The 962682-nt window shown below is 43.4% G+C and overlaps 1 protein-coding gene across 1 annotated transcript; it reads left to right on the forward strand.

The window, feature by feature from the left end:
• The first annotated feature begins 54121 nt into the window (after positions 1 to 54121).
• LOC126095621 (synaptotagmin-11) lies at positions 54122 to 782353 on the forward strand. Its single transcript, XM_049910387.1, has 10 exons — positions 54122 to 54188; positions 59822 to 59942; positions 60049 to 60155; positions 614597 to 614883; positions 724481 to 724770; positions 737759 to 737975; positions 744384 to 744539; positions 760137 to 760260; positions 761160 to 761353; positions 781232 to 782353. Exons 1-10 carry the CDS (start codon positions 54122 to 54124, stop codon positions 781349 to 781351), a joined length of 1683 nt encoding a protein of 560 aa, XP_049766344.1. The 3' UTR covers positions 781352 to 782353.
• Positions 782354 to 962682: the final 180329 nt, after the last annotated feature.

The following is a 962682-nucleotide window of genomic DNA, read 5'->3' on the forward strand; positions in this document are numbered from 1 at the left end:
CCGCACATTCACCAGCCGTGCCGCTATTGCCTCAGCGATTTTCCAGTGGTCAAAACAGACTCCTAAAGAAGCCTTCGCCGCTGCCATGGAATCATGGCGCCAGCGTTGTGAAAAATGTGTGCGTCTGCAGGGCGATTACGTCGAGAAGTAACGCCAGTTTCATCGATTTCGGGTGAGTAGTTAGTTAGAAAAAAAATCGGAGGCCTTAGAACTTGAAGCACCTCGTATTATTCCCAGTGTTGAAGTCTGATATTAGTTCCGCCACAGTTTGCCACCTGTTCTGTATTACCAATTTGCCCAGCCTACTGCGTCCGACATCTGTAAGAGCGGTGGCCGCCCCACCCCACGACGTCTGGACATGATTTCACTTTGGTTTTCGAAATGTGTTGAAGAAACTCACCCCAGTACTCCTCGAATACACAAGTCACGCCATTTCCGAAATGCTCGTGCCGAGCCTCTGGGCCATCACAATCTGATCTCGGTCAGAGTCAGATAAATCACTCGCCTTCCCCATTCTATACACGGACAGCACGCTCACTGATACTACGTGCACCGCTCGTGGGTCTGGCTGGCAGTAATTCCTGGACGGGTTTACATCAGTAGCAGATCGGTTGTCATAATCTTCTGGCTGTCCGCCCCCCGGTAGCTCAGTGGTGTCCGCAGCTCGTGGTCTAGTGGCTAGCGTTGCTGCCTCTGTATCACGGGGTCCCAGGTTCTATTCCCGGACGGGTTGGCGATTTTTCTCTGCCCGGGTACTGGGTGTTGGTGTTATACTCATCATTTCATCATCATCAACATCCGCGTACCGGGGTGGCGACAGGAAGGTCATCCGGCCACTCCTTCAATTAACCATGTCAAATCCGACCTTAACCATGCGACACCGTTGGATAAAGGCACACGATGAAGAATATTGGGAACAATTTTTGTAATCGGAAATTTGAAGGGCCCGGGTTCGATTCCCGGCTGGGTCAGAGATTTTCTCCGCTCAGGGACTGGGTGTTGTGTTCTACATCTACATCCACACTCCGCAAGCCACCTGACGGTGTGTGGCGGAGGGTACCTTGAGTACCTCTATCGGTTCTCCCTTCTATTCCAGTTTCGTATTGTTCGTGGAAAGAAGGATTGTCGGTATGCCTCTGTGTGGGCTCTAATCTCTCTGATTTTATTCTCATGGTCTCTTCGCGAGATATACGTAGGAGGTAGCAATATACTGCTTGACTCTTCGGTGAAGGTATGTTCTCGAAACTTTAACAAGAGCCCGTACCGAGCTACTGAGCGTCTCTCCTGCAGAGTCTTCCACTGGAGTTTATCTATCATCTCCGTAACGCTTTCGCGATTACTAAATGATCCTGTAACGAAGCGCGCTGCTCTCCGTTGGATCTTCTCTATATCTTCTATCAACCCTATCTGGTACGGATCCCACACTGCTGAGCAGTATTCAAGCAGTGGGCGAACAAGCGTACTGTAACCTACTTCCTTTGTTTTTCAGATTGCATTTCCTTAGGATTCTTCCAGGGAATCTCAGTCTGGCATCTGCTTTACCGACGATCAACATTATATGATCATTCCATTTTAAATCACTCCTAATGCGTACTCCCAGATAATTTATGGTATTAACTGCTTCCAGTTGCTGACCTGCTATTTTGTAGCTAAATGATAAAGGATCTATCTTTCTATGTATTCGCAGCACATTACACTTGTCTACATTGAGATTCAATTGCCATTCCCTGCACCATGCGTCAATTCGCTGCAGGTCCTCCTGCATTTCAGTACAATTTTCCATTGTTACAACCTCTCGATACACCACAGCATCATCTGCAAAAAGCCTCAGTGAATTTCCGATGTCATCCACCAGGTCATTTATGTATATTGTGAATAGCAACGGTCCTATGACACTCCCCTGAGGCACACCTGAAATCACTCTTACTTTGGAAGACTTCTCTCCATTGAGAATGACATGCTGCGTCCTGTTATCTAGGAACTCCTCAATCCAATCACACAATTGGTCTGATAGTCCATATGCTCTTACTTTGTTCATTAAACGACTGTGGGGAACTGTATCGAACGCCTTGCGGAAGTCAAGAAACGCGGCATCTACCTGTGAACCCGTGACTATGACCCTCTGAGTCTCGTGGACGAATAGCGCGAGCTGGGTTTCACATGATCGTCTTTTTCGAAACCCATGCTGATTCCTACAGAGTAGATTTCTAGTCTCCAGAAAAGTCATTATACTCTAACACAATACGTGTTCCAAAATTCTACAACTGATCGACGTTAGAGATATAGGTCTATAGTTCTGCACATCTGTTCGACGTCCCTTCTTGAAAACGGGGATGACCTGTGCCCTTTTCCAATCCTTGTTCTAATCACCATCATTAAGCTGGCATGGTAGCTCAGTGTGTTCGGTCAGAGAACTGGTTGGACTCTATAATAAAAACTGAATGGAAGCATCAACAAATGAACTTGAACGCATGCCATGTGACGTCCACAACGACCAAACACAACGATGAATGACGAACAAATTAAAAAGAAAAAAGAAAAAAGAAAAGAAAAGTGGTCAGCACGACAGAATGTCAGTCCTAATGGCCCGGGTTCGATTCCCGGCTGGGTCGGAGATTTTCTTCGCTCGGGGACTGGGTCTTGTGTTGTCCTAATCATCATCATTTCATCCCCATCGATGCGCAAGTAGCCGAAGTGGCGTCAAATCGATAGACCTGCACCCAGTGAACAGTCTGCCCGACGGGAGGCCCTACTCACATGACATTTATCTTCTGGCTGATCAGTGTACAACGGTTTCGTTTTTAGCGACTGAGATACGTGGGTCACTCCAAAAGAAATGCACACTATTTTTGTAAAAATACAGTTTTCATTCTGCAAGTTGAAAGTTTTACGGCGTGTAGATACATTCTTCTCTCTTGTTTTCAAACTTAGTTCAACCTGTTCCCGTGAGTGGCGTCGTCACAGAATGTGTTCAAGATGGCTGCTACACTTGACGTTCGTCAGAAGCAACGTACTGTCATAGAATTCCTGTGCTGTGAAAACGAGACAGTGGGAAACATAAGAGGTCTAAAATGATGTATGGAGATGCTGCTGTCGATCGCAGTACAGTTAGTCGGTGGGCAAGCAGGTTACGTGATGAAAGCGAGCACGGCAATATTGAGGATTGTCCTCGCAGCGGCAGGCCTCGTACTGCACACACTCCAGACAATGTGCAGAGAGTTAAGAAATTGGTGACTGCTGACACCACCACAGTGAACGAATTGTGACGCTACGTTAAAAAAGGTTTGTGCCAGGTGGGTTCCCAGGATGTTGACAGTGACTCACAAAGAAACAAGAAAAACGGTATGCAGCGAACTTTTGGAGCAGTACGAGAATGGTGGAGACGATTTCCTTGGAAGAATTGTGACAGGTGATGAAACAAGGCTCCATCATTTTTCACCAAAGACGAAGAGGCAATCAATGGAGTGGCGTCATGCAAATTCACCTAAGAAAAGAAAATTCAAAACCACACCTTGTGCCGAAAAGTTACGGTTACAATGTTTTTCGATTCCGAAGGACTCTTGCTTGTGGACATGATGCCAAGTGGAACCACCATAAATTCTGATGCATATGTGACGACACTGAAGAAACTTCAAGCTCGACTGAGTCGTGTTCGACCACATCGGCAAAAGCAGGATGTTTTGTTGTTGTACGATAGTGCACGGCCACATTTCAGTCAAAAAACCATGAAAGCGATCACAAAACTCGGATGGACAACACTGAAACAGCCGCCTTACAGTCCTGACCTGGCTCCATGTGACTATCATCTCTTTGGGAAACTGGAAGACTTTCTTCGTGGAACAAGGTTTGAAGATGATGGCTCCCTTGTGCACGTTGCCAAATACTGGCTCCGACAGGTTGGTTCAGAATTTTACCATGCATGTATACAGACGCCGGTTCCAATATGGCGTAAGGCAGCTGAGAGGGATGGAAATTATGTGGAGAAATGAAAATATTGTTCCTAAAGGATGTATCTACACACTGTACAACTTTCAGACATGTAGAATAAAAGATGGATTTAAAAAAAAATAGTGTGCATTTGTTTTGGAGTGACCCTCGTATGTTACCCTAAATATCTATTGTGTTTATATTCTTTTATAGATGTCTCAACGGAAACGGCAAATCAGTTTACCCACACGACAGTGAGCACACTAACCGGCAAGTGGGCACACACACAGAGACACCTCAACGAAACCGGCTGCGCCGCGGTACTGCACTGAGGCCACGCTACGCTTGGTAGCGCTCAGCGGTAGCCGGCAGAGGAGCTGATACAGCATTGGTTGTGTTTCGCAGGCGACGTTTACCGACTTGTCGAATACCCGTTCCCGGCGGCCCCGCCGCTGATCCTGCCTGTGCACGACCCAGAGGCGCAGGGTAAGTGCCGGCGGCAGGGCTGTCCGCGTGTTCGCCTAGCAGCCATCTCCCTGCCCTCCCCACTCTCTCTATCTTCTCGTGCATCAGTGTTCTCCTCACACCACTCGCAGACCCAGCGCACCCACCCCGCTCTCGTTACGTCTTCCAGAACAGCAGCATTACAGCTACCGCACGGCATGGTACTTTGCACGTTCCTCTCATCAGCTCACTAAGTCTCTCTGACTAAACTTCTCATAACTTACTCTACGTACTCATGTTTCAAGCTTTTTCCAAACGCTTAACTTTAAACGGCACATCTCAGAAACTCCTGTTGCACTTGAATGTTCGTAGCGCTATGACTGTTGGTAGTGGGAATGATTTTTAAAATGTGTTCTTTCGACAAAATAAAAGTATTAATTATGGATGAAAACACACAAACGTCACTGGTGTAATATTCTATAATATTAATTTAAAAGCCGGCCGGGTTGGACGAGCGGTTCTAGGCGCTACAGTCTGGAACCACGCGACCGCTACGGTCGCAGGTTCGAATCCTGCTTCGGGCATGGATGTGTGTGATGTCCTTAGGTTAGTTAGGTTTAAGTAGTTCTAAGTTCTAGGGGACTGATGAGCTTAGAACTTAAGTCCCATAGTGCTCAGAGCCATTTGAACCATTAATTTAAAAACATGTCTCCTCTCCTCTTTATCCTACTCTCGACTCACCATGTAAAGTGTTCAATAAATGGAAAAGTCTCTGTGAATGTCGTCACAAAGCTCAAATCCTGGAACTTTAAAACATCGTTTTCGTACACACACTACTGATCAGTTTTTTCCGAATGCTACAGCACTTCAGCTTTAGAGAAGAGCAGGATATACAAAATCACCAGTAATTGTGGCAAATGTTATATAGGCCAGTATGACTGCACAAAATGTACCCACTTGAAGAAACATGATAGAAGTTGGAAATTTAGAAAAGATGACTCTACTTTTGCAGACAACCTGCGTAAAAGAAGGCCATGTTTACAAGGTACAAGATAACGTCTCACATCACGCCAATGAAGGGAGGAAGATGAACTACCTTGAAAAAATGGAGATTAATAAATATTTGCTCAAGCTCGGTAGTAAATGGTCAGATATAGTTCCCTTACTGCGACTTGTAACAGTAGATAGAGCTCATAATCCGAGCCAGACAATTTGCAGGTTACCCTCCTACAAACATGCCGCATTATCCCTTATTTCAGTTACTATAGTTTCCTTTGCCCTGTTCAAATATTTTACTTTGTGTAAACATGCCCCATTATCGCTTATTTCAGTTACTATAGTTTCCTTTGCCCTGTTCCAATATTTTACTTTGTGTAATCACATATGCTTCACTTACCTGCATAATCTCACTTGGAAGTCTTACCTCTTTCTATTATTGGATCTGTTAAAGTCAAGAGTATTTTGTTCATCTACTCACTTGGAACGTGTCACGAAAGTTTACTGCTCAATTTATTTTCCTCTCAGAAGAAGTGTAGTAACTTATTATGTATTTCGTTGTTTAATGTGTCACTTTTATGTTCAGTAGTTTTCCATCACATTTTCGTTAAAAGCATTCCTCTAGTTTTAGCCCTAAATCAAAAAATAATTGCTGTCATCTTTGGAAACCAACTAATATAATCTGTAGATGCACTAGTTGAAAATCTTTGATTCTACAAATATTTCACAGCCACACATGTTTATCTTTGCTCCTCATGAAGGTATAATAGCCGAAAACCAGTTTATAAAAGAAAATAATAAATATTGTAGAATATTACAACATATAATTTGAGTTTTCGTTCATGATGTATGAAATATTCTACTAACAACCGACAGCCACAATCAGTCACTGCAAAAATATTAACAGTTATGTAAGACTTCTAGAATACTTACAATGGTGCAGACGTGAACTCTCACCATTTTCTAGCTTCTGTATCACAACTGAACGGAAAAAAGAAAATTTACTACGCTGCCAACCATTATAATTGCAGCACTATGTAAACGACAAGTAACAAAGATATGATACGCTTGATTGTGTTTAGTCGTGTAAGTCGTAGGTGCGAGAAACATTAGTGACAAACCCGATTTTTAAAAAAAAAAAGAAGTAAAGTAAATCAGTTGTCGCCGAGCACTGCCTAGGGTGTAATCATGAAATAAAATACGGTGAGAGCAGTATCGCGGTGAAATCAGCAAGTTTCCGTGACAGCGTAATTAAGAGTCCATCAAAATAAAAATGTCTGAAAACGAAATTAACAGGGACGGAGATTTCAATTTAAACAAGGCTCTCAGCCTGTTAACTCGCCGACCTTCATGCCCACCAGAGCTGAAAAAAGCTGAGGAAATGTATGTTTCACGCAATACCACTGTAGGCTCTCAAAAGCAAATGAGCATCAGAGGCCGAATGAGGGCTGAATGTAAATCAGCCATGCATAGCGGCGCAGGACCAAGAATAGTTAACACAGCGGTCGTCGAGATATCGTGTACAAAGTGGAAATAACAACTCGGTTGCGTACCCTGAAAACGATCATTAAGCAGATGTCATCTCTTTTCGTGCAGAAAACGTTTGAGAGCACTTAACAGTTTATGTATCGAGCTAGTGTGGCCCTATTCCATTAACTGTTCTTTTTGTCTACACGCTGATATATGCAGCCCATGTTTATCCACTGTCACAATGTGAGTGTGAAATTCATCTCCTAATGCAGGCCAGAATCCTGGTGAACCGTCGTGTACAAAATTTTTGACAATGGAACTTATCAGTAACAATTTCGTTCTACAACCTCCGAGATATATGAGGGAAACGGACTGATAACTCTGTAACAATGTTCAAATGGTTCAAATGGCTCTAAGCACTATGGGACTAAACATGTGAGGTCATCAGTCCCCTAGAACTTAGAACTACTTAAACCTAACTAACCTAAGGACTTCACACACATCCATGCCCGAGGCAGGATTCGAACCTGCGACAGCAGCAGCCATGTCGTTCCAAACTGAAGTGACTAGAACCGTTCGGCCACTAGGGACGGCTGTGTAACAATGTACCGACAGTTATCTTGTCAGAAAAGATGGTCGACTGTCCAGAAACAAATGGTTACTTTTTTTAGAGCACTGTCACAAAAAATAGCGCAGAAGTGTCGGAAAGTAAAATTTGGTAAAAATTCGTGCGTCTATAACGCAAGAAGAATCTGGTCCTACGTAGAGTGCCTAAGGCTGCGTCGACCAGTCTGATGTGGAAATAGAAGACAGTAAAACGGAAGCTTCAGGTTTTAAAGTCCGCGTTAAATTGGTTAAAAAAATCATATACCAGGAGATCGTACAGACATACTATCGTTTGAACGTCGGACCGGCTTCCTTATGCAGGACTTAGAAATAGATACATCTGGCCCCAGAAAAGCAACTGAAAGAGATGAAATCAAATAATTCGTCAGGTGAGTTGGAATCCCAATTCACTTTGACAGAGAGTACTCTTCGCCATTGGACCCTCACTTAGCCCGCGTTTATCATGACTCTTTCGTACAGTGCAGAATCCCAAGCGAATGGAAAAGAGCTCAGTTGATTTCCGCATAACATAACGGCCCCGAAAAATTACAGACCAATATTATTGTCGCAGAGTTTCAAAGTTCGAATATGTCAAATCTTTCTGAGACAGACAAGCTTGTGTCCACATATCGACACGGATTTAGACAGCAGCACTCGTGAGAAACTCAGCTTGCCCTTTTGTGGCACCAAGAGTGAAGGGCAACAGGCAGATACCATATACTTAGGTGTCCGAAAAGGGTTGGACAGAGCTCCTCATTGCAGACATTTAAGGAAAATTCGAGCATATGGAATGGATTCTCATACACGTGAGTGGCTCGAGGAGTTGTTAAGTCATAGAAACCAGTACGTTGTTCTACCTGTCGACTCTTCATCTTAGACAAAGTATTCCTCAGGAGTGCCACAGGGAAGTATTATAGATCCGCTGTTAATCTCTATATACATACACTATCTCGCTGATAGGATGAGCAGCAATCTGCGACTGTTTGCCGATCACTCTGTAGTGTGCAAGAAAGCGTCTTTATTGAGGGACTGTAGAAGGATACGTGACGACTTGGACAGAATTTCTATTTAATACCTGAAATGTATCAGCAGTTGCGAATATGGACAACCATCAGCTGTATAATGGAACGCCGACAGGGAAAATGTGTGCTGTATGGGGACTCGACCCCTGATTTCTCACTTATCGTGAGCGGTCGCCTTACCATTTGGCTACTCGAGCACGACTCACGCCCAAACGTCCTTGCCTACAACCTGCACTCGTACATCAATACGTGTATTCCCTGCACACGGGATACATTTTGCTTGAAAGTCGCATGCTCGGTTTCGGCTGATAAATACGACCCTGCATTTCCGAAGGAACTTTGCATCGTATTTCTGAATAACACAGGGAAGTACTACAGTATCGAATTTCTGTGTGGTGTGACGAACGGGAGCTTGCTCTAAATACAGAAAAATGTTGTCTAGTACAGATGATTATAGAGAATGGTTCAAATGGCTCTGAGCTCTATGGGACTTAACATCTGAGGTCATCAGTCCCCTAGAACTTAGAACTACTTAAACCTAACTAACCTAAGGACATCACACACATCTATTCCCGAGGCAGGATTCGAACCTGCGACCGTAGCAGTCGCGCGGTTCCGGACTGAATCGCTTACAACCGCTCGGCCACACCGACCGGCACGTTCATTTGCGGATACCCAGCTACCCTCCGTAATAAAAAAAACTGAGTGAACGTATCAACCAGGAACATGAACGGGTGTATCATCGAACGTCCGCCCCGAACAAATTCAACGAACAATATAGAACCTCGGTAGCTCAGCGTGTTCGGTCAGAGGGTTATCTGCCCTCTGTAATGAAAAAAACTGAATTAATAGATCAACGATGAACTTGAACAAGCGTCATGGGACGTCCGCCCCGAACAAATAGAACGACCAAGAACGATAAAAATGAGATTTAAAAAAAAATGGTCAGCGTGACGGTATATCATACCTAACCGCCCGAGTTCGATTCCCAGCTGGGTCGGAGATTTTCTCTGCCCAGGGACTGGGTGTTGTGTTGTCCTTATCATCATCATTTCATACCCACTGACACATAAGTCGCCTAAAGGCATCAACTCGAAAGACTTGCACCAGGTGAACGGTCTACCCGACGGTCGGCCCTAGCCACACGGCTCTCTATCTCCAGTAAGTTGCTTTCTCTGTCTCTGACAGTCTTTTTGCAAACACGTTACTTCATTTACTGCCTGCTGTTTTCTGCGCAGTCGTGACTGATCGGTGGCGTGGACTACGCGTGTCAGTATACATAATCAGTTTGCCTGCACGCATCTACAGTTCAATACCTGACCTGCTGCCCAGGAGAAAATATACTTCAAAATCTTGCTTGTGACGCAGATACTAACCAACATAAAATACGTTACTCATAATAGTTACAGCTACTAGTCTGAAAGTGAAGGAAATACTGATGTAATATGTAGTATTTGCATTATAAATAAAATTTTACATGTAAAACACATCTGTAAAGCAGCAACTGACATGGAACATTTTGTGAAGTGTTTATGTGACACAGTTATCTGTGTGATGTACGTGAGCATCTTTCCAGAAATGTTGGAGGAAAATAAGGCCATACGATACTCACCGTAACAGTTTAAATGCATACAACTCTTTCAATTATTTTACCAGCTGTACCATATTATCGTATTTTTCTGCACTGTTTTAGCCATTCAAAGGGCGTTTAAAGTGTTGATAAGTAAGCAAATACTCTTATGCCTTGCAGATTCGAATGAAATGCAACTGACAAATATGACACTGTAGTAAAACGAGCGTAGCTTCTGACGATGGGCATGGCAGCCAGAAATTGTTTATGGCCATAAAAATAAAGCTTTTTTAAAAAGTATTTGTGGTTGCGGCTGTTTGTCTCCTCTGTCTACATACCTTACTCGCATAACAGCCATGGAGTTAAACAACAGCTAATATTGATAAAATAACAGTGATATTTTTCTTTTACTGTCCGGAACTACTCTTTCACATTTCAACTAAATTACAGTCTACTGCATTATTTGATGAGTAGCACTAATATATTGCCAGAACACAAAAGCATGTTTATGGATTGAAGGAACGACAAACGTCAACAGTAATGTAACGAAATTCCAACATATTCGCTTTGTATATTCATCGCATTTCGTATGTGTTAGGCTTTTATTTCACTCAAATCAAGCCCTCCACTTTGCCTTTCGGGGAAATATTCATTCAGTTAATGGAATGTCAATTTTAGGAATGTATCAGTGGTCATAATAGACATCTCAGTGCAGCGTAAAAGCAGACAGTGATCAAAAGGATGAACGAGAGAGAGAGAGAGAGAGAGAGAGAGAGAGAGAGAGAGAGAGAGAGAATTTCAAGTAAACTACTGTGTTTTGAGGAATATTATATTTGGCGAGTACATAAAATGCTCGGTAGACACGTTACTCTAAAAATAAAACAAAACTTAATTTTTATTTAATATTGTTGCAGATACAATTTTCAGAACGAGGAGTCGTACTACAAATGTTTCTTTTGAAAGGTTTCTTTTGGTAAGCAATTTCTCTATTCTGTGGAAGCATACAACGAGAGAAACAATTATTGCGGTCAGATATACCGTTGATGGACTTTTTCGAAGGTATCCTACTGGAAACTAAATAATCCCACGATGATGAATTTGGTGGTAATCCTCAGTTTTTGCTGCTATTTCAACACGACTGTTGTTGCCGGCTCAATTAAATTTGATAATGTACACAGTAATTAACAATGTACATTCTTGCCACCCTTTAGGTAGCGCCCAACCATGGTTAAAAAGGTGAAGTGCTGGCTGGCAGTCAAATTAGTCTCACTTCATACAATTTGTGGCAAACGGCCCTGTCGCGGTGGATACACCGGTACCCGTCAGATCACCGAAGTTAAGCGCTGTCGGGCGTGGCCGGCACTTGGATGGGTGGCTATCCGGGCCACCATGCGCTGTTGCCATTTTTCTGGGCGCACTCAGCATCGTGATGACAATTGAGGAGCTCATCGACCGAATAGTAGCGGCTCCGGTCAAAGAAAACCATAATAACGACCGCGAGTGCGGTGTGCTGACCACACGCCCCTCCCATCCACATCCTTACCTGAGGATGACACGGCGGTCGGGTGGTCCCGATGGGCCACTTGTGGCCTGAAGACGGAGTGCTTTAGGCAATTTATGGTGATATTAATACTCGCTGTATTTTCTAGGTACTGAGAATCTACAGTGAATTTAAATAGCGGCAAATATTACTAAACGATGCCGACACACTTCGAGTGGTTGTAGAGGGTATCAGGAATAAAGTGACGATAGGAACCCTTATCTGGAAAAGTCATCCAGTGAGGCAACAGAACATTGCTTTCACAGGAGACAAGGTCTGTCTTGTGCAGCAGCTAGCTGCATCTCCTCCACTGTCGATCGTGGCGTTTAATTGCCATCACTGAATAATAACAAAAATTGCGAGACGCTCTGGCTATGGTGAATCAACGTAGAAAGTGACATTTGCTGGCGAAGGGTGGCCTAGTGGCAGGCGCCAGCATCTATAAGTTCGACGCTGTGTAGCGTCGTTGGATGATGTTTCCAGACACTGGTTCCTATCCTCAGATGGTTTCTCAAGACAGCCACTACAACCATCGAAGTTTGTATAATGTTATAACACTCTGTATATATGAAATTGGCGAAATTGCAATGGGCTGTCCATGTTGCCAGAAGAAATGATCACCGATGGACAGAGGCAGTGCTTAAATGGGGTCCAACAAACCAATGGGACAAAGACCTGTGGAAGATCAGTGGAGTCGACTGGCTGAATATCGCCAAAGTTAGTTCCTCATGGAAGAATAAGTTGCAGACACACACGGGCTCAATAATTGGATAGGTCACATCACTTAATGACAGAATGGGGTGAACCAGAGCTCCACCAACAAACTTTTAGGTGTTGTGGGATACTTACTGAGTTTTGACCCGCCCAGTTAGCCGAGCTGTCTAACGCATTGCTTTCTGGAGTGGGAAGGAGCGCCTGGTCCATGGCACGAATCTGCCTGGCGGACTTGTGTCGAGGTCCGTTGAGCCAGCCAGTCTGTGGATGGTTTTTAGGCGGTTTTCCATCTGTCTTGGCGAATGCTGGCTGATTCCCTTTATTCCGCCTCAGTTACACTATGTCGGCGATTGCTGCGCAAATAAGTTCTCAGCGTATGCGTACACCACCATTACTCTCCCACCAAACATAGGGGTTACACTCGTCTGGTGTGTGACGTTCCCTGGGTGGGGGTGGGGGGGTTCCACTGGGGGCCGAACCACACAATAACCCTGGGTTCAGTGTGGGTCTGCGGAGGGGTGTAGTTGATTGCAGTAGCTGTCGTGGGGTTGTGGACCACTGCGGCTGTGCCGGGGACGGATCTTCTCTGTCATTTTTAGGTCCCTGGTTAACATACATACATACTGAGTTTTTGATACAAGAGACGCAACGCCTCTGGTAGCTCGTTACTGAATTATTGCATTTCGTTTAGTTTCTTGCCCCAATTGACTTTTTATCTACGTTACATTGAAAATAGTGCGTGTCAATGCACATGTCGGCGGTATGCGCTGTGTGACTTGCTTCAAATCGCTGTTAACAACAGTAATGCCCTCCTTAAATCGTTGTCCTTGTATTTGCATCCAGTACTGTTCGGTTCTTTCTAGGGTTTTGTTTTACGACAGCGTTAGTTGTGCGTTAGAAGTGATATACAGCAGTACTGCGGGTAGGTTTACGGATGAAGAGGTGGCCGAAATGCACCTCGTGTATGGGTTCACTGAATGTAGTGGAAAAGCGGCACAAAGACGCTGCACTGAGCTGTTCCCACTGTTTGGCCGCATAGTAGAAAAGTGGAGGCATAAAGCAGAGAAGATGACGTAACTATGCAGCATAGCTTATGCATGGTCGCGTATATGAACACCGTGGCTATACCGGCACCAATCGCCAGGCACAAGTTACACATTCAGCAAAATGTCTAACGAGGAGAAAGACAGAGATTATCCACTAGCTCTTGTTACGTGAATCATATCTCCGCAAACATCGTAGTTCTCCAGCTGTACGATGGCGTTCGTACTTAAACACACAGTTCAATTATTGCGGTGTAGCAACATCTACGTGTTAGATGTTCCGGCAGTTATCGCCAACACGCTGCTTCGCGTTGACAGGTATCCATGCTCTGTCACTTGTGGGACTTCGAATTGACCGCCACCTACTACCTCGATGATGCGGACACTGAAGCTCTTCCAATAGCAGTACATCTGGTGGTGCTTATTGGATTGAGTTGGTGCGTAAGTTCGGAGCGTTTCCCATTAGTTTAATAAATACAATAGATGCACATAACGGAGAATTTAGTCATCAATAATATATTCTCGTTCACTATTTACAACAGTCTGGCTATGCTGGGGTATTGTCGGTATCACGGCAGTAGAAATCACTTGGTTTTGAGGTGAAGAACTCGTCGAGCCATACTTGGAGCGCGTTTTCATTCTGAAAGGAAATTCCTTGATGATTGTTCGGCAGACAGCAGAAAAGATGAAAATCTGAGGGCTTAAGATTAGGTGAAAACGTCCGTTTGGAAAGACTTCCCAACCCAGCTCTTGTAGGTCTATAACACTTTCTGTCAGTCTATTAGACAGCGGGTGGGCGTTATAGTGGAGTAGCATCACTTCTCGCAGTCTCTCTTGTTACGGCGTAAAGTCAGCGCCGGCACGGCAGTCGGTAAAGACAGAGAAGAGACGGCTGTGAGAAGAGGTGAGCCAATCGCACGCTGACCGACCTCCCTCGAGGACGACAACACGACAGCAGGCGCCCCTTGGTGAAGAGGAAATAAGCACCGCCCCCGAACGGTGACAGACCACTTTGATAGCAGCTTCAGCGTTAGCCACTTGATTATCCGACGGAGCTTAACCTCTATCATTAGTAAGCTCTACGTAGCATAGACTTGTGTTTGTCTATTCTGAAGAAGACTATCAGAGTTAAGTTGTTCAAATGTGTGTTAAATCCTAAGGGACCGAACTGCTGAGGTCATCGGTCCCTAGACTCACACACTACTTAAAGTAACTTGAACTAACTTATGCTAAGAACAACACACACACACCCATGCCCGAGGGAGGGACCGTGCAATCCGTGACATGGCGTCTTACACCGCGCGGCCACTCCGCGCAGCTCAGAGTTAAGTAACTGTACTTGTTTCGTTGTAATAATACGAGTTATTTGATTGTTTCTCTAGCGAACCGACTATGCAGGATTCCTAGACACAACATTTCTGGCCATTGTTTTTGGGCTGAGCCTGTAAGACTTCTCAGTTGTTGACAGTAAGTATCAGCTGTGATGGTTACACATCGGGGAAACATTTCGTGCCACACACACCATCGCTGTTCAATTAGATGCGTAACATTATCTTTTGTGGATGCGCGCAGTTCTTTGTACAGCGACTTGCTGCTTTGTTAAGGTCTCAAAAATCCTTTTTCTTCTTATGTTAGCATAAAGACGGTATTTCTCGTCTCACGCCATGAGGATAGGAATGGTCAGTGTTCTTCACGACCCGATTAATGTTGAAGAAGCAGAGATGGACAGCTTCGCTGATTTTGGTAATTTTGGCTTAGAGCATCCAGTACCCATACATAGATCACAGTTCTTTACGTTTGCCAGTCGTCGAATACTCTGACGTAGATCACTGTGGATTAATACGTTTAAACAATCTTCATCAAACCATCCAGTCTACCTGAACACGGAGAGTCACTAATGTTAAAATGATCCCCCTTAAAACGAGAAAACTATTTTCTTGCCGTGCTCTATCCAGTGCCATTACCCCATACACGGCGTAAATTTTTCTGAGTGACTCCGCTGTTACCAGCCCTCTATTGAATTCAAACACAAGAATACGTCGGAAATGTTTCTCCACTTGGAAATCCGTTTTCTCTTATACACAGCCCCACTCACTGTCTCCAAATGACAAAATGACAATGTGTAAACAAAAAAGCAACATTGAACTACAAATAAAACGAATGACAATCGATAAACAAACTCTAAGTGGCCGGAGTGAAAACAAGCAAAACAAAAAAAATATTAATGTCGTCGCCACTACTGGGCGAGATGGGAAGCGGGTGGCTCTGCTCCTGATCATCGCTGCAGGCGCTTCGCGGAACCGGGGCTCTATCTATCTGGTGGAGCAGATTTTCGTCATCTACTGGAGCGGTATCGAAGACGCTCTAATGCAGTGTGGATCACATACTAGCGCTACGGCTTCGCCTGCGTATGTCCAGGTGGCAAGCCTGACAAATTAAGCTGCATTGCTGGAGCAGCGGCCTTGATGACAGCCAGCCGAGCCGACAACAGTAGCCAGCGGAATTCTGCTGCGTCACTGGCACGAAACGTAAGCCGAGGCTGACGAGGAAACACAATATTGTAAATCTGAACGTTTTATTAGCGCCACAAAATGCTGTACAGGTTCGCCAACACCATGCTGGCAAAGTAGAGGTGTCTTCGCTCTGCACCCCCACAACACACTAACAACAACGACATCACAGTACTTTTGCATCTGTACACAGGTGCTTATGAGGAACTGGACCCTTCCGAGACGGAATGGGAGATACTGAGCGAGGTACGATTGAAAACCTGATATAGAAGACAGTGTGCTGCAAGCGATTGGTGACAATCCTGCCTCCAGTAGCAGGAGCGTAACACGACCTCTGAACGTAACCTTATCAACTGCTCGGAGTATCTTACATGAACAGCCGGCCGCGGTGGCCGAGCGGTTCTAGGCGCTTCAGTCCGGAACCGCGCTGCTGCTACCGTCGCAGGTTCGAATCCTGCCTCGGGCATGGATGTGTGTGATGTCCTTAAGTTAGTTAGGCTTAAGTAGTTCTAAATCTAAGGAACTGATAACCTCAGATGTTAAGTCCCATAGTGCTTAGAGCCAAAAAATGGCTCTGAGCACTATGGGACTTAACATCTATGGTCATCAGTCCCCTAGAACTTAGAACTACTTAAACCTAACTAACCTAAGGACAGCACACAACACCCAGCCATCACGAGGCAGAGAAAATCTCTGACCCCGCTGGGAATCGAACCCGGGAACCCGGGCGTGGGAAGCGAGAACGGCTTAGAGCCATTTGAACCATTTTTTTTTCTTACATGAACATCAGCTGCATACATCTCATCCTCAGAAGGTAAAACCATTGCAGACGGCACATTTCCTATTTAGAGAGGCATTTGCTAATTTGTTCCCACAGCAATGTACAGAGAATCCCAATTTTCCTGCTTTCGCCTTGCTTACAGACGAGTCCATGTTTACAGCAGAGGGTGTATTCAACAATAGGAATAGCCATGTATGAGACGACGAAAATCTACACGCATTGCTGTGTCTGTCCTTTCAACAAAAGCTTGCTGTGTATGTATGGACCAGTATTATCAACTACTTTTTGATTGGGCCCTATCTAATTCCTGATACTCTGAACGGAGCTGTGTACGAAACTCTCATTCAGCGTGTCTTCCCACAGTCCCTAGAAGAAGTGCCGCTGAGAATTCGTTAGGAACCACATTCAAGTACAATTTGGACGACCGTGACTTCTTCCTCAAGGGGCATTGGACAACTCAATTTACGGACTTGGTGCATTATCGTAGCCAAGAAAGTAGTGCGCCAAACCCTTGGAATTCTTGAGTGTGTGATATAATCGATAGCACATCGCTGTGCACTCTGCCATGGTCATGGTATTCGATATTTTTAACAATAGCTGCAAGGGAACAGCTCCGGATTTTTCATGAGCTCTCCTGTACAACGGCAGTACAGAAGGAACACATTATGATAAAACTGTACGTTTTTCGTCTGAGGGTACTTGCTTTATGTGTTGTGTGTTGTACGTTTTGGTCATTGCATATTACAGACTTCTTCACTGTTGTGAAAGTATGTTCACAGAAACATTGCAGTAACAAACCGAATAAATCATAATTACATTAATACTTCATGACGAGCCCCCAGAGTCCATGAGTCCCTTATACCAAAATACTCAGAAGGTGTCAGTGCCCGAACAACCTCTAACAGTTTGTCGGTGGAGCTCTAATTCGTCATATATATATATATATATATATATTGCTATGCCGAACACCATGGATCTGATCTCAACGCTCTCTCCTCGAGTGATAGAATGAAGCTGGGACCATTTACAGGTGGTCCATTGATCGTGACCGCGCCTAATATCTCACGAAATAAGCGTCCAACGAAAAAACAACAAAGAACGAAACTTGTCTAGCTTGAAGGGGGAAACCAGATGGCGCTATGGTTGGCCCGCCAGACGGTGTTGCCATAGGTCAAACGGATATCAACTGCGTATTTTTAAACAGGAACCCCCATTTTTTATTACACATTCGTGTAGTACGTAAAGAAATATGAATGTTTTAGTTGGACTACTTTTTTCGCTTTGTGATAGATGGCGCTGTAATAGTCACAAACATATGGCTCACAATTTTAGACGAACAGTTGGTAACGGGTAGGTTTTTTAAATTAAAATACAGAACGTAGGTACGTTTGAACATTTTATTTCGGTTGTTACAATGTGATACATGTACCTTTGTGAACTTATCATTTCTGAGAACGCATGCTGCTACCGCGTGATTACCCGTAAATCCCACATTAATGCAATAAATGCTGACGCATGTTGTCAGGCGTTGTCGGTGGATAACGATAGCAAATATCCTTCAACTTGAAACTTTCTGGCAGATTAAAACTGTGTGCCGGACCGAGACTCGAACTCGGGAACTTTGCCTTTAGCGGGCAAGTGCTCTACCAACTGAGCTACCCAATCACGACTCACGCCCCGTCCTCACAGCTTTACTTCTGCCAGTACCTCGTCTCCTAACTTCCAAACTCTACAGAAGCTCTCCAGCGAACCTTGCAGAACTAGCACTCCTGAAAGAAAGGATATTGCGGAGACATGGCTTAGCCACAGCCTGGGGGATGTTTCCAGAATTAGATTTTCACTCTGCAGCGGAGTGTGCGCTGATATGAAACTTTCTGGCAGATTAAAACTGTATGCCGGACCGAGACTCGAACGCGGGACCTTTGCCTTTCGCGGGCAAGGAGAGCTTCTGTAAAGTTTGGAAGGTAGGAGACGAGGTACTGGCAGAAGTAAAGCTGTGAGGACGGGGAGTGAGTCGTGATTGGGTAGCTCAGTTGGTACAGCACTTGCCCGCGAAAGGCAAAGGTCCCGAGTTCGAGTCTCGGTCCGGCATACAGTTTTAATCTGCCAGAACGTTTCGTATCAGCGCACACTCCGCTGCAGAGTGAAAATCTCATTCTGGATTCTTCAACTTTCCCCGCAGAAAGAAATCCGGGGACGTCAGATCAGGTGAACGTGCGGGTCATGGTGCGGGTGCTCCGACGACCAGTCCACCTGTCATGAAATATGCTATTCAGTATCGCTTCAATCGCACGTGAGCTATGTGCCGGACGTCCATCATGTTGGAAGTACATCGCCATTCTGTCATGCAGGGAAACATCTTGTAGTAACATCGGTAGAACATTACAGAGGAAATCAGCATACATTGCACCATTTAGATTGTGATCGATAAAATGGGGACCAATTATCCTTCCTCCCATAATGCCGCACCATACATTTACCCGCCAAGGTCGCTGATGTTCCACTTGTCGCAGCCATCGTGGATTTTCCGTTGCCCAGTAGTGTATATTATGCCGGTTTACGTTACCGCTGTTGGTGAATGACGCTTCGTCGCTAAATAGAACGTGTGCAACAAATCTGTCATCGTCCCGTAATTTCTCTTGTGCCCAGTGGCAGAACTGTACACGACGTTCAAAGTCGTCGCCATGCAATTCCTGGCGCATAGAAATATGGTACGGGTGCAATAGATGTTGAAGTAGCATTCTCAACACCGACGTTTTTGAGATTCCCAATGCTCGCGCAATTTGTCTGCTACTGATGTGCGGATTATCCGCGTCAGCAGCTAAAACACCTACTTGAGCATCATCATTTGTTGCAGGTCGTGGTTGACGTTTCACATGTGGCTGAAAACTTCCTGTTCCCTTAAATAACGTAACTATCCGGTGAACGGTCCAGACACTTGGTTGATGTCGTCCAGGATACCGACACAGCATACATAGCACACGCCCGTTGGGCATTTTGATCACAATGGCCATACATCAACACCATATCGACCTTTTCCGCAATTGGTAAACGGTCCATTTTAACACGGGAAATTTATCACGAAGCAAATATCGTCCGCACTGGCGGAATGTTACGTGATACCACTTACTTATACGTTTGTGCTATTACAGCGCCATGTATCACAAATCGAAAAAAGTGGTGCAACTAAAACATCCATATTTCTTTACGTACTACACGAATATGTAATAAAAAATGAGGGTTCCTATTTAAGAAAACGCAGTTGATATCCGTTTGACCCACGGCAGCGCCATCTAGCGGACCATCCATAGCGCCATCTGGTTTCCCCCTTCAAGCTAGACGAGTTTCGTTCTTTGTAGTTTTTTCGTTTGATGCTTATTTGTTGAGATACTTGGCCCGGTTACTATCAATGGAGCACCCTGTATGGTTTGCTTGCTGCTTTATTTTCTAGCTGGCGCGGAAAGCCACAAGCGGGCATCGTGACAGTCACTGCCCGATAATCGAGGAGATGAAGCAAGACGGACACTGATGCGTTACGTAGAAGCCTCCATCCGGTCTACTGATAGGTGGCTTCCGCCAGATCCCTCTCCCTGATGATGTCCTCCTCCCCTCCATCTACCCCTCCTATCAACTTTGATCCTCGCCCCCCCACCTCCTGTGTTTTTTCCTAAGGGTACCCTCTCTCCCTTCCCTCCCTCCTCCCTTCCTCCCCTGGGCTTCCCCTACCCCCCACACCTTCATTCCTCCCCCCATCTCCACTCCCATTGCCATCTCTGCTCTCCCCTCTCCCCCCCCCCACCACCTTCTTCTCCTCTTGGCAAGTCCCCGGACTCGCACACGTTAAGTGGACATTCGCGCGTCGGAGACCATCGCCCTCGGTTTAGTGTATGTGCCGTCGTGTTTTTGAATCAGTGTTTTTCGCCGCCCACACTCCTTCGTTCGCATGTGTCGTCTAACTCGTCAATGTTTGTGTACAGTGCCGACAGTTTTCTTGTTTGTTCGTCGAGTGTGAACGGCTTATTATTGTATTATTGTATCTACTGTTTTTTAACCACCAGTCTGTTACTTTTCTGTCTTCCTTTTCTCTTTTATTGTACTGCTTGTGGCTGAAGAGCGGAGTAAAATTTTCCGCTGCCAGCCCACCTTGTATGAGGCGCAAAATAACACTAAAGAAAAAAAAAGTCTACTGATACCAGCTAGGATCGTTGCCGTTCCTTACTTTAATTTCTAAGGCGGCGATGAGCCAAGACGTCACTGACTCCACTGAGCGCAGCAAACGAGCGACCACCACCTTCACACACCATACCAACAGACGCTTCCTTCCACACCAAATTCAGATCTTCTGTAAATAAAGCGAGGATTCCGCAGACGCCGGCAGAACCATCGAGATCCGGCCGACCGCCACCAAATGGGTCGTCTCGGTTGTCAAATCAAGGAGAAGCTTCAGCAATACAGATCTCAGTGTTGGCAGACGTCATATGTGAGGTCGGAGGAAAGTCATACTGCACCGGTCAAACCACTTCATGGATGGAATGGGTTGACCTATGAATCCCCCACGAAAAAAAAGCGGAAGCCATGGCTGACATTACGGAACTACCATTTACCACTCCCAGTTCCGACCATCATGAAAGTGACAATGATGAGGAAATAATCATAAGGCAGGCATCCCGCCGACGGCGTGCTCCAGTTACGACTACTTTTCCTCATGTAAACGAAGAAACATTGGCACGTTACATAAAAAACGGGCTCCTGTACCTGATGCAATTACTCCTCTCTATCTCCAGCACCTGCCACCTTTTGGTGTTGCGTACTTCACCAACTTGTGCAATAGCTGCATCGACCAGCTTTATTGTCCTAAACACTGGAAGCCAGGTAATCACCTTGCCTAAGTGTAACAAGCACTTACTGTCTCCACAGAATTAAGAGCCGATTTCTTTTGTCTGCTGTCCTGGAAAACTCTTCAAAATCATCATTCTGCAACTTCTCAGACCCTACCTTCAGCCAGAAAGATTCTCATACTTCAGCAGTTTGGCTTTCTCACCAAAATACAATATGGTCCATCACACACTACACTTGGTTGAACATATCTGTGAGTCACGTCAAATCTGAGACAGAACTGGTGTTGTATTTTTGGATGTAGAAAAATCTTTTGATGAAGTTTGGCATCCTGGGCTCATCCATAAACTTTTCTCGCAAGACTGTCCTCTTCATACTGTCAAACCATCCTTTCGTTTTTCAGCAATAGGAAATTCTTTGTTACTGTACAGTGAAGCAATGGCCTACTGCGAATTATTGCAGCAAGAGTTGCTAAAGGTTCCATTCTGAGTCTTATACTTTATCCTATCTACTTGAATGATTTTCCTCACCAGCTAGGGGTCGAGTATCTCTCTTTGATGATGACATTCCGAGCTTCAGGAGCAGCTTCAACCTAACATACATCGCAAGCACACTCCAAGAGCACCTGCACACCAATCACCAGTGGTCCTTCTATGGAAGATTTACTGTCAACACCGCCAAAATGCTATTGTCTTCGCTGCTAAGAACGTATCCTATGATGCCCACTTGTCAGCAGACGGAACTGATATACCATGGAGAACCAATGTCAAGTACCTTGGTATCATCGTTGACTGCTGTCTAACGTTTGCCAGTACGTGGAATCCATCTGCAACAATGACTCAGGATTACTTTATCTACTTTAACCGTGCCTCAAGGTAAATGGCTTCCCTATCACGACGAAAATCCTACTGTTCAACATGCTCCTGCTCCTAGTTATTACATATGGTTCAGAAATTTGAGTTATAGCTGTTTATACTCATGTTAAGATGATCCGAATTATTCAGAATAGGTTCTTCCGCATTGAAACAGATGCTTCCTGTTACATTCCAAACCCTGACAGACGCGTCACACTTCATCTTCATAAAATCCTCGAAATCATCTGACAGGAAACTCATCACTTTCTGTGAACGCTTCGAAACATCTCCTCATGCCCTCATCCAAGCCTTAGGAAACACTCCAATCGACAATTTGTAGGGCCACCTCCATCGGGCTTTTCGAGCCATGGATCCTCAACTGAGAAGGCTAGGGCACCTGTTCATGGCACTGGAGTCTACATGGCTGTCAGTACTTCCCAGAAACTCATTAACTCTCTTCTTGCACGACCACACTGTAGAACGTTGTCATTGTGCCTTCCGACAGATGGTCACATTAATGCGACTGGACCACATATATAACTTTCCTTATCCCTTGGTACCACAGAAAGAATTTACTTGGTGCATGAAGCACCCATTCGACAGAATTTTTCATCGCCATTTGAGATTCATTACAGCCACAACTACACTCCTGGAAATTGAAATAAGAACACCGTGAATTCATTGTCCCAGGAAGGGGAAACTTTATTGACACATTCCTGGGGTCAGATACATCACATGATCACACTGACAGAACCACAGGCACATAGACACAGGCAACAGAGCATGCACAATGTCGGCACTAGTACAGTGTATATCCACCTTTCGCAGCAATGCAGGCTGCTATTCTCCTATGGAGACGATCGTAGAGATGCTGGATGTAGTCCTGTGGAACGGCTTGCCATGCCATTTCCACCTGGCGCCTCAGTTGGACCAGCGTTCGTGCTGGACGTGCAGACCGCGTGAGACGACGCTTCATGCAGTCCCAAACATGCTCAATGGGGGACAGATCCGGAGATCTTGCTGGCCAGGGTAGTTGACTTACACCTTCTAGAGCACGTTGGGTGGCACGGGATACATGCGGACGTGGATTGTGCTGTTGGAACAGCAAGTTCCCTTGCCGGTCTAGGAATGGTAGAACGATGGGTTCGATGACGGTTTGGATGTACCGTGCACTATTCAGTGTCCCCTCGACGATCACGAGTGGTGTACGGCCAGTGTAGGAGATCGCTCCCCACACCATGATGCCCGGTGTTGGCCCTGTGTGCCTCGGTCGTATGCAGTCCTGATTGTGGCGCTCACCTGCACGGCGCCAAACACGCATACGACCATCATTGGCACCAAGGCAGAAGCGACTCTCATCGCTGAAGACGACACGTCTCCATTCGTCCCTCCATTCACGCCTGTCGCGACACCACTGGAGGCGGGCTGCACGATGTTGGGGCGTGAGCGGAAGACGGCCTAACGGTGTGCGGGACCGTAGCCCAGCTTCATGGAGACGGTTGCGAATGGTCCTCGCCGATACCCCAGGAGCAACAGTGTCCCTAATTTGCTGGGAAGTGGCGGTGCGGTCCCCTACGGCACTGCGTAGGATCCTACGGTCTTGGCATGCATCCGTGCGTCGCTGCGGTCCGGTCCCAGGTCGACGGGCACGTGCACCTTCCGCCGACCACTGGCGACAACATCGATGTACTGTGGAGACCTCACGCCCCACGTGTTGAGCAATTCGGCAGTACGTCCACCCGGCCTCCCGCATGCCCACTATACGCCCTCGCTCAAAGTCCGTCAACTGCACATACGGTTCACGTCCACGCTATCGCGGCGTGCTACCAGTGTTAAAGACTGCGATGGAGCTCCGTATGCCACGGCAAACTGGCTGACACTGGCGGCGGCGGTGCACAAATGCTGCGCAGCTAGCGCCATTCGACGGCCAACACCGCGGTTCCTGGTGTGTCCGCTGTGCCGTGCGTGTGATCATTGCTTGCACAGCCCTCTCGCAGTGTCCGGAGCAAGTATGGTGGGTCTGACACACCGGTGTCAATGTGTTCTTTTTTCCATTTCCAGGAGTGTATATCTCCCACGCCGTCTGTCTGTAGATCTAATTCACTGGTGTCTGACTGTCCTAGTAATGCTTCTCTCCATGTCACAATAAAATTTTCACTCTGTAGCGGATTGTGCGTTGATATGAAACTTCGAGGCACATTAAAACTGTGTGCTGGACTGAGACTCAAACTCGGGACCTATGCTTTTCACGGGCAGGTTCTCTAGCGACTGAGCTACCGAATGAAGACTCGCTATCCGGCGTTTTAATCTTCCAGGAAGTTGCATATCAGCGCACACTCCGCTGCAGAGTGAAAATTTTACTCTGGAAACATCCCGTAGACCGTAGCTGAGCCAGCTAGTGCTAGTCTTGCAAGTTTAGCAGAAGAACTATAAAGTTTGGAAGGTAGGAGACGAGGTATCTTCGGAAGTAAATCTGTGAATATGGGTTCGAGTCATGCATGGGTAGCTCGGTCGATGGAACACTTGCCTATCTCTTCATGGCCATGCGACCAGTTCTTAGTTCTGTTAATAGTACTCTCATTGAAAGCCAATGTGTATTGGCTCTGAGCACTATGGGACTTAACATCTATGGTCATCAGTCCCCTAGAACTTAGAACTACTTAAACCTAGCTAACCTAAGGACAGCACACAACACCCAGTCATCACGAGGCAGAGAAAATCCCTTACCCCGCCGGGAATCGAACCCGGGAACCCGGGCGCGGGAAGCGAGAACGCTACCGCACGACCACGATCTGCGGACTCCCATGTGTATTGCCATACTACAAAACTGATATTATAGCCTTTTCGCTCACATTGAAATAGTCAGTTTGAAAACTAATTAGTTTACCAAAACTGCATCAAATCATTTTCTCTTTTTCCAGTGATTGCCTTCTGCTGCGCTAAATACGAAAGCTGATTCTATGTCTTCAACGCCATTGAAACAATTTTTTTCCATCTGTTGGTCTTCCTATTATTTTAGTGTCACTGCAAATCATCTGTTGAAGTTTATCTGCAATAGAGTCAAATAGTACAGTGTCATCAGCAAAACGAAGTTGATTCTTACGTGGTCGCTTAGCACACAATACTTCTTCGTTTTCGCTGTTGCAGAATCCGAAAATTTTATACAGAGTTTCTGAAAGCTGTACTATCAATACCAACATCAGATTCTTATTTATCGTGCGTTTACAGTGTGGTAGAAAGAACATACGAACTTATATTTAGGTGGCTTGAGGGTAGACACCAAGCGAAGTGGCACAATGGTTAGCACACTGGGCTCGCATTCTGGAGGACTATTGTTCGGACCTGCATCCGGCCATCTCCTGATTTAGGTTTTCCATGATTTCCCTACATCGCCTCAGGCAAATGCTGGTATAGTTCTTCTGAGAGGGCACGGCCCACTTCCTTCCACATCCTTCCCTAATCCGATGGAACCAATGGCCTCGCTGTTCGTTCTCCCACCTTCCCACCCACATCAACCAACCAACCTTGAGGGTATAAAGAATGCGAACCTTAGTACAAAGAACTGGGCATCGAGTCTAATAGGGCTTGAGCGACATACAAAGTTACATCACTCGCTGCTTTAACTCTACGCTAGGGTTCAGCAGACATTCATGTTGGCGAGGGACTGCATGTCAGTCACTGAGAAACCCATCACCAAATGTTTTCAATTGGTTGGAGATGTGGAGACCGCGGTGGCCAAGGCCACAGTAAAACGTCCTCGTCATAAATGTGGCCTGGACATAACAGGCAACATTTAGTCTTGCATTACCTTGCTGGAAGTTGAGGACGCGTAGACTTAACAGAAAGGACACAGCAACCTGTCAGGAACGTAATACAGATTGTCAAAATAACCAGCTACGTGAACCAGATGTGATGTTGTTGTGCACCCAAAGGCACACCATACTAGTATGCACAGTGTGGGCCTTTATGACCATGACAAGTGCAGTTGGATAGTGTATATTCTCTTTGGAGTCCTCATACATGAATATGTCCATCGTGATGCTGTACGCAGAACAGGGACTCGTTCGACAAGACAGCATGGTGCCACTCGTGTGAGGAGTGCAGTTGCAATAATGGTAGCTGTATTGACAGACTGTAGGGTGCCAGGCAGAGTCGCCCAGTCCGTTTAGATACTTCTCTTCATGTAAACAAGACTGTTTTCTGATCTATGCACCTGACTTGCAGGTATGATCTTACTCTACAGAGCGAACTACGAGGGTTATTCGGAAAGTAAGGAACGATCGGTTGCGAAATGGAAAATACGGTGAAAATCTGATAAAGCTTTGCACAGATGCGTTGGGCACTGTGTCTAGTACACGTGTCGATCGCATCAGTCACTCTTTTCAGTTCTGAGCTCACAGTGAGAACGTGAAGATGGCTAGAAATTAGCGTCTCCCACCAAGTATGAGGGCCTGGCGAAAGATTTCGCCTGAAGCTATGCAATCCACATAGCATAACTGTCATGCGGTTCGTTCTACACGACAATTCTCGGCCGCACTCTACAGGGGCAATGAAGATGCTGCTGCAGCGTCTTCGATGGGAAGTGTTTGATCAACCACAATACAGCCCGTAATTGCTTACCCCTCAGGTTCATCTTTGCTCACATGAACCGCTGGCTATGAAGACAATATTTTGACAGAGACAACGAGCTGCAGTCCAGAGTACAAAATTGTGGAAAAGCACTAGCGGCTGTCTTCTGTAACGATAGAATTAAAAAGTTGGTACAACGCTATGACAGATATCTAACTCTGAGTGGCGACTGTGTGGAGAAGTAGCTGCAAGGTGTAGCTAACCGCTGCAAATAAAACAGTTTTGATTTTCACTATGGTTTCCATTTCGCAACGTCTGAATCCATAGAATCCATATTCGTGTGATATTCCTGGCCTGGCATCCCGAGCGACACTTGCAGCAATATAGCGAAAGATAGAGTACAGTCTCCATAGACCATAGACTAGCTGCTGTCAAATTATGACATGTGCTGGTAGATGTTACTTCTTCTTACAGGAAGTATAAGGCGACCTACTCACAAATAATCACCATTGTAAAGCGATTTCTGAATGAGAAACCCGCTGCGTAAAATTTCCTTATCCACTGACACTGACAAAAAGTCATGGGATAACAATAAGCGCATATATAATGAGACGTAGTATCACATACATAAAGTATAAAAGGTCAATGCATTAATCGTGCTGTTACTTTTACTAGGGGTTATGCATGTGAGAAAGCTTCCGACATGATTATGACAGCAAGACAGGAATTAACAGACTTTGAAGGCGGAATGATAGTTGGAACTAGATTCAAGGCCCATTCCGTTTCGGAATATTCCGAGGTTCAATATTCCGAGATACACCGCGTCAAGAGTGTGCCGTCAAATTTCAGTTAAAACCTTTCATCACGGACAACGTCAGTGGCCGACGACCTTCACTTAACGACTGACAGCAGCGGCTTTTGCGTAGAGTTGTCAGTGCTAACAGACAAGCAACAGTACCTGAAATAAGCTCATAAATCAATGTGGGACGAACGACGACGTTATCTCTTAGGACAGTGCGTTGAAATTTGGCGTTAATGAGCTATAGCAACAGACCATAGACGCGAATGTCTTTGCTAACAGTACGACATCGCCTGCAGCGCCTCTCCTGGGCTCTTGACCGTATCGATTGGATCCTGGACGACTGGAAAACGGTGGCCTGTTCAGATGAGTCACGATTTCGGTTGGTAAGAGCTGATGGTATGGTTCGAGTGTTGCGCAGATCCCTCGAAGCCATGGACGCAGATTATCAACAAGGCACTATGCAAGCTGGTGGTGACTCCACAATGGTGTGGACTGTGTTTACATGGAATGGACTGAGTCATTTGGTGTAACAGAACCGATTATTGAGTGGAAATGGCTACGTTCGGGTGTTTGGAGACCATTTTCAACCGTTCGCGGACTTCATGTTTCCAAACAACGATGCAATTTTCATGGATGACAGTACGACATGTCATCTGGTCACAATTGTTCGCGACTGATTTGAAGAACATTCTGGACAATTCGAGCGAATGATTTTGCTACCCAGATCACCCGACCTGAATCCCATCGAACATCTTTGGGACGTAATCGAGAGGTCAGTTCGTGCGCAAAATCCTGCACTGGTAACAGCTTCCCATTTATGGACAGCTGTAGAGGTATCATAGCTCATTTTTTCTGCAGAGGACTTCCAACGATTTTGAGTCCATACCACGTCGCGTTCCTGCACTATGCCGTGTAAACAGAGGTCAGACACGATATGAGGAGATATCCCATGACTATCATCACATCAATCTATGTAGAATGTGGGTAGATTTTCTCTTGACTATTTTGTGCGGTTGTGTTGAAACACATTGTGAAGTTTGTTGCATGATACCCTCTCGGTTGCAGTTTAAATGGCCAGTAGTATACGCACAGTATCAACGCATTAAAGATCTCGTTTCTTTTCATAAGATTCCAATAGACAACAACTACTGTAACGGGATCCCATACGTAAACGACGTTGATACAAACGTACACACACACACACACACACGCAAACAAAGAGAGACAGATATTCCACTTCTGCCAGAAACTGGCAGTGCTTTTGTGATTAAGCACTAAACAAACTGAAAGGAAAAATAGAGTATTAGCTTCTTTTGAAAAACTATATTTTCCATAATCGCCTTGAGCAGAACATATTGTTTTTTCTCTTTAACCCAGGTATTTCTCGTCAATGATCTATTACCTGAAAAATGTGCTTGACAGAGCACAAAAAGGTGAATATGCTCTTCTCTATAATATTCTGACAGAAAATATGCTGTCTCAATCCACATTCCGCCTCCCCTACCTCGCAAAAATTTTTGGCATGCAAATTGACATGTAGTATTTCAGAGGAGTATACGGTCCTGGGTCACAGATTCTGTACTGAAATTATTAATAAATAAAAGGCATCATTAGGCGCTAGAGTTTTGATGAAGAAAAGCGAAAAATGGAAACAGCCTTTGACGGGACTTCATCCCTTTGGATTGAATCTTACCTATGAAATCGAACAAAGAACATAAATTTTAAGTATTTCCAGTGGCCCTACTACTTCGCTGTTGCTTGCAAAGTAAACAGAATAGCTCCAAACCACTTAGCGGATTGCATTGACTTCGTTCGGTAATTGCCGCGGCTTTGTCACGAACATTTACTTATAATGGGATACAATAACTGCGCTGAAAAAGTAATAATATTTCGGTGTTTCTGAGTCAAAGCAGCACAAAGAGCGTTTTATTCCCAGGAGAAGTGCTCTTTAGAGCAGAAGTGGAAAAAAAGGCCAGGCAGTGGATGTCAGGTAGCGGCAAGCGAATTCAGGCTTGGATTAAACCCACCGTGGTTTCTCGTTTAATTACGAACGCTGTACTGTTCCTAGGGTCACCGTTACGACCGAGCCAAGTACCGTGTAATTACGGATTTCCTCTCTCATTTACAGCGGATTTGCGCAAAATTTCGCCGTTTCTTACATCCAAACTAAAGTTTTATATTTGGCACCAATGAACGGATGTATCCTTTAAACTTCTGCATATATTTTTTCGTTTACCTACATCTAAATATAAATACATAACCCGCAAGGCGCCGTATGATGCATGGCGGGGGATACCTTACATCGCTACTAGCACTTTCCATTGCTGTTCCACTCACAAACAGAGCGAGGGAAAAACGGCTATGTATATGACTCTATATGAGCCCTAATTTTTCTTACCTTATCTTCGTGATCCTTGCGAGAAATGTACGTTGCCGGAAGCAGAATCATTTGACAGTCAACTTCAGATGCTAGTTCTCTAAGTTTTGTCGACAGTGTTCCGCGAAAAGAACGTCGTCCTCTCTCTAGTGATTCCCATTTCAGTTCACAAAGCATCTCAGTAATATTCGCACAATGACCAAACCTACCGGTGTCCAATCTAGCAGCCCGCCTCTGAATTACTTCGATGTTTTCCTTTAATCTGACCAGGTACGGATCCCAAACGCAAAAGCAGTACTAAAGAATAGCTCGCACTAGTCTTTTGTATGTGATCCTTCCTAAAATTCCGCCAATAAACCGAATCGAACATTCGTCTCCCCTACTATCACCCTTAGGTGCATGTTCCATTTCATATCGCAATGCACTGTTACGCCTAGGTATTTAATCAACGTGACTGAGTGAAAAGTCACATTAATAATGCTGTATTCGAACATTACAGGGTTGCTATTCCTGCTCATCTACATTAACTAACATTTTTCTACATTTATAGCAAGCTACATTTCATCATACTAACTAGAAATTTTTTCTTCGCAATCTTCTACACTCCTATAGTCACTCAACGACGCCACCTTTCCGTATACCACAGCGTCATCAACAAACAGCTGCAGGTCGCTGCTCACCTTGTCTATCAGATCTTTTATCTATATAGACAATAAGAGCGATCCAATCATATTTCCCAGGGGTACTCCAGAGCAGGTCTCTGGTGAACAGTCGCAGTCGAGGATAACGTGATGGTCTCTGTTACTTAAGAAATCTTCGAGCCATTCACATATCTGGGAACATATTCCGTATCGCCCGCATCTCGTGGTCGTGCGGTAGCGTTCTCGCTTCCCACGCCCGGGTTCCCGGGTTCGATTCCCGGCGGGGTCAGGGATTTTCTCTGCCTCGTGATGGCTGGGTGTTGTGTGCTGTCCTTAGGTTAGTTAGGTTTAAGTAGTTCTAAGTTCTAGGGGACTTATGACCACAGCAGTTGAGTCCCATAGTGCTCAGAGCCATTTGAACCATTTGCCATATTCCGTATCCTCTCAACTTCCTTGATAGTCTGCAGTGCCGAATCCTGTTCGACGCTTTCTGAAAATCTAGAATATGGAGCCTACCTTTGGCACTTTATTCACGGTTCGCAGGATACAGGGCGAGGAAATGGTAAGCCGAGTTTCACACGAGCCATACTTTCGTAATGTGTGCTGATTTCGGGAGTATTTTTACGATGAAGACGATTTTATATTTTACGAGACACAGTACTGGTTTGGTAATTCTGCGACCAGTAAAAAATACTGAGACATAACTGCAGGTACCTAAAGCGACCATCGTAACCGATGAAACATCGCTGGTCTTTTAAACGGCTAACCAAACAACGGCTTTCTATGTGGTCGGCACAATGTTGGCATGTTCAGTGCCTCCTCTTAACGTCATTGTTGTAGATGACCACTGTCAGTAAAATTCTTCCATCAAGTAATACCATAATGCCCCTTCTCGCGGAACATAACTTTCTTGTTGATGCGGTATAGCGAGGCTATCCGCTCTACAAGAGCGTGCTGGAAAGTAATACCTCCGATTTTAAAGCTTTTTAGATAAAACGAAGGTTATTAACATTCTACATCTTTATTATCCATGTCTACATATTTGCGGCCCTCTGCGCTAGAGGGGTTAGAATTAAAACGTTTATTGTGGCGACAGATGAAGTAACTGTGAGTGTTGGGACTTAAATAGTGGCAACTACACTCCTGGAAATTGAAATAAGAACACCGTGAATTCATTGTCCCAGGAAGGGGAAACATTATTGACACATTCCTGGGGTCAGATACATCACATGATCACACTGACAGAACCACAGGCACATAGACACAGGCAACAGAGCATGCACTATGTCGCCACTAGTACAGTGTATATCCACCTTTCGCAGCAATGCAGGCTGCTATTCTCCCATGGAGACGATCGTAGAGATGCTGGATGTAGTCCTGTGGAACGGCTTGCTATGCCATTTCCACCTGGCGCCTCAGTTGGACCAGCGTTCGTGCTGGACGTGCAGACCGCGTGAGACGACGCTTCATCCAGTCAATGCTCAATGGGGGACAGATCCGGAGATCTTGCTGGCCAGGGTAGTTGACTTACACCTTCTAGAGCACGTTGGGTGGCACGGGATACATGCGGACGTGCATTGTCCTGTTGGAACAGCAAGTTCCCTTGCCGATCTAGGAATGGTAGAACGATGGCTTCGATGACGGTTTGGATGTACCGTGCACTATTCAGTGTCCCCTCGACGATCACCAGTGGTGTACGGCCAGTGTAGGAGATCGCTCCCCACACCATGATGCCGGGTGTTGGCCCTGTGTGCCTCGGTCGTATGCAGTCCTGATTGTGGCGCTCACCTGCACGGCGCCAAACACTCATACGATCATCATTGGCACCAAGGCAGAAGCGACTCTCATCGCTGAAGACGACACGTCTCCATTCGTCCCTCCATTCACGCCTGTCGCGACACCACTGGAGGCGGGCTGCACGATGTTGGGGTGTGAGCGGAAGACGGCCTAACGGTGTGCGGGACCGTAGCCCAGCTTCATGGAGACGGTTGCGAATGGTCCTCGCCGATACCCCAGGAGCAACAGTGTCCCTAATTTGCTGGGAAGTGGCGGTGCGGTCCCCTACGGCACTGCGTAGGATCCTACGGTCTTGGCGTGCATCCGTGCGTCGCTGCGGTCCGGTCCCAGGTCGACGGGCACGTGCACCTTCCGCCGACCACTGGCGACAACGTCGATGTACTGTGGAGACCTCACGCCCCACGTGTTGAGCAATTCGGCGGTACGTCCACCCGGCCTCCCGCATGCCCACTATACGCCCTCGCTCAAAGTCCGTCAACTGCACATACGGTTCACGTCCACGCTGTCGCGGCATGCTACCAGTGTTAAAGACTGCGATGGAGCTCCGTGTGCCACGGCAAACTGGCTGACACTGACGGCGGCGGTGCACAAATGGTGCGCAGCTAGCGCCATTCGACGGCCAACACCGCGGTTCCTGGTGTGTCCGCTGTGCCGTGCGTGTGATCATTGCTTGTACAGTGCTCTCGCAGTGTCCGGAGCAAGTATGGTGGGTCTGACACACCGGTGTCAATGTGTTCTTTCTTCATTTCCGGGAGTGTATTTACTTACAGCTCGTACAAAATAGATACGTGTTTCAAAGTTTTACTGACCTTCAAAGTAGTCACCAGCACTGTGTATAAACAGTTGCCAGCGAGATCGTAGGAAACTCTTAGCAGTGCCAGTTGTGTTGACAGTTCGAGCGGCGCGGTCTATTGCCCGACGAATTTGTAGCAGTTCTGAAGCGAAAGCCGTGAAGTGTTTCCTTCAGTTTAGAAATCGAATTGAACTCACGAGGGCTTAAGTCAGGGGAGTGCAGTAGGTGGTATAAGACTTAGCAGCCCCATCAGTCAAACAAATCAGTAACAGTTTTCACTGTACGTGCTTGAGCATTGTCCTGCAAAATGATGGTCAGGTCCTACAGAAACTATCGTCACTTCTGTCTCCATGCTGTTCATTTTTGGAACACAAACTACGACCAGCTTAGAGACAGAAGTGATGGCACTTTCTGCAGGACCTGACCATCACTTTCTGCAGGACAATGCTCAAGCACGTACAGTGCAAGCTGTTACTAATTTGTTTGACTGATGGGGCTGCTAAGTGCTATACCACCTACTGCATTCCCCTGACTTACGCCCACGTGAGTTCAACTCGATTTCTAAACTGAAGGAAACACTTCACGGCGTTTGATTCAGAGCTGCTACAAAATCGTCGGGCAATAGAGCGCGCCACTCGAATTCTCAACACAACTGACACTGCTAAGAGTATCCTACGACATCGCTGGCAACTGTTTATACACTATGCTGGTGGCTACACTCCACGTGCCCACAGAGCCATCTCAGCAGTGGAAAGACGACCGACAGTGTGCATCGACAATTCAGAATATTACTTACTGTCAAGCAGTACCTTTGTACGAAGTTGCAGGTGCTTAGGCTTGCTATGTGACGCCATGCGGGCGATTGTCGTGTCAATTATGACAGCACGAAGACAATGACAACACAACACTCAGCCCCGACGGAGAAAATCTCGGACCCGGCCGGGACTCGAACATGGGCTCCTTCGGTTAGCAGTCCGCTGCTCTGACCAAGGCGGACATATCTTCTCCTTCAGCATGATAATGCCAGATCACACCGAGCGCTGCGACATCTGCAACAATCCGACGCCTTGGGTTCACTGTCGTCAGTCATCATCTATACAGTTCCCACATGGGACCGTCCGACTTTCACCTGTTTCCAAAACTTAAACAACACCTTCGAGGATGTCACTTTGATAGTGATGAAGCTGTATAAGCAGAGGTGAGGCTGTGGCTCCGTCAACAAAGTCAAGCATTCTACAGTGACGGCCTCAACAAACTGGACTGGTCTCTCGTAGCGAGAATTGTGTTCATCGACAGCGTGACTACGTTGAGAAGTAAATATGTGGACATGAGGAATAACGTTTGTTGTACCGGGTGATCAAAAAGTCAGTATAAATTTGAAAACTGAATAAAACACGGAATAATGTGGATAGAGAGGTACAAATTCACACACATGCTTGGAATGACATGGGTTTTTATTAGAACAAAAAAAACGCGAACGTTCAAAAAATGTCCGACAGATGGCGCTTCATCTGATCAGAATAGCAATAATTAGCATAACAAAGTAAGACAAAGCAAAGATGATGTTCTTTACATGAAATGCTCAATATGTCCACCATCATCCCTCAACAATAGCTGTAGTCGAGGAATATTGTTGTGAACAGCACTGTAAAGTTTGTGCGGAGTTATGGTGGGGCATTGGCGTCGGATGTTGTCTTTCAGCATCCCTAGAGATCTCGGTCGATCACGATACATTTGCGACTTCAGGTAACTCCAAAACCAATAATCGCACGGACTGAGATCTGGGGACCTGGGAGGCCAAGCATGACGAAAGTGGCGGCTGAGCACACGATCATCACCAATTTTGTTCTAATAAAACCCCATGTTATTCCAAGCAAGTGTGTCAATTTTTACCTCTCTATCTACATTATTCCGTGGTTTATTAAGTTTTCAAATTTATACTGACTTTTTGACCACCCGGTATTTAAAAGGGTTTAAGAGTTTTCACTTAAAAAAATCGGTACGCAGTCATATTATGTAGTGTGCCAGTCTATATCGTTGCTATTGATGGAGGAAGGCTCGTCAATGGCAGACACTGTGGACATCGTATTTTTAGCAGCCCCACCACAAGCGGTGGTAATTATACCACGTGACCTGTGACCAAGCCTGGCCATCGCATGATGAACTACGAAAATGTCCAAACTACCGTACGTGGAGCAGCTGGAAGTGAGTTACTTTTGGGCAGCTAACTCGCGCAGACCATTGTCAGCTACATTAGACCACAGTCGTCCCATCAACTCTGCCGCTGGACTCTGACAACATCGCTCCACTCCGATGGCCTCTGTCCAATTTGTCGTCTCGTCCTGTTATTCTGCCGGTGGCCTTTTACAGCCTGAGCAGTGCTCGACTACCGGTGATAGACTCGGAAATATTTCCACCAGACATCTGTTGCCGTGTCCCATGGTCTGAGAATGACTTTGAACTCGCTCACATTTTTACCGAATGTCACAGATGGCGTCTCGTGATAAATACTGGAATTCTGGAGCTTCAGGTGACAGTGCATTCTATTTCGCTAATTTTATTATAGATTTTAATTTCTACCGGCTACAAGGATTCGGTGATTAAAGTTGTGTCAATATTTGATGGCCGATAAGTACTGTAACTGTGAAAGGACTGTGATGTTACAGTCGCACTGTGACATTACTATCACTCATCGCTATGCGATATTAATTCATTATGCCCCTTTTCCGCATTTATTTCTGTGAGTATACTGCAGGGTGTGCTTGAAAGGGCAGCCTTGCAGTCGCCTCACTGTGGTGATGTGTCGCAAGAAACGTTTCTGTGGCCTCTTTTCATGGCAGAAGGCAGTCTGCGAATCTCATTAGTTCAAGAGGGCCTTCTTTTAGAAGTTTCGCATAAGCCGTGTAGCGATGCACTCCGTGGCCAGCGTCTGTGGTCAGTGAAACCGCGCCGCCCGATGACCTCCATGGAATAACTGAGCACAGCATTTCAGTCTTTCTGCTTCGCCATCTGGGCCCAGAACCTAGAATGACAGTATGGGGTATTGCACAAGATCGCATTACGGGTAATTTGAACTGGAGACGATACATTTCTGGCGTATTATGAACAGTGGATGTACAACATCTTCAAAGTCTCCATGATGTTATCTCTCAATAAGGTAATGCATGTTTCCCGTTCTGTCCTGACCTACCTTCGACTACTGAGTGGTCAGCATGACAGACTGTCAATCCTAAGGGCCCGGGTTCGATTCCCGGCTGGGCCGGAGATTTTCTCCGCTCAGGGACTGGGTGTTGTGTTGTCCTAATCATCATCATTTCATCCCCATCGACGCGCAGGTCGCCGAAGTGGCGTCAAATCGAAAGACCTGCACCAGGCGAACGGTCTACCCGACGGGAGGCCCTAGCCACACGACATTTCCATTACCGACCTGGCCAGCACGTTCTCTAGATGTCCCACTCACTGAGAACGTCTGGTCACTGGTTGCTGAGACACTACGTGCTACAGTCTGGAACCGCTCGACCGCTACGATCGCAGGTTAGAATCCTGCCTCGGGCATGGATGTGTGTGATGTCCTTAGGTTAGTTAGGTTTAAGTAGTTCTAAGTTCTAGGGGACTGATGACCTGAGAAGTTAAGTCGCATAGTGCTCAGAGCCATTTGAACCATTTGCTGAGACACTGGCTCTTCATCACTGGCCAGGCACTACGATTTATGCACTCCTGCATAGATCGGGAGCACCACGGAATGACGTACCAGTTTGCGTCATCCAAGATTAGTTCATCTTAATGCACAGCCGGGTTAGAGCACTTAATGCTGCCAGAGATGAAGATCTGTGACTTCATAGCCAGACGCCACGGCACATTCGTTCTAAAAATTTGGTTCAGCCAACGGTTTTGCTTAGCTCTCCGGGCGTTGAAATCCGATTAATGGTGAAGACACTGTTTTGCTCCAGTAACAACATCACGTTTAAAAATATGCATCTGCTACTCAGGAAGAGGGAAGTGTGCTCTCCCCTGCTTTTTCGTAAAGTGTGGAACAATTTTTAAATGAACACACCGCTATTTGACTGTATTGTTGTTTATTTAATTACGACACAGATTTCGGCCTCTTACGCCAGTTTAAAGTGGTAGAGTTTATGTCGTTAAAATTTATTGACTTAAACTCAATTACTTAAAAATGAGTTAAAAGTCTGAAACCTGGTTCGTAATTAAATAAACAACAATACAGTCAAATGGCGGTGTGTTCATTTAAAAATTATTGTTTGACTGTTGCTCAGCAACATCAAAAACTGTGGAACAACTTTGGCCCGTCACATTAGCAACAGTGTAGTAAATTTAGAAATACACACTACTTAATCTAACTTAAACTAACTTACGCTAAGGACAACACAGACACCCATGCCCGAGGGAGGACTCGAACCTCCGACGGGGCGAGCCGCGCGAACCGTGGAAAGGCGCCCTAGACCACGCGGCAGCAACAGTGTAGATTTTCCCCGTCACAAAGAGTTTTTTTTTTTTTTTTTTAAAAAAAAGAGGTAGTGTTCGAGTCGGTGCCCAGCTCCCACTCAAGAGCATCTCGCGGGGTCGCTCCCTAGTGGCCTTCCGGTGTAGTTGGGCACACATCACTATTCCTGAGGAAATGGAAGTTACAATCTGCGATAGCGCAGTCCATATTCTGAGCAGCTTGCTTAGTTGAATGTTTCTAATACACAACTTGTGTTGCCGTTTAAATTTATTGTAAACAGTAATTTTGTATTGCTAACTTTAAATTCTCTGTCTTGGTGCTATACTGTCCATGCTACCTTCTAGATAAGTTTTGGTATCTCCCAGAATGTTGGCATCATTCTTCGGCAGTGTAGCTAAAAGTTTACATAACTCCGCTCTTGTGTCAATTTCTTGTTAATTTCATGAAATGTACAGAGAAAATAAACTCGAATTTCAAAATTCTTCGATTTCTTCTACAACTTTTCCTCGTTAGGCGGCACATTAACCTGTTGTATACCCAGCTGGTTGACTTCACTGTGCCGGCGTTGTCCTTGTGCACAGTGGCCAAATACAAGGGTTAAAAATGTTCAAATGTGTGTGAAATCTTATGGGACTTAACTGCTAAGGTCATCAGTCCCTAAGCTGACACGCTACTTAACCTAAACTATCCTAAGGACGAACACACACACCCATGCCCGAGGGAGGACTCGAACCTCCCCCGGGATCAGCCGGCAAGGGTAACTCATTTATTATTTTGTGAAAGCAATGAGCATTCCACGCGCTCGTCTTGTGTCACTACGATTTCGTTTTATGAAGTAAGAGGGGCTGACATTTTCAGTGTTTACTTATTCTCGTAGCTGACAGGGCACCGAGTAGTTGGTGTCGTTGATTCCGTATGAGCAGCAACACTGACCTCCAGTCTGTCGAAATAATATGTATGTCTCCACTTAAAATTTCAGCACTCTGGTAATGCACTGAGCTGTGTTGCAAGCAGAGAGGCTTACTGAGGAAGCTGAAATCGGCCACTGTGGTAGTGCCATATGGAGTGGTTGACCTTTCTGTATAGAGACTGCGCGCGTGTTTATACCAGCTTAAATGTCCTTTAACAGTTTCATTTTCACATTAGATTCCGTTAATGGTGTATCCCTGAAAATGTGAAACTCTTTTGATAATTCCTCGTAATCAATCACGAAACAGTGATGTTGTAAAGCCACTGCAGTTCGGTTACACTTGGCTAAGGCACCATAAAAATCTTATGATAGTGGAGAAAGCTTTCCTAGCAACCAGTATCTACTTGTAAGTCATAGCAGGTTCCCGAGGACAGTCCGAAACTCAGCGTCCAAATGTGCTACAAGAGGTCGCTATGTCTGAACTCCACAGTTCAGCTTGTAAACCGAACTGCTTGCATCTTCATTGTTTATTTCACATTCCCAGAGCAATGCTAGGGGTAATAGTCGTGCAACCGCAACCTGCAGTTTCACACTTATCCATACCGGCACCACGACACGCCTAATACAGTGTCATACATGGTGCACCAAATAAAAGTGGCCCAGAGAACAGAGTTCCAGAGAGGAAAGGAAATACAGAGCTAATCTGACTAGGTAAGATGTTGAAAGCGACCACCATTCATCTCTTGGCATTTTTAGGTCCTAGTCAGCAAGTTGCTGAAGGCGGATCCAAGCTGAACTGCTCCAATTGCTGCAATCTCATTCGAAACGTTCTGCTGCAGTTCTTGAAGACAATGAGGGTTGTTGTGAGACACCTTATATTTTAGGGCTCCCCACAAAAAGCAATCGCACGCTGACAGATCAGGTGACATGGTTGGCCAGCTACCGCCTCGACCAGACTGACCTCTGCTAACAACTCTGTCAGGCATGAAGAGTGTATAATGTGCTCCAAGGTTCGGCCGGCTGTATCGGTATTTGCTCCATGCTGTTGGAAGTAACTGTAGGTCTTCTCCTCCTCCTTTAATGCTACCACAAATTGTTTCAGAAAGTTGGCAATGTATGCGCCGAAGTCAGCCTCTGATGAAAGAGGATGGATCGAATAATGCGGCGTTCAGACACCGCACACCAAACCCCAACCTTCTGATCGTGGAATGGTGTTTCGTGGAAGTTGTGCGGGTTCTCCGCTGCAGAGAACCTGTGATTCTGTTACTTGACATTACCAGTCAGGTGAAACCAGGCTTCATCAGACATAAAGATCCATGGCCAAGCCATTCATTGTTCTCTCAGTAAACAGCCACTCACTGAACTGGTGGCGCTGAGCAGCACCTGCTGGTTTTAATGTTTGAACAACAGACACTCGGTAGATGCATGTCCAGGCCAAGGTCCAGTATTCGTCCGCATGGTCGACGTGATATGCCGATCTCTTAAGACAGGCATCGGTTTAATTTGGTAGGACTCTGAAGCATTTTCTGGTGAACTGTAGCCACGTTTTCTGCTGTGCAAGCTCATTTCAGAGTGTTTTTCTGGCTTGTTCAAAACAGATCTTATCTGACGCCATCTCCGGATTACGCTCAAATGGCTCTGAGCACTATGCGACTTAACTCCTGAGGTCATCAGTCGCTTAGAACTTAGAGCTAATTAAACCTAACTAACCTAAGGACATCACACACATCCATGCCCGAGGCAGGATTCGAACCTACGACCGTAGCGGTCGCTCGGCTCCAGACTGTAGCGCCTAGAACCGCACGGCCTCTCCGGCCGGCCCGGATTACGCGTTACATGGCACTCTTTGCTGGCACTTTGACACCATTAAACTTATCAGTAAACAACTGAGTGCACCGTTTCCACGGCCTTATTGTCGCGTAACTTTTCACAATGAACACCTGCTGCTACATCCACACTGACACGGCCCGCACTAGGCTCTGAATCGGTGTGGATTACGTTACCAGCGTACACGTGGTGTGCGCGTTATGCGGTGTGGTTACATGCTTACATTCACATCCAGTCGTATCCACTCGTCCGGGCCATTTTTGTTTGCCCAACTCTGTATTACTGAGAGAAGCAGTTTATCAACTGGCAGAAGCCGATCTGGTAAGGATAAATTTGCGTATCAGAGAAATGTGGGAATTCGTGAAGCAATATTTACCTTCTGATTTATCTTAAAAGCCGCGCGGGATTAGCCGAGCGGTCTAGGGTGTTGCAGTCATGGACTGTGCGGCTGGTCCCGGCGGAGGTTCGAGTCCTCCCTCGGGCATGTGTGTGTGTGTGTGTGTGTGTGTGTGTGTGTTTGTTTGTCCTTAGGATAATTTAGGTTAAGTAGTGTGTAAGCTTAGGGCTTGATGACCTTAGCAATTAAGTCCCATAAGATTTCACACACTTTTTTTTATCTTAAAAAAATAAGTGGAAGAAAGACAAACCAAGTTTATAACACATGTAGATTTACAAAAAAAATGTTTGACAAAGTTCACTTCAACACTCATTTTATAATTCTAAAGGTAGCAGGACAGCCTTCACTGTGTCTCTCTGGTACTATGTTTCTGCACAGAAAAGCGCGATTACGTTCACGTTCCAAAATTTTTGGCGAGAAAGGCCGAATGACGATATAGGCAGATGGTTCCCTATTTCTCTGTCAGAATCTGCTAAAGAGGAGGAGCATATTCACCTTTTTGTGCTCCGAAAGGAGCATTTCTCAGCTGATTTCCTTCTTTTCCCTGTTACACTAGTGTGTGATGCTTATACGAAACGAATTCTGTAGTCAGTAAAGTTTTGACACTTCATTTGCATACTTCGATACATTTACGTATTTTGACACATATGGACAACAAATAAGTATGCACAATGTACGATTAACACAAAATAGTCTTCAGCCAACACAAGTTCGCTTTACAGTTCTTTACATAAACATGCACAACATTTTTAGGCTACACGTACAATATACCAAGAAATCCTGTGTTCGATTTGCAAGTACAAAGAATTCTGTGTGATACAATAATTTCTTGTAAGGTGCTCAGGCCGCGAGGTTCTGCAAAGGTTAACTTCCGGGTCAATAGAGCCTGTATAGGGGTGTAGTGCCCATTGTACAGAGACAGCGCGATCATAAGGTTTTAATGGTGGAAAGAATGGCGACTAAAAACATACGTAACCTCCGAACGCACGAGATGAGCCCAGAACCCTTGACATGTGTTCACTACGTCAGCTAAAATTACATTTACGTCGCAGATAGGATATTACGTTCATATTTTATGTGCATAAATACGACAACTTTGAACATCTGGATCTCGTTAACGGATGAGGAAAAGACTTTCTACGTACCCTGAGAACACCATCTTAAGGACATATAGTATAAATGTCGACGAGTCACCATGAACAGAAATTATAGAAGTGGCCATCCCTACAACTGGTACTTTTGGTAACCAAAAATCATTGTTTTTTCGGAGTTTTCTGAGGAAACGCCCGTGAACAAATGGTGGTTTTACAAAATCGTATAGAAACTACCCTAGAGCACACCTAATGCAAAAGAACCAACTGATTTTCCCAATTTTCAGGGTTGGTGGAAGTTTGCAATGTTTACACTTTCAGACCAGTGCTCTGCGGTGGCTACAATATGCCCATTCTTGCGACAAGTATACAAACGATCTTTCGGCCAAGGGCTGTTCGTAACACTTGACCCATTATACCTGTCGTTAATAGAGTCAGAGATAAGGCCCCCGGACAAATTGCATTTTCGTGAGCGGCTTTCTGGAACGTAGTGCTACCGTGCTTTGTCTTGCGCGGATGTGGTAATTCAACTAACGACAAAAGGTATTTTATTCTTCAGAAGCTTCTAGTAAGAATATTAGTGTAAAAATGATAACAGAACATCTTGCAGAAGTCACTTCGACGACATTCCGGCCAATGCATTTATTGGATATGTGGTTAATAAAGGATTGAATTTAGTAAAGAAATGTGAACCTCACAGTCACATTACCGAAAGGAAAAATTACCTCCGAACAAACATAGCGGACGCAGGTAAGTCCTCAGAACTGAATTTTATGTTCTGGAGAAAATATTTTTAGCAGGTAGCCGCCAGGCATCCACAAATATTCAAAACTAAACTACAGGAATACCTTTTTACTAACCCGTACAAATTATCGGAATATTTTGACAGGAGCGCGTGAATTCTGGTTACCAGTAATGTTCGCATTAAACAGGTTTTACTGCCAGTGCATACAGCTGATAATACTCTCATAGAATTTGTGGAACACCACTTCCAAATGAAATACTGAATAAAGTCAGACATTTTTTGCATCATGTTGGCCCGAAGGCTGCACAATATTCATAAGTCCCTGAAGTGTTAGTTTTTTATTGCAAATTAAACATTGTGAAGCATAAAAAAATACAGGACATAACTTTTTCAGTAGAGGAAGTGGACCTAACCAGTACCCCTAGCCTCTTCCTCCTTTTCCCTCTCCCTCTCTTCCCAGCCCTTGTCTGTCTCTCTCTCTCTCTCTCTCTCTCTATCGTCTACCTTTCTGTCCCTCTTCTAATGTCGCTGGCCTAGTTTGTTTCATTTTTTTCTGGTGATGGTGAGGCCATCTCTCTTCCACACCAACAAATATGCAAACTAAATCAAATGCATTCCATTGCTGAATAATTTGCTCTCACGTTGCTTTTAGTAGGCAAATTGAGTCATACAACAGAAAAAAATTCATCACGTTTGATTTCAAACGCATATTTCAGTTCTCAATGAAGGTGCAGACTTCTAAAAAATGTTCACCAGTTGCGTACGAAACTTCCTCGACGATAAACAGCCTAGAATAGAGAGTGATTTTTCGAAGTTACAAAACTTCGGTTTACCTGCGTAAACGAAACGCAACGAAACTATTTTATCAAGCCACATAGACTTAACTAGCCCACAGATGTGAGTTCACACTTGGTTCACAGCGCAACAGACACCAACAATAATCCATTTACTCCTCGCGCCGTGAAGAACTTCCTTCATGTTACTTTTGATGCCGCCCTGTTGGTAAGTCTCTCTTTTTTATCACCCTCTTTTACTTTCGTATTCTGCCAAAGAACTTCTCACGTGTATCCTGTTTCTACACTCCTGGAAATGGAAAAAAGAACACATTGACACCGGTGTGTCAGACCCACCATACTTGCTCCGGACACTGCGAGAGGGCTGTACAAGCAATGATCACACGCACGGCACAGCGGACACACCAGGAACCGCGGTGTTGGCCGTCGAATGGCGCCAGCTGCGCAGTATTTGTGCACCGCCGCCGTCAGTGTCAGCCAGTTTGCCGTGGCATACGGAGCTCCATCGCAGTCTTTAACACTGGTAGCATGCCGCGACAGCGTGGACGTGAACCGTATGTGCAGTTGACGGACTTTGAGCGAGGGCGTATAGTGGGCATGCGGGAGGCCGGGTGGACGTACCGCCGAATTGCTCAACACGTGGGGCGTGAGGTCTCCACAGTACATCGATGTTGTCGCCGGTGGTCGGTGGAAGGTGTACGTGCCCGTCGACCTGGGACCGGACCGCAGCGACGCACGGATGCACGCCAAGACCGTAGGATCCTACGCAGTGCCGTAGGGGACCGCACCGCCACTTCCCAGCAAATTAGGGACACTGTTGCTCCTGGGGTATCGGCGAGACCATTCGCAACCGTCTCCATGAAGCTGGGCTACGGTCCCGCACACCGTTAGGCCGTCTTCCGCTCACGCCCCAACATCGTGCAGCCCGCCTCCAGTGGTGTCGCGACAGGCGTGAATGGAGGGACGAATGGAGACGTGTCGTCTTCAGCGATGAGAGTCGCTTCTGCCTTGGTGCCAGTGATGGTCGTATGCGTGTTTGGCGCCGTGCAGGTGAGCGCCACAATCAGGACTGCATACGACCGAGGCACACAGGGCCAACACCCGGCATCTTGGTGTGGGGAGCGATCTCCTACACTGGCCGTACACCACTGGTGATCGTCGAGGGGACACTGAATAGTGCACGGTACAACCCAACAGTCATCGAACCCATCGTTCTACCATTCCTAGACCGGCAAGGGAACTTGCTGTTCCAACAGGACAATGCACGTCCGCATGTATCCCGTGCCACCCAACGTGCTCTAGAAGGTGTAAGTCAACTACCCTGGCCAGCAAGATCTCCGGATCTGTCCCCCATTGAGCATGTTTGGGACTGGATGAAGCGTCGTCTCACGCGGTCTGCACGTCCAGCCCGAACGCTGGTCCAACTGAGGCGCCAGGTGGAAATGGCATGGCAAGCCGTTCCACAGGACTACACCCAGCATCTCTACGATCGTCTCCATGGGAGAATAGCAGCCTGCATTGCTGCGAAAGGTGGATATACACTGTACTAGTGCCGACATTGTGCATGCTCTGTTGCCTGTGTCTATGTGCCTGTGGTTCTGTCAGTGTGATCATGTGATGTATCTGACCCCATGAATGTGTCAATAAAGTTTCCCCTTCCTGGGACAATGAATTCACGGTGTTCTTATTTCAATTTCCAGGAGTGTATAAGGTAACGCGTGTCATCCTTTGAGTGGCAACTTCTGTGTTCACCCTTCTCCGGTTTCCCGTGGCCTGAAGTTCTGTAGAAACTGGAGAACGAAAATTTGCTTTTGAGATCTACATTGAATTCAGCGGCATGACATCAATGTTTCGCAAAGACTTATTCTGTATTCTGCAAAGCGACAAGACTCCAGAATTTGAGGCAATAATGATATTCAACTACAACGTATCAACCTCAGGCATGTTGATGAAACGTTTCCATTCCCTCCATCTCTCAGTGCTCGTTTCTCGCTCGCTTCTTTCTCCTGGGAAATTCGTCGGAGTTGCTTGAAGCATTAACATGATACTTTCGAATGTCTGCCTACAGAGAATGTGAATCTTCTTAGCATTTGAATGGGGTCCGCTTTGGCGCGAAACACATTACATGCCACGTAGTCGTGCGTGATATTACAGTCGCTTCTCAGCACAGAAAACCAAAATACCAGAGAACGCCAGTTTCACGATACAGGAATGGAGACCGACAGCAGCGCTCTTAGTGGCATGGCAGTGAACTCTGAATTCTGGAAAACATGGCGCGATGATCTGTTTTCTTACTTTGCGGAACACGAGTTCTACTTGATAATATTTTTCATTTATACTTTATGTGTGGTTCTGACAGTCTGTTGCTAAAGTGTATTTATTTTTAAAACCCAGTATTGTAATTTCCACCGTGTGGCTGTTATCGAGTGGAAATTATGCTCCTGATAACGACCTTCTTGTGCGTATTGCACTCTTTGAACGGGATTGTAAATATGTTGCTCGTATTCTTCTTAATTTTTGCCCTCATTCGTAATATCGGGTCGGGTAAACAATTGCATATAATTTTTGTTTGATATAAAACAGAAGCTGGTTTTGTTGTATGGCCTTCTGTGGACTCAAGTCTGTTTGTCGTTTGTTACAAATCCGTGTATGAACTGCTCGATTTACATGCAACGTATGTGTGTTACTCATAATCAACATTATTTTTGTTCCTATTCGTTTTTCATACTCTCGCGTTTAGAGAGGCCACCGAAATTTTCATTGACTTTCTGCTAAAATATCGTAGTACCAATCCATTATGGGTAAAACATTTGCATAACTACTGTCGCATTTTTAGCATTTGCAAGAAAGAATGCTCTAGTCACCAAGGCTACAAGCCACACTCACCTACTTTTACATCCATACTCTGCGCGCCACTGTGAAAAAAATGGTTCAAATGGCTCTGAGCGCTATGAGACTTAACATCTGAGGTCATCAGTCCCCTAGAACTTAGAACTAATTAACCCTAACTAACTAAAGGACATCACACACATCCATGCCCGAGGCAGGATTCGAACCTGCGACCTTAGTGGTCGCGCGGTTCTGGACTCAAGCGCCTAGAACCGCTCGGTCACACTGTGAAATGCATGACTCAGTGGCAACGACCAATACCTTTCAAAGCAGAGTTACATACTCATTTCATGACAAGATGTAATAAAGCTGAATACCAATACTGGCAAACCCTGCTAACAAGGGGGGCTTCATTAAATGCGACTACGGAAAACGGATGCAAACAAAAATAAAGTAGTATAAAGCAATTACTTAACACGCGTTTAAATCGAGCAGTTACACAGATTCGTAAGCACTAACAAATACACAAAAGTGCACAGCACACAAAGTGAACTAGATTCTGTTTCATATGAAGTAAAACCAAACAGGAAATAATTTACCCCACCCATTATTACGCACGCGAGCAGAACTCAATCAGAATACGAGAAACATTCGTATTTACAATTCAATTTTGAGAGTGTAATGCACACGAAAAGTCGTAATCGGAAGCACAACGTGGTGGAATCAGCTTATGTTAGCTACGAAACGAAAACAAACCCGGAAATCTAAAAATCAGACAATAAGACAAACATACAGAGCTGAAGTGACCTGGTAGCGAACCAAGGTGGTGTTACCGGAAGTCCCTGTATGAGTTTCTTCCACGTACTTGTCCGTCTCAAAAGGGCTGCAGTCACTCATCTGTCTGCTAAAACAGAACTTCTCTGGCTGGAAACTGAAAGCTACTGTGTGATTGTAATTAAAGTGCAGCTGCTCACAGACGTCCGGTGTGGGCTGTAATTATCTCACGGCAATGAAACTTGCCAGGTATTCTAATGCGTTAATAGGGAACAGGAATTACGCTGGAAAAATTAGTGACAGTTTTGTCCCTGAGGTTCAAATCTAGCACTGCGAATGCGAAAAAGAGATATGTAGAAATGTTCCCACGTGTAAGGAGCTAGGCACGAGACATGTGCAGAAAAGGTCAAACAAAATGAGAAAGGCATAATGTTGAGTTTATACTTAACTGTTGCTTAGACAGTTTGTTCAGTATGAGCTACCTGTAGTAATTAGCTCACAAGTGATCCAGAAAATTCATGCACGCCATATGTAAAGTATTTACAAAAAGAAACCATCTATTCAAAAAATGATTCAAATGGCTCTGAGCACTATGGGACTTAACATCTATGGTCATCAGTCCTCTAGAACTTAGAACTACTTAAACCTAACTAACCTAAGGACATCACACAACACCCAGTCATCACGAGGCAGAGAAAATCCCTGACCCCGCCGGGAATCGAACCCGGGATCCCGGGCTTGGGAAGCGAGAACGCTACCGCACGACCACGAGCTGCGGACAAAAACCATCTATTGTTTGAAATAAAGATGCACACAATTTTATAATCATTTAACAAAAATGTTCACATTATAGAATAAATAAAAACGAAAACCCACTGATGATGGCACAGTGGTGTCGAAACATGTTTGCGTACTGAGAAAAAACGGTGTTTTGTATAACTGGCGGACCTCACAGCCAACAATTTTAACTGCAAACACGGCCAACACAAGGAGCTGCAAATCAAAATGTAGAAATATAAGCATCGGAGACGTCGAAGAGATGCTGCACACTGCCAGATTTGCAGCTGATGGCCAAAATCGTAAATAATTTTTTCCAGTGTAAATCGGTTTCGCATTAACGCATTAGCGTATATACCAAGTTTCGCTACTGTACGATAATTGCAGCCCACTCTGGACCTTCGCAGGTAGTTTATTATAACAACACGTTTCGTCCAAGGCTACGTTGAACATCTTCGGAGCTGCTCCTGGTTGTGCTGAGTCTTGCCGACTGACGAGTCGGACGTCGAAGAACGGCATAAATACCGTGGAAAGTGGGCGTGGCCTGGATTTCACGTGATAGCAGAGATAAACCTGGTCAAGGATAAAATATAACTATCGATCATATTACGTCGAAGATAAAAACTTCTCATCGATTCTGTATCGACACTGTCCATATATCACTGAGTTTCATGGCTTCTTCTTTTCTGTTAAAATTATCCCCATGTTTATATATTTCGATGGCTTCTCTATAAAGCCTTGGATAATAGTTCGTCATAGTACATAAAACTTCAGTTTCTAAAAATTTCGCTACGTGATCACCCGACTGAAGAGCATGTTCCCTAGTCGGCAAAAGCTTTTATGTTCCTTCAACCGTGTATTCACACTTCTCTTTGTGGTTCCAATGTAGACCCTACCACTTGTACACGGAATCTTGTATACACCACTTGCAGACAGAGGGGGACGTTTATCCTTAACGAAACGAAGTGATTGGCCTATTTTCTTAGTTGGTCTGAAAATCGGTCGAACGTTGTGTTTCCTTAAAATCTTGCCGATTTGATCTGTTGCTTATTCGATGAAGGGTAGAGAAACTGTGTTCTTCCATCGCTGTGTCATATCGTTGTCCTTAGACCTACTGTTATTCGGTCGCAAAACTCTGTTTTATTTCCTTACTAGAGTACCCATTCTTCTCAAAAGCCTACTTTAGATGTTTTAACTCGGCGTCCAGGTATTCTGGAGCACAAATCCTTTTAGCTCTGTCCAGTGGACTTTTAATCACACCTCTTTTCTGTTGTGGATGATGATTGGAATCCTTATGCAAGTATCTGTCGGTGTGTGTAACCTTCCGAAACACTTTATATTTCAAGCTGCCATCAATCTGTCTCATAATGAAGACATCCAAGGCGGGATATTGCATTGTCTTTCTCCATTTCCATGGGAAACTGGACTTTAGGATTTATACTATTTAAATAACAAAAGAATTCCTCTGAAGCTTTTTTATGATGTGACCAAACCACAAATGTATCGTACACGTATCGATACCATCGACATGGTTTCTTATTCGCTTTTTCCAGAGCTAACTGTTCGAATTTTTCCATGTAAAAATTGGCGATCGTGTGATTAAATGGGTTACCCATTCTCGGCAGATGAAACATCCGGTCGTGGAAGCCTACATTGTATGATTATAACTACACGGCATGTCGTGCTATCTATGACTGGAGACGACCAATAGGAACACTAGGAGGTAGCATTCGTTTTGGGACGCGTCGGGGGCTGTACTCAATGGCGTTCTTTCTTTCCGCCGCCATGATGAATGTACGTGACAAATTTCCTCGTGTGTAAACGCTGTATCTGGCGGAAGTGAAATGGGCAAATTTATCCCACTTCGTTGTGGATTATGGTGAGACTGTTGCTGGCTTTGGCCATGTGTGTTGCATTTACGTGGTTTTACGTTAGGTGACCTGTAACGTCATGGAGAAATATATTTCCCTCTGCTACATATTTTGGAGTCCCATTTGACGTGGCGAATGTTATGTCTTTGTTTACGTTCGAAGCTTCTTTAGGAAATGATGGGATCAGCATCCATTTTTCAGTCAGTCATCTAAGTTTTCAAGAGATTTATTTAAATGCTCTTCCCATAGAGCAAGGTAGCTCAGTGGTTAGCACACTCGACTCTTATTAGGAGACGTCTATCCAGTTTTTTTTTTATTTTTTAATTCCGAAATATGACTGTAAATTACAGATCATTTATTTGACATAATCATGATTGCGACATTATAGCCATTGTAAAGGGCATCCTAAAATGCTACTATATATCGGACTTGTCTCATGGCATGTCACCGGTTTTATAAAAACGTTTTCTCGCCTGTGACATGTCACGTAGACAGGTCAGATCCCTGACACAATCTGAGCTTCCGCTCCGTCTTTAACGACATCGAAGTTGACGGGAAGCTAATCCCTGATCATTCTTCCTTACTTCCTTCCTTCCTTCAACGATCTTCCACTCATACGATAATGTTTCAGGAATTAATAATAATATGTTATGATTTTTCTTTTACCTGTTGTGCCCGGTGTAAATGTAAAGGCACGTGGCCAACGGAATTGTATCCGTACATGAAATATGTTACTTTGTACGTAATTATTGGTCACTGTATTAAATTTGAGTATACCTGAGATCTTGGGCATTTATTCTTCTCCTTCCTGGTTCTTCTGTAATGAATCTTTTCACGCTGGCCGCTGTGGACGAGTGGTTCTAGGCGCTTCAGTCTGGAACCGCGCTGCTGCTACGGTCGCAGGTTCGAATCCTGCCTCGGGCATTGATGTGTGTGATGTCTTTAGATTAGTTAGGTTTAAGTAGTTCTAAATCTAGGGGACTGGTGACCTCAGATGTTAAGTCCCATAGTGCTTAGAGCTATTTAAACCAATCTTTTCACGTTTTCAATATCTCCATATTTGTTCACTCAAGAATAATTTTATCGAAATGTAGCCTATTCACTCTAATTGTATTCAAAGAGCTGGTGTGAAATATCCTGCGTGAAGTAGAGACTGCAACAATATTAAACAGGAATTTTAGCTATAAAGGTGAGTGTCGGTGTTGAACTTCCAGACACGTGTCAGAGGAGGCGGAGGCATTACGGTAATTCCTGCTCCCACATAAGCTTTCGCTTTTTCAGATTATTAGGTAATGTAAGCCACGGATGGCAAAAACAATTGCATTGCACAAATTGTGGCTATAGAAATGGATATAAAGCGTAACGTTTAATGGCGTGAAAACGGGCTATAATTTCATATGAGACCCCAGAGTTTTTGTAAATGAACCGCAGACAGGATCAAGTATTTCATTGATATGGCCGGTTTTGGCCGAACTACGCCAGCTTTACTTTTAATAAGAAAAGAAGCGTCGGAGAAATAATAAAATCCTTTGAAGTACTGGTGTCGGTTTTATCAATTATTATTTTATTATTTTACATTTAATGTCAAAATGTGTTTTGAAGAAGACTGCCTAGAAATGGGCAAAGGTGTCACCAGAACATTGGCTGAAATCTTTATTAATCATCTAGCCTGATATTTTTTAAGAGTACTCAAGCGATGACGATTAATATGTACGAGGAACGCTATCTTCTTTATTGATTTTGACATGCTGAGTGTTATCTCGTCGTCTAAAGGTACTTTATGTCAAGGATTACAAATTTCTAAGCAATTTTAGGATACAAGTCAGAGATTTATCCATAAAAAGGGTAACCTCACCAACACGTATGTATGTCAGTTCCAGTTGCTTTATCAGGAGCTGTTACCAATTAATACTGAGAACATACGTGGTGAATCATGTATTTCATGATTGCGAGAATCTCGATGGCCATCTCGCTTTGTGCTACTTCATACCGTATTTTGTATGTACTGTATGTTTCCTTTTTATTATAATAATGATCTTTAGGTTAGTACCGTCTATTGAGGAAAGGTGTCGAAGTTGAGTCATCGTAGGAAGATGAAATATGACAGAGACAAAATTTCTAGTTGAGGTAATGAATGCCAACTGGCTATAAATGTTGAAAAAATGTAAGTTAATGCGGATGAGTAGGAAAAACAAACCCTTAATGTCCGGATACAGTATTAGTAGTGCCATGCTTGACACGGTCACGTCGTTTAAATATCTGGACTTAGCGTTGCAAAGCGATATGAAATGGAACAAGCGTGAGAGGACTATGATAGGGAAGGAGAATGGTCGATTTCGTCTTATTTGGAGAATTTTAAGAAAGTGTTCTTAATTTGTAAAGGAGACCGCATATATGACGCTAGTGCTACCTAGTGAATGGAGTACGTATCTCGTCGGATTGAGGGAAGACATCGAAGCAATTCAGAGACAGGCTGTTAGATTTGTTACCAGTAGGTTCGAACAACACACAAGTGTTACGGAGATACATGAGGAACTCAAAATAGGAATCCCTGGACGGAAGGGGATGTTATTGTTGAGGAAAACTGTTGAGAAAATTTAGAGAATCGTCGTTTGGACTGTAGAACGATTCTACTGCCGCCAACATATATTACCCGTAAGGACCGCGAATATAAGGTTCGAGAAATTAGGACTCATAGGGAGGCATAAAGATAATGGTCTTCCCCTCGCTCTATTTGCGAATGGTAAATGAAAGTAAATGACTAGTAATGGCACAGGGTAGCCTTCGCTACGCACCGTGTGATGTCTTGACGATTATGTATGTAGATGTAGAGGTGTTTCGTATCCTACTTCTTGATGCATTCCGTAGTAAATGACAATTTCCAAGTCTATTCACACCACAAGTTTACAAATAAGTTAGTTTCAAGAACAAATGAAAACTTGTTCGTGGTCACTTTATAATAATAAAAAATTCACTGGCGCGATACCAGATCCACAGGAAGCCTCATCGCGAAGAACTTCACGGAGTGTCTTGGCCCTTCCGAAGGTGGTGAAGTTCGATACACGAAGTGTTTTGCCTCCCACGCATTTGATGAATGTCGACTTACGATCTGGACTGTCTTCTGGTTTTTCCAGCTGTTCCGTTTCCTCTACAGAGGCTGCTCACTCTGTGAGAAGACGTACCGTGTCTTCGTATAAAAGATACGAACAGCTGGAAACGGTCTTGTTGGCGTGAGATTCCTACGATGTCGTGAAGTGGTCCGGATGGAAAGTCTCTAGGCAGGTGCAGAGCCAGGTGGACAGCGTGTTTCTGCAGAGACTGGAGTTTCTTCATTTGTTGTTTGGCTTCCCCAGACGACGGCGATGTACTCAATGACAGGGCGGAGCAGCTCCTTGTACAGTAAATAAAATGTAAATGTCGTGTGACTAGGGCCTCCCGTCGGGTAGACCGTTCGCCGGATGCAAGTCTTTCCATTTGACGCCACTTCGTCACGGACTGCGCGTCGGGTGCCGGCGGAGGTTCGAGTCCTCCCTCGGGCACGGGTGGGTGTGTTTGTCCGTAAGATAATTTAGGTTAAGTAGTGTGTAAGCTTAGGGACATAACCTTAGCAGTTAAGTCCCATAAGATTTCATACACATTTTTTTACGCCACTTCGGCGACTTGCATGTCGATGGAGATGAAATGATGATGGTTAGGGCAACACAGCACCCAGTGCCTGAGAGGAGAAAAATCTCCGACGCAGCCGGGAATCGATCTCGGGCCCGTAGGATTGACATTCCGTCGCTCTGACCACTTTTTTTTACTCTTTATTTCTTTTGTTTAATCTTTTTGAAAGGTGTAGTAGATCAGGGGGGCAGAGTGGGCAGGGGTCGTACTTGGAGGCCTGCCCACGGTGTCCCCGTTTTCTGACAGGGTGAGGGAGAGGCAGCGGGAATGAAACATTGTAAATGTATGTAATTCTTTTTTATTATTATCATTATTATTTATTTAATTTTAATGCCCTAGAAGAAATCATATATGAAAACCAAAGGAAAGAAATATAGGGCCGCAATGACATCCTCGTCACTTCACTGGGAGTAATATCCTATCCCTCGACACAACGTAAACCTGGCACTCCCCACCGATTCGGGGGGTCATGAAACATGCTGCCTAGAACGTTCGCAAAGTGAGTTTTATATTTATAATGGCGTCGGATGATTTCGTGTTGTTCTAGTAGGTAATGCCAATAGTCCATGCCGGGTATCAAGGTGCGCGAAAGCACGTAGTGCGATGCGTGTCCTCAACTCAGCTTCCGGGGGCAGAACTCCTACTGTGTGACACCAAGACGTGACGGAAGCATATATTTCGGGTTCATGGGGGACCAGAGCTTGCGTAAACGATTTCAGTGTGAATTTCACTTCCTGCAACTGCTGAGGCCAGGTAAGTGCTGCCGAAATAGCGTGCCATCTGCCTCCGGCAGACAAGGCTACCGCCGACGTTAACAGGCGGCAGATCTTCTGGAATGGCAAACGTGTGACCATCAGGAACCGTGCCTTCGCGCCGTTGAAGTTGAGTGCCACTTGACGGCCTCCCCGGTCAGTGGCGAGCTGCAGTCGACAGCAAGGATGTCGGAGTTTACTCTCCCTCTGTACACAGCCGTAGAGGCAGCTGGACGCTTACAATCTTAGGCGTGTCCGTTGTATAAAGTATGTACAATGCACGACCACATGCTGCAGCACGAAAACGTGCCTTCTTGCTGTCACAGGTTGTCAGCCGTTTGCACTAGCCCGCCAGATCACATGATTTGTCGCCAATGTAATATTTGTGGGAATGGTGAAACGACAGTTGCAGCGCTGTACCTCAGGTGAATATGGAGTCGATGCCATCACACATGGAACAAGTTATCAGGACTCTTGGTTGACCCCGTGCCTACTAGGCAACAGGACACATGGTGAACGGAGGTGAACGAAATGATAATCATATATGCATAACATACTAATGTACATGTCCTGTGAATAAGAACGTACTATCTCTGGTCGTTCAATGTGCTCTGTTTTTTCTGAACTTGAGTGTTCAAAAATGGTTCAAATGGCTCTGAGAACTATGGGACTTAACTGCTGAGGTGATCAGTCCCTTAGAACTACTTAAACTTAAATAACCTACGGACATCACACACATCCATGCCCGAGGCAGGATTCGAACCTGCGACCGTAGCGCCTAGAACCGCTCGGCCACTCTGGCAGCCGAACTTCAGTGTACTTTCGCTGAGATCTCCCTCTTCCAACTCTCCAGTCCAGTCTGTTCCTGCATGCCGCTCGGGGTAGCCGTGTGGTCTGAGACGCCTTGTCACGGTCCGCGCGGCTGTCCCCCTCGGAGGTTCGAGTCCTTCCCCGGGCATGGGTGTGTGTGTTGTCCTTAGCGTTAAGTTAGTTTGAGTTAGATTAAATAGTGTGTAAGTTTGGGACCAATGACCTCAGCAGTTTGGTCCCATAACACCTTAGCACAAATTTCCAAATTTCTTGCGTGCTTGTTTCGCCTATGTTCGTTCGTTCATCGTCTCTGCGTGTCCAAATCATCCATTTCTCAAAATATTTCTTAGTATTCGACATTACACCTTTTTTCACTCCACAACGCTCCCTAAAATTAACTTAATAAACTTTACTTGCAATTTTAAGTCGTCGTTAAACTGTAGGTATGCTCAACAGAACTCGATATCATACTTAATAACGATATTATTTACTGATAAAACTAAATTGTATGGTATTGGTAAAATTAAATCGTGACAGCGGCTCACAAACACTAATGTGAAAATCATCTCCTTGGAAAGTGTTAGTAAGTGAGAGTTATATGTTGTTTTCAACTTCAAGCTCAGTTCCAGGTTCTCATTAATAACAAGATTTCTCAATTTACTGTTGATAAGGTTCATGCTTGAAAAGGCCTGCTCACATGAATACGTACATTTAAATAAGAAAAAAACAGGAACAGCTACTTTTATCTTCACCTTCTTCTTCTTTCGCCTGATTGCAGCTTTTTTCCACACTTCACGAGATACAGTTCCACACTCTTCAACGGAATACATGTTTCTTCCAGTGCTTCATTTCGCATAAACTTCAGCACGTTAAACATTCTCTCTCACCTCCGACTTCCGTACATTATCCACCTCCAGTTTCGGAGATACTGTGACGAACCACAAAATCGGTGTGAGCCGCAGTGAGAACACACAGATCGAGGAGCGAGAGAAACAGGCTGTTTCACTTGCAAGCCTGTGTAACGCTACTTTCGGAGCTCGATGTGTATACGGGTCCTGCTACGCCTTTTCTCAGGTGCTATGGACTTGTACACTACTGGCCATTACAATTGCTACACCAAGAAGAAATGCAGATGATAAACGGTTATTCATTGGACAAATAAATTGTACTAGAACTGACATGTGATTACATTTTCACGCAATTTGGATGCATAGATCCTGAGAAATCAGTACCCAGAACAACCACCTCTGGCCTTAATAACGGCCGTGATACACCTGTGCATTGGGTCAAACAGAGCTTGGATGACGTGTACAGATACAGCTGCCCATACAGCTTCAACACGATACCACAGTTCATCAAGAGTAGTGACTGGCGTATTGTGACGAGCCAGTTGCTCGGCCAACATTGACCAGACGTTTTCAGTTGGTGAGAGATCTGGAGAATGTGCTGGCCAGTGCAGCAGTCGAACATTTTCTGTATCCAGAAAGGCCCGTACAGGACCTGCAACATGCGGTCGTGCATTATCCTGCTGAAATGTAGGGTCTCGCAGGGATCGAATGAAGGGTAGAGCCACGGGTCGTAACACATCTGAAATGTAACGTCCACTGCTCAAAGTGCCATCAATGCGAACAAGAGGTGACCGAGACGTGTAACCAATGGCACCCCATACCATCACGCCGGGTGATACGCCAGTATCGCGATGACGAATACACGCTTCCAATGTGCGTTAACCGCGATGTCGCCAAACACGGATGCGACCATCATGATGCTGTAAGCAGAACCTGGTTTCATCCGAAAAAATGACGTTTTGCCATTCGTGCACCCAAGTTCGTCGTTGAGTACACCATCGCAGGCGCTCCTGTCTGTGATGCAGCGTCAAAGGTAACCGCAGCCATGGTCTCCGAGCTGATAGTCCATGCTGCTGCAAACGTCGTCGAACTGTCCGTGCAGATGGTTGTTGTCTTGCAAACGTCCCCATCTGTTGACTCAGGGATCGAGATGTGGCTGCACGATTCGTTACATCCATGCGGATAAGATGCCTGTCATCTCGACTGCTAGTGATACGAGGCCGCTGAGATCCAGCACGGCGTTCCGTATTACCCTCCTGAACCCACCGATTCCATATTCTGCTAACGGTCATTGGATCTCGACCAACGCGAGCAGCAATGTCGCGATACGATAAACCGCAATCGCGCTAGGCTAAAATCCGACCTTTTTCAAAGTCGGAAACGTGATGGTACGCATTTCTCCTCCTTACACGAGGCATCACAACAACGTTTCACCAGGCAACGCCGGTCAACTGCTGTTTGTGTATGAGAAATCGGTCGGAAACTTTCCTCATGTCAGCACGTTGTAGGTGTCACCACTGGCGCCAACCTTGTGTGAGTGCTCTGAAAAGCTAATCATTTGTATATCACAGCATCTTCTTCCTGTCGGTTACATTTCGCGTCTTAGCACATTTTGTAGCAATTTTAATGGCGAGTAGTGTATATGCAAGCCGCTTGGGTTTTCCTACAGAGCTATGGACATCTTAATGCGTCCCTAGCTGCCGACCTCTTACTGCTGCAGACGAGGTACTTCAGAACGTGTATGCCTCATTGCGTGCTATTATTTGCAAAAATCTTCATTTAGACGTATTGAATCGTTTACGAGGTATGACGGTTGTTATGACCACATGTTTTTCGAAGCACTGGATGTGAATATAAACCCAATAACTCGAGAACCAAATGTGATATTACTCTGCTCTCAGTTTTAAACAAAATTTCGATGTCTTATCTAAATTTCATTCATTGCAATATAAGAGCTAAAGTTAACCATACGCAAAGTTTATGCAATGTGTTTCTTCCTCTGAAAAATCTATAAAATTTCGTGCAGTGTTTTACTCCATTTGGTGCAGCGCAGTAACGACAACGAAAAGAAATTTATGTCTTTATCGAGTGAAGATATCAGACTATAAGATGTGCAAGAATCAAATTTTTTCAGTAAATAATTTTCGAAGTATCGGAGATAAGTATCTCATATCGGCCGGAACGCCGTCTGTCAGCACGGGCAGGAGCATTTGCCGAGCAGTACAGATACACATTAAAAATGAAACAAAAAGCGCCCTTGTCACGGAATGCAGACAGCACCTCAGCAGCAGTGAAAGCGTTAAAGCAGACTCGCTCGGGAAATTAGATTAGATTAGATTAGATTTACTTTCATTCCAATTGATCCATAGTGAGGAGGTCCTCCAGGATATAGAACATGTCAGAAAAACAATACATCACAAATATTTACAACTCAAACAAATAAGCTAATGTACCATTCCACAGGTTCCAAGTGGAATGATCGTCATTTTTTAACGAACGCTATATGAAAGAATCAATTTACAAATACTAATGCAGTGAATTTAAAATATTTTTTTTATTTATAAGGTAATAAACGTGTAATACAACTACTGTAATAGTTAATCCTTTAGGCTTCTCTTAAACTGAATTTCATTGGTTGTTAAGCTTTTTATGGCTGCTGGCAAGTTATTGAAAATGTGTGTTCCTGAATAATGCTCACCTTTTTGTACAAGGCTAAGTGAATTTAAATCCTTGTGAAGATTATTCTTTCTTGAAAAAGTGATATACAGGGTGTTACAAAAAGGTACGGCCAAACTTTCAGGAAACATTCCTCACAAACAAAGAAAGAAAATATGTTATGTGGACATGTGTCCGGAAACGCTTACTTTCCATGTTTGAGCTCATTTTATTACTTCTCTTCAAATCACATTAATCATGGAATGGAAACACACAGCAGCAGAACGTACCAGCGTGGCTTGAAACACTTTGTTACAGGAAATGTTCAAAATGTCCTCCGTTAGCGAGGATACATGCATCCACCCTCCGTCGCATGGAATCCCTGATGCGCTGATGCAGCCCTGGAGAATGGCGTATTGTATCAAAGCCGTCCACAATACGAGCACGAAGAGTCTCTACATTTGGTACCGGGGATGCGCAGACAAGAGATTTCAAATGCCCCCATAAATGAAAGTCAAGAGGGTTGAGGTCAGGAGAGCGTGGAAGCCATGGAATTGGTCCGCCTCTACCAATGCATCGGTCACCGAATCTGTTGTTGAGAAGCGTACGAACACTTCGACTGAAGTGTGCAGGAGCTCCATCGTGCACGAACCACATGTTGTGTCGTACTTGTAAAGGCACATGTACTAGCAGCACAAGTAGAGTATCCCGTATGAAATCATAACGTGCTCCATTGAGCGTAGGTGGAAGAACAAAATAAATTGAGCTCTAACATGGAAATTAAGCGTTTCCGGACACATGTCCACATAACATCTTTTATTTATTTGTGTTTGAGGAATTTTTCCTGAAAGTTTAGCCGTACATTTTTGTAACAGCTTCCGCGCTGGACCGTGGAATTGTAGTTCAAAAATGGCTCTGAGCACTATGGGACTCAACATCTTAGGTCATAAGTCCCCTAGAACTTAGAACTACTTAAACCTAACTAACCTAAGGACATCACACACACCCATTCCCGAGGCAGGATTCGAACCTGCGACCGTAGCAGTCCCGCGGTTCCGGACTGCAGCGCCAGAACCGGGAATTGTAGTCACACTGAACTTGCGCGCCCGTATTTTGTGGAACAGCCACCCTGAAGGGTACCTACGAGCCGCAGTATGCCGATCATTTGTCCCACACTAACTGCCGACGCTCCTTTACTGTCCTGCAGGCACCAAAAGCTCACGCCATGTCTGCGCGCCACCCGTGACCTACGGTCCATCAAACACGGATTAGGGTAGGATTTGATACATCGCAGCTGTTTCGATATCTGCGCGCTTGCAAGACTGGGACTTGAGTTGGCGAGCCGCCGGCCACACAGGTGTCGGCGGGCGAGGCCACTCGCGCGTCGCCGGACTGATGACGGCAATATCGACGGCGCCGGAGGGGGCGCAGGCGCGCGCCAGGTGAGCCCGGCCGTCCCAGACCGCCTGGTGCCGCGCCGCGCCGCGCCGCGCGTGCGCAGTGGCGGCGGCCGCTGGCGGCGTCTGGCCGCCCAGCCGCGTCCGCCAGTGGCGGGTATGCGCGCTGCCACCGCGGACGCAGCGGGCCGCTGACGCCTGCCTCCACGGCCAGCAGCATGGTGCTCGAGGTGCTCGCGTCCGTGTCGCACTTTGCAGGTAAAGCGCCCGCCGGAGAGCACGGGGGGCCCCTAGCTGTCACATCATCTGCTCAAATTGTCATGCCTTCTCGTGAAACACCACTTTTCTTGGATGTCACCAGGATATTCACCTTTCTCGGCACATGCAGAGCGTCACGTCATCTCCTGTTCAGAAAAGGCTTTCTTTAAAAATTAAAAATGTTTTGTGTACCAAGCATTTATTTTACCTCTGTGCAATGTTCAGGTGGCGAATAACGTAGCTATATTCTTGGAACTAGCGCAACGGATCGGCGCCTTTTCACAGCGCACAGAAAAGTGAAATGTAGGTTATTTTTCGTCTTTTGAGGTAAAGTAGAACCAAAAAGACGCTTTGAACCGCTATTCTTTGCATTTGCTCCTCGAAATTGATGACAACTTAAACTACTACTTCGTATAAAGATGTATAATACCAACAACGCAACTACGTAATCATCCACTTGATTGTCGGCCGGCCGTTGTGGCCGAGCGGTTCTAGGCGCTTCAGTTTCGAACCGCGCGACCGCTACGTTCGCAGGTTCGAATCCTGCCTCGGGCATGGATCTTTGTGATGTCCTTAGGTTAGTTCGGTTTAAGTAGTTCTAAGTTCAAGGGGACTGATGACCTCAGATGTTAAGTCCCATAGTGCTTAGAGCCATTTGAACCATTTTTGAACTTGATTGTCCGGGCCATTGAAACACGTACTGGTACAATAAACAACTGACTGACAGGAAATTGCTTTATTTGTACTTAACAATCAACCACAGTACTTTTGAGGTCTTTCTTTATAAAAAAAATGGTTGTTAAAAGCATTAATTTTCATCTCCGTTTACGTTAACTCAACATCCTTAAGTAACATATATCTTGGGCCATGCGGAGTGCTCAAGGAGACATTAAAACAGTTTCAGTAGAATATTGTTTTATGTCAACCTTCCCAGCAAATTACTGTCAAGTACAAATGTCACTGATATGTAGTGAGGAAGAGCCCAGCCGAAGTGCTGAAGTATTGTGTTCACTTGCTTGTCCACTGGTACCATGTGCAGTACCCGGTAAAGCGACCTGGAAACCTGGTCGGGATGGGAGCCCCGTCCTTTTTACGCTTGAAAAGCAGTGACGTGAAGTATTAGAGCGTACACCCCAGTGTCCTAAGTGAAACGATCTTGCACGTTATGTGTCAACACGTCAACGCCCAACAACTAAGTAATGACCTGCACTTCTGTCTAACAACACTTCTCCCGCACTATCACTGTTACAACAGCGTGTGTTGTATAATAGTCCATGTTCCGTGTACTTAAATGGCAGGAAGCTTTATTTCTTTCTTTTAACTACGTCATCTCTTGGGGAAATAATAACTCTTGAGTCTGCAACCTTTCGAAATCACATCACATAAACATTTGTTTTCCTTTTTTGCGATGTATCGTTGCTAGCGTTGACGTCCAGTTCTGTACGAAAAACTCCGTACTTTCTCAAACTTGTTTTTTCCTTGTCTTGTTCATAATATCGCAGTATTTTCTGTTTAATTACACATTTATCTACATATTCAATATAATACTATCTTTGGGCGCTTTGCTTCCTCTTTTGTTGGGTTCTTACTTGAATAAAATTCCGCTCAGCGCCGTGTCTCCCGATGCCGTAAACTGGCAAAGTTGACATACACAACTTTAACACTTAAGTTGTATGTTCCTTCAACGCTGTTACTCCTTTCTTCTTCTCATCGTCAGTAATTTTAAAAACTAAATCAAGTAAAAAGTACAAAGCAAAAGCACAAAGAAGGGCAGCTGCTCGTTTTGTATTATCGCGAAATAGGGGAGATAATGTTACAGTCATGATACGTGAATTGGAGTGGTAATCATTAAAACAAAGGCGTTTTTCGTTGGTACGGGATCTTCTCTAGAAATTTCAGTCATCAGTTTTCTCCTCCGATTGCGAAAACATTCTGTTGCGCACCCACCGACATAGTGACAAATGATCATCACGATAAAATAAGAGAAATCAGGGCACGCACAGAAAGATTTAAGTGCTCGTTTTTCCCGCATGCCGTTCGCGAGTGCAACGGTAGAGAAACAGCTTGAACGTGGTTCATTGAATCCTCTGCCAGACACTATATTGTGAATAGCAGAGTAATCATGCAGATGTAGATGTAGAAGTTGTTGCGGGTACCGCGTTCACTTATCGCGTTTGGACTGCAACTTTGAGCTAGAACCTATCTGTACTTAGTTAAATCACCTACATCTACTCCTAAATTTACGCTGCGTAAGGCACATTAAGGTGCGTTGCGTAGGCATAGTGCGTAGGAAGATTCTTTGTTTGTAAACCTCCGTATTAGCTCTAATTTTACGGATTTTTCAAGTGTGGTCAGTTGTGAGACGCAAGTACGAAGATGTCATATTGTACACGGCTCTTCTCGGGACGTACTACAATTTAAAGGGATTTCTACAGTAAACCTCTTCGTGAGGCACACGACTCTCTTGTAACATCTGAAACTCAAGTACGTTAAGCATCACCTTAACGCCTCCGTGCCGATTAAACGACCCCGTGGCTAATCGCATCGCACTTCGCTGAATTGCGCGCGCTTTCTCTCTCTCTCCTATCAATTCGACCAGGTAGCGATTCGAAACTAATGAGCAATACTCAAGAATCGGTCGAACAAAAGTCTTAAAAGCCACTTTCTTTGTGGATGAATTATATTGCATAAATTTCTTCATACGAACAGTAGCCTATCGTCTGCTTTCTCTACAGTTTGTTTTATGGAGTCATTCCACTTTTACGGTAGGTTCTGCCTTCAATGATTTGCCACTAAGAGTGTAATCACACAGTGGTAGATTTCCTCGACATTTGTGCGCAATACCTTACATTTATTTACGTTGTGTCAACTGTCAGTCAGTACAGCAATCATCATTTCCTTGCTGGTCCTGCTGCAGTTCACTATAATCCTCTTTATATACAAAAGTATCATGTGCGAACTTTCTCTCGCAGCTTCCGACGTTATTTTCTAAATCGCGTATGTACAATGTAGACAGTAACAGTCCTGTCTCACTTCCTTTGGGTATTCCCGAAAATAACCTTTATATGTGTCTCTCTTGTTCCGCTAAGAACGACGTGTTGAGTTCTCTCTTAAGGAAGTCCTGTATACAATCACAATCTAGTTACGGACCCGTTTATGGTTCGCCTTGTCAAGTAATTGGTGGCTCATTTCGGCAGTATGCTGTAGCCGCATTCGTAATTATTATTCTATCACGAGGCTTGCATAAAACCACATGCTACTGGAATACGTACCAAAGTACTCCGCAAGTTAACCGACGGTACAAATTAATGTAGTTCTCAACAGCAAATGTAGTGGTGTTTTACATATACTTTAACAGCTGTGACAGCACAATGAAGAACATGCATGATATTTAACATGTCTTGTAATTTATTTTTATGTGGGATATTATAATAACGCCACATGATATATGAAGGGCTTATTTCAATAGTGGTACAAGTCCATTTTTGTTCATTGTGAGATACAGAGTCCTAAAGTTAAATGACCGCTGAAAGATCTGCAGTTGAGACACCAGTAATATCCAAGCATAAGGCTTCTTGCTAGAGATGGACCTTTCTTTCTGTTTGCTTGGATCATTAATTGTAGAAGCATTTTAGGGAGAAAAGTGGAGGTAATGGACTTGTACCCGGAGCGGTTCTAGGCGCTTCATTCTGGAACCGCTCGACCGCTTCGGTCGCAGGTTCGAATCCTGCCTCGGGCATGGATGTGTGTGATGTCCTTAGGTTAGTTAGGTTTAAGTAGTTCTAAGTTGTAGGGGACTGATGACCACAGAAGTTAAGTGCCATAGTGCTCAGAGCCATTTGATTTTTTTGGACTTGTACCACTATTGAAGTAAGCCCTTCATATCAGCCTGGTGCAAGTGCTTCAATTGGAGATCATTTCAGCGACCACTTTTATGTAAGGTCTGACAGCAGCCCGGTCCTTTAGCCTGCGCTCTAACGCACTGCTTTCGGGGCGGGAAGGCGTGCCGTTCCCCGGCATGAATCCGCCCGGCGGATTAATGTCGAGGTCCGGTCTGCGGGCCAGTCTGTGGATGGCAAACACTTTCTCCACGTACGCGTACACCATCATTACTCTACCGCGCAAACTTTGGGGTTACACACGTGTGGTGTGATATGTTCCCGGGAGGGGGTTCCATTGGAGGTCAAACCGCCCAATAACCCTGGGTTCGGTGTGGGGGCAGGCCGGAGTGGCCGAGCGGTTCTAGGCGCTCCAGTCTGGAACCACGCGACCGCTACGGTCGCAGGTTCGAATCCTGCCTCGGGCATGGATGTGTGTGATGTCCTTAGGTTAGTTAGGTTTAAGTAGTTCTAAGTTCTATGGGACTGGTGACCATAGATGTTAAGTCCCATAGTGATCAGAGCCATTTGAACCATTTTGAATCGGTGTGGGGCAGCGGTGGGGTGAGTGGACTGCTGTAGCCTGTTGTGGGGTTGTGTACCACTGAGGGCTACGGCGGGGACGAAGCCTCTCCGTCGTTTCTAGGTCCCCAGTTGAATACAATACAATACAAGGTGTGACAGCACGATCCCGACAAACGTGAAAAATTGTGAAGGATATGCTGAGGAATAAATTGAGGGTGCAGTGCTGTGTGTCGAAGTTCCAGCCGCCACCGCCAGTCATCTACTTTAGCAAATGCGAGTTAATACGGTGTTGCTGTGACGGCAGCGGACGCATTCGACACCATTTGGCCTCCTGAATGCCGCTGCGCCCACTGCGAGAAGTTAGAGTGCCGGCTCACGTTTCCTGCTGGACGGTTGGCCGAGTTGCAGGCGTTGGCTGCTATACGCCACTGACGTTCTATAGCGCCGCTCCTTGACATTTCTCGGCAGGCACCCCCGTCCTCAGTTTGTTCCACGATACGCCCTCTACAACCACTTTGGATGAATAGCTTTGTGACACAATGGTCGTCTCGCTATACTAAATTTTTCTCAAACTGCAGATTGAATAACTATTCTTATAAACGGCAGCTAACGCTGAACAAATTTTACTACGCATTTTTTCGTCGCACTTAAGTAAAATCCAGTCCAGTCGCATATGATTGAAGGGTGATTTATATACGTGTATATATTTCTTTTCTTCCAAACTTCTTTCAGCGAAATAAAAATAAATTAACAATAACTATTGCTAAAAATCAGAACGGCATCTGCGCGCCATAGTATAGTCCTTAACTCTTTCGCTTCTGAGAGCGCCATACAAGTGCGCACGGCCGTGTGCTGTCGGGAAGCTCCACCGCCAGCTGTGATGGGCACGTTACGGTTCTGAGGACTATAGCTCCTGGTGCGCTAAGTCTTTGTCATCTCAGGCCCTTCTGTATTTATTCTCACCAATAACAGGTACTTTGAATGTTGTTTATTTGTGAAGTTCCTAAAACCTAGGTGAAATTACAAAGAAGCACATTTCAGGAAGTTGTGTGTGTGTGTGTGTGTGTGTGTGTGTGTGTGTGTGTGTGTGCATGATCAAGGCACAACGTAAGTCCCACAACACGTTGTTTACAGCAGTAATGCGATTCCTTTCATTTATGCTGCATATGATCAATCTCCTTACGGGGTTCAAATGGCTCTGAGCACTGTGGGACTCAACTTCTGAGCTCATCAGTCCCCTAGAACTTCGAACTACGTAAACCTAACTAACCTAAGGACATCACACACCTCCATGCCCGAGGCAGGATTCGAACCTGCGACCGTAGCGGTCTCGCGGTTCCAGACCGTAGCGCCTAGAACCGCGCGGCCACTCCATCCGGCAATCTCCTTACGGGTCCGTGTTGTTTTGCTGACGATTCGACAGCGCTTGGAAAATGCCTTTCTCAAAGCCGAAATGTATTTTCCTCCTCTGATAGACGACCTCCTGATGCTTTTCTTTTTTTCTCGGTAGTATGTCTCTAAACTCCGTTACGAATGAGGCTGAGATGAAATACGATGACCAAAGTATTCTTTCTAACATGAACCTTGTAAACGACGTGGCAACTTACCACGCACATGTCTAACGCCTGAAATAAGTTTTTTGTGACATCTGAGTATTTCGCGAACACATCCTGTTGAGCTAAGTAGCATGTCGTATTTTTCCCAGCTTGCGTAGACTCCTTGTAATCCAACACACATTTTGATTCAAATTTGTCGATATTAATTTGGGATCCATTTTTCAGAGCTAATTTCACTGCAGCTGTGTGGTATGCCGTCAACGTAGCCTACATACGTCTCTGTCATGCCACTTCAAAGCCTTCATATTGTCTGTTGACCTTAATTCCATCTCTCCTATTTGCAGTTTAGTTTTCAGTTTTTGTTTATCTTTCCTGTTCATATAAGCAATACCTACCGCATTTGCTCTTCTTTCATGATATATACGGAACAGTGTACCAGTTGTCCACATGTGCCCTGTTTGTTACAGCGTGCATTTCCTACGAAAACCTCGAAATCTGTATATCTGATGCTATCATTACTGGCACGCTCAGCTCCTGTCGCATTTACACATCGCTAGCACTGCGGCACGAAAACTGCGCACTGTGTCTAGCAACTAAAGGATTAATATTTGTGGCAAGCACGGCAGGCTAATAGTTACGAGTTTACGATACACAACAAACGAAATTCTGTCGGCAGCAATCCTCACCCACTCTACGTCCTTCCTTTTTCCTGACCGTATCCCGTGACGTCCCTGGGTCGGCGTATTAATTTAATCTGTATTTGGCAATGTTAGTAGTAGAGGGTGGCAGATGCCCTACCTGTCTCCAACTCTTCCCTCCTCCCCCCGCCATTTCCGAGACCCTTCGGGATGAAATTGTGTTTGTCTTCGTCTAACATTATCCCACGTGGAAATTGTGAGAATGTTTTCGAAATGCATGCGAAGAATCACCTAACTGATGCGGGACCTGGGAACCAGACCGATAATCAGCTAGTCGGATGTGGGAAACCACCTAAAAATCCACATCTAGTCTGGCCAACTGCAAGGTTTCTAATTTACTTTTTATATTCATGGGAAGTGTTGTGAGATCTATATTTTCATTCGACGTGTCATAATTTATATTTGTGCACTGAATATTTTTTAAACAGAAGTTATCAATAGTCGATGTGTTATGCCACATAGGTTCGACTACAACTACTGTGATCTTTGGTTGCCAGTAGCAATCCGTGAGAAATAAGTGGAGAAGTGAGGGAGTGCAGTCTTGGTCACATTTCTGAGCTATCCGCAAATTGCTAACAGAGCACAGAGATAAGGAAGCAGAGGTCGTTGAATTTGGAATAGAATATTTTGTAAAGACTGATCTGAGAAGTGCATTCCTTGCCCGAGCGTAATTTATGAAGTGTTTGAAAACAGATAAGTTTTAGTGGTATTTTCCTTTATTGACTATGACTAGTTAGTTCCATTGTTCAGACGTAATTAAACAAATTTATCTGCTCACGTAGCTTGCACTCGGAATTTTAGATGCATCATTCCTTTAGAAATTCAGTAACTAATCTCACGGGTAGTAATGTATTTTTGAACAAGTGATTTTTGTAAACTTGATTGCAGTTGTTAAAGAATCAGAGTATCAATATAGTTTTGAATGCTACTCTCTTTCAGTCATTTAATAAGTCAAATTTCAATCACCATCTCCTAACGAAAATGTGCTTTTTTAAATATGTCTTACCACACTGCACTGAGCGAAATACAGTTACACAAAAGTAAAACTAAAGAACAATGTGCTAGTGTAACGTATGTATAAAAAAATTTATTGATTTCAATGTTGGAAACTAAAACAGAATTGAAACTCGTTTCCTGTTGTTAAAACTTTTTAGTATGTCTGTATGGTAATCCTTAACAGTGCAAGTGGTGTAATTACGAATGCACTATGTGACAAAATGAGTTGTCAAAGCCATATGAAACTGTATAATCGTATTTGAATTAACTTTTACCAAAATCATTAGAAAACCTTGAACCGTATATTGAATAAGCTGTCCTGTGAAATTCTATATTGCACAATGCATTGTACAGTGGTACAGTGAGTGGCGTCATAGTGACTGACTTGTCGTTCCAACGCACTAAAATAACAATGAAAATGGTACACAAAATTGAAAATGAAATTTTGAAAGAATTAATGCCCGAAAAACTTTTCAAAAAAATGTACTGTTAATTTACAGATGCAACTAAATAAAATTCCAAACATTAAATGATGCACACTCAAATGTGAGACTGGACTGTAAGAATAAGATTGTCTGCATAAGAAATTATATCTGACCTACCCTTATAGTAATTATGAAATGCAGATCTTAACTGGAAATGATGATACTGTGTTCTGACTCATGTTAAACTGACTCAAACATATATTTGTGGCTTACCTGTGGCAACGAAAACTCGGTATTTATCGAAAGTGATAAACGTTGAAATACAGTGCAGCATCAAACAAGCTAAACAAAAGGAAGCCTTGCCCACTGCAATGTAAGACATGCAACCATTCTAAGCACATCAAGCCTTAGTTTTACTTTTGTGCAACTGTGTTCCGCCCAGTGCAATGAGTCGATGCACATTTACAAAACCAAATTTGCTTGAGGCGAAGGTGGTTGAAATTAGACTTATTAAATGACTGAAAGAGACCAACATTCAAAAATTATGTTGAAACTCTGATTCGTTAACAATTGCCATTAACTTTACAAAAATCACTTCTAGAAAAAAAAGGACATTCAAATGAAACCCGGTCGCTAGTATAAAGTAACGGTAACGATTTTATTAACTCAAAAATGTAGTTATACACAGTATGCATACTCAAAAATAGTCGCCAAAACTGTTGGCACATTTATCCCATAGCGACACTAGCCGGTCGATTCCATCCTTGAAGAAGCTAGTAGGCTGCTGTTGGATCCAGGCCTGGACCGAGTCACACACTTCGTCGTCCGTTGCGAATCGATGTCCGCGAATAGCTTGTTGTGGGTTGGCAGGAGAGCCAACACCGGGTACTAGAGGAAGCCGAAAGGCACGCGTTTTAGCTCACGCAGGCTGGCGTGAGGTCTGGAACAGGACAAGGAAATTAGACTTTAGAAAAAACGGAAGTAGCTGGTGGAATACTTAACTTTAATCCATAAATGGTGAACATCGCTCTTGACGGTACATTATTCATAATCTCAATAGTAACTGGTAATGGCACCTTGCTAGGTCGTAGCAAATGACGTAGCTGAAGGCTATGCTAACTATCGTCTCGGCAACTGAGAGCGTATTTTGTCAGTGAACCATCGCTAGCAAAGTCGGTTGTACGAGGGCAGTTCAATAAGTAATGCAACACATTTTTTTTCTCGGCCAATTTTGGTTGAAAAAATCGGAAATTTCTTGTGGAATATTTTCAAACATTCCCGCTTCGTCTCGTATAGTTTCATTGACTTCCGACAGGTGGCAGCGCTGTACGGAGCTGTTAAAATGGCGTCTGTAACGGATGTGCGTTGCAAACAACGGGCAGTGATCGAGTTTCTTTTGGCGGAAAACCGGAGCATCTCAGATATTCATAGGCGCTTGCAGAATGTCTACGGTGATCTGGCAGTGGACAAAAGCACAGTGAGTCGTTGGGCAAAGCGTGTGTCATCATCGCCGCAAGGTCAAGCGAGACTGTCTGATCTCCCGCGTGCGGGCCGGCCGTGCACAGCTGTGACTCCTGCAATGGCGAAGCGTGCGAACACACTCGTTCGAGATGATCGACGGATCACCATCAAACAACTCAGTGCTCAACTTGACATCTCTGTTGGTAGTGCTGTCACAATTGTTCACCAGTTGGCATATTCAAACGTTTGTTCCCGCTGGGTCCCTCGTTGTCTAACCGAACACCATAAAGAGCAAAGGAGAACCATCTGTGCGGAATTGCTTGCTCGTCATGTGGCTGAGGGTGACAATTTCTTGTCAAAGATTGTTACAGGCGATGAAACATGGGTTCATCACTTCGAACCTGAAACAAAACTGCAATCGATGGAGTGGCGCCACACCCACTCCCCTACCAAGAAAACGTTTAAAGCCATACCCTCAGCCGGTAGTCACGGTTACAGTCTTCTGGGACGCTGAAGGGGTTATTCTGTTCGATGTCCTTCCCCATGGTCAAACGATCAACTCTGAAGTGTATTGTGCTACTCTTCAGAAATTGAAGAAACGACTTCAGCGTGTTCGTAGGCACAAAAATCTGAACGAACTTCTCCTTCTTCATGACAACGCAAGACCTCACACAAGTCTTCGCACCCGAGAGGAGCTCACAAAACTTCAGTGGACTGTTCTTCCTCATGCACCCTACAGCCCCGATCTCGCACCGTCGGATTTCCATATGTTTGGCCCAATGGAGGACGCAATCCGTGGGAGGCACTACGCGGATGATGAAGAAGTTATTGATGCAGTACGACGTTGGCTCCGACATCGACCAGTGGAATGGTACCGTGCAGGCATACAGGCCCTCATTTCAAGGTGGCGTAAGGCCGTAGCAACATAATGGAGATTACGTTGAAAAATAGTGTTGTGTAGCTAAAAGATTGGGGAATGACCTGGTGTATTTCAATGCTGAATAAAACAACCCCTGTTTCAGAAAAAAAATGTGTTGCATTACTTATTGAACTGCCCTCGTACAACTGGGGCGAGTGCTAGGAAGCCTTCTAGACCTGCCGTGAGGCGGCGCTCGGTCTGCAATCACTGATAGTGGCGACACGCGGGTCCGACGTATGCTAACGGACCGCGGCCGATTTAAAGGCTACCACCTAGCATGTGTGGTGTCTGGCGGTGACACCACATAGCTAATACCCAGTAACCGATGGATCTCATCCACGGTGATTTTGCGGTTGTCCAAGACTAAAGCATTCACTTCCGCAACCATTTCCCGTGTGATGAAACGATGAGGCTGTCCAGGACGAGCATCGTCTCCCAGTGACTGGCGCTACTCAAGTATTCGTTTGCGCCATTCCACAGCACTTGAACGACGCAGACAGTACTCACCGTACACAGCCTTCATCCGTCGATACACTTCACGGCCTCCAACTTCCTCCACCGCCAAAAATCGAATCACTCCTCGTTGTTCCTGCTTACTCGCCTGCATGTTCGGTAGGGGACGATAACTTGTGTGACCACCTTCTCTTCGGCGTGAAACCACACTGGCGCTATGCAACATCAGACAGTCTGTCTACCAATAGATGGCGCCACCATACCCGCAGTTATCTGGTGCCATCTTACATGCAAGGCAAACGTAGACGCACTGATCAGTTTTCATTTGAATGATCCTCATACATCACTCTCCCATGAGATTAGTTAATGAACTGGTAAAGAAGTAGTGCAGCTAATACTCTGATGCAAGCTACGTGAGCAGATGATTTCGTTTAATCATCTGAACAATCGGACTATGTAGCCGAAATCAGTAATGAAAAATCCCAATAAAGGTTTCCTTTTTTCAAATACATCAAAATTACTCGCAGGCAAGCAATGCAACACCACCATTACCTGAAAATCTTCACGCTTCTGAAATCGATCTTTACCAAATCATAATTTGAAGGTTCATCGTCCTCTGGCTCTTTATTTCTGCGCTCTATTAACAATTTTCAGAGTACTCAGCAGTGTGACCAACACCCGACTCAGAAACTTACTTCTCACAGAATGATACTGGTAACGACAATGTTTCCAGAATGAGATTTTCACTCTGCAGCGGAGTGTGCGCTGATATGAAACTTCCTGGCAGATTAAAACAGTGTGCCGGACCGAGACTCGAACTCGGGACCTTTGCCTTTCGCGGGCAAGTGCTCTACCAAGTGAGCTACCCAAGCACGACTCACGCCCCGTCCTCACAGCTTTAATTCTGCCAGTACCTCGCCTCCTACCTTCCAAACTTTACAGAAGCTCTCCTGCGAACCCTGCAGAACTAGCACTCCTGAAAGAAAGGATATTGCGGAGACATGGCTTAGCCACAGCCTGGGGAATGTTTCCAGAATGAGATTTTCACTCTGCAGCGGAGTCTGCGCTGATATGAAACTTCCTGGCAGATTAAAACAGTGTGCCGGACCGAGACTCGAACTCGGAACCTGTGAGGACGGGGCGTGAGTCGTGCTTGGGTAGCTCAGTTGGTAGAGCACTTGCCCGCGAAAGGCAAAGGTCCCGAGTTGGAGTCTCGGTCGGGCACACAGTTTTAATCTTCCAGGAAGTTTCAACAACGATGTTGCTAACAAGCAAAGATCATTCTGGAATCAAACATCATATCGTTTGTACTCAGAACATCTGTGGCATAACATATGGCCTGTTGAAAACTTCTGATTGAAAAATATCCAGTGTACAAAAATCGAATGAAAGTAAAGGGTTATTACAAATGATTGAAGCGATTTCACAGCTCTACAATAACTTTATTATTTGAGATATTTTCACAATGCTTTGCACACACATACAAAAACTCAAAAAGTTTTTTTTAGGCATTCTCAAATGTTCTATATGTGCCCCTTTAGTGATTCGGCAGACATCAAGCCGATAATCAAGTTCCTCCCACACTCGGCGCAGCATGTCCCCATCAATGAGTTCGAAAGCATCGTTGATGCGAGCTCGCAGTTCTGGCACGTTTCTTGGTAGAGGAGCTTTAAACACTGAATCTTTCACATAACCCCACAGAAAGAAATCGCATGGGGTTAAGTCGGGAGAGCGTGGAGGCCATGACATGAATTGCTGATCATGATCTCCACCACGACCGATCCATCGCTTTTCCAATCTCCTGTTTAAGAAATGCCGAACATCATGATGGAAGTGCGGTGGAGCACCATCCTGTTGAAAGATGAAGTCGGCGCTGTCGGTCTCCAGTTGTGGCATGAGCCAATTTTCCAGCATGTCCAGATACACGTGTCCTGTAACGTTTTTTTCGCAGAAGAAAAAGGGGCCGTAAACTTTAAACCGTGAGATTGCACAAAACACGTTAACTTTTGGTGAATTGCGAATTTGCTGCACGAATGCGTGAGGATTCTCTGCCGCCCAGATTCGCACATTGTGTCTGTTCACTTCACCATTAAGAAAAAATGTTGCTTCATCACTGAAAACAAGTTTCGCACTGAACGCATCCTCTTCCATGAGCTGTTGCAACCGCGCCGAAAATTCAAAGCGTTTGACTTTGTCATCGGGTGTCAGGGCTTGTAGCAATTGTAAACGGTAAGGCTTTTGCTTTAGCCTTTTCCGTAGGATTTTCCAAACCGTCGGCTGTGGTACGTTTAGCTCCCTGCATGCTTTATTCGTCGACTTCCGCGGGCTACGCGTGAAACTTGCCCGCACGCGTTCAACCGTTTCTTCGCTCACTGCAGGCCGACTCGTTGATTTCCCCTTACAGAGGCATCCAGAAGCTTTAAACTGCGCATACCATAGCCGAATGGAATTAGCAGTTGGTGGATCTTTGTTGAACTTCGTCCTGAATTGTCGTTGCACTGTTATGACTGACTGATGTGAGTGCCTTTCAAGCACGACATACGCTTTCTCGGCTCCTGTCGCCATTTTGTCTCACTGCGCTCTCGAGCGCTCTGGCGGAGGAAACCTGAAGTGCGGCTTCAGCCGAACAAAACTTTATGAGTTTTTCTACGTATCTGTAGTGTGTCGTGACCATATGTCAATGAATGGAGCTACAGTGAATTTATGAAATCGCTTCAGTCATTTGTAATAGCCCTGTATAAAGCTCACATCATTTTTCGTGGATACGAAAAATAAACTAGAAACTTTACAATGCGGGTCGTGGATAACAGTCCGTTATTCACCTAGTCGTACGTAGGAAACCGCCTAAAAACGCTTTTAGTGCACCGGCACTGGCTCTCGTCGTTAATCCAGCGGGTGGATTAGATCCGGCGCCTGTGCCTCCCAGAATCTCATGAACAGCATGGTAACACGCGCGGATGCCGGGGCAGGTCTCGCTAAATTAAAAAAGAAACAACGCACCAGAATAAATCCTCACGAAAGCATAATTATACGTGTTAAAATAATACTGCTTTTTAAAGAAAATATGCATCAACTTTTCGATAACTAAATTACAAAGCAAGCTAAATTTGAAATTTGTATGCGTGTGTGAATTCCTAAGGGACCAAACTGCTGAGGTCATCGGTGCTAGACTTACACACTACTTAAACTAACTTATGCTAAGAACAACACACACAACAACGCCCGAGGGAGGCCTCGAACCTCCGGCGGGAGGGGCCGCGCTTTGAAATTTCCTGTGACTGTGCCAGGGCTGTGAGTATAAACTTAGGTGTCAACAACTTTGTGACGCAACAACATCCGAACGCCACCGACAAAATTTAGGAGGTTTCGCTGTACTGTACTGAAAATACCTGCACAACAAAGCAAATGTCGACAGTATGTGCAGTTTGTCTCGCTTGGAAACAAAGTGACGGCCATTCACTTGTGGTAGTTGCTGTAAACCACAGTAACACCCATTACACCCTCGCGCTTTGATGCACTATTCCTCGGTTCTGTCTTATTTTTATTTTTCCGGCAGTTTTAGTTGTATATTAATAGTCTTCCACGGCAGTACGGATAGATTTGGTGAAGTAGATTTAGTGATGAAGAGTGGCCGATTACGTGCCGTGTGTAATAGGTTCACTTAATGTTATGGAAGAGCGGTACCACGTCGGTATGGTAAGCTGTTCCCGCAATGACGGCAACCACGTCAAAGGTTTTTGCATCTGAGGATTGTTGCGTTATTGTGTGTTTTGTGTCGTGCATTTGGTGATTCCATATTACCTGCTTTTTCGTGTTGTCAATTTTTTCTTTTTTTTCCCACAGAAACAGAGGTAATATCTGTCACAATCGAATAAATCATAATCACTGTATTACTCTGTAACGAACAACTGATGGCCTCCCGCCCTTTATACCAAGATAATCATAAAATATCCCTGAAACATTTTAGAAATATTGTCAATGAAGTTCGAGTTTACCGTGTAAACACAATGTCAACCACGTATCTCTGATAAACTGAATATTGATAATGTGTCAAAGTATTAAAAAGAATTTACCGATAAATGGTAAAATACAAAATGGCGACTAATTTGGTTCTGTTGTAACACCTACGTGCTGGGTATTTACCGAGGTGTTGAGCCAACTATGTTACTTTCATTTTAATAAAGAATAGTATACTTTCTCAACCCTACGTTACTAAACACTCGCAAATGGTAACACACAATGGGGCAGATACTTCGCTCCTATTGTAAAACTTACGTGTTTGGTAAATACCGAAGTACGGAAGCAGCTGTGTTTGTTTCTTTTTAATATGGAACGATACACTGTCCTCAGGCCTAGTTTACTAAATCCTTGTAAAATTTGCTATTGCAATAGGATATAAAACGAGACATTTTGTACTACATTTGATATGTAACGTACCGTTGGAGATCTAATAATTGTAATTAACTAACATATAACAAATAAACTATGACTTCCTTTAAGTAAAATCTGGATTAGTAAGGTATACGATGGTTTAGCAGCTATGTAATATTTTCCCCCCTTTAGTGTTCTAGGGTTTATGACATTCGAAATATCTTACCAGCAAATGTTTAATGACACAGTGTTTGCTAAATTTTACAGTGAAATGTTCGTAACAGCAGGTAGGTAATTTTTGTAAATATAAGCGTCATAGTAGGAGTCACAAAGCTCTGTCACCGTCAACAAAGGCGTAAACACCGTTGAACATAGCTAGAGCAACTGCCGAAGACTACACACGGCAGTCATTACCGTTGTGTGCTGGTTCTAGAGCATTTGCATTTGTGACAGCGTGTGAAATATCTCATACCCTAATGAAGAAGAAATCGATGTCGTTAGAATTTCAAACAAGCCGTCAGACTCCACGCTGAAAGACATCCTCCTTGACAGCACTTAACAAACTATTAAAACCGTCGTGCTATTTTTGGGGAAAATTTCACTACAGAATTTAAAAAGGTTTCTATCACTCATCTCAGCTTTCCATGAGGGTTCGAATGTCTGCTAATCCTGGAATACTAATGGGTGGGAAAATGTTACATTGCTACCAAACCATCGCAAAGGTTACTACTCCACGTTTTATTCGAAGGAAGTCATAATTTATAGACTATGCATTACGTCATTACAGTTCTAGGATTTCCACTGGTATGTTACCTAATTTTAAGTACAAAATGGCTTTTATAACCTGCAGCGATCGTAAATTTTACTAAGGTTTAGTAATCTGGGGTTAAGTAAAGTATATTGTTCCATTTAAATAAAGTACTCGCTCAGTATTTCGGTAGATACAAAAGGTGAATCGTGCCAGTAAATAAATTATGTACTCGTTTGCGTTCTATTATTTGCCGGAATTTTCATTTTCATGTCTTGGACTACACTGTCGGAAAAAAAGTTTAGTACACTTGGAAAGACGATGTCGATTTTAATCCGATGACGGCATATGCAACGTTTGGGGCAATAGATGTACTGATAATAGTTTCATCGTCGTCCCCCAACAGTTAGCGTAGTGGTCTAGTTAGCTATCGATTTGTAAATGTAATCATTTCATGTATTCCATATGCACTGTTGGAACAATAAATCTTGGGTGAAATGGAAACATCTAAGAGGCTGCACTAATTTTTTTTCGGCAGTGTATTTACGAAATGTTAATGGTGTCCAAGTTACATGATGTTAGCATACATAGACATGTTGTTACAGGAGAAATCTATTCATACTATAAAAATGTATGTATGTGTGTGTGTGTGTGTGTGTGTATGGACGTTCCATGTCTCTTTCTAAACCATTAGACCGATTTCAACCAAACTTATGTACCCCCTGCCAGGCGACAGTCACTGTGGGGTAAAACCACGTGCCTATCAAAGGGGGTAGAAATAGATAAAAAGAAGCGTAGCCCGCAACGCATGAATTCACATACTTTATTCATCCAATATTTGAGAATGTTTGCACATAACAACTTGCAATAAACTTAACACATCATTTCAAATCTTTACGAAATTTCTTCTAGCTGACAACCTCTGCAAAATGATGAAAGAAAAATATTTATCGCTCGCTACTTTTCTGTTGTTTATGCTGTAAAATGTCGCCTGAGGCATGACGTTATAATTTATTGCTTCTTTACTACCAAATGTATGGCTGTCATATTTTACAGACTGTATAGTAATATACCACTGAATGTAAGTGCATAATCGTATCATTGTGCAGTACACAATTCAGGAAATATGACGTCATAAACAGTGAGACTATCGAGAAACTGCCGCATCAAACATGACGTTTAAATTTATTGCTTCGTTGGTACACATTCCATTGGCAACACACTTTTCAGATAGCGTCCTCATATGCTGCTGATGTACTTACAAAATTATATCATTGTAAGACACGTAATTCAAGAGGTGCGATGTCAAAGATTAAGCCCAAGACCAGACGCTGAGTGGTAGGGGCGTTCACGCACACCTATAAGTAAATACCTGAGAAGCGCCGGGTTTCTCCGTTGGTAATAAATGTTTTCGAAGATGGTAATAAATGGTGTGTCAAAAGGAAGTCCATATCTGAAGAGCTCTCTGTGCATGCGCAACAAATAGAAGGAGAAGGGGGAGAGGGTGAGGGGGGAGGGGGTACATTCATCGCTTGCTTGGCCTTCCGAATTTCAGTCGATATGGAGCGCTTCTCGGCAGCAGACCACGAGCTCTGCGTGGAGAATTTTTTCAAAAGCACTGATCCGGCGACTGATCGTGGATTGCATAAAGCAAGTTATCCTCCAAGTGTTCCCGTTATCCGGAAATTGATCAAAACGTTTGAGGAGACCCGTTCAGCACTAGCCAAACCGAAATCCATGTGATCAAGGTCATCAAGACTGGGCGAATCCGTGTAGAGTGTAAATCGATCTGTTCGTGACGATCCCAACCACTCCATTCTTAACGTGCAAGTTCTTTAAATAGTTCATCACTGCACCGTATTCTGCAAAACTGCACCCTTAAAAAGCCAAGCTGGTGAAAGAGTTAAAGTCTCAGGATGCCAGATATATGCTGCATTTCGTTAATGACGTGACTGAGTGCCTTTTATTTAATGAAATTTGGTTTTCTGACGAGGCTTATTTTCAGCTGAACTGTCACATCAATAAGCAGAATTTCCGTTAGTAGAGTGCAACGAATCCTAAGCACAAGCATGAGAAAATAAAACATGAGAAACTCTCTCATTCGCCAAAAGTTATTGTATGTGCTGCGACGTCAGCTCGAGGAATTAATGACCTGTAATTTTTTCGAAGACGAGAAAGGTCGTGTAGTTACAGTTAATTCGGAACGTTATAAGACGTTGTTAAACTACTTGCTGGTGTCTGAGTTGCAAAATATTCGTGGTTATAAGAACAGAACGTGATTTCAGCAAGACAGAGCCACAGCACACACGTTCAGTGCGTCTATAGTGCAAGTTGGTGAAATTTTCCATAACAAATCGATCTCCAGGAGTGTGACGTAACTTGGTCCCCACGCATTCCAGATTTGAGCCTCATGGATGTTTCATTATGGGGATATGTAACTATAAAGTGTACGTCAATAATCCGACTTCTCTGGAGCAACTGAAAGAACATATCCTTAGCAAAGCGGCAGCCATCCCAGTGTGTACATGCCGAGCCGCCATACAGAATTTTGTTCATCGTTTAAATGAGAGTCACAGGCGTGCTGGATTGCATTTAGATGATATTTTTAGGAAGCAAATTCCTAGGCTGTATATTTCAATAATAAAGGTTTTGTCGATCGATTTCAACCTCTATTTAATTTTTACACATAAAATATAAACTTTCTTTTGAGAAACACTGTATAAACTAATCCAAATGAAACATTCCATATCTGTCCAGTTTTTACTGCTAGGGAGACAGCTGGTTGCAGAGATGGGTCTTCATTTGAAATGTTGATATTCAAGTTGCTATGGGTTTGTTTACTTTGTGCCATTATTGTTTTGAAGTGGCTCTGAGCACTATGTGACTTAACTTCTGAGGTCATCAGTCGCCTAGAACTTAGAACTAATTAAACCTACCTAACCTAAGGACATCACACACATCCATGCCCGAGGCAGGATTCGAACCTGCGACGTAGCGGTCGCTCGGCTCCAGACTGTAGCGCCTAGAACCGTACGGCCACTCCAGCCGGCTTTTCATAATTGCATTTTTCAATTGTGACAGTTGTTTGTTGACCAATTCTACTGTATTGCTTAACATGCCACACGTATTTGCAAATGCTGTGTACACCAATGTGGATTTTGTAATGGGGTGACTGCTGCTTCTTGTTCAGTAGAAAGCAGACGATTTCCTAATCGCAGAGTACCAGATTCCAGAATGTTCACTGGCGTTCGCACTGAACTGTGTGAGAGTGGTGCAGTGCCCAGCATTCATATCTTGTCTGAACGATTAAGTGAACAGAATGTGGACGAAGCACAAGACATTTATTTAATTGGCAGAACTCAGTCCTTCAGCAAGCACACGCAGAATTTCTAGACACATCGGTGTTCGACATACAAGAATGTACGGCATTGCGTATGCACCGATTTTGTTCTTACATTTAATGCGGATTCAACACCTTCGAGAAGTAGATGAGGGCAGACGATAGGAGTTTTGTCCTTAGCTAATTGGAAATAGCAGAGTAATCCCACTAGTACTGTTCACTGATGTAGCCACTTTCACTCGTGACGGTATTAACAACTTTTAACTCACACCGACAGTCCATCGAAAACCAGTAAGTCTCTAGTGAAGAAACATTTTCAAGAACTCATCTTGAGGTTGCAGCTCACTCTTGTATCCGTGTTTGCTCTCACAAATATATTTGCTTTTGGATAGGTTCTTCCTTGGGCAGACACATTTTTTCGAGTCGTCTACCCAAAAGGTTTCGATGAAATAACAGCGTCATCATTGTTTTTTAATAATATGAAAGTTTACTGTTTAGTATCTGTACATATAAGATTTCAGTTTCTTAGTAGATAAATCATAAATTTCAAAAATAAAACGTTTTCTTTTTTTTACTTTAACAGGTGTTATAGTTCTATGGCTTCCTAAATTTTCCGTTGTTGTAGTGTTTCTTATACAGTTTGCCATTTGCGGCCAATTTAACACGAATAACTCACATCGAATATTTACGATTTGTATTGTTAGTTTGTTGAGGTTAACATTATTTTATTCTACACAGTAGTGTGTGTGTGTGTGTGTGTGTGTGTGTGTGTGTGTGTGTGTGTGTGCACGCTCGAGCGCACGTAATACGTTTACACTTTTGTAAAAGTTTTCGCATTATTTTCATTGCGAAACTGCATTTAAAACTTGTAACGTCTTGTAGTGCCTCAGTGCTCAATTTCGAAAATTGTAGGTGCCGAAACGCACCTGTTTAACCCCACAACATCCCTATCCCCGACCCCAGCCATGACAATCACAAATTTCGGTTTCTGAAAACTTGTGATAGAACGTACAATGGGAAATCATTTTTTACCAAATACTGCTCTGAAACTCAGGTTGCCACTAGTCGATAGTCTTCGTGACTGTGAGATAATGTTTTCAACTGCTGCCAGCCACAACGTTCAGACAGTTTGCATTGTAGTTCGTGGTGCAACAGAAATTTTGGGTGTACACTTGTATTCTTAGGTTTTTAGAAAAGCTCACTATGAATTTTCTGGAAAATTAAATATTCTGATTGAAATATTTCATTGACTAACATGTTTGTCTAGTTGCAGAGTAACACGCTTTATGCCCGTGCCCATCACATCACGTTTGCCACCAATTTTCACGTTAAATGGCGCCGGCGCATCGGCAAATTATAGTTACGTTGAGGTTTGATACACGTGTACTATTTTAAATCTCAGATGCCGACTTCTTCCAGTGAGTTTAAAAAAAAAAATTGTCGTTCCGGCGCATTTCGTACGAAATTAATCTCTGCGTCGTCTCATTGTTTACAAGATACGAAAACAAGATGGTGTTCAGTTGAATGTGTTGTGGTCCGGTAGCAGCCTGCGTCCTGCTAAGGGTTCTGTCGGAGTCACCAAAAACCGTGCCAAAACTGCGGCGTGCCTCTCCGCCCGTTCGTCAATTCCAATTTCCGCTCCGCCCCCGTCAGTTATGCTGCCGGCGTTATTGGCTCTACGAAAGAGTTGTCCCCGCATTTGTTTCTTCAGTTTAATTTCCGGGCTGTCGTGACCTAAGAAGCTTCTCAAGCAAATAGCTCGCTATTCTAATGCATCCCAACAGCTTTAAATTAAATATAAAACAAAGACAAGTCGCTGAGGTGCTTGTTGTGGGTGAAGCAATTAAAGCTGTTACAAGTTACCAGGAGATGTTCTTTTGAAGACAGAGTTGCTACAGGCAACGGGTGGTCTGAAGACAGGAAGACGCAGTGGCCACACACACCGATTTTGACAAGGTTCGGTGTACCAATGGGGGGTGAAGGTGGGGGTTTAGGACACTCGAGCGTAGCTCCAGTGAAACAATTTGGAGCACTAAGCTTCAGTTTCCAGAGAAACGGAGGTCAAGGAACATGATGCAGGAGCTCCGACGGAGTAGGTGTAATCGCTAGCGTATTCGAAAATAAGGAAATCGTATTTGTACATGTCATGCCAACAGTTTAACACATCCCGATAAATAAATGAATCAGCGATTTCGATTCGTTGCAGATACAGGGTTAACAAGTGAAAGTTTTTTTTTTTTTTTGTATCCAACAGTCTTCCCACAAATACACTCCTGGAAATTGAAATAAGAACACCGTGAATTCATTGTCCCAGGAAGGGGAAACTTTATAGACACATTCCTGGGGTCAGATACATCACATGATCACACTGACAGAACCACAGGCACATAGACACAGGCAACAGAGCATGCACAATGTCGGCACTAGTACAGTGTATATCCACCTTTAGCAGCAATGCAGGCTGCTATTCTCCCATGGAGACGATCGTAGAGATGCTGGATGTAGTCCTGTGGAACGGCTTGCCATGCCATTTCCACCTGGCGCCTCAGTTGGACCAGCGTTCGTACTGGACGTGCAGACCGCGTGAGACGACGCTTCATCCAGTCCCAAACATGCTCAATGGGGGACAGATCCGGAGATCTTGCTGGCCAGGGAAGTTGACTTACACCTTCTAGAGCACGTTGGGTGGCACGGGATACATGCGGACGTGCATTGTCCTGTTGGAACAGCAAGTTCCCTTGCCGGTCTAGGAATGGTAGAACGATGGGTTCGATGACGGTTTGGATGTACCGTGCACTATTCAGTGTCCCCTCGACGATAACCAGTGGTGTACGGCCAGTGTAGGAGATCGCTCCCCACACCATGATGCCGGGTGTTGGCCCTGTGTGCCTCGGTCGTATGCAGTCCTGATTGTGGCGCTCACCTGCACGGCGCCAAACACGCATACGACCATCATTGGCACCAAGGCAGAAGCGACTCTCATCGCTGAAGACGACACGTCTCCATTCGTCCCTCCATTCACGCCTGTCGCGACACCACTGGAGGCGGGCTGCACGATGTTGGGGCGTGAGCGGAAGACGGCCTAACGGTGTGCGGGACCGTAGCCCAGCTTCATGGAGACGGTTGCGAATGGTCCTCGCCGATACCCCAGGAGCAACAGTGTCCCTAATTTGCTGGGAAGTGGCGGTGCGGTCCCCTACGGCACTGCGTAGGATCCTACGGTCTTGGCGTGCATCCGTGCGTCGCTGCGGTCCGGTCCCAGGTCGACGGGCACGTGCACCTTCCGCCGACCACTGGCGACAACATCGATGTACTGTGGAGACCTCACGCCCCACGTGTTGAGCAATTCGGCGGTACGTCCACCCGGCCTCCCGCATGCCCACTATACGCCCTCGCTCAAAGTCCGTCAACTGCACATACGGTTCACGTCCACGCTGTCGCGGCATGCTACCAGTGTTAAAGACTGCGATGGAGCTCCGTATGCCACGGCAAACTGGCTGACACTGACGGCGGCGGTGCACAAATGCTGCGCAGCTAGCGCCATTCGACGGCCAACACCGCGGTTCCTGGTGTGTCCGCTGTGCCGTGCGTGTGATCATTGCTTGTACAGCCCTCTCGCAGTGTCCGGAGCAAGTATGGTGGGTCTGACACACCGGTGTCAATGTGTTCTTTTTTCCATTTCCAGGAGTGTATGTCTCGAACTTTACTACCTGACGTTTTGGCACGGTCGTAACGGCACCACTAAGTGTACTACGCCTGCCAGTGTAGACAAATCATTTTGCGTCCACATTTCAACACCTGATCTGATGTTCGGGGGAAAATAAATATTAATGGCTTGCTCTTGGCGCATGTACTTGGAGATACTTTCAACCTAACAACGTACGACTTGTAATAGCTAAAATTATTAATCTGCAAACGACGTACGTACTGATGCAGTGTTGTTCAGTATACTGTCCTCATTCACCAGTGTAAATATCTGCGCTTGCCCGTTATATCCTGTATACGTTCGCGTATTGGTTGAGATCAACAAAGACTCTATACCTTTTGGCCGCTGTCTCAGTTAAAAAAGGCGCTCATACAGATTTCTGCATCGGAATGAAGTCACTACTTTTTCTATTTGTCGGAAACTATTATTTTTTTTATTTTGTTTCTTTTTATAGCTTGTTTACAAAAAAGTTTGATACCTAGTAACTAAATGAAGGTGTGCCTTTTTATTGTCTGTAATATGTATTACTTCACAATTGGTAATATACCACTGTTTTATTACTAAATTTCTACATCTACATCTACATACATACCCCGCAATCCACCATACGGTGCATGGCGGAGGGTACCTCGTACCACAACTAGCATCTTCTCATCCTTTTCCACTCCCAAACAGAACGAAGGAAAAATGACTGCCTATATACTTCTGTACGAGCCCTAATCTCTCTTATCTTATCTTTATGGTCTTTCCACGAAATCTAAATTGTACTGCAGTCAGCCTCAAACACTGGTTCTCTAAATTTCCTCAGTAGCGATTCACGAAAAGAACTAGAGACTCCCACCCGAGTTCCTGAAGCATTTCCGTAACACTCGCGTGATGATCAAACCCACCAGTAACAAATTTAGCAGCCCGCCTCTGAATTGCTTCTATGTCCTCCCTCAATCCGACCTGATAGGAAACCCAAACGCTCCAGCAGTACTCAAGAATAGGTCGTATTAGTGTTTTATAAGCGGTCTCCTTTACAGATGAACCACATCTTCCCAAAATTCTACCAATGAACCGAAGACGACTATCCGCCTTCCCTACAACTGCCGTTACATGCTTGTCCCACTTCATATCGCTCTGCAATGTTACGCCCAAATATTTAATCGACGTGACTGTGTCAAGCGCTACACTACTAATGGAGTATTCAAACATTATGAAACGTCCCCTTTGAACAATTATACAAGACTGTGCTTAAACTGACACACAATGTTTTTAGCGCAACGCAATCTGACTATCAAAGATCCCTGCAAAAGAATGGCCCTGAGTAACATTAAACTATACCTTTCAGAAATCACTTACCTCACAAAAATCTTCATTACTCGAACTACTGCAATACAGCGAGCGCCACTACTTCCAGCTAAATAAAAGATTCAAACTACTGATAGGGATAGTTAGCAAATGAAAGATATTAATAGAGAACAAACAATGTATTTACCTTAATAGTCATAATATATATAGCAGTTCACGACAAATTACAAAACTCCGCCATCTCTCTCCCCACATCCACCACTGCTGGCGGCTCACCTCCAACTGCGCAACGCTACGCGCTGTTCACATCCAGCTGCCGCTGCCCAACACTACAATGGCAGACAACAATGCAAACTAGCCACAGACTGCACACAGCACAGCCAGTGATTTTCATATAGAGCGCTACGTAACGTTGCCAATAAGAAAACATAAACAGCCTACTTACATAGCGCCCATGCTCCCCACAAAAATTTTTACAAATTGTTTTGGGCAGTGGCCAATAATGATTTGAAAAAATTTTTCATAATTACAATAACAAAGATATCAAATGCACACACTTATTTATACAATGTTGGTCAAAAGCTAAAATTTTCTCACAGTCCATAAAGACAGTCCAGATTGTTCATCATAATAGTAATTACAATTTTTTTTCACAAAGTCTCATTAGTAAAAAAAATAGCACACAGAAGTAGTGGATTTCCATGCAGTCTTGAAGAAGTAGTGGTGTCCTTCCAACGGAAAGACAGTGCTGACTCTTGACATGCTGACAGGTAATGAGCCACAATGGAGCAAACCCACAGCAGAGTCATTCGAAGTTCTGAAGAATATTGGTAGGTAGGTCATCACAGAACAGACCCACTGTAGTCCTGGTAGAGAGTATGGTATTGGTGGGCCACCAGAGGTGCAGACCCACTGTAGTCCTTGTAGAAATAGTGGACAGGCCCACTGTAGTCCTGGTAGAGATTGTGGTATTGGTTGGTCATCAGAGATGCAGACCCACTGTAGTCCTTGTAGAAATAATGGTATTGGTGAGTCAGCAAAGGTGTAGACCCACTGTACTCCTTGTAGAAATAACGGTATTGGTGGGCCATCAAAGATGCAGACCCACTGTAGTCCTTGTAGAGACGGCCAGCAGCCATCTGTTGCAACTGTGCAGGTGCACAATCACCATTGAAGAGTCTTGCGGATAATAGAGCAAGTCCATAACCACCACTTGTGCACTCACAAAGTTTTTGGAATTGTCCTTAGAACCAGCAATGCTGTTATCCAGTCCCTTGCTGAATTATTAACACACGTGCAAACACTAACAGTCCCAACTTCTCACATATTGTCCATATACTATGACCAACAGAAACGTGTGCAGTGAAATGGAACTTACAAGTTACTTAATTTGATGAACTGGTGTCAATTACAATATTATAACATGAGAATACAATTACAAAGGTACAAAATACATCATTAAAAACATAACAATACAGATAACATTTGTAGTACATGCTTTACAACAGAATCGAAATAACATATACATCAGTGTTACAGGAATTATGACATAAGTAAATACATAAAAGATCAGAATAGCTTTGGAAACAACAACTTCACACATGAGCATTAAAACAAAACAGAATAAATAATGTCTAAGCATATTTACAAGGTAAATAACATATTATTAATGCCAATTATATTTGAGGAGAACAGTATTCCTCATCATAGTGAATGTAGCTTAGTATTAGAAGAAGAAAAAATTCTATGAAACTACATAGAGACAGGAAGAAAACAAATACACAAGGGTACACAAACACATAGTGGGATAACACAAGGAAAGGACAGGGTTTGTTTTACTGCAGTATTTGGCAAACAAAACTTTCTTTGCTTCTTGGAGATCTCCCTTCATTCATCATTATTCCCAAAAAGTCCTATCTATACCTCCTTGCTGTATTCTATTCATATCTCTTTCAAAATAATTGTTTCTCATTCTACAATACTCATTTTGGCCCAAATCTTTTTCATATAACTTCGCAATGCATTCTTTACCTATTCTCCATAGTCAGTTTCTTATATAGTCTACCCCTCTTAAGCTAACTTAAATCTACTGAGCTCAGATGCTAAACTAAGGGACGAGGCGATGCAGCAGCATAAAACAATTAACACAAACATCAATGACAAAAAATTTAAATAGGCAAAGCAGTTGCAATATTACAACTAATATAAAGCACTGTGCAGCAAACAAGAAAAATAAATTAGTAGTAAACTGGCTTAGAAGAGTAACACAAAGTCAAATTCAGTAACACTATGCCTGGCAAACAGCAGTAACTTATACCTAAACATGACATAGCTCAAGCAGAAAAAATATTACAGTAAAAACAACAATGCAGATAAGGAAAATGTATATTCACATCTTAATGTCTATGTAATTAAAGTGGTGCACCACAACAATTTATTGTAAAAAGAAATATTACCATGTACTTGAAAAGAATATTATGTGTCCAGTTACTGTTACTAGTCCCTTCTTATTGTTCTTTCCTTTCCAAGTGCTCCTTTTTTAAAGAATGTGGATCAGAAAATAATTATTTAATAAATCTGTTGACAGAAAGTGTTCACATTAGCAGATGCATTTCAGTTTATTTTATAAAACCAATGCTGCAACACAGCTAGAAAACAGGTATCAAATGAAATAAGCAACTATGTACAAAGTAAAGCATAAGAACATCATTCAGTAGTCATGAGGCATTTCATAAGTTAGTAGGAAAATCTCTCAACTAGAGAGACAGTAGTCATAATCAGGTGTATAGACATAAAAATATTTCTCGTCATTTCCTTAGGCATGTCAATAAATATCATAAATTAAGAGCTCCACAGTGTAATCATATGTTTTCAAGTTCGACCATGTCGTTTTTGCGATGCTTTCTACAAAGGAATGTCATTAGCGTGGGTGTAGGCCTCTTTTTTTCTCCACCTAATGGCTTTCTTTTGTCAGACGACTACCTCTCAGCTGGGCGCCAAAAACGCATTACGTCAAGATCACTTACCTTTCTTAACGAAATATTTACGACAGCAGTTTCTGCTACAGTGACAGTCTCATATAAAAAATTTCACAGGTCGAGAATTTGCGTTACAAATGTGTAGAAACAAAATCTTATGAATATAACAGTGTCCAAAAAATTTTCGCCAGCATTGTGATACATTCACACATTTACACACATTTCATAACTCTTAAAGTACGATTCTTGGTTTACAACATCCTTTTCATAAATCAGAGTCCCTAACCACTATTCATTACTCCTTACCTTACTACACATATACATATTCGTTGACACTTTTTCAATATTTCATCCTAATAAGTATGTAGTATAATCAAATTCCTCATGTAACATCGGCTAATTGATCATAAACATACCTCAACAGCATAATACACATCGTCATCGTAAAAATAACATCATGACACCTCAGTCAAATCTCAAAAATGTCGTAGCTTTCTGCAATAATTTCAAAACCTAAAGAAAATTCTCTGCTCATTTCAGTAGTGTCATCTACCTCAAACGTACTTTAAAAATCGTGATCCCATACCAAATATATCATTCAAAGCTCTCATAATATCACAATGGGTCTGAAAAAATACACTCCTGGAAATTGAAATAAGAACACCGTGAATTCATTGTCCCGGGAAGGGGAAACTTTATTGAGACATTCCTGGGGTCAGATACATCACATGATCACACTGACAGAACCACAGGCACATAGACAAAGGCAACAGAGCATGCACAATGTCGGCACTAGTACAGTGTATATCCACCTTTCGCAGCAATGCAGGCTGCTATTCTCCCATGGAGACGATCGTAGACATGCTGGATGTAGTCCTGTGGAACGGCTTGCCATGCCATTTCCACCTGGCGCCTCAGTTGGACCAGCGTTCGTGCTGGACGTGCAGACCGCGTGAGACGACGCTTCATCCAGTCCCAAACATGCTCAATGGGGGACAGATCCGGAGATCTTGCTGGCCAGGGTAGTTGACTTACACCTTCTAGAGCACGTTGGGTGGCACGGGATACATGCGGACGTGCATTGTCCTGTTGGAACAGCAAGTTCCCATGCCGGTCTAGGAATGGTAGAACGATGGGTTCGATGACGGTTTGGATGTACCGTGCACTATTCAGTGTCCCCTCGACGATAACCAGTGGTGTACGGCCAGTGTAGGAGATCGCTCCCCACACCATGATGCCGGGTGTTGGCCCTGTGTGCCTCGGTCGTATGCAGTCCTGATTGTGGCGCTCACCTGCACGGCGCCAAACATGCATACGACCATCATTGGCACCAAGGTAGAAGCGACTCTCATCGCTGAAGACGACACGTCTCCATTCGTCCCTCCATTCACGCCTGTCGCGACACCACTGGAGGCGGGCTGCACGATGTTGGGGCGTGAGCGGAAGACGGCCTAACGGTGTGCGGGACCGTAGCCCAGCTTCATGGAGACGGTTGCGAATGGTCCTCGCCGATACCCCAGGAGCAACAGTGTCCCTAATTTGCTGGGAAGTGGCGGTGCGGTCCCCTACGGCACTGCGTAGGATCCTACGGTCTTGGCGTGCATCCGTGCGTCGCTGCGGTCCGGTCCCAGGTCGACGGGCACGTGCACCTTCCGCCGACCACTGGCGACAACATCGATGTACTGTGGAGACCTCACGCCCCACGTGTTGAGCAATTCGGCGGTACGTCCACCCGGCCTCCCGCATGCCCACTATACGCCCTCGCTCAAAGTCCGTCAACTGCACATACGGTTCACGTCCACGCTGTCGCGGCATGCTACCAGTGTTAAAGACTGCGATGGAGCTCCGTATGCCACGGCAAACTGGCTGACACTGACGGCGGCGGTGCACAAATGCTGCGCAGCTAGCGCCATTCGACGGCCAACACCGCGGTTCCTGGTGTGTCCGCTGTGCCGTGCGTGTGATCATTGCTTGTACAGCCCTCTCGCAGTGTCCGGAGCAAGTATGGTGGGTCTGACACACCGGTGTCAATGTGTTCTTTTTTCCATTTCCAGGAGTGTATATGACTGATAGGAACGTCTAGAAGCTTACACCAAAAACAAACAGAACAATCAAACATGGTCAATTATCATCACAAGTACCGACTTAATCGAAATGGACAAAGTAAAACAAGCACTCAACAAATTATATAATACGTATCATTTTACTCTGTGGGCCAGCTACACAAAGAAATGATCAAATGTACCTAATGATGCAGTGGCTTCGAAAAGATCCAAATGGCTCGTGAACATAAACAGGACGAACTGGGAACAGAAAAGATACGTATGACCATCCATTCATGATGATGATTCGAAGTATTCTCTGCAACGTAATAAGCTTCATTAATACACTTGCCACTCACATGAGATTGCTTATCACATAGCTTGAAGAGCATATAAAAACGTGAAAAAAATTAAGCATATTTTTTCCAGTGAAATTTTGATGAATAAGCACCAGCGATCGACATAACCGAGTCCGCAGCTCGTGGTCGTGCGGTAGCGTTCTCGCTTCCCGCGCCCGGGTTCCCGGGTTCGATTCCCGGCGGGGTCAGGGATTTTCTCTGCCTCGCGATGACTGGGTGTTGTGTGTTGTCCTTAGGTGAGTTAGGTTTAAGTAGTTCTAAGTTCTAGGGGACTGATGACCATAGTGCTCAAAGCCACTTGAACCATTTGACGTAACCGACACAGATCGTAACAACTGTTCTCTAGAAGCATTAAACCGAATGAGACGATATAAATACAAAAAGGGAAGGAGGAATCTACGTCCTACGCTCAAATGCACGAATATCAACTTGGCGATGCCCCTACTACGAAATAACACCTGCTCGCGAGGTACTTCTCATGGACATTATAACCTAAACACACCCGACACGCAAACAGCGCAAGTACCGGGATGGCGGGGCTCCTAGAATTGGAAGTGACAACTACCCACTGGGGTGCTACTGACATACACGAAACAGAACAACACACTAAGGAAAAGAAAAACACGCGCTACGCACTAGACAACATACTTGCGATAGAGTATACGTGTCATGGGCATGGTGCACTTTACAGGAGATTTGAACATAAAAATTAAATACAGTTTGCTACCGGGTGGACACATCACGTAAATAGGCATCGAAAAACATCGGACGTCACATAAATCTCGACAGCTGATCACTCGATGCGCTTAACCTGATAAATTGTTGCACAGCGTCACAGCGACCCATAATGCCTGCTGCCAACAACTACAGCAAAAAGACATTTAACAGCCTAATGGGCCACTCACTAGGGCCAGACAGCATAAAGCGCACGTAACCACAAAGCCGAAAATCAAGAAACTTTGAGGAACAGGCAGAAAAATTCAGATATTGTCAAAGCCGACGCTCAGTATTACCATCTACACCGTTTTGAGACAGTAAGGTAATTTCATGCTGCTGTTAGCACAGCAAGAATGCAGGGTGTTAATCTGGTCGAATACAGATCACTGACTGAGAACAACGAACACGCGACGATGGAACCGCTTCCTCGGTATTCAGCTGTTCATAGACAAGGAAAACACTCCGCAGCCAGCGCGGCTCACCAACAGCACCAAGCGCCTGCAGTCAGTAAATTGAATGCCCCCACATTTTTGTTGGCTCTGAGCACTATGGGACTTAACATCTATGGTCATCAGCCCCCTAGAACTTAGAACTACTTAAACCTAACTAACCTAAGGACAGCACACAACACCCAGCCATCACGAGGCAGAGAAAATCCCTGACCCCGCCGGGAATCGAACCCGGGCGTGGGAAGCGAGAACGCTACCGCACGACCACGAGATGCGGGCCCACATTTTTGTTGTTCTGGTAGGTTTCTGTGAAGTACCACCAGTTTAGCAGCAGACCGACTATCTTGATGTAGTAGTGAACGTTCCCTATACTACAATATCGTTGTATTTCCCGTTGGAGGTTTGGCGATGGGACTTGCAGTCCCGTACCACACTCCGACGGTGAGAGCTCAGTTCTGTCGGTAAGAAATTGCACAACTACTTTAGTAGCTATAGTGGTTGCCGTACCAAAACCGTCACAGTATGAGTCGCCATGCCACCGCAAACCATCCAGCACACAGCCCTAAATCGGAGCGCGACTGCCCACCGGCTCGCCACTTCGCGGAACGGCGTGTTCTTGTTCCCTGGGCAACGACCGAAGACATCCAGAGAGGGCCGCAGCTGTCGATATTCAGTGTGCGCCACAGAGAACCGGCGTGTGCACGGTTCAAGAATGCTAAACAGTTTTGACGATTAATGCCATATTCACTGTTTTTACTTATTATTTATCAGTCTATGCCTCGTTTCTCAACCAAGCAAACAAAAATTTCCTTCCAAAACCATAAATACTTATTCGTTTAAACTTATCAATAACATAGAGTCGAACTAGTACCTTGGGTTCAGATGCTTGTACGCAAAAGACATTTGTGTGTCTAAATTGCGGACGCCCGACTTAAACGTTGTTTTGTAGGTCCATAGTATCCCACTAGCAGTACACTCTGCAGCGTATGATAATTTCATCTTCGAAAACCACTCAAAGCAGAACTGTAATTATGTGAAGATGGTATCTGTTCTTTCACCAGTGGTGATCTTGCAGCTCTCAAAGAATGAAATTGTAATGAAATCCAGACCTTTAGTTACTTACAGGCGTTGATAAATATTGAAACTTAATAATAAATATTTTGATTATATTGCTTAGTGAAATTGGATGTACTGTCTCTTTGCTTGCTTTTATCATTTCATATCCGACCCACAGAATTTGCCTTGACTAATGCAGCTCAAACTTATTCTACTCATTAATTGCTCACAATATTCAAGGATAACGCGATCTGACTGCTTTAAAATTAACCTGGCTTCAAATAATTAATACAAAAGTATGGCCTTGAGTTAGAAGAAATCCTAACAATAACCTATACATTTCGTAAGCCACTTACCTCACAAAAATCTTCATTACACGAACTACAGCAATGCCGCAAACACCAATACTGCAGCTAAATAAAAGATTCTAACTGCTGAAGCCTCTAACTACTGATAGGCATAGTTAGCAAAGGAAAGATTTTGTTGCAGACCAAACATTGTATTTACCTTAAGAATGTGACAACCAGTTAAGAATGTAACAACCAGTTCAAAAATTATATAATCAACAGAATTAAATCTCAATGATGGAAATAGATTCAGACCGCCCGCTCGCGCTAATACTGCAAAACTCCAACACTGCTAATTATTAACCTCTAACCTCTATCACTGCTGAATACTCACTCCCAGCGGTTCTAGACGCCTCAGTTTGGAACCGCGCGACTGCTACGGTCGCAGGTTCGAATCCTGCCTTGGGCATGTATGTGTGTGATGTCCTTAGGTTAGTTAGGTTTAAGTAGTTCTAAGTTCTAGGGGACTGATGGCCACAGATGTTAAGTCCCATAGTGCTCAGAGCCATTTGAACCATTTGAACTCACTCCCAACTTCGACCACCGCTGACAGTTAACTTCCAACACTGCTAGTCCAACCAGCCACATAGTCTCTTACAGAGTGCGCGCAGCTCTGTCAGAGTTATTAATGCAGAGCGCTACAATATGAACGGGGACAGTTGAAAACGTGTGCTCCGACCGGGACTCGAATCCGGACTCTCCTGCTTACATGGCAGACGTGCTATCCGTCTGAGCCACCGAGGACACAGGGGATAGCGCGACTGCAGGGATTTATCTCTGGTACGCTCCCATTGAGACCCACATCTCCAACTTACTATCCACACACTACATTTGTAGTGCCCCTGCCCACTACACTCATGACTCGCGGCTGTCAATCTACCGTTTCCCACAATAGTTTGAGCAATGAGATACGAAAATCTCGCATGTAGTTTTGGAGGCGTTGCGAGTTGCATAAAACCCATAAACAGCGGCAGCTGAACCACCATGTAAATGAAGCGTCTGACCAGGAAGTCACAAAATGGCACGATTTGTTGCTAAATGTGTTGAAAGTATTTGCGTTGTATGTTAAACTCAAACAAGATGCATTGTTGATTCAAAGTATTACTTTTATATCTGGAATTTTCCAGTGAGTAGGATAATATATCCCTTAAAATTCCGTTACTTGTACATTCAGTCACTTCTGTTAACTATTACAATAAAAATATAGACACAGTTCCTAATTGATTTATACCTTGCTTCTGTGAAACTCTCATTTTGGGTGCTGAAAATATAAAACTGTGAGTATACTACCACTATCATTTCGTAATAGTATCTGACTCTCGATATGCAAAGCTTTCATCAGCGTATCGAAGTCGTTTTAATCTAAATTCCAGTTCCTATAACATATTATTCTGTTTTGATTCTCAATCCTGAGCATGAATACAGGTCCCTTTTCTGCTTATCGTCATTTTTAGTTTTTTCACAAAATTATGTGTGTAATATAAAGATAAAGACGTCTACTTGTTGATTTGCTAACAACCGCATGTGTGATCAAAATTTCCTTCGATAAAGTGCCCTCTTTTTAATTGTGTTTTGCTTTCAGTGTCGCTCTGCAAATATCTGATACGCGCGCTTGTTATGGAGCTGAATGCAGTTTATTAGCTGCACAAAAGCTGCTAATCCGTGATTATTACAAAGGCTTATCAAAACTCCCATTTATTGGGGACAAACACGAAAGGATAAACGGGCACACACGTCGTCTAAAATGTTGCGCAGTGGCCGATTAATGTGTTTTATGAGAAGATTAACTGGTATGTTTTACGGTGGCGCTGACTAACGAAGTGTATTTAAAACTTCATAATTCGAAAAAAGCAAGTTAATTGACCGGCTGCAACGAGAGAGAGAGGAACGCACCAGAAACTTCCACTAGGTATGATTCAACACATCCACAGGAACTGAGGCCAGCTTACGAAATGCTATGCGAATATTAGCCTACTGCTTTGTGCGAGGGCTATCAAAGTTTTATCATGTTGAAGAAATCAAGCTGCGACCATGGAAATTGTTGATATTGTTCGTCCTTTTCACCTTCACTGCGGCATATTCTTCCCAACGACGAATAACACTACTGGCCATTAAAATTGCTACACCAAGAAGATGACTTGCTACAGACGCGAAATTTAACCGACAGGAAGAAGATGCTGTGATATGCAAATTATTTGCTTTTCAGAGCATTCACACAAGGTTGGCGCCGGTGGCGACACCTACAACGTGCTGACATGACAAAAGTTTCCAACCGATTTCTCATACACAAACAGCAGTTGACCGGCGTTGCCTGGTGAAACGTTGTTGTGATGCCTCGTGTAAGGAGGAGAAATACGTATCATCACGTCTGCGACTTTGATAAAGGTTGGAATGTAGCCTACTGCGATTGCACTTTATCGTATCGCGACATTGCTGCTCGCGTTGCTCGAGATCCAATCACTGTTAGCAGAATATGGTATCGGTGGTTTCAGGAGGGTAATACGGAAAGCCGTGCTGTATCCCAACGGCCTCATATCACTAGCAGTCGAGATGACAAGCATCTTACCCGCATGGCTGTAACGGATCGTGCAGCCACGTCTCGATCCCTAAGTCTACAGATAGGGACATTTGGTGGACAACAACCATCTGCACTAATAGTTCCACGACGTTTGCAGCAGCATGGGCTATCAGCTCGGAGACCATGGCTGCGGTTACCCTTTACGTTGCATCACAGACAGGAGCGCCTGCGATGGTGTACTAAACGACGAACATGGGTGCACGAATGGCAAAACGTCATTTTTTGGATGAATTCAGGTTCTGTTTACAGCATCATGATGGTCGCATCCGTGTTTGGCGACATCGCGGTGAACGCACACATTGGAAGCGAGTATTCGTCATCGCCATACTGGCGTATCACCCGGCGTGATGGTATGGGGTGCTATTGGTTACACGTCTCGGTCACCTCTTGTTCGCATTGGCGGCACTGTGAACAGTGGACGTTACATTTCAGATGTGTTATGACCCGTGGCTCTACCCTACATTCGATCCCTGCGAAACCCTACATTTCAGCAGGATAATGCACGATCGCATGTTGCAGGTCCCGTACGGGCCTTTCTGGATACAGGAAATGTTCGGCTGCTGCCCTGGCCAGCACACTCTCCAGATCTCTCACCAATTGTGAACGTCTGGTCAATGGTGGCCGAGCAACTGGCTGGTCACAATATGCCACTCACTATTCTTGATGAACTGTGGTATCGTGTTGAAGCTGCATGGGCAGCTCTACCTGTTCACGCCATCCAAGCTCTGTCTGACTCAATGCCCAGGCTTTCAAGGGCGTTATTACGGCCAGAGGTGGTTGTTCTGGGTACTGATTTCTCAGGATCTATGCAAACAAATTGCGTGAAAATGTAATCACATGTCATTTCTAGTATAATATATTTGTCCAATGAATACCCGTGTATCATTGCTTGGTGTAGCAATTTTAATGGCCAGTCGTGTACTTGGTGGAGTGCCGCGTCTTGGCTGGCCAATCGAAGATATATCTAGAAATTTACCTTGTCTTCAAATGCCTACTATGCAATGGTTTCTTCATCCAGCTGTAGAGGTGGAAGTGACTTGGTGCCTTGTTGGAATAATACAGGGTTGAGTCAAAATTTGATAGCCCAAAGAAGAATCATACTCGAACAGTCCAAGGGTATACTGCCGGTTCATAGTGTCCAACGGGCACAATATATTGGCGATCAGACATGTCGCCATCGTCAGGTGCGCTGACGAACTGAGCTCCTGAGGGCGGGCGGCCGATTTAAATCCCCTCCCCCCGCGGGCCATGCTCTTCGCCGTCCGCGCCTGCGCGCCGGCGGTCGCGAAGACGTGGGCGTCGGCATCTGTCGTAGCGTCGATGTGCTTCCTACGTCCGCCCAAGTCGCCATTTCGTACTTCTTGCTGAGAGTTTTCTTAATTACATTTAATGCCGGGTCCCGAACCTTGCTGAGATTGTAGCCGGAATTTCGGTTAATAAGAGCTTCCCTGGTGCGAATTTCGATAGCCTCCCTTATAACGCTGTCCCAATATTTAGAGGTCTGAGCCAGGATCTTGGTACGCTCATAATCCATCTCGTGTTTTTCGGACAAACAGTGCTCTGCCACCGCCGACTTATTTGGATATTTCAGTCGAGTGTGGCTTTGATGTTCTCGGCAACGATCTTCGATGGTGCGTACTGTTTGTCCGATATAAGTCTTCCCACACTCACAGGGAATTTGGTGTATGCCGGCCTTCCTCAAACCGAGGTCATCTTTCACACTTCCCAGTAATGCCCGTGTTTTATTGGGCGGGCAAAAGACGGTTTTAACAAGATGTTTCTTTAATATACGGCCGATTTTCCCCGATAGTGCGCCATTGTACGGAATAAAGGGAGTGGCTACGTCTTCTTCCGTGACTTCATCCGTCTCCACAGGTTGTGCTGTGGTGGTGGGACAGAGAGCGCGTCTAATCTGCCATTCCGAGCACCCGTTTCTTCAGAACACGGTTTTGAGGTGTTTCAGAACACGGTTTGAGGTGTTCCAATTCCTGGGGCAGATTCTCTGCATCTGAGAAGCTGCGCGCCCTGTGTACTAGTGTTTTTAGTACTCCATTCCTCTGAGAAGGGTGGTGGCAGCTGTCTGCATGCAGGCACAGGTGAGTGTGCGTTTTCTTTTTGTACACACCGTGGCTCAGGGTACCATCAGTTCTTCTCTTGACCATGACGTCCAGGAATGGTAATCTTCGTTCTGCTTCGGTCTCCATAGTGAATTTGATGTTTGTATGTAGGGAGTTTAGGTGTGTAAGGAAATCCAGGAGCTTGTCCCTACCATGGGGCCAGATGGCGAACGTGCCATCGACATAACTGAAGAAACGAGTAGGTTTCCAATTGGATGACGCCAAGGCCTCATCCTCGAAGTACTCCATGTACAAATTCGCGACCACCGGCGAGAGTGGGTTGTCCATTGCGACTCCATCCATTTGCTCATAGTATTCCCCATTAAACAGAAAATACGTTGAGGTCAAGACATATCTAAAGAGTTCGGTGGTCTTCTCGTCAAATTTCTGCCCAATAAGCTCGACTGACTCTCGTAGAGGCACCCTGGTGAATAGTGAAACCACGTCGAAGCTCACTAGGATATCAGTGTCTTGCAGTCTGAAGTTGTCGAGACGTTTCACGAAATACACAGAATTACGGATATGGTGAGGGCATTTACCTACATAGGGGTTAAGTAATTCAGCCAGATATTTTGCCATCAAGTAAGTGGGTGCCTTAATGTTGCTGACAATCGGGCGCATAGGTACCCCCTCTTTGTGGACCTTAGGAAGTCCTTAGAATCTTGGTGGTACAGGTCCTTGAGGTGACAATTCCCTCTGGTAGATCCGCGTCTTTGAGTTGAGCCCTGGCCTTGTTCTCCACCTTCTTCGTGGGGTCAGCGTTGATCTTCCTATAGAAGTCGTCATCTAGCAGGCGCTGCATCTTCTCAATGTAGTCCTTACGGGAAAGAACAACAGTGGCATTGCCTTTGTCAGCAGGTAAGATAACAATCTCAGAGCACTCTCTTAGGTCCCGAATGGCCGCCCTCTCTCTACTGGTAATGTTAGTCTTCGTAGGTTTAGTTCTGGTCAGAGCCCGGCAGGTTTCCCGACGCACTTCTTCTGCTGCTTCAGGTGGTAATCGCACTGCAACCTGTTCCACTGCACTTACAATGTCCGCGACCGGCGTGGGGATTTCAATCGGCCGCCCGCCCTCAGGATCTCAGTTCGTCAGCGCACCTGACGATGGCGACATGTCTGATCGCCGAAATATTGTGCCCGTTGGACACTATGGACCGGCAGTACACCCGTGGTCTGTTCGAGCAACAAATACGCCGGGAGAAACTGAAGAATCACAAAAAGCATACTGATTGTGTCATGAGCAGACTGAACTGGGATTTTTCCGTGGGGCAGAAACACCTCCTTGGATAGTTTCCAGTGACGCTACGTCTCGACAGCTTCTGGTACTACATCTACATCTACACTTCATAAGCCTCCTTACAGTGTGCGGTGGAGAGTACGTTGTGCTCAAATGTCACTTCCCCCATTTCCCTCTTTCAGTCACGATTAATGGTAAACTTCCGTGCGGGCACGAACTTCTGTACTTTTACCTTTACGGTATTTGTATAAGAGTAAGGTATACGTCGATTGACGCTTCTAGGAACGTACGCTCACAGAAATTCAACGTGTAGCAGGACGCTTTTCTTGCAGCAACTGACAGTGGAGTTGCATAAGCATCTCCGTGATGCTTTCATGCTTACTGAACGAACCCGTTACAAAACGGGCTGTTCTTCAATGTATCTTCTCTATGTCCTCTGACACAGATCCCAAATGACGAATAAGTTTCGAGAATTGGTCGAACGAGGGTCTTGTAACCTGCCTCCTTTGTGGGTGGACTGCATTTTCTGAGGATTCCTCCAATCAATCTCTGTCTGGCACCTTCCTTAACAGCGATTAGTTTTATGTGGTCGCTCCACTTTAAATGTGATGCCGCGTAGCGCCGTATACCGATCCTGCCTTGGAGGCGGTTAAGTGGGAGGTGGGTCTCAGAGCTGGATAGTGATAGATGGTGAAACGAGACTGGACGCGCACGTAGTTTATGTATCAGCCGATAGAGGACAGTATTGGATAGGGGACTGTGATTTAGTTTCGATTGTGCCCACTAGAGTGCACTAAAGTAATAGAATGTTTCTCATAAACTGTTTTAGTATTTTCATAGTGTTATTATGTCTTTATGTGTACGTAAAATGTTATAAATGTGTTTTAGCAGTATGAATGATGCGTGAGTGTAGTTTAAGGTTAATATGAAGATAATTGTTTAACGAGTTATGTAGTGGGATTTAGTGTGGGAACATTCTGAAGAAGTATGGACGTGGACAAAGGGCGTGTTTGTAGAATAGATTTGTAAAGCAAGTTTATGGTAAAGGCAAACTTGTTTCAGGTATAAATAACAATAGTAAATAACTTTATGCATAAACAAAGCTTCAGCATATTAGATAATTACGTCGGTAAAAAGTGCAGTCGTTAGGTTTACTATTTTGCGATTGGTTATTGATGAAAAGCGCGGACTGAGGCGGGAGAATGTTGTTTTGATATTAGCTGTTGAGTAAACTGACCAATGGTAAAGCATATTCTACAGAGGAGTCGGAGCCTAGCCATGAAACAGTTCGGACGTGCGTAGTAGTAGTTCCGATGGAAACGATACGTTGCCGGATCTAGCAGTGTTTCATACATCAAAAGTGTTGTATGGTGACGGCATAATTATTCCGATGGGTGGGTAGAAATTTCGGAATTTTTAAATGAATTTTGTGACGAGAAAAGACATAAATTCCGCGTGGCGTATTGAGCAGGTCGGTGGCTAAAAACTGTGACTGCATTAGGTACCGACAGACTTATATTGTTGTCGAGCATTCTCAAACAAAAACAATCCGTATTTTTGTAGCTATTACGTTTCCGGGAAATGCAACACCATAAACTTGCTAACGTGAGTGAAAGGGATTGTGAGTGACTGTGTTAAGACTAGCACGGGCTTGGCTGTGATACTTGTTCACCTAAGTTTCAGAATATATTAATTAAGGACAAAATTTCCAAACTTTCATTTCGTGTGAAAACTTTCTCCCGAAACGTAGATCAGTGACTTTAATTGCAACCTGGTTCACGTCGAAGTACAGTAGGGTTCGCTCGGCTACCCTACTGATGATCTGCTGAGACAATGTTCACAGGTAGGTGCAGGTTCGTCGTAAAGGGAGGGAAGGAACCGCGCCGCCGCACTGTCCCTGACCATTCTCCTAGATATTTTATGGATGTGACTGCTTCTAGTGACTGTTCTGTAATCGAGTCATTATTTAGTAATAGCTATTTCTACCTATTTAGGAGAAATACGAGACAATTATTTTTGTTGACGGTCGTCTGATAATCCCTACATTAAGCGTCAAACTTCTGCAGGTCCTCCTGCATTTCTGTACAAATTTCTAGCGTCGCGACTTCCCTCTGTACAAAAGCACCGTTCGCGGAAAGCGTCATAGAATTGTCGACGTTGTCCACTAGGTTATTTATACACGTTGTGAACAGTAAGGATCCTACAATACTCCGTTCGGATGAGCACGAAAAAAATTCAAATGTGTATTAATTCCTAAGGGACCAAACTGCTGAGAGGTCGTCGGTCCCTACTTACACTAACTCATGCTAAGAACAACACACACGCCGATGTCCGAGGGAGGACTCGAACCTCCGGCGGGAGGGGCCGCGCAATCCGTGACATGGCGCCTCAAACCACGCGGCCACACCGCGCGAAGATTAGCACGAAAGTACTTTTACAATTGAAGTTATCTGTCTGTTGAGAATAACATACTGTGTTCTTTTTGCTAGAAACTCTTCAGTCCAGTCACACAGTCGGTTGATGTTCTATATTTTGTTCACAACGAGCAGTGCGGAATTGTATCAACGCCTTCTAGGAGTTAAGGAACACGAAGAGTTGCGCTCTACCAAAACTACGGTGCGATATTTTTGGTACAGTACATAAACGACTTTGTAAGTCGTAGGACTACGGGTAATATTGGTAGCAATGGTAACGAAAGAAACATGGACGAACGTGTAAGAAAGAAACTGCGAGCCGACTTCTACTCTTTGTTCTTTGTTTGTCTGTTTTCCACCGTTCGGTGTTAGGCCATTGTGTATTTTTTTACCTTACAAAATATAAAATGCATTTTGTAAGTAATAACAATTAGATGATGACGTAACTTCTGCGCTTTCATGTAACCATAGCAGTTATTTTGGTGCAAATACAATTTACAAGTGTAACATTTAAATAATCTATATAATTATTGTTGTTATTTTCTACTCAATGGAACGTTCTTCATCATGATCAAGGGAAAAGAGTTCCCTGTTATTACTGATAAGTGCGAAAGTTGTTTACGAATATAAGTTCGACAAGATATTGAAGCAATGTGTGATATGTTTTTGGTTTCCTTTTTTCTCAATTTTACATTTGTTTGAGCATATTATACAATAAATCTGTATATTCTTTAATTTTCACTTCAATATCCTTGTTTTTGTCATCACAAATCAGCAATTTTCAAATAAAATCGAAATTAAACATTGACTATTTCAAATTTGCTATAAGTAGACAGAGGGATAACTATACAGAGCCGAGCGAGGTGGCGCAGTGGTTAGCACACTGGACTCGCATTCGAAAGGACGACGGTTCAATCCCGCGTCCGGCCATCCCGATTTAGGTTTTCCGTGATTTCCCTAAATCGCTCCAGGCAAATGCCGGGATGGTTCCTTTGAAAGGGCACGGCCGACTTCCTTCCCCATCCTTCCCTAATCCTATGAGACCGATGACCTCGCTGTTTGGTCTCTTCTCCCAAACAACCAACCAACCAACTATACAGAACAAAAATGTTCCGCTGTTCATACAGTCCTTTCTATATCCTGACTCAGTTTCTAGACGGTTCACCGGTTCCAGTTTCCGGGGGGGGGGGGGGGGGGGGATCTAATTAGAAAATGATCGCTTACGCAAACAAAGGCATCGTTATGTGGTAACGTCAGATAGGCACGGAACACACGTAAAGTACAGGTAATGCGGTTACGATTTTGACTGACCGAGGCTGCTAGCAAAATTACCGTAAGGTTATTTACGATAGTCTACGGTAGCCTATGGTAGTTTTACAACTCTAGAAACACGGCACCAACCTGAACGCCAGTATCTACCTCTTATCTGGGTCTCATGGACGAACAGAGCGCGTTTAATTACAAACGGTCGTTGTTTTCAGAATCCATGGCGATTCCTACAGAGAGGGTTTCTGGTTTCCAGAAATGTCACCTAGTCACGTGACTCCGGCTGTTTGCTTCTGAGACGGTTTGCCTCTCACGAGCATAATACGTGGTAGTCCCAGAAAACACTCAGCGTTAGGTTTTCGCGCTTTTTCGTCAGCCTTGGGTCCGTATGTTGCCGCTGTTTCCGTTACTCCTTTGTCTCGGAGTCGTTGTGATACATCCAGCTCTCTTCAACAGTGATTAGGCAGCTAAAGAAGTCATCTAGAGACAGCTGCAACATTTCCACTGCGCTGCGGTTCGTACGGTTTTTGGAATGAGCGTGAGTAGTCGTGGAACCCACCAGGACGCGACGTTGGTCGTGTTCAAACTGACCCGTTAGCTATTTCCACTTATTTCACTATCGGGTCGATTATCGAGCACCATGCCTCTTCTTCTCTTACGATCCTGTATTCTCCAAAGAGAAATGATCTGCCATTTTGTTCTTCGACATTGAAACCGGTCTGACCAAACTGCAAGCGTCTGTGCCAACTAACCTTTGTATCACATGATTGTGCATTCTTACTCTACCGTTCCACCTAATTAGTGTAGGTTATTGCAACATTTACATATCAGCTGATGAGTGGGGCAGCCATAGCTGCAGAAATCCATTTGAATAAATAAATAACAGCCTTGAACAGATTTATTGAACTCCACCATTACAACTAGTTTCGTGAATGTGCAGTTGTATCCTCTGGTGCCAAGGAATTGATCTAAAGAAAATGGAAAAAATACTTTTGGTAACTTCCATAGGGTAAACTACATGACAATTTCTTTAAAATTTATGTTATAAATAACAAAACAAAGACCGCAGAAACATTTGGACATGGAAGCCGTCCCTCAATAAAATATATAGACGGAAATAACGCCCTGTCGCGAAAGGAAAGCCGCAGCTAAGTCGTAGCCTCTATCGTCATAAAAGGTGGTATAGCGCCAATTTAATATGAATTAAAATTAAAGTAGCTGCCAGCAAGGAAGGTATGGGGACATCTGTACAGTAGAACACTTATACAGAGAACATACTAATAAAACGTGTACTTTCCAGTAACACTAACTGCGTACCATGTAGACAAACTAATATTTACAGAAGCATATTGCCTCATCATAAAACACCGACCGGAGTAGCGCAGTGGTTAGCAAACTGAACTCGCATTCGGGAGGACGACTATTCAAAAGCACGTCTCGCCAATCTGATTTAGGTTTTCCATGATTTCCTTATGTGGTGTGACCGCCAGACACCACACTTGCTAGGTGGTAGCCTTTAAATCGGCCGTGGTCGGTTAGTATACGTCGGACCCGCGTGTCGCCACTATCAGTGATTGCAGACCGAGCGCCGCCACACGGCAGGTCTAGTCTAGAGAGACTGCCTAGCACTCGCCCCAGTTGTTTCCTTCTCCATTCTTCCCTAATATGAGCTTGTGCGGCTTTCTTAATGACGTCGTTGTTGATGGGACGTTAAACACAAATCTCTTCCTTCCTCCTCCTAATAAAATCAAAATACAAATAAAATAACGAGACTATGTCCAACCCAAGTATCCACAACATACAAAATTCCATTGGAGCTAACCGTCGAATATCATAGTACGATGTATGACAACGAACCATATACTGTTTTAAACAGGGCTGTCACTTATAAAAGACCAGTAGGAACAAAAAGGATAAAAGGTACAAAAATCCATAATAAACAGCGGATAGGCAAATACGAAAGCAGTAACGATTATAAACTCCAAAACAAAAAATTCTCAAGTTGCATTCGTATTTTATAGTCCACAATAAATTAACTTATGATTTTTCTTGGCACAATATGTTCCTATTGAAATGGATAGTTAACATTAAGAGTGAAAGACAAGTGATGACAGATAGGTTCACATACCTGAAACACCTTATATTAATTTAATTTTCATATGTAATTTATTTAATTCAGAGAGATCTGATCTGTATTTAATATTTGAAATAAATGTGCACAAACAATTATGACAGTAATTTGTGAAACCCTCCGAGCCCCTCTTGCCATAATAGAGCCCACCTGCAGACGACATAACAAACTAATTCCGAATATAAGACACAACAAACTGATTCCGAATATGAGGGACTTTAAAAAGAGTTAGTGGAGCGAATGACATTTAATTTTTTTCAGGAAACACAATGCAACAGATTAACACAGCTAAATCGATGTGGTATGTCTGCGTAATTATGTGATTTTAAAAAAAGTTTTGAGTGTGTAGAGATGGTACGATACGCTAAACTTCATCAACAACTGTGGCAACTACACTGCCGTTTGATGTCAGTCATCTTTTTTGACGACACACACCCACAGAGCCCCTGGCATGGCTGAATGGTTTCCTCTCACTCTCTCTCTCTCTCTCTCTCTCTCTCTCTCTCTCTCTCTCTCTCTCTGTGTGTGTGTGTGTGTGTGTGTGTGTGTGTGCCCGTGCGTGTGCGTGCGTGTGGGTGGGTTGGTATGCGGGCGCGCCACGCGCAAGTTGCGTGCAACCTCAGTACGGATAGCGACGAGCACTTCAAATATTTAAAAGCCATCCAGCGGTCGGTATTTTCCGTCAGGCGATCTCACTGCTATGGCAATATAGAACTTCCAGACCGGTTCACTGATTAAAGTTCAGAATTCAGTAACCACAAAAATACACGCCAGCTGTTGCCACACGGGGAGTCGTAATGTTTAAGTGGAGTTAAATATGCTCTCGTGTATCGATTCGCAGTTAAAATGGACAGATATTTATTTACGTTCACCGTATTTAATGGCATCCACAGATGTGTGTTGCGCTCTGCACTGTATCGGCCTTATATGTTTACTTGCAAATGAACTGTATGGTCTAGGACACGACAAGTGAGGTATAGAATCTCATTGAAAAGCGGTCGCATCTGAGTAAGTATTTTTGTTGTATCATCGATCAATCAGGAGACTGGTTTTACGTAGCTGTACAGTTTTCTCGTACAACAGAGTGACATTCTTTGCCTGAATTCAAAGTGCTTGTCTACATTATGACGAATAATAAAGAGTTTCCATTCGTCCGCGCAACTGCTACAGTCGCAGGTCTCGAATCCTGCCTCGGGCATGGATGTGTGTGATGACCTTAGGTTAGTTAGGTTTAAGTAGTGCTAAATGTAGGGGACTGATGACCACAGATGTTAAGTCCCATAGTGCTCAGAGCCATTTCAACCATTTAGTTTCCATTCGTAATATATTATAGTACCTAATGTACCGAGGACATTCATACCACTAAGCAATTACTTGAATCAACAAATATTACAGCTTTTTCAGTACATATCGGTATATAGGAATAGTGGCGGCTGGCCGGCTACGGTAAAAATAATTACTGCGCATCGCTTTTTTGGAGCATAACAAGCAATTCTAACACAGATATGTTAAGCATTTAAAACACAGATCTACTATTATTGAAACAAAAAAGCATGAAGTACTTCGTTCAGCGTACCTTTAATTTGAAACACTATAACATGAACCATGGACCTTGCCGTTGGTGGGGAGGCTTGCGTGCCTCAGCGATACAGATAGCCGTACCGTAGGTACAACCACAATGGTGGGGTATCTGTTGAGAGGCCAGACAAACGTGTGGTTCCTGAAGAGGGGCAGCAGCCTTTTCAGTAGTTGCAAGGGCAACAGTCTGGATGATTGACTGATCTGGCCTTGTAACAATAACCAAAACGGCCTTGCTGTGCTGGTACTGCGAACGGCTGAAAGCAAGGGGAAACTACGGCCGTAATTTTTCCCGAGGGCATGCAGCCTTACTGTATGATTAAATGATGATGGCGTCCTCTTGGGTAAAATATTCCGGAGGTAAAATAGTCCCCCATTCGGATCTCCGGGCGGGGACTACTCAAGAGGATGTCGTTATCAGGAGAAAGAAAACTGGCGTCCTACGGATCGGAGCGTGGAATGTCAGATCCCTTAATCGGGCAGGTAGGTTAGAAAATTTAAAAAGGGAAATGGATAGGTTAAAGTTAGATATAGTGGGAATTAGTGAAGTTCGGTGGCAGGAGGAACAAGACTTCTGGTCAGGTGACTACAGGGTTATAAACACAAAGTCAGATAGGGGTAATGCAGGAGTAGGTTTAATAATGAATAGGAAAATAGGAATGCGGGTAAGCTACTACAAACAGCATAGTGAACGCATTATTGTGGCCAAGATAGACACGAAGCCCACACCTACTACTGTAGTACAAGTTTATATGCCAACTAGCTCTGCAGATGATGAAAAAATTGAAGACATGTATGATGAAATAAAAGAAATTATTCAGATAGTGAAGGGAGACGAAAATTTAATAGTCATGGGTGACTGGAATTCGAGTGTAGGAAAAGGGAGAGAAGGAAACGTAGTAGGTGAATATGGATTGGGGCTAAGAAATGAGAGGGAGCCGCCTGGTAGAATTTTGCACAGAGCACAACTTAATCATAGCTAACACTTGGTTTAAGAATCATGATAGAAGGTTGTATACATGGAAGAACCCTGGAGATACTAAAAGGTATCAGATAGATTATATAATGGTAAGACAGAGATTTAGGAACCAGGTTTTAAATTGTAAGACATTTCCAGGGGCAGATGTGGACTCTGACCACAATCTATTGGTTATGACCTGTAGATTAAAACTGAAGAAACTGCAAAAAGGTGGGAATTTAAGGAGATGGGACCTGGATAAACTGAAAGAACCAGAGGTTGTACAGAGTTTCAGGGAGAGCATAAGGGAACAATTGACAGGAATGGGGGAAAGAAATACAGTAGAAGAAGAATGGGTAGCTTTGAGGGATGAAGTAGTGAAGGCAGCAGAGGATCAAGTAGGTAAAAAGACGAGGGCTAGTAGAAATCCTTGGGTAACAGAAGAAATATTGAATTTAATTGATGAAAGGAGAAAATATAAAAATGCAGTAAGTGAAGCAGGCAAAAAGGAATACAAACGTCTCGAAAATGAGATCGACAGGAAGTGCAAAATGGCTAAGCAGGGATGGCTAGAGGACAAATGTAAGGATGTAGAGGCTTATATCACTAGGGGTAAGATAGATACTGCCTACAGGAAAATTAAAGAAACCTTTGGAGATAAGAGAACCACTTGTATGAACATCAAGAGCTCAGATGGAAACCCAGTTCTAAGCAAAGAAGGGAAAGCAGAAAGGTGGAAGGAGTATATAGAGGGTCTATACAAGGGCGATGAACTTGAGGACAATATTATGGAAATGGAAGAGGATGTAGATGAAGACGAAATGGGAGATACGATACTGCGTGAAGAGTTTGACAGAGCACTGAAAGATCTGAGTCGAAACAAGGCCCCCGGAGTAGACAACATTCCATTGGAACTACTGACGGCCTTGGGAGAGCCAGTCCTGACAAAACTCTACCATCTGGTGAGCAAGATGTATGAAACAGGCGAAATACCCTCAGACTTCAAGAAGAATATAATAATTCCAATCCCAAAGAAAGCAGGTGTTGACAGATGTGAAAATTACCGAACAATCAGTTTAATAAGCCACAGCTGCAAAATACTAACACGAATTCTTTACAGACGAATGGAAAAACTGGTAGAAGCCGACCTCGGGGAAGATCGGTTTGGATTCCGTAGAAATGTTGGAACACGTGAGGCAGTACTGACCTTACGACTTATCTTAGAAGAAAGATTAAGGAAAGGCAAACCTACGTTTCTAGCATTTGTAGACTTAGAGAAAGCTTTTGACAATGTTGACTGGAATACTCTCTTTCAAATTCTAAAGGTGGCAGGGGTAAAATACCGGGAGCGAAAGGTTATTTACAATTTGTACAGAAACCAGATGGCAGTTATAAGAGTCGAGGGACATGAAAGGGAAGCAGTGGTTAAGAAGGGAGTAAGACAGGGTTGTAGCCTCTCCCCTATGTTATTCAATCTGTATATTGAGCAAGCAGTAAAGGAAACAAAAGAAAAATTCGGAGTAGGTATTAAAATCCATGGAGAAGAAATAAAAACGTTGAGGTTCGCCGATGACATTGTAATTCTGTCAGAGACAGCAAAGGACTTGGAAGAGCAGTTGAATGGAATGGATGGTGTCTTGAGGGGAGGATATAAGATGAACATCAACAAAAGCAAAACGAGGATAATGGAATGTAGTCAAATTAAGTCAGGTGATGTTGAGGGTGTTAGATTAGGGAATGAGACACTTAAAGTAGTAAAGGAGTTTTGCTATTTGGGGAGCAAAATAACTGATGATGGTCGAAGTAGAGAGGATATAAAATGTAGACTGGCAATGGCAAGGAAAGCGTTTCTGAAGAAGAGAAATTTGTTAACTTCGAGTATAGATTTAAGTGTCAGGAAGTCATTTCTGAAAGTATTTGTATGGAGTGTAGCCATGTATGGAGGTGAAACATGGACGGTAAATAGTTTGGACAAGAGGAGAATAGAAGCTTTCGAAATGTGGTGCTACAGAAGAATGCTGAAGATTAGATGGGTAGATCACATAACTAATGAGGAGGTATTGAATAGGATTGGGGAGAGGAGAAGTTTGTGGCACAACTTGACCAGAAGAAGGGATCGGTTGGTAGGACATGTTCTGAGGCATCAAGGGATCACCAATTTAGTATTGGAGGGCAGCGTGGATGGTAAAAATCGTAGAGGGAGACCAAGAGATGAATACACTAAGCAGATTCAGAAGGATGTAGGTTGCAGTAGGTACTGGGAGATGAAGAAGCTTGCACAGGATAGAGTAGCATGGAGAGCTGCATCAAACCAGTCTCAGGACTGAAGACCATAACAACAACAACAACAACAACAACAACATCGGTGAAGACTAGCTTCACTTTTCACAAGTCATAGGTTTGTATAGCGATGAACATGAGTACAATGACATTTACTGATAAGAAATTTATGTACTTATTTGGTTCGTTTCGACTGTTTAGGACCATGACTGGCAAGTTCAGTACGCCTTCAAAAATGGTTCAAATGACTCCGAGCACTATGCGACTTAACTTCTGAGGTCATCAGTCGCCTAGAACTTAGAACTAATTAAACCTAACTAACCTAAGGACATCACACACATCCATGCCCGAGGCAGGATTCGAACCTGCGACCTTAGCGGTCGCTCGGCTCCAGACTGTAGTGCCTAGAACCGCACGGCCACTCCGGCCGGCTCAGTACGCCTTATTTATCGCCCAATACTTCATTCTCTCGTTCCTTTGCTTTGATCCTAATTCTGATTCTGATATCAGTCAACGAACGGTCTTCCGCGGCAACGACTTTGCCGCAGTGGATACACACGTTCCCGTCAGATCACCGAACTTAAGCGCTGTCGGGTGCGACCAGCTCTTGGATGGGTTACCATCTGGGACGCCAAGCGCAGATGCCATTTTTTTTTTTTTTTTTTTTGGGAACTCTGCCTCGTGATGCCAATGGAGGAGCTACTCGACCGGAAAGTAGCGGCTTCGATCAAAGAAAACCATCAAAACGACTGGGAGAGCGGTTTGCTGACCACACGCCCCTCCTATCTGCATACTTTGCTGAGGATGACACGGCGGTAGGATGGTGTCGATGGGCCACTTGTGGCCTGAAGACGGAGTGCTTCCTTTCCATGGTCTTGCACCTGGGAATATCCTGTTGCTGCTCTTTATGGATTTTGTCTCTTAATCCATTAGCATTTCAGTCTTGCATGACTTCTTTCACCCAGCATGCTGACCTACATGTCTTCTCAGTCAACATGCTGGTCATCTACATGACGTATGTGGCACACCTCTGCCTGCCCTTCGTGTCGTGCTTGAAACTGTTTCTGCCCTCTCATACAGTTCCTGGTTCAAATGGCTCTGAGCACTATGGGACCTAACATCTGAGGACATCAGTCCCCTAGAACTTAGAACTACTTAAACCTAACTAACCTAAGGACAACACACACATGCATGCCCGAGGCAGGATTCGAACCTGCGACCGCAGCAGTCGCGAAGTTCCGAACTGAAGCGCCTAGAACCGCTCGGCCACCACGGCCGGCTACAGTTCCTGTCTCGATCAGTGTATCTAAGGTTCACTTTTTTCATGGGTCAGTTGCATCTCAAAATCTTTCATACCTCTTCTTCAACCCGGATATAGGGTGTCTTGTTCGAGGCGATAGTCTCCGTTGAATATAATGAGGCGCTTCTGATTGTCGAAATAATTAAAATGTTGTAAGTATAGATTCCCCGACAGATACTTCTTTCGTTAGCTTCTCTTTGCAACAAATTGCATGGTGTTTGGGAGCTGTCTGTTATCATACATGGAAGGCTTCGGCGGCCGATGTTTAGACATCATAGGTGACATAGGTTTTCTCGGAATTAATTTGTGTGTGATGTTCCATTTTTATTACGACAGACATCTTCAGAAGCCATAATTATAAATTGCACCAATTTAAAATGGAAAACGCCCTTTACATGTTGCACATAAGTGTTTTTTATTTAACTTGTGCGTCCAGGTGCGTCAGAAAAAAAGAAAAAAAGCCTTTTGCATCATGCAATAGGCGTTTTTGCCTGAAAGTACTGCAATGTAGGTATACCAAATGGTTACCGCAAGAAGCTTGGAAATACAGTTGGTTGATTGACAAACGTAAAACGCTTAAAAATTAGAATCATTGTTGATTGATTCGCTCTGCTGATCAAATGTGCCGAACTGTTCACACGTAACCGAGCAATATTACGTAGTAGCAGATCTCACATTTGGACCAGGGGACCACGAAATTTGAGTCTCCGGCACAACAGTTTTATTAAGGCCTACCATTACAGCTGTAGGATGTAGAGAGATGCCCTAGAAATTCTGAAACTCTGATACAACTTCAATAGAACAGGATGACTGAAATTACGTTAGACGTGTGTCTTAGTGCTAAGTAAAGCAAACGGAACGAACAACCACTCCGCCGCACAAGCTCCGTAACATACACTAGTGCGACTTCGCCAATGGCAACAATTATTTGAAGTCAGGACTGGGCCGTTGCGCGGTAAAAAAAAAAAAAAAAACTTTGACAATTTCGACTAGATGCGCATGCACAGAACAAACACACTGAATCACTTTTTAAAGCAATTTACGTTAGAGTGCACTACCTACATCGCCACGGTGTTCGAGTATGAGGATGTCTGCGGCAGTTGAATGCAAAACGTGAAGTATAAATGTGTGTCTTAGAGAATGGCAGAATCCGGAGAAAACTGACGTCTTCAACTATTCTTATCCATTACGTTCTGGTTAAGGTGGGAAGAAGTAAACAAGAATAAAGGCGAGTATAAGCAACGGAGTACTGTCTACAAAAACTGGCTCAACTTCGCACAGGGCCATTCACGTGCTGCGCCAGTTCTCTGTATGTAGCAGAAGGTGTTGGCAGTGCGTGTCCGAGTCATACTGGAGGCAACCTATGGGATAATGTGGTAGCCGTTGATCAGCTGTTAATCATTGTCTCTTTATGCCGCTAACCGAAGAACTACTCGCGTTGTGTGGGCCTTCATTTACTTTCCGATTTTGCAGCACTCTGGCGTTTCTCTTATCGACAAATACGACACTTTTGCACAGTCTGTGTTGAAATGTTATTATGGTTGCACCTCAAAGGCGACATCTGCCCTGAACTGACAGACTGATTTGTGGGGCACCACATAGTCTATTTCAGGCTGGAAAATAACAGGATCTTTTTCGATTGTTTTCTGTTTACTTACGTCCGGAGTCCTCCAGTATTTTGGAAATGGTATGTTCTGCCTAGACTCTTTTTAAATTTCTTTATCCGCGGTAAGTTCATCCACACAGTGTGAGTAATCCTTATCATTCTGCCGAAACAATGAACGTTAGTACTTCAGACAAAATCATTATTAACATGTAACATAAAAAGTTCCTATATACTCTAAATATCAATAGCAGAAATGCCTGTACGTAGCAGAAGCAAAAAAAACAAAACAAAAAAACCAAAAAAATTAAGTAATGGATCTCTACACAATGCGGATAATTCGTACGATTCTGTCACCCATAGCAAAATTCCATGTTTTATACGAATTAAGTGGTACCAGACAGTTATCGCAACAGAGATTTCCTGTCCGTACGAATTCATGAATAACTATTTTAGTATAGAAAATGTTATATCAATATCGAAAACACCAAGCTGCGACAAAAGCAGAAGATTAATATTCTGCGTTAAATTAGTTATTAGGGGAAAGTAAAGTGTCTACTCTACGGGAAACTGAATTTTCACCAAGCCATGATTGTTGATAGAACATTTCCACTGACACATTTTGGATCTACATATCATAAGGTGTCACACACTTGTTAAGTGAAAAATAAAATAATATACACTGTCGAGTCACAACAATGAGACCACCTGTCAAAAACCTGAAAACCACCTTTTCCAGAGCTGACCGCTGTGATACTTAGGGGGAGAGTGTCACTGAGGTTCTGGGAGGTACCGACATGGATCGGAGACCATTCAGATTCCAATGCCGTGGCCAGCTGCGCTCGATTTCACGGTTAAAGATCAAAGGCGCGAACAGCCGAATCGAAGTAGTTCCACATATTCTCGGCTGGGCTTAGATCCGAGGACTTTGGTCGCTGGGGAAGTACGGTAAACTCATCGTGGTGCTTTTCGGGCCCCGCACGTACACTCGAAGCTGTGTGACACGTTGCCGAGGAAAAACAGACCGCATGTAGGAGTGGACATAGTGCCCAGTGGTAGATGCATACTTTTGTTGATGCATTGTGCCTTCCGGAAAGACGAGGTCACACACGGAATGCCATGAAAACATTTCCTAGACAGTAACGTTCCCTCCTCCAGCCTGATCCTTCCTAGGGTGTTGCAGGGTGATTGCTTTCGGACGTTTCACGCCATGCACGCAAACGGCCATATATTCGATGGAGCATAAAATGTGATTAATTTGAAAAGGCCACATGACACCATTCAGTTGACGTCAAGTAGCTGTATCGACGTGCAAGTTCCAGTCTTTGTCGCTCATGAGCAGCAGTCAGTATTGGTGCATGGACCAGGGACCTGCTGCTGTGGCCCAAACGCAGTAACGTTCACTGAACGATCGTTGAGGAGACAGTGTTGGTAGCCCACAGTTTGATCTGGGCGGTCAGCTGCTCAACAGTTCCACGTCTGTTCGGTAGTGGTCAGTTACTGTGGGACAACACTGCTGAGGTCATCGGTCCCTAGGCTTACACACTACTTAAACTAACTTAAACTAACGCTATGGACAACACACACACCCATGCCCGATGGAGGACTCGAACCTCAGACGGGGGGACCCGCAAGGACCGTGACAAGGCGCCTCAGATCACGCGGCTTCTGTTCGCCCGTAAAGATTTCCGCAGCTGTCGATCACCCCTGTCATCTGTGGCCTGTGGTGCACATGGTTGGCTCTGCGCGGTTTTTGGATAGCGCCACATCGCCACGCATTATTACTTTAACCACGGCAGCACGGCAACAGTTCACAAACTTAGGCGTTTCGGAAATGCTTCCATGCTTGGCCCTAAAGCCAATGATCATACCCTTTCGGACGTCAGATAACTCACTCCGTTCCCGCATTACGAAAAAGACTGCACTGTTTTCCACGTCCCCCCGAGACGTTTCACGTATCCTCCACTGCTACTTCTGCCACCTGCCTTCTGTGAGTGGTTAGTGCACGTCGACATCGAACATAGACGATGGTCACATTACTGGGACTGGACTGTATATAAGAACTACCCGCCAGGATAGCCGAGAGCACATAAATAAATAACAGCGCCTTCCACTACTGTTGATTCCTGTTTCTCCCACTTCCCTAAGCACCACAGGCTCGATGGTGGTGAGGGGGACACTGTGGCCAGGCCTCAGGTTTCGACCCTTGCCCACTTTGCCCCCCCAAGCCCCCACCGGTCCACTACAAAAAAAAAAAAAAAGAGCGCTAACGTGCTGCTTCCTGGACTCGGGTAGGCGCGCCGGCCCCGGATCGAATCCGCCCGGCGGCTTAACGACGGAGATCGGTGTGCCGGCCAGCCTGGATGTGGTTTTTAGGCGATTTTCCACATCTTGATAGGTGAATACTGGGCTGGTCCCCACGTTCCGACTCAGTTACACGACTCGCCGACATCTGAACACGTCGCACTATTCCAAGAATTACACTAGATGCAGACAGCTGGGGTACACTAATACTGTCCCGGGTGGTACTGGATGGCGGCAGGAAGGGCATCTGGCCACCCCTTCATACTAACCTTGCCAAATCCGTTCCTAACAATGCCGACCCTGCGTTAGTGCGGAACATGGCACCAGTGAATGAAAGAAAGAAAGAAATAACTGTATATAAGAACTATTTGAATTCTCCTTAAAGCTTGCTTAGTGACCACTTTTCCCTACCTAAGGGTGTAATGTGGCCAGTACCATTGCAACAGGAATCAAGGTTCGTTGCTCTGATTTCCGTACATTTTTATAGTCATTTTGATGCCCAGTATCTGAAACAATGTCCACCCCGATAGCTTAGTTGTCAGCGTGACGGATTGCCGTCCTAAGGGCCCGGGTTCGATTCCCGGCTAGGTAGGGGATTTTCTCCGCTCAGGGACTGGGTGTTGTGTTGTCTTCATCATCCTTTCATACCCTTCTGACACGCAGGTCGCCCAATGTGGCGTCGAATGTAGTAAGACCTGCACCAAGGCGGCCGGACCTGCCCCGCAAGGGGCCTCCCGGCCAATGACGCCAAACCCTCATTTCCATTTGCACCTGAAACAATACCAACTGCTTGAGAGCGCTTTTAATCGGATTTGTATTAAGTTAAATATAACAGAATAGAGACGGTTTAGGCGTTAGATATTAATTAATGCAAAATTGTCACAGTATGGTAGAACGACTAATGAAGCTTTTAGCATACAAACTGATTTAGAGGTCAGCCTAATCTGTAATATTATGCGTGATACGTGGATGTAGCTAACTGTTACTGTGATAAATACCTTGGCCAGTTTTCCCGACGAATACTGTGGCCGTTTCTTCAGATATGACGCCATGTCACAAATGACCCTATCAAACCGAACAAGGACAAAAGGCCTTGATTAAACAATAAAATAGTAAGTGACGTAATAGGCATAATACAAATGACTTACCTTACTTCAGACGAATGAAAATCAGAAAAGTTCTACTTCCTCTATAAAACGCACTGAGAAAAATGATGGTGTGTGTCAGAACTAGTTTGACCACTTCTAGGTAGGCAGTAGCACTGCTCGTGGAAAAGAAATATGCAATAGCCGGTTTTTTTTCACCCTGGCCACTTAACCCCATCTTCCCCTACGTGTTTCTGTATTTGTCCATGCAAACCAATAAGTCTTCTCTGAATTTCAGTTTCATAGCATGATACAATATAATACGTTCACAACTAATATTTATCTTTCTTGCGATCAAAACTAGATCATATCTTTGAATCATTAAATGTCCACGTAAGCCGTTCCGCCATCCTGAGTTCCCATGATCGTTCGCCACAGCTATTATCGCCTATTCTCAAGGTTAAAGCATGGGCGATCTCTTGTAAAGTTTCATTCAAAAATTTGATGTGCCCTCAAACTGAAAGCTAGTCCTGAATGGTGAATCTGTACAATTAGCACGGGGTATTTTACATGTTCCCAGTGTACCTGGGAAGTCGTTTGGTGTAGTAGTGTACGTCACCACACCCCAGAAAGCACGGTTTCCAGGAAACAGGATGATGCAAGGGAGAGTGGGGCGCAGAGGGAAGGGGAGCGGAGATGGCTCTATTTTGGTCTCGGATATTCGCCAAAGCGTCTATTTCCGCCACTGCGAGATTTGCAGTGCTAACATTTGAATATTGGGCGTGACGCTCTCAGTGAGAAATGACCTCCCGATCAAGCCGGTGGACGGAACATCAGCAACTTGTGGCACTGAAAACAAATATGTTCCCTTCATTTAGATGGGCTGCTACAAGTAGAGTGGGCGTATGCGAAAGTTATATATAGTTCAGCTATTATTTATTAATTTGTTGAAAAGGTCTTTTTTATTATTTTCTGAATCTGTAAAAAGTGCAATCATCCCATTTATGTAGCATCCAACTTCAATTCAAAGTATGTAATAATAAATGAGGAGCGTTTTTTAAAAACTCGGTAAATGCAACAGATATTGTTTATATAAAATGAGTTTTACTGTTTTCACTTAGATATGTTTGAGCATTTGAATTTTTACACGGCTACTAGATCTCACTGACATTAATAAAGCGTTGTATTGAAATATATTAATATTTAATTTATATAACACTAATTAAGATGAGATTTTTGCGGTTGTTTTAAAAAATCGATGAATGCTTATAATTATTGCTGGTATCGGTTGTGGGGCCCTTCCATTGTATTCATTGACGCCATACGCGACATGCGTATCGGCCATATTTTTAAACCCGAGACAGAACCAAGCAGTAATGATTGCAAGCTTGAGGGTGAAGAATAAAACAGAGCGAACGTCCGATTTGGTAGCTGCGCGATCAGCGCAGCGGATTCCCAAGCGAAGCGGACGGGTTCGATTCCCGGCCAGTTTGGGTGATGTTTTGTCCTTACGTTCGTGTCGTCATAACTGACGCTGCCTCTTGAGATGGCTGAATGGGCGCGTCCCGAAGGCCCCCAAATTAGGAAAAAGTAGAACGAATTATTGACAACAGTAAGTAGCGTATACCATCGACATTAGCAGTAGGTTGTTATTAGCAAAATGATGTTACATATTCTTCTTTTTGCCCTGTGTAAGGAACGGAAAGATTTCCCTAGGACTGCCGTGAATATATTTACTGGCAAGGACACTCCTTACCTGCAGCCTCTTACAATTCTGACTTCATCACTACTTCCGTTACGTCAAACGTGTGGTGTGGCACTGATGGCTTCGTTACCTAGTTCTTAACTTGAAACTCGCTCAGAGTGCAACATTAACTTCTAAAGCTAGAATGTTCCTTTGCGTAGTTAAAATCATTTTAGTTTGTTACAATAACATTAAAATCGATAGGTTTCGCATTATTATTATTGTTCGTCTTCCAGCTAGTGACGTACATACTTAATACATCACTGTAAAACTAAAACAATAGCCACTAAACAGTAAGTACAGTGCATTGCTTGAGGAGGAGAAATGCTTTAGAAGCATTCGGGCGTCTGTCAGTGGATATTAGTACGAGCTGTGCCCACCCTAGGCCTTTATAACGGTTTAAACTCTATTGGGAACAGTTCCAATGATGCGTCTGAATATTTGTGGAGAAATGGCAGTCCATTCTTCCTCCAAGAACCGCAACCGGAGAAAGTAGTGATGTTGGACCCTAGTATCTTGAGCGGAGTCGATTCCATTCATTCCAAAGGCATTCCATTGAGTTCAGGTCATGACTCGGAGTAGACCAGTCCATTTCAGGAATGTTCATTGTACGCAAACCATTCCTTCAAAGATGCTGGTTTACGACAGAGTGCATTGTGACGCTAATGCAAACCATCATCATTTCCGAGGTGTTCCTCTACTGTATGCAGTTCAGAAAGCCGTAAATGTGTTGATATCCTTCCACATTTAGCGATCTCTTAATCGTAATAAGGGATCACTCCTTAGCCACGAAAAACACCACCACACCGCAACACAACCTCCTCCGTACTTCACTGTCGACACTACACGTGAACCGAGCGGGGTGGCGCAGTGGTTAGCGCGCTGGACTCGTATTCAGGGTACGACGTTTCAATCTCGCGTCCGGCCATCTTGATTTAGTTTTTCGGTGATTTCCCTAAATCGCTCAAGGAAAATGCCGGGATGGTTCCTTTCAAAGGGCACGGCCCACTTCCTTCTCCATCCTTCCATAATCTGATGAGACCGATGACCTCGCTGTCTGGTCTCCTCCCCCAAAACAACCCAACCCAACTACACGTGATGGTAAGTACGCTTTCATCAGATTGCCACAGGGTATACTCGTAGTTGATTCACCACTCCAAGTCATTAGTTTCCAGTCATCAACGGTCCAGTGGCGTCGCTGTTTACAGCGCCCCGACCGCCGCTTAGCATTGACTAAGGAAATGTTTGGCTTGTGAGAGGATGCTCGACCACTGTCCCCCATACTTTTGAACTCCCTCCGCACAGTCACTGTGCTAGCTGGTCTGCTGGGAGCACTCTGGGACGCAAAGTGATTCCTTCCACTGATTTCAAGCGATGTTTTACAATCTCCCTCCGCAACATTAGACAGTCCCAGTTGGTCAGTACAGTTTTCCGTGATTTCCCTAAATCGCTCAAGGGAAATGCCAGGATGGTTCCCTTCAAAGGGCACGTCCACTTCCTTCTCCATTCTTCCATAATCTGATGAGACCGATGACCCCGCTGTCTGGTCTCCTCCTCCAGAACAACCCAACCCAACTACACGTGATGGTAGGTACGCTTTCATCAGATTGCCACAGGGTATACTCGTAGTTGAATCACCACTCCAAGTCATTAGTTTCCAGTCATCAACGGTCTAGTGGCGTCGCTGTTTACAGCGCCCCGACTGCCGCTTAGCATTGACTAAGGAAATGTTTGGCTTATGAGAGGATGCTCGACCACTGTACCCCATACTTTTGAACTCCCTCCGCACAGTCACTGTGCTAGATGGTCTGCTGGGAGCTCTCTGGGACGCAAAGTGATTCCTTCCACTGATTTCAAGCGATGTTTTACAACCTCCCTCCGCAACATTAGACAGTCCCTGTTGGTCAGTACTTGATATCACCGTGGTCTTGTTTCAGCGGCCGTTGTTCATTCGCGTTTCCGCTTCACAATCACATCACCAACAGTCTACTTGGGCAGCTGTAGGAGGACTGGAAGTGATATCCTGGGACTAGCCCACATTCTAAGTCACTGACCTCTCCTGAGCGACCCGCTGGTTCTCTACTGACAACGCAACAAATGGTTCAAATGGCTTTGAGCACTATGGACTTAACTTCTGAGGTCATCAGTCCCCTAGAACTTAGAACTACTTAAACCTAACTAACCTAAGGACATCACACACATCCATGCCCGAGGCAGGATTCGAACCTGCGACCGTAGCGGTCGCGCAGTCCCAGACTGTAGCGCCTAGAACCGCTCGGCCACCGCGGCCGGCGACAACACAACACTCTCGTTTTATACTGTCGGCTCCGACTCTCATTACGTCTAGTGGTCTCTTACGCATTACAAAAGGCTGTGTGCGAGTTGTCAGTGACAGCATCATGTACTCAGCTGTAAAGGAGCCGCCTGTGAGGAAGTAGAATGATCTTACAAAAAACACTTACCAGCTTAGTTCACGCTTACTTCATCATTGCTCCTGAAAATAGACGGCTAACGGGTTGCACGGAATTGAAAAGCAGCTACAGCCGCTTAGTAGTGGAGAGGCTTCAGGACCAGATGAGATACCTATAAGATTCTATAAAGATTATGCGAAAGAACTTGCTCCCTTTCTAGCAGTAATTTATCGTAAATCGCTTGAGTAACGAAAGGTACCAAACGACTGGAAAAAAGCGCAGGTCATTCCCGTTTTTAAGAAAGGCCGTAAGACAGATCCACACAATTAAAGACCTATATCGTTGACGTCAATCTGTTGTAGAATTAGGGAACATGTTTTATGCTTAAGAATTATGACATTTTTGCAAATTAACAGCTCCTCTATAAAAATCAACATTGATTCCGCAGACAGAGATCGTGCGAAACTCAGCTCGCTCTGTTCCTCCATGAGATCCACAGCGCAGTGGACAACGGCGCTCAGGGTGACGCCGTGTTCCTTGACTTCAGTAAGGCATTTGACACCGTCCCGCATTGACGTTTAATGAAAACAAAAAGAAACGAGCTTATGGAGTATCGGAGCAGATATGCGATTGGATTCAAGACTTCCTTGCAGATAGAACTCAACACGTCGCTCGTAACGGAACTAAATAGACAGAGATAATATCCGGAGTACCACAGGGGAGTGTGATAGGACCGTTGCTGTTCACAATATCTATAAATGATCTAGTAGAAAGCGTCGGATGCTCTTTAAGGCTATTCGCAGATGATGCAGTTGTTTATACAAAAGTAGCAACGCCAGAAGATAGTAAGAATTTGCAGAACGACGTGCAGACAATTGATGAAGGATGCAAACTTTGGCAGTTGACTCTGATCGTAAATAAATGTAAATTATTGCGCATACATAGGAAAATAAATCCACCATCGTACAGGTACACACTATTGCTGACCAACAGCTCGAAACAGCGTCTGCCGTAAAATATCTAGGCGTAACTATTCAGAGCGACCTTCAGTGCAATGACCATATAAAACAGGTAGTGGGAAAAGTAGACACCAGACTCAGATTCATCGGAAGAATCTTAAGGAAATGTAACTCATCCTCGAAAGAAGTGACTTATAAGGAGCTTGTTCTCCCGATTCTTGAGTATTGTTCATCTGTCTGGGTTCCCTATCAGGTAGGACCGATAGAGGAGATAGAGAAGATCCAACGAAGAGCGGCGCGTTTCGTCCCGGGGATCGTTTAGCTGGCGAGAGAGCGTTACGGAGATGCTAAAGAAACTCCACTGGCAGACGTTACAAGAAAGGCGTTGTGCGTCACGGAAAGATTTACTATTGAAGTTTTGGGACAGCCCTTTTGAGGAGGAGTCAGACAACATATTGCTTCCCCCCACATACATCTCGCGTATTGACGGAGAGGAGAAAATTCGAGAAATTAGAGTCAATACAGACGCTTACCTACAATCATTCTTCCCACGCACTATTCGCGAGTGGAACAGGGTTGGATGGATCAGATAGTTGTACCGAAGATACCCTCCGCCACACACCATTAGGTGGCTTGCGGATTATGATGTAGATGTAGATGTAATAGGGAAATCACGAACAGCAAGGCAAACGACCAAGGAACTATGAACAAAAATTTCATAAGATCATTGAAAATAAACATCCTTATGAGCAGTCGTCAATACTGCCTCGTCGCCATCCACATAAGAATGTTACGTTGCGGAACTAATCTGAAAAGTCGTGTTGTACGTGTCTAGTGTGCTGAAAATTTTCTTTCGGAAAAATGTACAAAACAATGCGAAATAACCGACTGGTGAATCTGTGCCGCTCAGCCGCGGGATATTTAGGAAAGAGGCTTGAATTAAACCCGCGATAAAATGCAGCCCCCAAGGGTGGCGTGTTAAAGAGCGGCCGGGCTTATAACTCAGCCAGATTATCGCTCGCTCCCGGCCTCCAATAAATCTGACGTATGCGTTAGTGGCCGGTGCTGCGCGACCAGTCGATGTATCGGGATATCGATTCCCTTTCCCGTAATTCAGCAACGCGCAAGGGCAGGTAAAGGCAACATGCACTGAAACCTTGTACTGTAGTCGTAAAATACTTCCCGTTCCGCGAGGAATATGTTTCATGCAAAGTCAGAAAACGTGCTTTAACTGTCAAAGAGTCATAATCCAGAGAGGTTTCCCCAAAATAATATAAATATTCTGGTGTAAGCACATTATTGGCGCCTGCTTGTAATGCACCGGACCCTGACAAGCAACATCCACATTAAGTAGAATAAGTTTCAATCGTGCGCAATTTCCACAGCATTTATGCTGAGTGCATCCAAACCAAACACCTGCCTGTAATTGTCGTGATAATACTCAGGGAGACACGAACCATATATTTTTTTGTGCAAAAAATATAATGAATCGAGGAACAATTTTTTTTAGCATTTGTTATCAAGAATAAAATTCCGCAAGAAAAGTCAATCAAGTCGTTGCTATGTGAACTCAACATTAAAGCCAACAAGAAGATAATCGAATTTGTATGTAACGGTGTAAAGGACAAATAAAGATAGAAAGTTTGATAATAAACTCTAAGGTACAGTAAAAGCAAAGCTACACGAAAAGAAGCGAATACTGAGTGAACAATATCGTTACTATTAGCAGCAATGAGTGGGTGGCTCTAACAGAAGTAAAAAAAAAACTGGTGTTATCTTTGTTTACTGTTTGTCGCTGGCACACATTTTATCCTGATTACGGTGTGCCGCCATGACGAACTTACTGGCTACCACCGACACAGAAATGCGATTTCTCAATCAGCTCATGCATCCATTAAACTACAAGAGGTGGTCGTAAGGTTTTAACTATCACGTCGAAAAATGTAAATCACGAAATTATTTATTTTTTGTTTGTTTGTAGATGCATGGCTGTCGCCCTCTTATACACTGAAATCTCCGCGTTCCAAGACCGTAACAAGCCACTAGAGGAGCCAAAATAAAAAAAAAAAAGTGAGAAAGAGGAGTATCACGCTGTATTTCATTTTCGACATTTAAAAGGAATGAATGCAGCAGTAATACAAGCTCAGTTGATGGAAGAACACGGCGTCGCGTATTCAAATACAGAGACATGAAAACAGACAGAATATGGCGCTGCCGTCTGCAACGCCTATATAAGACAACAAGTGTCTGGAGCAGTTGTTAGATTGATTACTGCTGCTACAATGGCAGGTTATCAAGATTTAAGTAATCTCAGACATCGCTGCGGCCGGAGAAAGATCCTGCAAGAAAGGGACCCACGACGATTAAAAATAGTCAGTCGTTCAACGTGACAGAAGTGCAACCCTTCAGCAAATTGATGCAAATTATACTGCTGGGCCATCAACAAGTGTCAGGAGCGAACCATTCAACGAACCATCATCGATATGGGCTTTCGGAGTGGAAGGCCCACTAGGGTACCATTGATGGCTGCACGACACAAAGCTTTGCGTCTCGCCTGGGCCAATCAACACCGACAATGGACTGTTGATGAGTGGAAACATGTTGCCTGGTCGGGCGAGTCTTGTTTCAAATTGTATCGAGCGGATAGCCGTGTACGGGTATGGAGACAACCTCATGAATCCATAGACTGTTCAGGCTGGTGGAGGCGCTGTAATGGTGTGGAGCGTGTGCAGTTGGAGCTATATGGGACCCCTGATACGTCTAGATGCGACTCTGACATGTGACACGTACGTAAGCATCCTGCCTGATCACCTGCAGCCATTGCCGACCAAAATCTTCACGCTGTGTACGTAACACTTGTTGGTGTTGCCGGCCGGAGTGGCCGAGCGGATTTCAAAATGGCTCTGAGCACTATGAGACTTAACATCTGAGGTCATCAGTCCCCTAGAACTTAGAACTACTTAAACCTAACTAACCTAAGGACATCACACACATCCATGTCCGAGGCAGGATTCGAACCTGCGACCGTAGCGGTCGCGCGGTTCCGGACTGAAGCGCCTAGAACCGCTCGGCCACACCGGCCGGCTAGATGTTAAGTCCCATAGTGCTCAGAGCCATTTTTGAACCTGCATCCATTCATGCCCATTGTGCAAAAATGGCTCTGAGCACTATGGGACTTAACATCTGAGGTCATCAGTCCCCTAGAACTCAGAACTACTTAAACCTAACAAACCTAAGGAAATCACACACATCCATGCCCGACGCAGGATTCAAACCTGGGACCGCAGCGGTCGCGCGGTTCCAGACTGTAGCGCCTAGAACCGCTCGGCCACACTGGCCGGCCCCATTGTGCATCCCGACGGACTTGGGCAATTCGAGAAGGACGAAGCGACACCCCACACATCCAGAATTGCTACAGAGTGGCTCCGTGAACACTTTTATGAGTTTAAACACTTGTGCTGGCCACTCAAGTCTCCAGACATGAACATTATTGAGCATATCTGGGTTGCCTTGCAACGTTCTGTTCAGAAGAGATCTCCACCCCCTCGTACTCTTACGGACTTATGGACAGCCCTGCAGGGTTCATGGTGTCAGTTCCCTTCAGCACTACTTCAGACAGTAGTCGAGTCCATGCCACGGCGTGTTACGGCACTTCCGCGTGCTTGCGGGGGCCCTACACGATATTAGGCAGGTGTACCAGTTTCTTTGGGTCTTCAATGTACTTCCATGTGGTTAAATGACGAAGGAAGACCTAAACGTCTGTCGGCCGGAGTGGCCGAGCGGTTCTAGGCGCTACAGTCTGGAGCCGCACGACCGCTACGGTCGCAGGTTCGAATCCTGTCTCGGGCATGGATGTGTGTTTTGTCCTTAGGTTAGGTAGGTTTAAGTAGTTCTAAGTTCTAGGGGACTGATGACCTCAGGAGTTAAGTCCCATAGTGCTCAGAACCATTTGAAGCATTTTTTGAACCTAAATTTCTTTGGACACTGTGATACTGATTGTTTTTTGGCACTGCCGTGGAGAAATGCTAAAATATTATGCTTGTAAGAGTGCAAGATGCCACAAGAGCATTCTGCCGAAATTTGCTGAAAAGCTTGTTCGAGGCTGTCTACTCGTAGCATTGCAGGAAGCTGTCCAAGGGGGTGTTCTCGGCGATCACGGGGCCCCACCTTGGATGCAGGCTTGCACAGTACAGCTGTGGCTGAAGGTGTGTTAGCGAAGTACGAAATGGCATAAATTAAAAAAGATCTCAGTGACAGCCCAGAGGCTGTCGCGAAGGAGCGCACTTTTAAGCTCGGGGTGAGAGCCGCGTGACTTTTATATTCAGACGGCGTAATCCCTTTGGAGGGCGGGTAGGGGAGGACAGGTATGAGCGCGGCGCCCTTTGCGCGGCGCGGCCCTTTTCAGCGCTCCTCACGGTTTGCCCGCTGACAGAATATGGAATTAGGAGGGCGGCGGCGCCGGCAGAGCCGGCGGCGCAGCCGCGGGCCTCGCGTGCCTCGGACAGGGCGGCGCGCCCGGCTGCACGCCTCCCGGCTGTCGGACAGCTCCCGGCGAGGCTGAAGGCGCTGGCGCAATGCGGCAGCCGCTCACCCGTCTGACTCGTAAAAACCACGCGACACCGGCAGGTACATCTATACGGGAGTGTACTTACCTAAAAGTGGACGTTGTACCCCATCAGAGTGATGCACAAGAATGAAATTACAATGAAATGAACACCCTTGGCTGCTTACAGGTGTTGACATACGTCAACGGGGACAGATGGAAATGACGTATGTCAACGCCTGTAAGCAGCTAAGGGTGTTCATTTCATTGTAATTTCATTCTAACGAGGTGCTTGGTCACCGATGGTATCTGTTCTTTCGCACAGATACCATCTTAGTAAATATAAGGCTCACCGGCCACTTGACCATCTTCTTCTTCTGTGCGAATGCACTAACAGTGCCCGAACTCTTACGGTAATCGGCAACGCGCCACGATTAATGAGTATAATGGGCGGGGGCACTACGAATGTAGTGCCGAACAATACGTTGAGAATGTGGGTTTCGCAGGAGGCGTGCCAGAGATAAATCCCTGCAGTCGCGCTATCCTCTATGTCCTCGGTGGCTCAGATGGATAGAGCGTCTTCCATGTAAGCAGGAGACCCCGGGTTCGACTCCCGGTCGGGGCACACATTTTCATCTGTCCCCGTTGACGTATGTCAACGCCTGTAGGCAGCTAAAGGTGTTCATTTCATTGTAATTTCATTCTAACGAGGTGCTTGGTTACCGATAGTATCTGTTCTTTCGGACATGTCCGAAAGACCAGATACCATCTTAGTAAATAAACAGAAGAATTATTTTCATACCATTGGCACCCGCAGAAATATTCACAAGAGGGGGCAAAAATCTAAAATTGCCACTTTTCTTATAGCTGACCCTGTTACTGCGAAAACGTGTCGGCGCTCAAGGACTGAATTTGAGAAGAATGATCCCGTCAGTAGGAAAAGTTTTTAAAGAATAGAGGCAAGTTAACATGGTGGTTTTAATGCTTTAGGTGGTTTACAGTCTCCCCCAGTTGAGTACAACGCAAACGACGTTGATGCAACCGTGTGAGCCGGCCGAAGTGGCCGAGCGGTTCTAGGCGCTACGGTCTGGAACCGCGCGACCGCTACGGTCGCAAGTTCGAATCCTGCCTCGGGCATGGGCGTGTTTCATGTCCTTAGGTTAGTTAGGTTTAAGTAGTTCTAAGTTCTAGGGGACTGATGACCTCAGAAGTTAAGTCCCATAGTGTTCAGACCCATTTGAACCATTTTTTGTTGCAACCGTGTGAAACTGTCGGAAGGTCCTTCTTTGGGACGTTGTCCAACTTGCACGTCACTTGGCCTGAATCGCTCTTATGTCATCAAACCGCAGATATTTCATATGTACTCATGCTCATAAATTAAGGATAACTGCAGAATGTGGTGCCACACAGCGTGGCATTACAGCAAACTGGCGCTAATAGCATAGGCACATAGGCAACACACACGACACAGGTCTGTAAGTCCACGGTATTGGTGACAAGTTGGGAAAACCGTCCCGAAACACATGTGCTACAAAACGCCACTGTTTCCTGCGCATGTACCCCGACATCAGTATGGGATATGATCAACATGCACACGTACACGGGCCGCACAACGGGTTTGCATACCTTGGATCAGGTGGTCGAGCAGCTACTGGGGTACAGCCTCCCTTTCTTGCACCAGTGCCTGTCAGAGCTCCTGAAGTGTCCTAGGGGTGTGAAGACGTGCAGCGATACGTCGAACGTGAGCATCCCAGGCTTGCTCGATGGGGTTGAGGTCTGAAGAACAGACAGACCACTCCATTCGCCTGATATCTTCTGTTTTAAGGTATTCCCCCACAATGGTAACTCGGTGGGGCCGTGTGTTATAATCCATTAGCAGGAAGGTGGGACCCACTGCACCCCTGAACGGCGGACATACTGGTGTAAAATGCCGTCCCGATACACCTGACCTGTTACAGTTCCTCTGTCAAACACATGCAGGTGTGTACACGCACCAATCATAATACCACCCCACACCATCAAACCACGACTTCCATACAGGTCCCTTTCGAGGACATTAAGGGTTTGCTATCTGGTTCCTGGTTCACGCCAGATGAAAATCCGGCGAGAATCACAGTTCAGACTATACCTGGACTCGTCCGTGAACATAACCTAGGACCACTGTTCGAATGACCATGTACTGTGTTCTTGACACCAGGCTTTACGGGCTCTCCGGTGACGAGGGGTCAGTGGAATGCACCTTCCACGTCTCCGGGCGAATAAACCATGTTTGCTCAGTCGTCCGTAGACTGTGTGTCTGGAGACAGCTGTTCCACTGGCTGCGGAAAAGTCCTGAGCAAGGCTACCTGCAGTACTCCGTGGCCGTCTGCGGGCACTGATGGTGAGATATCGGTCTTCTTGTGGTGTTGTTCACTGTGGACGTCCCGTACTGTATCGCCTGGGTACGTTTCCTGTCTGCTGGAATTGTTGCCATAATCTTGAGATCACATTTTGTGGCACACGGAGGGCCCGTGCTACAACCTGCTGTGTTTGACCAGCCTCCAGTCGCCCTAGTATTCTACTCCTCAGAACGTCATCAATATGTGTTCTTTGAGCCATTTTCAACACACAGTCACCGTTAACACGTCTGAAAACGTCTGCACACTTACTCGCTGCATCGTACTCTGACGTGCACCAACACACCTCTGCGTGTGTGGACTGCTGCCAGCGCCACCGTACGATGATCGCAGGTCAAATGCACCGCATGGTCATACCCCGAGGTGATTTAAACCCACAAACCACCCACCAGAGCGTTGTTTCACCATGTATCAGCATTATCCTTAATTTATGAGCATGAGTGTATTTTTGCGACTCGTCGAGTTGTGGTACATCTGATAACACCAAGTCTCGTAACCCATGACGGTTTTTCTCACGAAATGTACTCTAGAGAGAGAGAGAGAGAGAGAGAGAGAGAGAGAGAGAGAGAGAGAGAGAACCGCGAGCGCGACAAACTAATGGTTACATTTTCAGACAAAGTGGATGGTTCATTCAACTGAAAGAGCTTCACAAACTGAGCAAGTCGATGTCGGGTTGGTCCACTACTGGCCCTTACGCAAGCAGTTACTGGGCTTGATATTTAATGACAGAGTAGCTGAATATCCTCCTGAGGAATATTGTGAAATTCTGTCCAATTGTCGTGTTAGGCCGTCAAAATTCCGGGACAGTTGGATGGGCCTGTCCTCAGTACTCCCACGTTACAAGTGCGGAGACGTCCGGCGATCTCGCTGGCAAAGGTATGGTTTGACAAGTACGAAGACAAGCAGTAGACACTCTCGCCGTGTGCGAAATGTAAGCCCAGGACGGCTGGCGATGATGGGCAACAAAACGGGGCGTAAAATGTAATCGACGTACTGCTGTTCTATAGGGGCTTCGCAGGAACACCGTAATACGTAAACTCACGTTGTAGTGCCCAGTTGCGTGAAAGATGGTAACAAATCCCGCGAAGTGCGAGTCACGTTCTGTGTGATCCGCTTCCTATTCGCGGAAGGCGTAAACCGAAAATTTTTCATAGATCAAAACAGTTTACGGCAAAGGTATCATGAACGGAAAAACGTTCGTGACGAAAGGAGGAGTGGAAGACTTTCCAGTTAAATGAACTGGTGCAAAAAATTGAGGAAACTGTTCGTGAAGACGGCCGATTGACAGTTGATGAAAATTCCGCAATGTTTCCACAACTATCCAGAACTCTCTTATACGAAACACTCACAGAAACGCTGAAATACCGAGAATTCTACGCAAGATGCATCCCAAAACCGCCGACAGAGCAGGAAAAGAAAAATGGCGTCAGTAGCGCCCTTGCCTTTTTTTTTTTTTTTTAGCGACTTGAATCGGAAGGTGAGAATTTGCTGAGCTCTATTGTGATGGGAGATGAAACGTGGGTGGCTCATTACACGCCGGAGACAAAACGACAGTCGTCACAGTGGCATCACACCAATTCTACATCTGCCAAAATATTCAAAACCACAATTTCAGGCAAACAAATCATACCCTTAGTGTTTTGGGAGCGAAAAAGCATCATTTTGGTCGATTTTCTACCTCAAGGGGAGACCATCAAAGCTCAATGATACTGTGAGAACATGAAAAAAAAAATCAATAATGGAAATGCCGTGTGACTAAGGTCTCCCGTCGGGTAGACCGTTCGCCTGGTGCAAGTCTTTCGAGTTGACGCTACTTCGGCGACTTGCGTGTCGATGGCAATGAAATGATGATGATATGGACAACACAACACCCAGTCCCCGAGTGGAGTGAATGAAGACATTTTTGAAACTGTGCGCATACTATTGTCAGAATTCAATTATACCTCAAAGAACTGTGGTGAAGATTTCACACAACTCCAATGCATACAAAGTGCAGCTCCACCAAGCTTTGGAGTCAGATGATACGCGAGGACGTGCTGAGTATTCTAGGAACGTACTAGAACTAATCGATGTAGACAATGACTACCTTAACAAAGTTGGTTTGTTGGATCAAACGACTTTTCACGTATCTCCAGGAAAGTAAATAAGCATAATGTTCGCATCTGGGGGCCGAAGAACCCACATGTCGTGGTACAACTTGTAAAGGACAGCCCGAGAGTGAATTTATGTTCTGGTTTAATGCCGCACAACACAGCTCTTTCTCACACAGCTTGCCATTATGGCACCAATTTACCTAGACATTTTGCAACTTCCGCAGCATCTCAGTTACGGGAATTGCAACCATGGGTGGTGTTTCAATAGTAATCCCCAGTCTCCAGACTATTTTTACTAGCTCTTTGATTAAACCTTTTTGGACAGACGGAGTGGCAGAGACGATGTAAGATCGTGGTCAGCGTGTTACTAGGAATAGCTCCCCTTGACATTTTTGAGGGATAACGTGTTCAGTCCACCAGCTCCTGATGCGCAGACTCTTACGGCAGGAATATGAGATTCTGTACGGGCGGTGACAAAAGATGTGTTGGTATAGTCATGGAGAGAAACTAAGTCTCGCATAGATGTTCTGCGAGCAACAGACGCTGCACGTGTGAAAAGTATCGATAAAAGTTAACCTACCGTTTGCAAGAAACCGCGTGGCTCTGTAGCTACACTGAAGCGCCAAAGAAACTGATATAGGCATGCGTTTTCAAATAAAGAGATACACTCCTGGAAATGGAAAAAAGAACACATTGACACCGGTGTGTCAGACCCACCATACTTGCTCCGGACACTGCGAGAGGGCTGTACAAGCAATGATCACACGCACGGCACAGCGGACACACCAGGAACCGCGGTGTTGGCCGTCGAATGGCGCTAGCTGCGCAGCATTTGTGCACCGCCGCCGTCAGTGTCAGCTAGTTCGCCGTGGCATACGGAGCTCCATCGCAGTCTTTAACACTGGTAGCATGCCGCGGCAGCGTGGACGTGAACCGTATGTGCAGTTGACGGACTTTGAGCGAGGGCGTATAGTGGGCATGCGGGAGGCCGGGTGGACGTACCGCCGAATTGCTCAACACGTGGGGCGTGAGGTCTCCACAGTACATCGATGTTGTCGCCAGTGGTCGGCGGAAGGTGCACGTGCCCGTCGACCTGGGACCGGACCGCAGCGACGCACGGATGCACGCCAAGACCGTAGGATCCTACGCAGTGCCGTAGGGGACCGCACCGCCACTTCCCAGCAAATTAGGGACACTGTTGCTCCTGGAGTATCGGCGAGGACCATTCGCAACCGTCTCCATGAAGCTGGGCTATGGTCCCGCACACCGTTAGGCCGTCTTCCGCTCACGCCCCAACATCGTGCAGCCCGCCTCCAGTGGTGTCGCGACAGGCGTGAATGGAGGGACGAATGGAGACGTGTCGTCTTCAGCGATGAGAGTCGCTTCTGCCTTGGTGCCAATGATGGTCGTATGCGTGTTTGGCGCCGTGCAGGTGAGCGCCACAATCAGGACTGCATACGACCGAGGCACACAGGGCCAACACCCGGCATCATGGTGTGGGGAGCGATCTCCTACACTGGCCGTACACCACTGGTGATCGTCGAGGGGACACTGAATAGTGCACGGTACATCCAAACCGTCATCGAACCCATCGTTCTACCATTCCTAGACCGGCAAGGGAACTTGCTGTTCCAACAGGACAATGCACGTCCGCATGTATCCCGTGCCACCCAACGTGCTCTAGAAGGTGTAAGTCAACTACCCTGGCCAGCAAGATCTCCGGATCTGTCCCCCATTGAGCACGTTTGGGACTGGATGAAGCGTCGTCTCACGCGGTCTGCACGTCCAGCACGAACGCTGGTCCAACTGAGGCGCCAGGTGGAAATGGCATGGCAAGCCGTTCCACAGGACTACATCCAGCATCTCTACGATCGTCTCCATGGGAGAATAGCAGCCTGCATTGCTACGAAAGGTGGATATACACTGTACTAGTGCCGACATTGTGAATGCTCTGTTGCCTGTGTCTATGTGCCTGTGGTTCTGTCAGTGTGATCATGTGATGTATCTGACCCCAGGAATGTGTCAATAAAGTTTCCCCTTCCTGGGACAATGAATTCACGGTGTTCTTATTTCAATTTCCAGGAGTGTATGTAAACAGGCAGAATACGGCGCTGCAGTCGGCAGCATCTGTATAAGACAAGTGTCTGGTGCAGTTGTTAGATCGGTTACTACCGCTATGATGGCAGGTTATCAAGATATAAGTGAGTTTGAACGTGGTGTTGTAGTCGGCTCACGAGCGACGGGACACAGAATCTCTGAGGTAGCAATGAAGTGGGGATTTACCCGTACGACCACTTCACGAGTGTGCCGTAAATATCAGGAATCCTGTAAAGCATCAAATCTCCGACATCGCTGTGGCCGGAATAATATCGTGCAAGAATGGGACCAACGACAACTAAAGAGAGTCATTCACCGTGACAGAAGTGCAATCCTTCCGCAAACTGCTGCAGATTTCAATTCTGGGCCATCAACAAGTGTCAATGTGCGAACTCTTCAACGAAACGTCATCGATATGGGCTTTCGGAGCTAAAGCCCCACTCATGTATCCTTGATGACTGCACGACAAAATGCATTATGCCTCGCATGGGCCCGTCAACACCGACATTGGGCTGTTGATGACTGGAAATATGGGCCTCACAACCAAGTTGTGACGTCACGCTAGTTGCCTTGCCCGACATACATCGCGAACGTTCGGCTACGTCTGGGGCCAGGCAAGAAACTAGTATTTCAGCAAAAAGTTACCTGATAAAGCACTTATCTTTGTCATATGTTACCGAGAGCATGGTCTATCTAAATGCACAGCTACAAAGTATTAAAGTGGTCTTAAATAGTAACTCACTGCCCAATGTAAACAGTCGCTGCTATTCCTAAGACCTGCAGTGTCACGTGACGTACAACACAGGGCCATATACCTCGTTAGCCTTGCACCAGGTCTCCTGCTTCTTACCTTGTCACCAATACTGCCAGTCTCTTTAAACTTTTCATACTGTCCTTTGATGTTCTACACATCTGGCAGATCTTCCCTGTAGGCACTTTGGAACTGCCGTTGAACTGTAATATGCGACCGTGTTTCATGAAACCACAAAACACACTGCTTTCTCCTGCATAGATGACGTCGTGAGGGCAGCACTTCTAAATTACGTTTCTTACAACTAGAGAGAAAGAAAAGAACTCATATGCTGTCAGAACACATGTAGAAGCGTAACCATGAAAACTGACTACTTTTAAGCTACCGTTTACAATAAACAGTGTAGATGTTTCTAGCATAGTTCCTTGGAGATAAAGTTTTGTACTGATGGAAAGATTTTATGCTCAAATGAAGCTATATGGTTCCAGAGACCATTACAAGTTTCAAACATCTATGGTGTATATATGCAGACATAAGCGACAAATGAAAACTAGTACTAGGGGTGGGATATGAAACCAGAGATGCAGGTGTTATTAATCAGCTGCTTATTGGAGCAGCACGACGTGGAATGGTGTGGACAGTCATATCCTACAAGGACTGTACACCTCAGTTTGCTCTAGAAGACTGTAAAAAGCAGAATACATCCAGAACATCATCATCCAGACCGTTATGTGGCCACTCCTACAATGTCAGAAAAACTGCAAAGTTGCAACCAGTGTAGAGTCTGCGAAGGTTTTGGTTGCCGATGTGCAGTGACCAGTTTTCATCCGAGGCGCTGGGCGAGTTCATTCAGTCATTCGGAAGTTGTGGCCGACAGAGCTTGCCCCCCTTTGGCCGGCCGGCGATGAGAGACTGGAGGCACACACACTGCAATATTTCTCAAGTAATTTTACAGAAGCTATTTGGCAAAAAATGTCATTTTTGCCTTACGTGTAGCTTCATATTTCAGCTTCACGATGATGCGTCCGTCATTTCGCTAACGGTCATAGTTATTGTGATATCTCCAGGTAAGTAAGATACTGCGCTCAAAAGGTTTGTAATAAAAAATAGGGGTCGCTATGATTTTGGGTTTGGTGCATGTTATACAATACGTTGCTGCTTATGAAATTTACCTAAAAAATTTTCCTTTAGACTTGCATTGAGGTCTACCTGCCACCAATCTCGAGAAAATTGATCTGACTTAGCAGGCTCATTTGCGACAGTGATCACCAGTGATAAACGAAGAGTGAAATATACACAACATTCCTTATATTTCATAAACAGTTTCAAATATTGAAATGAGATTTTGGCAAATGATAGCACGGAAAGAGAGAAGGAATTGTCATATGTTTATTATGCTAATCTTCATATCTGCCTTCTTATTACACTAACTACAGACGTTTTAGACGAAAGAATGTAGTTTTTAGGGGCTACCGACAGCTGGTAAAACGAGAAAGGCCATGGGTTTCCGAGCAACATAAGTGAAGACATTACACGTTAATTTTTGTGCCGAGGATGTGTTTCTTCATAAGAAGTAGTAGTAGCAGCAGCAGCATCATCAGCAGCAGCAGTAGTAGTAGTAGTAGTAGTAGCTTTATTCATCCGTAGATCTCTTTTTACAAGGATATAGTGCATGTCAAAGTATTTACAAATTTAGATCAATTTAAAATAAGCTAATTTGTATACACAATATTTACAGACTTCTAGTTAGAGACAATCATTAGATTTACTCCTGGTATAAAATACTTTTTTTTTACAAATAACTTATTAAATAATGTAATACCACATTGGTCACTCATATCTCACTATCAATCACTGCACACACTATACACAAATTGTTTCATAGCATTTCACTCACTACACACACACACTCACTACACACACCCACATACACACACACACACACACACACACACACACACACACACACACACACACACAAGCTGTTGATCTTACTTGTCCTAAGTTCCTTCATAAGCCAATGTTTCAGAATTCTCTCGTAATTGCCTCTGCACAACGTGTTAGTGAGGTAACACTAAGTAAACTACGCTGTATTTTCGCAAAAGAAGCAAATTTTAACATGGCAACAAGAGAAATGTAGGTTTTACTCAAAATTCACTACTAATGACGCTTCCTTGAAAATTTTTTTGAGATAATAACCAAAGCAGAGGTGACAGATCTTTTTGAATGTTTACCATCCAAGAGTGGACGTGTAAGGTCTTCACTTATATTTACAAAAAATGTGAATGTAGGCGTCAGTTCAGAACTTTACTTCTCTTCCAGCGAAAGGCATTTCCCCTACGGGGCCTACCCATAATTCCCAAATTCCCACCACTAGGGCTCTCCCCATCTTATGCCTTGCCAATTGCGCATCTACTGGCCACGTTATTCTGTGTGCATTCCAACTCGTGCCAATCGTATTAATTGTAGGAAAATCTGTCAGTCAATATCTACGCTGTATCGTTTGGGCACAGTCGTCTACGAGACGATTCTGGGTGTTCGAGCGTTGTATACTTCTATAATGAAATCGACACATGTTACATCAGCTCGTAGACAAACATTCTATACGTCAGCATATGGCCAGCATGCGATATGCATACGCCAACGCAAACAGTTGACGACTGGTAATGTGTTCCTCAGTTTCACGAAACCGAAACATCTTTGCTGTCACGTGCCAGCTAATTCGAGGCAGTTATCTGGGAAAGACGATGTTCCGTTTATATGCAGTTAATGTACGAGGTGCATTCAAGTTCTAAGGCCTCGGTTTTTTTTTCTAATTAACTACTCACCCAAAATCGATGAAACTGGCGTTACTTCTCGACGTAATCGCCCTGCAGACGTACACATTTTTCACAACGATGACGCCATGATTCCACGGCAGCGGCGAAGGCTTCTTTAGGAGTCTGTTTTGACCACTGGAAAATCGCTGAGGCAATAGCAGCACGGCTGGTGAATGTGCGGCACACGGAGAGTGTCTTTCATTCGAGTCTCGGTCGGGCACACAGTTTTAATCTGCCAGGAAGTTTCAGTGTCTTTCATTGCTGGAAAAAGCCAAAAGTCACTAGGAGCCAGGTCAGGTGAGTAGGGAGCATGAGGAATCACTTCAAAGTTGTTATCACGAAGAAACTGTTGCGTAACGTTAGCTCGATGTGCGGGTGCATTGTCTTGGTGAAACAGCACACGCGCAGCCCTTCCCGGACGTTTTTGTTGCAGTGCAGGAAACAATTTGTTCTTCAAAACATGGTTTATGTCGTCAGACTGGCTTGTGCGAGCCCGAGGTTGTTTCGGTTTGTTGTCACACGATGTTCTGCCTTCATTAAACTGTCGCACCCACGAACGCACTTTCGACACATCCATGACTCCATCACCACATGTCTCCTTCAACAAATCTAATTTCAATTGGTTTCACACCACGCAAATTCAGAAAACGAATGATTGCACGCTGTTCAAGTAAGGAAAAGGTTGACATTTTAAGTATTTAAAACAGTTCTCAATCTCGCCGCTGGCGGTAAAATTCCATCTGCCGTACGGTGCTGCCATCTCTGGGACGTATTGACAATGAACGCGGCCTCATTTTAAAACAATGCGCATGTTTCTATCTCTTTCCAGTCCGGAGAAAAAAATCGGAGGCCTTAGAACTTGAATGCACCTCGTATGTTGGTGTGTCCACCAGAAACGCTGTCTTCTGTGACTCTGGACACGTCGTACACAGCCTACCTGAAACTTTACCGAGTGTGGAGGCCGAAGGTCCGAGTACGCAATGTCAGTCTTGGCTTCCAGGGTGGTTGTCGTAAGGTAGCGGTTGCACGTGTTGCCCTCGTCGCGGGCAAACACTCAACAATAGCCGTAATTGCAGTGAGTAGCGAAAAAAGTATATTTTCATTGTTAAGTGGTGTAGCGGCTTTAATTTATTTGGAAGTGGATTGCCTCCAATGTCTTGCGGTATTGCGCGGGCTAAAGGTAGATTCGTTTTATAATTTTTCACGGAATAACCACCGGTGGCCTAAAATAAAAATCTCTTCGAAAATTTCAGTGACGAGCACAAAAATCATAACTGAGGCCCGAGATTTGACGTCTAACGCCATTAAAAAATGTTCCGCCGCTCCACGCGCCGCTAACAAAACAATTGAACACAAATGTTAAAACAAAGAATAAATGTTTATTTTAGCCTCACGCAGCGATTTAAAAGCTGCGCACTGTGCAAAGCTGCTGAAAATAAGTAACCACATTCTCGTATAAACACACTCTGCAAATTAAACAGCTGGTCACTGAATTAAAAACGTAATATATTCTCTCAATAAATTACAGGCATTCTGCCTCGTAGTAATAACTACATAACTATCTTTAAAAAAATATTAGCAGTAACTTCAAAAGCCGCTGCGCAGTTATAGCTCGGTCAGTGCTGAAAAAATATAATACAAGGACTGACTATTCCAAAGTCACATTTGTCTTGCTTTGTTAGCAAACACCGGTCGTGGTGGTTCTAGGCGCTTCAGTCCGGAACCGCGCGACTGCTACGGTCGCAGGTTCGTATCCTGCCTCGGGCATGGATGTGTGTGTTGTCCTTAGGTTAGTTAGGTTTAAGTAGTTCTAAATTCTAGGGGACTGATGACCTCAGATGTAAAGGCCCATAGTGCTCAGAGCCATTTGAACCATTTTTTGTTAGCAAACAGCCACCAGTTGTAGACACTGTTCCTCTTAGGCCACCGTTCCACTACTCCATCGCATCTCCGTCAGTTTCTCGAATATTGCATTCTCCAGAACGCGAAGTTGGGTAGCGCCTAGGACGTCTTTCACATCGTCAAGTAACAATTCTTTCTTTAAACTTCTAATAAGAGTATATTTTTTTCCAGTTGCTGCCCTTCTCCCATCACTCAGTAATAGTTCGAGATTGTTATTCTAGTTTCTCCATTTGATATTAATATTTTAATGGGAAATAAAGGAACGAATGTGACTGGGCTGTTACAGCGGCTATAAAAAGAGAGTCGTGTGGATATGATATGAGTGAATATTACGACTGTGTTCTTGTCTATCGCGTCGGTCATTCTGGTTGCAGTATACAGGGTAGTCATAATTGAACTTTTACTACTCGCGCCAGTGTTGACGGAAAACTACCGCATGGGTACACAGCTGTGTAGGAATGATGTTCAGACTGTGCGCTGCAGGATTTCCGTTGTTGGTATTGCTAGTATCATGACTTGCCGTTTAGGCGCTTGTACTGGTACAGCGTCGTAGAAGTGAAACTGAGGCATCACTGTGAATTACACGAGGGCTATTCGGAAAGTAAGGTCCGATTTGACGGGAAATTCAAACCACAGTGCAAATGCTATGGAACTTTGCACAGATGTGTTGGTCAGTGTCTTTAGTGTGTCTGTCGATCGCTTCACTTCGCTCTTTTCAGGCCAGAGCTTAACGTCATCACGTGGAAATGCTTGTCTCCCGCCAAGCATGTGGATCTGATGAAAGATTTTGCCTGAGGCTATGCAGCCCACATAACATAAATGTCATGCGTTTCTTTCTTCAAGACAATTCTCAGCCGCATTCTGCAGGGGCAATGAAGACGCTTCTGCAGCGATTTCGATGGGAAGTGTTTTATCACTCACAACACAGTCCTTAATTGCCTCCCTCCGATGTTCATCTCTGCTCACACGAACCACTGGCTACGAAGACAACATTTTGGCACAAACAGCGAAAGGCAGACCAGCGTAGAGAACCGACGGAAAGCACAGGCGGCTGCTTTCTGTGACGAGAGTACTGGAAAGTTTGTACAACACCACGACAAATGTCTAAGTCGGAATGGCGACTATTTAGAAAGGTAGCTGGAATGTGTGGCTAACTGTTGCGAATAATTTTTTTTTTATTTGCGCTGTGGTTTCCATTTCGCGACAGATCGGACCTTACTTTCCGAACAGCCCTCGTAGTTGCAGACACTCAGCACGGATCTGGACTAGGTGAGCAGAGCTTTACTTGTAAAGCTGTTGTAACAAAACAGCACCAGTAATGCTACTGTATTTCGCAAGTATCGATGCATTAAAGGAATACGAAGAGGTTCTCTTTCCGCACCAGGGCTGAAGAAGTTCATCCGGAAGTTCGAAATATCTGGCGATTTGGGGACTACTCTTGGGAGAAGTCGAAGCCTTATTCATTGCACCACAGGTTGTTGCAGAAGGGACTGTTGCCACGGCTGAGAATGCTGGACGCAGTATGAGATCTTCAAGCAATGCACGAACTGCGTCACGACAGTTGAACATTCCCTGGACCACTGTCGAAAAAATACTGCGAACAAATGTGAAATGGAATCTCTAGTCCTGCTCCAGTGAATGCAGAGAGTCGTCGCACTGAGCAACCTTCGCAATCTCGAACGTAAACATAGTACGCAGTTAACAAATTTTACCTTCTTATGTTCAAATGGTTCAAATGGCTCTGAGCACTATGGGACTTAACATCTGAGGTCATCAGTCCCCTAGAACTTAGAACTACTTGAACCTAACTAACCTAAGGACATCACACATATCCATGCCCGAGGCAGGATTCGAACCTGCGATCGTAGCAGTCGCGCGGTTCCGGACTGAGCGCCTAGAACCGCTCGGCCAACCTTCTTATATGGAAATTACAATGTGTTCCTTTCAATTGTTTCTCCGTCATAGGTTTCATCATCCTGTGATCACTCGCTTGTCATGGGAGCCCACTCAAGTAGCGAAAGTTCAGTTACAATCACCATGTACGAGGTTAAGTCAATTATCATCCGTAAAGTAGTTATAAAATTTTATTGTAATCAAATAGGAAACTTAAAGGAACATTATTTTTCGACGTTGTACAAACTTCCTGATGCCCCCATAAAAGAAGGTTCTCGGTGGAGCTGCGAGCCAGGAATGCACCGCTTCTTTCACTCCTTCCTCCGAGGCAAATCGACGGCCCCTTAATGCCTGTTTGAGTGGACCAAACAAGTGATAGTCAGAAGGGACGAGATCGGAACTATGTGGAGGATGATCCAGTACTGTTCCTGGAGCGTTTCAGCAGTGTGGGCAGCAGTATGCGGACGTGCATTGCCGTGTAACAACACACCTTTTGACAGCAATCCTCGGCGTTTCCCTCGAACTACAGGCTGTAGCCTGGCAATAAGCATCTCACTGTAACGTACACTGTTTATTGTTGTGCCCCTTTCCCCATGCCCGCATCTCGTGGTCGTGCGGTAGCGTTCTCGCTTCCCACGCCCGGGTTCCCGGGTTCGATTCCCGGCGGGGTCAGGGATTTTCTCTGCCTCGTGATGGCTGGGTGTTGTGTGCTGTCCTTAGGTTAGTTAGGTTTAAGTAGTTCTAAGTTCTAGGGGACTGATGACCATAGCTGTTAAGTCCCATAGTGCTCAGAGCCTTTCCCCATAATTTTCCAGTACTGGATCTTGTGCGTCCAAAAAAAAAAAAAAAAAAAAAAAAGAAACCGTAAGCATCAGTTTCCCTGCGGACGGTTGTATCTTGAATTTTTTCTTGCTCTGCGAATTTGGATGATTCCATTCCATACTCTGCCGTTTACTGTTCGGCTCGTAATGATGGATCCATGTTTCGTCACCAGTAATGATCTTGTCTAAGAAGTTGTCCCCTTCGTTACCGTAGCGATCCAACTGTTTTTGCAGGTGTCCAAGCGCGTTTGTTTATGGAACTGTGTGAGTTATTTTGGGACCCATCTTGCATAAACTTTATCAAACCCAAGTCTGTTGTTGATGATTTCGTAGGCAGAACTGTGACTAATTTTCTGACGATGTGCCACTTCGTCAATACTTAATCGTCTGTCTAACAGAATCATTTCACGTAAACGCTAAATAGTTTCTTCATTTGTGGCGGTAATCGGTCGTGTAACACTTGTGCAAGCATTTCGGAATTTTTCAATCCATTCGTAGACACTCCTTTGTGTCAAACCACTATTCCCGTACTGTACCGAACGTCTTCGATGAATTTCGGCCTCTGATACGCCTTCCGACCACAAAAAAACGGATCACTGAACGTTTCTCTTCTTTGGTGCAAATAGACAGCGGAGCAGCCATAATTCACAGCACGGCAGCGATAACGAAACTAACCTAGCAGCTTGAAAATAGCAAACATATAACAACAAATAAACAGAGCTTGCGTCATCAACGTAAAACGACAGTACTACCAAAACAAACAAAAATATAACTAAATTGCGGATAATAAATGACTTACCCTCGTATTTTAGATTACAGTGTTGGTTATGTGTGTCATCTGAGTGTCACGAGACTATTAATATTTCATTTTGGCATGCATAGAGTTTAACTGTTGAAACTAAGGGAACTGCCTCACTTTTATGTTTTTGTGTGATTCTGGGTACAATGGAACACTCAATGCTTATTAGCCGACCTGGAATAACACTGTATCATCATCTTATTCAAGAAATCGTCCTTGGTTATTAGCCATGGTCATGAACTAAATTTAGGCAACCTTTTTGTTTCTGTTATCACTGTCAGATAACCAGTAGCGAGTGATTCAACTTCTACGCACCGGAGAGCCGAAATGAAGTGTTGTCAAAATGTTGTAACTTTAATTGCAAATGCATGTCGGTAATCTGTATTCATAATACCCCTTGGTGGATCTTGCGTGATGTTTTTGGGTGCTAAACCCCCATTCAGCGCCTGCTTCTGTAGTCGATGCACAACTGAAGGATGAACACTTAACCACCTGTCGATGTGTGGTCTACCTTTATTAGTCTGCCAGTGTCCTTTGGTCACAGTTCGGCGGCAAAACCAAGCAAAGAGGGACACTGGCTTAGAACTGGATTCGCAGTTTGGACGAGTTAGGTTGAACTCCCCGCCCAGACAACCAGATTCGTGGTTTCCGAAATTTCTCTAAATCGATTAAGACAAATGCGTTGATAGTTCCCACGAGCAGGGCATGGGGCACTGTCTTCCCTCCTTTTGCTATGCAACGCGAATCTGCGTTTTTCCATAGTGATCTAATCGTTGACGGTTCGTGAAACTCCAACTTTCCTCACTTTCCCTTTCATAGGTCATTCAGTGATGTCTTCTTTCACTCTGAAATGACCAACATACAACAAACAATTACCAACTATGCACAAATATTTCAAACGGATTGCTGTGCCACAAGAACAAAAGTATCGTGTAACGAGCGTGGTAGCAAAAAACTTATTTTCTTGTCAGTTGCATTATTTTTTACCGAGATTTTGCTGTTTTGCAATTTTTTCTGTGATTTTCGAAAACTGTATCTATTACAATGTTATACAGGGTGGTCAGAAACAGTCCGAAAAGATTCTAATGGGGCAGCGGGGTAGATTGCACTGAGAAGCAATCATTAAGAAAAGAATTCGATACATTGCCCCGTCCCAGAGTAAATTAGCACTGAAGTTAGCGAATCACACCGTTGCGCGCAAATTCAAACGGCCCACCAGATACAATTAGTGTCAATAGTTCTCAAACCGTAGATGATTAAATGATACCACAGGAGTCTGATAAACCTTTGATCCAGGTTCGGTCCTTACAACTGTCTCATGTCCAATTTTTATATCGCTCCCTTGTTCAAAAAACTGATTCAAATGGCTCCAAGCACTATGGGACTTAACATCTGAGGTCATCAGTTCCTTAGAACTTAGAACTACTTAAACTTAACTAACCTAAGGACATCACTCACAGCCATGCCCGAGGCAGGACTTGAACCTGCGACCGTAGCAGCAGCGCGGTTCTGGGCTGAAGCGCCTAGAACCGCTCAGCCACAGAGGCCGGCTGCTCCCTTGTTCAGTTTCAGGAAATATAACGAACAGTTTTGGCGATACCGTCTCTGGCGTGAGCGCAACTGCCTACTTGACTAAATTTAGTGCTAATCAACTCGGAAAAGAATTATTTCTCTGCACAGCCTACCCTACAAAACACTTACAAGCTTTCAAACTGCTACTGACCATCCCGTATAATAAGTCCAGATCTACCTTGCCACATAAGAACGAGCAAACCAGTAGTCTATGACTGAATGACAGAAAGGAGCTGCATTATCACTGATAAGAAAGACAGATGCCTGTTTAACAATAATAGTTTCATAGCTAGTGTTGATAAAAGGAAGAAAAATATGAATTCGGAAATTTCTGTAAAGGAACTAGTGGTGAGTCAGTTAAATAGCAAAAGGAGGAACATTGATTAAACACTGAAAAATTGCCACCCAGTTTAGGTTATTTTCCGTTGTCTTCTTCAGAACGGTCAAGAAGTGTCAGGTTAGTGTGTGTGTGTGTGTGTGTGTGTGTGTGTGTGTGTGTGTGTGTGTGTGTGCGTGCGTGGGTGCATGTGTGTGTGTGTGTGTGTGTGTGTGTGTGTGTGTGTGCGTGTGTGTAAATGTAGTGTGATCGACTGTGATAAGTGACTGTACGGTGTAGTGTTGTGTTCAAAAGCTGCCGGAACATTGCCCACATCAACACCAAAGGGTCGGTTGCGCTTGATGCCCTCATCCCGAGGACGCATCACCGATATATCACATGTCCAGACTCCATGAGCCACTGCGAATAGTTTTACAATTTAATCCAGCACGAAGTCTGCTGCTTAGGAAAAGGATGATACCATTCTTGCTCCCCTTGACTGCCAAGTACTGTCGAAAAAAGTTTCTCACTCCGCAAGGTTTCGAACCACCTACTGCAGGCTTGAGCGGCTCGCCAAGAGCGAGCGTTATGGACTTTACCTACTTAAAAAAAAATCTTTGCTTCAGTGAATTGTTCCCCTTTGTTCAAAAGTAAACAAATAACAACCCGCTTCTGGGTATGTATAATTAGACAAAAAAGTGTGATATTCAAACGGGGCATTGTTCAAATAATGAGGAATAAATAAAAACTTCCAGTTACATCACTAAGAGGATCAGCTTGCTCTCTACAGCTCTGATTCATACATGCCGGTGCATATGAGCGGGTAAGCACATGTAACGTGGGTTCGGCTGCCTTTGTTCCTGTCTGCATACTGTAAAATGGTTGTGAGCACTATGGGAGTTAACATCTGAGATCATCAGTCCCCTAGACTTAGAACTAGTTAAACCTAAGGACATCACACACATCCATGCCCGAGGCAGGACTCGAGCCTGCGACCGTAGCAACAGCGCGGCTCCGGACTGAAGCACCTAGAACCGCTCGGCCACAGCGGCCGGCTGCATACACTAAGTTCAGCTGGTAGTCGGCTCAGTAATGTATTGTTCTGCACAAGTACGCTCATTGGTTTCTGTTCCTGAATGTCTCATTTATCATTTTATAGCGCTGACAACGAGTAGCTATCGCGCTTATGAGGTTAGGCGCCAATGTATGCACTCAGCAATTCACATAGAGATTTACGTCTGCGGCAGAGTTTATTAAGGGTACATGCATGACGCAAAGTGCATGATTAGCGAGACGCAGCTGGCATTCGAGACGTACGGAGGTGAGTCGATAAGTCATTGCATAAGCTGATATCAAACATGTGCAGCGTATAGGTGAACGCTCTTCGCAAGCTATGGCTAATGATGACTCATAGTGGAACATTAGTCATGACTTTGGCTTATATATCGTCCTATTAGGGCGGCTTCACCATCGCGCTGCAAACTCAGATGACATCCAAACTTTGAATGTCAAAAACAGAACAGTGGTTTAACACCCATAAATTGCCGACAGCTTTGCAATGAGTGTTCGATGAATAATTACTAACTCTAATACCGAACAACAGGTGCAGTGTCCGGATGAATGACCGCAACCAGTTATTGCTAATGATGATACGTGACTGAATATCCGTCATGATATCATAGTATCATAGTATTCTCACGGCTTGCAACTCTGCAAGTTCACGTAGACACGAAAGATAAACAAATAAATGCCGTTAACCTTCAAGAGTTTCGATTTGTCGTCAGTTTATCGCCTTGCGTGTCACTTTTGTTGCTCATTTATTTAGCAGCAAACTTTATAATATGAGCATCCGCAGTGAAGGTACGCACATTATATAGAATCATACAAAAGGTGTTTGCGGTTTATGTTTATGTTTTAAGAATGCATACCTTCCCTGCGGATGTGCATATTATAAATAAATAAACAACGAAACTGGCACGCAAGGCGATAAGCTGACACTATTCGAAAGGTTTGGAGGTTAACGACATTTATTTGTTTGTCTTTCGTCTCCACGTGAACTTGTAAGGCGGTGCTGGCTCAAATGGTTCAAATGGCTCTGAGCACTATGGGACTCAACATCTGAGGGCATCAGTCCCCTAGAACTTAGAACTACTTAAACCTAACTAACCTAAGGACGACACACACATCCATGCCCAAGGCAGGATTCGAACCTGCGACCGTAGCGGTCGCGCGGTTCCAGACTGTAGCGCCTAGAACCGCTCGGCCACTCTGGCCGGCTGTAAGGTGGTGCTCAAGCCATATATAAAGTCATACAACACATATAATAGCAAGAATCCAGGGAAAATAATATAACATTATATACAAAGGATGTAACTGACAGAATTAATTTTAGATAGGCTAATCGACTTACCTATTTGCAGATCATTTACAGGCAAAAGTTGATGTCGCATTAGACGGGCGTCCCATCATTCCCAGTCAGATTCAAATAATTCGCCAAAATAGTGACAAAATCGAAAGTTGAAACAGGTAGAATGAAAAAGACGGCGATAGAAGAAAGTCAGCTCTAAAAGGAACAATAAAATTGAAAAGCAGAAAAAAGGTAGGCTTACGGATGAAAGCGAAATTTAATTGTAATCCTGATAGAGACAGGGAGTAGTGAAAACCACTAGAAAGGGGTCGCAGAATTAAATTAGAATGAATAAAGCAACAGTAAAACGTTGGAAAATAAGACTCGTTATTTTAAAGTCTCACCGGAACGGATGTGATACGTGTCGTAGAACCGTCATGCGCTGATGCGTGTACTTGGAATAACAAGTAAACAGGAGCTAGGGGCTTACGCGGAAGAGACAAATGGCGCGTGAAATTGTAAATAACCTGAATAAGAATATTAAGAGGCAGCCTTGCAATAGACATATAACGTTAAAAAGAAAGTGCATTAAAATCAGTGTGCCGCGCGGGGTATCCGCGCTGTCTATGGCTTCTTGTCACGGTTCGCGAGGCTCCCCAACCCGTCGGAGGTTGGAGTCCTCCCGCGGGCATGTGTGTGTGTGTGTGTGTGTGTGTGTGTGTGTGTGTGTGTGTGTGTGTGTGTGTATGTGTGTGTGTCGTCCTTAGCGTAAGTTAATTTAAGTTAGATTAAATAGTGTGTAATCTTAGGGATCGGTGTCCTCAGCAGTTTGGTCCCATAAAACCTTACCACAAAATTCTAAATTTTTCCAAAATCAGTGTTAAAGTAAAACAAGGATCAATTAACTGCATTTAGACAGCTTTCTATTTTACCTCAAGAGGCTTCTGAACCCAAGTTCAATCTACCCCAAGAAAATTATAAACTCACTTCTGGCCATTTAAATCACAGCGCCAACAATGTGGCCGGCAACAAAGGTCAGATTTGCAAAAAGTGTGCTTCTGGATATGTAAATAGTGTTTCAAGTAGGCGGGATTAACGTATATTCCGCATATAAGTAAAGGTTACGTAGTGAATATCGCATCAGAAATCGCGTTTAAATGTTTTTTCGCGGTTGAATGTGGTTGTTTCTGGAAAGCTCATGTTAAGCTTAAAGTAAAAACTAAAAACGTCTACCAACACGTGTGGGAAATCGATAGCGGCACGATTGTGCTCTCTCGAGAAGAAAGAAATATGACATTCATTAGTTAGCTTAAGAGTGTCTTTAGCACAAAAATGGGCACACAACGCTGCAACAAAAATTTGATCACTTACACAGTGATATAAAATGGCTAACAGACAGCAAAGCAAAATTTGATAACAAACTGAGAAAGTTTCTCCCTGACAACTCCTTCTATTCTGTACTGTGTAACTTTTTTCTTCATTCCTAGAAGCGTTCAGTATGTAATCATATGTACAAATTAATTTGCGAGGTGAATGTAAAATGACTCGTTCCACAAGATTACAACATATTATGCAAAGTGATCCATGGAACATGTAACTCAGTAACTAACTAACTGCCACCTGCGCGCTTTTGTTTCACTAAGGCTGAGGTCCTAGTCACATCAACCGTAACAAGAGATTGCCCTTGTGTGATGACAACGCCTCGCTTGCTACACCGTTACCGCTTTGCAATGCCGATTACTGCTGTACTCGTCTATCCTTGCCTCGAAATCCTCTACCTGTCTGTTATTGTGACACAGATGTTGCCACACCAGCGGCTACCGGATTTCGGCTGCTAACGCATCGCTCTGTGCCAGCTTTCTCACTACTTCGTATCACTTTTGCAAAGTATATAACTTTTGCTCCAAGACTGGACAGCGGTATAACAGTAGTTTTACACAATGAAGATGTGCCAGCACACCTAACCTATGCACGGTCAGAGAACTTGTATATACACAAGAGTTGATAGTCAGGTGTCACATCTTAGCAAAAACAGAATCTTCGGATTCTACTTAGAACGGCACTACAGGGATGTGACATGCACGTGTTCGTGTTTTTGTGTGTATGTATACAGGTTGGCCAGAAACAGTCTGAAACGTTTGTAAGGGTGTTGCAGATAGGTTGTGCTGAGAAATAATTGTTTAGATACAAATTCGATATACTGCGTCATTACCAAGTTAATTAGCTTTGACATTGGCCAATCTGGCTGTTGCACACGCAAATTCAAACGGCCCACAGATAGCCTGTGTGAGTTGTTCTTATTGCATAAATGACAGCACGTGAGAGTCGTCAGCCTTTGGCTGGGGTTCGATCACTACTGGCATCCCATGTCCAATTTTGGTATCGCTCTCTTGTTTACTTTTAGAAAACCAAATCAGGAACACATTTGGCGACACCATCTCTGTCACGGTACTTGAATTTGCGCACATAATGGCCTGACTGGCTAACTTCAGTGCTAACTAACTTGGAAACGGCACGAAGTATTGATTTTTTAAAAACTTTTTTAACAATTATTTCTCAGGACGACCTACCCTTACAAGTTACAGACTGTTTCTGACCACTCCATATACGTAGGTTGGAACTTAAATAGTGGCAACACCGTGCCATGGAATCTACTGTTGTCGCTGATAGCTCACGTTGTTGACATACCTACCTTACCTCCGAGCAAATGGACTCGCCCGTCCGACGTCACCGGCGTGCGCACAATCGAGGGTAACACAGTTACTTGTGAACGAGCGGTCTAACGTAACAGTGTCACTATGTTTTCGAAATGGGAACAACGGAGTTGGATCAAGACTGAATGTGCCAGAGGTCGTACAGCACGACAGTGTCATCAAGGTGTTCAAAAGGCGTGCGGGGAATCGACATTGCCGTACAGAACAGTGGCACGTTGTGTAAAAGCCTTCAATGTAAAAGCCTTCAACGAAGGTCGGCAAACTGTGGCAGACATGCATCGGCAGGTCGTCCTAGCGTCGCTGAAGAAGAAGTGCATGCTGTTGCGGCATTAGTGGACAGTGGTCGACGCCATAAGATTCGTGAGCTCGCCCACGAAACCGGATTAGCGCACACGACTGTGCTTCGCATCCTGAAGGAACGCCTGGGCATACGAAAAATTGCATAACGATGGGTTCCGCATGACTTGACGGAATTGCAGAAATGGATGCGTTACGACGCTATGAGTGCGAATGAGAGGCTTTCTTACCCCATATCGTAACACTGGATAAGTCATGGGCCACATCGTACGAGCCGAAACTGAAACGCCAATCCAACGAATAACATCATTATGGGTCGACGCGAAAGTCGAAAGTGCGTCAGAGCTCCAGTACGGTGAAAGTTATGGTGATCCTCGTGTACGACTGTGATGGTGTTATCCTAACGCAATACGTTTCTCCACGGCAGACCGACTGTTCGTTTTCGGAGCATCACCTGCGATCAGTTTTGCGAAAGAAGCGGTGGCACTTTCTGCGCAAGCCTCCCATCATTATGCACGACAATGCGCGGACGCATACAGCGCAAGCTGTGGCTGCTCTGTTCGGTCGATGGGACTGGGAAGTGCTGTACAATCCACCATACTCCCCGGACGTAAGTCCTTGTGACTCTGATTTGATTCCGAAGATGAAGGAGCCACTTCTTGGCATTCGCTTCAGAACTATTGCAGAGATTCGACAGGCAGTAGAGCGCTCCATTCGCACCATCAACAGAACAGGCTCTGCTAACGGTATACTGCGCCTTCCACATCGCTGGCAATGGGTTCTATACAACGCTGGTGACTACTTCGAAGGACAGTAACAGGTGCAAACATGTAACTCTTATATCGGTTGTAAATAAACAGTTGCCACTATTTAAGTTCCAACCCTCGTATAATCATGCATTAGTTATAAACGTCCTGACAAACATTGCTGCCCGACAGATACCGCGACTGCTCACACCTATATACACACATTAAAAAAGTTTCGCATCACCTCGGTTCCAAGAGTTACGCCGGAACCTGTACAGAAAACAGAAAAGTGGAATAGAGATCAACATAAATATCATTTCAGTCTTCTTCTTTTTTTTTTCCTCATGAAAACCACACATTGCATGTTGCACCACCATACAGCGAGACCTTCAGAGGTGATGGTCCAGATTGCTGCACACACTGGTACCTCTAATATCCAGTAGCACGTCCTCTTGCATTGATGCATGCCTTTATTCGTCGTGGCATACTATCCACTAGTTCATCAAGGCACTGTTGGTCCAGATTGTCCCACTCCTCAACAGCGATTCGGCGTAGATCCCTTATAGAGGTTGGTCGGTCATGTCGTCCATAAACAGCCCTTTCCAATCCATCCGAGGCAGGTTCGATAGGATTCATGTCTGGATAACATGCTGGCCACTCTAGTCGAGCGATGTCGCTATCCTGAAGGAAGTCATTCACAAGAAGTGCACGATGGGGGGCGCGAATTGTTGTCCATGAAGACGAATGCTTCGCCAATATGCTGCTGATATGGTTGCACTATCGGCCGGAGGATGGCATTCGCGTATCGTACAGCCATTACGGCGCCCTCCATGACCACCAACGGCGTACGTCGGCCCCGCATCATGCCACCCCAAAGCAGCTGGGAACTTCCATCTTGCTGCACTCGCTGGACAGTGTGTTTGAAGGTGTTCACCCTGACCAGATTGCCTCCTAACACGTCTCCGACGATTGTCTGGTTGAAGGCATACGCGACACTCATCGGTGAAGAAATCCATTCGGCATGTTGTTGGCCCATCTTACCGCGCTGCATGGGGTCGTGGTTGCAAAAATGGACCTCGTCATGGAAGTCGGGGTTGAAGTTGCGCACCATGCAGCCTATTCCGCACAGTTTGAGTCGTAACACGACGTCCTGTGCACGAAAAGTATTTTTCAACATGGTGGCGTTGCTGTCAGGGTACCTCCGAGCCGTAATACGTAGTTAGCGGTCATACACTGCAGTAGTAACCTTTGGGCGGCCTGAACGAGGCATCTCATCGACAGTTCCTGTCTCTCTGTATCTCCTCCATGTCCGAACAACATCGCTTTGGTTCACTCCGAGAGGCCTGCACACTTCTCTCTTTGTGAGCCCTTCCTGGCACAAAGTAACAATGCGGACGCGATCGAACCGCGATACCACCGTCTAGGCATGGTGGAACTGCAAACAACACGAGCCATGTACCTCCTTCCTGGTGGAATGACTGAAACTAATCGGCTGTCGGACCCCCTCCGTTTAATAGGCGCTGCTCATGCATGATTGTTTACGTCTTTGAGAGGGTTTAGTGACATCTCTGAACAGTCAAAGGGATTGAATCTGTGACACAATATCCACAGTCAACGTCTGTCTTCAGGCGTTCTGGTAACCGGGGTGATGCAAACCTTTTTGGAAGTGTTTATTTATAAATAACCGAACCGAGGCAGCAGCTGAACTACTGTAGCTGTATTAGGCATATCCAGATGACTTCTTTAGTAGCATAATCATCGATCACCATGAACGAGTGCTGGGTGTACCCCTTTGACCTCGAGAGAAAGGACCAAAGCGAATAGTAGAAACACGTGAACCCACCACTGCTGAAAATGGCGAAGACCCAACCATCATCGGGCAAGTTCAAAGTGATACTGAGTGCTTTTTGGAGTGCCAATATGCGGTGCAAATAATTAATGCTCCTTAATGGCAAACAGCCACAGGCAAATGCTATCGACGTCTTCTAATGGGGTTGCAGAAGGCTTTCATGACGAAGCTTCGAAGGAATCACTTTGAGGAGATGTTGTTGCTCCTAGACAACACCTCAGCACTTGATCCTGCTTCGTTAGTCTATCAATTTTTTTGTGACCCTATTTTCCTAATAACGCTATTTCCAGGTTTATGACTAAGTGCTTTTTAAAGTGAAACGTTTCCTGAAAAGCCAATATGCACACTTTTAGAAACAAGGTCTCTGTCTAGTCACCCATCATTGGGAAAATGTATCGCATTGCAGGGTGAGGATGTAGAGAAGGGCTCATAATATGCCCTAGATTCATGGTCGCAGCTTCATTTTTTCGAGGTGATAGTTAAAATATTACTACTACCTCTCATACTTAACTACAAAACGTTGTCTTCACACGTTTAGTTTCTAAATCACTCTTCACTTCACTAAGTTACTCGCTTATTATAACTCAAACTTTAGTGAATTTTTGGTCTTTGTTATGGATTTTGTCTGAAAGCACAGGGAAATTTCAGCCATTACTTTTCCTGAGGACATGCAGTTCTACTTTGTGGTTAAATAATGATGGCATCCTTCGGGGTAAAAGCTTTCGTAGGTAAGATAACCCCTTTTCGCATCTCTGGTCGGTGACTACTCAGGAGGGTGTCCCCACCAGGTAAAACAACACTTGCACTCAACAGATGGGAGAGTGAAATGTTAGGTTCCTTAATTCGGTAGATATTCAGCAAATTTTAGAAGGGAAATAGATAGGGTGAAGTGAGATGTAGCGGGGATTAGTGATGTTTGGTGGTTCAGTGAAAAGTACTTCTGTTCGTGTAAGTACAAAATCAAATAGAAGTAATGCAAGAGTAGTTCTGATTGTAAATAAGAAAATAGGAGTGGAGGTAAGCTACTATAATCAGCTTAGTGATCACATTACCATAGCCAAAATTGACACAAAGCTAACACCCATCACAGTAGCACAAGTTTAAGGGCCAGCTAGCTCCACAGATGATGACATTGAAAGAATGTATGGAGAGTTAAAAGAAATATTCAGATACTTAAGCGAGAGGAAAATTTAATTGTGATAGGCCACTGGAATTCGATAATAGGAAGTGGAAGAGAAGGAGAAATAGTAGAAGAATATGGATTGGGGGAAAGGAATGAAAGAGGAAGTTGCGTGTAGTGTTTTGCACAGAGTATAATTTAATAATCGCTAGCACTTGGTTTAAGAATCATGAAGGAATTCTGTGTACGTGAAAGACGCATGGAGACTTCTGAAGGTTTTTTGATTGATTATTTAATCGTAAGACAGAGATTTCGGAAGCAGATTGTAAACTGTAAGACATTACCAGGAGCAAATGTGGACTCTGACATGAATTATTGGTTATGAACTGTAGATTAAAACTGAAGATTTGATATAATTACATTTTCCTTGAGACACATGAGTCTCAACTATATCTACGATAATGACGGACGCCGAATAAATGAATTAAAATTTGTGCTACAGCTGGGAATTGAACCTGTACCTCCTCGGTTACTTGGCAGGTGTGCTAGCCATTCACCACTGTAGCAATATAGCTAATAGAGCTGCATAGACTATTCTAGTCCAATGCCCTTCTCAACATAAAATTCAATTCATATCTTTGATTTACTTTCTCCTCCTTAAAGCGTCATTATTGCTGAGGCTCTCCAGTATTGGACATCATGGGGAAATCATGCCTGTACCTCAGGTGTAGGTGTTCTGTAGATCTGATATAATTAATTTTTCCGTGAGACATATCAGTGTCAACTTCAATTACAATATGGACTGAAGCTGAAGAGCGGAATTAAAGTTCGTGCCATGGCTAGGACTTGAACCCAGGTCTCCTTACTTAATAGTCAGGTGTGGTAGCCGTTACACCACCATATCAGTATAGGTAACACACTCGCACAAACTACTCTTGTCCAGTGCCGTTCCCAAGACAAACAAGTCACGTCTTTTCAAAACAAGCAGGAGCTGAGAGATGTGAATCTTATGTAACTATCGGTTTCAAGGTTGCAAAATATTGACAAGAATTATTCACAGAAGAAGGAAAAACTGGTAGAAGCCAACCTCAGTGTAAATCAGTTTGGATTCTGGAGAAATGTTGGAATATAATAGGCAATACTAACCCTGAGACTTATCTTAGAAGACAAGTTAAAGGAAGGCAAACCTATGTTTATAGCTGTTGTAGACTCAGAGAAAGCTTTCGACAATGTTGACTAGAATACACTATTTGACATTCTGAAGGTAGCAGGGGAAAACTACAGGAAGCGAAGGGTTATATACGGCTTGTACAGAAACTGGACGACAATTATAAAAGTTGAAGGGAAGGATAGGGAAGCAGTGGTTGAGAAGGGAGTGAGACAGGGTGTAGCATATCCCTGACGTTATTCAATCTGTACATGGAGCAAAAAGTAAAGGAAATCAAAGAAAAATTTGAAGAGAATGGTGAAGTATAGGAAGAAAAAATCCAAATTTTGATATTTGCTGATGACATCTGTCAGAGACAGCAAAGGACTATGAAGCAAATTTGAAAGGGATGGGCTAGGTCTTGAAATAGGATATAAGAAGAATATTAACAAAAGCAAAACAAGGGAACAGATGAATGTAGCCAAAATAAATAAGGCGATGCTAAGGAAATTGGATTAAGAAATGAGTCACTATAAGTAGTAGCTGAGTTTTGTTATTTAATCAGTAAAATGCCTGCTGATGGGTAAAGTAAGGAGCGTATAAAATGTAGACTACCAATGGGAGGAAAAGTATTTCTAAAGAAAAGAAATTTGTTAATATTGAAGTCATTTGTTTGGAGTGTAGTCCTGTACAGGACTGAAACGTGGACGACAAGCAGCTCAAACAAGAAGAGAACAGAAGCTTTTGAAATGTGTTGCTGCAGAGGAATGCTAAAGATCAGATTTGTAGATCGCGTAGCTAATGAAGATACTGCATAGAACTTGGAAGGAAAGAAATTTGTGGTACAATATGACTAAAAGAAGGGCTCAGTTGATAGGACGCATTCTAAGACATCCAGGAATCGTGCATTTAATATTGGACTGGAGATAAAAGTTGCAGAGAGAGACAAAGAGGAGAGTACAATAAGCAGGTTCAAATGGATGTGGGATGCTGTAATTATTCGGTGATGAAGAATCGTGCACAGGATAGAGCGCTGTAACAAAACTGTCTTCGGACTGAAGACTACAATCACAACAACAAAACATTATGGTATTAAATTTTGTTTTAGTATCGCTCACATATGCGTCATAAAAGGATTCAGTTGTAGTACGTTGCCTTCTTTATATGAATGTTTTACTTCTATATGCTGCCTCAGATTGTATTGTTTCATTCCTGAGGACGGAGGCGTGGACATTTGCAATTCCAATGACATACAGTTAACACACACTGTGGAACAGCTATTGCTATTGTCGTTATTACTATTATTACATCATTTTGAATTGGACCCTTCTAACGTGTTACGGGGTAATTTGCTTCTGTGCAATAACAGTCATAGCAGGTGAGAGCTCAGGTTTAAGGTCTCATAAAGGTGATGTCCTTTATCTCCTTGGTAATCACCTGCAACTGTTCGTATACAGCACGCAAGTAGTTTCGAAAAAGTGATTATGTCGGAAAGCACTGGCAGTAAAACACACGAGAAAATTAACATTTCTGCAGTTTCATTTTTTATTACTCCTCTTTAAGATTCTCTTAAATTCTTCTCTGCTTCAGTTACTGTCAGGTACTCCGGTAAATCCAATGCTCGGCCGTAACTTCAATCTCAGACTTGGCGGGTTATAAATTGCTAACGTAGCTGCTTTTCTCACTGCAAGAACATCCTACATGGTGGCCAGGAAGACAAGTATATAGAAAGCAATTGCAGAGGAAAGGCAGAGAATACTGCACTACAATAACCATTCTAGGAAAAAGCAAGTAGTGATCCACTCCTACATATGGTAATTGGTTGCTGAAGCCATTACCCACAGAAAACTCAGATTCGTTTGTAACATTTTTCTAGTATAAACCTATTCAAATAATGTACATAAATATTCATATGGTTAAACACTTCATGCATTAAAACTTTTCGAGGACTGGAATTAGCTGCAATATACAAGAGAGAAAATTTAGCTCTCTGAACAGATCAACATAATCGAATTAAATGCACTGTATTACACAGCGGGAATTCAAATTCAGTACACTTACTGTTCCGTTGTGATAATAGCGTGAAGCATTGAATTCAACGATACTCGAATATATTGCTAAGGCTTAGCATTCAAAGCGAAACAGTTACAGTCTGTCTCTTCACTGGCTCTCGGGCATTGTTAATTTGTCTCGAATCAGCTATGATAGCTATTGCTGAAGCTTGCAATATTTTCTTGCCTTTACGCAATGTACAGTTGATTATATTTCGAACCGATCATTTCTCCCAATCAAAACGGTTTTTACTTTACAGATTTTTTTAGGACTTCATTGGGTCACTAATGATTGCAGCGTTAAAATATGTTGTATGATAAAAATATTCCAGATAACTTTTAACCTAGTAATCGAATCCAAATTTCTGCCCAGTATGCTGCTATACAGACGTCACAGGTGAGTCAACTGTAAATTAAATTAATTTCCTGAGAGCGGTTCCGCGGCCTGCATAAATTGTTTGAAGGTAGTCGTGTCCACTATTGTTGTTCCCATAAACTGACAACCGGTTAATGCAGCTTTCCAAGCCAGTCATCCTGTGAGAAGCCTCTTCATCTCTATATAACTACTGTTAACTCCATCAACTTTAATACAGGCGAGCATCGTCTCTCTCCACAGTTTCTGCCACTTCTCCCTTCCCCGCCACATTCTTTCCACTCATAACGAAACAGACTATTCCGTAATGCCTCAAGATGTATCATATTATCCCTTACTTTGTCAAGGTCAACCTTAACGCTCCTTTTTCTCCAATTCGATTTGAACCTCCTCGTTAGTTAACCGATCTATCCCTCCAATATCAGCAATCTTTTGTAACATCACATTTCAAAAGCTTCTATTCTCTTCCTATCTGTGCTGTTCATTTGCCACGTCGCACTGCCATATAAGTCTACACTTTAGTGAAACATTCCCAGAAAGAATTCGTAACATTTCTATTTATATAGATACTAACATAATTATGTTTTTCCGAAAATCTGTTTAATCGCATTCAAAAACAGTTCCACGCACCATGAGGTTTCCTTAGAATTGCCTCGGAGGATAACATCTCTGTAATCAATAAATGGAAGTATAAGTGAGTGTACAAGATTCTTTTTCATGTCAGGATGGAAGAGCTTTTTAAAGTTTTATAGAGCTTGGAGAGATCTGACGCCTTATTGCAGTCCAGTTTAGATTTTGTTGTACACTACTGGCCATTAAAATTGCTGCACCAATAAGAAATGCAGATGATAAACGGGTATTCATTGGACAGATATATTACACTACAACTGACATGTGATTACATTTTCACACAATTTAGGTGCATAGACCCTGAGAAATCAGTACCCAGAACAACCATCTCTGGTCGTAATAACGGCCTTGATACGCCTGGGCATTGAGTCAAACAGAGCTTGGATGGCGTCTACAGGTACAGCTGCCCATGCAGCTTCAACACGATACCACAGTTCATGAAGAGCAGTGACTGTCGTATTGTGACGAGGTAGTTGGTCGGCCACCATTGACCAGACGTTTTCAAATGGTGCGAGATCTGGAGAATGTGCTGGCCAGGACAGCAGTCGAACATTTTCTGTATCCAGAAAGGTCCGTAGAGGACCTGCAACATGGGGTCGTGCATTATCCTGCTGAAATGTAGGATTTAGCAGGGATCGAATGAAGGATAGAGCCCTGGGTCGTAACACATCTAAAATGTAACGTCCACTGTGCAAAGAGCCGTCAATGCGAACAAGAGGTGAACGGGACGAGTAACCAATGGCACCCCATACCATCACGCTGGGTGATGCGCCACTATGGCGACGACGAGTACACGCTTCCACTGTGCCTTCACCGCGATGTCGCCAAACACGGATGCTGTAAACAGAACCTGGATTCATCCGAAAAAATGACGTTTTGCCATTCGTGCACCCAGGTTCGTCGTTGAGTACACCATCGCAAGCGCTCCTGTCTGTGATGCAGCGTCAATGGTAACCGCAGTCATGGTCTCCGAGCTGATAGTCCATGCTGCTGCAAACGTCGTCAAGATGGTTCGTGCAGATGGTTGTTGTCTTGCAAACGTCCCCATCTGTTGACTCTGGCATCGAGACGTGGCTGCACGATCCGTTACAGCCATGCGGATAAGATGCCTGTCATCTCGACTGGTTGTGATAAGAGGCCGTTGGCGTTCCGTATTACCCTCCTGAACCCACCGATTCCATATTTTGCTAACAGTCATTGGATCTGGACCAACGCGAGCAGCACTGTCGTGATACGATAAACCGTAATCGTAATAGGCTACAATCCGACCTTTATCAAAATCGGAAACGTGATGGAACGCATTTCTCCCCCTTACACGAGGGATCACAGCAACGTTTCAACTGCTGTTTGCGTATGAGAAATCGGTTGGATAGTTGCCTGATGTCAGCGCGTTGTAGGTGTCGCCACCGGCGCCAACCTTGTGTGAATGCTCTGAAAAGCTAATCATTTGCATATCACAGAATCTTCTTCCTGTCGGTTAAATTTCGCATCTGTAGCACGTCATCTTCGTGGTGTAGCAATTTTAATGGCCAGTAGTGTATTATTACTCCTAGCCATTTATGGTTAAAGATGATAGGTATGCTTCACGTTTTTGTCAGGCAGTTTATGAACAAATATAATCGCTTTCATCAAAATGTTGTTGGGGAAATGGGGGGGAGGGGGACTTTGGATATGCGTGTGATGCCTAATACGAAGAGGTGAAACATGTTTGGTTTAAAACAAAGTAATCTTTCAGTTGTATAGGAAACTTAGTACTTATTCTTATCTACTTTTTAAACTTGATCGGAATATTTGTGACAAGAGTGACGTTCCCGACCGTGAAATTCTCTTTCAAATCGTTTTTATCACAATGCCTTCCAAAACGAAATTGAATGTGCCTGAATCGGTACGGCGTCCAATTCGCCTGTCATTTTCCGACTAGTCCTCCGCCGATGGCGCCGCCTAATGGGAGAGTGCGCGTTTTAATCAGCAGATGCTGGGCAATGCCTCCAACTTGCGCGCTAACGGCTCTCCCGGCGTATAAACTCATTCCGTGCGTAGCGCTCCGGGACGATGACATTCCCAGCTGGACAGGGCGCAGTGGTCTAGCTGGGTGGGGCAGTGGGAGGGGCTTGGGGGTGAGGCAGCCGTGGCCGTGCCAGGTAGAGACGGAGCGAGCCGACCCTGGCCGACCGCGATATTGGACAACTTTCCCGGGCCGCGGGCGGCGCCGGCTTCCGCCGACAACGGCCGCTGCGGTCACGGGCGATCCGGTCGCCGTTACAGCCGCACTCAAAATAATGGCGCTCTCTCTGAAACTGACGCGGCCAAGGCGCGGTTCCCGACCTAAAATCAGAAGGATACGATCATGGTTAGGTGATGAAACTACCGATGTCACTATGGGGTTAAGGGGAGGTTTACTATCTTTTGGTGAAAAAAATCGATTTTTAATTGCATTTTTGGATCCATAAAAGTGTTTAGAATTCACCCCTGAAACGGCTTTTCCGAATACGGAACAGAAATGTTAGTTATTCGCGGTTGAACAAAAAAATGCACCTGCCTGAAATCGGCCTTTTTCAAGCACCTCCGGCCGCGGTGGCCGTGCGGTTCTACGCGATCCAGTCCGGAGCCGCGCTGCTGCTACGGTCGCAGGTTCGAATCCTGCCTCGGGCATGGGTGTGTGTGATGTCCTTAGGTTAGTTAGGTTTAAGTAGTTCTAAGTTCTAGGGGACTGATAACCACAGCAGTTGAGTCCCATAGCGCTCAGAGCCCTTTTTCTTTTTTTTTTTTTTTGAAGCATCAGTTTTTTCGGGACTTTCAACTTTGTACCCACAAAAAATTATTCTATGTGCTTGCCCATGACTAAAAGCGATAAAATGATCGACGGCCGGTGTGGCCGAGCGGTTCTAGGCGCTACAGTCTGGATCCGCGCGACCGCTACGGTCGCAGGTTCGAATCCTGCCTCGGGCATGGATGTGTGTGATGTCCTTAGGTTAGTTAGGTTTAAGTAGTTCTAAGTCCTAGGGGACTGATGACCTTAAAAGTTAAGTCCCATAGTGCTCAGAGCTATTTGAACCATTTTTTTTTTTTTTTTTGATAAAATGATCAAGGAGCTTACCACGTACTACGACTTGGCAATCCGACAGCATTCCAATTCGGTGGAACGGATGAAGAAGGCAATTTGGGCAAGGTATTTCCATAAGTGTTCGACGGATGACCTCCCACACCGGCTGGGGAAACTAGTTGGTGGAAGTGGTGCATTGCACGGACATCTGGACAAATATCAACACGACCAGCCACTCTCCAAAGAAATTAAAAAAATAATTCATCTGATCTACGAGGCCCTTTCGGAGGACGAGTTATTGTATCGGTGCTTGGGAGGAAACACACAAAATTCAAATGAAAGTTTTAACGCGTGTGTTTGGAAGTTAGCCCCCCAGCATTTGCATTCTGGTGCGCATTCTGGAGATTGCGACTTTCCTTCCAGTGAGCAGCTTCAACGAAGGGTATTCAGTAATTCTGAAGACCATGACTGCGGTGGACGTCACCCTGGGACTCTATTAGATGCAGTTAGCCAAATATTCGGACGACCACCGGATTCAAGCGGCAGAAAACCGCTTCTCACCGGCCGTGCGAGCGGCTCTGGAGCAGCACAGGATGGCCCAGATCGAGCAGAACGCCCCCTATGAGGAAGAGGAAGGACTAGTTTATGGATCCGGTATAGCAGATTGAAACTAAGTTGCATAATTTGCATTTATATGTAGTCAAAACTTCAAACGCGTTTTTCTCGAAATGTCTTTTTTTGTCGCAGGGTATTGTAACTTCATAGCTGCTGAACCGATTGGCATGATTCTTTGTTTCCGACGAAGCGAACTAAATTGTCTAGGATTTATACCACTTTTATTCCGATCCATCAACTATTAATATTTTTACTTAGACGACGAAGTCGAAAAATCGATGAAAAAAATCCTATTTTTTTTCAAATGGCCACCATTTTGTTTCCTATGGTCCAAATAACTTAAGCGAAGTACAACTTCTAAAGAATCTTATATACTTCGCTAACGTCAGTTCCATTTTGATTTCAGACCAGCTGGCTGACCTGTGACATACCGCGTGTGGAGGTCTACATGGAAATTTTGTTTCGGTCCGACGGCACTTCCGCCTTTTCCCTTAGACATCTCCGGTCGAAAAAATTCCAGTTCATAGAAGAAATATCAGTAAACGTTTTGACCAAATTTGACATTTATATCTATAACACATCCCGAGAAAAAAAATCTCATGGTTTTTTTTCGGGTCAAAGATAGTAAATCTCCCCTTAAGGCGGGTCACGGTGCGGGCTGCAAGTTGCCTATCTAACAGGTTCCAAGGGGAACAAAAGTTGATTTTTCGGTATTTCATACAGTTATTGACCGAATATAAGAATTTAATGCTGTTCTAAACTACTCATTAAGAAGTGCAATCTTATATTAAATGTTTGCCGGCCGTAGTGGCCGTGCGGTGCTAGGCACTACAGTCTGGAGCCGACCGACCGCTGCGGTCGCAGGTTCGAATGCTGCCTCGGGCATGGATGTGTGCGATGTCCTTTGGTTAGATAGGTTTAATTAATTCGAAGTTCTAGGCGATTGATGACCTCAGAAGTTAAGTCGCATAGTGCTCAGAGCCATTTGAACCATTAAATGTTTAACATAGTATGTCAAATATTACTGTTAGAAATTACGTATACAGCGTTTACCTGGAGGAATGATCAGTATACAGATCTATGACAGGAACGCTTATTTAAAGCAAAAATTGAATATTGACACATGTCTATTCTGAATGGCTTTGAGATAGAATACATTAAATGTATAATGTTATGCATTTTCTGTGTTATTCGATACATTGTCAGGTGTACACATGTACAACAGTTAGTAAGCGTTACAACCAGCAACAAATTACACAGTTCGTAAGTCCACAGGTGCAATGTAGAGACCACAGCAAAATTCATGAGACAAAAAGGATCCTACGAAAACTGACTTTCCCAAACGTAGGCACAAACGGCTGACAAGGGGACCACGCCTACTCGTCATCACCGATTCCGTCCAAATTATGCTGTATGCAGGCCTTGTCCAGAAATTGAAGTGACAGAAGTGACAGCTCCAGATGACGAAGCGTTTGGAAAAAAAAAACTGCATTTTTGTGGCGGGACAGACGAGGCATGAGCCATTTACGTTAGGTTAGCCTCCAGGCAGCGGTTAGCACAACGGGATGAGTATAAAACTGTAATCCGAGTGTTGTGCATTCGATTCATTGTCCAAAAATCTTTTTATTTTCAATTTTTGTTCTTGCTGTTGTGGTCTTCAGTCCTGAGAAGGTTTGATGTAGCTCTCCATGCTACTCTCTCCTGTGCAAGCTTCATCATCTCCCAGTAGCTACTGCAACCTACATCCTTCTGAATCTGCTTAGTGTATTCATCTCTTGGTCTCCCTCTACGATTTTTACCCTCCACGCTGCCCTCCAATACTAAATTGGTGATCCCTTGATGCCTCAGAACATGTCCTACCAACCGATCCCTTCTTCTAGTCAAGTTGTGACACAAACTCCTTTTCTCTCCAATTCTATTCAATACCTCCTCATTAGTTATGTTATCTACCCATCTAATTTCAGCATTCTTCTGTAGCACCACATTTCGAAAGCTTCTATTCTCTTCTTGTCCAAACTATTTATCGCCCATGTTTCACTTCCATGCATGGCTACACTCCATACAAATACTTTCAGAAACGACTTCCTGACATTTAAATCTATACTCGATGTTGACAAATTTTTCTCCTTCAGAAAAGCTTTCCTTGCCATTGCCAGTCTACATTTTATATCCTCTCTACTACGACCACCATCAGTTATTTTGCTCCGTAAATAGCAAAACTCCTTTAGTACTTTAAGTGTCTCATTTCCTAATCTAATTACCTCAGCATCATCCGACTTAATTCGACTACTTTCCATTATCCTCGTTTTGCTTTTGTTGAAGTTCATCGTATACCCTCCTGTCAAGACACTGTCCATTCTGTTCAACTGCTCTTCCTAGTCCTTTGCTTTTTAATTTTTATGTTACTTGAAACTGCGAGTAACCGAAATAACACTCAATACATTGTATTTATTGAGTGTTTCATAAGAGACATGAAAAGAAAAGGCAAAGGAAAATTTGGGATTGCAATTTCCAAGATAGGATTCCCGTCAAATGAATTCTGCTAGTGTAACACTGTGATGTCTATGAAGAAGGATTTGATGGAAAAGCTTCAGAACTGCCTTTATCTCAAAAAGGGGGAAAGGAAATAGCATCCCAAGAAGACTGTATCAAAATATATTCCACTGTACACCACCAGCTATCCTCGCCAATATTTAGCGAAGTGATGCGTTTAGCATATTTTCCCACCCAACTGTTCGGTGAGAGAGAAACTTTTATGAACGTAGACTTTTTTGTGTTTCTATAGAAAATATAAAATAACGATTAATTTGTAAAAATCTTGCATCTATAACATTTTCAAGATGCCGAGAAAATTACTGCTTTTTCTGTTTTTGCGATGAGTATCATCCCAGCACTTGCAAATCATCATAATAAATGTATAATTTTATATAAGAAGTTCTTGCGTTCGCTTTACAGTCCTTGTCTGGAAATTCATTTGCAATCCCAAATTTTCCCTTGCCTTTCCTTTTCACGCCCTTTATGAAACTTTCAATAAATACAAATACATTGAGCGTTATTTCGCGTTATTTTCAGTGCAAGTAACATAAAAATTTAAAATAAAAATGCCCAAAGTTACTGCATAGGGACTCGAATCCACGACCCTCGGATTAACTTTGTGTACTCTTTCGGTTGCGCTGAACCAGTGCCTGGAGGCTAAGCAGACGTAAATGGGTCGTGCCTCGCCCGATCCCCACCGAAACGCTATATTTTTTTTCTAAACGCTTGGCCATCTGGAGCTCCCACTCCTATCACTTACATTTCTGGCCAAGCCCTGCATACAGCATAAACTTGGGACGAAATCGATGTTGACGTGTAGGCGAGGTTTCCTTCTGAAAGAATTAGCATTCCATCACTCACACGCTCACATAGCCCTAGGATGCAGATTCTTGTTCGCAGTCATAGTACTAAGTGACATACTGATAATGGTCAACGCAAACTTTGATTTAGTATCATGTAAGTAATGAAGTTGCCACAGTTTTATCTGCAGCTGTTATTCATCTTGAGTCGACTCACTGGTAAATATACTTTTCAAACTTTCGGACGAACATTTTTAAACGATAATTTTTCTGAACTGATAGTTAAGCTAAACCGATGTGCCAAGTATTACTAATATAAACAAATAATTATTATATTAATGATTTACATATTTTATTATTAACAATAGAATCCTAGTCATCTGTCACACGATAATATTATATTTCGTGGCGGCAATAGGGAAGGAGAGCGGGGGAGGAGTCGTGTTGGTGTAAAGTTCCTGATCAGCAAACTTGGCGCCAGTATCTTGGATTAAATTCCAGATCTCCGCAGCGTATCGTGATGTGAAGCCATGTGGCACTCTTGGTGATAATACGTCCTTGGTGTTGTTCGAAGCAAGGAAGACTATGGTTTAACGTCCCGTCGAAATCGAGGACGGAGCACAACTTTGTAATGTTTCAAAAATGGGAAGTTTTATCGACCGTGCCCTTTCAAAGGAAACCTTCCCCTACCTCCCTGGCGAGTTTTACGGAAATTACGGAAAAACTGCCGCGCGGTTTGAGGCGTCATGACACGGACTGCGCGGCCCCTCCCCCCGGAGGTTCGAGTCCTCCCTCGGGCATGGAAGTATGTGTTGTTCTTAGCATAAGTTAGTTTAAGTAGTGTGTAAGTGTAGGGACCGATGACCTAAGCAATTTGGTCCCTTAGAAATTGACACTCATTTTAACATTTGAACGTAAAAACTAAATCAGAGTGGCCGGATCCAATTTGAAACGTTGTCCTCCCTAATGCGAATATAATGTGCCAGCCATTGCGTCACCTCGCTCGGTGGTGTTATTCAAGAGAAATAGGCTGTATGTTGGCACCACATTTCACCCTCTCCTTTCTCTCACACCACCACCACCATCATAATCAACATCATCATCATCATCATCATCATCATAATCATCATAAAACACAAACCTAACGCCACACTATACATGCGATCATTACAATTATCTGCAGTCCACAAACGCACATAAGACGCAGTTTTCCATATCTGCGCCGGCCGCTGTGGCCTAGCGGTTCTAGGCGCTTCAGTCCATAACCGCGCTGCTGTTACTGTCGCAGGTTCGAATCCTGCCTCGGGCATGGATGTGTGTGATGTCCTTAGGTTAGTTAGTTTTAAGTAGTTCTAAGCATAGGGGACTGATGACCTCAGATGTTAAGTCCCATAGTGATTGTAGCCATTTGAACCCATATCTGTAAGGAAAAAGGGCATTATGAGCGGTGGAGGAAAATATTTTCCTACACGGTGGCTGGACCTACCCCTTCCGGTGTTCAGCCAACAATCACGTACGACTTCACTTTATTTTTCCTGTGCTGTTTCCATATAACCTCTTGCATGTACACATCACTTCACTACCATGACTGAAGTCAGGATCACAGGTACAAGTTCTATGCTGTCTATAGCGCCCTTAGGTGGCCTGGGGAGGGAGAAATATCTTGTCTATTGAGCTTAGTTCGTTAATAAATGTTGGAAATGGGGCGTTACCTGTTACGAAAATTTGTAGACACACATTTAATGTATGATGGATCAGGCTATAGTACCCAAAAAGCAGAAACATAGGACCGAGGAAACTTTGGTAAATGGTGTTACGTGAACGGGAAAAGATCTTCGTAGTCGATAGAAGCTAAGGAATCGTTGAAGTCAGAGTGAACTGTCCAAGATATTCGACAAAGTGTCGATCACACAGTAGTGTATGACGAGATGGTTTTAGATTGTAGGGGGTAGCACTGATGAATTAACATACGCCTTATTGTTCGTCAAACTCTAACTTGGATTAACACAACGTGGGGAATACTGGTGGAGGAGTAATTAACCCTTGTCGTAAATAACGTGTGCTAGGAATGGAGCCACATGAAACTGATCCCAGAGATCAATAACGTAAGTGGTTTACCGGCGATTTAGTGCAGTTCCAGACTTTCAAGCTTTGGAATTGGTCGTAGATACGATTTCTTTAAATCGTAACGGTGTTTTCAATTGCAGTTATAGCGTACTCCAGAATGACGAAAATGTATTGGTCACTCTCATCTCAGATTTCCGGCTTTCTTTATGCATTCAATGAGTCTGGCGGTCGTCACTTGGAGCTTAAGTTGTTGCTACGAGTTATTAGTTGTTTATATAAATGAAAAAGTAAATATTCAATTTCGACCGTTAATTCCTTATCTGAAGGAATTAAATTGAATAAATTTTGCATTTTGGACCTCAAAATCCCTTCACGCCTTAAAAACACTCACGAGTGAACCTCAAGCGGCTTTGTGCTGGGAAATAATGGAATTTAAAAGCATTTGTAATCGAGAAATGTTGTTGTGTAATCGATCAAGAGCGATATCCAGTCAGACCTCGATAACATTTCCAAATAATGCGAAGGTAGGCAGTTTGTTTTAAGTGTTCAGATATGTAACATTTTGTGCTTCACAGAACGAGCAATTATATTCTATGACACGGTATCAATGAGTCACAGACGGGAATCCATCAACTCATCCAAGTACCTGGTAGTAAGAGCTTGTAGGATCTCATACCTTCAGTCGTACATCAATCAGGTGGCAGACTTCAGTTCTTTGGTAAAATAATAAATAAATGCAATCAGTCTAAAAAAAGGTAATTCCTTAGAAAACAGTCGTACGACTCATCCAAGAATATTGCGTAAGAGAGTGGTACCCGTACCAAATAGGACTAATAGGCGATAGGTACATACAAAAGAATGATCACTGATTTGTTTGACCCGTTGGGAGCGACACGGCGATGAAATGGCAGATGCTTGAACACAGATGCAAGCGAACCGTTGAAAGTCTTCTTAGTGGGCTTCAAGAACGAATTTTAAATGATGAAGCTAGAAATGAATTAGAACCTCATACGTGCCACTTCCGTAGGGGTCACAAAGACACTAATTACAGCGCGCAGAGAGGCGTTAAGTAATCAATCTTTCCGCGCTCCCTACGTGAATGGAATGACAAGGAGCCCTAACAACTGGTAAGGGGTGGTTATACTAGTAATTAAACTGACGGTGTTCCGATTGCTGCGCTGCGGGCTGTGTATATCAAAGCACTCTGAAACATCGCAGGTATATTTAATAATCGGGACGCTCACAGAGTACGATGAAAAAGTCATTAGTCCCTCTTTCTCCCACCAGGTGAAAATATGGTGCAGTAAGCACTCATAATATGAAATGTTTCCTGTTTTGATGTCAGTGTGCTAATTGTCGCTTGGAGATACGTATTAATGTTTTTTGTTAAGTGATTGTTGGTGTAAATGGTTAAGAAGGTTGAAATTTTCCATACGAAACGCAATGGCTATTGAGAACTAAGACAATGAACTGCTGGATAAGTAGCGGGAATATCGCCAACAGAAAAAGTTGTGTTAAAGAGGTCCCATGTCATCAAATGAGCTAAAGAATACGATCAAGCAATTTGAAGAAATAGGTGAAATATGTGATGCAGCAGGAAGAGGATGGCGGCCCATTCCCATGGCAATTGTTGATGATGCTGCTATAGCTTTAGCCGACCGTGTAGCGCATACCCCGTACTCATCAGTCAGTGCTCCAACTGTGATCGCTGCTAGTGGTCTAGTGATATAAAAAAACCTCAGTTAACCGATCAACGACGAACTTCAACGGGTGTCATACGACATCCGCCCCGAGCAGATGCAACCAACAAAAGCGAACAAAATAAGATTAAAAAAAAAAAAAGTGGCTAGCATTGCTGCCTGTGGATCACAGATACTCGGGTTCGATTCCAGGCGGGTTGAGGATTTTTATCTTCCCAGGGACTGGGTTTTTGTGTTGTCCTCATCATTTCATCATCTTCATTCTTGACAGTGGCTAGATTTGACTGTGAAACAATTGGATTGTGTAAAAATTGGGACTTTGTACAGGTGCTGATGACCGCGCAGTTGAGTGCCCCACAGACCAAGCATCATTATCATCATTATCATCATCATCGAGCTGAATCACGGAAATTCTCACTTCCCTGATCAACAGTTCAAAACATTTTGCGGCGAATTTTAAACTGGTATCCCTACAGAATGTGCACCAAATGAAGACGCAAGATAACCTACAACGCTGTGACTTTGTCCTTCATTTTTTGGTACACATGGAAATGGATGACATGAAATGGATGACATCTGGCCAGGGGATATGCTTTAGGACGGCGAAGCACATTTATATGTAGGCTGTTTAGGTTTTTATGTTGGTAACGCCACGTAGCGCTCTGTATGAAAATCACTGACTGTGCTGTGTGCAGTCTGTGGCTGATTGGCATTGTTGGAATATTCGCTATTGTAGTGTTGGGCAGTTGGATGTGAACAGCGCGTAGCGTTTTACAGTTGGAGGTGAGCCGCCAGCAGTGGTGGATATGGGGAGAGAGATGACAAGAGTGTTGAGAGCGGACGATCTGGACTTCGAAATTTGTAAGACCGGATGTAATGAACTGATATATATATATAATGACAGACTGTCAATCCTAAGGGCCCGAGTTCGATTCCCGGCTGAGTCGGAGATTTTTCTCTGCTCAGGGACTGGGTGTTGTGTTGTCCTAATCATCATCATTTCATCCCCACCGACGCGCAAGTTGCCGCAGTGGCGTCAAATCGAGAGACTTGCAACAGGCGAACGGTCTACACGACGGGAGGCCCTAGTCACACGACATTATTATTATTATAGGTAAATACATTGTTTGTTCTCCATCAAAATCTTTCATTTGCTAACTATGCCTATCAGTAGTTAGTGCTTCGGTAGTTAGAATCTTTTATTTAGCTGGCAGTAATGGTGCACGCTGTATTGCAGTAGTTTCAGTAACGAAGATTTTTGTGAGGTAAGTGATTCATGAAAGGTATAGGTTACTGATAGTCAGGGCCATTCTTTTGTAGGGATTATTGAAAGTCAGATTACGTTGCGCAAAAAAAAAGTATGTCAGTCAGAATAAGTAAAGAGAGAAATGTCTTGTCTGAGTACTTTCAGTTTTGCTCAGCTGTTTGAAAATCAAATAATAATAGAAGTTTACCGGCACAGTCATTCATAATTTTTCAAAGGGGATGTTTCACACATTTTACTCTGCACGATGCCATAAATGCACAGAACTTTCCAATGTAGGGTTCTACTCCGTCACATGTTGTGCAGGAAAGTCCACTGCAAAATTCAGATGGCTCTAAGCACTATGGGACTTAACATCTGAGGTCATCAGTCCCCTAGACTTAGAACTATTTAAACCTAACTAACCTAAGGACAGCACGTACATCCATGCCCGAAGCTGGATTCGAACCTGCAATTGTTGCAACAGCGGGGTACCGTACTTAAGCGCCTAGAACCGCTCGGCCACAGCGGCCGGTCGTCCACTGCACTCAGGTTATGTGAGTGTATGGTGTGGCTTCACAAGCTCCTCCATACTTGGTCCGTTTCTCTTCCAGGTGTACTGTGACATCTGCACGTTGTGAGGACCTCCTTGTGCAAACCGTGGTTCTGTGTTTTGCAACAACGGAACTGTGTCCACACCGCTATTTCCTGCAAGATGGGACTACGCCACGTGTCCCTTGCCAGGTTAAAAATTTTGCTTCGGTAACGACTGCACCATCACAAGGTAATTTCATAAAGTGTGCCCTTCTGCATCCATGTAAGTTCTGGTTGTGTGGATATTTGAAAGATCGTGTCTATCAGGGACGTTTCTGGGTTCTTGCCGATCTGAAGGACAGAATACGATGACATATAGCTCACTTTACAAAAAAAATGGCTCTGAGCACTATGGGACTTAACAGCTGCGGTCATCAGTCCCCTAGAACTTAGAACTACTTAAACCTAACTAACCTAAGGACATATCACACATTCATGCCCGAGGCAGGATTCGAACCTGCGACCGTAACAGTCGCGCGGTTCCGGAAGCGCACATTACACCTGATATACTGCGAGAAACTGTCAACAATGCCGTGTTATGGATGCATCATGTTGCTCAGTCGGGAAACCATGCTGAGCACATGTTATAACTTGTAATAAGCGTTTCAGAACCACCACCCTTATCATGTCTCTAATCGGTCCTGCAGCCACACCACATTTTGGCTACTTACAGCGCCATATTTTACCTGGTGGCAGAAAGTGGAACTAATATATATACAGGGTGATTCAAAAAGAATAGCACAACTTTAAAAATGTGTATTTAATGAAAGGAACATAATATAACCTTCTGATATACATCATTACAAAGAGTATTTAAAAAGGTTTTTTTTTTTCACTCAAAAACAAGTTCAGAGATGTTCAATATGGCCCCCTCCAGACACTCGAGCAATATCAACCCGATACTCCAACTCGTTCCACACTCTCTGTAGCATATCAGGCGTAAAGTTTGGATAGCTGCTGTTATTTCTCGTTTCAAATCATCAATGGTGGCTGGGAGAGGTGGCCGAAACACCATATCCTTAACATACCCCCATAAGAAAATATCGCAGGGGGTAAGATCAGGGCTTCTTGGAGATCAGTGATGAAGTGCTCTGCCACAGGCTGCCTGGCGGCCTATCCATCGCCTCGGGTAGTTGACGTTCAGGTAGTTACGGACAGATAAGTGCCAATGTGGTGGCGCTCCATCCTGCTGAAATATGAATTGTTGTGCTTCTTGTTCGAGCTGATTTTCCTGGGCTGCGAACAAATGCTTGCTGGATGCGTGCTACATTTTCATCACTCGTTCTCGGCCGTCCAGAACTTTTCCCTTTGCACAAACACCCATTCTCTGTAAACTGTTTATACCAACGTTTAATACACCACCTATCAGGAGGTTTAACACCATACTTCGTTCGAAATGCACGCTGAACAACTGTCGTCGATTCACTTCTGCCGTACTCAATAACACAAAAAGCTTTCTGTTGAGCGGTTGCCATCTTAGCATCAACTGACGCTGACGCCTAGTCAACAGCGCCTCAAGCGAACAAATGTACAACTAAATGAAACTTTATAGCTCCCTTAATTCGCCGACAGATAGTGCTTAGCTCTGCCTTTTGTCGTTGCAGAGTTTTAAATACCTAAAGTTGTGGTATTCTTTTTGAATCACCCTGTATATATATATATATATATATATATATCTGCGAAAACATCAATGACTTGTAGAGTATTTATGTGAATGTGGACATAAATGGACGCTAATTTGTCATCGGTCGTTATTTTCCGTCGCGTATGTCTTAAAAACAAAAACAAAGTCTATTGAACGAAGTACTAAGTCATCATCATCATCATCATTTAAGACTGATCATGCCTTTCAGCGTTCAGTCTGGAGCATAGCCCCCCTTATACAGTTCCTCCATGATCCCCTATTCAGTGCTAACATTGGTGCCTCTTCTGATGTTAAACCTATTGCTTCAAAATCATTCTTAACCGAATCCAGGTACCTTCTCCTCGGTCTGCCCCGACTCCTCCTACCCTCTACTGCTGAATCCATGAGTCTCTTGGATAACCTTGCTTCTCCCATGCGTGTAACATGACCCCACCATCTAAGCCTGTTCGCCCTGACTGCTACATCTATAGAGTTCATTCCCACTTTTTCTTTGATTTCCTCATTGTGAATACCCTCCTGCCTTTGTTCCCATCTACTAGTACCTGCAATCATCCTAGCTACTTTCATATCCGTAACCTCAACCTTGTTGATAACGTAACCTGAATCCACCCAGCTTTCGCTCCCATACAACAAAGTTGGTCGAAAGATTGAACGGTGCACAGATAACTTAGTCTTGGTACTGACTTCCTTCTTGCAGAAGAGAGTAGATCGTAGCTGAGCGCTCACTGCATTAGCTTTGCTACACCTAGCTTCCAGTTCTTTCACTATGTTGCCATCCTGTGAGAATATGCATCCTAAGTACTTGAAACCCTCCACCTGTTCTAACTTTGTTCCTCCTATTTGGCACTCAATTCGTTTATATTTCTTTCCCACTGACATTACTTTCGTTTTGGAGATGCTAATCTTCATACCATAGTCCTTACATTTCTGATCTAGCTCTGAAATATTACTTTGCAAACTTTCAATCGAATCTGCCATCACAACTAAGTCATCCGCATATGCAAGACTGGTTATTTTGTGTTCACATATCTTAATCTCACCCAGCCAGTCTATTGTTTTCAACATATGATCCATAAATAATATGAACAACAGTGGAGACAGGTTGCAGCCTTGTCTTACCCCTGAAACTACTCTGAACCATGAACTCAATTTACCGTCAACTCTAACTGCTGCCTGACTATCCATGTAAAGACCTTTAATTGCTTGCAAAAGTTTGCCTCCTATTCCATAATCTTGTAGAACAGACAATAACTTACTCCTAGGAACCCGGTCATATGCCTTTTCTAGATCTATAAAGCATAGATACAATTCCCTGTTCCACTCATAACACTTCTCCATTATTTGCCGTAAGCTAAAGACATGGTCCTGACAACCTCTAAGAGGCCTAAACCCACAATGATTTTCATCGAATTGGTCCTCAACTAACACTCGCACTTTCCTTTCAACAATACCTGAGAAGATTTTACCCACAACGCTGATTAAAGAGATACCTCTGTTGTTGTTACAATCTTTTCTGTTTCCATGTTTAAAGACTGGTGTGATTACTGCTTTTGTCCAGTCTGATGGAACCTGTCCCGACTCCCAGGCCATTTCAATTATCCTGTGTAGCCATTTAAGACATGACATTCCACTGTATTTGATGAGTTCCGACTTAATTTCATCCACCCCAGCCGCTTTATTGCACTGCAATCTATTGACCATTTTTTCCACTTCCTCAAATGTGATCCTATTTCCATCATCGTTCCTATCCCATTCTACCACGAAATCTGAAACATTACTGATCGCATTTTCACCTACATTGAGCAACTCTTCAAAATATTCCCTCCATCTGCCCCAGGCATCCACAGGATTCACCAGCAGTTTTCCTGACCTGTCCAAAATACTTGTCATTTCCTTCTTACCTCCCTTTCGAAGACTGCTAATTACACTCCAGAATGGTTTTCCAGCAGCTTGACCCATAGTCTCCAACCTGTTTCCAAAGTCTTCCCACGATTTCTTCTTGGATGCTGCAATTATCTGTTTGGCTTTGTTTCTTTCTTCAACATAACTTTCTCTGTCTACCTGGGTTCTGGTATGTAGCCATTTTTGATACGCGTTCTTTTTCCTTTTACAGGCTGCCTTGACTGTATCATTCCACCAAGCTGTTGCTTCATCCTACTTTTACACACTACTGTTCCAAGACATTCTTTAGCCACTTCTAGTACTGTGTCCCTGTACCTTGTCCATTCCTTTTCTAATGACTGTAATTGACTACATTCAACTAACTGGTACCTTTCTGAGATCGCTGTTATGTACTTGTGCCTGATTTCCTTATCCTGAAGTTTCTCCACTCTTATCCTCCTACACATGGACCTGACCTCCTGCACTTTCGGCTTCACAATCCCAATTTCACTGCAGATTAAATAATGATCAGTGTCATCAAAGAATCCCCTGAATACACGTGTGTCCCTCACAGCCTTCCTGAATTCCTGATCTGTTATTATATAGTCAATGACAGATCTGGTTCCCCTGCCTTCCCAAGTATGCCGGTGAATGTTCTTATGTTTAAAAAAGGAGTTTGTGATTACTAAGCCCATACTGGCACAGAAATCCAAGAGTTGTTTCCCGTTCCTGTTGGCCTCCATATCCTCTCCGAATTTACCCATAACCTTTTCATACCCTTCTGTTCGATTTCCAATCCTGGCGTTAAAATCACCCATGAGCAGAACACTGTCCTTGTCCTTTACTCTAACAACTACATCACTGAGTGCCTCATAAAAACTATCCATCTTATCTTGATCTGTCCCTTCACAATGCGAATATACTGACACAATCCTAATTTTCTTGCTAGACACTGTCAAATCTATCCACATCAGTCGTTCGTTTACATACCTTATTGCAACTACGCTGGGTTCCATTTCTTTCCTGATGTAAAGCCCTACACCCCATTGTGCTATTCCTGCTTTGAGTTTTATTTATTTATTTATTTTTTAATGTACGCGTCAAGTTCCGTACGACCAAATTGAGGAGCAAATCTCCAACGTCATGGAACGTGTCAGCACATGAAATTACAACATAAAAGTAATAACAGATAAAAATAAATGTTCATGAACGCGAAAAAAGGCACTCCATAAGTTCAAGTAACCGCAATCAACAATACAATAAGAATCAGCTTAATTTTTCAAGGAACTCCTCGACGGTATAGATGGAGTGACCGGAGAGGAAACTCTTCAGTTTCGATTTGAAAGCACGTGGATTACTGCTAAGATTTTTGAATTCGAGGGGTAGGTTATTGCAAATGGATGCAGCAGTACACCGCATACCTTTCTGCACGGGAGTTAACGAAGTCCGATCCAAATGCAGGTTTGATTTCTGACGAGTATTAACCGAGTGGAAGCTGCTTATTCTTGGGAATAAGCTCCATTGTCTTTTGGATGTTCATCCGAAACAACAACATTTCTTAACTGAACAATTGTCTTTAGGCTCGGTGTTAAAATACTGAGGAACTGTCTGCGTGGGTGTAAATGCTGCCAAATGCTGCAGGCCAGCTGCAAGCCGAGAGAAGCGACATTGAAACACGGTGTGGTTGTAGTCCTTCATAATCGGGCCAAATGTGCGTCGAGTAATGTGGCTATTTCGGATATAGTAGAGGCCTGTTCGGTTCGTTAGCTGTGGAGGCAACCTTTGTCGTTCGGGTAATTACATAAGGCCGTTGGCAGGACACAGCGGAAACACATGTGATGCTAATAGGAATTACGAAACGGAGAGACAAACAGCACCGAACGTAAGTCCATTAGCTGCCCGCATTCGGGTTATTGCATTCTGTGCTCCGGTTAGTTTGTGCTAGCGTTATAATTAAAGGACACGTAACGAGCAAATATGGAGCGGCGTCGTACAAGATTAGTGGATATGATGTTCATTTTACTGTCTACTGCCGTCATTCAGTATGCTAAATCCAACTTTACTGACACTAGTAATCCACTGTCATATGAGAAATCAGGCAAGTGTTTGATTTCATGACGTCTAGAAGTTTCCATCGCAAATAATGGCTAAGTAAACGAAGACGAGATTGATTTGTAAGTATTTAGTTCTCTTCAACGTTAAACAACTACTTCGCCTTTTTAAGAAGTTATCGAGTGTTTGCCTGTATAAAAAGTACAGTACTGCCAACTTAACATAACGGAAAGGTAGTTACCTCGAAAGAGGTGCCACACACATTAAAGGGGCATCGTATTCATATCATACGCTACCGTTAGAGTTACTGATTGTACTATTCTTTTGTATTTCTGTAGATACTTGGTGCATTTAGCGCAGCAAAAATGTGCAAAGATGTAACGTAAGCCAAAGAGTAAAGCTTAGGATAAACTGACAATTTAAAATGTCTATGAACGAATATTTAGTTATACACTTAAATTAAAAAATTAAGTAAAATGTTGAAAATATATTGAGGTGCAAAATGAAATACTCTAAAATTTAAGACTTTCACTCAGAATACGGATAAAATAAATAGCCTTATTTACCAGAGTGAAAACAACGAATTGAACTGCTAATTTGGTTTTGATAGGCTGTAGACGGAATATGATTAAAGTTTCGAAGGTACCACCTGGTTAATAGATCAGGTTGTTTGTTGATATGTATATTGGTCGACTTTTAAAATCGATGTATTACAGATTATGCTTCTGTTCCCTCTCTTCGCAATATGCACCATTTGGAGGTTACCGTTAATGTTTCGCGACGTATGTTCGTTGTTTGTAAGTGGACCACCTGCAGCAGCAAACAGAACTGATCATCAACTTACATTTTCTGATTTTAACAGATCATAACTCCTCCACAAACAAAGATATCTTAAAACAGATTTCACACGTGTAGCCGGCCGAAGTGGCCGTGCGGTTAAAGGCGCTGCAGTCTGGAACCGCAAGACCGCTACGGTCGCAGGTTCGAATCCTGCCTCGGGCATGGATGTTTGTGATGTCCTTAGGTTAGTTAGGTTTAACTAGTTCTAAGTTCTAGGGGACTAATGACCTCAGCAGTTGAGTCCCATAGTGCTCAGAGCCATTTGAACCATTTGATTTCACACGTGTATTCCTGAGAAAGAGGCAGTTCAAAATGATGTGCCACATGACCTGCTTCCCATTCGAAACACGTAACCAAAATCCAAGATGGTGGATTTCAAGATGGCCGCCGCTGTCGCCATAGCTCGTATAACTTGCGCCCACACCTACAAACACCCCTTACCAGACGCCATTACGATTCCTTGCACCGTTCGACTTTTATAGGGGTGTATCCAGACTTTTGCCTCACCCTGTAGTTTATAACGAAGTTACATTATGACAAGGTGTGTGTGTGTGCTTTTGAGTGCGTGCGTGTGTTACCCTGTAGTCACACGATGGAGAGACCAAATTTCTACCTGCAAGAAGTATGCCACGTGGCGTAAAGTCCTGACGCACAAGAAAAGACCGTAACTAAATTTTCTCATTCGCGTTAAACTAAGTACAAGGAGAGAAAAACAGATACAGTGTACATCTTGACATACTGGGTAATTAGTGTCGAACTATGTGCAAGTTCGATATTAATGAACGTAATGGAGTTGTCGGAACGTCCCGTAAATCTGCCGTCTGTTTTTGCTGCCCTGTCTATCCTCAGTTTAGAAACTGCTGAACGTCGTTGAAATTTTTATGAGGTACTGGAATCACAGCAGTTACACTTATCCACACATGGTATTAAGGTTAGCAACAGTGTTTCATATTTGACTATAATTTTACGCATATGTGTTCCTCAGTTCGATGGCACCGGCTGATATATTAATCTGAGTTCGTGTAACCATACAATTGTCTGTCAACTACATGTATTTATCCTTCCCCGATACGCGTCAAACACCATCCCCAGTGTGACTTCTGAAATTTTCTCGGTGTATTTCTTCTTCCAGTAGTTTTCGGGTTTGCAGCCGGATCCCAGCAAACATTCTGCCACAATATTTCGGCCTAGAGACGTTCGGCCATCCTCAGGTGAATAGACGAAGTACTGAAGAGACCTGATACAGTCATGGTATTTATAGCGAATTCCATGCATTCGAATCGTAATGGCGGTTTACGGCGCCTGCGTTAGGAGGTGACATGAGCGAGGCAGAGCTGCTCTTCGCAACCTCCGTGAAGATATTAGTACGGTCGTACTCCCTGCTGATAAGGGTAATGCTGCGGTCTTTTCGACAAGGGGAGCCTACAACGAGAAGATATATAGTCAACTAAGTGATTCCATGTACCGCAAAATCCCAAGGAGCCGTATATCCAGAAAAACGTCTACTCTTTTGAACGATAGTCCTTTACCTGAACAAATTATCAAGAGGCTGAGACCACATCAATGCTCTTCCGCCAAGACTGTATGGGCTGCCCAAGATTCACAAGGATGGTGTTCCACTACAATTGATAATGAGTAATATTGGTACCTCTACTTATTCGACTGCAAAACATCTGGCCTCCTTACTGAAGCTGTCTGTGAGTAAGTGCTGCCACCATATACGTAAATTCCAAGCATTTTATCAATCGTTTGAAGATTGTTAAGCTGAGCAGCTCAGATTTACTAGTTAGCTTCGATGTGGTCTCACTTTTAACCAAAGTGCCTTTGTATGACTCTGTACATCTTATTGGTAACTTGTTTAGCGATGATCTGACGGCTTTGTTCGAACATACACCCTCCTCAACTTATTTTTTATTTGATAAAGAATGTTTCGAACAAACTGACGGTGTCGCCATGGAAAGTCCCTTGTGCCCTGTGGTGGCCAATCTTTTTATGGAAGACTTTGAGGAGAAAGCTCTTGAGTCTGCCGTCTTAAAGCCACGATTTTCTGGCGTTACGTAGATGATACTTTCGTTGTATGGCCTCATGGCAGACAAGAACTGGAAAAGATCCTTTTCTATACGTTTTAGTACGCCGTAAGAATGATGGGTCTTTGGGACATTCGGTGTACAGAAAACCCACACATACAGGTCTATATCTTCAGGCGTACAGCTGCCATCACTCCGCACAAACCACCGGTGATCTTAGTACTTTGATCCATCGGGTGTATGTAATATGGGATGCTGATAGCCTTCACAAAGAGTTACTGCATCTGGAATAGGTTTTTTAAAGAGAATGGCTATACTTCGCGTCAAATACGGAAGGCCATGCACAATTATAATAACAAGAAGCAACGCTCTGAGGAGACTGATGACGACTATAAATCATCTGCCTTCCTTTCAGATGCCGGGAACGTGTTTCTAAAATAGGCAGATTGCTTAGGAAGAAAGATATTAATGTCTTCTTCCGTCCACCAGCAAAGAGCAGGGCCTTAGTCTGATCCGTTAAAGACAATTTACAATTAAGGAAGGCGGGTGTTTATAAAATTCCACGTGAGTGAGGCTCTGCATATAAAGGTCAGACGATACGAACGGTCCAGGAACACTGTGTAGAACACGAAAGACACACCCGTCTGCGGCAACGTTGAAAATCGGCAGTGGCAGAACATTACATTTCCATGGGACATTCAGTGAAATACAATAATACCAAAATTTTAGCACTGGTTTCCAGCTTCTGGGACTCTAATTAAAGAATCCGTGGAAATACGTCTTGCTGGTAATTTAATGAACCGTGATAACGGCTTTCAGCTGGATAAAAATCGGAATCCAATTATTAAAATCATGCGGTCACAACAGTTAGTATGTTCTTAGTTCACCACTGAGGGCAGCATACACAACTTGAGTACCTCACGCATATCACCTCATAACTCACGCGCCGCAAACTGCCAGTACGATTCGCATGCGCGGAATTCGCTATACGTACCATGACTGCGTCAGGTCTCTTCACAGTACGACCACGTTATTATGTCCGTTTCGTACAATCACTAGCAGTGGCTTGTTCTCGTCCAGCCACTTTTTTCCTTCACTATAGAGTTGGAGCATGACAGCACCCCTCCTCTGTACTTCCACCGTCGGAGGATGGCACGGAACTTATAGTTGCACGACCACTCTTTTAAAGTGCTATGCTCGGCTGCTATTCAGCCGTTGCTTTGAGTCTCCTCTCACTTGTCCACCGAGACAGTTGGACCGAATCGGAACCGGTGACGCTGTGTAAAGTAGACTGCCACAAAAATGTCTCTTCAGTACTTCCTCTACTCACCGGACGTCTCTGGGCCGAAATATCGTGGCAGAATGTTGATGGGATCCGGCTGCAAACACGAAAATGCTGGAAGAACCATCCCCAGTATTGAACATTAGAGAAATGTTAAAATTCTCTACCATAGTGGCACTTGAAGATAGGATCCAGGAGAATAAAATCTTAGCTCGTCAAGAGTAGTGTTTCAAAAGTAAAGTTTCACTCCGCAGAGCTTTTACCCGCGAAAGGCAGAGTTTCTGGATTTGAGTCCCGGTACGGCCAGGAAGTCTTGTATCAACGCACACTCCACGGCCCTTTCTGTTTAACGATCGCCTCTCAGTTGGGAGATTGTCGCAGTGATATCTACCAAAACTCCTGACTCAGTCACCACCCACTTCCGGGAATATGTCGATATGAAGTTTTAAGGTCCTGGATACTTTGGCCCCTTAACTAATTTTCACTGTATTCACCACCGGCCGTATCACAGAGTAATGAGGGACAGTAGACTCTACCTTCGCATCTGCCGATGTCTGCCCACTGAGATCGTTATACTAAGCTCTGTTGGCTAGCAAGTCTTCAGTCCAATTGCGTATCGGTTAAGATAATACGTATTCAAGTACTATGTGTGGATCTGTATTGAGCGATTTCTGGAAGAAAAGAAAGTTTCTGCGCCTGACCTACTTGATCTACATCGTTCTGCATGTCATGAAGGAGCAGGGCATTCACACGATCGGTGTCTGCGAGAGATCTACAATAACATCTACATCTATACTCGGCAAGCCACCTTACGGAGTGTGGCGCAGGGTACTTTGTGTACAGCTGTCGCTTTTCCCCTTTCCTGTTCAAGCTACTCTGCAAGACCGAATTACGGCCGTGGATTATGTGACCATTTTGGCTGACCTGGTACATTCCACGGTACGACTTTTATTTCTCAGTGGTGATGCTGTGTTCGAAGACGACAGGGCAGCAGCCCGCACAGTTCACATCGCCCGAGACTGGTTTTCTAAGTCGAGGATGAAGTGTCGTATATCCCTTGGCCGCCACAGTTACCAAATCTCAGTCTTATTGAGTCTTAGTCGTATGCTTTGGAGAGAATGATGCGTGATAGCTTCCCTCCTCCAGCATTATTGCCTGAACCTGTCACTGTTTTGCGGAAAAAATAGTATAAAGGTTTCTTGGAAACCATAAAGGAGTTGTGTTTATCTATTTGTAGACGACTGGAAGCTGTTAGGAATGCCAAAGATTGTCCTAAACCTTATCAGACTTGTCAATGTGTCGTGTTTTTTTGTATTTATAGATGTATGTCCATCCCATGTACGAGGGTTGTCCAGAAAGACGTTCTGATCGGTCGTGAAATGGAAACCACAATGAAAACCAGAAACGATTTATTTGCAACAGTTAGGTGCACCTTCCACCTACTTCTCTACATAGTCGCCGCTCCAACTTCGACTTTTTCGTAGTGTTGTATCAACTTTCCAATATCCTCATCATACAAAGCAGCCGCCTGTGGTTTCGGCCAGTTATCTGCCCTCATCTGCAGCTTGTTGCCCGTGGAAAAATTTTGTCTTCATAGCCAGCGGTTCTTGTGCGCAGAGAAGAGATTCAGGGAGGCCAATTACGGACTGTATTGTGGGTGATCAAACACTTATCATCAGAAACGCTGCAGGAGCGTCTTCATTGCCCCTGCAGTGTGCGGCCGAGAATTGGCATGAAGAAGGAATTGCTTGACAGTTGTGTTATGTGGGCTGCATGACACAGGCGAAATCTCTAACCCGGCCATCAAACACAACTGGCCATTTAAATTGCTACACCACGACGATGATGTGCTACAGACACGAAATTTAACCGACAGGAAAAATATGCTGCGATATGCAAATGATTAGCTTTTCAGAGCATTCACACAAGGTTGGCGCCGTGGTGACACCTACAACGTGCTGACATGAGGAAAGTTTCCAACCTATTTCTCATACACAAACAGCAGTTGACCGGCGTTGCCTGGTGAAACGTTCTTGTGATGCCTCGTGTGAGGGAGAGAAATAAGTTTCCGACTTTGATAACGGTCGGATTGTAGCCTATCACGATTGCGGTTTATCGTATCGCGGCATTGCTGCTCGCTTTGGTCGAGATCCAATGACTCTTAGCAGAATATGGAATCGGTGGGTACAGTAGGGTAATACGGAGCGCCGTACTGGATCCCAACGGCCTCGTGTCACTAGCAGTCGAGATGACACGCATCTTATCTGTATCGCTGTAACGGTTACGCTTGACGCTGCATCACAGACTGGTGCGCCTGCGATGGTGTACTCAACGACGAACCTGGGTGCACGAATGGCGAAACGTCATTTTTTCGGATGAATCCAGGTTCTGTTTACAGCATCATGGTGGTCGCATCCGTGTTTGGCGACATCGTGGTGAACGCACATTGGAAGCGTGTATTCGTCATCGCCACACTGGCGTATCACCCGGCGTGATGGTATGGGGTGCCATTGGTTACACGTCTCGGTCACCTCTTGTTCGCATTAACGGCATCCTGAACAGTGGACGTTACATTTCAGATGTGTTACGATCCGTGGCTCTACCCTTCATTCGATCCCTGCGAAACCCTACATTTCAGCAGGATAATGCACGGCCGCATGTTGCAGGTCCTGTACGGGCCTTTCTGGATACAGATAATGTTCGACTGCTACCCTGGCCAGTACCTTCTCCAGATCTCTCACCAATTGAAAACATCTGGTCAGTGGTGGCCGAGCAACTGGCTCGTCACAATATGCCAGTCACTACTCTTGATGAAGTGTAGTATCGTGTTGAAGCTGCATGGTCAGCTGTACCTGCACACGCCATCCAAGCTGTGTTTGACTCAATGCCCAGGCGTATCAAGGCCGTTATTACGGCCAGAGGTGGTTGTTTTGCGTACTGATTTCTCAGGATCTATGCATACAAATTGTATGAAAATGTAATCACATGTCAGTTCTAGTATATTTGTCCAATGAATACCCGTTTATCATCTGCATTTCTTCTTGGTGTAGCAATTTTAATGACCAGTAGTGTACTTGGCGGGAGACACTATTCCCTACGCATCTTTACGTGCTCACTGTTCACTCAAAACTGTAAAGAGTGACGGGCATACTAGAGACACTGCCCAACACATATGTGCAAAGCTTTACCGGATTTTCCCAGTGGTTTCCATTTCGCGACCGATTGGTACTTACTTTCTGGACAACCCTCGTATACAGAATGTAGATGGCGTCGCTCCGTCGTATTTTCAGGAGTTGTGAAATGCTTATCATTTCCATAAACAGGCATGTAAATCAGATTTTTGTTGCATGCAATATACGTGGTGTTGCCATTTTAATGGTCGTCTGGTCGTCTGTGTATGTCACACAGTTCTAAAGGAAATCATCTTATACACTTCGATGAGTGTGGGTGATGTGGAATAGCAGCCAAGCCATTAGAAACGAGACAGAAACATGGTAAGTATTGATAAACGAGGAAAATCGTTGACTGCTAAAGTGTAAGAGCTTCGTACAATAAAGATGGTGATGCCTGCGCCAGAAGCAGCTTCCCAGAAGCAGTGTGCAGGCGACGGCGGCGGTCTCCACCGGGTCAGCCGTAACTCAGGCCGAGGTCTCGTGTACGCTCCCTCGTGCAGCCGAAGGTGTCGGCTGTTACACCCAGGGGACCGTTATCGCAGAAGCGCGGCTCCTCTAGTGGAACAGCCACAATGCCGGAGCGGCGCCTGTTCTGTCACGGAGGCAGCGATAAGACGCGCTTCATAACACTGCAGCACGTTACAGTACCTTAACCGCATCCCATAGATCCCTTGGAGAGGTGTCTCTGGTATGTGTAAGGAAGCCAGATAAGCAGTACATATTATTTAAGTGTGACGCAATGGAATGATTTTACAATACGAAAAATTGTTGTATTCATCATCGTAATTAGTTTTCTGCTATGTTAGTATGTCCTTTGCAGCTTCAATTCCAAAACGTCCATCGCTTCTTCTTGAGGCTGCTCTATCTGTTGCCGTCTAGTACATTGTCCAGGATTGAAATCTCTTGCTCCTACGCCTCTTTATCCATTCCAAACGTCCTACTAAGAATTTTTGAGAAGTTCCTCCTTTCTTATCCATTTGTTTACCTCCTTTGTACTCGAATCACTAATTGTACCAGCTCTCCCATTTTTTCAGTACCTTATTGTTTTCCACCCTATCCGTCTAGATTTTTTTTCCATCCTTTACATCCTTATTTCAAAAACCTCCAGCCTTGCTCCATATTTCTTCCTCATTGTCGACGTTTCATCTGCATAAAGGAAGATATTCGAAACAAAACGTTTTACTAGTTTTTTCCTCAAATCCTCGTCCATACTGCTGCTGAAAACTCTCTTTCTCTTTTAATTCCTATGCAATACTTCCAGTCACTTTCTTTAATACTTTCTAGGCATGTAAATCTTTGCGCATCTTCAAATATCCAGTGCTATCTATACCCTCTTATTTTCTTGTAGTGCCATTACCTTTTCTTTGTTGGTGCTGATTTTCCTTAGCCTTCTTTCACCTTTTCTATTTCCTATAACTTTTCTTTCGTCCATTGCTGGAAGGACCATGTCGTCTACAAAATCACAGAAACTATATTCCTACAGTTTTTACGTCCTTGTCCTCTAATTGGCGGAATTCAATCATATTGCCTACGTACAGACTGAAAAGACTAGGAGATAGACAATAGCTCCGTCTTACTGCGTTCCCTAACTCAAAGCAGTAGGTAATTTATCCTCTCCCTCTCACTGCTGCTTTTAAACTTGAATATAGTGAGTTTGAAGGCCAACTTCTTTTTCATTCCACTCTCTTTGCCTTCATTGAAGTTGTAAGCTTATCCCAATCCACACTGTCAACTCATTTGTTCAGGTCTGCTAAGCACATATGTAAATCTCTTCTGAATATAACTCTCTCCCAAAATGCACAAAAGTCCTATTACCCCTCTTGTGACTGTATTCCATCTAAAGTGAAACTTTTCTTCAGCCAAATTCTCCTTCGCTACGATCATTAACATAGCTTTGTCTGCCAGCGAGATAAGGTTAATTTTCCTTTGCTCACTGCATTTATTCGTCCCCTATTTCTTTGTTATTGGAATCTATAACACTGTCAAACCTCCCTCTGGCCATTCACCATGAAACGTGTTTCGGTACTTAACGTCAATATTTCTCTCACCTGTGCTCAGTTCAGATAGTTAAGTGCTTCTCCTGGTATTCTACCTTTGCCATTTTCATTGCAGCTATTGCACTTTTTATTACGTGTTATATTAAGTACAAAATATTCTACAACATTAGTTGTAACAATTACAGTGATAATACACTTCAGTGCAGCAGAAGATTAAGTGGTTCAAAAATGGTCCAAATGGATCTGAGCACTATGGGACTTAACTTCTGAGGTCATCAGTCCCCTAGAACTTAGAACTACTTAAACCTAACTAACATAAGGACATCACACACATCCATGTCCGAGGCAGGATTCGAACCTGCGACCGTAGCGGTCGCGCGGTTCCAGACTGTAGTGCCTAGAACCGCTCGGCCACTCTGGCCGGCAGAAGATTAAGTGCTTGAACTCAGTTGCATTAATAATGCGTCAGGCTAACGTAGGAGATCTAAGTCTCTTTACTAATCTTAGTTAGTCAGTTCTTCATTGGATGTTGTGGTCTGTTTCTAGTAAAAAAAATAAAAAATTAATAAAAACATTTTCTACGCCATTATTTGAGTGGCACTACGGCAGTTAATGGATTACTGGGTATCAGTAGATAATAATAATCATTTTGCTTTAAACCACGTGTTGATCTTCTGAAACATGTCGTTAACTGACTTTTTTGTGACAGAACGGCCGCTCTTTTAACTCGCCTGTGGCGACTCACAGACGCGATCCCGCAGCATTCTGTGCGTCTGCATCCGACTTTTTTTGTCTTTCACCAAGTTTAGGATGTTTTCATCTTCTATACTTGTAGATACTACAAGAATAATACGAGTCTTCGTAGAGGTATGGACCGGTTGACTAAAATAATGTTGCCTATAATGATCAATTTGCGCACTAGCTTTCGGCATCTTGGCGACTTCCGATGCCCACTGTCGCCGTCCAATAGCAGCTGTTTCTCGGCATCCACGTACTCCCTTTGTCCTCTGTCTACATCATCATGTGCAATCCAGAAGCTCGGGAACAATCTATGGTAGGAGCCGATGTCAGAGAAGATCATTTTGGATTTCAGTGAAATGCAGAACACGAGAAGCAATACTGACACTATGACGTATCTTAGAACATACATTCAATAAAGGCAATCGAACCTTTATAGCATTTGTAGATTTACAAAAACCTTTTGAGGTGTTTACTGGAACACACTGTTTGAAGTTATGAAGGTCGAATTGTAAAAATACAGCTTGCACAGAAACCAGACTTCATTTGTAACAGTCAGGGGACGTGTTAAGGAGGCTATAGTTGAGAAGGGAGTGAGACAAGGTTGTAGCATGTCCACGATGTTATTCAATCTGTAGTCTGAGGAAGCAGTAAAGGAAGCCAAGGAAAACTGTGTAAATGATATTAATGTTCAGAGAGAAGAAATGAAAACTTTCACGTTGTCGATGATAATGTAATTGCGTCGTAGGCAGCAAAGAACTTGGAAGAGCAGTGAACGGAATGGCTTGTATCTTGGAAAGAGACTATAAGATGAACATCAGCAAGAACAAATTGGGGATAATGGAAAGCAGTAGAATGAAATTAGGTGATGCTGAGGAAATAGATCAGGAAATAAGTCACTGAAAGTAGGAGATATGCTTCCCATTTAGGGATGGCAGAAATAGAGGGCCTATCAAATGCAGACTGGCAAAACCAAGAAAACGGTTTCTGAAAAAGACAAGAAGAGAAGTTCACTAACGTCAAATATAAATTTAACTGTTAGGAACTCTGTACTGAAAACAATTTGCCAGAGAGCCTTGTACAGAAGTGTAATGTGGAGGATATGCAGTCAGACGAGAACAGAAGGTTTCGAAAAGCAGTGTTTCAGAAGAATGCTGTAGATCACGTGGGTGGAAGAAATAACTAATGAGTACTGTGTGGAATTGGCAAGCGGAGCGGGGGGTGGGGGGGGGGGATGGGGGGAGGAGGAAGGAATTTTTTTTTTGAATTATTTGCCTAAAAGAAGGGATCTGTTATTACGGCGTTTTCTAAGGTTCAAAGAAACATCATTTTCACAATTCAACCAACTACATAGGCAGAGAGGGAATGTAATGGGGAAGACCAAGGCTTGACTATAGTAAGTAGAATTCAGTGGATTCTAACCTTTCCCTGTGTATGTGCTCAACATGCATATTCAACACACCTTCTCCTCAACCTTCTGTGTCACTTCTTCCTTCCTCTGTCGGTTTATCTCATCCTCTTATCTACATATGTATCTTTGTCTCCTAGATTTCCCTCTCTCTGTCCATTTCCTTCACCTGCTCTCTCTGATCATATATTCGTCCCCCTCCCTCTGACCACATGCTATGTACCCTATCTCTGTGTATCTCCATCACAACACACCTGTCACACAGGGCAACCTACATGTTGGGGCCCAGAAAAATGGTTTCCTGCCCCTGACTTGTAGGCTTCCATGCAAAGCAGGTTGATTTGGCAGGCAGATACTGTTCCCACACAACAATTCCTGTCGTGCAAGGCAGCCTATATAACAAATGCTGGAGAAAACAAGATTTTTGCCCATACATTCGCTCCAATTAGAGCTAGGAAGTTGTGAATGCCATGATACTCATACTTATTAGACCTTCTACTTCAGTGTCAAGCAGACTATATCAACGTGTGCTAATCACTCACATTTTTCTCATTTTTCCTAGTTGCAGTATAAATGAGTGTGGTAGATTTATTGCTCAGTATTCTAGAATGCAGGTTCTCTTAATTTATCCAATGATATTCCACAGTAATACTATGGTCTTTTTCCAAAGACTTCCATTTACGACTATGAACATTTTTGTTATATTTGCAGATGGACTGTACCGAGCCTGCCAGTGTGTGTTTGAGGAATTTGGATTCATATAGCCTGCAAATAGCTTTGACGGAGGAACAGAACAACAAATCGGCATCATCACCGAAAAGCCACGAAGGATATGCCGGAAAACAGACTCACGTCGTTTATCAGGTTCTACATTCATCATTTGGCATCCCCTTGCCAGTGAAAAATTTTGTACAGTGTTCCAGTGCAACAAATACAATGTACGTTTTGCAAAACGTGACCGTCCCTTCAATAAGGAGCCTTTGGGTACTTTGTACCTTCTGATTAGGGCCCACAGCTGTGCCTCATACTAATCCATCTGAAAGCTAGAAATTGAGGAGTGATGGGAGACTAAAGCAAACAGTTGTAATGATAATTATCATTGTGAGCTATCCATGACTCGCAATGTGTTTCTAGGTAACAATTGCATCGTTTCATGCTCCATCTATGCCTACATCTACGTCTATATTCCACATGCCACATTATGGTGTGTGGAGGAAGATGCTCTGTATACCACTGCCACTTAATTCATATCTTGGTCTCGTTATGACTTGTCCACAGGAAGTAATGTTGTTGGCAGTTTTTGTGTCAGCTCGAATTACTCTGATTTTGCCTTCATATAAGCTGAAGCAACCAATATAGGGTGTCAAAAAAGTGTCACACATTCCTTTAGTGGATACTACTGGTCCAAACTGGAGGAAGGCTCCCATGTTCATATATCTGGAAACCAATGTCTGTTGAGATATGGATCAATCTGTCCTCTCATTCCCCATCTATCTGTTGCCCTGAAGTAGACAGTACAGACAGGAGCTGCGTATTGTCACCATGCATCCTGTCTCATCCTTCAGCCCATTTTCACTGTGAATCACGCACTGATTCAAATACACCTGGCACATTATATTTGCGTCACATGCATTGGTCACACGCTCCTACAACTTCTGCATATTGTCGACGAGATGGGCATACACCAGTGCCTTTAAATGTTCCCATACCCATAAATCTAATGGTTTCAGATCCGATGAACTTGGTGACATTGTTATCAGACTTCTGCAACCAGTCCATCGCACATGAGAACGATCGCAGAAAATGGTGTCGTTTTTCGTCGTGCACAAACCAAATTAAGTGTCTTTCTGCAAAGGTAACATTTTCCAACAGCGCTGGTAATTCATGACGCAGAAATCGGTGATACACAGCACCTGTTAATCTGGTTTGGTGAAGCGTATGACCACATGAGTCTGTCACCAATAATTCTTCTCCATACATTGATACTGAAGCGGTACCTCACTTCTCAATGATATGCACCTGGCCACACATGGGTGTTGTTGTACTCTAGTGTGCCACCTCATGTGAATCCTGCCTATCTCCCGCAAATACTATACATTACTCTTCACAGGTAAAATGGCCCAGATCTTAACAGGTATTGGTTTCTGGACATATCATTATAGGAACTTTTCTTCTGCCTTTAGGAATATGTGACACTTTTTTTTAAACACCTTGTATATTGGTTTACTCTTCTATGAACCTACGCTCTCAGAAATTTCACAGAAAACAACAACGTTTTGCACAACACTTCTCTTGTAGCACCTGACACTAAAGTTGGATCAGCATCTCCGTTGCGCTTTCGCTCATACTAAAGAACCTGTGACGAAACGTGCTGCTCTTCTTTGGATATCCCCTATATTCTGCATTAATCATATCTGGTGAAGGTCCCAGACTGTAGGTAAATGAAGGTTTTATATGTTACCTACTAGGTGGGTGGTCCACACTTATTGAGTCTTGTTCCGATGAATCTGTTTAGCATCTGACTTTCTTACCGTGCTCGTTTCACTTTAAATGGCACCGTACGATTCTCTCAAATATTTAACGGATGTGACTGCTTTATGTGATTTTTCAGAAGCAATGTGACCAACAATAACTTTTTTTCCGTTTTTTGTGTGAATATCATTCAGTTTGTTTAAGTTGAGGGTCAAGGATCATTCCCCGCATCAAGCGTTGATACCTTGCATTTCTCTTCAATTTTCTAGGGCTCTCGCTACTCTCTATACATATTGCAGGTACACGTGCAAATTTTCGGTGGAATTCGTATCCACGTTGTCTAAACAGCATCATTCAGGAATAGTCTCATGAAGATTCCAACGTTATCTGTAGGTGTTTACATACAGGGTGTCGCAGAAGTGTTGTGACAGACTTGAAGGGGCTGTAGAGAGCGACTTGAGGAATAAATCGAGGACAGAAACCCATGTCCGAAAACTTCATCCACTGACGCTACAGAGCGTCGAAGTTATGAGTGTCGGCGCCTGCCATTAGGCCACTCTCTCGTCGACAATCGTGACTTTGAATGCTGATGGACCGTAGGCGGATCACCTCGCAATTTTGTTTGTTATTCAGTGATTGCGAGTGTTTGCTACGGACGCCAGTGAAGAAGATGGAGCTAGCTGATGCATAGAAAGTCCTTGTCTCGTATGAATCCAATGCCATGTTTCTTTGGGGGATGAGGGTTTCGGACAAGTGTTTATATCTGCAGTTTCTTTTTGTCCTGGAACTGTCTAAAATCTCCAGTGCTTAACGGTATACAAGAGAAAAATAAACTGCGGATGGTAACATGGTAACCTGTGTCCAAAACCATCATCCACCAAGGCAACAGAGCATCGCATTCACAGAAAACAAGGCCTGTCTACGCATCACATAGCTCCATCTTCTCCACTCTGCGATCGTGGGAATCAGTCACGATCACCGAATATTCAAACAACATTGCGAAACGTTCAGCTATGGTCCGCAGCGTGAAAGTTGATGTTTGCTATTGAAGGGTTGGCCTAGTGGCAGACGCAAGCGCCTGTAAGTTCGAAGTTCTGTAGCGTCGTTGTATGACGTTCCCGGTCACGAACTCCCATCCTCGATTTGTTGCTCAATACGCTCTCTATAATCCCTCGAAGTTTTTCACAATATTTATGAGGCAGCCTGCATATAAAACAGCGTGATTCGTTGCCTACTAGAATTGCAAAAATCGTCTCTAGATAAAATTTACGGCGTAATATTTTTCGTTAGAAGATGGACGTCAAAGTACGACATTCCAGATTCTTCAACAAATAACAAAACTGGTGTATTCCATACACTCGTATTATGTTCATTAGGTCGCAGTTCAGAACTTTGAAGAGCGCCTTACGGAAGTCAACGAACGTGGCGTCAACTTGGACATCGGTTTCTATTCCTTTCTGGGTGTCGTGGACGGAGAGAGCGAACTGAGTTTCACAAAATGAGAAATACATGTTGATTCCTACATAGGACGCTCTCTAGAAAGGTCACAGTAGTCAAACTTAAAACGTGCTCTAAAATTCTGCAACAGAGAATCTTCAGCGGCAAAGAGCATCAGCTATCCACGTTTGTACGGTGATGGTTTTTGTGAAATAGGAATGGCCTACGAATTTTTTTCCTACCTCGTACTAGTTCGATTATTAAACAGCATGTCCTCTGAGAATTCATCTTACGATCCCCCGAGGCAAAGGGAAGAAGCGAACGACCAGGGCTCCCAGCGGGATCGGCCACAGACGCAGACGGCGGAAGTTACGTTCGCATTTTACGAGCGTCGGCACTAGCGCGGTTTACGACTGCGCGGGGTGTGGCTGGGTGCCTAAACCGTAGGGACCCCGGCTATAGTGGCTGCACGTGCAGTTCCCACGTGTCCAGCGCAGCAGAGCCAACCTGGAGCTGGAGATAAGCCCAGTACACACACACACACACGAGGCACTGTTCAACGGACAGCGGGAGTGCCTTGCGTATGGCACAGTCGTATCCTCCTACATCGTAACGTCGACACGACCTTTGGCGAAAAAGCTGACGTCACGTCTACTACATTGCAGCAACAAAATTCATATTGTCTAGCACACGGTGTGCGTCAGAGCTGCAGTGTCGGCATGAAATCTTCTCACTCTTGCATATTCGCGTCATTAATACTCCATACGTTAAGCGTGAAACGACATTACCACTGCTGCGGCTATATCGTGTTCCACTAAGGTTGTAAAAGCGCGTCAGCACGGACAGTACGAGGTATGTCAATAATATGGATGTGCAAGAAAATTTATTGGACGCGTTTTGCACAGCTTTATTCACAATGTTTGGAAATTTCACACTGAAAAGACGAGGAGATAGTGCTCCACTCATCTTTTTTTACCTTGAGGCATAGAAACTTCTGTGAAATGATCAACAAGCATTGAACAAGTACCGCAGCTTCCTGAATGTGCACAGCGTAACTCGCAACTGGTAGTTGCAGGCCAACAGATAATTCTGTCTTCCTTTTGGGGGTGTTCGACACGGTGATACATCGCCCACTAATAATCAAGATAGTATCGCAGAAAGTATCTTCAGACGTATTACTTATTCCAGATCTACTTTTACACTCCGTAATCCAACTTATGGGGTGAAGCGGAGGGCGCCTTGTCTGCCATCGTCACTTCCACCTTTTCCCATTGCAGGTCGCCGAAAGAAAGACTGCTGGTAAGCCTCTGTATGGGCTCGAATCACTCTAAATTTATCTTCACGGTCTTCTTGCCAGATATTCGTAGGAGGATGCAATATATAGGCTGACTCTTCTAGGAAAGTACACTATCGAAATTTTAACAGAAAACTGCACCGTGATGCAGAATTCTTCTCTTTCCGCGTCTGCCGATAGAGTCAGCTAAACAACTTAGGGTGTTTTCGTGCTTCCTAAATTAACCTGTAATGAAATGCGTTGCTTTTCTTAATATTATCTGTGTTTTCTCTATCATTCTTGTATGGTAAGGATCACAGACTGATGAGAAATATTCAAGAACTGCTCGAACGAGGTTCTGCAAATTAACTGCATTGTGGGTGGACAGCACTTTCTGATAATTCTTCCAGTGAATTTCAGTATGGCTTCTGACTAACTTGCGACTAGTTTTATGTGATCGTTCTACTCCTACATACTTCATAGATGTGTCGGCTTCCAGAGATCGCTATGCAATTGTATAATCATAAGGTATAAGGTGTTTACACCTGGTTATCCTCAATACATCAGACTTGTTTACGATGAAGGTCAATTGCCAATCTATGCACCAAGTCTCGATCCTCCCAGTATGGTCACACCATACTAGGCTTGTTACTGCCACGAATGTAAGGAATCCACTTAATTTTTTTGCGCGCTGCATACGACTCTGTTCGTCCGACTTGTCGGCGCACGTGCTTGATAAGACTTCCTTGGTCTCTGTCATAGAGGTAGTGGATGGCAAGTTAACCTTTTGACCTGAAAATGACACCATCTGGTGTCGAAACTGGTAGCATGTGTTTAAAAAAATCTAATACAGCTGCCGGTTTTGTTATCCTTATTCAAATATTATTAACAAAGGGTCCCGTTGTCCCTCCACAAGAAAGTAACAGCTTCAGATTGAATAAAATAACTTCGTGACTGACAGACGTCAGTGGCAGGAGTCAGTGTTGCCGGCTGTGTTCTCCTACCTCCACACCACGTATCGTGCCTCGCTTGGCAACGCTCGTCGTGCACCCACAAAACAGGCAACACAGCTGTGTTTGTGTTTGCATTTAGTAAACTTTAAGGCGAGTTGTCCAAGACAAACTTGGAGAACTACGGCAACAAATCGCTTTTTATATACCTCTATTTATGCCAAGATACATTCCTGCCCCGAGCGAGGTGGCGCAGTGGCTAGCACACTGGACTCGCATTCGGGAGGACGACGGTTCGATTCCGCGTCCGGCCATCCTCACTGAGGTTTCCGTGATTTGCCTAAATCGCTCCAGACAAATGCCGGGATGGTTCCTTTTTGAAAGGGCACGGCCTACTTCCTTCCCCGTCCTTTCCTAACCCTATGAGACCGGTGACCTTACTGTCTGGCCTCCTCCCCCGAACAACCCAACCCACACCTTCCTGCATTTCATCCATTTTGAGTTGGCGTAATACATTTACATCTTCAACAATGCTACGCTTTTATCGAGTGCATTTTGAGCGCTGCTCCTTTCCTCTGTGGAATAACAATTCGTTTAGATACAAAATTTCATGAGTCGTTTCTTTACGTTTAATTAATATGTATTCTGAAAATTATAGCCCGTTTTTTCTTTGAATGCATAGTATATATAATTTTGTCTTCACTGTGCATCGCTGAATTCGCTATGGCCGATTTATGCGTTTGTTTGTATTGGAAATGACATATAATATCAGTGACTTATTGTTAAAATAAGTTTGACGTATCAGAATTTCGTAACTTGACGTCAGATGATGTTTTCCATATAAAAAAACTCATAAATTCGCGACTTGGTGAATGCTGCCCCTCATCAGTGAAACTGAAAGAGTTATTACGCCTAGAAATGCGAAAAAAGGAACTATGAGCTACAGAATGAAATTAAGTGCACCTTACTGTTAATTAAACGTATGTATACAACCCAGCACATGTAGCAGCTAAAGGAATTGTTATTCTGAGTAGGGTAGCTGTAGAGTTCAAAACGCAATGGACAAAAACGTAGTCGTGATGATGATGTAAATGCATCACGCAAATTAATGAACAGTAATAGCTCGAAATGCATCTTCGTATAGCGAAGCTTTATAAACATTAAATGCTTACTGTATTTATTGATTTGTTTTCATCTACATACAATGACGGCTTTCGGGACTGGATGCCTTAGCTGCTGGTGAGTCATCTGGGTGGTATGATCGTCAGCCACGAAACTTTTACGTCCCTAATGTTTCGTCCAGAGATTCGCTGGACATCTTAAGAGATGGTACTGCTTCCACTGAATCCTGTCGACCGACGGTTGGAACGTCAGAGACCGACATAAATACTCGGGGCGTGGAATAAGTTCACACGTAATCGGCAGCGATAATACTTGTCAGAGATAAAACTGAACTATTGACTGTCGTCGTCAAATAAAAAACTTATCTGTCGATTCTGTAGAGCTACTGTGCATGTATCACTGTTTCATGCCTCCTTTCTTTCTGTTAAAATTATCTCCATGTTTACATATTTCGATGGCTTAACTATATAGACGTGGATAATAATTCATCATTGGAGATAAAATTTTGCTTCCGAGAAATTTTACTTGATGATTTCCTAACTGAAGAGAATATTTTGTTACAGTTGATTCTTCTGTTTCTCCTAGTCGGCAACGATTTTTATATTCCTTAGCCGTATATTCACCTTTCTCTTAGTAGTTGCAATGCAGACCTTACCAAACGTACACGGAATTTTATCTCACTTGTGTCTCCATCTGTAAATTTCAGCCACTCCCATTTTTCACAGTATCGTGTCCTGACATAGGTGGGAGAGCAATAAAAGGGGTTACTGGTCAGTCTGCGCTCCCGAGCGGTACAGAGCAGAAGGCAGAACGACAATTCACAGTGAAGGCATTAGATTGTTTTCTTCTATTTGAGCCAACACTGGTATAAGCATTTACTAGAAATGCAGGTGGTTTGACTTGGTAGGGAACTCGTTGTGGAGACTCTTGGACAAACAAGGTTTTGAAATAGTTATTTATTCCAGACAGGACTAACTAATACACTGGAGGCTAGTTCTAGGGTTAGAAAAAGCATGAATAACACTGTTAGAACAGAAGCCAGTGCAGAAGTCCCAGGAGTGGATGCTAATCACAGTATCAAACACTAGCAGCATCTTAAGGCAACCTACCACAGCGTCTAGACGACATATGAAGTTGCATGTTAATTCCTTGAAGAGTAACTAGCGCCCTGGGACCGCGTCTGCATTTTTGCAAGGTTCTCCCCTTACGGTTTACTTCATGTAACAATATCTCTCCTAGTTTCATCTGCCCTCAGCATCGCCTCTGCTTCCGCGCCTTGGAGCGCCTGTCCTCCGTTCTCACAGCTTCAAGATAACACTATAGTAGCAAGGGATAATCAATATATTACAATAGTATTTATGCTGATTGCCGACCTTCGACCCTTCAGTCGGTAAGACTCAGTGGAACCAGGATAACGTTTGAAGATGCACGTGAAGCTCAAGAGGAAAAGTTAGAAACGAAAAAGTTTCATGGACGAGGACCATGCACCTCGGAAGTTTCACCAGCAACTAATTTAATCCATAGCCGAGACGCTCAAGTACAGTTATCATAGATAAATTACTGTAAAACAAATTTCTTGTTCTTTTGTATTTAATTAGTGAACCGTAGTGCAGGAATGAGGAGAAGATTTTTTACAAGTTCGTTTGGACAGTCTGCAACAAGTTAACAGTGTCCTGGATCACAGCATGCTCCGAATATCAACGTCTACATAATCGTCTAAGCGGATAATGGTATTTGCATTTATGTAAACGATACCATCGGCTGCCAACAATCTTAACTGATGATATATCGGTTACGTCATTTTCGCGTGTGGTGAATAGCAGTGTTGCCTTCGCAATCTTCTGACGCGCATCCCACGCTAAATTCTTTTACAATAGTCAGAGCCTGACTACAATTACAAACTGATTTCTGCCGTAAAAGGACACTATGTTCAGCTGTTATTCAATGACACATTATTAATTAAGGAAATGAATTCCCTGTATACCATTGTAAATATTTTGCGAATGTAGCTGCCTAGATCGCTATTAAGAAGTTCTTTATCTATAACGCCGTTTCGACTACTAACATCATCAGATATCTGTGATACCTGCAGTTAAAATTAGAGGAATATAAGGAGTGACAGGCGTTTTAATACAACAAGTACAAAAGACTAAATATTAAAAAGTTAAATAATGCTTTAAAAAATACTTCCCGGCGGTGTCAGGGATTTTCTCTGCCTCGTGATGACTGGGTGTTGTGTGATGTCCTTAGGTTAGTTAGGTTTAAGTAGTTCTAAGATCTAGGGGACTGATGACCATAGATGTTAAGTCCCATAGTGCTCAGAGCCATTTAAAAAATACTCCCCAAAATGCTTAGCACACGCAGTCAATGTTATAACCAGTACATAACTGGAGCGTCAGCTAACAGTTGTTTCTCAAATTGGTACGACGATGTAAGTTCTAGAGCGTTGAAATTTTATTTTATCATATAGATTTTTTTCTCTGTTCGTACTTATAAAAAGAGATAAACTTTAAATATAGACATTCAAATCAAATTATAGAAAAACGTCTGACTTCAGGTCGCCAAATGTATGAAAATCACATGGTAAAGGATGTGAGCTGTACAGAGGATGTTGCAGTGTTTCACAACAAAATCACTGAAGTGTAGCTTTCATCCAACTGGCAATGTGTGGGTGGGCGTTATTGCGAAACAGAATGGTTCCGTCCAACAACATGCTGGGCGTTTTGACTTGACGACACGTCACAGTTTCTGCAAAGCGTCTTCATAGCACTGTTCACCGAGTGTGCTTCCACGTTCACGGAACTCTACGACCAGAGGGCCCCTTCAGTCGAAGAAGGACGTCATCATGACCTTGTATTGTATTGTACTGTGTGTTCAAAAATGGATCTGAGCACTATGGGACTTAACATCTGAGGTCATCAGTCCCCTAGAACTTAGAACTACTTAAACCTAACTAACCTAAGGACATCACACAACACCCAGTCATCACGAGTACTCTGTGTTAACCGGGGGCCTAAAACGACGGAGAGGCTCAATCCCCTCCGCAGCCGCAGTGGTCCACAACCCGACGACGACTACCGCAGTCCATTTCACCCCTCCGCCACCCCACACCGAACCACTCTTTCAGGATTTTGTGTTTGCGCAGCAATCGCCGACATAGTGTGGCTGAGCGGAATAAGGGGAACCAGCCCACATTCGCCGAAGCAGATGGAAAACCGCCTAAAAACCATACACAGAATGGCCAGCTCACCGGACCTCGACTCAAGTCCGCCGGGCGGATTCGTGCCGGGGATCAGGCGCTCCTTCCCACCCAGAAAGCTGTGCGTTAGACCGCACGGCTAACCGGGCGGGCGTCATCATGACCTTACCGGAACTTGTGTGAACAGCTTTGTATTTCTTTGGCTGGGGACATGTGAGATGTCTCCACTGTTAGCTTTGCCGTTTTCCCTTGAGCTGGGAGTATGTTGTCAGACGTAATCATCTCGTTTCACGATAACGCACCCCCTCCCCATCACCACCTCCCCCCACCCTCACCGACCCACTGCCAATCGGACGCAGGCTACGCTTCAGTGATTTGGTTTGGAAACACTGCAGCATCCTCTGTACAAACCAGATCTTCCGCCGTCTGATTTTCACAGTTGGACGAGGAAGTGCAAGAGTGGGTGAGGTTGTGCAGCCGTCAGCAATTGTCCGCGTTCTACGAAACAGGAATTGATCGTCTCGCCTCCCAGTGGGATAAATGTATTGAGACGTATGGTGATTACTTTTGAATGGAACCATTCCGAGGCCCAGGACGTGACGGGTTTTGGGCTTTCATTCGACTGCCCTGTATATTTCATCTTATATTGCTTATTGTATAGCAAACGACTGTCACTATGTTCCTGTAATAGAAGATCCCGCCGCAAAGAGAAACACCTTTGTTTTAATGATGACCACACCAAATCCCGTATCACATCCGTGATACTCTCTTCCGTACTTCTCAATAATACAAAAGATACTGCCCTTTTTCTAACCTTCTCGGTGTACTCCATAACCCTATCTGGTAAGGATCCCACACCGCGCAGAAGCACTCCAAAACAGGATGGACAAGCATAGTGTAGGGAGTCTCTTTAGTAGATCTGGTTCATCTTCTAAGTGTTCTGCAGTAAAACACAGTCTTTGGTTCGCCTTCCGCAGAATATTTTCTATGTGTTCTTTCCAGTTTAAGTTGTTTGTAATTGTAATTACTAGGTATTTACTCACTTAGGTTCTGGAAGATACGGACGGAGATGTGGAGCCCTACCAACCTCAGTGTCGAAGCAAGCTGTACTAGGCAAATCGGTTGAGGATCCATGGTGTGACCAGTCCGACTGAGTTTGTCACACAGATTCTCGACTGAGTTAAAATGAGTGGAGTTTCGTGGCCACGTGGATGCGGTACACTCATCCTGGTTCTCTTCAGACCATGTACGAACACTGCGATCTATGTGACAAAATTGCATTGTCCTGCTGGTAGCTGCCATCGTGCCGAGGAAAAAAAACTGTATGTAAGGGTGGTGGACATGGTCCCCAACGATAGATGCGTACTTGTGTTGATCCACTGTGCCTCCAGAGATAACCCAGGGAATGCCACACAATCATTTTCCATACCATATTGCTCACTTCTGTGCCTCCACCCTTCCGATGATTGTTGGAGAGCTTTTGCTTTCAGACTTTCACACCAGTGGATCCTAAAGCGTGATTCTTCTGAAAAAAAATGGCATCTGTCGCCAGTCAGTGGAAGTCCAGTTGTGATACTGACAGGCAAATTCCAGCGTTCGGCACCGATGAACAGCAGTCAGCATGGGTGCACGAACCCGGCGCCAGTTGTGAAAGCCTATATGTAGCAACATTCGCTGTTCGGTCGTTGAGGAGGCACTGTTGTTATGACCTTGGATCATCTGGACGGTCAGTTGTTCTACAGTTGCGCGTCTATTCACCCATACACATCTTGGCAGCCGTCTTCCATCCCTGCCATCCATATCCCGTGGTGTACCACAGCTGCCTCGACGCCGATTTTGGACAGCGCCATTTTGGCAAGCACGGTATACTTTAAGCACAGCAGCACGCGACCAGTTTACAAATTTAGCCGTTTCGGAAATGCTTCCGCCCTTGGCCCGAAAGAAAAGGATCATGGCGTTTTTGACGTCAGACAAGTCGCTCCGTTTCCTCATTACGACAACGACTGCGGTCCAGAATGAGATTTTCACTCTACAGCGAAGTGTGCGCTAATATAAAACTTCCTGGCGGATTAAAACTGTGTACCCCACCGAGACTCCAACTCGGGACCTTTACCTTTCGCGGGCAAGTGCTCTACCTTTCATATCAGCGCACACCCCGCTGCAGAGTGAAAATCTCATTCTGGAAACATCCCACAGGCTGCGGCTAAGCCATGTCTCCACAAACATAACGCGTTTTTCCCTTCGTACAAATTTGCTGTAACTTATACCTAAATTTCTGTTATTTTTACAAGCAACACAATCCTAGCGTCCGTCAGCTGTAACTGTTCCAGAAAATAATGTTCCTGTAACACTCCCACCTGATAATGAGCCCGCAGTGTCTCGAAAACTAATTAATGGTACAATAAATCATGTCATATTCAAAAAGCAACTGCTAACATATCATAACCACATAAAGGGTCAGTGCCACCAAGGCTTTATTATGTTAAGTGCAACCAAAGCCTTAAGAGGTTTTTCAAATGGCTCTAAGCACTATGGGACTTTACATCTGAGGTTATCATTCCCCTAGACATACTCTACTGGCCATCAAAATTGCTATACCACGAAGATGACGTACTAGAGACGCGAAATTTAACCGACAGGAAGAAGATGCTGTGATATGCAAATGGTTATCTTTTCACAGCACTCACACAAGGTTGGCGCCGGTGACGACACCTACAGCGTGCTGACATGAGGAAAGTTTCCAACCAATTTCTCATACACAAACAGCAGTTGACCGGCGTTGCCTGGTGAAACGTTGCTGTGATGCCTCGTGTAAGGAGGAGAAATGCGTACCATCACGTTTCCGACTTTGATAAAGGTCGTATTGTAGCCTATCGCGTTTGCGGTTTATCGTATCGCGACATTGCTGCTCGCGTTGGTCGAGATCCAATGACTGTTAGCAGAATATGGAATCGGTGGGTTCAGGAGGGGAATACGGAACGCCGTGCTGGATCCCAACGGACTCGTATCACTACCAGTCGAGATGACAGGAATTTTATACACATGGCTGTAACGGATCGTGCGGCCACGTCTCGATCCCTTAGCCAACAGATGGGGACGTTTGCAAGACAACAACCATCTGCACGAACAGTTCGACGACGTTTACAGAAGCGTGGACTATCAGCTCGGAGACCGTCGCTGTGATTACCCTTGACGCTGCATCACAGACAGGAGCGCCTGCGATGGTGTACTCAACGACGAACCGGGGTGCACGAATGGCAAAACGTCATTTTTTCGGATGAATCCAGGTCCTGTTTACAGCATCATGATGGTCGAATCCGTGTTTGGCGACATCGCGGTGAAGGCACACTGGAAGCGTGTATTCGTCATCCCCATACTGGCGTATCACCCGGCGTGATGGTATGGGGTGCCATTCGGTACACGTCTCGGTCACTTCTTGTTCACATTGACGGCACTTGGAACAGTGGACGTTACATTTCAGATGTGTTACGACCCGTGGCTCTACCCTTCATTCGATCCCTGCACGACCGCATGTTGCAGGTCCTGTACGGGCCTTTCAGGATACAGTAAATGTTTGACTGCTGCCCTGGCTAGCACATTCTCCAGATCTCTCACCAATTGAAAACGTCTGGTCAATGGTGGCCGAGCAACTGGCTCGTCACAATACGCCAGTCACTACTCTTGATGAACTGTGGTATCGTGTTGAAGTTGCATGGGCAGCTGTACCTGTACGTGCCATCCAGGCTCTGTTTGACTCAATGCCCAGGCGTATCAAGGCGGTTATTACGGCCAGGGGTCGTTGTTCTGGGTACTGATTTCTCAGGATCTATGCACCCAAATTGCGTGAAAATGTAATCGTATGTCAGTTCTAGTATAATATATTTCTCCAATGAATACACGTTTATCATCTGCATTTCTTCTTGGTGTAGCAATTTTAATGGCCACTAGTGTAGATCTTCTTAAACGTAGCTAACGTAAGGACATCACACACATTCATGCCCGAGGAAGGATTCGAAGCTGCGACAGTAGCACCAGCGCGGTTCCGGACTGAAGCGCGTAGAACCACTCGGCCAGAGCTGCCGGCTAAGTGGTTTTTCAGAGACTGTCTGAAAGCATTCCACAAGGCAAGATTTACGAGACTCTGTAGTTTTTGTGATTTCCTCGTTAGTGTTGTCGGAAGTGGGACGGATGCAGAGTACGAACAGCGAGGAAACCAGAAAGATCGCTTTCCTTTTTGCACGGTCGATACAGCACTTCGGAGGCACTTTCGCGGTCACTTTGAGGTCGCGCTGGAAGCCTCTGACACAGGCCGCCTCTCCGTATGAAGAATTCAGCAGCAATTAAAGCTCGCCTGTTGTCCTCCCATTCTCTGCGTAATGGCGATCGCATGAATTATTCGTCAGGCGCCTGCTGCCAGCGCTCCGTACCAGCGAAAAAAAAATGGTGAAGTCAGCCGCTTCTCCTGCTATGTGACCAATGGAGTGACACTCCCACCGTTAGTACTCGGTTTGAACACTGTTGATTCCTCAGCAGTCATGTTCGTCTACATATACATTGTCAACCACTGTTTCCAAATCTATAATTTTACTTTGCAATTCAGAGTTACGTGTTTTGCAGGGGTTTCATAGCAACATTTTCAGACAATTTCGTGGCAGTTCCACTCTCGAAGAGCACATGCGAGAAATGTGCGACCTTCGGTTCTTCTTACTTTATTACGATCGACGCTTCCCCCTGCGTAGGTAGGAGTCGCCAAAGTGTTGTGGTATTCTGAGGAGAAGTTGGTATAATTGAAGTATCGTGAAAATACTCATATCTAGCCATATCGAAAATCACTGTTGTTTTAACTCAGTGAGAGCTAAAGATGTGCTCTCTGCAATTCATGCTAAGTGCGGATTTATCGTCCCTGTACTGCTCGTCTATTGGTGCTACCTGTACTAAGAGACGGCATTCCATCCTCTAGAAATACTTATGATCCGATTTCAAGAAAACAGTTCGGTGGAAAATGTGACTTAAGCGCATCATGTCCGATATCTTCGCTCTTAGTGGACAGAGATTCTTTTCGTTATTCGTCATAATTACCGTGCTGCATCAAATTAAGTGAACCAGTGCAGAGATTAAAAAGGTATCGGATAGTTACAGGGGATAGGCAAAATAATGTGAATACCTGTACTTACTTGGGAATGGGTTATTAACAAGGGGTTTGACTCCCATTTGCCCATAATATCGCTGCGATTCATCTTGGAATACTGGCATACAATGATTGCATGGTCTCCAGTGGAACGTTATGCCACTCTTCGATCAGAACCTCTTCTAACTACTATAGTGATGACGGATGTGGAAATCTGCTCCGGAGTCTGCGTTCCGATACTGCCCGCAAGGGTTTGTTAATGTTCAAGTCTGGGGACAGTGCTGACCAGGGAAGATGCTGCAGTTCAGTTGCATGCTCCTCATACCACGATTGTACTGTCCTGGCTGTATGAATGGGTTCATTATCATCCTGAAATATTGCATCATTGTTGGGGAACAACAATTGAATCAAGGGGTGCACCTGATCACCTAACTGTTCACATAATCGTTGGCTGTAACACGACCTTTGAGAGTGATACCAGCATAACACCATTTATGTCTGACCACAACATCGCACCAAGCAATTAGGATTGTAGGCCTCTTTTGGCCTTCTCCAGACGTAAAATCGGCCCGATACTGAAAATAATGAAAACTTTGACGTGTTTCCACTGATCAGCCGTCCAGGATTTATGCTCCTGACACCATGCTTTACGCTTTTTTACGTTGGGTGTCGTCACTAATGGTTTCGGAATAGCAGCTCGTCCATGAATATTCTCTTTATGGAGTTCTCGGTGGACAGTGTCGATATATACGGGGTTTCGAAGATAGCTATTGAGGTCAGCAGTCACTTTAGCCATCGTAGTCTTGTGTTCTTTTGACGTAATTCGTGTCAGCATACGACGATCTCTGTCGTTTAGTTTTGATTTACGCCCGCTATTACGTTTACGTGATTATGTCTTTGTATGTTTTGTGTAGGCTGTCATGACTGTTGAAACAGTTTCTCATGAAATATTCAGTAAGTTGGCTGTCTTGGTTACTGATGCTCCACCTTTACTGGCCCTCACAATCTGCCCTCTTTAGAATTCTGTTAGGTCTTTCATTGCAAGTCGACCTCGGCCTCTGAATTCAAATACGAAGTGTGCACTACTCGTAAACAAGCTGCACTGATACCTAGTCCGTACTGTACACGCACATCCCAGTGAGATATGTGGCTTACCTGCGTTGTTGACTGTCAGTCACAACCATCCCATTACTACCACTGCTCACATTATTTTGCCTTTCCCCTGTACCTTTGTGTGTGATTGATTTTAGATCATACATTGCTGCTATGAAATTTAGATAGCATACTCAAATTTCATTTAAAATTTAGAGCAGAACGATATCTCATTTCGTGTTCGAGATATTGGTTTTTATATCCAGCAGACGGTCAGACATGGCGCGCCTAATTCCGTCTTTGCACGTCGGGTATCATCTGTTCATAACTATCATCATATTTCACGAACGGTTCAGTGTCGAAACAAGGATTTTCGCAAATGATAGCACGCAAGGAGGCAGTTATGTTCTATGATACATACTGAAAAGTAAGTGGTTCACAGCAGTGAGAGGGTTGGCAGTGCGCTTAAGGAAAACCCAAATCGAGGCTTTTCGCAAATGATAGCACGCAAGGAGGCAGTTATGTTGTATGATATATACTGGAAACTTTTTTATTCACTTTTTTATTCACTCGTCTGAACACATCCTTAGCATCCGGGGAGTGGCGGAGCATGACTAGTTAACTCGTCCACAGCAGTCAAATAGTTAATGATTGTCACCCCAACTCGCATATCATATCCAGCACACTCTCTCTCCTATTTCACGATAATACAGAATGGGCTGCCCTTCAGCGAATATTTTCAGTATCCTCCGTCAATCCTATGAATTAAGGGTCCCTTAACATAAAGAAACACCCTAGAAGAGAAAGGACAAGCCTGGTGTACGTAGTATTTTCAGCAGACTTGTTGAACCCTATAAGCGTTCTTCAAATAAAACGCAGTCCTTGGATCGCCTCTTCCACGACATTTTACATGTGATGACTCTCATTTAAGTTGTATATAGTAGTAATCTCTAGGTATTAAGGTGAATCAGCAACCTTTCTAGACGGAAATTTAATAGTCATGTGGATCACTTCACACTTTTTATCGCTTAAATTATTTACCAACTTTTTTCTGTGTTTCAGTGATATTAATTGATGCTAATTGACAACATCGTCTGAAAATACTCTACCAGGACTGCCTAGACCGACTCCTAAAATGTTTATATAAATTAGGAACAGTAGACATCTATAACCGATCTCGTAAACTGACTTACGGCTGGGATAGCGGTGTGCTGACCACATGCCCCTCCATATCCGCGTCCAATGACGCCTGTGGGTTGAGGATGACACGGCGGCCGGTCGGTTCCGTTGGGCCTTCATGGCCTGTTCGGGCGGGGTTCAGTTCAGGGCACCTATAACACTCTATCTCTGTAGTCGCAAGTCGCCCTACGTTGTGTGGTAGAAGGTAACACGTAAATCATCCCACCCACGAGTCCTTAAAGAAAGGCACTCCCATGTTTCAAACATTTCATTATTTTCCTTAGCGAGAAATAGTCTACAAAAGGTATGAAATTATGTTCATAGATCGTTGTAAATCGCTAAGGGCTCTCATTATAAGACACTGGAAGAATGTAGTCGAAGTAATTTGCACTCCATTTCAACAGAAGCTAGTTTTTCCGCATTTCAGTGTATATGACGTCACGTCTTCTGGACTATGTGCCGCACAATGATATAATTCTGCTGGTAATTTCAGTGAGCTATTTGGATACTGTATGCAAAATGTATTGCGAATGGAGTTAACAGCAAACAAGTAATGAGTGAGGGAGGGGGGATGCGCCGAGAAAAGATTTCGAAATGCGAAATGAAGAGTAAAGTTTGTTGGAAGGAGGTAAGTGTTCTCATTCCCAAATACTGGACAGATATAGTCTGGGTAATTTGAGCGTCGTGAATTCCGCTGTCTCAATGCACATAGGCAATTTCTGATTCTAGTACTTGACTTATTGTATTACATCTTTAACGTAAGATTATACACGGTCCATTCACAATCATTGTGACCACCGCCTACGCTCGCGGTCAATGTGCGTTAACCACTCACGACCGCAGGTGGCAGCACTAGCAGTGGAGGATATATAAAGCGTGCAGAGGGGAAGCGGAGAACAGTGCAGGCGTTGTTGTAATGCAGAAAGGGAGCTACTTATCTGACGTCCAGAAGGACATGATCACTGGGATTCGGGTCAAGGGTGGACGCATTTCCGAAACGGCTAAGTTAAGTACTATCTGCGTGTCGCTGTGCTCAAAGAATACCGTCCATGCCAAAATGGCGCTATCTAAAAGCAGCGTCGAGGCAACTGTATTGCAAGACGGGCCAAAGATGACAAGGGTAAACGGTGGCTGCGGAGATTTGTACGAGAGAACAGACGTACAACTGTCGAGCAACTGACCGCCCAGATGAACCAAGGGGCTACCAACAGTGTCTGCTCAACGACTGTTCAGTGAACGTTGTAGCAGGCGCCTGGTTGAAGTACCCATGATGACTGCGACGAAAGCTGGCATTTTCATACCATTTCCGCAAGTGGACGATCACTGAGAGTTGACGGGTGGCCTTTTCAGGTGAATCACGTTTAATGCTCCATCGGACTCATGGCCATTGGTGTGTACGACTTGATAGGTCTGAAAGCAAACACCCCGAAACCAAGAGGGAGCTTTGTGGTCTGGGGAATGTGTCCGTGACATTTTCTAGCAGGCACTGAAGTGTCGGCAGAATTGCCAACACTGTTTTTAGAGGAGGCCGAAATGCACGCTATAAGCTCACGCAGGCTGGCGTGAGGTCTGAAACAGGATACGTAATGAATGCTATAAAGAAAAGTACGTAGCTTCTGGAATACTTAACTTTAATCCACAATTGTAGAACATTGCTCTTGATGATACAGAAATATTATATCAATTGAATACGGCGCCTTGCTAGGTCGCAGCAAATGTAGCTGAAGGCTATGCTAACTATCGTCTCGGCAAATGAGAGCGTAATTCTCAGTGAACCATGGCTAGCAACGTCGGCTGTACAACTGGGGCGAGTGCTAGTACGTCTCTCTAGACCTGCCGTGTGGTGGCGCTCGGTCTGCAATTACTGACAGTGGCGACACGCGGGTCCGTCGTATACTAGCGGACCGCGGCCGATTTAAAAGCTACCACCTAGCAAGTGTGGTGTCTGGCGGTGACACCACAGGCACAGTACATCAGTAAAAGATCAGTCTGTCCTTCGGGACCATGTTCACCCCTACATGCAGTTTCTTTCTCCTCGGCATGATGGCATCCATCAGTAGGACAATGCAGCGAGTCACATAGCTCGCAGTGTACTTGCGTAGCTCGAAGAGTTTAGCATATTCCCTGACCACCAAACTACCCGGATTTGAACCCAATCGAGAATCCATGCGAACGCCTCTTCGAGCCATGGATCGTCAACTGAGAAACCTAGCCACGCCACTGGATTCGGCTTGACTCCACATCCCTGTTGGCACCTTCCTGGACCTCTCTGATACTTTTCCTGGACGTCTCGCAGCGGTTTGTGCTGCAAAAGATTGTTATTCAGGATTCTGACAGGTGGCCACATTAATGTGCCTGGACAGTGTACCTCTGAATGAGTAGATTATGAGGACATATTAATTCTTTTTTAAACTCGGTCAGTAATTGTATGAAGTAGTGAAAACCAAATTTTTGTTGCCGTTCGTAATCGTTAGGTAAATATCCAGTAACTAGTACCGAGTGACCATTTCATGAGAACGTGTCCTGTACGCATTTTACGTGGCGTAACAGTCTTGTGATAGGAGAAATAAACATGAGGAAATGCAAAATAAATGCGAAGAATGAGGACGAAATAGGTTGTGGAGTGGAAGTAGTAGTAGTAGTAGTAGTAGTAGTAGTAGAGTAGTAGTGGTAGTACCTATGTTTCATCACCTGTTACAGGACATTTCAATTGTTGTGCATTGTTGTTGACTTCATGTAATGACTGCCGTGCAATTTGCTTTCGTCTCTGTTTTCTTTCGAAATTCAGGAATTGTGGAACTAATTTTTCTGTCACACGTTTCGTGCCCAAAACATGCGAAAAAATTTCTTGCATGAGGAAAGAGATACGACATCATCATGAACGACTTCTCTGACTGTCTTTTGGCTACCGTTCATAATCGTTCCTTTCACTTTATCCACTTTTTAATCAGTTGATGATGTGATGGGGCGCCCAGAGAGATCGTTGTTTTCACCGTCTTTATGGCCTCCTGCGAAACGCTCATGCCACCCTTGTTTTACTGTCTAAACTTTTGTATGGCTTTCTTCCGTTCTTATAGCAAAATTCTTGATGCAAATTCTCTGCACCATTTCTTCAGCTGTTCTCAAATGTTAGAGTGGAGTGAAAACAAACCTCCCCAGAAATTACACAATAGGTTTTTGGCCAAGTTTTGATAGTCAGTCTGAGATGTGGTAAACGTTATTAACATTTTGTATCCTATTGTTCTTCTCTACGTATTTATTTCTCAATACAGTCATTCTGCTAAAACATTTTTCCCAACGAGAGACCAGTTTGTTGATCATCACTATAGAAAGTTTGACTTTGTTCACAGGGCCACAATCTCGTCTCCTCTAGCACCGCTATACCACTATCAAAGTGAAGTCGTCGACGGTATTGCTTAAATTTTGGAAACAGATGAAAATCATATGGGACCATATCGGTACTGCCTAGGGAATGATCGATGACACTGAACCCAAGGCGATGGATTCTTGCAGATATCGCGACTCTCGTGTGAGGTATGGCATTGTCAAGCTGAAGAAGAGGGTGCTCAGTCTGTGGACGAAGTCTTCGAATTCGAAACTCGATTACAGCACGCTGTTTTTCACCCACCGACATCGGTACGTCACATATCGTCATGTAACACGCTGCAATCCGGAGCCCTCTACCGGCAGAGGTTTGCAACTTGCATCAGTGAGCGGTAAAGTCGACCGGGAAACATGTGTGACATGTAATACGTCAACTGATGTTAGGAGCACAATAACAAAATTCGAAGTCAATACTTTTCTGTATGCCCTCATAATTAAAGTAATAAATCAAAACTTAATCAGTGATTTCAGGGAAAGTTTGAAGTATTTCACAAACAGCTACTGTTAGCTATGTAAATAAGGTGTCAATAGCTGTCTAGCTATTTTGCGGGTAAAAAATTACTTGAGTGTATACATTGTGGAATTCTGCCCCTGATGTCGAAAAAAAAATCAGTGTAAGACATAAATTAAAATTTCTATGCTTTCTCTTTATTTATATGTACTGTTAATGATAACAGAACCAGAACGAAAATTCCTCTTCATAGCACAAAAAAGATGAATCGGTCCTGGGCAGAGTTAGGTATGTAAAATAAGGGAACTAGCTTTCCAACTTATCTGGCAGCTTTGAAGATATATAAATCAAAACGTCTCAAGATATTCGCGTTTGTCTACTTGTTAGAATTACAAATCATCTCATGTAATGTAATGTATCGTTTCAAATAAAGTAAAATGATACATGATGTCGTGTCATATATGACACATGTCATCTAATATGGGATTTATAATGTCGTGTAATATGACACAACGTCTCATTAAAGTTTGGGAGTAATGAGTCCCGACACTGGGGTACTTACTATTATAAATGCACCCCACTATCGTCTCTCGGATGCTTCCTATTCTGGATGCATCCCACTCTCTAGAAGTGCATAAATTTGGGTCTATTTGTTCTTACATCCCCTACCGTACATTTAACCCATTCAGAAATCAAAAAATTGCTTCATCATCACCGCAGGAGCAAGTACACACCGAGAAATTTTATTTCCCCCCCCCCCCCCCGTCCTAACAATTTTTTTTAGCTATTACATGTATGCTCTTCAGTCATATGATAGTATATATTATTTACTATGACTGCCATATCTTGTGAATTTTGAGCACAGGATCAGGGACTTCGGCTTATAAATTACAAGATGCAGGTGTGCCAACCCCTTGCAGCTAAAAGAACTTACTGCGCTGCGGAGGTACACTTAGCTCTTAAAAAAGTGCGTAATATGTCAAGATGATTTGATTTATATGTCTTTGAAGCTGCCAGATAAGCCGAAAAGCTAATTCCCTTCTGTAACATCCCTAACTCCGTCCAGGACATATTCGTCTTGCTTGTGCTATGATAGGACCATCTTTCAATCCAGTTTCCAACTTTTACTCTACCATAATTTTTACATAGAGCGCCATAGCTTGGCAACCGATGTGGATTTTTCTTGACTCGGGCGACGACTGATCCGGTATGGGGGTCTTTATTGTCTTTCGAACTGCGTTGCTTATATCTTGGCAACGGATAAAGCTTTGACAAAACAAGAGGACGATCATTAATTAAACGTATTTGGCTACCTTCTTACAAAATTTAAACCTATTCGCACAATAATGAAACACAGAAGTGGCACACATAAAGAAACTCCCAAAAATGTTTTTTTGCTCGAAAAATCCAAATGAAACTAGATTTTTTAAAGCGAGTTTTCAATTTTTATCGTCAGAATCCAGTTTTTGATTCTCTGATGCACCTTAAACCGACTCCGCGCTTTCAGTTCACGTGCTACATTTAGCTCGAATTTAAATCATCGTATCTCGACAACGGTAAAGACAATTGGATATAAAAAATTCTTTTTGACTTCAACCATTTCTCTACCTTCGTGCAAAGTTCGAACTGATTTGTATAAGTTTAATACACAGAAGTAGCGTGCATCAAAATGCTCCCTGAAAAACGTGTTTCTTGCTCGTTTCTGCACGTAAAATCCGAACGGTGCACATACAAATGGTGCCATTAGCTGAGCATTAATTTCAATCCAAGCAACACCTTGTGCAGAAGGAATTAATCGATTCGCACTATATGCCTGGGCGTCAGCTCCAGTTCGTAGTCCAAACCTTGCTTAATATACTATAACATAGCTACAGAAAGACAGATGTTCAAATGACTATACAAATAGCTGCTGGTCCTAACTAAGCAGAACCTTTTTACCCCGTGTCCCTTTTTGATAGCTGCAAACAATGACCGCTATGGCTGTAAAATGCGATTAGAACCCACATGCAAGAACTTTGACCGCAATGTGGACCAAAAAATGTTCTGTAGATTACATGGTGTTTCATATATCCTCACTCATTTTCTAGACAGTTCTCTAGGGGAAGTAAGGCACCGAGCGCAGACACAGTCAAAGGGATCAAAATGAGGTAACGCCTGATAGGTATGCAACACAGTTAACTGACAGGTAATGCACTTACGATCTTAAATGACCGAGGCTACTAGGAAAACTGCCATAGTGTACTCTTGCTTATGACAGTCTACAGTAGAATTCCAAAGAAAATGATGAAAAGTATGATCCATTCAGTTAGGCGAAAAGGGAGACCTAGAAGAAGATGGATCGATGAGGTAATAATGGATATCAGCAATATGGGAGTCCGGGTGTGGAAAAGAGCAGCAAATAACCGAGAAGTGTGGAGGAAGATTGTTGAAGAAGCCAAGGCTCGCCAAGGGCTGTAGAGCTACTGAAGAAGAAGAAGAAGTCTACAGTAGCCTATGGTAGTACTACAATTCTAGTCATGACGCCGATTCTGTTTTATCTGCAAAGGAAGCACTCTCATCAAAAATTCTTTCACAGGGCTTACTTTCGAACGGTCCCACGGCAAAGCATGTTAAAATCGGTGCATCTTGGAGTCTGGCCTCTATTTGTGGGGCTGCGGGAGAGAGTTTTGGAAGAGACCTGGCAGTGAGGTGGCCATGAACTCTGCACCACCTCGCGGCGCGGCGCACAGCTGTCTAGTCCATCGTTAATCGCGTGGCTGTCACTGGTGAGGGCAGAGGGAGGGGGAGGGTGGCAGGGTGGCAGCGTGGTGCCGTCAATTAATCACCGGCTGGCACGCGGCCGCTGCCGGAACAAGCGGAGGACGCAGCATAATGTGGCTGCCCCGAGGCTCAAGGGAGATGGATGGATGGTAGCCGACCGCAGCGGCCAGCACAGACCAGTGGGCGGCGAATGTCCAGCGCACATGAAAGTAACATCGAAAGTGCCCTGAAGAGGCGTAATATAAGGGGCAGTCAAACAAAAACAGAACATCCATCACAACGGGATCACGGAATGGTTCCATTCAGAAGTAATGAACACACGCGTTAACACATTTATCCCACCGGGACATGAAGCGATCAATTATTGCTTCGTGGAACACTGTCTGGCTTTGAAGAATCCAAAACCAGACCCACTCTTGCGCTTCCTCGTCCGACTGCAACTGACGTCCATACACGTCTTCCATCAGGCCGCCAAAGATGTGAAAATCACACGGTGAAAGATCCAGGCTGTACGGAGGATACTGCAGTGTTACCAAACCTGTTAGGTGAAGAATACACTCTGTCCGGTTAGTGCTGCGGGGGCAGGACATACACTACTGGCCATTAAAATTGCTACACCACGAAGATGACGTGCTACAGACGTGAAATTTAACCGACAGAAAGAAGATGCAGTGATATGCAAATGATTAGCTTCTCAGAGAATTCACACAAGGTTGGCGCCGGTGGCGACACCTACAACGTGCTGACATAAGGAAAGTTTCCAACCGATTTCTCATACACAAACAGTAGTTGACCGGTGTTGCCTGGTGAAACGTTGTTGTGATGCCTCGTGTAAGGAGGAGAAATGCGTACCATCACGTTTCCGACTTTGATAAAGGCCGTATTATAGCCTCTCGCGGTTGCGGTTTATCGTATCGTGACATTGTTGCTCGCTTTGGTCGAGATCCAATGACTGTTAGCAGAATATGAAATCGGTGGGTTCAGGAGGGTAATACGGAACGCCGTGCTGGATCCCAACGGCCTCGTATCACTAGCAGTCGAGATGACAGGCATCTTATCAGCATGGCTGTAACGCATCGTGCAGTCACGTCTCGATCCCTGAGTCAAGAGATGGGGACGTTTGCAAGACAACAACCATCTGCACGAGCAGTTCGACGACGTTTGCACCAGCATGGACTATCGGCTCGGAGACCGCGGCTGCGGTTACCCTTGACGCTGCATCACAGACAGGAGCGCCTGCGATGGTGTACTCAACGACGAACCTGGGTGCACGAATGGCAAAACGTCATTTTTTCGGATGAATCCAGGTTCTGTTTACAGCATCATGGTGGTCGTTTCCGTGTGGCGACATCGCGGTGAACGCACATTGGAAGCGTGTATTCGTCATCGCCGTATTGGCGTATCACCCGGCGCGATGGTATGGGGTGCCATTGGTTACACGTCTCTTGTTCGCACTGACGGCAGTTTGAACAGTGAACGTTACATTTCAGATGTGTTACGACCCGTGGCTCTACCCTTCATTCGATCCCTGCGAAACACTACATTTCTGCAGGATAATGCACGACCGCATGTTGCAAGTCCTGTACGGGCTTTTCTGGATACAGAAAACTTTCGATTGCTGCCGTGGCCAGCACATTCTCCAGATCTCTCACCAATTGAAAACGTCTGGTCAATGGTGGCCGAGCAATTGGCTCGTCACAATACGCCAGTCACTACTCTGGACGAACTGTGATATCGTGTTGAAGCTGCATGGGCAGCTGTACCTGTACACGCCATCCAAGCTCTGACTCAATGCCCAGGCGTATCAAGGCCGTTATTACGGCCAGAGGTGGTTGTTATGGGTACTGATTTCTCAAGATCTATGCACCAAATTGCGTGAAAATGTACTCACATGTCAGTTGTAGTATAATATATTTGTCCAATGAATACCATTTTATCATCTGTATTTCTTCTTGGTGTAGCAATTTTAATGGCCAGTAGTGTATCATGAAACTTCCTGGCAGATTAAAACTGTGTGCCCGACCGAGACTCGAACTCGGGACCTTTGCCTTTCGTGGGCAAGTGCTCTACCCGAGTTCGAGTCTCGGTCAGGCACACAGTTTTAATCTGCCAGGAAGTTTCATATCAGCGCACACTCCGCTGCAGAGTGAAAATCTCATTCTAGTAGTGTATCATGCAACAGGATGACTCCCGGGTATTGTGGCTTTATGCTGCATCATAGTTTCTGCAAAGTGTCTTCATAGGGCTCCACATTGATTATGGTTCCTCATTTGAGGAACCAAACGAGCTGAGGCCTCATGCAGTCGACGAAAGATGTCATCGTAACGTTACTGGGACTTGTGTGAACAGTTTTGAATTGCTTTGGCAGGGTAGATGTGAGATGTTTCCAATGCTGGCTTTTCCGTTTGTCCTTGGGCTGTGAGAATGGTGTTGGATGCCACTATCGTGCTTCATGATAATGACCGCCCTCACTCTACCAATCAGACGAAGACTACGGTTCAGCGATTTGGTTGGGAAACACTGTAACATCTGTCATATAATCCAGATCCTTCACCATTTGATTTTTATATGTTAGGCAAAAATATGCATGGGCGTTGCTTTCAGTAGGAGGAGGAAGTGCAAGAGTAGGTGTGGTTGTGCATCCATCAGCGGACGGCCGCGTTCTACCAAAGACGAATCGATGTCTCGTCTCCCAGCGGAATAAATGTCTCAAAGTGTATGGTGATTACCTTTGAATGGAGCCATTCCGTGGCTGGTGTTTGGTTTTCATTTGACTGCAGCTCACTGAATCTCGAAACCTTTGAATATGCATGAATCATTCCCTTAGATTTTTTGGATCGTTGGAACGACCTTACATGAGACACCTATTACACCTGATACTAAATAGTGATTTCCTGACAAAAAAGGTGAAGCGCCCTCAAGACGAGGTAGGATGTGGATGTAACTTCGAACACACAAATGATTCGAGCAGTACATAAACGATTCTAGCTATAGTTCTCTGTGACAGATAAAGCGACCACTAGAGTGCATTGGTGTCGTTCGTGTTTTGTTTTATTAAGAGTCCTGAAAGTATACAGAAGTGAGTGAACAGCGTCAAATGTTGACTACTCATTGTGAAGGATATACAGAAGTTGCGTACTCGTGTCATACACAGTTATCATCACCCGATATAATTTGAAAGTGGGCTCATTGTGGGTCCCCTTTGGCCTCCTGGTCGAATCGTATAATGCCTAAACCTGTGGGGCAGTCGGATGTCACAGTGGCCCAGTTTTGGACCGCAAAGTAGTGCGAAAGCAGGCAGACACGTCTTCAAGGTTCCGGTCGACGATATCTGAACTCCACAAGGGTCACTCTCCGTATTGTGAACCAAGATAATCGTTACTCCTTCCCATCTGCACCTGCCATCCGAGAACAACTAATGGGCTCCCAGCAGTTTCTGCCGCATTCCATACCATTCCTCAGAGACTAGCCACTGCCCGACTAGGGAGTTACTGTACCATGCATAGGATGTCGTTGGCACAACAGAAACGGCTACGTTTGGAATAGTGCCGTGGCCAGGAAGCATGGAATGCTGATACATGGCGTAGCACTATCGGCGATGAATCGCAGTTCTGCATTATCCCAAGTGACCATCGATTGCGACTTGGGGAGAGGTCCCATTGTTTCAACATTTTGGAACGGCTGGGGATGTAATTCGTGGCGTCGTAGTGTGGAGAGCCATCAGGTATTGTTTTAGTTCACGGCTGGTATTGATAGAGAGAACTCTGATAGCACAATGGTACAGCCAGCCGCGGTATCCGATCGGTTCTAGGCACTTCAGTCCGGAACCGCGCGACTGCTACTGTCGCAAGTTCGAATCCTGCCTCGGGCATAGATGTGGGTGATGTCCTTAGGTTAGTTAGGTTTAAGTAGTTCTAAGTTCTAGGGAACTGATGACATGTTAAGTCACATAGTGTTCAGAACCATGTGAACCATTTGAACAATGGTACATCATGGACATCCTGCGTCCTCGTGCGTTAACTGTCATGCAACAGTATAGTGTGCGATTCTTCAAAAAGATAGTGCTCTTCAACGTATAGCACGTTTCTCTTATGAACTATCTGCCTGATACTGAGGTACTCCATTGGCCAGCAAGATCCCGAGATCTGTCCCCGATGCAACACGTTTTGGACCAACTCGGACGGCAACTCTGCCCCGATGCCAGCAACCAGCATATCAAGGACGGTTGGCGGCCCGATTGCCTCACGAGAGGATGCAACGGCTTTTCTAAACGAGTCACTGGAAGCATCCACGCTATATTCAGTGTAACGTCATACAGGTAAATGGGCTCATACAGGCAAAGGTTTTGTAACCAGTGAAATAACGTACATACCCTCTCAAACGCGGAACTTTTACTTCGTTTCTTCCTCCTCTTCTGTGTGCTTCACTTTGTTTGTCAGGCAGTGCATGAGAGACAGGCAAAAAACAGTCTTCGAGAAGATTGTAATAATTTTAATCGCATGTAAGTAATGTGCCGAAATGCTAGAGACTCAGCAAAACATCAGTATAAGCCATGGTTGCAAAATATTTACACGAATTGTCTACATAAGAATGGAAACACTGACAGACGCCAGCCTTCGTAGAGTCCCAAAATGGGTTAATGCGAAGTGTAGGAACATGTGAGCCAATACTGACACGACGAGTTGTCTTAAAAAGTAGAGTGAAGAAGCCGAAACCTGCGCTTGTAGCTTTTGTAGATTCACAGAAAGCTTTTGATAATGTTCACTGGATTACTCTCTTTGAAGGTAGCAGAGATAACGTACACGGCATGACGGGGTATCTGCATCTTGCACAGGAAGCAGACTGCAGCTACAAGAGTGGGAGGGGATGAAAGGGAGGCAGTAGCTGAGAAGGGAGTGAGGCAAGGGATGTATCTTCTCCAAGATGTTACTCACTCTGTACACTGAGCGAGGAAAAATTTGGTAATTAAATTAAAGTTGTGGGGAGCAAATAAAAATTTTCAGATATTCGTTTTGTAAATAAAAAGCCGCCATTTTCCTGCTGCAATGCAACAAGAAAAATGCGGTTTTCTTTTTTTTTTTTTTTTTTTTTTTTTGCAAAATGAAACAAACTGCGAAACTGCAATCCCGTCAAAAACGGCAAAGAATTTGTAAGAGCTATTGAAGAGAATCGATAGTTTCTTGATAGGAATTTATAAGATGAACATCACCAAAAGCAATAGGACGCAGTCGAATGAGGTGATGTGTTCACACCTTACATTCTTCTTCAGATGCACATCTCAAAAGCCTCTAAGCACTTCTCCTCCCTGATTCGCAGAGCGCATATTTCGGCGCCGTAAATGACTACAATCAGCACAAAACAGTTCACTTTTGTAAATGAAATGACTCAATTTCAGAGACTTTACTGGTTTGAAAGTGATATAAAAAACTTAACTTCTCCCGAACAAACCATGAAAGCCCAAAGGTACTGACTTGCCGCCATGTCATCCTCAGCTCATAGGCGTCACTGGATGCGGACATGGAGGGGCATGTGGTCAGCACACCGCTCTCCCGGTCGTATGTCAGTTTACGAGGCCGGAGCCGCTACTTCTCTGTCAAGTAGCTCCTCAATTTGCCTCACAAGGGCTGAGTACTCCCCGCTTGCCAACAGCACTCGGCAGACGGGATGGTCACCCATCCAAGTGCTAGCCTAGCCCGACAGCGCTTAACTTCGGTGATCTGACGGGAACCAGTCTCATAGAGATATGGTTTTACATGTATAGACTAAAGCGGCGAGTGGAAATTTGTACCATTGCGGGAAATCGAACCTAGGTCTGCTGGTTACTAGGCGTGTGCGCTAGCCTGTAAGCCACCTTGGCACAGCAGTTCCCACAACTGCACGGATTCCGCTGGCACGCCTCCACGCTCGATCCAAATTCTCACTGCCACCCCAATCTGCTCGAAATTCCCCCTTGCATACGAACGAATTGTTGAGGCTCTCCATGTTCTGGAATAGCACCTCAGCATCGAATGTAAATCGGGGATCCAGCCCGAAACCTAGGTGCAGGTGCTTATATAAATTGACACAATTTCTGAGACTTTACTGGTCTCATACAGTATGTTTTTATGTACTGTTAGACTCAAGCGGCGAATGAAAATTTGTACCAAGGCCAGGAATTGAACCCAGGTCTGCTGCTTACTAGGCAGGTGCCCTAGCCACTAAGCCACCTAGGCAGAACAGTTCACATACCTGCACGGATTACCCTAGCACACCTCCATGCTCGATCCAAATTCTCACTGCTGCCCCAGTCTACATTAAATTCACCCATGCTTATTTAAAGGACAACTGAAGATACTCCTTTTCCTGTAAAACATTCGTTCCGCTGTAGCAACCGTTGTTGTCATTTCTTGATTACCTGCCATGTTACTAATAATTTTGTTACTTTGATAGCTGAAGCTATCAACTTGTTCCACTAACTCATCACAAATGTTCATATTTATCTTCCTCGATTGCCTTATAAAAATCATTGCCTTAGTTTTCTTCGTACTTATTTTCATTCCACATTTCCCACAGTTGGCGGTCAATTCTTTTAGTATTTTCTTAATTGTATTTTCATTTTCCGTCACTAATACCATGTCATAGACAAATCTCATCCTAAAGCTTATTCCATTCCGTGACAAACTGATTGGTACACCAAGCAGTTTTCATAATTATACAAGGTGTATAATAATTAATGGCGTACACGCATACAGTTGAAAGTACACGATACCAGAAGCAAAAAATTCTCAGTAAACATAGGGTCGAAAATGCATACCTTAGGAGCTATGAACAATTTCTCATATTCGATACTGTGAAACAAATTTCTTCTACTGCAAGTTCTTTGCTTTCCATATTTTGGTACTGGTAGTATGGACCAAAACAAGAACAGAAAGTCCAGTAAAGATGTGCTCTAAAATGCATTCCTTAAAAGCTATGAGCACTTGTTCATCTTTGCTACTTTGAAACACAAGTCTTCTAATGATCAAGTGCTCGTAACTTTTAAGGTATGCGTTTTAGAGCACATGTTTTCTGGGCATTTTTTTCTTATTTTAGTCCATACTACCACTTCCCAAAATATGGAAAGCAAAGAACTTGCAGTAGAAGAGATTTGTTTCACAGTATTGAAGATGAGAAATTGCTCGTAGCTCCTAAGGTACGCTTTTTCGACCCTATGTTTAGTGACTTTTTTTGCTTCTAGTATCGTGTACTTTCAACTGTATGCGTTTACACCATTAATTATTATAGACTCTGTATAATGAGACAGTCTCGGTTTAACGTGATTCACGCTACTAGGTGACATGTTTCCTCTTCTTGATGGTCGAATCTCGATCAACCCGTTCCCACCGAAAATGCTGTAATTGACGACGTCGTTGGGTCAACATGGCAACACGTAGGGGACGTCTGCTACGGAGCCCCTCTTCAGCAGTGTGCTCCAAAACACTTGTCCCTGCGCCAGTACTGTGCTCTTTCGTCAGATCCGCTTCAGATCGCCACCTATCCAGCTTTAGAAACCGTGAAAAACTCCGACCTTCACGTTCTGCGGTGAGACGTGAATGTCCCAACACCTTGTCGATCACTATCGGCTTCACAGACCTTTAACCACTTTCTATAAATGTGCACTGCACTGTCACGCGAGCAGCCGACCAACTTCGACGGTGGCGATATGCTTTGTTCCCAAGAGTCGGATCGTAACAATCTACCGTTTCATTATTTTGGTCATGGCAGCGACAACAGCAACCGTTACGAAATCGTCTCGAATGAAAAACAGCCCACGGTTGCGCTATATTATGTTTATTTTAAACCTTGACCATGGTTTCTACTATAGTAATATATCCTTCTTCAGAAGTCATAAAAAATGATCAAAATTACATCTAGACCAGTGATGCAATCTACACATAAACTTCAAAATTACGTAAGTGATAACATATTACTTACATACACACTAATAAATGAAAAATGTCTTAGCCCAGCAGCTGTGTCAGTACCAATAAAGTAACTTGAACAGACATAAGCCTGTTCCGAACATAAGTAAAATTACATATGGCTCCGTAAGTCCTCCGCCACTACCTCTGTTGTACTGGACGCACGGTTGTCAAATGTGCTGCACCCCGCGCACCATAGGTGGCGCTCGCCACAGTGAACTACGTCGCACCGTTTATCAAACAACTAGTTCCCTGAAGGTTTTCAGCCCATATCGGGCGTAGCAGATAGGCACTAGTAGTTACTCGATTTTGCCATATGATTGCATGATTATCTTTTGAGATAAATTAATGTTTTAGGACAATGCACCAGTAGGAATTTGTCATAAAGAGTCATAAGCTGCTTTTATGTTAACAGTGGTTTATGTTGAGATAGATATGTTAATGTGCCCTTTGTCATCTTGTACCAAGTTACCGCACTCATGCACTAAGGTGCTAGTCGTGGGAATAATATCAATCATTGGTAGTGTGGCTATGTACAACGACTACGGTTGGCTGGTAGAATTAGCCCTATAAGATATTAGAGCAATAATGTAAGCTGAAGTTATAGTTTCATATGACAGTTTCGTTTCTGAATAATGCATCATATTGTGATTCAACAAACTTTGTTATAAGAAATTGTTAATGTTCTACCACTCTAATGATCGTATGCGACAGTATTTCATCTGCTGGACATTCGTATTAATAGTATATGGTCCTTTATTTTCACTTGTAGGGCTGTTATTAATTTATTGTCGTACATATTGACTAGTTGTTTCATAAACGGTGCGACGTAGCTCATTGTGGCGAGCGCCACCTATGGTGCGCGGGGTGCAGCACATTTCACGACCGTGCGCCCAGTATAACAGAGGCAGTCGCGGAGGACATACGGTGTCATATGTCATTTTACTTATGTTCGAAACAGGCTTATGTCTGTTCAAGTTACTTTATTGGTACTGACACAGCTGCTGGGCTAAGACATTTTTCATTTATTAGTGTGTATGTAAGTAATATGTTATCACTTACCTAATGTTGAAGTTTATGTGTACATTGTATCACTGGTCTAGATGTAATTTTGCTCAATTTTTATGACATCTGAAGAAGGCTATATTATTATAGCATAAACCATGGTCAAGATTTAAAATAAACATAATTTAGTGCAACTGTGGGCTATTTTTCATTTGAGACAATCTACCGTTTGTCAAAGTCGTTTACGATGGTCAGTTTCCTTATTTGTGGTCTGTATCGTCGCTAGAACGATACCCTATTCGTTTCCGCTCCGATTCTACGCTGACGTGACGAAAGCCATGGGATAGCGATATGCACATTTACAGATGGTGGTAGTATCACGTACACAAGGTACAAAACGGCAGTGCCTTGGCAGAGCTGTCATTGGTACTTAGGTTATTCATGTGAAAACGTTTGCGACGTGATTATGGCGGCGAGACTGGAATCAAGACTTTGGACGCGGAATGGTAGTTGGAGCTAAATACAACGGACATTCCATTTCGGAATTTGTTAGGAAATTCAATATTGCGAGGTCCACAGCGTCAGTGACGTTAATACCAAATTCCAGGCATTACCTGTCACCGCAGACAGGGCAGTGGTCTACGGCCTTTACAAGACAAACGAGTGCAGCGGCGTTTGTGTATGGTTGTCAGTGCTAACAGTGAAGTAGAAGTGGATAGTTCCTGTGAATTATTATGGGTGGAGGTTACACTCAACAACCGAGCTCGGTTAATAATTGGCTCCTTTTACCGACCTCCCAACTCAACAGCATTAGTGGCAGAACAACTGAGAGAAAATTTGGAACACATTTCACATAAATTTTCTCAGCATGTTATAGTCTTAGGTGGAGATCTCAATTTACCAGATATAGACTGCGACACTCAGATGTTCAGGACGGGTGGTAGGGACAGAGCGTCGAGTGACATTATACTGAGTGCACTATCCGAAAATTACCTCGAGCAATTAAACAGAGAACCGACTCGTGGAGATAACATCTTGGACCTACTGATAACAAACAGACCCGAACTTTTAGACTCTGTATGTGCAGAACAGGGAATCAGTGATCATAAGGCCGTTGCAACATCCCTGAATATGGATGTTAATAGGAATATAAAAAAAGGGAGGAAGGTTTATCTGTTTAGCAAGAGTAATAGAAGGCAGATTTCAGACTACCTAACAAATCAAAACGAAAATTTCTGTTCCGACACTGACAATGTTGAGTGTTTATGGAAAAAGTTCAAGGCAATCGTAAAATGCGTTTTAGACAGGTACGTGCCGAGTAAAACTGTGAGGGACGGGAAAAACCCACCGTGGTACAACAACAAAGTTAGGAAACTACTGCGAAAGCAAAGAGAGCTTCACTCCAAGTTTAAACGCAGCCAAAATCTCTCAGCAAAACAGAAGCTAAACTATGTCAAAGTTAGCGTAAGGAGGGCTATGCGAGAAGCGTTCAGTGAATTCGAAAGTAAAATTCTATGTACCGACTTGACAGAAAATCCTAGGAAGTTCTGGTCTTACGTTAAATCAGTAAGTGGCTCGAAACAGCATATCCAGACACTCCGGGATGATGAAGGCATTGAAACAGAGGATGACACCCGTAAAGCTGAAATACTAAACACCTTTTTCCAAAGCTGTTTCACAGAGGAAGACCGCACTGCATTTCCTTCTCTAGATCCTCGCAGAAACGAAAAAATGGCGGACATCGAAATAAGTGTCCAAGGAATAGAAAAGCAACTGGAATCACTCAACAGAGGAAAGTCCACTGGACCTGACGGGATACCAATTCGATTCTACACAGAGTACGCGAAAGAACTTGCCCCCCCTTCTAACAGCCGTGTACCTCAAGTCTCTAGAGGAACGGAAGGTTCCAAATGATTGGAAAAGAGCACAGGAAGTCCCAGTCTTCAAGAAGGGTCGTCGAGCAGATGCGCAAAACTATAGACCTATATCTGTGACGTCGATCTGTTGTAGAATTTTAGAACATGTTTTTCGCTCGAGTATCATGTCGTTTTTGGAAACCCAGAATCTACTATGTAGGAATCAACATGGATTCCGGAAACAGCGATCGTGTGAAACCCAACTCGCTTTATTTGTTCATGAGACCCATAAAATATTAGATACAGGCTCCCAGGTAGATGCTATTTTTCTTGGCTTCCGGAAGGCGTTCGATACAGTTCCGAACTGTCGCCTGATAAACAAAGTAAGAGCCTACGGAATATCAGACCAGCTGTGTGGCTGGACTGAAGAGTTTTTAGCAAACAGAACACAGCATATTGTTATCAATGGAGAGACGTCTACAGACGTTAAAGTAACCACTGGTGTGCCATAGGGGAGTGTTATGGGACCATTGCTTTTCACAATATATATAAATGACCTAGTAGATAGTGTCGGAAGTTCCATGCGGCTTTTCGCGGATGATGCTGTAGTATACAGAGAAGTTGCAGCATTAGAAAATTGTAGCGAAATGCAGGAAGATCTGCAGCGGATAGGCACTTAGTGCAGGGAGTGGCAACTGACCCTTAACATAGACAAATGTAATGTATTGCGAACACATAGAAAGAAGGATCCTTTATTGTATGATTATATGATAGCGGAACAAACACTGGTAGCAGTTACTTCTGTAAAATATCTGGGAGTATGCGTGCGGAACGATTTGAAGTGGAATGATCATATAAAATTAATTGTCGGTAAGGCGGGTACCAGGTTGAGATTCATTGGGAGAGTCCTTAGAAAATGTAGTCCATCAACAAAGTAGGTGGCTTACAAAACACTCGTTCGACCTATACTTGAGTATTACTCATCAGTCTGGGATCCGTACCAGATCGGGTTGACGGAGGAGATAGAGAAGATCCAAAGAAGAGCTGCGCGTTTCGTCACAGGGTTATTTGGTAACCGTGATAGCGTTACGGAGATGTTTAACAAACTCAAGTGGCAGACTTTGCAAGAGAGGCACTCTGCATCGCGGTGTAGCTTGCTCGCCAGGTTTCGAGAGGGTGCGTTTCTGGATGAGGTATCGAATATGTTGCTTCCCCCTACTTATACCTCCCGAGGAGATCACGAATGTAAAATTAGAGAGATTAGAGCGCGCACGGAGGCTTTCAAACAGTCGTTCTTCCCGCGAACCATAGGCGACTGGAAGAGGAAAGGGAGGTAATGACAGTGGCACGTAAAGTGCCCTCCGCCACACACCGTTGGGTGGCTTGCTGAGTATAAATGTAGATGTAGATGTAGACAAGCAACACTGTATGAAATAACAGCAGAAAACAATATGGGACGAACAACGAACATATCCGTTAGGACAGTGCTGCGAAATTTTGCATTAATGGGCTACGGCACCAAACGACCGTTGCGAGTGGCTTTGCTGACAGCACGAAATCGTCTGCAGCGCCTCTCCTGGGCTCGTGACATTATCGGTTGGACCCTAGAGGACTGGAAAACTGTTACCTGGCCAGATGAGTCCCGATTTCGGTTCCTAAGAGCTGATGTTAGGGTTCGAGTGTAGCGCAGACCCCACGAAGCCCTGGGTCTAAGTTGTCAACAAGGTACTGTGCAAGCTGGTGGTTGCTCCATAGTAGTGTGGACTGTGTTTACATGGAATGAACTGGGTTCACTGGTCCACCTGAATCGATCACTGATTTCAAATGGTTATGTCTGGCTATCTGGAGACCATTTGCAGCCACTTATGCATTTCATGTTCCCAAACGACGATGGAATTTTTATGGATGACTACGCGCCATGTGACCAGGCCACAGTTGTTTGGGACTGGTTTGAAGAACGTTCTGGACAGTTCGAGCGAATGATATGGCCACCCAGATCGTCCTAGATGAATCCTGTCAAACATTTATGGGTCACAATCGAGAGGTCAGTTCGTGCAGCCGGCCGAAGTGGCCGTGCGGTTCTAGGCTCTGCAGTCTGGAACCGCGAGACCGCTACGGTCGCAGGTTCGAATCCTGCCTCGGGCATGGATGTGTGTGATGTCCTTAGGTTAGTTAGGTTTAAGTAGTTCTAAGTTCTAGGGGACTAATGATCTCAGAAGTTGAGTCCCCTTGTGCTCAGAGCCATTTGAACCATTCAGTTCGTGCCCAAAATTCTGCACCGGCAACTCCTTCGCAATTATAAACAACTGTAGAGGCTCAACATCTCTGCAGAGGATTCCCAACAACTACAGAGTCCTTGTCGTGGCAAATTTCCGCACTCCGATGGCAGAAGGAACACCGATGCGATATTAGGCAGTATCTCATGACTTTTGTCACCTCAGTGCAGATCTTCTTTACAATGAGACGGCATTGACTCTCGTGTTGAGCAATGTTCATTATGTTTGACCTCATCAGCACACGTACACAAGGCACTCAGTCATTATTCTCGAGATTTTCCACTTTAATTGTAAATTACATTCTGATTACAATGATTATTTCAACTCATTTCATTAATCTGATATTGTTTCCAGTGTTGAAACGTAGTAAGCGCGGGCAGAATGCGTACAGCATAAACCCAACGGCTGTAGACAACATATGCAGAAGCACACACATATAGCAGTAGAGATATACACACATATATACATTCATACATACAAAGTGGCAGGCATTACCATAACGAACGCCTCGCGCGGAGCAGCAGCAAGACAAACGTTGCAGGCAAACATTGCGCCCGCTCTCTGCAGTGTGGAGCAAACTCAGCGCAGGGGATTAAACTCGACAAAATTAAGGATTCTTGGGTGTGTGTGTGTGTGTGTGTGTGTGTGTGTGTGTGTGTGTGTGTGTGTGTGTGGGCAGGTGGGTGGGTGTGTCGGTGAGAGAGAGAGAGAGAGAGAGAGAGGGAGAAATAGAGAGAGACCGACTCTCATAGAACAGTGAGCGAGAGCGAGAGAGAGAGAGAGAGAGCGAGGAAGATATAGAGAGATAGACCGACTCTAATAGAACAGTTTGTACATCGCATCTCCTCAAAGAAAATTACCTATCGATATTACAGACTACTTATCAGTTATCCACCTAAGCCTGGTATATTGCAGCTTTGAAGTGCACAGCAGTAAAAGCCATATCGACACAGATCTAACGTTCCATCGATAAGTAATGGAAATGGAACACCACAGCCGTATTTTCAAAGTATTTATTACTCAGGCGATCAGTTCCAACGCTACATTTGCGTCGTCTACAGATCCTGCTGTTAACCAAGTAAGTGCTTCAGTCAATAGCTCAGGTTTCATAGGATCCATACAATGACTAGGTGCCATTTACCGCTATTCATCAGGAATGTATATTCCGAACGTGTAGTCACTGCGAATGCAATGTCGACATTTGTTTTATAGGAGTAAAAGCATGTGTGGTGAAGACAGCTTTGTAGAGGAATGTCTCAGAACAGCTCTATCTTTTTAGTATCGTTCGGAGGACTGGGTGCTCCGATCTGCTGTCCAGTGGATGACATGCAGCCTGAACTTAGTAGGGTCTGTACCGACTGTTCATTCCTCGACCAACGCCGCAGACTGGAGATTTGTAGACAGAGCTCAGGTGTTCACTGTCCACCGGAAACGACCACTCAGATGAAAGAGAACGTAAGTAATGGTTGTTGTTTCTCTCTACATACAGCTTAAGTGAAAAAATCCTTGGACAACATTGTCTGTCCCTTTCAGACTCCATCATCATCATCATCATCATCATCATCATCATTTAAGACTGATTATGCCTTTCAGCGTTCAGTCTGGAGCATAGCCCCCCTTATACAGTTCCTCCATGATCCCCTATTCAGTGCTGACATTGGTGCCTCTTCTGATGTTAAACCTATTACTTCAAAATCATTCTTAACCGAATCCAGGTACCTTCTCCTCGGTCTGCCCCGACTCCTCCTACCCTCTACTGCTGAATCCATGAGTCTCTTGGGTAACCTTGCTTCTCCCATGCGTGTAACGTGACCCGACCATCTAAGCCTGTTCGCCCTGACTGCTACATCTATAGAGTTCATTCCCAGTTTTTCTTTGATTTCCTCATTGTGGACACCCTCCTGCCATTGTTCCCATCTACTAGTATACTAGTACCTGCAATCATCCTAGCTACTTTCATATCCGTAACCTCAACCTTATTGATAAGGTAACCAGAATCCACCCAGCTTTCGCTCCCATACAACAAAGTTGGTCGAAAGATTGAACGGTGCACAGATAACTTAGTCTTGGTACTGACTTCCTTCTTGCAGAAGAGAGTAGATCGTAGCTGAGCGCTCACTGCATTAGCTTTGCTACACCTCGCTTCCAGTTCTTTCACTATGTTGCCATCCTGTGAGAATATGCATCCTAAGTACTTGAAACCGTCCACCTGTTCTAACTTTGTTCCTCCTATTTGGCACTCAATCCGTTTATATTTCTTTCCCACTGACATTACTTTCGTTTTGGAGATGCTAATCTTCATACCATAGTCCTTACATTTCTGATCTAGCTCTGAAATATTACTTTGCAAACTTTCAATCGAATCTGCCATCAAAACTAAGTCATCCGCATATGCAAGACTGCTTATTTTGTGTTCACATATCTTAATCTCACCCAGCCAGTCTATTGTTTTCAACATATGATCCATAAATAATATGAACAACAGTGGAGACAGGTTGCTTCAACATATGATCCATAAATAATATGAACAACAGTGGAGACAGGTTGCAGCCTTGTCTTACCCCTGAAACTACTCTGAACCATGAACTCAATTTACCGTCAACTCTAACTGCTGCCTGACTATCGATGTAAAGACCTTTAAATGCTTGCAAAAGTTTGCCTCCTATTCCATAATCTTGTAGAACAGACAATAACTTCCTCCTAGGAACCCGGTCATATGCCTTTTCTAGATCTATAAAGCATAGATACAATACCCTGTTCCACTCATAACACTTCTCCATTATTTGCCGTAAGCTAAAGATCTGGTCCTGACAACCTCTAAGAGGCCTACACCCACACTGATTTTCATCCAATTGGTCCTCAACTAATACTCGCACTTTCCTTTCAACAATACCTGAGAAGATTTTACCCACAACGCTGATTAAAGAGATACCTCTGTAGTTGTTACAATCTTTTCTGTTTCCATGTTAAAAGATTGGTGTGACTCCAAACATAAAAAATTAAATTTTTGAACTTTCTTTTTTTATTAGATTATTAGACATACATTGAGTTAGAACAGTGTGAAAATCAGGTGTTACATACGTTAAGTGAACACATACGCGATGGTTTCAAATGGAGCCACTGCGCTGGAATTGTCCTTACTTTTGGTGATAAGGTAAAATGCAGTTCTTGTCTGCAGTTAGGCATAGAGCTATTGGACAGAGACCGCACTGTCATCTGCTTCTGTGATGTTCCTTCTTTGCGCTACAGTCTACACAGTAACTTGATGTGTCATGCACTGACAGAAGCTTTGCTTCTGTTGTAAGTTTTTCGACTGGAATAACAGCTCTGCATTTTTTTGCTAGTGGTTCTTTGCTGTCACACTGTGAAATAATGTACGACAACACTGAATTTTTTCGTTCGTAAATCGAGATTACTGTCTTCAGATAACACATCTTCTCTTTCACTGTTACTGTCATCTGAGTGGGCATCAGAAGAAATCCCTTCCGAAAGGCACGCCAGAATTTCGGTCATGTTACTAGTGTTGCCCTTAGAGCCGCAACGGTTCCAAAAGGAACCACCATAGTAATTATGAAAATAAGTGGATTAATTATTGTAGCAATACACAGAGTCTAAATATGAAAAGGACAGTTTTCTGTTCCTAACTCATGTGCAAAGCATGCCTTATACGGACAAATTCAATCACAATTCGGAAACAAGGACAGTCGCGCCCTGCATACAACTATGGTTCCTACCTTTGCTCGTCTAACTCCTAAGATTCGAAACATATGCAGTCGCTACAGGGCAGGATGTACTGGAGACGTAAAGGGTGGGATGTAGCTACTGCGCGTATGCCACGAAATGAGAAAATCCCAGGTGGCTTCAAATGGAACCACATCGTCTGAAAGGGCTATGAGAGGAATTAATCGTGAAAGCCGATTGGACTTCGAATATGGAAAGTAAGAACATTATTATGGGAACTTGAAAGTAATGTCTTTTTTTGACATTACATTCAAACTGATAAATTTTAATTACTTTTTATTTATTACCACCCTCGTTATCAGCCACCGTTTTCTATTTAGTGTGCAAATTTTCAATGCCGCATCGATAAAAATCAACCTACCAATCGATACTATCGTTATGTGGTAAAAATTGATGTAACAGTCATAATATATCAAACGTATCAGTGCAAATCTGACTGATACAGTTCAGTGGAATAACGTTGATCCTTTGGCTTAGAAAAATTAGCTAGAAGAGCCCCAAGAAGGTGACAGAATGAAATGCAAAATAAAATTCTGTTTTCAAGGATTGGGTACAGGGCAACCAACACGACCTGTTTCATGAAAACTGTAATACATGTGGTTGAAAAAAATGTTGGGTCAGTGTCACACCTCTACTGGAACCTGGCTAGTCCGTTTCTACTCTCCTCGCATTAGAAATAAACTGGAATCACTAGGGCACACACTCACATATACTCAAACGTTCACCCATTGTTGTATCACCAGAATCGCGTGACTTAGTCAGACTTGATGAGATTTCAAATTTGCACGAATATTAAATGTTCAGAAACACACAATTTTTCATTTAATAAACCTCAAATATGTAGTGTCCTGCGACTAAAACATTAATCAATGACGCGTAGGATGTGTAAATTCATACAAATACCTGTGTATGACAATTGATAGAGAAATGGAAGGAATGATTACATAGATTCAGTCATAGGTGACAGACTCCAGTCTCTTAGTAGGATACGGGAAAAATGCAATTAGTCTATAAATGAGATATGTTTTTATATAATCCTAGAATGTTGTTAAAGAGTGTTGGACCCGTACCAAATAGGACTAACAGGAAACACTGAACGAGCACAAACAAGGGCAGTACGAATGGATTTGGTTTGTTTATTCCACAGGAGGCGTCATGGAGACGCTGAAAACCCTGAAATGGCAGACCTTGAAGACAGGCACCAACTGTACCGCGCAGGCTAAGGCATTTGATAAACTCGACGTCATCAAAAAGTTTAATTCTGAGCCCCCATACTATTACGCCACCTACACATTTATATGGATTTCTTTGACAATGATGTACCAAGTAATAAATCAAAACATGTCTCCATAGAATTAGATTTACTACGTAAACACAGTTCACAAAAACAGTCACAATATCAACAGGCATCGGCCATGTTTTTCCCAGTGATAGCAACCGAACACTGGAAGGTAATCACAAAAGAAAGTGTATTATCGGGCACAACGAGCTACTCCAACATTTTCTCGCCCTGAACTGCCTGTGTCGTCTCTTAAAAACTATATCTAGACGCGCACCACCAGTTTAAAGGCTGTGAGGTCACAAAACCAAGTATAAACGTGTACTTCGTAGCTAAACTAAGCTGACTGATGGCTAGCATTATTCTAATTGACATTAGATTTAAGGAAAGAGTTAGTCCTTTGCCTATTAAACTATTCTTTCTTCAACTCGATCTACTATCGCCGGAAAACAAAATAAATATAATTTTTACGAGATTTGAAGCTATAGTGAAATGATGATATTATCTCTTAGACCTTGCGAATGTGCAATATTTCCGAAGTTATGGAAAATTTAATATCATAATTAATATTTCAATAAAATTAATTCACCTGATGCACTTAGGTTACAATTTTATGTGTATAACGTGATCTCTTACTCTCTGACATCAGGTGAGTGAACGTTACTTTGGAAAACAGTCGTTTAGTTGAGTTTCAGTACTGCATCACAACAATATTTCGTTAACACGTGCCACACATTTAGAATTAGCCAAATTAACAGGTTCCACATCAAACCGATTACACTACTACTACCTTTAGATGTTATAGAGCTTCAGTTTATGATAACAAAGGATGAGGTGCTGAATTTAACTGGATGCAACTTCCGAAATATGTACTTCTTACATAAATCCTAGAACACAATTTCATAAGATTGTATGGTATCTATGGAATCATCAAGCAGTCAGCAATGTTGTGCTGTTGTTTTAAACATGGATTATGTATAAAAATAGATTTTACGTACTATCAATCAGTTTAGGGTCAAAGGGTTTGTTCTAGTGTTCGCGCTCAACTTTGCTTCAGTAACTAATCATGCACTATCAACTAATATCACGAAGATTACTGATAAAGTTTCAAGAATCTGTATTACGTGAGGAAATTAGGAATATATTGCACCCCCGTACGCATCGTGGCCATAGCGACAGTAAACACGAGATTAGACTAATTAGAACACACACAGATGCGCTTAAGGCCTAAGCGATCATCCTTTTCGCTCTCTGAATGCGAATGGAAAGCGAAGAATCAATAATACATGGTTCACTAACAAGTAGAATAAGAAGTGCACTTGAGTAATTTGCAGAGTGCATACGTAGATGTAGACGCTGGTAAGCGAATTCTTGTCATGAGTATTCATTATTTTCTTACGTGAAGCGTATGCTGTTATGGTTCTATGAAGAGATACGAGGCCGATTTCTTTCCTCTTCCTCGTTCATAACCAACTCGAACCCAGTGTCAAGAAATCTCTGTTTCGACAATATTTTAAAATCAACCGTTCCAGTCTCTTCAGACTGCACTTTTTTCGCTATGTGATACAACAATACTCCGGAATTCCTTTTGAGAACTGTCCTTCGGGGAAAACGCCTCTTCCTTTCATGGATGTCCACTGGCGTTCATTAATTGCGCGCGGGGACAGCGGAACGAGAGTATGAAGGGAGCTGTGGTATTTACGCCAGATTGCAACTGCCCAACGTTCAAACAATGGACGCAGCGAGATATCATTTGCGGATGAAGTAACTCAAAGCCACGGGGCGGCTCGTGTAAACAGCTGAAATAGCTGTAGCCTGTTTACGACAGAGGTCATACCTGTTTGTCGTTGTTATCGCTCAGCAACACACACAGTTCATAATCTCTCTCTCTCTCTCTCTCTCTCTCTCTTACATGATTCTCTGTGAAGTTCGTCAGACTACGTCTAACTATTGGTCCTCTGTATAGAGGTCGACTATACTGCAGGGGTTATTCAATAAAATCATAATCGGATCGGACAGACATACATAGTGTAGGCAACACCTAATACAGGGAATTAGTTAGTAATCTTGTGAAGGCTGTTTGTCATTTGTCTGATTAATATTCATGTAATCTTAACGTCTAAGGTCTTAGTTATGATGATGTGTCGATTCGTAGAAAGTTTTCATCATCATATTCTTCTTCTTGTTGTCTTTCCTGGCTTTTGTCCCGTACCTTATGGGGTCGGCATGTTAATTTTTGGATTTGGAAATGTTGGTAGTAGTCCTGTGCCCCTCAGGAATAGGGACTTTGCTGTTGCACTGAGCTCACAAATCTATTCAGCAGTGCATCTGATGCAATGTTTGACAGGAATTTTACCCGTGAGTATACTGGGATACATTAATGTGGGCCGACGTCCAGGTGTTAGAGCGTGCATCAGAAGCACCTCGAATCACCTATCAATAAGGAATCACAAACGACGCTAGAAGCTATTGGAAAAGTATTTTGGAACCTCTTGGCTCATCCTTCGTACACTCCTGACCTTGTCCATTCGATTTTTGTCCCTTTGATCCCGTGGAAGAAGTTTCAAGCTGGCATCACTTGCGACACGAATGACGAGACAAAGGAAAATGTACAGAAGTGGCTTGGAGATCGAGATAAGGAATTCTTTGTTGACAGGAGGAGAAGACTAGTAAGAAGCTGGGACACATGCATAGACGTTGGTGCGGATGACATGCAAAAATAGAAAAAAAACATCGCGTTTTTTTTAATACACCATTTTTCTGTACAGCCGATTACCTGCTTAGTTATTGAATGACCGTTGTAGTAATTACGAATAGTACGTTGCAACGTTCCACATCCATCCAGGTAGTAGAGCAGAAAGCTATTAGCTATGTAATAGGTTCCACGTAGGCTAGAAAGTGCATTGAAACCAGCGAAACGTACGCATTGCTGTAGCACTTTGTCTATGAATATATGCAATTCCTACTGAATGCATTCGCTTCAGATGTTATACCAATTATTTATAGTCGTTTTGAAGCATGATATTTGACCAAAAATATGGCACTGTGCAATTTTGTTACTTTCGTCTCTCATAGAAGTATATCTCCAAAAACAACTGATTTCTGCCTTTATTCGTCTTTTGACAACCGCATGCAACCACAAACAATGAAATATAAAATTTGTATACATCACTTTCGTACAGTATATCACATCTGCTTATTGCGCGAGCACAGAAATGCAATATAGAATGCAGCAAACACTTGTTGCTGTAAACGCGCCATGGTTTCCTCGTTGGAACATGGGAACAGGCAGGAGCTTCTTTGCGGAGCTTGATGTTCAACAGTCTGCACTGAATGGTACTCTCAGAAAAGCCTGTGCCTGCAACAACATTGTACTCTGTCGTCATGTCTGCTACAGAGCGAACAATCCTGCGATCTCACCTTACGTAACGAGACGTGGACGTCCAAAATCTCGTCGCCTACTCGTCGTTTCACCAGCCTTCAATTAGTTTCCATGGATGTTCACGACATCAGGACGCCGACAGTCGGACAGCCTCGCCGTTCCCGAGATGCTCGATGTCATATTCCGGGCTGCAACAGTTATCCCTTTGTCGAAGACGCTGTAGCTTGCCCTACTCTCGTCTCGTATCATCGCTAGCGTGATTCCCCATTCGTCTCTCCTCCAAGTGTACAAATCATGGTTCGCATCACGTGTCCGGAATGCCACAAGTGGCACTCAGTCTCGTGCTGAGCAGTGGTCATAATGTTTTGGCTGATCAGTGAATGAAAATCTATTGAAATCCAGTGTCCTGAATCAAACAAGACACCTACACTGAGAATAGCACTGCAGGTCAAAGTACAGAAACTTCACACGCACTGTCTGTGTACTTAATGTGACTACCTGTCGAAAGCCTGAAGAACCACATTTTGCAGCGCGGACCTCTGCGAGACGTGCAGGAACAGAGTCAGTGAGGTTCAGAAAGGTGCCGACAGTACGAGGTGCATTCAAGTTCTAAGGCCTCCGATTTTTTTTCTAATTAACTACTCATCCGAAATCGATGAAACTGGCGTTACTTCTCGACGTAAGCGCCCTGCAGACGTACACATTTTTCACAACGCTGATGCCATCATTCCATGACAGCGGCGAACGCTTCTTTAAGAGTCTGTTTTGACCACTGGAAAATCGCTGAGGCAATAGCAGCACGGCTGGTGAATGTGCGGCCACGGAGAGTGTCTTTCATTGTTGGAAAAAGCCAAAAGTCACTAGGAGCCAGGTCAGGTGAGTAGGGAGCATGATGAATCACTTCAAAGTTGTTATCACGAAGAAACTGTTGCGTAACGTTAGCTCGATGTGGGGTGCGTTGTCTTGGTGAAACAACACACGCGCAGCCCTTCCCGGACGTTTTTGTTGCAGTGCAGGAAGGAATTTGTTCTTCAAAACATTTTCGTAGGTTGCACCTGTTACCGTAGTGCCCTTTGGAACGCAATGGGTAAGGATTACGCCCTCGCTGTCCCAGAACATGGACACCATCATTTTTTCAGCACTGGCGGTTACCAGAAATTTTTTTGGTGGCGGTGAATCTGTGTGCTTCCATTGAGCTGACTGGCGCTTTGTTTCTGGATTGAAAAATGGCATCCACGTCTCATCCATTGTCACAACCGACGAAAAGAAAGTCCCATTCATGCTGTCGTTGCGCGTCAACATTGCTCGGCAACATGCCACACGGGCAGCCGTGTGGTCGTCCGTCAGCATTCGTGGCACCCACCTGGATGACACTTTTCGCATTTTCAGGTCCTCTTGCAGGATTGTGTGCGCAGAACCCACAGAAATGCCAACTCTGGAGGCGATCTGTTCAACAGTCATTCCGCGATCCCCCAAAACAATTCTCTCCACTTTCTCGATCATGTCGTCAGACCAGCTTGTACGAGCCCGAGATTGTTTCGGTTTGTTGTCACACGATGTTCTGCCTTCATTAAACTGTTGCACCTACGAACGCACTTTCGACACATCCATAACTCCATCACCACATGTCTCCTTCAACTGTCGATGAATTTCAATTGGTTTCACACCACGCAAATTCAGAAAACGAATGATTGCACGCTGTTCAAGTAAGGAAAACGTCGCCATTTTAAGTATTTAAAACAGTTCTCATTCTCACCGCTGGCGGTAAAATTCCATCTGCCATACGGTGCTGCCATCTCTGGGACGTATTGACAATGAACACGGCCTCATTTTAAAACAATGCGCATGTTTCTATCTCTTTCCAGTCCGGAGAAAAAAATCGGAGGCCTTAGAACTTGAATGCACCTCGTACTGTGGCCATTTGCGCTAAGTTTCTCATTTGAGGATCCACGGCGCATACAGCCTGAGCGAGGTATTCCCACAGATTTTTCATTTTGTTTAAAACTGGGCAGTTTGGTGGCCAGTTCGTCGAACAACTCACGTACACTGCGAGCCATCTGACACTGTGCATTCTCCTGCTGGTAGATGCCATAGCGCCGAGGTAAAACAAACTGCCTGTAGCGGTGGACATAGTCACCCAATACGTATGTTTTTGCATAGGGTCCGCCTTTAGCAAAACACAGTTTTGTTTTTAACCCAAACATGTTTCACTGCAGCTGCAGCATCTTCAGTCGGCTTTTATTTTATGGCTGTTAAAGATAATGAATGTTCTTTACTGTTTTTATATATGTAACTATTAGTTTTTAAATCGTAATTACAGATATCTGAAAAATACATAAAATTATGAATTCATACCTTTTTACCACATGGTATGGTTTTTCTGATGTGTTGTGTTTCTACGGTGACTGATTTGTTCCACAATTTGTCATCTGCAGCCACTTACACCTTAAAGTAGATAACTTTTTTAAGCCAAAATTACGATTTGAAAATTGCTATTTCTATGCCTCAATTAATTAATTCTATGTGTGTGTGTGTGTGTGTGTGTGTGTGTGTGTGTGTGTCTACTTACATTATGTTTGACTTACATTTTCTTCATCCTTGTCTTCATCACTGTCAAAAACTATATATTGAGTTGCCACTGTCACTGTCACTGTCACCATTTCACTGCTTTACCAGTTGTAAAAACAAACATGGCGGGCAGTGGAACAATTGAAAGTGTAAAAACAAGATGGCTGACAGTGGAACATTCAGAGGTGTCCGTGAATTTGTGTGTGTGTGTGTGTGTGTGTGTGTGTGTGTGTGTGTGTATGTGGTGTGTGAAAAGGGAGAGAGAGAGAGAGAGAGAGAGAGATAGTGACAGTAGGTTTTAGGATTTTGTGTGGGGGGGAGGGGCTGGGTGATGGTGGGGGGAGGGAGTGAGAGTTCTATAAGGTTGGTCTTGTCTAATAATTCATTCGGGGCAGAGAACAGAGTTCCATTGCAGAGAGCTGTGTATTTTTTTATCACTCGTTTTTCAGCTGGTAAACTGTGAAACAGTGACAGTGGCAACTGAACACACACACACACACACACACATAGAATTAATTAATTTCAGGCGTAGAAAAAACAATTTTCAAACCGTTATTTTGGCTTAAACAATTTATCTACTTTAACGTGTAAGTGGTTGCAGATGACAAACTGTGGAACAAATCAGTCACTGTAGAAACACAACACATCAGAAAAACACCATGTGGTAAAAAGGTATGAATTCATAATTTTATGTGTTTTTCAAATATCTGTAATTACGATTTAAAAACTAATAGTTACATGTATACAAACAGTAAAGAACATTGTGTATCTTTAACAGCCATGAAATAAAAGCCGACTGAAGATGCCTGCAACTGCAGTGAAACATGTTTGGGTTAAAAAACAAAACTGTGTTTTGCTAAAGGCGGACCCTATCCAAAAACATATTTATTATTAAAGCAAACACGGAAAAAAGAGCTTCAACCCCAAGATGATTATAGTCCCCAAAGATGGATGCCTACTTCTGTTGATCCATTGTGTCTTGCAGAATGATGAAATTACTCAGCAAATGCAACGAAAACATTCCTCAGATGATATCACAGCCTCACAGATTGCTGTCAGGCGTTTCACGCGTACACGCCAGCGGCCGTCTGTCCGATGCAGCATAAAACGTGATTCATCTGAAACGTCACCTGTCGCCTCTCAGTAGACGTTCACCTGCGGTACTGGCCTGCATATTCCAGCCTTCGTCGCCGATGAACTGCACTCAGATTGGTTGCATGAAACAGTGTCTGCTGCAGGGGTCCATACGCAACGACATTTGCTGAACGATCGTTGAAGAGACATTGTGGGTAGTGCCGTTAATCTTGCCAGCTAGTTGCTCAACAGTTGCACGTCTGTTCGCCCTTATACATATCCGCAGTCGTTATTTACCCCTGTCATCTGTGCCCTGTAGCGCACCACATTTGCCTCGGCGCTGATTTTGGATGGGGCCATTTTGCCCTGCACAGTATACTTTAACCTCGGAGACATGCGAACAATTTATCTACTTAACCGCTTCGGAAATGATTTTACCCTTGGCCCGAAAGATATTGATCATGTCCTTTTGGACGTCAGAAGAAACGCTCGGTTTCCGCATTACGACAACGACTGCGCTGTTTTCCGCGTCCCCCGTCACGTTTTATATCCCTCCAGTGCCAGTGCAGCCACCTGCCGTCTGTGAGAGGTTATTGCACGTTGACTTCCAATATAGGCGGTGGTCACATTAATGTGACTGGACCGTATTATACGAGGGTTCCCAGGAAGTAATGTACCGCATTTTTTTTCTTCAACAATTCGTTATTGAACATAAAGAGAATTACACACACCAAAGAATGATGTATTATCTACACACCCTATTTTCCACGTAATCTCCATCCCGTTCTATGGCCTTCCTCCTGTCGGTACCAATCCTTGTTCTGGTGACAGAGCCAGTGCTTCACTGTGTGAATCACCACCTCATCTTCCTCAAAATGTCTTCCACGAATGGCCGGCCCCTGTGGCCGAGCGGTTCTAATCGCTTCAGTCCGGAACCGCGCGACTGCTACGGTCGCAGGTTAGAATCCTGCCTCGGGCATGGATGTGTGTGATGTCCTTAAGTTAGTTATGTTTAAGTAGTTCTAAGTTCTAGGGGACTGATGACCTCAGATGTTAAGTCCCATAGTGCCCACAGCCATTTTTTTTCTTCCACGAATGGCCCAACAAGTGTTAAGTCCGAGGGAGCTAGATCAGGGTTGCAGGGTGGATGGGATACCACTGTCCAACACTGTTTTTAGATGTGTTCAGCAGTCCTCAGTCTTTTGTGGGGGCCGAGCGTTATCGTGTTGCAACAAAACATCTCCTGGGTTGCTGAAGCGCCGAAGTCGCCGGAAGCGCGTCTTGAGTTTTGTTAATGAGTTCACATATGCTTCTGAATTAATGGACCCGCCTATAAGCATCACATCAATGAGAATCACACCTTCACAGTCCCAGAACACGGTGATCATCACCTTACCTCCGAAAGCAGTACGACGAAGTATAGAAACGATGTTTGACATATTTTTGTTTTGTGATTTTTTTATTTTACCTTTTTGTTGAGGGAATTGCATTTTCTAACGCTAAATGACAAATCTGTACCGAGCAAGGTGGCGCACTGCACTCGCATTCGGGAGGACGACGGTTCAATCCCGCGTCCGGCCATCCTGATTTAGGTTTCCCGTGATTTCCCTAAATCGGTTCAGGCAAATGCCGGGATGGTTCCTTTGAAAGGGCACGTCCGACTTCCTTCCCCATTCCTCTCTAATCCGATGAGAGCGGTGACTTCGCTGTTTGGTCTCCTCCACCAAATGAACCCAACCCAACAAATCTGTATTGTTTTCTTTATTTTTACCATTACATCATTTTGTCTCACATTATAAATCAACAATTTTCGAGTAAACCGTGAATTAAACATTAATGATTTGAATTTTTCTCTACTTTGCTATACTTTACTTTTTGTAAAAGACAGGGGGATACCTATGTAGAATAAAAATGTTCTGTATGTTACACAGCGCTATATATATATGCCCCCTGAGTCTGTACACAGTTCAGCTCTTTTGGTGCTTCAGGGTAATTTAGTAAGACACTGATTGCATACGTAAAGAAAGCGATCGTTATGAAGTAACGCCCAACGGGTATGCAACACAGCTAATGTACAGGTAATGCCAGTACAACCTTCACTGACCAAATCTACTAGGAAAATTACCGTAGGCTACGCTTACTTACGGTCGTATACAGTAGCCGACAGTAGTTTTACATCTCTAGTCGCATATATCTACCCCCATCGAACATTTACGTTGCAAAGATGAGCTTAGTGTTCCAAAATCTTTAGGGGGATGCCTTTAATGGTTCCAGTTGCTTCAACTTCATACATGTTAGCATGATACGAACCTCTAAGGAGCTGAGAGTAGTCGGAGTTGGTCATTGTTCCATATGACTTTCGTCTAAAAACGGTGAAAGATCCATTATTAACAACAATAAAGGAAGAAATATGGCATTTTAATGTCACATCAGCAATAAGGTAGGTAGAGACAAAGTACAAGCTCGGATTGAAGAAGGATGGGGGATGAAATGGCTGTGCTCTTCGAAAGGAACCATACCAGTATCCACCTTAGAAGAATTAAGGGAAACATGAAAAACATACATTTGGATACGATATTATAGTGCAGTGCTTGTGTTGTTCAGAAGTACAATGCACTGGGGCGACTACAGCCGTTATGAAATACATGAAATGTGTTCGCATTTGCGAATATGGGCAACCATCATGCATGTCTGAAGGAACTTTGCATCGTACTTCTGAACAACGCAGGCCCTTCAATATCTCATTTATCCGACGATACTGGGCAAACTTTCAGTTAAAATGTCTCCCCTGCCCGGGAGTATACATAATGAATGTATGAGTGCGGATTGTAGACTCGTGGTTGACGACATATGGAGGTTTGGGTCAGGCCGTAAAGCATGCTCAGATAGCCTAATGATAAAGCGACCACTTGCGATAAGTGGGATATTCGCAAGTACGAAAACATTCACGTAAAAATCTGTATGGTCGGATAAAGGTTCTAACCATCGTCTTCCAGACTATAAATAATTCCTTACCATTAGTTACAGGTAGTCAGAGAGTGAGCACCATATTTTGGTATGACCAGCATGTTGAAGAAGAAAAGTTATTATTTCCTTACATGAGTCGAAACGTTCGAAAGCATTGGGAATGTGACAAAGGGAACTGTAATGCTATACAAACAGTGTCTCTGTTGTCGGGTATCTGATGACTAGTGCCTCTCATTATCGCGGAGGCGAGCGACGTCTGGTGATGGCACTATTGCTGCTGCATGTGTAACGGCTTATCGGCTGCTCCGAAATCACGGCCCGCCTGCGAGATTATTGGCGCAAACAGGCGGACGCGTCAGTGGTGCCAACTGCTCGGCTTGGCCGTGCGTCATTTGCAAGTTTAATGCGCGTCGCTGGGTCCGCGCACCCGCATTGGACCCTGTATTATTGAGGGCAGACAGGCGAGCGCAGAATAACGCATCGACCCGTCACACCGCCAGCAGCGGGGACCGCCGACGACTACCCGAGCACGTGGAGGCCGTAATTCTTCCATCCCGATACAGCAGCTGTTTCAAAAGAGCGCAGTATAAAGACATTTACAAGCCTACAGCAGCAGTTGTAGTGTCCGAAAGACTTAAACCAAATTAAGTAAACCCCTCCAAAGGAATGATACAGATTATGGCGGTATGTAACCCATACCCTGCGTAGTTATGTATAATTAACAAGATTAGGACATACATGTGCTACTATGGATTGTGGAGCTCGATCTAAAACGTTTCCTTTGAATATCACAAACATGCTGCTTTTAGACAAAGGGTGGACATAAGATCTGATTATGTATATCATATAGATCGACAGCTGCTCTATATTCCAGCAAATAATGTATCCGAAGCTATATTACTTGTAGGTTAATGTTTCTCCCTTTCATGCAACATTTCCACTACTCGTAGGGCGTGCCATCTAATAAGTTCTATGTTGGCCGTAGACCTCCACTCAGTCCACTTGGGCAGAAGCAACAGCCCCACCTCGCACCTCTGATGCTATGCAGCTGACGCCGCAGGCTCCTTTGCCCATTCAGCACCTCGTGGATATCTTTTGTCCTGTTTCCTCGTATAAATAGCAGCTGTATTATATTTATAAGACTATTTTAAATCACACGCGAAATAGGACATTGTTGTTGTTGTGGTCTTCAGTCCGAAGACTGGTCTCATACAGCTCTCCATAATACTTTATCCTGTGCACGCCCATTTATTTCAGAATAACTGCCGGCCGGAGTGGCCGAGCGGTTCTAGGCGCTACAGTCTGGAACCGCGCGACCGCTACGGTCGCAGGTTCGAATCCTGCCTCGGGCATGGATGTGTGTGTTGTCCTTAGGTTAGTTATGTTTAAGTAGTTCTAAGTTTTAGGGGACTGATGACCTCAAAAGTTAAGTCCCATAGTGCTCAGAGCCATTTGAACCATTTTTGAACCGAATAACTACTGCAAACTACATCCTACTGAATCTTCTTACTTACCCTGCCTCTACAATTTTTACCCCCCTCTCACATACTTCCCTCCAATGCTGAATTGGTCACCCGCTGATGTCTCACATTGTGTCCTACCAACCGAACCCTTCTTCTATTAAGGTTATGGGACAAATTTCTTTTCTCCCAAATTCTAATAATACATAGTCACTAGTTACCTAATCTACCTGTCTAATCCTCAGCATTCTTCCGTAGCACCACATTTCAAAATCGTCTATTCTCTTCTTGTCTGTACTGTTTATTATCCATGTTTCAGTTTCGTAAATGGCTGTACTTCATACAAATACTTCCAGAAAAGAATTCCTAACACTTAAGCCTATATTCAGTGTTAAAAAAATTGTCTTCTTTAGAAACACTTTTCTTGCCATATAGGGAACTGATTATGATGATGTTGATGAAGTCCCATACTCCGAGGAGCATAGAGGACGATGCGGGAGACCCGCACCGCCTACTAGGCAAGGTCCTGGCGGAGGTGGCTCTGAGCACTATGGGACTTAACTTCTGTGGTCATCAGTCCCCTAGAACTTAGAACTACTTAAACCTAACTAACCTAAGGACATCACACACATCCATGCCCGAGGCAGGATTCGAACCTGCGACCGCAGTGGTAGCGCGGTTCCAGACTGTAGCGCCTAGAACCGCTCGGCCACTCCGGCCGGCTCCTAGCGGAGGTGGTTTGCCATTGCCTTCCTCCGACCGTAATGGGGATGAATGATGATGGTGATGACAACACAACAACACCCAGTCATGTCGAGGCAGGGAAAATCCCTGACCCCGCCGGGAATCGAACCCGGGACCCCGTGCGCGGGAAGCGAGAACGCTACCGCAAGACTACGAGCTGCGGACACATTACTTATTGAACGCAACTAATACACGGATATTATGCACTACTGGCATTTGACATTGAATGCTGCCTCTCCCAGACCTCAACCTCGTCCTCAGGATGCATGTAGTTAATACATGTCAAACCATTCTGGATAAAAAATATATCGATGATTTACACTTCGTGCAGCACGCAACAGCATACTTTTGCAGTCGTAAAACGACGCTTAATCTTGAACGTTTCCAGTACTGTGTACATTTACTTCTTAATTTCTGCCTTAGCATCTGACACTTTCTCTGTGGCTCCGTTTCTGTGATGTAAACGGGAACGTGAAAAGTATGTTGTTTGAAGACGATGAAAAAGAACGAATTAATGGCGCAAGAAAGACAGAACGTTCTCCTGGTCTTGCTGCCGCTTGGCTCAATTAAATGCTTCTTGTTTTCGTTTAATTACTTAGTCCGCCCCTCCAAACCGAGAGAGAGAATTCCAAGTATTCGTCGCGTTCCATTGGGATAAAGTTAAAACGTTCCAAGCGCTGCTGCTTTCGCTCTCTTTGACTAGTCTCTCGAGTAATCGTTCGGCGCAAATTATTGCTGGGAGGAACGGATGAATTTCTAGTTCAGACTGGTCTACTACAAAATACGGGCTTTTCCGCTTCTCATTACACAGGTACGCGTCTGAGTTAACTGAATGCGACATAACTTCCTGTAGAGTGGAAGGCCGCTTCACAGGTTCTCCGATTTTTCTTGACCTCCCAAATAACTTTCTGTGCAGGAGCAAAATAAAAAGACGTATCAATCAAGCGTTGTTTAGCTACCGGGCGCACATTAACCAGGATGAGTGCCTTTCTTATAATTTTTTCGTTTTTAAGATATGAATAGCAGTACGTATTTTTTTAAATCATCCTTTTATATGGTAATCAATATCATGTGTTAAACAATATACCTTATATTGATGTAAACGCAACATTCAACTTAATGAGAAACAGAAATGTGGATATTAAATGAACGTACTGTTACTCCATTGTCAGCATAAAAATGGGTTCAATATTCAGATATTGTAACGTTTCTTTATATAAAAACAACTAATAATGTATGTTCTCAACTATAACTGTACTGGACTGAACTGATTTCCTATCTTTAACTTTGAGTATTTATCTGTTGTGATCCTGAACAATGCAAGTAGTGTTATTACGGAAACGCTATTTGATGAAATGAGTCGCCAAATTATCTGAAACTATATAACTGTATTTAAATAAACCTTTGTCAAAATAAGCAGAAAACATAAAACTGTACGCTAAAGAAACTATTCTGTGAAATTCCGTACTGTGCAGTGCAGTGGACAGTGCTACAACGTCTGACGTCAAAGTAAGTAACTTGCAGTTTCAACACACAAAACTTACAGAATAAGAATGCCTCTTGAAATTAGAAAAAAAAAATTCGAAAGAATAATACAACGATGTACACTCCTGGAAATGGAAAAAATAACACATTGACACCGGTGTGTCAGACCCACCATACTTGCTCCGGACACTGCGAGAGGGCTGTACAAGCAATGATCACACGCACGGCACAGCGGACACACCAGGAACCGCGGTGTTGGCCGTCGAATGGCGCTAGCTGCGCAGCATTTGTGCACCGCCGCCGTCAGTGTCAGCCAGTTTGCCATGGCATACGGAGCTCCATCGCAGTCTTTAACACTGGTAGCATGCCGCGACAGCGTGGACGTGAACCGTATGTGCAGTTGACGGACTTTGAGTGAGGGCGTATAGTGGGCATGCGGGAGGCCGGGTGGACGTACCGCCGAATTGCTCAACACGTGGGGCGTGAGGTCTCCACAGTACATCGATGTTGTCGCCAGTGGTCGGCGGAAGGTGCACGTGCCCGTCGACCTGGGACCGGACCGCAGCGACGCACGGATGCACGCCAAGACCGTAGGATCCTACACAGTGCCGTAGGGGACCGCACCGCCACTTCCCAGCAAATTAGGGACACTGTTGCTCCTGGGGTATCGGCGAGGACCATTCGCAACCGTCTCCATGAAGCTGGGCTACGGTCCCGCACACCGTTAGGCCGTCTTCCGCTCACGCCCCAACATCGTGCAGCCCGCCTGCAGTGGTGTCGCGACAGGCGTGAATGGAGGGACGAATGGAGACGTGTCGTCTTCAGCGATGAGAGTCGCTTCTGTCTTGGTGCCAATGATGGTCGTATGCGTGTTTGGCGCCGTGCAGGTAAGCGCCACAATCAGGACTGCATACGACCGAGGCACACAGGGCCAACACCCGGCTTCATGGTGTGGGGAGCGATCTCCTACACTGGCCGTACACCACCGGTGATCGTCGAGGGGACACTGAATAGTGCACGGTACATCCAAACCGTCATCGAACCCATCGTTCTACCATTCCTAGACCGGCAAGGGAACTTGCTGTTCCAACAGGACAATGCACGTCCGCATGTATCCCGTGCCACCCAACGTGCTCTAGAAGGTGTAAGTCAACTACCCTGGCCAGCAAGATCTCCGGATCTGTCCCCCATTGAGCATGTTTGGGACTGGATGAAGTGTCGTCTCACGCGGTCTGCACGTCCAGCACGAACGCTGGTCCAACTGAGGGGCCAGGTGGAAATGGCATGGCAAGCCGTTCCACAGGACTACATCCAGCATCTCTACGATCGTCTCCATGGGAGAATAGCAGCCTGCATTGCTGCGAAAGGTGGATATACACTGTACTAGTGCCGACATTGTGCATGCTCTGTTGCCTGTGTCTATGTGCCTGTGGTTCTGTCAGTGTGATCATGTGATGTATCTGACCCCAGGAATGTGTCAATAAAGTTTCCCCTTCCTGGGACAATGAATTCACGGTGTTCTTATTTCAATTTCCAGGATTGTATATCTATACTAAGCAGGTCATGCTTTAACCACTGTGTTCCACAAAGTGCAATGTGGCGACACACATAATCAGAATTAGAGCGCGCACAGAGGCTTTCAGACAGTCGTTCTTCCCGCGAACCATACGCGACTGGAACAGGAAAGGGAGGTAATGACAGTGGCACGTAAAGTGCCCTCCGCCACACACCGTTTGGTGGCTTGCGGAGTATAAATGTAAATGTAGATGTAGATGTAGAAAATATAATTCCTGAGGTGAGACGGTAAGTATTGCATTTACGGAATAATGTAAAGCAGTTAGATTTCGGAAACTATTGTTAAACTCTGATATCTTCCGTAGTAATTACAACCATTTTTTAGAAATCTTACTCCTTATTATAAATACGAGTCTGCTATGAAATTAATCATTTAACTGGTAATGCAGTGGTAAATCTATAGCTTCTGAGTGCAAGCGTGTGAACAGATAACATATTCACTTCTGAACAATGAAGCTAATCAACTCAAAACTACACAGAAAAATTCCACTAAAAATTTATGTTTTCCAGACACATCTTAAATTCTGTACAGGCAAGCAACGCAGCAACAACACTACGTGTATACATTAAGGCGCCAAAAGCCATGGGATGCTTCCTAATATCCTGTCTGGAGTGATGCAGCAACTCGGCGTGGCACGGACTCGACAAGTGGCTGGAAGCCGCATGCAGGAATATTGAGCCCTGCTCCCTCTATATCTGTCCATGATTGCGAACGTGTTGCCTGTGCTAGTTTTTATGGACGACCTGACCTCTCGATTACGTTCCATACGAATTCGACTGAGATTCATGTCGGCGATCTGGGGGGCCAAATCATTCGCTCGGATTGTGCAGAATGTTCTTCAAACCATGGCCAACTATTATGGCCCTGTGACACGACATCGTTGTTTGGGGACATAAAGTCTATGAATGGCTGCATATGAATCCAAGTTGTAAGCTTATCTGTCCGTCGCTGACATGGAAGATCGCAAACCTTCTTTCCTTCCCGTCTGGGCAAGCTGTGCAGTGACTAGGGTACATGTAAAGCTTATTGGGACAGGTTAAATGGTAGCAACCATGAAGTCGATAATTCAATTGTAATACTGGAATTTAATTTTGATACTTCCCGTAATTGACAAAAATTACAAAAATGTGAATTTTTTGACCACCCACACACTGCTGAGAATGGCACATCGACTAATTTGCAATTACGCGCCCCAATTAACGGCAGTTACGTTGATGCATACTCGGCAACTCGCAAGGATAACTACAAGATCAAGAATACTATATATGTTGTTGGAGGTGGTTAAGCGTTGGTGAAAATCCCGCTTCTGAACACACAAAGAGCTCTAAACACAGAACTCTGCACGCGTTGGTGCAATGCTGGGATGTTGTTGTTGTAGTCTTCAGTCCAGAGATTGGTTTGATGCAGCTCTCCATGCTACTCTATCCTGTGTATGCTTCTTAATCTCCCAGTACCTACTGCAACCTACATCCTTCTGAATCTGCTTAGTGTATTCATCTCTTGGTCTCCCTCTACGATTTTTACCCTCCACGCTGCCCTGCAGTACTAAATTGGTGATCCCTTGATGCCTCAGAACATGTCCTACCAACTGGCCCCTTCTTCTAGTCAAGTTGTGCCGCAAACTCCTATTCTCCCCAATTGTATTCAGTACCTCCTCATTAGTTATGTGATCTACCCACCTCATCTTCAGCATTCTTCTGTAGCACCACATTTCGAAAGCTTCTATTCTCTTCTTGTCTGTACTATTTATCGTCCATGTTTCACTTCCATACATGGCTACACTCCATACAAATACTTATAGAAACGACTTCCTGACACTTAAATCAATACTCGATGTTAACAAATTTCTCTTCTTCAGACACGCTTTCCTTGCCATTGCCAGTCAACATTTTATATCTTCTCTATTTCGACCATCATGAGTTATTTTACTCCCCAAATAGCAAAACTCCTTTACTCCTTTAAGTGTCTCATTTCCTAATTCCCTCATCATCACCCGACTTAATTCGACTACATTCTATTATCCCCGTTTTGCTTTTGTTGATGTTCATCTTATACCCTCCTTTCAAGCCACTGTCCATTCAGTTGAACTGCTCTTCCAAGTCCTTTGCTGTCTCTGACAGAATTACAATGTCATCGGCGAACCTCAAAGTTTTTATTTCTTCTCCATGGATTTTAATACCTACTCCGAACTGTGATATAAGCCGCATACCTCCCTTCGTGCACTCTGGCCACCTATTCGCCATGGTTTTTTTTACTTAAGGCAGCCATGTTACTGAAGGGCAGTACTAGTTCGTGGTATTCTTGTGCATTGCAAGATACTGCGCATCGATTTCCTCTTAATATGGCAATCTTGATTTATATATATGCGACATTTCGTGTTGTGTAAAATAACAGCTTCTTGTTTGTGTCTTTTTATCTGACATATTCTGAAAATGGCATCAAGTCAAAATGCGTAATATTGTAAAGTCGATGCTGTAGAAAAGCGATCAAGACGAAGTATTCGATGGCCTTTTCCATAAATAAAAGTAGAAATCAAATTAACGAAGACTTTTGTCTGTTAGTGGCTAAAACAATAACCGAAAAATAAAACGCACAATGCTGCTCCCCCGCTCCCCATCACCCTGTTTGGTTCCAATGCCTCACTGCATATGTGTGCGTCATAATATTAGGCTTTCACCTGTGGAGGTTTTGGCTTATAAAGACATCAAAAATGGATTGCACTGGCTTTCAGGTCCACCTGATATACAGACTACTGCTTCTATGTAAGCCCAAATATGTTTCAGTGCTTTTGTGCCGTCGTGAACTTGTACTCTTTATTCAGTTGTGTAAATAAACACGTTTTAATTTATAATTATTCTCACAACATTAGGCGTAAAAACATTTTTGTCTGTTGTGATTACCTTAAATTTTCTACATGTAGAACCCTCTAAACGCTACTATATGTAGTTTGTCATTTGCAATTAAATGCTGTTAATGTGACTTTTGTTGCCGAGTTGCCGAATCTCTTTATCTGTAACGGAGAATAGCGAATCACACTGAAGACTGAAGAAGATACGGGCCGCAAATCTGAAACTCCGCAGGCGTAAGCGACTTTGACGAAGGGCAGGTTGTTGTGGACTGTTGCTTGCCAACGAGACCCTCGATAACGGCGAAGCTGGCTGGTTGTTGGTGAGCTTCTGTTGGGAGCTTCTGTGGGAGGTTCTTGAAGCGCGGTGAAACCAAGAGTAGTCGACAATGTGTTGAACGTCCGCTCCTCGTCACACAGCGGTTAGATCAGAAGCTTGCCCTCTCTGGGAAACAGGATGGGCGGCGTTCTGTAGCAGGTGTCGCGGCAGAAGATAATGATGGTTCAGGCACAGGTGTCTCGGACAACAACAAAAAGAATGGTTCAAATGGCTCTAAGCACTATGGGACTTAACATCTGAGGTGATCAGTCCCCTAGACTTAGAACTACTTAAACCTAACTAACCTAAGGACATCACACAAATCCATGCCCGAGGCAGGATTCGAACCTGCGACAGTAGCAGCAGTGCGGTTCCGGACTGAAACGCCTAGAACCACTCGGCCACAGCGGCCGGCGAGGGACATCGTTCAGCGAACATTGTTCAGCGTGTGGCTCCACAGGAGATAACACCTTCGTGTTCTCATATTCAGCCAATGGCAGAGTCCATTACTATTACAGTGAGAACAGGATCTACGAGATTAGACCACAGATCAATGGAGACTTGTTGCCTGGCCGACTTAATCACATTTATTGTCACACAATGTAGATGGTCGTGTCTGGACACGCCGTCGTTCAAATGAACGACTACTCGAAACATGCTCCCAATCTCGGATGCGGGCCAGTGGAGACCGTATCGTATTACGGGAGACATTCACCTGAGATTAAATGGGATCTGTGTTAGTAGTTGAAGGCAACATGACATCTGTGGACTGCGCAAACATTATTGTGGACTGCCTGCATCCCTACATGCTTGATATATGCCTGAAGGCGACTGCATCATTCAGCAGGATAGCTGTCCGTGTCACAATCGTGCCTCAGTGGTTTGAGGGGAATGATGGCGAGCTCATGTTGATGTCTTATTCACCACATTCGCTTGATACGTCCTGATGGAACGCATGTGTGACGCTACTGGGCACCGGCTCAGGTACCCACAAACCACCGCTCCGTAATTTGTGGAATTTACGTGACCACTGCATAGATTTACCTCCGAAAACCCACCAAGGACTTGTGGAATGCTTGTTTCGCTGATTTTTTACTCTGCAAAGGTGAAGAAACGCGCCGTTAAACAGATTATGATAATGTTTTAACTTATCGGACTTTGTATAGGTTTGCTACGTAAAAACTAGAGCAGATTATTTATGCATAATAAATATTATGCCATAGGTTCACATAATAGCTATTTTCAGATAAATATTCTGTACTAGGTAATGTCATGATTACTACAATAATAGTACTACAGGTATCGGCACTTTCGTCTTTCCAGTTACTTTCGTGGCTTGCATCTTGGATTACATATTACATACGAGTAGCCACATAATCGCTACATATACGGGGCGGAGGAAAAAATGGGAGCACCACAAGCACAACACATTACCGTGCCAGATATGGAGTAAGACAAGAACTGGCATTCAAAACAACTTCCAGTCGTCTCGCAATGGAAAAATGCAGGTCCTTTGTGGTTTTCACAGAAATCTTGTACCAGTCTGCCTGCAAAATAATGGAAAGCTGAATACCGATCACCCATCCTTCTTTCTAAAGTAGACCATGTAGGCTCAACGATATTGAGATCTGGTGTCTGCATTGGCCAGGAGAAATGCAACAGATCATCCTCATGCTCAAAAAAAGTCCTTGTCTATGCAAACTGTGTGAGCCAGGGCCCTGCTGTCTTACAACACAGCGTCGCCATTGGAGAACAGACACTGAACTTCGGGATGGACCTGATTAGCCAAAATGGTCACACAGTTGTTGGCAGTAGCGTGCCTTGCAGAGTATCTATGAGGCTAATGGAACACCACGATAAGGCTGTCCAGATCAACATCGAACCCACGCTGTGTTTAGCCGGTGGTCGATGTGGCCGAGCGGTTCTAGGCGCTTCAGTCCGGAACCGCGCTGCTGCTACTGTCGCAGGTTCGAATCCTGCATCGGGAATTGATGTGTGTGATGTCCTTAGGTTAGTTAGGTTTAAGTAGATCTAAGTCTAGTGGAATGATGACCTCAGATGTTAAGCCCCATAGTGCTCAGAGCCACTTGAGCCACGCTATGTTTACTCTTGGGACTTAAATCGGTCACAAGTTGTAAACAGTGTGAAACAGATCCAGGTTTCATGGATTTGGCACCAAGTTTTCCTGTTACGGGCTTTTGCAACACTGATGAGTGGTTTTGGAACACTCTTCATGTTTTCCTGCTGACAGAGTTCGCGAGCGTCACATTCAGTTCTGCTCTGACTTTTTCAGCTACCGCCCTCTTAAGAGGTGCATTCAAGTTCTAAGGCCTCCGATTTTTTTTCTCCAGACTGGAAAGAGATAGAAACATGCGCATTGTTTTAAAATGAGGCCGCGTTCATTGTCAATACGTCCCAGAGATGGCAGCACCGTACAGCAGATGGAATTTTACCGCCAGCGGCGAGAATGAGAACTGTTTTAAATACTTAAAATGGCGACGTTTTCCTTACTTGAACAGCGTGCAATCATTCGTTTTCTGAATCTGCGTGGATGAAACCAATTGAAATTCATCGACAATTGAAGGAGACATGTGGTGATGGAGTTATGGATGTGTTGAAAGTGCGTTCGTGTGTGCGACAGTTTAATGAAGGCAGAATATCGTGTGACAACAAACTGAAACAACCTCGGGCTCGCACAAGCCGGTCTGACGACATGATCGAGAAAGTGGAGAAAATTGTTTTGGGGGATCGCGGAATGACTGTTGAACAGATCGCCTCCAGAGTTGGCATTTCTGTGGGTTCTGTGCACACAATCCTGCATGACGACCTGAAAATGCGAAAAGTGTCATCCAGGTGGGTGCCACGAATGCTGACGGACGACCACACGACTGCCCGTGCGGCATGTTGCCGAGCAATGTTGACGCGCAATGACAGCATGAATGGGACTTTCTTTTCGTCGGTTGTGACAATGGATGAGACGTGGATGCCATTTTTCAATCCAGAAACAAAGCGCTAGTCAGCTCAATGGAAGCACACAGATTCACCGCCACCAAAAAAATTTCGGGTAACCGCCAGTGCTGAAAAAATGATGGTGTCCATGTTCTGGGACAGCGAGAGCGTAATCCTTAACCATTGCATTGGCTTTTTCCAACAATGAAAGACAGCCTCCGTGGCCGCACATTCACCAGCCATGCTCCTATTGCCTCAGCGATTTTCCAGTGGTCAAAACAGACTCCTAAAGAAGCCTTCGCCGCTGCCATGGAATCATGGCGTTAGCGTTGTGAAAAATGTGTACGTCTGCAGGGCGATTACGTCGAGAAGTAACGCCAGTTTCATCGATTTCGGGTGAGTAGTTAATTAGAGAAAAAATCGGAGGCCTTAGAACTTGAATGCACCTCGTATTACTCTTTACAATCATCCACAGTGGCCGCCCGTGGCAATCACTGAACACACATTCCTATCCGCGTTGTGCCTAAGTCGACGGTGTTTCTCCCGCTTTCCCCGTATGCCGTATAAATCTTCGACACGGTGCCTCTTGAAACACAGAACTCTTCTGCTACCTCGGTTACGGCACCCACCATACGACCACCGACGATGTCCCACCGTTCGAGCTCTCTTAACTCCGACACACTGCACTCACAACTACACACAATAGTGTGCTCACCCCGACTGACGCAACTTATTGAGGATATTTCGCAGGTGACGTTCGTGGTCAAATACAATAACGCAAGTCGCATCCTTGGCTAGCATCTGCTTACACTCCTGGAAATTGAAATAAGAACACCGTGAATTCATTGTCCCAGGAAGGGGAAACTTTATTGACACATTCCTGGGGTCAGATACATCACATGATCACACTGACAGAACCACAGGCACATAGACACAGGCAACAGAGCATGCACAATGTCGGCACTAGTACAGTGTATATCCACCTTTCGCAGCAATGCAGGCTGCTATTCTCCCATGGAGACGATCGTAGAGATGCTGGATGTAGTCCTGTGGAACGGCTTGCCATGCCATTTCCACCTGGCGCCTCAGTTGGACCAGCGTTCGTGCTGGACGTGCAGACCGCGTGAGACGACGCTTCATCGAGTCCCAAACATGCTCTATGGGGGACAGATCCGGAGATCTTGCTGGCCAGGGTAGTTGACTTACACCTTCTAGAGCACGTTGGGTGGCACGGGATACATGCGGGCGTGCATTGTCCTGTTGGAACAGCAAGTTCCCTTGCCGGTCTAGGAATGGTAGAACGATGGGTTCGATGACGGTTTGGATGTACCGTGCACTATTCAGTGTCCCCTCGACGATCACCAGTGGTGTACGGCCAGTGTAGGAGATCGCTCCCCACACCATGATGCCGGGTGTTGGCCCTGTGTGCCTCGGTCGTATGCAGTCCTGATTGTGGCGCTCACCTGCACGGCGCCAAACACGCATACGACCATCATTGGCACCAAGGCAGAAGCGACCCTCATCGCTGAAGACGACACGTCTCCATTCGTCCCTCCATTCACGCCTGTCGCGACACCACTGGAGGCGGGCTGCACGATGTTGGGGCGTGAGCGGAAGACGGCCTAACGGTGTGCGGGACCGTAGCCCAGCTTCATGGAGACGGTTGCGAATGGTCCTCGCCGATACCCCAGGAGCAACAGTGTCCCTAATTTGCTGGGAAGTGGCGGTGCGGACCCCTACGGCACTGCGTAGGATCCTACGGTCTTGGCGTGCATCCGTGCGTCGCTGCGGTCAGGTCCCAGGTCGACGGGCACGTGCACCTTCCGCCGACCACTGGCGACAACATCGAGTACTGTGGAGACCTCACGCCCCACGTGTTGAGCAATTCGGCGGTACGTCCACCCGGCCTCTCGCATGCCCACTATACGCCCTCGCTCAAAGTCCGTCAACTGCACATACGGTTCACGTCCACGCTGTCGCGGCATGCTACCAGTGTTAAAGACTGCGATGGAGCTCCGTATGCCACGGCAAACTGGCTGACACTGACGGCGGCGGTGCACAAATGCTGCGCAGCTAGCGCCATTCGACGGCCAACACCGCGGTTCCTGGTGTGTCCGCTGCGCCGTGCTTGTGATCATTGCTTGTACAGCCCTCTCGCAGTGTCCGGAGCTAGTATGGTGGGTCTGACACACCGGTGTCAATGTGTTCTTTTTTCCATTTCCAGGAGTGTATGTTCAAGCACTCATTTCTCGCGGGTGAAACGCCTGCGCCTAATGTTCCGATATGCAGAATTTCATGGGCACCTGTATAAGATGGTCAGAGTTTGTAGCTACACTGTTCATAGCTGCGCTTTAAGCCTGTTGATAGTGGTAGCTCGCGTGTCAGTTTTGCGCACCACGACCTTCTCCTGCTAAAGAGACGTACTGACAAGGAGAACAGGGCGAGCGCCATCACCGGATTTTCAATAAACATCGCTCAGTGGAATAGGGGTCAAAATAAACGAACACGTGTCTTGGCTTATCCGTTTTCTGAGAAAACGGCGGTCAAAGTCTTCGACGTACTTTATGTGCACTTTAGCGAGTAAAGAATACACGGCACGGTAGCTCAGCGTGTTCGGTCAAAGAGCAGGCTGGTCTCTGTAATAATAATAAGAAAAAAAAACTGAGTGAAGCGATCAACAACGAACTCCAACGGATGTCAGGTGACGTCCGCTACGACCAAACACAACGAACAATACGGAACAAAAAATAAAAAAAAGGGTTGGCATAGTGGCTACGTCGCGGCTTCAGACTACCGCGGCACGTGTTCGAAACCCGATTATTATTTTCATTTTTGTTTTTCATTTATCTACTCATGGCTCTGAGCACTATGGGACTTAACTTCTGAGGTCATCAGTTCCCTAGAACTTAGAACTACTTAAACCTAACTAACCTAAGGACATCACACACATCCATGCCCGAGGCAGCATTCGAACCTGCGACCGTAGCGGTTGAGCGGTTCCAGACTGTAGCGCCTAGAACCGGTCGGCCACTCCGGCCGGCTATCTACTCATGTCACAGACGATTACTACAACAATGTTTTCCGATGTCTATTAAAATAACGCTGTCCGTATTCGTCTACTAACTGTATGTCTGCTGAACTAATTAAAAAAGAGCAACATATGAATGAGAAAATTATTTAGAATTGCTTTCGGTTTAAGGCCTCTAGCGTATCTTGATTCAAAAACAATTGCAAGCGGTACTTTTCGGTAATGTTATCCCTTATATGTGGTTTGCCTTGTAATCATTGCCAACGCGCGAAATATTCAGAAATGTTAACGACGTTGCTTTCCCGAGTGAGATTCATACAATGAAATGACACTATGGCAAACCTCCTTTCGTGTGATGGTCTTGGTGTTCCGAATCTCTCTCTTTCGATAGTTCTTAGATCGAAATTATCCAAGGGAACGCACCAAACCTTCCTGAAGAATAAATGTAAGAATAAAATATAAAAATTAATATAAGAGTTGATGTAAGAATGTAATATAAGAATATGAGAATCTAAAACGGTTGTGACTCCTGAAAATACCTTACAGACATGTATTATACACTCGTAATAAATGTATGACATTTATTGCGAAACCCAGTTGTAATTGTACAATTAATGTATCGTCCGGTCCCATAATTTGATAAGAAAAGTACGTGTAGTAAGTTTCCACAGACGGTATGGATAAATGAAAAATTAAATAAAAACAATACACAGGGCACTTATCGGAGAGACCGCGACGCTAACCACTGTGCCACTATTTCGCCTAGAGCTATGACTACTTAAAGGCATCTAAAAACGTCGAAAACTTTGAGCGTCGTTTTCTCAGAAACGGTTGAGTATCTACGGTTAAGCTGAGGCACGTGTTCGCTTATGGTGACTGCTCTTCCACTGAGCGAAGTTTCTGGGAAATCGGTTTATGGCACTTGCCATGTTCTCCTCCTGAATACAGAGCAGCGAGCAGCAAGCAGACAACAGAGAGAGGCAAGTGTTTGCTGTGGCCGCCGGCGCCCGAGAAGTGGCAACCGTGCTGCTGTGCTGTTGCTGCCGCTTTGCCTTGTTTGCTCTGCCTCTCAGCCCGCAGCGAGTTCTTAATCCTCCCTCTCTTTCGTCTCTTGCTGCCAGACACATCTGTTGTCTACTCCACGCCAGCACACAAAATCTCAGCGCTTACGCAACGATCGGTACCCGTTTCTTCCGAAAGACCACCTTCTCCACCATCGGGCGGAGATTGGAGATGTCAGCAGCGGGAAATGGTTGAGAAAACTTGTCGCGACGGTAAGTTATTTCTGCTGCCGTCTTTCGTCAGGAAGCCAACCTCAGATTTAAGGAGGTTCGAATTGCCTCCACTAGACGCACTACCTTCCGAATGTGCTAAGGGAAGTCGTACTGTTAGATATTTAATAGTAAATTTGACGCGCATATCCCTCAAGGAACTCCTACTAAACCTAAATGTTACGACATCAGCCCAAAAAGTTTCCAGACTTGATTAATAAAAAACAGAGAAACATTAAGATGGTCGTTTCAACGCCCCATCGCCCCCCCCCCCCCCCCCCACTCTGCCACACCGCACTTGAGTACAACACAGAGAACATTCATACAACTGTACATTCACCCATTGTCAGAAAATTTCTTCTTTGGGTCGTTGTTCAACTTGCACTTCACATTAGCACCACATCAGAGACCGATTCTGCACTTTGTCGTTTTGATAACACCAAGTCACGCCACCCACCAACATTATTACTAGAAACGAAGTACAACATGTTTTTCATTTCAATCGAGCCACGGCAGGTGTCCACACATCGCTGTTTTTCTCCTATAGTCAACGTGTCTGCAGTGAAGTTTTAACTCACGTTTATCTTCTGCAAAATGTTCTGGAGGATGTCTTGAACACATGATTTACAGGTTTCGACCAAATTTGATTTGTGGGGCGATAGAGTTGAGACAATATGACCTCGCACCCAGTATTTAATGCTTCCTGCACGCAAATGAGTGGTCGAATATACATCTGTTACTTACTGTTGTTAGATCAAGCTGCCATCCCGGTTGCGCCAGCCGGAGTGGCCGAGCGGTTCTAGGCGCTACAGTCTGGAACCGCGCGACCGCTACGGTCGCAGGTTCGAATCCTGCCTCGGGCATGGATGTGTGTGATGTCCTTAGTTTAGTTAAAGTAGTTCTGAGTTCTAGGGGACTGCTGACCTCAACAGTTAAGACCCATAGTGCTCCGAGCCATTTGAACCATCCCGGTTGCTTCACTAACATCGCTTTTACGCCAGGAATAAAACCACTTTCGTAACGTTTTGGAAGGACGGTGTAATTATGACCATGTCAGCTGGATGCTGTCTGTCACCTTTTGTGTCTCCAGTATGTTTTTGATAACTTGACGGGAACCAGCTCTTTGGCTTTGCTACTGCTGAGTTCTATTCCACAACTCTCACACTCACTTCTCTCCGGCGATGGGTCAACCAGGATCTGCCATCCACTTTGTCTTTAAAGGCTGCAGTTTCTCAGTCAGAGTGTCGTTCTTGTAGCCTACCACACATATCAACCGAAACAGAGTCCTGAGCACTACAGATTCTGAAATATTTGTCATTTTTTCTGCTGTGCAAAAATAAAAAATTAAAATAAATATACCTCACTAGGTTTTCCGACATTGAAATAACTTTCTCTCCATTAGATTTGGGCATTACTCGAAGCTAAAGGACAGTTTAATGCCACAATAGGCTCTCAAACTAACAGTAAAATGTAATCAAAATGTTGTTAATATCAGCATACTACTTCTCACAACGTCTCTTGAATGTTTTAAGTTACTTTTTCAGTTCAGTTACACTACTGGCCATTAAAATTGCTACACCAAGAAGAAATGCATATGATAAACAGGTATTCATTGGACAAATATATTATACTAGAAAAGACATGTGATTACATTTTCACACAATTTGAGTGCATAGATCCTGAGATATCAGTACCCAGAACAACCACCTCTGGCCGTAATAACGGCCTTGATACGCCTGGGCATTGAGTCAGAGCTTGGATGGCGTGTACAGGTACAGCTGCCCATGCAGCTTCAACACGATACCACAGTTCATCAAGAGTAGTGACTGGCGTATTGCGACGAGCCAGTTGCTCGGCCACCATTGACCAGACGTTTTCAATTGGTGAGAGATCTGGAGAATGTGCTGGCCAGGGCAGCAGTCGAACATTTTCTGTATCCAGAAAGGCCCGTACAGGACCTGCAGCCGGCCGGAGTGGCCGAGTGGTTCTAGGCGCTACAGTCTGGAACCGAGCGTCCGCTACGGTCGCAGGTTCGAATCCTGCCTCGGGCACGGATGTGTGTGATGTCCTTAGGTTAGTTAGGTTTAAGTAGCTCTCAGTTCTAGGGGACTTATGACCTCAGCAGTTGAGTCCCATATTTCTCAGAGCCAGAACCTGCAACATGCGGTCGTGCATTATCCTGCTGAAGTGTAAGGTTTCGCAGGGATCGAATGAAGGGTAGAGACACAGGTAACACATCTGAAATGTAACGTCCACTGTTCAAAGTGCCGCCAAAGCGGCAAGAGGTGACCGAGACGTGTAACCAATGGCACCCCATACCATCACGCCGAGTGATACGCCAGCCTGGCGATTACGAATACACGCGTCCAATGTGCGTTTACCGCGATGACGCCAAACGCGGATGCGACCATCATGATGCTATAAGCAGAAACTAGATTCATCCGAAATAATGACGTTTTGCCATTCGTGCACCCAAGTTCATCGTTGAGTACACCATCGCAGGCGCTTGTCTGCGATGCATGCGTCAAGGGTAACCGCAAAAAAAATGGCTCTGAGCACTATGGGACTCAACATCTTAGGTCATAAGTCCCCTAGAACTTAGAACTACTTAAACCTAACTAACCTAAGGACATCACACACATCCATGCCTGAGGCAGGATTCGAACCTGCGACGGTAGCAGTCCCGCGGTTCCGGACTGCAGCGCCAGAACCGCTAGACCACCGCGGCCGGCAAGGGTAACCGCAGCCATGGTCTCCGAGCTGATAGTCCATGCTGCTGCAAACGTCGTCGAACTGTTCGTGCAGGTGGTTGTTGTCTTGCAAAAGTCCCCATCTGTTGACTCAGTGATCGAGACATGGCTGCACGATCCGTTACAGCCATGCGGATAAGATGCCTGTCATGTCGACTGCTAGTGATACGAGGCCGTTGGGATCCAGCACGGCGCTCCGTATTACCCTCCTGAAACCATCGATTCCATATTCTGCTAACAGTCATTGGATCTGGGCCAACGCGAGCAGCAATATCGCGATACGATAAACCGCAATCGCGATAGTCTACAATCCGACCTTTATCAAAGTCGGAAACGTGAGGGTACGCATTTCTCCTCCTTACACGAGGCATCACAACAACGTTTCACCAGGCAACGCCGGTCAACTACTGTTTGTGTATGAGAAATCGGCCGGTCATTGTGGCCGAGCGGTTCTAGGCGCTTCAGTTTGGAACCGCGCGGCCGCTACGGTCGCAGGTTCGAATCCTGCCTCGGGCATGGATGTGTGTGATGTCCTTAGGTTAGTTAGGTTTAAGTAGTTCTAAGTTTTAGGGGACTGATGACCTAAGAAATTAAGTTCCATAGTACTCAGAGCCATTTGAACCATTTTTGAGAAATCGGTTGGAAACTTTCCTCATGTCAGCACGCTGAAGGTGTCGCCACCGGCGCCAACCTCGCGTGAATGTTCTGAAAAGCTAATCGTTTGCATATCACAGTATCTTCTTCCTGTTGGTTAAATTTCGCGTCTCTAGCACGTCATCTTCGTGGTGTAGCAATTTTAATGGCCATTAGTGTACTTTGATTCCCAACAGTGCAATACAAATAATAAATGCACTCAACAACACACCACATGAAGGACAATATCTTCTAAAATTAATGTTCTGTTCAGTGTTAATCACAGTACAGACATTATACATCAGGTGCCTTTCGTTATTTCCAGGTTACGATATTTGAATTTACTGTCGTAAATGAGCCTTACATGTAATTGAGATTTCCCTCATCTTCAGTTATCAATTTTTAGTGTCGAGTATGCTTTCAGTGTAACCTTAAGCTAATCAAATGACAACTCTGTTGTTTTTATAAAATGGAACTTGTACCCTGAAGCTTTTTTATTGGAGACAGGGAAAACTTTCAGTAACAAACAAAAAGTATAATAATAAATAAAGGATACCATATGCACTTCCATTTTCTGATTCTTTTCAAATCTCCAAGATATAAGTTGTAAGTAGCCTGTTAATGTTTTCTTATTGGCAACATTACGTAGCGCTCTGTATGAAAATCACTGACTGTGCTGTGTGCAGTCTGTGGCTAGTTTGCATTGTTGTCTAACTTTTGAAGATTTTGTTCCATTGTGTCTAACTGTTGCTGTGTTTGTCTCTGGTGTTGTTCCATTGTGTCTAACTTTTGAAGCTTTTGTCCCATTTGTTGCATTAATTGTAATAACAATGCACTGGTGTCTGAAACATGTTCCTCAGTGCTATTCGGCAATGCATTTGAACCGGCAATATTCGCATTTTGAAAAGCAAGAAATGTATCTTGACTTATTTGAGAAAATGGCGAGGACGCAAAATCTGAATCTACAGTATTTGCAATATTGTGTACTGTCATTTCGGATTCCTGAGGCGAGCTGTTGCCGACCGATCGATCGATAATGCTTCCCTGTTCACTAATTGTTTCACTGCCTACACCATTATTTGCAGCCCGCTCCATTTCCCTATGCACAATTACCAAATTACTACTTTGAACATTAGTTAATTTATTACACGGTGGTGCTAACACGCTGCTTTCGTCTTCACTGTCATTTCTCAGTTTAATTTGGAGCCTAGTATTACGTTTTTCACACGCCATTATTGTCACAATATTTCACACGACAACACAGAAAAGCACAATTTGAAGAGCAAAATAAGAAAACACATTAACATAGCATTGAAAATAATATCTCGTTAATTGCAATCGCAGCTGCGAAATACTTGGTGCAAATCTACATGCATGCCACAACTGTTTTACTGTACAACAATGAAAAACTACAACTACAAAGGAAATTCTCTCTACAATTACACGCTAGCAATAAACAAAGGCTGCACTAATTGCACAAACTACAAGAAAAAATCATAAGATTCCAGTGAGGTATCCTCTGCTAAGGGCCGCCATATGAAACGTCCGCTTAGAAAAATTATACATGACTGTGCTTAAACTGACACACAATATTTTTTTAGCGCAACGCAATCTGACTTTCAGTAATCCCTACAAGAGAATGGCCCTGACTAAATTAACCTATACGTATCACAAATCACTTACCTCAAAAAAATCTTCGTTACTCGAACTACTGCAATACAGCGAGCGCCACTACTGCCAGCTAAATAAAAGATTCAAACTACAGAAGGCACTGATAGGCATAGTTAGCAAATGAAAGATTTTAAGAGAGAACAAACAATGTATTTACCTTAACAGTCATAATATATATAGCAGTTCATGCCATCCAGTCTTACAAATTTCAAAACTCCGCCATTTCTCTCCCCACATCCACCACTGCTGGCGGCTCACCTCCAACTGCGCAACGCTACGCGCTGTTAACATCCAGCTGCCCAACACTACAGTGGCAGACAACAATGCAAACTAGCCACTGACTGCACACAGCACAGCCAGTGATTTTCATACAGAGCGCTACGTAACGTTGCCAATAAGAAAACATAAACAGCCTACTTACAAAGTGACGATCAAACAGCTGTTTACATTACTGACAAAAATTTGTTTTGTTGTAAGTTGGTACAGGCGATGACTGTAATATCATGAGAATGACTGAAATACTTCTATTGGTGCATATTTTATACATTTCGTGTTTTGATCAGCTGTTTTCTTGTCAGTGCGATGACTGTGTAGATAGAATCAGATGGTATAAGCAAATCCATGATTTCCTAAGTACCCTAAACAGTTGAATTCGCTAAAGCACTCAAGCATTTTGTCATCAATTACAATGTTTGAATGGACTTGTAATGACCACGCCTGGAGCTGTCTGATCTTCCTGAAATGGGTACCTGCCTTACAGCTCCCTGTACTAACTGGGATCCTCTCGTACTAGCACGTTTAATGAACCTAGGCCTCTAGCCTAATCGATGTGACAGAAATGAAGGAGGGATGGAGAAATTACACGGCTACATAAATAATTCATAGAAAGGCCCAAAGAAACGTATATAGGGTGATTTCTTACACCGTGTACAAACTCCGCGTAAAGGTGGCCTCAGCTGTGAGTAAGTTGGATGACACAAATCATGGAATTGTGGTTACTTTGTGGAGAAATCCGTGACAAAACTGCTCCAGATGTGGAACGTCTGTCGCAATACGTTGTGTACAGCACTGTATCGCAGGTGAGTCAGCAAGAGAAAGGTGAATCAGACATAACATTACCAGTTACTACGGCAGGAGAGAGGGGTAGGGCATGACGTACGAGGAGCACTATCACCATCTAGCAGAAAACCGTGCATACTGTAATTGTGGCTGCTTGATGCAGCGCGTATTAGACCGCAGTCTCTCTAACAATGTATGACTGAATAAATTGTCTCTAGCATGGAAACCATGCATTTCCGGACATAAGTTCATTAGACCTTTTTTGTTCCGTATCCTGTCATCGATCAATTCCTAGAGTTTGTACAAGGTTGAAAAAAATCATCCTATATATTAAATAAAACCCTCACATACAGTCACAGGAAGATGCCTTAACTAACTGATTTCATTGTCTGAAACGTATGCTGTTCGAGTTGTATAGCTTATTCAACCAGCAGTGATGATTTGCTTAAAAGGAGAAAAGTCATACCTATGAACAGTGGAAAGATTAGCCTACCCTAAATGTCTGAGACGTTAGCACTGTGGTATATGGTCTACAATATGGCGCCAAAGCTAGTATAGGGGATCCTGAGGCTATCACAGAATTGCATGTTGACTTTTTTTTATGAAGTTCCAAATAATGAGCAGGGAAGAAACTCTGTTCGCTTTGGGTGCTATGTAATACCTCAGCTTTCGAAGAAAACTGTCGACAGACTGTCACTACTTCTTAAAGCCAACCTAGCTACGTTCGTATTCAGCAATTCTGGAAATACCACAATTGCCAACTTCACCTGTACGATGTATCCCTACGTGTGAAAGCATACAGGGCCTACAAAGGCTTGACCTAAACAGGAACAGTATACTTTCAATACAGCTAGATATTTAGTCACACAAATCATGGAAAATACCTGTGAATCTATTTTAAGTTTTAATCAAACTGTCCTGTAATTCATCAAAAACCCGTAAGAGACAGTAAAGTTACATTGGAATTAATTACTCTTCCCCCTCCCCCAACCCACCCCTCCCTGGATAATAAAATGTGAATTGTAGTAACGATTGCCGACAATCTCCAGTTGGATTTTGATTTCGTATGCTAAACTGCAGGAATAACTAAATGAAAGGGCAGTGGGAAAACAAGTTGAACGCCGGTAAGATCAAGCAGCGCTTTGTATGCTGTAACCCCCCTGGGAGTCCGATCCCAAGCCATTCGCAGAACCCCCATTTACCTCTTCTTGAGAAGGACAACACAAGACAGTTCTGAAAATGGCTGGAGTAGTGTTTTGTTCAGTGGGAGAGAGTCGAAAGAAGCCATCCTGATACAGTCAGTTGTATCATGAATTTGGCATCAGACGATGCAGACACTCCTCCAGAATGTGCCGGACAACAGAGTTTGTTTCTCACAGGCCACATCGATGGGATGTGTGGCACTTATCAACCAGAGAACTGGGAGAAACGCTTTTGTAAACGGACTCAGCGGGAAGTAACACTCATAGAACAACACGGACTGTTGAGATAGCATCTTAGGAACTGAATGGGAACAGAAAGTTGGATCTCCTTTATAGTGTGTGAGACGCTGACGCCCTACCGGATGACACTAAACTAAATGAACGTTTAAAGAAACATTGAGGCACAGCCGTGGAGTACTTACAAACATCTACCTATATTGTACAGCGTACGAATAAAAGCATAGAGAGAATGTAAAGCATACATACTCTTGCAGCCCAAAGACTAGCAAATGTTTCCATTAATTAACCACCTGAAAGCCGATTGGCGAATGGCAGAATGGCAGAATCTCACAAGAATCGTATTCCGCCAATTAATACGCTAACAAACACAGGGCCCAAAGTTTTCCTTGTCTCTAGAAACTAAAATTCTCTCCCAGACCTCACTTCTAGACCACACTTTGCTTCACTGTCTCACGTTCATGTGCAGGGGGAGAGGCTGTCACTTGGCTGAGACTGAATTTAGGCTGCGGCATAGACGAGCTGTTGGTACTGACACAATGACTGACTCTGCAGCCACCGCGGCCGTCTCCTGTAACTCGAAATACGGCGAGGCACTGTTGCAGCAGCAAAGCGAATTGTAGGGAAAGGAGAAGTTTACGTAACTATGTTCGGTAAATAAAATTTTAATTTCGGAGACTTATTTGCAATTAGAAGTTCAACATTCTTTCAACTGCAGCAGTAAATGCGTAAGCAAATTTTGCTCTAGCACTTGCCGTCTCTACATGGTCACCACTGGCAAACACATTATAATTTCCATTGATACAAATATTTGTTCAGTTATGTGTTAACATTGAATTACCATTGCAGATCCTTTTAGCAAAGTTTTCCAAGGTATCACACTCAGGGAAAATAAATCGATGCAACAAGGAGGAGTTCTATGACATAAACGAAAATTGCCATGCGTGTTTTTACATGTGCAAGATGATTTTTCAGATTTTTCAGCGGTCGCATAAGAGCGGCGCTAATAGCTAACGCTTGAGGATGCAGATCAGACTTTATTTAAATACACGCTGTAACGGTCATGAGTGTAAGTTAACTTTGAGATTGGGCGCACTGAGTTGATGTTAATCAAGAATACCTTTATGCCTACAAAGACGCCATAATCAACACCTCACTGAGTTCGAACGAGGTCGTATAATAGGGCTACGAGAAGCTGGGTGTTCCTCCTGCCATACTGCAGAGACTTGGCAGGAATGTAGCCACTGTTCGTGATTGCTGGCAGCAGTAGTCGAAAATGTACGCTCTCAAGAAGACCGGGCTCCAGACGGCCAAACGGCGCTCTACCTAGAGGGAAGACCGGCGTGTGGCTGTGGCGTATCGCACTGCAACTGCAGCAGCAGTTGGCACCACTGTGGCACAACGAACTGTTACGAACCGGTTGCATGAAGGACAGCTCCGAGCTAGGCTCCTGTAATGTGCATACCACTGACCCCAAACCGCCACTATTTACGAAATCAGCGACGTCAAGCGAGAGGTCACTGGAGGCACGGAGGAAATGTCAATGTAGACAAGTGTAATGTGCTGCGAATACACAGAAAGATAGATACTTTATCATTTAGCTACAAAATAGCAGGTCAGCAGCTGGAAGCAGTTAATACCATAAATTATCTGGGAGTACGCATTAGGAGTGATTTAAAATGGAATGATCATATAATGTTGAGCGTCGGTAAAGCAGATGCCAGACTGAGATTCATTGGAAGAATCCTAAGGAAATGCAATCCGAAAACAAAGGAAGTAGGTTACAGTACGCTTGTTCGCCCACTGCTTGAATACTGCTCAGCAGTGTGGGATCCGTACCAGATAGGGTTGATAGAAGATATAGAGAAGATCCAACGGAGAGCAGCGCGCTTCGTTACAGGATCATTCAGTAATCGCGAAAGCGTTACGGAGATGATAGATAAACTCCAGTGCAAGACTCTGCAGGAGAGACGCTCAGTAGCTCGGTACGGGCTTTTGTCAAAGTTTTGAGAACATACCTTCACCGAAGAGTCAAGCAGTATACTGCTCCCTCCTACGTATATCTCGCGAAGAGACCATGAGGATAAAATCAGAGAGATTAGAGCCCACACAGAGGCATACCGACAATCCTTCTTTCCACGAACAATACGAGACTGGAATAGAAGGGAGAACCGATAGAGGTACTCAAGGTACCCTCCGCCACACACCGTCAGTTGGCTTGCGGAGTATGGATGTAGATGTAGATGTAGATGTAGATGTTGTTTTTTCTGACGAAAGCTGGTTCTGCCTCGGTGCCTGTGATGGCTGTGTGTGGGTTGTAAGGAAAAAATGAAATGAGGGAATGGCATCGCTGGCCAAGTGCAAGTCTTATTTCAGTCGACGCCACATGTGGCGACTTTCCCGCCGGGGATGAGGATGAAATGGTGACGAGGACAACACAACACCCAGTCCCCGAGCAGAGAAAATCTCCAGCGCGGCCGGGAATCGAACCCGGGCCCCCTTGCATGGGAGGCGAGCACGTTGCCACGCAGCTAAGCAGGCGGACGGTTTTGACACCATTTGAGAGATTTACCAGCCTGTTTGCTGGAGTTATGGTCTGGAGTGCGATTTTGTATGACAACGGGAGCACTCTCGATGCTATCTCACACACCTTGACTGCAAAATTGTACGTCAATCTGCCGGTTACGAACTTCATTCCAATGGGTGTTTCTCACACGTCCAAAGGCTTATCTCGAGCTTACTTTAACCTAGGATCTTGCAATGTTAATCACTTAAATATGTTACCTAGACAAATGTAGTCACGAAATTTATGTACCCTACATTAATTAATTTTTGTGTTACGAATATTTTTCTTTGGTGTAGTTTATTGATTTTTTCCCCCTAAGTATTGTTGTTACTTCCATGCAAACAGATAATGATCGTTATAAAGTGAGTTTATAGCGATCATCGCTTGATTTTGGAGTCAAATGCATTCCTTGAACATCGATTTGCTAAGTGGTAATTTACTATGTATCTGACCTTGCACAGTTGAATCGATTTATTTAATTAAAGTATCCAATTAAAGAACCTCACCTGCTCGAGAAGCAAGAAAAGAAACTGCGTACTCTTACACTACGTATCATTATTATGCATTTAGCATCTCTGCCCCCCCCCCTCCTTGTAACACATACAAAACTGAACTGTACATATATTTCCCGTGCCGTTAATTGCTGAAGTTCGTTAATTTGACTTTTAGTCTCAAGTGCTTCATTTGGTTTGATTCAATTAATTCTCAGGTTTTATCGAGATACCTTCAGGCTGGGGCTTCGCCGACTGGGTATTTGTCCTGAATGCATGTGTCATCCTCAGTTACCTTTGGCTTAAACAAAAGTTACACCAATGGGACCATAATCTCTAAATCCTTCATCTTTTCTTCCGCAGAGAGCATTAGAAACGCTGCACACCACCATATTGAATGTGGAACCTGACTTAGCGGGAAACCAGTGTCTCCTCTTAGCTGAGAGTAAACGGTAGCCCTAAAGACGCAAAGGGTACCTCGGTGCCGGCGGTGACGTCAGCGGTTGTTCTGCTCGTTATGACGTGACCGCGCACCTGCACACAGGTGCAGGCGGGCAGTTTAATTGGACTGCGGGCTGTGCCGCAGGGGTCCAGGTCAGCCAACTTTTGCCGCTCATTTTTACCGGCTGCCTTTTTTAATCTGCCCCGTACACTAATTACTGTTGTAATTGCGTTGTTCAAATTGAATGGCCGACATTAAAGAACTGTCCTCAAATTTCAAACACATTATTGTTGATGAAAATGATTTTTTCCATCTTTTTAATGAGCTCACGAAAAATCAAACGTGATTGCAATGAAGTGCGTTCAATTTACTTTTAAACGAAAACAACCTCCCTGTTGTGGGGGTGGCATGAAGTTTTAGGGCCCTTCAAACAATTGCATATTCATATTTCACAACCTGTCATAGTGGATATGCACTATTATTGACACTCATTTATGTGCGAGGTGTTTATAGAGAGTAGTGTTCATTATCGGGTATCGAATCTATGCACCACAATATAGGATTTGTAGATCTGCTTTTATGGAAACACTTTATTCGCCCCAAAAGAGGTTTAGCGATAACTCACACCATCATTGTTTTTTTAATATAAAAACACATGATGCATAAATTGATGCTCAGCAGAAACTATTGGTTTTTAAATGTTTCTATTTAGTTTTATGCTTGTCTTCAGTACAGCTCTTACTTTTAATGTGCCTTACATGGCCTTACTTTGATGTTTTTCTCAATCCAATAGAAAAATTTAAATATCTACATTTCAGGCGCTTTTAGTGTCAAAGAGCTCACTGATGACGGTGATCTATATTTGAAACTAGAATAAACAAGCAGTTTCCATCAAGATGAATCTACGAATCCAATTGTAGTTTTAGTGCAGACATGGATAAATCTGGAATATGGCTTAAATGTAAAATGATTGTGTACAGAGCGCTCTTAGTTACTATTAATATTGACAAAAGTGAAATTAGTTTTGTGCTTTAAAAAGTTCTTCATTGGAGTTTCTGCGAGCAAGCCCTCTACATACAAACTGTTGTCAACTAAATCACCCACATAAGATTTCCATTTCTATCCAGGCAGTGATATTGACAGAGACTCGACCAAAGACAGAGAAACAAATTCAGTATGTTAATAGTATTCCATTAGTTTTTGCCTGGTGATGAACACCAATGGGTAGACACAAAAATAAAGTAATGAAAAGAAGCATGTCGACATCAGGACTGCTTGTAGAAAATACAGTGTGTTTCAAACTGATTTCACAAGATTACATCTTCTACACAAATGAAGATAAAAACTTGTGGTACATTTCAGTTTTTTAGAAATCTGCCTGAAGCAACTAGCTCAAACTTCTGTTCATTACACAACGTTCCTTGAGTCGAGATGATGATAATACAGCAACAGTAGGAATTTTACGATATCTATTCCAACACATGAGTATCAGTTGTGAACATGGCAGTACACGTTCTAACAATCCGAGGGTAATATTCTCTTTTAAAATTGAATCAGATAAATGGTCTTACTGTTTGTGAATCATCCAACTCCACTTTTGGTCCATATTTGTGTGTTTCTTGGTTTTTTATGGGGACCTGGAATTTCGTTTTATTCGTTTACTATTTCGAATTCTTTATCGTGTTGGATAGTTACGAAAATATTCTGTATGGATTTTATACGAAAAGTAGCCTTTTTCCAACAGCTTGCAATGTGTATGCGTTCAACACATATACTGAACACACCTCCTTCTCTCCCTCTCCATGTTCCACCCCCCCCACCCCCACCCCATGTCTGTATTTGCTCCCAATCTACAGACTGCCAAGCAATGTAGGTCTTTGAAGCAGGCTGATACCACTACAACACAGCACAACTGCCTTGCAACACAGCTTACATGTTGGAGCCCAGAAAACCATTTCTTGCCCCTGCAAGGCACATTGATTTCGCAGGCCAATACTGTTTTCACAAAACATGCCTACTAGCAGTGCAGCCTATATCCCAGGGGCTGGAAGAAACTGTCTTTGCCAACATATCCACTTGTATTGGAGCTAGGATGTTATAAGCCCCACAGTGCTGCTACTCCCGAGGTCTGCTCTGTCTCTGTCAAATTTGGTTAAATCGATCCAGTGGTGTGGGAGGACATCATGCACACATGTATGCATGTGTCACACAAGTGCTCACTCACACACACACACTTGTACACATGCATGTGTGTGCACACATGCATGCACATATGCACATGTACACACATGCATTCTTTATATATATATATATATATATATATATATATATATATATATATATATATATATATATAACAAATAAGAGCATTTCAGGGAGATAGTCATCAAAACAGGAATTTTCCGTTTAACTTAGAATTGTATATATATATATATATATATATATATATATATATATATATATATATATATATAGAGTTGTTAACGTTAATACTAATTATATTTTAGAACTATTTCTGAATCTCTCCTTTGCTAATGTGCAAAACTGAGTTCACTGTATAGGTCAATATAAAGTGTTTGAAAATTATCTTCGCTGTAATACAGTCTTTGCTTATAGGTTGATGTCATTAAATGGTTGATGTGGTTATGGTTCTCCACATTTGAGACATGTTTCACATCTGCTACGTGAAATTGTAGCGCATATACATCTGTGAAAGGCACAAATGTTGAAGAGCTATGTGAATCAACGAATACACATATGATAAAAAATGTGAGTTGGAATATGTTTGCATTGAAAAAAATGGCCAAATTAATCAGTAACAGCAAAAAATTTGTATTCAGTGATTTATAAAGCAAACCCATGCCTGCACATTGCAAACTTTTGATAAAATTAATTTCAGCCTCTGAGCCACTGAATCCATTAAGAAGATAAGCAGAAATCGATGTTATATATAACTTCCTCTCAATGACCTATGAATCACCAACGTTGCATTTTACCTGCTACAACATAAGGGCTATAAGTTTCTCAGCTTGTACCATTTGACTCAATGTCGCCTGATCGCACAATATGTGTTTTTTTGTGAGAATTTGTAAAACGCTCCGTTTATGTGCCTCCCATTCCAACAACTTTTTAATAACCGCGAATAACCGTTGAGTGCAGAAACTTCAGATATGATCGCAAAAGTCTGACGACCGGCTGGGTGTTTCTCAGATATTCGGTGAAGAACACATTGAACATTTCTAATATGTAAATTAAAACTTTGGCAATTGGAAAAAGTTGTACAAGATCGTATATGTATATGTGCAAAAGGTATACCCCTGTAAATTCTGACGTTTCTTAAGAAATAAAAACATTGTATATCTGTGTAAAAGTATAAATGTATCGGAAACTTCTCTCTTCGTTCACATAGAAGATATGATATTGTGAAATCAAATGATTCTTTTGAAAAACCATGTGTACATAACCTGCATCAGAGCAACGTCAAAGAACAAGAACACTAGAAATATAGCAAAAGACTATAGGAAAGAAGATTAAGGTTTAACATCCTGTCGGCAGTTAGGTCATTAGAGACACAACAGAGCTCAGATCGGGGAAGGACGGGAAAAGAATTAATCTGTGCCCTATCAAAGGAACCAGACTGGAATTTGCCATAAGCAGTTTAGTAACAGCAGTCATTCCGAGCACGAGTCCAGTGACATACCGCTGCACCATGTAGCTCAATGCAAATGATTATAAATGGTGAATTTCCAGGACAAACTTTAAGGACATTGTTACGGCTGTTGACTGAGTACTTCCATCTAACGAACCTAGTCTCGATATAAACCGCTCTTTCGTTATAGACTGTTTATACAGTACCTGGCTATTAAAATCCTGGCGTGTGAAGCCAAGTATAATGTATAGGATTTATTTGTCCTACCATAGGAAGCCAGGTAAAACGTGATGTTACTTCAGTGAAATGTTTATGACCTTTTAAGTGCTGATTTTTGAATGTTTATTTGGTCAGCGGATTGTTATATCCGTTATATGATTTGAGCTGACTACTATAAAAATATTACTGGAAGTTTGTAACAGGTAATTGTCTAATTGTGATCACTGACATTCCTTAGTATCTTGCAAGAATTACACTGCTACGTATGTGAAACATGTGCTCTGTGTTACCTTTAAGATTGTGGTGAGCTTGGCTTTAGCACATTTTAATTTATTTACTGGTTTATTTATTTATTTAAGCTGATTAGATTAGGGCCTTCAGCCCCTCTGTTACATCAGTCCAGTGTTTCACACGCAAATTACTTTTTTACAGCATGTGTACCTCAGAAAGGTCCATAATTTCGATCTTTTCTTGAAGTTATTTTGTATGTAAGTGCTTACACGAAACAATAGACCTACAGTTATTTCTTTTGAATTATCACTTATTATTTCCAGTCTTTAATTTATGGCGCCAACTGTTATCATACACTCCTAGCATTTATAGCACTACATTATTACCCTGTTCTTCACTTTACAAAAATCAAACTTGTTCGATAATTTTCTTATTAATGCTCAAATTTATCTTATGGTCTCAGTGTCATGTCTAAGAACGTTAAGTGTCTCAAATAGTTCTACAGTATTCAGATATAACTCGCCATCTTCACTCTCACGTCCAACCATTTTGATGTCCATGGCCACTCATCACCTTCTTCTGTTGTGACGCTACCACACTGATGGGATATCCCCTCTTCAGCTTTTCAGCTTCCTTCCGCCAAACGTCCTGCTTTCTGCCAATTGCACCACATGGCTTATATGATGTTTCGATGGGTACAATTTTCTTCTAGGTAATTCCATTTTTTGTAACTGGGTTTTCTTATCTAACTTCTGCATAAAAATTGTAGCTGAATTCAGGGTGGATTTATTTTCTATACAGTAGTTTTATATATTCAGAAATTAATAAATATGTGAAGTGGCACAGATATTTCCGAAGATATGGTCACCTTACACCACACAAAAAAAGACGAAATAAAAATTCCATAATTCGAATCGAGAAAAGCTGCCAACATGAGTAACGTAGAAGTAAATATCCTCGGACAAGTGAAGCAACTTAAATCACTTAATAAAAGCAAGTCCTCTGGTCCAGACTGTATACCAGTTAGGTTCCTTTCGGAGTATGCTGAGTCATTAGCTCCATACTTAACAATCATATACAACTGTTCACTCGACGAAAGATCTGTACCCAAAGACTGGAAAGTTGTACAGGTCACATCAGTAATCAAGAAAGGTAGTAGGAGTAATCAACTAAATTAAAGGCCCATATCGTTAACGTCGATATGCAGCAGGATTTTTGAACATATATTGTGTTTGAACATTATGAATTACCACGAAGAAAACGGTCTATTGACACACAGTCAACATGGGTTTAGAAAACATCGTTCCTGTGAAACACAACTAGCCCTTTATTCACATTAAGTGTTTAGTGCTACTGACAAGGGATTTGAGATCGATTCCGTATTCCTGGATTTCCGGAAGGCTTTTGAATCTGTACCACATAAGCGGCTCGTAGTGAAATTGCGTTCTTATGGAATATCGTCTCAGTTATGTGACTGGATTTGTGATTTCCTGTCAGAGAGGTCACAGTTCATAGTAACTGACGGAAAGTCATCGAGTAAAACAGAAGTGATTTCTGGCGTTCCCCAAGGTAGTGTTACAGGCCCTTTGCTGTTCGTTATCTACATAAACGATTTGGGAGATAATCTGAGCAGCCGTTTGCAGATGACGCTGTCGTTTATCGACTAATAAAGTCATCAGAAAATCAGTTGACCCTAAATAACTAAAAGTGTGAGGTTATCCACATGAGTGCTAAAATGAATTCGTTAAACTTCGGTTACACGATAAATCAGTCTAATCTGAAAGCCGTAAATTCAACTAAATACATAGTTATTACAATTACGAACAACTTAAATGGGAAGGAACACATTGAAAATATTGTGGGGAAGGCGAGCCAAAGACTGCGTTTTATTGGCAGGACACTTAGAAAATGTAACAGACCTACTAAGGAAGCTGCCTACACTAAACTTGTCCGTCCTCTTTTAGAATACTGCTGCGCGGTGTGGGATCCTTACCAGAGAGGACTGACGGAGTACATCAAGAAAGTTCAAAGAAAGGCAGCACGTTTTGTATTATCGTGAAATTGGGAGAGAGTGTCACAGAAATGATACAGAATTTGGGCTGGAAATCATTAAAAGAAAGGCGTTTTTCGTTGCGACGGAATCTTCTCACGAAATTCCAATCACCATCCGAATGCGAAAGTATTTTGTTGACACTGACCTACATAGGGAGGAACGATCACCACGATAAAATAAGGAAAATAAGAGCTCTCACCGAAAGATATAGGTGTTTATTCTTTCCGCGCGCTATACGAAATTTGAACAATAGAGAATTGTGAAGGTGGTTCGATGGACCCTCTGCCAGACACATAAATGTGATTTGGAGAGTATCGATGTAGATGTAGATGTAGATGTAGATCTACATCTATACTCTCCAAACACCTATTCAGTGCATGATAGAGGGTACATCCTCATTTACCAGTCATTAGGGCTTTTCCCCGTTCCATTCACGTATGGAGCGTGGGAAGAATGAGTGTTTAAATGCCTCTGTGCGTGCTGTGATTAATCGGACCTTGTCCTCGGGATCACTATGGCAGCGATATGTAGGGGGAGGGGGAGGGGTAGTATATTGTTAGATTCAGCACTCAAAGCCAGTTCTTGAAACCTGGTACGTGTGCTTTCTCGGTATAGTTTACATCCATCGTCAAGGTCCTATCAGTTCAGTTCTTTTAACATTTGTGTGACCCTCTCGCACAGGTCAAACAAACCTGTGACCATTCGTGCTGCCCTTCTCTGCATATTTTCAGTATCCTTTAGTATCCACTGCAAGTCCCATAAACTTAAGCAGTATCCTCTGATGGACCGCACGAGTGACTTGTAAGCGAACTCCTCTATAGACCGATTGCATTTCCCCATTATTCAACTAAGAAACCGAAGCCTGCTTTCGGCTTTACTCACAACTGAGCGTATGCGATAGTTCCATCTGATGTCCGTACAAAGTGTTACACCCAGATATTTGTGTGAGTTTACCGACACCATTTGTGACTCGTTGATGTTGTAGTCATAAGATACTAAGTTTTTCACTTTTGTGAAGTGCACAGTTTTTCATTTTCGGATATTTAAAATACATTGGAAATCTTTCCTAACTTCTTGAATCCATGGTATTGTTGACTTCTTGTCCCAAAGACATTTAAAAATCTGTTTGGTTAACCTGTTGCCGTTCATTCTGTGTAAGTGTCCAAAAAATAGCAGTCGCCTCTTTCGTAGTGTTTCATTTACGTTTTCTATGTTTCAATAAACTTCTTCATTCCTTCTTAATTTCCATACCTCTGTATTTTTTGGTGGCCCAAGTATTTTTCGAATGATTTTTCTTTCTAGGACTTCAAGTTTGTGTAATTTGTAGTTCAGTACTAAACATTCACTTGCATTAGGACATTCTGGTTTTACTTCTGTGTTGTAGTGCTGTATCTTTAAATTTTTAGACAGACACCTTTTGTTGTAGACATTCCTAGTTATTCCATAAGCCCTCCATTTTATGTACTTTTTCTTCTACAGCGAATTTTTCTAAGCCAAGTTACTTTTATTAAACCTGTTATTTGGATTTTTGTCGAAGTTGACGCGAGAAAAATTCTTCAGTTGCAGTTGTTAATTTAGGACGTGACGTCCATTATCAAACCACCGCCTTCATCGTAAGTGGTGACATTTAGAACAAAAAGTACATTTACAAATAGCCACAATCGGCAGTCACGAGTAACGTAGAAACTCATCTACCGTATATTATCAGTGCTCGCCGATTTACTGGTTGTATTACGTGTCAGTGCTTACGATGAAAGCGAGTCTTTGATAGTGGACGTCAGTTGCGAAACTAGTAATTGCACGTAAACGATTTTCCTCATCGCAGCTTCAACAGAAGTACAAATAACATTTTCAGTATGGAGATATGTCGCCGGCCGCGGTGGTCTCGCGGTTCTAGGCGCTCAGTCCGGAATCGGGCGACTGCTACGGTCGCAGGTTCGAATCCTGCCTCGGGCATGGATGTGTGTGATGTCCTTAGGTTAGTTAGGTTTAAGTAGTTCTAAGTTCTAGGGGACTGATGACCACAGCTGTTAAGTCCCATAGTGCTCAGAGCCATTTGAACCATTTGAGATATGTCACATTCCCTTTAGCGGCAACTTTGCCCTTACCTCCCCTAGTACGAGAAATTATTTTTGAAAAGTTATTTAGAGATAAGATTATTTCGCTAGCGAATCCTTACTGCATTTACGCCTAAGAAAATTAAATTTTACCTTCCATAGAGTAACTAAGCGTACTCCACGATTTGAGGATGATCTCTTCAGTGGAATCACCAGTCGTTGGCCATATACTAAGACTGAAAGAACCGTTGGCTGTAGATTCATTACGAGAGTATCTGCATTGTAATGAATTTTCGATTCACAATATGTAATTCAAAATGAATCACCTCCGTAGAAAACAGGCGCCGCTGGTGGTATGTGGGAAGCACTTAGGATAGATAGCTGTCTGACACAAAGGATCGTATTGCGTCAGTGTCAGCAGGAAAACGTTGGTGGTCGGAAGCGGTGTGCCGGAATCAATACCGTAGTACAAACCACACCTCGTAAAAGCCTGTAACACGATGCCTGTCGCGGCAGGTTGCCAGGCGATGGGGCGGTGTGTCTGGGAAACACGAAGGCGTCACGGCCCACAAGTGGATGTTGTTAGCGATGAATCTACTAAAATTCACTGCTCCAGACGCTCTCTCTGCCGGTGTTCATACTGATGCAACAACAGGACGAAATGTACATTTGTCTTTCATGATATCGCATTCTCCGGAACGGCGCTGCTGCTACAGTCGCAGCTTCGAATCCTGCCTCGGGAATGGCTGTGTGTGGTGTCCTTAGGTTAGTTTGTCGTGAATCACAATAGAGCAGCGATTAGCAGTCCAACAACACTTTATTCCATAGTCACAGAACATACAATATAACAAGTCAAAGATACATTGTCCAAAGAGTAAACAAACAGTCTCTCACTTGCGAGAAGTACATCACTCTGTGACATCCTCCCCACCCTGGTCGACCTCCAAAGGTACGGCCAGCTGCACAGGACGACTAATGATGTGACCTTCTGGTGTCCGGAGTATTATCGTCCTTACCCTGCCGTCTCTTCCTGGTAGTACCTTTTCTATCCTGGCCTTCTTCCACATATGTCGCGGACGAAGGTCCTCTTGGATCAGCACGATGTCGCCAGGGCGAAAGGGGATGACTCGTCCCGATGGGCGTTTAACTTCATGGTAGTTCCGGAGCTCCAATAGGTATTCTTTAACCCAACGGTTCCAAAAACTGTCACAGAGTTGCTGTCTCAGTCGGAATTCCTTTGTTAAATTTGTGCTCGCTGAAGGCTCTGGTCCTGTCGGAATAGTCGTAAGTTTTTCTCCCGTCAGAAAATGGGATGGTGTGAGTGCATCACAATCGTCTCCTGGTGTGATGGGCCTGGAGTTCACCGCGGCTTCAATACTGATCAAGGTGGTATTCAGTTGTTCCTCAGTGAGCTTTGCGAGTCCCAATACCTTCCGTAGGCAACGCTTTATAGTGCCCACCATTCTTTCCCACCATCCTCCCCACCAAGCCGCACGGGAGACAATGAATTTCCAAGTAATACCGTGGTGGGCGAGGAACTGATAAGATTTTGTGGTGGTTAATGCCTTCCAAAGTTGGGCTAGTTCCATATTCGTGGCGTGGAATGTTTTCGCGTTATCTGTATATATCGTGTGGGGTAGTCCGCGTCTTCCGGCGAATCGCTGAAGTGCCATAAGAAACTTGTCCGTTGACAAGTCTGTACAGAGTTCGAGATGGACAGCTCGTGTGGTAGCACATGTGAAAAGAGTGATATATGACTTGTGCGTTTCCTTCCCCACTTTGATGAATAGTGGGCCAGCAAAGTCTATTCCGGTTACAGCAAATGGTTTGGCAGGTGAAACTCGTTCAGGTGGCAGCGGTGCTTCGATCTGTTGCCCTCGTGGATTCTTCAAGATCTTGCATGCGAGGCATGAGTATAGGATTCTTTTGATGGCCTGACGAGCTCTAAGGATCCAAAATTCGGTTCGCAGTTCGGATAGTACAGAACGAACACCAAAGTGATGAAGGCGGATGTGTGTCTCTCGAATAACCAATTGTGTGAAGTGGTGGGAACCGTCAAGGAGTACAGGATGTTTTTGTTCCCTATTTAGGCTAGTGCACTGCAGTCGACCTCCTAGACGTATCAGTCCATCTTCTAGGAAAGGATTGTATCGTGCGATTTTTGACTCTCCTGGCAGTGGTAAGTTATTCTGAAGTGCATGTAATTCGTTGGGGAAGGAATCTCTCTGGCCCACTCGAATCCAATACATTTTGGCAGCTGATAATTCGGTGGCTGTAAGTTCTCCTGAAGATTTATTCTTCTGACGAATGTTGTGCAGGAAACGGAGAGTCCATGCTGTGATACGAATGAGCTTCCAGTAGGAGCTGAATTTAAGTAAGTTCAAAGGGCTGGTTGGCGTAGATATCGACAAAACTTGGCTCTGGGTTTTCTTCCTCTTTTCTTCGGGAGGAAGTCGTACCATCGTTGGAGTATCGTTGTTTGGCCAGCATTCAGGAGGGCGTGTAAGCCAAGGCGGCCCATGCCACCAAATATCCAGAGAATTCATTTGGAAGCCGAGGAGTCCACGTGAGAGGTGGTCAGCAGGATTGTCTGGTCCTGGGCAGTGTTTCCATTGCGTGGGAGTCGTGTGTGTTTGTATCTCAGTTACCCGATTACAAACAAAGGTCTTCCATCTGTTAGGATCACAGCGAATCCAACTTAGTGTTATTGTAGAATCCGTCCACAATATCGCATGGGCAATTTTAAAGTCTGTTGCACGGCAAAAGTAACACAATAGTCTGGTCCCAACTACTGCCGCTAAAAGTTCGAGTCGAGGCAATGTCACCTTCTTAATAGGAGCAAGTCTGTTCTTGCTACAGACTAAATGGGTTACGACGTCATCATCTAAGACAGTACGAATGTACAAAGCTGCTCCATATGCCTTTTCCGAGGCGTCACAGAATACGTGCAGCTGAGAGTCTCTTCCATGAGCTGTAGCAATCCATCTAGGGACACGTATATGTGACAATGAAGGTAAGCTAGATATCCAAGTGCGCCATCGTGCCCCTAAGTCCCAGGGCATAAGTTCATCCCAGCCAATTCCTCGGCACCATGTGTCCTGGAATAGCAATTTCCCAACAAGAGAAACTGGGGAAAACAGTCCGAGTGGGTCATAGAATTTAGCCGTACATTGTAAAAGGAGTCGTTTGGTGGCTGGCTCTTCTGACGACCTTCTGATGATTTCGCTAGGATCGATACAGAAGTAGTCACCTGCGGTGTTCCAGTCTACACCTAAAACTTGAGTCTGGGTGTGGAGTTCTCGCCCTTCTGCCCTCCAGATAGTGTGGAGTTGTTCACAGTTGGTAGCCCATTTTGATAAGGGGAGACTGATCAATTTCATTAGGGTTACAAGTTCATAGTATATAGTTATCCCCAAATTATCACCTTCTACTGAGATCACAAAATCGTCCATATATGCAGTCTTGTTTATAAGTGGCGCTACGGTGGGAAATGCTGTCATACACTTGTCGGCAAGTTCTCTTAGTGTTGCAGAAAGTAAAAATGGGCTGCAGGTCAGGCCGAATGGGAGTCTGTTAAAACGGTATTCTGTTAGTTCGTCCGTCGTTTGAAGATTTCCTGTTTGATCCTGGCTAATTTTGAACCAGAAAAATCTGGTCAAGTCTTTGTCCTTTTCGTTCAAGGTTAATTGAAGGAAAGCTTGTGTGATGTCCGCGACGATAGCCGTAGAATATAATCTGAAACGCAGTAAAATTTCCAGAATCTCTGGTAATAGGTTCGGTCCTACTTCTAATACCTCATTCAGAGAAGGTGCATTGTTTTCGTGAGATGAGGCGTCAAAGACTATTCTCCACTTAGTGGTTCCGTATTTCTCCTTCCTCACTGCATGATGAGGGAGATAAAATAGCTCCTTTCCTGAGAGTGGGGTGGGAGCGACCTCTACTTGCCCCTTCGTAATGTAGTCTAGCATAAGATCGAAATACATTTGCTTAAATGTCTCTTGACGTTGAAATCTTTCCCTGAGGTGCTTGAATCGTTTTTCCGCGATAGGTCTGTTACTCGAAAGCACTTTATGTTGCATTTTTGGAAGTGTAACGACTGCTCGATGATCCTTTATAGAGAAAGATGCTCTAAACTCTTCAAGAAGTCTCGTATCCTTGTTGTTCACAGGTAGATCCTGATCGGCAGTAATCCCTATAGTTTCCAAGTCCCAAAAGCGTCTGAAATCATTGTCAGAGTGCAGAGGAGATCGGTCAGTCTGAGCAAAATTTACCACGGTTGCATGCACACAGGCTTGTGACTTGTTACCACTAAGTATCCAGCCAAACAGAGAAGGAACTAACACTAAGGTTTCAGAGATGCGTATGGGCGAATTGTGCTTCACTATCTTCCAATAAAAATCGCCTCCTATAAGAATCTCCACGGGAAGATCTTCTGTTGAATCGGTTTTCGGATCTGCTAGCGTAATCTTACGGGCATCTGGTAAACTCTTTATATGTTGTGGAACTGAAGGCTGGTGAGAAATAACGTGAGTACTTTCGAAGGCAGTAAGTGGCACTGAAGAATCCTGCCAAAGCCCCTTCATATTAAACTGAACAAGCCTGCGGTGGCGTGGGCGTGTAGGGTTTGATTCAAAGGAACAAACGGTTAGTTCTTGTCGGTCTACCGTTTGTAGTTTCAGATCATCAATCAGCGATTTTGCTATGAAGCTGGACTGACTGCCTGCGTCCAGTAGACATCGCGTTGTCCTGCTCAATCCTGTAGGTCCTGAGACGCATACTTGAGCTGTCTGAAGGTACGTATATCCGTGAGGAGCGACAGATACCTTTCCCACGGAAGTAACGTTTGTCTGACCCGCAGGACCCCTAATATCCTTTCGTTCCTCACAAATGGACTTATGATGCAGTCTTTTACAGTTAACACACCGAGCCTTTTCCTTCTTTTTGCAATTTGACACCTTGTGCCCACGTTGAAGACAAAGAAAGCATCTGTTTGCTAGTTTCAATTTATCTATTCGATCATTAACGCGTACGATCTTCTTACAGTCTTGTGCCCAATGACCGTCAGATTCACAAAAGACGCAGAATGGTTCCTTTATGCTGGTATCCTTCGGAGTCGATCTTTTAGATTTCGCGTGTACGTGAAGTGTGGACGCTGTGGGAAGGTTACCGTTACTAGAAGTGCTTGAAAATTCACCGCGTATCTTCTGCGTGGTAAGCGCCCCGTCGACTTCCTCGTTCAGAAACCCCATCAGTTGCAAAATGTCCCCTTCGGATATTCCTGTACGCTTGGCGTGAATTATCCAGCGGCAGCATATGTCATCCGGAAAGGCGCGTAAAATTTTCGGCGCGAGGACTCGACCGTATCCGTTCACGTCTTCCCCAAGTGCCCGGAGAGCTTGAATACGTCGCTGGCATTCAATGAATGTTGAATTAAGTTCCTCTGGGGTGGACAGCTTAATTGGTTTTATGGCTTCGAGATAATCTAAGTGGGCTTGAATTATTCGATCCTTGTTGCCATAACGCGCTCGGAGAATCCTCTTCGTTTCTGCGTACGTCTCGGCCGTCACCGCAATACCGTCCACTAAATGCTTTGGTTCTCCGGAGAGATAGCCGCGAAGAAAAATGTGTTTATTGATTGTAGTTACCGTCGGATCTTTGTCAACCGACTGCTCAAACTGCTCCCAGAATCGCGCCCATGTTTCAATATCGCCTGAAAAAGGCTCAAGTTTGATCGGCGGAAGTTTTACTGAAGCTGTGGGAACACTCATTGTTACAGATTGTGCCGGCGGATTGTCGGGAATCTTTATGTCTGCTACCGATTTCGCAAGCTGTTTCTCTATTTCGTGAGACAATCGGGAAATTGTGAGTTTCGCGGTGTCTATATAATCTTCGCATTTAGGAACATCTTCTTCGTATTCGTCATCGTCTAACAACTCGTGAATATCCTCATCTAATTTAACGAGGCGGTCCAGGACGCTTCCCAATCTGTCATTGTAATATTTATAATCCGCGATTTCTGATGTGTCGGGCAACCTTGCAACTTCCGCCACGAGTCGCGTAATGTTTGCTCTTTCTCTCATACGTTTTCTCTTTAGAGAGTGTAATTGCGCCTCTGGTTTGTGGTCTGGCACGTCCATTCCGTCCGATTACTCCAAAGTTTAAAGCAGTGTCGGCTAGCGATCAGCTGGTCCTAGTAAGGCGTTATCTTTGGATCGCTAGTCGAAGTAGTTCAATTGATGGTCGCTAGATGGCAGCACTAGTCATAAACAATATGTAGGCGTAGCGTAGGATCTGATAATTCGTTAAAGCGCTAATCGAACAGCTACAATAGCAGTACACAGCGGCAATAATGTAATCAGTTGCCTTTCAAATGGCGCTACAAAACATGTTGCGTGATAATTCAGTTGAACTTAGCTGTGTATGATGGCGGTTGTCGTCGAAGAGCTTGTTGCGTGGTGTAACAAATCGCTGCAGTAAACCCCGTCGTAGTATTGCCGCGTGACGTGCGTCCAGAATTCGTGTTTCACAACGGCAATCGTGGAAATTGCCTCCGGCAAAGTCAGTCCCAGGTTTCGGCACCAAAATATGTCGTGAATCACAATAGAGCAGCGATTAGCAGTCCAACAACACTTTATTCCATAGTCACAGAACATACAATATAACAAGTCAAAGATACATTGTCCAAAGAGTAAACAAACAGTCTCTCACTTGCGAGAAGTACATCACTCTGTGACATAGTTAGGTTTAAGTAGTTCTAAGTCTAGGGGACTGAAGACCTCAGATGTTAAGTCCCATAGTGCTTAGAGCCATTTGAACTATATCACATTCCAGAATCCGAAACAGGTACGAGAGACTGTGCAAATCTGATAAGAAATACTGTTTATGAACAGGAAGTATGTTTGGATTCCTATAGATGTAACATCTGTACTAGCAATAAATCTGTAAGACTGTCGTGTCTGTCTGTTTTAACATGCTATCCCAAAATTACTGAAAGAATTTTCTTGAGGTTTCCGTAGGTAACTCGAGCATAGCTTGGGGCACCGTATACGCTTCATTTCATCAACATCGGATCACGAAAGAAAATACATCCATACATGTTACAAATATGTACGTATCTATTTACGTTCCACTTCTCCTCCTATACCAGTAGATCAATTTCAAGCGAACTTACTGTCTGGAAATAATCTCTGTGGCAGTGAGAACCACCTAAAAATTAAGGGAATGGAGGTCGGCGTGAAAAAAAAAGTGTACGCCAAGGCCCGCGAATACCCAGGTTTTACTGATCCAGCATTCATCCAACAACCTTCACACATAATTTTAGATCTCTACGGAACTTTTTATCGCTTATAACCCCCAAGAAATAATGGAAGGAAAAGTGTTTATTGCTGACTACATTTTCGCTGTTCATTTTTGCATTTCGTCTACTTCTACATCCATACTCCGCAAGCCACCTGACGGTGTGTGGCAGGGGGTACTTTGAGTACCTCTATCGGTTCTCCCTTCTGTTCCAGTCTCGTATTGTTCGTGGAAAGAAAGATTGTCGGTATGCCTGTGTGTGGGCTCTAATCTCTCTGATTTTATCCTCATGGTCTCTTCGCGAGGTGTACGTAGGAGGGAGCAATATACTGCTCGACTCTTCGGTGAAGGTCTGTTCTCGAACCTTCAACAGAAGCCCGTACCGAGCTACTGAGCGTCTCTCCTGCAGAGTCTTCCACTGGAGTTTATCTATCATCTCCGTAACGCTTTCGCGATTACTAAATGATCCTGTAACGAAGCGCGCTGCTCTCCGTTGGATCTTCTCTATCTCTTCTACCAACCCTATCTGGTACGGATCCCAGACCGGTGAGCAGTATTCAAGCAGTGGGCGAACAAGTGTAATGTAACCTACTTCCTTTGTTTTCGGATTGCATTTCCTTAGGATTCTTCCAATGAATCTCAGTCTTGTAAAATCATCAGACGATCAATTCCAATTACAAAATGATCTAGAGAGAATTTCTGTAGGCTGCGAGAAGTGGCAATTGGCACTAAACAAAGAAAAGTGCGAGGTCATCCACATGGGTACTAAAAGCAATCCGATAAATTTTGGGTATACGATAAATCGCACAAATTTAAGGGCTGTCAATTCGACTGAATGCCTAGGAGTTACAATAACGAGCAACTTAAATTGGAAAGACCACGTTGGTAATATTGTGGGGAAGGCGAAATAAAGACTTCGCTTCCGTTGACAGAACACTTAGAAGATGCGACAAACCCACTAAACAGACAGCCTACATTACACTTATCCGTTCTCTACTGGAATATTGCAGCGCGGTGTAGGATCCTTACCAGGTGAGATTGATGGAGGACATCGAAAGAGTGCAAAGAAGGGCAGCTCGTTTCGTGTTATCGCGCAATAGGGGTGAGAGTGTCACTGATATATACGCGAGTTGGGGTGGCAGTCACTGAAACAAAGGCGGTTTTCTTTGCGGCCAGATCTATTTGCGAAATTTCAATCACCAACTTTCTCTTCAGAATGCGAAAATTTTTTGTTGGCCCCCACCTACGTTGAGAGAAATGATCATCATAATAAAATAAGAGAAATCAGAGCTCGAACGGAAAGATTTAGGTGTTCCTTTCTCCCACACGTCATTTGAGAGTGGAGTGGTAGAGAAGTAGTATGAAAATGGTTCGATGAACCCTCTGCCAGGCACTTAAGTGTGAATTGCAGAGTAACCATGTAGATGTAGACTTTTTAATTTATTACTTCTTTACAATTAGCTGCATCCCTGATACATTTTGCAGACAATGTTCACTTATAGTACTGGATGTACTTGCAAAATTATGTCATTGCACAACATATAGTTGAGGATATATCACGTAATAAACAATAAAATGCGTGAAAAACTGCTTCATCATGTACGACGTTTAAATTTATCATTACTAACTCGCTGAACTGATTTCCATGAAATCTAATAATGAGATGGCTTGAAACCTGAACCCTAATTTAGAAAGTGCGTAGCGCAAGATACTTATTGATTAGAAGAACTTTATGTGAATTAAGGGAAATGTTTACTCTTTAAAGAAGGGATTTACTCTTTGAGTTTTGAACTTCATCATATTTGTGAAAATGCTTTTATTGCTCAATACGTGCTACGTGATACGACTCAAACTAATAAATACAATGCTTATACAATATTCAGTGTGTTTAATCGACACTGCCACACTATTTGTTGTATAATATACACATGTAATGTATAGCTACTTCAGTAGCACTGTACTGCCCATACCCCTCTGTGCCCACTGCTCGGCAGTGAGGCTGTGGATGCCGACACATCTTGGGTTGGGAGGTGGGGAGAGAGGGGGAGTGCATCACGAGCAATGCCTACCCAAACAGGCAGACATGTGAGGGTAGCTGCTGTTATTGCACATAGAGTAGCTTACTCAATCACCATCACTCATCATTACAAAACTACTGATATGTGAGCGCAGCTATGGGTACCTGCTAGTTTTGAATAAATCATGAGTGCAGAGGCGACGTTAAAAACTAAAATCTCGAGATATTCCGTTCGTCACTACTGCCGTAAACGTGCAACAGCCAGGCATTTTACACAGGCGCTGCAGGTTGACATGCATGCTACTGGTGTACTTTCTGAATGTTCTCTCCACTGACCTTGAGGGTCCCTTACACAAAAGATATTGGAGAGTCGTAGGTCTGTTGATAGCTCTCAGATCACAACAAATGGTTACTAGGCTGCTTGGCTGTTGCCAGTGAGTATTCAAACATTTTTAGGTATCCCAACACAGTTCTTATTTATCACAAGAACTATTCTTGTGGACTGGGAAATACATTCACAAGTACTTTCAGTAATAATCCGTCACAACTGTAATAGAACATAATTGAAGACACTATTATTCACAGCACGTGTCAGGACTATATACGTCTTTCTCCATAAACGTTCACTTTAACAAAGCGAAATTATCTACTTTACCTCGTATTCTAAGCAGGAAAAAAGCGAGATATCAAACCAAGTAATTGATCCCGCGCGAAAGTTTTGGCCATTATTCCGGTAGTACAGAGATATGACCTTTTGAAACTACAGCTTTTAAACTTCCGTGCGCAACGATTGTCTATCGCTCGCTCCGCTTCAGTAGAGACAGGTAATGACTGAGCACAAAATACAATGGAGTGGCAACCAGAGCTGTTCTAGTCGCGGGATGTTGAAGGTGAGGAGAGAGGAGGGGGGGGGGAGGAGATGGAAACATCTGTCCAACAAGTTTTGAAATCTTTCTGGAGAACACTGGTTGTTCTGCGCAGAAAATGTCAGCCTCAGGCGTGTATACGTCGATATTACACTGCTGGCCATTAAAATTGCTACACCACGAAGATGATGTGCTACAGACGCGAAATTTAACCAGCAGGAAGAAGATGCTGTGATATGCAAATGATGGGCTTTCAAGGGCATTCACACAAGGTTGGCACCTGTGGCGACACCTACAACGTGCTGACATGACGAAAGTTTCCAACCGATTTCTCATACACTAACAGCAGTTGACCGGCGTTGCCTGGTGAAACGTTGTTGTGATGCCTCGTGTAAGGAGGAGAAATGCGTACCATCACGTTTCTGACTTTGATAAAGGTCGGATTTTAGCCTATCGCGATTTCAGTTTATCGTATCGCGACATTGCTGCTCGCGTTGGTCGAGATCCAATGAGTGTTAGCAGAATATGGAATCGGTGGGTTCAGGAGGGTAATACGGAGCGCCGTGCTGGATCCCAACGGCCTCGTATCACCAGCAGTCGAGATGACAGGCACCTTATCCGCATGGCTGTAACGGTTCGTGCAGCCACGTCTCGATCCCTGAGTCAACACATGGGGACGTTTTCAAAACAACAACAATCTGCACGAACAGTTCGACGACTTTTGCGGCAGCATGGACTATCAGCTCGGAGACCATGGCTGCGGTTACCCTTGACCTCTTGTTCGCACTGACGGTACTTCGAACAGTGGACGTTACATTTCAGATGTGTTAAGACCCGTGGCTCTATCCTTTATTCGATCCCTGCAAAACCCTACATTTCAGCAGGATAATGCACGACTGTATGTTGCAGGTCCTTTACGGGCCTTTTTGGATACAGAAAATGTTCGACTGCTGCCCTGGCCAGCACATTCTCCAGATCTCTCACCAACTGAAAACGTCTGGTCAATGGTGGCCGAGCAACTGGCTCTTCACAATACGCCTGTCACTACTCTTGATGAATTGTGGTATCGAGTTGAAGCTGCATGGACAGCTGTACCTGTACACGCCATCCACGTTCTGTTTGACACAATGCCCAGGCGTATCAAGGCCGTTATTACGGCCAGAAGTGGTTGTTCTGGGTACCGATTTATGAGGATCTATGCACCCAAATTGCGTGAAAATGTAATCACATGTCAGTTCTAGTATAATATATTTGTCCAATGAATACCCGTTTATCATCTGCATTTCTTCTCGGTGTAGAAGTTTTAATGGCCAGCAGTGTATTTTAACAACATTCTGGTACTAATATTTTACAGCTATATATATATGCCTAAAAATCAAAATTAATAAACATAAGCAGCCGAAGGGTTATTACGAAATGAAGTTATTGATTTTCGATTTAGAGTTTAGTCATGCTTGAAGAATAATGGATCTTCTGTAAATGTACTTCCTTCAACAGTGGCAAATTTAAAATCCAAAGAAAATGATGCAAAACAGTGATGTTAATAATGAAACAGTACTATGATACTTCTTTAATGGTACACAAATTCATTTCATCCATTTTCACTGCGTTTGTGAGCTGCAACATAAAAATGTTCGAAGGAAATAGGTCTTGGGCAGCAGCTAGAGGATAGCAATGTTGCTAATGTAAAACAGTATGTCACAAAAGTCATACTGTACAGTACTTCGGGTAGGGGGTTGCAGTGGGCGGGGCGAGAGACAGACAGACGGTGCGCGCTAAAGTTGAAAAGCTGTGCTATCAGAAGATCATCGCTGTGTACTGTGAGAACTACGGCCAAAATTTTCTCGCGAGATCGATTTCTGGAGCTGACATCCTGCGTGTTGTTTTATTCTCCTCAATATATGAGGTAAAATTAGTGCTTCTTCCTCGTCAGACTGCATAGCCACCCCTTCGCATCAGGCCGTTCTGAAGTCTACATTCTCAAACGCTAGCCATTCAGAGCCAGAAAAGACAGCGCTTCATTTTCAGTATGTGCTCTAGACAGTCAATGGGAGACGAGAAACATATTTTTCAGTCGTTTCACGTGAAACTCAGTACATGAATACGACACAGTAGGTGTCGACCAATTGAGTTTATCTCATTCAACATTCCACTATCGACAGGCCGCGGTTTCATGTGGGTACCACTGAGTATATACGGATAGGCGACTTACGTGTCATAGTGATAATAAATTATATACATAAACCTTCCTCGTGAATCAGCTTACTTATTAAAAAAACCGTATAGTATCAAAATCTTTATGGTAGTTTCTGTGTTTAGCTTTCACATAAAAACAGAAAAATGCGGTGAAGGACTTTGGTTTATTAATATTCATAGGTAAATCACACTATTTGGCTGGAATAGATGTCTCCCAATAAACCAAGATCGTGTTTCAGATGTGGAAGGTCTCAGCATCTGGACGATTAGCCAAAAACTTTAAAAGGGTAGGTCCTGCCAAAGACGATTGTATTAGCAGTAAATTTTCAGAGTGTTCGGAATAAAGTTCCTGAATTTACTGCCCTCCAGGCAGCGTGTGGCGCGCAAATTATTCTCGGGACTGAGACCTGGCTGAACCCTGAGATACGAAGTTCTGAAATATTTAGTGAGGGTTGGAAAGTGTATCGGAAAGACAGATTAGACACCGTAGGAGGTGGTGTCTTCATTGCAGTTGTCAAAAATATTGTGTCTACTGAGGTCGAAGTAGAGTCTGATTGTGAAGTTATCTGGACACGTTTAACAGGGCTAGGAGGAATAAAGTTAATTGCTGGGTGTTATTACCGGCCACCAGGTACCACCGTGACAGTTCTAGAATCATTCAAAGGGAGTCTACACTCTGTACCGCAGAAGTACCCGGATCATGCTATATTAGTCGGAGGCGACTTCAACCACCCTTTTATAGACTGGGATGTCTATGGATTCATTACAGGTGGTACAGCCAAGCCGTCGTGTGAATTACCTTTGAACACATTATCCGAAAACTGTCTTGAGCAGCTAAATCGACAGCCAACGTGTAATGGAAATAATTTAGATCTGGTAGCCACGAACAGACCAGATCTCATCCACGGTGTCAGTGTTGAGACAGGGATTAGTGATCATGATGTTGTCATTACGACTGTGGTTACGAAAGTTAAAAAGTCGGTCAAGAAGGCTAGAGGAGTATTCTTACTAGAAAGAGCAGATAAGCAGTTGTTAGCATCCCACTTAGTAAATGAATCGACTTCATTTACTTCCGGTACGATGGACGTGGAAGAATTATGGGCAAATTTTAAACACATTGTAGATCACGCACTGGACAAGTATGTGGCGAAAAAGTGGGTTACGGACGGAAAAGACCGACCGTGGTTTAACAGCGCAAGTCGGAGAATGCTCAGGAAGCAAAGACAGTTGTACTCGCGGTACAAGGAAGATCGGGAGAATGAGGACAGGAAAAAGTTTGTAGAGATTCATGCTGCTGTAAAAAGAGTGATGCGCGAAGCATACAACCACCACCACCGTCATACCTTAGCAAAAGATCTTGCTGAAAACCCAAGGAAATTCTGGTCTTACGTAAAATCGGTAAGCGGGTCGAAGGCTACCATCCAGTCACTCACTGATCAGTCTGGCCTGGCAACGGAAGACAGCAAAACGAAAGCTGAAATTTTAAATTTAGCATTTGAGAAACCTTTCACGCCGGAGGATCGTACAAACATACCGCCGTTTCAGTCTCGTACAGATTCCCGTACGGAGGACATAGTGATAGACATCCCTGGGGTTGTAAAGCAGCTGAATAGGTTGAAAATAAATAAATCGCCAGGTCCTGATGGGATTCCAATTCTGTTTTACAGAGAGCACTCTACTGCATTGTCTCCTTACTTAGCTTGCATTTATCGCGAATCTCTTGCCCAACGTAAAGTCCCGAGTGACTGGAAAAAAGCGCAGGTGACGCCTGTATATAAGAAGGGTAGAAGGACGGGTCCTCAAAATTACAGACCAATATCCTTAACATCGGTTTGTTGCAGGATTCTCGAACATATTCTCAGTTCAAATATAATGAATTTCCTTGAGACAGAGAAGTTGCTGTCTATGCATCAGCACGGCTTTAGAAAGAATCGCTCCTGCGAAACGCAACTCGCCCTTTTTTCACATGATATCTTGCGAACCATGGATGAAGGGTATCAGACGTATGCCATATTCCTTGACTTCCGGAAAGCGTTTGACTCGGTGCCCCACTGCAGACTCCCAACTAAGGTACGAACATATGGGATTGGTTCCCAAATACGTGAGTGGCTCGAAGACTTCTTAAGCAATAGAACCCAGTACGTTGTCCTCGATGGTGAGTGTTCATCGGAGGTGAGGGCATCATCTGGAGTTCCCCAGGGAAGTGTGGTACATCCGCTGTTTTTTTTTATCTACATAAATGATCTTTTGGATAGGGTGGATAGCAATGTGCGGCTGTTTGCTGATGGTGCTGTGGTGTACGGGAAGGTGTCGTCGTTGAGTGACTGTAGGAGGATACAAGATGACTTGGACAGGATTTGTGATTGGTGTAAAGAATGGCAGCTAACTCTAAATATAGATAAATGTAAATTAATGCAGATGAATAGGAAAACGAATCCCGTAATGTTTGCATACTCCATTAGTAGTGTAGCGCTTGACACAGTAGCGTCGATTAAATATTTGGGCGTAACATTGCAGAGCGATATGAAGTGGCACAAGCATGTAATGCAGTATGAAGTGGGACAAGCATGTAATGGCAGTTGTGGGGTAGGCGGACAGTCGTTTTCTGTTCATTGGTAGAATTTTGCTAATATGTGGTTCATCTGTAAAGGAGACTGCTTATGAAACACTAATACGACCTATTCTTGAGCACTGCTCGAGCGTTTGGGATCCCTATCAGGTCGGATTGAGGGAGGACATAGAAGCAATTCAGAGGCGGGCTGCTACATTTGTTACTGGTAGGTTTGATCATCACGCGAGTGTTACGGAGATGCTTCAGGAACTCGGATGGGAGTCTCTAGTGGAAAGGAGGCGTTCTTTTCGTGAATCGATACTGAGGAAATTTGAGGCTGACTGCAGTACAATTTTACTGCCAGCAACTTATATTTCACGGAAAGACCACAAAGGTGAGATAAGAGAGATTATGGCTCGTACAGAGGCATATAGGCAGACATTTTTCTCTCGTTCTGTTTGGGAGTGGAACAGGGAGAGAAGATGCTATTTGTGGTACGAGATACCCTCCGCTACGCACCGTATGGTGGATTGCGGCGTATGTATGTAGATGTAGATGTAGATGTAGATCTCAAAGGTGGAACATGAGCTCTGCTTGGAGATGGAAATGTTCTTGTTATAAGGAACCGTCCTGACATAAGACTTAAGCAGTTTTTGGAAAACGATGACAAATCTGAATTTACGAGACTGGATCATTTGTGACCAAAGGTTTATTTTAGAGTACAACAGAAGCCAAATACAAAATGCTCAGTTTATTATTATACTTTAGCGTACATTGTGACGAGGTTAGTACGACAGAAAGTTCCAAAAGAATATACTTCTGAATGCTAAACAAAATAAACAATAAAAAACTTTGTTTACTCAAGCTTTTACATTAATGTTGCATTTTCTTTTGTTTCAGGTGAGTTGAGTATCCTCTTGACACAACTGTGCATGTAACGATGGGGTGGTCATCCAGTGGCCAGATAGGTAAGTATTTGGCATGAGATAGCGATGTCATTATAAATTCAGAAAACTCACTTTATAGAACAATTCGATTCTGTAAACTGGTTCCCTTTATGAAGCCAGTCGTCAGTGCGTTGTCGATAGTATCAAGACAACGCTCTGCTTGCTTCGTGCATCAGAGTGTTGTGAGATGTAGCGAGTGAAGTGTGAACACACGGGCACCTAAGATTCGTTTACCAGGAAAGTATCTAACACGAGGATATCGACCTAAAAGCTTATTCATTGTACACCATCACGTGGTGAACGCCACTCTAAAGGGACATGCAGTACTGCCTGATCCGCTCTTGAACGTGAGTCTAAAGGCACATGCAGTACCTCCTCAGTCGCTCTTCATGTCTTGCTGCATATTTATGATGTTCGTCGAATAGTTGGTTACTCACCTTGTAATGCTGTATGAGGGGCAGGTAATCATCGTAATGGACGGCTAGAGGCGTTTGAAGACATAACTCTAATTTATAGAGAAGGGGTAGTGACGTTATTTGTGACCTAAAGTCAGGCAGCAAGAATGCGGCCATATTGCAAATCATTAGGAGTACTCCACAATTACCGTATTGGTCACTAAATATACTGAATCGCCAAAGAAACTGGTATAGGCATGCGTATTCATATACATAGATACGTAAAGAGGCAGAATATGGCGCTGCGGTCGGCAACGCCTATATAAGACAACAAGTGTCTGGCGCAGCGATTACTGCTGCTACAATGGCAGGTAATCATGATTTGAGTCTGAACGTGATGTTAAAGTCGGCGCACGAGCGATGGAATACAGCATCTCCGAGGTAGCGATGAAATGGGGATTTTCCCGTACGACCATTTCACGAGGGTACCGTGAATATCAGGCGTCCGGTGCAACATACACTCCTGGAAATGGAAAAAAGAACACATTGACACCGGTGTGTCAGACCCACCATACTTGCTCCGGACACTGCGAGAGGGCTGTACAAGCAATGATCACACGCACGGCACAGCGGACACACCAGGAACCGCGGTGTTGGCCGTCGAATGGCGCTAGCTGCGCAGCATTTGTGCACCGCCGCCGTCAGTGTCAGCCAGTTTGCCGTGGCATACGGAGCTCCATCGCAGTCTTTAACACTGGTAGCATGCCGCGACAGCGTGGACGTGAACCGTATGTGCAGTTGACAGACTTTGAGCGACGGCGTATAGTGGGCATGCGGGAGGCCGGGTGGACTTACCGCCGAATTGCTCAACACGTGGGGCGTGAGGTCTCCACAGTACATCGATGTTGTCGCCAGTGGTCGGCGGAAGGTGCACGTGCCCGTCGACCTGGGACCGGACCGCAGCGACGCACGGATGCACGCCAAGACCGTAGGATCCTACGCAGTGCCGTAGGGGACCGCACCGCCACTTCCCAGCAAATTAGGGACACTGTTGATCCTGGGGTATCGGCGAGGACCATTCGCAACCGTCTCCATGAAGCTGGCCTACGGTCCCGCACACCGTTAGGCCGTCTTCCGCTCACGCCCCAACATCGTGCAGCCCGCCTCCAGTGGTGTCGCGACAGGCGTGAATGGAGGGACGAATGGAGACATGTCGTCTTCAGCGATGAGAGTCGCTTCTGCCTTGGTGCCAATGAGGTCGTATGCGTGTTTGGCGCCGTGCAGGTGAGCGCCACAATCAGGACTGCATACGACCGAGGCACACAGGGCGTACACCCGGCATCATGGTGTGGGGAGCGATCTCCTACACTGGCCGTACACCACTGGTGATCGTCGAGGGGACATTGAATAGTGCACGGTACATCCAAACCGTCATCGAACCCATCGTTCTACCATTCCTAGACCGGCAAGGGAACTTGCTGTTCCAACAGGACAATGCACGTCCGCATGTATCCCGTGCCACCCAACGTGCTCTAGAAGGTGTAAGTCAACTACCCTGGCCTGCAAGATCTCCGGATCTGTCCTCCATTGAGCATGTTTGGGACTGGATGAAGCGTCGTCTCACGCGGTCTGCACGTACAGCACGAACGCTGGTCCAACTGAGGCGCCAGGTGGAAATGGCATGGCAAGCCGTTCCACAGGACTACATCCAGCATCTCTACGATCGTCTCCATGGGAGAATAGCAGCCTGCATTGCTGCGAAAGGTGGATATACACTGTACTAGTGCCGACATTGTGCATGCTCTGTTGCCTGTGTCTATGTGCCTGTGGTTCTGTCAGTGTGATCATGTGATGTATCTGACCCCAGGAATGTGTCAATAAAGTTTCCCCTTCCTGGGACAATGAATTCACGGTGTTCTTATTTCAATTTCCAGGAGTGTACAATCTCCGACATCGCTGCGGCAGGAAAAAGATACTGCGAGAACGGGACCAACACCGACTGAAGAGAATCCTTCAACGTGACAGAAGTGCAACCCCTCCGCAAATTGTTGCAGATCTCAGTGCTGGGCCATCAACAAGTGTCAGCGTTCGTACCATTTAACGAAACATCATCGATATGGGTTTTCGGAGGCGAAGGCCCACTCGTGTATCCTTGACGACTGCACGACACAAAGCTTTACGCCTCGCCTGGGCCCGTCAACATCGACATTGAATTGTTGATGATGGGAAACATGTTGCCTTGTCGGACGAGTCTCGTTTCAAATTGTATCGAGCGGATGGACGTGTACGGGTATGGAGACAACTTCATCAATCCATGGACCCTGCGTGTCAGCAGGGGACTGTTCAAGCTGGTGGAGGCTCTGTAATGGTGTGAGGCGTGTGCGGTTGAAGGGATATGAGACCCCCTGATACGTCTAGATACGACTCCGACAGGTTACACGTACGTGAGCATCCTGTCTGATCACCTACAATCACGGCCGCTCCCGGTAGCTGAGTGGTCAGCGCGACAGAATGTCAATCCTAAGGGCACGGATTCGATCGCCGGCGGGGTCGGAGATTTTCTCTGCTCAGAGACTGGGTGTCGTGTTGTCCTAATCATCATAATTTCACCCCCATCGACGCGCAGGTCGCCGAAGTGGCGTCAAATCGAAAGACTTGCACCCGGCGAACAGTCTACCCGACGGGAGGCCCTAGTCACATGACATTTACGTTTATTTACCTTCAACCATTCAAGCCATTTGTGGATTCCGTCGGACTTGGGAAATTCCAACAGGACAATGCGACACCTCACATGTCCAGAATTGCTACAGAGTAGCTCCAGGAACACTGTTCTGAGTTTAAACATTTCCGCTGGCCAACAAACTCCTCAGACATGAACATTATTAACCATATCTGGAATGCATTTCAACGTGATGTTACTGATTTATGGACAGCCCTGCAGGATTCATGGAGTCAGTTCCCTCCAGAAGTACTTCAGACATTAGTCAATCCCATGCCACGTCGTGTTGCGGCACATCTGCGTGTTGGCGGAGTCCCTACACGTTATTAGGCAGGTGTACCAGTTTCTTTGGCCCTTCAGTGTAAGAAGCCACCAGCTGGTAATGCAGTGACTTTATTTGACACGTTTCGGACAGAACTCATCACCAGATTGTCAAGAAAATCTTCGTGATGAGATTATAAGAGCAGTATAAAACAAATAAGATGTCATGGCAGACACGAGTCTGAAGCAGATGCAAAAAATCAGGGTTGCTACTGTGTGGCAGCTTTACACCCAGCAACCACTGGGCCCTTTTTATAGGACTTTAGTGACCTGTGTGAGAGCATCTTGCGTCACAAACCTGAAAATTTTCAAGGACTTATCGGAACATACCACGCAGAATCGTTGCTGTATTCCTTTCCAAACGTGGACCAACAGGCTCTTAGAAAGATGGTCGTAATGTTCCAGCTCATCAGTGTACATAGCACAGAAAAAAAGAGTTTCATTTACGTCGACGAACGAGAGAGGTCTAGAAATCGTCATTGCTTCGCGGCAGAGTCCAGTGTTTGCGGCCGTGGTAGCTCGGTCGCCGTCTGATCGCACGTTCGGCATTCGTTGCGAGTGGTCTGTAGGGAAGGGGGTGCGCAATTCCATTACAGCGATCGCGATCGCTGCCGGCGCGGACGGAAGCCCGCGCCACTCCCCGTAATGACGACCGTGGCGGAACGCGGGGGCGGCGGGGGCGGCGGCGCTGCGCGAGACCAGCAAAGTGCTGCGACACGCCGCCGTGCCCAGCCACGCGTGGTCGCCGGGACGGGTTGCCCGCTCTAAAGGCCTCTGAGCCCGGCGCGCTTCTATCGTCGTACATCTCCAAATGCTCTTCCTGACCGCGTCTGACGCTTTGCCATACTGCTATTGCAGAATACCGAGTTCGCTCTATTTTTTGCGGTACTATCAGTTTGCCATATTCCTAGCGTTCCTTGTTTAGTAGATAGTTTTTGAATCCTACACGAAGAAAAAACTGTAGGTCGACAAAAAGACTAGTTGACTTTTTGCGTGACGCACGCTTCTCTTGAATGCGTGGGGTGGACATTCAAGTAGTGGAAGTAAAGAAACAAATAGCGTAAATTGCGAGGTACGTTTGAAAGGTCCGTGTACAGTCTGAGAGATGGCACCAACGGCGAGTGTCGAGGTCATGTCTTTGACCATAGATACTAGTAGACTGGCCTTGCTGTGCAGAAGCTATAGGGCTGGTGTGGCTCCAACATAAACCACGTGACTGTTGGCAAATCGTGGCGGAATTTCAAATCCGCGGTCTGCCATCCTATGTTTGTATCGTATTTTCTCCACATTTCTCAATTGATTGCTAAACGCTTCCAACAAAAATTACTTTTTTTATTGAGAAAAAATATGTCAGAACTACATTTGACCTGGATTTGTTCACAGTACCATTTATAAAATCTAACAAATACATCGAACGCCCTTCTGGTGGGCAGCGGGACGAAATTACTATAAACTATCAATTAAAGTAAAGTGTCGTTAAAATTCTTTTATACAGTAAGAGTGGCCTCGTGTCAAAACTTTAAACATTGGATTCGCCGCGTATTCAGCTCTAGTCACTTATAAAAGAAAATGGGATATGGGAATTATGTCAACTATAGGTGCCAAAATTGTCGACTTTAGGAGCAGGTCCATTTTAGAGTATCAATTTTAGCTGCACTTCAAAGGTTAAGTTCCTACTATTTTTACAAAAGTTTAAACTATCAGTTTTAAAAAAATGATATTTTAGATGAAAGGTGAGACTTTGTAGTTTCAGAAAATAATTTTGGAGCCTACATTTATTTACTAGTATTAGAAGGTAGAAAAAAATTCTCTTCATGTATCGACTATAGGTGCTCTTACCTTATTATAATTTCACTTGTATATACAAAAAGGCGCGTATGTGTAGATGGCTTAAGGTTTTTCCGTTTCAGGGCCTGCATCCAAAGTTGCCTTCGGTTTTAATCCTTAGGGAACCTTTGAGTAGGAACGAGAAACAGTTATACTTACTTCTGTAACCGAATTATCACAGATACTTCCCAAAATGTAATATGAATCTGACTTTACAGGCATCACTTTCAACACATTAATTTACGTGATACTCTATTTCAAGTGTAAAAAAACTTATAAAAGTTACGTCAGCAGATTTCAAGTTCATCTGCACTATCATAGAAACACACGTGAAATGTAATGCCATTTCCCCAGACAAAATGCTGAGCACAGCCATAAGCGCAACACGAAACAACCATGTTTTGCCAACATTCACGTGACTTTAGCCCAGAGATGTTGGAGCCACGAAATTGACGTCAGAGCCAGTCTATTATATTTATGGTCGAAGGGTCATGTTTAGTCAGTAGCACTTTTGGAAAAAACGCATACAAAGTTTAAGCCTTATTGGTCTATTTCTTTGTGTTTGGCATTCATGTGAATCAACGAAGTCGAGTGATTGTCAAAAAATGGACGAAGAAGAATTTCGAGTGGTGATTAAACATTACTTTATGAAAGGCAAAACGCCTCAGGAGACTAAAGAGCAGCTTGATAAACATTACGGTGACTCTGCACCTTCTATTAGAACAGTTTATAAGTGATTTCAAACTTTTCGGCTTGGCCATATGGCGACAAGTGATGCTAAACGTTCTGGAGCCCTGTGGAGGTACGACTCCAGAAATCATTGATAAAATCCATGACGTGTGATGAATGACAGAAGAGTTAACGTGCGTGAGATTGCTAGTGCTGTGAATTAACGGGTACATAATATTTTGCATAAACATTTGGACATGAGAAAGCTACCCGCAAGATGGGTTCCACGATTGCTCACGCCTGACCAAAAACGGAATCGTGTGAAGTGTTGCACGGATGTTTTGCAGCTGTTCAGGAAGAATCCGCAGGACTTTAAGCGTCGTTTCATCACTGTGGATGAAACATGGATACATTACTATACTCCTGAGACCAAACAACAATCGAAACAATGCGTTACGAATCGAGAATCTGCACCAAAAAAGGCGAAGACTATTCCTTCGGCCAGAAAGGTTATGGCGACTGTCTTTTGCGATTCGCAAGGGATAATCCTCATCGACTATCTGGAAAAGGATAAAACTATTACAGATGCATATTATTCATCGTTATTGGACCGTTTTAAAACCGAGCTGCAAGAAAAACACCGGCGTTTGGACCACAAAAAAGTCCTTTTCCATCACGAAAATGCACCAGCACACACCTCAGCAGTTGTGGTCATAAAATTGGTGGAAATAGGATTCCAACTCGTTTCACATCCCTCCTATTTCCAGAATTGGCTCCCTTGCACAAATGTTTGTTCCCCAATTTGATGAAATGGATGGCGGGACAAAGATTTTATACAAACTAGGAGGTGATTGCAGCAACTAAAAACTATTTTGCATACTTGGACGATTCCTGTTATTCGGAAGGGTTCAACAAATTAGAACAGCGCTGGACGAAGTTTATACGTCTAAAAGGAGATTACGTCGAAAAATAAAAAAGGTTTACGCCAAACACGTAAGTAGTTTTTATTTTTGCACAGACTTTTGAAACGCCCCTCGTATCTAGAACAATAGTATGTGAAATATAAATAAAATAATAACCAAAATACCCTACGTTTCCCTTAGCGTCTGTTGCTGAGACTCCAGAATCTTTCGTAGACCCGGAAAACGTATCATGTGTTATATGTGTTGTTGCGCACATTACCCTATGTGATTTGTTTACCACTGTCGTGCCAACTATATCATAGAATATCACTGAACTGAGTTCATAATTCCAGTATTAAAATCAGATCAAGATAACAGAAAAATTTTAAGGTCTAAGAAAATGTTGACGTGTTGAAACAGATGCACGAGGGGCGTTCAGGACGTTTCGATAAGTAATACAACATGTTGTTTTAGCCATTTTCGCTTGAAAAAAATTCAGGATTTGTTGTGGACATCGTGAAGTATTCCCGCTTTACCCCATATAGTTTTATGAAGCACCGGTAGGTGGTAGCACTATCAGTAGCTTTCAAAATGGTGTCTCTGACGGAGGTGTGTTCCAAGAAGAGAGCTGTCAGTGAGTTTCTTTTGTTGGAAACCCAAAGTTCGCAGAATGTCTACGTAGACTGGGCAGTGAACGACAGAATGGTGAGTTTGTCATCATCGCAACAAGGTCGCGCAAACCTGCCCGATCTCCCACACGCCGACAGGCCGCACACAGCTGTGACTCCTGCAGTGTTCGAACGTGCGGACACTCTCTTTCGAGGTGATCGACGGAACACAATCAAACTTCTCGCTGCACAGCTATATGTGTTTGTTAGCAGTGCTGATGCATTCATCTAACAGATAGGGTACTCACAGGTGTGTGTGTCTGCTGGATTCCTCACAGCCTAACAGAAGAAGGAAGCATTCTGCCGGAAGCAGTACGTGAATGACGGGGAGGTTACTGGTACATGGCATGGGTTTCGACGTCGGCCAGTAGAGTGATACCAAGCGGCTATACAGACCCTCCCAGTAAGGTGGCGTAGGGCCATAGCATTGAATGAACGTTAAAATACATGGTTTCGCAGCCAAAAGAGAGGGGAATAATGTGCTGTACTGGAATACTGACAAAACCAACCTGCTTTCAGAAAAAAAAGGTGTTGCATTACTTAGTGAATGCTCCACATAATTTTCTTCGCCCACAAAATCGAGGCCAAAGAACGCACAAAAATAGACTTTTGAAGATATCGCAAAACGGGTATGTACGCTGACAGAACTGTGGTGTTAAATTTCGAGCAAAATCGCATGTACCGTTCCCATGTTATATTTACCGTCAACCTCAAAAAGATGATTTCGAGAAAAATATGTTTAAAGTTGTGGGTTATGTTTCTTTGTAGTTAAGATGAATATATCTCTAGTGAGCGATCCCTGGACCATACAGCAATCCTTCTATATACGAGAAGTTGTCCTCCTCCACCTTTTTCGTAGCCATGGTGGTCCTGTGGGCCTCTATGGCAGCTTATGTTATCATTTGCTCTGCTTGATAGACAACTCTTCGCCGGCCGAAGTGGCCGAGCGGTTAAAGGCGCTGCAGTCTGGAACCGCAAGACCGCTACGGCCGCAGGTTCGAATCCTGCCTCGGGCATGGATGTTTGTGATGTCCTTAGGTTAGTTAGGTTTAACTAGTTCTAAGTTCTAGGGGACTAATGACCTCAGAAGTTGAGTCCCATAGTGCTCAGAGCCATTTGAACCATTTGACACACTCTTCGTGGGCTTTTGTGCAGAAGCTGTAACAGGTGTGTGCTGTCTCAGGTTCGATGATGTTCACAGTTTTCAAAATCCCTGTTATGACGTCTTTGAAATTACATGCTGCCACATTGGCCACCACGTCGACTATTTTTTCCCCACCGTGAACGATTTTCGGAAACACTTTTTCACAAATCACCCTGTAGCTTGATAACGAAGTTTCTGGCGATCTTAGGATAAACATAGAAAGAAGGATCTTTTATTGTATGATTATACGATAGCAAAACAAACACTGGTAGAAGTTACTTCTGTAGCCGCCCAAAGTGGCCGAGCGGTTCTAGGCGCTACGGTCTGGAACCGAGCGACCTCTACGATCGCAGGTTCGAATTATGCCTCGGGTATGGATGTGTGTGATGTCCTTAGGTTAGTTAGGTTTAAATAGTTCGAAGTTCTAGGGGACTGATGACCTGAGAAGTTAAGTCCCATAGTGCTCAGAGCCATTTGAAGTTACTTCTGTAAAGTATCTGGGAGTATGCGTACGGAACGATTTGAAGTGGAATGATCATATAAAATTAATTGTTGGTAAGGCCGCTGCCAGGTTGAGATTCATTGGGAGAGTGCTTAGAAAATGTAGTCCATCAACAAAGGAGGTGGCTTACAGATCGCTCGTTCGGCCTATACTTGAGTATTGCTCATCAGTGTGGGATACGTACCAGGTCGGGTTGACAGAGGAGGTACAGAAGATCCAAAGAAGAGCAGCGTGTTTCGTCACAGCGTTATTTGGTAAGCGTGATAGCGTTACGGAGATGTTTAGCAAACTCAAGTGGCTACTCTGCAAGAGAGGCGCTCTGCATCGCGGTGTAGCTTGCTCGCCAGGTTTCGAGAGAGTGCGTTTCTTTATGAGGTATCGAATATATTGCTTCCCCCTACTTATACCTCCCGAGGAGATCACGAATGTAAAATTAGAGAGATTCGAGCGCGCACGGAGGCTTTCCGGCAGTCGTTCTTCCCGCGAACCACACGCAACTGGAAGAGGAAAGGGAGGTAATGACAGTGGCACGTAAAGTGCCCTCCACCACACACCGTTGGGTGGCTTGCGGAGTATAAATGTAGATGTAGATGTAGATGTAGGCCCTCTATTGCTCCTGAGCTATATTAACGACATAAGACATAATCTGAGCAGTCGTCTTAGATTGTTTGCAGATGATGCTGTCGTTTACCGTCTTGTAAAGTCATCAGATGATCAAAACGACTTGCAAAATGATTTAGATAAGATATCTGTAAGGTGCGAAAAGTGCAATTTGACCCTTAATAAGGAAAAGTGTGAAGTTATTCATATGACTACTAAAAGAAATCAGCTAAATTTCGATTCCGCGGTTAGTCACACAAATCTGAAGGCTGTAAATTCAGTTAAATACTTAGGGATTACAATTACAAATAACCTAAATTGGAACGATCACATAGATAATATTGTGGGTAGAGGATACCAAAGACTGCGATTCATTGGCAGAACACTTAGAAGATGCAACAGGTCTACTAAAGAGACTGCTTACACCACGCGTGTTCGCACTATTGTGGAATATTGCTGTGCGGTGTGGGATGCGCATCAGGTAGGACTGACGGATGACATCGAAAAAGTACAAAGAGGGGCGGTTCGTTTTGTATTATCGCGAAATAAGGGAGATAGTGTCACAGACATGATACGTGAATTGGAGTGGCAATCATTAAAACAAAGGCGTTTTTCGTTGCGACGGATCTTCTTATGAAATTTCAATCAACAGTTTTCTCCTCCGATTGAGCAAACATTCTGTTGGTACCCACCTACCTAGGGAGAAATGATCATCACGATAAAATAAGAGAAATCAGGGCTCGCACAGAAAAATTTAAGTGCTCGTTTTTCTCGCGTGCCGCTCGAGAGTGGAACGGTAGAGAGACAGCTTGAAGGTGGTTAATTGAACCCTCTGCCAGGCACTTTATTGTGAATAGGAGAGTAATCACGTAGATGTAAACCACCATCTCGTCTGGTGCCACATGATTCTGGAAATCTCTCAAGGACTTGTAGAATCCGTACTGAGCGGAATCTCTGCTATATTGTGTTTGCGTAGTGGACCAACACGCTGTTAAGAAGGTGGTCACATTGTTTCGGTCCGTCGGTGTACGTTTGAGTGTCGTACGGTGAATTCGCGCGAATTACATCGCGGAGTGTAGTTAGTTTCGCTATACTGTTCGTTGTTTCTCCACAGCGGCGATAGTTAAGACCAAGGTGACGCTGTTGGAAGAGGGGGTGAGAGGGGTGGAAGTGAGTTAAGCGGCGAGCATCGTCCAGCCAAAAGAAACTCGTGTCGCGTCGTGTTTGCCGTGTTGTGCTGTGCTGTGCTCGGCTGTGTAGCGTCCGGCGAGCCCAGCGGGCGTCCATGTTTTAAACAAAAGCCCGGCGGCGGCGGCCGCTGCTGCCTTTGAAGCTTGTTTGCCGTTTGCCGGGTGGGCGTTGTGCACTAATGGAGGGGCGCAACCCGCAGCACGGCGGCCTGAAAAGGCCGCGCCCCGGCTGGCGCTGCTGCAGTCCCGCTAAAAGGCGCCTCTCAGGGTTCTTACCGGCGGAATGCCGAGCTGCCCAGACTCGGAAAACTCCGTTTGGCAATATCAGCAAAGAGACCCGTTGAGGACGGCGTGGACATCCCCACAACGTTCTCGAAAGCCCTCACGACTTGACAGCAAGTAAAATTCAGAGCAGCTACCAACTTCATACCTGCTTTTAGTCCTCGTTGTTATTAAATGGTGGTGGTAGAAATGATACCGATAAGGGCGATGATGATGATGATCATAGTCATAGTAACGATAAGGAGCTTGGATTGAAGAGTTTCTAGCAAACAGCAAACAACGTAGCGCTCAGGTTTTAATGGTTCAAATGGCTCTGAGCACTATGGGACTTAACATCTATGGTCATCAGTCCCCTAGAACTTAGAACTACTTAAACCTAACTAACCTAAGGACAGCTCAGGTTTTAATGTATATACAGTGTGTACATTTTAATTTGACAAACCAGAATAACTCGAAAGGTAAACCTCACAAGAAAAAATGTCTAGAATCCAAAGTTGATTATTTTCCAGGGGGACATCTGCTGGTGCTATAATTAGCCCGCCACCCCAGCCCCCTGAGGGTCGGGCGGGAGGCAACATTAAAATTTCAAAATGGAACCCCCATTTTTTATTGCAGAATCAAATTCTACATAAAAAACTACATACATTTTGTCTTGAACATTTGTTTTGATTCTTGGTAGTTGGCGATGTAATTCAACAAAATCCATGTTCTCATTTTTGCGTGGAAAATGGTTACGGATAAATAAAAAATACTTATTTACTTCGTAAATTTTGATTCGTTAAAACTAAAACTCTCCCTCACTCCCCATATGGTGGGGTTTGAGAGAGGGGAATTATAGTTTTACAAATGTTGGCCCAAATACTGTATTAATTTTTTCCGCAGATTCGCTTAAGTTTTGTTTGTTTCGTGGTCATGAACCCACACAACCTTTAATTATCAAACAAATCATCTGACTAGCTAACTAACTAACCAAACATCCTACTTTCTATTTATCCGTAACCATTTTCCACGCAAAAATGAGAAAATGGAATTTCTTGAATTACAGCGCAAACTACCAAGAATCAAAACAAATGTTTAAGACAACATGTACGTAGTTTATGTAGAATCTGATTCTGCAATAAAAAATGGGAGTTCCCATTTGAAATTTTAAAGTTGCCTCCCGTAGCCCAGCCCCAGGGGACTGGGGTGGCGGGCTAATTTTAGCTCCAGCATGGTGAAGAACAGCTCGGTGACTTCCTAAGACACTTGAACAGCCTCCATGCCAACATAACATTTACCATGGAAATAGAAAAGGACAAGAAACTGCCATTTCTAGATGTGCTGGTCACAAGGGACGGCGAAAACCTGGGACACTGCGTGTATCTAAAACCGACTCACACGGACCGATACCTGCACAAACTGTCAAACCACCACCCAAGCCAGAAAAGAGGCATGATTAGTACGCTCGTAACGAGTGCAGGACGAATATGTGAGCCGCAACACCTCAAACGAGAAATGCAACACCTGGAAACTGTCCTGAGGAGCAATGGGTAATCCACAAATTATATTAGAAGTGTAACAGAGCCAAACACTCGGCGAAGTAAGGAACCAGAAGAAGAAATGTCGGGTACGGCCTTTCTGCCATACATTCCCAGAGTGACGGACAGAGTCGGCGTATATTGCGCAAACATGGCGTAAAGACGATTTTCAAACCGACAAGGAAGATCAAAGAGTGTCTTAGATCGGCGAAGGACAAAAGAGACCCACTTGCAATGTCGGGAATATATCGCATACCATGCACATGCGGAAAAGCTTATGTCGGAATGACTGGACGATCCATTAACACCAGGATCATAGAGCATAAGCGACATTGTAGGTTGGGGCAGGTGGAGAAATCGGCCGTGGCAGAGCACGCGCTGAATGAGACCGACCACGTAATAAAATTCGCCGAGACGGAAGTTCTGGCTGTAGAGAACCACTATCACACGCGCTTGTTCAGAGAAGCTGTAGAAATACAAAAACACGCGAACAGTTTGAACAAGAAAGAGGAAACCCTTAAGGTAAACGGATCCTGGCTTCCCGCACTGAAGCGAACGACCGTTGCAGGTAGCAAGAGGAGAACCGCACCAGAAATGACCGCGGAGAAGCCATCGGACGTTGGCGCGCCAGGTGCATATAGTCTGCGGCCGCGAGCTCGGCTCCAGTTCACCACCGGCAATGGAGGGTGAATTTTTGACAATGCCAGCCACTCGTGCTGGCGAAACGTCAGAAAAATCATTAGATGAACGTCGGCCGAAGAACCCGAGACAGAAGCCAATAGGCAGTTTGTCAAACTTTCTGTAATTTTTGTTGATCCATTGTGGATCTGGGACAGCGGCTGGTCAAATATTTAACAAAGAATTTCACCAAGCACCCGTGCAAACTGAGAATTTCTTTTATTTTATTTTCAATAGCAGTTTCGGCAGTTCATTATGCCATCATCAGTCAGCACGTGTGTCTCTCAGAAATAATCGATACTGGCATGCTGCGTCCATATGTTTCTGGATGTCGTGGATTCTCAAGTGCTTTCTTCTAAGACGTGACTGCAACAGAGAGATGCATATGGGGCCTGAGGCTGACGTAATGAATTGCCGAACCTGGTAGCGAAAATAAAATAAACTACTTCTCAATTTATGCGGCTGTTTGGCAAATTTCTTTGTTAAAGACTGTATGTATGTTCCTTTGAACGTAAAAAAGAAAACATCTCTCGTAAATTTACCAAATTCTGAACGAAAAATATTTTTTCTTAGTGCACCAAATCAGAAACAAGTACAAAACGGAGCCCCAGCAGGAAAGCAAGTAAATTTGGAAGAGCCATCTGAAAATGGACGTGTAATAAATCAGAAAACCGTGACTGTGTGTCTGGTATACCTGCCAGCGGACATCGCTATAGACGCAGGAGAGCTTGCGTGGGTCTCGCCGCAGAGTAGAGCGGAAAGCTGTGACAGGCGACGCGCGCAGAGGGTCGTATGGGCAAACCCGCTGACCTGGGTGTTAACTTGACGGCGGCGATAGGTCAGGCCCGTCATCGATCAACGCGGACCTGGCTTTCGCATTACTCTACGCACTTTGTCCCATAGCCTAGTTTTTCTCTCTATGCGGTTTTCAGACTCTCTGCTCCCCCTTAGATTGGCTGCACGTAATCTGTTTTCCTCCTCTGTGCTGCAGCCCCTTCATTTCTGTAGTTGAGCAGCCTCTGGCTAGAGGAGTTAACTAATGTGCCACCAGAACGGTGTCATGACGTTGTCATGCTGAAGAGGTAGCAAAGTTAGATGCGTGTGGTAAGCAGTTCGCAGGGCACGGACAGTGCTGTCGAACGTTAACGCTGAGCGTGCCAAGTTAAACGTGCTGCTGAACGCTCAGGAACGATATGACTTGTGCATACGGTGCTTGGACCCCAACGTGGTAACGCGATCGCAACGCACTCCAGCGGCAGTTGAGGGATGCTTCTAGTTCGTAATCACACTGTTTACTCAACGGGCGAGCGTAAAATTCCCACGCTAGCTCTATTAAAACGCACATTTCTCCATCGTCCACGAAAATGAAAGTACCATGTCCAATTAATAAGGACATAGGGTTATAAAAGTTCCATTGTGTGAATTACAAATTTGGAATACTTCACCGCATAAGATAAACATTATTTCATCATTCCCTCATTTTAGTAAAACCCCAAGGTCAGTCTTACTTGGTCACTGATTCTACGCAGTAGCAGAATCTTTGCAACATGTGAATTACGTGGCGTAAACGAAAAAGCAGCAAACTATCTTTATACAAGTAGCGCAAGCTGTCCTGTAGATTAAGCCAATCCAACAAAGTCACCCCTCAAAAAAAGGTGAACTTATATTTACATAACATCAAATATTATAGTATATGCTTATATTAAACTAATAATAAAGTATCAGAACCTAATAAAAACACGAATGTTAAGAAAAAAAATTTGGATGAGTCAAGACGCGAACCACTGCTCTACTCATTACGCTTAACCAAGATCACCGCGTTTAGATCTAACCGCCGGCTGCGGTGGGCTAGCGGTTCTAGGCGCTCAGTCCGGAGCCGCGCGACTGCTACGGTCGCAGGTTCGAATCCTGCATCGGACATGGATGTGTGTGATGTCCTTAGGTTAGTTAGGTTTAAGTAGTTCTAAGTTCTAGGGGACTGATGACCAGAGATGTTATGTCCCATAGTGCTCAGAGCTATTTGAACCAATTTTATATCTAACCATGTTATGTTACCCCTTGCTAAAAACCTTAATTGTAGATATGTTACTAATTGAAATTTAATTATAACAAATTGTACCAAGAACAATACGTTTGTGATGGATCTTCAGTGTGTCACTGCCTTCAAATAGCCTACTCTCATTATACGCAAGTTACAATAATTCTTTTACCACGAATATGATGTTTCTCATTATTTTATTGGAACGAATCACACAGTTACAATGGGTTTTCCAGTGATTCTCAATTTGCTGGTACTCAGAAACGGCATATATACGTATAGGCTTGAAATGAATGCCAATATGGCGCCTCACAACTCTATACTGAAAGGAGACGGCGTGCATGTGACGTAGGTGGCGGTGTGCCATCTCATTAGTCAACGCTCAGACGCACGCTCAGAATATCTGACATGCCAGATATTACTCTGCACGTTCGGAAAGATTCCCGAGCGTGCTATTCCACGGTATTGTAACCTCCCCCTCACTTATCGACCCTAATGACAGTGAAAAATTAAACCGTGTGTGCCTAATGGAAATTTGGGAAAAGCAATCGTCACCGAAGTTAATCTGTCGGTAAATAGGGAGGAAAGGGTTACATCTAAATGAAAGGGAAAATGCAAATGAAACTGGTGAAAATTAATTTTAAAAAGGCATAAAGTCAATAAAGAAAGTAAATGTGCGGTCGTCACGTTAACAATTAATTGGCGCTAATTAGATATTTGATATTTGGGGGAAATTACGGTCGCCAGTCCTAAGGACAATTACTATAGTAACTGAAAAAGAAAGGTTATTACACACATAATTAGCACTAGAAGCGTGGCAACTGAAGGTTGACACGTGTAGTGTGAAAACTGAAAGTTTGTCAGAAGTAATAAATTTCGCTACACTCTGACTTAATTTAGCAAAATAATTAATAAAAGCGAAAAATCGAAAGTTAATTTAGTGACTGAAGTTAATAGTGAGCTTTCTTTCTGAAGCACATCGAAATTCAGTAAAATACGGTTAGTCTTGGACTACCTCAACAATCATTTCAAAAGCTACTTGAATCTACGCAATTTAGAAATAAGAGATTTAACTTTGAACTTGAATTAAATGATTCTGAACAATTAACAATAGTAAAATTTAGTACGTACCAAGCTGAGCTGCAGTCACAGGTAAGCTAAAATACGGTAACAAAACTCGCACTCTTAATTTGTGCTTGTGTAATCTGATATTGTAGCCAGCTATGAATACTTTAACTGAACTTTGAAATTACAGCAGCGAAATTGAATTATGTTACTTTAATGCTGGCGTTTGAATTTCAACGACACTCGGGTTCATTTCGGAAAAGGAAGGGACCCTGCTTGGCAATGCAATTGGGACAATGAGCAACAAAGGTTCATACTAAGTTGCTGTAACTTTGTGATGCAACAATTTTAAAAGTTTGAAAAGCTGAGGTCTGCCATACAGTTCTAAAACTTTACGTGTTTCCAGTCTTCCTTGTTGGTTGATTGAAGGTTTGAAGCCGTCGATCGAGGAGGTGGCGACAGTCACTCATTGTCGGCCGTCGCTGTTGCAGAAGCTGGATGTTGGCGCGCCTTCTTCTCGACGCGGTCACCAGACGAAACGGGCTCTTGATGTGCGCCAGCTAATGCTTCCCGTCCGCGACACCGTGTCAGAAACTATCATAGCAAGTCGAGCGCAATTACATGCTGCCAAACCCCGAAAGCGCGGCAACTCGCGGGAGCGTCACACAACACACCTGCTCCACTCGCTACTCCAGCCAGACTCCCTCTGCCCGCGCTCCACGCGACAGAGTTAACACTACCAAAGATCCTACACACTTTGATTCTTCACACGACCTATAGATGTAATCGTTCGATAGCAGTTTTCCCTAGGCAAGACCCAGCGTAAAAATACAAATAATATTTACGAAACAAACCAATTATACATCGACATAAATGCATAAATATATATATACAAATAGTAAAACAATTACAATATGTAAAGACACAGAAATGTCATATATTCAGGTAACAAAACAAGGAAGAAAAATAATAGTACAATAGATGGAAATAGGAGGATATGCATTTCCGGCGTTACAGTATGACGTCAGAAACTCGGCACACTCAGCGTTCAACGTTCGGATGCACGGTCCGTGTGCCGACGGCTTTAGGCTGGCGAGGCGTCCTTGCCTTCCGCTATTCTGCTGCGTGTCGATGACGCTGACAATTCGAGTACAGTGACGTCACGGCGCTGCCCGTATTCGCTCGCGTCGAGCTCGGCGGATACAAAGAAGTAGATGCGTCATGAGTCCAACTCCCGACATTTCTTCGTGTTATCACCTTGTTCTGGTCTCACATCAGTTTCCGCTCAACGAACGAGGCAGCAGAACGGCCCCAATTGCCATTTTGTCCATATTAGACAGAATGCCATGAAGCAGGGCACTTGGCATCAGTCTGCGGCAGTGGGTGTCCTTAGAGGCCCCACTGTTCTCCCTGGAGTCGAAAGCCGCCTCCAGCCACCCACAAGCATCGCCTCAGCGTATTATGCTGACATTGGCCGTGGATAGGGATCCGATTCCATTGCCGGTAGACATAGGGCCAACTGTCAGCCTAACTGAGTTACACGTACAAGCTCGTGGGCTGCCCAGCTTTGCAATGGCTATTACCCCAATTTTTATCCCATAGTAAACAGTGTATTCCTTTGTGGGGGCAATTCTCCATCCCAGCGCATTATTAGTATGCGGAATTGCAGTTTACGTTGTTAGTGGTTACGTCACCGTTGGTGCAGAAAATTTGACACTTTTCTTGATTTTGATTTCCAGATCGTTGACAAGTTGGTTGAAATATTTCCAGGGATTTACGATGAGTTTCTTTTTACCCGTGGTTTTGCCCTCATACGTAGGTGCTAAATATATTTCACATGTTTCTGACATATTTAAATATATTTTGAAAGGAGTTATCAGTAAAGAAACAATCAATTAAAACGTCATGCTTCATGCGGAAGATTCACTCCGTGAACAGCGGAAATGTGGTAAGCGGTTAAATTTGTCCTTTCCTCATTTTTTCGGGCTTGACATTTTGTGTGAAGTCTGTTGCGAGTCACAAAGTGTTCACATTCTCAAACACTGTATGAATAAATTATGGATATGAGCTACATTTCTTATTCACCCCCCATCTAACCTCTTTCATAAGTGGGTGTGTAAAAGCTAGACTATGTGTTAATTCAGGGTAAATTTCTACATCTACATCTACATATATACTCCGCTAGCCACCAAGCGGTGTGTGGCAGACGGCACAATTCGCGCCAAAGTCGTATTTCCCCCTTCTGTTCCACTCGAGGAACTGAACGGCTTAGTAGGAGCTCTTATGTCCCTTATCTTTGAATGGTGATCATTGCGCGATTTGAAATATGGTGGTAATAATATATGCTCTACATCCTCGGGAAAGATCGGATTTCGGAATTTATTGAGCAGCCCCTTCTGTTTAGCGCACCGTCTACGTGCAAGTGTGTCCCACTTCGAACTTTCTATGAGATCTGTAATGCTCTCGCGATGGCTAAATGTGCCAGTCACGAATCTTGCCGCTCTTCTTTGGACCTGCTCAATCTCTTGAATCAGACCCAACTAGTAAGGGTCCCATACAGACGAACAATACTCCAAGACTGGACGAACTAACGTATTGTAAGCAATTTCCTTTGTTGAAGGACTGCATCACTTCAGTATTCTACCAATCAACCGCAATCTAGAGTTCGCCTTGCCCGTTACTTGTGTAATCTGATCATTCCATTCGAGATCATTTCGAATAATCACACCCAGATACTTGACGGACGTTACCGCTTCCAAAGACGAGCGTTTATTTTGTACTCGTACATTAATGGGGATTTTCGCTTTCTTATACCCATTAGGTTACACTTACTAATATTGAGAGATAACTGCCAGTCATTACAACACGCATTTATTTTCTGCAAATCCTCATTGATTTGTTCACAACTTTCGTGTGATACTACTTTCCTGTAGACTACAGCATCATCGGCAAACAGTCTAAGGCCGCTGTCAATACCATCAACCAGATCGTTTATGTAAACCGTAAAAAGCAGAGGACCTATTACGCTCCCCTGGGGCACACCTGAAGCTACGCTTGTTTCTGTTGAAGTCACCCCGTTCAGGACGACATTCTGCTCCCTGTCTGTTAGAAAACTTTCTATCCAACCGCATATGTCATCGGATAGACCGTAAGCGCGCACTTTATGTAGCACACACACACACACACACACACACACACACACACACACACACACACTTTCGCTTATATAGTTCATGTAAGATTGGCGTGATTTTTCTTGGGGATTATTTTTCTTTTCTTTGAAAGAGAGCTGGACATGTCGCCGTAGTAAATAAGACTATTTGTCGAACACCAAAAAGCAAGTAGTGTATCTCAGGCTGTAGCTAACCAATTCCACAGTACACATGGCAATTTTATGATCCTGATGCAGCAATCACGTCGCTTATGCCTATGTCTTTAAGCGACAAAGCTGCCGGTACAACGTATTGTCAGACTTTTCCACTACATTCCAAATAATACAGAGCAGGTCGTTCAGGTACGGAGAAACGTGTCTTCTCTAGTGTCAGAGTTTCGGCCAAAGCGGCGTCCGTCTACGGACGGTGGCGCCGACTTGATAACTGGATTACAAGTCCCGAGTCGGGCCTCTACAACCGCACTTCCAGTAATTCTGTTACAAGACATTAATCGTCAAGGCGCCGGCAACTTGATTTGACTGATGCAATTACTTCTTTAACTCACGAGAATTGGAGCAGATGCCAGTGATTGGATGCCGCTGCTCTCGAGCAGACGTGTAAAGCTACGGGTTGGGTTCTGCCGAACGAGACGTTGCCACAGCTACTCTGTTGCGCTCCCGAACTAACTTCGTCTTCATTGAATTCAAATCGTGCCATTAGTGTTAATGCTCTACATGGGTACTTCCCAAGCCACTTTACGGCGTGCGGTGGAGGCTATTTTGTCTTCCACTGGCACATCACCTCTTTCCTCCTCTAGTCACGAATGGGACATGGAGAGAAAGACTGTTGGGAAACCTCCACGTGATTTCGAATCTCTGATTTTAACCTTCACGATCTTTTCGCGAGACATACGTACGAGGAAGGAAAATGTTGGTTGACTCTTTTAGGAATGCATGCTCCCGTAATTTTAACAGTACACGACAAAGTGACGGATAATGCCTCTGCTGTGGCATTGGATGAGCATCTCTGTGACTCTGTGACTCTGTCTGGCTTTTACTAAACGAACCCTTGACGAGATATTCTCTATTTTGGTCCATCACTCGAACCCAGTAATAAACCCAGACTGAGTAGCAATATTCATGTATCGTTCGAATACGTATTTCATGCTTAGTTGGAAAATCAATACGTGATATTGCTGCCCACTGCTTGTTACAATCTGACTGTCTGAAATTCCTTAAAGTTGGCTCCCCGTTCCCGATCAGAATCGAGGAACATAAGTGCAAAGCTCGTTATATAGCAAATCTTTGATCATACAAGACGAACGAGTACAATGCTCATACTTTTCCCTGAACTTTTAATATAACTGATCATTAGGTTTGGCCACTGAACTCAACGATAACACGATTAGTGAGGTCAACAAGCTTATGTGTGCACCAAGCCGGCCGAAGTGGCCGTGCGGTTCTAGGCGCTGCAGTCTGGAACCGCGAGTCCGCTACGGTCGCAGGTCGAATCCTGCCACGGGCATGGATGTGTGTGATGTCCTTAGGTTAGTTAGGTTTAACTAGTTCTAAGTTCTAGGGGCCTAATGACCTCAGAAGTTGAGTCCCATAGTGCTCAGAGCCATTTGACCCATTTGTGCACCAGATTATACACCATAAAACAAAAACAAAACCAAAAAAGAAAAGAAATGGGGGCGGAAATCGGAAGACGTGATGCAGAATTACAGACAATCAAATAATTACAATTTCAGAAAAATTGGATGATTAGTTCAAGATAAAGAGCTTTACAAATTGAGCAGTTCGGTAGCGAATTGGCTCAAAAAATGGTTCAAATGGCTCTGAGCACTATGAGACTTAACATCTGAGGTGATCAGTCCCCTAGACTTAAACCTAACTAACCTAAGGACATCACACACATCCATGCCCGAGGCAGGATTCGAACCTGCGACCGTAGCAGCAGCGCGGTTCCGGACTGAAGCGCCTAGAACCGCTCGGCCACAACGGCCGGCCATTGGCTCACATTTCACCGTTGTGCAAGCAGTTATTCGGCTTGCCATTCATTGATAGAGTTGTAGGACGTCCTACTGTGGGAAGAGAGGCCAGATTCTGTCCAATTCGCGCGTTAGATCGTCAGAATCCTGAGATGGTTGGATGCTCCAAACGGTCTCAATTGGGGAGACATCCGGCAATCTTGCTGGTCGAGGCAGGGTTTGGCAAGCACGAAGACAGAGACTCTTCCCGTGTGCGGGCGGGCACTGTCTTGCTGAAATGTAAGCCGAGAAAGGCTTGCCATGAAGGACAACGAAATGGGGCGTAAAATATTGCCGACGTACAGCTGTTCCGTAAGGCTATAACTGATGACGACTAAAGGGACCCCGCCATGGAAAAAAATAGCACCCCCAACCATCACTACTGAACATCGGACTGTATGGTCGGCGACAGTCACGCTGGTATCCCACCACTGTCCGGAGCGACTGGTGACGCGTTTCCGCTGGTCATCGGGACTCATTTCGAAGACAATTTTAATCCACTCAATGAGTTTCCACGCACCACTGGAAACGAGCCTGTTGGCGTACAGATGTCAATGGTAGTCGGCGCAAGGGACGTTGTGAGCTCAGCCCTCTTTCTGTGAGCCGCCTATTAATGGTGCTTGCGGTCGCTGAAGTACCAGTTGATAATGATGAACTTGAGGCTCTCAGTGCCTCCCTGACGATTGCTCGGGCTTCACTCTGTGTCGCCTATGTAGATCGACCGCTTCTTTCTTGACGCTGTGCTCGGCAATGGTTCGTCCATTTCTGCCAACATCGTCGAATGGTAGCATCGCTACTATTCAGAAGTCAAGCGATTTGCTGATTACTCCAACCGGCTTCTTTGAGCCCAAGCGTACGCCCTCTCTCAAATTCTGGCATGTGCCTATATTGTTCATTCACCTCTCTGTGAGGAATAGATACTATTCAACTGAGTAAAGACTTAATGCTCTGCTATCGAAAACTCCCCGTTTACTCTCCTTGCCATCCGCATCGTGAAACTGCTCTTCAATAAAGTTTAAAATTTTGCATTTTCCGTCAATACATGTATGATATAAATTTGTGACCGATTTGTCTAACTCCTTCGTGGTGCGTACTTTTATTTTTTTTCTTAGAGTATGTTTATTATCAGAGGGTCACTTAACCACGGAAGCTTTGTAAGACAATGTAAATAATCTTGGAATATTCGTCAAGACAGACTGATATAAAGGACATGAAATCCCGTCTGAGACCTGCGATCATTTTTATGTTAATAATTGGCAACCAGTGCTGTACAATCGTAATATAGTCATGACATGTTCAGTTGACTCTTTTATTAGAACATTTTATGCGTTTCGGGATTACACCCACCTTCAGACATCACAAACTTCAACTCCTTCCTAACCAACCAGGCGTACAGCCTTGACAACTCAAAGAAACTGTCCAATAACACTTTCTTTGAGCTGTCAAGGCTGTACGCCAGGATGGTTAGGAAGGAATTGAAGTTTGTGATGTCTGAAGATGGGTGTAATCCCGAAACGCGTAACGTGTTCTAATAAAAGAGTCAACTGAACATCTCATGACTCAAAGAAAGTGTCCAATAACACTTTCTTTGAGTTGTCAAGGCTGTACGCCAGGTTGGTTAGGAATGAGTTGAAGTTTGTGATGTCTGGAGATGGGTATAATCCCGAAACGCGTAATATGTTCTAATAAAAGAGTCAACTGAACATCTCATGACTTTATTACGATTGTACAGCGTTGGTAGCCAATTATTAAGACTGAAATAAACAAATCTTTATTTGCTCTAATTACTGATAAAAATCGCCTTAAAAAGTAACAGAGAAGTCTAACACTCAAATCACATTACAAAATGACGCTAACACTGTGGGGACGTACCATAAAGTGTACAAGACAGTATGGAGAAAGCGCAGCAAGATCTGGTCATCGGGGCAGCTCACGAAATCAAATTTAACAATGCACCAAGACGCCAGGAACTGTAACCAAATAAAGCAGCACAAATTGCATGGCAAAGTAAAAAAATAACGAGGTGTTCAGAATATGAATCGCTCTATCACAGTTGCGAAAATTATTTCGCCCGAAAATCAGCAATCAGTACCAAATGGTAGCTGAGTGACGAGTGACACTAACGACGGACGGCGATGGAATGACTATGGAACGTAGATATCCCTCCATAACTCTCTATTTTGAAAACAACTCCGTATTGAGAGAAGAACTCGATGATGTACGACGGTACGTAACGCTTACTGCTGAATATAGTCGCTCTTCCAAACAGCATCCCATACAAGCAAACCAGTGGCGTCTTTACTCGTGGTTACTTGTACTTTAGATACCTGGGCTATGCACGGCTTTGTTTAAATGAAATAGCTCGATGTAGTCATAAGGTGGAGCCATGTTCGTCTCCTTTAAATAAGCACCACAGCTAATTTACTGTGAGTAATAACTTGTAACTGTGATACTGCAGTCAAATAGTCAATGCACCGGTTAGAAATTGCGAGTCAATAAAATATACAGCAATACAAAGTAAAAGTTAATTTAATAACAAGGGCTCTATTCTAACCCTTTTAATTGATGTAGAAGACGGAGCATTATGGCGAATGAAGTTTATTCAAAAAAGGACGTCTCAAATAAACGGGAAGTGAAACTACGATATTCAGTTATAGTACAGACAAAACAATGCCCTTATCAAACGCAGTAAAGTTACGCAAAGCATTACAAGAATGGTGTCAAAGTGGGCCAACTAAATAGTCATTATAGATATGTGAAAGCTAATCCGTTTCATAATCACAAGACATGAAATATTTACCAGCTCAAAATAGTTCAAAGTTCAACCTAATGATTCAGAAATTCTCGGAAACGATACAAAGAATTGTAAATTATACTCTGTATATCCTCAGTTCCACGATACAGGCGAAATAAGTTAAAAGCCATTTTATGGAGCACGTTCAGACCTTTCGAAATATGAAGTCCCTTCAGAAGTTAAGTAATAATATCAGCTTTTCATAGCCGAGAATCAAACACCAATACTACCAAATCACATATTTTACCTGAGGCAGCTCTGCCTTCTCCAAAAGCTCCACATAAAATGCCCAGAATCGCCCCCTTGAGCTCTTCACTCGAGAAGTCCTAGTCTCCACTTGACTCCCATAGTGTTCCTCTGCTGTCTGCTTTTCCATTGGCTGAAGGCCATCCCCACCAAAGGTGCGTCGTTCTTACATGCTACAGACATGACTTGACTCATCTTTACCACTTTCCAGACTAAACTAATATAATTCAACAATATTTAAATAAAGAAAGGTTAAAATATTCTATCACACTCAGATAATGTACAATAATTAAAAATAAATATCTGTCCATAGATAAATAAGTCAATGTTCTTATACAAGTGCACTCATGATAATTGGCAATAGATTGTCTTTATACATTACTCAAACAATTACTTACGCCTGCTTGACAGAAGTGTCATTTGGTTCTCAGTTGAATTCTGGCCTCTGCTAACACATGCGACTAACCACATTTAAATTAGTACAGATTTTTAATACCACTTGCAATCAACATTTAAATGAAGTTACTGGCAAAATAGCAAACTGTCCATTAAATAAATACACAAATGTGACAAAATATGAGGTATCCATACTGTAATCATTTGCTCGTATAATTGTGGTGGATACGATGTTCTGACAAACACTTGCATTTTGAAGAAGACATAAAATATGTCATAAATCAATAAATAAAATAGATACAGATATATAGCTTTCAAGGATGATAGCTATAGCGCATTGCTATCATCTCAGATATCGTTTGTTGATCGAGCGTGGAGCAATTAAAAGTTGTTAATTCAGAGATTCATTGTGTAAATGTTGATTCACTGTGAAATATTAACTTTTGTGGTTTTAAAGGCATTAAAATATTGTCATGTCACTAGATGCACCTCATTTATCTGAGATAGCAAATATATTCAGATTTCCACTAACACCTGACTGTAAATTATTACGGATACTCAAACAGCTATAAGAAGCCATCTTTCAGCCTGTCTAACATTCTGTCACTTCTTGGAGCATTGTCTGTCTTCTTAAGCATCAACTCTCCGTACCGGGATTCTCCTGTTTCTGGCCAAGTATTGTTTCTCCCTGCACCTGGACCAGTGTAGACTGGTCGCCTAGCTGGACCTACGGTGACGCCCCTGAGCCTTTGGGCTGTTAGCTTTCAGCTGTACAACAAATTCAGCTTACCTCGTACCAGTACCGGGCGGCCGATTAGCTCGTGTAAATATGCACAAAGTTACAGCTGTTGCCAGTGTAATGGGCGAGAATATCGCTTATGTCAGGGGAAAAAACTACTCAGCGCAATAGAAACGCCTCATGTTCTGCATACAAAAGGCACTTTCACAAATAAGAGATTGGGACTGGGATGGAACGGTGTCCCATCGATTGGTCGGCTTTTTTTTCCTCGAGCACGGTGGCGGGCGACTGATTTGCACTGGGTACACATATTTTGGAACAAAAGCAGTGGACCTTCTGGTTGTGACTGACAATTCACAATTTTTCACAAACACAAATTTTATTTATGTAAGTTTACAAGGTTGATGACTGAACAAGGTAACAATAACGATGCCAGGAAAAGTCTCCTAAGTGAGGCAAACAAAAGTTCGCTTCTAATTTTCCACAAAGGTCCGTGGTAACACACACACACACACACACACACACACACACACACACACACACACACACACACACACTAGTATAAGTCCAATTCAGAGACGAAGACGCAAATTCAGCGGTCGAAGTCCACGAGGTCTGCATACGGAGTGAAACTGAACTTCGGGGCTGGTTCTAGCCCCTAAATAGCTGTCTCCAGCCAATCAGGTTTTGGCGTAGTGTTACTTCCTGCAGGCCGTGGCTAGAGCTCCCCCTGCAGGAAGTAGTGCTCGAAATGTCTGTTTCCATTATCTTGTATGTAAATAGCCGGTGTTTACAACCGTGATTTTGGTATGCCTTGGACAAAGACAACCTCGTCCTCTGTGGTGTAATATGGTTTGACGGCCCTCAGGGGCTACCTTTGCTCCGGAATAACATTTCCGATGTTGGTCAAGCGGCGTCTCAGTGTCTTGTCTTTCGATGTCAGAACAGAACAGGCAAAAATGCCATCCTCAGTTATTCTCTGGGGATGGGAGAGGCGGCACAGTGCTTTCTCCTCGGGTTATAAGAGGCACCGGCTCTGCCGACAAAACCACGAAGCAGGCCACAGCCTTAATTCCGAGATAATTGACCAACACCAAGGGGGCCTTGACCCTTCCTAACGAGTTTCAATGACCGCCTTCTTCCGGTAGAGCGGATCCTGAAACCACACTGGCAGAACACCTTCCCAATGAGAAAAAGCAAAGCTTTCTTCCAATAAACTGTGCCCAGTACACTCTAAATAAATTTAACCACGTAATGGTGGCAAAAATGAATTGCAACGATGTGTGTCAGCAATGTCACATTGCGACGGATACTCACAATTGCGATCTGCCATGTGCCGCCACTATACTATATCTCTCTTGCTTGCCCTCAGTTACGTGTTTCGTTTGGTGTTTTTGTAAGTGCGCTCCAGTAATTTATATGTGCAGTTGCTCTCGGACGACAAAGCGTTGTCTCCCGGTCCTGTAATCAGTATCTTGTTTTCAGGCACTTATGCCTCCGATTTCACACCTTATTACCTTGTGTGTGTACGAGGGGCGTTTGATAAGTCCTTGTAAAGTCCGATAGATGGCACCACCGACGGTTATCGAGGTCATGTTTAATTAGTAGCATCTTTGGAAAGAACGCACACCAAGTTTCAGCCATATTGGTCTATTTCTTTATGTTTGGCATTCGTGTGAATCAATGAAGTCGAGTGATTGTCAAAAAATGGACGTAAAAGAATTTCGTGTGATGATTAAACATTACTTTATTAAAGCTAAAAAGCCTCAGGAGACTAAAGAGAAGCTTGATAAACATTACGCTCAGTTTGTTCCTTCAATTAGAACAGTTTATAAGTGGTTTCAAAATTTTGGGAGTGGCCATATGGGCACAAGTGATGCTGAACTTTCTGGACACCCTGTGGAGGTTACGACTCCAGAAGTCATTGATAAAATCCATGATATGGTGATGGATGACAGAAGATTTAAAGTGCGTGAGATTGCTAGTGCTGTGGGCATGTCGAATGAATGGGTACATAATATTTTGCATAAACATTTGGACATGAGAAAGCTATCCGCAAGATGGGTTCCGCGATTGCTCACGCTTGACCAAAAACGGAATCGTGTGATGTGCAGGAAGGATGGTTTGCAGCTGTTCAGGAAGAATCCGCAGGACTTTGAGCGACGTCTAGTCACTGTGGATGAAACATGCATACATTACTATACTCCTGAGACCAAAAAACAGTCTAAACAATGGGTTACCAAGAAGAATCTGCACCAAAAATGCGAAGACCATTCCTTCGGCCGGAAAGGTTATAGCGACTGTCTTTTGGGTTTCGCAAGGCATAATCCTCATGGACTATCTGGAAAAGGATAAAACCATTACAGGTGATTATTCATCGTTATTGGACCGTTTGAAAACCGAGCTGCAAGAAAATCGCCGGCGATTGGACCGCGAAAAAGTCCTTTTCCATCACGACAATGCACCAGCACACACCTCAGCAGTTGTGGTCGCAAAATTATTGGAAATACACTCCTGGAAATTGAAATAAGAACACCGTGAATTCATTGTCCCAGGAAGGGGAAACTTTATTGACACATTCCTGGGATCAGATACATCACATGATCACACTGACAGAACCACAGGCACATAGACACAGGCAACAGAGCATGCACAATGTCGGCACTAGTACAGTGTATATCCACCTTTCGCAGCAATGCAGGCTGCTATTCTCCCATGGAGACGATCGTAGAGATGCTGGATGTAGTCCTGTGGAACGGCTTGCCATGCCATTTCCACCTGGCGCCTCAGTTGGACCAGCGTTCGTGCTGGACGTGCAGACCGCGTGAGACGACGCTTCATCCCGTCCCAAACATGCTCAATGGGGGACAGATCCGGAGATCTTGCTGGCCAGGGTAGTTGACTTACACCTTCTAGAGCACGTTGGGTGGCACGGGATACATGCGGACGTGCATTGTCCTGTTGGAACAGCAAGTTCCCTTGCCGGTCTAGGAATGGTAGAACGATGGGTTCGATGACGGTTTGGATGTACCGTGCACTATTCAGTGTCCCCTCGACGATCACCAGTGGTGTACGGCCAGTGTAGGAGATCGCTCCCCACACCATGATGCCGGGTGTTGGCCCTGTGTGCCTCGGTCGTATGCAGTCCTGATTGTGGCGCTCACCTGCACGGCGCCAAACACGCATACGACCTCATTGGCACCAAGGCAGAAGCGACTCTCATCGCTGAAGACGACATGTCTCCATTCGTCCCTCCATTCACGCCTGTCGCGACACCACTGGAGGCGGGCTGCACGATGTTGGGGCGTGAGCGGAAGACGGCCTAACGGTGTGCGGGACCGTAGGCCAGCTTCATGGAGACGGTTGCGAATGGTCCTCGCCGATACCCCAGGAGCAACAGTGTCCCTAATTTGCTGGGAAGTGGCGGTGCGGTCCCCTACGGCACTGCGTAGGATCCTACGGTCTTGGCGTGCATCCGTGCGTCGCTGCGGTCCGGTCCCAGGTCGACGGGCACGTGCACCTTCCGCCGACCACTGGCGACAACATCGATGTACTGTGGAGACCTCACGCCCCACGTGTTGAGCAATTCGGCGGTACGTCCACCCGGCCTCCCGCATGCCCACTATACGCCCTCGCTCAAAGTCCGTCAACTGCACATACGGTTCACGTCCACGCTGTCGCGGCATGCTACCAGTGTTAAAGACTGCGATGCAGCTCCGTATGCCACGGCAAACTGGCTGACACTGACGGCGGCGGTGCACAAATGCTGCGCAGCTAGCGCCATTCGACTGCCAACACCGCGGTTCCTGGTGTGTCCGCTGTGCCGTGCGTGTGATCATTGCTTGTACAGCCCTCTCGCAGTGTCCGGAGCAAGTATGGTGGGTCTGACACACCGGTGTCAATGTGTTCTTTTTTCCATTTCCAGGAGTGTAGGATTCCAACTGGTTTCACATCCCCCCATTCTCCAGACTTGGCTCTGTCGGACTACTATTTGTACCCCAATTTGAAGAAATGGCAGGCGGTACAAAGATTTTATTCAAATGAGGAGGTGAATGCAGCAACTAATAGCTATTTTGCAGACTTGGACAATTGCTATTATTCGGAAGGGATCAACAAATCAGAACAGCGTAGGATGAAGTGTATATGTCTAAAAGGAGACTATGTCGAAAAATAAAAAAGGTTTACCCCAAACACGTAAGTACTTTTTATTTTTGCATGGACTTTTCAAACTCCCCTCATATGTAACTGTGGCATTTTCTCTTAAAATTATAGCTGTTTAACATAGTCTCTCTCTCTCTCTCTCTCTCTCTCTCTCCCTCTCCCTCTCCCTCTCTCTCTCTCTCTCTCTCTCTCTCTCTCTCTCTCTCTCTCCCACCCCAACAGACCACGGGAGGCCCAACGGTACCGACCAACCGACGCTGACAGGCGTCAATGGATGCAGATGTGGAGGGGCATCTGGTCAGCGAATGCTGTCGGCTTTCTTGACCAGAGCCTCCACTTCTCAGTGAAGTAGCACGCTTGCCAACAGCGCTCGGCAGACCCGTTAAAATAATCTGTAATCGTCTTTTATTTCGGTAGACTTGCGCTACCCCGTTGGGTTCTTGGTCTATCATCACGCCGGATCTACTCCCATGTGATCGTGTACCCAAGGTCGAGTCACACCATAGCAAGAACTGAATTCTATGCCACAGACCCAGTCAGGGCCGGAAGCAGTTACGTGGGTGCTCGTCTCGAGGTCACACAGATGGGAACACGGTTTCACCTCATCACAAATTGTGTAGTCATACACTAACAGGCCTTTACACTTATTAATATGCGTTACGTTACGTTTCTTTAGTTGAGGGTTAACTGCCGGTCCTTGCACCAAACGTCGATCTGTGAAAGTCTCCCTGTATTTCGTTACAATGTTCTGCCGTTGAAAAAATTCACATATAGGGAGTTCCATCTAACTTGGCCATCCCAATAACTTCTTGTGATGAAGCAAACCAGAAAATGTGTAACGCAAATGTTGTTTAGGCACCAAGGGGACATTGATCATCATGTTTTCTTTCTTATAACTTTGTTTGTTTCGAAAATATGAACAGCAGTAAATGTCTTTTAAATAGCACCTTATATTTTATTATTCAGAAATACGTGAGCTCAAGTGCTGTTCTAAAACATATCACAGTGCACCATTCACGAAAACATGACGTTGTTAAAAACTTACATAAATTCGACTTTAACTCTCTTGTACTAGCATACACTGCAGGTATCCAGGGTAAATCAGCTCGTCCACTTGCTGGTGTTGGCGGTAAAGAAATGCAAACACGAGGAAGATGCAACGGTCTTCAGTTGAAGGCTTGTATCATACAATAGAGACCAACCAAGAGGGGGTAGAAATACTATTCATTTATGAATGCTTTTTCCTTGCATTTATGAGCGCACAGGTGGTTTTATTGGCCCCTATCGGTGTGGGTAAAGTACTATCTAATTTGCTAGCGTGTTAGGTGAAAGTTTCTAGAACAACCAGTGTCCACACTCGAAAACAAACTCCTTCAATACGTTGTTACGGCGAGTGAATAGGATAACGCGTTCTATAGTTGTGCTGCTATCACTTTAGATAGCTACTTGAGAAACACACATTAAAACGCTTGGAAAAATAAGTGACACTGGGTTAAGAAGTGGCGCACCGTCAGTGGTTCCTTGCGTTGAGAACAAAGTGGTGCCGGGTCGTTGCTTAACAGATGGCAAAAGTGTCCTACACTTAGTCTACGAAAAATTATCTCCTCGTGACGAGATGGACAAGAGGAGGTCGCCCTGTCTTTTTCGAGGAAGTTCAGGTACGTGAGGTTGTTCTCATGGAGAGAAGACCACGTTTGGTGTCAGAATGGTAGAACGTTCTTACGTGTAAGAACAATGAGATAGTACACATTCTTCGTCAGGACAGTAAGCCCAGGAATACAAACGGAAAACACACTTAGGCCAGCATCAGCGAGCGAGTGAAGGCATTCCTCGACCCGTTGTAATAAAGGGTGGTATATGTAAATCGCACAGAGGTTCTGGACAGTACTGTGAGACAAAAAGCATACAACAAATTGTGAAAATTGTGATGTACCATTTTACCCTAGTAATAACGCTGCTTTTCCCCATATTTCTGTCTTCATTATCGATACGCGACACGGTTTTGATTTGAAAGCTTACGGGTAGGTCAAAATCAATCGAGCACGAAATATGATCAGCATCGAACAGAAAACTCTATTGCCAGACTTTCATCCTTGCTTGCTTTCCCCGTACACCATTCCAAATTGACTATGTGAAGACTAATTTTGAAATTGACTTTTCTGTAACTTGCCGACAGCGAGTTATAATGTTCCGGGCGTAACTGCAGACCTACCATACGAAGAAACAAAAAAAACTAAAAAGGAAGAAGCGAGCGCTCTGAGGGACAAGTAACACAGAAAATATCAAGTTAGGTAATTCCTTTGCGAGGCGCACCGACTTGACTCTCCCAATAGCGCGGAACGCAGACAAATGCGTCTCGTTTGTAATGCAAACAGTGTGTCGCCAGCCGCAATACGCCCAAATGAAATGCAAACACAAAGGGCGTATCCCTTTGAAGCGAAGGCAGAAAAACCCGCGGCACGGCGATGAAAGGACCCCAAGTGTTCGCGAGAGGCCCCGCCCACTGCAGGAGAGAAACAAGTGCCACCAAATACCGTCGTCTCCCCTTAATTAAGACTCGTGAAAGCCACGGGAGAACGACGAGGATCGTATGGTGCTTCCCTGTGCCCACATAGCCCGTCTCTCACAAGCACACACACATTACATATTGTGTGTGTGTGTGTGTGTGTGTGTGTGCGTGCATATGTGTGTCAGTGTGTGTGTGTGTGTCTCTGTGTCTGTGTGTTCCTCTTATGCTTCCCTGTTCTACAGTCACGGTAATCCAGCAAAAGAAACTGCACAGATTGCATTACTGCTTTCATCAATCAGCATGACAGGTAGCCATAAATATCTGAAGGAGGACACATTTTTGGCAACTGGCACGAAGCTGGCTCATGTATTACGCTGGCAGCGATTGCGCAGTAGTGTTCGTCTATTGTCAACTCAGTTTTCTGAACACTTTTTGAAAGTAGTCCACTTCTGTGGTGTCTTTCAAATGGATTATCTGGAACACCTTGCCGTTATTGCATTCTGTGACGCTTTTCGCTAGAAAAATGATCCATAATTGGTGAATATTATCAGAAACTGTCATTTCTATTTTCGACAGGTAACATTTGGGCGACTCATTTCATATGTGATTGTACGACGATGATGAACTGTATGGCAAAAATTTGAAAGAAAAAACAACAGATACAAACGCTGAAAAGGTTCTCTTTGCTGGACTGGATGATTCTTCAGTCTTCAGTCGTCTTCTGTCCTGAGACTGGTTTGATGCAGCTCTCCATGCTGCTCTATCCTGCGCAAGCTTCCTCATCTCTCAGTACCTACCGCAACCTACATCCTACTGAATCTGCTTAGTGAATTCATCTATTGCTCCCCCTCTACGATTATTACACTCCACGCTGCCCTCCAATACTAAATTGGTGATCCCTTGATGCCTCAGAACATGTCCTACCAATCGATCCCTTCTTCTAGTCAAGTTGTGCCACAAACTTCTCTTCTCCCCAATCCTGTTCAATACCTCCTCATTAGTTATGTGATCCACCCATCTAATCTTCAGCATTCTTCTGTAGCACCACATTCCGAAAGCGTCTATTCTCTTCTTGTCCAAACTATTTATCGTCCATGGTTCACTTCCATACATGGCTATACTCCATACAAATACTTTCAGAAACGACTTCCTGACACTTAAATCTCGATTTTAACAAATTTCTCTTCTTCAGAAACGCTTTCCTTGCCATTGCCAGTCTCCATTTTATATCCTCTCTACTTCGACCATCATCAGTTATTTTGCTCCCCAAATAGCAAAACTCCTTTACTACTTTAAGTGTTTCATTTCCTAATCTAATTCCCTCAGCATCACCCGACTTAATTCGACTACATTCCATTATCCTCATTTTGCTTTTGTTGATGTTCATCTTATATCTTTCAAGACACTGTCCATTCCATTCAACTGCTCTTTCAGGTCCTTTGCTGTCTCTGACAGAATTACAATGTCATCGGCGAACCTCAAGGTTTTTATTTCTTCTCCATGGATTTTAATACCTACTCCGAATTTTTCTTTTGTTTCCTTTACTGCTTCCTCAATATACAGATTGAATAACATCTGGGAGATTATCGAAGTTAAAACGTGTTAGCTCGCTACAGAAGTGTGGTCCCCTTGGGTACTTGTACAACTGATGCTGCGTCACTGAAACCTGTGGAAGAGCTGCCAGATAACAGCTATTACCGGCCGACGGCCCTCTCCTCGTACTCTTGTTGAATTACAAGGCAACGCTGGAAGATCATACGGGCTGTGGCGTCTTATCAAACTGACAGCTAGAGGAAGGCCATAGTCCAGCGACGGGAGAAAGGACATAGAAACTGAGGTACGGTGACCTGTTTAATTTTCAGGATCGCCACTCAAAGCCAATAAATACTTTTCCTATTCTTACTGGCGGAGGGATGCACATCGCTCACCGGATATCGGGGGCAAATGGAAATTTTCTAAAATTTAGCTGATAATTTAATAACGTGGACAGAAACAGCCGCCGGCTCGTTGTGGCCGAGCGGTGGACGAGCGGTTCTAGGCACTTCAGTCCGGAACCGCGCTGCTGCTACGGTCGCAGGTTCGAATCCTGCCTCGGGAATTGATGTGTGTGATGTCCTTAGGTTAGTTAGGTTTAAGTAGTTCTAGGTTCTAGGGGACTGATGACACATATTAAGTCCCATAGTGCTCAGAGCCATTTGAACCATTTTTAGAAACAGCCACGCCAGTTACGTAACTTTGTAATATGATTTATTTTATGAATACAGTAATTTTACGTTTTCTGTCATTTTGAAACGTCCCCTTAGAACAATTTATACACGACTGTGCTGATAAACCTCTTACACTATTTGCTTTTCAAACAGCTGAGCAAAACTGAACGTACTCAAACATTCACTAAAGTGACACACAATATTTTTAGCGCAACGCAATCTGACTATCAAAGATCCCTGCAAAAGAATGGCCCTGAGTAAGATTAAACTATACCCTTCACAAATAACTTACCTCACAAAAATCTTCATTACTCGAACTACTGCAATACAGCGAGCGCCACTACTGCCAGCTAAATAAAAGATTCGAACTACGGAAGGCACTAACTACTGATAGGGATAGTTAGCAAATGAAAGATATTAATAGAGAACAAACAATGTATTTATCTTAATAGTCATAATATATATAGCAGTTCATGACAAATTACAAAACTCCGACATCTCTCTCCCCACATCCACCACTGCTGGCGGCTCACCTCCAACTGCGCAACGCTACGCGCTGTTCACATCCAGCTGCCGCTGCCCAGCACTACAATGGCAGACAACAATGCAAACTAGCCACAGACTGCACACAGCACAGCCAGTGATTTTCATACAGAGCTCTACGTAACGTTGCCAATAAGAAAACATAAACAGCCTACTTACAATTTTTGCCTACATACAGCTCCGCAGTCAGAAGTGGAGTTAGTAGTTTTCTGTTACATCACTTTCTTTTCCAATCTAAAACACACAATCCAGTCAGATTAATGTGACGACCTGTTATAAGCCTGAAAAACCAGCTTTCGCAGAGCGGACTACACCGAACCGTACAGGAAGTGAGTGAGGTTCCGGAAGATAACGGTAGGGGTGTGGAGCCGTGCCATCTCCGGTGCCGTGGCGAGCTGCGATACATTTTTCGGTTGAGGATCCATGGCGCGTACATCCTGATCGAGATGCTGCCACAGATTCTGGACTGGCTTTTAATCTGGAGAGCTTGGTTGCCAATGGAGTTTGGTAAACTAATCCTGGTGCTCTTAGGACAACACACTTACTGCAAACTGTGTGATACTTCGCATTTTCGTACTGAAAGATTCCATCCTGCCGATGAAAAACAAATTTCACGTATTGGTGGATATGGCCCACAAAAAATAGATACATCCTTGCGTTGATCGATTGTGCCTTCCAGAATGAGGAGATCGTCGTGAGAATTGCTCGAAAACATTCCCCAGATCATAATATTGCCTCCTGCGGCCTGGACCCTTCCGACGATGGCTGCAGTGTCTTCGCTTTCAGACGTTTCACGCCGTACGCACCAACGACCATCTGCCGATGGAGCATAAAACGTCATTCATCTGAAACCAACACCGGTCGCCACTCATTGGACGTCCAGTTGCAGTATTCGGGGCAAATTCCAGCCTTTGTTGCCGATGGAAAGCAGTCACCATGAATGCATGAACCAGGGCGAGGCGCCCACTGTGGAGGTCCGTACGCAGCAAAGTTCGCTGAACGACCACTGAACGGGCGCTGTTAGTAACCTCTTGGTTCACCTTCGCGGTCAGTTGCCCAACAGTTGCTCGTCTATTCGACCGTACACATCTCCGCAGCCGTCGTTCACCTCGTTCATATACTGCTCATGGTGCGCTACAGATGCCTCCACACCGTTTTTGGATAGTGCCATTTTCCATACACGATATACTTTGGCCACAGCGGCACTCGAACAAGTTCACAAACGTAAACTTTCGACAATGCTTCCACACTTGGCCCCTCAATGATGATGCCCTTTTGGACCTCAGGTAAATCCCTCCGTTCCCGCATTACGATTACGACTGCGCCGTTTATCGTGTTCCCCCTGACAAGGTTTATATCCCACAAGTGCTACTGCTGCCGCCTGTCGTCTGTAAGTGGGGCCGGCCGGAGTCGCCGTGCTGTTCTAGGCGCTACTGTCTGGAGCCGAGCGACCGCTACGGTCGCAAGTTCGAATCCTGCCTCGGGCATGGATGTGTGTGATGTCCTTAGGTTAGTTAGGTTTAAGTAGTTCTAAGTTCTAGGGGACTGATGACCTTAGAAGTTAAGTCGCATAGTGCTCAGAGCCATTTGAACCATATTTTCTGCGAGTGGTTATTGCACGTTGACGTTGAACAAAGATAGTTGTCAAATTCATATGTCTGGCTCGTGTATTTTATCATCTCTGACAGGAGTCGGCTAAGCAGATGAAATTCAATAGATACGTTTGATCGACGGAACCATCAGGAAAGTGCAGACCCGTTACTGTCGCGAAACTATGGCGAGTGCCTTACGTTCGGCTTTCCCTCCACCCACCTCCCCCTCCCTAACAGAAGAGGTGATATCTCATCCGCGGTAGACGATCACAGGGCTAGAAGTTGTTAAGACCGGTACGAATGTTATTGGGAAGAGTTTTCATGCCACCGTGGTTAGGATTCATACGCCTTGCTCAGAATCCTCTCAGTAGCTGGCCACACACGAGAGGATTTCTTCCATGGGCCAGAACCACGTGCCAGTTCGGCAAATATTTTTGATGGGGGGGTGGTCTGGGAATCTCTGGCCCGTCTTCTGCAACGTCGGGTCTAGTCTCTCAGATTTGCCCGGAGGCAGGGTCCCTTTGTGTGTTTGGGTAAACAAGCAGATTTTTCGTGATTTAACAGCAGACCCCTGACTGTGATGCATGTTCAACAGGCCAGAGCCCGAAAGCGACGTACTTCAGTGGTTGTGATAGTTTCATCGAAAGTGCGTTGTACAGTGTAACGTTTTAGGCGTTATTTTTTAATAGTACATTTTTGGGTTTTGAAACGTGTTTGTGTCTTAGAGAGGAAACTAGAATGAACTGTAGTAGAAAGAAAATTATGAAAGTCGCCTGCGGTTCGTCGACTGTGTACTCATACATTTCTTAAAAGAAAAATTGCACAATCCATAGCGGAAAGGTAACATTCCAGACACATTGAAAGGTGGCTACACTGAGTCACAGCGCCAGAGATCGCGCCAAAGATTATTATTCCGCCGCCTCCACTGGGGCAGTAGTAGTTCAGAGGATGTCGAGAGCTGTCGTTGTTCTGTTGGGCGAGAGAGTAGACGACCTGAGTGTTGACTGAAATGTTGTACTGTTCGGTTGGTGTGATGTATAGATGGAAGAAGATGCGATTGTCAGAATATATCTGAGAAAGGAGATGGGCTTTTGATTTATGATGCTGGTGTAATGGAATATTTTCGTCAATGTATAATGAGGTAAAAAGGTCTTACAGTTTTCTTTAATGACAATGCTTCTTGCTCACAGGTACAGTCAACAAGGCATCTGGCTCGTGTTCATTTATTAGACTTGTAATTCTGGTTTCTATGTGCAATTATTGTATTTCTGGTTTTTCAATTAGTTCATTGTAAATCGTGTTTAAAATATTTTGTCGTATTGAGAAAGAACAGAGCCAGATACATGTACGTTGAGTCACACTACACACAAGACAGTTACACTTGCGCTTTGTTGTTTCGTAGCTTTTATAGTTGCAGGGGACTTCATTAATCAATTGTGTTAATGGAAATTCCTTGTCATTCTTTATTTTTATTTAATGCAGTCAGATTGCGTGCTAATACTAGTCAGGGGCAAACGGTTACGAGACTTCGTAACCGGTCACACAGCTAGTAAAATTATTGCATTTATTCTTTAATATTAGTCCTTTCTTTTTAATTAAGCCCCCATGCAACGTGGGTCTGATTCAGAACTGTGGCAACTTCTCTAAGAATAGTGAAGCATCGTTACGCTAGAAGCAGGAAGTACAGTACCTCGAAGCACCTGCAAAACAATGGACGTAACAAATTATGGGTAATACAGTAATGAACATAGTACAAGCATCTTTTCACTGGCACTAACCCTAACTTGGTTTCTAAAACTCATCTCCCCTTCTCCCAACATGAAACTTAATCCCAACTTTTGTAGCTTAGCTTTTATTACACATTGGCCCACAGTTTGAATACCGCCTGAAAATGTATCGACGATCTAATACGCTCAATTTTTTCATTCTTATTCGTGTAATGTTCTTGGTTCAATTTCCACAAATAAAGTCTTTCGCAGTACAATAGTATAAGTTTTTCGATGTGGGCACTGATCCGCTACTTCACCATACTTGAAACACCTGAAACTTAGTGTTACCTGGAAACCACGGGACAACTCACTGACTTTCTGAAAATGGGCCTTCGCAGAGATTCGTGCACTGCTGTGGAAGCGGGCTCGCTGCCCCTTAGAACTGCGAGAAACGGTCTGAAAGTCACACAGATGGCCCTCACGTGTTTTCCAGAATCCGTCAGAAACATCTGTGGCCTGTCACTAAAATTCGCTCTTCAGTGGTCAGCTAACACTTTGTTGCCATGTGGATTAACTTGAAAGTTACATGATGAAAAACGAACGAAACACTAGCCTTGATCATAATGCTCCCATTTACCCACTCAATTGAAAGTACATACTTCATGTTAAAGTTTTTGCTGCACAGTAACTTTACTTACTCGTTATTTGTAAACGGCAGGTCTCGTTTCGGGCATTGTACCATGTCAAATGATCCTGCAATATTAATTATGGTAATTTGTTTGTATAAAACTATAGAAGAACGACAGCTATTGGTTTATTAAATTCCGATCGGTCGAGAAAGGGAAATGACACTGAAAATCCGATGAATATTTGCACAGATATGTTAGGCAGCCTGTCTTACTATTCCCATCGATCGCGTCATGGCGCTCTTTTCAGTTGTGAGCCCACAGTGAGCACTTAAAGCTGCCTACAACAATAGTGTCTTCCGCGAAGTACACTATGTGATCAAAAGCATCCGGACACCCCCAAAACCATACTTTTTTCATATTAGGTGCATTGTGTTGCCACTTACTGTCAGGTACTCAATATCGGCGACCTCAGTTGTCATTAGACGTCGTAAGAGAGCAGAATGGGCCGCTTCTTGGAACTCACGGACTTGGAAAGTGGTCATGAGATTGGGTGTCACTTGTCTCATACGTCTGTACGCGAGATTTCCACACTCCTAAACATCCCAAGGTCCACTGTTTCCGATGTGATAGTGGAGTGAAAACGTGTGAAGGGACACATACAGCAGAAAAGCGTACAGGCTGACCTCGTCTGTTGACTGACAGACACCTCCGACAACTGAAGAGGGTCGTATTGTGTAGTAATCAGACATCTATCCAGACCATCACACAGGGATTCAAAACTGCATCAGGATCCACTGCAAGTACTATGAGAGTTAGGCGGGAGGTGAGAAAACTTGGATTTCATGGTAGAGCGGCTGCTCATAAGTCACACATCACGCCGGTAAAAGCCAAACAACGCCTCGCTTGATGTAGGGAGCGTAAACATTGGACGATTGAACAGTGGAAAAACGTTGTGTGGAGTGACGAATCACGGTACACAATGTGGCGATCCGATGGCAGGGTGTAGACATGGCGAATGCCCGGTGAACGTCGTCTACCAGCGCGTGTAGTGCCGACAGTAAAATTCGGAGGCGGTGGTGTTGTGGTGTTGTCGTGTTTTTGATGGAGGGGGCTTGCAGCCCCTGTTGCTTTTCGTGGCACTATCACAGCACAAGCCTAAGCTTCCCACTGTTGAAGAGCAATTCGGGGATGGCGATTGCATCTTTCAACACGATCGAGCACCAGTTCATAATGCACGGCTTGTGGCGGAGTGGTTACACGACACTAACCTCCCTGTAATTGACTGGCCTGCTCAGATTCCTGACCTGAATCCTGTAGAATACCTTTGGGATGTTTTGGAACGCCGACTTTGTCCCAGACCTCATCGACCGACATCGATATCTTTCCTCAGTGTAGCACTCTTTGAAGAAAGGGCTGCAATTCCCCAAGAAACCTTCCTGCACCTGATAGAATGTATGCTTGCGAGAGTGGAAGCTATCATCAAAGCTAAGAGTGGGGCAACACGATATTGAATTCCAGCATTACCGATGGAGGGCACCACAAACTTGTAAGTCATTTTCAGCCAGATGTCGGGGTATTTTTGACCACATACCGTCTGAGGGCCTGCTGGGAGATGTCGCCTGATTTGATGCAGCCCACATAACGTAACTGTCTTGCACTCCCTTCTTCATAGTAATTCTTGGCCACATACTGTACGGGCAATGAAGACGCTCCTGCAGCAGTTTCTATGGGAAGTTTTTGATCACCCACCATATAGCCAAAGCCTGTCTCTCTCTGAGGTTCATTCAGCTCACTTGAACCGCTGGGTATGAAGGCAGAATTTCGGCATAGACAAAGAGCTGCAGGATTGGCGAAAGGCCAGGTGGCTGCCTGGAAAAATAAGCGATGGAAAGATAACCCATTCTCTTTATGCTCTTGTCGGATTTCCTGACATATTTTAGTTTTGATTCACATGCTAAGTCCATGACGTTCCATGAAGCTATAGCACCAACTAACTCCACCCTTAAAGTGTGCAAAGCTCCGCTGTAGCTTACCAACATGTATTTGAATCATTTTTATATTAATTCCAATTCCATTTTGACAGTCTCCTTGAATACATTTCAGGGCGTCATCTCCTAATTTTGGTCATTTTGCATTCAGTACTTCATTTACACATTTAATCTTCCTCACTTTTTGCAGTTCTTCTTTACTAGCCCGATAGTCTCGAATGGTTCTTTCTGCTAGTGGAGGGCCGAAATGCCGCTCAGCTGCTCTGTTTACATGTTCTTCTGCATTTGCTGTTACTTTCAATTTACAGCCCACATCATACGAATACTTTTTCTTTCCCATTACGAAAATAGTTATTAACAAAAATATTGTACAGTTACCGGTAACACAGACCACTTACAAGTCAAGTTCACTGGCACCGTAGTCACCGGGTATTGGAAAGTTGGTACAACAATAGGGACAAAGCCTAACTCGGGGCGGCGGCAGGCAAAAGTAGCTGCGAGGTGTATCTAACTGTTGTAAATAAAACATTTTTGGTTTTCACCGTGGTTTCCATTTCGCGACCCGTCTGATCTTAATAAATGAATAGTCCTCGTATATGTTGGATTGTTTAAGTCTATGTTGGCATTTATTTATCTTAGGTTTTAGACGTTGCAACACAGCATTCTAGAGTGCTTGGCTGATATTCTTTCTCAGTTTTGTGCTGTTAGAATTCGTCTGAAAATTACACATCGTGCTCGATTTCTATTTGCACCAGTACTCGTTTGACGGAGAAGTTTACTCTACTTACGCATATATGGTTACAGTGAGTGTACATTCACATAAAATTAATGATAATAGCTATATTACTAAGATCGTATTACTTTATATTTTCGTGTATCATGCGTAGAATCGTGATGGTGATGCTTCTTTAGTGAAGCAGCTCATCAGTTGACCTCAAAGGGCCCCGTAACAGACGTCCTTACCTCAGAAAAAGTCTGAAAAGGTACCAGGAATCAATCCTGGCTCTTCCGCACCAAAGGCAGCTACACTAACAATTCGGCTACTTTCTTTTTTTTACATCCATTGCACTGGCTGCAATTTTTGGCACATCAGCCATGGAGCGTGTTATTTTCCTGCACGGATGCAAAAGGTTCCCGGGTATTTTCACCTAATACATTTAGTCAATAATTAGACGTCGCAGCTATTTGTACTCACTTTAAATTACTTTTATTTTGTATTTGGTAACGGCTGGAGTCAAACACATCATTCAGTGCTTCCAACAACAACCACATTCAGCTCTCAACTCGCAGCTGCTACGGAGGCGCTCCATTATCTAAAACATAGGCAAATAATTACGAACAAATATGCGCGTCGTCCAAACTACACATCCGTAATTTTATGCAAAAATTTTACCACCATTAATATTGAAGGATCACTTGAAAGTGGTATAATAACCGAAGCGGGACACAACCGGTATAAATAACGAATAAGTAAAGTCGTTGTGCAGCAGAAACTTGAAAAAACTACACATTATTGTCGTGCATTGACTTAATGCATGTTGTGGGTCCATAAGAAAATAACGTTTGGAAACACTCAAATCATATGGAGCCACTGCTAATGATACACAAAATCATCATAACCGAACAGTTTCTTTCGAATTGTCCGACTTTATGAAAACTGGCCCGATGTCCTGCCATCATAGCATGTTACGTTAAAATTAGCTAGCACCATTCTAGTAACAATTACTTTTAGGGTGTCTTATCTCAATCGGTAAAAACGGAACTTTTATATGATCACTTTGTTGTCCATCTCTCTGTCCGCCCGACAGTTAAACCTATTTTTCTCAGAAACTGATAGACGTATTAAGCTGAGATTCATGCCAAATTCTAAGGTCTATAGTCCCTTAGCGGTGTAAAAAACTGAAATTTTGAAGTCAACGAAATCAGCAGATACGGTCATTTATGTCGCATATTTTGGTGCTCGCACACTCTCTTCAAAATCTGTAGAGCACTTCCCTTTTACCTAGAATCACGAAAATTTGCAAGAAGCATTGTTTAGTATTGCAAATAACTGGAAAAATCCGAAAAGTGTTAATGTATATCACACGCAAAAAATTCTTTGTTATTTGTCATCTGTCTGTCCGTTAAGACATTTTTCTCAGGAAGGAGTGGACGTATCAAGTTGCAATTCATATCATACTGTATAATAAGATATGTAGTCCCTTCATGGTGTAGTAAATGTAAGCATCTTAGTCAATGCAATCAAACGATTGGGCCGTATATGTCAGTAGCTGAAAAACACAGTATTGCCCGAATATTTATTTTGCCAGTTTTCTGCTAGAAATGAAACCAAGAAACGAAAGGTGTTTTTAGCGTAATATCGAAAAAAATTCATTTTCATGTATTCGTGAAAACGCCTTTTAAATTATGAAACAGTTTCTGTACGCTGGGCGCGGCTGCTTCGCGTGCCTACAACGTTATTTTGTAAACGCTTCTATGGCAACGCATCTTCATAGCTCTACAGGCGCCTGTTGTTTTCGCCGACAGCCATTTGCGCTTCGTAGTTGAAAGCTGTCAAAACCGTCATCAGGTGTTAGGGATTTCCTTAAGTTCACTCTACTGTAGGAGCGTCTTAGTGATAAAGAATAAATGTGTTAACATTTCAAGCATGATGCGGCAGTTTCTCACGCATTTCAGTTCTTATGCCTCTCCTGGTCCATGTGACATAAAATGTTATAGTTTTGTGTGCGCAGTTAGCGGAATATGTGAATACTCTCTGCGAAATTTATTGTGAGTAGTGTTAGTAGTACAGAAGTAATAAATTTACGTTTCACGCATGATGCGGTAGCTTTTCACACATCTCACTGTTTATGACGTCATATTTCCTGAACTATAATAAGTAAATGGATGTTGACACCACAGCGATTGTTGCCTGACGGTAATGGATATGTGTACTGAGTCTGGTTGAAAACATTTCAGGAGTATACGTGGAAAACTTACACACACACACACACACACACACACACACACACACACACATACACACACAGGCACGCTCGCGCACACAGAAACACACATATACATACACCCATGCAAGCACGCACACACATCCATCCATTTTCATGATATGTATAGATTCTGACATTCGCAAGCTTACTTACAGAATACACAAACTTACAGGATACTTCCCATTGACTTAGAATCATAAAATTTGGGAAGAAGCAATCTTTCACATTGTAAGCAAAGAAAAAAAATCAGAAAATATTAATGAGTAACTATATCACAAGAACACATTTTTTTATTTGCTATCCAACTTCAGACTTAAAGTTAAAACATGCTAGAACGTCTTGAAATTTCTGGGACACATTCTTTCCAGTGTCAATGTCGATAACAAGCAAAAATCGTCGATATTCTCGAATCCCGGAATGGATGAACTGTATGCATTTGTACATACACTACTGGCCAATAAAATTGCTACATCAAGAAGAAATGCAGATACTAGAACTGACATGTAATTAAATTTTCACGCAATTTGGGTGCATAGATCCTGAGAAATTAGTACCCAGAACAACCACTTATGGCCGTAATAACGGCCTTGATACTCCTGGGCGTTGAGTCAAACAGAGCTTGGATGGCGTGTACAGGTACAGCTGCCCATGCACCTTCAACATAATACCACAGTTCATCAAGGGTAGTGACTGGCGTATTGTGACGAGGTAGCTGCTCGGCCACCAGTGACCAGACATTTTGAGTTGGTGAGAGATCTGGAGAATGTGCTGGCCAGGGAAGCAGTCGAACATTTTCTGAATCCAGAAAGTCCTACAGGACCTACAACATGCGGTCGTGCATTATCCTGCTGAAATGTAGGGTTTCACAGGGATCGAATTAAGGGTAGAGCCACGGGTCGTAACACATCATAAATGTAACGTCCACTGTTCAAAGCGCCGTCAATGCGAACAAGAGGTGACCGAGACGTGTAACCAATGGCACCCTAAACCATCACATCGGGTGATACGCAGGATGTCGATGACGAATACACGCTTCCAATGTGAGTTCACCACGATGTCGCAAAACACGGATGCGACTATCACGTTGCTGTAAACAGAACCTGGATTCATCCGAAAAAATGACGTTTTTCCATTCGTGTACCCAGGTTCGTCGTTGAGTACACCATCGCATGCGCTCCTGTCTGTGATGCAGCGTCAAGGGTAACCGCAGCCATGGTCTCCGAGCTGATAGTCCATGCTGCTGCAAACGTCGTCGAACTGTTCATGCAGATGGTTGTTGTCTTGCAAACGTCCCCATCTGTTGACTCAGGGATCGAGACGGGGCTGCACGATCCGTTACAGCCATGCGGATATGATGCCTGTCATCTCGACTGCTAGTGATACGAGGCCGTTGGGATCCAGCACGGCGTTCCGATTACCCTCCTGAAGCCACCGATTCCATATTCTGCTAACAGTCATTGGATGTCGACCAACATGAGCAGCAATGTCGCGATACGATAAACCGCAATCGCGATAGGCCACAATCCGACCTTTATCAAAGTCGGAAACGTGATGGTACGCATTTCTCCTCCTTACACGAGGCATCACAACAACGTTTCCCCACGCAAAGCCGGTCAACTGCTGTTTGTGTATGAGAAATCGGTTGGAAACATTCCTCATGTCAGCTCGTTGTAGCTGTCGCCACCGGCGCCAGCCTTGTGTGAATGCTCTGAAAAGCTAATCATTTGCGTACCACAGCATCTTCTTTCTGTCGGTTAAATTTCGCGTCTGTAGCACGTTATCTTCGTGGTGTAGCAATTTTAATGGCCAGTAGTGTAATAAAGTTCGTATGGAACCCTAAGAGCGCGAGTCCTGCTCGCACCTGGCCACTTTTGTTTCGCACGCTTTCAGCATGGGGCGGTTCCTCCCCGCTACTTACACCGTCACCACCCCGCCTCCCACCGCTGCCCGAGCCTCCGCTGCCTGGCTTGCCCGGCACCGCCCTTGCCGCGTGCCAAAGCGCTCAGACTGTCGCCTCTGCTTTGCGGGTGGCGGCTGGCTAGGGGCGCGTGCCTTATCAGCTGCAGCTGCAGCGCCCGCTGCCGCTCCGGCCGCAGCCGTGGTCGTAATAACAAAAGGGCCCGCCTCAATAATTAGCCTTTGAGGAGGCGGCGCCAACTTGGGCCAACTCTGCGGAGGGCTTACGGCGGCCGGAAAGTTCCGCTACACTTTCTAAAGCGCGCCCTCCTCTTCACGGCATCTCCTTTGTCCCAAATGATGGCCTGTTTACGCACGCCGTTCTCTGTCGACTGAACAGCGTGTATGGTGGAGTAACAGACTGAGGAGACGCTGTAAGCCTACGCTAACGCCGAGCAGCCTCGCTCGTAACACGGGTCGTTAAACAAGAGACTTTCCACACACAATGCACATGGCTTTCTCTCGCGAGACGTGTAGTCGTAAGTCTACAAGCTGAGACTAGCACTAATATGGTGACTGCGCAGTGAAATACACGCTATTGCAGAATAAATTGGCGAACTTTGGAGTTATCAGATAGTAGCCGAACGAGTACCCAAATTATGTTGGTAAAAAATGATCTATAGACAAAATCGCACAAATATTTCTTTATTTTCGACAAACGGTTTCGAAAGGCTTTGCTATCATCTTCTGGTCTTCAAGAATTTATGTTACAAAACGTGTTCATTGTGAGTTGGAACTCCAAACCAAGTTGCCATGTTATTGGATAAAATGCAGCACATGGTACAAAGGTTTTTCAGAAAAAAAAACATTTTCATCAAAATGCACCTTGTGTACATGGTCATGTTCGTATGTGTAGCGCTCACAGATGATTATTAATTTTTAAAAGTCACAATATAAGTAAAATACACTTGTAGAAAAAATTCAAAAGCCAAGATCGTTTGGCCGTGCGATTCTAGGCGATTCAGTCTGGAACCGCGTGACCGCTACGGTCGCAGGTTCGAATCCTGTCTCGGGCATGGATGTGTAATGTCCTTAGGTTAGTTAGGTTTAAGTAGTTCTCAGTCTAGGGGACTGATGACCTCAGATGTTAAGTCCCATAGTGCTTAGAGCCATTTGAACCATATGAACAAGAGAAAATTCAACGCTTCAGTCGACATTCTCTTAACCTGATAATTATGTGTACAAAACATTCCGTTCTTAATGCACCCTCTGTCACGATTGGTTACATGTTCTGAGTGAAATATGGAACAATGAACCTTCGTAATGCATGCCAGGAGCCATATAAAATTATTGTCTTTACAGACAATAGCTTCATTCACTATCAAACGTATGTGTTCATATATGAGTCTCCTTAGAAGAGTCGAAGGACATGAAAGGGAAGCAGCGGCTCAGAAGGGAGTGAGACAGGGTTGTAGCCTGTCCCCGATGTTATTCAATCTGTATATCGAGTTATTTTATTAAATCTGTGCATTGAGTTAACATCAAAGGAAACCAAGAAGATATGTGAAATGGGGTTTAAAATTAAGGAACATGAAACAGAAACTATGAGATTTTCTCTTCTATCAGTGACAGCAAAGGACTTACATAAATTTAAGTGTTAGGAAGTTTTTTCTGAAGGTATTGGACTGGAATACTGCCTTGTGTGGAAGTTAAACGTGGACAGTAAACAGTTCAGACTAGAAGGGAACAGAACCTTATGAACTGTGCTGCTACAGAAGAGTGTTAAAGATTAGATGGGTAGATTCGCTAACTTATGAGAAAGTGCTAAATCGAAATGGAGAGAAAAGAAATTGATGGCACAACTTGGCTAACAAAAGGGCTCGGGTTATAATATAACGTATCAAATTAAAGGAAGAAAGGTCATTGAGAAGTAATGGATGTACTTAATTCCTCCGAAAAGATATTGTTCGAAGTCGGGTTACACATAGTGACAACAGCAAGATAATAACAAGGAAAGATAAGTCGTAACGACTTTGATTTTCATTAAATTAACACCTACTGTTGGCTTAAATAGAACTCTTCCGTTACCTGATTTCATAGTTGTCAGGCTCAGAGTCGTATATTGGGTGGAGATAATCGTGATGATAGTGGACCGTGATAATATGAAGTATAATGCTACAGAATGTTTTACATTATACAAAAACGTTGATCGGACTTCTTGGCATTGAATTTAGACTGCAATGTTCGACTTGTGAAAAATGCTGAGAAGGCTGGCGCCAAATGGACACGCCACCAACTCAGTTACTTCTCAATTACAACTGAAATACAGATAAATTCTGGACATGTATTTAGCAACAGTATTTCTATTGGACTATTACAAAATAAACACTTAAATCATCGAAATACTATTATAATTATTGTTATTATTAGTAATAGCATAAGTTACAAGAAAATGTGTCCCTACATGAAGGCGGACAGAAGAAGAAAGACAGTATTCAGGAGACGACACATACGTAAGTTACTTTTTAAACCAAATAACGAAAATACATCAAGGATATTAAACATAGGCCGGCCGCGGTGGTCTCGTGGTTCTAGGCGCGCAGTCCGGAACCGCGCGACTGCTACGGTCGCAGGTTCGAATCCTGCCTCGGGCATGGATGTGTGTGATGTCCTTAGGTTAGTTAGGTTTAAGTAGTTCTAAGTTCTAGGGGACTGATGACCACAGCTGTTAAGTCCCATAGTGCTCAGAGCCATTTTTTATTAAACATAAATCAAGGATACGTGCCACTACTTGTTTTTTGGCTTAGCACATCAGATTAATTAATTACCATATGGCATATCCTGAGGCATCAAAGAACCATCGGAGGATAGAGTGGGTGGTGAAAACCATAGAGAGAGACCAAGATATAACTATAGTAAGTAGGTTCAAATGGATGTGATTCCCAATGTTATTCAGAGACGAAGAGGCTCGCACAGGGCAGAGTAGCGCGGAGAGCTGCATCAAAGCAGTCTTCGGGCTGAATACCACGGCAATTAAAGCTAGGTTCTACTGCCACACGTGTCTTCAAACAACCGCAGGAATAAAGAGTTCTGCACCTTCCTCAAGAATTTCTCAGTTGGAGAACCTAAAAAGTGCTACACATTCACGAGGTATGCGATAGCGATAGCTAGTGATATCCATCACAAACAATATAAAACCAGGCGAGGTAAGCAAGCAAAATTCACTGTGACTTTCGACTGCTTTTCCAACTGCTCGTTGTAATATACCCAGGACCGTAGGTAGCTTTCTTCTCAATCGAACACTTCCATTGTTTATAAATTTAGCTAAGTTATTGTTACGAACTTCAACTTTTATCACCTTCGACAGCAATTTTAAAGCTGGTTTAATTTATTCTATGCAGTAGAGCTACCACGGAATTAATTCCGAGTTACTTTCTCGAACACTACTTTGTGCTCCTCTCAGTATCTTTGAGGAACTAGCCCATCCTCTCGGCTGAGGTGAGAGTAGGAAATGACGTGTTTGAAAAAACGCCAAAAACCGGCCATCTGGAGTAGGCAGACCAGCGAAATACGACTCCACCACGACACCCGTAGATTACTAACATCATCAATCTTAAGTAACACCAAATGATAATTTAGCTTCACGAAAGTCGTGCTGCAAATGTTGCTTCTCTCCTAAAAACAAGATACTAACAAGAAACAATGTAATGTAGTATGATATTGGAATTACAATACATGGCCATTATCATATAGGCCTACATAAAACAAAAATGTACTATAAGTCACTGAAAATGCTTCACAAATAAGACAAAAGCGTAAGGCACAAAAACTGCTTTTCGTTTAGTCGCAGAGGAGGAATAAACTCCAAACATACTTTTTAATATTCTCTTATATCAGATTCTCGCTTTTTGGTCTCAGTCGGATGTATCGTCTCTCTTCTGAAAGTTAGTTTAATTATTGATGTGTTGCGCTAAATATTCTGTATTGTGATTTTCTGAGGCAGTATTTGGCGCACATTTTTTTCGAGCCATCTCCTACTGTAGCGTTAAGCATCCTTGCCGCTCGTGGAAACCCACCTGCAGCAATGTTCTGGCCTTCTGGGTGGTCACGACCGACAATCTGTGGCGTCTTGATTCTCCACGTGACACCGCTATACGCACGTGGCTCCCATCCTGCTCAGCACAGATAATCCATCGTACCAAACCAAGAGTCCTACTTGTTTAATGTATTCTAATTAGAGTTGTAAAACTACCGTAGGCTACGGTAGACTGTCATAAATAGCCGTAGACTTTGGTAGTTTACCTAGTATCCTGGGTTAGGTAAAATGGTGCCTGTACGATTGGTTGTTGCATACGAATCGGGCGTTATCTCAAATGGTCCAAATGGCTTTGAGCACTATGGGACTTAACACTTGAGGTCACCAATCCCCTAGAACTTAGAACTACTTAAACGTAACTAACTTAAGGACATCATACACATCCATGCCCGAGGCAAGATTCGGACCTGCGACCGTAGCGGTCGCGCGGTTCCAGACTGAAGGGCCTAGAACCGCTCGGCCACGGACGTTACCTCATTTCGATCGCTTTGTTCACGTATGCGATCAGTGTCTTACTAGATTGCCTTGGAATCCGGGAGCGGTGAACCGTCTACGAACTGAATTTGGATATATAAAGGACCGCATAACCTACGGAACATTTTTGTTCTCCGTAGTGTGCCATTACCTCCTTTCTGCGTAATTGTTGTGCTGTAGAATTATTTTTGTTATTTCGTATAAGGCAGTGCCGATTGCTATGTGTGGTTTAAAATGCGCGCGCAGGGGTCATTCGCAACGTAGAGCGACGATAATTTAACGTAACAGTTTAAATTCTGAATATTGTTTGTGGAACGCCACGTATATTTTGAGCGCGAGTAAATGAGTATTAAATATACGTAGAGTGACGTGATCTCAATACGTAGCCTAAAAGTTATTTATTATTAATGGAAATGTTCCGCTCTCTTTCAATGAAGGACACCGTAACCTCGAACTAACTCAGCGATAATACAGAGCATGAAATGATTTCTTTTCCCAGCAAATTAATGTAATGTTATACAGAAAGAAAGAATGGTACAAACACCTGCGTGTTATTGAAATAATTGCAAAGAATTTCTTTAACTTTATCTCTTTAAGAATTGAGTTAATTTTTAATTATTTGAATGAACTGAGAATATTTTACACCATAGCTGAAGCCTCACCTAAGCCTTGCAGTGTGAAATCTCTGAATAAGATTCGTAATCAGAAATATTAAGTAACTTTGATATTGGAAACTGACTCTAAAAATTCATAAAACCACTCACAATTATTTTCCTTTGCGAGTGAAGCTCGCAAACGCTGAAATATTCTTTAGTACACGGATTGGTGGACTCAGAGCCACCAAAACACTCGAAGAGAGATGGCCAATCGACACCAGTCTTATTATTCACGTGGAGGGAGAGCTATTTTTGAAAGGAAACATAAGATACTTTCAATTAACAATATATAATAACGTGAAAGCTCATACAGACCGCTAGTTATACACACATCAACCCACAGGAGAGAAAGAACAAACAGGCGAGAAACAGTCAAACAGGGGCAAGCAACATGGCTCATGTGTGTATATATTATACTGGAAGTTCCAGGCTTTCATGGAACGTACTGAAGTATAGAATTTTTTTTAAAATTATTATATGTCACAGAATATTGTCAGACTCGACAAAATGACTTATAATATTACAGGCATTATTTTCTCTTTTTACATTACATTTATATCAGTTGAATAAATCGCGTCACACGTTAGATAGACTTACTTCCAGGAGACACCAAAGTAGTTATTCTCCTGTCTGTCTTTTAAACATAAATAGTACTCGTATTTATAGCAATAAAGAAATTGTCACTTCTTAATTCAGGTTTAATTCGAAAATTCCTCGTTTTTAACGTGAAACGTAGGGACGTTGCAGTAAAAATTTAAAAGAAATCTGCCCAGGTGAGAATAACACTTTCTCACTGAGGTTCCCGTAGAAACTTAATGATGCAGAAGTGTATAGACAGTTCCGGGAATCGACAATGTAGATGAATTTTGCCTGTTATCAACATTAATATCGGCAAGATATCGGTTTCAAGGATTCCAAGACTTTCGGGAAAGTATCAGTTTCAGGTCTGATGTCGAGTAATAAATGCCAAAGAAAATAGTTTTCCTCGTGTGATATAATTACAAATTCACAATTTTCTGATTTCTTTTTTCTTTTACTTGTACAGTGCAACCTTACTCCTTGTAAAATTTCACGATTCTGCGCCAACAGGAAGTATCCTACAGGTTTTCATGAGTGAGTTTGCGAGTTTCAAAATATGTCACTTAATTGGTCGTATCTTTCGGTTGCACTGACTTAAAAGTTTACATTTATTACACCATCAAGGGGCCAAAGACCTTAGTATGTGACGTACATTTCAACTTCACACGTCAACCTGTTCCTGGGGAAAAGGAGGTTTTAACAGGCAGACGGACCACAAAGTGATACCATGAGGTTTCAGTGGTTACCGACTGAGATAGGGAATCCTAAATAACAACACAAGAAAACGTAATTTCTTCAAAAAGAAAGGTAAAATTGAAAGAAACGCAAAACGGAGACATATCAAACATCGCTTCAATATTTCGTTGAAATAAAATTAAATGTCATACGGCGAGAGCCTGCCGCCAGGTAGACCTTATCGCCTGGTGCAAGTCTTTTGAGGTGACGCCATCTCGGCGACTTGCGCGTCGATGAGTATGAAATGATGATGATGAAGATGACACAAACACCCTGTCCCCGAGCGGAGAAAATCTTCAACCCAGTCGGGTATCGAACCCGGGTCCCCTGGCGTGGCAAGCCGGCGTGCTATCCACTTTTTTTTATCTCATTTTTTTCGTGATTGTTCGTCCTATTTGCTCGAGGTGGACGTGCCATGACACTTGTTCAAGTTCATCGTCGTTCCATTAACTCAGTTGTCTTTTTTTTTATTACAGAGGGCGGCTAACCCTCTGACCGAACACGCTGAGCTACCGTGCCGGCACCCACTCAGCTACGGTGGCGGACATTTTGTTGAGCTTATGTAAAACACGTTTCTGTTATTAGTTAAAAAAACTTTCGCACTTATCTAAAAAAAAGTAACTCTTGACTCAACGTTCCGTTGAGTACTAAATCACAACAATAATTATATTGATTACTTATGCCTGTGTATGTAACTGTATTGCATTAAAAGTAATAGCTTAGTTATGTAAGATCCCAAAAGTTTTGAGATCAACTAATTTTTATTGCTTATTAAATGCAATTCATAATTTTTAAGGATGTAAAATACATCTTGGACTCACTCTGAATAAGGTGCGATTGTAATTATGTGCAAAAGAAAAATGCAAAGCAGAGAGAAGTCATCGGTTTCGATTTTTTTTCGACGCAGATCCATTTTTGTTTCGCTGCCAATGCTAGCAATACCACTGGTAATACTACTATTTACTGCTTCGTTTATGTACTGTACCAAAACTAACAAACAGTTATGTAGACATCCAGATGTCGTCACAACTACCAAACAGTAATTTTGGTAGAGTGCAACTCTAACTCTGACAGATAGGCGAAAGGTTTGCGTGATTAAATAAGGAAAGTTGCAAAAAGGATTTCGTAATATACGAAAAAGGTGGGAATTTAAGGAGATGGGACCTGGATAAACTGACTAAACCAGAGGTTGTGCAGAGTTTCAGGGAGAGCATAAGGGAACAATTGACAGCAGTGGGGGAAAGAAGTACAGTAGAAGAAGAATGGGTAGCTCTGAGGGATGAAGTAGTGAAAGCAGCAGAGGATCAAGTAGGAAAAAGACGAGGGCTAGTAGAAATCCTTCGGTAACAGAAGAAATATTGAATTTAATTGATGAAACGAGGTAACATAAAAACGCAGTAAATGAAGCAGGCAAAAAGGAATACAAACGTCTCAAAAATGAGATCGACAGGAAGTGCAAAATCGCTAAGCAGGGATGGCTAGAGGACAAATGTAAGGATGTAGAGGCTTATCTCACTAGGGGTAAGATACACTCCTGGAAATTGAAATAAGAACACCGTGAATTCATTGTCCCAGGAAGGGGAAACTTTATTGACACATTCCTGGGGTCAGATACATCACATGATCACACTGACAGAACCACAGGCACATAGACACAGGCAACAGAGCATGCACAATGTCGGCACTAGTACAGTGTATATCCACCTTTCGCAGCAATGCGGGCTGCTATTCGCCCATGGAGACGATCGTAGAGATGCTGGATGTAGTCCTGTGGAACGGCTTGCCATGCCATTTCCACTTGGCGCCTCAGTTGGACCAGCGTTCGTGCTGGACGTGCAGACCGCGTGAGACGACGCTTCATCCAGTCCCAAACATGCTCAATGGGGGACAGATCCGGAGATCTTGCTGGCCAGGGTAGTTGACTTACACCTTCTAGAGCACGTTGGGTGGCACGGGATACATGCGGACGTGCATTGTCCTGTTGGAACAGCAAGTTCCCTTGCCGGTCTAGGAATGGTAGAACGATGGGTTCGATGACGGTTTGGATGTACCGTGCACTATTCAGTGTCCCCTCGACGATCACCAGTGGTGTACGGCCAGTGTAGGAGATCGCTCCCCACACCATGATGCCGGGTGTTGGCCCTGTGTGCCTCGGTCGTATGCAGTCCTGATTGTGGCGCTCACCTGCACGGCGCCAAACACGCGTACGACCATCATTGGCACCAAGGCAGAAGCGACTCTCATCGCTGAAGACGTCACGTCGCCATTCGTCCCTCCATCACGCCTGTCGCGACACCACTGGAGGCGGGCTGCACGATGTTGGGGCGTGAGCGGAAAACGGCCTAACGGTGTGCGGGACCGTAGCCCAGCTTCATGGAGACGGTTGCGAATGGTCCTCGCCGATACCCCAGGAGCAACAGTGTCCCTAATTTGCTGGGAAGTGGCGGTGCGGTCCCCTACGGCACTGCGTTTACGGTCTTGGCGTGCATCCGTGCGTCGCTGCGGTCCGGTCCCAGGTCGACGGGCACGTGCACCTTCCAGCGACCACTGGCGACAACATCGATGTACTGTGGAGACCTCACGCCCCACGTGTTGAGCAATTCGGCGGTACGTCCACCCGGCCTCCCGCATGCCCACTATACGCCCTCGCTCAAAGTCCGTCAACTGCACATACGGTTCACGTCCACGCTGTCGCGGCATGCTACCAGTGTTAAAGACTGCGATGGAGCTCCGTATGCCACGGCAAACTGGCTGACACTGACGGCGGCGGTGCACAAATGCTGCGCAGCTAGCGCCATTCGACGGCCAACACCGCGGTTCCTGGTGTGTCCGCTGTGCCGTGCGTGTGATCATTCCTTGTACAGCCCTCTCGCAGTGTCCGGAGCAAGTATGGTGGGTCTGACACACCGGTGTCAGTGTGTTCTTTTTTCCATTTCCAGGAGTGTAGATACTGCCTACAGGAAAATTAAAGAGACCTTTGGAGAAAAGAGAACCACTTGTATGAATATCAAGAGCTCAGATGGAAATCCAGTCCTAACCAAAGAAGAGAAAGCAAAAAGGTGGAAGCAGTATATAGAGGGTCTATACAAGGGCGATGTACTTGAGGACAATATTATGGAAATGGAAGAGGATGTAGATGAAGATGAAATGGGAGATACGATACTACGTGAAGAGTTTGACAGAGCAATGAAAGACCTGAGTCGAAACAAGGCCCCGGGAGTAGACAACATTCCATTAGAACTACTGACGGCCTTGGGAGAGACAGTCCTGACAAAACTCTACCATCTAGTGAGCAAGATGTATGAGACAGGCGAAGCACCCTCAGACTTCAAGAAGAACATAATAATTCCAATCCCAAAGAAAGCAGGTGTTGACAGATGTGAAAATTACCTAACTATCAGTTTAATAAGTCACAGCTGCAAAATACTAACGCGAATTCTTTACAGACGAATGGAAAAACTGGTAGAAGCCGACCTCGGGGAAGATCAGTTTGGATTCCGTAGAAATATTGGAACACGTGAGCCAATACTGACCCTGTGACTAATCTTAGAAGAAAGATTAAGGAAAGGCAAACGTACGTTTCTCGCATTTGTAGACTTAGAGAAAGATTTTGACAATGTTGACTGGAATACTCTCTTTCAAATTCTGAAGGTGGCAGGGGTAAAATACAGGGAGCGAAAGGCTATTTACAATTTGTACAGAAACCAGATGGCAGTCATAAGAGTCGAGGGGCACGAAAGGGAAGCAGTGGTTGGGAAGGGAGTGAGACAGGGTTGTAGCCTCTCCCCAATGTTATTCAATCTGTATATTGAGCAAGCAGTGAAGGAAACCAAAGAAAAATTCGGAGTAGCTATTAGAATCCATGGAGAAGAAATAAAAACATTGAGGTTCGCCGATGACATTGTAATTCTGTCAGAGACCGCAAAGGACTTGGAAGAGCAGTTGAACGGAATGGACAGTGTCTTGAAAGGAGGATATAAGATGAATATCAACAAAAACAAATCGAGGATAATGGAATGTAGTCGAATTAAGTCTGGTGATGCTGAGGGAATTAGATTAGAAAATGAGACACTTAAAGTAGTAAAGGAGTTTTGCTATTTTGGGAGCAAAATAACTGATGATGGTCGAAGAAGAGAAGATATAAAATGAGGACTGGCAATGGCAAGGAAAGCGTTTCTGAAGAAGCGAAATTTGTTAACATCGAGTATAGATTTAAGTGTCAGGAAGTCGTTTCTGAAAGTATTTGTGTGGAGTGTAGCCATGTATGGAAGTGAAACATGGACAATAAATAGTTTGGTCAGGAAGAGAGTAGAAGCTTTCGAAATGTGGTGCTACAGAAGAATGCTGAAGATTAGATGGGTAGATCACATAACTAATGAGGAGGTATTGAATAGAATTGGGGAGAAGAGGAGTTTGTGGCACAATTTGAGGAGAAGACGGGACCGGTTGGTAGGACATGTTCTGAGGCGTCAAGGGATCACAAATTTAGCATTGGAGAGCAGCGTGGAGGGTAAAAATCGTAGAGAGAGACCAAGAGATGAATACACTAAGCAGATTCAGAAGGATGTACGTTGTAGTCGATACTGGGAGATGAAGAAACTTGCACAGGATAGGGTAGCATGGAGAGCTGCATCAAACCAGTCTCAGGACTGAAGACCACAACAACAACAACCTTCTACTACGTACACGAAAAATAAAGATTCATTCATTAACTCAACCACCCCAATGCACGTCAGACAACGTGGGATACCACTTCGATTTTACACAGAGTACGCGAAGGAACTTGCCCTCCTTCTTGCAGCGGTGTACCGTAGGACTCTAGAAGAGCGTAATGTTCCAAAGGATTGGAAAAGGGCACGGGTCATCCCCGTTTTCAAGAAGGGACGTAGAAGAGATGTGCAGAACTATAGACCTACATCTCTAACGCCATCAGTTGTAGAATTTTTGAACACGTACTGTGTTCGAGTATAATGACTTTTCTGGAAACTAGAAATCTACTCTGTAGGAACCAGCATGGGTTTCGAAAAAGACGGTCGTGTGAAATCCAGCTCGCGCTACTCGTCAACGAGACACAGAGGGCCATAGACACGGTTTCCCAGGTAGATGCTGTGTTTCTTGACTTCCGCGGGGCGTTCGATACAGTTCCCCACATTCGTTTAATGAACAACGTAAGAGCATATGGACTATCAGACCAATTGTGTGATTGGATTGAAGAGTTCCTTGATAACAGAACGCAGCATGGCGTTCTCAGTGGAGAGTAGTCTTCCGAAGTAAGAGTGATTTCAGGTGTGCCGCAGGGGAGTGTTGTAGGACCGTTGCTATTTACAATATACATAAAGGACCTTGTGGATAACATCGGAAGTTCACTGAGGCTTTTTGCGGATGATGCTGTGGTATATCGAGAGGTTGTAACAATGGAAAATTGTACTGAAATGCAAGAGGATCTGCAACGAATTGACGCATGGTGCAGTGAATGGCAATTTAATCTCACTGTAGACAAGTGTAATGTGCTGCGGATACATAGAAAGAAAGATCCTTTATCATTTAGCTACAAATATAGCAGGTCAGCAACTGGAAGCAGTTAATTCCATAAATTATCTGGGAGTAGGCATTAGGAGTGATTTAAAATGGAATGACCGTATAAAATAAATCGTCGGTAAAGCAGATACCAGACTGAGGTTCATTGGAAGAATCCTAAGGAAATGCAGTCCAAAAACAAAGGAAGTAGGTTACAGTATACTTGTTCGCCCACTGCTTGAATACTGCTCACCATTGTTTGATCCCTACCAGATAGGGTTGATAGAAGAAATAGAGAAGATCCAACGGAGAGCAGCGCGCTTCGTTACAGGATCATTTAGTAGCCGCGAAAGCGTTACGGAGATGACAGATAAACTCCAGTGGAAAACTCTGCGGGAGAGACGCTCAGTAGCTCGGTACGGGCTTTTGTTGAAGTTTCGAGAACATACCTTCTCCGAGGAGTCAAGCAGTATATTGCTCCCTCCTACGTATATCTCGCGAAGAGACTATGAGGATAAAATCAGAGAGATTAGAGCCCACACAGAGGATTACCGACAATCCTTCTTTCCACGAACAATACGAGACTGGAATAGAAATGAGAAGCGATAGAGGTACTCAAAGTACCCTCCTCCACACACCGTCAGGTGGCTTGCGGAGTATGGTTGTAGATGTAGATGTGGACGTAGATGTAGACAGACTAAACTCAACGCTGTTCTTTTGATATGTAAATACTGTAAATATATGTAATATGTAAATACTCAATTTTATAAAAATTCTAGCATATGAAAACATCTTTTTCTATAGAGAATACAGGGTGATAAATAAAGGCGAGTAACTATTGGTTAATTTCTTAGAACTCGCTCTTGACGTCTATAGGCCGTATTAAAGAGTTATAATGGGAGAGAGTAGAAAGAAAGAGACAAAACATAAATCTTGTCTAATGAGTACCTGCTGAGCAGAAGGAGCAATTTCACAGTTCGGCAAACACAGCGAGAAGACTGTCGGCGTTAAACAAGAGAACTCGCAGAAATCTGCCAGGATGGAAGACCTGCTCGAATGCGGAATGACGCGCCTGCGTGTGCCGAGGGAAATTAGATGGAGTTCTTAATCACAGTGAGTGTGGAATAAATGATTAATGGCGCTCCTGTCGCCCGCCGGCTGTGTAACTTTTATCGGCTCGCTTTTTAGCAGATTACCCTATAATCAAATTGATTTCGCATTGACGCACTGGCTGCGCTGCTTTTGCAGCAGAAGTGGAGTGTCGGATACTTAAAAAAAAAATCCTCAGGCTCTATTTGTTGCTGCTCCTGCAGTGCTGCAGGCAGCCAAGTGTCTGTGGTTACGCCAAAGAGAACAAATGACTATTTCAGTCTTCATGTAAGAGTCAAGATGAAAACCCAAAAGATGTAATGCGCAAATGCTTTTCGATGCTTCAAGATTTGCAAGCAGGGAGCATCCAAAAGGAGGCGGGGCAGGGGGAAGTAACGGGGAATCATACCCCTCAACCCACTGAAAATAAATTGTAAAATGTGTTGCATTATTTACTGAACGCACCTCGTAATATTGATTCAACTATAGGATTCCAGGGATACCCTTGCGTGCGGATTTCATTGTGTGCTAGGACTGCAGGCGTGTATCTCAAACATACGAAAGTTTAAGTATCTAACATTGTATTTTTGAGTTGATAATTAAAACCTTAAATTAACCCTTGCATGTACATACTATGCACTGGTCACTGCAGCAACTACCATTTTCTGTTACTTTCGTCAAAAGTTAATTTTAAAATGAGTTGTTTTAGCAGCCTATGTACCACATTCGAAGTTTCCTAGCTGTTGAAACCAGTTTTCAATATGAGACGAGAAGTGGTGTGATGTAAGATGCATTCGTCCAGTCTAAAACATGTGTCGCAACGCTAAAAAACTAAAGCGTGATGCAGAAAGATCTGGAGAAGTTCAGGGATTAACACTAAACCTTTTGTAAAGCGTGTCCCATGAGGAATGGTCAATATTCAGTGATCTGAGAGGAACGATAATTCGAAGCAAAAAATTCTAGTAAACATGGCTTTGAAATGCATCCCTTAAGAGCTATGAACACCAATTGTTCAGTAGAAGATAAGTGTTTCACAGTAGCAAAGGTAAACATCTGTTCATAGCTTTTAGGGGATGTATTTTGGAGTCCATGTTTGCTTAACAATTTTTTCTTGTTTTGGTTCTACTAACATCTCTACAAAAAGGGAAATCAGAAAACGTGCAGTAGAAAACATTTGTTTCACAGTATATAAGATGAATAACTGCTCGTATATGTTAACGTACGCATTTTAGAGCCCATGTATACTAGACTTTTCTGATTCGAATGATCCCTCCTGTCATATCCCTGAACACTGATCATACATCCTGGTACAACCTCTACAAACTACACTGCTTGACAATAGCTAAGGAGCAGAGACATTTTCAGACAGGGTTAATCACAGGCAATGCTGGAAGACGCGAAACACATTACATACGTAATAAAGGTGGATTGGTAAATCTGTAACGAAAAATGATACTAATTCTACCACATGAGAGAGCAGGATAACAGGTATGAAGAACGTTCATGTTTGACACAGGTCAGACTCCCAACATAAAGGTCGATATCGGACTCTCAGTAATGAATATGCACTGTATGACCTCCTCGGGTACTAACGCACATTTTCCACCTGTTAGTCACGCTGGCTACCAAAAATACTGAGGAGTTCTTGGGAAATATTGCTCCAGCCCTCTGTCAAAAAGGTTATCAGTTCTTCGGGGAGATGGTGCTCGTTGATAAACCCCTCTGCCAAGAGCATCCCAGACATGCTCTACAGTGTTTAGGTCCGGGCAGTACACAGGCCAATCCATAGATTCAGTACCTTCACTTAGCAGTGTGTCCGACATCTCAGTGGTCCTGTGTGGGCGGGCATTGTCGTCCAGAAACAGATAATTTCGAGCTACCGCACCGCTCAACAGAGGGACAGACGGACAGAACCGTCTCGCTGCAGAACCGCTGTGTTGTAACAGTACCTCTCTCAAAGATATGCAGCGATGTTCGGCCTTAGTGCATAGTGCGTGCCCACACCATATAGTCTAGAACATACCGATGACTTTCATGAACATTCTGTAGCGTGCAATGTGCCCCCGTCTCTCTCCAGACTAACTTGGGACCAGAATCACTGGCCACAGTGAAGCGAGGTTCGTCGCACAACATCGATGTGGACCACTGTTGCTGGCCCCAACTAATATTCTCCCTACAACAACGAACACTTTCTCGACATTGGCGTAGATGAAGTGGGATGCATTTAACAGGCATCCGAGCATACAGCCTATATGATTTAATCGCCTTGAAGTGGTTGTGGCAGACTCACGTGTACTGGGTGTACTGGTGGCGGTTGCAAGGTCTGCGTCGATCTGCCTGAGAGTGAGATATCTGTTCCTTTCCCCCACTAGGGCTACGTATCGATCCTCCTGCGGTGCGTTGCTCCGTCTGCGATCGCCGATGTACTTTCGCGCAGCATGTCCACCTGCAGGAGCCTCTTTTAACCGCGAAATGACACTTCTGGGGAGAACTACACACATCAAAATAAGTTTTGCATCACCTCGGTTCCGAGAGTTCTGGAACCTTTATAGAAAATTGGAATAAAGATCAACATAAATATCATTTCCGCCCTTTTTACTGCTCATGAAAACCACAAAGTGCATGTTGTACCACCATACAGCGAGACCTTCGGAGGTGGTGGTCCAGATTGCTGTACACAGCGGTAGCTCTAATACCCAGTAACATGTCCTCTTGCACTGATGCTTGCCTGTTTTCGTCGTGGCATACTATCCACAATTTCATCAAGACACTGTTGGACCAGGTTGTCCCACTCCTCAACGGACATTCGGCATAGATCCCTCAGAGTGATTGGTAATTCACTTCGTCCATAAACAGCCCATTTCAGTGTATCCCAGGCATGTACGACAGGGTTGATGTCTGGAGAATATGCAGGCCACTCTAGTCGAGCGAGTCTTTATCCTGAAGGAAGTCATTTACAAGATGCGCACGATGGGGGCACGAATTGTCGTCCAAGAACACGAATGCCTCGTCAATATGCTGCCAATATGGTTGCGCCAACGGTTGGAGGATGGCATTCACGTATCGTACAGCGTAACAGCGCCTTCCATGTCCACTAGCGGCGTACTCGGCCCCACATAATTCCACCCCAGAACATCAGGGAACCTCCACCTTGCTGCATTCGCTGGACAATGTGTCTAAGGCGTTCAGACTTACCAGGTTGCCTCGAAACACGTCTCCGACGGTTCTCTGGTTAGAGGTATATGCGATACTCATCGGTGAAGAGAACGTGATATCAATCCTGAGTAGTCCATTCGGCATGTTGTTGGGCCCATCTGATCTGCGCTGCATGGTGTCGTGGTTGCAAAGATGGACCTCGCTATGGACATTGGGAGTGAAGTTGCACATCATTCAGCCTATTGCGCACAGATTGAGTAGTAACATGACGTCCTGTGGCTGCACGAAAAGCATTGTCGAACATGTTGGCTTTGCTGTCAGGGTTCCCCCGAGCCTTAATCCGTAGGTAGCGGTCATCTACTGCAATAGCAGCCGTTGGGCAGCCTGAGCCACGCATGTTATAGACAGTTCCTGTCTCTCTGTATGTCCTTCATGTCCGAACAACATCTCTTCGGTTCACTCCGAGACGCCTGGACACTTCCCTTGTTGAGAGCCCTTCCCGGCACAAAGTAACAATGCAGCCGCTATCGAACCGCGGTATTGACCGTCTAAGCATGGTTGAATTACAGATAACACGAGCCGTGTACCTCCTTCCTGGTGGAATGACTGGTACTGATCGGCTGTCGGATCCTCTCCGTCTAATAGGCGCTGTTAATACATGGTTGTTTACATCTTTGGACGATTTAGTGACATCTCTGAACTATCACAGGGACTGTGTCTGTGATACAATATCCACAGTCAACGTCTATCTTCAGGAGTTTTGGGGACCGGGGTTTTGCAAAACTTTTTTTGATGTGTGTATTACTGTTACCACAGCGTTCGTGTACAGCCTTCGCCGCAGTTAAAATGTCCCGCCCTATAATCTTTCTTCTACTATCATTGGTCGGATGTTCGTTGCAATTTTCGGTTGTTCCGTGGCAATTAGCAATTATACCTTAGCAACTGTCAAACAGTGTAGTGTAGCGAGCCGCGCATTAATAGGTGTACATATGCGTTATTATTTCTTTACGCGTTTGCCTAACAATGTACATCTACCTTCGTACTGCCCAAGCCATCTGAAAGTGTGTGGCGGAGGGTGCATCAAATTCCACCACCTGATAACCCCCTTCCTTGTTTCATTCGCGAATGGTGCGTGGGAAGAATGATTGCTGGTAATCCCCGGTGTTAGCTACAATTTTTTTTAATTTTCTCGTTGTGGTCATTCGCGAGACGTGTGCGGGAGGAAGTAATATGTTGTCCGACTCTTTCCAGAACGAACTCTGTCGGAATTTTAGCGGAAAATCACCCGGTAATGCACATCACCATGTCAGTCACTGGAGCATTTGGTAAACGTCTGGGAGTACACTTACAAAGCTACTGTAAGTGAAACGACCACATAAAACTAACCGTTAGATGGGCAAATGCTAGACGGAGACTCCATGGAAGAATCCTCAGAATGTTTAGTTCAACCACGTAACCATCGTATGATCGATAGTTCTGTGCAGTTCTTCAGCTGGGAACGCTTACCAGTGAGGATTCATAGGCCAACTAGACAACATCCAAAGAAGAACAACACGTTTCGCCACGGATCCTCTTAGAAAGGACGAAAAAGTCGCACAGATGTTCATCCATCTCCGATGTAAGACACTACGAGAGCGGCGACGGACTTCGTGGTGTGCTTTACTTCTGAAATTCGCTGAACGCACGTTCTTAGAAGAGTCGAAGAGTACAATTCTTCTCACGATGTAGGTATGGGAAAAACAGGCTGACTAAAACCGACACCGATTTTTTAGTTCGAAATAACCGGCTTTTGTTTCGTCTCTGTTATAACTGGCATTGACGTTTTACTAATAACCGAAACAAAAAATCAGAATATCAATTAGCCAAATTAGCAGTGCCAAAATTTTTCTTTTTTAAACTAAACACTTTTTTACAGAAAGAGTAACTTTTATTCATAAAATATGCACCAGTTTGAAATATTGTGTTATTACAGAAAAGGTGAAAAGCTATCAGTGCTATTTCAGTTACAACGCCAACAGAAATGTGCCATTTCTATGAAATAATAAAAGAGAAAGAAAATTATGGTAACAGAAATAAATTAAAAACTTAAGTACAATTAATAGTGTTGTTGTTGTTGTTGTTGTTGTGGTCTGCAGTCCAGAGACTGGTTTGATGCAGCTCTCCATGCTACTCTATCCTGTGCAAGCTTCTTCATCTCCTAGTACCTACTCCAACCCACATCCTTTTGAATCTGCTTATTGTATTCATCTCTTGGTCTCCCTCTACGATTTTTACCATCCACGCTGCCAATACTAAATTGGTGATCCCTTGATGCCTCAGAACATGTCCCACCAACCGGTCCCCTCTTCTTGTCAAGTTGTGCCACAAATTTCTCTTCTCGTCAATTCTGTTCAGTACCTTCCCATTAGTTATGTGATCTACCCACCTAATCTTCATCATTCTTCTGTAGCACCACATTTCAAAAGCTTCTATTCTCTTCTTGTCTAAATTATTTATCGTCCATGTTTCACTTCCATACATGGCTACACTCCATACAAAAACTTTTCGAAACGACTTCCTGACACTTAAATATATACTCGATGTTCTTTAGAAACATTTTGCTTGCCATTGCCAGCATACATTTTATTTCATCTCTAGTTCGACCATGATCAGTTATTTTTCTCCCCAAATAGCAAAACACATTTACTATTTTAAGTGTCTCATTTTCTAATCTAATTCCCTCAGCATCACGCGATTTAATTCGACTACATTCCTTTACCATCGTTTTGCTTTTGTTGATGTCCATCTTATATCCTCCTTTCAAGGCGCAGTCCATTCCGTTCAGCTGCTCTTCCAGGTCCTTTGGTGTCTCTGACAGAATTACAGTGTCACAATTCATAGTTTAAAAACAGAAAGTAGCTAATTTGCTGCCTATGTCTATATAGAATGCCTTTATCTGCTTGTAGTGCTTTAAAACGGACAAATTGACACGAAAAATAGAGTTCTTCAATCTCAGTTTTCATCCTTTAGCACTGACAATTCGTGATCTCCAAATAGTGGTATGATCCCAGATTACAATGTGATATTTGAGCATACTCCCAAAAAGATAGACTGAACAGGAGAACACTGGTCATTTTTTGTAGTATTCAACCACTGATCACTTTTGAAGAAAAGCAGCGAATAGTGGGCGGACTAAGATTTCCTTTATTTGCCCATTTAATTTAATATTTTGATTCTGCGTGTCTTGAATCTGAGTGAGTCATCATTTTTCAATCTTTCTTCGATCCCTACGTTTATTGCGGGAAATAATAGGCTAGGAATAAAAAACCGAAAATCGGTTATTTCAGTTGCCGGTTATTCTGAACGGTTTTAAAAGGCAGGTTAAACTGGCGTGGGAAAAAGTGGTATAACCAAAAACCATCTGTTTCTGCGATAACCGCCATTGAGGCTTACCAACTTCATTCTTTCCGCACACCGTTCTCGACTGGAAGAGGAAAGGGGGCAGAATATAAATGTAGTACTTGGAGACGATTGTAGCCACTTGGATTGTGATGTAACTCTGAAATGTAAATTGCTCTCCCCGTACTAGCCGTTTCCGTATGTGGTAATTACAGAAACCGTTGTGCAAATAGGGACCGTTGAACCGTCAGCGGTCTTGTCGGTTGAACTTTGACACCATTACTCTTACGGCTGGATTACATGGCGGTGCTCGTGGAACGAAGTGCCTTCAGCTGAGGTGTTGTAAGAGAGCGTCCTCCACTGGAATGTTGCCAGCGCTTCTTAATGCGTTGGAAACATGGACTCTTCTTACTGATACCGTTCGCTCCTTGGATGGAGTCCAAATGGGGTTTCTGAGCTAATCTCCGTGGCCCACATGCCAGTGCAGGAGGAGGAGGAAGCGGCGTACAACGACATAGCTGTCCTCTTGTACCAAGTTGGGAGCTATCACACACGACACTAGTACTGTATTATGTTAAACTGTGCAGTATATTTTATGTTGTGAAGGATTTTGGTTGAGAATCTCCTCATGCAGTTCAACGCGCGTAGCGCTAACTGCCGAGGCAAGGAGGTCAGCTAAACAGGGACGACGGTTCAATCCCGCGTCCGGCCATCCTGATTTAGGTTTTCCGTGATTTCCCTAAATCACTCCAGGCAAATGCCGGGATGGTTCCTCTGAAAGGGCACGGCCGACTTCCTTCCCAATCCTTCCCTAATCCGATGAGACCGATGACCACGCTGTCTGGTCTCCTTCCCCAAACCAACCAACCAACCTAAACAGGGATCGCACTGGGTTAAGGAATGCTGTTCGGGTTCACTAGACATCCAGAGTGTGGTTTTATGACAGTTCTCAACACTCAGTCAACTATAACTTGGTTCTACACCTTCGTTTCGTTAACACGATACTCAAGCACTTAAGGGGAGGTTTACTATCTTTGGCCAGAAAAGGGCATGTTCTTTGAGATTTTTTTTCTCCGGACATATTATAGTTATCAGAGTCAAATGTGGTCAAAGTGGTTATTGATATTTCCTCTACAAATTGGATTTTTTTCGACCGGAAATGTCGAAGAGCAAAGGCGGAAGTGCCATCGGAACGAAACAAAATTTCGATGTAGACCTCCACGGGCTGTATGTCACAGGTCAGCCGGCTAGTCTGCAATCAAAATTGAGTTGACGTTAGCGAAGTATATACCATTCTTTAGGAGTTGTACCTCGCTTAAGTTATTTGCACCATAGGAAACAAAACGGCGACCATTTGAAAAAAAATAGGGTGGGTTTCATCGATTTTTCGACTTCGTCGGCCAACTAAAAATATTTATAGTTGATGGATCGGAATAAAAGTGGTATAACTCCTAGACAATTTAGTTGGCTCCGTCGGAAACAATGAATCATGCCAATCGGTTCAGTAGATTTGAAGTTACCATACCCCGCGATAAAAAAAGACATTTCGAGAAAAACGCGTTTGAAGTTTTGACTGCATGTTGTTGTTGTTGTTGTATTCACTCCTGAGACTGGTTTGATGCTGCTCTCCATGCTGCTCTATCCTGTGCAAGCTTCTTCATCTCCCAGTACTTACCGCAACCTACATCCTTCTGAATCTGCCTAGTGCATTCATCTCTTGGTCTCCCTCTACGAGTTTTACTCTCCACGCTGCCCTCCAATGTAAAATTTGTGATCCCTTGATGCCTCAGAACATGTCCTACCAACCGGTCCCTTCTTCTTGTCAAGTTGTGCCACAAACTCCTCTTCACCCCAATTCTATTCAATACCTCCTGATTAGTTATGTGATCTATCCATCTAATCTTCAGCATTCTTCTGCAGCCCCACATTACGAAAGCTTCTATTCTATTCTTGTCCAAACTATTTATCGTTCACTTCCACACATGATGGCTACACTCCATACAAATACTTTCAGAAACGACTTCCTGACACTTAAATCTATACTCGATGTTAACAAATTTCTCTTCTTTCCTTGCCATTGCCAGTCTACATTTTATATCCTCTCTACTTCTACCATCATCAGTTATTTTGCTCCCCAAATAGTAAAACTCCTTTACTACTTTAAGCCTCTCATTTCCTAATCTAATTCCCTCAGCATCACCCGATTTAATTCGACTACATTCCATTAGCCTCGTTTTGCTTTTGTTGATGTTCATCTTATATCCTCCTTTCAAGACACTGCCCATTCCGTTCAGCTGCTCTTCCAAGTCCTTTGCTGTCTCTGACAGAATTACAATGTCATCCGCGAACCTCAAAGTTTTTATTTCTTCTCCATGGACTTTAATACCTACTCCGAATTTTTCTTTTGTTTCCTTTACTGCTTGCTCAATATACAGATTGAATAACATCGGGGACAGGCTACAACCCTGTCTCACTCCCTTCCCAACCGCTGCTTCCCTTTCATATCCCTCGACTCTTATAACTGCCATCTGGTTTCTGTACAAATTGTAAATAGCCTTTCGCTCCCTGTATTTTACGCCTGCCACCTTTAGAATTTGAGAGAGAGTATTCCAGTCAACATTGTCAAAAGCTTTCTCTAAGTCTACAAATGCTAGAAATGTAGGTTTGCCTTTCCTTAATCTATTTTCTAAGATAAGTTGTAGAGTCAATATTGCCTCACGTGTTCCAACATTTCTGCGGAATCCAAACTGATCTTCGCCGAGGTCGGCTTCTACCAGTTTTTCCATTCGTCTGTAAAGAATTCGCGTTAGTATTTTGCAGCTGTGACTTATTAAACTGATATATGCAATATTATGCAACTTACGTTTAATCTGCTATTCCGGGTCCATACACTAGTCCTTCCTCTTCCTCATAGAGAGCGTTCTGCTCGACCTGAGCCATTCTGTGCTGATGCAGAGCCGCTCGTACGGCCGGTGACAAGCGGTTTTCGGCCGCTTGAATCCGGTGGTTGTACGAATGCTTGGCAAACTGCGTCAATCAGAGTCCCGGAGTGACGTCCATCATTATGGTCTTCAGAATTGCTGAATACCCTTCGTTGAAGCTGCTCACTTGCAGAAAAGTCGCAATCTCTACAGTCTTCGCACCAGAATGCAAATCCTTGGGGGCTAACTTCCAAACACACGCGTTCAAACTTTCATTTGAATTTTGTGTTTCCTCCCAAGCACCGGTGCGGTAACTCGTCCTCCGAAAGGGCCTCGTAGATCAGATGAATCACTTTTTTTACTTCTTTGAAGAGCGGCTGGTCGTGTTGATATTCATCCAGATGTCCGGTAGCCTCGGCAATGCGCCACTTGCACCAACTAGTTTCCCCAGCTGGACAATTTTGGTGTTGTGGGTGGTCATCCGTCGAACACTTGTGGAAATACGTTGCCCAAATTGCCTTCTTCATCGTTCCACCGAATACTGGGATGCCGTCGGATTGCCAAGTAGTGGTACGTCGTAAGCTCCTTGATCACTTTATCAGTTTCAGTCATGGGAAAGCACATAGAATAATTTTTCGCGGTTACAAAGTCGAAATTTCCCCAAAAAAATTGGTAAGTTAAAAACGCCAATTTCAGGCAGGTGTATTTTTTTGTTCAACTGCGAAGAACAAACATTTCCGTTCCGTATTCGGAAAAACCGTTTCAGGGGTGGATTCGAAACACTTTTATGGATCCAAATATGCGGTTTTAAAATATCGATTTTTTTAACCAAAAGATAGTAAACCTCCCTTTAAGAATACTCACAGAATATGGTTTATATGATTGAAAGACATACGACAAATACGATCAGCATACCTTAATGTCTGTATCTCCGCAAACCAATATACGGTACATGGCGGAGGGTACCTTGCACCACTGCTACTATTCCCCTTTACCTTTCGTGTCCCAGTCGCAAACGGAGTGAGGGAGAAACGATTTTACACTCATGTTCATAAAAAACAGAACTCCTTGAACGACTAGAGAGAGGACACTCTTATTCACAGGATATGTACGATAGTATGTTCTGCAGAAATTATTAGCATTTCAGTTACCTGGGTTCAGCATGTGTCCTGTTGTCTAGTAGCCACAGGGTCCACCATAGGTCCTGATAACTTATTCCATAGATTATGGCATCGGCGCGTATAAGGCGCGAATGTCGTCCTGTTTTATATCCACCCATGCTACGTTCACCTGGTTCCAAAGTTCATCTGAGCTGGTTGACACCGGGTCACAGCAGTGCAATCGCCGTTTCACCATATCCCACACATATTCGATTGGCGACTGGCGGGCCAGGTCAAATGTCTGACATCCTCTAACAGAAATAAGGTACGTGTTCGCCAAGCTACATGTGGTCGTGCATTGTCTTGCTGAAAAATGGAGTCTGGGTTGTTGTGCGGAAAGGGTATGGTTACGGGTCGCAGGACCTCATTTACATAGGTCAGACTGGTCACAGTGTCCTGGACACGCACCAAATGTGGTTTGTGGCTGTACCCAATAGCTCCCACATTATAAGGCCTTGAGTTGGCACTGTATGTCTTGTGCGGATGCGGTCACGGTGATAATGCTCCCCCTGTATGTGGTGAACCAAAATGAGGCCGTCATTTTCAAACAAACAGAACCTGGATTCGTCCGAAAACACTATCTGATGCCATTCCTGTCCCCAGTAACGTCGGCTGCGCGGGGTAGCCGTGCGGTCTAGGGCACCTTGCCACTGGTCGCGCTGCTCCCTCCGTCGGAGGTTCGAGTCCTCCCTTGGACTTGGGTGTGTGTGTCGTCCTTAGCGTAAGTTAGTTTAAGTTAGATAAAGTAGTGTGTAACCCTAGGGACCGATGACCTCAACAGTTTGGTCCCATTGGAACTTGCCACAAATTTCCTAAGTTTTTCCCAGTGACGTTGTTCCATACGCCACTGCCGTGTAGCATGTTTCTGCAAAGGTAGGCGGAGAAGCGGACGACGCGCACGTATCCCATGTCGTTATAAACGGCGACGGACTGTCGCCCATCATAGTATATGATGTGTTACACTGTTCCACTGTTGCGCCAGAGCCGAGCAGGACGCAGGTCTGTCCTGCAGTGCCATTCGAATGAGGTGTCTATCTTCTCGGTTCGTGGTCTGGGTTGTGCGACCTGACCCACCTCGTCGTGTTCTACAGCCTTCTGTGAACCATGCTGCGCACACTCATTGCACTGCCGAAACACTTAGTCCCACACGAGCAGCAATGTTCCGGATGAATGCATCACATTCTCTCATGCCAATAACGCACCCTCTATCAAACTCAGTGATTTGACAGCACGGTTCTCGCATACGTCTGCGAGGCACCCTGCACGTCTCTTCAAGTCACAGTTATCCATTACCTTCGGTTTATAGCGACAACGAGAGCAGCAGGCACATTTTACCGGTAGGTGGTGCAGCGCCGGGATATCAATGTTGACCTTGAACCATGGGCTGACATGGTTCAGATGCTAATCATTTCTACAGAACATACTACTCTACATGTTCTGTTAAAATGAATGTCCTAGTCTTTTGGGGTATTATGTTTTTTTTTTCTTCTGAACATGAGTGTATATATGCCTCCGTATCATCACTGATTTCTCGTATCTTCTTTTCGTCGTCTTTATTCAGTGGAATCTTTCTGCAGCCCGTAGCAAACGTCGTTTTCTGTAACAATTCCCAATAGTGCTTCACGAAACGAACGTCATCTTCCATCCAGGAGATTCCGTTCCAGTACACAGAGCACTACGTAACACTCTCGTGTTGATGGAACTTCTCGATAACAGATTTAGCACCGCGCGCCTCTGATGGTTTAAATGGCTCTGAGCGCTATGGGACTTAACTTCTGAGGTCATCAGTCCCCTAGAACTTAGAACTACTTAAACCTAACTAACCTAAGGACAACACACACACCCATGCCCGAGTCAGGATTCGAACCTGCGACGTAGCGCTCGCGCGGTTCCTTACTGTAGCGCCTAGAACCGCTCGGCCACCGGGCCTGTGAATTGTTGCGATGTCTTACTTTACGCCGACGTGGTAAGGAATCCGAAAACTGGAACAGTACTCAAGAATGGCTAGCACAACTGTTTTGTTCAGTATCTCCTTGATAGATGCGTTACATTTCTCTAGCTTTTCCCAATAAACTGCCACACTCAACCTTAGATGGTCACTCCATTCGATGTCCCTTTGTAACGTTACGCCTGGATTTTGACTGCATCAAGCAACAGTCCTCTAATAGTCTATTCGAACGTTACAGGATTGGTCTTTTTTTCATTTACACTAATTTTCAGTTTTCAAAACTCAGAAGAACCTGGTGTTCATCACACCAAGTAGAAAGTCTGCCCAAATCATCCAGTGTCCGCCGACAGTCACATAATGACGACACTCTCCTGTACGCTACAGCGCCTTCATTAAACAGTCGTAGACTTCCTCCTCACTCTATCCTGCAGAAGGACTGAGTAAACAGAGAACACGAGAGGTCCTGTCACATTACCGTGGGCCACTTGTAAAAATACCTTTCTTTGCGATGAACAGTTGCTGTCCTGGACAACTTACTGGTTTCTCTGGTTAAACAGGACAGTGAGATCGCACTAACATTTGTTTACAGGACAGCGTACGATCATGGTATCACTTGAAAAACCGGAGAGCCACCAGCACCAGCCATAGGGGCCCAAAAAATACGAGGATAGGTTTAACATAAGCCCTTGGATGGGTGACCATCATGGCCGCCATGCGCTGTTGCCATTTTTCGGTGTGTACTCAGCCTCGTAATACTGACTGAGGAGCCACTCGACCGCATAGTAGCGGCTCCGATAAAAGAAAACCATCGTAACGACCGGGAGAGTGGTGTACTGGCGACATGCCCCTCCTAACCGCATCCTCCACTGAGGATGACACGGCGGTCGGATGGTCCCGACGGGCCACTTGTGGCCTGAAGATGGTGTTCTGCTTAGTGCTTTTTTAACATAAGCCGAAACCTGTCAAAATAAACAAAGGTTATTGCGATCTCGAATGTTGTTTTTCACCAAAGTATAGCACCAGATTGCTGCGCTCCACGGACAATGTTGTCCAAATTTATTACTGGGTTCTATTACTTAAAAAGTCTTCCAGAAACTCACGTATGTGGGTATTATTCTGTATGCCCGTACTTTCGTTAACAGTCTACAGGGAGGCACTGTGCCAAACGCTTTCCGGAAATCCAGGAATATGAGATCTGCCCGTTGACCTTCACTCATGGTTCGCAGGAAATCGTGCAAGAGAAGGGAAAGTTGAGTTTAGAACGAATTATGCTTTCTAAATCCTTGCTGATTTGTGGATAGAGCCTTTTCTCTCTCGAGGGTTTTTGTTGTAAACTTGTTGTTGCGTTTAAATTAGTGCTTTTCAGCAACAGTACAGAAAATGCTGTGGATAAGGCATTACCCATCATATTCAAAGTTTGCCATGACAGAATAAATACTGTTCAAAAGGAGGAAGAAGAAAAGGAGGAAGAGGACGAGGAGAAGGATAAAGAAGAAGAAGAAGAATCAGCAGAAGAATGACTTATGATTGATAGTATTTTTCTATATACAATAAGAGTTGTCCACTCCACTCCTCTCCTTGGTGCTACGGCCCCTGTAGGGCTTTGTCATCCCGGACAATCTCCGCCCACTCTTTCTGCTCGTGCCTTCGCTCTCCATCTTGTAACTCCCATCCTTCTCAAGTCCTCCTCCACGTTGTGCAGCGATCTGGTCCTTGATCTGCCCTTATACGATGCCACCGGCTTTTCCGTTGAAAATATTCTTGACTGTGCAGTTCTCCACCATTCTTTCTACGTGTCCCAACTAACGTAGTCTATTACTCTTAATTTCTGTCACGATATCTGGTTTGTTGTACAACTCTCTGGTCTCATTATTAGTTCTGATTCGCCAAAAACCCCTCTCATTCACTGGCCCGTAGATTTTCCTACGCTTCTTCCTTTCTCATCTTAGCAACAACTCTCCATTTTGCGTCATAGTCCAGGTCTCCGATCCATACATCACCACAGGCCTGACTACTGTACGATACACAGTCAGCTTCAGATTCTTACTACGGCTCCTTGCTTTAAACACTTAAACCATTGCAATGTAGCTCCTGTTACCAGTTGCAGTCCTTGCAGTTAGTTATGCAGACAACAAATTACGGATGCGACTAAATTCCCTCGTACAGTACTCCTCCAAAACCGAGGAGAAATTAAAATTGGGAAGTAAAGATCACAGACAGGAAACAAAAACTTTGTATTTGCCAATGACATTGCGACTCTGTCAGAGATGCCAAATGACTTGGAACATCAGCTAAACGGAATGGTTAGTGTCTGGAAAAGGTTAAACTCGTACTTTAACAATGAAAAACGGCTTATGCAAAGTAGTCGAGTCATACGTACACAGGCCGCACAACGGGTTCGCATACTCTGCATCAGGTGGTCGAGCAGATGCTGGGGTGTAGACTCCCATTCTTGCACCAGTGCCTGTCGGAGCTCCTAAAGTGTCCTAGGGGTTTGTAGACGTGCAGCGATACGTCGACCGAGAGCATCCCAGACGTGCTCTGTGGGGTTTAGGTCTGGAGAACAGGTAAGCCACTCCATTCGCCTGATATCTTCTGTTTCAACGTATTCCTCATCGATGGCAGCTCGGTGGGGCCGTACGTTATGATCCATCAGGAGGAAGGTGGGACGCACTGCAGCCCTGAAAAGGCGGACATACTGGTGCAAAATGAGGTCCGATACACCTGACCTGTTACTGTTCCTCTGTCAAAGAAATGTAGAGGTGTACGTGCACCAATCATAATTCCACCCCACACCATCAAACCACGACCTCCATACAGGTCCTTTTCGAGGACATTAAGGAGTTGGTATCTGGCTCCTGGTTCACGCCAGATGGAAACCCGGCGAGAATCACTGTTCAGACTATACCTGGACTCGTCTGTGAACATAACCTGGGACCACTGTTCCAATGACCATGTATTGTGTTCTTGAAACCAGGCTTTACGGGCTCTCCTGTAACCAGGGGTCAATGGAATGAACCTTGCAGATCTCCGGACGAATAAACTATGTCTGTTCAGTCGTCTGTAGACTGTGTGTCTGGAGACAATTGTTCCAACGGCTACGGTAAGGTACCGAGCAAGGCTACCTGTAGTACTACGTGGCCGTCTGCGGTGAGATATCGCTCTTCTTGTGGTGTTGTACACTGAACGTCCGGTACTGTGGCGCCTGGACACATTTCCTGTCTGCTGGAATCGTTGCCATAATCTTAAGATCACACATTGTGGTACACGGAGGGCCCGTGCTACGACCTGCTGTGTTTGACCAGCCTCCAGTCGCCCTAGTATTCTACCCCTCATAATGTCATCATTATGTGTTCTTTGAGCCATTTTCAACACAGAGTCACCATTAGCACGTCTAAAAACGTCTGCACACTTACTCGCTGCACCGTACTCTGACATGCACCAACACACCTCTGCGTATGTGGACTGCTGCCAGCGCCACCGTGCGACGATCGAAGGTCATATGCACCGCATGGTCATACCCCGAGGTGATTTAAACCCGCAAACCGCCCGCCAGAGCGTTGTTTCTCCATGTATCAGCATTATCCGTAATTTATGAGCCTGAAGGTAAATTTACATGAAACATGTGAGCAGTAAACGATGCAAAATGAAGAGAACTTTTAAAGAAGCAGTGTTACAGAGGAATATTGAAGAGGAGATGTGTTTAAATGGTTAAGGGACGAAGATGTGCTCGATCGAATAGGGCAATAGTGGTATTCTATGTCACATCTTGAGAATAAATTAAGAAATTACTCAAAAGTACGAATTCTGAGAAATCAAGGAATAATTAATGTGTTTATGGAGAGAAGTGAGTGTGGGAGAGGTGAGGTGGTTAAACTTGCTGGAGGGAAACCGAGGCTTCTCCGCAGTAAGCAGGTTCAAACACACGGAACAGTCACGTTATTGTGACCACGACTTATGTTTGACGTCAGTGTTCAATAACCACTCACAGGCGGCAAGTGACAGCACTAGGTGCGGTGGGGATATAAGGCGTGTCGGAAGGACGTGGCAAACAATGGAGTCGTTGTCGTTTTGCGGAAACAGAGCGAGTTATCTGACGTCCAAAATGTCATACCATTGGCTTCCGGGGTAAGGGTGGACACATTTCCAGAAAGGCTAAGTTTGTAAACTGTTCGCGTGCCGCCATGGTTAAAGTATACCGTACATGGCAAAATGGCCCTTTCCAACACCAGCGCCGAGGCAACTGTGTTGCACAATGGACCATAGATGACAGGGGTGAACGACGGCTGCTAAGATGAGTACGGGAGAATACATTTGCAAATGTTGAGCAACTGACCGCCCAAATGAACCAAGGGGCTAACAACTGTGTCTCACCGGCCGGTGTGGCCGTGCGGTTCTAGGCGCTACAGTCTGGAGCCGAGCGACCGCTACGGTCGCAGGTTCGAATCCTGTCTCGGGCATGGATGTGGGTGATGTCCTTAGGTTAGTTAGGTTTAATTAGTTCTAAGTTCTAGGTGACTGATGACATCAGAAGTTAAGTCGCATAGTGCTCAGAGCCATTTGAACCATTTTTTGAACTGTGTCTCGTCAACGACCGTTCAGCGAACGTTGCTCCGTACCGGCCTGTCAGCAGGCGTCTGATGCACCATGCCGACTGCCGTTCATCGGCGATGAAGGCTTGTATCTGCTGCCAGTATCGCAAAAATGAAGTCCACTTAGTGGCGACAGGTGACCTTTTTCAGTTGAATCATGTTTTATGCTCCATCGGACTGAAAGCAGACAGCCAGCAACAATCGTCGGAAGGTTTGGCACCTTCCTGAAGCTCATTGACACTCTTCCTATACGTCTCGCAGACATCCGAGTTCTAAAAGGTGGTCATTCAAGCTGCTGACAACGGTCACATTAACGTGATTGCACTGTGAATGATGCAGTAGTTAATCGGAGATGATAAGGTCTGCACGGGACAGACTCACATGGAGAATTGAATCAATCTATTATTCGGACTGAAATCCACGACACTAAATAAGTTATTCGCCAGACAAAATGTCACACTTCAATTCAGTTAAAAGTACTTGTACATTGACCTTACAGTTACATGAAAATCTTTCTTTGTCTGGGTGTGACACACTACATCTTGAATATTTTAGAAAGATTATGAAAGCATGCATGTCTGTGCTTCTGTTGAGAACTCTTCAATTTCCAATACAATATGCAGATTTATGTAGTGCCCTAATTATTAATTTTTATTCAATTGATGAACTTCAGATAAGAACTTGATTTCATTCTTTGGCCAGAGTGTAAGTTGCCAGACGTAGAAGAATGTGATAATTCCATTTCCAAAAAAAAGGAGTTGCTGACAGGGGTTAAGATAATCGAAGCCTTAGTTTAGTAAGTCATGATTGCAAAACAGTGACACAAATTCTTAACAGACGGATGGAAAAACGTGAAGTCGACCTCGGAGAACATCAATTTGGATTCCGGAGAAGTTTAGGAACACCCGACGCAATGCTGGCCCTACGACTTCTCTTAGCAGATATGTTAAAAAAAGGTAAACATACTAATGTAGCACTTGTAGACAAGAGTAATCTTTTGTCGATGTTGCATGGAATGCTCTTTTAGAAATTCTGAAGGTAGAAAGGGTGTAACACAGGTAGCGAAAAGGTATTTACTACTTAAAAAGAAACCAGACGATAGTTATTGGAGTCGAGGGGCTTGACAGGGAAGCAGTGATTGAAAAGGGAGTGAGACTGAGTTGTAGCCTATCCCCGATGTTATTCAGTCTGTACATTGAGCAAGCAGTAAAGGAAACTAAAGAAAAATTTGGAGTACGACTTAAAGATCAGGAAGAAGAAATAAAAACTTTGAAGTTTGCCGATGACAGTGTAGTTTTCTCAGAGACAGCAAAGGAATTGGAAGAGCAAGGAGGATATAAATTGAATAACAACAAAACCAAAACAAGGATAGTGGAATGTAGCAGAATTCAGCTACGTGATGCTGAGGCAATTTAATTAGAAAACAAATCACTTAAAGTAGTATATGAGCTTTGCTATCTGAGCAGCGAAATAACTGATAATGTCCGAAGTAGAAAAGATATAAAATGTAGGCTGCAAATGGCAAGAAAAGCGTTTCTGAAGAAGACAAATGTGTTAACATCGATTATAGATTTAGAGTTAGGAAGTCTTTCCTGAACGTTTTTCTATGGAAGTGGAACGTGGACGATAAATATTTTAGACAAGAAGGTAATAAAAGCTTTTGAAATCTGGTGCTACAAACGAATGTTGATTGTTAGGTGGGTATATTTCGTAACTAATAAGGAGGTACTGAATAACATAGGGGAGGCAAGGACGTTGTGGCACATCTTGACTAAAAGAAGGGACGGTTGATATGATACATTCAAGGATTTGGGACTTTCAGGATGTGTGTATGTAGGGGGGAAGGGAGTGTAAAAACTATAGAGGGACATTAACAGATGAATAAAGTCAGCTGATTCAGAAAGCTGTACATTGCAGTATTTATTCAGAGATGAAGAGCCTTGCACAGAATAAAGTAGCATGGACAGCTGCATCAAACCAGTCTTCCGACTGAAGACCACAGCAACAATAGTTTTTGCATTGACACACATTTATGATAACTAGAAGAGAGCTATTCTTCACTTTCCTCGTGAATTGGCTCTTTCATCCAACCTCAGATTAATAGTAGTCCACACGGGGTACAGATATTATCCAAAGACAATATAAGTACCTGGTCGTCTACCAGAAGGACTTCATAATACCGGTATTCCATCTAATGTGTGCCGTGGCAAAAGCACCTTACTCGGATAAGAGAAGACTTGTTGGTAGTGATGCAGGTTGCTGCGGCAACCTTCACGCTTCGGGATACCGAAGAAGCTCTAATAAATTTGCCAGCTCTGTCAGTCGACCCTTGCACCTACCCTCGCGGGCGTTCGCTCGATTCGCGACACTTCGCTGAAGGTGCGTCACGGCTGCAGAATCGATACGCCTCGATACCGCTGTCGTGCTGGACACAACACGGAGCATCGTACGTCTGCCTGTTGCATTTCTAACTATTCTGCATCTTCATTGCTGAAACGAGTTAAATGTGCTGAAGGTAAATCAATCAGATGTATTCATGCGGTTGAAGTAAGTGAAGATGTAGTAACGCGATGTGATACTCGTGCAGATTTATTTGTTTAACTATTGCTGTACCCTTCACTCCTTTGTCTTGCAATTCTAAAACGGGTCGTTGTATTCTGTACATTTCAGTCTGGTGTTTAATGTATAACATTGTATGTACAAGTAATTCTACAGCGGAATTAACAGAAAAATGTAGAAAACAAAGAAAGTAAGAAAAATGAAGTGAGAGTAAAAGGAAGAAACCACTACCACAAGATCCTCTGCCCCTAAATCGTTACAATGATAATCAGCAATCTTGAAGTTCGTAAAGACTACTAACTGTGCAACTTGCTACATCTAAGTTGATTCCTCTACTAAACAACTTCCAAATGACCCCTTGTGGCTCGGCAGCACGTGACCCTTCTCTTTATCGTTGTTGTTCCTATGCGTAATTTTTTATGCAATTTACACAATTGTGCATTCTGTATGAACACGTCGCATAATTAATTAACAGACTCGTAAGTATCCCTTTCCGATTCGTCATCATCATCATATATTTCCGATCTTTTAAAGTTCGATGAGTTATCCTCCTCGATGTTCCATTGTTCAACTTCCTCTTGAGGTTGTCCCGTTGCAGTTGTCATTCTTGTACGCATAAGTTCCGCACATCGTTGATCATGTACTTTTTTTCCCTAGGTATAATATCCCGTGCTTCGTCATATCCGCTAAGACGACAAAAACCATCGGATACCGATATGCACATACAGAGATAGGGGTTATATCGATTATACAGGGTTTACACCTCCATTGGCGGATCTGTCTTTTGTACTCGGACGATTCACGTGAAAACCTTTCCGACGTGATTATGGCCGCACGAGGGTAAATAACAGACTTTAAACGCAGTATAGTAGTTGCGACCGGACGCTTTCGGAAATAGTTAAAGCAAAGCACTCCGTCTTCAGGCCACAAGTGGCCCATCGGGACCATCCGACCGCCGTATCGTCCTCAGCTGAGGATGTGGGTAGGAGGGGTGTGTGGTCAGTACACCGCTATCCCGGTCGTTATGATGGTTTTCTGTGACCGGAGCCGCTACTATTCGGTAAATTAGCTCCTCAATTGGCATCACGAGGCTGAGTGCACACCGAAAAATGGCAACAGCGCATGGCGGCCCGGACGGTCCCCAATCCCAATGCTGGCCATGCCCAACAGCTCTAACTTCGGTGATCTGACAGGAACCGGTGTATCAACTGCGGCAAGGTCGTTGCTCGGAAATCGGTAGGGAATTCAATATTCTGAGATCCACAGTGGCAAGAGTGTGCCGAAAATACCAAATTTCAGGCGTGACCCCTCACCGCTGACAACGTAGTGGCCGACGGCCATACCTTAACGGTCGAGAAGGACGGCTTTTCCGTAGAGTTGTCAGTGCTAACAGACAAGCAAAACTGTGAGAAATATCCGCAGAAATCAATGTAGGACATACGATGAACGTACCTGTTAGGACAGTGTGGTGAAGTTTGGGTTAATGGGCTACGACAGCAGACGACCGATGCATGAGCCTTCGCTAGGAGCACGACATCACCTGTAGTGCCTCTCCTTTGGGTCGGGCCATATCGATTGGACCCCAGACGACTGGAAAACCGTGACCAGGTCAGATGAGTAACGATTTCAGTTGGTTAGAGCTGATAGCAGGGTACGAGTGTGGCGCAGACCACACGAAGGAATCGACCCAAGTTGTCAACAAGACACTGTGCTTGCAGGGAGTCACTCCATAATGGTGCTTGCCATGTATATATGTGGAATAGACAGTTATCTGGTCCAACTGAACCGATCATTGACTGGAAATGGCTATGTTTGGCTACTTGGAGATCATTTGCAGCCACTCATGGACTTCTTGTCCCAAAACAACTATGTCACATCAACGGGTCACTATTGGTTGCTATTGGTTTGAAGAACATTCTGGACAGTTCGCGCCAATGATTCGGGGATCCATATTTCCCGACATAAATCCCATCGAACATTTATGCTACGTAATCGAGAGGTCAGTTCGTCCACAACATCCTGCACTGACAACATTTTGGCAATTATGGACGGCTGTAGAGGAAGCATGGCGCTTTATTTCTGCAGAGGACTTCCAACGACTTGTGGAGTCCGTGCTACCGATTTACTGCACTAAGCTAGGACAAAGGTGGTCCGACATGATATTAGGAGGAATCCCATGACTTTTGCCTCCTCAGTGTATATCCCTACGGTAAGATTCAAATGTTCAAATGGCTCTGAGCACTATGGGACTCAACATCTTAGGTCATAAGTCCCCTAGAACTTAGAACTACTTAAACCTAACTAACCTAAGGACATCACACACATCCATGCCCGAGGCAGGATTCGAACCTGCGACCGTAGCAGTCCCGCGGTTCCGGACTGCAGCGCCAGAACCGCACGGCCACCGCGGCCGGCTACGGTAAGATTATGTGTTTCAAATGGTCCTGAGCACTATGGGACTTAAACTTCTGACGTCATCAGTTCTCTAGAACTTAGAACTACTTAAACCTAACTGACATAAGGACATCACACACACCCATGCCCGAGGCAGGATTCTAACCTGCGACTCTAGCGGGCGCCCGGGGTAAGATTATATTACAGTGCTTTTGATATTCTACTGGAAGGGGAGTTAAGTAACTTCCATACTTTGGCATCTTTACCTACTCTGTCAAAGTTGAAACCATCCAGTCCAAATCCCCTTTCTAGCTGCTACGAGTACAATGAAGTACTACATGTTCAGGCGTATCTATTTCTGCGTTATCGCTGAGATTTGTTGCCTTTCTCCATATTTTGTCTAGGTAGACTGGGTAAGGACCACGCCCAGTAATGAAGTACACCATTTTCTTTGTTGGATCGTCTAACTACGCTCGTAATCTATTTTTAACATTTGGGAAAATATATGCACACACCTACCGGTCGTCCCATCATGTCAGTTATGCGGCCATCCATCTATTCTCCACGACCAGATAGGGACTTTGTTACTAATATCAACCCCTGTAATCACTTGCATCCCGGCCGAGTCTGCCTCGACTTAGCCGCTAGCACGCTGCTCTGTATCGTATCTGATTTTAAACAGCACAGATGCCCATTATTAGCAGTATAGCCTCGACAGGTGTTGTACCGAAAGCTCCAGAAAGCCTGAGGAGTATGCTCCTCTATGCTCGTCTAAAGATGGATCTGTAGTTCTTGAGCCGCAGCCGATGCGCTTTTACACTGGGTGCGAAACCGACTATGGCATTCAACGTTTAACATTTTTAAATGTTCGGATAATAAATTGCCGTCTCTATATCTAAGAACAGATGATGAATGCAGCTAGCCGCTATCTCTGTGTAATGTCTTGTCTGTATAGACGTGTATCTGTTGCCTTTAAGATCCCTTCACTTTCACACATAAATCTATACAGAAATCTTTACATTTATTATTACTGTTAAACACTGCAGTCAGTCGGGAGAATCAATCGTTTGGACAATTTGTTCGTTTTACGAAAGATTGCGAATTCCAGATGTGTACGAAGCCTTTTTGGACGATTTAACACAGACTCAATGATTGAAGGCTCTCTTCGACACAGCTGAAACTTCCCCACAAATTACAGGGCCAAGGTGATCATCAAATGATTTAAAAAAACTCATTCGTTCATTCACTCCAGAACAAAAAAGTCACAAACCTTATTTATGAAGGAAATCGTGTATTAAATCCATCTCCATTACATGTCCAGATCTCCGGTGATTCCACGCCTTAATTATTTTCCTTTTACAGTCTCTTTCCCTTCAAACAAACCGCTAGCGGCACAAATGTTAATTGGCTCGCTTTAGCGAGAAGAAAAGCAGAATATGTATCTCTCAGAAACACGTCAATCCCTCAACAGATACTCCAGAAGCTGTCCTAGTTACCACTCTTAACAACCATGGAGAATGCATATATGCATCTCTGTTATTTCAAAGAATAAACGCACTAGAAAATACACTCCTGGAAAATGAAATAAGAACACCGTGAATTCATTGTCCCAGGAAGGGGAAACTTTATTGACACATTCCTGGGGTCAGATACATCACATGATCACACTGACAGAACCACAGGCACATAGACACAGGCAACAGAGCAAGCACAATGTCAGCACTAGTACAGTGTATATCCACCTTTCGCAGCAATGCAGGCTGCTATTCTCCCATGGAGACGATCGTAGAGATGCTGGATGTAGTCCTGTGGAACGGCTTGCCATGCCATTTCCACCTGGCGCCTCAGTTGGACCAGCGTTCGTGCTGGACGTGCAGACCGCGTGAGACGACGCTTCATCCAGTCCCAAACATGCTCACTGGGGGACAGATCCGGAGATCTCGCTGGCCAGGGTAGTTGACTTACACCTTCTAGAGCACGTTGGGTGGCACGGGATACATGCGGACGTGCATTGTCCTGTTGGAACAGCAAGTTCCCTTGCCGGTCTAGGAATGGTAGAACGATGGGTTCGATGACGGTTTGGATGTACCGTGCACTATTCAGTGTCCCCTCGACGATCACCAGTGGTGTACGGCCAGTGTAGGAGATCGCTCCCCACACCATGATGCCGGGTGTTGGCCCTGTGTGCCTCGGTCGTATGCAGTCCTGATTGTGGCGCTCACCTGCACGGCGCCAAACACGCATACGACCATCATTGGCACCAAGGCAGAAACGACTCTCATCGCTGAAGACGACACGTCTCCATTCGTCCCTCCATTCACGCCTGTCGCGACACCACTGGAGGCGGGCTGCACGATGTTGGGGCGTGAGCGGAAGACGGCCTAACGGTGTGCGGGACCGTAGCCCAGCTTCATGGAGACGGTTGCGAATGGTCCTCGCCGATACCCCAGGAGCAACAGTGTCCCTAATTTGCTGGGAAGCGGCGGTGCGGTCCCCTACGGCACTGCGTAGGATCCTACGGTCTTGGCGTGCATCCGTGCGTCGCTGCGGTCCGGTCCCAGGTCGATGGGCACGTGCACCTTCCGCCGACCACTGGCGACAACATCGATGTACTGTGGAGACCTCACGCCCCACGTGTTGAGCAATTCGGCGGTACGTTCACCCGGCCTCCCGCATGCCCACTATACGTCCTCGCTCAAAGTCCGTCAACTGCACATACGGTTTACGTCCACGCTGTCGCGGCATGCTACCAGTGTTAAAGACTGCGATGGAGCTCCGTATGCCACGGCAAACTGGCTGACACTGACGGCGGCGGTGCACAAATGCTGCGCAGCTAGCGCCATTCGACGGCCAACACCGCGGTTCCTGGTGTGTCCGCTGTGCCGTGCGTGTGATCATTGCTTGTACAGCCCTCTCGCAGTGTCCGGAGCAAGTATAGTGGGTCTGGCACACCGGTGTCAATGTGTTCTTTTTTCCATTTCCAGGAGTGTACTTTGGCGTCGTCGAGCTTACGCCGCATATATTACGAGAAAATCAGATCAGATAACTTTTCCAAAGTGAATGAATGTGGATGGTTTGATTGAAAATGATTAATTGGTGCGTGGTAGAGGGTATTTTCTATGGGGACATTACAAACGGTAGCTTGCAGCTCTTCGTACCGGATCGTTGTGAACTCCTTAATGTGTGTCATCAAATTAAATGCTCGTTTCATCCAATTAGACTCCCAAATATCTGCAGACCTCGCTGCGTGATACAGAGGCTATTTCTTATCTTAAGGATTCTAGTCAGAGGTAGTTGAACTTCGAGGAACATGTACGTGGTTTTTTGTGCTTCTATGGCTAGTTTATTATCTGATAACCACCGCCGCATCCATTAGAGCACACCACTAGCCCATTCCTCCACCTTCGTTCGAGAGCCTGCAGATACCACCACCAAGACATTGTCTGAGTGCGCCGGTACCCTATCAATAGCATTCTTTTTATTGAGGAGAAACAGGATGGGTTCACAGCTAAGTCCCAGAGGACAGTAGCACTCATATAGCCTTGCTGGCAGCCTTTCACTAACGCATTAACGATTTGTTTCCCTGCGCGCCATTCAGCAATACGCCCGTAACAATCGAGCTGTTGCACAGAAATATTGGAACCAGAAGATCCCTTAGTTGATTGAACAATGCGAGCCACCAGACGTTGTCGAAGGCGCCTGCGATGACTGTCACGATTGGTATTATGTACTTACTTCCGGGAACATAGAAAATTTCAGGGTGCTATTGACTGCGTCATTTATAGATGTGCCAGTCTAAACTGCCCAGATATGCTGGACCTGCAATCCAGTGAATGTGCGGTGACAAGCAGGGCCTCTACATCTACATCATACTCCGCAAGCCACCTAATAGTGTGTGGTGGACGTTAGTTTCGGCACCATTATCTGATCCCTCCAACCCTGTTCCACTCGCGAATAATGCGTGGGAAGAGTGATTGTCGGTAAACCTCTGTATTGGCTCTAATTTCTCGAATTTTCTCCTCATGGTCAATACGCGAGATGTATGTGGGGAGGGGGGGCGGGGGGGGGGGGGGCAAGTAATATGTAGTCTGACTCCTCCTGAAAAGTGCTGTCCCGAAATTTCAATAGTAAATCTCTCCTTGATCAATAACGCCTCTCTTGTAACGTCTGATAGTGGAGTGTGCTTAGCATCTCCGTAACACCCACTCGCCAGCTAAACGATCTCGTGACGAAACGTGTCGCTCGTCGTTGGATCTTCTCTATCTCCTCTATCAGTCCTACCTGATAGGGATCCCAGATAGATGAACAATACTCAAGAAGCGGGCGAACAAGCGCCTTATAAGCCACTTCTTTCGTGGATGAGTTACATGTCCTTAAGATTCTTCCGATGAATCTTAGTCTGGTGTCCGCTTTTCTTACTATCTGTTTTATGTGGTCATACGAGTTAAGGTCACTCTGGGTACTTACGCCTAGATATTTTACGGCAGACGCTGTGTCCAGTTGTTTGTCATCAATAGTGTAGCCGTACAGTAGTGGATTTCTTTTCCTATGTGTGCGCAATATGTCCCATTTATTTACGTTCAGTGTCGTCTGCACCATTCATCAATTCTCTGCAGGTCGTTCTGCAAATTCTTACTATGTTCTGGCGTTGCTACTTTGGTATAAACAACTGCGTCATCTGCGCTTAGCCTTTAAGAGCATCCGACGCTTTCTACTAGATCATTTATATATATTGTGAACAGCAACGATCCGATCACAGTTGCCTGCGGTACTCCGGATATTACCTTTACATATTTCGATTTAGTTCCGTTAAGAGCGACGTGTTGACTTCTACCTGCAAGGAAGTCTTGACTCCAATCGCAGGTCTGCTCCGATACTCCGTAAGCTCGTATTTTTTTCATTAAACGTCAATGCGGGACGGTGTCAAATGCCTTACTGAAGTCAAGGAACTCGGCAGCCTGAGCGCCGTTGTCCACTGCGCTGTGGATCTCGTGGAGGACCAGAGCGAGCTGAGTTTCGCACGATCTCTGTTTGCGGAATCCATGTTGATTTTTATAGAGGAGCTGTTCATTTTCCAAGAACGTCATAATTCTTGAGCAAAAAACGTGTTCCAAAATTCTACAGAAGATTGACGTCAACGATATTGGTCTATAATTGTATGGATCTGTCTTACGGCCTTTCTTAAAAATGGAAATGACATGCGCTTTTTTCCAGTCGTTAGGTACCTTTCGTTACTCAAGCGATCTACGATAAATTACTGCTCGAAGGGGAGCAAGTTCTTTCGCATAATCTTTATAGAATCTTATAGGTATCTCATCTGGTCCTGAAGCCTTTCCACTACTAAGCGATTGTAGCTGCTTTTCATTTCCGCGATCGGTTATGTCAATAGCTGCCATTTCGACGTTCGCACGAGGATTGAAAATAGGGACAGTGTTACGATCTTCCGCGGTAAAACAGCTTCGGAAGACCGAATTCAGTATTTCGACCTTCTCTCTGTTATCTGCTGTTTACTGCGAGCAGATGCCTTGACCTTTCGGCTATTTAACACGACTCCAGATTGAAATCGAATGTTGCTCCCAAGTTATTGATGGTAGTTAAAGGGAATATCTAACATTTATGCTCAACTGTATAATTCTCTTATCTCTTTTGCTGGGAACTAATTACAGCGTTGGTAGAAACTGTTCTTGGTGCAGTAGTTGTGTTAATTGTTTATGAAAATTCGAGCTTTTGACAGTAACCAAGACTGCGTTTGTCAGGATAACTACTGAATCTCGAAGAAGTAACGGAATCATACAGAGCTGTACTACACAGGGGCTTCTGAAAGTAAGTTATGCATGTCGTGCCACGCTAAGGCTATCGCGCGACAGGACTGGCGCATGGTCGCAAGAGAGGACAAGTCCTTACCTTCCATCAGGCACAATGCTACTGCTATATGGTTAACAGCTGCGGCACTGGTGTAATTGAAATGGCGCGGCAAGTGGAAACGTACACCATATTTGAAGTACACGGGACAGTACGATTCTGGTGGGGAAAAACGTCTAATTTGTTCACAGAGTCATCATGTAATTCTGGTAGTATATGGATCAAATGTGGCGTTCAACAGTAGTGGAATGGTGGCAACAATTTCACCAACGCCGGACAGACATGGGTCATGTTGATCAGGAAGAAAGGCCATCAACATCGACCAGAAAGGACAATGTTTGAGGCAAGTCTTAACGGCGAGGTACAATAACACCTCGAGGAGAAGAGATTTTCCAACGATGAGGACGTTGGCACAGCGGTTCTCGAATAGTTCGAGACCAAGGAGCTGTTTTCTACCGCCGAGGTAGAACGTTCGACCGTCGTTTACACCGAGCGAGGTGGCGCAGTAGTTATACTGGACTCGCATTCTGGAGAACGACGGTTGACACTCGCGTCCGGCCACCCTGATTTAGGTTTTCCGTGATTACCTAAATAGCTTCAGGCAAATGCCCGGATAGTTTCCTTGAAAGGGCACGGCCGACTTCGTTTCCCATCCTTCCCTAATCCGATGGACCGATGACCTCGCCGTTTGGTCCCCCGCCACAAATCAACCACTCAAGAAACCAACCGTCGTTTACAGAGACTTGATAAATATGTTGAAATAATAGCGTAGTGTATCTCTGTGACTTTGATGTCTAGTGCAGCATTCATTAAAAGTTACTTGGCCTGCTATAATGATGTATAACGTGCTTTTTGAAGTCTTCTCGTACTTCCATATAGAACTGATCTCTGAGCGTAGAGCTCCCGCGTGCACATGGATTCCTGAGCTTTGCATTGTTCGCCATGTTGCAGTCAGTCAAAAATTTTCGATCCGTCCGTACACTGTAAGCTAATAAGGATTATTTATCCACTTCGGGTCAAATACCATACGTCATGGACTATAACAATTACTGAAGCAGGGAATTGTCCTCACAGCAGTATGCTGCAATATTTAATTAGAAGAGGCGTACAAAACCAGAATATTTTCTTCCTCCACGTGTTTTTTCCTGCAAATGGTGACAGAAAATTTAGTTCCTCAGAAATATTTCGTGTGTTTTTATCTTTACTGTGTTTTTCCTACAAGAAACGGCTAATCATTGGCAACACCATTATCGAAATCTGTCACATTGTGCATCTAGTTACGTACGTAGTCAAAATAGACCACATGTAGCACCCGTAAGCGCAGATTATTTGCCTGCTATGTCGATATTTGACGTCCTGTTGAAGGAAATATTTTATCGTGTCTCCAGTACGTATCTATATGAAATTGATGGCAATATAAATGCTAGTAGGCAATGCATCACTTCAGGTACCAAGTATGTGTAATTGTGTTTTGATTTAGATTGAGATGCAAGAGGCATTACAAATTGCAGTATCAGTTTATATTTTAGATGTTTCGTTCATATATATTAGTCTCTTCCTGTCTGAGCGAACGATGCCAACTTTGATAAAGACGTGTGTGCGTTGTTTACAACTCTTGATTTTATGAATTACACATATTTAAATGTTTGGCTAACATTGTACCCTATTCACTATACTTTTTTGCATCTCAACCGTTCTTTTGCATGACATTGTCAGCTATGAATAAAATAGGAAACAATATACAATCAATTTCTTGATCATTCCATTTATGTTCGGATCACAGGAATTTTTTGAAACTATGCATGAAATGATAATTCTAATCACCATTTGGCTATAATTTGCGGCACCTTGTCGTATTAACTTTTATTTTGTGACCTGCCCACATGTGCAGATCTTGTTGCGCTTTCTCCATACAGTCTTACACACCTCGAAACAGAGTTAGCGTCATTATGTAACTTGATTTCAGTCTTAGAGAACTTTATTCTCTGTTAACTTTTATTGCGATTTGTGTCAGTCATTAGAATAAATAATCATGACGTTATCTGTCTTGACACAGATTCCAAGATTTTACAACTTTTCCACCGTTAGGCAACCAACTAGTAAAAATAAAGCTTGTTGTTATTACTGTGACTGCGCTATCGTCCTGCATCGTCCTGCCCCGGTAGCTGAATGGTCAGCGTGGCGGAATGTCAATCCTAAGGTCCCGGGTTCGATTCCCGGCTGGGTCGGAGATTTTCTCCGCTGAGGGACTGGGTGTTGTGTTGTCCTAATCATCATCATTTCATCCCCATCGACGCGCAGGTCGCCGAAGTGGCGTCAACTCGAAAGACCTGCACCAGGCGAACGGTCTACCCGACGGGAGGCCCTAGCCACACATTTCATTTCATTGTTCTGCATCGAGGTCAGATTCGAAGTTCCGTTATATTAACAATTCAGGGAAAAGAAGGAACATTTCAATCGGTCGTCTTGTATGATCAAAGGATTGTTTCATAACGAACACTCAACTTAGGCTCCTGGACTCTGATCCAGAACTGGGACGCAGTTTTCAAAACGTTCCTTCGCCATCTGGGCCCAGAACCTAGAGTGACGGTATGGGCTACTGCAGAAGATTGCTTTATGGGTAATTTGAAGGACAGAAGATACATTTCTGGCGTATCATGACCAGCGGATGTGTGATATCTTCAAAGTCTCCGTGATGTTGTCTCTCAACAAGATAATGCAAAAGTCCATGTTTCCCCCTTTCTGTCCTGACATTCATAGACTACCGACCTGGCTAGCACGTTCTCTAGATGTCCCACTCACTGAAAACGTCTGGTCAAGGTTTCCTGGAACAATGGCTCGTCACCACTGGCCAGGCACTACGATTGATGGACTCCTGCATAGATCTGGAGCACCACGGAATGACGTACCAGTTTGCGCCATCCGAGGTCAGTTCATCATAATGCACAGCCAGGTGAGAGCACTTGATGCTGCCAGAGATGAAGTTCTGTGTGCAATGTATCTCGCCATGTATGCTCCCCATTTAGTTCTTTACTGTGCTGTCATTATCTTAATCGTCAATAATTCCATAGTAGTGGTGGAGGATGGATGTATTTTTTGAGCACACAAAACTCAAACTAGCTACACTACTGGCCATTAAAATTGCTACACCACGAAGATGAAGTGCTACAGACGCGAAATATAACCGTCAGGGAGCAGATGCTGTGATATGCAAATGATTAGCTTTTCAGAGCATTCACACAAGGTTTGCGCCGGTGGCGAATCCTACAACGTGCTGACAGGAGGAAAGTTTCCAACCGATTTCTCATACACAAACAACAGTTGACCGGGTTTGCTTGGTGAAACGTTGTTGTGATGCCACGTGTAAAGAGGAGAAATGCGTACCATCGCGTTTCCGACTTTGATAACGGTCGGATTGCAGCCTATCGCGATTGCGTTTTATCGTATCGCGACATTGCTGCTCATGTTGGTTGTGATCCAATGACTGTTAGCAGAATATGGCATCAGTGGGTTCAGAAGGGCAATACGGAACGCCGTGCTGGATCCCAACGGCCTCGTATCACTAGCAGTCGAGATGAGAGGTATCTTATACGCATGGCTGTAACGGATCGTGCAGCCACGTCTCGATCCCTGAGTCAACAGATGGGGACGTTTGCAAGACATCAACCATATCCACGAACAGTTCGACGACGTTTGCAGCAGCATGGACTATCAGCTCGGAGGCCATGGCTGCGGTTACCCTTGACAAGGCATCACAGACAGAAGCGCCTGGGATGGTGTGCTCAACGACGAACCTGGGTGAACGAATGGCAAAACTTCATTTTTTGGATGAATCCAGGTTCTGTTTACAGCATCATGATGGTCGCATTCGTGTTTGGCGACATCGCGGTGAACGCACATCGGAAGCGTGTATTCGTTATCGCCATACTAGCGTATCACCCGGCGTAATGCTATGGGGTGCCATTGGTTACACGTCTCGGTCACCTCTCGTTCGCATTGACGGCACTTTGAACAGTGGACGTTACATTTCAGATCTGTCACGACCCGTGGCTCTACCCTTCATTCGATCCCTGCGAAACCCTACATTTCAGCAGCATAATGCATGACCGCATGTTGCAGTCCTGTCCGGGCCTTTCTGGATACAGAAAATGTTCGACTGCTGCCCTGGCCAGCACATTCTCCAGATCTCTCGCCAACTGAAAACGTCTGGTCAATGGTGGCCGAGCAACTGGCTCGTCACAATACGCAAGTCACTACTCTTGACGAACTGTGGTATCGTGTTGAAGCTGCATGGACAGCTGTACCTGTACACGCCATCCAAGCTCTGTCTGACTCAATGCTCAGGCATATCAAGGCCGTTATTACGGCCAGAGGTGGTTGTTCTGGGAACTGATTTCTCAGGATCAATGCACCCAAATTGTGTGAAAATATAATCACATGTCAATTCTATTATAATATATTTGTCCAATGAATGCCCGTTTATCATCTGCAGTTCTTCTTGGTGTACCAATTTTAATGGTCAGTAGTGTAGAATAGATCATCGAAGGCACTGAATGGCGTCAGTATGCAGAAGCGAAAAAAGTACGGAAGATAGGAAGAAATGAAGTACGACAGTAAACGAGCTGACAATCTTGTGTCCTCAAAGTGCTATGAAAGTCTTTAGTGTGCATCTAAGTACGCGCCCTTTGTTCTGTAGCACTGCAGGTAGGGCCAACATGAAAGCAGCGGATCCTTCAGATTTCCCGCGCAGTATGTGTTCGGGGCAATGAAGCGCCCCGGGCATTAGCACGCTCACCCCCTGACAACAATGCAGCGCGGCTTATTGGCTATTGAGCGTCTGATGCGATTACTGCCGACGCCGCGGGTGGAGCTGCGCCAAATTGCCTGCCACTCGGTGACGTCAGAAACGACTGCGTCACTACGGTGAACACTGCAGCGGCGCGGCAGAATCAGGAAAGACTCTGTTTCTAACGTGCGTCATTATTCGCCACCACTTGTCGAAGCGTACGTCGTGGCTCTTGGATACTGGTCACAATTAAATTGGCCAAGTTAATTTTTTCATATTGCGCAAATACAAGTGAATTCGCAAAACAATTTTAGGATTACAAGATGGCCCGTTCCTAAATAGACCTTTCAAGATTGATTTTCACCAGTACTGGGGCACAATTTTTTTTTTCTACGTTCAAATTCTGAAGGTGGCAGGGGTAAAATACAGGGAGCGAAAGGCTATTTACAATTTATACAGAAACCAGATGGCAGTTATAAGAGTCGAGGGGCAATAAACGGAAGCAGCGGTTGGGAAGAGAGTGAGACAGGGTTGTAGCCTCTCCCCGATGTTATTCAATCTGTATATTGAGCAAGCAGTAAAGGAAACAAAAGAAAAATTCGGAGTAGGTATTAAAATCCATGGAGAAGAAATAAAAACTTTGAGGTTCGCCGATGACATTGTAATTCAGTCAGAGAGAGCAAAGGACTTGGAAGAGCAGTTGAACGGAATGGACAGTGTCTTGAAAGGAGGATATAAGATGAACATCAACAAAAGCAAAACGATAACAATGGAATGTACTATAATTAAATCGGGTGATGCTGAGGGAATTAGATTAGGAAATGAGACGCTTAAAGTAGTGAGTATTGCTATTTGGGTAGCAAAATAACTGATGATGGTCGAAGTAGAGAGGATATCAAATCTAGACTGGCAATGGCAAGGAAAGCGTTTCTGAGGAAGAGAAATTTGTTAACATCGAGTATAGATTCAAGTGTCAGGAAGTCGTTTCTGAAGGTATCTGTATGGAGTGTATCCATCTATGGAAGTGAAACAGAGACGATAAATAGTTTGGACAAGAAGAGAATAGAAGCTTTCAAAATGTGGTGCTACAGAAGAATGCTGAAGATTAGATGGGTAGATCACGTAACTAATGAGGAGGTATTGAATAGAAGTGGGGAGAAGAGGAGTTTGTGGCACAACTTGACAAGACACAGGATAGAGTAGCATGGAGAGCTGCATCAAACCAGTCTCAGGGCTGAAGACCACAACACATGTTTAGTTACATAGGACCAAATTGAGGAGCAAATCTCCGTTGTTATGGAACAACTCGGAACATGAAGTTAATACCAGAAAAATTAGTAAGAGAAAAAGTAACATTCTAATCAATCCTACGCAGATGACAAGCCCCTAAGTATACTGCTAAACACAATTAATATATCACTTTTTAGAAACCTCTTAACTGTTGTGTGACGTCTCGTTTTTTCTCGCCTCGATGGTGATGATTTTCCGAGTCGAGATGACGTGGAACGGCGTCCGTCGAACACGACAACGCCAATCTGTAACTATTATAAAAATAAACTCCTCGCGCCGTTTGGTTATTTTTCAGATACTGTCTCTGAAAACTGATATCAACGTCTCGATGGAGCAGCACGCGGGAGTGTGTGAGCCGCCCTTGCTTGTAATTAAAGCAATGATGTTCGATGTCTATCGATCTTCTCCATTTATAGCGACTGCACCACTCGATAATGCGATGACTCTCTTGATGATAACCAAAAGTCCTTTGGGTGTTCGCGACAGACTTTTCAGTTTACGCAAACTTGCTGACTCTTTTTCTTATGCTCGGTTTGACAATGGTTATTCAATCGTTGAAAATATAATGTTTTCAATCATCAATACATCACCCAAGCCGATGTCACATCATGATTTTTGGGAGGATATTAAGATGTTAATTATTATTCCATCGTCAAGGCGTCGCTATGTCGCGTATTCAACAACTACACGATGTAATTCTAGAGATAACATACATTTGAGCAATGTTCAGAATGCGTCGTATTTCGGTGTAAACTTATTGCTGTTCGCAGTTAATTTGTCACTAAATCACTTTTCACTTTTTGTTATCCGAAGAATCAGTTGATTCCAAGGCCGGCCGGAGTGGCCGTGCGGTTCTAGGCGCTACAGTCTGGAGCCGAGCGACCGCTCCTTCGCAGGTTCGAATCCTGCCTCGGGCATGGATGTGTGTGATGTCCTTAGGTTAGTTAGGTTTAATTAGTTCTAAGTTCTAGGCGACTGGTGACCTCAGAAGTTAAGTCGCATAGTGCTCAGAGCCAGCCAGCTAATTCCACAAATACACTTAAAATGTCCATTACATGATGTATGCAACACGAAGAATTAAAGTTGAATTAAAGTTTATTGTTATTCGTAATTATTTGTCCGTACACTGGCCACACACACCGATTTTTCATTCAGGGAATTGCGTCTGTTAGCATCATCAATTCTGACTTTGACGATAGCTTCTGACAACAAGGCGCAATTGTAAGTTCTTCGTGATTGCGTTTATCTGTTGCCTACTCAAGTCTAATAATTGAGTTTATGTCGGCGATCGGTCTCTTTCTGTGTCCTTCGATGTTCGTGACTATTGAGAATCACGAAGGCTAAGTTCCATCACAAATTACCAATCACAAGAGTTATTTTTCTGTCACATATATCAACTATCCCGTTATCTGTCTAAACGGTGAAGATGATTTTACTTCAGTCCGACTTCTGACTAATACTTACAACCGTAAAACTTTTAAACTTCAGATCGGTTTTAAAACAATCTAGTAGCGCTGAACATGCGTACTACTATTGCAAGAGTACGAGAGAGAAGTGCAGTTAACATCTCAATTGCCGAGTTACATTGTAGTCACAGCGAACTTACAGCTCGATGCGGCTACAACTCTCTTCTAGGATAAATGTTATCATTGGCCAATTTATGGTCTGGGCTTTAACTTTCATAAATAATAATTTTTTCTTTAAAGTTTATGTTTCGTATCATATGGTATGCTTTCATTCAGTCCTTTCTTTATGTTAAGCATTAGTATCTACATAACTTTCCTGTTAATCAAACTGTCAAGAGCGTACATTTTGTTTTCATTAGCTGTCGTCACTGTCAGGATGACTGATTTATCTATTTCTTTTTACAATAAAAACGGTGTTCATTATTGGTTCTATAATTGGGGTGTTACAGTTGCCCATTGCGACGTATAAGTTAAAAATTTGGCTCTAAGATGTGTACAACCTTCTTCGGTAGTGTGCAAAAGTGTGGCGCCCTGCGACACCAACCTAGGGGTCGACGACACTACAAACTGCAAGGTTTCAAAATATGCGTAAAAAAGGCCAGAGCTCAGAAGTTAATGTGATGCGCAATTCAAGTTAATGATCCCATATTAGCACAAAATTTCACCACAATTCTGCCCAATGCCACCGTGAACGTGTCACATGATGGAAAGGTCGTCACACCCGCTTTTATCCACAATTCACCCCTCCTTTTGACGCCTCTTTGATGGAAATCAAAATAGTGACACACTGTGGGGTGGCAGGTGGAATAATTGTTAATGTTTTGTATTGTTTATTTAATGCTGTTGTTTGCTGTTCTCAAAACTGCTCTCCAACTACAATGTTGGCAACCAGAAAGTGATTAGCAAAACGTGAAGCCTGAAATTAGAATTCCTAGTGCCCACTTCATTTGGGAAATACATTTATAGCTACAGCTTGTAGCTCTGAGGAATTAGGAGATTGTCTGGGATTCATAATCAAAAACCATTCTCTCTAAAATGTTTACTATATTCTGAAAGTCACAGACCAGAAAGAATCCACACAATCCAACTACCAGAGCAGTTCAGAGTCTAATGCGCTGATGCCACTATAACTGTTCAAATTAAATGTTTAAGTGAATGCTCGCCATAATTTGATGATAATGTTCATCAAACGCCACGCTAATAATGGTAGAATGTCTGTCCTGCGGCGGCACGTGAAAATACGACATACGCAAACTAAAGATAGATCATTAACGTCATCCCAAAATTAACACTTGACTCGAAAACGATTTCATGGTTATGCGTATCCAGAGTAACTTCTTACGGCATCCGAGGCTGTTTATATCAACGATACCGACGCGACGCGACTCCCAGCACAGGCGGTGCGCTAATCAGCATCTGGAGAGAACTGGGGCCTTCTTTCCTCACGCAGCTTTCTTACATATAAAGCCGCGGTGCGGACGGCTGAGGGAACGCCTGATCAAATCTGCTCTCCCGACTAACCGGTGGGCTAGTAATGCACGACTTTAAGTTATCGAATAAATCATTGCTTCCTTTGCTGATGGCCGATGAAGCTCTCAATTTAAATGTGCAATCAGCACACAGGTAAGTAATCATAACAAAAGTCTGATGTGGCTAAGTCAAATATTTTGGGCGAGATAATTAATTTAATTACACTACACGCAGTAGACGAGCTCTGAACTTGCCCTTTGGAACTACGCTATCGCTATAGTTTTATAGTTATCAGTTGAAACTTCTCACATCTTTATGATTATAGCGGATCTCCCTTCGACTTAAATTTAAACATCCTAGCTTCATTTATTCGCCTACTTAATCTATCTTGCTTCCTTAATTTTTAAGATAAAAACCAGAAAATCATGAATTTCAACTAAAATTTTAATTTGTGAAATCCAGAATACTGTTTCTGCTAAATTATTATGCAAAAGGAATCTAAATATAAATTTTTAAGTTTCTAGCTCTTTTCTGTTGCGCCAATGATTTTTACAGAAAAACGTCCAAATTTCGAAAATGGTTAAAGTTATTGAACTGATATTCAACACATATTGATTTAGTATTACTCCTGACATGCTAAAAACGTTTCAGGTTATTTACTTGATTTTTAAAGTATTGCGCAACATTTATGACGTCAGAGCTAGTTACAGCGGACTGGCTGGCACACAATGGAAAGACTGATATGAATTTTATAAGGCGTGAGTATGCTGCTTCACTACAACACAGCGTTGATATCACGTAATTTTTTTATGAGTGGTCGGCGAAAAGATTTCACACCGCCGCTAAGAAACGACTCAAAAAGGCTTCAGGGGGCGGCATAAAGGGTGTTAATAAAACCACTCCTTCCCTTGGGGCGTTGATTGTCACACATTTCGCGGTCGAAAACGACAGTCCTCAGTGCAGTTAGCAATAGGACGACGTCCTTGCAAACCTTTGACGCTGCTGTCACCCACTGAAATTTCAACTCCTCTATAAGGGTATTATGGGGTTGCATCACAAATGAATGTGACCCCCCCCCCCTCTTTGAAGTGCAGTGAGACTGTAGTTTTTGCACTCTTGGAACCACTAGGTATCGTTCAAGATCATTCGACGAAATCAGAACGTTATCTGAAACAGCGAAGGGTGCTTATGTTCGTTCAGCGCTCCTGCTTCATGCCCTCCTCTGGTGTGCTGATGAAAGGATACGACATTGATACATGCACGAATCAAGTGGCAAAGGCTCACTTTAAGGCCCCTCACTTCCACAACACCCTCATTCACACTTGCCCACATCCACTGCGAATTTTAAAAATGTGTCTCTACAGAGAAAATCTGCAAAACAGCCCAAGGCATTAGTAGGCAGGCGGTCACCTGACACCTCTCTGATTCCAGCTGCTTGGGTTTTCCATGACAGCGTGCAATCTACCTCAAGACTTAGGAATTTGGATTGGATAGACTCACTAATTTAAGATCAACTTGTTGTTGTTGTGGTCTTCAGTCCTGAGACTGGTTTGATGCAGCTCTCCATGCTACTCTATCCTGTGCTAGCTTGTTCATTCCCAGTACCTACTGCAACCTACATCCTTCTGAATCTGTTTAGTGTATTCATCTCTTGGTCTCCCTCGACAATTCTTACCCTCCACGCTGCCCTCCAATACTAAATTGGTGATCCCTTGATGCCTCAGAATTTGCCTCACCAGCCCATCCCCTCTCCCAGTCAAGTTGTGCCACAAATTTCTCTTCTCCCCAATTCTATTCAATACCTCCTCATTAGTTATGTGATCTACCCATCTAATCTTCAGCATTCTTCTGTAGCACCACATTTCGAAAGCTTCTATTCTCTTCTTGTCCACACTATTTATCGTCCACGTTTCACTTCCATACATGGCTATACTCCATACAGATACTTTCGCCTATGGAAGGATACCTTGAAGATATTTTGATTCCACACATACTAACACGCTGCAGGTTGTATTTTTCGTACGGTGATGTGCGCTATAGGTAAGACCGCTGCGATATGAGATGTTGCTGTGGTCTTCAGTCCTGAGACTGGTTTGATGCAGCTCTCCATGCTACCCTATCCTGTGCAAGCTTCTTCATCTCCCAGTACCTACTGCAGCCTACATCCTTCTGAATCTGCTTAGTGTATTCATCTCTTGGTCTCCCTCTACGATTTTTACCCTCCACGCTGCCCTCCAACATTAAATTGGTGCTCCCTCGATGTCTCAGAACATGTCCTACCAACCGATCCCTTCTTTTTGTCAAGTTGTGCCACAAACTCCTCTTCACCCCAATTCTGTTGAATACCTCCTGATTAGTTATATGATCTACCCATCTAATCTTCACCATTCTTCTGTACCACCACATTTCGAAAGCTTCTATTCCCTTCTTGTCCAAACTATTTATCGTCCATGTTTCACTTCCATACATGGCTACACTCCATACAAATACTTTCAGAAACGACTTCCTGACACTTAAATCTATACTCGATGTTAACAAATTTCTCTTCTTCAGAAACGCTTTCCTTGCCATTGCCAGTCTACGTTTTATATCTTCTCTACTTCGACCATCATCAGTTATTTTGCTCCCCAAATAGCAAAACTCCTTTACTACTTTAAGTGTCTCATTTCCTAATCTAATTCCCTCAGCATCACTTGACTTAATTCGACCACATTCCATTATCCTCGTTTTGCTTTTGTTGATGTTCATCTTATATCCTCCTTTCAAGACACTGTCCATTCCGTTCAACTGCTCCTCCTAGTCCTTTGCTGCCTCAGATAGAATTAAAATGTCATCAGCGAACCACAAAGTTTTTATTTCTTCTCCATGGATTTTAATACCTACTCCGAATTTTTCTTTTGTTTCCTTTACTGCTTGCTCAATATACAGATTGAATAACTTCGGGGAGAGGCTACAACGCTGTCTCACTCTCTTCCCAACCACTGCTTCCCCTTCATGCCCCTCGACTCTTATAACTGCCATCTGGTTTCTGTACAAATTGTAAATAGCCTTTCGCTCCCTGTATTTTACCCCTGCCACCTTTAGAATTTGAAAGAGAGTATTCCAGTCAACATTGTCAAAAGCTTTCTCTAAGTCTACAAATGCTAGAAACGTAGGTTTGCCTTTCCTTAATCTTTCTTCTAAGATAAGTCGTAAGGTCAGTATTGCCTCACGTGTTCCAACATTTCTACGGAATCCAAAATGATCTTCCCCGAGGTCAGCTTCTACCAGTTTTTCCATTCGTCTGTAAATAATTCGCGTTAGTATTTTGTAGTTGTGACTTATTAAACTGATAGTTCGGTAATTTTCACATCTGACAACACCTGCTTTCTTTGGGATTGGAATTATTATATTCTTCTTGATGTCTGAGGGTACTTCGCCTGTCTCATGCATCTTGCTCACTAGATGGTAGAGTTTTGTCAGGACTGTCTCTCCCAAGGCCGTCAGTACTTCTAATGGAATGTTGTCTACTCCCGGGGCCTTGTTTCGGCTCAGGTCTCTCAGTGCTCTGTCAAACTCTTCACGCAGTATCGTATCTCCCATTTCATCTTCATCTACATCCTCTTCCATTTCCATAATATTGTCCTCAAGTACATCGCCCTTGTATAGACCCTCTATATACTCCTTCCACCTTTCTGCTTTCCCTTCTTTGCTTAGAACTGGGTTTCCATCTGAGCTCTTGATAATCATACAAGTGGTTCTCTTTTCTCCAAAGATCTCTTTAATTTTCCTGTAGGCAGTATCTATCTTACCCCTAGTGAGATAAGCCTCTACATCCTTAAATTTGTCCTCTAGCCATCCCTGCTTAGTCATTTTGCACTTCCTGTCGATATCATTTTTGAGACGTTTGTATTCCTTTTTGCCTGCTTCATTTACTGCATTTTTATATTTTCTCCTTTCATCGATTAAGTTCAATATTTCTTCTGTTACCCAAGGATTTCTACTAGCCCTCGTCTTTTTACCAATTTGATCCTCTGTTGCCTTCACTACTTCATCTCTCACAGCTACCCATTCTTCTTCTACTGTACTTCTTTCCCCCAGTCCTGTCAATTGTTCCCTTATGCTCTCCCTGAAACTCTGTACAACCTCTGGTTCTTTCAGTTTATCCAGGTCCCATTTCCTTAAATTCTCACCTTTTATGAGATATTTTGGTAAATATGTATATATGTATAATGTGAACTTTCTGCAATAGGTCTAACGATCGCATGTTATGGTCCTTCAGCAAGGCTCTTATGACATTAAGTTTCCGCTCCCAATTGCTCATAGCCATGAGCTTGGGATTCGCTCTTAACTACAATCCGAGTTGGAGATCTCTCTTCCGTTACATCCAACCAGTGCGCACCTATTGCACCACTGTAAGAACGGAGAGCTTTATTTTGGATTTTTGAAGATTCAGTTTTTCGCCTGAGAACCGTGAGTACTGGTGTAATAAACGTTGCACTTAAACCTCACTATTCGAATTTACAATGACACTTACGTCGTCAGCATAACCGTGACAAACTGTCTTAATATTGGAGACCCGTAGCCCTCTCAATTTGTGGTGCTATGTCGAAAGCAAAGGTTCCACCGCGATCGCATATAATGTCTCAGACAGTGGACATCCTTGACGCACTGGTTGTTGAACTGGAAACGTTTCAGTTAGTTGTCCATTCATTTTAATCCTTGAAAAAACACCAGTGATACATTTACGTATGACAGTTATAAAGTTGTCGTCGAAACTCATTTTCTGCATGGTGCTGAATAAGAAGCCATGATTGATCTTATCAAACACTTTATCAAAATCTAAAAACAATAATGAAAGACTAGTGTCACCTAACCAAGTAAGGGTTATGACGTCCCTATACTCACATAAGGTATCTAGCGTTGATCGACCCTTTATTGCACTTGTTTGATAAGGACCTGTGACATTTTGCAGGGAAGTCTTCATCCTTCTATTCATGATGCAAGTGAGAATCTTAAAGTCAGCGTTGAGTAATGTGAGTCGTCTTAAGTAGTTAATCCTCTTGCTGTTTGGTTTTTTAGGAATAGTACAAGCATTCCCTCCGTAAATATAGGAGAGAACAGCCATCGAGGACACAGTGTATATTGCGACTGCAGAGACTATCTCTGGCACGTTCACCGTGAGACACACATTTCCAACTTACTGCCCACACACTATGTTTGTAGTGCCCCTGCCCACTATACTCATTACTTCCAGCAGTCAATCTACCCACTCCCGTAAGAGTTTGAGCAACGTGAGTGGATCAGCACTGAAGAAGTTTATTGGCCGGTAAGCCTTATCTATATGATGATGGTACCTGTTCTTTTAGACATGTCCGAAAGAACAGATACCATTGGTGATCTTGTAGCTCTCGAATAATGTAATTACAATGAAATCCAGACCATTCGTTGCTTACAGGCGTTGATAAATATCAACAGGGACAGTTGAAAATGTGTGTCCCGACCGGGACAACGGGAACAGATACCATCTTCTTACAGATAAGGCTTACCGGCCAATGATCTTCTTCAGTGCAAACACACTCATATAGCTATAACTGTTATGGGAATCGGTAGATTGACTGCCGCGTCTAATGATTATACGAGGTGCATTCAAGTTCTAAGGCCTCCGATTTTTTTTCTCCGGACTGGAAAGAGATAGAATCATGCGCATTGTTTTAAAATGAGGCCGCGTTCAATGTCAGTACGTCCCAGAGATGGCAGCACCGTATGGCAGATGGAATTTTACCGCCAGCAGCGAGAATGAGAACTGTTTTAAATACTTAAAATGGCGACGTTTTCCTTACTTGAACAGCGTGCAATCATTCGTTTTCTGAATTTGCGTGGTGTGAAACCAATTGAAATTCATCGACAGTTGAAGGAGACATGTGGTGATGGAGTTATGGATGTGTCGAAAGTGCGTTCGTGGGTGCGACAGTTTAATGAAGGCAGAACATCATGTGACAACAAATTGAAACAACCTCGGGCTCGCACAAGCCGGCGGTGACGACATGATCAAGAAAGTGGAGAGAATTGTTTTGGGGGATCGCCGAATGACTGTCGAACAGATCGCCTCCAGAGTTAGCATTTCTGTGGGTTCTGTGCACACAATCCTGCATGACGACCTGAAAATGCGAAAAGTGTCATCCAGGTGGGTGCCACGAATGCTGACAGACGACCACATGGCTGCCGGTGTGGCATGTTGCCAAGCAATGTTGACGCGCAATGACAACATGAATGGGACTTTCTTTTCATCGGTTGTGACAATGGATGAGACGTGGATGCCAGTTTTCAATCCAGAAACAAAGCGCCAGTCAGCTCAATGGAAGCACACAGATTCACCGCCACCAAAAAATTTCGGATAACCGCCAGTGCTGAAAAAATGATGGTGTCCATGTTCTGGGACAGCGAGGGCGTAATCCTTACCCATTGCGTTCCAAAGGTCACTACGGTAACAGGTGCATATTACGAAAATGTTTTGAAGAACAAATTCCTTCCTGCACTGCAACAAAAACGTCCGGAAAGGGCTGCGCGTGTGCTGTTTCACCAAGACAACGCACCCGCACATCGAGCTAACGTTACGCAACAGTTTCTTCGTGATAACAACTTTGAAGTGATTCCTCATGCTCCCTACTCACCTGACCTGGCTCCTAGTGACTTTTGGCTTTTTCCAACAATGAAAGACACTCTCCGTCGCCGCACATTCACCAGCCGTGCTGCTATTGCCTCAGCGATTTTCCAGTGGTCAAAACAGACTCCTAAAGAAGCCTTCGCCGCTGCCACGGAATCATGGCGTCAGCGTTGTGAAAAATGTGTACGTCTGCAGGGCAATTACGTCGAGAAGTAACGCCAGTTTCATCGATTTCGGGTGAGTAGTTAATTAGAAAAAAAATCGGAGGCCTTAGAACTTGAATGCACTTCGTAGTGAGCAGGGGCACTATAAATGTAGTGTGTGGATAGTAAATTGGAAATGTGGGTCTCACGGGAAGTGTGCCAGAGATAAGTCCCTGCAGTCGCACTGTTCTCTGTGTACTCGGTAGTTCAGCCGGATAGAGCATCTGCCATGGAAGCAGAGTTCCCGGGTTCGAGTCCCGGTGGGGGCACACATTTTCAACTGCCCCCGTTGATATTTATCAACGCGTGTAAGCAGCTAATGCTCTGGATTTCACTGTAATTTCATACTAAGCAGTCTTGTGCGCTACCATCCACGCTGTGTCAACAACTGACACCTGTATCTGGTGCGTCGCCTGAATCTGCGCGCGCAGCGTCGTGATTAGCTAACTTCAGTGCTAATTAACTATGAAACAGCGCAACGTACCGTATTTATCTTGTAACAGTTATTTCGCAGCACAACATACCCTGCAACACCCTTACAAGTTTTTCACCTAAAACTTGCACCACAAATACAGCTAAAATGGAAAATGCTATTGATGTGAGGTTTTCACAGAATGGATTGTTAGGCAGGGGCTCGAATTCTTAGCCAATCAACGGATTGTAATAAAACACAAAAATTGTTCTTTTTTGTACAAAAATACATTTCTCAAATGGAATTATGCCTATTAACATCAACAAATTAAAAGTAGGGTGAATTGGAATGTCACTGGTCTTTGTTGCAGGACTCTAGAGACAATCGTTTACAAGATATCGTATTTTGAAAAGTTGCCGCAAAAACACTTGTGAAATACCTGTGGTACCACACACTAAAGCACAAAACAAGAACTAAGTTCATAACTAGTTATATGGATTCCGACCAGTAACGAGATAACTAATCATCACACATTGTGTCCAAAATGAACACTGGTAGTGGAAATACACGGTTCCAGTCTGGTTTGGAATGACATTTGCACACTTGCTAGCATTTCAGCGGAGACGTCTGAGCAGGATGCAGTAATATTTCGTTACACATCATCAGGTGTAGTTTGTAAGTCCTCGCAGACAGCGTCTTTCAGCTTTCCCGACAGAAAAAGTCTACAGGCGTCAAATCTGGGGAACGGGCCTGCCAAGGTGCAGTTCCTCTGCGTCCAGTCCAACGATTTTAAACATTTCGTGAGGACATACTGACGTACATCGTGCTCTGTGGGCTAGACAGTCATCATGTTGGTACCAAAGGTTCCTCCAAGTCTGGAGAGGAACGTCATAGAGCATCCGTAGAATATGGTCTGTTAGGAGGATGGGATACTTGTGTGCATTCAGTGTCCCGTCTACGAAAAACGGGCCTATGTGGTCGCGGTCCACTATCCCACACGCAAAATTTACACTCCATGGACGCTGACGTTCCACCTGACAAAGGCAACAGGGGCTGTCAACAGACGAATAGTGCAGTTTCGCCGTGTTACCTGGCCGTGACTGGTAAATGTGGCTTCATCTCTAAACAAAATACATGACACATCTGAAGTACCCTTTCTTAATGCCATGCACAGAAGATATCACGATTCTCGAAGTCGCTTCCATGCAGCTCTTGATGGAGAGAGACGTGATAGGGATGGAACCTACGTCGATGGAGAATGCTTAGTACAATTTTCTGACTCACACCACTTCCTCGTACGTCCCGCGGGAGCTAACATGCGAATCAACTGGAACAGCACCAAGGACATTAATTTCCCCCTCTTATGGTATCACTTGTTTCCTTCTGTTACTTTATCTAGGTGCTACACACCCATTTTCATATAACTGGTTGAAGAGGTTGATAAATAACTGCTGAGATGGGTGACGTCTATTGGGATATTCTTCTTACACTCTCCATACACCATGAGCATGTCTGTTTTTTCTGCAGTTTTCTCCGAATTTTACTATTGGCAATACACACGCTGGCAGATGTCGTTCAACGGGCATTCGCTATATCCACACCCTGCCATCGGATCGCCACATTTCGTAGGCCTACCGTGATTCGTTATTCCACACAATTTTTTCCTACTGTTCAGTCGTTCAATGTTTACGCTCCTTACACCAAGCGAGGCGTCGTTTGGCATTTACCGGTGTATTGTGTGGCTTATGAGCAGCCGCTCGACCATGAAGTCCAAGTTTACTCACCTCCTGCCTACCTGGATCTTGATGCAGTTTGTAATTCCTGTGTGATGGTGTGGAAAGATGTCTGCCTATTACACATTGCGACCCTCTACAACTGTCGGCCATCTCTGTCAGACAACAGACGAGGTCGGCCTGTACGTGCCCCTTCGTGTTTCCTCTTCACTATCACATCAGAAACAGTGATCCCTGGGATTTTTAGGAGTGTGGAAATCTCGCGTACAGATGGAATGACATAAGTGACACCCAATCAACTGACAACGTTCGAAGTCCGTGAGTTCCGCGGAGCGCCCCATTCTGGTCTCTCACGATGTCTAATGACTTTTGAGGTCTCTGATACGGAGTACCTGGGAGTAGGTGGCAGCACAATGCATCTAATATGGGAAACAAATGTTTCTGTAGGTGTCCAGATACTTTAGATCATAGAGTGTAGATTCATACCTGTCGGGCGTTACCTCATTACTGTATGGCATTATCGTTTATTTTGAGAGGGGTCTGAAGAGGGTAATGGTGGAATGGCGAAACTGGTTGTGGTCAAAATAAAATAACATCTTAGTTACGGAGCTGTTGGAGAGTTTCCTTAAAATTGACAATTATATTACATCCGATCAGTTTTAGAGAAAAACGAAACCACCAGGGAGACCACCTGTTCGCTGGGATAAGGAACACAGGAAAATTGCGGGCTTCAACTGGCAGAAGACAGCAGCGGACAGAGATGCATGGAAAAACCTCTTAAAAATGAATTTAATAACTTAAAGAGGCTACATCTTGTATTGATTGAATTAGCTGAACAATAAATAAATTACATACGATAAATATGGAAGCTGAAGAAGTGAATTAAAATTTGTGCTACGGCTGGGAATCGAACCCGGGTCTTTTTGCTTACTCTTTTTTTCCGTTGTTGATCGTTGTCTTTGGTCGTTGCGGACATCACATAACATCTGTTCAAGTTCACTGTTGATCCTTTCACTCAGTTTTCTTATTACAGAAGCCAACCAGCTCTCTGACCGAACACGCTGAACTACTGTGCCGGCAACTAGGCAGATATACTGACCATTACACCATCACAACATTACAGTCAACTTAGCTGCACAAACTACGCAAGTCAAATAACCTCCCCAATACAAACTCTAATTCACATGTCCCCATATATTGCTACTATTACCAGAGCTCTCCAACACTGGAATGGCACCTCAGCATTCGATGTAATGGGGGAGTGACGCATTACATGTGATCGTATAGACCTTAAATTAAATTTTCCCTGGGGGTATTTGACTTGGGTAGTTCGTGCAGCTCTGTTGACCATAGTGCTGTGGTGGTGCAATGGTCAGCATATGTGCCTAATAAGCATGCTGTGGGGACAAGAGCTGCCGAAGTTTGGCCCACAGCTTTCTCTGACCACGAGGCCTACATCTGCGCTATTATCCTAGGCCTCCAGAAGGTATGGCACAGCCGCGGTCCTTGGAAGTTGAACGTCTCCCACCTAGCTTTTCAGAAATGCCGCCGCCTTATAGAGAACACGTGGGACTCTTGTAGCCGCCGGCGTGGCACCTACCGGACTACACTGTCGTGGTGGTTACTCTGCGCCAAACCAGCCCTCCGGAAGACCTTGATAGGCTACGGCCGAGATGTTGCAGCATGGAAGAGACATACCATGGACTTTTACTACAGCATTTTAAGGGAATGTACAACACTGCCGTACTCACCTGCACTGCAGGTGACGGTGAGCCGTGCCAAGGCACAGATCATCAGATTAACACGTTGCCACCTTGAGGGTGCGATCGTCAGAGCGCCAACTCAAGACCGAGTGGCCCAGGAGGAACCGTCCATGTACCACGTCATTGCAGAACGACGGCGCCGACGCAGGACACTGATCCCAGCTATTACGACGGAAGACGGACGACGCCTTGATACCCAGCGTGACATAGGAAACGCCCTTCATGCTCACTACACTAGGCTGTACTCGGAACATCGACATCCCCCAGAGGTGATCGCTGAAGTCTCTCAACTCACTTATGGCACGATCTCTCCGACAGCGGCAGCGGATTTGATTGCAGATGTAACGGAACAGGAAATCATTGAAGCAATATAGGCTGGGGCTGCTCAAAAGTCCCCGGGACCTGAAGGCCTTCCTCTGGAATTTTACCGGACATATCAACAATTGCTGGCACCAGCATGGACTGATATTTGCCGCGATCTTATGTCTCCCACGACACAGATCCCTGGGGCTTTCCTAGAAGGACTGATTGTGCCCATACACAAACCACGAGGCGGATCCAGGATCAGTGACTATCGGCCCTTGACCTTACTCAACAGTGACTTGGAGATTTTCACCCGGCTTCTGGCGGCACGCCTAAAGCGATCAGTACGATGTGTTGTGTCGCAGGACCAGGCATCGTTAGGTGGTGACCATAATATTCGCACTGCATTGTGCCGATATAGAGATGTGATCGCGCTAGCCAAAGCTCGCCAACTGCCAGGAGTTTTCGCCTCACTCGACTTTAGCCAGGCCTTTGACAGAGTCGACCACACATTTTTGATGGAGGTACTGCGACACATGGGGTATCCGGACATCATAGTTAATGTACTGATGCGTCTCCTACACGGCGCAACGTCCAAGTTGTTGTATAACGGCCGTCTCACGCCGCCGATACAGATCCAGCGATCGGTGCGACAAGGCTGCCCTCTTTCGGCGATATTGTACGCCCTCGTCTTGGAACCACTCCTCTGTGGACTCCGACAACACCTGACTGGGATGTCCCTTGGTGGACACACTTTTTGCTGCACTGCCTATGCGGATGATCTGGTACTCCTTGTTCGCAATAATGACGACGTTCGTGCAGCACTGGTGTGGGTGGCGACCTACGGCGCGGCATCGGGGAGCCATCTCAACCTCCACAAATCACACGCCCTGTCTCTAGGCAGAGCCCTACCCGACGAGAGCGTCGCACCGCTACGAATCAGTGACACAATCCGCTGTCTTGGCATTGATTTCAAATCTGACAAGAAGTGTTCAACAGCCCTTAACTACAGGCGTTTATTGAATCAGATGTGAGCAGGAATAAGTGACCACCGTCTTAGACATCTAGACCTCCTGCAACGGACACGATATGCTGACGCCTATTTGGCGTCACATATCCCCCATTTTGCACAGATACTCCCGATACCACCTAACCTGGCTCACCGCATGTTGGCGGTTTTGGGATCCTTTGTTAATACGGGCATGTTATTTAAGATTCGTTACGAGTCCTTAATCCTCCCGAGGAGCAGAGGTGGTTTAGGCCTTTGTCACGTTCAGAACAGAGCGAAGGCCCTGTTCGTCAGCTGTCACCTGCAACTGTGGCGACGAAGTCCGACGTGCCTCACAAGTCTCTTACTGGAAGCCTTACGACCAATCTCACTCGCACCCCCTGTGATGATATCGGACATGCCAGCACCTTTCTGCTACATTAGCCAATTCTTCCTTGAATTAAGCTACATCCGCACCGCACTACTACCCACACGCTTGATGATGACGAGGGCGATATATGCTGCCATGCAAATGAACAGGACGCCGAATGTGACTGAAAGCAAACACCCCGCTACAAAGTGGCGCTCTGTGTGGCAGGCAGTGAATGCCAGCACCCTTGATACTGACGTGCAATCTGCGTGGTACGTACATGTTAATGGGAAACAGTTGTGCCAGTCCCGCCTACGTCACATCCACCACGCCGATTCACCCTTGTATGCCACATGCCAAGTCACTGACACGGATGAACATCGTTTCGAATGCGGGTCGGCAAAGGACGTTTGGTATTTGGTGCGTCAGATATTGGCTTTTCTCACACGCACGACTCCCGACAGGATAACTACCCGATCACTTCTTTTCCCCGAGAAGATTTATTTCGCAAGAGCAAAAACGGACTCTGTGACGTGGATCAGCGGCCACGCTGTTCACTACCTATTCGGTAATGGCGAAAATACAGTGCCCGATTTTTGGTATTACCTCAACGAACGACATTGTGCGATCGCCAAGAACCCTAAATATAGGCAATATTTTTCTAATTTTCTTTGGAGGGCATTCCATAATGCGCCTCGCAGCTGGATTATCGATGACATGAGAAGATAACCATAGCACCTCTTCCCAGTTTCTTTTTTTATGAGATTGAACAAACAACGGAACCAACACAGCAACGAGACGACAGTCATCGAAAAATTCGCAGCGGGCTATAGTACGGAGCATCCTTTGTCGTAACGGGACGACTTCCTATTATTCTGTTTACGTAGCCGAAGAGGAACGGCCTTCCTTTTATCCATTTGTATAAAAATAAGATAAAATAAAAATAAAAAAAGCAGAAGAACAAACCTTCCAAAATCCTTTTTCCTTTTTTCATTTTTGTTCAAAAAAAGTGGGTAGGATAGCTGGCTATTAAAAAAAATGCCCATTTGAAAACAAGTGGTTAAGGCATCTGAAAAAAAAATAAGCAAGAAGACCCAGGTTCGAGTTCCGGCTGCAGCACAAATTCACTTCTTCAGCTTCCAACGTCATCGTAGATAAATTAGAGATTTAAATGTATCAGGAAAAATTTAATTTAAGAATTATATTACATACTGTCCCTGCTCAGGTTCATTTTTATAATTCTCAGTGAAGGTGAGAAGTTGCCATCGAGGGTTTTGTGAAACTGCAGGGTCTTAGAAGAACCGTTTGCTGTTCTATTCTTGCCTGTGTCAGTGTCCCAGTCTGCAGAGATCACGCCACAGGAGGATGTGGAACAAAGTGGGTGGAGTAGTACAAGCACCCTTCACTACTTCGTGTCACGTTAAAATTTCATAGAATGGTTTCGAACGGTCCCATATGGTTCCAAACTGTTACACGAGAGAAAAAAATGCGGTCGCGCTGCCCTCCAAAGAGGTGCGATCACGTCTAATTTCTATACAACCCGATAGCGTCCTTACAGAAGGGTTGGAAGGTCCGGATGAGTCAGCAGTATCAAAGATAGTCAAGAGCGTCGTCCTGTTGCTCATGTCGCTTTCGACCGCGAATGTGTGGGAATTAAAGTCCCAAGGGAATGCATGGTTTCATTGACGTCCTTGATGTTCATCTTATATCCTCCCTTCAAGACACCATCCATTCCATTCAACTGCTCTTCCAAGTCCTTTGCTGTCTCTGACAGAATTACAATGTCATCGGCGAACCTCAAAGTTTTTACTTCTTCTCCATGAATTTTAATACCTACTCCGAATTTTTCTTTTGTTTCCTTTACTGCTTGCTCAATATACAGACTGAATAACATCGGGGAGAGGCTACAACCCTGTCTTACTCCTTTCCCAACCACTGCTTCCCTTTCATGCCCCTCGACTCTTATAACTGCCATCTGGTTTCTGTACAAACTGTAAATAGCCTTTCGCTCCCTGTATTTTACCCCTGCCACCTTTAGAATTTGAAAGAGAGTATTCCAGTTAACATTGTCAAAAGCTTTCTCTAAGTCTACAAATGCTAGAAACGTAGGTTTGCCTTTTCTTAATCTTTCTTCTAAGATAAGTCCTAAGGTCAGTATTGCTTCACGTGTTCCAACATTTCTACGGAATCCAAACTGATCTTCCCCGAGGTCGGCTTCTACCAGTTTTTCCATTCGTCTGTAAAGAATTCGCGTTAGTATTTCGCAGCTGTGACTTATTAAACTGATAGTTCGGTAATTTTCACATCTGTCAACACCTGCTTTCTTTGGGATTGGAATTATTATATTCTTCTTGAAGTCTGAGGGTATTTCGCCTGTCTCATGCATCGTGCTCACCAGATGGTAGAGTTTTCTCATGACTGGCTCTCCCGAGGCCATCAGTAGTTCAAATGGAATGTTGTCTACCCCCGGGGCCTTGTTTCGACAGGTCTTTCAGTGCTCTGTCAAACTCTTCACGCAGTATCTTATCTCCCATTTCGTCTTCATCTACATCCTCTTCCATTTCCATAATATTGTCCTCATGTACATCGCCCTTGTATAAACCCTCTATATACTCCTTCCACCTCTCTGCCTTCCCTTCTTTGCTTAGAACTGGGTTGCCATCTGAGCTCTTGATATTCATACAAGTGGTTCTCTTCTCTCCAAAGGTCGCTTTAATTTTCCTGTAGGCAGTATCTATCTTACCCCTAGTGAGACAAGCCTCTACATCCTTACATTTGTCCTCTAGCCATCCCTGCTTAGCCATTTTGCACTTCCTGTCGATATCATTTTTGAGACGTTTGTATTCCTTTTTGCCTGCTTCATTTACTGCATTTTTATATTTTTTCCTTTCATCAATTAAATTCAATATTTCTTCTGTTACCCAAGGATTTCTATTAGCCCTCGTCTTTTTACCTACTTGATCCTCTGCTGCCTTCACTGCTTCATCCCTCAGAGCTACCCATTCTTCTTCTACTGTATTTCTTTCCCCCATTCCTGTCAATTGCTCCCTTATGCTCTCCCTGAAACTCTCTACAACCTCTGGTTCTTTCAGTTTATCCAGGTCCCATCTCCTTAAATTCCCACCTTTTTGCAGTTTCTTCAGTTTCAATCTGCAGTTCGTAACCAATAGATTGTGGTCAGAATCCACATCTGCCCCAGGAAATGTTTTACAATTTAAAATCTGGTTCCTAAATCTCTGTCTTACCATTATATAATCTATCTGATACCTTTTAGTATCTCCAGGATTCTTCCAGGTATACAACCTTCTTTTATGATTCTTGAACCAAGTGTTGGCTATGATTAAGTTATGCTCTGTGCAAAATTCTACAAGGCGGCTTCCTCTTTCATTCCTTCCCCCCAATCCATATTCACCTACTATGTATCCTTCTCTCCCTTTTCCTACTGACGAATTCCAGTCACCCATGACTATTAAATTTTCGTCTCCCTTCACTACCTGAATAATTTCTTTTATCTCGTCATACATTTCATCTATTTCTTCATCATCTGCAGAGGTAGTTGGCATATAAACTTGTACTACTGTAGTAGGCATGGGCTTTGTGTCTATCTTGGCCACAATAATGCGTTCACTATGCTGTTTGTAGTAGCTAACCCGCACTCCTATTTTTTTATTCATTATTAAACCTACTCCTGCATTACCCCTATTTGATTTTGTATTTATAACTCTGTAATCACCTGACCAAAAGTCTTGTTCCTCCTGCCACCGAACTTCACTAATTCCCACTATATCTAACTTTAACCTATCCATTTCCCTTTTTAAATTTTCTAACCTACCTGCCCGATTAAGGGATCTGACATTCCACGCTCCGATCCGTAGAACGCCAGTTTTCTTTCTCCTGATAACGACGTCCTCCTGAGTAGTCCCCGCCCGGAGATCCGAATGGGGGACTATTTTACCTCCGGAATATTTTACCCAAGTGGACGCCATCATCATTTAATCATACAGTAGAGCTGCATGTCCTTGGGAAAAATTACGGCTGTAGTTTCCCCTTGCTTTCAGCCGTTCGCAGTACCAGCACAGCAAGGCCGTTTTGGTTAATGTTACAAGGCCAGATCAGTCAATCATCCAGACTGTTGCCCCTGCAACTACTGAAAAGGCTGCTGCCCCTCTTCAGGAACCACATGTTTGTCTAGCCTCTCAACAGATACCCTTCCGATATGGTTGCACCTACGGTACGGCCATCTGTATCGCTGAGGCACGCAAGCCTCCCCACCAACGGCAAGGTCCATGGTTCATGGGGGGGTTTTCTTTTTTACGTGCGAAATTTCATTATTTTTTCACTTACTAATGGCTGCATTTGTTGCTATAGGTACAGTTTTCTTCATAAGTTAGAGAGATTCTTCGATGAATTTTGCACAGCATACATACTTTACTTACAGGCGTATGAAACTCTAGAATTTATTTAATTTATGAAAAAACGAATGAGCTGTTTAGGAAAAACACAAATGTTATAGTTAATTACCTCAATTTTTACCACAGTTTTTAATTGATCTGGAAAATTCTAGAGTTTCATACACCTTTAAGTATGGTTTGTATGCTGTGCAAAATTCATCGAAGATTCTCTCTTACTTATGAAGGAAAGTGTACCTATAGCAACAAATGCTGCCATTAGTAAGTGAAAAAAAAAGATGAAATTTCACATGTAAAAAAAATTTATTCGTTACGTTTTCGAACTTCCACTGCTATGAGTGTGAATTCTGAATCCTTCCTGGTCATGCTGACAAGTTTTTTTAGGAATTTATTTGTAAAAGTATAGACAGTGGAAATTAAAATGTCCTATGGTGCCTCTCCTGCTCCAAGTCGCCCTGTTTGACCTCCTATCCCCCTTAACTAACTCTTAACTTGTTTGGGTCGGCACCTGTAACATATTTCCTTACTTTTAGAAAACTTAAATGTGGTCTAGTGCCCCTTGAAACACGTGGCATGAAACAAAACGTAAAAATTCCTTACTGGACGACCACTGCTCGATCAACCCCTTACCTACTCGTCTCACGCCCTCGGTATCCCATCCACTGGGTCTTGGACTACCCTTGGTTCCCCCTTGGAATTGGCTCTCCGTCTGATCGGAATGAAAACAACACATAACAAAGTTAAGGCTGCGAAGACACATGGCACAGAGGTGCTCAAAATGATCGTTATTTTCCGTTGTCTTTCCCTAAACTATATTAATCGAAAATCTGCTTCGGACAGTACACACACAATATGTATAGTTTCGTTATTTGCTATTCTTCACGATGTTGCAGTTTTAATGTCAAGCAGTGAAATTCGCTATGTTAGTACTTAAAGACTGGCGTCAGACTTTAAGCCGAAGGACACGGCAGACAACCTCGCGGAATGTCTCTCTCGGTCTCTCTCCCTCCTCGTATACAGCCGGAGAGGACGCATGTCCGCTAATGACGTCTGGGGCCAGACAGGCAGGCAGGCGGAAGCCGGCGTATGCAGCGGCTGCCTGGTGCCTGGGGCGCCTTTAATTGGACCCCCGCAGCTCTGCCGCTCCGGGGGCCGGGGATAAAGACGGGGTGGCGGTCCTCCGTTAAGCGCTCCTGTCCCCGTAACAGCGCGGGCTTTTCGCAACTTCCAAGTTCCATCCCGCTACAACTACGGCCCTTTGCTACGAATTTCTATGAAAGGTGGAGCAGAGGCCAACCCTCTACACTTCGACCGCAAACAGAACAGGTACTGCTGCATCAGTCGCTCTCAAACGACAACCATTTGAATAATTAGGCGGAAACAATACAATGAGATGACACAAGTCATGGGGTAGGTCCTAATATCGTTTGCAACTTTTTTTTCCCTGCGTAGTGCAGCAACTCGACGTGGAATGGATGCAACAAGTCGTTGGAAGTTCCCTGGGAAAGTATTGAGCCATGCTGCCTCCATAGCCGCCCATAACTGGGAAAATATTGCCGGTGTAGGATTTTGTGCACCAACTCATCTCTAGATTGTGTCCCATATGTGTTCGAAGAGAGGCCAGATCATGCAGTCCAATTGTCCAGAATGTTCTCCAAATCAGTCGCGAGCAGCTGCGACCCGGAGACATGGCGCATTGTTATTCCTAAAAGTTCCATCATTGTTTGGGAACATGAAGTCCATAAGTGGCTGAAAATGACCTCCAAGCAGCCTAACATAACCAATTCCAGTCAACGGTAGGTTCAGTTGGACCAGAGGAACCAGTCCATTCCAAGTAAACACAGCCAACACCATAATCGAGCAACCATCAGCTTTCACAATGCCTGGTTGGTTCCAAGGCTTCGTGTGGTTTACGCCATTCTCGAAGCTTACTACCAACTCTTACCAACTGAAATCGGGACTCATCTGACCAGGCCGTGGCTTTTCCAGCAGCCTAGAGTCCAACCGATATGGTCACGAGCCTAGGAGAGGCGCTGCAGGCGATATCGTTCTGTTAGCAAAGACACTTCCGACGGTCGTCTGCTGCCATAGCTCATTAACACCAAATTTCGCCACAATGTGCTATGAGATACGTTCATCGTACGTCCCACATTGATTTCTGTGGTTGTTTGAAGCGGTGTTGCCTGTCCGGTATTATCACTGACAATGCTATGCAAACGCCGCTGCTCTCGGTCGTTAAATGAAGACCGTCGATCACTGCGTTGTCCGTGGTGAGAGGTAATGCCTAACATTTGGTATTCTCGGCACACTTTTGACACTGTGGATCTGGTAATATTGAACTATCTAACGATTTCCGCAATTGAATGTCCCATGCTTCTATCTCCAACTACCATTCAGCGTTCAGAGTCTGTTGATTCCCTTCGTACGGCCATAGTCACGTTGGAAACGTTTCCACATGAGTCACCCGAGTTCAAAGACAGCTCCGCCAATGCACTGCCCTTTCATAACTTGCGTACACAATGCTACCGCTATCTATATATGTGTACATCGCAATCCGATGTCTTTTGTCACCTCAGTGTTATCAGTCTTGCAAAGTAATCACTGTCCGAGAACTGCCTTTAACAATTAGTCTGATTAACACACATGAGAAAGACGTTTTAGCCATTTTATAGCTTTTTGCTTGGTAGACAGTCGCTCTCGTTAACGGAGGGGAAGAGGATGCCTCCACGTTGTCCACTATACGAGGAAAAATAATGGCAATTTGCGGTCTCAGTTTTGATCGCGTCCCTACTTCCAGAAGCTCTAAATTGATTAATTAAGAAACTGAAGAGATGGACAGGGGTTACGTACTCAGTAAACGTTATGGTCACATATCTATAGCGTGGCAACAATTTCTAAGATGAATATTACTGTACTTTTTACGATTTTAATTGTCACGCTTGTGCGTTATGTGCTCGATCCCAGACCTGCTATACCCGCTGTTAAATAATCGGATAATTTTGCAATACATTCGCACCTGTAAGTATAATTTTGGGCTGTCCGTTGGTTTTTGTAACTCAGAAGGCCAAATATACAGTTGCTGTATCGAAGATAGGATGAATCCGTGATGATGTTACAAACTTTCACGGATGATGGAGAAGGGTAAATGTATCAATTGGAGGTAAGCGACTCTGATCCGGAAACGACCGAGTCGGAAGTTAAAAGCGAATATCGTTCTGATACCTCTGACAATGGATTTCGTCTACTACAGGCTCTTTGGCGGAGGTATTATTGACCAAAACAAGGAAAACTGAACGAAACATGGGCTACAAAATACATACTTTAAGAGCTACGAGTATTTGTTCAGTAGAGGAGATGTGTTTCACAGTAACACAGAAAAGCAAGTGCTCATCGCTCTTCAGATACGCAGTTTAGAGCCCGTGTTAAGTGAACTTTTTCCTCTTGTTTTAGTCTACGCTGCTACGTCTGTAGTTTCCGGACGAGGGTCTCGTATCTTATATTGGTACATGTACTCTTCTCCGTAGTCCATAAAAGTTTTCAAAAGCATGACGGACGGAATCACTCTGTATATACGCATATCACCCATATACAGTATGTTAATATGCATTCAACATGTCGTGTTTGTCTTATTTCATATGTATCGAACGAATGTTTATGTATACCCTTCTTAGTATACATCAAGATGCCCTGTTAGTCTTACTTCATATGTATTGAATGAGTGTCTTCTAAGAAATTTCGTTTGTAGAGCGATTGCACTGTCAGCCGCCCCTTTACTTGCAACTGTGCTTACGTGATAATCCTAATAAAACATTTTCGCTTTTCTTGCCGCGTCAAATTTGGGTAAAGCGTCAAGCTTTCGGCACTGAGTTCCATCGTCTTCGTCAGTAGCAACCGATAGGTTTCAGTAAATTATACCCTGTTCGGTTACTCTGAAGAAACATTGATAGAAAACCGAGAATCTTTTACAGACGAATGTCGTCACGGAAAACTTTGTCTTCTTTATTACAGGCAATATTTTGCGTAAGTTGACTGATTCCAGTTGTGGCTCGTTGACATTTTAAGAAATTACGCGTTTTGAGAAGTCTACAGTTTTACATTTCTGAACACGTAAGGCAAGTTACTGAGTAATATACCATCTGAAATATTATCAAAATCTTCCAGGACATTTGTGCAGCTTTCAACAGATAGTACTCCATTGCAGATAAGAATATCACAATCAAAAAAAGACTGAGGTTACAATTAATACTATCTACCAGATCGCTCATATACTACAGGAACATTTATGGTATCAATGCGTGTCCCCTGAGAATGCCTGAAGTTACTACTTCTTCTTCCGATGGCTCTACATCCAGGATAACGTGCTGTTATCTTCTTTACCTCGATATATATATATATATATATATATATATATATATATATATATATATATATATATATAAAGAAAAACACGAATGGTGACAGACTGGATTGACCAACGTGACAGCGGCATGGACGTTACGAGAAAGCTGAATTATCAGACGCTTTGAGACAGACACCAAGTATTCCGCGATGGCCTGCTTACGAACTTCCTAGAAACTGTAATAAAGGAATCTACGGATGTAACGGTAGTACTGTAGTACAAATTGCAACGGGAAGTACTTTCTGCCATGCGCCACACACGGTATGGCTGTAAATATAAAATGGAGGTCTATATCTATATCTACATCTATAGGTTATTTGGATTTTTTTAGGTACAATCGAAAGTGATGAATAGAGGACAAGGAGAACAAACAAATCTCTGCATCTTATAAAAACTTTTGTGTGTATGTATGTTCCACATCTCCTAAACCACCGATTTCACCCAAACTTGGCACACATGTTACGTATTATCTGGAAACGTGGAGGGGGGGGGGGGTGATAATGTAGAGAGAGAATGGGTTGCAGGAGATGGCGAGATAGAAGGACGAGATGGATATATAGTGAGCGGAGTCTGACAAGTCCTGGAACCATCGGTAGCTGGCCGATTGGGCGAGAGTGTCGGCAGAGAGTCACCAGAGAACAACACGTGGACAACACGAGAGAATGACAGCCAATGGAGACGGCACGGCGGAATAACTAGTCCAAACGGCAAAACAAGGGCGAATTCTAAGACGAAGCGAATTCAGAACCAACAGAACGATATATAGCTATATATCCTACACGGTAATTCAGAGAAATCACAACTAACCACGGAGCGGCCGCGCTGCTGGTTTCAAAGGGCTCTGACAGGCAGGTCGGACAGGCGTGGCTCACCGCGACGCTTACATCGGCGACCGCAGCGCCTGTAATTGCAGGAGGTGCCGCCTAGGAGCCGTCATCAGTGTGTCCATATGGCCCGGCGGGTCTTCAAACGCGCCAGGCCGGGATACTGGAGGATACGTAAAGGAGAAGGAGGATGACATGGACAGATAGAGAGGAAAAGAGAAATGGTCAGAGAAAGGGAAGACAAGAGACAGACAGACAGGGGAAAGAGGAGGAGATGGACCAAGGCAGGTGGTGGATGAGATAGACAGAGAGAGAGGGAGCCGTAGATGGGCACAGAAAAAGGGGGAGGGGGAGTAGCAGATAGAGAGGGGCAGGAAGAGATGCACAGAGAATGGGGAGGAGGAGATGGACAGAGGGCGGTGTGGCAGATGGATAGCGAGAGAAATAAATACATACCCAGGCAACGCCGGGTAGTGAGCTATCATCCTGATACTCGAAGGTCTCGAAACATCCTAATAGAGTCCCTGAGGATGCATACTGCCGATATGCACTCGAGTACAAACACAGTACAAGTGTCCCACATGGTCACCACGCATGTAAAGGCAGGTGTCAGCATGTCTCTTTATCGGATGCCTGTACACGTTCAAGAATTCCATGCCTGTTGCGAATGCATTGACTACCATCCACAACGCATTCCCGGAATTGATCGACAAAGTCAACAGGACTTTTAAATATCCCCACACAAAAGAATCCAACGGGTTCTTGTCGGCGGATCTGAGAAGGTATAGTATTACTGTGCCATGACCGATACGTATACTTACTGTCCAATGCTGCTTACCATTACTTAAGTACTCGGAGTGATGATAAAGTCAAACGAAGCCAGTAGACCGTAGTTTTTGCCTCACTTGCGTGATTCTAAATAAATATAGCCTTAGACTTAAAAAGTGACATCTCTGCTCTTGTTTGTAAGTATATTGGGCAAACCATTGATTTATGGACGTAAGTTTCTTAGAGTTATGTGTTCGTTTCACTGTCTGCTACTACTCCGTTATAGTCACACGCCCTGTAGATTCCGTAAGCCAGCTTACTGTGTGTGGCGGAGAATACTTTTGCCGGCCGCGGTGGTCTAGCGGTTCTAGGCGCTCAGTCTGGAACCGCGCGACTGCTACGGTCGCAGGTTCGAATCCTGCCTCGGGCATGGATGTGTGTGATGTCCTTAGGTTAGTAAGGTTTAAGTAGTTCTAAGTTCTAGGGGACTGATGACCACAGATGTTAAGTCCCATAGTGCTCAGAGCCATTTGAATACTTTTGCTACCACAACACAATGAGAGAAATTTCCGAGTGTGAAGAGGCAGAACTTCCCTGTTTTGTCGATTTACCCTGCCAGGAGTCGACTGTGCAAAAAAGTTCATTTCAAGGTATCTGTTAAATAAATGCACCATGGTGCCATCCCGTGTAAAAAGTATTTGCATCAAAAAAACTTCTTCCCGCTTCATTACGTAAAACATAGACAATAGTATCGGACTTTCAGAATCCGACGGCGCTGCCACGTCCCTGCAAGGGGACATACAAATACCACAGTATCTCCACATAAAAGTTGGGAACAACCCCTACACGACGGCTCACTAAGTCAGTTCAAGGACGGATTGGCTTAATTATCACAAAACTCGGGTGGGAAAGCACGGCCAGTTATACTGTAAGTCCCCACCTACGGACTCACCAGCTAAACTGAGACATTTCTAGAGGTTTAGTACTAGTGGGGGGGGGGGGGGGTTCTTGCAAGGTTCTGCGTCTTTAGGGAACTTCAAAGAGCGTGAGCGATATGCATGTGTGTTTTTGAGTGTGTACTCTTCGCGCGATAGTGATGACTCGGTAACCAACCCTACGAAAATGTGATAAGGAGGACCCCTTTGAGAGGGAAATTATCTATCACACGCCCGCAACGTAGCCGCAGGAAAACACATCACCCCCCACCTCTGCCCTCTTTCGCCTTCAGCGTCTCACATCGACTGAACCGTTTGCCCCGTATCCCCCAGGGGCTAGATACGCCCGCGCTCCGTGTTACGAAAGCAACGTGCACTCGAGCGGTGAGGCGAAAGAGATTCCGTAATGGTCTGTTTTTCCCTCCACGCCTTTAAAAAAAGGACCGAGATGTTCAGCCGCGCCGGCAGAAATAAAGGAGCGGATAAAACCCTGCACGCCTCACAAAGAAAATTGTGTCGGAAAAATGAAAGAGTTAGCCAACGCAACAGATGCAGCACATATCTTTTTTCCCTGGCTGGCTACACGGCCTTTCTTTGTCGTGCTTTGTCCTCCCCAGATGGTCATACTGCTTTGTACAGAGCTTCATAACTTCATGTTTGAATATCTTCCGGCAATCATATTTTGGTACAAAGCACGACAGTATGCCTCTTCCGACATTCAGTAACAGAGGACGCCGAATTCAAATAAAAACAAAATTGTAAAAAAAAATACAGCACACAAAACTATGTACAGAAGCAATGACAAAGGCTATATTTTGCCCAGTTACTCTGAAATAACATATCCCACAGTAAATGGGGCGGAATCGTTCTGTTGTATTTAATATGAACATTCACTTATTAAATTTGTTGTGGTTTTGAGAAATACTGGGTGAGTCACAGGTAGAGTTGCCCATTACCAAAACTAGGGTTTGGTAGAGTTGGTACAGTACATAAACGACATAGTAAATGATAGGATTCCAGGTAGCATTGGTAGCACTGATAGCGAAAAAAAAATGTATATGAGAAAAATTGAGAGCCGAACAGTTCACTTTGACTTTTGTTTGTTTCTTTCTTTCTTTATTTTACACATAGTCAGAAATTTACATCGATCAGTGTTAGTCCTTTGTGTATTTTATATCGTTAAAAAATATAAATTCCATTTTATAAATAATAAAAATTAGTTTATCGTTAGCTTCTGCGATCTTATGTAACCAAAGCAGATATTCTTTATGCATCGTAGTTTACAAGCACTGACATAAAACATCTATATAATTATTGTTGTTGTGTACTCAATACAACTTTATCATGATCAAAGGCTAAACGTTCTTGTTATTAGTGATAAGTGTGAAAGTTGTTTTATATAAGCTCAATGAAGTACTCAAGAGGTATTTTATATGCTGTTGTTTCGCGTTTTCTTTTAGCTTTTTTAGGAGTGGGGGGCGGGGGGCATCGCATTTTACAGCACTACATGATAAATCTGTACTTTTACTAAAATATGGCCCGCAGCTCACGGTCTCGCGGTAGCGTTCTCGCTTCCCGAACACGGCGTCCCGGGTTCGATTCCCGGCGGGGTCAGGGATTTTGACCCGCCTCGAGATGACTGGGTGTTGTCGTGTCGTCTTCATCGTCATAACACATCCCCATTATGGTCGGAGGAAGTCAATGGCAAATCACCTGCACTAGGACCTTTCCTAGTATGGCAGTACGGGTCTCCTGCATCATTCCCCTACGCTCTGTCAAGAAGTATGGGACTTCATCATTATCCTCATTACTAAAATATTCAGTTATAAAATCAAAAATTTTCGAATAAAACCTGAATTAATCTTTGATAATTTCGATTCCCCTATGAATATTGTTTGTTTTTAAGTAACAAACAGGAGGATAGCTACGAGTATGTAGAACAAAAGCGTTCCATTCATTTTTAGATGGTTCACCGCTGCCTGATTCTAGGTTAATCTGGTGAGACACTGATCCCATACTTAACCAAATAGATCGAAATGAGGTGACGCCGGACAGGTATGCAACACACGTAACTTACAGGCAATGCGGTTACGATCTTAACTTAACAAGGCTATGAGGGAAACCACTGTAGTCTCCACTTATTTATGATGAAATGATAATCAAATCAAGACCCTAAGCTTTCGAGAGGCGTTGATATACATCAACGGCGAGAGTTGAAAATGTGTGCCTGACCGGGACTCGAACTCGGGATCTCCTGGTTACATGGCAGACGCTCTATCCATCTGAGCCACCGAGGGCACAGAGGATAGTGCGACTACAGGGATTTATCCCTTACACACACCCCGTGAGACCCACATTCCCAACTTAATGTCCACACACTACATTTGTAGTGCCCCTGCCTATTACACTCATTACTCGCGGCAGACGATCTTACCGAGTCCTGTAAGAGTTCGGGCAATGCGTGTGCATTCAGCACAGAAGAAGGTCAATGGCCGGTTATCCTTAACTATATGAAGGTAGTATCTGTTCTTTCGGACATGTCCGAAAGAACAGATACCATCTTCATATAGTTATTTATGAGTCTACCGTAGCCTCTAGATAGGACCATGTGGCCTGGAGACCGGCTGCACCAGCAACAGTAACGAGTCTTGACAGCGTAAGAATTCGGATCCCATTGAGACAGAGCCATTACCGTGGTGGTTACTTAATACCTCGTGTTTCGAAGAAAACCGCCAACTGCTTGTTTCCAAGAAAACTGTCGACGGTTCATAGGTCTCTACTTTTCTTAGCCCAGCTGATGGTACTCATCTGCGCAGCTTTTGAGCAGGCTGCCTATTTACGTTAGTTTTGCCAGACACTGACTTCCCCTAACGGCCAGAACCGCCTCTCTGTCGCCTCTCTGGTGTATTCATGAGCAAAGTACCGTTCTGACTTCACACAAATGGCTCCCTTACAATGAAAAACGCCACCTTGGTGAAGATTATCTGCAATTACAACCAGCAAATGCTTTGGATAATACCTTTATATGAGAGCATCATTATTATCTGTCTGGTTGCCTCGTCCACCCTTGCAACACAAAATCGTGTATCAAATTAAAGTCAAAATTAATTATTTAGTCAAGTAATATCATTGCCAGCCTCAGTGCTTTGTTAACCTCTAATTAACCTAATTCTTACGCGGTGATAACAGCGTTACCACTGAAGAGCGTGCCATCACATGCTATGTACTGTATATCTCAAGACGAATTGCATGTTCAGCATTTGAGTAGATGACATGCGAAGTACAACATGTCCACTAAATGTAGTTATTCACAACCAGCTTATTTCAGACTTGCGTATGAGTGAAAATAACAATTTCTTTTTTCAAAGTAACTTACATCTTACTGAACAATGCTTGCTGTACTATATCATATTACGGATCTGTGACAATGTAGAATATGATATGATGAAAAATTATCAGCTGACAACTGTAACGTTGATATTCCTTTTCAGTGTTATACTATAAAGTTCCGATTTTACTGTTGCTAATCAATTATTTGATATAATTCAAATCATCATGACAGAATACGATGATGTAACAATGGCATTACCCATTATTAGAAAGATATGTAACAGTGGCATTACCCATCATTATTAGAAAGATTCTTTGAGATAACTGCTACACTGAAACATATAAACCAGAATCATAATGCAGTTAATCATAATTAATTTCCTCTAACTCTGTACTGAACAACATAGCTACATAGTAAATGATGTATGTATATCGACTAAAGGGCTCTTGATTTTGCAAGACTTTTTTGAAAATCGTTCTCAGTAAAATATCAGCATCTTTCTTCGTGTCATCTCACATTGGAGACCCGAGAAGTACTTGATCTCGTGGTTGCGAAAAGACTTTTGTAAAGGTCCATCCATGTTACAGAAAAGAATTCCGTTCTTGTACATTTATGAGAACATCCATGAACAGAATAATAGCCTTTTGGTTCAATATACAATTTCCTTTTCTCTTTAGTCGTTCCGAATCACTCTTCTTCCTCCTTCTGCTGCCCTTGCTTGCAGTCTTTACAAGAATTCGTTCTTCATCCATTTTACTGCCTCGCTATCATACTGACGTAACAATAATATTAGTACTATGCAACGTTATTATGGGGGAGCGCAGACACAGAAACTGATGCTATCAGCTGAGCTGGGTGGTAACATTTCCCCGTCACTGGAATGGAAATCACATGACTTGACACAGCGCCTCCTATTGGCCGTAAAGGACTAGTTCTTCTTTGTGGGAAACGTATGTTCACAGTTTCGTATTTGCCCTAAACTATGTATTTTCACAGACTTCATGGAAGATGTATTTAGATACTGCTTAAGCTGCATGAACCGTTCCATTTTGTACCTCATTTGTTTAAAATTCTGAACATTTTCGCTTTCGCGTGTCAGCTCCTCATTTATGAGCAGCTTTTGCTGATATTATGTGTCGTAGCATCTTCATTGATTACATCCCCAATTTTTTTCATTTCTGTAAATCTTAAATATGATACAATTATATCATGAGCCTACATTTGATTAGCTTATCTTGTGAGTTCGAGTTATTTTTTGCGTGTATCGCAATTAAGACTGTCTGCACATCTCTTGTCAACTCATGACGCTCATTGACCATTCCCAGTAATGCGAAGAGACGCATCACCTGAGTAAAAAAATGTTTCGACATTCGATATGGAACCTGCGAACGCTCTGAAGCACTATGCAGACCTCGAGCTGAAAATACGTTATCGACTGCAGCCACTGCCGCAAAGAGGCGGTAGACACGCACGCCCTCTCGGAACTCCCTGAAACTACAGCCGGCAGTACCCATCACCAGTTCCCACTACCACTGAGCAGAAATTTTGTAGTGACTCCCTCACTTGCTCTTATATATCCGTTTATTCTTGCATCGTTATTCCAGTAGAATTTGCAGGTATTGAAGCATATTTTATCTGGGAATATTAATAAGCAAACCGCACCAAGAAATTTGTCACTCCCCGGATGCCACACGATGACGTAGTAGGCAATATTAACAGTACCTTCAGATTGTTCGCAGATAATGCAGTTGTCTGTAATGAAACAATGTTTTAAAAAGATGCACAAACATTCAGTCAGATATTGAGAAGGCTTGAAAGTGGTGCAAAGATATATAACTTGCTTTAAATGTTCAGAAATGAGAAATTCTGCAGTTAACAAAACGAAGAAACGTAGTATCCCATGCCTACAGTTTGAGTCAGTCAGTTCTTATAGATACCTGGGTGTAAAATTTTCTAGGGATATGAAATGGAATAGTCGCGGAAAGTCAGTCGAAGCTAACGCAGATGGTAGACCTTACTTTATTGGTAGAATACTAAAATACTACAATTAGTCTACAAAAGAGATTGCTTTCAGATCACTCGTGCGACCCATCCTAGAATGCTGATAAGGTGTGTAGGACATGTACCAATGGGAGGTTGTTTCCTGGTTTGATAAGTCGCAAGTGTCCGATTTAAAATTGTTCGTCTCGACTTCCCCTACACAATTGTGGCAAGTTGTAAACAGTTATCATTTACACCCTGTGTAATGAAAGATAGTGCACTGGGTTTCTCGTTCATAGATCGCATTTGAAATCGAAAGAGTCTTGTAAGGAGGCTCTGTTCATTTAATTCTTGTTGGATATGTTTAAATTATGTTCGATTATTCCATCAGTCTCTAGTGCTGCTATTTGCTTTGAATAAGTAATTGTAGGGAGAAGCACTGCCAAGGGAACCACAGTACATTTATTTGATTTTAGTATATTTTACATCGGCATCCCGTACTATCCTCCGACCCGGTTACCCCTGCAGTATGCTCTCTGCCGTGAGAATGAATGAGCTATTAGACAATGACTTAACTAAAGAGTCAGGGTAGCCTCTCCTGTTCTTTTCCGAGTTCCGTATCTCTTTCGGGAAAAGCAGAATCCTTATAGGATAGCTTTGTTGACGACTCTTTGCCTGTCTGTCCGTCTGTTAGAGGTTAGAGGTAACGCGTTGAAATTTATGTCCATGGTTAGTTGGCGGTGTAAAATATTTAAGCGTCTAAGCCATTGCAGTCAAAAGACACGATCATTTATGTCATGTATTTTGATCCATTTGACTGATGAAGCCATTCATTTTTAAGGTATGTGACCATACAGACTTGGCATGTAGTAATTCCTTGAAAATGTCTTGATCGCTAAATAGTTTATTTATGACGCATTTCGAGTAATCATCATCAGACAAAACATGGTTACGAAAGCTCATACAAGTAAGCAGCACAAGAAAAATGTACACTCTGCTGTGCAGTTGACAGCGTATTTTCAGGTCTCATGCCAGATCGAGTCTCAAAGTAAAGTCTTCTGAAAATGCATTTAACGGCAGTTGCACACGAGAGTGTACTTTTCTTGTACTGCTCACTTGAATGTAATACATAATTAAGTTAGTACGGAACCCTCTGTGCGCGAATCCTGCTCGCACTTGGCCATTTTTTTTTAATTTAGCCGGTGCTCCGAACAAGTTAATTGTGTTTTTATGAAAATTAGGACATGTTCTCTAAAAATTATTGTGATAATTTGTTTTTGTAAAGTTTAGTAATTTTCGTTTGGACTCAAGTTTCACACACGCGTTAGCCCTTGACTGCACATCGACCAAGCAGCAGTAAAAAGTACGAGCTGAGACTGGCCAAGTTGAAAAGAGCCCGGGAAGCTGTGGAAAGTTCCACTGACATTTACATCGAGGCTCTCCGGTAGGCTTTGGGGAGAACAAGACACAGAGTTTCTTGGCGGACTCCAGGCGTCCATCGCATTGGGTGAGTGTATGGCGTAGTCAAGGCGTTTTCTGTGATTGGGCAACTATAACACCCTCACCCGGTAAAGATGGTTGTGACTTTCTGTGGAATAGCATGGCGTACTCTGAAGAGTACTCTAGCAGAAGTTCATTGCCGTTCAGGTTCGGCTCAGTGTTCTCGTAGTTCAATGGAGATGCCTTCTGAGTTAGTTAAATTCCATCTTCAACAGTCTTAACCCCATTGTTAACATGAGCAGAGCGTAATCTTCGTAAGATCGGTGCCTGTTTCGTTTTCAAGGTGTGACTGGTCAAATCTTAATTTCAATGTCAATCAGAGGGTTCAGTTCGAGCACAACGAATAGTCAGACAAATAGCTAATTTGGCGTGTGACGGCTTGTTAAACTTTCTCTGTTGTCTACAATGTGACGCTCTGGACCACCGTAACTTCCTCGACCACCATAAATACGGTTACGCCAGTAGAGACATTAATAATCCCTGAAACTGTCAGAATTATTATAATTCGTCCCAGCATGCTGTGCTTAGTTTCTGGAAGCCTCCTTCTCTGCTAAGATGGGATTACCTATTGTGCACGTTCCTCTGTCTAGTAAATCTTTTATCAGACTGGTCCAAATGTTGGAATAATACGAGTGCATAGAGCACATTGCGTTTCAAATCTATCCACTAAATCATTTCTCACCGAAGTTAATGTTTTTCTGACATTGTCCTCCACTTTATGGAACCATCTACATCTACATATATACTGCGCTAGCCACCAAGCAGTGTGTGGCAGAGGGCACTAGTCGCGCCAAAGTCATATTTCTCCCACCTTTCTTCCACTCGCGGATCGCACGAGAGAAAAACCACTGTCTGAACGCCTCAGTATGAGCTCTAATTTCCCTTATCTCTGAGTGGTGTCCATTGCGCGATTTGAAAGTTGGTGGTAAAAATATATGCTCTTCAACCTCGGCGAAGATCGGATTTTTGAATCTAATGAGCAGCCCATTCAGTTTATCGCGTCGTGTATCTGCAAGTTTGTCCCATTTCAAACTTTCTATGAGATTAGTAACGCTTACGCGATGGCTAAATGTACCAGTCACGAATCTTGCCGCTCTTCATTCGATCTTCTCAGTCTCTTGAATCAGACAACTGGTAAGGGTCCCATACAGACGCACAATACTCTAAAACTGGAGGAACTAAAGTATTGTAAGCAATTTCCTTTGTTGAAGGACTGCATCGCTTCAGGATTCTACCAATAAACCGCAATCTAGAGTTTGTCTTACCCATTACTTTTGTAATCTGATAGTTCCATTTGAGATCATTTCGAATAGCCACACCCAGATAGTTGACGGATGGTACCGCTTCCTAAGACAGGGCATTTATTTTGTACTCGTATATTAACGGGGATTTTCGCTTTGTTATACGCAGTAAGTTACACTTACTAACGCTGAGAGATAACTACCAGTCATTACACCACGCATTTATTTTCTGCAAATCCTCATTGATTTGCTCACAACTTTGGTGTGATACTACTTTCCTGTAGACTACAGCATAATCGGCAAACAGTCTAAGCCCGCTGTCAATACCATCAACCGGATCGTTTACGTAAATCATAAAAAACAGCGTACCTATTACGCTGCCCTGGTGCACACGTGTAGTTACGCTTGTTTCTGTTGAAGTCTCCCCATTCAGGACGACATACTGCTCCCTGTCTGCTAGAAAACTTTCTATCCAACCGCATGCGTCATCGGATAGACCGTAAGCGAGCACTTTTTGGAGCAAGCGACAGTGCTGAACTGAGTCGAACGCGTTTCGAAAGCCGAGGAATATGGATCAACCTGGGAACCGGTATCTAGAGCCCGTTGTATATCATGCACAAAGAGGGCCAGCTGTGTCTCGCAAGACCGCCGTTTCATGAAACCGTGCTACTTTCTGCAGATGAGCTTCTCAGCGTCTAGAAAGGTCGTTATGTCTGAACACAAAATATGTTCCATGATTCTACAATAAATTGATGGCAGTGAAATTGGCCCGTAATTATGTGCATCCTATGATGATAAACTGCAATTCTGTTTCGATTCATGTTCAGTGACCTAAGAAAGGGAATTCTGAGTTATAGTAAACACTCATAGAAAGTATTTCAGATTTCAGTTTTGCTTTCATATGCACTCCGCCATTTTCCCACACCCTCCATAGCTGACTAGTAATTATGAAGATTGCCTGAGAAATGTATAGAGAAATTTGATGCCTTGCATTCGCTGCCTCTTAATGTGCAATCGCAGTCTAAAATTCTTCTGCGCTTAAGATAACATTTAAGGGGTCATGGCACGTCAGTGGTGGTAGGAATTAGAATAGCTCTGGCTACTTTCAAAAAGAAGTACCGTAGCAGCGTAATTCCATAGTATACGGCAAATTGTTTACGTAACTTACTGTGTCAGGATTCATCTTTTCCTTCAGCTATCGACAAAGTACTAACCTTTTAGCTGGGAACACCATACAGAAAGTTCAGCAGCAATAAAAGTGCTTCCACTCCATTCTCAAACTCTGTGGCACTGACACAGCAACCGTAGTAATGTTGTACAGAGAATTAAGTCGTGGTGACACAAAGGCAGTTTTATTAGTTATTCATTTGCGACGCATTTCGCCTGTGTTGAAAAGCCTCTTCAGACAATCTAGGAAAATTAGAGTACCCAGTAAAAATACAATGGCCGTATACAAAAATCTAAAGCAACAAACCACGTAAAAATTCTTTAACTCTACAACTTAAAGATACAAGTCCCAAATTGGGTTCTTTTTTTTGGGGGGGGGGGGGGGGTCAAGGGGGCAAGGCAGCAAGGGGGATGGAAGCTCCCATAGTATGAAATTAACAAAGTTAACACTTACCGAACTATGGGTGAATAATAATCTCATGAAATAAGGAGTCAAACGCATAAAATTACTCCGAGGCAAGAATGAGCCACGCGCATGTATTGTACAACGCTAAAATGCGGAACAATGTCGATGGTCGCAATTTGTACCTAAAACGAGAACGACCTTAGGTCGTATGCAAGATTAGTAGCAACAGCCATAAAAGAGAAACGGTCAGAAGCCTACGTTGTGAAGTTTACAGTAGAGTAGTGACACAACATTATCCAATAATGGCAGTAAAGGAGAACTCTCTGATGGTAAGACGAAAATTGACTTTTTAAAAATACTCGTTCTGTCAAAGGCATAAAAAATGGTCTGGAGAAGGAAAACAGGAAACCAAGTAACAGTAAAAATTAAAATGTCAACTGTTTGTGTGAAGATCGTTTTAAACTTCGGTTAAAAAAGATGAACAACTACCAGACGAGTCGGAATTCGGCAGCAACAGATTAATGGCTCATGGAGATTGCGATTTATCATTTCACCTTATTGTTCCGCCTCGGTCTTGATCCCACGACCGCTAATTGAATGGGACGAATGCATACAGGACAGCCATAATCAACACATTTCAGGATTTTAACAGCCACATGCGAGTAGTGCGCGAAAGGAAAGACACACTTAGGGGCAAAAGTCATGGGTACCGATATGCACACATACAGAGAGCGGTAGTACCGCGTACACTCAGTACAAAAGGGCAGTGCATTGGCGGACAAGTCATTTGTACTCAAGTGATTCATGTGGAAAGGTTTCCTACATGATTATGGCCGCATGGCGGGAATTAACAGACTTTGGAAGCGGGATGGTAGTTGGTGAAGCATGGAACATTTCATTTCGGGAATCCTTAGGAAATTCATTATTCCGTGATCAACAGTGTCAAGACTGTGCCGTGAATAACAAATTTCAGGCACTATCTCACCAAGGATAACGCACTGGGCCGACGGCCTTCACTTAATGACCGATGTCGTCATATGGCCCCAGAACGTTTTCTAATGGCTTGGGGAGCCATTGGTTACACAATGCGATCACCTACTTCGCAAAGCCACAAATTCTGATACCATCCATTATATTTCTGACGTGTTAAAGCCGGTGGCTGTGCCCCAATTTCGAGCTCACCGTGATGCTATCTGTGAGCAAGTTAACATAGGGCAGAATGTTGCCCAAGTTGTCCTCACATACCTCGATACAGAAGTTGTTCGACTATTTCCCTAGTCAGCAAATACTCCAGATCTCTCACACGTTGAAAGTATCTGGTCATAGGTTGCAGAGCGACTGGGTCAACAAAATGTTCAAATGTGTGTGAATTTCAAAGGGACCAAACTGCTTAGGTCATCGGTCCCTAGACTTAACACACTGCTTAAACTATCTTATGCTAAGAACAACCCACACACACCCATGACCGAGGGAGGACTCGAACATCCGGCTGGAGGGGCCGCGCAGTCAATGACATGGTGCCTCTGACCGCGCGGCCACTCCGCGCAGCGACTGGGTCAACACTACTTGACAGACACTGTGACTGACATGCTGCAGCATAGAACTGGAGCATCATGGAATGACATACTGGTACCTGTTCGCAAAGTTGAGGCCAAATCGAGCCCAGCATGGTTCGTACCATTATTACTGTCAGTGGTGGCAGCCCTCTCTACTAAATTTCGCACAGTGTGTATCGCCAATACACCAATATTTACACTGCCGCTTGTGAAAAGGGCAACACAGAGAAGGAATTACCCGAATAGCGCCACACTTGGTGGAAGTGGCGACGGGTGTGCAAGCAATACGTGATACGTTTTGCAGTAAGATGGGATACACGTAGGTCGATCAGAGCCCTTTCGTGTAGGTCCTACAGGGTCGGTGCTGCCCCTAGCGTAGTAGGTGCAGAGCTGTCACACGAGGTGGAAACAATACAGTGGGTGCCTGTATGCCTCGTCAACGTCAAAGGGAGCCATATCGGCATGTGGGCGAGTTCTAACGGGGCAGAGCGATCGGTCTCCGGGAAACGGGGTTGTCAACCAGTGATGTTTCGGCTCGCACAGGGCATGCTGCTACGACAGTGATACGTGTGTGGAAGCAGTGGATAGAGGAAGGTCGTAGGCAGCGACGTGCGGGAACTGGACCACGGAACACGGGATGACCGTCATCTTGTCCGCATGGCCATTACGGACGGTACAGTCTCACCCACAGTGTTGACTCGTCGCTGGAGCACCGCAACAGGCGTGAACTTGTCTGCATCAACGATTCGTCGCCGTCTGCTGCAGGTTGGACTGGTTGCACGCATGCCTTTACGTCGGCTTCCACTGTCCAGAAATCACAAGCTCCTCCGAATGCAATGGGCACGTGAACACCGTCACTGGGGTGCTGAGTGGCAACATGTAATCTTTTGGGATGGGTCCCGCTTCAACGTGTCCTACCGTGATGGCTGCATACGTGTCAGGCATACCGTGTTGAGCGGAACCTGGAGGGCTGCATTGTGGAGCGGCATAGCGGACAAACACCAGGTGTGACGGTTTGGGGCGCCATTGGTTACAACAATCGATCTCGCCTCGTACGTATTGCCGGCACTTTGAACAGCAACCGGTACCTAACGGAGGTTGTGGAGCCTGAGGTACTCCCCATGCTTCAGGCATCTCCACAGACCACATTTCAACAGGATAATGCCCGGCCACATATTGCGACGAATTTACAGGCCTTCTTCGAAGAGCGACGGGTGACACTGCTTCCCTGTCCTGCACGCTCACCAGACATGTCGCCCGTCGAACATGTCTGGGATATGGTTGGTCGGCACCTGGTGCGTCACGGTCCTCCAGTAACTGGTGTCACGGATTTGTGGGCTCGGAGACAAACTAAGTGGAGGGAAATCCCTCAGGAACGTACTCAGAACCTTATTGATTCAATGCCTCGGCGTACAGCAGCTCTAACTGCAGCGCATGGTGGCCACACGACATACTGAACAGTAGGGCTCAAAGGACATGTACAGATTTGAAAAGGTAATCATTTTTTACTTGTCATATACCTAACCTGTGGTATTAACTTAACTGAATTTATGTGTTTCGTTCTTGTTGTTACAGTTTCCACAAACGGTAGTCTAATTATACCAAGTATACCTATATTTCGTCATACCAGGCACCAGGTGTGCAAAACTTAAGAACGAAAGTATGTTTGGCCTGATGTGCCACTGCCACGTAACATATTTCGTAGAAACTCGAGCTAAACATAGGAGGAACTGCTACAGTGTAGTACAGGGGGTAAATGAAAGAAATACGCAATGAGAAGAACAGGAAAGATGCTTCCATACAAAGACAATAAATACACTGAAGCCACCGGCCTTAACATGTCAGAAATATAGTGGATGGTATCAAAATTCGTGGCTTAGCGAAGCAGGTGATTTCATTGTGTACCTAGTGGCTCCCCGTACCATTATAAAACGGTCTGGGCCCATATGACGACATCGAATGCTGTCCCGCAATAATTGTTCGCCTCGGAGGCTCCACTCATGGATGCCTCCACTTTGATGCTTCACACAGGAATGGGATTCATCTGAAACAACGATGTGACGTCATTTATGTATCTAGCATTGTCGTTGGACGTTACAGATGGTGGGACGGGTTATGAATAGCGTGTGTGATCAACATTGATGACGTTGCATGCTCTGCAACGTGCTTCCAGGCTGGTCACAACGTTGGCTATGAGTTCTTGTGGTAGAGAGTTCCATTTCTCCAACAGCAAGATTCAAAACTGCTTGATGGTCGTTGATGAATGTGTGCGTAGTCTGGTACGTCACTGTAACGCATCTCACGCGTGCTTGATGGGACATACGTCGGGGGGGACGGGCAGGCCAGTCCATTCGCCGACTATCCTCTCATTCCAAGATCTCCTCCACCTGCGGTATTACATGCGATAGCGCATTTTCATACGCAGAAATGAGGTCATCACCGAATGAACTGCTGAATAGACACCCATGGGGAAGAAGTACAGTGTCAAAACAACGTTGACCGCTGAGTGTACCGTGCTTAAAGACTTGGAGGTCAATACAACCATCCAACATTACCTCCACGCCATAACACTTGAACCACCAAAACGATCATATCTGGCAATGCTGGACATATCCTCATACGGCTAGAGATGGGAACACGTAATGCACCCAGGAACATCATGTCCCGATTTTTTAATGTCGACAGGAACATCATGAATCGTGGTGACCTCAGGTAATTATTATCTCTGAATAAAAGTATCATTCCTCCTCGTCTCATTGCTTATTTCTTACATTTACCTTCTGGGCTAAGTATAGCCGTTCTTTCTATGTATGGTCCGAGTTTCATCAAACTATATTACTTGGCTGTGACATAAATTTGGAAAGCGAGTTTCATCCTTAAGTTTCACACACCAGTGACTATCATTCGTACTATACTGCACATGCCCAACGAGCAACATTTGGTTCTTGCTATCCTTCAGGCTGCTGCAGTTTTGACACCCGCCAGTGAATAATGTTTTCTAATTATGTTCCTGCTGCTGAGGCGTCTAATGAATTTATTTCTTCCTGATTGCAAATTCTCCGGGCGGTGTGACCGAGTGGTTCTAGGCGCTTCAGTCTGGATCAGCGCGACCGCTACGGTCGCAGGTTCGAATCCTGCCTCGGGCATGGATGTGTGTCACGTCTTTAGATTAGTTGGGTTTAAGGAGTTCTAAGTTCTAGGGGACTGATGACCTCAGATGTTAAGCCCCATAGTGCTCAGAGCCATTTGAGCCATTTGATTGCAAATTTCACACATATGCATTGCTCGCAACCAATAAATGTAATTAAAGTAAGAGGGGCAATGAAAACAATTACTACATAATTGGCCATTACTGTGAGGCCGACATATGGCATATACACCGAAGCGCCAAAGAAACTGGTATAGACAATGCACAGATATGTAAACAGGCAGAATACGGAGCTGCGGTCGGCAGTGCCTATATAAAACAACAAGTGTCTGGCGCAGTTGTTACATCGGTTACTGCTGCTACATTGGCGGGTAATCAAGACTTAAGTGAGTTTGAACGTGGTGTTATAGTCGGAGCACGAGCGATGGGACACAGCATCTCCGAGGTTGCGATTAAGTAGGGATTTTCTAGTAAGACCATTTCACGAATGTACCGTGAATATCATGAATCCGCCAAAATATCAAATCTCCGACATCGATGCGGCCGGAAAAATATCCTGCAAGAACGGGACCAACGACGACTGAAGAGAATCGTTCTGAGCCCTCGGCCCACCGAACGTTGGTTGGGGTAAGGAAGCACGCTTCTGACTTTTGAGCTAAGTACAGCTATTGATATGGTACACACGTATCGTTTATTTTACAGTTTATGCGAGTCTTTTGCCATTTTGAACGTTCTGTATTAATGTTGGACCATGCCTCTTTAGGCAGTTTGTAGTTTTAGTGTGTTCCGAGGAAGGCGTGGTTATCCGCACCGAAACCTAGGTCAACATCCGGTTTCAATTTGCAGTTGGGGCGGATTCTTTATAATCATGAAATTATTCACGATTGCTGACGAGCTGCAATGTTAAAAGTTCTCAGAATTGTACTACGTGACAGAAGTGCAGCCTTTCCGCAAATTGCGGTAGAATTCAATGCTGAGTTATCAACAAGTGTCAGCGTGCGAACCATTCAACGAAACATCATCGACTTGGGTTGTCGGAGCCAAAAGCCCACTTGTGTACCCTTGATCGAACGACACAAACGCTTACGCCACGCCTGGACCCATCAACGCCGACATTGGACTGTTGATGACTGGAAACATGTTGCCTGGTCGGACGAATCTCGTTTCAAATTGTATCCAGCGGATGGACGTGTACGGGTATGCAGACAACGTCATAATTCCATGGACTCTTCGAGCTCGTGCAGGCTCTGTAATCGTGTGGGTCGTGTGCAGTTGGAGTGATATCGGACCCCTGATACGTCTAGAAACGACCTGAGAGGTAATACGTACGTAAGCATCCTGTCTGATCACCTGCGTCCATTCATGTCCATTGTGCATTCCGACGGACTTGGGCAATTCCAGCAGGACAATGCTACTCCCCTCACATCCAGAATTGCTACAGAGTGGCTTCAGGAACACTCTTCTGAGTTTAAACACTTCCGCTGACCACCTAACTCCCCAGACATGAACATTATTGAGCATATCGGGGGGATGCCTTCCAACGTGCTTTTCAGAAGAAATCTCCACCATCTCGTACTCTTATGGATTTATAGACAGCCCTGCAGGATTTGTGGTGTCAGATCCCTCCAGCACTATTTCAGACATTAGTCGAGTCCATGCCATATTGTGTTGCATCACTTCTACGCCGTCGGGAGGGCCCTACACGATACTTGGTCATCATCATCATCATCATCATCATTTAAGACTGATTATGCCTTTCAGCGTTCAGTCTGTAGCATAGTTCCCCTTATAAAATTCCTCCATGATCCCCTATTCAGTGCTAACATTGGTGCCTCTTCTGATGTTAAGCCTATTACTTCAAAATCATTCTTAACCGAATCCAGGTACCTTCTCCTTGGTCTACCCCGACTCCTCCTACCCTCTACTGCTGAACCCACGAGTCTCTTGGGTAACCTTGTTTCTCCCAAGCGTGTAACATGACCCCACCATCTAAGCCTGTTCGCCCTGACTGCTACATCTATAGAGTTCATTCCCAGTTTCTCTTTGATTTCCTCATTGTGCACACCCTCCTGCCATTGTTCCCATCTACTATATATCCGTAACCTCAACCTTATTGATAGGGTAACCTGAATCCACCCAGCTTTCGCTCCCATACAACAGAGTTGGTCGAAAGATTGAACGGTGCACAGATAACTTAGTCTTGGTACTGACTTCCTTCTTGCAGAAGAGAGTAGATCGTAGCTGAGCGCTCACTGCATTAGCTTTGCTACACCTCGCTTCCAGTTCTTTCACTATGTTGCCATCCTGTGAGAATATGCATCCTAAGTACTTGAAACCGTACACCTATTCTAACTTTGTCCCTCCTATTTGGCACTCAATCCGTTTATATCTCTTTCCCACTGACATTACTTTCGTTTTGGAGATGCTAATCTTCATACCATAGTCCTTACATTTCTGATCTAGCTCTGAAATATTACTTTGCAAACTTTCAATAGAATCTGCCATCACAACTAAGTCATCCGCATGTGCGGGACTGCTTATTTTGTGTTCACCTATCTTAATCTCACCCAACCAGTCTATTGTTTTCAACATATGATCCATAAATAATATGAACAACAGTGGAGACAGGTTGCAGCCTTGTCTTACCCCTGAAACTACTCTGAACTATGAACTCAATTTATCGTCAACTCTAACTGCTGCCTGACTATCTATGTAAAGACCTTTAATTGCTTGCAAAAGTTTGCCTCCTATTCCATAAACACGTTGAACAGACAATAACTCCCTCCTAGGAACCCGGTCATATGCCTTTTCTAGATGTATAAAACATAGATACAGTTCCCTGTTCCACTCGTAAAACTTTTCCATTATTTCCCGTAAGCTAAAGATCTGGCCCTCACAACTTCTAAGAGGCCTAAACCCACACTGATTTTCATCCAATTTGTCCTCAACTAATACTCGCACTTTCCTTTCAACAATACCTGAGAAGATTTTACCCACAACGCTGATCAAAAAGATACCTCTGTAGTTGTTACAATCTTTTCTGTTTCCATGTTTAAAGATTGGTGTGATTACTGCTTTCGTCCAGTGTGATGGAACCTGTCCCGACTCCCACGCCATTTCAGTTATCCTGTGTAGCCATTTAAGATGAGTTCCGACTTAATTTCATCCACCCCAGCCGCTTTATTGCACTGCAATCTATTTACCATTTTCTCCACTTCCTCAAATGTGATCCTATTTCCATCATCATTCCTGTCGCATTGTACATCGAAATCTGAAACGTTACTGATAGTATTTTCACCTACATTGAGCAACTCTTCAAAATATTCCCTCCATCTACCCAAGGCATCAACAGGATTCACCAGCAGTTTTCCTGACCTGTCCAAAATACTTGTCATTTCCTTCTTACCTCCCTTTCGAAGACTGCTAATTACACTCCAGAATGGTTTTCCAGCAGCTTGACCCCAAGTCTCCAACCTGTTTCCAAAGTCTTCCCAAGATTTCTTCTTGGATGCTGTAATTATCTGTTTGGCTTTGTTTCTTTCTTCAACATAACTTTCTCTGTCTACCTGAGTTCTAGTATGTAGCCATTTTTGATATGCCTTCTTTTTCCTTTTACGGGCTACCTTTACTGTGTCATTCCACCAAGCTGTTTGCTTCATCCTACCTTTACACACTACTGTTCCAAGACATTATTTGGCCACTTCTAGTACTGTGTCCCTGTACCTTGTCCATTCCTTTTCCAGTGACTGAAATTGACTACATTCAACTAACTGGTACCTTTCTGAGATCGCTGTTATGTACTTGTGCCTGATTTCCTTATCCTGAAGTTTCTCCACTCTTATCCTCCTACACATGGATCTGACCTTCTGCACTTTCGGCCACACAGTACCAATTTCACTGCAGATTAAATAGTGATCAGTGACATCAAAGAATCCCCTGAATACACGTGTGTCCCTCACAGCCTTCCTGAATTCCTGATCTGTTATTATATAGTCAATGACAGATCTGGTTCCCCTGCCTTCCCAAGTATACCGGTGAATGTTCTTATGTTTAAAAAAGGAGTTTGTGATTACTAAGCCCATACTGGCACAGAAATCCAAGAGTTGTTTCCCGTTCCTGTTGGCCTCCATATCCTCTCCAAATTTACCCATAACCTTTTCATACCCTTCTGTTCGATTTCCAATCCTGGCATTAAAATCACCCATGAGCAGAACACTGTCCTCGTCCTTTACTCTAACAACTACATCACTGAGTGAGTCCTAAAAACTATCCATCTTATCTTGATCTGTCCCTTCACAAAGCGAATATACTGACACAATCCTAATTTTCTTGCTAGACACCGTCAAATCTATCCACATCAGTCGTTCGTTTACATACCTTATTGCAACTGCGCTGGGTTCCATTTCTTTCCTGATGAAAAGCCCTACACCCCGTTGTGCTATTCCTGCTTTGACTCCGGACAGGTAGTGTGGTGTCACCGCCAGACACCACACTTGCTAGGTGGTAGCCTTTAAACCGGCCGCGGTCCGTTAGTATACGTCGGACCCGCGTGCCGCCACTATCAGTAATTGCAGACCGAGCGTCGCCACACGGCAGGTCTAGAGACACTTCCTAGTACTCGGCCCAGTTAGACAGCCGACTTTGCTAGCGATGGTTCACTGACAAATTACGCTCTCATTTGCCGAGACGATAGTTAGCATAGCCTTCAGCTACGTCATTTGCTACGACCTAGCAAGGCGCCATTACCAGTCAGTATTGATGCTGTAAAACATGTACCGTCAAGAGCGACGTTCACCAATTATGGTAACAGTTAAGTATTCCAGAAGCTATGTACCTTTTTTGCTAGTCTCAATTCCTTGTCCTGTTCCAGACCTCACGCCAGCCTGCATGAGCTTAAACGCGTGCCTTTCGGCTTCCTCATAGTGGGTTGGCTGTCTTGCCAATCCACAACAGGTAGACCTTGTATTCTCCCACTTCCTCGTCTTTCTCACCCCTTACCCGAATGTCACTAACAGCTACAACGTCCAGTCCCATCTTACTTGCACCCTCTGCCAGCTCTACCTTCTTCCCAGAGTAGCCCCCATTGATACTTGGTAGGTGTGTCATTTTCTTTGGCTCTTCACTATATCTAAACCGAAGGGGAAATATTTTAACACCAAGAAGGAGTTGTGCGAGAAAATAAATTTGGTAAGCGTGTTTCTACAACTGAAAGATGATGTCTGTTCAATTCTCGCGCCAGTCGCGTAAGAGTGGTGCTAGCACCGCCTCTGTGGGGATACAAATCAGGTTTGCTTTAAATACACGCTGTGAATGGTATTGAGCGTTAGTTACCATTCAGACAGGACGTGGTGAGACGACCTTAATCAAGAATGCCTTTAAGGTGACAATGTCGCCATTATGAGCACCTCATTTAATTTGAACGAGGTCGTGTAACAGGGCTACGATAAGTTGGATGTTCCTCCTGCGATACTGAAGAAGGACTTGGCTGGAATGTAGCCCCTGTACATGACTGCTCAGGCAGCGATGGGCACGGGAATGCACGTTCGCAAGAAGACTGGGCTCTGAACGACCACGTGGCACTACCGAGAGGAAAGACTATCGTGTTCGGCTTATATCTCTGGCGCATCGTACCGCATCTGCAGCAGCAATCTGAGCAGCACAGTGACACGATAAACTGTTACAAATCAGTTACTTCAAGAACAGCTCAGATCCTGACGCTCAGTATCGGACATTGCATTGACAGCAAATCACCGCCATTTGCGACTTCAGTGCAGTCAAGCAAGAGCTTACTGGAGGGCAGGGCGGAGGTGTGTTGTGTTTTCTGACAAAAGCTGGTTCTGCATCGGTACCGGTGAGGCTGTGTATTCGTTAGAAATAGACCAGTTTAGGGCCTGCAACCAACATGTCTGCGTGCTAGACACACTCGGCTTACTGCTGGAGTTACGGTTTGGTGTACGATTTCGTATGACAACAGGAACTCTCTCGTGGTTATCCTACGCGCTCTGACTGCAAATTTGTACGTCAGTCTGGTAATTCGACCTGTTTTGCAGTCAGTCATGAACAGCTTCCCGGGGGATGCTTTCCAACAGGATAACGCTCGTCAACATATAGCCATTGTAACCTACACTACTGGCCATTAAAATTGCTACACCACGAAGATGACGTGCTACAGACGCGAAATTTAACCGTCAGGAAGAAGATGCTGTGATATGCAAATGATTAGCTTTTCAGAGCATTCACCAACGGTTGGCGCCGGTGGCGACACCTACAACGTGCTGACATGAGGAAAGTTTCCAACCGATTTCTCATACACAAACAGCAGTTGACCGGCGTTGCCTGGTGAAACGTTGTTGTGATGCCTCGTGTAAGGAGGAGAAATGCGTACCATCACGTTTCCGACTTTGATAAAGGTCGGATTGTAGCCTACCGCGATTGCGGTTTATCGTATCGCGACATTGCTCCTCGCGTTGGTCGAGATCCAATGACTGTTAGCAGAATATGGAATCAGTGGGTTCAGGAGGGTAATACGGAACGCCGTGCTGGATCCCAACGGCCTCGTATCACTAGCAGTCGACATGACAGGCATCTTATCCGCATGGCTGTAACTGATCGTGCAGCCACGTCTCGATCCCTGAGTCAACAGATGGGGACGTTTGCAAGACAACAACCATCTGCACGAAGAGTTCGACGACGTTTTCAGCAGCATGGACTATCAGCTCGGAGGTCATGGCTGCGGTTACCCTTGACGCTGCATCACAGATAGGAGCGCCTATGATGGAGTACTCAACGACGAACCTGGGTGCACGAATGGCAAAATATTATTTCGGATGAATCCAGGTTCTGTTTACAGCATCATGATGGTCGCATCCGTGTTTGGCGACATCTCGGAGAACGCACATTGGAAGCGTGTATTCGTCATTGCCTTACTGGCGTATCACCCGGCGTGATGGTATGGGGTGCCATTGGTTATACGTCTCGGTCACCTCTTGTTCGCACTGACGGCACTTTGAACAGTGGACGTTACATTTCAGATGTGTTACGATCCGTGGCTCTACCCTCCACTCGACCCCTGCGAAACCCTACATTTCAGCAGGATAATGCACGACCGCAATTGTAGGTCCTGCACGAACCTTCTGGATACAGAAAAAGTTCGACTGCTGCCCTGGCCAGCACATTCTCCAGATCTCTCACCAACTGAAAATGTCTGGTCAATGGTGGCCGAGCAACTGGCTCGCCACAATACGCTACTCACTACTCTTGATGAACTGTGGTATCGTGTTGAAGCTGCATGGGCAGCTGTACCTGTACACGCCATCCAAGCTCTGTTTGACTCAATGCTCAGGCGTATCAAGGCCGTTATTACGGCCAGAGGTGGTTGTTCTGGGTACTGATTTCTCAGGATCTATGCACCCAAATTGCGTGAAAATGTAATCACATGTCAGTTCTAGTATAATATATTTGTCCAATGAATACCCGTTTATCATCTGCATTTCTTCTTGGTGTAGCAATTTTAATGGCCAGTAGAGTAGCATTCTGTACACAGTGTCAAAATATTTCCTCGGCCTGCTGCCTCTAGAATCGACCACATATGGGACATCTTCGGGCGACAAGTCCAGCGTCATCCGCAAGCAGTATTAACCGTTCCTTTACTGAACGACCAAGTGCAATAGGCGTAGAACTTCATCCCACAAACTGACATCCGGCACCTGTACAACACAATTCAAGCACATTTGCATGCTTGCATTCATCATTCTAGAAGCTATACCGATTATTAATGTACCAGCATTTCTCATATGCAGTGCCTTATCTTGTGCTTACATTAACATGTGATCTTGCAATGTTAACCAGTTACATTCGTTGCCTAGGCAATGTATTCCCGCAGTTTGATTACTCTACTTCATTATTTTCTGGTGTTGTGATTTTTTTTTTCGTCGTAGTATGTAGCGAATGGTTCGTGACCTGCGTGACTCTAGCGTTTCTGCGAATGCGATTTAACAGAGCTTCGCTGTTCTCCGCTCTGTAAATGCTCAGCTGCTTTGCTCAACAGTACGCGGCTTTCCTGCGGTTCGTAATACTCTTCGAGTGCTCGCAGCCGGTGCTTGCTTTACCCTTTGAGGCCGGCTGCCGCTCATTAGGATGTGCTCGTTACAGTGGGTACTGCAGAGGCCCACAATGGTTACCGTGCCGCGCGTACCACAAAAAGGACGGTCCGCGCCTCACGTTCTCTCACGTGGCTGCTCTCGCTCACATCAAGGTTGTTACAGGCGTATTAATTGAGGCCACGTGTAGCATAACGTACTAGCAAACATTTTAAAATGGAGCCGGAAATTAAAGGCTAAAAGCTCCTGAAATACGATTCAGCCATAAAGTAGCTGCCATAAAAGGATTTTCGCTGAATACGACCACCACAGTCAAAAATTGGACCTTAATGCAGCTGTCACTCAGTCGAAAGTTATTTCTCACGTAACTGTGAGTACAGTTCTGTGTGGATGCGGATATGTTCAGTAATAATTACTTTGTGGACAGCCGGCCGCAGTGGCCGAGCGGTTCTAGGCGCTACAGTCTGGAACCGCGCCACCGCTACGGTCGCAGGTTCGAATCCTGCCTCGGGCATGGATGTGTGTGATGTCCTTAGGTTAGTTAGGTTTAATTAGTTCTAAGTTATAGGGGATTGATGACCTCACTAGTTAAGTCCCATAGTGCTCAGAGCCATTTGAACCATTTGAACTTGGTGGATATCCGCTGAAATATGGGGTGTTCAAAAAGTCTCTCCGCAGTAGCGTATGATTGTTAGCCGCGTGTGCTGTATGCCACAGTGAATATACCGAAATGAAGCTCCGTGAAGTACAAGTTATTAATTTATTGAATATTCATTTTTACTTTCAAATTTTCACATTAAATGTTTAAAGTGTCCCCCTGTTGCTGAATACACAATTCAGTTCGTCTAATCATGTTTCCAAACACAAGCTGTAACATTTCTTCTGTAACAAAGCTGTGAATGTAGATGCTGCAGTTGTCAGTTCATCGATGATTTGTGGACGGTTTTTATAGAGCGTTACTTTCGCTGCACCCCGGAAGAAAAAGTCAGGTGGTGTTAGGTCAGTCGATCGTGGAGGCCAAAGTCCCTGTGGAATTATGCGATCACCAAAAACATCAGCAAACAGTGACATTGAAACGCGAGCGGTATGCGCGGTTGCACCACCTTGTTGAAAATAACCGATCAGAATTTCACTTACGACAATCCCCATCTTACAACCTTTTTAATACGAGCCCTTCGTTTTTGGTCTTTCACTCTTATTGTTCAATTTTGGCTCTTGCATCTTTCCCTATACCTTATACTCACTTTCTCCTCAGAATTTCGAACATCTCGCACCGTTTGACATTGTCGAACGATTTTCCCAGGTTGATGGATTCTATGGACATGTCTTGATTTGTCTTTGGTCTCGCTTCCATTATCTACCGCAACGTCAGAATTGCCACTCTGGTGCCTTTACCTGTCCTAAAGCCAATGTGATCGTCATACAACGTATCCTCGGTTTTCTTTTCCTTTCTTCTGTGTATTATTCTATCAGCACCTTGGATGCATGACTTCTTAAGCTGTTTTCGCGATAATTCTCGCACATGTCGGTTCCTGCAATCTTCAGAATTGTGTGGACGATGTTTCTCCGAAAGTCAGATAGTATGTCGCCTGACTCTATACACGAACGTGAATAGTCGTTTTGTTGCCACTTGCCATAATTATTTTAAAAATTCTGATAGAATGTTATCAGTCCCTTCTGCCTTATTCGATTTCGTCTTCCAAAGTTCTTGGCGAGGCATTTGTCTTCATGCACGACTGTTAGCGATCCCATCGTGCACAGCTTGTGAGTGACTTCCTTCAGGTTTATCTAAACTAGACGTGATTGACTTATTGGGATTGCCGCGATCGTTCTTTGAATAAAAATATGGCATTTCAGTCTTTGATCGCTATTTTTTATTTTCAATAACCGGTTTCAGGCTATCTGCCCATCTTCAGATCATATATTGCATTTACAGAGTAACCTGTCAGTACAGAACTATTGGTTATGACAGCGAACCAATAGTTCTGTACTGACAGGTTACTCTGTAACTGCAATATATGATCTTGAGTTTTGACAGCGAACCAATAGTTCTATAATGACAGGTTACTCTGTAACTGCAGTATATGATCTGAAGATGGGCAGCTAGCCTGAAACCAGTTACTGAAAAAGAAAAAACAGTATATCCACAGTCTAACAATGTTTCTGTCACTGGCGCCATGACATCAGAGAGGCACACTTCACGCTCATAGTTATTTATGGGAAGCTGTGTGAATTCCTAAGTATTGTCGTTTTCGGTCAGTTACGTTTATGCAGTGAGTGATTTACAAGTAAAAGTGTTTTCAGTGTGTGCAAAGCACTGCCAGATTCTATTTTTGTTGGCTATAATTCTCACAATTGCAACACTACAACAACAGTAGTAGTGCTCTGTGCTTTCCTTCGCGATGTCAGTCTGCAGAAATTTGGCTCTCGAAACGCTGTAAAGCAGGCGCTGTGAATGTTACAAATACTAGAATATGCTTTCGTCATTTCAAAGAAGCTCATTATGTTAGATAATTGCGTTCGGGACAGCTAAATTTACCACAGTAGCGAGTGCTTAAGAACGATGCACTTCCTTCGTGTATTTGCCTTGTGGTGGTAATGTGAGTGATAGCACCGCGAGCGACACAAGAAAGCAAGGAAAGTTTCAACAAAAGTGAGATCCACTTAAGAGGCATAGAGACTTCAGAAGTGCTATCACTACAGAGGACGGGAGCTGCTAAATTTACATTTACAGTTGAAGTTCTTTGCAATGATTCAGATAAAACCATTTTACATTATCTCGTACCCGCATTATAAAAGAGAAATCCTATTTGACAAACATGTGTACGAAATTGCGAGCACGTCATTAAGATCTCCAAAGCCAGTTGTCATCAACGAAACGACAGATACGACGTCTGCATGATGAAGACAGTAATAAAAGAGCACTTGCGTCACGTGATGTTCATCGAATGCTGAGAAAAATATTTTAACCAAATCAAATCGGATGTTTGTTACGTGTTGACTATTTTGCGCGCCGGTTGGCAGAAAAATGAAATTTTTCTCAGAGAAAAAATCGGACATCCTATATGTACAGTGCGCACTTGGATACACAGTAATTTTATTTGTCACCCAAGTACTTTGAAGGATGTTTAGTTGATTAATTAATTCAAATGATTTCCACAAAATAATCGCTTGTATAATTCCTTGAGTTAAATTTGAAGTTCTGTTAAACTTGCGATGAATACAGAACGGAAATAAGCCTTATATAAATATTTTTTTTACTTTTTAAAACGTTTTAGAGGCAACTTAGAAAACTGTATGCTCATTTCGACCTTTTACTTTGACAGAAAACTGGAAAAACAGACTATACTTTGCCCTTTTGTTGGCATGTTTCGATCTGACTGATGCTGGAATTTTTTTTAAATCAACAGTGTCTGTCTGAAAGCTCGATAAGTTAGAGAATATACACTATTGGCCATTACAATTGCTACACCACGAATATGACGTGCTACAGACGCGAAATTTAACCGTCAGGGAGAAGATGCTGTGATATGCAAATGATTAGTTTTTCAGAGCATTCATACAAGGTTGGCGCCGGTGGCGACACCTACAACGTGATAACATGAGGAAAGTTTCCAACCGATTTCTCATACACAAACAGCAGTTGACCGGCGTTGCCTGGTGAAACGTTGTTGTGATGCCTCGTGTAAGGAGGGGAAGTGCGTACCATCAAGTTCCCGACTCTGATAAAGGTCGGATTGTAGCGTATCGCGATTGCGGTTTATCGTATCGCGACATTGCTGCTCGCGTTGGTCGAGATCCAATGACTGTTAGCAGAATATGGAATCGGTGGGTTCAGGAGGGTAATACGGAACGCTGTGATGGATCCCAACGGCCTCGTATCACTAGCAGTCGAGATGACAGGCATCTTATCCGCATGGCTGTAACGGATCGTGCTGCCGCGTCTCGATCCCTGAGTCAACAGATGGGGACGTTTGCAAGACAACAACCATCTGCACGAAGAGTTCGGCGACGTTTGCAGCAATATGGACTATCAGCACGGCGACCATGGCTGCGGTTACCCCTTGGAACGTCCCCTTTGAAAAATTATACATGACTGTGCTTAAACTGACACACAATATTTTTTAGCGCAACGCAATCTGACTTTCAGAAATCCCTACAAAGGGATGGCCCTGACTAACATTAACCTGTACCTTTCACAAATCACTTACCTCACCAAAACTCTTCGTTACTCGAACTACTGCAACACAGCGAGCGCCACTACTGCCAGCTAAATAAAAGATTCAAACTACGGAAGGCACTAACTACTGATAGGCATAGTTAGCAAATGAAAGATTTTAATAGAGAACAAACATTGTATTTACCTTAATCGTGTTGAAAAATCATAATATACATGTTCATAACATCCAGTCTTACAAATTTCCAAACTCCGCCATCTCTCTCCCCACAACCACCACTGCTGGCGGCTCACCTCCAGCGCTACGCGCTGTTCACATCCAGCTACCGCTGCCCAACACTACAATGGCAGACAACAATGCAAACTAGCCACAGACTGCACACAGCACAGCCAGCGATTTTCATACAGAACGCTATGTAATGTTGCCAATAAGAAAACATAAACAGCCTACTTACACCCTGACGCTGCATCTCAGACAGGAGCGCCTGCGATGATGTACTCAACGACGAACCTGGGTGTACGAATGGCAAAACGTAATTTTTTCGGATGAGTACAGGTTCTGTTTACAGCATCATAATGGTCGCATCCGCGTTTGGCGACATGTCGGAGAACGCACATTGGAAGCGTGTATTCGTCATTGCCATGCTGGCGTATCACCCGGCATGGTGGTATGGGGTGCCATTGGTTACGCGTCTCAGTCGCCTCTTGTTCGTATTGACGGCACTTTATATAGTCGACGTTACATTTCAGATGTGTCACGACCCGTGGCTCTACCCTTCATTCGATCCCTGTGAAACCCTACATTTCAGAAAGATAATGCACGACCGCATGTTGCAAGTCCTGCAGGGGCCTTTCTGGATAGAGAAAATGTTTGCCCTGGCCAGCACATTCTCCAGATCTCTCACCAACTGAAAACGTCTGGTCAATGGTGGCCGAACAACTGGCTCGTCACAATACGCCAGTCACTACTCTTGATGGACTGTGGTATCGTGTTGAAGCTGCATGGACAGCTGTACCTGTACACGCCATCCAAGCCCTGTTTGACTCAATGCTCAGACGTATCAAGGCCGTTATTACGGCCAGAGGTGGTTGTTCAGGGTACTGATTTCTCAGGATCTATGCACCCAAAGTGCGTGAAAATGTAATCACATGTCAGGTCTAGTATACTATACACTCCTGGAAATTGAAATAAGAACACCGTGTTCATTGTCCCAGGAAGGGGAAACTTTATTGACACATTCCTGGGGTCAGATACATCACATGATCACACTGACAGAACCACAGGCACATAGACACAGGCAACAGAGCATGCACAATGTCGGCACTAGTACAGTGTATATCCACCTTTCGCAGCAATGGAGGCTGCTATTCTCCCATGGAGACGATCGTAGAGATGCTGGATGTAGTCCTGTGGACCGGCTTGCCATGCCATTTCCACCTGGCGCCTCAGTTGGACCAGCGTTCGTGCTGGACGTGTAGATCGCGTGAGACGACGCTTCATCCAGTCCCAAACATGCTCAATGGGGGACAGATCCGGAGATCTTGCTGGCCAGGGTAGTTGACTTACACCTTCTAGAGCACGTTGGGTGGCACGGGATACATGCGGACGTGCATTGTCCTGTTGGAACAGCAAGTTCCCTTGCCGGTCTAGGAATGGTAGAAAGATGGGTTTGATGACGGTTTGGATGTACCGTGCACTATTCTGTGTCCCCTCGACGATCACCAGTGGTGTACGGCCAGTGTAGGAGATCGCTCCCCACACCATGATGCCGGGTGTTGGCCCTGTGTGCCTCGGTCGTATGCGGTCCTGATTGTGGCGCTCACCTGCACGGCGCCAAACACGCATACGACCATCATTGGCACCAAGGCAGAAGCGACTCTCATCGCTGAAGACGACACGTCTCCATTCGTCCCTCCATTCACGCCTGTCGCGACACCACTGGAGGCGGGCTGCACGATGTTGGGGCGTGAGCGGAAGACGGCCTAACGGTGTGCGGGACCGTAGCCCAGCTTCATGGAGACGGTTGCGAATGGTCCTCGCCGATACCCCAGGAGCAACAGTGTCCCTAATTTGCTGGGAAGTGGCGGTGCGGTCCCCTACGGCACTGCGTAGGATCCTACGGTCTTGGCGTGCATCCGTGCGTCGCTGCGGTCCGGTCCCAGGTCGACGGGCACGTGCACCTTCCGCCGACCACTGGCGACAACATCGATGTACTGTGGAGACCTCACGCCCCACGTGTTGAGCAATTCGGCGGTACGTCCACCCGGCCTCCCGCATGCCCACTATACGCCCTCGCTCAAAGTCCGTCAACTGCACATACGGTTCACGTCCACGCTGTCGCGGCATGCTACCAGTGTTAAAAACTGCGATGGAGCTCCGTATGCCACGGCAAACTGGCTGACACTGACGGCGGCGGTGCACAAATGCTGCGCAGCTAGCGTCATTCGACGGCCAACACCGCGGTTCCTGGTGTGTCCGCTGTGCCGTGCGTGTGATCATTGCTTGTACAGCCCTCTCGCAGTGTCCGGAGCAAGTACGGTGGGTCTGACACACCGGTGTCAATGTGTTCTTTTTTCCATTTCCAGGAGAGTATTTGTCCAATGAACACCTGTTTCTCATCTGCATTTCTTCTTGATGTAACAATTTTAATGTCCAGTAGTGTAGCAACAAGATTCTAGGTATAGCAGAACAGCAATTTACATTTCGTTATTTCAGTAACAAGTAAAACGTAATAAGTGTGCGACAGATATGCTATAGCGTTTTCCCTGAGACAGCTGCCGTTCCTTAGTGACGTCACAGCGTCAGCCAATAGCAGTACAGAATACTTACGGTTTTTTCTATGGAACATGATTCAGGCACGCCATGGTTTTCTGTCGGCGTCGTGCGTGCTGCGGCTGTGCAGTGGATGAGTAATGTACTAGTATTAATGTGCTTTAAAGTTCGCTTCTGTTGGTCATTCTCATGACAAGAGTTACAGATGTATGGTGAGATTCCGGTTCACGCTTGCCGTAGTTCTGTTTGCAGCCTTTTCAGATCTTTAACGTGCATTTACTTTTGTTGAAATTTAACCTTTGCTGTTCAGTGAGACACATAGTACAGAATCGGATTTTCATTATTCTATCCGAATAACTGGCATGTTGGATTTATCACACCCGCATTCAATTAGTTTCCAGCAATTTACAATGCATGTTGAATTTTTTGTTGTTCAGCTCTTTATTCTGTGGTCGTCCAGTATGCCATGTGTTTCACACACGGACGATTGCCGTATTCTTGTAGCAGAGATTGGGTTTTGGACAAAATAATTTCTAATTTCATTGAAGCTTTGGAGATTTATTCATATACCAGAGCTACTAGTAAATTCATGTTTGAGGATTCTATTACTTTCGTGATGTAGTGTACACAATACCGTCTGCATTTAAATGCAGAAGGAACCTTTACAACCACTTTGCCTTTAGCAAGTATGATAGTCAAAGTCAGGCACTATTGCAGTCAGTACACATATTTTATGAACTGCAATCAGCAGAATGCTTTTGCCATTCTTTGCCTGTCTTAGAGGTCAGAAGGTGAAAGATGGCGTAGAGGGTCTGAGAAAGCTGGCCGCTTCAGCCTGATATCTCATTGACTGGAGTAGAATTGTCTTCAGTGAATAGCCACGCTTCACAATGAGGTCCGATGACCAGCGAAGACGTGTGTGAAGACGCCCCGGACAGCAGTGGGATATCAGCCCGACAGTCACCCGCCATTCCGACCGACAACCAGGCGTGGTCTGGGGTCCGGATGCCTTTTAATTTCATAACACGACCCCTTTGGTTGTCATCCGAGGCACCTTACAGCACAGCGGTACGTCTATGATATTCTACGCCATACTGGCCTTACATATCAGCAATATAATGCCTTCAGGGAAGATCAGTTAGGATTCCGTAGACATATTGGAACACGTGAGGCAATACTGACCCTACGACTTATCTTAGAAGCTAGATTAAGAAAAGGCAAACCTAAGTTTCTAGCATTTGTAGACTTAGAGAAAGCTTTTGACAATGTTGACTGGAATACTCTCTTTCAAATTCTAACGGTGGCAGGGGTAAAATACAGGGAGCGAAAGGCTATTTACAATTTGTACAGAAACCAGATGGCAGTTATAAGAGTCGAGGGGCATGAGAGGGAAGCAGTGGTTGGGAAGGGAGTGAGACAGGGTTGTAGCGTATCCCTGATGTGATCTGTATATTGAGCAAGCAGTAAAGCAAACAAAACAAAAATTCGGAATTGGAATTAAAATCTATGGAGAAGAAATAAAAACTTAGAGGTTCGCCGATGACATTGTAATTCTGTCAGAGACAGCAAAGGGCCTGGAAAAGCAGTTAAACGGAATGGACAGTGTCTTGAAAGGAGGCTATAATATGAACATCAACAAAAGCAAAACTAGGATGATGGAATGTAGTCGAATTAAGTCGGATGATGCTGAGGGAATTAGATTAGGAAATGAGACATTTAAAGTAGTAAATGAGTTTTGGTATTTGGCGAGCAAAATAACTGATCATGGTCGAAGTAGAGAGGATATAAAATGTAGACTGGCAATGGCAAGGAAAGCGTTTCTGAAGAAGAGAAATTTGTTAACATCGAGTATAGATTTAAGTGTCAGGAAGTCGTTTCTGAAAGTATTTGTATGGAGTGTAGCCATGTATGGGAGTGAAACATGGACGATAAATAGTTTGGACAAGAAGAGAATAGAAGCTTTCGTAATATGGTGCTACAGAAGAATGCTGAAGATTAATTGGATATATCACATAACTAATGAGGAGGTATGGAATAGAATTGGGGACAAGAGGAGTTTGCGGCACAACTTGACTAGAAGAAGGGGTCGGTTAGCAGGACATGTTCTGAGGCATCAAGGGATCACCAGTTTAGTATTGGAGGGCAGCGTGGAGGGTAAAAACCGTAGAGGGGGACCAAGAGATGAATACACTAAGGAGATTCAGAAGGATGTAGGCTACAGTACGTACTGGAAGATGAAGCAGCTTGCACAGGATAGAGTAGCATGGAGAGCTGCATCAAACCAGTCTCAGAACTGAAGACCACAACAACAACAACAATGCCCGTCCAAACAAGGCGAGGACTTTCACTGCTTGTCTTCGTGCTTGCCAAAGCGTGCCGTGGCCACTAAGGTCGCCGTATCTCTCCACAAGTGAGAACGTCTCGACCATTATGGGCAGGGCCCTCCAACCATTTCGGGACTTTGACGATAAAATGCGCGAATTTAACAGAATGTGGCACGATATCCATCAAGGGTACATCCACCATATCTGTTAACCAGTGTGGCCGGCCGGTGTGGCCGTGCGGTTCTAGGCGCTTCAGTTTGGAACCGCGTGACCGCTACGGTCGCAGGTTCGAATCCTGCCTCGGGCATGGATTAGTGCGATGTCAGTTAGGTTTAAGTAGTTCTAAGTTCTTGGGGACTGATGACCTCAGACGTTAAGTCCCATAGTGCTCAGAGCCATTTGAACCACTTTGTTTACCAGTATCAAGCCGAATAACTGTTTGCTGAAGAACCATACGTAGACCAACACAAAATTATTGACTTGCTCAATTTGTGAAGTGCTTTCTCTTAAATTAATCATCCTGTTTTCTGGAATTGGATTTTTTTTCCTTGAAGTGTATCTTCCACATAACTGCTATGCATCTTAGGTTCCAGTTTCCAGAAGGAAAGTGTTAGGTTAACAGACTAAGTCAAGTATAACTCTTTGCATATAATTAGCCTGTGTGGTTGTTTTTTTGCACGTTGTAGGAATCAGATTTATAGCTTCTTAGAAGTAGTGGTGAACATACACTTCTAATATTCATTAATGTCCGCTGTTCTACCCATTGCACAAAGCAGTAACTGCCCTCACATATTTTTCTTTCTTTTCTTTCAATGCAGAGTTATAAATCATTTCTTGGGTCTAAACTCTTTTGAGGAAAAAAGTATATATTCGGAACGCGTTTCTGAAAAGACGTTTACATGTATTGAGATAAGAAGTAAAGGGTAGTTAGGTTACAATCTTGCATGTGCCATATGAACTATCATCGTTTTTAATTCTTTTCCTGCTTAATTTACAGAACAGTCTATTTTTGCCTTCCAAATGGTAGTCAAATATCAAAAAACATGAATTATCGTGAAATGTGAACAGAGCAAAACCTCTTGACTGAAATGACAAGCTAATTGCACCACATCTAGCAAAGATACAAAATATCTGAGTGACTTTTTGTACATACCTCTCCAGCATTTTCGGTTATACCTCAACCATAACCAGGGTTACCAACTATTTTAGAGACAGTGTGTCTTATTTCAAGGAGAGGTGAATAATAGTCTATTTCTAAATATGAAGCATTGTCAAAATTTACGTATTTTGTTTACTTAAACATAAATTTTTCGTATTCTGTCATTAAATGCGGAATTGTGGTTGGTTTTTAAAGGTTGATAACTGGTGCTGCATTATAAATCTATATTTAAATAAATGAGCAATTACTTTTTTTGTTTGGATGTATTGGAGCTCAGTCTCTCTCTTCCGCTGGTTTGCACAGAACTCCGATAGTTCTATTTCGGGGCAGGCCGATCTATCATGAAGGGAAAGCGTATGAGCTACATCTTTTTAAGTTATTTGACGGCTTAATCACTTGCTTCTTAAGTATACTGTCTGCTGTGTGAATTATTTTTTTTTGTGAGAAATATTTGTCATCATTCGTTAACTCTATCTGAATTTCTTTAATTAATATAGTTCGGTAATATGAATTATCCTTGTAAGGCAGTAAAGTAAGGGCGTGAGAAACAGAGTGGTGTAATCGAGTTTCGAATTCGAAGAGTTCGGCCACACATGGAGCACACACTCCTTCTGCATGACAATGTCAGAGCACACACGAGGGCTGTGTCATCTACAAAAAACCGACGTCTTGGGTTCACTGTCATCGATCATCTTCCATACACTCCCGACTTGGCGCCATCCGATTTTCATCTGTTTCCAAAACACCTTAGAGAACTTCACTTTACTAACGATGAGGCGGTGCAAACAGTGGTTAGGTTGTGGCTCCGTAAACAAAGTTAAACATTCTATAGTGACGGCATTAAAAAACTGAAATTTGATCGTCGCCCCGGTCACTTTAACAAATAAATACTTAGACATGAAGAATAAAGATGCAGAATGTTAATAATATATGTTTTACTTAAAAAGTGTTAAGAGTTATCATATAAAAAATTCGGAGGCATTCCTTTTCCTCGCATTCCATCACACTTCTCTGAGGCACTCCTGACGATGCCCTCGCCTCTGACAAACATTCGCTGTCCAGCACGACGTAATGGGTTCTATCAGCTAGGAAGTCTTCGGGACACTCACATCTGTACCTGGAGAGACACTCCGTATGCTGGGACATTCGTTAATAGTTCATAGTGTGTCAGTGTTTCGAGCGCTTTCTGGAAATCTAGATATATGGAATCCGCCTGTTGCCCTTCATCCAAGGTTCGCAAGATATCGCGCTTCAAAAATCCGTCCAGATTTGCCGACAGTAGCTTTCTTTCTCAAGAAAATTTGTTATATTACAACTTGGAATATGCACTGGAATTCTGCAGCAAACCGATGTGAGGATATTGGCCTGTAATTTTGCGGGTCCGTTTTTCACCCTTGTTATTAAACAGGGTGTTACAAAAAGGTACGGCCAAACTTTCAGGAAACATTCCTCACTCACAAATAAAGAAAAGATGTTATGTGGACATGTGTCCGGAAACGCTTAAGTCCCATGTTAGAGCTCATTTTAGTTTCGTCTACCTACGCTCAATGGAGCACGTTATCATGATTTCATACGGGATACTCTACCTGTGCTGCTAGAACATGTGCCTTTACAAGTACGACACAACATGTGGTTCATGCACGCTGGAGCTCCTGCACATTTCAGTCGAAGTGTTCGTACGCTTCTCAGCAACAGATTCGGTGAGCGATGGATTGGTAGAGGCGGACCAATTCCATGGCCTCCACGCTCTCCTGACCTCAACCCTCTTGACTTTCATTTATGGGGGCATTTGAAAGCTCTTGTCTACGCAACCCCGGTACCAAATGTAGAGACTCTTCGTGCTCGTATTGTGGACGGCTGTGATGCAATACGCCATTCTCCAGGGCTGCATCAGCGCATCAGGGATTCCATGCGACGGAGGGTGGATGCATGTATCCTCGCTAACGGAGGACATTTTGAACATTTCCTGTAAAAAAAGTGTTTGAAGTCACGCTGGTACGTTCTGTTACTGTGTGTTTCCATTCCATGATTAATGTGATTTAAAGAGAAGTAATAAAATGAGCTCTAACGTGGAAAGTAAGCGTTTCCGGACACAAGTCCATATAACATATTTTCTTTCTTTGTGTGTGAGGAATGTTTCCTGAAAGTTTGGCCGTACCTTTTTGTAACACCCTGTCTAAGCCACCTGTGCTTTTTTTCGTCTCTTCGGACTGCACCAGTGATCTAATGATCTGTCCTTCTTTCCTCAGATGAAGCAATCATTGCGTGGTAGGCGTTTCAAAAATGACAAAGAGTTTATTTTAGAGCTGAAATATTTCCTGTACAGCCAAAACGCAGTCTCCGTCAAGACATTCATCATTACGAAACATGTTTCGCTTCCAAAGGTGAATAAGTTCAGAATACACACCACCAGCAAGTGTCACGGACATAGCGTGATGCTTTTGGGGTGATAATTAAAGCTGTGACTACCTTTCGTATTTCTGGGAGATTTAAGATATCTGCCCGCTATGCAGTACGGCTGTGTGCCACCTAATTAGCAGCCGTCTTAACATTTCATGATCTGGTGGGACTCCAGAGTCACATTTTACAAAAAAGAGTGTATAATATTCTTTGTTATTTGAGCGCTGTCGGGAAAGCAGCGTCCCTCCCATTCTTACTTTGTACATTAATAACGCATTACAGAACTTTCGGGATGTGTTAGCTGTGACGCCAAAGAGTTTGAATTGTAACACGCAAAGTCCTCGCACTATTTGGCTGTATATAGTTGCAAGCTGGTCGTTCTATTCTTGTGTCTCCGTGCTTCCTTTGATACTCGAGTCATCATACATTTATTCCAGTTTCATGGTTAAGTCTGTTTATGCTAATAATTGCTTAGAAGCAGAGACTTTTACGGGGTTTAATATATTTTTGTATAGAAAATTCTGTACCTGTAATTCCCATCAGGCCTATAGCTATGTGTTTTTGCAAGACAGGCTATGGCAAGAAAACTGAAAGATGAACAGATATTGAGGTATCCCCTGAAGGATTTTCCATCTGACATTAATTCACAACACGAGGAATGTAGTGATTATGAAATGGAGCAGTTTCTTGAAGAATTCGAACTCAACAATGCAGACGTACAATGAACAAAAAAATTATGCCACGTCATCTACCAAAATTATGCCACCTCATCTACCAGCGGACAACAGCATGTCCCCATTTATTTTCAGGAAGCTGAAGAAATACACCTTGAAGCAACAGCGATTTTGAAGCCGATATGGTAGATGAAGAACCAGAAAGCAACAAAGTATAAGGGGCGATCAAAAAGTTTCCATTCGAAAGCCGTACTGTCTAGAAACGGTGTACCAATCGAGAGAAATCTCCAAGTTGAAAATACCTGTTCGATAAAACAGTGTGTCCAGCTGCCTGAGCTGCGGTCGCAGGTTCGAATCCTGCCTCGGGCATGGATGTGTGTGATGTCCTTAGGTTAGTTAGGTTTAAGTAGTTCTAAATTCTAGGGGACTGATGACGTCAGATGTTAAGTCCCATAGTGCTCAGAGCCATTTGAACCAGCTGCGTGAAGACGTCCGTAACTACCTACTGCACATCGTCGTTAGAGAACAATCGCCGACTCTTCAAGGCATTTTTAAGGGACCGAAGGAGTGATAATCGCACCTGGAGAAATCGGAACAATAGGTTGAGTGCTCAAGTGTCTCCCACTTGCCCGTAACGGATGAGGCTGACATCCCGGATCGACCAGCATCTTGGATCGACCAGCATCTTGTGTCGAACTGCGACCAGCAAAGAACTCGGCGTACCATTCCACAACTTTGGTTTTTGACCAACGTACTCGTACTGTCCGATAGACATTCTTCATTCTCCGATGAATTTCTACTGGTACTTTTCCTTCCACAGTCAAGGAAAGAATAACATTTCATAATAACATTTCTATAGTTCACGTTTCTGCATGTACTGCATGTACATTGGAAAGATACGAATGCCATATTTATATCTTGCTTACATGTCGGTGCTTGTTCACCAGCATCGAAATCGCAGTACGTTGCAAGTATGCTACAGCAAGAAAGAGATTTTCACTCTGCAGCGGAGTGTGCGCTGATATGAAACTTCCTGGCATATTAAAACTGTGTGCCGGACCGAGACTCGAACTTGGGACCTTTGCCTTTCGCGGGCAAGTGCTCTACGTAGGAAGGTAGGAGACGAGGTACTGGCAGAAGTGAAGCTGTGAGGACGGGTCGTGAGTCGTGCTTGGGTAGCTCAGTCGGTAGAGCACTTGCCCGTGAAAGGCAAAGGTCCCGAGTTTGAGTCTCTGTCCGGCACACAGTTTTAATCTGCCAGGAAGATTCATGCTACAGCAGCTCCGTTAAACAGAAACTTTTTGATCCCCCATTATACAGTGTAACAAGAGAAACAAACAGATGGTTTGGAAATTGATGTAACCGCCCCACTAGGGGTTAGAGCTTATAAGTCACTTACAGCTGGAGTTGATAAAGCTGATATGCCCCAGTCTATTCGTGAAAGGGATTATAAAGCAAAAATATGGTCACATCGGTTGCTTTTCACTGCCATCGACGTAACACTTGTGAATTCTTCTGTAACATATTCAGATTTCAATGGACAAACATCTTTCTTCGAGTGCAAATGTTCGTTACCTTTTGTTGGAAGTCGCTGGTTTACCAGAGTTCTGAGGCAAAGAGGAGATCAAAGCAAGAAACGGCTTCCAGATCTTTTTGTAATAAAAGAAGTAGGGATTTTACCTTTCAAACTAAGATTGGAACTCATTGGCTATACTTTGTTGGTAGTTGTGAAACTTGTGCTATTCATAGCACAGAATCAAGACCTCACTCAATGTGTTTCTAATATAAAGTGTTTCTATGTGTCAATTAAAGAAAATACCTCTTCTCGTGGAGTAATGTTTACTGATGTCTTTGCCATTGTGACCTGACTCGACACTCAAGTCCAGTTTTGAAAAAAGTCCATGTTGCAAATGCATGAGATTAGCTAATTAAGGAATAAATAAGTTAATTAGCTTAGGAAAAGCATACGTTTTGAAAACATAAAATAGAAGTTTAACTCTTCTATCAACTTTTCTTAAAAAATTTCACTAAATAAATGAAATAAATAAAATCTTTAAACCAACAAAGAAAATTAAAAAATTTAAAGATAAAGGTAGAATTTTTCCCACTAGCTACTACAACATGCAAAGACTGAGAAGAATTAAAGTCAAATAACAAAAATTCAGGCCATTAAGGAAGAAGCTTGGGCAAGGCGTACAGGACAACTCTTGATTTCAGTACCTTCTCAAGACTAGCTACCTAATCCCAGTCACAGTTTGCGGTCACTACAACACAGACTACGCTTCGCACCTTCCATAAAGCGAAATAGAGTACCACGTAACAGGGCCTCAATGATATTAGGGTTGCAAACTGGGGGAAAGGCAATATTTTTGAGCTATCCACAATTTGTTGTTGTCGGTCGTACAGGTTTTTCAGAAAGTCTTCCACCTCCTCTACCCACCCTCTCTCTCTCTCTCTCTCTCTCTCTCTCTCTGTCTCTCTACACACACACACACACACGCACACACACACTTTTTTATGCCGCCGACGAGGTCCAGTCCGTAACGTGGTTGTGCAGAGGCTGGCGGACACAATCGGTGCAAATGCAGCTCAATGGAGCGTGACCGGCAGCCGTTCACCCCACGGGCTCTTTGTGGCTGCGTCCCGGGAGAGCGACTGGGGCCTGGGGGTGGAGGATTCTGTGGCTAAAATTGGAGAGCAGGGGCTCAAAGGCTAAAAGCGCGCCGCGGCCACGACGTGGAAAAGCGGCGCTCACGTCCCACACCCAAGGTGGCGCTTAAAACAGGTATCTCCCGCTCTATACGAGATGCAAAATGTAAATGCTGTTGTCAGAAATATCGACACCGAGCTTTCCTCGTTTCCGTAAATATCTTGCAGCAGAATCAGTCAGATGTAGCTCTGCGTGTATCAGTGATGCCTTTCGACGCCGTAGGGAGTGGGTATTACTGTATCTTGAACTAAGAGTTGCAAAATTAAATCTCATCGCTATAAAAAGAAATGGGACTCAACATCCGAGGTCATCAGTCCCCTAGACTTAGAACTACTTTAACCTAACTAACCTAAGGACATCACACACATCCATGCCCGAGGCAGGATTGGAACCTGCGACCGTAGCAGCTGCACGATTTCGGGCTGAAGTGCCTAGAACGGCTCGACCACAGCGGCCGGCTATAAAAATAGCTCCAGGGGAAAGGATGAGAGTACAAAAGCTAGATTTTAACGTCCCGTCAACGCCAAGGCTGTGGAGCCCAAGAAGGTGGTGGGAAGGCACGTGGATGGATTCGACAGTGTCCTCCCGAACGAAACATCCTCTAATTCGTCTTAAGCGATTTAGGAAAACCTACATCTGGATGGGTAGGTGGGGTCTGGACGGCCCAGCGTCGATGACCAGCAAAAACAAAAAACTGCTTGCACAAGTGCCAGAGTAGGGACAACGCGTTATTCACTTGCTCAGATTGGAAGCTCTTTCCCTTGAGTAAATCGTGTAATTTATCTGAAATCTTAATCCTTTATTTATCTGTACATGTACATCACATCTACCCACTTCCGTCCCATTTATTACTCCATGGTGCGTCCTTTTTTTCCTTAGAGTGTATATTATAACCAGAATAAAACAAGGTGCTATCATAGCACCAAACAGGCTAATATGTCCTGTGGCGAGTTAGAGATGTAAAAGAAGAGAATTACCTTCTTGACTTATCTGGCGGCTCCAAAGACATTTACCGAGCGGTTCTAGGCGCTGCAGTCCGGAACCGCGCTGCTGCTACGGTCGCAGGTTCGAATCCTGCCTCGGGCATGGAAGTGTGTGATGTCCTTAGGTTATTTAGGTTTAAGTCTAGGGGAGAGATGACCTCAGATGTTAAGTCCCATAGTGCTTAGAGCCATTTATGAACCAAAGACATTTAAATCATAACATCTTGACCTATTCGAGCTGTTTTGCTAGTTAGCACTAGTACCAACGTCATCTACTGTAAGACATCGTGTCAAGTAAAGTAACATTATACATAATGTAATGCTACCCACCCACTCTCCCACCAGGCACAAATCCGTCCCAGAAATTTTCCCCCCAGAGAAAGTTTTTAGCTATTACATATAGGCTCTTCAGCTACATGATATTACATATTGTTTACTATGGCTGGTGAATCTTCTGGATTTTGGGCACAGAATCAGGGACTTTCGCTTATAAATTGCAAGATGCAGGTGCACCAGTACCTTGCAGCTAAGAGAGTTCACTGCACTGGGGAAGCGGGGTTAGCTCGTAAAAAAAGCGTGAGTATGTCAAGAAGATTTGATGTAAATGTCTTAGAAACAGCCAGGTAAATCCAAAAGCTAAGCTACTTCTCTTCTTTTACATCCCTAACCCCGCCCAGGATATATACTCATTTTTTGTGCTATAACAGGAGCTTTTCAACATTTAGTCTGCCATAATTTTGACATTAGATCGCCATATCCTGGCAATCGATGTAGATTTTTGTTGACTTGGGTGAGGACTGATCATACATAGGTTATTTTAGCAATGAGTTAAGATTTGTGTTACGGCCAGAACTTTACCCCAGGTCCCCTGCTTATTCGACAGATGTGCTAACAATGCTAACAACTACGCCAGTGTAGCGTTGTGGCGATCATACCTGCACCTGTTTCGTTGGACCCTGATGCTACTTGCCTAGTATTTTTTCTTGTATACTGGCTGAAGGGCTATGTATTTCCCCTGCTTGCATAGCGCCTCTGTTTTTCTGGATTTGAATTCTAGTAGATCATTCTGTTTATCACGGAAAATTTTAAAACTGTCACAGTCCCTCTCCGTAGTCGTTAGCTTATGAGTCTCCGTTTGATTTCTGTGGATCCATCGCTGATGAAATACAAGCTTCAGAATATTAGCAGTTCATTAGCAGTTCCACCACGCAATAAAAGTGAAATGTAATGAATGAAGGCAGTGTTTAGATCAGATGTTCATATGAATTAATGGAAACTTGTAATAAATTAAAGCATATAAATGGAAATAATGAATACAATTGGTCACTGTAGTATTCTGGTGCTACTGAAACGTCCCCTTTGAACAATTATACAAGACTGTGCTTAAACTGACACACAATGTTTTTAGCGCAACGCAATCTGACTATCAAAGATCCCTGCAAAAGAATGGCCCTGAGTAACATTAAACTATACCTTTCAGAAATCACTTACCTCACAAAAATCTTCATTACTCGAACTACTGCAATACAGCGAGCGCCACTACTGCCAGCTAAATAAAAGATTCAAACTACGGAAGGCACTAACTACTGATAGGGATAGTTAGCAAATGAAAGATATTAATAGAGAACAAACAATGTATTTACCTTAATAGTCATAATATATATAGCAGTTCATGACAAATTACAAAACTCCGCCATCTCTCTCACCACATCCACCACTGCTGGCGGCTCACCTCCAACTGCGCAACGCTACGCGCTGTTCACATCCAGCTGCCGCTGCCCAACACTACAATGGCAGACAACAATGCAAACTAGCCACAGACTGCACACAGCACAGCCAGTGATTTTCATACCGAGCGCTACGTAACGTTGCCGATAAGAAAACATAAGCAGCCTACTAACACTACAAATAAACGGAAATATTTGCTTTCACTACATACGGGGTGTTCAAAAAGTCTTTCTGCAGTGCCGTATGATTGTTAGCCGCGCGTGCCGTATACCGCAGTGAATATAACGAAATGAAACTCAGTGAAATACAAGTTATTATTTATTGAATAATCATGTTTACTTACAAATTTTCACACAAGCTGTAAAGTTTCTTCTGTAACAGAAGCAGTGAAAGTGGATATTGCAGTTTTCAAAAATGACTCTGAGCACTATGCAACTTAACTTCTGAGGTCATCAGTCGCCTAGAACTTAGAACTAATTAAACCTAACTAACCTAAGGACATCACACACATCCATGCCCGAGGCAGGATTCGAACCTGCGACCGTAGCGGTCGCTCGGTTCGAGTCTGCAGCGCCTAGAACCGCACGGCCACTTCGGCCGGCTATTGCAGTTTTCAATTCATCGTGCAAGTTTTGAACAAAGGTACGAACAGTAACTCGCTCTAGAAGTACCAAGCACACTCAGGAGACATAATCTCATGTCAGAGGCGTTGGTAGTTTGGTGCAGAATTATACACGTACTCTTACTGGCATTTTCTACACTGGCGGAAAAAAACAGCAACAACAAAAAAAAAAACAATTAATGCAAAGTAATGAAATTTCTGGAATGCATTTGTCTACGTAACTTATTAAACTTATCACAGACTAATGAAAGCGCTGAAATGCTGGTACATTAGTAACCGGTGTAACCGCCAGAATGTTGCATACAAGCATGCAGACGTGCAACAATGGTGTTGTATAACTGCCGGGTGTCAGTTTGTGGGCTGGAGTTCCATGCCTGTTGCACTTGGTCGGTCAATACAGGGACGGTATTTGCTCCTTATGGGTGACGGTGCAGTTGTCGTCTGATGACGTCCGATATGTGCTCGGTTGAAGACAGATCTGGTGATCGAGCAGGCCGAGGCAATATGTCGACACTCTCTATAGCACGTTGGGTTACAACAGCGGCATGTGAGCTAGCGTTATCCTGTTGGAAAAATTGGAATGCTATTGATGGATGGCAGAACAACAGGTCGAATCGCCAGACTGACGAAAGATTTGCAGTCAGGGTGCGTGGTATAACCACGAGAGTGTTCTTGCTGTCGTACGATGTCGTACTTCGGATTGTAAGTCCAAGTGTTGGTCCAGTGTGTCTAGCACACTGCAGAACCAACTTTCAACAGAAAACATAACAGATAGCTACCCTGCCCTCAAAAGAGCTCTCGCTTGGCACCACTGAAGTCCCAAATGACGGTGGGTTGGTATCAGTGGAATGCACGTTACAGGGAATTTGGCTCGGAGCTGTCCTTGAAGTAATCGGTTTATAACAGGTCGTCATGCAACGCATCCTCCGTTTTCTTTTCCATTCTTCTGTGTATTGTTCTGTCAGCACCTAGGATGCATGAGTTGTTAAGCTGTTTGTGCGATAATTCTCGCACATGTCGGCTCCTGCAATCTTCGGAATTGTGTGGACGATGTTTTTCCGAACTCATAAGTTCGATACACGAGCGTGAATAGTTTTTTTGCCACTTGCCCCAATTATTTTAGAAATTCTGATGGAATGTTATCAGTCCCTTCTGTTTTATTCGATTTTGCCTTCCAAAGTTCTTTTAAATTCTGATTCTAATACTGGATCTCCTGTCTCTTCCGTTCCGACTGCTGTTTTTCCTATCACATCAGACAAATCTTCCCTCTCACAGAGGCATTTAATGTACCGTTTCCCCTTATCCGCTCTCTTCTCTCCATTTAACAGTGGAGTTCCCATTTCATTCATAATGTTACCGAACTGGCTTTTAATTTCACCGAAAGTTGATTTCACATTTTTGCATGGTGATGCAATCACTTCCTTCTCCATTTCTTCACATTTTTCATGCAGCCATTTTGCCATAGCTTTTCTGCACTTCCTATTTATTTCATTGCTCAGTGACTTGTATTTCTGCATTCCTTAATTTTCCTGAACATTTTTGTCCTTCCTTCTTTCATCGATCAACTGAAGTACTTCTTCCGTTACCATGGTTTCTTCGCACTTACCTTCTTTGTCGCTATGCTTTTATTTCCACCTTCTGCGATTGCCCTATTTAGAGATGTCTATTACTCTTCAACTGAACTGCCTACTGAGCTATTCTTTATCGCAGTATTTACTGCATAGGAGAACATCGGGCGTATCTCTTCATTCCTTAGTACTTTCGTATCCCACTTACTTGCGTTCTGATTTTTCCTGACTAACCTCTTCATCTTCAGCCTACTCTTATCACTTCTAAATTGTGATCTGAATCTACACCTGCTCCTGGGTACGACTTACAATCGAGTGTCTAATTTCGCAATCTCTGCCTGATCATGATGAGATGTAACTGAAACTTCCGCGTGTACCCTGGCCTTTTCCAATAAACCTCCTTTTCTTATGATTCTTGAACACCATGTTCGCTTTTGCTAGCTGAAATTTACGGCAGAAAGTTAGCCTTTCTCCTCCCTCATCCCCAAATGACGGTGGGTTGGTATCAGTGGAATGCACGTTACAGGGAATTTGGCTCGGAGCTGTCCTTGAAGTAATCGGTTTATAACAGTTCGTTGTGTCACGGTGGTGCCAACTGCTGCTAAAACTCCTGCTGCAGATGCACTACGATGCACCAGAGCCATATGCCGAACACGATGATCTTCTCTCTCGGTAGTGCAATGAGGCTGCCCTGAGCCCGATCTTCTTGGGTCCGTCCATTCTCGTGACCACAACTGCCAGCATTCATTTACAATGGCTGCATTCCTACCAAGTCTTTCTGCAGTATCGCAGAAGGAACATCCAGCTTCTCACCCTATTACACGACTTCGTTCAAACTCAGTGAGGTGTTGACAACAGCATCTTATTCGCCTTTAAGGCATTCATGACTAACATCAAGTCACCATGTCCAATTTCAAAGGTAACTAGCGGTCACGATCGTTACAACGTGTATTTAAAGCAAACCTGATTTTTATTCTCACACTGGCTGTGCTAGCATCACTTTTACACGATTGGCGCGAAATTTGAATAGACATCATCCTTCAGCTGTAGAAACACGCCCACCAACTTTCGTCACCCAATTCCTTCTTGGTGTTACGATTTCTTTTCCGTCAGTGTATTTATTGACGTTGCTTTGGTATCAGGCGAATTCTCGACGCGCGACATTAAGCAGGTTAACATGTTGCTTATGGAGATCATGGGCAACATTCGTGACCTGCCGATATGATTCACGTACTTGGTTAAGGTTGTTTCCCGACGAGCTACGCCAACAAATTATGCCTCAAAATACTTTAGTGTAGATACTTTTCATATTCACCCCACCTTCAAATCTTTACATTTACTTGCGTTCCGTTTCATTACTTCCGACGTTTGTTTTTATAGTAGCTGTCTTAAAAACTGCCGATGCAAAATTCTGTAACGACATTTGTAAGCTATGTTCATTACGCGTAAATAAATCCAAACATCCGAAGGTGGGATGTCCGACATCCTGCAGTCTCTCTGCCTCTGTCTTCTGTCTTCTCCCCCCCACCCCCCTCCCCCGAATTTCTTCCAATCGCGGGCAGGATCTAACCCGCAGCCGCTCCTTGCCCACCTGTGGGTTTATGGCATGATGCTTGTTAGTAGCTATGATTTGTCATGCATATGATTGACGGTGTGACTTCATATATGAGGATGGTACGCTTCTGACCGAAATTCTTTATTCAATAACGTGAAAATACAGCTGCGTGCAAACCATGTTTTGCCAAAAAATTGGAAATTTGTGGTAAGTTCCTAAGGGACCAAACTGCTGAGGTCGTCAGTCCCTAGGCTTACAAACTACTTAATCCAGCTTAAACTAACTTACGCTAAAGACAACACGCACACCCATGCCCGAGGGAGGACTCGAACCTCCGACGGGGAGTGCGGCGCGAACCGCGGCAAGGCGCCCGAGACCGGGCGGCTACCCCGCGCGGCATGTTTTTCCAAAATCTTGAGTTTGTATTTGATGTCAGAAAACTATAGTCTGAAAATGACATTAGAAGAATAGTTTTGCTGTTTATGGTGGAAAATAATACATAATACCAGAGGTAAAGGCGATATAATGTGCTGCCGTGCAATAGCAAAATGGTTCAAATGGCTCTAAACACTATGGAACTTAACATCGGAGGTCATCAGTCCCCTAGAGTTAGAGCTACCTAAACCTAACTAACCTAAGGACATCACACACATCCATGCCCGAGGCAGGATTCGAGCCTGCGACCGTAGCAACAGCGCGGTTCCGGACTGAAGCGCCTAGAACCGCTCGGCCACCCCGGCCGGCAAATAAATTAAGTCGAATACAGATTCAAGTGTTAATAAGTCTGGAATCAGCATTGTGCGGAAGTGAAATGAGAGCGACAAACAGCAGACGAAATGAGAATAAAGGCTTTTGACATGCGGTACTGCAAAAGAGGGCTGTATAGATAGTATAAATAATGAAGAGAGACTGAATCGAATTGGAGAGAAATGAAATTTATGGCTCAACTTGACTGAAAAAGGGAGAATACTTTATAGGACAGGTACTGAGGCATCAAGGAATAGTAAATTTTGTAATGGATGGAGGTGTGGGGAGGGGGGAGGGGAGGAGGATAAATGTTGTAGAGACTGAGACAGACTTCATTATAGTAAGTAGGTTGCAGAGATGAAGTGGCTTACATAGGACAGACCAGAGCTCCATAAAACCAGTCTTCGGCTGAAGACCGCAACGACAGCATCAGAATTTCAAAGAGTACCTTGTGATGAAAGTTAGGCAAAGCGAGAAGAAAAGCAGGAAGGCGGTCTGGTGGGGGAGGAGCCGTGAATAAGGAGATGAGTGGCCGCTGGAGAGGCGGACAGCTGCTGAGCGAGCAAAGTCAGCTCTCGCCGCGCGCCCAGCCGCCTATCGATTGGCCGGCAGTCTGCAGTCCAGGCGAGGCGACGCGGAGCCACAGCTGGAACTGTAGCTGGAGCTGGAGTCCGCCTTTATCGGCTCTCCAGACAGCCCTGCTGTTCGCCGTCGGCCCTTCTCCAGCAGGCTGCGACGTCACTCAGCACTCTAGAGGACTAAGAGAATGCTGACAAGCTCTGCTCTCACACGGTAGCGTTCTCGCTTCCCACGGCCGGGTTCCCGGGTTCGATTCCCGGCGGGGTCAGGGATTTTCTCTGCCTCGCGATGACTGGGTGTTGTGTGATGGCATTAGGTTAGTTAGGTTTAAGTAGTTCTAAGTTCTAGGGGACTGATGACCATAGATGTTAAGTCCCATAGTGCTCAGAGCCATTTGAACAATTTATTTGCTCTCACAATGAAATAACGACTTCTTCTGTATCTGCATCTTCTGTATCCTGTCACTTACCACCATCCTCATTAACATCAGTTACTTTTACGTAATTTTATTACATGCATATTCAACTATTTTCATACGATTCTCTCACTGATTTTGGTATCATATAGTTTTGTTGCTGACTGGTAGCAATTATCTACAATGTTGGTAAACTAGAAAATACACGGCCCAATCACATTAAAGTGACCACAGCTCGTGTTCGATGTCAGCCTGCAATAACCACTCGCAAAAGGCAGGTGGCAGCATTAGCAGTGGTCGGCGGGCATATCAAGCGTATCGGGGAAAAGCGGAAAGCAGTGCAATAGTTGTCATAATGTCGAAATGGAGCGAAGAATCTGACATCCAAAATGGCATGATCATTTTCTTCCAAAGCGTGAAAGCATTTCCGAAAAGCAAAGTTTGTAGACCTTACACATACAGCTGTGGTTAATGTGTACCGACCATTGCAAAATGGCACTATCCAAAAACTGGTACCGATGCAACTTTGGTGCACACGGGCCTTACATGACAGAATTGAACAACCACCTTGTGATATAAGTTAGGCAAAGAGAGAAGAAAAGCAGGAAGGAGGTCTGGTAGGGGAGGAGCTGTGAATAGTCGCTGGAGAGGCGGATAGCTGCTGAGCGAGCAAAGTGAGCTCTCGCCGCGCGCCGCGTGCCACCTCCCAGTGAAGTCACACAGTTTGTAGTGATAGACGGCAAATCATCGAGTAGAACAGAAGTGATATCTGGCGTTCCGCAAGGTAGTGTCATAGGCCTTCTGCTGTTCCTGATTTATATAAATGATCTGGGTGATAATCTGAGCAGCCCCATTAGATTGTTTGCAGATGACGCTGTAATTTACCGTCTAGTATAATCAACAGACGATCAATTCCAATTACGAAATGATCTAGAGAGAATTTATGTATGGTGCGAAAGGTAGGAATCGGCACTAAACAAAGAAAAATGCGAGGACATCCACATGGGTACTAAAAGAAATCCGATAAATCTAAAGGCTGTCAATTCGACCAAATACCTAGAAATTACAATCACGAGCAACTTAAACTGGAAAGACCACATAGAAAATCGCGAGTTGGGGTGGCAGTCACTGAAACAAAGGCGGTTTTCTTTTCAGCGAGATCTATTTGCGAAATTTCAATCACCAACTTTCTCTTCCGAATGCAAAAATATTTTGTTGACACCTACCTACGTAGGGAGAAATGATCATCATAATAAAATAAGAGAAATCAGAGCTCCAACGGAAAGATTTAGGTGTTCTTTTTTCCCACGCTCCATTCGAGAGCGGAATGGTAGAGAAGTAGTATGAAAATGGTTCGATGAACCCTCTGCCGGGCACTTAAGTGTGAATTGCAGAGTTACCATTTAGATGTAGAACGACTGTGGAGATGTGTACGATTGGATAAATGTGCAACTGTTGAGCAACTGAGCGAACAGATGACACAAGATGTTACCAACAGTGTCTGCTCAACGACCGTTCAGCGAACATTCCTGCATATGGGCCTCTGCAGCAGGTGCCTGGTTTGTGCACCCATGCTGACTGCTGTTCACCGGCGACGAAGACTGGAATTTGCACTCCGGTACTGCAATTTGACGTCCACTAAATGGTGACAGGTAGACTTTTCAGATGAATCACGTTCCACGCTCCATCGGACAGATGGCCGTTGGCGTGTACGGCACAAATCTTCTGAAAGCAGACACCTTGCTACAATCGTCGGAAGGGTCCAGACCGGAGGAGGAAGCGTTATGGTCTGGAGAATGTTTCAGTGGCAATCCGTAGATGATCTCATCATTCTGCAAGGCACAATGGATCAAAACAAATATGTATCTACCCTTGGTGACCGTGTCCACTCCTACATCCAGTTTCGTTTTCCTCGGTATAGTGACGTCTATCAGAAGAACAGTGCAACGTGTCACACAGCTCACAGTGTACGTACTTCGTTTGAAGACCACCAGAATGAATTTACCGTACTGCCGTGGCCACCAATCTCCCTCGATTTAAACCCAATAAATAATTTGTGGGAGCATCTCGATCAAACTTTACGTGCGCTGGATTCGCAACCGAGAAACCTTCCGTAGCTGTCAACGGCAGTGGAGTCGGCATGACTCCACATCCCGGTCGCTATCTTCCAGAACCTCGTTGACACTCTTCCTGCATGTCTCGCAGCGGTCCGCACTGCAAAAGTTGGTTATTCTGGCTTTCAAGAGACGGTAACATTTATGTGATTGGACAGCTTATTAAACACCCAAACATTACAAATGCTGGAAATTACCTAATTTCAAGAAAAAGTATCACTGGTTAAGTTGGTAGCGTGTGGCTAAAATGTGCCCAGCGTACAAACTTATGGCTAGTGCTAATCACCTGAAGCATATTAGCGAACATAAGTGTTCGAAGCTTGTGTGAATGAATTTATTTCATGTGGAAAAGCTGTTTATATTTACAAAGCCACAAACATTTAATGTAAAACCAATTTAAGTGGTCAGGACCTCATTGAGAAGTACCTTGTCATTTCCACGTCTGAAAATTTTCGCGTTATGTTGGCAGGCTGTTTATACGAGGTAATTCAACAGCAATGTACTTGTAATTTTGGCAAAGCATGCTGCAGATATTTCATTTTCGTGTGCACTTCTGTTGCTTTAGAAATGGGTATTTATTGTGCGCTTTTGCCTACGTAAACATTTTTGGAAAGTAGTGGTTTTTGTGGTCACAGCCAACATAATGCATGAATGTGGTGTACAGCTTAATTTCACCAACATATAATGAATGATAGCGTAGGGAACGATGCGGGAGACTCGCACCGCCGACTAGGCAACGTCCTAGAGGAGGAGGTTTGGCCGGCCGCTTCAGTGCCTCGGGCATGGATTTGTGTGATGTCCTTAGGTTAGTTAGGTTTAAGTAGTTCTAAGTTCTAGGGGACTGATGACCTGAAATGTTAAGTCCCATAGTGCTCAGAGCCATTTGAACCATTTTTGAGGTGGTTTGCCATTGCCTTCCTGCGAACGTAATGGGGATGAATGATGATGATGAAGACGACACAACAACACCCGATCATCTCGAGGCAGGGAAAATCCCTGACCCCGCCGGGAACCGAACCCGGGACCCCGTGCGGGGGAACGGGGAAAGTAAAAACGCTACTGCAACACCACGAGCTGCAGACCGCTGCAGACCGCCAACGTATAGGGTTAGACTAAATGATTCTTCGGGTTTCAAAGGGCTGTTGATTGACAATAGATTCCATATTCCTAGATTTCCAGAAGGCTTTTGATACCGTTCCTCACAAGCGAATATTAATCAAATTGCGTGCATATGGAGTATCGTCTCAGTTGTGTGACTGGATTCGTGATTTCCTCTCAGAGAGATCTCAGTTCGTAGTGACAGACGGTAAATCATCGAGTAGAACAGAACTGATATCTGGTGTTCCGAAAGGTAGTGTCATAGGCCCTCTGCTGTTCCTGATTTACATAAATGATCTAGGTGATAATCTGAGCAGCCCCCTTAGATTGTTTGCAGATGACGCTGCAATCGCCGGCCGAAGTGGCCGTGCGGTTAAAGGCGCTGCAGTCTGGAACCGCAAGACCGCTACGGTCGCAGGTTCGAATCCTGCCTCGGGCATGGATGTTTGTGATGTCCTTAGGTTAGTTAGGTTTAACTAGTTCTAAGTTCTAGGGGACTAATGACCTCAGCAGTTGGGTCCCATAGTGCTCAGAGCCATTTGAACCATTTTGAACGCTGCAATTTACCGTCTAGTAAAATCATCCGACAGTCAATTCCAATTACAAAATGATCTAGAGAGAATTTCTGTATGGTGCGAAAAGTGGCAATTGGCACTAAACAAGGAAAAGTGCGAGGTCATCCACATGGGTACTAAAGGAAACCCGATAAATTTTGGGTATACGACAAATCGCACAAATCTAAGGGCTGTCAATTCGACTAAATACCTAGAAATTACAATTACGAGCAACTTAAATTGGAAAGACTACATAGATAATATTATGGGGAAGGCGAAACAAAAACTGCGCTTTGTTGGCAGAACACTTAGAAGATGCGACAAACCCACTAAAGAGACGGCCTACATTACACTTGTCCGTCCTCTGCTGGAATATTTCAGCGTGGTATGGGATCCTTACCAGGTAGGATTGACGGAGGACATCGAAAACGGGCAAAGAAGGGCAGCTCGTCTCGTGTTATCGCGCAATAGGGGTGAGAGTGTCACTGATATGATACGCGAGTTTGGGTGGCAGTCATTGAAACAAAGGCGGTTTTCTTTGCGGAGAGATCTATTTACGAAATTTCAATCACCAACTTTCTCTTACAAATGCGAAAATATTTTGTTGACACCCACCTACGTAGGGAGAAATGACCATCTTAATAAAATAAGAGAAATCAGAGCTCGAATGGAAAGATTTAGGTGTCCCTTTTTCCGACGCGTCATTCGAGAGTGGAATGGTACAGAAGTAGTATGAAAATGGTTCGATGAACCCTCTGCCAGGCATTTAAGTGTGAATTGCAGAGTAACCATGTATATGTAGATGTAGATGCGATAAACAGTTGGACTCAGTTACCTCGCAAGAGGCCGTTGGTCACACATCAACGTGAAGACGACAGCTGCAAAGTTCATTGGGATCGAAGAATATGTGACTGGTTTTCTGAAAACTCCCCCGCCCTGTTACTTCTCGTTTGGCCTGTAAAATCACCTGACTTGAACACTGTGGAAAATATGTGGGACATGTTGGAAGAGCGGGTAAAACCCCGACATCAGCATCCCCGCAGTTTGGCGGAACTGCACGATCACATCCTCAGCCAGTGGCTTAAGCTGCGTGCAACAAACCTGCACAGACTTGTGGGCTTCCTTCGTAACCGAATCCAGGCGGCTGTCGAGTCCAGAGGCGGAATTACACGGTATTAAATATTGCTCATAATGATTTATGTAGGAGTGATTATTTTTTTGATTAGTGAGCTTATGTATTGCCCGCATATAACCACCTATGCCTCCTTGTCTCTAAAGGCAGCCATGTTAATGAGTGCATGTTTTTCTACAGGAACGAGTATAATATTTGACCCACAATTGTCGGATCTTGTGATCCGACCCTTGCATGGAAGAGGGAAAAATTATTTAATTTTAAAGGAAAGTTAGCAGAGAATAATGAAATCCTTTTGCTTTCCACACCACAGGGTTCATATACACAACACATTCCTACTGAGAAATCGCTCACGGAAATAAAGTCACATTAGAATATACACTCCTGGAAATGGAAAAAAGAACACATTGACACCGGTGTGTCAGACCCACCATACTTGCTCCGGACACTGCGAGAGGGCTGTACAAGCAATGATCACACGCACGGCACAGCGGACACACCAGGAACCGCGGTGTTGGCCGTCGAATGGCGCTAGCTGCGCAGCATTTGTGCACCGCCGCCGTCAGTGTCAGCCAGTTTGCCGTGGCATACGGAGCTCCATCGCAGTCTTTAACACTGGTAGCATGTCGCGACAGCGTGGACGTGAATCGTATGTGCAGTTGACGGACTTTGAGCGAGGGCGTATAGTGGGCATACGGGAGGCCGGGTGGACGTACCGCCGAATTGCTCAACACGTGGGGCGTGAGGTCTCCACAGTACATCGATGTTGTCGCCAGTGGTCGGCGGAAGGTGCACGTGCCCGTCGACCTGGGACCGGACCGCAGCGACGCACGGATGCACGCCAAGACCGTAGGATCCTACGCAGTGCCGTAGGGGACCGCACCGCCACTTCCCAGCAAATTAGGGACACTGTTGCTCCTGGGGTATCGGCGAGGACCATTCGCAACCGTCTCCATGAAGCTGGGCTACGGTCCCACACACCGTTAGGCCGTCTTCCGCTCACGCCCCAACATCGTGCAGCCCGCCTCCAGTGGTGTCGCGACAGGCGTGAATGGAGGGACGAATTGAGACGTGTCGTCTTCAGCGATGAGAGTCGCTTCTGCCTTGGTGCCAATGATGGTCGTATGCGTGTTTGGCGCCGTGCAGGTGAGCGCCACAATCAGGACTGCATACGACCGAGGCACACAGGGCCAACACCCGGCATCATGGTGTGGGGAGCGATCTCCTACACTGGCCGTACACCACTGGTGATCGTCGAGGGGACACTGAATAGTGCACGGTACATCCAAACCGTCATCGAACCCATCGTTCTACCATTCCTAGACCGGCAAGGGAACTTGCTGTTCCAACAGGACAATGCACGTCCGCATGTATCCCGTGCCACCCAACGTGCTCTAGAAGGTGTAAGTCAACTACCCTGGCCAGCAAGATATCCGGATCTGTCCCCCATTGAGCATGTTTGGGACTGGATGAAGCGTCGTCTCACGCGGTCTGCACGTCCAGCACGAACGCTGGTCCAACTGAGGCGCCAGGTGGAAATGGCATGGCAAGCCGTTCCACAGGACTACATCCAGCATCTCTACGATCGTCTCCATGGGAGAATAGCAGCCTGCATTGCTGCGAAAGGTGGATATACACTGTACTAGTGCCGACATTGTGCATGCTCTGTTGCCTGTGTCTATGTGCCTGTGGTTCTGTTAGTGTGATCATGTGATGTATCTGACCCCAGGAATGTGTCAATAAAGTTTCCCCTTCCTGGGACAATGAATTCACGGTGTTCTTATTTCAATTTCCAGGAGTGTATTATACTTTAGTGTCCCTTTAAAAGACTAGCAGGAACCTAGTAGCTGTTTCCTCTAATGAGAGGGTTACCAGATGGAGCAGAAAAAACTACGCACATGCATAGGCGTTTCTCTTTGGAGCAAGGTTTTGAAATGCATTGGAATCGCCAGAATAAGTTCCTGTGATCAGTTGAAACTAGTCATGATGATCCACTGGCCATCACTGTAACAGCTTTCCGCTGGGACTGGGAGAATGTCCAGCCAGAATGCTTTCGAGTGATCACGACTGTTCGTGACCGTCACTCGAGCGAAACCATTAGTAGCGTGAGGATGGAGTTATAGAAGTTTATTATTGTGCAGTAGTGGAAATCAGTATAAAAACATGGATTTTTGTAGGATAGTTAACGTTGTCGGTTGGAATAGTTGTGTACAGTGTATATGCAATAGTATGAGATCCAGTATACCGAGAAATGCAGTTAAATCGTACCTCATTTGATGTCAGTACTACAGTATGTATCAAGACTTCAACGATTCAGATGATAGCTCGTGGAAAGGCAGTCGGCTCCGGCTGGTGTTCGTGTGTGTATTTGTGTTTATTGCAAATAGGAAACAGACACCATTAGTGACAGCGCGTGTTGTGTACATAAACCACGATTGTGACAGTGCCGCTCAGAAAACATATATCAGGTGATGAAAAAGCAGAAACATGTGTGTACAAGGAAATGGGACTTTGTAATCGTCAAACCGTTCAAGTGCAGCGATTGATAATGCCGTTAGTTTGGGGACATTATGTGGGTAGAGCAGAAAATTAACTGAGGCATCTAAAAGTTTACTTTTGAGCAAAGAAAGGGCCACAAACTGTTATTCTTCTCACAATCTCGCTGATTTAAAGTCCCTAGTAACTGCCCGGTGTGTACGACTACATTGTCACATAACAAACATCTCGCATTCAAGAAACAACTGCTAAAACCTGCTCTAACACTCAAATGAAATGAAATGACCCCGCCGGGAATACAACCCGGGACCCAGTGCGCAGGAAGCGAGAACGCTACCGCAAGACCACGAGCTGCGGACTTCTGACAGTCAAATACAAACGGGCTAGACATGAGTTTGCTGAAAAATTAACTTCCGAATGGGATGTTCAAATGGTTCAAATGGCTCTGAGCACTATGGGACTCAACTTCTGAGGTCATCAGTCCGCTAGAACTTAGAAGTACTTAAACCTAACTAACCTAAGGACATCACACACATCCATTCCCGAGGCAGGATTCGAACCTGCGACCATAGCGGTCGCGCAGTTCCAGACTGTAGCGCCTAGAACCGCTCGGCCACAATGCCGGCTTCCGAATGGGATAAAATGATCTTCAGTGAAGAGAATAAGTTTAGTTTAGATGGGCTGGATGGATTTAAATATTTAGACATGATATGACAGAGCAGCAGGTGAGAATGAGCAGAAATTGTGGTGGTGGAAGTGTTATGATTCGGGCAGCCTTCTGCACTAAAGGTAAATCACACATTGGTGGCTGAACACAGAATGAACTTTAATACTCATATACACTGAGTTGCTAGAGACAGAACTGATGAGAAAGTATGAGGACCTAGTGGGAAAAAGTCTAATGTTTCAGCAAAATAATGCATCAGTGCATTTTTCTGCTACAATCAAAGCGTGGTTTGAAACTAAGATGTCGATATCTTGCCCTAGCCAGCACGCAGCCCGGAGTTCAGCCCCTTGGGACCGTATGTGGGTTGAAAAGCGAAATAAAGAAGAGTGGGAGACAAGTTTACAGCAAGAAGTACAAACCCTAACAAAATCAATGTTTTAGAGAATTTTTGAGGTAATTAGGAAAAATGGATATTGGACAAAGTAAAAACAATGTAATAACACAACAGGACAGTGAGTACCCATATCCCAATTTCCATCTAAGAAATTCAAATGCCTTATTTTGCTGCTGGTCTTATGTATGGGACTATGTAATTCCATCGTGAGTGTTTATATCTTAAATGTATCAACTACTTTCATAACAAATTTGATGCTTGTATGCTCAGACGTTGTACTACTACTTTCATAGAATCCCTACCTTTATACTGATTTTCACTACTGTATGTGTGTAGTTAACTCGGCCAACTTCTAAATGGTTACTCCTATCTCCTCATATCTGTCTCCTGCTCCCTCTTAGTCGCTGTTAAGATAACAGCACCCATTTTCCCCAAAATAAAGGTGCCCTATGTACTGCAAAATAATATCGTCTAGTGTTGCTGTTACAGTCCTCTCTGCTCAGTGGGTAGTAGTGGCGCACAGGTAATGCTGCAGCGAGCGCTGGCGGTGGTTTAGGAGGAGGGGGGGGGGGGGGGGGCTCTCCTTGCAGCAGGTAGCAGGCAGCTGTGGCTTGGATTAGCCAGGCCTGTGAGATGTGCAGCCGCAGGGATTAGGCGCTCCCACAGGGATTACCAGCCTCATACAGGGCCCAACTCCAGGGGAGAGCCTGCCTGCTGGCAGAACAGAGATACTGCTCCGCTAAGCGCCGGCCGTACCTGGTGTCTCCGCTATTTACTCTCACCGCTGTACACGACGCATTTGGGATTACAGTAAAATATTTCACTTCGTTTCTGATGGATGTCTGTAGTAAATAGCTATAAAACTGCTTGCCACTCTAAGACATATTCATTTACCACATGAGTGCTTGCAGTCATCAGCAATGAACAGTTTGGATTCCAGAGAAACGTATGAACCTAAAAGAGAGAATGACAAAAGTTGAAACTACGTTCGTAGCATTTGTAGATTTAGAGAAGGTTTTGGCAATAATGAGTGGAATACCTTTTTTTCACATTCTGAAAGTAGCAGGGATAGATCGAGGGTAACGGAAATGGTATCTACAACTTGCACAAAAACTAGACTACAGTTAAGAGTCTAAGGGCATAAAAGGGAAGCAGTAGTCGAGAATGCAATGAGACAGGATTGTAGTCTCTCCCCAGTATTATTCAGTATGTTCGTTGAGCAAGCAGCAAAGGAAACAGGAGCGATACTTGGAAAGAGAATTGAGGTTCAGGAGAAAAAATATAAACTTCCACATTTGCTGATGACACGGTAATTCTCGCAGACAGCAAAGCACTTTGAAGAGCAGTTCAGTGGAATGGATAGTGTCTTGAAGAGGACTTGTAAGATGAACATCAATTAAAGTAAAACAAAGGTAATGCAATGTACTGGAATTAAATCAGGTGATACTGGTAGAGATAGATTACGAAATGAGAACTAGAAGTAATCGACGAGTTTTCCTGTTTGGAAAGCAAAATAACTCATGATGGTCAAAGTAGGGAGGATATAAAACAGAATATAGAATGCAGACTAGCAATATCAAGAAAAGCGTTCAAAAAACCTAATAATTCGGAATAGGTAGTTTTTTCTGGATATATTTGTGTGGATTGCAGCTTTGTAAAGAAGTAAAATGTGGAGGGTCACATAAGAGAAGTCTTTGAAACGTTATGCTAAAAAATATCTTGAAAATTACATGTGTAGATCGAACAACCAATGAAAAAGGTATTGAATCTAACATGACACAACTTGGGCGAGAGACGGCAATGGTTGATAAGGCACATCCAGACTCATCAATTAATTGTCAATTGGGTATTGGAAGGAAGTGTGAAGGGTAAAAAGGCCAAGGCTTCATTGCAGTAAGCTGGTTCAGATGACTGTAGAGTTCAGTAATCATGCACAGATGAAGATTCTTGCACAGGATAGAGTAGCAGGTTTGTAGCACCCATGTGAAGCGAAACCTTCGTGGAGACATTTTTGCAAAGCTTGGTGCTCTTGCTGGGATGGACAGTTTTTCACATGTAGCACACAGGCACAAAAGTTGGTTGTGGTGGCACACTGATCTGTAGCTTAGCCCAAGATGAAAGTTACATTGAAATGTGACAGTCTGCTTGTGAGTTAAGATGCACAATCGAATGTTTAATACACTCAAAAATGTAGCACATTAACATAACGGCGAATTATCGTACATCTGATAAACGTGCTAAATGACTAACTTAAAACGATGTACAATACCTGACAACTTGAAACATGACCTCATTTGACTTCACAATTGTGCAAAAATGCTCTGCAAAAAAGTTAATAAATCTCTTATGATCAATTACGACAAAGTTGTAACTACATAATATATGAATAATATCATAGGCTGTGTTTTAGTAGAATGTGGTATTGATTGGCATCCACTTTACTAATTAGTTAGTTACATTTTCCATAGAACATTCGAATAATTTTTATCAAAATTTTGTGTAATAAGTCAGTTTACAGAATATGTATGGGTCAGTAGTCTTAACATTAATCAACATATTTTTTAATCCTACTCATCCAGTTACACTTAAAAACTGGGTCTGTATTACAAACTACCATGTTTTCAATAAAAATTAGTTCGCGGAATAGGAGGTCCAGAAGACATATTTTTAGGTTATAATGAATCCAACTAAACATATTTTATTTGAGAAATGATCAAAAAAAATTTCTTTATGCTTATTGAAACCTTTTCTGGCCACCCACAGCTTCAATAGTTGGTTAGAAAGATAATTTTTTCTTCTGGTTATTAATGTACAGACAGAGTGATGGTAGGATTCGAGTGTGGCACAGATCTCACAGAGAAATGCTCCCAGGTTGCCAACAAGGCAGTGAGCAAGTTGGCGGTGGCTGCATAATGGTACGGGCTGTGTTTACATGGAATGGGCTGAGTCCTCTTCCAATTGAACCGATCGTTGACTGGAAATCGCTATGTTCGGGCACTTGGAGACCATTTGCAGCCATTGTTGGTCTTCATTTTTATTGACGCCAATGCAACATTGCACTTGGCCGCAGTTGTATGCGATTGGTCTGAATAACACTCTGGACAAAAATAATTTGGTCACACAAATCGCCGAACATGAATCCCATCGGACATTTATTGGACATAATCGAGAGTTGAGTTCGTGCACAAAATCCTGCACTGGCAACAGTTTCGCGATTATGAACGGGTACAGATGCAGCATGGTTCCATATTTCTACAAGGGCTTCCAACGACTTGTTGAGTCCACAAGTTGCTGCACTACTCGGGGCAGAAGGAGGTCCAATGTGATAGTAGGACGTATCTCATGAACTTTGTCACTTTAGTGATTATTCAGTGTTAATGAATTCCTCTTCTTCGGAAACGATTTTCTTGCCATTGCCAGCTTATATTTTATAATCTCTCTGCTTAGGTCTTCATCAGTTATTTTGCTGCCCAAACAACAAAAGTCACCTACCGCTTCAAGTGACTCATTTCCTAATCAAATCCACCCTAATTATACCAAGTGAGTGTCCATTCTGTTCAAATGTTCTACCAAATCCTTTGCTTCCTCTGAGAGAATTAGAATTTTTAAGAGTAAATCACTATTTGACTGCGTGTTATTATATTTATCTTTTGTACTACCCATATTTCGGCTTTTATGCCATTATCAAGTACTGTTCTGGAGGTTGTTAGACCATTACTACTTTATTATTATTTGCAACTTGTTAGACCATTAGGGTAAGTCAGGGTGATATGGTGAATCGGGTGAAATGGTGAATTACTTTAATTCTTTACTGGTTAAACAGATGTCTCTGTATGTCTGCATGCCAACAGTCTCTGATCATCTGTGCAGTGTGCACGTGTTGAAAACCAGCTCCGTTTTAAAAACCGTAAGTGCTTTGTACAAAACTGTTTTCGATGCTAAATAATTTTTACATGCTGCATGCATTTGTTGGTTTTACTCAAGGTAGCGTAGTCCGCGGGGTATTTTTCTGATATCTTCTGCCTTCTTATACTGCTTATGTACTACATAACCTAGAAATTGTTGCGTCTAGTGTTTTGAACTTCTTTCCGTGCTACTCACCGTTTCACCCATAGCAAATGGGAGAAATGGTGAACTCGGGCAGGGGTGATACCTGAAGGACTTTTCTTATGTGTAAAGTGTAAAGCTTTTATTTAGGTACATCCCAACCAGGGTTTTTGACAAGTCATGAAATGTTAGCGTTTCCTATCCCATGCGAGAGTTATATTCTGTTTTATCAGACGTCTCAATATAATCGTTAATTTAAAAATTAGTTTTTATATGTTTTTTTTTTTGCGAGTACAGTTTCGTTTGTCAGTGATTAAAAAAGTAAATGTTCTGACTACCGCCATTGTTCCAAGCAAAGAGCCTACATTTTACAAAAGACAAAAAGGATCCAGCAGTGCTGATTGGACAGAGGAGCAACTTAACGATGCCGCAAAAGCGGTGCAAAATGGAATGACCCCGAATAAAGCCTCAAAGGAGTTTCACGTTTCATGGTCAACGCTGAAGAGACTATTAGCAAACGGGTGCTTTACGAAAAAACCTTTGGGTTGGCCGCCTGTACTAACACAAGAATGTGAGAAGAAGTTGGTAAAACATATCATAAAATTACAAAATTTCGGATTTGCACCGACAAGAACAGAAGTACGTACCATGGCATATAAACTAGCTGAGAAATATAACCAACAACACAAATTTAACCGAGAAAAGGAAATTGCTGGAATGGACTGGCTACATTTGTTCTTAAAAAGAAATGCGGAACTCTCAATCCGCAAATCGGAAGGAGTTTCACAAGCACGGTCAAAGGGTTTAAGTATGAAAAACTTTTCATTGCTGCAGAACATCTTGGTATAGCGTAACCTCCTTGATAAGCCAGGAAATATATTCAACGTAGATAAGGTCGGACTTCAGCTGAATAATAGACAGGTTGTAGGGAAGCAGCCTACTCACGCTGTAGTAAATTGACATCAGTTTCCATTGTGTGCCAGGCAGTCTGCTGTAACTAGCTCTGACGTCATAAATGTTGCGCAATACCTTAAAAATCAAGCAAATGACTTAAAACTTTTCTAGCATGTGAGGAATAATACTAAATTAATGTGTGTTAAATATCAGTTCGATAACTTCAGCCATTTTCGAAATTTGGACGTTTTTCTGAAAAAATCATTGGCGCAACAGAAAAGAGCTAGAGACTTCAAAATTTATATTTAGATTCATCTTTCATAATGATTTAATAAAAACAGTACTTTGGATTTCACAAGTTAAGACTTTAGTGGAAATTCATGATTTTCTGGTTTTCATCTCAAAACTGAAGGAAGCAAGATAGATTAAGTAGGCTAATAAATAAGGCTAGGATGTTTAGATTTAAATAGGTTGGAGGTTCGCTATGACTGTGAAGATGTGAAAAGTTTCTTTTGAATACCTATAAAATTATAGCGATAGCGGATCTCAAAAGGGCCAGTTCAGAGCTCATCTGCTGCGTGCAGCGTAATTTAATTAATTCTCTCGCCCAAAATAGTTAACTTAGCCACGTCAAAATTTTATTATCAATACTTACCTGCGTGCTGAATGCACGTTTAAATTAAGAGCTTCATCGGCCATCAGCAAAAGAAGCTATAAATTATTATGTAACTTGAAGTGGTGCGTTACTAGCCCAGCGGCTAGTCGGGAGAGCCGATTTGAACAGGCGTTCTCTTAGCCGTCCGCACCGCGGCTACATATATAAGAGCGCTGCGCGAGGAAGGAAAGCCCCAGTTCTCTCCAGACGCTGAATAGCACGTCAGCTGTGTCGGGAGTCGCTTCGCTCGGAAGCGCTGCTACAAACAGCCTCGGGTGCCGTATTAAGTTACTAGAGATACGCGGAATCTTGAAAGCATTTCAAGTAAAGGATTAATTCTGAGATGATTTGCATTATCTAGCTTCAGTTTGCGTATTGTCGTATTTTCACGTGCCGTCGCGGGACAGACATTCTACCAATTATTATAGCGTGGCGTTTGATGAAATATTCTCATCAAATCTTGGCGAGCATTCTTTTAACATTTAATTCGGACAATTATAGTTGCATCAGCGCATTAGACTCTGAACTGCTCTGTTAGTTAGGTTGTAGGGATACTTGTGTTTGTTATCAGTGAATTTCAGAATATACTCAACTATTTTGGAAAATCGTTTTGATTAAAAATCCCGAACAATCTCCTAATTCCTCAGAGCTATAAGCTGCAGCTATAATGGTATTCTCAGATGAAGTGGGCACTAGGAACTCTCTTTACAGGCTCCACGTTTTATTAAATCACTTTCTGGGTGCTAAAAGGTAAATAGAGAGCCAGTGTTGAGAACGGCGAAAGACAGCATTAACAACATTTTAAAAGCCTGAAACTGATTCAAACATTTTGAATTGCAAGCATTTATACAGCGTTATTCTATTTTTACAACTCACTCGCCGCCCCACATATGGTGCATCGGCCGGGAATATCAACTAAGTGAAAGTGATTTTTTAACTATTCGGATTCGCGAGTGGAATGCGACACGCAGCTGAGTAATAGAACAGTGAAAGTGTTACGTGGGCATGTGGACAACGCAGTTGGATTAACAACGCATTTGGATTGACGGAGCTGGCACTGAGTCTAGCGGTGCTGCCGGCATCGCGAGAAGCCAGTTTCGCCGTACCGCAGTCGTCCGCCGCAGCAGCCGGAGCCGCGCCTGCAGTTGCGGGCCACGCAAACACACATCAGCCGTCGGAGTGCCGTCTGCAGTTCAACGTGCCACGTCGCATCAGTAATCCTGGTATGCCGCACCGACAACGTCTTGCAGGAGGAACTAAGTTAAGTGAAAAACTGTTAAAAATTTTACTAACCTGCACTAAAAGATTGTCTGCGATGGAACCGCCAAAATAAACTGAGGTTAAACTTAAATCAGAACCTATGTCTGTTGAAGGACTTGTAAATCCAGACAACGGTTCAAGTGTAAATATGCATAAAAGTAGTAATGTTAAAGTGAAATATGAAGTATTGTCTCCTGACAGTAGTGTGCGAAGGGGCAATGATTCAATAATAGAGACCCTGGTAGTAAAGCAGAAAGTAGAAATTGTAAATTTATTGGATGATAGTTTCTCTGATGAATTAAAAATGAAACAGTCATCAGAGATGGTAGAGTTTAAGAAGGAGAAGTTAGATAGGACTAATCAATCAGAAGTTTAATTTAATTTTGATTATTCTGGTGTTGGAGCTAGTTTTTCGTCACCTGAGTGAGATAAAAAGCCAGCTAGTGAGCAACCCAAAGATGCTGGGGCTATTGATTTAAATGTTATATTACAAGCAATAGCTGCCAGTAATGCACAAATGACAGCTGAATTAAAATCTGATATAATTGAGGTAAATAACAGGATTGTGGCCAGTCAAACTAATTTTAATAAACGATTGGAGGTAATGGACGAAACCTTCAAGGCTGGTTGCAATAAGTTGAAAGAGGATCTAGACAGTTTGAATTATAAAATTGACTACAACCATGAGGATATTAAGAAAAAGGTTGCTCAACAATTTTCTGAAATGTATAAAACAGTAAAATCCGAAGTTGCTGAGGTTCGCAAAGACTTCCAAATGGAAGATGCGAAACTGGAGCACAAGTTAACAGAAAAGATCGAGGCGGAATCTGAACTGTGATCAGATAGATTTAAAGATGTTAATTTAAAGGTAAACATATGTCAAGCAGACGTAGATGCAATCAAAACGGATACTACTCATATTGTACAAAGAGTAGAAAATGTTGAAATGGAAGTAGAAAATATCAATACTAACATTGCTAACATTGAGAGTAAAGTAGCTTCAGTAACTTCTGGTAATGGTAGTATACAACAAATTGTAGCTGCGAATGCCGCTTTTATCGGGTGTCGGCAGTTCTTGCGGTTTGATCCAGATAAAAATATCCACCCGCTAGATTTCTGGAACGATTTTGAAGATGTGATTCCACTAACTTGGTCTGAACGAGAGAAAATCTCATTTATTAAAAGCCATTTAGCAGGTGACGCCATGCGTTGGTCAGCTGATGTTATGTTGAAGTGTAAAACATTAGCGGAGTTTAAAACAGCTTTCATTAATGAATATTGGTCTAGCAATAAGCAAAATGAAGTGTTGAGAGAATTTTGGAGTGGAAAACGCTTCAATGCAGGCAAGGAATCAATTAAAGAATTTGCTAGGTCATGGATTTCACGTTTGTCACATTTGGCGGAAAAGCTAAAGCCAGAAATGATTATACTAGGTCTTGAAGCCAAACTGCCATGGTATTGGCAAACTAGAATTATATCTGCCCCTAGAGACAATCTGGATCGTTTCATTGAGTATCTGGAACGTGTAGAACGTGTTGCGGCCAATGAGGAGCAATCACGTAATAACAGGAATTCTAATAATAATAGTAGTAATTTTAGGAACGAGCAAAATGGCAATGTAAGCATCAGAACAGTAGGTGTTCGCCATCCTAAGAGAGGTAGGAATTGGGGAAATAGTTATCAGAACCAACAATGGCATTCACATGACAGTAATGTTGTTCCAAACAGAATTATGCAGGTAAACAACCGCGCGGAAAGCAATGCTATGCCAGCTAACTATAATGAAACTAAAGGAAACAGTAGTATGCCGAGGCAGGAAAACTAGTTCCCGTCTATGAGGACACTGGCGCTCACCAGGCGGTTACTTTTCCTAAGCCAGTAGTTAAGGGAATTGGTAAGACAGATCAGAATACTCAGACTGAACATGTGGATGAAGAGTCGGTAGCATCTAAGGATACAACAGAAATATTAGATCACTCACAGTATTTGATAGATACCGTGTTAGAGACGCTTTCTAACTGGGAAGAGAAAGAGAAGGCGCAGCAGAGTAACGATAGGGAGGAGCTACAAAATACTGAATTGACAGGTGAAGAAGCAGAAGAAATTCATGCTTATATTTACGATGAGGATGATATGCTCTTGTCTAAAGTGCCTGTGCGGGATGTTAATAATGTACTAATAAATTTAGGACAGGAGATAAGTGAGAATGTAGAGGGTAGGCTGTTGAGGGTCGATGAACCCAGTAGCTGTGACCAGTTGTCACTTGAGAAGGAAACCGACGATAATGGTGAAAGTGGTTTAGCTGTAACTAGTGTTATGCCCGGTCTGGAGACGCAGAATCGCTCAGACTGCAGTAATTTGGGTTATGTTCAGCAAACTAAATGTAATGAAGTCGTGCGGTGTTTCGATTTAAAATTAATATACCGACTGGAAAAGGCAGCTGAAAATGTAATTCAGGAAACACCTACACACTGTGACCTAAATGTAATGAAGACAGATGTCAATCACTTTAGTTGGAGACAAATCCAAAAGGAACTACTAGATGAATTTGAGAAACCACCTGTACTACCTAGAATAAGCCACCCTATAATAATAGTGAATATGTTGGGTATCAATGTACGTTGTCTCTTAGACAGTGGAAGTGAGGTGAGTGCAATATCTCAGTCCTTCTTTGATGCATTACCTGGTAAAGACAAGCTTACAGTAATGAGGGTATCAGGACTAAGAATAATTGGTGCTACTGGCAAGGTGTCAAAAACGGTAAAGCAAGAAGCTTTGCTGCCCTTTAACATTAATGGTAATTTAGTTGATCATCCATGTTTAATTGTAAACAATCTCAGTATTGAGGTTTTAATTGGCATAGATTTCTTGTCAAAATATCAGAGTGTTGTGGACTTTGAAAGAAGCCAGTTAAAAATGGTCTTACCAATAACCGGAGTAATTATAGTACCTTTTAGTGATAAACATGTAGTAACTGATGATGAAACTTGGGAGCTGCCTATACGAGTTCTGAAAAATAGGAGGTATTGCGACGAAGGTGTTAATCTTAGTAACAGTAAGTTGAACACAGAAGAAGAAGAAGCAATTATTTTAGACAAAATAGAAGCTAAATTGCAGGAAATCGGTAAGATTTCAGACAATCAAAAGGAAGAACTGAGACAGGTTCTAAAGAGGCATCATAAGGTATTTTCAGATCGACGTGGCGTGGTCAAAGGTTATGAATGAATGCTGTAGGGAGGAGGTTGTTCTGTAACCTCTACACAGTGTGGCAGCTGTGCAGTCCCAGCTGTGTGAGATCTTCTTTCCCTTTCAGGTCTCACTCATTCTTCCTCTTTCCTATCCACAAAAATTTCGACCTCTTCTTTCCAGACATGAAATTTTTCTGTCATGGCTATCAAGCCATGAGTTCTGTAACCATTCTATCCCCCGATTAGTGAAGAAAAATACCTAATGTGACAAACCTAATAGTGACAAACCATAGAGAAGTATGACGTAATTAAAATACAAATGTATTTGAGTAACAATTATGTATAGTACCCTGGTACTATGGTAAGTACAGAGTATTATTTTATTGGAAATGGTCCCACAATAATAATTTAAAAAGATATATGAATTCATATACAAGCAGGATCTGAAGTGGTAGTGAAACCTAGTGTATGCATTAGAGCTAACTAAGAAATAGTAAAAGAGATTGCTTAGTGTTAGGAAAAATATGCAGATAAGTTGTAAGATTAAACTCACCTGGTGTAGCAAGGAAAGGCAGTGTACTGGAATTGAGCAGTGTTTGTGGTTGAGACGTGAAGGACACGTCCCTGAAGTATTTATAAGGTTGGAGCTGGCCATTATTTTAGTGTAGTGTGTGACAGGATACACCTACACGTATTGAGGTTATGAGTTGGAGGCGTGAATGCGACCATAGGTACCCTTATGTTAGATGAGACAGAGCAGCTCATGGTGTCCTATAGGTTTAAGGAATTTAGCATTACGCTCGTCCATAATTACTTGATTCTCTTAAGTGGTAGGTCTGAGAGAGACTACCTCAGGTTTCAGCGGCCGATCGAGTGGAAATGGATTGCCACGTGAGCAAATTGATCAGCCACAATACACTATAGATACGAAATAAATGTGCTATCCTATGCTTTAAAAATTAATAGAGTGAGTGTTAAATAAGTACATACACGAGCAAAATAAATAACATAATGGCAGACGTGAAACATTAATTTTAGCTCAACATAAATACACTTCAAAGTAAGTAATTACCTAATTGCAGATGTGGAACTAACACAACAGCAGAGGACCAATAAGTGGATTTTGTAGTCAACTAAACGTAGTGTGTTTTGAATACTCAGAACTGTACTATTACCAAAAGTTACTCACATGTACAAAGAAGCTGAGAAAACAACCACTAATCATACTCATACTATCTCTAAGAATAAGGTAATCTAAGATGAGTCAGTTAAGTGCTTAATATACAAATGTGTCAGGAATGTACCGAGCATTGGTTCAGTGTTCCGGCCCAGAAATAATAAATTGATGTTAAATAGGATTCCTGATTGTATGCCTTGAGCATAAATTTTCTCTAGTAAGTGACTAACGGCGTTCTGAGCCATTTGTTTACCGATTTTATGACATTTAAGTAACCGCGAGAGTAATGTTGAAAAAGGTCTGTTAACTTTGTGCCAGCAAAATATTGAAGGATAAAATGTATATATATATATATACCCATTTCATTGTGACCCTCCCATAAATGTTAAGTGAACAGAGTCTGAGGCACTCTTTTTGTTTGTTCTACAGGACAAACCAGATAATGGCAGCCTGGTAGCTGCGTGAAAGTGTGGAGTGACTTGGACACAACTCACAGTGACCCCTCCCCTTTCCCCCATGTAATTTAGAGAGAACGTGAAGGACGCACACCATAGCAACTTCCCCTCCTCTACCCTTGTGAATGGAAGTGTAGGACGCCAGCCAAAGCGGCTACAACCACGTGTGTAAAAATGATTTGTGAACTTTTCTTTCAGATTTAGAAAAGACTGCTAAGAAATAATCATCTGTTTATGTATCATGTTATTTTCTTTGAATTTGTGTATGTAAAAATGTATTTAATGTATTTAATGGATCTAAGATTTTTATAATTTTTCAATTTGTATGTGTTTGTTTGTCTAAGGCAATATGTATGCCAAAATATTTCATTGACTTCGCTTAAAATTTTGAGTAATGACATTGTTTAAAAGGCAGTGAACATGCCCACAATTTAAATAATTAATGTAGGTAATCAGTTTTCTTTAATGTTTCTACATGTTTATATTTCAATTTTGATCTTTTATAGGGAGTTAAACTGTACTCTTGCTTCCCTTTTTGTAATTAAATTTTTTTTTCATTCATTAACATTCATAAACAAAAAATTTAAGTAGAGGGTGATGTAGGGAAGCAGCCTACTCATGCTGTAGTAAATTGACATCAGTTTCCATTGTGTGCCAGCCAGTCTGCTGTAACTAGCTCTGACGTCATAAATGTTGCGCAATACCTTAAAAATCAAGCAAATGACTTAAAACTTTTCTAGCATGTGAGGAATAATACTGTAACTAGCTCTGACGTCATAAATGTTGCGCAATACCTTAAAAATCAAGCAAATGACTTAAAACTTTTCTAGCATGTGAGGAATAATACTAAATTAATGTGTGTTAAATATCAGTTCGATAACTTCAGCCATTTTCGAAATTTGGACGTTTTTCTGAAAAAATCATTGGCGCAACAGAAAAGAGCTAGAGATTTCAAAATTTATATTTAGATTCATCTTTCATAATGATTTAATAAAAACAGTACTCTGGATTTCACAAGTTAAGACTTTAGTGGAAATTCATGATTTTCTGGTTTTCATCTCAAAACTGAAGGAAGCAAGATAGATTAAGTAGGCTAATAAATAAGGCTAGGATGTTTAGATTTAAATAGGTTGGAGGTCCGCTATGACTGTGAAGATGTGAAAAGTTTCTTTTGAATACCTATAAAATTATAGCGATAGCGGATCTCAAAAGGGTCAGTTCAGAGCTCATCTGCTGCGTGCAGCGTAATTTAATTAATTCTCTCGCCCAAAATAGTTAACTTAGCCACGTCAAAATTTTATTATCAATACTTACCTGCGTGCTGAATGCACGTTTAAATTAAGAGCTTCATCGGCCATCAGCAAAAGAAGCTATAAATTATTATGTAACTTGAAGTGGTGCGTTACTAGCCCAGCGGCTAGTCGGGAGAGCCGATTTGAACAGGCGTTCTCTTAGCCGTCCGCACCGCGGCTACATATATAAGAGCGCTGCGCGAGGAAGGAAGGCCCCAGTTCTCTCCAGACGCTGAATAGCACGTCAGCTGTGTCGGGAGTCGCTTCGCTCGGAAGCGCTGCTACAAACAGCCTCGGGTGCCGTATTAAGTTACTAGAGATACGCGGAATCTTGAAAGCATTTCAAGTAAAGGATTAATTCTGAGATGATTTGCATTATCTAGCTTCAGTTTGCGTATTGTCGTATTTTCACGTGCCGTCGCGGGACAGACATTCTACCAATTATTATAGCGTGGCGTTTGATGAAATATTCTCATCAAATCTTGGCGAGCATTCTTTTAACATTTAATTCGGACAATTATAGTTGCATCAGCGCATTAGACTCTGAACTGCTCTGTTAGTTAGGTTGTAGGGATACTTGTGTTTGTTATCAGTGAATTTCAGAATATACTCAACTATTTTGGAAAATCGTTTTGATTAAAAATCCCGAACAATCTCCTAATTCCTCAGAGCTATAAGCTGCAGCTATAATGGTATTCTCAGATGAAGTGGGCACTAGGAACTCTCTTTACAGGCTCCACGTTTTATTAAATCACTTTCTGGGTGCTAAAAGGTAAATAGAGAGCCAGTGTTGAGAACGGCGAAAGACAGCATTAACAACATTTTAAAAGCCTGAAACTGATTCAAACATTTTGAATTGCAAGCATTTATACAGCGTTATTCTATTTTTACAACTCACTCGCCGCCCCACAAGGTTACTTGTTGGCAGAAAAGGGGTCTAAGAGCGTTCCAGCGATAACATCCGGTGAAAAGGGTGAAACCATATCTCTAATCGCTTGCTGCAATGGAGAGGGCATGTTTTTTCCCCTTAGCTTGTGTTTTGAAGGGAAAAAATGAAAAGGCTGAGTATAAGGACGGTATGCCGCCGGGTTCCAGAGAAATAGAAAATAGAAAAATTTCCAGACTAATGTTCGGAGGACTGCTTACAAAGGCATGGGTACAAGCAGTTACGACAGAGAATCAATATCGGGGTTCAGAAGCACAGTAATCATCCCGTTTAATCCTGATGTCATCACCGAATACGCGTTTTTAACATCAGTTACAGATCAACATCAGGAAAACAACGAACGACATGAAAACAGACCTACTTCACCTCGACCAAGTTGTTCGCACTGGCAGAAGATACCTAATCCCTCGGAAGAAGCAAATGCAGACGTAGATAACGATCAGGGACTTGAACACATACAAGCTTCACCACAACTGGGCTGTTCGCAACGGGCGGAAAATCCACATGAAAACATGCAGTCTTCATCAGAAGCAACAGATATGACCTCGAAAATGGCAACAGAATAATCTCAAATAACCCCTGGCAAACTCGTGGACCATATTTCGCCGATACCTATCCTAGATAAAGTTGCATCTGCAAGGAAGAAGTCCAGAGCTTTAGCTGAGGTTTTGACTTCTCCAGAAAACATCGACAACCTGCGAAACAGAAAACAACAAAATGAGTCAGTGAAGAGTAGAGCAAATGCTAAAAAGAGGACCAAAGAAGAAACCGCAATCAAAGGAGGAATCGTAACCAAAGGAGAAACCGTAACGAAAGGAGAAACCGTAACCAACGGAGAAACCGTAACCAAAGGGAAAACCGTAACCGAAGGAAAATCGTAACCAAAGGAAAAACCGTAACCAAAGAGACTATCAAAGTAATTATCAAAAAGAAGCAGCCTAAGAAACGAAAAAGTCTACCAGTGACACCGAATCCGACTCGTCGCTGGATATCCAATTGCAAGACGATGATGACGACGCGGATGATGAAGAGTGTTGTTGTGCAGGGTGCAGTGAACTGTACAGTTGCACTAAAAAGGATGTGGGTTGAATCAAATGTATTAGCTGCCAACGTTGGCTGCATGAAGACTCTTCAAAATATGAATCTATGCGTGACGTCTGTGGCAAAAAGCAGGGGAAATAATAAAATATACATGGGTGAAATGGTGAAATTGATAAAAATAAGTATCGTTTTTTTAAAAACTTTTGTAGTGCCTTAAAGAGGATGTGGTACTGTTAATGTGTTACTTATGTGTTTTGTGAAAGGAGAGTGTTTTCATTTTGTTTAAATAAACAATTTCTTGCCTTCTACGATGCCCAAATTTTTTGTTTACCGTATCACCCTGATTTACTCTATTACTTATGACTTAACAATGGTCTAAAAACCTTTAGCATTGTACTTGACAATGGCATAAAAGCCGATATCTGGATAGTTAAAGAGATGAACATAATAATACACAGTCAAATGGCGGTTTAGTCTTTTGAAAAGTATTGCATGACTGTGACTCAACGCCATCGAGAACGTTTTAATCGAAGTTTTTATCTCTTCTCCTGAACTTGTATTCCTACTCGAGATTTTTCTTTGGTTTCCTTTACTGCGTGCTTAATATACAGATTGAATAACATCGGGGATGACTACAATGTTGCCTCGCACCCTTCTCAACCACTGTTCCCTATTATATCCCTCGACTCTTACAACTGCCCTCTGGTTTCTGTACAAGTTGTGTATAGCTTTTCGCTCCCTGTATTTTATGCATTGTACCTTCAGAATTTCAAAGAGAGTATCCCAGTCAATATTGTCAAAAGTTTTGTCTGCGTCTACAAATGCTATAAACTTAGGTTTGTCTTTCCTTAACCTATCTTCTGTGAAAAGTCACAGGGTCAGTACTGCCTGGCGTGTTTCTACATTTCTCCGGAATCGGAACTGATCTTCGCGGAGGTCGACTTCCACCAGTTTCTCCATGTGACTTCTGTAAACAATTCGTGTTTGTACTTTGCAGTCATGACTTATTAAACTGATAGTTCAGTAACATCTATACCTGTTGATTATAAGTTTTATACACTGGTGTCCAAAATTGAAGCAACAAAGGGAAATTTTGCAACGTCGCCGTTATTTTGACACAAAACAGTATAAACAGGTGACAGTACAGTAGAAACAATGTGAAGAATACAGAATGTAATCAATCTCAACATGCATAATGGTAGACAAAAATGTTCTCCGTTTTCTTCCAACTTAACGGATTTGTATAGATATTCTGACACCTGATTAATGTGCTCAGTATGAGGTGTGACCACCTCTGGCAGCAATACAAGCCTGACAACGGCGGGACATGCTGTGAATGATGTAATCAGTCTCATTTTGAGGCAATTGCCCCTATACTTTCTGAAGAGCTGTTCACAAGTCTTGAAGAGTGGTTGGCAGATGCTGACGTGGCGCAACCGTTCACCCTAATGTATCGCAGATATGCTCTATGGGATTCAAATCGGGAGACGAGCAGGCCAATATCTTCCTTTTCCAAAAAACATCAGTCAGCCGTGCTCTATGAGGTCGAGCATTATCGTCCATCAATATCAAGTCTGAGCCCACAGCACGTGGCAACAACCGCGCATGAGACCCCAAGATCTCCTCATGGTACCTGACAGCAATTAAACCCTGCTGATTCACCCATACAATTTCACGAAGAGGTGTTCGAGTGATCAACATAATCCCTGCCCACACGACTGGGGATTCTTCTCGATATCGGTCCCTTTCCATAATGTTCGGTTATTGAAATCGTGATCGACATGCCCTCCCGATGCGAATCCGTCGAGATTCACTCTCCAGACCAAATTGGGACTCATCCGTGAAAAAAACATTGGCCCACCATTTGACCTTCCAGGTGCCATGTTGACAACTCCACTCTAGACGTTCCCTTCTGTGAAGACACGCCAGAGGTAATCAGACAGCAGGTCTCCAACAATAAAGGCCACTCTGCTGATGCTCTCTGTACACCGTTTGCCTCGACAACACGTCTAGTGGATGCTGCGAGGTCAGATGCCAGTTGTAGCGCAATAGTAATGCGATACCGTCGTGCCCTTACAGCCAAATAACGGTCCACTCTTTTTGATGTCACATGTGGTAGATCTGCCCTGTTTCTGGGATACACTTCTGGTCTCTATAAACTGTCGCCTCGTCCGAGAAACATCAGAACGATTCACATTAAGCCATTGGGTCACATCAGTTTGCGACTCTCTTGCTTGCATTCTTCCCATGTCCCTCCACAGCACAGAGTCTGTAGGCGTCTTCTCTGTGCCATTCGGCATGGTCTGTGACTGTGTGCACAGCATTTGTGGTGTGGGACTACGCTGCAAACACTACTCCGCTTGATAGGTGCCATGACGTCATTGCTGGCGAGGTTGTCCGTTGAATGCCATCTTCCGTGCAAAACACGATCGTAACGACGTCTGTTGAAGTTTGCATGATTACATCGTGACTTAGACACAGGAAACCGCAGTTTGTTGCTTTAATTTTGAACACTAGTGTATATCCGCTAATTCGGATGTATGTGAGTATGATGCAGATGCGAACAGACCTCTACCTACAGACCTCTACCTACAGAATGTGTAGTGTCATCTGACTTTTGTGAAACGAACGAGTATAATCAATGTTACGTTAAACGTGTTTCAATTTCATTCATTGTCAGCGGTGATTTCAGCTGCTAAAGTTTTAAATCACCGTTGCTCTTTTTGCCATCACGTAACGGCTCCGTGGTTCCATTAAAAGTAACATACTCACAACATGTTATTTGTATATGGTTTAGTAAAGACTACTCATTTAATGTGTTTATTCGTGTTACAAAAAAGGGATTATGTAAATAAAACATTGCATTCGGCTGAACAAATGCGGTAGAGCTGAAAGCATCGTTTAGTTTCTGGCGCAGATGTTTGTTTGACGTAAGGTCGCTCATGAAATCGTGCCTAATACGAGATGTTATGAGAAAAATAGTAGCAAAAAATAACAGGAGGGTCGCTCGTTTATAACATTTTGTGAATACTGTATTGCAAGGGCACCTCGGCGTGAAATCGTGCTGCAGCGTGATACGTTGGTACACAGCGTGTACGCTATCACGTAAGAGACATTGCGAATATCCGTCCATTAGCGCGTTGAAATTTCGGAAGGGCCATTCGAATAAATGAAGCATTATAAACTATAAAGTTGATGGCGTATTACGGCGAGGCTGGCGGGATATGCCGAAGTTAACGCCACGCTGCATGTAGGCCGAGAAACGCGTCGCTGCGTTCGCGAGGACCGTCTCCTGCATACCAATGTGCCTTCCGTTCACAGCCGGAATACGTGCTACAGGGACATGGTAAGCTACCAGTTGTAATACTTACTAAATGACCTATGTCCGTTGTTTATTCTCTTTGTACCACTCCAAATCCGAGATCTGACAGTAAAAGTAGTTACCTTAATTTATCCATATTAATCGTGGTGTAGCAGCTTGGCCGTGGACTCACTTATTTGAAAAAATACAGAAGCCAACCACTTTCTGTATGACTTTATTTCATGATAACGAACGGCCCAGTCGCAGTGGTAACAGTTCCCACCATGTCGACGAAGTTTAGCGCTGTCGGGCCTCGTTAGTTCTTGGATGGTTCACCGTCGGGCTCAACCCTTGTGAGGTCAGCTGATGAGATACGTGATTGAGAAGTAGCGGCTCCGGTCACTAAAACTGGCGACTGGGAGAGCGGATGCTGACCACATGCGTCCCGATATCCGCATCCAGTGACGCTTATAGGCATAGGATGACTCGGTGGTTGGTCGGTTCCATTAGACCTTCCGAAGCCTATTCGGACGGAGATTATTTTATACAATGAGTTTATTTTATACAAGGATTCAGTTTGCGTAATATATTTACATTTTTGTCAAAACGTTTTTTTCGACGGCATCTTGAATGCTGCAGATGCCTCTTATTCTAGAACTTGTGGCTTCTTTTTCCTCCTTTATATTCATAGCACAAACACTTCCAAGTTCGCTGGTGCAAAGTAGCCTTCGGTATGTGCTCGATTAATATTATGCAAATTGACGAAAGCCCAAAACGCGTCCTTGCATAAATTAAGGCGAAACCAAACAGAGGCTGTTTTTTTTTTATTTCTTCCAGAAAATAAAAGTAGTTACCTCTAACTGGTGAATATCTATACGTCACTTTTTAAACTAATGTTGTAATTTCCTCTCCAGCGGCAGCACCTATCTCCAAGATACAATACTCACATATACAGGGTTATTACAAATGATTGAAGCGATTTCACAGCTCTACAATAACTTTATTATTTGAGATATTTTCACAATGCTTTACACACACATACAAAAACTCAAAAAGTTTTTTTAGGCATTCACAAATGTTCGATATGTGCCCCTTTAGTGATTCGGCAGACATCAAGCCGATAATCAAGTTCTTCCCACACTCGGCGCAGCATGTCCCCATCAATGAGTTCGAAACGGTAAGGCTTCTGCTTCAGCCTTTTCCGTAAGATTTTCCAAACCGTCGGCTGTGGTACGTTTAGCTCCCTGCTTGCTTTATTCGTCGACTTCCACGGGCTACGCGTGAAACTTGCCCGCACGCGTTCAACCGTTTCTTCGCTCACTGAAGGCCGACCCGTTGATTTCCCCTTACAGAGGCATCCAGAAGCTTTAAACTGCGCATACCATCGCCGAATGGAGTTAGCAGTTGGTGGATCTTTGTTGAACTTCGTCCTGAAGTGTCGTTGCACTCTTATGACTGACTGATGTGAGTGCATTTCAAGCACGACATACGCTTTCTCGGCTCCTGTCGCCATTTTGTCTCACTGCGCTCTCGAGCGCTCTGGCGGAAGAAACCTGAAGTGCGGCTTCGGCCGAACAAAACTTTGAGTTTTTCTACGTATCTGTAGTGTGTCGTGACCATATGTCAATGAATGAAGCTACAGTGAATTTATGAAATCGCTTCAATCATTTGTAATAGCTCTGTACTTTCGAACCAATTCACTACATACATTGATCTGGAAAGTGAAGGAATGTAAGTGCAGTCTCCTGTCATTCACAGTAAGCTGGTCGTTACATACGAGATCAGGGGGATTGTTGTGCCGATTGGGGCGGCGGCACCGCTTGCTGTTGTGCCAAGGGCATAGGGCCTGGAACAACGAGAAATTGGGTCGCGTGGTCTTCTCGCATGAGAGCAGGTGCAGTTTGAGTAGTGACTACGGCCCTCCCGTCGGGTGGACCGTTCGCCGGGTGCAAGTCTTTCGATTTCACGCCCCTTCGGCGACTTGCGCGTCGACGGGGATGAAATGATGATGATTAGGACAACAGAACACCCAGTCGCTGAGCGGATAAAATCTCCGACCCGGCCGGGAATCGAACCGGGGCCCTTAGGATTGACATTCTATCTCGTTGACCAGCTGTCGGGGGCGGACTGAGTAGTGATACTGGACGTACTCTCATATGACGAGAGGTGAGAACACATATTGCAACCAGCAACACTGTCGAACCTGTTCGTCGTGTTGATCCAGTGTCATGGTGTGGGGAGGCATAATGTTTCGTGGGCGTACTGGCTTCCAGATCTTTGAACACGGTACACTCACAGGTCAATGCTGTTGTGACGCTGTACTCCTTCCCCATCTGTGTATTTTCAGGGCTGCATTCGGCTCTGACTTCGTTTTTATAGAAGACAACGAGTGACCGCATTGAACAGCGCAGGTGGAGGTACTCTTGGAACGAGAAGATATTCGACGAATGCACTGGCCTGCCCTTACACTGACTTACATTCTGTCAACCAGATGTGGGGTGCTTTGGGAAGACATATTGTTGCAAACCAATGTGCACCTTATCAACCGCGTTGGCGGAGTAATTGAACGCTCTAGCACAACAACTACCAGCTTGAGCCAGAATGGGAGCACGTTATGGAGTATACATTGCTGTCGGTTGTGATCACACACCGTATTACGAACTAAGTCCATCCTTGTGTGATGTCCATCCAGGGGAACATAATAAAACGTAGCGACATCAGTTTAATTGTTGTCTTTGTATACCAGTGTCATTTCTGTTCGTTTCAATGCCTATTGCTTTCAGTTACTTTTTGTAATATGCTGTAGCAGTTCTTTCTATATATCATATAAGTTGCATTGAGCTTTAATACTAGGCAGTGACACATCATGCGACAGTTACTTTCGTCCTTACATTTCAGACACCAGTGTAATATATTTGCAGTCTGAAAAAAATCTATAAAATATATCCTAGAAATAAAAGTTATTAGTGTTTCAAATTGTGAGTTCTTCCAGTTGCATGGGTTATGAGAATGATAGCTTGTTCCTCTCTGTGACAATTTCTTGGATTAACAAAAGTTGTTAGATACCGCGCGAAATTGTCGACAAAGACTTTATCGCAAAGAGTACCTTCTCCGCTGTGCACTTAATTGCCTCAAAGACTTTTTGACTAAGAGGATCTAATAAGATACACTAGACGACAGTAAATGTTCAAAAGAAACGAAACTAGCATCAAATGTGCTCCAAGGAATAATGTAACAATCAGATGATGATGATGATGTTTGGTTTGTGGGGCGCTCAACTGCGTGGTTATCAGCGCCCGTACAATTACCCAAACTTTGCTCAGTCCAATTTCGCCACTTTCCTGGATGATGATGAAATGATGAGGACAACACAAACACCCAGTCATCTCGAGCCAGGTGAAAATCCCTGACCCCGCCGGGAATCGAACCCGGGACCCCGTGCTCCAGAAGCGAGAACGCTACCGCGAGACCACGAGCGGCGGACTGTAACAATCAGTGACCAGACAACAATGTCACGTCACTATCATGATACTAAACCACTTCAACATGATTCTGGCCTGTACACAAGCAGTTATCCTGCTAGAAGATGGCAAGAGACAGGCCATCAAACATGGCGGAATACAGGTGATGCGCAGCAATGTTCACGTAGTCGACTGTCGTCATGGTGACTTCCATTACTTCCACTGTACGTTTCGAGCAGACATTCGCTTGAATCACAGCTTAGCCAGACACGGCCATCAAACTTGTGCAAAAAGGAACTTGATTCACCCTGCGAGGCGAAAATGTTCGTGCCCGCAGCAATCGTAACTGTCGATGTCGTTGCGTCAATTTAAGAACACGGAGGGGTTATCTGCTACGGAGCCCTATGTTCAACAATATGCAGTTAGTGGTGTGCTCCGAAACACTTGCTCTTGCAACCAGTGTTGCATTCTGTCGTCACAGCTGCCACAGATCGCCGCCTAGTGTGCTTAGAGCAAGCAACCCTCCGACCTCCATGTTCTGCGAAAAGGTATGCAGGTCCATCACCAAGTCGCCTAAAATAGTGCAACTAAAATTACTTGATAGTTGACACTTCCCGTGTTGGAGCTGGTTTCCATCAATCGGAGAGCTCTACGTCACGCCCGAACCGTTTGCCATTGCCACGTTGCCAAACTGCCACAACATTTGGCCTGCCCTCTTCTAATTCCTTATCCAGTTTTCTTTCGTGAAGTGATTGTATCCAGAATCCTGGGTCTGGCCCTTTTATTTCGTATTTCATGCCATATGATAACCACACCAGAAAAACACATGCACATACACACACTCACACACACACACACACACACACACACACTCACACATACACACACACAAACGAAAGACACACGTTTTGTACACAACATTAACCAACACTACTGGATCATTTTTTTCAGTGTCCTATGTACAGATCAGCCGACATCAGAAAGCTTCACACGAAATTGCACGAATCTGAATTTTTGAAGATTGCAATTAATCGTTGCGACCGGGTCACTAGAGTCATAAATAGAACTCTCTTCAGGACTGTAGAGGCGTGATGCTGTGGTTAATGTATAAACTTGACGTGCAGGAGGTCGTGGGTTCGAATCTCGTAAGCTAATCAAAAACTTATTTTTTCAGTTAATTGAGTTTTATATATATATATTATTTGTAGTACTTAACTGTAGCATTTTCAAAATCGTATTGACTTTTTTATTTGCTGTTACTTTTCTTCATATCTTTGTTTCTTCGTTTAGAATCTCGTTGTGTCGCCTATAATCTGAAATTAAGTGCCAATCAGAACTGCTCATCTGTTGGTAATGCGGCACCTCGTGTGGCCAGTGTGACGATTGTTTCAAATAACCGACGACAGAGAGAAATTACAGTTTGCCTTTAGCACTGAGACTGAAATCTTTCTGTCTTGACGCTGCTCGAACTGGTTAGCTGTAATCGCTGTAAACAAAGCGGCAGTGATTTTAGTTCTGACGCAAACTGTTGATTGCTGTTTAGTCCGATACTTTGCGCATCACGAGGTTGTGATTCAGTCAGGATATTAGTTTAAATTCATGGCCACAAAACGCGTCACAGTTCAGTCGTTGTTCATATAAAATCAGCTGTCGCTACTGCATCTCCCATTTCCGTCCTTCACATCTCACGGTAGTCGCTTCCAACATCGTTCTGTGTTACACAGTAATGGGATTTGTGAAGTGGCCCGCTGTGTTTGTGTGCCGGCAGCCGGCAGCGGTTGTGGCAACACTGTAGCGGCAAGTGACAGACCTCAGCTGTCAAGTAATTTTAGTCGGACTATAGTGGTTTCGCCGTCCTTCAAACACTTCCCATAAATGCTAACGAAAGTAGGACACGAACACCCAACCAGCTTCACCTTTCCTGAGATGTTCGTTCCCTGTCATCGAGTCATTTCCCCATTTTCGTTGTGGATCGTCGCTAGAATGAATAGTCATTTGTTTCTGCTCACCTTATATTCTATTATGTCTACATTTTATATGCATAATCATGTGTTTATTGTCAACTCCAGCAAGTGGACGAGTTATTTTACTGTGCACTGCATGGTAGTACAAAAGTCAGTCATTTTCGTTGTTCGTTTTTAAAAACATCGAGTTTACTTTATGAAACATCGTGATATGTTTTCGAGTAGGTCTTTGGAGAGGAAGTGGTTTACCGAATTATAAATTTAGGGTGCTATTTGAAAGAGACTTAGTATCATTCATATATTTGAAATTTACAAGAAATAATTTAGGAATAAAGAAGACCAGTCAGCGATTAGCAGAAGCGTTGAGTCGTTGACACACAAACAGAATAAGGAATGAGAAGTTTGATAGCTTTCGGAAGAAGTCATATGACGGGATAGAGTACGAACACACACACACACACACACACACACACACACGCGCGCACACACACACACACACACACACACACACACACACACATTGTGCCTTTATTCCTAAATTATCCACATTCTGCTGGAATTTTAGGTACCACACTTAAAGTTGCAAGAAGGGCAATCATAATGGTTAATGTCCTCCTGGCAGCTAAATAAAATTTCCTTAGTAATTTTTCGTTTTGCTACTGGACAAAAGGTTGATTGGTGTGCTCGAGATAAATGGAACACTGTAGATAGGAAACGCAGTGTACGAGGTGCGGCAAGAAAAAAACCGGAGTCGTGCTCTAACTCTTGATTTAAAAAACTGTCCCTTTCAATAAATCCGCTCCTCAATCGCTGAACTGCTCCATGCGAATTTTCCGCTGTTGGAAGCTGCGCTGCAAGTCTTTCTCTGTTATGCTGTTGAGGAGGCTCGTAGCTTTTTCCTTCAGTGGATCCAAGGACTCGAACCTGGTTCCTCTGAGCGCAGACTTCAGTTTTGAGAAGGGAAATAAGTCGCATGGTGTTAGGTCAGCCAAATATGGTGGGTGTTCCAGCACTAGAATGTTGTTTTTCGCCAAAAACCCCTTCGCAGGCATCGCCTTATCGGCTGGCGCGTTGTCCTGACGAAGAATCCGTGAATCTGATCTCCTTCGTCGCACATCTTCACGGAGGGTCTTCAGAACAGTTACATAATATGGTTCAAATGGCTCTGAGCAATATCGGACTTAACATCTGACGTCATCAGTCCCCTAGAACGTAGAACTACTTAAACCTAACTAACCTAAGGACATCACACACATCGACGCCCGAGGCAGGATTCGAACATGCGACCATAGCGGTCGCGCGGTTCCAGACTGAAGCGCCTAGAACCGTTCGGCCACAACGGCCGGCAGTTACATAATAAGCTTGATTCGTATGCTCGAATAAATGGAACACTCTGACCCTTAGGCACCCAAATAATGTAGATAACCCCTCGGATATTGAAGAAAACAATCGTCATTGCTTTGAATTTTGATTTGCTGATGCGCACTTCACTCTTGCTACAGGATTGAGGGCTCTTCCAATGCATAAATTCTTGCTTAGTCTCTGGATCGTATTGAACTATCCACGTTCCATCAAACGTAATTATCACACGAAATGACGACGTTCTACGCGTCGGGGCGTGGAATGTCAGACGCTTGAACGTGGTAGGCAAATGCAAAGGCTCAATCTAGATACAGTAGGGGTCAGTGAAGTGAAATGGAAAGTAGACAAGGATTTCAGGTCAGATGAGTGGAGGGTAATATCAACAGCAGCAGAAAATGTTATAACGGCAGTAGGATTCGTTATGAATAGGAAGGTAGGGCATAGAGTGTGCTACTGTGAACAGTTCAGTGATAGGGTTGTTCTTATCAGAGTCAACAGCAAACCAACACCGACAACGATTGTTAAGCTATACATTCCGACGTCGGAAGCCGAAGCTGAAGATACAGAGAAAGTATTTGAGGATATTTAACGGATAATTCAGTACGTGAACGGAGATGAAAATCTAATAGTCATGGGGGATTGGAATGCGGCTGTATGGGAAAGAGTAGAAAAAAGGGCTACAGGAGAATATGGGCTTGGTACTAGGAATGAGGGAGGAGGAAGGCTAATTGAGTTCTGCCGTAAATTTCAACTGGTAATAGCGAACACTCTGCTCTAGAATTACTATTCTAAGGCCTACCCAGGTCACAACGTAGTAGTGATGATCTTTTAGATTAGTCAGGAAGAATCAATAGGCTGGGAAGTTGGATACGGAAGTACTAAAGAATGACGAGATACGCTTGAAGTTCTCTAAGGCTATGGATACATCAATAAGGAATATCTCAGAGCGCAGTACAGTTGAAGAGAAATGTATGTCTCTAAAAAGGGCAATCACGGAAAGAAAAACACAGGTACAAAGAAGGTAATTGCGAAGAAATCATGGGCAACAGAAAAAGTACTTCAGTGGTTCGACGAAAGAAGAAAGTACAAAAATATTCAGGATACATCAGGAATACAGAGACACAAGTCACTTAGTAATAAAATAAGTCGGAAGTACAAGGAAGCTAAGGCGAAATGGCTACCTGCCAAACGTGAAGACATCGAAAAGGGAATGCTTGACGGAAGAATATACTGAGTATATAGGGAACTGAAAACAACGTAAGGTGAAGTTAAAAGCAAGGGTGGTAACGGGATTCCACCGTTAAATGCAGAGGAGATTGCGGATAGGTGGAAAGAGTGCTTTGAATGCCTCTATGAGGAAGAAGACTTGTGACTTGTGATAGAAGAAGAAACATGATTCGATATAGAACGGATAGGAGATCAAGTATTAGAATCAGAATTTAAAAGAGCTTCGGAAGACTTAAGTTCAAATAAGGCAGAAGATAAAGATAACATTCCATCAGAATTTCTAGAAACCCTGGGCGAAGTGGCAACAAAATGGTTATTCACGTTGGTGTGTAGAATGTATGGGTCTGCCGATATCGCATCTGACATTCGGAAAACTATCATCAACACAGTTCCGAAGACTGAAAGAGCTGACAAGTGCGATAATTATCGCACAGTCAGCTTAACGGCTCATGCATCCAAGTTTCTAACAAGAATAATATAGAGAGGAACTGGAAACAAAATTGGGGCTGTGTTGTATGACGATCAGTTTAGGTTTAGAAAAGGTAAAAGTACCACAGAGGCAATTGTGACATTGCGGTTGATAATGGAAGCAAAACTAAAGAAAAATCAAGACACGTTCATAGGATTTGACTAACTGGAAAAAGCAGTGTGAAGATGTTCGAAATTCTGAGAAAAATAGGGGTAAGCTATCGAGAGAGACGGGCAATACACAACACGAGTATGTACAAGTGCAAATGGGAATAATAAGAGTGGCCGGCCAAGAACGAAGTGACTGGATTAAAAAGGGTGTAAGACAGGGAATTAGTCCACCGCCTCTCCTGTTCAATCTGTACATCGAAGAAGCAATGATGTAATTCAAACAAAGGATCAGGAGTGGAATTAAAATTCGAGGTGAAAGGATATCAATGATATGATTCGCTGATGACATTTGCTATCCTGAACGAAAGTGAAGAAGAATTACACGATCTGCTGAATGGAAAGAACAGTCTAATGAGTATAGTACACGGATTCAGAGTAAATCGAAGATAGACTGAAGTAATGAGAAGTAGCACAAATGAGAACACGGAGAAACTTAACACCAGGACTGACGGTCACGAAGTAGATGGCGTTAAGGAATTCTGCTACCTAGGCAACAAAATAACGAATGATGGACGGAACAAGGAGGACATCAAAAGCAGACTAGCACTGGCAAAGAGGGCATTCCAAGCCAAGAGAACTCTGCTAGAATCAAACGTAGGCCTTAAGTTGAGGAAGAAATTTCTGAGATTGTACGTTTGGAGCACAGGATTGTATGGTATGAAACATGGACTCTGAGAAATCCAGAACAGAAGAGGATCGAAGCATTTGTGGTGTGGTGCTACAGACGAATGTTGAAAATTAGGTGGACTGATAAGGCAAAGAATGACAAGGTTCTGCGCAGAATCGGAGCGGAAATGAATATGTGGGAAACACTGACAAGAAGAAGGGACAGGATGTTAAGAGATCAGGGAATGACTTCAATGGTACTGTAGGGAGATGTAGAGAGCAAAAACTATAGAGGAAGACAGAGATTGGAACACATCCACCAAATAATTGAGGACGTAGGTTGCAAGTGCTACTCTGAGATGAAGAGGTTGGCGCAGGAGCGGAATTCGTGGCGGGCAGCATCGAATGTTGTTTTCTCAAAACAAAATTCCTTTGCTGATGTGATCAGGGTTATTTTCAGTCTTTTCAGGAGTGTCAGCACAGCAGTTCACTCGATGTTACTTTTGCTTGTTTGTGAGGATTCTTCGCACCACTTTAGCATAAAGCTTTGTCATGCCCAACATATCATGCAAAATCTGTCTGACGGTCTCCCTACTGATGCAGGCAAGTTCTGAAATTGCTCGAATGCTGAGGCGCTGGTCTTCTCGAACAATTCTACTGACTTCTCCACATTCTCGTCCGTTTTAGAAGTGGTAGGACGGCAGGATTTCGGATCGTCTTCGACGTCTTCCCTACCGTCCTTGAACCTCTTAACCCACACGAAAACTTTCGTACTGGATAGACAGTGATCACCATAAACTTGTTTCAACAACTCGTAAGTATCTGTGGCGGATTTTCCAAGTTTTTTGAGGAATTTGCTGGGAGCTCAGATATACGTGCCGTTTCTAAAAAGTCTCACTGCCAGACTAACCACCACAGCGGCGTGAAACTTTGTACGACTGCCAAGGAGAGCCTCAAGGTCAATCCCCACTCTTCTCTTTGTCATCGGCGAAGCCGGAATTGCCACAACAACCAATCCGATTTCTTTGTTGCAACACGTCGTAGTGCTCTTGGAACCTGTACCAACAAAGAACTTACCACTGTAGAAAACAGTAATTTAGCAACTAGATTCTTCCATATTCATCTAATAAAACATAAAATCACACTGCTGAAATGCACGAGGCGTTTTCCTGGTAGAAGAAGCAAAGTGAACCGCAGACCCGGCCGTAGAGGTAACTAGTTTCCTTACCTGACTGGGCGCAGCCACGTTTCGGTTCAAAGTAGTGCGACATGATACCTCGCAGTGCAAGCATGGAAAGCAGCGGTGACAACTTTTTGTCAATTTAATTAATTGGTGAAAAGAAAAAACGAATGACGATGCAGTGGAAAAAATTTACAGAATGTGCAAGCAAACTTTTTAAGTAAATTAGCCGGTGATGCAAGTTACGGCAGTAGGCACAGAAAACTACGAAATATCCATTTATGTTGCATAAGGTTATCAAGGATACTCTGAGAAAAATTGTTCATTGGAATTTCGTTTCGAAAGGCATAGAAGAAACAAGTTATCACATATGAAAAGACAACAATTTGGAAAAACTCGCACTACCTTAGATTTCTACCTTAAAATGAAAAAGTTGTTTATGAATAAGAGAAACAAGTTTTATATAAGCCCGGCGAAGTATTGAGGCGTTATTTGATTTTTTTTTTTTTACCTTTAGGAGGAAATTGCGTTTTCTAGCGCTATGTGATAAATCTGTATTTTCTTAATTTTACTTCAACATCCCTCTATTTCACGTTGAAAATCAACAATTTTCGAATAAAACATGAATTAAACATTGAACTTTTCAGTTTTGTTATAAATTCTGTTTATTTTTAACTATCTGGAAAATGATTGTGTAGAACAAAAATGTTTCGTAGGTTACACAGCCCTTTATATATCCTCACTCAGTTTCTAGGTGCTTCACCGCTTCTGGTTTCTAGAGGAGTCTAGTAACACAGTGATCGCATACATAAATAAAGCAGTTCAGATGAGGTAACGCCTGATAGGTATGCAACACACCTAACGTACAGGTTAAGATCTTAAGTGACCCTGGCTACTAGCAAGAATAGCGTAGTCTTGGTTCAAATGGTTCAAATGGCTCTGAGCACTATGGGACTTAACATCTGAGGTCATCAGTCCCCTAGAACTTAGAACTACTTAAACCTAACTAACCTAAGGACATCATACACATCCATGCCCGAGGCAGGATTCGAACCTGCGACCGTAGCGGTCACGCGGTTCCAGACTGAAGCGCCTAGAACCGCTCGGCCACACCAGCCGGCTAGCGTGGTCTACGCTTACTTATCATAGTCTATGGTAGCCTATGGTAGTTTTACAACTCTTATAGTGTGTGGCAGCGCTACAGCTGTCACAATACTAAAGTCTCACTGGCTCACCTTCGTATTGCTCGGGTTGTAAACATGATACTGTAGCCATCCGTTTCTCTTTACTGGTTAACAGAGTTCCATACCCTTCCTCATAAATAAATCGCCAGTAAATTTGATGTGGACGTCGCAATAACCGCTTCATTAAACTAATAATATTGAGGGACAGCGGCGTCCAAATGTGATGTAAATTTGCCTGGAACTCTTGGATGACAATTAGATTAATCACCTCGTACCTAGCGGCAATTCCCAGGGCGGTTAATAAACTTCCCGACCAGTGTTTGGGGCGTTATCTGCGCACTGCGTTGCGTTTGCTGCATTCGCTGTATGTGGCCGTATTTAACTACTGCGCCCCGGCTCTAGAAAGTGATTAGTAGTAGTGCAATGACTTGTTAGTCTAACAAAGGACAACACCAATTTGACATCATATTTTACGGAGAAAAAGTACATTTGCTAGGTATCAGCTCCAGCAACAGATTTCGTGAGAAAATTTGCGACATAATTCTGATAGTACGCTGTTATGACCTTCTGAATGTACAGCCTTTACACATGCTCCCGCGCCAGTTACCACACGCTTCTCTCCACTGCAACAGCTTAATGCCCCAGCGCGAAGTACTGAGTACTTCGGCGAGAAAGAGGTCTGATAAATATTGTTTCGACATTGTAACACACTCTGTTCATTGTGTCAAAGTGTGCTGTTTCAAACCTGCAGCTGGTACCAGAGATCACTTTTCTTTGACCGTTTTTAGAAACTTGTGGTTAAGTACTGTGGGACCAAACTGTTGAGGACATCGTTACCTAGGCTTACACACAACACACACACCCATGTCTGAGGAAGGACTCGAACCTGCGACCGTAGCGGTCGCGCGGTTCCAAACTGAAGCGCCTAGAACCGCTCGGCCACAGTGGCCGACTGAATTTTAAAGCTGTCTGAATTTTATAGTTTTGAAGTGAAGTACGCTACTGGCCATAAGAATTGCTACATCAAGAAGAAATGAAGATGATAAACGGGTATTCATCGGACAAATATATTATACTAGAACTGACATGTGATTACATTTTCATGCAATTTGGGTACATAGATACTGAGAAATCAGTACCCAGACCTACCACCTCTGGCCGTAATAACGGCCTCGACACGCCTGGACATTGAGTCAAACAGAGCTTGGATGGCGTGTACAGGTATAGCTGCCCATGCAGCTTCAACACGATAGCACAATTCATCAAGATTAGTGACTGGCGTATTGTGACGAGCCAGTTGCTCGGCCACCATTGACTAGACGTTTTCAATTGGTGAGAGATTTGCAGAGTGTGCTAGCCAGGGCAGCAGTCGAACATTTTCTGTATCCAAAAGGCCCGTACAGGACCTGCAACATGCAGTCGTACATTATCCTTCTGAAATGTAGGGTTTCGCAGGGATCGAACGAAGGGTAGAGCCACGGGTCATACACATCTGAAATATCCACTGTTCAAAGTGCCGTCAATGCGAACAAGAGGTGACCGAGACATGTAACCAATGGCACCCCATACCATCACGCCGGGTGTTACGCCAGTATGGCGATGACGAATACACGCTTCCAATGTGCGTTCACCGCGATGGTGCCAAACATGAATGCGACCATAATAATGCTGTAAACAGAACCTGGATTCATCCGAAAAAATGGCGTTTTGCCATTCGTGCACCTAGCTTCGTCGTTGAGTACAACATCGAAGGCGCTCCTGTCTGTGATGCAGCGTTAAGGGTAACCCCAGCCATGGTCTCCGAACTGATAGTCCATGCTGCTGCAAACGTCGTCAAGCTGTTGGTGCAGATGGTTGTTGTCTTGCAAACGTCGCCATCTGTTGACTCGAACACCGGAGGTACACACGACTTTTACAACCTAATAAGTCGGCAGTGGCAGAGCACTGTATTGATAATGGTCACAGTATGTTGTATGACAACGTCGAAATTTTGGCAACTACATCATCCTTTTGGGACTCGATAGTGAAGGAGGCGATTGAAATTCGCTTGACGACGAATTTAATTAATAGAGATAGTGGTTTCAATCTTGATAAATCATGGAATCCGGCACTGGCTGTAATAAACTCACAAAGACATCGTCACAGTGCAGCTCACAATGATATATCGATATGCCAACACAGATCAACTGCGGAGTCATAGGTACGACTCGCGCATTATGCACGTCTCTGCCGCCGACCAACGTCTCTGGCGCATTTGCATCTGTGGCCGCATGCGCAGTCGCGCGGTACACGAGTATAAAGGGACGAAGCGAGCACTGGAGCGGCAGTCTTGCGGCTCACTCTGAAGATGGCTGAACGTTATACAGCCGAAATATTAGAAGAAGAAGGAGATTTCTTGCGGCTGCACACCCGAAACTTAATGGAACGGTCTTTGCGCCGCCAAAACCTGAAGATACAAATCAATATAATGTCCATTCGCCACGTACGTTTTACATGTACATAGAGGGAACGGATAGAAATGCCACCTTGCACTCTATTGTGCTTCTTTCTCAAGTAAAATGCGAATGGAGGAGGAACGTAACAAACATCAGATATGGAGGAAGCGACAGATTTGCAAGTGACATAATTGCCACGCAAGCCGCCATCGACTTGTTATAGTCGCCGCTGATTCATAGGAAACAGTTACTTAGCTACGTTCCGGCTCACAAGCCAGGATTTGTACCGCGGCCGTCCACAACGCTGCTGACGACTTAAGTCAAGCCTTAGGATCACCGAGCAAAGGGCGCAGCGTCAGAAAATCCACGATCTTCGGGTGTTGGTCGTTCTCCTTATTACGAACGTGTGTTTTGACGGTTTTTTTTTTTTTTTACTACCTTGCCGGAATACGTAAGCATATAAGAGGTGAGGTGTTAATAACAATTGTATCAAAAAACTGTTTTTAAATTTCCTCGTTACGACTACACTAGAAGTAGTAATAAGTCTAAGTCACAACATTTTGTAAAAGTATGGTTGAAGGCATATGCGACACTCATCGGTGAATAGAACGTGATCCCAATCCTGAGCGGTCCATTCGGCATGTTGGCCCATCTGTACCGCGCTGCATGGTGTCGTGGTTGCAAAGATGGACGTCGGGAGTTAAGTTGCGCGTCATGCAGCCTATCGCGCACAGTTTTGAGTCGCAACACGACGTCCTGTGACTGCACGAAAAGCATTATTCAACATTATGGCGTTGCTGTCAGGGTTCCTCTGATCCTTAATCCGTAGGTAGCGGTCATCCATTACAGTAGTAACCCTGGGGCGGCCGGAGCGAAGCACGTCATCGGCAGTTCCTGTCTCTCTGTATCTCCTCCATACCCGAACAACATCGCTTTGGTTCGCTCCGAAACGCATGGACACTTCCCTTTCTGACAGGCCTTCCTGGCAGAAAGTAACAATGCGGACGCGATGGAACTCCGGTATTGGCCGTCTAGGCATGGTTGAACTACAGACAACACGTGCCGTTAGCTCCTTCATGGTGGAATGAGTGGACCTGATGGGCTGTCGGATCCCCTCCGTCTAATGGCGCTGCTGATGCATGGTTATTTACATCTTTGGGAGGGTTTAGTGACATCTCTGAACACTCAGAGGGACTGTGTTTGTAATACAATATCCACAATCAACGTCTCTCTTAACGAGTTCTGGGAACCGGGATGATGAAAAACTTATTTAGATGTGTGTGCCGCAGTGGATACACCGGTTCCCGTCAGATCACCGACGTTAAGCGCTGTCGGGCGTGACCGGCACTTGGATGGGTGACCATCCGGGCTGCCATACGCTGTTGCTATTTTACGGGGTGCACTCAGCCTCATGATGCCAACTGAGGAGTTACTCGACGGAATAGTAGCGGCTCCGGTCAACGAAAACCATCGTAACGACCGGGAGATCCGTGTGTTGACCATATGCCCCTCCTATCAGCATCCTCAGTGAGGATGACACGGCGGTCGGATGGTCCCATGGGCCACTTGTGGCCTGAAGACGAAGTGTTGATTAACGTACTACACTGGAACTAGTGAACTGCACTTTCGATAGAGCCAACTCTTATCTACAGATGTCAAGACACATCGCGGATTGGATGGGTGACCGCCTGGGAACATCGCGTGCTGTTGGCTACCCTTGATTTTGCCCGCATCTCGTGGTCGTGCGGTAGCGTCCTCGCTTCCCACGCCCGGGTTCCCGGGTTCGATTCCCGGCGGGGTCAGGGATTTTCTCTGCCTCGTGATGGCTGGATGTTGTGTGATGTCCTTAGGTTAGTTAGGTTTAAGTAGTTCTAAGTTCTAGGGGACTGATGACCTAAGATGTTAAGTCCCATAGTGCTGAGAGCCATTTGATCGCATCGCAGAAAAGTGTCCCCAGCAGAGTTCAAGCCGTCATGAAGGCGAAGAGTGGACACATCCCATATTAACGTCCATTAATAGGTATCCCGATACTTTTGATTAGATGCTGTCGATGTAGATGTAAACAAAAGTGTAATTGGTGTACCGCCAGTCTCGGTAGAAGCAATTGTGTCACTTCTCCCTACGTGACAGCTACAGTCTCTACAACGAAGCAAGGCGGACAGGAAGTAAAACAGTACTACAGAACAGGTACGCCTGTCGAAAAGGGCGACCTGTGAGCAGGGCAGGCGGTAGTCAATAAAGCGCCAGTCAGAGGAGAGGAACGGTCCGGTGTGCCTTACCTGCGCTGCGCGTGGCTCCTGTTTTATTCACGGGTCCTCTCCGAAGCGCCGGCAGAAAACTTGGCCACCGCTCCGTATGAAAAGTTAAGCCGGCGCGCGCCCCGGCCCCGGCTGAGTGGAAATACGTGTAGCGCGGGCTGCAGCGTCGTGCGGGGCTCACCCGGACACTGTCGCCAGCTGCCGCCCAGGGGCGCTCGAAATCTGGTCGCAGGCGCAACGCGCTACCTCTAGGGCTCTTCTTGCGCACGAGGGCCGTTATCAAAGTTCTGAGTACAACACATACTCCTGTTTCCTGAAAACTCACCTCCACTTCTTGGCAAAGTAGTCTCATACAGCTCGTTTCCATTGCACTGGCAGGGAGATCAGTCGGTGTAACGCTTACCAGTATGTTTGGAAAATCATTTATAATTTACATTGAAAAGCTGAAACATTCTTCCTAAGCCTAATTACGAGTATTCGGAAGTTGGGCGCATCAGAAGGACCACTGCAGGAGTAAACGTATGAAAAGCATAGTCAAAAATCGTAATACCAGTGTAGTATTACAAAGGGCTATTACAAATGATTGAAGCGATTTCATAAATTCACTGTAGCTCCATTCATTGACATATAGTCACGACACACTACAGATACGTAGAAAAACTCATAAAGTTTTGTTCGGCTGAAGCCGCACTTCAGGTTTCTGCCGCCAGAGCGCTCGACAGCGCAGTGAGACAAAATGGCGACAGGAGCCGAGAAAGCGTATGTCGTGCTTGAAATGCACTCACATCAGTCAGTCATAACAGTGCAACGACACTTCAGGACGAAGTTCAGCAAAGGTCCACCAACTGCTAACTCCATTCGGCGATGGTATGCGCAGTTCAAAGCTTCTGGATGCCTCTGTAACGGGAAATCAACGGGTTGTCCTGCAGTGAGCGAAGAAACGGTTGAACGCGTGCGGGCAAGTTTCACGCGTAGCCCGCGGAAGTCGACGAATAAAGCAAGCAGGGAGCTAAACGTACCACAGCCGACGGTTTGGAAAATCTTTCGGAAAAGGCTAAAGCAGAAGCCTTACGGTTTACAATTCCTACAAGCCCTGACACCCGATGACAAAGTCAAACGCTTTGAATTTTCGGCGCGGTTGCAACTGCTCATGGAAGAGGATGCGTTCAGTGCGAAACTTGTTTTCAGTGATGAAGCAACATTTTTTCTTAATGGTGAAGCGAACAGACACAATGTGCGAATCTGGGCGGTAGAGAATCCTCACGCATTCGTGCAGCAAATTCGCAATTCACCAAAAGTTAACGTGTTTTGTGCAATATCACGGTTTAAAGTTTACGGCCCCTTTTTCTTCTGCGAAAAAAACGTTACAGGGCACGTGTATCTGGACATGCTGGAAAATTGGCTCATGCCACAACTGGAGACCGACAGCGCCGACTTCATCTTTCAACAGGATGGTGCTCCACCGCACTTCCATCATGATATTCGGCATTTCTTAAACAGGAGATTGGAAAACCGATGGATCGGTCGTGGTGGAGATCATGATCAGCAATTCATGTCATGGCCTCCCCGCTCTCCCGACTTAACCCCATGCGATTTCTTTCTGTGGGGTTATATGTTCAGTGTTTAAACCTCCTCTACCAAGAAACGTGCCAGAACTGCGAGCTCGCATCAACGATGCTTTCGAACTCATTGATGGGGACATGCTGCGCCGAGTGTGGGAGGAACTTGATTATCGGCATGATGTCTGCCGAATCACTAAAGGGGCACATATCGAACATTTGTGAATGACTAAAAAAACTATTTGAGTTTTTGTATGTGTGTGCAAAGCATTTTGAAAATATCTCAAATAATAAAGTTACTGTAGAGCTGTGAAATCGCTTCAATCATTTGTAATAACCCAGTACTTCTTCTACAAATGGTCTGCTTAAATTAATTGGGTCACCTGCGCTGATGATCGTCAGGCTCCAACCGTTGTTGGCGATGAAATGAGTTTGGTCACTGTGGACCGTGTTTGTACTAAATATTGTGACAGTAAAGAAAACCGCAACACCAATAAGGGGTTGTGCGATATAAACGAAAGTTGGTGGGCGTGTTTCTAGATCTGAAAGATGATGTCTATTCAAGTATCACACCGGTCGCATAACAGTAGCGCTAGTAGCTTCAAGTACACAATGTAATAGTCGTGAGCATTAGTTATCTTTGAGATTGGACGTGGTGAGCTCACGTTAGTCAAGAATGCTTTTAAGGCGACATAGATGGCATTATCAACACCTCACAGAATTTGAACAATAAGCTGGATGTTCATTCTGCGATGCTGCAGAAAGACTTGGCAGGAATGCGGCCACTGTACATGACTGCTGTCAGCGCTAATCACGAGACTGTACTATCGCAAGAATACCGGAATCTGGACGGCCATGTGGCGCTACCAAGAGGGAAGACCATCGCTTTCGGTGTACGGCTCTGGCGCATCGTTCTGCATCTGGAGCAGTAGTCTGAACAATACATAGCACCACAGTGACACAACGAAATTTTACATATCGGTTACTTCAAGGAGACAGACGCCCTGTAGCAAGCATTCCACTGACCCCAAACCACCGCCATTTGTCATTTCAGTCCACTGGAAGGCAGGCTGGAGGTCAGTTGTGTTTTCTGATGAAAGCTGGTTCTGCCTAGGTGCCAGTGATGTTTGGGTGTTGGTTGCGAGGAGGCCAGTTGAGGAACTGCAACCAAACTTCCCGCGTGCTAGACACACTGGATCTACGTCTGGAATTATGGTCGTTCGATTTCGTACGAAACCAGGAGGATCCTTGTGGTTATCCCACTCACCCTGAATGCAAATTTGTACGTCAGTCTGGTGATTCGACCTGTTGCTCTACCACTCATGAACAGCGATCCCGGCGGTGTTTTCCAACAGGATAACGCTTGTCCACATACCGCTGTTGTAACCCAACGCACTCTACAGAATGGTGTCCCCGATTACCAGATCCATCTCTAATCGTAAACATAGGGAACGTCGTCGGACGACTACTCCAGAGTCAACCACAACCAACATTAACCGTCCCTGTATTGAACGACCAAGTGCAACAGGCCTGGAGCTCCATCCCACAAACAGACATCCGTCACATGAACAACACAAAGCATCTACGTTTGCATGGTTGCGTTCAACATTCTAGAGGTGTCACCAGTTATTTATATGAAGATGGTATCTGTTCTTTCGGGCGTGTTCGAAAGAACAGATGCCATCTTCATATAGTTAAGGCTAACCGGCAATTGGCCTTCTAATTCTGAGCGGGTGCACACGTATTGCCCGAACTCTTACTGGACTCGGTAAGATTGTATGCCGCGAAATGAGTGTGATAGGCAGGGGCACTATGAACGTAGTGTGTGGACGTTAAGTTGGGAATGTGGGTCTCACGGGGAGCGTGCAAGGGGTAAGTCCCTACAGTCGCAATACCCTCTGTGCTTTCTGTGGCTAAGATGGGTAGAGGGTCTGCCATGTAAGTAGGAGATCCCGGGTTCGAGTCCCGGTCGGGGCACACCTTTTCAGCTGTCCCTGTTGATGTATATCAACGCCTGCCGACAGCGTAGGGTATTGATTTAGTTATCATTTAACCAGTTATTAGTGTACCAGCGTTTCAACATTTGCATTGACTGATCTCGCGCTTACATTAACGTGTGACCTTGAAATGTTAATCAGATATGTTACCTAAACAAATTTACTCCCTAAATTTCATCACTCTACATTAAGTATATTTAGTAGGACTTCGATGAACAAATTCAGCCTGCAAGTTTTGTATTTTTTTCTATGTCGTACATATCTGGACATAATAGCGCACAGACGACGAGTGAATCGACACGTCACCAAACTGGTCTCTTTACAACTTAATTGATACTGATTCATGACTAACTCTATATATCACTATTTAAACGTAGTTACTTCATATTGATAAATAAAACACTGACTAAATCATAATTTCCAGTTATCGTTCATAGCCGGCCGCGGTGGCCGTGCGGTTCTAGGCGCTTCAGTCCGCAACCGAGGGACTGCTACGGTCGCAGGTTCGAATCCTGCCTCGGTCATGGATGTGTGTGATGTCCTTAGGTTAGTTAGGTTTAAGTAGTTCTAAGTTCTAGGGGACTGATGACCTAAGATGTTAAGTCCCACAGAGCTCAGAGCCATTTGAACCATTTTATCGTTCCTAAAGTTCTCATGGACAAATACATCAGATGCTTACCTTCTGAAATGTGGTAAAAGACAGAAGAAGACAGGAGGCATTCTGCAGCCGTTATTTTGATGGTTCAAATGGCTCTAAGCACTTTGTGACTTAACATCTGAGGTCATCAGTCCCCTAGACTTAGATCTACTTAAACCTAACTAACCTAAGGACATCACACAGATCCATGCCCGAGGCAAGATTCGAACGTGCGACCGTAGCAGCAGTGCGGTTCTGGACCGAAGCGCTTAGAACCGCTCGGCCACAGTGGCCGGCCGTTATTTTGAAACACTAACGTCGAAAATAGCAGCAACGATAGTAATGATAGTGTACAATTTTATATTCGTGCACCTAAATAATTAATTATAACGGTCATCCAATTTTTTAGATTTTTTTTATATTTGAGGTAAATGAAGTCCAGAACTCCAATAATCAACAGTATCTATTCCATAAAACTTTCAAAAATTCAAGAAATTCTACTTTGGAGTTTTCTGAGCGTTTTTAATGTTCTAGTTTAACGTTGAATTTTGAGCTGGCAGCGTGATTCTGTGGTAGAATGCACGACTATCATGCGAGGGCCTGCCTTCGATTCCTGGCTGGTGCATATTTTAAACAAAGGCGAGCGCTCTACTAGCATCTCCATGAAAGGTGAAATGCATAAAGATAGAAAACAAATTGGTGGCGTTTATCAATAATCGCTAGATCGTTGGTTCGAGTCTCATTCCAGCCATTCCTTTTTTTCTAGTTTTTTCAGTCATTCCGAATACCTACATGATTTAAATCTAATTCTCACCATATGTATATACTAATTATCACATATATATATATATATATATATATATATATATATATATATATATATATATATATATATATGTATATAATGAAAATGCACATCTTATTTCTAATTACATGTTTAGCAAAAATTCTGTTTTTATTGCAAATATAAATTCTGAGTTACTGATCTCTTATGGAAGATTCTTAACGAAGATTTAAATTTAAAAAGAAAACATTGCAAATTAAATTTCTTTCCTTTGTGTATTTTACGCTATAAGCAAATGCTCGCCGTTTAAAAATATCTGTGTCTGCGACTCGAACTCAGGCCAGCCACATGGCCGGCAGGTAAATATTCTACCACAGAGCCACGAGGAACGTCAAAATATCGATCTTGCTTTTTGGTATTAAACATGCTCGCAAAACTTCAAAGTCGATTTTCTCTGAAATTTTTGAGAGTAGCGTCCGCACTGCTGTAGATGTTTGACATTCGGGTTCTGAACTACACGTAGCACAAATATGAAAAAAGACAAAAATCCGTTTACCTTGTGGTTTTCTTGTGAGATAGTGCTCTGGATACTGGCACTGTTGAATATCGTATTGGAGACAGTGCTCTGTCTTCCAGCACTTTTCAACATCGTATGTACTCGTTTATAACAAGGAGACCAAATGTCAGTCGGATTTTTACAAATTTTTATACTTACAGTACGCGAAGATAAAAGCTCAAATATCACTCTTACAATGTATTTCGATGCAACTCTTAAGAATTCTCGACAAAACTTACTTCAGAGTTTCCCGAGCGTCCTTAACTCACTAAAAGTTAAGGCAACTTTTCGACGGGCCGCGTGGTTGTGTGATGCTCTGCAGGCAGCCGAGTTCGATTCCTTGCAGCAGCAAATTGTAAACAAAGGTGCATGTTCGACGTTTCCGTGGAGCGTGAAATGAATAAAATATCTCTAGCGTTAGACTGGTATTCGCTGAATCCAGTCTCATTTCGGTCTACTTTGTTTAGTTTTTATGTTTAACTAGAATACCTACTCTCATTTGAATACAAAATTCATCCAATGTATTCTTATTAAACTCTATCTAATTACCGTTTTTATGAAAATTGCACTTGGGTTGAAGGGAAATGTTATACAAGTACAGCATTTTTGCAATGTGCTCGATGCCATGAAAATGATTGTTTTGTGTTTTTACGACACTTACCACTCTGGCACGTGTGAGGTCCCATCCGTGAAATGAAACGATTGACACAGTCCAAATAAAGAGTATCTGATTTTTCATTTAAGAATGTTTATTCGCAGTCTTTATTGACAATCAGTTTTAAGCTATCGATAACTAAGAACATATATATGCAATGAAAACTGGAATTTTATATGCAATTAGAAATAAGAAGATGTGCATTTATGATGAAAATGTTAATTATACACTGTGTTAATTTGTACACCTCTGATGAATTTTATTTTTAAGTGATATCGGTAAACTTTTGGAATAAAAAAAAACGAAACAATAACCCAAATGAGACTCGAACCAGCGATTACCGCAATCTAACGCTACATATTTTTTTCATGTGTTTTACACTTCACGGAAATTCTCTTAAAAATGCCTATTCGGTTAACGATTTGCATAGCCGATTATTTGAACCTGATACACCCAGAGGGCAGGCGAGCATTCTGCGTCAGAACCGCAATGCCCGCGGAATAATTTTTCTTTTTCTCTTTGTACCAAACTCTTCATCTCAGGGTAGCACTTGCAACCAACGAACGTCGTCAGTTATTTGCTGGATGCATTCCGATCTCTGTCTTCCTCTACAGTTTTTGCCCTCTACAGCTCCCTGTAGTACCATCTAAGTTATTCCCTGATGTCTTACCAGATGTCTTATCATTCCGTCCCTTCTTGTTATCAGTGTTTTCCATGTATTCCTTTCCTTTCCGATTCTCCGCAGAAGCCCTCATTCCTTACCTTACTAGTCCACATAATTTTCAACATTTTTCTCTAGCACCACATCTCAGATGTCTAGATTCTCTTCTGTTCCGGTTTTCCCACAGCCCATGTTTTACTACTGTTTTACTGCTGTGCTCAAAACGAACATCCTCAGAAATTTCTCCCTCAAATTAAGGACAATATTTGATACTAATGAACTCCTCTTGGCCAAGAATGCCCTTTGTGCAAGTGCTAGTCGACTTGTTATGTCCTCCTTGCTGCGCCCGTTGTGAGTTATTTTGCTGTCTAGGTAGGAGAATTCCTTAACTTCAACTACTTCTTGATCACCAGTCCTGATGTTAAGTTTCCCGCTGTTGTCATTTCTGCTACTTCTCATTACTTTTGTATCTCTTCGATTTGCTCTCAATCCATATTCTGTACTCATTCTGTTCATTCCTTTCATCAGGTCCTGTAGTTCTTCTTCACTTATCTGAGGTTAGCAATGTTATCAATGAATCTTATCATTGATATCCTCTCACTCTGAATTTAAATTCCACACTTGAACGTTTCTTTTATTTCCACCATTGCTTCTTTCGATGTATAGATTGAACAGTAGGGGCGAAGTACTACACCCTTATCTTACACTCTTTTTCCGTGCACTTCGTTCTTGATCTTCCACTCTTATTATTCCCTCTTGGCTCTTATACATGTTCTATATTAGCCTTCTCTCCCAATAGCTTACCCCTATTTTCCTCAGAATTTCGAACATCTTGCACCATTTAACATTGTCGAACGCTTTTTCCAGGTCGACAAATCCTATGAACGTGTGTTGATTTTTCTTTAGTCTTGCTTCCATTATCAACAGCTACGTCAGAATTGCCTCTCTGGTGCCTTTACCATCGTCATCGAACACATCCTCAATTTTTTTTTCCATTCTTCTGTATATTAATGTTATCAGCAACTTGGATGCGTGAGCTGTTAAGCCGATTTTCCGACAATTCTCGCACGGTCAGCTCTTGCAGTCTTCGGAACTGTGTTGAGGATATTTTTCCGAAAGTCGGACGGTATATCGCCAGACTCATATGTTCTACACACCAATATGAATAATCGATTTGTGGCTAGTTCCTCCAATGATTTTAGAAATTCTAATGGAATGTTATCTGTCAAATGGCTCTGAACACTATGGGACTTAACTGCTGAGGTCATCAGTCCCCTAGTACTTAGAACTACTTAAACCTAACTAACCTAAGGACATCACACACATCCATGCCCGAGACAGGATTCGAACCTGCGACCATAACGGTCGCGCGGTTCCAGACTGTAGCGCCTAGAACAGCTGGGCCACCTAGGCCGGCTGTTATCTATCCCTTCTGCCTTATTTGATCTTAAGTCTTCCGATGTTCTTTTAAATTCTGCTTATCACTGTTAGCATTCAACCGCGATTCTTATACATATATTTTAACAACGCGTTTCAAGAGACAATGCTCTCATCATCAGGTTGTAAATAATGGATTATATTAAAACTTTTAAATTCTGCTTCTAATCGGGATCCACATCTCTTCCCTATCGATTCCTCTTTCTCCTTCAACCACTAAGACAATTCTTTCCTCTCATGGAGGCCTTCAGTGTATTTTTCCAATTATCCGCGCTCTCTCTCTCTCTGTCTCTCTCTCTCTCTCTCTCTATCTGCACTGAGCAGCAGAATTTCCATTGCACACTTAATGTTACCGCCACTGCTTTTAATTTCATCGAACATTGTTCTGACTGTTCTGTACGCTCTGACAATCCTTTCACAAACACTTCGTTTTCTGTTTCTTCACATTTTTCAAGCAGCCATTTTGCCTAGATTCCCTGCACTTCCTACTTATTTCATTCTTCAGTGACATGTTTTTCTATATTTCTTAATTTTCCTGGACATTTTTGTACTTCCTCCTTTCATCGATCAATTGAAGTATTTCTTCTGTTACATTTTTGTACTTCCTTCTTTCATAGGTCAACTGAAGTATTTCTTCTGTTACCATGTTTTCTTCGCACTTACCTTCTTTGTAGCTATGTTTTTATTTCCACCCTATGTGACTGCCCTTTCTAAATATGTCCACTCCTCTTCAACCGAACTGCCTACTGAGCTATTCATTATTGCAGTATTTGTAGCCTCAGAGAACTTCAAGCATATCTCTTCATTCCTTAGAACTTTGGTATCCCACTTCGTTGCGCATTGATTCTTCCTGACTAGTCTCTTAAACTTCATCCTACTCTTCATCATTACTAAATTGTGATCTGAGTCCACCTGTGCTCATCGATATGCCTTACACCCCCACATCTGACTTCGGGATCTCTGACTGACCATTATGTAATGTAACTGAAATCTCAGTGTCTCTCCCGACCTTTTCCAAGTATAGCTTCTTCTCTTGTGATTCTTTCTTGAACAGAATATTCGCTATTACTAGTTGATATTTATTGCTAATACCAAGCCCATATTCTCCCTTAGCCCTTTCTTCTACTCCATCCTCCACAACCGCATTCTGGCCCCATGACTACTACATTTTCATCTCCCTTAAAGTGCTGAATTACCGTTCAGTATCCTCATATACTTTCTCTCTCTCTCTCTTCATCTTAGGCTTGCGACGTCGCCATGACAGTTACCGTTATCGGTGTTGGTTTGTTGTAGATTCTGATAAGAACAACCCTATTCACAGTAACTCCCCCCTCTACCTTCCTATTCATGATAAATCGTACAACCGTTATACCATTTTCTTACCCTATACTCATCTGACGAGAAATCCTTGTCTTCTTTTAATTTCACTTCAATGACCCCCACTATATCTAGATTCAGCCTTTGCATTTGTCTTTTCAAATTTTGTAGCTTCCCTGAAACGTTCAAACTTCCGACATTTCACACCCTGTATCGTAGAACGTTATGTTTCGGTTGGTTGTTCAATCTTTTTAACATGTCCACTTCCCTCGTGGTAGTCCCATCCGGAGATTCGAATGGTGGAGTATACCAAAATCTTTTGCCAATGGAGAGATCATGACAGTTTTTCAATTACAGGCCACATGTCCTGTGGATACACATTATTTGGCTTTGTTGCAGTGGTTTCCATTGCCCTGTGCATCTTCATTCCGTCAATCTTTACTGGCTGTTCCTCCTTTAGTGGCAGTTTCCCACCCCACCGACAAGAGAGTGGCCTGAATGTCTGTCCACTCCTCCGTCCTCTTTGACAAGGCCATTGCCTAAATGATTGTGACTTCTTATGCCGAATGCCTTCGGACGACAGAGCTGATGATTTTTATTCGAAATTCAAGCCATGGCGAGGTTCTAACCCGGAACCGAAGACATTTTCGTTACTAATCAAACACACTACGCCTAGACCACGGGTGCTGCATCGGCTGTCTTAATAATTGTTAAACTTTCAATCCAACCTTCTCAAGAATTTTGGAGAATTATCTGGAACTTCACAGCTGGATTTGTTTTGCAGCTCTGAACTTCATGTACTGCAAACATAGAATAATTACCAAAATCTATTAGTGTCCTTCGACGCACGCGTTTCGTGTGCAGCTAGTGTCAAGTCGCTAGTTTTCATGTTCCACCGTTTTCTTATTCACAGCGGAGCTACGCGTTGGTGGTACGGAGACGGAAGCCACCAATTACTGATGCCATGTAAATTTTGCGCAGGCAATATATGAGTGGATGACTTCTGTGGGAACTTTCTCTCCGACATCACCTGCCTATGTTTATTTAGCAAATCTTGTTTCGATTACAAAATCAAAATTCGATCTGAGGTGAGTGAGGAGATTATTTCCATTTTACGATGACTCACTGTACTGTTGTTACGAGTTTACATTAACATAATTTAGTATATTTTTTCATTGTGTAGAGCTGAAAAGAGGCAAACTATGAACTTTTTCCTGACACGATCCAGGAAACAAAGTAATGTATGATTTATGTCGACAATAATATTTACTTTTTCACATTGTCGTCAGAGTCGCTTACGTGATGGTGTTACTTTCGCAAACAAACCGCCTTCAGTTGCAAGTAACGATTTTTTTCGAAAGGTGGAGGCTCATCCTCAGGTGCTTCGACTGTTTTTTTTTTTTCAACTTCTGTTACTACTGGTCCCGTAGCGAGTACGTAGCTACATTACAAGATGGCACATTGTAATTACGATTGTTACAAAACCTAGACCAAACTGAAAAATTATTTACAGTTTCCAGCAGGTTAGAAATTTCTAAGCACAACGTGAGTAGGCATATTAATATACATACACACACTTTTCGTCTCAGAACATATTTATAAATAAGTCAAATAATATTCAAAAGTGATAACGCTATACTTCCACATACACTGTTACTTTTTCTAAGAGGATAGCAAAACAGTTGGTTGTGAAGATATAAGATGTGACCATATGTTGTGAAATTATTACAAATATTTAATAATTGTTTCTTTAGGATAAAGGTAAACTTTTGAAACTGCTGAAAAATTGCGGCTATTAACGTCTGTTTGTTCATTTAACGTATTTTTTCAGAAAATTTTCTTCTGTATAACAATATTTCTAGATCTTCTAATATATCAACATTTCTATCATTATTTTGTGTGTGGAGTACAGCTAAGCTATTACGGACGTTATTTATTGTATATCTATTCCCGTATATATGGTATATTGTAATAAAAATCACGTTTTCTGGCTGCAGACGGTTCGTTTTCTTGTTTACGAATTATATTTAGTGAGAGAAGAACCCACAGCATTTTTTTTTTTACAGAAAAGGACATTTTCTAACGAGACATTGATCTAACAATGATATTTCATTTCCATCAGAGCCTCGAACAGGTCTCTACACCACCACTACCGGTAGAAACAGCATTTTTTCGTCACGCGCAAGCTATAAAACAAAAACCACTCCATACGGCAGGTCTATGAAATCAAATCTGACGCCGAAAAGCAACTTTAATCGTGTCATCCGATATTTCAAAATAACTCTTTGACCCATATGTAATTGCAGCTCCCACTCGTCATCCGTCGCTCCGTTCATTTGTCTACAAAAAACCGCTCACTCATTACTCGGGGGGTAGCGGCATGTTTTAGAGGCTTTACACTTAATGACTTTCCGTAACGATAGTAACGAGTACGAATATTTTGTAGTGGGTTTGCGTATTGGAAACACCGAATACGTATTGCAAACAATTTTGTCATGCATTTGCAGCCGTATTGCACTGGCCGAGTTGGCTAGTGGCTGAACTATGGAACTCGCTCCGCACTCTACTAGACTAACAACCAATACGCTGTACGTGGGGTTTACATCCACTTCGCTTCGCCGCTAGCTCCTGTAACGTACACTGTGACACAATTTAATAATCGACTATCGATTATTTGGCAAAATCGATCACGAACACTATAACAGGATTAATGTTGTCAACTCCCTCTAGCACTACTTCAGTCATTAGTCGATTCCATGCCACGTCGTGCTGCGACTCTTCTGTGGGAACGCGGGAGCTCTACATGATATTAGGCAGGTGTACCAGTTTCTTTGACTCTCCAGCGTATTATTCATCATCATCATCATCATTTAAGACTGATTATGCCTTTCAGCGTTCAGTCTGGAGCATAGCCCCCCTTATACTGTTCCTCCATGATCCCCTATTCAGTGTTAACATTGGTGCCTCTTCTGACGTTAAACCTATTACTTCAAAATCATTCTTAACCGAATCCAGGTACCTTCTCCTCGGTCTGCCCCGACTCCTCCTACCCTCTACTGCTGAATCCATGAGTCTCTTGGGTAACCTTGCTTCTCCCATGCGTGTAACATGACCCCACCATCTAAGCCTGTTTGCCCTGACTGCTACATCTATAGAGTTCATTCCCAGTTTCTCTTTGAGTTCCTCATTGTGCACACCCTCCTGCCATTGTTCCCATCTACTAGTACCTGCAATCATCCTAGCTACTTTCATATCCGTAACCTCAACCTTGTTGATAACGTAACCTGAATCCACCCAGCTTTCGCTCCCATACAACAAAGTTGGTCGAAAGATTGAACGGTGCACAGATAACTTAGTCTTGGTACTGACTACCTTCTTGCAGAAGAGAGTAGATCGTAGCTGAGCACTCACTGCATTAGCTTTGCTACACCTCGCTTCCAGTTCTTTCACTATGTTGCCATCCTGTGAGACTATGCATCCTAAGTACTTGAAACCGTCCACCTGTTCTAACTTTGTTCCTCCTATTTGGCACTCAATCCGTTTATATTTCTTTCCCACTGACATAACTTTCGTTTTGGAGATGCTAATCTTCATACCATAGTCCTTACATTTCTGATCTAGCTCTGAAATATTACTTTGCAAACTTTCAGTCGCATCTGCCATCACAACTAAGTCATCCGCATATGCTAGACTGCTTATTTTGTGTTCACATATCTTAATCTCACCCAGCCAGTCTATTGTTTTCAACATATGATCCATAAATAATATGAACAACAGTGGAGACAGGTTGCAGCCTTGTCTTACCCCTGAAACTACTCTGAACCATGAACTCAATTTACCGTCAACTCTAACTGCTGTCTGACTATTATTGTGTTTCTGAATTATTTATATGTATGGTAGATGTACAAGTAACTAATAGATATCCAATATCATTTTACTATATTCCTGATTATCAAAACATAACACTTACATTACATTCTCGGCCGGCCGAGGTGGCAGAGCAGTTCTAGGCGCTACAGTCTGGAACCGCGAGACCGCTATGGTCGCAGGTTAGAATCCTGCCTCGGGCATGGGAGTATGTGATGTCCTTAGGTTAGTTAGGTTTAAGTAGTTCTAAGTTCTAGGGGACTGATGACCTCAGACGTTAAGTCCCATAGTTCTCTTCTCAGTGCCATTTGAAACATACATTATCACTGAGCCATCCTATCCATGCCTTACCTCGTGAAAGAACACACAACGCATGCTACAATGCAGCTCCCTTTCACTAGTCGTCTCTGATCTTGAAAATGAAATTATACTTCAGAAAAAATCTCTCTGCATCAGCCGATGAACAGGGAACCCAAATAGACATTATGACAGCATTTTCCAAGACTGGTGCCTTAATTTCAATGCTAACAGCGAGTGAATTATTTCAGCCTTCTGACTCGGTTTTTTTTTCAGTTTTATTTAGCAGAATATTTTTAAAAGCAAGGTTCTCAGCAGCAATATAAGACTGTTTTAACACTTTAAAGACAAATATTTTTGGTGCTTTTTCATTCATTGCGGGAATGTTTTTTACAGTTTGATTGAATTACGTCAGATGGACGAAACAAATCATTGAGCAGTCCAAATAACGTGTTATCAGCACTTGAGGCCATGCGCTTTTCAGTTTTGTTTAGAGCTTAAATTCTAACATTTTGCAGGAGAAGAGCCGCCCCCCTTTTTAACGAGTCACTAAATCTCTCAACAATCTTACTAACTAATTCACCGGCTTGACCAGAAGCAATGAAATTCTTCCCATCCTCCAGTACTGTTATTTTTGAAACCAGTTGACGAGATAGGTGATAATTAGACTCTCCTAATTTCAAAAAATAATGCAATAAACTTATAATTTTCAAAAAACTAACGCTACTTGGAATTTTGCCAGGTTGCAAAATTTGATATCTTCCACTTTTTGCCATTCAGTTGGTCATGGGAATGGATTTTAGTGAAAACTGTTCGAAAAATGAGTGAAGAATATTTAAATTTGTCTGTGTGTAACAACCAGCTTTAAACCAACTTCCCTATCTTCTCAACACAGGCTCTGGATACAATGAAATTGCTAAATCTGGGAAGTTTTCTTCTAGGTGCCGGCCGAAGTGGCCGAGCGGTTCTAGGCGCTACAGTCTGGAACTGCACGACCGCTACGGTCGCAGTTTCGAATCCTGCCTCGGGCATGGATGTGTGTGATGTCCTTAGGTTAGTTAGGTTTAAGTAGTTCTAAGTTCTAGGGGACTTATGACCATAGATGTTAAGTCCCATAGTGCTCAGAGCCATTTCAACCATTCTTCTAGGTATGAATGGATTAAGTGTCTGATTTTCATTGACATATGAAAACAGTTCTTTGTTTTCGACACAATGACATTATGCTCTTTCGTATTCTTTTACAAGACATCACTGAACAAGCAACTGACGTGAATTAAATGTTCTCCCATAATTCCCTTCAGTAGTTCCCAACATTTTAACATATACGAGGGAGAATCAGTTGCTACATACCTTACATTCTCAAGGTTAGTTCCTAAGCCATGCAAAGCATGCAGGATAGCTTGGGAAGAAGTTCTGCTGTTTGCGGCATCTAGAAACACACATTCTAACAATAATGTTTCCTGTTCAGATACTGGACCTTCACTCGCAATCCGTTTAGCTCTTATGTGCACCATAACGTCGAGCGACCCATCTTCGCTACTACTCGCAAACTATAACTTGGCATTTTGTGATCGTGGGTTGTGGGAAGAGTGGATAGGGTACGCTGTGGGGGAGGTGGGATGCGGAAACAAACTCCGTCTCTTAGTATTGCAAGTATTCAGTTGAGGCAACAGAAATTTGTGTTTTGAGCTTCCACGAGCTGCTGAAAATCGGCTCCCTTCCTGATTGTAAAGCGCCAGAATCAGCATCTTTAGTCATTTTGGTAAAACATACACAAGAAAATAGCGCAATTAAATAGTGACATTAAAGCTCAGCAACAAAGCGGACAACAGTACAGCTAAAACCGGGTAATGGTACGCTACACAGTCGGCAATGAACATCTACTAAACACTGCGGTACGAAGTCTCCCGAATGTTACCGACTTCTACCGATCAGAACTATGGAGTCCAAGCGCCAAGTTACAGTTCCCACATAGTACTGATTGTGGTCACTTTTTTTTACTTGATCCTGGATGCCGGAACGTACAGACCCTTTGTGCCGTACAGCCAGTAGACGCCCTTAGACATTTCCAAGAATATTACCATTGTAGCGTGAGGAGACAGGTTGAGATGGGATTCCCAGCCACACCGAGGGCAATATTGCAAACATTTAGTTTCGCAAGGAGCCTGGAGTCGTAATCGGCAATATTTGTGCTGAAATACTTGCGGCCCTCTCCACACTCTTTCTCGTCATCCCTTAAAGGGATTTTCCGGAATATTAAAGATAACAGGTATTTCTGTCCTGAGATAAAAAATGTGTTCTCTTTCTCCTTCTCTTCATACATGTAATGTTGGAACAAAATTACAAACTCGTTGTTCTTTACAAATTTCGCTGTAATATCGCGTTTATCGCGAAATAAGTAAATTTCTCTTTAAAATGACCGTATCGCTTTAATTCACGGAAGTAATATTATTTTCTTAACCAGAAACATATGCTTTGTAAAGACATCGCAGAATCGCTTCACAATATCTTCTATCCCATTTATCATTAAAGACAAAAAAAATCACGGCTCTGCTTATGACCATGATAAGTTTTTGTGCAAATGTTGTGAAACAAAGGGAAGATCGAAAAATAAATGAGAATGAGATATCTTAGAACGCTGGCTTCAAAATATCTCTATCGCATTTATCATTAATGACAATCCGGCCGCTGTGCCCCGCGCTTCTGCTATTGTCGCAGGTTCGAATCCTGCCTCCGACATGGATGTGTGTGATGTCCGTAGGTTAGTTAGGTTTAAGTAGCTCTAAGTCTAGGGGACTGATGACCTCAGACGATAAGTCCCATAGTGCTCAGAGCCATTTGAACCAATTAAAAATAAAACAAAAAACTTGCCTCTTATAATGACCATGATAAGTATTTGTACAAATGTTGTGAAACAAAGAGAAGATCGAAAAATAAATGAGAATGAGATATGTTAGAACGCTGAAGAAATCTTACTATGAAAGATGCAGCCTTGCCTAGTACTAATTTTATCTTATTCCAATAGTTTTGTTTATCAATAGAAACTGTTATGTAGGCATGCTATTCTTATTTTGTGCTAAAGGTTTTCCTGTCAACTCCATTGTTATTTATGTACTGTTCAGTTTTTACTATTTCATTGCAAAGATGTTACTCACAGTATGTTTCTAGTTCACTCTAGATGTGTTACTTCTCTTCCAATGTTGTCTGCTAACATTTAACTTCTTTGGTGATAATACTCAGTAAATGCCTGAAGATGGCCTTGTAGGCCGAAAACCGGTTAGCAATAAAAATAATATTGTAGAACAAAAGCAAACTGGTGCTTTTCATTTATTATTACTATGAAAGAGTTGAACATCTGTTTCCGACAGAATAAAATTCAACATGCATTCTTGGAGAACTTGGAATAAACACATAATAATAATAATAATAATAATGGCTACAAAGTAATTATCTTTCAAACGTAAAAAGTATTAATCCACGGTTAAAGTAGACAGAAAATATGGTGGTTTCCCTTCAAAAGCTAATAAACTACAGCAAAGAAGATGGAGGTGATTGTTAATGACTCCTCTGCCGAAGCCTGCGTCAGAAGCTTTCCACCAGTAAAGTAGCGCACGTAAGACTCAAAGGATGGGAACTTCCCCGACGAGCTGTCACTCGATCGAAGTATATTCTCATTCGTGGCAACTGCTTTCCAAGTTGCGAACTGAGCCAGCCTCGCCGGTGCCAGTATCAGGCTAGAAGTTCTCACCAACTTGCTCGCGCAAAAGCGTTTTCCAAGTTAAAGCGATCCGCCGATGCCGCCTAACGCGAAATTGAGACGCTGTGGGATCGGCACGCCTTGCTCGTTAACCGTGGCCTGACAGGCCGATCTGGTAACCCTCCCCTTTAGCAGTCGTCCTTTCGAGTATAAATAGCCAAATCAACTAAAAAATCGAGATCACTTCCACCCAGTGGGTGCTTCAAATGTAAAAATAGCCCGTTGGCAATGCCACAGCACAGCACTGTATACGTATGACAGTATTTCTTTTCAGCATATTATTATTGTTGTTGTAGTTGTTGTCGGTCCGAAGATCGGTTGGATGCAGCTCTCGATGCTACTTGCAAGGCTCTTCATCTCCGAATACCTGCTACAGCCTACATCCTTCTGAATCTGCTTACTATATTCATCTCTTGGTCACCCTCTACGAATCTCCCCCCCCCCCCCCAGTTCCCTCTAGTATACCTCCTTTAGTCAAACAGTACCACAAATTTCTGTTCTCCCTCATTTCTGTTCAGAACCTCATTTGTTACGTGATCCACCCATAGCCGGTCTACATTTTACATCCTCTCTAATTCGGCCATCATCGGCTATTTTTCTGCTCAAATAGCAAAACTGTTTCGTTTCGTAATCTAATTTCTTCAGCATCGTCTTTTTTAATTCTCCTACATTCCATTATCTTTGTTTTGCTTTTGTTGATGTTCAACTTACAGCCTGCTTTCAGGACACTGTCCACTACATTCATCTGCTCTTCCAAGTCATTTGCTGTCTCTGAAAGAATTAATGGTCATCAGAAAATCCCAAAGTTTTTTATTTCTTCTCTCTCAACTTTAGTTCCTACTCCAATTTTTTCTTTGATTTCCTTTATTGCTTGGTCAATGTATAGACTGAATAACATCGGGGGTGAGCTACAACCCTGTCTCACTCCCTTCTCAACCAATGCTTCCTTTCATGCCCCTCAGCTCGTATAATTGTCGTCTGATTTTTGTACAAGCTGTAAACAGCCTTTCGCTCGCTGTATTTTACCCTGATACCTTCAGAATCTTAAACGGAATATTCCAGTGAATATAGTCAAAATCTTTCTCTAACTCTGCAAGTGCTATAAACGTAGGTTTGTCTTTCCTTAACGTATCTTCCAACAGAATTCATAGGGTTAATAATGCCTCGCGTGTTCCTATATTTCTCCACGCATCAAACTGTTCTCCCACGAGGTCAGCTTCTACCATTTCCTTCATCTTCTGTAAAAAAATTCGTGCTAATATTTTGCAACCACGACTTATTAAACTGATAGTTCGGAATATTCACATTTGTTAGCACCTACTCTCTTTGGAATTGTTACATCCTTCTTGAAGTCTGAGGGTATTTCACCTGTATCCTACATCTTGAACACCAGATGGAATAGTTTTGTCATGTCTGGCTCCCCCCAAGGCTTTCAGCAGCTCTGGCGGAATGTCGTCTGCTTCAAAGGCCTTGTTGCAGCTTAGGCCTTTCAGTGCTCTGTCAAATTCTTGTTGCAGTGCCTTAGCACTCATCTCATCTTTACCTACGTCCTCTTGACTCTCCATAAAATTCCCTTCGAATTCATCTCCTTTGTATAGATTCTCTCTGGACTCCTTTCACATTTTGCTGTCCCTTCTTAGCTTAGTACTGGTTTTCCATCTCAGCTCTTGATATTAACACAGCTGCTTCTGTTTGACTCAATGACATATTTAATTCTCCTGTAGGCAGTACCTGTCTTTCGCCTAGTGACATATGCTTTTAAATCCTTACTTTTGTCACTAAGCAATTTTTTCAGCATATATTCACAACATAGTCATGTCGTGACCTTAGGCATTCCACACACACACACACACACACACACACAATACACACACAGACACATACACACACACACACACACACACACACACACACACACACACACACACACACACACAGGCGTGCTTGAAGGTTTATTGTAATGTTTTAATTGTCTCCTCTAAACATAAAGTTAAGTTATTAATTTTTTGTTTGTTTGTTGCAGGTATGTGTCTGCATTTTCTGAGCCACATTACCGTAACACGGCGCTAGAGAAGCTGAAACGACGTTTCGCAGCCCACTGATAAGGTGAAGTATGGTTCGGTAATTCAGATTCTGTGTAACGAGCGAGACAACGCTGCAAAAGTCCATGATGGGTGGCTGACAGAATACGGCAACCTTGCTCCATCTTGTAACTCGCTGATTAGTTTTTCCCAGACGCTTCCACCGTGGTCAAAGGAGTCTGAATGACGAAGATCTGTGTGGTGAACCGGGAATAGCGAGGGAAACGGAAACACTGGTGCTCGAAGACTGGCGCCTCACAATGCAGACTCTTGCACAAAAATTAAAAATCAGTCATACACCAATTTTCAACAGCGTGCAAGACGTACTGAACATGGCAAAATCTCTACCCGTTAAGTACTGTGGCTGTTCACATTTATTTAGAAAGCCCTCTGAACCGTGGCAGTCGCGGAAATATTCCAGGTGACAGACCAATCCATATGTCTTCTTCGTCACCTAAGCGCTACGGATGAATTTTCGGTGTATGACCCCGAGACAAATAGGAAAGTAAAGAGTGGAAACATATGGACTGATCAGCACCGAATATGATAAGACCTAACGATCACTGGGCAGTAGCGGAAATATTGCAGGTAACAGACCAATCCATATGTCTTCGTCACCTAAGAGCTATGGATGAATGCTCGGTGTATCTTTTTTTTGGGGGGGGGGGGGGGGGACTGCATGGTCAGGTGCTAACAAATTGTAAGAGACAAGGCCATACAGTAGCATACTACCGAAATCACCTGATTGAAGAGTGCAGTTGCACTCAATGGCCGGCCGGGGTAGCCGAGTGGTTCTAGGTGCTACAGTCTGGAACCGTGCGACCGCTACGGTCGCAGGTTCGAATCCTGCCTCGGGCATGGATGTGTGTGATGTCCTTAGGTTAGTTAGGTTTAAGTATTTCTAAGTTCTAGGGGACTGATGACCTCAGAAGTTAAGTCCCATAGTGCTCAGAGCCATTTGAACCATTTTTTTTTTCACTCAATGAGTTAGTGGTGTTGGTGTTGGTGTTGTTGTTGGTGGTGGTGGTGGTGGTGACATGTCGAATGGCCCAGTGAAAACACTGCTGGCAATAAAGAAAGTTTTATTCAATCTCACTATATGTTTAGTCGTGCTTGGCAAGGCAAAACACACCTTACTCTATAGACCCTGACTGGGACTGATGTATGAATGGCGTCTTCAATCCTTGTGAAAGATGCTGCATAGGTGTCCTGCACTACTGGTGTCAGGCCCGTGGGCCTCTGCATACCACGATCGTGAGTCAGCAGCGTGCTGTTTGCGAATCAGCCACGTTTCCTGGAACGACCCTCGGCTTTGCAAACATTCACAGCGACAGTGCGGAGACTGCTGTGTGCAGAATTCGCCCAACTGGACAGTGGATGGCTCTGAACTATGGCAGTAAGTCCCAAGATGGAGGGGGGGGGGGGGAGATGGAAGGGGACACAGTGCTGGTGGCAGTGGCTGCGCACAGCAGGTTGAGGATGCTGTGGCACTACGTCCCGTAGGAACTTAATGCTGGCGGCAAAAGGTGTAGCCCGATCTGGAACCGATGGCTGCCGCTGGCGATGTCCAGTCGTCTTGCTGCCCATCGGGGCACTGGAATCTTGGTGGTGCTGCTGGATTGTGGCGACTAGAGAGCTTCTGCCTCAAAATTCAGGGAAACACAGATCAGCCAGAAGATTAATACCACCGACCCACTATCGATAAAAATCCGTCCAGGCGATAGCAACGTCACATTGCGAAGAATGACTGCTAGTCAGAAACACGCACAGTGCCTGTAGTGCCAATGAGCGTGCTGGCCGTGTGTAGAATGGGAAAAGGCGCGCCATCTATCTGAGTTTGACCAAGGGCAGATTTCGATGGCCCAGAGGCTTCACACGAGCATTTCGGAAACTGCACTACTTGTCGGATGTTCGAGGAATGCTGTGGAGAGTGTCTTCAGCAGGTGGTGAAACCAAGATGAAACCATGTCCAGATGTCATGGATTGCATCATTATACACTCCTGTAAATGGAAAAAAGAACACATTGACACCGGTGTGTCAGACCCACCATACTTGCTCCGGACACTGCGAGAGGGCTGTACAAGCAACGATCACACGCACGGCACAGCGGACACACCAGGAACCGCGGTGTTGGCCGTCGAATGGCGCTAGCTGCGCAGCATTTGTACACCGCCGCCGTCAGTGTCAGCCAGTTTGCCGTGGCATACGGAGCTCCATCGCAGTCTTTAACACTGGTAGCATGCCGCGACAGCGTGGACGTGAACCGTATGTGCAGTTGACGGACTTTGAGCGAGGGCGTATAGTGGGCATGTGGGAGGCCGGGTGGACGTACCACCGAATTGCTCCACACGTGGGGCGTGAGGTCTCCACAGTACATCGATGTTGTCGCCAGTGATTGGCGGAAGGTGCACGTGCCCGTCGACCTGGGACCGGACCGCAGCGACGCACGGATGCACGCCAAGACCGTAGGATCCTACGCAGTGCCGTAGGGGACCGCACCGCCACTTCCCAGCAAATTAGGGACACTGTTGCTCCTGGGGTATCGGCGAGGACCATTCGCAACCGTCTCCATGAAGCTGGGCTACGGTCCCGCACACCGTTAGGCCGTCTTCCGCTCACGCCCCAACATCGTGCAGCCCGCCTCCAGTGGTGTCGCGACAGGCGTGAATGGAGGGACGAATGGAGACATGTCGTCTTCAGCGATGAGAGTCGCTTCTGCCTTGGTGCCAATGATGGTCGTATGCGTGTCTGGCGCCGTGCAGGTGAGCGCCACAATCAGGACTGCATACGACCGAGGCACACAGGGCCAACACCCGGCATCATGGTGTGGGGAGCGATCTCCTACACTGGCCGTACACCACTGGTGATCGTCGAGGGGACACTGAATAGTGCACGGTACATCCAAATCGTCATCGAACCCATCGTTCTACCATTCCTAGACCGGCAAGGGAACTTGCTGTTCCAACAGGACAGTGCACCTCCGCATGTATCCCGTGCCACCCAACGTGCTCTAGAAGGTGTAAGTCAACTACCCTGGCCAGCAAGATCTCCGGATCTGTCCCCCATTGAGCATGTTTGGGACTGGATGAAGCGTCGTCTCACGCGGTCTGCACGTCCAGCACGAACGCTGGTCCAACTGAGGCGCCAGATGGAAATGGCATGGCAAGCCGTTCCACAGGACTACATCCAGGATCTCTACGATCGTCTCCATGGGCGAATAGCAGCCTGCATTGCTGCGAAAGGTGGATATACACTGTACTAGTGCCGACATTGTGCATGCTCTGTTGCCTGTGTCTATGTGCCTGTGGTTCTGTCAGTGTGATCATGTGATGTATCTGACCCCAGGAATGTGTCAATAAAGTTTCCCCTTCCTGGGACAATGAATTCACGGTGTTCTTATTTCAATTTCCAGGAGTGTAGATGTCGCACGTCGTAGGCTTGGCAGACTGGTAAAAAAGAACAGGCTGCGAAATGTGGCGGAACTAATATCAGACTTTAATTCTGGGCAGAGTACAAGTGTGTCTGAACACACAGTGCACCGAACACTCCTGACGATCGGCCTCCACAGCCGACGACCCATGCATGTGCCAATGTTAACACCACAACATAAGCTACTGAAATGGACACGTGACCCTGGGCATTGGACATTGGTGCAGTGGCAGAGCGTTGCGTGGTCTGATGAATGCCGATACCTTCTCCTTCATGCCAATGGGAGGGCGTGAATCCGTCTTCCTCCAGGGGAACAGGTCCTTGACACTTGTATTGTGGGTCAGAGACAAGCTGGCGGCGTCTCCATTACGAGGTGCATTCAATTTCTAAGACCTCCGATTTTTTTTCTAATTAACTACTCACCCGAAATCGATGAAACTGGCGTTACTTCTCGACGTAATCGCCCTGCAGACGTACACATTTTTCACAACGCTGACGCCATGATTCCATGGCAGCGGCGAAGGCTTCTTTAGGAGTCTGTTTTGACCACTGGAAAATCGCTGAGGCAATAGCAGCACAGCTGGTGAATGTGCGGCCACGGAGAGTGTCTTTCATTGTTGGAAAAAGCCAAAAGTCACTAGGAGCCAGGTCAGGTGAGTAGGGAGCTTGAGGAATCACTTCAAAGTTGTTATCACGAAGAAACTGTTGCGTAACGTTAGCTCGATGTGCGGGTGCGTTGTCTTGGTGAAACAGCACACGCGCAGCCCTTCCCGGACGTTTTTGTTGCAGTGCAGGAAGGAATTTGTTCTTCAAAATATTTTCGTAGAATGCACCTGTTACCGTAGTGCCCTTTGGAACGCAATGGGTAAGGATTACGCCCTCGCTGTCCCAGAACATGGACACCGTCATTTTTTCAGCACTGGCGGTTATCCGAAATTTTTTTGGTGGCGGTGAATCTGTGTGCTTCCATTGAGCTGACTGGCGCTTTGTTTCTGGATTTAAAAATGGCATCCACGTCTCATCCATTGTCACAACCGACGAAAAGAAAGTCCCATTCCTGCTGTCGTTGCGCGTCAACATTTCTTGGCAACATGCCACACGGGCAGCCATATGGTCGTCCGTCAGCATTTGTGGCACCCACCTGAATGACACTTTTCGCATTTTCAGGTCGTCATGCAGGATTGGGTGCACAGAACCCACAGAAATGCCAACTCTGGAGGCGATCTGTTCAACAGTCATTCCGCGATCCCCCAAAACAATTCTCTCCACTTTCTTGATCATGTCGTCAGACCGGCTTGTGGGAGTCCAAGGTTGTTTCGGTTTGTTGTCACACGATGTTCTGCCTTCATTAAACTGTCGCACCCACGAACGCACTTTCGACACATCCATAACTCCATCACCACATGTCTCCTTCAACTGTCGATGAGTTTCAACTGGTTTCACACCACGCAAATTCAGAAAACGAATGATTGCACGCTGTTCAAGTAAGGAAAACGTCGCCATTTTAAGTATTTAAAACAGTTCTCATTCTCGCCTCTGGCGGTAAAATTCCATCTGCCGTACGGTGCTGGGACGTATTGACAATGAACGCGGCCTCATTTTAAAACAATGCGCATGTTTCTATCTCTTTCCAGTCCGGAGAAAAAGAATCGGAGGCCTTACAACTTGAATGCACCTCGTATGCTACCGGGCAGGTTCATGTGGGTATCCATGGATCCAGTAAAGCTCTTGCAATGCACCATGATGGCCGAGGTGTATCGTACACTGTATTTAGACCTCGTACAACCCTTCATGACGATCACGTTTCCCGAGGGCAGTGGCATTTTTCAACAAGACAATGCGGCATGTCACAAGGTCAGGGGTGTAATGGAGTTGTTCCCAACCCGATCAGTCTCATCTGGGATGGAATGAACGTGGCATCAGAGCTCATCGCCCCCCTCCCCAGAATTCAATTAGGTGACTTGTCTGCATAGATGTGGTGCCAACTCCCTCCAACGACCTACCATGGCACGATGCATCACCACTGTTATGCGTGCCAAAGGTGGACATACCGGCTACTACGTAGGTGATTATAATGCTCTGGCTAACCATAATCGGTCCGATGTGCATTTGTTTCACTGAAACCTGCCATCTAGTCAAGTTGCCCACAGCAAGACAATTGCTCTGGTGCGATGACAGCGACCCTCCTGCTAAGGTTCTTACTGCTGCGTGGTGCAGTTTTCGCAGCTAGCCTCGTCTCACAGTATTTTTAAGTGCATGTTATTGTGATTCACATGTCGCCACATTGCGGCTGCTAATGCAGTACTTCACGGTAGATTCCTCACTACTGCTATTACATACTCTAAAAGACTTATTACTTTTGCTAATAGATTGGGCAGCGACCCTACATGATGGTGTGTAGTTGCTCCACGTCAACGACACAGCTCATTCTGCATCATACAGTCACATGTTCCAGCTTTTTGCTATCAGATTTTGCCTCATCCCTGTGTTCTCCGGAGATGGCACACAATAGCCTTTTTTCTTTCTCGGATGAAGAAATCATTGCATAGCACATATTTCCAGAATACCGAAAAGGTGGAACGTTATATTCTTTCATCACTGCCCAAACATATGTCGCAGTGGAGGTTAAGTAGGTAGAGAAAAACTACACACATCAAAAAAAGTTTTGCATCACCCCAGTTCCCAAAACTCCTGAAGATAGACATTGACTGTAGATATTGTATCACAGACACAGTCCTTTTTATTGTTCAGAGATGTCATTAAACCCGCCCAAAGATGCAAACAATCATGCATGAGCAGTTAGACGGAGGGGGTCTGACAGTCGATCAGTTCCAGTCATTCTACCAGGAAGTACGTACACGGCTCGTGTTATCTGGAGTTCAACCATGCCTAGACAGTCAGTACCGCGGTTCGATCGCGTCCGCATTGTTATTTTGTGCCAGGAAGGGCTCTGAACAAGGGAAGTGTCCATGCGTCTCCGAGTGAACCAAAGCGATGTTGTTCGGACATGGACGAGATACAGAGAGACAAGAACTGTCGATGACATGAATCACTCAGACCGCCCAAGGGCTACTACTGCAGTGGATGACCGCTACCTACGGATTATTGCTAGAAGGAATACTGACAACAACGCCACCATGTTGAATAATGCTTTTCGTGCAGCCACAGGATATCGTGTTACGATTCAAACTGTCCGGAATAGGCTGCATGATGCGCAACTTAACTCCCGACGTCCATGGCGAGGTCCATCTTTGCAAACACGATGCCACGCTGCGCGGTACAGGTGGGCCCAAAAACATGCAGAATAGACCTCTCAGGACTGTCATCGCATTCTCTTCACCGATGAGTTTCGCATATGCATTCAACCATCAAATCGTCGGATATGTGTTTGGAGGCAACCCGGTCTGGCTGAATGCCTTAGACACACTGTCCAGTGAGTACAGCAAGGTGGACGTTCCCTGCTGTTTTGGGGTGGCGTTGTGTTGGGCCGACGTACGCCGCTGGTGGTCATGAAAGGCGCCGTAATGGCTGTACGATACGTGAATGCCACCCTCCGACCGACAGTGCTACCATATCGGCAGCATACTGGCGAGGCCTTTGTCTTCATGGACGACAATTCGCGCCCCCATCGTGCATATTTTGTGAATTACTTCCTTCATGAGAAAGATATCGCTCGACTAGAGTGGCCAGCATGTTCTCCAGACATGAACCCTATCGAACATGCCTGGAACGGATTGAAAAGGGCTGTTTGTCAGGGATTTTCTCTGCCTCGTGATGGCTGGGTGTTGTGTGATGTCCTTAGGTTAGTTAGGTTTAAGTAGTTCTAAGTTCTAGGGGACTGATGACCATAGATGTTAAGTCCCATAGTGCTCAGAGCCATTTTTGAAAAGGGCTGTTTCTGGACGACGTGACCCACCAACCAGTCTGAAGGATCTACGCCGAATCACCGTTGAGGGGTGGGACGATCTGGACCAACAGTGCCTTGATGAACTTGTGAATACTATGCTACGACGAATACAGGCATGCGTCAATGCAAGAGGACGTGCTAATGGGTATTAGAGGTACCGGTGTCTACAGCAATCTGGACCACCACCTCTGAAGGGCTCGTTGTATGGTGATACAACATGCAATGTGTGGTTTTCATGAGCAATAAAAAGGGTGGAAATGATGTTTGTGTTTATCTCTATTCCAGTTTTCTGTACAGGTTCCGGAAATCTCGGAAACGAGGTGATGCAATACTTTTTATGATGTGTGTAGTACTGTGACCAAATTTCATACACGTACTCTGATTTTTTCAAGGTGACGAAACGTTATAACTATTCTACATACACTACTGGTCATTAAAATTCGTACACCAAGAAGAAATGCAGATGATAAACGGGTATTCATTGGACAAATATATTATACTAGAACTGACATGTGATAACATTATCACGCAATTTGGGTGCATAGATCCTGAGAAATAAGTACCCGGAACAACCCCCTCTGGCCGTAATAACAGCCTTGATACGCTTGGTCATTGAGTCAAACAGATCTTGGATGGCGTGTACAGGTACAGCTGCCCATGCAGCTTCAACACGATACCACAGTTCATCAAGAGTAGTGACTGGCGTACTGTGACGAGCCATTTGGTCGGCCACCATTGACCAGACGTTTTCAGTTGGTGAGAGATCTGGAGAATGTGCTGGTCAGGGCAGCAGTCGAACATTTCCTGTGTCCAGAAAGGCCCGTACAGGACTTGCAACGTGCGATCGTGCATTATCCTTCTGAAATGTAGGGTTTCGCAGGGATCGAATGAAGGGTAGAGCCACGGGTCGTAACACATCTGAAATGTAACGTCCACTGTTCAAAGTGCCGTCAATGCGAACAAGAGGTGACCGAGATGTGTAACTAATGGCACCCCACCCCATCACGCCGGATGATAACGCCAGTATGGCGATGACGAATACACGCTTACATGTGCGTTCACCGCGATGTCGCCAAACACGGATGCGACCATCATGATGCTGTAAACAGAATCTGGATTCATCCGAAAAAAAAACGTTTTGCCATTCGTGCATCCAGGTTCGTCGTTGAGTACACCATCGCAGGCGCTCCTGTCTGTGATGCAGCGTCAAGGGTAACTGTTCGTGCAGATGGTTGTTGTTTTGCAAACGTCCCCATCTGGTGACTCAGGGATCGAGACGTGGCTGCACGATCCGTTACAGCCATGCGGATAAGATGACTGTCATCTCGACTGCTAGTGATACGAGGCCGTTGGGATCCAGCAGGGCGTTCCGTATTACCCTCCTGAACCCACCGATTCCATATTCTGCTAACAGTCATTGGATCTCGACCAACGCGAGCAGCAATGTCGCGATACGATAAACCGCAATCGCGATAGGCTACAATCCGACCTTTATCAAGGTCGGAAACGTGATGGTACGCATTTCTCCTCCTTACACGAGGCATCACAACAACGTTTCACCAGACAACGCCGGTCAACTGCTGTTTGTGTATGAGAAATCGGTTGGAAACTTTCCTCATGTCAGCACGTTGTACGTCTCGCCACCGGCGCCAACTTTGTGTGAATGCTCTGAAAAGCTAATCATTTGCATATCACAGCATCTTCTTCCTGTCGGTTAAATTTGACGTATGTAGCACGTCATCTTCGTGGTGTAGCAATTTTAATGGCCAGTAGTATATACCTAACCATTATTACTAAAGAAAAGAAGGGTTCAAAAATGCGGCTAAAATTCAGCGCGAAGGGAGGTATATGTCATTACACAGAGTGTTTTTGTTAAGGGATGGTCTAAAAACTCGCATGTGATTTCTGTTCTGACGTAACCCCAAGTGCTGGAACGAAAATGAAGGCGAAAGAATAGAAGATGATGAAATGACATCGGCCAATGGTGGCCTGATTAGGTCCGCGCCACGACAGCAGCGGCCTCTACAGGATAATGTAAGCGCCGCTTCTGACAGCCTCGGCCGCGCAGTATCGGCTCAGTATGTACTCAGTATTCGGAAAGGATTAGAAATGCACACGGATAGGCCTAGCAGAGAACGCTACGATAGCAGTTAATAGTGATACACAAACTGCACGAACATTCTATATAGCAAAGGACTCTGATTTATGTTGCATATCGTCCATCGCTTGCGACACCATTGTAAATTGAAAGTTAAGTATTGTCAATCTTCTCATTGTAATAGGAACTATTAATGTTATTTGTTTGAATTGTTGTACAGCATTCTGAGAACGCAGCACACCCTGTGCGAGACGAGTAGCCAACACCCCACATTATCTCCACATGCTCTGCAGCAAGCAAGTTCAATAGCATAAGGAGTGGTCAAATGGAAACGAGGCAGATGGGAAGAAATTAAATAAACTGTTTATTATTTCGAAAGTAATAGCCATAACGGTTACTACATTTATCTCCCTGTGAGACCACACCGTCAATGCCTTCATGAAAAAATGTTTGCGGTTGGGCAGGCGTGCGCCTCTTTGTCCAAATCTAATTGGCGGCCACGCTTTCTTCAGTGCTGCAAAACTATCGCATGAGGAGAGATGGGGCCTGTATGAAGGATGTGTAAAGGCTCCCAGCGAAACTTATGCGGCGTTGTCGGAACAACCTTGGACTCCACGATACGCTTCACATCTTGCAAAGTGTCCACGTACAACACTGTGTTAATTGTGGCACCATGTTCCAGGAAGTCAATGAGCAGCAGGCCCTTGCAGTCAAAGAAAAAGATCGTCATAACTTTCCCGGATCTGGCGCATGGGACTGTGGGTTTTTTCGGTGCGGGTGAAACCATGTGCTTCCATTGTTGGCTCTGACGCTTGCTCTGGGCGACACCATATTTTATCTCACGCGGTGGTAGGGGGCAGGAAACGATATCAAAAAGTGGTTCAAATGGCACTGAGCACTATGGGACTTAACATCTGTGGTCATCAGTCCCCTAGACTTAGAACTACTTAAACCTAAGGACATCACACACATCCATGCCCGAGGCAGGATTCGAACCTGCGACCGTAGTGGTTGCGCGGTTCCGGACTGAAGCGCCTAGAACCGGGAAACGATATCCTTCAGCATGATAGCATTCCAGATGCTGCTGTGTTGGAGACGTTCTGTTCGATTTCTGCTCCTCCATCAGGCTGTGGGAAACGCATTGTTCACAGACTTTTCTGAATCTCATACGCTGCATCATGATGGCATGAGCCGTACTGATGCTCAACATGAGCCGAGTGTCTTCCCCCGGCAGTATTCACAGCAGCAATGATAGAAGGGGTTAAGCCACGACGAGCCTGTCCTGTCAGACCTTTGTCTCTGAGCGACACCCGACCTTTTCGAAATCGTTTATTCCACGCAAACACACGCACACACGTGACGTATTGTGTTCGCCATAGACAGCAAACATTCAGCCACGAATTTCATTTCCTGATACTCCTTCCGCAGCCAAATGCCGCACTAAACATCGCTGTTCTTTGTCTGCCTCCATAGTGAGCACACATGACTAGCTGCACTCACGTCGAGCACGTCTAAAACCAGGTTATCCAAGCAGCAAGAATTTTGCGCTGCGCGAACTGGTCAGATCGTTTTCCGTCGGTACGTAATCAAAACGTAATTACGTTGCGCATTTGTATTTTTCCAGAAAAAGAAACTGCAAGCGCCTTAAATATTCAGTCCACAAATGAAGAGTGCGAAGTACATTGCCCGGAGGCAGTTTTCTTATAATTTTTATGAATAATTTTTTATTATTTAGAAGAAATTCAGAGAAAAAATAAGTTTTTTACAAATCTGTAACACACAACAAAAACCTCAGCTACATCAACCTGTGAAGTGACAGGGCTGCAGACGACGTTTGAGACTGTCGTTGAGAGTTATTTGTTAAAGCTGGGGAAACCAGGTAAAGTTCCAATGCTGCGGGAATGCCCAGATGCATCAACAACAACAGACGGTCCATAAGAAGTGTTGTGGAAAGGCGGGAAATGCGGAGGAGTATAACCATTAGTTTAAGCAGTTTGAAGAAAGCCAAGGGTGTTCCATTTCGGGCGTCCAACGCGGAATTACAATAGAAAACTGTTCATTGTGCTCGGCAAACGGTAATGGGTCCCGCCGAGGTAGGCGTGATGAGAGCTTACGGACAAAGGAGGGATTAGCAGGAGTGAGCATCTGGCCTTAAGTGGTAGGCACTTAGAGTTAAAAGCCGAGAGAGCTGCTAACAGCTGCAGGTGTCCGAAGTTAAATGTTCGGTGGAAACACCAAGACTCTGAACAGAAAGAACACTCTAATAACTTAGAAAGAGACAAGGAATATTGATGCAGTACGCTTAAGGGTTATATGTGAGTTCAAGAAAGTCAGTGCTTTGTACACAGGCACCATCTGTTATTACAAGCATAACTAGACTCTATACCATAAACTTTTACACACTACAGGGTGACTTTTTCCACCCTGTACAAACTCAAGAGATTCATCGATATGAGGATACATAACAAAAAAGCTCTAATGAACTTATGCCCGAAAACTCATAGTTCCATGCTGGAGACCATTTATTCAATCATACTTTGTTACAGAGACTGCAGTCTCATACCCATCGTACCATGCAGCCACAGTAATAGTACACATGGTTTCCTCCTAGAGAGTGGTACTGTTCCTCATACGTCATTCCCTAGCGCCCCTTCCTGCCGCAGTAATTGGCAATGTTGTGTCCGATTCACTTCTCTTGATGACTCACCTTGTAGTGAATGTGATTCAGCGTTGAACACATTGGTCTCGAATTCGAAACGAGAGCTTGCCGACAAATGGCTCTGAGCACTATGGGACTTAACATCTGAGGTCATCAGTCCCCTAGAACTTAGAACTACTTAAACCTAACTAACCTAAGGACATCACATACGTCCATGCCCGAGGCAGGATTCGAACCTGCGACCGTAGCAGTCCCGCGGTTCCGGACTGCAGCGCCTAGAACCGCACGGCCACCGCGGCCGACGTCTAAGTGTGCCATACCAGAAAGTACTCCACACATACACTTATAAATGGAGATGTAATTGGTTATTAGTGTATTAAATTAATTTAACATATTAACCTTGTATAGGATATTTGACTGAAACTTCCATAACCACATGTCCTTGATTACGTAAATCATACGTCTATGTCCAAACGAATAGTAAGTACTGTCAGTAGACATGCTATCAAATAATGTTCCATAATTATAAAATTATTAATGTAGGAATGGTGGTCTAGTTACATTTACATTTCGAGTTCATTTTCATTCCATTTCAACTGCACACGATGTGTCAAAATATTGTAACAAGTGTGTTATGTACTGGGGAGTTACTTGAGATCCCATTGGCTAAAGATTGGTGACGTTGGTGGACGGGATGATGGTGAGATGCTCTCTTGGGAGATGCTGAAAAGTGCAAGAAAGGTTATGTTACGGGCATCAGACAGAGAGGGCTGGTTTGGTTTTTGTGATGTGAGAGAGGATGCTCGGTTATGACCATCAGAGGCTTGTGTTTTTCGCGATCGGGAGTGCAAGCAAATGATAGATTCCGAAGAAACAAAGGAAGATTGAGTGAACGTCCCGTCGACATCGAGGTCATCAGGGGCGAAGCACAAGCTCGGATCGTGCCAAGGGTGGTGAAGGAAATCGGCGTTGCCCTTTAAAGTAAACATCCCGGAATTTGCCTGGAGCGATTTAGAGAAATCACGGAAAACCTAAATCTGGATGGCCGTACGCTGTTTGGAACCACGTGCGACCTTGCTGGTCGACAAATTCTGAACAGTACGTTAATACAGTGATTTTCCTGATCTTTTATGTTTAACAATCTTTAATTCCCATTACGTGTCTATTCTCAGCCATTTGATCGCAGGATCACAAGTGTAATGGACTGACTGGTCACTGCCATATCAGGGCGTAAAGCAGACAGTGTACAGCCCGACCCCAAGACATCTACTAGCCAAGTTTTAAAGAACAGAGCCTTACATTAGCCCAAGGATGTTAAGTCGCAAAATACAAAACAATTTTGATAGATAATTAAGTTTTGAGAACATGTCCCTTGGAGAACAGCGATTTTTTTACGTAAGAACACGGATAGTCACAACCGCAGGAAACTTCTTTTTCATGAGGTTACCGGTTTCGGTCTGTTTTAGACCATCTTCAGTCCAACCACCATGATGGTAGACGGTGGTGCTGAAACGAGCAGGCGCTATGTCTCCACGGACGCTAACGGCGTTTCTTGCTTAATTTACGTAGATTCCTGTGAGTTTTCTAATACAAATAAAGTATGGAAGTTTACACAAAAAATTTTCTTGATCTGTATTATTTGTTTATTAGTACTGCTCATAATTAAGGTCATTTAATGAAAAACTGAGTGCTCGAGGGACAATGTCACTTGTTTCAGTAACTTCACTGAGAAATGTTGTAGGAACTTCTGTGGTGGACCTGGGGAACGGTGCTGATGAGTGTTGCGAGGGCGAATGACTTTCATTATAATTCATATCTGGTGGACTAGAATTGCATTGACGCTATCGATTTGACACTTCCATCTCTGTGACGAAACTGAAAACTTCAATTTTGGTCTGCGTGATGGGATCTGAACGATTTTTTTTCACGGTCATAGCCATGGTTTCGAACAACATCCGTATTTCATCCTCTTGTGGTGATGGTTTCGACGTTTCAGAAGGGCATCCGTTTCCTTGCTCTGTTTGGTCGCAGGCCGTTGGCATGTGTCTAAAAGAGGTGCTCCCGTTATTTGCTGAGATTCGGGGGAAAATTCTTCACACACAATGATTTCTGGACAGTCATCGGCATTGCTGCGGAGGCCTTTATTCGTATTTTCCATATTTTCAGTGGGCGGTATAAAAACTGGAAAAAGTGTTCCTTTGGGCTTCCCTTCATTCTAGAAATCGCAGCCTGCCGCAGTAGCTCGCTAAGTTTTTGTATCCGATTTTGCGATACCTGTTTCTTCTTTCCTCTGTGTTATGGCGTGATAGCAGATACCCTTCCATCGTCTTTTCTTCCTTTATTGCATTTCGATTTCCCTCCCGCCCCCCCCCCCCCACCAGAGCGAGGGCTGGGGGGGGGGGGGGCTGGCAGCAGCGTAATAAGCTGCTCTACAGCCTGCAGAAAAATTAAGAAACATAATGAGAATATAAACAAACAAGAAAAACAGGCGATGAAACAGTGACATTTTAAAAAACTGTAAAATGGCGGAAAGTTGTGGAATTTAAAATATAAAAAAACACTGCAGTGACAAATGCAGATGTAGATGCAAAATAACAGGCGCAATTAAAAAAACATGACGACAGTCTGGTTTCTGTTTGCACGAGATAAAATACACAACTAGCGATAGTATGTTGGTCGTTCACAACACTGATAGGGGACGCACAAAAAATGGTTCAAATAGCGCTGAGCACTATAGGACTTAACTTACTTGGTCATCAGTCCCCTAGAACTTAGAACTAATTAAACCTAACTAACTAAGGACGTCACACACATCCATGCCCGAGGCAGGATTCGAACCTGCGACCGTAGCGGTCGCACGGTTCCAGACTGTAGCGGCTAGAACCGCTCGGCCACTCCGACAGGCGGGGACGCACAAGGAATTTAATTACACCCTTTATAAAACGGAATTTAAAGCAAAATTCAAGTCACCATGACGTATAGAACATTCGTGCATAAAACATCGTCGCACACTGAATCATTACACGTGAAATATACGAACGAAAGTAAGTCTACATACGTCAAAAATATTGAAAGAAACTCATTAAACGGAAATGTGATGAATTATAAGGCTCGACTGTTCAGCTGGATTTATGTAAATCTGATTCTGCACCGTGTTTCGAAGGTTACTCATCTCACAAAGCCACGAACGTACCGCCTTAACATAAAAGTGCTCGCTAGAGTTCTGTAAATATTGTAACTACCACCACGTCAAGCCTTGCAATAGGAGCCACAGAGCAGGCATACGTTTACAGTACTATGCGAATGAACGATAGACTGAGTACAGTTCTACGTAAATCTTACTCAACTAGAACAGTGCCTTAGCCTATCTGAACCCATCGAGCATCAGCGAACGACTGGACCACGCTTTGCGCATTCAAAGCAAACGTTCTCCACTTGATCGTGTGTCGCGCCCGTCGCTGACTGGTTCACCGAAACCAGTGCCTCAAATAGTTTCCTCGTGGCATTCTGTTGAGAACATCAAAGAAAGCCATGCTCTCAAATTGCGATCGCTCAGAACAGAATACATCTCTGCAGAGAGTCTACGATGTAACAACACACGAAAGAAAATCAGTATAGAAAGTTATGATTGGGATTGGATTCTTCGGGGGGAGGAGACCAGACTGCGAGGTCATCGATCACATCGGATTAGGGAAGGACGGGGAAGGAAGTCGGCCGTGCCCTTTCATAACAACCATCCCGGCATCTGCCTGGAGCGATTTAGGGAAATCACAGAAAAACTAAATCAGGATGGCCGGACGCAGGATTGAACCGTCGTCCTCCCGAATGCGAGTCCAGTGTGCTAGCCACTGCGCCACCTCACACGGTGGAGAAAGTTGTGGATCTGACAGCAAACGTTCTGAAGGAATGTCACGAAGAATTGAGTGATGGAAAAAGTGCGTAAACAATTCGATTTATTGAGTGTCGGATAGCTTCTAACCTCGAATTGCACTGTGTTTGCCAGTGGTCTGTCACGACAATCACTCCGCTCTATCTGGGTTTTTCCAAGGAACTAGACAAGTTTCTACATTCATCAAGAAATCTGATTTGTCTAGCTTCGAATTAGCACTATTCGAATTTATTTGTAATTCTGTTCGAGATAATGACAGAATAATAATTTTCAGCTTTCTGGTAAGAGTAATTTAAACCGCTAATATTCCTTTTGACAATGTTGACTGGAATACAATCTTTTAATTCTGAAGTTATTAGGGTTAAAAATGGGGCAAAAACTATTCCCTGCAAACTGTAAAGAAAGTCAGTTGCAGTTCTAACAGACTAAAGACAGGGAAAGAAGAACTAGTTGGGAATATGTACACTCAGCAAGCAATAAGGGAAAGGAAGCACAAATTTGGGAAGGGATTATTGTTCAGAGAGAGTGAAATAAAAACTTTAAGGAAGTAAGGAAAGGACTTAAAAGAAAATATGAATGGATTAATAGTGTCCTAAAGTGAGTTTAGAGGGTGACAAATAGAGCATTTGGATGAAGTCGTTTTAAGCTAGATTAATCTGGGGGTGACATACGTCAGGAAATGAAATACTAAAAGTAGACGAGTTTTACTGTTTCAATACCAGAACAAATGAAGTCATCAGATACATATACATAAAACTGAGCATAAGTATGTGTATGTGCAAGAACTCCTCCTCTTAGGCCTCTGGACTGATGTGGGTCAAATCTTACACAAAAGCTCCTTGCCTTCAGGGAACCAGCGTAGGGGGGTTTATAATGCTCTAGATCTAATATTTATGGAAATCCGGACTTGTGTTTTTAAGAATCTGCCATGTAGGCTGCCCTGTACGACAGTTCTGTTGTGTGAGAATACTATCGACCTGCCTTATCGACCTGTTTTGCAGGGTAGCATACATATAGCCCCTGAAGTGTAAGCTGCCCAGCACAACAGGCTTGGTGCGTTGGAGTAGTATCTGCCTGATTTATCAGCCGGCTTTTGATGGCATCCTATATATGTCAGGAAAAAAAAGAGTTTTCAAAACAGTGGCATGTAGGCTTGCTGTATGGGAGGCATGTTGTGGGAGTAGTACAAGCCTGCATTAACGAACTGTTTTGCAGGGGCTGTAGACACAGAAGGGCATGCCTAGGGGGAGGTTGAGATGGTAGAGGAGGTGTTGGAGAGAGAGAGGGGTGGCAGGAGGGGATGGATAGAGATAGAGAGGGCGGAAGGAATGTACAGAGAGGGAGGGGGAGGAGAAGATGGACAGAGAGAAAGAGGGTGGAGGAGATAGAAAAAGGGGAGGAGATAGGCTGAGATGTGGGAGGAGAAGCTGGGTATATAGGGAGGTGATGAAGTGATAGACAGAGAGGGGGAGAGGAGGAGATGGACTAAGAGATGTGTCCATTATGTGTCATATACATGTATGCAGGTGAAGCCACAAGGAAAAGGTAGTTGGATATAAAATGTAGACTGATAAAACCAAGAAAAGTTTTCCTGAAGAAGTGAACCTGTCAATTCTCTTTGCTCAGCAAGTGGTGATCAAAGGGACCGCTGTGTCTAGAAGATATCCATGGATAGCAGTCACTTTGACTGGATCTCTGGTGGGATCCTTCCTACACGTCGATCAGAGGGCTGAAGAAGGCGTAACATAGAGCTGATACTTGTTGCTTGAATATAATGGAACTTTAGACAGCTGAAGGTGAGAATTTGTACCAAGGCTGGGAATCGAACCTAGGGTTCCTGCTTAGTAGGCAGGTGTGCTAGCAACTAAGCCACCTAGGCACAGCTGTTCGCACAACTGCACGGATTATCCTGGCATGCCTCGCTCCTTGGGCCAAATTATCATTGCCGGCCGAGTCTACTTTAAATTCCCCCCTAATACACGAACGAGGAAACTAATCAGAGTGAAAAAAAATCGTTAAACGAATTTGTTACCTACTCTGTAAACTAATTATTTGGAGTTGAGAGCAACTAAAGGTATAAATTAACTGAATTCTTCCTAGCTCAATAAAGATCCTATTATGAATAAAATTTTTGTTTTCAATAAACATATTAGAAGTGGTCAGCGATAATATATTGAAGTTATATAGTTCCTCTGCTTCTGGCTGAATGTGCTTTGAAACGACGTCAAAGAATCCTTGATATAGTCACGCAAAAACTGAGAAACTAAATGTCACAGAGTAGCTGGAATAGTGTTTCATGGAATGAATCAGGATCTGAGCACAAGGAAAGAAACAACATTACCAACAGTCGCAACACGTCGCAAATGAGTTCCGGTCACGTGCAGGATATATTGAGGTGTGCAAAGAAAAGCCTTAGAGCAATCGGAAAGACTGAGAAGATAGCACAGATCATGCGCAACGTGGCGGCAGAAGCGCAGTGACCCTAAACTGGTGGCTAGAAGGATGGGCGGCCGAAAAAATTCTGCTTTCCTGAACGTCGTAAATAACTTCTGATTTCAAAGACCGCGAACTCTAAGTGCCTTAACCTCAGGAGCAAGCTCACTGAGAGGGAAAAACAAGTAAACAAAACAGCGTTTTATACACAAATAAAACACGGTAACCAATAACTGTTGAGCATGTTTCTAATTATCACGATACATTTCGAAGAGAAATCTCCATCTTCGTGTGGTGCAACTTTAATTACTTCATTCGTGCTGTTCTCCGCCACTTCCGTTCAACAAAAATTCTGAATCAGTGGGAAGAAAATTATACTGCGACTTTTATAGCAGTGACTTTGAAAAATGTTGGAAAATATCAGATACTGTAAACTTAGTCTATAGTTATCACGTTTACTCTCTCAATGGCTGAAAACCTACACATAAAGAAGTCTCTTGGCAACTGGAAGTTCAAGGACCACGGAAAATGTGTGAATAAATGTGAGTTAGATTATCGAAAGTTTGACTGAAGACGAATAAAGGCAAAGAACCATTAAGGCCTACTCCCGCAAAAATAAATTGAATAAACATTATTGTAATTTCAATAACATCGGTTTTGCTGCCAAATGGAATCGGAAATTAAAAATCAATACTTAAATTAAAGGGAAGTTGCTTTTCTAGCCATTTGATGACATTTTATTTCCAGTCAAAGGCACATTCTTCCGAATATGCATGTTTTTGTTGTGGTCTTCAGTCCTGAGACTGGTTTGATGCAGCTCTCCATGCTAATCTATACTGTGCAAGCTCCTTCATCTCCCAGTACCTACTGCAACCTACATCCTTCTGAATCTGTTTAGTGTATTCATCTCTTGGTCTCCCTCTACGATTTTTACCCTCCACGCTGCCCTCCAATCCTAAATTTGTGATCCCTTGATGCCTCAGGACATGTCCTACCAACCAATCCCTTCTTCTAGTCAAGTTGTGCCACAAACTTCTCTTCTCCCCAAACCTATTCAACACCTCCTCATTAGTTATGTGATCTACCCACCTAATCTTCAACATTCTTCTGTAGCACCACATTTCGAAAGCTTCTATTCTCTTCTTGTCCAAACTATTTATTGTCCATGTTTCACTTCCATACATGGCTACACTCCATACAAATATTTTCAGAAACGATTTCCTGACACTTAAATCTATACTCGATGTTAACAAATTTCTCTTCTTCAGAAACGCTTTCCTTGCCATTGCCAGTCTACATTTTATATCCTCTCTACTTCAACCATTATCAGTTATTTTGCTCCCCAAATAGCAAAACTCCTTTACTACTTTAACCGTCTCATTTCCTAATCTAATTCCCGCAGCATCACCCGACTTAATTCGACTACATTCCATTATCCTCGTTTTACTTTTGTTGATGTTCATCTTATATCCTCCTTTCAAGACACTGTCCATTCTGTTCAACTGCTCTTCCAAGTCCTTTGCTGTCTCTGACAGAATTACAATGTCATCGGCGAACCTCAAAGTTTTTATTTCTTCCCCATGGATTTTAATACCTACTCCAATTTTTTCTTTTGTTTCCTTTACTGCTTGCTCAATGTAGAGATTGAATAACATCGGAGAGACGCTACAACCCTGTCTCACTCCCTTCCCAACCAGTGCTTCCCTTTCATGCCCCTCGACTCTTATAACTGCCATCTGGTTTCTGTACAAATTGTAAATAGCCTTTCGCTCTCTGTATTTTACCCCTGCCACCTTTAGAATTTGAAAGTGAGTATTCCAGTCAACATTGTCAAAAGCTTTCTCTAAGTCCACAAATGCTAGAAACGTAGGTTTGCCTTTCCTTAATCTTTCTTCTAAGATAAAACGTAAGGTCAGTATTGCCTCACGTGTTCCAACATTTCTACGGAATCCAAACTGATCTTCCCCGAGGTCGGCTTCTCTCAGTTTTTCCGTTCGTCTGTAAAGAATTCGCGTTAGTATTTTGCAGCTGTGTCTTATTAAACTGATAGTTCGGTAATTTTCACATCTGTCAACACCTGCTTTCTTTGGGATTGGAATTATTATATTCTTCTTGAAGTCTGAGGGTATTTCGCCTGTCTCGTACATCTTGCTCACCAGATGGTAGAGTTTTGTCAGGACTGGCTCTCCCAAGGCCGTTATAATGCGTTCACTATTCTGTTTGTAGTAGCTTACCCGCACTCCTATTTTTTTATTCATTATTAAACCTACTCCTGCATTACCCTTTTTGATTTTGTATTTATAACCCAGTAGTCACCTGACCAGAAGTCTTGTTCCTCCTGCCACCGAACTTCACTAATTCCCACTATATCTAACTTTAACCTATCCATTTCCCTTTTTAAATTTTCTAACCTACCTTCCTGATTAAGGTATCTGACATTCCACGCTCCGATCCGTAGAATGCCTGTTTTCTTTCTCCTGATAACGACGTCCTCTTGACTAGTCCCCGCCCGGAGATCCGAATGGGGGACTATTTTACCTCCGGAATATTTTACCCAAGAGGACGCCATCATCATTTAACCATACAGTAAAGCTGCATGCTCTCGGGAAAAATTACGGCTGTAGTTTCCCCTTGCTTTCAGCCGTTCTCAGTACCAGCACAGCAAGGCCGTTTTGGTTAGTGTTACAAGGCCAGATAAGTCAATCATCCAGACTGTTGCCCCTGCAACTACTGAAAAGGCTGCTGTCCCTCTTCAGGAACCACACGTTTGTCTGGCCTCTCAACAGATACCCCTCCGTTGTGGTTGCACCTACGGTACGGCTATTTGTATCGTTGAGGCACGCAAGCCTCTCCACCAACGGCAAGGTCCATGGTTCATGGGGGGAAGCGAATATGCATAAGAGGGCTTAATTAATATTTTGAATTAAATCAGTGATCAGTGTTAGATAGTCACTGACTTCGAATTACAGTGTGTTTATCGAGCGTACCAATACACACAGTATTTTTTTTTCGATTTCTCTAGTTTTTCAATGGACCAGACAATTATTGCTATTTATCGGAAATTCTATTTACCGGCGCTCGAATTATCAAGACTGGGTTCCACAAAAATTATATTTTTCCACAGATAAACCTGAACGTCTAAAGGTATATTTATATTACTAGAGCTAGTGATGAATTTTATACTGAATTTAGTATGCGCTTTATAGAAGGTAGTAAGTGACCGAGATGGAATGTAATGGCTGTTCTACGTGGGAAAAGGGTTTGTGTTTTCTCACATACCTACCAGATCCAGCACGAAACTGTTCAATTCTCTACAATACTGGGACTGCAACTATTGAAACGTTCATTCAGTATACGGTGGGAGTGAGTGGATGGTACGCTAGCACTTAACATGGGACAATTCCAACGGAAGTTGGACTATATTCTCAGCCAGTGGAAAAATGATATTTCAGCATGAAGAAGGCTAAAATGTTCCTGTTTAAAAATACTCTGGCCGAAAAATGAAATTCTAGCGCTTCATTCTATCTTCCTCAGCACCTTTAAAAATTCTCACAAAACTTTTGGCATGTGCGCATGCTCGCACTCTCTTTAACATGTAACTCACCTCTTCTAACTGTAACTCATTCCACAATGTAAGTGGCTGATTCTAATCCACTCCCACTCTCCCACTATCACTCACTCATTCATCCCAACTCATTGTCATTATCCCTTTGCGTCTCTCTCTCACCGTCTCCCGTCTAACAGCGACAGCCTCCTTCGTTCTGTCCTACTAGTATACCCTCCTCCGACCGTCTCTGTCGCCCTCTTGCTCTCTCTTACAGCTGGAATCTCATTCACTCCTTCCTTCCCACTGTTGCTGTCTCTTCTCCCTGTCACTCCCTATCTCTTCCTCGTTGTAATTCTCATAAATTCTGCCTCTTATTATCACTGTTTCTCACCCACTTTCTTCCTTTTATTCGTCTCCCCCTGCACTGTCTCCTTCACTCTTTTCCTAGCACTGCTATGTCTGTGTCAACTATATTCCACCTCCACTGTGTCCCTCTCTTTCTCTCACACTGTCATTGGCTACTTAACTCTTTTTGTATCACAAATACATCCTACTATCTTGCAATATTAATTACATTTACATCTCTGTCCCACTGTCACGATCTCTTTCTCTCTCATACCCGTCTTGGAGACCGCAATTTGGTTTTGGTATCCATTAACTATTTTTAGGGTGTTTGTCGGTAACAGAAAAATATTTTTGAAAATGAGAAGATGGAAGTTCTAGATACTTGCCTAGAGAATATACGATTAAAACTTTGGCAATTTTCTTCGGTTATTTATTATTTAGATTTCGCGTCACACCGGCTTTTACGTGCATGTTTTATGTGTACAAGTCGGGTAACTTTGAAACTCTGTATTCTACACCAGATAAAGAGATCGAGTAATCTTTCAAGGCTGTTCCAGATCGTGATCTTGGGAAGGTAACGTTAAAATTTCAGCCATTTTCTCTGCATACCCGTCTTGGAATGGTTCAAATGGCTTTAAGCAGTATGGGATTTAACATCTAAGGTCATCAGTCCCCTAGACTTAGAACTAGTTAAACCTAACTAACCTAAGTACATCACACACATCCATGCCCGAGGCAGGATTCGATCCTGCGACCGTAGCAGCAGCACGATTCAGGACTAAGCGCTTAGAACCTCTCGGCAACATCGGCCGGCAGCCGTCTTGGAATCCACGCCTCAGTTTTCGTACCTAAAAACGATGTTTTTCCTGTTTTCTCAGGAAACGCCCATGAACTAAATGCTACTACCATAAACGTCTGAAGGCACACCATAGACCATGTATAACGCAAAAAGAACAAGCCGATTTCCTCCATTTGCTTAAGCCGGAGGAAGTGTGTAACATTCAAACTCTGACCCTGTTGGGTATACAAATGGTCCCTAGCCCAAGGGCTACCAAACCACTTAACTCTACCGGTTATCACCAACAGAACCCGAGGTAAAATCCCCCGGAAAAATCTGGTTTTTGTATGAGGTAATTTGGAACAATTAGGTAAAGTGCACTGCCTCATGATTACTGACTAGTTCCATCTCAGGACTGCACTGTTTGTACACTGAATATGAATCACTTTCACTTTGAACCAAACAGCTCCACTAATTGTCTATTTGTGATCATAATTATTATCTTAAGGGTTGCGTCCATGCTGCGCGACGGATGCACGCGAATGTGAGTTCATATCACTCAGGATTCGGCTTAACTTTTGCACTTCATGAACCATCAGCACTATTACGCGACGCATATGCGTACACGAACAATAATGAGTACTTTCAACACAAAATCCAACCTTTTTGGCGTCACGTTCCGCTCCATGGCTCCGATTAGCGAGCCAGCTTCCGATACTCAGTATATCCCGACGCTTCGCCCTTCGCCCGGCAATCGCCACCTCTTGCGCACAGAAACAAATGCGACGCTAACGGCACTAACGTGCCTGTCGATACCAACTACGAAATATATAGTTTACATACTACATATACAAGAACATTATTCTTAGTTACTTGCGACCAGAGACATAGAATATGTAGAGTGGCAACACCACGACCAGAGTGAAACAAACTGAATAACTCTCCGTCATGTTTTCGGAAGTCAAAACAAATACTTTACTTTACTTTACACGTGGCTAAGGCCTTATCGACCATACACCTGCTCTACGAGCCTCTTCCAATTATTTCTATCCAGGGAAATTGTTGTCCAATCAGAGTTGATGCCCATCCTAGCTGCATCTTCCCGGATATTCTCCATCCACCTAATTCGAGGTCTTCCTCTTCTTCTCTTTCCTTCTAATTTCTTAGTGGATGCTATTTTGGGTAGTCTGTTCTCCGGCATCCTTGCTACATGACCAGCCCAGTTCAGTCTTCTCTTCTTTAACATTTCCACAATGGTACTATGTTTGTACAGTTCCCGTAGTTCTTCATTTTTCCTTATCCTCCACTCCATGACATTTTCATCGAAGATTGGTCCAAATATTTTTCTTAGTATTTTTCTTTCAAATATCAACAGTTTTTCTTCATCTTTTTTCCTGAATGTAATAGCTTCACATCCATATAATGCTACTGGTACAATAGTTGACTGATAAAAACGGATTTTGAATTCAGTACTAAGTGATCTCATCCTTAAAATTTTGATACAGCTGTAAAAAGTTCTATTAGCTGCTGCTATACGGGCGTCTATTTCTATTTCTGCTCTATTGTTTCTGCTAAAAAGACTCCCTAAGTACTTGAAGTGGTCAACTGCCTTGAAAGTGAGACCATTTACGGTCAGTGGTGTATTCTTTTGGAGTTTTTTACTTATGACTAGATATTCTGTCTTTTCTTCATTCACATGAAGTCCAGCTTTCTCAGCTATTTTGTAATAATTTTGCATCATCCTGATTAATTCAGCTTTTGAAGTGCTTATTAAGGCTACATCATCTGCATAAGCAAGTTTAGTAATGTTCTGTCCCTGCAGTTGGATCCCTTGTGGATTATTTTTGGTGAATTCTCTATCAATCTTCTCTAAGATAATATTAAATAGAATAGGTGAGATGGCATCCCCTTGTCTCAGTCCAGTGTACACCTTAAAATTTTCAGTCTCTCCTGCAGGTGTCTTAACTTTGCATATGGTTTCTTCCAAACACATTTTAACTAATTTGATTAATTTTAATGGTATTTCAAATTCTTTCATGGTGTTTAAGAGTGTCTGTCGGTGTATGCTATCATAGGCCTTCTTGAAGTCTATAAATAGAATATGGATATCTACATTAAATTCCCATGCCTTCTCAGTTATTTGTCTCAATGTGAATAAGTGATCCAAAGTGGATCTGTTAGTGCGGAAACCACATTGGTAGTCCCCAATCAGTTCTTCGGTTATGGGAATCAGTCTGTGTAGTATACACATCGACAAAATTTTATACGTGACATCGAGTAGGGCAATTCCTCTGTAGTTATCACAGACAAGGGGATCATTCTTCTTAAAGATGGGGCATATAATTGCAGTTTTCCAATCGGCCGGTATGTTTTCTATCTCCCAAATTGTTTCAATTAAGGAATGTAGTTCTATTTCCAATTGTGGTCCTCCATTTTTTAAAAGCTCAGCATATACCTGGTCTTCCCCACAGGCCTTGTTGTTCTTTAATTTCTTTATTGTTTGTCTTATTTCATTTACTGATGGTGTGGTGACTTGTATATCAACTGTATCTGGTTCTTCAAATGTAAAGTAATATTGTGGATCATTGCAGTTGACCAGCTGTGTAAAGTATGTCTTCCATGTTTCTTGTATGTCATTCTTGTTTGTAAGTATTTTCCCATTATGGTCCTTTATAAACTGTTCCCTTTTAGTGAATTTTCCCAAGGACTTTTTTATATTCTGGTACATCTGCCTTGCTCTGTGATGCTTGAAATCATCCTCCGCTTCTCTTACCATGTTGTTGTAGTGTTTTCTCTTCTCTTGTCTTAGAGTTCGTTGTGTTTCCTTGCGGATTTTATAGTATCTCTCCTTTCTACATCTACATCTACATCCATACTCCGCAAGCCACCTGACGGTGTGTGGCGGAGGGTACCTTCAGTACCTCTATCGGTTCTCCCTTCTATTCCAGTCTCGTATTTTTCGTGGAAAGAAGGATTGTCGGTATGCCTCTGTGTGGGCTCTAATCTCTCTGATTTTATCCTCATGGTCTCTTCGCGAGATATACGTAGGAGGCAGCAATATACTGCTTGACTCTTCGGTGAAGGTATGTTCTCGAAACTTTGACAAAAGCCCGTACCGAGCTACTGAGCGTCTCTCCTGCAGAGTCTTCCACTGGAGTTTATCTATCATCTCCGTAACGCTTTCGCTATTACTAAATGATCCTGTAACGAAGCGCGCTGCTCTCCGTTGGATCTTCTCTATGTCTTGTATCAACCCTATCTGGTACGGATCCCACACTGCTGAGCAGTATTCAAGCAGTGGGCGAACAAGCGTACTGTAACCTACTTCCTTTGTTTTCGGATTGCATTTCCCTAGGATTCTTCCAATGAATCTCAGTCTGGCATCTGCTTTACCGACAATCAACATTATATGATCATTCCATTTTAAATCACTCCTAATGCGTACTCCCAGATAATTTATGGTATTAACTGCTTCCAGTTGCTGACCTGCTATTTTGTAACTAAATGATAAAGGATCTATCTTTCTGTGTATTCGCAGCACATTACACTTTTCTACATTTAGTGTAATATTGTCCATGTCTTGTAACCATGCCTTCCTCGCATTTTGCCTCTCCAGTACTCTTTCTTGGCACTTTATATTAAACCAGATTTTGTTAGTTCGTTTTCTTTTACCTATAGTTTTGGAAGCTACATCTTGAATACTGTTTCTGAGGTGTCTCCATCTACTTTCCACGTCTTGCTGGTCACTATGTGTCAGTCTAGATTCCGATAGGTTAATTTCCATTTCTTTCCTAAAGTTTTCTTTTATTTTTTCTTCTGCCAGATTTTCTACATCGTACCTTTTAATTTCAACCCTATTTGTACTTTGTTTCTTTTTTAGCTTTAGTTTCATTTGAGCTATGATTAACATATGATCTGTCTCACAATCTGCTCCCCTAAAAGTTCTAACGTCTTTAATACTGTTTTGAAATCGTCTTTGGATGGCGACATGGTCAATCTGGTTCACTACTTTTCCATCTGGTGATATCCATGTCCCTAAATGAATGCGTTTGTGTTGGAATTTTGTGCTGCTTAATGTGAGACCATTTGCCATTGCAAAGTTTATGAGTCGCACACCATTCTCTGAACTTTCATCATGTAAGCTGTAATTCCCAATGGTTGGTTTGTAGATTTCTTCTTTTCCTACTTTGGCATTAAAGTCTCCTAACACTATTGTTACATTATGTCTACTTATTGAATTATATGTCTGTTCCAGTTGACTATAAAATTCTTCTTTCACGTCATCTTCCTTATCTTCTGTGAGTGCATGAACATTTATAAATGTAATATCAAACCACTGAGCCTGAATTGTAATGTTTGATATTCGGTTATTAATTGATTTGAATTCCTTTATTGTGTCAATTGCTGTTTTATGAATGTAAAAGCCCGTTCCAAATTCATGGCGCTGACCGCAGTCTCCATACATTATTGTCCCGTCTACTATTTTCATTGATCCCGTTCCCTGCCATCTTATTTCTTGGAGCGCTACCAGTTGCCTTGTATTTTCCTAGTTCGTTTATTAGTATTTGTGCGCTTCCTGGGCGGTATAGACTTCTGACATTCCACGAACCAAAAGAGAAATCCTTGTAACTTTGCCAATTTCTGTTCCAGTAAATTCTGTCCTGTTTCCGAGGCATACCTTGAGTGTCCTGACCGGCCATTGTTTTACATGAGTGGGTTGGTAGCCCTCTGCACAACCCCCAACCTGGAGGACCAGGAGTCTTGATTTTGGGGTACTCTACCCCTAGGGATTTGCCTTCACCATGGCTTAACGAGTCTTCCCTACCCGTGCTAGTTTTGGTCCACCCCGGGTATTTTATTTCCCCGGTACCCCCCATATCTGGAGAGCATTCCCCAATCCGCCACCCGGGGAGGCGCCCGATGGGGGACTAGCAACCCCACACGGGAAGTCAAAACAAATGTCAATTTTTTTTTAAACTCAGTGGAACAAGTCGGCACCGGTGATTTAAAATAGTACACGTCTATTAAATTGCAACGTAACTTTAATTTGAGTTCTGTTATGTAGTTGTGATCAGTACATATTGCTACGTACGCGTCGACGGTCTTTTGTTCACGACTGTCAACAACGTCAGCGATCTGAAGCATGGCGACGTATCGTATTATGTATGTCATTGAGAAAATATATAACGTAAGAAGTTTTTGAAAATGGGAGTCTGTGTCATGGGCTTTCACGAAATCTTGTTTCTTCCGTGACGTAATTTGTGCGACAGCTGTTCATGAACTGTGCGCTCGGAACACGCGTGGCTAAAAGTTTACAGCCCTTCGAGCTGATACGTAAACAAATTTCCACTCACGTCCCTTTTCCCGTGTCGCTCACGACCTTTTCCTCTTTACCTGCCCCTCAATCTTGTCAGAACATGTGTCGACATTCAAGTAAAAATCGTAGCTTGTGGTTTTATGGGCAGAGGGATAGAGGTTGAGGTCCGGCAATAAAAATTTTAGAAATTAAATTTTGGGGGCATGGCACACGACAGTGCATTACGAAACCTTGGGTAAAATAATAAATTTACGTAAAATGAAAACAGATAACAGTTTTAAACAATATTCGCTAGAAATAAGTTATGTTTGTAGTTTTTCTGCTTTTGTCTGTGCAGCTTTAGTTGCATAAACGTTATGCATGGTTTCGAAAAGAAATTCGGCGCCGTCCGCTGTGGCCGAGCGGTTCTAGGCGCTTCAGTCCGAAACCGCGCTGATGCTACGGTCTCAGGTTCGAATCCTGCCTCGGCCATGGATGTGTGTGATGTCCTTAGAATAGTTAGGTTTAAGTAGTTCTAAGTCTAGGGGACTGATGACCTCAGACGTTAAGTCCCATAGTGCTCAGAGCTATTTGAACCATTTGAAATACGGCAATAGCTTATCTTAAAATTTCGCACACTTCCTGTTTCGCTTTCCAGAAATGGTTCAATTGGCTATAAGCACTATGGGACTTAACATCTGAGGTCATCAGTCCCCTAGACTTAGAACTACGTAAACCTAACTAACCTAAGGACATCACACACATCCATGCCCGAGGCAGGATTCGAACCTGCGACCGCAGCAGCCGCGTGGTTCCGGACTGAAGCGCGTACAACCGCTCAGCCACAGTGGCCGGCTTCGCTTTCAAAACAACTACAGCATGATTTTCGAAAATAAGGCGCTTAATAACAAACAAGAACCTGTTTAACCCAGTCTTCATTAACCTGGATAATTTTTTTGTTTCCTTTCCCTTTCTTTAACGCGAAAATGTGCGGTATACGGTTGGTTCGATATAAGTACGAGGGTTATTCGGAAAGTAAGGAACGGTCGATCGCGAAATGGAAACCACAGTGAAAATCCGATGAAGGTATCCACAGGTGTGTTGGGCAGTGTGAGAAATTTGGCCTGAAGCTATGCAGCCAATATTACAGAACTGTCGTGCGTTTCCTTCTTCAAGACAATTCTCAGCCGAATTCTGCAGGGGCAATGAAGATGCTCCTGCATCGTTTTCGATTGGAAGTGTTTAATTACCCACAATACTGCCCGTAATTGTCTCCCACTGAGTTTCATCTCTGCTCACGTGAACCGCTGGCTATGAAGACAACATTTTGGCACAGGCAACGAGCTGCAGGCCAGCGTAGAGAATTGGCGGAAGGGATTGGCGGCTGTCTTCTATAACGAGGGTATTGAAAAGTTGGTACAACACTACGACTAATGGCTAAGTCGGATCGACGACAATGTAGAGAAGTAGCTGGAAGTTGTAGCTAACTGTTGAAAATAAAACAGTTTTGATTTTCACTATGATTTCCATTTCACGACCTATCGTTCCTTACTTTCCGAATAGCCCTCGTATATTTGTTATGTTTGCACCGCAAGTTGGGTAGGGGTCATAGGTCACACGCTTCCAGCTATCGTCCGTCTCTATGACTTCGCCGTCGACGGGACATTAAACCCTAATCTTCCTCTCTTTCTTCCTTCCTTCCAACTCTACGATCGGTTCTGAAGCCGCGGAAAAGAGTATGGCCTGGTATTTATGATTTCACAGCTGAAGTTTGTGTTGCCCTTACGTGCATATCATCGAAACTTGCATTCCATTAGTGAGGTGGCTGAATGGGTACGTGCCAAAAGCCAATAAATTGGAAAAAGAGTTCTGAAGACCTATGATTTCCTTGAAATGTTAGCAAAAATTCATGGTTCTTCGCGTGTAAGCGGTGTGATTTAGATGCCTGGGTGCAGAATAACAGTGATGCGGGTTATGGCACGATGTCAGTCAAGTAGCTTCTCAATTGGCCTCATTAGTTTGATAGCACCCCGTATCAGTCTTCCTACCTAGGAAAAATCCCTGGCAGTACAGTCTTTTGTAAGTCTTTTTTCTGAGAGTAATACTTTTAACGATTCTTTGTTGATGTAGGCTCAAGGTGTAAGCCAAAGTGAAAATCAGACGAGAAACACATTAAGGCAGGTACATTTTTCGTTCTGGCATCATATGGAATATCCTAAATTATTCATAAGGAACATCTTCAATGATATTTCATTCGTCAGTTGCGCAGCACTTTTTTTATTAGAGTCACTTTCCTTTCTTACTAATTTTGAGCTTACAACAAAAGAGAGTATGTCCGCTTTTACGTACGTGCCCCATCCAGTAGATGTTTCCTTTAGTAGTTTACTTCTCCCGGTGACAGTAACGAACCCGTTGGAGACCCATACCTCGTTCTGTTGTTTACCTACAACTCGGCAGCAGTAGCGGAGCAGTCGGCGTGGGTTATACTCTCAGCATCCTTAAACGTGCTGCAGGAAACTGCTGAGGGCCTCCGGCTCTACTGTGTTCGTGTAGACGGACACGAAGGGCCATGAAAAATGCAGCAGCAATTAAAGTTTGCAGAGTTGTTTGTAAGCACACACTTGGTGAGCTGGAAGTAAAAGGAAGTTGCTGGAGAGGGATAAAGCGGCTCTCCGGGCTCCGACTCGTCCAGTCGCGAATACCAACTGCTCTTTACTTCGTTCGCTTAGGTCTTATCCTTCCGAAGAATAGCCACACTTTTCACTTTTGTTCCGGACGCTACCTGACTCTCCAATTAGGCTCAGTTATTTATCCTATTTTCCAGTAGGAAGAGAAATAAAATCACTCTATAGCTCAAAAGCCGAATTACAGTTATTTATAAGATTTTATGAGTGTATTACAGAATGCAGTTCATATTCTAAAATCTTTTACAAATTTATTATCACATTAATTTAACACAATATTTTATTACAAACCTATAGTTTTCCTCATGGTGCAAGAATAAATTCTTGATTGAATTCATCCTTGAACAATCAGCGTGTCGACTACATCTGCACCATAGCCTACCATACGACTATGTGGACTAAGTTCAGCTGGAACATTGCCCTAGCTGTGCGTACAGTCCATCCCCTTCCCTATCCTACCCTCCTCTACCGCCTCCTACATTACTAGAACTGGCAGGGGTGTCCTCGTACCACAACCTTTTTTCCAGACATTAAGTGCTTCCGATGAAGGGTTGAAATTTCTCCAAGCTTTCCAGAGCTACGCTTCATATCACTTCTCATGACCACTCTCACTCCTAGGAGCTAAAAGATAACGGATATGATATCAAGCAGACTAGGAAAACGAAGGTTTCGCCACTGGTATATTTCGATTTCGATTATTTTTAAACGTCGCCCCTTTCATACCCCCGCCCCACCTGTAAGGATGCTAAGGTCGTCTTACCTCTCGGTAATGGTTCCTAGAACTATATCATATTGCACTAAGTTTCACTGACATTGCTAAAGACATTCCACAACTACCTGAAATATACAACATCCCCACCTCCCGTCCCCGAAACACACGCCAGTTAATGAAAATATACATTACACAACGCCTACCTTCATTGTAAATGTCACTTTTATTATGTATTTTTTTTCAGCATTTGAACTTTACGTCTCGAGAATTACACTGAGATGACAAGTGACATTAGATAGCGATATTAACATATGCATAAGGTGACAGGTATAAAAGGCAGTGCATTAACAGAGTTGTCATTTGCACAGGTGATTTATTTCCGACATTATTATGGCCTTACGACGTGAATTAACAGACTTTTAATGCGGAATGGTAACTGGAGCTAGACACATTGTGGAGCAGCTGGTGGAATAATTGTTAATGTTCCTATTATTTATTTAATGCTGTTGTTTGCCGTTCTCAACACTGGCTCTCTAACTACAATATTGGCAACCAGAAAGCGATTAGCAAAACGTGAAGCCTGTAATTAGAATTCCTAGTGCCCACTTTATCTGAGAAATACATTTATAGCTACAGCTTATAGCTCTGAGGAATTAGGAGATTGTCTGGGATTCATAATCAAAAACCATTCTCTCTAAAATGTTCACTATATTCTGAAAGTCACAGACCAAAAAGAATCCACACAATCCAACTCCCAGAGCAGTTCAGAGTCTAATGCGCTGATGCAACTATAACTGTTCAAATTAAATGTTTATGTGAATGCTCGCCGTAATCTGATGATAATGTTCGTCAAACGCCACGCTAATAATGGTAGAATGTCTGTCCTGCGGCGGCACGTGAAAATACGACATACGCAAACTAAAGATAGATCATTAACGTCATCCCAAAATTAACGCTTCAATCGAAAACGATTTCATGGTTACACGTATCCCGAGTAACTTATTACTGCATCCGAGGCTGTTTATATCAACGATACGGACGCGACGCGAGTCCCGGCACAGATGGTGCGCTAATCAGCGTCTGGAGAGAACTGGGGCCTTCCTCTTTCACGCAGCGTTCTTACAGATAAGGCCGCGGTGCGGACGGCTAAGGGAACGCCTGATCAAATCTGCTATCCCGACTAGCCGCAGGGCTAGTAATGCACGACTTTAAGTTATCGAATAAATCATTGCTTCCTTTGCTGATGGCCAATGAAGCTCTCAATTTAAATGTGCAATCAGCATACAGGTAAGTAATCATAATAGAAGTCTGACGTGGCTAAGTCAAATATTTTGCGCGAGATAATTAATTTAATTATACTACACGCAGTAGACGAGCTCTGAACTTGCCCTTTGGAGATACGCTATCGCTATAATTTTATAGTTACTAAGTTGAAACTTCTCACATCTTTATGATTATAGCGGATCTCCCTTCTATTTAAATTTAAACATCCTAGCTTTATTTATTCGCCTACTTAATCTATCTTGCTTCCTTAATTTCTAAGACAAAAACCAGAAAATCATGAATTTCAACTAAAATTTTTATTTGTGAGATCCAGAATACTGTTTCTACTAAATTATTATGCAAAAGGAATCTAAATATAAATTTTTAAGTTTCTAGCTCTTTTCTGTTGCGCCAATGATTTTTACAGAAAAAGTCCAAATTTCGAAAATGGTTAAAGTTATTGAACTGATATTCAACACATATTGATTTAGTATTACTCCTGACATGCTAGAAACGTTTCAGGTTATTTACTTGATTTTTAAAGTATTGCGCAACATTTATGACGTCAGAGCTAGTTACAGCGGACTGGCTGGCACACAATGGAAAGACTGATGTGAATTTTATAAGCCGTGAGGAGGCGGCTTCCCTACAACATGGAACATTTAGTTTTAGTAATCGTTCGGGAATTGAATATTCCGAGATCCATAGTGCCAAGAGTGTGCCGAGAATACCAAATTTCAGGCATTACCTCTCACCACAGACAACTCTGTGGTCGACAGATTTCCCTTAACGACCGAGAGCAGCGGCGTTTGTGCAGAGTTGTCAATGCTAACAGACAAGCAACACTGCCTGAAATAACCGCAGAAATCAATGTGGAACGTACGATGAACGTATCCGTTAGGACAGTGCGGCGTAATGAGGCGCTAATGGGCTATGACAGCAAACGGCCGACGCGAGTGCCTTTGCTAGCTGCACGACGTAGCCTGCAGTGTCTCTCGTGGATTCGTGACCATCGGTTGGACATTAGACGACTGGAAAACCGTGGCCTAGTCACATGAGTCCCGATTTCAGTTGTTAAAAGTTGATGGTAGGGTACGAGTGTGGCACACACCCCATGAAGCGATAGACTTAGGTTGACAACAAGGCACTGTGCAAGCTGGTGGTGGCTTAATAATGGTTTGGACTCTGTTATCGTGGAACAGACTGGGACCTCTGGTCAACCTGAGTCGATAATTTATGTTCGGCTACTTGGACATAATTTGCAGCCATTCATGGACTTCGTGTTCCCAAACAACGCTGGCATTTTGTATGGCTGGCAGTGCCGCAATTGTACGCAACGGGTTTGAAGAACATTGTGGACAATTCGAACGAATGGTTTGGCTACCCAGATCACCCGACATAGACCCATTGAACATTTATGGGACGTAATCAATAATGGTTTGGACTCTGTTATCGTGGAACAGACTGGGACCTCTGGTCAACCTGAGTCGATAATTCATGTTCGGCTACTTGGACATAATTTGCAGCCATTCATGGACTTCGTGTTCCCAAACAACGCTGGAATTTTTATGGCTGGCAGTGCCGCAATTGTACGCAACGGGTTTGAAGAACATTGTGGACAATTCGAACTAATGGTTTGGCTACCCAGATCACCCGACATAGACCCATTGAACATTTATGGGACGTAATCGATAATGGTTTGGACTCTGTTATCGTGGAACAGACTGGGACCTCTGGTCAACCTGAGTCGATGATTTATGTTCGGCTACTTGGACATAATTTGCAGCCATTCATGGACTTCGTGTTCCCAAACAACGCTGGAATTTTTATGGCTGGCAGTGCCGCAATTGTACGCAACGGGTTTGAAGAACATTGTGGACAATTCGAATGAATGGTTTGGCTACCCAGGTCACCCGACATGAGACCCATTGAACATTTATGGGACGTAATCGATAATGGTTTGGACTCTGTTATCGTGGAACAGACTGGGACCTCTGGTCAACCTGAGTCGATAATTTATGTTCAGCTACTTGGACATAATTTGCAGCCATTCATGGACTTCGTGTTCCCAAACAACGCTGGAATTTTTATGGCTGGCAGTGCCGCAATTGTACGCAACGGGTTTGAAGAACATTGTGGACAATTCGAACGAATGGTTTGGCTACCCAGATCACCCGACATGAGACGCATTGAACATTTATGGGACGTAATCGATAGGTCAGTGCGTGCACAAAAGCCTGCACCGGCAACAATTTCGCGATTATGGATGGCTGTAGAGGCAGCATGGCGCAGTATTTCTGCAGAGTACTTCAAAGACTTGTTGAGTCCACGCCACGCCGAGTTGCTGCACTTCATCCGGCAAAAGAAGGTCCAACCCGGTATCAGGAAGTATGCCATGACTTTTGTCACCTCAGTGTGATAAATGATATCAAATGCAAAACGTTTAATTGTCTTTTATTAAAGTGGTGATGTATGCTTTCATTTGAGAGAACCTTTATGACCTTTAACGTAGTTTCCGTTTCTTGGTCATTAAAACCATGGAAAACATTCACAATACTTTGTAAACTGAAGGAGAAGCGGGGAGAAGAGAATGGAAAGGGAAGGACGAATGATGTCACCTGCGTTGGGAATTTGTACGGAATCAGCGGCGACGAGTGAAGTGCGTGACGGACTGGGACTCGAACCCATGATTTCCTGCTTACTAGCCAGTTGCAAATGCTCGAACTCTCTCGACAGGTTCCCCGGTGGACTCACATTCATCTACATCTACACCATCATCTACTCCGCAAGCCACCTAATGGTACCACTATCTGATCCCTCCAACCCTGTTCCAATTGCGAATAGTGCGCGGGGAGAATGATGGTCGGTAAGCCTCTCTATTGGCTCTAGTTTCTCGAATTTTCTCCTCGTGGTCAATAAGCGAGATGTATGTGGGGGGAAGTAATATGCTGTCAGACTTCTCCTGAGAAGTTCTGTCCCGAAACTTCAACAGTAAATCTCTCCGTGATGCACAACACCTCTCTTGTAACATCTGCCAGTGGAGTTTGTTTAGCATCTCCGTAAGGCTCTCTCGCCAGCTAAACGATCCCGTGACGAAACGCGCCGCTCTTCGTTGGATATTCTCTAGCTCCTCTATCAGTATTACCTGATAGGGACCCCAGATAGATGAACAGTATTCAACAATCGGGCGAACAAGCGCCTTATAAGTCACTTATTTCGTGGATGCGTTACATTTCCTTAAGATTCTTCCGATGAATCTGAGCCTGGTGTCTGCTTTTCCCACTATCTGTTTTTACGGTCATTCCACTTAAGGTCGCTCTGGATAGTTATGCCTAGATATTTTCAAAAATGGTTCAAATGGCTCTGAGCACTATGGGACTTAACATCTGTGGTCATCAGTCCCCTAGAACGTAGAACTACGTAAACCTAACCAACGTAAGGTCATCACACAATCCATGCCCGAGGCAGGATTGGAACCTGCGACCGTAGCAGTCGCGTGGTTCCGGACTGAGCGCCTAGAACCGAAAGTTAGATATTTTACGGCAGACGCTATCTCCGGCTGTTTGTCATCAATAGTGTGGCTGTACAGTAGTGGATTTCTTTTCCTATGTATCCATAATATGTTGCATTTATTTACGTTCACGGTCAACTGTCACAGTCTGCACCATTCATCAATTCTCTGCAGGTCGTTCTGCAAATTCTTACTATCTTCTGGCGTGGCTACTTTGCTACTTCATCTGCGAATGATTTTGAAGAGCGTCCGAAGCTTTCTACTAGATCATTTATATATATTCTGAACAGCAACGGTCCGATCACAGTTTCCTGTAGTACTCCGGATATTACCTTTACATCTTTCGATTTAGTTCCGTTAAGAGCGATGTGTTGAGTTCTATCTGCAAGGAAGTCTTGAATCCAGTCGCAAGGTCTGCTCCGATATTCCGTAAGCTCGTATTTTTTTCATTAAACGGCAATGCGGGACGGTGTCAAATGCCTTACTGAAATCAAGGAACACGGCAGCCTGAGCGCCGTTGTCCACTGCGCTGTGGATCTCATGGAGGGACAGAGCGAACTGAGTTCCACAGGCTCTCTGTTTGCGGAATCAATGTTGATTCCCACCTAGCGCTACCTACCCGCCGTTCCCGCCTACGTCCTCCATCCTCGCTAATTTTAGATTTCCACTGGAAGTCGAACGAAGTGTGCATCCGCACTGAAGGCTGTGGCTTCATTCTCCATCGAGGCGACTCAGTTATATGAATGCGTGTTGCCTCTTCTTTCGGACATGTTCAGTACTACTTCCAGTCTATCAGACATAAAACTGTCAACACCTACACGGTATTTTATAAACTCCTGGCGTTCTGAGACCTACATCGTCTCTCACACGCCTCATTAGTTTTCGAATTTATCTTGGGCCTTGAAGACCGAATCGATTTTATGCCCTTTTACGAGCCGGCTAATCTTTCCTCTTATTGAGCCACAGAACGTCACCGGCCTCAGTGGCCGAGGGTTTCTAGGCGCTTCAGTCTGGAACCGCGCGACCGCTACGGTCGCAGGTTCGAATCCTGCCTCGAGCATGGATGTGTGTGATGTCCTTAGGTTAGTTAGGTTTAAGTAGTTCTAAGTTCTAGGGGCTGTTGACCTCGGATGTTAAGTCCCATAGTGCCCAGAGCCATTTGAACCATTCTGAACCACAGAGCGTCAACAACGCAAGTTTATTTGTGTCCACCTTGAGGGGCCTTTCTGCTTATTTTTCTTCGGCGAGATGGCTTGCGAAATCTGGCGGTTGTAGCCGTTTTACTTGAATATATTTCGTAAGTGGCTCAGTTCATTCGAAAAGCTTTCAGCGTCTGAAACGGCTTCCGATCGATGCTCCAAGATCCTCAGAACTTTCCTCAGAAGGGCGGTGACAGCTGGTAGCATACAGCTACACAGCTATACCTACTCAACACGTCGCTCTTAACGAATCTAAATCGGCAGATGTAAATGTAAAATCCGGAGTACCGCAGGGAAATGTGATAGGAACGTTGCTGTTTACATTACAGATAAATGATCTAGTAGAAAGCGTCGTATGCTCTTTAAGGCTATTCGTAGATCATGCAGTTGTTTATACTAAAGTAGCAACGACAGAAGATGGTAAGAATTTGCAGAACGATCTCCAGAGAACTGATGAATGGTGCAGACTCTGGCAGTTCACCCTGAACGTAAATAAATTCAACATATTGCGCATAAATAGGAAAAGAAATCCACTACTGTACAGCTACACTATTGATGACAAATAGCCGGAGACAGCGTCTGCCGTAAAATACCTAGGCGTAACTATCCAGAGCGACCTTAAATGGAATGACAATATAAAACAGCCGAAAGAAGAGGCTTATAAGGTGCTTTTTCGCCCGATTCTTGAGTATTGTTCATCTATCTGGTATCCTTATCAGGTAGGACTGATAGATGAGATAGAGAAGATCTAACGAAGAGCGACGCGTTTCGTCACGGGATCGTTTAGGTGGCGAGAGAGCGTTACGGCTAAACAAAATCCACTGGCAGACGTTACAACAGAGCTGTTGTGCATCACGGAGAGATTTACTATTGAAATTTATGGACAGAACTTTTGAGGAGGAGTCAGATAACAATTACTTCCAAATGTCTCTAAAGCACTATGGGACTTAACATCTGAGGTCATCAGTCCCTTAGACTTAGAACTACTTAAACCTAACTAACCTAAGGGCGTCAGACACATCCATGCCCGAGGCAGGATCCGAACCTGCGACCGTAGCAGCAGCGCGGTTCCGGACTGAAGCGCCTAGAACCGTTCGGTCACAGCAGCTGGCTGTTACTTCCATCCACATACATCTTACTTATTGATCACGAGGAGTAAATTCGAGAAATTGGAACCAAAACAGAGGCTTACCGACAATCATTCTTCCCACGCACTATTCGCGATTGGAACAGGGTTGGAGGGATCAGATAGTGGTACCGAAAGTACCCTCCTCCACACACCATTAGGTAGCTTGCGGATTATGATGTAGATGTAGATCGGTCCGTGTGGGTGGGTTTCCGGTAAACACTGTGGCTGGGACCACGACGTCAAAAAATTGCAAGATACGGTCTGTCTCCATCTCCATCGTGGACTTGATGTCATGAATGCTGTTGATGTGGCCCAAGAATTCTTCCATGTTTTTTCATCCATGAGACCAACAGCGTACGTGTCTTCGACGTAACGATAAAACAACCAGGCCCTGCAGGAGCCGTGTCCAGGGCAATGTTCTCAAAGTACTACATAAACAGGGACGCTATAACTGGAGCTAATGGGCTTCCCATCGCGACGCCCTCCGTCTAGTTAAAATATTCTCCATCATATAAAAAAATACTATGACGTCCGGGTGTTGTTAAATTAGTCTATAACCACAACTGTGCCATCAGATAACTGTGGGAGTGGATGTATGGAATATTTGATGGGAACGCGCATGAATAATGATACCACATCGTAGCTAACGTCCGCAGCTCGTGCTCTTGCGGTAGCGTTCTCGCTTCTCGCGCACTGGGTCCCGGGTTCGATTCCCGGCGGGGTCAGGGATTTTCTCTGCCTCGTGATGACTGGGTATTGTGTGTTCTTCATCATCATTGACTCGCAAGTTGCCGAAGAAGCGTCAACTAAAAAGGACTTGCAATACGGCGGCCGAACTTCTCCGCATGGCCATACGATCACTTTATCGTAGCTAGCCATCATATGTCCAAGACGCGAGCATTTAATTCGACTGATGAATTCGATCGTATTCTTGATGCGGTGCACACATGCGTGGAGTGAGGAGGCTGGTCAGACGTTTTGCGAGTCTCTAAGTTGGTGATGCAATGGTGCCCGCGATGGGACAGAGAGGTTCTTGTCAACCTTCGGAAAGCCGATACAACGTAGGTTGTCGAAGTGCCTGATGGAGGAGCTTTATAACGAAATTTTCTTCCAGTGTACAATCTCCTACGTCTCCCCCATTATTCTGGATGTTGGGTCCCTTTATAATTTTTGACTCGTTTTCTCCTCCAGCGCCGGCCGTTGTGGCCGAGCGGTTCTAGGCGCTTCAGTCTGGAACGGCGCGACCGCTACGGTCGGAGGTTCGAATCCTGCCGCGGGCATGGATGTGTGTGATGTCCTTAGGTTAGTTAGGTTTAAGTAGTGCTAAGTCTAGGGGACTGATTACCTCAGATGTTAAGTCTCATAGTGCTTAGAGCCATTTCAGCTATATGAACCTCCTCCAGCATCAACCAGATCTTCGTGTCATAGTCTGCTCGTTCGCTAATGACGGCTTCATTGCTTTTGGCTGCTGCAGAAGTGAGACTATATGACTTTATGGAGCTCCCGAAGAAGGGCAAACAAAGACGAACATATGGTTACTGGCTGCCTTCTTTTTTTGTGTCGCTACAAGCATGTGGTACCCACGTATCCAATTTCCGCTTCTTACCTACTCAAAGCAAATGGCGCAAAATGGTTGTGGTATCACATTCAATAACTTGTGCCAATTTCCGCGTTATTTGGAGATGTTTATTTTGAACTAATTGATTAGGCAGTTTTCATGCAAAACAGAAGTGTTTCCGAACGTCGAATTTTCGCCGGCCGTTGTGGCCGAGCGGTTCTAGGCGCTTCAGTCTGGAACGGCGCGACCACTACGGTCGGAGGTTCGAATCCTGCCTCGGGCATGGATGTGTGTGATGTCCTTAGGTTAGTTAGGTTTAAGTAGTTCTTAGTTCTAGGGGACTGATGACCCCAAATGTTAAGTCCCATAGTGCACAGAGCCAATTGAACCATTTTTTCGAATTTTCTTCTCGAAAACGGGACAATCATTTTCATGACGTCCTCTAAGCAAATGCTTTTCTCCAGTACACACCACAGATTCTTCTTGTGGTGCACTCCATACTGATTAGCTTTAAAATGGCGAGAAACACCTGATGACAAGCTCCTGTTCGCAAAAATCAAACATTAAACTGCAGAAAAACAACTGAATTATAAAAGAAACGAAAGATTCTTCGGCCGGCCGAAGTGGCCGTGCGGTTAAAGGCGCTGCAGTCTGGAACCGCGAGACCGCTACGGTCGCAGGTTCGAATCCTGCCACGGGCATGGATGTTTGTGATGTCCTTAGGTTAGTTAGGTTTAACTAGTTCTAAGTTCTAGGGGACTGATGACCTCAGCAGTTGAGTCCCATAGTGCTCAGAGCCATTTGAACCATTTGAAAGCTTCTTCACATTGCAGTGGTGTCAAACCATTGAAGAACGGTACCAGTTTATACAGCGATCCAATATTTCTCGCCGTCCGTTGTGACCGAGAGGTTCTAGGCGCTTCAGTCCGGAACCGCGCTGCTGCTACGGTCGCAGGTTCGAATCGTGCCTCGGGAATGGATGTGCCTGACGCCCTTAGGTTAGTTGGGTTTAAGTAGTTCTAAGTCTAAGGGACTGATGACCTCAGATGCTAAGTCCCATAGTGCTTAGAGCCATTTGAACCAATTTTTCTCGTAGTGTAACATTCGGTTAGTATCTAGAAATTACGTGTGTTCAGAATAATTTGTTGGAGAACTGGCAGGTCACGTCCTAGAAGGAAGACATACAAATCTTCTCGCAACCACACTGCGAAGGCAGTAACCCCACAAGCTACCGTTCTGCTTTTACGCAAGCAAGCAAACACTGAGCCCTTCCACGGAGTCTGCCGCAGATTGTGAGGCCGCGGCTTCTTCCAGGAATCGGGTCGCTCTTCAAACGGCGTAATTAACCGCAGCAGAAACCTGCTGCGACACACTCCGCAAAACTCGATGCGAGATCAAGAGCCGCTCTACGACCGCCTTCCCTCACCCTGCTCTCCGACAGATATCCGCTGTGCTCTCCGTCGCAACCCAAACAGCAGCCTGCAGCGCTCTCTCTCTCCCTCCTTCACTCCCTCCCTCCCTCCCATCCTACAGCTGCGTCGGCTCGCAAACACAGCCAGCGCTCGGGGTCCTCTGAAAGCTTTTCGCCGCGCAGAACCACGCAGTGCTTCAAACTCCAGAGATCCGCTAAATCTCACTGCGTATCGCACTGCCTCTCTGTTGTCCTGATGGGTTTTGTGGCGCTGCGGACTCTGTCTAGACTAGACTACGGCCTCCCGAGTTCAGCCAAACTTCCTTCAGTAAAGATCTCTTCACGTCTCAGTAAGTGTAATATTTTTGTTCTGTCAAACGTTGCTCGCAGTTTCCTTTACTGATTTCGGCTAATGAATGATTCACAGATCATTAAAACTTGATATGATAGAAAAGTATCCTACAATGGCCACAGTTCGAGCAAAAAAGTTCTGAGAATGTACGTTTGGAGCATAGAACTGTACAGAAGTGAACAATGGACTGTGGGAAAACGCGAAACGGAGACAGTCGAAGCGTTTTCAGATGTGGTTGTGTAGAAAGATGATGACAACTAAGCGAACTGATAAAGTAAGAAATGAAATCGACTGGGAGAGAAATGTGTAGGAATCAGTGACCAGTAGAAGAGACACGACCATAGGACACGTGTAAATACATCAATAAGTAATTTCTAGAGTACTGGAGAGAGCTGTAGCGAGAGACAGAGATCCGAACATACCTAACCAACAAATAATTGGGGATATCTCTGAAATGAAGGGATGTACACGAAGGATAAATTCGTGACTAGACAGATCAAACCATTCAGAATTCAGACTACACACACACACACACACGCACACGCACACGCACACGCACACACACACACACACACACACACACACACACACACACACACACACACACAAAGATATTAAAGATATCCCTGAACTAGGGCAAATGGTAACCAATATCAACGTCAAAATTTATTTGCCACAGCACACGCGTAATGTTGAAATCACGAAGATAAATAGTATGTTACTAACATTGAAACAAAGAAAATTCAAATTGTCCATTAGCGAAAAAATAATAATTCAGTGAGACTGTTGCTGCTACTTATTTCAAACAATAGTTTTTTATACTGCGTAGGGTTTCAGCCATTGCATATCGTTACGTCAGGCTTTTGTTTTCATTGCTACCATGCGGCCCATTCCTGAGTACCGCACGAGTGTTCGGGGTCCGTACCACATCGGATTAAAGGAAAATTTGGAAGCAATTCAGAGGCGTACTGCTATTACCGGTAAATTCGATCAATATGCGAGTATTACGGAATTCTTTACAGACGAATGGAAAAACTGGTAGAAGCCGACCTCGGGGAAGATCAGTTTGGATTCCGTAGAAATACTGGAACACGTGAGGCAATACTGACCTTACGACTTATCTTAGAAGAAAGATTAAGAAAAGGCAAACCTACCTTTCTAGCATTTGTAGACTTACAGAAAGCTTTTGACAATGTTAACTGGAATACTCTCTTTCAAATTCTGAAGGTGGCAGGAGTAAAATACAGGGAGCGAAAGGCTATTTACAATTTGTACAGAAACCAGATGGCAGTTATAAGAGTCGAGGGGCATGAAAGGGAAGCAGTGGTTGGGAAAGGAGTAAGACAGGGTTGTAGCCTCTCCCCGATGTTATTCAATCTGTATAGTGAGCAAGCAGTAAAGGAAACAAAAGAAAAATTCGGAATAGGTATTAAAATTCATGGAGAAGAAGTAAAAACTTTGAGGTTCGCCGATGACATTGTAATTCTGTCAGAGACAGCAAAGGACTTGGAAGAGCAGTTGAACGGAATGGACAGTGTCTTGAAAGGAGGATATAAGATGAACATCAACAAAAGCAAAACGAGGATAATGGAATGTAGTCAAATTAAGTCGGGTGATGCTGAGGGAATTAGATTAGGAAATGAGACATTTAAAGTAGTAAAGGAGTTTTGCTATTTAGGGAGTAAAATAACCGATGATGGTCGAAGTAGAGAGGATATAAAATGTAGACTGGCAATGGCAAGGAAAGCGTTTCTCAAGAAGAGGAATTTGTTAACATCGAGTATAGATTTAAGTGTCAGGAAGTCGTTTCTGAAAGTATTTGTATGGAGTGTAGCCATGTATGGAAGTGAAACATGGACGATAACTAGTTTGGACAAGAAGAGAATAGAAGCTTTCGAAATGTGGTGCTACAGAAAAATGCTGAAGATTAGGTGGGTAGATCACGTAACTAATGAGGTGGTATTGAATAGGATTGGGGAGAAGAGAAGTTTGTGGCACAACTTGACTAGAAGAAGGGATCGGTTGGTAGGACATGTTTTGAGGCATCAAGGGATCACAAATTTAGCATTGGAGGGCAGTGTGGAGGGTAAAAATCGTAGAGGGAGACCAAGAGATGAATACACTAAGCAGATTCAGAAGAATGTAGGTTGCAGTAGATACTGGGAGATGAAGAAGCTTGCACAGGATAGAGTAGCATGGAGAGCTGCATCAAACCAGTCTCAGGACTGATGACCACAACAACAACAACAACACGGAAGTGCTTTCGAGAACTCGAATGGGAATCTCTGGGGGAAACATGACGTTCTTCTCGCGAAATACTGTACAGAATATTTAGAAAATCGGTACTTAAAGCAGACTGCTGTACTGTTCTACTGCCACCAACGTACATTTCACGTAAGTACCGCGAAGACAAGATAGGAGAAATTAGGGCCCATACGAAGGCGTGTAGACATTCGTTATTCCCCTCGCTCCATCTGCGAATGGATCAGGCAAGAAAATGAACAGTAGTGGTAGCAGGTGCCCTCCGTCATGCACCGTATTGTAGCTTGCGGAGCAGGGATGTAGACGAGGATGAAAGCCGAAAATCCAATTTTGTAACCGTAAGTTCTGGTGAATGGAATAGTTCTCCTTGAGGCTTTTTCCGGTAACAGTGAATGCTCGCCACCAAGCTTTCGCCAAAAAGCTGCCGGTTCTATCAAAATCTACTTTCACTTAGTTATCAGCGAGAAAATCAAGAAATTCTGTTTCGAGTCGATTTTAACTGTTCCTTATTCTTACTTTATTTATTGAAAACTGTTTTTGGTAGCCAGGCACATTCCAGTCGCTTACCCTATGAGGAAAGTAGGTTATAACAGAATATATTTTTCATGACAACTTCAGACTTATTTAAGCTGTGAATTAGCTTTTGACATCCACTTGAGTCGATCGTCATTGTCAGTCCTGAAAAACATCGAAACGTTCTTCACTTCAGCCCTGCGTCGTTGAACCCACAATTTTCAACAACTGGTATCTTATTTTTGGCTCTCATTTTTTTCTTGCATGGCGAGGTTAACCTTATTTCTTTCTGCAAAGAAATCCTCAAGGCATACCACTTAGCTAGTGGATAAACTGCTTGTTATTTTGATTCTGTCGGCAACATTCACTTGACTTGGAAAACAGTGGGCGACAAGCGATGTGATGACTCGGATGAGCTACGGACGCGCTGCGCATGAACTGGCCTCAATGACGATCATTATGCGTCAAAAAAATCCTGCACTTGTCGGCTGTAGAGAACCAGACACCAAGTTACAAGTTTTTTAGTGTGTCATCTAGATACACGTACGAACTAAATGTTGCATATGGATTGGCTTGAAAATAGCACATAATATTTTATGATAATTTCAACTGTTTTAGGATAACTAAGCATTATGCTGTTGAAGTAGGGTGGGGCATCTACGCAATAGTCAAAATAATTTTTAAAAAAGTTTTAGTACTTTCCTTTGGCCATGTGGTTCACAGATATCTGGAATGTTGTAGTTGTACTGTACTATGCTGCATTGAAAATTTCGTAATTTATCATTCTGAACGGCACTACTATATAACACTGTATTATACTGCACTACACTACACTACTGTACTTGGTATCAGAACCCAGCTAGATTCCTCGTTTGTGTGGATAGTTTGCCCACGGCGCACTGAGGCACAGGTCAGGATTCGCAGGGGCTGTGCTGCTATGGAACCCAAGGGGTAGAGTTTGGAAGATGGCTGTCAGCGCATCAGGAAATCCTTCACGGTGCTTCCCGAGGCTCGTGTCCTCACTACCTCCAGAAGTTTGTTGTAGGTGTACGTTCAGTCATGGTGCGTCTCTTTGTCACGATTTCTAGCCTCTACTTGCTTGTCTTTCAGCTGTGTGGGCTTACAGTTCATAAGCTGATATTTTAGCTGCCATCGAGTTCGGCTTATGCCAGAATTCCTCTTCCTCACTGTTATGTTATAAACCGTGGAAACTACCAGATATCGTCCTGTCCTGTCCTGTTCTGTAATATCGTGTGTAATGGGACATTCCCAAACGATTTGATCCGGGGTGTCGACTGCTCCACTTTCACAATTGTCTAAGATGCGTTGTAGTATTTTTAGTAGGCAGCTACAACATGGATTATGACTCGACATGTAGGTTATAGTTCGGAAGGACGTATGACATTCTTGTTCTCTCTTTTATGTTAGGAAGGAAGTGGTTGGTTCTTTGCGAGGTGCCGGGGCTAGCAGTGTATTTAACACTAAATTCTTCTAGAATCTACATATGTAAATGATGCTCTAAGCCTCCCCTATTCTAACTCCGACTTTTGCTGTTGGACATGGATTAAAAAGAAACGCGAACTGACTGTAATCGACCCTGCAAGTGGAGTAGAAAAGAGTTTGGCAACTGCAATAATTTCATTTGATAAATAAGTTAAATAAAGGAAAGTTTCATTAACGTAGTGAGAAATGTTAGGGTTGCTCTATCGATTAAGAGAATGAAAGTTCTGTCCAAAATAACAATATGATTTATTATAACTCAAAATAATAAATAAAAACACATGAAACATTTACAATACATCAAATGGGCTCAAATTGGATACTCAAATAAATGCTGTGAAGGTGAAATTGTCCCTAAACTAGATTGTGACATTTATGATGAAGTGGTATGTGGAGCCAATTCCTTGCAACTCAAGTCTTAAGAGAGACACACAGCCAACACAGCATTAATGCATTAATTGCTGCTACATTAGTGAGAACTCAGACAATGAACACCCAAGACAGATCAGAGTTAGAAAAGACAAACAGGCGGGCTCTACTGAGCTCGGATTATCACCTAGCAAAATTGCCTGCTTTGCTGGTGCTGCGGACGTACATTACCAAGCTCTCTTCTTAACTGCATGGACACGATCTGGCATACCGGAGGGGATGGCTGGTTGCTTCGACTTCCTGTCGTGGTGATGATAATGTCGTGAGTATAGCCCGAAACAAATTATCCTGTCCTGGTTGTTCCAGACTAAAGACTTCCTAGCAATACAAATGCGCCTCTGAGGGAGATGAAGAAGGCTCGCCACACAATCACTGACAGTACAGTGATTGATTTTAACAAGCGAAGTCACACAGTAACTCCGATACAGTCAACTTTAGCCAAAACTGCTCAAGACAGACAACATAGGCCTCTTGTACGCAGAAAGCTCAATTGCCAACTGTACTCGGAAAGTTACGTTGAAGTCGAAACTTCAGCAACTTCGTCAAACAGTTACAATTAAATAAAAGTATATTAGACAGCCAACGGAAGACAGGCTGTCCAGAGCAGCGAGAGCTCAGTCTTGTAACCTACTCCGACCGATAGGCGAGAGCCGACTACCCCACAAGAGCACCCGTACAAACTGAACACAGAACATTCCCGCCCCCACGACAGTGGCCGTGGTTAACCGTTCCAATCAGCAACTCGAAAACCGGCGGAAAATTCCACTCTATTGCCGGAGCACTACCATTCCACCAATGGAGATTCTTGGCGCCAATTTCTGCGCTGATTTTGCTACGTCACGGAGCTATGCCCTGAGCAAGCCAATCACAGCTACGATTTCGCAGAAAGCGCGGGAATTTGCCCGCCACAACTGCCTGGGTACACAAGTCATTCCCACGCCTCGCTGGTAGCCCGCCAGAAAGTGTTTTCGCTAAGTTTCTGCGAAGTAACGGAACCTCTAGCCCAGCCGCTACTTCAGGCCCCTGCGAGCATGTCTCCACCGCTATTCTACAATGTCAGCGTCTGGAAAGCATTCACTCAACTCCCTCACACCCGTCGGCTTACCCTTTCAAGATCAGCAGAGCACGCCTGTCACCGGACCACCTGGGTGACAAGAGACACTGCGTGGGAAGTCCGCATGTGAAGGAATAGCAACTTCTCACTGTATGCAATTAGAGAGGAAATCGTAAGATAGAAATATGAGAGGGGGCTCATGCCACCTCCCATCTTTTCTCTGTTTCTTCCCTGTCCCAAATTTCTTGCCATTCTCTACCAATGCATGCCTTTATTTCCTTATTCGATGTGGCTCTTGAGCCCAGTATCTCTTTTGAGCTAATATTGTGCACCTATGTTTCTTACGGTTAGGTCTAGAGGTAACACGCCTAGTGTTACCAGCAGTGCCTTAGTCGGTGTTGTTCCATACACATGTGTTAGGCAGAGGAGTACACTTCTTTGTGCTCGCCATAGAGCCTATACCGTCTTTACCTTTCCAGCTTTATGCGCCCAAATGCTCAAGTCATAGCCCGCAATAGCGATTAAAACTGCGGTGTGATATGTTCTTATTGCACTTGGTGGCAGCTGAAAACTTCTTTGGTCAACTGTTGCTGTTTTATTTAGGATTTTAATATCGCTCTGGCAGACGATTTCCTCATGGGCATGGAAGTTTTGCTCATCGTCGAAGTTAATCCCAGGGTACCTCTATATTTGTTTTCTTTTCACAGTGTGGTCCTTCAATCTGATTGTTCGAGAGCTGGTCCAAAGTTTCAAATTAGCGTACACTCTGACTTCAGAGTGAAAATTCAGTCTGGATACTGGACATAATTGATAATGCACACGGAACAGGATCCATTTTTGGTGTCCCCTAGCCCTCCTCTTGGTGCGCCATGGGGACAGCGGCGTTGGTACTGCTGATCATAATGGAGACCTAGAAAGCAAAATGATTGTGTGGAGATGGTTGGGTATTATGTGCTCCTTCATTACTTTATTATTATTATTATTATTATTATTATTATTATTATTATTATTATTACTCTGCGGAGACAGAACCTAGCAAAACATGCAACAACCTCAATAAATATTAAAAACACGATCTATTTTTTATCGAAATTGTAGGTCTAAAGGAAGCATTACAGCCCTCTTATTTGCCTCCAAAACGGCAGGAAGCAGTTGTAATGCATTATCCTTAGCGTACCTGTGCTATAATTTATAAGCAGTGGTCATCACCTGATGATGTTAAGGGGCTCCGGAAAGGCTCAAAATCATGAAAAGTTCAATTTTTACTTTTTTGCGTTTTCTGAATCTGCAGACTATTACCTTTTAATAGATATATAATTTATTCAATTACGAAGACTACAACTATTTTTAAATTTTTTTTGAAATGTGTTCTACATGGGCGTGACCCACTGTGGCGCTGTGCGATATGTTAATTACCTTGGTGACGGTGATTCTAAAAGTTTCAAACATGTTCAAGGACTGAAGCCCTGTGGTGATGATGTTGTAGTGCAGAAATTTGAGTGTATTGGACACGTACAGAAGCGAATGGGAACAAGACTTCGGCGACTGAAAGCTTCGTACAAAAAACAAAAACTCAGTGATGGTAAAGGGTTGGATGGGAAGGGAAGGTTAACTGACAGTGTAATTGACAAAATACAGAACTATTATGGAATGGCTATTAGGCAAAATACACAAAGTGTCGACGAAATGAAGAAGGCTGTTTGGGCTCTTTTTTTTCATACTTCTTCAACCGATGAAAATCCCCAACATAGCTTGTGTCCCAAAGAAGAAGACAGTTGGTGTAAATATAACAAAGGATTGCTAACTGGTGAAGTGTACACTCATAAGCATAGCCTGCCTCATGCAATAATGGAGGTGATAAAACCTATTTTCAGAGACTTAGCAGCACCTGAACTGTTGAAAAAGTGTATTCACGGAAAAACTCAAAACCCCAATGAAAGTGTAAATAGTGTTATATGGTCGAGAATCCCCAAGACTGTATTTGTTGGAATAAAAACACTTCACTTTGGTGTGTATGATGCTGTTGCGACTTTCAATGATGGCAACATTGTAAGGTGCAAGGTATTTAGAAATATGGGAACGAAGATAGGTTCTAACATGGTACGAGCGATGCTTGCTTTAGACAAGGAACGCCTTCTGGCTGCAGACAGGGCTGTAGAGAGTCTAGAAATACAAGCAAGAGTAAACAGGAGGAGGAACAAGAGGAAGCTGGAGGAGGAGTTTGCAGAGGATGAAGATAATCCATCCTATGGACCTGGAATGCACTAAAAAGTTAATCCAATCTTTGTCGCTCGATTCCCAAAACTTTTATCTTCTCATACTAATTACATGTTTTCTAAGGATCTCCAAACATATTTGTTTCAAACTTTCAGTAAATGTTACACAGTACTTTCTGCATAATTTAACACAGCAGTTTTCCAAAAAACTGTATATTTTTGAATATATAAATAAAAAATTGCAAAAAATGTTGTGAATTTTCATTACAATTGAAAAAAAATCATCTTTAATAACTGAACTAAAATTTTGTAAAATCCCTGTGTTAAGTTGTAGCCCATATTCCAATAAATAATCTGTAAAAAGTTCAACTTCCTACCTCAAATACTTTGTGAGGAAAGATGTAATTTATAAGCGTTATTTTAACATTGCAAGTATAGGGCGTTCCGGGGCAACTTAACCCAAGACGACTACTATGAAGCAGATCTTCAATATACTGTGTCTCACGACACTCAATGAATGTTCGAATGTCATCTCTGAGGTGTTTGCTATTCGACGGACAACTTCACTCTTTGACAGCACTTATTGCCATAAAGCGACAATGTGCGTGTGGTGTAAGCCTCAAATGACCCTTCGAGGCACGCTGACAGACCGAACAATGGAAGTTCCTGGAAGATTACAACTGTGTGCCTGACCGGAACTCGGACATGGGAGCCGGAGATGAGGAACTTTACGACTGTCAAGGCAGTTCACCAACCGTGTATAAACGACTCAGCCTGTAGAGCACTTTGCCGCGAAAGGTAAAGATGCTAAGTTCGAGAACTGGACCAAAGTTTCATATTAACGTACAATCTGACTGCAAAGTGAAAGTTCAGTCTGGATTCTTGACATCGTATAAAAGCCCCAGTGTACAGCTCACTATTGAATGTAGCACACTATACTCAGTTGCAGTGCCAGTGCAGGTTTTCTTTTATGTCCAGTATACTAAATGGCTACACAGGCTTATTCATCAGTTCAGCTGTGGTTTCGGAAGACGACTGTGCGAAACTACAAGACATACAGAAAAAATTCCATACATGAGTGGGTAGAGGACCTCTCCAAGTTTCAATTCGTAACATACGCCTTCCCTTAATTGCAGAGCGCACCACTAGGTGGCAGGTGTGTGATAATAAACGGACAAATTATCCACTCTCTATTTAGTGATATGAATAAAACATAGAGTCTGCTTGGTAGTCTCTACGACCAAGAAATAACGTCAACTATTCGTGAAGTACTAATCACAAGCTAAGTCAAGGTAGAGGTAGCCTGTTCAGTCGGAAAATGAGAATAGATTCTACTGCGGCAGATACAGCCAAAGTGTAAGATACACCTTCTTTTTTACTGGGGGGTCTACGTTCGCCTGTTCGCAACAGATTACAGCTGTTCTGTCTGTCCCACCACCGGCACCCCCTACCCTCTCCACTCATTGCATTCGTACCATACGTTGGCTGCATGTAAGGACGGGAAAAACCAACTGATTAAAACCAATACCGGTATATTAGTTACGATTAACCGGTATTTTTCGGTATTTGTTAAGTCTCTGTTGTTAGGGTAGCAGAAGAGTAAAAATTTTCGGTTTTTAAATAAATCTCTTTTGAAAAGCTAGTAATTTTTATCCGTAAAACTTCATTTGCTTTGAAATATTACGTTATTATAGGAAATGGGAAAAGCAATCAGTGCTATTTTAATAACAATGCCGATAGAAACAAGCAATAATTGGTGCAGCGTTGCTGAGACAAGCCGGCCTGATTGGCCGTGCGTTTCTAGGCGCTACAGTCTGGAACCGCGCGACCGGTACGGTCGCAGGTTCGAATCCTGCATCGGGCATGGATGTGTGTGATGTCCTTAGGTTAGTTAGGTTTAAGTAGTTGTAAGTTCTAAGCGACTGATGACATTAGAAGTTAAGTCGCATAGTGCTCAGAACCATTTGAACCATTTAAGATAGTACCTGCAGATTTTATTTAATTGCAATCTTTCATTCATAAATTTATATGTTACATTCTTAATCCGCAATTGCCGAGTGATAGAAACCTTCGAACATTCCATTCATGTGTGTATTCTTACCGTATTCGTATACTGTAGACTCATCGGTATTTGGCCCGTAATACGGCAACTACGTATCTCAGCCTCTAGACAACGAAACCAGCCAAAACTTTTAATATTGCAGCGTTGTGTCGGAGGGAACGTAGTTGAGGGCCACCAACCTCATTTCATTCATTTCATATTGTTTGAAATACTGCAAGCACGACCCCTTTAGTTATCCGCGGCGCGTTTACAGTACAGCGGCACACGGATAGTATTCTACGCCCCGTGTTTTTTGCCCATCATGGTAAGACATCCCGGGCTTGTATTGTATGTATTGTATGTTAACCGGGGACCTAGAAACGACGGAGAAGCTCAGTCCCTGCCGCAGTGGCAGTGGTCCAGAACCCCACGGCGACTACTGCAGTCGCCGGCCGCAGTGACCGAGCGGTTCTAGGCGCTACAGTCTGGAACCGCGCGACAGTTACGGTCGCAGGTTCGAATCCTGCCTCGGGCATGGATGTGTGTGTCGTCCTTAGGTTAGTTAGGTTTAAGTAGTTCTAAATTTAGGGGACTTATGACCTCAGCAGTTGAGTCCCATAGTGCTCAGAGCCATTTTTGACTACTGCAGTCCACTTCACCCCTCCGCCGCCCCACACCGAACCCATGGATATTGTGCGGTTCAGCCCCCGGTTGACCCCCCGGGGAACGTCTCGCACCAGACGAGTGGAACCTCTATGTTTGCGTGTTAGTGTAATGGTGGTGTACGGGTACGTGGAGAACTTGTTTGCGCAGCAATTGCCGACATAGTGTATCTGAGGCGCAATAATGGGAACCAGCCCGCATTCGCCGAGGCAGATGGAAAACAGCCTAAAAACCATCCACAGACTGGCCGGTTCACCCGACCTCGACACAAATCCGCTGGGCTGTTTAGTGCCGGGGACCAGGCGCTCCTTCCCGCCCCCGGCCAGTGTGGCCGTGCGGTTAAAGGCGCTTCAGTCTGGAACCGCGTGATCGCTACGGTCGCAGGTTCGAATCCTGCCTCGGGCATGGATGTGTGTGATGTCCTTAGGTTAGTTACGTTTAAGTAGTTCTAAGTTCTAGGGGACTGATGACCTCAGAAGTTAAGTCCCATAGTGGTCAGAGCCATGCGAACCAACCCTCTCCAACTGAGAACGTTTGGAACATTATGGGAAGAGCTCTCCAACCAGCTCGAGATTCTGACGAGCTAACGCGCCAGTTCGACAGAATTCGGCACGATATCCCTCCTGAGGACATCCAACAATCAATCAATCAATGCCAAACCGAATATCTGTTTGCCTAACGGCCAGATGTGGACCACCGCGTGATTTACTTGCTCAGATTCTGAAGCTCTTTCTCCTGAATAAATCATCCAATTTTTCTGAAATTGTAGTCATTTGTTTGTCTGTACATGTACGTCACTTCTACTGTTTTGCATTTCTGGGTGTCACCTTCTGAAGCCCCAAAGGAATTTATGCACGTAACAATTTCCTGTGGGCAAAACGGCGTTGAGAAAGGGGTTTCCGATTTTTTTTTTTTTTTTTAAATCGCAATTCGTGAGGTTAACTGCTGAAATGCAGACTGCATAACGTGCGTCTGTTAGCAGAAGAAATACCGCCTGGTACGTCAGAACCTGAATCGGAGCAAGAGCAGTTCTCGCCTCGCGTATTATACCCAGGCGGGATCTCGGCGGGCCTCCGCGGACGGGCGGGCAGAGCCGGCGCGACTTGCCGCTGACAGCAGCTAATCCCGGGCCCCGGCTTACAGCGGCCCTCGCACCCGGAGCCTCGCGCCATCCGCCCAAATCCCTCTCAGGCGAGACCCGCCTCGGCGTGAATGTTAATTAAGATGGGGGGAGGCCGGCGCTCAGCCGAGTCTATGCGACCACAACAACGGAAGAAGCGACGGAGGCCACGTATCTCTCCATCTGTCTCGTCAGCTCCCACGCAACACTCTCTCGTCACGTTTCCTGTTCGTAAACAAGGTGCTCAGGGTTCAAGGATTAGAAATAAGAACTTTGACAGCTCAAATAACTTACGGGAATGCAACCGGGTGCGTCGTCGACAACTGCCGACAATTCGGCAGCAGCACAGCTTTCCAGTAAGAGCTGTGCGAACAAATTTAACACCTCGGTTTTCAGAGAAACTCCGCAAATATAACACATACTGTAAGTTCTAGATCCATCACAAACCAAAGATGACCGAGGTCAAAAGTTATTGGTAGCAAGTTTAACAATCAATAGCTGAGGCAGCATAAACTCTGTCTCTCTATTTTTTACAAGTGGGAGAGCAGGATCCAAAAAAATGTTGAAATGTGTGTGAATTCCTAAGGGACCAAACTGCTGAGTTCATCGGTCCCTAAACTTACACACTATTTAAACTAACTTATGCTAAGAACAACACACACACCCATGCCCCAGGGAGGACTCGAACCTCCGTCGGGAGGGGCCGCGCAATCCGTGACATGGCGCCTCTAACCGCGCGGCCACTCGGCGCGGCAGCAGGATCCATGCAGCATTTAAACAAAAATTACTATGTATCTTTATAAGGTAACGTGCTACTTTAATTTCAGCAGCTTCCTTAATAACACTAATCCAACAGCTGAAAGTGTATGTCAGAATCTTTCTTTCTTTTGCTTATGCCTAGTTCTGCAGATACGCAGGGTCGGCATGGTTAAACTGATGTGGCTATGTTAGTTGATGGGGTGGCCGGATGCCCTTCCTGCAGCCAGTAGTGTAATCCATGGAAGAGTGGGAAAGTGTTCAGATGTCTGCGAGCCGTGGAACTGAGGCGAGACGTGGGGACCAGCCCGGTATTCACCTAGGGGAATGTGGAAAACCGCCTAAAAACCACATCCACGCTGGCTGGCACACAGGCCCGGCCGTTAATCCGCCAGGCGGATTCGATCCGAGGACGGCACGCCTAACCGAGTCCAGGAGCAGCGCGTTAGCGCGCTCGCCCAACCTAGCGGGTCAAAGTGCATGTCAGAATCTCAGTGATATAATATTTCGTAGGATGACCGGGACAAGACAGTGTTCTTTAATGGCGGATTTGCTCGACGTTTGTAATCGTATGTGCCGCTTATGCTCACTACACGACTCATCGACAATCCTGATAATCTGATAAATATATGACAGGTCACAACTGACGGAATACGGTAGACATTCGCCTTACACAAACCAAGATCATCCCTTACGGAACGTAAATGAGCCTGATCTTAGACAGTGGCCGACAAACACGCTTCACGTCATATTTCGCAAAATACGACCAATTCTGTTCGAAATGCTCCATGCAAAAAGGCCGTAGACTTTGTTCGAACCTCGGTATTATCATCACTCACCTGGTGCACAGTCTACGGCCTTTTCGCCTTACGCAGGGAGCATTTCGAACTGGGTTGGTCGTATTTAGCAGAAATATGACGTGAAGTGTGTTTTTCGACCATCTAAGATCAGGGTCCTTTCAGGTTCCCCGCCGAACGGGATTAGCCGAGCGGTCTGAGGCGCTGCAGTCATGGACTGAGCGGCTGATCCCTGCGGAGGTTCGAGTCCTCCTTCGGGCATGGGTGTGTGTGTTTGTCCTTAGGATAATTTAGGTTAAGTAGTGTGTAAGCTTAGGGACTGATGACCTTAGCAGTTAAGTCTCATAAGATTTCACACACATTTGAACCCTTTAGGTTCCGTAAAGGATGATCTTGTTCCGCATAAGGCGGATGTCTACCGTATTCTGTGCAGTTGTGACATGTCATTTATTGCTCACACTATCAGGATTGTGGAAGACCGGTGTACTAAGCATATGCGGCACACACGCTTACAACAGCCGAGCAAATCCGCCCTTGAAGAACATTGTCTTGACACCAGTCGTCCTATGGAATGTAACAACACGGAGATCCTGCATCTACACCTACATATATACTCCGTTAGCCACGATGCGGCGTGCGGTGGAGGGGACTAGTCGCGCCAAAGTCATATTTCCCCCACCTCTCTTCCACTCGCCGATCGCGCGAGAGAAAAACGACTGTCTGAACTCCTCAGTACGGGCTCTAATTTCCCTTATCTTTGAATGGTGATCATTGCGCTATTTGAAATTTAGTGGTAATAATATATGCTCTACATCCTCGGCGAAGATCGGATTTTGGAATTTAGTGAGCAGCCCCTTCCGTTTAGCGCGTCGTCTATCTGCAAGTGTGCCCCACTTCAAACTTTCTATGAGATTTGTAACGCTCTGGCGAAGGCTAAATGCACGTCACGAATCTTGCCGCTCTTCTTTGGACCTTCTCAATCTCTTGATTCACACGCAACTGGTAAGGTCCCCAGTACTCTAATACTGGACGAATTATTGTAAGCAGTTTCCTTTCTTGAAGGACTGCAAGGCTTCAGGATTCTACCAATGAACCGCAATCTAGAGTTCGCCTAACCCCTTACTTGTGTAATCTGATCGTTCCATTTGAGATCATTTCGAATAGTAACACCCAGATACCTGACGGATCTTACCGCTTCCAAAGACTGGGCATTTTGTACTCGTACATTAACGGGGATTTTCGCTTTGTTATACGCAGTAGGTTACACTCACTGAGAGGTAACTGCCAGTCATTACACCACGCATCTATTTTCTGCAAAACCTCATTGATTTGTTCACATCTTTCGTGTGATACTACTTTCCTGTAGACTACAGTATCATCAGCAAACACTCTAATGCCGCTGTCAATATCATCAACCAGATCGTTTATGTAAATCGTAAAAAAACAGCGGACGTATTACGCTGTCCTGGGGCATGCCTGAAGTTACTCTTGTTTCTGTTGAAGTCTCCCTATTCAGGACGACATACTGCTCCCTGTCTGTTAGAAAACTTTCTATCCTACCGCATATGTCATCGGATAGACCGTAAGCGCGCACTTTTTGGAGCAAGCGACAGTGCGGAACTGAGTCGAACGCTTTTCGAAAGTCGAGGAATATGGCATCAACCTGGGAGCCGGTATCTAAAGCCCGATGTATATCATGCACAAAGAGGGCCAGTTGTGAAGGATTGGAACATCCTCCCCAAGAACTCCTTACTACCCTTGTGGGAGCACGTTGCAGAGCAAGCACTGCTATCTATGAAGATCATGGATAGCTGTTAAGAACCATATCCCGCCGTCTGTAAAGATCAGGGGATCTCATAAATCGCGGTGACTTCAGTGTAATTACCGTCTTTGAATAAAAGTGTCATGTCGGTTCGTCTCATTGCGTATTTCTTCCAGTTATTTTCTGTACTAAACTGTCGCAGAACTTTCTATGCATGATCCAAGTTTTATCGCGTTATATGACTTGGCAGTGACACACCATTCGAAATTTACTTTCGTGCTGAGGTTTTGCACACAAATATATATATATATATATATATATATATATATATATATATATATATATATATATATATATAAACAGAGCCACTTGCCATTTGTCATGATACAGTTTTAATGATCGTCAAGCTAAGACCATCCATCTCCAATGGTTGCAGGGAGGACAGTGGTCTTGCCTGTCAATTACAAGTTTATTTTGCTTCGCGATAAGAGTCGCTTTCGTACTAGAACCAGTGATTTTTATTACGTCCACACAACAGACTGCCGAAAACAGCGTCTGCAACCAGTCGTATTGGGACGTGACGACTTTTTTCGATGGTAGTAGATTTAAATTTAATTAATGAAAGGATGGTAAACATATCTCTCAGAAATGTACAGGTTGGTTATAAATAAACTTTCAAAACGCTGTAGAAATAATATCACTGGTCAGAATGACGTCAAATTGCAACGGAAACGTACACCTTAGGCATTGTTGTATGATTCATTTGTCATTTGTAGTCGACCACTATTAAATTATGATGCTTACAGTGCCATCTATTGCTACATTTTGTAACTATTTATTTTTCTTCTGCCATACGTTTTCCTCCTCCTCCGATAATATTCCGTTGCAATTTGACATCATTCTGACCAGTGGTGTTATTTCTTCAGCGGTTTGAAAATATAACTTTAATTATAATGACCATGTACATCGGACGTTAGGGCATTCGTCTGATTCCTTACCGTTCTTTCGTTTTACTGCTAACAACTATTTTCTAAATATCAGTCTGCTTTTCCAAAACTAATAGCGGATTCGGTGTAAATTGCGTAACTAAATGAAAACAGTATTCCACTTTGCAGAATCTGCATTTCTTCGCAAAACAGATACTCTCGCTCAGGATTTAATGGCAATACATGATTTTTACGATTCCATACCTCAGTCGGCAATAAAGAAACCCAAGGATCACCTTGCTGTCCATCTGTCTGTCTGTTCGTCTGTCTGTCCCTTTTTCTCAGGGACGGTTACATGTATCTAGCTGAAAGTTGTGTCAGGTGGTTCTTGGTGGTGTAAAAAATTGTAACTCGAAGAAATCAAAACATACGACCATTTACGAGGGTGAGTCAAACGAAAACCTTAAATTTGTAATAACAAATCGAAATTTCGCGCCGTTATCCTATAAGTTGGTAAGCGTGCAACAAACAGCATGCAGAATGGCCCGTAGGTGGCAGCATAGTGCAGATGCACACATACTGTCGCAGTATCATTATAAAGATGGCCGCCCCACTTGCGACTTGCACCAGGGAAGAACAGCGCTCTGTTATTCGGTTTTTGCATGGTGCAGGTGTGAAACCTATTTAAATTCAGTACGGTGATCCATATTTGTCACAGCAATAAGTCTACAAATGGAGTGGGAAGTTCGCAAATGGTGTGACTTCAGTGGAAGATGGTCCTCGTCCAAGTCAGGCACAACGAGTTGTGACTCCACAGAACATTGCAGCAGTTGAAGCCACAGTGAAGGAAAACCGCCGAGTGACATTGAATGACATTGCAGCATGTTTACAGATGAGTCATGGGTCAGCTCACCACATTGTGCATTTTGTGCTCCAGTTTCACAAAGTGTCTGCAAGATGGGTGCCACGGCAGCTGACTCCTGAAATGAGAGAACGACGTGTTGATGCCTGAGAAGAACTTCGGCGCTTTGAACGAGAAGTTGATAGCTGGGGACGAAACCTGGGTTCACTTCCACCAACCGGAAACGAAGAGAGCGAGCAAGGAATGGCGCTATTCGTCATTACCAAAACCAAAGAAGTTATCGAACAGGACCATCAGCAGGGAAGGTTATGCTGACTCTCTTTTGGGACGAAAAAGGCGTCATTTTGGAGTATTACATGTCTAGAGGGACCACTGTCACCAGTGCATCATGAACAGATCTCCTAAAAAAATCATCTGTGGCCTGCAATCAAATCAAAGCGACGTGCATAGCTGTCAGCAGGTGTCCTTTTGCGACATGACAATGCAAGGCCCCACGCTGCCCGTACAACAGTTGCAACAATCACAAACCTGCATCTTGAGTGTTTTCCTCATCCACCATACTCACTAGACCTTGCCCCAAGTGATTTCCATATGTTTGGACAACTCAATGGGAGTAAAGAAGTTCCGTTCTGATGAAGAGGTACGCTACGCGGCGCATGAATGGTTGCGCGGACTACCAAAAGAATTTTTTTCTGAAGGAATTTATGCTCTTTGTAAGTGCTAGAGGACTTGCGTGGAGCGTGTGGGAGATTATGTTTAAAAGTGATACAGCTATGTACCACTTCTGCACAATAAATAATATTTTATAAAATATTTAAGGTTTTCATTTGACTCACCCTCGTATGTAACTTTTTTTGATACTCGGAAAATAACTCACCAAAACCTATGGGTGAACTATCTATACACATGTGGCACATGGCAGCCAGTCATCTGTAATAAAAAAAAGCTGAGTGAAGCGTTCAACGATGAACTTGGAGAGGTGTCATGTTACTTCCACCCAGACTAAAAGATGAGAACAATGACGAACACAGCGAAGGAAAAAAACAACAAAGCGATGATGTGCGTGCCTGAAAATGTTCGAATCTCCGACAGACCGCGGCATTGTCAGTCTTCGTTTTAACCCAGACTTCACCTCTCAACAATGTGAGGATCCGCCGGAAACAAAAAGAGGTTCAGAATCTACATTAAACTGCAGGTCCTAGAGTTGAGACTACGGTTCGGTAATTTTGGTACGGAACGTAATTGACGTGGTGAAAGGTAGGATTACCGATAGTGTTGGTAGCACTAGTACGGAAATAATCATAAATAAATGTGTGTGAGAGAAAGTGGGAGTTAACGACTCACGTATGATTTTGTTTCTTTAGTTATTTGTTTGTTTGTTTTTCACGTAACTTAAACCGCACATCACTCAGTTTCAGTCTAGTATGTATTTTCTATCTTTGCAAAATATAAATTGGGTTTTATAAGCTAATAATAATTAGTTGATCGCTTAACTTCTGTGCTCTTTTGTAACCAAACCAATTATTTTTTATGTAAGTACAGTTTACGTACTGTACATTTTTTGTTGTTTTGTACTCAGTAGAACGTTCTTCATGACGATTATTGATAAGCGGAAAAGTTGTTTATGAATAACAGGAACTCGTTTTCCATAAGCCCGACGAAGTACTGAAGCTGTGTTTGATATGCTTCTCTTTTCGTTATTTTTTAAATTTTATTCTTTTTTAGAAAATACGTTTTAGAGCGCTATATGGAAAAGCTGTAATTTTTGTTAAATTTTACTACAATATTCGTCTGTTTCACGTTACAGATCAACAGTTTTCGAATAAAATCTGAATTAAATATTGACAACTTCAATTTTGCTGTAAATAGTGTTAAGTAGCAGACAGGAGGATAAGTACTTAGAACAAAAAAGTTCCGCAAGTCCTCACTCAGTTTCTAGACCATTCACCGCTTCTGGTTTCAGTGGGAATCTAGCGAGACACTGATCGCATATGTAAAGAAAGCAATCGAAATGACGTAACGCCTGATACGTATGCAACACACTTAACGTACAGGTAACACGGCTACGATCTTGACTGACAAAGGCTACTAGGAAACCTACTGTAGTCTACGCTTACTTATGATAGTCTACAGTAGCCCATGGTAGTTTTGCAGCTCTAGTAGGTTCCCTTTCCCCAGGGATACACAATTCACCAAGTGAGGTGGCTGTATGACTCCGTTAGGCCAACAGCCTTGCCGCAGTGGTACTACCGGTTCCCGTCAGATCATCGAAGTTAAGCGCTGTCGGGCTGGATGGGTGACCATCCGGTCTGCAGAACGCTGTTAACAAGCCCATGTGAAGTAATCTGAGGAGCTACCTGACTGAGAAATAAAGGTTGCAGTCTCGTAAAGTGACGTACGGCCGGGAGAGCGGTGTGCTGACCACAGGCACCTTCACATCTGCATCCAATGTCGCCTATGGGCTGAGAATGACACGGTGGTAGGTCGCTACCGTTGGTCCTTCATTGCCTGTTTGGGCGGAGTTTAAATTTTTTTCCTTGTGCCTTACGAAATATTTACTATAATTATTATCTGTATACATAATTAATTTGTACAGAACCCTCAGAGCGCGAATCTTATTCACCCTTGCCGCTCTTTTTTCCATTTGCTATATGCTTGATTTTTCTCAGTAGCTTTAAATTAAGTTGTACATTGCAACAGCATTGAGTATGCAGAAAATCATAGTCACAGTCACCATTCAAGGACTACAGTACCTCTTCCTGTCTTCTCTCCTCTAGCCAGTCTTGCAGCGACTTTTTGTGAGTTCCATTTCGTAAGTGTTCATGTCTTCCTGACAGATAAAATTCTAACTCGTGTGATGATACCTTATGACTTGTCTTGTTCAACACATCCCACAAAATTCTTTCCCGACCGTGTCATGTGTGCATTTCTCTCTCAGCATGCACGTTTCTTCATCTGTTAATTACCTGGGCATTTTGGATTCCGTGGAGAGCGCAGAGAATGGAAGCCGAAAGTGTGCAGCGAGACGGAGAGTAACGGGCGCCGGGCGGCCACTAAGAAGCGAGCGCGGCCGCGACACGGTTAGTGCATTATGCAGCGGGTCGCCGCGCCGCGCCATCACTCATTGGCGCCGGCCCCATGCATTATTCAGGGCCCGGCCCGCTGCCAAGGCAGACAGCGCCGTGTGGCACGGGCTAATCGCGGCTTTCCTGCTTCCGGCCTGCTTTATGGCGGGGCGCCGCCAGCTGCTGCGACCTCGCGATCACTTTGCGGTCTGGCAAGCTAACAGCGCCGGCGACCCAGTAGGGAAGTGGGAAAGCGCCGGTGGGTGGCAGAGGGCGTCCCTCTACTCTTAGGCCCGTTTCACACTGGGACACTGGTGAGAATGCCGGACATTTGCCACGCCGCACATTTGCCACACTTGCCCCTTCGCCAGGTAGCAATCCCTCAGGTAAGGGACGCCCTTCCTCGTACTTCTTCTGTGCGCTTTCAAATCGCCGTCTCCACATCTTACTCGATACAACCATTACGTAAGAGACCTTCTTCTTCGACATCTTGGCCAAATACAGAGCTTCTTTTCCGGAATCGAAATATTTATAACTTTTGGGAAACGAAAGCAATACCGACGATTATGTCTGTATGTAATTAGTTCTGCCAAGTATAAATATAGATTCCTCTGTCTGTTCGGTAGCTTCGCTTTCACGCTTACTGATTGCGATAGAAACAGTCCATCACCATGGGAGCAACAAGAAAGGAACGACGTAAACAGAATGCGAATGTACGCTATTCATTTCATTTTGATCACTGCATTTGTGCATACTTTAATTACTACAACTGCATGCCGAAAAGACAACAAGGAAAGAAGAAATGGGTATGTGAATGTTTGAAAAGGAGACCGACATACCAATATTAATTTACTCTCTAAAATGCGATATCCCAGGCGGCGAAAAATTGGCTCTGAGCACTATGGGACTTAACATCTGAGGTCATCAGTCCCCTAGAACTTAGAACTACTTACACCTAACTAACCTAAGGACATCACACACATCCATGCCCGAGGCAGGATTCGAACCAGGCGGCGAAACATTGGTTAATAAAGTGTAGCGGGACAATGTTCAAAACATGACTGAAAATACGTTCACTAAATAGAGATAAGAACATCTATGATTGACAAGTCACCTAAAGTCGACGTACAATTTTAAAATGTTAGAAATAAGGAAATGAAGTAATACAGAATGCTATGCTAGTAACGTGCGTTGTTGTTCTACATTGTTTAGGTCTGGTATTTACAGGGTCACAGAGAAAGCATCCTAGCTTTCGGAGGGAAAACCCGTAATTGTAATGATCTGCACTACAACGGACACAAGAAGCACAACTTAAGGAAATATAATGTAATGTGTGTTCCAGCTCAAAAAAAAATGGCTCTGAGCACTATGGGACTCAACTGCTGAGGTCATTAGTCCCCTAGAACTTAGAACTAGTTAAACCTAACTAACCTAAGGACATCACACACATCCATGCCCGAGGCAGGATTCGAACCTGCGACCGTAGCGGTCCAGCGGTTCCAGACTGCAGCGCCTTTAACCGCACGGCCACTATGGCCGGCGTTCCAGTTCACAAGCGACAGTGAAGCAGATAGTTCGTGTGACTTAGTATGGGCAGAGGTTATATTCGACAACGGGAATAAATTAATAACTGGCTCCTTTTACCGACCCCCGATCTCAGATGAAACAGTTGCTGAACAGTTCAAAGAAAACTTAAGTGTCATCACAAATAGGTACCCTACTCATACAATTATAGTTGGCAGTGACTTCAGTCTACCTTCCGTATGTTGACAGAAATACATTTTCAGACCCTATTGCAGACAGAAAACAACTTCCGTAATTGTTCTAAATGCTTTTTTAAAATGATTTTGAAAAATTAGTTTACGAGGCCATTAAAATTGTGAATGGTTATGAAAGCACACTTGACCTCTTAGTCGCAAACAATCCTGAGCATCACGATGGATACAGGGATTACTGAACACACAGTCGTAGCGAGGCTCAATTCTGTAACAAAGAAATTCACCAAAACTAAACGTGAAATATATCTATTTATAAAAGAAAATAAAAATTCGGTTGACGTCTTTCTAAGAGACAGTCTCCAATCCTTCCAAACTATGTAAGTGAAGACCATATGTAGCTTAAGTTCAAAGAAATAGTATCAACATCACTCGAGAGATTCATACCGAATAAATTAATAAGAGACGGAACTGATCCCCCATGGTACACAAAACACGACAGAAAACTGCTGCAAGAGCATCGAAAAAGGCAAGTATAATATAGACGAACGCAAAATCTCCAAGATTGGCGAAGTTTTACTGAGGCTCGAAATTTGGTGCGGATTTCAATGCGAGATGCATTTAATACTTTCCACAACGAAACTCTCTCTAGACATGTGGCGGAAAATCCAAAGAGAGCATGGTCCTATGTTAAGTAAACCAGCGGAAAGGCTCAGCAAGTACCATTACTGCGGGTCGGGAGGCGGGCGAGGATGAGGAGGTGGAGGAGGAGGGGCAGACAAGGAACCCAACCCTTCGGAGCAGGTAAAATCGTGGCAAATGTCCGGCGTGGCAAATGGCAATGTCCGGCGTGGCAAATGTCCGCACACCCACTAGTGATGGTCGCCAGTGACTGTCACCGGTGACTGTGGTGAACACTCTCAGATCACTTGTTCCGACACCGCAGGTATTGCCAACTAATTAGTTAGTAAAATGGACTCGAACAGGGGTAGCAACTACGAGGGTGAGTCAAATGAAAACCTTAAATTTGTAATAACAAATCGAAATTTCGCGGCTGTTATCCTGTAAAATGGTAAGCGTGCTACAAACAGCATGCAGACTGTCCTGTAGGGGGCAGCATAGTGCAGATGCACAGATACCGTCATGGTATCACTATAAAGATGGCCACCTCACTTACGACTTGCACCAAGGAAGAACAGCGTTCTGTTATTCGTTTTTTCCGGAGTGAAGGTGTGAAACCTATTGAAATTCATCGACGAAAGAAGGTTCAGTACGGTGATGCATGTTTGTTGTTGTGGACTGACAAGACAGCCAGTCCACAGTGACGGGTAACCGAAGGCACGCGTTTACTCATGCAGGCTTGCGTTATGTCTGAAACAGGATACGTAATGAATGCTATAAAGAAAATTACGTAGCTTCTGGAATTACTTAACTTTAATCCACATTTGTAGAACATTGCTCTTGATGATACAGAAATATTATAGCAATTGAATACGGCGCCTTGCTAGGTCGTAGCAACTGTAGCTGAAGGCTATGCTAACTATCGTCTCGGCAAATGAGAGCGTAATTCTCAGTGAACCATGGCTAGCAACGTCGGCTGTACAACTGGGGTGAGTGCTAGTACGTCTCTCTAGACCTGCCGTGTGGTGGCGCTCGGTCTGCAATTACTGACAGTGGCGACACGCGGGTCCGTCGTATACTAGCGGACCGCGGCCGATTTAAAAGCTACCACCTAGCAAGTGTGGTGTCTGGCGGTGACACCACATTTGTCACAGCAACAAGTCTGCGAATGGAATAGGAAGTTCCGAAATGGTGCGACTTCAGTGGAAGATGCTCCTCGTCCAGGTCAGGCACAACGAGTTGTGACTCGACAGAACATTGCAGCAGTTGAAGGCATAGTGAAGGAAAACCGCCAAGTGACACTGAATGACATTGCAGCATGTTTACAGATTAGTCGTGGGTCAGCACACCACATTGCGCATGATGCGCTCCAGTTTCACAAAGTGTCTGCAACATGGGTGCCACGGCAGCTGACTCCTGAAATGAGAGAACGACGTGTTGATGCTTGTAAAGAACTTCTTCGGCGCTTTGAGCGAGAAGGTGATGCTTCCAATGGTTCAAATGGCTCTGAGCACTTTGGGACTTAACTGTTGAGGTCATCAGTCCACTAGAACTTAGAACTACTTAAACCTAACTAACCTAAGGACATCACACACATCCATAACCGAGGCAGGATTCGAACCTGCGACCGTAGCGGTCGTGCGGTTCCAGACTGTAGCGCCTAGAACCGCTCGGCCAGCCCGGCAGGCGAGAAGGTGATGGCTTCCTTGCAAGAATCATTACTGGGGACGAAACCTGGATTCACTTCCACCAACCAGAAACGAAGAGAGCGAGCAAGGAATGGCGCCATTCCTCAGCACCGAAACCAATGAAGTTTCGAACAGAACCACTAGCAGGAAAGATTATGCTGACTCTCTTTTGGGACGAAAAAGATGTCATTTTGGAGTATTATATGCCTAGAGGGATCGCTGTCACCAGTGCATCATACACAGGTCTCCTAAAAAATCATCTGCGGTCTGAAATCAAATCAAAGCGATGTGTATTGCTGTCAGCAGGTGTCCTTTTGCAACATGACAATGCAAGGCACCACACTGCTCGTACAACTGTTGCAACAATCACAGACCTGCGTTTTGAGCGTCTTCCTCATCCACCATACTCACCAGACCTTGCCCCAAGTGGTTACCATATGTTTGGACCACTCAAAGACGCAGTGGGAGTAAAGAAGTTCCGTCCTGATGAAGAGGTACGCCACACACGGTGCATGAGTGGTTACGCGGACTACCAAAAGAATTTTTTTCTAAAGGAATTTATGCACTTTCTAAGCACTGGAGGACTTGCATTGAGTGTGGGGGAGATTATGTTGAAAAGTGATACAGCTTTGTAGCACTTCTGCACAATAAACAATATTTTAAAAAATATTTAAGGTTTTCATTTGACTCCCCCTCGTAAATTTCGCTAGCCTTTTATGGTTCGAAAAATAAGGTATTAAATTTGAAAAAAGAACATACAACTTACCAATTTTGTTTTTCTTATCCATGCTCTTCTCATTGAAATCAGGCACAAACTTCGTTATAATTTCTTGCCACGCATTCCTTTTTATCACTATGTTGCTATAGTCATCGCTTTCCACATCCCAAATAGCAGGACGGTTTTCTACTTCACTTACAAAATCTTCAGTGTTAATGAAAAGTAAACTCATGGGTACAGTGTGTACAGTATACTGTACAATGAATATTTCGCGTCACTGTCTCGAAATGACTGACTGTCGGTTGGCAAATCTGCACCAGTCTGTCTGTGATCAGTGTTCCTCTGTGAACACTCCATTTCAAACTAATGCATGTACGGCTGTGACTGCTGTGAACACAGTGACCTTGTCCGTCACATGTAGCGAGAGTGAGTCACTGCTGGGTCACAGCGGTTCGGTGAGGCAGTGTAGTGCCCCAGTGTGAACGCTCCTGTTTAAACGAATGCATCTCTGTCGATGACCATCGATGGTGACCGTCAGCAGTGTACCAGTGTGAAACGGACCTTAGGCTGCTATCTACATCCACAGTGTGGCCGAGAAGTCCACACAACCCTAGTTATGTAATAAAGTCTTGGTTCAAATGGCTCTGAGCACTATGGGACTTAACTTCTGAGGTCATCAGTCCCCTAGAACTTAGAACTACTTAAACGTAACTAACCTAAGGACATCACACACATCCATGCCCACGGTAGGATTCGAACCTGCGACCGTAGCGGTCACGCGGTTCCAGACTGTAGCGCCTAGAACCGCTCGGCCACTTCGGCCCCTTACGAACCCTTTGATACCAATGGGTATCGGTCTCTTCATTTATAAATAAACGTTTGTAAATCGATTTCTATGTAAGCAATATGCTTTGTGAACTACTGGCATCATTTGACATGAATTGAACAATTTTGTAGTCAATTAACAAAATATTTTAAAGTTTGGGACATTAGTGTCTCATGTTGCTAAGTGATATTCTTCCATTTTTCGCCACTATTTGGTGGCTGTTTTAATGCGAGTACACATGGTTTTGTGAGGAAGGCTTTTCGTTTTTGTGTTGGATACATGGACTACCGGTGTGGTCTCAATGTCCTGTTCTCTGCTGAAGGCAATCAGTGAATCTCAAGGAAGGCGAGCCTCCCCCAAAGAGACGATCAGTTTTCGCAGAATTGGGCCTGCGGCAGGCTTCGTGGTTTTTTGGGCAGACACGGTGTATGGCCTATCTGAGGGCAGGGGACGCCGTGCTGCCACTGCCGTTCCCGGAGCACAATTGATCACTACAGTTTCGGCTTTTCTTGGCGTTGTCGTCCGGTCTGCATGAGAAGAACAGTTGCTTTGGCTCCAGTACTTTTCAAATGGACATTCAAGGGCCATTGAGTAGCACGTTGTAAGTTACGAATGCCCTTTTCTATACCTCAGACTAGAGCGCCATCTGTGGCAAAATGAAGGAAATGATTCAGACACATCGGGTGTAGATTTTGCCGTTGAATCGTAATCAGCTGTAAAATATGGGGGGGTTCCCATTGAAGTTTTCAAAGTTAGCCATCACCACCTAGGCACGTGGTGCGGTGGCGGTGTGATAAACCTTTTGCATTTCCTTTATGTTTTCGTCTTCTTTAAAGGCAAAGAGAGAAGATGAAGCGGTAGCCCATCATTGAGCCTATGCCTACCGTCATGTATTTTTTGACTTTCAGTTGTTAAAAAACAGAGGATTTTTTCTGGTACCAGTAGGAGGAAGGAAGGATTCGCGCTCAGCTAGTGAACGAGTGAGAAGCACGCCATTTTTAGCGAGTAATTGTAGACCGCCATTTTGGGGTCGCTATGAATAAGTGAGGAGTATGTATTTCATATGTGCACCGTTTAGAAAAATACAGTATTGTTTTATTAAGAGAAAGGTCGTGTGAGTTGTTATTTCAAATAGTGCAATAATTACAAGAACCGAAGCCCACCTGTGTACCTTGGAAAATTACGAAGATCCGATAAGCTTAATGGGAACACGGTAAAGACTTCAAAGGCGAACACGGCGACCAAACGTAGCATTATAAAGAATGGTAAGCACAAATCTACAGCGGAGAAAGAAACTACTTCGCCCTGCAAAATAATATGAACTAATACGAACTTATTTCCAGGCATAGCTCAGCTTATTGTGCTTGTCATTCATGCCGAAAAATTAATCTCATTAATTCAATACATTTTAAAAAGCCACGCATTTTATTATCATCTATTCCATTATTGTATTATATTATAAAGTGGCGTCCGTGACAGGACGTTGTTCCTCTAACTCGTGGAAATCGGTAAGACCTTGAGGTAACCGTGATAGTGCATCTGCCAAAACATTCTGTCCCCCTTTTATGTACCTACGGAAATAAGTCTCTTTATTTAGGGAGACAGTATAGCGGGTTGAGTGTGGTATCATTGGATGTCCTCCTCCGAAGCAAAGAAATTAGAATCACAATTTTTTTTTCAATCCTATGTGTAGTTTCGAGATATATCAGTCTTTTCAGTTACAATGAACACCCTATATATTGGAGTACTTACTTTAAAAGGCGCGTATCTATCATTGTGGGTTACACGGTTCCCCATGTTCTTCTTCACATCTGGCAAAGCGTTTAAGGATTTATGCTTCCAAAAGTTTGCTCAACACTTTTGCACAATTCTTCATTAGTCCTGAACCGACTGTGAGTTACATGTCGCTGGATTATTCACCAAAATTAATTATCTGGCTTTCTGGGGTCTTGGTTAGGGCTGTCATTTTGATAGGGCCGGAGAAATTGGCTAACCATGCCCAGTTCAGCATCGTCGGAGTTTTTAACCAAAAAATTCTCGAACGCATCCAGGAAAGTGTGTTGTAACTCCCTGTGGTAACCGCACATTACCCATAATTCCTTTGTCTTCGATATAAGATATGAAAAACGTTTGCAACATGCCAAAATAAGACTTTCCATTCACGTACCTTACGAGCACAAATACGGTCGAAACAGGTGTCGTGACCGCGTACTAGCCCGCACCATGACACCTTTCTTGCATGCAATGCGGTTTTTCCTAAGGCCAGCCGGCCGCTGTGGCTGAGCGGTTCTAGGCGCTTCAGTCCGGAACCACGCGGCTGCTACGGTCGCAGGTTCAAATCCTGCCTCGGGCATGGATGTGTGTGATGTCCTTAGGTTAGTTAGGTTTAAGTAGTTCTATGTCTAGGGGCCTGATGGCCTCAGATGTTAAGTCCCATAGTGCTTAGAGCTACTTTGAACCTAAGGCCATAAAACTACATTCCTCCCGCATGAAATGCGATAAATCGCACAATTACCAGTAAATAATGGGGCGTTTGAGAATTGCGCGAACGAAGCAGGCACGCTGCCACTCGCTGCTTCATGTCGTTTTCATAGAACTTATTCACAAACATTAATATACATCTTACCATTTTCAAATCTTTCCTAATGTGGTCACGCAGTGTTGACCGTGGTATCTGAAATTCAGCTAGTCTTTTACGAATGCATACCAATAAAACAACTATTTATTTCCTCAACTGTACAAAGTCAAGAGGGGTGCGGAGACTTCTCAGACACCCTGTACAGCTACAGAGTGTCTCAGCAGTAACGGTCAACATTCAGGGTTATGACAAGAACGCTCATCTCAAGCAAAAAAACTTCATAGAGACGTGTACCCTATTCCGAATGGCTTCCGACACAAAACACATTCCATATACAAGGCGTTAGAGGTATAAGTGCATACATTGCCATCATTGTTACCTTGATATATACCCGCTCCAGTGTGCCAGTTGTATTTTCTCTGGATCTAACCGTCTTCCCCCAAACAAGTCATGTAATTTATTATCTGATGTTTTCTGCAAGGTTGCAACTGCACCAATTGGACTATGCCCGTCAGTATAGACTAACCGTTTCATATCCATGCATCCATACTTCAACACCTGACCTGAGGCCCATGGAGTAAATAAGCATTAATGACTTGCTCTTGTTACATGTACTTCGAGGTACTAACCAATCTAAAAACATGCAACTCGTAATAGCTATAATTATTATTCTGCAAATGAAGTAGATAGTGATATAATGTTGTTCAGTACACTGTCCTCGGTCACTAACAGAAATATCTGCCATTATACCCCTAACATCATGCATGTATCAGCACCGCCCACAAACAACTGTATGAAGCTTCCAAGGTTATTCACTACATCATTTCTATATGTCGTGAACAGCAAATATTGCGTACGTCTATTTTACATCTGACGAGTGTTTTTGATAGTTCCATACTCTTTGATTATTTAGATAGGATTTTCAGGTTGTAGGGCTCAGTTGTTTTATTGAATTGATGAAGTAACCTTCCTAAATTATCCTAATTAACTCTACCAGTACAGCATCATCAGCATAACATATAATATTTATCACTTCGATTCCCATTTTATATCCTGGTTTTTTCTTACGGCATCTATGATGTGGTCCATTATTAAGCTGGACAGGAGTGTGCTTAACGAGTCTTGTCTAATTCCTTTATGTAGTAAAATTTCATTTTCGAATCATTCATGAGTTTTATTTCACGTTATATTATCTGTCTCTATACACATCTTCTGCTAATTTTACAATACTCATTGGCACTCCCTCGTCATTTAAGGTTTGAATTAGACTCTAAGACAAAAAAACGATGCACTGAGGAGGAATTGTCCGAATGGTACGGAAATCGGTAGATGTGGCGTACATAAACAGACAAACAAATAATTACAATTTTAGAAAAAATTGTTGATTCACTCAGGATAAAATCTTGACAAACGGAGCAAGTCAGTAGTAATCCGTTGGCCTATATCTGGCCTTATGCAAGAAATTATTCGGCTTGGCCTTGATTGTTAAAGTTGTTGGATGTCCTCAAGTGAAGTATCGTGCCAAATAATGTCCAACTGGCGCTCTGGATTGTCACAATCCCGAGATGGTTTAAGGACCTTGCCCATAATGCTCCAAGCGTGCTCCACGTGGGAAAGGTCCAGCGACCTTGCTGGCCAAAGTAGGGTTTGGCAAGCAATAAGACAAGAAGCAGAAGGAGAGGGTATTATCTTGCTGAAATGTAAGCCCAGGATGGCTTGCCGTGAAGGGTAACAAAATCTGCGCGTAGAATATCGTCTTCACGCCGCTGTGTTATAAGGGTCTGCAGGTGACAGCCAAAGGGGTCCTACTGTGAAATGAAATGACACCCCAAAATATCACTACTACTCGTCGGGCCGTATGGTGGCCGACAGTCAGGGTGGTATCCCAGTGCTGTTTGGGATGTCTCCAGACACGTCTAAGCTGGTCGTCGGGGCTCAGTTCGAAGTGGGGTCGTCATTGAAGACCGTTCTAGTCCAGTCAGGGAGATTCCAGACCGAAAACGTGTCTGGGGGCGCCACTGACAGTGGTGGAACCAACCTAACTGTCGCCCACCATATGCTCCGACAACCAGTTGTGATGGTCTGGGATGTCATTTCTTTTCCTATCGGAACCCCTTTGGTGGTCATCCGCGGCACCCTTATAATACGGAGATACGTTCTAAGCCCCATTTTGTTTCCCTTCATGGCAATCCATCCTAGGCTTACATTTCAGCAGGGTAATGCCCTCCAGCCGACGGCAAGAATTTCTCTACTGCTTGTCTTCTTGCTTGCCAAATCCTATCTTGGACAGCAAGATCACTCGATCTCTCCCCAACTGAGAACGTTTGGAGCATTATGGGCAGGACTCTCCAGCCACCTCGGGATTTTGACGATCTGGCGTACCCGTCGGACAGAATTTGGTACGATAGCCCTCAGAAGAACATCCAACAACTCTGTCAATCTATGCCAAGAGGAATAACAACTTGCATAATGACCATGGTTGGACCAACTCTTTACTGACTTGCTCAGTTTTTGAAGGTCTTTTTCTCGAATAACTTATTCACTTTTTCTGAAATTGTAATCATTCATTTGTCTGTACGTATATACCATACCTACCGATTTATGTCCCATTCGGATTATTCCGTCGTGGTGCGTCGTTTTTCTTTGTTTTAGAGTGTATACTCTTTTTTCTCCTACCCCCATGAACCATGGACCGTACCGTTGGTGGGGAGGCTTGCGTGCCACAGCGATACAGATGGCCGTACCGTAGGTGCAACCACAACGGAGGGGTGTCTGCTGAGAGGCCAGCAGCCTTTTCAGTAGTTGCAGGGGAAACAGTCTGGATGATTGACTGATCTGGCCTTGTAACACTAACCAAAACGGCCCTGCTCTGCTGGTACTGCGAACGGCTGAAAGCAAGGGGAAACTGCAGCCGTAATTTTTCCCGAGGGCATGCAGCTTTACTGTATGGTTAAATCATGATGGCGTCCTCTTGGCTAAAATATTCCGGAGGTAAATAGTCCCCCATTCGGATCTCCGGGCGGGGACTACTCAAGAGGACGTCGTTATCAGGAGAAAGAAAACTGGCGTTCTGTGAATCGGAGAGTGGAATGTCAGATCCCTTAATCGAGCAGGTAGGTTAGAAAATTTAAAAAGGGAAATGGATAGGTTAAAGTTAGATATAGTGGGAATTATTGAAGTTCGGTGGCAGGAGAAACAAGACTTTTGGTCAGGTGAACACAGGGTTATAAATACAAAATCAAATAGGGGTAATGCAGGAGTAGCTTTAATAATGAATAAAAAAATAGGAGTGCGGGTAAGCTACTACAAACAGCATAGTGAACGCATTATTGTGGCCAAGATAGACACGAAGCCCATGCCTACTACAGTAGTACAAGTTTATTTGCCAACTGGGTCGGCAGATGATGAAGAAATTGATGAAATTTATGATGAGATAAAAGAAATTATTCAGGTAGTAAAGGGAGACGAAAATTTAATAGTCATGGGTGACTGGAATTCGAGAGCAGGAAAAGTGAGGGAACGAAACATAGTGGGTGAATATGGATTGGGGGAGAGAAATGAAAGAGGGAGCCGTCTGGTAGAATTCTGCACAGAGCATAACTTAATCATAGCTAACACTTGGAATCATAAAAGAAGGTTGCATACATGGAAAGATCCTGGAGATACTAGAAGGTATCAGATAGATTACATAATGGTAAGACAGAGATCCAGGAACCAGGTTTTAAATTGTAAGACATTTCCAGGGGCAAATGTGGACTCTGACCACAACCTATTGGTTATGAACTATAGATTAAAACTGAAGAAACTGCAAAAAGGTGGGAATTTAAGGAGATGGCACCTGGATAAGGTGACTAAACCAGAGGTTGTACAGAGTTTCAGGGAGAGGATAAGAGAACAATTGACAGGAATGGGGGAAATAAATACAGTAGAAGAAGAATGGGTAGCTCTGAAGGATGAAGTAGTGAAGGCGGCAGAGGATCAAATAGGTAAAGAGACAAGGACTAGTCGAAATCCTTGGGTAACAGAAGAAATATTGAACTTAATCGATGAAAGGAAAAAATATAAAAATACAGTAAATGAAGCAGGCAAAAAGGAATACAAACGTCTCAAAAATGAGATCGACAGGAAGTGCAAAATGGCTAAGCAGGGATGGCTAGAGGACAAATGTAAGGATGTAGAGGCTTATCTCACGAGGGGTAAGATATATACAGCCTACAGGAAAATTAAAGAGACCTTCGGAGAAAATAGAGCCACTTGTATGAATATCAAGTGCTCAGATGGAAACCCAGTTCTAAGAAAAGAAGGGAAAGCAGAAAGGTGGAAGGAGTATATAGAGGGTCTATACAAGGGTGATGCACTTGAGGACAGTATTATGGAAATTGAAGAGGATGTAGATGAAGATGAAATGGGAGATATGATACTGCGTGAAGAGTTTGACAGAGCACTCAAAGACATGAGTCGAAACAAGGCCCTGGGAGTAGACAACATTCCATTGGAACTACTGACAGTCTTGGGAGAGCCAGCCCTGACAAAACTCTACCATCTGGTGAACAAGATGTATGAGACAGGTGAAATACCCTCAGACATCAGGAAGAATATAATAATTCCAATCCCAAAGAAAGCAGGTGTTGACAGATGTGAAAATTACCGAACTATCAGTTTAATAAGTCACAACTGTAAAATACTAACGCAAATTCCTTACAGACGAATGGAAAAACTGGTAGAAGTCGACCTCGGGGAAGATCAGTTTGGATTCCGCAGAAATGTTGGAACACGTGAGGCAATACTGACCCTACGACTTATTTTAGAAAATAGATTAAGGAAAGGCAAACCTACGTTTCTAGCATTTGTAGACTTACAGTAAGCTTTCGACAATGTTGACTGGAATACTCTCTTTCAAATTTTAAAGACGGTAGGGGTAAAATACAGGGAGCGAAAGGCTATTTACAATTTGTACAGAAACCAGATGGCAGTTATAAGAGTCGAGGCGCATGAAAGAGAAGCAGTGGTTGGGAAGGGAGTGAGACAAGGTTGTAGCCTGTCCCAGATGTTATTCAATCTGTATATTGAGCAAGCAGTAAAGGAAACAAAAGAAACATTCGGAGTAGGTATTAAAATCCATGGAGAAGAAATATAAACTTTGAGGTTCGCCGATGACATTGTAATTCCGTCAGAGACAGCAAAGGACTTGGAAGAGGAGTTAAACGGAATGGACAGTGTCTTGAAAGGAGGATATAAGATGAACATCAACAAAAGCAAAACGAGGATACTGGAATGTAGTTGAATTAAGTCGGGTGATGCTGAGGGAATTAGATTAGGAAATGAGACACTTAAAGTAGTAAGGAGTTTTGCTATTTGGGGAGCAAAATAACTGATGATGGTCGAAGTAGAGAGAATATAAAATGTAGACTGGCAATGGCAAGGAAAGCGTTTCTGAAGAAGAGAAATTTGTTAACATCGGGTATAGATTTAAGTGTGAGAAAGTCGTTTCTGAAAGTATTTGTATGGAGTGTAGCCATGTATGGAAGTGAAACATGGACGATAAATAGTTTGGACAAGAAGGGAATAGAAGCCTTCGAAATGTGCTACAGAAGATTGCTTAAAATTAGATGGGTAGATCACATAACTAATGAGGAGGTATTGAATAGAATTGGGGAGAAGAGGAGTTTGTGGCACAACTTGACAAGAAGAAGGGACCGGTTGGTAGGACATGTTCTGAGGCATCAAGGGATCACAAATTTAGCATTGGATGGCAGCGTGGAGGGTAAAAATCGTAGAGGGAGACCAAGAGATGAATACACTAAGCAGATTCAGAAGGATGTTGGTTGCAGTAAGTACTGGGAGATGAAGAAGCTTGCACAAGATAGAGTAGCATGGAGAGCTGCATCAAACCAGTCTCAGGACTGAAGACAGCAACAACAACTCTTTTTTCTAGCCCTATCAAAGGCTTCTGAAAAGTCAACAAAACACAGGTAGGCTGGGTTATTAAATTCTATGGCTTTCTCTGCAGTCTGTCTTTCAGCTAAAACAGCATCGACTGGGTTCCTGTTTTTTCTTAATCTTTTTTCTTATTTTCGTATTTCGGTATAATTCTGTAATATGTCTCCAATTATTGATGTTAACAATTTTAAGGTGGTATCAAGCATTGTAATTTCCCAGTAATTATCTAATACATACTTGTTCTGTAAATAAAACTGCCTTTTCCTGCTGCTAGTTACTTTATTTATCCCATACGCGTTTTGCCTGCTGCTGTTCTAAGGCATCATCAGTGGGATCAATAACGATACAGTTTTGTTAGTTATAAATTATCAAACACTTCACTTCGCTATTTCGTAAAAAATGTAATTACTTACTATTTGCTGATCTGCGTTTCCCCACATCTGGTCTGGAGGTCGCACTACCACTTTTATCACCGCCTTAGAACAGGAGAAGGCGAAACTCTTGTGGGATAAATAAAGTAACTAGCAGCAGGAAAAGGCAGTTTTATTTACAAAACAAGTATTTATATGCTTGCTGCGGAGGATGGCCACACAAACTTGTTATCTAATACATGTTTATCTCCCTTTCCATATACTTGAATTGTAATACCCTCTTTCCATTGTCTCGCTATCCTACCTTCCTTAATAATACTATTCAGTAGAATACTAATTTGTTGATATGACACTGGTCCCCTATAGTTTATTCATTATTGGCCCTAAATATTTTTAAGTCTTTTTACTGCTGTTCGTATTTTCTCCATTGAAAAGTCTCTTTGGTAGTAACTTTCTGTGCTGTGGTGTGTGGCTTCAATTCCCGTATGTGTTACATCCTTATACTGTAATTTAAAATAATTTTCCCAGTGAATTTTTCTTACATTCTGTATCTGAACGTGTTAACTGCTTTCCTCATTTAGGTTTTGGAGCATCTACTGTACTTTACGTTCCATAAGGTGTCCTTCCATAACCTTTGGGTATCGCTCCCAACAATCCTCTTTTACTTTTCGAATACCTGGGTTCACTCTATTACGAATGATCTTATACATCGTAGTATATAACCAAAATCCAATAACAAACGCTATTACTCCTTCCTTTAAGTCCGACGCATCCACCTCCGCGCCCAGGATCTCGCTATACCAGCGCCCGTTAGTACTTCGTCCGCGAATAGAGAAATATGTCGCAGTTTATTGCGGCCCAACAAACTCCGCGGTAAGGACGGACGTCGTTAACATGCCGGGGCGCTGGAGGCACGCGCAGAATGTGTAATTAAACAGCTCTCAGGGCGGACATATACCAGAGTGCCGACGAATTACGCTCCGCGGCTAAAACATACTGCTTTCGTGTTAACTCGGTTCTTCGTCAGTGCAACGTCGACCAGGCGGTCGATACGCTATGCTGACAAGCGTGGTCGACTATTAGCGTCATGAGGTATGCAGTGACGCCTTTGGTGTCTACTGTCTTCAGATCTTTGTAAAAGGAGTATTTGACAACACAGTACATTTGTGGAACTTAACTATGTAAATCTGCAATGCTATGAATTTCGTGGAAACGACACTTATCTTTTACTATTTTGCTTAGTTGCCAAAACTAGAGGTATAAGTTGTTACATGTACGTTTTTCACAGACTGCCCTATAACTTATGTAAAACCCGAAAGAAAGAGCCAAAATAAATCGGACTAAATTAATCTCCACTGGAAAATTATATATGAATGTGTACCAGTAATTGGCAATACTTAACTACTTAGATTACAATTTCCTATGTTGTACTGCATGCGCGTCCACCCCCCAGTAGCTGAGTGGTCAGCGCGACAGAATGTCAATCCTCAGGGCCCGGGTTCGATTCCCGGCTGGGTCGGAGATTTTCTTCGCCCAGGGACTGTGTGTTGTGTTGTCCTAATCATTTCATCCCCATCGACGCGCAGGTCGCCGAAGTGGCGTCAACTAGAAAGACCTGCACCCGGCGAACGGTCTACCCGACGGGAGGCCCTAGCCACACGACATTTACATTTTTTACTGCATGCGCACCTAAATAAGAAGCCACTGTGAAAGCGGGTTGAACTTGGCTATAGCCTAGGTGACGCGCTGTAGGGGTCATAAAATGAGCAGGGAACCAGACCCCAGCAGAATTCACGTAAGTCCCGTTCGCACACGTGCAAAGGACCACGCCATGCTGTTATGTCAGACTGTGTTTTAAAAGTCACCTTGGCGCCGGACGCCCAAAGTCACGCAATATAGATAATATCTCTTTGTTGTACAGGGACAAAAGATACTGTCTTCAGCGAGCTGTGTGTGGTCGGGGAAAGCGTGCCGTTTTTGGAAGAGTCGCCGAAGAACTGCAACTGTGGAAATAACTGCAGCCTGGCAAATCACTGAAAAACATGGGCTGTTTAAGACAGCATCTTAGAAAGTGAAATGGGGACGGAGTGCTTGAGCCCCTGTAAAGATCATGAGACGCCAACCCCGCGCTCAGATCCCACCAAGACCGAATGCTTAAGGAAATGTAAAAATGTCTACCATTGGTTAACATCAATAATTTAGACGTGGGAGTAAGAAATACGGTGTGCTTATATAGGTCGACTCTTGTGGACCAGCGCACAAAGAGAGAGAGGGAGAGAGCAGGACACAGTCCTGGAGAGCCAAGCAGAACGAATGTTGTAACTGGTTAACTACGTGAAATGCGAGTAAGCATCTTATAAGACAACTTCTTACTGGTCTGCACGCAGAATATTTGTCATTCAACCGTTACCATTTCCGATAACTTCTCACGAACCTACCCATCAGCACTGCGTCTCTGAAGGCCAACCGCAGTTTTCTGACATGTGAAACTCATGTCACCGTGCTTCTAGTGCAGTTATCAGATGTGCTCAACGTATCACTTCTGTCTCATTAATCTTTGAACACAATCACACTTGGGGGAATCCTCAAACAACTACGGATAAAGAGAAAATAATTCTGGTAGAAATGAACTATACTGTTTGTGGAGGTCCATTGTCCTGAGTTTAAGTAAGTGTACATTCGTCATTACATCGAAACCTATCAGAATTCACAGATTTTCCTCAAAAGCGAGTGTGGCGTTACCAATGATACAAATGTTACACAAGAAATTTCATTCACGTAAGTATTTATGTTTTATAAACACCAAAAAACAGCTAATGTACACACATCAACAAAAGTTTGGAACATCATAGAGTTTACTACAATGGCTTCTTATAGTACACCCATCGGGGTTTGTACAATATCCTATTAACAAAATAAACATAATTCCTGCTGAAAACAAAAGCGAATTTGGTTGTTTGCAAAAAATCATTACAAAACAAAGCACACTCTCTCTGAAGTGCACATCTTGAAAACAAACACAGTGAAAATCTTTATCCCATGATGATGTTTATCAGTCTTTAGTAGTGCGTATGTCCTCCCTGTACACGTATGAGTTCTTCCACTCTGCGAGGTATTCTCTGGATGAGGCAATCAAGTTTATCTTGGCGTGTAAGGTCCCAGTCCTCAATGGCAACTGCAGTGAGGTCCTGAAGATCGTCAGGTGGATTCGGAGATCGTCACGTGGATTCGGACAATGTGAAATGGCCACCTTTCACAGGTCTTATGCATGCTCAGTCGCATTCATGCCTGCGGACTGTGCTGGCCAATGCATTCGGTCGATGTTGCATCTTTTAAGGAACTGAGACACTGCGAGAATACGGTGTGGTCTTGCATTCTTATTGACAATGATGAAGTGGTCACCGACTTCACGTCTATAGGGCCTTAAAGTCCTTTGTAGGAACTCTGGGAAGTATCGGGGACCAGTCAGATTGTTTTAGATTGGAATTAGAGAGGTCCACCGTCCCATCATTATTGCCGCCCAGAACATTACACTTCCACCTGAAAACAAATGGACTTCCTGGTGTCTAGCGCTTCTCGAAACTCTAAAACGTCTAGTGTGCGATCGCAAACCGATCCTAGTCTCATGGCATTACTCCATTCTGCAACGGTCAAATATTGATGTGCCAGAGCCCAGGTCCTTCGATTGCGTCAGCTCCGTTGGTTCAGTGCAAAACTTCTCATTAGTCTTCTGGAATGGTTCAAATGGTTCAAATGGCTCTTAGCACTATGGGACTTAACTTCTGAGGTTATCAGAACTTAGAACTGCGTAAACCTAACTAACCTAAGGACATCACACACATCCATGCCCGAGGCAGGATTCGAAACTGCGACCGTAACGGTCGTGTGGTTCCAGACTGTAGCGCCTAGAACCGCTCGGCCACCCCGGCCGGCAGTCTTCTGGAATGAAAACCATCCTGATGCAATCTTCTGCGCACTATTTGGTCTGAGATACGATTACTTGTGGCCTGTCAGAAGTCATTTCCAGTATCCTGGCAGCTGATGTTTGGCGCCTGCGAGCCTACAGTTGGAGGAAACGATCATGCATTGGTTTTGTCATACGAGGACGACCACTGCGAGGTCTATCGTTCACATTTCCCGTTTCACTATACTTTCTCCACACCTTAGACACAGCAATTTGAGTGACATGTGACCGTACGGCAACATCTTGCTGTCGCACGGGAAAGCGGTCTGCGTGGCGCCACCCGGGGAAGGTGTGTTGCCTTCCGAAACTGGGTTAAAACCGCCAGGAGACCCTCTGATTCCCGGAAATCTTCAGGAAGTCTGAAGTACTCTGTGGCTCAGAAGAACCTGAGTGGGGCGGGGACCGTAATGTCCTATCCCGTGGCCTTGACGTGGCCCCGGCGCTCAGTAACCCCCGCAGATGGGGTGAAGCTAACACGGGAAGGGCCGTCTATGCATGACGTTAAAAGGCTAGCCCTTAAATGGGTGCAATCCTCACTGAACCGCACTGGCCCACCGTGAATTATCAAAAGCGGTGGGTGAGACATGGTCGGCCATGATCCCCCAGTACGTGTGGAGGCCCTCCGGGGAACGTAACTCGGGTTTGAGTGCCGCACCGTCTCGATGATGTCAAACTCCACAACATAAGACCCGGGCCATACCATCATTAACATCACATCATCATTCTCATAACATCTCCGGGCTGTGGAACGGTGAGGGTTGTCGATGTGTCAAGGCAGGACGTTAAACTCCCGTCAAGGTAGGACGTTAAACTTCCCCAACCCGAGGCGAAAGCGAAGGGTGCGTGGCACAGGGGGAGCTGTGTCTGAGGGACAAACCATCAGTCCCTCCCTAACTCGCAGGGCACAAGACCAGCTAGTGCTCTGCATGCCGGCGACCTCGTTTGTCGGCGTGGGACCTCGGCGCGAGTCGGCAAGTGCGCTTCGCCGCGCCCGTGGGTAACCGGGGCGTGTTCTGCCAAACCCAGGGGGTGGTAACATCGCCTGGGCTAGGTTAGCTGGGTCCAGACCGTCGAACGACTGGGTGACCGGCCCGCCACCTGAGTAGGAGTGGGTCCTTGGCCATTAGGTGGGAGCTCGGGCTAGTAGACGGCGAAGGACGAGAAGTGCATCCGCTTCTCCGGAGTGCGGGGCGCACTTGCCGAGGAACACTGGGAGAAATCGTCGGTGACGGGGCCACTGAAGGAGACCAGGACACTGGCAACGGTGTGCTGAACTCGGCGGCCTAGGAATGCCCTTGACCTAGGGACGAGGTTGGTGGGCGAGCTGCATTTTTTTAGTCCCCCCCCATGCCAGAGGAGCCGGTCCGGGGCAAGAGACGTGGCTCCCAATTTTTTCGCTTGTCTATATGGTAATGATGGCTACAGAAGAGACAAGCGAATCGAGTGCGCCTACGAGGGCTTCTATGTTAGCTGATCTCTCGCCACAAGATGGCGTGAATCAAGCGACGGAGGAGAGTACTGTAGAGAGATTTATGAGACTAAGCCAGTTTATTGACCACAATGTTAAAAACGGCAAAATCAGTCAGGCAGCCGTCCAAACACTTAAAAATGAGTTGGCGGCATGGTCAATTGTAAATGCCAAGTTAGAGGGCAGGATAGAGGAGTTAGAAAGGGAAAACGAAAGGCTCAGGAAGCAGCCAACGAAATCATGGGCCGGCGTTGTCGCGCAAACGGCAACAAAGGCTCAATCGACTAAAGACACGATCGCGAAAGTGTCAAAAAGACCCGATACAGCGGTCTTTCTGCGACCACTCCCTGGACAGGACATTAAGAAAGTCCAAGAGGTCTTTGCAACCTCTGTAAACCCAGCCAAAGAAAAAATAAAAATCAATAGAGTCAAAGCAACCAAGAACGTAGTTATCGTTGACGTTGCCACTGAAGAGGACAAAGACAAGTTACTGGCCAACCAAAAACTTTGTAAATCAGTACGATGTGAGCCTCCACGAAAGAGGAACCCACTGGTCATCCTATATGATGTCCCAGTCTCACTAACAAATGAGGACCTCTGTGATACTCTGTATCAACAGAACCTAGATGATATGGACAGGGAGACTTTTATGAAAGAATTTAGATTAAGATTCAGAACAGGACCGAGGGACCGAGATGTAGTCCACCATGTGGCAGAGGTCTCAGGGGCTCTCTGGAAAAGACTAACAGTAATGGGCAAGGTTTACATAGGCTTTCATGCCATAAATGTTAAAGATTTTTTGGTGGTACCTCGCTGCCACAACTGTGCAGACATAGATCACATACACAAATACTGTACCAGGAAACCGGCATGCTCCAGGTGTGGTTCTGAGGATCATCTTAGGAAAAACTGTAGCCGAACAAACATCTGTGTGCCATGCACACGCAGAGGGAAAAAGTCCTGCGGGGCAACTGGCAGAAACTGTCCAACCTACAAGATGTTGGAACAGCGATTAATTGCCAGAACCGATTATGGCTGACACAGAAAACCAAACTAGGATAGTTAAGAAAAGAAAATCACCCAGCAAACAAAAAAGAGACGCCGAAAGAGCACGCAAATTCAAAAATTTCTTAAATCAAGTCCAAGACATTAAGAAACAAGAAATAACCTTGAGGAGTATCAGCACACAGACAGAACCAGAGGACGAAGTAGACGAACAAAAAGCCCCCATAAAAGACACAACAACACAGGCCGAACACGTAAATAATGACCCTCCAGCTGTTATCTCCACACTCAACCCCGAAGCAGCAAGTTTTGTCGCCCCTTCGGCAACAATAACGAAACTCCCGCCAACACAAAGCACCCACTCGCTAACTTATGATCCAAGATCCCAAGATACAAACATCACAATTCCCACACAAAATGACACTACCAAAGCAATTCTACAAGACAGCTCTGTCACTAGCACTACACAACCTGACATAACATCATCCAAACCCACAGGTGTAGATCCCAGGAGAATCTACCCAAATCTAGAATTTGCGATGCAGCTTTCCCGCCTGGAGCAGCCGGCCATCCTCACCACAGCACTTCGGCACGTCGTACGTGTAGGGCATAAATATGGAAGAAGAGTCACCTTCTCAACAATGGAGGCTGTAGACAGAATACAGCTGAGGTCAATGAACCTCCCCACCGAATTCCGAGCCCTGCGTGACTTACTAAAAAAGGTATTTGAAAGGAGAGGGGAAACTTTCAAGTTAGACGAAATATATGCACAATCTGTCTTGGCAAATGGGCGAATAGCGTCAAACTGGAACAAACCATGGCCCGAATGTAACTTTCACACATATTTTCCATAATGTCACCAAAGGTTGTTATCGGACAACTAAATACCCACAACAGTCGCCTTGTCATGCAGGAGCTGCGAAGGATAGTGGAGGAGATGAGACTGGACGTAATCTGTCTGCAGGAACCATATTCTCGAGCTGGGCAAATCCCTTTCATGTCAGCCTCTTGGCAAGTCATCTCCACTGGGGAAGAACCCCAAGCAATTATGATTATTACAAATAAAGCATTAAGAGCAACAACAATAACTCAGCTATCAAATAGTCATTGTAATGTCGTAGAACTACAGACACCTTTCGGCTTGATTTTCATAGTAAATATGTGCTTTCAATATGGAGGGAATTTCGAGGACTACTTAGATCATCTTTCGGAAGCGATCACAACACTACAAGGCAAGAAAATAATCATCACGGCAGACATGAACGCGAAATCCCCCCTTTGGCACAGCGGCACCAGAGACGTAAACGGCGGTATATATGGAGGGAATTTCGAGGACTACTTAGATCATCTTTCGGAAGCGATCACAACACTACAAGGCAAGAAAATAATCATCACGGCAGACATGAACGCGAAATCCCCCCTTTGGCACAGCGGCACCAGAGACGTAAACGGCGGTAAGGCTGAGGAATTCATCATGGCCCAACAGCTTGTCGTGGCAAATAAACCAGGGAATCCCCCCACCTATACAGGTGGAGGTGGACTAGGGACCAACATAGATGTCACCCTGGCCACATCAAACATCAGCAGCAATATCCATAACTGGATAGTTCAAGATCAGGTCACCACAAGCGATCACAATCTGATCATCTTTCAACTTAGTCAGGAAGAGTGCCGCTGGGACCTGGGGTGGGAAACACAGTATAATTTTAATAAAACAAATTGGGAACGCCTGGCTCGAGAGTGTAGTATTCCCCCATTGCCCGAGGGTGACTTGGACGTTGATAGGTACGCCGAAGAACTGGTAGGATCGGTGGTTAGGGCGGTAAAAGCCGCTGTTCCAACTAGGAGAAGGGCTGTAGCGGCCTCCCCATCACCATGGACTGCTGACCTCGAACGTCTGCGCCAGTCTGTCCGACGGGCGAGGAGGTACTACCAGCGAAGTGCTGTCTGGCCGGAAAAGCAATACTGGTTGCAGCAATATAGAGAAGTAAAGGAAGCCTTTCAGGAAGAGCTAAAACAGGTCAGAATGAAAAGCTGGGAGGACTACGTGCTAAGACAACTGGAAACTGACCCATGGGGAGTTCCCTACAAGTTGGTCAGGGAGAAGATAAGGTCCCCAGCAGTCCTGTCTACTCTCAGAGAAGCTGGAAGAACAACAGAGTCCTGGAGGGAGACCGCCGAGGTTCTCCTGAGGACTCTACTCCCAGATGACGAGGAGAATGAAGAAACAGAGATCCAACAGCAAATTCGTAGGGCAGACCAGCAGGAGTACACCAACAACATCCGGGTGTACCCATTCTCTGAGGAAGAAATTGCTGCACATATAAAATCATTAAAAAAGGGGAAAGCGCCAGGGCCAGATGGCATAGTAGCGGAGGTGGTGCAGTTCCTCGCCCCGCAGCTAACAGCGCCTCTCACAAGTTTATACAACGAATGTCTCAGGACCGGCCAATTTCCAAAGATCTGGAAGAGAGCAAATATGGTTATCATCAAGAAGGGCAAGGACAAAGACCCCATGGAGCCAAAGTCCTACAGACCAATATGTCTCTTAGACATTATGGGGAAACTGTTAGAGAAGCTGTTGGCTGACAGACTGACCGCACACAGAACTTTGTGCGGGATGAGCGACAGGCAGTTCGGCTTTCGGCCGGGGCGATCGGCGTCCGACGCAATCGCCCTAGCGGCTGAGGTCTGTGGCTCTGCCCCGTACAAATACGTGATCGGCATCATGGTGGACATCAGTGGCGCTTTCGACAACCTGTGGTGGCCCTCGCTCTTCTCCCGCTTGCGTGAGAAGGAGTGTCCAGGGCCCCTCTATGGTTGTCTTAGGAGCTATTGCATGGGCAGGGAGGTCTGGCTATCATCGCCTAGCGACAAAATAAGAAAGACCATTACGAAAGGGTGTCCCCAGGGCTCCGTACTGGGGCCACTCTTTTGGGACGTAAATATAGAACCGCTGTTAGAAAGACTTCAACACAGCGAGGACGTGCTAGACGTGATAGCCTACGCTGACGACCTCCTCCTGTTGGTCGGCGGCCGTAGCCGCGAAGAACTTGAACCTAAAGTAGAAACAGCAATTAATATATTAGCTGAATGGTGCCAACAAAGCAAAATGAAAATAGCACCGAATAAATCAACTTACCTTCTCCTAAAAGGCAGTCTGGTCAGGAACCCAACCGTAAGAATTGATGGAACACCAGTTCTTCGGCGACGCGAAGCGCGATACTTAGGAGTAATCATTGACGAAAAATGGAGCTATACATCACACATCGAAACCATCACATTACGTGCCATAGAAACCTTGAATAACCTCATCAATATTGGACACAAAAGATTTCACTTGCCACCCGCTCTCATAAAATTATATCATAACAGCATCCTGTCATCAGTAGTTGGGTATGCGTGTGGGGTCTGGGCTCACAGGCTCACGAGGGTAATGCCTGCCATGGCCGTGAGAAGGGTGCAAAGAAATATGATAATGCGGTCTGTAGGTGCCTACAGAACAACTCCTGGGGGGGCCCTATTGGTGCTGATGGGTTTATGCCCTTTAGACATAAAGATAAGAGAAAAGGCCGCATGGTACTGGGTCACTAAAGGGAAAATAGATAAAACAAGGGACATTTTGGGGGTTCAAGTAGGAGATAAACCTGCCATCAAAAGAAGGGGGGAAGAGCTTTGGCAAACATCATGGGAGAATGAAGAAGCTGGCAGAAGGGTCTTCCAGTTACTGCCAAACATCAAAGAGCGACTTGGGATGACCTACTTCGAGCCTAGCAGGGGACTATTGCACTTTCTCACAGGACATGGACCATACCCGACATATCTATGTCGGTTTGGGAAAAGGGCTACACCAGCGTGTGACTGTGGTGCCCTAGACGGAACACCTGAGCACATCATCTATAACTGCCCGTTATATGATGATGTGGCGCATGACCTGCGAGCGCAATTACCCGATCATAACACATATGCCCTACTGCGACGTGCCGATACATTCAACATCATCAATACACTGGCAAATGAGATATCTCAAAAAATATTGCGAGAATTCTTAAGAACACGAGACGGACGAATTTGAACCCGGAATTGACCGAGATGCGCTCGCCATACCGCCGGGCGCGGAGCTGGCCAGTCTCCCCAGACTGGAATCCGCCGCGCCACTGGACCAGGCCAGCGAGTGCATCACCCCCACCGGATTTGACAACTGCACTCTTAGACATAGAACCATTAAATTGTAGTATTAGTAGAGTAGAACACTAACAACACTAACAAGTAGGGACTGCAGCGACAACACAGATTTGGCCAGCCCAGTGCCAGAGGCAAGCTCACGTGGGTTTAGCTCAGTGAGCAGGCCTGAATAGTAGGTTTATAACACGAACTGGCACATTTGTAATCGCTGCAGAATACATCAGAAAAGTAGAATAGAATAGACAATAGACTAACCTTGCCCATAAGACAGCCAGTTGAAATAATGAAATGTAGTATTTGCAGTTTTCTAGTAGTAGTAGTATAATAAATAGACCCACTAATCATTCAGGTAGTGGGTTATTGATGTATCTTATGTAGTTGTATGTATTGTGTTAAATAAACATGTTTAAAAAAAAAACATCTTGCTGTGCATGACCAGCTGAAAGCAAAGCCACCAACCTGACTCTATCAAAGCGTTGTATGCCTCTAGGTGGCATGTTACTGCAGTGCTGAAACAACTGAATGAAGCTGTTGTTGATACTGGATTGCGCGCGGTGTGCCGCTGCGGCAGCGGTATGTTTACATGAGTGGGAAACGGCCACAATGCATGCCAGTACTAAACATGGTCCAGCACATGCGTTCTAAGTCGTGTAAGGTGGCTATAATTTCGCACCTTGCAAGCACTTATCCACATACTTTCCCGTGAACTACAACCACAATTAGATATCATTTGATAGGTTGTACATCATATACACTCCTGGAAATTGAAATAAGAACACCGTGAATTCATTGTCCCAGGAAGGGGAAACTTTATTGACACATTCCTGGGGTCAGATACATCACATGATCACACTGACAGAACCACAGGCACATAGACACAGGCAACAGAGCATGCACAATGTCGGCACTAGTACAGTGTATATCCACCTTTCGCAGCAATGCAGGCTGCTATTCTCCCATGGAGACGATCGTAGAGATGCTGGATGTAGTCCTGTGGAACGGCTTGCCATGCCATTTCCACCTGGCGCCTCAGTTGGACCAGCGTTCGTGCTGGACGTGCAGACCGCGTGAGACGACGCTTCATCCAGTCCCAAACATGCTCAATGGGGGACAGATCCGGAGATCTTGCTGGCCAGGGTAGTTGACTTACACCTTCTAGGGCACGTTGGGTGGCACGGGATACATGCGGACGTGCATTGTCCTGTTGGAACAGCAAGTTCCCTTGCCGGTCTAGGAATGGTAGAACGATGGGTTCGATGACGGTTTGGATGTACCGTGCACTATTCAGTGTCCCCTCGACGATCACCAGTGGTGTACGGCCAGTGTAGGAGATCGCTCCCCACACCATGATGCCGGGTGTTGGCCCTGTGTGCCTCGGTCGTATGCAGTCCTGATTGTGGCGCTCACCTGCACGGCGCCAAACACGCATACGACCATCATTGGCACCAAGGCAGAAGCGACTCTCATCGCTGAAGACGACACGTCTCCATTCGTCCCTCCATTCACGCCTGTCGCGACACCACTGGAGGCGGGCTGCACGATGTTGGGGCGTGAGCGGAAGACGGCCTAACGGTGTGCGGGACCGTAGCCCAGCTTCATGGAAACGGTTGCGAATGGTCCTCGCCGATACCCCAGGAGCAACAGTGTCCCTAATTTGCTGGGAAGTGGCGGTGCGGTCCCCTACGGCACTGCGTAGGATCCTACGGTCTTGGCGTGCATCCGTGCGTCGCTGCGGTCCGGTCCCAGGTCGACGGGCACGTGCACCTTCCGCCGACCACTGGCGACAACATCGATGTACTGTGGAGACCTCACGCCCCACGTGTTGAGCAATTCGGCGGTACGTCCACCCGGCCTCCCGCATGCCCACTATACGCCCTCGCTCAAAGTCCGTCAACTGCACGTACGGTTCACGTCCACGCTGTCGCGGCATGCTACCAGTGTTAAAGACTGCGATGGAGCTCCGTATGCCACGGCAAACTGGTTGACACTGACGGCGGCGGTGCACAAATGCTGCGCAGCTAGCGCCAGTCGACGGCCAACACCGCGGTTCCTGGTGTGTCCGCTGTGCCGTGCGTGTGATCATTGCTTGTACAGCCCTCTCGCAGTGTCCGGAGCAAGTATGGTGGGTCTGACACAGAGTGTATATGAATATTTAAAGGAGACTAACATTGTCACGTACGCCTTGTAAGTAGTTGTTAACGCTTGTTGCTTGCATGAAAGGTGACGGAGTGTTTTTATTATAAAAACGGCGTAATGAATGATTGCCTGTACTAGTAGAGGTTGGAACGCCAGTGGAGATGAAACGGCAGACAGAACTCAAGCTCTGGGTGGAAGGCCCGCACAGGTGTCAGTTCTGCTTAAACACAGGAAGTAGGTAGACGGACGTCGTGTCACCTGAACTCTGGAGCACAACAGGGTGACGGCCGGCCGCCATTGTAGTAGGGCCGGAAGGATAACCAGATAATGCTTCCGAACTTTGCAAATGTTGGACGCAGGTGAGAGGAACGAAGAAGCGGCACCTCGGAAACCACGCAGGCTGGATTATTTCCAAGGATTTTTACTCAGAAGCGTACCATTGTACGATTATAGGATTTTCCTCGCAAACTTCCCGCACTGGACGACAAAAGACTAAAAATGGTTGGTCGGCGTTCGGAAGAATCTGTAGAGAGAGTGAATATTCCGTGGTTTCGGGAATATGATTCGTTTTCGGAATTACGATGGTGGGGAGCTGAGCCTTGCTGGGAAGCCAGCGGTGGAGAGACGAGGTCTTCCGTTGTGAGCGCCCGTGTGTGACGGTCGTCTAATGAATTGAATCAACTGACATCCTTATCTAATTCCGTAGTCATTAACCCGTTTACCATCGTTATGGTGGGTAATGATTTGCTTATGTCAGGTGAAGAGAGCCATATAAAAATATTCAATTAAACACACAATCAAATTACTCAAAAACAGTCTCTCGTAACAACCATCGACAACTTACAAGGTCCACAGATGCCCTTAAGATTTTCAGGCTGCCATAACTATAGGTGTAGGATCATGGATTCTCTTGAGGATCTTCAAGTTATAAAATCTTAGGTGTAGCTCCACAGACTCTCTTGAGGTTCTCAGGTTGCCAAATCTGGAGTGTTGGTGCGTGGATTCTGTTGCCAAACCCGGAGGTAAAGTTTCTTGAGGTTTTAAGATTAATTTTTTTTTAAGTGACCAAAAAATAATTTAAATTATAATTTTGTGTAATATGTTTATTCTCTTCAGTTCCAGTCAGGACATCAGTTTCCGAGAAATTCGAGCTTGAGACCAATGTGTTGGCTGAAATAGCAAACTTATCTGACTAATGGGAGAGTAACTCAGAATTGTATAAGAATTGTGTGCGTGGGTATGTAACGATTAGTTAGTGCTGCAAAACCTTTGCTAGGAGGCAGATAATTCTATTGTTAGGAAAAATATCTTTGACCAGTAGTTTGTAGAGCATTTTTCATTGGTAGATGGCTATTGTATAGGCTTGTAGAAGGGGGAAAGAAATCTGTGTTGGTAGTGAGAGCTGATCGACTTGGAACATGGTGGAGCAGACTTCATCTGGAGATCGGGAAGAGAACTCTGGGTCTAGAGATTTGGTGTGGAGCTCCGACAGAGAGCTGATGTGTCAGACCACGGCGTTCGCTACGCTCCGTACAGCTGAGAGCTGAGTATGATGATAAACTGCAGGTTGGGGGACTAGGATATAAGAATTAACATGCGTTTGTAGATGTATTGTTACAATTAGCGACATTATCGATTCCAGTACTGTTGTCGAGTGGTTAAAGGCTCATTCCTGACGCAGGTAATCACTGCATGACCACCAAGTATTTATCTTCCTATAAATGACGTGTATATTACGGTCATGTGCCATTCATCTAAACTCTCCTGTCTTTGCCGGGATATTCAAATGTTAGATTAGTATTGTCCGGCGTCAACAATACTCTGCATTGCTTATGATCGAACAGATCCTGTTGCAATTTATTATTCACTAATGTCAGCAGAGAACTTTGTAATAAATAAGGATTAATGTTGACCACTATTTCATTTCGTAGTTAATTGAGCACCCTGTTTATTGTATTTTGCGAGGTATAAAACCCATGTGTCATGTCTGCCTGTCCTATTAGATATCCGTTGCTACACACTTTTTAAATGCATATCAGCCCACGGAAAGCGATCTATCGGCCAGTCCACCCAACATTGATTACTCAGACATTCATGAAAGTATGTCGAAAGCTCATATGTATCCTCACACCTAGCGAAAGTAAGTCTAATTCCGTGAAATACAGGAGAGGGGAGGGGGCACACGAAATGGGTCATTCAGCACATTTCACTCGTTCAAATGCGAGGGTGCACCATCATGCTGGAAGACGATGGTTGCTACGGCTCTTCGATCTGTTGTAGCAGAGATTGTTTGAACAGGTAACCATCTCCCGTTATTGTATACTCTGTGAAGAAAAATGGGCCAGATCAAACATTAAGCTTCGGGCTACCACGGATGTTTTTACGTGGTTGTGTGAGTTTACAGAGCCTAAAATCCCAATGTTGTTACGATTCACATGCCAAAACTGTGGAACGTTGCTTCATCTGGAAACTTTTTCCGTTACTCATAGTCACTATTATGGAAGCACAACTGGAATCAAGACGGCAATGAATTACCGCAGTGGACCACCGTTTGGCTGCAATGGCCATTAGTACGTAAAAATGGCATTACCGCTTACGTAATACCTTATGGACAGTTGATATTGCTTTTTAGAATCCGCGTGATGCACGACAAATTTACTTCTGGGGGTTACGGTCCGGGGACATTCTCGCGTTCAAATAACTCCACAGGTAAAAGTGTCTGGCACGATTAAATCAGGCGAGCGATTCGACAGATTTGCCGTAGCGATAATAGTACTCATCGCAAACGCATGATGTTGCTTCAGCCAGTACGACATGATTATTGATCCATATATGGGACGAAACTTTCCACTCCGCACTACTAACAGACGCAGCTACCGTCGCATTGTCTTGCTTTCTAGCGCGCGTTATTGAAATTTGAAATCATCAAAACATTGTGAAACACAGGGAGTCGTCCGCTTCGAGGAAGGTCTTTATTACCGCTTGCCTCTTTCAAATTTCTGAACCACCTCATCATTCTTGGTTTTGCTGGGGCTTCCCTCTGATACTGGCGGCGATTATTCCGCACCGTTATCCCAGATTTGGATTTTCCGTTCCATATGAAGCTTTTCGCTTTGTCCTGGACTATCGCCATTTTGATGCACTCCGAATGAACTCTGTAACAAAGGAGAAAGGAAAAAGACTTTGAGGGCTACTGAAAGCTTTGCAACAAACCACGATTCTTTATCTATAATACGGTGACGGAAAAAACCGCAACGCCAAGAAGGAGTTTGGGCTACACTGACAAAAGATGGTAGTCGTCTTTGCACATCTGAAAGATGATGTCGATTCAAATTTCGCGCCACTCGCTTAAGAGTGGCGCCAGTAGCTCTAGTATGAGGACGTAATTCAGGATTTCGTCAGCGTTAGTTATCTTTGAGACTGGACATGGAGAGTCACTATTAATACAGTACTGGTCATTAAAATTGCTACACCACGAAGATGACGTGCTACGGACGCCAAATTTAACCCACAGGAAGAAGATGCTGTGATATGCAAATGATTAGCTTTTCAGAGCATTCACACAAGGTTGGCGCCGGTGGCGACACCTACAAAATGCTGACATGAGGAAAGTATCCAACCGATTTCTCATACACAAACAGCAGTTGACCGGATTTGCTTGCTGAAACGTTGTTGTGATGCCTCGTTTAAAGAGGAGAAATGCATACCTTCACGTTTCCGACTTTGTAAAGGCCGGATTGTAGCCTATCGCGATTGCGGTTTATCGTATCGCGACATTGCTGCTCGCGTTGGTCAAGATCCGATGACTGTTAGCAGAATATGGAATCGGTGGGTTCAGGAGGGTAATACGGAACGCCGTGCTGGATCCCAACGGCCTCGTATCACTAGTAGTCGAGATGACAGGCATCTTATCCGCATGGCTGTAACCGGTCGTGCAGCCATGTCTCGATCCCTGAGTGAACAGATGGGGACGTTTGCAAGACAACAACCATCTGCACGAACATTTCGACGACGTTTGCAGCATCATGGACTATCAGCTCGGAGACCATGGCTGCGGTTACCCTTGACGCTGCATCACAGACAAGAGCGCCTGCGATGGTGTACTCAACTACGAACCTGGGTGCACGAATGGCAAAACGTCATTTTTTCGGATGAATCCAGGTTCTGTTTACAGTATCATGATGGTCGCATCCGTGTTTGGCGACATCGCGGTGAACGCACATTGGAAGCATGTATGTATGGGGTGCCATTGGTTAGAAGTCTCGGTCACCTCTTGTTCGCATTGACGGCATTTTGCAAAGACCATTCTCCGAGCTTAGAATGCTGGCTCCAGCTCGTGATTGGCTTGTGCAAAATTGGAGGAAGTCAAAAAAGAGAAATTTGCTTTTGGAACTGAGCTAAGGAAGAAACTCACTCTTGTACAAGTCTCTTATGCTGGCGCTTTGCTTGTAAAGAACTGTAGGTCTCTACCTAAACGGTGAGACATGTGTCCTTTGCTAGTGAGTGACTTAGAGCCTGTGCCAGTCACCTTCTGAACCATCAGAGGTACTGCTTATATCATCACGGTCACAACGAGTGACGTGTGCATGTACTTATCTGTTTTGAGTCGGCCGTCTAAACATTTGACGTATTATGACACGCATAGTCGTGGCATGGAGTTAAACTGGTTTGTCAGACCAGCAAACGGGTCCACCTGCACACTGGAATCCACCGGGGTTTCAGAGGCACTCAGGGAAGTACCTGCATTCTGAATTAACCGAACGTGAGACCGCATTCTTGCATTTTTCGGGAATGTGCATTTAATAACAGATTGCCGTCGTCCATGACTTCAGTCGCCGATGTCATCGTGGTGTCCCGCCTTGACCAGTAGGATGCTAAAGTATTCGCTGCTGCGACGTAGGGCTATAATATTTATTTCTCAGCACCCTGTTCTTTCGAACCATATTTTTCCTTTTTTCGTACGGTAGAATATAGATGCTTGGTGGTGGTGTAGTTTGATGCCACAACGTGGATTCACGTGTCTGAAGAGAGAGCAAGTAGTGTTCTGGTTAGTGGCATGTGTCGATCCCCAACAGATCACTTTGTCCACCATAGATACCATTTTAGTAAGGCTTTTGTTAAATAAATATTTTTTGTATGATGTTTCTTTAATAATTTTGTTGTCTTGTCTTGTTTAAGATCAATAAATTGATTGTGAATTAGACTACAACTTCTCCCTGAGTTCTGATTAACAGTGCCTTCGCATTTTTATGGCAGTCTAGATCAGAAACATAAGGAGCAGCTTTTTCACTTTGTGTCCACTCCGTGGATCTTTGCTGCATTAACAATAATCATCTTTCAAACTTCCATCCAGCATAGTACAATACAATGTATGCACCTTTCTGTGCTAGCATACAACATTATGGTGGTTACACCCATTATTTAAGTGCCAGCATTTTACATCTTGCGCTTACATTGACCTGTAATCTGGAAATGGTAACCACTTAAACATGTTACGTAGACAGACACATTTCAGAAATTTCGTCATTCCTTCATTAATTCTGTTTTGGTGTTGCGACTCTTTTCCGTCAATGTACACTACTGGCCATTAAAATTGCGACACAAAGAAGAAATGCAGATGATAAATGGGTATTCATTGGACAAATATATATTACTAGAACTGACTCGTGATTACATTTTCACGCAATTTGGGTGCATAGATCCTAAGAAATCAGTACAAAGAACAACCATCTTTGGCCGTAATAACGACCTTGATACGCCTCGGCATTGAGTCAAACAGAGCTTGGTTGGCGTGTACAGGTACAGCTGCCCATGCAGCTTCAACACGATACCACAGTTCATCAAGAGTAGTGACTGGCGTATACTGACGAGCCAGTTGCTCGGCCACCATTGACCAGACGTTTTCAATTGGTGAGAGATCTGGAGAATGTGCTGGCCAGGGCAGCAGTCGAACTTTTCTGTACATTTGGTCGTGCATTATCCTGCTGAAATGTAGGGGTTCGTAGGTATCGAATGAAGGGTAGAGCCATGGCTCGTAACACATCTGAAAAGTAACGTCCACTGTTCAAAGTGCCGTCAATGCGAACAAGAAGTGACCGAGACGTGTAACCAGTGGAACCCTATACCATCACTCCGGGTGATACGCCAGTATGGCGATGACGAATACACGCTTCCAATGTGCTTTCATCGCGATGTCACCAAACACGGTTGCGACCATCGTGATGCTGTAAACAGAACCTGGATTCATCCGAAAAAATGACGTTTTGCCATTCGTGCACCCAGGTTCGTCGTTGAGTACGCCATCGCAGGCGCTCCTGTCTGTGACGCAGCGTCAAGGGTAACCGCAGCCGTGGTCTCCGAGCTGATAGCCCGTGCTGCAGCCAACGTCGTCGAAGTGTTCGTGCAGATGGTTGTTGTCTTGCAAACGTCCCCATCTGATGACTCAGGGATCGAGACGTGGCTGCACGATCCGTTACAGCCATGCAGATAAGATGCCTGTCATCTCGGCTGCTAGTGATACGAGGCCGTTGCCATCCAGCACAGCGTTCCGTATTACCCTCCTGAACCCACCGATTCCATATTCTGCTAACAGTCATTGGATCTCGACCAACGCGAGCAGCAATGTCGCGATACGATAAACCACAATCGCGATAGGCTACGATCCGACCTTTATCTAAGTCGGAAACGTGATGGTACGCATTTCTCCTCCTTACACGAGGCATCACAACAACGTTTCACTAGGCAACGCCGGTCAAATGCTGTTTGTGTATGAGAAATCGGTTGGAAACTTTCCTCTTGTCAGCACGTTGTAGGTGTCGCCACCGGCGCCAACCTTGTGTGAATGGTCTGAAAAGCTAATCATTTACAAATTACAGCATCTTCTTCCTGTCGGTTAAATTTCGCGTCTGTAGCACATCTTCGTGGTGTAGCAATTTTAATGGCCAGTAGTGTAGTTTCCAAGTAATTATTTTTTGGAATGTTGTGGGGTTGTATTGTGATGAGAAACCTTAGCCTATATCGTTATGACGATCCCAGATGAACAGAGGTGTGTCCCCCGTGTGTTGCAGTGACGACGCCGGCGCTGGTGGGCATATGCCTGGGCGGCGCGCTCTTCCTGGTGGCGGTGGCGGCGGTGGCCTGCCTCTGCTACCGGCGGCACGGCGGCGGCTCCGCGGCGGCCAAGAAGGCGCTGCGCGGGGGTGGCGGGGGCGGCGGCGGCCTGGGCGCGCTGTCGCTGCACCAGCCGCCGCGCAAGCCCACCGCCGTCCGCTCGCCGGCAGGCGGCGCTCCAGCCCCGCACTACCTGCGCAAGAGCCCCTCGCCCACCGGCAACCCGGCCAAGACTCCGCCAGGGGTCAGTATAGACACCACTCACAACTGCATCGACTTGCTGTCTGGTGTACAACAGCAGGTTGTGGTGAAGTGCATGAACCGTGGACCTTGCCGTTAGTGCGGAGGCTTGCGTGCCTGAGCGATAAAGATAGCCGTATAGTAGGTGCAACCACAACCGAGGGGTATGTACCGGGTGATCAAAAAGTCAGTATAAATTTGAAAATTGAATAAATCACGCAATAATGTAGACAGAGAGGTACAAATTGACACACATGTTTGGAATGACATGGGGCTTTTATTAGAACCAAAAAAATACAAAAGTTCAAAAAATGTCCGACAGATGGCGCTTCATCTGATCACGATAGCAATAATTTGCATAACAAAGTAAGACAAAGCAAAGATGATGTTCTTTACAGGAAGTGTTCAGTACGTCCACCATCATTCCTCACCAATAGCTGTAGTCGAGGAATAATGTTGTGAACAGAACTGTAAAGCATGTCCGGAGTTATGGTGAGGCATTGGTATCGGATGTTGTCTTTCAGCATCCCTAGAGATGTCGGTCGATCACGATACACTTGCGACTTCAGGTAACCCCAAAGCCAATACTCGCACGGACTGAGGTCTAGGGACCTGAGAGGCCAAACATGACGAAAGTGGCGGCTGAGCACACGGTCATCACCAAACGACGCGCGCAACAGTTCTTTAACGCGTCTAGCAATATAAACATCGTACGTTCCAGCAGGTGTTTATCAGCCAGGCTGGGGATGATGCGATTCTGTAACATATCGGTGTAGTCATAGTAGCAGTTACAAAACCAGAATGACGCATTTCCTCGAAGAAAATAGTCCCGATAAAGGTAGATGTGATAGATCCGACCCATACCGTGACTTTCTCGTCGTGCAATGGAGTTTCCACGACAGTTCTAGGATTTTCGGTAGCCCAAATTCTGCAGTTTTGGGCGTTGACAGACCCTCGGAGCGTGAAATGAGCTTCGTCGGTCCACAACACGTTACTCAACCAACCGTCATCTTCCGCCATCTTTTGAAACGCCCACACCGCAAATGCCCTCCGCTTCACTAAATCGCCAGGTAACAGTTCATGATGCCGATGGATTTCGTACAGATAGCATCGGAGGGTACGCCTCAGTGCCAACCAAACAGTAGTGTATGGAATGCCGGTGCGACGTGCGACTGCACGAGCGCTGACTTCCCCGTCCATAGACTTTACGTTTCTTCCTGAACTGTCTCAGCAGCATTACGCCTTGTGCTCGGTCGGCCACTATGGGGTCTATCGTCTAAACAACCCGTGGCTGCAAACTTCGACATCATTCTCGCCACAGCTGCATTTGTCAACGGACCTTTTCCCGTTCGAATCCCCTTCCTGTGGCGATGGGATCGTAACGCTGAACTAGTACATTCCCCAATCTGATAATACAGCTTCACTAAAAGCGCCTTTTCAGGTAACGTCAACATGCTGCGAGTGCTGGCGCATCTGATTCTCTCTCTCATTACAACTCCTTTTATACATGATTGTCATGAGCAGTCACTGACGTTTTGCTGTCAAGCGCCATCTGTCGGACATTTTGTGAACTTTGTATTTTTTTGGTTCTAATAAAACCTCATGTCATTCCAAGCATGTGCGACAATTTTTACCTCTCTATCTACATTATTCCGTGGTTTATTAAGTTTTCAAATTTATACTGACTTTTTGATCACCCTGTATCTGTTGAGAGGCCAGACAAACGTGTGGTTCCTGAAAAAGGGGCAGCAGCCTTTTCATTAGTTGCAGGGGCAACAGTCTGGATGATTGAGTGATCTGGCCTTTTAACACTAACCACAACTTCCTTGCTGTCCTGGTACTGCGAACGGCTGAAATACAGCAGTAATTTTTCCCGGGGGCATGCAGCTTTACTGTATGGTTAAATGATGGTGGTGTCCTCTTGGGTAAAAGAAGAGAAATTTGTTAACATCGAGTATAGATTCAAGTGTCAGGAAGTGGTGATGGCGTCCTCTTGGGTAAAAGAAGAGAAATTTCTTAACATCGAGTATAGATTTAAGTGTCAGGACGTGGTTTCTGAAAATATTTGTATGGAGTGTAGCCTTGTATGGAAGTGAAACGTGGACGATAAATAATTTAGACAAGAAGAAAAATGAAGCTTTCGAAATGTGGTGCTACAGAAGAATGCTGAAGATTAGATGGGTAGATCACATAACTAATGAGGAGGTACTGAATAGAATCGGAGAGAAGAGAAATTTTTGGCGCAACTAGACTAGAAAAAGGGATCGGTTGGTAGGACATGTTCTGAGGCATCAAGGGATCACCAATTTAGTATTGGAGGGCAGCAAGGAGGGTAAAAATCGTAGAGGGAGACCAAGAGATGAATACACTAAACAGATTCAGAAGGATGTAGGTTGCAGTAGGTACTGGGAGATGAAGAAGCTTGCACAGGATAGAGTAGCATGGAGAGTTGCACGAAACCAGTCTCTGGACTGAAGACCACAACAACAACAAGCCAAAAACATAATGACTACTGCCCACCGCGAGGCTGCATGCCGCGTGTTGGCGTTGCGGGCACGTGACGCGGTAACAAAACTCCTTAAGCGGAGCAGACACGTAGGGGGATACCCCTAGCAAAGGTAAGGTCTGCAAATGTGGAAATCCATTGAGATAAACGACTTTGACAAAAGGCAGATTATTATTACGCAGAGCCTGTGAATGATTATCTCGAAAGCGGCGAAGCCGATCAAATGTTCACATACTACTTCAGTGATCATTTAGGCAAAGAGAGAGAAGGAAACTACCACCAGGCGCTAAATGGCTGGGCGTCCACCACTGTTCACAGAACGTGGTGTTCGGAGGCCTGTCTGAATGATCTGTGGCATCTCTGCCGAAAGAGCACAATGCTCGTCAATACACAAGTGTTTCAGTGCACACCATTCATCGTATGTTGTTGCACATGGGGCTCTGCACCAGACCACCCTGTGTGTTCACATGCTGCCATCCGCGGTAGACGAGCGGTTCTAGGCGGTTCTGTCCGGAACCGCGCGACTGCTACGGTCGCAGGTTCTGGCATGGATGTGTGTGATGTCTTGAGGATAGTTAGGTTTAAGTAGATCTAAGTCTAGGGAACTGATGATCTCAGATGTTAAGTCCCATAGTGCTCAGAGCCATTTCTCTTTTGTTCACATACTGACCCAGCAAGATCGTTAATTACGATTACAGTGGGCACAGGGCTATCGGGACTCGACCGTCGATCAATGAAAACGTGTCGGCTCTTCGAGTAAATCACATTTTTCCTAAACTGGGTCGATGGTCGTCTCCACAAACGCCGTCATCGAGATGAACGGCGGCTCTAAACGCGCAGCGCAGACTGATGGGATCAGTGTTATGCTATGGGAGACATTCTCCTGCGTTAGCATGGCACCTGTGGTAGTAATCGAAGGCCTGAACGGTCTTCAGGTGTTCCGTGGCGCAAGTACAGTAGACGTACTCGTTTTAAATTTGTTACATATTCTAAGCCTGAGACAAGTGCTGATATAACTAAAGTAAAGTCATGGACTGATTTGGAGAATCAATGTAAGTGTAAGAACAAATTGTTTTAAGGTGTCAATCCATTTTATTTGGGATTGGAGATAGCTGGAGATGAGCCTGCTAAGAATGATGTAATTCAGAGTGAAGTAAAATATGTAACATTTGTAGTTAGGAACAGAGTGTATATGACGTTTTGTAAACGAAAAGGTACGGTTCCTCGGAAACACAATACTCAATAAGATTCCAAACAGCCAAAACTGTATTAAGAAAGTGTTCTTTCCTACTTCTCAACAACGGATCGACGATTTAGCTTTAACATTTTATGGAAACAAGATTAATTATGCAGCTGCTGTAATTGTTTTAGAAGAATTGTGGTACTATAAGCCTAATTTGCAGCAACTGATCGCACAATTTAGGGATGCATACAGAGAATTTGTTTTCATGCCTAATGGTATAAGGTGTGCCCATCGTTATTACGACTTTAGGTAAAGCTGTTTTTTACGAACCATTTGGGACCGAAAGGCCTCATTGTACCAGCGGACCACGCGCCCCGCCCAGCCATTGTAGTTCAAATGACACTCCGTAAGTGCACGAAAAACACGCTTCCTAGCCTGAAACGATTCAAAATATTTTTCTATAAATCTAACACGATTCGCTTTCTAAAGGGGCCCCCAGTGGGGGCGCACTCGCAGCGGATGATTCTCCAACTCCGAGTATGTGCGCTGGCAGGCGCGACAGCGGCACCTCCCATCGCCTATACTCCGTACGCCATTTACACATCCTCCCGAAATATGGCCTAGTCAGAATGTTCCGTCGGCGTATCCAACGCCTCGGACGTGCACGGCGAACCCGGGTCATCATCCTCGTCCGACGAAATGCATACAACCTCCTCCTCGGCCTCCACGTCCGACGTGTCCGACGCCACCTCCTCCTTCATTTGTAAACAATGAATTATGTGGCAATCAGCATGAACAACGTTCAACCGCGATATCAAAGCCTCATCACCAATTATAAATTCGTTAGACACAAATATAACCAACCCTCTATGATTGATTACCATGCCCGGTTTATTTTTAACATTAACGGTTACGGGGCGTCCTTCGACAATACGTTTCAATGTAGACGCATACGGACGCCACCTTAACCACTCAAATTCTTCAAAGACTATAACTTTGTGAACACGTGGATCATAACCACCAAATCCAAATTCAGAACAAAATGGAAGATACACATGTTGCTTCCGTGACAATATTTTTTCAACTAGGGTTGATTTGCCTATATTTGTATCTCCATATAGGTAAAGCTGTTTTTTACGAACCATTTGGGACCGAAAGGCACATTATAGGTGGCAGGCATTGTCAGTTTCGAACTACGTGCATCATACGTGATGTCTTCCCCGACGGCGACGTCATCTTTCAGCAATCTAACTGTCCATGTCTCGGAGCCATAACCGTGCTACAGTGGTTTGAACTCACGTTGATATCTCGGCGACCAAATTCATCTCATGCATATCCTATGGAATCCATCTGGATCGCTGTCGGGCGCAATCATCGAGTACGCAAATCAGCGGCCGGTTATTTGCGCCAATTACGTGACCTGTGGGTAGACATTTAATGCCACCTACCTCCACAAACCTACCAACAAACTTTCATATCCCTGATACGTAGAATCAGTGATGTATTTCATTCCAAAGACGGACAGACAAACTATTAAGCAAGTGGTCATAATGCTTGGCTCATCAGTGTATAATCAAATATACAGTCCACTAACATTATGTGATGAGCTGTCTAAAGCCTAAATAACCACATTTGGGGCGTGGACGTGCAAAAAAAAAATGGAAATCATCGTATGGCGTCAGTGGTCGGCAGTTGCCAGGCGGGAAGACCGGTCGCCAAGTGCAAATTCCTAGGCATACTATCGCGTACGTACAGCAGTATCTCCTGTACGATGTTAACAAAATTCTCTTTTTAGTAAATGCTTTTCCTGCTGTTGCCATTCTGCATTTTATATTCTCTTTGCTTCAACCACCACTAGTTATTTTGATGTCCAAACAACAAAAGCCATTTACTACTCTGAGGTCTGATTCCTACTCAAAAAATGGCTCTGAGCACCATGCCACTTAACTTCTGAGGTCACCAATCGCCTAGAACTTAGAACTAATTAAACCTAACTAACCTAAGGACATCACACACATCCATGCCCGAGGCAGGATTCGAACCTGCGACCGTAGCGGTCGCTCGGTTCCAGACTGTAGCGCCTAGAACTGCACGGACACTCCGGCCGGCATTCCTACTCAAATTCGCTTAGCATCCCCTGATTTAATTCGATTACGTTCGATTACCTATTTCGTATTTTATTTTATCAACACTATACCCACTCCATCAAACGCCTTTTCCAAGTCCATTGCCATATTTGACAGCGATGTTACTGGGAAGCTTTAAAGTATTAACTTCTGTCTTCTGAATATAATTCTCTTCGGAATGTCTCCTTTATTTCCTTCACAGCTTTCTGTATGGACAGACTGAATAACATCGAGCACAGGCTACAACGCTGCCTCCTTCACCTCTCAACCACTGCTCCTATTTCGACTTTTCTAACTGCAATTCAGTCCCTATATAAATTGTAGATAACCTTTCGTTCCCTATATTTTATTCTCACTTCCTTCAGAATTTAAATATTATATTCCAGCCGTCATTGTGAAAAGCTATATATAACTCTAAGATAGGTCATAGCGTCTGCTGTGTTGCACATGCACAAAAAATTATATCAGTTCTGAGTGAAAGTTCACAACATTTATTACTGAACTAGCTGTTACACGTGGCTGCATTCTCATAAAAGTAGTTCTGTCCTGACGAGTGATGACACCTAAGTAAGCTACTGTACGTGCAACATCAGCTGCCCTCACATGTCTGGCTGTTTGGGTAAGCGCAGCTCGTGATGTGCGCTCCACTCTTCCCCCTCCCAAGCTCTCCCAATGCACGACTCGTCGGCACGTGTAGTGTCATTGCCGAGCAGCGCGTACTGAGGGGCATGGCCAGCAGCAGGCATCTGCATCGTGCTGTTGAAGTAGCTATACATTATACAACGTGTACATTGAGCAACAAATAGTGTGGACGCATGGATTAAACATTTGGAAGAGAGTATAAGTATTGTATTCATTGCGTTTGATCTTATCACATAGCACGTATAAAACCAATAAAAAATCTTCACTGATATGATGAAGATCAAAGGCCAAGAAGTGAATATCTTTTTAAAAGAGAAAATATTCTCCCTAATTCATGTAATATTCGTCACTTCCATAAGCATTTTACACTATACAATTTCTAAGGCAGTGTCCTCCCAAGCTATCTCTAAACCAGATTTCATCGAAATCGGTCCAGCGAAGGGAAAAGTAAGAGATAGAGTCATTTTACCGTTTATAATATTATTACTGATAAAAAATTCAGTTATGATGTCTTTCCTTTCGTGATCCGATTTTTATGAAATAAAGTCTATACAGTATCCAAATCTATGTCAAGTTACCTGTGAAAACACAATGAAAGAGATTAGCTTGTGTCACTTGTGAAAATCCCATGAAAATTCTTCTAGTAGTTTTGGAGATTAGTGATTTAAAACACGGTAACAGACAAATGTGACGGTTTTAGATAAAACTTTTCACCGCGATACCTTTTCTCGTGTTCAGATATTATACGAGGGCGTTTGAAAAGTCCGTGCAAAGTCCGAGAGATAGCACCACCGGCGCGTATCGAGGTCATGTTTAGTTGTTACAATCTTTGTAAAGAACGCACACCAAATTTCAATCATATTGGTCTATTTCTTTGTGTTTGGCATACGTGTGAATCAAGGAAGTCGAGAGATTGTCAAAAAATGGGCGAAAAAGAAGTTTGTGTGGTGAGGAAGCGTTACTTCATGAAAGGCAAAACGCCTCAGGAGACTAAAAGAAGCTTGATAAACATTACGGTGACTCTGTACCTTCGATTAGAACAATTTATAAGTGGTTTCAAAATTTTCGGAGTGGCCATATGGGCACAAGTGATGCTAAACGTTCTGGACGCCCTGTGGAGGTTACGACTCCAGAAATCATTGATAAAATCCATTATATGGTGATAGATGACAGAAGAGTTAAGGTGCGTGAGATTGCTAGTGCAGTGGGCATCTCGAATGAACGGGTACATAATATTTTGCATTAACATTTGTACATGAGAAAGCTATCCGCAAGTTGTGTTCCGCCATGGCTCACGCTTGACCAAAAACGGAAACGTGTGAAGTGTTGCAAGGATGGTTTGCAGATGTTCAGAAAGCATCTACAGGACTTTAAGCGTCGTTTCGTCGCTGTGGCTGAAACATAGATACGTTACTATACTCCTGAGACCAAACAACAATCTAAACAATGGGTTACCAAGGGAGAATCTACACCAAAAAAGGCGAAGAACATTCCTCCGGTCGGAAAGGTTATGGCGACTGTCTTTTTTGATTCGCAAGGGATAACCCTCATCAACTATCTGGAAAAGAGTAAAACTATTACAGGTGAATATTATTCATCGTTATTGGGCCGTTTGAAAACCGAGCTGCAAGAAAATTGGCGCGATTGGACAGCAAAAAAGTCCTTTTCCATCAGGACAATGCACCAGCACACACCTCAGCAGTTGTGGTCGCAAAATTAATGGAAATAGGATTCCAACTCGTTTCACATCCCCCCTGTTCTCCAGACTTGTCTCCCTCGAACTACTATTTGTTCCCCGATTTGAAGAAATGGCTGCCGGGACAAAGATTTTATTCAAACGAGGAGGTGATTGCAGTAACTAATAGCTGTTTTGCAGATTTGGAAGATTCCTATTATTCGGAAGGGATCAACAAATTAGAACAGCGTTGGACGAAGTGTATAAGTCTAAAAGCAAACTGTGTCGAAAAATAAAAAAAGATTCACCCCAAACACGTAAGTAGTTTTTATTTTTGTACGGACTTTTCAAACGCTCCTAGCCTATACGGAGTCTGAAGCTATGCTCCAGTTAGCTGCGAAAACCTCGCGAAAACTCATCTAGTAATTCCGGACATTAGCGAGTTTAAACAAAAGTACAAGTCAGTTTTGAGGATTTATTATTAGCTCTTTTCTGAACACTGATGTTAGAGACAGCATTTGACTAAGTTATCAGTTTGTATCGAGGCACTAATCAGGTTAAGATACACTTCCAAGAAGTTCTAAGTCCTTTCGCCGGACGATGAATTTGGTGGGCGAGCGGCATCCTTCGAAGTGGTGGCACTTCCCGTTCTAAATGTCAAGGCATCAGCCCGGTAAGTGGACCAACTATCTCTCCAGCTGACACTCCACATCGCTTTGTTGCTGTCGAGTCGTGCAGCCACCAAAATGGTCAGCAGTGGAAGGATACTGAGCAATTGTCTAAGCCCGCCTATGTAACCGTTGCTGCAAAATAATACGTTCTGAGTCGGTGCCGTCTGCACACGCGATCGGTGCTATGAAGTCGCGCATACGCCTGTTACGCAGGCAACCCTGTAGATTACTGAACCGCGTGCTGCGTCTATGGACTGTGGATACAATGGGGTCAATACTGCCTCGCGTGTTTTTCAAACATTACTTACGCTAGGAAACAGTTAAATTTCACAGCATTTCCTATATTTCCAACCTTCGGCAGTAGTATTGCATTTTTTTTTTCTCTCAAATCTTTCGTGTTTCTATTTATTATTGCGTAATGCGCCTCTTCCACCAGATGGGTTTTTACACTGTCTCTGTAGGAGAGCGGAACATCCATTCCGATTGGTCCCTGACATTTAGCAGCGCTACTGGAAAACGGCTGCTGCCGACTTTTGTGATCTTTCGCTGGCGCGAGCGGCCATTATGCGCCCTCACAGCACACTCATTCAATCGCGAGGCTTCGCACAGGCGTCCATTCATCGCCGACGTCCGAACCAGAGCCGGCGCGCGCGAAGAGAATGAACAAACGGGCTGGAACGCCGCGCCGAGGTAATGGCGGCCGCGCCGGAGCTGTGCATCAGCGCACTGTCAATTAACATTCTCAGCACGCAGCAAAACACTGCGGACTGTTCGCCTTCTGCCAAATAATAAAACAATTGGCAGTGGCCTTAGAATAGGAGTATAAATGAGTCTAGCAATGATTTTATTGTTCGGACACCCTCCAATGTTAACGTTTGTTTAGACTGTTTCGAGAGGTGAGACCTCCAAATTGAAAGTACACTGAAAGTTAAAATTCTTCTGGGTGTCATACCGCGTCAGAGCATAAAATTCTTTGATTATAAACTTAAAACTAACGTTTCGACCCTATCGCAATGGGCCGAGCGGTTCTAGGCGCTTCAGTCTGGAACTGAGTGACCGCTACGGTCGCAGGTTCGAATCCTGCCTCGGGCATGGATGTGTGTGATGTCCTTAGGTTAGTTAGGTTTAAGTAGTTCTAAGTTCTAGGCGACTGATGACCTCAGATGTTAAGTCCCATAGTGCTCAGAGCCCTTTTGAACCTATCGCAATGGCCTCCCTCAGGACAAGACGTTTTAGTGGAGGAAAGATGGCTGGTGTCAGATGATTGGTGTCAATACGTCATATTTTTGAACTTTTATTGGTCCTAGAATATAACAGGCTAGTCATGATTGATTGAGAAGAGTAGGAAAGAAGCTACTGGAGTGCTAGCCGACTTGTCAGTGACTGGCGACATTCTGCAGATCAGCACACGGCTACTGGTGGGCACGTTTTCTTCCTTGTGTGCGCGGAAATGCATTGACAGTTTCCCTGAAGCTGTTCGGTTAGGCCCTCCCGTCCGTGCCCGTTGAGGCTTCTGCCCCGAGACCACTCGTGGCCTGTTGGACATAGGATAGCCGGCGGACAGGACGCTAGAAGTTTGTAGTCGTCTTCTCTGTTGATGCTATCAGGCTGCTCGGTAATTTCAACCGTCCGTGCCTACCTGATAAGAGACGCTAAATGGTTCAAATGGCTCTGAGCACTATGGGACTCAACTTCTGAGGTCATTAGTCCCCTAGAACTTAGAACTACTTAAACCTAACTAACCTAAGAACATCATACACATCCATGCCCGAGGCAGGATTCGAACTTGCGACCGTAGCGGTCTCGCGGTTCCAGACTGCAGCGCCTAGAACCGTACGGCCACTTCAGCCGGCTAAGAGACGCTAACAACATCGAAGAAGAACTGAGGGAACTACACCACACGTTTCACTCCAACAGCTATGACAACAACAACAAAAATGGTTTAAATAGCTATGAGCACTATGGGACTTAACATCTGAGGTCATCAGTCCCCTAGAACTTAGAACTACTTAAACCTAACTAACCTAAGGACATCGCACACATGCATGCCCGAGAGCACGTTACCACCCAGCTAAACAGGCGGACAGGAACAGGGTGGGTGGAGCAACCAGGTACCACACGAGTAGCAGGACATTAACGCTCTGTGCGATTAGCAGAGCACAATAAATCGGCGATAGCGGAACACTGGCTTGACTTGTTCCAGCGAGCCCGTGTGGCATGGACGCGCCAACGGTAAATTCTAGAGGCGACTGAAACTGTTAAGCAGCATGACGACATCAATAGAGAGGACGGCGACAAAACTTTCGGCTTCCTGGCTGTCAAATAATCCCAGTACAACGGGCGGCGACTCTTCGCAATGCAGAAATCTCGCCGAGCACGGACGCGACAGCATAAACAAACACCTGCAGGGAAATGTCAGTGCAGTTTCGCGTACGCCAGAAAGAAAACATGCCCACCAGAAGCCGAGCGCTAATTTGCAGACTTTAGCCAATCACTGACAAGCCGACTAGCCCACAAATAGTGTTTTTCCTGCCATCCATCTTGGGACTGATGACCCTGCAGTTTGGTCCCTTTATCCCTCAAACCAACCGACCATCCATCCATCTTCCGGCATGACTAGTCTATTATATTATAGGGCCAATAACATTTCAAACATATGACGTATTGAAACCGATCGCCTGCAATAAATACAGCCACCTTTCCTCCACCAGAACCACTGTCTTTTCTAATACGGCCGAAACTTTGGTTTTAAGTTTATGATAAAGTATTTTCCACTATGACACGGTACCGCACCCAAAAGAATTTTAATCATCGCGACACCGACCGCTGAAGCCTACGTATTTGTGAAAATACACTGACCGAGCGAGGCGGCGCAGTGGCTAGCACACTGGACCCGCATTCGGGAGGACGACGGTTCAAACCCGCGTACGACCATCCTGATTTAGGTTTCCCGTGATTTCCCTAAATCGCTTCAGGCAAATCCCGGATCGGTTCCTTTGAAAGGGCACGGCCGACTTCCTCCTTCCCTTATCCGATGGGACCGATGCCCTCCCTGTTTGGTCCCCTCCCCCAAATCAACCAAGCAAAGTACACTGTTGCCCATCAAAATAGCAACACCAGGAAGGATAACGATCAATAAAACTTTACTTACTGTGCGTGTACTATATAGCAGGATTAAGTTTGTTAGTGGCTGCGAAATTTTGTACTCATAGCTGCCACCTATCGCAGAATGAAGAGGTCTAACCAAACCTTGTGGCCAGCCAGCATGGGAGCCTTTTGCAGAGCATGCATTGCCGTCTGTAATGATTACACATCGTGTTAACAGCCATCTCCTGTCTCTTGTAATGTCCATTGGACCATCATGAATAGCCGACTTAGGTTAAAGTCGTATGAGATGAAAGACTGGGAGACCCCAGGTGGCAGGTTGAGCTGCCTAATTGGGAAGGTTTTTTTATCCATTGCGCCTTCAGGCACGTTTCCTTTCACGAAGACTGAGAGCTGTGTGATTAAGTGCAGCTGTTAACTATAGGTGACTGTAATGGCTCTCGTGATCGTTTTGGAGATGATGAGAGAAGGGAGAGGGTCCGTTGCCTGCTCCTGTCGGAAAGCACTAAGGGGACCGCCGAGTTTTTGCCCCCATCCGACGAACGAATGACCATCAAGAGTCTCACATATCCTTACTTCATGAAACACTACGGAAAGGTTTGGAATTTAATCCAGGACATTCGACAAAATCTGGTGAACGCCATCTCTGCCGGCCAAATATCAACAGTGAAAATTTCATCCACCACCAGAAATCGAGCGGGCTTACCTCCTAGTCAAGCGCCTCAGCATAGGCATGAGTTAGTGATCTCGGCTTCGGAGGCGGGTAGCTGTGAGTTCAGTGTAATTACTTTTCCTGAATAAATGTGTCATTTCTATTCGTCTTATAGCATATTTATTTCAGCTATATTCTGTACTATACTGCAGCAATTCTGTCTACGTGTGGTCCAAGTTACGTCGAGCAACGTTACTTGGTAGTCATACATCATGGAAAGTTAGTTTCGCCCGTAAATTTACCACACCACCGTACTTAAGTGTAATGTTTCCTTCCTTCCAAATCAGATTTCTGCGTTGGTGTGCTTAACACTTTTCGTTTATACCATCATTTGCATAAACAACCTGAAACTAAACGTACTATAGAATTTTATGACGTCGCGTCTGCGGAATTTATATACGTCAAGGATCACGCACGTGTTGCCTCGATTCCTGGACAAGACTAATCGGCTTCAGTTATAATGAGAAATCATAGAGATAGCAATACGATCTCACATTCAAGTCCTAGTACAATAATACGGAAGCTACTGAGAAGTGTAAGTTCATTCTACTCAAGAGGAAGATACCGTTTGTTTAATTTGTGGCAGCCTCGATAACAGTCACCTGTTCTTTTGGAACATTTATTTTCATCAATGTTGTTGTTGTGGTCTTCATTCCCAAGACTGGTTTGATGCAGCCCTCCATGCTATTCTATCATATGAAATACTCTTCATCTTCGAATAACTACTGCAGCCTACATCCTTCTGGATCGGCTAACTGTATTCATCTCTTGGTATTTCTCTACGATTTTTACCCCCCACACTGCCCTCCAGTACTCACATGTGTGTGAATTCCTAAGGGACCAAACTGCTGAGGTCATCGGTCCCTAGACTTACACATTACTTAAACTAACTTATGCTAAGATCAACACACACATCCATGCCCGAGGGAGGACTCGAACCTCCGGCGGGAGCGGCCGCGCAATCCGAGAAATGGCGCTCCAAACCCCGCGGCCGCTCCGCGAGGCAAGCTGGTAATCCCTTGACGTCTCAGAAAGTATCCTATTAATCGATCACTTCTTCTAGTCAAGTTGTGTCACAGATTTCTTGTCTCCCCATTCTATTCAGAACCTCCTCCTTCACCGAGCGAGGTGGCGCAGTGGTTAGACACTGGACTCGCATTCGGGAGGACGACGGTTCAATCCCGCGTTCGGCCATCCTGATTTAGGTTTTCCGTGATTTCCCTAAATCGCTCCAGGCAAATGCCGGGATGGTTCCTTTGAAAGGGCACGGCCGACTTCCTTCCCTACTCCGATGAGACCGATGACCTCGCTGTCTGGTCTCCTTCCCCAAAACCAACCAACCAACCTCCTCCTTCTCTTCTTGTCTAAACTGTTCATAGTACAAGTTTTACTTACAGTCATGACTACACTTTAGACAAATGCCATCCAAAAAATACTTGAGTCTATATTCGATGTTAATAAATTTCTCTCGATCAGAAACGCATTTTTTGCCGCTGCCAGTCTAAATTTTATATCCTCTCTACTTCGACCAAAAAATGGTTCAAATGACTCTAAGCACTATGGGAGTTAACATCTGAGGTCATCAGTCCCATAGACGTAGAACTACTTAAACCTAACTAACCTAAGGACATCTCACACATCCATGCCCGAGCAGCAGCGCGGTTCCGGACTGAAGCGCCTAGAACCGCTCCACCACAGCGGCCGGCCTACTACGAACGTCATCAGTTATTTTGCTCTTCAAATAGCAAAACACAAGTGCTACTTTGTTTCCTAATCTAATTTCCTCAGCGTCACCTAATTTAATTCGACTACATTCCATTATCCTTCTTTTACTCTTCTTGATGTTTATCTTGTATCTTCCTTTCAAGACACAGTCCATTCAATTCAACTTCTCTTCAAGGTCCTTAGCTGTCTCTAATAGAACTACAATGTCATTTGCAAACCTCAAACTTTTAAATTTCTTCTTCCTGAACTTTAATTCCTACTCCATTTTTTTTATTGTTTCCTTTGCTGCTTGCTCATTGTGCACAGATTGAATAAAGTCAGAGATAGGCTTACAATCATGTCTCACACTGTTCTCAACCATGCTTTCCTTTCACGCGAAATGTCTCTTATTATAACTTGCTTTCTGATTTCTGGACAAGTTGTAAATAGCCATTCGCTCCCCGTAATTTACCCCTACCTTCATAATTTCAAGGAGAGTATCCAGTCATCGTCATGAAAAGCTTTCTCTAAGTCTACAAATGCTATAAACGTAGGTCTGCCTTTCGTCAATAGATCGCATAAGTGCAATGATCTGTAGTATTGATAATATCCCTTTTAACATTCATAATCGTAATTAGAGTAAAACCTAAACCAGATTATCACTATTAAACAATTTAGACATACTATTAATTTCAAACTGAATTTAATTTCCCCATATTAACACTTACTCTCTGAATTTCCCATCGTTTGAGAACAAAGTTCCGTAGTTTAACACAACTTAATAGCAGAAATGTAATATAGAAGCGACGGTCGCAGTGCCATTCGCAAAACTATAAAGTACACACTGCACAGAATAACCATGAAAAAGACACCGACGTTTAGATAATGTATGATATCTAAGTGTCATTTTTCTATAATTTCATACATTTTTAAACCAAATAACTTATTTTCAAATAGCGTTAAACGTAACTGTTTTCTTTTTATTTTTGCACATCTGATTTACTTTACTGCACTGTTCTTTTAATAGAAAAGTTCCTTTCACAGTGATAATAAAAATTTAAGAATTCTTATATTACTTATAATTTTACTTTTATGATACGTAAGTTCGATCCTGAAGAAGTGGATCAGCAGCCTACCCCAGATAACGTGGTGCGGATGAAACATGGTTTACAGTAGGACGCACACAAAGTGATAGGTTTCTGGCGGCTTTCATCGGAAGTATAAAATCCATTGGTCGTGGACAATGTGAATGAGGATTTGTCTGTCTATTTCTACAGATACCATTCAAGAACAAAACAGTCGTGTTAAAAATTGCTGAAAGAGCTTCCTTAACCCAAAAGTTGTACTAGACCAACTTTGGCGTTCTGATAACGAACACATATGCTACTTTCCTTCTAGTTACTTTCGCTCCTATTTGGGAATGCGACTTTTCATGTGCAGGAGTCATATAAATCATGGCGACCTAGAGTTGATTTTAGCGTAACTTAAACGTTTTTTTTTTCTTTTTAACTAGCCGCACATGAAAATCGTAAGATAAATTAAAAACATGTCGCTAAGTAGAGACTACGATGACGGTCGTATCCAGATTTGACTGCATTTCGAGAATGTTTGGAATTTTGTTGCGCATTTATATTTAAAACTTTATTAATCACGGAAAGCGTACGCGAATTTTGTGTTCATTATGTTTCCGCTGCAAATGTTTAAACTCCGGGACCGTGGAAAGTAGGGCGTGCTCCGGGCACTCCATCAGGCCGGGCCTAGAAACCAATTAATTTTAATGGTAACGGGAGCCTCATTTTCCGCTCCCCCGTTACATTACTCGCGTTATTAAACGCAACAACCTTGCTGGTATTTCCAACCGAAATTAGCTTCTCATCTTCTGCTACCAGCTAAGGTGTCGAAACGGAAAACAAGTTACTCGCAAAGACATAGCCAATTTTCTCGAAAGTATCGTCTCTGTGTTATTTTGTTATTCTGTAAGCATGTTTGCATCGTATTACTGAATGTTTCTGTGGCCAAGAGGTATAAATTCTGCCCAGAGCCCTAAGAGAAACTGTAGCAGGCAAAATTTCAGAGTCGTGCCTCAACAGCTCAGTCGATTTTTGTACCCGAAATACTGTATGTCAATGTGGACTCGTAAGATGCGTTTGTGCTCTGGATTTTTGGCGAGTTTAATGGCGTTATGTGTTGTATTGTGTTTCGATGTCTTCTGTTTATTTCTTACGTCCTGAATAGCTAATGGTTTATTGCAGTGGTAAATGCCGTTATTTTAACTGAGCTGCGTCTCTTACATGAAGGCCCACTGTGATGCAGACGTTGTGTCTTAGTCTTATGTTAGAGAACAGGCACTATAAACGTTTTTTTTCCACAGTCGGTACGTCTTTGACTTCTTGTCTGCGTTATTAGGGATGTTAGAATTCCTTCTCGTACCTGAAGATGGTTGTGTAATCAGCTGAAACTAGTCATCACTTAATGTTCATTGCTTGTGATCGTGACTATTAAAATCAAGAACAAATTTAAAACTTTTAAACAATCACTTTACAAAATTTTTCATCACTTCACAGTTTTCGATACTAATATTTTCATAGAACCACGATCCAGTAACTGACATTATGTAACTTTTGCCTCTGAAATAAATCATTTGGGAGTTCAGTTTCTGGAACTGGTGCCAAACCGATTTTCTAAAATAAAGTTGATTGGAAAACCGGTAGCAAGGCTGCATAAGGTTAATGACGATTATAAATTAATATTCAAGTGAAATTAAGTACGGCAAAGTTTACTTTAATTTACAAAAGGTACCTTCTATGTGTAACCTGTTTATCGGGAAGTGCATCAGTCGAGGCATCAAATTTCGTTCAAATGGCTCTGAGCACGATGTGACTTAACAGCTGAGGTCATCAATCCCCTAGAACTTAGAACTACTTAAACCTAACTAACCTGAGGACTTCACACACATCCATGCCCGAGGCAGGATTCGAACCTGCGACCGTAGCGGTCGTGCGGTTCCAGACTGAAGCGCCTAGAACCGCTCGGCCACACTGACCGGCTCCTGGCATCAATCCACTGTAGTGTTTCTTGGTCTGCTACATAACACTGTCCTCCAGGAACGGTAGTGTCACACGGTATGCCAGGCAGCTGCTGTGAATTTCGAAAGTAGGAAAGAGATACTGACGAGATGTGAGCGTGGATCGTTAGTGTGCCTCGATAGGTCTGTCAGTAGGTTCATTGCATGCGAAAGGCAACGTTCTGGATTTGAGTTATGCTCTGGCACACAATTCTAACCCCTTAGGAAGTTCCACTACTGAAGTTTCTCAAAAAAATTAAAAAAAAGGCAGTTCCATTTTTATCTCGCACAGAGATCGACAGTGACATCTCTGTATCGACTTCATATTGGTTTCCGGGATAAATGAGGATCCTTCGAAATCGTCTTCAACGAGCTTCTCAAAGAATTTTCCGTTATTATGATAACGCTACTGATATTATTGCAATATCTGCTGCTTTTTATGCAAAACAGCATCGATTGCCGTGTGGAGGTCGATAACTGACTGAATCCTGCTGACTGGAATGTATCTGAATCGTAGGCTTCTTTACCAGTCCAGTTGAATTTCCACTGCACACAACGTACTGTTATGACGAAACCTTAGTACTGCGTGTGATTTTGCACTGTACAGGGTGAGTCAGGAGGAAAGTTAAATACCTCGACCGGTGATAGTATTAGTGATTCTGAACAAAAAATTTCGATAGATTATATTAGTACCTGTTCCATAGATCATGAATACGACACTACGTAATGATATGGAACGTGTCAGGTTAATAAAAGGTGTTTATACAAGATATTACATTAGACAAAATATTACATGACACTCAATACTTTTAATTTTTTTTGTGGGTTTGGGAAATTGCCCACTTACTATATCCAAAAATTCATCTAATGAGGAGAAGGAGTTCCCATTAAGAAATTCTTTTAATTTCCTTTTAAATGCTATATGGCTATCTGTCAGACTTCTGATGCTATTATGTAATTGACCAAAGACTTTTGTGGCAGTATAATTTACCCCCTTCTGAGCCAAAGTCAGATTTAACCTTGAGTAGTGTAGATCATCCTTTCTCCTAGTGTTGTAGCCATGTACACTGCTATTACTTTTGAATTCGTTCGGATTGTTAATAACAAATTTCATAAGTGAATATACATATTGTGAGGCCGCAGTGAAGATTTCTAGATCTTCAAAGAAGTGTTTGCAGGATGATCTTGGATGAGCTCCAGCATTTATTCTGATTACACGCTTTTGTGCAATGAACACTCTTTTACTCAGTGATGAGTTACCCCAGAATATGATGCCATACGAAAGCAGAGAATGAAAATAGGCATGGTAAGCTAATTTACTCAGATGTATATCGCCAAAATTTGCAATGACCCTAATAGCATAAGTAGCTGAACTCAAACGTTTCGGCAGATCCTCAGTGTGTTTTTTCCAGTTCAACCCCTCAGCAATGCATACACCTAGAAATTTTGAATATTCTACCGAATTCTGATCGAAGTCTATATTTATTAATGGGGTCATTCCATTTACTGTGTGGAACTGTATATACTGTGTTTTGTCAAAGTTTAATGAGAGCCCATTTGCACAGAACCATTTAACGATTTTCTGAAAAACATCGTTTAAAATTTCACCAGTTAATTCCTGTCTGTCGGGTGTGATAGCTATACTTGTATCATCGGCAAAAAGTACCAGTTTTGCATCTTCGTGAATATAGAATGGCAAGTCATTAACATATATTAAGAACAGCAGAGGACCCAAGACCGAACCTTGCGGCACCCCATTCTTGATTGTTCCCCAGTTTGAGAAATCACCACTTTTTTGCAGTTTCGTATTGACATATGCCCTATTCCGAATGGAAATATATTAAAAATACCAATTAAAACAATTAAAGACAATAAAATCAAAGACAATTTAACGTCTTATGAAACAATCTGAGCAACAGGATTTAAAGAACCTGATAAAGAATAATCTGAATATGATAAAAGAATACGAAGGCATTTCCTGTATTTCTTAACGGCTGTAGTCGCTGCAGTGCCGTTCTTCTTAATAATACAGGCACGGCTATTTTGTATTTACTCGGCAATACCAGGCCTACGACACTCAATATATATGTCCTTCCTGGATGGGAATATACATAACGTAGAAGTGCAGGTTGTGACACAAGGACAATGACATAAGCAAGTTTGGGTCTGGCCGTGATTCGTGCGATGACCAAAGCAGTTAGGGGGACCGCTTGCGTAAAGCGTGAAATACGGGTTCGAATCCCGGCCCGGCACAAATTTTCATTGTTCTCATTCCAATATACAGCCGAAGGTGGTTCATATTCGCGGCTGCGAATACATATCCTGTATTTCTTGACGGCTGTAGTCTCTGCAGTGCTTGAATTGTACTTCTTAATAACATAGACACTGCGATTTCGTACGTTCCATTACTTTTGGTTTACTTTAGATGATATTGATCTTACAACGTCTTCATCTTATAATCTTTTTCAAAGCATTATCATTTCATTCAGTTGATCTTTTAAATCCTGCACTGTCTCTGATGGAATTACAGTTTCATAAGCAAACCTCGAAGTTTTTATTTCAAGGCCCTGAACTTTGATTCCCTTTCCAAATTTCTCCTTGGTTTTTTTTTCACATCTTGCTCAGTGTACACACTAAGTAACAATGGGGAGACAGAATAAGATCCTACCTCACTCCCTTCTGAGACACTGCCTCCCTTTCATATCCTTTGACTCTTATAACTACAGTCAGCTTCCAGTAAAACTTGTGTATAACATTTCACTCCATTTCGTCACCCTATCTTCAAAGATAAGTTACAGAGTCAGCACTGATTCGCGTGCTCAAGTTCTTCCAGTTTTCTTGGATTTGTCTGTAAGGCCGATGGTCCAGTCACGACTTTCCTACCTGAACTTATTCTGTGTGGTATATAAGTTTGTGCTACTCCCCCTTTTTCAGGTTTTCTTTTATTACAGCAATCCATTTTATTGTCACAGTTTTAGCTTTAATCTGTCATAGAATTCCACAACCTGTGATATGACTGGTTCCATTCTATTAAGAGCATAAGTTTTAATGAAGATTCGCACTGGAATTATCTCATGATTATTGAAAGATTTTAATGCTTTATGCACAAATTGAGTGATATGAAGCAGAAAATAATTTTTGAAACTTTATATCTGGTATGCAAATAAAGCAGACTGTATGTGTGTCTATAAGAATGTCTGGATCGATTTCAACAAAATTTAACACAGAAAGAGCATATCTCGGAAGTAACAGTGTTGTTGGGTTTATAACCTCCTAGCTCCAATAGGAATGGAGATACTGGCAAAACATGTTTTTTCCAGACCCTGGTGTATAGGCTGTCTACCACAACCAGGCATGTTGTGGGGTAAAATTATCGCTCTGCCAAACAAACCTTCTTTTCAGGTCAGCTTACACGTCAGGAACAAGGAACGTGTTTTTTCAGCCCCCACTATGTAGACTGCCTCACACAACAGATGTTATATTGAAGCAGTATTGGCCTGCTTTATCGACCTGCTTTGTCTGGTGGCCTGAACATCAGGAGCAAATAAATTTTTTTCAGACCTCTGACGTGTAGTCTGCCCTGCATGATAGCCATGTTGTGAAAGTTGTATGGGCCTGCTTTACTAAACTGTATTGCAGAAGCTATATGTGCCGAAGAACATGGGTGGGTAGAGTTTGAGGTGGATAGAAGAGGGGCGAACAGAATGAGAGTGTGAAGCAATTTGACAGAGGGGAGGAGACGGAGATACATGAGGCAGGAGGAAGGTGTGATGGGTAGTGAGCACATGGAAAAGGAAGATTGGGAGGCAGATGCAAAGAGAGAGGGGGAGGAGTATATAGTCAAAAGAAGGGGGAGGATGATATGGTCAAAGAGAGGGGGTGGAGGGAACGAACAAAGAGAGTGGGAGATGGAGATGAAGAGAGAGGAGGAGATGGAGATGAAGAGACAAAGTGGGGAAGTGGAGATAGACAGATAGAGGTGGGAGGATGAGCGGAGGGTTGAAGGGATTAGGGATGAAGATGTGGACACAGAGGAGGAGGAAGAGGAGGTGTGTTCAATATATTTGTCGAATCCATACATGGGAGAAGATGCAGGGAAAAGGCTAGTTTTAGGATTAAAGCAATTCCTTTAAGCTTTTAAGTCTCATCTATATTTCCTTCGTCTTGGAAAGGCAGTTCAATAAAGTAACGATAACTATACTTGTTGTGTACATAGTTTCTTGTAGTCAGCGTGTACACAACTTTCCCACTAGAGCGCACCCCGCTAAGCACCAAAGCGCAGGTGCAGCACTCATCTGTCTCCGCACTACGAGATGGTGCTGCCTTAGAGACGGACCAAATTCTGCTTCTGCTGATCTGCTTATTAATATGTAATGCAGCCAATGAGATCGCTGCTAACGTAGAACCTTTTATCCTCGCGGATCACACTCACGCAGTGATACATGAACGAACGAGGTAATATAACGAGTGTACAGACCTCCGGTTAGTCAGTCTGCATTAGTCGGTACCAGTCTGCATTTGTCTGTACCAGTCTATAGTCAAGTTTCAGTCTGCGCCTAGTAAGATTATCATATTCCTGTACATAGCCATGAAGAGAAATGTATAGACACTTTGTCAAGTATCAGAGATATGTGAGAATAAGATTAACGTACCAAGACCAAAGGAACTTCAGATTGTCAATTGTAAACAGCATCCAGAATCAAGTTACGTGATGTCTATGCTTTTTATTATTTTAATAAATGTGTGTGAAAATTAATCAAGTTCTGTTTAAAGTTGGTCACCGTCAATCTGCTACTCTAAGCGTGCAAGTGGCATTTCTATCGTCGACCTAACGGCAGAAGATAAACACGCCACGATAAGACCAAGAGACATATTGCTGACACTCGCCTACTTCGTTAGAGCGACAAGTCAAATAATCTGATGGTGTGTGTACCGAAGGTCTTACATTATGCACACCACAATAGTGATCCCATATTGAAAATTTGGTATTCTGTGATGACCGCTCCTCTTAATTGTAATCTATTCATACTTCATTAACATTATTGTTGGCTGCTAACCAGATTCAGTCAATATGCATTTTGATTCACAAATAAGGATCTGTATTGTTTCTAAACAGATCAGCTTCAGATATTGACAGGCTGTAGCGGTGTTGGGTTGGGAGGGGTCGGGTTGTGGGGGGATGTCGCCGGCGTGCAGCCAGCCACACTTCACAGGGCGCTGCACGTACCTACACAACAGGCAACACAGTGGGCACCGGCTAGAGAAAGTACTACAATTGGCTGATGTCTAGCTCCTACCACTCGACTCCCAAAACATCATTCGCAAAGTATTTTTAATCGAAATATAACATTCAAAAATTGAGTGATATAGTTGCAGCAAAATTATTGCAATGATTCAGGAAGACATTTATATTTTTTATTGTAACTGCAGATCACAGTTATATATATATATATATATATATATATATATATATATATATATATATATCAGGTTATTAAATTCGGTCCATGATGATAACCTACAGACTGAGCACACACAGTTCATTAATCGTATCGAGTTGGCATACCTAAAAATGCTACAGTCACTATCATGAGCCAAACAAGCTCTGTACGTAATTAAAGTAGCACAAGTGTGCACGTAGCATTACAAATCGATAAGATATTTTCATTTTTCTTATTTTTTTTTCATCTGATTATTATCACTTTAATCTGATTACTTTTTGTTTCTCCTTTTTTGGAAAATTATTGTAGGTTTTTTACCTGCATTTTAATTCAGAATATGTCCTGAAATTTAATTTGTTTTGCATACTCTAGTTTACTAAATCACCAATGTATTATTTTTGATTAGTAGTTTACGTTTTAGGTCTTCCTCTATTTCTCTGTTTAATGCACTGTAAATCAACTGCCGAGAATTCATTGCTGTCATGCATATTATTATTACTGTTATTATTTTTATACGTAGTGGAAACTAAGTAAACAAAATAGTAAAAGCAGAAGGAAACAATAGAAAATAAATGCCACATCTCAAACTCTCGTCTACCCTGCTGTACCCCCTTAGCAGATGAAATGAAACCTTAACAGAATACTTTCTGCATACACCTTATATTCTAGATACAGATACAGCGAACATTGCCGACGGATTAATTCTTACGTTAAGTATCAGGGCTTTAAATGTAAGGTGACAGAGATTTTTCCGCAAAAGGGAAAGATGTGTCTGGCTCACAATGTTAACTTGTCCGAAGGTTATGCTGTAGTGGGCTCCACTGTGGAGTGGAAGATTCACCACCAGCTGTACACAAAAGATTAACATACACCATCCACATACGTATGATCATAAAACTTCAAAAAAGCAGTATTTCTGCTTTGGCTTAGTACTCTGCACACTGGTTTACGTTTATTGCGTATAATTGACGAAATGGAAGCAAGTGCAAAGAGAAGCAATATGACAGGAATGCAGTGTCGGAATATTTCGTGAACACGTTCGTCTCCAGGAAATTAGTAACATGGGTTTACGATTGATCAAACTTAAGGGTAAAGCATTAGCTCGTATTTATTTCTGCTTTAGATCCTAAACTCAAGATCTGCATTAAACCAATTTTTGTGCCATAAGACCACAAAACATATCATTGTTGTTATGTCTTGTCAAATAAAACCTCTGTTGTTCCCTGTGAAATGATATGTTTTGTGAACTTGATCCTCCCTGAGATAATTCCAGCAGGCCTGTGAAACGAGAGCATTTTAGATACCTTTCAGAAACAGCTTATTCCAGTTATTGAGTCCTCTCAATCTGAGGAGGAGGTTACAATAGCCCAAGTCTTACACTCCGCACCCCATACGACATTTTTTAATCAACAGTATTAAAAATTATTATCATCGACATATAAACTTGAGCAATCTCATGCTTGTTTCCTTGAAAAATCTTACGGCAGATTTATTTCCCTAGAGAAAATATCGTTTGGTACACACGTTTATTTCATAATATTGCAGAAATGTTTTTGTGTTGACAATTTTCAAGGCTCTGTACTACCAGATTAGCGATCGAAACCTCAGGTTCTCTTACGTGTCAGTCTTCAGATGTCTGCCATTTATCGCTTCTTTCACTACTGGCAATGTTTGTAAGCATGAAAACTGTCGAGTTCCACTGTTCCACGTTAAACTGCAGGTCCCCTGTAGCTGCCTGGGTAAGTCACTCCGAAGGTCAGAGGAAGGAAGCGCACACCACTCCCAATAGGACAATGTCTAGAAAAGCATAGTGGTGTCAAAACACTTTTGTGTTGATAAGAGTTTTAAATTTCCTTTCTTAAGATGGTATTTTGGAGTGCATCCTTATATGGAAGTGAAACCTCGACTTCATCCAGTACGTACGAAAACAAAATGGAGTAGTTTGGAAAGTGGCAAAGAGAATAATGCAGAATATCACAAGAGCACGTCGGGTAATTAATTAAGATACAGTGAATCCAATCCAGAAGAAAGAAATCTGTTGCATTACTTGTTTTACATTTCTTTTCTACCACTCTCTAGCCACCCCAGTCCAATATCTTACAAACATGATTTAATGCATGTATAATATTTTTCTGTGAAGAATCAGATTACTTACTTGACGCTGAGGTACATGTTACAAGAAGCTGTCTCATCTGAAGATTTTCAGTAAACAAGCAAAGTGGTATGCCATTATGTTGGCTGGGAGACCCCGAAAGACAGGTTCAGCCACAATACTGGAAAGTTTTCTTCTGTTCTTCGCGCGAAACGGTACGTTTCCTTTGTGAAGGGTGAGAGCTGTGTGTTTAGGTGTATTTCCTCCTGTGGAAGTACGAGTACAAGAAAGAAGAATGTGTTCCTTCTTAAAAAGTTCTGACAGAAAAGTCGAGAACCACACAGAACGTTCTCAATTCGTTTACCCAGTCTCTCTTTTTAGTTAAGACTTCTACTTAACATTTCCCTCTCACTGTCATTGTCTGTATATGTCTCTACCCCACTGTCTTCTTTTTCTCCCATTGATTTACAGTACATTCCGCTGACTCTGTATCCTCTCTCTCTTACACTGCCTCCTATTCTATTTCTACTCGCTGTCAGTGTCTCCACCATACCACAGCAGCTCAAAAATTTTGGAAGTCCAACACATTTTCCCCCTGTACCCACGTGTTTAAAGTTTCGGCCCAAAATCCGCCCTCCCATAAACCTACACATTAAAGTTCGCCGGTTTGGCACGGTCCAGACCCCCAAGTTTATGTGTGGTCTCCTCTCATCTGTATTTTTCATTCTCGCTGTCTCTTCTCTATCTTTTGTTCCCAATGTTTCTGTGTCTAACCATCACGCTTTCTCTTTTACTGCCATAGTCGTTCACTGATCATCAATACCTCTTCTCTCTTTAGCTACCGCTCTACCGTCTTCATCCATTCTGCCGTGTGGGGTAGCCGCGCGGTCTCAGGCGTCCTGTCACGGTTCGCGCGGCTCCCCCGTCGGAGGTTCGAATCCTCCCTCGGGCATGGGTGTGTGTGTTGTTTAAGTTAGATTCAGTAGCGTGTAAGCTTAGGGACCGATGACCTCAGCAGTTTGGTCCCATAAGATCTTACCACAAATTACCAAAAATTTCATCCATCTCTCTTTCGCTTTCACTCCCACTTTGTCTTTCCAACCGTCACTGTGTCTCTGATTTTTTCAGCACAAAAAAGCGCTAAAATTTTCGCATTCCAAAAATTTTTATGGGGAACGCGGAATGTGGAGTGAGGCAGCTGACTACCCACTTTTCTGGCAGAGTCTTTTGAAGAGGAACATAATCGCCTTTTCTGTTCTCCGACATGACCATTTTTCCTCTGGTTCGCTTCTTTTCCCTGTTACAGCAGGGTGTGCTGCTTATATGAAACGAATTCTGCAGATCACTAACGTTTTGGCAGTTTATTTATATACTTAGACACATTTATCTACTTTGACGTATATAAACAATAAATAATAACCCATAATACTCGAATAACATTAATGCAAAATCGTTTGCTTTACATTTTCTCTGGATATTTCACTCATAGATAGCAGTTCACGAAAAACGCTCCGCTTGTGATTTGTATCTTAAAAGGGTAAGAAAGGTTATTAAAGTACTTTAGTGACTGCAGACCTTCATTTCACGTAATTTGTAATAGTTATTTTAAGTTCTTTTCAAGCATCCTAAGATCCTTTTTAGCCCTTTTTTGTCACATTTATACATCTTTTGGCACATTTGTATGGGTGTCAGACGTCCACTTTGCAGAGAAAGAGCGCCATAAAGTTGTATTCCTCAATAGATACTGACTAAAAACATAGTTTGGTGTCCTCAGAACTCTTCCTATGATCTTAGAATCTTTGACACGTATTCACTACGTCAGTTAAAAATACACTCAAGCTCATAAATTAAGGATAATGCTGATACATGGTGAAACAAAGCTCTGGTGGGCGGTTTGCGGGTTTAAATCACCTCGGGGTATGACCTTGCGGTGCATTTGACCTGCTTTCGTCGCACGGCGGCGCTGCAGCAGTCCACATACGTAGAGACGTGTTGGTGCATGTCAGAGTACGGTGCAGCGAGTAAGTGTGCAGCCGTTTTCAGACGTGCTAATGGTGACTGTGTGTTGAAAACCGCTCAAAGAACACACATTGATGACGTTATGAGGGGTAGAATACGAGGGCAACTGGAGGCTGGTCAAACACAGCAGGTCGTAGCACGGGCCCACCGTGTGCCACAAAGTGTGATCTCAAGATTATGGCAATGACTCCAGCAAACAGGAAACGTGTCCAGGTACTTCAGTACGGGACGTCCACAATGTAAAACACCACAAGAAGACCGATATCTCACCATCAGTGCCCGCAGACGGCCACGGAGTACTGCAGGTAGCCTTGCTCAGGACCTTACCGCAGCCACTGGAACAAATGTCACTAGACACACAGTCCACAGACGACTGAACAGACATGGCTTATTCGCCCGGAGACCTGCAAGGTGCATTCCGCTGACCCCTGATGACAGGAGAGCCTGTAAAGCCTGGTGTCAAGAACACAGTACATGGTCATTGGAACAGTGGTCCCAGGTTATGTTCATGGACGAGTCCAGATATAGTCTGCACAGTAATTCTCGCCGGGTTTTCGTCGGACGTGAACCAGGAAGCATATACAAACTTCTTAATGTCCTTGAAAGGAACCTGTATGGAGGCCGTGGTTTGATGGTGTGGGGTGGGATTATGATTGGTGCACGTACACCCCTGCATGTCTTTGACAGAGGAACTGAAAGAGGTCAGGTGTATCGGGACGTCATTTTGCACCAGTATGTGCGCCTTTTCAGGGGTGCAGTGGGTCCCGCTTTCCTCCTGATGGATGATAACCCACGACCCCACAGAGCTGCCATAGTGGAGGAGTACCTTAAAACAGAAGATATCAGCCGAATGGAGCGGCCTGCCTGTTCTCCAGACCTAAACCCCATCGAGCACGTCTGGGATGCTCTCGGTCGACGTATCGCTGCACGTCTTCAAACCGCTAAGACACTTCAGGTGCTCCGACAGCACTGGTCCAAGAATGGGAGGCTATATATTGGAAAAAAGGTTTGAAGTTCCTCGGGAACATTGTCTTAAGAACATGAACTAAGGTGACAAACGTCATGGGATAGCGATGTGCGCATAAACAGATGGAGGTAGTATCGCGTACAAAGGCGTAAAAGGGCAGTGCATTAGCGGAGCTGTCACTTGTACTCACGCGAGTCACGTGACACGGTTTTCGACATGAATACCGCCAGATGACGGGAATGGACAGACTTTGAAAGCGGAATGATAGATGGAGTTAGACGCATCGGACATTCCATTTCGTAAATCGTTAGGGAATTCAATATTCCGAGATCCACAGTGTCAATAGTATGCCGTGAACACGAAATTTAAGGTACTGCCTCTCACCATGTCACCAGCCCACAGTTGTTCGCTGTTGGTTTGAAGATAATTCTGGACAACTGGAGCGAATGATTTCTTTCGCTTGCTACTCGCAAACCACTAGTCCTACTGAAAAAATGAACAGGACCCTTCTGTAGTACATTTGAAGAAGTTAAATTTTGTACCGTGATACGTTTTCGCTGGAGGCAACGATTTTCGAGTTATTTAATAAAAACGTGTTTGAAGGTCACTGGTACGTTTTTTTTTTCGGATAACTGGGGCATTAAGCATCTAGCGAAAACGTATCCCAGTATATAATTTAATTACTTTCTATACCCTACAAAAAGGTCCTGTTCATTTTTTTCTGTATGATTAATTTTTTGCTTGTAGAGAGCGAGAGAATATGAAAATCTTGCATGTGGTATTTGAAGGCATTGTAGGTTGCGTAAAACCTAGCGGCAGGGGCAGCTGAAACATCCCGTATGTATAAAAAGAGAGAAAAAGTGAAGTTACATTAACATACGAGTATGTAGTTGTTCTTTTCATTCTTATCCGTATGAATCTAAGTTTACTAGAAAGAGATCCACAGCGTCAAGAGTGTGCCGAGAACACCAAATGTAAGGACAACGGACAACGAGCGGCCGACGGCCCTACGTGACGACCGAGAGCAGCGTCGTATGCGTGAAAACACTGCATGAAATAACCGCAGAAAGCAATGTGGGACGTACGACGAACGTATCCGTTAAGACAGTAAGGCGATGTTTGGCTTCAGTGGGCTATGGCAGCAGACGACCGACGCGAGTGCCTCTGCTAACACCAAAGCCTCTCCTGGGTTCTTGACCATATCGGTTGGACTCTAGACGACTGGAAAACCGTGGTCTGGTCAGATGGGTCCCGATTTCAATTAGTAAGAGCTGATGGTAGGATTCGAGTATGGCGTACACCTCACAGGACCCTTCTCTAGTACATTGAAAGAAGTTAAATTTTGTACGGTGATACGTTATCGCTGGAGCCCACGGTTTTCGAGTTACTAAAAAAAACGCGTTTGAAGGTCACTGGTACGTTTTTCCCAAATAACTGGGGAATTAAGCATCTAGCGAAAACGTATCGAAGTATACAGGGTGAGTCACCTAACGTTACCGCCGGATACATTTCGTAAACCACATCAAATACTGACGAACCGATTCCACACACCCAACGTGAGCAGAGGGGCTAGTGTAATTGTTTAATACAAACCATAAAAAAATGCACGGAAGTATGTTTTTTAACATAAACCTACGTTTTTTAAATGGAACCACGTTAGTTTTGTTAGCACATCTGAACATATAAACAAATACGTAATCAGTGCCGTTTGTTGCATTGTAAAATGTTAATTACATCCGGAGATATTGTAACCTAAAGTTGACGCTTGAGTGCCACTCCTCCGCTGTTCGATCGTGTGTATCGGAGAGCACTGCAACATACACTCCTGGAAATGGAAAAAAGAACACATTGACACCGGTGTGTCAGACCCTCCATACTTGCTCCGGACACTGCGAGAGGGCTGTACAAGCAATGATCACACGCACGGCACAGCGGACACACCAGGAACCGCGGTGTTGGCCGTCGAATGGCGCTAGCTGCGCAGCATTTGTGCACCGCCGCCGTCAGTGTCAGCCAGTTTGCCGTGGCATACGGAGCTCCATCGCAGTCTTTAACACTGGTAGCATGCCGCGACAGCGTGGACGTGAACCGTATGTGCAGTTGACGGACTTTGAGCGAGGGCGTATAGTGGGCATGCGGGAGGCCGGGTGGACGTACCGCCGAATTGCTCAACACGTGGGGCGTGAGGTCTCCACAGTACATCGATGTTGTCGCCAGTGGTCGGCGGAAGGTGCACGTGCCCGTCGACCTGGGACCGGACCGCAGCGACGCACGGATGCACGCCAAGACCGTAGGGGACCGCACCGCCACTTCCCAGCAAATTAGGGACACTGTTGCTCCTGGGGTATCGGCGAGGACCATTCGCAACCGTCTCCATGAAGCTGGGCTACGGTCCCGCACACCGTTAGGCCGTCTTCCGCTCACGCCCCAACATCGTGCAGCCCGCCTCCAGTGGTGTCGCGACAGGCGTGAATGGAGGGACGAATGGAGACGTGTCGTCTTCAGCGATGAGAGTCGCTTCTGCCTTGGTGCCAATGATGGTCGTATGCGTGTTTGGCGCCGTGCAGGTGAGCGCCACAATCAGGACTGCATACTACCGAGGCACACAGGGCCAACACCCGGCATCATGGTGTAGGGAGCGATCTCCTACACTGGCCGTACACCACTGGTGATCGTCGAGGGGACACTGAATAGTGCACGGTACATCCAAACCGTCATCGAACCCATCGTTCTACCATTCCTAGACCGGCAAGGGAACTTGCTGTTCCAACAGGACAATGCACGTCCGCATGTATCCCGTGCCACCCAACGTGCTCTAGAAGGTGTAAGTCAACTACCCTGGCCAGCAAGATCTCCGGATCTGTCCCCCATTGAGCATGTTTGGGACTGGATGAAGCGTCGTCTCACGCGGTCTGCACGTCCAGCACGAACGCTGGTCCAACTGAGGCGCCAGGTGGAAATGGCATGGCAAGCCGTTCCACAGGACTACATCCAGCATCTCTACGATCGTCTCCATGGGAGAATAGCAGCCTGCATTGCTGCGAAAGGTGGATATACACTGTACTAGTGCCGACATTGTGCATGCTCTGTTGCCTGTGTCTATGTGCCTGTGGTTCTGTCAGTGTGATCATGTGATGTATCTGACCCCAGGAATGTGTCAATAAAGTTTCCCCTTCCTGGGACAATGAATTCACGGTGTTCTTATTTCAATTTCCAGGAGTGTACATCTCGTTTCTACAGAATGATCTGCCAACGTCGCTCGGAAATGTCCCACTGGAAACGCGTCGACGTATGTGGTATCAGCATGATGGTGCACCTGCACATTCCGCAATTAACACTAGGCTGACCCTTGACAGGATGTTCGACGGGCGTTTCATAGGACGTGGAGGACGCATAAATTGGCCAGCCCGTTCTCCTGATCTTACACCTCTGGACTTCTTTCTGTGGGGTACGTTAAACGAGAACGTGTACCGTGATGTGCCTATATCCCTAGAGGATATGAAACAACGTATTGTGGCAGCCTGCGGCGACATTACACCAGATGTACTGCGGCGTGTACGGCATTCATTACGCCAGAGATTGCAATTGTGTGCAGCAAATGATGGCCACCACATCGAACATCTATTGGCCTGACATCTCGGGACACACTCTATTCCACTCCGTAATTGAAAACGGAAACCACGTGTGTACGTGTACCTCACGCCTCATGGTAATGTACATGTGCGTCAGTGAAAAAGACCAATAAAAAGGTGTTAGCATGTGGACGTAATGTGCTGTTCCAGTCTCTTCTGTACCTAAGGTCCATCACCGTTCCCTTTGGATCCCTACGTAATTCGGTCCTCTCCGATACACACGATCGAACAGCGGAGGAGTGGTACTCAAGCGTCAACTTTAGGTTACAATATCTCCGGATGTAATTGACATTTTACAATGCACCAAACGACACTGATTACGTATTTGTTTATATGTTCAGATGTGCTAACAAAACTAACGTGGTTCCATTTAAAAAAACGTAGGTTTGTGTTAAAAAACATACTTTCGTGCATTTTTTTATGGTTTGTAGTAACCAATTACACTAGCCCCTCTCCTCACGTTCGGTCTATGGAATCGGTTCGTCAGTATTTGATGTGGTTTACGAAATATATCCAGCGGTAACGTTAGGTGACTCACGCTGTATACACTAATGGCCATTAAAATTGCTACACCAAGAAGAAATGCAGATGATAAACGGGTATTCATTGGACAAATATATTATACTAGAACTAACATTGATTACATTATCACGCAGTTTGGGTGCATAGATCCTCAGAAATCAGTACCCAGAACAACCACATCTGGCCGTAATAACGGCCTTGATACGCCTGGACACTGAGTCAAACAGAGCTTGGCTGGCGTGTACAGGTACAGCTGCCCATGCAGCTTCAACACGATACCACAGTTGATCAAGAGTAGTGGGTGGCGTATTGTGACGAGCCAGTTGCTCGGCCACCATTGACCAGACGTTTTCAGTTGGTGAGAGACCTCCAGAATGTGCTGTCCGGGTCAGCAGTCGAACATTTTCAGTATCCAGAAAGGCCCGTACAGGACCTGCAACATATGGTCGTACATTATCCTTCTGAAATGTAGGCTTCAGCAGGGATCGAATGAAGGGTAGTGCCAGGGCTCGTAACTCATCTGACATGTAACGTCCACTGTTCAAAGTTCCATCAATACGAACAAGAGATGACCGAGATGTGTAACCAATGGCACCCCATACCATCACGCCGGGTGATACACCAGTATGGCGATGACGAATACACGCTTCCAATGTGCGTTCACCACGATGTCGCCAAACACGGATGCGACCATCATGATGCTGTAAACAGAACCTGGGTTCATCCGAAAAAATGACGTTTTGCCATTCGTGCGACCAGGTTCGTTGTTGAATACACCATCGCAGGCGCTCCTGTCTGTGATGCAGCGTCAAGTGTAACCGCAGCCGTGGTCTCCGAGCTGATAATCCATGCTGCTGCAAATGTAGTCGAACTGTTCGTGCAGATGGTTGTTGTCTTGCAAACGTCTCCATCTGTAGACTCAGGGATCGAGACGTGGCTGCACGATCCGTTACAGCCATGCGGATAAGATGTCTGTCATCTCGACTGCTAGTGATACGAGGCCGTTGGGATCCAGCACGGCGTTCCGTATTACCCTCCTGAACCCACCGATTCCATATTCTGCTAACAGTCATTAGATCTCGACCAATGCGAGCAGCAATGTCGCGGTACGATAAACCGCAATCGCGATAGGCTACAATCCGACCTTTATCAAAGTCGGAAACGTGATGGTACGCATTTCTCCTCCTTACACGTGTGTATGAGAAATCGGTTGGAAACTTGCCTCATGTCAGCACGTTGTAGATGTCGCCACCGGCGCCAATCTTGTGTGAATGCTCTGAAAAGCTAATCATTTGCTCATCACAGAACCTTCTTCCTGTCGGTTAAATTTCGCGTCTGTGGCACGTCATCTTCGTGGTGTAGCAATTTTAATGGCCAATAGTGTAATTTAACTACTTTCTATCTCCTACAAAAAATTCCTGTTCATTTTTTCCGTCTGACTAATTTTTTGCATGTAGAGAGCGAGAGAATATGAAAATCTTGCTCATTGTATTTGAAAGCACTGACTTTGCATAAAACCCAGCGGTAGGGGCAGCTGAAAAACTTGTATGTATAAAAACAGAGACAAAGTTACATTAACATACGAATGTGTAGTTGTTCTTTTCATTCTGATTCGTATGAATCTATGTTTACTAGTGAGGAGTCTTCCCCCTTATCTCAGTGGTCAGCACATCTGTCTGCAATACAGCGGGTCCAGGTTCGATTCCCACCCGGGTAAAAGATTTCCTCTGTTGGGGGACTGAGTGCTGCGTTGTCCTCATCATCATCGACACCCTGGTTGCCCAGTTTGGCGTCAATTGAAAATACTTGTAATTCTGTGCCGAACTTCCCCAGGAGGGGACTCCCAGCCATCAATCGATACAATCATTTTTTTTTTTACTTGTGATATAGTTTCTCGGTAGCCATCGACAGTCTTTTGCGAGAAAATCCTTTTGAAATAGACATCTCCTTAAAAAACTGCGCTGTGTAACTGTTAATTACGATTCGGCATACGCCTTTCATAATTGATGAATGCGTAGCACATGGATGGAAGGTAAGTTGATGGGCAGTACCTAAATTAAAGCAATATAAATCCCAATCGACGAGGACAGTTAAGATATCTTCCCATTAAATAAACTGCTATGTGTATAATTATGCCATTCAAAACAATAAAAACCGCTTAAATTAAAGCTGTATTCCAGAATATTCTTGACACAATGCTTACTACATTCATTTTCACTATTGCACAGGAATTTTGCAGCAAGAAAATTAAAGTATTGATGATCTTCTTCCCGAATTTGTAACAATTACTAACCACCCTCTCCCCCTAACCCCCGATTAGTTAAAGCTTCGATCTTCCACGTATAAAACAGCTTCGAACATTTGATTACTTTACAAATGAGTCAATTTGTTAAACATTTGATGTAAAGCATGTAAAGCCTTCATGGTCGAAAATGCAAACCCATAATTATGCTGATTTTATTAGTTTCGGATTATGAATCCATAAATGAATGAAAAAGTTTAGAAAATGTTTGAAAATTTTGAATTAAAGGTTACTGGTAGTCGATAAATGCTCCTCATTATCAAACACTGAATGTTCGTAATCTAGGTAATTTGCGCTCCGGATATAGAGGTTGTTTGACACTTCTCAATGATTATGACTGCATATCTCGTATAACAGTACGATTTTACAGGTACGTTTAGTGCTACAGGGGGGTACTCTCTCCAAAATGTGTTGCTAGTACAGTTAGTATTAAAGAAGAATAAATTAAAATGTAATACCCGATGCTGAGTTTTTGCACCATAAACACAGAAGATATAGTAAGCGATATTTTTTTCCTCTTTTCATTATTTCGTGAAGAGTGTCAGTGAGGAAACGTTTCAAAAGGGTTTAAAAGGTTGTATGAAGTTTGCTGGAAGTCAGCAAGTGCTCTCATTCTCAAACACTGGATGAAAATAGTCTGCGTAATTTGCGCTAGAGTTACGCTGTCTGAAGACATACACTCAGTTTGTAACAGTAGTACTTGACATATTCTGTCAAACGTATAACGTAATATTATACATGTTAATGAGTAGATTACGAGCACTTAAAATTTTTAAACTCGGTAAATAATTACTCTACTGGCCATTAAAATTGCTACACCAAAGATGACGTGCTCCAGAAGCGAAATTTAACCGACAGGAAGAAGATGCTGTGATATGCAAACGATTAGCTTTTCAGAGCATTCACACAAGGTTGCCGCCGGTGGCGACACCTACAACGTGATGACATGAGGAAAGTTTCCAACCGATTTCTCATACACAAACAGCAGTTGACCAGCGTTGCCTGGTGGAACGTTGTTGTGATGCTTCGTGTAAGGAGGATGGTTCAAATGGCTCTGAGCACTATGGGACATAACTTCTGAGGTCATCAGTCCCCTAGAACTTAGAACTACTTAAACCTAACTAACCTAAGGACATCACACACCTCAATGCCCGTGGCAGGATTCGAACCTGCGACCGTAGTGGTCGCGCGGTTCCGGACTGTATCGCCTAGAACCGCTCAGCCACTTCGGCCGGCCGTGTAAGGAGGAGAACTGCGTACAATCACGTTTCCGACTTTGATAAAGGTAGGATTGTAGCCTATCGCGATTGCGGTTTATCGTATCGCGACATTGCTGTTCGCGTTGGTCAAGATCCAATGACTGTTAGCAGAATATTGAATCGGTGGCCTCAGGAGGGTAATACGGAAAGCCGTGCTGGATCCCAACGGCCTCGTATCACTAGCAGTCGAGATGACAGGCATCTCATCCACATGGCTGTAACGGATCGTGCAGCCACGTCTCGAACCACGAGTCAACAGATAGGGACGCTTGCAAGACAACAACCATCTGCACGAACAGTTTGACGACGTTTGCAGCAGCATGCACTGTCAGCTCGGAGACCATGGCTGCGGTTACCCTTGACGTTGCATCACAGACAGGAGCGCCTGCGATGGTGTATTCAACGACGAACCTGGGTGATCGAATGGCAAAACGTCATTTTTCAGGATGAATCCAGGTTCTGTTTACAGCATCATTATGGTCGCATGGTTGGCGACATCGCGGTGAACGCACATTGGAATTGTGTATTCGTCATTGCCATACTGGCGTATCACCCGGCGTGATGGTATGGGGTGCCATTGGTTACACATCTCGGTCATCTCTTGTTCGCATTTAAGGCTCTTTGAACAGATGTGTTACGACCTGTGGCTCTACCCTTCATTCGATCCCTGCGAATCCCTACATTTCAGCAGGATAATGCACGACCGCATGTTGCAGGTCCTGTACGGGCCTTTGTGGATACAGAAAATGTTTCACTGCTGCCCTGGCCAGCACATTCTCCAGATCTCTCACCAATTGAAAAGTCTGGTCAATGGTGGCCGAGCAACAGGATCGTCACAATACACCAGTCACTACTCTTCATGAACTGTGGTATCGTGTTGAGGCTGCATGGGCAGCTGTACCTGTACACGCCATCCAAGCTCTGCTTGACTCAATGCCCAGGCGTATCAAGGCCGTTATTACGGCCAGAGGTGGTTGTTCTGGGTACTGATTTCTTAGGATCTATGCACCCAAATTGCGTGCAAATTTAGTCACATGTCAGTTCTAGTACAACGTATTTGTCCAATGAATACCCGTTTATCATCTGCATTTCTTCTTGGTGTAGCAATTTTAATGGCCAGTAGTGTATATGAAATATTGGAAATCAAATTTTTTGATTCCTTGGTGGCTGTCACATAAGCAACATGCAACTTGGAAGCACACCGTCCATCATGTTCAGTTTTAGCCGTTTAGTGATATAGATTTTCATTTAAAATAAATTTTCCTCGGTATTCAGTGATTCTAGGAGAAACCCTCAACAAACTGTCTCTTCAAAGACTAATTTTATCAACTTGTATGTTGATTCTGCAGTTCTGAGCTACTTTAATCTTGAAAAGAGCGTTCTGAAAAAGAAAACCGTTTTACATGCAAATGGCCTTCTTACGGTACATGGATACAGGCACCATTTCACAGCCGGTGTTCAAACTTCGCATACACCAGCTCGCTTGTTACTTGTTGAATAATCCCAACAGTGTAATAACCAATTTAGTTCGCCATTTCATTCACCCCTAGCGCCCGAATAAATCTCTCTCTCTCTCTCTCTCTCTCTCTCTCTCTCTCTCTCTCTCTCTCGGTCGCTCGGACAGCATAACCATTACAGGGCCGCATTTATAGTTGTTAGTTACACGTCGGTTGACAATCTGTAGTTACGGCAAATGATAATGAGCAAATTCGAGAGATTAGCCTGTTATTATGACTACTGGACAACAGCAAAATCGCTGTGGGATTTCAGGCTTTATTTAGATGATGAAACATAGTATTCCTGTTGTTAAAACGTATTGATGTGTGTACTACGACGCGGCGTGAAACAGCAATAAGCTGATTGGTACAAGGAATTATGAAGCTCAGAATGGCGCGTTTCGTTACCTAGTCGCCTTGTAAGCCCGAGACCGTGACCGAGTTGCTCATCAAAGAGCAGTCACAGATGATACAAGCAACGAGATGGGTATAACATACAGGTTTATTGTTGAAATTTTAAGAATAAACGTACCAAGAAGTGCCAGTCAGCGTATTACACTGCTGCCTGTGCAAAAGTTAAGGGCGAAAGTAGCTTCCGCATGATGCGTCACGGGCAAGTAACGTAAGTCCATGAAACTTGTAGCGCACATAGAAAGCCGGCCGCGGTGACTGAGCGGTTCTAGGCACTTCAGTCCGGAACCACGCGACTGCTATGGTCGCAGGTTCGAATCCTGCCTCGGGCATGGATGTGTGTGAGGTCCTTAGGTTAGTTAGGTTTAAGTAGTTCTAAGTTCTAGGGGACTGATGACCTCAGAAGTTAAGTCCCACAGTGCTCAGAGCCACTTCAGAATCAATATGGAATCCAGTCGTTTTTTTAACTCGTGTCTTTGATTTTTTAATCATGAGACAATGAAATAGTAAGTGTGTGCCTAAGAGAAATCCATGGCGGTTTAATAAGAAGAGTTGTCTTGACGTCACACACTTTAAGCCAACGTCTGTCATGGCATTCCCGCCGAAACATTAGCTTCCGATGTTTTGATTGTGTGGAGTTGTGGAATATTTTCATCAAGAATGTCAGATAGCGTCTTTTACCGATGTACTAATCGTTCTGGCTATAATCTAAAGTGTAAAGAAGTCACATTTCATCCGTAAGGGGACTGTTTCATGTAATAAGAAGGTTGCCCAGCCGGAAAAAATGCTACGAATGCGAAACGTTACGTATGTGTCATTTGAAGTCTCCTGAGTGAGCGCGCCAGATAGCGTAGCTGCAGGACAGTTTCAAAACGGCGTATGTAGATGATATATGTTACAAGCAAGCTGCCGCCATTGAATTTCTCACTGCAGAGAAAAAAATTGTGGGGAATATTCACAAACGCTTGTGCAAAGTCTTTGGAGCATCTGCTGTCGACAGAAGTACAGTTAGTCGCTGGGCACGAAGCGTGACGTCATCAGGCGGCGGTTCGGCGTAACTCCACGATTTGCAGCGGTCGGGGAGACCATCCACGGCTGTCTGTCACACCAGACTTGTTGCAGCGACCTGATGTCATTCGTGAGGACAGACGCATTAAAGGATGCCATTCGTGGAACACATTTTGAGGACGATGAGGAGGTGATTCACACAGTGAAGCACAGGCTCCTCCACCAGGACACGGATTGGTGCCGACAGGGCATACAAGCCCTTGTTTCGCGCTGGAGGAAGGCCATAGAACGGAGTGGAGATTACGTGGAAAAATAGGGTGTGTACGTAAAACACCATTCTTTTGTGCTTGTAATGCTCATTATGTGCAATAATGAATTGTTGAAGAAAAACATGCGCTGCATGATTTGCCGGGTAACCCTCGTAGTTTTTTTGATGTACATTAATTTTGGTTGTGCTGTTTAATTTTCCTGTAGTGATTTTATTTCTGTCGTTTGACATTACATTTCCTATCAGCCCAATTCGAAAAGGTCTTTTCGTGCATGCTGTGAGAAGGAAAAGAGCATTTTCCGGAAGAAGAAATAGATCGAACATCAGTTTCGTCATTCCATATTAACGAAATTTCTGAATTAGGAAAGCGGCCTTTTCGCATCATATATTTCTGTCCTTCACATTTTTTCCTCTTGGTTATTCGAAATATATGATAAGAATAAAGTTACGTCAATGATACCAAAGGTGTATTACTGGATCAAATGTGCATTTAAGAACAGAGAAACGTCTGAAAATACCTTACAGATACTGTGTTAGTCACGAAAGCACTGTAACATCTATTATTTGAAACAACTGTAGTTTGCGCACGAGAGAAATTAAGAACAAGAAGCAATCGTAAACAGTAGCCTGCTAATGTTTTGGCTCGTGTAACAGGGCGGCACCGGCTTCAAAGAAAAGTACAGTATTAAGTCTGTAGCGCCATCTCCTCTTATTATACCTCCATGGAGAAATCCGAAGTAAGTCTTTCAAGTTTCTGAGTCAAGAGTTCATAGTGCGATAACCTTAGCATAAGAGCGCCACCAGGACTCTGAAGGGCGGGTACTCAATCTACGGATGAGGAAACCATCCCTCTTGACCAATAAAAAAAAATTGAGAAGTATGCTTTGCGATGTAACGGATGTGACGCGTATGAATTCTTGATCCACTTACTACGCCGTAGGCAAACGATCTGTCAACAGTATGGAGGAAAAGAGGGGGCGAGAATAACGATGGAAACCGCCTAGCAGCAAACTTGCCGAAGCATCAAAAGCCGGGGCCTCCGCATCTGGTTGCCTAGACGATAACTACGTCTCGAGAGAGAGACGAAAAGAAGAAAAAGTGCGGAATGAGATTTTCCTTTTAAAGTTTCACCTCTAGCGGAAAGGAAATGAGGAAGAGGAGGAGGAGGAGGGAGGGGCTGAAGAGGAGGGGGTGAGGGCACGGAGAGAGAGAAAGAAGTTGATGGGCGACCGACCGAAATGCACGCAGCAGTGGTCTGAAATGGCGGGTAATTTTCGAGCGGTGTCGTCAAGGGCGAAAGGTCGGTTAAAGTGAGCAGCCGGCTTATCGGGATCTGCCCCACCCCTTTCAGGGGAGATTTATCTTTCCCACCAAGTCCCCTGGCCCGGCCGCATTAACGAGTTGCAGACGGACTCGCCATTTCTAGCACACTGCGCATTCCGACTTCGCAGACTTTTAGCAGCGCGCGGCTCTCTGTCACAAGATAAGTACCTAACGGCATTCACCAAGTTGCTTGTCTGTGCAGTTCCCACCGGGGAGGTACGCTGCCCAGTCAAAATACTTTGCTGACTTACTGAAAAGAAAATCCCGTTAGCGCGGACAACTGTCAGGCTTTGGTCCAAACATAATGAATCTTTCACTCTGCAGCGGAGGGTATGCCCTAGGGAAACTCCTTTACAGGTTAAAACTGTGTACCGTGCCGATAGTTCACACCCGTAGCCGAGTGGAGAGCACGGATTTAGAAAGCAACGCTGGTGCGAAACTCACGATGCCCTTTTATCAGGTGGTAGCCTACGAACCTCGGATGAAGGACATCAGGCAGATTCCATATTCCTAGATTTCCGGAAAGCGTGTGATGCGGCGCCCCGCTTCAGACTATTAACGAAGGTCCTAGCATATGGAATAGGTTCCCATCCAAGCACACGGAATAAGTTCCACATTTCTATCTCAGAGACATCATAATTAGTGTAATATGACCTCTCTTGTCCTCTGTATACATAAATGATCTGAGGAAAGGGTGAGCAGTTGCCTGCGGCTGTTTGCTGATGCCGCTGTAGTGTGCAAGAAAATACCATCGTTGAGTGACTGTAGAAGGATATAAGATCACATAGAATTTCTATTTAGTATCATAAATTGCAGCTCGCTCTAACTGTAGAAAAATGTAACTTAATGCAAATGTTTAGGAAAAAGAAACCTTTATTTTCGAATACGATATTAGTACTATGCTGCATGAGACAGTCTCGTCAATTAAATAAATGGTTCAAACGGCTCTGAGCACTATGGGACTTAACATCTGAGGTCTTCAGTCCCCTAGCACTTAGAACTACTTAAACCTAACTAACCTAAGGACATCACACACATCCATGCCCGAAGCAGGATTCGAACCTGCGACCGTAGCAGTCGTGCGGTTCCGCACTGAAGCGCCTAGGCCGGCCGGAGTGCCCGAGCGGCTCTAGGCGCTACAGTCTGGAACCTCGCTACCGCTACGGTCGCAGGTTCGAGTCCTGCCTCGGGCATGGATGTGTGTGATGTCCTTAGGTTAGTTAGGTTTAAGTAGTTCTAAGTTCTAGGGGACTGATGACCACATCAGTTAAGTCCCATAGTGCTCAGAGCCATTTGAAGTATTTTTTTGAAGCGCCTAGAACCACTCGGCCACCGCGGCCGGCTTCGTTAATTAAATACCTAGACGTAATGTTACAAGGCGTTATGAAATGGAATGTGCACGTAAGGTCAGTGGTAGGGAAGCCGAATGGTCGACTTCGGTTTAGTGGAAGAATTTTACAAAAGTGTAGCTCATCTATAAGGGAGACGTGTGTATAACATTTGTGCTACCTGTTTTTGAGTACTGCTCGGGTGTTTGGGATCCACATTAGCTTGGATCAAAGGAAGACGTCGAAGCAATTCAGAGGCATGCTGCTAAATTCGTTAACGGTAGGAGATGTTTTGGGAACTCAAATGGGAATCAGTGGAGCAAAGGCGACGTTATTGAGAAAAATTAAAAGTGCGTGTGTTCAAATGTGTGTGAATTCCTAAGGAACCAAAATGCTGAGGTCATCGGTCCCTAGACTTACACACTACTTAAACTAACGTAACCTAACTTACGCTAAGGACAACACACACACACCAATGCCCGAGGGAGGACTCTAACCTCCGGCGGGAGAGGCCGCACGATTCGTGACATGGCGTCTTTGACCGCGCAGCCACTCCGCCCAGCGACAAAATTTAGAGAAGAGGCACTTGGAGCTGACTGCAGAACGATTCTACTGCCGCCAAAGTACATATCGCATAAGGACCACGAAGACATGGTGAGAAAAATTAGGGCTCGTACGGGGGTATATACACCACTGGCCATAAAAATTGCTACACCAAGAAGAAATGCAGATGATAAACGGGTATTCATTGGGCAAATATATTACACTAGAACTGACGTGTAATTACATTTTCACGCAATTTGGGTGCATAGATCCTGAGAAATCAGTACCCAGAACAACCACCTCTGGCCGTAATAACAACCTTGATACGCGTGAGCATTGAGTCAAACAGAGCTTGGATGGAGTGTACAGGTACAGCTGCCCATGCAGCTTCAACGTGATACCACAGTTCATCAAGAATAGTGACTAGCGTATTGTGACGAGCCAGTTGCTCGGCCACCATTGACCAGACATTTTCAATTGGTGAGAGATCTGGAGAATGTGTCGGCCAGGGCAGCAGTCGACATATTCTGTATCCAGAAAGGCCCGTACAGGACCTGCATCATGCGGTCGTGCACTATCCTGCTGAAATGTAGGGTTTCACAGGGATCGAATGAAGAGTAGAGCCACGGGTCGTAACACATCTGAAATGTAACGTCCACTGTTCAAAGTGCCGTCAATGCAAACAAGAGGTGACCGAGACGTGTAACCAATGGCACCCCATACCATCACGCCGGGTGATACACCAGTATGGCGATGACGAATACACTCTTCCAATGTGCGTTCACCGCGATGTCGCCAAACACGGATGCGACCATCATGATGCTGTAAACAGAACCTGGATTCATCCGAAAAAATGACGTTTTGCCATTCAATTACCCAGGTTCGTCTTTAAGTACACTATCGCAGGCGCTCCTGTCTGTGATGCAGCGTCAAGGGTAAGCGCAGCCATGGTCTACGAGCTGATAGTTCATGCTGCTGCAAACGTCGTCGAACTGTTCGTGCAGGTGGTTGTTGTCTTGCAAACGTCCCCATCTGTTGACTCATGGATCGAGACGTGGCTGCACGATGCGTTACAGCCATGCGGGTAAGATGCCTGTCATCTCGACTGCTAGTGATACGAGGCCGTTGGGATCCAGCACGACGTTCCATATTACCCTCCTGAACACACCGATTCCAGATTCTGCTAACAGTCTTTGGATCTCGACCAACGCGAGCAGCAATGTCACGATACGATAAACCGCAATCGCGATAGGCTACAATCCGACCTTTATCAAGGTCGGAAATGTGATGGTACGCATTTCTCCTCCTTACACGAGGCATCACAACAACGTTTCACCAGGCAACGCCGGTCAACTACTGTTTGTGTATGAGAAATCGGTTGGAAACTTTCCTCATGTCAGCACGTTGTAGGTGTCACCACCGGCGCCAACCTTGTGTGAATGCTCTGAAAAGCTAATCATTTGCATATCACAGCATCTTCTTTCTGTCGGTTAAATTTCGCGTCTGTAGCACGTCATCTTCGTGGTGTAGCAGTGTTAATGGCCAGTAGAGTAGAAACTCCAAGAGAGGGAGTTGAAAAACAACTGTCGGGAGTATCGGGAAAGGAAATGACTAATAATGGTATAAGGCACACTCCACCATTCACTATACGGTGACTCGCAGATTATGTACAGGGGCCGTGAACAAAAATATGGAACAACCAAGAAGACAACGCATAACCATCTTAAAACCCTTTGGCATTGAAAACGACTTCCACTCGTATTAGAACGGATAGATACAGTTACTGTACTGTTCTCAAGGTAATCTTATATCACTCACCTTGCAAAATAGTAACAAGCTCAGGTAACTATGATGGACGTGGACAGCGATCACGAACGCACCCTTCTCTCCAAAGCAGCCTACAAACGCTGAACAGTACTGAGATTAAGCCAGGTCAGATGCGACGGTTCATCCTCGTGCTCATAAAATCAGTCGTGGTCGATGCGAGCTGCATGAGCAAGGGCCCTGGTGTCTTGGAAGACAGCATCAGCATTAGGGAACAAATATTTTAGCATTGGAGGGATCCGATCAGCGAAAATGACCACACAATCTACGAAGTAAGGCGACCTTGCAGAGTAACCACGACGCCCATGGAATACCATGACATGGCTGTGCAAATCATCACCGAACCTCATGATGCTTCTTTCTTGGCACGTAAACTCGGGCAGAAGTTTGTGAAACAAGACTCATCCGTGCAAGTGACTTTCTTCCATTACTCCACAGTCCAGGTTTTAAGGCTTTGGCTTCACTTTTACCTGTTAAGAGCATTTACTTCACTGATAAGTGCTTTTGGTGCTCCTGCTGGCCGTGCTCTTCCCTGGTTATGGAGCAACTCTTTCCTTCGACTTTCAGTTCTGTGGTGACTTTTGCACACCACAATTTTGTGAGCGTCATGAGCTCAGGTAAAAATATGGCCTCTATTCTATTTACGTGTTCACTTGAATGTGGTACAGTAGCACAGGTGTTTTTGAGGGCTCCGCTCCTAACAGCAGGACGGTGGTTTCCACAGCTGTTACCTTGTCATTATTTGATCAAGTTACACACGTTCTATGCTGATGAAGCTCTCTTCGTAGACTCTTTCCAATGCCTCAGAGAAAATACACTACTGGCCATTAAAATTGCTTCACCACGTAGATGACGTGCTACAGACGCAAAATTTAACCGACAGGAAGAAGATGCTGTGATATGCAAATGATTAGCTTTTCCTACAAAAAGGTCCTGTTGATTTTCTCTCGCCAAGTACGTGGATCTGGTGAGACACTTCGCCTGAAGCTATACAGCCTACATAACAAAAATGTCATGCGTTTCTTTCTTCAAGACAATTTTCAGCCGCGTTCTGCAGGGGCAATGAAAACGCTCCTGTAGCGTTTTCGATGGGTAGTGTTTGACCATCCACATTGGAGTCCTTAATTGGCTCCCTCCATTGTTCATCTCTGCTCACATGAACCGCTGGCTACGAAAACAACGTTTTGGCACAAAACAATGAAAGGCAGACCAGTGTAGAGAATTGGCGGAAAGCACAGGCGGCTAACTCATCAGTAGCCACCAACACTGAGCACTTACGTATAAAGGTGGCTCTGAGCACTATGAGACTTAACTTCTGAGGTCATCAGTCGCCTAGAATTTAGAAGTAATTAAACCTAACTAACCTAAGGACATCACACACATCCATGCCCGAGGCAGGATTCGAACCTGCGACCGTAGCGGTCGCCCGGTTCCAGACTGTAGCGCCTAGAACCGCACGGCCACCCCGGCCGGCTCGTATAAAGATATTCGTTGATCTAGATAGAGACGTCTTGTTGACGACACTAAAATTACAGGATTAAAAAGAAAAAAGAAGCATATTTACAACTGCTTTGTATGGTGTTGCAGTCAACCTAGCATCTTACACATTAGAGGGTGACTGAAAAGTTCTTGTCCCACTAATACTTGCCCTAACCGAATGTTAGTTTAGGAACTAATAGTGCTAAGTTATTGACCTAATGTTTCGCTAATATATATTTTTTTGTTTCACATATTGGAGCCTGAAGTGTCCAAGGTACACACGTTTTGAAAAATGGATAAAGAGAACAAGTGTGCAGTTATCCAGTACCTGCTGAAAAAGTGCGTGAGTGCACAGGAAATCCATAATGACCTATTGGAAGCAAACATTAGGGAAGCATTCCCCTTCCTATTTCACAATGAAAAAGTGGTGGAATTCAAACGGGGCAGCACCTCTGTACAAGATGCACCTTACAGTGAAAGATCGGAAACGGCCAGTATGGAGGGAAACGTCAATGCGATCCAGGCCAACAATGTCACAGAACGGCGTGTGACAGAACGCTCCACTGCTGGTAGAGTGGCAATATCGCAGGAACGCTTTGGACATATCATAAGACTTCTACTTGACATGCACAAGGTCACGTATGGATGAACCCCAAGAATGTTGACAGCAGAAAACAAACGTGAGATACACGTCATGTTCACTGAAAATTTGACGCTCTTTGAGGCAGATCCTGTAACATTCTCAAACGTTTTGTGACAATCGATGAAGCACGCGTTCACCACTATCGACACGTATCCAAAGTTTAATCGAAAGAGTCACCTACACCCAAGAAGTTCAAGACAGTCACACCAGCTGGCAACGTGATGCTCTCAGTTTGTTTGCATTCGAGGGGTGTTATCCTGCCTGAAAACCTCAAAAAAGGTGAAACGGTGCATGAGTGCACAGGAAATCGGTAATGACATAATGGAAACAGACATTAGGGGAGCATTCCCTTTCGTATTTCACAATGAAAAAGCGGAGGAATTCAAGCGGGGAAATACATCTGTACAAGATGCACCTTACAGTTAAAGACCGGGAACTAGCGCTTTGGAGGGTCATTAAATTAAAACGCGTCGGAATGTTGAGAAAATGAATGTTCTTTTACAAGACCAATGCATCCATGCGTACATCCGTCATTGCGATGTCTGCCATCGAGTCCTGCGTCTTCGAACTGCTTTGGCACCTACCTTATTCACCTAATTTGGCTCCCTCTGACTTTCGTATCTTACTTGACCTCAAGAAACATCTATCTGGAACCAATTTTCGATTAGGTGATGACGTCATGCACGAAGAAACGTTCTGCAAAGAGTTATAGCAGGCCTGCAGCACCGGTGGCAAAAGTGTGTGGCTCTGAAAGTGGACTACATTGAAAAATATCCATAAATATTTGGACTACTGACGACTTTTATTGGGTGGGCTGAGAACTTCTCAGCCACCCTCGGATACAATAACATGACGCGGTCAAAGTTATACAAACAGTAGAGAAGCCTCAACTGAGTACTTTGAGATAAAGAACCAACAGTCAGAAATGAACACATCGTTTTTTGGCGTAAGCCACTTACACCTTACAGCACAAATTTAAGCTGACGGTAAGAGTTAAGCTCACAGCAATAGTTCAAAGTGACAATCACCAATCTCCGTACTTGAAATACAGTCGTGCACAAAATTCAAGCATACTCTCTCAAATGTCTATGTTCTATGTATCGTGAGATAGGCAGCTATGACTCCCAACAACAATCTACTCTTCAGTTTCAACTGCCTTTTCATACAGCAAAGACTACATATAAATCTATTGGAAGAAAAAGGTACATAGAAATAGTTTCAAATAATTGTAGCAACATATCTGCATTGGACACCAAATAATGTGCACCAATGAAATGAGCTATTAGCAAATATAGTCTCCTTGGCTAGTCTTGTACCGTTCCAGCATGCAAATGTATAGAGAAGGCTGTTTCAGGTAGAGTATCTGCACACCACTAATGTGCTGTAGCCTCCATGATCTCATCACCCCGATCGAACATAGAGATCAGAAATGGAACGAGTAAGAGTCTAATGTTGAGGGCTGCATGCACGAGATATCAAGGCGCCACTCCTACATCAGTGCTATAGCAGATTCCCTTCATCTCACGATAGTTTCGCTAGCATGACGAGTCTGACAATGGCGACGCTGCGGTCGCTTCCCACTCGTCGACTCGACATACTGAAACATGTTGGAGTGAAGCTAGTCGTGACTTAGTATGGAAGTTGAGTGCACCATTATTCTGCTGTAAAGCATTACTAACATTCGGTTATGACAAGTATTTCATTAGTGGGGCAAGTACTTTTCAGTCAACCTCTTACGTGTAAGATGGTAGATTGCCTGCAACACCACACAATGCAGTTGTAAATATGCATCTTTTTTTCTTTTCAATCCTGTCATTTTACTGACATCAACAAGACGTCTCTATCTAGATCAACGAATATCTTGAGAGAAAAGTGCTTCGGAAGATCTTCGGTCCGGTTCTGGATGCAGATACAGGGGAATGGAGGATCAGATACAACCAAGAGCTTGGGGAACCATACCAGCAGCCCAACATAGCAGGAACTCTCAAAGCCAAACGAATGCAGTGGGCCGGCCATGTGGCCCGGATGGAGGATCACAAATGGCCTCGGAAGCTCGTGGATTTCACACCTACAGGAAAGAGACCGCCAGGGAGACCCAAGAAGCGTTGGAGGGATGGACTCCATGAAGATTTAAACCAAGTATCAACAGATGTGGACGAATGGCGGATAGCAGCAATGGACAGAATACAGTGGAGGAGGAAACTTGTAGATGCGTGCGGTCCACTGGGCCTGACCACGTAGTAGTAGTAGTAGTAGTAGTAGTAATTGCTCAGTGTTGGTGGCTAATGATGAGTTAGCCTTGGGTTCCACTCCTTGCAATTGCTATAGCTACGAGGGCTGTTCGGAAAGTAGGATCCGATCGTTCGCGAAATGAAAACCACAGTGAAAATAACATTTTTTTATTCGCAGCAGTTAGCCACGCCTTCCAGCTACCTCCCGAAATAGTCGCTGCTCCGACTTAGAAATGTGTCGTGGCGTTGTACAAACTTTCCAGTACCCTCGTCACAGAAAGCATCCGCCTGTGATTTCCGCCAATTCTCTACGCTGGTCTGCCTTTCGTTGATTTATGCCAAAACGTTGTCTTCGTAGCCAGCAGTTCATGTGAGCAGAGGTGAACAATGGAGGGAGCAAATGAAGGACTGTATTGTGGGTGATCAAAGACTTCCCACCGAACACGCTACAGGAGCGTCTTCATTGCCCCTGCAGAATGCGGCTGAGAATTGTCCTGAAGAAAGAAACGCATGACATTTATGTTATGTAGGCTGCATAGTTTCAGACGACGTCTCTCACCAGATCCATAGACTAAGCGGGAGAAACTGAACAGGAACTTTTCGTAGGAAATTTAATATACACTCCTGGAAATGGAAAAAAGAACACATTGACACCGGTGTGTCAGACCCACCATACTTGCTCCGGACACTGCGAGAGGGCTGTACAAGCAATGATCACACGCACGGCACAGCGGACACACCAGGAACCGCGGTGTTGGCCGTCGAATGGCGCTAGCTGCGCAGCAATTGTGCACCGCCGCCGTCAGTGTCAGCCAGTTTGCCGTGGCATACGGAGCTCCATCGCAGTCTTTAACACTGGTAGCATGCCGCGACAGCGTGGACGTGAACCGTATGTGCAGTTGACGGACTTTGAGCGAGGGCGTATAGTGGGCATGCGGGAGGCCGGGTGGACGTACCGCCGAATTGCTCAACACGTGGGGCGTGAGGTCTCCACAGTACATCGATGTTGTCGCCAGTGGTCGGCGGAAGGTGCACGTGCCCGTCGACCTGGGACCGGACCGCAGCGACGCACGGATGCACGCCAAGACCGTAGGATCCTACGCAGTGCCGTAGGGGACCGCACCGCCACTTCCCAGCAAATTAGGGACACTGTTGCTCCTGGGGTATCGGCGAGGACCATTCGCAACCGTCTCCATGAAGCTGGGCTACGGTCCCGCACACCGTTAGGCCGTCTTCCGCTCACGCCCCAACATCGTGCAGCCCGCCTCTAGTGGTGTCGCGACAGGCGTGAATGGAGGGACGAATGGAGACGTGTCGTCTTCAGCGATGAGAGTCGCTTCTGCCTTGGTGCCAATGATGGTCGTATGCGTGTTTGGCGCCGTGCAGGTGAGCGCCACAATCAGGACTGCATACGACCGAGGCACACAGGGCCAACACCCGGCATCATGGTGTGGGGAGCGATCTCCTACACTGGCCGTACACCACTGGTGATCGTCGAGGGGACACTGAATAGTGCACGGTACATCCAAACCGTCATCGAACCCATCGTTCTACCATTCCTAGACCGGCAAGGGAACTTGCTGTTCCAACAGGACAATGCACGTCCGCATGTATCCCGTGCCACCCAACGTGCTCTAGAAGGTGTAAGTCAACTACCCTGGCCAGCAAGATCTCCGGATCTGTCCCCCATTGAGCATGTATGGGACTGGATGAAGCGTCGTCTCACGCGGTCTGCACGTCCAGCACGAACGCTGGTCCAACTGAGGCGCCAGGTGGAAATGGCATGGCAAGCCGTTCCACAGCACTACATCCAGCATCTCTACGATCGTCTCCATGGGAGAATAGCAGCCTGCATTGCTGCGAAAGGTGGATATACACTGTACTAGTGCCGACATTGTGCATGCTCTGTTGCCTGTGTCTATGTGCCTGTGGTTCTGTCAGTGTGATCATGTGATGTATCTGACCCCAGGAATGTGTCAATAAAGTTTCCCCTTCCTGGGACAATGAATTCACGGTGTTCTTATTTCAATTTCCAGGAGTGTAGTTATATTTTGTATGAGGATACATTTCTGTGGATGCCTCGGTTTTCGAGCTATTCAAGAAAAGCACGACTGAAGGTAAATTTCGTACTGTTTTGTTGAATATTCGAGAACTATAGCCTCTAGCGAAAACGCATCACAGTACAAAATTTAGCTACATTAAATTTCTTACAAAAAGATTATGTTCTCTCTTTTTTTTAGAGCTAAGAGTTTGCGTGTAGTGAGTGAGAGAATATAAAAATCTTGTGCGTGGTATTTGAAAGAAATGAATGACATTTATGTTATGTAGGCTGCATAGCTTCAGGTGAAGTCTCTCACCAGATCCACATACTTGGCAGGAGACACTGCTGCTTTAGGCATTTCTACGTGAGGACTTTGCACTCTGAACTGACAAGAGCGACGTGGAGCGATCGACAGGCACACTGAAGACACTGCCCAACACATCTGTTCAAAGTTCCATCGGATTTTCACAGTGGTTTTCATTTTGCGCCTAAATGGACCTTTACTCTCCTAAAGCGTCTCGTATACGAGGCACACTGGCTTCATGGCCAGCGGGGTTGCCTGCGTAACAGGCGTATGCGGCAAGACGACACCCTGGTTTCGCTGAGCCGGTCATATGGGCGGAATCAGAGCTTCGCTCACAAGCGCATATTTCGCAAATTGCTTGTGTACAACCTAAAATGAAAGCCTCTACCATACGGCACAACAGCTCCCTCCCCCCTCCCTCCCCCCACCCCCAACCCTCAGTATTGAGAAAACCGCCCCTAAAATGTATGACTCGTAATCGACTCAAAGTTGACAGGATCGGTACATAATTGAAAACTGATCATTTTTCATCATCATGTATGGGGGCCGCAAACGCGTAGTTTCCTAAAATCCAAAAAGCAAACTATTATGACTACCGCTCATTACCTACAAAGTAAATGCCGTTCGACCGGAGAGCCGTTAGTACACCGACGAAAGCATCCAGCTGGTGAGCTGGAACCCTGTGTTCAGTTCTCAGCTGCATTCTGCAGGCTTTTTTTTTAATTTTTACGTTTTTCCTTAACGAAATTGGTAGGAATAGGTGTGTATATAAAGTAATCAATAACGAACAATAAAACAATGCAGGCAAATTTCTCAAACGACTTGGATTAGTAAAGAATTAAAATTTTAAGCCTCGTTGTATGAAAACAATCCCGGCTAATACTCCTGTGAATGCGTCACGTCGGACCACGTACAACCGATTGCGCCGTGTTTGTTTACAGCAAGGCGCAGTACAGAACTTTATTGGAAGTTTCAAAATTGCAGCATGCTTCTGGAGACGCAGCGGGCATTTCACACCCGGGTGGATGCAACAGAGATTCTTAGCATAATTCATGGCCAACATTCAGCACTAACTTTCCGGCGATGTTATCGTATGCATGGTATGCATTAAAATTAATTACCAAAACAGAAATATTTTTAAAAGTAAACGAAATCTGTTTTCTTACAGATATTCGGGAGAAACTATGTAATTGCGCGAAACTGACTCATTAGATGTTCTCGGTGCCGCGACTGTATTTACTTTGAATATTTATATGACAAGTGCCATCCATGTTGTTTTCGAAGAAAAGTACGAACCCGTAAGAGAGTAAGTGAAAGAGCCATGGTAAGGCAACCAGGATTAAAATTTTTGATTCCTTACTAATTCAAGTCATTTGAGAATTTTTTTTTTTTTTGCCAATCTTGTTGTTATTCCTTATTGATTACCTTATTAACCCTCCTATTCCTACCAATTCCGATACGGAAAAAGAAACAGAAATGTAGAATACGTCTAGGGATCAAATTCAGGCTCTCTTCCCCAGCCACTTGCCTTGTTCGTTACACCAACGGCGCTGTCCTTGAACAGCATTTACCTTATGTGTAAATAAGCGGCACTCGTAACAGTTTGTTTCCTCAATTTCTCAGAAAATATGCGTTTGTGGTCGCCACACATGATGATAATAGATGCTCAGTTATCAACCAGTGGAAAAATGCTCCTGCTTAAAATAAAGGACTCTGACTGAGAAGTGGGATACTAGCTGACCCATTCTACCTTCCTCAGCAAACTTTAAAAAACTTCCCAAAAATTTTGGCACGCGAACATATTTGCGCTCTTTTTAACATGCTTCCCGCCTGTCACTCCCACAAGCTCCCCCAACTTATTGTTTTACTTGTTTACTTCTCTGTAACTGTCACTGCCTCCTGTCTCACAGCCACAGTCTCATTCGTTCTGTCCTACTACTGTGTCCTCTCACTGTTACTGTCTCCCTCGTGCTCTCTCTTACATTTTTGATCTCGCCCTATATAAATGGAAATTAAATACCTCTCTGAATGGAGGCAGTGGAGCAGAAAGGCATACAATACACCATCCCTCTAAGAGCCAGCACAGGACAATTTGAAGACTTCCTGAGTGCGACTGATAGTTCAGTAAACTGCATTTGCAACGTGAAACTTCTTTATTTAAATGAGCGTGTCTGTACTATTGCTGAATGAAATGGGAAGTTGAAACTTCTACGGTATTTAATTCTGGAACAGCTGAGTAAAACTGAACGTACTGAGCGTACTATCTCTTTAGTTATTCTTATCATGTCAACATTGACCCACAATATTCTAGCGTAACGCAATCTGATAGCTCAAAAATAATAATAATAATAATAATACAACCTGACTTCAATTAATTAATTCAAGAGAATGGCCCTGACTAAAAAGGAATCTTAACAATAACCTATACATTTCATTAAGCACTTACCTCACAAAAATCTTCATTACACGAACTACTGTAATACAGCGAGCGCCAATACTGCCAGCTAAATATAAGAGTCTAACAACTGAAGGCAGTAAATTCTAATAGGGATATGGTAAGCAAAGGAAAGATTTTGTTGCGGGGCAAACAATGTATTTACCTCAATAATGCGGCAACCAGTTCAAAAATCATATAATATATAAACGTCTGTGACATCCAGTCCCGAAAGATTATATAATCATCGACAAATTACATTTCCATGACGGACACACGCCCAGATCGTCCGCTCGAGCTAACACTTCAAACCTGTAATCTCCATCACCTCTGGCTATTCTCTCCCCATATCCATCACTGCTGGCTGTTCACCTACAAGTGCCCAACATCACTGGTGGTAACTAACTTCCAACTGCCCAGCACTACTTGGCGATTAACTTCCAACAACGAGTCCAACCAGCCACAGAGTCTCTTACAAAGAATCCGCAGTCAGAGATCCAATGCAAAGCGCCACACAGCGCTGCCAACACAGAAGCAGCGCACTTACAAACGTAGATGTATCTTTATGAACGTTGTTCGTCCTTTACGTTCATTGCTTTGACCTTAAGTAATGCCAGCCGATAAATAATTTCGTGTAACGTCGGAGCTTTTCAGAACAGTGTTACGTACACTCTGGCCATTAAAATTGCTACACCAAGAAGAAATGCAGATGATAAACGGGTATTTATTGGGCACATATATTATACCAGAACTGACATGTGATTACATTTCCACGCAATTTGGGTGCACAGATCCTGAGAAATCAGTACCCAGAACAACCACCCCTGGCCGTAATAACGGCCCTGATACGCCTGGGCACTGAGTCAAACAGAGCTTGGATGGCGTGTACAGGTACAGCTGCCCATGCAGCTTCAACACGATACCACACTTCATCAAGAGTAGTGACTGGCGTATTGTGACGAGCCAGTTGCTCGGCTACCATTGACCAGACGTATTCAGTTGGTGAGAGATCTGGAGAATGTGCTGGCCAGGGCAACAATCGAACATTTTCTGTATCCAGAAAGGCCCGTACAGGACCTGCAACATGCAGTCGTGCATTATCCTGCTGAAATGTAGGGTTTCACAGGGATCGAATGAATGATAGAGCCACGGGTCGTAACACATCTGAAATGTAACGTCCACTGTCCAAAGTGCCGTTAATGAGAATAAGAGGTGACAAAGACGTGTAACCAATGGCACCCCATACCATCACGTCGGGTGATACGCCAGTATGGCGATGACGAATACACGCTTCCAATATGCGTTCACCGCGATGTCGCCAAACACGGATGCGACCATCACGATGCTATAAACAGAACCTCGATTCATCCGAAAAAATGACGTTTTGCCATTCGTGCAACCAGGTTCATCGTTGAGTACACCATCGCAGGCGCTCCTGTCTGTGATGCAGCGTCAACGGTAACCGCAGCCATGGTCTACGAGCTGATTGTCCATGCTGCAGCAAACGTCGTCGAACTGCTCGTGCAGATGGTTGTTGTCTTGCAAACGTCCTCATCTGTAGACTCAGGGATCGAGACGTGGCGGCACGATCCGTTACAGCCATGCAGATAAGATGCCTGTCATCTCGACTGATAGTGACACGAGGCCGTTGGGATCCAGCACGGCGTTCCGTATTACCCTTCTGAATCCATATTCTGCTAACAGTCTTTGGATCTCGACCAACGCGAGCAGCATACGGTAAACCGCAATCGCGATGGGCTACAATCCGACCTTTATCAAAGTCGGAAACGTGATGATACGCATTTCTCCTCCTTACACGAGGCATCACAACAACGTTTCACCAGGCAACGCCGGTCAACTGCTGTTTGTGTATGAGAAATCGGTTGGAAACTTTCCTCATGTCAGCACGTTGTAGGTGTCACCACCGGCGCCAACCTTGTGTGAATGCTCTGAAAAGCTAATCATTTGCATATCACAGCATCTTCTTCCTGTCGCTTAAATTTCGCGTCTGTAGCACATCTTCGTGGTGTAGCAATTTTAATGGCCAGTAGTGTAATATATGTAAACTTATCGGGCGATAAATGTTGCGAACTTTTACTCGGAACTCACGTAATTTTTTATGCGGACTCAATACAGCAGTAATCACCTTCTTTTCCTACTGAGGGAAAATCTGCAATGTGGTCCACTTAGCCTCAAGAAACCTAATGTGTAGCCGCGTATCAGTATATACGGTCCAGTCACATTAATGTGACCACCGTCAACGTGCAAAAACCACTCACACGTGGCAGATGGCAGCACCAGCAGTGGATGGTATATATAGTGAGTCGGAATGTTTCGGATAACAGTGCAGTCGTTGTCGTAACGCAAAAACGGAGCGATGTTCAAATGGCTCTGAGCACTATGGGACTCAACTGCTGAGGTCATTAGTCCCGTAGAGCTTAGAACTAGTTAAACCTAACTAACCTAAGGACATCACACACATCCATGCCCGAGGCAGGATTCGAACCTGCGACCGTAGCGGCCTCGCGGTTCCAGACTGCAGCGCTTATAACCGCACGGCCACTTCCGCCGGCTCAACGGTGCGATGTATCTGAAGTCGAAAAGAGCATGATCATTGACTTCCGGGCCAGGTATGTTCTAAACGACTAAGTCTGTACGCTGTTCGAGTACCGCCGTGGTTAAAGTATACGGTGCACAGCAAAATAACTCTATCGAAAACCGTCGCCAAGGCAACTGCGGTGCACCCCGTGCCTCAGATGAGAGGTGTGAACGGCGGCAGCGGAGATAAGTACGGGCGAATAAACGCGCAACTGTCGAGCAACAGATCGCCCAGATGAATCAAGGGGCTTCCAACAGTGTCTACTCGCGACTGTGTTCAGCGAAAATTGCTGCGTATTGGCCGCCGCAGCAGGCGCTTTACAATGCCCTCAGTGGCATTGTAGCGAGAAGGAAGCGACTCTTCCTTACTTCTCTGGTTTCTGTATCACTAACCTGGTGTCTTGCTGCTTCGGTAGTCCGTCCCTCGTCGCACAGTACTAACGCTCAGGCGCCAGGTTCAATGTAGGTGATCCTGCTGAGGTGGAGTGTTTCGGGAATCCAATTGTTAAATGTCAACAACGTTTTGTACTATACTCGTTTTAGTAAAGAATACTTTGAAACACACTTCACAAAATTTCCAATATGGCGGCTCTCGGCTACGACGTTATTCAACCCATTACAACACATTAACACATTTCTCACTTTCCATACTCGTGATAGAGACTGCCCACGACAAGTGGCGTTCTGATAACTAATACCTTCACTTTATCTTGTTTAGCATCTGTAATATTTACTCGTGACCGTTCTTTTGGAGTCGCCCCCGGTTACTCGACCGTGCTTTTTGAGTGGCGCCTCGCTACTCCCTCACCCTCTCTTCCCGACGGACAAGAGAAGCGCCACCTTTCTCTCCAGCCAATAAGGACACTTCGCTCGTTTCCTATATAGGGCGAGTCAAAAGTCCTTGGACACCTTCATAAGTTGGAAGATTAAGGGGAAAATTGAAATGTGATGATGGGAACATAGGGGCCGCAACTTTTGGAGTGCATGTCATTCATGTCCGCCATCTTGAAATCCGCCATTTTTTATTCAAGTAATTTTTTTAAAATAGGAAGGGGGTGTATGACACATCAAATAACACTCGCTTGAGCTCTGGAATTTAGTGGTGTAATTTGTTTCTGTCTATCTTGTACAGTTTAGAGGTTATTAATGTTCAAAGTTCGGAAATTACCTTCATACCATTTTAGATCAGCTGGAACAAAGAGAGACATGAGTCGGTATCACGGTGACTCGCCGTATATATCTTCGTGGTGTATATATATATATATATATATATATATATATATATATATATATATATATATATATCGCTGTTACTAGGCGGATCTGACGTGATGTTTGTGGACATTGTCTCGGAACACTGTCTCAGATTGTAAGAGCCTGCTCCCAAATAGTCGGATCTTGCCCCTCCTAAGGTTGCACAACATTGCCTCCTATGATATTATCATTAATGCTCCTTGCTGACGCATAATTGTCAGATTTACATGTAGCATGGCTGCTACTGAGCATTCCCGATTGCATAAATGTGCGTGATACTTGGCCTAAACACGTGAAGGGAATGCACGTATGCATTACAGCCTGGTTCATGCACCGTGCTGACGGCTGTTGTTTGGTGACGAAGGCTGGAATCTGTACACCAATGCCGCAAGTGGACGTCCACTGAGTGGTGAAGGGTCGCCTTTTCCGATGAATCACGTTTTATGTTCCACCAGACAGATGGCCGTTGGCATGTACAACGTGATCTGTCTGCAAGCAAATGCCCCGGAACAATAGTCAGACGGGTCCAGGCCGGAAGGGTGAGCGTTGTGATCTGGGGAACGTTTTAGTGGCATTCCCTGCGTGATGTCGTCATTCTGGAAGGCACAAAGCACCGACAAGAGTATGCGTTGGGGATCATGTTCATCCCTACATGCAGTCTGTTTTTGCTCGCGCCGATGGCAACTACCAGCATGACAATGCAAACTTTCACATAACAGCAGAACACGTGCGTGGTTCGAAAGACAGGATGATTTTACGTGCTCCACGGATGCAAACCCAGTAGGGAATCTGTGGGACCACATCTGTCGGGCTGCTGGGGTGGATCCCCAACGGAGAAACCCAGCGCAGCTTTCCAAGCTACTGGAGCCGGCAACGGCTCCGCATCCCTGTCGGTACCTTCCAGGCCTCAATAACGCTCTTCCTGCACATCTCTCGTGGTTGTTCAGGCTTTTGGCAGGTGGTCACATTAATGGGATAGGATACTGTAGTTGCATGAGGTCCAAATACACTCATGCTCATATATTAAGGATAATTGCAAAATATGGTGACACACAACGTGGCACTACACAAAACTACCGCTAGTAGCAAGGCACATAGGGAACACACACGACACAGATCTGTAAGTCCACGGTATTGGTGATAAGTTGAGAAAACCGTACCGAAACACATGTGCTACAAAACGCCACTGTTTTCTGCGCATGTACCCCGAAAAAAAAAATGGCTCTGAGCACTATGGGACTCAACTTCTGAGGTCATTAGTCCCCTAGAACTTAGAACTAGTTAAACCTAACTAACCTAAGGACATCACACACACCCATGCCCGAGGCAGGATTCGAACCTGCGACCGTAGCGGTCTCGCGGTTCCTGACTGCAGCGCCTAGAACCGCACGACCACTTCGGCCGGCGCATGTACCCCGAAATCAGTATGGGATATGATCACCACGCACACGCACACAGGCCGCACAAAGGGTTGGCATACTCTGGATCAGGTGGTCGAGCAGCTGCTGGGGTATAGCCTCCCATTCTTGCACCAGTGCCTGTCGGAGATCCTGAAGTGTCGTAGGGGTTTGAAGACGTGCAGCGATACGTCGACCGAGACCATCCCAGACGTGCTCGATGGGGTTTACGTCTGGAGTACAGGCATACCACTCCATTCGCCTGATATCTTCTGTTTCAAGTTACTCCTCCACGATGGCATCTCGGTGGGGTCGTGCGTTATCATCCATCACGAGGAAGGTGGGACCCACTCCACCCCTGAAAAGGCGGGGTGGGGGGGGGGTTGTTTGGGGAAGACCAGATAGCGTGGTCATCGGTCTCATCAGATTAGGGAATGACTGGGAAGGAAGTCGGCCGTGCCCTTTCAAAGGAACCATCCCGGCATTTGCCTGGAGCGATTTAGGGAAATCACGGAAAACCTAAATCAGGATGGCCGGACGCGGGATTGAACCGTCGTCCTGAAAAGGCGGACATAGTGGTGCAAAATGACATACCGATATACCTGACCTGTTACAGTTCCTCTGTCAAAGACATACAGGAGTGTACGAACACCAATCATAATCCCACCCCACATCATCAAACCACCACCTCCATACAGATCCCTTTCAAGGACATTAGGGTTGATATCTGGTTCCTGGTTCACGCCAGATGAAAACCCGGCGAGAATCACTGTTCAGACTATAACTGGACTCGTCTGTGGACATAACCTGGGACCACTGTTCCAATGACCATGTACTGTGTTCTTGACACCAGGCTCTACAAGCTTTCCTGTGACCAGGGATCAGTGGAATGCACCTTGCAGGTCTCCGGGCAAATAGATGATGTCTATTCAGTCGTTTGTAGACTGTGTGTCTGGAGAGAACTCTTCCAGTGACTGCGGTAAGGTCCCCAGCAAGGCTACCTGCAGTACTCCTTGGCCGTCTGCAGGCACTGCTGGTGAGATATCGGTCTTCTTGTGGTGTTGTACACTGTGAACGTCCCGTACTGTAGCGCCTGGACACGTTTCCTGTCTGCTGGAGTCGTTGCCATAATCTTGAGATCACACTTTGTGGCACACGGAGGTCTACCTGCTGTAGTTGACCAGCCTCCAGTCGCCATAGTACTCGACCCCTCATAACGTCATCAATATGTGTTCTTTGAGCCATTTTCAACACACAGTCACACAGTCACCATTAGCACGTCTGAAAACGTCGGCACACTTACTCACTGCACCGTACTCTGACATGCACCAACACACCTCTGCGTATGTGGACAGCTACCAGCGCCACCGTGCGACGACCGCAGGTCTAACGCACCGCATAGTCATACCCGGAGGTGATTTAAACCCGCAAACCGCCCACCAGAGCATTGTTTCACCATGTATCAGCATTACCCTTAATTTATGAGCATGAGTGTAGTTGAAATAGGCTGGTACCACGCATAATTTATTTTTATTGAACACAGTGCTTTCAGTGCTTGCTGGTGGGAAGTAAGACGAAATTATCGGTGTTCGCTGTCCAAGAAACAGCAATGTGATGTTCTAGAAAACTGAAATTCATCCTCTATTTCGAGGCAAGAATCTAAACAGGAATATAGAAATGTCGTTCCCATTGAGAGTTGTGTGTGTGTGTGTGTGTGTGTTTTGAGAGAGAGAGAGAGAGAGAGAGAGAACGTTCTATATGTCTATCACCTAAATGGAAAAAATTTTGCAATATTTTGTAGTGATTGTGATACTGTGTTTTACATTTGTAAACTAATATGCTTCACGCCATAGTGCTTTGATCAACGTGGAAATAACTAGCGCCGATCGCCTTCTAAATATGGAGTTGAAGTTCTGTTAATGTCAAATATGACGTGTAAACAAATTTGCGAATCCCACAGCATATCAAGCGACAATGTGGTCGCTTGAAATAACCCACTTACCACTCTTTCAGAGCGAACAGCTCTAACGGTACGTAGCCACTCGTATAAGCGCTGAAGGGAGTACGGCACTGTTCATTTTATCTCGAGATGCAGTATGGTATTCTGGAAAACCAGCGTATTTGTCGTGACGCTGTCTATCGAAAGAAATTCCCACTGATACCATGTTAATCCTCTCGACAGCAAACGTTCTTTGCACAAATGAAAAAGAACAGATAGCATGGCAGTCAATGTTGCGCGAATGGTGCCTCGTTATCGCTCATCTGTAAATATATCACCTCACTTGGAACACTGTAGAGATTACTCGTTACACTGACTGGCTAAAATGGCGGTGAGAGACGCTTTGGAACTGTGCGCGGTGCTCCTTTTCCAGCACTTCATTCAAATGTGCACCACGGAAACCAGCTACGCGCAGCACATTTGACAAGGAGAGGTAAATGAGACAAGTGGAGTTAGAAATGTTCCATTGCTCTTCATAAAGTGGAGCGCTGTGTCCGAACTAAGAGCAGAAAGTTTGGCTCATACAGAGTGAAAAAAGGAAACAGCACCAAAGTAATAGCAGCAGTGTCTCATTTTAGCTTCTCGAAAGTTACAGGCAAGAAGTTAAATTTAATTTACTGCAAGCAACGACTACAACGTTTCCCTCGCAAAATTATGGAAGTTTTGATACTTTTGCCTCCATGTGCACCAAACTCCAGCTTGCTTTGGCGAATATTTAGATCTGCCTAAATCTGTACTACAACCAAGAAGTCACGCCCCTCCTATTATTTTTACCGTTACATACGTGGTGTATGTTCTTTCTCACATGCCCAAAAGAACAGGCACCACACATAGAAGATGTTTATTTTAACTTAGACAAGTAAACATCTCGAAAACGACGCATCTTACGAAAAAAAATTTTCGAGGTAAAAAGTTATTAGATAAGGGGACATATGTCTATGCTAGAACTGGCCGCACCATAATCACTCCTCCTGCATAGACGCTGTCAACTTCGTATTTTCAAATGGGAACCCCTCCCCCCCCCCCCCATTTTTATTGCATATTCGGATTCTACCCCAAAGAAACACGTTTGGTTTACAATTAAGAACTGATTATCTATTTCATTTACGATGCAAATGTAAACCTTTGTGTTCTAACGTTTGATGTGGATAATCAAATGTTACTTGACTGTTCCAAATGTGATTGTACAGTACAGACACAACATTGGTAGACATTGAAATTTGTGGCACATAAGTTACTTGGATGATAACGTAGTTTTCTGTTCCGTACGTGGTTCATTTTAGTGAGTCCCCAGACCATCGGAAGGCTGTATCTCGATGGCCGTCCTCGAACTCCGCCATCAGGGTGACTGATTTCGGTGTGTGTTTCCAGTAACTCTCGCGCTGGCCGCTATGCGGCTACCGGCGGAATACCAACCGTAACCTTGTAGGAAGGTATAAAATGTCCATGAAGTGATAGCGACACACGCACCTGCCATGTATACTCACCGAAAACAAGCACTCCAATGTGAGACGCAAGGGGACACACCTGTATCAAGCATCCCGATGGGAACAGAAAACTATTACATCCATTTCGTTGTTCGTGAAGCACGTAAAACGTCGTTGCTAACCAGACACTGAAACGGCTAACCACAGTGTATTGTGCAATCCAATTTACGACACTAAAGTAAATTTCGCAAATAGTAAACCGTTAGAACATAAGGGTTTACGATTACATCGTAAATGAAATGTAGTGTCAATTGCGTCGGGTCTTAATTGCAAAACAGATACAGTTGATACTTGTCGATTACAGCGCCATCTATCACGGATGGGAAACAGTGGTTTGAGAAAACCATACGCAAGTCAAAACAAACACCCTGCATAATTGTAATATATCGCATTGACGGCATTTCGTTATACCTTCACTGTGGATGCACCGTCGGTCCGACCCCTGCGTTCTAAATGCTGCGAGCAATATGGTGGACAGTGGGCGCTACAGAAGTTGTGTGCTACAAGTCGGCAATTTGAGATGCACAAAAACCGTGCTCGGATAGTCGAAACGGTTAAGGTGACCGCTCACGTAAGGCGAGAAATCCGGGTTCGAGTCTGCGTCCGGCACAAATTTTAACTTGTCGCCACTCAATAAGTTCATTGCCTTCATGTGACTGACCTCAGTATTTCTCTTCCTCTTTCATGACCTATCAGGTTTCCCTATCGTCTCAGGGAAGCGTCAGTGAACATTTTATCTCTACTAAAAGTTGTTCTCCGTGCCGCGATCTGTGACCCGGAGATGTTTTAGGTAAAGAATTTCAAACACTCTGTATATTATTCACCTAGTGGATAACGTCGGAAGTCTGATAAGGCTTTTTGCCGATGGGGCTGTTTATATAGAGATGTCCCAACTCTAGAAATGCGAAATGCAGGAAGACCTGCAAAGGATCGACGCTTTGTGCTATAACTGGCAGTTGACCCTCAACATAAACAGATGTAACATACTGCTCATATACAGGCACAAAGTGTGGGATCCTGTCCACTCGGAGTAGCTTTAGGAAATAACTTGGTGATGAAGCGGAACACTGAACTGCCTACCGTCAATAAGAAATAATGGCTTTTCATAGTACCTGGTACGTTGTGAGCTAGAAGGTGGGTCTCAAACGGTGTGGCCGAGCGGTTCAAGGCACTACAGTCAGGAACCGCGCGACTGCTACGGTCGCAGGTTCCAGTCCTGCATCGGGCATGGATGTGTGTGATGTCCTTAGGTTAGTTAGGTTTAGGTAGTTCTAAGTTCTATGGGACTGAGTCCCATAGCGCTCGGAGCCATTCGGGTCTAAAACTGGGACAATCACTCGAGCCATTTCTCTTTTTGTTCACGAAAAGGTGATATAGCAGCTGTAGTAGGCGGTGCTTGTTCCGTCGGGCTCGCAGCGTTGCCCAGTAGCTGGGGCACCGGGTTGAATAACATGTAGATCTGTTGCGTTTGGAACTGAAATATCTGCATTAGCTGTGTGGCATCTAACGCTTGCGGCTGTGGCGCCTGAGCAGGTGGCGGGAGAGGCGGGGTGGGCATTTTGGAAGACACAAATGCAACGAACAGACAATAAAAGCAACCTGTTCGTTAGGAACAGGGTTTGCTTGTAACGCCTCGTTGGCAAGTTATTTCCTAACGCCACACCGAGTGGGTGCGAACAATATGGTCCTCGCCGGCGGAATTGCTTCACAGCCACCTCGTCCCGCGGTGTAGTGATGACACCCTCTGGCGGCTGCTGTGGCCGCGCTGTCCTCTGGATCCGTGAATCTGGGGGGAGAGACACTGCAAGATCATCGTGCACATGACAGAGGCGAAGTTGATTTTGATGTCGGCGCTGCAATCCATCTGGACCTGAAGAGCAAGCACTAAGTCGACGGACTATCTCGTCTGGCGCCCTCCGTCTGCTGCCGCTACAAACCCTGTAAAAGACAATATCATGCGACGCGAAGCGATACTTGCGGCCTTCCTTCGGCGCCGGATGCTGAGGAAGGTGGAGCAGGTGCAGCAGTGTCCGATGGCGTCGGCCTTGAAGCAATTCAGCCGGTGGTGGTCCACGAAGATTCATCACTGTACGATTCTACGATTGCAGAACAATCACTGGAAGCAGTCACATCAATAAAATATCTAAGAATATGTGTAAAGGACAGTTTGAAGTGGAATGACAACATAAAACTAATCGTAGGGAAAGCAGGTGCCAGACAGATTCGTTGGAAGAATCCTCAGTAAGTGTAGTCTACCCACAAAAGAGGTAGCTTATAAAAACCTCGTTCGACCAATACCGGAATAATTCTAGTCAGTCTGGGACCTGTACTGGTACATGTCCCAGGACTGATAGATGAAATAGAGAAAATCCAGAGAAGGGTAGTGCTTTTCTTAACAGGTTCGTTTAGAGAGTGTGCAGGGATCATTGAGACGCTTATCCAAGTCCAGTTATAACACTACCGTCCGCTACTGTTATACTACAACCGCAAAGCTGGAGGCATTTCCTATAATGAAATTATTTTTATTAAAGCAATTACAGTATAAAGAAGCAGAGCAGTGTCACCCTCTGAGAGGAATTTTGTTGTGTTGACCGTGATGTACCTAACGGAGGTGTCTTATCAGAAGTGAAAGTCTGAATTACGTAAATATTTAAACAGTAACAAACAATAATTTACCTATCCACAGTGCCCAAATGATAATAAAAACGGTCGCCAGCCTAATTAGGCATAGGAATGAGTAACATTCTTGTTCAAGAAACTGAAAATAAATAACTTCAATGGGCAAACACAGTCTATACTTTGTCACACGAGAGTGCCATGAACTCTGGCATCTGCATATGTTCACGTTAAAAAAAGTGCTAACAGTTATAGAAGAACAAAGCTATTTGCGTAGTTACAACAGGTTATGGCACACACTATTGCCTTCAGGGCTCAGTCAAAGTGAATGGTTTTAATAATATTACTGTTAATATTTACTATAAAATTATGAATTGGAGATAGATTTAGTATTACTTTTCAAACACTTTCCTATCTGACATTAAATGTGAATAAAGTTCACTGCAAAATTATAAATTGGGCATAGATTTAGTCTCTATGCTGTTCATTTTTGGAACACAACCTACGACCAGCTTAGAGACAGGAGTGATGACACTTTTTGCAGGACCTGACCATCATTTTGCAGGACAAGGCTCAAGCACGTACAGTGCAAGCTGTTACTGATTTGTTTGACTGATGGGGCTGCTAAGCACTATACCACCTACTGCACTATCCTGACTTAAGCCCTCGTGAGTTCAACTCGATTTCTAAACTGAAGGAAACACTTCACGACATTAGCTTCAGAACTGCTACAAATTCGTCGGGCAAAAGACCGCGCCGCTCGAACAGTCAATACAACTTGCACTGCTAAAAGTATCCTATGACTTCCACATCGCTGGCAATGACCACTTTGAAGGCCAGTGAAAGTTTGAAACACGTATCTGTTTTGTACGAGCTGTAAATAAATAGTTGCCACTATTAAAATTCCAACCCGAGAGAGAGAGAGAGAGAGAGAGAGAGAGAGAGAGTTCATCCATTCCTGGAATCGAGAATCTCGATAATTTTTGCCTGTTATCGATGTTGTTACTGACAAGATATCGGTCCCGAGGATACCAAGAGTTTTCGAGAATATTTTAATTTCAACAATATAACAGTGACAAAGTCATGAGGGAGGCAGACGATCATTATTACAATAATCAACAGTTCTCCATTGAGGCTGACTGGGTCAGAATGGTAAAAGTCAAACATCAGGCAGGGAATGATTCTATTGCCCGTATGACCCATTTCGGAATTTATCCCTCAGATGTCCAGGAGCGGTTACTGCACGTAGCTTTGACGTTTCAGGTTGTATATCAAAACAAATAAATTCCGAAGCGCGTCATATGAGCAGTAAAGTCATTCCTTGCTTGATATTTTATTTTTACCATTGTGACCCAGTCGGCTTGAAAGCAGAACTACTAACTGTGTTAATTTCAAATTTAACATCGGATAACAGATTCCAAAACATTTTTTTTTCATGCGGTATAATTTCTGATTAATAGTTTTCGTTTTTTTTTCTCTACTGGTACTGTGAAAACATGCTTTTTGTCAAATCCGTGATTATTGGTCAAACTGAAGTAAACTGTTGATTTTGATGAGTGATGAGTGAGTTTTTGAGTATCAAAATATGTGACATAAATGGCCGATCTAGTGATTCCATTGAGTTTGAAGCTTCAATTTTTTATACCGCCGAGGCACCGTGTGTCTCAGTATGTGACATGAATGTCATCTTGATACGTGCTCCCGCTCCTAAGAAGAAGGTGTCTTGACAGACGGACGGATAGACAGTTTCATAACAAAGAACAAAATTTTTTTTCATGTAATGTAATTACAAATTTAGAATTTTCAGATTTTTTCCCTTGGTTTTACTGTGAAACTTTGCTTCTTGCCAAATTGCATGATGCTTGTCCAACTGGAAGTACCCTATAGATTTTGACGAGTGAGTTTGTGAGCATTGAAATATGTGACATAAATGGCCGTATCTTTTGATTGGATTGACTTATAACAGAGGTTCCCAACCTTTCTTACTTCATTACCCCTGAGTGCAGTGAAACACAAGCTGGTACCACCCCTTCCCCTCCGTGCCGTCTGTTGCCCTCCCGCTCCCCACATTAAAGCCAATCTTGGAACCTAATTTAACTGCAGAATGAAAGACTTCCCTTGGAACATTTCTATTTTTAAAATAATCAAAGATGTGAAAGATGAGTGATATTTTGTGTGTGTGTGTGTGTGTGTGTGGGAGGGGGGGAGGAGTCAGAATGAATGACGAAGCAATTTTTGATGCATCGCAAGCGCTACCAACAACTCCTTCTCAGATAAGAAAGCTAACTACCCGCAGTGAGGGTGGACACTTACTACAGAACATACTTCTTCTGCATTACTCCTCTCCATTGCGGCTCTTGCTTGACATGCACACTGCAAACCCATTTAAAATCAAACAAGTTCAGACGTGTGCACTACACTTACCCTTTATGAATCACTTGCTAGACTCTTTGCTTCTGAAATGGCACAAACTGGACTATTAAGGCTTTTTGTCTAACCAGTCTAATGATAAAAATAACAATGCCAATAATACTGTGTGCTGCCTGTCAATTAATTCATTTAACTGTTTCGAAGCGAGTAATGTAGCAATTTCTGGACAACTGCAGATACTACCTATAACTTGGAGAAGACAATTTCTTGACGTATTTAGCAATTTTTACGTATATGTCTCACTTTTATCATCTGCAGTAGGCGGGACGAAGCACAAAATATGTGTGTACTGTGTGGACTATGTGAGGAACTATAACCTCCACCGGATTAATGCTACTAATTGAGAAAAACTAATTATTTATAGCATATACAATCAGTATTGGAGTCTTACAGAGTTGTGGTAATAGAAAAGTTCTTTTGAAAATAATTTAGTTTCGTGACTGAAACAGAATCGAATTGTTTAGTTTTTACACCTCAAAAAATTTCATTTTACTCCTCAGGGGCTAATTACCCCAGGTTGGGAACCACTGACTCAGAAGCTTCAATGTTTTACACCGCCAAAAGACCATGAACCTCAGTATGTGACGTGAATTTCAACTTGACGCGTCTAGCCGTTCATGAGAAAAAGGGCTTCGAACAGTCGGACAGAGAAACATACAGATGGACAACGAAGCGATTCTACAAGCAGATAGCGTCGGATGTTCTTTAAGGCTATTCGCAGATGATACAGTTGTTTATACCAAAGTAGCAACGCCAAAAGATAGAAAGAACTGCACGGAACTGATGAATGGTGCAGGCTCTGGCAGTTGACCCTGAACGTAAATAGATGTAACATGTTGCTTATACATAGGAAAAGAAATCCGCTACTGTACAGCTACACTATTGATGGCAAACTGATGGAGACAGCGTCTGCCGTAAAATATCTATGCGTAACTATCCAGAGCGACCTTAAGTGGTATAACCATGTAAAACAGATAGTGGGAAAAGCAGACACCAGACTCAGACTCATCGGAAGAATCATAAGGAAATGTAACTCTTCCACGAAAGAAGTGCCTTATAAGGCGCTTGTTGTGTGGGTGCGTTTTTTGAGATCTGATTTATTATTTTGTTTTAACTGTCCATGACATTGTATGTTTGGATTTCTAGATTATTCACCAAGAAATTGGAGTTCGGTTTAACTTTCTAAGACAGTGATGTTTAGGCTGGTCATATGGGTGCACTCGAAGGCGCATAAATAAAAATAAAGAGAAACCGCAAGTGTCTTGTATCAAACTGTTCGCCTAGGCTTCTCCTGTAGAGAGCGTTGTAAACAGACATCACTTACACACTGCATAAAGTTCGTTTTGTGCGCAGCGCTTTCTGGCTGACTGGCACTTCTATAATCGTTGCTCTTACTGCTCTCAAGCAGCCTCAGTTATTCTGTAGTGGACTTTTTTTAACTGCCATTCTCTGGGGAGACTATCAGCGATTGTAAAGGAACGCTCCCCTCGCTCGCGTCCTGACACTATTACGGCCAGAAAAATACGGCGGCAGAATCAGTAATAGGACGTGCAATTCGTCTCTCTCACTTGTGGCGCAGAAGGGATGTTCCGCTGACACGTGATTCGTCACCGGGGATGCGGGAGGTGTGGGGAAAGAAGAGGAAAACGGCGGAACGGGCGACATAGCTCGAGGGCCGGGGATTCCAGCAGCCCTGGGGACGGGAGAAAAGTGATTTGTACCGAGCGCGCCGAGCAAGAGCCCGGAATTCCTCCCGGAGTGGTCCGGACGAGCAGCCTCGAAATGGACAAGCAATTTAGCTCGTTAGAGTAACGGCGCTCGCTCGCTCCCAGAGCGCAACGTCGATGGAAGCGGCGCTTCGTAGCCAGTCGTTCTTTTTGCGTATTTCCCGCCTCTGTGCATAGAGCGTCGTGGCGACCCTGGCCAGAGAAGCTAACAGGGAAAGGCCACATCCTGCTGCCCCCCGAATTTGGCGAACTTTGCCATACTAGTCGGATGCCACTCGAAAGCAGCCCCTGTCAGAAGATGATTTCTGTCGTTAACTGCAGTTTTCGTAAAATTAAGAGTTAAAAGATCGTGACACGGAAACTGTGCCGGACTTTTTTTGTCCACAGTGAAAAATATTTGTTGTAGTGGCATGAATGCGATAAAAATATATATCGGTTACACTGCTTTCTATGTGATTTTTATTGCACAAATTACAATGAACCCATTTCGGCGTACCGCCATCGTCAGGTTTTATATATAATCGATATTAATACCTTCCCAATCACAGTTTCAGTTTATAATATCAAGACTGTCACCTATTAATCTATATACAGAATTCCTGACCATGGAAATATGCCGAAATGAGCTCATTGGGATTTACGCAATAGCAGTCCTATAGAGGGCAGTGTAACTCTACATCCATACTCCGCAAGTCACATGACGGTGTGTGGCGGAGGGAACTTTGAGTACCTCTATCGGTTCTCCCTTCTGTTCCAGTCCCGTATTGTTCGTGGAAAGAAAGATTGTCGGTATGCCTCTGCGTGGGCTCTAATCTCCTTGATTTTATCCTCATGGTCTCTTCGCGAGATATACGTAGGAGGGAGCAAATTACTGCTTGACTCCTCGGTGAAGGTATGTTCTCGAAACTTCAACAAAAGCCCGTACCGAGCTACTGAGCGTCTCTCCTGCAGAGTCTTCCACTGAAGTTTATCTTTCATCTCCGTAACGCTTTCGCGATTACTAAATTATCCTGTAACGAAGCGCGCTGCTCTCCGTTGGATCTTCTCTATCTCTTCTATCAACGTTATCTGGTACGGATCCCACACTGGTGAGCAATATTCAAGCAGTGGGCGAACAAGGGTACTGTAACCTACTTCCTTTGTTTTCGGATTGCATTTCCTTAGGATTCTTCCAATGAATCTCAGTCTGGTATCTGGTTTACCGACGATCAACTTTATATGATCATTCCATTTTAAATCACTCTTAATGCCTACTCCCAGCTAGTTTATGGAATTAACTGCTTCCAATTGCTGACCTGCTATATTGTAGCTAAATGATAAAGGATCTTCCTTTCTTTGCATTCGCAGCACATTACACTTGTCTACATTGAGATTCAATTGCCATTCCCTGCACCATGCGTCAATTCGTTGCAGATCCTCCTGCATTTCAGTACAATTTTCCATTATTACAACCTCTCGATAAACTACAGCATCATCTGCAAAAAGCCTCAGTGAACTTCCGATGTTATCCACAAGGTCATTTATGTATATTGCGAACAGCAACGGTCCTACGACACTCCCCTCCGGAAAACCTGAAATCACTGTTACTTCGGAAGACTTCTCTCCATTGAGAATGACATGCTGCGTTCTGTTATCTAGGAACTCTTCAATCCAATCACACAATTGGTCTGATAGTGCACATGCTCTTACTTTGTTCATTAAACGACTGTGGGGAACTGTATCGAACGCCTTGCAGAAGTCAAGAAACACGGCATCAACTTGGGAACCCGTGTCTATGGCCCTCTGAATCTCGCGGACGAATAGTGCGAGGTGGGTTTCACACGATCGTCTTTTTCGAAACCCATGCTGATTCCTACAGAGTAGATTTCTAGTCTCCAGAAAAGTCATTATACTCGAACATAATACATGTTCCAAAATTCTACAACTGATCGACGTTAGAGATATAGGTCTATAGTTCTGCACATCTGTTCGACGTCCCTTCTTGAAACCGGGGATGACCTGTGCCCTTTTGCAATCCTTCGGAACGCTAAGCTCTTCTAAGAGACCTACGGTACACCGCTGCAAGAAGGGGGTAAGTTCCTTCGCGTACTCTGTGTAAAATCGAACTGGTATCCCATCAGGTCCAGCGGCCTTTCCTCGTTTGAGCGATTTTAATTGTTTTTCTATCCCTCTATCATCTATTTCGAATCTACCATTTTTTCATCTGTGCGACAATCTGGAGAAGGAGCTACATTGCAGTCTTCCTCTGTGAAACAGCTTTGGAAAAAGACATTTACTATTTCGGCCTTTAGTCTGTCATCCTCTGTTTCAGTGCCATTTTGGTCACAGAGTACCTCGACATTTTGTTTTGATCCACCTACCGCTATATCTTCATCGTAATCATGTTTCGGACTAGGTGGAAGCTTTACAACACTCGCAAATAAAAAATATTTTGAAAAAACGAAAACGATCAAACATTTTGTGAAAATACTTGCCTATTAATGTAAAATAAAACGGAGAAACATTTGACGCCCTTCATTTGCTGTACATAATTTCGAGGAACATTCAAAGGCGCGTCAAATACTTCTCTAATCTATTTTACTTCTTGCTTTTAGACATATCATTTCTCGAAATACTTGACCTTTTTTATCTTCAAATCTTTTTTTCATTGTCAAGGTTTGTTTGAACCCTAAAAGATAAACTTTTTGATACCTCACTTGTCTTGCTAGTGACTGCTGTCCTCGAAGCGTCCTTAATTTTACTTGATTCGTATGAAGCCATTTTAAAAATTAAATATCAACCATGGTGCAATATTTTTTATGAAAAATACGCCTGAAGATGTTAACTTTTTGACACTTCATTACATAGAAGGAATAATTGTTTGTGAAGCATTTCAATTTTACCTCCAATCAATGAGTTTTTTCTTAATTACCCTAGTTACTTTCAAGCAATTAAGTATTTTTTTCTTGGAAACCTAGTCCACACGCAGGTCACTCAAGGCTCAGTTTCAAACTAACGGCAGCTGCCTTCACCTGCCATAGATAGTACTAACCCACAAAGCATGTATCACAGCCCCCAACGAAGTAACAATCTTTTGTAAAACCTTTGATAGTTATATGTCAAGTACTAGCACAATCTAAAAACCAACGCCACACCTATGTTTCAATGTGTGCTTCCATGTAAAATGAGCAACAGCAAATATCAAACTATCGCCGCTAATTAGAATAAGTTGGTGGCTGCTTCTCACGGAGAACATCGGTAAATTGGGCCCAGAAATGCCCACTGGACAGTTCTGTCTTCGCATGTAACACGCTGATGCATTCCTCTCGGAAAGTGTAAAAAATTTAAACTTTCTCTAAACCTGGCAACAAGCACCCTGTATCCTCCAAGTGCAATACCCTCATGTAGTCTATGATGTTACCCAAAGACTGCCGCTCATTGCTGAGGTGTTCCGTCAAGCCCGATGAGACATTTTCTTTCCCAGCGGGAAAATGCTCCTGTCGAAGCACAAAATAACGTTAATGCGGTCCTGGTTTGAAAGTCTATGACTGAAAATTGGGGTACCAGCTGCCTCATTCTACCTTCCTCAGCACCTTTAAAAAGTATTTCGCATGCCAAAATTTTTGGGAAATTTCTGAAGGTGCTGAGTCAGGTAGAATGAGGCAGCTGATACCCCAGTTTTTAGTCAATCTTTTGAAACAGGAGCGTATTACCCTTTTTTGTACTCCGATAGGAGCATTTTGCCACTGGTTCCCTTCTTTTCCCTGCTATTGCAGGGAATGCCATTCACATGAAAAGGACTTTGTAGGTCAGACAAATTTTGATAGTTTGCTTATATGAAATTCAAGTAAGGCAAAATTAATTTTACGCCTCAGACCGGATTTTGTGTGCAAAAATATTGTACATGTGCTTCAGTACCGCAACACGCGTGAAGCAAACGAAAGACTACGATTTACTAGCAGAACACTGATAAAATGCAACAGGTCTACTAAAGAGATTGCCTACACTACACTTGTACGTCCTCTTCTGGAGTAGTGCTCTGCGGTGTGAGATCCGCATCAGGTGGGACCGACGGAGGATAACAGGGGAGAGAGCGCCACGGATATGATACGTCAATTTGGGTGGCAATAATTACGACGAAGCCGTTTTTCGTTGCGACAGCCTCTTCACATGAAATTTCAATCATCAACTTTCTTCTCAGAATTTGAAAATATTTTGTTGGGTCCACCTACAAAGTGAGGAATGATCAACATAACAAAATAAATCAGAGCACGCACGGAAAAATTTAAGTGTTCGTTTTTCCGTTCGCTGTTCGAGATAGAGAAATAGCTTGATGGTAATTCGATGAACCTTCTGCCGGGCACTTAATTGTCAATTTCAGATTAATCACGTAGATGTACACACATTAAAAAAAGTTTTTGTCACTCCGGTTCCCAGACCTCCTAAAGATAGACGTTGACTGTGGATATTGTATGACAGAAATAGTCCCTTTGACACTTCAGAAATGTCACTAAACCCCCCCAAAGATGTAAACAACCATGCACGAGCACCGCCTATTAGACGGAGGGGGTCCGACAGCTGATCAGTTCCAGTCATTCCACCAGGAAGAAGGTATACGGCTCGTGTTGCCTGTAGTTCTCCACCAGGAAGTAGGTACACGGCTCGTGTTGCCTGTAGTTCAACCATGCCTAGACGGTCAATACCGCGATTCGATCGCGGCTGCATTGTTACTTTGTGCCACCAAGGAGTCTCAACAAGGGAAGTGTCCAAGCATCTCGGAGTAAACACGTTGTTCGGACATGGAGGAGATACAGAGAGACAGGAACTGTCGATGACATGCCTCGCTCAGGCCGCCAAATGGCTACTATTGCAGTGGATGACCGCTACCTACGGATTATGGCTCGGAGGAACCCTGACACAACGCCAGCACGTTGAATAATGGTTTTCGTGCAGCCATACGATGTCGTGTTACGACTCAAACTGTGCTCAATAGGCTGCATGATGCGCAACTTCACTCCCGACATCCATGGCGAGGTCCATTTTTGCAACCAATCACCATGCAGAGCGTTACAGATCGGCCCAACAACAGGCCGAATGGACCCGCTCAGGATTAGCATCACGTTCTCTTCACCGATGAGTGTTGCATATGCCTTCAACCAGCCAATCGTCGGAGACGTGTTTGGAGGCAACCCGATCAGGCTGAACGCATTAGGCACACTGTCCCGCGAGTGCAGCAAGGTAGAGGTTTCCTGATGTTTTGGGATGGCATTATGTGGGGCCGACGTACGCCGCTGGTGGTCATGGAAGGCGCCGTTAACGGCTGTACGATACGTGAACGCCATCCTCCGACCGAGAGTGCAACCATATCGGTAGCATATTGGCGAGGCATTCTTCTTCATGGACAATTCGCGCCCCCATCGTGCACGTCTTGTGAATGACTTCCTTCACGATAACGACATCACTCGACTAGAGTGGCCAGCATGTTCTCCAGACGTGAACCCTATCGAACGTGCTACTGGGTATTAGAGGTACCGGTGTGTACAGCAATCTGGACCACCACCTCTGAAGGTCTCGCTGTATGGTGGTACAACATGCAATGTGTGGTTTCATGAGCAATAAAAAGGGCGAAAATGATGTTTATGTTGATCTCTGTTCCAATTTTCTGTACAGGTACCGGGACTCTAGGTACCGAGGTGATGCAAACCTTTTTTTGATATGTGTAGATGTGAATAACATCGAGTTCTGATGATAACGGACAGCGTATTTTGGCATTTTACATCACCTCATGACTTAAGTTTCCGCTTCATACTGGATATTACGTGCGTGTCTTACGTGTATAAATAAGGTAATTATGAAGCTCTGTATCTCGGCAACCGTTAACGTATCAAGAACATTTTCAAGCTTGTTCGGGATTGGAATCTTAGGAATTTATCACAAAAATTACAGCCATTTGCTGTCAACAATCGTCTTGGAATCGGCGGCTCGGTTTTGCTACCCCAAAAAACCATGTTTTCCGGCTGCCACCATAAGCCCATTAAGGCGCACCATAGACCACATATAAAGCAAAATGAACCGACCGATTTGCTCCGTTTTCCTAAGCTGGAGGAAGTGTGTAATACCCAAACTTTGATACTGTATTTTACGGTAGTTGCAATTTCGTCTTTATCCCAAAGACTGTCCAGTAACACTTGACCCTACCTTTTTATCACCAATAGACTCCCAAGTACGAGCCCCGGAAAAATCTCATTTTTATGCACGACGTTTTGGAACATATTACGTAACGCATGCTTCGCTTACGTACCGATTATTACGCTCTTTGAACCTTATTTTAAAATTTCCACCCGGATGCTTCAAGTAATTTCATCCTAGCACTTTATTTCAAAAACTGCATCTTTCCCCAGCCAGTTCTCGCCTGTGCTGATCTTGTGCTTCAGCCTGTGTTCCAGTTTGTTGTGAGTCCTGAACGCAATTTTAACCCCTTTGTTGTTAAATAGCCTCGCCAGTTTATATGAGATAATCCCTTCATATGCCATGACCATATGATTCTGAGGATTTTTGTCGTTTTATTGTTTTCTGTGGCCTACTGCTGCGTCAGTTCTATCTATTAATACCAAATCACAACCGTTTTCTACCCCTATTTGCCTAAGTGTTTACGTTTCTTCCTCCTTGTTCTTAGGACTTAGTGTAATGAAATTAGCCCTGCGTGCTGCTCTTTTGAATATTGCTAATTTATGTTTATGGCAGTGGCACGAGGTTTTATGAATTACTGCACCTGTGAACATGAGATTCCTAAATATTCATGTCTCAAACTTGTTGTTCTTATTGTCGATCGTCAAATCAAGATTCTAAATTTAAAAATCGCTGTTGCTCATGTCCCACTGTAAATACGGTATTGTTACGAACCTTTTGACGGTCACTCGCCAATTCATCCGCTTCTTCCTCGGATCTTTGATACACTATAGGCATACTGCCAACCTACCTTCTGCACACATGTATTTTATATTGTATTTAACATTTTATTTAATGAACGCTGTTTCATATGCATTCAAGAAGATGTGCGACATCTGCCCTGCCAACGCACAACCAATTACTAAATCATTCTTCTGTACATAACACTTACCATTAAACTAAAAATAGTTGAACGATAAAGCGAACTTTAATAGTCCTATAAATGTATCTATTTCAACGTCAGGTATTTTACCATGCTCATGCAAGTAGTTTTCTATTATGTCTCCTCACCTGGCTCACATGTACACAGAGTAGTTACATCTCATGAAGCCAACCAAGCGCCCTCATTTAATTTTCATTTTGTATCACTTGTGCCACCTTCCTACTATTTTCACTATATTACAGCTATGCCATTTACGAAGCATCTGAGTACGAAACTGATACTTCAGTATTTGCATTCCTCAGGGATATGTTTGAAACTTCATCCTTACACGAGCTTGCTTTCAGTACAGGAAAACATCAGTTCTTACAGATGAATGATGCGAGTGCGTAATGGCCTTTGGGAGAGTCTAACTCAGCGGCTTCCAACAAAATATTCTCGAGGACCCCCTCATCGAGCATGATTGTACCTGGTCATATCACAGTATCAAGTACCTAAAAAAGCCAAATTAAGAGTCTTTTCATACATTTTCTATTTTTGGTACTTAGAAAAAACATTGACATTCTTTATTGAAAAAATATTGAGCTTAAAACTTTTTCAATTTAGCCATCATTTTATTGTTAAATTTTTGATTATTGCTCAAAATTTTTGTCTTCAAATCTGGGTGTTTAGTATAGCAAACTCCTTAAAAAAATAATGGCCGATTGTCGTCTGAAATCGCGCGCAGTCTAAGGCATACAGCAGAACTATTAGCCTCTATCTAATTCTAGTTTTACACTAGAGTGTGCTAGTGTCAGTTGCCTCTAGGAAGACGCTAGACGCAGAAGATAGTGTTCGCTAAAGCTCTGCTCATCCAGGAAGCGGCCAAAACAAAAAAATGTGTTATCATACGAAATATATTTAATATATTTTTTATTGTAATAGCATCTTGCGGACCCCTCTGGCATAGCTCCCCTAGGGGTCCGCGGACCACGTGTTGGGAACCACTGGTCTAACTTTAATGGAATTTTTCAAGTGCGGATTGCGACACAGCATGCACAAAGGACGTCCACGTGCAGTTCGTCGCCGTTTCTCGAACTTTAAGGGACGATTCATTCGAATCAGAGACATGACAGCGTCTTGCCGACAGACCGCTGTCGCAGTTGACTGAAGTGCAGAACGTGTGGTGACGAGATGGATTCAGCACAGCTGTGTGGCAAGAATTTGAAGGCTCGGGTTCTTTCAGAAAGACTACATGCCGAGAAGATCGTACGAATAGATGGATGATAGCAGCTCAAATCCGGATAGATGTTACAGGAAGAATGTCTTCTCGAATTGCTCGGAACAGATTTCTGGAAGTAAGGTTGAGCTCTCGATTTGCCGTAGGTACTTTACCGCCGACAACTTACCAGAGATAACAAACACTTGTATGATGTAGAGCCAAAGGCAACTGAAACACTTAGTGGCATTCTACTTTTAGCGATAAGTCTTGCTTCTGTTTCTAGCGGTCAGATCGACGCCAACGTGTTCGTATATGAACGTGTGATAGGTCACACGTAGGAAGAAGCGATACTCAAGACCCATTTCTCTCTAATCATGTGTAGAGAGCTACTGAATATGACAACAGAACTGATTTGGTAATTGTTTAAGGGAGACTGAAATGCTCGTCACTGTGTGATAACAATAGGAAACGCTTCTGTCATGCCCTTCACGACCATGGTACCAAACGGCATATTCCAGCAGGTCAATGTACAGTTTTCTAACAATTAAACTTTCGCTACTTGAGAGGGCCCACGTGAAAATGAGTGATCGTAGGACAATGACACTTTGTGAAAAGATTTGTAAGTACAAGCGAAAGATAAATAAAGAATAAATCATTGAAAGAGACGAAACAATATTCGTGTTGCTATTGCTAACATCGACAGAGAATTGTTTGAAAAAGTGGACCGAAACTTCCGATTTCGACTCTCCAAATGCATTGATCAGAACGGAGGCCACCTTCAAGACATCATTTTCAAAACGTAATGGTACAAAACTTTAGATATTACTCTTTGTAAAGAAAAAAGAATTAAATTGATGTCTCTAATACTTTCTGATTTATGATTTTTTTAAATAAAGTTCCCGCACCGCATCCCGTATTTCCATACCGGCCTCCAGCTAGAAATATTCATTAATTGATAAATCGTGTGTTTTAGGTAGTGCAAGAATTTACTCAAGACGACATTCTGAAACTTTTGCTTCCACGCCACGACAAATACTAGGAGTGAATTCGTGTCCGCGATGGTCACACCTCACACTAATGCTGATCATGGACATCAGCTCAGAATAGAATGAAAGTTTATTCATTTGATACTAGTTATGCGACGAACATCACTACAAAGTTTTACAAATATTTGATTGATGCTTCATAGTGTAGCACTTCCATTTCTGCAGCTAACAGCACCTGCTCCCAAGAACACCAACGAGCGCTTCCAAAACTGGGGAGGGCTGCCACCTGGCTGACAGTATTCACGAGCTTCCAACTACTCTCCAAAATATTCAAACATTAAGGTCTTTGAGGTACCCATGCCTGATAAGCAAAATGTTCGCTATTCAACTGAAATTAGGGCATTCTCATCTCTTAAGACACTGGTAAATGGTACCTACTAGCAAGGACCCTCGAATTATCACCCTTTAAACGTTTCAGTGGACTTGTTAATGCTTCTCAATGCTGCAAGAACATGGGGTACCCGAGGAACTATTGGGTTGGTGCAAACGTTCGTAGCATTTTCCCATAAGTTTAAAAAACTCATCAGATACACATAACAGAGACTTTAGTCATCAATACATTCTCTTTCACTATTTACAACAGTCTGCCAACGATGGCCAAACTTTTCGATTCCTAAACTGTAGAAAGCACGTGTTTTTGAGGCTAAGAACTCGCCGAGCCGTATCCGAAGGGCATTTTCATCCGGAAAGGAAGTTCCTTGAAGGCAAGGCCATACCATTTGTCGGAGAGTATGATGAAAAATAGGGTTTTGTAGCCACAAGAGTGGGGAACAATATGATTTACTGGAATCCTGAATAAAACCAATGTGCTTTCAGGAAACAAATGTGTTGCATTAGTTACTGAACGCCCCTAGCATTTCGCTGTTCACCGCTATTTTCCTTTCAGTTGAAAATAGCAGACCCATCCGGGTCGGAAAAGCTTCCGGTAATGTAACTTCTAACGACGTGATTATTATGAATAATAGCTGGCTGGCTACACTGGTATGTAAATTGTTCATATTTTATATCATTCACGATGAGCCCGTTTCGGAAAACTGCCGTCCTCAGGTGTTCTATAAATACATAAGTAGGCGACGCTCTTAATATAATGGTCTTGGAACTATGTGACTTATGTATTTACAGAGCTCCTTCGAATCGAGAACAGCTGCCAACATGAGTAACGTAGAAGTAAATATCCTCAGAGTAGTGAAGCAGCTTAAATCACTTAATAAAAGTAAGTCTTCTGGTCCAGACTATATACCAATTAGGTTTCCTTCCGAGTATGCCGACGCATTAGCTCCATACTTAACAATCATATACAGCCGTTCGCTAGACGAAAGATCCATACCCAAAGACTGGAAAGTTGCGCAGGTCACACCAATATTCAAGAAAGGTAGTAGGAGTAATCAACTAAATTACAGGCCCATATCGTTAACATCGATATGCAGCAGGATTTTGGAACATATATTTTGTTCAAACATTATGAATTACCTCGAAAAAAACTGTCTGTTGACAACATGGGTTAGGAAACATCGTTCCTGTGAAACACAACTAGCTCTTTATTCACATGAAGTATTGAGTGCTATTGACAAGGGATTTGAGATCGATTCCGTATTTCTGGATTTCCGGAAGTCTTTTGACACTGTACCACACAAGCGGCTTATAGTGAAATTGCGTCCTTGTCGAAAATCGTCTCAGTTATGTTACTGGATTTGTGACTTCCTGTCAGTGAGGTCACAGTTCGTAGTAACTGACCGAAAGTCACCGAGTAAAATAAAAGTGATTTCTGGCGTTCCCCAAGTTAGTAATATAGGCCCTTTGCTGTTCCTTATACAAACGATTTGGGAGACAATCTGAGCAGCCGTCTTAGGTTGTTTGCAGATGACGCTGCCGTTTATCGACTAACAAAGTCATCAGAAGATCCAAACAAACTGCAAAACGATTTAGAAAAGATATCTGATGGTGCGAAAATTGGCAGTTGACCATAAATAACGAAACGTGTGAGGTCATCCACATGAGTACTAAAAGGAATCCGTTAAACTTCGGTAACACGATAAATCAGTCTAATGTAAAAGCCGCAAATTCAACTAAATCCCTAGGTATTACAATTACGAACAACTTAAATTGGAAGGAACACATAGAAAATGCTGTGGGGAAGACTAACCAAAGACTGCGTTTTATCGGCAGGACACTTAGAAAATGTAACAGACCTACTAAGGAGACTGCCTACATTACGTTTATCCGTCCTCTTTTTAGAATACTGCTGCGCGGTGTGACATCCGTACCAGATAGGACTGACGGAGTACATCGAAAAAGTTCAAAGAAGGGCAGCACGTTTTGTATCATCGCGAAATGCGGGAGAGAGTGTCACAGAAATGATACAGGATTTGGGCTGGACATCATTAAAAGAAACGCGTTTTTCGTTGCGAGGGAATCTTCTCACGAAATTCCAATCACCAACTTTCTCCTCCGAATGCGAAAATATTTTGTTGACGTCAACCTACATATGGAGAAACGATCACCACGATAAAATAAGCGAAATCAGAGCTCGTACGGAAAGATATAGATGTTCGTTCTTTCCGCGCGCTACACGAGATTGGAATAATAGAGAACTGTGAAGGTGGTTCGATGAACCCTCTTCGTAAATCGTGGTTGTTTTGTGTTTACATTTACATTGGTAGTTACGTCAGTTCAATAAACTACCTTGTCCTATAAACTAGCAAAGACAAGAACTGCCACCCGTATTTCACCCATACAGAAAACCTACCATCGCAGAAAGTGTAATAAATGCCAATTCTTGCCATCTTAAAACACAAAAGCATGCCTTCTTCCACTCACTGATTAGCTTAATACTGAATTTACCCTCTAGAAAAACCAGCTAAGCCAAAATAACTGAAAACAATTTATTACAAAGCCTACAAAAATGATTTTGATCCAGATACAGTAACAAAATTATTTAAAAAACACACGAAACTGAAACCTATCACAATACATAATGACAGACACATTAACCAAGAGACACCTTAACGAAACATAGAATTACCGAGCTACCTACAATTTACCTGGGACGAATATAAAATAAGATAAATGTACCGTTCAAATCCACACACATACAACTGGCGTTCCATCCATATCTTGTAAAGAAATTACGTTCAAGCAAAACCAAAATTACAGAATATGTCGTTCCTGGAACACGCAAAATCACCTCAGACGATCGCAACAATTTCTATTTTGGCCAGATCGGACAAAATTTTTACACCATATTTAAATAACACACTAGGAATAGTGACAGTAATCTGTCAAGCTTCCATTTACGTCTCAAAACTCAACACTGCAAAGCCGAGGAAACCGAAACTGCGGTAGAAATATTGCATAGAATACCGAAATTACTTACTGTGAACATTCTCGAAGAACTGCAAATATATATTCGTAGAAGTGGACAAATTCTAAATGAAGACACAGACTTTAAACATAAATACAACATCGACTACTTTAATGACGTAACAGAAAACGGAAATATGTACTTTGTAAACATACAGCATCGAAGTAAAGAACTGTTAAAATATCTGCCAAAAACGTATTTTTTTACGTTTTTTAACCACAAAGATTTCAGTTAGATTACCTGATGGTCAGACAGAGATTTCGAGATCAGATACTGGATTGTAAGGCGTAGCCAGGAGCAGATATACACTCAGACCACAATATAGTAGTGATGAAGAGCAGGCTGAAGGTTAAGAGTCAGGAAGAATCAATATGCAAAGAAGTGGGATACGGAAGTACTAAGGAATGACGAGATACGCTTGAATTCTCTAAGACTATAGATACAGCAATAAGGAATAGCTCAGTAGGCAGTACAGTTGAAGAGGAATGGACATCCCTAAAAAGGGCGATAACAGAAGTTAGGAAGGAAGACATAGGCACAAAGAAAATAACTGCGAAGAAACCATTGGTAACAGAAGAAACAGGATAGAAGAAGAAACAGGATTGGATTTAGAAGAGATACAGGACCCGGTACTAGAATCAGAATTTAAAAGAGCTTTGGAGGACTTAAGATCAAATAAGGCAGAAGGGATGGACAACATTCGATCAGAATGTTTAAAATCATTGGGGGAAGTGGCAACAAAACGACTATTCACATTCGTGTGTAGAATGTATGAGTCCGGCAACATACCATCTGACTTTCGAAAAAGCATCGAAGTTGGTGACAAGAATAATGTACAGAAGAATGGAAAAGAAAATTGAGGATGCGCTAGATGACGATCAGTTTGGCTTTAGGAAAGGTAAAGGCACGAGAGAGGCAATTCTGACATTTTGGTTAATAAAGGAAGCAAGACTACAGAAAAATCAAGACACATTCATAGCATATGTCGACCTGGAAAAAGCGTCCGACAATGTAAAATAGTGCAAAATGTTCGAAATTCTGAGAAAAATAGGGGTAAGCTATAGGGAGAGACGGGTCATGTATACAATGTGTACAACAGCCAAGAGGGAATAATAAGAGTGGACGACCAAGAACGAAGTGCTCGTATTAAAAAGGGTGTAAGACAAGTATGTAGCCTTACGCCCCTACTGTTCAATCTCGACATCGATGAAGCAATGATGGAAATAAAAGAAAGGTTCAGGGATGGAATTAAAATTCAGGGTGAAAGGATATCAATGATACGATTCACTGATGACATGGCTATCCGGAGTGTAAGTGAAGAAGAATTACGTGATCTGCTGAATGGAATAATCAGTCTAATGAGTACAGAGTATGGATTGAGAGTAAATCGAAGAAAGACGAAGGTAATGAGAAGTAGCAGCAATGAGAACAGCGAGAAACTTAATATCGGGATTGATGGTCACGAAGTAGATGAAGTTAAGGAATTCTGCTACCTAGGCAGTAAAATAACCAATGACGGAAGGAGCAAGGAGGACATCAAAAGCAGACTAACAATGGTAAAAAGGGCATTCCTGGCCAAGAGAAGTCTACTAATGTCAAATATCGGCCTTAATTTAAGGAAGAAATTTCTAACGATGTACGTTTGGAGCACAGCATTGTATGGAGTGAAACACGGACTGTGGGAAAACCGAAACAGAAGAGAATGGAAACATTGGGATGTGGTGCTACAGACGAATGTTGAAAATTGGGTGGACTGATAAGGTAAGGAATGAGGAGGTTCTGTGCAGAATCGGAGAGGAAAGGAATATGTGGAAAACACTGATAAGGAGAAGGGACAGGATGATAGGACATCTGTTAAGAGATCAGGGGATGACTTCCATGGTAATAGAGGGAGGTGCAGAAGGCAAAAACTGTAGGGAAAGACAGAGATTGGAATACATCCAGCAAATAATAGAGGACGTAAGTTGCAAGTGCTACTCTGAGATGAAGAGGTTAGCGCAGGAGAGGAATTCGTGGCTGGCCGCATCAGACCAGCCAGAAGACTGATGAAACAAAAAAAAACAAAAACACAAAAAACCTTATACTTACCACGACTTGACAGAAAAAATTTCTTGTAGACGCAATACGATCGTCACTCTCAACTAGACGCTAGTGCCGATGAAATGTACACATAGAACAGCCTGGATTTACGTATATATACTCTTACCAATGTTACTTTCGCAGGTCACTTGGAAATGACAGTTAAGTCGAAACAGGTCTGTCGTGTAAAATATTAAATATATTATCTTACCTGCAACTTGTTTTGGAGCTTTCATTTTCATTATGTTTCATAAAATTTACACAGTTCACCGACAGGTGGCGCAAGCGATATCCCTACCATCGGTTACCTTGACGACTGTGGGATCAGAAAGAGCATCCGGCCACAAAGTTAAATAACAAAATAAAATTTGACAAACTGTGAAAAAAAGAACTTCCCATACTAGTCAGGATGAGCGCAAGGGGAAAAAGATGATTAATGAAGACAGTTTTTCGTAATAAACCGTGCTTCGTTTCATCCACCGCTTTCCTTTCCATGAAAATAATAGGAGCAATTTTGCCTTCGAAGAAAGAAAGAGGAAAGCGTTCCAATAGGCTTTAAGAAGTCTTGTATCATGAGAGAGATTTCGCGAAAAACACAATGAGTCCTTTCAAAGGCAAGTATGCCATTGCTTCAGGCCTAAAAAGCGTTAGTTGCTGTTTAAGGACTGGCTGAGTGCGCACAAAATGTACTACGAAATATCTCTCTACTGCTCTTAGATCAGTTGACTACAATAATACCTCTCATCCAAAGTGAAATATTGTGAACAGACTGAATAATTAACCTCCTTGAATAGAAAGATCTAGCAACTACATGGGAAGACATTCTCTTTAATAACTGCACACTTTAGAGACTTGTGCGATTCAGAAATCTGTTCTCATTTTATGCCCGTTCCTGAGAAGTCCGGAGAATTGCTCGCTGGATTTACAGCTGAAGTCTTCTGACGTTGTCTTGTAATTCACCAGGCGACATTTCTGCAACCTCGCTCCCAAAACAAAAAGCTAAAACCGTTGCTACCATTTTCATAGACTATCCGGAGTCAGCTCGTGTGCTAACACGGTACTGCCAATGGAAGGCGGATGATCGTTGTCGTGTTGCCATAAAAAAGAAATTCCTAGGGATAAAAAATATTGAATATGAAAGTGTCTGCAGATTCTAACTATCCATTCATTCTTCATCGACCTGCACGATCTACGAATGGCCGAACTATGTAGGACACTCGTACTCTGAAGCGCCAAAGAAACTGGTTTAGGCATGCGTATTCAAATACAGAGATATACAGGGTGTTTCAAAAATGACCGGTAGATTTGAAACGGCAATAAAAACTAAACGAGCAGCGATAGAAATACACCGTTTGTTGCAATATGCTTGGGACAACAGTACATTTTCAGGCGGACAAACTTTCGAAATTACAGTAGTTACAATTTTCAACAACAGATGGCGCTGCAAGTGATGTGAAAGATATAGAAGACAACGCAGTCTGTGGGTGCGCCATTCTGTACGTCGTCTTTCTGCTGTAAGCGTGTGTTGTTCACAACGTGCAAGTGTGCTGTAGACAACATGGTTTATTCCTTAGAACAGAGGATTTTTCTGGTGTTGGAATTCCACCGCCTAGAACACAGTGTTGTTGCAACAAGACGAAGTTTTCAAAGGAGGTTTAATGTAACCAAAGGACCGAAAAGCGATACAATAAAGGATCTGTTTGAAAAATTTCAACGGACTGGGAACGTGACGGATGAACGTGCTGGAAAGGTAGGGCGACCGCGTACGGCAACCACAGAGGGCAACGCGCAGCTAGTGCAGCAGGTGATCCGACAGCGGCCTCGGGTTTCCGTTCGCCGTGTTGCAGCTGCGGTCCAAATGACGCCAACGTCCACGTATCGTCTCATGCGCCAGAGTTTACACCTCTACCCATACAAAATTCAAACGCGGCAACCCCTCAGCGCCGCTACCATTGCTGCACGAGAGACATTCGCTAACAATATAGTGCACAGGATTGATGACGGCGATATGCATGTGGGCAGCATTTGGTGTACTGACGAAGCTTATTTTTACCTGGACGGCTTCGTCAATAAACAGAACTGGCGCATATGGGGAACCGAAAAGCCCCATGTTGCAGTCCCATCGTCCCTGCATCCTCAAAAAGTACTGGTCTGGGCCGCCATTTCTTCCAAAGGAATCATTGGCCCATTTTTCAGATCCGAAACGATTACTGCATCACGCTATCTGGACATTCTTCGTGAATTTGTGGCGGTACAAACTGCCTTAGACGACACTGTGAACACCTCGTGGTTTATGCAAGATGGTGCCCGGCCACATCGCACGGCCGACGTCTTTAATTTCCTGAATGAATATTTCGATGATCGTGTGATTGCTTTGGGCTATCCGAAACATACAGGAGGCGGCGTGGATTGGCCTCCCTATTCGCCAGACATGAACCCCTGTGACTTCTTTCTGTGGGGACACTTAAAAGACCAGGTGTACCGCCAGAATCCAGAAACAATTGAACAGCTGAAGCAGTACATCTCATCTGCATGTGAAGCCATTCCGCCAGACACGTTGTCAAAGGTTTCGGGTAATTACATTCAGAGACTACGCCATATTATTGCTACGCATGGTGGATATGTGGAAAATATCGTACTATAGAGTTTCCCAGACCGCAGCGCCATCTGTTGTTGACAATTGTAACTACTGTAATTTCGAAAGTTTGTCTGCCTGAAAATGTACTGTTGTCCCAAGCATATTGCAACAAACGGTGTATTTCTATCGCTGCTCTTTTAGTTTTTATTGCCGTTTCAAATATACCGGTCATTTTTGAAACACCCTGTATAAACAGGCAGAATACGGCACTTCCGTCGGCAACGCCTATATAAGACAAGTGTCTGGCGCACATGTTAGATCGGCTACTGCTGCTACAATGGCAGATTATCAAGACGAAAAAATATGTCCAGCTTATAACTCTAGCACCAAATTAGGTTATTGATTATCGATTAGGCAGAGCCGTTATCTCGCCGAGTGTCCCGCGTCGTTATAGTCAAGCCCTTGAGCGAATGTATATGGAAAACGATTCAGACTGCACGCTGCAGGAGTACTGGTGCTAGCATGCAAGTACCCTGACCCGAGGACATATTTCGAGGAGCCATATCTTCTTAAGAGGACATTATTCTGAAACTGTGTCAAGACGGATACAGGGATTAGCAAACACAGGATTGTCGTAGCGAGATTGAATGTTGTAACCCCCAAATCCTCCAAAAATAAATGAAAAATATACCCATTCAAAAAAGCAGATAAAAATTCACTTGACGCCTTCCTGAGAGACAGTCTCCACTCCATCCAAATTAACAATGTAGGTGTAGATCAGATGTGGCTTGAATTCAAAGAAATAGTATGGATAGCAATTGAGAGATTTATACCAAATAAATTAACGAATGACGGAGCTGATTCCCCATGGTACACAAAACGTGTCAGAACACTGTTGCAGAAGCAACGAAAAGACAATGCTAAATTTAAACGAACGCAAAATCCCCAAGATTGGCGATCTTCTACAGAAGCTCGGAATTTAGCGCTGACTTCAATGTCAGGAGTTTCCACAACGAAAGTTTGTCTCGAAACCTGGCAGAACATCCATAGAGACTCTGGTCGTATATAAAGTATGCTAGCGGCTAGACATAATCAATGTCTTCTCTGCGCGACAGCAATGAGAATACTGTCGACGGCAGAGTTGCTCAACAAAGCCTCCCGAAGTTCCTTCACCAAATAAGACGAAGTAAATATTTCAGAATTCGAATCAAGCTGGCAACATGGGTACTTTTGAAGTAGATATCCTCGGAGTAGTGAAGCAACTTAAATCATTTTATAAAAGCAAGTCTTCCGACCCCGACCATATACCAACCAGATTCCTTTCGGAGTATGCTGATACAATAGCTCCGTACTTAACAATCATATACAACAGTTCGCTCGACGAAAGATCCGTACCGAAAGACCGGAACGTTGCACAAGGCCACTCCAGTGTTCAAGAAAGTTAGTAGGTGTAATCCACTAAATTACGGGACCATGTCATTAACTTCGACATGCAGCAGGATTTTGTAGCATATATTGTCTTCGAACAATATGCATTACCTCGAAGAGAAAGGTCTATTGACTCACAATCATCACGGATTTAGAAAACATCATTCTTGTGAAACACAATAGCTCTTTACACACAGGAAGTGTTGATTACAATTGACAAGGGATTTCAAATTGACTCCGCATTTCTAGATTTCCAGAAGGCTTTAGACACTGTACCACACAAGCGGCTTGTAGCGAAACTGCATGCTTATCGAATATCGTCTCAGTTATGTGACTGGATCCGTGGTTTCCTGCCAGCGACGTCTTAGCTCGTAGTAACTGACGGAAAATCATCGAGCGAAACAAGTGATTTCTGGCGTTCCCCAGGGTAGTGTTGTTGAAGAAAAAAATGCGGTGCATTACTTTCCGGGCAACCCTCGTATTTATGGGCTACGTACAAAATACCACAATTAATTGAAATAGAATACTCGACTAGTTGCTGGCGTGCCACACGTAACGACTGCCTTGTATTGTGCGTCATCAGTGTCTGAAAGTTATTTCTAGACATACAAAGAGCTGAATATTTGTACAGAAAGATAATCAAGATAACAATATTTGTTTTTTGACAAAAGACATAGTTTTTCGTGTGATATAGTTACAAATCAAAAATTTTCTTCCTTTAATTATGCTGTGAAACCTTTCTCCTTGACAAATTTCATGACTGTATGTCAATGGAAAGTGTCGTATAGGGTTTAATGAGTGAGTTTGCGAGTATCAAAATATGTGACATAAATGGACGTACCTTTAAACAGCGTTGACTTAGAGTCTTCACTTTTTTACACTGCCAACGGACCGTAGACGTCAATGTGTGACATTAATATCAACTTGATATATTTATCCGTTCCTGAGAAAAAGGGGTCTTACCAGACGGACGGACGGACAAACAATCTGATAAATGACAAAAAAAAATTTCGTACCGTATAGTTAGCGATTAACAATTTTCGGACTTTTTCCTTTGGTTGTACCGTGAAACCTTGCTTCTTGGCGCATGCCATGATTGTAGATCTGTACGTTTTAATGACAGAGGTTGCGCGTATCAAAATATGTGACGTAAATGACCGTGTCTTTTGATTGCATTGACTTCGAAGCTTCACTTTTTTACATCGGCAAGGAGCCGTAGAAATTAATATGTGACATAAATTTCAACTTGCTATGTCAATTCCAATGCCAAAGAAAGCAGGTGTTGACAGATGTGAAAATTACCGAACTATCAGTTTAATAAGCCACAGCTGCAAAATAATAACGCGAATTCTTTACAGACGAATGGAAAAACTGGTAGAAGCCGACCTCGGGGACGATCAGTTTGGATTCCGTAGAAATATTGGAACACGTAAGGCAATACTGACCCTACGACTTATCTTAGAAGACAGATTAAGGAAAGGCAAACTTACTTTTCTAGCATTTGTAGACAGAGAAACCTTTAGCCACTGTTGACTGGAATACTCTCTTTCAAATTCTGAAGGTGGCAGGGGTAAAATACAGGGAGCGAAAGGCTATTTACGATTTGTACAGAAACCAGATGGCAGTTATAAGAGTCGAGGGACGTGAAAGGGAAGCAGTGGTTGGGAATGGAGTCAGACAGGGTTTTAGCCTCTCCCCGATGTTATTCAGTCTGTATATTGAGCAAGTAGTAAAGGAAACAAAAGAAAAATTCGGAGTAGGTATTAAAATCCATGGAGAAGAAATAAAAACATTGAGGTTCGCCGATGACATTGTAATTAGAGACAGCAAAGGACCTGGAAGAGCAGTTGAACGGAATGAACAGTGTCTTGAAAGGAGGATATAAGATGAACATCAACAAAAGCAAAAGTAGGATAATGGAATGCAGTCGAATTAAGTCGGGTGATGCTGAGGGAATTAGATTAGGAAATGAGACGCTTAAAGTAGTAAATGAGAAGCAAAATAACTGATGATGGTCGAAGTAGAGAGGATATAAAATGTAGACTGGCAATGGCAAGGAAAGCGTTTCTCAAGAAGAGGAATTTGTTAACATCGAGTATAGATTTAAGGGTCAGGAAGTCGTTTCTGAAAGTATTTGTATGAAGTGTAGTCATGTATGGAAGTGAACGTGGACGATAAATAGTTTGGACAAGAAGAGAATAGAAGCTTTCGAAATGTGGTGCTACAGAAGAATGCTGAAGATTAGATGGGTAGATCACATAACTAACGAGGAGGTATTGAATAGAATTGGGGAGGAGTTTGTGGCACAACTTGATTAGAAGAAGGGATCGGTTGGTAGGACATGTTCTGAGGCGCCAATGGATCACCAATTTAGTATTGGAGGGCAGTGTGGAGAGTAAAAATCGTAGAGGGACACCAAGAGATGAATACACTAAGCAGATTCAGAAGGATGTAGGATGCAGTAGGTACTGGGAGCTGAAGAAGCTTGCACAGGATGGAGTAGCGTGGAGAGCTGCATCAAACCAGTCTCAGGACTGAAGACCACAACAACAACAACATGTCAACCTATTACTGAGAAAAGAGATTTTGAAAAGGCGGACAGACAGACAAAGAGACGGACAAAAAAGTGATCTTATAAAGGTTCTGCTTTTACCGCCTGATGTACGGAATCCTAAATATGAATCAACTGAGACTCTACGACAACAGCTACAGTATGACTGCTGATGACAGTCGTACAAGTTTCTCGTGCAGGAGATGTTAAGTGCAGGCGTGGACGCCATAGCCACGTTAGGCCAGACCAGGACAGACGTCGGCCTTCTGCGCGACTGGCCGTCCGTCACGGTAGGCGACGCCGCCGTAATTAAAAACGACGCCGTCGCCGGCACCGCTCCGTTTTTAATTAAACACAATCCTTACGATTTCCCATAGCGCCGGCAGCGGCAGGGCCGACTCAATCTCTGGCAGTAATAACGACCCCCTCCGTACTTACCCCCTCCTCCGTCCCACCCCCTCCACCATCTCGTTTCTGCACACCTGCACGATCAACAGCTTCTGTCCCCTCGCAACGAGCACTGCAGAAAGCTTTAACTACGTTCCCAAATTAAATGGGCCACACCCACTTTGTGGGTCCTAGCCGAGGGCAGTGGGAGAGGCGAAATGCTGCAACTGGTAATTTTTTATTATTATTCCATTTCAAATCTACATCTAATCACTGTAGCGCACCTTACGGAATGTGTGGAGTATACTCCTGCTACAATTCGCCTAGTTTCCTGTTACAGGGTTATTACAAATGATTGAAGCGATTCCACAGCTCTACAATAACTTTATTATTTGAGATATTTTCACAATGCTTTGCACACACATACAAAAACTCAAAAAGTTTTTTTAGGCATTCACAAATGTTCGATATGTGCCCCTTTAGTGATTCTGCAGACATCAAGCCGGTAATCAAGTTCCTCCCACACTCCGCGCAGCATGTCCCCATCAATGAGTTCGAAAGGATCGTTGATGCGAGCTCGCAGTTCTGGCACGTTTCTTGGTAGAGGAGGTTTAAACACTGAATCTTTCACATAACCCCACAGAAAGAAATCGCATGGGGTTAAGTCGGGAGAGCGTGGAGGCCATGACATGAATTGCTGATCATGATCTCCACCACGACCGATCCATCGGTTTTCCAATCTCCTGTTTAAGAAATGCCGAACATCATGATGGAAGTGCGGTGGAGCACCATCCTGTTGAAAGATGAAGTCGGCGCTGTCGGTCTCCAGTTGTGGCATGAGCCAATTTTCCAGCATGTCCAGATACACATGTCCTGTAACGTTTTTTTCGCAGAAGAAAAAGGGTCTGTAAACTTTAAACCGTGAGATTGCACAAAACACGTTAACTTTTGGTGAATTGCGAGTTTGCTGTACGAATGCGTGAGGATTCTCTACCGCCCAGATTCGCACATTGTGTCTGTTCACTTCACCATTAAGAAAAAATGTTGCTTCATCACTGAAAACAAGTTTCGCACTCAACGCATCCTCTTCCATGAGCTGTTGCAACCGCGCCGAAAATTCAAAGCGTTTGACTTTGTCATCGGGTGTCAGGGCTTGTAGCAATTGTAAACGGTAAGGCTTCTGCTTTAGCCTTTTCCGTAAGATTTTCCAAACCGTCGGCTGTGGTACGTTTAGCTCCCTGCTTCCTTTATTCGTCGACTTCCGCGGGCTACGCGTGAAACTCGCCCGCACGCGTTCAACCGTTTCTTCGCTCACTGCAGGCCGACCCGTTGATTTCCCCTTACAGAGGCATCCAGAAGCTTTAAACTGCGCATACCATCGCCGAATGGAGTTAGCAGTTGGTGGATCTTTGTTGAACTTCGTCCTGAAGTGTCGTTGCACTGTTATGACTGACTGATGTGAGTGCATCTCAAGCACGACATACGCTTTCTCGGCTCCTGTCGCCATTTTGTCTCACTGCGCCCTCGAGCGCTCTGGCGGCAGAAACCTGAAGTGCGGCGTCAGCCGAACAAAACTTTATGAGTTTTTCTACGTATCTGTAGTGTGTTGTGACCATATGTCAATGAATGGAGCTACAGTGAATTTATGAAATCGCTTCAATCATTTGTAATATTATTCCATTTCAAATCTACATCTAATCACTGTAACGCACCTTACGATATACGGTGGAGTATACTCCTGCTACAATTCGCCTAGTTTCCTGTTATATTGTCCGCAGCTCGTGGTCTTGCGGTAGCGTTCTCACTTCCTGCGCACGGGGTCCCGGGTTCGATTCCCGGCGGGGTCAGGGATTTTCCTTGCCTCAAGATGACTGAACGTTGTGTCATCTTCATCCCCATTACGGTCGGAGGAAAGCAATGGCAAACCACCTTCGCTAGGACCTTGCCTGGCACAGCGGTGCGGGTTTCCCGCATCGTTCCCTACATTTCTCGGAGTATGAGACCTCATCATCCTGTTACATTAGCGAATGGTGAGTGGAAAAATCAACTGATGGCGAGTCTCCGTATAAGCCCTAAGCTTCACAGTTTCCTCGTCGTTGTCAATTCGCGAGCTGTACGTGGCAGGAAGTAATATATTGTCTGGATCTCCTTGGAACGCACACTTACAGAATTGTAACAGCACTTCTGTCCTTGACGAACGATGATGTTTCTCTTGTAGCAACTCCTACTAGAGCCTCTTCGTAACTCTCTCGCGATTACTGTTTCTCTCTCTCTCTCTCTCTCTCTCTCTCTCTCTATTAATCCTACATGATAAGGGTCCACAGTAGCGTGCAATACTCAACAATCGATCGAACAAATGATTTATAAATCACTTAGCCGTGGCATTTCCTTTCCCTACATACGTTCTGTGGGGTAGTTCCCTTTCACTTTGCCCTAGTCGAATGGCTCTGAGCACTATGGGACATAACATCTGAGGCCGTCAGTCCCCTAGAACTTAGAACTACTTAAACCTAACTAACCTAAGGACATCACACACATCCATGCCTGAGGTAGGATTCGAACCTGCGACCGTAGCAGTCGAGCGGTTCCGGGCTGAAGCGCCTAGAACCGCTCGTCCACCGCGGCCGGCCTGGACGAATTCTCTTAGGTATTTTACACATGTGACTGTTCGCAGTGATCTGTCACTACTTGTGTAATCGAATAGTAATGCAACTTTATGTAAATTACGTTACACTTATTTTCGGCGGGAGTCAACTGCAAGGCCCTGACCAATCGTGAGTGGTTTGAGGAGCATTATAGTGAACTCACATTGATGTCTCTGCGATCAAATTCGCCTAATATAAGTCCTATGGAACTCATCTGGGTCTCTATCGGTCACCATCACCGTGTACGGAAATCAGCGGCCCGTTGTTTAGGCGAATAACGTGAGCCGTGCTTAGACATCTAATGCCACATACCTCCACAAACTTATCAACATACTGTGGGACCCTGATACGCAGAATCAGTGACGTATTTCGCTCCAAAGACGGATGAACAAACTACGAGGGTGAGTCAAATGAAAACCTTAAATATTTTTTAAATATTATTTATTATGCAGAAGTGTTACAAAGCTGTATCACTTTTCAAAATAATACCTCTTCATCATAACGGAACTTCTTTCCTCCCATTATGTCTTTGAGTGGTCCAGTCATATGGAAATCACTTGGAGCAAGGTCTGGTGAGTATGGTGGATGAGGAAGACGCTCAAAACGCAGGTCTGTGATTGTTGCAGCAGTTGTACGGGCAGTGTGGTGCCTTGCATTGTCATGTTGCAAAAGGACACCTGCTGACAGCAATACACATCGCTTTGATTTGATTGCAGGCCGCAGATGCTTTTTTAGGAGATTTGTGTATGATGCACTGGTGACAGTGGTCCCTCTAGGCATGTAATACTCCAAAATGACATCTTTTTCGTCCCAAAAGAGAGTTAGCATAACCTTCCCTGCTAGTGGTTCTGTTCGAAACTTGTTTGGTTTCGGTGGTGAGGAATGGCGCCATTCCTTGCTCGCTCTCTTTGTTTCCAGTTGGTGGAAGTGAACCCAGGTTTCGTCCCCAGTAATGATTCTTGCAAGGAAGCCATCACCTTCTCGTTCAAAGCGCCGAAGTAGTTCTTCACAAGCATCAACACGTCGTTCTCTCATTTCAGGAGTCAGCTGCCGTGGCACCCCATCTTGCAGACACTTTGTGAAACTGGAGCACATCATGCACAATGTAGTGTGCTGACCCATGACTAATCTGTAAACATGCTGCAATGTCATTCAGTGTCACTCGGCGGTTTTCTTCACTATGACTTCAACTGTTGCAATGTTCTGTGGAGTCACAACTCGTTGTGCCTGACCTGGACGAGGAGCATCTTCCACTGAAGTCACACCATTTGCGAATTTCCTACTCCATTCGTAGACTTGCTGCTGTGACAAACGTGCATCACCGTACTGAACTTTCATTTGTCGATGAATTTAAATAGGTTTCACACCTTCACTACGCGAAAACGGAATAACAGAGCGCTGTTCTTCCCTGGTGCAAGTCGCAGTGGGGCGGCCATCTTTATAACGGTGTGCGTACATCTGCACTATGCTGCCACCTACAGGCCATTCTGCACGCTGTTTGTAGCACGCTTACCAACTTACAGGATAACGGCGCGAAATTACAAATTTAAGGTTTTCATTTGGCTCACCCTCGTATTAAACAGGCGCTTATAATGTTTTGGCTTATCAGTGTATATTCAATGAAATTGGCTCCTTGAGTACTCTCTAATTTATTGTTACATCTGACAATCTGGTCCTATTAAAAGAGAAATTCTAAGTTCTTTCTGCAAGAAAATCGTGATACTAATCACAAATCTAGTTCAGAACTCTCGAAGTGTGTTCATTAAACGACGCTGCAGAAGAAAATCAAGAAACACATTGTCGCGCTAGCGGTTCTCCATACCACTCTGGATCATGTCGCATATAACAATGCACTAAAACATGAAGGCGGATACTTATATTGTCAGGGTTACGTCATCATGAGTTAGACTCAATATACTTAGGACAAGTTAGGAAAACGTCGAAGGCATGATAGATCACATATGTATGAAAAAAGAAAAGTGTCTATACGTAATGTATATTCCACATATGATTTGGCTTGGTAAGACACTTCAAACGGCAGAGACAGGGAATGGCATAATACCTCCAGGGGGACCACGCCTACAGTCCACGCAGCGACAGAAGATCTGTCGCAGTTCAAGCGGATGTTGTATGGCTACCTCACACATCTGTTAGGACTAATCGTGTAATGTGATTTTGTTTTCGTCACTAGGGCAACGGCTCCGAGTTACCAAACTTAAAGATGACGGTGGTCTTTAGTCAGTACTAACGGCAGCCTATTGCGGCTCGCAGTTGAAATCTAAAACGGCCTTGGCAGCTGTAAGAAGTCTTTTCTCGCTATATGGATTTTAATGAGGAAGGGGGGGGAGGGATGTTGTACCTTGAAACACTTTTCACATTTTCGCTTCAGCTACTACTGTAATAGAAGCTCAACATAGTTCTTCATTCCATTTTTCAAATAACAGCATTGACTTTTTGTGCACTACAGTCTTCATCTGAAATTACAAAATTACGCCCGAAAAGTAAGGATTTTCACAACGTGAAAAACTGTTACAAGCTGCAACACGGTCATGTACCTAGAAACAAATTTTCTACTCAAATTTAAAAGCGGTAGTCGAAAAAACTCTTTCCAATGCTGTATTCAATAATCGTCTTGTGAATGTTGCAGTTCTTCTTATTTCTGTGCTTGCTAAGAAAACTGGAGAGGAATTCCGCCTTATGCAACAAACCTTTGCAGTTTTGTTTTCACCTAGACATGTTTCAGCACTTTTTGTGCTATCTTCATTGGGTTTATTTTCCCTCTGAAAATTTTTACGTCTTAACTTTTAAAGATACATTTGGTTGAAAGTATTTGCGCTTGTAACATGAACGATTTTTCTCAAACGTTTTTACATTAGTTTGCATACAGTACAGGGCTGAGACATGTATCACTGAGCTGAGGCATTGTATGTTGTTTGTTTACGACATGCCTAAATTTTCTAGTTTTATAGCACATTTGGAAATAAAGTGGATGTATACATTTGTTTACATACCTCACATGGAGCTATTGGATAGTTATGCTAGTAGCTTTATGCCTACTACGGGGTCTACAGCTTGTCACCTACAAACAGCAAAACGTTACTTTATTTTTCTGTTTATTGTTCATTTCCGACCGAGAATCAGTATGTATCATGTTGTTTGTCGTGTTTCTTACAGTGTTTTGATGCTGCGATTATCTGGAAAACTACTGCAGATACACGTCTGGGACATGTTTTATTAGATTCACCAGATCAATAGCAACAAAATAATGGGAAATCGTGCTTTACTTTAACCTCGTACAGTTATGCGATGACTTCGTATTAGCGAAGTTTCCAAATTTCGGGCAAATTCTTTTATTAGCCGCGTAAAACCGTAACCAAATATTTGCGGACCTGTGTGTATATGAACTTTTTTCTTTAGTTTTACTTGTAGAATAACATGTTAAAATATTTGCATACCTTCTTCAGTCACCCTGTATACATTTAGTAACTAGAGAAAAGAAAATGGGCAGAAAACTGCTGCAGTAGAAAGTTAATTCCATAATGTACGGGTGCCGACTCTTGTACAATTTATATGAGGAAGAAGAGTTAAACACAATTGCGGGACATGGATCTCGAGAGATGAGATACTATTTAACTTGAGGATTGCTGCGCGGAAAAATGTAACGAAACCATCAGTGGAAATATCAGTGTCAATCGTTGCTGCGTATTCTTAAGCGTCTCTTTTCTCAGGACCAGTACTGATTGGTTGAATGCGATCGCATTTGTGGCCATCGACAAGGAGACGACTGTGTAATGGGCGATGTGATGCAGTAGTTGATCAGGGAAAACGCGACCGATAATTATCGAGGAGAGTCGTGTTTATATATGAGCTACTCCATTCTCCAACCAGAAACTTTCCTCGATATTTCACTGACTCAGGTCGCAGCTTATTCGTTTTATACACATTGCTCACGGCTTCTGGCTCTCATAACTTATACATGCGCCGTTGGCTCTAAATTGCTAAATTAACTTTCTGCTGTTGCAATTTTTCTGCTGTTTCATTTCTTTAATTAAGCGAGATATATATACGCGGTCTTCTATCTTGCGCGCGGTGCTGTGCACAATTTATTAAGGGACCACTTTTCTTTTTAGCTAACATTCATCTTTCATTAATCTAATATTCATTACTTCGCTAAATTCTTCTTCTATTTCGCCTTGAATTCACAAATTTGGTAGTGTTTCTTTTCTTCGCATAACTTTCTACAGGTGTGCTGTTCTTTTTAATATCCTTCGCTTGGTTACTGTGGCGATAAAAGATCAATTGTCAGGAATGACGAATTAACCTCATCATGAATTTGATACACATATTAGGTCAATGGTTCCCAATCTTCCTGATACCATTATCCCTGAGTGCGATCACACATTACATAGTACCACCCCGTCTCTCACTCCCCACCACTATTGCCAACATTAACTTCTAACTGAACATCAGAATGAAAGAGGTTTTTCTTAGAACACTTTTTTTTAAACCATGAAATACATGAAATGTATTTGCAGTTGCGAATACAACCAACCATCAGCTGTATAAGGCAACGACGTCAGTGAAAATTTGTGCTGAACTAGGACTCAAACCCGGGTTTCCCGTTTCACGTGCTCAGTCGTCTTAACCGCTTTGGCTATCTTTTTTTCCATTTGGCTATCTTTTCTTCCCAAGGGAGCCTTCTTGGCGCCCAAAGGTAAGGGTTGGGGCAAAATGGGCAGGGTTGGTAACCCGAGGCCTGGCCACCATGTCCCTTCCCAACACCCAGGAACGAAGGAAAGAGCTTTAAATACAGACGAAGGGTTCTTCCTTCTGACAAAGGCAATGCTACTGTTGTTATAAATAAAGAGGATTATAGGAGTACGATTTTAGATCTTTTAACGTCAGGACAATATAATAAACTTAAGAAAGACCCTACAACTAGCATATTGAGGAAAACAAATACGCTGATAAAGTCATCTACTTTAGTCAAAAAGGAGGAGAAGAAAAGTTTGTTGAGGAGTGGGGCTATGTGTCCCAGACTTTATGGCCTACCTAAAGTTCATAAGTTGAACCTTCCTCTGAGACCCATTGTCAGTGCTATTAATTCCCCGACGTACCAAATAGCAAGATATCTGGTATCTTGTTTACATATTGGCCGAAATGACTCTTATGTAAAAGACTCATGTCATTTCATTGAGACACTGAAGGGACTAACTTTGTCTCCTAAGGATATTCTTGTCAGTTTTGACATAGTGTCTTTATTTACGATTATTCCGCTTAACGAAGTTATGGTTTACATAGCGGATGTTTTCCCATCAGATTTGACTGCTCTTTTCACACACTGTCTCACTTCTAGTCAGTTCCAGTGGGAGGATGAGTTTTATGAGCAGCTTGATGGTGTGGCCATGGGTAACCCATTGAGTCCTACGATCTCCAAGGTTTACATGGAAAAATTCGAACAATTAGCTCTAGAAAAAGCGAATAAGAAACCATGTCGATGGTATCGATACGTGTATGATACATTTATGGTTTGGTCACATGACAAAAAAGCTTCAGAGGAATTATTTTGTTATTTAAATAGTATAAATCCTAAAATCCAGTTTACCATGTAAATGGAAAAAGACAATGCAATATCCTCCTTGGATGTCTTCGTTATGAGACACACTAATGGTAGCTTGAAACATAAAGTCTTTCGGAAAGTTACACATACCGACAGATACTTGCATAAGGATTCCAAACATCATCCACAACAGAAAACAGGTGTAATTAAAAGTCTAGTGGGTAGAGTTAAAAGGATTTGTGCGCCGAAATACCTGGACGCCGCGTTAAAACATCTAAAGCAGGATTCTGAGAAGAATGGGTACTCTACCAAGAAAATAAATGGAATTTTGCGACCAAATAACAGGAGGCCTAACGACAACAATAGGACACAGCGATGGAATAACACGGTTTCTCTACCTTTCATCAAAAAAGTAACGGATCAAATCGGCAAGGTTTTAAGAAAACATAATGTTCGACCGATTTTCAGACCTACTAAGAAAATAGGCCAAGCACTTCGTTCCGTTAAGGATAAACGTCCCCCTCTGTCTGCAAGTGTTGTATACAAGATTCCGTATACATGTGGTAGGGTCTACTTTGGAACTACAAAGAGAAGTGTGAATACACGGTTGAAGGAACATAAAAGTCTTTGCCGACCAGGGAAAACAGACATGGCAGCCGTGGCAGAACATGCTCTTCAGTCGGGTGATCACGTAGTGAAATTTTCGGAACCTGAAGTTTTATGTACTGTGACGAACTATTATCCACGGCTATATAGATAAGCCATCGAAACATATAAACATAGTAATAATTTTGACAGGAAAGAAGCAGCTATGAAACTCAGCGATATATGGACAGTGGCGCTACAGAATCGATGAGAATTTTTTATCTTTGACGTACTATGGTTCAAATGGCTCTGAGCACTATGGGACTCAACATCTTAGGTCATAAGTCCCCTAGAACTTAGAACTACTTAAACCTAACTAAACTAAGGACACCACACACACCCACGCCCGAGGCAGGATTCGAACCTGCGACTGTAGCAGTCTCGCGGTTCCGGACTGCAGCGCCAGAACCGCTAGACCACCGCGGCCGGCTTTGACGTACTATGATCGATATTTATATTTTATCCTTGACAAGGTTCATCTCTGCTATCACGTGGAATCCAGACCACGCCCACTTTACACGGTATTTAGGCCGTTCTTCGACGTCCGACTCGAAAGTCGACAAGACTCAGCACATCCAAGAGCTCCTCCGAAGATGTCCAACGTAGCTTTGGACGAAACGTCAGGGATAGAAGAGTTCCATGGGTCACGGCCATACAACCCGGAAGAATTCTCGGCAGCTGAAACATCCGGTCGTGAAAGCCTTCATTGTATGAAAGCGTATGGAACATGGAACAGAGGTTTATTTATTTATTTATTTATCTTTTAAAAGAAATTAACATTAATACCACTGGAAAGAGCAGGAAACTGATGTCGCGAGGAGGAGGGCGCATCCGTCCGTGCACGACTCACGGCCAGAACAAAACTTCATACGTTGCCGTTCCTGCACTACAATCTGTACTCGTATACTCATTATGTAATTCTCGTAAAGGAAGGACATTTTAATTGAAAGTCGCTGCCTGCTGTCGGAGGATAAATATGATATTGCAGTGCCTTTGTTGTCTACATCTACATCTACATGGTTACTCTGCAATTCACACTTAAGTGCCTGGCAGAGGTTTCATCGAACCATTTTCATACTACTTCTCTATAATTCCACTCTCGAATGGCGCGTGGGAAAAAGGAACACCTAAATCTTTCCGTTCGAGCTCCGATTTCTCTTATTCTATTATGATGATCATTTCTCCCTACGTAGGTGGGTGTCAACAAAATATTTACGCATTCGGAAGAGAAAGTTAGTGATTGAAATTTCGTTCATAGATCTCACCGCAAAGAAAACCGACTTTGTTTCAGTGACTGCCACCCCAACTTGCATATCATATCAGTGACACTCTCACCCCTACTGCGCGATGACACGAAACGGGCTGCCCTTCTTTTCACTTTTCGATGTTCTCCGTCAATCCTACCTGGTGAGGATCCCATACCGCGCAGCAGTATTCCAGCAGAGGACTGTCAAGTGTGATGTAGGCTGTCTCTTTAGTGGGTTTGTCGCATCTTCTAAGTGTTCTGCCAACAAAGCGCAGTCTTTCTTTCACCTTCCCCACAATATTATCTATGTGGTCTTTCCAATTTAAATCGCTCGTAATTGTAATTCCTAGGTATTTAGTCGAATTGACAGCCCTTAGATTTGTGCGATTTATCGTATACCCAAAATTTATCGGATTTCTTTTAGTACCCATGTGGATGACCTCGCACTTTTCTTTGTTTAGTGCTAATTGCCACTTTTCGCACCACACAGAAATTCTCTCTAGGTCATTTTGTAATTGGAATTGATCGTCTGATGATTTTACTAGACGGTAAATTACAGCGTCATCTGCAAACAATCTAAGGGGGCTGCTCAGATTATCACCCAGATCATTTATATAAAACGGGATCAGCAGAGGTCCTATGACACTACGTTGCGGAACGCCAGATATCACTTCTGTTCTACTCGATGACTTACCGTCTATCACTACGAACTCTCTGAGAAGAAATCACGAATCCAGTCACACAACTGAGACGATACTCCATATGCACGCAATTTGATTAATAGTCGCTTGTGAGGAACGGTATCAAAAGCCTTCTGGGAATCTAGGAATATGGAATCGATCTGAGATCCCTTGTCGACAGCACTCATTACATCATGGGAGTAAAGAGCTGTGTTAGACAAGAACGATATTTTCTGAATCCGTGTTGGTTATGTATCAGTAAGTCATTTTCTTCAAGGTGATTCATAATGTTCGAGTACAGTATATGCTCCAAAATCCTACTGCAAATTGAGGTCAGTAATATGGGTCTGTAATTCAATGGGTTACTCCTATTTCCCTTCTTGAATATTGGTGTGACCTGTGCTACTTTCCAGTCTTTAGGAACAGACCTTTCGTCAAGTGAGCGGTTGTCTATGATTGCTGAGAAAGGCGCTATTATGTCTGCATACTCTGAGAGGAACCTGATTGGTATACCATCTGGACCGGAAGACTTGACTTTCTTAAGCGATTTGAGTTGTTTCGCAACACCTAGATTACTTTTATGTCGCTCATGCTAACAGCTGTTGTGGTTTCGAATTGTCTTCTGTTAAGAAAAACGATCCGGTGTTCCTTTCGATATGATGCGTATCCGCATTGTTCTTCATAAGAACACAGGCTCTGCAATATCGTAAAATGATGAAAGGTAAATGATATTTAGCATTTTGTGGGTGTTTTATTAAAGCACTAATTAATGAGTGAATAATACGTTTGGTAGGCCTACTGCTTATTTCTAAGAACCCTTTGTTATACAATGATGAAGCGTATCAGTGTGTCATAGGTGCTGCCTACATCTGCTTCTCAGGAAATAAAGTAATATCAATATTGTGGGTAGAGACTTTACAACAAAACATGCCGTCTCTGCACCACTCCTCTGCCTGCCGACACTCGCTTCACTCACACCCTGCACCCCAGTTTAAAACCAACCAAGCTAAAATGTGTGCGCCATACCGTTTGTAAACCAATTGACTGCTAGAATCGTTATTTCTAAAATGACAGATGCTGGAAGCCTTCAGGGTGGCTACAGCTTCCGTCTCACGACTGCCAAGAGTATTAATAATAACACTTCACAGGCCCTACACCAGTGTAGTAGCCATTACATAGCTACTTTTGTGTTTTTGTGTGGATTAGTTGGTATATTGTTGCGAAGAGAATAATGCAGCAGTTTCTAGTTTACTGTGAAAACTACCTACAACTGGGAAAACGCATTTTAGTGGATATTTCAGCGTAAGTGATAAGTTTTACTGTCATAGGTATAGGGTACAAAGTACAGAGTGTGTGTTTGTAGTGGGTGACCTATCTGAGGAAGATATTCCTATATTCGTTTCACAAACTACAACCCCCACCACACAGTGCACACGTCATTGCTAACTGGTAGCTTACGGAATCAGTATCACAGACGTACGAACCATTGATAATAGTAACGATCTTTTAAAAATAATTCAGTTTCGTGATCGAAACAAAATTGAATCGGTGAGTCAGAAAAGGAGCCATGTCCTAGAAGGTCAATTTTTCAGGAAACATAAAAAATTGTTTTACTATACAACGGGTTAGCGCATGGGGTCGTGGAGTTGATGTGCAGCAATTTGCCTCGGGGTGAAACAATATACACCATTACAACATACTTTAGACATCTGCTGTACCGAGTTCTCACTACAGTCTAAGATCCCAAGATCCGCTAGCTCTTAAAACAGAAATAAATTTCTCTGCTCAAAATGAACATTTCTACATTTACTTTTTACCAGAGACTCTGCTCACACAAAAGCTCCTGCTAACTCTAACGCACTGTTCTAAATCATACGCTATGTTCAAACACGAGATTCAAACAGAATCATGTAATGTGGCTTTTCTGCCTCACCCAGATGTACACTAAAATTTACGCAAAAAAACTTGGTAGAGTAAATTAGTAAACACTATGTGTAAAATACACACAATTCACTTTCTCGTGGAAATAGGTGAGAAACAGAAACTAAATTAAATTACTGTGTATCAACAAATTGGTACAACTACTGGCGTCCTCGCTGCTCCGCCACTGCGCTCTTATAATTTGCAAGGGTGTGGTGTGAGGCCTATGGAGCAGAATAGGTCCATGGGACCGGCGACCTATACTGGTACCAAGGCCTATCCATAGTACCGCAAATTTGAACATCATCAGAAGGTGCGATTCCGAACGCGACCACAGACTGCACCGAGCGGCGGCAGGCGGCACCGCTGGTTGCCATTGTTTGCAATGTGAGGCGTGCGGAACCAACACCGACTCAAAGGAAGGCCTCGGCGCTTGTTGGTGACGTCACGTTAGCTAGGCACGGCGAACGCCAGGTCCGTTGCAGGCTTACTCATAATGGTGGTGTCTCCCTCTCTGACACAGGAAAATGTGAAACTATTGGCGGTAGTTGACCAACACACATTGTTCTGAGAGATTTCTGCAATCAATTAATTGTGCAATTCATTACACTTCTTAACAAATAGTGTACTCCTGAACTTAAATTTCCACCTGTTTTAAGGACTGACATACAAAAGGAACTTCATGGTCCAGCAGCAACAGAATTCGTGCTTCTTTACCTTATTTGTAAATCTGAGGAAGTTACGTTTGTACTAGCTTGCTTTTACAAGAAACTGTGAACATATTGGTGCTCTTCTTTAGGTATCTTGGTTGACTATGGCGTGAGGAGCACTGAATGTTAATGAAATATCTTGCGATCGTACACGTTGGGGGAGGGGGTGGGGGACAGAAGAAGAGGCAAAAGAGAGATACTTGTTTTATCAAATAAAATTTTTTTATCTTATAAAGTTTCTCCTTTCAGTTGCAGGAGGGGAATATTTATCTTTTCTAATGTGCGTGTTTAAAAAAGTTTAAGCTCAGCAGTATTTTCGATGTATGAAGCTATTTTCTTTCCTGTTTAGAAATCCTTTCGTTGAAAACGACTGTAATCTAATGACTGGCAACAGTTGGACATTTACACATGTAAATTAGCTCACATTTCCAGTGACGATGTCAAACGAAAATAAATAAATAAATAAAAGAAACGAGTTCATTGTAAGTGGGTTGGGGTAATTTTCGATAACAAAATGGATCAAGTAAATATAGTTACTTGACTGTAAAATTTCCGAAGCTTGCAATGGGGCAAAGCATCTTCTCATATTGATCTACGTTTGTTTCGACAGGATTCAGTAATACAGAACTATGATCTTCATTTGTAGCTTTACAATAGTAAGAAAATCTTTCATCTGAATAAAACTGCAGAATCCAAAACCATACCAAACATTTTGTCCAAAAATAAGAGATTTATAGTCATAAGCACGCCCAGGCGTTTCTGCCTGCAACAGACCTGGCGTTCGCCGTGCCTAGCTGACGTGACGTCACGAAGAAGCACCGAGGCCTTCCTTTGAGTCGGTGTTGGCGGAACGCGGCGGCAGCGTCGTCTGCCGCCGTATACCTGCTTCGGCGGCAGACCGCACATCCGCTCAGGGACCAGTAGTGCCGTTGCCGCCGAACCGCATAGCAACCGGAGACTGCTTTTACTGGCCGAATATACCCACATTTGCGAGTGGCAAACATTTTGGTGGAGGTATATCAAACTCCTTTGCGGCTATTTTCTTGCCCATAGCCGATTTCTGAAATATACCGTTATCATACTCTTTTCCGTAAGCGCCAGCATCAACGCCAATGAATTTACAATTTGCGTCCACAATAGCCAGCAGAACAACTGAAAAAAAATCTTTGTAATTAAAAAACAGAGATCCACTTGTCTCTGGTGCCCTTATGCGAACATGTTTTCCATCTATAGCGCCTACACAATTAGGTATATTGCATTTAAGCCAAAATTCTTCTTCAATACGTCTGAAATCTGATTCAGTAGAAGGTGGCATCAACATGGGCAGCAGCCTTATTCTTAATATCTTCAAAACATTTTTAACAACTCTTGATATGTAAGATGGTGATATACGATAGGCAAACGATAAAGACCGGTAACTTTCACCTGTGGCCAAGAATCTGAAACAAACGAAAACATACAGCTAATATAATTTCCATTTACAGGTGATGACTGTAAGAAGAAGTGGAAATTTTTAAGGGAGGGTTATCAGAGGTTCAAGAAGAAAAGCAAATTAGGAACGGGCTCTGCTGCCTCAAAAAAATTCAAAAACAAAAAGACACAAACAGCTATCGTTCCATGACAGTGTTGCACAACACAGATCTGGAGGAACAAATATTACATTGATATCATCACAGACAACAATACAAGAAAGCCAAGAAGACAGTGGAGACCGAACTCGTCAACTGGACCTTACGGCATCACAGGAAGAAGGTACGGCAGAAACACATACAATAGGAAATAGTGGTGAAACATCTGTGGTAACAAACGATGAACGTTATGTGCCAGCACGGAAAAGAAAACGCAGTTAAGTTCGTAGTAATAATGATGCAATATTACAAATGTGGAAAGAAAGAGACGAAATTAGGCAAAATTTACTAAAAACGTTTATGGAACACAAAGATGATGATATTGACTTATTTTTTCCGTCACATCAGCACAGCTGTAAGGAGTTTACCTCCAGTTTATAAGGCAGAAGCCAACAGAAAAATTAGTATGATCGTTTCTGATTATGAAATGATGGCTGCACAGTGCAACACACATCAGCCAAGTGATAACAGCAGCCCTTCAACCTGCACAACTCTCTCACAAAGTCTTGGAACTGCAGCACAATCTAATAATGTATAACATTTTGTGGACTTACCCAGTGTGCGATTTGCAGGGGGGGGGGGGGGATTTCCCCCCCTCTGCATCAGACCATCCCCTCCTCTGGCTTTAGTTTATGCATCCCAACCTGGGATGTTTATTTCCCATGCACTGGAGTAAAACTCATATAATTTAAATTTGTGGAGCCGAACACTGAAACTTTTTAATACAGTCTTACTATTAATACTATTAATATGTTTGCTTATTAATTTTGAAAAAGTGTTATGTAGTAGTTAAGCATTTCAAAACATTTAGAACTAAAGCACCATTCTCATGTTGTCATTGTTGCTTTCGTCTAAGGTGCGTCATCCGTTTACTTGCGAGCTTGCGAGGGAAGTAGTGTGGCAGTCATACCGCAGCAGTAGTACCGCAGAGTTGGGTGATCTGGGGGCTGAAATTCCCACCCCGGGCCCTGACACAGGGTTGTGACCGGCCCGGTGCCTGTGCGAACATTACCGTTAGGCCACCTTTTGGCAACGGTATGGCGCGGACTAACGGGCCTGGGACGAAAGCACATATTACTAAATAACGCACCATCGTGTGCTTCTAGTTCCTAGGATACTATTTCGTGGACCTTCTTTAAATACTCTTCTCTTCCACCATCGTTTTCTTTTCCTTTGGTTTTCATTTCCGTTGTTAGCTGCATGTGCAAGTACCAAGTAGGCCGCCGCTGCGATACTTTATCATCATTTATACTGCAAGACCGACACACGTGTGGCACAAATTCTGTTGCTTTGGTATAAATTAACCTGCCGCATGCAACATACGCCGCAAGATGTTGCCTTTTGTAGCATGCGACAAGGCGACGCACGCCACATTTCCGTAGCATGCCACAATGTTGCAAGACGTCGCCCCAGTGCAAACGAGGCTTTAGAGCCAGGTCTGTATTGTATGGTGGATGTGATGTGTTGCGTACTTAACTAAAACCTGCAATCAGATCCAAACGTCGTGGAAAACTGTGAAGAGGTGTCATCCTGCAGCAAGATAACGCTCGCCCACATTCTGCCAAACGGACAGCCGACGCAAAAAGAAGTTGAGATTCGAGGTGCTGGAACATCCACCATACAGTACAGACCTGGCTCCAAGTGATTTTCACATGTCTGGGCCCTTAACGGAAGATTTGAAAGTGATGAAGACGTCATTGCTGCGGTGCAAAATTGGTCACAGATGCAACCGAATAACGTATTTTCTGATGAAATAAAAAAAAAAAAAACTCGTAAAACGTCGGGAAAACTACATTAAGTCCAGGGAGGTTACGTAGAAAAATAACGCATGTTTCAGTTTTCTACCATCAGAATAAGTACAGCTTTTCACAAATGTGCCTTTACTTTTTGAATACCCGTCGTATACCTGTATGTAGATGATTTTGTAAATAAGCTTTAACTATAATGAACTTTTAAAGATATAACAAGGGATGGCTTTTCTGATAGTGCATACGCGTGCATAGTGAGTTTCGGCATTAACATCTATTTATAAATAACTGTTTAACCATGGGTAACGCCGCGGTCCAAGCTAGTAACATATGTAAGTATACTAACCCCCTAAGACACCACCCCCCCCCCCCCCACTCGTAAAAGCACAAATCGCACACTGGACTTACCTCAGCGTCAAATATAATTTTTCTTCTGCACTTATTGTGTTTCTTAGGCACTGTGGCATTATGTCATCTTTAATAAAACTGAGCACGAAATTAAACTGTCTTTTATTTAAACGACAATAGCTCCTGAAGATATTTTCATCACCTAACAAATGTCTTTTTATCAGTGCTGTGTAACTACCTTCTGCAGTTCTACTTTTATATAAAGGCATTACCAGCTTTCATCTTTTCCTGGAATGCAACAATAAAATGTTATCGTCTTCCTCTTCCAACAACAGCGCAATAACAGCAGTGGTGTTAACAGACATCTCGCCTCACGCAGTTGTTCCCGGCAACTGCATAGCTTGTCTGTCGCTGCGTTCCGCAACGCACCGACTGCAGGCGGCAGCGTTGCCATCTGTCTTCTGCAGCCGCGGTCGGTCGCTGTCGCCGTGTTCGGAATCGCATCTTCAGTGATAACAAACAGGTGTGGTTACCTTTTAAGTATCCCTGCAGTCCCCCTCCCCACAGCGGCTTCGCTGCCCAAAGGTAAAATCCACGCAGGATACGGTGGACGATGCGCAGCGATCAGTTTTCGTTTAAGGCGCGGGGCGAGTTAACTCGTTTCTTCGAAAGTGCTCGTTTTTTCCCGCGTGCCGTTAGAGAGTGGAACGGTAGAGAGGTGGTTCATTGAACGCTCTGCCAGGAACTTTATTGTGAATAGCATAGTAATCACGTAGATTTAGATGTAGAAGGTCGTCGGTGTCTGTTACCCTCCGGCCAGTCAACGATGACAGAATCTACACACGTGCCCTGCAGTCTTTCCCCAACCATTTTACAGAACCTATTCGGTAAAAAAATCGTTGTTGCATTATTTATAACCTTATATGTGATGTTCATGATAATGTGCCCATCATTTCGTTAATGGTCGTAGTTATTGTGATATTTATATGGAAACAAGACACTGTATGAAATTCGAGAAACTTCGCAATGAAAAATAGAGGTCACTATTTTTTTGCTTTTGGTGTATATTACATAACATGTTGCTGCATATGAAATTTAGATAGCATTTGAATTTTTCTTCATACTTAGGTGGAGGTTTCTCTCTTTGTCACCAATCTCGAAAAAAATTATCTGATGTAGCACACTCATTTGCAATCGCGCCACGCCAACGATAAAGCCAGAGTGAAATATCCACAACATTCCTCATATTTGATAAACGGTTTGAGATATCGGAATGAGATGTTGGCAAATGACAGCATGCAAAGAGGAGAGTATTTCGCCATACGTTTATCATGCAGAATTCCATTATCTACCGTGTTATTCCACTAAATACAGACGTTTTCGATGAAAGAATGTATTTTTTAAGGGCCATCGGTAGCTAATGAAACGAGAAGTGTTATGGGTTATGAAACAACATAGTGAAGATATTACACGTTTATTTTGTTCCTAGGATGTTCTTTTTCATAAGCTACTGACCTTGCTTTTTCTCAGTTCCTCACTTAATAAACCACTGTTTCAGAATTCTCTTGCAATGCGCCTGCACAATACGCCAGTGACGAGACACTGTGAAACTCTGCTGTGTTTTTGCAAAAGAAGCAAATTTAACATGGCCAATAAGACAAATGTTTAGGCCACTCATGATGCTCCTCTGGAAGTTGCAGATGGTTAACAATCAAGGCGAAAATAAATCGCCACTTTTGTTGCATTTTCAGCAGAATTCTTTTTGGATGCTAACCTAAGCAAAAAAAAAAATGGCTCTGAACACTATGGGACTTGACCTCTGAGGTCATGAGTCCCCTATAACTTAGAACTACTTGAACCTAACTAACCTAAGGACATAACACTCATCCGTGCCCGAGACAGGATTCGAACCTGCGACTGTAGCGGTCAGAGGTTCCAGACTGTAGCGCCTAGAACCGCTCGGCCACGGCGGCCGGCTAACCTAAGCAGAGGAGACACATATTTTTGTATGGTCACCATACAAGTATGAACGTGGATGGGCTCCACTTGATGTTTACAAAAAATGTGAGTATATGCTTCAGTTCAGAACGGTACATGCACTCCAGCACTCTGCATTTCCCCTACAGCGCCTGCCTGTAACTCCCACCACCACTGCTCTCCCCACTCGTGCCCTGCCGACAGTGCATCTACCAGCCATGTTATCCTGTGCCAACTCTACAGCTATGTGAGACGAGCTTTTCTCGCACTCTGGTCACCCTGACAGACAATCACTGTACTCTCTTTGTTGCAGTCTGGCCAGAGCGCTGCCTCATCCCCGACGTCTGGCCTGCAGACTCCGCAGCAGCAGCCGGGCAAGACGCTCTCCCCTGACCAGCCGCAGCCCCCTCAACAGCCACAACAGCAGCAGCAGCAACAGCAGCAGCAGCAGCCACTGACGCCGGCGACTCTACCGCTAACTGAGTACCACACTGAGGATGAGACGCTCAGAGACAAGCCCAGCACGCCCAGTAAGGAGGAGCTCGAGACCAACGAGAAGAACCTCACCGCCGGACGCCTCGGGCAACTCGTCTTCAAGATCAGGTGCGCGTGCCACGCGATTCTCTCTTGTCACACCTGTTGTTGCTGTCCTCTTCGATACTGAGACTCGTTTACTGCAGCTCTCTGCACCAGTCTCTCTGCTGGAAGCCATTTTATCTCTAGCCGTGCAGGGTAGCCGCGCGGTCTGAGGCGTCTTGTCACGGTCTGCCTGGCTTTCCCCCATCAGAGGTTCGAGTCCTCTCTCGGGCATTGGTGTGTGTCTCGTCCTTAGCATAAGTTAAAGTTAGATTAAGTAGTGTGTAAGCTGCAAAAAATTTCAATTTTTTAAATGTTCTTTCCTAATTCCCTGAGTTAACATTGTTTAAATTACTCTGCAATGAACCTTTTGCATTTCCTGAGTTGATAAACTGCTATTACCAGACAAACCATACAGAATAGCTGTAAGGGATAGCAGCACCATCGTGCTTACCCCTGAGCAACAGCAGCAGGTGAGTGTAACAGTGTGCAATCCAGTGTTCTTCTAACAGAATGCTGTCACACCCTACACTTCTACATGCCAGTGCCTTGCACAACACAGAAATTAAACACTGATCAGCACTGTTGATGCCTCTTTTGTTCAGGTACCTCTTAAAACCTAATTCCATAAACAGAACAATATATTCGAAGTGTTTCCTTGTTAGTCTTGAAGATCAGTCCTGTGCAACAAAAACTACAAAATTTCTGCAGAGTTGATATTTTTTATATTGTTCATAATATTGTAAAAAAAGTTGCCTTATTACACATTTCTTTAAATTGTCAGTGGGATATTTTGTGTGTAGACTTTGCTTCTTCTCCTTTGGGGCATACACTTGAACCCTACTCCACTCAGCATTGTGACCCTCTTGATGTAATTTGCCCAGCACTGACTTTTTCTACCTTATAATTTTTCTTGCTCATCCTGTCCATCCTCAATTCTTTCTTTTCCCCATCATTGTAAATTTAATGACATCAACAGCGATCTGCCATGGCTGCCCGAGAAGGCAATTTCCACAATCACTTTCCATGTTTGCACAAACAATTCTTTGAATTGGAACATTGTGGTACCTAGTTGTGTAATCTAGTTTATGCTACAGCATTAACTACAGTTCGCTCCATAAGTAATAGCTGCTTTTATAGTTTTAAGAAATTGTTTGTTTCTATGAAAATTTATTCTAAAATTGCATACCAGTAACTGACAATAGTAACAAAAGGGAAGTAATATAGTGTTAAGGCCTTCTTTCCTCTGCATATTCACCCTTTATTCATCTTTCAATGTGACAAATTCTTCGCAAAGATGGATGACCTGCACGAGACTTTGGTTGTAAAAGTTTGCATTTTGGCTGTACAGGAAACATTTCAGCTTGAAAGTAGCCTCATAATTCTTCTGTAAATTCCTGCCACACATTGGTACCTTCATCCATTCATCCGTGAGATCATAGAGAGAATATTGGGAAAGGGGCGGGGGGGGGGGGGGGGTGGAGAGCAAGGTTAGCAATATCTGAAAGCCACAGAGGCAGCATGTACAGCTGAGTCTTGTACAGAATGAGCTGGGGATTAGTAGTGGAACCAGACCACCCTCATGAACAGTTTTCTGTGATGCTTCACCTTGATAGCCTTAGTAACACTGTTAGGAGATTTTGGTAGTAATCTCTTTTGACATATTGCCCCTCATGATGTAATCTGTTAGCACCACACCCTGGCAGTCCCAAAAAACACTCAGCATCATGCTCCCAGGAATCTCACAACTTTTTTTGCATGTGTGTGGCAAGTCATTGCACAGTGTTTCACCCTTTCTTGTACTGCAGTATTTCTCTGACTATATCTTTTCTCAGACTTTGTCTCTTGAGTAGATTCCCTGTTGACTGCCTAAATTGTTGATAGGATGCCACTTTTTTCAATATTTTACACCACCTATTTCAGTTAACTTACATATAGTCCCCACATCTGGATTTGACCAGCAACTTTTCAAAACTGTCTGCGAGAGGTCACCTGCTGCCTATCATGATGTACAGTCCATGTGGGAAATCATCAGGTACCTCTGTAGTGGTAGTTTCCTGACCATGCTGGGCTCACACTATTGATGCTCGATCTGTCACCTCCATGCATGTGCCCAGGAGTAGGTGCCAGTTTTCTTGGGGATTCTGGAACTTTAGGCACTGTCCATCATGCCAAGTAACCTTTGATCTGCTGTAGGCAGATATTTGATGACAGAAACTGATCAAAGTCATCAGTTGGTGGATCTGAAGCTCTGACAGTCTCTTCAGACAGACCAGAACTCTTCACTGCAGATCACTACAACGCTAGAAACTTTGCCTGCTTGGCCACACCATGAGAGCAAAGCAAAATCAAGTGGCCTGCAAAAAACCCCTCCCCTCAGTCCCTGGTTTGCACTTGAAAATGTGAAGGGTCCTTTCTCTTTACTAAGCCAATGTTATTATTATTATTATTCCCTGATGTGTTGATGCATCATGGAATAACCTCCATGGTAATAGAGTGACCAGTAGAGAATAAAACCTGTAGAGGAAGACAGAGATTTAAATACATCCAACAAATAATTGAAGAAGCAGGTTGCAAGTGCTGTTCTGAAATGCAGAGTTTACTGCAGGAAAATAATTCATGGCCAGCCACATCACACCAGTCAGATGACTGATGACTCATAAAAATGACACCAATTTTCTTTGTGGAGAGTAGTGAAAATGTATTTGGTAAAATATCTTTCCTTGTAAATTACAAGGTCATTCCATCCTAATGAAGAGAGCAAATCTTAACCAGTCCCAGGCATTACTCTTTCATAAAAGACTTAGAGGTATACCTGTTACTGTAACACCATAAAAGTCTAAACATGATACAGGGTATAATTTTTCACTGCAGATTAATGATGCAAATGGATGGCTAACTATGCAAGCACTCGAAGATGCGTGGGATCCATTTTGTACACTGTGGCTACCCAGAAAACAAGGCTGGTACTCTAGCGAATCCACTTTCAGAGTAGATCAAAATAATGATTTACCATTGTGAACATATGATCTGATTTGTGGAGACTATGGCCGGCCATGGCATGGCCACTTGCATGGCCACTTGTCAGTGTAAACTGTAGAAATGACCGCCACCCTGATCTCTGAAGTGTCCTACCTCAATTAATGAGTGTAAAATCCACAAGCTGAAGTTCTACAATCACCTCTCATACTTGAGGTTCAGGAAAGATATGATTGTTTTTATCCTGTCTCAATGATATTGACATTTTACATTACTGTGGCCTGGTTGGCATCAGTATATGATTTACTATTTACTCACTCAAGGTTGTCTCCAGTAATCATGCAAGTAAATCAGACCATGGCCCATCTCTTGGATCCTACAGCACCATCTGCAGAAACTTGGTCTCCCCATCCCAGCCAGAGGCGCACCATCCTCCTCCGCCACCTAATGCTGACAGGACACCCTTTTGAGAACCCTCTTCCCAGAAGTCCACAGACTAGCAACATGACACCAGTCAGTTGCATAATGAGCCATGGACTGCAGGTCTCAGGGTTTCCTGCTCTTCTTCGGTTCCTCCACTCACAGTGGGTAAGACCTCACAAGATTCTTGACAGCTAAAAGTAGTGAAAGAGAAAAAGAATAAATTTCAGGAGAAGGCTTCTCCAGTGACCCCAGAGGTGCCAGATCTTGTCATGCTGTCAGTTTTTGAACCAATGTTTGTTGATGTTGTTCCAACACCATAAGGGGCAAGACAGTGATTCTTGGCCCCTTCATGCCTAACCAGGATATTATGAACGTCACAATTCAATGGTACTGCAATACATATCTGCCACTAGCCAGAACTACAACTAATTTTCTCCAGTCCTGTGATGTATCTTGCTATCCAAGAAACACATTTCACTTAGACTATTCAACTCTTTCAAAACCCTACTGTATGTTAGTTCACACAGATGTCATCAGTGACCATATTCACTTCCATGCCACATCATTAGTAATGGTAGTGTGAGTGCAGACAACCTCAGTGATCACCATTTGACATGATTATTTGCCCCCAGGTAGGAATAGTAATATATCTTGAGAAGACCACCTTAATCCAACAACTCCCTTGCTTCCACCTATTTCTCCTTCTTGGGGATTTCAATGGGCACCAACCCTTGTGGGGAAATATGATGTCATCTGGTAACATCCTTCTGATTGACCAGCTTCTTTCTGATGCTGATATGTATCTCCTCAATGATGGTACTACTCCCTATTCCAAAGCTGCTCACGGTACCTCTTTGGCTAACGATCTTACCATCTCTTTCCCCGGTCTCGTAGCTTTGCTACGTGACAATCTTTGTGACAGTGACCACTTTTCAGTGATTCTGCCACTTCCTTGTCACCACCTAACAGATCCACTGGGCCAGTGAACTCTTTGGACAGTCAGTTGGCAGTTGTATGCATATACTCCCACCTTCGTCCTCTCTCTGTCAGACTGTATTGATGATGTTGTGGGAGATGTCTCTGATATGATCATCTATGCTGCTTGAACAGCTATTCCCCTTGCTAAAGGCCCCTCCTTTGCCACCAAGTGCCATGGTGGACCACGCTCATTGCAACAGCTATTCAGGATTGTTGAAGGGCTAAGTAATATCTCAAGTGGCCCTTTATCCCCATCGCACAGAATTATACAGGGAGTATCAAAAACCATGATCTGATTTTAAAAAATTGTAACTGCTATATTATTTGAGATAGGTGGGTGAACAATGTACTGTTAGTGAGAGCAAACTCTTGAGTTGTGCATGGTTACTGCTAGGTAGCAGCAGTGTGCCCCCACTTCAGTTCTAGTAAAAATGGTGTCAGGCCAAGAGAGAGTGTTTTGTGTTCTACATTTTGCACAGTGCTGGTCAGTAATAACTGTTCAGGGTGACTTTTGTACTAGGTATGTTGTGGCTCCTCCTGCAGCACAGAGCATTAGATGATGGCATGAACAATTACAAATGTTTTGATGTTTGCACATGAAACTATACAAAATTCAGCTGCCTCAAGATATTCATGAAGGTGACAAACAACAACATGTGGAGTTCTGTAATTTATTTATTGGCAAGATGGAGGATGACAGTTTTCTTTCTTAGTGTTTAGTGAAAAGGCAACATTCCATTTAAATGGAAAGGTGAACCATCATAACACAAGAATATGGAGTACAGAACTGCCACATGAAGTTGTACAACATGAGAGGGACTCTCCAAAATTTAATGTGTTTTGTGCAGCTTCATGGTAAAAGGTGTATGGTCCATTTTTCTTTGTCAAGAGCACTGTTACAGGAATCATGTATGCTTGAGAACTTTCTTTTCCCACAGTTGGAGTCTGATTTGAACAACTTCATTTACCAACAGGATGGGCTTCACCACACTGGCATCTGTATGTGTTAGAATTCTTAAATCAAATGATTACTGAAAAATGGATTGGTCACACTGGACCAAATGATTCAGCCTTACATTACTGGTCTCCAACGTCACCAGACCTGACTGTACGTGATTATTTCTTGTGGCGGTTTACAAAAGACACTGTTTATGTGCTCCCTTACCAACAACAATGAATGAACTGAGACATTGCATAACAGCAGCTGTGAAAGCTGTGACTCAAGACATGCTTGCTGCAGTGTGGGAACAATTTGAATACCGCATCAACATATGCCATGCATTTCTAGGGGGCCATATTGAACACCTATGAAAAGGTATGAAAAAAACTTTTTGAGTTTCCCATTCATCAAAAAACAAAATTCATTGTATATGTTTATTAGTTTCAGAAATTTAGATGTGCCAAATTGGATGATTCTTTTTTATACACCCAGTATAATGAACCTTTCACTGATTGGGAATTGCTGCAGGCTCTTAACTCATCACATGATGTGACCCCAGTTTTGATTCGATTCATAATCAGATGATTAGCATCGGAAGTTAATCAAAGACTCTATCAACTCACACTCTTCAACCATATATGGTTAGGTGGTGTTTTCCCTTCACAGTGGCAAGATAATATCATTGTCCCAATCCTTAAACCAAGCAAGAAATGCACATCTATCCACAGCTGTTGACCAATTAGCCTCATCAACACACACTGCAAACCACTTGAAATCCCCCCCCCCCCCATCCTCTCCGCAACAAGTCAATCTGGTTCCCAGAAGTGACAGTCCACAATGGACTGTCTGTTAGGTTGGAAACAAACAAATACCAACACCTAACTGCACTCTTTTTGGTCTACAAAAGGCAGCTGACTCCTTTTGATTTCATCACACTTTAATTACCCTGTTTCGCTAATGATTTTGAGATTTGCTGCCAATTTTTACTCACCAGTTTTTATCCCAGTGGTTGCTTTGGGTTAAAGATCCCCATGGATCTGAGAGAACAAGGTCCCACAGAGCTCCATGCTGAGTAATATGCTCTTCCTTGTCATCAGCAATGGGTATGCAGCATTTGTTGGACCAGTAGTCAGTCCCACATGATGATTACTTTTGCATTTGGCATAACTTTCAATCTGTAGCCCTGGCTGAATGCCAGCTCCAAGGCACCATCCAAAGACCCCCACTTCCCATGACTGCAGTTTTCTCACTCAAAAATACGAATCAGGCATTTCTTATATCATACCATTGTCCATCCAAACTGAGAACTCTCCTTGGCTACCCAGTGTTTGTATGTTGTTACACAGTCATACATTTTGGGACCCCCGTTTGATAAGAAGCTGATGTGACGGTGCCACATTTGTCAAGTAAAGACCAGATTCTTGCAGAAGGTTAAAGTTCTCAGCTTCCTTACCAACATCCCTTGGGGTGTAGATTGTGCTACTCTGCTCCATTCTTTTTGGGTCCTGGTCTCTTCAATTGAATTATGGTTGGCAGGTTTGTGGCTCAGTGGCACCTTATGCTTTGAAATTATAGGATCCAGTCGATTGTCATAGATAAGAATGGCCATGGGCAACTTCCAGACTAATCCCATAGACTTCTTGAAGCAGGGATTTTCTCTCTTCAGCTTTAATGGTACAAACTTTTGCTCACTTATGTAATCATCACCTGACAGTTTCCTAATCATCCAACTCATCAGATTCTTTTTGCTACAAAGGGCATCAGTCACCACCACCTAAATCCTCCAAACACCCCTCTTATCCAAACCACAAATTAGGACCAATCTATTTCAAGGATCTAAAGTTTCAGTCACCTTCATGTCCTTTAAGTCATCTGTTCCTCTCAGTTTTTCAGGGCTATCAGGGTGTTATTGTTATTTACATTGACAACTCTAAAATCATGCATAGGATGGGATATGCCTTTATATTGCCGCTGGTCAGGAATAAGATTTGTTGCTGGGAATGTGAAGTGTTTTTACAGCAGAGCTGCTAGTCATTCAACAAAGCCCTACATTTTACAAGGTAGCATACAAAAGTTGGCACATTTTAACAATGAATAAAAATTGTAGCTCTAGTTCTATTTCATTCAAATTTTGCTCCAACTTGTTTTGTTTCATTGAAATGTTGGTAGAGGTCCTTTATGCTCAATTGAAAAGTGTCACAGCAATGCAAAGTAGATTTAGGACAAAATTCTACATGTGTTGGGCTCTATCAAGGAACACAATTCTCCAAAAATGAGAAAATCTGAAGAACAAGGCATTTTGTTGGAAGGGAAACGACCTTAGGCACCAATTGTACATTCTCCAGAAAACATCACAGTGCTACAGGTCCCGATATGAAAAAAATCCAAGCAAACTTATCCCAGCAAGCAGTAAGGGAAATGGGGATATCTCATCATTCGGTGAAAATAATTTTACAAAGTAATCTAAGGCTCTTCCCTTACAAAATGATTGTGTTACGCACACTGACTGAGCGGAACAAACAGGGAAGGATGGAGTGTTCATTATGGAGAGAAGGAAAAGATGAAAAAATTTTTAGCACATGGTTCTCAGATGAAGCTTATTTCCTCCTCAATGGAACAGTAAACAGATAAAATGCTCAGTTCTGGGTTGGATCAAAATCACAAAATGTTCACATTCATGAAAAAATGACACATGGTGAAAAAGTGACAATGTGGGTAGCTCTATCCAGTCATGGCCTAATTAGACAATTTTTTTTTTCCTTTAGTCTGTCATTGCTGACCAAATGTTGGAAAATGACTTTGTGCCACATCTTCTTGCCACCAATCTTCCAATGAACACACAGTGATATTCATATCAGGTCTCCAGTCGGAACATAGCATCATCTTGACACAATATTTTGGCAGTTCACCTGGCTGCTGTCTTCAAGTGAGTAAGCTGTCACACTAACTCACTGGCACTGAAGTCAAACCACAGCAGCGGCTCCATTCTACACTGCCCGTAGATCCATGGCACATGCACGAACGTAACTGCCCTCTTAACACAAAGCACGACAGCATACTGGAGGAGAAAACTCATGGACATAATAAATTGATATCAAACACTGTTGACACCTTTTGATGACTGAAACGAAGACCATTGCTGTTTAATGTCAAACAAAACAGGTTTCAACTTTTACTTAAAGGATACCACTTATCTCTGTTTATAGTATTGTCAGACAACTGGATTTCAATAGCTTCTTTCACTACACAGTCCCAATAATGCAATGCAGGGGCATCCACTTGTGTCTCATTGTACAACATTTTATGTCCTTCAGTAAGACAATGTTCCACAACTGCAGATTTTTCTGGCTGAAATAAATGCTTGTGGTGTGGTGCTCCACACATTGATCCTGGATCATATGAATCGTTTGTCCAAAATAGACTTTCCCACAACGGCAGGGAAATTTGTAGACACCAGGCTTCCTCAAACCCAAATTATCCTTCAGTGGGCACAGCAGCGCTTAGTCTTAGCTAGCAGATGGAATACACATTTAATATAATATATCTTTACAATTCTTCCTATTTTTGAAGATATGTTTCCTGCAAAAGGTAGGAACGCCACTGATTTGCTTGTATCTTCTGTTGGTTTCCACAAAGGTTCAATCTGTACAACATGATGGATCTAATTGTCTGTATAACCATTCTGCTTGAACACTGCTTTTAGATGATCCAGTTCTTCCGTCAAATTATCTGCATCTCAGATGGCATATGCTCTTTTCACCAATGTGTTGGTACAGTGTGTTGGTACAATCGATGACAACTTGATGTACAAGATATCACTCAATATTCATGGGATTACAATAAACACTCTGTGCTAATGCCCCATCATCCCTCCTGTAAACCAAGACATCTAAAAATGAAAGTGTTCCATCCGTTAGAACTTCCATCAAAAACTTAATATCGGGATGCAGACAGTTAAAATGATGTAAGAAATGGTCCAGAGTAGGATGAAAAAGATAAGAAACTTCTGTTTTTAGGTGTCTTGGTCTACAGGAGGGATGACGAGACATTAGGACACAGTGTTTATCGAAAGCCCACACATATTGACCGATATCTTCATGCATCAAGTTGTCATCCATTGTATCAATGCAAAAGGGTCCTATGCAGATTCGTAAAATGAGCAAGTGCCAGCTCAGATGCAGATAATTTGACACAAGAACTGGATCATCTAAAAGCATGTTTAAGCAGAATGGTTATACCACAATCAGATCCATTGTGCTCCACAGATCAGACCTTCGTGGGAATCAACAGAAGATCCAGGCAAACTGGTGACATTCCTACCTTTCAGGGAAAGCATATCTTAGAAAATAGGAAGAATTTTGAAGATATTTTGTTATGAAAAATGTATTCTGTCTGCCAGCTAAGACCGGAGCACTGCTGGGCTCAGTGAAGGATGATTTGGGTTTGAGGAAGCCCTGGTGTCTACAAAATTTCCTGCATTGTGGAAAACCTGTATTGGACAAACAATTCATATGGTCCAGGATCGACATGTAGAGCACCATTGCCACATGTTTCTTTCAGCCAGAAAAATCTGCAGTTGCAGAACATTGTCTTACTGAAAGACATAAAATGTTCTATGATGAAACACAAGTGGTTGCCCCTGCATTGCATTATTTGGATTGTGTAGTGAAAGAAACTATTGAAAACTGGCTATCTTACAATATTCGAAACAGATATAAGGGATATCCTTTAAGTAAGAGTTGGAACACTGTTTAGTTTGATGTTAAAAAACAATATCTTTGTTTCAGTCATCAAGGGGTGTCAACAGAAGGTTTCAAGAGTGTTTGATATCAATGTATCATTTCCATGAGTTTTCACCACTGTTGTGCTGTCATGCTTTGCTCTGGAGAGCCGTTATGTTTGTGCACACACCATGGACCTGAAGGTGGTGTATAAAGGAGCTGTTGCTGTGGTTTGATTTCAGCTTCAGTCAGTTAGTGTGACGGCTTACTCACCTGAAGGTGGCGGCCAGGTGCATCACCAAAATATCATGTTCTGGCTGGGGACCCCAATTACTACACTGAGAAAGTTTATGGAGCCATGAACACACAATGGTTTATGCAAGATGGTGCAACACCTCATACAGATAATGCTGTACTGGCGTTGTTAAGGAAATATTCACCAATCATGTAATGTCCTGACATTACCTTCAGTGCCATCATGGGAGATTCTTTTGGCCTCCTTCATCCCATGCTTAAATCCATGTGATTTTTTGTGGAGTAATTGACAATGAAAATGTTCCAGAGACCACAGGATATTATGGAAATGCATGCCCAGGTAGTGCAATTGTGCAATGAGATAAATGAAGACTTGGGCTGCAAAGATGTAAGGGATATGTGTATTCACCTTCATAAAGTTGTCACTGTGAAGGAACAAATATTTAACATGTGATGAAGTGAAATGCACTTCCATGGACCATACCACATGTATGTAAATTTTTAAATTTTTCATTTCAGAAATAAAAGTTTTGTGGCAATATTAAATGTGTTAACTCTTTGTACACCACCCTGTAACAAATATAGACAAATAATGATGTTTAATTTAAAGTTATTCACTCTGATCACATATTAATTGCAGTTATAATAAAATTTACTGCTAATCTCTCTCAACCACATTTTAATTTTTTGTGACTCAATGAGCAGTCTTCAGACTGTTGATCGATGTTAGTCTTGTCAGCTGGTGATATCTGCTGTGTGTGATGTGGCCCTGCTCAGTTTTTTTTTCTGGGTCCCAAGTCATGTGGGTATCCCAGGGAATGAAGTGGTTAGTGGCTAGAGAAGTGATTACTCACCCAATGTTCTTTTTGATGATCACAAGTTTGCATTTATGGGTGCAAATAAGACCACTCCTCACTAAGATATGGAACAACATGCCCTGTCTATGACATTCTGCACTATCAAGGAGATTACTGCTGTAAGGCTCACCTTGCAGTCCTCCCAGAAAGGATCAATCCTCCATCCTATGTTGCCCTGGATTAGTCATACCAGATTAACCTATAGTTTTATCTTGTCTAGTGAGCTGTCCTCATATTTTGACTGTGAAGCCTTACACACACATTAGCTCACGTCTAGCTCTCCAAGCTAAGCATGATCTTCTAGTTTTCTTACCTCTAATACCGGCAGATGACTCATGCACACTTAAACTTATTCTTCATCTTCTCCATGAAAGTGGCTTTTATTCTCAGATTCCACTGATACTATTTTCAGCATGGAGGCAGGATGGTTGGAACTTCTCCCACCACATGCTGAGCGTGGGGGATCCTTGATCCTACCTCCTTTACCAGCTGCCTTGATCATCATTCCTTTATTCTGTTTTAGTAGCTTTTAGAAGTAGTTAGCCCTACACTTTGATTATAGCAGATTGGGGATGAGATCATTGTGGTAGGGATGGCCCCTACCACACACAGAGCCTTGTGAGACACTTGCCTCATGCCACCCACCTACTAACTTCTCACATTATTTTATTATTGTCAGTCCAACCAATGTCCATTACCTTTTCAGGTTTCTCACTTTTACTGTTCCAAAACTCCTGGTTAGAAAGCATTCTTTACTTTGTAACTGTCTTTGCCCTTAAACAGGTTGGCAGGGAGACAGACACAGGTTGGGGTTTCCCTCGCAACAAATGAGCGCTGTGGAGCCCTCGTCTGCTCTCTGACCTCTGTACCAGCCTGACCCACACATTTTTACTTCTCTTTCAGATTATTTCTCAGCTCTGACATCAATATTGCTTTCAATGATTTGATTTTACCACTCCTTCATATTTTGATAATTCAATCATTTTTTATCTGTCATCACAACTCTCTCATAACTGAGGAACTGACAACCTCACTGTTTAGTTCCCTAACCTCAAACCAACCAACTATTCAGCATTATCTTGTCCAATGATGATTGGATCTCTGTCCTTTTCAGTGGCGATGAGTCCACGTTTCCACTTCTTCCTTTGCTCCTTTGCTTGGATTCATAATGATGGTCTCAGTACTTCTCTGTAGTAATTAAACAGGTATACATGACATCTGGATTGGACTGACACAGCTGCAAAATTTACCCTACTATCTCTATTTGGCAGGCTTTATCAATGCATGTGAGTGGTCACAGAACACAGCAGGTGTCTATCTTTGTTATGTTGAACACGTGTAATAAGCTGAAAACTGATCTATGACTCGTTTTCACTTTTTCCATTATTGTCTTTATTGTGATACACTTGTCTTAAAGCGCCAGGGCTTCCAGTTCTCTTTCAAATCCCAGTTCCTCACAGAGTGACTGTCTACCATATCATTCTACATCATTCAGACTTGTTTATCCACATAAATACTGTGCCGTATAGTGGTGCATTGTTTCCATGCTTTCAGCTCAGCAATGATTGTTACAGTGTCATTCCCACTAAAAACAAAAATACTGCTTGGAGCTCTGTAAAAAAAAGTGGGTAACCAGCAGGCTGTGTCATTTTCTTTTCACTCATCTAATGTCATGTTACAGTCTTGTGGCATGGGGATTTAAATGGGTATCACAGCTGCTGAAATATACCTGTAAACAAACAAAAAATTAATTATACAAATTTATTTTTTGAGGTGTTAATTAATTGTTTACAATCATCCCTCAGACTTGTATTTTGAGTTGAGCCACAAGCTTAAAGATAATAAACACGTTCTGGTGACAGGTACAAGCGTGACAAGAGTGCGCTCATCGTGACGGTGGTGCGCTGCCGCAACCTGCCAGCCAAGGACACCAGTGTGGGCAGCAGTGACCCCTATGTCAAACTGCAGCTGCTGCCAGACAAGCTGCACAAGGTCAAAACGCGTGTGCTGCGCAAGACACGTGACCCTGTCTATGACGAGGACTTCACCTTCTACCGTGTCACCTACAATGAACTCCAGGTGCTCTCTCTCTCTCTCTCTCTCCCTCTCTCTCTCTCTCTCTCTCTCTCTCTCTCTCTCTATCTATCTATCTATCTATCTATCTATCTATATCTCTCTCCTCATGTTATATACACTGACATTTATGCTGCATGAAATATTTTATTTAGTACGGGATTGATGAAAAGTTCTTGGCTGGCATAGTAGTGACAAAAATGAAATTCTGTTTTTGTTGTGTTGGCCACATTCTTACTGTGTTGCATGTTTAATGGCCCTGCACACGCTCCAATTTATGATTTGGTAGCAGCCTCCAAATTGTCCAACCAATGTATGCAACAATTGAAGCACCATCCTGTTCATATCGCGGGCTGTATGGTGTTTGTTATGAGATTGTGTCCTTCAAGGCGCCACTTGGTACTGCAAAGTCACAAAATTGGAGTTTTGCTTCAGCTGTTTGAGAATTGACAAGGCAAGCAAAAGCTGAGAGAAATGGCTTCTTCAAAGGATGAAATTCACTCACACTTTATTACTGAAGAAGCTGGGAGTCTGACAATTTCCAAAATTATTAATGATTGGATGAGAAATGCTTTTCTGAGCTACTAAACCTCATCAAGAAACATTTGATGTAAATAAATAAAGAGATGAAGGAAACGGAGAGAATAAACTTTTAGCTACGTTTGCATTTCTAGCTACTGGCAGAACTTATGAAGACCCCAAATTCAGTGCCCTTGTATCTGCAGCTTCTGTCAATTTTTTGGATTGCTATTGGTACGCTCATCACATGTAATTCTTAAACTTCCATGAGAACTCTGTCATCAATATTTCACCAACTTCCACTCTGTCACATTAGCCATATAAGAATACTGTTTTCCTCCATAAGCACTGACAATAGCTGAACTTCTGTTTGGTGGTTAGCATGACAATGTAACACGCAGCATGATGGGGTGGGGAAAACATGTTATTGGGTGATTAGGCCCTGCTGAATGTCCAGATAAAATTGGTCTACTCGTCACCCAAAACATATAATTTGTTTGTCAGTCAGTCAATTGATATGAATGTGTGTGAGACCCTTTATAGCTATAGTTATGTCAAGAATAGCTGGTTGCTCTCTGGCAACATTTTCTCTCAGCACTGCAACTCTGTGAATCACAAAATTATTTTATTTGAGCTGTAATCTGTAGTGAAATTGTTATTCAAATGAACAGCAGAATGTCTAGTATATTTTGTTCCTTATATGAGTAGAAAGAAAACATCTCCATAGAAATCACCATTAGTGACACAATTTCAGAGCTTACTAGTCCATAATGAGATGATTCCAGAAGGAGATGAACAGTAAAAATTAATTTTACTGACTGCAAGAATGACATGTCTTAGATCTCCCATTAAGATGCACTGATATACTTCACAGTACTCAAAATAACACAGTTCAAGAAAATAAAGTTAAGAGCTCTGCTTTGCTTTCCAAAAAGAAAACACTGTCATGTCATATGTCATTGACAGAACACATTCTCAAGCAATAACTGTCGGAAACTATAATGGCAAATAAATCTAAGACAGTGTACATGACAGAAAGATTTTAGGAAACAATGGGTCAATGGGTTTTCTGTTCTATAAATTGTTCCCTAGTGCTGTGACCTGAATGCATTCAAACTTAGCTGTAATATAATGATACCAAATATGTAACCAAGAAAAATTTAAAAATCTTGTATTGAAAACTTTGATGTGCCTACCACACAGCAGAATAAAGAAATAACTGTAGAAGACTGGAGAGTAGGGAAGGGGGAGGGGGGAGGAAGAGGGGGGAGTATGTGCATGTGTTAAAGATATTTCATAGGATCAATGTTACTGAATTATTTTGTAGCAGAAAGTTTGAAAGATTGTAATATGAGCTGGAATTGAAAGTAGTAATAAGGAAAGAGACCAAGACGCTGGTGTTGCCCCATCCATCTAATTGGAAGGAATTTCTTCCAATATGGCAACAGATACTGTTGATGAAGCCATGAATTTAGAGACTTTAGAATTATAACTGATTTTGTTTATTTTTATCCCATAGATAGCTTTCAAGCTGCATAAGAGATCATCCATACTTGCATACATATAATATGTTGTACCTGGTTAAATACATATTTCATTGGCCCATACTTAATTGCTTAATTACATATGGTATACTCCTGATTATCAGGGGTAATGTGGGGCAGAAGATGCATGAATAATTGAAGAACGTGAATAATAAAAATATTTTCAAACATGTATTCTTTGTTTGAACGTTTATCCAAGTTCTGCACGTAGGTATTGTACGCATGTTTATTTCTTAAAATAGTTTGTGATGTTGGTCGACTTCTGAGAGGAGTTGACATTTTGTTGCATGGAATTTTGAATTTTTCTTGCAGCAACAGTATCACTGTATTGAAACACTCTCTGGCCCATATAATCTAGGAGAGCATAAAACACATTTAAATGTGGTATGGTGACTGTCTAGGTCACTGTCTTCAACCCCACTTTCATGTTCTCTGTTCTCTTCATTGTTTTGTTGTGAAGCAGCAGTTACAATTTCAGCATAACTCATTTACAGGAAGCCAGGTTCATACATGTCAGTCTTCAGCTATTCTTTCAAGTTTTCCTCATTGATAGCTTCAAAACCATTTAAACCCATAGCCAGATTCATTATTTGCACAGTTGTTATTCCTTTGTCACTGAAACCTTGAAAATCACTTTCTTTTATACATGGAAGAATTTTCCTCCATGATCAAACTAGTGAATGTGGCTTGACTTCCTGCCAGGAATCGGAAATCCTATGTATTGCATCTGGAATTGTCAACTTCTTCCGGAATGCCACCAAAATCATCTTCATCAACTAGCATTCCTCAGTAGAACAGCCCAGTAGTGCCATTTTACCAATGCACTTCATCTTGGTCCATTCGCTATATTATGACAGTTACATTAGGAGGTAAAACCAAACACATTGAGATTACAGTCAAATCCAAGAATCCTCTAATTGTGATGTAAGGGGTGTTATTGAGTTTTTTGTGGCAATCCTTTGTCTTCAAAAACTTGTGTTTGGAACCTACTTTTTTAAAATTTTGCTATCCATCCATGCACCTTTTTGGCTGTAATGATGTACAGGGAGATCCTTAGCTGCAGTATCCTTGAATGCTCAGACATTTTTTTAATTTTCCAATCACTAGTACTGTAGTTTCACTTTGTGGTTACCAGAGTAACATCAGATGGAATAAGCATATTGAATATCTCAATTGAGAATTGAGCAAAACATGTTACCTTCTTTGTTCATTAAAATCATGTTGTAGTGAGGAAACAGTATTGAATGCATATCATACGTACTTTCATTCTCGTCTTAGATATGGGGTCACCTTCTGGGGAAACTCTAAGACAACTAATAGCACTTTTAAACTACAAAAAAGGGCCATTAGAATCTTGTTTGGGTGCAAGCCTAGAGATTCTTGTAAACCCCTGTTTAAGAAATCTGGTATTCCTCCATTACCTTGTGTGTACATTATGGAAACCCTTTTGTTCTTTAAATTAAATGTAATAGGCAAGGACTCGAGACTACAAAAAAACTGTGATATACATGATCACTTTACCAGACAAAACAGAAACTTATATATGACTCAAATCAGCACAGCACTGTGCCAAAAAGGTACTTTTCACATGGGAGTTAAGCTTTATAACAAACTTCCTGAAAACATAAAAGCTATCACTGAGGTCAATACATTTGGAAAATCTCTAAAGTCATATTTACAGCTTCACTGCTTTTACTCCATTGAAGAACATTTAACTTTATGAAATGTGTTATATAAATACTTATTTGTAAAGTGTATTATTGTAACCTTAAATATGTATGCTGTGAAATGACTTTCAGCCTGTATATTTATAACTTGACTTGTCCAATGTCTTATGCATAAGCTGCTATGTAGACAACAGGACCAATAAAAAATACAATACAATACAATACAATACAATACAATACAATACAGAAAAATCATCAGTGCACAAAACTGTAATCCGCTCTTTAGACAGCTTATACCCAGGAGCACAAACTTCATTCTTTAAAGCAACCACTTTTGTCTGCATTATAAATTTGGTCTGGTGTGAAATTCTGTCCTTCCACAAATTTCTAGAACTCTTGCCAGCAGGACTCAACTGCTGCAACATTTGAGCTAAGCTACTCTCCTTGCACAATAAGTTCACAAATCCTGAGACACTGTTTGAATCTGCTTAGCCATCAAAATGAGGCATTAAATCCTACCTGTAATCTTAGAGCATCATGAAAAAGTTTAGATTCACATTAACAAATGCCTGAAAATTATAAGAACAGATGAAAAACACCAAGAAAGTAAACAAACTGTTACAGAAAAATTAACGTTGAAGGTGTTCCAAGTAACTGACACCACAAGTGCAATGGGAGAAGCAAGGAATGGAGAATAGTGTGTAACATCCCAGTGTAAACAGGATTATTTAAGCTGATGCACTAACCAGATTTCACATGAATGAAAAGGATATCAACAGTACCCTTTTCAAACGCTCCAGCTCAGAATTGGCCGCAGAAGAAAGAGTACACTAGCTTAAATTCTGCATAACAACTGACTGTGAGATAGTTGTGAGTTGGATGGGTGCACATTTATTGACTGTTGACCAAATGTGAAAAGCAATACCAAATTTCTTATCAATTTTCTGATCATTTTAAAAACAGTCTAATTGATTTTCTTCACCATTATGCTACTGTGGATGATGTGTATGTCCAGTGCTTCATACCAGAACTTAAGCAGCAAGTGGAAGTCAACAGGCTCGAACCAAAAAGGCAAAGGCAGTTTTATCTGCTGTGAAACATGCAAGCCTTTTCTGGAGTACAAAAGGATTAACTTGCAACAGATAAAACAGTAACTGGTGAATATGTTTCATCAGATCAATGGAATGTGATTTTGCAGTGGAAAAACTAAGTGACTTGAAATGGGTGTGTTTCCGAAAACTCTAAAGAAATTTATTCCTGGAATACTTCTGAGTTTAATGAAGAAATTCTAGCAACTATCAATGGGTGTCTTCCAGAATCACTTTTCAGGAGTGTAATCTACTCATTGAAAAGTGTTGGAGAAGGTGCATTGGCTTTAAGGGGGCCCACATCAGAAAATAAGTGTTTGTTTGATCTAAAGAAAATCTCTTTGACTTCCAGCATAAGTACATTCACTTTGTCCTTGCACAGTAGCTTCTACTAATAAAGGAAAAGTCACAAAATAGTAGTAACTCGAGTAATTCAGCACATGGAGGAATGAATGTTAATAATGATATCTGTGACTCCAAGGGAAGAGAATGTCATGCCTCTTGCAACGTTGCTTTCAGCACAGAAAGACTCTGAAGAGTCCAATGAATGATACCTCAAAACACCGAAAGAAGAGGACTATTTCAGACTTCTTTCCATTCTCTCACTACCTACCACTGTACTACTCAGTGTACAGTCAAATATGTATGCATGAAGTAAACATAGTTTTGCACTACTAGTTGCATGTGATTGTGTGCATTGTGGTACAGTTAATAACTTACTGAGTTTTTCAATCAGTTGCTCTACTTTTTCTTTTATTTGTTGATGTTTATATGAATTTTTCTTAATTTATAGAAATCTTATATTAATGTACAGAACCATTCCATGAAGCTTCAGTTTTAGTGAGGTGCTCATTCTCATAATTATCATCTGACAGTTTTATTATTATTATTATTATTATTATTATTATTATTAAATCCATTGTCTTGGATAGTTCTCAAAATTTCATAATCACCATTACACATAGCAAGAAACAAAACCACTTGATCTTACTGATTCAACCCACTTTTTGAATCTAGGGCACACAAGTGTTCTCTTTTGTATCAGGCAAGTCCTACATTTTCTTTTTTGTGCTTTGTAATTCTGTTAGTATTTTGTATTAGCTTTCAGCATGGGCATAAGAAATAACAGGTCAGACTACAGTATACAGCACATTCAAATGAAAAATTGTAAGTAATGATTATTGATCATGCATAAGAAAGTCAGATAAGTGAAAGTTCTAGTGAGCATTCAAGACAGATTTGTAAATAGCAGATCACCATAAAAGCCTATTGATTTAATTTGTTTAGAAACTGAAAATGGGATGATAATGACCAAGGAGGGACAATGGGGGATGTTGAGCAGACAAAATCTGCAGTGCTGTAGTAATGTGTTGTTTGTTGTTACGTTGTTAGCTTCTAGGTAGAACATTGTACAAAATTGTAGCAATTATTTCAGTCTTGTTTATGTCTCTGTCAGTGCCTCAGCTTGTAGCATTTACATTGTTTGCTCTTCATCCTTTCAGTTCACACTGATGAGAACACACAATAAAAGTTAGTACTTTCACAGTTTTACCTAACCAGTGAATAATATGGTTTATAATTTCTTGTATATTTTAGAGCATAACACTACATTTTGTGGTACTGAGTTTTGATCGCTACTCACGAGATGACATTATTGGAGAAGTGTTCTGTCCTCTGGATTCTGTGGACTTGGTACAAGCAGAGACTCAACAACTGACACTTTGCCGAGATATTCATCCAAGGAGTCTGAAGGTAAGTAATGGGAGACAAATATGTAACACCAGCATAGCTTTGTCACATCAATTTTCAGTTGGTGGAGATTTTTTTAGATCATACAGTAAAATTCAGAGTATCACACATGCATTTTATACATGTTACAGCTAGGTATAGAAAATAGGATAACATGGAACTGAAGCTGGTAAAATCTGTCTTAGAACCTAGATACAGTACATGCAACAAAGAACTGATAAACAGCTGAATATTTCAAAAATGTACAAACATATGTATTCAGTTTGCAGAATAACCATAGACGATGCTTCATAAATAAAAGTGAAGTGCATCTGGTGCAATTCTCTTTAATTTTATTGCAGTACGTGCAAGACAGAAAACCAATAATAGCATATTTCAGTCAGTATTTATCCAGTAATGCATACTATACATAGATATTTTGTTGACTCTGTATTTGCATGATTGAAGAGTTTTCAGTTGATTTTGCTCTTAATTTATATTTTAATTCTGACAAATGTGGTGTAAAGGGTTATCCATGATTGTGTTTATTTTCTGTTCATTCACTAATGAAGCTACTGATTGGACAGAATTTTTCAACAAAATATCATTCTATATTTCTGAGTGTTTCCATTTAAGTTCTGATGAGCATGTGTTATCAGTAGACAGATGTCTGGCCATAACTTGTCTTCAGGAGACAAAAACTCAAGTATTGTAGATGACAAATTTTAAAGACTTCTCAAGTGCAGATTCCTTTTGGTGTTAGTATAAAATGCCCTCTGGTAGAACACACAGTCTCAGATTTGTGATGGACTGCCTGATGTCAGTGATACTGTTGCAAGATAACAAACGAGAAGTCTGCACAATTTGCAAAAAACATTTAAAAAACACCATGTCAATCAACAAGTAGATATCAGTGCCTTTAACGTGGCAGTAAAATAAATCAGTAATAATCCGAATCACAGAATCATTCAGAAACCACTGATAAGAGATTCTAGGCATACAACAGTCCAATACAAGACTTTCTCATGGGAAGTTCTCCAAATGGTAACAGTGTAAACCATTATTTAGTAGCCAATGATGTGGAATGTTATAAATTTTCATATTAAAGTAAGACTGAACAAACGAGTGAGAAATAGGAACTGAGTGAGCTCGTGTTGTAGTTCAGACTGAGGACTTGTTTTCAAGGAAAGTACCACATTCTAGTCCTGATCTGGCCACCCTAATTTAGGTCTCCCTAAATTGGGTAGTTCCCACAACAGACTGCAGTCTACAAATAAGTCACAGTAGACTCTTATATGTCCAACCTTCTCAGAATCTTCCCAACAAGTCCAAGTCTTCCATTTGCCATACCTACCATTAGTTTCATTAACCTTCCGGCAGGCGTGTGCTTTTTTATTGAACATGTGGTGCATTTTGTTCACCACTTTCGCTGCTCAGTTATATAGTTATTTTCATATGCTCTCACGCTAGTATTGATATTAATTAGTTTATTGTTTTAAGGGTAGATATAGTATCACTCAAAATGACATTAATAGTATCGAAATAACAAATTTTATTGTGCAACTAATACAAATAATTTATTATGGGCACTGTGGAAAATACTAAGAAATAATGTTACATATCTAGCCAAGAAATGTCTATACACTGTTGCTCACTTACAGTGGGAAAGAATGTTTCCTCATTTAACATGGCTGTTAATTATACTTTATTTAGGAAAGTTGATATACTGTACATCTAAACACATAAATGACATAGTTCTAAAAAATCTATATTTTGCAGTCAGCATTCAAAATTAATATATTCATAGTGAATGCCTACAGAAACCATATTAAAACAGCTTACAAGACAGGCCATGTTCACTACTTAGTAATTTAAGAAATGTCAAAACCATTACAAGAAACACACTTTATTGTTGATTTAATATTCTTGACCCCACCACAAATAACACAGTGTCCCCGTTTCTAAGCCGAATGCTTCTCAACTTGCTCAGGTGTTGTCTGGTACCTTTGAAGGAACAGTGATATGTCCTTGGGAAGGCCCTGAATTTTGGCTCTTTCTATTAAATGTTCTTTCGTGATGTCATAAGCCAAGTTCTTCAGAAACACACTTCTCTAATCTTTCGATTTTGTCTATTTGAGTAAAAAAGGATTGATACCAGCAATGTCCATTAGAGCGAAAATCATTACCAAAGGCCACCTTCTCATTATGTGAGCCACAGAACATGTGCCACACATCTGGTCGACTGCATCAACGCCACCGTTAGTGGCATTGTTATCACAATCTCTGGCTTTCAAAATTCTTCATCGATAGTACCTGAATCATGCATTGTTGACGACAACAAAACCTCCCTCTTTAGTATGTACAAAACTAACATCAAATCGTTTTTATATCTGAAGAGGAATGAGCCACGTACTCAATTTTTATTAGCCAGGAATTCCAAGGGAATTTCTGGTTTATTCTTTCTGAGTGTCCCAATACACATAAGCCTTTTACCTAACAGCGACATAGCCAAATTGCAACTTGTATACCAATTGTCCATAATTATATTCCTGTTGGATCCCTCTATATGACCCACAAGTCTGTGAATTATTTCCAATGCTGAATTTGAGACTGCATAATGTCCTTTGGGTTGCTTTCCACAATATACCTCAAGGTTACTGATAAGAAATGTTTTCACATCACCAAGTGCAGATATCTTAATGCCATATTTGGCAGGTTGGTTGGGGATATATTGCACAAATCCACAATGACCATAAAAGCTTGAAGCTTCTCACCATTGGTTACAAACTCATCCAGAATTGAAAATACTGTGGCCAACTTATCAGATCTTCTCCTCTCTTCTTTTATGATTTTATCATTAAAATGAATAGCAAGAATAGCAAGAATAGAAATTGCTTATAGCTCATCCCAGCTCTTCCAATTACGATTCCTGATCTACCAGTATTCCACTGTTCCATTATATTCATGTGGTTCGCTTTCTTCATTCCAAAGAGATAAAGTAACCCAAGGAGTGCCAATATTTCACTTCTTATCATTTCTTTTTTGTCTCTTTATCTCTCTGATAATCAGAAAATTCTGGTTTGAGCTGAATATATTTGTTTGTAGATTTCACATTAGTATTGATCATTTCCATGTTAAGTACCTTAAGAAATCCAGAAATCTCAGTTGTTACATCCCTGGAAATAGCCTGGATTCAAGAAAAATTTTTGCAATGTTTCTCCTTCTTGTTCCCCCATATATTGTTTTATTTCTTCCCACAAACCAGTCACCAATAGAACCTTGTTGACAATTATTGTCTTCATTTCCATCTGACGCACACTCTTGTTCACTTTGTGTCATGGTCACTATGAGTAATTACCTCCAATTCTTCATCAGTAACATCGTCCAATATTCAGGGTGTTTCAAAAAGAATATATGTATTTCAAATGCATATATTTATTAAACTTTAAGACATATGAATATGAAACTTTACACTTATATTTAAGAACCTCTCAAGTTCAGATTACAGATTTCAATATGTTCTCCAATTTCAAAATGTTCTCCAATTATATCACATCGATATCCAAATTCCTCCCATACTCAGGCAAGCATGTCCTTCATCACTGATGTTATGGCAGTATGGATCTGGTTCTTCAACTAGTTTCATTCAGATATTCATACACTTGGTGAGTCCAAAAGGAGCGTGCCCTGTCTTGTTGAAAAATGAAGTTGTCTTCGTGCAGCCTCGGAAACAACCAGTTTTGTACATAGCGAGATACTGCTGACCATTAACCGTGTTTCCATCAAAGAAGAATGAGCCATAAACTCATAGACTTTTTGCAACTCTCGTACATGTTCAATGGCTGCATGGTGGGTTCTGTAAGGCCTCAAATTTGAACATTGTGTTTGTTTACGTGACCACTAACATGGAAAGTTGCTTAATCACTGAACACGATGCATCATGCAAAAGTGTTGTCATTGTCAATAGCATCAAGAATCTTGTTGCAAAATGCCACATATTTGTGTTTGTCATCAGGGCACAGAGCTTGTAACAGCTGTTAACTTGTGCGGGTTCATAACCAACCGAAGTCTCAAAACATGCCAAATTATTGTTGTAGGCAGTTGTATGTCCTGACTGGTATCACAAGTTGATTTTGAAGGACTACATTGGAAAGCAGCTTGAATTCGTGCAATATTTTCTTCAGAAACATGAGGGCAGCCAGGACTCATTCCTTTACATACACATCCTGTATCTAGAAATCTATGTATCTGTGTCGATATTCATTTCTCCAATAGCTGAGCCAAGGTGCAGCGATTGATAGTTTGGACAAAATAATACTTTGTAATATGTATATTCTTTTCAAAACACCCTGTAGTGTTGACATTTTTTGTAAAATCTGGATCTTCATTCAAGAGCCATTCGAGTTCCTCATTAGTTAAATGCTTTCTTGCCCTAAAATGAAAATTTATGCTGAACATGGGCTATAGGAATGTTGTTAATAAAATAACCACTGTGTCTGAAGATGTAAAAAAATACTTACATAACCAGTTGCACGGTGCACTGAGTGCACCAGAACTGACAGTGTTACATTAAATTCTCTGTTTAACAAATTCCTGAGCACCGGCAATTAGTGCACTACAGACAACAGTCATCAGAACAATAATGGAGTACATTGAGTTTCAAAGGTCTCCATTGTTGCCAACACATTGGATACATCGATTATATAAATTTGGCGCACTCTGTGAGCCGGCGCCCTTGTCAAGGGTTAAGTTTGTTTTCTTATTTATTCAAAATATTTTATATTTATCTACTTTTAAATGAAATACAGTTCAAACTGTTCTGAGTTCAGTTATCCAGCAACAGTTCATAACAAGTATAGCACTGCACCATTTTGGTACCCCTAGGTCAGGGGAGACTTACTGGACACGATGAGAAGGAAAGACTGATTGCTTGGGACTGCACTGGATGAGATTTGAGAACCTGAGAGAGGTGGAATATAGGGTAATATGCAAGACAGAATTACTTCTAAAACATTATGCGTGAGTTAACAAGAGCACAAAGCTATGTGCATTCTATGTGATAGAGGTGGGAGAGGGATGATGAAAAATAGACAGATTATTTTCTGACCTCCAAGAGGAAAAATATCAGTACTGCTAATAGCCACCTATAAAAATAAGAGGCACTATCCTAGCTTTTAGAACTTATAGTTCCTTCCTTGAGGTGGAGAGTTGGGATAGGTGGGGGAAAATTAAAAGGGAAAGGAAGACTGCTCAGATCCTAAGATGAGAAGGCCGCATCTGTTTTGAAGACAAGGGGGATCTTCGACTACCATCATCCTCTAAACAGTTGGGACTGTCTCATGCTGTGGCCTGATTGACCTGCCATTCCTTTTAACCTTCTCCAGCTGGGTCAACTGAAGAACAGGATACAACCCATCGGCTTTGACCAATGATGTCATAGGTAATTCATAGATATTAATGTCTCTACTTTCAAGCCACAGATAATAAATCGGTTGTCTATTACGGATAAGCGCCACCATTGTAACTTGAAATAAATGAACGTGTTTTTAAAAGACAGTGCTAGACATCGCATAAGATGTTTTTCCTTTGCATTGATTTAAATAATTTGTTGTTTCCTATTCATTTAGTACTTAATTTCATTCTTAGTGAGTTTGAGATAATTTGGAAGAATAGCTTTTCATTTAGAAGAATTTTTAGTTTTTCATTTTCGTTTGTAGGTATGGATTTATCTATTCCCAATAATATGAAAGACTTGAGCAGGCTTAATTTCATTCTTAGTGAGTTTGAGATAATTTGGAAGAATAGCTTTTCATTTAGAAGAATTTTTAGTTTTTCATTTTCGTTTGTAGGTATGGATTTATCTATTCCCATGAATATGAAAGACTTGAGCAGGCTTTGGCCGTAGACATGATGACAACCATTCAATTTTTGCAAATATCTGGTCTCCTTGCTGATTACATTCGATGTCATGAGTGCGGTGAACATACGCACCTGATAAATGGGTCTGCTCATTTTACTCACGATTTATTCATATGTAGGTGTAGCAAGGATCAACTACTGCATTCAATTAGAATAGGAACATGGTTTCAGAAATAAAAGCTGGCCTGGAGTGATATAAAAAAATAACATACTGTTGGTGTTTGAGCTATTTTGTGTAGTTGTGTGTGCATGAATGTCGAGTGAGTGAGTGCACGGGTTTGGACAGGTATTCATTTTGTAGGGAAGTTTGTGGGAAGTATATAAAGTATAGGGAGCCTTTGGCCCCCCCCCCCCCCCCCTCCCAAAGGCTCCCTATACTTTAGGGGGGGCTCGTATTATAGTCAAAATCGATGAATCTCGTTTTGGCAAAACCAAGAACAACAGGGGGGGAACCTGCAGTGGGATTATGTGTTGGGGGGGGGGGGGGGGGCTGTATTTCAGGTCCAGAATGTGATGATGTAGTTTTTAAAGTAGTTCCTAGTCGAACAAAGAAAGTGTTGGTGAAATTAATGGATGATCATTTTGCAGAGGGTTCTGTAGCCATTTCCACTGGTTTTTCTTTGTACAGGGATTTGGTGAATAGGGGTTTTCAGCATCTTGTCGTCAATCATAATATTGAATTCAGATCTTCATCAACTGGAACTTGTACCAATAGTATAGAATGTTGCAGGGAGGGAGAAACGATGCATTTCAACACTATAGATGAATATTCATGGGGGCATTGTGTACCCAATGAGGATGACATGGCGGTTGGATGGTCCTGATGGGCCACTTGTGGCCTGAAGATGGAGTGCTTTTTTTTTAATGTGTTGGGCAAATGTATCAACCAAAATTTGTTAGTTAATTTCAGGTTGGGATGTCAGGTGGAGAGGATAACTGATAGTCAAGGAAAAGGGTGGGTTTGGTCAGGATAGTTAAAATATTGATTTGGATTTTTTGGGACTGATCCATCATTCTTCATTTTCTTATGTTAGGTAATTTTCTTATGTGGATTTTTTTATTATTTTACTTCATTTCATTGCTGTGGACTTCTGGGTTTATATATTTGTATGTATGTTTGTTCTTTTGTGATATTGTGTTTCTTGTGTACATGAGTATGTGATTTTCCTTGACATCTTTCAAGGCGAGCTTTGGTTTTTTGCCGAGAAGTTTGGGCATGGTAATTTTAGTTTTCTATTTTCATGTTGTACCAAATTTGTCTATTTTTATGTATGTCTTTGGCATATTTCATTGTTCTGCATTAAGTATGGGTTCATTAGCTGCAGCACGGTATACAGATTTTGCAGTTGTTGCTCTTTTTCACTTTTGTAGTATTAGTATCACTACAATTTTTTCCGATCTATACTAGCACTACTGAAGGCAAAAAGACTGATATATGTAAACTTTGTATCCTGTACTTCTGTTGACGTATACAGATAAATTGAAGTACTGGACATTGGTGCTAGCTAGACAAAAAAAGCGACATATGTAACACTGATACCATTTACCTTATAGGTCAACTGAAGAACAGGATACAAATGTTACGTATGTCACTGTTTTTTGCCTTCACTAACACTAGTACCCTATTCTCCAGTTGACTTATATAGGTCAACTATAGTACAGGATACACATGTTATAAATGTCGTTATTTCCCATTCGCTAGTACTAGTATCCTATTCTTTAGTTGACCTATACAGCTCAACTGAAGAATGGGATACAAATTTAACTGTTATTGTTTTTTTGTCACTGCTAGCAAGGCTATGATAATTTTCAGCCGATACTGTTAGTATCAAAGGCAAAATATATTGTATCACATACTTCAATTGGTATGGGGCACAAATTTTATGGGCGTCATTTTTCTCCGCTTTCATGTAGTTGAACTGAGGTACCTGTATAGGTCAACTGAAGTATGGGATACAAATATTATGTATGTAGGTCTTTTCACCTTCGCTAGTAATACTATCTACATAAGAACAGAATGCTAGTAGTAGCAGAGGCAAAAGAAACAACACCTGTAAAATTTGTATCCCCTACTTCAGTTGACCTACATAGGTCAGCTGAACTATAGGATACCAATGGTGATGAAAACCAAGAAGCTGACGTATGTTAAATTTGTCTCCTGTGCTGCAGTTAAGCTATACAGATCGACTGAAGTTTGAGATACAACTCATATATTGTCAACTGAGGATTCCATGCTACCGTTACTTCTGTCCCTTTATCTTTATTTTTTACCGAAGTGCTAGGACTCGTAACAAGTGATATCCTTAACACTATGTTCGAAATATTACTGGACGTGATATATGTTTATGATCTGTTTCCTCTCTTACGCTTCTTTGTTTATGAACACTCATCTTCGTTGTTAAATCTGCGTAATAAATCATATCTGGCAAATTCTGATGTCATTAGTCAAAGCTGATGGGTCGCATGTCGTTCTTTAGTAGTCCCCTCCAACTTATCTGTCTCTCCTCCTAATGAAAGACCTATTACTGCTAAAGGCTAGGTTAGTGTGGCATATTTTCATACAGTGTGTGCCTATCTACACACATTCACAGAGGCACAACTCACACACAAATGGCCAATTTTTAGCTGTGTTGCCCAGGATGATATGTAATTTCATAACACAACAGCCAGTTAAAGTGCACAAAAGCTTGACAAAAACATATTAAAGTTCACTCTGTCAAACTGCTTTTCAATTTTATCTTTAAAATGTTGGTCTTATTGTTAGTCATCATAGCTGGAGATCTTTCCATGTTCAAACTGCCTATGGCACTTTGAAATATTCAGAACAGGAACTCACATCTATCTCTTTGTTAGATTGTCATGCTGCAGTAGAGCACAGAGATCTGAATACAGCTTTAAAGATCTCCTATGGAAGATTCACACCAGTGTTTAGTTTCCTTTTGAAATGCTTTGTTCATTATTTATTTATTTATTTATTTATTTATTTATGCATTTATTTTACCTGGCAAGATTAGGGCCTTCAGGCCCTCTCTTACACCTAACCAGGCATACTCAGATTCAACAAATTTCAGTTTCTACAGAACATTAAGGACATATAACATGTTATACAGTATTAATGTTACAGAAAAAATTAGAGATTATAAAAGTACTACAATGATAATTATAACAATCAAAAAATAATTATAATAATCAAGAATAATAATAATAGTAATGACTATGTATAGGAAAGTGAACATATTTTTTCTTTTATGAATGTCAGTCCTATTGCTAGTTGGGAATTTTCTCGTTATATTCTTGCAGCTTGTGAGTTATTCTCATCAAGCAGAGACATAAGACGATAGAATGGGGTGAAAGAGATATAGAAAAGGTAGATAAGTTAGAGGAGGAGAAATAGAATGGTAAAATTCGAAGCTATGATGGAGAGGAGAAAGAAAAAGATGAGAGGGGCACGACAATGGTGGCTATACCATCCCTAATATGTAAGTCTTGAGTTCCCTCTTGAATGTTAAGTGGTTCTGGATAAGACGCAGATCACACGGGAGCGCGTTCCATAGTTGTATGGCTGAGATGGAGAATGACACAGAGAAAGATTTTGTGTTATGTAAAGGTACAGCCAAGATGCTAGATGTATCCGATCTGGTATTGCGGTTGTGGAATGATGATAGGTGTTTAATGTGAGAAGATAAGTATTGGGGGCACCAGTGGCTAAGAAATCGTTGAAGTAAGCACATCGTGTGGAGATCGTGTGCCTTATGTGGGCGTATCCAATAGAGATGGGCAAAACTGTTCTTTTCAGAGATTGGATCAGAACTGTTCACTCCCTGAAATGAATTAGCTCTTTTTCATGACTCACCACTCATTTACAATATAAAATAAATGGAAGGCACAATGCCCTTTAAACTTGGTTTATTCCAGTACTATACCTGTATTTTGATCTTATTTGATCCTATTTTGAAGTAACACAGACAATGAGTAAGAATTTTGTATTGTTTATTGAAATTTCCACGATATGACAAAGTTTTTGATTATTGATTTATTTTGCACTATCGTGGTTTTTTGGGTGATCGGAAAATGTTGTAACTTGAGATTTACATTAACAATATATTTGGCTATAACGTATTAAAATTTCATTAACCTCATACAAATACATCGCAAGCCATATATTTTTAAAGTGAACGTTTCCTTTCGAAGACGCCTAAAATCGCAAAATCCGTACCAGAATAAGAAAAAAAAAATATAAATTTGACTGTAAAACGAAAGTGCTGCATATAGCCTTACGCAGAATAAAACAAGGAAAATATTGGTGTATCACATTTTGCGATACGTTTATCGGTTCGCTCGTAATTAAAGCGTAAATTCGAGTGTCTATAATAAAAATCCTATAGTAAGAGGAATTATCAGGAACCTAATCTAATCAGTTTAAACAAATAAAAATAAAATAAAAACAATTGATGTATACATAACATAATAATGTAATATACATAGCGGCATTACTACGAAGAACAATATCCAGTGGGGACGAACTCTGATGCAGAGGCGCTGAGACGAGCAGGTCGAGCCGCGAGCTGTATTACTGCATGAGCTGAGACCGCAGAGACCACGACTCACGCTTTGCTCGACGCTCTGGCTAGAGTCGAGACGGTGGGGCGAGCGTTGAGCGGGCAAGTTCCGAGGGAGGGGGTAGCGGTGAACTCACCCGCTCCGAGACAAATAGTTCGTTCCCTTGCGAGCGGGTTTTTGCAAGTAGTTCCTATGTTATCCGCTAGGTGGCTCTCTGTCCTGTTGCTCGCATCAACTGCCCAGAGGGCAGGACGTGCGACTGAAACGATCGCCGACAGAGTGCGATGCGAAGTTACGCTGCGCCAGACACGCCGCGGCAGACGACGCACAGAGACGCCACGGCATATGTGGAACACAAAATCCAATGGGGCACTGCACAATGCAGGCAGCCAAGGTAGAAGCAGGGCAGAGGCCGGCGCTGGCTGTGTTGTGTGGCGTGCACTGTGCTGTGACCAGCAGAGGCGCTGCTGATATGCTCCGTCTCTCTCTCTCTCTCTCTCTCTCTCTCTCTCTCTCTCTCTCTCTCTGCCGTGGGAAACGTTTGGAGCTACCGTTCTTTTTTTCTGAATCACTGATTGTTCACTCCTTTGAAAGATTGAACTCTATGAATTAGTTCAAGAGCGGATCCCCCATCTCTAGTATCCAACCTAGTTGGGAGTATGAAGGACTGATATGATCATACAACCGTATATTGCATACGTATCTAACGCAAGCATTCATCACTAGCTCGAGGCATCTCGAATTTTCACTATTTGTGCCGTGTTGAACTACATCACAGTAGTAAAGATTAGGCAAGACTAGTGTTTGGACTAATTTTTGTTTAACATGGGTTGGAAATATTTTTCTAAATTTTTGAATTGCATGTAGGGAGGAGAGCGATTTCCGGCAAGCTGTGACTGTTTGTTCTTCCCAGTTTAGGTGTTCATCCAAGATTATTCCAAGGTCTTTTACTGTTTTTTGGTATGGTAGTTGGGTACCATTGAGGAGTATTTGAGGGACTGTTTCGCGAAAGTACCGACTGATTAACTTTGGATGAGATATAAGTATGACCTGGGATTTCTTGGGGTTTAGTTTCAGACCTAGGTTCTGTGCCCATCGAGAAACAGAGCAAAGATCTGCGTTCATACTCGCTACTGCGTCAGCAATGTTCTTGGGGCTTGCACTTATGTACAGTTGGATGTCGTCGGCATATAGATGGTAGTTGCAGGAGTGAATCACTGAAAAAATATCATTAATGTACAGTGAGAAGAATAATGGACCAAGGACGGAGCCTTGGGGAACTCCAGAGCGCACGTTTTTCCATGATGACTTTTCCGACCCACAAATGACTTGTTGACTTCTGTTTTTGAGGTAGCTGTCGAACCAGTGTATAGCGCTGTTTGAGAAATTCAACTGTTTCATTTTAATTAGTAATATATCAAAGTCAACTGTATCAAAAGCCTTGCTAAAGTCAAGCAGTGTTAGGATGGTAGCTTCACGTCTGTCCATAGCATGTTTAATATCATCAGTTACTTTGATTAATGCAGTTGCTGTACTATGGTGCTTTCGAAAGCCTGACTGATATTTGTTGTGGATGTTATGAGTTTTGAGGTAATCCGTCAGCTGTTCATGGACGATGTATTCTAGGGCTTTAGATATTGCAGGTAGTATGCTGATCGGCCTGTAGTCACCTGGCGACTTAGGGTTGTCAGTCTTGGGTATAGGTTGAATTAAACTTTGCTTCCACTCAGTAGGATATGTGCTACTGACAAGAGACAGGTTGAAGATGTCTGTGATAACTGGAGTAATAGTGTCTACGACGTTCTTAATCATGCCAATGCTCACTCCATCATTTCCTACTGCCTCGGAAGAGATTCTCATAATTGCCTTGTGTACTGTGCCAGTAGTTACATGTTTTAGGAAAAACTTGTCTCTCGAGAGATTGATATCTTGGGGCTGGTAATTTGTCGCTGCGTGGCAGTTTATAGCTGTTGAGAAGAAATCATTGAATTCTTCTGCAGACGCTTGATAAACAGCGTCAGATCTTCGCTTCCCTATACCGAAACTGCGCAGTTTTTCCACAGTGCAGCAGGTTTTGTTATACCGCATACGACAGAGCGGGCATGTCTGATTTTGGCATTCCTCATGCTTTGCTTGGTTCTATTTCGGAGTTTCCTATAAGCTTCGTACGCCTCGGGAGTTGGGTTACGCTTGAAGGCCCTATGTGCAGCATCACGTTTATTCATTAACTGGCGTAATGCAGTGGTGAGCCACGGAGCGGGAGCTCTCTTTACCTTGACAGTGCATTGGGGAGCATGTTTATCATACAGTGTAATAATTTTGCGACATAATTCCCGAATTTTTCCGTCTAAAGTCGGTTCATTGCTTATATCATGCCAAGGGATGTCTGAGCAATCCTTTTGAAGAGCGTCATGGTTAACATTTTTTAGGTTTCTGTAGGTTACCAGGTGAGATTTTTCTTTGGTAGTATGCACTGAGTAATTTAAGAATATCACGTCGTGAGCAGAGAGTCCTGGAGCGGATGTCTGATTGGCGCGAATTATTTTATCTGGTCGCTTTGTTGCTATTATATCTATGAGTGTATGGCTGTGTGGCGTGTGATGAGTTGGGTCCAGCGGTGTTAAACTCATATCATTATTGTTACTAACTTTAGCAAATTATGTTATTCATAGTGCCCTCAAACAAAACATACAAGTTGTCAATCTATAAACGTATTTTTTCAAGTAGAGGGGCAAAAAAAGTCTAAATGTGATAGAAATATCACATAAGCCAATCTTCTTGTTCTTCTGCAACTGAAAAATAAAAAAAAGACTGACCAGAAGCTACTTCCAGGAGTCAAAATTCCACTAATTACTAACAGATACATTTAAAAAGATGCATAAACCCATCATTACTGAAATTCACAACATATTTTAGCTGTTAGTGAAGACTATCATACAGGGAAAACAGAAATTCAGACATGCATGTACATAGGTAATTACAATGGTGGTTTGAAAAGGTCTCAGAATGGAAAAGAAAAAAAGTACTTTCATCACTGAAACTTTTTCAATGCAATCTTTTTGTAGATTAATGCACTTGGCCCAATGACATTCCGGTGCCTTGATCCCATCTCGAAAATAAGTTTCCTCCAGGCCTGCAATATAGTTGTCAACTGCCGCTATCAATTCTTCATTTGAAGTGAATCTTTATCCACCAAGAAAAATTTTCAGTTTTGGGAAGAGATGGAAGTCTGACAGAGACTTATCAGGTGAATAAGGCATGTGTGGCAACAATTCAAACCTTAGTTCATGTAATTTTGCCATGGCAACCGCACATTTTTGATCCAGCATCAAGAGTTGCGGCACTCATCTTGCAGATAATTTTTTTATTTCTAATTCTTCAGTTAAAATGTGATATACCCTTTCAGATGACATCTAGCAAGTGTGATAAATTTCACATACTTTCAATTGGTGATCCTCCATGACCATTTTGTGCACTTTCGTAATGATTTCTGGAGTAGGGATACATCTTGGCCAACCTCTGTGTGGATCATCATCTAAGCTCTCCTGACCAGATTTAAATTCATTTGTCCACTTGGCAACAGTTGAATATGAAGGAGCAGAGCCCCCCAGTATATTCTGGAAATCAGCATGAATGTCCTTTGCTTTCATACCTCTCTGTGTGAAGTACTTAATCATTGCTCGAAACTCAATTTTTTTCCATCTTCACAAATCACTACGCAGGAACAACAACAGCTTCTCTTCTACGAGGACTGACGTGGCCTGTGTTTACATGCAATAGTCCAATGAATATCACATGGACAACTTGTTGCACTAGCACTGACCTCTAGTGGTGATTCTGAGAACTTTTCAAACCACCCTCGTACATTCATGAACTGTTGACTACAACTGACAGAAGTAGTTAATAACAACATAAGGGAAAAGATAGATTGCTAATCACCATAATTACATATTGAGCATATGGCCAAAGAATTCTTCAGAAATGGAAACACACACACACACACACACACACACACACACACATCCATTCACAGAAGAAGCACATCTTATGTGCACATGACCACCATTTCTGGCAGCTTGTACTGGAATGCAGCTGTCATGTGGAACAAAAGCAGGAGTCTGGAGGTAGTGAGGAAGGGTAAGGGATAGCAAGATATGGGTGGGAGGAAAGAAGAGTGCTGTCTGCTGGAACGTGCAGCAACTAGAAGGAAGCATGACAAGACTGCCACCAGGTACAGCATCAGGAGGCTGTGGAGCATGGAAATGGGTGGAGTGAGGGGGGGGATGGGGAACAGAAGAGGAGCAGTGAAAGGGAAAGATCGATGGGTACATTGGCAGAGGGCAGCACACAAAGAGGGTGAGGGGATATAAATAAGGAGGAAGTGATATGAAAGAGGCAGCAGGAACTGTCGAGTGGAGAGTGTGGGGACAGTAGATTAGCTTAGGTATAGTAGGTTACCTAGGTTAACCTACTGTCTCTACACCCTCCACTGAACATTTTCCAGCCCCTCTGACCTATCACCTCCTCTCTATTTATGTCCCTTACCCTCTTTTTGTGTCGCCCTCTGCCAATGCTACCACCCATCTTTCCCATTCACTTCTCCACTCCTTTTCTGCTCCCCATCCTCCCCCTGTCCCTGCCCCATAGCTTCCCAACACTGCACCTGGTAGCAGTCTTGACATGGCTCCTTCTAGTTCCTGCACACTCCACCAAACAGCACTCTCCCCTCCCACATAGACTGCTAACCCTTCCACTTCCACTCCTCCTTCAGATTGCTGCTTCCATTCAATGTGACAGTTGCCTTCTGGTCCAAGCTGCTGGAGATGGCAGTCATGTGGGTGGGAGGTGTGCTCATTTGTGTGAATGAATGAATGTGTGTGTGTGTTTTTCCTTTTCTGAAGAAGGCTTTAGCCAAAAACTATATGTGTAACAGTCTTTTCCTTGTGTTGGTCTGCAACTTAATGTGTCAGTTTTATGATGAGTAGTAACCTATCTTTTTCCATATATTGTTGCTATTCCAACCATAAGTAATTAATAGTTGTATGTCCACCTGACTACCAATTGCATTTTATATTACTCTAAATTATCTTTCATAGAAATGCAATTGGCTTTTCATTATTAACTTCACAATGTGTATTTCAGATACGTGCTCAAGGTCGAGGTGAAATACTTGTCTCCCTGTGCTGGCAGCCAGCAGCTAACAGGCTAACTGTTGTAGTACTCAAGGCACGAAACTTACCAAAGATGGATGTTACTGGACTAGCAGGTAATATAGTTGGACATTCAGAGATATCTTTTCTGATAACCACACACAAATATGTGCATGCACATCCACAGTTTTGTACCAGTTTTAAACTAAATGTATTACTACTATAATTACTATCATAATCATCATCATCACTGGTCCACTGGACCATAAACATACCATATATATCATTAATCATAAACCTGAGGCTGTACATTATTTGTTTACATATGCACATTCTATTTCATGGGTTCATAGGTTTGAAAAAATTGATGTGTACTATTATGTAGCATGCCATAATTTCACATTTAATTCATAAATTGCGAAGTGAAACATTTGTTACTGTTATACATTACCAGAATATACTATTATTGAATAAATGGAGCAGTACTGTATATATGTCTTTACTTTTTTACATATGTGATAGACTGTATAGTATTAAGAAATTCATTCACTTATAAAAGAAATGCCTGTGCTTTGTCTAAATGTTACCAGGTGTTGGGACTCAGCTGTGTCTCTCTTACTGTCTGTCAGCTTTAAACAGCAAACTTTTCAGAGTGAAGCAAACACTTTAGTTAAATTATACCTGTCTGACTTTTGGGAAAGTCTCAGTGCAGGTGTAGCCTAATTGGAGCCCTCTTTTCCTGGGTGCCTGGTGGCAAAGAGTTACATTACACTGATGATTACTTCTCTGGAAGTCAGTTGAGTAATATGATTATTAATCAGCTGATGCCCTGAGAAGATTTGAGGATTAAATTTATCATCTACATATTATAGTCTCTATTACATGATAAGTGGTTGAATTTTACACAAGAAAACAGTCTATTCCATTTCTGTGTCTCAAGTTAAAACGCAAAGTTAAAAATAAATTACAATAGTGTAATGGCCATATTAAGTAATGCTTCTTTTTCACTTTTCAGATCCCTATGTAAAGATGTACCTACTGTACAACAACCAGAGGATAGCTAAGAAGAAGACACACGTGAAGAAAAGGACCCTCAACCCAGTATTCAACGAATCATTTGTATTTGACATTCCAGCAGGAGCAGAAGGGTTGGATAACATTAGCTTAGAATTCTTGTTACTTGATTGGGATAGAGTAACAAAGAATGAGGTGAGTAACTGCCACTACACAAAAACATGCATATGTCTTCGAAGCATCTTCATCAATCCTGAATCATCCAGGCTGCTTTATTAGTATAAAAACTGTACAACAGTGCAGTAATGACTTATCTGTTGTCAATTTTGTTGTTTGACATTATGAACAAAATTCTTTCTAGGATGAGCGTTTTGAGGTTTTCAGTGTAGAATGTTGTGATATGGGTTGCGAGTAGTCTTTAACAATGCAGCAGCAATTGGTTTTTCCCCACAGTTATGGAAATGGAGCTGCTGGTTTTCAGAAATCAAGCCGCTGGAGCAGTGGGCAAGTGGTATAAAGTCTCTGTTAAAATCATAGTCAACTTGTGTGTGCTTATGTTTTCAGATCATTCTTTTTTCTGGTATTCTGTACTCTTTGGCAAGATAATGAAAGCTGTCACAGAATTTAGATACTGGTATCTTATATAACAGACATGTATGTTGTAAGTTCAAGATCTGGAATTTGATGTTTATGAATGACCAAATCCAGCCAGTTTGCATGGTGAAAGCAATTCCACTGAAGCACACACACACCCCCTGCCAAGAACAGTGTGATGTTTATGTCTTTCACCAAGTACAGCACTTCATTATGAAGTTGTAAAAAAAAAGAAAGACAATTTACAAATAAATGTACCATCTACATTCAAGGTCAAACACAGGCTACTAAACATAAATTTAGGTAACACTGCCTGTGGAGTGTAGCAATCTGACGCCATACTATGGTTTGAATAACAGTCGAGACTGCAATAACATTTGTTTACTATGACCAGTTTTGGCTTATGTTAAAGCCATCCTCGAATTTTTGGGTCCCCTGTGGCTGGTACTGGCACTCCTCAGTTTTTGATGTGATACAGTGTATGATTGTGGTGTCATGTGAAAAATCAAGGAGCTGCCAGCACCAGCCATAGAGGACCCAAAAATTCTGAGGACGGCTTTAACATGAAGCCAAAACTGGTCATAATAAACAGATGTTACTGCAATCTCAACTGTTATTTAAACCCAAGTATGGGCTATTAAAGCTCATAGGCATATACACCATCCAAATTTTTTCCTTGTTTCACAATAAATTAAAAACAATATACAATATGACACAGGTAAGGCAGGACAACACAAATATATGAAAAATGAGTAAATACATTGAGTTACAATTTGGAAAATTTTTAAAGGACAGTGTGGCAAATTTTTTTGATATACTCATGTAATTCTGAAAATTTCTAGCTGTCGAATTATGTTGCCAACATAGTCTTTTTTTTAATTATTTATTTTCCTGTGGCATTCAAAAGAGTCTTCAGCTAGGACAACAATGACATAATATGCACAACAAGATCAAATAGTAACATGATTACAGTGCTGCAAGCCATTATTTATCACCAGGAAAAAACGCCTCACAAACATCTGCCCTATCATACCATATGTAAATGAACACATAACTCAGGTATGCTTCAGGTTTGTGGACGTCATATCAAGTACCCAAAATTTTGATCTTGGCCACTAATATGTGCTACAAAGCAATTGTGAACAGACATTACTGCACACTGAATTTCATCTGGACTTATCACTGCACAGGCCCATGCTACATGGGATTTCATCTCTTCAGGGGTTATCAATGTTTTCTTGTAGAACTTTGCCTCAATTTTTCCCATAGACTTAAGTTTGGAGGCATTAAATCTGGTGAGTGTGCTGGCCATTTTGTGTTTCCTGAACAACTGATCCAACACTCTCTAAATATTCTGATAAGTAAGTATGTGATTATTTGTGTGGAAAGGACAGGACATACGTCATGTGTTGGTATAATATGGACTGTCTTATGTTCAGTGGGATGTCTTCCAATAGCTATGGCAGCATATTTGTTATCAACTGTAGATACTTGTGGCTATTTAGAGTCCCAGAATCCCATCAATAGGACAGGTATCAATGATGTGTTTCTTGAAAACCCTCCATGCTGACAGACCAAGGCCATTACTCATCTGATTCTCTCAGCCAGTGTGGATTTTCAGTTGGCCAGCAAGCCATGCAATGAGGGTGGTTTGAAAAGTTCTCGGAATCACCACAAGAGGTCAGTCCTAGCGGAATGAGTTTTTCACATGATGTTCATTGGACTGTTGCCTGTAAACACATGCCATGTCAGTGCTCTTGGCAGAGAACTGTGGCAGTGATGTGGTGCTCTGTTGTTGTTCCCACGTAGTGATTTGCGAAGATGGAAAAAATTGAGATTCAAGCAGTGATTAAATACTTCGTAAAGAGAGGTATGAAAGCAAAGGACATTCATGCTGATTTCCAGAATACACTGGGAGACTCTGCTCCTTCATATTCAACTATTACCAAGTGGACAAATGAATTGAAATTTGGTCGGGAGACCTAAGACGATGATCTGCGCAGTAGTCAGCCAAGATTTGTCCCTACTCCAGAAATCATTGCAAAAGTGCACAAAATGGTCATGGAGGATCACCAATTGAAAGTGTGTGAAATTTCTCACGCTTGGCAGATGTCATCTCAAAGGGTATGTCACATTTTAACTGAAGAACTGGAAATGAAAAAATTATCTGCAAGATGCGTGCTGTGACTCTTGTTGCTGGATCAAAAATGCATGCCGTCATCTTGGCAAAATTACACAGACTAAAGTATGAACTGTTGCCACCACACATGCCTTATTCACCTGATATGGCTCTGTCAGACTTCCACCTCTTCCCAAAGGTGAAAATTTTTCTTTGTGGATGAAGATTCAGTTCAAACGAAGAACTGATGGCCAGGGTTGACAACTATTTTGCAGGCCTGGAGGAAACTTATTTTCGAGTTGGGATCAGGGCACTGGAACATCGATGGATCAAGTGCATTAATCTACAAGGAGACTACATTGAAAAATAAAAAAAGTTTCAGTAATGTAAGTACTTTTTTTCTATTCCGTTCTGAGAACTTTTCAAACCAACCTCATAAGAAGACCAATTTGACCATAGTTTGTGAATGATGCTTCTTCTGCAAACAAAATATTGCATAGAAATCCCACATCACTTTGCAGTTTTCATAGTCACTATTTAGGGAACTGCAGCCAACTCTGAAAGGCATTTCCATGAAGCTGCTGGAGGAGCAAAATGTGCAAAGAATGAAATGCTTTACAATGTACCACTCACAACTCTCATTTTTCTCATCCCACTCCTGTATTTAAGCTGCTTTGCAGCGGCACGTGGATTGTGTGTTATCATTGCTTAAATGTTAGTAGTATTAATCTCACCATTTACTGTTCTCTTTCAATGGTGGATTTTATTCTTCACTCTCTAAGTGTCTTGAAATGTTTTCATAACACTTGCAAAGATACATAGTGAGGGCTTGACACAACGAGGATACATGTCAGCATACAGCTACACTACTGCTCTAACAGTTTGACAGCATTTGTCAGGAACAAAAGCCATATCCATTTGTTTTTATTGTTATATCTAAAAACAAAGATGATGTAACTTACCAAACGAAAGCGCTGGCATGTCGATAGACACACAAACAAACACAATCATACACACAAAATTCAAGCTTTCGCAACCAACGGTTGCTTCATCAGGAAAGAGGGAAGGAGAGGGAAAGACAAAAGGATAAGGATGTGGGTTTTAAGGGAGAGGGTAAGGAGTCATTCCAATCCCGGGAGCAGAAAGACTTACCTTGGGAGGGGGGGGGGATACACTAGCGCGCGCGCGCCCCCCCCCCCCCCCCCCCCCCCCCCACACACACACATATCCATCCGCACATATACAGACACAAGCAGCCATTTGTAAAGGCAAAGAGTTTGGGCAGAGATGTCAGTCGAGGCGGAAGTACAGAGGCAAAGATGTTGCTGAATGATAGGTGAGGTATGAGTGGCAGCAACTTGAAATTAGCGGAGGTTGGGGCCTGGTGGGTAACGGGAAGAGAGGATATACTGAAGGGCAAGTTCCCATCTCCGGAGTTTTGACAGGTTGGTGTTAGTGGGAAGTATCCAGATAACCCGGACGGTGTAACACTGTGCCAAAATGTGCCGGCCGTGCACCAAGGCATGTTTAGCCACAGGGTGATCCTCATTACCAAGAACCACTGTCTGCCTGTGTCCATTCATGCGAATGGACAGTTTGTTGCTGGTCATTCCCACATAGAAAGCTTCACAGTGTAGGCAGGTCAGTTGGTAAATCAAGTGGGTGCTTTCATACATGGCTCTGCCTTTGATCATGTACACCTTCTTGGTTACAGGACTGGAGTAGGTGGTGGTGGGAGGGTGCACGGGACAGGTTTTACACCGGGGGCAGTTACAAGGATAGGAGCCAGAGGGTAGGGACGGTGGTTTGGGGATTTCATAGGGATGAACCAAGAGGTTACGAAGGTTAGGTGGACGGCGGAAAGACACTCTTGGTGGAGTGGGGAGGATTTCATGAAGGATGGATCTCATTTTAGGGCAGGACTTGAGGAAGTCGTATCCCTCCTGGAGAGCCACATTCAGAGTCTGATCCAGTCCCAGAAAGTATCCTGTCACAAGTGGGGCACTTTTGGGGTTCTTCTGTGGGAGGTTCTGGGTTTGAGGGGATGAGGAAGTGGCTCTGGTAATTTGCTTCTGTAACAGGTTGGGAGAGTAGTTGCGGGATGCGAAAGCTGTTTTCAGGTTGTTGGTGTAATGGTTCAGGGATTCCGGACTGGAGCAGATTCGTTTGCCACGAAGACCTAGGCTGTAGGGAAGGAAGCTTCATGAGCAAGTTATCTAATTGCTGCAACAGCAGAGCACTAACTGGTGGACCTCAAGTGCATAGATAGACACATTAACAATACTACATTGTTGCTGTTTTTTTGGCACGTTTTGACAGATATTTGCTCAGTCTCTTCTCCTGTCAGTGGGCTAGCATTTTGTGGCCCTGTTGTTTTGATACTATTTTATCACATTCCACACTTACAAATTACTTGCATGTGTCAGAATATTAAACATTTTATCCACAATAAGTAAGCATAAACCACACATTCTTGTTCTTCATGCAATGAGGTGGTGCATCAAGTTTGCCTCACATTGTACAGATATTTGACAACTTTCATTCTCTTGCCAAAGAGGAAAAATGTTGCAGAAAGTACAGTCAGAATCCACAAACATTAATGCTGGCTGTGATCTGACTGCAGGCCTTACGTTACTTGGTCACTGCTCCAGTTGGCAATTCTTTTCATCCTCAAGTATTTTAATATCAGGTTGAAATAGCTAAGAATTCATTTTCTAGGCAACAATTATGTTACTGGCCAAATATGCAAAAATTAAATTTTCCTTACTTTTGAGTGTTTGAATGATGCTACCTGATCCAAAATGGACCTTATGTCGTGACCTTTGACATCCATGTTTTCAAAACTGCTCCAGAGAAGTTACTTTTGAGTGGATAGAATTATTATGTTAAAGGTCATCAAAACTTGTGGAGCAAAGAGTGTGGACTCTCCTAGTCAGTTGCACAGCACATGAATGGTTCACTTCAGAATGTTTTTGATAAGAGGCTGCCTATGCTCCTAATTTCCAAAGTATGCAATGTAACCAGAGCACTACTGATTCACTCCTTTAATGTTTTCATTGAGCAATTTTAGCTATATCAATCTGAAAGATGAGGATGAAGAATAACAATAACTATATTTGAACAAATTCTAAAAGATGTGAAATACTGCAGCTTAAACAGGATCAGCACTATAAAAAACGTTAAATCATTATACAGGGCTATTACTGATTGGTGAAGGAATTTCACTACTGTACATCATCTGTGTTTATTGTCATAATATTTTTGGACTTTGTAGTTATACAGAGAAAATTGTGAAGTTTTTGTTACAATTGCTCCTTATGTTCATCCTTGGTGATTCTGTAGGTAAGTCAATTGCTAAATAAGTACAGAAATAGCTAAATATGTACAAGAACTGGATATATGTCCTAATCTCCTTCTCCACCCCTTTCTCTGTCCATCCCCTACTCTCCCCTTTCTTCGTCCATCTCCTCCTCTCCACTTTCTTTATCCATCTCCTTCCCTCCATTCTGTCCATTCTGCTTTTGAACAGGAAAGGAAATTACTAATAGTGGTAAAGTGTACCCTCTACCATGCTCAGTACAGTGGCTTACGAGTATGTGTGTAGTTGGCAATGTAGACCCCATCTCTCTTCACCTCCCCTTGCACCTTTTCTCTGTCCATCATTTCCTTCCCCTACTCTCTGTCCATTTCCTCTTGCCCCCTCTCTGTCTATCTCTTCCCTGCTCATGCTGGCCTTGAGTCTTGTTTATTGTTACTGCCAACAAAACCTCGATTGGGATCTGAAGTTGCTTAAAATAAATGAATAAATTGGTAGTGCTCATTGGTATACAGGATACAAGAGATCTCTTCTGTAGCTGGGTCTGTGAGGATAGTAGCTTCAACAACAGTATTTTGCATAGTTTTAATCTGCAAATGGGTAGGATTACAAAGTTTTGGACAATTCACATGCCTGAAATGACTTGGGGTTTTATTGAAACCAAGAACGAGTGTAAAAACCGGCCAACAGAGGGTGGTGGACAGTAACATATGATATAGCACAAGAATCGTGTATAAAATGAGCTGTAGTGAGTTAGGGAGTCAGATGCACCAGCAATTGCAGCATGTTGACTTTACAAGAAAAGGCACTATTAGTGAGGCTTTATTATCAGAATGGAGAATCTGCTACTGCAACTTTATGATCCTATCATAATAATAAAAGGTATTCAACAGGTAAGGTTCTTTGGCAAGTGCCACTGTGAAGAAACTGGTCATGAAGTTTGAAGCCATGAGTTGTTTAGATAATTGACCCTGTAGTGGGTGACCAGTCACAAGTGCTACTGCTGCTCAAACAGTTCAGGAAGAAATGGAGACTTAGCAGGTTCATCTCCACATGGTGAAGTCAGTGCTCATGGAGTCCCACTTCACTACTGTTTGGAGAGTATTAAGGCATACACTCCAATGTTATCCATACAAAATTCAGCATCATCATCAACTGTTACCTACTGATATTTCGATGTGGAAAGCATTAGCAGTGTGGGCACTTCAAAAAATGGTGGAAGATGATGACCAGCTATCTAATGTTTTGAGGACCGACAAAGCTCATTTCACACTCCAAGGATCTGTTGACACACACAACTGCAGAATTTGAGCTACTGAAGATCCTAGAACTGTTGTGGAAACCCCATTGCATGACAAGAAAGTCACAGTATGTTGTAGATTTATTACATCAGTCATGATTGGACTCTTTTTGTTTGAGGAAATATGGGACGCTGCTTTTCAAAGTGCCAGAGTGACGGTTGTGAGGCATGCCAGTATGTTACTGAATTGCATCATCCCTAGCCTGGCTGATAAACACATGCTGAAAGGTATGACTTCTATGCAGGATGGCACTCCATACCATATTGCTGTATATGTGAACATTGTTTGGTGAGGATCCTGTACCACCACTTCTGTCTTGCTTGTTCTCCAAAGTCCCCAGACCTCAATCGTCTGATTATTGGTTGTGGGGTTAGCTAAAGTTGCAAGTCTACTGCAGTTTTAGACCCTCATTAGGGATGCCAAAAGACAACATCTGACAACACTTTCTCATCATACCTGTAGATACACTGTACAGTGTTGATCACAACATTGTCCCTCACTACAGGAATTGTTGATGAATGATGGCTGACATGTTGAGCATTTGTTATAAAGATCATCATCTTTGAAAAAAATCAGTTGTTATGCTAATTATTGCTTTTGTATCATATGAAGCGCTATCTATTGATCATTTTGTGGACTTTATGTGATTTCAATAAAAGCAACATGTCATTTCAAGCAAGTGCATCAGTTTTAATCCCTCCTCCTGCATTATTCCATCAAGTATTGTATTTTCAAATGTTAACACACTTTTGGGTCACCCTGTAGTAATATTTCATCATTTTCAGTCACTGTATTGTATTGCATTTTAATAATTGCACATATGTCTTATTTCCATAGCTTGAAGACCCCTTTCTGTAATGTCCATTGAATACAACTAATGTAATGAAAACAAGTGGTACTTTTATACGAGGTGTAACCCCAAAAGTAAGGTCTCCTATTTTTTTATAAGTACATAGACCTGTTTATTTCTACAATGGTTTACATCAGTTTACAGCTTGAACATTTAGCTATTTGTTGACATAATCACCATTTCTGTCAATGCATTTCTGTAGATCCTGTGGCAGTTTTTGTATGCCCATGTCTTACCAGCACGCCGCCATGCTGTTCAGAAAGATATGAAGCTCTTCTTTCACCTCGTGGTCGGAGCTGAATCACTTTCCAGCCAAATGTTCTTTTAACTTAGGGAACAGGTGATAGTCACTGGGAGCCAAGTCAGGACAATAGGATGGGTGGGTGATTATGTTCCACTGAAACTGTTGCAGGAGAGCAATGGTTTGCCGAGCGATGTGTGGGTGAGTGTTTTCATGGAAAATGTGTACACCCTTGCTCAACATTCCTCTTCTCCAGTTCTGAATTGCCCATTTGAGTTTTTTCAGAGTATCACAGTACCTGTGAGCATTAATTGTGGTCCCAGTGGGCATAAAGTTGACCAATCTCTTTCCGATTCCAAAACATGGTTGTCATAACTTTACCAGCAGACTGTGTTAGTTTGAATTTCGGCGGCTTTGGTGAAGAAGGGTGCCGCCACTGGCATGATTGTTACTTGGTCTCAGGTGTAAAGTGGTATGCCCAGGTTTTGTCACCCGTGACAATTGAGTCCAGAAACGGCATGGCAGTGAGCTGGTATTACATGGGCAAACAAAAACTGCCACAGTGTCTACAAAAATTGCATCGACAGAAATGGAGATTATGTCAAAAGATAGCTAAATGTTCAAGCTAAATGTTCAAGCTGTAAACTGATGTAAACCATTGTAGAAATAAACAAGTCTATGTACTTATACAAAAATAAGAGACCTTACTTTAGGGATTACCCTCGTATGTTTTGTGCTCACATCAGATGGGGTAACAGAAATAGAGAAGTTACACTTCAAGGTTAGAGGCATTATCTTATTGCAGGATTACTAGTAAAACAGAAGAATGTGGCTCTATATGCATAAGACAAAGTTAAGTATGAGTTATCAAATTTAAACCAAACAGCACTATGAATGCCACGCTGCATTATTTAATTTGGGATCAAATGAGCACAGAGCTATAACTGGGCATAAGTCACAGATTGAGAAATCCTTTATTAAGTAACCTGGTGTGATGATTAAAAGAGTTTTGATGAATATTTGAAGAACCATTGTATGTGGGGAATTTTATGTCTGACAGCAGTGATTGTTCAAATCAAGAGTTACTGATGTCCAGCTCTGACTTATTCTCACAGCAACAGTCCCTACAAGTACTGGTTATCGTGACCACTTGTTTATAGATCCTGTACTTTATTGGAAATGACATTAAATCCATAATTAATGAACTAATCAGAAATAGAAAATGGATACACTGAAGCAATGGCCAACATGTGTGAAGCTTTTTTCACATAGTATTCCACTGAATAATAAGAGTGTCATATACCTATGCCACTGCTGCCCGTAGCAAGGATGACTGGCATGTGCACCCTGTCATGGACTCAACAATTCGTTGGAAGGCTCCTGCAGATATACTGAGCCATTTTGCCTCTATAGCCACCCATAATTGCAAAAGTGTTGCTGGTGAAGGATTTTGCACATAAACTGACTTCTTGATTATGTCCCATAAATGTTTGATGGGATTCATATTTGACAATCCAGGTGGCAAAATCATTTGCTCAAATTATACAGCATATTCTTCGAATCAATTGCAAACAATTGTGGACTGGTGACATGGCACACTGTCATCCATAAAAATTCTGTTACTGTTTGGGAACATGAAGTCCACAAATGGCTACAAGTGGTTTCCTTGTAGCCAAACATAACCAATTCCAGTCAATGACTGGGCCAGTTGGACCAGAGGACCCAATCCACTCCACGTAAACACAGTCCACACTATTATGGAGCCACCACCAGCCTGCACAGTGCCTTGTTGACAACTTGGGTCCATAGATTCATGGGGTCTGCATCACACGCAGACCCTATCATCAGTTCTTACTGACAGAAATCAGGACTCATGTGACTAGGCCATGGTTTTCCAGTCATCTAAGGTCCAACCAATATAGTTACAAGACTAGGAGAGGTGCTGCAGGTGATGTCGTACTGTTAGCAATGCATTTGCACTGGTCTTCTGCTGCCACAGCTCATTAACATCAAATTTCACTGTACTTTCCTAATAGATACATTCATCGTACATCCCACATTGATTTCTGTGGTTATTTCACTCAGTGTTGCTTGTCTGTTAGTAGTGATAACCCTAAGCAAATGCTGCTGCTCTCAGTCATTAAGTCAAGGCTGTCAGCAACTATGTTGTCCATGGTGAGAGGTAATGTCTGAAATTTGGTATTCTCATCACACTAATGCCACTGTGGATCTCAGAATACTGAATTCCCTAATGATTTCTGAAATGGAATGTCCCATGTATCTAGCTCCGACTAGCACTCTGCATTCAAACTCTGTTAATTCCTGTTGTATGGCCACAATCGCGTCAGTAACCTTTTCACATGGGTCATCTGAATACAAATGAGAGCTCCACCAATGCATTGTCCTTTTATACCTTATGTCTGCAGTACTACCATCATCTGTATATGTGCATATTGCTATCCACTTTTGTCACCTCATTGTATAATGTTCCTATGTCATATATTTAGACATTCAGAGTTCTTTTTCATTTGTTAACATCTGATGATGATGATGATGATGAGAAGACACATACATTCATTGTGGCCTTGGTGGTTTAGCTTGAATCCCACATGAGAGTCAGAATTTTTCCTCATTCCAGTCCCTCCAGGCAGGCCCTACATACACTCAACCTGCTATCAGATTGAGTACCATGGATCTTTTCCAGGGTAAAAGATGACCTGAGCAATGTGCTCATAATCCTCCCCCTCCAAGTGCCACGGCAAGTGAAAGGTTGCACTCTGCCTACAGTCAGGCCAGGAATGCATTCGCTTGTTGAGTGTCACCCTCTTTACTTTTTTACGTTTATTCTGACAACGTCTTGTTCAAGCTTCCAGTGTGACAGATAAAAAAAATTCAGACAGAAATGAAAACAGGATAGTTGACATCTGGAATCAATTTCAGTCACCCAACCAGAAATTATGCTATTATTAAAATACTGCTTTTCCAATTAATAAGAGGAGCATGCCAGCACATTAAAATTCTGTGCTGACTTGTTAGAGCTTGTCTTGAGTTACATTTATGATTGGACTGTTACTTAAAGCATATTTCCTGAAACAGTGAAATATGTAGTTAATGAAACTGCGAAGACGCATGTACCATATGTTTATTTTAGAACTGAGATTCCTGTTTCTGACAATATCTTGTTGTCAACCACAAAGTTTAACTTTTATAATTCCTCGGAAATTTAGGTTGTGGTCAAGTTAAATAATCAAAAATATCATATCTGGATTTTTCTGGAACATTTCCAAGGCAGCTTTGACTGTCACCCTTAAAAAAATTACTTAGGAAGCAAAAATGTCATGTTATCAGTTATAAAACACTTGCAAAGCTGGAGCTTCACTGTTGTAATACAAAACAGATAGTTCTTGTACTAGAGAAATCAAGCTGTACCAGCAGGAAGTTGTGGGTGGGCAACTGAAGTATGAGTTCATCAGTGATTAGTTCCTCTTTTCTATGTACAGTGAAACCTCAGGAATTTGGACTGATCAGGGTGAGTTCCAGTCTGAATTACTGCAAGCCTGAATAATAGAAATGTTTTCTTAACTAGCTATCTGAAGCTATAATTAGGAATACAACATACAATGTACGCAGTAGTCAAATAAAAACTACAGGATCTATAATATTATGTGAAATACTGTACAGTATATTTAATTCAAAAGCAACTAAGAACCAACGGAAGATTCTGTTAATATAATACTGTAATAATGAAGACTGAGATTAAACAGATAAAAGTAATAATACACATTCAAAGGTTATATTAAACAGGCTGGACGAACAAGGGTATAAGTGCAGATATTTTTAATGGTGGCTGAAGACTATGTACTGAACAACATTACTGATACATCAATATTTACTTCATTTGTAGACTAATAGCTGTAGCTATTATGAGTAGTATATTTTTGGATTGGTTAGTACTTTCACGTATATGTGGCAAGAGCAAGCCATTAACGCTTATTTTCCCCTGGGTAGCAGGTCAGGTGCTGAAGTGTGTACACAAAACAGTTTGCTATATTGATGGGCATAGTCCACTTAACAGTTCAGTTGTGACCATACAGAAAATATCAGGTAGTAAATTATGTGACATGTCTGAACAACTAACACACTGAAATGGGTACATATTAAGGTAGCAATGATCACAATATCTGCACTTACAACCACAACACCCTGTATACTCTACTGCACACATAAAATGAAAGTCTTCACTGTACTGAAAACTGATATCCTAATTTTACTGTAAAATGGCACCTACTATACCAGTTATTTGCTGCTGTAATCTGGATTGACAATGAAATGCCAAAGAACCACTACCACTTGACATTGATGCCACGGCAATATTTTCGTGTTCAATATCTGTTGATATTGGTTTAAAGAGGGAACTTAATAATGGTTGAGACTCATTTGTACACTGTTCTTTTTTCACTTATTGTTGGATCTCTCTTAGTGTAACAAAATTCTTCTGCTTATCTGGATTAATACCAATGACTTTGATAAGTGTGTCCAAATGTTCCCTTACATTTGACAGTTTAAGTACTTGCACATCCACAATAACTACACATAGCACATCCACAATAACTACACATATCAGAGAAATGAGTAGGGACATTGTCTAAAATCAACAATGATTTTACATCTCCAGATTTGAATTTAACTTTTCGATTCTTAATTTCGAAACTTCAGAGATGAAGTAGTTCTTGAACCAATCAGAGAATAATACTGTCAAATCTCCTGCCTTTTTGTGAGCTTTATTGGTGACTGGGATATGCTGCATAATATTTTTGATTGGTCTAAGCGTTACCTCTCATTCATCTGTGAGTGATTTTACATGGTATGAACCATCAGTATTAACACACTTAAGAGCAGTGGTTTTGTTCCATACTCACTTTATGTCCAAGAACTGAACTGTTTTCCCTGCTCATCTGTGCACTGCTGAGGATAAACTCCCAAAATAAATTAATTTCATCTGCATTGTAGAACTGAATCAGAGACAAATTTCATTCTTCTGATAATGTTTAACTGTTTATGAACTGGTTCAACACTTACAACGTTTGCTCTTAAACTTCCCTCACTCACTTTTCTGTTAAATGTATTGTGGTAGTCATGGAATCTGAAAAGCCATCCAGCATTGTCCTTGTAACCTATATGGTGTAAGATATCTGAAAATCTTTCCACTGCAACTTGTGTTTGATTTCTTACAGGAAACTGAAGAGTATTGCTCTTCATACCAGGTGCACATGGTATTGTAGATGTTGGTCATTTTGGTCCAGAATTCTGTTTTCTTTTTCTGGCAACTTTGTCTTGTTTTAGCACAGAGAACAAAGTTTTATTGTAATTTCTCTTACTGCATTAAAAAGTTGACATAGCAATGCTAAGCTATGTCATAATACTCTGGGCAGAAGCACTATACTGGATTGTATCAACCCCTTCCAGTTTATCTTTTAAAAGTTGATTTATATTTACCCCTAATGCTCACCTTGGTTATTTTATCTGGATAGATATGTACCAAGTACAACAGTTCACAATGGGAGGGAACCTCCATAGTACACAGTCACTGTAAGAAACTTCTAAAGAAATAAATTACTGCACAATACGTGTAAAACAAAGCATGGGGCTATAGATAGAGAGATGCTGAATGAAATGCATCTGGCTGTCAAGAGAGCAATGGATGATGCCTTCAATGACTACTGTAGCAGAACATTGTCAAGTGATCTTTCACGAACCTAAAGAAACTCTGGTCAAATGTAAAGGCTATTAGTAGCACAAAAGTAAGTGTACAGTCCCTAGTGAATGAGACAGGAACTGAAATTAAGGGTAGCAAAGCAAAAGCTGAAATGCTTAACTTAGTTTTCAAATGTTCCTTTACAAAGGAAAAACCCAGAAAATTGCTCAAATTTAATCCTTGTACCACTGAAAAGATGAATGAAATAAGTATTAGTGTCAGTGGTGTTGAGAAACAACTGAAATCTTTAAAACTGAACGACACTCCAGGGCCCGATTCTATAGTGAATTTTTTTCTGAGTTAGCCTCTCCCATAACCATAACCTATTGCAGATCCCTCAAACAAACAACCATGCCCAGTTCTTGGAAAAAGGCACAGGTCACACCCGCCTACAATTTGGGTAGTAGAAGTGAATGACAAAATTACGGTCCAATATCTTTGACATTGGTTTGTTGTAGAATCTTAGAACATATTCTGGTCTCAAACATAATGCTGTATCTTGAACATAATGACTTCAATACCAACCAGCATGTATTTTGAAAACATTGAGCATGTAAAAGCCAACTCGCACTTTTCTCACATGATATACAGGGTTATTACAAATGATTGAAGCGATTTCACAGCTCTACAATAACTTTATTATTTGAGATATTTTCACAATGCTTTGCACACACATATAAAAACTCAAAAAGTTTTTTTTGTGCATTCACAAATGTTCGATATGCGTCCCTTCAGTGATTCGGCAGACATCAAGCCGATAATCAAGTTCCTCCCACACTCGGCGCAGCATGTCCCCATCAATGAGTTCGAAAGCATCGTTGATGTGAGCTCGCAGTTCTGGCACGTTTCTTGGTAGAGGAGGTTTAAACACTGAATCTTTCACATAACCCCACAGAAAGAAATCGCATGGGGTTAAGTCGAGAGATCGTGGAGGCCATGACCTGAATTGCTGATCATGATCTCCACCAAGACTGATCCATTGGTTTTCCAATCTCCTGTTTAAGAAATGCCGAACATCATGATGGAAGTGCGGTGGAGCACCATCCTGTTGAAAGATGAAGTCAGCGCTGTCGGTCTCCAGTTGTGGCATGAGCCAATTTTCCAGCATGCCCAGATACATGTGTCCTGTAACGTTTTTTTCGCAGAAGAAAAAGGGGCCGTAAACTTTAAACCGTGAGATTGCACAAAACACGTTAACTTTTGGTGAATTGCGAATTTGCTGCACGAATGCGTGAGGATTCTCTAACGCCCAGATTCGCACATTGTGTCTGTTCACTTCACCATTAAGAAAAAAATGTTGCTTCATCACTGAAAACAAGTTTTGCACTGAACGCATCCTCTTCCATGAGCTGTTGCAACCGCGCCGAAAATTCAAAGCGTTTGACTTTGTCATCGGGTGTCAGGGCTTGTAGCAATTGTAAACGGTAAGGCTTCTGCTTTAGCCTTTTCCGTAAGATTTTCCAAACCATCGGCTGTGGTATGTTTAGCTCCCTGCTTGCTTTATTCGTCGACTTCCGCGGGCTACGCGTGAAACTTGCCCGCACGTGTTCAACCGTTTCTTCGCTCACTGCAGGCCGAACTGTTGATTTCCCCTTACAGAGGCATCCAGAAGCTTTAAACTGCACATACCATCGCCGAATAGAGTTAGCAGTTGGTGGATCTTTGTTGAACTTCGTCCTGAAGTGTCATTGCACTGTTATAACTGACTGATGTGAGTGCATTTCAAGCACGACATACGCTTTCTCGGCTCCTGTCGCCATTTTGTCTCACTGCGCTCTCGAGCGCTCTGGCGGCAGAAGCCTGAAGTGCAGCTTCAGCCGAACAAAACTTTATGAGTTTTTCTACATATCTGTAGTGTGTCGTGACCATATGTCAATGAATGCAGCTACAGTGAATTTATGAAATCGCTTCAATCATTTGTAATAGCCCTGTACTGAAAATTTTGCATCGAGGCAAGCAGGTAGATGCAGTATTTCTTGAGTTCTCAAAAGCATTTGACTCAGTACCATACCTATACTTTTTTTCAAAAGGACGATCATATGGGGTATCAAGTGAAATTTGTGACTGGACTGAGGACATTTTGGTACATAGGATACAACATGTTATCTTGTCAATGTCATTGTCAGATGTAGAAGTAACTTCAGGAAAGTGGTTGGAACCCTTGTTGTTCATGTTGTACATTAATGACCTTGTGGACAATATTAATAGTAAAATCAGGCTTTTGCAGATAATGCATTATCTATAAGGAAGTGCTCTCTGAGAGAAGCTGCATAAATATTCAGTCAGATCTTGATAAGATTTCAAAGAGGTGCAGGGATTGGCAACTTGCTCTAAATGTTTGGAAATGTAAAATAAATGTGGTGTCCTATGACTACAATATCAATGAGCCACTGTTGGAATCGGCCAACTCATACAAGTACCTGGGGTAACACTTTGTAGGGATATGGATGGAATGATCACATAGGTTCAGTCACGGGTAAAAATCACTTGTGAGACCCACCCTAGAATACTGCTCAAGTGTGTAGGACCTGTACCAGACAGGAATGACAGGGCTTACTGAACGTTTGCAGAGAAGAGCAGCATGAATGGTCACAGGTTTGTTTAATCTGTGGAAGAGTGTCACACAGATACTGAAGGAACTGAGCTGGAAGACTCTCTCAAACAGATGTAAAACATGATGATAGCGTGCATATACTACTGTCAAGAAAATACGTTCCACATAATGTACACATCTGCAAGACAAATGTGGACCCTCACCATAATTTATTTTTTATGAACTGCAGATTAAAAGTGAAGAAATTGCAGAAAGGTAGGAAATTGAACAGATGGGATGTGAACAGATTAAAAGAACCAAAGGTTGTAAAATGTTTTAAAGAGAGCATTATGTAACAATTGACTAAAACAGGGGAAAGGAATGTAATAGAATACAAATGGGTAGCTTTGAGAGATGAAACAGTGAAGGCTGCTGCAAAGGATCAAGCAGAGAAAGCAACAGAGCTCAGTAGTAATCCTTGGCTGACACACAAGATTTGAATCTTAATGACAGAAGAAGAAAATATGAGCATACAGAAAATGAAATAGGCAAAAGTGAATACAGATTTTATAAAGCCTCGTCGCCAGTTTTGTAAAGGCCTCGTCACTACTGCTGTAATGGTGGATCGAGTTTGAGAGTTCATCAAACAGCTTCTGGTGCAGTACACCGCTAAGACAATTTCTCCTTGCCACTATTACACAGCTATGCCCCAGAATCAGGTAATAGGCTAGGAGAACAAAGGTTCTACAACACTCCAACTAATTAGTAACAAAGTCACACAAAATATTTAAAAAGGTTTAGTTACCTTTGTGACTAGTTGAATAACAAGTCTGCAACGCTGCTTGTAATATAACACAACAAAGGCCCTCAATGGCTAAGTGTAAATAATCATAGGTAAACTTCACAGTACATAGCAAGTGCAGTTTACAACAACTCTCTGTTTACTTGTAAGAGTTCATTAAACAAAGTTCCTTGTCTAAGTCAACCATGGACAATTATCTATAACCAAGTGGGCAAGAGCTGCTTCTCTTCTGAGTAGGCTTCTGTCCATTGTCGTTTGGTCATTGGTAGACTGTACTCTGCCAGCAACTGGCCAAGGCAAAATCGATATAAGTGTCACCCTTGGCATTGGCTGAACTCACACAAGTGGCGAGTCTCTATGGCACTAGCACCAGCTCACACCCTTGTGCCTGTGGTGCTTTTGTCCTGGCTGTGTCTTGTTTGGACACCACAGCAACAGACATCTAAAATATGATATCGGTAGCGAGTGCAAAATTGCAAAGCAGGAATGGCTGTATGAGAAATGCAAGGATATAGAGCAATGTGCAACTAGAGGAAAAATAAATGCTGGGGAAAACTCAAGGTGAACAGAATACATAGAAGGGCTATAAATGAAAAATTAAATTGAAGATAATATTATAGAAAGGGAGAAAGAAGTAGATGACAAGTTGGGAGATATGATACTGTGAGACAGTTTGACAGAACACTGAATGATTTAAATTAAAACAGGGCCCATGAAGTAGATGACATTCCCTCAGAATTACTGAGATTCATGGGAGAGCCATCTATGAATGTGCCACCTGGCATGAAAGATACACAAGATACTCCAAGAGAATGTAATAATTCTAATTCTAAAGAAGTCAGGTGCTGATATATGTAAATATTGCCAAATTATCAGTTTAATGAGTCATGGTTGCAAAATGCTGACAAATTATTTACAGAAGAATGGAACGACTGGTAGAAGCTGACCTTGGAGAGGATAAGTTTGGGTGCTGGGGAGATGATGGAACATCCAAAGTTGTAGCTTAGAAGAGAGTCTAATAAAACCTATATGTTAATTAAGAGAAAGATTTTGACAGTGTTGACCAGAACACACTCTTTAATATTCTGAAGGTAGCAGGGATAAGATACAGGGAGCAAAATGTTATCTACAAATTATTTAGAAATAAGGCTGCAGTAATATGGGTCACACAAAGAGAAGCAGTAGTCGAAAAGGGAGTGAGAAAGTGTTGTTGCCTATCACTGACATTATTCCACTTATAGATTGACCAAGCAGGAAAGAACTAAAGTTCAAGTAGAAGAAATAAAAACTTTGAGGTTTGTCACAGACACCGTAATTATGTGAGAGACAGCAAAAAAACCTGGAAGAGCAGTTGAATGGAATGGTTAGTGTCTTGAAAATGAGTTATAAGATGAACACTGACAAAAGTGGAACAACATTAATAGAATGTAGCTGACTCAGATTAGGTGGTGCTGAAGGAATTAGATTAGGAAATGAAACACTAAGAGTAATAGATGAGTTTTGCCATTTGGACAGCAAAATAAGAGACGAATGTCGAAGTAGAGAGCACAAAGTGGGGCCTGGCATTAGCAAGAAAAGTATTCTGAAAACAAGGTATGTGTTAACATCTAACACTCTGAAGGACTGTGGCCTTGCTCAGAAATGACACGTGGATGATAAGCAGTTCAGATAAGAAGAAAATAGAAATTTTTTTAATGTGGTGCTACAGAGGAATGCTGAAGATCAGATTAGTAGATCGAATAACTTATGAGGAGGTACTGAATCAAATCGAAGAAAAACGTAATTTATGACCCAACTTGACTAAAAGAAGTGACTTATTGCACACACCAGACGCATGAAGGAATCATCAATTAGGTAATGGAAGGATGAGTGGTGGTGGAGTGGGGGGGGGGGGGGGTAAAATTTGTAGAGGGAGAGTAAGGGATGAATAAAGCAATCAGATAATGTTGATATAAGTTGCAGTAGTTCTTTGGAGATGAAAAGCCTTGCACATGATAAAGTAGCATGAAGAGCTGCATCAAATTAGTCTTCAGACTGAAGACCACAACAGCATCATCATTATCCTCACCACCACCACCACCACCACCACCACCACCATCACCCTCATCCTCATCATCAACAACAGGTGATTGCTAAAATCTACAAGCATTAAAAATAAATCTCTTCTTTTATCAAACTGTTACTGTATCTTCGTAGTTAATACAGCTGAATTATGGGCTGCAATGATACTTAAGCATGTCTGATATGGAAACCAGTGGTAAAATGTACACCTGATTAATACAGAACAGCTGGTCTTCATATTAGCTTCTCATGAAAGTACAATATTTATAGTAAATAAATACCTGTTATTTGAGTATCTCTCTTGCATTCCTTTTAATACACATTGCTTTTTATTGCTTTCCTTAAAAACTCCTTAAAATGACAATATTAAGGCTTGATATCATTTCTGAGAGTATTTGAAATATTAAGTTATATACATAAATAGGAAGCATACTTGGTGGATCAATGTGCATTAACTTCTTTATGTATTTTCTGATGTAACACTAATATTCCCCACTACAGGTAATAGGTCGCCTGGAACTTGGAGCAGCAAAAAGCACTGGTTCCGCACTCCACCACTGGAATGAGGTCTGCAACTCACCACGCAGGCAGATTGCAGAGTGGCACAAACTCCGAGAGTAATAAATGAACACCCAGAGTCATTTTCGTTACAAGTGTGATTTGATATAACTGGGTGTTAGAAATTCCATGCAAACCCCCACTTATTGTCTCTATTATAATCACATCATGACCAACCTCATAGTAATTCACTTTAACCTATGTTTTGGAAGTCAGCTGTTGGTGTTGTATTATATGTATATGAAACAGAATTTCTGTAATTAACAGTTAAAAGTATATCAAATTACAATTTCCTATGAAAAAGCGATGTTTGTTATGTAGGCTTACAAGGTTTTTTCAATGCTGCTTGATATCAGCTGTAACAAAAAAATAATGTATATTGAGTCTCATTTCAAAACAACTCATTTGTACTTGTGGGGAGAACAAATCAAAGCATGCCAGTATGTCTTAGTTGAACTGAGAAGACCATCTCTTGGTAATCATAACTCTGAATAACAAAAAATCTGTCTGCTACTTGTGTGCATCTCATAATCCTTTGCAGAACACTAAATGTTGCATAACTTTGGTAAACACCATATCCTTGAACAACAGTGGCTGGAAAAACAGCTATTCAAATTGCTGTTCAAAAGTAAGTTGGAACAGTAAAGTGGTACACAGATTTACATCCATATCTTACATACTCACATGATTTCATTTACTAACAACATAAACATGAGCCAATTTCATGGTCCTACTCAATCTCAGCTAGTCTGTCATAGGTGTTTGGTTGTTTTGCTCTGTTAATGTTTGCAGTATTCCAACTTCCCAAACCAAAATGAATAACATTTTATTTGGAGGCTTTATGTATCCAAGTGGATGAATCCTGAGGAAAAAAATCATATTTCTGTAATTACAGTAATTATTTTCAAGTTTCTTATTTAAAAACAATTAATGAAACAGTTATTAGAGACATGGTTCTGGTGTAAAATGTTATATTAATTTTATCAAAATATGGAATCCTTTACCCTCAACATATTATTATACATCGGATCCTCATACAGCTCCTACTTGAGATATTAACCCTGAACTACATCTACATGGATACTCTGCAAATCACATTTAACTGCCTGGAAGAGGCACAGCTTGTGTCAAACTGTGTTCCCTCAAAATATAAACTGAGCATAAATAATGAAGAATTCTACAAATCCATTGCATATAGTGTACTTGACTGCATACTGTCACATTACTGATAAACTATTATTTTATTCCAGTTTTACAAATGTGAAGGAACCAGCTTTCAAGACAGAGTATTTCCTCAACTGAGACACAGGCCCTACTTACATTTTTATTTACTTGATTGTTCAAACCAAATCAGTTACAATATAATCAATATTTAGCGAGGCAAATTTTCTTATAAAATCTTATAAAAATAATGAATATTAAATCAGCTCTTCCGTTCAAGTACTTGGATTTCCTGAAAGTGATTTCCTTTCTTTATTTACTCTATTTAAAGTACATATTGTGAAAACTCCTATATTTTTATGCTAAAAGAAGAGATACATTTGTTGAGACATCCTTAAAACTGTGGCTGTGCATATGAAGTTGATGCTGTTGTGTCTATCAATGTATTTCCTAACTTCAGTTTGGCAGCTTCCTTCTCAGGGCATAACACAAAATCTTGCTCCTAGTTGCAAAGTGTGTACTGTGATTAACTACTGAGACACATTAACGATTTGCCCTGGACCATATCTTTCAAACTCATCTCTGTTGTTTCATGCTAATGCTTTCTTGCCTGAGGGAAGAAGGGTTTAAAGACACTATTACCAAAAATGCTAGCACACATTCAAATCTATCACATGTTTTTCATCACCAACCACAGAAACCCTTGAATTCTGCCACTGGAATAATGTTTCTAGTAAAGGAATTTGGTACAGGAAAAGTGGAAGAGTAACATTCCATTATATCATGAAGGACTATTAAACAGTTCAAGTAACATAGTATATGCTGTAAAAGCCAGATATGTTTTCAACTCATGTCTAACACACAGTTTTAGTATCTCAAAAAGGTTCATGATTGACCCTCCCCTGCATCACAGAGTTAAATTAAATCACATTCATTTTCTTTAATAAATGCCAACTACACCACTGTTCTGTGTTTTATTGTGCATTATCTTTAATTCTGTCGTCTTTTAACAAACATTTCACTAAAATTCACAGGCAAAACTGTCAGGGTAAAGACAAGAGTCTTGCTTCATCTCAGGCAACAGTTCCTGTGTGATAATTAAACTATAATTTCTATTTTACAAATTTTATAGGCCTATGTAATGATTCTTATTGTAATTATGTGATTTTCCTTGAGCTGCAATTAGTTGTCTGGTACATATCCCAGTACCAATAACACCCATTCACATAACCCATAATTATGTTTTAACACATCGAATGTCAATGTTTTGTTTATTTAATATCATAATTATGTGTTTTCACTTCTAACAATGATGAGATTAATTTCTTAGTTTTGCACTTACATTTAAGTAACAACATATTTCATAGTTCAACAGAAATTCTTGAAAAAATAATTTCCATAAAACAGTGGAAACTTAAGAGAGAAACAGTATCAATTGTAAAAAATGATACTCCTGTTCTGATGCAAAAACAACAGAACACTGATTGTAACATGATTTTAATGCTCAGATATTTCTGTGAAAAGAAATCAAAATGTAAATATTGACCTCTGATGATGAAGTAATATTGGTACTTTTATCATTTAATTCTAACTGAACACTAATGTCACCAGTCTGAATAACCAGAAGTAGGACAGGCAAGCAACAGGAAGATAAGCTATGTTGTGTCATTTGCTTCAGCTTCAATTTTGCAAATTTATCTAGAGCTATCTGCAAGATAAGTAAATGACACAATGCTGTGTTTGGTGTTATGTGTTTATTACTACTGTCATAAGCTTTTTAAGTTAAACTCATAATTGACTTTTTTCCTAATTGTTTTACCAAATCTTTAGAGGTAAGATAGCTTAATTTTATGGAAGAGATCACAGGTGCATATATTTTGATTAATAAATTATCCTTGTTCGTCGTGGAGGGCTGTTTCCGCAGTGCAGAGGAACAAATTATGATTTTTCATGAATAAAACATAGCCTTTTTTATATTTTTATATGAGTGAAGTAGAGTTTGAGTAGTGGATATGGAGCTTTCATTGTTCCATTTATATTTGTTGACTAATTATTGCTGTGAACTGGATCCGTGGCAAGTGCTTCAGTAGGTGAAATTCATCCAAAATATTTGTACAGTTAGTAATAGATAACCCAGTACTTTCACCCATAGAATACAAGTTCATAAGAACTTATCTATTTTCTTCACCACTAGCAAATTGCAGCCTTACTGTAACATTGTGATACATTTCATGTTAATATTAGAATGTCACTGTAATTTATGTACCAATATTGACTAGTTTAATAAAGTACATTAACATAACAAATCTCAAATTTATGGAGCACCTTGTACCATAAAAAATCATTATTGAGAAAGGTTTTCATTTCTGTTATACTTCGATAAAAATTGTGCTTATTTATTTATTTATTTATTTATTTATCTCTTGTTCCGGTGATCCATGTTGTGACAGTATCACAGGATATGGAACGTGTCAATTTTACAAGCTTTTGGCCAGAATTTATGGTAATACACAAAACAAAACAAAAATAGTAAACAGTAACTTAGGTCCCACTACAAAAAAAATACATTTTAGATATAGATAGAGATTACAAAACAAAAAACAGTGAACAGTAACTTCGGTCCCACTACAAAAATACTTTTAGAGAGAGATAAAGATTACAAAATAATAAGTGTTACAAAGAAATAAATATTGCAAAATATATGTTTACAATAAAAATATTCGGTATTACAAATACAAATTTGGGCATACATTTGCAATTTACAATACAAGAGATGTTAAACACTGTAGTTCAGGAACTCTTCTAATGTATAAAATGATCCTTGCAATAGGAACTGCCTTAAGGTTTTTTTAAACAGGAGATCATCATCTATCAAACACTTAATTCTTGAAGGGAGGGCATTAAAAATCTTACAGCCACTGAAATGGACTCCTTTCTGCACCATACTTAGATTTGGCTGTTCATAGTGGATATCATGTTTCCTTCTAGTATTGTGACTGTGATATGCACTATTCAGCTTAAAGATGGATTTTTCTTTCCTTATGAAGCACATCAATGAGAATATATATTGCGCAGTGGATGTACATATTTCAAGCTTCTTAAAAAGATTCCTGCACGTGGCTCTAGGATGGACTCTACACATGATCCTTATGGCTCTTTTTTGTACACGCAGTACTTTTTTAGCCAGTGGCTGATTTCCCCAAAATATAATTCCAAATGCCATAATTGCATGAAAGTAACCATAATACGCTGACTTCATGGTTTCCATATTTCTATAAGAAGAAACAATGCGCAATGCATATGTTGCTGAACTTAGTCTTTTGCACAGATCCACGATGTGGTTGGACCAATTCAGTTTGCTATCAATATGCAAGCCTAGGTATTTTGAGGAAACTACCCTGTTTATTGTCTGCTCACCTACCTTTACAAATATTTCCTCATCTTTGGATGTTTTGTGGAACTGAATGTAGTTTGTTTTACAGTAATTTAAAATAAGACCATTAATGTTGAACCAGTTCACCGTTTCATTTAAAACCTTATTTGCCGTTACCTCAAGCTTATCTTCCGAATTATCAATAAATAGTGTAGTGTCATCCGCGAAAATGGTGAATCTACAATATTCTGTAGAAAGAGGAAGATCATTTATAAATATAATGAAAAGTAGGGGGCCCAGAACTGAGCCCTGCGGCACTCCACATGTGATGGTACCCCATTCTGAAGATATTGGGACACCATCTTGACTATCTACTACAACTTTTTGTTTTCTGTTTGACAGATATGAGTCGAGCCATTTCCCTGCTGCACCACTTATACCAAGATGTGCAGCTTTTTGTAAAAGAATTTGGTGATTTACACAGTCAAATGCTTTTGTTAGGTCACAAAATATGCCAATCACTTTCAGTTATTTGTTGATAGATTCCAAGAGTTTGGCAGTAAATGCAAATATTGCATCTTCTGTTGACAAACCTTTCTGAAATCCAAACTGACTTTTGCTGAAGCTATTGTGTTCACTGAGATGCTTAACTATCCTGGCATGCATTAGTTTCTCTAAAACTTTTGAAAAGCTTGTCAGTAGTGATATTGGCCTATAGTTAGCAGTATCCGTCTTATCCCCCTTCTTATACAGCAGTTTTACAACTGCATACTTAAGCCTCTCAGGAACTATTCCTTGCTTAAGTGATGCATCAAAAATGTGGCAAAGGACTTTACTTACATGGCTGGAGCAGTATTTTAATAATTTGTTAGAAATGTTGTCAATTCCAGCAGAGTTTCTACTTTTCAGGGATTTAATAACTCTTTCAATTTCTTGAACAGTGACTGTTTTTACCCTCATGTGTTGCACTAAACCAGGTACTCTAGCTTTCAAAAGATTGATGGCTTGCTTCATGGACCCTTGTAAACCTATTTTTTCTGTTACTGTTAAAAAATTGTAGTTGAATGTGTTTGTAACTGTTTTTTGGATCGCTAACAAGATTACCCTCACTTTTGATTTGGATATTTTCACTACAAACTGCATTTTTCCCCGTTTCCTTCTTTACAAATTTCCAGATAGTTTTTACTTTATTGCTCGAGTTGTCAATTTCTGCCTTCAAGCACATGTTCTTTGCTGCCTGAATTGTCTTATTCAGAACTTTATTGTAGATTTTATAGTGTGTAATCCTACTGTTATCATTTGAACTCCTGGCTGCAGCATATAGTTCTCTTCTTGTTTTACAAGAGATTTTGATGCCTTTAGTAATCCAAGGCTTGTTTCCAGATTTGAACAGGTTTTCTCTCACTGATTTTTTAGGAAACGCTTCTTCAAAAAGGCTTGTAACTTCATTGATAAATATATTAAATTTTGAATTAACATCAACTGTAGCATATACAGGAGACCAGTCCACAAGCCGTAATTGCTGATTAAAGGTTTCAGTGGTGTGTCTGTTTATAATCCTAAATGTTTTCCAAATGAAATTTTCTTTTCTTTGTACATTCATTTGGTTTCGAGTGAGGAATTGCCCTTCATGATCAGAGAGACCATTTATAATATTTTTCAAGGTTAAATTATTGCAAATATCCTTATCTACAAATACATTATCTATTAAAGTGCTAGAGCTGGCAGTTACTCCAGTTGGAGTGTTCACAAGTGGTACTAAATTGTAACAGTACATTAAATGTTCAAAATCTGTCTTGTTTCTATTTTCTGTTAAAAGGTCCACATTGAAGTCACCCATAACAATGATAGATTTAGTTTTCCTACATAGGTGGGCCAGAAGTGATTCAGTTTGTCTTAGAAATACATTTAGATTTCCAGCAGGTGCCCTGTAAACAGCCAGAACAATAACAGTTGCACTATCTGCTGTTAACTCAATGCCACACACCTCAAAATGTTGTTCATCACAGTATTTGCTTAAATCTAGGAATTTATACACTATATTATTTTTTATAAATATTGCAACACCACCTGTTTCCATAACAGATCTACAGTAATGAGTAGCTAAACTAAAGTTCTCAATCTGTATCATGTGGATCCCATTCATTACGTGATGTTCGGAGAAACAAGTATATCAGGCTCACTTTCACACTCGTCTTTTAAATTTATTAGCAACTGGTCTATTTTATTCTTGAGGCTACATATATTTTGGTGGAATAAAGACAAAGTTTGATTTTTTTCTCACCTCTGCATTTGCGCAATGTTTGCTAGGAGTAGCTTTTTTCAGTACATTAGTTCATAGTATTGCTTGGGGTGTGGAAAACTCATACTGAACACACGAGAGAGATGCTTCACGCAACTTTGAATCCTCATCTCTCGTGTTACTCACCATAAAAAACGCTGAGTTTGTTTTCTGTTGCATGTAGGACGGGCAATAGTTACCGCTGAATATGTTGTTTTAGCTGTTGGTTCCGCCACTGACGATTCTGCTGCTTTTGAGGATGCTTCTTTTTCTTTTGCTGAGACTGGTCCCATACCGGTACATGGAATTTTTCTGTTCGCTCTCTCTCTCTGTTCGCAATGATTTCTTTTATCATTTTACATACAACGTTTTTTCCTTCATAATTTAGATGCATTCCGTGTTTGGTATGCTGGCATCTGTCCAATTTGCCTATATCAAGGACGCTACATTTTCCAAACAAAGAACACATCTGTTTTATTTTAATGTTAGTTTTACAAATTTCTTTATTTACACACGAGTGATACATTAGATCATATCTGTGTGGTAATGTTGCAACTATCGTATTTTTTTGTTTACTGCGTTCCAGGAATTTCTTTAGTTCAGTGAGACAGTTATTTGCTTCGTTTTTCGCAACATCATTTGCACCCGCTATACACACGACATAGTCATTTTTTCCCGACATTTTGTCTAGTAAATCAACACCAATAATGTTTTTTGCTGTTGCTCCTGGCTTCACAAAACCTGTTGCGCCGTATTTCGTGTTTTCCTTGAATAGTCCCGTCATTTTTCTGCCGTGACTGTCCGTTAAAAATAATACATTACTTTCGTCTTTGCACTGTTGTACGTTTTGATTGGTAGTGTCTTTCTCATTACTACGTGCTACAGATGCCCCATTATTATGTACAATAGAGGGCATGCTCAATATCGCACCTTCATTGTTTGCGTTAACGCTGAACTCAGAGCCTGTATCACCATTCTGATTACAAAGTTTGTTCAAAAGTTCATGTTCCCTTAACGATGTTAGGCCTAAATCCGCCTCTTCACTCACGGAAAGAACTTGAAATTTGTTTTTAACAGCCAACTGCTTCGTGTTTTTACTCCCTGGTGATGCTTTCGTATTCACACCTCTGTTTTTATATGGTATATTTGTCCACTCGTTAAGAGTTTTTTTGCGGAAGAGAACTGGCCGTTTGTTTGACTAATGACTCACTTATTTCTTTTCGAAGTTCTGACATCTCACTACTCAATACACTGACGATTTGCTGAAGGCTAGAAATACACTCATTTAACTTAATAATTTCGTCCTTACAATTCACACACACTGTACTTTTACCGATATTATTTTCGTTTTTCGCAGGAACACTACTCACTTGTACACACAACATCTCCGCCATCTTGTTTGCAGTGAGAGATGACATTTTTAGTCCCCAAGAGCTTTAAATCAGCAAAATTGTTTATGAGTATGTACAGTGATCTAAAGCAGTAGTCACCAAACTGCAGCCCGTCGAGCACATGTGGTCTGAATCACATGTTCATGTAGCTAGGGGTTGTCAGCTGCATTTTGTAAGAGTATGCATCTAGCAACTGACAGCTGAATCCAGTCATGTCAACAAATGTTAAGAGCTTTTTAAGAGTTTAATTTCCTTGCTTGATAACAAACAAAAATAGTTACAAAGATGGTAATATTTTAAGTGCTTAATTTTAATTGATGTTGGTGAACTTGGCTGTGGGTAAAGTAAAGTTGGGCATTTACTTCTAAGGCAGATGGGTACATAACACAGCGGCTGAAGGGTGTGAGACATGGAAGTAACATCAATTCATAAATGCACATTACAAAAATGGTCATCTTCAAATACAATACTTGTTTATAGTGAAGAACATTAAATTAATTAAGGATGTCGTAGTACTACATAATGATTAGAAGAAAAAAGGCATTCAAAACATTTAATAAAAAGTTATGATAATATATCACATTGCATAATGTGTTTTAAATGTAAGTAAAACTACTGTAATTAAGCAGTTACCCATCTGCTTTGACAGACAACAACACTTTGCCATGCAGTTACAGAGTCACAACTTTGTGGTAGCTGAGGATGTCAGCTATCTGAAGCAGAGAAAAGCCAACACAAAGTGTCGTGAATTGTGCTGACTCTTTATAGTCAGTACCTGAGGACTGGCAACCGACATATTATGCCCTTACTATAGGTAGTCTATTGGGGGCACATGACATACTAATGTACTGTTTGACAACCACTGATCTGAAGAAATGACATTACACTTGACATGACCTAATTTGAATCTGACTTCATGATCCTGATACAAAATATGAAAAATTTAAAAAATGTTCTAAAGACTAGTTCCTAATGCCAAGTTGTGTTCAAAGAGGAAAATGGGCATAAACTGTGATAAAAGTTTGATGTACTTAGTGAAAAATGAGTTTTTCCCATTGCAGATAGAGAAATAAGCAATGGAATATAAAATGGGCATAAGAAAATTTATCTCCTTTTACACATGTAATATGAGAATTTTATTAGACTATACAGTACAGCAAGGAAAACGGACAGGGGTGCTGTTTATACAACGAAGGTAAGTAGATACCAGACAATTCTCTCTTCAGCAAATCAATGGAGGCTCAGTCTGTAAGAAGAGATAGTTCACTAAAATTAAGATTAAACACCTAGAAATTGTATATTTCTAAAGCTGTTGAGTAGATTTGGAATATAACACAAGAGATGTAACTGTTCAGTTAGGGAGAGTGATTTAGCCTAGAATCCCCAAAATATCTTCAACATTCAATGTTTTACATTAGAGCACCTCCAGCCTCATTATGTTGCCTGAGCACAAACAAGCATAAGCATCATCATTCACGTACAATTACAACAGTTGAAGCAGAACACTATATTAAATATGTCATTCCTGAACTACCTGTGGCCATTTGATCAGTACAATCTGCAAACATAATAACTAAAGAGAAAACTGAAACACAAGATATGAAAATACGATTCACTGTGTTACCTTTATTGAAAGTTATGTGCATTATAGATGTATGAATCATGAAACAGTGATCACACAACTTTTCAGAAATTTGATGTTAGAAGAGAGAAACAGGTGACAAAAATTGATTCAAATATAAATGTAAGAATAAGTTGGATACCAGTAGTGAGTATTTTGCACCAAAAAATCTCATGCCACATTTGAGAATAACTTTACAGAAGAGCTAGTGGCGATGATAAATAACAAACTGCTTGGAATTCTTCAGTTTAGAAATGTAATCTACAATTTAAATAAAGACCCAACTCATGACACATTTGAAGTGCTGCTTAAAATAAGTGAAGAAAGAAACATACTGTTCCTTGGCCACAGTGAATAATTCAGTCTTGTGTAAAACCTATACAAGTCATATCTGATTTCTGATATTAAGGGTGCAGAACAAAGAGAACAAACTAGTTAAAGTATTTAAAGCACTTAAAGCTGTAGTGGTGACATTTGCACAACAGTCTACATATTCCATTACATTTCAGCTTTGTTTTCTTTGCTCGATGCTGGCTTACACTGACATTGACTGAAATAAAATAATGGCAATACAAAAAAACAAAGTAACTTATACAGTTGTAACAGTAATAGTGGAACTAGTGACTTTTACGGAGCATGCTGTGTATTATAGCCATTATTGAATTAAATTAGTTTGTCTTATCATGTCCTTGGGTATTTAGTGGAATATTTCTTTCAAAAGGAAAATTCACTTGAAAAAATACAAAATAATGAGTTTACAGACTGGATGGACATTATTTACTTTTAGCAGGTGCAACTCAAGTACTGCCAATAGACACCAAAAAAAATTTTTTAAAAATATTATTCTAGCTTTCTCAGAAAGGAAAGGGGGAAAGAAAGAAAAGACATTGTCACTCAGATCAAAGATTGGGGGAGACCCATCTGTCCGTCACCCATAAATCATTAATAAGTGAGTGGTTGCCTTTTCTAAATTTTTGTTTATGTAATTGGATAGATAAAAAAATCTATGAACCAAGAGGTAGCAGGAGAAAACACATACAAAAATCATGGAAATATGCAAGCTTTCAGAACCAGTGGCTCCTTTTGGCAAAATGGTTGAAGGGAAACGAAGAGGGATGAATGAAAATGAATGGTGAGGTTTAAAAAATGGGGAGAGTTATGGAAAAGTTGCCCAGAATCACAGGTCAGATGAGTCTTTCCTAAAGGGATATGAACGAAAAACTGATGTCTTTCTTTCTTATCCCATTGGTAAGTCTCCACTGACCTGGGATTCTGGACAACTTTTCCCAACCATCAGTCTTCCCTTCTTATCCCATTTGGTAAGTCTCACCTCACCCTGGGTACTGGGAAATTTTTCCCCCATCACTCTGCCTTTCCCTTCAACTCTTCTGCCAGATGTAGCCACTGGCACCAAAAGCTTGCATATTTCCATAACTTTTGTGTGTTTCCTCCTGTTACCAGTGAGTAGGTTTCTTGTCTACCCAATTACATCATATTTTCAAAAACTGATTATTTTTATGTGAAATTTTTGTTTGATATTTCTAATATACATTTTTGTAAATTGTATCATTAAAAAATACTAACAGGCAACAGGAGTTCAGTAAATATGATTCTTGTGCAACACAATTAGCTCTTTAATCTCACAAAGTAACGGGTGCCATTGAAAGGGAATGTCAAACTGATTCCATATTTTTAGATTTACAGACAGCTTTCGACACCGTGCAAATAGTGGTAATTGACTCTAAATAGTGAACAGTGTGAAGTCATCCATATGAGTACTAAAAGAAATCCACTAAATTACATTTACAGGATAAAACACACAAATCTAAAGGATGTAAATTCAACTAAATACTTAGGGATTACAGTTATGAATAACTTAAATTGGAACAATCACAGAGAGAGCATTGTGGGGAAAGCCTACCAAAGACTGTGATTTATTGTCAGAACAATTAGAAAGTGCAACAAGTTGACTAAAGAGACTGCTTACGCTATGCATTTCTGCCCTCTTCTAGATTACTGCTGTACGGTGTGGGATCTGCATCAGACAGGATTGGTGGAGGATATAGCTCAGTTTGTATTAATGTGAAATAGGGGAAGAGTGTCAAAGTTATGATATGCGAATTGAGGTGGTAACCATTCAAAAAAAGGTGTTTTTCATTGCAGCACAATCTTCTCTTGAAATTTCAGCCTCCAACGTTGTTCTCAGAGAATGAACATTTTTTGTTGGTGCCCACCTACATAGGAATGATCATCATAATAAAATAAGAGAAATCATAGCTTACACAGAAAGATTTAAGTGATCATGTTTTCCATGCACTGATCAAGAGTGGAACAATAGGAAAATAGGCTGAAAGTGGTACGATGAACCCTCTGCCAGGTGCTTAATTGTTAATTGCAGAATAATCATGTAGATGCAGATGGAGGGGAAGCCGATAATTACTGAACAGTCTCAGCATTGCAACCTACTCTAGATTAGAGTCCCATCTTGGTGAGAATTAGATATTATGTACATTTTGATTTAAGAAGGGTATCACCATTGACAGTGTCATTTTCACATTCATATCTCAATTTTTAAAATCTTCAGTTGTTCTCTGTTACATCCTTTTTAAGATACACAACTTTACACAAATTGTAGGATTTTCAGGAAAATGAAATTGCAATGATTTTCTCAGGCAATTAAACAGTACTTCAGTCACTTGAGTATCACTTAAGTAGTTTACCAATAGCCTTCAGGCATTGATTTGCTATGTAGCTGATACTAACAAATCATAACTTATAATAAATGAACACTTCACTACTTATTCATACAGTCCTATAATACACTTTGAAACGATTATATATGGCATAATAAGACACTGTTCCTTATTCTGTGAGTATGTATATGTTCACACCCGTGACATGTGCACATTCAGGCCCAACTGGCTCGACTATCCAATTGCAATGCCATAAACAGTCACTGTACCACCAATAATGCTTTTCGTACTGCCAGGAAGTGATCTTACAGTATGCTTGCCTTCCTACCTAGAAAAGCCCTTCAAATTTCATAGGAGAATGGGACAAATAACTCTTAAAGAATAAAAAAAAGGACCCTTGGATTATCAATGGTGGGAGGTACTCTCATTAGCGGCAATTAAGTTTTGTGAGGCTAGAATATATAAACATTTTCATAAATCTTGTTCTAAATTAATACCCTCATAGTGCCACTAGTCAGAATTTTTATAAAAATCAATCAAATGACAAAAAAGCACACATATGGTGAATAGTACAAGGAAAGCACAGACAACACTCATTTCTTTTCAGTTATGCAGTACCTAGTGCTTGCTAATCTCATGATCCAATAGTCAGGAACTTTGGGCAACAGCTCAAGTGACAACACAAAAAAAAGAAAACCTATCACTCACGATTACATGTGGCACCATTTAGTCTTCAGCCAGACTCTAGGGCTGCTACTGCAACTCATACTCGCAGCAGATCTTGTCTTGTTCGTTGACAACTTTACCTCATTGAGGAAATGTTCTATCAAACCTGCCCTACTGCCTAGTATTACACACTAACATGTTACATTACTAAACTATTTGCAATTTTCCTCAGCAGGAATATCTCATTGAATCCATCACCACAAATCCCATCAAAATTAGAAATGTTGGGATTTTTAAGGCCAGAAATGAGGGTTATCAAAGGTAAACGTACACAGAAAAATCTCTTTGCACTATGTTAGATTAACACGAAAAAAATTACATTTTAGTCATTTGACATCATCATCCCAAATCCACTTTCACAGCAATGGCTTACAATGATGGAAAGCGGAGGTTTACTGGGATGAAGAGCAGTGTCACTGTTGCTCATAACTTATGTTTAATTGTGTTGTTGAGACTCATAAACTGCATACTGGCTTGAAACTCGTGCTCTGATGTCACATCCCGGCACTGTTTTACCACAGTCCCACCATGCCATTGGCAGGAAGACTGCAAGACATGCTCCTACCTCAAAGCTGCTTTTGTGAGAAAATAAAACACCTACAGCCATCCTTGTGATTTTATTTAATTTGTTGCAACCAACTTCATGCTTCAATGTGCCATTTTCAGGCTCTAGTTGATGCGGAAGGGAATAACACGATCACTATATATGTCGTATCAGTGGCCAGCATAACTTGATACGCAGATCATCTGAAAACTTAGGTGTCAGGGAGCAGTTGATGGTTACAGGGCTGGCACCTAAGTTTTCAGATAGTCTGCATATTCAGTTATGCTGGCCACCATTGCAATATATATAGGGATCGTGTCATTCCCTTCCGCATCAGCTACAGCCTGAAGATGGCACACTGAAGTGCCGAAACTGCATAGAACAAAATAAATAAAATCTCAAGGACAGCTGAGGGTGTTTTATTTTCTCACAATAGTAAATGGCTGTCCTCCCAGAGACCTCCTGCCGAAAGGATGGACATACACTATGTGATCAAAAGTATCCAGACACCACCAAAAACATATGTTTTTCATATTAGGTGCATTGTGCTGGCACCTTCTGCCAGGTACTCCATATCAGCGGCTTCAGTTGTCATTAGACATTGTGAGAAAGCAAAATGGGGTGATCTGCGGAACTGACAGACTTTGAACATAGTCAGGCAGTTGGGTATCAATTATGTCATACATCTGCATGTGAGATTTCCACACTCCTGAACATCCTTAGGTCCTCTGTTTCTAATGTGACAGTGAAGTGGAAACATTAAGGGGCACATACAGCACAAAAGTGTATAGGCTAACCTCATCTGTTGATTGACAGGTACTGCCGACAATTGAAGAAGGTTGTAATGTGTAATAGGCAGACATCTATCCAGACCATCACACAGGAATTCCAAACTGCATCAGGATCTACTGCAAGTTCTATGACAGTTAGGTGGGAGGTGAGAAAACTTGGATTTCATGGTCAAAAGGCTGCTCATAAGCCACACATCATGCCAGTAAATGCCAAATGATGCGTCGCTTGGTGTAAGGAGCTTAAACATTGGACGACTGAACAGTGGTAAAATGTTGGGTGGAGTGACGAATCACTGTACACAATGTGGTGATCCAATGGCAGGGTCTGGGTATGGCGAATGCCCAGTGAATGTCTTCTGCCAGCGTGTGTAATGCCAACAGTAAAATTCGGAGGTGGTGGTGTTTTGGTGTGGTCATGTTTTTCATGGAGGGGGTTTGCACCCCTTGCTGTTTATTTGTGGCACTATCACAGCACAGGCCTTCATTGATGTTTTAACCACCTTCTTGCTTCCCTCTGTTGAAGAGCAGTTCAGGGATGGCAACTGCGTCTCTCAACACGATCGAGCACCTGTTCATAATGCACGGCCAGTGGCGGAGTGGTTACACAACAATTACATCCCTGTGATGGACTGAACTGCACAGAGTCCTGACCTGAATCCTATAGAATGCCTTTGGGATGTTTTGGAACACCAACTTTGTACCAGGCCTCACCAACTGACATCTATGACATCAATATCTTTCCTCAGCGCAGCACTCAGTGAAGAATGGGCTGCCATTCCCGAAGAAACCTTCCAGCACCTGATTGAACGTATGCCTGCGAGAGTGGAAGCTGTCATCAAGACTAATGGTGGGCCAACACCATACTGAACTCCAGCACTATTGATGGAGGGCGCCATGAACTTGTAAGTCATTTTCAGCTAGCTGTCCGGATACTTTTGACCACATAATGTACAAAAACTCAAAGCTGCTTGGCGGTCATTCACAAGACTCCACAGAGATTAGGTAATATCATCTCCTTTCAATATCTATTCATTCACTGCTTCACCCCACAACTTCTTCGTAGACCGTGGTACTGGCTGCTGGTGTAACTTGCATTAGTCTATAGCTATGTCTTGCACTGTCTCGTACAAGTAACAGAGTTGATGTCACTATTCATCATCGACTATTCAATTGTTCAAATAATGCCTCGGCTCTAATTTTCCAGAATGTATAGGCTCAGTTGTAACACTGGATTGTAAACACCTACACAGTAACTAACCATCAAATATTCACAGCATCCTATTGTTACCACTGACTGAAATTACTGAACTCTGCCTGTATTAACATAATTGTTACCCTTTTACAAATATAGAGATAATTATAATCATCATCATGTATGGTAAACATAGCTTATATGTTCTGAAAGCATAGTATGCTGATCTAACTGCACTGTTCACAGTCCAACTATGTTTATATGCTACAGCCATTTTAAATGAGGACACCAGCATACTGTCTAAGCATTTCAATGATTCATTGATTTTATGAATACCGAAATGGCTCAAAATTTATATCCTGAGCAGCACTTCAGTATTACCAATGAAATTACCCACTAGTCTCTCTGTAATGATTGTTGTAACTCTAAAGTCGTAATAAATTTATATTTTACTCACAGCTCACACTTCCCTACATTTTTAAACAGGGTGCAGAAAAACAATTTTACCAAGGGTGTAGGGCTGAAAGACAGCATCAAATGAAGGAATTTGAGTACTGGAACTATAGGTTGCAGTGCATATTTTTGGCACTACATGAACATTAACTGAAATCTGACCTATGGACATCTTTACTCAAAATGAAAAGTAATTCACAGAAAATGTATACATACATAAAATGTTTCTACTAACTAATCGTCATGACGAGAACAAGAAAAATTTAAAGTATCACATACACTTGGCTGACATACCATACAGCACTTCTTTGGAAATGTAAACAATCACATGTCCGTGTTTCATGTTACAACATGTCCTAAAAGATTAAAATAAATGAAAAATTAGTTTGCCCTTGTACACAGAATTACCACCACTTAATTAACATAAATATGAAGACAATTATAGCTCTCACCATGAGTGGTAAATGCAGAGTGTACATTCTGAAAGCATAGTACACTGATCTAACTGCACTGTTCACAGTACAACCCTATTTGTACATTATGTCCAAATTCATAAGATAAATGATAAACTTAAAAACACTTGTAAGATGTTCAGTAATGTCGAATTAATAGATGTAAGCTAGCTTGATAGAGCATTTCACCAGACAAGGACTTCACTTGAATAGTAAAGGGAAGAGTGTGTTAGGAAAGTTTATTAGTGAATCAATTAAAAGTGAGCCCCAAAAGACAATCAGGGAACTGGGGTGGTGTGAACCACGTGTAGAAACCACTACTGAACCATCAGCAGCAGCCACTTCAACAGACTGTGACAGTGGTGGACTGGCTAGAACTGCAGATATAGCCACTTCAGCAGCTAAGAGGAAGGATGGTGTGGCCATGTGTTCACCTACCAGAAGCAGAGATGTGAGTGACTGCAGCAAAGATTTTTTTATGGGCTCTCTGCTACCCAGTCAACTTCTAGTATACCCTATGTGGTGGATGTGTCCTCGCAACAGAGTGAGTGGCATGTGGTAATGCATTTGTTTCATTCGAGGCAGAGGGCCAATGTGAAGACTGGTCATCTGGTCTCTCTCATTCACCCTGTGACTGGACAGGTGGCTGCTCCTTTAGTAGGGTCAAATCAGGTACATTGAGTGCCTTGTTATTGGGAGCTCCAACATTATGTATGTTATAGAGCCACAGGTACCGACTCCATGGGGCCTGAGGGGGCCCGAGTCCCCTCAAAAATTTGTTTGGGGGGTGGAGCCCCCCAATAATTTAAGAAAATTATTAGTTATATTATGCTTTGTAAAATCACAAAATTATGTTGGAATTTTTTATTTTCCTTGTGTGACAATAGGTACCTTTTCAAATATATTCAATAATCAGTTAAAACAAATAATTATTATGGTAGTAAGCAGGTTAACTGAAAACTAGTGGTGTGAATCATGATAGTGTTACAGTGTGCAAACCTTCAGGTAAAGTCTGGCACTGGTGGGCCAACACTGCGGCCGTGGCAATATCAAAACGACTGGAGGAGAAGCGGCTGGAACCCTCCGCCTCACATCGCCTTGATGCTTTGAGACATTATAACGCTGAGGGTACAAAAAACCCACCCTGCTGTCGCAGTCATTCAGTGTGGATAGTTTCGTTCACTGCATGCTGCAGATGTGTTTAGCATTCCAACTTTAGTGTCTAGTGGACTATTTTATATGACTATATTTTATTCATTTACTTTAGTCTCTTAGTGTATTGTGAATTAAGTTTTCAATGGATAAATTTGTTACAAAAAAAAGCATGCTTGAAAGCTGATGATACTGCAAGTTAACCTCCAACAATTATTGTGTCATCAATTGCTTCGTCATATTCAGGTGAGAACCATTCATAGCCAAAACCTGGACAATCCAGTAAGGGAAGATCATTTCAGAAGTCTTGGTTGATCAAATATACATGGCTAGAATATGAAGCATCTACCGAAAAAGTTTTTTGCAAAACCTGCAAAGAGGCATATACCAAAAATCTATTACAATTTTCTTCAAAAAAAGAAGATGCCTTTACTTCTGTAGGGTTTTCTCACTGGAAAAAGGCTTTGAAAAAATTCTGTCTTCATGAAAATACATAAAGAAGGTGTTCTGAAGCTAAATTCTATCACTCACCGCAGTGTGGCCTCCCAATTGAATGAACAGTTAGGTAGCGATATGAAGAAGGCCGTTTAGCTCTTGAGACAATTTTTACTACCGTGCAATTTCTAGCAGACAAAGACTAGCAATTAGAGGGCACGAAGACGTAAACTCAAACTTTTTTCAATTGTTGGAACTCCAACCTGAGTTTAAAGATTGGTTAGAGCATTTGGGGTATAAGTGGACATCCTACGATATTCAAAACGAGGTCATTGATCTACTAGGAAAGTCTGTGTTGAGAAAGGCATTGGCTTCAATCAAGAAGACTGAACATTTTTCTATTACGGTTGATGAAACAAGTGATTCTTCAATTCACGAACAAGTGTCATTTTGTATTTGTACTGTCGATGATTCCTTAATCGTCAACAAAGACTTTATTGGCTTATATGAGACCCCCATCACTGAATCACAAACTCTGTTTAGTATTTTAAAAGACATTTTTGCTCATCTTGATTTGTGAATGGATAACTTATGAGGACATTGCTACGATGGTGTCTCGAATATGAGAGGTAACTTCAAAGGACTAAAAAAGTTAGTTTTGGATATACAACCAAAAGCACATTATGTGCACTGCTCTGCTCACAGTTTAGACTTGGCAGTTGTAGACTGTCTTCACCATCTTACGTCTATGATGGATATTATGGCTTTAGCCAAGGACTTAATAAACACCATAAGGGAATCCAACAAAAGGATGGGACTTTTCAGAAGCATACACTGTGAGAGCGCCAATGACCAAGCTGGTCTATGACGCCTTTGCCTGACTCGATTGACTATGCGAGCTTCTAGTATCTTGAGAATATTGAAAAACTTTGAAGAACTAGAGTTTTTTTGAAACATTTTCTGCAGAGGACAAAACAGAGGCAGGTTACAAAAGTGCGGGCTACCTTGAGTCAATGTTACAATTCAAGACTTATTTCTGTTTACATCTTTATTGTCATGCAATGAACCCAGTAGAGGATGTCAATGAAAAAATTCAATGCCCTCATCTAAGTATTGCTGATCTGGAAAAAATATACGAGTGCTTGATTTGTATATTGAATGGAAGGCGTGATAGTTTTGAACACTTTTGGGAATTGTGTTTAAAAGAAAAACTTTAAGAAGTTTATGGTCTTTCGCTTCCTCAGAATCAAAGTATACCAAAGAAGTATGGAAACAATGAAGCCAGCTCACCTCTCACTTTCAAAACCCCAAAAGAATACTACAAAGATATTTACATTGTAGTTTGTGAAACGGTGCAGTCTTGTATTACTGAGTGGTTTGCTTCAACTGGACTCACACAGGTCACTGCAGTTGAACAAGAGTGCTTGCTTTTAGTAAACTGAGGTGAAACAAGTTTGGAAAAATCAACTGAGTTTTTCAAAAATGACCTAGACATTGAGAGACTGCACTTACACTTGAATATGTTAGCCGCTATTGCTAGTAAAACACAACTGGTCTAAAAAAACATGTGTGATGTAAGAAAGTACATTACACAAAAGCCTGCGGTTGGAGAAATATGTGAAGCAGTGTAGTGCATTAAGCTTCTCCAACTAGTTCCATTCACGACAGCAACAGCAGAATGGTCATTTAGCACCCTTACATGTCCGAAGTCATATCTCCCGAACAACAGTGGGACAGAAGCGATTGAACAACTTGGTTGTTCTTCATGCCCACCGAGATGTTTTGGATGAATTGGATATCTGACCAGTCATCAACGACTTCATATTCAGTAATCCTGTCAGACAGTCGACATTTGCACCTTTCTAAAGTCACTCCAGCCCTAATAATGGTATTTAGAGCAATATTAAAAATCTTTATAAAATAGAGAATTAAATACATACATAATGTTAAATTTTCAGTTTCAAAATATTAGTACTAGTTTAGTACCATATTACTATATTACTATAGTACTGTATTAGTTTTTTTCAAATACTTAAATATTTTTAGGGTGTAAGACCCAATTAAAACCCACTATTTACATAATTTTTGACTGAAAGTATTAGGCATACTGTATTAACTTTATTAACAGTATCAAAGCATTAACTTTTGAGATATTGTTTTTATTTAATGAACCCTGAGCTTTATTCAAAGTAAGCTTAAATTAGCTATTTCATGTGTTAATCAAAAAGCTATTACTGTGTGACAGCAATATTTTATGTTTTACTCTGTTAATTATAGTTTAGCATTTGTCTTTTCAGAGCTATATATTCACTGATCATATGACTCTAAAATGCTTAAAAAAAATTTAAAACTCACTATTTTTCATCTAAAATTTAGAAAGTTTCCCGGGGCAAGGCCCCCAGTATGGCACCCCCCCCCCCCCCCCCCAATATTTTTTATAATTCAGCACCCCTGTATAGAGCCCCTTAGGCAGATAGTAATCAGGGCTGGAAAGCAAGCCAATGTGCATTTGGTATGTCTGCTAGGGAGCCTCTTCCAAGATGTGGTGGCAGAATGCCTGCAGCTACCAAGCATGCATGGTACTATCATCTGCAAATTGTGGCTCACATCACCACCAACAATGTCTGTCTCATTGGTTCTTAGGCCATCCTCAGTTCATACACACAGCTGGTAGAAGTGAAAGCTGCTCACCTCACGCATGGAGTGCAGGCAGAGCTTGCAAATTGTAGCAATGCTTCCAGAGTTGATTGGGGTCCTTTGGTTTGGAGCCAAATGGGCAGTCTCAACCAAAGGATTCATCAACTCTGTGACAGTCTTGGCTGCAGATTTCTACAACTGTGTTAGTAGGACTCCTTTCATAGATCAGCAGTGCACAATACAAAGGAAACATCTACTCAGGTAGCAGAGTACTTGTGGGCTGCACATGAGGGTTTTGTAGACTAGGTGGTCGACTGAGGTACTCTGATCATCACTCGCCAGTCAATATGCAGCAAGGGAAGTTAAACCACATTCAGAGAAAAAGGCACTTCAACAGTCAAACTTTTATCAGTAAACTGTTGAAGTATTCAGAACAAAGTTCCTGAATTTGCTGCCCTCCAAGAAAGTTCTCATGTTCACATTATTTTCTGGTCTCAGAGCTGGCTGAAACCAGAAGTGGAAAGCTCTGACATATTTAGTGAGTCATGGAATGCATATTCAAAAGACAGATTAGACGCCGTAGAAGGGGGAGTGGTCATTGCAGTTGACAAAAATATTGTTTCTATTGAGGTCGAAGTTAAGTGTGACAGTGGAGTTATCTGCTCATGTATAACAGGTCTACATGAAACCAAGTTAATCATTGGATGTTTTTACTGGCCTCGCGATTCTGCTTCTAGTGTCATTCAGAGAATGTCTATAGTCAGTATCACGTAAATACCCTGATTATGCTTTACTAGCTGGGGCGAGTAAAAACTGCGATGTCTAGGTACTCATTACGGGAGGTACAGACAGACAGTCATGTGAAGTAATGTTGAACTCAGTTTTATGAAAACTGCCTTGAGCACCTAATTCAACAGCCCAAACACAATGGAACTATCTTAGACCTAACAGCTACAACTACGCCAGAGTTTATCGGCAGCACCAGCATAGAAAATGGGGATTAGCAATAATGATGTCACTATAGCAAACTACAGTTATGAAAGTTAATAAATCAGTTAAGAAGGGTAGGAGAGTGTTTCTGCTAGAAAGAGAAGATAAGCAGATTTTAGAATCTCAGACAGTAAATTGATGTCACTTACTTCCAGTAATATGGATGTAGAGGAATTATGGGCAAAATTGAAGCAGACTGTAGAGAATTACGTGCATAGTAAGTGAATTAAGACGGAAAAGACCCACCATGTTTTAATAACAAGATTTGGAAAATGCTGAGAAAAGAGCGGCTGTTGTTCTCATGGTTCAAAAGAGAATGCACAAATGGTGACAAGCGAAGGTTGGTAGAAATTTGTGCATCTATGATAAGAAAATTGGAAATTTGTGGTAAGGTCTTACGGGACTAACCTCCTGAGGTCATCAGTCCCTAAGCCTACACACTATTTAATCTTACTTAAACTAACTTATGCTAAGGACAACACACACACCCATTCCCGAGGGAGGACTCAAACCTCCGACGGGGGGAGCCATGCAGACTGTGACAGGATGCCTCAGAGATAAGATCTATGCACAAGGCATACATCTACTACCACCATCATACCTTAGCAAAAGATCTGGCAGAGAACCTAGGCAAAATCTGGAACTAAGTAAAATCTCTATGTGGGTCTAAGGCTTCCATCCAGTCATCTGTTGACCAGTTTGGTGTGGCAGTCGAAGATAGCAAAACAGATGTTAAAAGTTTTAAATCATACAACAAACTGTCATTTGACTATCAAACAGATTCCCGTGTGGACAACATAGTAATAAGCATCCTTGGCATAGAGAAACAACTGAAAAAGTGGAAAGGAAATAATTCACCATGTCCAGACAGAACCCCAATTCCAATTTTCAAAGAGTACTCTATGGCATTGATCCTTTACTTAGTTTGCATTTATCATGACTCACTCACCCAGTTCAAAGTCCCAAGCACCTGGAAAAAAGTTCAGCTGACTCCTGTGTGTCAGGAGGGCAAAAGAATGGACCTGCAAAATTACAGACCAATATCCCAAATGTCGGTTTGCCACAGAATATTTGAACATTTTCTCAGTCTGAATATAATAAATTTTCTTGAGACCGAGAAGCTTATGTCCACAAATCAGTGTGTTTTAGAAAACATCACCTATGTGAAACTCAGATTGCCCTTTGCTCACGTGACATACTGTGGTCTATGGATGAAGGGCAACAGTCGGATTCCATATTTCGAGATTTCCAGAAAGCATTTGACACAGTGCCCCATTGCAGGCTGTTGAAGAAGATAAGAGCATATGGAATAGTTCACAGATATGTGTGTGGCTCGAAGACTTCTTAAGTTATAGAATCTAGTATGTTGTCCTCGACAGCGAGTGTTCATTAGAAGCAAGGGTATTGTTGGGAGTGGTCCAGGATAGTGTGATAGGACTGCTATTATTCTCCTTTATACAGAAATGATTTGGTGGACAATATAGGCAGCAATCTGTGATTGTTCGCTGATGGTGCTGTGGTGTATGGTAAGGTGTTGAAGTTGAGTGGCTGTAAAAGGATACAAGATGACTTATGTAAAATTCCTAGTTGGTGTGACAAATGGTAGCTAGCTCTAAATGTAGAAAAATATAAATTAATGTGGATTCATACAAAAAATTAAACCCATATGTTCACATACAGCATTTCTAGTGTCCTGCTTCACACAGTCATGCCATATAAATATCTGGGCATAACTCTGCAAAGCAATATGAAATGGAACAAGCCCGTGAGGATTGTGGTAGGAAAGGCGAATAGTCAGCTTCAGTTTATTGGGAAAATTCAAGGAAAGTGTGGTTCATCTGTAAAGGAGACTGCATATAGGACATTACTGTGACCTATTGCTGAGTACTGTTTGAGTGTTTGGGATCTGTACCAGGTCATATGAAAGGAAGTAATTCAGAAGCGGGCTGGTAGATTTGTTATTAGTAGGTTTGAACAACATGCAGGTGTTATGGAGACGCTTTGCGAACTCAAATGGGAATCCCTGGAGGGAAGGTGACATTCTTTTCAAGGAACAATACTGAGGAAATTTGGAGAACTAGCATTTGAAGTTGACAGCAGAACGACTGTGTTGCCTCCAACTTTTACATTGTGTATAAGCATCATGAAGGTAAGAAATGAGAAATGAGGGTTCATATGGCATGTAGACAGATGTTTTTCCCTTATCCTATCTGCAAGTGAAACAGGAAAGGAAATGTCTAGTAGTGTTATGGGGCACTCTACACTACGCACCTCAAGGTGGATTGTGCATTACTGACATGCTGCAGATGTAGATGTAGATGCAGGTCATGCCCCAGCCAGTGGCACCAAAATTATAAATACTTTTCACCTATCCTTGCTCACAAAAGAATTTTAATTATGCATCCAAATGTGCAATCAACTAGAAACAAAATAGATGAAATAGATCTATCCCTGAATTCTAACCCATCACATGTTTTTTGCATAAATGAAAACTGGTTCATACTTGCTGAGACTGCTCTCTATATTCCACAAGGATTCGAATTAGCTATTTCATACGATAGTAGCAAAAGCAGAGATGGAAGAGTTGCCATTTTTGTAGAAAAAACTTTAACACTGAATATGTAATACAAAAAAGTTGACCAGTTTTGCAAGGAAAAACTTTTGAAATTGTTAAATCAACACAAACTGTAACCCATTTTAAAAACCTGTTAAGGTCCAACAATGGTAATTGTGTGAATGACAAGCCAAACCAATTGGAAGCATGCCTGGATAACAGAACCTCCAATTTGATGAGAGATGAATATGAATATCAAGTGACATATCCTATGTTATATGGCTGACAGCTAATAGTGAAAACTATCCTATACAGCAATCCAATCACACTAAGAGGAGCAAGGTTTTTATATCTACATAACATTACACAGCTAAAACAAAAATTATCTGAACTTGAATAGGACAGTTTATATACTTATGCCAACAATGCTAACACTTTTAACTTATTTATTAATATACTACTGAGCTTAGTTCAAAGTTGTTGTCCACAAGTAACTAAAAATGTGAAAATAGGTAATGTACTAATCAAAACAAAAAGAAGAAAAAAAAAGCAGAACAACTGGTTCACACATGAAATGCATACTTTGAGGAACACCGTCACTGGCCTGCATAAAGTACTAAAACTGGTAAACTAGAATCAAAACAGAGGTACAAAGAAACAGAAACAGTAAGAATTACAAGATTTAAATCAGACAGCAAAGCAAAGAGCCAATGATACTTTCACTGAAAGGAATTACAAGCCAAGAATCATGTCAAAAGCACTTTAAAGATCTAAACAACTTGACAGTACATCTGTTATGTTAAAACATTGTCCTCTTTCCACAAAAGTCTGGTAAATATATTACCTTGCACAACAGCAACCCATTCCCATGAAACTAGAAAAGAAATAACCAAAACATAGAATTTACAAGACTGTGTAAGATCCAAAGTAGTTTTAAAAACATGAGAATGAAGCTATATAACAAGCTACCATCATCAATGAGAGACATCCCTATTGATATTTTCAAGAAGCACATTCATAAATTGTTACTGGATAATCATATTGATAGTGTTAAGGAAAGTGAGTGTACGTAAGTGTATTTATACTGTTAAGGAATCTGCATGTGCATAGTAAATCTCCTCAAGCCCATGTATTGTTAAACCCATCACTTCCCTATAAAAATTAAGCTATCTGAAGGTGATAAAAATTCGCCTTGTGCTTCATGCCATGTGTTGTTGCTGAGTGCTTAACTGTTAGCCATCTGAACCTGCCGTGTACTAAGTCATTCCTGTGTCCATCTCTATGTTGGTTCAAACTGTCTGCTTCCCATGGACTGACTCACACAGCAAGTTTATTTTCCTCTCAAAGGGTTCTGTTCCCAACTATTATCAAGCTACTGTCAGCCTACCTGCACTAAATCTACAGTGTAGCTGTATTGACATACCCGTGCGCGTACTAGCCTTGGTTTACCACAGTGGCATGGAATGTTATGAACACCAGGCACTCTCAGCCACATACAATCTTTGTTAGTCCTGTACAATCTTTAATAGAACCAAAACTTGCACTAATCTTGACCAGCAGACAAAATACAGTTTCAATGATAAAGCTCCTTAAATTCTCCCTATTCTAGATCATAAGCTTCCAGTAAATGGAAGAAAAGCAACTAATGTCAATTCATCATCTTGCTGCACTTCTAGTCACAGCCAGAACTGCGAGACTCGACTTATCTGCTTCTCGGAAAAATCATTCAGGCTAAAGAACCCCAGTATGTTGATATGGTGGATGATAGCCAGTCCATGCAAACAATGGTTAATATGTGTAGATTCCTGATAAATTAAACGCTGTATCCCAGAATGCCATCAATACTTATCTAAGATGTGGACATCTGAAAAATGGTAGTTTTCCAACAGTTTCCATCTCCCCAAAGTCCTCCATACATAAGTTAGCAATTACGGATGATAAGGTGCTACCTATAGCCATTTCATCAGTCTGTACGTGAAACTTGTCTTCAAACAGAAAGTAAGTTGAAGTAAGCACATGATGACAGAGTACCAACATTTTCACATACAGCATTGCATTGGTTAAACTCAATGATTCTTCAAATGGGACACACATAAACAAGGAACAGCATCAAAGCTTAAAAATTTATTACTCCACTAAAATGGACTTTTTCCTTGTAATCTTGCCAGATGTATTGACAGATCAATAAATATAATTACACATATACCCAATAAGTACAGTTGGCGTGGCAGTACACCCGTTGGTTCCACATCACCTAGGTAAACAACAGCAGCAGATTTAAGGACTGGCCTACACCATCTTGGCATCAGTTGTCTCAGCTCACTGATGAGTGCTACATGGTCTCCAGTGGACTTGTTTATGGTGGGCTTGTGATACTTGACTACTTCCTGGACAGTGATTTGGACTTTGTTACTCCCTGTTCTCAACATTTGGCTTACACACAGATATGTTTATTCCTCTAATGTGTAGATGGCTCCATTTTTCATTTGACTGCATGTTGTGCCTTCTGTGAGTGAACTGTCAGTGAGTTTGAGCACTGAGAGAGCATTTTGTATGCTGCCAGTAGCAGATCACATCAGTTCCATGGAGTATGGTGTAGCTTCTTTCTCACTGGAAGCAACAGAAGAGGTTTCCCACAAAACCTGTAGAGTACTTACTAAGGTGACAATGCTAATATTCAACACCTCCAATGGATAATGAATATCACTGAGAAATCTGCAGGAAACAAGGAAAATATAGTTTTGCCAGTTAACAAGGGCAAGACTACAGTCCTAATTTCACATGTGGACTACAGTAAGAAGATATTTGATGAAACTTCCTGGTAGATTAAAACTGTGAGCCAAATCCATGCTGTAACTTGTGACCTCTGCCTTTTTTTGGGAAAGTGCTCTACCAAGTGAACTACCCAACCATGATCCACAAACTTTCCTCACAGCTTTATTTAGCACACCTAGAAGAAAGGATATTGCAGAGAAATTGCTTAGCCAAAGCTCAGGGGATGTTTCCAGAAAGAAATTCTCACTCTGCAGCAGCACATTTGCTGCTATGAAATTTCAAATCGGATTTATCAATGACCTACCAAGTCAACTATCTGAAGCAGAGGCAGTACTGTTCGCTGATGATACAAGTTTGTTTGTTAAAGCAAATAGTGAAGCTGACTTACAGGAAAAAGTCACATTAGCAACAGACGAAGCAGACAGATGGTTTAATGAAAACAGACTCATTGTGAATGCCAAAAAAACAATGTGGATCAACTTCAGACATATTACAAATAAAATAAAAACTAACCTTACAGTAGAATTGGGTAAGTGTAAGATTGAACAAGCATCATACACTAAATTCTTGGGAGTATGGTTTGATGAACACTTAAGATGGGAAAAGCATGTAATATCATTGAACAAAAAATGAAGTCAAACATGTTATATACTTAGAATGCTTAAAAGCTCATGTAATATTAAAACAGTGTTATGTGTTTATTTCTCATTCATGCACAGTTTATTAAGATACGGCGTACAGTTTTGGGGGAACATCAGTCTAACAAAACACTCATTTAGACTACAAAAGAAGGCAGTCAGAATAATAAAAGGTATAGGATATAGAGACTCTTGTAGGCAAGCTTTCAAAGAATTAAAAATCATGACACTACCATCTTTATACATACATGAAAGCATATGTTTCTTAAAAGAACACGAGGAATTTTCTACATTAAACAGAGAATTTCACAACTATGAAACAAGGAATAGGAATGATTTCCACAGAGAAATTCATAAAACAGCTATGTATCACAAAAGTGTACTATACCAACCCAAAATCCTCTACAGTGCTCTCCCCAAAGAACTAAAAATAATACCAAAACTGTACATATTTAAAAGAGAATTAAAAAACATGTTATTGAGCAATAGTTTTTACAGTATTGAAGAGTTTATGAATCGTTGACAATAAAAGCGCAGTTAATATTTCCCTGACATAATAAATATGTGTAATTGCTCACATTTAAATACTTGCTGTTTCTATGAAATTGTGAAACGGTGTTAATGTAAGAATGTAAATAATCTTTGATGTGAAAATCACTAGCTTTTTTTTTTTTTTTATCCTAATTGTATATTTTTATGTTAATGTTCTAAAAGTTCTATTAAAATTGTAATGTCTAAGTGACAAGTAAATTCAATTACAAATTTTCATGTATATGTATTTTAAATTGTAATGTTTATTGACAAGTCCTATGTCATTTCAATGATGTACTACAAGGACGCTAATAAATTGAACTGAATTGAATTAAAACTGTGTGCCTGGCTAAGACTTGAACTAAGGATGTCTTTTGCGGGCAAGTGCTCTACCAACTGTCCTCACAGTTCAACTTCTACCAGTATCTCATCTCTTACCTTCCAAACTTCAGAGAAGCTCTTCTGTGAAACTTACAGGACCAGTTCTCCTAGAAGAAAGGATATTGAGGAGACATGGCTTAGTCACAGACTGTGGGGTGTTTCTAGAATGAAATCTGCACTTTTCTCAATGAATCAAGCTTGCCATGTAATATCATTAAGGGTCTAAAAACACAAGGAGCAGTGCCACCGTGACTATAAGGCCTTCCTAATGTAACCAAGGATGAAATTCCTCTAAGATTCATAGTTAGTAATACTGGCACATCTACATACCAGCTGACAAAATACTTGAAACGCATTTTCAGTGAATATCTGTGGATGTGCAAATGCCACATCTGCAACACTACTGACTTTGTACATCACCTCAGTCAACTGCAGCTCCAGAATACAGCTATTATTGTATGTTTTCAATGCAGGCTCTCTTTTTAAGAGAGTTCCACTTCCTAGTTCCTTGGAACTAATCATGGAAAACTCTGAAGATTGTTTCTCAGAACTTTTTAGGCATGTTCTGACATCTACTTATTTCCTGTTTGATAGAAAATATTATGAACAATCTGACGGGATGGTGATGTATAGTTCATTATTGCCTGTCACGGTGAACCTGTACAGGGAACACTTTTAGACAAAGGGACTAGAATCTGCCAAGTTGAAACCAACATGTTTCTACAAGTATCAGTTTGTGGGTGACACATTTGTGGTGGGGCCACTTGTACCAGGAAAGTTCTGAGACTTCCTGAAACATTTAAACTCTACCTATCATAATACAAAATGTATAATGGAACTTGAAAAAGAGGGCCAGCTACTTTTCCTTGATAAATTAAGAGAGAAGAACAGGTCCCTGGATCACAGCGTATACAGAAAAATTATGCACACTGACCTCTATCTCCACATCTCGAGCCATCACCATTTGTTACAAAGAAATTTGGTCTAAAGACTCTGATCCATATAATTCAAACACTTGCAGTTAAGGAGAGCCTTGCTGAAGATTACAATACCTACTAGTAGTGTCCTGAAGGTACGGGTAATCAAGATCATGAGACTGAACAGGCAGGCAGCATTTCATTCCCAGGTGACTGCCATATAGTGCCCTGAGTGACAGTGAGTTTTTTCATTATCTACAAACCCATAGCTCTATTATCTTGTCCAAAACCTGGACTCTTCGAACCTTCAGAACAGACGTTACTACTATTAACTTGCTTTTCAGTAAACATTATGAAAAAAAAGAAATGAAACAGCATGTGATCCTCACTCATTTAGAGTTCCTCCAACATCCCAAGTCAACATCTGACAGTTGTGCACCAATGATCAAAGACCTGTGTGGCCTGAGTAAAAATCCAAGTTTATGTGTTCTTGTGGAAAATCAAATACAGAATCATTCATATGTGATAATGGTAATCAGATTAGCAATGGACAATGAAGTGCATTATCAATCATTAAAACAATCAGATTTTTCTTTAGCTGAAGTTTTGAATGTTTCCAGGGCTTTCAAGATCTCATATGGAGCTCAGGCTATCTTTTCCACAGAATATGACACATCAGCAATTGTTATCTTAATTAGTAATGTGGCACAACACAGATCATGCGACAAAAAATTGCAAAATGTCATGCAATCAAAGTGGAAATGGAGCAGCCCCAGCTTGACCAGTCAAACATCAAACCCTGTGCCTTCAAAGTTTATTAGCTCAATCTCAGTGACATTTACATAAGCTGCCCAGGTGCCCCGATTGTTTTCCTTTATATGCTGTCAACAGTACTTTCGCCAAGGCCACCAAGTGGATGTCTGTAAGTTGAGCCATCGGTAGTCAAGTGCATCAATGCAAATGAATGACATCAGAGATACAAGGATAGCACCACTCCACTTTACTCTATCAGCAACGGTTCATGGTATTCCAGTTTTATTTTTGGTGCCAGACCTCAGTCTCAATTAATCATCCTACGGATCTCTGACTGTGGTCTCCACCCTCAAAATCAGTAGCAACTCAGCTGCCGACTAGCACTCTTCTTGAAATTCCAATAGTAGACCAGATAGTTCTAGAATTAACATGTAATCAAGTAACCAGAAACCTTAATTTCTTTGGAGTGGCAGAGCAGTGAGTGGGAAATATTTTTAGCCTCAGTGCATATACAGCATCTGTGTTTCCTACAAAACACTTTGTCCATCCCATTCATAATGCTGTCACATGTGCAGAGGTGGATTCTTCATGTCTTCAATATGCTGCCTTGTTTCCTTCATGCCTGGGAAAGGCTTCTAATTTTTTCACCCACATTGCACTAAATAGTCAGTATATCAAAGTTTTCAAAAGTCCGACTGATATCTTTAGCCTTGCAGGGTGAAAAAGCAGAACTGAATTGCTTAGAGGAATTACAAGTGCTATCCCAAATTCCCTGTAGCAGATGGGTATAACATTTAGTTATAGTTCATAAGTGTGGTAGTGGGTTACACATTTGTGGGGACTCCAAAAATCCAGTACACAGTTGATAAGTGACTTATACCTCCTTCCATCTACTGATAAATTATTTTCAAAGTTGACATTTCATAATGCACCAATTATCTGGATGAATTTAGTAGGAAAGTTCTGGAAGAATCGGAAAAAAATGCAGCAGTAAGAGAGACCACTCAGAATAGCAGAAGCACTGAGGCTTCAACAGGCACACACAAAAGAAAGAGAAAACCTGCTAGCTTTTTGACCCAATCCTTTCTCAAGCCAGAGAACACACACACACAGACAGATATATATCCCTTTCACTCCTTGGTACTGGATTATGAGAAGTGGCTGCTACATTCTCTGACTTTGGCTTAAGGCCTTTCTGTCTGAGGTTATAGCCTATATACTTATTATTAGCCTGAAAGAAGGTACATTTTTACACTTTAACCTGCCTTTCAAAAGGACTGAAAATGATCACCAGAGATTCGATATATTCTCCTTGTGAGTTCTTCCTGTCACCATTATTTGATCCGTATAACTATGAATAGTTTAGGAGCAAAATAAACCACTCATTGAATAGCAGAAGTGTTGAGTCACTGATAGGCATAAATAAAAGAAAAATAAAACTTGCTAGCTTTCTGAACACCTACATAGTGCTGGCTAGGGGCACAGTGCTGTGATTGCAGGTGGACTGTGTGGGGTGGGTATTGTTTCGAATGGGGTGCATAGACGGGGTGAGAGGTGGGCTGCAGGAAGAGGGTTTGGGGTGGGTAGCTAATGGATTGAAGGGAAGCAGCTGCTTTGCTGGTTAGGAATGAGGGAGGGATGAGTGGCAGGTGTACATGCAAGGTGTGTGATGCACAAGCACTGGAGACAGTGGAGAGTGGTGCACAATGTAGGTGACATGGAGGTGTGAAACGGGAGGTGGTAATGGAACAGAGGAAGCAGGAACTGTTGGACAGAGGGTGTTGGAGACAGTGTGTTAATGGAGATTGAGAACATCCTTATGTCCATGGCCTCACCATTATCGAACATTACTTCTCCCAGTGTCCTTAAGATTCCAAACCAGTTACCTCATTCCTCATACTCATTCCCAACTACCTCCTCACACAGAAATACTACACCTTTGAGGGGAAGGCATATAAATAAATCTGTGGCACAGCCTATAAATAAATCTGCAGCCTGTATGGCCCTGTTCTATGCCAAACTTTGTGTGGGCCATAGAGATGACACCTTCCTGGGCTCCCAAAACTCCAAACCCTTTGTCTGATTCAGGTTCATTGGTGATAACTTAATGATGTGAACTCAGGGCCAAGACACCCTATCCTCATTGCTCTAAATCAACACCTTGTCCCCCATCTACTTCACCTGGTCCTCCTCAACCCAATATATCACCTTCTTTGACATTAATCTCCACTTCTCTGATGGCCCCACTAACACCTCTATTTATATTAAACCCTAAAACCACTTTTACCTTCCCACACCAAAAACGTTCTTCCCATACAATCTCACCAACCATGGATGGTGTACTCACAGTGATGAGAACTCTCTTGCAGATTATGCTGAATGTCTCATGAAAGTCTTCACAGACAGGCACTATCTCCCAAACCTTGTCCACAAACAGATTTTCCATGCAATATCCCCACAATTCCCTAAACCTCCCACTCAAGATCTTTCCCATCCCTCCTAAGGTGGTATTCTATCACCCACCCAACCTACACAACATCCTAGACCTAGTCCATCTATACACCATTCCCACTCCCAACCATTGGCCATATGGTTCTATCAGAGACATGGACACATGTGGAAGCAGCTCTGTTGCCATTATGACACAGATTTTTATGTTGGTATGACAACCAACCAGCTGTCCATCAGAATCAATGGCCACTGCCACACTTTTGCCAAGAACAAAGTTGACCACTCAGTGGCACAACATGCAGCCGAGCACAGCAAGTTTGATTTTGGGCGATCTGGATCCTTCCCTCTATACCAGTTTTTCAACACTACACAATGAGTGTTACACTTGCAACACATCCTTTGCTCCCATAACAGTCCTGACCTCAGTCTCCATTAAGCCACTGACCCCACACTCTTCACCCAACAGTTCCCCCTTTGTGTGTCCTGCCACCCACCCTCTCTCAATTCACATCTCCACATGACCTACCGTATTTACTCGAATCTAAGCCGCACTCGAATCTAAGCCGCACCTGAAATTTGAGACTCGAAATTCAAGGAGAGAGAAAAGTTTTAGGCCACACCTCCAAATCGAAACAAAGTTGGTCCATTGTAATATGAGACACAATTTAGGTCGAATGAATGACAATACAGCTACAGTAGTTTGGTTCGAATCGTAAGCTTAGCAGTTAAGCTTTACCACGTAGCCATTGCTATGCGTCAGGCGCTCCATCCGTATTTATACGGGTATCCTTCCTTTTTCACGTGCTTCGTCTGGTTTGAATCGACTGCCTATTTTGCTTTGAGCTGATAATTGCCGTTTTCTTTGTTATCGGTGTTTGCGTCACTCGTAAGCTGAAAATGCATTACTGCACTGTGTCATGCATTGTTTGTCGCATTCTGATAGTGCGTGTTTACGGCCTGTCACGGCTCGCGACATGGCTTGCTTTTGTGCGCGCTACCGCCGCATACAATTAAAACAAAAAAGAGAGGAATCATCTCATTAGCGAAACAATGGCAAGAGACTGCTATTTGTTGTTACTTACACTGCTGCTTTCTTTGATAATGATCAACAAGAATCAAATAATAGACTGCGTATGATAGAACATGTTCTGAACGAGAGTTAGGCGAAAATTTTTCTCCGTTTGAAAATCTTTGCGGCCGCTTCTTTATTACATCAAATTCTGCACAGAAATTAGTCATCTTAGATTTAAAAATCTAGTCACTTGCCGTGCTTCATTTCAGACTGTATCATTATTAGGCATAAGAATAATACGAATATAAACATGACACGATACGTATATTCTTCCGCGTTTGCTGTTGTCTCACTCTAGTTTCGTAGTTTATTAGGCAGACAGGATTTGAATGAGATAGCAGCAAACACGAAAGAATACATGGCAAAATGTTTATATTCGTATTATTCTTATGGTCAAGAGAATACTGTATGTGATTCAAATTTCATCAGGTTCCTATTAGCAACCATCTCTTCTCACAGATAGGAAAAAATTCAGAACGTGGAGTTGGCCATCCATATTGACAAACATCCCAAACAGTCTTGCCAGTCAGATTTTCGTAGTACACTGAAATTGTGCTACATTCGAAGATGAACAATACGAAATTTGTATTTACTTTGTTGGATAATATATGAAAATGCAGTGGTCGAAACTCGCGGCGGAGAAAAAAAACTCGTCTTCCACTTTTTTTTAAAATTTATTTACTGACGCAGAGGTTTTGGTGCCAGTATTTATCTTTGTGCCTACAAAGCATGCCTGTGTCGCGCTACATATATTCGACGGCAGAAGTTAGTTGTGGCGGCACGTACCAACATTTTTCGTAACTTCCGCTTGCTTTGCACTCGATTCTAAGCCGCAGGCGGTTTTTTGGATTGCGAAAACCGGAAAAAAAGTGCGGCTTAGATTCGAGTAAATACGGTACATTGTGCACCGCTTCCCACTGGCTGTGATACCTGTGCATCACATTCCTAGCCCATACACCCCTCCCTCCCACATTCCTAATCAGCAAACTAGCTGCCTCCCTCCAAGCTGCTAGCTACCCACCCCAGTCTCTCTTCCTGCCTCCAGCATCTCCCTTCCTCTAGCCACTCCACCTGACACCACCCCCATCCCACAGTGGCTCAGGTGTGTGTGTGTGTGTGTGTGTGTGTGTGTGTCAGTCAAAGAATGTAGCAGCCATTTCTCATATTCCAGTACCAAAGAGTATATAAACAAAGATGCTGTAGCTTACCAAATGAGAAAGCGTTGGTATGTTGATAGAGACAATAAAAAACATACGAACACACACACAAATTTCAAGCCTTTACAACCCAAGGTTGCTTCATCAGGAAAGAGGGAAGGAGAGGGAAAGACGAAAGGATGTGGGTTTTAAGGGAGAGGGTAAGGAGTCATTCCAATCCCGGGAGTGGAAAGACTTACCTTAGGGGGAAAATAGGAGGACAGGTATACACTCGCACACACACACACACACACACACACACACACAATCACACACACACACACACACACACATATCCATCCGCACATATACAGACACAGGCAGATATATGTAAATGCAAAGAGGTTGCCCAACCCCATCCTTCATGAAATCCTCCCCACTCCACCAAGAGTGTTTCCGCCATCCACCTAACCTTCGTAACCTCTTGGTTCATCCCTATGAAATCCCCAAACTACCTTCCCTACCCCCTGGCTCCTACCCTTGTAACCGCCCCTGGTGTAAAACATGTCCCATACACCCTCCCACCACCACCTACTCCAGTCCTGTAACCAGGAAGGTGTACACCATCAAAGGCAGAGCCTCGTGTGAAAGCACCCACGTAAATTACCTACTGACGTGCCTACACTGTGAAGCCTTCTATGTGGGAATGACCAGCAACAAACTGTCCATTCGCATGAATGGACACAGGCAGACAGTGTTTGTTGGTGATGAGGATCACCCTGTGGCTAAACATGCCTTGGTGCACGGCCAGCACATCTTGGCACAGTGTTACACCGTCTGGGTTATCTGGATACTTCCCACTAACACCAACCTATCAGAACTCCGGAGATGGGAACTTGCCCTTCAATATATTCTCTCTTCCCGTTACCAACCAGGCCTCAACCTCCGCTAATTTCAAGTTTCCGCCCCTCGTACATCACCTGTCATTCAGCAACATCTTTGCCTCTGTACTTCTGCCTCAACTGACATCTCTGCCCAACCTCTTTGCATTTACATATATCTGCCTGTGTCTGTATATATGCGGATGGATATCTGTGTGTGTGCGAGTGTATATCTGTCCTTTTTCCCCCTAAGGTAAGTCTTTACGCTCCCGGGATTGGAATGACCCTTTACCCTCTCCCTTAAAACCCACATCCTTTCGACTTTCCCTCTCCTTCCCTCTTTCCTGATGAAGCAACTATGGGTTGCGAAAGCTTGAAATCTGTGTGTGTGTTTTTTATTGTGTCTATCTACCAGCACTTTCTCATTTGGTAAGTCACAGCATCTTTGTTTTTTAATATATTTTTCCCATGTGGAATGTTTCTTTCTATTATATCTGTGTGTGTGTGTGTGTGTGTGTGTGTGTGTGTACTCTAGCTTGAGAAATGATTGATTCCAAAAGCTAGCATGTTTTCTCTTTCTTTTGTGTGTGCCTTTTGTTGAAGCCTCAGTGCTTCTGCTATTCAGCGAGTGGTCTCTCTTATTGCTGCAATTTTTTTTTCAGATTCTTCCAGAATTTTCCTACCAAATTCATCCAGATAATTGGTGCATTATGAAATGCCAACTCTGAAAATGTTTTATCACCAAAGAGTGAAAAGGATATGCAGGTTTTTAGGGGCAGCCTTATGTATTATGTCTGACTTATCCCCTAAATTGTGACCATAGCCCATCCATTGAACCGACTGCAGAGAAAAAGGATCCCTTTCTAGTGATCCATGGATAGTAAACAAGCATTTTTTAAAGCTGAAGCAATGCCTCCAAACTGCTCCATGCCTAACCTTCTATCAGCCTCATTTACCACTTTTGTTAGCCACAGATGTATCATCATACGGCATCGGAGCCATTGGAACAGCCTATCACATTTGCCTCAAAGACACTGATCACAACACAAGAAAACTGTTCCACATTGTGCCTCCTGTGAGTGAACCATCAGCAAGTGTGGGCATCGACTGAGTGTTTTGTATTCAAGTGCTTTCCAGTTACGAAAATTTACATTGTCTACAATGTTAACATTTGAAATTCAGTAAGTCTCCAAAGTATTCTAATGGCCAAGAGGTATACATCTTCAGAAGTGCTTCTTTCTCTTTAAAGAGGAGTCACAATTTATTATATTCTGTGATTTATTTATATTTAATTGTTGTTCTGTACAACTTCTGTTATCAAAGAAGCAAACTAACGAGGGATGTGACATTGATGTTTGACAAAGAAGGGTTGAGGTACTCCCCCTAGGTAGTTGATGGTGGGTGTACCCAAATTAGTAATAATTGGGCATAACTGCAACCCTTCCTTGTGGATTTTGAGCCAATTCGAAGATTTGGCTGAAAACCCAGAGAAGAGTTATATATTAACTTGTTTACAAAAATGATACAGTATCTCAGTAAGATAGAAAGCTTAGTTTCTGTGAACCAAACTGTTTTCAGCATCTCCAATTTGCTTTGTGGTTTTCTTTCTAGGACGTATACACAGTCTACTGTTAGTATGAAGCTTTTTGATGAAGCATTTGAAGAGGTTTCAGATGCTGTATTTTCCAGAGCCTTTATGATTCTCTGTGAAACAAATACTATTTGGTAAGTTTGAACAAAACAAAGTACACCATAACATAATAATGAAGGTAGAAGGAAAATTTAATACAACTTGTCAGTGACAGGGTCATCTGAGGTGGAGTACACACTCAGGTAGGATAAATACGAGCAAGGAAATTACCTGTGTGTTACCTAAGAATTATTCTAATTTTTGACTTAATTGATTCAAGGAATCCATGAGAAAACTGAATCAGGATGGGCAGGTGCGAAAATAAAGCCTCTCTCCTCGCAAATGCAAGACCAGTTCTCTAAAACGTTTTGTTATAGAATCTTAATTTAATAACATATAGTATTTAATTTATTAATTTTATGAGTGATGTAATTTATGTAGGTATCCGACTTTAAATTTACCTGAAGTTAGAATAATCCACAGTCGCTGTTGCTTTGTAGTACAAATTTGAAGACGAGGTAAATGTTTGTTGTTTGCAAATACATTTAGAGTTTTCTTCAGTCTCCATCAACAAGATTTGTTGTGAAGAACTATTCTTTGATGTATAGAGTGAAAATTGTAATTTCATTTTGCAACTCAACTTCACTTTGCATTTTCACAATTACATTGGTCCCATCACATATTCAACATATTCTAAGAAATGCTGGATGATTTTAAAACTTGTGAAAAGCACTAGAAAATGATTCAGTCCACAGTGAAACCTGCAGACACATATTTACATATTTTATTTTACAAACAGGTGTGTGTGCAGAGGAGAGGGAGGGAACGAAGGAGAAAGGGCATATGCATATGCTGGTTTTGTTTTTTCTTTCTTTTTTTCCATGCTGTTGTGTATACCTATAATCTTTGATAAATATGTATTGGGTTAACAACTTTATTTTATTGCAGAAACCACAATTACATTCTCAACCAATGACGGGAAACACTAACTACTATATTTGGTAAGTTACCTATGAAGTTAGACAGTCAAAAGGGCTTTACGTAGACCAAGGAGTGCCAGCCTAGTCTCTAGTCTGAACTGCTCTGTTGCTACCAATGAAAGGGTGTGTGGAGCTGACACCTGCATAGGGTGGGGTGCAAGTGGCACGTCATGACCGTCTTTCTGTCTCGTGGCCATGTGGTTCCATGTTGTAAAGACTGGTTTTAACCCACTGATCAAGACCAAGGTGGGCAAACCATGCACGTTGATGTCGAGTGTCTTTTCACGGTGTGAGGACTTTAAAATCCCATTCAAATGGTGGCAGCAGCAATCAGACTATTTTGACTACACTGAACACCGCTTCAATAGCAAACTTCGTAAACGCACAATTTGTTGATGTGACAAGTCTGTTTACAGTTCGCCCATCTAGCTATACATAACAAGGCTACAGCTAGTCCCCTGCTAATTTTGAAATGCACAATTCAGAATATATAAGCACAAAAAATCAACAGTAGTACAGTGATAGTTTATTTTTAGTACAGTGTAACAAATTTTTTGTTCATTTTTACCTTGAGATGTTCACATCTTGACAGAGTTTTATTTGTGATCAGATTTTTTGAAAATAATGAATAAATGAATGAATCTATCAACTTAACAGTAATTGATGCAGTACTAAGACTTGTAACCATATTTTAGTCATATCCTGATATGGTGTACGTCACCAGTTGAAACATATCTGCAAGACATGGATTTTGTATCCCCTGTTTCAATTGGATGATGATGGAAATCTGGGCCATAAAGGCAATGTACACAATTGTCACTCGATCAACTACTCAACGTTGACAAAACTGTACTGGAAACACAATCTCTAAACGTGGCCTTGCAGAGATATTTAAATGTGGGGTCTCTTTGTTACATCTGAATAATCATGATAAATCCCAGTCAATCAGATTTTGTAATGCACTTTGGCATGGCACAGTTGAATCCAGAAGCATTCTCAAATTCTGATGCTTTGCTTTTCACTATTTGTACATTCTCATGATAACCATTATTTGTAGGTGAAAGTAATTACAAGTAAGAGTTCAATGGTTAAACCATCTCTTAAGTTGAAAAGACAAAGAAATCCTATCATAAAGGACAGCATTCAGAGATTTGGAATGAGTACCTAACACATTAAACGGCCAAAACATCAAGAGGTGGCTATTTCCACAAAGTATAATAACCACGAAATACAGCTAGAGCTAACCCCACTTACACTGATAATTGTGGGAATTATTTTTAGATTAGTCTGTATGTGAATATTAGGAGAAAAATAATAACTTTTAAAACATCACTTCTCTTTCTCTTACACAACTCATCTGCAGTTTTTAACTAAAACTTCACACAAAGCATTTACCTCACACAAACTGCTATCAGTTGCCAATAGACAGAAAAACTCAAGATCTATTTAATAAAAACATTGAAGATACGTAGAATAAACAAAATCAAATCCAAAAACTATAAGACACTGCAGAAGGAGTGGCTAATGAGGTACTCTTTTACTTTGTTATTGAATATTTGGTGATTTTCTGTTTCATGCCTAATGCCAACCAGTGATCTGTCATAGGCATGCATAGTCTATATGGATATTTTTTTCCCTCCAATTCTGGTACTGTGATTCTGAAAGTCAGAGTCCATTCTAAATTCAGCTTTTTTAACTTAAAAATACCATTAGAGAGTCTATTTAGAGGCACCTAAGTGAAAGGATCACTAGATCCCCACACTGCTTAAATTTAGAATAAAAATCATCAGCAATTTTGGCTGAACATTTCTGGCATAAGAAGTCAATGGTGTAGTCAAAGACTGCAGAGGAGCAGATAGAGGTTCAAGGTACTCTCTTGCCCTAGGGGTGAGAAGCTGCCCCTACAAAGCAGAACAACTAGCAATGATCAACAGCATGAGGATGCAGAAGAAGGCAAAAGAAACAGCAATGATCAACAACATGAGAATGCAGAAATCAATGGAAACCAGTCCATTAAAGATACATAATTTGTATCCATGGCTTGTAACTGAAAAAGTATCATGATGATATCTCCATTGGCAAAAGATGCTGGAATAGTCCTCCATTCGGATCTCCAAGAGGGGACTGCCAAGAGAGAGGTGCCCATGAGAAAAAGACTGAATAACCAATGAAAGGATGACACTCTATAAATCAGGATATAGAATGTCTGAAGCTCGAACGTGGTAGGGAAGCTAGAAAAGCTGAAAAGGGAAGTGCTGAGGCTCAATCTAGATGTACTGGGGATCAGCGAAGTGAAATGGATGGAAGGAACTAAGCATTTCTGGTCAGACAACTATAGAGTAATATCAACAGCTGCAGAAAATGGTATAATGGGTGTAGGAAGGTAGGGCAGAGTGTGAGTTACTGTGAACAGTTCAGTGACAGGGTTGTTCTCATCAGAATTGACAGCAAACAAATACCAACAATTATAGTTCAGGTACACATGCCGACATCACAAACCAAAGATGAAGAGACACAGAAAGTATATGAGGATACTGAGTGAGTAATTCAGTATGTAAAGCTAATAGTCATGAGGGACTGGAATGCAGTTGTAGGGGAAGAAGTAGAAGAAAGGGTTACAGCAGAATATGGGCTTGGTAGTAGAAATGAGAGAGGAAAAAGACTAATCAAATTCTGCAATAAATATCAGTTAGTAATAATGAATACTCTGTTCAAGAATCATTAGAAGAGGAAGTATACTTGGAAACAGCCAGGAGATATGGGAAGATTTTACTTAGATTACATCATGGTCAAGCAAAGATTCCAAAATCAGATATTGTAAGGTGTACCCAAGAGCAGATATAGACTCCGATCAGAATTTAGTAATTATGAAGAGTAGGTTGAAGTTTAAGAGACTAGTCAGGAAGAATCCGTGCACAAAGAAGTGGGATACGAAGTGCTAAGAAATGAAGAGATAAGATTTAAGTTCTCTGAGACTATAGACAATGTGATAATGAATAGCTCAGTAGACAGTACAGTTGAAGAGGAATAGACATCTCAAAAGTGGGCAATCATAGAAGTTGGAAAGGAAGCTGTAGGAACAAGGAAGACAATTGTGAAGAATCATGGATAACTGATGAAATACTTCAGCTGATCGATGAAAGAATGAAGTACAGAAATGTTCAGGGAAATTCAGGGATGTAGAAATACAAGCCAAACAATGGAAACTCCAGGTAGGAAATAGAAGTTGCAATATAAGTCACTTAGGAATGGAATAAATGGGAAGTGCAGGGAAGCTGGGGTAAAATGGCTGCATGAAAAATGTAAAGAAGTAAAAAAAGAAATGATTATCAGAAGAATGGATTCAGCATATAGGAAAGTCAAAAAAACTTTCAGTGAAGTTAAAAGCAAGAGTGGTAATATTAAGAGTTCAATTGGAACTCCACTGTTAAACGCAGAGGAGAATACATTGACAGCCTCTACGATGGGGATTACTTGTCTGATGACATACCAGAAGAAACAGGGAAGAGATAGGGGATCCAGTACTAGATTCAGAATATAAATGAGCTTTGGAAGGTCTATTATCAAATAAGGCAGAAGAAACAGATAACATTCCATCGGAATTTCTAAAATCATTGGGGAAAATGGCAACAAAATGACTCTTCACAGTGGTGTGTCTAGGATGTATGGCACTATCAATACACCATCACACTTTTGGGAAAACATCATCCACACAATTCCAAAGAAAGTGAGAGCCAACCAGATTGAGAATTATTGCATAATCAGCTTAACAGCTCATAAATCTAAACTGCTGGGAAGAATAATATACAGAAGAATGGAAAAGAAAATTGAGGATGTGTTAGATGATGATCAGTTTAGCTTTAGAAAATATAAAGGCATCATAGAGGCAGTTCTGACATTGCAGTTGACAATGGAAGCAAGACTAAAGAAAAATCGAGACAAGTTGATAGGATCTGTCGAACTGGAGAAAGCATTCAACAATGTAAAATGGTGCAAGATGTTCGAAATTCTGGGAAAAATTGGGGTAAGCTACAGTGAAAGGCAGTTAACATACAATAAGTACAAGAACCAAGAGGGAACAATCATACTAGAAGACCAAGAATGAAGTGCTCAGATTAAAAAGGGTGTAAGAGAAAGAAAGATTCTGGAGAGGGATTAAAACTCAGGATGAAAGGACATCAATGATAAGATTTGCTGATGACATTGGTATCCTCACTGAAAGTGTGTTGATTGGAATGAACAGTCTAATGAGAACAGAATATATATTGAGAGAAAATCGAAGAAAGATGAAAGTAATGAGAAACAGAAATGAAAAGAGCAAGAAACTTAACATTACAATTGGGGATCTTGAAGTAGACTACATTAAGAAATTCTGCTACATAGGCAGCAAAATAACCTATGACGGATGGAGCAAGGAGGCTGTAAAACATAGATTAGCATTGATGAAAAAGGCATCCCTGGTTAAGAGACATCTGCTAGTATCAAACATAGGTCTTAACTTGAAGGAGAAATTTCAGAGACAGTACGTTTGGAGCATAGTATTGTACGGTAGTGAGACATGGACTGTAGGAAAACCAGAACAGAAGGAAATTGAAGCCTCTGAGATGGGATGCTACAGAAAATGTTGAAAATTAGGTTGAATGATAAGGTAACAAATGAAAGGGGCATACGAAACACACGGACAACAAAAAGGGACAGAATGATAGGATATCTGTTAAGGCACCTGAGGATAACTTCCATGGCACTAGAGGAAGCTGTAGAGGGTAAAAACTTTAGAGCAAGACAAATATTGGAATATATCCAGCAAATAATTATGGATGTAGGGTGCAATTGCTACTTTTAGATGACAAGATTGGCACAGGAGAGGAATTCGTAGTGGGCTGCATCAAACCAGTCGGAAGACTTATGACTATAAAAAAGAGATGAAGAGATGCAAGATGTTCACAAAATGTTACACTATTCAATTTTGTTGCTCAAAGGTTTCATTGATGATGAAGTGTATCAATGGTACAATTACTACATTTTTGACACCAGCTGCATTGCCTTAGACTGTAAATGCAGGAAGTGAGATAACAATCCTGCCTGCACGTCAACATACAGGGAAATTCCTCACTGCCCTGCCAAGAATGCAGAACTGAGATTTTTAGTTAACTTTCCACTTGCTGGAACCACCTCAGTTTACTATCCATCTAGATGCTAGATATATTCAGTAAAGTAGATAAAAAAGCAGTAGTGTCATATCCAAATGAAGGACTTGAAACTTTCAGCACAGGACAGGAGCATATTGAGGAACTTGACCATGCACTGTATAGACATGTACCCAGTAGAAGAGTTCACAATGGGAGGGACTCTCCATGATATACAGTCACTGTAAAGAAATTTCTAAGGAAACAGATACTACTGCATAAGAGGTGTAAAATGAAGCACAGGACTTTAGATAGAGATGTGCTAAATGGAACAAGTTTGGCTGTCAAGAGAGTAATGCATGAAGCCTTCAATGACTACCATAGCAGAATACTGTCAAATGATCTTTCATAAAACCCAAAGAAATTCTGGTCATATGTAGAGGATGTTAGTGGCACCAAATTGCCCAGTCACTCATAAATAAGACAGAAACTGAAATTGACAGTGACAAAGCAAAAGCTGAAATGCTTTATTCTGTTTTCAAATGTTCCTTTACAAATGGAAGCCCAGGAGAACTGCCCCAATTTAATCAATGTACCATTGAAAAGATGAGTGACAAGTGTTAGTGTCAGTGATGTTAAGAAAAAGCAGAAACTGTTAAAATTGAACAAAGCTCTAGGGCTCAATGGAATCTGTAACAGATTCTATATTAAATTTGCAGTTTAGTTAACCCCTCTCTTAAGTATAATGTATCATAGATCCCTTGAACAAAAAACTGTGTCCAGTAATAGGAGGAAAGTGCAGGTCACATATATTTGCAAGAAGTGTAGTAGAAGTGACCCACGTAACTACTGTCCAATATCCCCAACATTGATTTGTTGTAGAATCTTAGAACATATTCTGATCTCAGACATAATGAGATATCTCAAACAGAGTGCCCTCTTTCAAGCCAACCAGTATGGATTCAGAAACCACCAATCACGCAAAACCCAACTCCCACTTTTCTCACATAATACAATGAAAGCTTTTGGCCAAGGCAGGCGGTAGATGCAGTATTTCTTGATTTCCAAAAAGCATTGGACTCAGTACCACACTTACATTTAATAAGCATAATCATATGGTGTTTCAAGAGAAATTTGTGACTGGACTGGGGATTTTTTGGTAGGAAGCAGGTTATCTTGAATGGAAAGTCATTATCAGATGTAGAAGTAACTTCAGATGTGCCCCAGGGAAATGTATTGGGACCCTTGCTGTTCGTATTGTATATTAATAACTTTGCAGACAGTACCAATGAAACTGCATAAATATTCAGTCAGATCTTGATACATTTGTAAAGATTGGAAAATTGTTTTAAATGTTCAGAAATGTAAAATTGTGCACATTACAAAATGAAAAACAACTTAGTAGCCTATGACTATAGTATCACTGAGTCACTGTCGGAACTGGCCAACTTATACAAATACCAGGGAGTAACACTTGGTAGGGATATGGAGGGGCTCAGTTGTGGGCAATGAAGGTAGCACATTTCAGTTTATTGGTAGAATACTGGGGAAATGCAATCAGTTTACAAAGAAGATTGCTTACAAGTCATTCGTATGACCCATTCTAGAATATTGCTCAACTGTGTGGGACTCGGACCAAATAGAAGTAACAGGGGATATGGAACGTATACAGAGAAGGGCAGCAAGAACAGGCACAGGCTTGTGTGATGCATAGGAAAGTGAGTCAGAGATGCTGGAGAAACTGAACTGGCAGACTCCTGAAGGTACGAGGGTCACCAAAAAAGAAATGCACACTATTTTTGTAAAAAAACAGTTTTCATTCTGCATGTGTGAAAGTTTTACAGTGTGTACATACATCCTTCCCACTTGTTTTCAAACTTATTTCAACCTGTTCCTGTGAGTGGCGCCATCACAGCATGTCTTCAAGATGGCTGCTACACTTGATGTTCATCAGAAGCAACGTGCTGTCATAGAATTCCTGTGCTGCAAAAAGGAGACAGTGGGAAACGTCCAGAAGAGGTTGAAAAAGGTGTATGGAGATGCTGCTGTCGATCGCAGTACAGTTAGTCAGTGGGCAAGCACGTTACGTGATGAAAGCAGGCACGGCAATATTGAGGATTGTCCTCGCAGTGGCAGGCCTCGTACTGCACACACTCCAGACAATGTGCAGAGAGTTAACAAATTGGTGATTGCTGACACATCACAGTGAACAAATTATCACACTACATTGGGAATACAGAATAATGAAAGTGTTGGTATTAAAAAAGGTTTGTGCCAGGTGGGTTCCCAGGATGTTGACAGTGGCTCACAAAGAAACAAGAAAAACGGTATGCAGCAAACTTTTGGAACAATATGAGAATGGTGGAGATGAATTTCTTGGAAGAATTGTGACAGGTGATGAAACATGGCTGCATCATTTTTCACCAGAGATGAAGAGGCAATCAGTGGAGTGGCATCATAAAAATTCACCCAAGGAAAAAAAAAATCAAAACCACACCTTCCGCTGGAAAAATTATGGATACAGTGTTTTTTGATTCCAAAGGACTCTTGATTGTGGACATCATTCCAAGTGCAACCACCATAAATTCTGATGCATATGTGACGACACTGAAGAAACTTCAAGCTCGACTGAGTCGTGTTCGACCACATAGCAAAAGCAGGATGTTTTGCTGTTGCACGACAATGCACGGCCACATGTCACTCAAGAAACCAAGGAAGTGATCACAAAACTCAGATAGACAACACTGAAACACCCACCTTACAGTCCTGACTTGGCTCCATGTGACTATCATCTCTTTGGGAAATTGAAAAACTCTCTTCGTGGAACAAGGTTTGAACGTGATGTCTCCCTTGTGCACGCTGCCAAACAGTGGCTCCAACAGGTTGGTCCAGAATTTTACCGTACAGGTACACAGGCACTGGTTCCGAGATGGCATAAGGCAGTTGTGAGGGATGGAAATTATGTGGAGAAATGAAAATATTGTTCCTAAAGGATGTATCTACACACTGTAAAACTTTAAAACATGTAGAATAAAAGATGGGGTGAAAATATATATATATATATATTGTACATTTCTTTTGGAGTGACCCTCATAGATTGAAACTATCCTCAGAAAGCGTATTTACAAAGTTTCAGAAACTGACTTCTTTAATTGATGACTCTAGCATGTGCTTGTGAGGACAACATTAATTACAGCAGTCACAGAGGCATTTAAACAATAATTCTTCCCACACTCTAAGCATGAATGAACATGAAGAAATCCTAATAACTGGTACAAAGAAATGTACCCTCTGCCATGCATTTCAGAGTGGCTTGCAAAGTGTAGATGTAGATGTACGTGCCGAAGAACTTTACACATGGAGCTTCATCCAGTGTGTGCCAAGACATTTTTATTTGTTCTGAATTCCATAACACGAGTTTTTGTAAGACTATGTATTAAGCTGCTTCATGTGAATGAGGTATCAGTTCTTCCATTATTCTCGTGACAGTTCCTGCATGGCTCTGTTTGGAACATTTATCCATTTGTCAACAGCAAAAATTGCAGGGCACTATATTTAATGGTTTCCCCACTCTGAATTTAGTATTGTTCCTATCAATCATATTCCAATGTGACTGCATGTTTTTTATTACATAAGACTTTACCTGTGGAAGGGAAATGTCCTTAATGTCACATCATTTTAGTTCCCTTAGAAATATATATTGTCACCCAAACATCAAAATGACAGATATTGAAATAAATGACCACCAGGTAAAAAAGCAACCAGAATCACTCAACAACGAAAGGGCTACTGGTCCTGACAGGATAACTGTGTCATTCTACATTGAGTATGCAAAAGATCTTACCCCTCTTCTCACACCAGTGTACCACACGACACTGGAGAAGTGAAGCATTGCTAATTATTGGAAAACAATGTATGTCATTTCCATTTTCAAGAAGGGTCACTGAACAGACACACAGAACCATAGGCTCTTATCTCTCATGTGTCAATCTGTTGTAGAATTTTTAAAAACACTGTATGCTCTTGTAACATGACATTTCTGGAGACCAAAGAGTTCCCTTGTATGAATCAACATGGGTTCCAAAACAAATGACTGTGTGAAACACAGCTCATTCTGTTCATCCACAAGAAAACAAAAAGGAGCAGATACCACTGTCCAGGCTAATGTCTTGTTCCTTGACTTTCAGAAGGCTTTTGATACTATTTTCCACTGATATCTAATGAACAAAATATGAGTGAATTGAATATCAGACTAGCTGTGTAACTGGACTCAAGAGTATCTTGCAAAGAAAACACAGGATGCCATCCTCAACAGAGAGAAATCTTCAGATGTAAAATTAACTACAGGAATACCACAAGGCACTGTTATAAAACAGTTACTTTTCACATTATGCAAATGACCAAGTGGATAACTTCCAAAGTCCCATGAGGCATTTCATGCATGATACTACTGTATACAGAGAAGTTGCAACACTAGAAAATTGCAGGAAGATGTGCAGAAGACGCCCTCTAAGTGAATGGAGTGATTCACAGATAACAAGCACGTAAACCTAATTGCATGTAAGGCATACACTAGGCTGAGATTCTTTGGAACAATTCTCAAGAAGCATTGTTCACTCACAAATAGACTGCTTGTAAAACCCTTATTTGACCAAAACAGGACTTCAGTATGGCTCATCAGTCTGGGATCCATACCAGACTGAACTGATGGACGACACACAGACAGTCCAAAGAGTAGCAGGGTGTCTTGTTACAGGATCATTTAGTAAAACAAAAGCATCACAGAGATCCCAAGCTGATTCCAGTGGCAGACACTGCACAAGAGACGTTCTGTGTCACTGTGTGGTTTGTTGTTAACGTTACAAGCCTACCTTGGAAAAAAAAGACTTAAGGTAAAATTAGACAGACAAAAAATAATTGTTTCTCCAATGAACAATTTACAATTGGAAAATAAAAAGGCGAAAATGACTATAGTATGCAAAGTACCCTCCACCACATACTCTCAGTTGGCTTTTGGCTTTTAAGATCAACGAAAACATAGGCCTTATGAAGATTACAAACAATAACAACAAAGTTTTTCTTCTTGTTTAGTTCTACCTGTACTGAGTTCATGACAACATATATTGCTTTTTTAGTACAGATGACTTTATGCAAACCAAACTAAATCACTGTTAAAAGATCATCCTAGGTAAGATGCCTCAATATTCTTTTGTAAGCTACCTTCTCACAACTTTGAGAATGCAGGATGGAGGGGGATAGGTCTTAATTTGTGCTTATTTCAACTGCTGCAAATGAATGTTACCACATGATACATCTTTTAGGAAACAGCTTGACTGAATAATTTGTTACGAAAGTAACTCGTGATGAACACCATTAAATCAGCACAAGATTCTAGTATTTTGGTTGAAATATCATAATAAACAGAAGAGTTGCTGCTTTTTAGAGACCTACTGATTCAATATCCAAGAGATGATAAACAAAAACTGATTTCTGGAGGAAAAGTATTCAGTATATGTGAATGTAAATCTAATGGATCGGCCTTTGATGGACCATTTTCCACCATGTTTTCAGCTACTGTAGAAGGATACATGAATGCCAATGGTCAATGATTTGAATTTAATATCACCTGTCCCACACGTGCTGTCATCAGGAAGATGAGTAACATTTGCTTTAACAAATTAATTTGCATATATATAATCCACACTATCCTTAACTTTTCTTTATTTTTTTTTTAAAAAAGGTCAGGATTTCATAATACTGCTTGCAGTGCATTTTAACATCTTGATTACTAGTTCTATGCATTAAATAAAGCTCTAACATTCTAACACAAGATACTTTAATTGCCTTTCATTTCAGCATGCATTATAATTGTCTGTGTCTTGTGAAGGAAAACTGGATTCATAGGTTTGTAAAAGTATATGTAGGAAACAATTAAATTTCTCTTGCACTGTGCTGCCCTGGGGAGGGGCGGGGGGGGGGGGGGGGGGCTCTAAAATTGCCATTCTTATATAAATGAGTTGTGAGATTTGAGATATGCATACCAATAAATTTTATGGGTGATACAAAAACCCCCTGAGGATTGACAGTTATCCACTCAGTTTTAGAAGTAACGATTAAAAACTCTAAACTTCAGATTCTAGAGATATGTGGGTTGGGGGTGGGGAGAGAAGTAGTCTCTCTTGCCTGGCCCCCACCCCTCGTTGAGGATGCCTATGATGGGAATCAAACCAAAGCTGGACTTCAGTAACTCTAGGTTCCTTTATATGAAATCGATACCTGTAATGTCCACATATTATCACTTACCTGTTATTTCTATTCAGCATCCTCTTTAATTCCTTAACAATGTTCACAAAATACCTGTCTGTGGGCAGTACACTTCCAGAACTACTGTCTTGTACGTTTCCACATTTGTTAATGAAGTAAAAGAACAAAGAGCTATTTCAGTGCCATACTCATTGAGTCTATGGCTGGGTCTTTCATTTCACTTTTTTGTGTAAAATCTCTCTCCAATTTCTCATATTATGCCTCCAATAACACAATAGTAACTTCTACCTATCTAGGGCATTTATTCAATTTCTTCCAGAATATGTTCTGTTATGCATAGCACCTCTGTACAAATATCTTTAGATTCTGAAGAAGTTTCACGCTTGCATATAGTCACCACTTACTATGCTCCATGACACTTCGCGTAGGCAATGGCCAATTACCCTCAGGTGAGCCACCAAAGACTAAGACTGCTTTCCTCCTGCAGTTTAATAGCAAGCTATGTGTATTATTCTGCACATGTGTAAGGATCGGAACAGACTGATCACACTATCCAGTGGGCAGCACCATCGTCTGTGCCATTGTGGAATTAAGCTGCCCTCATGGTTGTTGCTCACAGTGGTCATCAGCATATTCTGAATCTTTCATAGACAGAGCATGACAACAGCCGAAGCAAGCAGCGGAGACCATACATCCCGCTTCTCACCTTATCCATGTTGGATAGCATCTTCTCTGTCTGAGCAGAAGAAACTACATCCACCATTAGGAGAATCAAAACTGTAGTGCCACAAGAATCTGTGCTTGGGCTGACTCCATATTCCATCTATACAGCAGAACCCCTAAAGTAACACCACGTGAACAGAGCAAAGAACGCAGATGTCACAGCCATCTTCACCAGGACTATATGGGCACAAGAACTGCAGCAAAGACTAGAAGATATCAGCTATAAGCTAGAATCATGGGCTACACATAGGGGAAGAAGGGGGGGGGGGGGGGGGGAAGGCTTTTGATACTGTGAAAGGCAATGATATTCATTAGGAAGAAGACAGCTCTTTGGGACTCATACAAATTGGACAAATTCAGCCAAGTGCCTTGGAATCATTATGGACAGCATGCTGAAGTGTCAGAAACAGGTAGCTAAGGTCCAGCAGAAAACAGGACAACAGTTCGGGTCACTGTGCATAATAATAAATTAGCAATACCTCCATGTGCACCCTTGGTCAGCAGAATCCAAAAGTCCGCTAATGAGGCAATCTGGTAGCCAATATGTTGACAGAGACTGTCACTACATTGGCTACCAAATAGTATGGGCAGGCGCAGATGACAATCCAGTCACCATTACACCATTAATATAACACACAAAAACACTTGATGTCCTCTCCCTGCCTAATTTCAAAATCTGAAGCGATATAAGATAAAAGCTGCACTTGAAAATGAACACAAAGTACATGTGCGGTTGGTTGGTGATTAACAGCATCCAACATAAAAAAAAGCGGCACTCTTCACGCTGTGGATTACTTCTTACTACCCTTCGTGCTTTCATGTGAAACTGATTCTCAGACTTTTTTTGATTTTGTTTTTAATAAAATTTACTGAATCTAATAAAGTTAAATTTTAGTGTCCTGAAAAAATTATCAGCGTTACAAAATTAGTGAAATGAAGTCTGCAATTCTGTAGATGAGGATGGAGGACAAAAAGTTTGCTTTTTATATCGGCAACTATTTAACTTTAGGTTACAGCCTTAGTAGTTGTTTCAATTGTTAAGTTTCAAGAGCAGAACATTGTCTTTCAGACAATCAGCTATGCATTTAGTGTCCAACAAGTGATAGAAAAAAAGGAAAAAGTTTACTTACAGGCTCAGCAATTAGCCTATAGCAATTCTCTAGATTTTAGTCTGCGGGTGAGAAAACCCAATTACTGAACCTAAAACTGTGTTTAGTATGTAAACTACAACATATAAATAATGAAAGTAATTGTGTCCCCCCTGTGACATTTTTTGGTTATTAGTGAAATCTAAACTATCTCACATTTACGGTCATTTACTGCCCTCGTTCCACGCAACAATTTTTAAAATTTTAGACAGGTAATTTAGCGAATGCTAACAGATACTGATATTCGGTGTTGTGTTCACTACACAAATAGAATATAGTTCTTTATTTTTATCTTGTCAGCTGATTCGAAGTTTTAATCTGCTCTTATTACTATTTGAGAATAATCCAGTAATTAGTTAAGAGATCACAGGAACAACCGCTCATTGTATCATCAGAAGAATCTTTCAATAGAAATGACGTAGACTGTAATTTTGCTAGGTAACAATGTGCTTGACATTGTACTTAATGAATATAAATGTGCATAAATGCATATGTAAAACTTTTACAATTAATGCAATCTTTCTACTCCTAAAAAATTACGTGTGGTATGTTTCGTACAGAATAAATTCATCTGGGTTCCTTATGAAGCTTCGAATCTCTCTGACACAAAAATTTATGTTGTTTGTGGTCTAACTGGCACTGAGAGTTTCCTATCAGAAATTAACTTTTAATTTCCAATGTTATATGCCCAACCCCATAAGATATATGCTCTCAAATCCCAGGAGCAATAACTGCTTCAGGCTTTCAAAGAAAATATGTTACTGTACCGGGAGTGAGCATTAGTACACATGGCAGCCAACAACACTGAAGTTGTAGATCTTAACATTTTTCTCTGCTTATAATTGTTAATTTCTTCTCAAATTTTAAGATTTTATAAGCTCCTTTTCTGTTGTTACAGTTCGTCTCTCTGTCCTGTACGACCTTCTCTATTAATTGAAGACTTCACAGATTTCCTCAGGTGCTCGGTGTTCTGCGTGTGCACACTGGTGTCATGTGAAGACACAAACTATACAGAGTGGTTGACGAACTCATGGCCGAATCCTTCTGCTTTGAGTGTCTTGTAGTACTGAAACCCGTCTGTAATGACTTTACTACCAGGCAGTATGAAGTGCTTTATCAGATGCACTAAAGTGATCTTGTCCTGGACAGTACTCTGACAACGAAAACACTTCCGGGACTCTCGTTCTATTCCACCGAATACCCAAATATGATTGATTTCACTCTTTGAAGCTCATCCTCTCTGGTCCTTCCTTCTTGCTATGTGAGGTTCGTCCATGTCAACAAATTTACTCGCTCCACTAATCCGTACGCTGTCGTTCGTCACTATTACATAACACACTCCTATGCAAAACCTGAAATAGTCGCACGCGGTATTAGCAGATAAGTCAGATTCCGATGTTGTTGCTTGCAAGCTGTAGTCTCGAATCCAGCAAGATAGAAGAATTACGCTGGTCTGGATGGATCATTTGGAAGAGGCGAACCATGTATTCTTCCTGACACTCGTTCGTTTTCCACACTGTCCGCAATCAAATTGTAACGGTATTTCAGCATCGAAACTCTTCTTACGAAGTTTTACATACTTCGCACCACCACAGTCCACATAGTCCCTCCATTCCTGGTCCGGTAGTACTCCATATTTGTGACAAAAAGTCAAACATGGAATTAGATTTTTCCATGTGAGAGAATCCGCTGAAGAAACGTCAGGAACACCAGACATAGCACTCACTACCGACAAAAATCGTCTGGGTTTCCCGACCAACACACAAATAATTCGTGAAGGTATGTAATTTAGAGCAACTAAGGGAACGACGGAAAACAGATAAAAATGACGATCACAAATAATAGATCATAACGCCCGCCACCAGAGTCACATGATCGATTTAGGATCGCATGTTCGATATTATCGTTTGGACCCCGCGACTTCGATAGGCAATCGTTACTGGAAATTACCCTGATGTTTGTCAATCGCTTACCTTTCGACTGTTGTTTTTGCTCCGTATTCTAATTGCATTTACGGTTACCTTACGATTTTGCTGACGAGACAGACACATTCTTGTTGCTTGCCAGTCGCCTCTTTTCAGACTTATGCTTAGCAACGGCTGAGGCCGTTGTGGAGGCCCCTGTATTGTTGAAAACCGCGTCACGTCGCGAAATGTTTATTCTAAGACAGTACACGGAAAATAATTGCTGCACAATTAAGCATACTATCGAGCAACTAATATGGTACGAACGGGAGCATGCCTTCGAAAATAAAGTGCCTGGAATTAAAACAAATAAAATAGGAAGAAGTCAGAAAAAATTGAAACAGAAAGCAAAAGCGGAAATTTGGTAAAATCAGTCAGGCAAGATAACTCTTTTGTTATGTTAAAATAATGAAAGATTGTTATGGAAATAGTTCTGACGTACAGATAATAATTTACCTCCTTTACCCCAGGTAAGAACAGTCTACAGTAGGATACGACTATCCGTCAATTTAATGTATAAAACGAAAGGGACTAGATGTGAGCAAGCGTTTCGGCGACCGTTTAAATTCAGTTCTTAAAGGCACTGTAGATGCTAATCTAGATGCTACTCTAGAAACAACCATATATTTCGAAACAGTTGAGAATATTTACAATTTGTTTGGCCACATCATGCGAGATAGTAGCAAGATTTAAAAATTTGTTCGTGAGTACTTTCAAGGTGACAGTAAAGGCACCAAATCCAACACGTTGGGCTGACAAATAAGAAATCGTTTATACACTTAGAGATATTGAAATTCTTACATCTCCGACAAACATAGTACATAAGATATGAGATGTGATGAACGAAGAGCAGCAATAAGTCTTAAAAGCATAATCTTATACTTTTCAGATTCAGTATAAAACAGCACCTAAGCCGACGCAGTCTGAGAGTATGGATGTTACATCTGCGTGTGAGTTCTTAGGAACAGTGGTGTCAGAAATAAAGATGTAGGGATAAATTTGTATTTGGAAGGAGTCTGCCTTGAGCAAAACAGTTTTCTCTCTTCTTCTATTACCCCCAAATGCTGTGGTAACATCGTGTATGTCCAAAACTGAGTCTGTTTTTCAAATTTGTAAATACTTTCTTAAAAACTCAAATTTATATGTATGCAATTATTAAAGGACATTTTTCCTGTTTAGTGGAAAGAGAATAGAAGCCCAGTGATTTGCAGAAAGATCAGCGATACTTGTCTGGGTAATAGAAGAAAAGAAAAAAAAATATTTTGCTCATGCCGAACCCCCCCTCCAAAAACAAATTTATTTGTAAGCAAACGCAGACAGAAAACTTCAACCTCAAGGTGATTATGTAAGAATAGGCTTTAACGTTCCGTCGATGAAGAGCTCATAACTGACGGAGCGTAAACCAGGTACAAGATAGATGGGTAACGAAATCGGCCGTATCCTTTTCAAAGAAACCATCCCAGCATTTGCTTTGGGGGAAATCACAAGGAACTTCAGTATGGATGGACGAACGGGTGTTTGAATCCGGGTTCTCCCAAATGCAAGTCCCGTGTCTGTCTTTCCACTGCGATGTATCGCGAAGTTGCTCTCAGAAATAGCTAGCAACAGAGTATCACAAGGGGTCCCCACACGTTCAGTATTTATTGTGCAAGTGAGGCGAAAAACGACACAATATTACTGAGCAATATTTATGCCCAGGACACGTCCATTAGAACTTTGCCTTCGTGGCAAACATGTCGCCGCTCAACAAAGTGGAACTCATATGTATTGCGACTGAGTTACGCGTCTTGCAAAACACAAGCACAAATTATACAGAACGGACGAAGTAGGTCTGAGAAGCTTACAGTAAACATTTCAATGGACCAGGGCTCATTCACTGCAGGATTTGTAAACCGGAACAATGAATTAATTACAAATTAAACATGTGAAACGTGTACCTTATCGGATACATGTGCTGTTTCCTATGTATTTCTCTATAGTAACAACTTTTGAAAATAAAGTAACACAATTATTTACAGATTACTGATTGAAATCTTACATGATCTTATGTCTATAGTGAGACAACTGTTACAAAAAAGAAAAACATGTATGCTTCACTGGACAGCTGACCTGACCTTATTTGCCAACTGCTACAAGTAAATTAAACGTTTCTTCTTGCTCTCATGACGCGGTGATCTTCAGTTTACAGTGGGCAATGAGGTATCTGGCCGTATCCTAAACAATGAGGAATTTAATTTCTCAAAGTACCGTACAGTGCCTTTAATGTGCTGTACATCCTCCACCTTATTTTGTCATTCGGTTTATTCAGTTCTTTACAGAAACTCGTTCGGAGCGAATTGAATTTCTCTAGGTCTCGGCAGGAACTGCAGGTTATTGCACATTTCTAACCTTTGACGGTACAACATACTGCGCAATGTATTGAGAGCATTAATACAGGGTGTTTATAAATGAATATCGGGGTTTTAACGCTTTATAATATTTATTACATTAAACTTACAGCAATAAATGATATGTCAAATGAAAGAGCAACTCAAACAGTTCTGTTTGCGAATGCGCAGCGCGTAATGTTTCCACCGCAATCCGCTAGACAGCGGTAGCAGATCAGATGACGACTAGTGAACAGAAAGCGTCTTTTGGATAATGTTGTCTTCAGTGATGAATCGACCTTTCACCTTAGTGGAGATGTTAACACTCACGATGTGCGCATATGAGGCTCAGAAAATCCTCACAAGGTGGTACAAATGCAACGAGATTCCCCTAAAGTGACTGTTTTTTGTGCCATATCCCGGCGGAAAGTTTATGGGCTCTTTCTTTTTGGTGAACCTGCTGTAACTGGCACTTCTTACCTTGATACACTAGAGCAATGGCTCTTCCCTCAGTTGGAAGAAGATCAGCCAGAGAACTTCAGTTTCCAGCAAGATGGTGCGCCACCTCACTGGCATGGTGAAATATGCGATTGGTTGAACTTCACTGTACCCAAGCGCTGGATAGGCCGCAAGGGGCCCAATGACATGGCTTGCTTTGCATGAACTCCACGTTCACCTGACCTAACGCAATGCGATTTTTTCCCCTGGGGCTTCATCGAGGATCGTGTGTACATGCCTCCGCTACCAGCAGACCTTCTTGAATTAAGAAACCGGATTGAAGCAGCAATTGCTACAATCACTGAAGACACACTCATCAACATTTGGGAAGAACTCGGCTGTAGACTTGATGTGTGCCGTGTGACAAATGGTGCTCACATTGTACATTTATAAGGTTCTTGGTAAAACTGTTTGAGTTGCTCTTTCATTTGACGTATCATTTATAACTGTAAGTTTAATACAATAGATATTATTCGTTTATAAACACCCTGTATTTTTATAGTTCTGCAGTTTATTTCAATATATTGCACAAAGCCTTATCATTGCTCTCAGATGGTCAATATTGTTGTGCAGCACTCAGTATGGTCCAATAAATATTGGGCATGTGGGTACCCCTTAGACAAACTACTTGACGAAACTTTCAACATCTGTGGAAGATGGTCACTGAGTGTAAAGTGCCCCAAAGCAGTAGAGTGGCACTTCGACGAGTTTTGCGAGGGCTAGAGACTGACACAGAGCTTAAAGTATCTCTTTTTTATCCAATGACTGACAACATTTTTTTGCAGCTAAATACCTGGTTCTAAGGAATGAGGTATGTCATTTATACATACCAAGCAATGGAAATTGTTTTTATACCTAACGCAGGTGACGAAGCTTTTAAAAGTAAATCATGTAAGGCTGGAAATTTATGAAATTGACCTAAAATGTTAATTTTCAAGTTATTTTTTATTTATTAGAGAACTCGTGGACAATATGACCAAATTTTCAATGATGAAATCGCTTAGGAAGTGCTTGAAAGATAATTAAATGTGTGATGTGACTTTCCTGCCACGGCCACTTTTTGAAGCAACACTTTAATACTAGTTGTGAGAACAACGAGTCCGTGGATTACTTTCAAGCAAACTTACGCGGAATACATATAGAAGACTGTGATATTGTACACTTTGTTTTTATACACCATCCGTGACTCTTTTCTGTATCTTACAAACATTAACAAATCTGTAGCACGGAAACGATGCCCTAAAACCACATTTTCATCTTATCATAATTGCAACTTATGAAGCAGTTCTTGTATTCAGTGATGGGAACATAGGGAGGATGAAGGTATTGAAGAGAAAGGGCTTTAAGATAGGAAATTTCACTCAAGACATGTAAGGTAAAATAGATTTAGAGCGCCTCTCTGCAGCTGAAATGTCAGTTGAAGACCTGGTAAAGGAAAGAGCGCAGAAAACAAGAAAACAGAAGAGACGCCTTGAAGAGAAAGGAGTTCCTGACCATAAATCTGGAGCCTACTGAAGAGTTGATGTAAGAAAAAAACGTTAGGCTGACCTTTAAATTGGATTTCCTGAAAATTACGTTTCTTAAAGTTTGTGTACCTTTTTCTCAGACTCTATGGAAGCTAAAATTATGAAATTTTGTACACTTATTTCCATAAAGACAATAAATGCTGTCTCAAGATTAAATTTTGACTGGGTGTAAGCTGAGATATGGGGAAAAGTCTTGCAATTTTGCATGAATTTTGTATTGTACTTGCAGAATTATAATTAAAAATTATTACAATTGACTGGGTGTAAGCTGAGATATGGGGCAAAGTCTTGCAATTTTGCATGAATTTTGTATTGTACTTGCAGAATTATAATTAAAAATTATTACAATTCTCCTCTTAGGCACATTTAAGAAAAACCACATGAGAGAAGCTTATTACACGCAAAGAGATTAAACAGAGAACATTTTGTAGAAATTTCTTGACAAGATAATGAGAAAAAGGTACACATTTTAATTTCTGAAAGCAATATTTTTAAATGAGTGTACTTCAACGTTGACGTACCCGGGATAGTAAGTTTCATGCGACAAAACGCTTAAATTATACACAGATTCACAGTGAAATTTTTGTGTTATATGGACCAAATGCCACTTCACGTCTGGTTGTAGTGAAATGGCGCCAACAATTTCACCAAGGCCACACAAACGTCTGTGAGGCTGAGAGGGAAGTCCAGTTCCTGCACCATGTGATTTCCAACTCTCCAGCAAACTGAAAGTACATCTTGGGGGAAAGTTTTCCAAAGATTAGAGCGTTCACACAGTGGTTCTAGGATTGGCTCCGTGACCAAGCAGCAGAATTTTGTCGTCGAGGAACTGAACGATTGGTTGAACATTCCGACCGTTGTCTACAGAGACGAGGTGATGCAGGTGATAGGCAAAATAATGTGAACACCAATATTTACTTGAGAATGGCTTATTAACAAGTACTGGACCCCATTTGCCCGTAATACAGCTGCGATTCGTCTTGGAATACTGGCATATAATAATTGTATAGTCTGCAGTGGAATATTATCCCACTCTTCGATCAGAACCTCTTCTAATTCCTGTAGTGACGAGGGAGGCGGAAATCTGCTCTGGAGTTTGCATTCCAATACCGCCCACAAGGGTTCAATAACGTTCAAGTCCAGGGACTTTGCTCGCCAGGGAAGATGCTGCAGTTCAGTTGCATGCCGCTCATACCGCGATTGTACTGTCCTGGCAGCGTGAATGGGTGCAATATCGTCCTGAAATATGGCATCATTGGTGGGGAACAACATTTGAATCAAGGGGTGCACCTGATCACCTAAAATGTTCACATAATAGTTGGCTGTAACATGGCCTTTGGCAGAAATGATGAGACTAGCAAAATGCCATGATATGGCTGCCCACACCATCACACTTCCACCTCCATGCTTATCAGCTGTGATCAAGCAGTCAGGATTGTAGGCTTCTTTTTGCGTTCTCCAGACGTAAACCCGGCCCGACGTTGGGAATAAGGAAAATGTTCACTCGCCGAACCATATGACGTGTTTCCACTGATCAACCGTCCAGGATTTGTGCTCCTAACACCATGTTTTAGGCTTCTTTGCCTTGTTTGTCGCTACTAATGGTTTCGGTGTAGCAGCTCGTCCATGAATATTCGCTTTATGGAGTTTTCGGCGGACAGTGTCGATGGATACGGGGTCCCGAAGATGGCTATTGAGCTCTGCAGTCACTTTAGCCGCCGTAGTTTTGTGTTAGCCTATGACGATCTCTATCATTTAGTTTTGATTTGCGTCCATTATTACGTTTACACGATGATATCTTTGCAAGTTTTGTGTAGGCTTTAGGCTCTCATGACAGCTGAAACAGTTACTCTTGAAACATTCAATAAGTTGACTGTCGTGGTTACTGCTGCTCCAGCTAATCGGGCCCCCACAATCTGCCCTCATTGGAACTCTGTTAGCTGTTTTATTGCACGTCTCTGAATGCAAATACGATGTGTGCACTACTCGTAAACAATCTGCACTGATGCCTAGTCTGTACTGAACACGCACAGTCCAGCGTGACACGTTCCTTACCTGCATTGTTGGCCGTCAAATACAACCACCCCATTACGACCGCTGTTCACATTATTTTACCTATCTCCTGTATGATAAGAAGTAGTACAGGTATTTGTGTCACTTTGACGCGCAGTGCAGCATTCAGTAAAAGTTATTTTGCCTGCCACAATAATGTGTAACTTACTTTTGGAAGCTTGTAATGTACCCATTCTGTTGATGCCACATTTTATTTCCTTATTTTCCAGTTTTACAATTTTGTATCGCGCCTGTAGATATCACGCAGCATTCATTGACCAAAGCGGTACTGCAGAACGCACACAGTTGGGAGTAAAATTTCAGTTCCCACGCTGGCTAAAGAAGCCGGTAGACCATATGGCGTTTGTCAGTCGACGGTGATGTGAGTCGCTGTGGCTAGAAATGAGAACGCCCCTTACGTCAGCTGCGAAGTACGCAGAGGAAGCACATTTGTTAAGGCGCCAAGCAAGTAGTCTTGCTTAACAAATATTTGCTAACAAAAGTCGCTTTTTCCAATACTGATATAAGGAGAAACCTACAGGTCGTAAGTACTTCCTCACAACAATATTACAACGCCAGAAATCGATCATATTAATAAATAAATAATGTTTAAGTTGACGAAAATGTACGAACGGCTACGCAATATCACGAATGTAAGTGTGAGGTACAGACTGCGCGCCATAATCTCCATTCCCAGGTAGTAGAGATGGGCAAACTGAAACACGTAACTGTTTCGAAACAAATGAAACAGTACAATGTAATGTTCCGATACATTGTTTCGAAACAGTGAAACAGTTTGTGTTTTGTATTCTAATAAACCTACACATTTTATCATCTTGAATGTCTACTGTATAAGTATGTCCATATAAACACAAATGAGGTGCGGGAGCGCTAATCATGTCGCAGAAAGTATGAAACTATCACTTAGGCGTCTTGGCAGTCTCGTATTTCCTGCAGCAAATGCGCTGCTTTCGTGTCGCGTGACCTTCATACTTTTCAATTGGCTGAGGACAGCCATAGCTGAAGACAGAAGAACCACCACGAACGGAACTGGAGGTGGGAGCAAACTGCAGAAACACACATTCCGTTAGTATGGGTAATATACCCATCCTACTTATTTCCATCTACACAAAGGGAATCATTGTGGATAATAGGCACAGTGACTATAGACTCACAAATAACGCCAAATAATTCGAATAAATAACAAAATATAACAGAAATTTTTTTTGTCTTTCAAGGTTTTTCGAAGCGTTACTATAAATTCACCATGCTTCCCAGCCCTTCGCGTACACCATTACACTATCAGTGATTTGTCAAACAGATTGCTTGCAATTATACCTACATCAAATTTATGTATATGTCTAATAACTGTCACTCTACGCCTCTTTTTATTCAAAATGTTGTAGGCTTATTTGCGTTTCTTAATATGATTACTGTACATGAACAGAGAAGCGTACGTTCTAAAAAAAGTGTAATTTAACTGAATGATTTTCACATATTTATTATTTTGAATGTGAATAGTATGCGTTGTTTTATTGTTTGGTTAGTGTTTATAAAGCAGATGTTACGCCATTTCGAAACAGGACAGTCAGCTAAACGAGTTTCATGAAGTGGTATGTTGTGTTTCAGTACCTGTGCCGAGCCCGAATCTCGTCCGACACAGAGTGGAATGAAACATCACTGTTTCGATACAATTAGTCCGTTCCAGGCACAGGTGGACTGAAACAGCCTTATTTTGAAACAACGATACAGTTTCTGTGTCTGGCTCGAGATCGAATCTGGTCCGAGACAGGGGCGGAATGAAACACCACTGTTTCGAAACAGTGAACCACAACCGTTCCGAAACACTGAAACAGTTCCACGTATCGATACACTGTATCGAAACATAGAAACAGTGGCCAAGTCTACCAGGTAGGATGTCTTCCGATCTAGTTCTGTCGTAAGACTACGCTCTCAGGAAATTGTTAGCTTTCAGTTAATCGTTATTAATTCTGTCGATATTACAAGTTTACGGTGTTTAGAAAATAAATACATCAAATACATAATATAGCTTCCAGCTTCTTTACTTACTTTATGCGAAGTAGAAGTGAATCTGACGACGCTGATACTGCTTCTGCGAGGGACATAAAATTCCGGAACTTCTCGGCAAAACAGGTAGAAAGGATCCTAAAGACGGCTCGCTAAGATAGTCCAAGAACGGATTGTCCTAATGTCCGCAAAACTCGGATGAAAAAGCACAGCCTATCACACTGAACACCTCTTGTACCATTCTCTATGTACTCGCTGGCTAAACTCAGACGCTTATGGAGATTTAGTACAAGTTTCCTCGTATATTTAAAGATATTAGTACACGTTATTTAACAGAGGCCCCGAAGTTCAATAGTGTGTGACCTTAAACCTGATATACCCATCTCCTACTTAATCATCATATGAGTGTTTCCTTATTTCGTAAAATCCAGCAATAATCTTCCTTTCTATCGAACACCCATTCTTGCCCAATCATCTCCACTCCATTATCATAACGGTCATAATTACGTCTTTCACACATGTATATACATCATTCATCTGTTTTGTTCTCGCATCTCTTTCAGTAACTCCCATCATGCATCTCTGCATTGCTCGCTGGGACACCCTCACTTTTTGAATCGTTTCCATACTCAAAATTCATCTCTCACTTCCTTAAATAAAAACTGGTAATGTTTGTCGATTGTAAACTTTCCTTTTAGTCACATCGGAAGCTTCGAATTGGAAACACTACTTGGATTATCAAAAGACTCCAGGCCATTCTCGATCTTCTGCTAATTGCTTTTCCTGTCCTTCTATTGTTTGCAACTGCACTAAGCCCGAAAACTCAGTAACTGGTTCCATGACTTCATTGTTGGTGTGTTCTATTTTCTTTTCAGTACATTGGTTATATATTATTTTAGTCATAAAGGAGGAGGTTTTCAGACCCTCCTTGAAACTTACTTGTATTAAATTCTTCCAACGCAGATGTTTCATATATACTTGAAATCATTCACATATGGGGGGGGGATCTAGATTAATATGAAATATAGATGTAAAAACTTCAACAGCTAAGATCACTAATTATAATTTTATTTTTGATGAGCCATTTCACCAAATCTGAGTTGCCGTCATCGGATTTGTAAAGTACGTAGATCGCCAATTACAATCATAATCAGGTCACATACAATAAGGTGCAGTACACATTTTCAGAGAATGAATATAAATACATATCTCATGCCGGTACATCTCAATATGTCTCCATAATATGTACAGTATATCGGGTCAAGTCGTGACACGTCTTTCCAGGAACATTCAGAAAGTACTAGGTGCATTCAAGTTCTAAGGCCTCCGAATTTTTTTCTCCGGACTGGAAAGAGATAGACACATGCGCATTGTTTTAAAATGAGGCTGCATTCATTGCCAATACGTCCCAGAGATGGCAGCACCGTACGGCAGATGGAATTTTACCGCCAGCGGCGAGAATGAGAACTGTTTTAAATACTTAAAATGGCGACGTTTTCCTTACTTGAACAGCGTGCAATCATTCGTTTTCTGAATTTGCGTGGTGTGAAACCAATTGAAATTCATCGACAGTTGAAGGAGACATGTGGTGATGGAGTTATGGATGTGTCGAAAGTGCGTTCGTGTGTGCGGCAGTTTAATGAAGTCACAACATCGTGTGACAACAAAACCGAAACAACCTCAGGCTCGCACAAGCCGGTCTGACGACATGATCGAGAAAGTGGAGAGAATTGTTTTGGGGGATCACCGAATGACTGTTGAACAGGTCGCCTCCAGAGTTGGCATTTCTGTGGGTTCTGTGCACACAATCCTGCATGACGACCTCAAAATGCGAAGAGTGTCATCCAGGTGGGTGCCACGAATGCTGATGGACGACCACATGGCTGCCCGTGTGGCATGTTGCCAAGCAATGTTGACGCGCAACGACAGCATGAATGGGACTTTCTTTTCGTCGGTTGTGACAATGGATGAGACATGGATGCCATTTTTCAATCCAGAAACAAAGCGCCAGTCAGATCAATGGAAGCACACAGATTCACCGCCACCAAAAAAATTTCGGGTAACAGCCAGTGCTGAAAAAATGATGGTGTCCATGTTCTGGGGCAGCGAGGGCGTAATCCTTACCCATTGCGTTCCAAAGGGCAATACGGTAACAGGTGCATCCTACGAAAATGTTTTGAAGAACAAATTCCATCCTGCACTGCAACAAAAACGTCCGGGAAGGGCTGCGCGTGTGCTGTTTCACCAAGACAACGCACCCGCACATCGAGCTAACGTTACGCAACCGTTTCTTCGTGATAACAACTTTGAAGTGATTCCTCATGCTCCCTACTCACCTGACCTGGCTCCTAGTGACTTTTGGCTTTTTCCAACAATGAGAGACACTCTCTGTGGCCGCACATTCACCAGCCGTGCTCCTATTGCCTCAGCGATTTTCCAGTGGTCAAAACAGACTCCTAAAGAAGCCTTCGCCGCTGCCATGGAATCATGGCATCAGTGTTGTGAAAAATGTGTACGTCTGCAGGGCGATTACGTCGAGAAGTAACGCCAGTTTCATCGATTTCGGGTGAGTAGTTAATTAGAAAAAAAAATCGGCGGCCTTAGAACTTGAAGCACCTCGTAATACATTGACATGTCAGTAGTAAACAAGATACACAGAAAATATCGTGGATATTGCACATGCTAATGTTCTCACAACAGATGAAAGGAGACAGGATCACAAGTCAAAGCAGAGATGTTACAAACTACCAGGAGATAGCACGACTGTAGTAAACATACTGAAATACGATCGTAACATATAAACCATAAGGAAGAAGTTACATCCAAGGAATCGACAAACGAATGCAATGTATACATTTCAGTAAGTAATTATGTAACACAAGTAATCCAAACTATAGTATATTGGAATAACGAAATCCCAATGTTTTGAAAAGCATTAATAACTGAAAAAAGAATTTTAAAATTAAAATTCTTATGAAATTATAAAAGTACGTATTGTGACTGCCTATTTACTCTAATAGTTATGACGCAAGTACAGCGTGGAAAATATGTCACCAATGAATAAGATTATAAAAGATCACTCGAGATCTAGGTGATAAGAATACAGAAATAATTCACGAAGAACATGTCACAGTGTACGTAGGTAACATGCGGAAACAACTAAAATAATTCATTCCTAAAATACCATATACAAATGTCAGTATTCTGGACCATCACCAGTACAATGCAAGTTCTATGCACTAACTAACACGGTGTTCGAAGTCTCGGTGTAAAAAAGCACTTGGTACAAGACAAAAAATTAAGTAATGAATAAGTATGTAGTGATAAAGTGGAATATCAACGTAACCACGATAAAATTATATACAACTGTTATAAAAAAAAAACATAAAAGAACATGATAGCTGGAAGTCTAGGAGCGAACTGTATACAGGGTGGTCCATTGATTGTAACTGGGCCAAATATCTCGCGAAATAAGCGTCAAACGAAAATACTACAAAGAACGAAACTTGTCTAGCTTGAAGGGGGAAACCAGATGGCGCTATGGTTGGCCCGCTAGATGGCGCTGCATTACATATTCGTGTAGTACCTAAAGAAATATGAATGTTTTAGTTGGACCACTTTTTCGCTTTGTAATAGATGGCGCTGTAATAGTCACAAACATATGGCTCACAATTTTAGACGAACAGTTGGTAACAGGTAGGTTTTTTAAATTAAAATACAGAACGTAGGTACGTCTGAACATTTTATTTCGGTTGTTCCAATGTGATACATGTACCTTTGTGAAGTTATCATTTCTGAGAACGCATGCTGTTACAGCGTGATTACCTGTAAATACCACATTAATGCAATAAATGCTCAAAATAATGTTCGTCAACCTCAGTGCATTTGGCAATACGTGTAACGACATTCCTCTCAACAGCGAGTAGTTCGCCTTCCGTAATGTTTGCACATGCAGTGACAATGCGCTGACGCATGTTGTCAGACGTTGTCGGTGGATCACGGTAGCAAATATCCTCCAGCTTTCCTCACGGAAAGAAATCCGGGGACGTCAGATCCGGTGAACGTGCGGGCCATGGTATGGTGCTTCGACGACCAATCCACCTGTCATGAAATATGCTATTCAGTGCCGCTTCAACCGCACGCGAGCTATGTGCCGGACATCCATCATGTTGGAAGTGCATCGCCGTTCTGTCATGCAGTGAAACATCTTGTAGTAACATCGGTAGAACATTACGTAGGAAATCAGCACCTACATGGGCATCATCATTTGTTGCAGGTCGTGGTTGACGTTTCACATGTGGCTGAACATTTCCTGTTTCCTTAAATAAGGTAACTATCCGGCGAACGGTCCGGACACTGGGATGATGTCGTCCAGGATACCGAGCAGCATACATAGCATACGCCTGTTGGCCATTTTGATCTCAATAGCCATACCTCAATACGATATCGACCTTTTCCGCAATTGGTAAACGGTCCATTTTAACACGGGTAATGTATCACGAAGCAAATACCGTCCGCACTGGCGGAATGTTACGTGCTACAAAGTACTTATACGTTTGTGACTATTACAGCACCATCTATCACAAAGCAAAAAAAGTTGTCCAACTAAAACATTCACATTTCTTTACGTACTACACGAATATGTAATAAAAAATGGGGGTTCCTATTTTAAAAAAACGCAGTTGATATCCGTTTGACCTATGGCAGCGCCATCTAGTGGGCCAACCATAGCGCCATCTGGTTTCCCCCTTCAAGCTAGACGAATTTCATGCTTCGTAGTTTTTTCGTTTGATGCTTATTTCGTGAGATATTTGGCCCGGTCACTATCAATGGACCACCCTGTACAGAGCCATTAGCACAAGGAGGGGTTTCAGCAATGTGAAGTATACCGAAAACATGAACAGTATTACACAGTATTCACATGTGCTAACTGAACACATGTGAACCGTGCTGTGTAATGCTGTACGTGTTGTTTGTCTTCCTTTGCAAACTGTGTAGTTCTTTAGTGGGTACGGAAGGGAGGAACAGATGCCGTCCATGAAGAGAGAATTCAGATATTAATTTATTCTACATCTAATATCAAATAGTAAAAATAAGACTCAACTTTGTTACTGTATTTGCCGCTCCAGTTGCTAACAGTAGATTTGAATAAAGAAACGTATACAGATGCAGAAGATTTATAAATCCGTCACTCTTCAATACAACGTCTGTTCAGAGGACGTCGAGTCCTGGCCGCTATGAAAGTCTGTACATGTTATTCACGTGGCGAACGCACAGAAAAAAAGGACTCAGTGCATGAATGTTCGAACTTAAGTACACTCCTGGGAATTGAAATAAGAACACCGTGAATTCATTGTCCCAGGAAGGGGAAACTTTATTGACACATTCCTGGGGTCAGATACATCACATGATCACACTGACAGAACCACAGGCACATAGACACAGGCAACAGAGCATGCACAATGTCGGCACTAGTACAGTGTATATCCACCTTTCGCAGCAATGCAGGCTGCTATTCTCCCATGGAGACGATCGTAGAGATGCTGGATGTAGTCCTGTGGAACGGATTGCCATGCCATTTCCACCTGGCGCCTCAGTTGGACCAGCGTTCGTGCTGGACGCGCAGACCGCGTGAGACGACGCTTCATCCAGTCCCAAACATGCTCAATGGGGGACAGATCCGGAGATCTTGCTGGCCAGGGTAGTTGACTTACACCTTCTAGAGCACGTTGGGTGGCACGGGATACATGCGGACGTGCATTGTCCTGTTGGAACAGCAAGTTCCCTTGCCGGTCTAGGAATGGTAGAACGATGGGTTCGATGACGGTTTGGATGTACCGTGCACTATTCAGTGTCCCCTCGACGATCACCAGTGGTGTACGGCCAGTGTAGGAGATCGCTCCCCACACCATGATGCCGGGTGTTGGCCCTGTGTGCCTCGGTCGTATGCAGTCCTGATTGTGGCGCTCACCTGCACGGCGCCAAACACGCATACGACCATCATTGGCACCAAGGCAGAAGCGACTCTCATCGCTGAAGACGACACGTCTCCATTCGTCCCTACATTCACGCCTGTCGCGACACCACTGGAGGCGGGCTGCACGATGTTGGGGCGTGAGCGGAAGACGGCCTAACGGTGTGCGGGACCGTAGCCCAGCTTCATGGAGACGGTTGCGAATGGTCCTCGCCGATACCCCAGGAGCAACAGTGTCCCTAATTTGCTGGGAAGTGGCGGTGCGGTCCCCTACGGCACTGCGTAGGATCCTACGGTCTTGGCGTGCATCCGTGCGTCGCTGCGGTCCGGTCCCAGGTCGACGGGCACGTGCACCTTCCGCCGACCACTGGCGACAACATCGATGTACTGTGGAGACCTCACGCCCCACGTGTTGAGCAATTCGGCGGTACGTCCACCCGGCCTCCCGCATGCCCACTATATGCCCTCGCTCAAAGTCCGTCAACTGCACATACGATTCACGTCCACGCTGTCGAGGCATGCTACCAGTGTTAAAGACTGCGATGGAGCTCCGTATGCCACGGCAAACTGGCTGACACTGACGGCGGCGGTGCACAAATGCTGCGCAGCTAGCGCCATTCGACGGCCAACACCGCGGTTCCTGGTGTGTCCGCTGTGCCGTGCGTGTGATCATTGCTTGTACAGCCCTCTCGCAGTGTCCGGAGCAAGTATGGTGGGTCTGACACACCGGTGTCAATGTGTTCTTTTTTCCATTTCCAGGAGTGTATACCCGCCGCTGGAGGTCCGTTGAGCGGGTGTTTACATCTCATTGGCAGCAGCGTAATCGTTCGTGGCAGCGCCCCCTCGTCGCGGTGGCGCCTGTAGGAAACGCGGCGGCGTAATTGGTGGCGTGTGTATTTGAAAGTGCGGCGAACCGATATTGGCTGATACCGCACATATCATCAGTGTACTTCACATTACTGATAACCGTCTACATCTACATCTACATCCATACTCCGCAAGCCACCTGACGGTGTGTGACGGAGGGTACCTTGAGTACCTCTATCGGTTCTCCCTTCTATTCCAGTCTCGTATTGTTCGTGGAAAGAAGGACTGACGGAATGCCTCTATGTGGGCTCTAATCTCTCTGATTTTATCCTCATGGTCTCTTCGCGAGATATACGTAGGAGGGAGCAATATACTGCCTGACTCCTCGGTGAAAGTATGTTCTCGAAACTTCAACAAAAGCCCGTACCGAGCGTCTCTCCTTCAGAGTCTTCCACCTGAGTTTATCTATCATCTCCGTAACGCTTTCGCGATTACTAAATGATCCTGTAACGAAGCGCGCTGATCTCCGTTGGATCTTCTCTATCTATTCTATCAATCCTATCAGGTACGGATCCCACACTGCTGAGCAGTATTCAAGCAGTGAGCGAACAAGCGTACTGTAACCTACTTTCTTTGTTTTCGGATTGCATTTCCTTAGGATTCTTCGAATGAATCTCAGTCTGGCATCTGCTTTACCGACGATCAACTTTATATGATCAATCCATTTTAAAACACTCCCAATGCCTACTGCCAGATAATTTATGGAAATAACTGCTTCCAGTTGCTGACTTACTATATTGTAGCTAAATGATACGGGATCTTTCTTTCTATGTATTCGCAGCACATTACACTTGTCTACATTGAGATTCAATTGCCATTCCCTGCACCATGCGTCAATGCGATGCAGATCCTCCTGCATTTCAGCACAATTTTCCATTGTTACAACCTCTCGACATACCACAGCATCATCCGCAAAAAGCCTCAGTGAACTTCCGATGTAATCCACAAGGTCATTTATGTATATTGTGAATAGCAACGGTCCTACGACACTTCCCTGCGGCATACCTGAAATCACTCTTACTTCGGAAGAATTCTCTCCATTGAGAATGACATGCTGCGTTCTGTTATCTAGGAACTCTTCAATCCAATCACACAATTGGTCTGATAGTCCATATGCTCTTACTTTGTTCATTAAGCGACTGTGGGGAACTGTATCGAACGCCTTGCGGAAGTCAAGAAACACGGCATCTACCTGGGAACCCGTGTCTATGGCCCTCTGAGTCTCGTGGACGAATAGCGCGATCTGGATTTCACACGATCGTCTTTTACGAAAACCATGCTGATTCCTACAGAGTAGATTTCTAGTTTCCAGAAAAGTCATTATACTCGAACATAACGTGTTCCAAAATTCTGCAACTGATCGACGTTAGAGATATAGGTCTATAGTTCTGCACATCAGTTCGACGTCCCTTCTTGAAAACGGAGATGACCTGTGCCCTCTTCTATAGACCTACGGTACACCGCTGCAAGAAGGGGGGCAAGTTCCTTTGCGTACTCTGTGTAAAATCGAACTGGTATCCCATCAGGTCCAGCGGCCTTTCCTCTTTTGAGCGATTTTGTTTCTCTATCCCTCTGACGTCTATTTCGATATCTACCATTTTGTCATCTGTGCGACAACCTAGATAAGGAACTACAGTGCAATCTTCCTCTGTGAAACAGCTTTGGAAAAAGACATTTAGTATTTCGGCCTTTACTCTGTCATCCTCTGTTTCAGTACCATTTTGGTCACAGAGTGTTTTTGTTTTGATCCACCTACAGCTTTGACATAAGACCAAAATTTCTTAGGATTTTCTGCCAAGTCAGTACATAGAACTTTACTTTCGAACTCACTGAAAGCCTCTCGCATGGCCCTCCTCACATTACATTTCGCTTCGCGTAATTTTTGTTTGTCTGTAGGCGTTGGCTATGTTGATGTTTGCTGTGAAGTTCCCTTTGCTTCCGCAGCAGTTTTCTAACTCGTTTGTTGTACCACGGTGGCTCTTTTCTATCTCTTACGATCTTGCTTGGCACATACTCATCTAACGCATATTGTACGATGGTTTTGAACTTTGTCCACTGATCGTCAACACTATCTGTACTTAAAACAAAACTTTTGTGTTGAGCCGTCAGGTACTCTGAAATCTGCTTTTTGTCAGATAAATCTTCCTACCTTTTTTAATATTCCTATTTACGGCTGAAATCATCGATGCAGTAACCGCTTTGTGATCGCTGATTCCCTGTTCTGCGTTAACTGTTTCAAATAGTTCGGGTCTGTTTGTCACCAGAAGGTCTAATATATTGTCGCCACGAGTCGGTTCTCTGTTTAACTGCTCAAGGTAGTTTTCTGATAAAGCACTTAAAAAAATTTCACTGGATTCTTTGTCCCTGCCACCCGTTATGAACGTTTGAGTCTCGCAGTCTATATCCGGCAAATTAAAATCTCCTTCCAGAACTGTAACATGGTGGGGAAATCTACTCGAAATATTTTCCAAATTATCCTTCAGGTGCTCAGCCATAACAGCTGCTGAGGCAGGGGGCCTATAGAGACATCCAATTATCATGTTTGAGCCTGCTTTAACTGTGACCTTCACCCAAATTATTTCACATTTCGGATCTCCGTCAATTTCCTTCGATACTATTGCACTTCTTATCGCTATAAACACGCCTCCCCCTTCACTGTCCAGCCTGTCTCTGCGGTCCTTGTACTAATGGCTCTATACATAGTTCATATCTAGATTTCGAGCCACCATCTATATTTGTTTTTCTATTTTAGAGATATGAAAGCTTTCTCCGTGAATGTTGAGAATTGTTTGTGTGATTCGAAATCTTCTTGTCAGAAACCTCTGTTCTAATCTTTAATGAAAGCAGTAACATTTACGTATGTCTTCTTCGGTGCAGTAATATATGCTGAGGAGCCAAAACATTATGATCACTGCCTACCTCGAGATGGAATGACGCCTGATGGCTTTATGGGCACGTGATACGCCAGGAAAGTATATAAGCGGTGGTAGTAGTAGTAGTAGTAGAAGTAGAAGTAGTAGCTGATTTATCCATAGATAACTTTTACAAAGACACTAGATATGTCCTGGTATTACAATTTAAGAACCACAGAAACTATATTATTCTTATAGACAGTCTTTCACCTACTTACAAAAAAATGGTTCAAATGGCTCTGAGCACTGTGGGGAAGTACTCACGTAATCAGGGCCGGCCTTAGCCATCCAGGTGCCCCGGGCGAGTCGTCCAGTTGGCGCCCTTTATTGTATAAATAGCGAACCTGGCAGTGCTTTGCAACGCGGTATTTGACTGTTTTCTAGAAATCGTCTTAAGTGGTTAATGGCGTCATCTTATGATCATAACATGGTTTTTCCATCGTAAATTTGAGTATTTTATTTTTTTAAATGGAAATGAAATCCAAATAATCTGAAAGCCCGCTAAGACGCTCCATGTGAGTCTTGTGTAGCCTGTGACGTCAGTCCAGCATGCTGCTGTCGCTGCCGTAACAGTCAGTATAGCAGTGATATATTGTTTGGGCATTCACGTTTTGGGAAATTGTCTAAAAATATTGCGTAGTACTGCACTGTACATCTACAAAAACTCCAGAAAATTGTTTTTGCGTGTTCCAAACAAAGAAAAGAAGCGTAAAATGTGGCTGCCAACATATGCAGTCTAACAAACATTGTGTGGCGCTGTATTATTTCAGTACGTTAGGGGAGAATTCTCTATGAATGAAGTGCACGCATTGCATGATCTATTAATTAATGTACATGAGTCATTAAGTCACAAATATTCGATATAAATACATTCATATTAATTAAATCATAATGTAATGTATATTTCACAGTCTGTATTTTCTTTTATTTGGAGCGACCGGTAGTTTCTGTTGTGAACGAGAGATGGTGCGGCTGCATGGGCTCTTCCTTGTTGCAGTTCTTGAAACAAATAAGAGAGGCGCTTTGGTAGAGCCCGTGCTAGCCCGCGTCAAACATGGATGGTTGCAGACAATACGAAGATTGCATTCAGCATGATTTCTCTTCTGCTACCCCAAATTCATCGCGCATTCGTGAGATTAGTGACGTATGTTGAATGAGACTGAATAATATTTTAGTTTCGCGAAATGGGTGATTGTAAATTGTAATTTTTTTTTTTACATGCGTTTAGTACGTGGCGCCCCTTGGGCCCCGGCGCCCTGGGCGACCGCCCGGGTCGCCCCCCCCCCTAAAGCCGGCGCTGCGCTGCACGTAATCGGCGCTCGTCGCTACTAACAGAAACTGCAACGTTAACTTCACTACGCAGTTGTGACTCTACAGCTACTAGGACGCTGGGGTTTGCAGAAATCAAATGTCGGGGAAGTAGATATGAAGTGTTCCGGACAAATCCGATATGTGACGAAACCGAACGACGGACCCCTCGGACACCTTTTATTGTGCCACTTACATGCAATTACCATTGTAAGCAAAGTGGTTATCGCCAAGCGTTAACGTGCATCGTTTTCCTTTCAATTCTTGCTCTAAGAGGAATAGGCAGGCTGCTAGCTTGTTGATGTTGAAAGGTGGCTACACTGAGTCACAGCGCCAGAGATTGCGCCAAAGAGTATGATTCAGCCGCCTCCACAGGCAGTAGTTGTTCAGAAGCGGTGGTAGGCGGAGTTCTTGTCGAGAAGCGGTGGTAGAGAGTGCTTGTGGAGATGTTGCAGTAGCGTGTCGTTGTTGAGAAGTTCCCATGGAGAGTGCTTGTTCAGATGTTGACATATTGTTTTGATGGGCTAGACATCAGATGTTGTTGGATTAGGGATGCTGTAATGTGCTTTTCGTCAATATATATGAAGGTAAAAAAATTCCTTTTTTTTTAAAATTATTTCAATGTCTTAAACAATAATGCCTCTTGGTCACAGGTTCAGTCAACAAAGCATCTGGCTCGTGTTCTTGTATCAGACTGTATTGTGGTTTCTATGTGCAATTATAGTATTTCAGTTTTATTTAATTAATTCAGTCTAAATGGTATTTAAAATATCTTGTCTTATTGAGGAAGTACCGTGCCAGATGTGTACGTTGAATCACACTTCCACACACAGAACAGTTACATTTGTGTTTTGTTGTTTTGTAGGTTTTATAGTTGCTGGGGACTTAATTAATTGTGTTAACGGAAGTTTTGTTTCATTTCTTGTTGTTGTTCTATGCAGTCAGATAGCGTACAAATACTGGTCAGGGCCAACCGGTTACGAGACTGCGTAACCGGACAGTCAGCTATTAAAATTAAAAATTATTTGCATAAAAAAATTTAATTAAGCCCCCATGCAATGTACAGAATGTCTAATAATAAATCAGTACTTAAATATACACAGATCTGAAACCGGCTGTATGTTTACAACGTGCAGCCAATATTTTTATAGGCCGGTACATCGATATTTCTTTCTTCGGTATATCTACATTTTTCGTTTTTACGAGGACAGATGATCATATATTTTTAAACATCGGTGTTTCGGGTACCCGATATTTTTAAAATTATCAACAGTCCTAGCTCAGAGCGTACCAATAAAATCTCGATTGTTTAAAGAATCGAACTCCCATGATTAAAACGGCTACAGACGTCTCATGACTTTGCAAATGAATTAATGTGTTAAATATTTGCCACTAAGCATGTAAGGGAGAAAAGATCGGGAAATGTTTAAAATCTGCGCTACATTTTAAGCAAAAGCAAGTTCTTCACACCACTCAATGTTTATTACGTCATTTCTCGTGAACCGGGGCCAACGAGGCAAAAGGCCCTTCAACGAACTTGTGACGTCATACTAGCAGGCTTGTCCGAGACACTTCGGGAAAGTTCGCCACCGTGCAGGGTCCATGGGAAATAAATATTTAGTTGAAAAGGTACCCACTAAAGGTCTTAAATTTATCGTGTGCTATCGAGAACTTCCGTGCATTTAAACGTAGAGTGAAGAATTATTAAACTCCTTTGAAATAGATACTCCCTCCCCATCGTAGACAGCCTTCCTTTCTTATGGGCTTTGTTGTGAAGTATGTTTTATACAATAACACAATTTTCAGGTACATTGAGTGGCATTTCGGGATACTGTCAGCAAACTGTGTTGCCAATAGAGTCGGTAGTAAAGAGGTAATAAATTAAAACGCCATGCCTGACTCTGAAGTTTTACTGCGAGGACAGTTCATCATTTTGTGGGGGCTGTGAGCGAGAAAAAGTTTCGTAAAGATTTGAAGTTATGTGTAGAGTTTGCTGGAAGTCGCTAAGTGGTCTCTTTCTCGAATACTGGACGAATGAAGTCAGTGTATTTGCGCGCTGTCACTTACGCTGTCTCAAGAGAAACACATTTTCTGCCTGTGATATTTGTCCTAAGGTGTTAGACTTTTAAGATAAGATTATACCTCTTAATGAGTATATTGTGAGAACATTTTAAATTTTTAAGTTGGGTCAATAATTTCGCGAAAAATTGCCACTACGTTGGAACTGTTTCCAGGTCCTAGTATAGCGTTTTGGTAATACTGTATGGATGGCTAAACATGAGGTTCCGCAGCAGGACGACGATTACTTATTCACATGTTCATCCAATGACAACGTCACTACAGTTGCAGTAGGCACCAGATCTTCTAGGCTGACTACCAATCAACGGAAATATCTCCTGGTCGGATGAACGGAAGAGCCCGTGTAAAGTCCGAGAGATGGCACCACCGGCGGGTATCGAGGTCATGTCTAGTTAGTAGCATCTTTGGAAAGAACGCACACCACGTTTCAGCCATATTGGTCTATTTCTTTGTGTTTGGAATTCGTGTGAATCAAGGAAGTCGAGTCATTGCCAAGAAATGGATGAAAAAGAATTTCGTGTGGTGATTAAACATTACTTTATGAAAGGCAAAACGCCTCAGGAGACTAAAGAGAAGCTTGATAAACATTACGGCGACTCTGCACCTTTGATTAGAACAGTTTATAAGTGGTTTCAAAATTTTCAGAGTGGCCATATGGGCACAAGTGATGCTGAACGTTCTGACGCCCTGTGGAGGTTACGACTCCAGAAATCATTGATAAAATCCATGATATGGTGATGGATGACAGAAGAGTTAAGGTGGGTGAGATTGCTAGTGCTGTGGGCATCTCGAATGAACGGGTACATAATGTTTTCCGTAAACATTTGGACATGAGAAAGCTGTCCGCAAGATGGGTTCCGCGAATGCTCACGCTTGACCAAAAACGGAATCGTGTGAAGTGTTGCAAGGATGGTTTGCAGCGGTTCACGAAGAATCCGCAGGACTTTAAGCGTCGTTTCGTCACTGTGGATGAAACATGGATACATTAGTATATTCCTGAGACCAAAGAACAATCTAAACAATAGGTTACCATGGGAGAATCTGCACCAAAAAAGGCGAAGACCATTCCTTTGGCCAGAAAGGTTATGGTGACTGTCTTTTGGGATTCACAAGGGATAATCCTCATCGACTATCTGGAAAATGGTAAAACTATTACAGGTGCATATTATTCATCGTTATTGAACCGTTTGAAAACCGAGCTGCAAGAAGAACGCCGGCGATAGGACAGAAAAAAAGTCCTTTGCCATCACGACAATGCACCAGCACGCACCTCAGCAGTTGTGGCAGCAAAATTATTGGAAATAGGACCAACTCGTTTCACATCGCCCCTATTCTCAAGACTTGGCTCCCTCTGACTACTATTTGTTCCCCAGTTTTGAAGAAATGGCTGGTAGGACAAAGATTTTATTCAAACGAGGAGGTGATTGCACCAACTAACAGCTATTTTGCAGACTTGGACAAATCCTATTATTTGGAAGGGATCAACAAATTAGAACAGCATTGGGCGAAGTGTATAAGTCTAAAAGGAGACTATGTCGAAAAATAAAAAGGTTTACCCCAAACACATCAGTAGTTTTTATTTTTGCACGGACGTTTCAAACGCCCCTCGTACACTGTCATCGAGGCAAATGGCTGTTCGAAACATGCACAGTGCCATGGACGCGGACGAGTGTGGGCAGTATTATGCAAGTGTTTTGGATTCCTCCTGTTTTGTGTTATGAGCGACGCTCATCCGGCCTTCCAAAGGACGCGAAGTCGCAATAGAATGCATAATGACAGCTGTGAACTGTCTGAACATTATCACAGACCAGCTGCATCCCCTTCATGCTCGATATCTTCCATGATTGCGATGGTATCTTCCAGCGGGATAACAATCTGTGTCCGAAGGCCAAAGTCGTGCTACTGTGGTTTGAGAAGCACGATAACTCACGGTCATGTTATGTGTAGACGTCTGGTACCGCATATCTCCGGTGATCTAGCAAGCACTAATCGAATTCACACCACACAGAATCGGTGCTGTACTCCCAAAGGTGGACCAGCGTGCTATTAAGCAAGTTGTCACCATGTTTTGGCTCAACAGTGTAGGCTTCATTGATGCCATGTTTTCCATGGACTTCATATACATTTTGTTGAAACTGAGTCAAGAAGTTCTCGTGATCAGTGGATACTGGACAAGCTGGTACCATAACGTCGCGTGGTTCAGTGGGCGAGTGCAAGTCTTCGACTGGAAGCCTGTTTGGTGGCTTGCGTGCCTCTAAGCTACTCGAGTTATCCAGTCAGAGAAAGGAGACATACCGTTTAAAGTGGAATCCTAGTGAATCCTCACATCGTTGAGAGATGAAGGCTAGATTAAAGACAGGATCTAGCAGGAATTCTTTCCTCTAACCTCTCAGTTTCCAAACATGCCATTTACTATTAGACGGCCACGTCTGACTGACAGATTGATGATTCATATTCAATGCTCTATTCTGTTCATTTCCTGCACCATTTGCACAGGATCCCTCCCAAAGAGCTTAAAGGTACATGTGACTAAAAATAAGGAAGTGATATATGGAGGTTTGAAGCAGGCCAGGGATCGTCCACAGAGAGCTTAAATGGTTAAGGCGACATGTCCAACGGAATAGAAACCACACATACGTACGAGGGTTGGAACTTAGTGGCAACTATTTATTCACAACTGATACAGAAGAGTTACATGTTTGCATCTGTTACTGTCCTTCAAAGTAGTCACCAGCGTTGTGTAGGACCCGTTGCCAGCGATGTGGAAGGCGTAGTATACCGTTAGCAGAACCTGTTCTGTTGATGGTGCGAATGGAGCAGTCTGAAGTTATGGTGATTATCGTGTACGACAGTGATGGTGTTATCCTAACGCATTACGTTCCTCCACGGCAGACCGTCAATGCACAGTATTACTGTTCGTTTTTGGAGCATCACCTGCGACCAGCTTTGCGAAAGAAGCGGCGACACTTTCTGCGCAAACTACCCATCATTTTGCACGACAATGCATGCAGCGCAAGCCGTGGCTGCTCTGTTCGGTCAATGGGACTGGGAAGTACTGTACCATCCACCATACTCCCCGGACTTAAGTCCTTGTGACTTTGATTTGATTCCGAAGATGAAGGAACCACTTCGTGATATTCGCTTCAAAACTGTTCCAGAGATTCGACAGGTAGTAGACCGCTCCATTCGCACCATCAACATAACAGGCTCTGCTAACGGTATACTACGCCTTCCACATTGCTGGCAACGGGTTCTACACAACGCTGGTGACTACTTTGAAGAACAGTAACAGGTGCAAACATGTAACTCTTTTGTATCGGTTGCGAATAAATAGTTGCTACTATTTAAGTTCCAATCCTCGCACATTGTAATATCTATGAACATAGACGGATAACGGTAATTTCAAGGAGTCGGCCGATTTTGTTCCTCACCACTGACACAATCTGAGTTTGTGCTCCTTCCTTTTTCCTATGCACCATGATATTTTCACAAAGAAAATCGACACTGAAGTTCAGTTTTACAACTGAGAATGCGGGACCAAAAGCAATGGAAACTGAACAATTTTTAGGAGACGACGTACGCATCGATTACACGAACTAGCAAGACTTCACCTCTGTACTGTGAGTAGCGTGGTCCATGTGAAACTGGTGGATGATGTTGCGTGTGAAAGGATCGTCAATAAGATGAGTAACCTTCAATTCAGCCATTTGGATGGAGACATTGGCCCTGCAAAAGTGGAACATGCAGCTCTTGACCATAAATTGGACTGTGTGTTTGAGCTGCCATTTGAGGTGCCAGTAGAGTGAGACCCTATGGCACTGTGATAAGCAATGTGGCAGGAAAATGGGCATATTCAGTTCTGAATGGGGTGCGCCAGGTGCACACAGACCTTATTAAACATGTCCTGTTGTATTTGAACATCAGCGGATACTGTGCCTGCGTAATTTGGACGGCCAGCCAAAGACCTCTTCAAGATGTGGACAAGAGGGGACATATTAGATCAAGCTGTATGCAGCGTTGTATCACACAGCTGCTGATGGGGAAGAAGAGAGTGTCATCTGATCTGACGGTGCTCCCATTGACATAAGTGGGGAACCCTCAATCTGTTCCATCAGATCATCGACTTTCGGCAGGAGAGTCATCTTCAAACGACCCTAAGCAGCCCCCAAGTGCAGTGGCAGGGCACTATGGATGGACAGTTCGCACTGCCAGAGCACACGCCCCTGTACAGGCCTTGCAGTGCAAAGAGGGGGTGGCCCCACAGGACAGTCTGGCAGCGATAGGTTTGCTTGTGAGAACTGACGATTTTTTTTCCCAATATACTGACACTTGTGACCGAAAACAATGGACTCTGAAGCTACAGAAGAAACGACGAGTGGCTCCATCCAATGTCTGCAGGACGATGCCTTTGGAGGATGAAAAGCTAGACGGTGGCGATCATCCACAACAGGAAGGTATGATGGTCAGTTCCCCTGACGAAATTCGATGGCAAGGGACTTGACGATTTCTCATAGCGCCATGCTTCTGGATGATGGGCAGCAGGTGGATTAAGTGTCTGCTCCCATCACAGACGTGGTGCAACGCTCAGTCGCCCCATTAATTCCAAAGGATAATCACAGCACAAGCCTGACTGCTTCGGGTGACAATGTCAAAGATGTGATGTCTGCTGCCATAGCTAAAGCAGTTGCAGTTGCTTCATATCAGAACAGTTAAATGCCGATGGACGTAGGAGGGAATCATTTGTCGATGGCCACCAACAATACCGCCTCTACATGCCAGGCGAACCAGATTGGCACCATAAGCCTCAGTACCACCAGTTCGAAGGTAAAGTTTCAGATGTTTCGCGACATGTTGCGGACGGCCGATCTCGCCGTCGCACACCTGCAGGAGGTGCACCTCGACCTTCTATTTATGGATATGATATTTATCAGGCGGTTTCACGCACAATGGCAGCGGTATGGGCATTCTTGTCAAGGGCGGCATTGCGATCGATGGTGTGACCTACTTCCCATCAGCACGAGGACTCGTTGTCACATATCAAAGCGTCAGGATTGAGAAAGTGTATGCCCTCTCTGGTATGGACAAGAGGGGAGACTGTTTGAGGTTTTACTTGGAGGAGGTCGTGCCGTTATTCAAGGGAAACTACGATCTTATCATCCTTGGGGGCGACTTCAGTTATGTCCTGTTACGACAGGATCAAATGCCACGCTTTGCCGTGTGTAGGGAACTGCAAGACCTTCACCTCGTCGAAACCTGGCAGAATATTCTCAACGACAGAGATTGATAAGCATATGTTACCAGACATTCGGGAAGTTGCCTTTGCCAGGTCTTTGTATCAAAGGGACTTATGGTGGAGATGGTTTATGCTGAGATAAGGTCGACGGCCATTACCAATCATATGCCTACCTCTGCACCATAGATCTCGCAAGACAGAGTGTGAGGGGGAGCGGGAGCTCGAGGAAAATGAATCCGTAGTGTCATCAGAAGATGGTGGAGACATGGAGTAACTGTGAGAGACGGAATACGACGTTTCCTTCCACGATCCAGCGGTGGTTCGTTTGCGTAAAACCTACTCTGCAGCTCGCGATGACGTCCTCAAGACGTCAGGCTGAGGTTCAGCAATTGCAAGCAAAGATTACTTCAGTTACACGACGCCGTCTCGAGGGCACGCCTGTGCACGCACGTAATCAAGACCAGATTTGAGTGAACGGTCGGTTATGCATGACATCATCAGTGAACGTCGCAGATGCTGAAGAGTGTTGATCCCTGTGCTGGATATGCCAAAAGGCGGGCGCTCGATGGTTCAAAGAAATATCGCCAACGCCTTCTTGGACCGTTATCACCGTTTTTATGCCACAGTTGACCACGATGCTCCGGAGATAGATGAAATCTTCTGCTTGCAGCTTCGGACCATCGCTGGAGATCCAGTGGCGACCCTCATGGACCCAATGACGGCAAATGAGCGATGCACAAATGCCAGACCCCGTTGGTCTTCCGAGAGAGTTTTATCATACATTCCATGATGTTATGATGCCCTGATGGGCTATGATGTACCAAGAACTGATGAAAGATGCAATAAATGCCACCTGTGTTTGTTGATGGCATCCTTATACATCGAATCCCAAGCCGTCTGCTGGAAGGCCTCTTACACTGCTCAACAGGAATTTCGAGATGCTTACAAGGATTCTGACTGCACTCATTCACAGAGTCCAGCTCCTAGTCGTCTTTACAGACCAGACATGTCTAGGCGTTAGTGGCAGCATCCATATGGGGCTCAGTGATTGCCATGATATCATCATAGTGGCAAAGAGGTGTCGCGTGCGTGGGGCCAAGTGTTTGTTGACTTTGAACACGCTTTCGACAGAGTATGTCACAACTGTTTTGAGAAAGTGCCGCAGCAACTTGTCTTCCCTCAGTCCTCCATTAACACTGTCATGCGCCTTCTATGTGGCGCGACCTCACAGGTTAAAATCAATGGACATATAGTGGGCATGATCGCTATTGCCCACTCTGTGAGGAAATGTTACCCCCTTTTAGAGGTTATGTATGCCACTGCCATGGGGCCACTGGTACAGAGATATGATGCCGACTGCATGGAATTATGTTGAGAAACCAGACCATTGACTGCCATGTGTATGTGGACACACTGGTGTTTTTAGTTCGTATGACAGATGAAGTCCAAAGATCTTTAGAGTGGATTGCATAATATGAAGTCACAACTGGAAGCCAGATGAATTTGGAGACGTCTGTGGCGATGGTCATTGGCAGTGGTTTCCCAGAAGGGAGCTTGGTCCTATACCAACTTTGGGATGTGATCTAATGTTTGGGGGTCATTTTTATATGTGACAGTCGGCGAACAGAGCACCTTACCTATAATCTCTGTTGATCCATCATGGACATGGGACATCGGCTGGTCAAGTAGTTATCAATGAAATTCGCCAACAGCCATGTAATTGAGACTTTTGTTTTTTTTACTACAAGTTTTGGCATTCCAGTACACTATCTTCAGGCATCTCTCACAAATAAACGATAGTGTCATACAGTGCCGTATATTTCTGGAGCTTGGGAATTCAAAATTATGCCTCAAGTGCTTCCTTCAAGGAATATATGGCACTTTATGACAATATAGTTTATTTTTGAGGGATGCATATGAGGCCTGAAGATGGCATGGTGGAACGCGAAACTGGTAGTCAAAATAAAATAAAATCTCAATAAAATGGCTGTTGGCGAATTTCATTGATAATTACCTATACTCATCTCCTGCAAGGCACACAAGTGTGTGTCCATATTAACTCGCTGCAGTGTTTGAACATAATCCAGTGGATGGCTTATGTTAACTTCTATCTGGTGTCCAGGATACCCCATCTGGCTACGGTCCTGGCTGAAGATGATAGCAACCACTTATAGGGAGTCTTTAGTCACTTCGTCAATGATGGAATGTTCATCAAAGTGTGATACGACATGCTCACCTTCCCTACCACAGAGGACAGTCTTGAACTGGCCAATGTGCAGGTTAGAGCAGTAGAGCAGCTGCTTTATATGTCGCCACTATGGTGAAGATATGGACTCGCCACTAGCACAGCTTAATTGGAACTCTGACTGGAGGACTAGCTCCTGCCCCTCACGAACCACCAATTGCCGTGGCATATATTTCCCTGACACTATCTCGCATTAAGGAGTTTTTGTGGACTTCAGTTACATCAACGCTGACCTGTCGAGTGAGTGGCTGCAGATAATCCATGCCGTTTTCTGCCGCTGCCGGATGATATGAGGCCATACCCAAAATCCGACTGAAAGCTGTCTACCCTTGGTTACTTGGCCAGTGGTCTGTCGTTCAGTGCATGGTGGTCTTCTCGATGCGGACACCAGAACAGCCTGGTATTTGGTCGTCAACCAAAATTATAATATATGAATCACCAGAGACTCTACTCCGTATGTATGGCAGGTCCTCCATTATGTCTCCATTGTCATCTACCTGATATGGATGAACACCGTCTGGAATGTGGGACTGCCATGGAGGTGTAGAGGTCGACAAGACTGATGTTTGCCCTCATTCAGCAAACGGCGCCAACAGCAGTGACTCCGACCTCCCTTTTATCCTGGATATGACGCTTTATCCACGTACTAAGATGCATGTAGTGATGTGGATCAAGACTTTGACCAGATCGTATCTTTACTAGGATGGTGACAAACACTTTCTCGATTTTTGGATAGTCCTATTGGAACGATTCACTCGTCCCTGACGCCACCTGTGCTACGACCGGTAATTATCGCTAATTATCGCTAATTATCTGGGTAGTGTCTTCTTGGACTCTCCCACAGTTGGGCTGTGCTGGGTACGAGAAGTTAACCTTGCGTGCATGTCAATTTTACGAAACAGTCTGGAATAAGTTACAGAACCATTTGGACCCTTTCTTTATGAAGACTTGGCTGGCCCGAATGGGGGGGGGGGGGGGGGGGGGGTTAGAACGATCCCTGGACGTGTGATTGCTGGTAGGTGAATTTAAAAGAGAAATAGATAAAAGTTAAGGCGATGGTATTAATGTTTCAAGTGTTCAACGAGTTCACAGTGTGCCTTTACTAGAGTACAACACAACCATGTGAAATTGTCAGAAAAGTCCTTCTTGGGATATTTGTTAAACATGCACATCTCACTGGCTTGGACGTCGGTTATGTCATCAAAGCGTTGTCCTTTCGTGTGAATTTCTGCACATTGTCGTTTTGTTGGAGGTTCTTATTGATAACACGAAGTCTCATCATACGTGATTATGTTTACCAGAAAAGAATTGAGGCTTTAAGGCCTACGTTGTATTAATGCTTTATTTTTGTTTTTGTTGTTTAGTTACATTCTTTACCCCTAGAAGGACACAATTATACGGATAAACTTATTTTGTTTAACCTGCCTTCCTGCTCCAACACACTTGAAATGTGTGTGTGTGTGTGTGTGTTTGGCTGCTGTATCATAAAGTGGTATCTGTCCTTTCGGACATGTCCAACGGAACAGAAGACACCGCACACATATATAGCAATGTCTGTGAGCGTAGACGGCTCACGGTAATTTCAGTGTGGTTGCACACTACGTCCAAAATCTTTCGGGACTCAGCCAAAAGCTGCAAGCCAAGCGGTCAGTGGAGAATGGACACCACTAGAGAGTGACAAATTGAGAATTTCTGTCAGCATATCCGGATGGCCCATGCGGTTAAGGCACCCACTCACGTAAAGCGAGAAATACGATTTCGAGTCACGACTAACACAAGCTTTCACCTGTTATCGTCGAATTTATTTCAATGTCCAGCTGTGGCAGATGTCTTCATTTCTCTCAAAAGACATGTAAGTATCACAACCCGAGAAAGTGCATACGACGACAAAAATGGTCTCAATTCCTTGCGGTAGGGTAAATCTCCCAGCGCGAGAATCATTTAATATTGTGAGCTTAAAGCGAAACATATATAACAAATATGTAAGCTGGGATCAGGCCAGGGAGCGTGCACGGGTAGCGGAAATGATTAAAGCGATCGTTCGCGATAAGCGGGAAATGATGGCCCGACACAGATTTTCATATGTCACAACTGGTTGATACATCAGTACCCATTGCAGCTTATGTCATGAAATTCGCATTCAGCGAATAATTTGGAATTAAGCTGTTTGTAATATTTATAATATGAATGAGTGGAGTCTGTTCCTTCGGATATATTCGAAAGAACAGGCGCCACGCATTCTTACACACATCACAAAAAGTTTTGCATCGCCTCGTTTCCGAGAGTTCCGGAACCTGTACAGAAAACTGGAACAGACATCAACATAAACATCATTTCCGCCCTTTTCATTGCTCATGAAAACCACACATTGCATGTTGTACCACCGTACAGCGAGACCTTCAGAGGTGGTGGTTCAGATTGCTGTACACACTGGTACCTCTAATAACCGGTAGCACGTCCTCTTGCATTGATGCAAGCCTGTATTCGTTGTGGTATACTATGCACTAGGTCATCAAGGCACTGTTGGTCCAGAATGTCCCATTCGGGCCGGCCGCGGTGGTCTAGAGGTTCTAGGCGCTCCGTCCGGAGCCGTGCGACTGCTAGGTCGCAGGTTCGAATCCTGCCTCGGGAATGGATGTGTGTGATGTCCTTAGATTAGTTAGGTTTAAGTAGTTCTAAGTTCTAGGGGACTGATGACCTAAGATGTTAAGTCCCATAGTGCTCAGAGCCATTTGAACCTTTTTTTTTTTGTCCCACTCGGCAACAGCGATTCGGCGCAGATCCCTCAGAGTGGTTGATCGGTTACGTCGTCCATAAACAAGCCTTTTCAATCTATCCCAGGCATGTTCGATAGAGTTCATGTCTGGAGAACATGCTGGCCACTCTAGCGATATCGTTACCCTGAAGGAAGTCATTCACAAGATGTGCACGATGGGGGCACGAATTGTCATCAATGAAGACGAATGCCACGCCAATATCCTGCCGATATTGTTGCACTATCGGTCGGAAGATGGCATTCACGTATCGTACAGCCGTTACGGAGTCCATCAGCGGCGTACGTTGGCCCCACATAACGCCACCCCAAAACATCAGGGAATCTCCTCCTTGCTTCACTCTCTGGACACTGGGTCTAAGGCGTTCAGTCTGACCGGGTTGCCTCCAAACACGTCTCCGACAATTGTCTGGTTGAAGGCATATGCGACACTCATCGATGAAGAGAACGTGATGCCAATCCTGAGCGGTCCATTCGGAATGTTGTTGGGCCAATCTGTACCGCGCTGCATGGTGTCGTGGTTGCAAAGATGGACCTCGCCATGGACGTCGGGAGTGAAACTGCGCATCGTGTAGCCTATTGTGCACAGTTTGAGTCGTAACACGACGTCCTGTGGCTGCACGAAAAGTGTTATTCAACATGGTGGAGTTACTGTCAGGGTTCCTCCGAGCCATAAACCCTAGGTAGCGGTCATCCACTGCCCTAATAGCCCTTGGGCGGCCTGAGCGAGGCATGTTATCGACAGTTACTGTCACTCTATATCTCCTCCATGTCCGAACAACATCACTTTGGTTCACTCCGCGATGCCTGGACACTTCCCTTGTTGAGAGTTCCGCCTGGCACAAAGTAACAATGCGGATGCGCTCGAACCGCGGTATTGACCGTCTAGACATGGTTGACATGGTTGACATGGTTGAACTACAGACAACACGAGCCGTGTACCTCCTTCCTGGTGGAATGACTGGAACTGATCGGCTGTCGGACCCCCTCTGTCTAATAGGCGCTGCTCACGCATGGTTGTTTACATCTTTGGGCGGCTTTAGTGGCATCTCTGAACAGTCAAAGGGACTGTATCTATGACACAACATCCACAGCCTACGTCTGTCTTCAAGAGTTCTGGGAACCGGGGTGATGCAAAACTTTTTTGACGTGGGTGTAATCGATTCGCCTCGATTAGCAATCAATACACATCCTTCAGTGAGGATGCACATTTACATTCGACCTCCAGTAGGAATCTAAAATTAGTGAGCACGGAGAACGTGGAGGGGCAGCGCGAATAGGTGGAATGTGGGTCGATTGGGAAGGGTTCCGAGACAGTCCGCGCATTTACGACAAACACTGTATCCGGGTGGCGCCGTGGTTAACGCAACTGCCTAGCAAGCATGAGATCTTGGGTTTGAGTCCCAGTCGGGCAAACATTTTCATTCGTCGCCGCAGATTCCGCATAAAGTCCCGAAGCAGCTGATATCATTAGCTATTTTCCTTTCCTTTAGCCCACCCACCTTCAATTTACATAATACAATATTTATGGCTTTGCCTCCAGATATTATCAAATCTGTTTGTTGTATATATATGTTACGAGATTCACATATATGAGAGAAGACAGTGCGGCGAAGATTAACGATTAGGACACCCTTATTAGCGGATTCTTCTATGTGAGAAAACTATCTTTCGCCTCCGACCGCCAGCGTAGGCCTACTGTTTTGCTCAATACCGCTTGAACCTGCCTTTCGCGATGGCGTTAAATCCATAAAAAATCATTTTAGCAAAATACCGTGATTCACATGGTCAAACACAATAAAATATCTAGAAAGTGACTAGAAACTACTTCTAAGTTATTATAAACTAACTTGATTGGGGAGAGTTGCTAGAATTGATGGTTGTGTTAGTAGCTATTGTGTTAATAATGAATACCAGTTGTAATATTGAAAACAGCCGGTCCCGGATAAAGAGCAATACAGCCAGTAAGGCAAGGCCGTGTTCCAAAAATTAACCTACTTGCGTCACCGCAGGTTGCCCGATTCGCGGCCGTTATCTCAGGAGCGCGTTAATTCCCTCGCACGCAAACCAACCATTTTTACAAAGGCATATAAATCGCGTCTCCACAAGATTTCATCGTATTTCCTAGTTCATAACGAAAATTAGTCCAGTTTTAACATCCAAACGAAATATATGACTGTAATAATATCGACTGTTTATGTCAATAGAATTAAAAAATAAAACAAAAGAATGTTATCTTTGTCTCCGTGAACCTAAGTACCTATTGTGGTCTATGGATGGGGAAAACCGATCGTCTAAAACCGATGCCGGCAGTTTAGTTCTGAATAGCTGTTATTTTTTGGTCGATGTTTCTCATTTTTACAGAAATAGAAAACCGAAAATCAGTTATTCATAAACCGGTTATTGTGAGCATTTTTAACATTAAGGTTATTATGGCGTGAAAAAAATGACATAACCGAAAACTGTTCTTTCAGCGATAACCGTCATCACTATTGCGGGTGCATCAACCAAATAAACTCTCTATGATCTGCTATGCTCTCTACAGTGTTAACGTGACCAGTCAGCTGATCTATGTCAGCTTCCACTTCAGTCATACGAGCACACAAATATTTCTCAAACTGTGCACAATTAACTGTTTCAGCAGATAATTTACAGTCAAGAGTTCATATTTATTTTTACAAGGAGATTCTCTTTACTCCACTTTTTGTATATCATGAGTCAATTTATCTGCCCTCTGTCTGTTTTCATGAGCTAAGCGATTAATTCACTTTTACATCTTCTGAGGACCTTTTATGCTTTATCTCAATTTGAGAAATGTTTCTAGATTTTATTACCAAACATATGCTAATATTTTCCCCAATGTGCTTCAATCACAAACCTGGCGTTCTAATTTTTCATTAACTTTAGATCTGAAACTTTTGAGCTTAATAGAAACCTCTTTGACCCTCTTATTAATGTTTTTATTCACACTCTCAAAGGTTTTCTTTACTTTTCTAAAATTTTGTTTCATGCGTAAATATTACCGCTGAAAACATTTTATGCTCGCTTTTCAGTTGATTTTCCTCGTGTCACATTACCTGTTTTACCTGTTAAATCGGAAATTGTGCAAATTTAGTATTTAATTCTAGGCTGAAACCTAATTCGCGTGTCGTATACTTTCCGTAGCACAGTGATACCTAGAGATGTCTTTAGAAGGACACTCAACCGACTTTGTAATCTGATGGGGCTTTAGAGTTTTTTTCCAATAACACTCGAGTTGCCGCTGCCTCAATTTATGGAAAAAATACATTTTGTCTTTTTGAGAGATTTTTTTGTGTGTGCTCATTACACCTCACTTATTTCACAAATTTAAAGGAGGACACCTTTTCAAATATAAATATAAATGATACGTAAATATAAATGATACGATTAGCATTGGACACGTGGTTTCAGTCAGGCGGCTATCTTTCAGGTAATGAGGCTTCTACGCTGATTTATTGTGCAGCAGACGTTTTTTAGTGTATCTGACTATCCGTGAGCATTGTGTTAGGTCTGTTGGTCGATTTTGGAATCACCGTGCTCGAAGGCAGCCCGATAGTTAACACAAAGTGTATTAATCGACGTGAAATTTACGTAATGAGAGATAGTTACTTCTTGCAGTACCGGAATTAAAGCATGAATTCTTGTTGTAAATAAATTGTTGCCATGAACAGTCTTCCTCACAGCGTAAGAAAAATGCTATGCAACGTACCAATACTGAAGTCACACAAACCGTATTTTGCAGCAAATTTGGTGCTCTAATTTTCTGTGGTTGCTGATGATACAGTCCGTCTTCTAAATCTTTATGATTAGCACATACATATTTCAATATGTCTTGCAGAATGGAAGAAATTACTGCCTCATCTTAGAATTGCAGGCGAAAGTCATGCTTGTGGATTGAAGATGGGCGTAATAAATAAAAATATTCTTGCGGCTATGATAACTCTTGATATCTGTATTTTCTTGTATTTTTATCACACATAACGTTTACTACTATGTTGTTGACGCACGAGTAAAACTTACAAGTCCTTTTTGTGTGAGATCTAAAACATAAGTACTCTCAAGCGAGACTGAAAAAAATTTAGCATTCCCCGGACATTATTCTTTTGTTACAAAGATAATTTCAAAAGCCTATCTTTGCCGTCTTCTACAGCAATGTACAAATTTCTTGTTACTAATGAGGAAAAGAAAACATTCAAAGAAATTAATAACGACAAAAAATATATGGTGTGATGTTGGGAGCTAGCTGTGAAGGTATTGCACAGCCTATTTGTCTTTATGTTGCACAAGGATATGACAGAAGTGTTTGAATACGGAGCAGATTCCTATTTGGATTGTCGCGTTGAACCTTCCATCGCGTCATTGTTATACAACTGTAAAACACGCTACAGAAACAATGATGCCTCATGAAGCTTGTGGCACTAAGGTACTTTTTGCAGAGATGTCATTTTCGAACTTTCGGAAGGAAGCAAAAACATTTTAAAATTCGTAAACTAAAAGAGAAATAAGCTAAGCATTCTAATACAGTTCCTCTGCAATAGTTCTGAGGGCAATAAATGCTATGGGAAAAAGAACAACACCACTGGATATTAAATGACTGGAAACGGATGATTTGGAGTAATTGACTCTATCACTCCGTCTTCAAACCACAAGTGGCCCATCGGGACCATCCGACCGCCGTGTCATCCTCAGCTGAGAATGCGGATAGGAGGTGCGTGTGGTCAGCACACCGCTCTCCCGGGCGTTATGATAGTTTTCTTTTACCGGAGCCGCTACTACTCAGTCGAGTAGCTCCTCAATTGGCATCACGAGGCTGAGTGCACCCTGAAAAACGGCAACAGCGCATGGCGCGCCGGATGATCACCCATCCAAGTGCCGACCACGCCCGACAACACCTACGTTCCGTGACCTGACGGGAACCAGTGTATCCACTGTGGTAAGGCCGTTACCCAACTGACTCTATACCCTATGTAAATCTGATGGAAGGGTTTGGGTTAGACGAATGTCAGGAGAACGTTACCAGCCATCATGAGTAGTGCCGACAGTGAAGTACAGATGAGGTGGTGTTACGGTTGGATGTTGTTTTTGTGGTTATGGTATGTTCTCCATACTGCGGTTAAGAAAAAGCTAAATGCAGTAGGATATGAACACATTTTCTAATATTACATACTGCATACGGTAGAACAGTTCAGAGGCAGCTTGACAATGCACCGTTTCATAGGCTGGTACTGTTGTCCCAAGCATATTGCAACAAACGGTGTATTTCTATCGCTGCTCGTTTAGTTTTTATTGCCGTTTCAAATATACCGGTCATTTTTGAAACACCCTGTACTTGCAACAAAAGGCAATCCGTACAGCTTCTGACACGGAGCTCCTGTAAAAGTGAAATTTTACTGTCCAGTCAGTGAAGTTCTCCATTCTGAATTCTTAAGTCTGGAAGTAGACTGAAGACCTTTTTGGAAGCACCAAGTGCAGATCTTGTGCAGAAACTGAATGTTGCTGGAAGAATATCTTCTCTGTCTCTGACAGTAGAACACGAACGCTTGTTTACTTTGCTTACTTTCACTTTATTGTCTCGCACGGTATCGTGTTTTGGGATAACTCCGTGCACACACCGTCATTATTACTAGCCCAGGAAAAGACGGTCAAACTCATTGTGCATTCACGATCTTCGTAAAGGCCATCGTTCATCTGTCTTGGAATTCAAAATTTGCCATTCTTATACGAATATTCCATGATGGAATTTGTTGTTGACAACATTAACTCATTCAGACGAAACTATAGTATTTAGACAATGAACAGCAGACAGAAAAACGGTATGCACTTTGATAACACTTCCTTAAGCATTGATCCAGCAGGTTTAATTTTCAATGGATTTCAGCCGAACTGAAAACACTGAGTGATAAACCCTTTGAAATCCAAGTTGAAAGTTTTCTTTGTGGTTCATTTCTCCTGTTCCGCACAGGAGTTACGTCTTTGTTTTTATTTGTTATAAGAGGGCGGACGTTTGTGGAAGCTCTTCTCCAGACGACGGGACAGTGGTTTTCGGCGCTGTTATCTTGATACTAGCTGATCAAGTCTCGTACACGTAATGTCACTGAAGTTCTCTCAGAAGCTTTTTTAAAATTCTACAGAAAAAAAATTTGCGGTTCCATTGGAGAAAAATAAAGTCGGTGTCGTAATTCGGCGACTATAAACAATAAAAATGAATTGCACTCGCCAGGAAATTCGCTACACTATCCGCTATAACATGGCGAAAACTGCATCTCGGTATATTTATTGATTCTGGATGTATTTGGAGTGGTCTGTCTTAGCTTCTCACCCCGTATAATCAATGATACACTGTTAGCAATATAGACTATATGGAATAGAACAACACGGCCTAGAATCACAAGATGGTGTAGTCAGATGTTGTTGTTGTTGTTGTGGTCTTCAGTCCTGAGACTGGTTTGATGTAGCTCTCCATGCTACTCTATCCTGTGCAAGCCTCTTCATCTCCCAGTACCTACTGGAACCTACATCCTTCTGAATCTGCTTAGTGTATCCATCTCTTGGTCTCCCTCTACGATTTTTACCCTCCACGCTGCCCTCCAATACTAAATTTGTGATCCCTTGATGCCTCAGAACATGTCCTACCAACCGATCAGATGTAACAGCAATAAATAAATATTTTGCAATCATTAATTCCTTGTATGCAAGGCGCAGTTCTTTGTTTGTCTATCATCAGCATAATGATGAGGGGGTTACTGGAGCACAGTGTCGAGCGCTGATCATGGTTCGATTGTGTAGAGGTCACTGTTTGTTACTTTCCGCCCCTTCCTCCTCCCCCTCCACCCCCAAATATACACTCCTGGAAATGGAAAAAAGAACACATTGACACCGGTGTGTCAGACCCACCATACTTGCTCCGGACACTGCGAGAGGTCTGTACAAGCAATGATCACACGCACGGCACAGCGGACACAACAGGAACCGCGGTGTTGGCCGTCGAATGGCGCTAGCTGCGCAGCATTTGTGCACCGCCGCCGTCAGTGTCAGCCAGTTTGCCGTGGCATACGGAGCTCCATCGCAGTCTTTAACACTGGTAGCATGCCGCGACAGCGTGGACGTGAACCGTATGTGCAGTTGACGGACTTTGAGCGAGGGCGTATAGTGGGCATGCGGGAGGCCGGGTGGACGTACCGCCGAATTGCTCAACACGTGGGGCGTGAGGTCTCCACAGTACATCGATGTTGTCGCCAGTGGTCGGCGGAAGGTGCACGTGCCCGTCGACCTGGGACCGGACCGCAGCGACGCACGGATGCACGCCAAGACCGTAGAATCCTACGCAGTGCCGTAGGGGACCGCACCGCCACTTCCCAGCAAATTAGGGACACTGTTGCTCCTGGGGTATCGGCGAGGACCATTCACAACCGTCTCCATGAAGCTGGGCTACGGTCCCGCACACCGTTAGGCCGTCTTCCGCTCACGCCCCAACATCGTGCAGCCCGCCTCCAGTGGTGTCGCGACAGGCGTGAATGTAGGGACGAATGGAGACGTGTCGTCTTCAGCGATGAGAGTCGCTTCTGCCTTGGTGCCAATGATGGTCGTATGCGTGTTTGGCGCCGTGCAGGTGAGCGCCACAATCAGGACTGCATACGACCGAGGCACACAGGGCCAACACCCGGCATCATGGTGTGGGGAGCGATCTCCTACACTGGCCGTACACCACTGGTGATCGTCGAGGGGACACTGAATAGTGCACGGTACATCCAAACCGTCATCGAACCCATCGTTCTACCATTCCTAGACCGGCAAGGGAACTTGCTGTTCCAACAGGACAATGCACGTCCGCATGTATCCCGTGCCACCCAACGTGCTCTAGAAGGTGTAAGTCAACTACCCTGGCCAGCAAGATCTCCGGATCTGTTCCCCATTGAGCATGTTTGGGACTGGATGAAGCGTCGTCTCACGCGGTCTGCACGTCCAGCACGAACGATGGTCCACCTGAGGCGCCAGGTGGAAATGGCATGGCAAGCCGTTCCACAGGACTACATCCAGCATCTCTACGATCGTCTCCATGGGAGAATAGCAGCCTGCATTGCTGCGAAAGGTGGATATACACTGTACTAGTGCCGACATTGTGCATGCTCTGTTGCCTGTGTCTATGTGCCTGTGGTTCTGTCAGTGTGATCATGTGATGTATCTGACCCCAGGAATGTGTCAATAAAGTTTCCCCTTGCTGGGACAATGAATTCACGGTGTTCTTATTTCAATTTCCAGGAGTGTATTTTGCTGTCACCACCACACTGAACGTAAAGCTGACGATTTTCACTATAATAACAATATGTAAAATGTTTTAACAGAACAATGATGAAATGTTTGTATTGTATTGTATGTTAACCAGGGACTTAGAAACGACGGAGAGGCTCCGTCCCCGCCGTAACCGCAGTGGTCCGCAACTCCACGACGACTACCGCAGTCCACTTCGCCCCTCCGCCGCCCCACACCGAACCCAGGGTTATTGTGCGGTTCGGCCCCCACTGGACCCCCCAGGGAACGTCTCACACCAGACGAGTGTAACCCCTATGTTTGCGTGGTAGAGTAATGGTGGTGTACGCGTACGTGGAGAACTTGTTTGCGCAGCAATCGCCGACAAAGTGGAACTGAGGCAGAATAAGGGGAACCAGCCCGCATTTGCCGAGGCAGGTGGAAAACCTCCCAAAAACCATCCATAGACTGGCCGGTTCACCGGACCTCGACACAATCTGCCGGGTGGATTCGTGCCTAGAACCAGGCGCTCCTTCCCGCCCGGAAAGCCGTGCGTTAGACTACACGGCCAACCGGGCGAGATGAAATGTTTCATTACAATAAAAGACACAGGCTGACAAAAAAAGTCAATCATCCAGAAGTCGTAGTCGGATGTCAGTGTAATTTCGTACACTTACGCATCATCGTCAGGTATGTAAATGATCAGAGTTTCAATTCACTGTGACACGTAGAAGAGACACCAGAGTCCATTAGCGTTGTTCGTCTTCTGTGTTGTTACCAAGTGGGGTAGGGTATACAAGACGTATGACAGAGTAAGGTGTTGAGTGATTACTGTGAAGGACTCAGAGACGCTGTGTACTCTTATGAGGCAGCGTTATCAGCATCTCACAGAGTTTGGAAGGAGCCTCGTTCTGGGTCTCTATTTGTCCAAATGGTCGAAAAATGCAGTACCCAAAATTGTGGGGCGTTATGATGTTACAGTTGTGCGATGTTGGACTGCTAGGGAAAGTGAGGCAAGCATACTAATTGTCAAGGTTCAGGGGGCTCACGTCTGACTACCACAAGGGAGGACTGCCTGTTGTTCACCAAGCTCGCAGTAAACCGTTTTGATCTGCCCCTGTCATCTGGCAACGAGTAATGGACTTCCTGGAACGATCTGCGAGATCCCGCGCCATTTTTCGGATACCAGCAGCAGCCAGGTAAGGAAATTACTACCCTGTGCGTACGATGCATTTAACACCGCAACACAAACTGCTACGTTTGAAGTGGAGCTTTTAACGGGAATATTGATAAAGGACTGATATTGTTATTGGTATTCATAAGTGGGCTCGTGCTTAGAAGTTCTTTCTCAATCCTTCAGCAAAGAATCGTGGCTGTACACTACCCACGATGACTATCGTCGGCGAATATGGCGTCCACCTGCGGGGGGGGGGGGGGGGGGGGAATTGTCGTTGTTCCTATATTTTGGAGAAGCACAGCGGAGCTACTCCTGGCATCAAGGTGTGACGTCAGCTGACAGCTGATAGTGACTGAGGGAACTCTTGGGGACACTATGGTACGTAACGGATATCTTGCGTCTTCGTGTGATACCTCTTATGTGACACTAACGTGGTTCCATTTTTCAACAGGACAATGCTCACCCACTCAAGGTACTTGTCTCTATGCTATGTCAGTGTGATGATCCAGTACCACAATGGTTAGCAAAATCCCCAGATCAATCCCTGATAGGACATGGGTGGACCTGCTTGCACGTCAACTACCCCTCAGTGCAAATGTCGAGGAAGTCAATGACCAGTTAGAACAGTTCTGCGCCACATTGTCTTATGAGAGGATACAACGGCCTTATGACACCCTTCCCCTCAGAATCACTGCATACATCCAGGCCAGGGGAGGTGCAATGTCATACTGATACGTGGGCTCGTACTTGGAAGTTCTCTGTCAATTCGATTCGATTGTACAGTCACTGAAAGAACGCCACATATCCTCTCAATCAGCGAAGTTTCATTTCGTTTTCTCCTCCCCTTCTGAGTGTGTCACTTTTTTGTTAGGTTGTGTACATACAATCTTTTAATACGGTAATAACAATTCGTTTACATCATTGCTTAGGATATCGCTTTAGTAGAACGCCCAAGAAAGAGTTGTTCAGAGAAGTTTAGTATTTAAAAAGCATACGTCCGAAACTTATAGAAGTACATGGGTGATGGAATTCATTTAAGAACTGTGATGCAAGCCGCGTTCGAAAATTCGGAGTATGGTATAAAAAAATAAAGGAAACAAGAGTTACATGCAATTTAATTTTACTGACCTCAAAGTAATCACCATTAGCTACAACACACTTCTGACATCGGTCATAAGACTTTTTACGCTATCAGTAAACGCTCCTTTTTGGGGTCCGTCGAAGTACTGAGTCAGGAGTTGTTAGATATCCGCATCATTACAGGAGATGAGAACTGGTGCTACCAATACGATCAGGAGACCAAGCGACAGTCAGTGGCGCGTGTTCATCCTCTCCCCCGCCTCCCACGGGTATAAACTCGTTGTGTATTTGCCTTTGCTGTCGAAAAAGGCGATCAACATAATCTTTACTTTGAATTTGTTCAGTCAAGTATTTTAGATGAGGGGCAAGACGATGAATACCAAGCCATTAACTATCACTTGGCAATAGTAGCACCAGATATCGTATCTCCTGTAATGATGGGGCTACACAACGCTACGTGACCACGGTGCTTCGACCGATTCCACAACAAGCGTTTACTCACAGTTTCTAACAGCTTTCGAACAGATGTCACAAGTTTGTTGTAGCTGATAGTGATTACTTTAGAATGCCAGCAAAGGCATTTTGCTTGTAACTCTTCTTTGCTTTATTTTCCGAGACAATACACCGAACTCCAGCGTCACTTCTTACGCAATATAAAATCCAAGGGTGCAGTCAGCATTATCAGTATTTCAGCAAGCAGAAAGATTATGAACACAGGTCGGCAGAGTGTGGACATACAGAGTGACAGTTATTGAACTACATGAAAATAAACGTAAATTAGTTACAAACTACCCGGTGCACACACTTTATTCAACATGTAAACGTCACTACACATATTCGGATTTAGGTTATGACATGTCTGACATGCCTGCCATCATTAACGATGATGTGGCGCAGACGAATAGCGAAATTCAGCATGACCCGCTGAAGTTCCGGAACATCGATGCTGTCGATGACTCCTGAATGACTGTTTTCAGCTCAGCAAAGGTTTTGGGCTTAATGCGGTACACCTTGTCATTAATACAGCCCCACAAAAAGAAATATCATGTGTTCAGATCCGGAGAATATGGTGGCCAATCGAGGCCGATGTCAGTGGCCTCTGGGTACCCAAAGCCAGAATGCGGTCCCCAAAGTGCTCCTTGAGGACATCAAACACTGTCCTGCTTCTATGGGGTCGACCTTCATCTTGTATCAACCACACCTTGTCTAAATCAGCGTCACTTTGGACACTGGGGTGAAATCATCTTCCACAACCTTCACATACCGTTCGGTAGTCCCCGTGCGATCAGGGAATATCACACCGATTATTCCATGACTGGACACTGCACACCACACAGTCACCCGTTGAGGGTGAAGAGACTTCTCGATCGCGAAATGCGGCTTCTCAGTTTCCCAAATGCTCCAATTTTGCTCATTGACGAACCAATCCAAATGAAAGTAGACTTCGTCGCTAAACCAAACCATAAATATTCCTGTCAAGCCCAGCGATCAACAGCGCACTTTGAACGTCCTAACGCAAGCCGTTCAGAAATTATGACGATTTTATTTCATGTAGTTCAATAATTGTCACCGTGTACGAGTGTATAAATGTGAGGAATCGTATTTCTTTCAGTCGTTTCCACCGATGTTCCGGAAGTCAGTCTTTCTATTACTTTTTTTTAGTTGAAAGTCTTTTTCTTTCTTTCTAGCCCTACTCAAATTCCTTTAGTTTGTCGCTATGACCGTAGACGCACGAACTGCGTCGTCTTTGTTACTGACAGTAGCTATGATTGGATTTCAATTGTGCACCTTTACCTGGCTGGAGCGTTACCGATCCGGCTACTCGACCATCCACACTCGCAGGCCCAAGCAACTGGAAAAATAACATGTCTTAAACATACCTTCCAATTTCTAGACTTTCTTGCCATCTCCGAGACCCTGTTTTCATGCTACTCCGTAGTCCGAAAGTTACACTGGTAGTGGAAAGCCTTCGATCATCTATCATAACTATGGATTTATGGTTAAAACAGGGATTTGGTTTTGCATATTCTTCGTATGCCCGTTCAGATAATAAAGCAAGTATAAACATGTGAAGATTAAGCGCCTCTGTTCTGTATCTGACTGGGGGGGACGGGGGGGGCTGATAAGTATCCACAAAACTGACGTGCGTTTACCTAAGACGGTTCCCTCCGAATACGCCCAATTCCTTGAGCTGTCTTTCTAGCAATCAGTTCGCATTGGTTTACAGTACAGTGTGTGTACCTAACAGTATATTTGTATACCTCATCAGGTTCATACTATATTACCTCCTAATGCGACAGAGACATGAGACTGAAATTGAAAAAACGTTTTGTAATCGTAGTTCTGCATCAGAAAGTTATTTTAGTAGGACAGCAGGAACAAAAGTTGGCGTAGTCCAATCTACAGTGGTGTATAAGTTGCAGTGGTTCAAGCAAACTGGTGCCAGTGCAGCGTTCCACGATCTGGAAGACTACGAGGTACATCGAACAGGGAAGATCAGTTAGAGCACTCGTACTGCACCTGAAATTTGCGAGGAAGTAAACAGGATGCGAGCACTTCAGCCTCTGCTTCAACAGTACTGCACCGTCTTCGTGAAAAAGTTTTAAAGAGGTGCATAGCGGCCGAAAAACCTTTGTAACACAAACAAAATAAGGTGAAAAGTTTGCATTGGGCAGGGCGACACAAAAACTAGAGCGAGCAACTATGGTCCAAGGTGTTATTCACGGACGAATTTAAGTTTGAAAATTTTGGAAGCCATCATCGAATATTCGCTCGTCGACTTCTTGGAGGACGTATGAAAGATCAGTGTGTGACGCTCAACGGGGAAGCATAGTGCAGAGTCGATCACGGTTTGGGATAGTTTGCGGGTGACAAGGTCGGTGATCTAGTGTGAATCACACTGAGGTGACAAAAGTCATGGGATAGCAATATGCACGTACACAGATGACGATGGTACCACGCACGCAAGTTATAAAAGGGCAGTGCATTGGCGGAGCTGTCACCTGCACTCAGGTGATTCATGTGGGAACGTTACCGCATTGATTGTGGACGCACAACGGGAATTAACAGACTTCGGACGCAGAATGGTAGTCTGAGCTAGACTCAGTTTCGAAAATTGTTAAGGAATTCAATATTCCGAGATCAACAGTGTCAAGAGTATGCCGAAAATACAGAATTTGAGGCATTACCTCCTACCACGGACAGGGCGTGACCGACGATCTTCACATAACGGCCCAGAGCAGCTGCGTTTGCGTAGCGTTGCAGTGCTAACAGACAAACAACAACCTCAGAAATCAACGAGGGTTGTACGACAAACGTATCAGTTGGGACAGTGCGGCGAAATTTGATGTTAATGGGCTGTGGCAGCAGGCGACTGACGCGAGTGCCTTTGCTAACAGCGCGACATGGCCTGCAGCGCCTCTCCTGGGCTCCTGACCATATCGGTTGGACCCTACACGACTGGAACACCGCAGCTAGGTGAGATGCGTCCCGATTTATGTTGGTAAGAGCTGGTGTTAAGGTTCGAGTGTGGCTCATACTCTACGAAGCCATGTACCCTGATTGTCAACAAGGCGCTGTGGCTCCATAATGGTGTGGGCTATGTTTACATCGAATGGACTGCGTCCTCTGGTCCAAATGAACCGATAATTAACTGGAAACGATTACGTTCGTCTACATGGAGACCATTTTCAGCCATTCATGGACTTTATGTTCCCAAACAATGTTGGAAGGTCACAATTGTTCGCGATTCGTTTGAAGAACGATCTGGACAATTCGAGTGAATGATTTGGCCACTCAGATCGCCCGAGCTGAATCCCATCTAACATTTATGTGACGTAAGCGAGAGGTCAGCACATGCACAACGTCATGCGCCGGCAACACTTACAAACTTATGAATGGCTATAGAGGCAACAATGCTTAATATTTCTGCAGGGGACTTCCAACGACTTGTTGAACCCACGCGACGTCGTGATGCTGCCAGATAAAAGGAGGTCCGACACGATATTAGGAATACTAATCAACAATGCAGTTCTATCTGGCAAGAGACTTATTGGTTGTTGGTTTGTTCTGCAGCAGTCAGTGATCCCATACCTGCTTGTAATAGTGCAGAGATTGTGTCATTAGAGAAGAGAAATGTATGGAACTGAAGAATATTATTTGACCGAGTTAGTCACCTGACTTAAATTTTATTGAACTCTTATAGGTTTTCAGGTTCTGCTTTTCCGTCAATAGCTATTTACTTGACGGAGTATGCGTAGAACATTCCTCCATGTTGTGGCAACCACTTCTTGGTTTTTCATTCTGGCCCAAAATTAGGTCTTAATAGTTCTCATTAGAACTACTGACGGCCTTGGGAGAGCCAGTCCTGACAAAACTCTACCATCTGGTGAGCAAGATGTATGAGACAGGTGAAATACCCTCAGACTTCAAGAAGAATGTAATAATTCCAATCCCAAAGAAAGCAGGTGTTGACAGATGTGAAAATTACCGAATTATCAGTTTAATAAGTCACGGCTTCAAAATACTAACGCGAATTCTTTACGGACGAATGTAAAAACTAGTAGAAGCCGACCTAGGGGAAGATCAGTTTGAATTCCGTAGAAATATTGGAACACGTGAGGCAATACTGACCTTACGACTTATCTTAGAAGCTAGATTAAGGAAAGGCAAACCTTCATTTCTAGCATTTGCAGACTTAGATAAAGCTTTTGACAATGTTGACTGGAATACTCTCTTTCAAATTCTGAAGGTGGCAGGGGTAAAATATAGGGAGCGAAAGGCTATTTACAATTTGTATAGAAACCAAATGGCAGTTATAAGAGTTGAGGGGCATGAGAGGGAAGCAGTGGTTGGGAAGGGAGTGAGACAGGGTTGTAGCCTGTCCCCGATGTTATTCAATCTGTATATTGAGCAAGCAGTGAAGGAAACAAAAGAAAAATTCGGAGTAGGTATTAAAATCCATGGAGAAGAAATAAAAACTTTGAGGTTCGCCGATGACATTGTAATTCTGTCAGAGACAGCAAAGGACTTGGAAGAGCAGTTGAACAGAATGCATAGTGTCTTGGAAGGAGGGTATAAGATGAACATCAACAAAAGCAAAACAAGGATAATGGAATGTAGTCGAATTAAGTCAGGTGATGCTGAGGCAATTATATTAGGAAATGAGACACTTAAAGTAGTAAAGGAGTTTTGCTATTTGGGGAGCAAAATAACTGATGATGGTCGAAGTAGAGAGGATATAAAATGTAGACTGGCAATGGCAAGGAAAGCGTTTCTGAAGAAGAGAAATCTGTTAACATCGAGTATTGATTAAGTGTCAGGAAGTCGTTTCTGAAAGTATTTGTATGGAGTGTAGCCATGTATGGAAGTGAAACATGGACGATAAACAGTCTGGACAAGAAGAGAATAGAAGCTTTTGAAATGTGGTGCTACAGAAGAATGCTGAAGATCAGATGGGTAGATCACATAACTAATGAGGAAGTATTGAATAGGATTGGGGAGAAGAGAAGTTTGTGGCACAACTTGATCAGAAGAAGGGATCGGTTGGTAGGACATGTTCTGAGGCATCAAGGGATCACCAATTTAGTACTGGAGGGCAGCGTGGAGGATAAAAATCGTAGAGGGAGACCAAGAGATGAATACACCAAGCAGATTCAGAAGGATGTAGGTTGCAGTAGGTACTGGGAGATGAAGAAGCTTGCACAGGATAGAGTAGCATGGAAAGCTGCATCAAACCAGTCTCAGGACTGAAGACCACAACTACAACAACAACAGTTCTCCTTGCGAATGGATCACTATGGTACTATTTATTTAGGACCCATCCACTATTTTGGAATCCAGCTGTTTTATTCTATGACATACCGCCTTTTAGCGGTGTTTTGTTCTGACGGACAACGAATATTGCATAAAAAGGTTCCGAGCTTTCCCGCTCTAATGATTTAGTTATGTGAGTACTAACATTTTGATATTGTCATGTAAAAATCTTTAGTATTTTTTTAAATTAAAATCTTAAAATAATTTCCCATAGCAGTGTATATCTCAGGGTTGTTATTCTTTCTGGATTTACTGTTTGATGTGGCTTTCAGTGCCACGAAACCGATAGTGATCCAATAATAAAGGACTCAATGCAGCTGAAGCGGTTTCTTAATAACCCAAGATCTTGTGGGTGAATGTGACAGAGAGGACAGAAAACTGAAGTCATCTAGTGTTGACGATCTACGGAATAAATTAGCGACGTTTTGGATTGCAATATCTTAAAAAATAGTACAAAATCTTATCTCCAGAATGCCAAGAGTTTGCGCAACTGTTCTGAGAACAAAGTGTAGATAGTATGAGATTTTCACTCTGCAGCGGAGTGTGCGCCGACATGAAACTTTCTGGCTGATTAAAACTGTGTGCCGGACCGAGACTCGAACTCGGGACCTTTGCCTTTCGCGGGCAAGTGCTCTACTAACTTCTGTAAGGTTCGCAGAAGAGCTTCTGTGAAGTTTGGGAAGTAGGAGACGAGATACTGGCACAACTGAAGCTGCGAGGAGGCGTCGTGAGTCGTGCTTGGGTAGCTCAGAAATGCCGGCACGGTAGCTCAGCGTGTTCGGTCAGAGAGCCTGTTGGCCTCTGTAATAAAAAACTGAGTGGAAGGATCAACCACCGAACTTGAACACGATGTCTTGCGACGTCCGCAACGACCAAACACAACGATCAATAACGACCAAAATGGAAAAAAAGAAAGAAAAAAGTTGGTAGAGCATTCGCCCGCGAAAGGCAAAGGTCTCGAGTTCTAGTCTCGGTCCGGCACACAGTTTTAATATGCCAGAAAGTTTCAAAGGGTAGATACTTTGAAGAGGTTAAAATCTAAACCATATTGTATGATACTTAATGATAGAGAGAAAAATATTTATTTTGTGTCTATTTCGTTTGTACGGTGCGGTTGTACATGGAAATAAAGTATAATTATAGTTTTTATGATGGGTGATGCTACCGTAAGGGTTGTATGGGAATGAGCATGTGGTTTGGATGACTAAATAAAATATAATATCTTTTATGATCTCGTGGAATATCAAAGTTCTAAACTGTATACAAGTTTTGTGTCAGCTTAGAGCCTCCATGTGCTGCTGCACAAAAAGATTCACCCACACATTACACAGCAGAAACACTTCAAATGGGTCCCCGTAAGCCGGCCGGAGTGGCCGTGCGGTTCTAGGCGCTACAATCTGGAGCCGAGCGACCGCTCCGGTCGCAGGTTCGAATCCTGCCTCGGACATGGATGTGTGTGATATCCTTAGGTTAGTTAGGTTTAATTAGTTCTAAGTTCTAGGCGACTGGTGACATCAGAAGTTAAGTCGCATAGTGCTCTGAGCCATTTGAACCATTTTTGGTCCCTGTAAATGTGATTGAACTTACAAGTTGGGCTACGTTTCGTCTGTGGGGCGCCACTCACATTCGTCGCAATGTATGCAGCGTTCCACAAAAGTATTCAATACAAATGAAGGCAGGATTTGCTATGCAAAAATCATGTACGCACTCACGTATTTTTTTATTTTTTTATTATTATTATTTTTTTTTTTTTTTTTTTTTGAGTTTCACAAATTTAGTTTATTTCCAATGAAAACACAGAAAAATCGAAAATTACAATTCATAATAAATTAATTTCAGAGTCTGGTTGAGTTTCTTAAGATCTTGGGGGTGGTTGAATAAACCACGATTAATTGCGAGAGTTATCTTTAGAAACCGTTAAATTCCACAGTATCTCAAACTATAATTTCCACAATGACTACACACAGAAACCTTCCAAGTGCGGCTTGTGTCACACGCGACATGGAAACTAACGAGTCATCAGACGCCGGAAAATTTCTGTGTCCGAAAGCAGGCACTCTGAATAATTCACACACGCGAACTAGCGGCTATTTCACCGCTCACCAGATAAAACTTTCTCGAAACACAGACTGACACAGCCAGACCGCCTCCAACGGCGTCCGAACACAGACTCCCTTCCAAAATGCCGCCGTTCACCCAGGAAACCACTGTCAAGCCCCACTGAAGTTAGTTAAACTAGTGAACATGAAAATTGCTGAAATTCTTAATTGTAATGTTTTGTACACATACGGTACTTCAAATCACACGAATATTATGCTTTTATCAGTTTTCTTTTATCTGCCATAGTTCATTTATAAACAATAATTTCTATGGTTTTTGAGTTTTATAAGTGTATGTATTAACAAACAATTTAAATTATACATTAACCACCGAGCAAGGTGGCGCAGTGGTTAGCACACTGGACTCGCATTCGGGATGTGATGATGATGTTTGGTTTGTGGGGCGCTCAACTGCGGGGTTATCAGCGCCCGTACAATTTCCCAATCTTTGCTCAGTCCAATTTCGCCACTTTCCTGGATGATGATGAAATGATGAGGACAACACAAACACCCAGTCATCTCGAGGCAGGTGAAAATCCCTGACCCCGCCGGGAATCGAACCCGGGACCCCGTGCTCGGGAAGCGAGAACGCTACCGCGAGACCACGAGCGGCGGACGCATTCGGGAGGATGACGCTTCAAACCCGCCTCCGGCCAACCCGATTTAGGATTTCCGTGATTTCCTTAGATAGCTTCAGGCAAATGCTGGGATGATTCCTTTGAAAGGGCACGGCAGACTTCCTTCCCCATCCTTTCCTACTCCGACGGGACCGACGACCTCGCTGTCTTGTCCCCTGCCCTAAACCAACCAACCAATACGTTAAATAATTTCTTATGTATCTAAAGTCTACAGTACTGCTACTACTTTTTATGTTTCTCTATTTGTTTGGTAAGAAATGTTGTTTTTAATGGCGTGAAATACACTTTTGGGCTTCTCTTTTAAATATGCGAATAATTCCAGTAAATCTACTATCACAGTCCGATACAGTTCCACAAGATGTATGCGTAGACACCTCGTGTGTTGCAATCGCATAATTCATTGCCGAGATTTTCACTGTTACAGTTCAGGAATTATTTATAACATTTAACTTTCAATAACTTACAAACGAATGCGGATATCGAAGGCACGTCTTCCCCCACGCGTAATCGTCCATGTTTTCCGCTTCAAATGATCCTGCTGCCTCTTCAGTGACACATATGGATCAATATTTATCAATTTTGGGGTAAGCTTTAATTTTGCGAAATGCGGCCATGAGATACGAACAGCCATTGTGCTGCCCAACGGACGGGTTTTGCCGGTCATGCGGTGACCTTAGCGGCAGTTGAAAGTCCAGAGACAACCTCATCTGTGGAACATAATGTGAAACTGGCCCTTCACGTGCTCCCAAGCTGATTTCAGCAGCTGTCAGCACGAATATGACACAATCTTAGCCGCCGCCTGTGCGCCTGCAGTCGCATGTTTCTGCGTGAATGAAGTCTCTCTTCCCTTTACAATGGGCTGTCGTGCTGTAGTGATGTCAAACTTTTTACTGGTGGTGTAGCTGTTGGTTATGAAATTTAATATGTGTAAAAACATAAACAACACTCCTACTAATATGTTTTCTGTGTGGAGCTATGTCGTTGTCGCCCCCCCCCCCCTTCCTCCACCCACTTTGACCCGCGCCGGCTCCTGACTTTTTTCTGTTGTCCTGCTCTGCACCACAGCAGCTCGTCGTTGCCCCCTAGTAGCTCGCATCCCCTGCGCAATTCCGCGCGGACCCTACCCCCGTGTCTGCACGTGCCGCACGGTTTAGTGCGACGCCGGCGAATCGAACTTTCTCCCGCAGTGGCTACGGGACCTGTTGCCAAGACACCCCAGTGGCTGTGTCTGCTCTGCAGGAAACGTGGGCGTCGCCGCCCTAGCGCGAGAACTTCACAGGTTCACCCCAGCCTTTTCATACGGGCACAGGAAGGAAAACTGTAAAACTTCCTTGCAGAGTAAAAACGTGTGTCTGACCTGAACTCGAACCCGAAACCTTGTCATTTCTTTTTCAATTATTAAATTTTTTTTAGGACGACGTTATACCCTTTCAGCCCCGCCTTACTGTGGCCATTAGCACCTTCTTAGGTGCTAGTGAGGCCGCGGTGGCCGTGCGGTTGTGGCGCTGCAGTCCGGAACCGCGGGACTGCTACGGTCGCAGGTTCGAATCCTGCCTCGGGCATGGGTGTGTGTGATGTCCTTAGGTTAGTTAGGTTTAAGTAGTTCTAAGTTCTAGGGGACTTATGACCTAAGATGTTAAGTCCCATAGTGCTCAGAGCCATTTGAACCATCGGTGCTAGTGAAAAACAAAGAAATATTCTTCTCCAAAAGTTTTTCCTAATCATCGATAAAACTAATGGCATTCCCTTATGCTAATGCTTTTCTTGACAGCTAAATGAGGGATGTGGCAGTGAAATAGGCGATTTGGTAAACCTGAAAATAGCATGTTACTTTGGGAATCAGAAAACGGGAGTGGTGACGTAGGGACAACAAACATCTGCTGTTGAAGCTGATATCGAAGTTCAGTCGAGATGACGTCGTGGACCGGCGAATAACGCGGTGTTGCCGTGAGGGTGTTTTGCAAAAACAATGAGAAATACGTGGCCTTGTATTTCGTGTCTATTGCAATCTCGCACGTTCTGCTACAGTCCCGTTGGTGCATGCTATCGAAGTGTGGGTACATAACTTAGAGGCAGCTAGTGGTACGTTGCGAAAGTAGGGGTATAAGTGCAAAACAGGCGTGCAGAGAATGTTCCACGAATGGAAAAAGCCTTCAGCCGAAGTCCAGGCGATCTACACGCAAACATACATTGCAACTTGACATACCAGTCCGCAGTGTACGGCGAATACGAAGTGTGTGAGAAAAGTAATGAGACTGACAGCACAGCGAGCGATCGGGCAACACTGTGTTGTTCATCTTGTACGGACTGGTACGTTCATCCCTTCCAGGTGATCAGTCTAAGTTTCAGCTCCGAACAGCCATCACATAATTTCTGAGAGCGCCACCATTGGTGCTTTTGTTGTGTGTTACGAAAATAGAACAGCGTAATCTAGAGCAACGTTATGCCATCCGTTTTGTGTTAAACGTGGGGAATCGGCATTGTGACCTTTGAAAAGTTGAAACAGGTCTATGGTCAACATCCTTTTCAAGAGCAAAAGTTTTTCGCTGGGACAAATCATTTTTGGAAGGCCGAGAACACGTTGAAGTTAAACCTCGCTCAGGGTGACCTGCAGCTTGAAAACCCGACGAAAATGTCGAGCGTGTGCGTGTTCCTCCAGAAAAAACTGTCAACCAGATGTTTTGCAAAGATGTTCGTGAAAGACTCAGGAAAGAGTGAACCGAGACAAGAGATTGCAGACAACTGGATGCTGCGTCACGACAACGTCCCATGTCACACGGCCACTTCCATCACGTAATTTTCGACCTCAAAAGACATTCCTGTTGTTTTACAGCCACCCTGTTCACCTGACTGGAGTCCTTGTAACCTTTTTCTTTTCCCCAAACTGAAAAATGTCTTAAAGGACGTCATCTTGCGACGCTGAAGAACATTCAAAAGAATGTGACCGACATATTGAAGCCTTTATCTTTTGAAGCCTTTCAGCGCTGCTACCAGGACTGGGAACAACGACTCCGCTAGTCCATAGCTGCCGAAGGGAACTACTTTGAAGGGGACAATATTGTTGTTTGAAAAAAATAAAATAAAAATTATGGCAGATACAAAATCAGTCTCATACTTTTCACACTTAGCTCGTATTACACAAGCAACTACAGTGTCATCCATTCAGAATCCAAACAGTGCAAAAACGGAATGCACAGAAACTCACAAACAGGCTATGCTCTTGCCGGGAATTGTTGGAGCAGATGAACGACAGTCCAGGTCTGTGCGACAATCTGATCATGATAACAGAATGAGATTTTCACTCTGCAGCGGAGTGTGCGCTGATATGAAACTTCCTGGCAGATTAAAACTGTGTGCCCGACCGAGACTCGAACTCGGGACCTTTGCCTTTCGCGGGCAAGTGCTCTACCATCTGAGCTACCGAAGCACGACTCACGCCCCCTACTCACAGCTTTACTTCTGCCAGTATCTCGTCTCCTACCTTCCAAACTTTACAGAAGCTCTCCTGCGAACCTTGCAGAACTAGCACTCCTGAAAGAAAGGATATTGCGGACACATGGCTTAGCCACAGCCTTGGGGGATGTTTCCAGAATGAGATTTTCACTCTGCAGCGGAGTGTGCGCTGATATGAAACTTCCTGGCAGATTAAAACTGTGTGCCCGACCGAGACCGAGGCCATGATAACTTTGAGGCCAATTTTTATGTATCAGGCTTTGTTAACAAGCAAAACTTTAGATACTTCTTACGTGAAAATCCTGAAATACTTCATGGAACGCCACTTCGCAGCCAGAAAGTGATAACGTAGGGCGGCATATCATCATAGGGACCTTTTTTATATATGATCGTGGCAATACTGATACTGTGAATATACACTTTATATTCACATCTCGGACCATTTTCTAGTGCCATGGCTCGCTGATCTTCCTGTAATTGCAAACACGTTCTTCCAACAAGATAGGTTCATATGCCATACATCGCGGCATTCCATTGATGCACTACAGAATATCATTCCTGTTCGTCTTATCTCCAATAACTGGGTTTCCTGACGTTCAAGATACCCTGAACTTTCAGCATGTGATTTCTTCCTTTGGAGTAATTTGAAATCCCAGGTCTTCCGATGTGACCCACCACACACCAGCCAGGAACTGAAGGATCAAATTCGGGAGGAAGTTAATCGGTTTCCAATGCCAGTCTTGAAAGCCTTTGATGTCTAGTTTCCGTAAAAGACTTGACGTGTGTGAACTAAGCAGGCGGCCACCTACGTGGTGTCATTTTCAGATGATGGGGGTTTTAAATTGCAATCATTGCAAATTCATGTTGTACTTCTTTTATATCTCTGTGAATAAATTTGTATCACTGATGGAGGTTTCAAAATCGTCGGTATTACCGCTTCACCCGTTGTTTGAGAAGCTAGGCTAGAGGAACAGAAATACGTTGAGGAAAATAGTCTTCTTGTACGTCAAGGAATATCATATTGTTATCTACAATGTTGATCAAAGAAGTGCTAATATAATATTGATTTTGGAAATAACAGAATGAGTGATATATGTTCTATCTGAAGTATCCGAGCGCCCATGTGCTGTGCGGAATTGATACCTAGATGTTACGAAAAGTCGACCCTCAAATATACAAGTAGGTGGGGAGTATAGTGATGTCAATAGAAAAACAGTAACAAGAGTATGGATCGGTCAGGAGAGTTCAGTGACTTCAAACGTACAATAGTCATTGGATGTCACATGAGTAACAGATACATCAGGGATATTTCAACAATTCTGCAGGTGCCCAAGTTGACTTTTGGTTACGTTAAGGAACAGCCACAGCTAAACAAAAACCAGGTAGATCTCGTGTACTGATTGACAGCAATCGTCGTGCATTGCAGAGGGTGGTTGTAAAAAATCGCATGAAATCAGCGGAAGGAATCACTCAGGAGTTCCAAAGTGCTACCAACAGTCCAGTTAGCACAGTTACTGTACGTCGGTACTTAAAAAGAATGCGGTACAATGGTCGAACATCGCCTCATAAGACACACAATTCTGTAATCACTGCGATGGAAGGGTTTGCGTGTGGTGAACGCCTGGAGAACGTTACCTGCCATCACGTGTAGTGCTAACAGTGAAGTACAGAGGAAATGATGTTACGATTTGGGGGTGTGTCTCCCGGTTAGGGTATGTGTAATGTCTCTTGCAGCGGTCTCTCCACGATATTTTCAGAAATTTTATAAATTATATAACTCAATACATATCTCGAAATATCTCTTCTTATCTTACCGATTATCAATGCAAAGTAGTTTCAAGCCCAATTATTCCTTGGAACGTCCATTTACTCCATGGAATAGCTGCTCTGCTATCTATGTTTTCTCTTATGAAAAGAATGAAGGAATTCTTGCCGATTAGTCGTGAAGGAAAGAGGATGTATACAGGGTGTTACAAAAAGGTACGGCCAAACTTTCAGGAAACATTCCTCACACACTAATAAAGAAAAGATGTTATGTAGACATGTGTCCGGAAACGCTTAATTTCCATGTTAGAGCTCATTTTAGTTTCGTCCACCTACGCTCAATGGAGCACGTTATCATGATTTCGTACGGGATACTCTAGCTGTGCTGCTAGAACATGTTCCTTTACAAGTACGACACAACATGTGGTTCATGCGCGATGGAGCTCCTGCACATTTCAGTCGAAGTGTTCGTACGCTTCTCAACAACAGATTCGGTGACCGATGCACTGGTAGAGGCGGACCAATTCCATGGCCTCTACGCTCTCCTGACCTCAACCCTCTTGACTTTCATTTATGGGGGCATTTGAAAGCTCTTGTCTAAGCAACCCCGGTACCAAATGTAGAGACTCTTCGTGCTCGTATTGTGGACGGCTGTGATACAATACGCCATTCTCCAGGGCTGCATCAGCGCATCAGGGATTCCATGCGACGGAGGGTGGATGCATGTATCCTCGCTAACGGAGGACATTTTGAACATTTCACGTAACAAAGTGTTTGAAGTCACGCCGGTACGTTCTGTTGCTGTGTGTTTTCATTCCATGATTAATGTGATTTGAAGAGAAGTACTAAAATGAGCTCTAACATGGAAAGTAAGCGTTTCCGGACACATGTCCACATAACATATTTTCTTTCTTCGTGTGTGAGGAAAGTTTCCTGAAAGTTTGGCCGTACCTTTTTGTAACACCCTGTATGTATGTATTGTTGAGCTAGTCGCCATCTTGATGAGATTCTGTATGAGAAGGAATTTAATACATGAACTAAACTAAAGTAAGTGTATTCGCGTATTATTTAACTGATTATTATTGACAGTGTCTGCTTACTACGCTGTGTTGCACGGGATCATTGGGGAACGTCTGATTTACACTGGACGAACCTGCCGTTTTGTATGCTCAAGATATCCAGTTACTTCAAATAAATAGGCTAACACGGTCTTACCAGCAGATCTCCGGTCTTCCTCATGTGATCACCGAAAGTTAATAATTATTACAAATGTTTCCAGGAGATCGACTGACAATTTTCGTCGCACCGAGACTTCGAAATTGCTTCACTGCCTCATGGAATTTAAGTTAAGCTCAATTCAATCAGGATAGAACAATATTGAATTGTGTGAATGTGATAAGCCTGCTTTGTGAATGAAAATTCCCTTAACATACGCATGTTTTTACTATCCTGATCAGTGAAGCTAAATCAGGCCGGTGTGAGAGATTTTTTTTTTTAATTTTTGATCCCACAAAAAAAAAATATTAAATATGGTCCCGTAATTGAGCTTAAGAAAATGCTACAGGAAAGGATATGAACACATTTTACAGCCCTGTGTACTGTGTACAGAGGATGCATGTGAGTGCACCATTTCATAAAGCAGCATCTGTGACACAGCGGTTTGTGGACAGTGGCACTCGTGAAATGGACTGGTCTGCCCAAAGTCCCGGCCTGGACCGAATGGAACAGCTTTGGGACGAGACAGTAAATCGATTTCGTTCCAGACCCCAACGTCCAACATCACAACCTTCTCTCGTTTCAGTTCTTGAGGAAGAATGGAATGCCATTACTCCACACACATGTGGATAACTCACTGAAAGTATCTCCAGCTGTCATGACACAGGCAAAGGGTGTGCACACCCCATATTAACGTCCACTTATAGGTGTCCGGACACTTGTGATCACATAGTGCATAATCGACTTTATTAGAACAATCCTTCTCGTTTACATATCGCTAAAATAAACAAATAAAAGAGAATAAATTCTTGCTCGCCCTTTGTTAATTTCGCTAGCACAGTATTTCCATCAACCTTGAGAGCGCCTTTCCTGCTTTCAGTAGTTTTTCTGATGTCCATTAGTGGTTCTCATACCAAGGGCTGCCAGACCACCTGCTCCATGTTCCTATTCTCACGAGGAGGCGATATTTTAGTGATAATGAAAAAGTTGTTTGAACTTGCCTGAGGTTTGCTTCCTGAGGTTTCAGTGCAGTAGCAGTACAGGTTCTAGGTACTTTTGTACAGTTGCTCTACTGAACTTAACTGTAGAGTAGACAGATTTCCTGTGAGCCAAACGTAAGCGTTATATTTGACTGCGATGAAAAATATCCAGTCTGGCCCCACGATGTCGTTGATGCTTATAGTATGGGCAAGAACTTTCTAGTCTGGGCAACCACAGCCATGATAAATCGTGCTGAGACACAAAACGACTTCAGTTGTAAAATCCTTTTATTCTTAGGCAGTGCCTGTTTCACAGCAATTAGAGCTGCACATTCAGGTGCAAATTGGAGTCAAGTCATAATACAGGTAACATGTTACGGGAAGACCCAGCGTTCCCATGCAATAGAGTATCCGTAAAAAAGTAATAATATATGGTGGAGACCGCCCTCGTAAAACCGAACGCCAACGCCTCTACATATTGGCGTTCTGTCTTACGAGAGCGTTCTCCACATATCTTATTACTTTTAGGACATACGCCGTTTTTGCAGGTAATCTGTTACACTGATCTGACTGTGAACGCTGCGTCTTCCAGTAACACGCTCTAAGAAAAAAAATGGGACACCAAGGAAGAATTATCCGAAGGGGGCGGAAATCGGTAAATTTGATGAGCATGTACAAACAAGTCCGACCGAGACTCGAACTCGGGACCTTTGCCTTTCGCGGGCAAGAGCTCTACCATCTGAGCTACCGAAGCACGACTCACGCCCGGTACTCACAGCTTTACTTCTGCCAGTACCTCGTCTCCTACCTTCCAAACTTTACAGAAGCTCTCCTGCGAATCTGCAGAACTAGCACTCCTGAAAGAAAGGATATTGCGGAGACATGGCTTAGCCACAGCCTGGGGGATGTTTCCAGAATGAGATTTTCACTCTGCAGCGGAGTGTGCGCTGATATGAAACTTCCTGGCAGATTAAAACTGTGTGCCCGACCGAGACTCGAACTCGGGACCTTTGCCTTTCGCGGGCAAGCGCTCTACCATCTGAGCTACCGAAGCACGACTCACGCCCGGTACTCACAGCTTTACTTCTGCCAGTACCTCGTCTCCTACCTTCCAAACTTTACAGAAGCTCTCCTGCGCTTGCCCGCGAAAGGCAAAGGTCCCGAGTTCGAGTCTCGGTCGGGCACACAGTTTTAATCTGCCAGGAAGTTTCATATCAGCGCACACTCCGCTGCAGAGTGAAAATCTCATTCTGATGTACAAACAATTTCAGAAAAATTGGTTGATTTATTCAGGAGAAAGACCTTCACAAATTGCAAACTGAGCTAGCCAATTTACTCACAGGTTCACCTCTGGTCCCTATGCTAGCAGTTATTCGGCTTGGCATTGATTGATAAGAGTTGTTGGATGTCCTCCGGAGGGATGTCGAGCCACATTCTGTCAAAACGGCGCATTAGATCGTCCGTATCCCGAGACGGTTGGAGGGCTCTGCCAATAATGCTCCAAACTTTGTCAATCGGGGAAGACCCAGCGACTTTGCTGGCCAAGGTAGTATTTCGAAAGCTCGAAGACAAGCCGTAGAAACTCTCGCCGCGTGCAGGCGGTCATTATCTTGCTGAAATTTAAGGATAGGACGGTTTGCCATTAAGGGCAACAAAACGGGGCGTAGAATACCGTCGACGTACCGCTGTTCTGGAAGGGTGCCGCTGATGACAACCAAAGGGATCGTGCTATGAAAAGAAATGGCACCACAAACATCACTCACCGAGCGAGGTGGCGCAGTGGTTAGACACTGGACTCGCATTCGGGAGGACGACGGTTCAATCCCGCGTCCGGCCATCCTGATTTAGGTTTTCCGTGATTTCCCTAAATCACTCCAGGCAAATGCCGGGATGGTTCCTCTGAAAGGGCACGGCCGACTTCCTTCCCCATCCTTCCCTAATTCGATGAGACCGATGACCACGCTGTCTGGTCTCCTTCCCCAAACAACCAACCAACCACAAACATCACTCCTAGTTGTCGGGCCGTATGGCGGCCAACACTCAGGTTGGTATTCCCCCGCCGTCCGGGGCAACCCCAAACACGTCTTTGGCCTGGAGCAGACATGTCTTCAGTAATGAGTCCCGCTTCGAACTGAGTCCCGATGACCAGCAATGGCAATCAACGACAAGCCGAATAACTGCTCGCATAAGGAGCAGAGGTGGACCAACGCGTCATTGACTTGCTCAATTTGTGAAGCTCGTTCTCTTGAATAAATTATCCATTTTTTCTGAAATTGTATCATTAGTTTGTCTGTACATGGATTTTACATTGCATTCCGTCCCACTAGGATAATTCTTTTGCGGTGAGTCTTTTTATTTTTTTGGGTCTGAAACTTGTAACCTCCCCACAAAAATAATGATAATAATATAAGACATAATATTGATAGTGATTCTAATTTTAGTGTAAGCTCAAAACAAAATTGGTTCCCATTTATAACCTCCCTACAGAAATTCATTCACATTTAACCTCCACTCAAAATTTGTTTCCCATTTAATGTAAGCTCGAAACAGAAAAATTCCTGAACCTCGTAATAAAAATAAATTCAGCAACCTGGTAGAATTTGGACGACAGCAGCGCTGCGTCATGGCCCTGTAAGATCATTCTGAATAAAAAAGCAAAAAATTCTTACCTCAATAAAAACGGCGAATATATCTGCTCTTATATAAAAAAATTTCCGACACAGCTCTGTCCAACGCTGCCCGATAGATTTATCATTTATGAAAGGAAGCAACTGAGTTTTCTTTTGTAACAATAGGAATGATCATGGATTGAAGAAATTAGTAAATTCTTTAAATTGAAATGAATGTTTTTTAGAAATTACTTTATATCACGAAGATTATTATTAGGACATTTTTAAAAGATTTACATGGGATTTCACATAACATTACTAGATATGCGCGAGGCTGCTTTTTACCTTATACAATAATACACAGGCTCCGGCATCGCTGCACCGCGACCGGGCCAGCCAACATGATACACCAGACCAGAGCAAACAGCCGACTGCTCGCTAGCAACAACTTACTGCTACTGCTACACAGTCCGTACTGCAGTCAACACTGCTCTTTGGTCTCAGATTCTCTTATAGCTTACATATCGCAGGCAGCACATACATCTTACAAAGTGTATGTCATGTACTCATGAGTTGACGCCAGTTTGCACCTGAAGATGCATCTGTAAGTGCTTCGAAACCAGTATTGCCTAAAAACAGAAGTATTTTACAGCTGAAGCGGTTTTATTTCTCAACATGACAGTGTGACGTTCTGTCCACGTGATCAGACTTACCTTTTTGCTAGTCGAATTGTCTCTTTACATACAAATATATGAGCTATCGTTTCCACTAAATCGGAGTTGGTATTATACTGTACTCCTTTTCCAAAGAAGGATAAGTTTCCTTGAGTAAACCTAATCAGATTATCCTCATTTTTGTGGGCAGGAAACTGGAATGACAGTTGTTTCAAATTCGGCTGCAGTTGGCTTCGGGGTATCTGACAACGAGCTATGTCAGGGGACATGCTGCAAGAGAAAGTGGTATTGATTGACTGTCGGCTGTTGTATGATCTGTAACTAAGCTCCAACTAAGAAAGTTTAATATAGTTTGGCATTGATCGGTCTGCATCGACATTTATCGGTGGACCGACGTCTATAGGACACGTGTTGAACCATCTTCCCTTCAAGCTGCCATTATTGTTATTAAGAAATACGTGACTGTTTCAATAGTATTACGGTACAGTATTTGTAGGGGTTGTGCAAGCCAATTTCACCCATATGGCAGAGAGTGACGGTTGTGAGAAAAGGCAAACTGAAAAGACTTAAGTTCCGCACGTACCATGCTGCTGATGCCAGGAACTGTCTAGCATAAATGCTTGGCGTGGCTAAGATGACTGCGACTGAGTTTTCCAAGGATATGGGCGTTTAGGCAAAAATGCGTTTATGACCTTTTCAAACGGCGCAGAAACTGGTCCCTTAACGAGGCGTTAATTGATTGATCTTCCGTCGCCAATTTGATTGTATCACGCTTACGGTTTGGCTGTAATGACCATACCCATCTAGAGGAACGATAGGTATAAAACAAAACAAGAGGCTATAGACAGAGAGGTGCTGAATGAAACGCGTTTGTCAGTCAAGAGAGCAATGCGTGACAACTTCAATGACCACCGTAGCACGATACTGCCGAAAGATCTTTCACAAAACTGAAAGAAGTTCTGGGCGTATTTAAACGTTGTCAGCGCCACAAAAGTTAGCGTCCAATCACTCATGGACACCACAGGAACTAAAACTCCTTTAAAAAGGAAAAACCAAGAGTATCACCCCAACTTGGTTATCGTAAAACTGAAATGGTATTTGAAATAGATATTACGGTCAAAGTCCGTGGTAAACAGCGGAAATCGTTAAGACTGGACAAAGTCTCAAGGCCCGATGGACTCACTATCATATTGTACACCCAATTTGTGGCTGAGTTAGCCCCTCTCTTAACTCTAATCTATAGTAGAGCCGTCAAACAAGAAACAGAAACAAAGCACAAAGTCACACCTTTCTACAGGTAGGGTAGCAGAAGTGATCACCAAAACTATCGTCCAATATCCTTGACATCCATTCCTTGTAGAATCTTTTAACATATTCTGGGCTCAATCACACGAGGACTTATCCGAAAGTAAGGTCTGATCGGTCGGAAAATGGAAGCCATTGTGAGGATCAAAAATATTTTATTTGCTACAGTTACCTACACCTACCAGCTACTTCTTTACGTAGTAGCCGCTCCGACTTACACATTTGTCCTAGAGTTGTACCATCCTCCCAGTATCCTCGTCATAGAAAGCAGCCGCCTGTGCTTTCCGCCAATTCTTTACGCTTGTCTATAGCTCGTTGACTTTGCCAAAATGTCTTCAGAGCCAGCGCTCCATGTGAGCAGAGATGAACCTCAGGGGTAGCCAATTACGGGGAGTATATTGGGTGATCAAACACTTCCCATCGAAAACGCTACAGGATCATCTCCATTGCCCCTGCAGAGTGCGGCCGAGAATTCTCATGAAGAAGGGACCACATGACAGTTATATTATGTGGGCTGCATGACATCAGGAGAAACCTCTCACATGGCCCTCAGATTTCGCGGGAGATACTGTTTACCCAGGTATATTTATGTGCACACTGTGCGCTCAGACCTGAGGAGAGCGATGTGACGCGATCGAGGAGTGTACTACGAGATGCATTCAAGTTCTAAGGCCTCCGATTTTTTTTTCTCCGGACTGGAAAGAGATAGAAACATGTGCACTGTTTTAAAATGAGGCCGCGTTCATTGTCAATACGTCCGAGAGATTGCAGCACCGTACGGCAGGTGGAATTTTACGCCAGCGGCGAGAATGAGAACTGTTTTAAATACTTAAAATGGCGACGTTTTCCTTACTTGAACAGCGTGCAATCATTCGTTTTCTGAATTTGCGTGGTGTGAAACCAATTGAAATTCATCGACAGTTGAAGGAGACATGTGGTGATGGAGTTATGGATGTGTCGAAAGTGCGTTCGTGGGTGCGACAGTTTAATGAAGGCAGAACATCGTGTGATAACAAACCGAAACAACCTCGGGCTCGCACAAGCCGGTCTGACGACATGATCGAGAAAGTGGAGAGAATTGTTTTGGGGGATCATCGAATGACTGTTGAACAGATCGCCTCCAGAGTTGCCATTTCTGTGGGTTCTGTGCTCACAATCCTGAATGACGACCTGAAAATGCGAAAAGTGTCATCCAGGTGGGTGCCAAGAATGCTGACGGACGACCACATGGCTGCCCGTGTGGCATGTTGCCAAGCAATGTTGACGTGCAACGACAGCATGAATGGGACTTTCTTTTCGTAGGTTGTGACAATGGATGAGACGTGGATGCCATTTTTCAATCCAGAAACAAAGCGCCAGTCAGCTCAATGGAAGCACACAGATTCACCGCCACCAAAAAAATTTCGGGTAACCGCCAGTGCTGAAAAAATGATGGTGTCCATGTTCTGGGACAGCGAGGACGTAATCCTTACCCATTGCGTTCCAAAGGGCACCACGGTAACAGGTGCATCCTACGAAAATGTTTTGAAGAACAAATTCCTTCCTGCACTGCAACAAAAACGCCCGGGAAGGGCTGCGCGTGTGCTGTTTCACCAAGACAACGCACCCGCACATCGAGCTAACGTTACGCAACAGTTTCTTCGTGATAACAACTTTGAAGTGATTCCTCATGCTCCCTACTCACCTGACCTGGCTCCTAGTGACTTTTGGCTTTCTCCAACAATGAAAGACACTCTCCGTGGCCGCACATTCACCAGCCGTGCTGCTATTGCCTCAGCGATTTTCCAGTGGTCAAAACAGACTCCTAAAGAAGCCTTCGCCGCTGCCATGGTATCATGGCGTCAGCGTTGTGAAAAATGTGTACGTCTGCAGGGTGATTACGTCGAGAAGTAACGCCAGTTTCATCGATTTCGGGTGAGTAGTTAATTAGAAAAAAAATCGGAGGCCTTAGAACTTGAATGCACCTCGTAGAGACACTGCCCAACACATCCATGCAAAGCTTTATTGAACTTTCACTGTGGTTTCCATTTCGCGCCCAATCGGACCTTACCTTGTGAAAAGCCTTCACAATAAAGTATCTCGAGCAGAAAGACCTCCTCCTCGCCAACCACCATGGATTTCGACAACAGATCATGTGAAACCCAACTCTCACTTCCCTCACATGGCATCGTGGAAGCCATGGATGAAGAATTTGACACATTACCACACCCGTGTCTTTTATCAAAAGTACGATGGTATGGAGTATAAGACGAAATTTGTGACTATATCGAGGATTTCTTGCTAGGAAAAACACATCATGTTGTCTTGGATGGACAGTCATCGACAAAAAAAAAGTTTGAAATCTTATGGGACTTAACTGCTAAGGTCATCAGTCCCTAAACTTTCACACTACTTAACCTAAATTATCCTAAGGACAAACACACACACCCATGCCCGAGGGAGGACTCGAACCTCCGCCGGGACCTGCCGCACAGTCTATGACTGCAGCGCCCAAGACCGCTCGGCTAATCACGCGCGGTCAGTCATCGACAGATGTAGAACTAACTTCGGGTTTTCGTCATGGAAATGCATTTGGTCCGTTGCAGTTCATGTTGTATTATAAGACAAAATTAATATTAACCTCAGACTTTTTCCACAAGATGCAGTAGTTTACAACGAAGTACAGTCTGAAAGAAGCTGCACAAATATTCAAACCTTCATAAGATTTCAAAGTGGTGCAAAGATTGGCAATTTGTTTTAAAGATTCAAAGATGTAAAATTGTGCACTTTACAGAACGGAAAAACATAGTATCCTATGAATACAATATCACTGAGTCATAATTGGAATTGGTAAACTCGTACAAAAACCTGGGTTTAGCAATTTGTAGGGACATGAAACGGAACGTTCACGTAGGTTCAGTTGTGGGTAACGCAGACAGCAAAATTCGATATGTTGGTGATACACCAAGGAAATGCAATCGTCTACAAAGGAGCTCGCTTACAAATCACTCGTGCGACCCTTCCTAGAATACTGCTCAGATGTATGGGACCCGTACCAAATAGGACTGACAGGGGATATTGAACGTATACAGAGAAGGGCAACACGAATGGCCACATGTTTGTTTGACCTGAGGGAGTGTGTCACAGAGACCTTGAAAGAACTGAACTGACAGACTCTTGGAAATAGGCAGAACCTATCCCGAGGAAGTCTTCTAACAAAGATTCAATACTAGACTTTAAATGATAACTCTAGGAATATATTAAAAACCCATACATATCGCTCCCATAGGAATCGTAAGACAAGATTAGTTTAATTACAACATGGACAGAGGCATTTAAACAATCATTCTTCCCGCGCACCATGCGTGAATGGAAAGGGAAAAAGCCTAATAACTGGTACGGTGGGACATATCCTCTGCCACGCATTACACAGTGGTTCGCAGAGTGTAGGTGTAGATGTAGATGTGAATGTGGAGGTTAGAGCCTATTGCATCAAGCCGTCGGCCACGTGGGCGTTGAATTGTCTGACTCAGGGTGAGAATGATGGATTGATTTTTATTTAGCAGAGTGCTGCTGACCCGCTGATAGCATTTCGGATTTGTTCCGCTCGTGTTTCATCGTCCTGCCGCTCGATATACAGTACGTTGTGTATGCGATACTACCGCCATCTGTAGATGTGCATATCGCTATCCCATGACTTTTGTTACCTCAGTGTAACGCTGAGATCATTAGCATAAGCATGTGCGGAAATTTTTACGTCGAATACGCTGATTCTGACAGTCAAACGCATCAGCAGAGACTTTGTAGCTGTTGTTTATAGTGAGTATGACAAAGGACAGTCTTGTCTTAAACCGTGTCTGAGGTGGGCGTAGGTTACAAAGGTGTCGTTTATTTTCATTTTATTTCTAGGATTGTGCATATAACTGATTACTGTCGTTGTAAATGTTTAGCCCGACTTACCCGCGACAAGAGTAAGGCAGCTGTAAGGGACAATTAAAAAGTTTCCGTTCGAAGTCCGTACAATGCAGAATTTGTATGTAAATCAGGCAACATCGTTGTGAGCAATAAGGCAATCATCCCGCCGACGCACCAGGCTGATGGTACTTGTTTGGTAAAACACCGTGTCCTGCTGCCTGAAGAAGTCCATAACTGCCTGCTGCACGTCCTCATCCGACAGGAATCATCGACCCATCAGGGTCTGTTAAGGGGCCGAAGGTGTGATAATCGCATGGAAAAAAGATCAGGACTACAGGACGGGTGCTCGACAGACTCCCACTGGAGTTGGCGTGACTTCTGCATCACAGCTTCAGCGCTACGGGCACGTGCATTGCCATGAAGCATTACAGAACTTGGCGCACCATTTCACAACTGTGGTTTTCGCCAGATATGCTGCCCCATACACATTCATCATTCTCCGATGAATGTTTACTGGTGTTTGTTCTTCGATAGGCAAGATAAAAACAACAGCACGTAGGCCCTGTCTGGACGTATTTGGTTATAAAGTTGCCATAGTTCAAGTGACCGCATTTACCGCACGCATGTCGGAAAGACACTAATACTACACTAATCCCTTGCCTACATTTCGGTGCTTACAAACCGTAACGTGGTCGCATTACGTTGCTTAAACACTGCAGCAACGACCTCAAACTGAAACTTTCTGGTCGCTCCTTATACGTTGAAGTGCATATGCTTGTTGGAAGTTTAGAAAGGCGACCGCCAGAGACGTGTGACCTTCCCAAATGAAATGAAAGAGCTACCTAGGCACGACTCACCATCTATCCTCGCAGCTTTACTTCTCCCTGTACCTATCTTGTGCTTTCCTTACTTCACAAAAGTTTCCAATGTACCTCGAGGGACTGGAAATCCTGCTAGTAACAACTCTGCAGAGAAATTATTTAGCCTCAGTCGAGGGGATTGTTTGCATAATGAATCTTTCACTCTACTTTTGTGGCAGATAAAACCATGCGCCAGCGTAGATAAACTTATTTTCCATCTTCCTGGATTTCTGAAAGGCGTACGACACTGTACCTCAGCTTCGAACAGCAACCAAAATACGATAATAAGGAGTACATTCACAAATACAGGATGTTAGGGTCATAAGTGCAGATATTTTTATTGGTGACTGAAGACAGTGTAATGAACAACAGTACACTGATATTTACTTGATTTTCAAAAAAATGGCTCTGAGCACTACGGGACTTAACTTCTGACGTCATTAGTCCCCTAGAACTTAGAACTACTTAAACCTAACTAACCTAAGGACATCACACACATCCATGCCCGAGGCAGGATTCGAACCTGCGACCGTAACGGTCGCGCGGTTCCAGACTGTAGCGCCTAGAACCGCTCGACCACCCTGGCCGGCACTTGATTTTCAGATAAGAATTATAGTTATTAGCAGTAGTATGTTTTTAGGTTGGTTAGTACCTTCAAATACATGTGATGCCATAGGCAGCAGTTCAGGTGTGGAAGCGGGGATATGTGGATGCAAAACAGTTAATCTATACTCACAGGTGTAGTGCACTTAGTGGTGTAGATATGACCATATAGAAAACATCAGGAAGTAAATTAGGTGACGAGCCGGCCGGAGTGGCCGAGCGGTTAAACGCGCTACAGTCTGGAACCGCACGACCGCTACGGTCGCAAGTTCGAATCCTGCCTCGGGCATGGATGTGTGTGATGTCCTTAGGTTAGTTAGGTTTAAGTAGTTCTAAGTTCTAGGGGACTTATGACCACAGCAGTTGAGTCCCATAGTGCTCAGAGCCATTTGAACCATTTTTTGAAATTAGGTGACGTGTTTGCGGGAAGATTGTTAGACACAGAGGAAAACAACTAACACGCTGAGCGCAATTAAGGTGCCAACGACCACAATATCCGCAATTAAACACCACACACACTGTATATGATAGATGAAGCTTCCAGTTCGATTCCCAGTCCGGTAAACAGTTTAGATCACCAGGAAGTTTCAAACCAGCGCACACTCGTCTACAGAGTGAAAGATTATTTAAGAATATTGTGGTCTAGCATCTTGTCGACAACGAATTCATTGGAGGCAATAAGTTTTCTTCAGGTGTTGATGTCTCTGAAATTCTGTCTCGTACAGTTATATGACAGAACAAATGATTCTACAATGTGTTACCTCATTTCTAATAGATAATGTCAACAATGCCAACGCACTGAGACACAATCTGCATACCAAGAATTGTAAAGATAAATTCGTATGGCATGTTTGACTGGTGGCCCCAAAGAGTACTTCAGACGTCTAGATAGAAAGTTTTTGCTATCTTGAGCACACAGTGGCACCTTTCCTTGACAAAGTGTGAAAGTTGTGTATTTAAATGTATCTGGTAAGTGGAGGTCACTGTAATGGGTGAGCCGGCCGATGCGGCCGAGCGGTTCTAGGCGCCTCAGTCCGGAACCGCGCTGCTGCTACGGTCGCAGGTTCGAATCTTGCCTCGGGCATGGATGTGTGTGTGATGTCCTTAGATTAGTTAGGTTTAAGTAGTTCTAAATCTAGGGGACTACGTCTCATAGTGCTTAGAACCATTTGAACCATTGTAATGGATGTGGTTAATCTGGTGTCATGTTTGTGTTGGATGATGATGGTGAGAGAACGGAGAGGGTGGAGCCCAATGTAGGCTAGTAGATTACTCCTCTAACGTCCATATTCGACAGGCGGATCGCCATCAACAGTGTCGCGTGACCACACTTTACGAGACACTATGAGGAGAGTTGTAATTTAATCTAGGACATCGGTGCAAAGACTGATGATTAGCAACATTATGACACCACCCCTCCAGGCAACAGCATCAGCAGATCAGTTTGGGTTCTGGAGAAATGTCAGAACACGCGAGGCAATACTGACCCTGTGAGCTAGATCAGGGGTAGTCAAGAATTCGGCTCGCGACCCGTGCCCTGACATACGTGCCATAGCACTCAGCATCGCAGCACATTTCCCCCACCGCAACAGCATGTTGTCTGAGCGTGGGGAAGAGGGAGAAACTGTGAACTCACTGTTGTGACTTGGCAAGACAGCCAAGCCAGTATGACCGGTAGCCGAAAGGCACGCTTTTAAGCTCACGCAGGCTGGCGTGAGGTCTGGACAGTTAAGGGGATTGAGACTAGCAAATAAAGTACGTAGCTGATTGAATACTTAACTTTAATCCATAATTGGTGAACATCGGTCTGACGGTACATGCATCACAAAATAAATAGCAATTGATAATGGCGCCTTGCTAGGTCGTAGCAAATGACGTAGCTGAAGGCTATGCTAACTATCACCTCGGCAAATGAGAGCGTAATTTGTCAGTGAACCATCTCTAGCAAAGTCGGCTGTACAACTGGGGCGAGTGCTAGGAAGTCTCTCTAGACCTGCCGTGTGGCGGCGCTCGGTCTGCAATCACTGACAGTGGCGACACGCGGGTCCGTCGTATACTAGCGGACCGCGGCCGATTTAAAGGCTACCACCTAGCAAGTGTGGTCTCTGGCGGTGACACCACACCCACCACATTTGAATGAAAGTTCAGTCGCATTGAATACAGTTTTATTTTATATTTCACGTTTGTCAACAATATCGATCACAACCAAAACAAATTTTCAGTATTACTTATTTTTGGCTTGGTTAAGACATAGCATTATCTGGTACGAACAGTACACATACGTACAGATACAATTTGACAATTTTCTCACTCAGGTTGCAAAGTAATGATGATTTATTTAATTTCATAATCGAAATAAGGTGCTTCACACACATATATTGATCGAAGCATTGCAAAACAATGTAGACGTTCTGAACAGTTTTAACGTCGAATGATTTGTATTAGAGCGGGAATCCCATTGCAGATCAGTCAGTTGCACCTACACACACACATGGGCGCTTTCCCCTGATTCAGTAAAGTCTCGACAACAGCATGAAAACAGATGTAAGATTGACAGTTTGATTAAACGTTTAGAAAATATCCTTGCAATTCTTTCAAGGTCACAATGAATTTTTCAAATCTCGCATTTTCTTTAAAGCCAGTGAGCTTTAGGACCTGGACTGCGTTTGACAGAATTTGTCACTCCGACAATGCGATTTTCCTTTTAAGTGCATCCCCAGCAAATCATAAACAAGTTGTTTTTCAATGTGTTACTGTGGACAGTGTGCAGTCAAGTCCACTTAAACTGCGATATCTGCAATCAATTCCTGATATTCCAATTTTACTTCCTGCGCTCCTTTTCCCTTCATAAATTCAACAATAGCGGGTTAAAGCAAGTTTGCCCCTTGCATGCCCATTGTTCCAAGCATGCCCCTTGTCTTAACCAAAGTACTTTGCGGGTAGATATATAGTCTCCATACACTTTGTTCAGTTCCATTAAGAACGGTTGCAACTGACAATGGAATAATGCACACGACTTCAGAAATTTTACTATCCACACCACCAATTCCTTCTCGTGCTTAATGCCTGTTTCCTGATGTACAAAACAATCCATCCTTTCTTTCTATCGTTGTAGTGTTTTGCTCTTTCCTTGTCAACTAAATCTTTAAATTCGTTCTGCTTGGTGCTGTAACGTCATTTCGTAGCAAATTTCCAGTACCCATCGATTCTGTGAGTGCATAATAGATACTGAGGATTCTTTTCCCTCTCTTCTGTCATTCCGATCCATTTTTAAAGGCTTATGACAATGAGATTCCTAGACTGGTCTTTTCACACAAACATACACTGGAGCTGTGAATGTGCTTCATATCACGAATAAATGGTGAAGGGTAAACAGCACTGACACCACGATGCCGCCGAACTGATGGAATTCGTGCCGACCGAAAAATGCCGCACCGCGATACTAAACGAAATGTCACGCTATACCGGATACTTCCGAGAAGGTTCGAACAAACCCGAGAAACGCCGAGCCTCGGCCTGCACATGGCCCGCACATCTGGCTCGCATGTGGTTTGGCACGCTGTGGCCGACCCAGACGTAGAAGATAAGTTAATGAAAGGCAGGTCTACGTTTGTAACATTTGTAATTTAGAGAAAGCTTTTGACGGTATTCATCTTTTGACGGTATTCAGCCGGCCGAAGTGGCCGTGCGGTTAAAGGCGCTGCAGTCTGGAACCGCAAGACCGCTACGGTCGCAGGTTCGAATCCTGCCTCGGGCATGGATGTTTGTGATGTCCTTAGGTTAGTTAGGTTTAACTAGTTCTAAGTTTTAGGAGACTAATGACCTCAGCAGTTGAGTCCCATAGTGCTCAGAGCCATTTGAACCATTTTTTGACGGTATTCAAGTTCTGACGTTAGCAGGAGTAAAATGCAGGGAGAAAAAAGTTTTCTTCCACTTTGCTAATGACATTGTAGCTGTCTCAGTGCCATCAAAGGACTTGCAGGAACAATAGAACAAAATAGATATTGTGTCGGAAAGGAGGGAATAAAGATGAAGAATAAAAAAGTAAAACAAGGGTAACGCAATGCAGTAAAAAAAAAACTCCGGCGATGCTGTGGAAATTAGGTTAGGAAATCAAACACTAAAGGTAGTAGACGAGTTTTGTTACTTGGGCAGCAAAATAACAGGCGATAGCTGAAGTAGATAGGATATAAGATGAATACCGGCAGTAGCAAGCAAAACAGTTTTTAAAACGAGAAATTTGTTAAGACCTAATAAAAATTTAAGTGTTAGGAAGTCTTTTCTGATGGCATTTGTTTCTGGAGTGTTGCCATGTGTGGAAGAGAAATGGGGACGACACACGGTTCGGACAAGAAATGTGGTGCTACAGAAGAATACTGAGATAAGATGGGTAGATCACTTAACTAATAAGGCTTTTCTGAATCGAACTGTGGAGAAAGAAATTTGTGGCACAACTACACTAGAAGAAGGGATCGGTTGAGCGGCCACGTACTATGTCTTTAAGATATCAATGATTTCGTAATGGATGGAAGTGTGGGTCGTAAAAATTGTTTAAGGAGATCAAGTATTGTATACAGTAAGCAGGTTCCAATGGATGTAAGTTAGTAGTAGTAGTAACAGTAGTTACGTGGAGACAAAGAGGCTTGTACAGTGTAGAGTAGCGTGGAGAGCTGAATCACACCAGTATTCGGACGGAAGACCATAACATCCCCTCAAATGCTCTGCAGATTGAATAACGCCTTCTTTCTAATACGCTGAATACGCACAGTAAGTTAAATTTCGCTATTTTTCTGTCCTTCCTGGTGCAGTTTAATTGTCCAACAGTGTATTTAGAGTGTCTTGCTGCAGCGATCCTGCTCGACCCGACGTTTTTCCGTCGCTCTGCTCCAAAGCCTTAGGCACTAATCTAGGAAGAAATGTACGCAGACAGAAAGAGGAAATGTAATAGAACTCTCTGTTTGTATGGTAAATTAGTGGTGTGAAGAAAGGAAGATACGTGTGCAACGTTTTGTTAACGAAGACGTCATTTGAGATGGAGCACCATGGCAGTATGATGGAAGGAAGGGTGTGGAGGAGTGCTGCCTAAGGAACCATAGCACCATTTTTCGGAAGTAGTGAATGAAAGGCACGAAAAACTTAAATTTGGATGAATACACGCTCCTTGCTCCTCTGCTTTCCTTCCTTTCAGGATGCAACGCGAGCACCTCTGCTGAGAAGATGCCATTTAAAGGCTTAAGAGAGAGGTGAACTACCTTGAGATAAAAGAATGATAGCAGTCTCTTGCCATAACGAATGAGGAGGCGTATGGTAAAGGCCAGATCGAGAGCGAGAGGGGGGGGGGGGGGATGGGGGATTACGGTGGTTCAAAGACCCATCCTGCAAACCACATATACCTTTCCCGTGACTTCACTAAATCGCTTAACGGAAATGCCAGAATGGTTCCTCTGCGAAGGAACAGCTGATTTCCTTCTACGTGAGTCTCCAACCCGAATTTGTGCTTCGCGTCTACTGACCCCATCGTCGATGGGAAGTTAAACCAAAATCTTCCTTCCTCCATTTACCTTCAAAAACAAGAAAGTTTTAATTAGGTAGTGGATATAATGGCTAAAAGGTACCGCCATTAGATCAATTTTGTGAGAGGTTCTTTCGGCACAAATCCAAAATTCTCCTTGTATTGCCGCTCCATTCCTGCGGTCATGTTGTAACAGGACACAAATTTAAACTGCAGTTACCTTTTGAAGAAGGAATTCTTTTATTTGAGTTGTTGTAGTACTGAGTCAACGGTATCAGTATCACTGTCCTTATTCTTGTGTTCACAAAAAGACGGTTATCTGCAGTTTAATCTGCAGACATTAGCTCTTATGCACGGTGGAAATGCCAACAGCTTAAAAAACTTTCCATTGAGTTGGAGCAAGTTTGGTGTAGGCCAAGAGAAATGGGCACATGAGAAGGTGGTATTTTCCTATTCTTCGTGTTTAGTCATTAACACAACCGATGCCCCAGAAATTTTTGCTTGATGACGCAGGTTGTCAAATAAACGAATGTAGAAGTTAAGTTTCCATTAAAATAAATAAGAAAAGAAGTATAACGCGGAGGATAGACCCTGGATTTCTCATTGGTCCATTGCCAGTAGGACTCAGAATGACACTGACTACTTCTTGGGGGACGAACCGTTTGCCACCACTTCAGTGTGAATTGAAGACTAGTCATGTAGACGTAGATTGTCATAGCTCCTGCTCTGGGAAGATGTGTTTCTGTGTAACTCTCAAAGTGATATCGTTTCTAGCCAGCCTAGCTTCATCGATTATTTGCAGAGAAACTAACCTTACGATAAACTCAAAAACGAGTGTCCCTGCATTAATTTAAGTGTATTTTTGCGAAATTATCTAATGTTTCTATAACTTTTTAGAACATGCTGATGTATTGTTTCGACTTAAATTATTAAATAATTTTATTGAATTGTGGGGAAGCAAGCCATCCCTGGTGGGGCAACTAAAGTATTGATTTTGCTGAGCTGAGGTCAGTCCAACAGAGCGTCTCACGTCTGCTATAAGTTGCTAGCGAAGAGACTACACCATCCACTTACATAAAATTAGATGTTTAAGTACTGTACCAAAACTTGGTCAGATTATGTAAGGCTGTAAAAAGTTAAATATTGTGAATCTCAACATGGTTCGCAAATTAATTACCGCAAAAACTAATTTTTTGTAAAATGCTACGAGGCGCGTAATATTACAGCTAGAAAGTTTTGTTTTTGAAATTAGATGTAGTTTATCATAAAAACATTTGGTAGAAATTTTCAGGACGCTACCTCTTTTAGTTCTTGAATTATTTCCATTTTTTCGAAATACAAGAGACACATAACTCTAAGTTACAGAGTTATACGTCTGAAATAAGGTTCAGTTTATCATAAAAGCAAGTGGAAGAAGTTTCCATGAAGATACCTCATCTACTTTTTGAATTATTAAGGAAAAATCAATGTTTGTACCTAAAGTTTTTAAAGCGCGTAAGATTAACTGATCTTTGTTGTTAAGCTATAAAGCCAAGATGACAGCACTATATTCATAATACGTAATAACGAAGCTGTACCAAGTTTCAAGACAATGTTGTCAATTTTAAAAGCTACAGAATTAGAACAGAGACAGTTCAGAGGCCACTGGTTCCGTGTGGAAAATTCTGGGGTTCAGAGTTATTGGGGTAAGGATTTTATAGAACGTAGATAAGGTGCAAAGATAACTATGGAAAAATTAGGATCGTTGTTAGTCTTCAGCTCACAACGCTATAAATAATTTTGTAGTCATATTGGGAGCTGGCTGGGCACTGCTGCTAACGATAGAAACAGTTTTGGAGCAATCGTTCGTTTCACTGTCCACACTGAGCATATACACTGAAGAGCCGAAGAAACTGGTACACTTGCCGAATATCGTGTAGGGCCCACGCGAGCACACAGAAGTGCCGCAGCAAGACGTGGCATGGACTCGGCTACTGTCTGAAATAGTGCTCTAGGGAACTGACACCATGTATCCTGCTGGGCTGTCCATAAATCCATAAGAGTAGGACGAGGTGGTATGTCTTCTGAACAGCGTGTTGCGACGCATCCCAGATATGCTCAATACTGTTCATGTCTGGGGAGTTCGGTGGCCGGCGGAAGGGTTTAAACTCAGAAGAGTGTTCCTGGAGCCGTTCTGTAGCAATTCTGGAAGTGTGGGATGTCGCATTGTCCTGCTGGAATTGCCCAAGTCCGTAGGAATGCACAATGGACATGAATGGATGCAGGCGATCTGACAGGATGCTTACGTACGTGTCATCTGTCACAGTGTCCGCCCCTGGTAGCTGAGTGGTCAGCGCGACGGAATGTCATACCTAACGGCCCAGGTTCGAATCCCGGCTGGGTCGGAGATTTTCTCCGCTCAGGGACTGGGTGTTGTGTTGTCCTTATCATCATCATTTCATTCCCATCGACACGTAAGTCACCGAAGTGGCGCCAACTCGAAAGACCTGCACCCGGCGAACGGTCTGCCCGACGGGTGACCCTAGCCACATGGGATTTCCATTCATCTGTCAGAGTCGCGTCTAGGCGCATCAGGGGCCCCATGTCACTCCAACTGCACACACACCACACCATTAAAGAGCCTCCACCGGCTTGAACAGTCCCCTGCTGACATGCATGGTCCATGGATTCATGAGGTTGTCTCCACACCCGTACACGCCCATCGGCTCCATACAATTTGAAACGAGTCTCGTCCGACCAGACAACATGTTTCCAGTCGTCAATAGTCTAAGGTCGGTGTTGACAGGCCTAGGCGAGGCGTAAAGCTTTGTATCGGGCAGTCATCAAGGGTACACGAGTGGGCCTTCGGCTCCGAAAGACCATACCGATGGTGTTTCGTTGAGTGGTTTGCACGCTGATACCTGTTGAAATCTACAGCAGTTTGCGGAAGGGTAGCACTTCTGTCACGTTGAACGATTCTCTTCAGTCGTCATTGGTCCCGATCTTGCAGGATCTTTGGTCGTACGGGAAAATCCCCATTTCATCGCTACTTCGAAGATGCTGTGTCCCATCGCTCGTGCGCCGCCTATAACACCACATTCAAACTCACATCTTGATAACCTGCCATTGGAGTAGCACTAACCGATCAAAGAACGGCGCCAGACACTTGTCTTATACAGGCTGCCGACCGCAGCGCCGTGTTATGCCTGTTTACATATCTCTGTATCTGAATACGCATGCCTATACCAGTTTCTTTGGCGCTTCACTGTATAAGTGACATGGTGTCCGTACCTGGGAGGTTATACGATCGTTGTCAGTCATACGGGAATGTGCTACGCTCCGTTGTGAATCTCCTCGCGTTGGCTTATGCCTCGGATGGCGTTAATAATGGCTGAAATTATTGGTATTATTGTGTTTCGGTCGCATGATGTATGGGATATACTGGTGAAACTGTGTAAAAGTGAACTTGCTTGAATTACGAATTTATCTGGAAAATCCATGTTTCGTTCTCCGTGTTCTGTTTTGTGTGCCGCCACCTGTAAAATAGAAAACCGCATGTTGGAGATTATTCTCCATTTTTAAGGTGAGCAACTAACTTTTTGTAAATGGAACAAACAGTAGAAATCGTCTCTGAGCTGTTTAGAGGGCTGAGTACGGTAAGAAAATTAATTATTTTAAGAACTAATTTCTTGTGCACTAGAACATTGATCATAATACACTGTTTCGTTACATGACAGTAGACTTTAATTATCGTCGTGTTTGATGGCTCCTTTGCATTGTTCTTGGAGAGTTAGTACAATTTATTTCAACTTCGGCGAGTTGAGAAGTGGACAATTCTTTCTCCATCGCTTTCTGGCTGTCCGCACAAATAGTTTTGAGGCCCTTGGTAAAAGGCTGTGGTTTTTAAAAATCACACAAGACTGCCGAAATGAAATGAAATGATCGTATGGCATTGTTGGCCGGGAGGCCCCATGCGGGGAAGTTCGGCCGCCGTATTTAGTTGACGCCACTTCGGCGACTTGCGAGTCAATGAAGATGAAATGATGATGAACACACAACACCCAGTCTTCACGGGAATCGAACCCGGGACCCCGTGCGCAGGAAGCGAGAACGCTACCGCAAGACCACGGGCTGCGGACACAAGACTGCCGAACATTTAAACTTATAAACTAAATATCCCACACTACATATTTACTCACCGCTACACGATGTCAATGGTAATCGTCAAATAATAATAATAATCTGTTAATGAGAAACATAGTTGTGATTAATTTAATTATACTCTGCTAGGCCATAACGGCATGTGGAATGCGATTTAGTTTGATTTCTTGTTCATCTCCTGCTGTCATGTGGAAATCAGTACGTCTCCGAATATTAATAAATTCACTCTAAGTTCGTCTTACAATGACTAATTAATATAAAATTACTGATGTGACTGCATCCTATCAACGGCGTCCGACGAAATACGGTGGTGGCCCTAGGATTAACGACGTACATGGATGCGGTTGCAGATTCGTCCCATCTTCCCTTTACGTTGTCATTTGCGCTAAATGTAAATGTCTTGTGACTAGTGCCTCCCGTCGGGCAGACCATTCGCCGCGTGCAAGTCTGTCGATTTGACACCACTTCGGCGACTTGCACGTCGATGGGGATGAAATGATGATGATTAGGACAACATAACACCCAGTCCCTGAACGGAGAAAACCTCCGACCCAGCCGGGAATCGAACCCGGGCCCTTAGGATTGACATTCTGTCGCACTGACCACTCATCTACCGGGGGCGGACATTTGCGCTTGAAGAAACCAACACGGGCAGCTATTCGATGCCGTGATGCCGTTAGGAGTAAGAACTTAGCTTTTTTCTTACACTGTCAAAAACATTAGAATGAAATGTTCGCGACAGGACAATTAGTTTACAGTGGCCACTGGCCAAATTTGGAAATTTGTGGTAAAGTCTTATGGGACCAAACTGCTGACATCATCGGTCCCTAAGCTTACACACTACTTAATCTAACTTAAACTAACTTACGCTAAGGACAACGCACACTCCCATGCCCGAGGGAGTACGTAGCGTTTTTGTTTTGCATGTTTGTATTCCGGTTGCTATGAGCTTATTTATCGATTGTCAGACCTTCACTGTTGCTATTCGAGTTTACACGTTGACATTTTGTCATTTGGAGATGGTGGGTAGAGCTGTGGGCGCTAGAAAATGGAGTGCCTAATGGAGCAATCGGAACATTCCCGACGTTCTTTTGTTTGAGTTCAGTGGAGGTATGACATCAGTGGAAGCAGCCAGAAACATTTGTGTCGTGTATGGGTATAATGCCATTGGACAGGGCACGGCAAGAGAATGGTTTTCTCGGTTTACGGAGGATAGCTTTGACATTAGTGGCTCTCCACTTTTAGGAAGACCTTCAGGGTTTGATGAAGATCGTTTAAATGCATTAATCTACAGTGATCCACCTTATTGTACTCGAGAACTTTCAAATGTGATGAACTGTGATCATTCCTGCATAGTTCGACACTTACATGTCTACATCTACATTTACACTCCGCAAGCCAACCAACGGTGTGTGGCGCAGGGCACTTTACGTGCCACTGTCATTACCTCCCTTTCCCGTTCCAGTCGCGTATGGTTCGCGGGAAGAACGACTGCAAGAAAGCCTCCGTGCGCGCTCGAATCTCTCTAATTTTACATTCGCGATCTCCTCGGGAGATATAAGTAGGGGGAAGCAATATATTCGATACCTCATCCAGAAACGCACCCTCTCGAAACCTGGCGAGCAAGCTACACCGCGATGCAGAGCGCCTCTCTTGCAGTCTGCCATTTGATTTTGCCAAATATCTTCGTAACGCTATCACGCTTACCAAATAACCCTGTGACGAAACGCGCCGCTCTTCTTTGGATCTTCTCTATCACCTCTGTCAACCCGACCTGGTACTGATCCCACACTGATGAGCAATACTCAAGTATAGATCGAATGAGTGTTTTGTAAGCCACCTCCTTTGTTGATGGACTACATTTTCTAAGGACTCTCCCAATGAATCTCAACCTGGCACCCGCCTTACCAACAATTAATTTTATATGATCATTCCACTTCAGATCGTTCTGTACGAATACTCCCAGATATTTTACAGAAGTAACTGCTAGCAGTGTTTGTTCCGCTATCATATAATCATACAATAAAGGATCCTTCTTTCTATGTATTCGCAATACATTACATTTGTCTATGTTACGGGTCAGATGCCACTCCCTGCACCAAGTGCCTATCCGTTGCAGATCTTCCTGCATTTCGCTGCAATTTTCTAATGCTGCATCTTCTCTGTATACTACAGCATCATCCGCGAAAAGCCGCATGAAACTTCCGACACTATCTACTAGGTCATTTATATATATTGTGAAAAGCAATGGTCTCATAACACTCCTCTGTGGCACGCCAGAGGTTACTTTAGCGTCTGTAGACGTCTCTCCATTGAGAACAACATGCTGCGTTCTGTTTGCTAAAAACTCTTCAATCCAGCCACACAACTGGTCTGATATTCCGTAGGATCTTCCTTTGTTTATCAGGCGACAGTGCGGAACTGTATCGAATGCCTTCCGGAAGTCAAGGAAAATGGCATCTACCTGGGAGCCTGTATCTACTATTTTGTGGGTCTCATGAACAAATAAAGCTAGTTGGGTCTCACACGATCGCTGTTTCCGGAATCCATGTTGATTCCCACAGAGTAGATTCTGGGTTTCCAGAAATGACATGAAGCGCGAGCAGAAAACATGTTCTAAAATTCTACAACAGATCGATGTCAGAGATATAGGCCTATAGTTTTGCGCATCTGCTCGACGACCCTTCTTGAAAACTGGAACTACCTGCGCTCTTTTCCAATCATTTGGAACCTTCCGATACTCTAGAGACTTGCGGTACACGGCTGTTAGAAGGGGGGCAAGTTCTTTCGCGTACTCTGTGTAGAATCGAATTGGTATCCCGTCAGATCCAGTGGACTTTCCTCTGCTGAGTGATATCGGTTGCTTTTCTATTCCTTGGACACTTATTTCGATGTCAGCCATTTTTTCGTTCGTGTGAGGATTTAGAGAAGGAACTGCAGTGCGGTCTTCCTCTGTGAAACAGCTTTGGAAAAAGGTGTTTAGTAATGGGGAAGGTTCAAAAATTGGGTGTATTGGTCCCGCATGCTGTAAGACAAAATCACAAAAATCAGCGAATGGTCATAAGTGTATCTCTGCTTGTCCGTTATCAGTTGGCTCGCGAATAACATCGACCATTGCTATCGTTACTGGTGACGAGAAGCTGTGTCTTTATGTTAAATGTTAAAATAAGAAAAACAAAGGAATGTTTGAGCCCAAACGAAGCAGCAGCTCCCCGTACAAAGATCTGCGCGCATCCACAAAAGATAACGTTGTGTGACTGGTGGAACAGCGACGGTGTAGTGTACTTCGAACTGCTTCCTCGAGGTGTACCCATCACTGGTGACATGTATCGTCAGTAATACAGAGGTTTTGCAGACGCATCCAAGAACAACAACCAGGAAGACTGCGTGAAGTGGTGCTACTCCACGATAACACCAGACCGCATTCTTCTAGACTCACAAATATTAGTTTACGGGAGTGGGAGTAGGAAGTCATTCCACACCCACCTTATACACCTGATCTTGCGCCCTCAGATTTTCACCTTTTCCGCTCTCTATAGAACCCTTCAAGGATCTTCCTTCTCTGATGAAAATGCGCTCCGAACACGTCTCGGCGAGTTCTACGCCTCAAAACCACGTGATTTCTACGCTCCCGTAATGGAAAAGTTACCTTTGCATTGGCAAGACTGTTGTAAATAGTGAGGGAGAATGTATTAATGATGACTAAAGTCTCTGTTGTCAGTATCTCTTGTGTATATTGAACTTAAGGAAAAATGTTACAAACTTCTGCACGAATCCGATAAGTTGCATTTTCTATATCCCGCGCTACCAGTTGTCGGCAGCGTTACGCAGAGCCATCGCCTATCGGCCGTCGCATTCCATCCCTTCAAAAGGGGGACCTGCTCCGCATTGATTTTCTCTGTAGCGGCGAGCAAACGCCGGATCCGGCAGACCAATCTCATTTCTCCTCTGCTTAACTCGCTCACCGATCACCACGAAGTACAAGAGTATCAGACATATCTCAAAGTAGTACCAGGGAAATCCCACGTTCACTTTCTTAGATGGAAAATGTTACACCATGGACTCGTCGCCGAACTAAATAAATGTCGTGTGGCTAGGGCCTTCCGTTAGGTAGACAGTTTGCCGGGTGCAAGTCTTTCGATTTGACGCCGCTTCGGCGACTTGCGCGTCGGTGGGGATGAAATGATGATTATTAGGACAACACAACACCCAGTCCTTGAGCGGAGAAAATCTCCGACACAGCCAGGAATCGAACACGGGCCCTTAGGATTGACATTCTGTCGCGCTGACCTTTTTTTTTTTTTTTAAATCTCATTGTGTTCGCTTTCGTTCCCTGCATCTGCTCGGGGCGGACGTCGTAAGACCTCCGTTTAAGTTCGTTGTTGATCAATTAACTCAGTTTTTTATTACAGAGGGCTGTTAACCCTCTGAACGAACACGCTGAGCTACCGTGCCGGAATCACTCAGCTACCGGGGGCGGACGTCGCCGAACTCATGTCTCAGTATTTAGGAGGGTGAGTCAAATGTAAACCTAAAATATTTTTTTACATATTATTTATTGTGCTGAAGTGGAACAAAGCTGTATCACTTTTCAACATAATCTCCCCCACGCTCAATGCAAGTCCTCCAGCGCTTACAGAGTGCACAAATTCCTTTAGAAAAAAAGTTCTTTTGGTAGTCCGTGCAACCACTCATGCACCGCGTGGCGTACCTATTCATCAGAACGGAACTTCTTTCCTCCCATTGCGTCTTTGAGTGGTCCAAACATATGGAAATCACTTGGGGCAAGGTCTGGTGAGTATGGTGGATGACGAAGTCACTCAAAATGCAGGTCTGTGATTGTTGCAACTGTTGTACGGGCAGTGTGGGGCCTTGCATTGTCATGTTGCAAAAGGACACCTGCTGACAGCAATCCACGTCGCTTTGATTTGATTGCAGGCCGCAGATGATTTTTTAGGAGATTTGTGTATGATGCACTGGTGACAGTGGTCCCTCTAGGCGTGTAATGCTCCAAAATGATGCCTTTTTCGTCCCAAAAGAGAGTCAGCATAACCTTCCTCGCTGGTGGTTCTGTTCGAAACTTCTTTGGTTTTGGTGATGAGGAATGGCGCTATTCCTTGCTCGCTCTCTTCGTTTCTGGTTGATGGAAGTGAACCCAGGTTTCGTTCCCAGTAACGATTCTTGCAAGGAAGCCATCACCTTCTCGTTCAAAGCGCCGAAGAAGTTCTTAACAAGCATCAACACGTCGTTCTCTCATTTCAGGAGTCAGCTGCCGCGGCACCCATCTTGCAGACACTTTGTGAAACTGGAGCACATCATGCGCAATGTGGTGTGCTGACCCATGACTAATCTGTAAACATGCTGCAATGTCATTCAGTGTCACTCGGCGGTTATCCTTCACTATGGGTTCAACTGCTGCAATGTTCTGTGGAGTCACAACTCGTTGTGCCTGACCTGGGCGAGGAGCATCTTCCGCCGAAGTCACACCATTTGCGAACTTCCTACTCCATTCGTAGACTTGCTGCTGTGACAAACATGCGTCACCGTACTGAACCTTCATTCGTCGACGAATTTCAATAGGTTTCACACCTTCACTACGCAAAAGCCGAATAACAGAACGCTGTTCTTCCCTGGTGCAAGTCGCAAGTGGGGTGGCAATCGTTATACTGATACTGCGACGGTATGTGTCAATCTGCACTATGCTGCCACCTACAGGCCATTCTACATGCTGTTTGTAGCACGCTTACCAACTTATAGGATAACGGCGCGAAATTTCGATTTATTATTACAAATTTAAGGTTTTCATTTGACTCGCCCTCGTATAAACCGGTGAGACATGTTACTAACCTTACGAGAGCTTGTTTTCAGTACAGAAAAAAACCCATTCCTACAGATGAAAAACGGTATGAGTACATGATGCCTAATTGGGGATGTCTGACGTTACTGGAACTGATCAGGCGGAGATCACAACACTGTGTGCCAAGACGACGTGCCCAGACACAGTATTGTCAACTTCAGGTCTGGAAGATCGAATCATTGTCAGAAGGGACATTGGTGCATCATAATATAGGTCGCACAGACAATTGAGTGTAGTGCAATAACGGCAGACCGAATGGTGACCTAATTGACTCTGAACAACTGGCTGGCAGAGTAAACAAAGGTCCTTCTGAAAGAATACTTCACGAGAAGGTCGTAGAATTGCTCGAACGGCACTGACGAATAGAGGGATGGGAGCAGATGAAATCCTGGTAGACGTTGCAGATAGAGTGTGACCATGAACCGTCGGGGACACATTACTCGAAGATCTCGAGTTGCCATGCGTTCTTTACCACTGACACGATATTACAGACTTTCACGGTGTAGAGACAGTGCCAAATCAGACATCGACCGGAAGTCTGTGGTGCTCAGTGATGTGTCGATTAGAGCGATGACAGTGTGTCCATTGACCACATGATAACAAGTCACTGGCAGCAGCGATTCTCGAGGCCCAAAACTCTGTAATTTCTGGAACCATGGTTATTGGATATGATAGGAGGACTGGTCTGACAACTGTTGCACGCAAACTGAATGTTCGCTATTGAAATTAGGTGATAAAATTCGTGAGATACTTCCTAATATCGTGTCGGGAGTTCATTTGTTAGGTGTTGTACAGTAACTGGACGTGGCAAGATGTCAACAAGTCGTTGGAAGTCCCCTGCAGAATTATAGAGTATTACTACCTCTGTAGCCGTCCATAATTATGAAAGTGTTGTGCACGAACTGACCTCTCGATTACGTGGCATAAATTTTCGATGGCATCGATGTCAGGCGATCTGGGTGGTCATCTCAGTCGCCCGAATTGTCCAGAATGTTGTTCAAAGCAACTGCGAACAGTTGTGGCCTGGTGACGTGACATCGTTATTTGGGAACATGAAGCCCATGAATGGCTGCAAATGGTCCCCAAGTAGCAGAGCATAAGCATAAGCAATGATCGGCTCAGCTGGACCAGAGGATCCAGTCAATTCCATGTAAACAGAGCCGCCATCAGCTTGCACAGTGCCTTGTTGACAACTTTGGTCCGTGGCTTCGTGGGGTCTGCGCCACATTTGAACCCTAACATCAGCTCTTACCAACTGAAATCTGAACTCATCTAACCATGCCACGATTTTCCAGTAGTCTAGGGTTCGACTGATATGGTTACGAGAGCTGGACAGGCGCTACAGGCGACGTCCTGCTGTTAGCAAAGGCACTCGGGTCAGTCGTCTGCTTCCATAGCCCATTAACGCCAAATGTCGCCTCACTGCCCTAACTGATACGTTTGTTGTAGTCCAACATTGATTTCTGCGCTTATTTCACGCAGTGTTGCTTGTCTGTTAGCACTGGAAATTCTACGCAAAACACCACTGCTCTCGGTCGTTAAGTGAAGGCCGCCGGCCACTGCGTTGTCAACGGTGGGAGATAATGCCTGAAATTTGGTGCTCTCGATACACTCTTGACACTTTGGGTCTTAGAATATTGAATCCACTAACGATTTCCGATATGGAATGTCTCAAGCGTCTATCTCCAACTACCATTCCGCATTCAGAGTCTATTAATTCGCGTCGTGCTCCCAAAACCACGCCGAAAACCTTTAAAATGAACCACCTGAGTACAAATAACAGCTCTTGGAATGCGCTGCCCCTTTATACCTTGTGTATGCGAGACTGCCGCCATCTGTATATGTATATACAGACGTGTAAAAAAAATGTATCCACTGTTTAAAAGTCCATAACTGGCAAACTAATTGACGGAGTTGTCTCATATTTGGTGAAAGTGTAGCTTAAAGTCCAACTTAAAGATATCACTGTAGGTGTTCGAAATGGTCACCATTAACATCCACACACAAACGATGCCGTCGAACTGTAGCACGAACTACTGACTGCAAGGTGTTCAGTTGGATATTTGCACGTGAATGTACGATGGATTCTCGAAGTTCATCCAATGTGTGTGGCTTTTGTCGATAAACGACGTCCTTTAGTGTTCCCCACAGGTAAGAGTCCAGAGGAGTAAGGTCTGGAGAACGTGGTGGATACTCCACAGCACCTCTACGGCGTATCCATCTTCCACCGGCACAGTTATCGGTGAGGTGTACCTTCGGAAGCTTCAGACATCCATTTTATCTGCCATCCGAGACTTATATAGAGACGGAAGAGTTTACTTTTAACAAGATGGTGCCCGAGCCCACTACCAAAATCGTGTTAGGGCGCATCTCGAAGAAAATCTACCAGGAAGATGTATAGGCCGTAGAGGTGCTGTGGAGTATCCACCATGTTCCCCAGACCTAACTCCTCTGGACTTTTAGCTGTGGGGAACACTAAGGACGTCGTTTAACGACAAAAGCCACTCACATTGGATGAACTTCGAGAATCCATCGTACATTCATGTGCAAATAACCAACTGAACACCTTGCAATCAGTAGTTCGTGCTGCAGTTCGGTGGTACCGTTTGTGTGTGGATGTTAATGGTGACCATTTCGAACACCTACAGTGATATATTTAAATTGGACTTTAAGCTACACTTTCACCAAAAATGAGACAACTCCGTCAATTAGTTTGCCAGTTAAACAGTGGATACATTTTTTGGACCCCTCTGTATCGCTATCCTGTGACTTTTGTCACCTCAGTGAGTATGGTTGGCATAAAAATACTGTTGTCATGTCCTTCACGAGCAGGGGGTACTATCAGGAGAATGCAAGGCCCCTGGTTACAGTTCACATCACAAACACTTAAGGAATGTGCAGATCCTTGGCTGAGCAATCCAGTCCCCTTATTTGTTACCCACAGATCATGTCCGGGATGCGATGGAAAGATACATACAGCCTTCAGCATGCAGTCTTCATGGCCTGACACAGCACATACTTTAGAGATGGCAAGAAATACCTGTTTGCTTTCTTGCAACGACAAATACTGGCACAATGCTTGGGGGTATGTGGGGGAGGGCCGGCAATCAAACCTTATACTAATGGTGATAATGAAGATCAAGTACAGATAAAATCAAAGTATTTATAACCATTGGACTGCTATGGATGAGTTAACTCGTTTGGATTTCGCCAATGCTCTCAATTCTGCGGATAAGTTAAAAAACGGCTCTGAGCACTATGGGACTTAACTTCTAAGGTCATCAGTCCCCTAGAACTTAGAACTACTTAAACCTAACTAACCTAAGGACATCACACACATCCATGCCCGAGGCAGGATTTGAACCTGCGACCGTAGCGGCCGCGCGGTTCCAGACTGTAGCGCCTTTAAGCGCTTGGCCACCACGGCCGGCGCGGATAAGTTATTCTCGGAGAATAGAAAGATTACAAGTATTTATTGTACAACATAAGTGCCTCATTGCATACTGTCATTTGCAAAAAAAAAAAAAAAAAAAAAAAAACACCTTCGATTCGATATCTGGAACCGTTTATGAGGATTTAGAAATCTTATCTATATTTCATACCAGCAATGTGTCAAGAGTTTATCGAGAGTATCGAGAGAACCAAATATCAGACATTATCTTTCACCGTGGACAACAAGTTTACGCAATTCATTTTTACCTCTTCAAACTCTTTAAAATTTCGTATAATGCTTTACTTAATTTGATGCAGCGCAGTAATTATGGTGAGCGGAGAAAATTTCCGACGCAGCCGGGAATCGAACCCAGGCCCTTAGAATTGGCATTCTGTCGCGCTGACCACTTAGTTACCGGGGCCGGACATTGTCCATGGTGCGTCTAGTTGTTTGTGGCGCCGGCCAGTAGGATCATTGTGACTGCCCCGACGGGGACTGGAAGTTGACTCATGAGTTGGTTGAGAGATCGAACGTTCAGAACGATGTCTGCCCCATATGCTGCAAGGCGGTGGGGAAGGCAGATTCCTCTTCTGTTGCGGTATGGCATCGACCTTTGTGACTGCTTCTGATATATCTGAGTGTCAGTACTCAGCCGTGGCCCAATTTCGGTTGCACCCAGTCGAGCACTTTGGCCTTGCCCATGTGCTTTCGCCTGTGAACGACGAAAGAGTCGCCCTGCGCCTTTCTTTCCTGTTGCGGCCTGGGGGAACGGTCCTAACTGATAATGGTAGGGCGTTTCTGAGAGGTTTTTGTGGCTCCCATGGCCTCATCTTGTAACGACAGGTTTGCTTTTCCCCTGTCTGACGTGTCCAAAGGGTCTGGAGCATGTGGCATTTGTATGTCAGGGCCATGGCATCCTGTCAGTGGGTACAGTCATGTTGGCAAGATTCTGCGTCACGGTAGGGTTCTTACTGAAGTGTACACAATTCTCATCATTAGCAAATCAGTAGCCTCTCCGCAGCATGTCGGTAGCGGTGCCCTCCAGTGGGAGGACAGTGTACTGCAATCATCATGTCTGCAGGGTATACCTTGTCTCCCATTGAGTTTGGTCACAACAACGTGCATTCGCTCTTATGGCTGTGTCAGCTGTTTCATCCCGCATTCTGCTCACTGTTTCCATCTTGCGGTTTTGGCAAGAGGTGAGGAGGGCATTTGCTGTCATGCAAATCTTCCTTCTGTTTGGATTCGCGGCCAGGGCTGTGAACGCAGTTTCCTTCTCGTTTCCAAGTCAGAATCAGAGTCCATAGTAAGTAGGGGCTGAATGGAGCCACCGACAGAGAAGTCTCAAGCAGGTGACAATCGGCCATATCCTTCGCCTCGCAATAGTGCTCATCTCCAGTCGGATGCTCTGGCATGCCGAAGTTTCTCGACGACAACAATTTGCTTCGAAACAACACGACAATTTGCTCTTCTGGGATCCTCACCAAATAGAGTTTCTCAGTCAGAGTTCCTAGCGCAATGCGCTTAAGTCTGCACCGTACTGCTACTCGAGCTGGAATTGGCACGCCTACTTCGCACCTCTCGGCTCCTTTATTTGCTGGCTGTACCCCCTCCAGCAGTCAGCTCCTACTGCTATCAGGGCGGTCGATGCGGTGGAATATAGCGGCGGTAGGGGTAGCGGCACTCTGCCCTGAACTCGGTCTCCAGTGTCCATGCTGTTGCTGTTGGGTGCAGACCTCACAGTATGGAAACTGTTTTTCTTTTTCTAGGCTCACTGGAGGGTTCCACAACTAATTCAGTGGTAGGGTGTCATCTTTATTAATTCGACCATCGTGGACCCTGATTTCAATGGCTTCTTTAAGCATGGCATGCAGTCTCAGAAGGAGGAAGACTGCTTAGGTTGACATTTTTTTTGTTTATTTATAGACGCAATATCGTTCTTATGACACAGTCATAATCGGTTTCGGCCATACAATGACCATCTTCAGATTCTAAAACAGTACAAAAGAAAATTTATATTTAAACCTAAAAATAAGTGCAATATCGGACAGACAGGCAGGTCCTTTGATCTAAGGTTTAAAGAACAATCGTATGCCAGTAATAAGACAGCGCTAGGCTTACATACGCAAGAGAAGGGTCATAATATTGGTAACATCGACGAACAGCTTCAAATTCTACATGAAGTTGCAAAAAGTAAACGATTAGACATTTTAGAACAACCGGAGATTTATGTTACGAGACGCAGAGAACCTGACAAACTTCTCAATGAACAGAATGAATTCGCAACAGACGCATACTTCAACATTTACGACGATCTGTTCACCTGAGCGAATCATTTTTACTACATACGTGCTTTAGCTGAGGATGGAGCCTTCCGGCGGTCGAGTACTGCACTGTCTAGTGCGGAGCGCAGCAGATGTCAACAACCTTTAAGGCGGAGGAGCGTGCCAGCCACCTGCAGCAGAGCACTACACTCGTCGTCCTGCCCGTGTCGTCCCTGCCGTACTAATGGACAACGGCATAAACAGGCAATAGCATTCGGGGGTCAGAAATACACTCTGCAAGTGCTACTACAATTTTCATCTATAGCAATGTTTTCTCCTTGTTCTGGAATGTTACTTCACTGATTTAACGATCTGCTCTGTAATTTTAAATTTTACATACCTATGACCTAAATATTAATAGTTTATATTATTTGAAAAATAAAGACTATCTTATAGGGGACGCACGCATCTAGCGCAAAGAGGGTGAACAAAATCTAACAAATTTTTATATAAGACCGGTGTTTTACATTTTATAGCTAGTTTGACAACGCATGAACCTGTGTTCAGTGTATGCCACCTTTAGGTATGAACTATATGTATTTCGCACAAATTCAGTTAGATTACTAATAAGCCTGGTTAAATATAGCACTTATTTTTAGGTTTTAATATAAAGTTTCTTTTGTATTGTTTTAGAATCTGAAGATGGTAATAAGAATGTGATTGCGTCTATATATAAACAAAAATTTTTACAAAATAATCAATCACTCACTCCATTGACAAAATGTCGTTTTTTCCAAAATATTTTGGTGTTGTTGTAATCCACAGCATGGCCAGCTCTTATACTATGGTCAGCCATGGCTGGTTTGACGGTCTGCCGTCTGCTGGCATTTATGTTCATCGCACCACTCTTCTACCATACATGTGGTTTCCACAATTTATGCTTTTCCGCACTCGTAAGGGATTTGGCAGACTCGTGGTTTGTGAAACCCTAGATTATCCTTCACTGAACCTAGTAGTGTCGACGTTTCATGGGGTGGACGAAATACACATTTAACATTAAGCTGCTCCAAGACCCTGCCGATTTTTCTGGAAGTATTTGTGACAAACGGCACGCACGATTGTGACTTGCGGCCTTCTTTTTCCTCCTGATGTTGCTTGGATACAGTCTGTCTAAACACATACATTACATCCTTTCTATTGTGCCCATTCCTCTGGAATGTCGTCTCTAAGTGCCTCAGTTCAGTTGGATGGCTGTCCTGGTAGTAGATGGATCGTGCTCTGTGAACAAGTGTGCGAAAAACGACTTCGCACTGGGAGCTGGGAATGCAGATATAAACCCTGACAACGGCAGTGCCTGGAGAGTCGTCAAAAATGTCCTGCAAAGCCGACAGCGCACTCCACTGCTGTAGGTCGGCGATGACTTCGTCAGGACGCTAGAAGCCAAGGCCAGCGTGCTGCCTGACGCATCCGCGTACAGCGTCATGCTGGTGGCCGATGTCGTCGACTAGAACCGTATCTGTCTGGTTGACGAGCAATTGCCATTATCATGACAGTAACTACTCATTAATTACGTCATAAATAAACAAAACATGGGCTAGAGAAACTGGCTGGTTTGCTTACTTAAGAGAAAAATGGGGTCTTTGTCTGAGAACATTCATACAACCCCTCCCAATACCTTCAATCAGATATTTTGGTTGGGTGTCTACTCCTGTGCAGGTATGGTGGCTATCCCAAAACCCGACAAAGACCCATGTGAGGGAGACACCTAGCTGCCCAGGTGGAGGCTGACGCTACATGTCAAGCAAGAGAGTTTCATACCAGCCGAACAGTATGGGTTTCGGAGTGGCCGCTCCACCTCTCACCAGCTGGGCAGCTTGTGGAATTGGCAGTGAGGGCGTTCTAAATAATGGAGCATCTTGAGGCAGAGTTCATCGCCGTTTCCAGTATTTGTGTGGCACAATGTCCTCTTGTGCAAACACTATGTGAAGAGGTTACCGATGGCACATGTGGTCCTCCTTCAGTCCTTTTTGCTGGGAGGACCTCCATTGTGAGGGAAGATGATGGATCATCCACTGACTGTCAGGCAGTTGCAGAGAAACCTCAGGGATCAGTGCTAGATTCCTTGGTCCGACGATACAGTACTGTCCACCAACAGACACGAACATCCACACAACGAGACGCTGCCTGCAACTCGGTTGTTATGCAATGGTAGCATGGACTACGGAGTGATGAATTTAATTCAACGCCGCCGACAACCAGGCAGTAGTCTTCACCTGACGGAAGCTGCCTCCAGATCTGCCTCCTGTGTACACCGTGGGAGGCGCCATCCCTTGGGCAAACACCGCAAAGTACCTTAGGATGATCCACGACCAAAGGCTCACCTGTGCCATACATACAGGTGACGTGACGTCAGCAAAAGACTAGTGGGGCGTCTCCGAGCCCTGCACCCCGTGCTTAGTCCACTGTCGTCGTTGCCGCCACTCAACGGCATTACGCTCTACCCAACACTGCTCCGACCAACCCTACAGTACGTGACAGTGCTGTGGGGCATGTCGCTGACTCTCAGAGTGTGGCGTTGCAGAGAGTGCACAGACGAGATCTGAACTCTCTCTGCGCCTACCAAGGCTGTGATCCACTCGTCTGCTGTATAAAAATACTATAATTCCGCTTTTGTGTTAGAGAATCCGGCAGAGTGGATGTGCCTTCTACGAAAACTCGGATCAGTCCCCCAAACGGCTCATCGTGAGACTGGGCCACCTACCACATCACAGTCCGACAAGACGTTGGCCTGACCTGCTGCGAGAATAATTTTCTCCTCAGCAGCCTGAGGAAACATTACCTCCATGTCACCAAGGGCCAGTCTTGCTGCGAGAATAATTTTCTCCGCAGCATCTTGAGGACAAACATCTCCATATTACCTGAAGTCAATCCAGCAAGTCATGTAAAACGTAACACCACATCGAGAGGTTCAGCAGGAATAACTTTTTAATTTTTAACCAGTAACAAAACTAGAAAAATCACATATACAGGCAGTGGAGTTAAAGTTCATGAGATCTGTAGGACGCTATAATAGAATGGATAAAATAAGGAATGAAGTAACAAGAGCATATTTAAAAAGCGTTTCAGTTAATGACAAGATAGAAGAGAATAGAATTAAATGGAAGCAGCTTGTTGAATGAGTGACAGAAAAGGGAGTATAAAAAAAATAGTGAATCATTGGCCGACTGGAAAGAAAGAACTAGATAGACCTCGTAAGAGATGGATGGATGGATGGAGGGCTGATAAAGATCGAAACAGATGAGTATCACACCTGACCCTTGGAAAGAGATAATTAATGTTTAACCTGCACACATACAGAGCAAGGAATGCTCGACGGATAAGCGACCGGCGACCAGCGTAGCAGCACTTATCAGGAACCACCTAAAGACGTCCACGAGTCTGTTTGCCAAAATATCGTGGAGTAATTACAAACTGACCAAGATACCTGAGAATTACATAAGTTAGGAATACTCCGAAAAAGCATCAGGTTGCATTGCAAGTACCTTTACGGCGAGAATATGCTTCAACACATGAAGATGCTGGACAAGCTGCGGAACAAGAAGGAGCGATTGCTCTGCTCACTCGCATTCCTGCCGATGGTTGTTTTACACCATCTTTCGCCAAGATATCTCTCCACATAGGACTGCAGCAGCTATTCGCATCACAAGACCAGCCAGCTCGGTGCTGGTAGGAGAGAAAATCCACTGTACTCGCTGCTGCCTGGATATCGCCACGAAAAAACTTTTGCACGACCGTCTCAAGAAAGCTTGGGCTCTACCCCCTACCACATAGGAGTGGTCTGGGGATGGCACATGGGCACAGGCGAACAGTGCACGAAGAAACTACCATCAAACAGACCTCTAACTATGACCGTCTAGCAGCAGGACAAAAAACCACGCAAAAAGCACCTGAGCGGACTGTGATCAACTTTACAGGAAGAACGTTCAACGATGCAACAATGTTGGTGGTTGTTGGGAAAGGACTCAGCTTCGCCCCGACACCTACATCAGTACCGATTGGACTTGATAAGTATTGTGGAACAAGTCACCTACGCCAGGCTTCCTACGGCAGGCCACCTGCGCCATGCCACCTACGCCATGCCACCTACGATATACCAGCCAATGAGGCCGAAGAAATACGCCTTGAACAAGTTGTGCGCTCATCAGGGCAGCATCACCGAAGGGCAAAATCCGCGAGTTACGTGACGATCCTGAGTTGGTCGTCTTGCCCACTGACAAAGTGGACGCTAAGGCATTACTCTTGCGATCGGAATATAAGCAGAAAATGTATAGACTTCTGAACAACACAGCGAACAAAAAGATAGGTGATCTGACAAGGTGCCCCTTGGCCAATGCGTCGAATAGGACTGGTGCAGGAGTTCTCTGAGACCTCCTGTCTGCAGGGGTGGCTGTGTCGGTAGTAGTCTGCGTCATAGTGTGCGTGTTTACTGGGGTGTAAACAGTTCTCATCATGGGAAATGCTATGACCACGCCCCCTCATATCAGTAGAGCTGCCTGTCAGTGACAAGACGGGTGCCACAATCCTCAAGTCTCTCCGACTGAGTTCGGTCCAGCGATGTGCATTTGCTGTCTGGCTGCGTCGGTGCCACAACCCCGCGATTTGTTTGCAGTTTCCGTCTTGTGATTTTCTTTGTGCACTGTCCGCTTGTGCCCATGTGACAGTATCAACCCACTCCTACGAGAGTAAAGAGAGCTGAGGGTATCTTGAAATGGATATCTTAAAGTTTTTTCGAAATTTTGTACAAACAAAGACACCTCGAAGTATGACCGTCTTAAAGCACGACAGAAAACACGCAAGAACCACCTACACCATCTGTGATCAACTTTACAGGAAGAACGATCACCGATACAGCAATACCGGTGCTCAGCAAAGGACTGAGCTTCGCACTGGTTCCTAAGTGACTAGCGGTTGTGGAGTAGAGCGGAGCTGCACCACCGAAAACAACATTTCAAAGGAAGACAGATTCGTGACGCTACTGAGTTAGTCCTCCTACAGCTGATAAAGGGAACGCTATGGTATTGCTCCTGCGACCAGACTATAACGAGAAAACACAGCGAGCATGAAGATAGAAGATAATCGCACAACCATCAAACGTCTTCGCAGTACCTTTGATGCGAAAACAGTTAAGAAACTTCGATCACAAGCTCTTGCATTGCCAAGACTACAAGGGCTGCTAAATGTCCGCTAAGAGGGTATCCCACTCCGCCTCATATTTAACAATATAGGAGCAGCAACATATGGCTTGGCCAAAAGCCTGATTGCCTTCTGATTCCGTTTGTGGGGAAATGCGAACATCACATCCGCAATTCCATTGATTTCGTACAACATCTACAGGAACTTGGACTTAGTAATAGTGACCTGTTGGTGAGTTTCGATGTAGTGTCCTTCTTCACCAGTGCACCACTAAAGGACTCCATGGAACTGATATGTAGGAAAATCAACACCTACCTGACAAGACTTTTCAACGTACTTCTTGTTCGACGGAAATTATTATGAAGAGAGGTATGGCGATGTCTTGGGATGTCCCCTGTCGCCGGTTGTGTCAAATTTGTTAATGGAGGACTTCAAGGAGGAGGCCCTGGAAAAAGCCCAACAAAAACCAACGTTTCTGTCGTTACGTTGATGACACGTTTGTCGTCTGGCCACGTGGACGGGACAGCTTAAGAGAATTTCTCAGTCTTTCAATCCGCTGCATCTCCAACATACAAAAATGGTTCAAATGGCTCTGAGCACTATGCGACTTAACTTCTGAGGTCATCAGTCGCCTAGAACTTAGAACTAATTAAACCTAACTAACCTAAGGACATCACACACATCCATGCCCGAGGCAGGATTCGAACCTGCGACCGTAGCGGTCGCTAGGCTCCAGACTGTAGCGCCTAGAACCGCACGGCCACTGCGGCCGTCTCCAACATACAGTTTCCAATGGATGTGGAACTGGATGGCGACCTCCCATTTCTTGACGTCCTACACTCTTGCTCATAAATTAAAGATGATTGCAGAATGTGGTGCCACACAACGTGTCACTACACAAAACTGGCGCTAATAGCATAGACGCATTGGGAACACACACAACACAGATCCGTAAGTCCACGGTATTGGTGATAAGTTGAAAAAACCGTCCCGAAACACGTGTGCTACGCAACGCCACTGTTTCCTGCGCATGTACCCCTACATCAATATGCGATATGATCAGCATGCACACGTACACAGGCCGCACAACGGGTTGGCATACTGTGGATCAGGTGGTCGAGCAGCTGCTGGGGTATAGCCTCCCATTCTTGCACCAGTGCCTGTCGGAGCTCCTGAAGTGTCCTAGGGGTTTGAAGACGTGCAGCAATATGTCGACCGAGAGCTTCCCAGACGTGCTCGATGGGGTTTAGGTCTGGATAACAGGCAGGCCACTCCATTCGCCTGATATCTTCTGTTTCAAGGTACTCCTCCACGATGGCAGCTCGGTGGGGCCGTGCGTTATCATCCATCAGGACATATTGGTGCAAAATGACGTCCCGATACTCCTGACCTGTTACAGTTCCTCTGTCAAAGACATGCAGGAGTGTACGTGCACCAATCATAATACCACCCCACACCATCAAACCACGATCTCCATACAAATCTGTTCCTGGTTCACGCCAGATGGAAACCAGGCGAGAATCACTGTTCAGACTATACCTGGACTCTTCCGTGAACATAACCTGGGACCACTGTTCCAATGACCATGTACTATGTACTTGACACCAGGCTTTACGGGCTCTCCTGTGACCAGGAGTCAGTGGAATGCACGTTGAAGGTCTCCGGGCGAATAAACCATGTCTGTTCAGTCGTCTGTAGTAGAGATGGGCAAAACTGTTCTTTTCAGAGATTGGATCAGAACTGTTCACTCCCTGAAATGAATTAGCTCTTTTTCATGACTCACCACTCATTTACAATATAAAATAAATGGAAGGCACATTGCCCTTTAAACTTGGTTTATTCCAGTACTATACCTGTATTTTGATCTTATTTGATCCTATTTTGAAGTAACACAGATAATGAGTAAGAATTTTGTATTGTTTATTGAAATTTCCACGATATGTCAAAGTTTTTGATTATTGATTTATTTTGCACTATCGTGGTTTTTTGGGTGATCGGAAAATGTTGTAACTTGAGATTTACATTAACAATATATTTGGCTATAACGTATTAAAATTGCATTAACCTCATACAAATACATCGCAAGCCATATATTTTTAAAGTGAACGTTTCCTTTCGAAGACGCCCAAAATTGCAAAATCCATACCAGAATAAGAAAAAAAAATATAAATTTGACTGTAAAACGAAAGTGCTGCGTATAGCCTAACGCAGAATAAAACAAGGAAAATATTGGTGTATCACATTTTGCGATACGTTTATCAGTTCGCTCGTAATTAAAGCGAAAATTCGAGTGTCTATAATAAAAATCCTATAGTAAGAGGAGTCATCAGGAACCTAATCTAATCAGTTTAAACAAATAAAAATAAAATAAAAACAATTGATGTATACATAACATAATAATGTAATATACATAGCGGCATTACTACGAAGAACAATATCCAGTGGGGACGAACTCCGATGCAGAGGCGCTGAGTCGAGCAGGTCGAGCCGCGAGCTGTATTACTGCGTGAGCTGAGACCGCAGAGACCGCAGTGACACCTGAGTCGCTTTGCTCGACGCTCTGGCTAGGTTCGAGACGGTGGGGCGAGCGTTGAGCGGGCGAGTTCCGAGGGAGGGGGTAGCGGTGAACTCATCCGCTCCGAGACAAATAGTTCGTTCCCTTGCGAGCGGGTTTTTGCAAGTAGTTCCTATGTTATCCGCTAGGTGGCTCTTTGTCCTGTTGCTCGCATCAACTGCCCAGAGGGCAGGACGTGCGACTGAAACGATCGCCGACAGAGTGCGATGCGAAGTTACGCTGCGCCAGACACTGCGCGGTCCGACGCACAGAGACGCCACGGCATATGTGAAATACAAAATCCAATGGGGCACTGCACAATGCAGGCAGCCAAGGTAGAAGCAGGGCAGAGGCTGGCGCTGGCTGTGTTGTGTGGCGTGCAGTGTGCTCTGACCAGCAGAGGCGCTGCTGATATGCTCCATCTCTCTCTCTCTCTCTCTCTCTCTCTCTCTCTCTGCCATGGGAAACGTTTGGAGCTACCGTTCTTTTTTTCTGAATCACTGATTGTTCACTCCTTTGAAAGATTAAACTCTATGAATTAGTTCAAGAGCGGATTCCCCATCTCTAGTCTGTAGACCGTGTGTCTGGAGACAACCGTTCCAGTGGCTGCATTAAGGTCCCGAGCAAGGCTACCTGCAGTACTCCGTGGCCGTCTGCGGGCACTGATGGTGAGATATCGGTCTTCTTGTGGTGTTTTACACTGTGGACGTCCCGTACTGTAGCGCCTGGACACGTTTCCTGTCTGCTGTAATCGTTGCCATAATCGTGAGATCACACTTTGTGGCACACGGAGGGCCCGTGCTGCGACCTGCTGTGTTTGACCAGACTCCAGCCGCCCAAGTATTCCACCCCTCATAACGTCATCAATATGTGTTCTTTGAGCCATTTTCAACTTACAGTCACCATTAGCACGTCTGAAAACGTCTGCACACTAACTCGCTTCACCATACTCTGATATGCACCAACACACCTGTGCGTATGTGGACTGCTGCCAGAGCCACCGTGCAACGACAGCAGGTCAAATGCACCACATGGTCATAGCCCGAGGTGATTTAAAGCCACAAACCGCCCACCAGAGCGTTGTTTCACCATGCATCAGCATTATCCTTAATTTATGAGCATGAGTGTAGTTAAACGGAAACCAGATGGCAAGCTGGGTCACAGTGTGTACAAGAAACCACCATACACTGACCTGTGTCTGCATGCCTTCAGTAGTCACCACGACTTCCAGTGTGAAAGTGTTTTACACACACTTGTTCATAGGATACGATTCATTTGCTACCAAGACAGCCTTCCAAGTGACCTGAAACACCTCGAGACGATATTCCGGAGAAATGGGTACAGCAGCAAGGAGGTAAGGCGCGCGTTCAGACAGGCAGTACCCAGACAACAGTAGGAAGAAAAAGAAGAGCACAAATCTCTAGCACGTATCCCATTTGTTGGCAATATTTCCAGACAAAATCGGTAAGAGCTTGGTGCGACACAATGTTTTGCTTTTTGTCCACCCCCTAAGACATCGATACTATTAGGTCCAGTGAAGGGTGATGCAGGCCTTCGCAAACCAGGAGTCTACCAGATCCCTTGCCAGTGCGGCATAGCATTAATTGGGGAAACTCTATGCACAGTAACTACACACACGGCAGAGGAGAGGTGCCGTGATCATAGACGCGTCACTGAATCACGCCAGAGCACCAAATTGGCCGTGACCGACTGTAGCACAAAAATTGGTTGTTCTATAGACTGCAACAACACCACAACACTTAGGCAATTTTTCTTCTTCTGGGACCGCGTCAGCCACACGGATAGCAATAGGACGGGAATGGTGGAGGGGTTAACGGCCAGCATTTAAAGGACGCCGAAGGAGCAGAGCAGCACAGCCAACGATAAATGGAAACACGAGTGCATCACAACAACAACACATTCAACAGGATAACCAAACACAACAACACAGTTCGGATAGCAAACTTACAATCCACGTAACTCACTACCTCACCACAGCTACCTATCACATGGGCGCCCATAACCGCATCTCATACAACCAACACAAAATGCTGCCCAACCAGAGCACTCACACAAGACTCAATGGTCGAACAACACACTTCCAACAGCTCACAGCCTCGTACAAACAAGTCACTACTTTTTCGGGGAGTAGTGGCAACACTAATCACCAGCCACATGAAAGAAGTATTTCTTGATACGACAGTTGCCTTCGCCATACAGATGTTCCTTGCCGGACCCAGTGAGGAGTGGTACGTCGCAAAATCATTTCTCAGCACACTGATTACACCTCACACCTTCTCTTCCCTCGACCCCCGTTCCCCCCCCCCCCCCCCCCCCAACGCAAACAACATAGCAGAGATAGATTCTGTTCTGAAACGAGAATGGGATCTAAGACAAATGGACAGAACTAGCTTCGTTCAGGGAGCGAAAGGGCATCGGAAACGCTCTCGCCAACGAGACACTAATCAAACCACACAAACAACTTCGCATCTCAGGCTATTGCGGCTATCGTACCAATCGACCAGGCGACAGGGCAGGAGGAGGGACAGGAATCTGCATACACAAAAACATAGAACACACAAACATTGAGCTCCATGATCTCGAAAGATTAGAGGCCACGGCTGTCAGGATCCAGTTCAACGGTACTTACACCGCACTGGTATCTCTATACAATCCTCCAAATAACGTCGCAACACACGTTATCACCACCGCAATCAACACAGTACTGCGAGTTGCCGCCGCTGGAGATCTCATCGCTAAACAACCCGATTTGAACTTAATAATATGAAACTCCAACGGTAAAAAACTATATGAATATGCAAAGACGAAACTACATTAAACCAGGACTGGACGTACTCACGCTCGTGTCCAACAACTGCCGACAGAGGCCAGACGTGACAGACAAAGCAACCATTAAGGGCGGCGCACGAAATCTCAACGTTTCACCTGAAAACGGCCTGACCTCTGACCACTTGCCAGTAATACTATATACGAAAAAAACTCTGCGTGGCGCAGAACTATACCTGATACTAAATTGCAAGGACGCGAATTTCGGCCTATTCAAGGAAACGCTTGATAGTGGTGTCCCAGTGACTCACTAAATTATAACAGCACAAATGAATGAAGCTATCTGAAGCGGACAATCGGGAGTTAAGGAAAACGGGAAGGTTCAAATGGTTCAAATGGCTCTGAGCACTATGGGACTTACTTCTGAGGTCATCAGGCCCCTAGAACTTAGAACTACTTAAACATAACTAACCTAAGGACTTCACACACATCCATGCCCGAGGCAGGATTCGAACCTGCGACCGTAGCGGTCGCGCGGTTGCAGACTGTAGCCCCTAGAACCGCTCTTCCACTCCGGCCGGCAAAACGGGAAGGACCGAACCTACAAATCAACTGGTTAGTATTTAATGCAAACGACAATTTATAAGTTAAAATTTAACTGAAAATGATAGAAATAAATATTACAATTTAAATCTTATGGCCACAATTAAAAAAAAAAACATGCTTTCAATAATAATAAAAGTGCCAGTTATGTAAAAGTTCAGGTGAAATTTGGAATTTAAATCTTAAGGCCACAGTTTGGTGAAATATAACATGCCTTTAATAATAATAGATCTCCTAGATGGGCCCGTATTAGTGGGTGATCACACGCAGACGTACGGACAACATCACAGGCCCGCAGCTTGTGACTGCTAGATTTGTATACTAACTGTTTGCAAAGGTGACAGTAGAACTTATTGTGGTGGTCACCATTATAGTGCGGACGTGGAGGAGCTCTACGTCCTTCTGAGCGGAGCAGTAATCATTCCGGGCAGAGCAGCCGCAGCGGGGAGACCGCCACCAGAGCTCCTGCTGCAGACACATCATCGAGTTCGACCGACGCCTGGGGTTTTCCGGTGCGCCAACCAAGCGAGCCAACTCGTCGAAACTTCCACTTCGCGCGGCGCAAGACTGGCGCCTGGGATCTACCGAGCGCATGCCGGCCACGAGAATACCGCGTTTCATTTTATGAAAACAAAATGAAAAGAAAAATCACAATTGCCGTGTTACACTCCGTCACCATTTGCGGTACCAGGAGCACAAAAGTGTCGTTGTTTTCGTCAAAATTCCTCGTAGTCAAGGCACCAGAAAATGGAGACGTAAGCCTAATAGAACCATAAATGAATACAACACACCATTAATTGCTGTTTCAAAAAGAAATTCAGCTGTTGGGATCGTGCTTAACAAATTCTTACAAAGAAGGGGTAACGTCTTTGAGCAGTAATCAAAAATTGTGGGTCCCGGGGTTCGAAACTAGCCACTGCTTAATGTTTGAAGAAAAATCTTCGGCAATGACGGGCGAAGAGTTGAGGCATAAGAAGTCACCCTCATTCTTCCAGTGTCATTTTCAGAGAGGTTCAGGGCACTCTGTTGCCCTTGATGTGGGAAACTGCCCATCAAAGGGGAATAAACAGCAATGATCACTGCCTTGAGGATGCAGAAGGCAATGGAAACTACTGCATTAAAGACACATAACGTGTATCCACAGAACATGCGGCCTGTAAATTGAGAAAGTGTCGTGATGGTCTCTCAAAAATGGTTCAAATGGCTCTGAGCACTACGGGACTTAACATCACAGGTCATCAGTCCTCCAGAACTTAGAACTACTTAAACCTAACTAACCTAAGAACATCACACACATCCATGCCCAAGGCAGGATTCGAACCTGCGACCGTAGCGGTCACGCGGTTCCAGACTGAAGCGTCTAGAACCGCTCGGCGATGATCTCTCCATTGGCAAACATTCCGAACTGTTCCTCATTCGCATCTCAGGAGGAGGACTGCCATGGAGGAGAGGACCGTGTGAAAAAGAGTGAATAACCAATGAAAGGATAACGTTCTACGAGTCTACGAGTTGCGAGGTGGAATGTCAGTAGTTTGAACGTGGTAGGGAAGCTGGAAGACCTGAAAAGGGAAACGCTAAGTCTCAGTCTAGATATAATGTGGTAAAAGAAGTGCAATCGAAAGAAGACGAGCATTTTTGGTCATATGAGTATAGCGTAATATCATCAGCGTTATGAATAGGAAAATAGTGCAGAGAGTAAGTTACTATGAACAGTTCAGTGATTTGTTCTCATCAGAATCGACTGCAGACGGACACCGACAGCAATAGTTCGGGGATACATGCCGACATTTCAAGTGATGATGAAAGGAGAGAGAAAGTATATAATGATATTGAAAGGATAATTCAATACGTAAAGGGTGACGAAAATCTAAAAGTCATGGTGATTGGTATGTGTGGTTGAAGGGAAAGGGGCAGAAGAACGGATTACGGGCGAATATGGGCTCGGTAGTAAGAATGAGAAAGGAGAAAGACTGAAAGCGTTCTGCAATAAAGTTCAGCTATTATAAGCGAATACTCTGAGGTGGGAGTATACTTGGAAAAGGTCGGATGTACAGGAAGATTTCAGTTAGATCATAATCAGGCACGTTCAGTAATCAGATACTGGATTGCAAAGTCTACGGAGGAGCACACATAGACTCAGATCACAATTAAGTTGTGATGAAGAGTGGGCTGAAGTCTAAGAGGCTAGTCAGGAAGAATCAGTGCGTGAAGAACTGGGATGCGGAAGTACAAAGGACTGAAGCGATACGCGTGAAGTTCTCTGAGGCTATCGATATTGCGATAATGAATAGCTCAGTAGGCAGTTCAATTGAAGAAGAGGGGACATCTCTAAAAAGAGCATCCATAAATAACACAGGCATACGAAATGTGACTGAAGAAACCATGGGTAACAGAAAAAGTAATTCAGTTGGTTGACCAAAGAGGGGAGTACAAAAATATTCAGGGACATTCAGGAATGCATAAATACAGATCAATTAGGAATAAAATAAATAGGAAGCGCAAGGAAGCTAAGGCGACTGGATGCAAGAAAAATATGAAGAAATCTAAAAAGAAATTATGGTCATAAGGATTGACTCAGCACGTAGAGAAGTCAAAACCACCTTCGATGAAATTAAGAGCAAGAGTGGTAACTTTCATCCTGCAATGGAACTGCCACTGGTAAATACAGAGGATGAAAAGCGGATAGGTGGAAAGAGTATAAAGACCTCTATGAAGGGTAGGACGTGTCTGATGACACGATAGAATAAGAAACGGGAGTCTATAGGGAGCAAATAGGGGATCCAGTACCAGAATCAGAATTTAACAGAGCTTTGGACGACTCAGGATCAAATATATCGGAAGGGACGAATGACATTCATCGGAATTTCTAAAATCATTTCAGAAACTGGTAACAAAACGACTATTGGCGTTGGTGCGTAGAATGTATGAGACTGGCGATATACCATCAGACTTCCACAAAAATATCATCCACACAATTCCGAAGACTGCAGGAACTGGCAAGTGCGAGAATTATCGCACATTCAGCTTTACAGCTCTTGCATCCAAGTTTCTGACAAGAATAATATGCAGATAAGTGGGGAAAAAGTCGAGGGACTGTTACACGACGATCAGTCTGGCTTTAGGAAACGTAAATGCACCAGAGAGGCAATTCGGACATTGCGGTTGATAATTGAACCAAGACTGAAGAAACATCAAGATACGTTCATAGGATCTGTCGCTCTGGAAAAAAGCGTTCGACAATGTAGAGTGAGGCTAGATGTTCGAAATTATGAGAGAAACAGCCATAAGCTACAGTGAAAGACGGGTGATATACAAGACGTACAAGAACCAAGAGGGAACAATAAGACTGGAAGATCAAGAACATAGTGGTCGGATTAAAGAGAGTGTACCGTGAGGCAAGAGTGTAGTCTTTCGTCCCTACTATTCAATCTATACATAAAAGAGTCAATCACGGAAATAAAGGAAAGATTTAAGAGTGGGGTTGCAATTCAGAGTGAAAGGATATCAGTGATAAGATTCACTGATGACATTGTTATCCTCAGTGAAATTGAAGAAGAACTACAGCATCTGCTGAATGGAATGAATTGTCTAATTGAGTATAGAATATGGGCTGAGATAAATCGAAAGAAGGCCAAAGTAATGAGAAGTAGCAGAAATGAGAACAGCGAGAAACTTGACATCAGAACTGGTGATCACGAAAGAGATTAAGTTAAGGAATTCTGCCACCTAGACAGCAAAATAACCCACAATGGACGGAGCGTGGAGGGCATAAAAAACAGGCTCGCAGTTGCAAAAAGGGCATTCCCGGCGAAGAGAAAATTGGTGATATCAAACATAGGCCTTAATTTGAAGAATAAATTTTTGAGAATGCACGTTTTTAGAACAGCGTTAGGTTTATATGGTAGAGTAACAGGGATTGTGGGAAAACCGAAAAAGAAGAGCATCGAAGTGTTTGAGACTAGAAAGAAATATATGGGAAACACTGACTATAAGAAGGGACAGGATAGTAGGACATACGTTAAAATGTCAGGGATTAACTTCCATGGTATAATTGAGGGATTAGGTAGCCAGTGCTTCTCTGAAATGAAAAGGTTGGCACAGGAGAGGAATTCTTTGTGGCCGGCATCAAACCAGCAGACGATGAATGACTAAAAAGATCATCATTACCCTGAAAATATATTCGAGTTCCTGCCTAATTTTGACTATATAAAGTTTATGAGTAGTCTAGAAGTAGCTTCAGGCTTCCATCAAAGTCCTCGTAGACTTACTTTTAGAAATGTAACGCCCTTTTGTATGAGGGTAGAAGTTATCAGTATTATGTTGTTTCTTTTGAGTTGGATGTGTCAGTGGTAGAATTTATTAGAGCACTGGACACTGTTTTGTGTGACGAAGTTTCCTCTAAATTAATTTTATACGTAGAAGGAATTTTGATTACTGGTAAAACATGGGAAGAAGGTTTTGATCTCTTAAGGGAAGTCTGGTTAAAATTGAGGGTATAACGACTTTGAAACTGGAAAAGTGTAATTTTGGGTTAAATGAATCGAAATATTTCTGAAAAAAGGACCATACCAGATAAAGACTTAATTAGTTTCGTTACTAATTTTCATACTTCAATAACAAAAAAAAATTAAAATAATTTTTTTGACCTCAAAATTTTTTAAAGAAAGTTCATATGTTCTGAAACATCGAATGTCAACTCTTTGTGTAAATTGTTAAAGAAAAGTTCAGTGTCGGACTGGACTCAAGAGTGACAGGATCTGTCTGATGAAATACAAAAGGATCTTAGCCGAAGTCAACTTTTATACTGAGCAGTCATGCCCTTACAATTTTGTTTAACACAGGTTTAGAAACATATTTATTTCAAGGAAAGTAAATTGGGGGAGAGGTGGAACATAACTTAACTGTGCTTGTAAGCCATGTATTACAGAAACATGAGAAGTCTTGTACAGTGACTGAAAAGGAACTTCTTGCAAATCATTCTGCATTTAATAAATTCAAACATTATCTTTTAGGGCATTTTATTTGGACCACAAGGCACTAACTTACATTCAAGTTTCCAGGCTGTATCATAACAGAATAATAAATTGGGGTTGTTTTTGCGGCAGTCTGATTATGAAATTGAGCACATTCAAGGAAAAGGCAATGTGACAGCTATGCACTTTCTAGATCATCTGTTGCAGAAAATTCTGAAAAATGTTAGTCAGAAAATGGAAAAACATTCAAAATTATAAATTTAAAAGGGGGAAAAATGAGGGAGAGATTCTGAAAATTTGTAACGACATTAGTAGAAATCAGAATGTATTTCACAGATACATCCTGTCACTCCTGAGTCCAGTCCAACACTGAACTTTTCTTTAACAAGTTACACAAAGATTTGGCATTCGATGTTTCAGAACATACGAACTTTCTTTAAAATCACGATGAAAATTAGAAATTAATTAAGTGCTATTTAGATAAAGGAAGCAGGAAAAAGTCGAACAATACTTTAAAGTGCATAAAGGAATTTTTTCAGAAGTCCAAGGGCAGATTTGGATGACTGGAAGTTACATTGCGAGGTGCCGGGGCTAGCAGTGTATTTAACACTCAATTCTTCTAGAATCTACATGTGTACATGATGCTCTAAGCCCCCCCTATTCTAACTCCAACTTTTGCTGTTGCACAAGGATAAAAAAAATACGCGAACTGACTCTAATCAACCCTGCCAGTGGAGTAGAAGAGAGTTTGGCACCTGCAATAATTTAATTTGATAAATAAGTTAAATAAACGAAGGTTTCATTAACATAGTGAGGAATGATGGGGTTGCTCTACTGATTAACAGAATGAAAGATCTGTCCAAAATAACAATATGATTTATTAAGACTAAACACAAAATAATAAACAAAGACACATGAACATTTACAATACATCAAATTGGCTCAAATTGGATACTCAAACAAACGCTGTGAATGTGAAGTTGTCCCTAAACTAGATTGCGAGGATTATGACGAAGTGGTATGTGCAGCCAATTCCTTGCAACTCAAATCTTAGAGAAAACACATAGCCAGCCCAACATTAATTGCTGCTACCCATGACAGAACAAAGTTAGAAAAAAGACGAACAGGCGCGCTCTGCTGAGCTCTGATTATCACCTAGGAAAATCCCTATCTGCCGGTGCTGCGGACATACATTACCAAACTGTCTTCTTGACTGCCAGGACACGATCTGGCGTACCGGAGCTGTTGGCTGGTTGCTTCGACGTCCTCGACCGAAAGGCGAGTGCCGACTACACACAAGAGCACCCGTACAAAACCGAACACAGAACATTCCCGCCCCCACGACAGTGGCCGTGGTTAAACGTTCCAATCAGCAACTCGAAAACCGGCGGAAAATTCCACTCCATTGCCGGAACGCTACCATTCCACCAATGGAGATTCTTGGCGCCAATTTCTGCGCCGATCTTGCTACGTCACGGAGCTATGCCCTGAGCAAGCCAATCACAGTTACTATTTTGCAGAAAGTGCGGGAATTTTCCCGCCACAGCTGCCTGGGTACCCAAGTCATTCCCACGCCTCGCTGGTAGCCCGCCAGAAAGTGTTTTCGCTAAGTTTCTGCGAAGTAACGGAACCTCTAGCCCAGCCGCTACTTCAGGCCCTGCGGGCGTGCCTCTTGACAATGTCGGCGTCTGCAAAGCATTCACTCAACTTCCTCACACCCGTCGGCTTAAAGCTTTCCAGATCAGCAGAGCCCGCCTGTCACCGGACCACCTGGGTGACGAGAGACGCTGCGTGGGAAGTCCGCGTGTGAAGGAATAGCAACTTTCCACCGCATGCAATTAGAGAGGAGAATCGTAAGATAGAAATATGAGAGGGGGCTCATGCCACCTCTCAACATTATCTGAACAATGCATTGGCATCTTAAAATGTATGCAGGATATACACATCAAAAAGAGCTTTGGATCACCCCAGTTCCCAGAAATCCTGAAGATAGACGTTGACTGTGGATATTGTATCACAGACACAGTCCCTTTGACTGTTCAGAGATGTTCAGGACTCTTAAAATAAATCCATTTTTCATCGCCAGTAACAATTGGATGCAAAATTGAATTTCTTTCACGTCTTTGAAGCAAAATTTGACAAATGGTTTTTCGGTTTTCCATCTGTCTTTCATTCAATTCATGTGGCACCCATTTTCAACACTTTTGGATCATTCCCATAGCTTTCAGACGGTCATAAATTGTTTATTGTGCAACATTTAGCATTGCTGCCATTTGCTTCTGACTCAAAGTATCATCTTCATCCAATATTGCTTGCAATTCAGCGTCTTCGAACTTTTTTGGTGGTCTTCCAGGTTATTCATTTCTTACATCAAAATCGTTATTTCTGAATCGTTGAAACCATCTTTTGCATGTTGCTTCTGATAGAGCATGATCACCACATGCCTCGACAATCATTCGATGCGACTCTGCAGCACTTTTTTTCAAATGAAAACAAAAAATTGATGCTTTCCGCAAATCATCACTTTCTGGTACAAAATTCGACATTGTTAACACGATGAAAACATATGATGTTGTTTGTTCCATGACTTGATGTATACTAAATATCTTTGACAGATGTTATACTAACCAAACAAAAAAAATTAAGGCTCGTTCACAACAAATGTTCCCTATCGCCACATTTGTATCTTAACGCTCATTTCATCCCGGTGGACCTGGTATGTGGGGCCGACGTACGCCGTTGGTGGTCATGGAAGGCGCCGTAAGGGCAGTATGATACATGAATGCCATCCTCTGACCGATAGTGCAACCATATGGGCAGCATATTCGCGAGGCATTCGTCTTCATGGTCGACAACTGGCGCCCTCCCCCCCCCCTCCCCCATCGTACACATCTTGTGAGTGTCTTCCTTCAGGATAACGACATCGCTCGACTAGAGTCGCCAGCATGTTTTCCAACATGAACCCTATCGAACATCTCTGGTATACATTGAAAAGGGCTGTTTATGGACGACGTGATTCACCAACCACGCTGAGGGATCTACGCCGGATCGCCGTTGAGGAGTGGGACAATCTGGCCCAACAGTGCCTTGATGAACTTGTGGATAGTATCCCAGAACGAATACAGGCATGCATCAATGCAAGAGGACGTGCTACTGGGTATCAGAAGTACCGGTGTGAACAGCAATCTGGACCACGACCTATGAAGGTCTCGCTGAATGGGGTACAACATGCAATGTGTGGTTCAAATGGCTCTAAGCATTATGGGAAATGTGTGGTTTTCGTGAGCAACAAAAAGGGCGGAAGTGATGTTTATGTCGATGTCTATTCCAGTTTTCTGTACAGGTTCCGGAACTCTCGGAACCGAGGTGATGCAAAACATTTTTTTTTTATATGTGAAGTCCTAGACACTGAGGTTCAACAAAATACTTACAAAAGCTACAGGAAAACATCTACTTTTGTAATATTGGGAGAAAGGTGAAAACGAAACTTGATGTTTCTGATCGCTGTCGGAGAGTAAAGGTTAGCAGGGGATTGATGCGGAACGTTTTGCGAAACAAGAATTTAGATCTTATACAACTGTTGACATTTTTGGCCCATTATCAAGGACAAAAGGAGATTTCTGTTGTGCTTGTTTCTTTTCAAAGAAGTTTTCCCTTACCCAGAAAAATTACTCTCCAACGACAGGGAACTTCTCAGTATCTATTCAACGATAAAATACCTCACGGAAGGAAGAATATTTTTCCTCTACACAATTAATTATAAATTACCTTGTGCATTCAAACAGAAGACTGAGAAAGCTTCCCCTTTGCAACTCCGTCATTCCAGTACATTTCTCTGCTTACAATTGATGTGCATCGTTTGTCTGGCTTAGAAAATGTAATGGCTGATCACCTATCTAGCTTGGTGGAATTAGATATGATACACTATAATAAAATACACTGAAGCGCCAAATAAACTGTTATAGGCATCCGTATTCAAATATAAGATATGTAAACAGGCAGAATAAGGCGCTGCAGTCGGAAATGCCTATATAAGACAACAATTGTCTGGCGCAGTTGTTAAATCGGTTACTGTTGCTACAATGGCAGATTATCAAGATGTAAGTGAGTTTGAAAGTGGCGTTATAGTCGGCGCACGTGCAATGGGACACAGCATTTCCGAGGTAGCGGTGAAGTTGGGTTTTTCCCGTAGACCATTACGACTGTACCGTGAATATCAGGAGTCCAATGAAACTTCGAATCTCCGACATCGCTGCGGCCGGAGAAAGATCTCGCAAGAACGCGACCAACGACGACTGAAGAGACTCGTTCAACGTGACAGAAGTGCAACCCTTCCGCAAATTGCTGCAGATTTCAATGCTGGGTCATCAACAAGTGTCAGCGTGCGAACCACACAACGAAACATCGTCGATATGGGCTTTCGGAGCCGAAGGCCCACTCGTGTACCCTTGGTGACTGCACAAAACAAAGCTTTATGCCTCGATTGGGCCTGTCAACACCGACATTGGACTGTTGATGAGTGGAAACACGTTGCTGGTCGGACGAGCCTCTTTTGAAATTGTATCGAGCGTATGGACGAGTACGGGTACGGACACAACCTCATGAAGCCATGGACCTGCCTTTTAGCAGGGGCTGTTCAATCTGGTGGAGGCTCTGTAATGGTGTGAGGCGTGTGCAGGGGGAGTCATGTGGGCCCCTTGACACGTCTAGATACGACTCTGACAGGTGAAGCGTACATTAGCATTCTGTCTGATCACCTGCATCCATTCATGTCCACTGTGCATTCCGACGAACTTGAGAAATTCCAGCAGGACAATGCGACACCCCACACGTCCAGAATTAGTACAGAGTGGGTCCAGGAACACTCTTCTGAGTTTAAACACTTCCGCTGGCCACCAGACTCCCAGACATGAACATTATTGAGCATACCTTCCAACTTGCTGTTCAAAGGAGATCTCCATCCCCTCTTCGTCTTACGGATTTATCGAAAGCCCTGCAAGATTCATGGTGTCAATTCTCTCCAGCACTACTTCAGAGATTGCTCGCAGGAGCCCTACACGATATTAGGCAGGTGTTCCAGTTTCTTTGGCTCTTCAGTGTAGAATAATAGGTATCTATTTAATATATTTAGATATACCACAAGCTATTCTGTCTGAAAACGGCTCCCAGTTTATATCTAAACCATAGAAAACCTTTGTGTGACAAGCACAAATAAAGCTCCTTTTGATTTTAGCATATCAGCCTTTAGGTAACCCGGCTGCAAGATATATGAGATAAATGATTAATGGAAAATCTCATATAAAGATGTGAAAGAAATACTAACAAAGAGATAGAGGGGCTGGCCAGTACTTACTTCAGCTCAGTACAACCGATAGATACACAAAAAACAGAACCGAAAATTTACGTTCCTAGCTTTCGGAACAAATGTTCCTTCATCAGGGAGAAGAGAGGGGAAAGAAAGGGAAGAAGGGAAAGTATATTCAGTTACTCACAACCCAGCTTGTGAAGCAACAGGGAAAGGAAAATAGGGAGGGCAGCAAGGATGGAGGCGTGGTTGTCAGAGGCTAGGAACGTAAATTTTCGGTTCTGTTTTTTGTGTATCTATCGGCTGTACTGAGCTGAGGTAAGTACTGGCCAGCCCCTCTATCTCTTTGTTAGATATATGAGATAGGAAGACTCTGGAGGTCCTGCAGCATTTCAGCCTATACAGGGCCACTACGCATCAGGATGGGTGACAGAATAGTGTGGGACAGGGCTGTCTTTTGTCGGGGCGCACAGTAGAACAGTGGTAGCATTAACAAGTGTTTATTTCCAGCAGCACTGAACATGCAACGGCTGTTCTTTAGGCAGTCCAACGCGTGTGTCAGTGCAGCCGGTTGTAAAATGCTTCGATGCCGACGGCGTCTGTGACGTCTATTGCTCTGGATCGTCCGTGGCTGCTAGGCTGTTATGGCGGAGCTGTGTGGCCTGCATGTAGTGAAAGAAGCAGGTGTAGCCCACTCAGGGCCTCCAGGGTTTGGCTGGCTGTGCACCCACGTGCTTACCTGTGGTCTCCATATTGGGTGTCGGTGCTCAGCAGCAATGGTCCGGGTCACCTACCAGCCGTCGGCATTATGGTGGCCGATGGACTCTATGTGGCTAGGAGTCCGCGAGGGCATGCCTCCCCAGCCAGACTGTAGACAGCTTGCAGTCCGTCGGACGAAACCCCTCAGAGGGCGGTGGCTGGTGTGGGGCCAGCCTCAGAGGGCAGAGGCTGGCCCCACACCAGCTTCATGCATCCGTGAAGTTTCCAAGTCCAGCAGCTGCTACGCCACACGTGTAGCTCGCCTCTGACCTCAACTTTTATAAGTTGACAAATGGCCAGGCAACCAGCAGATCATCATCCTCATAATGTTAGCTGCGTTTTTCTCTGAAATTCAATAGACCATCATTCTCTCAGCTTCAGAACAAAGACGGAATGGCGGCATGGCTGAATACCATGAGCCTATAGGCTCGATTATTTATACAATTCTTACTAGTCTTCTGACGTAGTCTTATTCGGTAGGGGGAACAAGTGGATTTATCCCACATTTTTCGTCCCATCAGTTTATCCTGGCTCCCTTCTGGGTTACACACCAAGCATGGGTTGCAATTATATAAACAACCTGTGAGCTTTTTGCATCATACAAATGCTCTGCGTTTCGAGATCTTACTTCACTCTTGTCACATTGTGTTGTGGCGTCAGCTGTTCTATGTGCTTCACCCACGGGCGGTGTCGTAAACCTGTCCGGCCAGAGTGTTTGACGTCTTGTCAGCGCCACTGTCGTGTGGTCTACTGTATTTGCTCACCGGCCCAACTGGCTTCTGTTCCCTGGCAGCGGCTAGATTAAAACCTTAAAAAAATTTATAATCCACTTGCTGAACATCTTCGAGACGCAGCATGCCTCCCCTCTTTCGAAAGATTCCTTCCGCATCATCCAAGCTGAGTCTTTTATTACAATTACTCTTAACCATGAAACTCAATACTGTACTGATGGCAACATCTAGGTTTAATGACGAGTTGTCCCACATGAGTTTCTCCCTTAGCTACTACTGACATTAGTTTATTCTTCAAGTGCAGTTTTCATATCTTTATTACAACGCAATCCTTAACCTAATGATTATACAGGAATACGTATACACAATTGTTTTCCTTCCATTAACTGTTCCCCCGGCCTACGCTGGCTAACCGCTCAACTAGAGACTGGCGGGTCGGTAGATCTGTAGGTTGAGTATATCTGCGTTTATTACAGAAATAAAATATGCAAATACCCAGTAGAAACACGCCACAACTGGTAGCTGAAATATGTATCGATATAATCTCGTGTTGATTATTTTCTTACAAATTTTGAACGTGTTTTAACACCTGCAACACTGAAACTTTCCCCTAGTGTGATTCGAAAAATTTGTCTGATGAATGCATAAGTTCAGGGTTGAAGGTGGCATTAAGTTAAGTTAAATTTTGGGTGGGCAGTACCCTTAGTGACCGTTCTGGCCAATACGACGTATTCCACGGCAGTGTCATGATAGTACACTACTGGCCATTAAAATTGCTACACCACGAAGATGACGTGCTTCAGACGCGAAATTTAACCGACAGGAAGAAGATGCTGTGATATGCAAATGATTAGCTTTTCAGAGCATTCACACAAGGTTGGTGCCGGTGGCGACACCTACAACGTGCGGACATGAGGAAAGTTTCTAACCGACTTCTCATACACAAACAGCAGTTGACTGGCGTTGCCTGGTGAAACGTTGTTGTGATGCCTCGTGTAAGGAGGAGAAATGCGTACCATCACGTTTGCGTGACCGTATGGGGTGCCATTGGTTACACGTCTCGGTCACCTCTTGTTAGCATTGACGGCACTTTGAACAGTGGACGTTACATTTTAGATGTGTTACGAGCCGTGGCTCTACCCTTCATTCGATCCCTGCGAAACCCTACATTTCAGCAGGATAATGCACGACCGCTTGTTGCAGGTCCTGTACGGGCCTTACTGGATACATAAAATGTTCGACTGCTGCCCTGGCCAGCACATTCTCCAGATCTCTCACCAATTGAAAACGTCTCGTCAATGGTGGCCGAGCAACTAGCTCGTCACAATACGCCAGTCACTATTCTTGATGAACTATGGTATCGTGTTGAAGCTGCATGGGCAGCTGTACCTGTACACGCCATGCAAGCTCTGTTTGACTCAATGCCCAGGCGTATCAAGGCTGTTATTACGGCCAGAGGTGGTTGTTCTGGGTACTGATTTCTCAGGATCTATGCACCCAAATTGATTGACCAATGAATACCCGTTTATCATCTGCATTTCTTCTTGATGTAGCAATTTTAATGGCCATTAGTGTACCAGTGTGTGTAGCCCGAAGGTGGAAATCCGTCCGGACCGTCTCACAAGCTCTACGGTCAATGAAAAGACTGCTCCCTTGCAACTCTTCTTTCTCAACCCCCCAGGTTTCTCTTTTACATAGCAATTTTTTAACACATTTTCTAACGAGAAGACCGAGTACTAACAATGCATCCTTACCTTTTGGAAGCAAGACCCTGTGGGCAAGATTTCGTTGCCGCATCTCCTCTCATTCGTTTTCTCCAGGAACATACTAGCCTCATATATCCACATGTCAGTCTGTACCGGTCTGTATGGACAGACATTAATACTCCCTAGAGTGCATTTCTCCAAATCCGCTAACGACATAACCACATGAACTTCCTTATCATCTGAAATCAACAACACCTTCCGCGTCCTTATACGTATCCATTACCCTGTCACCCCCCGTTCCACCGGATATAGGTGAGTAATGTACCACTGAAATCTTGCACTAACCCCTGGTCCATCCTCGTCAATGAATAAGATACATGCTAAGAACAGCAGAAATACAGCAGACCGTTCTAACGTGCATTGACAGAAAGTCATTCTTGACTGAAAGCCTGCCTCCTTCAATCTTTGCACCAGTTGAAAGTAATACGACTACAGAAGACTTTCACAGTGAATGTTTCAGATCGTCAAGTAATCAACGCCTTCCCTTCTCGCAGTTCTCCTTGCACTAATTGATGGAGTTTCATACACAGTACATAGAAACCATTCCTACAGATCAGGTGTTCGCACATCGCGTGGTCTCGCACCATTAGCAACTCTCCTATCAAATAAGGCAATCTCTCGCAATCATTGGTGGAGTTGTGAAAACTTCCTTGCATGTATGCCAAGGTAACTGCCTTCCAGGGTAATGTTCAGCACAGAGTTGCCCTGCTGCGTTCTCATTTCCATCTGCTCGGCCATAGCCGTAATGCACGTCCGTCATTTCAGACACTGAATACATCGTTGTAATATTTTGTGATGGAACTTCCTCTAGAACAGAAGAAACGACTATGAGACAAAACGAAACAAATGTCATGAGTGACAGCAAACAAGAAAATGAGTAAAAATCGACATTTTAGATAAATTACGCTATCAGGAGTCCCTACGGGAAATTTCTTTCATACCTCACTTACGACGGTTTTTCGGACCTACACTCATTTGTTTTGTATTATTTTCATGCCAAGAATAAATCCCCAAAGCTTCTTACATTTTTTTATACACCCTGCATCCTTTCATTCGCTTAAAATGCCACGTACATTTACTTGTAGGTTTTTCGAATTGGAATTGGAAAAATAGTTACTAATTGGATTCATTACTGCTACATTCGGGCAGTAGAACAGGTAGACAGAAGCGTGAAAGCGACCTGGAAAACTAAATAAGTTCTTAATTGAAGCTTCCAATATATTTGAAACTGACACTTTACAGCAAGTGTGTGGTACCAGTTTTGACTTATGGCAGTGAAATGGAATGATGGCTTCACATTATTGGCCGGTATATTCCATCTGGGGTTGTTCGGACGTATGCTGCAAGTCTTTCTACACCGCCGGGAAAAGATGCAACACCTTCAAGGACATGGTCCATGTTTTTGACAAGTGACGTGTCAGGTAATTCATCTTTGTAGAAGTACACGATAACAAACTCAGACGAAAAGAACACGCGTCACAGTAAACCATGCCCAAACAGTCGTATCAGTACACAATGCACCATTCTCTGGTGGTAACGCATACAAACGATAGACTGTCCCATCTTGCGACATTTTTTACCAATTCGGCAATGGTTCTTGTAGGCCCTGGAGAATGAGTAAGTCCCATGCGTGTTCAGCTAGCGAGAGACCTGCTGATCTTGTTGGCCAAGGCAGTTGTGCATCATGAAGAGCACCTTGAGTCGCAGCAGTTTTATGTGGATTGCATTGTGCTGCAGAAAAAAAAGAGTAATCGTCTTCCTGGAGATTATGGCCTTTTCAGTGTAGCGGGCAACGGGGTTCTTTAACTTGCTCCTACTCTAAACTCGAGCGCAAGTAGTAACTTATACTCCCCCCCTCCTCGCCCCTCCTGTCTCCAACAACACTGTGAAACCTGCAATGGAACCTGTGGGTTGAGGGCTAATGCACTCTGGAATTGTCAGCTCACGATGTATACGCAATAAACATGTGCGTCCATCACTGACGTACAGACATAACCTATTCGCATCGCTGAAGGCACAGGAGGAGATGGACAGAGAGTGTTGGATGGAAGAGGTGGCACAGAGGGTGTGGAGGAGATGGACAAAAGAGGTGATGAAGGAGAAGATGGTCGAGAGAGGGAGAGGGAGAGGGAGGAGATGGACTGATACAAGATTAGAATAAATACATAACCAGGCAATAATGGGTACTCAGATAGAAATATATAAGGAACATGGGGTATTATGCATGTAAGACTCTCCATTACAAAAGCAGAATTTTGCTGGTTATCTAAACTAGTGCAGCAATGACCTATGGATATCACATTTAGCAGAATAATCAGTTGGCAGGGGATACTGATTATGTGGCAGTGACTTTGTAAACCTGAGACTAACCTGTGTTGTACTTGTAGAAGCCCCAGCAACCGTGCAGTCCAGTACAATATTAAGAAAGTGAGTTTAATCACGTAATAATCGTGTTTCCGTTCACGGATTAATGGAGTGTACTTAATTACGATTCTAATTATAGTAATCACGGTCCTGTTATGTCGATATTGTCGGCAAATTAATACATTAATACACATTTCCCTCAGCAGCCTGGACCCACTGACGTGTTGTTGGGGCGAGTCATTTTTAATACCCTCCGACCAGCTAAATTAAGAAAACCACAAGGTGACGTAGATCAGTAAGGTTGTGGGCTGCAGTGTTCAGATTTCGGCTGCAGACACGCCATCCAGTATGTAGACGCTTTTCCCCGCGATCATTGTCCTAGCATCGCGACAGGTTACCCAACCTTAACGCCGGAAGGTCTCGCTACCCCGCCGGCTCAAAGCCCCAGGAATCGCCTTCACTGCCATCATCAGTAAAGTTGGCTATAGAAACTACATTCCCCTGAAGTAGGCACACTACCACCGTGCGTGCGAGTCCATAAATTCAGAGTGAGACGCTTTCCGAAAGGATTCCGTTCAGACATCGTTACAGATCTTACAGTGGAAGGGCAATGCCGTATTTATTTGGCATGAAATGGCTTCCGTCACCTTGAAAGTAGTCTTATGTGAATTAAGATGAATAGCAGATAGGTTGTTTCGTGAGAGTGTGCTCGTGGCTCCTTCGCTCGCCTTTATAAAGTTATTACATAGCTTACTTTACAAGATGCCGGTATTACGTATTCAACGACGCTGTCGTGGTAGGAACAGTCGCGCTACCCCCCCACTGTTGATGTATGCCGTACTTCTAATGGCTAACCACGCTCTCTCTTGATATTTACTTCCAACAGTTCCCGTCGTTTTACTAAATACAACTCGTATTCTTGTTTCGTAATATTTACTAGCTGAGTACTGGGCACTGCCCGGGTAAGTACTTATTCTGATCTTCCGTTGGTCCATCTCCTCCTACACCCTCTCTCCTCCTTCACTCCCTCTATGTTCACATCCTACACCGCTACTCACCACCTCCCCTCCCCCCTCACGGCCTCACCATCTCCTCCCTCCTCCTGCCCCTCTCTCTGTCTGTCTCCTCCTCCCAACTCTCTCCGTCCTTTGGCTCCTTCCCCTCTGTCCATCTCCTCCTTCACCCTCTCTCTGTCTATCTCCTCCTTCACTCCCTCTATGTTCACATCCTACACCGCTACTCACCACCTCCGCTCCCCCCTCACGGCCTCACCATCTCCTCCCTCCTCCTGCCCCTCTCTCTGTCTGTCTCCTCCTCCCAACTCTCTCCGTCCTTTGGCTCCTTCCTCTCTGTCCATCTGCTCCTTCTCCTACCCTCCCCACTTTAGCACGCCTACACCTAGAGGTGGATGGCGTTTCTCGCCCCCACAATATTCTTTCCAGACTGTAACTAGTGGTCTGAACCAGATTTGGTTGAAATCATTCCAGGTGTATAAAATCATCTTTCTAACCTTGGCTTTGCCCACATACGCATATGTCAGCTATATTTCGGATACTGCATGAAGCGAAATTGTACGGCACAAATTGCAGGACAGTCTTCACACGTAGACGAAGAAATTGTTATACGAACATAGGTCAGTTCCATTTTACAACTGATTTTCTGCATTAATCAAGGAAAACACACACGAACAGGACGTTAGAATCGTGGGGAACATGCACCTTCCGGGTTCGATTCCCGGCGGCGTCGGGGATTTTCTCTGCCTCGTGATGACTGGGTGTTGTGTGATGTCCTTAGGTTAGTTAGGTTTAAATAGTTCTAAGTTCTCGGGGACTGATGACCTCAGATGTTAAGTCCCATAGTGCTCAGAGCCATTTGAACCATTTGAACATGCACTCTTGGTTACGTCTGGTTACGTTGTACACCTCCACTGTTTTGGTTTACAAGTCCCTGTTGCCATGCGACCTACGTCATTGCTTGTTTACGGACAACACCAACAGTTCCAGCGACCAGTACGACGGTTGCAAGCAGTCGGGTTACTAAGTAAAGTTAATCATAGACTTGGCTCGTGCAATGGAAGTGTACACAAATGCAGAGATGGCAGATGCCCATTTGATGTATGGATTAGCTGGCGGCAATGGCGCTCGCTCGCGCTAAAAGTGTGTACCGGAAGAGGTTACCAGGACGACGGTGCCCCGTCAGGAAAATGTTTGAAACCATCGATAGTAGACTTAGAGAACATGGGGCATTTAAACCTAATACAAGCGACCTGGGGAGGTCTAGAAGGAGGAATACTCTGTAACGGGAGCAGGTGAGTTTTAATGCAGTTGACGACCAACCTAGTGTCAACACAAGACGTGTAGCTGCAACACTGAATGTTGACAACACGACTGTCTGGCGAGTGTTACACGAGGACCAGGTCCACCCATACCATTCACAGTGCGTGCAGGCGCTGTCAGCAGCTGGTTTTCCTGCACGGGCTCTCTTCTGCGAATGGTTTATTCAACGAAGTGTCAACTCTAATTTTACTGCAACGGTCCTGTTCACAGAGGAGGTGTCATTTCAAAGAGATCAGATTGTAAATGAAACTTCCTGGCAAATTAAAACTGTGTGCCGGACCGAGACTCGAACTCGGGTCCCGAAAGGCAAAGGTCCAGAGTTCGAGTCTCGGTCCGGCACACAGTTTTAATCTGCCAGGAAGATTTATATCAGTGCACAATCCGCTGCAGAGTGAAAATCTCATTCACATTGTAAATGTTCACAATCGGCATGTATGGGCAGACGTCTGTCCTCAAGCGACTGTTGAAGCAATTCATCAACAAAGTTTTTCTGTCAATGTTTGGGCCCGCATTGTTGGTGACTGTGTGGTAGGGCCTCACTTTCTTCCACCCAGGCTCAACGGGCAAAGTTATCTTCATTTCGTAGAGAATGATCCACCTGATTGTTAGCAGATGTGCCTTTAGCTATGCGATGAATCATGAACTTCGTGCACTATGGAGCATCTCTTCATTTTAGTATTAATGTCCGTCGTCTTCTATATCAGAGCTTCGATGGCAGATGGAGCAATTGCGTGGCCTCCACGCTCTCCCGACCTAAGCCCATTGGACTTTTATTTGTGGGGACACTTGAAAGCTCTTGTGCATGGAACCCCAGTACAAGATGTCCAGAGTCTCCATGCCAGTACTGTGGAATGCTGCGAAAGCAGAGGCAATACTCCAAGGATAGATCAGCGCATCCGAGATTCACTACGACGGCGGGTTGATGCATGTATCAGTGCCCACGCAGGGCATGTTGAACATCTCCTATGAGAAAGAGTTGTATCTGTTATGCTGCTGCCTTCTGTTCGTGTGTGTGTTTTCCATGATTAATGAGTTGGAGAAAATGAGACGTAACGTAGGAATAAAGCGTTTGCAGACTCATGTTCATGTAACAAAATTTCTTCGTCTGCGTGTGAGGAATGTGTCCTGCAGTTTGTGCCGTATATTTTTGTTACACCGTGTGCATTTAAAATATTTCTCGCGTATTTGAACACGTACTTCGCCTTTATCTCAGAATTTAACCCTGGAGTTTCATTTTCATGCAGCTCAATGTTTATGACATTGTAGCTCGATCACTATAGGTTGTATAATGATATAATTTTTCTGGTACATTCACTGGTATATGTGGATACTGTACGTAAAATGTATCGTGAATACAGATGGTAGTAAAGAAATAATAAATTAAAACATTGTGCCTCATGCGGCACTTCTACTGCATGAACAGCGAAAATGTAGTAAGCCGTAAACTTTTCACCTTTCATCATTCCGTGGGGGTTGTCAGCTAGAAAATGTTTGGTAAAGGTTTGAAATCATTTGTAAAGTTTGTTTTAAGTCACTAAGTGCTCTCATTCTCAAATACTCGATGACTAAAGTATGGGTCTTCGAGCGTTGTGAATTACACTGCTTTTTCAACACCACCCTATCCCTTTGAGAGGTAGGTGGTTCTTACCCACACATCAGATGATACATGTACCAAGTTTGGTTGAAATCGGTACAATGGTTTAGGAGGAAATATAGAACATACACACATAGATACATACATACTTACAACCACTTTTATAATATTTATAGAATTGTGTGTCATTCCTTAGTGTAACGAGGCTACCTTTAAAATCACTTTGGCAACAGAAATACCTGTTCTACGAAAAGGTGTCCGATATTTCCAACATCAGCGGACAGAAGATTTGGAGGTTCTTTTACCTGCTAACAGGGAAACTGTAACAGCCAGGACAGCTGATTATGTACTCAGTTTGCATTGGTTCAGAATACCACATTGGTAGTACTTAGCAGTGAGGGGTATAGCTCGAACCGTTTATTTGTACCTTACTTTTTCTCGGTCCGGAATATGTCTTTTAAATTTTTAAGCACACTATCGCACCACGTCCAGGGCTTCTTTCTCGTCAAGCGTTAGGTCGTCAAGATTATGTCTAGTGGGCAGCTGGGACATTGTAGAAATGTTCCATATCTTGGGCTTCAGCAAGGTTGCATTTGGTTTTTGCTTCGTCTTTAAGGCTCCATTTCGTTACATCTGTTTTGACTGGCGCTACACCTCTTCTAATGCGTTTCAATATTCCACAAGCCATCCAGTTTGATAGATCGCCACAGGGAATCTCGTGTAAGGCAAGGTGGACCTTCGGAATCTCATTTAGTTCAGTACCGAGGAATCTCTTGCCGGGTTTACGTCAGCCAGGTCCTCTAGAAGCTCCCTGTAGGGGGTGGCGCTCATCGAAAGCCTGTTTAAATTTTCTGTGCGCTCATGTGCAGTGCTTCGGGATTCGGGATCTGAGAATCCGGATAGTTTTATATACGAGGGTCAGACAAGAAGTAAGTGTCCTTTTTTTCTCCTTGAATAATGTTTTTAAGTGAAAAATTTCAATTTCGCGCTATTCCGCAATGCTTCTTCTCCAATCCACAGCAGCAGTAATTTCCTGCGCCGAAAGACCCCGTTACTGCAGTCGCTTGCAAAATGGCCGACATCGATGTTCGTATTAGACAGAGTTCTGTTTCATAATTATGGAAAGTTGAAGGTGAAACGCCCTTTCGCATTCATGAAAGACTGAAAAATATGTTAGGTGGTGCAAGTGTGGATATTACCACTGCTAGACGATGGGTGCATCGCTGTATGAAAGCTGAAGGGCAAACACCATTGGCTGATGAAACGCGAAGGGGCAGGTCAGTGACTCCACACAACATTCAATGAGTCGATGACATCAGTCGTTGTGACCGTCGGATGAGTTCAGATGATTTGTGTCGCACTGCGTCCTTCAGTAAAGGGAGTGTGATGACGATTACTCAACAACCGGAATTTTCTAAGGTTTTTCGTGTCAATGCAAGACCACACACCACTGAAGACATTGAGCAAATTGCATGGAAAGTCTTGGGTCATCTCCCTATACACCCTGACCTGACACCATCGGACATCAATCTGTTCGGACTGCTAAGAGAAGCTCATCGTGGAAGTCACTTTGAGGATGAGAAGGACGTGAAACGTCCGTGCGTCAATGGCTTCGGCTGGACCGTGCGTTTTACCACACTGGAACACATGCTCTTGGTAAAAGATGGGCCAAAGATGTGGAAATAGACGTAAATTATACTGAAAAGTCAAAAATTAATCCCCAATGTTGTGGTTATCAACGTATGTATTTGAATTTGAAATTTTTGACCAAAAAAAGCAGAAGGAATTACTTTTTAATTGAACTTCGTAGCTTCTCAAATGGTGTGGGTTTCATGCATCCTATTGTTGACCTGCAAGTGTCATTTAGGCTTGTATTGACTTCTTTGGTATGAATGAATCTGGACCATACGGGACATGCGCCATTTCGCCGTGGAAAAGCAGAGAGCTTGGGCAGTTGTAATTTGTGTGGCTCGCCATTTACTGTTCGCTAGTTTCCTCAAGAGGTTGTACCTGGCGACAACCTCTGGTGACTCTTCTCGATGTGATGTTTCTTTGTCGGTGATATGCGCAGCACGACTCCCAGGTATGTTGGTTTCATCTACATCTACATCGATACTGTGCAAATCACATTTAAGTGCCTGGCAGAGGGTTCATCGAACCACCTTCACAATTCTCTATTATTCCAATCTCGTATAGCACGCGGAAAGAACGAACACCTATATCTTTCCGCACGAGGTCTGGTTTCCCTTATTTGATCGTGGTGATCGTTTCTCCCTCTGTACGTCGGTGTCAACAAAATATTTTCGCATTCGGAGGAGAAAGTTGTTGATTGTAAATTCGTGAGAAGATGCCGTCGCAACGAAAAACGCCTTTCTTTTAATGATGTCCAGCCCAAATCCTGTATCATTTCTGTGAAACTCTCTCCCATATTTCGTGATAATACAAAACGTGCTGCCCTTCTTTGACTTTTTCGATGTACTCCGTCAGTCCTATATGGTAAGGGTCCCACACCACGCAGCAGTATTCTTAAAGAGGACGGACAAGCATAGTGTAGGCAGTCTCCTTAGTAGATCTGTTACAGTTTCTAAGTGTCCTGCCAATAAAACGCAGTCACTGGTTAGCCTTCCCCACTACATTTTCTGTGTTCCTTCCAATTTAAGTTGTTCTTAACTGTAATACCTAGGTCTTTAGTTGAATTTACGGCTTTTAGATCAGACTGATTTATCGTATAACGTCTGTGTATTCCAGATTGCCGCCATTCCATGTGACGTTCAACTTTCTATCCGCGTGTTTTGAACGAAGATGGAAAACGTTAAATTGTGTCAGGTACGATCATATGGGATATCAGACGAAATATGTGACTTGTTTGAGGATTTCTTGGTAGGAAAGACGCAGCGTGTTATATTAGATGGAGAGTCATCGGCAGGTGTACAGGTAACTTCGGGCGTACCAAGGTAAGTGTGTTGCGTCCCTTGCTGTTCATTTTGTGTATTAATGATCAAGATGTCTATATTAATAGTGGAAGAAACAGATGTTTTACTGCCAGCCATCGGCTCTACGAGTGCTTGTTGGGCTGACAAGGTAACCTGTTTTTTTTCTTTTTTTTTCTGGCATGCCAGATCAAGTGCTGCCGAATTCCACATGAAACTAGCAGTCATCTTGCTGAAGCAACTGTGTGCGTAAAGAAACACCTGCTATTCTACTAGATTTAATAGTGGCCGTATTCGCAAGCTTATTATGAAAGAACCCGCTGTAATCAATGTAAAAAGGTTTCCCTTACAACTACTAAATGAAATGCATAGAGCTGGTAAGACATGATTTATTCAATTAGACAGTTAGAGCAATTAATGATTTGACTGTGAAACAAAAATGAACTGATGTAGAATAATACAGGGCAGCTGGACAATTTATATCCAAATGGCCATCTTTAAACAAATGACACGACATTAAAGTTTATAAACTGAGTACAAAACAAAAACAGAGGACGAAACCGACAGTTGGGATGTTATGAAAAAGAAGGATAAAAAATTGTTCAAATGGCTCTAAACACTATGGGACTCAACACCATAGGTCATCAGTCCCCTAGACTTAGAACTACTTAAACCTAACTAACTTAAGGACATCACACACATCCATACCCGAGACAGGATTGGAACCTGCGACCGTAGCAGAAGCGCGGTTCCGGACTGAAGCGCCTAGAACCGCTCGGTCACAGCTGCAGGCGAAAAAGAAGGAAGAAGGACACCTACGTTTAACATCAATAACTTCGTGACTATCTCCACCATTAATTAATAACATGAGTGATCATTCGACACTTTGTCCTCACAAGAAGAGAAATAGAATGAGAATGCTCGTGTTGTGCCTCTGAACTCGTACACTGCTTTGATACTAGAAATTCCCGTGAATTTAAACGTTCTAACAAAACTATTCATCTCCGAACTATTCGATACTTCTACGCCATCCCTCTGATTGCAATGTCGTCTTACCATCATCAGATTAAGTGCGTGGCGGCCAACTGTGCGCCTCTCAAGTCCTCCGGAGTGTCGCATTAGGCGGGGGCAGGATTATCCGTACTGCGGCGGTGTTTGCACACTCGGCGCTCCATCGTGGCAGATGCCGTTCCTGAAGAAAAAATTTTATTTGACTCACAACACGAATGGCCAAGTCACTCGCCGTCCCAATATTGTTATATTGCGTTTAAAATTAGTTGTGACTTTTGATGTTTGGCAAACCAGAAGGAGACGTGACGCCGTTGCCCAGGTAACACCAATGGCAAGCCAGCTTCTCCTACCACGCCACCAGTGGTTCTGCTGGTAAAGCGCCCCTATTGCAACACCGTGAGTAAACAGTACCACGTGACGTCACGCATTAGATGTGTCAACGTTCGTCAGCTCTCGTTGTAAAGTCGTATTTTGTAGCATCGAAATGTTCTGTAATCGTCAGGTACTATGAGGAAGTGTTTTGTGATTGCGTATGATTCATAACAACAGCGCAATACGTCTAAATAAGAGATTTGCAATAAAAGTGGCATCCATGATCACCGTTCACCGGCTGGCAAGATAACGTTGGGCTGCAAAACATTCCTCGGAATTCGACAATGGTAATGGACAGACTGCCATACTACACTGTTGTGAAGCATAAATCTCCAACAATGCAGTGAAGGAAGGCGGCTGTTTTGCTCTGAGAAATGTTCCTTGAGATGAAGCTGAACCTAGTATGTATAAAGCGAAGTTAACGGAACCTATAGTACTGTATAAGCCAAAATTTCACGTTACCAGGTCGACGAACTCGCTAACCGTAAATGGCATAGTTTAATGAGGCTTTCTCCGCATCATGCTCATTTAATTCCGACAGAGTATGTGGGCCTAACTGAAAAGTAATGAGGCAGAAAGCACCTAGAAGTTACTGTCACTTTGACTGAAATGCTGACAAAAGACGACATTGCAAATGCTTCACGACAGGACTGGTCTTGAGTTGTCACTCATACCAAGAAGGTAGTTGAGGCGACATTGATTCATGAAGGACAGCAACGAGTTTTGAGAAATACATAACTTCTCTTGTTACGTTGTTAAAAATCTGCTCCTTTTGTCAAAACTCACCACAGTTTAGAAATATTCATGAAAGTTCCTGGCAGATCAAAAATGTGTGCCGGACCGAGACTCGAACCCGGGACCTTTGCCTTTCGCAGGCAAGTGCTCTACCATCTGAGCTACCCAAGCACGACTCACGACCCCTCCTCACAGCCTTACTTCTGCCAGTACCTCGTCTCCTACCTTTCAAACTTCAAAGAAGCTCTTCTGCGAACGTAGCAGAACTAGCACTCCTGGAAGAAAGGATATTGCGGAGACATGGCTTAGCCACAACCTGGGGAATGTTTCCAGAATGAGATTTTCATTCTGCAGCGGAGTGTGCGCTGATATGAAACTTCCTGGCAGATCAAAACAGTGTGCCGGACCGAGACTCGAACTCTGGACCTATGCCTTTCGCGGGCAAGTGCTCTGGAAACATCCCCCAGGCTGTGCCTAAGCCATGTCTCTGCAATATCCTTTCTTCCAGGAGTGTTAGTTCTGCTAGGTTCGCAGAAGACCTTCTGTGAAGTCTGGAAGGTAGGAGACGAGGTTCAAAAATGGTTCAAATGGCTCTGAGCACTATAGGACTTAACATCTGAGGTCATCAGTCCCCTACAACTTAGAACTACTTAGACCGAACTAACCTAAGGGCGTCACACACATCCATGTCCGAGGCAGGATTCGAACCTGCGACCGTAGCGGTAGCGCGGCTCCAGACTGAAGCGCCTAGAACCGCTCGGTCACACCGGCCGGCAGAGACGAGGTACTGGCATAAGTAAGGCTGTGAGGACGAGGCATGAGTCGTGCTTGGGTAGCTCAGATGGTAGAGCACTTTCCCGCGAAAGGCAAAGGTCCCGAGTTCGAGTCTCGGTCCAGCACACAGTTTTGATCTGCCAGGAAGTTTAATATCTGCGCACACTCCGCTGCAGAGTGAAAATCCCATTCTAGAAATATTCATCTCACTAACTTTCTAATGCAGTTGAAATTGCGACAGAATCCAGAAATAGTGTATAATTAAATTAGCAACTCAGTGCGTGCCAGGTGAATAGTTTATGAAGCAGCTCATTTTCAGTATAAAAAGAAAAGTGTACTTCTTCATTTATATCGCTGCCCAACTCACAGAATTTCTCGTTTCACCAGCAATCGATGGCCCTCAATAAATTCATTATTTCATTGAAAAATCTTGTAATCACTTTAATATTACCGTTTATATGGAGATGTCACGCATTAATCATACAGCAGAACATTCTCGTATTTTCACGCTATCATTGCCATAACATGAGATACGAGGAATTTATGAATATTCCATTCTAGTTTTTTCACCGACGCACGAGATCGTGACGGAGCGCTTTACATACATTCCATTTTCTCGAGATTGGACACAGACAGCAGTACTCCGAAGTTTAAAGAATAATTTAATATATTGTCTACATTTAATACTAAGGCGCTGCAGTGTGTAGCTGGTCTCGGCGGAGATTCGAGTCCTCCCTCGGGCATGGGTGTATCTGTTTGTCCTTAGGATAATTTAGGTTAAGTAGTGTGTAAGCTTAGGGACTGATGACCATAAGATTTCACACTTTTTTTTCTTCATTTAATACGCAGCAACATGCAACCCAAGACGCACAAAACACAAATTCATAGCGACACCTTTTTTAACTGCAAACTAAAGACTTCTTGCAGTATTTTACCTACTATCGAAATATCACAATAACTATGACCATTAACGAAATGGTAGGGGGTTCATCACGAAGCTGACGAATTAAACTATAAGATGTACTAGAATCAGGGTTTATTACAGAATTTAGTCTTTTTAAAATCGTTTGAGAAAGACCGCAGATCGGCCGGCTTGCACGACCTGCTGTTTACGCAGTCAAGCGGGCCTGCCAGGTTCCGCGGCGACTAGACCCGCCTCGCCCTGCCCTCTTCCTCAGTAACTACTGTAGTGCGGACTGCATTTCGCCGAAACTGGAACCGAAGATCCGCTTTTGTTTCCGCTGTAAGCAGCTTAGCCATGGTCTGGTGAGCGCCAGGCTCTTCGTGCTTC

Source organism: Schistocerca cancellata, chromosome 8 (assembly GCF_023864275.1).
Source record: "Schistocerca cancellata isolate TAMUIC-IGC-003103 chromosome 8, iqSchCanc2.1, whole genome shotgun sequence".
Classification (NCBI taxonomy): Eukaryota; Metazoa; Arthropoda; class Insecta; order Orthoptera; family Acrididae; genus Schistocerca; species Schistocerca cancellata.

Coding starts and splice junctions, on each gene's coding strand:
- LOC126095621 (XM_049910387.1), top strand. CDS start 54,122: ATGGGGGACCAGAGCTTGCGTAAACGATTTCAGTGTGAATTTCACTTC. Junction 60,156..614,596: donor GTCCGTGTCGCACTTTGCAG/GTAAAGCGCCCG, acceptor CGTGTGTTGCAG/TGACGACGCCGGCGCTGGTG. Junction 724,771..737,758: donor CAACTCGTCTTCAAGATCAG/GTGCGCGTGCCA, acceptor TTCTGGTGACAG/GTACAAGCGTGACAAGAGTG.